Source organism: Lissotriton helveticus, chromosome 6 (assembly GCF_964261635.1).
Source record: "Lissotriton helveticus chromosome 6, aLisHel1.1, whole genome shotgun sequence".
Lineage (NCBI taxonomy): Eukaryota > Metazoa > Chordata > Amphibia > Caudata > Salamandridae > Lissotriton > Lissotriton helveticus.
Window position 1 is genome coordinate 679,851,560 of NC_136067.1, and position 1,153,433 is coordinate 681,004,992.

The 1,153,433-nt window shown below is 44.5% G+C and overlaps 1 protein-coding gene and 1 pseudogene across 10 annotated transcripts; both read right to left on the reverse strand.

Moving 5' to 3' along the window:
- Nucleotides 1-59,085: 59,085 nt before the first annotated feature.
- On the reverse strand, nt 59,086-856,910 carry SNAP91 (synaptosome associated protein 91). Of its 10 annotated transcripts, none has more exons than XM_078648145.1 (29): nt 856,657-856,910; nt 856,127-856,262; nt 684,804-684,946; nt 633,498-633,573; nt 595,885-595,987; nt 590,714-590,807; nt 560,601-560,712; nt 547,959-548,065; nt 533,042-533,083; nt 451,406-451,476; nt 419,593-419,667; nt 368,357-368,384; nt 333,485-333,594; nt 307,410-307,510; nt 301,165-301,326; nt 266,099-266,206; nt 265,325-265,594; nt 265,049-265,126; nt 264,869-264,940; nt 264,270-264,353; nt 236,802-236,885; nt 208,821-208,952; nt 151,269-151,400; nt 140,198-140,228; nt 111,550-111,661; nt 91,728-91,811; nt 91,543-91,647; nt 63,455-63,581; nt 59,086-60,502 (listed from the first exon to the last, which is right to left on the reverse strand). In XM_078648145.1, exons 2-28 carry the CDS (start codon nt 856,254-856,256, stop codon nt 63,492-63,494), a joined length of 2,736 nt encoding a protein of 911 aa, XP_078504271.1. In that variant the 5' UTR covers nt 856,257-856,262; nt 856,657-856,910; the 3' UTR covers nt 59,086-60,502; nt 63,455-63,491. The 10 variants fall into 10 exon arrangements, with proteins under 10 accessions (XP_078504271.1, XP_078504272.1, XP_078504270.1 ...); XM_078648146.1 differs by having other exon boundaries at nt 111,598-111,661; nt 151,269-151,415; XM_078648144.1 differs by having other exon boundaries at nt 63,488-63,581; nt 151,269-151,415; nt 856,657-856,909.
- Nucleotides 577,232-577,754, reverse strand: LOC144761481 (sigma intracellular receptor 2 pseudogene; annotated as a pseudogene).
- Nucleotides 856,911-1,153,433: the final 296,523 nt, after the last annotated feature.

Consider the following 1,153,433-nt stretch of genomic DNA (forward strand, 5'->3'; position numbering starts at 1 on the left):
CTGCCTCATTTTGACTCTGGAGGCCCTGCTTCCATTTTATACCATTTGAAACTGGTGGTTGATTGGAATTCATGCCTCTATGATGTTTATGTTTATCAGGGGGCGTGGCTTGCGTCGCGGTGTGAGCGCAGACGGACCTCGGAGCTCCCCCGTGGCCACCCTCAGAAAACAATGATCCTGTAGCCTAATCTGGGGTCCCAACTCAGCATCCGATTGCGGAAAGGTTGGTGCCCAACTGGTAGTTGGATCGGGATGCTGGCGAAGGCAGATAGGGGAGAAACTTATGATTTTCCCGCTGGCTGTTGCCCGCCGAGATGCGATCTAAAATGGTCACCCCCGCCCCCCCACGCGGAGGAACGGATGCCTGACGGAGAGGCTGGTGTCAGCGGAATGTGTGTGCCCCGGGAACGGCTCTGCTTGTGAGTACAGCTGCCTGAGCGGTGGAAGCGCTTCCCCGGGGTGCATGGTGTGAGGAGACGCTTGGGAGCAGCGGTTGAGGCCGTCAGTTTCCCGGCTATCTGGCCACGGCTACCTGGTTTCAAAATGGCAGAGAGTGGGACATCGGCCACGCTGTGGTGAAGCAGGCCGCCCTTGAGCCCTGTTGGAACTGTGCGGCACAAACTGTGCCAACTGGAGGAGGTTGCTGGCCCGTGCTGCTGGATGGGTGGCGACTAGTGGCGTTGGCACTGAGGAGCGGAGTGCCGGTATGGTGGCAGGTGCTGAGGTTGACTGTGCACTGCTGATTCCTATGGAGAGGTAGGAGCGCGAGGTGTGCGAAAGGCCTGGTTGCTCAACGGCAGATACTGGATGACCTGGTGCTGGCCGGCATAACAAAGAGGACGCTGAGGAGGTAGCACCTGAGGGCCGGTGGGGGCCATAGCACGCCGTGTGGATCACCGCTGGGAACTGCTGGCAGGCATCGAGTGGATTGTCCTGGAGCACCTCTGGGCAATGCGAAGGATGGGGGAGCGGCTTAAAGAGTGTCTGTGGAGGCCTGTGCTGAGAACTGCGCTGACATCAGAGCGGAGGCCCTGCGCCTTGGAGCGTGGGGAGCAGGGGCAGACTGCTGCAGTGAATGGGGGGGGGAACAACTTCGTCGGAGGCTTGTGGGCACCCTGCTGCTGTGATCGAGTATGCACTGCACCACCTTGGTAGGCAGGGGGGCCTGGCTGAAGTGGAGAGATCACAGCTGGCCCTCCGCAGTACTGTGCCTGTATAGTGCCTAAGGTTGTGGTTCTTGGAGGGTCTGCTTCACGCATACTAGGGACACTGGGAGGGACTACTTGGAGAACCTGCGAGGAGGAACCAGCTGGCCAGTGGGTCTCTGGGTGAACTGTGTGGCTCTATCTTGGCGGGAGAAACGACACTGCGCCGTCTAGCTGAGGAAGAGAGGATTCATAGACTCCCCTGGCATTGCTAACTACTGTTGCCTACGGATACCAGGATGGGCAGGGTGTCCAGGAGAAAAGGATTTGAGGTTCTGCGGATGGCGGAGCCAGAGCAGCATACAGATGATGATTATTCCGCCACTGGGGGGCGAGGGCCTGGACAGTCTGGAGACCCTTCATTGGGAGAAATCATGCAGGCCATCATAGCTTTGCGGGAGGTGCTTGAGAAGAGCTTGGATGCCATTGGCTCGGATCTCACCCTATTGAAGGACGACCACCGAAAACTCAAGGAGAGTGGCGACCAATGAAACCAACATGAAAGACATCCCGGACACAGTATCTGCCTTGTGAAATTCGCTGAATAAAGTGGTGCATAGAGTTAAAGTGCTGAAGATGACGGCTGAGGACAGTGAGGGGTGCTCGAGGCGCAACAACCTCCGCATCGTAGGAGTTCCGGAGTGTGAGGAGGGGGCTGATGCGGTCCAGTTCTTGGAAACATGGCTGAAAACGGAGGTGGTACCAGAGGGTCTAACCCCCTTCTATGTGCTGGAACATGCACACAGGGTCCCAGCTTGCCCACCTAAACCTGGGACCCACCCCGCCCAATGGTGGTGAGACAGCTGCATTACCGAGGCCGCAACTTTATACTGCAGAGAGCCCGGGAGCAACAGATTTTACAAATTGGGAACAGCAAGGTGATGATATTTCGAGATTATACTAGGGAGGTACAGCGCCAAAGAACCTCTTTCCTAGCTGTTAAACGAAAGCTGCACCAGCTCGGTCTCCCCTACGCTATGCTGTTCCCGGCCCACCTGAGGGTAACCTGCAGATGCTAAAACACACTTCTTTCTCACACCGCAAGCCGCTTGGGACTGGTTGGAAGCCCGAAGCAGCACTGGCGCACGCTCGCCGGAGGCGACTTCTCCACGAGGACGACTGTCTACCACATCGTCAGTACAGAGGCCCATCTCTCCAATGGATCGATGCCAGGAACGAGACAGAGCAGTCCTAGCAGTGGCGGCCATTAGCCAGGGCGCAGTCAGTCCGACTAGCAACGACATGGACAACGAGAAAAGTGGAGCGGAGAGCTCTAGTAGTGCCCAGGGGCTCTCCGTTACTGAAATTCCGGAAGTTACTCTGCAGACAGCAGATGGGATGCTTGGATGATTGGACTGCAGAGAGTATTCAGAAAAGATGGTAGGATGACCGCTGTGACTCCTGGGCCTGGAGACCCATCTGATACATTGTGGAGGGCTGAGAGGAGAATCTACAAGAATTCCGGGGCCCGGATGGATGACTTAGTTCTAATGGGGGGGCCGGGAGGGATTCCGGGGGCATCGAGTGCGAGTCGTATACTGCCTTTTTTTATGGTTCTTTGTATGAATATCTTTGTTTGGATGGGGGCAGGTTCTTGTGTACCTTTCCTGGGGTTTGGGAGTTGGGTAAAGTTTGAAGTTGGGGATAGATGTGGGAGCGTCGTTGGAGAGGGCAGGTATTTCACACCACATATTCGGCCTATGCAAGAGGGACCTTAATATGGGTGCGAACAGGGATGCCATTTCAATGTGTTAGGCAGATGGTCGATACAGAAGGCTGATTCACGGTAGTAACAGGGCGGCTTGATGGCCGGGACATTATGTTAGGAAGCATACATGCCCCTAATGTTGAGCAACCTGCTTTTTTCACACAGCTATCGCAGAAATTGGCGATGGTGTTGACCGGCCCTATACTTCTCGGGGGAGATTTCAATTGCATTACTGACATAGACCTGGACCGCTCTCATCCTCCACTTCCTGACGCCCCCACTCATAGGATTGCAGAAACCCGATGGGACTGGCAACAGCACTGGGGACTGACAGACACTTGGCGGGCCTCTCACCCTGGGGAACGGGACTACTTTTATTTCTCAGCTATACATGAACTGCACGTCTGGTTGGCTCCCATGATGTGCATATGATGGTCACGTTGAGTGAGTATTTAGCTAGGACGACCTCTGATCACAACCCGTTACTGGTGTCCTTGAATTGGGTTCACCTTAGAACCGCAATCCCTAGCTGGCGTCTCTGCCCAGAAACACTGGAAGACCAGGTCTTCCGAACCACCATAGGTAATGCTATTGAGGAATACTTTCAACACAACACCAACAAATCCACTAACCTACATAACGAGTGGGATGCATTCCAAGTATGATACGAGGTTGTTGTATTGGGGAGGCTGTGGGCGTTCGATAAACCTTATTGAGTGAGGTGCAACAGGCGGAACAGCGGGAGGATAAACAAGAGGAGCTGTTGGGGGCAAAAGAAGAGATGGTGACACAAGTGGAGAGGCTGAGGTGTTTCGATTACAGGGCATATGCGGCAAGGGCGCACCCTGAAAGGGATAAATCTGGGGCACTTTTGGCTTGGCTGACAAACCCAGCGTGCAGAGGGACACCGATTTTAGAACTACGTGGCAAGGGGGGGGCAGTATACTATGGACAGCAGGCTATTAACACGCAGTTTCTGGAATACCACACTACTCTACAGTCGGCTAGATCCAGGGTCTTGGAGGAGGGGGATTTTCTGAACATTGAACTGCCGCAGATTGAGGCGGAGGATACAGAGAGCTTGGGTCGGCCAGTGGAGCTGGGTGAGATCAGAGGATCCATAAAACGTATGGCTAAGAACAAAACACCGGGCATGGATGGGCTACTGTCTGAGTTTTATGTCACATATGTGGACCTGCTGGCCCCTCAGCTGTTAACCCTATATAATCGATCGAAAGACAAACTCAGGAACATGACACGCACACCACCGAACTGAGGGAAAATGTCCGGAACCTCCAGGATCAGCTTTATGAGGCACAACTCAAAGCGGAGGACCTTGAAAACAGGGCCCGAAGAGAAAACCTTTGAATACGGGACCTGGAGTAGAGAGCGGAGGGCCCTGACCTGGAGACCTTCCTGTAGGGGCTCTTTGCGGAGATCCTAAGCCCCCAAATCCTCAAAATTAAACTGGACCGTGCCCATCGGGTGGGTTGACTGACTACAGGCGAAAAGAAAACATCTGCGTGAAGTGGTAGTCAAGTTTCACTCTCATAAAGTCAAGAAAGCGGTGCTTCTAGCAGTGAGGAAAAAAGGGGAATGTCTCCTTCCAAGGCCACTCATGCACCGTCTACCAAGACATGGCACTAACTACCCTAGCTAGAAGACAATTGTTCCGAACCATCACCTCGAAGCTGGGGTGACGACAAGATACAATACAGATGGACCTACCCTTTTGGATTGAGCTTCGAGTTTCACAACAAACTACGCCATGTCACTGCCTTGAAAGAGGGACTGGAGCTCCTGGGTCTCCAACTGGAGGACTCGGGCTCTGCCCACACCACAACACCAGGAACCATGCAGGGTGGCCCACCGGTCTCCCCTGAATCGTAGGCTCACGTAGGAACCGCAAGTGAAAATCGAGCAGTAAGCCTCCTCGATCTGGCCACACCGTAGTCAGGAGACAACAATCGCTCATCTACAGCTTGTTGATAGTGACTGCAACCACTATTATCATTGCGAGACCGTCTACCTAGCACTGCAAGATATCTGGGGGACTCTCTCCAGGGCAACTGCCACTATGAACTGTTCAGTACACCGGCTGGACTATTGTCAATCTGCCTTCCCAGTCTAACAAAGTGGCGCAAAGCCTTGCCCTCAGACATGGTAAGACTCATTCTGCAACTCGAGGCTGAGGTGCCGATTAGACTATGGCTTCTCCTACTGTGACCTAGATCTACACTCCTGTGTGGCCCTGAGACCTAGAGTCCCCTGCAGCCTCGGGCCCTTAACGAACCTAGGTAGTCTGGTGAACTTTCTCGTTAACTGTTCCTGTGGATGGGGGCGATGGGACCACACCTCTATAATTTGATGCAAGATACTGTTGATTTCAATGTAGCCGTACAAGACTGTAATTTCCAGTTCTTTTCGTCCCCCCCTGGCTCCTGTGGGGTATTCCTTTCCCCAATCGGGGTCATGCCAGTGGTTTCACAACCGCAGCTTTTGTTAACGTTCATTTTATTTTTGTTGGGGTTTGACGGGAGAGTGAGGGAGGGTAACGGTGACGGCTCTATAATGTCTTATTATGATGGTTTAATATGCTCTAACATACCCACAGACAACGTCCAATTGCGAGACACTCACCTCTGGGGATGTCCCAGATTTTGCAACGCGGCGAGACAGCTAGCATTAGCAGTGAGACACTGTTCCACATGACATTTAGATGACTATAATCATTGGCTCCTGGAACGTTAAGGGGCTTAACTAACCCCAAAAACGTCAAAAGGTGTGGAAATATATTATTGATCACCATCTTGATATAGTGGCCTTACCGGAGTCACACCTTGCTCGAGCTGAGGACACTCGCTTCCGACACAAGTAATACCCATTGATAAACAGATCCTCTGCACCTACAAAACAGAGGGGTGGCGCTCCTATTTCATTCCTTCATGAAAATTTCAACCACTGAACGTCCAGTTTGACAAGGATGGCTGCCTAGTTATGGTCAAGAGCCGCTTGATGGATAAACTCTGTACATTCATAGCAGTTTACGCACCTAATACAGGGCAATCAGCCTTTTTAAACATACTAGCTGGGAAAGTCCAAGACTTTGTAGAGGGACCACTAATATTCATGGGCGACTTCAATATGACCTAGCAGAAGGATCTAGACAGCACTCACGCACACCGTTCAAACACGGGCTCATTTTCCACAGATACTAAACAACGCTTACAAGACCTGGGCCTTCTAGATGCCTGGAGCACTCTCCACCCCCAATCTCATGACTACACTTTTTACTCACATGTCCACCGCACAATTTCTAGACTAGACTACATTTTCATTAGCCAGACTCTACTGGGGGCGATACAGGATGCCAAGATATTTCCCCTGTTAGTGTCGGATCATGGTTTGCTCTCAATATGCATGGCCTGGGATAGCAATGTCTCGGCCACTCCCAGGTGGTATTTTCCAGCCTCTCTCACGCGAGACAAGGTATTCTATAGTGCGCTGTGAGAATACATTACTGAATTTTTTAACATTAACAAACCAGAAGACACGTCAGAATATACCACCTGGGACACGTTTAAGGCAGTCTTTAGAGGGAAGTGCATTGCCCTTAACACGACGCTGAACACACAACGGACCAAGGAGAGAGAAGCTCTTGAAAAGGAAATAACCACAATCGAACATGCACATAAAACAAATGCCACGACAGAGTCCCTCCGCAATCTGACTGCCCTAAGGGGCAAACTCAGAGCTATTCATAACAATAGGGTGGAATTTACTTTCCTTAAACTCCAACACTTATCCTACATCCATGGTAACAAGATTGGCAAACACGTAGCCAGACTTCTAAAAGAAAAGCGAGAACGAGAATACATAGGAGGAATACAAGGAGTAAATAGGGAGCTCACGCATAGGGATGAGGAAAAGGCCAATATTTTTGGTTCCTTCTACAAGACTCTTTACACCTCGGACCAGCTAGACATGAATGCTCAACGTGAATATCTCCAGACATTGCCTATCCCCCAGGTTTCTTCCGATTGGAACAACACACTTTTCTGCCCCCATAACTCCTGAAGCCATAGACGCTGCTATAAAAGCTCTCACACCCCACAAGTCTCCTGGCCCAGACGGATACACTGCCCAATTCTATAAAACCTTTGCCCCAGATATCATACCACACCTCACGCGGCAGTTTAACAAAATGGCGGAGGAGGGGGGAGACTACCGGATCCATGTCTGAGGCTGTGACTTTGGATATACCTAAACCAGGGAAAGATCCCCAACTGTGCACTTCGTATCGTCCCATTGCGCTACTAAACTTGGACGTGAAACTATATGCCTCAATCCTTGCTAAGCGACTTAACGACCTCATGCCTGATCTTATACACCATGACCAATCGGGATTTATCAAGGGCCGATAATCACACGATGACACCAGATGCATAGTACACCTGATAGAGAAGGCCATCAAATGACGTATCCCAGCTGTTCTGGTAGGTATAGACGCCAAAAAGGCCTTTGATAGGGTAGATTGGACATTCCTATTTAACACTCTCACAAGCTTTGTGTTTTCAGACACATTCATCATCATGATTCGGGCTAATTATGTCCAACACCCCTCCAGAGTGCAAGTCAATTGAACACATTCAGCTCCCTTTCTACACACCAGGGGCACTCGTCAAGAGTGTCCCCTCTCGCCCCTACTTTTCCCCCTCAGCATTGAACATTTGGCGATGTCTATTAGGTCCAACCCAGAGATTCAGGGAACCCCCTTCAGTGGGGACTCATACAAAATCACACTCTTTGCGGACGACATCCTCTTGTCACGCTCCGATCCAGCTGGGTCCCTTCCCCCTTTATAATCCGAACTAGAGAGATTTGAAGCAGTGGCGGGCTTCAAGGTAAACCTTGGCAAATCGTACATACTCCATCTTACTCTTCCAAAAACAGAAATGCACGTGCTTCAGTCACTCACTTGTCTTCAATGGACCTCTTCCTCCATATAGTACCTGGTGGTCCAGCTAACACCCCGGGTCGAGGGACTTTTTAATGCCAATTTCCCCCCCATTCTCACACGCATTCAAATGGATCTTGCAAGGTGGAAACCTCTATTTCTTTCCTGGCTTGGCTGTATCCATGCTGTTAAAATGACGCTCTTTCCTAAGCTCCTATACTTATTCCAAGCCCTGCCCATAGAACTAGACTGGGACTTTTTGCGTAGAGTTAAGTCCATGATTCTCCACTACATCTGGCAGGGGGGGTGTGCCCGCTTTTCTTTTACAATACTACGTCGTTCCCGAACAGAAGGCGGAGTTGGACTCCCTGATATTGCACTACATTATAAGTCAGCGCAGTTAAGGGTACTGACGGAATGGTCCAAACGAGAGTCTGAAAAACACTGATTGCATATGGACCGTAGTGTGGTAGGGAGAACTATTTGCGATTTAGCATGGCCTCCGAATGCATACATTAGCACCCCTACATGAACCACCTTGAAAGTGTGGGACACGATAACGGGGACGAACGATGGACATCATTCCCCTCCCCTTTTACACCAATTTATTTCAACCCAGACTTCCCCCCAGCCATCCATGAGGGACCTTTTGATGCTTGGAGAGAGGGTGGATACCTAGCTCTGACCCATCTCTTTCAAAACGCTGACCCCCTTGCCTTTGACAACTGCAAACTGGAGTACATTCTAGAGAACACGGAACGTTACCACTACACTCAGCTGTTACACTGGGCTCTCACTCCACAAGTGCGGGAGGCAGCCACTCGCCCCCCACGAGGTTTGAATCATTCCTTTAAAAGCCACCACCATGAAAGGGGTAAACTCGTTCATATATAATTACCTACTCACTACAACGCTCTCCACACGTCAACGCTACAAGAGCATGTGGAAGGGAATTCTACAGCACGCTATGTCAGATGGGTGAATGGGCTCGGCTCTGGACTGACATCACGAGGTTAAACCACTCCATAGAGCTCTGGGAAGCCCATCTTAAGACCATGATGGATTTGTACCTTCACCCTTCCAGGCTTAAGCAGATCTTTCCCAATACTTCTGATAGATGCTGGAGGGGCTGCGGGCTCTTAGGTGATTTCCAAGATATCTGGTGGGATTGCCCTACTATACGGCCCTTCTGGGAAGAAATACTAGCACACATTAAAGACATGTTGGGCTACCCAATCCCGACCTCCATGGGAGGCATCCTTTTGGGGCTCCATGACCCAACACTGAAGCACCAGACCCAAGCAGATAAAGCAATCATGTCGTTATGTATAGGTGCAGCCAAGGTGACCATAGCAGCCGCCTGGAAATGGAGGGAAGCTCCAGTGGTCTCCCTTTGGCATTCCCGTCTGTAGAAGCTGCTTAGCCTTGAAAGAATGCCCGATATTTTCCGGAATAATTATGAGAGTTTTGAATACAAATGGGGGCCGTTAGTCGCTTTGCCCTCATGAGGGGGACCTCTGGCTGTCTGTCCTCCTTCTGTCAGAACACTACATTTTTTTCAATTTTGATTCAACCTGGACTACCCTATGTTGAGCATACCAGTATGATTGAGCCACCACCACTGTTTGGGAGGGGGGAGAGAGGGTGGGAATTTTTGTTATCTATTTTCTGGGTATGGTTTCTCCGGGGAATTGTGTTACCTTCTATTGTTTCTTCCTGTTGGAAGGGTTTGATCGCATCCCATCACAAAAGAAAGATGGGTCGCCCAGTTAAGTGCGTGTAGTTTTATATGTGTACACTGAGGAATGACCCGTACCCCTACACTGTCAAACTGAACCCTCCTCTAGATTTGCATTTTTTATGAGACAGGGGCCGGGACAATGGCCTGGCCATGTGATACTGCGCAAACCATCCTTTTGAGTGTAATGTCTGACGGTCACTGCGTTGAGCGATGTGATGGTTATATCTCAGTGATGTATTTGAAAAATGTCAATAAACACAAGTTTGACAAAAGCCAGCTCAAATCAAATCAAACAGATTTATAAAGCGCGCTACTCACCCGCTAGGGTTTCAAGGCGCAGGTAGGGGAGGGGTCCGTTACTGCTCGAAAAGCCAGGTCTTGAGTTGCTTCCTGAAGGAGAGATGGTCCTGGGTCAGTCGTAGGTGGATGGGGAAGGAGTTCCATGTGTTGGCCGCCAGGTAGGAGAAGGATCTTCCTCCGGCGGTGGCTCTGCGAATGCGTGGGACGGCGGCGAGGGTGTGGCTGGTCGATCGCAGCTGGCGGGTGGGCGTGCAGAAAGTGAGGCGGTTGTTGAGGTACTTGGGGCCCAGGTCGTGGAGAGCCTTGTGTGCGTGGGTGAGGAGTCTGAACGTGATTCTCTTGCTGACGGGGAGCCAGTGCAGGTCTCTCAGGTGGGCGGAGATGTGGTTGTGGCGGGGGATGTCCAGGATGAGTCGTGCGGAGGCGTTCTGTATGCGCTGGAGTCTTTTCTGTAGTTTGGCTGTGGTTCCAGCGTAGAGGGTGTTCCCGTAGTCCAGTCGGCTGGTGACGAGAGCCTGGGCGACCGTCTTCCTGGTTTCGGTGGGGATCTATCGGAAGATCTTTCAGAGCATGCACAGGGTGTTGAAACAGGATGACGAGACGGCGTTGACTTGTTTGGTCATCGAGAGGGGGGAGTCCAGGATGAAACCCAAGTTTTGTGCGTGGTCCGTCGGCTTGGGGGTGGTGCCCAGGGCAGGGGGCCACCAGGAGTCATCCCAGGCGGAGGGGGATGATCCCAGGATGAGGACTTCCATCTTGTCTGAGTTCCGTTTCAGGCGGCTGTTCTTCATCCACACGGCGACGTCTTTCATTCCTTCGTGTAGGCTGGCTCTGGTGGTGGTGGGGTCGTTGGTGAGGGAGAGGATCAGCTGGGTGTCGTCGGCGTAGGAAATGATGTTAAGGTTGTGTTGGCGTGCGATGGCTGCGAGGGGGCTCATGTAGACGTTGAATAGGGTGGGGCTGAGCGAGGATCCTTGAGGGACGCCGCAGATGACTTCGGTGGCCGCGGATAGGAACGGGGGGATGCGGACTCTCTGGGTTCTTCCGGCGAGGAACGAAATGATCCACTCCAGTGCCTTCTCTTGGATTCCGGTGTTGCTGAGGCGCTGTATTAGTGTGCGGTGGCATACTGTGTCGAACGCTGCAGAGAGGTCCAGGAGGATGAGGGCAGCTGTTTTCCCGTTGTCGTCGGTGGCTGTGATGAGGGCGGTCTCAGTGCTGTGGTTAGCTCGGAAATCGGACTGTGAGGGGTCGAGGGATCTGTTTGCCTCGAGGAAGGCGGCGAGCTGTTTGTTGACGGTCTTCTCGACGACTTTGGCGGGAAAAGGGGGGAGCGAGATGGGTCTTGAGACCTCTTCCTCAACCGATCTCTCCTGAATGGGTAGCTGCCGGCAAGCGCAGAATCTTGCCCATCGCAGCACACTGCCAATTTGACAAAAAGGCCCTAACTGACCTGGAGTCGTCATGAATCCATGTTGTATATTATTGTTACACTGTATATACGATTTCTCTGCTGTAAATGCTGTAAAGCGCTCCAATACTTTTGGGTCTGGCCAGCGCTATATAAAACTCTTAAATAAATAAATAAGTAATAAACTGTGGCTTCATGTAAGAATTTCAAGGCTTTTGCACTAGAATAGAAAGAGACAACTAGTAACGACTTGTGGAACATCAGCTTCATCAAACAATTTCAATGCTTTTGCATTCAACTTTTGATGAACACCTAGTGACAAGTGGAAATACGGCTTAATGTAAAAATGTCATTGCTTTTGCTCTTTACTTTTGAGAGACAACTGGTGAGGAGTAGTGAAAATGCGGCTTGATGTAATAATTTCAGTGCTTTAGCATTTGACTTGTGAGTGACACTTAGTAACTTGGGAAGCTGCAGCTTCAAGTAAGAATTTAAATGCTTTTGCATTTAACTTTTGACGGACACCTAGACTAGAGGAGCTGCAGCCTGATGTAATAATTTCAATGCTTTTGCATTTGACTTGTGACACTTAGTAATGACTTATGGAACTGCAGCTTCATGAAAGGATGTCAATGCTTTTTGACAAACACAAAGGGGCACCTTCTTTCCTTCCCCCCTCCTCACTTCGCTCCGGTCCCTGCACAGCCGATTTGGGGCTGCAGCAGGGGATCAAGCATAGCGATTACAGGCGCCATCTTGGAGGGAGGGAGTCGTGGGTTGGCGGTGCAGCCGGCAGACCCTCCCGCCTCCCGCTGATATTTAAACCGCGCCACAGCACCACGCGTGTTGATCAGATTCAGCACCCTTAACTCCTGAGGCGGAAGCCGGGAGTAGCTGTTTTAATCTTAAAATTGTGTTTTTTAACTACTTGTGTTGTCACTCACCCTCTTTCCTTCCCCCCCTCCTCACTTCGCTCCGGTCCCTGCACAGCCGATTTTGAGGCTGCAGCAGGGGATCAGGCATAGCGATTACAGCCGCCATATTGGAGGGAGGGAGTCGTGGGTTGGCGGTGCAGCCGACAGACCCTCCCACCTCCCTACAGTATAAGATGCCTCCCCTTTCCCGGCCGCGCATCAGCCGCTCCAAAGGCAAGCCCGTCTGCGCCCGTCCGCGACCTGCCGGGGCCCGGGGCCAGCCATAATGCCCAAACCATCTCCTATTCGTCAGCCCAACTACGGACCTACCAGGGCGACTGGTGCATTAGTCTCTGCACCCAGACTCACATCAGTCACTTTGGAATCTCCCCTCATGTCCTGACACCTGCGGAATCCTCCCCGCTCGCAGGGTACCCCTCGCAGCTTCCTGTAACTCCTTTCCCTGTTCAGGCTAGCGCCATGCTACTGAACACCCGCTCTGCGGTAAAACACCAACTCGAGCTGCTCAACCTTCTGACCTCTGCTAAACCCGACATCCTATTTCTGACCGAAACTTGGTATTCCTCGGACTCATTACCGGACGTCCTGGCTACTCTCCCTGAATCTTACTATGCTCTCCGTGCTGACCGTCCGGTCGGGAAGGCCGGTGGTGGAGTAGCCATAATTACCCACTCTAAATTCCAGTTCCAACTTCTGCCCTATCCCCGTATCCCCTCAGTTGACTTTCTTGTCGCCCGCTCAACTAACCTCGCGGTCCCTTTGACCTGCCTACTACTATATCGTCCCCCCAGACTATGCCCCACTTCATCACAGCCATACAGGACCTGCTCGCCACCCTTGTGGGCAACAACTCCTCTGTGCTCATTCTGGGAGATTTCAACTTCTGGCCCCACGACCCCTGGGAAGATCTTACGTCCAAAGATTTCACCAAATCTCTTGGCTGCCTTAACTTCACCCCCTTGATTCACTTCCCCACCCACTCTGGTGGCCATATCCTTGACCAGATTTGGGTTGCCAACATCTCCACCTCGTCTCTGTCTATTTCCCCCTGTATTTGGTCCGAACATTCGCTCATCTCCTTTTCCCTCGACCTAGGGGCTATCAATAAATGTTCCCCACCAAAAAACATGTGGCTCCGTAATTGGAACCATGTGGACATGCCCGCCTTGTGCGCCTCCCTTGCGGCCTCATCCCCTCACTTAGCTGACTCCTCCCCGAATTCACAGATAGCCATCCTCAACAATTGGCTTTCGGCAGCCTGCGACTCAGCCGCACCCCCCCCAAGCTAGTCAGGTCTTGCCGCTCCCATGAGGCCAACAGATGGTTCACCCAAGACCTCAAAACTCTTAAACTCTCTCTAAGACAAGCTGAACGCCATTGGAGGCTCAGGTATTGTCCCATTCTCAAGCTCCAATATTTCGCTCTTCTTCGCGGAAATAAAACGGCTATTCTGACGGCCAAAACCGAGTACTTCTCTGCCAAAATTCTCCTAGCCAGTAACAAATCCAAGGAGATTTTTTCCATTGTCCACAATCTAGCAGCCGCAGATAGAGTACAACCCAAACTGGTCCCCTCCCAATCCCTTTGTAACTCACTTAATTCCTTCTTTATTGAGAAGATAGCCACCATCAGGCATAAATACCCCTGCCCTCCCCCTCCTTCCTTCCTCCCCCCCCGCCATTCCATCTGTCTTTCTCGACACGTTCCCTCTAATCTCAGAGGAGACTTTCCTTAGCCTCCCAAAGAAAGTTAAATCAGGGTCCCCTTTGGACTGCTGTCCTGCCTGCATACTAAAGGAGATCTTCTCCAACTGTCCTGAACCCCCGCTTACCCTTCTCAACACATCTATCCAACAGGGTATTGTCCCAGCTGTCTTCAAATCGGCCATTATCACTCCCATCCTGAAAAAACCTGGGAGTGACCCCTCCTTCCTCCCCAACTTCCACCCCATCTCCTTACTCCCGTTCCAAGAAAAGACTCTTGAGAGCCACATCACCTCCTGCCTCTCGACCTTTATTGAGGATAATCACCTTCTAGCCTCCCACCAGGCCGGCTTCCGTCCAGTTCATTCGACGGAATCCGTGGTCCTCTCAGTTCTGGACGAGCTCAGGCAATGCGCGGACTCCAACTCCTCCCAGGCCCTGGTTCTCCTTGACCTGTCCGCCGCCTTCGACACGGTCGACCATTCCATCCTCCTCGACCGTGTCGGAGGCGCCGGTATTCGGGGTTCCGCCCTAGTGGCTCACCTCCTTCCTAGGAGATCGGACACAGGCCGTCCACTTGGATGGCTTCTCGGCCTCCCCCTGCCCGGTCACTTGTGGGGTCCCCCAGGGTTCTGCTCTTTCCCCTCTTCTTTTTAACCTTTATATCCACCCCCTTATCTTGGCATTACAAAATATGGAGGTGTCAGTCTACAACTACGCAGATGACCTCCAGCTCATTTTCAATCTCTCCCCCTCCCACGACTCCAGGTCTAACCTCTGTTCTGTCCTCACCTTTATATTAGACTGGATGAATTCTAACCAGTTACAGCTAAATCCGGACAAAACAGAGCTGATACTTACCGGTAGCCTCCTTAGTCCTTGGTTTCCCGCGTTCTGGCCCCCTGCCCTTGGTCCCCCTCCTTCCCCTTCCGCTAAAGCAAAAACTCTGGGTATCTTAGTCAGCCAAGATCTGACTATGCATCATCAGATCAGCACCGATGTCTCATCCTGCTTCTTGTCCCTACGCATCATCGCAAAATTTCCCGTTTTGTTTCTGTTGAGGCCCTTAAGCTCATAGTCATGGCCATGATTGTCTCCCGCCTGGACTATGGCAATGGACTTTTTGTAGGGATTCCGGCGTATGAGCTCCGATGCCTCCAACTCATCCAGAACCAGGCGGCTCGCCTGATATACCAGCTCCCTAAGTATCATCGTGTCACTCCTCTTCTCAAATCCCTTTACTGGCTCCCCATCTCTCAGCGTTCCCTTTTCAAGTTGGGCTGCCTCACCTTCATGGCCCTTGCAGGCACTGCTCCTGGGTTCGTCAATTCAAAAATTCGACCCTATCTCCCTAATAGAAACCTTCGCTCCTCTACCCAAGCTCTTTTGGTAGTCCCTCGTTTTAAGAGGAAAAAACACGGTGGCCTCCGGTTCTCCACCCTTGACCCTACCTTCTGGAACGCTCTCCCTTTCTCTATCCGGTCCCTAACTGACTACATGGATTTCCGGAAAGCTCTCAAAACTCATCTTTTTTCTTTAGCTTTCCCTCCTCAATAACTGTCCGAGCTCTCCCTCTACCTTTATCCTTTTCTGTCTAAATCTGGTCATAGCGCCATGAAACCGCCTGGTGTTAGCTCTATAAATGTTTTTAACTTCAACTTCATATAAGCAACAACTTGCGATAATTATCGCAAACCGCGCTTGCCGCAATTTTTTTTATCGTCTCCTATCGCTGGATTTTATCCCAGAGATAACGCAGTATTACCAACGTTTATCTCCACAGCAATAAAAAATCCAGCAATAGCGGCAAATCCCATCTAGAACCGGAGATTTCCAGCGATAAAAATCCTATCGCTAAGGAAAATCTCACTAATAGGCAGGTGGGGATCTAGCCGTAGAATCCACCTCCCATTGACTAATATGGCTAAATCAGGTTTTTACCAGCTGTAAAATCCTGGAGCTAATCGTAGTTAGCGCATATTTTATTAGCGCGCCACAGGTATTGCTAATAGGAGATAGCTGTGTTAGCAACTGCTTTCAGTCGCTACCAGTTTGGGTACGCCCACTTTGCATGTCATTATCGATAAATATCACTGACATGCAAAGCGGGCCCCAAATTGGTCGCGGTCGCCTGGAAGCAATCGCTAACTGCTGCTAGCAACAGCTTGGTAATTGGGCAATAAAAAAATAGCAAAAAGTGCTGCTAAAGCGGCAATAACGCCCTTGCTCCATAGTGACAACTAATGGAACTGCAGATTCATATAAGAATTTCAGTGCTCTGGCATCTGACTTGTGAGGGACACATAGTGACAACTTTTGGGACCTGCAGCTTCAAGTTAGAATTTCAATGCTTTTGCATTTTACTTTTGATGGACACCTAGTGAAGACAAGTGGAACTGCAGCTTGATGTAAGAATTTAGAGGAATGCAACTTCAAATAAGAATTTCAATGCTTTTCATTTGACTTTTGAAGGACACCTAGTAATAATGGAATTACAGCCTAATTAAAGAATTTCATTGCTTTTGAATTTGACTTGTGAGGGGCACCTAGTGGTGACTAGATAAACATCTGCTTCATGAAAGAATATTAATGCATTTGCTTTTGACTTGTGAGGCACACCTAGCACCGCTTGTGGAACTGCTGCTGCATGTAAGAATCTCAATACTTTTGCATTAGACTTCTGACCTACAACTACTGATGATTAGTGGAACTGTGGCTTGATATAAAAATTCCAATGCATTTGCATTGGACTTGTGAGGGACATTCAGTATCAACTAGTGGAACTGTAGCTTCATACAAAAACTTCAATGCATTTTCATCTGACTTGATAGGGATATCACATAACAACTAGTGGAACTGCAGTATGATGAAAGAATTTCAATGTTTTGGCATTTGACTTGTGAGATACACCTAGTAATGACTTGTGGAATATCTGTTTCACAAAAGAATTTCAATGTTTTTGTATTTGACTTTTTGACTGATACGTAGTGATGACTAGTAGAACTGCAGCTTGGTGTAAGAATTTTTTTTTTTTATTTCAGAATTTTTTTTGAGAAATTTTATGATACAGTACAGCGGTAATGCAAGGGCGATACAGGTAGTACATTTGGTGCCTTTGTGGTTACATTTGGCATTTTGCTGGGTAGGCTTGTCCTGTTGTGGGATTCCTGCAAGGCTCCAGGTGTGGAAGAGATGAAAAGTGAATAGAAAAGAGGAGGGGGAGATAGAAGATACAGAGGTGAAGATGGCCGCAGAGTAGGAGCTCTTCGGAGGAGCTTCGGGGGTCGGGGATATAACAAAAGTTGAAAATCCCTATGTTAACCCGCCATCCACCCACCGCATACGGTCCGACTGCCGAGGAGAAGGAAAGCAGATGATTTGACTCACCGAAGAGCAGGGAGTGCTGCAGGGAGTGCTGCTCGCCAACAGCGGACCGGAGGGGACGTACACGTGCCAGAAAAGAACCGGAGGCTCATTGTGACCGATGGAAACGGCGATGAGGAGAGACGTCCTGGACTACCCATTGCAGCGGTACACGTCCGAGGGCATGGAAAGGAGGTGAGTGACTGGATCCTCCGCCCGAGACGCCGGGGGCTGTAGACACCCCCAGGGAGACCGGACACCGCCGGAAATACATAGTTAATATCTGCGCGATACGAGGGGCTGAATGGACAAGCAAGGTCCGCCTCAGCGCAGTACAATGGGGCAGTGAGAGTGTTATTTCACCGGAAAAGCCCAGTCACGGAATAATTGAAAAAGAAAAACCAAGGAAGTTCAGGGTCCGGCCGGCCTGACCTTAAAATGGCGGCCGCAGCGGACATTGACACTCGTTCTGATCAACTAGAACAAAAACCTCACCCAATTGGGGGCACCAGCAGCAAGCAAGGTAAAGCAAAAAAGGACCAAAGAATAAGATAGTGGAAAAAGACCAGGATAAAAACAGCAAACAAAGGACTTACAAGCTAATGGAAAGGGAGAAGGGAGTATAGCCCTAAATTAAGACAGACAATCGGGCGGCCATCTTGAAACGGATAATGTTAATTTGAATACTGAGGATAGAAACAAGAATCATTAAAGGTTAACACTAGACATACGTTAATGTATAATATCATTCTATGGCTACATAAGTACCCACCTCAAAACACCTACCATGCGTATGTACCTACCTCATAACATTGTGAGAAATCTACCTGAAAAATACCTGGCGATAATTAAATAATTATGACGAACAATTACACTGAGCGTGAAGGCATGAACGCCCGTATCATATCATACCCACCCAAACTATCAAAGAATGCAGCCAAAAAGTACAAACATAATATATTAAGGAAAAACCCTGACACGCTGTTCTTGGACACCTCATTTAGAACAGATAGAGGCATAATCAGGAACGACCTGATATTCTTCACTAAAAGAACGGCGATCTGGCGCAATGCTGTGACAAAAGTACTTAATATAAAAAATATAACCAACATCCCACACGGCACAAAAATTATGAGCATACCATCAACAGGATGCAGAGCTAATCTAAGCATAACTATTTACAAAAGCAGAATAGTGCTCATTCAAGCAGCTGACAGGGATCTAGCAAAATTTGACGTGTTCTTAACATTAAAAGTAAATGTAGAGAACTCAAGATCTCAACTTCATCTGACCCCACGAGATGACACCACATACATTGACCGTACTATCAACACCGACGACATACCAACTATAAACGCTCAGGATCCACTACATTCAACACATCAAGGAGTCGTACCAGGAAAAGGAGAAACACAACCGGGGGATATATCAATAAGAACAGAATTGATCACTCACAATATAAACACAACACAAGAGATTGCTCAGAAAGAAGATCAAACGCCGCTCCACAATATCAGGAAGGATACAGAAAGAAGCGAAATAAAAGCACGATACGAGAATGGCAGCCGGAAACTACACACGTCCCCTCGAGAAGACACTATAGTCCCCGACCGTATTACCAACACTGACAACATACCATCTAAAAAGAAAACGACAAAATCCCCCACATCCAACACTTAAAGGAGTCTTAGTAGGTACAGGAGGAACACAATCGGGGAACGTCTCAATAAGAACCAATTCGCTCTCACAATATACAAACAAAACCCAGGAGGTCGCACGGAAAGAAGATACGACATTCCATATTACCAGAAAGGTTACAGAAAGAAGGGAAGGGAAAACACGATATGAGAATGACAGCCGGAAACATTCACAGAAGGAAGATCTGACACCTCTCGACACGGGCAGGACATCGCCGTTGAGTATGGCACACATGGAAAATACTGTAACAATTGATTTAGAAGATTCCACGACTCCCTTACCCAACGCTACCACTACACGAAGGACACCTAGCAAGGAACAAAGTAGTCATCCCACAAACATGGCAATAAGAGAAATAAGCAGGGAGAGCTACCCAATCAGAGACAGAGCTCACAACCGAGCTTATGACATGAAGAGAAGGTGCCCGTTGAAAAGGAAAAAAGGCGAAATAAAAAACGCAAAACAGGGCTATAGAAATAAGAAGACGAACAAACGTAGTACTTCATCCCAGACCCTAAGAAAAATCAAAGAGCTTCAATCCCAAGTGAACAATATTCTAAATACAGTACAGGCATTGAAAAAGATGATGGAAAACACAGTATGCTCTCATAACAAAACCAAGCTCATCCAAGAAACTACACGCAAATCTCATAGAAAGGGTAATATGATGGCAATGCCATCACCATACAAGCATAATCGACCTGAGAGGTACCACAAATACCTGTCGGAGGAAGAAACGCAATCCTTATTACGGGAATATGAAACCACAGGCCGCGATAGGGGGGAAGAAATTAGAACAATCAAGATTGATGCAAATAGAAAAACAAGGCTAAACGAAAGGAGACCTAATCTGAACAACCTACAGCAAATCCAATTAATCGACGACCCCCAGAACATTAACACAAGGAACACAGGGAAACCGTTGAAATGCCTACTTCTCAATTGTCGGTCCGCAGCAAAACATGCATCGGACATAGCGGACCTCATCATGAACAAGGAATCCACTTCACCATATATAGACCTACTTGTACCCCCACAGTATAATATCGTGAGACATGATAGACCAAAAAAGATAGGGGGTGGGATTGCCTGCATATATAGATCAGATATAGAGGTCAGACAAGATCAATCAGAAGCAATCGATACCTGTGAATACCTGAGTCTCAAGATAAGATCAGCAGAGAATCAAAGATGCAACCTGCATGCGATTTACCACCCTCCAGGCAATAATATGTCCTTCATAGAACAATTAATGGAAATCATTACTACCAACACCAATTCTGAAACTAATAACATTGTTCTAGGAGACTTTAATTTACACTGGAATGACAAGGATGACAAACAGGTGAATGCTCTTAAAGACCTTCTAGCGGAGCTAAACCTTAACCAAGCGTGTACACAGCCAACACACAGGAAAGGAGCCACATTAGACTGGATAATCTCAAAAACTAACAATTCCTCAATTATAGCAATTGAGCCCTGCGACTGGTCAGATCACCATGCCATAACGTTCCAGATAAATACAATGAAAAAGAACAAGACCATACAACCTACCAGACACAAGAAATGGACGCGAGATACTAAAGATCTGAATATGAAATTACTAGTAGAAAGTTGTGAGAAGGACCTAAACCCACCAAACAACATGCTGAAAGTGGAGGATCTCACAGATCATTACACTACAACAGTGACGAACATAATCAACACCACAATGCCACTAAAAATGAAAAAAATCACAGAGAAGATTAAAAATCCATGGTTCAGTGGAACACTGAATGAAGAAAGGCGGAAACTGAGACTGGCGGAAAGAAAATGGAGACAACGCCCATCATCGCCTGAACTGAATACCCTCAGAAGAATCAGGAGGGAATACAACAAAAAGATCCTAAACTCAAAAAAGGAATTTATTAGAGCTGAACTAGACAACGCCAAAAATAGACCTCGGAAACTATTCGAGATCATAAAACAACAATCCAATAAAGAGGCCAAAACTGCCCAAGAAACAACAAAAACTAAACTAAGTTGTGAGGAGTTCGCAACCTTCTTCACAAACAAGGCCAATACTATGGAAAGAGAGCTCAGAAAAGAAGCTGACAACAATGGCATTACAGACAATCGAACACCCCAAACAATCAATATCACATTGGAAAATACTCAGAACAACACAAAAAACAAGGCGTTATGGGACAATTTCATAACACTTGACCAAAATACCGTAGCCAAAACACTATCTGACATCAAACCCAACAACCACTATAATGATCCACTCCCATCAAAATGCATCAGAGAAATAAATCATATTGTGATTCCCATATGGACGAAAATAATAAACGCCTCCCTTTCTCAAGGGATCCTTCCAGACTGCCTAAAGACAGGTCAAGTTGTTCCCATCATCAAAAAACCGTCAGCGGACCCAGCAGATCTAAATAACTTTCGCCCAGTGACCAATATCCCCATTCTTGCCAAACTAATTGAGAAATGCGTACAAAACCAATTAAGCTAACACATCACAAACTTCTCGCTACTAGACGACTGCCAGTCAGGATTCAGAACAGGACACAGCACAGAAACAGCGATCCTACATATTGTCGATGATGCACTACAGGCATTAGACCAGAATCAGACATGTCTACTTATCCTCCTTGACCTATCATCAGCATTTGATACGGTAAATCATGAGAAACTACTAAACAGGCTCCACGACAGGATGGGACTGTCGGGAAATGTACTAAAATGGTTTGAATCTTTTCTTCAGAATAGAACGCAAAGATTCTTGGTCAATCAATCACTCTCACCATCATGCCCTAACTCAATTGGAGTCCCTCAAGGTTCTACATTATCTCCATCACTGTTTAACCTCTACATCGAACCTCTCACAGAAATCCTTCGAAATTCCAAAATATCCTATCATATGTATGCGGATGATACGCAGATTTACATCAAGTTCTCGTCCAGGGAGGACATCATGAGAATGAATAATGCCCTAAAAACATCATTACAATGGCTAACTGATAATCATCTGAAACTAAATGCGCAAAAAACAGAATTCTTACTAATCACACCACCGAAGAAACCCACAGAAGTAAAAGAATGGACCAACTTGATCACAGCATTAAACTGCACCCCCACCCTAGTTGGATCAGCGAAATCATTAGGAATCATTCTTGATGAGAACCTAAACATGAAAGCCAACATTAAATCAATGACAAAAAGCGCACGCTATCATCTGAACTACATCAGAAAAATGAAACCATTCATATCTAAGGCGGATCTCAAATTGGCGGTACAATCACTAGTTATTGCAAGGATTGAATACGGATGTACAACGCTAGCAGGTCTTCCAAAAATTTCATCAGCACCTCTAAAGGCATGTCTCAACGTAGCGACAAGACTGATCACCGGATCGAGAAAAGTTGACCACATATCACCACACCTGAAGTCATTAAACTGGCTACCTTACGAAGCCAGAATCCAGTTAAAAATGGCATGCATAACCCACAAAGCACTACACCACAATACACCAAGTTACCTTGCCCAGAAAATCAAAATATCTGGAGGAAACAGACCAGCCAGGAGTGCAAAGCAGCTAGTGTTGAGACCAGCCATCTTAAGAAAGAAAAAAACATACGATAGAGCCTTCTCAGGAGCAGCCCCGAGGATCTGGAACTCACTTCCTCCAAACATTAGAAGAATTACGGACACAACATCCTTTAAGAGGGAAACTAAACTCTACTTAATGAGTAAGTTCCTTCCATAAGGCTTGACTCAAGAAACTAGAATACATCAACAAGGACTGAAAGATACACATGAAAAGAGACTCTTGGGAGATATTATTTCTATTCGAAAATTATATTTAGCTAGATGCTAATCTTTATCACACACTATATGTATTTACTATATATCCTTTAATGTATATTATCATTCTAGGGCGGCTATATGTATTTTGCTATATATCCTTTTAATGTATAATATCAATGTAACTACCTCAAAACACCTACCTTGAAATTGTACCTACCTCAAAACAATGTGAGAAATCTTCCTGAAAAAATACTTGTCGTTAACCATCTCATGTAATGTGAAGCGCTCTGATACCTAAGGGTCTTGTTCGCGCTATAGAAAACTCTTAAAAAAAATAAATAAAAAAAAAAGATAAGGGGGGGGACATTTCTACCTTTAGTTGTGTCTCTGCTGCCGGTGTGGTTTTACGTTGGGTGGTCTGCTGTCCGTGCGTCTACTGTGGTTTGTGTGAGCTCAGGTACGCATCAAGAGCGGCCCACATCTCATTCCTTGCTGTGTGTTCGGCCGAGTGTGTGGCCGTGATGTTATCCGCTCCTCTGAGGAACGTGATCCAGTTTACCCAGCCTTTAAATGTCGCTTTAGTCGTGTTTTTCCAGTTCGCTAGAATGGTCTTGACTGCTGCTGTGAGTAGGATGTCAACCAAATCTCTGTCCTCTCTGCCTTCTAAGTCTGGGGCCATAAACGCGGTAGCTAGTCCCACGAAACCGGGCTGTATGGCTTTCCCCACTACTGAACTGATAAGGTCTCTCACTTTCCTCCAGAATGTTTTAACTTTAGGGCAGTCGAAGATCAGGTGTGCGAGGTCCCCTCTTGTTTTGTGACAGTTCCAGCATGTGTCGTTCTCTCTGATACCCACTTCTGCTAGGCGCGCTGGTGTCCAGAACGCCCTGTGCAGGAGCCAGTATTTCGTTTGGGCTAGTTGCGGGGAGACTTTGTGTTTCGAGGCTGAAGCCCATAGGCGGCTCTTTTCCTCATCACTAAAGTGTCTGCTGTGCAATGCTTCCCAGAAGCTAGTTGTTTTGGTGTTGAGGTTGGACGTGTTGGGGCTTAGAAGTTTGTATATGTGGGCTGTCTGGTGTCCGATCTTGTTGAGGTTACGCATGTATTGTATGATGGAAGGTGTCTCTTTGCTTAGGTTAAGAATTTCAATGCTTTGGCATTTGACTTGTGAGGGACACCTAGTAATGACTTGTGGAACATCTGTTTCACAAAAGAATTTCAATGCTTTTGTATTCGACTTTTTGACGAACACCTAGCAATGACTAGTAGAACTGCAGCTTGATCTAAGAATTTCAATGCTTTTGAATTCAACTTGTGGGTTACAGCTAGTAACGACTTTTTAAACTTCACCTTCATGAAAGACTATCAACACATTCATATTTGACTTCTGAAGGACACCTAGGCCCTCATTTATGGGGATTCTACATAGGGCAGTGCAGCAAGTCACCATGCTGCACTGCCCTACACCAAAGTGAAAGGGCAAGAATGCACCATATTTATCCAATATAGTGCATTCCTGTCCTCTCCCCCTGCGCAGGTGCCATTTCGGCAACCTAGCGCCAACGCAGGCACATTTGCACCTTGGTGCAAGGGTGCCGGAGTTGCTGGCAGGATTGTTTTTGTGCAGGAAGGGGCACCTTCCTGGACAAAAACAACCCTATGTGTTCTTTAGAATGCAGCACACATACAAAGAGGAAGAATGGAGGAGAATCTTTATCTTGTTATGCCTCACCTCGGGAGGCATACCATTTTGATGCATTCCCAAGTTTATAAACCCTTGAAGTCCTCGTAACTCTACGAATGCACAAAAAAAAGACATGGGAGTTGCACAAGAATACCCACCACAAACACCCATGTAATACCTCCCTTGCGCAGAGTAAGCCGAAGCAGAAATTTGGACTGCGTTGCCTTACTCAAGATTTATTAAACCACTCTTAGAGATGCAATGTGGTTTTGTGTGGCTTCATAAATCTGACTCAGAGCCTTGCGTCATGCATGCACCACTTTGCGTGGTGCAAAGATGATGAAAGGCTCTTACAAATATGCCCCTTAGTAAAAATGGAACTGCAGCTTAAAGAATTTCAATGCTTTTGCAGTTGAGTTGTGAGGCACACCTAGTAAAGAATAGTAGAACTGTAGCTTAGTTTAAGATTTTGAATGATTTTTCATTTGACTTGTGAGGGGCACCTAGTAACAACTAGTGGAACTGATCCTTTGTGAAAGAATTTCAATGCTTTTCATTTGAGTTGTAAGAGACATCTAGGAATGACTTGAGGAACTGCACCTAATAAAACAATATCAATGCATTTGCATTGAACTTGTGATGGACATCTAATAACAACTAGTGGAACTGCAGCTTCATATAATAATTTAAATGCATGTGCATCTGACTTGATAGGGACATCTCGTAACGATTAATGAATCTGCAGCTTGATGTCAGAATTTCAATGCGCATTTGACATATGAGGGACACCTAGTAACAACATTGTTGAACTGCACCTTTATGAAAGACTATCAACACATTTGCATTTGACTTTTGAGGGACACCTAGTACTGACTTGAGGAATTGTACCTTTATGAAAGAATGTAAATGTTTGCATTTGATTGTGAGGGACACCTTGTATTAAACTGCGGCTTCATGTAAGAACTTCAAAACATTTGCAGTTGACTTGTGGCGAACACCTACTAATGAACTTAAAAGATTTTTATTTTGACTTGAGAAGTGTACCTAGTAACAACTAGGAGAACTGCAGCTTCACAAAAGGGCTTTAATGCTTTTGCATCTGACTCAAGAATGATTTCTAGTAATGCCTAGAGGAACATGAAGCTCATGGGAAAGAATTTTGAAGATTTTGCAGTTGACTCGAACAGTATCTCCAGTAACAAAGTAAGGAATTGCAGGTTTGAGTAGCTACAGGGAAGTTATACTTAGGAAATAGAATTTAAAAAAATATAGAAATTCACAGAAAAAAGCAAAGGTTACAGGGACATTATAGCTAGGCCCAGATTTCACACACACAAAATCATAGAAATTCAGCAATTAGTTACCCGAGCTAACTATAACTTACACCCCCACAGTGCACTGCTTATGACCTTATGAAATGGTCAGTGACATCACTGATGACATCATTCATGGCCTCTCAAATTACATTACTGATGACCTCATCTCATGACTATTTATTTCCTACGGTTTTGAGACTTAAATATATATACTAAGCTACTACATAATTTAAATTACTATTCTGTCTGTACTACTTATTAATTATGCTATGTGAGTGCCTGTATCAGTGGGTGTCCGAGTGGCTATATAGGTCTGTCAATGGGCAAGTGAGTGGCTGTATGGGTCTGTGAATGAGTTTGTAAGTGGTTTTCTGAGTGTGTATGAGGTTGTATGGGTGCGTGAGTGAGTGTGTGAGTGGTTGTAGGGTGTGTGAGTGATTGTGTTGGTGTGTGAGTGATTGTGTTGGTATGTGAGTGGGTTTCTGAGTAGCTGGGGGGGTGTGTGAGTGGTTGTATCGGTATGTGAGTGGTTGCATGAGTGTGTGAGTGGGGGTGTGAGTGATTGTGTGGGTATGTGAGTGGGTGTGTGAGTGGTGGTGTGTGAATAGTTGTATGGGTGTGTGAGTGGATATGTGGGTGATTTTATGGGTCTGTAAGTGGATAAGTGAGCGGTTGTATGGGTACATGCAGAGTTGTGTGGGTATGTGAGTGGGTGTCTGAGTAGCTGTGTGGTGGATGTCTTAGTGGCTGTGTGAGTGGTTCTGTGAATTATTTCATCAGTGAAGTCATTTGAGATGTCATCAGTGATGTCGCTGACCATGTCATGAATGATGTAATATTTGTGGTCATAAGCAGTGCATTGCAGGGGCGGAAATTATAATTAGCTCAGGTAACTATAACTGCTGTATGTCTACAGCTTTGTGTATGTGAAATCTCAGCCTAACCATAACGCCTCTGTTTTTTTCTGTGAATTTCGAAGTTTTTTTAAATTCTATCTCATAACTATAATGTCCTTGTAACCTTTGTTTTTAGTGAATTTCGACATTTTTTAAAACATTTATTTTCTAACTGTAACCTATCACCTCTGAGAGTGGGTGTATACGTGGCTTTATAAGTCAGTGAGTGCATGTGCAAGTGGCTTTAGGGTCTGTGAATAGGTGTGTGAGTGGTTTTGTGGGTGTGTGAGTGGTTTTGTGGGTCAGTGAGTAGGCATTTGAGTGGCTGTATGGGTCTATGAGTGAGTGTGTGAGTCTCTGTATAGGCCTGTGAGTGGATGTGTGAGTAGCAGTATCAGTAAATGACTGGGTGTGTCTGAGTGGCTATATGAGTCAGTGGATGTGTTTATTATGTATCTGTTATCTTTGATATAAGACTTACTGGCACATGCATCAAAGCTTTTTGCGATTGCAAAGGGTGCGATTCGCAAAAATCGGCCGTTTGCAATCGCAAAATTAGCTTCAAGGGTGAAGGCCTTCACTATTTGAGAATTCACAATTAATTGCGAGTTCTCAAATTGTGATTGCATTTAAGGAATCGCATTTTGCGATTCCTTAATGCAATGCAAGAACCACTACCTATTGGTACTCGCAATTTGCGCATGCAATTTCCCATTCATTCCTATGGGCCTGTAGGCCCGAATGAATGGGAAGCCATTCCTTATTTGCGATTCGCAATTTGCGACTCGCAAATAAGGAATGTCAAGGAATTGCTATTTTTATAGCGATTCCTACATGCATAGGCTTTTGAGAGTCCTTCATTGGGATTCCTTAATAATCGCAATTAAGGACTTGCAAAATCCTAGCTTGATGCATGTGCCTGTTTATCTTTGGCAGGAGGGTTTGTCATGCTCTTGTGAATTTTTGGAATACCGTAAATACTGGCCATGCGAGGACTGGAAGCTTTCAAATATTCAAATTCTTTTTCGCATATATCACTGGCATTGGAGGTTATACGTTCAATTCTTCTTGCTAATTCGTGGTCGGATCAAGTTGTATCTTAGTGTAAAAACTAGAGCCATCCAAAAGAGCAAGCATTTTAGACTCATAGTTCTGGGTATCAAATACCACAATCCCTCCTCCTTTATCGCAGTTCTTTATTGTCAGAGTTTTGTCTTTCTTTAGCTCTTGTAGTGACAAATGTTCCTCTTGGTCAAGATTGCATAATGGGCCAGGAACTTACGGTGTCTCTTGCTTAAAGCACTTTAAAGCAGTGGGTTAAAAAAACTGCGACTTCGGGACCCACTTGCTGTAAGGGGGGATGTAAGTGGAAGGAAGGGCAAGACCTGGAAGATTGAATTTTCCATCATTGTGCAGTCCCATGTAGAAATGTGGTCCAGGCAATGTAGAATATAAGTAAAATAAACGTTATTTAAGACAGCACAGTACGTGTCTGCCCAGCTCAAAATCCTCAGGTCATCTGTTGCTTGGAACATGGAACTCCATGTACCATAGCAACAGATTACAGTACAACATTTGAAAGGAAGCATTTATACAATCAAAGCATTTAAAGAGACATGAGAATGAGAAGGCAACACATCTCACCCTTGTAAAACAAAACATTCATGAGAAGTAAAAAGAAGAGAATAAGAAAAGAGCAACAAACAATTCAACATAGTCCCTTAATTTCACAGGAGGACTGATAACTCTTCCACTTACTTTAACTCTGGAAGCCACAGACCCATCACAAGGTAAGTCAGCAGAGAAATCATCAAATGCATGACCAACATTATTTCTCACACTGAGATTTCCATTACAAGATGGAAATGTGGTCCTTAAAGTGTACATATGCTTTATTCCTTCTCGAGGAACATTGCTGGAACCACCCTGACATTTGACAACACTTCTAACATTCCATAATTTTCCGTCGTTTGTCACAATACTGTTGAGATTGACCTTTACAACTCTGCGAGCTGGATCATACTTGGAAGTACCTTTTGGCACAAATCCCAGTTTACGTATCCTCACTAAATCCCCTACAACAAAAGAAGGTACCTTCATTTTATCCTGGTATTGTTTAACTTTTAGAGAAGTACGAGGACAATTGTTAGAAATAACCTTAGTTAACTTCTTCTTAATCCTCCAGGGATACAACTTAAAAACAGGTTCTCTACCCCTCAAAAGGCGAAAAGGACTAAGCTCAGTTGCCGAATGAGGAGTAATCCTGTACATCCACAATCTTTCTCTCAGAGCTGCTTTCCACTCACTACCAGACTTTCTGGCCCATTCCACAAACTCTTTAAGAACACGATTGAACCTTTCAACTTGACCATTTCCTTGTGGTTCATAAAGTGGAGTATTAATATGTTTAATACCACACAGATTAAGAAATTCTTCCATTTCATGTGAAATCAACTGCACACCATTATCAGTGGTAAGAGTTTCCGGACTACCCTCATGTAACAAACTCATCTTCATCACCCATAACAGGCTGCTCATCAGCGGGACAAGGCAAACGAGAAAGACAGTCAGCAGTTACATTACTCTTTCCAGGAATATATTCTACAGCAAAATTGTACTCTTATAACCTTGACATGAGCTTCCCAATATGCGCAGTGGCATTTCTACCGCCTCCCGGAGATAAGATGGAAACCAATGGTTTGTGATCTGTTCTCAAAAGAAACCTGTTTCTCCACAAAAAATTACGAAAATTCTCAATTACCCATACACATCGAAGGAGCTCTCTCTCAATAACTGAATATTTATTCTCAGTGTCACTGAGAGTACGAGAGGCAACCACAACACACCACTCACCCTTCCAAAACTGCAAGAATTCACAAAAGCTTAGGTTGTCCACTTAGTTGAAGGCACATATGTGACAAATAAGCAGAGTAAAATCAAAGATGATGGATGATTCAGCCAGAACAGAGCCATCAATGTAATGGATGCCTTCTTATGGACCTCCTGAAGCAGGATCTAAAAAACCATGTCAAAGGCATATCTATTGCTTGATCCTCAGGATCCAGTGTCCAACTGAAAACCTCTGGGAGCTCATTGTTAATTCAGTCTACAAATTATCTAGGGGAACAGTGGGGCAGAAAGCTTTAGAGGTGAGCAAAAAGCAGGGGATCTGGGCTCCAGTTCCTGGAGTTTGTGATGTTGGGAGTACAAATTCACTATCACATTGGGCTCCCTGTAATTGTATGGTCTGCTAAGACAGTACTTCCAGAGTAAAAAGCTATTTGAAAAACTACCCTTCATCTGGGGCCTCCTAACTAGCTACTAAATTGTACAGCTGGTATATTGCCCATCTTAAGGATATCCAAGGCATTCATTCTGCCCTTAGCAAGAGTGCCAGTGGGGAACAAACGTACCTTACTTACAATGCTTTTGTGCATTCAAGTGTACACCCTGATTTTCATCAGGCCAGTGACTGACCAGAGAGACCTCTAAGTACAGGACTAACCAATCCAGATTGTTTGCGCAAAATTGATTGACTAAGGGGTCATTAAGGAATAACAACAAATAAGCCAAGTAAAGTCAAATACATTGAAAGTTAAATGTTGAAAAACTAACAGTTATGCCACTTCTTCGAATCAGTGGCAAACTGAATACATTTAAATAGTAAAACAGGTTTGACCACCAAACACCTATGCTAGACCTAGTGGTAGACTCAACAAATTCAATGGTGATGGACGTCAGAGTTGATCACAGGAATTGGCCTTCAAGCTATAAGTAACAAAAATAACTAAATACATAAATAAATGCATGAAACTGGTAAGAACACTAAGAGGGCAGCACCACACAGCAGCAGAAGACTGTATCAGTACAAATGACAATTTACTGAAGTGGTTGAATTTGAATGAGTGGAAACCGATAGTCAGACGCAGGTCAGCAGGAAGATGTGAGTCAGCCAAAATATGTGAACACTGGCAAGCAGCACAACATCAGAAATCAGGCAAATTGAGAGTAAAAGCTGACACTATCACCACAACCAACACATTAAATTCATGCAAACATTATAAATAGCACTCCAGGAGCACAGACAGTAGAGGCTTTTGTTATTAGCAAAACTGGTTCAAGACGTGTTATATCTGGGGGTCTCTAGTTGGCAGTGATTATCACCTTTGTCCAAATAGGGACCCTTACTTCTAAGTCAGGATAAGGGGATTACACGCCTTAATAACCCCTGCTCACCCCCTTGGTAGCTTGGCACGAGCAGACAGGCTTAGCTCAGAGACAGTGTGTTAAGCATTTGTCAATATACACAGTAATACAGTGAAAACACTACAGATGGACACAACACAGGTTTTATAAAAATAAGTATTCTTTATATAGACTTAACACAAGACCACAAACGTCAAAAATCCACAATACTACACTTAAGGTTACTTAAAAGATAATAAAAGTCTCTTAGTTCAAGTTGTTGTTAAATAGGACAAAGTTCTCAACAAAGTACCTGGATGTGTAACGCAACGTGAACAAAAGGCCTGCAAAAGGGGAGATGCGTCGGTTCCGTGACCCAGGGGAACAGTTGCGTCCTTCCTCAATGCTTGCGCAGAGTAGGGGACTCGTCGTGAGCCTTACCGGTGCGGAGGTGATGCGTAGATTCTGGGCCTGTGGGCCCGTTGCGGTGCGCATGCTGGCGCCTTGATGCGATGCGACGATCTGGTTGCGATGCGAGAAGATGGCGCCCTTGATGCGGCGATGCGGTGATGATGCGATGACGTCCTGGCAGCCTTGCGACGACTATGTACTTTGGAGCTGCGACAGGCCCTGCGACACACATCTCCTGTAATGCGATGGCGACTCTCATGATGGCGTCACGCTTCGCCGGTGATGCGATAGCAGGCAGCTTCGATGAACACACGCTTCCAGGGAGATGTGACGAAGGCTCGCTTCTCCGGCGTTGCGATGATTTCAGCTGCGGCGGAGACACGCTTCTTCCCGATGCATCGCACTTGCAGCTCCCAGCGGCACGCAAGTGTCTGGAGTCAGAATTCCCACCAAGGAAATTCAGGAGGGAGCTGAAGGTGAAGTCTTTTGTCCCTGAGACTTCAGCAGGAGGCAAGCACAGTTCAAGCCCTTGGAGAATATTCTGTAGATGAAAGTCCTTACAAAGTTCCTTCTCTTTTCCCTTGGCAATGAAGCAACCACTGCAGGCCAACCCAGCAAACAGCACACTGGCAGAGGGGAAGTCCTAACTCCTGCAGCTTCCTTGGTTCTTCTCCTTGGCAGAAAGGTTTCTTGTTCCAGAAGTGATCTAGTTTCTTGGGATCAGGGTCCCAATATTTATACCCCAAATCCTTTGTTCTCTGGAGGCAGAGAGGCCTCTGCCTCGACCAAACCAGTTCCTGAGCACTTTGTGTACATGACTCTCTTCTTCCTTTCACAGTGCAGGGCAGAGACATCAGCCGCCCCACAGGAGGTGGAGCCAGCACAGGGGAGGGAAGAGACAGGTTTGGCGAACTCTGTTGACATGATTCTTCCTCTCCTTTCACAGTGCAGGGCAGAGACATCAGACAAGCCACAGGGGGTGGAGCCAGCATTGTAGAGGAAAGGCCCAGCCCTATTCAGGTCCCAGGTGTAACTCATCCCTCCCATCTAGATGCAGATCTCTCTATTCACCACTGGGCTGCCCCAGCCTGTCACACACAGACCCAGACAAGGAATACACAATCCAGCGGAGGCAGGCTCAAATGGTTAGGCAAGCACATACATGCTTTCTAAAAGTGGTATTTGCAAACACAGAATATTAAAATAAACTTTACTAAAAGATGTACTTTATTATTCTGAGTTCAGGCATACTAAAGTCGAATTTCTACCATGTTCACTGAGTCAGTTAGGATTATAAGGATGCAATAATCTAACTGCCCATTCTAACCTATGAAAACATGTAGCCTTCAATAGTGAAAAACGAAAATGGCTGTAATTCACTATTAGAACGTGCTACACATATCAGAGCATGTCCTACCTTATACTTACAATGCACCCTGCCATTGGGCCTACCATAGGGGTGTCTAACATGAAGCAAAGGGAAGATTTAGGGACTGGCAAGTGGGTGCACTTGGCCAAGTCGACATGGCAGTGCTAGACTGCACACAGGCCTTGCAATGGCAGGCCTGAGACACACTTTACAAGCTGCTTCTGTGGGTGGCACAATCAGTGCTGCAAGCCCACCAGCAGCATTTGATTTATAGCCCTGGGCACACATGGTGCACTGTACTAGGGGCTGATAGATATATCAAATAACCCAATCATGGAATCCAATCAGTATATCAATTTAACATGGGGAACACTTGCACTGTGGCACTGATTAGCAGTGGCACAGTGCCCAAAGCATAAATCCAGCAAAAACATATTAAAACAGAGGAGGCAATCCGTCAAAAATGGAAGGGAGACTCACGCCAATGATTTCAGGTCCAACACAACGTCTGACCCCAACAGCTTCAGTTAGTGTGGCCAGTTCTCTGACACTAGTTGGCGGCTGAAACCCATTCACAATCATGATCCAAGGCTTATGATTGGTTAAAGGCTCAGTGTGTGGTTGGTAATGCAAGGAGAGAAGTAGTGCAGCAAGAAAGTGGTACTAAAGGTCCTATGGAGTGATAGACACTGCTCACATGAATGTGTGCACTGGCCAGGGGTTACAACGTAGAGCAGAGTCATTGTCTATCAAAGCCCAGTGCTGAGCACAAGGTCACTAGCTAACCAGAAAGACAAGTCTAATCAAACAAAGGGCATGGAACATGCTCAGAAGTTCAGCAGCTTCACATATGTTTTTTTTATCAGCAGGCATTGTATAAGGCAGCAGTTTATCAACTACAACATGGTATGCAAGTACTGAGCAACCGGTTGAAGGATAATCAATTAGCAATGGACATTTCTGAAACCCAGGGCAAGAACACTGAGAATGTACTGATGCCTTCTTTCCGCTGTGAACCTTCACTTGAGACACCACAATTACAACTCTGATGAGTACTGCTAGTTGCTCACTCCCTGGAGGTCACCAGCGATACCTCTACCTTCTTGAGGAAGATTATTTTACCAAATCTTTCTCAGAGAAATTGGTGGTCCTTCCTCCTTTCAGGAGGCAGGGAATGGTCAAGAATCTCCAGTTCCTGAAACCATGCTACGAATTCCCCTTTAGAATGAATGGGTTTCAATAGTGAGGAGTTGAGAATACAAGTTGCACACATAGGAGGCTGACACAGAGAGAGGGAGTGTAAGAATTTGGGTTATTAGATGAAGGGGTGAAAACGCTACTCCAACATCACCCACAATTCTTGTTATGATGAACCACAAAAATCACTAAATTATCTTGCGCTTAACCCTCTGGTAGCAGGGCACAAAAGCAGTCAGGCTAAACTTATAGACAATGTGTAAGGTATTTTTGAAGCACACAAATAGCAATAGAAGCACACACATAGCAATAAAGTGAAAGAACAATGTCAGGAAAAACCCACACCAATGTAGAAAATGTAATAAATGAAATGACACCAAAATTAATGAAACCCAATGAGTAGAACCAAAGTTATGGATTTGTTTCGCAATACCAGGGCAAAGTCAAAAGTGAAGGTCCACTGCGATGGAGCGTTGGTCAGATGCACAAGGTGGATTGGACCCGGTCTCAGCTTACCTTCGGGCTTAGAAGAAATTTTGAAGAAAAGCTTCCGAGAAGGTAAAGTTCAGATGGACAAAGTACCTGGAGGTGTCTTGGGAGGAGGTGCTGTCATCAGAGAGCCGAAGGGCGAAGTCGCAGAGAAGATTTGCACCTTCAGACTTTGTTACTTTTTCAGAAGTCAAAAATCTCCATCAGGGCAAAGCTGCAGGCTGTGGACCACAAGGGATTCACAAAGGTGGATACCTTTGCCATGAAGTCCTGCTGAACAGGTTTTGTTGCTGTGGAAAATAATGTAGCAGGAGCTACCACAGAGTCATGCCAACACGTGATGCACCTTGGGCAAATCGTTGAGCAGAGAGATCCCGATCTTCTGTCGGTTCTCAAGCCACTTTTTTGTGAAAATCTTTCTAAGTCACAACTTTTAGGGTTAGGCAGGAGCTGCACTTTCAACACCACAAGTGTCCAGGTGTTGATGGGCACTACTTGGGGGTTATGATTTACTCCAGCGGAGGCCAAGTGAAAGGTTCAAGATCTCTAGAGCTTGCCAAGTCTCTATAGCTCACACAGGAGGCCAGACCTTTAGCCCTTGGAGTCACTCTGGTAGTCCTGAGGTTAAGCAGTAAGGCAGGCATCAAGCTTCCGGGCAGTCCTCTAGTTGTCAAGGCAGGCTTCAAGCAGCAGGATATTCCTGTGGTAGCAGCAGGGCAGTCCTCTGAAGTATGAGTTAGGCAACAAGGCAGTCCTCTGGGGGTCTTGGCCAGTCCTCTGGCTCCAAGGCAATCCTTCTGAAGTCTTCCATAGGTCCAGGAGTGTACTGAAGAGTTGCTGTAAGCGTTCAATGTTTATACCTGGGAGAATCTTCTAGACTGCCTGAACATCTGATTTTGGAAAGTTCTTCCCTTCCCCTGTACAGAGCTCTACGAAGTCTGGGGTGACAAAAGACTGGTGTCAGGTTTCTTTGTGTGTTCTGGAGGTAAGCCCTTTAAAATTTAATTGGGTCAGAGAACAGCTCGCTCCAACCATCCTTGCAGGAAGACCCATTCTATCAACACCTACTACCCCTTTATCTCACTGTCTGGGAGGAATACACAAAGCCTAACAGCTAAGCTATTCACAGTCATGTCACCCAAGACACTGACAGCAGGCACCAAATGGTTAGGGCAAGAAAATGGCAACTTTCTAAAAGTGGCATTTTCAGAGATGCGAGTTAAAATCTGACTCTGTACAGAGGAATTTAAATTACAATTTTTGTTGATTCAAAACATAACATTTCTACCTGCTCCCAGTCAAAAGGTAGCACTTATTACGTATAATAAGGTAATCCAAGGTATTCCAACGGGAGAGATATACCTTATAGTAGTTAAAAACAAATTAAAGGGTTTTTCACTACCAGGACATGTAAAACTGAAAAACACCTCTCCTACCTTTTAAATATTATTCACCCTGCCCAACGGTTGTTATAAGGTCTATCTTAGGAGCACTTTATGTGTACTAAAAAGGAAGGTTTAGGCCTGGCTTAAGGTGTATTTTGCCAGCTCAAATTGGAATGAAGTTTTAAAACTGAACAACATGCTGCAATGGAATGCCGGAGACATGCTTTGCTTTAAAGTGCTTTGTAAGTGGGTGGCATAATGAGTGCTGCAGGTGCACTAATATTATTTAGTTTACCTGCTCTGGGTACATGTAGTATCACATACTAAGGACTTTTAGGTAAATTAAATATGGCAATCTAGTGTACACCAATTGTACCATGTTTAAGAGAGAGTGCACAAGCATTGAAGCACTGGTTAGCAGTGGTAAAGTGCACAGAGTCATGATAGCAACACAAGCGAAATTCAGAATACCGAAGGGGTGCTGGCGAAACGTTTGGGGGAACACCACACTAAGGATGACAGGTATAACAAATTTGATATTTAAAGCTACCAGTATATATCACAAGATATCAGATTTGGCCGACTGTGCTTAGAGATACAAAGCTAGGAGGTGCTGTAATGTACACATCAGGTTAAACAAAAGATACCAACTGCACATGTGTATGTCACTTTCACAAGTACCAATATGTTTTTATAAGGTTTTTATTGATTATAATAAACCGTGCATTCCAAGAAGACTGGAAACAACAGACATTATTTCAGATAGAAACAACTTCCATGACCATAATAATCCTGCGAAGTGATATGATCTAATACGGTGAAATACCCTGACAACTACAGTATAGACAGAGTAATGATCATAAACATCATGTATGAGTGAACATAGAAAACCAAAATATATTAATGTTAGAACTTGCAGAGGTGTTCCAAGCAGTGAAGTCTTTACACGAGGACATCGTTTAAGGACCTTTCCAAGAAAGGAGAGCTGTCCTTTTTAATTGAGGAGACGGTTTATCTTTATTTTATGTGTTTTTTCTGTATGTGTATATTGTATTAAGTGGTGGGAGACTTGGGATTTTGATCTTTTAAACTGCCCAATGTATTTTCTATGTACTTTTATGATTTGAAAGAAAATCGAATAAAGTTATTACTTACCACTTATAGTACATGGAGGTCGGCCATAGTCGACTTTTAAGGAACCACACCATTCAATCAACAATCAAAGAAAAGTCAGGAATAGAACTAAAAAAGCAAAGTCAATGCAAAACTGTCAGTCAAATGACACTAGTAAAATATAGAATGCATTGAGTCTGTGCAATCGAATAAAAACAAGGGCTTGTGTGTTACTTGGATGTAGGTGGGAAGGGAGAGAGAGAGAGTGTGTGTGTGCGTGCGTGTGTGTGTGTGTGTGAAGGTATGAAGTTGACTCGAGAGGGAAGAGAAAGGGTGCAGGCAGGGGGTAAGAGGTCCTTATCATACTTTGTATCTCAATCACAGTGTGGGAAAACTGTCCAGAGGTGCTTTCTTCCACATGGAGGAAAGGGTCCTATATATTCCTGAAAGCTAGTATATTGTCGTGTAGCCTGTATATGAGCTGGTCGAATGAGGCCGCTTTGTACATTTCAGCCAACCACTCATCATGGATGGGCAGCTGTTGCAAGCGCTTTGCAGAGTTTGGCTGCAGCCACACTGTTGTCAACAAGAACCATTATCTTAACTTTTCTGTGTAAGGCAGGAAGAAATGCATTTCACTTGACTGTTTGCAATCAAGAAGAACCCTAAATTAGAACTGGGGAAGATAAGGCAGCTCAAGACAAGTAAAATTCCTATGAGAGGGGGAAGATTAAGGAGAGAAGATGGTACTTTGCACCTCTTGACACAGACAAAGTGCTCTTCAGTACGGCTCGTCTAGGGATGGTCTCCAAAAAGCACATTCCACAGCTGATGGGAGGGGGAGGAATAAGCTGGGCCTTCCGTTTGAAGCAACTCGACCGAAGATAAAATTGGAGGAAGTTTTAGTTCAACGTGTATGTGTGGATGTGAATGTAGAGTAGCAAGTTTCGGCGGGGAAGTGTCTGAGACAGAGGGGAAGTGTCCGAAACACAGCCCTCTGTGATTGGAAGTTGACTTCTTAATGGGAGGAAGAGAGGGCACGAAAGTGTAGTGTAGCACGCTAAAACAAAATAGCTATGGTTGTTTTTTCACAAGAATCCCTCTTCCGGAATGGAGAGAGCAAACTCACTTACCTAGGAGGGGAGAACAGAACATGTAGGTTTTTGGGGAGCGGAAATAATCCCGCCAGCAGGGAAACATCAAAAAGCTGAAATAACTAAGTACAATTGGTGAAAATAGGACAGGAACTTGAGTTTTGTAGGGTGAGGAGTCGCTGAAAGAAGGACCAATAGAAGAGGGAGCGTGAGGTACAAGAGTGTCCTGAAAAGTTCTTGCATCAATGAGGATGGAAGGTGAGGGACAGAGAAAGGAAGGAAACGGGCATGGCATGGGGATGGAGCTAATAAAACCAGATTTGTATCAGTAGAGATAGAGAGTGGCTCCAATAGAAGGTGCTAGATCCCGCCAGAAATGAGTGAGAGGAGCGAGAAGCCAGGAGGTAGAGCCCAAATCCTGTTGTTAAGGGGAGTGGACGCAATTCACCCAAAGGGTAAAATTCAATTCCAAGGAAGCCCAAGCTCAGAGTATGAGAGTTATGAAGTGGGACTCATAAGACTACATTAACAACCTCAGCAGCGAAGATTAACAGTACGAAGAAAAGGACTCATGAACAGGGGATAAGCCATTAGGAAGGTTATATATGTGAATGAACCTTAATAAATCATTTTGTCATATTGCACGGACTGGCTCAGATATGTCACTACCCAATCGACAATTTACTTTAACCACATTAGTGCTAAGGCAATTCCCGCTGCATGCTGATATTCTCTAAATCCCATTGTTCATGACAAGGTCAGTTCGTCATTAGCACAGGATCAGTGCACTGCATGACGAGCTGACCTTGTCATGAGCATGGAAGGGGTTAAGGAAATCTAAAACAAGGTTAAAGTATAAAATTCTATATAATATAATAGAATATAAAATGTGACAAAGAAAGAATTAAAACAATCCTACAAAAGACTATACCCATCCTCGTTGCCAGTTGCCCAAGAAATGCAGGCAAATTGCTTAAAAAAAATATTTTCAATTCCAGTAACAGTCCTGCAAGCTTGGGAGACAAAAACATCTGCTAATGATGGAATGCAAGAACATTCTATGAAATGTATCACTACAGTAACTAAGGGCATATTATCAGGAACGGAGTTAAGATTATCGCTGCTTTAGAAGTCCATGTTCACACCAGAACATGGGCTTCTATTGGAACTCACAATGCCATATTATCAAGCCCATTATCGCCGCGTTAGCATCAGTTTCCTGCCGCTAAAGCGGCGATCATTTTAATGCCATTTCTTGATAATATGCCCCTCAGACATTAACCCACTTAACCCGAACTGTAGATAAAAGAAGGTCCCCAAATGCATACCACTCCACAGTCTTCCTGTCCTCATTCACCCTCCTTTTGGTTGAGCTTAAAAAGAAGTTTTGTTTTTAAAGTATATTACCAGTTGTTATTGCTTGTGCTAGGTCAGGGTCTCCACTTTCAGTCGATATCTTTCATGATGCACTGATTCATTAGTCCATGCAACCAAAAGCTGCAGATGTGTAATTTTCACTGTGGCTGTCGTCAGTCATCCTACGTTTCCAGAGTTTGTCTGCTGAGCAGATACCTCTTGGTTCCTTTTTGTCTCCTTAAGGGAGACATGTTGCAATGTCCCCCCCATCATGGAAGAATATTTGATGCTGACTCTCAGTAAACTTATTTAGCTTGTTTTTCATTCAGTTCTCTATCAATCTGTTCTGAATAATCTCAGAGGAGTGTCATCCCCTAAAATAGGGTGATTTCACATGGCGTTTCTTAAAGAAAATATTCTTTCCATTACAAGAAGCATTGCTGCAGAAAGGTCATGGACGAACAGCTGGCACACCCTTCCCTGAGTTCCCTAGGCATCCCTATTCTAGAGATTTGAAACCTCACATTCACATTCCCTGGAAACTCATCCTAGACAGTTTAAGAAAGTTGAAGGTGGAAAAGACATTCACATTAAATCCAGTCATCCCCTCGTTGACCAAAAAGAACAGGCCCACCTGTTCTCTTTTAAGTTTCTTTGGGGGGAGGGAGTTTTATATAGCGTGAACTAGACCCGAAGGTATCAGAGCGCTTTAAATGAGCACCAGTTGCATTACAGATGGATACATTATTATTACATTTTTTTTTTGATTAGGCACAGGGAGATTAGGTGATTTGCCCAGAATCACAGGATGTTGACCGTCCCTGCCGAGGCTCCCATCCAGTTCCCCACCTCCGAGGTCGATCTAGCTGTTCGGCCACATCCTCTCCCCTTTGTTGGGGTACCAGGTTCAAGTCTGGCGAGAGGCTCAAACACCCTGCAATTCTGGTCAAATCCCTTAATTTCCCTGTGCCTAAAGATGAATGTGTCAGTCTGTAAAACAACTGGTGCTCATGTAAAGTGCTCTGATACCTTCGAGTAGAGTTTGCGCTATATAAAACTGCAATGTTTTTTTTTAATTAAGCAGCACATCTATTAATAATAAAGCAGCTTTGATTGTGTGTTGCCTTTAAGGAGTAAGCTCTGCTTTAGTGTGCGTTTGTATTCGTGTGTGCAGGTTGCATTGTGCAAGTTCTTTGTACTGGCACTGCCTCTGCTAAACCTGCTCTGTGAGTCAATAAAACAGTTAGCCATATCTCCTGTACCTGGTCTGCCTATAACTGAATCTCACCCGCAACTGTCTTACATTGACTTTTCTCTGGATTTGAGCAAAGCTTACGCAGTAACTGCCTGTACCAGAAGTCATCTCGAGCAATGAGGCACTCGCGTTTTAGCTGTAATCATCATAAGCTAAAACACAGGTGCCAGGATTGCTTAAAAAGTAAAGAAATAGATAAAAGATATTCTATTTCTTTACTTTTGAAGCAATTGAGGCACCTGTTTAGCTTCCGATGTTTACAGCTGAAGCATGAGTGCCTCAAAGGTCTCACATTATTGTAAATGACAAAGCCTTTTATTTATGTGTTTTGAAAACCTGCAGGCGGTACGCACCGCTTGCAGTTTTTCAAAACATGTAAATAATAGGCATTGTCATTTACAATACCAATACCTCAAATTCTTGCAAATGCGAGGCCTGTTGCATTGTAAATGCTTGTTTGACTAAGCCTTCAAGTTAAGTGACAAAAGGAGACGCTGCTGCGGATTAAAGTTCTGACAGATTGGATTTTACTGTGTTATCCTCGTTATATGTTTCGATTTACAGATAAGACAAGTGCAAGAGGAAGAATTTGCAGGATTGACAATGAAATTATCATTAGAAATCTCTCCTCCCTTTCCATAGTTCAGAAAAGGTAAGGGGGCGGTTGCTGACTGATAAATCTAAAGGGCCAAAGCACATCCCGGGCCTCATTTATAAGGCCCCTGCGCCGCTGCATTCAGCACCCATAAAGGAGGAATTGCTTTCATTGATTGTTTTTGTGCAGGAGGGTCTCTCTTCCTGCACAAAAACAATCATTCCTCAATGCAGGCATCCTTGCACTATAGTACAAGGGTGCCTGCCTTGGCGCATGACAGTAAATTGTGCGCCAGCGCTGGGAAAGAGGACAGTAATGTGCCATATCTGATAGATACGGTGCATTGCTGCTCTTTTCTTTTGCTGCAGAGCAGCACAACAGGAAGGCTTGCAGCACTTCCCTTCAGCAAAATATTGTAAATGAGGCCCTCAGTGTTTACAACTATCTCAAAATGTAAGTTTCACTCCTCTGTAATGTTCTTGTCACGGAAAGCAGCTTACTAAAATTAGACTTGAAGGATGATTAACACTCAATTCACAATACCGATAAGCATGGTTGATGGCTAGCTTCCCAATGTTAGAGGAACTTTGGATATTCGGTTGCCTCCCCTTTCAAATGTCATCCATCCCTGGGCCTAACTAGTATCACGAAAACAGTGGTTGTGTGGCCCAAATCTCAAAATTGACTTGGATGCCACCCAGGCCAGCTTTTGAGATGCATTGACCATCATTTACCTAGACGATGACTTGGTAATGGCTCAGGACAAGACTCACCTGTCAAGCTGTTCAAGGAACAATTTCCTTATTGAAGACTCTCATGACGTAATTAATTCTCCGTGTGTATTTTAGCTTACGCCACAAGTCAGATTTTTCTTGGATTGAAGATTCTAGTGACATCCCCTTTGACTCCTCCCAGTGAGAGGGTCAGTGAACCATTGAGGAGTGACAGGTCGACGATCTTCTCAAACATTCCCCTTAACTACTCTCACTGTCAATACAGTTCTTACCATGATTTGCAGTTCCATTGGTGACCCTTGACCCTGCTCGCAGGGCCGGTCGCTCCACACGCCGCACGGCTCCTCGTGTGCGCCTGTGTCTTCTGCCCCTCACCGCTGCGAGTTCGCTGCTGGTGAGCCCTGTGCTGCCTGATCTGTGTTCTGCCTTTTTTCTTCTGTATTATTTAGTGCGTTTTTTTCCAGCCCTATTGTTCTCCCTGTGCCTGTATTTGTTCCCCCCGCTTCTGTGCCCCCTGATTCTCGCTTCCCGCCGCTGCTCCCCTGCGGCCCCGCCCTCTTGCTTTCGGTTTCCCGCCCATTGGCCGTCCCGGTCCTGCCTCCCAGCTGGTCCTCCCTCCCACTTCGCTATTTATGGAGGACACTGCGCGGAAGCGCAGCGGACGAGCCCGTCTGCGCCCGTCCGCACCTGGACCGTACCCAGCGCCAGGACCCCTGGACCCCGAGGCCACCCCAACACCAGACTGCTCTACGACTCCAGCACCCTCCACGCACTCAACTCCGGACGAAACCACCCATGCTACCAGGCCATCCCGAAGCGCACCCAAGGGCCCTTCACCTGTCGGAACTGCTGCTTCACCAGCATCCGGCACGCCGAACCCTCCACCAGAGAACCCAACCACCTCCGCTCCATCCTCCTCAACACTCGCTCCGCTCGCAAGCACGCCATCGAACTCTGGGACCTCCTAGACTCAACCGCCCCCGACGTCGCCTTCCTGACGGAGACCTGGCTGAACACCACCTCAGCGCCAGACATCGCCATAGCCATGCCAGAAGGTTACCAGACCTCCCGCAGAGACCGCACCAACGGAGTGGGAGGAGGAATCGCCATCATCCACAAGGACACCCTCAGAGTATCAACCAGCACCCACGACACCCTCACCACCGCTGAGCACATGCACTTCCAGATCCACACCGACCCCAACACCACCCTCAGAGGAACACTCGTCTACAGACCACCTGGCCCCCGACAGCAATTCAGAAACACCCTTGCCGACCTCATCAGCACCCACGCGCTCACCTCAACAGACTACATCCTCCTCGGAAACCTGAACTTCCACCTCGAGAACAACAAGGACACCAACTCCACCACCCTGATCGACAACCTCGCCAACCTCGGACTCAAACAGCTTGTGATAACTCCCACCCACGCCGCCGGACACACACTGGACCCCATCTTCTCTGCAAGCCCCCACGTCTCCTTCAACCACACCGCCGAACCCCACTGGACCGACCACAGATGCGTCCACTTTCACCTTCAGGAAACTCGCCACACACCACCGCACCCAACCGCTGCCACACCGCTGCTGGGGCAAGGTCACCAAGGACCAACTGACCAACACACTTGCCCTAGGACCTCCCGCCGACCCCACCGATCCTAACACCGCCGTCATCAACATCAAACAATGGATAAGCAACTGCGCCAACACCCTCGCCCCACTCAAGACCTCCACAGCCAACCACACCAACAAGAAAGCCGCATGGTTCACCGATGACCTCCGGACCTCCAAGCGCACCTGCCGGAAGCTGGAGAAAAACTGGCTCCGAGAGCAAACACCAGACAGCTACACGGCCCACAAGAACGCCACCCGCAGACACCACCAACTCATCAGGACCACCAAGAAGACCGCCTTCAAGGACCGCCTTGACAACAACGCACACAACTCCAAAGAGCTCTTCAGCATCGTGAAAGAACTCTCCAACCCCAGTTCCAACACAAACGTCATCCTGCCGTCACAAGACCTCTGCGACTCTCTGGCCACCTTCTTCCACCGCAAGATCACCGACATCCACGACAGCTTCAACTCAGAAACCCCCACATCAGCCCCCGAGACCACATGCTCGCAGACCCCCACACGCACCAGTCGCCTGACCTCCTGGACCAACGTCCGCATCGAAGAAACAATCAAGACCATGAACTCCATCCACTCCGGAGCACCTTCTGACCCATGCCCTCACCACATCTTCAACACAGCCAGCACAGCCATCGCACCCCACCTCCGGAGGACAATCAACATCTCCTTTGAGACAGCAACCTTCCCGAAGAGCTGGAAGCACGCTGAGATCAACGCCCTTCTGAAGAAATCCAAGGCAGACCCCAAGGATCTCAAAAACGTCCGGCCCATCTTCCTGCTCCCCTTCCTGGCGAAAGTCACAGAGAAGATTGTCAACAGACAGCTGACCCGCTGCGTCGAGGAGAACAATATCCTGGACCCTTCCCAGTCCGGCTTCCGGAGCAACCACAGCGCCGAGACTGCCCTCATCGCTGCCACCGATGAAATCAGGACCTGATGGACAAAGGAGAAACAGCCGCCCTCATCCTCCTGGATCTATCCGCAGCCTTTGACACGGTCTGCCACCGCACCCTAGCAACAGGCCGCCACGACGCCGGAATCCAGGAGAAGGCCCTGGCCTGGACCACATCCTTCCTCTCCAGCAGAACCCAGAGTGTCCGCTTCCCTCCCTTCCGATCCCAGACCACCAAGATCATCTGCGGCGTCCCCCAGGTTTCCTCCTTAAGCCCGACGCTGTTCAACATGTACATGGCACCGCTCGCCCGCGTCGCAGACAACACTGCCTCAACATCATCTCCGACGACACCCAGCTGATGATATCCCTCACCGAAGACCCCCACACTGCCAAAGCCAACCTCCACAAAGGAATGAGGGCCATCACCGAATGGATGAAGGACAGCAGGCTGAAGCTGAACTCAGACAAAACGGAGGTCCTCATCCTCGGCCCAACCCTATCAGCCTGGGACAGCTCCTGGTGGCCCACTTCGCTAGGAACAGCCCCAGAACCCACCAACCACGCACGCAACCTGGGGGTCACCCTCAACCCCGCCCTCTCCATGACCAAGCAAGTCAACGCCATCTCCGCGTCCTGCTTCAACACCCTCCGGATGCTCCGCAGAATGTTCAAATGGATCCCCTCCAACACGAGAAAAAACGTCACCCATGCCCTCGTCACCAGCAGACTGGACTACGGGAATGCCCTCTAGCAGGTACAACAACCAAGCTCCTGAGACGGCTACAACACATCCAGAACGCCTCGGCACCACTGATCCTCGACGTCCTCCGATGCAGCCACATCACCCCCCACCTGAGAGGCATTCACTGGCTCCCCGTCAGCAAGAGGATCAACTTCAAACTCCTCATCCATGCACACAAAGCCCTACACAACACCGGACCAGCATATCTCAACGACCGACTCAGCTTCTACACCCCCGCCCGCAACCTCTGCTCTGCCGAACTTGCCCTCGCCACAGTCCCACGCATCCGGAAAACCACCGCCGGCAGCAGATCCTTCTCCTACCTCGCCGCCAAGACCTGGAACACCCTCCCTACAAACCTACGTCAGACCCAGAACCTGCTAGCCTTCAGACGACTTCTCAAGACCTTGCTCTTCGACCAGAAGCAGCAGCAGCACCCCCCCACCCCCCTCCCCCAGCACCTTGAGACCCTCACGGGTATGTAGAGGGCTTTATAAATGTTGATTGATTGATTGAATCAATCTTACCAGTACCTTTCCACTTCGATCACCTGCAGTTTTTCTTGTCTAGAGTATTAATAACTTAAACCAAAAATCTAGAATATAGTATCTGTCATGACTTTAACTGATCGGTGTATGGATAGATGTATGGATCTTAACACTGGGAGCAAAACTTTATGGTGGCAGAAGAAAAAGAGCATCAGTTAGTGTCTATTATAGAAAAAGTAATGGGTGTTCTAGGGATAGGCTGGGAACTCATAATACAAGGTGCCCTTCCTGTAAGGCTTAATCTTTGCAGATTCCCATCAACCTAAGAGGGAAGGATTCCTTAAGAGGAAGTCACGCACTGCAACACAGCAAGACACCTTGCTGCGCTGCACTGAATGACAGGTAAAGGGGAGGAATGCACCGTATTTAAGTCAAAATGACACATTCCTATTTATTCCCCTGCGCTGAGACCCCTTGGTAGCCTAGCACCATCACAGGCATCCTTGCACCACGGTGCAAGGGCGCCTGTGTTGCATGCAGAATTGGTTTTGTGCAGGAAGGGGATCTTCCTGCACAAAACGAATCCTGGGAGGCATATTCCTCTTTCTATGTGTGCTGCAGATTACAGCACACATAGAAAGAGGAAGAAACAAGGCGAAATGGAGATATTTCTCCTTGTTACGCCTTCCTTGGGAATTTGTAAGTTTTTGGCACATCCCCAGGTTTACAAGTTCTTGTAAATCTGAGGATGCATCAAAATCCATGGGAGCTGTGTGGGAATATAAACGCAATGCCCATGGAATGCCTAGAACAAAGTAATCCAACACATCGAATGGCGCTGTGTTGCGTTACTCCAGATTTTTTAGCCACTCAGAGTCATGCAAAGTGGCTTTGCGTGCCTTAAAAAATCTGCCTTTAGAGGTCTGTGTCACGCATGTACCACATTGCATGCTGCAAACGTTAAGTAAACCTCTCATAAATGATGCTCCCAGTTTTGGTGCTTGGTCAAAAGGGCAGGATCATATCTAAATACATATGTATCAAGTGGAGTTGAGGAAAATTCTAGTGTGCATCCAGAACTAATTTGATTGTAGGTCTTCTCAGAGCAATTACTGCTTCTAAACATTATTCTTCATAAAGCTACATTGACAATATCTGCATAGCCATCCGTTCTCTTCCTGCTCTTATTGTTTAACAGAGATAACAAGCCACGGCAAAGCCAATAGGTCTCGGCAATGCCCAAGTTATTGGCCTTGTCAATGTGAATGTCTATTAGCCATGTTGTCTAGCATGTCTGCTGTTCAGCATGGCTGACAGTTACTGGAAACCCAGAATCACAGAATGTTGAACTGACGCAGAGTCTCTTCGCCCCCCCATGTTGAGTTTATTGTCCTGCCCCTCCTAACATAAAAAGCGCTATGACATGGCCTGCACTGGTCTCATATAGTATTTTTTTCCAGCGACTTTTATTCACGCTGTGCAGCAAATGTGCTGCTAGACAACGTCGCTAAAAGACATTCACATTGACAAGGCCATTAGCTCAGGCACTGCAAAGATCTAGTGGCTTTGCCAATGCTTGTTCAGTGTTGATGGGGTCTTGCTGACCAAATGTGCAAGTGATAGTGAGAAAAAGTTCAGGAGCTTTGAAGTGAAGTGATGATGTGGTATAATGGCCAGAGATGCCAGCTGGGGAACTGGGAAACCAGGTTTGAATCTCAAATCACTTACGCTTCCCGCTGCCGATGACAATGAATGTGTCATTGTGTAATGTAACTGTTGAGTACTTAAAGCACTCCAATACCATTGCTGGTGTTCGCACTATGGCAACATGGAGGACGGAACAAGTGCTCCAATACCATTGGATCATGCACAAATAAGAAAAAAAGCAAGCTGTTCAACAAGTGAAAGGATATGAAGCAGCAAGTGTTTAAGTGACTTAAAAAGGAATAACTAGATAAAAGATAGACAAAAGATAGCTAGATAGATAAAAGATGATAGATAAAACAAATAGAGAGATAAAGGATAGATAAAAGATAGATAACAGATAGATAACAGATAGATAATGGATAGATAAGGGATAGAAAGATGAAAGATAGATGACAGATAACAGATAGATGACAGATAAAGATAGATAGACAAAGGAAAGATATAGGTACAACATAGACAGCTATTTAGATAAAAGATAGGTAGGTAGAAAGATAGCTAAAAGATAAATAAATAGCTGATAGCTAGATCGATAGACAGATAGAAGATAGATAGATAAAAGATGCATAGGGAGTTGTTTTATGCAGCACAATATGTATATAAATCTGTGACTGTCGAATTCAATGTAAAATATGCTTCCATGCCCCCTCCCTCCAAAAACAAAAGCGGAGTACATATGTCTCGCATTACCTCACATAAAAATGATATTTGCACCAACAGTGCTCCTGGTCACTTGAATTTCCAACAATGCACTTATTGTATATATGGAACGAATACCCCATAATCACCTAGAGGCCACCCCCCATCAACACGTATAGGCATTGTTATATTCTCGGCTTAGGCCTATGTAGTGAAGCAGTTTATTTCTTACATTGCCCTCACAATAACATTGTAGCTGTGAACTTTTGCACACATTTGCTCGCACAACAATGTTGAATTAGTTTCTCAGAAACTACTTTGTTTGTGCATTTAGCTTCGCACAACATTACCACGATGCCTCGAACATCATGTGCTAAGCCTCTTTACACACTATGTACAAATGCCAACCTATCTTCATCCACAGGGCGAAAGGGCTATCTACATACCCTAAACATCGCTAATCGAGGCACACATGGCAATGTTGCTTTCTATTATAAATAATGAGAATCCCGCTAGATTAGCAAAGGAGCCACTTCAGCTGACAAGGAGGGTCCCTGCAAGCTGAGAATTCACCACGCAGCAGTCTGACATTTCTGTAAGGGGTCTTATATTCTCTCCTTCCAGGTAATGGGGTTAGCTAATCCCTAGGGGGGATTCTTGGCTCTATACCTGCACACACTGTAGGTACACTCAGAATAGGGTTTGCAAAATAGCAGTACGCTCGATTACTGCCTTGTTTTATATGCCTGCATGTATACACTGTTTTAGCACCATGGTAAAACTATAGCTACTATTTACGCTTTTGGTGCTTCTCATCACTTTTGTCTATTTCTGCCTCTTAATCATTGCAGCACACATATTTTATACAAGAATAAAGTTGGTTCAATAAACATATTGAAAACATCCCACAGTGTATTCTTTATATACTTCTCTGAGAAAAGTAAGCACGAGTGAATGAGCGAAACGTTCTGTTCTGTTTCCACGATCCCTCAGTGGTCATGGTTGTCATGTTCAATGGTTTCTAGAACCCATTTGTTCCCTGGTAACATTGGGGGAGCTTATTGTGTAACTGTAAACTTTCTGGTTTGTAATCGAACATATCCTGCCGGGGTGTCTGGAATCAGTCAAGGCACCAAGCCCCTAGTTTACATTGTCAAACAAACGTGCAGAAACTATGGATTAGTAGGAACTACGCAATAGTATTGTAGTGGAACTGAGATGTACACAGATAAAATGTGATCCTGGGAGTTTCTCAGTCAAGCTCTGTCCTTCCCTAGATGCTGCTGCTGCGCCTTCGAAGCGCTCGCACACGGGTGCAAAGGATCCATGCAGCCCAGTTCAGACACAGGCAGAGACTGAGAGGGAGGGCCTTTAGTGTTTAGAAATACTTATTTCAGTGTGGCATTGGGGATCTTATAGAAAACAATCCTGTTGCCTTGTTTGGTATGTTTTCTGTTTTCACATATCAAAGGTAAATGACACCAGCTTGAAATTTTCTTCATCGATACTAAAGCGATCAAAGCAAAAAGGCTCAAAAACAATGACATGGGAACCGCCTGAATGCTGTTCAACTATGAAGATAGCAGTTGACGGTTTAGAATGGATTCAAACTAATATGTTTCCTGTGAGTGTTTTTTTTTTCATTTTTTTTTTTCAAGAACAAAGTTTCCCTATGGGGGGAAAAAGTGCAGCATGAGTGTTAGAACTGGGGGTCTCTAGTTGGCAGAGGTAGGTACCTTTGACCAAATTGGAACCCTTGATTCTAGTCAGGGAAAGGGGATTACACTCCTGGATAACCCCTGCTCACCCCCTTGGTAGCTTAGCACGAGCAAACAGGCTTATCTCAGAGGCAGTGTGTTAAGCATTTGTGAACACATACAGTAATACACTGAAAACACTACAGATGATGTCTGGAGACACTCACATCCCACAGCACGCCAATACACGTACCACTCCACTGTACATAACAGTCTGTCCAGATTAGATTATTTTATGATGCCGGACGCCAGCCTACAAAACGTTGAAGGAGCAGAGATCAAACCCAGGGGCATCTCTGATCAATCCCCGGTGGTGCTAACTTTCTCCTACCGCCAGAGGTCTCGTCGGAGAATATACCCTATTTATCCCGGGTACCTCCACATTCCCAATATTAAAAAGGAACTTGGTAAAGTCACAAAACATTTCTTTGAGGAAAACACTACATCGGTTAGTTCACCATCAATAGTGTGGGAAGCATACAAGACCGTCCTTAGAGGGCAAGCAATAGCATCTATCACGGGGCACAAACGGGCAAAACAGAGGGAACTATTAGATTTAGAAATAGCACTGCAGGCAGTTGACGCGGACCATTAAGCAGATCCCACACCAGATACGGCGTACATCCTGCACCTCAGACAACAACAACACAGGGACTACTTACAAGAAAGGACGGTGGCTAACCTGGCAGCCACTAGGTACAAAATATATGACGTAGGAGACAAAGCGGGGAAACTGCTGGCTTGGCTAGATAGGCGAGAGATTGGCACTAGAGGAATACAACAAATAAGGAAGGCGGGGGGACAACTCACGACTGACCCAGAGGACATAGTGAATACACTGGCAGACTATTTCCGGGAAGTCTACACACCGACATCGGATGTAACAGAGATGGGGGTAGTAGAGTCCTTACTAAGTATAGAGATGCCAACGCTAACGCAGGAGGCTTCCCTGGAATTAGAGGCAGACCTTACGAACGAAGAGTTGCAATTAGCAATCAGATCGCTACAGTCAGGCAAAGCACTGGGACCCAACGGGATCCCGATAGACCTGGCTGTTCGAGCAGTAGCGGACACCCCCGCCCCCCCAAAGTGCCTTGAAACCCTCCGGGTGAGTAGCGAGCTATACAAATTTCTTGATTGATTGATTGATTGATTATAAACAAATGGCAGAGACTGTCTGCCCGCCTCTATTGGCAATGTACAACGAAAGCCTGGAGAAGGGCGAACTACCGCTAGACCAACGTATAGCAACGATAGTGGCAATCTCAAAACCTGGTAAGCCCCCGTCTGAATGCACCTCCTACCACCCTATATCTCTGCTAAATGCAGAAGCCAAGATTTTAGCTAAACTGGTAGCCAACAGATTGATGACCCATTTACTACACTTAATACACCCGGACCAATCGGGCTTCATGCCAAATAGGAACACAGCACTCAACCTCAGACACCTACATGGAGCGCTGGCACAGGCTCCGTCTCTGTCCGAACTAGCAGTGTTATTGTCCCTGGATGAGAAGATGGCCTTCGACATGGTAGAATGGCAGTATCTCTTTGCGGTCCTTCCGCATCTGGGATTTGGCCCTAAATTTTGTGCATGGGTACGACTCCTATACATGGGACCTCTGGCTCGTGTTACGGCTAACGGACACATATCAGGCGAGATACCGTTGGCGAGAGGGACGCGCCAGGGCTGCCCCCTGTCGCCGCTCCTATTCGCGCTGGTGCTGGAACCTCTGGTGACGCTGATTAGAGAGGCCCCATCACTAAAAGGAATTTGATGGAAGGGGGGATGGCAAGATCGTCTCTCTTTATACGCTGACGACATACTAGTGTACCTCACAGATCCAGAACACTCTTTACCAGAGCTCCTTTTATTTATTTTAATTTCTTATATCGCGCTGGACTCAATCCCGTAAGGGTATCTCCGCGCTTTGCCAGCCAGAACATTAACAGAGTCAATGAGATATATTAATGGGACTGAGATGCTTCCTGGAAGAGGAGAGTTTTTAATGGCTTTCTAAAGGACAGATGGTGGTGGTCATTCTCACATCTGTTGGAAGTTTATTCCATAAAGCAGGGCCAACTGAGGAGAATGCTCGGTCTCCCTGTCTGGATTTTTTTGTTGCAGGGGGTTTTAGGAGAGCTTGGTTACTTGAGCGGAGTGACCGGCTGGGTTGATACAGCTCAAGTGATTGAGAGAGGTATTTAGGACTATCCCCATATAAGCATTTGTGGACCGTACAGCATATCTGGAAACTGATGCGCTGCCGTATAGGGAGCCAATGCAGCTCATCCAACAAGGGCTTAGAGGGAGTCCTTGCCGGTGCACTCATGACCAGTCTAGCCGCAGTATTCTGGACTACCTGCAAACGGCCTACTGCATCTGCATTTGCTAACGTCAGCAGGCCGTTGAGGTAGTCCAGGCGGCTAGTAACCAGGGCCTGTACGAGTGTCTTCCTATAGGTGTCAGGAAGATACGGGAAGACTCGTCTTAGAAGGCCAATGGTGTGGAAGCACAATCCTGCAATGTGGTTGGTGTTAAGGGTACATTTTTGATCAATTTTTACCCCTAGATTTTTAACGTGTGGCTTTGATGTTGGAACTGGACCCAGATCCAGCCGCCACCAATCTGGAGACCAAAGAAGATTTGCTTTGCCGAAGAGCATAACCTCTGTTTTTGCAACGTTACATTGGAGGCAGTTTGCGGCCATCCAATGTGACACTGCCCTCATACCCTCAGCAAAGTTTTCCTTGACTTTAGGACCAAGGGAGCTGAAAGGGTAGAGGAGCTGGGTGTCATCAGCGTAGGAAACCGGTGTGAACCCATAATTCCGCACAATCTCAGCAAGGGGGGCCACATATACATTAAACAATGTAGGGCTAAGGCATGAGCCCTGTGGCACCCCCTTCATGAGCACCTTCGAGGTGGAACAGTAGGGGCCCAGACTAATAGATTGCGACCTCCCGGAAAGGAAGCTCTGCAGCCAGGATAATGCTAAGCCTCCAATCCCCACTCCCTGCAAACGGCTGAGGAGGATGTTATGAGACACGGTATCAAAGGCCGCGGACAGGTCCAACAGCACTAGAATCATGGAACCCCCTCTATCCTGTGACATTTTGATCTTATCAGTCACCGAGAGGAGGGCCGATTCAGTGCTGTGGTTGGGCCTGAACCCAGATTGTGATTGGTCCACATCTGTGATAACTTCGGGAAGGTGTCAGGATACACAATAAATTGGTCCAAGTCGGTCCTATATATGCTAAAGGGGCCCGCACCGCAGCTCCCTACCGATTGCCCACTTGTGGTTGCGAGGGACTCCTTTAAATACTTGGGTATATATATTACAACGGATGCAACAGAGTTCTTCTCCAGAAATCTGGCACCCCCACTGGAGCGCTTACGGAGAGACATGAAACATTGGGCATCCCTGCCCCTCACACTCCTGGGTAAAGCGGCGTTATATAAGATGATGGCCCTACCCCGGTTTCTTTATGCCCTTGACAATACGCCCTTTCCGGTCCCGCCCCCGTACTTTAAACAAATAGCTGCACAGGTGTCAGTACTTCTTTGGGGCCACAGACCTGCACGCATAGCGCAGGCCAAACTACATAAAAGTTGGTATGATGGTGGAATAGCACTCCCGGACATGCAGTTGTACTATTGGGTGGCACACCTTAAGGTCATTAAACAATGGATACACGCACCTCAGGATGACCCTGCGTATAGGGCAGATAGAGCCCAACTGGGAACTAATAATATGCTTGTAATCCTATATAACAAAGGGCTAACGCTGAAACTAGAGGGCCCTACAAAACATACGGCCACGTTGTGGCACACAGCGCAGACACAGTTGGGATGGAGGGGGGTTATTACTAAACTTACCCTGCTCTGGGACACAAAAAAACTAGGACAGCTGAGAAATAGCATGGGATTTGAACAATGGGACAATATAGGCATCTCTACGGTGGGGGATTTGTGGGACAGAGGGACTGTGGTGCCATTTGCCCAACTCCAGCAACAATACGACTTGGGCCCGACTGAGACTTACAGGTACACGCAAATAAGACATGCATTGCTAGCGGTAATCCCGCAAGATACTGAGGTCCCTGAGGCCTCCCTGCTGGAGGACCGACTGCTTACTGACCACATGCCAACGTGCGCCACATCCTTCACATATAGAAAGCTGATTAACAATCTGCCAGATCCGACAGTCTCACTGCGGGGCAAATGGGTGACGGACGTGGGGGACATAGACGACACGGAGTGGCAGGAAGCCCTGGCGTCGCCCAAGGAGGTGGGAAACCCCGCAAGGCTTCGGTTAGTACAGCTCAAGATCCTGCATCGCGTATACTATACTAGGACCACATTGCATAAAATTCAGAGGGCACAACATCCATATTGCCTTAGAGGGTGCGGGGAAGAGGGTTCTTTTATACATACAATATGGGAATGTTCAGCAATAGCGGACTAGTGGCGACAGGTACTGCGAACAAAATCACAGGCGATGGAGGTGTCACTTCACCAGAACCGCGCAGATGCTTACTCAACATGTGGGAGCCCAATGATCTCACACGCCACGGACAAACATGGGTCACGCTGGGACTCATGGTAGCAAAACGAAAAATTGCGCAGAAATGGGGTGCAGTGGATTTGCCCTCGCTGGCGACCTGGTGTAGAGACATGGATCTCACTATGGTAACAGAAAGGACAGTATATGCCAATCGGAGAAGCCCCCGAAAATGGCCTGGAATGCTTATCGGGGGGGGGCATCTGTGACCCAATACCAGAGTCCGATGTGGATAGCTCAGATGAGGAATAAAGGAGGGGTTGGTGGCCCGGTAGGGACTGAACTGCCGAAGGGACTACTAGGGAATGTACAGATTACTATTGATTTCATAACAGCAATGTATTCGGAATTGTGTAACCTAACCATACTATGTGATTTTCTGCATTATGTCATTACTGCCTATATGTTGAATGAATACAATAAAAACAATTTTAAAAAAACCACTACAGATGGACACCACACAGGTTTTATAAAAATAAGTATTCTTGATATAGACTTAACACAAGACCACAAACAAAAATTCACAATACTGTACTCAAAATAGACTTAAAGGTGGTAGAAGTAACTTAGTTCAAGTTGATGATAAATGCAACATGTTTCTCACAAAAGTACCTTGGATGCGTAACGCAAAAGAAACAAAAGGTACGCAGGGCGGGTGCTGCATCGGTTCCTTGCTTCGGGGAAGGAGATGCGTTGCGCCTCAATGCTTGTGCAGAGTAGGGGATGCACCTGTTCCTTACCGGAGAGGAGGTGATGCCTTGATTCTCGTACTGTGTTCCGGCTGCAATGCGGCAACATGGCACCTCGATGCGAAGAGACAATCCGGTGTGATGCAATAAGATGGCGCCCTTGATGCGATGCAACGACATGAAGATGATGCGTGCATGCCTGACAGCCGTGCGGCTAACTCTGTAACTGTGGAGCCGCGACACGCCCTGCAACAAGCTTCTCGGGTGTTGCGACCCTTGCGGTGGCGACACGCTTCTCCCGTGATGCGACGGCAAATAGCTGTGGTGTAGACACGCTTCCCTGTTGATGCGGCGGCGACAGCTGCGACACGCTTCTTCTCGTTGAGTTGCGCTTACACCTCCCAGCGACACACAGGCTTCTGCAGACGGAGCTCCCAGCAAGGAAATTCAGGGGGGAGCTGGTGGTGAAGTCTTCTAGCCCTGAGACGTCAGCAGGAGGCAAGCACAAGTTCAAGCCCTTGTAGAAATATTCTGCAAGATGATGAAAGTTCCTTAAAAGTTTGTTCTCCTTTCCTTGGTAATAAAGAAACCACTGCAGGCCAAACCAGCAAACAGCACTCTGGCAGAGGGGCAGTCCAAACTTCTGCAGCTTCCTTTGTTCTTCTCCTTGGCAAAGGTTTGTCTTGTTTTCCCAGAAGAGATCTAAAGTCCTGGGGTCTGGGCACCAATATTTATACTGCAAAATCCTTTGTCCTCTGAAGGCAGAGGGTCCTGTACCTAGTCCAAACCAGTTCTGAGCAGTCCCGGAGCACTTTGCTTACAGGACTCCTTCTTTCCTTTCCCAGCTTGGGGCCAGGGTCATCAGACGTACCACAGGAGGTGGAGCCTGCATTGTGGAAGGCAGGCACAGCTCTATTCAGGCCCAGGTGCTTCTCCTCCCACCATTCTACATACAGATAGGTCTATTCAGCCCTGTGCTGACTCACCCTGTCTCCTGGAGCCTCTCCATCCCCTGTCACTCACAAACCAGACATGCAATACACAAGCTAGCAGAGGCAGGCTGGATGATTAGGTAAGAAAATAACCACTTCCTAAAACACAGAATGTTAAAAACAACTTCACTAAAAGATATATTTTATCATTCTGAGTTCAGGCATACCAAATTCGAATTTCTACCATGTTCCCTGGGTCAGTTAGGATTATAAGATAGAAGCCAGGAGATAGCGAGAGCTGAAGGAAGGATTGAACCCTGTCAGGCCCTACCATCTGTTGTAGTAACCTAAGGTCCTAACATGAAATAAAGAAATTACCTCCTATCTGGGTTGCTGCATTTTCATGGAACACCACTTTTAAATGACATGGACTCCAAGATGCCTGCAGGAATGGTGTGTATTTTTTTAAAGAGTTCAATGGTTAGCAATGTAGTTTTCAGAGGTGTGGAATGATGAAGGAAATTGTCATGGATACAGGTGAGGTACAATATTTGGTTATATTAGGTAGCGAAAGTGGTGTACGAAACTGTGGCCAGAGTACTGACTGTGAAAAGGGCACAGCATTATGACCTTGCATTACAAGCAAGCAATAGAGTTAGCACAAATATAGAAAATAGAAATAGTGTTGGCTGATACAAAAAAATGAACGATGGGCACCTGCAGTTATGGATATAGTTATATTACAGTGTTTAAAGTGCAACATTCAGTATAGGCAAAACACATTCCGAATATAGATAACAAGGTGTTTGATGCACAAGCCTATTCACAAGAGACACCGGTCTCTTACCCATATTAATTAATAGCCAGAGTGCCTTAAGAGTTGTAGATAGTGGGCATCAGAAGACATTGTAACGAGGTGAATGATTCTTTTTATTGTCTGCTGAAAGTACATAAAGTAATTGAAAAGAAAATTGAGATGGGACGAGAAATCACTCAGGTACTACTTCAGCCAATGTGGTGGTTATGTTGTTTCATGGGATACTGTTTATCTCTAGCGTCCACGGGAGAACTGAGCCACATTGATGGATGTAAAGATCAGCTTAAGAGGAAAGAATAGGGAAATCAAATGGGCGATGACAGCCATGTTGTTGTTGAAACATTTGATGATACAGAGCAATGACTTACTTCAGTTTGGAGGAGTATTTGTTTCAAGCATTTTTCACATTTTAGTTTTTGGTTTATTCAGGGTGACAGATTTAGTGGGAATGTGTCTAGAAGAGGGGATGGCTTTCATGGATCCTGGTAGTAGGTAACAAACGTGTGAGCATGGTTGGTTAGGTGAACATTTTATCAGATAATGCTTGACCAGGTACTGCTTTGCAATAAATTTGCGCTATAGACATACCATATAGATATTAGAGGCTCAAATGTCGCCTTGAGAACCTCAGTGTTAAGGCACCGTGAGCTGTTGTGACTGTTTGCAATTACAGTCCAGGGTGGGGCGAATTCAGCATGATGAGTAACCAGATCCTGATTATTGTAAGTATAAGTTTGAGAATGATCAAGGTTGAATCAAGGTCTGAAGTGCTATTGTTTCAGGAACTGAACAGCCACCAACAGGGCAAGAATTGTGATGAACAAAGATTAAGTTAGGAGTGGGCAATAGTAGGTCAAACAAGTTCAAGTGTAATGTGCCTTGTGTTTGTTTGAGAGGATCAGGCACTGAAAATACGATTGTATTTTGCCACCCTATAGACTGTGCCTGGACATAAGAAAGGGCAACAACAATGAGATGAGAAATGGAATGCTGGAATCAATCCCAGCCACTGGCAATTGCTTGTGGCCGCTCCCCAATCTGTTGTTTGTCGCCCACCTTACCACCTCAGTTTGTAACCAGCCATATGCAAATCAGGCTTGACTCTGCTCCATTGGGAACAACCCAGCAGCTCAAACTGCCAGGCCAGATTCTCCCAAACCGCAATAACAAGCCACCCAGACTGGTTTGGCCTTTATTAAGGCTCATCAGTCAGGTACAGCTTGGTTCCAGATGCACAGTGAGCATGGGTCCGATGCCTGAGCAGACCTGTCACACTTATGGTAGCAAAAAGAAGGTGATGAATGGAATGTTTGAATTAATCTGAGTCACTGGCAATCGCTTGGGCTGCATCCCAGTCCATAGTTTTTCACCCACCATGCCACCTCAGTTTGAACTCCCTTTGGGTGACGCAAGGACAAAGCAATGCCATAGTAAATCTGGGCTGCAGCCTATTTTTTCGCTATGCTTTAAAATGATGTAAAACTGATAGGCGCTATCAGATCTACACTACGATGCAAGCTTTACAGAACCTTTTCCTAATGTATTTTGATATCATTAATGTCCTCTCACTCAATCTGATAGGAGTAAATTGAAAACAGAACATGGTTAGAAGCAACTTGTTTGCTAATAAGGAAAGGTATTTGTGCTTCAAACAAACAAAACATATTTATTTGAGAAAGTAAAATCCCTGAAACTCCATCCCTATTTGGACCCGACAAGCCTGCAAAATATCCAGTGGTTAAGTGGTATTCAAAAGAGAAGACTACTCTAAATCTCCCATTGGGTTCTCTCCAATCGGGTAAACACAGAGAACTTGGATGGGATTGAAGTATGAAGATCGGTTACACAGATTACTTGGGATATACGTCGAAATAATTTGGCACATGTTTAGGTGTTAACAAATTATCGAATCTGGCTGTCAGATAAGGGAACCAACATTGTCCGACAGAGGCCTTTTTTAAAATAATAAGAATACCAATAATCGTTCACAGTTTGATTAGCTTTTATAGATATTTTGTCTGCTGTGAGGCAGGAATGTGTATTATGTAACGAAACCTACGTGTCAGGCTTGATCATATTGATTAATGGTGTATGAATAGAATAGTTCATAGATTTATATTCCAAAACAAGAACCTTTAATTTGTGAAATGCCGGTTTTTCCCTAAACACACGTTGACATCTAACCTGCAATTTATCTTGCCACTTGTTTCACAGCCCTCAACATTCTAAAGGAAAAAACAATACTCACGTTGCGACAATGTTATTTCCAAAATATAAAACAAAAGAAACGTAATCACAATATGACAAAGACACGGAGTGTATCAGTATTTACTTTGTTCGTTGTGTTTATTGCATCTCAAAGGGCACACATGCACTGGGGTTTCCAAACAAAATACAAAGGAAAGCCATTTTGAAATGTACTTTGTATAATTTTCCCCGATTACAGTGTATGTTATCCCCACAGTAAATCCAGAAACAACCACTTATTTTATGGTACCATACATCAATTACATAGTTAATTCGAAAGACTTACAGAAGGTGAAGGTCTTTCTAACCCAATATGCTTTCACAAACAGCTGCCAAGCCACTTTTCAACACTGATAAACAGTGACTTCATTAAATGCATCAAAAATGTAAGCCAAGACACCAGCACAAAGACTGTGAACAATGAAAATGCGATCACAAATTTAAAAAATAAAATATTATGGAATAGTGTTCGCAGAAGAGCTTGATATAGACAAAGGAAATATACTTCCTGCACATTTTGAGAATGATAATCGACTAAACAACAAACAAGAACGTTAACAAAGATGAACACAAAATAACTTTAAAAAAAAAAACAATTGCCCAACTTATCGAGATGGTCTGACAAGATGATCCAGAAAAGTCTGTTTTCAAGAATTTAAATCTCTCAAAATTACAGACATACTTGGCTTTCTTTTTTTTTGCTTCATTGTGCGAAACATTTTGCCTGGGGTCAGCCCATTAAACGGACATATATGCTGATCCACGTACAAAAACTTTAATGTATAAATAAAATATACAATTTAAATAAAATAGTGATAAATACGATTTTCCTTCAGATATGATTTTCATGCTTCTTACAGTAGCCTCAAAGAGCTGTGTATGTGTCATGGAAGATTGCATGTTTTAAATATTAATTTAAATTATAAATATTTCTTAGCATATAGAGTACCACAAAAATAAAACTTTCCACAATAAATTAAATTCCCATGAATGGAAAAGTAGCTTAGAATAAAGAACAGACCTTTGTATATATGAAGAGGGTTTGTCTTACTATTCGATATGATCATCACACCATAGACGTTTTTGTAACAGATCTACAGGTAAAACGCAAATGCTGCAGTTCGTCAAAAAGGTATATACATCGAAACCTCCAAAACACAGACACGTCGCTCCAAGTAGATCACCAAACAACAGTTGCATCATCTGCCCTCAAAAGTTCAGAAAACACTAGAAGGCATCAATAACATACATCCATTGTTTAAACTGTAAGACACAGAAGGAACCCAATTTCACAAAAATGGAGGTAAGAGTAGAGTTAACAGCTAAGGTAGTACACATTCCTAATGTTCACTTTCACAGCTGTGCTACAAATTTCAGAAGTAAAATTAGGTCTGAAGAAGCACTGGGTTTGGTAGTGGTGGCTCATTTCAAACTGAGCTTGAATAGGTTACTGGTAGGCTCCAAACTCACACATTCCGATCACAAAAGTGCAGCTGTAAAGAGAAAACACATCAGTTAGAACTGCACTCATCTCTACTTCTTCTGCAAGTTCAACCATTTTGTTTGTCCATTTTAAATCAGAAACATGACATTGTTCGCCAGGTCACTGTTTCTGGCTTCATAAATTGTAATGTTTTAGAGCTTCGGTTAGAGTCAGTTGCAATGGAAATATGCTGATTTATGAATAAAAGGGCCACTAGTAAATGATGTCAAAATACATCTCACAACCCAAGCATACATCATGAAACAAAGCAACATTCAAGATTGTGTTTTGTTGGCAGCAGAGGTCAGTGGAGGTAAGTGTGGCGGGGTGGATGCTGACCTATGACAGAATAGGATTTACTTATTTAATTTGACCTATTCTGTCGTCTGTCAACATATCCCCGCCCCACTCGCTTACCTGCATGGGCCGCTGCTGTTTGTTGGTGTTTATGAGAGATGCAGAACTGGGTAAAGTGAGCTGTCTTTTTACTCTATAGTGGATGGCTCATATAGATTCTAATTTTCAAGAAGAAATCACTAGTGGAATTTTCTCCTTCGTGAGGTTATTATAATGGTGGCAAATTATACCACTGGGTTCTCCTCCAGGTAGTGGTTCCTCTAGAAATTGGAAAAGTTTCATTACCGCCTATTGTATATCAAGCCACTAGTCTTTACTAACGATCTTCTAGGCATAAAGTCTCAAAACTAAATACAATACATTTCAGATGCATTCAGAAGTAGAGAGGTTAAAGCTTAGTATAGTGTTCATGCAAGAAAAGAAAGTATAATTGTGTTAATTGCCCACTATGCAGGTTGGGGTCCAGGCTTGTGCTAATGATATAGGTCTCTTGTAGGATAATGGTGTTCTTGCGCTGCATTCTTGTCTAACAGTTCCCGGAGGACTTCATACCAATATCAACACACAGAGCACAAGCGTCCACCAGATAAATGCCCCCTAAACAGGCTTAGCAGTGGTTACGTACTTTCGCTGCTTCAAACAGCCAGTGTAACAATAATCATGACTTAAAAATGGAGCGCTGCAGCTTAAGCTACCCAAGCAGAAATCGGAGGAGGGTAAGGAAAGGGAATATAGCCCGATAAGAGAAAAAACTAAATTTCACACCCTCTGCAAGAAGGGGATTTAAGGAACTGAAAGAGGTATTCACAACAGCCCCTATTTCTCATCCGCTAGATCCTGCATTACCCTTTACAGTAGAAAGAAACCCTTCTGCCTCATACGTTGGTGCCATCTTACCACAAAGATCCAAATACCAACAAATTGCATCAAGTTACTTTCTAGTACTGAAAGCTTACAGAAACTGAATAGCATTATTCAAAGTACAATAGCGATCGCTTAGCCACCAGCGATGCTTTCTCTCACTGGAGACACTTTCCAGAATGTGCCAATCATGACCTAATTGTTTGGATATACCATTAGACTTTAAGCTTTCCAAAGTGTATGCATTGCGTAAACTGCAGTCATGCACACTGGATGCTCTTTCTCTCAAGTTTTCATTTCACAGCAGCATATCAGCTGAGAAATCAATATAGAACAGCAGACGCTTTATCTTGGTTAGAGGAAAATAATGAAGAGGTCACTGTACCATCATTCATCCTTGTAGTGAACTCCAAGGTGACAGCTGTCCATCAGGAAATCCTACAGGCTCAACACACTATTGGCAAAGAAGCATGGATTGCACAAGACCCAGAAACTTATCAGCAGAAAGACAGATTATTCCAAAAAGATCACATTTTCATACCTACTTATCCGTTATGTGATAAGATCATATTTTTGTGCTATGAAACTCCACTAACAAGACACCATGATGTTTGATGAACTCTAGCTCTCACACAACACACATTCTAGTAGCCAGGATAGAACAAGAAGTTAAACAATGCACACAGTCTTGTGCCACATACATTTAAGCTAAATACAGGCACACTAAGCCTATTTAATTACTTATGCCTCTTCCAACTCTTGTGGTACCTTGGTCCAGAATTTCCATGGACTTTATAGTTGAACTACTTCCATGTGACATGTTCACAATACTTTAAGTAATGATGAATTACTTCAATAAAATGGTCTACTTCAGACACTGCCTTCTGCACCAGTTCTAGCATTGGTGTTTTTAAAAGAGATAGTCAGACATCACGGTCTACCTAATAGCATGGTGACAGACCAAGGCACAAAATTCACTTCACAATTTTGGACATCAGTTATCAGAACTAAAGGTGTGGAAGGGTCTCTGTCCAGCATTTACCATCCCAAGTGAAATGGCTAAACCGAAATGGTACATCAGGCTCCAGAGCAGTATCTCAGTTGCCACCTTACTTAGTATCTTCGTTGCTGAGTTTAAAACAATTCACTACACAGTGCACACCACCACAGTCCATTCTACTGTTCACATCGTTTCCATTCACGTAGGCAACCCTTTACATGTCCAGCAATATCAATCCTATCTGTCCTGGAAAACATTTGCAGTTTACATCTCTTAAATCACAAGGCCTTGCAACGCCTTAATGCAGCAAAGGTTTCATTCAAGAAATGTTCTTGTACACACAGAAGATCCTATTATATGGATGATTGTGTTCGACTTTCTATCCATTGCCTTCATGGTTATAATTAAGGCGCCCAGTTTTCCGTTTGTACTGATTTTTACAGATAAATATAGACAGGAAACATATTGTTTTCGGTCTGTATTTATTTTTAAAAGCAGAAAATGCTGAATATTGTGCTTCTAATGACTGACTTTCCATGCTGTTGGCTGTGAATTCCAGGACAATAGGTGGAAATTGAGACCGCATGTACGATCTACTATAAGAATAAATAATTAGGAGATTATACTACATTTTATGACCTTACAAAGCTCTTTCAATTAGAATCTTGCAACACAGCTATTTGGCATTCAAGCATTACAACAGATCATTAATGTAAAGCAGACAAAGTAAACGAACACACTAACCGAAAACCAGGGAGAGACGCAGTGGTACCGTACTTGATTATAAGAAATCCTTGATGTTCAGGTCAGCTAATGGATCCTTTGTTGGTGGCTTCTTAGGACTCTGAGATGCAGGTGAACTTGGAGAAAGCTAACAAAGGAGGAACAGTTGAGTAAAACTCAATACCACTAATTACCAGCAATTGTGCAGCTTTGAATCGAACATACTGTAACATACACAACAAAGATTTTGTAGGCATTCCATTGTAAAATATTACCAGATGGATTTCAAATTATTACACTTACACCACAATAAAGAAGCACTTTAATAACATATACACCAATTGTGGTATGGCATTCAGTAGCGAGTTCACCTAGCAATAGGAACATAACCGATCATCTTTGCTATTTTTATTTTTTTTACATTTTAGAGAGCAGGACATTATTCAAATGTTAAATAAGTAGGTGGTTTATGAGAATGGAGTGCTTTTGGGTCTCTCCAGTTTATGACATTTTCTCGCTTCCACTACTCACGGATTTCCTCATCTCCTCTCACCACCTTCAGTCACCAGTAACTATGATCACACCTCTCCTCCAGGTCAGTGAGCTCCACCATTCATAAAACATGTTTGCAACTCACAGCAACTTTTAAAACAACCTTTGGCTAAACCAATAGGTCAGGCTTTTTCTTTTTTTATGTGCTGATTCATTGATTGGACGTTTACATGTCTGTGTGTGTGTGTGTGTGAGAGTCGATGGATGGATGGTTACATGAAAAGATAATAAGGTGTGAGTGCACAGAATGGGGTGTTCACAGAGACCACAATGGTTTCAACACAGGGTCTACTTATTAAAAAAACTCTTCCTCTGCACTTTTTTGTTGTGTCTGCCCACAACACCGTTGGAAATGAAGAGCAAGTGCTGTGCACCGGAAGGAGCACTGGGATGCCAAACTCTGCTCCCTGCACTGCGAGGGAGGTGGTGATTTCCTTTTTAAAGTGGAGCGCCTTAAACGCCCTTCAACAACTCCCCAATATCTACCATATGGAGAATATTCGGTCTGCCGATAGGGCCACAGACACTGTCATCGTATCCGCTTCCAAAGCGAGACAGTGGGGTTAGGATGCCCGATTGGGTGGTGCTTTACATGCGGATAATCACTTGGAATCCAACCTAGGGGATATAAGAGTAGCTGTTTGCAAATGTTTGGGGTTTGCGACAACTCAGTGACTAGTTTCCCATCATCATTGTGGTTATTCAAGTTGTGGGGGAAGGTGGTGACCGCGGAAGGGAGAGGTAAGTGTAAAACTTTAAAATTAAAGCCAAAGCTGGATTGTGATGCCGAAGTGGAGCTAAGAGACTGTATGATGTTCTATTGTGGCTGAAAAATGCAAAAGTGTTCTGCTAGTGTCTGCTTAGCTCTATACTGCAATACCGAAGGCTGTTTTCTACGAAGTGCGCCCTGTCTACATGGACTGTCTGTCTCTGCTTTGTGATAACCAAGACTGTTTATTACGAAGTGTGTCTGACCCACCCCGATTGCCTGCACTGACTGCTTGGCTCTGCTCTGTGATACCAAAGGTTGTTTCTACTAAGTGTGCCTTGTTTGCCCTGATTGCCTCACCTGATAAAGCTGTGAGGGAAGGTGTACGCATAGTTAATTTTGAAGACCAGTTCCATCTGTAGCATTAGGCTGTGCGTTCAGATTCCAGGGCAAGGCAATATGAATACAAGAGCTCAAAAGACTGCACTTACCTCTGCAAATGACGATCCCCAACTGTAAGAGGCAATCATGAATGAGCCATCTAAAGCTACACACAGCTGAGGCAAGGTGCACCCAAAAACAAACAATCACGGCATGTTCTGTGAGGGCACCGGTACAGACAACAAGTGTTCTATTAGGAGAGCAGGATAATGCATCACCTGATGCTAAACATGAGGGGGCGCCACATCGTAGGAAAATTATAAATGTAAGAACAGATAAATCTACCAATGGTTGGCTTTTATCTGGACTTAACAGAGGTGGACTCGAGCAATGAGTCCATCTATGCTAGACCCGAAACATCTGATCATGTGTTGGTATCCAGCGGTGCAAAGAATAGTCAGATTGACATAGGCAATTCGATCAGGGCCTTTTCAGTGAATTGGATTTACTAAGACAATCCACACAACAACTGGTTAGGGTAGCAGGGCAGCAACACTTGTGCTCATCACCAGAGATTAGACAAGTAATAGGACAAGCTATGCCTATGCAAGACAGGTCCATCTATACATATCTAAATTTTGAGAAAGATGTCCCACCTACCTATCCGGTACTCAACACTATGAATGTGACAACTAACATGATATTGGAGATAGATAATCAGTTAAAATGGATGCTCAAATAGCATTACTAAATAAGATGACAAATAATAGTAAAGACTCAAAATACAATCATGTACAAAATAACATGCAAAGGTGCCTTTAGGCAGCATCAGTGGAAAAACTGCAACAGTCTCAGAGTATTGACGACATAATTGATTCCTAACAATTGCTGCCACATAAACTAATGGGTATACTGGAAAGAGGCAGCTTATCTTTAACTACTATGACCGGAAGCATGGAGGACTGCAATAGGGCCCCAATCATCTGCAATACATGCAAACAACTTACCAGGAAAGAATAGTGATCCGAGGGAATAATGCTCTATAACTCCAAGGAGGTTCACTAGGCACTACAGTAATGTGGACACAAATGAAGATAATAATCCAACTCTGGCTCAAATAAATGATATCTGGGAGGTAGAGGAGATTGTACAGACCCAAAACTCTGATTCAGGGCTACAAAATGAGCTCTTTCATACATATATAAACAAAAGGCACCTAAAAAGACTTCAGAAACTACATAAGAAGGGGCCAAACCAAGTATTGGAAACTATTTGAGCACTCCAGTACAGCAAGCAGAGACTTTTCTTTTTTACAGCAACCCTTAACAAGGAAAGAAGGGTAAAATAGCATAGGATAACGTCTCCATTTGTCAAGACACTCAAGTCATAGCCCTGGACTCATCACAAGTTAAGACCATAACTGCGCAGCCGGAAGATAGTCACTTACTCTAACTGGGTTAACAGCACCTGTAACAAAATTATATTGACCAAATACCAGACGAATGAATGTATGAATGGCAACTTATAAAGACCACAGCTACCTTTGAAGAGGTGTCCCGGCGTGTGCAGACTAGCCAGACTGTGAGGTGCCAAATACTACTGCCCCTGCCTGAAGAACCACTATTTTTCCAGCTTTTCTGAATTCCTGTTCCGAATCCAGCCAACGCATGTGGCTGGGCAAAGAGTTCCATAGTTTAGACGTCCTAACTGACGCAATATCAGATTGCCCAGGAGGATCAGACAGGACATAACTAGCAACCTGTCACACATACTGGGGGCACCATGATAAGAAATCAGAGGAAGCAACTCTGGGAATAGCAGCTGGGGTCCAGGTAATTGGGGAAAAAAACTCTTCTAAATAGATATGCTGAAATTTCTCAAATAGTGAAAACCCTACAAAATCCAACGGGAAACAAGGAATCTTCGATTAATGTAGATCAAGCGGAATGTAAGCCAGATATTCTGGCCCACAAAGATGTCCAAGGCCAAGATTTAAAGTCACTAACAATAAACATGATATCGGGGGAAGGACCCCTTTTTCAATTGATTTTGTTCAAACTTATATGTCAGAAGGGTCATTTGACTTCTTAAACAGAAATAATTCACTGAGAATTTCACATCACTGTAAAGATCTCGAACATATAGTATAAGGGAACCTATTCAGCATCCATTTTAAGACAGATAGTCAATCCCTAAAGGAGTATACGTGAATGACATGGGCTACAGAAGATAATTTAGAAGCTCCAGCTACATAAGGACCTTAGGGGAAACCAAATGGGGACCTTTCAGTACTTTTAAAATTTGACGTGGACATTACTAGCTACCAGGTTATCATTAGAACAAGAATCCTATTGGCTGTCAGAGTGATCTTTAACAATCATCTTCAGTTATGTGCGATTCATTTTTATAGTCCTCCCACAATGGCGAAAGGAGGAAAAGAGCTAATTACTTGCCAAATAAAGTGGAAACGCAATGGATTTAAACAAAAATGAAACAGTGCTATTAACTGGTAATTTCAACAATACTTTATTACTACAAGGAGATACAAATGAAGAGAAAATAATCGGGGAAATTATTCAGCGCCACCCTTTATGAACAAAGGCTCTGTCACCTTAATGGGATATGTGTAAAAGACCAGCTGACCCAAGCCACCATTTAACACTAGGGGGAAAGTATGGCAGACTTTCACTTGATAAAAGAATATGAGATTATAACTAGGCCAGAAAGCGATCATGACCCACAGCAAATCATTAAATCGAAATATTGAATTGTTTGCATCAGATAAACTATACGGTAAACAATTAATGGGAAAATTAGGGAAAAGGATGGTGTGGAACTGTATGTTGGACATATAGATACAGCAGATATGGGCCCAAGCTTTCTATGCTCATACTATGATGAAGGTACAAACGGTGGCAGGGAAAATAGTTCTCGACATCAAGAGGTACACCAATATTCTCAGGAAAATAATTGATTTCCAGGTCCCAACAATACAAATGAAACCTAGTTTAGGCAAACGGCCAATTCAGACCATGAAAAAATTGGAGGAGATGACTAAAACTACTTTAGAAGGAGTCCAGCCCAAATTATTTTTAACTGGTGAAGCATCTAAAAAAAAAAAAAGGGCTGAAAAAGGAAATTCATAATGTCTAAAGAAGCCAGCAGGAACAGCTATAGACTGAGCTCCAAAATGCAATCCACACAAAAAAGTAAAGGACGTTCTGAGCCTTAGCAGGGTCGGGAACCAATACTTATAGAACAGGAAATGTTCACATTAGCTTTACGGTCTAGGAAGATTACTTGGCTAATCTACAGGAGTCCTAAAAACAAAACACCCTCAGCCCAAAACTCCAAATCCATGGTAAGAATGGGGAATCAGTGGTTTATAACATCTCTCCTCAAGAGACCGAACAGCTGAATACAAGGTCCATCAATTCAAGGGCCCTGGGGCTAAATAGCCTTCCCAAAGCCGTGATTAAACTCGACGTATCAGCTTGGAGTTCTTTGTTGGCCAATATAATTAATACAGTGATTTACTCTGGGTGTGGATTACCCTCTTAGAAAGGCTCAATCATGTAGCCGATCGATAAACTAGGTCTGATAAATTTCCCTCACAGTAATAGGTTAGGCATTGCTAGATGCAAAAGGGAAATCTTTGCAAAGCATCTATTAGGTCATCTCAAAAAGTGAGCAGAAGAAACCAAGAGACTAATGTTTCATCAATCAAGCTTCCGACCAAAATGCTCCACGCTACAAAATATCATGCCAATATCCACCCTACCCGAGAAAGCAGGAAGACCCAAGGAGAATAAATTGTTCGCATGGTTTATTGACTTCGACTACTTTTGACAAAGTAAATGGAGCACAATTGTGGTGAAGCTGTATTCGTGGGGAATCGATTGAGGCATCCTAGACATCATGATTGATCTCTACAGTACCACCTGGGTTAGGATGAAACTTTCGGATAGCAGAGGACTGACATCAAATATTAACCCCTATAACTGTCTAAAACAGGGCTGTATTCTAGCTCAGCTATTATTCAGTCTGTACATCTCAGATATTGCAGCTGCACTGCAACATAAAAGGGGGATGCACATAAATGACCAAAATTAAAATCATGACATTTGCTGATGACTTAGTGGTGTTCTCAAACACACACAGTGGGCTTCAAGAGCAACTGACCAGGGTACATGCCTATAGTAAGGACAACAATTTGCACATTAATATAAAAAAAAGTTATTTCATTTGGATGTCAAAGACCGAGATATATCTGCTCTAGTGGCCCGGACTAAACTGAGCAGGGTCTAACTATTCATACTTAGGTGTCACTATTGATAACAAATTAAACTTGAATGCCCATTTGACACATCTATGAAAAAAATGTAGGAAATATCAGTAGTAATAAAAAGCTTCTCATTGAAATATGGAGGGGATGCAGTTGGCCCAACTTTAACTGTGACCAACACCAAATTAGTGGCAGCCCCTACATATGGTTCAGTTTGCTGGCCCCCGGACACAATCAACAAAGTAAGCATTTAATTTATTAACAGGATCAGGAAGATATTGAGTTTATGGAAAAAACACCACAAAACTTAATAAGGCTGGAACTTGGAATCATCATTCCCTTCACATTTAGGTTGGTACATCAAATACACAAAGGTGATGGGAGGAATGCTTCAAATAATACTAACCACTGACATCAATGTTGGACTGTCAGAGCAGCGTCAAGACTGATTTGCATATTGCTGATTCCAAACTAAGTAGGCATAGTGGGTAAACATAATAAAGTGATTGTAATGCTATCCATAGCAATTGCCAGTGGTTAGAAGTAGGCTGGATATTAAATATTAACTTTTAATCCACTGTTACGTCATGTAAGTGTCAATGGTGGAGGACACAAAACTGTGAAAGCAAGCGCAATGGATGTTTCTGCTATGTTACACTTACTAACAACTGGAATAAGCACTCCCTCCTAAAAATAGATCAGATTGTTGCACCAATGAAAGGTGTACTAATGGTTGGTGAATGTACGTTGATCAATAAGCAAATTACACTTAAAATAAAAAACTGCTGATCAGGGGACTATATATTTTGACTGTATGTATTTCAAAATCCTGTGATGTTAAGGGAGGGCACGTTGCAATAGGGGAAGCCACAACAAGAAAACGAAGCAAGATGCACCACTTATCTGCAAGATCAATGGTTCAAGAGAGCACTAATAAGCTCACCCTTACCCACATGGACTCATGCGACTGCCTCACAAATAAAATTTTCATATACCAGGAAAATGACACCATTCTTCAGGAATGACTGTTAAAAATGACCAATGGTTGTTGAATGAAGGTTGATCCATATAAGAGACATTTAAAACAAGTAATGGCACCAAGCGGTCTAAAATTATGCTCCTGTCTTCGAATAGATCATAATAGCCTCTAGCCAGGCAGAAAATCCGGCCAGTGGACGGTCAACGAAATGGAACCATTGAAACAGAAAAATAAAACCTGAAGGTGTAATGGAAAATAATGACCAATATTTCATCAATTGTGGGCACCGTGACATTAAAAAATTACATCTGGTCAGAAAAGAACTGAAGCAGGGTGTAGGTTTACCATATAGTGCCCCAGGCCCATTCTGTCCACATCTGAAGCATGAGAGTCTCAATTGTCCCTGCCAGCCCATAGACCGGGTTGTAATAAAATTGTCCACACTATCTTGAGCTTATACAGCGGCAGTAGGCCCCATACCCTCCTGTATACTCAGATGTATCTCTCCTATGACCTCTTTGTGTACATCTTTTCTGAACATCAAGATGTAGCAATAACAGGATGTGTCTGTCATTTAGAAGAACAAAATTAGCTAAGAGTAGGAGTGGGGGCTAACTGGGACTTTACACAGCTTTAGAAATTACAAGTGACCTCTAACATTTTGTAATCTTCTGCTTTCCTAAAAGTTTCCGAGAAGCGACACAAATTGTTTTCAATAAATGTTCAAGTTTTTGTTATGATTTACGGTCAAACATCTGACATACTCAGATGTAGTCAGCAGTTCCTCATTAAAATAATATAAAAGAGCGGCGCTCAGTCCATTCGTTGACCACATCGCATAGTGAACTTTTGGGTCACGACGTGTGGATGTGCTCTTGGTTAACTGCTTTATTTATAATTTCCTACTGAGGTTGTAATGCTTATTCTATTTTGAAGTTCTTTTTTTTATCTCTCTCCCTTGCATTGCCGTGATTCTAAACTTACTAAGATTGCATGTTTTGGCTCTTCGTCTAAGATGTGTCTCTGACACTTGTTACTTGCAATGATTGCTTAGAGTTATTTCTGATTAAAGATGTGCTTTTGACATTCATTGTTTACATTTGTTTCTTTGAATAAATGGTGCCACTCTGACTCAGTTTCTGCATTTCACACATGTCTTATTATTTTACATAGCACAACCCTGCTCAAATTAAGGGGTGAAAGACCACCCTAAAATCACCCTCCAACATAACAGAGTCTGCTGCAAGGAGAAAGCCGTGTTCTTAATGTAACCAAAAGTGTCATCTAGCTTTGACAGGCTAGGCTACACCCTGGAAATTGGAAGGAGGTTTGCCCTACCCATAAGGCCCAACCTTTTTTTGTTCTCAGGGGTATTCTCTGCTAGTCATATACTTATTAATGAATAGGATGAGCTCACCTCCTGCTCTCTCATTTTTTTCATCAACTCTATAGCAAGTTGTGTACATTTTATATCAAACTTTTCAGACAACAATATTCTTTATTTGCAACCAGATGAGTTAAATATACAAGGGGGATTGCAGAGGGTAGGGGATTTACATGAATAGGGGGTTATAAGATAAATCAAAGCAAAGCAGATGTTTTGCTTATTAATGTAGTTGCTGCAGATCTACCAGTCTTATTACAGCCCCTAGCAAGGTTGCAAATTCCCATAAGTTATCTTGGAATATTTGTTACAAATAATTTTACTGATCGGTATCGTTTGAATTATAAAGCAATGCTGGGAAAAATTAATGGGCTAATTAGAAGAAAAAAAAATCTAGGGTGAAACTGTGTTTTACAATTAGAGAAAACACAGAATGCATTAGCACTTCCCCACATACAGTGCTATTAGCAGGCAACCTTAATAGATACGTTGACAAGGGTTTTGGATGGGAACAGGGTATTTGACTATTTGTTTTTAACAAGAATGGTACAGGAATCTGAAATAAGCCTACCAGCTTTTATTAAAACAGTGAAATAACCCCAAAAGTCCAGATACAAGCTTCCTCAGGGGTTTACAGGACGGCTGCGCGTCCTTACTAAATCTTAGCATTTCACTTTTGACCGCAGCATTTTGTGCTGTTTGAAGACGAAGTATCTCTGCTCTATTAGCCCCTAGGTATAGGGAGCTAACATAATCCAGCCTGTATATTATTGTGGCCTGGATGATCACCTGACAGATAGTGGGATCGAAGAATCCCAACATTGATTTAATCCCACGAAGGAGGCCCAAGCAGACCCCGGCTACCACTTTTGTTTGAGCCTGAAAAGTAAGAGTGGAGTCCACTCATATGCCCAGATTTTTGACTGTCTGCTTTGGGGCAGGTGGGAGACCCAGAGCGGAACAGTAAAGGTTTGCACACTAAAAGCCATGCACTGTTTAAAAGCAAATTGATGGGAATAGGAAACTTGTGTAGACTGCTTAGGAACCAGTCCCTGAAAGATGGAATTGCTGGATTTCGGACGAAGGGCTTTGATAGAACGCAATGTAATTTATCCGAAAGGGACTGGTATGCTATCTCAGAGATTGGTTATAAAACCTTAGGAGATGCACATTTTAAAAGAAGGTCACTCTTATCTCGATGGATGGCCTATTATACCCCAGTAACTCTCCATACAATGTACCCATTGGTCCCCGATAAATGTTTTCGCGGTCATCGGCGGGAGACTGGCAACAACACGATTTTTACTTGATTGAACTTAGAACATTTTTTTGTTTGAATTATTAGAGGCAATTAGTCAGGGCTTACACTCTAGAATAATCCCCGAAGCAAGCTTGGTGTTAATCAGGGTCTCCAAGGAGACCCAGTGGTTTAATAAAGGAGGGCTTTTTTTTATATAAATTGCACTGACGATTGCCCGCTCCTTTATTCTGCAGAACTGGAGAACCAGCCTTATTCCATCAGTTTAGGACTGGAAGGCAAAGATGACACGCACTCTGAAATTTGAAGTGGCGTATGCAAAGCGGGTGGGGTTTGCGAAGAGGTTTAATGCCATATGGTATTATAGGGAGCAGATTGCGGAAGCCCCCAATCTAGCCATTAAAAGCTTGCTTATCTTTTTGAAAGAGTTGAATTACAGATGGGGTGGTATAGGAGCTGGAGCAAATGCGACTGAAAAGTATCTCGAACAAATTTGCACTTTTGCACATCACATATTATATGCACAAATTCCACTGTTCACAGAGTGCATTTAATTGTTGTGACATGTGAATTGGTATCCTCGCTCTGGGTGGGTGGGCTAGATAATGTTGCACTTTATTTTGGCTTTTTTGCACAAAACCTTATAATGTCTTATTTTATTGATCTCTGCTCTCTTTTTGAAATCATAATGTATCTATTTCTGCTCTCTGAAAATAGGAATATTGTTTTGTTGAAAAACTGGTCAGAGAAGAACACAGTCTTCCGCAAGGAGAAAGCTGTGTCCCTAATTTAACCAAACGCGTCATCTGGTGTTGACAGGGTAGGTTACACCCTTGACACTGGAAGGAGGTTAGCCCTACCCATGAGGCCCAATACCTTTTTGTTCTTGAGCTCACCTCCGCTCTCCTTTTTTATCTTCTCTAAAACAAGTTGTGTACGTGTTATATCAAGTTGTCAACAGAATGACATGACAAAGTAATGTTTTGATTACAGTGAAGCTTCCTGTAAATAAGAATATTTCTGCAAAAGTAGTTAAAAAGAGCAAACATTTTTCAAAACCATAGAATTGGCTTAGGATAACACTATCGGGGGCATACAGAGCAGGATGTGTGATTTTAAGCCCGCCAGGTCACTGAAGACCTGGGTCTCTACTTTTCAGGGTGAGGACCTGAGGAGAGGAGTTGGCCTAACGGCTAGGGCGCTCGACCTCGGACCTGGGGATCTGGGTTCGAGTCTCGGTAACGATGCCAAAACCTCCTGTGATTCTGGGCAAATCACTTAATCTCCCCGTGCCTAAAATATATGTGTGTCCTCATGTAACGTAACTGGTGATATGTAAAGCGCTCTGATACCTGATTCGGTTCAGGTCTAGTTCGCGCTATATAAAACTCTGAAAAAAAAAGAAAAACCAGTCCACATAATTAGAGCTGACTGCCTGCCAGGAAGAGGTGCATTTGTCACTGCTGATGCAGAGTGGGCTGATATGTTTTTCTGGCCCAATCAGAATTCGTTTTGCAGACGCAAACCCCCAAAGTGCAGATGTGTTCCTGAAACAAAACCACTCAAAGGCTGTGGTACACAGCAATGTTTTTTATTTGTAGTTGGGGACAATTATGAGTTTTCCTTCCTAAATCTGCCATCCCTTTCTCTATGCTCTGTGAACAAGTACATATAAATACGGTAATCTTCAAGTATGCTGTAACAATTTGTGATCAAGTGAGGAGAATCAGGAGCACAGTGATTTATTTTGCTGATGAACTGCAGCAAGGTGGTGGGAAAAGGGGTGAAGTAGAGGCTGGACCATCACTGCAATGAAACAAGAGAAGGCAGAAGCCCAAGATCACACCTCCTCAGAGACAGCAAATTAAAAGAAAAGTTTTTTATTAGCTGCGTGCCAAACATCTTTGTAACATGTGTGAGTCTAGACGGAGCCAACAAAACCATTCAACAATTCTTTGGATAATGATATTTCAGCATGTATTACTGCCCCCTCAGTCTTTCACTGCTATTATTTGGTGTCCAAAGCACAACAAATTTGCTTTTATAAAGGGAGACAAAGTCCAAGGAAGTGATTTAGTACAACAATTTACAGACTCCTTTGTACTGCCGCTTGGAATAATCATATTTTCTTAATCATTCTTTCAGATTAGGGAAGAGTCAGCAGAACCCCTTGCAAGAAGGAAGATTCAAATTAGCCATTTAACTTCTTTGTCTCTGGCAGCAGCTTGAGTAGGCCATGAATTTGATTTAGCCATGTGGTAGTTAGGGAGGCAGCGAAAGAGAGGGGTGGTTCTGCACTTCAGCATATGTCACTTTGCTCAGGGTCCGCAACTCAATTTAAGGTGGACTCGTGAACAGCTGCAGATGGTAATAAGAGGGAATGGGTTCATGACTGTGGCTCTTTCTCTATAAGCAGCCATAATTTCTGAGCTGTATTAAGGTTAAAATATATTTAGAGGTATAAAGAAATAAGCATAAGGAATGCAGTTCAAGGTTTTATTTTGAAGAACTGTATGTTGTGGTCACAGGTGAAATGATGAGTTATAATATCTGAATTAAGGCAGTAGATTCACCATAAATATTACCATAGACATTGTCAGCTCCATGTAAATTTCAAATATATACAACAATTTGGTCTGAAAATAATAATTCAGGGATAGTAGTGACAATTCTGGTTATGTTACAGCAGACTAGAGGTACACATAGTCTCTACAAGTTATAATTCATTTTAGGTACTATTCTTGGCAGCCAGCAAGATCGCTCAGTTAAAGACTCCCAAGTTCTCTTGCTTTAAAAAATAAAAAGGTAGGAGTGTACCGTTGTACTCGATTGGATGCTGTGAAACTAAATCCTCTTGCTATTGGTGCATATCCTGTGAACCATGTACTTGTGTAGTAAATGTATAAAATCCTTTGCCTAATGTCCTATAAAAGGAACTGATTCATCTCTGTTGTATGGCTCATCTTTTTCCTTTTTTAGACGGCAAATCTATGCTGGACTTTCTATGGATCTTTATGGTTTGTTACTATATGATTATAGGCTAAATTGATTGATGGTCTAGCCTATATATTTCTGTACTTATTTTCTTTAAGTACACTTTTAAATTTCAGTCCTTGTCTATCATTCTTAATGAGAATGGTTACAGCCTTTAATATGTATTAATTTAATAAAGTAGAGACAGGTTCATCGAGGAACATTAAAGTCCGTTTAGGGACAACACCAGTCCTGGTCCAAGCCATTGGAGTGCATTGTGCAAGTAAATGAGATACAGATTTGAGCTCTGACAATACATGTAGGAAGTATGTTAGATTTCTGGACTTGTTAGGGTAATATGTGGTTTAAAGGAGAAATCTTCATGAACCAGGAGAACCAGGTTCATTATCTCTGAAGCTGGGATGGGACCAGTTGATTTAGGCCATTAGACAAAGGTGGTGATGCTAGAATGGCTAAGCCTCGCACCAAAATATTCACATCGGACAACTTCCTGACCGTTTACAGACTTCAACTCAATCTCTTGTCATATTTACCCAAGTCCTCTCACTTATTCCCTTCATCAGCTGTCAGCCACATACGCCTAGAAATTAATCATGAGTCCTGATCAAGATTGACAGATATCAATCATTCTGTCTTAGGGTAGTTTTCTTAATCACACATTTCTCAGTATTAGAAGAGTTCACAGAGGTTGTCATTCTTTGGAATCATCTGGGGTAAGATGTGTTTTTGTTGTTGTTAAGAATCAGAATGGGATGAGGTGACCACTTTTGCATTAATCTATGTAGATCTGTTTCATTTTATACTGGGTGACTGCTAGATTACTGGGAAAAGGGAGTAAAAATAGACACCACACCTTTGGTGACATGGATTGGGCATGGATTTAAGTGATAGGAGTGACCTCTCAGAGACTTGCTTGTTTTAGGGAAGAAATACAAGCATAAATGACCATCTTTAGCTAAAGAAAGCTTTAGATATCTACCAGACTAAGTTATAAAAAATGATAATAATACATGAAATAATAATACAAACAAACACGCAGGCATATAGAGGGGCTTTGGGACCTCCCTTACAGTTATTGCATAGCTGGAGTTTCATTCACATTTTGGATCAATCCACAGAGAAACATATATAAATGGGGCAAAGGGTCACTCCTCTTTAGCCACTGAATGTTGCCTGTGGCATTTATGCTTTGGTCACCCCAATGGCATTCTAGATGAACACTAACTCAGCATCATGGGCAATACTTGTTATAGTGTAATCCTAAATTCTCAAATTGGCATATTCTCAATGTTGATACATCTAAAACAGAGCTGATCCCCAAACCTATGTTTGCATATAGACGTAACAAATCTATAAAGGGCACTATTGTAGAATAATTGGGTGTTCATGTACAAAAAACTTCTCTTTTTTCAATCTAGTGCTGAACAGTGCTGCCAATTATAGCTTCTAACCTCAAATGATGAAGGGCGTTTTTTGTTAATACCATTGAAGGATTCAGCGCAGGTAAATTACACCTATATTGTAACCCTGAAAATTTAGAGACACTCTCACACATGATCACCTACCTGCATACTTTAGGTGACACTTGCATGATTTAAGTTTTTAATCCCTTTTTTCATTTTTTGTTAATTTATTTATGGCGAAGTGATCACGTGCTCACCACACCGAACAGCTGGACACATACACACTTGTCCACACTAGCTCTCCCTTAGGTCCAGAGCCATCTTTGTCCTTATCAGAGGCCCAAACTTGTTAATTTGTGACTGAGATGCTTTTTCAAGAATACAGAATGGTTTTATTGTACCTCACAAGATGTAGAAATTGTCAGCCGAAACTTGTGCAAAGGAACACTTTCCCGGCCACAGTGTTTAAATAAAGCCACTTTTTCCTGTTTAACTAAATGCCTCTAGTCTTCATTATTTAAGGTAAATTCATATCAAAGCAACAAGTACGTACTTCATTTGAGTACAATAAGGAGTGAAAAACACTTCCTACTTCCATGCGCTTAGTCATCCAATTATTTGTGACAATATCGCTCAGATGGACCGATCTCCCCTCTCCAACATGAGCCTGTGCGTGTCATCAATGGCAAGGTCTGCACAAGGACAGACAGCAGCATGATCTAGAACCATCCACCACTGCTTTTATCACCTGCTTCTGCTGCCTGACCCCAGATATCCAACTTAAAAGTGTACAATCGTGTTAAACAAACTTCTTTGACCAATCTCAAGAGTCTTCCCAAGGAAGGTGTAATGGTGGCCTCAGGCTAAACTCCTCTCTTCTGATTTTACAACAAAGTCCTCCCACCACTGCCAACGCCGGTCTCCTCAGTCACCTAGCGGCCTCCCTCCCCCCTAGTTCTATTACGATGCCTCCGTCCATGCGCTTAAAACACGCATCCCGGCCCATCACTTAACCACTTATCTCCTCTTGGACGGAACACCTACGCCATTACCTTCCCACACAGTCTCTCCTTCAAAGCTAAAAATTACTTTAAACAGAATTTAATTAGGCAACACCCCAAGACACTAATTGTGGACACCTACCACTGCTCAGCGAGAGGGCTGAGAAAAATGGACTTCATTTTCCACACCACCAGACCAGACGTATGGGTCACCACCTTTAACTCACTCCTCCCTGTCTCCAAAACCACCTTCTCAGAACACAACCGGAAACTAACTATCTCCCCCCTGGACCAACAGTCCCTGACCAGAGACATCTCCATCACCATGTTCGTGAATGGCACCATTCTAATCCAGGCGAAAGACAAAAACCTAGAGTTCTTCGACTCCCTCTTCCCCACTCTTAAGACGGCTACGGCTCACTACCCTCAACAGCCGCGCACCTCCACCCCCAATGGCTCTTGTCAAACTCCTAACCCGCAGAGCATGCTTCCATCACCTCAACAATCCCTTCCCCCGCACTTAATCACGTCTCCAGTCATCCGTCTCCCCCATCCCCACCCCCCTCTACCCTACATCCCCAGGCCTCCTCCCCCTTCACCCAAACTTCCAGAACTCTGCCTGCCACCCCCACCTACCCATCCAACTTCCTTCCCTCCTCCCCACGTCTCCCATAACACTCCAGGTACTCAGTCTCTTTCCCATAGAGATCCCAGACCACCTATCAACCCCGAGTCACAGCCCCCTGCGTGAACAGACACTCCTCTAGCTCACACCGTTCCCCTTAGTGAAGACAACCACAATCTCCAAAGGGACCGCAACCTTCTTCCCTCCCTATCCCTCGCCCATCCTAACTCGAAACACAAATCAGATCCTCCCACCTCGACTATCCCTCCTACTAGTAACTCGCCCCTAAGCCCCTACCTAGCCCTCGCTCAGCCGATTCCGTGCCTCCCTCCCCTGTTATACCATCCAACAGTAACTCGGCCCAAAGCCCCTCTCCCTCTCTAGTCCTCTCACAATCGAACTAACTCGGAACCGGGACCCCCAACCCCTACTCTCCCCGCCATCAATGTCTTGCCCCATTGCCCCTCTCACTCTAGGCCCAGCTTTACCCACCCGCCCCCCTCCTCCCCAACACTCAAAACTGACGCAAGGCCTGGACCTTCTAGAAAGCCAGATCGCTACTCTGATTTTTTGGCCTGAAGGAAACCCTATCCTCCCTAGAGAAACTCCAGCTACCCTCCCCTCACGTCGCACCACCCCACCTCCATCCGCCTCCCATTAGGAATGACTCTCTGCCTCCCATCGTACCGTGCCCCCCCCCAGGCTCCCGGCCTCTTCTCACCAAACCCAGGACTGAGTCACGAGTTGACAGTCCTAGAAGAATTGTTCCCTCCCTTTCGCCCCAGGAAGTGAGCTCCCTCATCGCCTCCTACGAAACCCCTCCTAATCAGCCAGCCCAAGCACAACCCCTATACCATTCACCCTTCTCCTCGATTCAAGTCATCACTGGAGCGGGGAGGGACCCGCCCCTCCGAAAAGCTGCTAGACCACCAACCTATCTCTCCTCCTTACCCAGAGCTACTCCTGTCAACCCAAACTCGAATGCCGACCCCCGATTAACTGTATGCTCATCAACTGCCGATCCGCCGTCAAACATGCAACGGAGATAGCCAAAACCATTCTCTCCCATGACCTGGATGTAGCCTTCATCACTGAAACATGGCTAAACACTCTATCCATTCCCATCATGGACACGCTGGTGCCGCACGGTTTCTCAATTATACACAAAGACAGGCCCATACACAAAGGTGGCGGAATAGCTATTATCCACAAAAGTGACCTCTCCATCACTGAATCTCCCTCCATCATATATAACTCCTTTGAATGCCTTTTGGTCAACTTCATTTCGCCTCACCACTGTCCCCTTCAATGCCTTCTCCTCTACCATCCTCCGGGCAACTCCTCCGAATTTGGCGCTCAGCTGACGGATCTGATCACTCAAACCGCTCTCAACAGCGACTTCAGAATAATTCTGGGCGACCTCAACCTAAGATGGAATGTAACAAAAAACCCGCTCATCCAATCTCTCACCACCCTTCTACAAGACCACGATATGACCCAGCACTGCACAGAGGAAACCCACCATAGAGGAGCAATCCTTGAGGCAATCATCGCGGATAAAAAGACAATTTCGATTGACCACATCATCCCGGTGGACTGGTCAGACCATCACGCCATTCTCTTTCATATCAATCATTCGGTTCTTTCCCTCCCACCTACTCAAACCTCCCCCAAGTGGGTCAGAAACTTATCGAGACTCCCCCCTGACAAGCTAGAAGGACTTCGCTCACTCCTCCCGAACTCGACGGAACTCCTCTCAACCACGGAACTCACCTCGCTTTACCACTCCAACCTGGAGCTCATCCTAGATCAGCTGGCACCTCGGAAACTAAAAAAACCAAGAAGCATCCCCTCCAGGTCTTGGTTCTCCACTGACATTAACGAAGAAAGAAGACACCTAAGATCCTTGGAAAGAACCTGGAGGTCCAACCCCACCTCCCCCAACCGGGATCAACTCAAGGCAGCCCTCAAAATTTACTATAACCATATCAAGAGCAAAAAGTCGTCCTTCTTCTGTTCGGCTCTAGACAATGCTAAAGTCCGCCCCAAAGTACTCTTTAACATCATCAGGAACCAAACCTCCATTCCTGTGATAGACAACATGGCGGCGTCCAAATCCCAATGTGACGACTTTGCCAGCTTTTTCAACGAAAAAATTGCCAAAATTGATCGATCATTCTGCGCTATGCCCTCCTCCCACCCATCTGCAACTACCCACATCAGGCCAACAACCGCAACCATTCGCTGGTCCTCCTTCCGGCCTATCCAGGTTGAAGTGATAAGCAATCTCATAGCCACCGCCAAACCCTCGTCCCACTCACTTGATCAGCTTCCCCCGAGATTGACCAAAGACCTGAAGCTCACTCTAGCCCCAATTTGGGCCAAGATCATCAACAGCTCTGTGAGCGAGGGCTCCATCCCTGACTGTCTCAAAGTAGGTCAAGTCACGCCACTCCTAAAAAGACCCGGCCTTGACCACAAGGACATGAACAACTTCTAACCAGTTTCGAACCTTCCACTCTTATCGAAAATTCTGGAAAGATGTGTGCTGTCTCAGCTATCCCATCACCTAGAGAACACGAATCTTCTCGACCCACACCAATCCTAAATGTCCTGGACGATCTACACATGTCGCTCGACTCCAACCAATGCAGCCTTCTCATCCTCTTAGACCTCACGGCTGCATTTGACACAGTTGACCATACCCTGCTACTCAATGTCCTCCAAGAGAGAGTGGGTCTGGAAAAGACTGTTCTAAAATGGTTCTCCTCCTTTCTCAACAACCGCACACAAAGAATCAAAATTAAAAGCTTTGAATCGGACACCCTCCCCATCAGTAGAGGTGTCCCACAAGGGTCAGTACTCTCGCCACAACTTTTCAACATCTACATGGAGCCCCTCACTTCAATTCTAAGGAAGTCCAACATCCCCTTCCACCTCTACGCGGATGACACACAACTCTATCTGGAAACCACGTCGATCGCAGACATCCACAGACTGAACTGCACACTTACCAAAGTTCAACATTGGCTCTCATCCAACCACCTCAAACTCAATGAAGAAAAAACAGAAGTGCTCCTCATCTCGAACAAAGATGAAAACCCCCAAATACTAGAATGGCTCAAAGCCTTAAATGCCCTAAATGTTCCTCTTGTTCCTTCAAACTCCATAAAATCCCTGTGGATCACCCATGACCCCAAACTGGACATGAAAGAACACATCTCAAAAACTGCCAAAAGTACTTTCCTGAACCTGAAACTTCTCTACAAACTGAAACCCTTCCTCCCCACGAAAGACCTGAAACAGGCCACTCAGGCTCTGGTACTCTCCAGAATTGACTATGGCATTGCTACTCTGACTGGAACAGCCAAATCGCACCTGGGACCTCTGACCTCTACCCTAAACGCCGCAGCAAGAATGGTCACGGGAACTAAGAAATACGATTACATCTCCCCGGCTCTTAAGGATCTGAAGTGGCTCCCTATTGACCAACGAGCTAGCTTCCGTACAGCCTGCCTCACACACAAAGCCCTGCAACCAGGCAAACCAGAATATCTAACCAACTAGCTCAAAAGGGACGGTTAGTCTAGGAACCTCAGAAGCTCAAACACGCTCCTACTCATTCCTCTGAAATCCCAGAAACACAAAACATCTAGCAAATCCTTTGCGGGTAATGCTCCCAAGATTTGGAACGCCATCCCCCCACATATCAGAATGACCGCCTCCTTCCCGAAATTCAAGATGTTACTCAAAGTCCTCTTCCTCGAGCATTCTGGATCGTATTCAGACCTCCACGTTTGACTTTGAAAAACCATTATCTCTGCGTTCTCAGAGCCGGTTGACTCGCTTTTGACTATCCGCCCTGTTTTGCGCTCTTGCTGCTATTGTACAGACTTTACTTCGCCCATGTGCTCCCTGCCCTGTTTTTCGTCCTCACTGTCTTTCTGATGCCTTTGTTCTAGTTGTGAAGCGCTCTGATACCCTCGGGTCCAGCTAGCGCTATACAAAACTTTAATAAATAAATAAATAAATAAGTATACAAATATGTTACAGCAAGTCATTCTTTTTTGTTATGTAATGCTGTTGATATGGTTTCCCTTTGGAAATAGTGATCAATAGTCTGATGGTGAATACTACAAAAAAACAGTAACTTGTTTTAAAAGTAGTGCCTTTTGTCTGGCAATAGTATGAGCTGCACATGCATTTCTCAGTTTCAGTCATGTAAATGTAAATGTACATGAATTTATATAGCGCAAATCACCAAGCGGTTTCTAAGCGCTTGCTTAGGGAACCCGTACTGGTATTCCCCTGTGAGATGACCCCGGCAGGGTATCCGCAAGGTGAAAGCCAGGCATCCCGCCGCGAGGGGCCGTTGTAGAGATTAAGCAAGCTATTGCCCAGAGTCGCAGAGTGTGAACCCGTGAATCGAGTAGGCACCGGAGCGAGAATTGTCGAGTCCATGGACATTTTAGGACTCAAGACCCCGCCGAGCCGGGAATTGAACCCTGGTCCCGGGCTGACCTCTGCTTCCAGGTCTGCCTCCTCTAACCAGTGAGCCACACTTCTCCTCCAGTCATATAGAGCATGAGAGCCAACCACCTTCTGGTGGTGCACACAAAATATTCACCAATGTTGCCTTCAATCCCTTATGGTGAAGTCTAGTGTGTATCAAGAGAAAGTTGAAGAATCACATTGACAAATGCCAATTTGTTCTAAAACACTTATTGTCATTGCCCTTCACTTTAAATTTATCAATTAATCTATGGAAGATTTATTTGAATAGAGAGTGAAACTTAAAACCCTTCCAGCATCAGTCTATATACACTCAATGACTGAATAATATTGTGTCATGGGACATAAAGGCCACATTCTATGAATATCTAGCTTTTATATTTAAAGATATTAAACTGAACCCATTTGAAGATTTCTGAAGAGTAGCATGCCCGGGGAGGTGCAGCCACTTTAGTTGCAGTATTGCAACTGAATATATCCTCCTCTTTTCACTGCTAGATACTTTTTCTTTTCCTATTTGGGACCAATTAAACACCTTTGTCACTGGGATCAATATTTACTGTGAGCAGTAGTATTGCATCATTCTGAAATAATGAGGTTGGAATGAAAATAATATCAGCAGGTCCCTGCTCCTTGGCCGCTATTTGATCTGCTTAAGCATCTGCAGTCGGCTCACCACCTTGCTTCCATTCCTATTATAGTGAGAGCTTTACATGCCTACATCCGGATCACATTACATGCTTATTATGCCACCATTACACTTGGTATACTAGAAGTGAAGAGTGAGTATTTTATTTTCAATCTTGCTAGTATGTAGCATTTCATGTGTTAGTGCCGTGGCTGCGTGGGCACGTTTATGTGTGTATTAAGTTTTATTAGGGGTGTGTGTGTGCTGTGAGCTTTTAAGTATGCAGGAAAGTGTGCAGGTTAAGTGGCCTTTGATGCAGGTAGGTGATCATGTGTGAGAGTGCTGTGGTCTTTTAGAAGTGTGTGGGAGTGAGGGGTGTGGCTTTGTGGTATGTGTGATTGGCAAATTATGCTGTGCTCGGTAAGGGTGTGTAAGGAGTGTTATAGCTTATAGAATATATATGCGAACTGTGTTTTTGTAGGGGTGTATGTGGGTGTGGTTTGGTCTTTGCAGCACCTGTTAGGAAGTGCTTGTTTTGACCTTTACAGCATGTGTTTTGAAGGAGAGTAGGAAGTCAGAGAGAGGGTGAGTTTTTCTCGCTCTTGCTTTTGGATACGTGTGTGTGTGTGTGTGTGTGTGTGTGCGTGCGTGTGTGTGTGTGTGTGTGTGTGTGTGTGAGAGAGAGAGAGAAAGAGTAAGTTCTGTGGTCAGGTAGGTAGAGGGTGTGTCCACACTGTGGTATTAGAAGTAGGTAGGTGTATGTATGGTGACCTTTTTAGGGAGTAAGTGTATGCTGTGGATTTGCAAGTACGTTTGGGTTCAGTAGCCTGGTAGGCAGGTGTGTGTGTGTGCATGTGTGTCGGAGTAATGTAGTCTGGTGGGTAGAGGATTGTTTTTTGTGTCTGTGTCCCTTGGCTGTCTATAGAGTAACAATTGATCTAGGTTTTAAAAAACCTTAAATTAAGGAGATCCCACTCAGGGTCTCCCTAATCATAACTACTATGCTCATAACTCAAACAGCTGAAATATTTACAGCAAACCCAAAAATTCATGCAGTTCTACTTTCATGGTAAGTGATATATAATGTCGTACAGTGCATTATTTTTTTTTTACATATTTATCTATGTTTTTAAGTATTGTAGTACTGCATAGGTAGTACCGATGGGCTCAGTAACTTTTAAAAGAAACATACCAACCCATTACTACTTTATTACAGTGGTAATAGGTATAAAATCTACTACTTACCTATATCTAAAGCCCTAACCAAGACCACATACAAAATATGGTAAAAACAATATAGTGGTCTTTTACTTTTGTAAAGGGAGCAATAAGCCAATCATATACTTCCTTTTCATCTGCATGTATCACAGAATACCATGAAGTTACTACAGTATACGGGTGGTCCAATATAAATAGGGCTCCTGGTTTTATGTTATTTATTTTGTTGCCATTTCCGTCTGTATTTTTCCATTTTTATTTTTTGGGCATTTTTCTGTATTCATCCACATTTATTTTTGCCACAAGCAAAAGACGACGCTACAGCTAGTATTTTTCCACATTTATTGAAATTGACAATGCACACATGCGCTTGGTTGTTATTGGTCAACATTATACATTCGTCTGAAAACTTTGCCATTTGCAGAATGTCCCAAATATGCTTAAAAGTGCTATCACAAGCCATTTGTCTCAGAGCCTTGCAGTTTCTGTCATTGACAGAGTGCCAGATCCTCTCCCCCACCGAACACCATACTGCCCCACTGAGAGAAACTCACACAGCCTTCAGCTGCAACCCAACTGTGCCCCACTTTAAACACCAGGAAGCAATTCAATTAAAATTATGCACTAGACTACAGTAATATGCTGCCTGAAAAAAAAGTAACAACATACTGGAAAAAAGCAAACACTCATAGGGAATAAAACTTAAAGCTTTTACCATCATCATTTTCAGAAATCAATGAGTGTTTTTGCTTGAAAAGCGAACAACATGAAAAAAAGTAGCGCTTCACTGGCAAAATCTTGAAGGTGTTTCAGTGTAAATGAAACCTATCTGGCCACTTTGCGACTACTCGGTCTTGCTTTATTTAGTTATGTATTTATTGCTTGTATTTTAAAACCTTTTTTTCTCTCCTCCTGAGGCTGCATTTTGGAGTAGAAAAATGTCAGACAAAGACATTTGCAGCAAAAGTGTTTCTTCTTTTTTTGGATCCATTTCATTGTGGTGTTTAAACCGACTTGCCTCTTGTCTCCTTTTTCAGCCCACGCACAATAAAGCTCCTTGCTGGTTTCTCATTTTTTTTAAACCCTATCTCGAAAACTTCTCTTAATCCCCCGCATTCCTGGTGGGAGTCTGGTGAGGAAATATCTCGTGGCCTTCATGACCTCGACCCTTATAAATAATAGGCCCCTAGCAATAACCAAGTGGCCGACTGACATGCCACCTCAACTCCTTGGTTCTCGTCCAGCTGGTTTAAACCTTAACTAATTGTAAATAGCGTTACCAAATAAGAGCGCGTTGTAGGCCCTCACATCGCTACTCAGGTTCTTATAACGATCGTTTTTGAAATACACCACTGCCCAACCACACTTGGTAGAATTATTCCAATACGCATGCCCTTTGAAATACACAGCGCGGCATGCAGCTCCAGAATGCAGACACCTCACAAACGCGCATGCGCTTTCCAAACGACAAGAACGCTGTAAACTCCAGCTACTGCACGTATGCGCAAGCCACGGATCTTTCGCGCATGCGTTCTCTAATCCTTGACAGCCACACCTGGCATTTCTCCTACGCTATCCGCATCACCGGACATCCCATATATGGTGTGTCTACTAATTGAACGGATTACCCATGTATGGGCATTAGGCATGTCCGACAATTAGCCTATGACTACAGAACCATTCAAGGAATTGTAGCATAAATAGCGCGCGGCAGCCATCCCTAGTCAATACCAGCGAAGCAGCGTGTGGGGTAGCACGGAGGCGAACTTGTCCCGAGTCTGTGAGTATTGGTTAACAGAAACACCATTTCCCATCCAAAAACGTGAGTAAAAAACTGAAAACGATCCTTTGTCCCTTTAGATTGCAAAAATAGCAATCAACCCCAGACGTCCCAGAATGCTCATGAAGCAAGACATCTTTTCACAATGAGTATGACCAACATGTTTCAAATAACTTTTTGTGTGTTCTTCTATGTTGTGTGTTTTGTCTGTCTTTTTCCTTTACAGGGCCAATATGCCATGTGGTGCTCCAGGTGACTGCACCTGTAGGAGCCACCCTACTGAGGGTAACCATATTAATTTTCATTTTCTTTTTCCTCTTTGTAGGTCATGCAAATGCATGGTCACAAACCACTGTAGGCACATTATAGCCTTTATTTTAATATTAAGTCACTGTATATAGTCTCGCACTTTTTGGTTATTTACACAATTTATAGAAATACGTGAGTAAGGTGGGGAAGTTGTGCCCCCGTCCTGAAGAAGGAGCACACGCTCTGAAACATGTCGACGCACACTAGAGGTACTGTCCATAGTCACGACAGTTAGCTACCTCACTCTGCACTTCTTTTAATAGTACCAGCCCGGGGTTGTGAATAAAGTTTTTTCCTATACACCCACGAGCCAGGTACTTTTTAAACCTTGACCATACCCCACCACTCACATTTAAATACCCCTACCACTTGCATCACACACACCACACATAGTCCAACCTTTAGTGCTCCCGCGTAATCGTAGGTCGCAGCACGCCGCATCCCGTTAGAGGGGTGCGAAGACCCCGATGATGAAGCATGGCACCAAGGGGCCTGTTGGTGTGTGAGGGGTATTTTACAAAACACTGTGTGTCCCCACACTTGTGGTAGACACCCTTCCCTTTCCACTGTGAGTAGGATTCCTTTTGTTTATGTAACAGAGTACAGGGGTAGGATTCTTACTCCACGGGCACTACCTCCCTCCTATTGTTTTTTTCGTCCTTCACCTGACCTGCCAATGACGGACCATAGCCACCGCCCCCAAAACCAGAAGACAGGGACACCTAACACCTTGTGGTAAATAAGAAGAAGAACGTTGCAAATAGAATGTTTCTATCACAAGAGCAGGAAATGCAGAAGATGCCAAAGCTGCGACCACTGTAGGGACAACGGCAGTGACCAGAGGCGCAACAGCTGCCACACAGCAGCTGCTTTGGTTATCCATATCGGTTGGAGCAAGGACAAGAGATTTTGTCACTGCTGTAAATATGAACCAACACAAGGGGCTGCGTTGGCGTGAAGGCAGCTCTGTGGAGCATTCGTGTAAAAAATCTACTTTTTGAATCTGCCTCACCAATTCAAAAACACACAAGACGGCTGAAGCAAACAGGAAGAGCCCCTCTGGGTATACTTCTTTGCCATCACGAGACATGGCTTACTGCTAATGCGATCTCTAGGTCCGACCTAAAAACCTGGTATTCAGTGGTGGACATGTTAGTTTAAAACATAGACCTGCTGGGGAGACACCCCCAGACCCTGAAATAATGCTGACATTTTCCAGAGGGATCCAGTGCAAACATTTTGCTGGATTCACAAAGATGCTGGCGCTTCAAATGTTATCTTCAAGGCGCAGCACCCTCTGCTGACCTCTGGTGTGACCTGCAGGCCAGTGTGCCCCCCCACCCCCTACAAACATGAATAGAGTGATCCTGGACCGAGTAAAAATAACCTATTATTTACAGTGCTTAGAAGAACACTGCTGTATTAAGCGCTATTCAAAGTGCAAATACGCACAATCCACGTGGCACACTCTGCAAGAACAAACGAAGGTGCAGCCGAGAAAAACAATCCTTTTGTGTTCATGTAGAGGAGCAAATGCGGCCTCGAAGCAGGCCCAGCTGGGGTTCCCACAGATAGCCGAGCGGCCTTCAGTGCAATCAGCAGAGTGAAGAGGCAGGGGCTAAGGTGTGAAAGAACAACATAGCCTCATTAACAAGTAAACTGGTCTTTCAAAGACCTGTGAAGTACTCGGGTGCGGCTGTGTGTGTGCCCCGGAGCTGTCTCAGCCAGGCTGACACCTCGAAGGAGGGCGGAGACAGCAGATGGTTGGGGGTGTGAATCCATTGAGGCCAATGACAAAATGTACTAGTATTTTCCCTTTATATATATACATACAGATAAAAGAAAACTTGTTTTCTGTCTCTATTTATATGTAAAAATCTGTTTAAACGGAAAATCGAGAGCCCTAAATATATATAACAAAGGGCCAGATTTATCATTGTACTGTGTTACCCTTGCGTCACACAGTGTCTCCAGGGCAATGCAATACTTAAGTCAGATTTACCCACAACGCAAGGCCACAATGGGTGGCCCGGAGTTGCTTGGTAAATCTGGAGTAATGCAAGACCCTTCAAGTCCATGACTTGCATTACTCTGCCCAGGGAATGCATTCCATGGGTGGAGCATGGGTGTTACCCACACATTCACCCATGGAGTTTGCTACATTCCCAGACTTACTAAGACTGATAAACCTGGGAATATGTCAAAATGCTACAGCTTCCCGGGAGGAGTACAAAAACAATTCTGCTTGCAATGCAGGCACCCTTGCACCATACCACATGGGTGCCACGCAGGGAGAGAGCAGGAATGAGTCATATCTTGATCGATATGGTGCACTTCTACCCTCTCCCTATCAAGCAACACAGCACAGCAAGGCAAGGCAAGGCGTCTTGCTATGCTGTGTTGTGTGACATTTTAATAAATCTAACCTATGCTTTATACCTTATAACTTTAATACCACTTAACCAATGTTAGCTCTACTACAAAAAGTCACCCTTTCAACCTCATTTGTTTAAATCATTGCCAAATTTCATCAACATCTGTTCAGCCATGTTCACATTAAGCCTGTTTTAGCTAGATTCAACAACATCCCACCCCACTCTATGCCACAACACTTCAATCTATGACACGTCACCCAGTCTATGACACTTTACTCACAACAATCCTCACCACTCTAACACATGCCATTCCACTCTATCCCACTCCACTCCATGATACCCACTCAACTGCATGACATGCCACTCCACTCTACCACACACCAACACAGACATGCCACTCCACTGTATGCTAATCTACTGTATAACATCCTTGTTCATTCTGTGCCACTCTACAACTCTCCATTTTAAGAAACTGTACCACACGCCACTCCACTGTACCACACACCACTCCACTGTACCACTCCCAACTCTGCCCTACAATAGATCACTCCGCTGTACACTATTCGATTCTACGTCCCTCTTATGAAATCAGGGTAGAACTTAACTCCCAATGAAGGTGAAATATTGGTTTGCAACAATATGCATATGAGGTTTGTTAACATACACATTTCTTTTTAAAGTTGTAACTGGGTTGGATGTGATTATATCCCAGAAATAATGACATGAGGTAAAGACCAATAGAGGACAGGAACTTTAACGCATCCAAGTGTGGAATGTATTTGAAAGTTGATAACATTAGATGTACTGGGCAATTCCAAGCGTTATGGATAAGAAAAGGTTTTATGACCAGTGAGGAATGAGCTACATATATCATTTTGATTTATTTATTAATGTTAAGATTTGTTTTTTTAAAATGAACTACGGTTGCCAGAATGCTTTGCGGGATAATTGAAACTATTGAAGGACAATATAAATAGTGACCAACGATTGTGACCACTTTATCTGATCAAGACTTGTAGTCAAAATCCATCAAGCTGGCTTTAATGTTTGTGGTAAATAAATAACAGAAAGCCATAACTGTTTCCGCAGTGCCTACCAAGTCAGCTTGGATTTTGGTGACTGGAGTGGTTACCCTAAGAAAAGCCATCTTCAGGATTTTTTAAGTGCGCTGTGGCAGCAATTCAACCACCTTGGAGTGAATATATAAGACACAACCATATTTTATTTCTTTAAAAGGTTGAGGATGTATTCAAAATGCTCTACAGAAGATAAGAAAGGTAATGAAACATGAGTAACATAGGGGAAAAAGGCAAAATATGGTACCAGGAAGACACTGATAACACCAAAACTCCTCAGCTTGGAATTCCATTGAAACAAGAGCTGATGACATTCAGAAAAGGTAACTTTCTATTAGCTGGAAATTAAACACTTAAAATCTGCTAGTCTGAAGTGCATAAGGTAGTCTGTGGGTATGCTTAATTCTATACATTCATCAAACAGTTACCTTTTGTACAAGGCAATGCTGCCCTCTTGCTGGTATGGTCAAGCTCATTAGATTAGATGTATAGAAATAACCTAATGCATTAAAGAATCTACTTCAAATTAACCAAGAAATTTTACTGATTCAATCTCTTTTACTGTCTTTAAATATGGAAAGTGTTTTATTAGCTAATTAAGTAAACAGCATTAGCAATAATTGAACAGGTGTTTACTTACTGGTGCTGTGGGTACTGCCGATGCTCCAAACGGTGGTCTCATTCTGGGCTGAGAAAACATCATTGGTTGCTGCGGCATCATTGGTACATTTGTTCCAGCAGGGGGCTGAATAAAGATATAACTATTAGTAGGCCACGCATCATTTGAAAACTCATACATGATCTCTTGCACAGACTTCTACTTACCATCCCAAATCCTGCTACAGGCTGAGAAACAGGGCTACCGCCTGCTACAGGTGTGGCACTACTCGCTGGAGGACCCGTACCCTGCTAAAATGAGTAATGAAACACAATGTTTATCACCCTCTTGATAAGTGTGGCAACATGTATCAAAATCTTTTGCCAATTAGACGTATGCAATGAGAAGCTGCATTAAAATGTTAAACAGCAATTATAAATCAAACAGTTCTCAACAAGCATACTTTACATGATGTTGTCGAAGCTTTGAAGATATGTCAAAAACATTAGGATGCAAATTAGACATTTTTCAAACTTCCTAAAAGGGATGTCTTATAATGAGGAGTTTGCATTCAATTAGCTATTATGGTTCGTCTATTGTTCATGTTTAACTGAGAACTGTCTGCACAGTTCCCTATTGAAGTAAGAATGTTTAGATTTCTCTTTTGACAACCTAGCTGAAAGCAGATGCTGTGTTTCACTAATAAAAAGAGATCAACGTTATGCTGGGTTTTATTACTTTGCAACAGTTTGAGAGGAGTTGTAGAGATTTATCTTATCACAGCAGCACAGGAACAATACCATTTCTTATTATGGGGGACTCATCTTGAATTTAAATGCGTCAATATGGTTGCCCGTGTATACTTTCAAGGAACATTTTGGTGATAACAGTCGAACTACTACTACTAGAGACTGGCTTACCTTTCTTTTCCACCTTTGACAATTTTGGGATACCTCAAGAGTATGGAGTTACCGGCTCGAGTGCACTGTTTTAATTAGTAAGGGAAGCGCTTGAAGCACGTCACCTGGAGCACGCTTGTGAGCATGGAGGCATTGGCTCGAGTGTACCTCATCCTGTGTGGTGTGTGTGGATTTGCATTTTCATTGGATGATTGCTCGAGTGCACAGAAAGACCAGCTCAAGTGTATTACACGGTCGATTGGTGGAAAACACAACCTATTCTATTGGATGTCAGGCCGCCGAGGAATACACTTCAATTGTATTGCAAAAGTGATCTTATGGTCGTGTTCACTGGACAATATGTCCTGCTTCTTGTTTTGGAAAGAACAAAAACAAAACAGACTGCCGCTCGCCAGTCGTCCTTGACCTGCCATTGCCTAAAGGACCCTTGACCTGCTAACAGTAACCTGGGAGCCCGTGTGCTCGGTTACTAAACTCGCTGGGTGTCGTTGTTGGGAGAGCCTGTGCTGCTGACGCCGGGAGCGGGACTGCGAGGACCAGAGGTGCTTGCGCCAGGAGATTGCGCGCACCTGGTGCCTCTTCCCGCCCCCTCCTCCCTGAGAGCTTCAAAACGACTCGCGGCCCCCGCTTCGCGGGAGCCGCTCGCCAGTCGTCCTTGACCTGCCATTGCCTAAAGGACCCTTGACCTGCTAACAGTAACCTGGGAGCCAGTGTGCTCGGTTACTAAACTCGCTGGGTGTCGTTGTTGGGAGAGCCTGTGCTGCTGACGCCGGGAGCGGGACTGCGAGGACCAGAGGTGCTTGCGCCAGGAGATCGCGCGCACCTGGTGCCTCTTCCCGCCCCCTCCTCCCTGAGAGCTTCAAAACGACTCGCGGCCCCCGCTTCGCGGGAACCGCTCGCCAGTCGTCCTTGACCTGACATTGCCTAAAGGACCCTTGACCTGCTAACAGTAACCTGGGAGCCCGTGTGCTCGGTTACTAAACTCGCTGGGTGTCGTTGTTGGGAGAGCCTGTGCTGCTGACGCCGGGAGCGGGACTGCGAGGACCAGAGGTGCTTGCGCCAGGAGATCGCGCGCACCTGGTGCCTCTTCCCGCCCCCTCCTCCTATTTAGCTCAGCCTTCTGACGCGAACGCGGGACGCGCGCGGACGGAAGTGCGGGCGAAGACCGGGCAAAGAGCGTGCCGTTCGAGGACGGAAGAGACCGGACCGGGCCACCCCTACTTCTTGCCCGTGACCCTCTCTCCTTATAATACTACTTGATCCTTGCCTGCATCCACAGAGTGCCCTATAAACAATGAGTAAAATGGAGACTAGGAGTAAAGCCAACTTGGCGGTCACTGGACCTACCACGCCCGTTACGGCCCAAGGTAAAATTGATAATTATTTCCTCAGGGCGGGATCCTTGCTGATTGACGATATCACTGTCCTAGAAAGACGTATTTCGCAAGAAATCGAGTGGGCTAGGAGATCATCCATGGGCATTCTAGCGATGGCAAAAACCCCTGAGGAAATGCCGAACACAGATGGCTCGCAGTTTGGAGCTTGTGGAGGGGACCAACTACCTACCAGTCTAGATCTTTCAGAGGAAACTTTAAGTGACCTCGAAGATATGAGTCTACTCTCACTCCCACTGACACAAATCACACAACCACCAACTCTCATTAATGTGGGGGAACATTCCGAACCAACTCCTAACTTACTTGGGGAAGAACCGCCACTGGCAACGAACACCCTAGATGTGATAGAGTCTCCTAGTACAGTTAGGTGCGCAAGGGAAGGAGCAATACAAAAAAGGAAAATGGGGAAACAGAGCCACAGAGAAAGGAAGGCGAAAAAACTAAAGTCAGGTACAATACATAACAAATCCAACTCTGATAATACCATACACGAGACCCCACCATCAGTCAGAATGGAGCTCCCTCCCCCGGTAAAAACCCACAACATTTCCATTGATCTTCCGCCTTCCATAACAGAATACAACACTGAGACAGCCGAAGAGGATATTACACTGGCAGACATAGGAAACCTGCTTAGGTCACTGCTTAGTCCTATAGAAGCCCATCTGATTAAAATAGAAGCAAGGCTTAATAAATTTGAGAAAACTGCCTCCCAGTTTACGGACAGTTGGAAACCTGTGAACTCCTGCCCCATAGCACCTAGCGCAGACTCAAAACATAAGAAGGACCTTGAGTCCCAGAATTCAACTAAGAACAATGAGGCTGGAAACGCGAAATCCACAACTACATCTATAAATCCAAAACTAGTCAATCGCCAGGGACCCAGTTTGAAGCAAAACAATCCCCTTGCCAGACCACAGCAACCAGTGACACCCGCGGGTGAATCCCACAAACAACCCCCCAATTCACAACAAACACTCGCACCCACCGATGCAACAAATTCACAGCTACAACATACAAGTGCATCCAAACCTCTACCAAACAAATCACAAAACCTTCAAGATCACAACATTACATTGCAAAAAACACAAAAAACAGTAACTGTAAATCTTCCACCAGAGGTAGCTGCATACACTGTCATTCTAGCTGGGGCACCTGAATTAAAACCTGCATCAAGCGAAACAGGGGCCTCGCTAAAAAATAAAGTAATTAACTGGTTATCTACATTCAGACCACTCCCCAAAGGCATGACCAGCGATATTCGCATGGTAAGAAGAGTTTCATGGGTAGGAAAGACGCCCAAATCAATTAGTGGCGACTGCATACTGGTCAGTTTCAAAGAACCAGGAACAGTCTCCTATATTTGTGGTTGCTTCCCAGAGGACGAGGGAAATAACATCCAGCCACTTCCCCTCTCGTTCTTCTACCCATCAAACACCCACACATCCAATGATCAGAGATGGGGACATCCGCATGACTCACTAGGAAACTGGGGGGGAAATTCGGGAGTAAGCAGAAATCCCTACATCCAAATGCGAATGGCATCGGGTTACCCCTCAATTCATGATGATGCCCAGGGATGGGAGACTGTTAAAAGAAGAGGAATGGGAAGGGGTGGTTTTGAACGAGGATCAATTTGGCCCCTCGGACATTACCAGCCACCGTTTCAGCCGACTTTCATACGATTTGACTGTCTTGAAATGGTGGATTGACAGCTTGCATCTGAAGATAGGGCACCCCCGCACCCACTCGAGCATGTAATACCTAATTTCATTCAAGACGGCGGTCGTAAACCCTCTAACCCTATCCATGGGGACGGGCATCTTGCTCCCAGAAATTCAGAAAATTCTCAACAGAGAGTATATAGTGTAACTGAACCAGAGGCCCTATACAGGGGACAAGGGCCGATACAGGGAACATCCCCAAAAGATCATATAAACTTAAAGATAAATCAAGGCACGAAGGGAAATAGCCAGCACGTCCCTTACATATTAAAGCTGCTCTCATGGAATGTCGCAGGACTGGCCAATAAAATAGATTCTGAGCCATGGGCTGAATTAGTCAACTCTAAAAGTGCTTGCCTCTTTCAAGAGACCTGGGCAAGTGAGGAGCATACCTATAGGGGCTTTGAGATATTTTCGACACAAGCAGTATGGGGTGGGAGAGGCCGACCATCTGGAGGTCTAGCAATCTGGGTGGCTTCAGATCTGGGCTGCACAGCTTCACGATACACTGTGGACTCTGAAGACATACTGGCTGTCCTCCTTGAATGGCCGAGACTATACAAATTACTCATAATTAATGTCTACTCCAGACCAGTCTCCATATCCGCCACCTCTAAAACCATTGGCGAACTGTCCTCTCTATTAGAAACCATTCCAGAGGGGATATCATACATAGTAGGGGGAGACTTCAATTCGCATTTTTAACCACTACCTGGCTTACTTGATGGACCCTCCCTAGAGGAGGATTCAAGTTGGCAGGTTCCAGCGACAGAGGCTCCCCCCCCGAGAGCATGGACACCATTAGCTGTCCAGATCAACATGCTTACCCTCACGCATGGCCTTAGGGCCTGCAATGGTCGTGTTAAGACCGATATCCCGAGCAAATGCACGTATAATAAAGTCGGGAGAGAATCCAGATTAGATTACTTTCTGGTACAGTTACATGCTTGGAAAAGGGTGGCTGACTTCAGAGTTACATCTAGAGAGGACAGCGACCACAATGCCTTGGAACTGGGATATGCCATCCCCCGTACGGGGGATCGGGTATCAAACGAACAAAAACCCAGAGAGGGATACCTCCTAGAAAACAATAGAAGGAGGATAAGATGGGAAAAGCTATCTACTAGTGAAGATAAGCTAGCTGCCCTCTACGCTAGGATCACTCCAATCCTCACGGAGGCATTTGATCTAGGGGCCCCAGTGTGTACGCAGGAAACAAGAGAGGATCTCGCACACGTACATGAGCAACTTATTAAAACACTTGAGTCAGACTTTTTCTGCACTAGACCTCACAGAACCCAGGGATCACATAAAGGCACATGGTTTAACACCTCCTGCAGAAATGCCAAACGCGACCTCCTACTTATCATTAAAGCTGAGGCCCGAGGGAAGAGATCCGCATCAGAAGGAGGGCGTATAAAATACTCGTGACTAACGCTAAGATAGAGTGGGACCTCCAACATTGGGAGAATCTTTCTGAGTCATTAGCAATAAGAGACTCCCGCAAATTCTGGCGAGTAGTCAACCATGGTTCTGAAGACCTCCCCTCGGCAATCGAACCAAACATCGCCGCCAGTGATTGGCAAAACCATTTCCAGTCACTATATTCTTCGGAGGCTGGAGGGAAAGAACCACCGCCTCCCATCATCCAAGACAATCAGGCCTCGGATCCCTTTACTGAGAAAGAGATTAGGATGGCGATAGCAGGGTTATCCTCTGGAAAGGCACCTGGCCTGGACGGGGTGCCGGGTGACCTATTTAAGCAGGAACCAGGAGTCTGGGCACCCTATCTGTTAGTGATATTCAACGCAGTGCTTGGGGGGATGGAAATACCTGATACTTGGCTGGGGGCGGAGGTGGTCCCGATTTTTAAAAAGGGCTCGCCCCTGCTCCCAGCCAACTATCGCCCAATAAGCCTCATTGATGTCTCACAGAAGTTATTTGGCAGACTAATACTCAATAGGTTACAATCTTGGATAGAGGAGACCAATATCCTAAGTCCTTTACAGGCGGGATTCAGTAAAGGAGTTTCCACAGTTGATCAAATACTCCGATTGAACATCATTTACTGGAAGACAGTACTTATCGAAGGCGGCACACTATACGCGGTCTTTGTGGACCTCCGTGCCGCCTTCGACTTGGTCCCACGGGCCAAACTGTGGGAGGTACTGGCGGAGCTGGATGTTCCAGGAGATATCCTCCATATCTTAATTAGATTGCACACTGACAATTATGCACAAGTTAGATTTGGGAAAGAGGGCAGGTTGACGGATAGGTTTCCCGTTCGCAGAGGGGTACGCCAGTGTTGCGTACTGGCCCCGACCCTGTTCTGCCTATTGGTGAACGGGGTGATAGAGCACTTGAGTAGGATCCCTAACATTGATGCACCACAATTGAACAGCAGCAGGGTGCCCGCGATTATGTTCGCGGATGACACCCTGCTGCTGTCTAAATCGCCAATGGGGCTACAAAGGGTCTTGAATGGGTTCTTGGGGTTCTGTAATGAAAGGGGCCTCGAAGTAAACCCCTCAAAAACAAAATTTATGATCCTTAACCCCAAGCCCAAAAAGTGCCCAAACCCCCGCCTAGGCTCTACACTTCTGGAAAGGGTGCATACAATAGAATATCTTGGAATAACCCTTAACCAGAATTTGACATGGCTGCCACATAAAACAAAAGCAACCACAAAACTAGCTCAGAGGGCGGGAGGCATTATAAGAATTGCTAAGAAATCTCCACTGCGCCCATTGGTACCTGCCATTCACATTTATAAAGCTCAAGCTCAGGGGGGGTATCATTTATGGGGGTGAGCTTTGGGGGCACACTCCGCTATATACCATACAGGTCGCAGAAAATAACTTCATCAGACAATTGGCTGCACTCCCCCCAAGCACTCCGCTTCTCCCTCTAAGACTGGACTTGGCATTGCGACCAATCATGGAGGAACTGGCCCTCAAACCTCTGACCTACTGGCGTCGCTTGTGGAGTAGTCAGGACCTTGTAAATTACAGAAATGAGCTCCAGAAACTTCTTAGATTAACTAATGCCACCACAATTCCCTGGATAAAGTACATCAGGGAGATGTGTGCGACTCTCGGAGTGCCAGAACTATGGACAGATCCGGAAACTGCGTCCGCAAGGATTTCAAGAAAAGCACTCTCACAACTATTTTATAGCTTTATGCTTCAAAAAACATTGAATTCCACTCGGGAAGGGTCTTTAACCGACACATTCATTAAAACAAAAGACTCATATTGCCACAAACATGTGTTGGATGGCATGACGCCAGTGCTCGCGCGGAAGATCTATATGCAATGGAGGTATGGATCTCTCCCTTTAAGGTCCCTCACAAAATCTTGGGCTGGTTGCTTGGACTCAGGGGTGTGTCCGGCCTGTGCTTACAAACTGGAAAGCGATCTGCACGTGGTCTTGTTCTGCAGAGCCTATAGCAGAATTAGGAGTTTCTGGTTGGTTCCTCTTTTAAAAAACCTGGGCTTTAGAACATATGCTCCGGCCTACAGAGTTCTTTTTTTTTTTTTTTTTTTTTTTTTGAAAAACCTTTATTTGAGTAAGCAAAAAAGTACAAGGATGGGCCTACAACCACACGGGCCGGCCGCTAAAAGAGGAGTAGACACATATCATATATGCCCGCAGAGGTAAAAGTCATTCAACAATGCAATACTCAGCTCTATTTACAGGACAAAAACAGATTTTATTTATATGAAAGAACAAACACACACAAAAGGCGAAAGTATAGTACCGAAGGTCAGCTCAATGGATGTAAGGGGGGGGACAGCAACAGAAGTACAGTAGCAAAACACTAAGCACTGAGGAGCTCGGAGGGGGGGGGGGGGGAGGGACACAGAAGTCAGTACAAAAAAGGGGAGGGGGAGGGGGAGGGCCGGAGACACCAGCACAACCCCTATATGAAAGGTTCCAAGAACGCTTGCCTATGGAGACAGGGCAAGCCCAACAGTGCCCACAAGGGGAGGAGTACAAATGTCGCCACGGTAGTCGTTCCAGTGACCCCACATCTTCACCCATGCCCTGGGTCTGCCCCTGGCCACATAGACAGTTTTCTCACGGAACATGGACCAATCCATGTTATCCTCCCATTTCGAGAGGTCAGGGGGCCTGGAGGCCCCCCAGAGTTGTGCAATGTCTCGCTTCGCAACCATATAGCCCAGGGTGGCCCATCTAGTCTGTGCCACCGAATAGTCCGTGGGCTCCCAAACATTCAAAAGACATCGACGAGGTTCCGGACACAAGGACACACCTGTCACCACAGCCATCACTTCAAGCACGGCCGCCCAATAAGCAGCCACCATCGGGCACTCCCAGAGAATATGCAGGAAAGTAGCACGCAAACCACACCCACGCTTACACAATCCATCGGAGGAAAAGCCCATCACCACCAGTCGCGGTCCCGTCACGTACACCCGATGAAGGATCTTCAATTGAACCAGACGGAGACGAGCCGGAATAGCCACCTCCTTCGGGGAGGAGAGGGCTGATTGCCAATCCTCATCATCAAGTTCTAACCCATCTCCCATCCACAATTCCCGAAGTCGGGCCAATAAGTCGGACCGATTGTTAATCAACTTTTTATAGATCAGGGAGATAGTGCTATCAGGAAGATGTCCATCAAGGATACGGTCCTCAAGGGGGGAAGAGTCAGGTGGAATCTCACCAGGAGCAAACACCGAAGCCAGGGCGTGCCTGAGCTGTAAATAACGAAAGAATTCCCGACCACTCAGGCCATAGTCAGCCTGGAGGGCCTGAAACGAACGCACAGAACCCTTAGAGTATACATCCCCCACCTTGGAAATCCCAATCATGTCCCAACGGTCGAAACCCTTGGAAGACCAAAGACCGCCCAGACGTTCTGAAGCATAAAGCGGCGTCGCCAACGTCAAGCGATCCTCCCAGCCCAAGCTCACATTCGCGGCACGCCACACCGTCAAAGCAGTCAATGTAGGTCCCACAAGATGGCGCCCAGCGGAGCGAGAATAGAGCACTCTGTTAAAGTCACCTCCCGGAAGCTGAAGTTTATCCATTTCAAACGCCGGATTACGACCTGGTGAAAACATAGCGTGATTGATAGCGGACAGATGGGAAGCCCAGTAATATCTCTTAATATCGGGGAGCGCCATGCCCCCATCATACCACGGGATGGAAAGTTTCGCGAGAGCAATGCGCGGACGCCCATCCCAAATAAGCTGCCTCTGAAGGCTTTCAATCTCCCGAAAATAGGACTTAGGGATAGGATCAAAATAATTCTGGAGAGCATAGAGAAACCGCGGCAATGACATCATCTTAAACAGGGCCGCCCGACCCAGGGGAGACAGGGGAAGTCTGCGCCAACGGGCAACGTCCAAACGTAGCCTAAGTAACGGGGGAAGGAGATTACGATCAAAACGAAGGGACGAGTCCAAGGTAACAAAAACCCCCAAGTATTTGAAGCCATCCCTGGCCACCTGAAGAGGAAGTCTGCTCGGCAACGGAGGCAAGACACCAGACAAAACATACACACAGGATTTAGTCCAATTGATGACGAGGCCTGAGTTAGCGCCAAAGGACACAAGAACGTCAAATAAAACAGTTAAAGACTTGCGAGGGGAAGTAAGGTACAAAAGGATGTCATCCGCATAAAGCGAGACGCGGTCTTCGAAGTCCGGGGCCCAGCGAATCCCTTTAAGGGACGGTTCCCACCGGAGCCAGGCCGCCAATGGTTCAAGAGCGAGCGCAAACAACAACGGGGACAGGGGGCAACCCTGACGGGTACCCCTGCCCAAGGAGAAGGGAGCCGACACTCTACCGTTTACCACAACTTGTGCCAGAGGTTCCGCGTACAACAACTGAATCCAGCTAATAAACTCGCACCCGAATCCGAATTTCTCAAGAGTCGCCCATAGATAGGGCCACTCCACAGTATCAAAGGCCATAGAGGCATCCAGGGACGCCAAAATGGCCGGCTCAGTCAGAAGCCCCGCCCTCGCCATCACGCCGTGAAGGCGTCGCAGATTCAAAGCAGTGTTGCGATGCGGGATAAAGCCAGATTGATCCGGATGGACCAAATCCCCGAGAACCGAAAGGAGACGAGTCGCCAAAAGTTTTGCCAAAACCTTGGGTTCAACATTTAACAGGGATATGGGTCTATATGAGGAACAGAGGTCACGTGGTTTACCATCTTTAGGGATGACGACAATAGTCGCCAGGCGCTGATCATAGGGAAGGATGTTACGTTCACGAGATTCTAGAAACATGGCGCGAAGATACGGCGCCATCTTATCGGGGCGTAGCTTGTACAACTCAATGGGCAACCCGTTCGGGCCCAACGCTTTGCCCGAACGGAGCGAACGGATAGCAGTCGCTATCTCATCATTCGTAAAAGGGGAGTCCAAAGCAATACGGTCCAGGTCGGTGACACAGGGCAAAGTGATATCGCGCAAGAGTAAGCGGGAGTCAGCCACGTCCCTCTCAGACACGGGAGCATATACAACACGGAAATATTCCGCAAAACAATCAACAATGGCAGTCGGATCAGTCACATTCTCACCACTCGCAGACTGAATCACAGGCACCACACGATTAACTCTTTCCTTCTTGTCCAACCACGCTAGGAGTTTACCCGCCTTATCACCCACATCGTACAATCTGCCTTGTTGCTCACGAAACATCACCTTAGCAGCGTCTGTGACCAGGGATTTATATGCAAACTGTTTTAGACCCAGGGCATGGAGCTTCTCAGGCGTGACACCAGATTCCAACTCATCCTCCAAAGCAGAGATCTCCCCCTCAAGGTCCACCACCTCCCTCCTCCCGGCTTTCTTGGCTTCAACAATCAAGGAGAGGGCCTGTCCACGAATCACAGTCTTAAAGGCTTCCCACAGGGACACAGCCGAAGGGACCGACCCATCGTTCTCCAGGAAATATGCATCTATGGACTTGAGCAAGAGGGTACGAGTCTCAGGAGAGGAAAGATACCATGGGTTAATTGGAGCCACTCGGCCCGCTATCTCCACCCCAACCTCGAAACGAAGCCAGAGCGGCGAGTGGTCAGAAATACCCCTCGGCAAATGCAAAATCTCGCGAACCGCTGACGACTGGGCCGCGGGCATCAGGAAATAATCCAGCCGAGACAGACTGCCATGAGCCCCAGAATGGAAAGTATATTGGAGCTGAGTGGGGTGCAAAAGTCGCCAGCAGTCCACAAGGCCAAAGGTATCTAGAAACCCACCCAACCACTGCTGAGCCTGCGGAGTATCCCTAGGGGGATGGCGATCGTGAAGGCCGGAAAGCACCGAATTAAAATCTCCGGCCAGGAAGAGAGTACTTTCAGGGAGATCTAACAAAACACGGCCCAAATCAGTGAAAGTAGAAGTCTGTAAACCCGGGGGAACATAAACATTAAAGAGAGATAGGGTGCGGCCCTCATATCTACCCACCAAGACAGTATACCTCCCACGGTCATCCTGAATCACCTCGTCAATCGCTAGGGGGAGGGAGGTTCGAACAAGGATACCCACACCCCTAGATCCGGAGGTAAACCCCGAGTGCGCCACAAGGCGGTAGCCCCATCTATTCATCGCATTACAAACATTACCAATCAAATGGGTTTCCTGCATGAAAACAATATCTGGCGACAAACGTCGTATACAATTCAAGACCACACTGCGCTTAATACGATCTCCCAGGCCATTAACGTTCCAGGAAACAAATTTCAACCCTCTACCCCCCATCCCAACCACCCGAGCCAAGACCCCTCATCCACGAGCAAGACACCAGAAACAGTAACAGACACAGGAGCAATTCGCCTTGAAAACAACACACAAAAAAGAAAGAACTTCCCAGCCCCCCTCCCCCAAACTGAAGGAAAACACCCCCCACCCTGCACCCCTGCAAAAAGCTAAAGAGCCACCCCAACCTGCAGTGTGCCTGTCGCCCCATAACCCCTAGTCTACACAAAGACCCCGGAGGAGGAAAGGTCTCCGTTCCACCCGCCCCCGACAAACAGCAAGAACGAAAAGTAACAAAAGAAAGATAAAATAATCACAATGCAGAGGAACGCCGGTCAACAATCCTGAAAATGTATTCAAAATAAAACATGTGAGCCAAACAGTCAGATCTCCACCCAACCTTCGGCACCACCAGGGTGAGCGGCGGATTCAGTCTCAGGAGCACGGTCAGGCAAGGAGTCTAGCCAGTCATTAACAGCATCTGGGCGATCAAAGAAAAGGGTACGCTCATTATACTCGATCCGAAGTCTGGTGGGATAGAGCATAGCATAACGTAAGCCCCGATCCCGAAGACGTTTCTTGGCCCCACGAAACTCCATCCGTTGTTTCTGAACTTGTTGGGAAAAGTCCGGGTAAAAGTTCACCGTAGCATTCTCAAAGGCCACCGGGCCCTTCACCCGTGAGGCCTGCAGGATAGCGTCCCGGTCTCTATAGTGAAAAAGCTTCGCTACAATGGGTCTCGGCGGGGCTCCCGGCCGAACCCTGCCCCCTGGAACACGATGTGCGCGTTCCACCGTGAAGAACTTCGTAAGGCCGGAAGGGGCAAGATGGTTCAAGACCAGATCCTCAACCAGGAGATCCACCGAGTGGGGTTCAGGGTTCTCCGGTACACCAACCAGGCGAACATTGCAGCGACGTGCCCTATTTTCAAAATCCTCCAGACGTCGGGTCATGAAGTCGTGCACCCGACGGAGATTTCCGATTTCTGTCTGGAGCTCCGAGACGTCCTTCGTGAGGCTGGACGATTTAATGTCCAACGATTGCACCCTCTCATTCGTCTTGCCGAGATCAGCACGAATAAGATTAACCTCAATAGCCACGGTGTCAAGTTTATGGGCCAAGGCCTCGTACTGTAGGCCGGTGGATTCCCTCACGCCCGAGATGGCGCCCATGATGTCCTGTAGGGAGGGCTCCGCCGACTCTTCCAAAACTCGTTCGGACGCTGTACTAGAACCAGGCAGGGCAGCTCCGGGGGACCCCTTAGAATGAGTATAGCGGTCCATGACATTTGATTGAACCGGGGCTCCGCGCAGTGGTGCTTTCGTCTTGCGCGTCTCTCTGTCCCCTCTGCCCGCCATTTTGAAGATGCGTCACAGGACAAGCCACCAGGGTCGACGGGCCCGACACCCAAAGCACAGGATCAAAAGTACACAAAAATGAGGGGCACAACTCGGGTAGAGGTCGCCAAGCCAGCAAATAGTCCGCAGGTAAACCCAACAGCCGATCCGCCTCCAGGTCTCAGCCGCAACTCGATAGTCACACCCGTGGCCCAAGTCGGAACAGAATCGAAACCGAAACTTAGGAAGGGGGACCCACAAGGCCAGATCTCCTGCCGTTGTTGTTCAATTCCAGGACGGCTACAGAACCGCACCCCGTCCCGGGCGCACCTCGAGGGCGGAGTCCAAAAGTTCAGACCATCATATCTCAGGAATAAGAGATCCAAATCAATTTCTGAAAGGTGCCAGGCTGATCAGCCAAACGTCCTCCACACGGATTCTTGCAAGAAATCAGGATTCAGTCAGGATAAAATGCCGGGGGCGGCGAGGGTCCGGAGAGCGCTGTGCTCAAGCGGCCATCTCGGATGCCCGCCAAGCTCCTCCTCCCTACAGAGTTCTTAAGACTGATTTATCTGCACCAATAGTGTTCGCTATGGCAAAATTCCCGACTGCAATGTGGCGACTGCGTGCAAGAATAATTAAGGACACTACAACTGTGTGAAAAATCTTTTTAAATTCCCTCGTATAAATGCGGATTTTTGTTCTTAAAAATTGTATTTTATTAACCATTGGCGTAATTACCACTTTTGGAAATTCTTTTTAAAATGGACACTATATTTATATAAAGTTTTAAATTGCTCAAAGTGAATAATTAACTTGAATATCTTTTATGATCTTTTATGATCGAAATAAAGATTTTTGAATTGAATTGAATTGAAAACAGACTGATTGGCTGTAGTGGGGAATAAGTACATTTGACATAATTTTACACTTTTTGGGCTGTTGCTATTCCAGCTCATTTTCTTTGGCTTACATTTATAAGTGTAACTTTTCCTCTGTTTCTTTTGGGGAATGAAATATGCATCATGCCGTTTGAGCCTTCTATGAAATTTTTACAAAATATGGGAGACCCTTCCATTCCATGGACAATTTGGAAGGAAGAATTTGGGACTTATGTGAAGGCCATTGATGGGGAAAGGATGGGAGCAAAGAGGGAAAAAGCATTTTCCTCCATTGTGGAGGGTCTGAGGGTCAAGGTGTATTCAGAACTTTAGCACAAGTCGTATCGTTGAAAGGAAAAGGAGCTATTGATGCTTATGAAGAGGCATGTTTGAGTATGGATTATCTGTTTAAACCCAAAATGAGCAGTGCATTGAATAGATTTACATTTTATACCCATGCACATATCGAAAGGCAGTCTTTGGATGAGTTTCTCACTACAGTGTGGGTCCATTCAATGGCATGCAATTTTGACGATGAGATGATTAGGGATCAAATAAGTGTACATGTCTATAGTAAAAAAAAAATACAGGAACAGTTGTGAATCATGGGTTATCCGAAATTGTAGGATGTCATTGCCACTGCTAAGGGAATTAAAGCAATAAGAAAAACAAAGGTCTTTGATAAATAATAAGAGTGTAAATGTCAACAAACTTGAAGAAGTGTGCACTGTGAGTAAAACAGATGTTCGTAGCAGCAACAATGCTCGCATACAATTGGGATCTCGGGGTAGAAAGTTGAGAAGGATGGTGTATGTTTACAGATGCAATGGAAATAATCATATTGAACCATTTTGCGCGGTGTTCTGGAATAGCAAGGAGCGTAAAATGTGGGGGTCATTTTGCCCGCGTGTGTAAGGATGTAAAATAATGTTATGCTGCAGAGAGGGAAGGTTTCATGTATTACTATCAATGGGGATTCCAAGTGTGAGTGTGGAATGTAGTAAGAAAATGCAGAATTACAGTATTGTGATGTCTGTCAATGATCCCTGTGTTGGTGAGTAGAGTCTTCTAATCAGGAAACCTCCTAAATGTAAAGCTGGGAACTTGGGCATTGAATTGGAGTTGATGGTTAAATCCGGCTCACTCCTGACCATGATCCCAAAGAACTACGTTATGAAGAAGTTTGAAAATGTTTTTGATCTTTAGAAACTATGAAGTTTTAATATAATTTCTGAATGTTTTGATGGTACCACTATTGATATCATTGGTTTTGAATGGGTCAAGATGTAATTTAAAGGTAGAAGTGCTAATATAAAGGTTTATGTGGCTGAAAAAGGAGTCAATATATTAGGGTGGATGCACCTATAGAAGCTGGGAATCATTTTGAAGGCCAGAATTATGTGGATAAATAATCCTACGTATTCAGTAACTTTTTTCTTATAGAATTAAAATCAAGAAATGTGCACTGCCTGTTAAACTAAGCTAAAAAGGGATACCAAATAACATAAGACAAGAACTCAAGAATATATTGAATGAAATGGGGGATGAAGACCTAATTGAGGAGATGAAGTCATCTGAATGGGTGTCTCCTATAGTTTTAGCACGCAAGGCACACCATAAACTAAGAGTGTGTGTGAATTTGAGAGCACTAAATGCTAATATTGTAGTAGATTTCTACCCCCTTAACTAATATCAAAGAGGTGGTTTGTATGCTTGAAGGTGCTAAAATATTTTCCACATTAGATCTGCCTACCACCAGATTGAACTTACAGAAGACTCAAAACATTTAACTGCATTTCTTATGCAGCAAGGACTATATAAATTCTAAAGGATGCCACTTGAATGAGCTTTTGCGAATCAGTGTTCCAAAAGGCTATGTTCCACATTTTCAGGGATTTGGACAACTTTGTGAAGTGTTTCCAAGATGATATGTTGATATTTTCAAAGGATGAACAAGAATATTGGGAACATATTAATGAAGTATAGAAGGCTGGAAAAAAACATTGTTGACTCTCAAGCTCCAAACACGAGTTGTTCAGCTGTTCTGTTGATTATTTAGGCCATTCTTTGTCTGGTAATGGAGTTGTGCCCAAGACGTCTATTGTAGAGGATAACATCAATGCTCCTGTACTAGAAAATATAGAACTCCTCTAATTCAAAGGGTTAAGTGAGTATTACAGCAAATCTTAAGGAATTTTGCCACAAAAATAAAACCTTTGGAATTTGTGTGGTCTGAAAAACAGCAACAGGCATTTCAGCGTGTTAAGAAACATTGTGGTGGCACCTACCTTGCTATATTTCTGTTTGAACAAAAAAATGTATAATTGCTGTGGAGCTAGCATGTATGGAGTTTTTTGTGTGTTCACAGAGGTGTGGTAAAGAAGAGTGGAATGTAGCTTTTCCATCCAGGACCTTAAAGGATAGAGAGGAGGTATGCGGTGATTGAAAAAGAGTTGTTGGCTTCCATATGTGGTTTTGAACATTTAAGAAATACATGTGAGGCAAGTTAATTCCCATTTAGGACAGATCACAGACATCTGGTGAACATAGATCACCTGATAGGGGGTGGAACACCACTGCACACATTGTCATATTAACTTCAAGGCTACAAGAGTATTGTTTTCTGGAAAGTTCAAAATGACTTATTGCTTATCAAAACTACCTTGCCGGTTGGAGGATATAAATTTAAGTGTGACGGTTTACGAGCGAGGTGGTAATTGCAGAAAAGAATATGATGTGGATCGTATGAGCAAGAGAGTGGAAGAGAGGTAGAGGAAGATTAAAGAATGGTATGATGTCAAATGGAATGCTAAAGAACCAATGTTAGTTGTGGGAGATTGGGTGAGGATTCTCGAACCTGGTATACTTAACAAAGGTGAGCCAAAGTATTGCAAGGAGATGAAGGTCATTAAGGTGTTTACCAACAATGCAAGATTGTGAAGTGTGGAATGTTAAAAGGGTTGCTAAATGGAAAAATATGACAAATTTAGATAAAATGGATTGTGTGCAGAGTTGTGGTACCCTGGCCAAACTGTTAGAAAAATGTGTACACATCCAACTGACAAAACACATCGAGCACTTTGACCTCCTCAACTTACACCAATCAGGCTTCCGATCAGGCCACAGTACGGAATCAGCCATGACACACAATTGATGACGCGCTTCAAATTCTTGATCAGAACGGTACTTGCCTCCTCATCCTACTCGACATCTCATCAGCCTTTGATACGGTCAAACACGAGAACTTACTTGATCTGTTGAGTCTCAGAATGGGTTTATCAGGGACAGTATTCAAGTGGTTTACCTCCTTTCTACACAATCGGACTCAGAAATTCAAGATTAACAATACTATGTCCACACCCATTCCTGTATCACTAGGTGTTCCTCAAGGATCCTCCCTATCCCCTACATTGTTCAACCTAGTCATAGAACCACTCACCGCACTCCTTCAAGCATCCAATGTGCAATTTCACATGTACGCAGATGATACCCAACTCTACCTTAAAATACACACCCCTGAAGACATCAAACTACTCAACACAACGCTTAGGAACACACAGTCTTGGCTAGCAAAGAACCATCTCAAACTTAACGCTCTAAAAACGGAATTCCTCCTAATAGCACCTCCCACCAAAGTCCACATCACTCAGGCTTGGTTGAATCCTCTCACTGCATTCAACGTGCAACCTACCATTGTGGACTCAGCTAAATCTTTAGGCATAACCCTCGACCGCAACCTCAATTTGCAGCATCATATCAGCATTGCAACTAAGGGAGCTAATTTCCAAATCAACACTTTGAGGAAGCTGAAACACTTCCTCCCAGCCAATGACTTCAGGACTGCAGTCCAAGCCCTAGTTATCCCTCGATTAGACTATGGAAGTGTCGCCCTCTGTGGCCTCCCTACATCGACTACCGCACCCCTAGGAGCCTCTATGAATGCCGCAGCAAGACTCATCACTGGCTCAAAAAAACGCTCTCACATCACTCCCGACCTAAAATCCTTGAACTGGCTGCCATACGAAGCTAGAATACACCTGAAAATCGCATGCATGACACACAAGGCTATACACCACAACTCACCCAGTTACCTCGCTCGGAAACCGACAATCTCGGGTGGCTCAAGAACCACAAGAAGCTCGGAAAATCTTCTTTTGAAACCTCAAAGATTCCACAAGAAAAAAACATATAAACGCTCCTTCTCAGGTATGGCACCCAGGATCTGGAATGCCCTCTCTTCAGAAATAAGACTCATCTCATCCACGGCATCCTTCAAAAAAGAAGTAAAATCACTCCTATTATCGAAACTAACTTGAATATAGATGTCTTTGTCCATCGTGACCAACTAGTCGCCCTCACTACCTGCCTTGACTCTATTGTTTAACCATTTGCGCATCCTTGCACGAAATGACTTGCTTAATTGTTTATTCCTCTGTTCTTGTAGCCCATCTGTGTGTAAAGCGCTCTGATATCCATAAGGATCTTGTTTGCGCTCTATAAAACTCTACAGATAAATAAAGTAAATAATAAAGTGACCTATTTGTTCTAAAGGTTGACAGCATTGTACCGGAGTAGGATGTTGTTAATGTTTCTGGTGATGAGGTCAGCAGAGTGGACACTGGAATTGAAGTGACACAACAGAGTGTTGGTAGAAAATATGTTTTGGGACTGCAAAATTAGGGTGAAGTAGCGAGTCAGCAAAGTTATGGCTGTAGTGAGCATGCGTTATTCAGGTGCCTTACAGAGTGAAGAACAGGGGTATGGACAAACATGCTCTCAGCAAGTATGGAGATTTTATTTATAACTGTTTGGATATTACTTGGGGAATTTATTTTCTTTCCTTCTGTCCTTTAAGGGGAAAGGTGTGTTATAATGAGTATACATTCAATTAGCAACTGTGGTTTGTGTATTGTTAATGTTTAAATGAGGAACTGTCTCCACGGTTTCCAACTACAATGTAGAATGTTTAGATCAATTTATCTTTCGAACGCTTGGCTGAAAACAGATGCTGTGCTGCACTAGTAAAGAGCCGTCAAGTTTATCCTGGATGTTATTACTTTGCAACTGGAGGAAACTTTTTTTTTTTTTTAAATGTTCCTAAATCATACAACATGGTGTACTAAGATATTTTAGGGAAGTATATCAAAGAAAGGTCCTGTACCAGAGAAACGTGATTTGGGACTACATAGAGGTGTACAGCATTGATAAAACAGGATGGCACGTTGGGTATCTAAACTGGATAAATTCATTTTTCTAGATTTGTTCTCTGCAAAATCCTAATATTCCAAGGGACTAATTCACAAACCTGTGCAAATGACTAAGTCTGGATTGCAAATGAAATTCGTGCTTTTATAAGTGCAAACTCACTTTTATCATTCCAAAAAAGCGACCTTCCTCTTTTAAAAGGATTTAGTTACTTTGTGGTTTCCATTAGATTAAATATACTTTTGCAGGTTAAAGAGTGGATGTTCATGGGTGAGAATACACTGTAGGGTTGTGCGCACACAAAAGCATCTTTTGTGGGCATTCAAATACCATTTTTAATCACTTACCATACTAGAAAAAGTGGTTTACCTAATTTCAAGGGAAAAATGACATCCATTTCCAGCTTGAAAGTAAACACACTCGCAAAATTGATGGGATTATATAGGACAATGGAGAAAATATATTTCTCACGTGGAGGGGTAATGCTTTTGACCTCGCATTGTAGATGGTCGTGCAAATATTTATGCGTAAATTATCACATGAGAAAATGGAATTCTCAAAATATTTTCAGAACTCCTACAAGCCTCTGACTGTGCCAGGTTTTCTGGTGTAGCTCTGGGAAGCTTAGTCAGTTCCCAAAACGTGTACAGCTGCACCATTGCTACACTCTCACGTGACTGACCTTTCAGAATCTAGCCCAGAGGCTTTAGTGTCAATAAAGTGTTTGCCCACACTTTTGCTTCAGTATTTTGAAATAGCTTCATTTTTCAAGGACATTTTCTTTATAAGATTTGATATTACTAAAAACAATGTTTACATAGATTTTTGTGAATACAAATACTATACCAGTGGCGCACTTGGTGGTGCACCAGAAGCCCATGTGGCAGGTGCTACCTTTGGTTGCCAGTTCACTCCTCCAGTTAACTTTTTTTCACCAGCATTCCACTGTAGGTCTCCCCTAGTACAGAAAAAAAGAAATATAAAAAGGTCAAGGACTTAGAACATTCTAGCCCTCAAAACTAAAATCAGAATCCATTATTCAAAAGTAAACAAAATATGCTTCACTGACGAGGGGCCTCCAATGGAACAGACAGGTAATATGCAATGCAATGAAATCGCCTATTATGAGGGTTGCGTAATCTATACAAAGCATGCATCCATAGAGATGTGTTGTGGTTCTTGTTACATTGGTCCCGAGGTTGTAATCTAAAATAGAACAATTGAGAACTTCATAGCATACTTTTAGGTTTAGGAAATTGTACCCGGATCCCATCCTTTATGTCTGCATCATTGTACATCCTTTAGCCTTTTACATCATAAAAGAGACATACTACCCCCATCTTGCAGCAACTAGCTCCCTTTCCTTCTCTGTCTTCTCTCATACTTCCATTCCCTTTACTTCGTCTATCATGTCTGCTGTCTAGGTGGTCTTTCAACGATTTCCTGATCAGTCGCACTTTTCTACGTTGCTCACTCCCAATCTCAGATAGATATTTTTTGCCATCTGTCATCTACTATTTATGCCTTCTTATTTCCAAATACTTAAGCCAACATGCCCTATGTGTTTGTGATGGGGAGGCCAGGATAAAGGAGCTTTAGTTATAGCTGGGCTCAAAGGGACATACTGTGGTAAATCTAACAAGGTGGTTGACTGCATCCATTAGCTTCTATACACTGACTGCAGTCTGTGCTAAAGAGTCAATTGCTGGGAGCAGCATCACAAAGCATCGACTCAGTGGCTCCTTTCAGCAGATAAGTCTTTATAAGTTCTATTGAGAAAGGGTCTTCATGAAGCGACTGACGGACACCTTCTAGATCATTACCTGCGGCTGACTAATCCTAAATGCTAAACCCATTTCAACCCATTCAGAAGAATTTTGAATGGAAAAGCATTGGATATTGTGTGCACTTCAGGAACATCCTAACCCCGCAGTAGAAGAACACTTTATTAATCATAAAGTTGCATCCAACAACAGTCCCAAACTCGTTCAGGAATCCAAGGTGCCAAAAAGCTCTTGCAGCACACAAAAAAGCATGAATGATAGCAGTGCTCTCATTGGATTTCCAAATCCAAATACTGTTTGAAGGGGGCCAGAGCCTAACAGTGAATACAGTGATGGCAACGTAGACTCAAAAAATAGGAAAATATTCACTTGTTCCCTGCATGCCAAAATGGTCCTGGGATTCAAAGTCGACGTTTTCTTTACAGATTGGCAGTTAAAAAATATTGCCACATGCCTTCATCCTTTTAAATAAGACATTTATTAGAAAAGAATTGGCAAAAAAACACACAACTTGTAGAATGATGAATTTGGATGTTTCTGTTACAAAGGCTATATCTATAGATCGCAAAGCTTAATAGGACAAAATATTTAACTTTATTGCATTTGACAGGAGACAGGTGTTGAATGAAGAGCACAAACACAAATATCGTGCGTTCCTCTTAGTGTGTTAATAAAGATTCTTGCTGCTTGGTTCAGAATCATGTCTAGGAGATGTAGTAATTCCAAAGATGGTTTAAAGAACTTCAGTAATTGATATTGGCACCCATGACTGCATGGGCATAGAGCTGACAGCTATGGGACAGAACAGGACCAATTATCCACAGCAACTTGAAGGAACCACATGTACACCAACATGTAATGTCATCCACAGTGCAAAATTCAGACATAGGTCTTAGGTTTGAGCCTGAGGGACTGCTGGAATGTTTAGCTATTCAATAGGGATGAATGCATTGACACCTATTACCTACATCAGTCTGTCTGCAGCTAAACATAGAAGAAATTCAATTTAGGTGTATTCAATGAACACCTATAGACAAAATGGAGTCTCAGAATATTCAGTTTTCAAATCAACTGCATATTTTCAGTAAAAGTGTAATCATTTTCCACTCCTCTATAGCGATGGAATCCCATCTAAAGAGCCCCAGAATGAACACTCAGTCAAGGTCCTGAAGTTCGATGTATGATATATGATGTGCTTCCAGAGATTTCTAATTAAAGGGATACAAAAGAAATCAGGCAAACGCTTGAAAACATCACCGGATCAACTATGCTGTTCCTCAAAAGGGTAATTCCTGCCTTTTTGTAAACCTTTGAACTCGAAGGTTCAAAAAGATACTCCAACGAGGTTAAAAAATATACATGCTGACATTTTTAACATTTAACAGCACTCAAGCAAGAGTCATGAGGTTATCATGCAGCTTTCAATGTAATCATTTTATTCATTGGCCCCTACTGAGTGACTGATAAAAATTGTAACTTTCCCTTACGGTTGCATGGGGAGGCTAATGATACTAGAGAGCTAGCAGGACTCAATCTAGACTCGTATTCTATGCGAGGGCAGGAACAAACCAAAACTGATGGTGGCATTCATACCGCGCTCCCAGTGACAGCTCTATATTTTCCATTTCTCTACTGACCCAGGTGAGCATGATGGTGAGAGCACATGATGCAGAACTGAAGGTTTGGAACATAAACCAGTGTCTCTGTACAATGACTGGTTGGCTCCAGGACTAGATCTACTGACGTTTCCACGGGTATGGCAGTGGCTATACTGCAAGGTCACCAGAGGGTTGGCTGTAGTAAACTCACAAATAGACTCTGACCCACTCAGACAGTAGGGATCTTCAAGGCGAACTGAGAATTTTGAGTTCTCGATTGAAGGGAGAGGATGCTCCCCAGAGTGGTCGGTGAATGAACAAGCACCACGCAAAACAATGTGCAATGGGAAAGGAAGGCATGCAAAAGAATTGCTCTCACTGTCCATGGGGCTGTTTTTGAGCCCCAGTGTGTGTACGTCTGTGGATAAAGGAACAGAAGTGTGCTGGTCAATGGGAATGCCAGCCATGTAGCTGAGATGTTCGACTTTCCACCAAGAGTACAGGCACACCTTAATAAGACATATAAGACGTGGTCATAAAAGCTCATGTTAGCATATCAGGGCTTAAAAGTGGTGTTCTTCATGCTTCTCAGTGCAAGATCCCACAAGGCACTTATGAATCATGCAGAGGGATTAGCCCCAAGAGGAAAGTGCAGAGGCGCCCAGAACTGGAGAATGGACACTACTGCATGTCAATTTTAACAGCTCTTTAGCCTCCACATTCCTAGCTCTAAAGGCCAGATGGGAGAATTTGGTGAAAAGAGATGTGTAGGATAAGTAAGCTTTAGAACTGATGGAGGTTTGTCTTCTAGTTCTAGAGCACCATTCGTTATTAGTACACTGTACCAAAAAGAAGTTGGAGAACTTAAAAAGTTGTGGGGTGGCTAGATTGGTGAAACTGGAGACCTGAGAAGGAGGTGTGGATAATCGGAGGAGACAATCTCACCCGATAATCTTGACAGTCGTGTCCAAGATTCCTGCAGATGGTATGTAGGAGAAAAGGTAGGAGTTTTTGTGGAACCTATCTGGTTAACACAAAGACTGAGCCCACACAGTTGTTTGCTGTTTTTACAGTATTCTCATAGGTAGGAGCTAATCCTAGTGAGTCAGCCATGGTGATCCTGAGCTCTAGAGGACCTGTTTTTAAGTTTTATCTGTCATAATGAAGTCTTTTATGGAGATAAAGAGGTGACGTGTTTCCCATTTTGATCACAGAGATAGTATCCACAAAAAGGGACTTACTGTTAGTCAGGAAAGGACTGGACATGATTAACATCAAGGAAAAACGGAAAGTGGGAATTTGGGCTAAGACATACACCTTTGCCCAGAATGAGGTGGTCAGGTAATTTTAGATAGTCTTAAAGGAGCATTTGCTAACAAGGATTGTTGGTTTTCTGCCAGAGTGGTTTTTAGTTGCTTTGGGGTATTTGTGGTCCAAAGCCTGAATAGGGGATTTTCTTGGAGGAGGAGAGCCATGGAGTTGGACTATCACAGGATGCAAAGAAATATATTACATATGGTGAAAACAAAAAAAGATGCATACTTATTGCCAGTGTACCTGCAAAGGTTATAAAGGTGAAAACAATTAAATGTACACTGTTAAAGTGACTAGACATCAGCCATAGAATCAATCTGAAAGGTGAACAAGAAGAGATATACAAAAGGGAGAAGCATTTTCTACTGAAAAATATTGTACCTGAATTTGCTGTACAAGGGTGAAGCAAGGACATGAAATGGCTTTTGAGGATAGGAGCTGTATTCTTTTGAACACGGCATGGCCTTTTTAATTTTAGCATGTAAAAAGGGCCAAGTTAGATCAGCAGTTTCAGGGCTGGCTTTGGCAGTGCTTAATTTTAGCATGTGGTTGCTGCTGAGGGCTACTCAGTTTTATTCCCTGACACTCATTTTTGGGAACCAGCAATCATTTTTCCTCATCACACATTTCCTGATGGTAAGAGAGGAATTAAACACACAAACAAGGAAGAGAAACATGGAAGAACGTCACCAAGGGAGAATCAGGGTCCTGGAAGAGTTAGATAAGGGGCAGACAGTGTCTAGCAGTGGATAAAGAGGCATTCAGTGGATTCAGTACTATGCATACCTTGGTATTCAGGGCATTGACAATTAATAGCACCGACCATTGGCTTACAGACAGAGCTTTGGGCACCAGTACTCATTTTACGATTTAGGCATTGGACTTTGGCTCTTCTTTAGAGAGGTTTACAAATTACTGTGTCCACATCTTACAATGATGCAGTCTTGGTTACTTTCCAAAATATGAAACTGTCTGACACTTTTGAGGTCCTGTGCTCACACAAGACTGTGGCCTGCTGTGTCCCTAAGCTATGCCAGGCTTTTATTTACTAAGGCATTTCTCAGCACTCTCTTTGTGGTTTTGAGGACTTTTATAATTATCGGGTTTCACCACCAAAGAACCAGGAGCGTACTTATCAAGAGCGCAGCTGGTGCAGTGGCACCAGAGCTGTGAGAGGCCCTATGAACTCAGATTAATGATGGCTGTAGCACTTAACAGAGTGTTAGGGGTTAGAGGGGTCCTTTTTTTCTTGGTTGCAAGGGCTCAAGGAAATGTTGCTACGCCACTGCAGGAAAAACACCGTATTCTCCATGGCCGGCGGCATTCCAGTCTTTGACTTGAAGGTAAATTCGTCTGGTCAATCTGGAGGTTGGGACAACACTACCAGGCTTTTTCCACCTTGACACTGTTAGTTTTGTTTACCATACAGCAGGTGAGAGGCTACCCTCATTTGCTCATTGCATTGTTCTCCTTGCTTGAATATCTGAATCAATTCTGTTATGGTTCCACAATCAATGATGATCAGAAAGGTCCGTCTATGATAAAGTGCAGATAGGACAGTACTGATTTCCATAATGGATGCATATCATTGCCGTCAGCATTTGACAGCGGCGAGGCTGGGTTGGTCATCTGTATCTTCATACTTATTTCATCCAAGATTCTCATTATCCATGGCATTTCTTGTACAGGCTCCCAATAAATTGTTTTTTACGTTTTATTTCTTTTATTCGGTTACCACTTGATTGCAACCATAAAAAGTACAGATAAAAACAATAAGAGATAAAATTGATTTACATAACAAGAAAAATAAAATAGGTGTAAATTCACAGAAGGACATAATATCAAACAAGAGCTTCTCGTATTTTGATAGTAGTTTTTAGGAATGTGGCTATGCATTTTGCAGAATGAGTTGAGTTCAAAAGTTGTAAAGAAAGATAGGCTAGATGACAAGATCTATTGCCAGATGATCGGAGCAGTGGTAAAATCCATGTTTTACGTGGTGCCTTGTAATATAAACAAAAAAAGATAATGTGTAAGGTTGATTGGGTCGATACTCCGTCACATGGACAGTTCATAATGTCTTTCGACCAATACTGTGTTCGAGGAAAGGAAACCAGTCGAAAAAAGGTATTAAAACGAAATCTTGTCAAAAGGTATTTTTCAAAATTAGACAAATAATATTACAGGTAAGGTTGTATGAGCTTGACGGGTTGAATTGCTTGGATTTGGAGATTAGAAGACTTTTGAATCTCAGTTGAGCTGCGAAGTTCTCTCAGATGGTCCATGCTTATTTTCTTTAGGTCTTTTCTAGATATATCCTCCACACTCGGTGGGTCGTCGAAATATGAGCTACGACCTAAATCTTTGAAAAAGTTCTCCACGTATGCTAGCCAGGAAATCCTATGCCAATTTGTTAGGGTCATACAGTCCTCAATCAGCGAGCGTGTCAGATGACATTCTGGTTTTGACCATATACGCTGCCATAAAAGAATTGGTTGGACACGTATATAGTCTGTAATAAATTCCATTCCAAGCTCGTTATGAGCAGCAAAGTTCGGAGCACTTTGTGGAAGGGCCAGCAGGTATTTAGCAAACCCGTTCTCCACTACTTGGATGGGGTCAATTGGAGCGTGGCCCCAGACTCCTGCGCCATAAGTGGCCACACTATGGCATTTTGCATAGAAAATTTTTAGGAGTTCTTGGGGAGCAGGTTTACCAAGTTTTCTGGAGAAAGAGACCAAGGCCGTTGTTGCTCGCTGGAAAAGAAGTTTTCTGCTGGCCGTGGCCTGCCGCCAGCTTAAAGAATCATCCACCAATATCCCTAAATATGGATAGGCCGACGTTTTTTCCAATCTAGACTTTTCCACGACAATTACTCTTGGTTTCTTGACCTTGGGGCCGATATGCATAGTGAACGTCTTTTTTATATTAATTTTGAGACCAAGGGAGCCCATAAAAGAAGAGTACTTATCAAGCTGCTTTTGTAGTTGATTGAGTGTTCTTGCAAAAATGACTGAGTCATCTGCATAAAGCAGCGTTGGTATAGGGCGATGGGTGATCTGGGGTAAGTCCTGGCTCCCTTCTAGCATGGCCAGCTCGAGACCATTGGTGTAAAGGTTGAACAGGAAGGTAGCCAGTACACATCCCTGTCTTACCCCTTTTTTGATGGAAAAAGATGGGGACAACTCGCCATTGACTCCATATCTGACGGACGCCGTTGCGTCCCCGTAGAGTTCCCGTAAGAAAGCTATAAGAGCTGGTTCAACTTTGAGATTGTTTAAAATAGCCCAGAGTTTGGAGTGCTGGACGCAGTCAAAAGCTGCACTAAGGTCGACATACACTAGGAAGATGTTACCTCCTTTCGCTGCAGCATACTTCCCTATCAGAAGGGTAAGGTTCAGAGCCTGCTCCACAGTTCCAAGACCCTTCTGGAAGCCATATTGCAGGTCGGTCATGATGTTGTTTGACTGGACCCAAGATTGTAGTCGGCCCAGTATCACCCGGCCTGCAACTTTACCTATGGAGTCCAGAAGGGAAATAGGCCTGTAGCAGACAGGATCATTGCGATCACCCTTTTTGAAAATGGGAAGCAGGATTGACTTCGACCTTGACTTTAGGAGCCCTGTAGATGTTGCAGCACAGAGGACCTGGGTAAGGAGGGGTGACCAAAGTTCGAGATTGTATAGAAAAAAGTCTAAGGGCACACCATCAGGCCCTGGGGCCTTGCCCGGTTTATACGCCTTTAGAGCTTTTAGAACCTCACCATGAGTGAAGATTATATTGATCGGGTAGGTAATCTTCCCTGGGTTGTTGCCAGTTCTTTGTTCATCTTCAGAGAGAACTGCTTGAAGGGATCCAAAGATTTTCGAAAAATGGGCGACCCATTCCTCAGCGGTGATGGTCACGTCCAGATGTTGGGCCTTCGATGAATCAGCCAGAAAGGGAGATCTGATACCTTGCCAGAAGAGAGCGCTGTCTTTGTTAAGGCAACTAAGATGTAACTGTGCCCATAGATTGTTCTTGATTTCTTTCCTGCGATCTGCTCTGGCTATATTATAGAGTTTCCGTAGTTTGGAAATTTCCGAAGTATCCCTCAGAGGACTATGAAGGGCGGCCTTTAGATTTGAAAGAGCCTTGCGACAGTTTACGTTGAACCATCTTTCAGAGTTGGATTTTATATTCCTGGATTTTCGGGTAAACTCCTCCCCAATAGCCTTTAGAACTTTCTGGAAACTTGTCACAGTTGTTTTGGGCGAGGCATCCGCAGATAAACAGTCGAGAACCCAGGGACCGGCTCTGTCAAGTACCTGTTCCGTGATTTGAAGTGGATCGACCTTGGCCCATTTAACTGAATAGCCGTTCACCTTGTTCATGGTTAAGGAACTTTGCGTCAGTTGGCTGGTAAGGGTAGAATGGATCTTAACATTTTTTGGGGAGAGTATTACACTAATCGGATAATGATCACTGCTCACATCTGTCCCTGTATAAAAGTTGGTCAATTGGCCCTTCAGGGTCTGTGAGGTCAAGATGTAATCTATTATGGTTGAGGCCCCTCAGCCATGGAACGTTGGAGAAAAATCTATGGGGGGTTCTACTAGGTTGTTTGCGAACTCGAGATCTAGGGCAAAAAGGCACTCATTTAGTTTGTTCCCACAGGTGGAATGTTCAAAATGTGGCAATGGGCAGCCGTGGTCATCCAACAGGCCACAGTTCCCATTATTGTGGTTTGTGCATAATGCAGTATTAAAATCACTGCCCCAAATTGTATATACGGTGGTTGAGTGTAAATCATTTTGAAAGGATTCTAAAAAAGTGGTAACTTCAGCTAACAATTTTATACAGTCTTTTACTTCAGAATTGTTATAGTAATTAATCAAAATAAAGGTGCTGTTTTTGTTAAAATTTATTTGTAGTATTTGGTAACTAGGATCTTCTTTGAGCATACATATAGTTAGGGGGGGCAGAGTATTGGCAACATATACCGCCAAACCACCCTTTGGTCTACCCATGACTCCTTGGATAGCTGGATTATGGAACGTTTTGTAACCTAGTAGGTGTTGTGGGGTTAATGGCCAGGTTTCCTGGAGGCAGACTATCTGATGAATGGAGACTGTGTCCAGCCATGGTTGGAGTGCCAACTTGGCTCGGATGCCTGCAACATTCCAATACACTATTGGAATGCTCAGGTCCTCTGCTGAGATTGCACCTGATATATGTTTATCACTATTTTGAGTCTGGCAGTGGTTTGTGATATTTACTCCAATGGAGGCTTCCGGGGGAACACATGTCGCTTTACTTATATCAATGTGAGAAGAGTCATCCAGACTTCCATCCTCACTAATAGTTGGAGTGGGCAATTTCGATAGTATAGGAGGGTGGTGTTTAGTCGGGCTTAATTTTTGTTCGGGACTGGTAGAGACAACAGGAATCGATGGGGCCTGGGTCTTATGTACTATATTGGCTAACGGTCAATCTACCATATCCAGACAATCGTAACGATTTCTGGTTGGAAAGCCCTGCCACTCCTCCCTATGGAACTGGGATCTTCTAGGAAGCCAGGGCTGCAGATGCCAGTCCTGTGTCTGCCAGTCTCTATTGTTATTTCTTTTGGTGTAGGCCACCTGGTTCCAATGTTCTTCAGGGAGTTGTTGCCAGTTTCCCATGGGAAAATAGTTTTGGGTGTTCTCTCGAGGGTAAAAAAAGGAAAGGCGGTAGGCATCGATGCCCCCCTTTTTTTCCAAGGATGGCCATGAGCAAATGTGATTGACTGTATTAGGGTCAACACAGTTCACTATGATGCAATCACCCTGAATTGATTTTTGTTCTTCCCCTATCCAAGTTACTCTACGTACTGTAGTTCTTCTGCTGGTATGGTGCCTCTGTAATGGTCTATTTAAGCTTAACCATTGTAAGACTTTATTTTTGAGGGACCTGAAAGATTTGTTTGTGCCTTCGGTAAGTTCGGGAACTCCGGTGAGAATAACCGTATAGGGGGATGCCTCAGGTGGAAGATGGGCTGGACGCCTTGAGCGCATTCCCCTTTTTGGTATCTGAGGGTTTAATTTCCAGTGTTTTGGGATGTAGGGATACCTGTTTTTTGTCAACGGATTGGTTCGTTTTATTCCCCGAACCTTGTGCAACCGGGGACTGAACAGTACTTGGTCCAGCCGGAGGCACACCTGCTAGGGAGTTGGTCAGATGGGATGCTGAGAGGGCTGGGTGTTTAGGTGAAATGTTGGATGGGTTGGACGTAGCTGTCATCTTGCTAGCGGGGCCAGGTCGGAATCCTTGTAAAATTTTTACTGGAAGTTTTGGTTTCCCTGTCCCCTGATTTGTCTGCTCTATGCTGGGCTGGGTGGGTGTTTTGGAGGATAGTAGTGCCAGCTGTTTTTCTAGGTTCCTCAAGCTCGATTGCACGGGTTTTAATTGCTCGGTGAGGAGTTCCCTAAAGGTGGATAATAGAAAAGGGGTGGCGTTACAAACTAGACATCGATTGCTGGGAGATCCTAGGGGGATTTACAGTCATATTCTCAGTATTGGTACTGGTTATTATGGGATTAGTAGCAGTTGTTATAATAGTGCTTGGTTGAACAAGTATAGAAAGCTGATCCCCCCGGACTCATGTTGGACTTCAGATCTATTGGAGATACAATGTTGTTTGCCATTTCCCCTTTTTGGAACTGCACCCTCTCTGATCCCACGAAGGTGGTCAACTAGTGATGTTTCCAGAGTTTGGCAAAGCTCCAGATTAGGAGTAGTCTCTAGATCCTCCAAAGAAAAAGAGTCAGATATAGATTGCGTAGCAGAGAGGTCCACTATGCAAGGAAGTGTGTGGATATCTGCTGCGGTGGTGGTTGAAATAGTCAAGATAGGTGGAGTAGGACCTGGCTGGTTTGGAGAGACCACAGTAGCCAAATGGCCCATAGAGGAACGCTTGGCATTTGCGAGATCTAAAGATACTCTGTGTTCCAAAATGGAAATGCTCTGGTCGATGACATCGTTAGTACGTGAAATAAATTGGTCTATCGGCCCGGTCAGGTGATGTACTGTTTGGGCTGGTTTAGCATTTTTCCGGGTTCCTCTGGTCATTTTGGACAGATAGACGGATCACACAAAATGTTTGAGAAAAAGTAATTACTCTAGGTCTGGGAAGGCAAGGGGGGTGGCCCGGTCCGGTCCCGTACGGTCACTAACGGGCAACAACGGGCCCGCCCTTGGCCCGGGCTTTGCCCGGGTGCTCCCGCGCGCTCCCGCGCCGCGGGCAATGACGCTGATTTAAAGCGCCTCCTGGCGCGTGCCTGGCGTGCCCGGCACTATGCCTGATGGGAAAGGTAGTCCCCTCTCAGCGGCCGCCCGGTGGTAGTGGTGGCGGCGGGGGGACTACAGGCAGGGCCAGCGGCAGCTAGGCAGAGTTTGAAGAGTTTAAGGCACTGGGAACACAAAGGTTTACAGCGGAGCTCCTGCTCCAACTCTGTCACGGATTTTGAAGCAGAACACCCGCTCTGCCGGCAATGACGCTGATTTAAAGCGCCTCCTGGCGCGTGCCCGGCGCTATTCCTGATGGGAAAGGTAGTCCCCTCTCAGCGGCCGCCCGGTGGTAGTGGTGGCGGCGGGGGGACTACAGGCAGGGCCAGCGGCAGCTAGGCAGAGTTTGAAGAGTTTAAGGCACTGGGAACACAAAGGTTTACAGCGGAGCTCCTGCTCCAACGCTGTCACGGATTTTGAAGCAGAACCAATAAATTGTATGTGTGCCATTGTTAATATTAGCAATTCAAATCCTGGGGTTATGCCTGGCTAAGCAATTCCACAAGTCTAACAACTCCAGCCCCATGAATGCCAATGATATTCTTCAAGGGCTTGTGGTGAGTCACTACCCTGGGTAAGTGTTTTCTGGTCGTTACACGCGCTGCCCTTACTGTGTATTACTGGACTTAATGGTTCTGCTGCCTCTATAGATTTAGTTCAAGGGCCAGATAAAAAGGCTTGAGAAAGGAAACCTGACCTGTGACAAGAAATTGTTATCTTTTTGCAATGCATTGCAGGAACTACCACCGCTACTCCTGTGACTAGTATTTGCATGATTAGCAGGGTTTTATTCCCTTTTCTCCCAAGACCGCCTTGGGAGACGAGTTATTTGCTGGCTTTATCTTATATCCTAGAATCACCAATTGCCTCCTTGGATGGTCTACCTTTTCAATGATAGCTGTTCCATCCAGTGTGTCAAGTTGTGCTAACTCCAACCTCCTCCTCTTGCACTGACACTTTTCTAAGATTAGTTGCTAGGAGGTGACATGGGCTATAGAGTATTGCCTCTGTGCAACACCCTGCCTGACTGGGAAACCTGTTCCTTCTCCTTTAATTTTCCATCTATGTTTTGTTCTGGGCTTGAAAGGGAGCAAAGGGGCTCCATAATGCATTTAGCATTTGGTCTAGTGGTTGCCTTGATAGAAAGTGTGACTAAGTTCGGGACATGCAATGTTAGCAAGAAAGTGGAGTATAGCTGAAAAATTTGACATGGAGTTTTTATGCTTGTAGAATCAGCAATATGGAGAGTGGCGGTTATCATCTCATCCTTATTTCCTCCCTTCTCTCCCTTGAACCGCCCAGCATGCCTTTTTTCGCTTGGGAAGAAATTAATGATCTGTCCTTGGCATGGAAGCTAATATGATTTCTCTGTTCCCTATAAAGCTACGGAGACTGTGTGCTCCCGCTCCCTTTTGCTCCACTATTAGCTCATCGGTATGTACTTAAGTACAAGCATTGTGTGCTAATTTCTTGCAACTTTTTTTTTTTATTAGAGTTTATTGAGTGCCATAATTGCCACAACAAAGCACTAGTACAGGATATCCACTGGAGCTTTCACCAAAATGCAGAAAATGGATTAAAAATAAGGAAACATGTTTACGAACAACAAAAATTAAATGATTGTAAAATGCACCAGTTACCCTTTCCAGTGTGACAGTCACTAGCTCCACTAACAACTACCAGCAGGCATTTTTAGTCTACCTTACGTTCCTGCCTCTTATCCCCAATGCCTGCCTTCAAGACCTCCAGGGCTTCCAAGCCATTGGACGGGGTGAAAACGGTTGTTGCATCACAAACAGCCACACTTCAAACGTGGGGCTTCAATGCTTCTGTGAAACTTTGGTCCAAACAGCAATCAGCAGGCAATGGGTGTTGGTAGGAGCTGAAGAGAGAAGGCTAAACCAACAGCTATGCCTTCCACCTCCACTCACAACTGAAGCACGCCCATGGTGTGCACATGCCTAGCGTATTCAATGCCTCCTTATCTAAATGCACTGTCATGGTTTGAGCCTATTTAGATGTAGGGACGTAAATCAGACTGGGAGTGGTCCTCTAAATGAATGACAGCCATGTTCACCAGGAATGATGTCACTTCTGTAAAATAATAGCATAGGTCTGTGAAATATGTGTTTTTGATCCCACTGCAATTAAAACAACCAAATATGTTGCATATGTATTTGAAAATAAATATTTTATTTCCATAATAACTTTGATGCAGTTCGACAAATTTGCATGAAACCTTCTGAAATAAAATCGTTTATTTAATCAGGTGTCGGCATAGCAGGTTTCTTGCAGATCTGTCAAGCGTGGGACAAAAAACAAGGGGTGTTGGGGGTTCAATAAAGTAACTTTTCCTATTATAACGCACATTGAAATGGTTTCTATTGAAATCCAAAGAGCCCATCGCTTCCCATTTTTCCTTAAAAGGGGTCAGCCTCAGGCTGGAGCTCAGGGCGGGCGACCAAGGGCTCTGTTAATTTTTGTAGGGAATTTTCTCCTTAGGCAGCTGATATTGGATAAAGCCAAGCCAGAGGCGAGACGTACCTATAACAATGTAATTTTTTTGCAAGACCAGACTTTTGTCACGCCACAGTCGAGCGTAGATGGAGGCTGAGGCAATTGATACCACATATTCAGGCTCTGGGTTCAGAAGCTTATTTGTTATATCGCGCAAAATTGAAAATTGTGACTAAGGGCCAGTTTAAATTTTTCTTCTCTGAGATCAAAGCGAAGGCTTACATGACGGAAGTCTTGGGATATAAAGAGAACAAATAAAATGGATTTATGTTTGATATGCTGGATGGCGGTGGAGAGGAGTGGCGGCTGCTGCTTCCCCGGCGTCCACACATAGGTCATGTGTGACCTATTTGCCTGTAGGGGGGAGGGGGGCGGGGTAGTAAGGGGGGGATCAGGGAGGGGGGAGGGAGGGTGAGGAAGAGGGAAAGAAAATGGCACACATCATACGCAGTAAGACACAGTTTGTGGCAGCTACAGGCTTTGCTACAGCTACAGGCTTTGCACAAATGGAGGAAGAAGGAAGCGATGGGTTTGGTTAAGAGTTGGAAGTGGGAGTTGGTACTAATCTTTGATGTCTTTTAATGGCCTGTCGAATTTTGTCACTGAATGTTTGTGGTCTTAATGATCTCCAGAAAAGGCTACGAGTCTCAGCATTTTGCAAGTCAATGTTTCCAGATTTGATTTGTCTACAGGAAACTCATGTGGAGGGAGGTAAGGGTTTTCTGCTATAACAGGTGGGTTTTAAAGTCTTAGCATATACCAAACAAGCCTCTAAAACACGTGGGGTAGCGATTTTGGGGAGAGGGACGGACTGTACAGTATTCAGAAGTAAAGAAGATATTTGGGGAAGGTGGGTGATTGTAGAAATAGGATTCAGAGGAGCTAGGTTCACACTGGTTTCAGTTTATGGATCAACGTGTGATGAACCGGACATATTTCAATTTTTGGATCATGAAATCTCAACCTGGGTGGAACCAATTGTTTGTTGCGGAGATTTTAATATTAATCGACCGGCTAATATTGAGCTACAATTGAGCCATTCGTATACGGGGAGGAAGAAAAGGGTGCATAGGGCGATAGCAGACATGGCTTCGCATAATGCTCTCTCAGATGTTTGGGCTAATTTGCACCCACAGATAGATGGTGATACCTTTTTTTCTGCTCCTCATAGTATAACAGTAAGGTTGGACTATTTTTTAATATCTAACGTCTTGATTTCTAATACACAGATTAAGAAGCTACCCCGCCTGGTCTCTGATCACAATCCACTGTTATTGTCAGTTAGTTTAAACGGGTTAGTTAGAAAAACATACAAATGGTCATTTGAGCGAGCTCTGTTAAAAGATGAGGGCTATTGTAAGCATATGGAAAAGTGGATTAGTGAGTTTTGGCTTAACAATAAGGGGAGCACTAGTAGTGGTTATATCTGGGATGCCTTTAAAGCAAGTGCAAGGGGAGAGACAATTAGTTTTTCAACATATAGACGGAAAAAAGAAAGAGAAATGATTGATCAACAAGTCAATTCACTTTTGAATGCAGAGGAAGAGTTAAGTAGGTTAATCACGAGGAGGCTCCCATTGGATCAACAATTACTGGAAATTATGGTACTAAAGGCAGAAATAGCGGAAAGAATTACTAACAAGACAGTAGTAAATTATTTAGCAAAGAAGGAACAGGCCTGTGAGTTTAGTGAGCGGGTGGGTCATATCCTGGCCGTTAGGACCAGACAAAAAGTTAATGCCGGGGATATTAAAAATATAGTAGGCGATTCAGGCAACTTGATCTCGGATTCTGCTGGTATAAGGAATGATTTTTGGAAGTATTATTCCGGATTATATGACAGGGAAGTTGAGGTAGATATGGATAAAGTTAGGGATTACCTAGGAAATATCCAACTTAATAAATTTGATCTAGAGGAAAAAACTATATTAGATGCTACCATAACACTAGAAGAATTGACACTAGCCCTATCAGACCTCCCGTCCTCAAAAGCTGCAGGACCCGATCTGCTACCGATCGAATTCTATAAAACTTTTATTTCAGTTCTTAGAGTGGAGTTACTGGATACACTCATTCAAGCTCAGAGAGAAATTTCAATTCCAAAATCATGGGGCGGGACTGAAATCATAGTCATTTTGAAAAAAGGTAAACCCGCCACAGCTCCTGGGTCATATAGACCTATTGCTCTAATGAACGCTGATGTGAAGCTCTATTCTAAAATCCTGGCAACAAGGTTGACAGCCGTCATAGATAAATTAGTTACCCCAGTACAACATGGATTTATCCCGGGGAAGGGGACTACAGAACATGTCAGGACTGTGATCACCTGTTTTGACGCTATGGAGGTTTCTGGAGGCCCTGTCGCAGCTGTATTTTTGGATGCCGAAAAGGCTTTTGACAGGGTCGCTTGGGAGTACTTGTGGGAGCTAATGAGTACCTTTGGTTTTGGTGACAACTTTATAAGAGCAATTCAGGTTCTCTATAGGGATCCAACGGCTAGAATTAAAATTAACCGGGATCTAACTACAGCGGTGCAGATTAAAAGAGGGACAAGGCAAGGGTGCCCAAGCTCTCCCCTTTTATTCGCACTGTATATGGATCCGTATCTACGCTACCTTAATCTTAATCCCAGTATTCCTCCCATGTGCGTAAATGAGGTAGAAGTTAAAGCGCTGGCATATGCAGACGATGTCGCAATAATTACCCCTGATCCTGCATTTGCAATTGGCGAGATAGAACAAGAGGCCTTAAATTTTGGCACCATTTCTGGTTATAAGCTTAATAGAGCCAAAACACAGATTATTAAAAACACATTGGTTCAATGTAATGACCCACGAGTGGTCTCGGCAGCAGTCTATTTAGGGGTTGAAATTTCGCCTAATTTAGGGACAGTGGTTGAACGAAACATCTCCCCCTTATTGAGGAAAGTAAGTTCGGATTTGATGAGGCTAAATAATCTTAGGCTCACGTTAGTGGGCCGCACTAACATTATTAAAATGCTTATACTTCCCAAATTTCTTTATTTTTTTCGTACAATCCCCCTTTTGTTTGAGTCAATTTGGTTTAACAAATTGGAGTCGATCCTTAATAAATTCATCTGGTCATATGGGAAGACAAGACGGGCTTACAAATTTTTGACTTTGCCAAGGGACAGGGGAGGATGGGGGTTCCAGATTTTAGGTTATACTATTGGGCATCGGTATTGCATTATATTCAGGGTTTGATCGGAGCAAGTGAAGGGAACTTGAAAGTTAAAGCTTTCTCAACTATGATTTATTCAATTGTATTGGGCTCTGTAAACGCTTTCTTAAACTGTACTGCTTCATCATATTATAAACGTACACGATTCAAGACAGTTGCTGCAGCTCATAATGTATGGTTAGCTGTTGCAAAAAATTGTGGATTAGGGAGATTTAATAGGTACACCAGATTGTATAGGAACAAGTCCCTACCCGCTTTAATTTTTTCCGACGCCATTATGGCAGACTGGGACAGAAATGGTATTAAAAAAATAGGAGATATGCTGGATTTAGATGGAAATATATCTCAATTTTCAGATTTGGTGGCAAAATTTAATATAGCAAGATGTAGCTTTTTTAAGTATCTGCAGATTAGGAGTTTTTTTATTAAGAAAAGGAGGCGTGGGTGGATTTAATACAAATAATATAATGGAAGCAATAGCGCAAAGCGGGAAGTGCTCCATTCGTTATTTTTATGCCCATTTGGCTGAATTGAAGAAAGACGACATTGACAAATTTGGTAATAAATGGGCTGGAAAATTAGGGATATCGAGTCAGGTTTTTCTGAATTCCTTGGAGCTAGGTTGTTCAGTCTTTCACTCCGCCCCACTCCAATCCCAGCACTTCAAAACGCTGTATCAACTTTATCATACACCAGATCATATAGCACAGTGGGGTGCTACTACAGGGATTAGTTGTTGGCGGTGTAATGCTCCGGCCGCAGATAGTATCCATATTTTTGCGCTATGCCCCAAATTAAGACCCTTATTGAAGGGTATAGAGGAATTTATGGCCCTTACACTAGCTCTGAATGTGATTTTGACACCAGCAGTAATTAGGTTAGGAGTTAGGGGTTGTGAAGGTGACCACGGTGAATTTTTATTTGTAGCGATGGCGGTCTACAGGTTGTTGATTGCTAGAGTCTGGCTGGATCCTTTACCCCCGGTAACACAACAGTGGATTGCCTTATTATTGGGGACGTTTAACCTTGAAAAGGGTATATATGGTAAGAAAGGCAAAAGGGCAAAGAGGCTGGGAATGAAAATTTGGGAACCGGTACATCGGTGGAAGGAAAGGACAAATGCAAGCGTAGTCTGATGTATTAATATAGCTGTACTGATCTATTAATAATTTTTTCCTTCCATTTTTTTTTTTCTTCCTTTTGTGTTGAAGGTTACGTTTAGTATTATATTGTTTTTTCTTGATAGTAACCTTGGTTTATTATATGTATTACCATATGTATTAATTTTATTTGTATTCTGTGATATGTGTGTGCCAAAAAAACAAACTTTCTTTTGTTTTACAAAAAAAATATAAAAAAAAAAAAAAAAAAAGAAATGGTTTCTATCCGCTACAGAAAAAAACGCTGAATGGAATTATATGAAGGTTGAAGTCATTAGAACTGCTTTTGGTGTACAAATTAAGGTTTGCTTGGCTGCCGTGCGAGCAATAAATTGTGGTCCAAACAATAAATAAAGCTAACCATAACTTCTCTTTAACCTTTATTTTTCTCTAAACTTGTGTGTATATATGTGTGTATTTATGTGTGTGTACGTATGTACGTATGTGTGTATGCATATGTGTGTCTATCTATCTATCTTGGGTGTAACATAACGGCCAGAGCTTCCGACTTTGGAGCTTGGGATCCAGGTTAGAGTCCCAGTGCCGGCTGAACATCATTTAATCCTGGCAAATCAGTTATTCTCCCTGTGCCTATGGGACACACCTATGGGACACACCTAGAGACCTTTATGGGTGATTAGCTGCGCTATACAAATCCAAGTATTATCTATCTATCTATCTATCTATCTATCTATCTATCTATCTATCTATCTATCTATCTATCTATCCTGGCAACATATCTTAGTACGGTCCATCACTTTACCGTGCTTACATGCACCCTTCCTGGAATATGTCTTTCAGTCAGTGGTTCATTTTATCTAAATTTTCCCCCGACAATGCCTATCGCTACTTTCCGGTCCCATCTCAGTTAGTGGCCTCAAGCCTCAGACCAGGGCTCGGTAATGTCCTCATCAATTTCAACTTAATTCTATGAAATTTAAACAACTAACAAACCTTCGTGCAAAGGGAGCCGTGGAGCATCCAACTCTGGAGATGCGCTTGTTGCTCTTAGCCATTAAGCATTATACACAATACACTATGCGTCTCCTGGGGGGGTTCTCCTCTTTCTGGTCCCTATCTAAGCGCAGATCTGTTCAGTCTCTCTGGTTCCCTTTTTCGATCTCCTCAATATGGTTGGATAATAATCCAGTTCCAGACTACAAGGTCAAACCTGTAGAAACCATTGTCTGTGTTTATAGTGCATTGCTGTACATATAAACAGTGAGTTCTGGCCCCTTTGCAGAAAACATGATTTCAGCCATTAACCTTAAACAAAAACAAACAAATCGACACCACAAGTTATACACTGCCTCTTGATGGAAGTTAGAAAATACTAAACAGTAAAGTGCACTGTAAGCTTACAAACATGCTTAAACTAGAGTAGATATTACGTTTTTTTCTCTCAAATAATGGTAATGTAATTTGTATCTTGAGAACATGAGCTAGATAGCACATAGCAGATTTTTAGGCAACTATGTAAGTTAACGGAACGTTAGGTTTTTTCAAGGTGGAAATGCTACAAAAAGCAATATATAAATTTTATGAAGCAAAAAAAAGTTAAAACAAAATATGTATGAGAAAAAGACAACGAATATTAAGAAAATGAAAAAGGTTGTCAAGCACCACAAAAGCTACCTGGCCCTGAAGAAAGAATGCACAGACTTCCATTGCCAGAGCTGAAATACTTACTCTTTCTGCACAGAACTGGGACCCACAAGCCTCCTTTCTATTTTGGGAAAAGGAACAGAAAGGAAACCTGAGAAGAACAGCCCAGGGCACGAAGGAGAAGTGTCAGCTGTGGAGATAGGAGGCAAAAGTAAAGTAGACCTAGCACAGGCATCTGAAGAAACAGGCCAGTGAAACCACTAAGCAAAATGCAAGATATGGCAGTAGGAAGGAAAAAGTGGACAGGGGGCACACCCCCTCTAAGGAAAACTAACATTGTGCATTAGTCACCTTATCTTACATCTTGTATAAAATGCCACTGCACATGTACTGTTAGGAGGGTGAAAGGTCCCCAACATGGCTGGGACAGTCTCCACCCTCCTCTCACGTTAACCTTAACAAGCTGTAGTATTTATGATCCTTCATCAGCAAGAATGGAAATTGGGTGCATGCCATGAGGCTTTTGTTTTTAGGTTTCGCCCTGGGCGTTGGCAACTAGTTGCCCCGCCCACGGCGAAACCTCATGATTCTACATATGTACTTTGGTTCAGCCTCTGTCTACCATTGGCTAGCTCCATAAATGGAGGCTAGCCATTGGGAGACAGAGGCTGTCAATCACGCTTTCTGGTGAAAACGCGATTCGGGGGCGTTTCTGGGACTTTTTTTAAGTCCCGCCCCTTTGTCCCGGGCCACGCTGTCATTGGCTGCCGGCCTGGGACACCCCCGTGATGTCATTCCCCGGGCCGTGCTGTGATTGGCTGGCCGGCCCGGGACCTGACTTGTTTCTCCATTGTAACCCGGCCGCACTGACACTAAAATATCACAGGTACTGCGTCTTCGCTATTTCCAACGGGTTTCTGCTCCGTGTCTGTGCGCCTGTGGTCTGTTCACTACAACTGTTTGTTCACTACAGCTGAGTTTTCAATAGACTTGTGCAAAAACGTTACAATAAAAGGTGCGCTCCTTTTATCTTGGTGGCTTGTTTTCAATTCTCAAACATTTAAAATAACATTTTAAGGTCATCTTCAGAGGCCTGCGCTTGATTCGTTTCTCGGGCGTGGGCCGGGCTGGGGTAGAATCGAAATGTTGACCTGGGTTCTTTCTCACTGAGGCCGGGGCGCTATCTGCATCTGGCCGCTATATTTTTTATTTTCGTTTGTTCTTTTCTTTCACTGCACCCAATGCAGCTCCTGCAGGGAAAGCGAGGAGCAGACGTTTTAGCCTGGATGGGGTGGGGGTGGGGGGGGGGGGGGGGAGTCGGGAGGGAGGGAGGGGAGGTGAGGAAGAGGTGAAGAGGTTCAAAGCGTTCAGATATTTGTTGATGGTATTATTTGGGTAAAAAACCTGGTAGCGGCTTCACAGTTACAATATTCTAGTGCCTGGATATACCTATTCTTTTCAGTTATGGTTTTATTTTAGATTTGTTTTTATTTATGCTCAAACCTTTTACTATCTGTACACAAGATATTTTAATTGTTATGAAAAAACGAATCTTGTAATCTCCGTACCTTGGTGACAGAAAATCTAGTCTAATTTTGTCGAATCAAATCTAATTGTATTTTTGTATACAGCTAATCACATGTGTGTAGATGCATTAACGGGCCTGCGCATTTGTACATGTGAGTTTACTCGTGTGTGTTCAGAGACAGACATAGGTGCAGGACGACTGTAATTATGCGGTTCTGCAGACGGCGTTCCCGCCTAGTTATTGATTTGCCATAGTGTATCACCTGATCATCTTTCTGTTGCTTTTTACGGTTTTTGTGTATTAAACTTGTACTAATGAAGTGAAACATCTGTCCGGGTAGTTGCGACATGTGTATAACTGGTAAACTAATAATCGCCATACTATCACAAAATGTGGCATAACACGCCGCATAATTTTCCTTTCCTTACTGTCTCATAATTTTGCCCTCTCCGCTGGATACCTCCAGCAGCCCTTCATATATGTATGTTGAGTATGTGTGTTTGCGCATGTCTATGTGTATGCGTTTATGTTTATTTGTGGGTGTCTGAATACATAGATCATGTATGCATGCATGTTAATGCGTGTGTCTGTGAGTATGCGCGTTCGTTTGTTTATATGTGTGTTTTTATCTGCGTGTGTGTGTCAGTGAATCTATCTGTAACTATGTGCGTGTTTATCAAAGTGTTGCCTAGGGGGAAAACACCATCCTAACACGCAGGTAAATATCTTAAAATACGCTATCATTTATGTAAATTGATAGCTTTATCAAATAAACATTTGCGCCCCGTGAGCCAGCCTTCCTCCTAAACAGCTGCTGTGAAGGGAACAAAACCCCTTGTTTTTATAAGATGTCTACGGGGATGTAGTTGAACGCGGAAAACATGCAAATAAAATCCCTTTTATCCGGATCATAAAACGCGACTTTTTCTTCGTTTGACGCCCTTCTCCCCCAGTCAGATGCGGGGAATGAAACGCACTTTTGCAGCCCGGGGCGGCGCGAGCTGGCTCTAATTACAGGGTGGGGGGCTGTGGGAAGTCACCCCGGGATGGCTTGATCAAATTAACGCCGATGACGGATTTATTAGCGCTGCTGCGCCGCGCGGGGTCTGTTCCCACCGGGGAAGGGTTGGGTGGGGGCAGGTAGAGCAGCCCGCAGGGCAGCGGCAAGTGGATTCATTCATACACTCAGGGCCCTTCACAGCGCCGAGTGCGCAGAAAGCGCCGAGTGCACAGAAAGCGCCGAGTGCACAGAAAGCGCCTCACACACCTGAGAGCACGATCGACTGGCTGGATAATAATAACTCATGGGTAAGTTTAGTTTCTGATGGGTGCTGTATCAATAGTCTACATTATTGTTATGAATCTGATTATTATGATTATTTTTATTGTATTTTTTGCAAACAGTTAATGCCTGTCGCAGAACAGCACGCAGAGCACCCGGCTCTCTTAAAGCACACAGACTCCGCATGAGTCACGGAGTTAGACCAGATGACTTTCATACTTGTGCACAGGTGGCTTTCACAGTTGTGCCCAGGTGACTTTCATACTTGTGCACAGGTGACTTTCATACTTGTGCACAGGTGATTTCACACTTGTGCACGGGTAACTTTCATACGTGTGCACTTTGTGTGAGTTGCTGAGTTCAACCAATCAACATCACTTTATTCGCATTTTTGGGAATCCATAAACGTACAGACATTAAAAATAACACAGCGCAAAATTGACAACAAAGTAGAAATGTTGGCAAATTGATTGAATGTTAAAAAACCGAGGCACCAAACCTATAAACACATTAAAATCCCAAGGTGTACGTTAGACAGGGTATTAAAATCCCTCTACCAAAATATTATCAAACATTAAAAGTACATGAGAAAGTTATTAAAACAGCACGGAGGCGCAGAGTTAAACCAGGTGACTTTCATACTTGTGCACAGGTGACTTTCCTACTTGTGCACATTGTGCGAGTCGCAGAATTAAACCACAAAGACTTTCATACTTGTGCCCATTGTGCGAGTTGCAGCGTTAAACCATGGTGACTCTTTTATACTTGTAAACATTGTGAGACTCGCAGAATTAAACCCTGATGACTTTTTTTTTATACTTGTGCACATTGCGCGAGTCGCAGAATTAAACCCTGATGACTTTTTTTTTATACTTGTGCACATTGTGCGAGTCGAAGAATTAAACCATGGTGACTTTATACTTGTGCACATTGTGCGGGTCGAAGAATTAAACCATGGTGACTTTTTTTATACTTGTGCACATTGTGCGAGTCTCAGCGTTAAACCATGGTGACTCTTTTATACTTGTGCACTTGCCACATTGTGCGAGTCGCAGAATTAAACCACGTTGACTTGTTATGCTTATACACATTGTGCGAGTCGCAGCATTAAAGCAGTTGACTTTCATACTTGTGCACACTCAGCGCAGGTCCAGACACATGGGGTGTGCACAGAAAGAGATGCGAGGGCGCCCTGCACAGCGCTGTCCTGGGTAAAGCGCTTTTTACCTGCCCTTCAAGCAGTTTGGACTCGTTGGTTACAAATAAAATAAAATAAAATATACAAGAGAATTGTTTCACCCGGAAGTCATGTGAGGTGGAGTAATTAATGGCATTTGCGAACATTCGTCCGACAAAAGTGGCAGGCGGTTTTAATAATTTCCAAGAGGTTTCTTGGCGCTATGTAAAAAAACACAAACAACAACTTTTGAAAAGGCGAAACCGTTGCATTGTAAATGCTTGCTTAGCATGGAGTGAGACCCAGAGCAGAGTGTGCCCTCTTTTTATGAGTGAGACTACCATCACCATACCAGGCTGTAAAGGACTGACAGTGGAGGCAGCAACAACTTTATATAAAAGCACTAAAAACTGGTTGTATTGGAAAATACAGGAATACTTTATAATAATCATGCACAATGGCACATAACGGAACAGGATGTAGAAAGGGAGACACTCATACTAACAATTCACACAGAAACCCAAAAAAGTGTTAGCACACATTCATATCTGTATTTTGAAAACATACGTAAAACGTGTTCTGTGTCCCAAGTGAAAAATAGAACGATGAGTGACAAAATATGGTATATAATGAGGTTTCTTAGTACATAGAAACGACCAATATAAATTAAACAATGTGTGTCTGAGCGTCTCTCTTCCAACATACCTTTCCATTATCTGCCACAGTGCATTATTATTATCAAGTATTCCTGTATTTTCCACTATAACCATTTTTTTCTGGATATGTTACATGCCTTGGTTCTGCGTGAGTAGGGTCGTCTTTGTTTCTTAAACACAACAATAACTGTTTAGTCTGCAGGGCAGGCATGTATGTAATGTCTGCCTGTGGAAGAAGCGCGGAGTGCAGGTGGTGTCTGTGACCATAATCAACTTATTTTCATCTTGAGTGATACAAAATAAAAATGGTACTTTAGTTAGATGGGAAGAGTCTGGACAGCAGGATTCTGAACAATGTTTAGGGAAGGAGACAGTAGGGCTGTTTGAAGCTAGGGTCTCCCTGCCTTTTCCTGCTCCATCATTCCCTGGAAGAACTATCCACTCCCACACCTAAGAGGCTAAAAGGTAATTGTGTGCTCACACTTTGCACAAACACTATAGCTGGACGAGTCTTCTTCGAAATAGCAGAAGTGCAGAACTCCTATGTTAGAACCGGGATCCCTAGTGGGCTAAGGTAGGTGTCTTAGGGTAAGTAGGGACCCTCGTTTCCACGTCACAGGGAAAGGAAGGACACCTTCTCAGAAAATCTCTGCTCACCCCCCTTGGTAGCTTGGCACGAGAAACCATGCTTATCTTCAAGGCAAATGTGTAAAGTATTTGTAACCACTCTCCCAGTGACCAATGGTGACACCATAAAAGGACTCCACAAGAGTTTCATTTAAAAACAAGTATAAGTTTATATAAAAAGATATATGATGAAACCACACAATCAAAATCCAACATATGCATATTTGTAATCTACCTCCTGGCCAGTTATTAGGTCAGCCAGCTCTTGTAAGTTCTGGCGGTATTAATGAGCACTTCTAGATGATCCTATGTAGTCCTAATGCAAGGCTATGCAGTTCGTAATGCTAGAATCAGGCACTTTACAATGTAAGAATAATGCAATTTGTGATACAAACCAAAGCAAAGCCTAATAGAACCATCCAGCAGTTTGTTATGCAGAAATAATGCAATGCATAATGCAACAATCAGGTAGTTTGGTCTGCAAACTAATGCAACGCCTAATACAACAATCAGGCAGTTCGTAATGCAGAATTAATGCAATGCACAATGCAACAATCAGGTAGTTCGTTCTGCAAACAAATGCAATGTGAAATACACTCCGGCACCGATCAGGGTGCTTCAGACGATCTCTCTGCCCCTCTGACTGACTCGCGGTCAGTTTCCATTACTATATGCCCCCAACACAGATCTGGTATAAACCAAAGTGCAGCTCCCCGCTCCGGCCCCAGTAATGGCACTCCTTGGCATGTACGGGCCGCGACACGAGCTGGGACAGAGGCTCACACTGCCAGAAGGCCGAGAGCGTCTCTCTCCGAGGTGGCACCCCGCCCCAGGCACCGGCACACGTTACCTGGGGGGTGCGACCTCGCTCTCCTCTCCGCCTCTTGCGACTTGGGCCTCCGATGCGGCTTGGTTGATTCTGAGATGATAACGAAGATCTCAGGCTTCAACAGGGCACACGCACACAGTGTCGCTGAGACTCCCTTGAGCCTCGGGTGAGCACGGTCACAGGGCAATCCTCACAAAGGTCTCAGGCTGAACGAAGCACACACACACAGAATCGCTGAGACTCCCTTGAGCTCCTGGCACCCCCGATCATGGGGAAATTCTTCGAAGGGTCTCAGGCTGCAAAAAGCACACTCACACAGCATCGCTGAGACTCACTTGGAAGCTAGGTGCACACGATTACAGGACAATCCTCATGAAGGATTCAGGCTGCAAAAAGCACAAGCATACAGCGACGCTGAGACTCGATTGGACTCCAGGTGCCCACAATCACATGTCACGTCTTACGAAGGTCTCAGACTGCAAAAAGCACATGCACACAGCTTTGCTGAGACACTTCTGGAAACTTTTGTGTTCCTGAGTTTCCACAACAGGGAACCAGCTCACCTCGGGCCCTTGGGGTTAAGTTACTTCAGGACACAGCACAGCAAAGTCCTTTCAAGCAGGGGGACACAGCACACAGCAAAGGTCCTGTAGCCTCTTCCCTGGTTATAACAACAAACTGCAGGCCAGCCCCAGAACACATAGCAAGGGTCAGTCCTTTCCTTCAGTCTATTCAGCTGTTCCTTCCTTGGCAGAGGTTCCTCTTGACCACGAAGTAGTTTCAGTCCCGTTCAGTCTTGAACAGTCCATCCAATTCCAAAGTCCAGCGGTTTCAGCTCTCATAGTTATACCCCTAATTGTCTTTGAAGTATTTGTGTTCAGGAGGGCACTGACCCCTGTTCAAACCAGTTTTGGATACCTCCCTGCCAGTGTCACCTACTTCCTTTGATTAGTGGGGGTGTGGATTCTCAATCATTCAGCAGGGAATGGAGCCATTGCTTTATGGCTGCAGCCCAGGCCGCTTCACCTCTAAGGGCTACTCCTACCTCCTGCACTCCAGATGCAGGTCAGCTCCTCACCCCCTCCCCTGGGTCAAGACATTCTCCAGAGCCTATCACTTTCAAATCCAGACATTCAATCCACAACCAGGAAGAGAGACACAGAAATGTTAGAGCACAAAAACCCAGCCACTTCTAAAAGAGTGGTTTCTAAACACACAATGCAAAACCACCTTCATAAAAAGATGTGTTATTACATTGTGAGTTCAGGTATACTAAACTTCACCTCTCCATCTTAAGCCTTTGGGAAGATAGGCTGGAAACACATTACACAGCCTTCCCCATTCTGTTGTATGGGCAAGATGGCCTTTCAACAGTGAAAAACGAAATGGGAATTATTTCACTGTCTGGACATGGTACACACCTCAGCACATGTCCTACCTTTCACATACACTGCACCTTGGTCAGGGGGTACCTTGCACCTACCGAGGGGTATCTGATGTGCATGGAAAGGGAAGAGTAAGGCCTGGGAAATGGGTGCACTTGTCAGGACAGTTTAACAAACTGTGCGCAGGCACTGCAGTGGCAGGCCTGAGTCTCTCTCTTTAAGGCTACTGGTGTGGGAGGCACAATTAGTGCTGCAGGACCACTAGTAGCATTTGCATTACTAGCCCTGGCACACATAGTGCACTTTACTAGGGACTTTACTAGTAAGGCAAACCTACCAATCATGGGCAACCAATTACCATTATACTTTACACAGGGAGTACTTGCACTTTGACACTGATCAGCAGTGGCAAAGTGCCCAAAGCATCTAAGTTGGCAACACTATGTCAGACAAAAGGTCTAGGGGAAAGCAAAATGTTTAGGGACCTTTAGTCCAAAAGGGCCAAGTCCAACATGCCCAAAACCAGTCATGGACTAGGGGATACATAAAGTCTGTCAGTGGCTTGGGTATAATGATTGGTCAGATACTTCCTGTTAGTGACACAAGATTTCCGAGCCAGAACCCTGCAGTCTACAGAAGACCAGGAGAATCCATATAGTACTAGGGTTGGGGTAAGGCTCACAACTCACCTGGACCAGGTTTAGGATGAGTAACGTGGGAAATTGATCAATCTACTAGGAGGGGTGGCTAGGACCCTGCTTCAAGGTAAAGAGCTGGTCAACTGCTGAGGATGGCGCTCAAAATGCCCTTGAATGAGGAAGATACGATTAAGAAGGTGTAGGTGGAATAAATAGATGCCGCCATATTCTGGAGATCATCACTGCTGAGCTGAGGGTGAGGTCTGGGGCCCTGATAGCATTTTCAGCACAGGCAGTGACATCTACCTCGTGAATCAGGGGCAGTCAGGTAACTCACAGGGGCGAGTTCCTTGGCCAAGCATCTAGTAGCTATTACCAGACATGTGCTAAGTTAACTCACAATCCACAGTTGAGCAGTGACCAAGAACTAACAAGCATCATGCAGAGACTGCACCAGCATGAGTACACCACAATTGCAACCAAGGGTTAGCACTTAGCTAACTTGGTAGGATGTGGTGACTAGGCCGGAGGAAGAAACCCTAGCAGCAAGACTGCCAGGATACCAAGCACTGCAACCCCACTGTAACCTCTTTGGTGCTGGATCAACTTACAGACCCTTAGAATGCATTGCACATATGTCAGTTGAGCTAACACAGAGACAGAGTTATCTATGCTTGGTGGGCATGCAATGATGTAACCTAACATATTTTTGACATTTCTCCATATAAACGATTGTTGTCAGACGCCAGCTTCAACAAATGCAGCATACATATGAAACATAGAATGTGTCTTAAACACTGTGTTTACCCAAAGGATAAACAACTGGGAGTAGTTTAACTTATGCTGCTAATTAACCAGATCTTTATATAATACATACGTAATACTTACTTTTTTACTGTACTGCCGGAAATACCAAGATCTGGAAAATATAAAAGTTAAAATGAAGTGAATATTGTTTAAGCAACAGTAAAAACAATATACGGAGGTGTCCTAAACATGGACGTTCATGAAAAAAGATGTGGTGCATATGTACAACACTATATCTTCTCCAAGAATTCATCTTCTGGTAGTAACAACAGCAGATGTCCGATTACTATTGTAACCTAACACCGATTTCACAGTAACCACAGAATTTTTTGCTTTCAATAATTACTAGGTTGAGGTCATCTAGGCTCTTGTGTAGCCAAACTAAAGCTTTGGCCCTCTGTGTATCTTGTCCAGCATTAAGCTGAAGAACTCTTAGAATCAGCAAAAATAAATTTGATCCAATCAGAAATAAATTATAGGCAATTTGAGAAAGTTTTAGCCTACGTATGCTTTTGTGCCCACTTCCATGAGCAAATCTACAGCATCCCAGGCTTTTCATACAGTAGTTTACTGAGAAGGCCTGATTGTTTCTTCATGCATGGTGGGGTGCAATGTAGTTCTCTGACTGAGATCATCTTTGGCAGAATGACCACATAATCCAAGCATTGCACCTTCATACTGAGCAAAGATATGCAGCTTCCTGAACAACTTTGGAGAGCAATTAGAAGAGAGATCATTTAGCATCAAATAATAATCGTGGATAATCGTCCTTATGCAGATACTGAAAAGATTCCATTTAAGAAATCGTAAATTGCGGCAAAACGATTCACAATTTGCAATTCCTTAAACGGAATGTACAAAATAGGAATTTTTATAAGTAGTTACAATTTGCACACCGACTTCCAATGAATCCATTGCTGTTCTGAGAACTGATTTAAGTATTATTAGATTGGTTCTCCAAATACTGATTCATAGTGGGTCAGCAGACCACCATGTTTGTGATTGCTTTTACATAAATATATATAGATTTTCTTGTTCACAAAATATTTCGCAAGCATAGCCCAAGCACTGTGCAGGCAAAATAAACAGTAGTAGAGAAGGGCAGTGTCAGATTGACAGCACAACTATTCGTGAGGGGCATCAAATCAGGGGCAAAAGCAACTCAACAGGTTGGATGGATTGGGAAGCGCCTCAAGCGCAAAACTCACAAGTTTCCATGGTCTAACAAAATAAAAAAAGAAATAAATACATTTAAACAAAAAAGATTAATGGAATAAATAGTTCTTAAATAATTTGCCACCTGATACTAGCTAAGCAGCGTTTAACGGAAGATCACGATCCACAAATGTGGGACATTTTCTTGGGCTGTTGGGTTCTTTTCGGACCCTAGCGTAAGAGCATATCCCTTCCTCAGATTCCTACCAGGTGAAACTAATGAGTGAGATGGCTTTTTACCCAGATCATATATTATCGGCTATTTGCCTTACTATCCATCACTTCCAGTGCAGGCCCAAATTCTCTATTGGCAGTGTTAAATATGAAACGAGACTCCATAAAATACTATTCAAAACAATGTATTAAAAACAGTATACCTTGTTTATCTGTTTTCCAATATCATTTAAAACAAAATCGCGTGCTGCAAGAATTTTTTTCAGGTTTTTCATTTCAGGAGTATAACCATACTCCGCATGACATCCTAATTAGCTCTCTTTAATCGTAGACATGTTCTGATTTACTATTTCCATACAGAAGACTGGCAATTACGATTTTCATTTCACACACTCATTGTATAAATCTAGGCAAGTTACAAATTGTTTCATGTTTTCAGTAATCAAACCACTTTTCAGTTACATGGTGGCAGTGCACCATCATTCCCAGGAGTACATTCACCTAGAATTTTATGAGTGGCTTTTTATACCTATTATCTGAAATAAACAATTAGTTATAGATTCCTTACCTTAGAATTACCTCCAGGCGTCAGACTGGATCCGGAAAGTTTTTTGTCAGCAGTACCTCTGCGCGTCGGAAGGTGGCGTTGGTCGACTCCGCGTTAGTTGTTGCCATCAAGGTCGCTGGGATGACGTTGTGGTAGCCACATAGACGCCTCCCTCGCGCGCCGACGTCAGTTCTTTCTTTTTCCGCGCCAGCAAGCACAGATCCGGAGAGAGCAGTACCTCCAGTCACTTTTTGACTGACTGTTTTTTAGACTTTTGTCGACTTCGTTTTTTTTAGTCCATCGACTCCTGGTGCACGAGGGATGCCCCGCTTCAAGGCTTGCTGTTCGTGTAACCGACTGATGTTGGTGACAGATCCGAACCACGTGTGCCTCTACTGCCTGGAGTGCGACCACGACCCCAAGTCGTGCTCCGCCTGCCGGACCATGGCCCCGAAGTCTTTGCGGGAGCGGTCCCAAAAGCTACTCGAGGCCCGGCAGTCGGCTCCGCGTTGCTCGAGGTCCCGGTCGTGTAGGAGGTTGAGGGACCGGTCACGGAGCCGACAACATTCTTCATTTAAGTCTTTGCACTAGACTTCTACCCGTCCATTGGCCAACACAACGAGTGATGCAGGTGGTGTCCATCCTGCAGGACCGCATGCAGAGCCCAAATGGACGGCTCAGGGTTTGCCCCCCTTCCTGGGACTGGGAGCGACCCCTGGCCAGCATCGTCAGTTTTACAAAGCAATGCACGCCATCTTTGGGCAGACCGACTCGGCCGGCACGCCTTCGGGCCCTGCGGACTTGGCTGGGGGCCCTGGTGGCTTCGGCCTCACCGCCACAGGGTCCCTGTGGATCCAGGCCAGGATCCGGATCGGCGCCGGTCGACCTCGTTACGATTCCACCGGCACCAAGTTTGCAACCGGCGTCGGCTGTGTCCCCAGCCAACATCAACCTCAGCCTCCACCTCGAGGTAGACACGGAGTCGGACCTGCGTCGTCCGGTGCCGATGGGTACCCCTGTTCTATCCTGGCTCTTTAGCACCAGATTGCCAGACAAAGGAGGGTGATGAGGACTGGGAGGGGCTGGGGACCCTTTAACTGACCAGTTGGTTTATTAGCAGGACTTGAGAGAGTAACTGGGGGAAGCCAGTGGTCTGCATACCTCACCAGACCTTGGCATGCGTCATATGCAGTGATGTTGCTAAGGGGGGCTGAGGCTCTCCACCTCGAGCTACCTACGGTGGCAGTCAGGACTAACCTCCTGACAGAGGTTCTTCAACCGGCAGCAAGCTCTTTGGAACCCCTGCTGCAGTTTAATAAAGCTTTAAATAGACATCCTTTTGGGCACCTGGTCCAGGCCCAACACATGGGCTCCTGTGGTCAGGATGATGATGCCACCACCCAGCCCCAAGTGACCCAACTTTCCTCTCCCAACAGCCCACCCCTGAGAGCTTGGTTGTCCAAGCCACCACCTCCAAAGGCACATTCTCCAATGCACCAACCGATAGGGAATCCAAAAAGCTGGACCAACTTGGGAAGAAAATGTTTTCTTCCTCCGGCTTGGGACGGCAGCCGGTAAATACTGCATGTCTGTTGGACCGCTACACCCACTCTGTGTGGGATATGGTAGTGCAGGTGCTGCCCCAGTGCCCGGAGGAGGCCCATGCCGTGCTCTCCCATGCAGGCGCCGAGGGGAGAGACACAGCAAAGTTTACCATCCGCTGTGGGCTGGATACCTCCGACTCACAAGGCAGGACAATTCCCACGTCAGTAGCCCTTCAACACTATGCCCGGTTTCGATAGACTGTTTTTTCCGGGGATGTCCAATCCACTCTCATGGACATGCCCTTTGATGGCTGTCGCCTTTTTGGCAACAAGGCAGATAACGAGCTGGCGCGCTTTAAGGACTCCTGAGCTACAGCCAGGTCTTTGGTCCTCTCCACCACCCGCCCTGCACAGTCTGCCGTTCGCCCCGTTCATGGCTACGGTAGGGGTGCCCCACCACGTCCCGCCCAGAGCCACAGACCGGCGCAAGCTGTTCAGCCTCTGTGTGGCCGGGGACGTGGGAACCAGAGCCGTGGTTCTGGGGGCCAGCAGGCGGGTCAGCCCACCACAGCCCCCTCTGCAGCAGCTTCCAAACCCTCCTAGTCTGACCTTTCAGGACCACCAAATGTCAGTGGGCGGCAGGATTCGCCATCACCTCCCCTACTGGCGCACCATCACGTCGGACAGATGGGTTTTGCAAATTGTCCAAAGGGGCTCCTACCTCCCCTTCGAGACTACCCCTCCATCCATACCACCTCAGTACCATTGCATGTCGGAGGATCGTCTGGCCCTTCTCCAACAGGAAGTTTTAGCACTCTTGGCCAAGGGAGCCATTGAGCGCTTTCCTGCCCCAGAAGTAGGTCATGGTTGCTATTCTCACTACTTTCTGGTGCCCAAGAAGGACAAAATCTTGGATTTCAGAAACGTTAATCGCTTCCTCCGGAAGAAGAAGTTCAAAATGTTGACACTCGCTCAGGTCTTGTCTGCCCTCGACCCTGGATTTTTAGGGTTGGACTTGCAGGACGCTTACTTTCACATCCCTGTCCTGTGGGGCCACCGGAGCTACCTGCGTTCATGGTAGGCCATGAGCACTTTGTTTAGCTTGCTACCCTGTGGCCTTACCAGCACCCATTGGGTGTTCACGAAAGTGATGGTGGTGGTCGCAGCTCACCTGCGTAGATCAGGGGTTACAGTCTTCCCCTATCTTGACGACTGGCTGTTGAAGGCGTACCAGCCACAGGCTGTCGTCTCCCACCTCTAGACTACGGGCGACCTACTGCATTCGCTGGGGCTCTTCATCAACATGCCAAAGTCACACTTGACCCCCCCACCCCCCTCAGAAGCTCTTCTTCATGGGAGTGGTTTTGGACACAACTCAGTGTCGGGTTTATCCTCCTGAACAGCAAGTCTGAGATATTCGGGCAATTATTCAGATCTTTCAGCCTCTATCCTGAGTTTTGGTCAGGATGAAACCTCAGGCTGCTGGGTCTGATGGCCTCCTGCATCCTGCTGGAGGACCATGCTAGAGGGCATATGCGGGCTCTACAGTGGGACCTCAAGTTCCAGTGGCCACATCATCAGGGGAATCTGTCCGATTGCGTCCAGATCTCCGAGGGCACAGCACACCAATTGCAGTGGTGGCTCACGAACCAGGATTGGGTCGGCGGCAGATCCCTCTCCCTTCCCCAACCAGAGTTCATAGTGGTGACCGATGCATCACCTCTGGGATGGGGGGCCACATGGGGGAGGTGGAGATCAGAGGCCTCTGGTCTCCGGTGGAGTCTGGGCTCCTCAACCTTCTGGAGCTTTGGGCAATTTAGTCTTGCTCTCAGAGCATTCCTTATCTCTGCTCTGTCTGGAGAAGAGTGGTGCAGGTGTTTACAAACACCACTACTGCCATGTGGTACTGCAAAAAACAAGGCGGGGTGGGGTTGTGGACCCTCTGTCAGGAGGCTCTCCGCCTCTGGACATGGCTGGAACATCAGGGCATATCCCTGGTGGTTCAACACCTGGCAGGTTCCCTGAATGCCAGGGCGAAAAAACTCAGCCGCAGGTGCATGATGGATCACAAATGGAGACTTTACTTGGAGGTGGTGAAAGGTCTCTTTCAGGAGTGGTGAGAGCCTTGGTTAGATCTTCTCGCCACCGAAGAGAACACATAATAGCAGCAATGGATTCTGTACAGGGCTTTGGGGTAGCAGGTAAGTGGCGCTCAGGTAGGTAGCTTTAGCAGGAGATAACTAAGTGATGGATAGAAGTAAGTGTATGGTGCCGCCAGGACAGGGGGAGACCCGAAACCCCTGAATGAGCGAGGAGCTAAAAGCCCATCTCAGCAAAATTGAACAAAGACCTGGGCACACATATTATCATCAACAGTTGATACAGGAATAGTAAATATGATATTTTCGACACCAGTGGTTTTCTGATAGGATTTTATGTGAAGATGTTCATGGGAAAAACAACGCCAGCCGACACGTGTTTCGTCAACAGGTCAGTGCCTGTGACTCTTCAGGGATGGGAACAAGGTAATATAAGAAAATACATTATGTATACAATACTGTTATAATAGAGCATACTGGCCAACGAGTGGTGGCATGAAAAGTGACTTAAGTGGGGTGATTAATAGAGCACCAAATGAGCGTGAAACCCTTACAAATGAGACCAGTGAAGACAAAAACAAAGTCACACTGGTGGATGCTAGAAGTAGTCATTATGATCTACTAAGACCAAACAATAAACAATGGAAGCAAATTGACAAAAAACAGGAGGTCTACGAGAAAAAAACATAAAAAATATAACAATAATATATGAGTATGGGTGAAATTTGCTTGGAAATCCTACCGTGCAGTTATTCTCAAGGAATAGGGTGGAAAAGTAAGGATCAAAAGATCACGGACGCATGATTCACTTGGAGAGCATATAGATGGATAAGCCTCTCAAGGAATGGATGTCAATGAAGAGAACGATGTACACAACTTGTATGAAATATTCAAGACACAAAGCGAGAAGAAATGTCTCCAGATATGCCCATGCATAGGTGTCTAAGTGCAAAAACGCAAGTGCAGCAAGGTGAAAGCAGCCAATTAAAGCTATATAATAAGAACGAGATAAACAGGCAAAGAAATAGATCATGTCGCAAAACACAGAGGTACTGAAACGCAAACTGTTGTATGCGGTATGCCGGTATAAAAAGAAAAACAGTACATGTTCAAACGTAACATAGGCAAAAGTCCTGCGTGGTGGAATTTCCAAGGCGGCACTTGCTAGGCCACACTTTTTGTCGTGAGTGGAGTTGCGGTCTTTTATAAGCCTTTCTGCCTATACCACTTCTGCCCAGAGTGCTTAAGAAGATCAAGCGCGACCAGGCCCAAGTCATTCTTGTGGCTCCGGATTAGGCACGAAGAGTCTGGTATCCCGAGCTGCTCCACATGGCCATCGATCCTCCAATCTGACTGCCTCTTCGGGAGGATCTTCTGTCGCAGCAGCAGGGGACGGTCTTCCACCCAAACCTGTCCAGCCTCCACCTCCTTGCATGGAGATTGAGCAGCAGCAGTTGGCGTTGTGTGGCCTGCCTCCCGAAGTCTGCAATGTAATCTTGGCAGCCAGGCATCCCTCCACTAAGATGGTATAAGCCTGCAGATGGAACAAATTTGTGGCATGGCGCACAGCAAAGGCTGTGGATCCCCTGTTTGCTCCTCTTTCTGAGGTTCTCTTGTTCCTTATTTCTTTGGCCCAGCAGGGCTCTGCTCTGGACACTCTAAAGAGCTACCTCTCGGTCATTTCAGACTTCCGTAGACTTCCTGATCAGCCGTCTCTTCCAAGTCCCTGTTGTAAATAGATTCCTTAAGGGCATTACTCATCTTTTTCCTCCTGTTCCCTTTGTAATGCCTCAGTGGGACTTGGTTCTTACCTACCTCATCTGCGCTCCCTTTGAGCCGCTACATAACTGTCTTCTCAGACTTCTCACTTTGAAAACGGCCTTTCTGGTGGCCATCACCTCTGCACGCAGGGTGAGTGAGCTCCAAGCTCTTTCGTCCAAGCCTCTCTTTCTAGCTGTCCATCAGGACAAGGTTGTCCTTAGAACTAGACCTTCCTTTCTTCCCAAGGTGGTTACTTCTTTCCACATTGAACAAACCATCACTTTGCCCACCTTGTTTCTGCTTCCTTCAAAAGAGGAAGGGAGGCTCCACTGTCTAGATCCAAAAGGTGCGCTTTCCTTCTACTTGAATTGCACCAAACAATTCCGGGTGGACGACCAGCTCTTTGTTGGGTACGTGGGCGCTATGAAATGTCGGGCCGTGCACAAAAGGACCATCTCCAGATGGGTCGTTCTGTGCATCAAAGCTTGCTATCCTTTGGTGAAGAAGGAGCCTCCAGTGGGACTGCGCACCCATTCCACTAGGAAAAAGGCAGCCACCATTGCTTTGGGATGGGGGTTCCCCTTAATGACATCTGTCAGGAAGCTACGTGGGCATCGCTGCACACATTCACCAAACACTACTGCCTGGACAGCCAAGTCCAGAGAGACAGCTTCTTTGGCCATTCTGTTCACCAGGACTTTCTGGTGTGAACTTAGTTCGCAGACCCACCTCCGGGGTTGGTATTGCTGGGGTATCTATTCTAAGGTAAGGACTCTATAACTAACTGTTTCTTCCAGATGAACAAGTTAGTTACCTTAGGTAAAGATATATCTGTAAGAAACATGGGTTAGTTATAGATTCCTAACCGCCTCATCCATCCTCCCCGTTCTACGAACTGACTTCTAGGATTAATGACTTCCTTTCAGGGTGCTAGTTTTGTGCACCAGTTGTCCGTGTCTTCTGGCGTGGAAAGCAGAGTACAGAATTGATGTCAGGGCGTGAAGGCGGTGTCTATGTAGCTACTGCGACGACATCCCAGCGACAACGCCGACGAAGGTGGTGTCGACAGATCCCACCTTCTGATGCGCAAGGGTACAGGTGATGAAAAACTTTCCGGATCCAGTCTGATGCCTGGGGGTAATCTAATGTAAGCAATTTATAACTAACTTATGTTTCTTACAGATATATCATTACCGAAGGTAAGTAACTTGTGCTTCTGTATCACTGGTTGTGTATTATAGTGTAGTCCTACCTTTTTCCACCCCTACTTTTCAACTCAGCATTTCCAGATTATCCAAATAAGGAATGTAGCTCTCTAGACTCAATAGTTAATCATCTATTTGACAGAGGTTACCTTTCATTCCTCTAACCAGAAAACTTTACAAGGTCCAAATAATTGTTTTGTTTTCAGGATATATAGATCATTTATTTCCCTTTTTAATCACTATGCTTCAACTGTTTTACCTACATACGTTCCCGGGTTTAAAAACCATATATAGTGTGCAGCAAATTAAAATCAATATAGTAAAATACAATTTTAAAAAGCTCATGTATACCTGCATGTGAGGTGATCTCCATTCATGCACGACAGTTATAGCAAACATCAGATTTGCATTTTTGGATTCTTGTCACTGCTAAAGATTAACCTGGTCCCTCTACACCTACCTTATAACCTACCTTTCCTTGCTTTCCTTCGGACCAATAATGATGGAAGAACTACTGCAGGCGGAGAAGCTGATCACACACAATGTTTAATAAACACTGTCACTCACCCTCGATGTAAGGAATTCTAATTTCAGACACAAAAACTAGGACTCCTTGGTTCATTTACAACATTCTGTGCACACAATGGTCATGGGCTTTGCGCGACAGCCTGCAAGTAGGTCTTCACATCGTACGAAAGGAGCAGTGCTATAGGATTGCAGGCACAACTCTATACCACCAACACAGATTTTTCCCAAGAAATTAGAGTAATTGAAGTCCCAGCAGGGGACTTTTTCGGGTCAGTCTGATAGAAAATATTCATCCATTTTTGCACAAAACAACCAAGGGAATCCCACAGAGTAATACTTTACTGTAATTTTCTGTAATACTTTACTCTGTGGGATTCCATTGGTTGTTGATCTATTGAGATTGGGAAAAAGACTCATATTTTTGGAGCCCTTAGGATATCCAGCGTGTGCTTTGACTAAGTATCTTTATAGTTGATAACACCAGGATGTCTGGTGAGATTCGTTTAATGAGCAGTGTGAATGAGGTTTGAGAAAATGAGTGTGGATCATTATATGATGAACTGTTGTTTCCAGACCCCCAACAGCCTTATCATTTTTGTTTGTTTGAGTCTTTAAGTAGTATGCTTATAATATAAAAAACACTTTTTTGACTTGGGGCAACTTCCGCATTCAGAGCCATATGTGGTTTAGAAATTGTAATGCGGGACATGTAACTATATTTTCTATGTAATTACACAAATGTGCCTATATACCTATTTTGTATTTTCAGATATATAGTCCCCCACTCCGTGGTACATCATCGCCCTGACGAAGGTGTGGCTCGTGTTGGCCTTTACACCGAAACGCGCGTCGGCGTGGCTATTGTTGGTGGCAGGACTGTCCATTCCATCATCAGTCGCTATTTCCACTCTTGTGTCTGCCCCACACTCCTTTATTTTATGAATTGTGATCCATTCTGTTATCAATTCATTTGATGGCGCTTATGTACTAGTGGGATTATTTATGATCGGATGTGTGAAAGATTGGTTGCGAGGTTGTCTTTTGAGTGAGCATGAGGTATGTACGGTGTGTGGGGGACGCTACTGTAATATTGATCATGTGTGTTTTTATCTATTTTTCTGAATTATGAATGTATTTATATCTTTTGTACTATCAATTTATGAAAATTTGAAAATTAAAGAAAATGAATAAATAAAAAAATATATCCATTCTTGTTTGACCTGCTGTTTGGCTCTGAATGATAGGTCCGTCACCCCTTTGATATTGTAGGATCCCCATATGGGACCATATCCAAAAATTATTGGCAGGGTCTCTCTGTTCTGACTAATGTTGTTCCGAAAGGATTGCTGACCATATGAATTTCGGTTTTGCTAATTCAGTCTGATCCAGTGTCTGCTACCACTCCCTGACCTCGCAAGCAGAAGCTCGGAAAGACGTATCTTGACTACAATTCACCATCAAGGAAGATGGTCAATGATGACCAATGACTTGGCTTGCAATGTTCTTCCTCTTGTTAAGAGGACGTTGCCTGCCAGTTAGGGGTGGACTATTCCTACTGCGACAGGACCAAGGCTAATTTAGATAAGGTTGGTCATGCGTCCTGTTTAACAGTCAGCAAAAAAATAACAGAGTAATTATTTCAAGCACTCCACCCATAGCTTTTTTTTCTCCGTCTCCTGTAGTTTGCTAAGATAGCTTAACAGCCCTACTGAAGTATTAGCCAACAGAGTCATCGGCATAATACAAACTCGCCGTTCATCACCACCAATTTTTGAAGCATGAATATTTCCAACCAGCGAGTATTAATTCTGATCAGTTTTAGTATATTAAATGATAATGTTGTCAAGTATGCAGGCTTGCAAAAACCCCACACTAGGAATCCACTCTCCTGTATACTTATTCAGCAGGGAGCCATACTCGAACCCTAGTTTTAATGTAAATAAATTGTCAAATTTACGAGCATGAGGTCCAGTACAAAAATGCTACCAACTAATTTCAATTCTTAGCAAATTAATTCTGTGCAACATTCCTGCATTACAAGGTAGCAAACAGTACATTTAGAATAGGTACATTACTTACTGCCTACTAAATTGGCGAGGGAAGAATCCAAGTCACCTCCCAGGACTTTGCTTGATGCGGATGCATTCATGGACATTGAGACTGGAGACCCTGAAGACTGGGCAGAAGGGGCCATTGGCATGAGAAGATCACCTAGACCATCAAAACCTGAAATATATATATAATATTGGGCTCAGAACAATATATTTAAAGCTGTATTTCATGAATAAGAAAAACACATGGGTACTTACTTGTCTTACCAAATAAATGAACTTTTTGTACCCTCTTAAAGACCTGAATGTTAAACACATGATGCGATTTTAAGCACTCTTTTTAACTGTCTATTGCAGTGTGAATGTACTCAAATCCTGGAACCTAGTTAAGCACAGGTCTCTACGAAAACAGTCCAATAGTCTCCATACAAGGGGTTTAGTTTAGTTCAAACAAAAGTAATGAAAGGTAGCACAACCTTTTTAATCACGATTATGTACAAAAATGAAAAACATATTTCTTAGGTCGACACTTAATGTTGATAATTTCACTTAAGGCATTTTCACTATATTAATTATACCCATGACCAGAATCGCACTGTCCCAGGTTGTGCCATATGTTAAAGAGGAGTGCATGTTATCTCGGTGTCCTTCATTAAAAGAAATGCTATCAAAAGAAATTATACAATTCAGGATAGGCTCAACCATATTTTCTAAGAATATGTAATATACAGAATATTATGTCACCTATGATAGCACTGTACACAAAAGAACCCTGGGCAAAGGTGATCGTTCCCCATAAGTGCCAATTCAAAGAGCAACCAAATGACGGATATAATCACATTCTGTCTGAATAACCTTTAGACATTAACAGAAACTATTTCTGCAGTACACGATGCTAATCAGAAATCATATGTTAAGGAAAGGATGGCAAAATGCAATAGCATTCATTTGACCTCAAGATCTGGGGGAGGCGGGGGGGGGCGGAGGGGGGCTTGACCCAATCTGAAGTTGTGAATCCTATTTGACTTTCAACTCTCCTTCACTTCTCAAATAAGTGCAGTCAGTCAAACACGTCTTTATTAGTCTGGAGCCATAACAGCACAGCAAAAACATACAATACATTTAAAAAATGTAACAAAATCCAATTTCAGAATTCAAATCCAGAAAATGTGTGATTTTTGATACACTTATAAGAATAGTTTTCACAAACAAAATGAAAACAAGCCTTTCTTTGATAGCACTAGGAACCAGGACCAACGCCCTTTTAACAAAAAAAAAAAAAACCAACAAAGGGAAAGTTTAAAAAAAATACATAATGACCAATCAAAAGTCATTCATCAAAGTATTTGCTATTAGGGTTCATATCTTTTCCTAATGTGAAAAGCTAATTTGATATAATTTATTAACGCATAACACGTTTCTGGAGATTCTAAAGACTGTAAAAATGTTAGTCCTTCTTTATGATGTCTTAGGTTTGACTTAGCAAACTCGTGGCCACGAAAGAGCGTCTCAGGCCTGAGTAAAAGTATAATAAAGCCACTACTGCATTGCTTTGAGGCGTTCTCGCACACGCAGGGCGGTAAGTCCTGCTTTCATGACCCTGACATGGGCGAAGGCCAATTTAAAGAGTAGTGTGGCTGTTTTAAAAGAGTTGCCAGGAGCGATGTATAGGGTTCATAATCGACCCTAAATAAGGCTCTACACAGCATGTTGTTGAAATTTGGGAATATTTGACAATAGTCTATTCTAGTCTGAGCCTTTTCTAGGTGAACATGCATGTAGTGGTCTAAGTAGCGTTCTTTGACGCATAACTTATGTTCTAGCTCAATTAAACAAGGATTTTTTGTACGATTTAAGTAAACCTAGTTTTTTTTAATGATTCTTGCAAATATGACAGCCATGGGATTTGGTCAGCCTTATCAAGTGACAGGCAGTCAGTAATGCATGTTCTAGTTAATCTGGCATCAGGTGATCCTCAGACTTTGACCCAGAGTAGAAAAGGGACCAAACCAATCAGGTGCAGTCGTCAAGAACATTGATGTACAATGATGATGCAAGCCGACCAATGGCTAAAAAAAACACTATTAGAATAGAAATTAACAGCATTCTTTTAAAATTATTTCTTTTTTTATTAAATATACAACCAATTGGAATGCACTTATTACACCAGAGCAGCCATACAGTTATACAGGCCAAGCAATAGTACAATTGACATCGTTCAGTATTAACCCTGATTCGTCCCCTCAGTCTCATTCTCACGATCATCTGTAGCACTCGTACCTATGGTGACTCCACCGAGCCGTACAGAGGAGGCAATACAGAGTCCATGCCTCTAAGTGTTAAATTTACCCCAAATTTGTTCCCTCTTCCTGGGACAACCCCTGCCTTCGTATACAGCTTGCTCAGGAATCATACACCAGTCCATGGGCCCGATGTAGGTGGCAAATACCGGTCGGAAACGGCCGAATTCGGCCGTTTCCGACCGGTATTTGGCATCTTGAGATGTAGGGGGCTAGATTTGACAGATTCTGTAAATTTACCTATTCGGTAAATTTACAGAATCTGTAAAATACCGAATCGGTATTTTTACTGATTCGGTAAATCCCAGATGTAGGTGGGACTCTTCTGAGTCCCAAAGGCCCTACAAATTCGGTATTTTACCACCCAATCCAATTGGGTGTTAAAATACCGAATTCAGGTGTGCATGCACATGTGTGCATGCACACCTAGCCATGTGACAGACAGACATGCCCTTAGGGCATGTCTGTGTGCCACATGGCGCACATGCCTATTTTTGGGGTGCCAGAGGGTGTCAAAGGGACACCCCCTGCACCCTTGCAAAATTCGGTATTTACCGATTCTGTAATTACAGAATCGGTATTGTCCATTGATTCCTATGGGCTTCAAGGCCCATAGGAATCAATGGGCAATACCGATTTGGTATTTACAGATTCGGTAAATACCGAATCTTAACGATTCGGTATTTACAGAATCTGTAATACCTACATCTCCCCCCTTCATATTTACCGACTCTTAAATACCGAATCGGTAAAATTCGGTATTTAAGAGTTGGTAAATATGAATTACCTACATCTGGCCCCATATCTTTCTCCAACTCCTCAAGGGTTTGTGGCCCCTAATTCATCGATTTGAATTGTGCGCCTGTTATTGAGTAAATAATAACAAATTTTTAAAACTTGTAAATATTTTAATTTGCATATCTTAAATTGAGCCCCTACCTTGGCGCGAGATTTGCGTCGCCCAAGGCTGCTTCCCCACCTGCCTAGCTGACATAGCGCCGCCGCTATCAGGCACTAGTCCCTTACTTAGGGAAGAGGTGTGGCGCCAGGGCGACTGACGCTGGAATCTGGGGACCACGGTTCGATCCCCGGCTCCGGCGGCAGGTTAGCCCAGCACCATGTGACTCTGGGCAATAGCTCGCTTAATCTTCCCGACGGCCCCCAGCACCTAGAGACCCTTACGGGTGATTGTGCGCTTTACAAATGTGGACTTTACTTTTACTTTACTTCAGCCACTTTAGTCGCCATCTTGGGTAGGGGAAGGCTGGCGGTCTAGATGATCGCTTCTCCCGCCCTCCCAGGATACAAAAGGGTGCCTCCCTTTCTCCTCGAGGTATTTGTCAAATTTCACCCCTGAGGCGGAAGCCGGGGGTTCTCTGCGCTCTTTGCACTTCTTGAGATCGATTTGAATTGTGCGCCTGTTATTGAGTAAATAATAACGAATTTTTAAAACTTGTAAATATTTTCATTTGCAGATCTTAAATTGAGCCCCTACCTTGGCGCGAGATTTGCGTCGCCCAAGGCTGCTTCCCCACCTGCCTAGCTGACATAGCGCCGCCGCTATCAGGCGCTAGTCACTTACTTCAGCCACTTTAGTCGCCATCTTGGGCAGGGGAAGGCTGGCGGTCTAGATGATCGCTTCTCCCGCCCTCCCAGGATACAAAAGGGTGCCTCCCTTTCTCCTCGAGGTATTTGTCAAATTTCACCCCTGAGGCGGAAGCCGGGGGTTCTCTTCGCTCTTTGCACTTCTTGAGATCGATTTGAATTGTGCGCCTGTTATTGAGTAAATAATAACGAATTTTTTAAACTTGTAAATATTTTAATTTGCAGATCTTAAATTGAGCCCCTACCTTGGCGCGAGATTTGCGTCGCCCAAGGCTGCTTCCCCACCTGCCTAGCTGACATAGCGCCGCCGCTATCAGGCGCTAGTCACTTACTTCAGCCACTTTAGTCGCCATCTTGGGCAGGGGAAGGCTGGCGGTCTAGATGATCGCTTCTCCCACCCTCCTCCCACCCCTGACCATGGATAAAAACATCAGACCCGCCCGTCCGCGCAGCGGGCGCGCCGAAGGCGCGCCAAAGGCGCGCCAAAGGCAAGCCCGTCTGCGCCTGTCCGCGCCTGGACCGGGCAGAGGGCCTGTCCCCCTGGTCTCCCGAGTCCCCTTGGTCCAGATTCAACCGTACCATACACGTCCAAAATGCTTAGGCATTTGCGACCCCCTCAACATCAGTCATGTCTTGTACTGGATCCGATGTTACTTGCTGTGGACTCTCCCCAAATCTGCCCTTGTTGTAAAACACAGATACCCTTCTATTTCAACTCCTTCCCCTCCACCAAGTCCAAGTCCAATTTACCTAAATCTTTTTCACTTGCCCTCATAAATGTCCGTTCGTTCGGGAAACACCGACAGGACATAGCTGACCTGATGGAGGACAACAAATTAGATATGCTATTTATGACAGAAACCTGGATGGATAGTTCGTCCGAGCCAGATATAGTAATTGCAGTTCCTAAAGGCTTCTCCATTCACAGACTGGACAGACAACGCAGGAAAGGTGGTGGGATCGCCATTATTGTACGTGACACTTTCACTGTCAGAACCAATATGATCCCTCTACCTTCCTGTGAAGCCCTGCAATTCTCTGTTAAGCTGACCCCCACCTATAATTTTAAAGGGATCCTTTTGTATCGTCCACCGGGATCAAGGACTGGATTCATTTCTGACCTTGGGTCCATTCTGGAATCATCAGCTCTTGATAGTTCCCTCACTGTCCTCGGTGATTTTAATTTTAATTTTGATAAAATGGAGGACAAAGATACTGCCGCGTTTCTAGGGGACATGACCACTTTTGGTCTACCACTACTGGTTAAATCATCCACGCATGATGGAGGCCACACACTGGACGGTATCTTCACTAATTCACAAAATATACATGTCTCTCAAATTCTCCCTGTCACCTGGTCAGACCACCATGTTATCATGGCGTCACTAACTATTCATGACATTGGTGCCTCCACACTTCCCTCCAACTCCCATCAGGCATTCCAGGCGTGGAATGACATTGATAGCACCAGCCTGGAAATCTCCTTAATCACTTCTACCCCTTCTCTATCAACCGACCCTAATACCGCCACTACTCAATTTTATGAGTGGGTGGGTTCGGCGGCATCTTCTTTGGTTCCGGTTAAACAACGGTCGCGTAATAGATCTATTCCATCGGCCCCTTGGTATTCCGCAGCCTTAAGAAAACAAAAACAACAGTGTAGGAATAGGGAGAGGCACTGGCGGAAAGACTACTCAGAGGAGGCAAAAAGTAATTATAAAGAAACGGTCGCCAAATATAAATCCATGATTGACGAGGCCAAGAAAAAACATTTTTGTCATAGAATCGAGATAGCCAAATATTCCAATAAAGCCCTGTACGAAACCGCTAAGCAGTTAGCTGGCTACTCTTCCAATCTGACTCCACCTCCCTCACAACCTCTTTGCGACGGTTTAGCGAGCTTCTTCTTTAGTAAAGTCAACGATATCTATTCTGCCTTTGCTAAAAATGCCAAATGTCCCTCTAATATGTCGACCACCATCCATACCGGACCTATTCTCTCTCAATTCGCAGAAGTTTCCAGCTCTCAGATCATGGATATATTATCCACCATTAGATCAGGTTCGGCACTTGACCCCTGTCCATTCAAGGTATTACTACCGGTTATTGAAGTGGTTCTTCCTGCTATTTCCTCCATCTGCAATGCCATGTTTAGCACAGGTATTTACCCTGATAGCTTAAAAAAAACTCTCATTAAACCACTCTTAAAGAAACCACACCTTGAAATGGACGAACCTAAAAGCTACCGGCCTATCGCCAGCCTACCAGTTCTGGCTAAAATTGTAGAAAAGGCTCTGAATAAACAGCTCTCCGCCTTTTTGGAGCAACATCATTTACTTGATGAATCCCAGTTTGGCTTCCGCCAATTTCATGGGACGGAGACGGCTCTGATGAAAGCAGCGGATGACATCAGATCCATCCGAGACGCTGGGGGCACGGCAGTTTTGATACTGCTTGATTTATCAGCAGCCTTCGACACGGTCGATCATGTTACTTTGATCGACCGTGTCGAAAACATGGGTGTTCAAGGGAACGCTAGCAAACTTCTGGCTTCTTTCTTGGCCGATAGAACCCAGGTGGTCACAATGGGACCCTTTCACTCGTCCACCTTGTCTCTGCCATGTGGAGTACCTCAAGGCTCATCCCTAAGTCCGACACTTTTTAACATCTATGTGTCGGACTTAGCCAATGTCATTCGGGCTTATGGGATGAGCCTCACCTCCTATGCAGATGACACACAGTTGGTCCTAGCCATTAAGAACAACGGCCATAAAATAGCGGAAGATCCCAAATCAGGCATGGTAGCAATTGGGAGTTGGATGGCCTCCAATTGTTTAAAGTTAAACTCCGATAAGACGGAGGTAATCATCTTCGGACCGCTAACTCCTGAGTGGTCGTCCAATTGGTGGCCATCGTCACTAGGCCCCCCTCCCGAGCCTGTTAGTAAGGTGAGGAATTTGGGTGTCATTTTTGATGACCGCCTCACTTTTCACCCACACGCCAACCAGATTACCTCCTCAGCCTTCTACAAATTGAGACTCATTAAAAAAATCCTCCCTTTTCTTCCAGACACAGCTGGTAAAACTTTGGTCACTTCCCTTGTGCTGTCCACTTTGGACTACGGCAATGCTTTGTTTCTCAATGCACAAGAGGGATTCTTAAATAAATTGCAGATAATCCAGAATTCAGCTGCCAGGCTTCTGGGAAAAATCCCCAAACATCAATCTGCCTCGAACACCATCAGAGAGTTACACTGGCTATCCATCAGAAAAAGAATAAAGTTTAAGACTCTATGCATTGTGTATAAGGCCTTGCATAATTTAGGACCAGCCTATCTCGTTCACAATCTGATTCCCTATTGTCCGTCCAGAACACTACGTTCCTCAAGTTTAATCGATCTTGTGGTTCCCCGCACTAAAACTGTTTCATGGGGTGACAGAAGATTTCTGGTGTCAGCTCCAAAGCTGTGGAATACTTTGCCCCACTTGATCAAAGCCAGCCCCTCTCTCTGGACTTTTCGGAAGCAATTGAAGACCTGGCTTTTTAATCAGTAGACCCCGCTTCCTACTCTCAGGTTAAATAATACAGATACTTAGCGCCGAGACGCCCACGGGCCTTTGTTTGCGCTTTAGAAATATCAAAAATAAATAAAATAAATAAATAATGTAGAGCCACATTTCGATTCGAAATTGTCATCTCCGTTGTCACCAGATTTGGTTAAGACTCAGATCCATCGCCTCCCATATATTAAGGAGACACCATTTTGGTGTGGGCTGTAGGTCCATCCACACACTTCCTTCATAGTGTGCATGACTGCCTCCCAATAAAACTGTGACCCTGGACATTCCCATCGTATATAGTAAAAGGTACCCTTTTGCCCACATAATTGCTGATACAGAGCCAATTCCTCTGCCCGTTTTAACTAATGGGTCTCTGGAGAGGTAGGATATATGGAGTATTCTGAGCTGGATCTGTTGGCGTTTTGATGATATAGCCACTTTTTTAGCGGAAGCAAGGGCCACTTGCCATTCTTCGTCCTCTAGTTTCCCCAAGTCAACTTTCTAATGCTCCTGGAGCTGTCGGAGGGGGTGAGTTGTTAATTCCTTTTTTACTTTATAGGTCAGGGAAATCGCTTGTGATCCATAAGGTCGGTTAGGAGCCTGTCCTCCAGTGGGAAGGCTTCAGGGAGAGTGCTCCCAATGGAATAGCCGCAATTTAGACTTGGCTAATCTCTAGATTTCTGAATGTTTCATTGGTGACCAGATCACATTCCTGCTGTAGGTCCGCACATGGGATACACCCTCCCCTAGACCACAAATGTCCCACTTATTGTGATTCCTAGGAGGTCCTATTTGTCGAAGCAAGGGTATTTACGTAACTGACCCAGCCTTTCTGTATACCAGAGTTGTGTAGTCTGGGTCACGCGATTATGCCATCCCAACCTCTTGTGTTCGAAGTGCCAGAGTCTGACGGTGTGTTCAGATGGGCATGTGAGACTGCTGCTCCTGAGGTTAGTATATAATGCCCGTGTGTAGCCCCTGGGGCCCAGGAGGAGGCTGTCCAGTCTGTAGGCCTGTTCCTCGTGTGCCTAGTGTTGCCATTGGTTGATGACTACCAGTTGGACTGCCCAGTAGATATCTCACATTGTAATTCTACCATCATACCACCCTCTCATCAGCTTCACCGAGGCCATTTGTGGTGGTTTCCACAACCCAGAGCTGGTTCGTACCTCACTACCTTTAGCCCGAAAGTAGGACTTCTAAACTGGATGTGCTGTGTTTTATAATGCATATAGAAATTGAGGGAGAGCCATCATTTCAAATAATGCTGTGTGGCCTAGTATGGAGAGCGGTAGTGATCTCCGATGCCAGACATCACCCTGGAGTCACGTCAGGGGGGCCTGAAGGTTATGGGTATAGAACAAGTCTGGGTTAGTTGTCACAAATATCTTAAGGTAGCCAAAGTCCTTCGTCACCACTGCCGCCTTGCCTTCCGCTGATAAAATCGTGGCAGGGCATGTAATATGTATATTGTGGATTTAGACTAGTTTATAGTGCAACCGGAGTAGTTGCCAACATTAGTGAAAATATGTAATATTCTGGCAATGAAGCAGCATGGATCTGCGACATATAATAAGACATCATCAGAGTATAGGGATATCACATCTTCCCACCCCTCAGCCCAATGGAATCCCAGAATCAGTGGGTTACCTTTGACCCAATTCACCAGCGTCTCCAAAAGCAGGGCAAAAAGTAGCGGCAACAGCCCTGCTGTGTTCCATGCCTGAGAAGAAATGTTCTTGAGGGTCGTCCATTCACTACAACCTGTGCCAGAGACTCAGTGTATAGGAGTCAAGTCCACGCCAAAAACTTGGGGTTGGACTCCATTCGATCTAAGACTGCAAATAAGTATGGCCATTCAGCTGTGTTAAGTAACATGATGGGCTGGTATGAGGCGCACTTCTCCTCCGGTGCCCAGTTTATGAACCACCACAATTGAAGCCAGTCTCTGGTCCTCAGGTAGGCAACCCACCTGTCTACTGTCCAGGATCATTTTGAGTAAGTGGGTGCCACATGGGAAGCAGTTAGCTTTTAGAGTTCTATCGGAAGGGGTACATTCTTGTCACTGAACAGGATATGCTAGACCTAGCACAAAGAAGTAGTGACATAATGATACTCTAAAAAACACAGGACACATAGTCCAGGAGTTTGATTAAACAGGTGATAGTAGATCAAGTACACTCGTTCTCTCTTGGTAATCCTGCCCAGGAATTCAGCTATTAATAGAATGCACAGCCAAACTGGAGGAATTGAAAGCGTGTGTGGATATGCATTGCAGTACTCATTGCATTAGCTCCATCAACTATCAGTCAATCAAGAATTTGTAGAGCTCACTACTTCCCCCGAGAGGGTCTCAAGGTGCTGGAGGAAAAAAGGGGGGGGCTCTACTGGTCGAACAGCCAGGTCTTGAGTAGCCTCCTGAAGGTCAGCAGCTCTTGTGGCTGTCGTAGGCTCAGTGGGAGGGTGTTCCAGGTCTTGGCAGCGAGGTGGGAGAAGGATCTGCCGCCGGTGGTTGTTATTCGGATGCGAGGGACGGTGGCGAGGGCGAGGTCGGCGGAACGGAGCTGGCGGTTGGGGATGTAGAAGAAGAGTCGTCTGTTGAGGTAGGCTGGGTCGGTCTTGTGGAGTGCCTTGTGTGCGTGGATGAGGAGCTTGAAGGGAATCCTCTTGTTGACGGGGAGCCAGTGCAGGTTTCTCAGGTGGGGGGTGATGTGGCTGTGGCGTGGTACGTTGAGGATCAGGCGTGCAGAGGCATTTTGAATGCGTTGAAGTAGTTTGATGAGCTTGGCCAGGGCTCCTGTGTAGAGGGCGTTTCCATAGTCGAGTCTGCTACTGACAAGGGCCTGGGTGACTGTTCTTCTTGTATCTGTCGGGATCCACCTGTAGATCTTGCGGAGCATGCAGAGGGTGTTGAAGCAGGAGGAGGAGACTGCGTCGACTTGCTTGGTCATGGAGAGTGTTGAGTCGAGGATGACTACCAGGTTGCGTGCGTGGTCGGTGGGTGTCTGGGCTGCTCCCAGTGCCGTAGGCCACCAGGAGTCGTCCCAGGCTGAAGGGTTGAAGCCGATGATAAGGACCTCCGTCTTGTCCGTGTTCAGCTTCAGTCGGCTGATCTTCATCCAGTTGGCGACGGCATTCATTCCTTCGTGGAGGTTGGATTTGGCGGTGAGGGGGTCCTTAGTGAGGGAGAGGATCAGTTGAGTGTCGTCGGCGTAGGAGATTATGTTGAGATCGTGCTGTCAGGAGACTTGTGCTAGCGGGGCCATGTAGATGTTGAACAGTGTTGGGCTGAGGGATGATCCCTGGGGTATGCCGCAGATGATTTGGCTTTGGATCTGAATAGAGGGAGGCGGATGCTCTAGGTTCTGCCAGAGAGGAAGGAGGTGTCCATTCCAGGGCCTTGTCTCGGATCTCTGCGTCGTGGAGGCGTGTGCATAGTGTGCGGTGGCAGAAGAGGTCTGGGAGGATGAGGGCCGCAGTCTCACCGTTGTCCAGCAGGGTCCTTATGTTGTCGGTGGTGGCGATGAGGGCAGTCTCGGTGCTGTGGTTGCTGCAGAACCCTGACTGGGATGGGTCCAGGATGCTGTTTTCTTCAAGGTATCGGGTTAGCTGTCTGTTGACGATCTTCTTGATGACCTTGGCTGGGAGCGGAAGCAGGGAGATCGGCCTGAAGTTCTTGAGGTCTCTCGGGTCTGCCTTGGGTTTTTTGAGTAGGGTGTTGATCTCGGCGTGTTTCCGGTTCTCTGGGAAGGTCGCGGTCTCGAAGGAGAGATTGATGACATTGCGCAGGTGGGGTGCTTTGTTGAAGATGTGGTGCAGGAGTGGGACTGACGGGGAGCCGGAGTGGATTGTGCTCATGGTCTTGATGGTATCATCTATGCTCATGTTGGCCCAGGCTGGCAGGTAGTCGTGGTCGATGGTGTGCGGGGTGTCTGGAGTGTCGATGTCTGTTGGGGCTGTCTGGGCGTAAAAGCTGTTGTGGATGTCAGCGATCTTGCGGTGGAGGAAGGTGGCGAGGGATTCGCATAGGGCTTGGGATGTCGTTGGGGTTGGAGAGTTCCTTTACGATTGTCCGGTCTCCCCCCACAAGTACCTGTTTCTTGTGGTGGGTCCTCGCAGAGACGACACAAACTGCCAACCCCACACACACACACACACCACCCTGCTCTGATAGGGTAACAAAACCAGGAATGGGGTGCGAGTGAGGATGGCAGCCAAAAGGTCTGGGCAGGAATGCTGGGTCTGCAGGTGGGGGCGGAGGTCCCTCTCGTGGGTAATCGAGGAACCATGACAGCACCCCCGCCCGAAACAAACCCCCCGGCCGACAAGCAGACCTACACAGGGGTGAACGGTCAAGGACTCAGGGGGTGACGTGCGTGGAAGGCACGGACCAAACGGGTAGCGTGGCAGACATGAGCCAGGGGCTCCCAGGACCTCTCCTCGGGACCAAAACCTTACCAGTCTACCAGGTAGAAAAGCCTACCCCGATTGCGATGTGAACCAAGTATGGCCCGCACCTCATACTCGACATGGTCGTCCACAGGAATCGGAGCTGGAGGGGAGAGGAGGTCACTACCAGGGTGAACGGGACGCAGAAGGGAAACATGGAACACAGGGTGCACCTTCATGGAAGGAGGAAGCGGGAGTCTCATGGACACTCGATTTATCACCCTCTCAACGGTATACGGGCCCACGAAGCGAGGCAAGAGCTTCTTTGGACCGTGTACGTTGAGATTGTGGATGGAAAGCCACACTTTGTCGCCCTTGTTGGAGGAGGGCTCCTGTTTCCTGCGTGCATCGGCGTGTTCTTTGTAGTATTCAGCGCCTTGAGACCCTCCAGGTGAGTAGTGCGCTATATAAATGCTGTGATTGATTGATTGATTCTTTTGCTTTGGCCAGTTCAAACCTGGCTTGTTGCCAGAGTGTACAAAGTTTTGTGTGGTACTCTTGTACCGTATGCAACTGACTGTTCCGTGGTTCCATCCATGGCATGGTCCTGGGGTGTTTGCCTTGTAGGCAATAAAACGGAGACATACCAATGGCTGAATGTTTACTGTTGTTGTAGGCGAACTCCACCATCCACAACACATCAGCCCAATCGCTTTCCACTGACAGGAGCAAACACCGTAGATATTGTTCCATGGTGTAATTCGTCCTTTCGGCTTGACCGTCAGTCTGCGGGTGGTAAGCGGATGACAACCGGACGTCCAGGTCCATGGCAGCACACACCACGTTCCAGAAACGGGACACAAACTGGGTACCGCGGTCTGTTATCACCACCGAGGGAATGCCGTGTAGTCGTACCACGTTTTGCAGAAACACCTCTGCCATTTTTGTGAGGTGGTCCACTATAGTCAGGATAGTGGTGAATCCGGAGGAGGTGACGGGAAGCTCCACGACAAAATCCATTGAAATGGTATGCCATGGATAAGGAGGAACGGGTATCGGGTGTAATAGTCGGACCGATGGTCCTGGTGCGTTCTTGCCCTGCGCGCACGTCACACATCGTGCCACGTGTTTCCTGGTGTCCTCCTCTAACGATGGCCACCAGAAGTGTCTTCTCACGAGATCCACTGTTTTATGCACTCCTGGATGGTTAGACAGGACGTGGTCATGACACATCTTTACGGCCTGCTGTTGTCGGGCAGCCAGCGGAAGGTAGTAGGCTTCTCCTTTAAACAGGAACCCGTCCCTGGCTGTTAGTTCTTTGTCGTTAGCTGTCGTTGCGGTAGGATCGAACTGTGTGATATCGTCACGAAGACAGGAGAGAAACTCGGAAGTCAACAAGGCACCCTGGAAGTGGTGCTCGGGAATGATGGGCAAGAGTTCTGGGGAACAAACAGTGTCCTCGGTGTCCTCCAGTCGCGACAGCGCGTCCGCCTTGGCGTTCTCTTTTCCAGGCCGGTAGGTGATACGCAAGTCATATTCGTTGAAGAATAGGGTCCAACGCAGTTGTCGTGACTTGAGGGCAAGGGCTGAACGAAGGAACTGGAGGTTCCGATGGTCTGTGTAAATCGTCACCGGGTGTTTGGCGTCTTTTAGATAGTGCCGCCATTCTTAGAGCGCTGTTTTTATAGCCAAGAGTTCACGGTCTGAGATGGAGTAGTTGCGTTCAGCCGGTAGGAGTTTTCGGGAGTAGAACGCCACTGGTTGCAGAAGACCTGTGTCTGCGTCTCTTTGCGACAACACCCCACCCAGGGCGTCTTGTGAGGCATCAGCCTCCATGGTGAATGGTAGCTCGGGTCGGGATGTCTCAACACCGGTGCGGTCGTGAATCTCCGTTTCAGGTTCTGAAAGGCGTGTTCAGCCTTGTCGTCCCAACAGAAGGGCACTCCTTTCCGTAACAAACGCGTGATGGGGTTGATCATCTTGGAGAACCCTGCGATGAAACGACAATAGTAATTGGCGAAGCCTAGAAACCTTTGTATGTGATTAACCGTGGCAGGGAATGGCCACCGCAGAATGGCATCAACCTTCTTGCCATCCATCTGGATACCTCTGGGGGGGATGATGTGGTCCAGGAACTCGACAGTCTGGGTGTGAAAGATGCTTTTGTCCAGCTTCACGAACAAACCATTCAGAAGCAGTTGTTGAAGTACAGCCCGTATGTGCTGGACATGGTCAGTCTTGGATTTGGAGAAGATTAAAGATTAAAATGTCGTCGATATAGACCACACAGAATATATCGAGGAAGTCCCGTAACACCTCGTCAATGAAGAACTGGAAGGCCGCAGGGACGTTGCAGAGTCCGAAAGACATGATTTGGTACTCGTAGAGGCCGCATTTGGTTCGGAAGGCTGTCTTCCATTCGTCACCCTTTCGGACTCTGACAAGATGGTATGCCCCTCTGAGGTCAAGTTTGGTGAAGACGGAGGCGTCCTTTACTTGGTCCAGTAAGTTGGCCATTAACGGAAGCGGGTACTTGTTTTTGATGGTAATAGTGTTCATTGCCCTGAAGTCTATACAAGTCCTCAGATCCCCTTCCTTCTTAGACACAAAAAAAAGAGGAGAGGACACAGGGGACCGGGAATGGCGTATGAATCCATTCTGTAGGTACTCATCAAGATAGGAGCGGAGGGGGGCGTGGCTAGCAGCCGACCGTAATGGCTGCCTAGCAGAGGAGCTCCGTGGTCAACGCGACTCCATCATCATATCCTCACATTAATCCGTTATCTAGGCTCAGCGAGAGGAGACCAAGCGGCATCATCCGCCGAAACCCCGGTGTGGATCCGACACCGGCAACGGCTTCTAGGTGAAGTGCCTGACTGCGGCCTACTACCATCGTGGCTGCACCGGGCTGGCCTCAAGACCTATCCGGCCGGAAGTAAACGACTGCCGGGTGCACTGGCCGGAAGTCACCGCATCGCGACTTGGAACCTCGCCCGGGGGAAAGATCCTGCACCGGAGGGACGAGAGCGCCTGTCACGGCGCACTCCTGTTGTGGGGCGGCGGCTCTCCCCCTACCCCCCCCTCGGCTTGATTGAGATCGGAGGGGGCAGTGGTGAAGCCCCGGAGGCAGGAGCGTCACGGACAGCATCGGAGACGGTGAGACTGCCGCTGAGGCATAGCGCCAACACCCGATCCGCCCCTCACCATTGCTCCTGTCCCCTGTGCTACCGGCGGGCGGAGGGCGCCATCCGTCACAGTGCCGAGGCGGACCCGGGACTTAATAACTTTCGTGCATGATAAATACCCGGCAGCGGCCTGTCATCACCCCTGCAGCACCGAGCTATCCTTATTGATGTCCATCCAGGGACCGCATTGAAGCTGTGGCAGCAGGCTAGCGAGTCTTCAATTGGGGGCAAACAAGAGTGTTAAAACCCCAAACAAGGGCCTCCAACACTTCGGGCCCTATAGCACAGTCGCCCTCCCCCACCGCTGCTATAATAAAGCTTGGAGGGGGAACAAAGATACTGAGGTGCTCCCCCACAGCGTGGATAGCGCAATAAAGATACCGAATCACTGTGGGCACCCTCGTCTCCCTAGGACACAAACCAATCAGGGTGACATTGAGATTGATGTGGCGCAGAGGCCAGAGAGCCACGAAACGCTCTGCACTGGGAGGCGCACCTGACCCGAGCCTCATAACACCCTTGAACATCTTTGACGACGAGGGGCATATCCGGACACTACTTTAGCTGGCCTCGGGATAGGAGGGTCCCACGCCTTGTGACATACCAAGAGCCTACCCCTGGCGCTTGAACGGGCCTTCCCTGCACGACGGATCAACATAAGCGCACACCCAAGTCTCAAGGGGCCAAGACTATCGCGGCTGCAGCCGGAGTTGACACACCCAACGACGCCCCTGAAGGGAGGGAGCATGGCGGGAAGGGGAGCTCGGAACAACGCAGCTCAGACAAGGCTGGACAAATATGCGTTCGAAAAGACCTCATCGCAAAACTCGGAAGGGCGCACATCTACGGGCAAAGGCCCCGAGGGTGACGGAGGCAAAAAGGTGACACTTGAGGACTTAATGAGAACACTCTCCAATGTCCAGACTACAGTAGGGACCATCTCCTCGGATGTAGGCCTATTGAGGGCGGACCTTCACAAGATGACAGAGAGTGGCACAGGTAGAAGTGGTCACGAAATCCCTGGTTGAGGACACCTCCGAACTGCAGTTGGCCATGGAACGGATGGAAGCAGTCACTAAGAAACTCCAGGACAAGCTGGACGACCAGGAGGGACGGGCTAGACGTAACAACGTCCGAATCCTAGGAATACCAGAATCGGAAGGCAAGCGTGTGATGGACCTTTACATAGAAGACCTTATCAAGACCAAACTGCAACCAAAAGGTCTATCACATTTCTTCTCCGTGGAGAGAGCACATAGGGTCCCAGGTGGAGTACCAAAATCGGGTGCAACACCAAGACCAGTACTGGCCAGACTATTTAATTTCCGTGACAGGGATGCCATACTTCAAACAGCTCTGAATGCCCCGCCCATCAAAATACAAAACTCTACGTTAGCCTTCTTTCCCGACTATATGGCCGAGGTGGCCCGACGCCGCAAAACTTTCATGGATGTGAAAAGGGCCTTGCGAGCAAAGGAACTGCCCTACTCTATGTTGTTCCCGGCGAAACTGAGGGTCGTGGATAATCATAAAACTTGGTTTTTTGACACTCCGGAGGCGGCGTGGGAATGGCTGGACGGCTGGCGACGAGTGGAGATGACTAGACGCACGGGCAGAGGCCAGAGAAACCAATGAATCGAGAGTGCTGAAGCTTCACCAGCATCGGCCAGGGAAAATCAGGACGAGGAGCTAGAAGCGGGACGGGATGCCGACGAACAATGACCTGAATCATGAGTTCCTGGATGGCATAGCAAGATCTACAGGTAGCCACGAACTATGGAAATGCTGCCGCTGGACTCGGAAAGGGAAGAGCAGACTGTGACCGATGGGGTCGCTAGTATCACGGAACCACTTACCCCGTAAGCAAGTACATTGGGAGGGAATGGGAGCAGGCACTCTGCTAAGTTGGGGAAGCGGGCGGTTCTATGTCCGTATAGCAGGGAGGGGGGGAGGGAAGGGGAGTTCGTTTGCCAAGTTCTATTGTTATTATTTAAGTCTCATGTTCTTACTTGGGTTAAATGTACACACGAGCACAGGACACTGTCTCTGGTACCCATACACACTGCTAGGTATTTTACACCGACACGGACGAGGCTTCCTAGTAAGCCTATCATCTTCTGTAGAACACTCCACTCAATCTGGGGACGGTTTTGTAAACACCCTGGGAGGTACTCAATACAGTCGCTGGTGTCGGACCTTGGTCCGAATTTCATATTCGGAGACACTAACACACCGGCACTCAGTAAGCCATGGCTGTTCATTAGTTAGGTTCAGCTATTGTATTAGTCTCCGGTTCTTATATGGGTTAGCTATACACACGAGCACAAGACACTTTCTCTGGTACCTATACACAAGGTCAGGCACTCTACATCGACATAGACGAAGCTTCCTACCATCGATGGTGTCGGACCCCGGTCCGAATACCATATTCGGAGACACTAACACAGCGGAGCGCCGAAAGACATGGCTGACTAAGAGCTTTTAACGCCTCACCCCCACTCACAATCACTGATTTCTCCCCCACTTACTATCATCTCATGGAATGTGAATGGGCTGGGCCACAAAATTAAACGGGGTTTGGTCCTCCAATTCCTTAAAAGAAAGGCACCGACAATAGTATTGCTTCAAGAGACACATCTGGTGGGAACGGCCTGTAAGGCCCTTAACCGTTGGGGGTTTAAAATGGTCACACACGCAGAATTCTCCTCTGGATCCTGTGAGGTAGGTATCCTGGTATCAAAAAATGCACCCCTACTTATCAAACAATCATGGACTGACGACCAGGGGCGCTTTGCGGCGATCAGTTGCCAATGGGAGGGCCAGCCCTACAATATACTAATGGTATACATCCCCCCGGCGCTGCATCAAGGGGCCTTCCAAGACCTGGGTAAATTACTGCTTGCATTCCCGGAAGGGGAATTAATTATTGGAGGCGACTTCAATGCAGTACTGGACGCAGCCATGGATCTACAGCCTCCTCGAGATGCTACCAGGTCCGACCACCTGTTCAAAGAATTCATGGATGCATTGGAGCTGGTGGATGTGTGGAGACTAAAACATCCACATGATCGCCACTACACATTTCATTCGGGAGTCCATCATAGTCTCTCCCGGATAGACTACTTACTGACACTGGCCGTTACCCCAGAAAAGATTACATCCTTAGAACACCTACCACGGGGAATATCAGACCACTCCCCAGTGCAACTCACCTACACAGTACACCCCACCAGACGGCAAAGGATTTATCCGGTCTATCCTGGATATTTAAAGAATCATGCAATTGCTAAAGCGCTAAAAACCGCTACCACACATTACTTTGAGGAAAATTTGGACTCGGTCGACTCATCGCCAGTCCTTTGGGAGGCATACAAAACAGTGATCAGGGGACAAGCCATCTCCACTATTACTAGGCATAAACAGCACAAAGGGCAACCATAGAGTCGCTCGAAACAGCGGTCCAGACCGCGGAGTTGGCACACGCCTCTGACCCTATGGAGGATACAGCACATACACTTACGCTGGCATCTCAAGAATTCAGGGCATACGCAGAAGGCATGACAAAGACGAGGTTAACTGATACGTTGCACAGGGTCTATGAATTAGGAGACAAGACTGGGAAAATGCTTGCATGGCTTGAAAGAAAGGAAAGGGCGAGTAGATGGATAGCCACATTAACACTCTTAGATGGTACACGCACAACCTCTCCCCCTATAATAGTAGAGGAACTAGCTTCTTACTATGAATCGGTGTATACAGCACGTGAGGGAGTGACAGAAGATGATTGCGCACAATTCCTACATGACATACGTCTCACCACACTCTCGCAGGAGGATGCACAGGCACTAGAGGACGACTTAACGGGGGAGGAATTGGGAGAGGCCCTAGCAGCCCTAAACACTGGCAAGGCAATGGGACCCAACGGCCTACCAGTCGAACTATATAAGACAATGACTCAACAAATTACCCAACATATGCTTCCCATGTATAATGACTGCTTGGAACGGGGCTCTCTCTCACCGGATCAACGGTTAGCCACTATTGTCACTATACACAAGCCAGGTAAACCGCCTGACCAGACGTCCTCCTACCGGCCAATCTCGTTAATGAATGCAGATGCTAAAGTGTTAGCGAAACTCCTGGCTCTGCGTTTACAGCCCCACCTCACAACACTGGTACACCCGGACCAATCGGGCTTTATGCCTGGGCGAAACACCTCACTTAATTTGAGGCGCCTTAACGGAATACTACACCGTATTCCCTCACTGCGGGAAGATGCCGCCATTCTCTCATTAGACGCGACAATGGCGTTCGATCTGGTAGAGTGGCCGTTCCTCTTCGCGGTACTCAGGAAAATGGGCTTTGGCCCTAAGTTCTGTGGTTGGGTTAGACTCCTCTATACAGCACCCCTGGCGCAGATCATCGCGAATGGACACACGTCGCGTACGATCACATTAGGTCGAGGCACACGGCAGGGATGCCCCCTGTCCCCACTACTGTTCGCCCTTATACTTGAGCCACTGACGGTGAAAATCCGTATGGATCCACGGATCCGAGGAATCTCGTGAGGAGCGGGTTGGGAGGACCGCATCTCCCTTTACGCTGATAACGTGCTGCTGTATTTAATGTCCCCTACCCCATCCCTAACAGCACTAATGGCCATACTTAAGACCTATGGGGGAAGTATCGGAGTATACAATTAACTGGACTAAATCGCTCTTATATGTCTTACGCGGTTCAGCGCCCACGCTACCCCACAATTGCACCCTACAAATTGTGACCGGAGGGTTTAAATATCTAGGAATATACGTCACCCCACAGGACACGATCTTTATGGAAGAAAACCTACTGAAACCTCTACAGAGGCTGAAATCGGATGTGACGCGCTGGCGCTCCCTTCCTTTGACTCTACTGGGCAGAGCGGCGCTATTTAAAATGCTCTCACTTCCTAGATTCCTTTACGCATTGCAAAACACCCCATTTCCGGTCCCTCTCACATACCTAAAGTCGATTGATGCGGAGATCGCTGCACTCTTATGGGACGGTAAACCAGCCCGTATAGCACATTTCAAATTGACCCGTAGCTGGTACGATGGGGGGATTGCCCTGCCAAGCGTCAAACTATACTACTGGGCCGCACAACTTACGGTAGTGAATCAATGGATACATGCCCCACAACAAGATCCAGCCTACACCCTTGACAGGACTGTCCTCCCCCCAGACAAACTTATGAAGGCTCTCTACTCTGACAAACGTCGGCACACTCTCACAGGCCCTACGGCTCATACAATTAAGATCTGGCACACTGCACAGAGGGCTCTAGGGTGGGAGGGAGTCCTTACGCTAGCCGCACCGCTCTGGGATACACGCAAACTCGGCACACTGGCAAATTCGAAAGGTTTCAGGCAATGGGACCTAATTGGCATCTCTACAATTGGTGACCTGTGGATAAGGGGGGAGATTATTTCATTCCCAGCCCTACAGGAGAAGTATGGCATGGGAGAAAATGAAAGTTATCGCTATGCACAAATCAAACATGCCCTGCAGAGGGCCATCCCAACAGGTACAACTCTGGCCGTATCCCCCCCCCCTGGAGGATAGACTCCTCACTGACCATTTAGATAAGAAAGCGACCTCCCTCACCTATCGGAAGCTCATCAACAATCTCCCTGACCCCACGGTAGTTTTACGTAGTCGATGGGAGCAGTGGCGTCACTAGGGGGTGCGGGGGGTGCGGCCCGCACCGGGTGACACCAACACAAGGGGTGACACCAATCTGCACTGCAGCCTCGCCTCTGCTCTCACCTTTAATGTCGCTCCCTGTGCAAGCTTGTTCCTCATGCTGTTCACACTCGCCAGCGTCTCGCAGAAGATCTGCAATGCTTGACTGCAATTTTCTTTGCTCACAAGGCAACTCTATAGCAGCCTAGCTCATCTGAGGGTGCATGATTTCCTATTTTTCAGTATCTTGCCGTCTTCAGTTTTCCAGTGAACCATTCCAAATTTCAGCTTGCTCTTCACTACAGTGCCACCTGTTGCTCGCACTCTTGTTTATACAAATCCAGGGAAGACAGATGGAGTAAGAGAGAGAGGGAGACAGAGGGAGCTAGAGGGAGTAATACAGAGAGAGGGAGCTAGAGAGAGCAAGACAGAGAGAGAGGGTGCAAGAGGGAGTAACAAAGAGAGAGAGGGAGCTAGAGAGAGTAAGACAGAGAGAGAGGGAGATAAAGGGAGGAAGACAGAGAGAGGAAGCTAGAGGGAGGAAGGCAGAGAGAGAGGGAGCTAGAGGGAGGAAGATAGAGAGAGAGGGAGCTAGAGGGAGGAAGACCGAGAGAGAGGGAGCTAGAGGGAGTAAGAGAGAGAGAGGGAGCTAGAGGGATGAAGACAGCGAGAGAGGGAGCTAGAGGGAGTAAGACAGAGAGAGGGAGCTAGAGGGAGTAAGACAGAGAGAGAGGGAGCTAGAGGGAGTAAGACCGTGAGAGAGGGAACTAGACAGAGAGAGGGAGCTAGAGGGAGTAAGATAGAGAGAGAGGGAGCTAGAGCGAGCAAGACAGAGAGAGAGGGAGCTAGAGGGAGTAAGAGAGAGAGAGGGAGCTAGAGGGAGCAAGACAGAGAGAGGGAGCTAGAGGGACTAAGACGGAGAGAGAGGGAGCTAGAGGGAGTAAGACAGAGAGAGGGAGCTAGACGGAGCAAGACAGAGAGAGAGGGAGCAAGACAGAGAGAGAGGGAGCTAGAGGGAGCAAGACAGGGAGGGAGCTAGAGGGAGTAAGAGAGAGGGAGCTAGAGGGAGTAAGACAGAGCGAGAGGGAGCTAGACAGAGAGAGAGGGAGCTAGAGAGAGTAAGACAGAGAGCGAGGGAGACAGAGGGAGCTAGAGGGAGTAAGACAGCGAGAGAGGGAGTAAGACAGCGAGAGAGGGAGCTAGAGGGAGTAAGATAGAGAGGGAGCTAGAGGGAGCAAGACAGAGAGAGGGAGCTAGAGGGACTAAGACGGAGAGATAGGGAGCTAGAGGGGGTAAGACAGAGAGAGGGAGCTAGACGGAGCAAGACAGAGAGAGTGAGCTAGAGGGACTAAGACGGAGAGATAGGGAGCTAGAGGGGGTAAGACAGAGAGAGGGAGCTAGACGGAGCAAGACAGAGAGAGGGAGCTAGACGGAGCAAGACAGAGAGAGGGAGCTAGAGGGAGCAAGACAGAGAGTGAGCTAGAGGGAGTAAGAGAGAGGGAGCTAGAGGGATTAAGACAGATAGAGAGGGAGCTAGAGGGCGCTAGACAGAGAGAGGGAGCTAGAGGGATTAAGATAGAGAGAGAGGGAGCTAGAGGGAGCAAGACAGAGGGAGAGGGAGCTAGAGGGAGTAAGAGAGAGAGAGTGGGAGCTAGAGGGAGTAAGACAGAGAGAGGGAGCTAGAGGGAGTAATACAGAGAGAGAGGGAGCTAGAGGGAGTAAAAGAGAGAGGGCTAGAGGGAGTAAGACAGAGAGAGAGGAAGCTAGAGGGAGTAAGACAGAGAGAGGGAGCTAGAGGGAGCAAGACAGAGAGAGAGAGGGAGCTAGAGGGAGTAAAACAGAGAGAGGGAGCTAGAGGGAGCAAGAGAGAGACAGGGAGCTAGAGGGAGTAAGAGAGAGACAGGGAGCTAGAGGGAGTAAGAGAGAGAGCGGGAGCTAGAGGGAGTAAGAGAGAGAGCGGGAGCTAGAGGGAGTAAGAGAGAGAGCGGGAGCTAGAGGGAGTAAGAGAGAGAGCGGGAGCTAGAGGGAGTAAGAGAGAGAGAGAGAGTGTGAGCTTGAGGGAGTAAGACAGAGAGAGGGAGCTAGAGTGAGTCAGGCAGAGAGAGAGGGAGCTAGAGGGAGTAAGACAGAGAGAGAGGGAGCTAGAAGGAGTAAGCGAGGGAGCTAGAGAGAGCAAGACAGAGAGAGAGAGCTACAGGGAGTAAGACAGAGGGAGAGGGAGAGGGAGCTAGAGGGAGTAAGACAGAGAGAGGGAACCAGAGGGACCTAGAGGGAGTAAGACAGAGAGAGGGCGCAAGACAGAGAGAGGGAGCTAGAGGGAGTAAGACAGTACCTAGCGCCATACATTTCCGATGGAGGTGATCCATGCGGTAAGTCGTGAGGGGGTGACACCATGAGTTACCCGCACCGGGTGACACTAACCCTAGTGACGCCACTGGATGGGAGGCGGATCTGGGAGATATAGCGGATGAGAACTGGTTGCATGCACTGGCATCGCCAAGAGAGACCTCCATACCTTCATGACTGAAACTTGTACAATTAAAAATAATACATAGAATATACTATTCACGTACTCTCCTGCACAAGCTAGGGCGCACCCCAGAACCTACTTGCCTGAGAGGTTGTGGGTCCCCGGGGACTTTCTTCCATATACTGTGGGAATGTCCCAAAATACAATCATATTGGGAGGAGGTTGTGTTTGAAATTTCGGAAGCAACGGGGGTTGAATTGCAGAGCGAACCTAAGTGTTGTATATTGAATATTTGGTCTCCTACCGATATGAACAGGGGATTGCAGACCTGGGCGACGCTGGGTCTGGCCATTGCAAAGCGTAACATTGCTAGGAGATGGGGCTCTGGACTGAAACCCTCATGTACACGATGGTGTAATGATATGGACTCAGCAATGGTAGCAGATAGGGCAGTATATGTGCATAGAGGGTGTCCCAAGAAATGGTCGAGAATTTCGAATAAGTGGAACGTATACCGAGGAAACTCATGTGAGCCCCCGGAGGAACTGCCGGAACCTGAAGCTAGCCCGTAGTGAGGGTGGGACAGTAACTTTGTTTTGATACTGACTTTTTCTATATTTTGGAGCACAGAGGGAAATGTATTTGGAATATGTATGCTAAAGGATAGTAAAGGGAAATGAGGTATATCATACGTGACATGGAATGCACCCAGGGGGGGTAAGAAATTACAGAAAATAGGTATTTCATGCTAGCTGGTGCGAGATGCAACTTATGCCAAACAAGACTCGTTGTATAGCATGTGATGAGAAGTGTTTAAATGGTAATATAGTTGTACTTACAACCCGTATCAAAAATGCTTGTAACATGTAACCCTACGAAATATCAATAACGACTGGTCTAGTCATAATTTTGATAGAGACAAGTTATGTTTATGAAATATAAAAGTAAGACGAACTGCGACTGAGGATAATACTGTACGACTGTAATAAGCCAATGTGTAAACAATTTAAGGCTGGATGAAGATGGTCGATAAAAACTGCGTTCATAATGGGATATGTACATACGGTAAATGGCGGCCAGCCTCAGGGTTGTGGGCATGACGCTGTGTATGGCTTAAAGAAATTAATAAACGTCTTACACCTAAAAAAAAAAAAAAAAAAAAAAGATAGGAGCGGAGATGCTCGTTCTCTTTTTCTGTGAGGGAGTAGATACGGCTGCAGGGAAGTGTCGAACCAGGAACCAAGTCTATCCTGCAGTCGAGAGGGCGGTGCGGAGGTAGGGTGTTTGCCCCCTTCTTATCGAACACCGCCGCCAGGTCCAGGTATTCGGTTGGGAGGGACTCCCTCTGGCGTGGTCATGCAGGTACCGGTTAGGGCTAGGGTGTGAGCCTATACCGCGCAAGTACCCGAGGAAGCGATGGATGGGTAACAGGCAGTGCTGCAGAAGGTGGAGTCCAGAACCAGCACACCGGATGTTCAATCTATTCGCGGGTTATGACGCACCAGCCATGGCAACCCCAATATGATCTTGAATTGGGGGGCGTCAATAACGTCAAAGGGGATGGATTCCACGTGGCTATTCATGAATTCCATGCGTAGGACCTCGGTGTGATGCAGGATGGGACCTGAGGTGAGGTCAGTCCCGTCTACTGCCTTGACGGTTTCTGGTCTTGGTTTGTTCACCGTCCCGATACCCAGCCTCATCATGTATTGGTGTCGATAAAATTACCCGTGGCGCCAGAGTCCAGAAAGGCAGTAACCCGCCATTCTTGCCCTGTTGTGGCACGGAGCAGTACTTCCACACTCAGGTGACGGTTACCAGAGATGGAGGTGGGGGTCGTATCTTCACAGAGGGAGGAACCCAGTAGCCGGACCCCGCTACCTACTGGGCTTCCCCGTTTCCCGGTTTATTCACCTTGAGGACAGGCAGGGTATATGGTCGTCTTCCTCTGGCCCGAGTAGGCCTCACAGGGCATTCGCGGATGAAGTGTCAGCTTTTTCCGCAATATAGACACTGGTTTTGTCTTCTCCTTTTCTCGCGTTCCTCATCGGTTATTGGACCTCTTATTCCGCCTATCTGCATGGTTTCGGGGGCTTCTCCAGGAGGACCAGACTGTTCTTTGGCTTTCTCTTTAACGGCTAGGAAACGGTTGTCACTTCCTTTGCCCTTCTCGTTCCTACGCTCCTGTACTCTGTAGTTGACCTTGACCACCAGGTCTATAAACGGTCCTATCTCGTCCGGTGGGTCAGACATCTGCGAGATAAGGTCCTTTAGGTCGTCGCGTAAGCCCCTGTAAAACACGGAGATCTTCTTTGTTTCGGGCCATTGGGCCTCGATGACCAACCTGTTGAAGGTCGTAACGTAATGAAGCATATCGGTGTTGCCCTGCTTTAGGTTAAGAAGCTTGTTGTCTGCTGCTTGGACGAAGGTGTGACGGGCAAACATACATCGCAGTGCTTCCTTGAACCTTGTTAGGTCGTACAGCATTGGATCATCATTGTCCACCAGGGAGATGGACCATTGTGCGGCGTCACCACCCATGTATGAAAGGATAAACGCCACTTTGGAGGCGTCATCCGGAAAGGCTGTGGCCCTGGCCATGAAGTGTAGATGGCATTGGTGGAGAAAGACACTATACTTGCTACTATTGCCGTAAAAGCGTTCTGGGGGAGCTAGCTGCACAGGATGGGGAGTGATCACCTGAATGGCGTTTTTCGGGGATGAGGTAGTTGAAGGACCTCCATATGTGAAGATAGGAGGACGGAGCAGTCATTCTTGCCGTACCCTGGGGGAAGGAGTGGTACCCCAGGGGCTAGGGATCCCCGCTGCTATTTGGCCCTGTAGGGCCATCATGTCCTGACGTAAGCTAAGGTTTTCGCCTGCATGGTGGCGAGCATTGCTGCTATATCCTGTAACGTGATCGCGGGACTGCCCATGTCGCCTGGGTGAGGTAATTAACTTGGGCTTCGTGTTCTGTCCGGGCTCCCCCCACAAGTACCTGTTTCTTGTGGTGGGTCCTCGCAGAGACGACACAAACTGCCAACCCCACACACACACCACCCTGCTCTGATAGGGTAACAAAACCAGGAATGGGGTGCGAGTGAGGATGGCAGCCAAAAGGTCTGGGCAGGAATGCTGGGTCTGCAGGTGAGGGCGGAGGTCCCTCTCGTGGGTAGTCCCAGGGCACCAGCTGAACGGGGAGACAAGGGGACAGTAATCAACCACCGTTCTCTAGCATGCAACACAACCACAACACTCATAAGGGACACAGCTTACCTCCTCATAGCTACAGCCGCCCTGCTGCCATCAAGGATAAAGACAGGAAGGTATCCACTAGCTATCTAGGAAGCGAATACAACGAAAATCAAGCGCTCCTGCACTGCAATTAAGGTAGGTGCCAAGCGCTCCTTGCGCTACCACAAAGGAAATTCCAAGCGCACCTGCGCTATAAACAAAGGAAAAATCCAAGCGCTCCGGCGCTGTAAACAAGGCAACTGCCGAAAGTTCCGAGCTCTGCCACTGGACAAAAGTTTAGCGCTCCTGGCGCTGTACTGGTCAATAGTCTAGCGCTCCTGGCGCTGTACTGGTCAATAGTCTAGCGCTGCTTGCGCTACGATGGTATTCACGATAAGCGCTTCTAGCACGGTCAGAGAAACGAATGCGGATGCGCTCCTGCGCTACCACACGGAGTTGAAAGCGCTCCTTGCGTGGTCTGGGTCCGGGTACGAAACACAGCGTTCAGCAAAGGAACGCGCCGTAGGGAAGTACACGAAGCGCCGAGCTCCGGGGAGTCGCGCCGGATAAGCGACCTTCCCCAGAAGCTCTAGTGACGCGGTTGCGCTTCCGGCCGGCGACTGAACTGCTAACAGCCGAGACCGGAAGTGAGGATCCCTGCACCCATACGAGCGTCGCACGAGCACACGGACAACACGGACAACAGGCAAGCGGGGATAAGGGGGGGGGGGGAAATCGAGGAACCATGACAACGATGTTGAAGAGCTCCTTGCTGTTGTGTGCGTTGTTGTTGAGGCAGTCTTTGAAGGAGGTCCTCTTGGCAGACCTGATGAGGTGATGGTGTTTGCCGATGGCGTCTTTGTGGGCTGCGAGGCTGGCCGGTGTCTTTTCATCGTGCTGTTTCTTCTCTAGTTTCCAGCAAGTTCGCTTGGAGGCTAGGAGTTCTGGGGTGAACCAGCTAGCTCTCTTGCTGGTGTCTCTGTGGGTGGGTTTCTTCAGCGGGCGAGTGTGTTGGTGCAGTCGTTTATCCAGTGTCTGAGGTTGCAGGTGGCATAGTCTATGTTGGAGGTTTGCGTGTAGTTGTTTTTCCGTGATTTTGCTCCAGCGGCGGCGGGGTATCTGTTCGGTGCTGTGGTGTGTGGTGGGTTTCTGGAAGGTGAAGTGGATGCAGCAGTGGTCGGTCCAGAGGAGTTCGGTGGTGTGGCTGAAGGAGACGTGGGAGCTTGAGGAGAAGACGGGGTCGAGTGTGTGGCTGGCGGAATGGGTAGGCATTGTGACGAGCCCCCTCAGTCCGAGGTTGACGACGTTGTCGATCAGGGTGGTGGAGTTGCTGTCCTTGATGTTCTCAAGGTGAAAATTCAGGTCTCCGAGGAGGATGTAGTCGGTGGAGGTCAGGGCGTGCATGCTGATGAAGTCGGCAATGGAGTCGCTGAATTGGGGTTGGGGTCCGGGGGGTCTGTAGATGAGGGTGGTGTTGGGGTCTGTGTTGATCTGGAAGTACATGTGTTTGGCGGTGCTGAGTGTCGTCGGTGTTGGTAGAGACCCTGATGCTGGTCTTGTGGACGATGGTGATTCATCCTCCGACTCCATTGGTGCGGTGATCTTGTAGCCGTCTGGGATGGCTATGGAGATGCTGGGTGCAGAGGAGTCGTTCATCCAGGTCTCTGTCAGGAAGGTGACGTCCGGGTAAGATGTGTCGAGCAGGTCCCAATGCTCAACGGCGTGCTTGCGTGCGGAGCGGGTGTTCTGAAGGATGCATCGGAGGTGGTTGAGGTTTTTCTTGGGGGGGGGGTTCGGCGGCTCTGAGGCTTGTGTAGCTGCAGTTCCGGCAGGTGAAGGGACCATGTGTGCGTTTCGGTGCGGCCTTGATGCAGGTGTGGGTCTGTCCGGGGTTGAGGGCGTGCAGTGTGCTGGCATTGTAGCGGCAGCAGTTGCCGTGGTGGGCGCTCGGGCCAGGTGTTCTGGCACTGGGCATGGTCCAGGCGCAGACGGGCTCGCCTTAGGCATGCCTTCGGCGCGCCAGTGGCGCAGACGCGCAGCAGCCGCCATATATGGGGAGGTGGGAGGGAGAAGCAGCTGAGAGGTGGGGGCAGCGAATGGGCAGTCAGGGGGGTGGGGCCGTGGGGGATGCAGTGGCGGGACAGAAGCAAGGGCACAGAATCCCGGGGGCAGCGAAGGGGACAGAAAGATAAAAAAAGCACAGAATCACGAGGGCAGCGAAGGGGACAGAAAGAGAAAAAAGGCACAGAATCACAGGGGGAGCGAAGGGGACAGAAAGAGAAAAAAGGCACAGAATCACAGGGGGAGCAAAGGGGACAGAAGGAGAAAAAAGGCACAGAGTCACGGGGGCAACGAAGGGGAGACAGACAACAGCAGTCAATGACACCATGAGAGTGCAATACAATGGAATGACAAATGACAAACAAACCTAAGGCCTACCACTAGCCCCCAGGGATGAGGCGCACGTGGTAGCCTGCGGGTGGTGGAGGGCCTCGAACTTCCTCAGCAGAGGCAGCTGAGGCAAGGGAAACACAGGCGGTGCTCCCCATGGACTCAATATTGACAAAGTAGGGTCAAAACCATGGTTTAGGAATATGTAATGGAGAACAGTTACAGACTAAATGTAGTATTAAAAATCTGACATTTCAAAACCTTGCTTTTAATTACTTTGCAAACACCAGGAAACTGTATCTAGCTCACCACCTATGTAGATTTCATAGGGACAATTTAGTAATAACATGTTGTCTGTGTTTATAGTAATTGAACTCGCTGTATCCAAGCAATTGAGCATTGCGTTTCTGCCACTGAGCCTCAGACTGTTAGTTGTGCATTGTCACTGCTTAAACTTGTCAGAAACCGCCATTTTCGTGCTTTCCTTCACTTGCTGCCGTCCTAGCAACCACCGGCAGCACGCAAACACTCTGCCCTTCAGAATTCGTTACACGATTTCGTGTCCGAGCGTTTTCATCATGGGATGCCTTCTTCTTAGAGCCTATACCAGCTCACATTTATTTACAAGGCTATTGCCTACATTTACTCAGGTTTGCAATCTCAAATGTCCTTATGATGATCCTGCTATCCCTCTAAATGGATCGAAACGTCGATTACAACTAACAGTTGTGCACATTAATCACATTTATAAAAGAAGTGCTACTACTGTTAATTAAGCTTGTCAAAATATTATCCAACATTCCACAAGCTATTTTGTCTCACCTGAAAAGTTTTGTTTTGTATGTACATGTATTGTGTTTTGTGTAGGATACAGGACTGTGTCCCATAATATTGTTGCATTTGTATTTATGTCTACCAACAATTTATTGAATTATTAAATTTTGTGCCCGGCTGGACACTTATAATATAGCACTAATTTTTGTCTATATTTATTCTTTGTGTAAACTGCCTAATGCAAGGATTGTTGTTCTGAATATATACCAGTGTGAATATATGCCAGAGAAAATTAAACCATAGTTTGAGGGGGCCTTGTTACTTCTTCCAAAAGGGTGCTATTAGCTGCTTGGCTCCTCCAGTTATGCGGCATATAAACCTCCAGTTTGTGCGTGTCATACCTTTAAGTGTTGCCAGTCAAAGCCCTAAGAGTAAGGTGGAGGGATCTGTATAGGTGGGGTATCCCATAGACCCTTTAATGTGAAACAGAAAGTCCTCCCAGAAGGTCTGGATAACTACAAAGGAAAGAAATGTGTGTAAAGAATCACCAGTTGACTGTGTACACTGCCAACATAGTGTTCAAGTCGAGGGGTACGTTCTGCTTAAGCGCTCTGGTGTGTGGTACCACTGATAAATATTCTTACAGGCATACTCTCTGTGGGGGATGCTACTGTGTGTCTCATGGGTATTGCACCAGATGTCTTCCCATTGTTTTAGGGGCTATATGCATCCCCAAGTCTGCTTCCCAACGCATTTGGAATGAATGATTAGTGTGCTATTTTGAGTATTGTTTGGTGCTATGTGTTTTGAAGATGAGGAGTTTTGCATCCTTGAAAGAGCAGATTCGTTTTTCAAATTGCTTGATGGGCTCGTGTGGCTGCAAATACGTTTGCAGGGTGTAGTGCTCAGTGTCTTCGTTTGTAGTATTGAAGTTGAGAGTTTTCTGAAATTTTGAGTTATTTTCTTCAGTGCTCAAATGTTTTTATCTGTCCTCTCTGAAATAGGTGACCCAGTATTCCTGCAGTCTCCCTGCTTCCATTCCAAACACGAGATATGTGTAGTCGCAAGGTGAAGTCAGGAATCCTAACTTTGTGTGTGTTGAGTGAGGTAAAGGTAACAAAACACTTTATTATCGCCACCTGGTCTCATATCTCAAGAACCATTTTGGTGGGTGTGACGATGTATGCACTTTCAGGGCAGTGACACTGTGACAACGGGAGAGGCAGGTCAGGTCCCACAGTGGTGACATGTCATTGTGCGTACCAAGTGGAACCAGTGTTTCTCCTTTTCCCAGACCACTCAATCAATCAATCAATCAATCAGTACATTTATAGAGCGTACTAATCACCCGTGAGGGTTTCAAGGCGCTGAGGGTGGGGGTGGGGGGGTGCTCCTACTGCTCGAACAGCCAGGTCTTGAGGTGTCTCCTGAAGGTGAGAAGGTCTTGGGTCAGTCGGAGGTGGGTGGGGAGGGAGTTCCATGTCTTGGCGGCGAGGTAGGAGAAAGATCTGCCGCCTGTTGTTGTTCTTCTGGTGCGTGGTACGGTGGCGAGGGCGAGGCTGTCTGAGCGGAGTTGGCAAGTCGGGGTGTAGGACGAGAGGCGTTTGTTGAGGTATTCAGGTCCGGCGTTGTGGAGTGCTTTGTGTGCGTGGGTGAGGAGCTTGAACGTTATCCTCTTGTTGACGGGGAGCCAGTGCAGGTCTCTCAGGTGGGTGGTGATGTGGCTGTGGATGTCCAGGATGAGGCGTGCAGAGGCATTCTATATGCATCATAGTCTTTTCTGTAGCTTGGCCGTTGTCCCTGCATAGAGTGCGTTGCCATAGTTGAGCCGGCTTGTGACGAGGGCTTGGGTGACAGTCCTTGTTTTCATGGGGATCCATTTGAAGATCTTTCGTAGCATGCGGAGGGTGTTGAAGCAGGAGGAGGAGATGGCGTTGACTTGCTTGGTCGTAGTGAACGATGAGTCTAGGACGAACCCAAGGTTGCGTGCGTGGTCGGTGGGAGTCGGTGCTGTGCCCAGGGCAGCGGGCCACCAGGAGTCGTTCCAGGCGGAGGGGGATGGTCCAAGGATGAGGACCTCCGTCTTGTCTGTGTTCAGTTTTAGGCGGCTGATCTTCATCCATTCGGCGACGGCCCTCATTCCTTCTTGGAAGTTGGATTTTGCGGTGACTGGGTCTTTGGTCAGGGAGAGGATCAGCTGGGTGTCGTCGGCGTAGGCGATGATGTTGAGGTCGTGTACGCAGACGATGTTGGCGAGGGGGCTCATGTAGATGTTGAAGAGCGTCGGGCTGAGTGATGAGCCTTGGGGTACGCCGCAGATGATCTTGGTGGCCTCTGAGTGGAACGGGAGTAGGCGGACTCTCTGGGTTCTGTCGGTGAGGAAGGAGGAGATCCAGTCCAGGGCCTTTCCCTGGATCCCTGTGTTGTGGAGACGTGTTTTAGGGTGCGGTGGCAGACCGTGTTGAAGGCAGCTGAGAGGTCAAGGAGGATAAGGGCTGCGGTTTCTCCGTTGTAGAGCAGGGTTCTGATGTAGTCGGTGGCGGCGATGAGGGCGGTCTCGGTGCTGTGGTTGCTGCGGAAGCCAGACTGGGACGGGTCGAGGGAGCCGTTGGTTTCGAGGAAGTTTGTCAGTTGCTTGTTGACTGCTTTCTCGGTGACCTTCGCCGGGAAGGGGAGCAGGGAGATGGGCCGAAAATTCTTGAGGTCCTTGGGGTCTGCTGTCGGCTTCTTAAGGAGGGCGTTGATTTCACCGTGTTTCCAACTCTCGGGGAAGGTGGCAGATTCGAAGGAGCTGTTGATGATGTCTCGGAGGTGGGGTGCGATGATGGTGTCTGCTTTGTTGAAGATGTGGTGAGGGCAGGGGTTGGATGGAGAGCCGGAGTTGATGGTGTTCATGATCTGGGTGACGTCTTCGGTGTTGACGGGGTCCAGCGACTGAGGAGGGCGGTGGGGGGCGTTGGTTCTGCGGCTGGTGGAGGCATCTGGTTTGCGAAGCTGTTGTGTATGTCGGCGATCTTGCGGTGTAAGAAGGCTGCGAGGGAGTCGCAGAGGTCCTGTGAGGGTGGATGTCGTTGGAGTTGGAGCTTGAGTTGGAGAGTTCCTTCACGATGCTGAAGAGCTCCTTGCTGTTGTGTGCGTTGTTGTCTATGCGCTCTCTGAAGGCCGTTCTCTTGACGATGCGGATGAGCTGGTGGTGTCTGCGTGTGGCGGTCTTAAGGGCCTTGAGGTTTTCTGCAGTCTGTTCTTGGCGCCAGGCTTTCTCTAGAGTTCGGCGGGATTTTTTGGAGTCCTGCTGTTGTGCTTGTTCCGAGGGTTCTTGATAGGGGCGAGGGTGTCGGCGCAGTTGCTGATCCACTGTGTGAGGTTTCGGGCGGCAGTGTTGGTGTCCGAGGCGTTGGCCGGGGGGCCCTGGGTGAGGGAGGCGGTCAGCTGGTCACTCATTCCTGTAAGTATGCCAAGCGTGCCACCCACTAATATTCTATTAGTTTAGGACAGGCTATACTGCACTTGCCTCGCTGCAATATGAGGAGCTCAGTGAAGATTCAGAACAATGCCTGTAACTGTGGAACATCCTGAGGGGAGATGGTCAGGTTGGGTCGTGTGATTTCTCTTTTTTTACATTAAAAACAATGGCCAATTCAAAGGTTTCTAGTGCATTAACCAATGCCGAAAGAGATCCCTTTAGATTAGTTAATGTGCAGATCACGTTGTCTGTAAATAGATTGACTTTGTAGGTCTGACCTCTGAAGGGAATTCCAATATCATACATGATTGTCTAATCTGTATGGTCAGGGGATCCACCGCCAGAGCACACAAGAGGGAGGAGAGTGAACAACCCTGTCTTGTGTCTCTCACCAGTGTGATCAGTTTTGTCAGCTGATCTTAGTAAATACAGTAGGGAAGGAAGACGCCAACATGATTATAACTTTCATTTTTGGACTTAATTGTATCTTGTCCTGGACCACTCTCAGAAAGGACCAACTAAAACAGTCAAATGCTTTCTCTGTGCCTAGAGACACATTCACGGCCAGTATTTGGGGTGTATGTGCCTTTTCAATTAGATGAGCAATATGCCTGATATGATCTGTCCCCTTTGATGAATGAAACCCACTTGGTCTAGCTCTATAAAGTTGGACAAGAGGGGATAATGGTATTGTGCAAATATTTTGGGTTATAGCTTAACATTGGTGTTTAAAAGTGCAATTGGGTGTTGAGAAGTACAATGAGATGGATCACTTCCAAGTGTAGGAAGGATTAGGATCTCAGCCTCACACCGCAGGAGCAAGGCTTGTGTCTTGTGTGAAAGTGTTAAATAGTGCGGTTGGTTGGTCATGTGGAAAGGGTAAAAATACTCTGTAGAAATCGAATGGAAGGTCATCCATGTGTCTTTCCCAGGGGCATCCTAGTAAGTAACTAGTTGGTCCTGCAGAAGATAAGGACTGTAAAAATAAATTAGTGCCCTATATTGGGTTAGCACGTTAGCAGACACATTACAGACATGGAGCACGCGCAATTGTTAAACAAACAAGAAGCATAGTTTCACATAAGAAAAGAGCAGTAACAGTAATTAAATAGCAGAATAAGCAGATTTAATATTCTAGTAATTGCAGAACTCACCAATTGTAAAATTGCAGCATGGCACCAGCATGGAAAGTGGCAAAATGAAAGAGAATACAAACAGAATGATAGCAGTGAAGAAAAATTAAGCTTTATGTCAAGCAAGCAACGCTTTGAGGCACCTTGACTCAGAATTAAAGCCATGCACATATAGGGAAAGCACAGATACAGTAGTGAATTAGACCCATCCAGACTTACAACATGTAGTCTTTTCCCCGATGGCAGGGGTAGTTCAACTCCATGCAAACAAACACCAGCTGACAGGTACTGCATACGACTCATTCTGATGGACATCAGCAACTAGAAACAAAAATCTGCTCTCTTTCTCAAATTCACACAAGAAAGCATCAGCTAGGAAGTGCAAGATAGTGAAAATCTAATGTTTAATGTACTTATAAACAACCCCTCAAATTCTGGTACAAATTGATAAAACATGTTTGATAGGCCTATAAATGTTACCTTCCATAAAGAGATAGCTCTCTCCATAAAGACAAATATTTTCACTAATCATCCAGGCAGTGGCCGATGTCAACATCGCTTCTACCAGCAGATAACAGGCTTAGAACCTGAGGAGATGCTCATAGGTGGTGTGGGTGCAGGCCTATAACATTTAATGGAGGAAGAAACACTTTAAATGTTGATATCTTGGTGGATTTATTTCAGGGGTCCCTTCTTTAGGATCCCTTCTTTAGGAGTGTTTCAACATATGACTTATCTTATTAGGTATAGACTATCCTAAAGAATATAATAATGAACTTTAAGTTTTGCCCAAAGAGCAGTAGGAAATTGAATTAAGTTAAAAAAAATAGGATGTCTTTCTAATAGAGCCTTTACCCCAGCCTTTTAATTGCTAAACATCTCACTTAAGGTCTAACTGTTCTTATGTAAAACTCTCTGGAGCAAAAATTTTGAATTTCTGTCTGGAAGCACAGATAGCTGTTCTTGAACTGAGACAGATGCAGACCTTAAGTGCAGAATGAATGAAGGAGAAATGTTAAACAACTCTTGGAATGGGCTTGTGCACAGAGATTTCTTGCTCAACTCAATTCTGAGAAACCTGGGGAATATACTTAATTTGTCTGTAATTCCATCCACCTCCTGCTAGTCCAGTAATGAAATGTACTCCAAGACGGACAGATTCCCCTCTAATTTGTGAAAGTTGCTAGTCTGGACTAGGAGCTGGACTTTCTGCAACTGCTAAATACAGAATTCCCAGGAGGGATTGATGTGTTAGAGCAGAGTTGCATAAGTGCATTGGGTCAACTGTATACATTACACGAATACCGTGTTCTTGTCGCCAAGCTATGTTTTTTTTGCCAGATCACATCCTTTTAGAGTCTGTCAAATAGACGTTAGCTCTGGAAGGCATGTACGCTATACATTTCTCCTAGGAATCGTCATCATGCACCCTGCCTCGCCTGCCTAGAGCCAGGTATGGCTATGTTAACAAGGTTAAGAAGTGAGACTAGAGAGTCTCTAGAATCATCCCTTGTCGGGCACACATTTAGCTGTCTTCCTTTTGCAAAGACTTCCACTCTGTTATTTGGTTTGTTAGTATGTTTTTTATTTCATTAACACTTTTACTCGTGGATTGCGAGCATACTTAGTTATCCTTTTACATTTTTCAAACATTGTTATCTTTCAGGCAATGTCCTTATAATTTTTCCAATGCATTTCGGGCATTTAGGTCATGCCCTTCATCAGGGAATCGACACTGCAAAACGTAATGAAGTACCATTATTGTGGTGTAAACAATTATAACATAAAGTATCATTGCAACATGTTATCTTGCGAAATACACATGGTGATATAAGTAATCAAGGTAATAGAAACGGAGCGTCACTTACATGCCTTGTTCAGTGTAGTTGCTACAATCTGTAAAGGGAAACAGTGGGACTCGATTAAAATGCGGTTGTTAGGGGATAGGGCGTGCCGCTCAATTGTGGTGTTGTTCCACGAAATGCGATGATAAGGCTGATTTAGTATTCTACAGTCGGATGTTGGATTTGTGTTCAGTTAGTCGTACCTTGATGCGACGTTCTGTTTTTCCCACACCATGACCTCTTTTTGAGCGGCACGCCCTATCCCCTAACAGATTGTGGCAACTACACTGAACAAGGCATGTAAGTGACGCTCCGTTTCTATTACCTTGATTACCCCACATGTACACCACTAACACATTCTGCAATACAACAAGTTCAGAATTCCACTCACAACTTTATTTACAGTTTTACTTATATCACCATGTGTATTTCGCAAGATAACATATTGCAATGATACTTTATGTTATAATTGTTTACACCACAATAATGGTACTTCATTACGTTTTGCAGTGTCGATTCCCTGATGAAGGGCATGACCTAAATGCCCGAAATGCATTGGAAAAATTATAAGGACATTGCCTGAAAGATAACAATGTTTGAAAAATGTAAAAGGATAACTAAGTATGCTCGCAATCCACGAGTAAAAGTGTTAATGAAATAAAAAACATACTAACAAACCAAATAACGGAGTGGAAGTCTTTGCAAAAGGAAGACAACTAAATGTGTGCCCGACAAGGGATGATTCTAGAGACTCTCTAGTCTCACTTCTTAACTTATGTTCAAGACGCCGTTGGACCCTCGTCGCCACCTTTCGGTGCACCCTAAAACCTTAATTAAACTAAACACAACCATAGGGTAACAAATTCGCTGTGCATCTATCCAACCTCAATCATATGTTAACAAGGTTCTCATCATCTCTCTTGATTCAAGGGCCAATGCACTTTGTATGACCTTCTTTGTCACATAGCAAGGTTCCCATTCGCAGAAATCATAGCTTCCAGGATCAGCAGAATCACGTAAGAACTCCTATAAGCCACATACTTTGGTGATGAGCCAATAGAGCATGGTAGTTATAAGGAAGGAAGGCATGAATGAATGAATGAATGTTGCCCTACTTCCTTTCAGGAAACAAATGGGAAGCTTCACAGCCAAATGTGACGCCATCACATCTTGTAGTAGAACCACCTAATCAGCTATTGCTTAGTTTAGAAAATGGCAGGTATTATTAAAGACAACTTGCTGCACTATTAAGTCTAAAAGTACCAAACTAATGTTCAATACATTTTACAGACAAATATTGATTGCATGCATCTTGCTGGTTTGATGAAATTTTGTTCAGGCATTTTTGAATCATTAAGCAAAACCCAAGTACCTGAGCATGTGTACCCGTGTTGTATACACCGGCGAGTGCTCTGAGACACCGGAACATATTTCAAAGACAACAGGTGCTAATGACAGTGGACAGGAGCCAAGTGGGGACACTGCACTAAGAGAGGACATGCACCTCTGAATGAGTCACAAATCAAAGCAAGCCCTTGAATGGAACTTGGGTTTATTGTAGACTTAGCAATGTAAATGTAAAAATAGAAAAATTCATGTAGTTTTAATAACCAGACTCCCACCGTATGTCACTTCACATAACAATCAACAGTTTAACAGACTGATAGACTTTTGATCTAAACTGATGTCAGCAGGCCTGTGAATAACAGGACTTTGGTGCGAAGAGCACGAAAAGGTGTGCACACAGGACCCGCCACTTGAGCAGAAGCCAGTGTGGTTGTTCACACAGGAGAACAGGCAGACATTTGCAGTGTAAGATGGCGTGAACATGGAGCCATCACAGAAAAGAGATCAGAAAGAAAAGATAGGCATATATATCTTGGCTTCCCAGAAAACTAAACACATGCCCATGGGACAGTCAGACACCTCTGACCACAAATGCAAGTTAGAGTAAATGCATGGTTCAGCTGATAAAAAAGGCTCAGTCATTTTGCAGTGAATAAAGAAGCCGTATATTGTCACAGCCTGCGCCTGCCCAACCTGTGCATTTGTCAAAGGACAATCCACGTAACCATCAGCTCATATTTATAACAAAAATGTTCACATTTGTCAAAGGCTGTGAATAGAAGAAAGGTTTAGATTAACTAGATCTCCAAGCAGGACTCAATGAATGCTAAATGTCTGTTAAGCAATGTAAGAGGCAGAATTAAAGTATCCATCCCAAGGGGCAGGGACAGTGGCAAGAGAATGATTCACGTCTAAGTTTCTAACTGTTCAAACTCATTTTCTGTTCTGAGGCACCTACGCAGATTCCAGAACTTAGTATGTGAGGCAACTCCTTTTGTGTCCTAAAAATACAAGGCTACATAGATGGGAAATGGGAACAAAATGAGTATCTTGCACTTACTGCTTTGCATACTACCTTACAAAACTGTGCATTTGATCTAGATTCACTGTAGAAAATACAGCATTTCCAAAAAACATGCAGTGCCTGATTGAGCGGCTGCTGTGCTACTGAAGCGTCAGGGACTCTTTCTTCACCCTAACTCCATTGATTAAATAAGCATTCTGGAAGCAGAAGACCATGCCAACTGTTTCCTAGTAGTCTAGGGATGTCCATTAGGCCACAGAAGTGGATAAACACTGCATGCTTCAAACACCATCTTAATCTAATCACAAAAGGAAAGAATTGGAAGCTGATCTTAGTCTCAATGCAGGATAAAGTGCTAGAGACACACTGCAACAAAAGACACATACAGTGTAAAATGCCCTTCTGGAGCTTTGAGCGGGCAGGTATTTCATGGAAATAGTAATACACAATCAGTACTCGCACCTCTCCCACATTTTGATGCAGTTACCATTGATGCCTCACACACTTGCACAAAGGAGCTCCATTCCCAATCAACATTTGCTGTAGTTTTTTCTGCAATCTAGAGGTGAAGCAAAGGTTTTTCGAAGTGTAGTATGTGTTTTCTGGCTGCAGCCACTGTAATCAATAGAATTCCTTTATAACCTGAATCTCTATATGCAGCAATAACAGGTCTGTAAACCTACTTTGATTACCAAACAGTGTAGTAGATATGGTGGATACTCCATCTTTGGTGCTGGTTTGTTAAGGTGTGCCTTGAAGTTACTTTTGTTTACAAGAGCATCAGCGCACACATGATAGCTATATATCAGGTTCAACTCCTTAACCCTTCTAAATATCTGCCTCAATTCCCACTCGCAAAAAAATGAGCACACTGTGGTGGTGACCAGGTCAGGGAACCTTGAATTCCTAACAATTGCATTTGTGAGGGCCCATACAATTGCAGATAAAGTGCTGAAAATATGTAATTTAGATACAGTTATAGTTTTCATCCTTCCTTTTTCCACACAGATTCACACAGTATTAGGTTCTACATCATTTCCTTCCAGGGCATCATCATCAACTGGCAAATGCCCAGCCAGCAATTCCATTCAGAAAGTTCCATATGAATATCATAAATGCTGTATGGATGAAGTGGAGGCTGCAAAACATATTAATTTGGTTATGTAAAGCTCACATGCCTTTTCGAGTTTTATTATGGGTTGGGTAGAATGGGAGGTGAGTTTCCTCACCAGTCTATCAATAAGAAGAGATTCTCCTAGACAATATCCCCACCGAAACCTTCAAATATCTGCTTAAAAACTACAGGGGTTGCTTTCTGTCCATTGTATTCACTTAAGCAGTACGGCACAGCAGCAGTTGATTGCAGGATGCGAATTGGGCTGCTTCCCATCAAGGAGACACTTTACGGCACTAAAAGGTATGGCAGTATTTGCACTGTACCAGAAGAGTGATGATTTGGATGGCATTCTTAATACTGAAATTGTACTAACATCTCAACTTTCGATCCAGTGTGAAGTCAATTAGGTTCAGTAACCGCATTTCTGATGTCAGTAATGGTAGTTTTAATACCATTGTAATCCTCTAATTTGCTCCAAGGTGATAGCATCTTGATCGCAAGATTTTCCTGAGTGTGGTAAGTTGTTGGGACTGGGTTGTAGAGGCACACGTAGTTCTGCCATGCGTGCTTCTGTCATACAACTGTTTTTCACTGCTTCTCCCTGTTTTTTCCTCATTAGCCGCTCCAGACCATTTTTCCTTCTGCCTAGCTCCGCCCACTGCCTCCTATTACCCCTCTCTCTTCCCAGGACCTACTTAATGGAGGCCACAGCGTGACCCAATTGAGCAAGCCCCAAGCTCTCCGTGCTGTTGGGCCCCTTTTCTTCATCCCTGTTTTCTTAGTGCTTTCTTTCTTTTTTTAAACCTAACTTTATTGGGTTATTAGTCTTATCTTACATGACTCACAGTAACATTATACTTGTATTGTTATGTGCTTACTCTCCGGTGTATTTAATCTACCTGCCAAAGAACTGAACTCTCTCCCTCCCCCCTTGAGTTTCTGTTGGATCTAAGTAGATGCACCACCGGGTGTCGTTAGCTCATTTTGGGTCTTGCATTGGTTCAGGGTGCTGAGGTAGCGAATCTATCCCTGACCTGCCTGTTTGCCTCCCCCCTCTTCTTGGTCCTGTGCTATCAGTTGCAGGGATTCTGCTCTACTGAATCCCTGCCTGTGAGCTGCTAACTCACCTACTAGGTGTTCCCATGCCCTCGCCTGGTCTATTTTACCTATTCCCCACCTCGCTTCTCTGAGTAAGTCTTCCTTCCGCCCACCAATTTTCCTAATTCCTTTTTCCATGTGCCCACCCGCAGCCCCCTTGGTGTTTTCCAGTTCCTAGCTATCCCTCGCTTGGCTAGGACATAAGTGAGAGCCTGAAATTTCCCAGTTGCTGTATTTTTGGCCGTGTGTGGGAACCATCCTAATAGGTAGTGGTCTGGGGTTTACGGTAGCTCCTTGTCATTGGGGTCGCTATTGTGCGTCATATCTCTTCCCAGAATGCATGCAAGATAGGGCAGTCCCAAAATATGTGCAGTAGTTTGGCTTCTCTCTCCCCACACCTAAGGAGCATGGCGAGAGATCGACCCGACGGAAGGTCTACAGGTGGTAAGACCACCTTTGAATCCTGTGGTGAACATCTCCGGGCACGTCTTGAGTGATGATGAGATTAAGGTCCTCAGCAAAGGACTATCATACGTACCTACAGCGACACCCAGTGATTGGCGACACCCAGAGAACTAGCTTTGCATTCCCCTGAGGCGGAAGCCGGGGGTTAGGCTGTAAACCGAATTTTAACCTTTTTTAGAAATTTACTGTTGTTGTGTGTGATTGTGACTGCTACAACCTCACCTTGAATCCTCGCTCCCTCGCCGTGGCTAGAACCCCGCCCCTCGAGCAGGCGAGTAGGCTCTTACGCAGGCGCAGACAGGGTTGGACGCCATCTTAGGCGTGAAAGAGGCGAGCGCACCAACTGTTGTCTGTTCCCCGCCCTCCCAAACTACTTAAGGCGCGCTGATATGCAAGCGCTTAGAACTAGCTTTGCATTCCCCTGAGGCGGAAGCCGGGGGTTAGGCTGTAAACCGAATTTCAACCTTTTTTAGAAATTTACTGTTGTTGTGTGTGATTGTGACTGCTACAACCTCACCTTGAATCCTCGCTCCCTCGCCGTGGCTAGAACACCGCCCCTCGAGCAGGCGAGTAGGCTCTGACGCAGGCGCAGACAGGGTTGGACGCCATCTTAGGCGTGAAAGAGGCGAGCGCACCAGCTGTTGTCTGTTCCCCGCCCTCCCAAACTACTTAAGGCGCGCTGACATGCAAGCGCTTAGAGCTAGCTTTGCATTCCCCTGAGGCGAAAGCCGGGGGTTAGGATGTAAACCGAATTTTAACCTTTTTTAGAAATTTACTCTTGTTGTGTGTGATTGTGACTGCTACAACCTCACCTTGAATCCTCGCTCCCTCGCCGTGGCTAGAACCTCGCCCCTCGAGCAGGCGAGTAGGCTCTGACGCAGGCGCAGACAGGGTTGGACGCCATCTTAGGCGTGAAAGAGGCGAGCGCACCAGCTGTTGTCTGTTCCCCACCCTCCTCGGTCCTATAAAATGAAGGCCTATCCCCAACGGCGCAGCGGGCGGGCGCAGCGGGCGCACCAGTGGCGCGCCAAAGGCAAGCCCGTCTGCGCCCGTCCGTGCCCGACCGGGACCAGGGGCCACCCCCTGCCCCTTTATTGAGACAGAGGAAGTATTATAGCATGGACTTCCTCTACCAACTACGGACCCCCACACCAGCAAGCTGTCGTCAACAGCTCCATGCTCTGGAGATTCCCCGTCTCTGCCCTCATTGTGAGATAGAGCTCAGTAGTCCATCGACCAAGATTGACTCAAGAGACTACTGTATGTTTCTCCTTAACTGTAGGTCCCTCCCAAAACATAGCCTAGAAATATCCCTATTGTTGGACGAACATACGCCTGATGTAGTCTTTTTGACTGAAACCTGGCTGACCCAAGACTCTGAGCCTGACCTGGTGCAAGCTCTCATACCAGGTTACCAGATAGCCCACTTAGATCGCCCCCAGGGAAAAGGCGGGGGACTCGCTATTATATACAAGGACACATATGTATGTCGTTGTTCGTCGGAGCCCATCGCGGACTGTGAAAGCATGCCCTTTGTAATTGAATTCTCCCCTAATAATAGCTTTACTGGCATTCTTATTTACCGCCCTCCTGGATCAGTCAAACACTTTCAAACAGCTCTCCCCTCTGCCGTGGCAGAACTGGTTACATCCCCCTCAAACTTCACGCTACTTGGCGATTTTAATGTCCATTTTGATAACACCCCGGACACCACCGCCACAGAGAAGATAGCAAGTCTGGCTGCAGTTCAACTGGAGCAACTTGTTCCATCTCCAACACATGTCAAAGGTCACCTCTTAGACCCAGTATTTAGTAACTGTGAACATCTCAAAGTGGGCACTATTAGTCGCCTCCCCTGGACAGATCATTTTCTGATCCCTCTTATCTGGACCACATATAAATCACCACATCTCATCTCTATCCCGCGTAAAACGCGAAACTGGTCTAAACTCCGCATAGATAATTGGACCGATATTCTTATCACTACCAGACCCTCACTCCTTTGTGATCCCCTCTTTAATAATAATCAATATAATGACTGGATCACAAACTCTTTGGATTCCATACTACCCCTTCGTACCTCTGGCTCAAAAAGGCAGCAAAAAACAGCGCCATGGTATTCAGAAGAGCTCAGGGATACAAAAACGTCTATGCAAGAGATTGGAAAGAAAGTGGCGCATGAGCTACGCCACTATGGATAAAGCCATTTACAGGGAAGCCATTAGGACCTACAAATCTGAAATAAAGTCCACTCAATCGGCCTACTACAATGAGAAAATAATGTCGGCCAAGTCTAAGCCTAAAGAGATATATCAGATAGTAAAAACTCTGACTAGGCTCCCACCTCGCTCGGCAGTCAATTACAACCCACTCTCCCGATGTAATGATTTGGCTAAGTTCTTTTTTCATAAAGTAAACACAATCTATCTTTCCTTCCCGGACCCAGCTGTAGAATCCCCCACTCAAAAATCTGACTCAGCCACGGAAATAGAGGACTCATCAAAACAACCTAGACCACTTCCCTCTGCTGAATTCTGAAACAATTGAGCTTCTAATACATCAAATAAAATCTGGCTCCCCATGTGACCCTGCTCCTCCGAGCACGTTGGTCCTAACCGATAAAGCTATTCTTCCCACGCTTATGGATTTATTGAACTCTTCCATAATGACTGGGACGGTACCACCGGCCTGAAAGCACACCATGGTATGGGCATTACTGAAGAAACCCGCTCTTGATCCTGGCAACCCTAACAGCTACCGTCCGATCTCACTGCTTCCCTGGGTAAGCAAGATCCTCGAGAAACACATTAACATCTTTTTAACTAGGTTTCTCGAGTGTAACCACCTGCTTGATGTTTCTCAGACGGGTTTCCGCCCCAAACACGGGACAGAGACTGCCTTGCTGGCCGCGACAGAGGAAGCGAGGCGGTCTTGGATCAGGGAGGATCAGTGGCAGTGATCCTCCTTGATCTGAGTGCCGCCTTTGATACGGTAAATCATAAAATCCTTCTACGCCGTCTTTTTGACCTAGGAATATCAGGAGAAGCCCTGGCCTGGTTCAAGTCCTTTTTAAGTGACCGAACCTTCCAGGTCTTTGAAGGCGCATCTGTCTCCACAAGCAAGCCTCTGGGCTGTGGGGTGCCGCAGGGCTCTTCATTGAGCCCTACGCTTTTTAATGCATATATGAGAGCGCTGGCTGGGATTGTTTGTCCGCATGGTATTAACATAATTACCTATGCGGATGACACTCAGCTAGTAGTCTCCCTTGTGCAAAAGAACGGCATTCAACCACAGACCAATTTAACAACATGCTTGGAACAGGTCAAAAGATGGATGACGAAATCCTGTTTGAAGCTCAATGACGAAAAAACTGAGCTTATGCTCCTTGGCCCATCAGCCCCCTCCACCTTGGAGCTGCTGTGGCCCATGCGCATGGGCGCACCTCCCACTCCCAAAGACAACATACAAAGTCTTGGGGTGTGGCTGGACAAATCATTGACCTTCAACACACAGGCAACTAAATTGTCAGCGACCTGCTTTGGCCTCATTAGGATGATGAAAAGAATTCTCCCACTTCTTCCCTTTGAGGCCAAGCAGATAGTTATACAAGGCCTAATTCAATATCACCTTGATCTTAGTAATGCCCTGTACCTTAGGGTACCTGAGTACAGTCTGCAAAAACTGCAGCGGATTTAGAATTGTGCAGCTCGCACACTGCTTGGAATTCCACGTAGAATCCCGATAAAGCCTGGGTAGAGAGCTCTGCACTGGCTCCCTGTTAGGGAGAGAGTCAAGTTTAAATCTATGTGCATTGCCCACCAAGCATATTGGAAATCTGGCCCAGAAATCAGTCACTCCCTGATCTCTCCCTACCAACCCAATAAACAACTCCGCTCATCACATGCCTTTCTGGCGAAAGTCCCCAGGAATCGGAGAGCTAGAGCAGGAGCCCGATCTTTTACCTACAATGCCTCTAAATTATGGAACACACTCCCCCTTCATCTGAGAACCAATCCCAACCTGTTGAGCTTTCGTAAACAGCTTAAGACCTTTCTCTTTAATTAACTAGACTAATCTTTGGACCGACTCTCTGGAAGGCATTGCCCTAGTCCCAGCGCCTGGGCGCCTCACGGCAGCTGTAGCGCTTAACAAAACCCATTTTCATTTCATTTCATTTCACGGTCAAAACTGAACTGCATCGGTTCTTTCGAAAGATAAGACTTCGCTACTACTTCAGGAACTCCACGGCCACCCCATGCAACTCCCACACCGGACTCCACATCCCGTCCAGTTTTGTACCTCCCTCCTATGCCATGACAAATAAAATCTTGGCCTACGAAAGCATTGTGATGAGAGATGTGGGTAAAATCCTGAGTGAGTCTACACCAAGTTCAATGTTAGCAGGACGGAGAAGATGGCACTAACGACCCTGGGAAACAACAGTGAGGTTGTCATTAAGCCCACTGACAAAGGCGGCACCATTGTTGTACAATCGGTCGGCAAATATAAGGAGGAGACCCTAAAACAACTTAATGATGGGGTCAGCTACCGTAAGCTATCTGGTGATCCATCTAAGGAATTGTCTATGGAGATACTACAAATCACACAAACTGAGCGTGAGCTGGGCTTCCTCTCTGAACAAGAATTTCAGTTTTTGAATAAAAAGAACCCCAACTTTGTATACCTACCTTACTTAAAATACATAAGGATATGACCAACCCACCTGGACATCCCATTGTGTCCGGATGCGGCTCAATGCTGGAGCTGCTATGCAATACATAGATTTCTTTCTCAAACCAATCGCAGAAAAGACACAGACCTACCTGCGGGACACCACACAGACTATTAACCTTGTGGACGGTCGCCCCTTTAACCCTATGAATCAACTACTTGTCACCTGTAACATTGTCTCGCTATACACTAGCATTCCCCAGCAAGCGGCCCTTGATGCTATGCGGATAGTATTGAATCAACGGGAGGCTCCTCCCCTGGTACCTACGGATTTCATTGTATCCCTGCTAAGGGTGGCTATGATGAAAAATCTCTTTATCTTCCAGGATTGCTTCTACCTCCAGACGAAGGGTGTAGCGATGGGGGCTACCTTTGCCCCAGATTTAGCTATAATCTTTATGGCTACTTTTGAAGACAATTTCATCTTTAACAATGAAAACCCTTATCGATCTAACGTTTTACTATGGATGCATTACATCGACGATATCATCCTGATTTGGACAGGCAGTGCACAGGAACTGACCGCTTTCCACACTTGGCTCAACCTCAGGTCGCATGATATCCAATTTACACTGCACTCGGACGAACACAAGATTGATTTCCTGGACTTAACCATCTTTGATGAAGAGGGGCTACTACGGACAACGCTATATCGAAAACCAGCGGAACGAAACTCCCTCCTTCAGTATAACAGCCATCACCCAAGAGGACTAGGGACAACCTACCATACGGTCAGTTCCTCCGCTTCCGGCGGAACTGCTCATTGAAGCAAGACTATATGCGAGAAACGGAGGATCTCTCTCACCGCCTTATGGAACGTGGCTATCCCAAGAGACTAGTTAAGAAAGCTAGAAAACGGGCATGGTTTAATCCCAGAGAGTCACTACTCCAAACTCAAGAGAGAACCGGTGATCAGGGTGGAAGACTTATTTGTGTAACCACATTCTCAACAAAAAGTAATGCAATTTCTAAAGTCATAAACAAACATTGGAGCATCGTGTCAGATGATCTCACAATACAAGCCCCACCCATGTACTCTTTCAAGAGGGCAAAAAGCATTAGTGATCATGTGGTGCACTCTTTCCTGGACACACCCAAACCACCCACGATTCTTTCCCTCTGGAATTTTCCGCCCATTATCGGGCATCACAAGTGCGGCCACTGTAAGGCCTGTGACACTATGATCCAAACCAAGGAATTCCAACACAAAAATCACATGAAACCCACACGAATTGTAACACGAGTAATGTAATCTACGGGATCGTGTGTCCCTGAGGCCTGATTTATGTGGGCCAAACTCAACAGAAAATAAAAGCTAGGGTGCTGCAACACTGTAGCCGTATCCGCTGTGAAGTTACGGGGGCTCCCTTGGTTGAACATTTTAAACAACATAACCATGCTCCAGATAGTCTCAAATGGATCATACTTGAAAGGGCCACCTTGGGCCCAAGGGGAGGCAATATTGGTGAAATACTCAACATTCATGAGTTAAAATGGATGCTGCGTTTTGACTCAATAATGAACGGTCTCAATTAACCGATAGCAGTTTTGCCCAATTAGCAACTATGTCACTCTAATTGCCATACAAGCCTAATACTAAGGTATTGTGAGTTTTATCATGCTGGCTGCTACCATCTTGACAGCTGGACCGTCTGTGTAGGGATACAGGTCTTAACGTACTGTATGCAGTTATTTATGCGCCACGATAAATGTATATGACATTACCAGCATGTTTACCACCATGCGTGGAAGGTACATGCGTCTGAGTTTTCCATGCATTCATCATACTGTAATCTATTGCTTAAAATATTTCCTCCATCCCTCTATCCTGACATGCTACAGTTATGACTGAGCGCCTTAGGACCCTGCCGTTTGTCGCGGCTCTAAGCTCAACATTTTATTTACTTCGGTAGCATTACTCAACATTGATCCGTTCTTCGGCAATTGTTTAAGACACTGACTTTCTGACACCCGATTACATCATTCACCCCGCTCTGAGCCCAACGCGAATCTTTCCTTCTATACGTTGCACGCCTTCGGCATGACTCTGACGCGCACGCGTGCTGCAATTAAAAACAAGCGTCTTGGGAGAAGCGCCCTCTGGAAAGTAAGGTATGTCCTCGCTGCTCTTCCTCCCTCCTCCCTCCCCCTCCACCACTCTAACAATCTGCAAACGCGGCTCTTTGTCTTCTCTAGCAATTTGGATAGCCGTATGGCATCTGACACCGGTGAAGTGACGGCTACACTTTCACCTACTGCAACTCTCTCCGTGAGTATCTACTCCCACCGCTCAATAATATCGCTTAGGTTCCCCAAGCCTTTACTAAAACGCACACATTTATTGTTTTTCCCTGATTGGGCTACACCGAGGAGCCATGAATATGTTGTGTCCTTCAGACAGGTTGGACCAACTTAGCTAATCGGCACTAGGCCTGACACGTGGCCCTAGGAATAAAGGATGCAGACACGGGAAATAACTTGCTGGCTCTCCGTGCGCCCGTCTCAGAATGGCGTACGTGCGTGCGGAGCCTTTCTTTATTATAGGCGGTCACATGACTTCCACACTACACGCCCCTTACGCCGGGGCGTATTATGAACCCAAAACATAACATTCCTCCTAAAACAAGAAAAACTCAAAACAATAATTCTCAGACAGCTGCACCCTTCCGTCTTGAGGGGTAGTCTATTGTACTAATCTTCATAGACTTCAAGTTCACTTTCACAAACTGCTCCCAACCCGGAGGACACATTACGGAACATTGTATTTAACGCTGATACATAGAACAGTCTTACGTGAGATAATCGCGCAGTCGACAGGAAGGCGTCGGGTTACGTCTCAGCCTTTGATCCACGCCCCTCTGGCTTGAACAGTCTGTCTCTGGGGCGGAGCCGGTCTCAGGCGCCTCCATGTCGGGCTCCTCCGGATCTGACACCCCTTCCTGGGCCTCCGCACCGCCTTCTGTTTCCTTGATCACCGCCCTCGGCGTGCTACTCTGTGTGATCTCGAGACTGGGCGTCGGCTCCCTGCCTGGCAAGTCCTGGGCAGTTTCAGTTTCTGTTACCAGAGGTGGTGAATCCGAGGCGCTCAAACCCCCATGGAAATGTTTAAAGTGCGACACATTCCTGGTTACAGTCTCCCTTCCGCGGACCACAGTGATGCGTGTTCCTTTAACACCAACCACTCGCCAGGGTCTTCTCTCATAATTCAAACGAAACTTTCCGCTCGTCACCCTGTTACGGAGAAGCACCACATCTCCTCTACGGAATTGTGTCACCATGGCTCTTCTCTTGTGGCTGATTTTAGCAAATGCAGTCTCTCGCTTGCGGGCAATTATTTCTTCATTCACGGGGGCAGGGGCCCATTGAGGGTGGTGAGGAATGGAATCAGGTACAATCCGTCCCATCAGAAGATGCGCCGGGGCTATCCCGGTAGTTGAATGGGGGGTTTGTCGGTAGCTGCGAAGAAACGTGAAAATGGCCATCTCCACGGACTGTCCTTTGTCGTGAGCAATGCGAATCACTTTATTAAGGGTCCTCATGAAGCGTTCCGCTTCCCCATTCGCTTGTGGCCATCGGGGAGTGATGCGTCGATGCCGAATGCCCAGGGATGACAGATAGGTGGCCAGTTCCTGTCCTTGAAATGGGGGTCCATTGTCTGTGCGGATTTCGCACATAGCTCCATGGGTGGCAATAATCTTCTCTACCTTCGGGATCACACACTCTGCGCTGGTGCTGGCTATTATTTCCACTTCCGGATACTTGGAATGGTCATCAATCATGACCAGCGTGTAGTTCCCATCCGGGAGGCTGCCAAAGTCCATGCTGACCTTGTCCCATGGCTGTTGTGGACGAGGTTCCACGGCAATCGGGGCTTCCCGAGGAGCTTCCCCCGTCACCTGACACGCAGCGCATGCCCTCACCACCTGCTCCACCATGTCATCCATCAGAGGAAACCACACCTTTGTCCGTAAGCGTGCCTTGGTTTTAACCATGCCTTGGTGACCTACGTGCGCTAACTGTATGACTTGATCAGTGAGGGCTGAGGGTATCACCAAGCGATGCCCCCGCAGAAGGCATCCGGCCTCATCTTCATTGAGCTCCTCTCGGACATGGTACAGACTCTCCATTATTTTCTGAGCTTCGGGCGTGAGCATCTTCCACCCCTCCTTGGCCCGATTCCAGTTAGTCGTGTGCACAAGTTCTTTGGCCCTCTGGAGGCAGGCATCCTGCGCTGTGACACTCACAATGTCGCTGAGAGAGATGGGACGAGGGCAAGATCGCGCCACCACCCACCTGACATAGGCCTCTGTTTCTTCAGCTTCCTCCATCTCCTCAGCCGTGGCTGGTCTGGGATGTCGGGACAGATAATCTGCCGGGTTCTTGGCTCCGGGCTGATACTCGATTGTACAGTTGTACTCCTGCAGTTGAAGCAGCCACTTTTCTATGCGAGGCGGGGGTTTGGATGAGGTTCCCGCAAACAGGGACAGCAGGGGTTTGTGATCGGTCACCACAGTGAATGGCTTGCCATATATGTAGAGGTGAAAATGTCGGCACCCCCAATGAATGGCAATCGCTTCCTTCTCAATCTGCGAGTACCTCTGTTCCGTGTCCGTGAGAGATCTGCTCGCAAAAGCCACAGGAGTCCAATCGATGTCGTCTCTCTTCCTTTGCATGAGAACCGCTCCCAGTCCAGCAGGCCCCGCATCCACAGCAATAAGCGTGAAGTTGCGGGGATCAAAGAAAGCGAGAGTGGTGTTGTTGGACAGAGACTCTTTGATGTCTCGGAAAGCTTTCTCTTGCTCAGGCCCCCAGTGCCAGGGAGTGGAGTCTTTGGTGAGGTCCCGCAGGGGGAGCGTGAGGTTAGCCAAGTCTCTGATGAACCGGCCACAATAGTTGACCATGCCCAGGAAACTCCGGACTTCAGTAACGGTCTGCGGGGGTGGCGCATCTTTAATGTCCTTCACCTTATCCGGGTCCGGGTTGACACCCTCGGCTGAGAAGACGTAACCAAAAAACCCTAGCCGGTCCCGCAGGAATTCACACTTTTCTCGGTGGAGCGTTAGTCCTGCGTCTTTGAGTCTCCGAAACACTTGGGCCAGCCTTTGATTGTGCTCCGGGATGGTGCGGGCATGTATCATTATGTCATCACTGACATTTATCACTCCAGGTATTCCAGCGATTAGCTCCTGGATGACATTCTGGAACACCTCCGCTGCACTGGAGATCCCGAAGCTGAGGCGAGTGTATCTTCGAAGGCCGATGTGAGTGGAGAAAGTAGTGATGTTGCGCGACTCCATGTCCAACACCAACTGGTGGTACCCTGACCGCAAGTCCAGCTTGGAAAACCAACGGGCACCTGCCATCTCTCCGATGAGGTCATCTATGGTGGGCGTGATGTGGCGCTCCCGTTTTATGGCAGCATTCGGGAGGCGCATGTCCACGCATATCCTGACCGCTCCGGGTTGCTTCGGTTTCCGGGTGACCACGATGGGCGAAACCCACGGGGTGGGACCCGAAACTTTTTCGATTATGCCTGCCGCTTCCAGTTTGTGCAGTTCTTCTTCCACCAGCGGCCGTAGATGGAACGCAATGCGGCGGTGTCGCAGAGCCACCGGCTGCACCGTTGGGTCAATGTGCAGATGAATTTCTCGGCCTTTGAACTTGCCAATGCCCTCGAAAAGGTCCGGGTACTCCATGAGGAGATGTTGGACAGATTCCTCATGGACCCCGAAGGCGAATGTCACCACTCCCAGGTCTTCAGCCGCTCTGCAACTCAGCAGCATGCCTTGGCCTTCTTCTGACACGAAGACATTGGTTTTGATCGTCTTGTTCCCATGGCGGATTACCGCTTTGAACTTTCCTCTAATCTCGAGAGGGGTGTCTTGCCCATACGCGAAGACAGTGATGGGGGTGGGACGCAGTGCTGGAGGCGTGGTCATGGTCCTGTAGAGGGAAACACTCATCAAGTTTATGGATGCGCCCGTGTCCACCACGGCTATAAGATCTTGGTCCGCTACCTGTATGGCGCATTGGGGCAGGGGCCTGGTGCGGCGGGCAGCGGTGCCAATCATGTGCACCTTGTGCACCGACCGTTCTTCTTCTTCGTCATCATCCATGTCACTGTGCCTCTGTTCCCCCTCCACTATGGCCTGCACAGCGGGGCGTGGTTTACGGAAGTTCTTCGATCGGCACACCTTTTCAAAGTGATTCTGCCGGCCACATCCCGAACACCGCTTGCCCCGTGCTGGGCATTCTGCCATCTGGTGTCGCGGACCTCCACAATACCCACATGACTGTCCCGACGCTCCACCCTGAATGGGCGGTCTCTTGGGCCACTTGGTGGGCGTGTGTGTCTGTATCTTGTTGACCGGTTCCACTTTGACCGATGCCTGCAACGCAGCTTCCATGTGCGCAGCCCTAGCTTTGGAGAGTTCTTTCGTGCGGCCAAGAGTTAGGATGTCCGTCAGCGGCTTGCCAGACTCCTCCAGAATCCGTTCCCTTAATTTGGCCGACGCACATCCCTGTATGATTTGCCCCCTAATTTCCTCAGTGGTATCTTGAAACCCACACGTGAGCGCCAACCTTTTGAGCCTGGTGTGATATGTGTCCAGCGATTCCTCGGGCAGCTGGCGCGCTTGTCTAAACACAAATCGTTCATAATCTTGATTGGCCATGGGCTCAAAATGGGCATTGAGGGCATTAATCAGCGTGTGATGAGTTCTGGGGGTCGCCTCCGGGAGGGTCCGAGCAATGGAGTGTATGTCCTTGCCGCCGAGATGTAACACCATGGCCCGTTTCTGTTCCTTGTGCGTCTTCGTAGCTTCAAAGAACACTAGTAGTCTATCCACCCACTCCTTCCATTTGGGAGCGAGCGCTGATGGCGCACCCTCCACCACGAAGGGTTCGATGGGCGGAATCGTCGCCATCCTCCCAGGCGCGCTTGCGCGGAGGCGGGGTCCGCCGCACGGCACGAGCACCACGAGCCGAGGGACAGGCTCGCGGCCGCCACACGGGGCAGGAGGCAGGTACTCTCACCCAGCGAGGATCCAGCAGCCACCCTCGTCGCCAATTGTTGTGTCCTTCAGACAGGTTGGACCAACTTAGCTAATCGGCACTAGGCCTGACACGTGGCCCTAGGAATAAAGGATGCAGACACGGGAAATAACTTGCTGGCTCTCCGTGCGCCCGTCTCAGAATGGCGTACGTGCGTGCGGAGCCTTTTTTTATTATAGGCGGTCACATGACTTCCACACTACACGCCCCTTACGCCGGGGCGTATTATGAACCCAAAACATAACAGAATATAACTCTTGGGAGACTTGATTAATTAACCTATGGTATTTAGTCTTCCTTATGTTTCTCCACCACTATTTGTTTATTATAAATGTACTCCCCTTTGGGGCCCTTTTCTAATTCCATTATATCCATCTTCACTACAGATCCACTGCCCTACCTTCAACTCCCAACCCCCACGTGTCCTGATGAAGACCCTCCTGTAAGGGCCAACATTTTCCTACTTACATATGGGGTCGAAACGTCGACAACTGGATCCCCCATCAGCTTCCTGCCTTAGCTATAAATCATTTGGCTCTTCTCAGTGGAAGCATGATTGTTATTTAATTGAGCGCCAATTCAGTGCTTCTCTTGTATCTGGCGCAATTCTAGCCAGTATCAAATTACATGTACAAAAGTTGTACTTGTGATGTGAATTGAAGATATTTTACTTGTGTACTATTACTTACCTTACTTTACCCTCACCCGACCTCTCTCCCCCCTTCTCTCCCCTTCCTTGGGCACTATGTCATGTGAAATTGTACATTTATGCTATGTGTGCTGAGCCATTATGCAGTACTTTGTGATTAAATAACAAACGTACTTCTCATCGTCTGATTTTGTTTCTATTCGTGTGTATTTCTAATTACACTAGTTGTATCTATCCTGGGACCTCCCTCTTTTATGTACCTCCCCACACCTGGGGCATGCTGTGGAGTCTACTCCAAAGTGCCACCTTATGCGGGACGGGGTAAGATATGCTCTGTGGAGCACGTAGTAGTTTATTAGTTTGAGCCACGCATTCTTGGACACCTTCGGGGTCCCTTGCACTATTGTATCCCAGTCTTTCTCTGGGATCTGTTTCCCCAGGACCTCCTCCCATTGCATTCGTAGGCGGTCCAGTGGTCTTTGCTTGTCCTGCTTGATTCCCTTATAGAGACAGGAGACCGTTTGATGTTCCCGCCGACAGTGCAACATATCTGCATTCTGCAAGTGCTCGGCCCTCTGTGATGCCCATACCCCAGTGCTTCCCAATCCTCCAGGCAAGCGCTCTAAGCTTAAGGAACTGGCCCCCAGGCAAGTCATATTCCGTTCAAAGTTCTTCGAAAGGAAGCAATACCAATTCTCGGTAGAGGTCTCCGATCACTTTCAGACCTGTCTCTTCCCAATCCTCCAGTCCCGCCCAGTGCTCTCCCTGTGGGAGGCAGCGAAGCATTGCCGTAGGTAGGTCTGGAGAATAGGGAGTTCTGGTGCCCACTCACCTCGGGTATCTGGCCCTGCAACGAGTTACCACCCTGGTCTCTGCTGTGTCTCCCGACAAGTTCTTCTGCACCCGCAGTAATATCTTTGCAAGGGTTGGGGAGGCCGTTACGGAGGAGCACCGTTCCCTGTCTGGGTTCCTTTCGGCTGCTAGCCACTGAATCAGAAAGTACAGCTGGGCTGCTATATAGTATCCTTCAAGGTCTGGGACTGCTAGGCCTCCCTCAGCCATGGGGCAATGCAACGTGGCAGCGCAACCCTCCTGCATCCCGTCCTCCAAAAGGAAGGACACCATCATTGAGTCAAGGTCCCTGAATGTCACTCGCGGTATCCACACCGGAAGGGTGCTGAAAAAAGATAGCAGCCGTGGGAATGCCACCATCTTCAAGACTGCCACTCGTCCAGCCACAGAGAGTGGCAAAGTCCTCCAGAAATCCATAGAGGACCGGATTGAGCGTATTGCTCGGTCTACGTTGCCCTCTAATAATCCAACTGAGCCATGGTATATTTGGACTCCTAGGTGTGGCAGGCAGTCAGGCTCCCACTGAATAGTCCCCAAGTCGGGAGGCAGGGGTGCTTTCTCCAGCTTTTGCCTTGTTTTTTTACTGCTTTCGCCGTGAAACAGTTAGCAGCTCCAGCACCTTGAAACCCTCATGGGTGACTTGTCACACTTTATCAAACCCTTACTGATTGATTGAAAGTCCCTCTGAGCACTCAGAGTGGTCATTGAATCACCATCTGTTGAATAATCCAAATCATCTGAAGGAGGCTCAGAAATAAATAACTGGAGCTTAAGTGGTGGGTTGTGGTTGCGTTTATGCGGATATTTCCCCTGCTGTGTGAGAAATGCACAAGTCAAAGGAGAAATCTTGCTCCTCACAAATAAAACGGACAGGCCCTCCACCTTATCATACAATGCAATAAACTATAAATATGGGTGGCTATAGAGTTCAAAGAGAAATGTTAATACCTTGTAATGTAATTCCACTTGAGTCAGTCTGCAGAGTTGGCTACCTTAAGCCTTCTGTGATGATGCCATACAGGAGGTAAAAATGAGGATTTCGTCATCCAAAGCCCCATGTACAATAATTGCCTTCACAGCTGAGGGTGCTTGTACCAATATTAACAAGTCAAACATGGATGTGGTATTGCTTTGCAGATCAATACTGTATTCCCCAAACATCAGGGATAAGAAAATCTTCTTAGCTAGGTAGCTTATCTTAATTCAAGAATGCCGATATGAAGAATATGCCCTCTGCAGATAACAAATTGTGAAGTCCAAAGTGTCTCTCAAACAATTTTCAGAAAACAATAGAAGTGGTACTTTCAGGTCTAAATTGCACAATATGTTCCCAGAATTATCATCAGGCTGTCCCCGAAGTAATTATTTAGGAGGAGACTGGCTTCATATGTGCTTCTCCTGCCCCCAACTGGACTAGGATCTTTGTTTGTTAGTTGCCAACTCAAAATAGCATAGATCCCAATCCTATGGTTATTTTGTTTGGGATCTCCAATTCAACCTTAACGATGCAACAAAAACAACTTTTTTTAATGCTTCTTTAATAGCTAAATCCTTGATTTGATAAAATTGCAAATTATCGGATCCACTCAAATTCATACAATGGATAGCCAAAATGAGAAGTATGAAAGAAAGAGAAAAACTATATTCCCTTAGTATATGGGCTATCCAGAAATGTGCACAAATATGGGGAGCAGAATAAAATTAAACATCTCTAAACACTGTAACAAAGCTTTAAGGGAAGAAATAGACATGGATAATCAGCGATAATCATAACTACTGATTATATATGTTACGAAGGTCTATTTATTATATTATATATATTTGTATTAGACAGATAACAGGCACAAACTATATGAACTGTTTATATATAATAATAAATAATAATCCACATTTGTAAAGCGCACAATCACCCGTTAGGGTCTCTAGGCGCTGGGGGCCGTCGGGAAGATTAAGCAAGCTATTGCCCAGAGTCACATGGTGCTGGGCTAACCTGCCGCCGGAGCCGGGGATCCAACCGTGATCCCCAGATTCCAACGTCAGTCGCCCTGGCCTCGGCGCCACACCTCTTCCTATATTATATTATATATGTCATTACAGTCCATTTATTTTATTATATCCTATACATTTGTACTTGGGTATGGATGCCCACCCATAAGCATCTGAGCACTTTAATGCAAATTATTTACTATACTGAAATTACGAATTGTTGAAATTCTGCTTGCCCCCTTTTCTTTTTTTCATATCATGAGTCTGTGATTGAATAAATAAAGTTAACATGTCTTTGGAATATTAATAACAAAAAAGTGTTATGCTCAAGTGTCCTGGGAGTATATTTAAATGCCATTACAAATCTTGTGAAGAAGAAACCTTTCCCAGAGCAAATCCTGCCTTACAACATTGGAGTTATTAAACTGGAATAATTACCATGCAAGTATTGCTCTTTAGTGCCTGTGCAATGCTGTTGCAAACACAAAGGTGAGCTTATTCAAAAGCAGAAATGAGAAATCTTAGGGCAACTTCACAAGAGGATCCAGGATTCAATGCTCAGTGATATCATAAAACAAATTGCCAATGTGAGTTGAACATCCTAGCTCTTGACAGTTCTGTTTCCTCTATGTACCATTCCAATGTGTCATTCATGAAACTATTGGTGCTTATATCCTACAGTCCTATAGTCCTTGATGGAAAAATAAAGCTGGGGATTGCAGATATTCTCTTTACAATGTGCATGTGTAGAAAAAGAAGTGAAAACATCATGGAGCGATCTATTATAATCATGAAGTTCAAAACCAGAAAAGATGTGGCATATGAAGAATGGATAAGTAGAGGGCGCTGAAAGTGGACAGTGGCAGGAGACTCTACATGATAAAACAGAGTTCAGAATAGATGGGGGGATGAAGAGGTTAAGTGATGACAGTTCTTGATGAGAAAGGAACATATTTCAAATATCTAAATAAAGTCATCGGAAAGTAAGGTAAAGGTAATATACTTGAAATGAGAACTACAGAAGAAAAGCAAAACAAATGGAGTCTGGTTTGAGAGTCATGAAAACAAGTCCAATACTCTTGGATAGTGATGACAGCAACTGCACTGAAAACACGCGTAGATCATTATTTTGTTGTAGCGGTCTCCTATGTCGCTAAATATTTTTTTTAAGTAGAAATCTCTTCCTTACCTGAAGGATCAAATGAGCTCCCACCAGCTGCAGGGGTTGCTCCAAAAGCTGCATCAAAGTTAGTCTGCAATATGTTGTTCTGAGATGGAGTTATTGGAGCTGCTGAGGGAGCCATGAACGAGCCTCCAAACCCTGTGAAAGAGAAAGTATGTTTCATTTTCACATTACATAAAGTGATTGGACAAAATTCACGTAAATGTTACTCTTATTCAGATTAGTATATAATCGATATTGTTAAGTCCAAGCTGCCAACATGACTCAAGCGTAAATCAAATCAAAATTGTTTTTATTTTATTCATGAACCTTGCTCTTTGCACGATACCAAGTAATATGTTTAACAATTCAAGCAAAATTAATTGGTTTCCGATCATGGAATCTAGGACCCTAATATTATTCTTTTTGTGTGTGTCTATAGAACTCAATTCAATGGGTTACAAAAAGAGGTGGCTTTCAATATACACACAGAGAATCATCAGTATAGAGAACATTTAAGACCAGTAATATTTTCTTCTGTTTTTTCTCTTTAGTGCTCCCATTCACCATTACAAGTTTGGTGAGAGCAGATTTTCATCGGTACATTTATCACCACCGTCCTTAATGATGCAGATTACTGCTGCAGGTATGGGAAGTGCTATTAGAGAAGCAATGAAGGTGATAAATACATTCCGGACTAATACATCTGATTTTATTTACCCCTAAGAAGTATTTCTGAAAAGCCCAGATTCAGATCAATAACAGGGAATGCTTGTATGCACAAGGTAAGCCGTGTGCCATAACGAAGAGAGAAGTATTGTGTGTATGAGGAAAATTAGTGGTAAGCTACTCAGCAGTGAGCACTATCCTCAGTATAGCAAATTGTCAATATGAGCAAGAGTATTGTATTGTGAGATTGTGTCATGGGCGTCCGCAGGGGAGGGCAAGGGGGGGCACTTGCCCCCCCCCCCCCTGGAACACCGGTCCATCACTATTGATGGCCCCCACAGTGGTGTTTGTCTGCAGGGCCCTCAATTTTAAAAGCGTGAGAAAGCGCTTGCAATGACGGTTCTGCTTGATGAGCGGGAAAACTGATGCTGATGGGCAAGAGAGAAGGTCCGGGCCTGGCTGCTCCCACAGCTTGAAGCAGAGGCGCACCTAGAGTCGAATTTCGGGTGGGGGCACATTTTTCAAGCTAAGGAAGAGTGGAGCTGCAGCCAGGGGCCCTAGGAAGGGGTGAAAACCATCAAAGCCTCATTAACGCCGGCACCAAATTACACAATTCGCCCAGAGATGCAATGGGTGTTGTCTGCCTGTTTTTTGCGAGATCAATTGGAAAGTCCTTCTGTGCACTCGTGATTTATTCGTACTCAAGCTATATCTTTCTTTTGTTGGTGCTGCTATATCCTGGTACCTACTCTTTAGGTGCCCTTTCGTATACCATATCGTGTGTGGTGCAGACACTTTTGTTCCGATGGATGTGTGCACTTTTCAGCGAACATTAAAGTTTCATCAATTTCTTTTCCATGGTAATAATCAGTTTTAACTCTTTTTCAGTTGTCAACAAAATATTTTAATTCATATTTTGGTTTCCATTGTTAACTGTTGTTATACTTTTTTTATTTATTTATTTATTTTATTTATAAAGTTTTATATAGCGCGGACTAGTATATATCCATTATTTCTAAAATAAAATATTGGATATATTTAAAAACAGTTAACAATGGAAACCAAAATATGAATACAAATATTTTGTTGACAACTGAAAAAGAGTTAAAACTGAACAGAAGTGTCTGCACCACGCACAATATGCCCGTTTTTTGCACCATATTTTATTTATTTATTTATTTATTTTTTGCATTTGTAATGCGCACAGATACCCACAAAGGGTTTCCCGGCGCCAGGGCTCAAAGATCAAACCACAAAAGGCAACAGCTGTCAATAACCACAATTACTTGTTAAACAGCCACGTTTTGACATTTTTTTTAAAACTGGCAAAATTGTCATCTTTGCGAAGGGCTAGAGGGAGGGAGTTCCAAAGAACTGGTCCCATATGGGAGAAAGATTTCCCCCCCATTCGGGCCAGTTTAAATCTAGGGACCACGAAAGTTGCTCCACTGAGAGAACGGAGATTTCGTACAGGGACATGGGGCCTAACCAACTTTTGCAGATATTTAGGGGCAGTTCCTGCTCTGATCTTAAACATATAAGTCAAGGCTTTAAACCTGACCCTATTCTCCACCTTCAACCAATGAAGATCTCTGAGGTGCTTCGAGATCCTCGCTGTCCTCGGGATCTTACATAACAGCCTGGCTGCGGAGTTCTGGACAAGCTGTAGCCGTCTGATTACTGCCAAATTGGAACCCAGGTATAAGATGTTACCGTAGTCAAGCCTAGATGTAATTAGTGCATTGACTACGGTCTTCTGGGTATCCACGGGCAGCATCCAGATAATCTTCCGCAACCATTTGAGGATCGTGAAGCAAGTCCCAGCCACTTTGTTGGCCTGCTGCTTCATCGACAAGGAATCATCGATGCACACCCCTAGGTTTCTAACCTGGGTTGCTGGTGTAGGGAATGTGCCTAGAGAGGGCGGCCAATGAAAGTCCTGCCACAGATCACGCTTTTTCCCTAGGAGAAGAATCTCCGTCCATAAGCACTAGTATTACAGAAGGGTCTGCATATGAGATGGATTAAAGAGTTTACGCCTTGAGCTCCAAAGGGGCAGTCCCTCATGTTCATTGCAGTATCGAGTGTAGCCCCTGGACCACTGTCTGTACTCACTGTCGCCTGCCATGATTCACGAAGGGAAAGCTGTCCCAAAGGGACAACTTTTCTTTTCTGAATCATGTACCAACTGCAGCTCAGTGTTGGTTTCAGATCAACGGTTTGCAACTGCCATTGCGTTTGAAAACCATTGATATATGTCATTGTAAATTGCAATTTGAAGATAGCACCCTTTCCACTGCCTCTCCAAATTCCAATATGAAGTAAGATGCAGAACCCCTCTTGTCAATCATGAAGGTTATACACAACTCTAAAAAGGGGTTTTGCAGTAGCAAGAACTGTGATGCTGCAAATTGTAAGCTTTATGACCACAACATCCTTTTGTATTTGAGGGCCCTAGTTATTTAGATAAAGCAGGATGTGCAGTGAGAGGAATGACGTTACAAATGAGTAGTGCCTTTAATGCTCTGGCAATGCTAGGACCTCCAATCTACCTCTCTACCTCTACCTCTCTCTCTCTACCTCTCTCTCTCTACCTTTCTCTCTACCTCTCTCTCTCTACCTCTCTCTCTACCTCTCTCTCTACCTCTCTACCTCTCTCTCTACCTCTCTCTCTCTCTATGTCTCTCTTTACCTCTACCTCTCTCTACACCACTCTCTACACCTCTCTACCTCTCGCTATCTCTCTCCCTCTCTACCTCTGTCTCTCTCTACCTCTGTCTCTCTACCTATCCCTCTCTATCTCTCTCTCTACCTCTCTCTCTACCTCTCTCTCTACCTCTCTCGCTACCTCTCTCTCTACCTCTCTCTCCACCTCTCTCTCTACCTCTCTCTCCACCTCTCTCTCCACCTCTCTCTCCACCTCTCTCTCTACCTCTCTCTCTCTACCTCTCTCTCTCTACCTCTCTCTCTCTACCTCTCTACCTCTCTACCTCTCTCTCTCTACCTCTCTCTCTACCTCTCTCTCTACCTCTCTCTCTACCTCTCTACCTCTCTCTCTACGTCTCTCTCTCTATGTCTCTCTTTACCTCTACCTACCTCTCTACACCTCTCTCTACACCTCTCTACCTCTCGCCATCTCTCTCTCTCTCTCTCTACCTCTGTCTCTCTCTACCTCTCTCCCTCTACCTCTACCTCTCTCTCTACCTCTCTCTCTCTCTCTACCTCTCTCTCTCTACCTCTCCCTCTCTCTACCTCTTTCTCTCTCTACCTCTCTCTCTCTCTACCACTACCTCTCTACCTCTACCTCTCTCTCTCTCTACCTCTCTCTCTACCTCTCTCTCTCTCTCTACCTCTCTCTCTCTACCTCTCTCCCTCTACCTCTCTCTCTCTACCTCTCTCTCAATCTCTCTCTACCTCTACCTCTGTACCTCTACCTCTCTCTACCTCTCTCCACGTCTCTCTCTCCACCTCTCTCTCTCTCCACCTCTCTCTCTCTCTACCACTAACTCTCTACCTCTACCCCTCTCTCTACTCTCTCTCCCTACCTCTATTTCTCTACCTCTCTCTCTCTACCTCTCTCTCTCCCTCTCTCTACCTCTCTCTCTACCTCTACCTCTCTCTCCCTACCTCTCTATCTCCCTACCTCTACCTCTCTTTCCCTACCTCTCTTTCCCTACCTCTCTCTCTCTACCTCTCTCTACCTCTCTCTCTACCTCTCTCTCTCTCTACCTCTCTCTCTCTACCTCTACCTCTCTCTCTCTACCTCTCTCCCTCTACCTCTCTCTCTCCACCTCTCTCTCTCTCCACCTCTCTCTCTCTCCACCTCTCTCTCTCTACCTCTCTACCACTACCTCTCTACCTCTACCTCTCTCTCTCTACCTCTCTCTCTCTACCTCTCTCTCTCTACCTCTCTACTTCTCTCTACCTCTCTCTCTACCTCTCTCTCTACCACTCTCTCTCTCTCTCGACCTCTACCTCTCTCTCTCTCTCTCTACTGCTCTCTCTCTACCTCTACCCCTCTCTCTACCTCTCTCTCTCTCTACCCCTCTCTCTCTCTACCTCTCTACCTCTCTCTCTCTACCTCTCTCTCTCTACCTCTCTCTCTCTACCTCTCTCTCTACCTCTCTCTCTACCTCTCTCTCTACCTCTCTCTCTACCTCTCTCTCTACCTCTCTCTCTACCTCTCTCTCTACCTCTCTCTCTCTCCCTACCTCTGCCTCTCTCACTCTACCTCTCTCTCTCTAACGCTCTCTCTCTACCGCTCTCTCTAACCCTCTCTCTACCTCTCTACCCCTCTACCCCTCCCTACCTCTCTCTCTACCTCTCTCTCTTCCTCTCCCTCTCTACCTCTCTCTCTCTACCTCTCTACCTCTCCCTATACCACTGTCTCTCTACCTCTATCTCTCTACCTCTACCTCTACCTCTACCTCTCTCCCTCTACCACTCTCTCTCTCTCCCTACCTCTACCTCTCTCTCTACCTCTCTCTCTCTACCTCTCTCTACCTCTGTTACTCTACCTCTCTCTCTCTCTACCTCTCTCTCTCTCTCTCTCTCTCCCTCGCTCTACCTGTACGTCTCTCTCTACTGCTCTCTCTTTCTCTCTCTCTCTCTACCTCTCTCTCTCTCTCTATCTCTCTCTCGCTCTACCCCTCTTTCTCTCTCTACTTCTCTGCCTCTACCTCTCTACCTCTCTCTCTCTCTCTCCCTACCTACCTCTACCTCTACCTCTCTCTCTCAACCTCTCTCTCTCTACCTCTCTCTCTACCTCTCTCTACCTCTCACTCTACACCACTCTACCCCTCTCCTACCTCTCTCTACCTCTCTCTTCCTCTCTCTCTCTACCTCTCTCTCTACCTCTCTCTCTACCTCTCTCTCTACCTCTTTATCTCTTTACCTCTCTCACCCTCTCTACCTCTCCCACTCGCTCACTACCTCTACCTCCCTACCTCTACCTCTCTCTCTACCTATCTCCCTCTCCCTCTCTCTCTCTCTCTCTCTACCTCTCTCTCTACCTCTCCCTCTATCTCTATACCTCTCTCTACTTTTATACCTCTACCTCTCTCTCTACCTCTCTCTCTCCCTACCTCTACCTCTTTCTACCTCTCTACCTCTCTCTCTACCTCTCTCTCTCTACTTCTCTCTCCCTCTGTCTCTTTACCTCTCTACACCTCTCTCTCTCTACCTCTCTCTACCTCTCTACACCTGTCTACCTCTCAACCAGTTGAATTGCGGGAAGCCCAAACCATCAGTATTTCAAATCTGCGCATGAAACGTGGGTAGGATGAGCCGTGCAGCTCAGAAAGGGATGTTCTTTTTACATCATTTGTATTTAATAGAATTGGGAAGCAGGAGAGCGGTCTCACAGTTGAGATAGGGATTAACATACACTGGTGACAGCTTTTGAATTGGCTTTAAAACCATTCAAAGATGGCTGCAGCATCTACCTGGGATGTGGTGGACTAAGTGGCAGCCGGAGCCATATAGCACTGCTTGTCATTTTAAAAAAAAAACAGCATTGACATAGCCAATAGGTCTCCCCTTTGGGACCTTATAAGTGTTTAGTTGTCTAGTACAATATCCTTGGTGCAACAACTTCAAGTGTTGCATGGCCAAACACTTATAAGGTCCCAAAGGCGAGACCTATTGGCTATGCCAATGCTTGTTTGTTTTTTCCTCTGTTTCATTGTGGTTGCTAGGTAATCTGCTGTGAAGCCTCACATGATTTTTCTCCAGACCCATGGGTTTCTTTGTTTATTTAAGCTCTTTGTCTTATTAGATTTTTTTATTTGTTTATTTAATACTTGTGCTCAATCATGTCGGAGGATGGTGATGAAGTAAAAATGTTGCCCCCCCCCCTGGAAAAATTTCTGCGGACGCCCTTGGATTGTGTATTGATTTAAGTGCACCGTGAACACTAAGTGTATTTGCCCTAAGGTGTGGACACAGGTACAGGGATATTTTGAAGGTATTTTGAAAAGGAGATAAATCTAGGGGTATGCCCTAAGTCAGGTCATTACTCTGTTACAGCATGCATAGTCCTGTAGAGGAAAGATCACCTGGCCCCTCCGCCTACCTAAATGTAGTGAAAGCTGACTGATCAGAGAGGCATATTACCCTGAAGGTGGTTAACGAGGGAGCATATTGTATTTTTTTTATTGATTAGGGCTCATAAAGGAAGGCAAACATTACATGTCTCGGGAAAGAGAACACTACAGCTCCTTTGTTGAGTAAGGCAACTCCATCCTGGATTGTATAATGGTATCCATTCAGTTTTACAAAAAGGTGGTGTAGTCTTTTCTTAGAAATGGACACACCACAAAGTTGAAAACATAAAGGAACTGTACATTTAAGAAGCAGCAGGAAGAGTATCACATTAAAAAGAAAACTGGAGCCATAAAGCAGTTTTAAAGGCAACAGTGACAGGTTAATACATTTAATTTCCATAGCAGAACTCACTAACTAATACAATGCAAACAATGAATGGCAGAGAGAGGTCAGTGGATGGGTGCTGCAAAAATGACATTAAATAGACAACTGTAATCAATGAATAAAGAAAAAATAAAAGCTAATTAGTGAATACCATTAACTAGTACAGAGTTCTGCTACTTAGCTGCATAATTACCAGCTGTATCTACAGCGTTCCCTAAAAGTGTCATAAGTGATAAGTGCGGAACCAAACCAGCTCGGAGTTGGCGGTCTCTCCTCATTGCTCCGCGCAGCTGCTCCGCCTGCTTCTCAATCTGTCCGCTCTTCCAGTTCCTTTACAATGGCTGTTTATGTTTTAATTTTATACAGTGTGAAAGTACCAAGGAGTCCGGGCGCTTAACACAAAGCAGTAATCTGCTACACCAAAACTACAATCGAAGAGATGTGTTTTGAAAGTTTTATAAAACGCATGTGGTTAGGTTCTGCACATATTACAAATGGCAAATTGTGCCATCTTCAGGTAGTGAGGACTGTAAAAGCCCAGCCTCATGTACGCCTTCTGCAAGACCTCTGCTCAGTGAACAAAAAAGCCCTGAAAGCCACTGAAAAAGGTTGTTTTTCTCGTTAAACAGTGTTTGGTGAGAAAGCTCGTCATAGTGTGGTGCTCCTCTGGGTTAGCCAGGCTGCAACATAGAGGTCACAGATCCAATGGGAGTGGCAGCACAGGCAACTCTGATGCCTTTTGCTAGTAATTTAAGGACATATGAAGCCAAATTGAGCGGCCATAAGAGTGGGCAGAGCTGACTCGTGGATCAGAAGAGAAGAGGTGCCTCATGGCAGACAGTACCATTCTACTTGGTACTCCAATGGGGTGAGCAGAGGATGCTCTAATGGTGCATCCATACTCTTATTCACTGCACCTCTTGGCCCAAGAGAACAAAGACAATAGATGTAGTAAGCACGTGCTCCCTCCTGCCATTGCTGACTTTAATTGAGCTATCACATAAGTGGCAACAGGGAAAAAAGAAATGCTGGCCTCTAGCAGTAGAAGGACGCTTTGCCAGCTCTTACAAAATTCAGTGGGCGACTATAAGACATTGGGGTAATTAGTTATGAAGGATGCGAGTCCTTCACAAGTAATAATTATGAAATTGTCTTCGAACTGGGAACCGAATACTCTATTGTAGCACTTAACTCTCTCAGGGTAGCGAAGCAGAGCAGTCTAAGGTCTACTCAGGGGAGGTGGTGTGGGCTAGTTACCCCAGCTTACTAGTACACAACATCAACAGTCAAATTATTGTCCAGACAATACTTTTACTTTTAAAAGGGAAAATGACTTTATCAACTTTGTCAATAAAGCATTGAAATGAAAAACATGTGTCCCACAGGCTTTCTTTTGCTTTAACTAGGTTGCAACTGCAGTTTTGGGTCTGATCAGCAGGTTCCCTGCATTCTAGAGTCCAAGAGCATACATTACAACTCCAAGAGAGCTCGGGAGATGCACAGCGCAGCAGCAGTCTAGAATCAGCTGTGAGGAGATTCATTGTGCTGCATCTGTTCTGCTTACAGGACCAAAGTTGGGCTGGCAGAGCACCTTCAGGCCACTTCCAAGAGTCTAGGACTGGGGACACCACTTAGAGGGCAAGACTCACAACAAATAGAGTCCAGTTGGTGGGTTCAAGATGGTTGGAGCCTTTTCTGTTCATGAAGCTCTGATCAAGAGGCCAGCCAGTTAGCCCTTGGGGTTCCTATGGTGGTCCTTATATCAAGATGCAGGTCCACTCGTTTCACTCAGGCAGCAGGGCAACAATATAGCATCCTTCCGGCAGAGCAGTACAGCAGTCCCTCGGAGTCTTCCACAGGTATAGAGGTGTGCTGAAGAGTTGGCTCTGAGGATCCAATATGTATGCCTGGTGCCCATGTTGAAGTAAGAGAAGGTTCTGGAGGTTTCTACCCCTAGAGATTGGAATGTCCTGCTTCCCTATTGTGGCCCCAGCTTGTCTGGGGTCACAATAGATTAGTGTCAAACCCTGTGGGAGTGTGCCCAGGTAGAGTGTTTGACTTGATGAGGGGAGCTGTCACCTACCACACATTCACATCACAGAGATGGCCCATCCTGCCAACACAGATTGCTCCCCTGTCTGTGAGCATTACACAAAGATCAGCTACACCTAGTCATGTGACCCAGTAGACAGGCACCAAATGGAAACATTCTAAAAGCGGTCTTTTCAGCATTGTGACTTAAAATTCGACTTTACCATTAAAGAGGGTTTTAATATTTAAATTCATTAGCCACTAATCTCAACATTCCTACCTGCTCCCAATTGAAAGTTATCATTTACAACATGAAATAGGGCAACCCAATTTTATCCTATGGGAGAAGTAGGCCTTGCAGTAGTGAAAAACGAATTTAAGAGAGTTTCACTCCCAGAGCATATAAAAGTTAAAAGTGCATGTCCAACTTTTAAAATACACTGCACCCTGCCCTATGGGCTGGTTAGCGCCTACCCTATGGGTGACATATGTATTAAAAAGGAAGGTTTATGTCTGGCAAAAGGTTTATTTTGGCAGGTCAAAATGGCCCTTTAAAGCTGCACACACATGCTGCAGTGGTAGGCCTGAGACCGGTATAAAGGGCTACTTAAGTGGATAGCTCAATCAGTGCCACAGGACCACTAATATCATCCAATTTACAGGCCCTCAGTATATGTACTTCTCCTTTACTAGGGACTTACAAGTAAATGAAATGTGGCAATTGGGTGTAAGCCAATGTTGCCATGGTTCAAGGAGAGAGCACACATACTTTAGCACTGCTTAGCGTGATTAAGTGCATGGAGTCCCAAGGCCAGAAAAAATGAGATTAGCAAAAACAGAGGAGAAAGGCAAAAAAATGGAAAGACCTTCCTAAGGCTGACAAGTCTAACAATCAAGAACCTGGAAAGCACCACTAGTGACTAAAACAGAAGTGGGCCTCAATGATCTGGAAACCAACCCCAGATTGCGAGAAGACTTGTAAACCTGAAAGAGTTTAAATAGGTATTTCAGAGCTTGAGACCAATACACTATGTAGGTGACAGGTGATACATACCATATTGATAGTTTTTTTTGTTTAAAAAAAAAAAAGGTTTTTATTGAAGTTACAACAAGAAAAAAGAAAACGTGGCATTACAGTGCATTGTAGAGTGTTAGAACTGGCTATTTCTGGTAGGCTGAGGCTGACGCCAAAGCCAGGCAGAAACCACCATTCTAGTCAGGGCAAGGGAGTCACACGCCAAGATAACCCCTGCTCACCCCCTTGGTAGCTTGGCACGAGCAGTAAGGCTAAATTCTGAGGCAATGTGTAAAGCATTTGCGCCAGCACACAATAGCAACAACATCCTAGGCACACCACAAAAGGAACTCCACACAAGGTTATATGAAAATAACTTCTGTATTGTAAAAACACATCAGATAGAAGTCACACATGTACATTGTGCCAACTGGCACGGGCAATATTCACCAGGGATTATTTACAAGACAGGGCCACATGGGCCACTGTCAGAATCAACACTTTTAGAAATAGAAATACTGTCAGAAATTAAAATAAAAGGATATAAAATCACTGTAGCACAAATTAGCAAGAATAGCACACAACCAGTACTACTGGTAACAGGTAAGTACCACCTACGCAACCCTAACCACCTTAGGAGAATATCACGCAGGGGACCAGGACCTCCCTAGGACCACCTGTACTGGAAAGAACAACCACCTAAGAATAAAATACATTTAGGGGTATCAGCAAGAACACATTACGCATGATGCATCAAAAACACATTCAGAGGTGCAGGGAAGGAAAAACACATGATGCATAAAACCAATGCATTCAGAGGTGTAAAATCCAGGAAGACACATGATGCATAATAACATTCAGAGGTGCCAGAACCTAACTCAATAGCGCAAAAACACATGATGCCCAAAAACATTCAGAGGTGTAAGATCAAGGTGCGTAATCATATTAAATGCATTACATTTCCTAGCACCACATCACATCGCGCAAAAACTCACATTAGGCAATTACCATCACATAGATAATCACATTGCGCCTAAATAAAATCACATACCAGCCCCCATCTAATAAAGGGACTAAAAAACCCTGTGTCCAGAATTTCAGGGCGCGCTGCCATGCAGCGCCAGTCTGGGGTGCGCCACCGGCGCAAAACCTAAACGTTGCAGGTGCCCACTACTTGCTGGGCACCTGGGAACAATCACAAGGGCCTAAACGTTGCAGCTGGCACTAAGTGCTGAGCAGCTGTAGAAGGCCTGGCACCTCTGTGCCATCTCTATCCCACACAGGGCCTCTCTCTCCCTTGGCGCCTAAACGGTGCAGCTGCCCACTAATTGCTGGGCAGCTGGAGACAAAACTGCGACAGGGGCTGTCACTAGCCCCTAGAATAAATCTGCTCCCTCTGTTGGAGCCCCACAGGCTCTGAACTGTGCACGTTGGAGCCACACAGGCTCTGGACACCACACATGGCCAAATGCTGGAGCCACACAGGCTCCTGGGACAATAATGTCCCTGTGGTCATGGGAGCCTCGAGGCTCTAAACACAAATGCCCCCAGGGAGCCCCGTGGGCTCTAGACAACGTTGGGGCGACCCACTGCCAACCGGGGCCGCCCTGAATGCACCACCAGGATCACGCCCCTAGTTGAGCACATCACGGGCCTGCTAGCCCAGAACACAATTCTCCACGGTGGAGCGGCCCACTGAGCACACGGGGCCGCTCTGACTTCATCTGCCTCCCCTCCCGGCACCACTACCACGGAGAGCCCCACACTTACCGGGCTCTCCTGGTGCAGGGAGCAGTCTCCGTCGCGCTGCCGTCTCTGTCGCCAGTCTCTTCCTCGCCCGCGGCGGGGGCCGCCTCGCGCCCCCTCCTCCTCGACGGTGCTTCACCCGGGCCCCCTCCTGGGGCCCGGGGCTCCTCTAGGCACCAGGGGGCTCCCTCAGCTCATGGGAGCCCCGCAACACCTCTCCCCTCACTTCTCGGATGCCGGTGGCGGGCGCGAGACTCCTCTCGCAAAACCGGAAGTCCCGCCCGCCGCCAGGCAAAACATCGCCTGACTTCCTGGGTCTGAAAGCCGCCAATGGCAGCGCGGCCCCGGGCAGGGAGGCGGGCGCAGCGCCTCCATCTCGATCTCCGGGCCAGCGGCGGTGAAACATGGGTGCAACACGAGGGGTGGGCACCCTTGCCATAAATATAAAAATAAAAGCGCTTTCAAGCGCTAGGGGCTGATTACAGCGCTCACAAGCTCACAAGCAAAATAAAGCGCTCTTAAGTGCTAGGAGCAAAACAAAGGGCTCCCAGGCGCCAAGGGCAAGGCAAAGCGCTCCCAAGCGCTTTAGGACAATCAACAGCGCTCCCAGGCGCTAGAGCAAAAAGGAAGCGCTCCCATAGCAGAGGGGTCCCAGCATCCAGCAGGGGATCCCAGGAAAAGGTCTCCAGAGTCCATCAGGTATCCAGGGGCTGGGCAGGGCTCAGGGAGGCAAGCCTTCCCCTGAGTCCAAGCAGCAGCACGCCCCTGGCAGGATTTAAGTCTAAAAACAAGAACATTTTTAGAGTGTCACAGCACCCTTTTTATACCCAAAATCCTTTGTCTAAATGGTGCAGGCAGTCTGAGAACCAGCTAGAACTGGTTATAGGGAATTCCTTTCACTGATCAGGCTAGGGACATCAGACGCACCCCAGGGGGTGGAGCCAGCATTGTGTGGTGAAAACCCAGCCTCACTCAGGACCCTCAGACCAGACAGTCAATCCACAAGCAGGCCCAGGCTCACTCCTCCCCTCACATCAGCATGCTAAACACTCCATTCACCACCGGGGCAGACCCTCCCAGACTCTTGGAGCCAAGCTCACCAGCCAGCCTCAGCCAATCACACGCCAGACACAAATTACACAAATATGCCAACTTCTAAAAGTGGCACTTCTACACTAGACACAATCATGCCGCATATATCATTACGCAGCATTCAATCTCACGAGTTTGTACATACCAAACTCGACCCTGCACTCCCCACACATCAGGAACTACTATGGTCATACATATTCCCCATTCATTCCTATGGGAGGGCAGGTCACTCACCACACATACACAAGAGAGCTCACGCACTTTACACTGTACCACAGTGAAAAAGTGTGCAGAGGCCTAAAATCACCAACCCCAGGTTCCAGAAACTGGTTAGGAAAAAGCAAAAAGTTTAGGGGTGAACCTGCCAAAAAGGGCCAGGTCCAACATAGAGCAACATGATTAGAAACAAAAATTACATAGTCACATGTCCAAGTACATGCATATCTAGCCCTGTTCTACAATGAGTACAAAGTCTGTACTGCATAGGCTCTGGCTCAGCGTCTCATTATATTCACTAAAATCTCTACAATGGTGCATTAACCTCAGGTGTGTCCCTATTTACTTCGGTTCCAGGTGGTGCAATCTGCAGCTGTGTAGGGGTGTCGTTACCATCCAGTATTGTTAGTTGTTAGTATGTTGTAGGATTGGAATTGCTGCCTAATATCTACGGGCCTAGCAGCAGTTGGCTGCAGTTGTGCAGATATATCACTAGAGGTGTTGCAGTAGGTCATACTACGGAGCCATGCATGCAGTGTGGGGGCATACTTACAACTCCAGTTGATAGCCACTTCGCGTTTAGAGATGAGGAGTGCAATTGCGACGAATCAGCACTTGGATTTGGGGAGATCCCACATGAACCCCAACAGCAACATCAAGGGCGCGGGTGTAACCTCCATTTCAATCATTCGAGAGATTTCCCCAAAGACTGATCTGCAGTAGCACTCTATCTTATTACAGGTCCAGGTCATGCCTGTTGGTGTGAGGGGTCTATGCAATGCATTTTGCTTGGTGCCATATAAGCTCTACACAAAAATTTTAAATGCAACAACTTGTGCCGGTGGTTAGAGGAGACCCGGCGTATCTGCATACAGCACCGACTCCACTGCACATCTGTAAGCGGGTAACCAAGGTTGCGCTCCCAAGTCGTCTGCAGCCCCACATCACGACAAGAGAGCACTGCTGCCTTATACATCCAAGCCATCAGATGACTCCCATCCTTAATAACCCATGTCAGAATTGGGAATTCATGGGGTTCCAATGAATAACTATACATGCACGCACGCACGCAATGCCCTCTGCAGCCTTTGCAAAACAAAGTGATCCATTATAGTGGCCTCTCTGAAGCGAGGGTCCTCCGTACGTGAGAAAATTTGTCCACTGGGGAACAAGTCGCCAAATGTTACCAGCTGGAATTTGGCCAATGTGCACTTTACTAAGGCCTCCTGCAAAATGTAGAATACTTGAGCACCTCTCCTAGGATCCCAACATTACCAGTTATCCGCGCTTCCTCATCTCCCGTTTATTCGGCTATATAGGTCGGCCTACGGGACTGTTGCATCAGTGTGGCTAACGTTCAAATTGGCCTCTCGCCCTCCCCATTTCACCTAGTCACTGCATATTTGACTAGGAAGTGCGCCTCGCGCTCTGCTGCTTCCCGAAATTCAGTCAGCAGCAGAGCACTTCTAATATATGTATCTGATTCATTCCTGACGGTACTTCCATGCGCCACTAGCATACACCGAAGGTATTGCAGTTTAGGTGTTATATAAGACCTCATCACATTCCAACTAATTCTTGAAAGTAGCCTCAGGGCAACTTACCTGGCAGAGAAGAGATTGGCACTTGCACCAGAGTGTAGTATTTTCTGTGACTGCTGCGTGGACGTTGTACCGTGCTGCTTACCTGATTTAGAGAATTTCTGGAAGAACTCCTGGGCGTCCTTGGGGCATTTGACGATTTGAGACCTTCCATCCATGTCCACCTTTACCCGTGATGGATACAGCATTCTGTGCCGTAACCCCATCTTCCGTAAGGTCGCCTTCATCCTGGCATACTTTGGGCGTGCTTCCTGTACCATGGCGGTGAAATCTGGATACATGGATATGGTCGACCCATGCCCCGTAGGGGGGTATCCCTGTCTCGAAAGTTCAACAGCCAGGCTATAAATCGGTCGTGGCAGGCACCCTGGCTTAGGTTGTGATTCCAGAATGCGATGTGCGCGTTAAACTACAAATGTGGTAGTAAAGGACTCACCACCAAAAAGATCTGAAAGAAGTGTTTCCACAAACTGGTCCAGCTGTGCAGTATTGGTAGATTCGGGTACCCCCATGATACGAATGTTATTTCGGCGCCCATGTGCTTCTAAGTCTTCATTCTTAATGGCTACATCTTTTAGAAGCTTCTCCATTCTTTCGTACTTTTTGGTGGTCTGGGCAGCGCCATCTTCCAAGTCAGAGATTCTACCCTCTGCCGTGGTCAGATAACCTTCCTGTTGATTCAATTGGGCCCCCATAGATTCCAACCTCTTGTCCAAGGCGTCAAAATGGGTGTCCAATGCCCTGAAGTCCGCCCTTAGCTCCAACTACAAATTGTCAGGCCTAGTTGCCTCTGTTGTGTGTGTCACTCCATCCTCCGCCATGCTGAGCTGTACTGGTTCCAGGCACTTTAAAGGACTAAGTACTTTGCTTAGGGTCTTTACAACCCACCAAGCGGGATTCCGCCCGGCCCACTCGACTGAGTCGGTGGTCCTGTCCGTCCTAGACGAGCTCAAGAGCAAGGCTGATTCCAACTCAACCCAGGCCTTGGTGCTCCTCGATTTGTCCGCTGCGTTTGACACGGTCGATCACTCCATCCTTCTCGACCGTGTCAGCGCAGCGGGCGTCCGGGGCACTGCTTTCTCTTGGCTCGCCTCTTTTCTTAAAGGGCGGACCCAGGTGGTCCATCTTTCTGGCTTTTTCGCCCCCACCCGCTTGGTTCCCTGTGGGGTTCCCCAGGGATCCTCCCTGTCCCCTATCCTTTTCAATCTTTATATCCTTCCCCTTATCCTTTCCCTTTTAGATATGGGGGTCTCCGTGTATAACTATGCGGATGACCTCCAGCTGGTATTTGACCTTTCCTCCCCTTCTAACTCCCTGCCGAAGTTTCATTCTACTCTCGTCTTCATTTCCGAGTGGATGAACCATAACCCCCTTAAACTTAATCCGGACAAGACGGAGTTGGTCCTGACAGGCGCTATTACTTCCCCTTGGTCCGCCGCCTTCTGGCCTTCCATCTTCGGCCCCCCTCCAGCACCGGCAGCCTCAGTAAAGACCTTGGGCATTAAAGTCAGTCAGGACCTCTCCATGCATGCCCAGATTAGTTCTGTTGTTTCCTCTTGTTTTTTATCCCTCCGGATCATTCGGAAAGTCTCCTGTTTTTTTTCTCCTGATGCCCTTAAACTTATTATTTTGGCCATGATTCTCTCCCGTCTTGATTACGGGAATAGCCTGTACGTGGGCATCCCAGCCTACGAACTCCGTCGCCTTCAGGCTATCCAGAATCAGGCCGCCTGCCTCATTCATCACCTTCCCAAGTCCCATCACATCACTCCTTTTTTGAAAGCTCTTCATTGGCTCCCCATCTGCCAGAGATCCCTTTTCAAGATGGGATGTCTGGCCTTTATGGCTCGTGCCCGTACTGCCCCTGTTTTCATTAACTCTCTTATCAGCTCCTATACCCCCAGTCGCGCCCTCCGGTCTTCCAATCAGGCTCTCCTCAATGTCCCTCGGTTCCGCAGATCCAAAACTGGAGGTACCAGATTTTCTGTCTTAGCCCCTCGCTTCTGGAACAGCCTCCCGCTGCACATTAGATCTATTCCAGTCTACTCTCAACTTCGCAAGGCGCTCAAGAATTTCCTGTTCTCCCAAGCGTACTCTTGCTGACTTCATCCCGGCTAATGTCTGTGCTCCTCAGTCTAAACTCCAGCACCAGGAAGCCGCTTGGTCGCAGTGCGCTCTATCAAGAACTTTTAAACTTCAAACTTCATACCCCAAGCGTGTGGATTACAGTGGTCTAATTCGTGAATACAGCTCCCTTCTAGTTGACTTACTCGGCGTTAAAAGGTGAGCCCCTGTTGTGAGGGGGGTTCGATTCACTGTGTGGTTTTGCACAGGCCCACCGTCTACCCACTCTACCAATGTCCCACCGCGAGGACAGTATGGCATCACTGTAGCACCAGTTATCTGTACCAATGTATTCGCCGCTTGCTAGTGATTGATGCAGTCGAATCCAGGCAGGACCATGCAGCCAGCACAGTAAATGCGCCAAGTCTAGTGGGTGGAATAACCGCCAGCTCTGCCCCCGCGGCAATCGGGCCCCTCTGGCAATCCCCACGGGGCCCCGGGAGTCGTCCACAGAGCTGCGCAGGGTGGGCCCAGTTGGCCAAAGCGCCCACGTCACCGCCACTCATCCGCCAGAGGTTCTGCACTGTGGGCCAATAAAGCCCCCATGGGCCCTGCCGCTGATGTTAGGCTTAATAGAGAGAAGAGCCCACTGCTGCAAAATAAGAGGGTCGCAGTCGAGCAACCCATACAGGTCCCACAGCTCCCAGCCGGTCCCCAGGCTTACCTGACGCCCCTGACACCGCGGGGCCTCCGGGTAGCGTCTGTGGCTCATCGTTAGATTCTTGGCCACTCCATGCCCCCACCGCAACCGCTCACCTCAATGTCGCCGCATGTTCTTAGCTCACAGAAGCCTCCTTGGTCCTCGCCCCGATTTCGGCCAGCCTATTCAGGCGAGCCCCAGGCTTCACTCGAGGCTGCAGGCCACACCACGCCCACCTTCCGTAGTTCGACACCGATCCGCACCTCCATTATTCCCCCGGCCAATCTTCATACCGGCTGCCCCACCACCTCCTCCTACATTCCCTGCAGTGTGTTTCGGTTCTGCATCTCCACCACAGGCGCCAGGGCGAGCAGTTTACAGGGAGTCAGTGGCAGAGCTACAAGCCTACGCGGCCATTATGGTTAGCGGCTTGGCCACGCCCCTAGCATATTGATAGTTATCTTTTGTTTTATAGACAGCCAAAGTAAAGCGGAATGTCAGGAGTCGTGTTCTGACTTTTTAATTACTAGGCAAAATCAAACTACAGTTCGGAGAGCGTTACACGCACCCTATACAATCAGTTTCCATAGAGCTGTGATGAAGCTATTTTGGAAAGTTTAAGTACTGCAGTCCAGTATGAGAAGTATTGTATAGCTCACCAACACTTTGAAAATATGTTCTTACATGAGACTAAGCTTCAGTAAATCCTTGTCGATATTTAGTAGTAGAGTGATGGCAATCATTGACTTTATCCTCTTTCCCGGAGTTCAAGCGTCCCATAATTCTTTAAAGCAATAATGCTAGCACATATACCTCGGACTGTTCAGTTGCTATTTATGCTGCTTATGCAAAAAATATGCCATTGGAATTTATGTTCACTTCATGGCACATTGTTAATTTGTCCCTCTAGTGGGTGTGTTATTACCATGCTTTCTTTTATAATGTAAGCAGAGAGGTGATTTAATTTGTTTTTCCATGTTAATATTTTACAGGAAAGATTGTATAATCAATTTATTTTGCACTGCTTGCCAATAATACATGCCATTAAAGATCATGGTAAATACAGAATTCATACCCATCCCTGAAAAATGTATGGATTTAACTTTGAAAACTTTTCTCTGCTGAACATATTTATTTATTTTTGTTGAGAAACAACCTAATTGTACAGCAAACTACAGCTCCACGGAGGCAAGGGCACGTTAAGGGACAAACATGAGCTGTCCTAAAAAAAACAAATGAAAACTGCAGTTGAAAGAGAATGGTTGTACCAGTGAGAAAGACAAATGGTTGAAATGTGTTTGGGATTTTAAAAAAATTGTGACATCGACCTAGTAATACATTTGAAATTATTTTGGCAAACTTACTGAGTGCAGAGAACTTTTGTCCCAACACTAGCCAACAACTAAGAAATATCACAAATATAAATATATATCGTTTCCACTGCTCCCTCAGTCCATTAGTGCCGCACCTTGTGTGCCGGGCACGGAAAAGCCCATAAACAATATCGACAAGACAATGTGTTCCAGCTTTGCAGAACACCAAAACACGAGCCTGTATGAGTGTTGCAGGTGATTTATTTTGCTGCAGTCAAGATGCCGAACGCGTTTCTGGACACACACCTCTCCTTGGTCATGGTACAGAAAGTTTGCGTAGCAGCTTAATTCGCCATTTACATAACAGTGTATTCGAATAACATTAGGAAAGGACTACCTTGTAGGTATTACAAGGGAAATAGCACGGGCTCTATTGAAACATTTTAATTCTATTTCCCCCTCTGATGTTAGGAGTTATCGCTTTGTGTACAGTACTTCCTTTATACCACTTGTTACAACTGCACCTAAGATTATACACACAATAATCTGTGTTACCAGTAAGATGTTTTTGAATGGTAAAAGATTTAGCAGTTTCTGGGAAGGCTATGTGTTTAACATTAGTACTATATCTACAAAGCACAAAAAAGTCTACTTGAGCACATTAGGGCCATCACACATAATGATAGACTGTATTCGGTGGCTCGACATTTCCATCAACATCCTGCTAGTGATATTACACAATTCCAGATGACATGGAAGGGGCAATAGAAATCAAAATTTATGATGCTTGGGATCAAGGTACATTATCAAATGTAACACTATGATTCAGATATGTTTCAATTTAGATGAAGAATTGGCTGTCCATTTAGGTGGATCTATGTAAGAATTGATTTCATTTTTGGGGCCTAAAGATTCCAGCCATGGATGGTTCAATACTGACGTTCAGTTTTCTACAAATTTGTCTTTCAAAAATCTTAATTTTTCATGATTCTTAGTGGTGAGAAGTGACCACAATTGAGCTTTAATTGCTTCTAACGTGTTCTTTTTTACAGGTGTTCGAAAAGGGAGAATAACACCATAGCAACTTTGAAGTCCAGGTCTATGTATTATGTTTTTCTGCATTTGTTGAAATTATGTTTCTGCTTAATACAATGAAAATAAGGGATGAGGCTGAAGAAAAGCCTACATAGGCTCAAACTTTATATGTACAAATACATTTTTTTTTTATTATTATTTTTTTTTTTAGAGTTTTATATAGCGCAAACTAGACCCGAGAAATCTGGTATCAGAGCGTTTTACATGAGCACCAGTTTCGTTACAGAAGGACACATTAAGTATTATTTTTGTTAGGCACTGGGAGATTAAGTGATTTACCCAGAATCACAGGATGTTGAGAGTCGTTGCTGAGATTGGAACCCGGTTCCCCAGCATCAAGGTTGACCGCTCTAGCCGCAAGGCTACACCCTCTCCCGATACATAAATACTCACAGTCTTTTGTTACTGGGACTATTCGAACTGTTTAAGATATGAACCCTACTCAATCTGGTAATTGATTTATCATTGACATAGTAAGAAATTATGTTCCATTAGGCGATTTAGAACATTCTTCCAATGTGGATTAGGAGATTAACCACAATATGGCTCACTTGGGCTTTTTTTTACTGTTATCATCTTTGTTATTATTCATTATCAAAGTTACTTATCGTTATTAATATGTGTTGCCTTGTGGGAATTTGAATAATGTGCCATTATCCATTATGGGCATGGCACAATGGAGTAATAGGTCATATGAGTTTCATGTTAGTACTACAAGATGGCCACCATAATTTTTTCAGGGCCAATTTTCTCAATGCACTGCTTCAGTGCAGACGAGTGATATGATTCATCTATGTGTTATTCACTTTAATTTCCTAAAAGTGACTCATACCGAATTTCTTAACAAATTTCCATATACATTTTTTATGGCATTAATGCAAGTTCATTAATGACTAAGTGCAGGTACACAACGCATGTTCTAATGTTGCATGTGTTATGCAGACGTTTTATTTTGTTTATTTCAGCATAATATTGGCTCTTCAACATAATAATCGTATCTGTGGTTTGTTTAAGAACCCAACTATGCTCACGAACCACTGTATAAAGATCACACTAAAATGTCGCCTGTGGTATTTCCCTTGCAATACCTACAATGTAGTCCCTTTTCTATAAGTGACTAGCTTACCCGTTGCGCGTTGCTGCGATCTCAGAAGAAAGGAAATTCAAGGAAACTTGTTATGATAACATTCAATTTACATTGTGTCATTTTTATTGAAACTTATTCATTTTAATATGGAAAACATTTCAAAGTCTCGTTTTAATTCTATTTATTCGAGTGCTTGTGGATACACAATATTTTTTGTTTTTCAGTTAGGTGCCTACACGAATAAATCAGAAGGTTTTCCGACGCGGGGCTGGCCACATACAGTTGTCCATGTGAGAAGCACGGATTCTCAAAATCTAGTCCACACACTTGCAGCGATTGTCCTTGTGCTTTGTTGATGGTCATTGCAAGAGCGAGTCGCACCGGAAACTGTAAACGTTTATCAGTATTCTTAAGATTATGAGGGCCCTGGGGGGCTGATATTTAAAAAAAAATTATGCCAGAAACATTAGCGGGAGTGTACTCAACAACTTCCCAAAGTTTCATGGCGATATGTAATGCATAAAGGACAAACAGACAGACATACATTTATATATATATATATAGATTAACATAACAGTGCATTCAAATAACATTAAGCTGCTACGCAAACATTCTGTCCCGTGACCAAGGGGAAGCATTCCCCGAAACGTGTTGGGCATCTTGGCTGCAGCAAAATAAATCGCCTGCAACACTCACACGGGCTTGTGTTTTGGTGTTCTGCAAGGCTGGAACACATTGTCTTGTGGTGATATAAATGTATTCACTGAAAAAAAACAAAGGTAAAAATAACGCTCCAGTTAGGTGAGAATGTCAGTGATGACAAAGCTTTAAACCGACACCATCACTGAAATTCATCAATTATAGATAGCTCTGGTAACTGTAATTTGCACCCCGTCATACATTTTTCTTATCAATAATTATTATTGCTAATGTTCCAGTAATATTATCAATGATGTTATAGAAGATGTAATGAGTGACTTAATATGTGGGGTAATCAGAAGCACATGGCGAAGGTGCAAGTTTTAGTTACTTTAAGGCACAAGTCATATTGCCAGAGCCAAATATAACTGGTGAATTTCAGTTTTGTACGTTTAAACATTTCATTGCCACGGACATTCTCACCCAACTATAATGTTACTTTAACCTTTGGTTTTTCAGTGAATTTCATTTTTTTTGTTTAATGTAATGTAATATTTTGTTACTTTACACAACACAACCCCTTTCGGTCCCCCAACCAAGCAGGAAGCCAAACCCATGCTCAGCAGGGCCTTTGATAATGCTCGGTGTTAACTTGGCTGCTGGCAGCCAACCCCACGCTTCGCACACCCTTTGGCTGTGTGAAGCAGGCGGTTGGCCGCAGAGCCTGGCCTGCATCCAACCCCCTGCAGACAGTCATCCTCGTGATGCATGGTGACTAATGTTTTTGTTAGTGTAATGTTAATGTTAGTTTAGAAGATGCATCTCTAATCCCTCAAAAACCTATAGTGGTAGATAATGGCTTCCATTCGGCCAAAAGCAGAATTCCCCTCTGAATCTTTTGAAAAATAAACCTTTAAGAAAGGTACTGTCCTAGGACAACTGAATTATTTTAGAAATAAGCAGATTTTGTGTTATTAAGATATGTTTATTAAAGGGTAGAGAGGGCAGCAATACCCTAATTTTACAGGCCAACAATGTTGCTAAATGGACTATGCTACAGTGATTTTCCAAGAGAAAGAAAGTTGAAAGTGAGTAGGGATTTAATAAAAAAATCAAATAAATGTAAGGAATTTTGGTCAGATAAATATCCTAAATTCATATCAAAGATACTAGTTAGACTCCGGTTTGTTAAGCACACTAGCTGGGGATGAGACCGAACCACGTAAATATGGTCTGCTTTTCTATTAATACAACAATCAGGATTTTGTTATCACTGCTAATCAGCTGGTTGGGTATCCAGGTGCTTGCAGGTTCTGGTAGGATCATTTGAAGAGCCAAGTCTTGAGGCCCCTTTGGAAATCCGTAAGTGATGTGATTGTCTGGAGCTGCATGGGGAGTCTGTGACAGTTCTTTGCTGCAATGTAGGAGAAGGAACATCCTTCACTTGTACTTCAGCAGATGAGGGATGTGTGGGCAAGTGATAGGGAAGTGGGCGTAATTTTCGTGGATGCTGAAAGTTCAGGTGGTGGTTAATGTATGCAGGTCTTTGGTTGTGTAGAGACTTGTATGTGTGAATCAGCAGCTTGAATTGGCATCTCTTCTGTACGGGGAGCCAGTGGAGTTGCCTGAGGCGGGATGGGTTCATCGAGGAGGACGAGTCTGGCTACGATATTCTCTAAAGATTGAAGTTACTGTAGAAGGTGTGCAGCGATTCCTGTGTAGAGAGCATTGCAATAGTCCAGTCGTCTGGTAAGAAGGGCATGTGTCACAGTGTGTCTCGTGTGCAGGGGTAGCCACTTGACAATGTTCGGTAAAATGCACAGAGTGAGCAAGCAGACGAGAAGACGGCATTGATCTGTGATTTCATGGTGAGCTTATTATTGATGGTGATTCAGAGTTTTCTGGCGTGGTCGGCAGGTATTGGGTGCAGATCCAAGGTATGGCGGCTACCAGGAGTCATTCCAGGGGTTGCTGCAGAGCAGTATTACCGTCATGTCTATGTTCAGCTTCATCCAGTTAGCGACACTTGTCATTCATCGGTGGAAGTTGGTCCTGGTGGTACTAGGGTTATCGGTGAGGGAGAAGATGAGTTGGGTGTTGTCTGCATAGGATATTATGTTGAGACTGTGTGGTCTGAAGATGCTGGCCAGTGGGTCATGTATGTGTACATCTCTTTGGATGCTGATTTAGAGGAGTCTTGCGATCAGTGTGTAGTGCTATACAGTGCCTAAAGTTGTCAAGAGGATCAGAGCTGCTGTTTCTCTTCAGTCAAGGAGGGTGCAGATGTCAATGGTGGATGCAATCAGGGCAATCTTGTTGCTGTGATTGCTGTGGAACATGTATTGGGAGGTGTTGAGTAGCTGGTTCAGCTCCAGGTGTGCCATGAGTTGCTGGATGGTCTTTTCCTGTATTTTGGCTGGGAATGGGAGCAAATTGATTGCTGGTATTCTTTTAGTACGCTTGGGTTGGCGAAAGTTTTTTGAGTAGTGGTCTGACTTTGAACTGTTTCCTAGTGTCAGGAAATGTTGCAGTAGTGATTGAGGGGGTTGAACAGGGGTTGGAGCTCATGGACGATCCTTTGGTTTCAGTGGTTGAAGATGTGGTGCGGGCAAGGGTCTGTGGGAACTCCTGAGTGGATAGATTTCATGATTGAGGTGGTGTCCTGGGTTCCATGTGGTCAGTCCATGGTTACTGTAGGTTGATGCGAGAAAGAAGCAGTTGCCCAAGTCCATGGGTGTAGGTTGGAGTTCGAAGTTTTTGTATATGGATGAGATCTTGTCATGGAAAAAGTCGACGAGGTTGTTGCAGAGATCTTGTGACGGTGTAATATTTTCACTGGCGACCAGGCTGGAGAGTTCCTTAACAATGTTGAAAAGTTCTTTGCTGTTGTCGTCACAGTTTTTCATGTGTGCGGCTACAGCTGTCTTGTTTATTGCCCTCAGCAGGTGGTGGTAGAGGTTGGTGGAAGTTTTGAAGGCTGCCTTGGTAGAGGTGGCCTTGCTGGCATTCGATCTCGTTACCAGCTGTTTGCTGTCGCGTTTCACTGTTCTGAGTTTTTGGGTGTACCAGTTGGCCTTTTTAGTGGATCTTCTGTGATTGTTGACCTTGATGGAAGTGATGCTGTCAGCAGAGTTGTTGATCCAGGCATTGAAGCTCTTAATTCCCTGTTCTAGGTTGGTGGCCCTGGCTTGGTTGAGGGTGTTGAGCAAGTTTGTCAAGGGGAATCTCTGACAATCTGCTTCAGCTGCAGTGGGTGGTGCTGGCCATCTTGGGGGAGGTGGTGTGGGGTCTGGAGATGCTGAAGTGGATGATGGAGTGGTCAGTCCATGTGAGTTCTTTGATGTGGCTGTATTTCACATGGTTGCCGGAAGTGAAATTGGGGTCCAGCATGGTCTCACGGACGGTTTGGGTCAGTCTGAGGCTGTTCATTCTGTTAAGGAGGTGGGCAGAATTGTCATTGGGGTCAAGGTCGATGTTGCAGAAGATCTAGACCCTGGAGTCCAGGGCAAGGGGTGCAATGAATTCTGCGATAGTGTTGCAGAATCTGGAGCCCGGTCCTAGGCTTCAGAATGCGAGGGTGCCTCTGATGGTAGTCTTGTCCTCCTTGTGGAGCTTGAAGTGGAGGTATTCCATGGTGGTGGTGGTGGTATTGTTGGTGGTGATGGTGTACGTTATGGTTTTACTTGAATAATTGCTATTCCTACTCGCGGCTTGTTGGTGAGATCCTGGTGAGTGATTTTATATCCGTCGGGAATCGCTGTGGCGATGTCAGGGGCAGATGAAGGGTTGTTCCAGGTGTCGGTTAGGAAGACTATGTTGGGTGCAAGGGCAGTCACATCAATTACCTTGGTGGACTGCTTGCAAATGGAGCTCGTGTTGAGGAGTAGGCAGTGAAGTTGGTCGGTCGCTGCTGGTGTGGTGGGAGGCTGTTGTGGTGCTCTATGAGGTGACAGTGGGCGTGCTGGTGCAGGAGAAGGTGCAGCTTGCACAGGATAACAGTTCTACAATAGTGTGTGTTGTGACATGGCAGCAGGGTTCGCTGGGGTGTCCGGTGTCCAGGGCATAGAGGACGGCGGCGTTATACTTGCAGGTTACCGGGAGCCAGGGGTCCAAGTGCTGGGCATGGTCCAGGCGCAGAAGGTTAATAAAGAAAAGATTAGATAGCAGAGTCCCTTCCACTGGCTGATAGAACATGGACTGTGGAGTTGTTAAACCTCCTCCAGGAGGTTGTCAGAAAGTAAAGAAAATAGCATTCAAGGTAACAAAATGGAAACAACTTCATGAAGACTTTAAAAGAGAAGTATATGTCCCAAGTCTGGAATCTTGTGACAAAAAACAAAAAGGCTATTTCTGACTGTGGCGAAAAGATACCTTTCTCAAAATGATCGATAAAGATATTTCTACACCCTATGTAGCACTATGGGTAAAGAATCAAACCTGGGATCTAGGAAAGCAAAGTGAGAAAGCCTATCATATAGATCACTGTGGACTACATTTATTAGCCATAACTACAAGAGAAGTTCAGTCAGCATTAAAGGGTTGAAAAGAAAAGTTAAGCCACCAAACCCAGACATGGTCCAGAGACTAACATATAGCTGGTAACTATAACTGATATATCCAATAAAATTATGCAGCAGGAATTATACCATCCTCATGGACGAATGCTATAATTATTCCTATTCATGACCGAAGTAATTGCATTTACCAACAATATTTAGTTTTGATAGTGTTGCTAAATGCTTTTGGAAAACCATGCATGACTGGCAGACTCTACTTAACGGATTATTCTGTGAACAAGGACTGTCAAAGGGCTTTTGCATCAACCCACTGGTACTAATGAACAAAGGCTCACACTTTGTGTTGATAGTGAAATTTGTTGGCAAGATGCCATTCGATCCGTGTTGGAATCAGAGAAACACTTAATAATAGTGAAAGGGTTATACTGAGAAGTTGTGTAGACCATACAAGGTCAATGCCATGTTTATGCTTTAAACAAATTCGGATAAACAATCCTGGTCTAGAGGATATACAAGAGAGTCATGCAGAGCGGAAACTGACTCATACTCCTTCAATATTTTCCTAAATAGTGTTAAGTGTTATGTCAGATTGCCCAATGGGCAATGCCAACCAAGTAAATGATTATTATATTCGGATGATGCAGTACAGTTGGCTAGAACAGAAATGATTACCAGCTTCTAGATGCCTTTCAACAGTATTGTGGCCATACACAAATAGAAGCCAATGATTTTGACACAAAGTATAATAGTGAGCAGGCACTATATTACAAAAAATATTCACACTATGGAAGATTAATCTGCAAATGGTGGATAAATTTGACTATTTGAACTTGCTTTATTGGCAAAGGCTCTTGGACATCACGTCACAAAAAGCTATCTCATCCTGGCAAAAATAGTTCGATTTATCAGTTATTGAAACAGAAGCATGGAGGGTGGACTCATGCCTGCCCTGTTACAAAGTTTCAAAACTAAAGCAGAAGCTGCAGCATTGTACAGACCAGATAGGAAGGACTTCTCTTCAGGATAAAACTGATTTACCCCCAAAATCATTTACTTAGTTAGGAGTATGCGTTAGATCGATTGCCTCCCATTTTGTGGGTGAACTTAACAGCTGTATTTAGATTTCAGTGAGCTTTCTTTGGACCCCTGGTGTAGGAGTTGATTGCAGGGACCCTATCAAGTCTAGGGGAGGGGGCCACCAAGACCCACTCCCAATGATGGGAGAGACGGTTGGAAACCATGCTGGCTCCTTCAGCAGAGGCATTTCTGGAGAGCGAGCCTATGTAGTGTTGGATACAAATGGGCAGAGACGTTTTTAGTTCATTTTCCCCACTAGTGAAGGGAGAGTGGAATTACTGTATGTAATCCTTTTCTGTCCAGTCTTTAATGCCCATTGGGTTACAAATACTATCACAAATGTCAGATGGTATTATGTAATTAGAACCACAATGTGTATAAAGAGTTTAAAAAACACTTGCAAGTGCCTGAAGTTGCTACAACTCTTGCAATAGTATAACCAATGTATGATAACACATTGGCATAAGTTACATAAATCAAAACAATTACACTGATCACAAATAAATGAAAATCTAATTTTAACCATAAATTACAAGATTAATGGCGGAAATGTAGAAGCTACTGGATGATATTTGTATTATAATGAAGTATAAGAAAAATTTTCACAACCCTAAAGTAAATCAGTATCTTATCAGCAAGAGGCACATGCAAAAAGCAATGCATGACATTGGTGTAGGCAAGACACTTCTTAAAAAGCAAGAAAAGTATGTTTATTACCAGCAAGGAGGTCTGCAGCGGCCGATGAGCTAGATGCTGCTTGCGTTGTGGATTGTGACTCGGTAGTGCATCCTCCAAAGGCATCTGCACAGATTTCCAAAATTTACCATGAATGGAGAAGAAAACACAGCAGTGAGTGCAAGGTTATTCCACAAATGACAGCAAAAGACTACAATGAAATATGACCTGGAACTGCAAATACATTGTCTGGTGATGGCAGACCCGGTAGAATTATAATTTATTGGTAATGGTTATGCCGTGGAGATTTGACCCTTCTGTGCACAGTGACAGCAACTCATTGCATTAGGTTATTAATTATAATCCCTTACGCCAACAATGAAGTGGTCGGGCACCTCAGTAGCTAGGCACCAAATGTATAGCTTATTACATTTACCAGTGCCTGAAGTCCTATCCCTGGCCCACCTCCAATACTTTATCTGCACATTTTCTCCAGTGACTTTTTCTAACACCTGGTAAATCCATTGTCATGGGCGTCCGCAGGGGGGGGGGGGCAAGGAGGGGCGCCCCCCCCCTGGAGCAACCCTCCTTGCACGCCCTGCGGACGCCCATGAAAACCGTGACTTCAAGCCGGGGTTCTCACTCTCTTTCCTCTCCTTTCTTTTATTTGATTCCCTGTGAAATGAATCCAAAAAAGAAAGACGCTTTTTTCTGGAAATTTCATATTTTTCTGACATTTTAATTCCAAAGTGCAGCATTGGGAATAAAAGGCTAAAAATATATAAATAACTAAATAAAGTAAGACAGAGTGGTAGCAAACTGGCCAAACTGATTTTATTCACACTGAAACACATTAGCGCCACTTTTACAGAGTTTGCCAGTAATGTAAATGTAAATTGATACTTGTATAGCGCACTACTCACCCGCAAGGGTTTCAAGGCGCTTGTACGAATACCGCTGTGGAACCCATCCTGGCTTTCCCTGTGAGGTGTTCACTCCTGGGCACCCCCAAGGTGGAGGCCAGGCATCCTTAGCGTTGTGGGGGCCGTTGTGGAGATTAAGCAAGCTATTGCTCAGAGTTGCAGAGTGGGACTCCATGATTGGAATAGGCACCGAGGCGAGAATTATCAGGTCCGTGGAATTTTGAGCCCAAGACCCGCCGAGGCGGGGAATTGAACCCTGGTCCCGGGCTAGACCTCTGCATCAGGGTCTGCCGCTCTAACCATTGAGCCACACTTCTCCACCGCTATTTTTGTTTTCTTGTCTTTCTTTTCCCTGGACTTGGAACTAGTGCACCAATCCTGGAGGTACTACAATGTGTGGATTGGAAAACAAAATGTGTGCTGCGGCTCTGCGTCCAGGGATGTGGTCTTTTTACCATACTGCTTACGTTTTGTAAGGATATAAGCAATGGCCATTGAAATGGGTCCATTCAGGGCCCTGTAGTCGCGTCCTTAACTTTTCAGGAAAACGCACCCACTGATTTCTGAATAGTGAGTGCAAAAGCATTAAGGTAACCATGTTGTTCCTGCTTACATTTCTCATGGTTTGCTAAATTTTGTATTCCCTATAAGTGTTTGCTTTTTCCAGGATGTTGTTACTTTTTTTTTGTAGGCCGCATATTGCTCTTGTCTAGTGCGTAATTTAAATTGAGCCGCATCCAGGTGTTTATAGTGGGCAACAATTGGGTTGTAGTTGAAGACAGTAGGAGTTTTTCTTAGTGGGGCAGTACGGTGTTCAGTGGGGGAGAGGATGTGGCCTTATGGTCAGAGCTGCTGAATTTGGAACTGGGAACCAGGTTTAGCCTAAATTACCAGTCCACCAGTCCACTCTCTTGCGAGAGCACAATCACATGCTAGACCTTAGAAGGCTTCACAACACCTTAGAAGTCCTGGTGTCTTTGCACCAGCAGGTGGACCCTAGCATGACAAGTGCAGGTTAACCTTCAAGCTTCTCCACCACTATCCATACTGAATTTCACCTCCAGTCTTGCGGGCAGGCCTATGAAGCAGCACACCCTAGAGCAACAGTGACCCTGTCACTGAGGTAACAGGACCCTTGAGAAGGGCCAGCTCTAGGGCGGTGCAACCAGTGTGACCGCACCTGGTGCTGACTTTAGGTGGAGGCATCATGTTTGCAAGTATAGTATGGTTTTTAAAACGCTTGCTCCCTCCTTCCTGGCCTCCAGCAATTTTCGGCAACATTAAAAATGTCATGATGACGTGATTAATGTTCTTCCTAGAGAGAGATCAGAATTTTGTCTAGCGGAAGTTTTGACTCATGGAAAGGTAGCTCAGAGGGTTAATGTACCGGCTGCAAAGAACATGCGCCATGCAGATCACAAAGTGCACATAATGTAAATAGGTCAGTGGGCTACTGCTTTTGTCAGGGAGATCCTTTTGTTACTTGCAGTTTAATAAGTTAAAATCCTAACTTAGAACAGTGAGCTATTAACTGTCATCTAAGAGCTGCATACAAACTGCAATGTATAAATTAGAGCGTTATGTCCCCCCACCCCGACCCCCGCCCAGTCTTTGATTATCCTAATGTCCCAAAAAGTGTTCTTTTGGACAGAAATCAATTCTGATTATTAAGGAGAACCCCCAACCATGGTATTACGTTTTAAACTCCGGGTATTGTGTTTCTCCAGACCAATCACTATAAAACTATATGGGCTACTAGTATGGTTGTCATGTGACTCCTACACCTTGTAGTCCTTAGTCTTATGTAACATTGTCTATACAGTGATTTACACACATATTGATTGTGTCTGTGTAATGTGTGTGATGTAAAGTGCTCTGACACCCTACAATGGAATGAGTGGCGCTGTAAATCAAATTAAATGCATCTGAGAGAGAGTGGTCATGGTAACTTGGGGGGCACAGTTAAAGGGTGGTAGTGAGGGAATCCATGGCAGAGGTGGTCATTGGGGGGCACTAACAAACATTAATGCACAGGACACCACCAGTGCTATGGCTGGCCCTGCCCTTGAGGCCAGTCTGCCTCACCCATAGGTACCGCCATTGGCCTTGTTTCAGCAGTAGTAGCTGCAACTCACCAGGGATTGGCAATGCAGGATTTGCACGCACACCAAACTAAGTTCGCAAACTTACAGTCACCCGGCTTAATTCACAAGCACTTTTAACATGTGCTGCCAGCTATGGGGCCACTGGAATTAATTATGCAGCAAAGGATGACAACATTATGCCGTAGTGTTGACTAAATTATGCATAAAAAAAAGGCTGCAGCGTAATGCAGTATATTTTCAGATATTTTATCATTTTGACGTGTGCACAAATGCTAACAGTCTCTGGAAAGATTTTGCCTTTTTAGTACCAGTGTAACATACAAACGCAGCAGTGAGAAAGGTGATCAGTCAACCTTTACAATAGGCCATACACTCCGCAGCAACACAAGTCACATTTTATATTAACTTTTGATATGTTTGAGCTACAAACAATTTATTAGTTTAAATGGTCAGATCATGCAGCAGATCTTGCATTATGAGGCAAATATTGCAGAGCCATAATTTTAGAGAAAACATTTGCAAACTAGGATATTTTGCAATTCATGTTTGAACTGCTGTTGTGGAAAAAGGGAGTAGTGCTGATGACAGTAACTCCATGGCTCGGAGACAAATGGCTTGTGTTTCCACATTTTATCGTATTTGGTACATTCTGTTATTAGAAGCATATCCCACTTTGTGAATATATTTTAATGTCAATAACTCATTATAACCTTAAATAATCACGTGTATCCATTGGTTGATTAAACTGGGCAGTGAAATGCCAAACAAATACTAAAAATTGGGATGTCTGCGCATTCTGGCCACACCTCTGGCTCCACCCACAGATCCAATCCTTGGGTTATTCCCGCCCTTTCATTCTCCGCCCACTATTCCCCTACTTTTTTTCCCCCACTTCGACCACAGTGTAAGACTCAGCATCCCTGGACCTGTGATGTGCCACCGCTGCGGGCGCCGCATGTGCCACACATTTACGGTGCCGGGCTTCCGCATAAGGGAGCTGGCCATTATTGTATCCCTAAACATGGGCACGTTGTCAGTTTGACATTGACTACACGTAGAGGCACTCTAAGTTTCTTTTAAAATATATAGCTAACATTTGGATCTATACATTTTATTTTGTATAAATTAATTGAATGTGTGCAAAATGTAGCAATGCCCGGGGAATTCTAGTAAAGGGAGCACCCATTGGCGAATCACTAGCATGTGTGATTGATGCATTATTTATTACTAACTTTGACATTGTGCTTTAACTTTGGATAAAAGTTATCATGAATTCTAGCACCAAGAGGCCAATATTGGTAAATATGTGTGCTACAAATAATCCCTAACATACACTGTGCACACAGTATATTTAATCTGGTGCTTTAATCATAGGCTGTTTTAAAGGATTCTGATAAAAATCGAATCGTGCTGAAGACAGCCTTGATTGGTGTTGGATCGAGGACCCGGAAGTCTGCACACCTAGCAGACAGAAAGTTTAGCGTTTTCCCTACAGGTGGTGTTTGTTAGCCTGTGGCAGGGTCAGTCACATGTCCTGGATTCCTGGCATTTAATTGAGTCTATCCCAGTTCTGCGCACCAGTGTTTCTTGTGCCCCACCTGGCACATCATGTCGGAGGATGGTGATGACGTTAACATTTTGCCCCCCCTGGAAAAATGTCTGCGGACGCCCATGTCCATTGTGTGACACATACTGGGGCCCTTGGCCCACACCCATTGGTGCTCTCATCCTTCTCAGTCCTGATGATGGCCTTTTAACCAAGGATAAGGTCAAAAAGCTGTCTAGTCTCATACAGCTACATTCTTGGACCACGCTTTGTGGTGCACATGATCTTCAAAAGAATTTTCTTTTACCATTGACTAGTTCCTTTATTTTAGAAGTCCAGAGTCGGCAAATGTTTACCTATATATACTTTTTCACTTTGTCACTTGACCACCATGTAACCACTTTTTGAGCAACTAATTTCGTGATTTTGCATTTATATGTTACAAAAGTATTTATTTTGCATTTCATTCAAATGTTTGTTGAGATTAAGTGCGGAGGTATGTACCAATCAATGCATTGCTGGCTTAAATGGTGATCCAGTGATTAATCAAATTACTGACAAATAATCCACTATAAACTATTGTTCTTGTTACTGCTGTAATTACCCAATGTCCTTTGGTGAAGTATTGGCTAGCCCTAGTTATATGCAACTGATTTCCTCTCCCTAGCAATTGTGCCGTCTTACTTTTATGAATATCTTGCAAGACTCAATTTGTGATCGTAGTCTAGCTATAGATGCTTTTGTGCAGCCCATATGCATTCATGGGAACTTGCAGTTAAGTGACAGACTGCCTCTCTCCCCACAATAAATAATGCAATGGGCATCATAAAGGAGTCACAAATGCTGCCCCCCCCCCCCCCCAAATCCCTGACAGCACCCAGGCCTAATGTGAAGCACTTACATTAGTAGCAGTTGTCCTAACATTTTGTATAGTACTCCAAATTTATTGGCAGGACCCTGCCTTATTAAGCCTGCCTTTGAACAGTTACATATATTGTTAACAACCTGGCCTATGATGACAGCACCCCAGTATATAAAATCACTATTTCTGCTATTTTATTTTTTGTCTTGGGTTTCTCATAAAATGGAAGCAGCCATTATATACCCCACCGTATTATTTAAAACTGTAATTTAACTTTTTGGGGTCCAGATAGAGTGGCATAGAATGCAAAATAAAGATTGGGCTGGGATGTGGTCAAGGGTAATAGGGCTGAGGTAAATTCAAGCATTCTAGCCATCTTTTTGAATGCTTAAGTTTGGGAGAGGAAGCAGGGGCTCAGTTTACAATGGGTCTGTAGCAAATCTGACTTTTTGCATGGTCTACCAAGATTTTTCGTCTTTTCTGGGCCCTGTTTTTGCTAGTTTTAGAACTCTGCAAACTTTTTCTCCTGCTAATTAGAAGTGCATGTACTCCATTTTAAACATGGTTAAATTGGATTACCCCTGACTGACATGTTAAACTTAGCTGTAAGACAATAGTCTGTGGTGCAAAAATGATACATGTACCATCCTCACAGTGGTCCTGTAAAACATGGCATTGTCGAGCCTGTCAAAATAACTCTTTTTGACAGGCTGGATACTCAGCTTTTAAATATTAATAATTCATCGCCAAGTACACCTTGTCGCCTACAAGGTAGGGTGTCTAATATTGGAACATGGGCAAACAGTTGGCATGTTCATCCAGTAACTACCTCCACAAAGCTATTTTCACTGGCAGTACTGTAGCTAATTCCCAGAAAATGTAAGAATGGATTATAAATATGAATCTAAATTTGATAAGAAACGGCTAAATTGGTCTTTCAAAAATTATTTTTCATATCAATATTTAGGAAAAGTAGAATGTTACCTTTTCATTGCTGGAAGCTCCCAAAGGCTAGTTTGCATTAGGGTCCAGCAGCTTCCCAGCAAGTGCTGTACCTTAACGAGTTGTGAAAACTGCTACCATGGCAAGAATGTTTTTTGCCTGGTGAAACAGACTCCATGTCAGGCATTTGACACCTATGAGTCCAGGAAGGATGCTTGGGGTAGACCCAGGAACCTCATTAACTTAAAAGACAGTGAGACCTGCCCATTCCCAATCTAATGCAAGAAAATACCGGAAGAAAATAAAGCTCGTGTCCCCAAGGTCCTCACTAGCCAGGCCAGATCTGAATCCATTTGGAATGAAGCTACCTTCTGACTGGTTTGTAGTGGACACATGGATCTGCTCAGTTTCCTAGCCATACCACTGGGTGCACACTTAAACTTTGCACAAGGGAGGAAGGGTTTCCCCATCTTGGATTTTAGGAGCAAGGGAATCTTGTGGGGTTGTTTGCAGTAGAGCAAACAGGAACTGCTGAAAAATCAATAATTTTGACCTCATTGGTTAGGTGGGAACAAGGAGTCGGCACCACAGACTAGCTAGTGCCAATCATAAATGTGGATTCTGCAGTCACCCTCTTCAACACAGTTTCCGGATCTGTGAAAGATCAGAAGAGAACTTGACTTTCTGCTTGTGACCTCAAAGCAGCCTGGACCTGCTCCCTCCTGTACCCAGGACAAAGAAGTGGACTTCAAAGTTCAGCTAGAAGACCCCCTTTGTGGATACAAGAACTCACCCAGCTGAAAGAGGCATTTTTCCTGAAGTGATCCATTAACCAGTACCAACTGTACCAAAACATCACTTTGCTAGTGGCCTCGCTGGAATGAGTCCTGGCCCGAAGTGCTGTCCAGAAGTTCCAGGAAGCCTTAAGTGACCCGGATGACCTGCTACTGAAGCCATGAAAGTTGGGAAAAATGTTTTACTTTCTCTAAAGCCATCTGAGGGACCTCACAGCAAAGGTGTATGATTCAAATGTAGCTTCATTGTATATAGTTCAGGCGTATTCATCCGGAGGACTTTGTGCTCCATAAAAAAGGCTAACTCAGAAGTAAACTGTTGACCCAAATGAACTCACTTGGGGTATGGAATCCAAGCTCATCAATGATGTCATTTGAGATATCAGTGATGTCATCAATGAAGCCATTTACCCTGTCAGAAGTGATGTAATATGTGAGGTCTTAAGCAGTGCATGGAAGGGGTACAAGTTATTTTTAGCTCAGTAAACTATAACTGGCGAATTTCAGTGTTGATTTTTTTTCTGCTAGTTTTTGTGTTATTTCAAAACTTAAAGTCATGTTAATCTCTAGAAAATTCAATGTGCTATTTTGAAACTCTTGTTGTAAATTTAGAACTTGATCGGGGGCCCTAAGGAGTGCACAGGCAAGATGGCTGCACGGCTGTGAAGCTCCTTCAGCCTGGATGCTAAATCCTACAATATCCTGCTTGTCTGCCTCCATTAGAAGTCTGGCGCAGAGGTGAAATTTCTGCTTTGGCTGAGAGGCGGCGAGGGGGTCCCACTGGAGGACCTCACACACCCTTGGCAGGCAGAAAACATACCGGGCCACATTGGAGGCTCACTGCGGCCTGGGCTGCTGCCGCAAAGTGGTTGTGGTGGAACACTGCTGTATCGGGGCCCGACGTCTGCTGCAGAAAAGAAGCGTGCTACGGACGGCACGTCTGGAGCCCACGGACGAGGCAAGAGTACGGCAGAGTGCTGACCAGCCGAGGTGGGCTGTGAGATAACCGGTACAGCGAAGATCAAAGGTGAGCGTGGAGGGGCCTGCGAAGTAGGCGGCAGCAGGCCCAGAGATGCGAGCTGCGGGGAGCACAGCCGACAGCCCGCTGAGCTAAACCCATGCAAGGAGGGCATCAGGAGGTAGTGGGGAGGTGAGAGTGTGTCACCGCTGCGAGCTCGGACTGAGTACGTGAGGAAGGGGTGAAGAGCTTTTGGCAGCAGGAGACTGGGGCTTGCCTTGCTGCTAAGGAATGCAAAGGCCCCGGATCCCAAGAGGAGAAAGGAGTGAGCGCTCCACATGGCACCTGGGAAGAGCCGAGTGAGGCATTATACTACGCCCACTCATACTGCTGAGATTGGAGTGGAAGAGCATTAATCGTAGCAGAGTCAACAGCACAGCCGCAAGGCCAAGAAGGCATAGAGCCAATATACATGAATATACCCTGAGTCAATTAACAATAAGAGGACCTCGACCCTGTTAGACTCAGCGTAGTGCTGAGGACACAGATTAGGAGTTTCTAAGGACCTCTGCCCGGAGGAGGGAAGGCCGGAGCATGGAAGGGGACCAAGCTGGTGGTGGAAGCAGTGTCATTTGTGGGGTTTCAGACTGCTGAATTGAAGAGGCTGGACGTCAGAGGAGGAGACGTAACACAGCGAGCCCATCGGTAAAGTAAGCTAGTAATATGGGCAGAATGGAAGCAAACAGTCTAGACTGTCTTTTTAGCACCAAAGACAGCCACAAAAAAGGAAGGGACTAATTTCACCCCTAACTCAGAGGATGACAATGTAAAGACTCTCCTGAAGACCATGAAAGATAGCCTTACCTCCACAGAAATCAAGATTGACGTGATATGTTCTCGGGTCGACTTCATGACCCAAAAGCTGGAGAAGCATAATGGCAGATAGCAGGAGTTTGAGCATAACATTTCTGAATTGGAAGACACCTCAGAAGGCAGAAGAGGGCAGCTATTACAACGCCTCTTGAAAGTCATTGCTGCGAAGAATGAGGACTAAGAAGCACGCTCTCGGCACAACAATGTGCGAATCATGGGGGTGCCAGAAAGCACCAACACAGGACGCATGGAAGACTATGTGGAGCAGATGATGAAAACTCTGGACAGGACACCTTTTCAGCACAGCTGGTGGTTTAGAGGGCTCATCGCCAAGTATCTCATCCCGGCACCCCTCCCCTCCACTCTGCATGATGGAGTAGGAGGCTCCCCCCCAGGAATAAGCACCCCAGAAGAAGATCCTTATTGTGAGAACTCTTAAGTTTTGTGGTCTTTTTAGTTATATATTCCGTTGTCTTTTTTAACTTTTTTCTCTTACTCTTTTCCCCTTTCTCTATAAGGGTAGGTTCGCTACTGTTAGAGTAGCATCTGTATTGGTTATGGCTAACTTAGCGCCTCAAACTAAGAGCTCCTCCCAGGTGCATGCTCATATGGAGTACGGAACAAGGCGAGACCCGACAATATCTGATTGCCACCAGGGAAACTGACATTTTACGGAGACGGGCACCAGAAAACGATTGCTAAACAACTAGAGGCATTGGCTTCTGGGGAGGGAGGGGATTATGGCTTTGACAAGCTGGGGATGTCGATGTGGGAGGGGGCGGGATGTGGGGATAGCGCATCATCTCAGTTTCATGGTACATGTACACAAGAGGAATCGGCTGCTAGTCGGAAAGGCCGGGGTGGTGAGTGATGGCTGCTCCTCGCTGGGATCACACGACAGCACACCTACTCCCCTTCACATGGCGGAGCAGAGAGATTGACAGGGAATAAATCGACTTACTTGGAACATTAAAGGGCTGGGAAACCCCCAGAAATACAAACTTTCACTACCTTCTACTCCTCACTGTATTCTTTCTAGGGGGCATTCAGTTATCTCCCTGGATACATATCTGGAGGATGTGGCTGTGGGGTGGCTTGGTGAGGGACGAAGAGGATTTCTGGCAGCGGAGATTCGGGAGGATGAGATTAGGGCTGCAGTTATGCAGCTACAAAGTGGCAAAGCACCCAGCTCAGATGGCCTGCCGGCCGTATTTTTACAAGAAGTATGTAGATTATTTGGTCCCAATTCTCAAGGGGGTATATGACGAGGCTAGGGAGAATGGAATCCTTCCTCAAAGTATGAGAGAAGTGACCATAGTCTCACTATTAAAGGCTGGGAAGCCTGGGGATACATGCAAATCATGTTGGCCACTATCCCTAATAAATTGTGGCTTCAAGATCTAGCTAAATAGTTTCAATCTACTTATTGGTTCACTATTCCTTCCTGACACTAATCCTTTCTGACCAGGCGGGGTTCATGCGGGTTGGCTTGACCTCACAATCTGTGTACTCTATTCTCGGTGTTACAGGACATAGACCAGGACATAGAGGCAGTGGCGGTCTATGCACCAAAGCATTTATTTCGGTTGAATGGAGTTACCTGATGGGGATGCTGTGGAAGATGGGAGTCCCCTCTAATTTTCTCTTCATGAATGGTGCTATTGTACGGCAACCACAGACCAGGGTGTCGGTGAATGGCGTATGCTCGGCCCCATTTTCAGTATCACCCGGGATGAGACAAAGGTGCCCACTGTCACCTCTATTATTAGTATTGGCCATGCTATTTGGTGCCCCACCAGACAGATCCCGATATTCCATTACGAGGATGATATTACTTTATACGTGCAAGAGCCGCAGATTAGCCTAAATCCCATATTACGAGAATTCACTGCCTCTGGTGGGATATCGGGAATCACAATTAATTGGGCAAAGACGCAACTCTTCCCGCTAGCCATAGCTACTCGCCCGTACCCTTTGGATTACCCTAAAGAATGGTGCCACACAGAGGTAAAGTACTTAGGAATAATCATCACTCGGGACAGGTCAGAACTGGTATGAGTAAACTACGGTTGTGGTCTGACATCCCTTACGGACAGGATAGCACATTGGATTGCTTTGCCCCACTCTATGGCGGGATGATCATTAATTAAAACAATAATACTAACGAAGATATTGTACCTGTTCCTGAACATACCGACAACCAAGGACAAATCTTTTTTTAAATGCTCCAATCACAGCTGATTAGACTGATGTGGAGAGGGAGACAATCCAGGCTAAACCAAGAAATCCTAACTCACCCTTTCTCGCAGGGGGCTTTGAAGCACCGGTCATGAAATTATATTACATACGCGTGCAGGGACACTATGCCACGTTCCACACTAACCTGTCCATACCACACTTAGCCATTGAGCAGGGATACATGGATCCCATTCCACTAGCAGGATTTATAGCGCATAGACCCAAGGGCAGATATGAGGACCCCACCACCATAGACTGCACCAGTGCAGCTTGGAGAGACATAGCCACTAGACTTGGAATACCCGATGCTATATTCACCAAAACTACACCTCTCACGGTCCTCGGACCTTGAAGGAGCGGGAGATATGGTATGCCAGTGTGTGCTGCGCAAATTCAAAATTAACATGTGGGGCGACCTCTACAATAATGGCCGTTTTAAAACCAAGGACCAATTTTCCCATACCAGTGAACCCACGACCATGGAGTTGTTAATGTAGGTGAGGCTCCACCAGAGTGTCAGAATGTCAAGGCTATCACACCTGACTTTCCCAAAGAGCCACAAACGCTGGGCCCACCACAAATTCTACAGTGCAATTCCCCGTCTCACATAGTTTCCCTGCTATACCGCCACACGCAGGTGTCAACGGCACGCACGGCTGCTGCTTCCAGGGCTTGGTGGAAGGCAGATTTGGGCATACCTTTGTTGGATAACCAGTGGACATATTGTTGTAATCAGACAGGGAACATATCAGCAAATAGTTACTTGAGGACAATACAATACAATTTTTTTCACCGCCTGTATTACCCCCCCGCCAAGATGCAAAGGTTACAACTCCAGACAGATGATAGATGTAACAGGTGTTGACGGGGAAATGCAGACTTTCTGCACTTAGCATGGAAATGCGAGCCTATCATGGCATACTGGCCGCAGATCCTTGAAGTGCTCAGTGAGAAGATAGGAACGTCTCTCATTCTGGCCATGTTGGGGTACACTGAAGAAATTAAAAAGGTGGCTTGTTGGTGGAGACAGGGCAGAGAACCAAAATTCAAGGACTGGATCTAAGACCTTATAATGTGGCAGGAACAATCTCTCACATATGCCGAACTCCTCCCTCTGGCCTCCAGGCCGAAAGACATATGGGATCACCTGCAAACATATATATTAACACACATGCTTTAGAGGGATAGAGAGTGCATGTGGGATTGGGGTAGTATTGGGACACAAAAGGAGGGGAGAAGTGGGGAGGCATTTGGAGCACGTCTTCAGCGATGTGGGACCATCTCCCTATGTACGGCTGAGCGAGATTTGTAAAAACAATCATGTACTTATTCAATCTCTTCGGCTAATGCAAGATGTTGATGAGGATCTTTTGTTGATGTTTGTATCTTTAAAACTTCAACAAAAAAACATTTTGAACTTGATCCTTATAAAAATAGCATCTCTGAAGCCAACCACATAACCATTCTGTATTAAGCATAAACATAATAAACAAAAAGTCTCCTTGGAATGGAAGACCGCATTGTTTGATTTATGCCTTGTCACAGACATCCACCAAAGATTTTGACTTTGCTCCAGCCATTTTATTATAGGCAGGTAGCGTCCAATTGAAGTAGAAACATCAAGTTGTCTGTTGTCAGGAATAAGGAGCTCATCAAGCTCTGATGTGTTCTTTATATTCTGCTGCATTTGAGAGGCAAAACTACAACTACCAGAAAGGAGATAAAAAAAGCACAACAGGATGAGGTACTCACAGTTGTCATGGGTATTTGGGTTCCTTTATGATACCGTAAGCCAGTTTTGTACAGTATGATATGGGTAACTTTCGAACATCTGCCAGCTTGTAAAGTAAATAGGCTAAAATGGACAGCTATGATTGTCTGTAACCTCTGGTTTCTCTGCTCTAGCAGGGGAAGTCTGAGTCACGGGAGCAGTGACCTGACTTCAAAGAGTGCCCTGGCCATTTATTATTGCAAATGAATCCTTCCACCTCCCCAGCCTCTCTTTCATATTCTCAGGCATGTATGGCTCAGGCCAGTGCCCGGTTGTACCCACAGGCAAGTGCTCCAATTTAACAAATTATTACAATAATTCGCAGAGAAGGTCACCTTTCGACAGAATTTCCAACCAACTAATACCGCATCACCTCGCTAGACTACAAATTAACCAGCCTGGCCTGTGAATTGAAACATTCCCTTTATCCATGCAAACATATCCAGATGCCGAACAGCTGAAAATGTAGATGAGTTTAAGTTCAGTTTGTTGTGTGCATATGATCACACAGTACTGATCCCAAATGATTCACAAATACTTACCTTCAGCCCTCCTCCTGGATATCAAGGCCAGGAAGCACTAAACGCCATCAAGGGTTTGTGCTAATTTGTTCAGATACATTTGAACAAACAGTTAATTTGTGGATTCACTTCAAATTTTCATTTATTTATTTTATTCATAATCACCCTTTATTTCCATTGTTTTATACATGGACCAATGCATTTTGAGGCAAAGACTATGTCAGGGGAAATATAAAAACATATCAAATCTTTAAAAAATAAACAATCCAATCCATTTAGCGAGTAGGATAACAACAATATTACTGCATATGTAAGTAATCCCAAGGTAGTCCCCGTTTTATGATCTAGCAGGAGCATAAAAGAAAAATCAAAGCATGAGGGAATAATATAGCAATGGCAAGGAGGGTTAGGAATTGGGGATAAGGGCACCCTATGGTAACCGTGTGATTCAGGATGGTAAATGTTCACCTTCAAAACTGTGACATTTAATGATGATCTTGCATCTTTTGACCAGTTGTTCTGTATAGATAATATGCTCCCAGGTGAACTCAGGCTGTAGACACATCTTCGACATAGAACTTCAGTCAGCTGGAATTTGTGCTGAAATTCTTGCTGACTGAAGTCCCACAATCAGGTGGGGTCGCAGTAGTCGTGGGTGCTCCTCACAGCACCTCATAGCCCTCCAGAGATTCAGAGCTGTTTGGCAGTGCTGTTCAAGCTCGCCATATTTGCAGCTAATGCGGGGTTGGGCATTCATCGTTTGACCTGGCGACTCCCGAGCTACTGGCAGGTTTTCACCCTACCTCTACTCTCTACTGATGCACTCTCCACCGTTCAGCAGTGAATAAGAAAGGCGGCCAGTCTGCAATTTGACTGCCCAGGCTCCAGACTAGTTTTCCATCTGACCACTCACCGTTTTGAATGGGGTCAGGTTCACGACAGGATCTTTGGAAGTCCCCAAACGTCTCCAGAGGAGCAGGAAGAGGGGATAGATTTGATATGCTCCTGGACAGGACTTATTTTTATGAAAATAAGCAAAACTGGGTGAATATTTCCTGATGTAGGCATGGCAAGGATTATTTGGCCAAAGGATATATGGAGTTAGAAAGGTTGTGTGAAAATCTGGCATCTTTTTCAAGATAAATGACAAAGATGGTGTAAATGAAGATTTGCGACTTAACTAAGCAAAAGTAAAAGAGGACTGGTCACTCTCAGACACATCAAAAATGAAAGAAGGACTCTGCCTTAGGCACTTACACAAGAGAAAATAAGGACTCTAGGCTCTCCAACAAGGCAGGAAAACACATGTCTAAAGGAGCAGCATCATTAAACAGTGCTAGTGCAAGGTGGGACTTTCTACGGGCTTCAAAACCGTAAGTAAGGAAGGACTTTTGCCCTCCAGTCCATTAGAACCCTAGACACTAATGGAAGGACCATCATGGATGATTATGCTGGCACTTCCTCTTAGTATCTTGATAGGTTATACTCTGCAATCGGCTCACCATCCATCATAGCGCAAGCTACACTTACATTCCTTCCCTCCTACATGACTGATAAATTCCACCACCAATTATATCTTGGTGATGAGATGTTACCAGTGCAAGCAATCACTACTCTAATACCTACCCACTCTAACAGTTGGTCTTACCTGTATTCTTATATTCAATAGCTTGACAAAAATAGTTCACAGACCCAAAGATCATAAGACTTCCTCTGTTCCTATGTATTGCTATGAAGATGGTAACCTATAGTTGACCACTCTCGCTATACCTGCTCTTATATCTAATTGGATCCACCACCCTATCAGACATGGATCCTGTTTCGCTCTATGCACTCAATGCCAACCTGGAATTCAATGGTTGTAATGTGCCTATAAAATTAAATAAACACCCAATCTAACAAAAAAGGCCTTCAAGACCTTCACAGACTTCTAAATGTACAATCAATAAATCAAGAACATTTGTAAAGCGCGCTACTCACCCGGGCTCAAGGCGCGGGGAGGGGCATGGGGGGCTGCTACTGCTCGAAAAGCCAGGTCTTGAGTTGCTTCCTGAAGAAAAGATGGTCCTGGGTGAGTCGTAGGTGGGTGGGGAAGGTGTTCCAGGTCTTGGCCGCCAGGTAGGTGAAGGATCTTCCTCCGGTGGTGGTTCTGCGGACCTGTGGGACGGTGGCGAGGCTGGCGGAGCGGAGCTGGCGGGTTGGCATGTAGAACGGGAGGCGGTTGTTGAGGTATTCGGTGCCCAAGTCGTGGAGAGCTTTGTGTGCGTGGGTGAGGAGTCTGAACGTGATCCTCTTGCTGACGGGGAGAGCCAGTGCAGATTCCTCAGGTGGGCGGAGATGTGGCTGTGTCGGGGGATGTCCAAGACGAGTCGTGCTGAGGCATTCTGGATGCGCTGGAGTTTTTTCTGTAGTTAGGCGGTGGTTCCAGCGTAGAGGGCATTCCCGTAGTCCAGACGGCTGGTGACGAGGGCCTGGGTGACCGTTTTCCTGGTTCCAGTGGGGATCCAGCGGAAGATCTTACGGAGCATGCGGAGTGTGTTGAAGCAGAAGGAGGTAACGGCGTTAGCTTGCCTGGCCATCGTGAGGGAGGAGTCAAGGATGAAGCCCAGGTTGGGTGCATGGTCCGTGGGCTTGGGTGGGTGCCCAGAGCAGGGGGCCACCAGGAGTCATCCCAGGCGGAGATGGATGAGCCGAGGATGAGGACTTCCGTCTTGTCTGAGTTCAGTTTCAGGCAGCTGAGCTTCATCCAGTCTGCGATGTCTTTCATTCCGTCCTGGAAGCTGGTTCTGGCAGAGGTGGGGTTGTTGGTGAGGGAGAGTATCAGTTGGGTATCGTCGGCGTAGGAAATGATGTTGAGGTTGTGCTTGCGTGCGATGGCTGCGAGGGGGCTCATGTAGACGTTGAAGAGAGTGGGGCTGAGCAAGGAGCCTTGAGGTACGCCACAGATGATCTTGGTGGCTTCTGCGAGGAAGGGCGAGAGACGGACTCTTTGGGTTCTGTCGGAGAGGAAGGAGGTGATCGATTCCAGGGCCTTTCCTTGGATCCCGGCATGGCGGAGGCGGGTTGTCAGGGTGCGGTGGCAGACCGTGTTGAACGCGGCCGAAAGGTCGAGCAGGATGAGGGCGTCGGTTTCTCTGTTGTCCAGCAGGGTCCGGATGTCGTTGGTGGCCGCGATGAGGGCGGTCTCGGTGCTGTGGTTCGCTCAGAATCCGGACTGCGATGGGTCGAGGGAGCCGTTCGTCTCCAGGAAGGCTGTCAGCTGTTTGTTGACGGTTTTCTCGATGACTTTTGCAGGGAAGGGGAGGAGCGAGATGGGACAGAAGTTCTTGAGGTCTGAGGGATCTGCGGTGGGTTTCTTCAGGAGGGCGCTGATCTCTGCATGCTTCCAGCTCTCCGGGAAGGTGGCGGATATGAAGGAGTTGTTGATGATGTCCCGAAGTTTGGGTGCGATGATGGAGTCGGCCTTGTTGAAGATGTGGTGTGGGTAGGGATCGGCTGGGGAGCCCGAGTGGATGATGTTCATCGTGTGGGTGGTATCGTCCGTGCTGACCTGAGTCCAGGCGCACAGGGTGGTGGTGGGGGGTGTAGGTTCGGTGGTGGAGTACGAGTTCTGAGCGCCGAAGCTGTCGTGTATGTCGACGATCTTACGGTGAAAAAGGGTGGCCAGAGAGTTGCAGAGGTCTTGAGAAGGCGTGATGTTGTTGTTGCTGGCGTTGGGGTTAGAGAGCTCTTTCATGACGTTGAAGAGTTCCTTGCTGTTGTGGGTGTTGTTGTCCAGTCGTTCTCTGAAGGATGACCTTTTGGTGGTGCGGATCAGTTGGTGGTGTTTGCGGGTGGCGTTCTTGAGGGCTGTCATGTTTTCCGTTGACTGGTTGTGGCGCCAGGCTTTCGAGGTCACGGCAGGATTTCTTGGAGTCTTTGAGATCGTTGGTGAACCACGCGGCTTTCTTGCTGTTGAGGTTGCTGGGAGGGTTTTTCAGTGGAGCAAGGGTGTCGGCGCAGCCGGTGATCCACTGTGTGAGGTTGCGGGCTCCTTCGTTGGGGCCCGTGGTGTTGGTGCTAGGGTTTAGGCTCAAGGAGGTGGTGAGTCGGTCGGTGGTGATCTTGCTCCAGCATCTTCGGGGGGTTGGTTGAGGGCGATGGTGGGTCGTTGTTTTCCTGAAGTTGAAGTGTACGCAGCTGTGATCGGTCCAGTGGAGCTCGGTGGTGTGGCTGAAGGAGATGTGGTTGCTGGAGGAGAAGACGGGCTCGAGCGTGTGGCCGGCGTAATGGGTGGGGGTGTTGACCAGTTGCTTGAATCCGAGGTTGGCGAGGTTGTCTAGTAGGGCGGTGGTGTTGTTGTCCTGGTCGTTCTCCAGGTGGAAGTTGAGGTCTCCTAGGAGGATGTAGTCGGGGGAGGCGAGGGCGAGCGGGCTGATGAAGTCTGCGATGGCCTCGCTGAAGTGTGAGCGTGGTCCCGGGGGTCTGTAGATGAGGGTTCCTCTGAGGGTGGTCTTGGGGTAGGTGTGAATCTGGAAGTGCAGGTGCTCTGCGGTGGCAAGGGTGTCGCCGGTGTTGGTCGTGATGCGGATAGTGTTTCTGTGGGCGATGGCAATGCCTCCTCCGGTCTGGTTGTCGTGGTCCCTCCGGATGATCTTGTAGCCATCCGGGATGGCAATGGCGATGTCGGGGGCTGAGGAGGCGTTCATCCAGGTTTCCGTGAAGAAGGCGACGTCTGGTGCCGTTTTGTCCAGGAGGTCCCATAGTTCGACAGCGTGCCTGTGGATGGAGCGGGTGTTGAGCAGGATGCACTTGAGGTGGTTGTTGTTGGCGGCTGTTTTGGCTGGCGCGGTGCAGGACTGAGTGCAGGTGAAGTAGCAGGCGTGGCAGGTGAAGGCTCCGTGGGTGCGTTTCGGGGTGGCTTGGTAGCAGGCTGGATGTCGGCCGGTGTTGAGTGCGTGGAGGGTGGCGGCGTCGTAGCTCAGTCGGGTTGGCTGGCTCTGGCAGGTTCCAGGGGTTCTGGCGCTGGGCGTGGTCCAGGCGTGGACGGGCGTGGACGAGCTTGCCTTTGGCGCGCCCGCTGTGCGGGGCCGCTGTGCGTACGCGCGGGCCCCGCCATTTATGGCAAAGTGGGAGGGAGGAGCAGCTGAGAGGCAGGAGCGGGGCGGCGAATGGGGAGCGGGAGACAGGAGAAGGGGGTGGGCTGCAGGAGAGCAGCGGTGGGGAGCAGAGGGGGTTGGAATGAGCGGGAAAGCGGAGTGGGGGAGAGCGAGGGGAAGCCTGTGCAAGCCTGGAGAGCGAGGGCAAGCCTGGGCACGCCTGGAGAGCGAGGGCAAGCCTGGAGAGCAGGGACCCTAAGGAGAGGCGGCAGCAAGAGGGCCAAGCAGGCAGCGGCAGCAGAATCCAGGCACACGGGGGCCACGCGGTAGTGGAGTGACCGGGTCAATGGTCACAGCTCACTGCCGCGCGGTCCCCGCCATTTATGGCCAAGTGGGAGGGAGGAGCAGCTGGGAGGCGGGAGCAGGGCGGCGAATGGAGAGCGGGAGACAGGAGAAGGGGACGGGGCCGCAGGAGAACAGCGGCGGGGAGCAGAGGGGTGTTGGAAAGAGCGGGAAAGCGGAGCGGGGGAGAGCGAGGGCAAGCCTGGGCAAGCCTGGAGAGCGAGGGCAAGCCTGGAGATCGAGGGCAAGCCTGGAGAGCAGGGGCCCTAAGGAGAGGCGGCAGCAAGAGGGCCAAGCAGGCAGCGGCAGCAGAATCCGGGCACACGGGGGCCGCGCGGTAGTGGAGTGACCGGGTCAATGGTCACAGCTCACTGCCGCGCGGTCCCCGCCATTTATGGCCAAGTGGGAGGGAGGAGCAGCTGGGAGGCGGGAGCAGGGCGGCGAATGGAGAGCGGGAGACAGGAGAAGGGGACGGGGCCGCAGGAGAACAGCGGCGGGGAGCAGAGGGGTGTTGGAAAGAGCGGGAAAGCGGAGCGGGGGAGAGCGAGGGCAAGCCTGGGCAAGCCTGGAGAGCGAGGGCAAGCCTGGAGAGCGAGGGCAAGCCTGGAGAGCAGGGGCCCTAAGGAGAGGCGGCAGCAAGAGGGCCAAGCAGGCAGTGGCAGCAGAATCCGGGCACACGGGGTCGTGCGGTAGTGGAGTGACCGGGTCAAGGGTCACCCAGAAGCGCTACTCTCTGACCCCCCCTTCTGCACATCTAAAGGAACCTTAATAAATGATCATCTTCTCATCTTCTCCATTAAAAAAAGGGAGGAAAGCCCCCTGCTCGATGCTCTTTATCTCCACATCCAGGAAAACATTGCATAACCTAAGACTATCTGTAGCTCCCTCATCCGCTTTCAAGGCAAAAATAACCATCTTCTTTTATAGCAATGAGATTATCCTCATACAGTCATCAGACCGCAACCTAGATGTATTCAACAAATTCCTCCCCATCATCAAGCATGCATCATCAAATAATGACTCCGACCCATCTCAAGTTCATCCTAGATCTACAAGAAACCTGCAGATGCCCCAAATCCTTTACAAATCATCAAGCTAGCCTCTTGTGAATACCTATGCTAAACGTTGCTAGCAACAACAGACCACTTTGTAAATTACACATGATCTACCATCCACCAGGTGACAACCTCTCATTCATCTTATAAATCACGGAAATCATCACTTCCAACATAGGGCAACACTGCTCCCAGATCTTCCTCTGGAATGACTACTCAATTAACAGCCTAAAAACCTTGTTAGCGGACCTCAACCTGAGCCAAATGTGTGCTAGCCGTACACACAACCTGGGTGCGACCCTGGATCTAATCATTGAGGAGGCAAACTCCATTCAATTTGAATCTATCATCCCATGTGAATAGACTGACCACCACCACTTCACCTTCCTCATCACTGGACACGTAAGGACATATAAACCTCAATTTAAGAAACCCAGGCACTGGAAAAGGAACAGTCACAACATAGACCTTAATGATTTGACATCCCTCAGCAATAATATCTTACCTCCTCCTTTAGCGGACATGTCAGACGTCCATGACCGGACAGACCACTACAGCACCGCCATGATGAGCATGCTTTGCACAGTTGTGCCCTTACAGCTAAAAAGATTGTTCACAAATGACCCCAAACCATGTTACAGTGGGAGTCTAAATGAAGAAAGACGCAATCTGAGACTAGCCTAATTAACATGGAGAGGCTCATTATCCCTAGAACTTGAGCTCGTTGAAGAACACCTACAACAAATGCATTAGAAACTCAAAAGCTAATTTCTTCAAAGTTCACCTAGATAAAGCCAGAAATCACCCCAAAAAATGTTCAAAATTCTCAAACATCAATCCACTCTACATCCTATCCCCTCCACATTATGATGCAATCCGCAGACAAACTGCAATATATTCCCATCCTTCTTCCTTAAAAAGTAAAAAAAAGTAATTAAAGTGATCTTCAAACATCATTTGAGCACCTCCCGATGAAAGTAAGTAAGTATTTATTTGTTGATTAATTAAAATCATTACAAACAAGAATAGATAAAAGCAACCTACATAAACAAACATATACTATGCACAAAGTTATAATCATATTAAAATGGTCATCTAAAATTGCATTAATACAGTCAATTCCATAATAATGTTTAAACGTTTACACACTGATTAAAATACAGATATTAACTAGAGTACAGTATATTAGCAGCAATCACTGTTGTAGCAGCATTTAACTTAAAGTGACAGTGTTAGCAGTAGGAAATACTAGTATAAATACATTTTTTTGCTGTTTTCCATTTGCTAGCTATAGTAAAGTGCAATGTGCATAACTATAGTAAATTATACTAATAGACCCTTCAACTGGCATAATTATTTTTTTACTTTCGATCACGGTAAACAGTTATTTACTTGTTCTTCGTCTTTGAGTTTCTTCTCAGCAATAATAATGAACTTAACAAAGTGGTAAGTAAGTTTTATATTGGCCCCACTCAAACAGGTAATAATAGCTTGCCTGCATGTTCTTATTCCTAGTTCATCAAAAATTGATTTTAGGATCAACTTCCGAGCCTCTGCCAAAGCTGGACATAAGGTTACGATGTGTGTTAGTGTTTCCTCCCTTTGACTACAAAGCCTGCAAATGCTCGATACCCATTGATTTTCCCATTTTGGTATACCATCCTTTGTCGGATATCTTCCCAGCCTTAAATACATAAATTTATTCTTAAGCCTAGGTTTTAAATGATAAGACAAGTAAGATTGAGGTGACAGGCTACCGAAAGAGTTAGCAACTGTCCAGAAATGACTTCTTTTCCTTAATTCCTCCTTGTCCGCTATTGTCGTTAATAATGCGGCCATTTGATTCATTTCTTTTTTAAAAACTATCCTACTCCTCAATTCATCAGCCAAATTAGAGCAGTCAAAATTACTTATGCAGTCATTAAAATACAGCTGCCAATTTTTTGAATATTCCCCTTCTGAGATTTCAAGCCAGCATAACTTTGCCAGTGAACCTTCCTCTGAACGGACTAATGTTAAAAGAGACTTCAAGAATGTAGATTGACGCGCCAGAGATTGGTTTTTCAAACCAAATTCCAGTCTTATGTTTGCTCGACTAATATATTTGGGGATTTTAAAAACAGTTTTATATATTCTAATCTCTACATCTTCAAGCACTTTTGCGTCTTTGCCCCTAAAGATGAATGAGCAATATTCCAAAGATGGCATTAATTTTGCTCGCATCACCTTTATCAGATGGTCGTAATTGGGGCTTAATAGTTTGTCTCTTAATTTTCTAAAAGCAAATGCAAGTGAGCAACCCCTGGCTTCAAGATTGTTAAAATGCTGTCTAAAAATCAAACCATCGTCAAACGTGATTCCAAGGTATTTGTATAATTTCACATTTTCAATTACCATACCGTTAATATTCCATTCTTTAATCCTAGGCTTCCCTTTTCCCATAGTCATTATCTTTGTCTTTTTTATATTAATTGTCAGACCGTTTTGTGTAACATAACCATTAAAAGAGTTAATTAACCTTTTTAATCCTATTTCTGTTTGGCTCATTAAAATCGTATCATCTGCATATTGCATATATTTGATTTCCTGACCATGAATAAAAGGCGAATGCGAATTTATATTTTTAAAATGGGCTGGTAAATCAGCCATAAAAAATTAAAAAGGCAAAGAGCCAAAACACACCACTGTTTTAGTCCCACATTTGTAGCTAAACATTGGGTCATGTGTTTACCATCGCCTATTTTGATTTGCACCCAGGTGTTGGAGTATAACAGTATAATCATTTTTAATAGAGACTCTGGAATACCCCAATTCTGTAGCTTCCTCCAAAGACTATTTCGTGGTACAGAATCGAAAGCGGCTTTTAAATCAATAAAACAAACATATAATCTTTGCTTCCTACTTTTGGCTCTCTCACCTAATAACGTTAATAAAATCAAATTCGTATGGGTTGATTCGCCCCTTCTAAACTCAGTTTGAAATTTAGGAATCAGCTCCTCCTGTGAGGCCCAAGTCTCGAACTCATCCAGCAAGCAACTAGCAAATATTTTTGCCTCTACGTCAGTGAGTGTAATTAAACGGTAATTAGCCGGATTATCCTGCGGGCCACATTTGTAAATCGGCTGTATAATACTCCCGTGCCAGGATAACGGAAGAAGACCTGATTTAAGAATTTCATTAAATAAAAGCATTAATAACTCCGGCTAATTACTCACTTCAGCCTTAAATATTGCATTCGGGATACCGTTTGGACCTGGTGCTCCGTTGGATTTGATCCTTTTTATCGCCTTTTTTACTTTGTTGAGCGACCAGGGTTCCATATCCACTCTACGATGAGGAGGAGAGATGCCGCCCCCACTCCCCCTATCTTTTACTTTATGCATGTCAACTAATCTATTATTACTACATTTATCATTTTCTGAATATTCTGTGTCAATTTTTTCATTCAAAAAACTCACCCAACTCACTTCATCAACATTAGCACTGCTGCCTCTATTATTACCATTCTCAATATCATTAATGATGCTCCAGAATAACCGAAGGTCTTTGGATTTACATGCATGATGGACTTTTGCCCAAGTTGATTCATAATAGGCTTGTTTTGCTATCCATATTTCCTTCTTGTATCTCTGTTTTAACTCTCTAATTTTACATGATATATTGAGACGCGGTAGCCTGTTATTATTCCTGTGAAGTAATCTTATTTCTTTATTAAGTTTTCTTTTTTGATAAACTAAGTTGAAAGAATACCATCCTGGTCTCCTGGGATTTAGTGTTATACCCTTACAGGGCTCGTCTCTAGCAAATTTAGCTACTAATTTATCACACAAATGGGACCAAAGCTCAACCATAGACAGCCCTTCAGCATAAGCAGAGTGCGTATCCTGAATTAAACAGCCAAGAACGCCCAAGATTTTATCCTCAGTTTTTCCATTCCAAATTAACCTTTTAAGATTAAAGGCTGTTGGAGCTTTTATCATAGTCCTAGTTTCTGGCAGATACTCCGGATCAATGTCAAGGAGAATGACTTGTGGATTGTGATCACTTTCGATCCTTGGGACAATCTCGTAATTTTTTACTAAATTATATAATTTCTCAGACAGTATAGTATAGTCTATTACAGAGGAACATTCAGCTTTGTTAAGTGTTGGAATATTATCAGAATCATGCAAAATCTTTAGGTTGTATTTTTTGAACTCATATTCTGTCCATTGAGCTAACCGTTTTAAGTCAAGAGTCTGCCCATTGAAAGGATCAAAGTGCATATTAAAATCACCTGAAATAATAAATACTGAATCCAAATGCTCATAATATAAAGTTTTTACCATTCCCCAAAGCAGGATTATTTGAGAAGATCTAACTTTCTTTTTACAACTTAAATACACATTTAATAAGATAATTGAGTGACTGGCTATTAGTTTAACACACTGGAGCCATTTTACATGGAGGTCAATCTCAAAGTGAGATGCTTTAAGATTTGTCGAAATATATATAGAAAGACCACCACGTGGGCGACCTGAGTTGGCTTCATGTGTTGCATTATTACAGTATTCAATATAGCCGATAAGGGGTTCATTAGACGTCGACCAGGTTTCCTGCAACATTATTATACTGGAAGCTTTCAGGAAATCCATTACCGCTTGGTCTTCGATTAGCGATTTTAAGCCATTGGTGTTCCAGGAACAAAGAGTCAAAGGATTTGAACTACATCAATCCTTCTTTTCAAGGTTTTGCTTAATTAATATTCCTGGGAGCCAACTCCAATCATCTTGGAACTCTGGGACTTTCTTCAATGCTTCACAGGTTCGCAAACCAGATTGGCTACTCCTTATCTTAATGCCGTATGCTAAGTTTAATTCCTTTGATGCGCCTGATGCATTTTTTAAAACTCTAACCTGTTCTATTCTGGCTGTATTTTTATCATCTCGTTTTTGACTAGCCATACATATTTTATTCTCATCACTTTTTTTTTTGCTGCATTATATCAAGGGGCTCATTTGGAATCAACACCATTGGATAACAAGATTCTTGTGGTCTCCAAACTTTAATACCCCATTTCTCAAATACCTCCCGATGATACCTACAAGTAGCCCCAGCCCGCCTCTAATCAAGCAGCCCCCAGACCTACAAAGTCTCTTCCTCAAAAACAATGCATCATTGAAGTCATTCAAAACCATTGATAAAAATGATATTCTTAATATCTCAAAAACATTTTAACTGTCAAACCACTTCTGTGACCTTCTACTAGCTAACATCTTCAATGAGATTAAAACTTCTCTACTACCTCTCTGGACTAAGATAGTGAATGCTTCACTAATTCAAGAGGCTTTACCAGGCTGCCTAAAATCAGGGCGGAAAACCCCAATTCTAAAAAAAACCCTCAGCAGTTCATACAAACCCAGATAAGTTTAGTCCAATCTCCACCACTTCTTCTCTGGGAGAGCTCCTTGAGAAATGCCTCCATATCAAACTATGCAAACACATCACAAAGTTCCACTTCATGAACTAATTCCAATCCGGCTTCCGTCAGGGTTACAGTAAAGAAACAGTCCGTACCCACATTGTCGATGACACGCTTATAATGCTAGATCAAAACAAATCTTGCCCCCTAATCCTCCTAGACCTATCCTCCGTCTTCAATACAGTCAAACATGGCAGCCTCCTTGACTTACTTGAAAGTAGAATGGAATTATCAGGGGTTGTCCTAAATCGGTTTGCCTCAAATAATCAAAGAATCAAGTTTAACCAACCCCTCTCTACTACCACTCCGGTCACTTTAGGAATCCCGCAAGGATCCTGGTCAGCTACTCTCTTTAACCTATTCATGGAGCCTTTAACTGAAATTATGACATTTTCCAACGTACAAAGCACATGTATGCAGATCACACCTAATTATACCTAAAAATATTCTTCCCCGCAGATATTCAATTACTCAACACAACTTTGCTAAAAAAAACAAATTGGCTGACCAAACACCACCTCAAACTCCAATCACTTAAAACCGAATTCCTCCTAATTGCCCCACCAAAACGATTCCACGTCATTGAAGACTGGATGAAACATTTAACAGCCTTTAAGTACCTTCCACACATTATAGATTCCACAAGATCACTGGGAATTACACTTGACAAGAATCTCAGGATGCAGGAACACGCCAGCTCAACCACCAGAAGAGCAAACTTTCAAATGAATATTCTAAGGAAAAAAAAAACTTTCCTCTCCTTCGATGACCTCAAAACAGCAGCACAAGCTTTAGTGATCTCCAGATTAGGCTATGGGAGTGTCACCCTATGTGGTTTGCCGAGATCCAAGTTCGCTCCTATAAGGGCATCCCTCAACTCTGCTGCAAGGCTCATAACTTTATCCAAAAGGAACAACCACATCACTCCAGATCTGAAAGCACTAAACTGGCTCCCTTTTGAGGCAAAGGTACAAATGAAAATTGCATGCAGGATACATAAATCCCTACACGTCACCTTAATGTTGAAACCTCAAACATTTTGGAAAAAGAAGACCTACAAGTCCAACCCTAGGCGTAGGACTACGCTACGCTCGCTGACCGTGTGTAGTTTGCGCAACTACACGCTATGCGAATTGCACGCAGTACAGTGCAAAAACGGGTAGCGTAGCGGGCATTTTATGCTTGCTCATGGTCCTCAACATCAAGTTGGCGACTGCGAGCGAGCAAAATAACATCCCGGCAAGACTTTTTCCTCGTTCGCGATCAGCAACATCAAGTTGCCGACCACGAGCGTGGAATATAAACCTCCCGGCGAGATTCTCAATGCGGGAGGCCAGGTTTCTCATTGAGAGTGGTCGAGTATGCTCGCGACCGCTCGCAATGAGAAACTACCAGTCCGTGTTGAGAAAGCTGCTGCTCGAGTACAAATCTACTCGAGCGGCAGAAAACGACTGCTTGCACTGAGCAAGATGAGGTTTGCAAGGAATGCACAGTGCAAACAACTATGCCCAGGGTTACCTACAACCGAATTTTCTCCAGCTTGGCCCCTAGATTCTGGAACTCCCTGCTCCCTGAAGTCAGACTGAACCCTTCAAGCACATCTTTCAAAAAATAAATTAAACTGTTTTTAATTAACAAAACTATACCCTGAATCCACCTACTCATTTATAGTTATATGGATTTAACACAGTTCGTCAATCAGGGTTTGCACTTGCTGACTACATCCTGGTGTCTAACTCAGTGTCCTTCTCCTGATTTGCAGCAGTACGGTTAGCATTTATGTTTCCTGATTGTATTGTTTTCTACTTACTGTAATATGTGTAAAGCACTCTGATACCCTTCCAGGGTCTAGTTTGCCCTATATAAAACTTTATAAATAAATAAAAAATCCAAATGAATAAGAAATGGACAATCCCACAAGTGAAAATTAGCCCAAATGGACTACGAGCAGTAGTTTGTATTCACAAGACATCACATGTGTTATGTTACTGGTTATAAGTGATACAACAGTTGTATACGGCAATGAAGGAATCATACCCACCACCAAATAAATCTATTACAGCTGAAGACTCCACTTTTGCAGGAGAAGCAGTGGGCACAGGAGATGGGGCTGCAAATGCATCGACTAGAATAAACATAATTTGGGATGAAAATCAATGTGAATATAAGTATTTTGCTTCGATGCCACAATGATTTGCAGTTTGATTATGAAACATAACCACATATCACAATGCTGCAACCAACAAATTAAAAACTAAGAGCAACTAAAAGCAAGTCAGCATTCATCCATAATGAGATGAGCAATTGCGATTCATCACTCCTCTTTTCAATCAATGCAGTGCAGACAGAAGCCTAGATATTCGTACATGGAAGAATTTTTGATGGCAGGATTAGTAAATTGCAGTGGAAGATAAGCACCCAAATATAGAATTCACTATGGCAAGTTTATGCAATGTGTAATGTGTCTCCTAAGTTTCAAACGCTGATAATATGTTTTTCTGGTATGAGTTAAAGCTACTAATTAAAGGTCGGTGTGTTTTCAATCTGCTGCTCACACTGTTGAAATGTGAAGTTCTTCAATGTTACAACCAACATATTATTTGAATCACACTTATGTGACTATGTAAAACGAGCACTCACCAGACAGCAGATCAGCAGTGAGAGAACTCTCGGGTAAAGGAGAAACCCCATGTGAAGCAGATGAAAAAGCATCTTAAAAAAAAAGGCCAAGTCATTGCCAAATAATGTTTCAATCTTTGCAAGACAAAGCAGCAAACTCAAGCCAAACAATCAAAAACATGACAAGGTGCGATTTGTTACCTGAATCTAGTAGATCAATAGGAGGTGCGGCGTCAGACTTGGGAAATGTAGATACTTCTGATACAGAGTCAAATAAATCTACAATAAGATCAATAATGTGTTTGTTATTTGCAGAACGCCTCACCACCTATACTGAGGTTAGAAAATGTACCTGGCGGTCATTGTCACTTCAAAGTTTTCACAACAGACATGCACATGCAATTAAAGAAGACAGTACAATAATTTGACCAGCCAGATATAAAATCACCTAAATGGAAATTATGCAAAATAATTTACCACCAAATATATCTAGAACAGGAGCAGTGGTGGTGGAAGTGGTGGTGGAGGCAGATGTGGTGGTGGTTGTGGTAGTGGCAGTAGCAGTAGTAGCAGTGGTGGCTGCAGCAGGAAGAGGAGGAGGAGGAGGAGAAGGAGTAGTTGCAAGAGCCGGAGAGGCTGTGCTAGTTGTAGGGGTAACTACAGGAACACTGGTCTCAGTTGGCTTCATAGCAAAAAGGTCCAGCTCAGAAGCAGTCTCTGCACTACCTTCAGATGGGGCAAAAGGGTCTTGTAGAAAGGAAAGTAAAGAACATACAGGATCAGTAAGCAGGAAATTAGTAAGACCATTCACAACTATGGCCAAAGTATGTTGTACAAGTACAGAATACAAATGTACTTCCCAAATCTAACATTCATCACACGTCCCTGGATAAGACAATCTAAAATGTTGAGATAAGAATAATAGAATTATGCCACTTTTTCAATTATGCACAAATATTTTCTCAGTAATTTATACACCTCACTCAATCTCTTAACTCCTCAATAATGAGTTTTAAATGGACAAAATGATTGTGAAAGAAAAACAGAATTTGAGTCCGGCCATATTAATTCCTTACTGAGAATTAGTCACCCTTATCATTTTTTAGCTATTCAAAGTCAAGTGAACAAAACGAGGATTACAAAAATGGCAGATATCGTACAAGTACCCACAACTGTGATCATCAATTTAAAGGTGTCTACCGAAGACTACAACAAAGAGAATAAAACAAAACTTCCCAACGTAAAACCCACCATTTCCTGAACATGCATCAAGAGCTGCTGCAACAGGGACGGGGGTAGCTGGTGCTGCTGCCCCTTCGGGTGCTGCAGGGGTTTCACCAGGAGAAGCTGCAAAGGCATCTAGAGTGCAGTTTTTAAAATAACAGAAATTAAAAGATGGGAAAAGAGCAAAAATATAGAAAAAGTATCAAAACAAGTTGATCTTCCTTATACAACATGAGTTACCTTTTGACGTGTTCATTGAACAAAACAAATTCCTCTTTTCATATTTATCATAGCATATTAGTTTTACATTGATTTAATTTGTAAAAAGGAACTGCATCAATGTACAAAGGTAAGTGTTCTCATTGTATAAGGTCAGAGAAGCATGTTTATGTAGTATTACAAATAAACTGCATGGAGCTAACGAAATATTTCACACACCGCATGGCAATTAAATTATGAACTTTTGTTGTCAGTCAAACAGACGGTATGTATGGACTGCTGTGATTCCTTAATACTGCCTTTCGTATATCATGTGCGAAGAATCACCTATGGTTCAAAGTAACTAATTAATCTTATAAATTAGCGATAAAATGCACTTTGTAGCCATATCACAAGACAGGTGAAAACGAAGTAAAAATGTATCATTTTGACTAGTCTAAACACCCGCATTAGAAACAATTCAGGCATTTGAGTTTACCTATTGCAGTGTCTGGTACAATTATACACATAACACAAGATAAAGCAGTTTACATTCACAAATTACTTCAATGCACAATTAGAGTGCAGATCATCAAACTGAACATCCAACTTTTTGAATAATACTAACAATTTGTGATCAGTGCTCGCTATGTGTTTTCCCTAATTCCGTAATAGTAGGCCAGATCACTATCACGCTACTAACCAAATACATTTCCAAAAATCTTCCCCTTGCTGAATACCAATCAGAATCTAGCGCTGTGCTCAGGACAAAGTGAACTACTTTAAAGGTTCTCCATGACATATACCACATAATGGTTGATGAGAAACCGTGCATTCTAGTTTTGAATGAAGTAGCAGAAACATTCAACGCTGCTGATAATCATAAACTGTTTGAATCCATAATGGGCTTCTGCAACCAAATTCTCATTGGTTTGCCACATATCTTTCTCAGTGGAACCAATTAGTCCCCTAAAACTCAATTTCAGCAAAAGGTTTTATAACATTGTCAACTAACCACCAATTGATTTTTTGAGATGCATTACACCAATGTGCCGATGACAGACAATTATATGTAAAGACATCATCCATCAATGACTTTATTAAGCTTAGATCCTGTCTCAGGATTATCCTGTAGCAGATTCCCAATACTTCCCTGTCCCATTAAATACCCTTCCTCCTTAAAAAATAATAATCATCGTGATCATTCCTAAGAGTGAAACAAAAATTCAATACAGCACTCTTGAACAAAATTCACATTTGATGATTCTCCTCCAACTCTCTACTTCTCTGTACAACGACTGATCTTCACTAGAGACACTTCCTCTCACATCAGCATTCTAGCCAACCTGCACATTATAAGACCATATTTCCTACTAAAGACCCGCTCATAGTCTAGAAATGAAAAATGTAATATTTGAACATTGCTGATAGAACTACTCTGGCTTGCAGTCCAGGTTAAAATAAGAATTAAGATCTGATGCCTGACATAAAAAACCTTGCATTTGGGTATACCTTCAAAGACCTTTAACCATCTCTGGAGGACTGAAAGGACTACGGTGAAAGTACACTTCAGCAAGAAGCCCTGAAGTTGAAAACCTTTTGCAAAGAAGAAATTCTTCATGGGTGTTGCTTGCAGTTTAGCAAGATCTCTTCCACTACTACTAGAACCACATCTCTTATTAAAAAATAGTTGATAAACCATCTGTGCTGCTTTAATTTGAATTAATGTGCATTTCACTAAACGTACTTGCTGTTCTCTGCTACAATCTCACCATTTGAACTATCTGCATTATAACAATCAATGAGCTACTTAAGGTGTTGCATTGTGGTATGTGCACCAGCACTTTTATAGCACAGCAGATCCATACAAAAATAAGGTATGATTTAATTGCTACTAAATTACATGCAACTGTGATGTCATATAGACATAGTACTGCATGTGTGATGTGGAAATAATAAATACCAAAAATTGCAAGTCTACTGTTCCAGCTTAGGAGAGTTGCATTGACAAAAAGACATTGAACTTCAGCCCCACACAAACTGAAAAACACTGAAATTCCCCCATGGGAAAGGCACTGATATTCCCCTCCACAGTTCAGGAAAAGAGTTCATGGCCATTACACCACCTGTTAAAGAAACACTTCTGTTCAGCTGAGGGCTGACAGAAATATCATGAATTCAGTGGAAAAAGAGCACTGGTCTTATCAGGCATATGTTTACGCCATTCAAAGCAGCATTTGGATAATAGGATTATCATGGTATTAATTTAAAAAAGATCACCTGAATGGCAACTGTTCGCATCTCTGACAGGAGTCTGCAATTCAAGGATCTATGTAGTGATGCCAAAAGTGTACTAATCTTTCCAGGAAAGGACCACCCATGTAGTGCAATCAGCAACTGCCAACTCAGCTCAAAGAAGCCGTTTGTGAACCAGTGCTATATTACATCTAGCCGATACAGAATTCATGAGCCGGACTCATCCCTGACAGACCCAAATAACCCCCGATCTCAGGAACCTCCACTGGCTCTCCTTTCAGAAAAGATGACAATTCAAGTTGGCACATACCCACAAGGCCCTCCACGACCAAGGATGCATACATCAGCCAGAGCCTGAACTTCCACCAACCCTCCAGACACCTGCGCTCCACCTCCTTAGCCTTTGGCTCACACACTCTGCATCCGACGAAGCAACAGCGGAGGGGGCTCTTTCTCCTAACTCCTATCAAGTATTAGACCCTCCCCCTGTTCTCCCGAACATCATCCTCTCTCCCTGAATTCAGAAAAAGGACTCAAGACCTGGCTCTTCGAATAATCCCAACAAGAACCCAACACCTGAATACCCTCACAGGTGATTTGTCGTGCTCTACAAGTATGAGTTGATGGAGTGATTGACTGACAGACCAGTTGGCTCCATTTCTCTGGAACACAACTTTCTCATTACTAGACTTTACTTGTTATCAGGTGTTTCTGTTCCAATTAATTTAAACCTCAAGTAAACCAATGCTACAAGAATGCACTCATGTACTAACTGAAACCCAGGATCACAAATGACATGTCTGTTGAAGCTAGGGGTTACATCTTCAGCTACTGTTTACCCAGTCTCACACACCCATTTATAGACATGAGGTGAATTGTAATTGTATTTCTGAATTGCATTTAGGCTGCTCTGCTAACATCACTCCTAAATCAGTACACCATGGTTAACCCATCAAAGATGCTAAAATAATGATGTAGGAGTCTCTGTCTGCCACACCAGAAGAAAGCTTGTGTCACCCAACATCAACAGAGCATTAGTGGAATTCTCTAGAAAAGGTTACAGGGTCAGTGTCAGCATCAGTGTAGACAATGCAAAGTTTAGAAAAGTAAGTTCAAATTGGAAATTTGAGTATCCATAACAATATGATAGCCAAAACTAACCAATGATCAACTAAAGACGAGGTACAGTATCTATTCATATTAATTAGAAAAAAACACATAGAACACTGTCCCTAGCAAAAACTTCTCAACGAGGAGGAACTAGACATATGCAAAAGGAAGGCATTAAGGAGACTACACCCAATAAAAAAACAAAAACACAAAATGCATAACTAAGCAGGAGAGCAGAGTGCAGGAATTCCAACAGTAAACTCCCTTGGAATCCCCTTATTGCAGGAACAAAAGCAAATGCTTGGCCATCATTTACTGACGATCAGCTGCCAGGAAATTTTTAATTCAAGTGGTCTAAGACATGAACCGCACAAGGAATTGCTTGTTTCATAAACATTGGCCTGAGCTAGTCAAAGTAACATCTGCAAATCAAATCTAACATTGACAATATTTTAAATATTAGGAAACTATGAGACTTTAGAGTTCTAGCAAGAAGTGTTCACCATTGAAATGTAGAACATGTAATGTAACACTGGATTTCAAAGGGACAGTTTAGAAAACATCCAACTGGGAATGCACATTTACCTATACAAATTAATTTTTGTTTTGGTTTAAAATAAAAAGCAAGAGAACATGAGGAGATCATATGTTTAGTAGGGTGGCAACTTAAGGATCTATTGGACCTGGTCCTCTCCACAGGGTCACCCCCAAACGTTTTGGCTTCACCCCTTCTGTTTTCAGAACCCATTGTTGCTGGCTTTTACACTGCTAAACACTGCTACCCAGATCTAAAGTACTTGTGCTCTCTCCTTTACACAAAGCAAAATTGGCCTATGCCCAATTATGTGAACAGGCTGAAGACACCAAATGGTTAGGCTAAGAAAATGGTAACTTTCTAAAAGTCATTTTTCTAGAATTGGGATTTAAAACCCAAATATACTTTTTAAGAAGTGTTTAAATTACAATTCTTCAGACACAAAACTTGACATTCCTATCTGCTCCCAAACATAAGTTATCAAATGTAAAAAGGTAATAGTGTGATCCTATGTGTGAGGTAGACCTCATAATAGTGAGACGAATCTGTGAGTTTTTCTCTAGCAGGACATATTAAACTTAAAAATATAGGTCACAGTTTTTAAACACAATGCACCCTACCCTATAGGCTGTTCAGGGTATACCTTAGGAGTGACTTGTGTGTATTAAAAAGGAAGTTTTAGGCCTGGCAAATAGCAGTTTCGAAACTCCAAACAGGGGCTTTTTTACAAGCCCCTAACACCACCGGAATGTCACTTTTTTTTAAGCTTTGGTGATATTGCACCATTCCCCATTTAAACAAGGTGGCGCTAAGCCACTTAATGTGGCTTAACGCCACCTTGTAAATATGCCCCTTACCTCTGCAGTCTGCTGCGGCAAAGGGGTGGGCAATGGGCGTTGCTGAGGGCATTCCACCGCAACTCCCATTGTTTTTTGAAGCTGCCCGAGATTTACAAGGCTGGTGCAATGCCAAAAACTAAGGCCAGGTAATACCTGGTCTTAGAATGGCGATACAAGGAGAAATTAATTTGCTCTGTGTGTGCTGCATTCTGCAGCACACATAGAAAGAGTAAATCCGCATTATTGATTGTTAATGTGTAGGAAGGAAAACCTCCTGCACATAAACAATCACCCCAGCAGAGCAGAGACCCTTGCAACATGGCGCAAGGGTGCCTGCACTGGAGCTAGGTAGCTTTTTGAGCAGTAGGGGAAAACGAAGGGGTGCGCCGTATTTTTGTAAATACGGAGCATCCCTGCGTTTTGAAAATGTTGGAGGGAGGCGTTGCCTAATTTGGGAGAACACTGTGCTTCCGCACTTTCTTCTAAATATCCCCCACAGGATGTAATGGCAGGCCTGAGACATGTTTTGAAGGGCAACTTAATTGGGTGGCACAATTGGTGATACAGGTCCACTAGTATCATTTCATTTACAAGCCATGGGACCAGGTAGTGCCATACTACTAGGGACTTACAAGTAAATTAAATATGACATTAGGGTATAAGTCAATTCTACCATGTTTAAAGAGAGCACAAGCACTTTAGCATTCATTAGCAATGGTAATGTGCGCAGCGTCATAAAAGCCAATAAAGGCAGGCTGAATCAGGTGGGTGAAGACAAAATGTTGATGATGACCCTGCAGAAAGGGCTAAGTTCAACGACCCTTTAGCATATATGCAACTCTTCCATATTCATACCAAATACTCATTGCAATAGTAGAAGTTCGACAATAGAAAAACTGAAAACTTTTTATAAGGAATGGTGCAATAGCCACCACAGTCCAGAGCCGAGATTATACTTATTTTCATGAAGTAACATAAAACTTACGTTTTGATCTTCTGAAAGCATTGAACTTTTAAACATTTTACAATGAAAACCTGCAATATCATAAGTATTTGCCTTTCCACATTTCAAAATTAAACTGCTTTGCCGAAGGATATTCTTGCTTTGAATGTTTTATAAATAGAGAAGGATATCTTTTTGGTTTTGTGGACTTTTCTGTGTGAATTTCTATTGGTGCATTCATCAGCAAAGTAAGTCAGTCCAATCTAATCCAACAGTTACATGTACAATACTCAAAACCTTATTAAGGGTTTCCAAGCACTAAACAAACGACTATGGTGGAACAGAATGCAGCATGAAGACCTTTGACTGGAAACTTGATACATATAATTTTTCCAACATGAACAGCAAATATAAACATAGTGGCACAGAATGGTATGCAGAAGAACTATCCCATGCCCTTAAGCCTCTTGGCCTTTGCTGCAATGTTTGCACTGTTGTGTGTCTTGAGTGGAAATAGCTGTAGTTTTGAAAGCGGAAACTGCAGCTTTAAAATTCAGTAAAGCTATTACATAAGGACTTAGAAACTCCAAATACTCCCATGCTGTATTGAGTGATAACGCCACAGGAATGTTTGCTGCTAATCAAGAGGGAACTAGATGCAATGACAGTCATCCGTCGGTCCTCTACAGGTAATATGTTTCCAGAAAGAACACTGTCCCCTTCAAAAACACAAAGTCTATGTAAGCATTATCCTTGCTCCAGGTCCACAGCACCAGTACCTTCAACCATAGCGTCCTGGTGGGACTCATTGGTGGGAGGCGCCGGACATCACACTCAAAGCACTGCCTCTCCAACCCACTGCACTGGACGCATCTTTCGTCTGGCCTGTACTATTGACCATAGTGCCCTGGTGGGGCTCTCTGTCCCAAGGTCCATCTGCAGCACCTCATTGACCCAGACGCTGACAGGGGAGGCTCCAGACATTGCGCTAAAAGTGCTGCCTCTCCCCCCAGCCCAAAAGGCGGTCCCGTTCTGCGCCTGTCAGCACCAGGAAGAGGCAGAGTTGGGCCACCTCCCTTGGTTTTTCATTTGAGACTTCAACTTTTGCTCTGTGCTGTGGTCATGACTTGCTCTTAATCAAGGTACTTTCCACTATTGGCGTCTCCATCAGTCCTTTCCCTCCCCCATCTGTTCAAGCTCTTGCAAGAGGAGAGACTGGGTGGGGCTGTTTCTAGAAGCTCGGGTGAATCTGTTCCCTGCAGGAGTCATTCACATTTGACACTGGACAGAACTTTATTGCCAACCACCAGCCCCCTCATCTCATTTTTGTGTACTCAGGAGTGGGGAGGGAGTGGTTCCTCGTGAGACCTGTTTGTGATGCCTCAGTCCAGGAAATGAGGAAAGTCCAGTGCACGCATAGGCTGCTATGTTTATTAGAAGTCAGGAGTGGATATGTTTGATATAATTGTGGTATATTAACCACCATTTTACGGTTTGTATGCAAGTAATTGCCTCCACTCGTCATGCTTTTAATGGCCAAACGGAAGGCAGTGGAAGGGGGTCTCTGTATCCGATAAAGCGAAAAAGAAGACCTTAACCTTGGCAACTGGTAAATGCGTAATAGACAGGATTGATAACCTCCTGTCAGTATGTGGTGATACCATTAATCCGTACCCCTCTACTAGCAGTAATGCTACCAAACCCATTAAGCGGTGTCCACCAAGCACATAACCCAAATGTTTAGTAAAGCCCAGATGTGTGTTGGAACGCTATCTGGGGAGGGGGGAAAATTCAGCCCTCTCCCACAGGAGTTAGAGAGGCATCTATCTGTATGTAACAAAGAAGTCATTGTGGGCCGAAACCGCTTCTCGATCCTCTGCCCGACATTATTCTAAATGAGGGGTCTGAAAATGAGGTGACTAGCATCTCCACTTTGGAGTATTACTCAATTTTCTATAGCTTGATGGGTATAATTTGGGATCTGAGGTACAAGGTTGCGGCTTTGAAGAAGGCCTTGAAGGGTTTTGAAGGAAGGGAACATGGGAAGCAAAACTCCAACCTTGCAAACTGTATCACAATGGAGGGAGGTGAAAGGGTGGGGAATCACAAACACAACAGTAATGGGGAGCCCCTCCTTTCTGCTTCACACTATCCCAACACATCTGCCCCCATTGGAAATTGCTTCCCAATTTCCCAATATCCCCTCTATCCCCTACCACTGTCTAAGCAACAGCTCCGGGTGTGGGAGATATCACTCTGTTTTTTCCAGGATGGGACCCCTAAGGAAGGAGCCCTGTGAAGGAGTAAATTGGAGATTAAGAGCCATGGGTTTGTGTGAAGCCCCACCCCCACCGGTGAGCTCCCATGCGGTACAGCCTAGAGGGATGGTGCATAATGGGTTTAACATTACGAGGCAGGTAGTGTGCCATCAGGCAGCAATCTACGTTACCCAGATTCCCAAGTTGACTGCGGGAGCCAGGGAAGATCAGAAATCACTTACTAACAAAGTTACGCACTGGTTTCAAGAGGTTCTTCACTGCTATTCCATTATCAGGAGTGGCATTGTGGGTGCAGAAAGCTATCCAACCAGAAGAACAATACGCAGCACGGAAGGGTTGCTTCTCTCACAGGAACTTAGTTGATGGTCTTATGGCAATAGATTTGTGAATTATCTCCCAAGCTAGCAGCCACATCTTGATCAAATACTATGCCCTGACTGTTGATGTTTGTCTGGACTTAGGTGGTGCTCCTCAACCAGCAAAGGATACAGACAGTGGGACCCCTAGGGTTCTTCCTTGACTAAGTTCTGAAGCCCACAAACGTTGGGTAATGGAAGAGAGACCATGTGATGATGGCTGGTATAACCAGGCTTGTGACCCCGCTGATGTTATCCAATCTTCATCCTAAAGTTGGGAGGGATCCCACCAACTAAAACAAATTGTTTAATTTCCTGGGCTGCCTTTTGCGAATAGTGTGGAGGGTGTGCCTGAGAACAATAACCCAGGTGGTGAGACGAGCACTAAAGATCCTTTGACTCTAACCTCAATCCAGTACCCATCACTCAAAATTCTTTTTTTTTTTTTTGTCCTCATCTCACCATAGAGCGACTGCAAATAGACGCGAAAAGCCATCAATCCAACCGGGGCGCCCCAAGCTTCTGCAGTTGCATTGGCTCTAGGCCTGACCCGGCCAGCTTCTTTGGATAAAGCTTAGGTGTAATCATTGGACTTAGGGGTTTCGGATTAGTCTCATTTCTCTGGCCAATACCAGGAACTCCGACCATATGTTACAGCCATCGTCAACCCTGTGACCCAAGTCCAAACGTGCCATATCCAATACAGCCCTCAGCCAATTCTTATACGACGGGGGCGTGGATCTTTCCAGAGCTTACAAATCTCCCTCCTAGCGATTAGCATCAGATACATATTCAGACCTTTTTGTACAGCCGACAAGGAATTAATCAAGATGTTATCGGTGCCAAATATCACAATTGGAAGATTCAAATTGAACTTAAATTTAAAAATAGCTCCAAGAGTAGATTCCACATTCTGCCAAAATTGTTTTAACTCTTCACATTAAAAAGAATATATGGACATCATCTGCCGGAGAAAAATCGCATCTTGGGCATTTTGAGGACGAAAGGGGGGCAAATTTGGCTATCTTCTTTGGTGAATAATATAGTCTATTTAAAACAAAGAAATGATTCTTTTTCAAAGAGGCGGGTTTAATTGATTTATACAAAATCTGGAGAGAGGGCTCGTAAAGTTCGATGGCGTCGGCTTGCAGGTCTGACATATTCCAAATTAAATGCTGTGGGGGACATTTTATATCCTCAGCCTCGATGAGCTTCATATACCAAAACCCCACCTCCTTCTTGATGATATTTGTATTCTGGCACCGTGACTCAATTTCCCAATTTCCTCCTATAGAGTCTTTCTCTGCTATAAACCAGGAGCTTAATTGTAAATACTTAAATCTTGAGAGGGAGTCCCCGATTTTTGATTTTAATACTTCCCAGGGGTGAATACCATCAACGGATAGAAGGTCCGACCAGATTGTAATGCCCGCATTCTTGATGGGTGAGGCGAGGCTATCCTTTAAACATGCAGGTAGGCCGGGAGAGTCCCATATCGGAGCAAAATCAGAATAATATCCAATCCCCCATTGTTTCTCGACTCTATGCCATAGATTTAAAGCGGACTTTAAAATTTTCAACCGAACCCTTTTAAAAAACTTCGGAGCACCGAATTTATAAAGAAAACCTACTCCCCCCGCCCTCTATGAAAGTCATCTCAGTTAACAACTTCCCCCAATTAGAATCACCTGTATTGCCCAGTAGTGACCGAATGTTTTTAAACTGGAAGGCAAGTAAATAGCAATGGATATCGGGGAGTGCTAAACCTCCTTTTAGGAGCCTACGCCTTAGTTTTTTCCATGAGAGCCTTTTATTTTTATTCGCCCAGATAAAACTTCCAATTTTCCCTTGGATTAAACTCAACTCTTTATCTGGAAAGTCAAGGGGGATTGTACTAAAAAGATAGGTCAGTTTAGGCAAAACGACCATTTTGACCAGGTTTACCCTGCCATATATTGTTAGAGGCAGATGTTTCCTTCTTAAAAACAGGCGATCGATCTCTTTAGAAACCTTTTTAAGGTTGATTTTAGGTATATCCTCTATGTTCTTAACTATTGTTATCCCAAGATACCTAAATTCTTTGCTTACCTTCCCACTCCAATTGTGAACATGCCAACACATTATCTCTGTCTTAGAGGAATTAGCCAGATATCCAGAATATAGACCGAATTCCTCCAATAGTGCCTCCACTCTAGGGAGAACTTCTGCTGGATTGTCTGTATAGAGGAGGAGGTCGTCGGCATATAGAGCTAATTTGCAATTGTAATGATTAGAAATAAAAGGTGTAATTAATTCATTAAGTCTCATAGATTGAGCTGAAGGCTCCATATATAGATCGAACAGCAAGGGCGATATGGGACAACCCTGCCTTGTTCCTCTCATTATATTGAAGCTAGATGTTAACACTCCATTAAGGAGAATCGTTGCTGATGCCCCCTGGTAGCAGTTGATCAGTGTCTGTACCAACGTAGGGCCAAATCCCATTATCCTTAATGTTTCCCACAAAAAGGGCCAGCTAACACGATCAAAAGCTTTAGCCGCATCAAATGCAGCAACAGCCAGGGGCATAGAATTAGCGACTCCCAATTAACTGTAAAGTCAGTTCCTGAATGAACCTCCCTGGGAATAAAGCCCTTCTGGTCGGTGTGAACCAGCTGAGGAACCAACTTAACCAATCTCCCCGCCAAAATGCTCATGAAGATTTTATAGTCGGCATTTAGCAGGGAGATAGGCCTATAGGAATCAGCTTTAATTGGGTCCTTTCCTGATTTTAAAATAAGGATAATCGTTGTCTCCTTCCAAGAGTTTGGGACTCTCCTATCGGGGCTATAAACATAATTAAATAGGTCACAGAGCCTCGGAATTAGTTTGTCCTGGAGAGATTTATATATCTCGCCTGGGAGGGCATCAGTCCCTGCAGCCTTATTGTTCTTAACCTTATTGATGTGGATTTTTACCTCGCTTTCTGTAAAGGGAGCATCGAGGGAGGCACGGCCTCCTTCCACTAGAACTGGAAGATTTTTAGACTTCAGCCAGTTTTTAATAGACTCTGGGTGAGAAGTATTCTCTTCTCTATAAAGATTAGAAAACAAAGCTATGAGACAACTTTGTATATCCGTCTGCTTATATGATGTTGCCCCATTTTTGTCAATAATTAGCTTACTTATGTTGTTCTTGGAGCGCTCAACCCGCGCCTTCCAAGCTAAAAGGGCCCCAGCTTTTTCGCCATATTCAAAATGTTGCATATTGTTTGATTGCCACTGAGCCTTAACTTTTGTTTCCAGTTTGCCCCTATATTCTTGACGCAGACGATCCAGATCTGCATTTAGTTGGGTAAACCTATCACTAGAGACCTGAGGACTGCTTAGCCTCTCATTCTCCAACCTACCTATCTGCTGTTCTAAATTTTTAAATTCCAGTAGCTCCTCCCGAGTCTTTGCGCAGGTCAGGCTATGGATCTGGCCTCGTAGCCTTGCTTTATAGGCATCCCAGACGAAGTCAGGGGTTGTTGTTCCGCTATTTAAAGAAAAATACTCTAAAGTTGAATTTTTTAAAACCCTAATAGTATCCTCATTAGAGAGAATTGATCTTTTCAAAGTCCATCTAGAACTAAGGCTTTGCCTGCCCCCCGAATACGAAAAGAAAATTGGGGCATGATCGGAGATAGTGCAAGGTTGTACAGAGATGTTACCGACTTTCTCTAGCCTCAGTCTATCTATTAAAATGTAGTCTATCCGTGAGGAGTGGCCATATTTTTTACTAAAAAAGGTGAAACCAGGTTTATCCCCCATCTTGGCCCTCCAGAGGTCTGCTAGCCCAAGGTCATAGATCATATTAACTAATGCTCTACGAACACGTGGGGCACCAAAGTGTTGACTATGATTAGATCTGTCCCGTACCGAATCAAAGAGAACATTGAAGGCGCCTCCGATAACTATTGGAGTGTTGGTTCCGATCAGATTGGATTGCATATTACACAGATGTGTTGGATCATCAGCATTTGGGCCGTAAAAAGAGATGACAGTAAGCTCAGTCCCCCCTATATTGACCAAATCTATTATCCACCTCCCTGACTGGTCCGAGGTAACAGATTTAATACTACCATTTGCCCCTGATCTGATCAAAATCGCCACCCCCTTATATGTGTAGACTGCTCAGAGGTACAAAAAAACTCAACCCGACGATATTTACCAAAAGTCAACCTGGACTCCGAATAACTCAAATGTGTCTCCTGGAGCATAAACACATGCGCGGAAGACTGTTCCAGATACTTCAAGATCAGCCGTTCCCTACGTGGACATCTAAGCCCATTGATGTTCCAGGAGATACATTTGATTGAACTACTCATTCAAACAGCCTATTTCCCTAGGGTACCCAGAAATAATCAAACATAATAATGATGGCTTCAAAGTTATAGGTGAGAGGCTGAGGATATTTTTTTGAGTTTTTTCCCACTGCGACCCCACCCGTGCTCCCCCCACCCTCCACCCATACCATACCCTGTGCCCCCTCTTCCCATCCCAGGGGAACCCCCCTATTATACAAGGCAAAAGCCCTATGGGCGAGACCCCCCCCTGAATGTCTAGCGGACCGTTCTACATCCAGACTGTTAGACCCCTACATAAAATATCAGGTAGGTGAATTCAATGGTGACTCTGACTTAAGTTAGCCTCCGCATACTACACCTCACTTTTATTTTTAATTTCTTCTATGAGGGTATCTACCACTTCAACTTGGCGGATATTGTACATGTGGTTGTTCCACATTATTCGAAGCGAGGCTGGGAATCTTAATTGTACCTTAGCCCCCAGTGAGCTCAGGATTGCCATCCTTTTGCCCAACTCCCACTGCCTTGACGCTGTGATGTGTGAGACATCAGACCTGATGGAAAAGGAAAATTGGCTAGCAGAAGATGTACGTTTGACCGTGCCTGCCTTCAATGCAAGGGTTAAGATTTTCTCCTTTAGTGAGTACGTTAAGAAATTCACTAAGATCTTCCTTGGCTTGGGGTTTGTCGAACTCCTCTTATATGGATCTCGGTGGACACGCTGAATGTCGCTGGCTAAATTAACTTCTGGGAAGTCTTTAAGGATTGTATCTTTAAGAAGAGTAATCACAAAGTTTTTAATGTCACCCCCTTCCAAGTCCTCGGGGACATTCAGAATCTTCAGATTGTTCTTTCTGGCATGATTCTCGAGACGCTCGAGATCATCCTTCAGATCTCTATTCTGGAGAACTAGTTTGTCTATTTTTACAGAGGAGCTATGTAATGATTCCTTTATATACGGAATTTCAAGTTTTAGGGCATCAGTTCTTTGTGAGATTTCTTCTACTTTTTTAGTTAACACCTCACATGAAGATTTAATTTCCGCTTGGTTGGATTCGGAGATAGTAAATCTTCTTCCAATGTCGTCCTTTAATGCCATTAAGATGTCTGCTAGGGATCCAATTCCAGCTCCACCTCCCTCTGCATTTAAGGGATCCTTTTTTTGCACGTCTTGGATTCCCGGAAGGCCAGTTTTAGCCAGGGTTAAAGGAGATAGAACCTCGACTGCATCATCCTTTTCCATTGGTTGTGGAAGGTCGGTATCCAAAGCTTGATCTTCTTGACTCTCAAGGGCCGAATAGCGATGTCTATAGAAGGGTGGACAGTGACAGGTTGTTCTATAGATGTGCCCGGACCATCTATTCCCCCAACGGAAGGTGGGATCAGGGTTGTTAGCAAGGTGGTCTCCTTCTGCAGAGGCAGACCCTGCGGGTGCGCCACCTGGGCAGTAGAAGTTGACATGTTACTCCCCTTTTTATTTTTATCTAAAGGAGTAGTTAAGACCTTATAGAAGGTCTTCAACGAGGGAGTAATTTTTACTTTGGAAGACAGGTTTTTTTTTACCTTGCCTTTCCCTCTTGTTCCACCCGGTGTGCTGCTCTCCGTGGTGTCTTCTTTCTCGCACCGCCTAGCTGTGAAGTTTACCTCCGTAACGGAGGGCATGACCCCCAGGTCCACCGCAGTGTCTATCTTCACCGCTCTGTTTCGTAGTGTATACCGACACACAGTTGGTCTTAGGCTTCGCTGACTTTTAGCACTGCTATGGGCACAATTCAAAATATTCTGCCCATCAGTGTCCAGTATGCCATGGGGGTACAGAATCCTTGGAACATATTTTTTTTGTCTTTGGTATCATAGCTTTCAGGTTAAGTGGATGTGTCCCTCTGCAAGAACTTCGGCACCAGGGGGTATCTAGACACTCTTAGAATATTGGGAACTGACACAAGTAGAGTACTCTCGTTCGGCATGGCTAAATATCAAATGGCACTATGGTTAAGTGGCACCAAGCGTCTAGAGAGTGAAGTATAATGCTGATGGCATATTGAGTACCTGAACTGTGTTTATGTGTTCTGACACAACATTAATCCCAGAGCGACAAGAGGGGTGGGATGTTCTCATATAGCCCTAAATATACTAGCTTAAAACTGTTGCGAAGTGTATGTCTGAGCTATTCCTGTTTTAACTTGTTCCTTGTTATGGAATTATCATGAAGTTATTATTTGGTTTTAGCATCCTTGGGAAAACAGATGGTTTGCATACTGTGGTTTTTAATGTTAGGGAATATGTCTTTGCATTGTGCTCTGTTGTTTACCTAGAACAGGAATTGTGCAACAAATTGCCAAGAAACTCATTATCTTGTTTATTGCCACTTTAAGTTGCTTGATTCCCTGATCGTTTATGATTTCATAACGATGATCTTATAATATTGGATTTTTACTTGTATCCGATTGTGGGATTTTTATGAATATGTAATATTTATTTTTGAAGGATGTACTTTTTATGATCCTATTGATCGAAAATAACATTATAAATGAAAAATGTACACTGTTGTGACATCAGGGGAATCTTTTCTGGTGGACAAAACAAGAACCTTGAAATACAATTGCATTGTTAGTGAAGGTATGCAGACTTTTTAATGCCCCATCCTGAAAATCAAAAACAAAAAAAAAACACTGAAGCAGTGGCGGCTCCTCTGCTAAGGTGGCTGAGTTGCCCCACTGCTCTCGGAGTGTAAAAAAATTAAATGATAACAGAAGTTATTTGTTATTATCATTTTATTTTCTGTATATGCCAGGTTGGGCGGAGCAGGGCGGGGCTGGGACTCCCATGACACTCGGAAGGAGGAGTGACTACTGCCTCTCTAGCCAGCCAAACATTCATGCGCACTTTGCATATTCCCCAAGCTGTATTACACAGCCTGGTGGAAAACATGCCCAGCCTCCCATTCTCCATCTGAGCGCCGAGCCACAGCGCTCAGACCAATTACAACGCTGCATTGAAGCATTGTGATTGGCTTAGGGGTGGAAGCCTGTGTGCTTCTTGGTTCCAGCAGAGAGTGGACGAGAGACAACTGAGAAGGGACGGCAGAGGACTCAAGACGCTTCGAGGAGCCAAGTGTTTTTTAATATTTTTATTTTGTACCCACCCCCGCGACCCCTCCTGTGTCTCCACTCTCGTTCCCTACCAGCTGCTAATGCTCCGAAGTGAAGTGAAGTGAAGTGAAGCTGGGGATAAGGGGTTCCCTGTAAAAAAATTACTGTGGAAGCTGGGTCAGAACCCCCAAGAAAACAATTGAGGCAGGTGTTCCAACATCGGAACAAAAAAAATGGAAAAAGGAGAAAGAAGGCCAGCATAGTGACCTGGCAATGAAGCAAAACACGGCTTTGTTTCCGAGTTCAGGCCTGCCTTCATGACACCACGACCTGCCCCCTAACAATTAACACACTATCTGCTGCGCTTCCTCAAAAAGCACGCAAGTTACACAGTTGAGCAGCAGCAGATTAAAAAAGGTGGGCTAGTGCCGTTGTCATAGAAAAATGGAAGGTGAAAATCTAATAACGGCCAAAGAGGAGGAAAACACTGAGGGGTTCTAAACAAAATATACTGTCCGTTGGTGCGATCCATCTCGTTAAAGATTCTAGAACCATTAATGAGATCCCATAAAATGACCAAAGTGGCTCAAGGCAAGGCCTCAACAAGATGAAGGAATCCATATTTTGCTCTTATCAATTGGCAAGACAAAGGCAACCATGTATTCCTGAGGTAAGTTTATAACCTATGGCGCCATGCCAATAAGTTTGTCAAAAATCTTTCATAGTCTGGTGGCCAAAAGCCTAGAAGCATCAAGGTAATGATGGCAATGGGTGAGTAGAGGAACAAACGTCTTTGGGGCGAGTACATCATCTACCTTAAAAAATCAGATCTCTTTGTCACAATTGTTTCTTTATTAGCAATCATTGACCAAGATAGGCATCTATGTTCTTCAATAGAAGCACTCACATATTTTATGCATGGAAAGCTTGACCTAAAGTGCAGATCAGTGCATTTGGGCAGGGCAAGGTTCTCAGGCACTCAGCCCTTCTTAGAGCATAAGCGGACAAAGACATTAACAGTGTTTTTAGGCTCTGGCTGATGATCCTAGTACACGCTCCTAGCTGGAGCTCTGCAAAAAAACATTGCCTGGGGCATCAAATACGACAGATGAGTTGGTAGTGGGGTGGATGCCAGTGCCCCCTCACATCAGGTTTCTGTGAGTTCCTTAAATATCAACAATGTGGGCGCAGTACGGCAGAGGAATGGAGTGATCTTCTCAGCCCATCCAGAGGAGAACAAACCAGTTAAGGTGGCTGCTCCTCCCATCGCGCAACAGCCTCCTACGGCAAACATGGCAGCTTAACAGTCACAAGGCGCAAACAATGTTAGGGATGTCCCAACCTCGAAGTCCTCACTATAAGTGACCCTGGCAGCAAGGACCAGTTCATTATCAGCAACAGGCGGGTGGGTGCAGGGGAGTTACCTGGCAGTGCAGCAGCCCAGATATTGGTACTATCTCCAACAGGTACAGTACCCACTAGTATATATGCAGGGCCATGGCCCTTAACTCATGTCCCATCCTTGTTGGCACATCTTTGTCCACTCTCGCCTCTTCATCGGCCATAGCATTGCATATTCCCAAGGAGGTGAGGGGGAAAGATGCAAAAAGGGGAATTCTGTAATGTGTTTGACTTGATAAATGCTAGGATGGTTCCAGTGAAAGGAAAATCGGGGAAAGAAGGAGAACACAAGAATAAGAAAGTATGGGTGGAGTGGTGACTAGGTTTTCCAATTATTAAGTGATCCTAACTGAGAAGTTCCCAGCCTTGGCCCCAGATTTGTTTGGGTACATGTCGCTTATACACAGAGCTGCATCTGAATCCCAAGGTAGAGCACGGTTGCAGTATGATATCAAATTCAGGAATATGAAGGAAATAAGGCCAGACGTTGCGTGGGACCAGAGGAAGATACATTTATGACATTCGGAGTTCAATATGGGGTTCTCCTCCACAAAGAATGTGCATTTCTCTGAGGCAGACTAGGGTGGAGGGGACAAAAAAACGGTCTGCTGGCAATACAATTTAAAAAGAGGGTCTTAGAGGCGCCACTGACAAGTTCAAGCACCTGTGCTCATTTTGTGGAACCCAAGTGTTTCAAGAAATATGGGCAGCCAAAGGAACAGCCAGCACCAAAAGGACATTAACAGCCCTGTGCTCGAGTACAATGCGCTGGAAGTCAAAGAAGGCCCCTAAAGAACCCACCTGGCATAGTGAGCTTATCCGTTGGGGCAGTGCCGAGAGTGCTGCCATACGCAGAGAGGAGCTCAGAGGCCTATGCAAAGTCCCAATAGCATTAGACTGGGATGTTATGTTGGAGTCGCTTAAAGCTGTGGACGTAGATCATTACAGTACCCTTAGTTACACACAATAGAAGGTGCACTACGGAGATCATGCCCCGGACGTCACGAAACAAGATGAATGTTTATAGTACGCAGTTTTATCAAGAACCTCAAATGAACGTAAGGATTATAAACTGGACTGTATGAGTTTGCATAGGACTGGAGGGAGGGGGGTATTTGCGAATGGAGTTTGTTTACTGTTATATTCTAGATGCTTCAGATAAGTAGATTACACACGGGAAAGCATATGACACATGGTACAACTACTGGGAGCTCCATTGGCTAAATTGTTAATTTGGTTGACATGTGACTACATGGCTGTTTATTTATTTTCTCAAGTCATTTTACGTAGATGTGTGTATTGGTCACTTATAACTCATTGTGCACTGTCTCCCAACTAACGCAACTTGCATAACAATGATGTAATTGTCTTGTACCAATGGTATGTTGTACTTTTGAAAAATAATAAAAATATGTTTAAACAAAAAAACAGCCCTGTGCTCAAAGCCTCTTCTCCTATACGTCAACACATATTGGCACACTTGCTAGAAAAATATAAGCACAGTCAGGATGCACATATGCTTTAGTATGGTTTCAGTGAAAGTTTTCGGATCCCCTCCAAAGCCTTACCCTCTCATGCTCCACCTAGGAATCAATCAGTTTTACATACGCCAGAGATAGACAGTGAGAAGAACCTCAAAGAAGTGCACGCCGATAGATTAGCAGGCCCCTTTGTCACTCCGCCATTAGATGGCTTGATCTGGTCACCATTAGGTATTGGAGCCCAAGAAAGAACCAGGCAAATTTAGACCTGATCCACAATCTGTCCTTCCCTCCTGGTACATCTGTGAATAATCGCTTGCCTCAAGATTTTCTCTCAGTCTATTACACCTCTTTTGATGGAGCGATAAGTAAGCTTAGTGGCATCTGATGACCGTGCGCTATCTAGATTTTTTTTGTTTATGGGACCACCAGGATCCCCAGCTAGTGGGGGGGGCCCTCCTAGGATTCCATGAGTTAGTGCAATTAATGCAAGTTCTAGGAGTGCCTTTGGCAGAGAAAAAAACCGAAGCGCAGCAACTTTGCTGTAATTATGATATATACTCAGTGGCAGGAGTGTGCAGGTTACCACAGGACAAGGTTTCTGGTTTCGGGCTTCCTGTGAGGAGAGCCTGTCTGCCAAATAAGTCTCGCTTCATTAGCTGCACGTCTTAGTTGGGCTACTGAACTTTAAGCTTAAGGTGACCCCAATTGGGAGGGTGTTCTCAAAAAACATAGCTAGAGCGATGTTGGGCCTACTGGCCAAGCACCACCATACTAGACTGTCTCACGAGGTCAGGGAAGATATGGCCATTTGGAAGGAATTCCAAGAGCACTTCAATGTGACACTCCTATGGTACCAGAAGGCTCAGTCCAATTCCGACTTTGCCCTTTACATGGATGAGGCAGGGAACATAGGTTTTGGGGCAGTTTTTGGCAACAGGTGCTGTATGCAACACTGACCAGCAGAATGGGGGGCATCCAATATCACTAAGAACATCAGTTTCCTTGAGCTGTTCCCAATTGTGGTAGCATTGCATATCTCGGGCTACTTCTGGCCATCAGGAGAATAATATTCTGGTCAGACATCATGGCTGCAGTTGCTTCCATCAATAACCAAAGTGCAAAATGACCCTTTGTCTTGAGATTACTCAAGGCATTGATCCATAGATGTTTGACTTGCAACATAGATTTCACTGCCAGGCATGTGCCAGTGGTAATAAACAGTGGCTGATGCTTTGCTCGATTTTAAGTTGGCAGAATTCAGAGCGCTAAGGCCGACAGCAGATGAAGGGATGACTACATTCCCACTGGATTTATGGAAGCTTGGAGCTCCATTGCCCCAGATCTGATGGCAGCATCCCTAGCCCCAAGGACTAAGCTTGCGTATGAGACGTTATGGCAGACTTATGCTGCCATACTCAAATCTGGGGTTGAGGGATAGCATTTTACCACATCTGCCGTTCTAATGTTTTAGCAAAACAAAGGGAGCTTGGCAGGTTTTTGTTGTTGTTTTAAAAAAAAACGTTATTTACCATTTTCGTACGTTAAAGCAATACAAACATGAGAGCTGACTGTCACTGTTGCATTAGTTGGACAATGCAAGGATGTTGACCATATAAGAGCCAAAATGTCAAGAAACAAAAGGGAAAGAAGAGAAATAATGAATGCTTGTAAAATACATTCCCTGTGGCATTCCCGCGTTAGCAAGAGGAGGACGTCAGCCTCCAACAGCCCAACATTTAGCCCTCCCGCAAAAAAGGCAATTTCAAACATATGCATATAAGCAAGAATAACAACATTGGTAGTTCGCAGAAATACATTTGTAAACAGGTGATTGTGGTGCACAAGCCGATCAGCCCACTCCGGTCGGGATTATGCCCTGTTAGAGTTGGGAGCCAGTAGCTCAGGGTTCAGTCACCGTATAAGCCCTAAGTGGCTCCCAGATGTGTTTGGGACGTGAGGAGCAAGGCAATGTAGTAGAATAAACTTCACTGTTAGTGTTGCAGAATGCTAGCCAACTTTGTAATGTGGGAACTGTTTTGCGGCCCCAATGTAGTGCGATCTCCCTTTTGGCCAGCAGCAAACCAGCTTGGCAGGTTAGTGGTGCTGGTCAGGAGGCAGTTATCAGCTATTGCCTTCTTTGCAGGCTTGAGGGGTGTGGTGGGCCCTGCAAAGGGCTTCATGGTTAGGACGGCTCTCATGGAATGGAAGCGTATTGCTCCTGCTGTGCCCGATGCCAGGAGACTGATTGATGCATTTAGGCTTTCGCATATCATTGGAATACTGCCAAGTGAATGATGCTTCAATGTATGGGTATAGCTATCTGCAGTTCCAAACACCACCCATTGTTCAGTGACCCTGATGAGGGAATACCTTTGCTACAGATCCCAAAATGGATGCCACAATGTCTTAGTTCATGAGGTTGGCACTCCACTCACACAGTTTTCAGGTTACATGGTTATGCAAGTGTGCACTGTCTTGCTTAGGATTGGACACAGCCCACTTCACGTCTCACTCCTTCTGAATTTCGTCTGCGACCACAGCGGCGGCATTGGGCTTGCAAAGGGTTGGAAGGTGGCGGTCCACATGCTTCGAGCATTAAGTTTGCTATCACCTGATGTGAGGGGTCTGGTCCTGGTGTCCACTTTTCCCCCACTGGTGTTTTTAACTATGGTCTGCTAACAGATGGTCTGGTAACAGGGTCAGTTTTTCCTAATTCTCTCCTTGGAGCCTCCATTTGAAGGCTGGTGAACACCTGGTGGTGTGGCCACTCTTTATTCATAGACCAAGTGAGCAGTTCCATGGATCTGGAATGAAGACCGCACAGTTGGTGGGGGTGAAACATCAGTGGGCAGGCATTGGTGCCCTTGCGGTTGGAGCACTTCCTTGGCCACCTGCAGAAGGCATTGGATTCTGGGTAAATCAGTCCTTCAGATACCTTGGTCATACATGGGGAGGTAATGACATGTCCCCCTCAGGGAGACGGGTAGTACAAGAATTGCTTTTTCGTGTCCCTCTCAAAAGTAAAGTGCAGCCTCCCAGGCACAGCAATATTCTGGTCAGAAGTCACACCATGTTCAGTGAGGCCAAACAGCTCGCCACCTGGACCTCTAAAGGAATCAGAATGAATCGCTTAGGGGCCAAGAGGCCTTCATCCAAACCGTCCTAGGTGCAATATCCAAGAAGTGCAGTCGAGGCTGGGGGGGGGGGGGGGGCAGGGTGAATTTACGGGTGACCCAATTGCCCTGTGGTGGAACTGTGAGCAGAAAATAACGGTACCACCTCCAAAAAAACTGACTGTTGGCTGTTTTTGTCCCCTTGACAGGGGCAATGCACACAGGGCTGGCTGGATGGGGGTGTGACCTGTTGGTGGTCCAGGACCTTTCAACCCTACCCTTGGTTGCCTGGAGTTGATCATGGATGGGGGCTTTGCCTGGAGAAGGGTCAGGCCACGGGTACCCCTGCAGGAACTGTGCATTATGCGGTTTACTAATGTTTTGTTTTCTGTATCACTGGTATGTGTTTTCCATCACTCTCCTAATCAGAGGGGACTGTGATGCTTCCATATATAGATGTCGACTACTCAGATGGTCCAAGTACCCTGGTGGGAATGTAAGTTGTTGGCACCGGGAGCCTGCCCCTGTGGGGGATGTAAATATAATTTGCTGGCTGCAATACTTAAGTGTTTATCACTGGACTGAGGAATCATGGCTGAAATGAATTTGGTTCATTTATTTCAAGACACTTGCTGTACAATCTGTGTGCTACCTTTCTTGTTTCTCTCTTTCTTCTCATGTCTAACTTCTAGGTAACTTCTTCTCATCCTTTTAAGCATGCTTGTGTGATTGTGTCCTGGTCCTAGTTGAACCACACCCTTGAGTTTGGCTCATTTGTCACATGGGTCATGGTGTATAAGTGAAGTTAAGCAATTTGAGCGTTGTGAGAGCACTATGCAAGTGGAACATACAGGCGATAGAGGGCAAAGGCAGCAATATGGCTCGAGCCAGGTCGCGGCTTAACTAAACTCTCCCAGAGGTACTCGAGGGCAAATAGTACTTCTTAGAGTGCCACCCATATGTTGCTGTTCTCATTAATGTCCCCCCTCTGAAGGATGCTCAGCTCGAAACCCACCAGGCCTTAAAGAATAAAACTCTGCACTGGTTGAAATCCAATAAACCGCTACCTAGGGGCTTGGAGGGGCTGATTCTTGGAGTACGTAGGGTGGGCTGGGTAGGACATGGCAAGAAACGCCTAGAAGGAGATTGTATGCTAGTCAACTTTAAAGACAGTAGAGTTGCACACACAATCTGTAACCATAACCATGTAGCAGGCGGTCTAGGCATCGATGTGGTGGATTTAACTTATTTCTACCCGCGGCCTGTTATCAATTACAACGGCTCACCCTATGCTGAGACACAACACAGCTATAGTGGCCGCCCAGAGTCTCCGGCGGCACCACAGTTCCACCCACAGGCAGCCTGGCCAGGTTGGAAGTGGGGCTCTTCGGGTTACTGACTTGATGTTGCCTGTGGGGTGGCTTTGGGGGATTACAAAGCAGGCGGGGTTGCCTCTCCTACTGTACTGTTGACCAGCTCATCCACCCCAACAATAAATCATATAGCCCCATCTGTCATCCGGGAACCTGGTGGGGGGCAGGGTAACAATGGAGAGGGCAGTGGACCTCTCGTTCCGGTCAGGGCAGATGTCCGCTGTGATGTCGTGCCCAGCCGCGTCCCAGCTGTAACGGATCCAGTTCTTAGGATTTTCAGCTGGAACGTGGCTGGAATTGACAGGAAGCTGGCACTGCCGGACTGGAATGCCCTTGTGGAAGAGTACTCAATCTGCATCTTTCAGGAGACATGGAGCAGGGAGCCCACCCATAAGGTGGGATATTCTTCCTACTCTAGCTCTGCTGTCTATCCGGCATCTGGGAGGGGACGCCCCTCGGGTGGCCTTCTCATTTGGGTGGCAACTTCTTTAAACTGTAGAGTCGAGGAGCACCAGACCAATTGCCCTGATATCCTTAACATTACCCTAAAAGACGCCCGGGGTCGTGCCATCTTGAACATTTATAACATCTATGCCCGGGGCACAAAGGGAGGTAGACAGTCACCCACTATTGCTCTCCTGGAGGGCCTGCTAAGGTCATCTCCATTTGAATCATGTACCCTGGTTGCGGGCGACCTAAACTGCACGTTCAAGCCCTTGGGCTCGGACGATACCATGGATCTGGAGGAGGAGGACCAAAGGAGGGGGATCCCGCCCTTAGAGCTAACCCCGATCAAGAGGTGGACTGAAATGGCACTCCAGATTAACACTCTTAGCATGGAATTCGATCTGAGGGCCCTCAATGGGAGGTCAAGTTCTGATAAGGCGGGAGCCCACACGTATAACAGGCCCAACCACACGTCAAGAATTGACTATATCTTGCTTGACGTGTGCCTATGGAGCTCGGTGAGGGACATGGAAATTATCACGTCCGTTGAGAGCGATCACAACCTGCTCTCTCTCGCTTTGACTCCCTGGTGGTCGGAGGGCAAAAGGGGCCCCTGGCCACGTACCATCGTTAAATTCGGGGAACCATCTGTCTCGAACTGCGGCAGGCGGCTGAAGTGGGCAAAGCTCACCCTATCCGCAGAGAAGGTTGCAGCTATAACACTTCTTCTGGCCACAGCCCAATGTAAATTGGACTCTCTTGAGGATGGGCCTGAGGAGGTGTTTGGGACTTTTTGTGACTTGACCACGGCTATAAGCAATTTGTTTATTGCTCCAATTAGACATACTAGGGCTATTACTCGGGCCCGCCCATTGAAAAGAGAGGGCTGGTATACCCATAAATGTGGGGCATGTAAGAAAGCACTGGTGGAAGCAGTCAAATTAAAGTCCCAAACTAGGACCAGGTCGGCTAGAAAGATTTACACCCAAACCTTAAAAATAGCGAAAATGGAGTGGAAGGAAAAGTTCTGGGCGGACCTTTTGCATGCTAGTCAAGGAAAGGATGCCAGGGGCTTTTGGAATCTGGTGGGATCCAGGAACAGACCTGAGGGCACGTTGAGGACTTGTACTATCCCGACCCAGTTCTGGTTTAACCACTTCAGGTCCTTATACTCACCGGTAGAAGGGTCCCTCAATGAGCCATTTTCCCTTGCCCTCTTGGCAGAGGACAGCGTTCTCGACCCCTTTACTTCACGGGAGGTTGCGAATGTAATTAAGTCCCTGGTACCCCTGAAGGCAGCCGGTCCTGATGGGCTCCCAGGGGACCTACTTCGAGCCTACCCGACTGAATGGGGTAAATTGGTAACCGCCCTTCTGAATGCCATCTTGGAGGGAGGACCTGTCCCTGAATCTTGGAAAGGGGCAGAGGTTGTCCCCATATTTAAAAAGGGATGTCGGGACAACCCTAGGAACTATAGGCCGATAAGCCTGATTGACTCGACGCAAAAGGTGGCGGGGAAGGTGATTCTGGGGAGGATTCTTCATTGGGTGGACAAAAACCATATCCTGTCTGATTTTCAGGCGGGATTCCGCTCAGGTACGGGGACCATTGAACAGGTCTTCAGACTGATGCTATTGCATTGGAAGGTGGTGGTGCTGGGCAAAGGCAGTCTTTACTTGGCCTTTATTGACCTGAAGACTGCCTTTGACCTGGTTCCTAGGGAAGAACTCTGGAGGGTTCTGCATGGTCTTGGGTTGCCCCCCTACATTCTGTCGCTCCTGATCAAACTCCACACAGATAATTATACCCAGGTGCGTTGGGGCCAGAATGGGGAAAAGACTGACAGGATCCCGGTCTGCAGGGGCGTCCGACAGGGATGTGTGCTAGCTCCCACACTATTCTCCTTGTACGTTAATGGTGTGGTAGAGCACCTGCTTCAAGAACCAGCAGATGCACCCTCCCTGGGGGGCGCACGGATCCCTACCCTGCTGTTTGCGGACGACACCCTTCTCATTGCCAAAACTCCCCAGGGTCTCCAGAAGCTTCTGAATCGATTCCAGGAATTTTGTTCGGCAAGGGGTTTGGTGATTAATGTGGACAAGACAAAATACCTGATCATGCACCAACCACGGAAACTAGGACGTGCTCCAGTTTTGAACTCTGTCCCTCTCGAGAAAGTCTCTGAGTTCGACTACTTGGGAATACGTATGAGCGATGCTATGAGCTGGTCACCCCATACCAACAAGATGGTTCTTAGCCATAAAAGGGTGGGGGGTGCGCTGTTAAGGGAGTATCGCGCCTCATTCAAACAGTCCGTGGCACCAGCAATTGACATCTATAAAGCAAGAGGAGTCACTGCAGCGTTATACGGGGCGGAGCTATGGGGTCTCTGTAACTTGGAGGCTCTATCGAAGTCGGAGAGCAAATTTCTGAAAGACCTTTTGGCTCTCCCCTTGAGCACCCCAACAGTTCCGGTGCTCTTAGACGTGGGTTGTAAATCAATCAGGGACCAGGCTCGCCTCCGGCCGCTGCTTTTATGGTCCCTCTTGTGGAGGGTCCCAGAACTGAAATCCTATGCCGATGGGCTGTCTGAGGTGATGGGAATGGGGGGCTGGCACAAAATTAAGTGGTTAAGGGATATCAAAAACCTCCTGGGGGAACTGGGTTTGGGGGCTTCTTGGGCTACAAAATCTGCCCCACCCAAAGCTACCCTGAAAAAACTATACTGGGAATGGGTCTCCTCTCAACTTATCGGTAACCCCCGTCACTGCAACTCCACCGCAGCCTTTCTAAGAATCAAGGACGTGGTGGCCTATGAACCCTATCTGGACTTGATCACCATGCCAGTTGATAGGGCTCTTTACTTTCAGTTCAGAGTGGGCACTCTTCCGATAGGGGTTCTCCTTTCCAGATGGAAAATGCCTGTGCAGCTATCGCCATTATGTGCCCATCTGTTCTACAAGGCCCGAGACGGTGACACATATCCTTTTTGAATGCCCTGATTATTCCCGACCAAGGAGGTGTTGGCTCAAACCTCTATTTAGACTATTAGGGACACACCAGCATTTGGTGGCGTTACGTATTTTATTAACTGACACTTCCCCCCCTATAGTTTGTGGTGTCTCAAAATTTTTAAGATGGGCTTGGTGATTCGCTCCAAAAGACTGTCTATTTCAATTTAATCCATTTTTAATTAACTTATTTGTATGTATCATCGGTATTTTGTACTTGTTTTAATCCTTGAATGTATTTTTAAATTGATGATATGCTTTTAAGATATATCTGCATATCGGGAGGCGCTAGGGGGCGCACAGCGGAATGGCTGCCTGAACTGCAGCTCCGCCGGGCGATATCACACGATGTGATTCATTGCCACTAGAGCCCCACCAACCCACCCTGCGCGACCACGATCGGGTGCAGGAGGATGTGGAGCACAGTTGGATATTTGCGGAGACGGCCGCTTCCCCTGCATCGCGGAGAAAAACCGAGGTCGCTGTAACCCGCACCGGACTGCCTGACAAGATGGCCGGCGGCCGACCGGAGGTGGGTCGCGAGCAACACACGGCTGGTGGCGGGCAGTCCGCTTAACCCGACATCGGCGCCCTTCATTGCTCACGGTCCGCTGGGGCCAGGGAGAAAGTCTACACCACTGCAGGCCTCTGCACTAGCGGCGGTGTCCGCATCCACATCGGCCGGTTTGCCTGACAAGATGGCGGCACTCCCTCCAGGTACGGCGATCGCAGCAGACTGACGCAGCAGGGCCCCTGCTAATCTAACGAGGTGTTCTAACGACGAGCCGGCGGGTAGTGGAACTGGGCACACTACCGCGCGCATAACATCAGGGCACAGTGTGTTGGAGGCCTTCTAACATCCGCCGACTAGGAGATCCAGGAGCAGGGGACTGGGGAGCGGACAGGTACCGGGGGCGAGTACCCACACGAACAAGAGGCGGAGGCTCCGGTTGGACTAACTGCAGGGGGCCCTATCCACACAGGCACGTGAGCAACCATCTCCCTGATCTCTCAGAGCGACGGCGCTGGCCGGGGCACGTCACGTCCATAGCCCTGCTGGAGTACCACAATCAAGGAGTACCGCCTTGGGACTGACCTAGACATTGAGTGCGTCTGCTGCTTACCGCCAAAACGAAAACACGGCGAAGTCGACCAGAGTAACGAGGGCGACCAGACCCCAGTGGTGCAGGGTGCTTTCACCGCCCGCCACCATGGGCAAACCAGACAAACAGCAGCCAAAACTCTCCTTCGATAATAGGAAGGGGACTAGGACAGTGGATGACGCAATGGAGGCCGGCGGGTCTTCGATTTCGCCACCATCTACCAACATGGAGCAAATCCTGCTGGCGATTCAAACAAATCTACAGGACATCAACGGGAAGTTGGACAATTTAACGTGTAGAATGGATGGCATGGCTGCCCGACAAGAAAAGCACGGCGAACGACTAGATGAGGCCGAAACAAGGATCTCGGCGGTCGAAGACGAGGCGCGCGCGTCCACCTCAAAATGCGCGGGAATGGAGCGCATACTGGAGGTAATAAAAGCAAAGGAGGAGGATTTGGAAGCGCGCTCGAGGCGAAATAACGTGCGAATAGCGGGCCTGCCAGAATCCACCAACACAGGCCGCATGGAGCAGTATGTCGAAGGGCTCTGTAGGGATATCTTTGGAGCAGAAGCCTTCTCGCAGATCTTCATTGTGGAACGAGCCCATAGATCGCTAGGCCCCAAACCACCATCGGGTGCTACGCCCCGACCGATAGTAGCGAGGATCCTGAATTACAGGGACAGAGACGTGATCCTCCGGCTTGCGAGGGAGAAGGGCAAGATCACTCACCAGGGCAACACTCTGGAATTTTACCCCGATCACACGGTCGCTGTTCAGCAAGCACGTAGAGAATACGCCGCGGTGAAGGCCAAACTGCGAGAATTGAATGTTGGGTATTCCATGTTGTATCCTGCCCGGCTGCGTGTGGTGTGGAGGGAGCGGACGATAGTGCTACCAACTCCTAAGGCGGCCCTCGACCTTGTCAAGAAAATACAGCAAGAGGCGAGGTCGGAAGCCAGACGAGACCAGAACGGGGACTCAGACTGAGGCGCCTAAAACACTCAAACTTCACACAGCGGTAGAGACTTCTGCTCACATTACCGCGAGGGACTGCTACACTGCCACTTTCGGCTGTCTATGCAAGGTTTGTTGATGAGAACTACCTGAGGTGAGCTGCTGGCGTTTTATATTTTGATTGTGCATTGTGCGGTGTAGGACGAGGGAGCGGCTGACATGTCTGTGACTGTAGACCTATCCTGCCCTGACTTATCGCAAACACTCATATCTGTACTAAACTACCAGGCCTTCCTCATGGGAGTTCAGAAACCACGGCCCTGTTGCAACTGCTCCTGCCGCTCATGAGGGCACTAGGCTGGGTCGTTCTGTGTGCTTTGTGCTCGCAAGCCCTCCGATCTGCTGGGGGAGCGACCTAAAGGGTCACAGAACAGTGGACATTGTGCTCCGACCCACATTACTAGATGTGCACTACTGGATGGGGCTTGACCGTACAGGTTGCTGAGGTCCAGATTGGGTATGGCCGGACAACTATTAAGTGCGGGGGAAGAGATACGCTGCGTTGAATGGGAACGGCCCCTTCCCTACGCGGCTGTACATTGCGATATGGAGTTCTGTTTTCTCTGGATCTGCCTCACTGCCTGCACCCAGAGAAGGGGTGGTAATGGGAATGTGGGCTTGTGGTTTAATGGACACATATTTTGCGTTTTAGGTTGATTCAAGTTCATGTCGCCTGCACCTGTGTATCGGGTGTAGTGCTGTGCCACTGGCGGTCCTCCACGAGGGTACAACCCTATACAAGTTTTGCTATGAGCACCAAGTTGTTGGTTACACTGTTGGGGGAGTTGTGCTCTGTAAGGGTGAGGCTTCGGCAGATTGGGGTTGCTGGAGTGGGAGGGTTCTGGGGAGGGGGGATGCTTAACTGTTTACTAAGGCCGAAAGCATTGCAAACCAACACATTCTACATTTTGGCCCTGCTGGGGCTTGTGTGTGCAAGTGGTGATCATGTAGCTGGATGGGGTCGAGACTGGGGCGGACTGCTTGAATGTTTAGGAATGAATGGTACTGTATCCAATAGGTGAGCCAGGCTCTAGAACTGATGGCAGGAGCGGACTAAACATCCTTACGTGGAATATACGGGGGTTCTCACGCCCACAGAAAATCAGGCAAGTGTTTGCCAGTCTCACCAGATGGAATATTGACATTGCATTCCTGCAGGAATCGCACCTAGCACCGCATACTCACGCTACATTGGGGTCGAGATGGGCGGGATCGTCCTACAGGGCCTCATATTCTTCCTATTCCCGGGGGGTGCTCATCCTGGTCAGAAAAGGGGTACACTTCGAAGAGAGACATGTGGCGCAAGACCCGGCTGGCAGATATGTGCTAGTGTCAGGCACACTTAGGGGGCAACACATAACACTCCTCAACATATATGGCCCGAACATTGATGCACCTGACTTTTATCGGGAGATCTGGGGACACTTGCAGGACCACACGGGTACACACATTTTATGTGGGGGGGACTGGAACGTAACATTGCGGGATGGACTGGACCGGTCTTTCCAGTCGGTGGAACAACACAAGCAGGCGAGGCTTATGATAGACCACATGATGAGCGATCTAGCATTGGCGGATATATGGAGACTGCAGCACACCGACGATCCTGGCGCTACTCACATCACAGCATCACACAATAGTTGGTCCAGACTGGACTACTGGCTAGGGTCCAGGGATGTTGCACTATGGGCTCGTACGGTAAAGGTGCTCCCACGCACATTGTCGGACCATAATCCGGTTCTGTTGCAGCTAGACATTCCGCACTACACCCCCCCCCCTTTCACTGGCGGTTTAATTCCCAGGCCCTCACAGACCCTGTCTATGTCGATACCCTGACAAAGGCGATCAAGGACTACTTCGCTAATAATTCTCAAACTACGGACGACCCATGTCTACTCTGGGAAGCCTTTAAGGCCACGTTGAGGGGCGTTTGCATTGGCACCACCATAGGTGTACTAAAAGACATCAGGAACCAGATCCGTCGCTGCGAAAGTCAGATGAGGGATCTTGAACTGCAATATGAAAACTCACAGGACATACTGTTATTACCCCAACTGCGAGACTTACACACAGAACATGCCGAATTCCTGGCGTCAGAAATCAAATATCTAGATCGTAAACCTTCAGCCAGGGCTTTTGAAGAAGGGGGAAGGCCGGGGCGAGTACTGGCGCAGAAAATATGTGAGGGGCGGGGGAATTCGGCTATCCTTCGGGTCAAGTCAGGGGCGGGTGTAGTTCAAACGCACTCAGCAGACATAGTCAAATGTTTTGCTGACTCTTACAGCACACTATACCAATCTCAACCAACGGCTACAGCGGAGGAAACTTACGAATACCTCCACGATGTGGCGATTGGCTGGCTGTCAGATGCCCATCGGGAATATCTGGCTCGGCCGATCACGGTAGAAGAGGTCACTGAGGTGATTGCGTCGCTCCCAAATGGCAAGGCACCTGGCCCGGATGGATACACGTCCGAATTTTACAAGAAATTTGTGGATATACTTGCCCCATATTTGGTGGCCATGTACGGTGCCTCTTTTGAGGGTTCGCAGCTCCCCCCCACTCTGCGGGAAGCTATGATCATTGCACTCCTCAAACCGGCCAAAGACCCGGACAATTGCGATTCCTACAGGCCCCTATCCTTAATAAATGTGGACTCAAAAATACTTGCAAAGTTACTAGCTGTCAGGCTGTCCCCCCTGATGACTCGCCTAGTGCTCCCGGACCAAGCAGGGTTCGTCCCCACCAGATCCACCTCACATAACACAAGGTCCCTGTTTGCTCTGGCGCACTATCTAAAACCCTCGGTTAAAGCTGTGGCTGTCCTACTCGACGCCGCCAAAGCGTTTGATTCAATCGAATGGCGTTACCTGTTGACCGTCCTTAATAGGATGGGCTTTCCTAAAAGATTTGTTCAGTGGATTTCCTTGTTGTATACCAAACCGTGTGCGAGGGTTCGGATAAATGGGTACGTATCGGCCCCATTTGACATTGGTCGGGGAACAAGACAGGGTTGCCCCCTGTCACCCCTGCTCTTCGCACTGGCGTTGGAGCCACTGGCGTGCATAGTGCGTCAGAATTACAGGGAATCGGCGTTGCAATTTGCGTCCAGACCACTGCACATATCACTCTACGCGGACGACATGTTGCTTTATGTTCGCGATCCGGAAACACATTTAAATCCGCTCCTCAGGGAGTACATCCGATTTGGGGGCCACTCGGGGTTGGCGATAAACTGGTCCAAGTCCTCACTGATACCCCTCACCGATTCCACTGATTCCTTTGCACTAGATTATCCACTAGAGTGGCAGAAGGAACCGATACGCTACCTAGGAGTCATGTTCCATAGGGACCCAGACGAAGTCATGCGTGCGAATTATGGTGTGGTAATCACCAAACTGGAAGATAAAGTCCGTAGCTGGATACACCTGCCATTATCCATAACTGATCGAATAGCAATCGTCAAAATGAACATCTTGCCTAAGTTGTTATATCTCTTTAACAACATTCCCATCACGCCTACACGGGAGGTCTTTCGGCGCATAAAATCACTAGTACTAACCTTGATCTGGGCGGGTAAACAGGCCCGCATTGAACTGCAGACCCTAACGCTCCCGGTAGCAAAGGGCGGTTTCGGGGTGCCCGATTTTCTCCTGTATTACCTCTGTGCCCAGGCACAGTACGCAGCGTACTGGTACCATGAGGTCCCTTACGTCACACACGTGGCCATTGAGGAGGGAGATGCCCATCCAATCCCCCTGTCGGCGATATTGTCACACACTAGACCCCCGCTCCATTCAAAAGACATCAACACAGTAGACACCACGATCAAGGCATGGAATAAACTAGGACAACTGGCCCACAAGACCCCATTATATGCACCGAACATGCCACTACACCACCATCAGGCTTTATCAGTCACTAGCGAGAAAGTGGGGATGTCGCTACTGTCCAGAGCTGGGATCGACAAAATGAGCGACATATTTCAGGGAGGCACGTTTATAGAACTTGATCGGTTGGATTATATACAAAATCAGACTCTTCTGTTCCGCTTCACGTATTACAGATTGACGAGGGCATTAAAAGAACATTACCCTTCATTCCCAGAAGAGCCGGAAACACTAACGTCATTACAAATGCTGATCACCACGAGTGATCGGTCACACTTAGTATCCAAACTCTACACTGCTGCACAATCTGACATAGCAGGCCAAGCACTTAAAGCCAAGGAAAGATGGGATGCATTACTGGAAGCTCCACTGACAGAGGCAGAATGGTACAGCTCATGTGCACTGACACAGATACTGACACCAAACGGGAATCTGAGGATTATCCATTTCAAGTTCATCCACCAAAGCTATTACACACCGGTGAAACTGCGCAGATACGGGCTTCAAGAGGAAGACAAATGTAAACGCTGCAACAGGGATGGGGCGGACTTTGTACATTTAGCATGGAAGTGTGAGCGTGTAGCGAGTTACTGGGAGGAGGTCACTGCCGCCCTATCGGTCATGTTGGGAGACGAGGTGCACTGCACGCCACGGATCTGCCTGCTCGGTATTCTACCCCAATTCAGAGCGCTGAAGCGCAAATTCTGTGCTATCGCACTCCTGTTAGCCAAAAGACAGGTGGCACAATGCTGGCACAGCCGTAAGGTACCGACTACGAAGGTGTGGATGCATAGCATGTCTACTTGTAAGGATAAACTACAAACGTATGAGGAGGACTTGCCTGTTAAATCTAGGCCTAAGGATGTGTGGAGCTTTTTGACAGACTATCTGAATTCCTTACAGGAGAATGGGGAGGATTAGTTGAAGTGCGGGTGACGCTGCGAGGTGAATGACTGCCGTGGGGTTGTGGCCCCTGAAGATTCTTTGGAGGAATTATGGAACACTGCTTAGCTCACTGTATAGGATGTAACTGAGAGCAATGAAAGGTCTTAAGTTGGGGAAGTTAGAGTTCGGTTGTTATAATTGCAAACTGTGAGACTCATGTCGATTGTACAATGCGTGCCCTGACTGGAGAATACCGGATGGTTCTGTCTATCGTTACCATGTGCTTGGCATATTTATCTACGATTGTACTGATTTAACACAGAGAAGTGGCGAGCCGGCCTCAGGGTTGTAGGCTCATGCTGTGTATTCTGCTTTATGTTAATAAAGGTCTTACGCAAAAAAAAAAAAAAAAAAAAAAAGATATATCTGCATATCGAAATAAAGCTATCAACCAATAGTACTTCTTACAGCACAGTGTTCTGACGCTGCCCTCTAATTGGATACCTCAAAATGAATACACGAACGGTCTCCTTAACACAGAAAGGTTCTTGATGTTCTGTCAGATTCAGAACAGCAACGTCGAAAAGGTAGATTAAGGACTTGTGCATAACATTAAGAAGATAAACGGGCTCAGCTGGATTCGCTTATCTTCTTCAGCTGATCCGTCTTCAACATGTTTTGAATGTGCCCACTAGGTGGCAGGAGCACACAAAGTATGTGATAACAGATTATGCCTGCTTATTCAACAATTGTTTTATCGGGCAATGGAATGATTAATCTGCATGAAAACCTGCATTCCTGCGCCATCATATAGAAAGGTATCTGTGCCTCGTGAAAACAAAGTTTGTAAAATAGTTTTAAAAAAATCAATGTGTGCATCCACTTTCACAAGATGTCCATTTTGTGAAACGTGTTCTAATTTACTGATTGGTTGCCAGAAAAGAGTTGGTTAAATGACGTGTCATTTTTAGACAAAGACGACTGCTCGCTTTACAATGTGTATGGTAAATTGTAGAATTCATCAAAGGACGATAAAATGAACGCAAAAAGTATTGAGCAAATGGAAAATAAAGTAAGGTGTGCAAAGACGAATTTATCTGCCATTTTATAACTAGCCCAAGTTTGTTTTTAAATGAATATTTCAAGATCAGCATATTTTTTATCTCAAAATCGGTTAACATAAATCGCAGACACGTACTAAAGGCCCAATTCCGGAAGCAACACACTACTACATTAATAAAAAATGTACTTCAAAATACTCGTAAGTTCAACAAGTTTTCAGTAAATTTTGGAAAACACAGGTTACCCATATTACTAAATCACCATCAACTACAAAAGAATTGTTGACGGCAATGATAAAAAAAAGATTCAGTCCTTTATTACTCAAGATGATCAGAATAAAAGCAAAGTTTGCAGAAAAATCAACCAACTAACCTCCAAAAAGATCAACTTCAGCAGTGACAGCAGCTAGAGTAGCAAAAGTGCCAGAGGGCGCAGGTGTCTCACTGGAGGTGGCACTGGGGACAGGCTCTGGTGCAAATGGATCAGAGAGCTGGACCTCAGAGAGAACAGTAGCAGAAGGTGCAGAAAGGGTGTCTGTGTGCAACCAGAGATGAAAATCAGAGGGGATTAAAGGATTAAGAGAGAGAGTGAGAGTGGAGGACAGCCACTAGCCTAGAACTACACACCAAAGACGCAACAGAAACGCACAAACACCAAAATCACTACACGAACAAAAACACAAACAGTGTCAAATTAAAACATCACTCACCTTCCCCCAAAAGGTCTGCGATAGTATGCATTAGGTAAGCAATGTAAATAAACAAAAGTTAAAAGATCTCTCCGACTGTTTGTATTTGAATGTATTTACACAAGTAGGAAAACTGTATAATAAACGGATTGCAAATTCAGCCGTATTCAGGTGTTACTTATGCCACAGTGAATGGTAGATCACCACTAGGTAAGACTTGTGCCTCAAATACCAGACGTTTAATTTCAATACAGTAAAAAGCTATACATTTACACACAAAACTTGAGCAGTCATTGATGGTAAATTGTTTGTTAGACCTTAGTATTTCAAGGGCTTCTGGGTGGGAGGGGATTTTTAAACTCTAAACATGGATGAAGAAGGGAGACTCTAAGAATCAAGAAGGCCGTCTGCAGAGACAGTGGGAATTTTAAGCCTCACTTTCAATTCTCACCTTCACTGGTGGTACATACTAGGCGAATGCAGGACATACTGCTTCTAGTTGTGGGTGAGACACAAAATAGTGTCGCTCTTATTAATGAAGTAGGCATGCAGCGGGCCAACTGAGTCATGAAATTGCGGGTCTACCACTATTTGAAAAACGGGGACGGGGGCTAAACACTGGTTAAAAAAAGTTGTTTCAACCCAATTCCTACATGCCTTTTACAAATGACTGTGCATTGTTTAATGATGAATGTATGAAAATGGGATCATGAATAGAATCACACCTTTCAACATGATCGACACTCAAAGCATTGCGCTCAGACCCAATATTATGTTCACAAATGTAGTTAAAACAAAGCTAGACATCAAATATGCATGGAACCCCTAAATTCTGGTCTACCTTGTATCCCTACAATAGGTCAATTTCACGGGTTTATACCTTGATTATCCATTACTTATGATCATATTGATAAGGGAAAGCTCAACACTTCTGTCTTCTTTGTCCTAGCCGCTGCACTGGATGAGTCCTTATCCCAGAAGCAGACAATATATTTGCTCCTTAAACCAAGAAAGGGGAAAGAGCTATGTGAATCAAGTAATTTAGACGGATTCGTTTATACTATATCTGCCCCCTCCAATTGGCCTAAACTGATTCCAAGCTCAAAGAGAAATCCCACTTTGTGCAATTTCCATCAACGACAGGCCTCTGGAAGTACCTTTACTCAGCTGATCTTTGAGAGAGGTTGGAGAGAGAGTGTGCGTGTGAGAGAGAGAGAGAGAGAGTGTGTGAGAGAGAGAGAGAGAGAGAGTGTGTGAGAGAGAGAGAGAGAGAGAGAGAGAGAGAGAGAGAGAGTGTGTGTGTGTGTGAGAGAGAGAGTGTGTGCGCGTGAGAGAGTGTGTGTGTGCGCGTGTGAGAGAGTGTGTGCGCGTGTGAGAGTGTGTGTGTGCGTGTGAGAGAGTGTGTGTGCGTGTGAGAGAGTGTGTGCGAGTGTGTGAGTGTGAGAGTGTGAGTGTGAGAGTGGGAGAGAGAGAGAGTGTGAGAGAGTGTGAGAGAGAGTGTGAGAGAGTGAGTGAGTGTGAGTGTGTGTGAGAGAGAGTGTGCGCGTGTGAGAGAGTGTGTGTGTGTGTGCGCGTGTGAGAGAGTGTGTGTGCGCGTGAGAGAGTGTGTGTGCGTGTGAGAGAGTGTGTGTGTGCGTGTGAGAGAGTGTGTGTGCGTGTGAGAGAGTGTGTGCGAGTGTGTGAGTGTGAGAGTGTGAGTGTGAGAGAGTGTGAGAGAGAGAGTGTGAGAGAGTGAGTGAGTGTGAGTGTGTGTAAATCCTTTAAAAAAGCCAAAACCCTATTTTGAAGAGGATAAGATACACACAGACAATCCAGAGTCTCCAGGGAAAGATGAACAAGACCCAGAAATAAAAAACATAAATCCAGTGTCAGCAGTCATCTGATATCATGGGGAACATAATACAAAATATGGGGGTCTTTGCTTCACATGTTTTCTGCCCTATTAACGTAAAGGTCCATTCCCATCTGGCCATTATGGGGAGCCCTGCTACAGTTGCCTTTTAAGAAACTGCCACCTCAGGGCCAGTAATCATTTCCAGTCCAGAGTAAATATTCCCAACAGTTGAAGAAGGATATGCTGGGAGGAGAAGATTGGTAGGTATGGCTCAGGGAGCAATGAGGTGGAGGTATTGCAAGGAAACTAGATGATGCAGCAGAAAAATTAGTGATGGCAATTCATCAAGAACAATGAAGATGGAAATGTACTTCAACTTCTTTTTGGTACAGAAGCCATCTAACAATTTTGGATCTAAAAGCGGTCAACACATACTTTATATACCATCCCTTCAAAATGGTTGCTTTCCTAGATTCCAGGCCCCTAATCCACCACAAATGCTTTTTGGCCATGTACATTCATCCTATCCACATGTGAATAATGTGCTTTCTCTGGAAGGCAAACGACCTATAGTTTGCGCTCCCGTTTGACCTTCCATTATTCTCATAGTAGTTTACCAAAGTTGAATTGTTTTGCCTTACGCGTCTCTTGTGAGCTCTCTATATTGTGCATTTGCTAATTTGCTCTTTGAGGCCTCACGCCATACAAGTCATTATGTGTTTGCAATAGCCTGTGCATTTATGTCCATTGTGGTGCAAAAATATGTAAAAGATTTTTGTTGCACCATTATGAACATAATGCACCTCCTGCTTAGATGCATATTCGTACATTCTGATAATGATAGTATGCTTCTCGCTCATATATTTATGATTTTATTTAAATGGTTAATACTTAGAAAAATAGGACGATTTTCAGATTTAGCATGATGCGCTAGTGAATTCTCATGTTATTTCTCCCAAGTGACATTCTGGGTCACAATGTTTATTTTTCTCAAAATAAATTTTTTGAATGGTTTAAAATAGCGGTTCACAGCTCCTCTGGGACAGAAAAGGACTTAGATTAATTCCAGGACAAAATGGCAGAGCAGTTTATCGTATAACTGCACAATGTATACAGTTTCATAACAATCCTTTCATAGAGACATAATTCTCGCTGGGCCTGGAGATAGATGACCACACACTGAAAAATAATTCAGGTAAGCATGTGTGGGGACAAAGCTAAATATTGAGCCCCCATGAAACTGTAACTAAATGCTCCTTGAGTGCCTGATGAATTATTGTAATTTTTCTGCACGGTCCACAAGTACTAAAGCCCATATCCTGTTCCACAGAAGGACTCTCATTCTCTGATGTATGTTTTTATATGTCAAGTCTGCCACTTTCTTCTTTTTCTAGTGAGACTTTTACATAAAATGCACTTCCAGAGTTCTCATTTCATCTACAGTACTCAAGTTGGCTACTAATGTCATCTGCAGAGTATTCTCCAAACTCCTACTATTCACAGAGTGCTGTGAAGAATGGCTATCAGTATACTGATACCAATTCCCACTGGAGTCCTGCTCTCTCGGAGATCCAATTTGTATTTCTGTTTAGGCTTCTGTTTCTTTTTTTTAACATCAAGGTTTTTCTCTTGATGCATTTCCTCTAAAACAGTATTAGGCTTGAATTACAGTTTTGAAGGACAAGCACCTAAGATAGCTCGACCAAGGAGGTATAGGTTTCCAAAATAAGGTCAGACGATTCATGTTCCCTCTCCTATAGTGTATGGCAGCAAGACGCTGGTTTATGGCCAATAACGCTACTTCCTCTGAACATTAGTACTAATTATCGTGGGGATCCTATCAAAGTTGACCATCAATTTGATATATCAACAGCAAGAGTAATCCATGTGCATTTTGTATTTGGTCATACCGCTAAATAGGGTGTAGCATGATTAATTGGTATATATGCTAGCAAATGTGCTTCCATATGTATAAGAGCCACTTTCTTTACTAGATACTATTTCCAGGGAAATATACAATCAATATTTTATGATTGTCTTGTGGCAGGGCAGGATAAAAGGAAACCTCTAACAGATTAGTTTCATGAACAATACAAAACGGTAGATTGTCATGCTATGTGGGCACTTTGCCTGTTACTGCTTTGGATTTGTAGTCTGTGTTGGCGGTCCACGTGTGACTACTAGAGCTCCAATCTTAGTCCCTGAAATCTGTAATATGTACGGTCTCAGTTGTCTATATAGATTCACTAGTTCCAGCAATAGCTCTCAATTGATTTACATTCGAATTTTGTATACTTGAGTGTGGTGTGTATCCCGCTAAAACTAACCATGTGGGCACTTGAAGGCTTAATAGACCCATTCTAACTAGCATAGTAACTCCTCTTTGAACAGCAAAGAATGGTCGTGACAACTTAAGAGAGAGTCTGCAATTTCTAACAGTGTCTGCTCCCCAAAACATCCTTCTGGGAAATTACAGTAATTTTTACTTATTTGCTCGTTGAGTGGTCTTGTACTGTACACCTAAAATACTTCCAGAAAGTGGATCTTTATAACAGCCTTCATTACTACATGGTGAGGCAACAATACCTAGAATACTAGTTATGTTGCGATGGTGCTCAAAGCAAATCCTGTAGCAGTTTATGTTCAAAACATCACGCGAAGGCCTAGGAGTAAGAACAGCGCTGGGGAACGTAGCAGCAACAGAGTCCGGCCCAACTCTCTGTTGCTGCTACATTCCCCAGCGCTCCCGTTGACCAAGACAGTCTTATCTCTGCTGTTGGTATCCTGCCTAATTGGTTTGCAACTTAAGAGTTAATTGCAATGGGACGTCCGCTCTGCTCGGATGCACTATAGGTCTAGCAGCGTTAATTATTGCACAAGCCTTTCCCTCATCTAGTGGATTTACTGTTCTTACTCCTAGGCCTTCGCGTGATATTTTGAAGATAAACTTCTACAGGATTTGCTTTGAGCACCATCGCAACATAACTTGGCGGTGTTGGACATCACTATTGTGGAACGTGCCTTTTTAGTCATCATTTGGTCGTGGCCTTTATATAGACGGCTCTTATCTTTCATATAATAACATACCGGACGGGAAACAGCTCACTAGCAAGGAATCCTATGAACTTTCAGCTCATGGATGTGTTTGACTCTACCATCATCTAGTGCCCTGAAGAAGTGCTGCACTAGTATGAAACATTTCGGCTGTTGAGTCATTAAAACTGGACTGTTTTACCTACTGGAAATGAAAATGGAATAATAAGAAAAAAATGAAGAACATTCTTTACTGGATATGGACTTCATAACTGTCCTTCTTGATTAAGTTCTGCTGTGTGGTGCACCTGTGCTTTTGTTCTGAAGGGGACAAGGCCTTGTTTGCTGCAATAGGCTCAATCTGTGTGAATGCTACACTTCTCTTGCTGCTGCTAGGCCTTATCTTTACATAGCCCTTTTTTCTTTGCACAATGTGTGACAATTCTCCAACTTTTTCCAGGCGGGAGAAAGCTTTAGGACTGCCAAAAACAAGAGAGTCCTTCTTATAAGCCAAATCCACCAAAAGACACAGAGAGAATAATTTTGCACTGCACTGTCCAGGCTTTCTACTGCAACAGGGGTGGTGCTAGAGTGTGATGCCAAGCTTTGGAGGATTAAAGATCGGTCTCTCTCTCTTTGTATGACTCTTTCATGAACGGCCAGTCATAAAATTGTAGCCAGTGGCCTCCATTACTAATATGGCTAAGGCATTCAGTGTCACTTATTGAGTTTCCAAAAATGTTTCTACATTATTGTACGAGCTCCACCCTATACCTCACCTAAAACGCAAATAACAGTTCGTTACTGAGCAATTATATTTAATGCCGATGACAAGGCAGCGCGAATGGCCATTTATTATATGATGCAATAACAAAATAGGTGAGAACTTGCTTCAGAAATAATACACAATAGCATAGATATTAGTCCTAGTCTTCTACATACTGGAAGATACAAGTACCAAATGAGAAAATACTTTCATTTGAGATGAAAAACACATACAGTAAAATAATGTTTAAATCATACACATCTAAAACAGAGAATAGATTAAATCCGATCGTTTACCTCCCCATGAACTTGTCCCTGCAGAAGAAACTGGAGCAGACTGAACCGATGATGTAAAATCTGGCTGAAGATCAAGAAGATCATTTGACAGTCTAGTGGCACTGCACAAAAAAACACTTTATTTAGTATTTGATCATAAAATAAACTTACAGCAAGCTCAATTAACATTTTCATGACTTCAAATATCTTGGTTCCAGGAAAAAAACCTTATAAGCTATTAGCCGTGCTTTCCTTACTACCTCCATTTTATCTGAAAAGTGGCAATATGAAGTGTTTTTGTAACATTTCAAGACCTGACATTTTCTCATTTGTACAGCGCAATCCATAACACCACATGCATATTTCTTTGTTGCTTCCCACCACTTGCCTAGTTGTCTGTGGTATCATACTGTGCTTCTGAATATGTATTAAATGTTGATTTATTTAAATATTATAAAACTATTACAACACTGAAGATCACTTGTGGTGATTTGGAGAAACGTATTCCCATTATTTAACAACACAACTACAATTTAAGGTGTATGGTAAGATGTTGTCCTGCACCAACTGCACTGCTACTATACTAGTTACCTTACTAGTGTATACTCAACCATTAAGAATGATAATCTATGAAGGAAATAATTTCATAATCATTCTGATAAACCATAAAGAACAAAATGTATTAATTATCACCGGCCATACAAAACAAATTAATTACATTGTAAAATTGAGAAAGATAAATATTCAAATTGACATTTGATAACTGCAATTGATGTTCAGCAAATTGACAAATGGAATATTTCAATATAAATGCATATATATATATATATATATATATATATATATATATATATTACCTACTGGCGGTTGCCAGTAGGTAGTTATAGTTAGGATTTTTTCCATAGGAAATCCGCAACATTCTATTGGGAATAACTTTGGCGCAGATTGAGGGATCTGCCTGTAATTTTCCTCAAATTTCCTCGCTGCGCTCCGCTCCTTTCCTTAAAGTTTGGGGGGATTCGTGAAGCGGGGGCTGAGATAAAAGGGGATCCCAAAACGTGTTTTCCCCCATGTTAATTTCCATAGGGCGGTTGGACTCACTTTTAGCCCGAACGGCTGAATGGATTCCCACCAAACTTGGAAAATTGTAGGGACTGGTAGCCCGATGTGCCTTTGCTATGTCTCAAGATATGTGCTCCAGAGGATTTTGAGTAATTTTGGTTAAAAAAAATATATATATCTATAAGCGCGCCCCGGTACGCGCACAGGGGAGCGCACCCGGCGCGTAACGCAAGTTCGCGCGCGGAAAGCTGATTGGCTCTCGGGTGTCTGTCAACATTCCAAACAGTCCGGAGCGGCCGCCATCTTGTGTCTCGGTAGGATCGAGACACAAGAGGTGGCAAAAACAAAGGGGGAAATGACCATAAGGGGGCAGGGTAGACCCCCCCTGACCCCATAGGTTTGATGTGGGGGGCAAAAAAAAAAATCCGATTTTTGCGGGGGGAGCGCCCGGTACGCGCACCGGGGAGCATACCGGTACGCGTACCCTGGAGAAAAAAAGAAAGACAGTTTTTTATTGTTTTTTTGAACATTTTTTACTTTTTTGGGCTTTTCTGAACAATTTTATATTTTTTTGTACTTTTTCTGGGGTCAAACAAAACACAGGGAATTGCAAACAGCTCAAAATAAAAATAGAATGGAAAAAAATTAAAGTTGCTTGCTGCAGTGATGGTTGTCTGCAGCTCGTTTGAGTAAAGTGATGCTTTGCTCACCATATGAAATTGTTTTGTTGCAATATTTGCAAACAAATTTAAAATTTGCAAACTTGGTTTGTACATTAGGGACCATCTCCCTAGCCTCTGCATCCGATAGAGTGGGTTGATTGGAGGCGCTTGAAGAAAAAGGACGGGGAGGGTTCTTGGTCAGTTCCCTGACCTCTGCTGCCGAATAATTGTTCGGGTGCTTCCTCTGCATATGTCTAATCATAGTGTGGTTCCCAAAAGAATACTTCTTATTTGGGTTCCCTCTTGACAGTTGTTCGCTACAGATGAGGCAAGTCACCTTAGCTGCATTCACTTTTTTTGCACCCCTTGGCATCTTGAAAAAGTTCCAAATAAAATGTTCCTTGGGTCTGTATGGGGGATTGTCCTCAGGCAGGAATGTGTTCCTCCTCTCCTCCTCCTCCTCTTCGTCATCCTCTTCTTCTTGACCACCAATGTGGTCTTGTGGTGGTCCTTGTGGTGGAGGTGGTGGTGGTGCAGATGCACCTGCAGCTGCTACTAGTGAAGCCATTTCTCACAGAATGAATGCAGGTCTTCTTCACTCAAACAACAAAGTGAGAATGAGGAAAAAAGGTGGGGTCTTTCATCATTTGGAAAACAAAACTGTTGTGAACCAATCAAAAGTGTTATTCTCAGGTCTCATGACCTGGGCTTTCTCATCATTTGGAAACCAAAAGTGTTCTGAACCAATCAAAAGTGTTATTTTCAGGTCACATGACCCGACGCGCTTACGCTACGCGCCCCGGGGCGCGCCCGTAGTTGCGTCCCAGGGCGCGCCCGGTGGCGCTTACGTTGCGCGATCGTATGCGCTCGGGTGCTTCCGGGTGCGCTTACGCAGTGCGTCATATGACGCATCACGCGGCTATGCGATACGTCACGATGTTGTTTTCGTTCGCGGGAATAGCGCTAACGGGACACTCACCGGTACGCGCCCCGGGGCGCGCCGAAGCACTGCGCTTACCGGTGAGCGCATCGGTACGCGCCCCGGGAGCGCTCCGGGGCAAATAAATAAATAAATAAATAAAAAATAAATACTATTCCATAATTATACAATATAAAATTCGTTATAAAAAATATTACTTTTCATACCTATAGAGATTTGCTATTAAAAAACCATTGAAATTCACTGAAAAAACCATAGGTTTTACACCAGTTATAGTTAGGAATTAGCATTTAAAAAACCTATTAAATTCACTGAAAAAACCATAGGTTTTGTCATGAGTGATGTCACTGACCATGTCATGAGTGATGTAATATGTGACGTCATCAGCAGTGCATTGCAAGCGCAAGTTATAGTGAGTCCAACTAACTATAACGTGGGAATTTCAATGGTTTTATGCGAGTAAAATTTCCAGCTAACTATAACTGGTGTAAAACTTATGGTTTTTTCAGTGAATTTAATAGGTTTTTTAAATGCTAATTCCTAACTATAACTGGTGTAAAACCTATGTTTTTTTCAGTGAATATATATATATTCCGAATTCTTATTAATTTCCCCTCCCAAAAGCTCCATTGACATAATGGAATGGACTAAATCGACCTCCGTGCTGAACTGCACCCCAATCATAGTGGACTCAGCCAAATCATGAGGAATCACACTGGAAACATGAAAGCTTATATCAACACACTGGCCCAAAATTGCAGGTTTTTCCTGAGCTACCTTAGACAGCTAAAACCATTCCTCGATATGCCAGACCTCAAAATGTCAGTACAGGCATTGGTTATCTCTACGAACACAGATGCACAACCCTCTCTGGTCGCTCCAAAGTCATAACTGCTCCCCTAAAAGCCTGTCTCAACACAGCTGCAAGACTCTTAACAGGTTCAAAAAAACATCTCACCACACCTGAAGACCCTGAATTAGCTTCCTTACGAAGCCAGAATCCAACTTAAAATGGCCTGTATCACACACAAAGTGCTACACTCTAAGTCACCTTCAAATCTTGTTAATAAAATTGAGGTATCCGGAAGAGGCAGGCACTCCCGGAGTGCCAGGGATCTTAGGCTGAAACGTCCCTTCTTCCGGAAAAAGAAAACTTACAACAGAACTTTTTCTGGGGCCGCACCAAGAATCTGGAACTCGCTGCCACCAATCATCAGAAGAATAACATCTCTGCCAAGATTCAAGAAGGAAGCAAAGACTTTTCTAATGGTCAAATTCCTACCATAACCTCTTTCAGAGCACATACAGCATCAGTAGCTGTGACACTCTTTACTTAGGGCGAAAAGTGCTTCAGCAACAAAGAATGGACGGAACGCTGAATAAATCAAACAAACTCCCCCAGTCAAGTGATCTGGGTTAAATCCATTCTTCGTTTGCTTTTGTAACTTGCCGTTTAGAAATAGCATGACTAATATCCCTACATTTTCTCAATTAACACTAGCAAAAGGGAAAAGGTGTGAAATTGTTTAGGGACATAGTAGTTTTACAACTGAGATGAAAGTTTCATTAATGTTGCAGCTTAAGTATCTTATTTCAGAACCCACAGCATTTGGTCCCAAATATAGGGCTATATTTGCTACATGGACTATGATTCGGAAAATCAATTATAGTATTTTTCAAATACAGACATTTGTCATACGAGCAAACATAGCAATAGTACATTTTCTAGACAAATAGCGAGTGTGGATAGGAAGTTGATAACAGGGTGACTGTTGTTTTCTGATCTTGTTTTTGCTGCATTTAGGACACTGTGCACTACTGCGTGTGCTCTCTCCCCTCAAAATGGTAACACTGGCTTAAACCCCAACTGGCATATTAAAATGTACATATAATTCCCTAGTATAGAGCACTGCATGTGCCCAGGGTCTTAAGACTAAAGGCTGCTACCGGGCCTGCAGCACTCATGTGCCACCACTTAAGTAGCCCTCTGACCATGATTAAGGCCTGCCATTGCAGAGCCTGTATGTGCAGTTATAAACTGTCACTTTCGACCTGGCAAGGCAACCTTCTTGCCAAGCCTAAACCTTCCATTTTTGTACATATACTTCACATCTAAAGTAGGCCCTGTCTAATCCGCAGGGCAGAGTGCAATGTATTTAAAAGATAGGTCATGTACTTTTAACCCCTTCTGTGCTCATGACGAGCTCAGCTCATCATGCAGCACAGTGCTCGTGTGCTTATGACGAGCTGAGCTCGTCATGACCACACCCGTTTTTATTGCTGTCCAGCACAGCAGGGGAATATCGCAAGCAGTGATGAGGTTAAGTTTTACATGTCCTTATAGTGAAAAACTTCCAATTTTATTATTTACTAATGCAGGGCCTATCTCGGAGTTTATTTTATTACAACTTTTAAGTGTAATTACCAATCGTGAAGAGATCGACTTTTCAAGTTTAGTGTCACTGGACTCCTAATTTAAAATCACAATTCATGGTGAAACTGGATTTTAAGTTACAGTTTAGCAAATGCCAGTGTCTCTGTGTGAGCAGTAGCTGCACATCAACTTTGGAACCAGCGAGTTGCACTCAAAACCAATGCAGCGCCGTCATTGCGTGGAGAATCTCGACACGTCTCGCCCTCTAGATGGCTCGACACAGATGCATTGCTTTGACTGCACCTCGCATCTTCTTCGACATTGACACAAACCCGGATGAAGGTACTTTGGTTCAGTGGGCCCAAGTGGGTTCCTGTATCTGGTCTGCGTTCGGCCTGAACTTTAGACTTTGCCCCAGTCTAGTGCAACCACATAACCCACTTAAGCATTTATTGCTTCAAAGAGCTATTTTACATTTATTCTTTAAAACTTCATATCTCGACTTCTACTTGTTGTATTTTTGTATATTTGGTCTTTTTGTACTTGAAAATGTATCCTCTGTTTATCTAACCTTGTCTTTTCGTGGTATTTTCATTGTGTTAATGTTTGAAGTTTTGCACAAATACTTTACACATTGCCTTTTAAGTTAAGCCTGGCTGCTCTGTACCAGAGGGGGAGCACTGGATAATTTAGCATGTGTTGTGACTTAACCGGACTAGGATTGTGGTTCTTGCTTGGACAGGGTGCATACCTTTAGGAACCAGAAAGAGAATTTCTAACAGGAGGCTTCAAAGGTGTACATGTTTTTATTCATGGTCAATACATTTTGTATTATTTCTTTATTTTTTTAAATGGTGTATTAAAAAGATAATATTGATTGATTGGTATTTAAGTTCAAGGAAAAAGGCATACATCTAGGCTTTGAAGTCGCTGAGGCCAAAATGTAGGCATGTGGTTCAACTATCAGGTGAAAATGGTGAGACATGCAATGCACCACCTAAGGAAATGCTGTTATCCAGAATCACAAATAGCTATAAGAATGCCTTATTAGCTCATTGCACGGACAGTGTAGTTTGAGTTCTTTTGTTCTCTATAATGTATGAGATCATGCAGATTCTCAAGTAAGAAGACATCTAGGTCTGCTCCACAATGATTCAAAGAGCATTAAACGAGATTTCATCAGACAGTCGCCAAAGTACACTGCATCTGTTTGACCTCAATACTGTGGGCATTTTACAGGCTTTAGAAGGGTTGCGTTCAAAGATCATTTTGTGTTGATAGGTGTGAGATCATGTAATGTAAAACGGATCTGATATGGAATACCGTTCCCACTACTGCTATAAGTTCCTGCTCTAGTGCAGCTTTTTGGGGAGATTTGTAAACGGACAGAGGAGCGTCATATTTGCAACCACTCCTCTTCCTGATATCATTAGTAGCCCATCTGTGAATACATCTTAGTCCCAACCTTCCTTAATTTAAGAAATTCTATAAACCATTAAATAAGTGCCTATTCCTGACACCCCGCTCTTCTTCCGCCACATTCCCTGCTCTGAGTTATGCATTCAAGTATGTGTAAAGACTTGTTGCTGCAAATGTTTTGTTCCTTAAGCGGCTGCTGCTGTCCAATGTGGTGTCAAACACTGCGGCCATGGCTCTGCCATGCACCCCCCCTCCCTCCCAGCCGCAGCAGGTCAACTGCACCTTTTTTTTGTTGAAGAAACAGTTCGCAGGCAGTCTGTCCTACCAACAGAGTCCTCCTACCAAGTACTAAAAGTCAAGTGCTATACAAAATGGAGTGGGGAAAAAATCGTTGATATCAGCAGTGAGAGGCTACAGCATCCAATCAAGCCACTGAGGACTTATAGGGTTCAGCAAGACTTTCAAGCATACTTCAAAGCAACACCATTTTCTGCATTAGTAAGGAATACGTATTAAATAAAGGTGTGCCAGAGGGAGCTGGTGGGGTGGCAAATGAGAATTAAGACGAAATAGCACGCACAGGCAATTTGGAGTGGGTGATTCCTGAGGCTGCAATGGATATCCCACACAAGGATATACCAGGACACCCTTTCAAACTACAGTTGAAGTAGAACTGAATTGTAATCATACCTGTATAGGCTGATTAATAGCTATCGGATGGCACTCAAAAACAAAAGAGAGATTAAGCCTACAGGAATTCCACATTTGGGTTGTGATCTTTCAGTGATGCTTTACAGCCTTGCATTAATATTGATTCTAAATATTTCCCCATCAAGTAGATAATGTCTATAATTGTACAGTGTGCAACAACATGTTGCACACTGTACAAGTACCAGAAAGTACTTCTAACACACCTTGCACATATTTACACAAACTTTCAAGACCATAACATTCTCTAACATAAACATGCCTGAGGGATACAACATTGAGGGACACGCATTATGAAAAATAATTATACATGTTTATGCTGAGATACAAAGGCATACTCAAAATAAGGTCATACAGATACACATATGGTGAGTTTGATAGATGCATGCACACTACAGAGAGACTGAACAGAACCGCCTGTCAATATGGGGGCCTGCACAGTTATGACCGGAGAAATGCTATTTTCTGGTGTTTAGTTTCAGCTTGAACCAGAGAAAGAATACCTCTTATCCATCTTTTTTTAAGAGTGCTTTTTGATATGAAAGAAGAATGTCATAGAATTTTTCAGCTTCACAATCAGCCAACAGTAAAATTTGTAAGATAGGTCCATGAATGGGAATACGTCAATTTTTCATCAACTGAGAATTGATTTGCAGTTGCAGTGCATGACCACGAGTGTGGGAGGGGAAATAGTTCAACAATATAGGACATTGGCCGAACTATTTCCAGTTGATATACAAACTGCTTGCATGTAAAGGGAAGGGCTAAAGGGAATGAAATGAGTAAGCAGCAATGGTCCATCCTCTTTCGAATGGAAGAGTATTCGGTTTTTCTCTGAGATATACAAACATCAAAGTGTTGTTAGCATGTGTAATGTTAAGACGTGTGTATAGCCACAGCTGTTAAAAATCATTCCTCATGTGGTGTGCTTATAAAATTATATTTCACATTTGAATTCTGGTCTCTATGTACCATTCTCTCTCTTCCTCATGTTAAAGCATGTGGATTACTACTATGGGAGAAAGGGTAGGTGGACATTAAGAAAGTCTCCATCTACAGGATGGCAGTAAAACCACAGAAAAATGCAAAGACTTCCAAAAGACGAGAGACCAGTGGTCGAAGTGGGGGGGATTGGCAGGGCACAGTGTGTCCCTACTTCTTTAATTTAATAGAATCCATTCCCCTACTTTTTTATTTTAAAAATGCATTCCAGGACGGCAGAATAGCCAAGGCATATTATAAGACTGTGTTCATGGCTGTTTAGGGACGGGTGGGGATGGGCAGAGAAGGAAAAGGACTCTCTTCCTTCTTGCCCAGAGAAGATAAGGACAATCAGTGCCCACTTCCCCTGCTCTACAGCTGGCAGGTACCCCACACTCCTCTCTTTTTCTTTCTTGTATTTCCTCTATTTCTATCTCTGTCTTGCTCCTCATCATCTGCTGAAAACCATGACTTCAAGAAAGGGCTCTTACCCTCTCTTTACCCTCGTTTCCTTCATTCATTCCCCTGTGAAATGCATCCAAAAAATAAGAAATACTTTTGCTGGAAATGTTGTCTTTTTCTGAAATTTTTCTATTACTTAGAGTAGCCTCGGAACAGAGAGAAAAAATATGAAAAATGGCTAAATAACGTATAGCAAGAGAGAGTGGTCGCAAAGTAGCCAAATTGATGTTATTCACACCTAAACACATTAGCGCATAGGCCTTGCTAGACTTTAGAAGCCCAGGTGTATTAGCACCAACTGGTGGACCCTCGTGGTGGCAAGTGTGGGTTAACCTTGAAGGCCTGTCCACCACAATCCATACTGAAGTACAACTCCAGTCTTGTGGGTAGGCCTATGGAGCAGAACACCCTGGAGCCACTGTGACTCGGTCACTGTGCTCACAGGACCCTTGAGGTCAGTCCACCTCACCCACTGGTACCTTCATTGGCCTTGTTTCAGCAGTAGCACTGCAACTCACTAGGGATTATCAATGCAGGATTTGCAAGCACACCAAATTAAGTTTGTAAACTTCACAGTCTCTCTGCTTCATTCATAATCACTTAACCTGTGCTACCAGCTTTGGGGTCACTGGAATTATGCAACAATGGAGGACAAAATTATGTCGCTGTGTTGACTTAATTATGCAGCAAAAAAAAAAAAAGGCTGCAGCGAAATGCTGTATATTTTCTGATACTTTATTTTGACATTTTTACACATTCTCTGCAAATATTTTGCCTCAGTACCGGTGTGACATACAAATGTAGCAGTAAGAAAGATGATCAGTCAACCTTTGCAAATGGCACTCCACTTTGCAGCAACACAAGACACATTTTCTAGTAACTTTTGATCCATTTGAGCTACAAACAATTTATTAGTTAAAACCGTGAGCTTATGCAGCAGATGATGTACTATGTGGCAAGTATGGAAGAACTACAAAAAATACAACTCCCTCTGCGTTAGGATCAATTCAACTCTCTAACACATGTAGACTCAGTCTATTTCTCTCAAAAAAGTATAGTTGAACAGACGCCAATGTTGAGTTTCTTAACCGATTAGTTAAACAACAATGAGTGCTAATGTACTGTTGCATGCTTTCTCTCTTTTTCGATTTTCTATCCTTGCTCATCTTTCAAGGAAATACTGCGATACGTGGTTGGGTAATGTATTGCGCAAAACCAATACAAGTAGGAGAGAAACAGTTATCATATGCAATGCTCAAGGGAACAAACAGGCAACGACCACTAACGTGCCCAAAAAATCCCTCTGTGAACACAGAAGGAACTGAGTAAAGGCAAAACTTGATTCCCGAGCACAGACAGTACAGTATTAAATCTTAAATCTCAGTCCAAAGAAGGTTCTTCAAGTTGTATCAAAACAGAGTCTTTATTGTTGGAATACAGATTTCCGTTGGTGATCCTACGTGAACAGGATCATCCAAAGTAGCCAAACAAGAGAACAGCCAACACGTGTTTCGTCTTTGGGAAGATACCCAAATGACTTCCTCAGGGCCACAAAGAAGAAGAAATACCAATAAATCATAATCAGTATAAATTGAAATCCATGAATAAGCTAAACCATCACCACAAAGAACACACCTCAAGTGTATTTGTGAGTAACTTGAGAATAAATAGACACTTATATAGTCCAAAAAAAAAAAGTGGAATAGTAAGTGATTCAGAGAGAAATACCAGGCAGAAGACTCAGAAAGATTTAAGATCAAGAAAAAATGCCAAGCAAAGAAGGTAAAGGAATTTAGGTTTGAGATCAGCAGTCACCAAAGTATCTCCTATCCCCAAACCATAAGGTTTATCCCATAATAATCATTTTAACCTAGTAAGCTGAACGAGACAATTACAGAACTCACCCAAAGAATTCTGTCAAGATCACGTCTAGAATGGCTTCACCTTATTATTGCGATTTCTCAAGTAGAAGTATTCTAAGACAAGCAGAAGAAGTGCAAAAGAGAGTGAATGTAAATCGACTTCAGTCAGTTTGGATTTAAGATTCCTCGCAAAGATCTCTATTTGCTTAGTCAGACTTTCTAGAGACTAAAAACTTAAGAGACACCAAGGCATATTTGCTTTCCAATAAGCACAATATACTAAAAACCAGAAGCGCAATTAAGGGGACACAAACAGGATCATGTTAGTCCAGACTGGTAATGATTCCACACAGCCTCATTATCACCTAGTCCAACTTATATATAAATATAATTTCTCTCATGGAGAGTGATTTAGTTAGCGAGAGGCACAAAGATTATGTACGATCTCAAATACATTTATTTCTGCTCATCAAAACATGTACCTCAAATTGGCGAGATAATTTCCAAAAGAGTGATGTGTTCCATAGATTTTCATATAATCAAGAATTAATTAGAAGTCTCTGGAAGAAATTAACAGAAATGCATAACATTGTTAGTCTCCTAAAATAACTCACATTAGATATTAACGGCCCTTACTAAATAAAATGTGAGTCCATTTATGTTAACATTAAATTATCGAGTTGTTTAAGACTGAGAATTAGGTTTTTAGTTGGTGTATCATCCTTCCAATAGTTTCTATCATAATTGTGAATAGAGGACAAATATGTAATCCCAGTCAACATGTACTCTCACCCGTTCGGTATATTCGTCATGGTAGAAATGAGGAGCAGGTCCAATATCATTAGTTGGAGTAGTTTCTAAGTCTAGGATAAAGAACAATCGAATTTAAATGTTATGGGTTAATTACCCTGAACAAAAATAATGTTCATAAAAGCTGCCGATATATTCAGGGATAAGGGAACACATTCCAGAGTAAATACAGCATTTTAGACAAGTCACGAAAACACAATATTTATGAGAAACCCATAAAGCGTCCCCTAAGAGTTGTAATAAGTATAGCCTATAGGGTGCCGTAAAATATAAGTAAGCGCTAAAATACCGGAATCCAAGTATAGACATCCGGCAGTCTAATACGGTGTAAGTACTTTAAATCAAACACAAGTCAAAAGCTAGTACTTCGAACAAAATGCCTACCCGGTCCCGGAGAGTGCTCCCGCCGAATACAAACATCACGGTGAGTAAGCCGAATTACTAGTATCCGAGGCTTAAATGCCGGATGCTCCGCCATTGGTGTTCCAAAGATCAGAAATGGAGAGCGGACTGTTCTATATTTTGTTTACAGAGAAGCTGTAATAGCGACCAGCGCCATATTGGAACATAAGAGGTTCACAGTCTGATCGAGTATACAGTTGCGAAATAAACCAGATCGTTATGCTTTTAAAACTGACAGGCATAGATCTTATTTAAACAATCAGGCTATTTAAGATATTTTGTCAATATGTTTCATTTAAAGCGGCCATCGTCTAATGGTCTGTGTACCGAATAGTTTATTCGAAGACTTGTTAGCCCCGAAAGGGGACCTGTAGGGTTGATTAGCAGGTCTAATACAAAAAAGTTAAATTATTCTTATGCCAATTATTTGCTAAGACTTTCTCTTAGCTAAACGAATCATATTGGCGTTTTTTGTATATATTTCCTATAAGAAATATATCTATCTGCAACACCAAAGGGTGACAAGTAGAGTCAGACGATAGGTAAAGAAAGAAACAGGAAGAGAGAGACAATAGATGATGGCTACAGTATTCCTAAGAGGTATAAGCGGCATACAGCATATTTAACATTGGAGTACTATTCCGTGACTTTTCATTACTAGTATTATACAGCATTCACAGAACATATATTAAATGCGTTTCATCAGAGAATAAATTCTATACTCTCCAGTATAAAGACACACCATACATGATTCAATAGGTAGCCATACACTCTAGGTCAAGGGAGAGACAGTATTCTGACATAGGTCAGTATCTGCAGTATAAGGACACAATGTACATGGTTCAGTGATTCACAGAACATACTTTAGGTGCGTTACATCAAAGAAAACGTTTTATACTCTCCAGTATAAAAACACATTATACATGATTCAATAAATAGCCATACACTCTAGGTCAAGAGAGAGAGTATTCTGACATAGTTCAATATCTGCGGTATAGGGACACAATGTACATGGTACAAATAGGAGGCCATAAGTTCTGGGATCAGAATAATGATAGTAATCAGGCATCGCTCATTTCAATTACTCTTAGATGCATCACCATTTCAAATCAGTTTTATACACCTATAGAGGTGGTTTATACATCAAGAAAAGAGTGAAGCTCATGGTCTACATTAATTCCGCACTCCACGGCACGTAGCCTCAAAATCCAACGAGCCTCACATTTTCTCAGTTTGAGCATTCTATCACCTCCTCGGGCATCATTATATACCACCTCGATACCAAAGAACTGAAAGCCAAGGCAACCCCTTTGTGACGCACATGTTTTTGCATGGCAGCCAATTGGGTATCTATCATCTAGGCTTTTTACTGCACGGAAATGTTCGGCTATTCTATCCTTAAGGGGACGAATCGTGCTCCCAACATATATCTTATGGCATCTGCATTCAAGGATGTATACCACATATTTGGTCAAACAGTCAATATGTCAAGTTATCCTGTATTTCCGTGAGCTATTGAATTCAAATTCTTTGATACCTTTTTTCGCAAATCTGCACATGCTGCAACTCCCACATGCATGTGAGCCTGAGTTTAACTGTCTTAGCCACAATGTTTTAGCTTTAGGTGGTTTTGGATAGCTCGGGCTAATGATACCCTGGATGGTCTTACCCCTCCTATAGGTGATACTCGGGGATTTATGGATATATTTGTGTATGAAGTCCTCCTCTCTACTACAATTTCTACGAGCTCTTAGCATCTCCCCGTAGGGGATAGCGTTAATCTGGTTCCTCGGGTGAGCACTATTAGCATGCAGAACGGAGTTGCAAGAGGTAGTTTTTCGGTACATTTTACTATGTATTTTGGATTTCATACACAATTTGGGAGATATTGCCAATAGATTCCAAAAACGTGGCTACCCTAGGGAATCTATTGATAAAGCTAAAGAAAGAACGTTGAACATCAGAAGATGTGAAACCCTGAAGAGCAAAAACAAAAAGCCAAAAAATGGGGAAAGCAGGGTACGTGTGATAACCAACTACCACCCATGGTCACACAAAATATTTGGGATTCTAAAAAGGAATTGGCATCTGCTTATGGCAGATAAAACCTTGACCAAATATATCCATAAATCCCCGAGTATCACCTATAGGAGGGGTAAGACCATCCAGGGTATCATTAGCCCGAGCTATCCAAAACCACCTAAAGCTAAAACATTGTGGCTAAGACAGTTAAACTCAGGCTCACATGCATGTGGGAGTTGCAGCATGTGCAGATTTGCGAAAAAAGGTATCAAAGAATTTGAATTCAATAGCTCACGGAAATACAGGATAACTTGACATATTGACTGTTTGACCAAATATGTGGTATACATCCTTGAATGCAGATGCCATAAGATATATGTTGGGAGCACGATTCGTCCCCTTAAGGATAGAATAGCCGAACATTTCCGTGCAGTAAAAAGCCTAGATGATAGATACCCAATTGGCTGCCATGCAAAAACATGTGCGTCACAAAGGGGTTCCCTTGGCTTTCAGTTCTTTGGTATCGAGGTGGTATATAATGATGCCCGAGGAGGTGATAGAATGCTCAAACTGAGAAAATGTGAGGCTCGTTGGATTTTGAGGCTACGTGCCGTGGAGTGCGGAATTAATGTAGACCATGAGCTTCACTCTTTTCTTGATGTATAAACCACCTCTATAAGTGTATAAAACTGATTTGAAATGGTGATGCATCTAAGAGTAATTGAAATGAGCGATGCCTGATTACTATCATTATTCTGATCCCAGAACTTATGGCCTCCTATTTGTACCATGTACATTGTGTCCCTATACCGCAGATATTGAACTATGTCAGAATACTCTCTCTCTTGACCTAGAGTGTATGGCTATTTATTGAATCATGTATAATGTGTTTTTATACTGGAGAGTATAAAACGTTTTCTTTGATGTAACGCACCTAAAGTATGTTCTGTGAATCACTGAACCATGTACATTGTGTCCTTATACTGCAGATACTGACCTATGTCAGAATACTGTCTCTCCCTTGACCTAGAGTGTATGGCTACCTATTGAATCATGTATGGTGTGTCTTTATACTGGAGAGTATAGAATTTATTCTCTGATGAAACGCATTTAATATATGTTCTGTGAATGCTGTATAATACTATTAATGAAAAGTCACGGAATAGTACTCCAATGTTAAATATGCTGTATGCCGCTTATACCGCTTAGGAATACTATAGCCATCATCTATTGTCTCTCTCTTCCTGTTTCTTTCTTTACCTATCGTCTGACTCTACTTGTCACCCTTTGGTGTTGCAGATAGATATATTTCTTATAGGAAATATATACAAAAAACGCCAATATGATTCGTTTAGCTAAGAGAAAGTCTTAGCAAATAATTGGCATAAGAATAATTTAACTTTTTTGTATTAGACCTGCTAATCAACCCTACAGGTCCCCTTTCGGGGCTAACAAGTCTTCGAATAAACTATTCGGTACACAGACCATTAGACGATGGCCGCTTTAAATGAAACATATTGACAAAATATCTTAAATAGCCGGATTGTTTAAATAAGATCTATGCCTGTCAGTTTTAAAAGCATAACGATCTGGTTTATTTCGCAACTGTATACTCGATCAGACTGTGAACCTCTTATGTTCCAATATGGCGCTGGTCGCTATTACAGCTTCTCTGTAAACAAAATATAGAACAGTCCGCTCTCCATTTCTGATCTTTGGAACACCAATGGCGGAGCATCCGGCATTTAAGCCTCGGATACTAGTAATTCGGCTTACTCACCGTGATGTTTGTATTCGGCGGGAGCACTCTCCGGGACCGGGTAGGCATTTTGTTCGAAGTACTAGCTTTTGACTTGTGTTTGATTTAAAGTACTTACACCGTATTAGACTGCCGGATGTCTATACTTGGATTCCGGTATTTTAGCGCTTACTTATATTTTACGGCACCCTATAGGCTATACTTATTGCAACTCTTAGGGGACGCTTTATGGGTTTCTCATAAATATTGTGTTTTCGTGACTTGTCTAAAACGCTGTACTTACTCTGGAATGTGTTCCCTTATCCCTGAATATATCGGCAGCTTTTATGAACATTATTTTTGTTCAGGGTAATTTACCCATAACATTTAAATTCGATTGTTCTTTATCCTAGACTTAGAAACTACTCCAACTAATGATATTGGACCTGCTCCTCATTTCTACCATGACGAATATACCGAACGGGTGAGAGTACATGTTGACTGGGATTACATATTTGTCCTCTATTCACAATTATGATAGAAACTATTGGAAGGATGATACACCAACTAAAAACCTAATTCTCAGTCTTAAACAACTCGATAATTTAATGTTAACATAAATTGACTCACATTTTATTTAGTAAGGGCCGTTAATATCTAATGTGAGTTATTTTAGGAGACTAACAATGGTATGCATTTCTGTTAATTTCTTCCAGAGACTTCTAATTAATTCTTGATTATATGAAAATCTATGGAACACATCACTCTTTTGGAAATTATCTCGCCAATTTGAGGTACATGTTTTGATGAGCAGAAATAAATGTATTTGAGATCGTACATAATCTTTGTGCCTCTCGCTAACTGAATCACTCTCCATGAGAGAAATTATATTTATATATAAGTTGGACTAGGTGATAATGAGGCTGTGTGGAATCATTACCAGTCTGGACTAACATGATCCTGTTTGTGTCCCCTTAATTGCGCTTCTGGTTTTTAGTATATTGTGCTTATTGGAAAGCAAATATGCCTTGGTGTCTCTTAAGTTTTTAGTCTCTAGAAAGTCTGACTAAGCAAATAGAGATCTTTGCGAGGAATCTTAAATCCAAACTGACTGAAGTCGATTTACATTCACTCACTTTTGCACTTCTTCTGCTTGTCTTAGAATACTACTACTTGAGAAATCGCAATAATAAGGTGAAGCCATTCTAGACGTGATCTTGACAGAATTCTTTGGGCGAGTTCTGTAATTGTCTCGTTCAGCTTACTAGGTTAAAATGATTATTATGGGATAAACCTTATGGTTTGGGGATAGGAGATACTTTGGTGACTGCTGATCTCAAACCTAAATTCCTTTACCTTCTTTGCTTGGCATTTTTTCTTGATCTTAAATCTTTCTGAGTCTTCTGCCTGGTATTTCTCTCTGAATCACTTACTATTCCACTTTTTTTTTTTGGACTATATAAGTGTCTATTTATTCTCAAGTTACTCACAAATACACTTGAGGTGTGTTCTTTGTGGTGATGGTTTAGCTTATTCATGGATTTCAATTTATACTGATTATGATTTATTGGTATTTCTTCTTCTTTGTAGCCCTGAGGAAGTCATTTGGGTATCTTCCCAAAGACGAAACACGTGTTGGCTGTTCTCTTGTTTGGCTACTTTGGATGATCCTGTTCACGTAGGATCACCAACGGAAATCTGTATTCCAACAATAAAGACTCTATGTTTTGATACAACTTGAAGAACCTTCTTTGGACTGAGATTTAAGATTTCATACTGTACTGTCTGTACTCGGGAATCAAGTTTTGCCTTTTCATCTTTCAAGGATTAGCTATATTTAAAGTGTTTAAAAAAGACCTTTTGATATATTGCTTATGGTTCTAGTGGTGCCGTGTATCTACTAATTGTACTGATTATAGCTTTTGCAATTTTTAAACAACATTTTTCTGCTTAAACAAATGGAATTTTAATGCAATTGTACCGTGGTGGCCATACTTATTTTTATAATAAAACGGATCTTAATAGCATACATTGTGTTGTGGTACAAGAAGGATTTAGGTTAACATATCACATTGGCTGAGAATGAGTGTACATGTGTGAGAGTGTTGAATAGAGCCTTACCCCGAGGTAGTTGTATTTATTTTTTATAGTTCTTAAAGAGCCCTGTCCCTTTGGGGAGAGAGGCCTCTCACAAAATTTATATGCAAATATGGCAGAGCCAAAATTATGTGGAAATCATTTGCAAACTAGGATATTTTGCCAGTCATGTTCTAACTGCTCTTTTGGAGCAGAAGTCCGGCAGACAGAAACTGCATGGCTCGGACACAACTGGCTTGTGATTCCACTTTTAGCGTATTTGGGACATTCTGTGATTGGAAACGTATCACACTTTGTGAATGTTTTTTAAATTCAATAACTCCTATTTAACCTTAAATAAAAATGTGTATCTATTGGGTGAATTAAATAACATGATAAGCTATAACTTGTCAGCGAAATGCCAAATAAATACTCAAAATTGGGATGTTTTGCCTTTTCTGGCCACACCTCTGACTCTGCCCACTGATCCAATACCCGGGTTATTTCCACCCTCTGTTTCGCTACCCACAGCTCCCCTACTTTTTTTCCCTACTTTGACCACTGTGAAAGAGAAAGTACATATGCTGCAGAGGGTGGAGCAGGTTCTCAGCGCAGTGAAAGAGCTTCGCGGAGCTCCCCGAGCACCGGGCACCGAGCCCCGAGCCTAGGCTCCTAGTCTGTGCATATCCTACAACGTAAACTGCTTGTAAACCACCCAAACTGTCCATATTAGCCATATTGCTATCCCCACATTCTTGCCCTCCAGCAGCATTGCAGCTCTGCCATAGCAGCATAAGGATGAAGCACTGTGTCTCCTGGCGGCTTTTGGCGGGAGGATGGACACAGGAGTTTAACAGATATCGTGCTGCCTTCTTGCCTCTTGCTGTTTTGCTTGCAGCAAATTGCAATCTAGGTGCATCGGTGGGGCTTCGAAGGTGAACAACACAGCACTGCTCAGCCCGGTCTGGTCAGGAGGACGGGGAGAGAGCACTTGAATGTAATGGAGAGTGTCTTCCTAGTGCCTGACCAGTGATGGCTGACCAACCAATGAGACCTGCCCGAACAGGGGAACTGCCAAGGTGATTGAGCAGTGATTTAGAATCTCACTGCCAAAGGTAGACCCAGAGTTTGCAAAGTGGCCCAGCTAGGCTGTGTGTGGCTGTGTGTGGCTGTGTGTGGCTTGCATCGGGTGTGTTCCCCATCACCTACAAACAGTAGCAAACTCCCTGAAAAGAGGGCCGTAACAACTGTCGCCCCCACCCTCTGTCCCAAACAGGCAACAAGCCAAGCATTCTAGTTTAAAGGTGATCACACTCCCTTCTTGGATTGCAATTGCCTTTCTATTCCATTTTGGCCAGTGAATCAGTGATTTACAGAAACTATTCACAGATTTTCTATGTGTTCAGACACTGCCCACAGTCTTATCTGATCTCTGCCAAAAAACCTATTAAGGGACTATGTCACCAGCCGAAGAGGTGGGCAGGTTACCACTGGGACGTCAAGCCTTAGCAACTCTCTGAACCATATTGCAATAGGCAAGATGATAAAATTCAGCTAGTTGGTGTCAGGGTACTCTCTTGAACTACTTCCAGCAAACCAGCTTTTTGGCATGCTGAAAAAGAGAAATCCTTTACTAAAGCTCCTAGAAGGAACAGAAGCAGTGCAGACTCCATCATGTAGTCAGGTTGAGAAAGTGTATCGCACACACTGACAAAAGAGAGAAAAGGAACTTCAACCTCTACTATGTTAAGGCTAAACGAGCAAGGGAAAACCAGTCGTTAATTTCATCTGTTTCACGCATGTTTGAGAAGTCAACAAAAGTCCAGAAATAGTCGGCTTCCTAAAAGACCCACCCAGAGTCATTTTTACCACTCCAAGTGACTCAAACTCGTTCCCAAAAGCAACAAAAAGCAACAGTAGTTCTCCACAAGCTTACAATCTGAATTCAGAGGCACAGGAGCCCCTCCACTCCGGACTATCTCACAAAGATTAAGCCTGAGGCTGGCAAAGAGTCTGCCTGGGGTCTGGTAACAGAACTGGAGCTTCTATCCCTGGGTTCTTTGATACCACGACTCTCCCCAGAAAAGAGTCACCCTAGACATTCTCAAGATTGCTATTAACAAATGAAGCCCACTTCCAATACAAGTAATGGTGTAAATGGAAAAAAAAGAGCTAAGCAGCTTGGGCACTATTTTAACATACCAGCAAGGATCTGATGTCAGGAAACCCCAACAAGTGAGTCAGGGCTTCTCAAGGAGCTTCTTGCTAACTTCTTAAAAAAGTCAAACAGTGCAGGAGGAGCAACCTGCGTACATGTCTTTAATGTCAGTCCTCCCGCAACAACAGACCCAGGGATGTTTTAGGACATTTTGCTTAGAACATCTCAACTTACTCTCGATGCCCTCAGGTATCAGTCAAAAACAATGGTCATGTAAAATTGACAAGCAAGTGGTGCCAGTGCCTGTAATGTAAAAAATTAAAATGAGAATGAAGTTACGCAAAGCAACAAACAAAAAAAGAGAAAGCTTAGAAATTGCCCCAGGCGCGAGAACAGCAAAAGTTGGGTAACAATGAAACCATTACCAAATCGGATTCAGAATTAACAAAGAACAAGAGCCCACTAAAAAAGGTCAAACTCTTCCCGCTATTTGATAAAACAATATTAATACCAACTTGGGGGAAGCCCATCGCAGAACCTTTACCCTCCAAAGATGTGCCAGTTAGCCCACCATCTCATAAAGGCCCCAGTACCCCTACAGAACACACCGGGGAGACACGAGGCTGGGAGAGACAGTCTAACTACATCAAGCAAACCCGTCCAAAAATGCAATCAGAACTGAACCCACAAATATCAACAGTGGTGAGGATCAATATAGCCTGTCAACCAGTCTGGTGAACGCTAAATCCAGGGAAACTCGGCACACAACAGATTTCCAGAGCAACTGGCCAGCAAGCCTTATAGAAATGGGAGACACCACGCTAGCCAGGCGACCATCTGACCATCTTTACCTAGCACTTGAGTCCTCCTTTAAAGCAATTTTCACTCCAATATATCAGTCGAGAGGGAGGCATGACATCCTTAACCAGGGCAACAGTCTAAAGTTACTACAAGCAGCGCCCTTACTTGATAAGATAACCACAGCAGAAATTGAATCCATCAAAGTTCTGGCTTTCTCATACAGCAAAAAGCAAGAATCCACTCTTGTGACATGGACACAAAGCTTACATGCAAAGATGGTCCTTCAGAAAAAGGTATGCTCCTGGTTTGGGGTATTAAAATAACCATACCTTCCCCTCCCCCACCCCCCCACCTTTAGCTTAAATAGCTCTGCTTGGACTTTCAAAGATGAACTTAAATGTAAACGATTCAGAAGTGATCAATATCAACTCTAGCCCACAATATCTTGTCTGCAATAGACCAAAATGGCAGAATAAAGGTAAACATAGGCTGACTTACAGCACCTTTATACTGCAATACCTGCCCATTTTACTGGAAAGGCTGTACAAATGATGCATTTAATAAACCTCAAGCACTTAAACAACTGGAAAGTCTAAATCTCTGTTCGTGGAATATCAACAGTGTACAGACCAAAACTAAGAAAAATAACCTTCCACATCTTCTGAAAGGGAATCACATAATTTGCTTCAACCCTTTTCCATACACTGCTTTCCTGGCTATTTTAGCCCTGCAATTACAAAGAAGTCAGGACGTCCAAAGGGGGCTTGGTTACATTTATTGCTGTGGCACTGAAGAATTCTAGCGAATTCGTGGAATCAGAGGATGGAAATATCTTAATTAAACTCTTAAATTTGCACCAAGACCTTAAGAACCTGCTACTACAGATAAATCTATTTATACATCCAGATCCAGGACCTCAAGTGTATCAAAAGGTCATGCATTCTATTAGCAAGATTGCAAGATTAACTATCCCCAGATATTTTAGACACAGGGGATTTTAATTTGAACATAGTGCCTGTATTTCATCTAGACAAACTAATAATTCAGCAGGACCAACTATGGTCTGTTCCTGCGCAGTTTATGAGGGACGTAAGCAGGAGAGCTCCAGACGCCAAGGCAATTACACTAGTAAAAGACCTAGAACCTCTAGGCCTGAATGGAAAATACCAGCAAGTCACCACCAGAACAGTCCTATTATTCCTCAGTTTCAAATTCACTTTAGACTACACAGATGCAACCCTGCCCTTGCTCCGTGTAGTTACTTCATTTAAGATTGTCAACACAAGCAACAGTGACCATGGGCAACAGAAAATAGAAATCAACGCGGAAAACCGACTGCGTTGCAAAGCACCTTCTAAACCGGTTGAGCTTAGTACAGTTAATTATCGGACGCTCCGCTGGTCAGAAAAGACCATAATGCGTATTGGGGACACATCCCTAACTATAGCAAATCACTGCTTCAGTCAGGATCATCTCGACCTGATAACCAAATGGTCACTTTTCATTGATAAACTAATGGGTTACCAATACATTCCAAGCAGTACTTCACCAAATCGAAATAATGGAAACACAAAAGAACAAAGGATCAACGTATTTGCTTCCTGCCGTGCAGTGAGGAAGGAGCGTAATCAGACACGGAGGCATGCTAAGAACTATCCTGCCAACCCTGAAATATTCAGATCCTTGAAGAGCTTGAATAAAATCTATAGCAAAATGATATGGGAAAAACCAATCAACCTTAAAACACATTCTTTGGGTAAAAGCTTTGTACCATTCGAAAAAGAAAAACTCAAGACACTTCTGAAAAATGGTTAATAGTCTGGACCAAGCACCTATTGCAGCCACCAGTTCTAGTCTAATGGAGAACAGTTGGATTAAGTTCCTGAGGGATTACTTCAAAAACACTCCTGTAGGGGCCCCCTTTCTATCCTGATATTCAGGGTCACTCTAATTGTACCTCCAGCTTATAGCCCAGATGCTGTTCCGGACTTCCTGGGGAAAAAAACTGCAAAGTTATTCAAAGGTGCAGGCAGGAAGGGGTCCTGGGACCAAATGGTCTGCCACAAGCATTGTTTAAACAAACCTAACTTACTGATGGCTACTCTAACCACAGTATTTAACAGTGCTTTGTAACAGCAAATCATTCCAGACTCCTGGAAGGGCTCCATAATCAATCCAATCTTCAAGAATGGGGAACATCACCAGCCAGCAAATTATCTGCTGATCTCCCTTCTAGACACGGAAGCAAAACATTTTGCTAGTCTACTACTTACAGATCTGCTGCACTGGGCCAATGACAATCACACCATCCCCCCAAATTAAACTGAGTTCACTGAAGAGGCCGGCACATCAATTAATATTCTGGCATTATCTCTAATAATGTACAAGCTCAAACACAAAAAGCATCCACTCTGCCTATGTTACGTAGACCATAAGGCCACGTTTGAATGCATGAAGTGTAACCTTCTTTGGCAAAATCTAGCATCTAAGGGTATCCTGGTTCCCCTACTAAAAGGCATAGAGCTCCTTTATACACCTGGGCAAGTGTACGAATCGGAAACTGTTCCATCTTGTCCAGGAAAATAGAATCTACCAGGGGTATAAAGCAAGGATGTGTTTTGGCACCATATCTGTTTAATCGTTGTTTAAGTGTCTTACCTCCCACACTGGATACAGTAAACTCATATCCCCCAAATTATGCCATATGCATATTTCAAACTTGCGAATGGCGTGCTCCTGCCTAGCCAGACAGAAAGTCTTTGACAAGACATCACACTGCATTTTTACGCAGCTTCTGGTTTACATCAGCCCATAAAACTCCAGGTAATTGAGAAAGGAAACTTTACAAATGTTGATAAAGCACTGATGTGCAATGAACAGGGCTACTGGCAGACTGATGATAAAATAAAAAGAAGAAAAACAAATCTGCGTTCGCTTGTGGGGGCATCATCATTTTCATCTGTCTGTAAAAGGACATCTTCATTTGGCAATAGCTGACCATAATTGAGCCACTTCTCTACCCTATTGTTCCCCACTAATTGAAAAGCTGACCTCCAGGGTCATGGCGGAGCAGCAGTTGAAAGTTGAGAATTAGGTGATTATCTGTCCAACTACCACAGACCACCAGTAGCAGCTAAGCACAGTAATGCAGGCACTAAGGATTATGTGAGGCTAGTAAATAAGAAAAACATGTGTATAAGGGCTCACAACTGACCGTATTATAGACACTTGATCAGCAGGACTACCTATTGATTGCGATTATTACACATTGGGAGAAGAAGAATCTTGGAAAATGTCTTGCTCTTGGGGCACATGCCCGCTTGGATGACATTATTTTCTTATGTTTCACTTCTTAGGTAACTGATTATTGGGACAAACCAGCACCATCTCGCTACCGAATGGGCTAGCACTTATTCTTAGGAACAGTTACTCTCTAGTGATCAATAAGTATTACCTTGGGAGCACGGGTACTGGACCTTTCTTCTTTGGCTCCCCATCCCTCTCTTTGTGCATCAGATAATTTCCGGCTCACTAATATCAACAAGCTCATTTCAATGCTCAGGGGCAGGAGGCACTTCTCCAAATTGGACTTAAGACATGCTTACCATCAAGTTATGCTACTCGATGATTCCAAACCCGAATTGGAGTTATAACCATGGAAGGCACATTCTAATTTACAAGGATGCCTTTTGGGTTGTGTTCAGCAGCTAGTGTCTTCAAATGGGTCATAACGGATGTGTTCAAGGATATGAGTAATGTCATATTTTCAAGTTGACATAATGATTTTTTGAGCCACAGTGAAGAGTAACAATTGCATGTTGAAGCAAGTTCTCAACAGGATTTCACAATCAAGCTTAACCCTGAGATGGGTGAAAAGTGTTTTCATGGCCAAAGAAATTTAATATCTTGGTCACACATTGTCAGCTGACGGGATTAAGCCTAAGAAGGATCTGTTGGCTGCCATGAAGTTGGCACCTGTACCACAAGACAAAGACCAGTTAAGGTCTTTCTTAGGTTTGAGTGTTATTCTAAGTTTGTGAAAAAGTTTGCATCCAAAACGAAGAATTTGAAAGCATTTTTAAGAATAAAACTTCATTTAGACAGCTCCACAAAGATTACGTTTTGGGAACTTCAAGAAAGAAGTGTATGAGGCTGACATTCTTGTACCATTTGACACTAGATGCAAGTAGATAGTTACAGTGGATGCAAGTGCAAGCGGCATAGGAGCAGTCCTTTCTCAAGGCCATAGCACTGTTGAAAAAATGGTAGCTTTGGCATCATGTTCATTCACAGCTGCTCAATGTCATTATTCTGTAATTGAAAGGGAGGCATTGGCAGATGTATGGGGAATGGAGTATTTTAGGATCTATGTGTGGGGGAGTCAAAACAAGCTATGAATGAATCGTAAGCCTCTGATGAAAATCCTATCCCTGGGAGGTGCTGGCAAGGGTTTCTGATAGATTAGACAGATTGGCTGTTAGGTCACAAGATTATAATTACACCCTTTAGTGCATACCAGGATGGAGGAATGTGCAGGCAGACGGATTGTCACGTTGGATTGGGAAATGGGAAATGGGGGCAAGTAGAGGAGTCAGAAAGAAGGGGCTGTAGCCAGTGTGTATGATTTGGTACGGTGGTCTTCAGGCACTCTGAGTAGCGAAGATTGGAGTGAGGCCATGTTGCAGGGTGAAGTTTTGAGTGGAGTGGTCAGATTGGTGATGAAGGATGGACGGAGAGGAAGTACTTTACCCAACACATTACGGACATATGGCAAAGTGGTGGCTGAGTGATCTTTGGTGGGTGAAAATGTGTTAGTGCAAGGGGACAGAATCATACTACCTATTGGGGACAGGAAACAATTGTTTTGTATAGCCCAAGGCAGCCATCTGGGGTAGACTATGACTAAGAAACATCTCAGGGCAAAGTTTTGGTGGCCAGGAATAGATGGTGGTGTACTGGGTGGAAAGATTGCTACTAAATGAAGTGAAACAATTCATCCTAGAAAGCAATTTCAGGACTGCTGTCCAAGCCCCCATTCTCTTCCATTTGGATGGTGGCAATGCCCTGCGCAATGGCTTCCCAGACTCCATACTGGAGAAAAACTGATCAGCAGGTCTTCTGGTTAAGGATTAATGATTCCCAACTGCAGCTACAGCAGCACCCGGCGCTCAGAGCCTGCCCTGGCCTGAGGGACATGCTGGCGCTGATGATTTGTTGGCGGCTGGGGAGGAGGGACAAGCATGGACAGAGAAGGAGAGAAAAAAACTCATATGCGATGCAAGGTTTGATGTCAGTAGTGGAAGAATACATGCCATCTAATTACAACAAAGTGACAATGAAAGGCTCCTTGGCTGCTCTGGCTCCTTGTATATGAAGGAAGCTCATTAAATCAGGAGCAGGTAAGTACGAAAGACAAGAAATGAGTAAGTGCTAACCCAAGCCAACGTTTTGCATTTTGCATAACATACAATAGGCAATCAACAACACACAGCAATACCAATCTGCTTGCAAGGCCTAAAAAGTAAGTATTCCAGAATTTAAACAGAAAGCACCCTATTAGTCCCTAATAACTAACGTTTTAAGTTATAATTCACGGATCTCATGCTATGCAGAACTCACCTTACTGCACCGGATGTGCAGGATGTTGAAAAAAGGTCAATAGGTGGGGATGTATTAACCGTTTTTGCTGGGGTTGTACTGGGTGATGTAACTGTTGTAGGTGGAGCAGCCTAATGAAAACAAATAGAAAATACAAAATAAAGAGAAGAAAACCTACAATATTATGATAATGTGAAGAAATATAAAGGATAACTGCAAATTTAAGTTTATATGTAACATTGTAAAGCCACGTTAGCTCACATTCTTGCTTTTTTTACATCGTGTCAAAGAAATCACCGACAGCTGTAAAAAAATAAAATAAGTCCACGGGCAGAATAGTAAAGTGTGACAGTGAAATGACCTGGCAGTCACACTTTCATTTTTACACTGTCTGGGGTGCATTTTGGGTATTATCACAATATATTGTGTTGTTGCAATTCCTATAATGCACTCCAGGTAGTGGGACCATTTTAGACTGACACTTCAGACCACCTCAGAGCTCATCCAATTTTCATTGTTAGCTTCCAACACTTTTGAACATCATTATTTCCTATAGCGACATAAACCAATGGGAAAGCAGTTACGGCCAGTGTGAATTTATTTCTCACTGGTCGTGTTTTACTAATGATAGTTATCCAGTAGTGTGTATTCCACTAGTTGACTCCCCTTTGGTAATGGGAGGTCTTTTAACACCCAACAACAAATAGTGTACAGAGTTCCCCCGGGAGAGCTCAAGAAATTTGGCTCAACCTATAATTCTCTCTCGTGATATCTAGACAAGGGGTGAAGAAAGGGTCTCAAGTGTGCAGTGTAGACCCATATTCCAGAATGAAAAGGTACCTCACACAGGCTATCGACAGGACCACAGCTGTAGCCCCAGTCGATAGTTGTCCAGCCTCATCATCGGTACCCTGCTCCTTCGGCAGGCTGGCGGTGCAATGCCCGTCGGGCAGCGGTGAAAGCTGCACTTTTGGTGGAGATCTTTAATTCTGGGCCAGCGGGTGTGTGCGTGTGAGGGGCCTAAGGGAGTGTAATCGTGAGCGTGGTAGTGAAGTTAAAAGAAGTCAGGGGAGTCCTGTTGGTGAATGTTTTATTGGTCAGGCTCCCTGCTTCAATAAAAAGAAAAGGGGTACTAAGGGGTGGCAAGTAATGGAACCAACCCTTATTCAACCCTTTATGTGCAAGAAGTGGTCAACATGTTTCACGCCCTAAGGGCGATTCATCAGGACCTGGGTGCTCATAAATTACTTGGTTCCTTTAAAAATTTGTCAGGACACCAGTATACGACCTGAGGTAGTGTCGTATCATAATGGTTCCACTGAGGGGACCTTCTGGAACTGAAAAAGAAAAGAGAAACAAAAGTATAAACACAGATAATGACTCCTTTACTGTAAGTTACTGGTGACTTATTTTCTGTGTTTGTGTGCATGCTATCCCAAACATGCGTGCCCAGTGAATGGCTTTGCCTAGATATTAGAAGCATCAAGTATTTACCGTGCGGGAGAGAGAGAGAAACAGAATCCACTTGATTCTGATCAGTGCGTGGAAGGTGCTCGCACTAAACAGTGGTTTGCGTGCTGCTTTTACATTGAACCATATCGTCAAATGAACACTGCCGCCTGTATCTAGTGACCAGGCGCGTGTGCAATCAAACCCCTCGAGGAGATGCGGTGGTGGGTGACACTGGTCAGCCAACCGTGAGAGGTTCGACTCTTTATACTTAAATGAGAGAGCCACACAGTGAAAACCGAAGACGAACGTAGTTTGACACTCTGTGGGGAATAATTGTTCTGTGCACCAATCGGCGCACTTACCCCTAATGTTTCCTTCTTGAAACCTCACGGGCCGTCCAAGTGGGGCCAGCAGCGAGATGAGGGAGCCCTACGAAGGAAGAAGACAACGGGGCAGGTGCCCAGTGGGGAAGGATATGAACACCGATCAAGGTTGCTACGGATATACTGAGAGGTCGGCAAACCGTCAAAACAACCAGCCGGTAACGAACCCGCCCCACACCTTACCTCTAGCGTCGCTGCAGGCAAGCTGCTCTGCACCTACCCCTCCCACAGGAAACCAAGGTCTGGACAGCCGGCATGGTTGAACAGAACGTTTCCGGGTTTAAGAGAGGGAGGTAGCGCGCGCACAGACAGGGTGTGTCCGTCACGTTGCTTAGCGACGGAAAGCCTAGCTGACAAGGAAGACGGTGAAGAACTGCACACCTCGGGCGCGTTAGTGTGAGCGCCATCTTGGAACGGAGTTAGATGTGTTAAAGTCAAAAGGATGCACAGTTATGGAAATAACCGTGGACAATGTGTCCAGAATCATGACTATCTGGCGAGAGTCGTCCAGGGCACCCCGTCATTTAAACCCAACGTATCACACTGCAAGCGATGTACCCATCTTTGTTCATGCATGAAGAGTGCTTGTTGATTAAGGTGTGGTAGGGATTCAATCACAGTCCATCGAATGCTCTCAGGGGGGTGTTCCTTATCCTTGCAATGGTCATACAGTTTAGTGTGAGATTTGTGACAACGAATGTTACTGTTATGTTCCATTATCCTTTGCTTGACAGGGCGCATGGTCATCCCTATATATAGACAGTTGCAAGGGCAAATTAGGACATATATGCACCTAGAGCTGTTGCAGTTCGTATGCTTGCTGTAAGTCCATGTGAAATTGTTGTTCAGGGTAATGGACTTGCCCTGGATGGTCTGTGGACATACTACGCATGTGCCACACCGATAGTGTCCAGTTACAGGCGGGAGATCCCACAAAGTCTTGGTAGTTTGAACAGTAGTCTTCTTGGGGCGTGTATGTACAAGAGTATCTTTGAGGTTTGCCGTCCTCTTAAAAGCGAAACGTGGACGTGGCATCTCCAGTCCTGCAGAGTTCAGGATACCCCAATGGGCATTGACAGTTTTTTTGATAAATATTGAGTTCCTGGTGAATGAGGTCACACAAGTGATCTTATCGTCTGGTACCTTAGGGTGCACCTCGAGAAGGGCCTCTCTATTGTTATTGAGAGCTCTTTTAGTGGAATCTTTCAGGAGGCGGGTGGGGTAACCCCGGTCCAGGAGTTTGGTTTGGAGGGAGCGTGCCTGTCGTTTATAGTCATCAGTAGAACTACAGTTTCTCCGAAGGCGGAGAAACTGACCAAATGGTAGGTTATCCCTCAGGGACTTAGTATGGTGGCTGCTATATGGTAGCAGGCTGTTCCTGTCCGTCTCTTTCTTGTTGAGGTTGGTGCTTATTGTCGTGGGTTCCAGCACAATGGTGAGGTCAAGATAAGGGATATTTTCACTTGACACGGTGCCCGTAAATTTGAGGAACGGGTCCTGTTGGTTAATCCAAACACAAAACCTCTCACAGGTCATCCGGTCACCTTTCCAGAATACCAGAATGTCGTCGATGTAACGACGCCAGCAGGTGATGTTCTCACGGAATGGGTCTTTTAACACCGACATTATCTGTCTTTCAGCACCATGGATAAGGCAAAGGTATGACAGACACATTATGCCATTAGTGTTCTCTCCAGAGCAGATACCAGACTGAATGACTACAACAAACACATATAGTACAGTATCAGTAGTGTCTAAATAAAAATATTTAAGTGCATTGCATGCTATGTCTGTAAAGGCTCAGCAACATTAATGCTTAGGTTGAAGACAGAGAATCTAGAAATGTCACAGAATCCTGAAAAAAACATCTTGAAAAGCTGAAAGAGTGAGTCACCTTGATCTGAGATTCAAACCTGTGACCTGCTAGTCACACACTGATCTCGGCAAAGCATGTTTGCGTGCTCTTTGATTCCTGCTCATATTCCTCTTTCTCTCTATAATCTTATCTTACTCCCTCTAAACTGTGTCTTGAATCATTCTTCTCCCATCTTCCTCATCTGTTCTCCTTCCCTATTTTCAGCTATGTCTGAACCCCCCCCCAATTCATCTCCCTCTCCACATACCCCCTTCTTCCCAGTTTCCACTCCCCCTCCCACCTGGCCTCATTTCGTCTTTGTCATCTTTATCTGTTTCTCTTGGCTCTCTTAGTCTTCCTGCAATCTCTTCCAATCTTTCAATGTCTGCCTAAATGCTCAGAGTTGAAAAGGCCTTCAGAGTGTAAAAACTCTGCTTTGATTGTCCGTGGCTGAAGCATGAACAATCGAGTCAGACAACAAGGTAAGAAAGAAAAACACAAATAGCAGGTGGAACAAAGCAGATCAAACGAAAAACAGTGTGTATATTAACTTTGCAAATTTGTTTGTTGTGCTCCATGAAACATATGGTAGCAATGAACTGTTGTTTTAATACTATTATAGCAGTAGGATTACCTAAAAAGTGTATCTTAAGCCACCTACCTCATAAAACCAAGGGCCATATGTATGAACACATTTTCCCATAGACACAGAATGGGTAAAACCCTTTGATATATCTGGCCCTTAGTCACATGAATGTCATAAGGAAATCCCTCCCAACCCATCTCACTGTAATAGTGATTTCCCAGGTACATTGTTACCTTGTGCAATGGCAAAATATTCAAAATAATTCCTCAAAACTTCCTTTGGGAAGAAACCTCGGAACCACTGTATGGAAAATATCACTTACCTTTAACAATAGCTTGTAGTTCTGGGAATGACATGTGGACACACTCTTGCCTTGTAGTGTTGGTGTGAAAGTTTCAAGTTGTTTTTCTTTGAAGATGATGTTTTTGTTTAAGGTTACTCGTGATACCTCCTTAGAAGCTCACAATGCACCAGGACATAGACTCAGTTATAGATTGAATTAAAAATTACTGTTGCGAATAAGTAAGAGTAGAGATGTAAAGCTGTACAGTCCATGTGTGCCGGTAGATGAATCTATATTTAGCAAGATAGTGACCATCATAAGTCCTATTGCAAGTTTATATCCAGGAATACGGGAAAGCACAAGTAAACCTACAGCACTACAAACAGGAAACCACATTTTACAGGTAAGCAAAGATTCTCGTTTACTGCATGTGCTGCTGTAAATTCTATTCTGAGTACAGACTGAAAAACAGGACCCATTTTCCGAAAGCTGTGGCATGCAAGATGCTATGAAAGATGTTCATAACAAAGTTATAGGCACTCTTTGGCCAACTTGGGCTTCTCTTCAGCCATGACTGCCCACCCTGTAATTTGTACTCAATGTGCGAAAGGCAGATAATTTTGTAATTTTAAAGATGTCTGAGAGCAAGATTTGCTTAGGAAAGCCAGTGTGGCTCCCTTCATGCAAGCATACTGTGCCCTAGGCAAAGAGTGTTAGCATAATGCATTTGACAATCTACATGGCAAGGCTGGTCTTTAAAAATGGTTTTTCAAAATTATGCCTGGTAAAGAGCCACAGAGAGCTTTTTGGTGATTCAAATGAATTTGGAAAGCTAAATCTAATACATTCAGGCTCTTTTAACAACTTAAGTATGTAAAACTTGTCTGGTTCTTCGACTGACCATGGTTGAAGGTGAAAACAGTAAATCAAGAGTTTGATTAGACGTGACTTCGGCGCCAACGGAGATGGCGGATTTCCTGGGGAGCTCCGCAACTGCGTAGGACTACTCCAAGTGTTGCCACCACTTGTGGGACCCACCGCATCGACGTTTAGGATTGCGGAATGTTTGCTGCCTCTTTTGCGCCACTTGCTGCTCCATGGGGTGAGAGGAAACCAGTTTTTTGACTGTTTCTTCGATATCGGCGTCTCGTGTTTTATCGCATCCGCCATTTTGTAGTGCTCTTCACCCCGTGAGGTGCCGCCCTTCTTTCACTGAGCGCATTCCTGCCATGACGCACTAATGCTTTCAGCATCCTCTATTTTCAGTTTCTCCTTGGTATTATTGTATTTGCCATAAGGAATTCTTGGATATGGGCTATTTGTTTATCCTTTTCAGCCCACTGTTATGTTTTGGCCGCCATTTTGAGATGACTTTTTCCTCATAACTCTGCAGCTATTTTCTCCATGTGAGCTTTTCCTCCTGCCATCGTTTTTTCTTCAAAGTATCTATTTGTGGAATTCTCATTATTCTTCAGTAACTTACGCCTGCATATTTTTACACAATTTGTTCCTTCTCTCTGGATATTAGGGTTGTGTGCCATTCTTTTTCCTCTAATGTAATGATTGCGAATTGAGCTTCATTACTTACGCTCCTTTTCCTGTTGCCAGTGCATGCACGTTTTGGGACTTTTTTGCATTCTATTTTTCCCCTTTTTTTGCTTCCTCAATGGCAATGGCACGTCATAACTGTAACTCTTCAACAAATCTCACAATCTCTGGAAGATGTTAATCCATTCAGTGTTTTGCAGAACAACTTAGAGGATGCCACTAATGACTCTCTTCCCACAAAAAACTCCCCTCTGCTTACTTCTCGCTCAACTACCAAAGTCACTGCTAAAGGATCTTCTTCGTCCTCTTCTACAGGGAAGAGAGTAAAAACAAATCCCCCATCACCTACTAATCCGTCTTCTTCTATTTCTATGGAACTCATACTAGAAGAGATTTGCTCGCTCAAACCTTATATGGAGGAAATCCGCTCACTTAAACCTTATATGGCTTTTACTAATGCTAGTCTTCAAAATCTTGAAGATAATTGGTCCCATACGGAACAAAAAGTTGAACACCTTGAGAAGTCTCTTTCCTCAGTCCAAACTTTCACTGACCAGGTTCCCAACATGCAGAAGGAAATTCAGAGTCTTAAACTTCAGGTGGAAAATTTGGAAAATCGAAACAGGCGTAAATCTTCGCATTTATGGTCTTGCTGAGGGCCTTGAAGGATCAAATCCCATAACTTTTTTCCAATGCTTTCTGCCTCAGCTCCTGGATCTTCCAAATTCTGCGGCTCTAAACATCCAGCGAGCCCATTGTTTGGGTCCACCTTCTCGTATCTCTACTTCTTCTTCGTGACCAGTGAAGCCCAGAGGTGTTAGTTTGAACTTTTTGGAGTATACGGACTTACTTAAACTTCTTCAGTCCGCTAAGCAGAAGGCGAGACTCTTTTGGAATGGCTCCAATCTTTTTTTTTGCACAGGACTACGCCAAAAGTACCACGGATCGTCGCAAGAAGTTTCTGGATACGAGACCTGCTCTTCGCTCCCTGAATGCTTGCTATGGCTTATTTCATTCATGCCTTTTCAAAGTGACTTATAACAACAAGACGACGAATTATGAAGATCCGAACCAGCTTCAACAATTTCTTGACTCATGTACCACTGACTCCATGGAAATACCTCACCCCTAATTACTATGCACACTAATTTCTGTTGTGGAATGGGTCTCGTCATGGTGCTCTCTTTGCATTTTTTCTCCTTTTGTATACATTTTGTGCTTTACATTCTGTATTTTGTATTGTAATCTGATTTTATGTCTCCTTATTTTGTTAACATTATTTCTTTGCTTCCCTTTAGATGCGGTTCTGTGATCCCTTTCGTTGTCTGCTTCTCGTATTCACTTGGAGGTTGTTCTCCCTGCACACGTCCTTGTGGTCTCTCCGGTTTGGTTCACCCATCTCCTCATGTGGTTCCACCACCCTCTGTCTCATTGTCTTCCTGTGGTATGTCTCTCTGTTGTTTTTCTTCAATGTTGCAAGTTATTTTCCTTTTACATGTTTGATCTATTCTTCTTCTTCTATTCCTTTTTCCTTTTCTTACCCTTTCTTCATACTTCTCTCTTTCACTGCTTTTCTGGTCTTATATTACCCTCTTCTTTTTTTATCACTATACCTATACCTCTTATCCTCTTCTTTTCCTTAATCCTAGTTCTTCTTTTTTCCCCTGTTCTCCCTCCTCTATTTACACTAGGTAATAATGATTTGCATTGTTATATTGTTCATTTATCCATTACTTACAATATAGCTCACAGTTACTCTTCATTTGTTTTTAGAAGACTTGTACTAGTTCATGTTTCTGATAGAACTTCAAGTATTTTATCACTTGTTTTTAAACTTCCTCTTGTTCTGGTTTCTAACTGATAATTTTTTAACTTGTTATTTTTTATACCACTAGTGCATGTTCCGTTCTAATTGTTTTCATTTCGAGTTTTAACTTGGAATGTTAACCTCTTCGATGCTCATGACGGAACGGTTCCGTCATGAGCGTAGGTTGGCCTGTGCTCATGACGGAACCGTTCCGTCATGAGCCGGTAGGCTCATTAGAACCTTCAACACCTTCAGCACAGCACATTGCTTTTATTCAGGAAACCCACTTATTAGAGATTGAAGCAACCAAATTGAAAAGAGGTTGGGTGGGTCACGTCTTCTCTTCCCCCGCCTTTGGGGAAAAATATGGTTTATCTATCCTATGCCATAAAAAGCACCAAATTTCTGTAGTTCATCGGGAAAATGATTTTGAAGTAGTTGGGTGATTGTCAAAATACTTATAGATCAGATACCATTAGTATTGTTTAATATTTATGCTCCTGTTTCGGTTGATAATTTGTTTTGGAATTTAATCTCAGATAAGCTTGTTATGTTTAATGATGATTATATTATTTTCGGTGGTGATTGCAACCAAGTTCTTGATCCCATTTTAGATAGACACTCTACTGTAAAATTCTCTAACACCAAGATGCACTCACAGTTCACCTCTGCCATACGTTGCAAAGCTTTATCTGATATTTGGAGGCTTTGCAATCCAGACTTACAGGAATATACTTTTTATTCTCCCCCTCATAACTCGCAATCTAGAATAGATTATCTTTTCTTCAGTAAACCTCTATCCCAACTTGACTCACATTCCGAAATGGGTTCTATCCTAATTTCAGACCATGCCCAAGTTTTTGTGGACTTTGATTTGCTCCCCTTTTCTCCTCATACTGGCAGATGGCGTTTTAATAATTCATTATTATCAGACTCAAACTTCACAGGCCAATTCACTTCTTTCACAACCGAATTCTTTTCTATTAATTCTACTCCAGACTTCTCCCCGGTAATGATTTGGGATTCCTTTAGGGCAGCAGCTAGAGGTTTTATTATAAGCTTTATTTCACTGAAAAAGACATTTTTTGAAAACAAACATACCCAACTATTAGCCAAAATTAAACATCTTCAATACTCCAATTATCGTACTAACTCTGAAACCTCCTTAAAAAGCTCATTGAAGCAAAAATATCCTTTAATAAGTCTTCTACAGAAGCTGCTTCCTCTTATCTTTTAAGAAGTAGTGCTCGTTATTATGGAGGACGGAACAGGGTGGGCAAATTACTTGCCAATTATTGAAAAATTTGTAGAGAACAGACAAAAATTGAATCCATCCGTAATACTACCGGTGATTTATTATTTAAAGATGAAGATATTCTCAATGAATTTGTCTCATTTTATAAGAATTTATATACACCGGAACAACATACTTCCTCTGATGCACTTTCTTCTTTCTTTCATTCGCTCCTCTCCCGTTCACATCCTGCTACGGATTTTCCCTCATTGGATTCTGATATCTCTTTGTCTGAAATTAAAAACGCTGTTTCAAAATTAAAATGGGGTAAAGCACCTGGCCCTGACGGCTTTACTATTGAATTCTATGCTCACTTCGCCTCTTAACTACTTCCCCATCTTTTATTGCTCTGTCGATTTTTTATACAGCATAATTCCTCTTCTGGTTCTTTCCAAGAAGCAGTGATTTGTTTAATCCCTAAAGATAAAAAAGACCCCTCTTTCTGTAAAATGTATCGCCTGGTTTCCTTGGTTAATTTAGATTATAAGATTTTTGCTAAGATTCTTGCTCTCAGTATTGATCTCATTCTGCCCTCTATTATTGGACCGGAGCAATCTGGCTTTGTCAAAGGTCGATTGTCCTCGGATAATTCCAGGGTTTTCTTTAATATTCGAAGTTAAGCCTCTTCCCTTGACTATCCCATTGCTGCTATAGCATTAGATGTTGAAAAAGCATACGAGAAAATTGGGTGGGATTTTATGTTCCAGTCTCTTCAATGGATTGGATTTCCTGCTAAATTAATTTCTCTCATTTCATTATTATATTCAGGTCCGAAGGCCTCTATTTTTGTTAATGGGAAAACTTCGAATTCCTTTTCTCTTTTTAGAGGAGTTCGTCCGGGTTGCCCCCTCTCCCCTCTTTTATTTATAATTGCCTTGGAGCCTTTTTTAACTAAAATCCGGATAGATGACAGAATTTCTGGTTTTAAGCTTGATACTACTCAGATTAAGATGTCTGTCTATACCGATGATAGCCTTCTTTATTGTTCCAACCCTTCTACTTCTCTTCCAGCTTTCCTTTCTCAAGTCGACACTTTCTCTCAGTTAACTAATTATCGTCTTAATTCGGATAAGTGTGAAGTTCTTCCCTTAAATATTCTTTGCTTAAAACATGATTTTATTTCTACTGGTTTTTCTTAGAAGACTTCTAGGATTAAATATTTAGGCTTATGGTTCTCCCCTACCATCCCAGAAACTTTGAAAGAAAATGATGAACCTTTCTAAAACTTTATCCTCATCTATAGATCTTTGGCATCCACTTTTTCTCTCCTGATGGGGTCGCTTAGATTCTATTAGGATGATGCTTTCTCCGCTAGTTCTTTAACTCCTATCCATGATTCCAGTCCATATTCCTGGTTTTTATTTATAAAAAATGGACTCCATTCTAAACAAATTTCTTTGGAAGAATAAATCCCCTCGTATAGCTCTTGCTGCTCTCAAAGCTGATAAAACCTCTGGTGGTCTTAAGTGTCCGGATTTTAAGTCTTATCATCTTGCTTTTTCACTGCGGCAAGCTTCACGTTGGCTTTCTTATGAGCAGGATCAGAATATTTATCCTCCTCTATGGTTGGTGATTGAGAAACACTTTATAGCTCCTTTTCAATTTAATGAATCTCTAGCTTTTACTAACAACATTTCCTCTTTTCGTCCTCAAGTGATGACGAAAAATATTGCTACCTCTCCTTCCGTCCTCCTTCCCTGCTATATCCTCACTAGAGCTTCTACCCATTTGGCATATTCACCTTTTACGCATTAAGGGTCATACCTTTTATTGGAAAGCATGGCGAACCAGAGGTTTACTTTGGATTTATCAATTGGTATCTAACAATCTTCCACGTTCTTTCTTAGATCTTCAATCAAACTTTTCTTTACCTTCTTCCAGTAGATCCCAATATTAATCACTACTTCCTTCTTTTCAGCAATACCTTCTTTCTTTGCCTTCCAGCCCCACTATTCCTACTAAATGTACTACTCTCTTTCCTTTATCTTCTTCTACTTCAGCCTCATCCTTTTATCGCAATTTATTTTTCTCATCTGATAGACCCAAAAGTAAATGTGAATTGGCCTGGGAAAAGGATCTTGCGGATTTTTGGAGTATTCCTTTTTGGGATAACTTGTGGTTAAAAATTCACAAAACGTCAAGAGCCGCTAACACTTCTCAGACTCTATATTTCATATATAAACGCCTTCCTTTTACTCCAATGAAATTAGCCTTCTTCTCTTCTGACCTTTCCTCAAACTGCTGGTCATGCAAAGAACCTTCAGCTGATTTAAAACATATGCTTTTTGATCGTCCATCTCTTTCCCGCTTTTGGTTTGGTCTCAAATAATACGATTTTCAATACCCAAATTCCTTTTTCCACTTCCAACATCTTTTTGGGTCCCTTATCACCTTCCTGGCCACTTTCTTTCTCCACTCCCTCGTTACTTGATTTGCTCCTAGCGATAGCCCTACACCTTATTACTTCTAACTGGAAACAAGCTGAGAAAATCACTTTTAGGGCTTTGTGGAATGCTGTTTGTTTCCATCATAGATTGGACACCAGTAATCCCACCCCTATTTCATTATGTATTAAAAGGGATCTTTTGTGGCTTCCTTTATCTTCATATTTATCATCCTCAGCCTTAGCATCCTTTCCTATAATTAACTCGGATGACGTTAGAAAACCTCCATGTACTCTTTGCTGCCTTTTTCTTTTATATGTTTTAATGATTACTTTCTGGTATTACTCCTTTTTCCTTGTTATGGATACTTTGTTTTATGTACCATATTATATTTATTAGTACAAATGGTATTTCATTCTGAACTGTGATTCAGGTAATACTTTCCCTCTTTCTAACCCCCCCCCTTTTTTCTCTTCCCCTCCTCCCCCCCCCTAATTTAATGATTATAGTTGATTTTCATTGTGATTATGTATTTATGCTTCTTCTTTTGTGTACTGGTATTCTATTTTTTCTTTAATAAACTTTAAACTTCAAAAAGAGTTTGATTAGATGAGATTACATTTGGCAGAAAATAACAGTGTGTGCTGAGGATAAACCAGTCTTTGTGCACTTCGATAATGATCCCTCAATTGATAGAGTGAACTTACACTGTGGAGGGAAGTGACTGCAATGAGGAAGACCACTTTCCAGGAAAAGAACCATAGTGGACAAGTGTGTCAAACGGAGATCCTATAAGTGGAGTAAGGACAATGTTCAGATTCCATGAGAGGGGTCGGGGGGAGGGGGGGAGGTAGGGGGGGGGCAGTGGTGTTCAATTTCAGGTGACAAATTATTTGTGTGAACGAATGATTTTAATGATGCGTATAGTTGTAACAGATTAACTAATGATGCAGCACTTTAAATGATGTTATTCCTTTGCTTAGAAGTGTGATTATTAATGTTGGGGTAGTTATACCACATGTTTATGTTAGACGCCATTTATTTAATATGGATGCAGTTTCTGATGTTCTGCTCCTCTTGCTACTGTTCATCACCCCTCCCAATTAGTGCATTGCTAAGAATATTGTCCCCCCACAGCCTCAGTGGAGCACAGCATGTTATGACACAAAAGAATAGTGTATTAGAAAGCATCTATTGTGAATTAAACTTTCTATGGTGTACCTGATGTATCATTTTGAAGGGTTTCCTCTGGAAGTTCTGATGCAAATTTGCAGAGGAACATATTTCTATGAGCTATTGTTTAAGAAATGATTCATACTACGCTATACATCTCCGAAGTGCAGTTGCCGAGGAAGCAAGCAGAATATTGTCCTTACCTTAAGAATTTAGTTAGTGTAAAGATAATTTCATTAATATGAAGTTGTTTTTGATTTGCCAATGGGATCTAACCATAATTATACCATGCAGGAACTGCAGCTTTGCAAATTAGTATGCATAGATTTTGTATAAAAACCTCTGGCTTTGAAGAATTGGGGGCAACGTCTTATTTTCCTCCTTACACTCTATCCAATTATTTTGAAACTTTCTTTTACTCACTTAGGATGATATCAGTACTCTTTATGAGTTTGACAATTAGTATTTGGAGATATTAAATTGCTTAACTAGGGATTTTATGATGATTTTGTGGTTCTGTGTCTAAGCATTCATGGCATGTAATGACTTTTTTCTGTTTGTTTTATTAATATTCTGTATTAAATCTTTAAAACCTAATTCAGATCTAGAACTCAGTTTTTTGAGTGCTCCAATTTTCTAAATTTGGATTCTACTGTGAGAGGTGTCTCTTCCCGCTAGATCAACAAGAGATTCTGGAGCCAAATTGCCCAAGGCAAACATTGGAGAATGGAGGATACTGGGGTTCAGGAGATTATTGAGATTTGGGTCCCACAGGAGAACCTTTTTGATCCTTTCCATAAAAGCTTTACGACCTGAGATTTTAAAGATAGACTGGTGTTCCCTATTTTGTAATTAAGCAGCTACAGAGCCTTTATCTACAAGTTAGACTTGTCATCCTTGGCATGGATGTCCCACTAAACCTTTTCCCTTCAGGCCTCCTGTTTTACAGAACTCGGATGTGCTGACTTTAGGAATCTGCACACTTTACTAGTGCTAAAATGCTTGTGCTTTCTCCTTAAAACATGGTGAATTGGCTAATACCCAATTAGTATATTTAATTTACTTGTAAGTCTCTATTAAAGTGGTGCCACCTGTGCCCAGGGCCTGTAAATTAAATGCTACTAGTGGGCCTGCAGCACTAGTTGTGCAACCCACTTAAATAACCCTTTAAACATGTCTCATGCCTGCCGTTACAGCCTGGTTGTACAGATATAAACTGCAATTACAACCTGGGAAAATAAACCTTCCCCTCGGAGCATCCATTAAGATTACAGTGTATTCTGATTTATTTTGGTTGTGCCATCTACCACATTCATTGATAATTCAAATTTCTGCCTTACTTGGTCAGTTTGCACGCATTGACTTGACTAAATATATATAACTGGGGAGGGCATTAGACAACACCGAGTTACAGATTGTGCATCAGCGTGAGTCTCCTTCATGCCATTGAACGTTGGACAATTATTTATGGACCACTGTCCAGCATTTGAAGGCACTCATGTTCAAGCATCAACACAAGTGCATCAATACTGTTTGAGAACATTATTTACAGCGGTTTATTACAGTTTTAATTTTTATGTTTATTCTACAGCGTATTTTATGTATTAGTAATTTTTGCAATTTGGGTGTTTCATCATTTTGTCTTTGGGATTTGCATTGTTTAATATCTGTTGGTGCGCATGGTTCATTTCAATGTAACGTTTAACGTATTTCTTTCAATTCTGTTGATCGGTTCGGGGTTACGCAGGTTAAAATATGGCGCACTAGCAAATTATGGTTTTCACCTGCATTGCTCAGTGAGCGCTGGTTTAAAACTAGTTTGTGTGGTTGATGCTTTTGTTTGTTTCACAGACTTACATTGGGCACTCAAACCATTGATTAAGGCGCTAAAAGGTTGTCCTTATACTACAGCAAGTATGGAATATTTAACAGCATGTCATGTTATTCTATTGCACATTTATGGTTTTTTATTAATTTTATTGTTGAGTTTTAGACATTGGTTCACATGCCACTGTTTAAGTTTGAGGCATGATGTTTATTTTTTGTTTGCGCAGATACAAATGGCACACACTGTGTGTTGAAGCGATTCTTAGCCCGTTTTTGAAAGCGGCTTCTCTAGAATCAACTTTAATGAAATGCGGGTCTGCATATTGCTTAAATATTTATTCATATGCAATTATCCTTTTCTTTATAATAGTTACCCCTGAAGAAGAGCTTGCAGCCCAAAATGCTTTGGGTTTCCATCAGCTCGGTTTTGAAGAATGATAAGCACAACATATTTACAAAGTAGGACATGTAACTAAGTTTTACATATCCTGGTAGTGAAAACCTCTTATATTTGTTTTTCACTATTGCAAGGTCTACCTCTCCCATAGGATACCATTGTACTTACCTCATTACATTTAATAAGCTGCACCTTCAAAACGGGGACAGGCAACTCTTTCATGTTTGGTGTTGTTTTTAATTATAATGAAAAATCTTAACTTATGGTGAAGTTCGATTTTAAATTACAATTTTGGGAACATGCACTTTTAGAAAGTTGCCATTTTCCTGCCTTAGCCAACAGGGGCCTACAACCTGTCTCTGGGACACATAAATGGGTGTAGTTGGTAGTTGGGCTCTGTGTATTCCTCCTACATGGTCACACACAACAGAGAGCATAGATGTGCTTGGATGGGCCATCACTGGCAGTATGGGAGGGAGGGGCTGGGCACAGCCCTACTTACACTTGAATAGGCCATGCCCAGCCGCCACAAAGGGCTGCATACCCCCTGTGGTTCGCCTGGAGCCAGGGCAAGGAAGGCCGGGCACCTGAGCACTTCAAAAGCATGCTTCTAGAAACTTCCCACACTTCAAAGGTAGAACTGGGTATACATATTGGACCTCAAACATCAAATCTTTAGTACACTTCTGGACCTGTAAATACTCTTCCGAGAAGGAGGATTTGCTGTCCTGCTGAAGGGACTGACCCTCTGCTGGACTGCTGCTCTGCTGACCTGCTGCCCTCTTGTCTGGGCAAGAAGACTGAACCTCCATCTGTTGAACTCAGGACCCAGAGTGACTCAAGGAGCTAGTTGGCTGACCTGCTGACTTGCGCATTACGGACAGAAGGCTCCAACAGCCTAGACCCCAGCATCTGAACTCTGCCATCTTTGAGTCTACCTTGCTAAGTGGTGCCACCCCGGTCCTGCAAACTTAGAAATGGGCCTAGGGTGCTCTGTCGGCTTTTGTGGATCCAGCGGAACTGATGCATCTCCTCTGCTGTTCGGCACAACCCTGAGCAGAACCAATTTATCGCTACCACTGCTTGTGTCTCCTCAGTTGCAAAGACCCGCATTGCAGCCTGCCGTCTCAATGGCATCGGCACTGCATGACACATCCTCAGAGCAGGCCCCAATATCACTCATGAATGGCATCCTTGACAATGACACTGGACTCATCGTAGCATCACAGCTCTTCGGAACGGACGCCTCACCCCAACTGCGTAAAGAATCTTCGACGCCGGACGTCACATCACAAACAGTCATCGACGGAATACCTGGCGATGACGCAGGATATTGCATCGCAGCTTCTTCGCACAGAATCAACGCACTGCTTCGGCTGTGCAATGCATCTTCGATGTGGACCCTCCCAACACTCTACAAACAAGCATTTAAGGAACTTTGTTCAGCTGGCCTAACTGGGTCCCTTAAGCTGGCCTATTATCCATTATTGTCAGCCTGACAGCTTGTGACTTTTGCCCAGTCCGGCTTGACCAGATATCCACAGTTGGGGCTTTGTGCTTTTTGCCACTATTTTCACTGAAATCTCTAGAATTGCAAATCCCCAGTTCTACTGATTAGATTTGTCATGTTGGTATTGTTTTATTTATTAAAAATAATTCTATTTCTTTATTATATGCTGTCATGTTTGTTTGTTTTTTGTCAATAAAAAAATATATTTTTTTAATTATATTTTTCTAATCTGGTGTGGGATCCTTTTTGTGTGGTGATTTCACTTTATTACTTTTTGAAGTGTTGCACAAACACTTTACACATTGCCTCTGAATTAAGCCAGACTGCTCAGTGCCAAGCTACCAGATGGTTGAGCACAGTTGAATTTAGGGTTGACTTGTGCCTCACCTTCACAAGGACTGTGGCTGTTGCTTGACAAGGGCTCCCACCCCAGTCAACCAACAACCCAATTTCCTACAGTACCTTAATTGAGAAATGATTAGTCTTGGCTTTTGTAAGCGGACATATTAACAAATAGAGTCCTGCACTGTTGACAGGAGTGAATGTCCTACTCCAACCACAGAATCCGCAGGACCCATGCATCTATGACCTCTGCAGCATTAGATCGGGGGAAGAGTCTGTTTGCTCCCCTCCCCCATTCTTGCTCTAGTCCAGTTCTAGACTTGATGAAGATGCACAATGATAGGAGAGATATTGTCCGATTTGGGAGTGCACCAAAAAACTGTTAACCTAAAACATTTTGGTATTCCAAAAGGGTGCCTTGTGAATCATTGTGCTAAATGGAGACTGTGGTGTCCATCTTGGAGCCTTTTTGTCTCATGAGAGAAGAGTGGGGCAGGGCGGGACAATGAAAGAAACCCACACCCAATGTGCACTGTCAGTCAATGTGGAACTACAACAGCAGCAGCAGGACTTCAGATCTGTTAAAAGGGGTGAGAGTAGAGGCGTGTTGCATTTTTAACAGTTTTTTGGGTGGGAACACTTGTTTTTTCAGTTTCAAGAACTTTGCAGCACAGAGTTGACATTTTGTTTTACTTGTGCCCTAGTGGTTGAAGCCAGCTCAACGTCAGAGCAATCTTTTTGGAATATTAACGGTCCATGCCACGGACATGCATCGGTTGAATTGCTTAGTAATCGCATGTTTAAACACCTACATTTTATTTTAACCTTTTAATTGTTTGAAGGAATTTGTTCAAAGGTGTGAGAGGGGAGTTGTGTGACATTTTAACTTTATTATTTGGTGGGAACGGTTGCCTTTTTCACCTTTTGAGAACTTTCCAACACTGAGAAGCCTACATGTTTTAGTCGTGATCTAGTGATTGGAGCCAGCTCAACATCCGAGCAATCTTTTGGGTATAAAAATAGGGCAATATCGTGTACGCTCAGTGGACATGCACAGTGGGTGTGCTGGAGGAGCGCCAAAGGCAACTCTGTCGGCACACGGATTACGTTGAGGTGTTGACTTCGTTCCAGCAGTGTTTGAAAGAAGTGGTTGAGTGGATGTAAAATAATTGTCTCAAGTTAAATTCTGAGAAAACCCTTTTTTGGGGGACAAAGAAAATGCTCTCCAGATCCCTGCATATGTTGGCCAGTTGAGCTTGGTTCTTCTCCTACTCCCACCTCGACAGTATGACTTTTGGGTATCAAATGTGATACTAATGTTTCTTTTGAAACTCAAATTCAGGTAATTTCTTCTCTTTGCTTTGCTAAACTCAAGTCTTGGAAAAGGATGCTGCATTTAGTCCCCGAAAAGAGTTTAAATATCATTGTCCAGTGTTTCTGGGAGTACTTCCCGCTCGAACGAAAGAAACAGAGTGGTTCATTAAAAAATTCCCTCTCCCACACCTCTCACGGTAGAGATCGGGTAGTAAATTCCTCACCTCTCACTTCCAAACCCACTTCGGTTCTATGTGAGCTGGAGCTAAAACCCCCGACAGTCAATCTTGGCAATGGATCCATATTACAGAGTTCGCCCATAATAAATAGACTAGATCTAGGCTCGGGTAACCTAACCAATGGAATTCTTTCAAAGGAACCTAGAGGCCTTGTAACAGCCCTTTCCTCTGATGCAAAATCCACAAGAGGGGTTCCACTCAGCATTATTTTCTGGAACATTGCCGGCCTACGTTCCAAGGTCAATTTAGGCGAGTGGCAGAATTATGGCATTCTCTGTCTTCAAGAGACGTGGGCCGTCTCACCTATTCAACTAAATGGTTATAAAACCTTTTTTTCTCCTGCAATTCCGTCCCCATCAGGGCGCGCGAAAGGAGGTTTAGTGGTTTATATTTCCAACTTAATCTCAGTGCGAGAAATCACTGCCCTAAAAATGGAGGCTAATTTTCAGATAATTCTAATAGACATTAATAAACTGGATTTCCTTGTGATAGTCAATTTCTATAATAATTTACAGCAGTCCCAGTTAATTGACACTCAGAAGGAAATTCACCATCTCCTTTTAGAATTTAATAACAATCATCAAGGGAAAAATCCCATTATCATTTGGGGCGGTGATTTTAATGTATCCCTTTGTGCACAAAATGATAATATAACATGTGGCCTTCTAGATGAAAAAGATAATGACATGACTCATTTTTTCCATACTCAGAGTGGGGCTTGTTTGAATGAGACGATTCTGATCTTGCAATTGGTCTTGGCCAATGAATTAATATCACCCACTGTTCCTCTTACTCCAACCTTTAACGGAAGAGGAGCCTCTGGCTGTATGGATTTTATTTTTCTGGCAAGTAGGGCTTCATCCCTTATTTCGAATTTTACACCTCACGATTGTGTATTTAGTGACTACTTCCCTATCTCTATTACCCTTTCTCTCCCGTTGGTACGAGGAAAGACCAATCGGATGAGTTCTCACGGAGAGGAAAGTTTGGTCATGAACAGACTAAATGGTTACACACTTACGTGGGTACATGCTGACCCGGTAAAGATTACCGAAAAAGTTGTTAAGAACTCCATGACTGCAATTAGGATCTGTCTGGCCTCATTCATCGACCCCTCAGGAGATTCTTGACAACTTTTTGGTAGTTACCAAATCTGTTAAAGAAGTCCTAAATATTAAACGCAAAGGGGAAAGAAAAAATAAGGTTGGCTGGTTTAATAGTAACTGTACCCAAGCGTACTCCAATCTTAAAAACGCTCTTAATAAAACCATAAGAGATAGGCAAGAGATTATCCAACTCAGGAAAAACTACCTTAAGGCCCTACGACAAAGGAAAACAGAATTGAAAGAGAAACTATGGGCAGAATTACATAAAAGCTGCTTAATGAATGACAGTGTCACCTTTTGGGAGGTGATTAATACCCCATTTCTTTCTGGATCCAGGGAAACTAGCAAAATAGAAGTTATGATTGACGAATCGTCCTGGAAAGCACACTTTTCCCAAATATTCGGAGTAACAGCAAATGTGCCCTTAGCTCAGTGTCATTCAGGGATAAACAGTAATAGTACCAGGTCCACTTCCATTCCACTTGTTTTAGATTTCTCTCTAGATGAAGTCGAGCAAGCCCGAAGTGCTAGCAAAGGGGGTAAGGCCCCAGGCCCTGACGGGGTGTCGGTTGACCTTTACAAATTTAAAATGGATCTCTGGGCCCCAATTTTGCTCAAGCTATTAGAAGCAACCTGTAAAGTTGGATTGCTGGATTCTTGGTCAGAATCCATTCTGGTCCCAGTTTTTAAAAAGGGCGATCGACTCAGCCCAACTTTTTATCGTCCTATTTCACTACTGGACTCCTTGGGAAAAGTTGTGGGGCGCATTATATTAGAACGCCTACAGCACTGGGCTGAAGACAACATGATTTTATCGGACCTCCAGTATGGATTTAGGGAAGGTTTGGGCACCATTGAGCAGGTTTTAAATTTGACCTTACTTACGGGTAAATATGTAAACGCGAAAGGTGGGAGACTACATATGGCCTACGTAGATCTTACTTCAGCGTTTGACTGTGTAGGCCATTCGCAGCAATGGGTGTTGATTCTCCCTTAGTCAATTTTCTTCGTGAAATATACTCCAATGCCACAGCCAGAGTGAGATTTGGAATGTGTGGCGAGTTGACAGCTCCATTTAGGGTTGAGCGGGGAGTCAGACAGGGTTGCGTCCTGGTCCCCTTTCTTTTTACTCTCTACACAAATGACCTAGAAGAAGCCATGTTGGAGGGGTGCCAGGACCTACCCCAATTCCAAAATCGTCGGATCCCTGCTCCCAATTTTAAAAAGCTTGGGGCTACGCCAATGCCGTCCTGCTCTCATAGCTCTCCAACTTCTGGATTCCGATTTTTTAGCCTTACATATTGCTAGTTTTTTTAAATTTTGTATTCGCCACAGAAGTAATTTATACATGAATATTGATGCACTTTAATCTTCTCGTTGAATATTCTTTTAATGTAAATTTTGAACGTCAAGCTACTTTCTAACCTATTGTGGTTTTTTTAAAAATTCATGTATCACTATTGATAAACGTATTAATATGATATGTATATACTTTTATGGTTTTCTCCTAATTGAAACCAAATAAAGTAAATTCTGATTCTGAAGTGGTTGAGTGGATGTAAAATAATTGTCTCAAGTTAAATTCTGAGAAAACCCTTTTTTGGGGGACAAAGAAAATGCTCTCCAGATCCCTGCAGATGCTGGCCAGTTGAGCTTGGTTCTTCTCCTACTCCCACCTCGACAGTATGACTTTTGGGTATCAAATGTGATACTAATGTTTCTTTTGAAACTCAAATTCAGGTAATTTCTTCTCTTTGCTTTGCTAAACTCAAGTCTTGGAAAAGGATGCTGCATTTAGTCCCCGAAAAGAGTTTAAAGATAATTGTCCATACTATGGTAACTTCCAGATTCTATTTTGCCAATAGTTTGTACTTGGGCCTTCCGGCCAATTTGAACCAACTAGCCTTACACCAGACAGGACATCTGTACTTAAGGAACGGACATAAACCTTACCTTCAAATCAGGACACTTCGATCCAACAATTTTAAATTGCGCCAAGTCACTAAGGTACGTATAGCCAGAAGATGTGGCAGATGCTTGGTTTATTTTACACCCAACTCTGGAACTCTCTTCTGCTTAGTTTACGTAGGGCCCCTCTGAAACAATTTTGAAAAAGAATCTTAACAACTTTCTTTTTATCGAATTCTTGATGCATAAAATCTTCCAGTCGGTAAATGGCTGCCAATTTGCTTGTCACTAGCACCAAGATGCTTCTTTGGAAGCAGCTCTGCGCTCTACAAATTGGATTAGAACTCCTTAATACTTCCATATCATCTAACACCAGCTAAGGAACTCTAAGAAGCTCAATCTTCATTGCAAGCCAACGTGACCCAGTGACAGTAGTAACATTGTAATTAATTAAAGTGATTTAAAATCATCAGCAGAACTCGAACTGACTCCAACCTTCAATCCCTTCCCCTCACACTCTGAAAGAGCTCACTGTGTGGAATCAATCCGCAGCTACTGCAACAAGGTGAGGACAAAAGTGGTTCCATTCAGTTTTTGCGTATCTTGATAACTGTGATATCCAAGGGCTGTTCATAGAGGTTAGTACAATATGGGACAACTCTTTTTTATTTATTCACATCTTATGGCCAGGCATCCTGGCTTCTTTGAGACATCACATAATATAATGTGTATTTGTAAAGTGCACGTTCTCCCAGAAGGGCACCTGGGCACTAAATAACAGATGTTTATTGTTACCCAACTCAATGGTACTCATTTCATCGACTTCATAAGGAGGAGAGGCTGAGTGGACACGCCAGAATTTGAACCTGTGACCAAAACAGGCCCCTACAGTGGATGAGTTAGCTCACTAATCCACCAGACCCGGCTTTGAATTTGGATGCACTCTGGAAATTGCAGCTGGTGAAATTCTAAGGCCTCAGGAATCAAATCACAAGTTTTAATGCCCTGGGGTTGGGATGGCACAGCTGACCATGAAGCTGTATGAAAAGGCCTGGGCATAGTAGTAGCTTTTTGTTGGGATGAATATATATTTCCAGGAGCAGCAGGTACCACATTGGGCCAAGGAGAATTACCCTCATTGATGCATGCCACATCTTCACGACATAAGGAAGGAGCATAGACAGGGAAAAGCATAGGCAGATGTCTGATCAGCTGATTTATACTGCGTTGCCTATGGATTGTTAGTGTGTGTGCCTAAAGTTAATATTTTGCATTTTATGTTCTTACACGTGGCAAACAGGTCCACTGCTGGGGTCCCCGACTGTGGAAGTATTGCTGAAGTACTTGAGTGTTGATTTACCATTAGTATATTTGTTGACACGTCCTGCTGAGCAGGTCCGCAAAGTCAATGTCCACTCTAGGGAGGTGTTCCACTAGGAGGAGAACAAGATAATAATGAATGGCCTAGTGCCAAATTGTTTGCATTAGCATGGACAACTGTCACAAGAGCATGCACCCAAGTGTCTGTGTGTCATACATTGTGGTAACTTTGTCAGTGAGAATGACCACTGCTTTGTTGCTAATGAGAGCGTGAAATTCTTGCAGCACCAACTGAATTGCCAGCAGTTCCAGAATGCTGATGTGAACTCATGGATGCTAAGGAGACCACTTTCCATGAATGGTGACCTGATCTATATGTGCTCCCCACTCCCTGAGGGAGGTGTCACTGTTTATGGTCATTTGCAGCGGGGGGTGGAGGGGGGGGGGGGGTCAAAGATCAACCTTCCCAGTAATAAGTAACTGTTCTGCCCACTGCAGTTAGTACTGGATGCTGGGCTCCAATAATAGTGGATCTTGCCACTGCCCAGTAACCTGTGACCATTTTCTTGCAAGCCAATCTTGCAGAGGGTGTACGTGCACCCCTGTCAACAGACATGATGTTTGGTGAGGGGGATGATGACTTTCAAATGCCATCAACCTCTTGTTGCTGAGGCAGGTTTTGCCTGCGACTGTTTTTGGGGATGACTCCCAAAAACTGTTGCCAATGGTGGGGACAACCATGAGATTTTTTGGGAATAGACTTTTTGGTGTGGATGAAGGTGATTGCTTCCAGATGTCCCAATACGCTATCCCTGCCGAACCTTTAGTAACTACCCGAAGGGCTGTTGTTACCCCAAGGGTTAGGACTGTGACTTAATATTGAACTCCACAAACCACAAACCTGAGGTGCTGATACGGAGCTGAGTGGATGGGGATAAAGAAGTAGGCATCCTTGAGGTAGAGGCATGTTACGAAGTCTCCGATGCAGAGTAGTGCAATGATGTATTGGTTAGTTGTCAACTTGCAGTGCTCCAACGTAATTGAGCGGTTGTAACTGGAGTATTGACTGCAATATCCCATTATTCTTGGGTATCAGAAACTACAAAATATAGATGCATTGCCCTCACTGATGTGGAGGGAAAGGGTCTATAGCTTTCTTTTGAACTAACATCTGCACTTCCCATTACAAAATATGTAGTTGGTCTTAGCTGATGCTATAATGGTATGGTGAAATATTCAGTGGGGTGCTGCGGAATTCCAGGAAGTAGCATTGACTGATGATGGAAAGCACCCACTGATCCGAGTTTATAGCCTTCCACTCCTGCTACAAAGGTCATTGGAGACTTTACTGTAACTTATTGTAATAGAATGTGATTTAATGTTGATTTAGTTATTATGCGAATTGTTATGTGGTTGATATTCTATGTCTCTTGAAGAGCCTGTATTCCTTTGAATGGCTCAGTGACTTCAGTTACTGAGTGAACTCCGTCCTGAGAGAACACATTTGTCGTGGGTGAATTACTTGGAATAAACTACTTCTTAAATCTTCAAGAAGACTGTGGACATTCTGCTTATTACAGATTGGCGACGATTGGGATCATTATTCACCCACTGACCCACGCTGGATTATTATTTTTTTTTACTCTTGCGAGTCTAACATTGTTACGCAGACAAGTTGGCGTAAATCACCTTTTTCCTATGTCAGTATCTGCAATTCGTTGTTCCTCATTCGAAGTTGGTCGAATTATGGTAGGATTATATTTTGGGTGTGGCTGCTTGAGTAACAACTCGTGAAAAAGTGAAATTGATCTTTCTCGAAACTACTTAAGTTGAACGATTCGGATGAGACTTCTCTGTTCTTCTGTCATTTTGTTGGATGTTTGTGTCCGCTTTGGATTTCAGAAGCATTTTTGGTCGTGAAGAGGGACGACAGTGGAGATTTGTGCTTCGTGCATCTTTTAAAGCTTTCAACGTTTCTACTTACCGGCACGTTCTGTCAGTGCGCTTCACTGCTTCCAGAAGCCGCAGGTTGAGAGATTCCAAAGGGTCCGTCAAGCAGGGTGACATTGCTCTTCACAAGGAATCCTGGTCAGCTGTGTGACGTAGGACGTTGCTCCAAGTACACGGAAGACGCCCGCAGCTTGTATGTGGCTTTACGTGCTGTGAGCCTCCCGGCTACGTGTTTCAAGAAGTTCTGGCTGTGAGTGCGACATAAGACGCTTCGTTGAACCAGAGAAGACGCCTCTCTTCACTCATTGTGAGTCATCTTACGGCTCGCTTACGATTTCAATGGCAATTTCTTAACAAACACTTGCTCAAGGTAACTTTGGTCCTGTGACATACTTAAATGACTTTCTTCTCTTTCATCATTCGGATCGTCTGCCTCAACAGGACTGTGTGTTTTTTTTTTTTCTCACTTTAGTTCAGCTGAAGCATTCTGTAAGTGTTGGATTAACTAAATAGAGGTGGGTTTTGCATGTAACTAGGAGTCAACTTTATTTATTTTATTATGTCTTCTGTTAAAGAGATCACTCAACCTCCACCCTTTCTGGATAAACCGGGTAAACCGACTCTTTTATGGTCAGAGTGGTTAGGTTTATTCCAGAAACATTTGATAGCTATTGATGCCATGGACTATGCCCTACCTCGTAAATTTGCGTTATTTGGCAGTTTAGGGCTTGCTACTCAACGTATTTTTAACAGTCTTACCCCTATTCCTCCTCCTGTAGGTCAGTCGGGGGACAGGCAATGGAATGTGTATCTTGAAGCTTTAGCGAGATTAAAAAAGCAATTTGATGAGTCTCCGAATATTATGCTAGAAAAGCATCATTTTTACAAACGGAAACAAAAGGAGGAGGAGAAAATAGAGGAGTACGTGGCTGCTTTAAGAGTTCTAGCTATTTCATGTGATTTTAGTCCGCTCTTGTATAATTATGCTAGGGACCAGCTTGTGTTTAATTGCGCTTCTGCTAAAATTAAAGAAAGAATACTTAGCTGTAAAAATCCTTCTTTGTCAGAGGTGATTGACCTAGCTTTAAGCATTGAAAGGTCAGTTTTATCTACTAAAGCAATTTCGTCTGATACAAATTCTAAAGTCAGTCTAGTGTCCGATGGGAGTGAGGAGAAGGGTTTGTATGCTGTGGGTAACAAAGATAAAGCAAAATTTCCTTAGAATAAAGGTCAAAACGTTTGTTCCAGACGTGGTTCAAAATTCCATATTGGTAATTTTAAAGGCTGTCCTGCTTTGGGTAAACGTTGTTCAGTTTGCAAAAGAGTGGGACATTTTCAAAAAGTGTGTAGATTCCAAATAAAGATTATCAAAATTAACAATGTGGATTGGGATGATTGTTCTGAATCCATGGACAATCTACTTTTAACTTTAGACATGAAAGGAGAGGAAATTAAAGGTCTTTTATGTTCTGCAACTATCAACGAGTCCAGCTACAAGTGATGGCAGATTCTGGATCGCCAATCACGATTCTTCGGGATTCTACGTTCTTTAAGAAGTGGGGCAAGGAAATGGTACTTTGGGAAACTGATGTGAACCCTAAAGCTTTAGGGGAAAAAGATATTGATATGCTGGGGTTCTTCATGGGTAATGTTGAAATTTTGGAGAGGTCCATATGTACGAAAATATACGTGGCAATAAAAGGTAAAAATATTGTGGGGTGGAAGGACCTTGCCAGAATGGGATTGTATTTGGATCCAGGAGATGAAAACCCGATAAGAGCAAGAGACTTACGTATTTGTTGCATTGAAAATATGAGGATTGATCGTGGTGACCTGATAAGAGTTTAATGTGGATTTTAGTAACAAGGTGGGTCTGGTACAGGGAGTGGAACATAAAATCAGACTTCTTCCAAATGCTTCACCTATAGCACACAAGGTTTGTAACCTGCCGTTAAGTGTAAGGTCTGAACTGAAGAAAATGCTGGCTGATTTGTGTGAGCAGGAGATTATCCAAACGACAGAATCGTCTCAATGGGTCGCCCCAATTGTGGTCGCACGAAAAAAAAAAAACGAAATTAGGTTATGTGCGGACCTCAGGGGTTTGAACAAGAACATTAAGGTGGACTGCCATCCCCTCCCCAAAATTCAGGAGTTATTGGCAAATTGGGGAGGGGGGGGGGGGGGGAAGTGGTTCTCTTTAATAGACCTAACTCCCAACTGTTGCTTGTTACCCCCAGATTAAAAAAATCGCGAATGGGAGGTAAAACTTTTGAAGTCTGTGCCTCACAGCGATGGAACAAGTTTCCGCTCTCCCTCCGTCTGAGCCGGTCGGAACTTGAATTCCGTAAATTTCTCAAAACCTTCCTTTTTGGTCTATAATTTTCGCCTCTGACCTTCTACTACCTGCTCTATTAGCGCCGGGACACCCCGTTGGGGTAGCTGTGTGCTTTACAAAATATACAAATAAACAAATAAATAAATAAATAGACCTGAAATCCGCGTACCATCAAGTCCCATTGGCCAAAGACTCTCAGGAATGGACCGCTTTCATCACTCCGTTCGGGGCGTTCACATTTTTTAAACTCCCCTTCGGTTTGGCATCTGCGGCCAGTGTATTCCAAAGGTTGATGGATACTTTATTTAAGGATTTAAAGGGGGTCCAGGATTATCTGGATGATATCCTGATTTTTGCTGATAGCCTGGATGATCACAACATTTTGTTGAGGAAGGTTCTCTCATTATTAGGGGAGCGAGGAATGACTATTCGGGAAGATAAATATAAGTTTGCTGTGCAGGAGCTAGAATACCTAGGGCACACTATATCGCAGGCTGGTATTAAACCAAAATTTTCAGTAATGAAAGCTTTGAAGGAGGCAAAAGCTCTCACGGATAAAGATTATCTTCGCTCTTTTTTAGGGCTGGCGGAATATTATGCCAGATTTGTGAGTAATTACGCGCAGGTGGTGGAACCTCTTCGAGTTCTATTAAAGAAGGGTCAAAAATGTCCATGGTCAACTGACTTGGAAGGGACATTTGATAAGGTAAAGGAATTCATTATAACAGTTCATCCTCTGCATGCGTTTCGTGATGATTGTGTTTCCACGATTGCAGTGGACACGAGTATGAGCGGATTAGGTGCAGTGTTGAGTCAGGAGGTAAATGGGGTCGAAAAAACGATAGCATTTGCTTCAAGGTCATTAAAGGAGTATGAGAAACGTTACAGCACCATAGAGCGGGAAGCTTTAGCCTGTGTGTGGGCTGCCCTGAAGTTCACAATGTATGTCTGGGGTAGAAGGTTCATAATGTTGTCCGATCACAAGCCTCTCTTTTTTATTTTTAGTAAGGTGTCTGGAAACAATTTATCTCCTAGATTGACAAGGTTGGTTTTGAAGCTGCAGAAGTACAATTTTAAGTTGAGACACATTTCTGGAGGAAGGAATTTCCGGGCCGATTGTCTTTCTAGGATGTCGCTGGATAAGGAGGAAGGTGATGATTTAGTGGAAGATGATGTGGAATGTGTGACTTGGGTGGATGTCATTGATTAATTTAAGCTTTCAGTTTCGGAAAATTATTGGATAAGAGCGAGTGAGAAGGATTTAACTTTGTCCAAGGCTATGGAGTTTGCGTCTGGGAGATGGCCGGATGTGAGAAATTTGTTGGGTGATCTAGGAACTATGGCTCAAGTGGCGGAAGAGTTTTCTGTAAAGGACAACGTCCTTCTGCGTGGGGACAAGGTGGTTCCTCCTTCCGAGTTAAGGAAAGAGATTATTAGGTTAGCTCATATTGGTCACTTAGGGGTGTCAAAGACTTGTATGAGGATAAAATTACATTACTGGTGGCCTGGTTTGGATTCACAAGTAAGGTCAGTTGTGGATAATTGTTTGTGAGGAGTGCTTGCTTTCGAATAAGCACTGGAAATTGCCTAGTGTACCTTTACATCCCACTGTTTTTCCAGTTTCAGCTAGGGAAAAGGTTGGTTTAGACTTCTCTGGACTTTATAGTGTCTTGTCAGATAATATGAGTTTTTTGATCTTGGCTGTGGACTACTTTTCGAAGTGGTTATAGTATAAATGTGTGGATGCTCCTAATTCGGATAACACGATTACGTTTTTGAGGAAGATTTTCAGGTTGGAGGGGGCTCCCAAATTTTTGGTGACAGACAATGGAACTCACTTTGTTTCGGAGAAGATTTGTAAATTCTTGAAGGCTCAAGATATCAAACAACTCAGGATGGCGCTTTATTCTCCAGCCTCTAATGGTCTGGTTGAACGTGGCTATAAGGTAGTGAAAGAGGGTATTCAAATGGCTGTGTCTTTAGGTTTGGATGTAGGGACCTTTATTGAGGAGAAGGTTTGGAATTATAACACGTCTCCGCATTGCACTACAGGGGTTACACCTTTTGAGTTGCTTAGAGGAAGGAAGGTACATTCATCTCCGTTTCCCGCCTGGTTAGACAAAAAATGTCCTGGTGTGGGGAAGGTGAGAGAAAATGGAAAATTAGCTGAAGTGGTCAGGCAAAAACAGGAAATTATGAGAAAAAAAAATTGATAGAAAGAGGCGCACTGATTCGCAAAGTATTACGGTTGGAGACTGGGTGATGATAAAGAAACCTTTTAGAGTTTCAAAAGGAAATTCTATTTTTTCTAGGGCTGTGCAAGTAGTTAAAATTAGTAAAGGTGTAGTTTTCTTAGGGGAAAAAGGTTGGTGAAGTGTGAGGCATCTGGTAAAAATGTCCGCAAATCAAGCTTTAAAGGTTAACAGACTCAAAAGCAGGGGGGTTGCGGATAATTGTGGTTGGTCTCACTGGTTAGCGCCTAGTACTGGTGGTGGGAACGTGAATGCTTCCACTTCCAGGGCTCCCGTTTCCAATCAACTTTCCACTTCTTTCGCTCCATATACTACCACTTCCATTCAGCCTTCTACTTCTACTTCTACTTCTTTCAACAGGAATGGTAGGTTGTTGAATGCTCCTGCTAGGTTTAACGATTTTGTTAGCATTAGGGGAATGTTTTATTAATTTGTTTGTTTGTTCTGATAAGAGGGAAGGTGATGTAATAGAATGTGATTTAATGTTGATTTAATTATTATGCAAATGGTTATGTGGTTGATATTCTATGTCTCTTTAGGAGCCTGTATTCCTTTGAATGGCTCGGAGTGCTCCTGGCTCGAGGTTTGCTCAGTGACTTCAGTTACTGAGTGAACTCCGTCCTGAGAGGACACATTTGTCGTGGGTGAATTACTTGGAATAAACTACTTCTTAAATCTTCAAGAAGACTGTGGACATTCTGCTTATTACACTCATGCTTGTTGTCGATGAAAGTCTGACTTTGGAGACTGGTTCTGTAGTGCGTCCATGGCTTTTTCCTTATCATTTTTGATTATTTCTAGCATGGCTTCGACCTGTGGCCTAAAGAGGTGTTCCCCATCAAATGGAAATTGATATGGTGCTGTTAACAACAGCAACAAAAACTCACCAGAAGGCGGCAGACCTCGGCAGGCAGAATGACTGAACTTCCCATGCCACACAAGCACCTAACACCACCTGAGGGAACTCCAATGGCTCCCTATTTACAAATCAGCACAAATCAAACTCCTCACCCGCACTTTTAAGGCACTACATAACATTGGTTCAGCAAACCTCAACTATCAGGTCAGCTTTCACAAACCTTCCAGACACCTCCACTAATTCGAACTCCTACTTGCACAAATTCCATGCATAAGGAAAACCAGATCAAGCAGTTAAGCTTTCTCCTAAATCGCTCCTAAAGTGTGTAAGGACATGCCGATACATATAAGAGCCCCCTCTTCACTTTTTGAATTCTGCAAAAAGCTAAAGACCTGGCTTATTGAGAAGTCCGATTAGGCCCTGGGTCTGCCTAGAATCACACCGCTCAACACCAGGATACCCTCCTGGGTAATAGTGCACTCTACAAATCTAGGTAACATAATATATTCCTCAGAATAGAAGCTGGACAATCTTAAACAGACTGGGCAGTGGATAAGGTTCTAGGTAATAATGTGCCTGGATGCAGTATTAGCAGCCTCTAAGGTACTCCTAATATTGGTGTTTAATATTGTCTTTTTATCTGTCTGTATGTGTCATAAGGTTGCTTAGCCATCTTCTCCACCTCCTTCAACACTTATCTGTAATACCTTCTACCATCTGAGGAGGCTGACAGTTTGCAATACAACATTGCACAGCTGGCACCAGCTTCCATCGATTTCACAGCAGCATTGATTTTCTTGCTCTCCTTCTCAGGTGGAAGTGTGTCTTCTGTGCCCTGCATAAAAGCACTTTTGCGGCTTCTGTATGTATGACAAGGGGATCAGGTGGTCAGACCACCACGATACTCAGACTGAGCGATTGTCTCAAGACCGCGGCTCCACAGAAATACAATTACAAATCAGATTTTTGTTGCCTTGAAAACAGATGTAATATACCATATGTCCAGTTTGAAGGGAACGGCACAATACCAGTATGAATATTTGTTAAGCCTTGAGAAAGCCCTTGTCCAATTGACCAATTGGGGCAGAACACGTGTCGGCTGTTTGTACATCCAAAACTTAAAATACTACAAAAAATAAGGATATAACCAATAAACTTTTTATGACAAAAAAGAAGAAAATTAGCAAATAGTCTTTCTTCCAAATCCAACATTAGAATTGAACCAAAAAGTATTTGGGAGAATTGAATACATGAGGAGATATCGCTCAAATTCTCTAAACAGTGGTATGCAGTTGTGTTCGACTGGGTATGGCTCTAAATATGGCTCATCTTGAATAAGAGTTACATTATAGTCATTATAGTGAGGCCCCAAATTAACGCGGTTACCTCGGCCTGCTTTTATCATCTTCGTAGAATTGGGAAAATCCGAAGATATCTCTCCCCGGAGGCTCTCATTCTAGTTATTATGGCCCTGGTTACCTCACGTATCGATTATGCCAACTGTCTGTACGTGGGGATCCCTGCATACCACCTTCACCGGCTTCAACTGGTACAAAACCAGGCCGCCAGACTAGTCTTTCAACAGCCGAAATACCAACACGTTACACCTCTGTTGGAAAGACTCCACTGGCTCCCGGTAGCGTACCGTTGCATTTTTAAAATGGGCTGCACTGTCTTCAAGTCTTTGTCCACTCTAGCTCCTGCTTTCATCTCCCTTCGTCTCCACCCTCATGTCCCGTCACGACTCCTCAGGTCATCTGCCCAAAACCTTCTCACCACCCCTAGGTTTAAACGCAAAAAACACGGCGGGGCCTGTTTCTCTTTTCTTGCCCCTTCCACTTGGAATTCCCTCCCTCTCCCCATCCGCCTCACTCCGGACTACATTACCTTCCGCAGACTTCTGAAAACCCACCTCTTTCGTGTTGCTTATGACTAGCCCTCACCCCAGTGCACTCCCCCCGCTGTCCTGTCTTGAGCGCCATGAAACCAATTGGTGAACGCGCGCGTTATAAACACTTTTAACATAACATAACATACCAAGGGTCTTCATCATCCTTGGGTACTGGGTCCTCATGTGGTTATGGCAGATGTGCATTGGAGTCTGGATCTGCTTATCTATGCATATGATTTGCTGCGTATGGTGACTGGGAAGTTTACTGTGCAGGAGAAGGTGTAGGCTGCCTGGGCTTTTTCATTTGGGTATGTGGTAAGAATAAGGCTCCTGTGAAACAGTCTCCTCAAAGGTGTAGCTCACCTCTACTATCTTCTAGAAGAGAGGCACTTGAGGCAGGCTTTGAGATTGGCTTTGGAGTGGATTCTGAGGCAGGATGTGCAGGCTCTTGGGCCGACGCATAGTGTCAAGTTTTGACTTCCAGAGCTACAGGAGTGTCTGGGACTGATGGTGCCTTTTGAGGTATGGATATATTAGAATATTGGACAACACCAACCCAACTGTTGAGACCTAATTGGAGGCGATTCTGGGCTGCAGGCATGTCTCTCTTGGGGCCGTGTTTTTTTCCAGAGGGAGGATGCTCTTTGTGGAGTGTTTGAGAAACCCTCAGTGTGATCTTTGTCCTTGGTGCAAGTTTTGACAAGTGCCCTGGGGAAGAATAATCTACAAAGTTGGAATCATTTGAGGACACATATCATGGGTCCCCAGGCTACCAAAAGGCCCACTCCTTTTGCTTTCGGAGCAAGTCCCTTTGACATCCTCAACAAACTGTTTGGGCAGTGGCTCAGGAGAGCTGTGGCACTACTTCTTATAATGCACCCACTGTGTATCCCTTGGAAATCGGATGCCCTTATTGCAGTGAAAAGCTTTACAGGTCAGACAGGTACATTGCTGTATTCCTTGGCAGGCAGAGGTTACAGTGCTAATGCTGGGCCTAACACAGGAACTTACTATTGCAACTAGGATAAATTATGTATTCTCCTAAACCTCCCTCCACACGAGCCATCAGTATACGACCCAAGGCCAGTTTTCTTTGTCCATTTTAGCTCCGAAGAGGTTGTTGATGCCCAAAGCTCCTGTGTGGTGCAGCTTTGTTTTCCTGTCTCCTGACATTGAAGTTCTTAGCTTCTGTGCTCTATTTTTCCACCGTCTTGTCATACTCATGGCTCGAGTGCTCCAATACCAATCTAAGTTTGAGTCTACGTCTTAATGCATTGTGAGTGTCAGAGCATGTATCACAAGTCACCAAGAGGTGGAAACCGCTTCGATAAAAAAATAGCTTGCCTTGTCCTCCCTCAACACTAGCTGGCAGGAGTGTTTACAGTATGTGATCTACAGCACCATATGCTTCAAACACCTAGATTTATATGCTATTAAATGTCCTATTCCAACAAAATTTAAAACGTATCACGTGCAACACATTTCCCTAAATATTCATTAGGCAACACGAAACAACCTCCCTGTAAGATGTTACTTATTTTCTATTCAACTTGTACCAAAACAAGAAAAGCCTTACATTAGTTAAAATTGTACAATATTGTACTATTTTAGCATTCTTCTGCAAAGCCACTTTTCATGTTGCTATTGGGGGGTCATTGCCCCTTGTACCAGACACTTGCTATGTTGTCTGTGCTCACACTGCCATTCTCCGGATTATCACCCTAAATTGAGGTACTGAAGAGCAAAACAAAAATAGAGTCTCCGGGCAATTGTTTGCATAATTTCACACCCCTTTGTGAGACTAATACAGGCAATAGCTTCACTTGCAAATTTAGCTCACCTACGAAGAGATACGAAATCCGGCTGACCATAAACAGCCAAGACGCTATTAATTCAGAGAAAGAATATTTATTACTGTACCTTTTTATAAGGCCAACTACCGTAAAACCATACAATAACATTGATCTCGGAAGAAAGCAAAAAATAAGAGTAGCAAGAAAGGTACACCTGTATACATCATTTAGCTAAACTTTCCATGCACGTTTGCATCGACCGCAGGAGTTCACTCCTTTCCTTACTATCTTGGCATGTTGGTGATTACCTAAATAGGAGACCCTGTTAGATCAAGTGGATAACTAGTCTTAAATGGGATTTCGGTTCCCAGAACATTTTATAACTAAGTTGGAATTCAAAAGATAATGAAACACAGGTAATGATTAGATAGTGGTCTGAGGTGCAATCAGATCTTCATGGGCAAGCAAATCATCTTGCCAATTAGTCTTTTACGACCAGTCACATAATTACTCATAAGCGTGGCCTCCTTTGTAATCGGTGAGCAATAGTAAAATGTTTGACATAGGCTTTGGCATTCCAGGAAGCCCAATCTGCTTGGGGCTGCTAGAATCGGACTGGGGCAGAGGGTCAGTCTAAGGTGCGATTAATCTGGAATCATCTAACTTCCACTGAGCCCTCTCTGGTGTTGAATATGGTAGTTATTGTTATTATGCATCTTGGTAGAGAGCGTTGGTGTAGTGTCCAAAGCACAGGATGCGCCACTAAAAAAGTACCCAGCAGTCTTCAGATCTAGATCACTGAGGGATGCAGGTGACTATAACAGTCATTAATGTCCAAGAGGCCCCTGTCTTTCAGGATAGTTCCCAAATAAGGATTTGGTTTTTCAAAAAGGTACATCGACCAAACTGCTCACCTTTTCTTGTTTTTTCGTTACAACAAAGTCTTGTCAAGATTGATTTGTGTTCTTACAAAGTGCAATGTATACTGCAAACAAACTTATCATGCCTTTTGTTACGTCTTGAAGTATTAGTAATCACAGATTTCTAAAGTGTTTTGCATTCATTCTGAAAATACTTAGAATTACCTTATTCAATGGAGAAGCGGCACTGGATCTAATGGTAAAGATAGAAAGAGAATTTTCATTCCTTCTAGAATCATAACGCATGTTCAGAAATCACATGTACTTTACAGATCACAAATCCATAAATATAATTTCAAGTGCTAGTCAGTTTCTTTCTTTTTTTTTGCAATAAAACATGTTTCTCTTCAACTAATCAACTTTCTTAATCATTTATACAAGGGAATTTTAATTGACTTGTGAAAATATAGAAGTGTATGTAAAATCTAAATGACTTCCTGAGACTGATTTAAGAAAAATTGTAATACAAAGTTTCCACAAGAAAAAGGAATTGTGTTTGTAAGATATATGTACACAGGAAAATACTAGTCAGAAAGTGCAAACCAAGGAAATTTGGTGTTACATATTTGCTAACTTCATTGGCTCTGGCGCCTGATACAGATGAATAAGCAAGTACCGGATATGACAGAAAGAGAAACATTGACGGTGCAAAACACCTTTGTGGGTTGCTTCGGACGGGCCGCATTTAAGAGGTGAATTTTTCCATGCATGTGGCTTATAACAGTGGTAATGTCAAACATTCAGTTGACACTCATTTGCGTCAGACATTGATGGAGGGAAACGGGGATTCTCAAGAAAAGGGCACAGGGTAGTTTGTGGTTGCGAAAAATAAAAATGCTTCAAAAGTAAATAGTGTGCAATTAAGACTCAAGGAAAAGCATAGACGGGTAAAGGGAGACACTAACAGGCAAGTGTTCCATTAAAGCAAGATCGGTTTGAATAATCAGTGGCTTAAAATGAAGGAGGGCGTTTTTACATTTATTAACAAAATTTGTGGAAATATAACAGGTTACAGGCCTGTACTTATGGATGTCTACTCACTCCGATGTATGAATGTTACTTTGCAGGCTGGACTCCTAGGCTAGTCAACAATTACAGACGTTTCTCATTACCGTTTAAGTAAAAATCAAAAACAATACCAGGCCCTCCAATGCTACCACCATATCACAAACCTGCGCTAGGAAGAAAAAACAAGCATATGCAATGCAATAGGTCTCGCATTATTAAAGTTTGAGCTATTGGCATTGCTAAATAATGCGACACCAATAGCTTTTTTTATGTTTTAGAAAAGAAAACACAAATAAAAGGCATTGTCATTTGCAATGTGAATAGTCAATAGCAAATGCCTTTTATTCATGTTTTACAAAAGAAAAACAAACTAAAAAAATCAATGTCATTTACAGTGTCAATAGCTCAAAATAATGCCAGTGCGAGACCTATTGCATTGTAAATGCTTGTTCTTAAACAGGTCTTCTTTAGTTCATTTCTGAGCTCAGCAGGCATAGCATTCCAAAGCTTAGGGGTCAAATGTGTGCAGTCCTTACCCTCCCCCCCAGCCCCCCCATCTAATCCTTTGGGTTGACTGAACCTTAAGTAGTCACGCATTAGACGACAATGGGGTCCTGCCGTGGGTGTAAGTTACCAGTAGGGCCCCTTACCAAGGAGGGTCCTTTCTGGTTAATTCCCCTATGAGCCAAGTGGAGTGCCTTGAATGTTATCCTTACCTCCACTGGAAGCCAGTGCAAGGAGGCAGTGAACTATTTGGGTTGCTTGAGGATAGTTCTTGATGCCACGTTTTGGACTATCTGGAATGTCGTGATAAAATATTTGGGTGAGACCAAATATAGGGAGTTCCCATAGTCTGAGCAGGAAAGAATCTGCAGGTCTCTTTATGGTATTTCCTATGATCAGAGTCCACTAAGCTGGTTACCGCACTGGTATTTCATTCTGAGAGTTAGTCTATGGACAACAGCAGACATGGTTAGAGAGAGAAACGGTTTAGATATCTGCTGGGATGGACTTTGTTAATTATGTGAGTGCTGCGGTTTTGCACATAATTATGGATTTGCTGTATTTGTCACATAATCCATCACCTGCTGCACAATTTGTAGATTTTAACAAAAAAAGTATGTTTCTATCTCTAATGAATCAAAAGTTACTAAAAATGCAGTAACATGTGTTGCCACACAGTGGAAGGCCCTTAGCAAAGGTTGGTTGGGAACCATTCTATTGCTTATTGCTATATTTGGGTGCTTAGCTATTACTGATGAGGTGCAGCCTGTGGCCAGACAGGGTTAGCAAATGTAAACATGACATAATAAGGAAGTATTTCAATTACAAAATTTGCTGCGTTATGCCACACAATTTGCTTTTTCTTACTGCATAATTTAGTCAACCCTGCCGCATAATTTGAGCTTCCCTTGCTGCATAATTCCAGTGGCCCTGATTCTGAGATGGCCCTGATTCTGAGATGTTAAAAAGCTGCCCTGGTATGTAGCTTGTCAGAACCAGCAGTTGATTACACAATGAAGGTGTCCGCCATTGGTGAAGGAGCGTCCGGCAGATTTACTCACAGTGGACTGAGCACCCTTCTCTGCTCCTGACACGCGGCTCCTTCCTGGACTCCGGCTTTACCATTGTTTTCTGTTTCTCCTCGCCTTTGCCAATCTGTTTACTGTTGTTGCCCCTGTCACTGCTGCTGAAAACAGAATCCACGTGCTTCGGTCTGTGTTTTACTAACCCACAGTCCATGTTTACTACATGCCGCCAATTCTTGTGTGTCTTAACTCGTAAATGCAGTTTGTATGTATTTAATGACGCATGGGACTACAGGTCCCAGAATGCACCGCACTCTTGGCTACAACCACGCGAAGGCTCAAGCTACCGCTTACGTCACGGGGCCAGTTGCCAGCTCTGCACAAGTGAATACAGCGCCACTAAGCTACAAGGCAGACAGTGAAAACATTACAATCGCTTTATACAAAGCAGTATTTGTTTTGGTGCTTCACAGAGGGCACGCTCACGTCTCCTTGGAAAGCGCCCCCCCTCCCTGATAAAGCAGGAGGTGGCGCAGCAGTGTGTGTTGTTAAAATGTTTGAAGAACTGAAGGTGTGAGCTCAACGCCTCAGCTGAACACTGATTAGTAATGGGAGCGCCAAAATGTAATGTAAGAGCTACCTTAAAGCACATCATCTCCAGGGCAAAGGTCACTTGGCGCTAGGGGGGGCGGACGAGGAAAGCATCGGAGGGTAACTCGATGGGAACTCAGACGCACCCTTTTGTGGTCCGCTCGAGGAAGGGTGCTGCTTAAAAACAGCGCCTGGAGAACACCCAGTTCACATTATTACAGCACTATACCTTCCTCTCCCCAATGAAGCGAAGAGGCGCATGTAGCTAATTCACTTTAGCTGATTAACTTTAAAACAAGGAGACTTCGGCGCTAACCCCTACTTCCACACTTGACCGAAAGCGTGTGATCTTGGACAGAGTCCTTTCTCTTTCCGTCACCCAATTTCCTTCTTACCAAAATGCCGCCTGTCTATAAATAGAGTGAACACTACTCCATAAAACACTAGCTGGAAAGCTTTGTAAGCTTACATAAATTATTTGACGTTCTGTTAAAAGTTTAATTCTATCATGAAGTGCATTTGGGTGGCCTTTTAAAATGTGACTGCCATAACTCTAAACTTTAATTTGTGGTTTGAATTTGATCGGCAAAGATATGCAGAGGAGTGACGGGATGCATATTAGAAATTCATTAAAAATGAAGTAAGTGTTTGAAATGAATGCTCATTGGAAAATATTTTGCATTGTCATGCTTTGAATTTTCACAACAAATTGGACCGTTGACCTTCTGCTCAGATGAAGAGGCATGAATCACCTACCTCTCTCTGTTTTGCTCCACGTAAGGATATCAACGTGGCAGCTGATCGAGTTGCTTTTAATACATTTTTACAGACACATTTATAAACTCGATTTTACCAAGAAGAATATAAAGGTTCTTACTGTTTCGTACAGCAACTATGATAGAGGATTTTATCATAATTTACGATATAGATATTAAAGTTGTGTGATCTATTTCACAAAATGACTGTGCGTTTAAAGCCTTTAATTCTGATAACACGTACTAGATTAAGGCTCATGCATTACCATTAAGCTTATCTTCAAAGCATGCCCCGTTTCGCTGTGTAGAGAGACACTGGGGGAAAGACTGTTAAACAAGTAGATGTGCGGATGGAACTTAGGGAAAGACTGGTGGGGAAGAACGAGAGGACTGGTAAAGAAACAACGTTCACAGTTGTTATTACTTTATTGTGCCCACTCAATGTTCTTCACTTTCTCATCATTATTGCCAAGTTCAAGTATCTAGAAAAGAGCGGACGAGAGTGCATAGGCGTGTAACCTAGAAGTGTGGGAGCTAGAGTTTGAAGCCTAAAAGACGAGGGTAAGTAGGCAGTTTAAGTGTTCACTGATTTATGGTAGGGGGCAACGCTTGCTGAATGCCAGTGGCCACAACCTTGTGAGCCTCCATGCAGCGCCAACTTCTAGAGCACAACTGGCAGCCAGAGGTAAAGTGCCAAGTGAAGGGGCAAGGAATTGCGAGGTCTATGGTTTCCCTTGTGCAATCCTCTGTGGTTTTGAAAGAAGCGCTTTAGCCTCCTAAAGAACGTCAGAGTGATGTGGACTCAGACGCTAACAGAATAGCACAACAGATTTCTGAATGGGTAATTTTACATATACTTTGAATTCAGTTGGTATAAAAATCCAACCTATAATCAATTAATTAACGAAACAAACATATAACATGGCGTACCACTAAAATAAATTATGAACAAGCACAAAACTCACCGCGGTTCCAGAGATACTCTAATCCTGACTAGGAAGCTCTTTCAAAACAAGACGATCATGGCATTCCGTGCACAAGGGATGTAACCTGGCCTAGCAACCGGAAGTTCGGAAGCGTGAAGCCGGTCAGGGGGCGGGACTTCCGCCTTCTGCGTGAAGCCCGCATCCACGGAGTGCCAGAGAGCAGCAGTGGTGCCGCGGGGTCCCATGCCTGAGGGAGAGCCCAGCGGTGGCTGCAGAAATCAGGAGTGGCGGCGATGCGGTGAGTGGGGCTTAGTTGTAAGGGGGGGCGGGGGTGTGTGTGTCTGTGTGTGTGCAGGGCGGTAGGGGGCGGCGGCATGTATAGGCGTGCGTGTCTGTGTGCGTGTGTGTGTGTGCATGCATGGGGGGCCGCAGCGTGTGTATGTGTACGTGCGTGTTTGTGAGTGCAGGGGGGGTGGGGGGGAATGGCTGTGTGTGCGCGCGCCGTTAGTGCATGCGAGCCAAGCGAAAGCAGGGGCTGTGTGTGCGTCTGCGCAAGCGCATCTCAGAAGCGCGTCCACAGACCCCAATCGGCGCGTGCCCCGGTCTGTACCACTTGAGAGGCAACACGGTAACAATAGTTCTCTTGCGAGACCTAAAAAAGGCCATTGCCACAGGTCATATTATTCTTCCCTTTAATTCTGTATCACCACAGCCATGGGGGAGGAAAGGTACAAAAAAATACTTTGATAACTGATTGGTAAGGTAGGGGTGGACGTGAGGTGGGGGTGCTGGGGGGTTCTGGGGGGGGGGGGGAGTGGGGGAGAATCAATAAAGCCTTAGACCAAAAAGCACAGGGATCCCTAATGCCAAGTTTCTTAGGTGCCCAGTCCCTCACAATATATTCAACTCTTTGACGTTACTCCTATAGCAGATTCAGTAAGGAGGTTGGTGTTTAGAGAGGTCATAAATGAACAGATTTTGTAGGTCTGCCATGCCACATTTTGGCATTGGTAGTAACAAATGGGAAGGACCCAGCCATGGCGATTTCGAGCAATAACATCTCCCTGACAGTAGTCTATGAATAAGATATTAAAGGAGCACAGCCCTTCCACAACAGGGTCTTGAGCTTGCTTTTATTATTTTATTACATAATGTAATAACATATTTATTATTATAGTTATTATTAAGAAACTATCTAGATGTGGACTCTTTACTAAGAGCCTCAGCCCTTCAAATTTGCCACAAATCCACAAACTATTTCCAAAGACTTCTTGAGCTGAAGTCCTTGCTAAATCAAACGGATACCAACTCCCACACGAGCTAAGAGTTATTGGAAACAGAGGTTGTGACTGTCCAACATTTTTTAGCTGAAAGAAATAGAGACCATTTTACAAAAAAAACTAGGATCAATATTAAAGACAACATGTTGGAAATAAGACAGACCTCTTTAGAAATGAACATGTGCACCATGGGTTGTTTGATTATCACTTAGATTTCTCATATTAAATGATCAAGTAAATTTAACTAGCATATTTCCTCTAGGCATAACTACAAGTAGTCAAACAAATGGCCACAGCGATTCCCACTCTATAGGTGCCTATATACTTAAATAGGGATATAAGAAAAGGTGTCAAACACAAGCTGGCACAATGAGTTAAGCACTTGCTGCCGTCACCAGATGTTACCTGCTTATTAAGCCTTTGAACCCCAGCAGCACTAACCCACGTTTCATGTTTCTGGTATCAGAAACTAAATACCATTTAATTGGCAAATGACATGTTGTTCATAGTGCTTCGAAAGGGCAAACCTGTCCAGCTCTACTTGGTTAAATAAATCACAGCACTTCATTTCCTCATTATGAGGGATGATAGTATTTTTACAGTAGTCCAGGAGTATATAATGTTCATAATTTTGCAGTTTTATATAGCACAAACCTTGCTGAGGGCATTCAACTTTTTTTTTTAAAGGCACAGATGACTAATACATTTTCGCAGAATGACAGGACGTTGAGCAAGGCCAGGATTCTAACTCGATTCCACAGTTCCATGGTCACCAGTTCTAAATACTAGGTCACATCACCTTCCAGTATCCTATTGGCTTGTCTAGTTTACCTGGTTTGGGAACCAAATTGGGGAAGCGGAAAGACAGTGTGTCCGTGATACCGTTCTCTTGATGTCTACTAGTAACATTTCACAATTATTCAGTCTGGTATACTTGCCTTTAAAGTAGATTGCAAGAATTGGGTATTGCATTGGTAAATAACGGCTACGATAGTAATCTGCTGATCGGATTTATTGAAGGCTAATTGGCATTTTGTGTTATCACACTTTTGAGGAACATTGCAAGAGATCTTTGGATATGTCACGATGGTGCTTCCAAGGAAACTGTAATGCATTTTCTTTTTTTCCTATGGCTTGTTTGCCCCATTGCCTAGTCTGTAATAATGGATCGGTTGTAATTGCAAATGTGTTCCCTTATTTACAGAGCGCAACACAAGCAGGGGAAGCTCTTTGGCGCAAAACTACTGTCCGTACAATTCATATTAAAAAAGCGGCTGCACAAGCATATACAGCCCCAGCAATAACAAAGTGCCCCTGGGGCACTTAAGTAACATGGTCTCAGGTACATATTTTAGAAGTGAAGCATGGTTGACCGAGGAGAAAACTTGCCATGCAATACCAATCCATGGGGGGAGCGGGTGGGGGGGGGGGGGACATAGCATAAAATTGCAGATGGAATCTTGGGCGCTTCAAGCCAATGGAAGAAGTCTTAGCACCCTTCATTCCCACACTTCTGATAAAAATCTGCCCCTCATATGTGGGTGAACATAATGCACGGCAAAAGAAAATACTAACTATGTGAATACCACATTAATGCTGCAGTGAATTCACACAGTCCAAATTTTGATCGGTTGCAATAGTTGGGGATTGGCCGAACCACAGAAGTGGGGTACTGTTTTAGCTGAAGACGGTTGGGAATCCTGGGTGGTAAGACTTTTGGCAGTTCCCACAGATTCAAGAACTTTCCTTTAAAGAACCTTGAAAAGTCCGATTTTAGCCAAAGTTTGATGTCTGTGAGGCATTCTAGGTAAGAAAAAGTAGAGGGATTCATATAGGTCACACCAACCTGGGCTGCCCCAGGTCGCTGTGACCATGAGGTCGAACACTGGCCCCTGCAGTGGAAGCATTAGTCCACTGAGCCACCAGGCACGCACACACACATACATATACACACACATACATATACACACACATACATATATACACATATATATACACATACATACATACATACATACATTACACATATACATATATATAGTTACCTACTTGGTAGTTCTAATTAGGCCTGCTTTTCCATTGACCAAGAGGCCACGTGAGTGACCACGCCCACCAGGGCGGTACGTGTTACATCTAGTTGGCAGTTTCCAGTAGTCTGTACCCACCAAAGCCAATGATTAAGGGTCATGTAGACCCGAAACGCGTCTGGCAAGAATTTTGATGATGACTGCCAGGAACTGTATGCAGCCTTTGCTTTTAAATAAAGGAATACAAACCTGCTTGTTGTGGCACTTCCACTTGGGGTAAACCTCGCTTGTTTGGATATATGGATATATATACATATACATATATATATATATACATATATACACATATATATATATATATATATATATATATATATATGTATATATATATATATATATATATATATATATATATATATATATATCCCTCGAATAGCAGGCACTCCTTCAGCTTGCAAAATGAAAGGCACACACGGAGTTCTTATTTAAAGCTTGAAAATGCTTTATTCGGTGCTTCGCCTCATCATTCCTTCCCCCGAGCAACACCATCCAGAGGGCCTACCACATGGGACTCTGGGACATGTAGTCTCCCTCTATGCACGGGACGCTACACAGGTGTGCTGGATCTTCTGCCCGCCTCAAGTTTGTGTTTGCCTCAGCCTTCTGCCAGCTGGCAGCTTGTTACTTAACGAGGAGTCGACTGCACTGTTTGTTCGGCTCTGCATTTTGGCTTAATTTTGGGCTGCACTATTTATTTATTTATTTATTTATATTCTTATATCGCGCCTGAATCAGCCCCGAAGGGATATCTCTGCGCGTGGCTCCTGAGTAAGAGGGATAAATCATATTAGGGGAATGACAGGGGAAAAGAACAAAATTAACCAGATGTAAATAGGAAAGTTTTTAATTCCTTCCTAAAAGAGAAAAGATTGGAAATTAGTCTCAGCTGTGTAGGTAGAGAGTTCCACAGCAGGGGACCTTTTAGGGAAGGTGCTCGACCTCCCTGTCTAGCTCTGGTAACTTTTGGTATGTGTAGCAGCATAGTGTTGCTGGATCGCAGAGCACGTCCGGGAGAGTAAAGGAAAAAAATGTCTTTTAAATATTTAGGACCAGACCCATAGATACACTTGTGCATAATGCAGCAGAGTTTAAAACTCACCCTCTGTTGCACTGGAAGCCAGTGAAGGTGGCAGAGGAGGGGACGGGAAGGGGTACGAGGGGGAGCATTCAGGATGAGTCTTGCCGCGGTGTTCTGCACCACCTGCAGTCTGCGTAGTTGTTCATGGTTGGCGGAGCTAAGGAGACTGTTGCAGTAGTCTACCCGCCCAAGAATCAGAGCCTGTACCAGCGTTTTCCTATGGATGTTCGGTAGGAAAGGGAAGATACGCCGTAAGAGACCAATTGTGCGGAAACACGTTCCCGCAACCTGACTGACATGATCTTTCATAATCAGATTTTGGTCCAGTAGTACCCCCAAATTTTTGATGGTCTGTTTAGGCGATGGGACAGGTCCTAACTCAAGTGGCCACCAATCCGGCGACCATAGCAGGGTGGCCCCTCCAAACAACATGACCTCTGTTTTGGTCACATTGCACTGGAGGAAGTTCTGGGCCATCCAACCAGCTACCGCCCTCATGCCATTTTGAAAGGATTGCATGACTGCAGGTGTGATGGTTTGAAAGGGAAACAACAGCTGAGTATCGTCAGCGTAGGAAATTGGTGAGAACCCATAGGATCTAATAATCTCGGCCAGAGGGGCCACATATACGTTAAATAACGTAGGGCTCAAGCATGAGCCCTGTGGCACACCTTTGGTAAGCTTCCTGCAGACAGACTTATGGGGGCCTAATTTGACACCCTGTTGTCTGCCTTCAAGAAAGCTTTCAAGCCATGCAAGAGCGGTCCCCCTTACTCCCGCTCCCTTCAGACGGTCGAGAAGAATTTCATGCGACACCGTATCGAAGGCAGCGGATAAGTCCAATAGCACCAGAATCACTGAGCTCCCCCTGTCCAGTGACATTCTGATGTTATCTGTCACTGACAGGAGGGCTGATTCGGTGCTATGGTTGGGCCTAAAACCAGATTGCGAGTGGTCTAGGCCACCCGCTGCCTCGATGTAATTCGACAGGTGTGCATTTACATGCTTCTCGACCATCTTGCTGTAATATGGCAGAAGGGAGATGGGACGGAGGTTGGAAAGTTCCGTCCACGGGAGAGCCGCATTCTTGCGAATAGGGTTCACCACTGCAATTTTCCATTCAGTTGGAACTTTCCCCTCTTTGAGAGACTGGTTAATTACATCCTGAATGTAGGGAGCTAACAGGGTAGGAAGGGAAGTTAAGATTTTAACGGGGATGAGATCATCCGGTGAACCAGATTTTATTTGGGTCATTATGGTGTGGAGTTCATCAATGTTAACAGGAGGAAATGTGGTTAATGTAAGGTTGGCATTTCTGCTGGGGGAGGAAACATTCATAGTGGCACTATTTAGTTGGGATACTAGAATTTTTTCATGGATGGTCTCTATTTTGTTTTCAAAATATAATGAGACTTCATCACATAGACTTTGTGAAAAGTCATCAGGGCTTATGCAAGCCACAGGTTTTACAAATGTTTCCAGAATCCTATACAATTCTTTCGGAGAATTTCCGGCTTCCACGAGCTGTTGGGCAATATTATTTTTGCGTGCAGCTTTGATGTGTTTATAGTAATTGGTTTGAGCTGCTCGATGTGCCTTATTGTTCTCCTCCGTATGTGATCGCCGCCATCTCTTTTCTATCCTCCTACATTCTTGTTTCTCTTTCCTGAGAGCCTCAGTGTACCATTTTTCTTGTTTGGCCACAGGTAGTTGTCTAAAAGTTTTCAGAGGGGCGATTTTGTCTATGGCCACAGTTAGAGAATGCTGAAACATAGTTAACTTATGTTCTACATCCTCAGTATCTCTGATCTCAGGTTTTTTCCACACCTTTTCTAGCGACTCTAGCGTAAGTTTCTGCCACTGTCTACGTATAGTGGGGGGTAAGAAAGTCTTCTGAGGACCATTGTTAACTTTAAAAATAGTAAAGTGTAATAAAAAGTGATCTGACCAATTGACTTTAGTGGGTTTGTAACACAAAATATTATCAAAATTAGTGTATATCAAATCAATACAGTGTCCACCTTCATGAGTGGGATCCTGATTCCTTTGTGTAAGACCAATGGTAGCCATATCAATAAACAAACCATTAGTCCCACTATGCTCGAGGCTTGAACTGAGAGGGACGTGTAGGAGTGCACAAGACTTTTATTTTACTCTTTTTCCTCATTTCATCACTGCATTTTTCCTCTAATCCTGTCTGCCGTCCCCTGCAATACTCTCCAGCCGCACTGTCTTCTGGGAGTTGAAGTTTCATTTTGCGCCACCATGGTAGAATCAACATGTGACTTGGGGGCGGTGGCTTACTTACCTTCCAATGAGGGTGGTACTGGACATTTCGAAAATGCAGGTGGGGTCATCACGTGTCAGCAACAGCAACCGAAGAAGGCTCATTGCCGAAATGCATCTTGCTACGCTGTCTGTCAATAAAAACGGCTCCTACATTGTTCCCTCGCGTGGCCTCTTCTCCTTCCTTATCTGCGGGGAGTGCTGCTTTTTTCATATATATATATATATATATATACACATATATATATATAAATACATATAAATACATATATATATATATATATATATATATATATATATATATATATATATATATATATATATATATATATCCCTCGAATAGCAGGCACTCCTTCAGCTTGCAAAATGAAAGGCACACACGGAGTTCTTATTTAAAGCTTGAAAATGCTTTATTCGGTGCTTCGCCTCATCATTCCTTCCCCCGAGCAACACCATCCAGAGGGCCTACCACATGGGACTCTGGGACATGTAGTCTCCCTCTATGCACGGGACGCTACACAGGTGTGCTGGATCTTCATAAGGCGGTGCGGACTCACAACAGCGAGTTCTTAAGAGGCAGAACTTACCAGCTAAGTGTATCTCATTTGTGGAGGCTTTGGGCGCCGACGACGGCTAAACAACGGCCAGAAATGCATCCGCCACTTCTTTCATTAAAAGGCCTCCAACTGTTCCCCTTGGGTCTCTGCTCTTCTTTGTCGGGGAGGAGTTCTTGTGACAATTACTTGTGCGTTAGCCAGAAACGCACTTCAGAGATCCCTGCTTCGTTTGGGCTTGGACTTCACTGGCACGGACTGCGCAAGCTCTCTGCTGTTATTTCTTCAAAGTTATTGGAATGGTCTACGTCCGCCTTGGAGCCGGGGGAGATTAGTTTGCGGTAGCGAGGTCATTCAGACCCCGCGCTGGGCTACCTGCATTGCCAGTGCAGTCCCCGCCATATAGACCCCGCAGCATCTGAGGCTGAAGCAGTACAGGGGAGCTGAGGAGGTCGTTTTGTTGAATTGCAAAGCTGGAGAATTAAAAACATTTCATTTTGTGTTTCTATCGTTTTGGGCACACTATTGCTGACGATCCTGCCGTATGCACATTGGAGTGTGTCATCATTCCTTCCCCCGAGCAACACCATCCCGAGGACCTACCACATGGGACTCTGGGACATGTAGTCTCCCTCTATGCACGGGACGCTACACAGGTGTGCTGGATCTTCAGAGGGCGGTGCGGACTCACAACAGCGAGTTCTTAAGAGGCAGAACTTACCAGCTAAGTGCATCTCATTTGTGGAGGCTTTGGGCGCTGACGACGGCTAAACAACGGCCAGAAATGCATCCGCCACTTCTTTCATTAAAAGGCCTCCAACTGTTCCCCTTGGGTCTCTGCTCTTATTTGTCGGGGAGGAGTTCTTGTGACAATATATATATATATATATATATATATATATATATATATATATATATTATCTATATATATATATATAGATATAGATATAGATATAGAGATAGAGATATATATATATATATATACAATTCACTCTCTCCTTCTTGCAGAAGACTCCAAAGGACAACAAGGGCTTTTCGCAGTTCATTTATTTCAGGAAACTTGTGGCATAACCGGTTTCGGCTCGTGCCTTCATCAAATGCCAGAGTCCTTAAGCTGTGAAAACCTCTCCACATTAATTCTTTTAAAGCTCCTCCTACCCAGTGGTGGCGGGCTCACCTGAAAATGATTGCTTCTGCTCGTGTCTGTAGTCAGGACTACCAGTCCCAGAGTTCGACGGGCTCGCAAACGTTTTCAGGGTGAAAGGGTTCCACTAAAATAATGTTCCTTGTGGCTGCTCGAGTCCCATACTTTCAACCACTTCCCCCGAGGTATCACAGCTGACGGCTCGATCCCAGTGTCAGCGTCACTCTGCACTGTATGCGCCTGATGTTACCCGCTGCTTACTGTTCCCCAGAGGCTTAAGTGGCGGGCCGTGCAATCCTCCGACCCCTCGTCAACAATTCAAACATTTCCAATAGTTGCACGGCCACTTGGTGAAAGGGTCCCTTGAACGCGTTACTGGATCCGCGTTAAATATACAATTCACTCTCTCCTTCTTGCAGAAGACTCCAAAGGACAACAAGGGCTTTTTGCAGTTCATTTATTTCAGGAAACTTGTGGCATAACCGGTTTCGGCTCGTGCCTTCTTCAAATGCCAGAGTCCTTAAGCTGTGAAAACCCCTCCACATTAATTCTTTTAAAGCTCCTCCTACCCAGTGGTGGCGGGCTCACCTGAAAATGATTGCTTCTGCTCGTGTCTGTATTCAGGACTACCAGTCCCAGAGTTCGACGGGCTCGCAAACGTTTTCAGGGTCTCAAGTCTCAAGTCTCTTTCGCAAAGGTCGACTCTGCCTCCTTGCGACGGCGGGCTTCTGGCTAGGTTGCGAACCCAAAATATTCCAGCACAGTATCCTTACTGCATTCGTAAGAAAAACGCCGAGCCCCAATTTTCTGATGAAGCAATTTTATTCCTTAAACAGCAGTGGCGAACATCACCCGACGCGTTTCGGAACCAGCCGGTTCCTTGGTCACGGGTCAGCTGTCAATACAACATGTGATGTGATATAGTGAAAAACAATAAAAATAAAAAGAGGACTACGGTTTTTAGCCCATTTCTTTCATGTGTTTCTGATTCGCCATATTGGAACAGTATTTCGTTTTAACAAAAGAATACTTCCCACAGTCACAAACTACACTTATAAATATAAGTTGTGATTTCTAAATAGAATCAGAGTGGCGAATCAGAAACACATGAAAGAAATGGGCTAAAAACCGTAGTCCTCTTTTTATTTTTTTGCACTATATCACGTCACATGTTGTATTGACAGCTGACCCGTGACCAAGGAACCGGCTGGTTCTGAAACGCGTCAGGTGATGTTCGCCACTGCTGTTTAAGGAATAAAATTGCTTCATCAGAAAATTGGGGCTCGGCGTTTTTCTTACGAATGCAGTAAGGATACTGTGTGTATATATATATATATATATATATATATATATATATAAATAAGTTTTTGTGCGATATGACGGCCAGCAGGGGCCGAGTAAAAAAGGGGGGTCCAAAACGAAAAATCCCCATGCATTTTTTATTGACTTCTTTAAAACAGGCTACAGCAAAACCTGCTGAAAGGCATTACACCAAATACGTCAGAAAGCTAGATCTTGGTCCGCAGATTTTTATTTGTGTGAATTGATGTAAATCAGTTTAGAAGTTTTGGAGCTATTAAAGGAGAAAAAAATTGATATTTGGACAGTAGGGCCACGCGGGAAGGGAAACCTGTGTTTGCTCTTGCTTGGCAGGAGCATATTTAAATCTCCCGACAAGTGAGAACAAACACCAAGTCTGATCCCAGATGGCTGGAGCTTCAAAACTGCGCCTACCTGCTGGGAGCAGACTTTAGATCTGTGCTCCATTGCCCATAATCCTGCAGGCAGGTAAACGGATCCAAATATTGCTCCCGCATTATTAGCTGCCACCTGCAGGTGGGAGTTCTGCTGGCTCCAGCTGGATGCAGGGAGCTGGCGGGGGCCTTGGGGCTCCCTGTGCAACTTCCAACAACAGTAGAAATTCATAAATAATGTCACAGAACATGTCATGAGTGATTACATATGTGAGGTCATAAGTAGTGCATGGCGGGGGGGGGCAAGTTATAGTTGGTGTTGCTAACTATAACTGGTAAATGGTATTTGTTTGTTCAAAATGTTAATGTTGACATGGGCAAATTCACCTAACTATAATAATGCTCTAACCTTTGTGTGTTTTTAGTGAATACACATATGTATACCTTTCTGCCCGTTCATGAAAGCTGGAAATAGGCCAATCTTAGCACAGCAAACCTTTTGTTGGTCTAGTTTTTTAGAAAGAAAAATACACACTCTCGAACAGCACGTTTTCTCTACTTGTTGAAAACAAAAAATCAAAAAATATAGCTACATTTTGGTTATTTTCTCAGTTGCTCCAGGGGAATCCAGAAACCCTAGTATCTACAAAATGTGAGCAATAAGGATGTCAATATGGCTTGAAAGTTTTTTGAGGGAAAAAGTTAATAATGCTTAAGCACAAACTGACCCGAATATTAAAAAAAGGTCTCCACATGCATGTTGGGGCAGACCTCATAAGATCCCAACAATGCATAGTCTATATATAAGTTAAGAATAAACACTCATTTACCCAGAAGATAATGTTGTTCAGGTAAGAGCAGGCAAGCATGGGAAGAGTGGACTTGTGAATGGAATATTTACAAACCAAACTGATGCCAGCAAAATGGTATCTTTTTACGTTAAACTTCTACTTCACCTAAAGACTGGTGTTGGGAGCTATACTTCGGGGAAACCATGGGGCATATTACCAAGCAATAGCGATAATTATCGCTATTGCTTGGTTAGAGACAAAAATTTACCGCTGAGCTGCGGCGATTTTTATCGCAAATAAACCTTGGTATTACCAAGGTTTATCGCAAATGCGATAAAAATCGGCCGTAAAGCATGAATATCGCTGTAAAGTCAGCGATATTCATGCATTATTGAGCTAATGCTCTTAGCCATGTTATCCACCTCCCATTGGATAACATGGCTAAGAACTGCTCAGGGCAGGTGTTAGCTTTTGGAGATATTCGCACTTAGCGCGAATATCTCCATAAATTGGTAATAGGAGATAGCGATGTTAGCGACTGTTTCCAGTCGCTAACATCTTGGCACGCCCACTTTGCATGTCATTAGTGATAAATATCACTGACATGCAAAGTGGGGCCCAAGATGGTCGCTATCTCCTACTAGCTGTCGCTAACTGGTGTTAGCGACAGCTAGGTAATAGGGAGATAATTTTATCTCTGCTTTCTTGGCTTTTAAAGCCAAAAAAGCGGAGATAACCCCCCTTGATAATATGCCCCCATGTTTTGATATTTTTGGATACATGATCGTCAAAGAGAAAATTTGGGGGATAGGTTAGTGTTGATGGTAAAGACGACTGTTTTAGTAGAAATGATGAATTGCGTGATTATAAATCTGGAGGTTCATCATTTTATGCAGGGGGCCGTTTCATGAATGCCTTAAATTGTTTTTAAAAGAAATATCAACCAAGCATGCCTTTTTCACAAAATGACATGCTAACAGCAGTTCTAGAAATCTACCTGAGCTAATCTCCAACATTATTACAGCAAAGAATTCATCATCCAACGAACAATTTGTGGGCACATTTCTGTGTGCTTGAAAATAGGTACTCGGAGTGGAGAGTTTGATTAGAAGTTATATCTAATTTCATCTAGTATCTTCTGTGAACCAAAATATCTGCATTCTCTTTGTGTAGGTGTTAAAAGCGTAGGTTACTACTTTCTGATTAAATACGGTTAGAATTGGACACACGTGCCTAACGTGATTTGGGTACTCACAAATCAAACCTGAAAAATGTTTGCAACGTGCCACACTGGCATGTATACTTGATACAGGATCTCTAGGAACTCCAGACGTTGATGTGCTCAGTATAATAACCTGCCCCATGCTTATTTAACCCCACAGAGGTTAAGACATGTACCCAGGAGTGTCGATATCATGGGGAGGATGATGTCGATTTTCAGCACGTGGTGTGGCACTGGCAGGTTATTGTGGAATACTGGGAGGTAATCCTTTAATGAAAGGAAGAGCTCACACGCCACCTGACACCAAGGGATGTATCTATGTGCATGCTCGGGCTGATGGACCTCTGCAAAAAAACAGCCATGTCTTCATTGAACAGGCACTTCTACTAGCCTAACAAAGATTGCTATGTCGTAGGAGGAGACAGTGGTGCTATCGACAAAGGACTGGCTGTCGGACATGTGACAGTGGGCCCAGGCCAAGATTGACATTCTATTGCGCCCCTGAGATAGCCGCACACGCTACACAAACTGTGACACTTACCTTGAAAAACTGGAAGCCAATTTGGTTACTTGTCTACTGTGAATGGAAGGGAGTCTTGGGCTCTAGAGGGATGGGAAGATGGCAAATGTAGGACATGAGTGTACCTGAGGGGGGCATGCTGTAATGGGGGGCTGGATTATTATTTCACTCGGTTGCTTGTACCTTGATAAGTGAACATGTCACTACTCAGTTATCCGAGGGACACTGCAGGTTTTAACAGACACTCACTCGCCTTATTTTTTTTTCTATTTGTTTGTGATGTTGGCTTTAAGGTTGATGGTTTGTTAAGCATGGTGACTTTTTTTGTATGGGTAATATTGACACTCACTGTGTACATTGTGAGAAGCAGTAACTCAGGCACAAGAGCGGGCATGAAAGCTGCGACTGTAATGTTGAGCAACGATAATCTAATGTGCAAAGCTTTCTAAAATCAACAAAGAGCTAATGAGAAATACATTTATATTTCAGATGTTTACAGCCGGTTTCTATGTCACAGAGAAACTGCAGTACATTGTTGACCCACATTTCTTTGGTGCCAACATATCTACAACTTTGAGAGCCATGTCCACCTCTGGTGAGCCTGCTATTAAGAAGGTTATGAAACAGGTGAAAAGAAGAGTGAAATCAAGTTTCCATGGATCTCCAGTAGCATTTCCACTGATTTGCTGAAGTGCAATTCTCTTCCCACTAGAATAGAGTGTTACTTGATTGTGGGTTCCATAGCTTTTGAGAGATATTGATAATGATTATTAGTTTCAGAAATGTCTGGGCCCATGACGAGAAGCCCTGTAGATAAAGTGTTTTAAATATCTGTTTGAAGGGATGAATTATTAGTCTTGCAAAACTTCAAACATGGAAACAGGAAAAAGGTTTAATATAGCAATGTAATACGAATATTTCAATTCAGTGTGAGGGTTATCAAGTTACTAGGTAGATGTTACAGAGGAGTAAAAAACTCATTGCACCCGTTTTATACTAAAAGATCCCCTCAACATTAGTGTTGAAATAGTCTTTTTGCAGGTTTATTCGCAAGTTTTTTTTACCTCTTACTGCAATTTTTCCTGACTAGTTTATGTTGGTTTTAGGACTATCGGCACCTCACCACTGCTTAATCAGTCCTAAGGGTTATATGCTCTCTGTGTACATTATAATTATGATTTGTTATCCATGATTAGCCTATTTGATTCACTGGTAAGTCCCTAGTAAAGTGCACCAAGTGTGCCAGGGCTTGTACATCAAATGCTACTAGTGGGCTTGCCACCCACATGAGTAGCCCTGAAAATGTATCTCAGACCTGCCACTGTAGTGTCTGCGTGAAGTCTGAAACTGCCATGTCGACCTGGCAAGTGCACCCACTTGCCAGGCCCTAAACTTCCCTTTTCTTACATGTAAGGCACCCCTTAGGTAGGCCCAACATACCCCTATGGGCAAGGTGCAGTGTATATGAAAGGTAGGACATGTACTGGTATGTGTGACATGTCCTGATAGTGAAATACTGTGTGCTTCATTTTCACTATTGAAAGGCTATCTGTCCCATAGGCTAACATGGGAGTTGCATTGTAACATCTTACAAGTATAACTTTCCATAGGGATAAGTGGAGTTTAGGCTCTCTAAACTCTGAATTTATTAATACATCTTTTTTGGAAGATGGTTTTTAAATTGTGTGTTTGAAATTGCCACTTTTGAAAAGTAGGCATTTTTTTATGTAACCATTCTGTGTGCCTCTGCTGTTTTGTGTATTGACTGTCTGGTTTTGGAGTGACATGGGCTGGGAATGTGCATTCACTGTAGACAGCCATAAGGGGGGGGGGGGTTGAGGGGTGTTCCGCCTTTCCTGGGTGACTCATAGCTGAGCTGAATAGACCTTGGCTGTATCTAGAGTGGTGGGAGGAGTTTCACTTGCACCTGAATAGGCGGAGTATCCTTTGCACAATGGTGTCTCCACCTCCTGTGGTAATGCTGCACCAGAGAAGACAGAACTGGTTTGGACTGGGCTCTGAGACCCTTGCCACAAAGAGAACATAGACAAAATGGGGTGGAGGTAGTGTACCTTAAACCCCAGAGAATTAGATCACTTCTGGACTCAAGAGGAACCTTTGCCAAGGAAAAGAGCTGGAGAGCTGTAAGGAGGAGTACTGCTCCTTTGTTGGGTGTGCTTTGCTGGGTTGGCCTGCAGTGGCTGCTTCTGCCAAGCAACGGACAAAGACTAGAACTTTACTGTGAACCAGCAGGAAGAAGAGTCTCCAAGAGCGTATGTGGGCTGGCCTCCTGTTCTGAAGTCTCAGGGACACGAAGACTTCACCACCAGCTCCACTGATGAGACTTCTGACCTTCCAGGAGATGCCTCTCTGGGCATCTGGAGGTTATTCCCACTCTTGGGAGCTGGAAGAAACTTAAAGAAAGCAAGAAAAACAACTGACGAAGTCAGTGATACAAACAGTGATCCCATGACCTTCACCGATGCCAGGGGCACCGCTCGTGAAGTGCACAACACACCACCCCACCTGCACCGCAGCTCTGACACCTGCAGTTTTCGGCCTTCCCGACGCCAGTCCTCGCACTGATGACATCACCGCCAGTGCCAGCATTCCGTTATCATGGACCCGATAATCAACAAGGGTAACTTAAGAAACTCTTCGACTTCGCATCGCCTCACCGGAACAGACGCCTCACCACCGACGCCACGACTTTCTCGGTCCTGAACTTGACACGCCGCCTCCTCGTGGACACAACGCCCTGCCTCCCCCATGGCAACCAGGGAATGGCATGGACCTCAGCACCGATCCTTAAACTACACAATGCCATGCATAGTCCATAGACTTTGTTTCCAAAGTACTGTTGTTAAGGGGTCCATGTGGCTCCATGACCGACACTGTGTGCCTCATAGTCAGCGTCGTACTTTGGATTTATGCTTTGCCTGGAAACATAATGTACTGATACTCCTATATGAATGTTGCGATTACCACTATAATTCACAGCTGTGCATCTATGAATTAAATACCCATCTTAAAATTATACATTCAATTAAATGCTTTTGTGGTAGGAGTTCCCATACAAGAAAGTAGAACTAAAAGTGTCAGGTGGCCTGCATTTTCAACTTTGATGTAAATGCATTTCATTTTGCAGGTATAATTATAATTTTGTTTGCCATAAAGACACAGAACATAATTATTCTTAAACTATGAATTGCACATTAGTATGATACTATAGTTAGGACGATTGGCGAGCTGGGACAAATCTCGTGGCACCAGCAATGGATTAAGCATCAACTTAACAAAAATGAAAACCTTGACAGTGAACTACAACAAGACCAGGAAAAACACTTGGTATCTGGAAGGGCGGAAACTGGATCAGGTAACAAGCTATAAGCACCTGGGGGTACGATTGGACAGCAGAGGCTCGTTCAAACCTCAATTAGAGACCCTGCATAGAAAGGGCACCATGAGCTATCTTGCGATGAAGCCCTGAAGAAAGCTCTACCAGACTGTTCACTTGACCCTTTCCTACAAGTAATCAGAACACGATAACAACCCATGCTCACATATGGGAGCGGACCAACACAAGGAAAAGACGCGTTGGTTCTAGACAAAGTGATTAGCAGTACATACAGAGCAATTTTTCAGCTACCCAACTATGTATCACCTGCCCAAATACGCCTCGAATTTGGCCTCCAGAAGCAGACAGTGGAAAGAAGGGGCGCCTACATAAAATGTTGGCACAAGATTCGAGTTGCAGAGCAAGGAACTCTAAATACCCACCTTTGGACCGAGTTGTTACAACGAGTGCAATCACCAGCCAGGGAGTACCTGTTGGAATCATTAGAGAGACTTGAACTGACCGATCTTTGGGAATCACCAGTAGATCATAAGAGCTTTAAAAAGGTAGTAACCAAAGTAACGAAAATGATATCCTTAACAGAAGATAAGGAAACTCTGGCAAAGAGGGCACATGGCTGGACAGTGTTGAATGATTACAAAGCACTTAAGCCACAAGCTTACTTGAAAAGGGGAATTAAGCAGAAGATTAAAAAAAGTTCTTAAAGCTGCGGTTTGGTATCTTACCAATTCTCCCTCACCTGGCACCTTGGAAAAGGAGACAAGAAGAGCAGACTTGTAGAACAGGAGCCGAGGATCTAATACACATAATCTGTATTTGCCTAAGCTTCATGGACAAAAGGCGAGCTTTATTACGAGCTAAATGGAACCAGAAGGGCATCAGGCCTTGCAGGCAGGCGGTCAAACTGTGTTTAAACCCGCAGGAGACCCAGCTAAACTGCCGTCTCTCAAAGTACTTTGATTCAGTGGCTGGAAGACTAAAGCATCAGCAAAATGAGGAAGCAGACTAGCAGGCAGCTAGCACACCTTATTGAGTAAGCCAACAGCCAAACCAAAGCGGGATTGTTTTTAACCTTGAAGCACAAGCACTTTATTTGTCTGGAATAGCCCGAATGCCTGAATAGGCATCCCAAAAAAAAAATTAAAAAAAAAAAAGGGATTGGTCAGTGGCGGCTGGTGGATTTTATATATGGTAGGGCGGAAACTGTAGGCAGAATGAAAACGTGTGAACCAGCCAAACTCAAAAGAGTTATGCAGGGGTAGTTATGCAGGGGCAGGCTCTTAGTACAGAATATGATCAGCTATGTTTTTATCTGACAAGTTACAGTCAGCTTTGCTTTGTTTTAACCCTGTAGCTGCTGCATACGCACATATTTATGGGGTTAACTGTTTATAATTAGCGTTTCCGCACACGCTTACTTATATTTCCCAAATGTTTATGCACTACCTTGTTATGTCCCTCCTTAGCATCTGTTTGCCTTTTAATGTGTGTATATTTGGATTGGGGACTGTTTGCTAAAGAAGACAAAGCACCAATAAACGGAAGTGTCTTAAATCCAGTATGTAAAGCAGTACATATCAAGTCGTCCTCAGATTGCAGGGTAGAGTCTCTAATCTCGTATTCACCCCACATAGTGTAAATTGTGGCTGTTAATCTATCGAGCGAGCTGGGATAGGGTCCAGATATATTCCCCGATAATATGCACACCTCTTTCAGATTCTCCTCTGGACTTTTAATTTTTTTTATTTATCTGAACATTTGGTATCGTGCACGACTCACCCGGAGGAATATCTCGGCGTGGTGCTGAGCTGCTTAGAAAAAGGATAGGGTAAGCACGTATAAAAGCTATTTTATTGCAACTTGAAGGACACTTGTTTGAATGTTAGCATGTAGGTTTAAACTGTGCGTTTCAAAATACGTTACGTATTTTGGTAAACTTTTTACAAAACTTACTATTACAGCGTGAAAACTATAAAAAAATCTCTTGTGCAATGTTTTTACGCAACCTCAAGTGAAACTGCATCAAAGTCACATTTACATCTGCTACTGCTGATAACGGATCTTTACAAGGTGCAAAAAAAACTCTTTATTGTGCCAGGGAAGAGTCCAATTCAAACACATTTAGTAACTCTTGGAACCTTTCACAACACTACAGACTTGTTGGCGGCTACACTTGGTAATCTTTTAGAAGCAATTTATTCGTAATAATAAAACTATAAAAGTCAAAATAAAAACTTAACTTACCTTCCCGCCTTCAAGTCCCGACTCCCGCGGCGCCGTCCTCCTGTTCTTTTTAGAATTCCCATGGTCCTCCGTGCTCGTCGTCACGCAGGAAGGCTGCAGCCAGCCTCCCTCCCCTCCCCTCCACCACAGCACAGCGCTGTTATTGGTTCGGCCGGCTGCCCCAACACTACGTAATTTCTCTGTATGCTGCAGCATACAGAGAACAGGGAGAGTGGGAGGGGTTACTCGAGGGCAGGGGGGAGCGGCTTGCCCACTGTTATTAATACAGTTACTATTGTCTGTTTGGCAGCCTCTCAGGCTGCCCAAACAGACAGTATTAACAACAGTGGGAAAGCCACTCCGCCCTGCCCTCGAGTAACGCCTCCCACTCTCTCAAGCAGGAACTTCTGCCTTCTCGCTGTGCGAGAAGGCAGAAACAAATGGTAGTTATTAATTCTACTATTTGTTTCTGCCTTCTCGCACGGCGAGAAACCAGTGGGGCGGCGCCCAAACGCCCCCATGGAGGATCCGCCACTGGGATTGGGACCTTGGTACACTGAATAACACTAATAAACTAAATTGAAAGCATGAATTGTAATTGCTAATGAATAAACAGAGACAATGCTGATCTATGTATTTTAAAGTTAGAAAGTTTTTATTTCTTTTTAAATCGTGAGTTAAAATTGTGAGTTTTAATTAACTGTACAATAAAGATTACTCTACGGGGATTACTCGTGGCACCAGTGTGCTCACCAGCTGCAGAGTGGTGGGGCAGGGTGGGATGGGGGTGATTGTGATGGACGATGACAAATGAATTATTTAATTTTCACTCTGCATCGTCTGTCGAAATTCCGCCCCCCACCCCACATGGCCCCACCGCTCTTACCTGCATGGGCCACGGCTGGTGCTCACAACCAATCAGGTGAGTGGAAATACATGACCAGGTAAGAGAAACTGTGAACATTTTGATCCCAACTCTAGAGGATTGGGAACTAGTCAATGGTTTGCAGCCACAATTGTACTCACAATCCTTTGAGCATAGCTTTCTAACTTGTAAATAGGAGGGGGGTCTTTCAGGTCCCTTCCTATTTACAATTTGAGAAGGGTCACAAAGGGTGAAAAAGACTTTTAAAAACTCATAAATTATCTTTTGTACACTGTAAAAAGTCCTTTTGTGGTTGCGAAACCTGTGACTTTGCAAATAGACGACTTTCCAACCGCTAAGGGCTTTTTGTGCATCAGAACTATACTTCCTTTCCACAAAACAGAAAAAAGGGCTATCATGGAATGAGGAATTTTAATGAAAAGCTCACCCACCATGAACACCCCATTTCTCAAAATTATAAATGGAAATGCTTTGTGACATTTATTAGTACGAAGAGAATTTGGAATGTTTGAAGTGTTTCTGATAATAAGTCACCAAAATAGTCATGTCTTTAATCATATCTGTGTGTGACAGTGCAACATAACAATTATGGCAAAGAAATGCTGCCTTACGAATTTAGATTAAAACAACAGACCTAAAGAGCTGTGATACAATTATGGCTCAGATTTTATTTCAAGGTAACAGCTTTGAGATCCATCATTCCTTCCCTAACATGAATGGTTTAGAACGCCGCCTTAGCATGTAACAGAACAATATTAAAGCAAAGTTCTGATTTGGCAAGAATGCAGCTCCCAGTGTGATACTTCTAACCTCCAACAATCTTCTTATTCCTCTTATATGAACGTATTTGAATTTGGTCAACTAAGCCCACTCTTAGATCATGACTATCAGAATGACAATTTCAAACCATAAATTTCTTTGTCCAAAAATGTAATCTTTGCATTCAATACAATTTTTTATCTTCCACCTGCTGCATGACTAAAAGGTTATTTATTATCAGATCATTTTTAAACGATAATATCCACTAACCTCACTATTTCCACTCTTTTTATTTACGGACTCGCAGGTCCATCTACAAACTTTGGCACAGCTTTATACAAATATACCTAATTTTCTTATTCAAATATTCCAACATGTTGGTTTTAGGAGATTGTAACTTATGAATGTACGCTAGTGACAAGGTCGACATAATCACACTAATAGACCCAATGGATCCTTTGCATACTTTGGGTTTAACCTAGCTGACCCCTCTCGCAGCGCATAATGCTGGCCATATTCATGGTATATATTCTTCTCAGGTAGGTTTATAAATGTTATCAATCCCATGTCTGTCTTGGAAAGACCGCTTACAGGTTCGGTTCATTATTCATACCATCATCCCAATAAAAACGTGTGCAACAGACTTTCATGTCCTCTGGGAAAAATGTGTTCAATTAAGTTTTATTCTGATTTGCCACCCCAAAACCCCTTTTACTCGACACATCTAGTTCCGACGGCTGGGTTACATTTGCTGTTGATGTGGTTGCTCCCTGGAAGCTTAAGAATTCTTGTAGAAGAAGGCCAGCAGCATCTTGGCACTCAGAGGACACACCTAACGCTAAGAGTCTTTGCAAAGAACTAGAACAACAATAGAAATTAAATTATATTTACCTGTAAAAATGCGTACTCTGAACAGATTACAAGTTACAAGAAGCACCTCAGGAAGGTAGAACTGCATGGTACAATTCTACCATCAAATCTGCACGCATCTCTCTTAGAGAAATCTTTACGATTCCGAAATATTTTTTCTCACCCTCATCTACTTCTCCTTCATCCTCCCTTTATATCAGTTTTTCTGCATCCATTTCGACTTACATCGAGGAGAAAATATTGACTATATATCAATCTTTTAATAATGATGAACTGCTGGAGATGGTTATGGAGGATAATTCCACCATGTCCAGTCTTCGTTCGATTCTCTCACAGTTTCTTCCAATGGTACTTGATACAACTATGGCACATGCCCAAACAATGTATCTGGACTCCCCTAATGACCCCTGGCAAGCACAAATTCTTATTCTGGACCTGGACACAATAGCTAAATTCTTCATACAATGCCACTGTTAACTTTGCATCGGTGCCTCTGCTTCTTGAAAGAAGCTGTGGTAGTCCTACTACTGAAAAAGCCTTCTCTTTTCTTCCCTTTCCATCCAAGGTCTTGGAAAAAGAAGCTAACCTCGAACTTTCTGCTTTTATAGGGTAATAACATCTTGGATTCTATGAAGGCTGGATATCACCCCTCCAGTGCATTGGGATGACTTTACTAGCTGTCACGGATGACATTTGCATGATGGCAGACAAGTGAGGGAGTGCTGCATTAGTGCTATAAATGTAAATGTCAAAATGTAAATGTCGGAATTTGTAAAGCGCACAGCTACCTCCACCGGAGGTGTCCCGGCGCTGTCCGTATACCGCTTAGGAACCCTTCCTGGCTTTCCTGGGAAATGTCCACTCGGGGCACCCCCCAGGTGCAGCCAGGCATCCCAGCGCTTTTGGGGCCGTTGTGGAGACTAAGCAAGCTATTGCCCAGAGTTGCAGCGTGGGACCCATGATCAGAACAGGTACTGAGGCGAGAATATCCAGTCAGGGGAATTAATGAACCGGAGACCCGCCGAGGCTGGAATCGAACCCTGGTCCCTGGCCAGAGCTCTGCATCAAGGTCTGCCTGCTCTAACCATTGAGCCACACTTCTCCAATACTGTTCACTCCACACTTTGCCAGTGGTTACACTCTATAGACATTCCGGATGAGGCATCTGGCTGTCTTCCTTTGCGGAAAATCACTCCCAATCAGTCTTCCTCACTCCATTCCACTCTCACCCTAATCATCTGGTATGGAGGTACCACAGGGCACCCCTTTGAGCCTGACCCCTTTTAATATTTTTTCACTTCTCTGGCTGAACTGAGCTATGAATTTTGTTTCTCTTGTGCAGATGCAACCAGATTGCAGTGTCCTTTGAAGATTAGTCTTCTGTTTCATCCAGCAATCTTTACATGTGTGAAAACAGAGGTGCTACTACTCAGAGGTGCCTCTCGTATATAACCCCTCATTACCATTGTGGCCTTATGAATTGTGATGCACCATCCCACAAAGACTTTAATAAACATATTGGATTTTTTCTGGATGTCTCTCTGAACTTTGTAAAGCAAATCAAAGCCATTAATAGTTCTTGCTTAAACTATTTATGTATGCTACACAAAGCATATATGGATTGCTAAAGCCGTGTTGAGCTGTGGTCTGAGATATTGTCATTTCCCGTATTTATTACGACAATTCTTTGTATAATGGCTTTCCCAAAAGACTCATCAAATGTATACAACTGATCTAAAGCCTAGCAACCACATTGTAATGAAGCCTCCCTACACAGTGCTCTATCTCTGCATATATCAAGAGCGCAGAACTGGGTACCTGTGCAGCAGTGCATGAATTTTAAGGCCTTATGGATTTCTCCCTAATCCCAACATAATCAGGGTCCAGAATTCATTAAAAAAAAAAGTCATTGATCACAACCCTGAACATTTGCTGCACTCTGTTGATGGCAGTTAGACTTGAACCTTTTTGCAGACTCATCTCCAAACTTTGTCTTCACCCTCCTATTTTCTGAACTGGTTTTGTTGACTTTTAGGTTTCTGCGCACTTTACCACTGCTAACCAGTGCTAAAGAGCTTTTGTTTTTTTCTTTAAACATGCTAGAATCGGCTTACACCCAATTAGCACATTTAATTTACTTGTAAGTCCCGCGTAAAGTGGTATAACAATTACCCAGTGCCTGTACAGTAAATGCAAGACACCATTTATTTTATGTGGATGCAGTTCTGTTCATCTTGTTACTCCTCATCACCCCGCCCAATCAGTGTCATGCTGGGAGTATGGTCTCCGCACAGATTCCATGAAGCACAGAATGCTTTGACATGAAGGAACAGTGATTTAGAAAGTATGTATTGGAAATTAAACTTTCTGTGGAATGCCAAGTATTTGGAGATATTAAATTGCTCAACTAGGGCTTTTCTGTATTCTGTATCTGAGCCTTCACGGTAAGCAATGCATTTATTATTCTGTATTACATCTTTTAAATCTATTTCTTATCTGGAACCATGTGTTGAGTGGTCCCAGTTTCTACATTTGGATTCCATTCAGCCAAATTATTAAGTTACTGAAGAGAGAGTGGTCTCTACCCACTAGATCAACGAGAGATCCTTGAGCCAAACTGACCAAGGTAAACATTGGAGTCAGCAGAATACTTGGGATGAGGAAATTATTGGGGTTCCGTTCCCACAGAAAAACTCTTTTGAGCTCTTCCATAAAAAGGTCTAGGACCTGAGATTTTAAAGATAGACTGGTGTTCCCTATTTTGTATTTAAGCAGCTATTGAGGCTTTGTCTACCTGTTAGACCTGGCTTCCTTGGCAGGGTTCTCCCCCTAAGCATTTTGCCTTCTAGCCTCCTATTTTGCAGCATTCGTTTTAGCTGGCTTTAGTAATCTGCACACTTTACCAGGGCTAAAGTGCTTGTTCTATCTACTTAAAACATGGTAGAATTGGCTTATACCCAAAAAGTGTTTTTAATTTACTCGTAAGACCCTAGTGAAATGGCACGACCTGAGCCCAGGGCCTTTAAAGTAAATGCCACTGTGGGAATGGATCATCACTTGTGCCACCAACATAAGTAGCCCTTTAAACATGTCTCAGACTTGCCACTGCTGCCTGTGCAGTTTTTTTTCGATAAACACATTTATTATTTTTTGGGAATACAAGCACCAACAGCACAGCAGTGGAAAGCATCAATGTTGACATAGTACAATAAAAGAAACACAGGTATCACTTTTCAACCCCGCCCTCCAGCGGTAGACACAAACATCTCGTATAGAGAACAGGCTATTCCACGGCTCCCAGCCACTTGCCCCAAATCCTCCGATGTTTCTTTTTTATTTTTTTTATTTATTTGGCATCTCATAATTGCGGAAACAGACATAAAGAACAACATTTTAGACTCCAGACATATTTAACAAAGAACAAAAATAAAACATCAATTATAACAAGGAGTAGATATCGAGAATAAAAAGAAAAAGACTGCAACATTGTTTACATTAGTGGGGAAAGTCTAGCTAACCACTCTGTTAGTATTACTCCAATTCTCAATTGGTTTCCAAATCTTAATGCCCCGGGCTTTCGCCCTCATACCTTTACAGGCAAAAATCGCATTCTCTTGATTAAACATACCTAAGAGGCGAGATAACCAAATCTGGAAGTTAGGGGGGATCTGTATCTTTCCAGCGTGCTGTTAATATTATACGATATACTGTTGTCCCCAAAAAGAGAGTTGTTTCTTCTTCGATGGTATGTGACAGTGTATTAACATAGCCCAAAATGTACAGGGTGGGGGATTCGGCCACTGGATGTCCGAACACTTCCTGCCAAAAACCCGTTATCATATTTTTCAAAACTACTAATTTTTCACATACATAGAGCATATGAAGCAGATGGGCCGTAGTTTTTCCGCATCTAGGGCATTCCGAGGTAGCTCTTTTCCCCCAAGAGAAGAGTTTTGCGGGAGAAAAATATAAATCAAAGAGTCTTGTACAACTGTGCTTTCAAATTGGAAGACAAACGATTTTGTTAACAATATAAGTGACTTATCAATATCAACATTGGGGTTGTTTAATTTCCTTGACCAGCCCTGCTCGACAGAAGCAACATCATCCCGTTGACTGTCAATTAAAATATCATAAATCGAGCCGATCCTAGTTAGAGGTCTAAATAAACAATCAAATAACGGGATATTCTCTAATATGATATCCGCACTTTTTAGGTCTAGAATCGTACTGATCTGAATAAATTTGAATGCACTATTGCTGGGAATAGAAAATTTAAGTTGCAGCTGTTGAAATCTTTGCCCGACAGGAAGCAATAAAAAATCACCAAGGGTTAAAACTCCTTGAGTTTCCCATTTCCTAGCAATCACATCATATATAGGTGGTGGTAGTAAGGTAGAGTGCCATAACGAGGTGTACTTATTATACTTAGGAATGCTCAAAAGTCTTCGAGTTTTCTTCCAAATACCCCAGGCACTCAATATAATCTTAAATTTCACTTTCTTGTAATATGAAGGTTCAAGTTGTTTTACTAGGAGGTCTTTAGCCTTACCCTCGATAACCAGGTCGAATATTGAAGGTATATGATTCTCCCCTGCTTCACTTTCCAAAGATTTTACACAGAATAGTGGCATCATCTGCTGGAGCAAAGCTGCCAACATGTAGAATCCCAAATTAGGATTTGCGAGCCCCCCTCTTATAACTGGAAGAGATAAAAAGCGGATAGATCCCCTTATCTTCCCATATCCCCATATAAACGTACTCATCTGGAATTCGAGGGCCTTGATGACTTTATCATCCACCAGTAACGGGATCGCCCGAAACAGATAGAGAACCCGGGGTAGAATATTCATCTTAAGAAAATTGCCTCTTCCAATAATCGAAAGATGTATGCCATCTATCCGTTTTAGATCTGTTTTAATTTTTTGTACAAGAGGATCACAGTTTATTTTGATGATCTCGTCAATTTTGGGGGATATACGGACTCCCAGATAAACAGCACTTTCTACTTTCCTGGAATCTATAAATTGAGTGTTTTGGGTACATATAACCATCGTTTTATCCCTATTTAAGGAATAACCCGAGACTTGGCCAAATATTTGAGTAATCTGTTCAATTTCAATTATTGCCTCCGTGGGGTGTGATGTTACAACCGCCACATCATCGGCATAAGCTAATATTTTAGTGTCAAAGGGGCCCAGAGTAATTGGTCTAATTGCCTCAGCATTTAGCAATTTTAAAATAAGGGGATTTATATAGAGGGCAAAAAGAATCGGAGAGCATGGGCATCCCTGCCTTGTCCCACGAGATATATCAAAGAGCATCGACTCCTGACCCATCGCCAGAACTCTGGACTTCGGTGAGAAATACATTGCTTTTAGAGACTTCATGAAACATGGTCCCATATTATTTTGCTCTAATACTGCCCACAAGAATGCCCATGAGACCCGGTCAAAGGCCTTCTCGGCGTCTAGGAGGACCATCCCCATCCGGCCCCCCCGACAGCCACGGCATCAAACAGGACAATGACACGCCTAGTATGATCTGTAGTGCCCTTGCCCGGGATGAAGCCATGCTGCCACGGAGAGACCAGACGCTCGATAGTCCCCCTGAGCCGATTAGCCAAGATCTTCGAGTACAACTTCGAGTCTGAATTGATAAGAGAAATAGGGCGATAGGATGAGGGCAATTTAGGAGGTTTATCTTTTTTTGGAAAGACCACAATATTCGTTTCCATCCATGACATAGGGGGGAGTACCGCTAACTTGAATTCCAATAAATAAATCTAGGAGTAGAGGGGTTATAATATTACCCAAAATCTTATAAAGCTCGGGTGGGATTTTGTCTGGGCCTGCCGCCTTGCCCGAGGCTAGTTCTGCTAGAGCCATTTGTACTTCCCTCAGGGTTATATCCCTTTCTAAATCTTGCCTAGTAACTATATCTACTCCTGGGGTACTTTCAGACTCGGCAGCCCATCTAGCGCCCCCCCAGCGCCTTGAGACCCTCCGGGTGAGTAGTGCGCTATACAAATGCTCTGATTGATTGATTGATAGCCACTTCTTCTTTAATTGTAGCAGAGTCAAAGGAGTCCTCATTATTATACAGTTTCTCATAAAACTTTTTTAAAACTTCTAATATAGTCTCATGTGCTGTATATTCTTGACCTTCTGACTCTATGCCCGCAATTGAGTTGATAGACTGCTTTTGACGAGTACTGAGAGCAAGCTGCTTCCCAACCCTTTCTACTGTTTCATAAATCTTATTACGATGGGATTGATAGGTCTCAGCCGCCCTTTGAGTAAGCTTATTATTTATCTCTGCTTTTTTCAATCGCCATTTCTCTCAAGGTTGAGCCCCCCTCTCCGCCCGAGCAATTATGGCAGTATGCTTTTCTTCTATTCTAGCTAGCTCTTGTAGCTGAAGTTCATTTAAACTTACACTCTCTTTCCTCTGCCTAGCTACATAGCTAAGTGTCTCGCCCCGTATTGACGCCTTAAAGCAATCCCACACCGTATTTCTAGATGAACTATAACTATTGCAATCCAGAAATACTTGTGCCCATGCCTTGATATACTCAATATATTCCCTATTAACAAGCAATTTTCTATCAAAAGTCCTACTTGAGCGAGGTCTAACCATATTATCTATACTAACAGAAAGTACTAAGGGATTGTGATCCGCTATAATCTTTGGTAATTTAAAAATTCTTGCCTGACTAGCCCAATTACTAGATATCCAGATATAATCAATGCAAACGTACTTGTTGTGAGGATACGAAAAGTACGTGTACCCTGGGTTTTGCGGTTGCTTCAAATCCCATATGTCAACCAAGCCTAAACTTTCCTTAAGTTGGGAAACAGCATTATAGACTTTAGGCTTACGGCCAGTATATTTATTTCGAGCTTGGTTATGTGCTAGATCCATTTTTGGCAAGGAGATATTAAAATATCCACAAAATATAAGTGCCTGAGACCAAGATGAGAGTTCCGTCTCGAGTTCAGTAAATATAGAGGAGTCATCTTCGTTAGGGGCGTAAATAGAACATATTGTGATCCCGAACTTAAGTTCCACGATGGCCCACCTGCCCATAGAATCAGCAGCTACACGTATGGCCTCACCCAAAAACGGCTTAGCAAAAATAGCAACCCCTCTAGTCCTAGAGGTATGAGATGTACATACCAGCAGATGGAATCCAGGGACCCTCAATATTCCCATTTCCGCCCAAGGAATATGAGTCTCTTGGAGACATATTATATCAAATGCATTCTGGCTAATTATCCCACACATTTGTTCCCTTTTCGCCCTATCATTAAGGCCAGCCACATTCCAGGAGCAGAGTTTTACCCTAGCCATACTGCGCTGTATTTATTTCCCAATCCAAATCTGCTCTGAAGCCAGACTTAACTCTATATTCTACGTTAACACTACAGTTTATTTTTCTAAATCTGCTTCTACAATCATGAATGCCTTTTTTAAACATTTTCTCCCAGCTGCACCCCCCCCACCCCTTGACCCTTCAAACCCCCCACCCCCTCCCAAAAATGAGGCAATTAGACTCCATTAGAGTCTGTAGTGATGGTCGTGCATTGTCGCTCCAGTGCTCTCAGACTAAACAATTAACGATTAACCAAAATCCCAGAACCATAAGTTGTGAATCATGAACCATAAACCAACAAGGAAAAAATAAGAGCGCAGTCGTACACATTTTTATCCCCTCTTTTTCCCCTTCCCTTTTTTCTTTTTTTTTTTCTCTTCCCCCTTTCCTTTCCCCTTTCCCCAAAAACCGTTTCTTTCCTTGACTTGAAAAAAGAAATAGAGATAATAGGAGTTTTTCAAGGGGTTACATATCTACATAACTTGGCCCAAAAAAGACAAAAAAAAGCAGGGGTAGGACAGAATTTGAGTCTCATGAAAGGCTATCTAAATACTCTTTTGCCTTAACCTCAGAGGTAAAAAACTTTGTCTGGTCACCGTTGATTACTTTCAATCGAGCTGGATTATTTAAGTACGCCTGAAGCTTCTTATCTTGAAAAGGTTTAATGAGTTGGCGCAAGCGCCACCTCCGCTCAACTGTTGTGTGACAGAAGTCAGGGCGTACAAAATAGGTTATGTGACCACTAGATTTTTTTTTGCCTCTGGCCTCGCTTTCTCCCAAACTGCCTGTCTCAGTATAAAATTGCCAAAGTATACTAGTAGAGCTCTTGGATATGCACCGGGTTTCGGGGCATTTCGCATGGTAAAAGGTACTCGGTGTGCGCGCTGCACTTCTAGGTCCCAATTCCACGTTGACAGTTCTGGTATGGAGTCTTGAAATAGTTTGACCATAAAGGTGCGAGCGTCGCCCCCCTCCGCTCCTTCAGGAACACCCAAGACCCGCAGGTTATTTCTACGTAGGCGGTTTTCCATGCCTTCTAGTTTCCACATCACATCAGAGAGCTCCTTCTCATGAGTGTCAATCTGCTCACGATTTGCGGCAATCTCAGACTCATTACCCACAACTCTCGTCTCCATCTCCGTCATTCGTTCATTGAACGAGCTGATTTTCCTTGATAGTTTGCGGACCACGCCCTGCACCTTCCGTAACTCTGCTTGGGCCTTCCGCCCATCGTGAGAAGTCTCTTCTCTATGTGTTGAAATGGCTAGCAGCACAGTCTCGATCGTAGGGGCAGACTTATAGATTGAAGACCCTAATTCCAGCTGCTGGGTCGGTCCAGGTAGACTTGCTGGAGCTACTGTGGGAAGCATATTACTAGTAGATGCGTAGTCCCATGCCAACTCAGCAGAATCGCGATGGTTCTTTCTGTGTCTCAGTACAGTTTTTTTAACAGTTTTCACCGCCTTAATACTAGTTTCATCATCGCTAGAGTCACTTAGGTGTGAACCTGTATCTGTTGACCAGCCCAGCTCATCCGAAAAAGAATAGAAATCACTTGGGTCCTTATCCTTGTCCTTATCCCTGCCTTTATCATTGTCTGGGTCGTCATCGCTCAGATTACATGGGCCTTCAAGGAGTATCGCCTTTTGCTTCAACTGCAGAGCACCCTGATTGACCAACCGAGCCTTGACCTGGATCTCCAGGCCCATAGGTGTAGCTGGGACTGGATCTAGCTGTATGCGCTCCAAACTGTGATTTTCAGATTCGTCAGGAATTGCAGGGATTGCAGTTTGTGTATTGTGTGGAGTACTGAACCCCCCAAGAATGCCCGCGTTAGTATCTACACTCGAGATAAACGAGGAGGAAATAATAGGTTGTACGAGCTCTGCACCAACCTTCTAAGACCCTTCCAACCGTACTGTTTGTGTAGTTGGTATATTGTTTATACCCCCGGGTTGCCAACAGCAGTTCCTGTAGTTACAGTCAACGGGGGAGTATTGAGTAGGTTAGCATTCATCAATGGCGGGACTGTTATCAGTAAGTCAGCCTGCCCACTTGCGATAGTCTGCCCATTTGTTCCACCGGTGCATCCCTCACGCCATCCAAGCTCTCCACATTAAGCCTGCTCACCGTATTATCCCGGGCTCGCTCTCCTTCTGCCAGTTCTCCTGTGACTGTAGCAGTTTAAGTAATGACAGCCGATTCAGATTCTGTAGGCGGCGTCTGAGACGTGTGTTCAGCTCCCGACTGACTCTGTGCGCCCTGAGCCGGAAGAAGCTTCCCCGGGATTTTCCAGAGGAGCTCTACCACCGAGGGAGCACTTTGGCCGCCTTTCCGAACGGCACCAGCCTGTACATTAGACTTTCTGGGCGTCTTCTCCGGGGTCCCCACAAAAACTGGACTGGAGGGCGAGTCCGATTGCAGTAGCAAGCGCAGGAATTTGATTCTTCACATGCGCAGTCTGTTCCTTTAGAAGGTTCTCTGAGACCATTATGCGGTGGGACAGGGCCTCACCGCAACCAGGATTATAGATCACTTTACCGATGTTCTCCCATAAGATAGCTTTTCGATGACAGTCCATGTAGTACACACTACCACATCTTAGGGCAAAGTTTTCACAACTGAGAGCACTGGACGACCCGCACTGCGGTCTCAAGCGGCCGCCATCTTGCCTCCTCAACCCTTAGCCAGCAATCCTCCGATGTTTCTTAGGGTATCCTTGTGCCTCGGGTGTGCATTTTTAAACTACCATTTCGACCTGGCAAAATAAACCTCTAGCCATGCTCAAACCTGCATTTTTTATACATACAAGTCACCTCTAGGGTAGGCCCTAAACAGCATAAATGGCAGGATGCATTGTAAATAAAACGTTTGACATGTACTTTAAGTTTTACATGTCCTGGTAGTGAAAACGTCTAAATTCGTTTTTCACCACTGTGAGGTGCACCTCTCGTATAGGATAACATTGGGTTCTCTTGTTTAATTTAATAAGTGTTAATTTTTAATTGGGAGCAGGTAAGAATATCGAGATTGGGGTCTAAAGAATTGCAACGCTCTTTAATGGTAACGTCGGAAATTTAGTTACAGTTCTGAAAATGCCACTTTTATATTTGTACTTTTGTTCTCCTAGCTATTTGGTGCCTGCAGCCTGCATTCTGGGTCACCTGACTTTGTGTGGCTGGCAGGTGGTCTTTGTCAAATGCCCTAAAACAATATAAGAAAGGGGAATAGGAATTGGCAAGATGGGCAATATCTGACTTAATAGGAGAGTGGAGCGGTCACCTACCACACTAGCACATTACAAAGGCTCTGCCTGAGCACACGTACAAAGTATACAACACTAGTCTTTTCTGACCTCAAACAAGCTGGGGCCAGGCGAGGGAACTAGGAAATTCCAAGCACTTCTGGTGGTGGAAAGATCCAGAAACTTCTCCTACCTCAAAGTGGGCACTCGGTATAAATATTCAACCTAGACTCAAATGTTCAGTACACCTCTGGACCTGTGGAAGACTCTGAAGGATGCCTGCTCTGCAAGAAGGACTGCTACTCTGCTGTGTGAGAGAGAAGGACTGGACCTGGTGGAGATGTGTGGGGCAGCGGCCGGGCAGCTGACTTTGGAGCACAGGGTTCACGGTTCAATCCCCAGCTCCAGCGGCAGCTTAGCCCAGCACCATGTGACTCTGGGCAATAGATCAAAAGAAAGGTAAGTTTGAGCACTGCTGACCTTTAGTACCAATGTAATATGGTTCACTGTGCTCCAGGGTTAACTCCCTACTCAGGAGTAAAATATCCAAACAAATGAAGCAAGACTCTATTCGGCTTGTCTCCGTGGGCACAAGTATGCGCTGGAACTCCAGCAATTAATTCACTACAATTTTGCTTGTTTTTTCAAAGAGTTTAATTTTCGATTTGAATATCAATCCTTGATGTTAATTCACATCATTTCGAAATTTTCATGATTTTACATCAGTATAACTTTCTTATTCATTTCAACTGAAGTAGCCTCCCAATGCATTTCGGCGCGGTAGCGCCTTTATCAAGGGACTGCTGATCAAAGCTGTGAGGCGTGCTTAGGCTGCCGCTCCGATGAACTCCGTTTCGTACCGCGCCGAAATGCATTGGGAGGCTACTTCAGTTGAAATGAATAAGAAAGTTATACTGATGTAAAATCATGAAAATTTCGAAATGATGTGAATTAACATCAAGGATTGATATTCAAATCGAAAATTAAACTTTTTGAAAAAACAAGCAAAATCGGAGTTCCAGCGCATACTTGTGCCCACGGAGACAAGCCGAATAGAGTCTTGCTTCATTTACTCTGGGCAATAGCTCACTTAATTTCCATGACGGCCCCTAGCGCCTTGGGACTCGTAAGGGTGAGTAGTTTGCGCTTTACAAATACGGATTTACATTTACATTTGACTTGCATATTGAACCGAGGACCACTCGAGTGACTCCAAGGGCTAGTTGGCTGGTCTCATGATCAGAGTCTCAGGGACAGAAAAGTTGCCAACCACATTGAAACTAGCACCTGGACTCTGCCTGCTGGGATTCTTGTCCACAAGTGGTATCACCCCAGTTCTGGATACTAGGAATTGGGCCTAAAGGTGCTCTGTCATCCCAACTTGTGGTCCATGCAGAACAGACGCTGCACCTCAGACTTTCATTGGAACCGCCATAGCATGACGCATCCCCAACACAGGACTCCACAGCTGCTTGGAACCGCCACTGTCTGATGCACTCTCGATGTAGAGCCTTGCAATGCAGTCCTGCAGCTCCTCTGAACCACCACTGGGTGATGCATCCTCTATGCAGGATGTCACAATGCAACCCCGCCACTCCTCCGAACCACCTCTGCATGATGCATCCTCCACGCGGGACCTTGCAGCCACTATTGTGGGCCGCATCCTCACTGCAGGACCTCAATGCTCCGCAACCCGGACTTAAGGCACTTTGCTCAGCGGCCCTAACCTGGTCCCTCTATCTGGCAAGGGCTCCATTATAGTCTGCCTGAATTTGTGACTTTGTCCTGGTTCTGCATGCCCAGATAACTGCAGTTGGCGCTGTGTGCGTCTTAGCCCTCTATTCCTTTAAATACTTAAAACTGCACATTTTCGTTATTTCAACTTGGATTTTTGTCATTTTTGTTTACAATAATGTATTACATTTTAATCTATTTTCCTAAATTGGTGTGGGATTTTTCTTGAACTGTATTTTAATTTATTACTATTTGAAGTGCTACACAAATACACTATACGTTGCCTCTAAGTGAAGCCTGACTACATTTGTGCCAAGCTACCAGAGGGTTAAGCACAGGTTAATTTGGGGTTCGCTTGCGTTTCACCCTGACAATTATTATGTTTGCTGTTGAGACGCGGCCGTCCCTGCAGGCCCCAGCACTCTCCTAGCAAATCGGCAGGTTTTAATTTCACAAATCTTAACACGAGCACCCTTAAGTATCCTTGGCAGCTTTTGTCGCATCCTGACATTATCAACCTTTCCCACAGATGCGACGGGCCAATCAGCCATTACAGATCAATCAGAGGATCCCCTGCATTGTTCTTTAAGTGAGTACCTTTGCTTTACTCCCAGCACACATAGGTGCGCAATTCACGTTGGCACTCCCAGCCTCTCTGATACCTGGCATCTCTTTTCTTTGCAGACTGTCTTTCCCCTCCCGTCTTGAAAAAGACCCGCCGCGACCACCCACAGGGGCGTATTAGGGTCGAAACGTTGACGCATCCATAGGTTCCGAATCACCAGGATCCCCACAGAAACTATAGGAATCCCTGGTTGTGATCAAAACCATCTTCTGGCCAAATTTGAACTGTACCTGTATATACACTTGTATAGATTTATTTCCTCGCACTGTATATATTTTCACATTGATTAAGCACTTATCACGAAAAAGTCACAAATTTGCACATTTGTATGACGGTCTTAACATGTTTTCAAATTTTTTTTCATGAATGAAGTAATTCGGATTTATATGCAAGCAACTCTGTGTTAATATGTACAATACAATGCTTTGACCTTATGACTTTGGTTACCGGTGTTTTGAGCATTCATTTCTCACTAAACACAAGTCCTTGTATCAGAGAGCTGATCTGTTTTCATTTGCATCTATGAGCAACGTTCAAATAATCTGTCTTACCCAACAGAACCAATTTCTTGTTTAACTATTGAATACCCAGGTTCTGAGGGACACCGGGTCACCCCCTTTTTGTAAATCATTGCTGTTGAGTACGGTTTTAGTCCCCACAAATGTCATACAATGCCTCTTTTGCAGTAGTCTCTTGCTGGGATGGAAATGTCAGTGTGCAGTCACATCAACCTGCCCTGAATGCCCAACTAAAGTGTGTGTGTGTGTGTGTGTGTGTGTGAAGGCCTAGGCCTTTCCCTTGACATTTGTGAGGCCCTGGACTGGGGGGAGGGCCCAAAGCTTGCCCTCATTTGATGGACAGTAGGCTGTCATGCCCCCAAAGTGGTGGTGGCAGAGTACCATGTTTTGTACATCAGTAGCAGCGACCAGACCATTTTATCAATGTCACAGGAGTGAAGGCCTACTGATCCAGTCATGTAAAGTTCTGTGGCTACATACTAACCCAGTTCCTAATATTAATATCCCAGTGATTAGTTGAGAGTATATATGTGTGTGTGACCTGCGTGGTCCATACATTGTGTATGAGTGAAACAGTAACAGAGGCTAGCAGGTTCCATATTGGAAGATCCTGGTCTGTCTCTGTACACAAGAGAGAAAGGTTGTTTTCACAGATTGAGTAAGTGTACTCCTGACATTCCTGAAGCAGGATGGAGAAGACCTACACCTTAAAGAGGGGAAATAAAAGACAGGGCTCTCATTAGAAATTTCATTAGGTCCTTTTGCTGAAAGGAGCTGCAGTTTAGACTGCCTGAGCCATACCCTTTGGTAGATAATGGGGTAAAGAGTGAGACTGCAGTACTTGCTGTTTGACAGTGAAGGGGCCTTTACAGAGGGCAGCCATTTGTCATTTTTCCTGATCAATGTTCAGAGTGGCTGGGTAGAGAAGCTCACACCTCTTTGTGCCGCTGTTGCGGGTGCTAGAAAGTGGAAACAGCCCTGCTGTGAAGCGCATCCCTGTGTCTGGAAGAAAGCTTGGAAATGATGTATTAAAGAAGAACTGCCCAAACCTGAAAGTGCAAAGAGAGACTCCTCGTCTGCCTGATCTGTGTTAATTTGTGAACCTGCTTTGACCACAGAGTGCACAGTGAACTGCTATGTGGTCAGAGCTTGTGTCTGCCTCACAGTTAGCTTTCTTTAGGTGAAGGGACATCACCTTGTGTCTGATCTGTAGAGATCTATTTCCCTGCCCTGAAGTGCTTGGGTGCTGACCCAAGCCAGAGAAGGAAAGGAGAGTGTAAACTTTTCAGGAGGTCATGATCAAGAAGGCGAGCAGAAGCAGATACCTTGGAGCTGAGGGTCCATCTATCCGGAAAGATTTGAGGGACAGCGACTGGCATGCTCCTGGATTGATTCTTTGCCTGAAGGAGATTTACCATGGTACTGCCAAATTGTGTCATAGCAGATTCTGACGATTTGACTCAGCAAGTGGCCTATGAGGTGGCACTGTCCATACGTTATCCCAAGCCGACTGTGCTGCTGTGTCTCTGAACATTTGTGCAAAAGTTGACCATGCCGCTGCAAGCCAAGAAGTGTGGCTGAAGCGCTATGCACTACTGTGACAACTGATTGAACCACTAAAGACAGAGCCACTGTCCCATCATGAGTGGTGTTGGAGCTGCATCATCTCCTTGAGAAGTGCTTTCAGTAGCTCCTTGATCCTCGACCCTGTATAACTCACCCTTCACTTGGAAGAGGGCCTGCAGATGACAGGAGACAACCACCAACATTAGAGTCTGCCAGATGCCATCCAGAATCCAAGCAGCAGTCTCCATAGCTGCTGCATCTATAGACAGGATCAGAGTCCCATGCACTTGCAGCTGGTGCGTCTTCCTCCAGGTGGAGAGGGAGGGACCTGGCATGAGCGGAGTTCCTTGACTACAACCAGTGAGATAAAAGTACTCGCACTTGAAATATATCTCTGTAAAATGGAGCACACAAACTCTGAATAAGAGGTAGCACTGCACCTGTGCCTGAAATTTGCTGTACAATATCATACACCTCAACGTGGAACAGAAATTGGGTAACTCCTTTCACCCTGGTTACAGTGGCCTATGTGAGTGGATTTGTGTACCTGCATATTGCAGTGTTTAGTATTTGATTTCGGAGTGTAGTAAAGTGCTATTTTTTTATAAAGATAAACGCTGGGTTGGATAATTAGTTATTGCACAGCTGGGTGTTATTGAGTCCGGAGGTTGATACCCCACACATGACCCTCCTGAGAAGCCTGTGACTGCTCACCATTGCTTTCAGAGAGTCAAGTGCAGAAGGGCTTTTACTGGACCCAGTTTGCACAGTCATAGTAGGATAGATCCTGAGACCGAGGCAATCATCTCCACCCCCTGCCTCCCCACAAACTAGAGTCTGATACGACCACCCCCCAGAACTACTGACTTTAAATAGGAGGGAGAGCCTTCTCCTACCTGACCCCAAACTGGGCAATGTTCTTATACTCAATGTTTGATAAGAAACATATTACTTTAAATTTCGCCAGTGCTTGCAAATGTGCTTATTCTAATAAGTCATTCTGTATGTACATCTGGCTCTAATGCTAGAACACTCATTGCTGTGTAGCGGTTTGCATTTTATAAATACTCATAATTTTCTTGAACAGCACGCACACCACTATAGGAAACTGACTTTTTCATATTTTATTTCTTATGCCAGTTTATGTTGTTATTGCAACTACACAAACTTTAACAGTTGGAATGACATTGGGCATCCACAATTCGGGTCAGAGCCTTTGTGTACCTGAACCAAGCACACTCAGCCATAGTCTTAAAGTGTGCACCACTCAGGTACTTGTATTGCACATCATAGCCCTGTCTTCACTCCCTAATTTCTATTCAACACATGCATGTTGCACAGAGGTCCTTCTTTGTTCTTCCAAATACCAGTGGGTATTTACAATATTCTCTTACCAGTGGGTATTTACAATATTCTCTTATCAATTCCAGGTGCCTTTTGGAGTGATGTTGGCCATGTGTGGTTCCTCAAGATGGTGGGTCACTTCCAATAATCATTTCTCACCCTTTGACCCTGCTCGCAGGCAGGTCGCTCCCCACGCTGCTGCACGGCCAGACTGGCTTGCCTTCTGCTCTGCTGCTGTATCACGGTACCGCTTGTTGTGGTATTTGTCACTACTGCTGTGATCACTGTTGTGTTGGTTACTGTCTGCGCCCTGCATTTTTTCCTTGTTTCTCACTACTGCTGTGATTACGGTTGTGTTGGTTTTCTGTCTGAGCACTGCCTAAATTCCTTGTTGCTCTTGCCCCCTGCCTATTCTACTTGTTTTTTTTCCCTGTGCCCTGTTTTTACGTGCTTGGCCCCCCCGCCGTACTCCACCCGTCCCTGCGGTCCCGCCCCCCCCGCAATCCCATTTGCCTCCCCGCTCCCGCCTCCCAACTGCTCCTCCCTCCCATATCCCCTCTTATGGAGGAAGCGTCTGGGCCCGTCCGCTGAGCGGCCTCCATCATAACATTTGTAAAGTGCACTACTCAACCGTGAGGGTCTCAAGGCGCTGAGGGGAGGGGTGCTGCTACTGCTCAAATAGCCAGGTCTTGAGTAACCTACTGAAGGCGAGTAGGTCCTGAGTCTGCCGTAGGAGGATGGGGAGGGGGTTCCAGGTTTTGGCGGCGAGGTGGGAGAACGATCTGCTGCCGGTGTTCGCCCTTCGGATGTGGGGGGACGGTGGCAAGGGTGAGGTCGGCGGAGCGAAGCTGGCAGTTAGGCGAGTCGCCTGTTGAGGTATGTCGGTCCGGTGTTGTGGAGTGCTTTGTGTGCATGGGTGAGGAGCTTGAAGGTGATCCTCTTGTTGACGGGAAGCCAGTGCAGGTCTTTTAGGTGGGGTGTGATGTGGCTGTGGCGAGGGATGTCGAGGATCAAGCGTGCAGAGGCGTTCTGTTTGCGTTGTAGTCGTTTCAGGAGTTTGGCCGAGGCGCCTGCGTAGAGGGCATTACCGTAGTCTAGCCTGCTGCTGACGGAGGCCTGGGTGACCATTCTTCTTGTTTCAGTGGGGATCCACCTGTAGATCTTGCGGAGCATGCGGAGGGTGTTGAAGCAGGAGGACGAGACGGTGTTGACTTGCTTAGTCATGGAGAGTGTTGAGTCGAGGATGAACCCTAGATTGTGTGCGTGGTCGGTGGGTGTTGGTGCTGCTCCCAGTGTGGTCGGCGACCAGGAGTCGACCCACGCCGAGGGAGTGGAGCCGAGGATGAGGACTTCCGTCTTGTCCGAGTTCAGCTTCAGGCAGCCTATCTTCATCCACTCTGTGACTGCTTTCATTCCTTCATGAAGGTTGGTTTTAGTGGCGAGGGGGTCCTTGGGGAGGGAGAGGGTCAGCTGGGTGTCATCAGCGTAGGAGATGATGTTGAGGTTGTGCAGTCTGGCGACGTGAGCGAGTGGTGCCATGTAGATGTTGAACAGTGTCGGGCTGAGGGATGATCCTTGGGGTACGCCGCAGATGCTCTCAGTGGCTTCGGATTGGAAAGGGGGGAGGTGGACACTCTGGGTTCTGCCAGAGAGGAAGGAGGTGGACCAGTCCATTGCTTTATCTCGGATCCCAGCACTGTGGAGGCATGTGCATAGGGTGCGGTGGCAAACAGTGTTGAAGGCGGCTGACAGGTCCAGGAGGATGAGGGCCGCGGTTTCGTCATTGTCCAGTAGGATTCTGATGTCATCAGTGGCAGCGATGAGGGTAGTTTTGGTGCTGTGGTTGCTGTGGAACCCAGACTGGGACGGATCCAGGATGCTGTTCTCCTTGAGGTAGTGGGTCAGTTGTCTGTCGACGGTCTTCTCGATGACCTTCGCTGGGAACAGGAGCAGGGAGATGGGTCGGAAGTTCTCGAGGTCCTTGGGATCCGCCTTAGGTTTTTGAGTAAGGCGTTGATCTCGGCATGCTTCCAGCTTTCCGGGGAAGGTCGAGGTCTCGAAGAAGATGTTGATGGCCGGAGATGGGGTGTGATGGTGGAGCTGGCTTTGTTGAAGATGTAGTGTGAGCATGGGTCTGACGGAGAGCTAGAGTGGATGGTGTTCATGATTTTGATGGTGTCGTCGTCATTCATGTTGGTCCAGGTGAGAGGGGGAATCGGGGGGGGGGGGATCGGTGAGGATGGTGGTCGTGAGGTCGGAGGTCTCGGTTATTTTCGGGACGGGCAGGGTGTTGAAGCGGTCATGGATGTCTGCGATCTTGTGATTGAAGAAGGTGGCGAGGGTGTCACAGAGGTCTTGCAAAGGTGGGATGTCGTTGGTGTTGGAGCTGGGGTTGGAGAGCTCCTTCATGATGTTAAAGAGCTCTTTGCTGTTGTGTATGTTGTTGTCTAGGCGGTCTTTGAAGGAGGCCCTTTTGGCAGATCTGATGAGGTGATGGTGTCTGCGGATGGCATTCTTGTGTGCTGCGTAGCTGTCTGGTGTCTGTTCTCGGTGCCATTTCTTCTCTAGTTTTCTGCAGGTTTGCTTGGATGCCTGAAGGTCCGTGGTGAACCAACTGGCTTTCTTGTTGGTGTGTCTGTTGGTGGGTTTCTTGAGCGGGGCGAGGGTGTTGGCGCAGTCGCCGAAACACTGTCTTAGGTTGCGGGCGGCGTTGTCGGGGTCAGTGGGGTTGACGGGTGGACTTCAGGCGAGGGTGGTGTTTAGATGGTCTTCGGTGGCTTTGCTCCAGCATCGGCGAGGGATCTGTTGAGTGCGGAGGTGCGTGGTTGGTTTCCAGAAGGTGAAGTGGATGCAGCGATAGTCGGTCCAGTGCAGTTCAGTGGTGTGGCTGAAGGGGACGTGGGAGCTTGTGGAGAAGATGGGGTCAAGTGTGTGGCCGGCAGAGTGGGTGGGTGTTGTGACGAGCTGTCCGAGTCCGAGTTTGGAAAGATTGTCAATCAAAGTGGTGGAGTTGGTGTTGTTGCTGTTCTCGAGGTGGAAGTTCATGTCCCCGAGGATGATGCAGTCTGTGGAGGTGAGGGTGTGCGTGCTGACGAAGTCGGCGATGGTGTTGCTGAACTGTGGCCGTGGTCCGGATCAGTGTGGATCTGAAGGTGCAAGTGTTCAGCGGTGCTGAGGGTGTCATCGGTGCTGGTCGAGACTCTGAGGGTGTTCCTGTGGACGATGGCGATTCCTCCTCCTGTTCCGTTGGTGCGGTCCCTGTGGGTGATCTTGTAGCCATCAGGGCTGGCTATGGTGATGTTGGGTGCCGAGGAGGGGTTCAACCAGGTCTCCGTCAGGAAGGCGATGTCTGGGGAGGTGGAGTAGAGTTGGTCCCAGAGTTCAATGGAGTGTTTTCTGGCGCAGCGGGTGTTGAGTAGAATGCATCTGAGGTGGTTGCATTCTTTCTTGGTGGGTGGTTTGGTGGCTTGGAGGCTGATGAAGCTGCAGCTCCGGCAGGAGAAGGGTCCTTGGGTTCGCTTCGGGTGGCCAGGAAGCAGGTGTGTGATGGTCCAGTGTTGAGTGCGTGGAAGGTGCTGGCATCGTAGCGGAGACTGTCATTGTGGCATTTGCAGGGCCAGGGGTTCTGCGCTGGGCATGGTCCAGGCGCGGACAGGTGCAGACGGGCTTGCCTTAGGTATGGCGCGGCGCGCAGTGGCCACTATAAGAAGGGGAGGTGGGAGGGAGGAGCAGCTGGGAGCGGACAAATGAGCGAGCGGGGGCGGGGCCGCAGCAGCAGGGAAAACGGGAGGGAGGAACGTGAAGGATACAGAAGGCAAAAGGGCAGAGGGCACAGTAATAGTACGAGAGGGAAAGGAGGAATAAAACGATAAAGTCGATAAAAACAAATATAACCAAATTACAACACAACTCCAATTACAGTACAAAAGAGCAGAACCTACGTCCTACCATCGGCCACCAGGGATGAGGCGCAAGTGGTAGCCTGCGGGTAGTGGAGGGCCTCGAACTCCGTCAGCATGGGCAGCAGGGACAGCAGGGGCTCAGGACACAGGCACACAGGTGGTGCTGTGAGGCGTGGGGAGCGACCTGGCAGTAAAAGGAGGAAACATGTCTCCTATACAGGAAATTTATTTAACCTTTCTGCAATCTCAAATAAAACTCCTGATTAATTTATACTGACAGGCTCACTGAAGATCAGGGGCATCTAATTTCAAGAATCTAAAGGCAGAAATATCATGTCACAGTTTCAGTGAAGATGTCGCTCAGACAATTTTCGGTAAAAGGTATCAGAAATTAGTTAATATAGTTAATGCAAGGAATCATTTTCACTACTTTACCTCTGCAGAAATGCACAGAACAAAGTCATCCTACCGTCTAACCTTATGTGCAGTATCACGTAGTCAGTGATCGAGCAAGAAGAAATGGCCTTTGCAAGACCTAAATTGCAGATGTGTACAAAATGGAAAGACTTTAGGTAATTATTGAAGGTACCCATTAGTATGCTCAGAAATCTGTATCAGTAGCAGCTTTTCAGGTGCACTCCTGGTAAAGTCACTTGTCTATTTTTGTGGAGGCTTCGTAAGTGTTGGGTCATATGTTCGTGGTGCGGTGTTCCAAGCATGAGCCTGGTTGCGGAGTTTTGGATGGTTTGGAGCTTGCGTATGAGAGTTTTTTTTATTCCAGCGTAGAGGGCATTGCCGTAGTCCAATCTTCTGGTAATAAGTGCATGGGTGACGGTCTTTCTGCAGTCGGGGGGGATCCATCTGAAAGTCTTACGGAGGATCCGGAGGCGGTTGAAACTGGTGGAGGCAACGGGGTTGATCTGGCGGTTCATGGAGAGGGAGGAGTCGAGGATGATGCAGAGGTTCCGAGCGTGGTCAGTCGGGATGGGCGGACTCCGGAGGGCAGTTGGCCACCAGGTGTTGTCCCAGGCGGAAGTGCAGGGCCCGAGGACGAGGACCTCGGTCTTTTCTGAGTTGAGCTTCAAACAACTGTCCTTCATCCATGCTGCTGCGTTTCTCATTCCTTCTTGGAAGCGGAGTCTGGTGATTTCTGGGTTCTTGGTGAGGGAGAGGATGAGTTGAGTGTCGTCGGCATAGGATACGATGCTATGCCCGTGGTGTCGGACGATGGCAGCCATGTAGACATTGAAGAGCGTCGGGCTCAGTGAAGATCCTTGGGGTACTCCGCAGATGATGTCAGTGGGGTTGGAGAGGAAGGGTGGGGGGAGGGGGAGTCTGATCCTCTGGGATCTGCCGGAGAGGAAGGATTGGATCCAGTCGAGGGCGGATCCCTGTATTCCTGCGTTGTGGAGTCTAGCGGCTAGTGTGCGATGTGAGACGGTGTCGAAAGCTGTGGAGAGGTCTAGGAGGATGAGGGCCGCGGTGCGTCCCTGGTCTAGCAGCATGCGGAGGTCGTCGGTGGCTGTGAGGAGGGTGGTCTCGGTGCTGTGGTTGCTGCGGTAGCCAGACTGGGAGGAGTCTAGAATGCAGTTTTGTTCGATGATAGTGGTCAGCTGGGCGTTCACGAGTCTTTCTTGGACTTTGGCTGCAGAGATGGGCCGGTAGTTCTTCAGGTTGGCTGGTTCCTTGAGGAGGGGTTTCATCTCTGCACGCTTCCAGTTGTCGGGGCAAATGCCGGTTGTGAGCAAGGAGTTGATTGTTCGTCCTAGTTCGGGTGCGAGGCTGCGGCCACCCTGTGGAAGATGTGAAGGGGGCAGGGGGTCAGCTGGGGCTCCTGAGCGTGTCTTCTTCATGGTTGAGGAGATGAGCTCGATGGAGGTGGAGGCCCAGGAGGTGATGGTTGGCTTCTCTGCGACTAGGTATGTAAATTAGGGTTTTGGGAAATTATTAGGTTACATACAAAAGAAAGGAAAATGAGGTGTGAATATGGGGTTGTCTTTCTGTACAGAAAATATAATGGGGAGATGAAAGGAGACAATGACCTCAAACGATGAGGGAAAAATGTGGGATTAAAATTAAGCATTAATCTGATGGTAATGACAACAATTAAAAAGATATCAACCACAAGATTTGTCTTTAAATAATAACGTTCCTTTAATTAACACAAGGAACACATGCTGCATTGTGGACTAATCCTAGGCTGCACCATGCTGGTCTTGGGGCTTGATAGACTTTGCCTCGTTTCATAATGCTGTTGCCTCTTGTTTTGACCATAGTGTGACACAGCATCCCTGATGGGCTTTCTGGCTTGGCCAACCCTGGTTTCCTAATGGGCCTGTAACTGGTGTTTAATTTAGTTCTTCTTGTCAGTGTTGTGGATCTTTCAAGATGGATATAGATACCTCTTGAGCCGGGAGGCTGTGTGTGGGTCCCCTCTCATGGGTGCTTCTTACTGGCCATGGAACTGGGATGTCAATGCTTTGTGTGTGGCAGTAGAGGTTCTTTTCTGGAGGGCTGGTAAATGCCGCTCTTTATTTCTAGGGTGTGGGCAGGCTTCTCTCTCCCCATGTGCTTTCTGTTGGACTTGTGGGTTAGTACCAGGTCTACCTGTTTCGTGGCATATTGTTTAGCTTGGATGCACCCCTGCCTCTCTGATGGTGTAGTATGGTACTGGTCCATAGGCTTAGCAAACCTTTCCTTTGCTTCATGCTGGGCTTGGTCCCCAAAGTGTACCTACTCTGTGTGGTGCTTAAGGAAAGAACACCACCAATCCCCACCACCCCCATTTATGCCTGGGGCACAGGCTTTCCCATGTTCTCCCAGTTAGTCTTTGGACTGGTGAAATGTATTAGTTGTCTACCTGGATCATGTCGATTTTCCTCAGTGCTGAGCTTGGCAGTGACTGGGTTGTGCTACTTCTATTGCTTGGTATGCCCTTTCCTGGTGGGATTAGGGCTGAGATTATGGTTGCACTAATTGACTGGGAGCAGACTAGACTCTCTCCCTCCAGGGCTGGGGTTTTGTAGGACGGGTACCATGATGTTGTTTCTGTCCATTTTGTCAAATCTTTCATTCCTCGTTTTGACTTCAGGGTTTGAAAAGGACTCTTACATGTGGTCTGCTAGGCTTGGCATACACTTCTCTATTGATATTGCTGGGTGGCCAAGTGCTTGTGGCATGGGTTTGCGTCGACTGTGATGTTTCCATAATTGTCTGAATCTTCCAATAGGGTTGCTTATTTCAAGATGATCATGCTCTTTTCTTGTTGTGGCATGCAGGCTGATGGGGTTTCATGTTGGAACTGGGATTTCACAAAGGTGTGTGATGCACTTTTGTCCTGTAGGGAGTGTTTTCCTTGCCCTGTGGTAGGCCGGCTAGCCCTGGGTTTCCCTGGTCCTGGATGTCTGTCGAGTCTTGTTACTTGGGGATATGGACTGCCCTAGGAATGCTTGCACTAAATACTGAACCCTTTCTTGTTGGGCCCATTAGCTGCCTAATTCATAATTTTGGTGTGGGTTCTAATGGTGGACTCCTCTGTGTTCCTTGGTGGGCATGCTGCTTAATCTGTCATAGATGTAAATTACCTACTATAGCCAGTGACGTAGTCCGATATTTTTGGGCCCTAATACAAAAAAGTTAAAATGTCCCTCCATCCCATTGTTTGGTCAAAATAGAGAAACTTCATTTTGATCTATTGGGTCCTTAAGACCTAGGGCCTGGTGACTTGACCGGCTGCATTATTGATCGCTATAGCCCCTGACAGTTGTATACCTTATAGGGAAAGGTGTGGCGCAGCGGCAAGGGTGGCTGACTCCGGAGCACAGGGCTCACAGTTCGATTACCGGCAGCAACTCAGCATGATGTGTCTCTAGGCAATAGCTCACTTAACCTCCCAGATGGCCCCAAGTGACTTTAGACCCTATAGGGTGAGCAGTTTGCACTTTACAAATCCCGAATTTCTTTGGGATTTGTGCTCCCTCTGCCCTGTTCTACTTTGGTATGCGGTCTGGTCAGGCATTTTGCCTGTGCTCCCAGATAGGCAGAGAGCAGGAGCTAAACCTGCATGTGGCTGCTGATTTTTGGTTCCCTGGTTCTAGTTATATTGTGTTTCCCTTCTATGAGGCTCATTTTTTGGCAATCATACTCTTACTTGGCCTCATCCATGTTGTAGTGCTGCTTTGCCCTAGAGTCTTCTTCCTGTCTTTTTCCTCGGGTGTGCCCAATAATCTGGGCTGTGTATTCCACTTATTTATATTGAGCACTGTTCTGCTACCTTGTGGGTAATTTGTGTTCCTTCTTCTGGCTTTTCCTTTGTTTTGACTTTGCGGCCTAGCTCAGGTTGGTGTGCTTTTTTCCCCATTTTGGGTGTAGTGTGGTGCCCGTTTGTGTCTCTCTCCCTGTGCTCCACAGGCGGCTTGGGCTTTAGTATTACTTTGTTTTGGGATCCTCAGTTACATGTCTCTGGTTACCTCCTGGAGCTTTTACCCCTGAACCCCAAACCCTAACACACTGCCCCCACCTTCTGGTGGTCTTTCTCCTCCCTGTAATATAGATTTGCCTGTTTGGTGTGTGCTTGCTCTACCAGGGTTGGAGGGGCATTCAAGGCTTCAGTCCCTTCAGTTCATATGGGTGTCCTATTTTAGTCACCTCCTGTTTTGAACTGGTGGTGCTTTCTGTTTTTTGAGCCTTTAGTGCTTGTCAGATAGCTTTGGTCCTAGCGCTACTGGCTGAGTTATCTTTCTAAGTTTCATCCTGCATGCCTGGACTTTATGCTTTCTAGATAGCTGCCTTGGAAGTCGACTGATGAGGGTTGAACGCACTATAGAAGAGCCTCATAATATGAAGAGTGGAATGAGGAAGAAATAAGGAACGAATTGAAAATGTTATTACTCTGCTTTTTTATCCTCATCTTAGTATTTGGATCCCTTGCATCCAGCCTAAACAGTTCCAAAACTTCATCACAGTTTGTACAGCTGATTTGCCATTTGACTCAAGAGTTTTCAAAGTAGTTTTTCCTTTACAGGCAACAAAGACGGGGTGTTTCTTTTCTTGGTAGGCAGCAGAGTACCAGTTTCCAGGGTGTGGACTCACCTCATGATTATATATGGATAGGAATGAAGAACATTGCAGAGCCTGCATATTTACAGGATTGTTTTTCCAACCAAAGCAAGCAAAACACACTTTTCCACCTTTTTGCAAATATTATCCTTAGTTCGATCGCACATCTATGAGTTTTGAGCAAAGCGTACCTTTGTGGTGCAAATCATTAAACGTTTTTGAAACAGGAAAGCTGAATATATGTTATGCAAAGTATTACATTGTGAAAACAGGTCACACCAGAGGATTTTAACTTGGGAAGCAACAAACAATGAAAGGAAGTGTTGGCACTCAACTAGGACAATCTAAAGCAAACAACTAAACTAAAGGAATACTTAACTTTAAACTTGAAGCAGACATTAAATACTATCCAGTCATAGTTTTAATGTCAAATTGTGGTTTGGATCAAAGGACTCACATACAACACACTCTCACCCTAAAAAGTTGGTTCTGCTGAAGTCCTGAGACTCTGCTGCTTCATTCATTTCTGTTTGGCCCGACTCCTCCTCTCTGTGTGCGGAATTAAATGTACAGTGCTGTACCATTAGTGCTTTGAAGAAAGTCAACAATACTAAGCATTCTAAACCCCGAACTAAACTAGAATCACGCACAAACGTACAAATTAAAGCAAAAGAAATGTAAAAACACTAAAAACACATGTATTTAAAAGGCGATTGCACAGGAAGCGAAGAAAGGTGCTTAAAAACTACAAAACACCACCAGCCAATGAAGACAAATGATCATATTCACGTACTACCCGTTTTAAAGGAATCATTAATGCATGCTGATTCTCTATTAGCAAGATGGACATTTTTTTTTTGTTTTAAAAAAAAAAATGTTTTCAATGCTTTTCATTTAAGACAATGAAAACATGGAAGATGGCACAAAAGCATCATAAGGAGGTGCAGTTATTTCTGGCAAAGTACTAAAATGTACAGACAGAGACTTTAGGGTTAAAATTGCAGTGGGGAAGCCTAGAAACAATTTAATTCCGAGATGAAAGGTTGTCAAAGAGCAATAAAGGTTACTAAATGATTGTAAACAACAAATTGAATAGTGTGTGAAAATATGTACATTTTGATCTTGAAAAATGTGTTAAAGTGTAATTTGTAGTCATAGAAAAACACAAAACAGGTAACAAACGCTGTTAAAACAGACATCAGAAAAAATGTTCTATGACAGGCAAGCGTCATCAACTATTTTGCAAAGCTTCCTGAATAATATTAAATGCTGTTAAATATTTTAATTTCTTTTGCTTGCTCATGTTTAGATTAACCATTCATTTTTGTGGGCACATGATAGAGGAGCGCAATATAGTAATATCCTAACTGTAATGCCAGGAATGCAACAACTTTCAACAAGCAACACAAATATTTTACTAATATCCTTGCACTATCTGCACTATACACTTATGTTGGGGGTACTTTATTCCTTATATTAGAGAATGATATAGAATAACAAAAAAAATGCGAATGTGTAAAAATGTAGAAAAATCGCGTATTTTTTGTCAACATTATATAACCACATCCAACTATTTGAATGATCTAAGGAGGTTTGTGATGGAGTTAGTTGGCAATGAGGGTTAATTTCAATGTCATAGAGCCATTAGGCAGAAAGCACATCTTCATTTGTATTCATCTATTTTCTTCATCTTTGAAGCACAAGAAGATGCAGAGAGTCAAACAGAACACAATGAGGAAGAGCCTGTCAAATTAAGCTTAGTGGGACACCGATAAATTCAACTCAGAGGGAGCATCTAAAATGCATGTGGTAAAAACCACAGAACCATTCCAAGATGACAAATTGGAATATGGGGTTTGCTGGGTTATACACCAGTACATTGCACTAGTTTTGGACTTCAAAAGGATGCTCTGCAGCATCAGTGATAGAAGATATCATACCAGTATTAGAGATCTTTTTCTATTTTCAAGGTTGGATTTGCCTAGGCACATAAGTCAACACCAAGGCTGTTGATGCTTTCTGAAAACTGCAGAGCTAGACGACACTGAAAGTACAAAAAGTGCCTTGAACCAGAGGTAACAGAAGTAAGGCTCAGCCAACTGAAAGGTAGACTTATTTGAGATTAATGCTTGCCAATTTGCCATGGTGGTCTGCAGCCTTGCTTAGCTAGACAAAAGCCAAAGCAAAATTGCATCACTAGAAGGTAACAGGCTTGCTAAAGACTCATGTAGACTGTCCCTGCTAGTGACTCAGCACTACATACTAGATCTACTCACTTGTACATTGGCCAGACAGTCCAATTGCACCTGGGCTCATAGTTCAGTGGACAACAGGAGACCCTTGGGTTGTGCAGCATCATATGGGCCTGAATGCACTGAACTCTGGATAATTTGTACTATCAAATTATTGTGTATGCTTCAAGAATTATGGTTCTGGGGTAACCCTAACCATAAACATGTCTCTTGTAAACTCAATTGTTAAACTATGGGAGAGAGACGGACCACTATTTCCACAAAGCAATACAATCCGTTCTCCTGAAAGGTAAACTGGTTTTTCTGTGAGGAATACCTGACCCACCCTTTATGGACTAGCTCAGGGAGGAAAGCTTTTCATGGAGAAGTGCATATGGTGCACGTGTAAAAACATTTCAGAAACAATTTAACATTCCTAATCCCAAAATAAGTTAGTGAGTAAGAGAAGTATTTAATGAGAAAGATGGCATGGCACAAAAATGAGGAAAATGGGATTTAGAGGATTATTAATCTTTAAAAAATAGAAATGGTTCCTTAAGAAGCAATGGTAGTTCATGGGTACAGTAGATCAGTACCTAGGCACTCTTCATGCCTAACCTGTAATGAAGCAGAGTCTGGTATAAATTGGAGGTTAATCCCAGTCAAATAAAGTTTACCTCAACAAATGCCTTGAGCCAAAAATCTTAATTTGACCAAGACTGGGAGCTGTAACCAGGAAAGGCTTCACCTGATCAGTTACACATTTTTTGTGCTCACATCATAATTTCAAACTTTGTGATCAAAAACTCACAGCATGACAGATCACTAAACTGGAGCAATCAAGACTAATAGTGATCAAAGTAATTGAGTTAGCATTCGGATTCTGCAAGGGCCGAATGTGGAAATATTTGAGTGAGTCGAGCTATAGGCTCCGTACAAGGGCACAATGTTTGGAAGCACCTCCACTCATACAGTAAAATAGGAAATTTCTTCGCCCAATGTCAATAATTAATGGACAAATTAGAGCCAAACTTGGGTTTCAACACTGTATTACAAAATATTGGTTTGCTTCAAGAGGGACACTGTTGATTAGGCATATCGATTTAACACCTTGCTCATGCCAACTGCAAAGATCTTGGAATCTTTTATTGCTATTCAGCTCTGCAGCCTTCCAGAATCAAATGACATCTTAAATGATTCCCAAACTAGTGTTGGTCCTAGTGCATGAACTTGCCACACTGGCAGGACTCCATGGAAGCAGACTCCTCTAACATCAATGTCCTTTTATTGGTTGATCCGTCAGTGGCATTTGACATAGTGGACCACATAACCCCATACTGACCATCTTCAAAAGAATGGGCTCAGGGGCACAATGGTTCAGTCGTTCATGTCATTTCTGACAGGTAGAAATAAGAAGATCAATTTTGATGTATCCCAATCAGGAACCTTGCAAACTCTCACTGGTGTTCCGCAAGGCCCTGCACTTTCACCTTATTTTTTTTATGTATACAAGCGACCTCTAGGTGCGCTAGTTTGTACGTATGGCCTGAATTTATATTCCTATTGTGATGACACAAAACTGCTTCTTATACTAAACAGCAGCTCTTCTAATGATGTCACCAGTTGAATGGAGTCTTGGGGGAAGTCGACCAGAGAGAGGTCTGCCCCTTGGGAGTTTCTGGGGAATGGAGCTGTTCAAAGTCTGCTTCGGTTATTTATTTCCTAGAACCAGACACTATTTTATTGGTAACACAGCTGCTGGTAGTGAGTATGAGGATTGTTTTGTTGGGGTAGCGAAGATTTTTGGTTGAGGTTCGAGTGATTTAAAAGGGGTGGATCACAGCAGCACAATGGCCATGGAAGGTTGGAACAGAGGCTAGTGGCGGGTTCCAGAATGGGCACCGACAAACACCCCTTGGTTAATTGCCATCGGTAGGGCAGTCCGGTAACTTCTCAGGACAGGGTCAGCCACAACAGGGACACAGGTTCAAGGGCCTGCACAGAGGCACAGGGACCTGGGTGAAAAGCTCTTATGCCCATTAAGTTGGAGCATCTGAAGTTTTGGCCGGCACTCTACAATAACAAGGAAGATGCAATGTTATTGAGGTAAAGTTCACAGGGAATTTTAGGCAAGGGTACCAGGGCCCAAATGTGGGCAGATAGAGGAGTAATCTCAAATCTGCTTGCGCCCTGGTGGTACGAGATAAACTGTTAAAAGTAATACAGAAGGGGAGGATGGCCAGCCCCTTTGACAATTGGCCCATGACACACTTAATTATATATCCCATCGGAGTGGTTCGGAATAAGAAAAGGGTCAATTTAGACTTATTCAACACTTGTTGTGGCCAGAGAGCACAGTGCTTATTGATTTCATACCGGAGGACCAGGCTTAAGTCAAGTACTCCTCCGTGGAAATAGTACTGTCCATAGTAGAAGAGTAAAGGGTCAAGTCGGCCTTCCGTCTACTGCCAGTGCCTCCATATGACTTTCAACTGTTAGGAATTCAGTTTGATGGACAATGGAATGTGGATAAAGCTCTCTCTATGGTGTGTTCGATGTCATGTGCGCTCTTTGAGCGTTTCAGTACTTTTCTTCAATAGGCGTTTTCATGGTGCACGAGGCACACTCATGTGGTACATTATCTGATGATTTATTTTTTGTGAGAAATCCCTGTTCAGAGGAATGCCATCGGATGCTGTCTTTTTTTTCAGGACATCATGGATGACCTGCGGGTAACCTTTGGCGCCGGAGAAGACTGTCATACCCAGTATGGTCCTGTCATTCTTTGGAATTGAAATGTACTCTGTGGTGAAGGAGGCTCACTTACCAGCGCAGAAAAAAATTACAATGAGATTGCTGCTGGATGACATGTTGGAAAAGAAGAACGTTCTGGTTAAGGAAGCACAAGTGCTGTTGGGGCATGTAAGTTTTGTGTGTAGGGTGATGAGACGGGGAGGAAATTTTGCAGCTGATTGAGGATGTCTTGGTGTTCAAGAGATCTGGGCTAAATCAACAGTTCTATTGCTCACCAAGCCACCCCAGTTAAGATCTAGCCATATGCAAATCAATCTTGACGCTGCTCCTCATGGGAACTGTCCGGAAGGAACTGCCAAGCCAGGTCAACCTTGGACCAGTAAGAAGCATCCTGTGTGAGCAAAAGAACAATGAATTTAACCCAGATCTCTTGACGGGGGGTGAATGTTTGATTTGTTCTGCATTCCGTTGATCATTTGGGTGCTATTTGGTTTCACGCCCTAAGTGCGCCAGGTATCCTCAGATCTGGGATCCCGGGCTCACTGTGCCACTTGATTTAAGCTAGCCAGGCTGACGAGGGGTGATACCCTGAAGCCGGTCCCAGTATACTGGTTTCTGGTCCAGGGAGGACCTGGCTTGGCAGTTCGGGCAGTCAAGACTGATTTGCATAAGGTTGGGTCTAAACTGGAGTGGCATGGTGAGCAAAAGAACAATGGATCTAAACCAGAAGTCTAGACTGGAGGTGAATGTTTGATTTGTTCTGCATTCCATAGATCATTTGTGTGTCTTTTGTCCAGTATTGAAGCAGTGCACCAGAGGAGAAATCGCAGTCTCTTGAGTTAGATAACTTCCCAAGGTTACCAGATAAGCTCCTCAAAAGCTGCATTTATTTAGGCGTGCAGATATGCCATGTTGTTGTGCCTTTTTGTCATTTATTTTAGATGGGTACCAGACCGGACTGGTCACTCTGCCACGCTGGCATTTACTCAGTAGACAGCAGGCTAAGTGCACAGCTTTCAAAGTTAATGGGCAGCCATGAACCCACAATACCGAACGCTGCACCAGAGTTTGGGCTTGTTTTTGGTCTACAGCCGGATCTGATGGCTACTAAATAGGAGGATTTTTTTTACTGCTAAGAATGTTGCAAAGAGCACAGTGGATATGTTTAAATGCGTATTTCTAGGCGGAACGCCATAACACCTTTCACTGATTAACGGACATGCATCTGGAATCAATGAGCTGGTACCGTTCAAGCACCGAAGGCAAGCCGCCATTTAACGCTTTCTATAAATGCAGACACCTGCGCCAGAGTAGGAAGACGGACAGAACCTGGCGAAAAGTCTTTGTTCCAGAAATTAAGATAAAAACTAGCAGGTTCAGAATTTCACAGCTACGCCTCAAATGTCAAGGGAAACAGTGGCGTCACTGGGGTTGGTGTCACCCGGTGCGGGTAACCCATGGTGTCACCCCCTCACGACTTACCGCATACACCACCTCTGTCGGAAATGTACGGCGCTAGGTACTGTCTTACTCCCTCTAGGACCCTCTCTCGGTCTAGCTCCCTCTAGCTCCCTCTCTCTGTCTTACTCCCTCTAGCTCCCTCTGTCTCTCTGTCTTACTCCCTCTAGCTCCCTCTCTCTGTCTTGCTCCCTCTAGCTCCCTCTCTCCCTCTCTTACTCCTTCTAGCTCCCTCTCTCTCTGTCTTACTCCCTCTTGCTCCCTCTCTCTCTGTCTTACTCCCTCTAGCTCCCTCTCTCTGTCTTACTCTCTCTAGCTCCCACTCTCTCTCTTACTCCCTCTAGCTCCAGCTCTCTCTCTTACTCCCTCTAGCTCCCTCTCTCTCTTTTACTCCCTCTAGCTCCGTCTCTCTCTGTCTTACTCCCTCTAGCTCCATCTCTGTCTAGCTCCCTCTCTCTGTCTTACTCCCTCTAGCTCCCTCTGTCTCCCTCTCTCTCTGTCTTACTCCCTCTAGCTCCCTCTCTCTCTGCCTTACTCCCTCTAGCTCCCTCTCTCTCTCTGTCTTACTCCCTCTAGCTCCCTCTCTCTGTCTTGCTCCCTCTAGCTCCCTCTCTCCCTCTCTTACTCCTTCTAGCTCCCTCTCTCTCGGTCTTATTCCCTCTTGCTCCCTCTCTCTCTGTCTTACTCCCTCTAGCTCCCTCTCTGTCTTACTCTCTCTAGCTCCCACTCTCTCTCTTACTCCCTCTAGCTCCAGCTCTCTCTCTTACTCCCTCTAGCTCCCTCTCTCTCTTTTACTCCCTCTAGCTCCGTCTCTCTCTGTCTTACTCCCTCTAGCTCCCTCTCTCTGTCTTACTCCCTCTAGCTTCCTCTCTCTCTGTTTTACTCCCTCTAGCCCCTCTCTCTTACTCCCTCTAGCCCCCTCTCTCTTACTCCCTCTAGCTCCCTCTCTCTCTCTTACTCCCTCTAGCTCTCTCTCTCTCTCTGTCTCTGTCTTACTCCCTCTAGCTCTCTCTCACTCTGTCTTGCTCCCTCTAGCTCCCTCTCTCTCTTACTCCCTCTAGCTCCCTCTCTCTGTCAAGAGCCCTCTAGCTCACTCTCTCTCTGTCTTACTCCCTCTCTCTGTCTAGCTCCCTCTCTCTCTCTCTGTCTTACTCCCTCTAGCTCCATCTCTCTGTCTAGCTCCCTCTAGCTCCCTCTCTCTCTCTTACTCCCTCTAGCTCCCTCTCCCTCTGTCTTGCTCCCTCTCTCTCTATCTTAATCCCTCTAGCTCCCTCTCTCTGTCTAGCTCCCTCTCTCCCTGTCTTACTCCCTCTGTCTCCCTCTCGGTCTTACTCCCTCTAGCTCCCTCTCTCTCTGTCTTACTCCCTATAGCTCCCTCTCTCTCTTACTCCCTCTAGCTCCCTCTCTCTTACTCCCTCTAGCTCCCTCTCTGTCTTGCTCCCTCTAGCTCCCTCTCTATCTGTCTTGCTCCGCCTAGCTCTCTCTCTCTCTCTCTCTGTCTGTCTTACTCCCTCTAGCTCCCTCTAGCTCCCTCTCTCTCCGGCGTGGTCCCTCTATCTCCCTCTCTCTGTCTAGCTCCCTCTCTCTCCATATTTCTCCCTCTAGCTCCCTCTCTCTGTCTAGCTCCCTCTCTCGCTGTCTTACTCTCTCTATCTCCCTCTCTCTCTGTCTTACTCCCTCTAGCTCCCTCTCTCTGTCTAGCTCCCTCTCTCTTGCTCCCTCTGTCTCAGTGGCGTCACTGGGGTTGGTGTCACCCGGTGCGGGTAACCCATGGTGTCACCCCCTCACGACTTACCGCATACACCACCTCTGTCGGAAATGTACGGCGCTAGGTACTGTCTTACTCCCTCTAGGACCCTCTCTCTGTCTAGCTCCCTCTAGCTCACTCTCTCTGTCTTACTCCCTCTAGCTCCATCTCTCTGTCTAGCTCCCTCTAGCTCCCTCTCTCTCTCTTACTCCCTCTAGCTCCCTCTCCCTCTGTCTTGCTCCCTCTCTCTCTATCTTAATCCCTCTAGCTCCCTCTCTCTGTCTAGCTCCCTCTCTCCCTGTCTTACTCCCTCTGTCTCCCTCTCTGTCTTACTCCCTCTAGCTCCCTCTCTCTCTGTCTTACTCCCTATAGCTCCCTCTCTCTCTTACTCCCTCTAGCTCCCTCTCTCTTACTCCCTCTAGCTCCCTCTCTGTCTTGCTCCCTCTAGCTCCCTCTCTATCTGTCTTGCTCCGCCTAGCTCTCTCTCTCTCTCTCTCTGTCTTACTCCCTCTAGCTCCCTCTAGCTCCCTCTCTCTCCGGCGTGGTCCCTCTATCTCCCTCTCTCTGTCTAGCTCCCTCTCTCTCCATATTTCTCCCTCTAGCTCCCTCTCTCTGTCTAGCTCCCTCTCTCGCTGTCTTACTCTCTCTATCTCCCTCTCTCTCTGTCTTACTCCCTCTAGCTCCCTCTCTCTGTCTAGCTCCCTCTCTCTTGCTCCCTCTGTCTCAGTGGCGTCACTGGGGTTGGTGTCACCCGGTGCGGGTAACCCATGGTGTCACCCCCTCACGACTTACCGCATACACCACCTCTGTCGGAAATGTACGGCGCTAGGTACTGTCTTACTCCCTCTAGGACCCTCTCTCTGTCTAGCTCCCTCTAGCTCACTCTCTCTGTCTTACTCCCTCTAGCTCCCTCTCTCTCTGCCTTACTCCCTCTAGCTCCCTCTCTCTCTGCCTTACTCCCTCTAGCTCCCTCTCTCTCTCTGTCTTACTCCCTCTAGCTCCCTCTCTCTGTCTTGCTCCCTCTAGCTCCCTCTCTCCCTCTCTTACTCCTTCTAGCTCCCTCTCTCTCTGTCTTACTCCCTCTTGCTCCCTCTCTCTGTCTTACTCCCTCTAGCTCCCTCTCTCTGTCTTACTCTCTCTAGCTCCCACTCTCTCTCTTACTCCCTCTAGCTCCAGCTCTCTCTTACTCCCTCTAGCTCCCTCTCTCTCTTTTACTCCCTCTAGCTCCGTCTCTCTCTGTCTTACTCCCTCTAGCTCCCTCTCTCTGTCTAGCTCCCTCTCTCTGTCTTACTCCCTCTAGCTCCCTCTGTCTCCCTCTCTCTCTGTCTTACTCCCTCTAGCTCCCTCTCTCTCTGCCTTACTCCCTCTAGCTCCCTCTCTCTCTCTTACTCCCTCTAGCCCCCTCTCTCTGTCTTGCTCCCTCTAGCTCCCTCTCTCCCTCTCTTACTCCTTCTAGCTCCCTCTCTCGGTCTTACTCCCTCTTGCTCCCTCTCTCTCTGTCTTACTCCCTCTAGCTCCCTCTCTCTGTCTTACTCTCTCTAGCTCCCGCTCTCTCTCTTACTCCCTCTAGCTCCAGCTCTCTCTCTTACTCCCTCTAGCTCCCTCTCTCTCTTTTACTCCCTCTAGCTCCGTCTCTCTCTGTCTTACTCCCTCTAGCTCCCTCTCTCTGTCTTACTCCCTCTAGCTTCCTCTCTCTCTGTTTTACTCCCTCTAGCCCCTCTCTCTTACTCCCTCTAGCCCCCTCTCTCTTACTCCCTCTAGCTCCCTCTCTCTCTCTTACTCCCTCTAGCTCTCTCTCTCTCTGTCTTACTCCCTCTAGCTCCCTCTCTCTCTGTCTTACTCCCTCTAGCTCCCTCTCTCTGTCAAGAGCCCTCTAGCTCACTCTCTCTCTGTCTTACTCCCTCTCTTTGTCTAGCGCCCTCTCTTTCTGTCTTACTCCCTCTAGCTCCATCTCTCTGTCTAGCTCCCTCTAGCTCCCTCTCTCTCTCTTACTTCCTCTAGCTCCCTCTCCCTCTGTCTTGCTCCCTCTCTCTCTATCTTAATCCCTCTAGCTCCCTCTCTCTGTCTAGCTCCCTCTCTCCCTGTCTTACTCCCTCCGTCTCCCTCTCTGTCTTACTCCCTCTAGCTCCCTCTCTCTCTGTCTTACTCCCTATAGCTCCCTCTCTCTCTGTCTTACTCCCTCTAGCTCCCTCTCGCTTACTCCCTCTAGCTCCCTCTCTGTCTTGCTCCCTCTAGCTCCCTCTCTATCTGTCTTGCTCCGCCTAGCTCTCTCTCTCTCTCTGTCTTACTCCCTCTAGCTCCCTCTAGCTCCCTCTCTCTCCGGCTTGGTCCCTCTAGCTCCCTCTCTCTGTCTAGCTCCCTCTCTCTCTATCTTTCTCCCTCTAGCTCCCTCTCTCTGTCTAGCTCCCTCTCTCGCTGTCTTACTCTCTCTATCTCCCTCTCTCTCTGTCTTACTCCCTCTAGCTCCCTCTCTCTGTCTAGCTCCCTCTCTCTTGCTCCCTCTGTCTCCCTCTCTCTCGGTCTTACTCCCTCTAGCTCCCCCCTCTCTAACTGTCTTACTCCCTCTAGCTCCCTCTCTCTCTGTCGTACTCCCTCTAGCTCCTCTCTGTCTTCCTCCCTCTAGCTCCCTCTCTCTCTCTTACTCCCTCTAGCTCCCTCTCTCTCTGTCTTACTCCCTTTAGCTCCCTCTCTCTCTATCTTACTCCCTCTAGCTTGCTCTCTCTGTCTAGCTCCCTCTCTCTCTGTCTTGCTCCCTCTAGCTCCCTCTGACTCCCTCTCTCTCGTCTTACTCCCTCTAGCTCCCTCTCTCTGTCTAGCTCCCTCTAGCTCCCTCTCTCTCTGTCTTACTCCCTCTAGCTCCCTCTCTCTGTCTAGCTCCCTCGAGCTCCCTCTCTCTCTGTCTTACTCCCTCTAGCTCCCTCTGTCTCTGTCTAGCTCCCTCTCTCTCTGTCTTACTCCCTTTAGCTCCCTCTCTCTCTATCTTACTCCCTCTAGTTCGCTCTCTCTGTCTAGCTCCCTCTCTCTCTGTCTTACTCCCTCTGGCTCCTTCTGTCTCCCTCTCTCTGTCTTACTCCCTCTAGCTCACTCTCTCTCTGTCTTGCTCCCTCTAGCTCCCTCTCTCCTATTCCCTCTAGCTCCCTCTCTCTCTGTCTTGCTCCCTCTCTCTCTGTCTTGCTCCCTCTAGCTCCCTCTCTCCTATTCCCTCTAGCTCCCTCTCTCTGTCTAGCTCCCTCTCTCTCTCTCTGTCTTACTTCCTCTAGCTACCTCTGTCTCCCTCTCTCTGTCTTACTCCCTCTAGCTCCCTCTCTCTCTGTCTTTCTCACTCTAACTCTCTCTCTCTCTGTCTTCTTACTCCCTTTAGCTCCCTCTCTCTCACACATTAAACCCCGAGGGGGGGAGGGGGGGGGCAGGACCCCCCCCTTTTACTCTCTCTGCTGCTTTCATGTGGTTTCTCTTTTAAAGCTTTGCAAGATGTAAAAAGAAATCTGTGTACAAGGCACCAGTGAGTTTGTAGACGTGAGAATTTTACGATATGAAACAGCTAAAGTAAAAGCTAATTTCCAAGCGGTTAATACCCCCCCTCCCCGGCCCCCCCTCTTTAGCACCGTGTCTTTTTCCATATAAATGGCGGGGGCCCCTCATTACTACACTTTTCAAACTTTAACTAATGAGAACATTTTAATTCGAATAGGTGAGAAAATATCTCTGTTCGCTTTTGTTTTTAAAGCGGATCTTCGGGTGCGGTGCAGGGGGTCCCATGTACAGAGGCCTGCTGGGGGGGGGGGGGCACAACCAGATGGTGTCACCCCCATGTGAGGGTGTCACCTGGTGCGGTCCGCACCCCCCGCACCCCCCTAGTGACGCAACTGCTGTACATTTCACCAATACTGCACTGCAGAGTTTCTATGGTAGATGGGTCCCTGCCGAAGGTGCCTCATTAGCTGAAAGAGGTGAAAGGCCTGCATGCAAATACTATCTTGTTCTTGCAAGCAGGGCCAGCTTTATTAGTGCTGGTGCCCGCTGCGACAATACTTGTTGGCGCCCCCAATGATCTCCTTCTCCATGGACTCCCTCCCTACCACCGTTTAACAGTGCCCCCTCAAGTCTCCTTAACCACGTCCTCTCAAATGCATTTCTGCATGCAGCTCTTTGATGACAGAGCTCACTGTTCTATGTTAGGATTTTAACTTATAAACTACAAGTAACAAAAGGATCTCTGACAAAAAACAGTAACCCACTGAACTATTTACGTTATATGCAAACCTCCACTATCCCAACAACTTTCTCACTTTTACTGGAATTAAACCTTCAGAACGTATACAATCCTTCCAGTAAGCTGAAAACCTCAAATATCCAATTCAAGCGACATCCAGCCATCAATATAAATGACTACTTCAACAAGCTGGGCTCAGATGTAACAAAGATTATAAATACACTACCCCAACAGGGTCAGTACTCATTGCCATAAAACAAGAACAACTTTCTCCATCACCAAAGAAACCCCAGCTAGACCCATTAGGTTCCTCTAACTATTGACTCATTTTTCTCCTACCCTCTATTACCAACATCATGGAAAGATCAGAAGATTGATCACACTGAGCAAGCCACAATGTTTATGGTGTTTGGCCAATTCAGAATGTGAACATAGGCATCCTACCCATAAATAATGAAGTGGTCATTCGCTATTGGTTGAAGCTAACTGTCCACAACAAGCAGAAAGAAAACTATTTATGACATTTCAGAATATGACTTACTTGCCACCTCTGGACAAAGAAACAACATGACATGTTGTTATGAAGTGTGAGTAAGGGAGATTAAGAAGAACAGCAAATCTGAATGCCTGAAATGTCAGGGAGTAAACAAAGAATAGAATATTCAAAGATTATCCTGGTCCCCAATTATTGGGTGCCGTCTCTTGTAATAGTAAAGCTGCACCTGCAAAACTAAAGAGGTGTGCTAGGATGTTGAGAACACGGACTGTTGAATAAGTAACTTATTCAGTTAGTGATAACCAGTTGAAACTTGCGGCTATATACATTATGCATTTATGTGCAATATACATTCATAGACTAAATGGCAAAACCCATCAGAGCACTGCCTTTTCTGGGGAAAAAAACTATGTTTCATAGGAATCTGGTTATAAGATAATTGAAATGTAATGAATAAAAACAATTAAAAAAAGAAGATATTCTACGTAGGGGAAGATCCCAAACAAACCCTACATGAACCAAGAACGACTCCACAAGACAGGTAGAGTGTAAGCAATGTTTAAGTTGCTACTTTGTTTTAAGTATTTCAGTTCCAATTTCCCTTCCGTTTCCTGAATTTGAGTAAATAATATGAAGGAATGTAAAACTGAACTGCCAGAAATTCACTGAAAATAATGTTTAGAGAATGCCAAATTTCAAACAAAATTTGTTTCGGTAAAGTTGAACTTTCAATTTAAAGCATCAAAAATGTATCCTATTTTTGCAAAAGTGATTAGCAGAAAGGTTTCCAAAGACCTCTGTTAGAAATGTATAGCTTACTATTTGGGAGCAGAGGTTTGACGGTCCACAACCTAGCACGGAGGATGCAAATTTGATTTCCTTGAAAGCAAATGTGTTTGATGCTGTGCATCAGCAATTGATTTGCCAGTTAAGATTACCATTAACTGTTCTATTCAATTGCAAGACATGGAGTCTAATATCTACACTAAGAACATAAGGTGCAGGCAGATGCAGTGAAGGTGAATAGCACATATGTAAAGAACATATAACAAACCCAGGCATGCTCAGAAACTGGTTCAATCAAATATTCATGCAAAGTACAATCTCACAAAAATCTGATGCGATATACTCACCCTTCACTTCAGTCCAGAGAAGCACAAAAAAAGGAAAGTTTCATCAGTTCGGATAACCTCCTGAACGCAAATACAGCTTTGATCTTCTTAAATTGAGATTTAAAACAAATGTACACTGCATCACATGTCAGTCTGGAAACTGAGTGTAGTGGAATCCTCCATCCCAAATGTGCCCCATGGTGCCAAAAAGAACAATGCAAAGCTCACCTTTATATAAAGGCACTGAAAAACCAAGAAGAAAAAAAACTTTGTAGGCATTTCAAATCCCATTCCAAACATGCTCAACACACCTAGCACACATTAAGTCTCGGGGGAGGGGGCGGGGGGCGTTAATGTTTGATATTTGTTGCATGGCCGATCACTGGGAATGTTTTAGAAAGCTATCATGCTTTAGCCAGAACCGGGAGTTTTAACAATGAATAACGTTGAATGTGCGTTCACAAAAACCTATAGCAAGCAGGTATAAGGCTATGAAGATACCAACCAATTTTATTCCAGCCTAGCACATATTTTGTTACTGAGAGGGCGTGAGAGAGACATTCTAAGTACCTAAGACATGTTAAGAAACCCCTCACACCACCAGGGTAAATTAGAAAGCATGTTCACTGCAGCAGTGCATCAAAGAGGCACCCTAACAGAATGATAGATCCTCATAATATTGTGAATGGTCTGGCATTTTCAAGTGTAGCTTTTGGTGTTTAGAAAGCCCTCCCACCTGGGTGTGGACTATTACAAAGATACACGATGAATGCTTCATCTTTGTACAATGTTCTCTTTGATGTATATTTTCATTGCATTTTATATTTAAACTATGCAGTGAGACTCCCGTGTCCCAGCACAGAGGGAGTATTGGAAGTGTTATGGGTCATTGTTCAATAAAGTGAATATTTTATTTTTTTATTTTTAATATTAATATTTCATATAAAAATGGGAACAATTTAAAAATGTTTCAGGTTCTACGACTCAACTAGATCGATTATTTAAAAAAATAGTAGTCTTTAGCTATCAAGCACGGCTCTCTGGTAACTTTTGACAGTGGTAAAATCATGGGTGCCAACCATGATTCCCTACCCTTTCAATCCAATGACGTGGAATATGTAGTTTGCGCTTCTCCTGGGCTACAGTGCATTTGTTTACTGGATTGCAGGGGGAGATACACCATTGAAACTAGGTAATGTAGGAAGCCCCACCATGGGATTTATATCCAGTAAACATACATTTTGTCTGAAGAAACGAGATAGATTTCAAAATACATATCTAACATACGGACTTGCTGGATCCAGGTCAAATGCAAGAGAAACGCAGTGAAAAACCTCAGTTACACAATATATTTTTCACAAAATTCAACTACCATCAGTTTGATGTACTACAAGTTGCTAGTATTCAAGTATATAATGAAGAGAGCCAGAGATTTAAAATCTTTGATAAGTTTCCAACATATTGAAAATTCAAATAAGCTATGTTTTTGTTGGACTCTGACCAAATCGAGAGGGGGCCCCATATTTGGCCCTTATATGTGCTGGAGTAAAAGCCAGCAAACAGGCATGATGTTGCCCCTGAGGTGATTATGCAGCGGAACTGAAGGTATCAGAAAGGAAGTATGACTCACATAAAATATATGAATAGGACCCAACTCCCATATGACCCCACTCCCACCCCTATAACCTTGACTGGTGGTTTTGCTGGGAGATGTGAATAAGCACATTGCTTCTCTGGACCTACTCATCTCAAACTTTCTTCAAGTTTTGTAACTGTCCATACCCAAAATCTAGAAATCCCCAAACACACTACCACTGCCAGTATGGCACATAAAAACATGTGTAAACAATGGTGAACATTTCCCATACTTTAACAAAAAGAGTGGAGCATTTGGATGAATTTGGAGCCCATTTTGTACAGAAGTCACCGATCATATTGCCCTCATTCTGTATCCTCACCCATGAATGTACTACGACATACTGGCATTTGTAATGAAAGTCTTACTCATTGTTAAATCTTTATCTCAGTTCAAGTTCTATCAAAATACTGGGTAAACATCAGTGGTGTGACAAAGATGCCCTGGGCTCTAGGCAGGCAAGTAAAATGGGGACCATTGACGCCATGTAAATAGTAAAAGGCAGCCATCACTGCGGTGCAATACATCCTTAACTCATTGCACCTTCTGCTCTAATGAAAATTGTGTGTCAAAGAACACGGCGGAGTGATCAGATTGGTTTATGATCTTCTGCGTTCCCCTTGAATTTTTTTTTTATAAAATGGTTAAAATAAATACTCCTGATTAACATGGTAAACTACCAGTTTTTCCAATAATATTATAGCCTTATAGCCTGCCGTAAAGGGCTATACCAGCTATTAAAGGCCCTCTCCAGCGTTAAAGGCCCCGAGCCAAAGGCGAGGGCCTTTAACAAGGGAGAGGGACTTTAATAGCGGTATAGCCCATCTACGAAGGGCTATAAGGCTATTAGAACATTGTCACTAGAGGACAGAATGTTCTAACAAAAAAACAAAGCCTTTTGGAAGCGTGAGGGGATTGGAATCCCCTCAGGCTCCCTGAAGCTTGGATCACAGCCAGAGCTGTGAACAAAGAAACATTGGAATGTTGGAGCTCCAGGCTTATGCCAGCCATTATAAGCCCGGAGCACTCCATTGTTTTCAATGGAGCTCCCAGGATTCCAATGTTCTAATATTTATTATTAAATGCTGAATTAAAAATACTATATTCACAAGATTTTTGTATGCACATGTTGGAAATATACAGCCAGATATAATATTAACAATTCAGAGTAATGTCCCTTTCTGAAATAAAAACATCTTCAATTGAATAAACGATGAACGATGATCCATTTCCTGAACGGAGTACGTAAGATACATTGAGTAAAGTCTGCTATAGTATTTACAGTACTGTCAAAAGTGTTGGCAACCTTTGGTTAAATTGTCTAGAATAGGATCACATTTTAACTGTGAACCTGAACAAACCACCATAGAGCCGGGTAGACGTGGAGAAAAGAGTAAAGCTTGAATCATGTGCCTTTGCCATTAACATTTTAAAATAATCCTTAAACGTCCTGCCTTTCCACAAGATTGAACAAATATTGAAAGTATGAGGGAGGGTGTGGGCTGCAGGAAAAATCTAGTCTTATGATAGTAGTGTTTCACAGAATCTGAAGCAGGGGTATAAAAATACAACAATTACTAAATGCAAATAATTGTTTTTGACCTATTAGGATAACAATTATGAAACTAACCAACTGCTCATGAGAAATATATTTACATTTACATTAAAGGTAAGTAATGTAGGTATCACCATCTATCCCTCTTTTCTAAGGGTCCCTATTTCATCCGGAAATGCCGAAGTAGTGCCTCAAACCAGGTCATCTGTCACTTTTAAAGTTACAGCAAACTTGTGGGCTACGTGGAACTAAAGAAAATGGAAATCGGGCTACACAAAAGTTAATATTCATTGTCAATTCTACAATCCGAACATAGGAATTCAAAATATCACTGGCCTGCGATTCCGAAAGTGTTCTGCGGAGCACAATAAAAGGACACAATTAGTGCTCAAATTGTAATTGAATAAATGTCGGGTCCCAAATTTTAGCTAAGAAGCCCATGACCAACACCATCTAGGTCAGGGTGCCAAATACCATGGCTGTGTTGTCTTGATTACATCTGATGCTTCTTTAATCTACTGCCAGACTTCCTCTACCTGTTTTTATCTTACTCTTGAAGGTTTGTTTTTTCATCCCTGCGTTCTCCTCTTGTCACAGTTTTTCCCCTTCCTCTTCTTTTCCTCCTTTTGTGTTTTATCTTCTCTCAGCACTGGATCAAAGTCTTGCGGGAAAAACTATGCTGGCCCCACAAATGGGTGCAGGTGGGCCCTACCTGCAACCACTGACTCAGATTAGTACTAAACATCATGAGTTACTGTGGAAAATACAGGTGTGTCTCTAGTTGAAATATTATGTCACTGAAATTGTTCACTGCCCAAAGTTATTGATCTAGCCAGGTTTCACTGCACACTTTCATACAAATAATGCAAAATCATGCCTAATTGTGCACAGTGCTTCACTCATTCTTCCAGTGTGGCTTTAACAGTAGCGGAGGCTTGATTCAAACCCCTCCCAGGTGGCGAGTTGCCTCCCCCTCCCTAGGTCCCTTTCCAACTGCACCCTTTTGACCTTTGAACACATCATGGACATGGACAACTTTCTTGGTTCCCAAAAATGTTGTAGTTTATTAAACACAAACATTTTATACATTTGTTTCTCGTGGTTATACATAACAGTTTGTTGCCTCATTTAACGATTTGCCATCATGGCTCATTCAGTCCATATTTGGTTGTTATCTGCTTTCAGACAGATAGCCTTTTGGAGGGAGAGCCCCAATACCACGGCCACTGTTGCCCAGGGGTTAGGCTCCAACTTGCTACCGACTTGGTGGGTGCTTGCCCGGGCCGCAAGTGCTGTCCCGCTTGCCTTCAGTGCTACCTTGGCTCCTCACTGCTCTACGGGGTCCCTGCCGTGTGGCATCCCAGGGACCCCACATGAACACCTCCTGTATCCAGCCTCCAGCGGAGTTTTAAATCTCGCTCCTTTGGCACCCCTTTGGTACCCCTGCCGTTAGGCATCCCAAGGGCCCTGCAGGAGACTTCCATCTACTCTCTCTGCGGCTACTGCTACGGTTTGCTTCCTGCTCGTCCCTGCCGTGAGGCATCCTAAGGACACTGCATGAGCCTTCCATCTACTTCTAGCAAGATCTCTCCTTTTTCAATCCTTCTAAGTTCTTTACCGCCTCACCTCAAACCCTTGCGGCTGCTACGCCCGCCTTTCTGCCTTTCTCTGGAGTGGGTGGGTGGGATTCCTTCTTCTCTTGCAGTCAGACGGGATTGAATGCTCGAGGGGGCTACTTGCCCCCTTCTTAATCTCCTCCATGGTTTGCGGCCTGCTCTCCCTCATCTGCTCTCCCTCATTGGGGGAGGCAGAGTTAAACCTGGGGCGCCCAATCACAGTCACCCCTTTTTCCCGGGCTTGTGCCCCGGGGGAGTGGCTTCCTGCCTACGGGCGGCCTTTGGCCCGGGCCTCTATTGGGTTTGGCTTGGCCTTCCCCGGCCCAGGCTCCTTGCGGAAGTAACATTTGAGGACTAGACAAAAGTACAGGCCTTTTCCTTGAAAAGAAGCCAAACAAGCATTGGCAACGCCAACAGGTCGGGGTTTAGTGAGCTAATGGATGCAGCATCAGCACATTACAGTGAGACACATGGGATGCATCCAGCAGAGAGGCCAGTGAGGTCTACAGTTGTAAAGCAGCCCCTCATGCTGTTCAGAGCAAGACTACACTCAAACACCCAAGAGCGTTAGATGAGCACTGGTCTGGACAAAGACATGGTTGACAGAGCCTCAAGCTCGTGGTTGAAAGAGGCTGGTCGAGGAAAGTCAGTTTTGAAAGGGGAAGATTCAAAGCCATCTCTTAGTGTACTGTCATCTGCAGGTCTGATAGACAGGTATACTGTTGTAACTTAGAGCAAAAAAGGGTAGTCAGGCAAGAAATCAAGGGAGGTGAGTGAGGATGACACTGCACAAATTAAGGTTTAATCTACTGCAACACTAATCAGTCACCTTGATATATAATAAATGTGTTTAAATAAGATATATCGTTTTATGAAATCTTAAGGGGGTTGGCACCCATAAGTGTGGCACAATATTTTGGATTGCAATTCATATTTTTGGTGGATGAAGAATCTGTTTTAATTATCAGGTTTATCTTAACTACTAATCTTTCATAGTGCTGTGCCACGAGGGGGTACGGAGGAGCAGGTACTAAATTTACTATTTTCAATATACATGCCTTAATAAAGAATGCATTTTTTAAAGGTAGATATTTTGTAAACAAGCGAATGTTGGTGGATCTGACACCCCTTCCTGTGGATTTAGTGAAACAAATATATAAATCATTAATTAATCTGTGGATTTGTATAATAGCCAGTCGCTACAGTTTCATTTTTTCTCTATGGTGCCCATATTCTTTTGCCACATTTAATGTATCAGTAAGGAAAAGGGAAATGGGAGGTAGCTGCATAAATTAATCGGGTCAGTGGTTGGCTTCTATAATAAAGGTTTAACTGCATCAGTTTTCCGTTGATTAGGGAAGATACCCAAAGTTAGGGAGCGGTTGAACAAAGTGGTTAGTTCAGTAAGGAGCAAGAACCCAAGATCATGGGGCCAACCTGCACGGCTAAAATCTTGGAGACAGCCAGATCAGTGGTTGTGTTTAGTGGCTTCTGATATCTCTTCCTCTGATAACAAAGCTAAGGCTGAGTATCATGCTAACTATGCATGGACTAGATTTAGTTAAAGATGGAGTGGAGAGGTTTTCGGCAAAATGACTGAGGGGATAATTTTGGATTTTGATTTTGCAGTTGAAATAATGCCAATTCCTCACAAAAAGAAAGAGGGTGAGCAATACTTTGCACTGGAGCACAGGAAATCTAGAAACCATTTATGATGTGGAAATGTTCCTTAGCTAGGTTAGGTTTTGAGGCAATCCGGTGATTGTAGTATAACGCTGATGGCATGGTTCAATGAGGCTCTGCCTTTTTAGATGTGGCCTAGAGACAGCTTTACCCGTCACTCATCCTCTTATTTTCACCAAAAATGTACTCTTATAACACATACATAGACACACTCAGAGGGGCTTTTGGTCTGTCCCCTTTATGCATTGGTCACTTTACGTATAATTGACATGTTGGTTCAGCCTGCAGCACATCATACATGAATGGGTCAATGGGTCAGTTTTCTACAGCTATTGGCTTTTTTGCCATTAAGCATTTGGATCAGCCCACTGCACAGCCATTTCGCGTCTGGATTGTTAACCTGTTGGAGTGATACCATGTTCCCCTTTACTAGAAGTCTCACACCTCAAGGTAGCAACACCAATAAACAAAGCAGTGAGTCTGCAGCCACCACCACTGAGAATGACACAATGGCCTGCTATGTGAAGCGATAGTGGTAGAGAGAGCGGTGCGGATTTCACATAAAGAGTTTCATATATGATGCTTGGTAGCTCTGGAATAGGATCTGGTTAGTTCTCGTGAGACTACGGAACATAACTAATGGCTTTCAGCCTGCTGGAGTATGTCCTTTGTAATTCATGTGTATAAAAGGAGCAAACAGAAAGTGTCATGATTTTGCAGTTTCTATTTCCAAATCTGGTGTAAGTGTACTGGCATGTATACTAAAGTACTCACCAGTGTTTATTATTTTTGTTATATATCTCGAACACTGAATATTTACGTACATATTGTATTAAATTTTCATTTTCTATACAAGCCTTTCAAATATTATGCCTAATATTGATGTATACGTTTACATTGGTTTTTTTTTTTTAGTAGGGCAGAAATTACCCAAAGGTGTTCGGGCACTTTACAATAGAATTAGAGCATTGCCTAAGGCATATAGCTTGCATAGTCCTGAATAACGATCGACACAATGAAACAAGGTTAAGGCTCGAATGGTGGCAAAAATTAATCGAGCTTCAGAGGCAAGTCTCTGGGCATAGACAAGTGAGAGAATTGCCCCGAAGTTAGAGCAATTTACAGTGCAAGCAGAGAATTGCAATGCAACATTCACATTACACAGACATAAATATACAGTAACGAAATGAAAACAAATGCAAATCTACGAAGGCACCAAATAGCATCACAATCCTAAAGGCTAGGATCAAAGCAGAACATATCACGCTACATTATTTATTAAGAAGATAAATTAATTTTAGTCTCTTTCGAATAGAGGGGATTTCAGTTTGGAATTAAATTTTGCCAGTAACGCAGTGGTATGTAGGCTTAGAGGTAAACAGGTCCAGACTTTTATCGCACTCCCTGAAAAAGACTGGGCCATAACCTGTTCATTTTTAAAGGTCAGTGGTTCTAGAAGGAGAGCTTTAGTATTCCTAGATGGTCCAGACCTCCCCAAATCTAAACCTTGGCAGTCGGTAATGTGAAGTAGGCGTGTGAAGGGCCTTGTGGGTGATGCACACTGTTTTGTACATCGCTCTGGCTTCAATAGAAGAGTGTTAAATAGTACAGGTGAGATGTGGTCATTCCTTTTTGCCCTAGGATGAAACTTAATACCACACGTAAAACTGCTTTTCTAAGGAATGAGATCAATTTTGATTGTGTTTGCAAGCATTTTTATTTAAGTGTCACGTTTTAATGTTCCCATTTAATTTGCTGATGTCAGTATCACTGGTAGCTCCAATGTGGAGGATTAGGACCTTTAAGAGGAGCAGGCCAAATTTATGTTAACAATTTGCAGTAGGTAATAAGATAGCTACACAAATATTCACCATGAAGGACATCTTTCAGCTAAAAATATATATATTGTGCAGTTAATGTTAGCGATTAAAATAGTTTTGCTAATTAAGACAATTACCACATCGTTTTTTGGCAGTGTACATGGCGATTGAACTTTCATTTTGCACTTAATATTTGCTTTACAAATTTATCAAACTGCTTTTTTCAAAGAATATCCGGAAATTTGACATGAACAGCTTATCAATGAATCAATCAAGGATTTAAAAAGCATGGCAAATCACCCGTGCGGGTCTCGAGGGGCTGGAGATGCTCACTGCTTCGTGGTGCTCCTTTCATTTGACAAGGTCTGGAGTCCTTTCTTCAATTGCCAGAGTGAAGAAGTGGTCCTGAGATACAGAGGAAGGCTGTTCCAAGCTTTGGCCCCCAAGTGTGAGATGGGGCATCCTCCGCCCTTGCCTCGGCAGATCGGTCTGCAAGGAAGAGTGAGGCAGATTACAGGTGTCTGTTCGGTGGTAGAAGGTCATTCATTTGTTGATGTATGCTGGTCCTTCATTGAGCAGAGCATTGTATGCATGGATCAATATCTCAAACTGTTATGTCTTCTGGATCAGGAGCCAGTGTAAATACCTTAGGTGGGGTGCGATGTGGGTCCATTTGGGAAGGTCGAGGATGAGCCTTGCCGCTGAGTTTTGTGTTGTCTGTAGTCTCGTCAGGAATCATGTGGTGATTTCTATGTAGTGTGTGTTCCCATAGTCCAGTCTGCTAGTGAGGAGGGCCTCCTAGTGTTGACTAGGAGCCACCTGTTTCTATATAGATAGCTTACTGTCTAAGATGATGCCATGTTTTCTGGTGTGGTCTATGATAGCAGTGAATGGGCAGAGTTCAGCAGGCCACCATGCGTCGTTCCATGGTGAGGCGTTGTTCCCAAAGAGGAGGTCTTCCTTCTTGTCCATGTTGAGCTTGAACCAGTTGTCCTTCATCCAGTTGGTGACATTCATCATACTTCTGTGGAACTTGGAACTGTTGGAGGAGCTAATGTGCGTTTGTGTTTTGAGTTGCTAAACGTGCACAGGATTCAGCCAAAATAGAATTTAAGGGAAAAACACGTCATGATCTTATGAACTGTTTTAATCTTACTCGTTCATGAAAACGGGAAACAAAATTTAAAAGTCAGACACTTCCTGAAGGTAAAATACTTCTAAATGAGTCATTTTACTTCCCTGAACAAAATTGTATTATTTTAATATGTATTGCATTCTCCCCAGCATCACACACCCAACTTGATCCACAGCTGGTTGGATGGTGTGGTGCACTATATATGACTCAATCATGGATGTTTTGAATTATGGAAGAGAGAAGAGATGTAAAATATATAATGGAGCAACTATATCCCTGCCTCTGTGAGTGAGGGGTGGATCACAGTGTGAGGACTACTACTGAGATGAAGTGGAGAAAGCATGAAGCACTGGTCTGAGGTGAAATGGAGTCAAGTGAATGGAGTTAGGTACAACACCCCAGTGCTGTGTCTAAAACTACTTAAAATTTTCGAAATGTGTTTCTGTTTGATTGGGCTTTAGGTTTGAATGTGTCCACACACCTTGCAGCAGTGCTAAATGTTGCAGTGATGTGCACAGCCTGTGGTTTCACTTGTACCTCCTTCCTGCACAGATGCCATTAAAAATCAAACTTGCCTAGCTGTGCAGCATTACCTTCCTCGGCTCCCATACTTTCCCTTGCATTTTAACTTTCACTTTGAAATTCACCCTACAGATGGAATAAACCCATTTTAAAAAGTAACGTGTGGGGTACAAAAAGTGAGAGGGGATCAATAACAAAGAGGAGCTTTACTGGGTGAATAGAACCATAGTCACACTGAAAAGGTAAAATAAATATACACCAGGCCCTATAGAGGTATAGTAGAATCTTACTCCAGAAAAACTCATATACACTCTTTGATTAAGGAAGCACTTCCTTACCATGCCATGCCATTCTTCTCACACCACTAAGTTGGAATGGTCCAAAGCAACACTCTGCCTAACTAGCTCACATCACACCTCATTAACAAACTGTGAAAGGCCAACCTAGCCAACTCTTTCTCATCTCATCTCAGAAGTTTCAATCATAGCTCCAATATACCTCAAGATTTACGGGCGTCCAGCCACTTCCAATCTCTTCAACACTTCCACAAGTGCACCATCTTTCCCATAAATCAGGATGCCATCCTGAAAGAAAAGTATGCTTGAATGACCCTCCAAACCAAAAGGCATCCTAATGAAACACTAAGCCCCCAAAGGTGTGGTGAATGATGTTAAGTATCTGGACTCATTATGCAGCTTGGCTTGATTATAAGCAGATGAAAAGTCCACTAAACTGGGCAATCTGGCAACACCAAGGAAGGTTAGAGCCTCCGAGATGTTGGGCAGAAGTTAGCGATCAACCCATAAGTGCTGGTTCAAATCTCTCAAGGTCAACACCCATTCTGATCTGCTTACCCCCTTCTTTAGGTGCCAATATCATTCTTTGGATTCAATCTCCTCAATTATGCCTTCTTCAGTCCATCTGCCAATCTTTCTTCAAAGACTCCAACATGAAAATACTCAATTTGCCACTGAATAAACTTGGGGAACATGAAAGTATGTCACCGTACTCTTGCTCCACTGCTACAGTCATGACCGATTGTAAGGCACTGAGATTCAACATTATCCCCCTACCTCATTCATGATGCCAACCTAATAAGTTGTTACCTTGTCTGTCCACATACACCTTCCCCATGGTTTTCTTGTCCATTAACAATCCTCATGATGGCATATCCCAAAACATCAATCTTGCAACCTCCATAGCTTACAGGACGAATGCCCGGTAGAAGAAGGGAAATGTGCGCATGACCAAAATCTTTTTCACAATTTGTATCACCTACCATGGTATAAGGTGAACCCCAATCAGCTAGGACTACTATTTCCTTATCATCCAGCTTAATGTGACATTCAGGCATCATCAAGAGACCCCCATCAACTTTACTCAAAATTGGCTAAATTATTAAAACCATCTTATTGAGATCTTCACTTACTGTATCAACAGTATGACGCTTGTCCCCTTCACAAACAGTCATATTTACCTCTTTTCCAACATTTCCTGCAATTGGAATTCCTGGCATAGTACTGAAAACTATTTGCAGAGTGTCCTGAGTTACCACATCAATAACATTTCATTTGACTATTCTCGTTTTATTATTACTGCCAATCTGTTTCCCATATGATTTGATTTCATCAACAACTTCTCCTGTAATTTAATTAAGGCCTACCTTAGTGGAATCATACTGAAAAGGTGGAGGTATAACACACATCTCCGCATCCATGTGTTTGTGCTCTCTATACTTTCAACAATAGCAATAGCCTCTCTCAGGTACGGGTTCTTTACCAATAACTTTTCTTGAACCCTGACATTGTTGGTACATCTCACCAACTTATCCCAGTGTTGTGAATCGATTTAGATTCCGTATGAATTCCCCGATTCATGCTTATATAGATACATTTCACATTGCCCTTATACAGGCATAGAAATCCAGTCCTTATTTAGGCATAGTCCATCTACCCAAATACAGGCATGGCTACTTAAATCCGTTCATCTACATCACAATGGGTTCCTGGAAACCCAGACTCTTAAGCCTTTAGGACTTCCCCTTTCCTGGATATTGATTTCTCCAAGAAGTCATTTATTATGCATGAACATCTATTCCTTAGGGGTTCATTCATGACAATCATACGCCCGACTTCTATGTCAATACTGGCATTCCTAAACACCTTCAAGGTATAAATATACCTTCACTTGCTATGGCAAGGCACGGTGCGGTTCGGCTGCCTACTTGCATTACGCGGCTTGCCACAGCAAGTCCCGAAGGAAGTCATTCCCCCAACTGACGCATTGACCAGACGCCTTCATCCTCCCTGCCGAGAATCCTGCTCCAGTGTTTGACTCTCCTTGCGGGGTGTTAGAGAATCGAGTCCCGGGAAAGAGATACCAACCTCTCTCATTCTAAGGTATGGAGCGGATTAGAACCTAGAGAAACGTTTGGCAATTCTTGGCAAAATTAAACTAAACTACAGCTAAAAGAGCACCTACTTCTTCCCTCATACTAGACTTAGGTTAGGTACACTGGGGTAGGATTATTTTAGAAGCACCAGCTGAGTATTTTAGCCTATGTTATTTATGTATGTATTTTTATATGTGTCATAACAAAAGACCATGCTATTACAGTATTATTTTATATTACTGTTTATGCTGTACGCATTATTCTTCGCATTCTGTCTTACGAAGGTAGCAGTTCATAGCTCTTGCGTGAGAGAGAAGTCTATTCAATAAACCGATTTTTATTGAAACGCCCGTCTCTCTATTTCTGTGCAACTCTGTAGAAACAAAGCATGTACGATTGACTGAGTGAAACGGTTATCTATTGTTTCCACGACTCTGAAGATATTGTTCCGCCTCTAAGGGAAGCAAAGTTGTCATGTTTATGCGGTTGTCAGAAACTAATCCCTTCTTGTTCATTTGAGAAAGTTTCTAGTGGCCTCTGAGTTAGCTGGCACACACAAGTAATTACGTTTAATGTACTCAATAGAGACATATGGACCTCAGTCCTATGTCAAAATTATAGTGTATATTATTCCAATGTGCAGAGCCTATTAGGGATACAGGAACTACACTACACCAGATTAGAGAATCAGTTAGAAGATCAAATTCACAAGCGCATGCTAGTGTTCGCAGGAAAGCCACGTAATTCTCAAAACTTTCACCTCTTCGTTGAGGCATTGTAAAACATTTGTGGTGTTCTAACACCACATTGATCTTCACCACAAAGTGTTTTTCTGACATTAATACAGACATCTCATAAGCATTTTGTGGTTCTCCATAAGCATTTCCAACAGAGGCTGTGATAAATGTTACAACCTACCCCTAAATTGTACAGCAGAACTGCTAGTTTCCTACCAGCAGAACACCCCCCCCCCCCATAGCTACAAGGCAAGAATCAAAAGTTTTTTCCCACTTCTACCACAGTATAAGTGGTTCCCCTTTATCAGATAAAAATAAAGGAGGTGAAGACATTATTGCCGTTGCCATCATTGAAGGTTATGTTGGGGTTGAAAGCTGTAGAAAGCACAGAAGAAATGGATTATACCAGTATGGATACCAATAAGTGAGTCACTCTTTGTAAATTAATAGTAATGCCAGGAGAAAAAATTCTAACACTTTTAAAGGAACAGGAAAGTGGTTGTTAGCAAGCACTACTCCCAATACAGATATAAAAATAATCAACTCCACAGGGTACTGGAAAACATTCACTCCGGTAGAGATGCTCCAAGTTCCGTAAGTGAATCGACATTGATCTTGCATCCATTGCACGAGTAACAAGGTATTGTGCATGTAACGCACTATATCTCCCACAATGTCCCAAATCAAGATGGACGCTACATTGCCCATTGGGTGATGCAACATCACCATGAGTGTGTGCTGCCGGTGTGCCATGTGCTGCCCCTTGAGCACAAGAAGAAACTGTTCCTGAACCCAGTGGCATAGCAAGAAGGGGTCGGGGAGTGTTCAGCCCCGGGATGCATTCGTTTTGAGGTCGGCATCCTCCCCCGAGCCCCTGCTCTTACCTGCGGACGTCACGGGTGGCCAAAGTTCTATCTATGCCACTGCTTGAACCGCTCTCTGCCACCACACTTGAGCAAAAACCTCAATGGTGCTGCATGCTTCTCCCGCAGCGCAAGCAGGTCGGCCTCATGGCTGAGGAGTGAGCGCAGGTTGTAAGGCGCAAGGCAAGTCCGACGGTGCTCACAAGAAATCTCAATTAACCACGATACCGCGGTCCAATGAGACATACCTTCATAAATAGAAGACCGTTCGGCCAGCTGGGGTTGTTCAGCAGCAAGGTGGAGGGTTTACTTCAAATGGTGTACAACGTGGGTATTGGTGAGGTTTCAAACGCCTGTCTCCTCCCAGGCTCTTTGCTGCCAGTATTACATCACTCACAAAAAGGAAGGCACAATCTGGTAAGTGTCTCTTGATGCTTTAATAGTTAGATTCTTCACCAACCAAGATTAGCAACCTCCATTTTCAGTCCTCCATACCAACTGTCATCATGGAACTCCCTTGGAGACAGCATTCCAGAAGACTACAGCTCTGAATAGAACAGATGGTAGTTCTACATTCTAAGCACAACATATACATAACATTAAGCTTTTCCTGACAGCAGATCTACAGAACTCAGTAGCAGGTACAGTCATCTCGGAAACCAAATTTGGGAATATTTATATTGTAGGCTTTTGCACGTCTTAACTAGCAACCATCATATTAGTCTTCCAGCCACCAGAATATATTTTAATGCATACCTACTAACTTCGGACTACAAAAAGACCAAACCTATATCTTCACTTGTGGAAATTGTATCCTAGGCTTTTGCAATATAAAAGAACAGACTCATTTAATATACATGAAACGCTTACTAGAGTAATCGGTTGAAGTAGAAAACCATCCTCATTCTAACACACTGTCATAGCTATATCCTAAACCAATTGCACCCTTTTGCAAATTAACTGCTATTTCCTTAGAAGTATATTGTGAACAGACAGTTTCCTAACAACGCTAGCTACGTTATCTGTTCTGCAAAGAGTTCTATCGCCTCGGCCTAGGGTCTTTGTGCACAATACAAAAACAATTAAGGGAAGTAAAAATAAAGCGAGTAGAATTACAAAAGAGGTTGATGATGGAGGAAGTGTGATCACACAAAGGCTTCAACATAGTATACAGAGGTCACATACACATCAGACATCGCTCAGAGACAGCTAAGAAGAGGGTCATGGAAGCATTTGGCCTTCAGAGATAGATCAGTTCACTTTGACCTCCAAATCTTCTAAGCCCATAGTATCCTGTACTTCTGGCCCTAGGAAAGAGGAATATCATGGAACTGTTGACCTGAAAACTAATAACACCAGAACCCAAAGTTCTAGAGCTACTTCCAAGCAACAATCCTTCCCATTTATTTCTGTCATCACACCAATAGCCCCATTGTTACAAACCTTTCCCAGGGAAGATGCACAAGTTGCTTGTCAGAAATTGGGCATTGTGATACCCTTAGTTATGGGCTTGGATACTTTTAGATGCATCAGTACATACCTTTTGAAAAAAGAGGATGGATCCTGGTAGAGTTTAAGGATATCACGTCACATTTTTGTGTATGTCCAATAGTAGACTGATTCGGGTAGAATCCTGAGGGATATGTAATAAGCAAAATACAATCTTGGGTGTCTTTGTTTTGCTAAAGACATTGTGTTTGGTGGCCAGCTCACCCTTAAGACCCCATAGTCTCTAGTTCCCTCCCTTGGACATCCTCCAGGGGTGTATGTTTGGATGCCAAAGTCACTGGCCACCCCAAGAAGGTTAGGTATTTGAGTGAGACACTGAGCTAGCTAGAAATTGGACAAACATTCTCTGATGGTGTAGATAGACTCCGTCCCTACATTCTGTAGCTATGCCATACTAATATTCAGTCCCATCTTTTTTAGTGGAAACCATCTAACAGGAGGAATCATAGCATCTCCATGGAGCTGGAATGTTAAATGGGCATGCAGTGCACCCAAGAGAGGGGTGATGTTCAACACACTTTATGGAACAAGCTTGTTCAAATGTACTTTAGACGAAAAACAGACAGGGGGTAAGGAGGTTGCTTTTTGGTATTGGTCCATCCAGGAGGAGATAGATGGAGATTTCAACCTCCCAATGGAGCTATGGGGAAGTGAAATCGTGTTATCGGACGAGGACCTGTGGATAAAATCTTTTTCGCTTTTATACAGACTTGTCAAACCTGCCTGGCTGAGACGAAACCACCTGTTCACTCTACACCGGGCATACCTCTCCCCTCTACGTCTCTCTAAATATCAGGAAGGGAAATGCTGTAACAAATGTCAACTTCCAGCAGCCTCAGATATCCACATGTTTTGGGAATGCCCCCACATAATCGCCTATTGGAAAGAGGTTAAAGTCACCCTGGATTCAATTCTCAAAACCAACATTCCCCTTACGCTATCATTAGTTATTTTTGGCCTAGATCAGAACATCATCGGGGTTGTGCGGTCTTTCTTATTCTATGCTATCCTTCTGGCGAGACGGCAGATTTGTATACACTGGGTAGATACCATCCCCCCCCGCACACTCCGCCTGGCTCACGTCTCTTTACGAAACATCCAAGCTAGATCTGGCCAGATCCGGTACCACCCAGTGCCCATCCTTTTGGAAACCCTTGATAGACTGGAAGTGAATCTTTTTTTTTTTTTTCCCCCAAAGGTCCAATGATTATTCCCACCTACTCCATGGCTCAATCTAGTGGTTTGCCCCGATTCCGTGTTTTATTTACTGGCCCTACAGGCATGAAGTTGCCTAGAGGAGTGTCAACAAGGTGCACTACATCTCCCGCCAACCCGCAATAAATTCTGCCTAGTTTGCAAAGCGGCTCAATTATCAGGGCCTTGCTCCCGAAGGCAGTGAGGTGGTTGGTGTGTTTCTTTGCATCTATGGAACGAGTGTTGGGCAGATGAGGATTAAAAAAAATAAAATAAAAAAAAAGCTTGTTCAAATGTATTGTTATGTTACGTGAAAAAGTGGATAAAACATTACAGTTCGGGACAGGAGTGTGGAGTTTGCAGCCAAGATAAAAAAACTCGAAGGGGAATTTAAATGCTGAAAGCGAAGTATTGTCCGGTTCTCACAGGCACAGCATGTGCCCTACTAGAAGAGGGTTGCAGCAGCACATCCCCTGATGCGACATCCTGTCGGATGACAAATGCGCTATGCAACCAAGTTCTTTACAACTCGATAAAATAATTTGTTGGATGGAAGAAATTGTGAGCTGGCTATTACCCAGAGCCTAATAAATATGGAAAAAAAACTGTTAAGCTGTAAATATAAAGAGCTACAGCCTTAAAAGAGAAAGTGGATAGATATACCTTGGAAAACGATTTTCTCACTATCTTACCTTTACACCTGCATGTACTAGAAATTTAAAATCCAGAAAAACATATCTCTTTTCCATGTCTAGAGAAAACTGGTTTGGAAAAAATGATATTTGAAAAAAATGCAGTCAACTCCCACCTCTACCCAAGCAACACCAGACAGAAGCAAGACCTACATGTGACGCTCTTTTAAGTCTCATCTAGAAACTACCTTAGAAGTCAATTTATCGAAGAACGATTGCCTTTAATGCCTTTAAATGTATACATATAGCAGTGTTGGAGTCTGCCCTTCCCTCTTGATTAATGGCTTTCTTCTATATATCATTTACCTTCTTCCTAAACAATAGTATTCCTCTCACCCTATTCTGATTTTGTCCCTTTTCAGAAGCATTTCGTCTTTTCTATATTCTGATGATCTGATGAACCTGTGTCCTTCACAGAGTTATTTATTCTTTTTCTTTTAGTACGCCATGGAAATGCATGTAACTGTGCTTCCCCTTAATATCGCCCTCACTCTGTGTTGTTCTCTCCACCACCCACAGTTATTGCACTACGTCCCCCCACCTCTCACCATTCAACATTACTTTTTTGTAATGGTCACTTTCTCTCATGTTTCATTACCAGTTCTCACAAACCATTTATCAATCACTTCGGAGTGCAGTGGTTAATATAGTGGCATATTAGGACCATCAATGATCGGAACTAAGAGCAAATACTTAACGTAGACCCTTGTTTATTTGTGTATGGAGCCTTCTCTAAAAATAATTCTTACAACACTCTTTCGCGTCACTCATTTCTATACACATCGCAACAAGTTCCACTGTTATTGTTCACTATTTCCTTAGAAAAGCCCACTCATCTCACTGTTTCCGTATGCACAAGACATATAGGGTTGAATGCTAACTAAAATATCTTCAAAACTAGATCCAAAATCTAAATACATACCCATTGCCAGATTTCTTCCCTTCTAACGTATTTAAATGCTGTTCAAGGGTCTCCATTAGACTACTTGGTGCCTGAAATTGAAAAAGGAAATACAAGGTGTGTTCACATTTAGTTAGTCTGTTTGCAAGAAAGCCTGTAATTTAAGTTAATCTCAACAAGCACAAAATCTTTCTTTCTATTTGCAATATTTTTCAGTGTGAAGCATGCTCATGCTATATAAGTCCAGTCTAAATCAGCCACGTTTAAGTTTTGCAATTCCATGCTTGAAAGGCTGAAGTTAGAAAAGCAAAGCAACCTTTCTACACGCAGAAGATACTAATAACGCAAACACGTTATGCATTTGCAACCTGCACATAAACATCAATGTCAAAATTCATTTCAAAACCAAGTGGTAACCACGCAGAGGCAACACATACCACATTTGCACGGGTTAGGTCGAAAAGTTGTAAGTCCCACCCTGACCCCATGAAAAAAACTCTTTGGGTGTAACCCACACCTTCCACATCACTTACACCAGTCTGTTAAGATGAACCAAAATGTTGTTCATCAGCCCCAAACCCACTCAAAACCTTTAATGGTAAAACTCACATACAAAGACCAACGTATGCATTTAAGAGGACAACATATTAAACAAGGATTTGCAATGCAATAGGTCTCGCATTTAAGAGAGTTTGAGCTATTGACATTGTAAATGACAATGCCTTTTATTTATGTTTTGTTTTTAAAACAGATAAATAAAAGGCATTGTCCTTTATAATGCCAATAGCTTACACTCTTGCAAATTTGAGACCTATTGTATTGCAAATGAGTTCGGTGCCCATGCTATAAAAGATTTTTTTAAAGCATTAGGATAGAGCTTGCCCTGCCTGCAAAAGCAGGAAGGACAAAGCTATTTGAGAAAATAGTGCTCGGAGGCTGTAATTAAAGCCTACCGAGTAACAACACACGTAACAGGGGATGTCGCCATGGGAGGTTACAAAATGAAACCTGCTATCTGACGAGGTGACCTTCTCGCTTGCTGAGCCTATACATGAGCCCGTACAAGATATTTGCGGACCTGCAGGTTTCCTCTTGCTGGCCGAATGAACAGAGTTCGCTCAGACGCTGCGCCGCAGAAAACGGCAGCTGGCAGACTGCGGTAGGCCTCTCTGTTGCATGAGATCTTCACGCGCCGTTTCCTGCACAGCTCCCCTTGCGCATCTGGGGGCTGAGACCTGCGGCGGCTACTGCTTACGCTGCTGTGCAGTACGAACCAGACGTCGGCGAGACTGTGAGCTGCTCACCATGTCTGCTGCCTGAGGAGGGTGAGTCCACCGGTGTGCTGTAGTGAGCGGCGGTGCCCAGGAGAAAACCAGACGGCGGACCTTGGAGGCCGGGGAGATCCTCCCGGAGGGTGTCGGAGCGACCATCTGAATCCCTGCGCGTCCGTCGGCGCTGGTGGCGGTGACTGGGGTCGGGGCCCGCCGGAAGCCTGGGCCGCAGAGGCGGGGTCAGGCCTTGTGTCGGGTCGTGTCCTGCGAGCCGCAGCTGGTGCGGGGCATCCCGCGCCGGGCCTTGCTTAGGCGCGGTGACCGGGGAGGGAGCCATTGATGCGCCTGCTGTGAGATGGCTGATTGGAGTCCCCTGGCATTTACCTTTGGTGACGGAGTGGATCGCTAGTGAGGTCGCATGTACATTGCAGCCCTCTGCGTCTCCTCAGCATAATAACGGACTTAGGCCACGAGTCCTCGGCCTAGATTAAGTGGGCATCGGTCCTAGTGGCAGAGGTTGCTGTGTGGGAGCTCTTGGCTGTCTGGCCTCCCGAGTGGCGCTTATTGACTGTACCTTTGTGACCTGGGGCGCGCTGTCACTCCCCTGCTTTACTATATATAATACCTGGCCTGCTTAAACAGATCTTTCAGAAGTTATTCGTGTAGCTGGGGCCTCTAGTGGCGGAAAGTCTCTCCAATTGCCCACCGCCTTGCACCTATACGCCCTGAGGTCTGCTGGGGTGACAGACACAAACCACTTGGAGCTATAGTGGGACTGTTGGTTTTCAATGTGCGTCACACTCTCCTTTGGCTTTACCCTCATCAACTTTTCTATACTGCATTAGTGATGTTTACTCAACAACTATGGGGAGGACTGACAAATCCCAGCCGCGCCTCACCTTTGAATCGCGAAGGGCCCCTAAGAACCAACAAAAGGCCGCTTGGGATTTTGAGGCTAATGCACATTCGGACGGCCCCCCCCCCGCCTGAATCCACATTGTTGGTTATGCAACGCACTCTGCAGTCTATTGAGGGTACGATGGCTGCGGTGAACCATCGACTAGACCATATGTCCTCTCAACTTGAGAAGCAATACGCATACGTGGGGGAGGTGGAACATAGGGTTTCGGCAACTGAAGATGGCTTGAGCAGGGCACAGATAAAACTCTAAATATGGAGAAAGTTTTAGCTCTTATCCAAGCAAAGAATGAGGACTTAGAAGCGTGGTCCCGGCGCAATAATCTCCGCATTACTAGGTTGCCAGAGTCGACAAATGTGGGCAAGATGGAGACTTATATGGAGCTTCCCATCTCGGACATCTTTGGTACAGAGCAATTATCCAGCATGTTTATAGTGGAGCTCACCGCTCCTTAGCTGCTCGGCCGGTCCCGGAGGCCCCTCCTCGCCCTGTAATTGCGAGAGTCTTTAACTATAGGGATCGGGACACTATACTGCAGCTGGCTAGAGAGAACGATACTATTGTCCAGCAGGGCAACACATTGGCCTTCGTTCCTGATTTTCAGTTGCCGTCCAGGCGGCTAAGCGAGAATTTGGCACTGTGAAACAGTTTCGGCGAAATGAGGAGGTCCCCTACGTCATGTTGTATCCAGCCCGGCTTCGTATATGAGTTGACAATGACAGCAAGATTTTTTTCTCCCCGAAGGCTGCAATCGAACACGCCAAACACCTGAAACGTAGGAAACGAGACTCTATTGCTGCACCTGAGGAGGAAGAGTAGCAAGACATTATGCTATCTGCTTAGAGCTTAATGGCTCCTTTGGTCTTTTGCTTCCTGTTTGAGATGCTATCTCTTTATTGTCCAATTGGTACTGCGCTCACTGCCTGCATACACCTACGGCGATTCTCTTATATAACGTTTATGCTCAACATAATTGTTGTCTTCTACCTAGCTCTGCAGCCTCTTTGCTCTTATATCTGATAAGCCGCTCTATTACAAATTTGTAGCTGTGCGAGCTCTTTATACAGGTTCTACCTATTCTGTACAACTCTCTAGGTTCTCTGTATTGACATATCTTTTATTGTTTTCATCACTTGGGTCACTGCAAGTTCTGCTCCAGTTTGGTGTTTGAATATTGACTATTGTATGCATTGATCGTATATTGTTTCTGCTCGGTCAACTCCTACTCTGTGGGAGGCTTGCGTCTCTGTGCCCTCCGCAAATGGGAGTACCCCGAATTTGTTTTGTTGTTTTTGGGTGGTTGGGGGGTTGGGTAGTTGGGTATGGTACTGGGATGGCTTTGGCCTGTTTGGGTTGATGAAGGGGGTGGGGGCTTGGGGGTGTTTGGGGTGAGGATGGCAGAATGTTTTTGGAACTTTTCTGGACATACAGTATGTGAGTATGCTATTATCTACTGCATGCTATCATTCAGTTCAAAATTTCTTTTCAGGTATCTCTTTATTCTGACCTTCCATAATAAGTAACGTCATCAAATTTCTCACTTGGAATGTACGTTTCCTTAACACGCCTAAAAAGATTAGGAGGATGTTTGCGTATCTGGATTGTATGGGAGTGCATATTGCCCTTCTCCAGGAAACTCACTTGACCAAAGACTAATATAATCGGTACGCGCTGGGCGAGTGTGAAGGCGGCGTCCGCCTATTCATTCTATGCTTGGGGTGTGTTAATCCTAGTGAAAAGGGAGTGCCTTTCACAGCAATTAGAACTGAAACGGATGAATGTGGCCGGTTTGTGATAATCCATGGCCGACTGGGCGGTGAGAGTGTATTGATGTGAATATTTACAGGCCGAATGTGGATGACCCCTCGTTTTATTCTGAAGTATGGCGCAGAATATCATTGTTTCCACCAGCGGCATCATTTGGGGAGGGGATTTCAATCTGTGTTTAAACATCACCATAAATAGGCATGGCAGCAGTGAGGCCCAGACATGTTATTAGGACTATTAGACACGGGCCACCTACACGATGCGTGGCGTCATCGCCAGCCCTCTGATCGGGAGAGCACATATGCCTCCTCAGTGCATGGCTCTTGGTCCCCCATTGCTTTCTGGCTTGTCTCAGAGGTAGTCTGTACCTGGACGGTAATGGTATCGCATGAGGCTTGCAGTTTGTCAGATCACTCTCCGGTGCTCCTTGCGCTATAGCTCCCAGCGTATCAACCGCTGCCTTTTGCGTGGCGGCTTCAACCCTTGTAACTTAAAGACCCGGTATTTAAGCAATCTCTAGCAGAGACGATCAGAAATTATTTTAGAGAAAATGAAGGCACAGTGGACAGTGCGGGAGTGCTCTGGGAAGCATTCAAAGTCACCGTAAGGGGTGCTTGCATCGGGGGCACAGTCTGGAGTTCTGCGGGACAACAGGCGTAGAATAAAGAAATTGGCGTCAGACATCTCCAAATTGGAACGCGACTTTGAGATAGATCCTACCACTGCAAAATTAGCTGAAATACGAGAGCTGGTTACAGAACACAATGAGACTGTTGACTAGGAACTGTGCGTTGCTACCACGTAGAATTGCTAGATACTATGGCGAGGGAGGCCGTCCTAGCCATTCACTTGCTCAAAAACTCGCAGAATCACGAAGCCAGGAAGCTATAATTGAACTTCTTGATAACAATGGCGAGCCCCAACACTCGACCGAGGACTTTTGCAAGATTGAATTGCAGTTTTACACTAACCTGTATGCTTCTAGGAAATCCCCATCGACCGAGGAGATACATGAATACCTCAATGACGTGGCGCTTGGGTGGCTATCAAACGATCATTGTGAATATCTCGTGCAGCCATTCGATGAGGAGGAGGTTAAGGAGGCCATAATGTCCCTACCAACTTGCAAGGCTGCGGGGCCAGATGGTTTGCCAAGTGAATTCTACAAAGCATTTACAGCGGACCTGGCTCCTCGGCTATTGGCTGTCTATGCAAAGGCCTATGAAACGAGGACTCTTCCACCCTCCCTCCTAAGGCCCTCCTTGTCACATTACTCAAACCAGATAAACCTTCAAATACGTGCGGGTCATATCGTCCTCTCTCGATCATCAACATCGACACAAAGATTTTAGTGAAAATGATCGCCATCCGGCTGCAGCTCTTGGTACACCTACTGGTACTGCCAGATCAATCCGTGTTTGTTACGGAACGGTCCACAACTCATAACCTACGCACGCTGTTCTCCACGTTGCACTATTTTGAATCTGATTTCCAAGCTGTTACTGTGCTGCCTTATGCAGCAAAAGCCTTTGATTCTCTGCAATGGTCTTATATGTTCACTGTACTAAGCAGGATGGGCTGTCCCCCATTTTTTGTGCAATGGCTTAAAGTATTCTACAGTGAACTGGTTGCCCGTGCTCGAGTTAACGGCTGGGTGTCGTCCTTGTTTCCTATCGAGAGAGGTACACGGCACGGACGCCCTCTGTCGCCCATGCTTTTCTCCCTAGCCCTGGAGCCTCTGGCATGTAAGCTACGCCAGAACACTTGGCTGCTGCCCTACGGTTCTGTCAACGTCCACTGATTGTCTCCCTATATGCGGATGACATGTTGCTTTATGTCCGCTAGCCCGTTGTGCATCTGTCTCCGCTACTCAGGGAGTATGTTCAGTTTGAGAGGTTTTCGTGCCTTGGGATCAATTGGTCCAAATCAGTAGTCTTTCCTCTTACTGCGCTTACCAAAGAAGTGGAACTTGACTTCCCTTGTCTTGGACCTGTGACCCCATGAAATACCTGGGTGTGTAGGTACACCAGGATCCTGCTGTAGTGGTTTCTGAGAATTATGGTCGTACGATTACACGCATCTTCGAGCAAGCCGCGAGGTGGTCACACCTACCCCTTTCATTGGCAGATAGGATAGCAGTTGTTAAAATGGTCTTTCTGCCTACACTGCTATATTTCTTTGTCAACGTACCAATAAAATTGAATATAGTACTGTTCCTCAACCTCCAATCGGCACTGTTAACCTGTGTGTGGGGAGGAAAAAAGCCATGATGCAGATGAGACCTCCTAGTGCAGCCCTTTGACCGAGGAGGATTTGAGGCTCCGGATCGGCGCCTCTATTATCTGTGCGCTCAAGCGCAATTTGCGCATTATTGGCATTTCCCACAACACTGCCGATGGCCCCTTTCCCCCCCTCTCCTCAGAAACACCCACACTCCGCAAGACCCCCACCGCACAACAGTCTGGCAAAGGACTTTACGGCAGATCTCCACAACCACACATTGACACTCATTATGACGCATTCACTTCTCCATATCCTCCTCCTAGTTTCGTATTCAAGAAGTTGTTTTGTCTTTTTTCTTATTCCATTCTTGTTCATACCCCCCCATTAACACGTTTAGACTAAGCGGACATTTTCCTCTCTACATTTCTACAATTGGTCCTAAGCGGCCTCTCCAATAACATCCTTTGTTGAGGCACTTTGACATCCCCAACATGGACAGATCCGCTATAATCTGGTATATATTGAATTAATTGTCGCAGACTATCCGACAATTGAGACCCCTGCATCACTAATGCACTTGATAGTGTGCCACACACAGACGGATGGGGAAAACTAGAGATGGGAGCGTCGCTGCGCGACCATGCCACCTCGCGCCACCTCTCGTCCTTACATTCCAGACCGTGATGCTAGTACTGCAGAGCACCATCACATGTCATGCACCACACACCACCCTCGGTGACACTCCGTCAATTACGCCGAAATACAAAGTGTGACGTGAATGTACATTGGACATGATTTAATGTAACTCTGTAATGTGCCTATACTGCTGAACAATTAGAATGCTCAATTTCTCATTCACAACAGGCAAAATTGTAATGTTTTTAACTGTTGAAAAAACGAATAAAATATATACAAACAAAAAAAAAATTGGCCTTTCCCACAACATTTTCAGTCCCACTTGGCTATCGAAACGGATGCTGTTCTTCCTATCCCATTACAAGCAGTGGTCCTCTCGGGAGGTCCGCGGACAGAGATAAATCCTCCTCAGTGCACGTCATGGGCATGGCGACTCCTGGCGTCAAGAGCTCAACTGCCGTATTTATATGCTCCACTGCTGCCCCTAGCTTCTCACCTTGATACCTCTGCAGCACGGGAGGCTGCAGCCCTGAAAGAGCTAGCAGATGCGGGCATCACCAGATTGGGTGATTTATTTAAGGAGGGTTGATTTAAAACACTGCGTTAGGCACAGAATGGTGCGGATCAAAGTTTTATGTTCAATTTCACATACGTCTGGGTTTGTCAGGCCGTTCGCGCGGCATACCCTGACTTCCCTGCGGAACCTACCACTTTATGTGTACTGCAGGCATTGTTAACGGGAGTGAGTCGCAAAGGGCTGATATCCAAACTTTATAATTCCTCTCTGCGTGAATGAGACCAGGAGGAGCACCCCTCTTGCCTACGCTGGCAGACCGCGTTAGGCAATTCTACTGCACCAGAGTCTGGACGGCGTGCTGTCAACTTACGGGCCGCCTCACAGCCAATTGCAACCTCACAATTATTCATTTTAAATATTTGCATCAGATATACTACTCCGCTAGTGCGGAGGGCTAGGAAGAGCACCAGAAACGCGCGTTTCCAACTAATACACCTCTATATCCTCCACAGGGCCTACCTCACCCCGAGTAAAATAGCAGCGTACTTTGGCGCAGTGGAAGCAGCATGCCCCAGATGTGACCAGATAGGAGCAGACCTAGTACACATGCTGAGGGGCTGCCCCCGCTTACAAGAGTATTGGAGGGAAATTGGGGACACCATGAATGCAGTAGCGGATAGGGAACTGCAGTACGACAGCGCGGTCACTATCTTACACTGGTTCCCACATACACGCAAGAACAAACTGTCAAGCAAATTCATCGACATGGGCCTACTTATAGCGAAGAGAGAGCTGACCAAGGGGTGGAAGTCGAAGGTAAGGCCAACACACCGGAGGTGGCTGAATGAATTTTTGAAGTGGGCGACAGCGGAGAGTACGATCAGATACCAACTGGCCCGCCGTAACTCAGATGAGAAAGCTCAGGACGCAGCAATGGCATGGGAAACATTAGTACAGGCGCTGAGAGATAGTGCAGTGGAGGAGGAGGGGGAAGAGGAGAGGGAGGACCTGGTGGCTCCAGTAGCGATGGTAACGACCCCGGCACCTACGCCGGACACACATACACGGTAAAAATACAAAAGCTCCGAAGTCCCACAGTATAGGCGCATATCCTTGCGCCAGGCGCAGACATAGACACCGAGGGGGGGGGAGGCTCCTCGGGATCCTGTAGAGGAACATGTACGAACCTTGATGAGTGGAAGTGGGGTACGGGGCGAAAAAGTAAAAGCAGAGGGCGGGGGGCCCCATATGTTGACTACAGCAGACAGCCTAGCCAAGAGAGTAAAATGTAACAGAGTAACGCCGCCCGACCTCCGGGATGTGGGCTGAATGGCTGTGTACGAGACGTCTGGAATGTGATAGGTGAACAACGACTCTGCACTACGAGATCCTGAATCCAGCAAAGTACACTGTAAATGACTCGACAATAAAAATTGTTTAACAAAAAAAATCAGATATACTACTCCCCCCTACAGTTATATAAATATGGCCTGAGAGAGACTGCGGACTGGACTGTGTGAGGTATGCCGTTGCGAATGTAGATTTGTTCCACGTTGCCTGGCTATGAGGGGGTGTGTTTGCTTTCTGGACTGCAGTGGTGAACATTCTAACTGACATTGTACTGGAACCTGTGGGCTGTACTCCTGAGCTATGTCTATTGGGCTAGGTCAAGCACCTGAAACCGGCTAGATTTCCACCCTTTTTGCAAAGAGTGGTGGCGCAGCGCTGGGGTGCAAGGTCTGTACCCACTATAAAACAATGGCTTCACGATTTGATTTATTGTAGGGATCAACTGCAGGTGTATGAGGAGGATATGCCAGAGTCCTCCCGCCCTAAAGACTTTTGGGCCCCCATTGCAGCCTATTTGATGTCTCACCCTGACATACTGTGAATGCTCTGCCTATTATGTCTGTGCGTTCTCCTTCCCCAATAACGCCCTGTATTTGATTTGTATTTGGTCCTAATTTATACTGGTTGCCTCTTTTTAAGGTATCTTCTCCCATTATTGATCTTTCTATAAGGCATGTAGGAAAATGTGTTGCTGTGTCCGGAGGGTGCTGTACTTATGATATTGCTGTTCTGCCTGGGAGAGGGGGGGGGGTTGCAGTGTTCATATGTCCTGATTGCGTTTCACTATTTTGTACTTTTGATTGTATGGTTTACATGGAAATCAATAAATAAAGTTTAAAAAAAATGAGACAAGGCGGTACTGAGGAGGGACTACTAAGCCTATTGACCAATGAACAGGTACAGTGGACAATAACCAGCCAATTAAAAATATGGCGGAGAGTAGGAGGAGCTTCAAGTCCCTACCTGAATACAGTATGCTTCACAGAGCAGTGCAGGGGCTGCCGAGGTTCGACCCATAACGTGGGTAAAATATTCACAGCACGCAGCACGGGCGATGCTTTGTCAATCTCCACAACTCAGGGTTGTACTATGTTGCATCGGCAATCCTACACTCTGAAAAAGGGGCCTACTTTCCCTATTAGAAAATTAAAATTAAAATGTAATTACTGTTACTGATGTGTTTCAATGTCTCAAAAATTAGTTCTCATGGTAAAATGATTGGCAGCAAGATACAAACCAGAGAAGGCCTTAGATAGTGTTTGGTGGAGCAGGACATATGACAAAAGTTGGGGGGGTGAGGAGGGTGGGTGCTAGCTGGTATATTTATTGTGTCACAGTGTGTTCCGTGTGGGTCCCGTCTCGCGGTTGGCAATCGCAAAATACAAGAGAGTCATGTGACCCGAAAACCAGGAAGTAAATACATCCTCGAAGCCGGTTTTCAGACCGTGAGACGGGACCCACACGGAACACACTGTGAACCAAAGGTATGATCCAGCGGACACTTGAAAGAGTTGTCGATTGAGAACAAATCCGCTTACAAACACTGAGAGATCCTCTCCTTTTGATTCCCCCAGGCGCATTGTGAACCGCCCGCCGAACCCGAACCAAAACGGAATACAATTTCACGGCGTGCACAAACTACTTAAACGGTAAGAATCGCCGTCCACCATCACTGCTACTTAGTCAAACACCAACTCAGAGGAGATCCCTCACAATTTGTTCCTCATTTATTACAGAAACATAGGAGAAAGACACATTCCCACCAGTGAGTATGGTTTCAAGTACGTTCGATACTGAAAGTTGTCATCTGGATCAGATTTCTTAAAGAATGTACACTTGTTACATAGGTGGTCCCGCTCCGCGGAAAGTGATGAATTGACGAGGCACATCTAGCTCACATTTGGAGAGGTAAGAGGCAGAGAAGTGGGTGTTGAACCCAAAGCAGTTTACACGTACTTAGATCCCGCACTAACATAGGTTCCCCCTATTTCTCATTCACAGCCCATGGTCCTGACGAGAACTCCAGAACCAAGGAGTTTGAAACGCGTAGACCTTCCCAGATCACGATTTTTACGTGGAAACCATAAGAAATTTGAATACATTCTGTTGAATTCAGAGAGTTATATCACTAATAAGAATCTATGGTTTCAGATTACGAATTGTATATAAATTGTAAAAAAGTGTATGATCTTTTAGACCGATAATTGTTTGAGTGTTTGTTTAGTACGATTGAAATGTCCCCCAGTATGAATGAAGGATGAAAGTAAGATTTTTCATGATTATTGTTTACGTATTTTTATTTGTTATGTGCTTCAAAAAGTCACTTTTGTAACATAAAATACTCTGAGAAAAATACAGAAAAGAAGAATACTTGCAAATAAAATGCAAATTCATATGGATTAACTCAATGATAAGAGTCTCTCTTGCATAGTTTCAATCAGATGCACGGAATGAAATAAGTGTGTTGAATTATTTGGCAGTATTGGCATTTCATTTTTGTAGTACTAGTTAAGGCAGGGTTTGGCCTTACTGCGTGGGAACCCATACCCAGTGGTGATTAGTTACCAAGAATTCAATAGCAAGCAACGCCATGGATCATACAGAAGTCCTATATGGTATAAAGGAAGAAAAGGGGATGGGGAACCAGGAAAGAGGAAAACAACAAAGTGTAGGTAACGGAAGGCAATGTGAGAAACGAATACGACAGTAGAAAGCCAAAACAAGAAGCCACATTACCAGGCACCTACTGGGTGAATGTGAGATCTTTATTGCCTAGTTCTGCCTTGCTTTCCCGGTATGTTACACCCCTCACCCAGAAGTGAACCAATGGCTACTAAATATGACAGTCTCAAGCTTCCTGTTATCCATAATTTCCATGTCTGACCTCTCTGGTTCCTAAAAAAAAGCCTTATTACACCCCCCTCCACCCCTCCCAAGCAGATCAGATGACAAAGCAGCATGTGTCCTTGCTTCCTGATGCTGCTTGATGTTCCTGACAATCCACCTAAAGTAAAGTCCACTCTATTTAAAAAGATGGCTCAAATATTACAGTTAATTCCATCAGTCTGTGTTACGTTGATTGCCAGTGATCATTATTGAACTCCTTTACTCAATGCTTGCTAAGTAAAATTAAATCATTCTAACTGAACCGCTCACCTCTCACTTAGCCTCACAGCAGCATATACTGATGGAGCAGATTTCATCTGCAGTCAGGCATTGTTTATGAAATGCGTTACTTACCTGTAACAGCAGTTATCCAGTATTGGTGTCTTTCATAGATTCACATGCCTGAATCATTCCCCGTCGTCGAGATGGGAGCCCCGGTAATAGAAAAGTAATGTCCTATAGACATACATAGAGAAAAATAGGCCTAAGGGCCTTGCCTTAGTAGCCTATCTATGTCCTTTTGTAAAAAGGACCAAATTTCCAAAGGTAGCCAATCAGCTACCACCTCCCTCTAGAACCTTCCTGCCAGGAGCCTCAGTCTCTCAGATTTTCGTACGCACCAAGCTAGGTAGACGTAACACATGCTCTGTAGTGAGAGATGAGCCCTTCCTGGGGAGGTGGGAGGGTTGCATGTGAATCTATGAAAGACACCAATACTGGATAACTGCTGTTACAGGTAAGTAACGCATTTCTTATCCAGTATTATGGGTGTCTTTCATAGATTCACATGCCTGAATCAGAATAGCAAGCAATACATTATGCACATATGCGATGGAATATAACAGTCTGAGATAATACATATCATGTGACTAGATACCATCAGTAATATAAAGAGTAAAGTAAATAAATGTGCATACCATTGCAGGACGGTGGGAAGTAGGAAGGCTCATCTTACTGGAATAGATGGCGAAGTACAGCTTGGCCCACAGCTGCATCCTGCATCAGTTCCATGTCCAGGCAGTAGTGTCTGGTAAAGGTGTGCGGCGATTTCCAGGTGGCCGCTCTGCAGATGTCCAGAATCGGTACACCAGCGAATAGTGCTGCCGACGTGGACACAGCTCTCGTGGAATGTGCTCGGACTGAGGAATGTAATGGACGTCCGGCTTTGTCATGACAAAATGCAATTGCTGCCGATATCCATCTGGAAATGGATTGTTTGGAGAGTGGCATGCCTTTTCTCGGCCTGCTGAAGGCAACGAAAAGTTGTTTTGTCTTTCTGAAAGCTTTCGTTTTGTCCAGGTAAAATTTTAGACATCGCTTAATGTCCAAAGAGTGAAGAGATCTTTCAGCCACTGTGCCTGGGTTCGGGAAGAATGAGCGAAGCACAAGCGGTTCATTGAGATGGAAGTCCGAGGGGACTTTAGGAATGAAACGAGGGTTGGTTCTTAAAATGACTCTGTCTTCTCTAAATTGCAAGAAAGGATCCTGTATCGAAAGAGCTTGTAACTCACTGACCCTTCTGGCTGATGTTAAAGCTAAAAGAAGTGCAGTTTTCCAAGAAATGTATTTGATATCAGCCCTATGGATAGGTTCAAATGTATGTTTCATTAATTGATTGAGTACAATATTCAGGTGCCACGTTGGTGGTATTCGCCTTGGTCTAGGGAAAGATCTGTAAAGCCCTTTAAGAAACTGTTTTATCAGTCTGTTGGACCATAGTGAAGGACCTTTTGAAGACCTTGTGAAGCGTGAGATTGCTGCCAGGTGTACCCTGATGGAAGCATGCGCAAGACCTGTTTGGGCCAGATGCAGGAGATAAGGCAGTATCTGCTCTGGAGTGATCCTGAAAGGGTGTATATTGTTGTCTTTACACCAAATACAAAAGCGTTTCCATTTCAAGGAATAAGTTTTGTTCGTGCTAACTGCTCTTGCTTTAGCTAGGACTTCCTTGCACTCCTGCGGGATGGGTAGGTGACAGAATTCTCGGTACTCAGGAGCCAAGCCGATAATCTGAGAGATTTCAGATTCGGGTGGAGTATCTGGCCTTTGGACATCGAGAGTAGAGAGGGATGTTGATGTAGTTGGATTGATGGTCGGACTGAGAGGCGACGGAGGTCCGCGAACCAATGTTGTCTCGGCCAGTATGGGGCAATGAGAATCAATGTGCAATGCTCCATTTTCATTTTCCGGATGACTCTGCTTATCAGGGGAAATGGCGGAAATGCGTACGCAAACACGTTGCGCCATGCGATGGAAAATGCATTTCCTAATGACCTCTGTTGGGGATGCCAACTTGCGAAGCTGTGGCATTTTTTGTTCTCCTTGGTGGCGAAGAGGTCTATTTGTGGTTTTCCCCATGCCGAGAAGATGTTGTCTAGAACTTGTTGGTCCAGTTCCCATTCGTGGGACATTGACCTCTGTCTGCTGAGAGCGTCTGCTATGACGTTGTCTTTTCCTGGGACATACTCTGATGTTAATGTGATGTTGTTGAGCAGTAGCCAGTTCCAAATTTTTTGTGATTCGCGAGACAGCGTCAGCGAGCGTGTCCCTCCCTGCTTGTTTAAGTAGTGCATTGTGGTCGTGTTGTCCGTCCTCACTAGCACTGCTGAATTTTTGATGCGAGGGAGGAATGCCTGTAGGGAGTGAAGGACTGCACGTAGTTCTAGGAGGTTGATATGCAGAGCCTTCTCTTGCTCCGACCATCTGCCGCTGATTTGTAAGTCTTGAAGGACCGCACCCCATCCTTCGAGAGATGCGTCCGTCGTTATGACGTGTGGAGTTTCTGGTAACAAGAACGTGAGACCTTTGGATAGGTTCTTGTGCTTCATCCACCAATCCAGCGTCTCGGATATTTGTCGAGTGATGACTATGTGATCCTCGAAGGAATCTGTACATTGGGTCCACTGTTTGGTCAGGGCCTCCTGAAGGGGGCGCATTCTGAGCCGACAATGAGGGATGAGTAGAATGCAGGAAGACATCATCCCTAGAAGAGATTTGAAAATCCTTACTTTGATGGTTTGTTTTGAAGATATTGCGGTAGCTAGAGTCATCAGTTTGTGTTTTCTTTCCTGAGACGGGAAAGCTTTGTAGGAAATGGTGTTTATAGTGGCCCCCAGGAATGTTATAATCCTGGTGGGTTGTAAAACAGATTTTTCGAAGTTGAGAGTCAAACCTAGGTTCCGGAAAATATCGAGACAGGCGTTGGAAGACAGCTGCGCGTCTGTGAGAGACGGTGCTTTCACCAGCCAGTCGTCCAGGTAGGGGAAGACCTGGTGATTCTGTTGTCTCAGGTAAGCCGCCACAGGAGCCAGGCACTTTGTAAAAATGCGAGGCGCTGATTTGAGGCCAAAAGGGAGGACACAAAATTGGTAGTGGAGACCTGCTACTTCGAATCGTAGGAACTTTTTGTGACGTCTGTGTATTGGGACATGGTAATATGCATCTTGCAGGTCTAAAGATGTCATAAAGTCTCCTTCCTCCAGGGAGCCTAAGATTTCCTGGATAGTCACCATTCGAAACGATTGGCTTTTCAGGAAGGCATTGAGCGCCCTGAGATCTAGAATGGGCCTCCATTTCTTCTTTTTCTGTTGGATTAAAAAGAAGCGGGAATAAAATCCCTTTCCCTTTTGAGCTGATGGGACTCGCTCTATTGCTCCCTTTTTTATCATGGAAGAGATTTCCTTTAGTAACATACGCAGGTGTTTGTGATGATGTTTGTGAGGAGGAGTTAACGGTGGGATGGAGTTGAATTCCAAGGTGTGACCGTGTTGAATTAATTGTAGTACCCACCGATCTGTCGTAATCGATTTCCAATTGTGGAGGAAATGTGTCAGCTTGCCACCAATTTTGAGCGGACAGGACGGTGGGGGGACTGGCTGCGGGAAATGGTCATTGTCTTCCGCCAGCCGTTTTCTTTTGAGATTTGCCCCTGAAGTTCGATCTCCCGTAGGAGGTCTGACGACTTTGTTGTTGCTGTCGCTGCGGATATTGTGAGCGATTTTGAGTGTATGAGTATGTGGATTTTCCTTGATAGGATCCTCTGTATGTGGATTGTCCTCTTCCTCTGTGCCCTCGAAAGGACTGGTTTCTGAATTGTAAGGTCCCGAGAGCCCTTGCAGTGTCGGTGTCTTTCTTTATCGTCTGCAAGGCTTCATCTATTTTCGCTCCAAATAGTTGTTTTCCGTCATAGGGCATATCTACAACCTTGGTTTGGACCTCTTCTCTGAAGGACGTCGCCTTGAGCCATCCTTGTCTGCGTAAAACTGCGGCGCCTGCAAGCTGTCTGAAGCCTGTCATGGCGACATCGACAGCTGAATCTATTATTTCTGATGCTGACATTTGACCTTCATGAAGGAGTGCCTGGACCTCATCTTTCAAGTTGTCAGGTACGTGCGTGAGATATGGAGCAATATCTTCCCATAGTTGCCTATTGTATCTGCCTAGCAGAGCAATGGCGTTGGCCACTTTGATCGTCATGGCTGACGTTGTGGAGAAGCATTTGCCTATGCCATCTAATTTCCTGCCCTCCTTGTCTGGTGGTGCTGACAGTGGCGAGGATGGGTTTCTGGAGTTCTTCTGGGCGGCTTGAGTGGCGACCGAATCTGGTTTAGGATGTGAATTAAAGCAAGTGGGTGCCGTTGACGGAGCTCTATATTTTTTATCCAGTCTAGGGACCACTATTGAAACAGATGCAGGTGTTTGCATGAGTTGTAGCCCCTGTTCCCAGATGTGATCAATTATGGGAATGGACCTTGCCTCCTTCTTTATGGGGTCTTTAAAGTCATACAAGAAACAATCCGTTACTTTTGTTTCCATTGTCATGTGAAATCTAGTGGCCGCTCTCTCTATTAAATTGTGGAATCCACCGATATCCACTGGTGGAGAGTCTGACGTGCTGGGTTCCGGTGTGGCCGGAGAATGAGCAACGTAATCTTCGTCATCTCTGTTTTGAGAGAGGTCATCTCTAACCTCACCTTCCTCAGGAGGTTCGTCGTCATCATCAGAGGATTGGATGTTGTGAACCTGTTCACTATCTTGAGGAATAACCAAAGGCGCTGGTCTTGTCCTTGGTGATTTTTGCTGTTTGGAAGATTCTTGAGAATTGTCATGTGAAGGGGTCGCCGCCGATTCTGGGAATCGTTTTTTATAGTCTGTGATCAGGAATTGAAGATCATTAACTATCTCAGCCGGCAATACGATCATTGGAGTGACTCGAGTATGTACCTGAGCCTGAACAGTGTCCTCCGTAAAAATAACATCCTCTCCGTCATCGTCAGTACTCTGGCATTTGACATTGAGATCTGACGGGCTAGTAGCTTGTTCGAATTGTTCATCATCTGATTCTTCATCTTGTAGTATGCGAGAAGGGAGCAGTGTTTGAACCCTACTGGGTGATGTTAATTCGGGCGTAATAGGGAGTTTGGTGATCTTTTTCGATGGAACTAACTCCGCTTTTTTCCATGGCGTCGACGATGTCGTCGTCGACGAGGTCGTCGTTGGTGCCGTCGACGGTATCGACGTCGATCGTTTTTCAAGCGTCGAGTGTCCCTTCGCCGATGAAGCTGTCGTCGACGGAGCGGGCATCGACTGTGCGGCCGTCGACGATGTCTTCGTCGACGCGGCCGTCGACGGTGCCTTCGCCGTCGTCGATGTGGCCGTCGACGGTACTTTCGCCGTCGTCGATGTGGTCGTCGACGGCACTTTCGTCGTCGGCGGCGTAGTAGCCGTCGACGGTGCATTTGTCATCGGCGGTGCTCCTACCGTCGTCGGTGTCTTCGTCGACGATGCGGTTGGTGTCGACTGAATTCTCGTCGACGATGTCGGTGTTTTCTGTTTTGTCGACGTCGACGGTGACGACGACGGAGTTTTTACAAACGATTGCTGCTTTTTAATAAGTACAATCGACGATATTGGCTTACCCGTCGTCGACGAGTGGGTGGTCGTCGTTGTTGAAGTCAAGGCTGACGATGCCACCGTCGTCGAGACTGTCGTCGTCGATGTGGAGACATAGTTTGTTTTTCTCGAAGAAAACGTCGTGGAAGTAGACGACGAGGACTGCGATGGCTTTCTGAAGGTTGCAGCATCCTTCACAGACGTGTCAGATCTTGCCTCAGAAGACTTTGAAGGAGTCTTTTTGTGAGGGACGTCTGAATGGCCAGGGGAAGCCTCCCTTGGCCTTTTCAAGGACAGTTTTGAGGAAACTGAAGCCATTTCACTGCCCTCCGAGGAGAGCACCTCATCATCTCTGGTTTTGAGTCTGTTTAACCAGAGGAGCAGTCTGCCTTCTCTATCCTTAAGTGTTTTGGTAGAGAATGTTCTACATACCCTGCAGTCCTTTACTGTATGGTCAGGGTAGAGGCAAGTCTCATGCTTGTCGTCGACGTGCAGTCTCTTCTTGCCACAAGAAGAACAGGCTCTGAAGAGTCCTTTTTTCTGTTGTTCAGTCATAGTTGAAGTATAATCCAAGTTTTTTTTTTGAAGAAAAGGAGAGAATTTGAAGAAACCTGAGGAGAGCTCAGGTGGGGACTCCCTAGCACAACGTGCGGTAGAAAATCTGAGAGACTGAGGCTCCTGGCAGGAAGGTTCTAGAGGGAGGTGGTAGCTGATTGGCTACCTTTGGAAATTTGGTCCTTTTTACAAAAGGACATAGATAGGCTACTAAGGCAAGGCCCTTAGGCCTATTTTTCTCTATGTATGTCTATAGGACATTACTTTTCTATTACCGGGGCTCCCATCTCGACGACGGGGAATGATTCAGGCATGTGAATCTATGAAAGACACCCATAATACTGGATAATTTTGGGCTTCAGACAGACTGCATTTAAATTGCCACCCACATTTTGGTGCTAGTTAAAACACATGGCCCATGAAAAATATGAAAGTAAGGCCTAGTCAGTCTGAAATGCTTGTGCTGAATTAACATGTGTTTTTGCAGTGTAGAGAAAAGTGGCCTTTTTAGCTTTGAAGATTAATAGAATGTGTTTCTCTCTTCCCAGCTCATCCCTTTTAATCTAAATTTTACACTAAATGCATAATAATGCTATGTAGCACATTGCACATTTATTTTGCATGTTTTCATAAATAATAGAAAAGCTGCTTGAAACTAATAGCTTGGCTAGGTAAACATTTATAGGGGGTATTACTATGGAGTTGGGAAACATAATGGGCTGATTTACACGAAATTAATATTCTCTTTGTGTCTGTTTTGTTTTTGGGCCTACAATTAAATGGCTGCCTGTGAATCCAGCAAGGCTGTGACTTGCATTGGAGAGAAGAGCGCATGTGCAGATCTGTTTGACTCAAACCACGAAGAAGTCAAGGCCTCTTTGTACTTTGAAACATTCTTGTGATTGTGCCAATGTACCAGTTAGATAAAGTATCCTACAAGACTGCGCTGCGGAAGGAAGGAAGAGAATTAGAATGAAACATTTTTCCTAGCAAATGTTGCAAACTTATAAAATGTATTTATTATTTGTGCTTCTTTTGTTAAGACTGGTATGCTCTAGAATTTTCAATGAGTCAGGATAGTGAGAACTCATGCCATTGTGACTGACCAATCATGTACAAGTGTTCCTGACGATGCAACATTTTTGTTTAGTCTGCTAAGAATTAGAGTATAAATAATGACCTCTCTGGAGGCGTGGCTGGCTTTTTAGCTCAGTTGGCTTCTTGCTCATTTGGCTTAGGCTCTGCATCATTCCCATGGGTTAGGTACGAGAACGTCGCGGGAGATAGCTGATAGGGTGGAGATTGCTTCCAGGAGAGGGGAGTTTTATTTTCCAAAGAGTCCTTGCACGTCATATTTTGGCACAGCAGGCCACATTCCTTTGAGGTCTTGTGAAGGGCGGGCTGTTTTGCTCTTTTTGACACAGACAGAGATGCAGAGAGCAGCAACAGATAGAAAGGCTTTTTTAGAATTAGATGCTACACTAAGTTTATGCTTTGACTAATTACTTAGGTCTGAAAAGATTTATTTGACTTATGCATGTATTTCTCTTAATGGGAGATTTTTGCCAACTATTTAATTATTGATTAGCCTTGCAAGACTATTATCTTAGAAACTCTTTAAGAGTTTTGACTGATATTTTGCACCACATTTTCTTTTCTACATGTGATGCTTATATTCAGGCTGTAATATGTTTTATATAAATGCTATTTTTCCAAATTCTGTAACCGGATTGGTATTTTACTAATGAATAAAGGGTCAGAGACAACACTTAACTTTTGACTAGAAAATAAAACCCTTTAAAATACTCAACAACTCTCTTCATTGGCTTGAATATTAATAGCATTTTTGACTGTTCAGGTTTATTTAAAATCTCCTGAAGGTAATACATGGTGTGATGGGCCCAACACCTTTTTCAGCGGTCAATTAGAGGTAGCATGAGGGTTTTGCATTGAGAAATTACCAGAAGAAATGACCACTCCATCAATACTCACTGAGAGATGCACGCAGACCTTATGCTGATAGCTACTAGAGGCACATCTGCCCCTTGCCCGGCCCACATCAACCTTCAAAACAAAAGTTTACGTCTGTATTTATATGTAAAAATCAGTTTAAACAGAAAACCGGGAGCCTTAATCTTATTTAGAGATAAATGCACATTATTTTGCTTATAGCCTGCTACCACATATACGTGTAGAAAGACGTATATGCAAATACCATGTTTTACAACTGCTAGAAGCACAAATGATCCCCTACACATCGATTTTTAATGTGTAGGGGATGCAGGGGTGTGCATGTGTTTACCAATGGAATAGTGTATACATGTTTACCACTTAACAGCCTGACAAGCTTGCATGGTAGGTTTATGTGCTTCACGCAGGATTTACATACACGCCTAGGTAAGTTTGAGGTAATCAAACGCTAAGCCCTCATGTGCTAGATAGCTAGTTTCAGCTGCCTGAGTTCTGAGTGTCTAAACTGACCCTGATCCTGAGTCAGAAGAACCATCCTCAGCAGTTTTTTTCATGTGGGTGTAAAGATATTTCATGGAGCACCAAGGTTGCTATGCCCATGCTGAAGCCACAAGCATGAGGGTCATTGACCCTTTATCTTCCTCACCAAATATGGGATCAGAGGAGGTGGCAGAAATGCGTAAGCAAATCTCCTTGACCATTTTATCCTTAATACAGAGCCCATTGATTGTGGGCACCTGGAGGTGATGTTTTTGCAGTTTGCATTCCGCAATCAGATCAATGGTGGGTGTGCTCCATGGGGAAAATACCTTTGGAGTACATGGGGATTCATCTCCTATTTGTGGACTTGTTGATGCTTCCGCTTAGCAGATCCACAAAGCTTTTGCCCACCACTGGCAGATGCTCCACTAGTAGCAGAACATGGTGCAAAATGCTCCAATGCCAAATGTTATGGCCCACTGCAGACAGCTGGGGCAAGTGAGTTTTGGATTTAGTACATAACTATCATGTTGTCTGTCTTTAGGAGGACTATTTTGCCTCAAATGAGTTTGTAAAAAGCTCAAATAACTAGGCTGATTGCCATAACTTAGAGGTATTTGATATGGTAAATCTGTTCTTGTTGCATCCATGTACCTTGTAGAGTCATGTTGTTGAGGTGTGCTCTCAAACCCACGAGTGAGGCATTTGTGATAACAGTTACCTGTGAAAGTGGGTTGAGAAAAGGTCTACCCAGCTACAAGTTTTTGTTGGTTCACGATAGGAGGACACACTCAATCCTGGGCAGCACCCATAGTACACCCTCCCAGTGGCCACTGTCCCACTAGACACTCTTACAAAGGATGTATGTGAAGCCATTATCCTAAACAGTTTCCTTACTGTCCTCACCATGAGAGACCTTCATATCTGAAAAAGAGGCAGCAGCTCTTAAAATGCCATCACCCTTTCTTGGTTGGGGGTAGGCTTTTGCTGTGACAGCATTTAATATACCATAAAAATGGCTGAAACTGCTTGGGCATGCAATAGGAAAGTTTATTTTACATTTAATGGTGAAACCTAACCTGTGTAATAAAGACAATTATGACCCACAGTGTGTGCTAGACACTGATCTTTCCTTCTGTTCTTATCACGCAGTAAAGACGTGAAAGGGGTTTCAGTGCAGTCACTACAGCTAGACATTCTGTAAACGCCCTTGGCGCTTTAGTGACCTTGAACTTCAGAATTTTGGATTGTCAGTATGGTCCACTTAACACAAACTGCAGATAGCTGAGGTGAGCTGGGTTATGGCGGTGTGGAAGTAGGCGCGCTCATGAGATCAAGGACCCCCACATGATCCTCTTTGCCAAGCAACTGGATAATGTTTTGCAGGGCGATGTGGTATGCTCAGACAGGATGTACTAGGATTCCGTCTTTTTTGGGTGTCTAGAAATGAAGGGAGGAGACTCCTCTGCTTCATTGCTTTGGGTGCAGTGGTTTGATTGTCGCTTTGGCTAGGGATGCCTCTACTTCCTCCTTTTGCAGTTAGAGATGACCTCGGCTGAGGACATGTAAGTGAGCATGTATGCTTGGTGGCATCACGAGGGACCTCCAACAGTACCCCTGCTGTTACAAATTTGTGCTCTTAGAGTGAGAGGTTATTTCCTCACGTTATAGAAGGAAGACCCTCCATCTTCTCCCCAAAAGATTATGTTTGATAGTAAGATAAATGGGAGGGTAGTAGCTGCTTGGAGGGAGTGGAACCCCTATTGGAGTTCCCTTCCCCTTTGCTTCTAACATTGCTATGGTGCCACCCTTGCCGAAGGATTTGGGTCCTTGTATGTTCTGAAAGGACTGTTGGTGGAGATACCTTTGCCGCCGAGGCAGCATAGATGTTTTCGACCTTCCTAGTGCTTGTTGTTTTTAAAAGGCAGACCTTGGTGTTGAGGTCTGTAGGATACCCATTTCTTTGGCACTCTGTGTCCTTTATTTTTGCCAGCATTGAATTGAGCTAGGGGCAGAACAAATGCTCACAGATAAAGGGCACAATGATGAGGTGCTGATGCACTTTTGGCCAGAAGCCGTAGAGACTGCGCCAGGTGCATCACCATAGCAGGATAAGGGTGAACATCTTCAATGAGGTGGCATTAACAGAGTCAAATGAACATCTGGTGTTGGTATTGGAAATTAATTTCCCTTTTGCCATCAATCCCGTCGCTGCTTCTGATAGGCTTCAAGAAGGTGTATGACTTCCCATCTCCTCCAGGGATGGTGGCGTATCTGGAGAACAGTCAGATCAAACTGGCAATCTCCATTGTGTGGCCAAACACGCTTTAAAGCCGCATTGCTAGCCTCCTTATCTGGGGAGCTTCATCCTGTGGATCCTCGGCTAAAGCCCTCCTTCTAGCAGGGTAGACTACTAGTGGGTCAACTAGGGCCTAGCCCTGATATAAACCAAATCTGTGGAAGCTTTGTATTTCTTTTCAATCCAGTGGTTGACAGCCCCTAGCTTTAACTGGGTCTTTAAAGCGGTCTCCGGTGGTCTTAAGCTACGAAGCATTGGAATATACTTGACATAACTTTCAGTCCTAGAGAGTGTCTCGACCAAGAAACTGTCCTCCTCTTGTACTATGTGAAGTTCCACGCGGAGGTGCTGTTCTGCCCTCTATAACTGTGCGCTACATGGTGGTATCTTCAGGGTCGAGATGAAAGCCTGACATGGTATGGGTCTTGGTCTAGATTGCCCTAGGCGTCAAGCCCGGGTGTAAAAGTTCATATCATGGATGCCACTAAGTTATATGGGCTGCCTTGGTCTGAGTCAGTGTGACTTGGATATGGGCAGGAGTGTGGTAACTGAGGAGGCAAGAGAAGTGTGAGGTGGTAGTGTAGGAGGCCAAGGGCAAAAGTGTGTGGTGAGGCATTGTCCGTAACCTTCTTAGGAAGGAGTTAGTCTGGGGCTCCTGTAGGAGCTGCTATTCGAAAATAAACCTCCTACTTCTAGAAACTTTGAGGGTGTGGTTGCTCCTGCAAGGTGGGTCGGAGTAGGATTTTTTACATCGAAGGATGTATGAATATTTTCTTTTGTCTGCTATTAGGCACCTTGGGATAGCTGCAAGGTAATTGGGTGCTTGCTCATGTCTAGGAAATGTTGATTTGCAGTTAGGGTTGAAATTAAAGGGTGTACTCTTGATGACATATCCCCCCATTCAATCTTTCTTCAAAGAGGACCTGAATCCTTGGGGAACCACAATGATGACATTCCAGAGGGAGTCTCAGTCGCAGTCCAGCAAAGATGTCTCATCCATGGAATGAAAGGTCTCGATGGCTTACACTTGATAGTTGCAATAGTTTATTGGCACTGAACGTCCACAAAAATAAATGTAATTGGTCCTGTGCCTGGACCTCAAACGTCCGGATCTGAAGGAGGAAAAAAAACCTGCAGCGGAGTCTTTATATCCTTGTGCATTGTCAGTCCTAACAGTGCTTGAGTCTCAAAAACAACTTCAAAGAAAAAACTTGCAAACACTCAACACTAGATGGCAGGAGTATACAGAGCATGTATATCTACAGCCACATATGCTACTAATATGCTATTTCATATTTTTTAAAGGAGCTTTCAGATGTGCTATTTTTGATGCTAGTTTGGTTTCAGTACCTAGGTTTGAGAAAAAAACCTTTTACTGTAAACTTGACATAAGCTGATGACCTTATCCGACTAAATGAATATATTTACTATCTATCAGCTTCTGCATCTAGACCGCATTGCACAACTTTTCATATATTGGCTACCTTACAGTATTAAAAACGGTGAGCAAGAAGCTGCGTGATGTTAACAGATGTGAAGCCCAGTACACACAATTCCGCGCAAACCATGCCCAACTCGCTCTCTGTACCAGACAAATCAACATACATTTGCCACAGATATCACAGTTGTCAATCGATGCTTTTCCAATAGCTGGGCTGCTTATTCTATTTTAACCTTTTTCCACTGTATGCCAGGTTTAACCATGATCTAGCCATGCAACAGCCATGAAGAAGCCCCATCTAGTCACTTGTAAGGTGTCAATCCCATTATTAAACTGCAAAACCTCTGACATCACTGTGATATAGACTGCCAGTGTTTGTACATCTAGGGTATCTCTGTATATGGGTAAATTCATTCCCTACTCCATGTTAACAGACACAGAAGAGGAGAATGACATGTCAAGCTCTGACCAAAATATTTTCTTTGAGGTCCTTTATGGTTCTAGATATAAAATTAATTTAACCTATAACACTTAAGGAAAACACTTCCCATAATCTATCATATTTGAATTGTTTATCACTGAGATCAGTGAATACTGCTATTGAGTTAGGGATTTAGCTAATTGCCTATCCAGTTCCTCTCACGAAAGTATATTAAGAGCCGACACCCAGACTACAGAAATTCCATGCTTGAGGAGCTTTCCCCCAAAAACTCTATTATTGTACATACCATGGTGATTTTAGAAGTCATTTTTTCACCGGCCTTGACGGTTCTCCCGCCATTGTCGATAACTGCAACACAATTAATTAACTGCAACACAATTTACTCTCCAGCACACTGCTATCACTGAATCCCATTTCAGATCCATCTTTACATACCGACAGCTTGTCTACTACCACTTTTCCCCATAAAAGTCAGAAGGTCAACTTTTCACGGGGACAAACCTGGTCCCTGTATCCGACCTGCAGTCCATTGCAGTCAACTTTAACTTTGGGCTTTGACCCAGATTTGGACATTTTGGTGTAATTTGATTTATTAAATACTAGCTTACCCGTCGCGCGTTGCTGCGATCTCAGAAGAAAGGAACATTCAATTTACATTGTGTCATTTTTATTGAAACTTATTCATTTTAATATGGAAAACATTTCAAAGTGTTGTTTTAATTCTTTTTTTTATTCGAGTGCTTGTGGATACACAATATTTTTTGTTTTTCCGTCTGGTGCGTAGACGAATAAATCAGAAAGTTGTCCGACACGTGAGCTGGTCACATACAGTTGTCCATGTGAGAAGCACGGATTGTCCAAATCTAGTCCACACACTTGCAGCGATTGTCCTTGTGCTTTGTTGATTGTCACTGCAAAAGCGAGTCGCACTGCAAAGTGTAAACGTTCAGTATTGGAAAGATTATTTGGGCCCTGGGTGGCCCGGGGGCCGATATTTAACAATTTTTTTCATTTATTTTTTTCAGCCAGAAACCTTTGCGGGAGTGTACTGAACAACCTCCCAAAGTTTCATGCCGATCGGATGAATGGTGTAGTAATGCATAAAGGACAAACGGACATACTTTGGTTTTTATATATATATAGATTCTCTCTTTTTATAAATTGGTTTGGGATTTTTCTTGTGTTGTGGTTTCACTTTATTACTGTTGGAGTACTGTCTGACCCCTCACTTCTCTGCGCCACAGCTCCCAGAGTGTGAGAGCGCATATTTAATTTGTGACTTCTGTGGTGCAATTGGCTTGTGATTATTATTTGAAGTGGGTTCTCACCCCCTTCCACTAATAACCCAATTTCTTACAACTATGATTGAGGGACTAACCATGCCCATTCAAGCCCTCTAACTCAAGCTGCAGCAGAGTACTTGATGTATGTTTGGGCAACACTAATTGTGAAATACTTAGATTGTAGGACTGGTGCTTTGCTTTTATTTAGGCCTTCAATTTCCCCTACATTCACAAAATCAACAATCCACGAATGGGGCCTACTGGGTACTACCCAGGTCACAGAGGTTTGTCTGGGTTAGTTTTAGGGCTAGATTACTAATTTTTCTCTAATTATATTAAATATGTATGTGTGCTGCATATTTCTTTACAGGGATGAATTTGTGAAGTGTCTCTCAAAAGTAAGAATTATTTATTTCTGTTTTGGTTTTCTGTGTCATTAGAAAATAATTATTCTATCACTACCTCAATCCCTAACCCATGGTGGCACATCTAGTTGATGAACTGTGCATTAGCATTCATAAGCCAGCAATACCCCTGATAGACCCTAGAGGAAAGTAAATGTCCTATCTGTGACAATGAAAGGCTCCATGTACTTTATTAGATCTGTCCTCTCAAATTTAAAGCCTATTGTTGGATACTAAGGGCCTTATTAAGAATTTGGATGATGGGTTACTCCTTCACAACATGATGGATATCCTGATTGCCTTATTACAAGTGCATTATATCCTAATGCACTTGTAATGAAGCAGATGGGATATATGTCACATTGTGATATAGTACCCCGTCCAACAAACTCTAAATCAGGCCCTAACCTTTCTGGGCAATATTACCCATCAAAAAATCAGTTCGTAAAACGTATAACCCTCTTTGTGGTCACTACTCTTTAAAAATCCACCTCAATCCATTTAGAACAGTAATTGTAGGAAAATGCCCCTTTTTGAGTGGGAACCCCCACTTTGTGCACAGTTGTCCAGTGACCAATGTATGCACTCTTACCCTTAAAATATGTCAAAATTGATAAAACTCCTAATTGGCATATTCAACCTACCTGTAAGTGTACCCAGGGCCTGTAAGTTAAATGCCACTAGTGAACTGCAACACCCATTGGGTACACCCAATTACAGTGTCAGAGCAAACATGACTGCTGGCCTAACAATGAAACATGGCTCTGTAGTTTTAAAATTGCAAATTGAACCCCTTCTGACAGGCCTAAACCTTCCTTTTAGATACTAATAAATCACCTCTATATAGGCCTTAATACTCATAAGGCAGTGTGCAGGCTATTTAAAAGTAGAACAGCAGATGTGTAATGTCCTTACACTGAAAAGGCCCCAGAAGTTATTTTCACTATAGTATGGTTAGCTAGTATATTGGAAAGCATGAGGATACAATGTTAAATTTAATAAAGTTATCTCTGGCTAAGAAACAGCTACAAAGTGTTTTCATTATAACAAGCCCAATTTACTGGTAAAGTCTGATTTGTGATCAATATTTTGGAAAGGTACTTTTAGAAAATGACTGTTTCCCTGCCTAAAGCCTCAGACCCCATTTGCATGAGCTCCAACTGTCACAACCCTCACATGTGCCCTCTGTGTAGTGGGCACAGCACGCAGCGCTAATGGCGATTAATGGTACACTATGAAACCATGACTGATGTTCCCCAAAGCCCGTGACTCCATTACACTTGAGTTCCTGCAAGCGCTCATAACCATTGAACCAATACAGCATCTGGCACCTGCTGTTACTAGGGTCTTGGGGTGGCTTTCCCTTCATGCCTCAGAATCCTGTGAAACAATAGTGTACCTTGCATCCACTGTTACCAGGGCCTTGGTGTTGTTTTCCATTATGCATGTTTGAGCAAAAATAATTAATTTGTTTCCTGGTTAATTGATTCCAGCCTTCAAGTTGCACCTGCCCTTCATGAACCTTCCAGACTGCCATGTGCTCCACACGTGAACAAGCTACATCTGTTGAGCCTTAGAGAGGGTATACCATGTCCAACCCAGACTCATGGCTTAGCCTCAATCCCTGCGTATAACGCTTCAGCCTTCCCACCTACCTGAAGAATCCAGCCCGAACCAAGTAGCACTCATCTCCTTCAAGTACAAGTTGAAACGGTGGTTCCTGTGGCTCCAGCTCCCTTGACGCCTCCTTCATCTCTTCCTCCTGCACAGCTACTCCTGTTCCCCCGTGACTCCCTGAGTCAAAGCTTCGGGATCTTCTTCAAACTAAGTACTTGATTTCAGGTTAGTGCGCACTAATCCTGCTATAGTAGTAAGTAGGACGCGTATCAGTGTCTTCAAAGACTATAGACTTTTCCTTAATGCCCTCTCAGTGATTTCCTCCAGCGCTTCTTGTGTGCTCATGCTCTGGACACTTCTTTCAACTCTGGCACTTGAACTGTGATTGCGCAAGAACTAAAGACTTTAGCTCAGTTTTTTTCTAATGAACAGCAGTGCCAAGAGAAAACATTTTAGAGCGTATGATGTATGTATGAACCATGTACTGAGATCTGTGTTACGAGTTTATCCTTGTGAGTGGCAGTAACTCCTATCTGTTTTCAGAATGTATCCCTAATGCCAGAAACTCCAATCTATGATTGGTTATTCTGCTCTCATGGTGTGTTGCTGATGAAACCTGTAAGTGTAGGTTACTGATGTTGAAGTATGGTCATGGTATAATGACGCCTGTTAGTTCACTGATGGTAACTGCTTCCTCTTATTTTCAGTATATTGAGTCTTCCCTAAACCAGAGGTTTTTGTCCAGTGCACATCTACCTCGCAAACACAGAAAGTCTCAGAAGTGACAAGGCCAGTTCCGCAGTGGAGTGAGCAGATCCAGTACCGCAAGTTTCTCTTTTCTTATTTTACCCCAACCCCTTTCCCCCTGGGGCTCGTGAGTGACCTAAGCAGTTTGGTCCCTGGATCTAGTGCGGCCCCGAGAGGAATAGGAGGTCCAGCATAGGCTCCAGTATCCTCTCCGCAGTTGTGACCAGGTGAGTGAATTACACCTCCTTGCACCTGAATAGCCCCACTGATTAAGTGTGGGCTTGTTCCCAGAGCAGAAACAAAAAGCCTTGGTTGTAGGAAACACTTGTTTTCCCTTGACAGGATGGCTTGTGGGTTGGGCCCAGCAACTTGATTAACTTTAAAGAGGCAACCCTGTCACAGACCTAAATATCTAACACCTGAGTCAGCCCCTTCCCTTTGTCCCCTTCCTCCCAGTCAGTCAGGCTCCAATCCTAGTGTGAGAGCAGATGCCCCCAGAAGTGGTTTAGAGTGACCACAGAGAGGGGGTTTCTCATTTCCTGGCCACATATCTAGGCTGGGCACAGGAGTGCTACCCCGAGGAATAAAGGTTTAAATTTAGGCAGGGAGAGGTACTGGGAAGTATTGTTTCAAATAGAGCACAGAGGAGCTGCTTCAAAAGTGAGGAAGGTTACCCCTGTGAACTTTTTTCTAATTGGTTGGAGGGGATCGGGGACACCCACTCACAGGCTAGTGCCAGGTATAAATGTAGCACCCTCTTCTGAACATTACTGAACATTACTGAACATGTGGTAGACAGAAGAAGGACTGCAGCTGCTCTTGAGACCTGTGAGAAGACCTGAAAGGCTGGACCTGCTCCCAATTGAACCAAAGACAAGAAGGAAATTCACTCCAAGGCTCAGTTGGTTGACCTTCTGATAAGCCACAGGAACACAAACCTTTTATTGAAGATCCCAGCTAACCAGTTCCAAATGCACCTGCCTGCGTTCTGTTGGTGGCTTTTGCTAGAGAGAGTCTTAACCCCCTCCCTCAACCTTGCAGGTTCAGTTATTGAGGTCTTTGGACCCTTGGTTGGGTCTATGTATACTCCTCCTAACATCATGAAAACCTGGGACATAGAAAATGGCTCCAAAGTCCTCCGGAGGACTGGGTTAAACCTGTCAATGAAGGTGTGTTGCAGCTGGGCCAAACATTCAGGTTGCACCCATGCAGAACTTTTCCACAGCAGCAAATAATTTTGTGCAGCACATCGCATAGAGGGTACCCACTTCATGGATCCCTGTTCAGCGTGCAGCCTTGCCCACTGGAGAAATTCAAGCTACAAAAATGTGACTAAGTCCGAACATAACTTTTTTCACCAGGCAAAGGTGCCAATTGTATCCGACTGGCAAGGGACCTTCCTTGGACATACATTTAGAATTTATCCCACTCTGAGATTTCTTGCCATAAGTTAACGGCTTCACCTGGACCTTGCCCAATGGCTAAACAGCTTTACGGAGCCTTTAACGGCCAGTCAGCTGCTTTGCCCCCCTGATGATTTTTAACTTTTATTTCAGAGATTACATCGAGTGGGTTGAACCTGCTTTTTATAGTTCCATCCAAGAAAAACAGGCTGATTCCACTTCCATACCTTCACCAGATGTGCCCGTAGCAAAAAACCAGGGAGGACCAGGACCGACAGCATATTGGGCTAATCATCGGACCTCCTGGGGTGCATACTTCATTTTACCAGCGGGGCCAAATCCTTCTCCCTGCTTCTCAGATCACAAGCCATATCCAACTGACTTGTGCGGATTATACTTTTGATACAGTCAGAAAAACAGGGTGGGTTTGCGGATTTTCAGAGCATACAGATCTCTCTTCTCGCCAAGAGAATCCCATAAAATATAAATCTGGTGATAACCAAGTTTTTTGGTGTTGAAACATCTTGATGGAGGCCAAAGAAAATAAGAATTGGGCTTCCCTCCACTTGTTGACCGGTTACTTCTCCTAGGAACTTACATATCTTAATCCAATAAATAGAAATCATTGGGTACGTCATAAACATATGAATATCGTCAGCTGAGGGGTGCTTACAACTTAGACAAAAATATGGGGGTTCTGGTGATTTTCGACAACTTGGCTGGAGACCAATAAACCCTGTATGTGGTAAAAAGATGATTACGCTTGAGGGCAGCAGGTTTCACAACTGCTCGTAGTATCGCAAAGAAGCCCAACCAAAACTCTTTCATATTTTCACCCATTGACTCCTCAGCTCAAAGTTTTGGGATGTCCAAAACTAAAGTGTCATCGGCCTCTATCAGAGTCTTGTACCAAAGGGATACTTTCTTTTTGAATGGGCCTACTCTCATCGCCTGATTAAGCCAAGCATCTTCCTCCTCCTCAGCCTAATTCGGTCTTGCCCACCAAGCGGAGACTTGATAGTACTTGAATCTTGTCAAAAGACCCCTGGTACAGATGGTATCTATTTCTTACCCGAGGCGTTTTTACCTCTTTGTCAGGGAGCAAGACCAGGGGAGAACTGATGACTTTCTCTCTACTGGGCGACTTTGCCAACCCTCCGTCCAGCGCTCCTTCCAGACGGTCAGCCCCCACCTCCTCATCCACCGCACTCATATGGAGAAAGAGTACCTGATGGGGGAGGTCGTATCCCCTCCACCCAGGTTCTGCTGCATTCTCCCTCACAGATTCCTGCTGCTCCTGTTGCTGCTGCTGTGTTACCTCCGTACATGTCCCAACAGAGCTCAAGCCGACACCACACTCTTCTTGGCTCTGGGAAGTCGTAATGGAATATTTGCTTCTGGGGGTCAGAATAGTTCTGACTCTGCCACCGCCAACCCGGAGGTCTACCAGAGCTGTTACAGCTCGGGATTTCCTCAGCAGAGCCGCCGCCCAACACCAACTTGACGCTATGTAGACCACGGGCTCCGTTTTTGCACCCACTCAAGGCTCCGGTAAGCTTTACTTTGCGATGCCGGTTTCTCAGCCTGTTCCAATTATGCGCTGCTGGATTCCCTCATTCCCCGCAACGGAGGTCCCACCACCGGCGGTTAGCCTGTCGTCATGTTCCCCCTCTGTCACGTGATTGTCTTGCTTTCTATAGCTGACCCACACTCCATTGAAGTAGGCCTTAAAGTGTGTCTAAGTACACGAGCACAAATAGTACTATGTATATCATCAAATGTTTGGATGCAAAAAGCACACACTATGTTCCCATTCTTTAACATGATACTATTTTGCTAGCCCACTGAAGATATGAGATGTATATGCTAACACAATTTCCTCTCATCCATGCTTCTAAGGGTTGTTTCTATACAATACACGATGGCATCCACTGTCACAATGAAATTGCACTTCACATCCTACATACCCAAAGATGGAGCACCTCCTTTTTCACCTTTTATTGAAAACTGCTTGGCCCGACATTTATCCTGCCAATCAGTTTGTTTTTTGTTTCTTCAATAAAGTGGAGTGGTGTGGCTCACTGGTTAGAGGCGGCAGACCCGTAAGCAGACAACGGCCCAGGACCAGGGTTCAATTCCCGAAGCGGCAGGGTCGTGGACCAGGGTCAAAACGGACTCGATAATTCTCGCCTCGGTGCCTACTCTAACCAGGGAACACACTCGGCAACTCTGGGCATTAAGCTTGCCTCATCTCTACAACGGCCCCCCACAGACGCCGGGGATGCCTGGTTTCACCTTGGAGATACCCAAAAAGGGACCATCTCACAGGGAAAACCAGGAAGGGTTCCCCAGCGGTCTTCAGCGCCAGGATACTCCTTGGAGTCGCAGTGCGCTTTACAAGTACACCCACATTTACATTTACATTTACAATAAATCACTGCCCTTTCAGCGAACCATTTATACATTTTACATGATATTAAATTAATTTGACATAACAATTGGTATTAATCCATTGATCTTTACATCAAAATCCTTCTTCATGAAAGATATGACTTAAATGCATTCTTAAACTTTAATTTACAGTTTATAATCTCATTATTACAACTTTCCCTTTAAGCTTACTTAGAACCTCACTCAATGTTTTCTGTCTCTCTACGTACAACAATGCTCTCTTGAAAATATTAAATCCGCTTCATGACAAAGATTTAGTACATTAACCGCTGTGCGGCTGATGCCAAACCGAATAGTATTCTTTTGTATTAGCAATCCACAAATGACATAAAAATAGGATGTATGAGAACATTAAACTCTTACTTGATGACAGGCAGACATTAGTGCAAAGTGTCTGTAAAGTGGGAAGGATTAATAAGATTAAGTGGAGCAGCATGTTTTCAGGGGTCATTACTGAAAGGCTCAGTAAACTGAAACAATGTAAGCATGATCAAGAATCAGTTGAACCATGTGTGCTTAACGTACAAACAGTACCACTGACCCTTGGGGATAAATTAATAGCTCAATTGTAGATGCTATGTAAGGACGTCAAAATAAGCAAGGATATTGTTAGGAAGGGAATGTCCCCTGCATGGTGTACAGTCAAAGTGCCCTACTGAGAATATCTTGGGCTGTATTAAACAAGTGCCTCGGGCGCAACGTGTGCTTGGCAAGCCCCCGGGGCAATTTTGGTATTACACAAAAAGCTGCAAATGTTTGTGCTGCCCCTTCTGTAATACAGATAGCGCTGGTGTACATGTAGAGCCAAGCCCATCATTAGAAGGCATTCCCTCATTTGCATGAGGGCGTGGCCCCAAATGTGGGAATCTCGTTCCTTTGCACCCACACCGTATTACTGACATGGGCATAGATGCAGACATGACTTTAGAAGGCGCATTGAAAATGCCCCACAAAAAGGTGGTGCATTTTCAGTGCGTCTTCTAAATGGAGCCCTCTAAAGCACAGCTTTCAAAACTTTTCATGTTGGTGACACACCTTTTTGGCACTCTTTTTTTAGGGACACAGTAACGCGAGCGAGTGCAGCGAGCGAGCCCGAACCAGCTAAGGAGGGTTCAGGGGGAAATGTTTGAAAAAGTAGTGGGCAAATGGTGCATTTCCAAGCAAATTTGAGAAAGCAGGAAGGTTAATAAGGCAGTCACAGATCTGGGTTGAACACATCATCATTCTTTAGTTCACTTCGCCAACACAGTGAAGACCCAGCTATATGGCAATGAATTTACACTGGAAGAGTAAGCAGTAAACACAGAGCGGGAATCTCAACCAATTTTGAAAGTCAGAAATATAAACAAAGCATTTACTTAACATAAAAAAAAAAGAAAATTCCTGCATTCCGCGAAGGTAAATTTGACCCCGGCTGTTAGTCGAGCCCTCAGTAATCACAAGGCGTGTATCTCATTTATGGAGAATGTTTATGAGCTCGTATGGGGGTCAGACACGCTTGAAATGTGAGGAATATGGATAGGCGTACCCATATAAATGAGCTCCATCTATGACAAATAGCAAAGATTGTCTGGCTGCACAGGCAACTTGAAATGAAGAACCATACATCAGTTCTCTGACTTCAATTTACTCTCATGTCTTCTCTGGCCAAAGAAAAAAGGTGGCTGTGTGTTTAAGGCACATGGTCTAGAAAACGGAGTTAAAGTCGCGTCTCCCTCACCTAATGTATATTTAACAAAAAAGAAGCGTGCTCTTCTTAAAAGGTGTAAGGTTCGGGGAGCAGCAGAGACCCAGTGAAAGAGTGCAGGGTTAGTAAACAAACCTTTCAAAAGTGTGACATATACGACCAAAGTAACCCCTCTGTGCTGGAAGTATTTTGACTAATAACATGACAATATAATTGAGAAGAAACGGGTCCTCAGAAAGGAAATAAATCATGATGAATGGCAGCAGATTGAACGCAAGTATAAGAGTAAGACCCGCACCACACCCTTGCCGGACGCAGCAGAATAACATTAACCAGTGATGACAAGAATCAAACTGAAGCATATCAGTAGAGAGAATTGCACATGCCAGCCTCGAAGATACGCCGCTTCCAGACCCACCCCAAGAAGGTCACACATGGCAATCTAAAACCTTGGCAGCTATGCACTTTTCTCTCTCCACAAGCTCTAGGGCCCCTCCGGCACTTTTTCTCTGGCGGCAGGCCCCTGGCCTTGGAACTCCAGACTGGCTCGGGGGTGGAGGAGTCAAGGAGGCCTCTCCATTTAATTTGCAGATTCCGGGGTAAGGGTGATGCACTATTTCTTCCCCAGGTAAAGTAACCCAGTCGTCCAGGTCACCTGCTCCCTGGTGAGGCAGAGTTGCTTTGAAAGCAGCACAGCAGTTGTGCCCCCTTGGACCAGGACTCGCTGTTCCTCTCCACACCTGGCGGCCTCGAGAAGCACAATAAGCTGTGCACGGACCAGGCTGGGGCACGCAGCGCATTGACCAGACTAACTTCAGGGCAGCTCTGCTCCACGGCCTTCGTGTCCTAATCTGTGCTTGTCCGATGGGGCTGGGACAGTCAGGTGCACAGTTGGGTGAATGAGCCATACAAATAGGAGTGTACCATTGTGCCAGTCGAGCTATCAGGCCAGGCCTAAGTGTTGGGAGTGGGGCTGTCCCGGGGCCAGTAGCGGGCTAAAATAAAGCTGGTCTCCTGCCTCAGACTGGACTATCGGCATGTATAACAGTGACTGTGACCACCGCACACTTTGAGGTGGCACAGATCTGTAAAAATAGTAATCTTACTTTTACGGCAATCTAAAACCTTGGCAGCTATGAAGGAGTGCGGGAAAATAAACAACACGGTACAATTGAGAATTTGGAACCTTTTCTCTCACACCACATACACAAGAGCTTTGTTTGCAGGGCAGGAAACAACAAATTGTTTGAGGCAATTACACTGCGCCCAATGGAAACCCAAGTTACAGGCTGACGACCTTACCGTATGCCTGGGATGGGGTTCCGTGGCCACTGCTTCTCAAAGGGAACACAGCCGCATTCTCAGGTCTCGCTCGCCTAATGCTTTTCCTTCCACCTGCTTTTCCTTAACAAACCTGATGTTTTCTTTATTACCGAAACCTGGCTTAACATTGACTCCTCCCCGGACATCCTGGCAGCCCTTCCAGAGCAATATTATATTTTACATGCCGATCGGGCCCCAGGAAAAACGGGAGGTGGAGGAGCTGCAATTATTAAGAAAGAGCATGTCTTCACTTCTATGTCCGTCTTGAACCTTCCCGCAGCAGATAACCTAATCATTAAACTCGAATCTAAGGTTGGCCCATTAATTTGTGTATTAATCTACAGACCCCCCCAATATATGGCTTCATTCCCCCTGTCCCTGTGTGAACAACTAGCTAATTCTGTTCCTCGGAGATCTTAATTATTGGTGTAATGATGAGCTAGGTGGCCCGCAGGCCACTGAACTCATGGAACTTCATTCTGGTCTCAACTTTTGTCACCACATCACTTTTGCCACGCACGTTAAGGGACACATTCTTGATCAGGTGTGGAGTAATAATCTCACCATCTCCACCCCTATCATATGCCCTTGCTCCACATGCAAAATCTATTTATATAGCTGCCCGTACTGCCTATAAGCAGGCCATCATTCAAGCCAATGCAGCTTATTTCTCAAACATAATTACCCACTCTGAAAATAAGTCTAAAGACATTTTTTCCATTGTAAATAAGTTGTCAAACATGGAGAGAGTTCTCCTGAAACCGACTGTTACCCAAAATCTGTGTAACTCTCTCATCCAATACTTCCGGGATAAAATGTCTGCAATTAAAGACAGTATTCCAGCTACTGTCCCCAAACCGAACGCCATCCCACCGATTCCCAGTGATCATTCCCTGGACCATTTTCCACTCCTCAATGCAGACTCCTTACAAACCCTCATAAAAAGGGTAAAATTTGGTTCTTCGAGGGACTGTTGTCCTCCGTATATTTTAAAGGAAATTCTCTCGGTCCATTCTGCCTCTATTTAGACTTTTCTCAATGCTTCCCTATCACAGGGTGTGGTCCCCAAAGCCTTCAAAGAGGCAGTAGTTGTACCCCTCCTAAAAAAAAAACGGGTGCAGATTCCTCAGTCCTCTCCAATTATAGGCCAATCTCTCTCCTCCCTTACCTGGTTAAAATCCTTGAAGCCCACGTTACCACCCACTTTTCCAACTTTATTGAACACTCTAACCACCAGGACCCTCACCAAGCGGGGTTTAGGCCTGCTCATTCCACCGAGACTGTTATCACCGCTGTCGTGGACTCTCTTTACGACAATGCAGACAAGGGAATTCCTCAGGCTCTGGTTCTATTAGATCTCTCGGCCGCTTTCGACACGGTCGACCATGCCATTTTACTGGACCGTGTTGAACAAGCCGGCATCCGAAATTCAGCTTATAGCTGGATCAGGTCCTTCCTTAGTGACCGCACTCAAGCGGTCCGCCTTGCACCCTTTTCTGCTCCTAAACTCCCGACTACCTGTGGGGTTCCTCAATGTTCTTCGTTGTCCCCTCTTTTGTTTAACCTGTACCTTGTCCCTCTGATCCAGTCCCTGGGAAAGTTCAAGGCCGTCACATTTAACTATGCAGACGACCTTCAACTCATTTTCACAATAGACAGCTCTCCCGATTCTATCAGGGAATTCCAAGACACCATGCTACATATCAGTTATTAGATGGACTCTAATCATTTAAAACTAAACCCTGGCAAGACAGAAATAATTCTTAATGGCAGAAGCCAAATATTTTGGGGTCCACACTATTGGCCCCCTGAATTAGGTCTCCCGCCCACTCCCTCCACATCGGTGAAGAGTCTGGGAGTAGTCATCGACAGGGATCTTTCACTGACAACCCAGGTGGGCACGGTGGTATCCTCCGGCTTCTACCAGCTCCGCAGGATAAAGAAAATTAGTCGGATGCTAACCCAGTCGGCTTTGATCCAGGTGGTGATAGCTTTAGTACTATCACACCTGGATTATGCCAATTCAATCTATCTGGGCCTCCCGCTTTATCTTGGCAAACGTCTCCAACTGGTCCAGAATCAAGCTGCCAGATTGATCCACCAGCAGCCCCGTTGGCAGTCAGCCAGGCCCCTGCTAAAACAACTCCACTGGCTCCCTTTCCCTCAACGGGTAGAATTTAAAACAGCATGTATCGTTTTTAAATCTCTCCATGCTCGCAGTCCCCAATTTATCAATACCCTTCTGCCTAGGTACACACCTTCCCGTAATCTTCGATCTGCCAATCTTCATCTTCTGGTTACGCCGACATTCAAACTGCAACGTCAGTGCGGACGCAGGTTTGCAACCCTTACTTCCAGACTCTGGAATTCCCTCCCTCTCGGGATCCGCTCCTGCACCGACCTTTTAGTGTTTAGGAAGCAGCTTAAGACCTTCCTCTTCTCTCTGGCCTGGGCATAACCCTTTTGTCCATCTGGGTTCCTGCTAGTCAGCGCCATGAAACCCCTGGGTGTACTTGCGCTATATAAAAGGCTATTAACATAACATAACCGCGTACTTCACACTGAACGCAAATGCAACGTCCAAGAGAGCATTCCCTTAATCTGCCACGCAGACGGAATAGTCGCCCGACACACCAACACATGGGATGAGACACAGTACTGTGTCGCGACACACAGGTGCAGTCTCTTACTGCACACACCTGCTAGGGGATCTAGTTCGCGGCTGGCCAAGGACAGCGCATTCTTCCTGATAGGGCGCACTTTCCATGTTTTCTCCTTGCACACCTGCAAATATGTGCACCCTACCTGTAATACAGGCTCTGGTATACTGATTTTCTATTTGGCTGTAGCCTCACACTAACCTAGTGTACGAGTAGAAGACTGGCCTATCCCTTGACATAAGTGAGGTCCTGACCCTCTCCTGTAACTTGGAGGGGTGCACCAAGTGTGCCCTCATTTTGCTGACAGTGGACTACAGTCCCTGTCATGGCTTTTGTTTGTTGAGCGGGGGGAAGCATGCAGTGTTTGTGAATCCATAGTTTGTAATCAGACCTTTTTATCTATGTGACTGGAGAACTACAGGCCAACTTTTTAAAGTTAATGCTTCTATGCACTTACCCTGATCCTATGGCTAACACTTCTAATTGGAATTGTGTGCGTTTGTGTATGCGGCTTGAGTGGTACTCGCATTGTCCATGAGTGAGCCAGAGTAATAGAGGCCTACGAGCTCCATTTGGTAGGCCCATGGCCTGTTCTTGTGCAGAAGGTGGAGGTAAGCTTGTTTTCCCTGACAATGGAAGCTTATTGCTGACATTCCTGAACCAGGAAGGAGGCGTTCTAGACAATGAATTGAGGACAAAGAAGTCTAGGCTCCTTTAGAAATGAAATTAGGCCTGCTGCCAAGAGGGGCTGCTGATGAGTCCTCCTAAAGAATTGTTGTTTGGTAGATGGTGAGGTTGAAAGGTGGGGCTGCAGTTTCGGTTATTAGCAAGAAAGGGACCCTGCTAAGTGAGGCCAGTCCTTTGCCTCATCCCTGATTACTGTGCAATGTGAGTGTGGATATCTAGGTGCAGAAAGCTCACTTCTATTTGTGCATCTGTTGTGGGTACTCCAGGCTGGGTGCATCACTTTATAGGAGGCTGTGGCTGGGGAGCAACTTCAAAGGGACACTTCAAAGAAGAACTACATCACACTGGTTCTGAAAGTGAAGAGAGAGAATTCACATCCTCAGTTTGCTTTAACTGTATATTAGTGGGAGTCAGTTCTAGTTCCAAGTTATGTTTTATTAATTCAGGGAGTGCTCTAAAGAGTACACAGGGCTGCTGTGCAACTAGAGAGGTTGTCTTCCCGACAGCCAGCTTCCAGGAGGTGAGAGCACATCAACTGAAGTTTTGCCTAGAAGGAAGAAAATGTTCCTCTGATCTGAAGCACTTAGAAGCCAAACTGTTTGCCGGTAGAGGAAAAGGCACCTGCCAACCTTGAGGGGGTTGGGCTGTGCTGGGAGCACCAGTATATAAAGATGTGGTCCCAGTAAATATAACCTCAAAAGTGTTAACAGTCAGGACAAATTGAAAAACAGATACTCAAGAAAACCGATCAAAACACATTTTAACGTTCAGTGTTATTTAATCACACTGACACTTATCATAGGTTATTCAAACGGTAAGAAACCATTGAACATTAAATACGTAACTGGCAATATTGTAGTGCCCAGGGGTAGGGGTGGGAAAGGCTGTGATTCTGGTGAGGAAGTGGGATGGAAAAGAGTGAAAATCATATGTAAAACAAGCCCATATTAATCATGTGCCGAAGGACTCAAATAAAAAACCACATTAGAATAGAAGTACATCGAATCTGGACTGGTCTGCTATGTAACATATAATAGCTCAGTATTTCAAGTACTGTAGGTAAGACTGGCATTGGGAAGTTGTAGACGTTTCGACCCCCTTGAAGACGTAGGCCACCTCAGGAACCTTACAGTGGGGGTCTTCCTCAGGACAGTGAGAAGGTGGATTGAGGTTTTGGGGCACCTAGGGAAAGAAAGGAGGTGTGTCACATCCCGGACGACTGTGGTGGGAGATTAAAAACGTCCCTAACGAGGAGCGTGTATGAATAATTACCGTGAATGGGAAGGAAAAGATTTCTCACAAATCAATGGGGGGGGGAACAGGCATGGCGGCGGAAGCTCATGACATCGGAGGAGTGAGAAAACACCTGAAAAAATAAGGTGGATGTCAGCCAGTCCTAAGGGCGGGTGTAGCTGCGTGGAAAGCAATCTAATGCTTGGCGCGGGACTTACTCAAAATTGGGTTGTGACAACTACTGTCCGAACGACTCCAAAGGACAGATGGGCTGGGGAAAAAAATCCGTTCTGGAGAGGCAGAACACATAGAAAGCAAGTGATTGGCTTTGCTAATCGGCTGGGTGTGGAAAACAGGATGGGTGAAGGGAGGGCGAGTGTTAACAGAACAATTAAGCAGGAAGTGGGATGCAAAGCCAGAAACTGAGGGGGCGGGGGAGCGGATTCCTTTGAAGTCTGATGCCAAGGCTCACAGGCTGCCAAATGGTGTGTGATGTGCACGCAAACTAATACCTTAAGCGAGACCTAAAAAGCAAGGGCTATATTTTAGTTTATGCAACCCCGGAAAATAGTCAGAAGGAAATAGGAGTTGACGATATGAGCTATCGGCATTATAAAGGGTTATCTTTTGTTTTGAGTTATTTATACATTTTTATAGAAATGTAGTATTTCTGGATTGTTTCTCAATGCGGCAAGGCTCATTTATAATCCCCATGGGGTGGCAACAATGAGAGTCCCTAGTTTTCTTCTTCCTTGGGTGTATATCCAAGAGAAGAATATGTATTTAGCATCTTAGTCATCGTTCACGAAAATACACATTGACTAATGTAGGAATGAAACAAAATGAATATGATACCTAAAGTAGAGCGGAACCCCTGGGAAAAGCCTTTCATATCCCCTCTTTGAAACTCGAAATCCCGTGCACACTGTTCCAGTCTCTGTTTTTGTCTTCCTCTCCTTTCAAATTCAAATAAAATGTTCGCTCGTGGAACATAACTGGAATTGCCCGACAACGAGTGAGGTTGCAGGTCTAGATACGAGTGACTGAGACAGGACCCGGAAACATGATTTGCTTCTGGTGAAATTGACATTTATTGTGGAAGAGGCAAGTATGCCCGGTATCGACGGAGTGTGATAAGGCAACACCGGCCCTTGATGAAGTAAGCTTGTCAAGGGCGGGAAGAGCATAATGGGGGCTTGGCACAGTTCATTTGCAGATGAGGGACACTGGCCGAAAGATTGGAATCCTAATGGAGGCCAGACACAGGTTGAATGCTGTTAAGGGATACCGGTTGAATGAGTAAAGTTTGGGTGAATTACTCTCGTAACTGGGGAGTAAGGCATGACCCGAACAATACACTTGCGGCAATAGAGCTATGACGGGGCTATATACTTGTCTATGGGACACTGTAGTCGGAAAGGCATGCAATAAAAGAGAGAGGCAGGCATAAGAACTGTGTTTGTTTTTCCTTCTATGATATCAACACGAGCAAATTATTATGATTGGAAGGAAGTTGAGGGTATGAGCAGCACAGAATCGGCGGAGATCGTAGGTTCAACAAGACAGTAGGCAAAACAGTAATGAGGAGAAAAATAAGCTCTCGGCTTAAAAAAAAGGAGGATCCCATACTGGTCATAAGAGTTGTGTTTTAACCTATTCTAGATGATCAATGAAACCCTTCAACTGCAAAAGCATCTTCTTTCCAGATTCCTAAAAGGGTGGTAGGAAGGGCTGTAATATTAGGACAAGTTGGGGTAACATTGTTAATCTGCTACTTATAAAGATTTTTATACTTCATTAAAAAATATATTATAACAATAGTCCAAGTGTATTAACAAGAGACATACGCAGCATTTTTTATTTCGAATATGGATGAATTTAGCTGCTGCTACATGGAACGTCAATGGGGTAGGAAAAAAAAATAATTTCAATCTGTAAAGCTGTACCTTAAGCCCACTCCAGTGGATTTTTAAAAAAAAAAAACGGTATAAATGTGTTTTGCACTCCTAATAGTTTTATCTACACCGGTTTCCTCTTGCGCCTATATCAGTCTCCAGGACATTTAAAAAATAAATATTTGCATGCCGCGGAGAACGACTGCATTATGAGAGAACAAATTGCCATTACTCAATTACAGACTGATTCTTCAAATGTAAGTTATTACTGTACATAAAATAATTCTATTCCGACTATGTAGTGCAGTACTGTAAATGCAGCTTTCAAATCTAGTTCACCACCAGCCTAAGCAGATTTTCTAGGCAATACATTTCTTATGTTGTTGATTGCTTTTCACTGTCATGCCATTTTGCAGACCTTCAGACATGCATAACATTTGGTTTCCACAGAGTTCGTGTCAGGTAAATATGCATGCTTTTGTATAATCCAAGCACTTTCCAACTTGCAATTCATAAGTAATGATTCTAGCGGTAAGTAGGGATGCCATAATTTTTCACTTACTCGATGGGCACTAAAGTTGTAGCTTGAATTTAAGAAAAGAAGGCAACCCTGCCTAAAATTTGCTCTTAAAGGGACCCGATTTCAAAAGGTTTTAAAGCAATTCACAATTGCCACTTACTTGTGTAATTCCTATTATGGCAACCCTAGGCATGTTTAGTGGGAGAGTAATTCTATGAGCAGGTGGTATCATGGGTTAGATTGCAGCCCGGATATTTTAGGCTGCGGATGGATGTCAGGTAATGGCATGTTCTACTCACACTTTCAACCTGTGGAAGCAATCTGCATCTCTGCAAGGAGAACAGAATGGGTATACCTTTCATACTGCAGCTACAAACTGAACAGCTATGGTTAGAAAGAAGGTATCTGATTGATTGGATTATAAGAATAGAATGAATATAGAAAATAAACAGAAGAAGTTGCCAATGCTCAGCTTCGCAATGCAACATGTTTCCAAACACTGCTTGAAATTTTCTGAGGAAATAATTTTAAATTAAATAGCATGTATGTTTTTCTTTTTAACCCTTAGTGGAGAAGCAAAAATTAAAATACTACAAACATATGACAAATTATCCTCTTGATGACATATCATGTTCAAGCGATTATTGAACTTTTTATGCAGAAAGGAACTAAAGCAAGGTTAAATTCATTCAGAATGCAATTTGGCAGCACTTGCCTGCTCAACAACTTGTGCCCTATTGTAAAGCTTTCAGCATAAAAAGAACACACTCATATCATGGGTCAGTTTTAGAAGAGGTAATTACTAGAAGAATTTAACCAAAACTTAATACCGAGTTTTCTACATAGCTAAGTTCACATGTGTCGAATTTATTTATGGGTAACCGTCAGAACAATATCTCGTTATTGAAACATAACCCAAATATACAAAATTAAGGCAGAAATAACAAATGTATTTTAAAAAGATACACTCATCCTATGTGTCCTCCAATATTTGAGAACTTTTATGACTGAGGTTTTCAAAAATTCAGAACTCATGATAACAAAAGCGAGTTGCAGATTTCCACTAACGATTCGGCTGCCACACACTTACTTAAACTGGATTGTCAGCAGACAGTTCGAAGTAACTGACTGTTAAGCACATTTAACTTTTTTCCCATTTCGTTTCTAACAACTTTTTTTTTCCTTTTGGAGAGATCCCTCACTCGATATCAGTCTTGGTTTGCCAGACCTTTGCTAATCACACTAGCTTAAAATGAAACGCTGCATAAAATAATCCATACTGGGCAGTGCTTAATTTGTAAAATAGGAAGTGCAGGTGCTCAAATGTTTGATGGAGGCCACATGTACTTTTCTCCGGCTTCACCCATTTCCTCCACTGGCCCCACCCACTTACTCTATCAGCTCCACCACATCCTCAACTGGCACGGACTGCTAAACGTCAGATATAATAACCAATCTGAATATCAGCAAAGGAGCATTCCTCATAGTTAGGTTTTGATAGGACAGGTTAAGATGGCTGCAATCCCCTTTTTCCCTCATATTACATACTTGATTAGGTGACTGAACAAACATTAGCAAAATTCTGTATGTGTGTGTTTTTTGACTAATATAGCATTTCCCTTCACCCCTATATATGCAATTAGAGAAAATCAGTCTGGTAACATAGCACTTTCCTTTAAAAAACACAGTATATGTGATAGAGAAAAACAGGCGTTCTCGTATGGAAAATATTGCCATTACTCTTTGATGTACTATCCAAGGTAATAAGAGCTGGGCTTTTCATTATCCACCTCTAGTGTTCTTAGCTGGTGACAAATGACTGCAACCCCAGGAACACCCTTCCAAGTGGCTCCCATTGTTTTGTCCCATCAGTGCAAATGGTGAAAAATAGAATCAACTGTGCAAACCCCCAATTAATACTCTTTTTATGGCATAACATTAAACAACTGGGTTCACCAGGCCTTCAAACGGTATAAAAAAATGTAAATATATGCAGCTTTATTTTGAACCTACTTTTTAGAAGCCCTACTTCTGGTTCCTGAAAAAAAACTTCCAAGGGTGAGAAAACGGGGCAGTGTCTGGTGGTAGATGAAAAAGCATGAGGTGGACTAAAGAAAATGCAGCCTTGAACTTCATTAAGGAGGCATCCATGCTACATGCGGGAACCAAACCTGCCTTTAATAGGCCTTGTTAAGCTATAAAAAGATGTTGGCAGCTTGAAACCAAAAGAGGTACTGCTTGGTAGACAATAGAAAATAATCAGACTACCCGCCCCTTCCTCCCAACCCACCCCTCAAAAAAAAAAATACATGTATCCCCTCCTCCCCACCCATTCTCCCTCGCTGGTGGTTGGGCAAAGAGCACTGGATTTGTAAAGTCAGCACAAAATCTGAAGGATAACTGGTGAATATTCGCAGTGGTATTTCCCCTGCTCAAGTCACTGTGGTGAAATTAGTATATATGTTAAAGTCAAAGTGTGAAATCCTGCATTCTATAGAATGCCTAGGTAATGTATAGAATGCCTGAAAATGCCTGAAAATCAAACGTCAAAGTATGAAATGATTGATATTTTATACATTGCCTAGGCATTGTATACTTTGCCGGATTGTCTGCCGGCAAAGTATATAATACGCCTAATCCCGCCATTTTATTCCCGCCCGGCATTGTGTGAAATCCGGCATTCTATAGAATGGCTAGGTAATGTATAGAATGCCTGAAAATCGAACGTCAAAGTATGAAATGATTGATATTTTACATTGCCTAGGCATTGTATACATTGCCGGAATGTCTGCCAGCAAAGTATATAATACACCTAATCCCAGAGACAGCACAAGTTATCAGCAAGCGAGGGGCAGAGACAGCACAATTCAAAATGTCACTCTAGCCTTCCCTGCTGCAACAAGTAGGTCATGCCAGTTCTGCTTTGTGTTTCACCGGTAACAATATTCTGTTTGCATTCTTCTTTAAGTCGTGAAATGTATGTGCAAGATCAAAGTGCCAAAATAGAAGGTGTTTTTGTGCTGCAACAAGTAGGTCATGCCAGTTCTGCTTTATGTTTTACCGGTAAGAATATTCTGTTCGCATTCTGTAGGTCATGCCAGTTCTGCTTTGTGTTTTAAGGGTAACAATATTCTGTTCGCATTCTTATTTAAGTTGTGAAATGTATGTACAAGATCAAAGTGCCAAAATATAAGGTGTTTTTGTTTGACGAATAAAAGTGAGTACAATTCCACATGTTACTCCGGCCTTTCTTAGTGTAACAAGTACTTCAATCTCAGTTCTGCTTTCATTGTTTTCCGTTAAGAATATCCTGTGCTTTATTTCGTAGTTTTGTTCTTTCAGTTTCAAATGCGTATTAATTAATAAAGGCTTCTCATCTTGTGCCCTTTTAACACTTTGCGTAAATGGTACTGGTCATTCTGTATAATGCCTAGGAATTGCATAGAATGCCTAGGAAAAGTATGTAACATTTTCACAAAATGCTTATATTTCATAGTTTGCCTAAAACCATCAGGCATTCTATACATTACCTAGGCATTCTATACAATACTGGGATTTCACACTTTGACTGTAACATATGTTCTACCATTGTCCAGCATACAGAAATACAATATAGTAAAAATACCTCAATTGGTTTAAAATTGTTTAAAAAGGAAAGGAATTTCCCTTAATTCGATTTTATAGAAGCCTGAATAAATCTAGAAAAGGGCCGGTCAGGAGAACTGGTATAGTAGATCCCGGCAAGCATTTGGGTGAGTGAGCCCAAAGTCCTGTTGAAAATATAGTTTTGGAGCGCACGCCATGCGCTGGATTTACTCATTCCAGTCAAGAATTTTGATGCCTCAAAATCCTTTGTATTGTATTGTATTGTATTGTATTGCATGGCGTTTTTGTAAAGCGCATGGTTACCAGAAGGCATCCCAGCGCTAAGATAGAGTGAAAATCAGAGGGGGGGGGGCGTGGAAGGAAGGGGGGAGTCATTTGGGAAAGAGGAGAGTTTTCAAAGATTTCCGAAAACGGAGGAGGCCGGGTTCCGCACAAAGTTGCAATGGGAGGGAATTCCAATGGGAGGCCACGTTGACCGAGAAGCGGCGGCCTCCGGTGCGAGTTTTCTTAATTCTAGGCACCGTAGCCAGGAACCCATTGTCAGAACGCAGGGGTCTGTTGGGTTTATATGGGATGACCAGGCTTCTCATAATCGGGGGTCCTTTTCCTTGGAGGATTTTGTGGGCAATGCATAGGGATTTGAAAATAATCCTCTCTCGAACGGGGAGCCAGTGAAGAGCTTTGAGAGCAGGCTTAGCTGATGACCTAAGGGGGATACCCATTAAAAGCCTGGCAGCAGCATTTTGGGTTTGTTGAAGCTTGTTGATAGTAGCTTCCGGGGCTCCCAGGAAGATTGCATTGCTGAAGTCTAGTCTAGAAAGAACTAGACCTTGTATCAAAAGCCTCCTAGAGTGCTGCGGGAGGAGGGGGAGGATTTTGCGGGCGGAACGAAGTAGGCCGAAGCAGGTGCCTGCTGTCTTTTTCGCATGAGTCTTAAACGAAAGGTCCTGTTCCAGCCAAACCCCCAGACTTTTGATTTCCTTTCGCGGGGTGGGTGGGACCCCTAGACAGGTCGGCCAGATGGAAGGGGGCAGAAGGGCTGACTTGTGACCTAACATCATGATTTCCGTTTTTTCTCCGTTAAGCTTGAGTGAGGAGTCACACATCCAGGCATGGATCTTAGTCAAGCAGTGATGGAGATTATCAGAGCATTGACTAAGCTGTGAAAGTGAAACGACCAGTTGGGTATCATCGGCGTAGCTTATTATTTTAATCCCGAAAGGGGGGACCACCTCCTCCAGGGGGGCCATGTACACATTAAACAATGTGGGGCTCAAAGATGAGCCCTGCGGCACACCACACTCGAGTGGAATTAAGGCAGATTGTGAATTGCCTTCCCAAACTTGGAAGGTGCGATTCGAAAGAAAAGATGCTAGCCAGGTCAGAGCAGACCCTCGTATTCCGACTTCAGCCAGACGGTGGATCAAAATACGGTGATTCACCGTATCGAAGGCCGCACTCAGGTCCAGGAGGATCACTGCCACTGACCCTCCTGAATCCAGAATACGCCTGGCCTCCTCGATGACAGTGAGGAGAGCGGTGTCAGTGCCTTGGCCTGGGCGGAATCCGGTTTGGGAATCGCGTAACCGATCATTGGACTCCAAAAAGTGGGAAAGTTGGTATTACACCACTTTTTCGGTGATCTTACTAATCCCTGGGAGAAGGGAGATCGGTCTGAAATTGGCAAGCTCTAAAGGGTCGAGATGAGGTTTCTTAAGGAGGGCCTTGACAATGGCCCCTTTCCAACTGGGAGGTACAATGCCCTGAGAAAGAGAGAGATTGATGAGCTCAGTAGTCGGGGTGGAAATAGTGGCAGCTATCTGTTTTAAGAACCGCATCGGAACAGGGTCACTAGGAGAACCACTCTTGATGTTGGATAAGATTTTGAGAAAATCCTCCTCCGAGACTAAATTAAAAGTGTTCAGCTGAGGGGTTATGTCCGAGGGCGAGATCTCATGATGTAAGGGGCTCTCCATTTGGGGTAAGGAGGAAATTATATTTTTGATTTTCTGGTCAAAGTAACTGGCTAGTTCATTGCATTTAGCACCTGAGGGATCTTTGGGTAACGGGGGGTCAGGGATCTTCAGGAGTTCTTTCATGATCATATAGGTCCCTCTCGTTGAGTTAGAGGCATTTTTAATTCTATGATCATAGAATGTTATTTTAGCATTATTGAGGGCGACTTTAAGTGCTCTAATCGAGTCGCGATAGGTATTTTTGTTGGCCGTGTCCCAGTTTCTTCTCCAGATACGCTCAAGCCTCTTGCAGCCTTGCCTAAGGGTTCTAAGCTCAGGAGTGTACCAGGGGGCAGAGCCAGTTCTGGCCTGCTTTTTTCTCAGGGCTTTTTTGGGTAGAACTAAGTCCAGTGAGTTAGAGAGCCAGTTTTTGAGATTAATATCGGCCATAACGGGATCCAAGGCGGGGGGGTGGGAGGGAGCATTCTAGGATGTCAGTCCACTTTTCCACTGAGAGTTTCGACCACATTCTGTCATGAGTGGAGGTACTAGGCATATGAACAATTTTGTACTCGACCTGCCATGTAAAAGTCAAGAAAAAATGGTCCGTCCAGGGGAGGGGAGACGGGGGACTGGTTTGAAGTGACCTGATATTAGAGAGTATTGGATCTAAAAGGTGACCTTTGTTGTGTGTGGCACCTGAATTTCTGAGATGAATCTCATAGGATGATAGATCAAGTAGCAAATTTATGTTCGGCGTTTTATTTTACTGGACTGGACCATTAGTTCATGACCTTCTGTGAGCAACAAAATCACATACATAATTGTAACCTGATCGAAGAGGGAATGCTGCTTGCCTCTCTTTTACGCAAGGGGTTATTGGGAGCATGCATGTCCGGTACCCAGCCGTTTGTTCCTGGAGTAAAAGACCACATCTGAGAAACCATGTTTAGTCGGGGAACCTAATTCTTGCACAGCACGCACCATGTTTTGAAAAGTCAGAGGCTGGATGGACAGGGCCTTGGCTTTAACTTAACCCCGGCAGGCCCTATCGAGATATAAGTGTAAGGCCGGCGGGCACGGCGGTTACTAGGCCAGGCAGTCAGTGAATCATCGAATCTTGTGGAGCCGGAGGCGAGCTACCACCACGGTGAGTTGACGACCGTCACGCCACCACGGCCCCCCTCAAGAAAAGCAGAGTTGGTTTAGCATGGCATATATTATTGGCACGGCTACAGGCTACTACTCAGTAGTTAACAGACTTTCGGTTACTCGCAGTGGGCCGGGCGGCCAGTACACACTGCACTGCCTTTTTACCTGATTTGGCCTGGTGCTGCATGTTACCAGTACTGGTTGCTGCCTGCTGCCCTCAACGTCGTTCTCGGGTCGGGCTGCCTCAAACGAGGAATCGTGGTGAGCTGCACAGGCATGCTGGGGCGTGGAAAAAAATCTGCTGCACAGCCCATACCCCCGTAGAACCACAATTCAGCCCTAAACAGTGTCCCCCACACCGGCAGAACTGATTGCTGCCTGCTGCCCTCAACGTCGTCGTCGGGTCGGGCTGACTCAAACGAGGAATCGTGGTGAGCTGCGCAGGCATGCTGGGCGTGGAAAAAAATCTGCTGCACAGCCCATACCCCCGTTGAACCACAAATCAGCCCTAAACGGTGTCCCTCACACCGGCAAAACTGAACTAAGGGCCGTGTTATCATTTGAATCTCCTCTTGGCTCAGGACAGGCGCAACACTCTTAAGCTTGACTCAACTCAGGAAAAGAGAACAACACTCTGCAGCTGCGCAGAGTCTAGTAGTGAGGTTAATTAAATACATCAATATCATCAATGTTATATGTGACATGCACAGCAAATGCGTGTAGACCCGGCCCTGATAAAATAAGTGCCGGTGCTAAGCACCCGCAAGCACCGGCACAAATTAAGCACGGATTACTGGGGTATTTGCTGTGCCGGTAAAGGCCACCTGAGGTCATAAATATCCAGAAATATTAATTCTGTGAATCCCGATCTGCATTTACACTCACAGCTGGCACTTTTGCCTACTTAAGTAGAAGTTGGGTGTTCAAAGAAAAGTTGTGAATAGAGTCCATAACATTTAAATTAGGATTGAGAGGTGCTTGGAGAGAAATAATTTGATCTGTTTGGTTTACATACATCTACAATATGCTGATAGTTTAATTAAAAGATATGAAATAGAAGATTCTAGGATCGAGGACTAAACGTTCAATTGAGTTTGCCGTTGAAAAGTCTGCAGCAGGACTACCACCGTCAGAGTAGAGATACACAAATGAAAGTGTCAGTTTTAAAAGTTCATTACAGAGCCAGTCCACAACAAATTGCTTAACTAAGTGTCGCCTCTTCAAATCTCTTGTACAGGCTACAGATCAGAATATTGTCATTAAACAAGAAATTCAGGTAAAAATAATTTCCAAATAAAGAACCAGTACAAATGAGTGGAGGGAGAAGAGGGGGGGGGGGAGGTTTATTCCCCAAATATTCTAAACAAATGAAAAATAATCAAAAGCAACGTAGGCCTTTATGGTGGACATTTACGATCGGTCAGGATGGCCATTAAAAATGGCACTTGAGCAATAATGGCATGAACAGTGTGGTTACAATTTGAATGGCACATCTACTGTTCAAGAAGTAGAATGTGATGTCTACCCATTGTTTGCACGTCTGCCATTTTTTTTTTTTTTCAAAATATTTTATTTATAAAGAAGTGACAAAGAATAGAAGGAGCAAAATACAATAAAAGTGATACAATTGAATCAAGATAATACCCAAGCAGGGGCTAAAAATGAGGTGTAAGCAAAGTAAATGCGTATAAAAGTAAAAGTAACCTATTATATAATACAGAAACCGATTAGGTAAAAGTTACCATCAAAGCAATAACCAAAAGTATCACTATCAAATTTTGAAATAGAGACAGGGGAGGAAATAGAATAAAAGAAAGAAGAAAGAAAGAGAGAGCGATAGGAAAGATGAAAAGGGATAGAGGAAGAAAAGAGAAGAAGGAAGAAGGAGGATTCCCACAGGATTAACCCATCATACAAAATCATAAGACACCAATTAGACAGACAGATCAAAAAGGAAACTGAGCAACCAACCCTTTTGATGACAGATCCATATAATCATCCAAAGCTTTCCAAACCCCACTAGAGATAGAAGGAGAGAGATGAGCTTGATCAATCGAAATATGAGCGCTGCGCAAAAAGGAGACCCAAGCCCACCAAGTATGATAGGAAATCGAAGCAAAGGATTTCCACTCCATAAGTATGATTTTCACCGCAACAGTCAGAAGAAGATCCATCAACTGTATTTCCATGGGATCTAAGGGGAGAGGAGTAGGGGCAGCCAGTGGACCCAATAAAATTAAAGGGAAAGAGAGTTGGAACTCAATACCAAAGATAAGAGAGAGATGTTTATGGATGAGGCTCCAAAAAGGCTGAAGCAGGGAACAACCAAAAAACATATGTTGAAAATCGCCCGCAAAACAATCCACAACTCCAACATAAATTGTCATCTTTAAGATTGAGCGAATGTAGACGCACAGGCGTCCAATGAAGGAGATTGAGAGAGAAAAATTTAGTCTGCATTAAAGATGGAGCGATTTTATTGCGAAGAGAGAGTTTATCAATCAATTGCCAAGTATCTGAGGAAATATGATGATCATGTCATGTCATGATCAAAATGGTGTAACCATTTTTGTTGAGCAACCGTCTGTGCGGGTATTGAAGCAGATGATAAAAATTTATAAATCTTGGAGGCTACGTGGCCAGATTTAATCCAGATATGAAAAAGTGAAATAGTAGAAGAGGTAGGATGAAGACGTACCTTAGCAAGGGCCACTTTAATTTTAAGAAAAGTATAAAAATCAAGGTTCGTTAAAGAGTGTTTCGTAGCCAAGGTGGAAAAAAGTAATGGCTCATCAGAAGCGCCATAAAGATGTTTAACAAGAGAGATCCCTTTAGCTGCCCAGTATGACATGAGGACGGGAGTAATGTTGAGTTTAATTTTAGAATTCCGCCAAATAGACGACCACCTAGTTTTATGTAAAGGGATTGCCACTTTCTTATCTATTTTCCTGACCGCAGCAATTGTATCTAGAATTATAGAACGAGAAAACAGGATATGCAAAGTAGATGTGGTGCAAAAAGAGGCAATAGGCAAAGGAGATGCTAAGTCCTGCTCTATTAGCAGCCAAGAAGGAACATGAGGAGATGGAGGAGAGAACCACAAGGCACCTTGAGAGGCCAAAAAGGCAGTTTGGTATTTGTCCCAATCAGGAAAATTGCAACCTCCCATATCACAAGGCCGGCGCAAAAATTTGTATGCAAGTCTAGCACGTTTGTCATTCCATAGAAATTTAGATGTCAGAACATCAATTTCGCGAAAAAAGGAATCTGATAACTTAACCGGAAGCATGGATGAAACAAAATTAATAATAGGTGTGATCATCATTTTGAGAGACTGGAGGCGACCCCACCAGGAGATATGTTTCGGAGACCATGTATCCAAAAGACGACGCACTTTAAGGAGAGTCTGGGATTCATTATAGGCAGTAGTGGCATAAAGGGTAGAACAGAAGTAAATCCCTAAGTATTTCAGGTGTGTAGACTGCCACTTAAAGCCCGCAGATCCCATATGAGAAGGGAAACAATAGGCATTCAGAGGGAACATTTCCGTCTTATCTTTATTTAGGGTATAACCTGAAACCGATGAGAAGAGGGAAATGGTATTTGAAATAGCAGGTATTGCCAAGGGTATATTATCGGAAAAAATAAGAACATCATCTGCGTAGGCAGCAGTTTTAATACAATGAGGCCCGAATGAAAAACCTTTAATATCTGCGTGTAAGTCAATTAATCGAAGAAGAGGATCAATAGATAATAAGAATAAAAGTGGGGATAAAGGACAACCTTGTCTAGTGCCCTGACGAAGATTAAAAAATGACGACGTAGCACCATTAACTCTAATGTTAGCTCTAGGTTGAGAATATAAGGACATTACCATGTTAATGAAAGAGTCGCCAAGGTTGTGTGCGCATAAAACAGCACGAAGAAACGGCCAAGAGACCTTGTCGAAGGCCTTTTCCGCGTCAAGGGCCAAGGCCGCGGCAGGGAGTTGAGACCGCTTAGCTGCACCAAGAATATGACAAAAGGTGCGTATATTGTCTCGCGCAAGACGACCCTTTACAAAACCGGTTTGAGAAGGATGAACAAGATGAGGGATAAAGGATTCCAATCTTTTGGCCAGGATTTTAGCAAAAATCTTAGCTTCCGTGTTGAGAAGAGAGATAGGACGGAAGTTTTTGGGATCCGAATGGTCTTTCCCTTCTTTCGGGATCACTACTATAGTTGCTTCAGCAGCAGTACCAGAAACAGATCCATCCTTAACAAAAGAATCAAACACAGATTGCAATTTGGGAACAAGTGCAGGGAGAAAAGTTTTATAGAATAAAATAGGATAACCATCAGGGCCTGGGGCTTTGCCAGAACGAGTAGCTTTAATTGCGGTAACAATTTCCTCAGGGGAGATTGGCCTATTTAAAAAAATGCGATCATCCTCAGAGACCGACTGAACCGGAACCGATTTTAAAAAATCCCGACAATGGTCAAAAGAGGATTGATTAGAAGGAGTATATAATTTGTTATAAAAATCACGAAAAACTTCAAGTATTTCACCAGTTTGGAATTTTTTTAGATCCCGAGTGGTCAGTAATAGAAGAAATTTGCGAGGACTTAAAGGAGAAATCTTGGAATTTCAGTGTAGCCGCCAAAATCTTCCCCGCTCGATTTTTTAACAATAATTTTTGGGATTTTTGCGCTTGTACTCCAATATGGGCTCTTTTAGTAACAATAGTATTATATTTGTATTTCAGTTGTTTTATGCGCTGTAAACAAGATGAATCCTTAGAGTGCCTAAAAGTGGCTTCCAGAGTTTTAATTTCAGAGGATGAATCCGTAAGCTCCTTTTTAATAGCAGAATTCCTTTTGGACATACATTTAATAACTTGACCACGGAAAGTGCATTTAAACGAACCCCAGAGGACGATTGGGGAAGAGACAGAGCCGTCGTTCTCATGGAAAAAAGTTTCTATAGCCTTAGAAAATTCATTAACCTGAGAAACATCATGCAAAACTTCGGTATTCAATCTCCAGGAACGAGCACGTGATTTAGGGGCAAAGGATGATAGCGTAAAAGTAACCGCAGCGTGATCAGAAATCAAAATAGGATGTATAAGCGGAGAAGAGGAAGATGAAACAAGAGAAGAATGAACAAGGAGATAATCAATACGAGAAAAGGAAGAATGAGGCGAAGAAAAGAAAGAAAAATCATTACCAGTGGGATTGTGAAGACGCCATATATCTTGAAGGTGAGTAAAGGAACACATGTTAAGCATTTGTTTGTGGGATTTAGGAGGGCGAAACTGAAACGCAGAATTCCTATCTAAAAGAGGATCCATCGGCAAATTTAAATCTCCGCCAACAATAAGATTGCCAGAATGCGGGGTGTCATTCAATTTTTTGGTAACCGATTTCCAAAAGGTTGGATCGTCAACGTTAGGAGCATAGATATTCATCACATAAAGATCATGATGTCCATCCGACAGTTTAGATAACAACCAACGACCCTCAGAATCATGATCAGAAGAAAGTATAGACAAGCCAGAATTCTTTGAAATTAATGTAACGACCCCATTTCGTTTGCCCGAGGCATCAGAACAGCAAACATCCGAAACCCACTCCTTCTTCAAAAACAACGCCTCTCTGGCAGTGACCTTGGTCTCCTGAAAAAGGACCAGGTCAGAAGATAGAGATTTACAATAATCTAAGATTTTCGACCTCTTCACCGGATGATTCAAACCCTTAACATTAAGGGATAATACATTTAAACCCGGCATGGAAGTACATAAAGATAGAAAAAAGACGCCATGGACGACAGAGAAACAGCCAACCTCACAGAGACAATGAACCAACCAGAAAACATAAGGAACAAAGAGGGAGAATCCATGTGGGGAATCCGAAATAGAAAAAAAGAAAGAAAAGAGAAAAGAGAGAAGGGAGAGAAGAAGCAGGAGGGGAGGCCTAAAAAAGACCAACTTCATACTAGGGAGAACGTGGAAAGGCGAGCAAGGGACCCGTACAAGGAGGAAAAGTAATTAATATCAATAGCCCCAATAATATACCAAGTTGATGGCATTAAAATAAGAGCTGGGAACAATCAAAAGTAGCAACGAATATCAGCTTAATATTGTAAACTATCATAATGTAACTAAGAAAGTTGTACAGTCACAGTTATTATTACTCCAATAGCAAGAGTTATATTTATACTAAGGAATAATACCAGACAATCTGATAAGGAAACAAAACAATGTGGTAAAGCATGAACAATAGATGAATGCATGCAGATAAACATGTATAGCCTAGAAATAAATATGTAGTTAATGAACAATCTATAACTGTATAAAGTTAAACAGTATGTAACTGGAATTGAGAATGCAGGAACATATATGCATATAAGAGAAGAAAGGAAGAAAAAAGGAGAATAGAAATACAGAAGATAGAAAATGACACATATCAGGAAAAAAAAAACAAGGTAACTATTAGGAATAGATAAGAATCAAGAAAATAAAAACGGACCTGAAATGCATATTGAGATGAAATATAGACAACAAGGGCTGTAAACAGGATAAAGAGAAGAGAAAATGACATGTAGAAATAGAGTAAACAACATGACTCTGAAAGAAAAAGGAATATAGAAAGGAGAAATGGGAAAGAGAGGAGTAAAATAGAAGATCGGGAAAACTATAGAAAAATAAATAAGAACAATAATTGAAAGAGAAACAGAAGGAAATCAAAAAAGCCTAAATCCAAGGAAGAGGGATACCCAAAGAAGACATTGCGGACACAAGGAGAACAGAAAGACTTCAGCAACAGAGTTGGAGGTCAAGACCGAATAGAAGCTCAACAGGAGAGAGGAGAAAACCCAGGCATACAGAAAACCACCATCAAGAAATAAACAAGGAGACATTTCAAGTGCCCGAGGCACCAGGATCTTGCGATGTCGCTCTTTGAATCTCCATCTCTATCTCCAATTGGTTGTCCAGGAATGTAGCTAAGTCGGCCGGCTCATCGAAAATTCTGGAACGTCCTTTGTAAGTAATGCGGAACTTCGACGGACCAGAAAACGAAAAGGGAATGTTCATCTCAGAAAGACGTTTCCGAAGATTAAGGAAGCCCTTTCTTCTTATAACCGTATCTGTGGCAAAGTCCTGAGAAATTGAGATTCGATGACCTTCCCAGACGACCTGTTTAGCTTTCCGCATATGAGAAAGAATCTGTTCAGTATGTTGATGCCGCAGCGGCTTGAAAATTATTGCTCTTGGCTGGGTTGCTGATTTAGACCGAAACGTTGGAACACGATGTGCTCTTTCTATCTCAAATTCTCTCTGGAATGAGATTTGTAAGGTGTCCGGAAGCCAATGAGATAAGAACTCAATCATAGACGAAGATGATTTCTCTGCATCTTCCGGCAGACCAAAAATGCGTAGGTTAGATCTACGATTACGGTCCTCCTGCTCAGTGAGATCTCTTCGCAATGCCGCCATTGAGCGCTCTAAGTGGCTGAGGGATCTGGATTGTTTCTGCATACCATCCTCTGCACAGCTGATTCGTGATTCCGCAGCAGATACACGAAGAGAGAGGGCTTTGAAGTCAGATCTAATAGCAGACACCTCCACTTGCAGTAAATCCGTATTGGTTTTCGTTGACTGCGCAATATCATGCACTTCATTAAGGCGCGTTAATATTGTGTCAAGAGTGGAGTTAGTGTCTGACTGAACAGACTCAGGCGTAGGGGACAATTGCTTAAGTCTCTTAAGCGAAGTACCAGCATCCTTTGAATCTTTGTTGCTCGAGGAACGACCCATATTTGCAGCCATGGAGGAGCAGCCTTGAAGAAAAAATACACAGCCACTTGAGGAGAAGAACAAAAACTGCGTAGTCTGTACCCAAATAGAGAAATACAGCACACTGAGCGCAATGGGCGCTAAATAAATAATAAAGGCGGACTTATATGCAGGGCAGGCAGATACCAAAGTAATGACAGAGCCACAAATCGAGCAGGAGGGCACAGCAATGACTTCGTAAGAAAAAAGATCTACACCAGTAAGGAATAGCTGCACTGAGAAAAACAGCGCATGGGCAACTTAATATCCAGCCAAGCAGCAAAAAAATAGCAGGAAAAAGGAAGAAATGTTACCAACTTGAGGCATCGTAGAAGAAATGACCTGGACAGCCACCACAACCGGCAATAATGTAGCCAAGGCGGCACTTCTGAAGAGAAAAATGCCAGCTGCGTCAGAAGCGGGAAAATGGTGGCCGCCCGTGAGAGAATCAAGCGTCACAGGCGGTCAACAGAGAAGGCATTCAGCTGATGGCAGAAATCTCCAAAAACGCCGTCAAACAGGTCCCTGCATATTCCGCTGCAGAAGGATGCCATTTCCGCACACAGGGGCAGTCAGGAAGCGGAGAAATTAATCCGACGGGACACTCTCGCCTCGGAGCTCAAGCGCGACACGCCATGCTGCAGCGGCGCGCAAGCCACGCCCCACGTCTGTGCCATTTTTGATTAGTGAGACTGAGTGTGCCTTGAGGAAATTGGACTCCACAAAAAAAAACTGGGCAGGAGGGGCAATGGTTCAACATTTCAAGTCACCCAGCGGCTCTAAAACCCAATCATCAGTAGAAGGTACTACCAAGAGAGGTTTGACTGAGCTAAACCTGGTTCAAACCATCAAGGTTGTGTGTTCCAGTGTCATACATATGCTCTACAGAGGCCTACTGATGTAAACCCAGAAAAGGCAGTTTGATACATGCATTATTCTTTTATTTTTATATAACAGTTTATATAGTGCTCTATCACGTGATAATCATACGGCATTATAACAACTAATATATAGAGCAACAATCAAATAAAATCATTGTACATTTAGACAGAGTAAGCACAGGACTATTGCCTTGAAAAAAGAAGGGGATGCTACAGTGAAGCAGGCTGAAGGCAAGGCCGAGAATTGGCATTTCGATTTAACTAAAAATTCGACTTGAATGCAGTTCGATTAACAGCATTAAACTGTTGCACAGCATATCTGCTTGAATGGACCAATGAGTCTGGGTTACATGCAGTAATACCCCTTCGTAGGAGCCTGGCACCAGTTTCTAGTAAGAACCATATCTTGCCCTGCCTAAAACAATTTGCTGTTACTTGGTCACTTTTCTACTATAGAGAAGATGTCAGATATCAAAAGTGGGGTTTCCATTAGACTTGAGTCAAGTCTTCTTGCGTTCGTGACTTATAAAGGTGTTGCAGAAGACAAGTAATTCAGCAAATGTATGAACGTCAACCTAAAGTAGTCATATTTCGATACTCTAAAACGCAGTTCCATGATCATCTTCTGAAGAACCTTTCAATCTCACTCTGTCAAATGCGCTAGTAGTGTGGCAGGTATACTGTGCAAAACAGAAGGCTGAAAGCCATCATGTAAAGCTTCTAAACTAAGGGTACAATTAAGAGTCATGAGCTGTGCTCAGTGCAGGATTGCCATGCCTGCACCACATTTTGCGCACAAGCACAACAGCAGAGGTGTGCTTGGTCCCTACTGGGGAGAAGGGTAAAAGGAGATTAGTGGATGCAGCGTGTGTACTCTCCACAGGGTTGTTAAATAGGAAGCATGGCCACATGCCAAAAGCTCATGCCATGAGCTCCGTGTCTGCTGGGTATGATGAACAGGGTATGCTCAAGGACCACTGCTACACTGAGTAATGGACCCAGTGACCCAGTCCAATGGGTAAGTAAGACAAATGCAACATTTGTGGTTTGGAACATGGAAGAATTTAGCTGCTGCTGTATAGAACGTCAATGGGGTAGGGAAAAAACAATGAATGTCTCATTCTGGAAGGTGTATCTTAAGCCCACTCGAGTGGCTTTTTAAAAACATAACTGTAGTAAATGTGTTTTGCATTCCTAATAGTTGTATCTACACCTGTTTCCCCTTGTGCCTTGATCAGCCTCCAGAAAATTCCAAATATAAATATTTCAGTGCTGGCAGGGAAGACTGCAGTGTGAGGGAACAAATAGAATCAAGTTGCCATTGCACAACTACAGACGCATTATTAAAATGTAAGTTAATACTATACTTAAAATATTTCTATTCCGAGTATATAGTACACTAAGTAATGCAAATGCAGCTTTCAACTCTAGTTCACCACCAGCCTAAGAAGATATTCCTGACAAGTAATTACTTATTATGTTGATTGCTTTTCACTTCCAATCCATTTTGCAGACTTTCAAACATGCACAACATTTGGTTTCCACAGAGTTTGCGTTATGTAAATCTGCATGCTTCTCCATAATCAAAGCACTTTCCAACTTGCAATTCATAAGTAATGATTCTGGCTGCAAGTAGCTTGAACCGAAGAAAAGAAGGCAACCCTGCCAAGAATGTGAAATTAAAGGGACTCCGTTTTTTATGGTTTGAAAGCTATTCACAATTGCTGCTTACTTGTTATGTGCCTGGCCCATCATCGAAACACCCTAGAGCACTCCAACTCAGTGGACAAAAATGTCATTACAAAATCCTTAAAAGTAATTACAAAAACTTTATTTTAACGGTTTTTGCGATTTTCTACCAAGATCACATTTTATTGTAAGTTATAGAAAACAAATTCCGTGAAGGGACTTTAGTTGTTGGGACATCATAGTGATTTTAAGACCTAAAAAACAATAAAACTAGACAATTATGGTTAGCAATGAAGATAATATGTTGATTACATTATGCTACATTAATTTATACTGCACTCATGAACCCAGAGGCTTTCTTGATGCTATTAAGTTTAAGATACAGTGCAGAATAATGAAAGAAACAATCTTGAGATCAAAGTTGTATGGCAAATTTACAGCAGTGACTGATATGGATGGCAGTAGTGATTTTTAATTGCTTCCTGAATTTAAGATGGCTGCATGCCTTTGACGTTACCTGATAGGTAGCTTTTTAAGAGTGTCTTGTACTTTAAATATTGTACCTCCAACGGTTTTGCCACGATAGCATTCAACCTGTGGTAAAGAATTTTCTGATGAATTGTTTGCGCTATCTAGAAGCTACTTCTAGATTGTGTACTCTGAATTTCTAGTCTATTAATATAGAAAAGATGTGTAGACCATGCACAGAGCTTTGAAATGGAATGTGCAGTTTAGAGGATGAGGTGAACTTTGGCGTCACATAACTGCTTTTTTACTAGAGAGGCAGAAGAAGAACCAGTCTAAGGCCGAGTTCTGTAAAATAGTGATGAAGACACAGGAGGGGCAGGAGATGATCAACCAAATAAGTAGCTGAAAGGTCCAGAGCTTAAGTGCACATTGGTATACTTACCTATTTACGTCTTGTTCATCCCAGATTGTAAAAATGGAAAATTGTGTCCCACCCCAGGGGCAGTGTTCAAAATGGGTGTCGATTAGGAGTTTTTGGTCCTCAATGTAATCAACTTCCCAGAACAGTCCATTGCGGATTTGTCTACAGATGTACATGATTTTAGGATTAAGTGTGGGATTCTTAAAAAATGACTTGATATAATAAGTCTTCAAATTTTTCAAATAGGTTATCAAGTCAATCCACTTTATTTGATTATTTAAAATCATAAAAGTACAAAAGACAAAATACAAAACACATCCCGTTAAAACATATGAGCGATATATAGAATACAATTGTTTTGCGGTTTTTTTTTTTTGTTTTTTTTTAAAGAGCCAGGATCTCAGACTTATAAAAACAAATACCATAAAGCAATAGCAATAAAAGTTATACACTGTTTAGACTAGGACATCTTTTGTTCTTGATTCGAACAGCAGGAGCAAGAAAACAAGCAACATTGAAAATATCCCAGGGGTTACTCAGCATTTGAAGATAAAGTAACTCTGGTCTAACTTGTTAGAAGCCCTTTCCTATCAATAAAGGAATTAAAAACTTCCTGCGGATATCATTATAAAAATCACAAAACATCAAAATGTGTCCTGTGCAGAAAAATTATCACAATGACAGGGGTTGCGTCCTCTGATTTACACCAGCCCGGAATGTCACCCAGTGAAAGGTGAATCAGATTAAAACGGAACCTAGTCAGGAGCCAGCGATGAAAATATTTAGTAACAGTTATCAGATAAGGTTCGATTAACAAGGAGGTTTTAGACAAAAAATGGGCCCTAGCCGTAGGTTTCTGTAGCTCCATTTCTTCCCTTTCCATCATTAGGGTGTTCAAAAAATTAGTTTTGACCCACTTCACATCTTCCTTACAGATCCTTTCAGGGGTTTCAAATAATTCTGACCGCCCTATTTTAAAAAGCATACCGTTGACATACGCAACCACTTGATTTTATTGGCTTTTCCCAGTTTGACACTATCACACAAAATCAGATGATTCAAGGACAATTCGGGGTTAAGCCAGGTTTTAAGCCAGCACAATAACGGAGCTAAACTCAAGATGTCCGAGACATAACCCTGCCACAATTCCTGGTGAATGGCAAAGGTGGGTGTTGATTTGGGTACAGACAGGAGACTGCAGAGAAATATATTCTCAGCTATCTGCACCCCCAACTTCTGTTTAAATCCCCATATGGAAGAACCATATGCTGCAATGGCCAGACATTTTGATCTATATATCTTGAGAATGGCCTCTACAGGGTTAGCCCCAGGCGCTGGGCAAACCCTAATTAAGCTGTAGTAGATCTAGTGGCTGCTTTTTAAAAAAAAGTATCTTGGGGGACCCATGAGCCTTTATCATCAAATCGTACCCCGAGGTATGTAAAAGAGGTCACCCTGGACACTTCCACCCCATTACAATAAAACAATTTCCCTTTTCTATTTTTTTTGCCAGTTATCATAACATGCGACTTCCCAGGGTTCACAACCAGGTCCAAAGACTGCATGTAAGCTCCAAAAGCATCCAGTAATTTCTGGAGACCTACCGCAGTACGAGCTAAAAGGACAGCATCATCCGCGTATAGGAGGTCCGGTATTTTGCCCTCTCCTACATGCGGGATATCCGAGCTCGCCTCCATTAAGGATTTGTCCAGGGCGTTAATATTAAGTGTAAAGAGTAAAGGCGCCAATGTACACCCTTGCCGAATGCCCCGTTCTGATTTAAAAGACCTAGTACATTTACCATCCTGGGAGATCCTAACTGATGCAAAAAGGTCCCGATGGAGGTCTGCCAAAAAATTAACTAAACACGGTTCAATGCCTATGTCCAACAGGATACCCCACAGCTTAGACCTGTTTACCAGATCAAACGCTGAGGTAAAGTCCATGAAAGCCATCTGCAGGGAGCCTTCCTTAGCCACTTTACACTTACTAATTAGTAAATACAAAGTTAGACACTGGTCCATGGTACTTCTACCTTGCCTGAAACCGTATTGTAGATTGGATAAAATCTTATAGTCAGTAGCCCATTCTGTAACTTTCGCTAAGACCACCTTGCCCAATATTTTTACCGCTGAGTCAATCAATGATACAGGTCTATAGCATCGCAGTTCCCCTCTTTGGCCTTTTTTAAAAACTGGGATGATAATTGATTGGCTCCAGGATACCGGGAACCCTTGCATTCCAGATGCATTAAAAATATTAGCTAATATTTTTGCCCAGAATTTAGGGTCACATTTGTATAAATCTGCAGGGACACCGTCAGGTCCAGGAGCTTTATTACTAGAGGTCTCCTTTATAGCTTTCTCGATATCCACCTCACTAAACACAAATGGGGCTATTACCTGATGAAGTGGTAGACTGTGGGTGGAAGACGGTAATACAATGGAGCCATAAATAGCCTCAAAACGGGCCAGCAATTGTGCCTCTGTAATGTTACTCTCCTGGATATCATTCTCTGAAGCGGAGAAAAAAAGAGCATTAACAATAGCCCAGAATCTACCACTGTCCTTTAGGATGTCTACAAATAAAAGAGCATTCCAGGCCTCTGACAATCTCGGACATCCGCAGAGTAGGTTGTCTCCAGGTAGTAGGTACTGAAATGGTTCAAACTGCAAAGGAGGCTGTTTGGAGTGGAAGGAGTAGCAACAAAAATAGCTGTGGGGGAGATGTGAGCTGGGGTCCTTTGTTTGCAACAGGAACCCTATAAACTTCAAAATGCCAAAGATGTTCAATATACACAATAAATATAAATATCTTCATTTAAAAATAGACCTAACCCATCAGGCAGCAATGCAACCTTAACATTTGTGTATAATATATTGTATAACATTTATTTTTCATGGTATTAAATACATGTATTAATTTATGCAGTGGTACGGTAGTATTACATTTTAGGTTTTGGTGTATCATGTTATTTTATTATTAAGCATGTACATTTATTAATTTTTTTGGGGCGTGCCTTTTTATATTGTTGAGAATTTTTGGTGTATTTCTTTAAATACATTGTTTTGAGCATTTTATAGGCAGGCATACGGTCACTTAATTGTGAAGAGGCTGTTTTTTATTATTCGCCGTTATAGTTCTGCAATTCTTGTTCCAGAATGTAATTGCAGATTGATTTTTACTTTGATTGCTTCATTTTAAGTGATGTGTGGTTTTATGTATACCATGGGAATGAGAATTATTTTTATTGATCCTATACGACTATTGTTATCCTAACTTCATCATTAATAAGTATTAACCAATTTTCTTTTGCAAAATCACATCACACAATGCTTATTCTGAGATAGACTTCTTCCCAAAAGAAGCCTTACTAATGGACAGGAAAACAAGTGAAGCAATATTGCTCCACATATTTCCATCAGATGTTGTTTTTGTCACAAATACATTTGAGTAGGATTTTCTGTCCTTCAGCTGCAACGACTAAGTACCATTTGGTGTTACACATACAGTGTCCGAGCTGTAGTTGTCTAAATAAAGGCCTGTGCTGTAAACATTTGCCACTGCAGTTACCATTTTATAGCGTCAAACTTCTCCTCTGTGTGTAGACTCTGATAGGTCTTAATGTTTTTTTTCAGGTTAACATTCTCCTTCTTCTCTTTTGATAAATAAGTCATGTACAGGACGGACAGAGTTGATTTTTGTGTAACTAGATCAGTTTTAAATATTGTTTGAGGAGTTGGGTTTGTCGTAGGTTTTATTTAGGGAAAAGGTACAACTGTTTAACTTTCTCTTGCAAGTCAATATGTTGGTCCTCTTTTCAAATGCTTGGGTGGAGGCCTACATAAATTATGGTACTTTTTTAACTAGGTGTGCATTTAAATTATTGAATACTATTGTGATGGTTGGAAGATGGAGCTTCTTTTGTGGCCCTGCTACAAATTACATTGTTTTGTGAGATAGTAGTTTTAGTTCAAATTACGTTTTGAACAGAAAATCTATTTGCTTTTAGGAAGGTACTTGTATGTCCATATGTCAGGTTCTTTATGTTTTAATTATTTTATATAAATCACCCACATTGTTTTTTTGTGGAAAGTATTTTTGGAGTTGTATTAGGTCAGTCTTGATATTTCCTCTTCCTTGACTTTAATTGGCAATTTTACAGGTAATATATGTTGGGTAGCTGGACATCGATCTCTAAAAAAGGTACACAGTTGTTTTTTACTTATAATGTTCTTCCGTAATATGCAATGCAATGATTATGCATTTGTATTTGCTTAGAATGTATCATTCTACAAATACATTAGTGTTAGGTGAGATCTGAAGGATTGAGTATTATGAATGATAATTGTTCGATGTAACTTAAAATATACTAAAAGTCTACATTGTTTATTAATAACTTCACTGACATTTAGTAAACCATTCTGACCTTCTATTAGTGAAAATCAAAAGATTGAATTTATTTTTTAATAAAAAGTCAACATTTATCTATTGAATTGTAATTTTTGATCAGGTTTCCTTTTTGTCTTTTATATGCTTTTGATATGTGACAAAAGCATGTCACTATTTGTGTGTAAATGTATAACTTCATTTTACATTTTTCTACACCAAAACTCAAGACTTATAAACATTGTTAAAGTTTTATTTTAGGCCTCTAGCACATATCAAGTTAGCTTGCTTCCCAAACATAAAATGTTATTCTTTACGGTTCAGTAACATTAGGCAAACAATCCGAAGCTTTCTCCACACTTAAGGCAGTTGTGACTTTATTTCCAGTACATGTATATGTTTTGCACCCAACAAGCCTCAGAATAGTACTTGTACGCAACCATATATGTTATCGGGCCAGTTTGAATTCCAGCAAAACTGCCATGCACAAACATATGATAGATGTATTACTGCCACAGGACATACTCTGGCTGCCTCTGTATGAGTTGTAACTAAAGAGATTTCGATCACGCATAGTTCACACTAGATGACTTACAACACATTTTATAGACAAGTATTTAAGGCTGGGAATGTGTTATCGACACATACATGAGTGTATATTCGAAAGACATGGGTAAGAGAGGGCAATGTTGCCTGAAGCATTTGCTAGTGTTCAGATGGTGTATAAATGGGAATCCTGATGAAGTGTCATGGATGTGTAATTAGTTGAAATGTCTGAGGAGTGATATATAATCTGGATGTGCGTTTAGACAGTGTGGATCAGAGGATTTATGTTTCACAGAGAGTGAGGTGCATGCATGAGTGGGCAGCTGCTGTACAGGTGCATTTTCATGGATCAGTGGGTCATTTTTTGTACTCAAGGAGTGATATGTATGGACAAGAGAGAACTGATGGAGCACACAAAAACGGAGGTGGCTTGGATTAGTTAAGTGCATCTTAACTGAAGAAGTGCATGCATCAGTAGAGAAAATGAATGGTCTTGGGGAATTGGACTCAGATCAAAGCGTTTCAGTGCTGTTCAGAAGAGTTTTACACAATAGAGGCAGGATTATAATTTACTCAGGCAGGGACACATGAGAAACTAAATGATGCATTAATGTTTACTTTTGGAGCATTGATAACTTGAGCACACATGCAAATCTCAAAATATCATAAATGCACGTTTGGTCCACAGAGTCAATGGAAGGATGTTCATGTCACATATGTGCATTGGTCATTTAAATCAGACCACCGTTTGTTGTATTCTGAAAGTGATACCTTTGCATGAGTGTCCACATGCAAATGACGGCCATTCGGTGCCTGTGATTGGATGGTGAATTGATATCTCGTTGGTTGGTGTTGTGATGTTTGGCACATAAGGTTTTAGCTATTTTTTCAGCATAAGTACATTTTAATTTAAGCCTACAATGCACACAATGTTCAAAAGGTATTGCCTGACCTAGAACATTATTTATTTTGCACATACCAGATGCAAAGGCAAATCAAAACCATATTTGAAATAACACAAATATGCAGCTGAGTGAATTTGTTCCTAAATAGTACTGAGTCACCACGAAAATCAGATTGTTATTTATGTTACATACTGCTGCGTACGAAGATAGAATTGTCCAATTAGCAACGTACCCATTACAAACAACGACTTCAACATCCCCTGCAATTATAGGACCATTATAGATCTCCATTAAATTGACTTGCACACAACCAACGGAGGTTACATCGCTCACTTTATCTTTTAGTGACAAGACATTTAAATACATCAAAACCAAAAGACCACTCCTGGATATATATCATATTTTCATGTGAAATGGAATTTGCTGTCATTGCTGTACTTGAGCAACAATAATAGCTGTAGATTTGTGTAAGCGCCAGAACAAACCAGCAGTGCACTCATTATTGCACTTGTAAGAAATTGGGTTACTGTTTGACTGGGGTGTAAACTCTGGTCTGGCAGCAAGCACAATCTCAGTCACGGTAAGGCACAAGCAAACCCCAAATTAAGCTGTGCTCAGGCTCCTGGTAGCTTGACACAGAGCAGTCAGTCTTAACTTTGAGGCAAGGTGGGCAATGTAAATGACCAAAATTCAATCAACAGAACCGGAGTCAATCTTTAAAGCGTAAACTGCAATCTAGAGCGTAAAAGCATAAAGTGCCAACCATGGCTATCTGGTCACGATGCGCCGGGTTAAATTCAAAGGTTCAGGATGACTGCAATAGAGCACTGGTCGGATACAGTCCCAGATTAGTCCAGCTAAAATTTTACCTTCTCAAATTGTGCCAAAGAGTCCCGTTCATTGAAGGGCCTCGAGGAGAGTATTGCTGGCAGGTGGTCTGGAGCCTTGCGCTGGCAGTCCTCTGCAGCGATCAATGCTTGCTGTGTGAAGAGACAGGCCTGCAGTGGCTTGCACAGATTTATGGCATGAGCAGCGCAGTTCTGGCCTGTTCACGGATGTGAAGAGCCAAAAGCTTGAATTTAAGAGCTCATGAGCAGACTAACCCTTTGAGTCACTCTGGTGTCCTAGGTTCAAGATGGGCACCAGGTCCAGTTCTTCCCTGGGCAAGAGGGCAGCAGCCAGCAGGTCAGCACAGGAAGGCAGTAGCTACTTCATCATATCAGTCCAGCAGAGTGTCAAACCTTTCAGCAGAAGCAAAGCAGCCCCCCTCTTCCTGGGAGAGTATTCACAGGTCCAGAAATGTACTGAAGAGTTGGTGTCTGTGGTCCTTCTTTTATAGACTGGTGACATGCTTCTAGATAGTGACCTTTAAATGCATGCATTTCCCTGCCTCCCCTACCCTGGCTCCGAGCTGGCTGAAGTGACAGTGCAGGGCCTTTAGGCCCTTTGTGTGGAGGCCGGACACAGCCTATTTAGGTGTAAGTGGGACTGTCCCCAGCTCCTCCCTCCAATCCGCCAGTGATGGCCAATTCAGTCACACCAAAGCTCCCCATTGTTTGTGACTATCTAGGAGGAATACACAAAGCACAAATGCCAACTACACAGTCATGTGAGCAGAGACAGGTTTCAGACTCCAAATGGCTAAAGCAAGAAAACATCAACTTTCTAAAAGTGGCATTTTCAGAACTGCAATTTAAAATCCGACACCATAAGTTAGGATTTTAAATTGTGAATTGAGAAAAACCAAACTCGAAGGGGGTCATCTTTTCATTTTTGGAAATTACACTTATGAAATGTAATACGGTTACTCAATGTTATCCTTTCAGAGAGCTGGGTCTCGCAGTAGTGAAAATCATATTTAGGTGATTTTCACAACCAGGACATGTAAACCTTAAGAGTACATGTCCTAGCATTCAAATACACTGCACCCAGCCCTTTTTTTGCCAGGTCGAAGTGGCAGTTTAAAACTGCGCACACAGGTCTGTAATGGCAGTCATGAGACATGTTTAAAGGGCTACTTAAGTGGGTGGCCCAATCAGTGCTACAGGCTGACTAGTAGCATTTAATTTACAGGCCTTGGTCACATGTTGTGCACTTTATTAGGAACTTATAAGTAAATTAAATATGGCAATTGGATATAAGCCAATGTTACCATGTTTGTAAGGTGATAACAAAAGCACTTTACCACTGGTTAGCCGCGGTAAAGTGCACAGAGTCCTAAGTCCAGAAAAAACTACGCGTAAGTCAAAGACCTCTGAAGTAAGACAGTATATTTCGGTGAAAATTGTCTCACTGGGATAAATATTATTGCTTACATCTCCTATTACTTGAACTGGAGTATAAATCCTCAAAAAAGACCACATCACACTTTCATCTTTTCATGGTCGATACACTGAGGGTTGTTAATTGGATTACCACAAGAATAATTTTTACATCATAAGTGAAAGGCTATATGCAAGCCCATGCTGAGCTAGACATACCAGTCATTTAGTGTTCCAGCTGAAGGATTTGAAATCATTTGAGGCTTTACTGATTGAAATCTAAGACAGCCTGCCTCGCAAAAAGCATAAAACATACTTTATTATATGTGTAGTACTGTACTTTGGATCCTGATGTGACACAACTTTAGGAATGTAAAACAGTCCTATGTCAGGTAGAGTCACTCATAGGCACAATGAAAACATAGAAATATGACTCATATGCATGCTTAAAACTTGGCAGCTATCACTAGCTCACCTTCACTGTGTTCAGCAACGGCCTCAGACAGAGGCCATAACATCCGCAGACTGGTTCCTACTTTACAGAGGCGAAATGTAAAGCTTTACAACTATGCCAATGACAATGAGCTGTTATTTAATGTTGATGATTCGCCAGAATCTACTGAATTCTTCCACCATAGTCTTTATTCGGGACTGGATTAACTGCCACCAACTGATAATGAACTCTGATAAAACCGAGGTAGTGATGGTCAAAAATGAGCTGCATTTTTGGAGCCCTTCCCCTTTGGCCACAGGTGTTGGGTGCCACCCCCACCACCTCCTCCATTAAAAAAAAAGCGTTCAAAAGCCTCTGAATTCTAATCAACAAGGATCTTTAAATGAAGCCTCAGTTTGGAGCAGTGACATCTTCTTGCATTTTCTAGCTGATTAAAATAAAAAAAAATAGGAAATTCTTTCTTTTGAGACCAATATCCAGTTTGTAATTGCACTGGTTATGTCACGAATCGATTACGCTAATGTGCTTTATTTAGGTCTTTCTCAAGGACTGAGTCAAAGACTCCAGCTTATCCAAAAACAAACAGCCAGATGGAGCTGTAGTCAACCTAGATACTGCCATATCAAACCCCAGTAGAAAAACCTACACTGGCTCCCAGTCCCTCAGAGAACCCTTTTTAAAACTGGATGCACAATATTCAAAACCGCCATGAAAATGACCCCTCCATTGTGACCTCCAGAATTCTGAATTATGTCCCCAAGCGAAATCTCACATCTGTTTATCACAATCTTTCAGAGGTCTCCAAATTAAACAGGAAGAGATTTGGGGGAACCAGGTTTACCATGCTTGCTCCTGGTGTCTGGAATTCCCCCACCTCTCCAATAATAGAGCTGCAATGTCCTACAAGACCTTTAAAACCTCATTAAAACAGGACTAATCGTCTCTTTTTGGTCTGCTTCCCAGCCCTTCGTGCCTTTAAACCTCCTTGGTGAACAAGCACTCTAAAGTTCATTATATCATAACATCCACACTTGCTGGCAGAGTTATGTTCTTGCTCAAAGACATAGTGTCACCTAGTTTAGCATGATTCTTGGATGGACAGAATCGCCATCACACTAGGTTATACCTTAAACGGTATTTGTTAGACCAGACATCATTGGCGTGTCCTCCCCCGCCTGCTTTCTGGGTTTCATTTTTGTTGCATTAGGAATCTGTGCACTTTACCACTGCTCAAGTGCTTGTGTCTCTCTCCTTTAAACTTGGTAAAATTGGCTTACATCCATTTGGCACATTTAGTTTACTTATAACTCCCTAGCAAAGTGATACTACATGTATCCAGGACCTGTAAATTGAATGTGCTTGAAGGACTTATTGTACCACCCACTAAAGTAGCCCTTTAAAATGTCTCAGGCCTATCATTGCAGCCTGTGTGCAGTTTTAAACTGCCAGTTTGACCTGGTAAAATAACTTTTGCCAGGCTGCAACCTTCCTTTTTAATACATATAAATCACCCCCTAAGCCCTAAACAGTCTATATGGTAGGGTCAATTGTATTTAAAATGTAGGACATGTGTTTTTAAGTTTTACTTGTCCTGGTAGTGACAAACTCCTACAGTTATTTTTCACTACTGTATGGTCTACCTCTCCTGTAGGAATACATTGGGTTACTTTAATACATTTATTAAGTGATAACTTGAATTTAAACAGGTAGAAATGTCATGATTGGCCTCAAATGAATTGTAAATTAATGGTAACGTTGGGTTTTACACATCGCAATTCTGAAAATGCCACTTTTAGAAAAGTTGACATTTTCTTTTCTTGACCATTTGGTTCCTGTGTCCTGGGTAACAACTGGAAATAGCTTGGCAGTTGGCCTTTTTGTATTCCAGACAAACAGTGAAACAAAAGGGGACTAGGTGTTGGCAGGATGGGTGTGTGTGCATTTTCTTTTTGTATTTCTAGTTACCGATCCGACTTGGATGACTAGCTAAAAAGAATAAAGTACCCACATCATTTTGTAGGCATTTACATGTGTGGTGTGTTTGCCTAAACAATGATATGGGTGGTCGAGTCAAAGGGTTTTTTGTTTTTAAAACTTTACTCATGCTGAACAACATCATGTTCAGTGTGGCTAAAAACCATTTGCAAAGCAAATCGATCCCCAAAGGTGAGACCTATTTGGCTTTGCCAATGTATTTTGGCTTTACAAGTGTTACATTTTATTTTTATTTTGAGGATCCATCAGCTCCTTTTACGTTTCAGATAAACGAGACATTAACCTCTTTACCTTTTTTTGTTAAAAAAGAATGCATATGTGCTGCAGTAGGGCACACACAGGATGTGTTGTATTTAACATTTATTGATTTAACAGTATGTGTGTGCAACAAAATCTTAACCATGCATGCCGTTTAATCAAAGCAATACACCATGTTTCATTAAATTACATTAACACAATGTTCTAAGTCAAGCCCCTATGAAAGCTATCTGAAGTCAGTACTAGAACGCATAGCACCTAATATACACTTTTATTAGAGTAGTTGTCACTCGATGTAGAAGATGGTCACTCTCATTTAAAGTGAGGGTCAGTGTCCTTGCTTATCAGCTTTAAATTTAAGATACCCACCATCATTAAAAACAAGTCTGTCTGCTGTGCTCACCAACATCTCAGATTGCAACCACATCTTAGGCAGGAATTAAGGTTCAGTGCTCGTTCATTACAGTTTGAGCTTTCCTGCACTTTTCCTCACAGCCAGCGCACAGATTCAAAAGGTGGTGCTCATTTTAGGTACACCAGCCGTCTGGCACCCCACCGTATCACCCTGTGCTATTCCTCAGAACCCTCAGTGTGCCCTCCCCCTTACTGCCCTTCCTCACCAGCTTCTTAATCTGCTCTCCACTAATCTTTTGCTCTACTTTCCTTCAGAGTCATCTTCCCCTTTGATCCATCTTCTTTAAGTGTACCATTTTCTGGGTGCCCCATGTCTAACTTATGCTCTGTGTACTTAGCATCTGTTTACGCTACATGTACACTGCTCTTCAAGTACAATGTGATCTCACCATGTCAAGTCCTCTATTTGTACAATGTACAGTTTATGTTCCATGCTCTACACACATTCTGCAATGCACCTTGTGGAGGGTGTACTGCATATACTTTATATATGTATACTATGTTCTACACAAACTCTAACAGAACTATACTTCAAATGTACCCTTATTGTTTGCATACATTTGAATCCAGCTATCCTGTTCTACCCATGGGGGTGCTCTCTGTAGTCTGCACCCTACATGTAATATTTTCTTTGTTCTCTCTCTTTTACATGTAGGCTGCATGCTTTGTGAAATCTCAGCTATATGTGCACTCTGTAATAGGCAAATAGGTCTGGCTTACAACTGAAACTGTCTTGTTGATATTTGGTGAGTTTTTGTCTGTAGACCAGCAAGTGGTAGAACACAGGAACAAGCCAATGGCTGGATGAAGAGATGCACGAATGCACATATGGGTGATTGAATGCATCCACTGACAAATAGGTGACATCCAAGAACTTTCATGTATACACCAGACATATTGGCTTTGCCAATGCTGGTTTTGTTAAAGTCTGGGCTAAAAACAAAGCCTCCTAGCTCTGCGCTTTCATATTTAGGAGAAATAATGCATATTGAAAAACATAACAGAGAGAGGAGATTTGGGTGTTTGGGTCAACCACATTTGGAATCAGCCTTCAAAACAACATACCAATAATGGGGTAATGGGTCGCCCCCTACAGCGAAGACCTGTGCACTGGGTCACTAATATTTTAGTTCAGTTCCTTAGTGACAGCTTTTTCCCCTGTTATCTGAGTGTTTACCAAGAATTGGTAGCACAGATGAGGACAAGTCAGTCTTCAGCCCTGACAAAGTGCACCACACTGCAGTGCACCAACCACCCACCAGCTATGGTGCTCGATATAAGCTGACAAACCGTTATTAAATCATTGAAAAAATGTTTTTTAAATACTTTCGATATGTGTTAATCCTACAGACTGCATTCTATATAGCCTCACATCCCACCTCACCTCCCCTCCCCTCCAAACTGCTCACTGTGGCCACTCTGGTGCTGCTCACGCTCCTGGTGGTCAGGTTGTAGGGGGTACCTACTTTCCCCACCAGCTCTGTGGACACCAGAACAGGTACTTGCAGGTAATTGTGCTTCGTTGATTGCACTTTGCAATATAACTGTATCTTGCACATTCTCCAGCATTGAGCGTTATTCTGTCTATACTCAAAAGGAAAGTTCAGAGGTACCAATGTAAGTGAGCAGAAGAACTATAAGCAATCGCAATGGAGCGCACACCGCTAGCCCCTCCTCCGGATCGCCCCTCGGAAATCTGGTACATGGAGTTCTTGAGTGGTTCACCCCAGTGGGTGCAAGTAAGTACTTGTAGAACTGATGATCTCTAGACCCGATACATGTCCCGGGTTTTTGGATATCGCCCGAGACATGGCTCGGGTTTCGGGATAAATTCCCTCATCAGTAGAGAAAATGGTTAGGGGTGGAAGAGAAGGCCGCCAAACAACCGTCAAAGGCCTCGATGCCAGAACCGGCACGCAGGTGCGTCGTCCAGGAGCCCGCCGGCTCAAAGCTCAAGGGAGCCAATTTGTATAAGCAATCGCAATGGAGCACACACCGCTAGCCCCTCCTCCGGATCGCCCCTCGGAAATCTGGTACATGGAGTTCTTGAGTGGTTCACCCCAGTGGGTGCAAGTAAGTACTTGTAGAACTGATGATCTCTAGACCCGATACATGTCCCGGGTTTTTGGATATCGCCCGAGACATGGCTCGGGTTTCGGGATAACTTCCCTCATCAGTAGAGAAAATGGTTAGGGGTGGAAGAGAAGGCCGCCAAACAACCGTCAAAGGCCTCGATGCCAGAACCGGCACGCAGGTGCGTCGTCCAGGAGCCCGTCAGCTCAAAGCTCAAGGGAGCCAATTTGTATAAGCAATCGCAATGGAGCACACACCGCTAGCCCCTCCTCCGGATCGCCCCTCGGAAATCTGGTACATGGAGTTCTTGAGTGGTTCACCCCAGTGGGTGCAAGTAAGTACTTGTAGAACTGATGATCTCTAGACCAGATACATGTCCCGGGTTTTTGGATATCGCCCGAGACATGGCTCGGGTTTCGGGATAACTTCCCTCATCAGTAGAGAAAATGGTGGGGGGTGGAAGAGAAGGCCGCCAAACAACCGTCAAAGGCCTCGATGCCAGAACCGGCACGCAGGTGCGTCGTCCAGGAGCCCGTCGGCTCAAAGCTCAAGGGAGCCAATTTGTATAAGCAATCGCAATGGAGCGCACACCGCTAGCCCCTCCTCCGGATCGCCCCTCGGAAATCTGGTACATGGAGTTCTTGAGTGGTTCACCCCAGTGGGTGCAAGTAAGTACTTGTAGAACTGATGATCTCTAGACCCGATACATGTCCCGGGTTTTTGGATATCGCCCGAGACATGGCTCGGGTTTCGGGATAACTTCCCTCATCAGTAGAGAAAATGGTTAGGGGTGGAAGAGAAGGCCGCCAAACAACCGTCAAAGGCCTCGATGCCAGAACCGGCACGCAGGTGCGTCGTCCAGGAGCCCGTCGGCTCAAAGCTCAAGGGAGCCAATTTGTATAAGCAATCGCAATGGAGCGCACACCGCTAGCCCCTCCTCCGGATCGCCCCTCGGAAATCTGGTACATGGAGTTCTTGAGTGGTTCACCCCAGTGGGTGCAAGTAAGTGTTTGTAGAACTGATGATCTCTAGACCCGATACATGTCCCGGGTTTTTGGATATCGCCCGAGACATGGCTCGGGTTTCGGGATAACTTCCCTCATCAGTAGAGAAAATGGTTAGGGGTGGAAGAGAAGGCCGCCAGACAACCGTCAAAGGCCTCGATGCCAGAACCGGCACGCAGGTGCGTCGTCCAGGAGCCCGTCGGCTCAAAGCTCAAGGGAGCCAATTTGTATAAGCAATCGCAATGGAGCGCACACCGCTAGCCCCTCCTCCGGATCGCCCCTCGGAAATCTGGTACATGGAGTTCTTGAGTGGTTCACCCCAGTGGGTGCAAGTAAGTACTTGTAGAACTGATGATCTCTAGACCCGATACATGTCCCGGGTTTTTGGATATCGCCCGAGACATGGCTCGGGTTTCGGGATAACTTCCCTCATCAGTAGAGAAAATGGTTAGGGGTGGAAGAGAAGGCCGCCAAACAACCGTCAAAGGCCTCAATGCCAGAACCGGCACGCAGGTGCGTCGTCCAGGAGCCCGTCGGCTCAAAGCTCAAGGGAGCCAATTTGTATAAGCAATCGCAATGGAGCGCACACCGCTAGCCCCTCCTCCGGATCGCCCCTCGGAAATCTGGTACATGGAGTTCTTGAGTGGTTCACCCCAGTGGGTGCAAGTAAGTACTTGTAGAACTGATGATCTCTAGACCCGATACATGTCCCGGGTTTTTGGATATCGCCCGAGACATGGCTCGGGTTTCGGGATAACTTCCCTCATCAGTAGAGAAAATGGTTAGGGGTGGAAGAGAAGGCCGCCAAACAACCGTCAAAGGCCTCGATGCCAGAACCGGCACGCAGGTGCGTCGTCCAGGAGCCTGTCTGCTCAAAGCTCAAGGGAGCCAATTTGTATAAGCAATCGCAATGGAGCGCACACCGCTAGCCCCTCCTCCGGATCGCCCCTCGGAAATCTGGTACATGGAGTTCTTGAGTGGTTCACCCCAGTGGGTGCAAGTAAGTACTTGTAGAACTGATGATCTCTAGACCCGATACATGTCCCGGGTTTTTGGAAATCGCCCGAGACATGGCTCGGGTTTCGGGATAACTTCCCTCATCAGTAGAGAAAATGGTTAGGGGTGGAAGAGAAGGCCACAAACAACCGTCAAAGGCCTCGATGCCAGAACCGGCACGCAGGTGCGTCGTCCAGGAGCCCGTCGGCTCAAAGGAGCCAATTTGTATAAGCAATCGCAATGGAGCGCACACCGCTAGCCCCTCCTCCGGATCGCCCCTCGGAAATCTGGTACATGGAGTTCTTGAGTGGTTCACCCCAGTGGGTGCAAGTAAGTACTTGTAGAACTGATGATCTCTAGACCCGATACATGTCCCGGGTTTTTGGATATCGCCCGAGACATGGCTCGGGTTTCGGGATAACTTCCCTCATCAGTAGAGAAAATGGTTAGGGGTGGAAGAGAAGGCCGCCAAACAACCGTCAAAGGCCTCGATGCCAGAACCGGCACGCAGGTGCGTCGTCCAGGAGCCCGTCGGCTCAAAGCTCAAGGGAGCCAATTTGTATAAGCAATCGCAATGGAGCGCACACCGCTAGCCCCTCCTCCGGAGCAGAAGAACTACTTCAAACCTATGCCCATGCAAATTTTGACATGTTGTCTTCTCATTTCCTGCTGTGCTGGCTTCCTGACACTTCTACTCTTTGGTGGGTTATGAAAAAGGCTAACTTCGCCACAGGGTTAGGAGGAAAATGAGACTATACAGGTTGGTGTGTGCAAAAAGATGTGACCGCACAGTGAAAAGATGAGTTGCCACATGCCTGTGTTAAAACATGCTTTTTAGTCAAGTTCCATTAAAATTAAATTGCACATCATGGTCAGTTGTACATAATTTAAAGTGACAGTTCTGTCCCTCCCCACAACTGCTAGTCGCTCAACACCTCTGCTTTTTAATTCTGATTGTGACCTTTGAATAACCAGTGACTGATTTACTATCTCACCAGACTGCCAACTACTTCCCGTTTTCACCACATACTCATTAAGCAAAGTGCACTTTTGCCTTCTTGAAATAAGATGGTGAAAACACGATTCAAATTAGTTTTGGAGCAAATTATTTTCCAGATAATTTCATATTTACTGTTTTAGGATCATAAAATGTCTATCATTTAAAAAAAAAAAAATGTTCACAAGAAAAAGCTTGTGTGTGTGTATATATATATATATATATATATATATATATATATATATATATATATATATATATATATTCACTGAAAAAACCATAGGTTATAGACCATATATAGTTAGGAATTAGCATTTAAAAAACCTTATTTTACTCACACAAAACCATTGAAATTCCATATATAGTTAGTTGTACTAACTATATATCGCGCACCCGCAATCCACTGCTGATGATGTCACATATTACATCATTCATGACATGGTCAGTGACATCACTGATGACATCACTGATGACATCTCAAATGACATCACTGATGACATCACTGATGACGTCTCATTTGACATTACTCATGACATCATTCATGTGATGATACGATGAACCTCTTCAGACTCTAATATAACCGTAGATACACTCAGTGTAAACAGACTCACAGACTGTCACTCATCCATGGAGTTACTCACACACCTAATCAGTGTTGCAAAGAATCAATCACACCTCCATTTGCTCAACTATATCGTTAAACACACCTTACTTATTGAAACATATAATAACACATATTTACTCTGTTATACAATCCCTGATACAAGTTCACAATAATCCATACAGCCACTCACACATTCACTGGCTCTTATGCACAGTTATTTATATATGTCAACTACCACATGTACTGTGTTTTACATATGTACTTACTTTGACATGTAGCACTCAGATATCCATTCACTCACCAATACACTCATGCACACAGTAAACCGCCCATACAGCTGTTTCCACATGCACTTTTGAACCCATACATCTATGCACAGAGTCATACACCTCCCAGCCACCCACACACACTCTCAGTCTCCAATACAAATGCTTGGGCAACCAATCAATAACCCATATAGTTACTCATATAGCTAATGATCAACACATGCAGCAGTTTACAGAACAACAGACATAATGATGCACAAATTAAGACAGTTTAGTCACTAACCCATGCGCTCAGTGAGACACATTTAACCACTCACTCATACAGTCAGTCATGCACCTACTAAATTCATCATCCAGACACTTATACATCCACTCATTCTTCAATATATAAGACATATTTTAACTTTACAGAAACATACAGTCACTGGATGTTGTCATCAGTGATGTCATCAGTGATGTCATTTGAGATGTCATCAGTGATGTCATCAGTGATGTCACTGACCATGTCATGAATGATGTAATATGTGACATCATCAGCAGTGGATTGCGGGTGCGCGATCTATAGTTAGTACAACTAACTATATATGGAATTTCAATGGTTTTGTGTGAGTAAAATAAGGTTTTTTAAATGCTAATTCCTAACTATATATGGTCTATAACCTATGGTTTTTTCAGTGAATTTTCAAGGTTTTGTAAATGCTAATTCCTAACTATATATGGTCTATAACCTATGGTTTTTTCAGTGAATTTCATAGGTTTTTTAATAGCAAATCTTTATAAAAATAATACATTTTAAATCTAATTTTATATTTTATAATTTTTTTATTTTTTTTTTTATATTTTTAGTGCGCTCCCGGGGCGCGGACAGGTGAACGCACGGGTAAGCGCAATCTTGCGGCGCGCCCCAGGGCGCGTACTAATGCGCGTCCCGGAAGCGCTATTGCCGAGAACGAAAACAACATTGTGACGTATCGCGTAGCCGCCACGCCTTGCGTCATAAGACACGTATCGCGTAGCCGCGAGATGCGTCTTATGACGCACCGCGTAAGCGCACCCGGAAGCGCATACGATCACGCAACGTAAGCGCCCCGATGCGCTTACGATACACGCCCGGGACGCGCCCCGGGGCGCGTAGCGTAAGCGCGTCAAACCATGTGACTTTAAAATAACACTTTTCATTGGTTCAGAACTTTTTTTTTTCCAAATTGTGTGAAACCCACCCATTTCTCTCACTATTGCTTTGTACTTGGAGAGAGCAAGAGCTGTTGTGTCTACTCTATCTCCTACTTTTCTGATCTCCAGCAATGGCTGCAAGAGAGTCATCCAGCAGTGATTCAGAGGGATTTTTAGATGAGGACCCTCCTCAGCAAAAGAAAAAAACCCATTTCATCTGGAAATTTTACGAAATCCCAGAAGGACAGAAAAAAGTCAACGCTCCCAAAGTAACATGCAAAATATGTGGGAGTAGTTTATCCAGAGGCAATCCTCTGAAAAAATATAGTTTTGGGAATGCTAATTTGATCCGGCATGTTAAAAGAAGACACCCTAACAACTTTGCCAGGGAGAGTGTCAGAGAGCTGGCACGGAATGCACCCACAGATGGCGGCAGCACCTCCACTGGTGGAGCAACACCTTCGGGACCACCCCGTGGAAGAATGGTCCCTAACATTCAGCCGGTGTTTGCGGGCATCAAATTTTCGTGCAAAGAGTGTGACGAACTGCTCTGCTATGGGGAGCAGAGTGTTGAACTGATTGCCCTAAAGAAACAGCAACACCGCTGCTCTTCCAGTCCCTAAATGTTCAAATTTTTTTGCTCCTGTTGAGCAGTTTTGCAATCCTTGTTTTTGTTTTTTCCCTTGAAAAAAATCCAAAAAAAATATAACATTGTTTTTAAAAAGTCTAAAAAAATATAAAACAACAAAAACAAAAAAAAATATATAAAACAACAAAATCAAAAAAAACGTTCTTTTCAGAACTACCTCCAATTTTTAAAAAGAAGCTTTATTTTTTTAAAAGTCTGTCATTTTTAATCTCCATGGTACGCTCCCCCGTACGCTCCGCGGTGCGCGTACCGAGCGCTCACCCCTGCGAAAATCGTTTTTTTAAAAAAAAAAAATTCACCCGCGGGAGCCTTTTATGGCCCCCACATGAAACCTAGGGGGTCAGGGGGTGTGTACCCTGCCCCCTCTTGCTCATTTCCCCCTTTGATTTTTGCCACCTCTTGTGTCTCAATCCTACCGAGACACAAGATGGCGGCCGCTGCGGACTGTTTCGAATGTTTACAGACACCCGAGAACCAATCAGCTTGCCGTGCGCAAGTCGCGTTGCGCGCCTGGAGCGCTCCCCGGTACGCGTACGGAGGAGCGCTCCAGGCGCGGCTCTAGATATATATCTTTTTTTGAACGTTAATTTCTCAAAATCCACTGTAGCACATATATTGAGACCTACAAAAGGCACATCGGGCTACCAGTCCCTACAATTTTGCCAAGTTTCATGCAAATCCATTCAGCCGTTCGGGCTAAAAGTGAGGCCAACCGCCCTATGGAAAACTCAATGTTAAAAACACGTTTTGGGACCCCCCTTTTTTCTCGGCCCCCCCTTGACGAACCCCCCCCAAATTTTCAAGGGGTGCTCAGAAACAAAATGTTCCATTTTCCTGAAAATTTCAGCCAATTCCGTCTACAAACGCCAAAGTTATTAGACATAGAATTTTCAAAAATCCCATAGGGAAAAAATCCTAACTATATATACCTACTGGCGACCGCCAGTAGGTAATTATATATATATGTGTGTGTGTATGCATATATACACACACACACACATACAAATACATACACATAATAACAAGAGGGAGTTTTTTTTAAAGAGTTTTATATAGCACAAACTAGACCCGAAGGTATCAGAGAACTTTACAGGCGCACCAGTGACGTTACAGGGGGACACAATGTTTGTTAGGCACAGGGAGATTAAGTGATTTGCCCTGAACCACAGGATGTTGAGCGTCCCTGCCGAGGCTCAAACCCGGTTCCCCAGTTTAGAGGTTGACCACTCTAGCCATTAGGCTACATCCTCTTCCCATTACCACACAAGGCTCTAAATATTACGGATGACAGCATTTTTCACTACCTGATGTATTGGAGTTCAATTACAGCATCTGCTTGTGTCTGCACGAGTAACATATGTGTACATTCAAACGTATCACAATATGTACAGCCATAACTACAGACAGCACTTTCACCTAGGAGAATCCAGAGTTCCCAATGCTCATCTGACTATGGAATTAAAGAAGCCAGATTCACTAATGACTTTCATATGCCTATAAGTGCAGCTATAAGAAGCCGCCATTTTATAGCCATACAATGAACCAGGGTAGTTTTTGGATCCCGGCAGGTTCGAGGGCAATTGCAGTTTCTATCTACATAGTAAACTGCATAGGAAATCCCTGCTCTATTCTTAAACTATTCAATGTACATGCATTGAAAATGATAATGGAGCCTACTTTTTATTATGACACAAAGAAATATGCCTACCATGTGGAGGGAGAAGGCTATATTTTTAACCAAGGTAATTTGTATGTTGAGAACTGGCCAGAAACAAAATTCAGGATAAATGGATAAATGGGTTTCCCCTTTTCTATTTGAAATATGGACTGGCGACAAAGCAATTTCACCCTCATAGAATTAAATACTGTAGGGTTCGAAAAGCCCTTGGGAGACTGCCTGCAACAAGTTTAATTTCTTAGAAGATCACAGCATTCATAAGAATTAGACTGGAGCATTCAACATTTTCAGTATGCAAGGATAGAGTACCGTGAGATTTGTGGTGGAAAACACAACAGCTATGGAAAATATATTTTCCCACTTTACTTAAAATTAATGTTAAAATGGGTTTTACCAACAACTATCACAAAATAAATAAGGCAATTTGATTTGCTACTTTGAAGGGCTTACCTGAGTAAGATCGGGAATATCTCCTTTGTCAATGCCAACTTGCTGTTGTAAAAAAATAAAAAATAAATACATACACATTTTGAAAGTACTTGCTTCTATATAAATTTTACTAGAAATGTGTTATCTTATTTGGCGAAACATGCAAGTCAGCACAATAAGCAATTGAACAGATTAATATAAGAAAACTTCATCATTTCCAAAGAGAAAATAAATCCAAAGTAATTATAATGCTAAAATGCTGTGCCACATTTTTTCCAATTAATACCGACAAATTAGTTGTACAAACCATTATGTTACTTACCTGTAAAATGGACTATAGAACCCAGTGGAACAAGTAGCCAACAATTAACATTTTTGACTCCATCTTTATATTGTAACAGGAAGTATAAAGTGGGTCAGAGGGTCCCTGCACGGACAAGTATTGGACCGCACATGCATTCACACTCATTTAGGTAGCAGCTCTCAAACCTCCCCAGCTGCCACTCTTGAAACTAAATTTAACATTGCCACACAAATAGTGCACGTAAGGGCTCCAATTTCATTTGAAAATGTAAGAGAGAAGGACAAACAGGAGAATTTCTTAAGTAGTTGTAGAAGAGCCTTACTAGAGACCTTTCATAAGAATTTACTTAAAAAAGATAAAACTGCCTATGGAAACGAGCTTAAGATTTGCGATGGGGAACAGATCCTAGAGATCAAATGCACACCGACATTGTACGAGACAAAGGAGAGATGAGGTAAGCTAAATTGATTCTGTTCTGAAGAGACCCAGAGTAAAACAAAACAAATATCTTGGATTGAAATGTTCATGCAGAGACCTTTATTCAGCCTCAGTGGTATAATCTGCAATAAAAGGAGGAGGATGAAATCTACGCAGGTGGCCAGAAACAATATGAAGACCTACACAGCGGCAGTTTCTGCATGAAAGTGGCACAGCATTGCCTTCCCGCCCCCCCCACACCCTCCACCCCCCTCCCCCGCCAGTTGTGCAGGAAAAATAATATGGCAATGAAAAGATTTAATTGCCATTTTATTTTTCCAACAACGCAAGCTAACCCCGAGCCCAGAGACATACAAGGCGTGTCTTCTGCTGCCAATTGGCAGAGGATAAGAGCAGTGGCTGGCTGGATGCTTTAAAGTGCGCATGTCACTTTGGCTGGCTGGCTGTCTTTTGCAAATGCCAGAGTGACATTCACATTTTTAGGTTCTCCACTTAGCTGTCTTAGACAGCTGGGTGGAGACCAAGCACAGGCCTACAGGGCCTGAAGGAGCATCCAGCCAGCCCGCTCCATCGTATCCACGCACTTCTCTCATCCAGGTTAACAGCATGAGAGCAGCATCTCTATTGGTTAGGGGAACTCGACTGCAGATTCAGTGGAGGAACAAAGAGGAGGACTGATGACATGCTGCCGTGAGTAAATACTATTAATTTTATTTATTTAAAATGCTATTCTAGTGTTTTCTGTTACTTATGGAGGGAGGGGGGTTTTATTTTGAGCTTTTGAAGGGAGAGGTGGTTTACTTTGTGGTTTTGAAGGGAGGGGGAGTTTTATATTCTGTTTTTGCGAAGCGGTGAGGCACTTCACTCGCCCCAACAGTTTCAAAGGATCCAGCCACCCTTGGTCATACAAAATGAACAAAGATAGCAGATGAAGTTTGTGAATAGCTCCTTGTCACGAAAGAATCACTCCTTCATGTTGCTCTCTTCTGTTCACTATGAAAAAGGTTATGGAACAGAGGAATTTGAAAGGATAATTGAAATTCGGGATTGAAAAGGTCAAGTACAATGCTAAACAACGTACCTAGTAAGTAGTGCCATTAGATTACAGCAGATGAGGCTAATTCTAAGTATAGCATGAATTAAGAGAACCAAAGCACAGAGGGAGAAAGCAAACCAGCAGCCTGATTCATCAAGCTGATTTGCGCTCGCAAAGGGCCAGATTCTGAGAATCTGGCCCTTTGCGAGTGCGATTTTTGCATTTGGTATTCATCATCCCAAATGCAAAAATCGCTATTTAAGAATTTGCATATTTGCGAGGAATTGGATTTAAGGAATCTCTAATAGAGATTCCTTAAATGCAATTCATCAACCAAATAGAAATAGCGAAATCGCTATATTTGGTCTCAATTTACCACCAGGTCTGACTTGGTGGTAAATTGCGTAAATAGTGTAAAAAGCACTTTAGTACATTTTTTTCTTTTGCATGTTACACACACACATGTCCTTTGGACATGTGTGTGCGCAACACCTGTTCAAATGTGCATTTTAGGGGTGCTACAGGGTGTCCTTTGGACACCCCTGGCACCCTTAAAATCGCTATCTGATTTGCGAGTAGCAAATTGCTACTCGCAAATAAGGGATACTCCCCATTCATTCCTATGGGCCTTTTGGCCCATAGGAATGAATGGGGAGTTATTCCTTTTTTTGCGAGTAGCAAATTGCTACTCGCAAATAGAGAACATGTAGGAATCGCTATTTATTTAGCAATTCCTACATGAATACCGTTTTGCGTGTCCTCAATAGCGAGTCGCTATGATTCGCTATTGGGGCCACGCAAAACGGCCCCTTGATGAATCAGGCTGCAGGTCATTAAGGGTCAGGTTTGGGAAAACGTTGTTTTGGGGAGGGAAGAAGCATCCATAGAAGTCAAGAGAAACACAGTTTGGTCTCTAAAAGATCAAACAGGACAGCAGGCCGACGCTATCACCTTGTTGGAAACCGGCTAAAAGTAGTAACTCACTTAGCTACGGGTCAGAGGAAACATTCACAGCAAAAAACGGAACCCAACAGATCTGTAGATGTCTCTATAGTATTCTCTTATTACTATCTACCTCTTATGTTAACTTGCTCCTAACTGCTCAGCCTGTGTGAATGTTCTGAGTGGAATGTTGGTGTGCGGGCTGTGTGTGGAACGCTTGAATGAATTGAGCAAAGTGACAGTTGGATGGATGGGGCTGAGTAGCTAGCAGGCTGCTCCCGGTGGGACTGTGGAGAGACCGTATTACCTGCTTCACCTACACTTCAATAAAGCTACGTTGATTTCATCATACCTGTATTGTCCTGATTACTACACTTATTTTTGGTGACGAGGGCGGAATGATATAAATAACATCAGGAGAGGGATAGCGACTACTCAATATAAAAAGAGAAGGGAAAAAGGTAAATATACAAAATACGAAATACCCATTTCTTCGCAGGAATTAGCTGCACTTCACATGGCCTCTACACAGGGGTGAACCCTTACACGGGGTGAGTGTACCCTTACATGAGAGTTGGCCCTACAGTGGGGTAAGTTTAAGGATTTTTATGTCCAACGTTATTCTACATTACATTAGTACTCTTACGTAAGGGTGTTTTTTAAATTTGTTGCAGGGGTTAGGTCCTGCATGCTTAAGACACCTTGCGCCGCACAATTTTTCTTGTTAAGTCTACACATTGCTGGCCTTCTGTCATTGGAGAGCTCTCATTTCATTTTACAGGTTGTCCCTTAGTTACTACTGGGGCAGGACATTGAGTGCTAGTCCCTATGTTCTCATGACGTTTTTGATTCTTTACCTAGTGTGATTTTGTTTTAATCACTGGCTGTCCCTTTTGGTTTATGGGGGCAGGACATTGGGTACAAGTCCCTCTTGTCCATATCCACATGTTTGTTGAACCCCTGTTTAGGGTGGGGGCAAGACATTGGGTATGAGTCCCTCTTGTCCACATTTTACATACACATTGTCCCCTGTTAACAGTGGGGGCAGGAATTTGGGTTGACAGTCCCTCTTTCCACACCTTTACATGGAGCCTTCCCTACATGGGATTATATACATTTTTGTCATCTATTACCTTTATTAAGAGGGGGAGATGGTTATTTCGTATTTTGTATATTTACCATTTTCCCTTCTCTTTTTATTATATTGCGTAGTCGCTATCCCTCTCGTGATGTTATTTATATCATCCCTGGGTTACTGACTATGTAACTTATCTTTTGCTGTTGCATTTACAGTCTTAAGACGTATGGTACATGTATCAACTTATCTTTTGCCGGTATGTTTACAGTTTTAAGATGTTCGGTGTATGTATTTAGCTTATACATTTATGCTTGTAGTTTTAAGATGTTATTATTTATCTTATCTTATACTTTTAGGTTTATAGTTTCAAGATGTTTAGTTTAGTCTTTTGCTTATAAGGAAAGAGATATGCAGTATTCTCTTATTACTATCTACCTCTTATGTTAACTTGCTCCTAGCTGCTCAGCCTGTGTAAATGTTCTGAGTGGAATGTTGTTGTGTGGGCTGTGTGTGGAATGCTTGGGTGGCTGGAGCAGAGTGACAGTTGGATGGATGGGGCTGAGCAGCTAGCAGGCTGCTCCCGGTGGGACTGTGGAGAGACCTTATTACCTGCTTTACCTACTCTTCAATAAAGCTACGTTGATTTCATCATACCTGTATTGTCCGGATTACTACAGTCTCCTACACGTATACAGCTAAAAAGTGATACCCAATGTAAAATATGTACTTAATTCAACTTTTAATTTGTTAGTTTTTGGTTGTACAAAATGCAGATGTCAAGTATAGATAAAACATTTAAAATGAATTGAATCAGCAATAGTTGCCATTGTTGAGTGCACTGCCCCTATAGAGTTTTTATGGCCTCCACATTAGAGGGTGCAATTTAACCGATGATCCAGAAAGAACTGTACTCATTCAGCCCTTCCCTCAAATGCAGTCTTGCACAAAGGCAGTACAGTTATCTACATTTTCCATGACCTTCAGTTTTCACGAACTAAAATTGTAAAACTCTAACATCAAGTAGTTAAAATATTCTCCATCTAGGGATTAAATGAAGATCAGGAAATTTGAACGCAAGATTTCCCGACTCATTAAGAGGGAAGATTTTTTATATTATTCTTTAGAATAGCTGATCCACTAGCAGAAGAAACAACTACCACAATACCCACTTTGAAGTATAAAAAATGTTAAAGGCATTTGTCATCTACCACGATGATTCAGCATTATAGCTCATTTAACAAGGATACCCATTTTTAAACAGAGAAACTGGACTAAAACACTGAGGTAATAAGCAGTAAAAGCACGCCCCTACTTGCTAAATACCTTTACAAAAAGAACTAAAACTACTGTTGTACATAGTAAATTAAGTATTATAGCCTTATAGCCCGCCGTAGCGGGCTATACTGGCTATTAAAGGCCCGCTCCAGCCTTAAAGGCCCGAGCCGATGGCGAGGGACTTTAACAAGGGAGCAGGACTTTAATTGCCGGTATAGCCCAGCTAGGAAGGTTATAAGGATATTAGAACATTCTGCCACTAGAGGGCAGAATGTTCTAACAAATAAAACAAAGACCTCTTGGAGTTCGAGGGGTTTAAATTCCCTCGGGCTTTGAGAGGCCTTTGAAAACAACATTGGAATGTTGCTTTGCGGGCCTTTACCGACCCGTAAAAGCATGAAGCACTCCATTGTCTTCAATGGAGCTCCCAACATTCCAATGTTCTAATTTAAGGTATATCTGTTCTAACACTCACATCCCTAACAGTACACAAACTGATTGTGAGCACGTACTATGATGTAAGATATGTGGAGTGTTTTATTGATATTTATATGATGTCATAGAATGTTGTGAGCAGATAAGTCTATACTTTCATGAGGAGCACAATGCCTTGCCATCACCTGCGTGTGGGCCTCATTTATGCTTATATATTAATAAAGACTTATTGACATAATCTTATCCTGAGTGCCGTAGAGGGAATCCTAGAATTACCTTTTTTTTTAGAAGGGCCTTATTACTACTGCCACATATCGGGTCAAGGGTTTCAGTGGACTTTGCAAATATCAACACCATGGGGTAAAGTTTTTACTTTGTCTGGTAAATACATTTTCTTTTTAATTTTCTCACGGAAACGGCCACTATCTGTACTTTAAAGCCACTGCACCCAAATCAGCACGCCTCAGTTATTGCTAAGGATTTCCAAATTTTAGATTTTGGTTCTTTCCAGTGGCAGAAGGATTATTTCAGAAAAAAAACACCTAGGAATTTGTTCTGAATGGCATAGAAAGGTAAAATAATAAGCCAATTAGGAGCAGTGTTATATTGAGTGGATGTTAACCAACAACTTACCTTTGGAATGCCATCTCATCTAAATAAAGTAAAAAGGAAATGGTCAACAATTGCATTGTTATGAAGACAGGGAGGTTAAAGAAGAGGTAGACCTGAGTAATCTAATGTTAATTAAGTAAATGACAGATCCCATTTGGCAACTCTTGCTGAACTGTTTCCCACAAGTATACTAGCAACAGGGTAAGTTCTCATTAGCCCCATTTATTCACAGAAAATAGAGATTCAAAAGAGACTTCTTAAATCCCTATAGACTGATAGTATTATTTCTTGTTAAGTGAATGTGAAAATATATTACTACAGGATGCATGTATACCAGACTAGTTCAACATCTAAGGATTTGCATGTGTATGTTCAAATGAGTACGATCTAGCTGAGGCTGTCCAAAGTCTAGTTTGATTATTACATACTGAAAGATGGACAATTGGGAAACATTTCAATTCTGAAACTAATTTATTGAAACTGAGATTAAAAAGTAGACCATCCCAAAAAAAAAGAACTATCAATTCTGAACTTATTATTGCAAGTGTTTGTTTTGACCAATAAAAACCGAGGGTGTAATCCAGATAATTTACTGACTGCTTGCAAAGCTCCTGAAGCCGTTTTAATTCTTAGTGGTGATTTTTACTTGGAAATGTCATAGTTTGCCACAAGTAACAGAGGTCGGAAATACTACAAAACATTTGATAGCATCCCTTTTGGATTCCTGAATCGAAAGGGTGATTTCTGGAATCATACCATAATGCTGGTTTTATAACCTCAAAATCTGAGACTGCTGAATTTTTCATATCAGGTTAAATTCCAGTCTTCCGAAAACAAATGTTTTAATTGTTTAAAAATTTCAAGAGGGGCCTGATATTAGATGAAGAGGACTGGAGGGAAGCAGTCTCCTCCCCAAAAGTGGTGGCAATCCCTATGAGACTTAGATTGGTGCAATTGAAGATACTACACCGGTCATACATCACGGGACCCCGCTTGGTACGGATGGGTTTGGCAGAGAGTGGAGAGTGTCGGAGAGGAAGTGGAGAGACGGGGACATTCATTCACATTTTGTGGCACTGTGTGAAAATACAAGAATACTGGGTTAAAATCCACGATGTGATCCGTGAGGTAATGAGGGTTGAGCTGACGCTGGAAATCCGACTATGTGTGCTGAATGTCTGGGAACCCATGGACCTGACCTTGTATGGGAAAACAATGGGTAACCCTGGCGTGTATGATTGCCAAGCGTAACATTGCTCAGCTGTGGGGGGCTAGTCAAGCGCCCCAGATAGTGAGGTGGATGGAGGATCTAGATTGGTGCATGTTCAGGGAGAGATCAGTATACGTTGCAAGGGGGTGCCCCCGGAAATGGGAGAAAGGGTGGGGTGCTTGGAATAGCTTTAGAGGGAATAAATGTACCCCCCCAGCCGCCGAAGTGTTAGTGGCGTTGGATTCCCCATAATCCATGAATGTAATGGAATATCTTATTCTGACATATGATGCTGTGTAATTGTCAAAAAGAAACTAATGTGTTGTCACCTGATGCCTTTGTTTTACTTTGTTAATAAAAAGAACTTTAAAAAATAATATTTTCAAGAGGCAGATACATGCCTTTGAATATTCAGTTTGAAGTATTCGGGAGATGTTGGAGCAATTATTTCTGTGTGCTTCCTACTTCACTGTAACTGATCTTGAACCCTAACCATTTTCTCGCATCTAGTTCCACATCGAAGCTGGGACCAACATGTACAGACTATGCACGAAATCTGGGGATCATCCTAGACAACCAGATCAACATGACAGCACATGTCAATGCAGTGAGCACCTCCTGCTTCCACAACCTATGCATGGTACAAACGATTTTCGAGTGGCTCCCGCAGAACATCAGATGACCCATTAAGCAAGCACTCTTCACAAGTAGGCTCAACTATGGAATGGACTCTACGTCGGAATCTCTAAACTTCTAAACAGACTTCAGACTATCCCGAATACCGCTGCAAGACTCTTACTAGACATCCCACATCGCACTGCACCTCAAGGAGATTCACTGGCTCCCCATTCACAAGCAAAGCCAATTCAAACCTCTCACACACACATATAAATCCTTACACAACACAGGACCAGCATACCTGAAAAGCCGCATACGCTTTCACCAGCCTGCCAGGCACGTATACTCTATCTCACACTCACTTGCACATACCCCCACATTCACAGAAGCAGAGAAGATGGTTGCTCATTCTCAGTATAAAAAGATAGAGAGTAACCCTCATACCAAAGGGAACTGGGTAATTGACAACAATGTAAATATCAAATCGAGGAGTGGGAAGGTTTTATAATATTGTCAAATTGTGTTACCTTCCAGAAACAAGGAGAGGGATAAATAGATTATAAGTCCGTCTTCCCAGATTGAATGTGGGAGGATTTAACAATACTACTGAAGGTAGGCACATATAATAATTTGTGGAAATCATAGAAAGTGTATGACTGGGGCAGTTAGTAGAATTCATAATTATAATCCCAGCGCAAAGCTATGATATTCGATTAAGGGCACTATTTTAGCCTTTTATAATAAATCAGGTTTCCCACAAAGAAAGGTGAATGAATGAGGAGTGGCAGAACTGACAAATGGGTTTTCTCTTTATCTGTACCTTTTCAAGAAAGCATTACTACAAATAGCAATAATAGGGGCTTAACCCTGACAATATTTGTAAAGTTTTAGAAAAATGATGCTATGATGCATTCGTCATTCTGTGTTTTGTTTCAATTTTATCTACAGGTTATTGTGTTTTTAACATTGTGCTGAGGAAGGTGGTGCATAAAAAGCAAGATCCACCGGAACGTGTCAACATATTTCTGGCTTTTGCATCAAATGTTTATATAAAAAATGTTTTGGTAAACAACTCTGAGTTTTTATTGTTTAATGACATTTTTCAAATGATGATGATTCAGATAATATATGTTTGTAATATCGTGTAATTTGTCTATATGATACTAATCAAGAACTCATTGTTTTCAACACTATAGGAGATGACTGATAAATGGTTTTAATAAAACAGAATCGAATTGTGAACAACATTGTCAAGGTTAATTATTAATGACTATTACAATATAGTGATTTTGTAGTTCTACTTTCTCAACTTGGGAGATACATTCAGTATGTGAATGGGACTTTGTTCCAATAGTCCTGGATAGAGTAAGCACGGAGTGATTTGGAGTGAATATTTTGTGAGACACCATAGGTCAAGAATCATTTCACAAAGGGAATAAATTTGCTTAATTGTTGCTCATTCTACTACATTGCACCCAAAGCATGAAACAACTTCCCTCAACAGATCAGAGCCTCCTCCTTACTTCTTGAGTTCCGCAAGAGGCTGGAAACCTGGCTCTTCAAATAACTATACAGGAACTACATACCTCCAAACCTGTGCAAGAGCCTGCATACCCACAAGGGTGGTTAGCACACCATACAAATTCCCATAAACATCATAACTCCTGTTGCTCAGTGGTCTATTGTTTCCAGGCAAGGTTTTCACTACATTAATGCCACAACATACTTACATGCTAATCCATTTGAAGAATTGTGACTCACTGGGATGGTTTTGTTCAGTTTTATAATGTGGGCTTTGTTAGCAAGATGGAATGAATTGGGCATTGCAGGAACTTTAGGGGGAACAGTATTGAAGACATAGGTAGTACTAGATGAATTAGCATCATTAAAAGTTGCATCCCCTAGAGGTAGCACTAAATTTGAGAGTGCACAGCAGAGGCATATTTAATCTACACTGATTCACAAAGGATATAAAATGAAATTCAGAACAGCAAGTCATTTCCAACTTGCGAGAAATTAGGTTATTGGCTGATAGGGTGAATCCCTACTCAAGCACCGACAACAATCCTTGTCAGGGTTAGATGATGCAAATCCCAAATTATCTGGTGCTCAAAGGTCTGATAGCTTGGCACAGAGCTATCAGGCTTAACTGGGAGGCAACGCTTAAAGTGTTTATGCAGCACTTCAATCAGGAATAAAGTTAAAAACAACACCAAAAAAATCTCACACCAATTTAGAAAAACAGAATACATTTTAATAAAAAAAATTCAAATGACAAAAATCCAATCAGTAGAACAAGATATATGCAATTTTTAAGAATTTAGAGAAAATAGTGCCAAAAAGCAAAAAAGCGCCAACTCTGGATATCTGGTCACGATGGTTAGCAACAAAGTTAGAAGCTAGGGCCGACCATGAAGGAGCGCGAGCCGGCTACAGGGACCCTGTTAGGCCTGCTGAACAAGAGTACCTTCAATCCTGGTTGCTGAACGTTGGGAGGTCTCATGTTAAGAATGTGTCACACAGAATGTGTCATACAGTCTGGGCGATGTGTTGGTTCCAGAAAAGCCGTGAGGCTGCAATGTGAGAATTTGCATTACTATTGAGGCTGCCGTTGATGAGAGGTTTGCATTGCGAGGACCTACGTCTGGGGAAGCTTCGGACATCAGTGGATTTGAAGAGGGCTGCAGTGTCCATGCAGAGTCCTTGTGCTGGGAGTACCCTTGCAGCACAGGGGATGCATACATTCTGTTCAGGATAGTGCAGCTCAGCAGAGGAGATAAGTCAGTTCTGCTGGATCCACCAATGGGCTGGCAGAGCACCTTCAGGGCCTCTTCCAGGGGTCTAGGACTAGGGTAGCACCACTTAGCAGCCTACGACTCACAGATGGCAGAGTCCAAGTGTTGGGTTCAAGGTTGTTAGAGCCTTCTGTCCCTGAGGCTCTAGTTAGGTCGCCAGCCAACTAGCCCTTGGAGTTATTCTGGGGTTCTAGGTTCAACAGATGCAGGTCCAGTCCTTCTCACAGGCAAGAGGTCAGCAGGTCAGCACAGCAGGGCAGCAGTCCTTTAGGGAAGCAGTCCAACATAGTGGCAGTCCTTTCAGCAGAATATCAGTCCTTCCTGGCAAAGTATCCACAGGTCCAGAAGCGTACTGAATTATTGGTGTCTTTGGTCCAATATTTATACCTGTGCCTTCCTTAGAGGTGGAAGAAGCTTCTACAAGTTTCCTTTTGATGTTCACACGCATCCTGCCTAGCTCCAGTCTAACTACAGGGTGTATGCCGCCCTTTATTTGGTGGCAGGACACAGCCTATTCAAGTGTAAGTAGATCTGTGCCTAGCTCCGTCCTCCCATCCTGCCAGTGATGGTCCATCCAGGCACACCTAAGCGGTCTATTGTGTGTGGCTGTCTAGAAGGAATAAACCAAGCCCAACTGTCAGCTACACCCACCCATGAGACCCAGAGACAGCTGCAGGTACTAAATGGCAAAGGCAGGAAAATGGCAACTTTCTAAAAGTGTCATTATCAAAATTTTAATTTAAAATCTGACTTCACCATAAGAGGGAATTTTTAGGTCTCGCCTAGGCAGTGCTGCGCCGTCTCTTCGAGACATGCTGCATTCAGGTATGGACTTTAAGCTCTGCCCATTTTCCACCCATCTTTACAATTGGCCCCTCTTGTCTTTTTTAAATGATAGCTTTTGATTTGTGAATAGGCATACTAGTCTCTCCTTAGTACCTCCCTCTAGCTTTCATTAGCATTTAGGGAGCATGCTGTCAGAGTGCATAACAATGGCGTCTGTTTATTTTATATGTAGCCCCACACAGCACTCACGGTATGCCAGCTTCAGCAATGACGGCCGCTTCTTGTTTGCAACTTGGTTTTAATTTGGTCCTTCAGCCTGCCATTGTCAACTCCGCGTGGAGCACCACTGTTTGTTGGAGCAAGGAAAAGGCAAAAAGACCTCTGCTAACTTGTACAACGGGCACACGAGTCAGAGGACATGCACAGCTCATATCGGAGTCAGGTGAGATTCCTTTGCATGCACACTCTGCTTTACATGCACACTCTGCTTTATGAATTAATTTGGAAATACAGGCCTACCCTCAATAAAAAATACAGTTTTTTTTATATCATACCCAACATCTGCTTTCATAAGGTTTGTTTATTTAAATTCTCTACTACCGTCGCGTATAATATAAAACCACACCAAAGATGCAAGGTCTAACATAATTCACCTGAATGCGGCTGGATGAGTGGAAGTAAATGACCAGGGATCCTAGTCTTGAGCCAAAACATCTTGATCCAGGAAAATGACCAAAGGAAAATGACCAAAGGAAAATGACCAAAGGAAGTAACAGAGCTCTTCTATCGTATTGTTTTGAAATGTACAATGTGTTGTTGTTGCGCTAATAGAGCATTTAAAGAAGATGGCATAAAATATTTGTTACTGAAAAGAGAGGTCATAATATTTGTTTAAGGTTCCTATAACTATGGACACCCTGAGGAAAATATGGTCCATTTTCGCAACCTGTCAAATTGACTGAACAGTGTTATAGATCTTCAGAAGAGAATGAATGTTGAATAGGTATTTATTTCCACTACCTGTATGGTGCATGCATCAGAGTCCTCCGACAGTACAGGTTGCAATTTTGTGCTTTTAACTCCTAGAGAATGACACTGTGAAGATGTAGGCCCTACAACCACTAAACGTGGTGGTCCACCCAACTAGTGTGGTTTTCATACTGGGGGGTTTGGGGATACAGGGAGGAGGGCTTTACAATGGGTGTTCTATGAATAATCAGCTTTCGTCCAGTTACTGACGTAAAGGCACCAAGTTCTCCATGTGCTCAGTTGTAAATATCTTCTCTTGTCAGAGCTCTAATACTAAAAGAGCCTGACCCGCCATAGCTAACTACATGGAGGAAGACTAATTTGGAGAACTTACACATAGGTATACACAAAGACATTCTAGGCTATATTAAATTTAATATTTAAAAACAGAATGATTTGATATTATATTTGCACTTTGAATTGTGATCATATTTTGGTGCAGAGCTCGTGCTTATAGATGAAGATTTATATACATATAAGAATTATGAAAAACATTATCACCAGTAGCCATCTGTGTTGGGGTCAAAATAGAGTCAGAAGAAAAACCCTGCGGAGTCAGAAGATGGATCTCTTGGATTACATGGGCGGGGTGACAGTGTGTGGGGGGGATAATAATGAATGCCAATTTTGTGACTCCAGTTTTATCACTCTACCAAGATAGACAGGTGAGCTATTTCGGTCCAGGACCAACAATAAGACATCCATTGCAGGTCAGAAGAAGACAGGATTATGTACATTACCAGTTATATTTTTAATGAATAACCAGAAAAAGTAGTTTTGTGAGTGCACAGAAGACCCACAAGGCTTTTCAAGGAAGGTAGATGTTGGATCAAGCTTTTTGCAAGGTAACATGTTGTGCCCATGAACTTTGAGAGACAAGAAAGGTTCAAACACTAAATTGCTGAAGATATACAGGTGTTCAGGGTTAGATGAGAATGAAATTCTTTTATCATTTGCTAACCTGAACAGAGCTTGAGGGGGGTGTTAGACAGAACACACATTTCTAGATTCATCCAAACCAACTACGTAGATATATATGCATCTTTCACTAATATAATCACAATATCAATTCAACAAACTCAGAAGGGTGAAAGGCTGAAATAGCTCTGCTAGAATTCAAAATTAAGACATACTGGAGTTCAAGCAAGTGCTTGGCACACCAAGTAGATTGCATAACATGAATGTTAAGAGCTATGAACTCTAAAGAAACTTCAACCAGTCATGCAGAAGTTTCATTGTTAAAATAAAATGAGACAATTTTTGATACATTTCTGAAGAAGCAATGCTCTGGTTGACTTCTGGTTATGATCTAAAATTGTAGAATAAAAGCCAGCAGGGTGGGCTTGGGCTATTTGATTGCCAACACCAGAAAGCAGAAGATTTCTAGGGTAACTAAATGAGCAGTTGAAAGTTGACTTTAATATTTTGATTTCCTTCAGAGCCACGTACACGTTTCACTGGAATTGAATCAGTTGAGTGTCCAATCTATCTGCTTAGCTGTCAGTCTTTTTATGCATACAATAGGGAGACAAAGTCTAATATGTTGGGTTTCAGGGGGCTCAGAAGTACTGAAATGAGGAATGTAAACTCTGAAACACTTCCCAACAATGTTGAGAACACATTTATCAAGAAATTGAGAGAAGTCACCATACATTGTGGATACCTGTAGCTGAGAAATGGACATATATGACGATACTAGTCTCCTCTTAAAATCAATATGAGCTGCATTGTAAGTATGGTTTGTTATGAATACCTCACAATACATTATATCTTACATATAATGATGCCCGCTACTGGTGAGAAGCCTGGGGTATTCGGTAGTGTGAGAAGGATAACACACTTGGAGCGAAAGAGGCAAAATGATAAATTAGGGCAAGTGCCATGGATGAGCGTCTAACTTAAAAACGTAATTGACTTATGAAAATGAACTGGTCGATGTTACAATTTTGGACTAAAAGTAATCCCAAGACATTTATTAAAAAGAAATGAGACCGAAGATTAATATAAAATATAAAGAGCTGTTCATAGAATTATGCCCATCATTTGGCAACATATATAGAAGCCAGCACTCATTAACCACCTTGAAATCTAACATTACATGTATGAAACCTCTGGATAGGGCACTTTCAAACAAAGAAAGTGTTCGATTCAGGGACTTATGCTATACATGTTAAGTCAACTTGGCTCTATGTTAAACATGTTATTTACTTTGCCGTACCTCCTTTTGGATTTACTATATTCAAGACCTCTGATTGTTGGTTGGTCTTATAGGAATTATGTTGAATCAAAACTGATCTAAATTGAATTATATCTTGTCATCTATTTTCTATAACAAAACAGTTACACAGCAAATGGAATAGCAGATTTTACAATAGCTTACCTCTGCAACTTTAAGGAATTCAGATACTCGAGTCATTCTCGTTAGAAATCGCTTGTAAATTTCGAGAGCATCTTTGCACTGTCCCTTCTTCATTTCAAAAAACTTCTCTAAAGGCAAGATATCCAGAGCAAAATGTAAATTATGCCAATCAACATAAATTAATTTAAAATGCAAGTTCATGCACTTGTCATACTATAGCTTTTATGAGCATTGCACCAGCAGTTGAGTATAGTGTTAGCAGCTTCACCATATAGGTTTCATAACATATCTATGATTCCGTTATCCATAAATCATTAATCAAATCAGTTTCATCTTGGTAAAAATTCCTATATGCTTGCAGATGAGAAATGAATTTGCTGTGTCAACAGGTTCAGCCTAAAGCCTGGTTTCATTGTATTCATTTAGGTAAAATAGGAAAATGTACAAGTTTCTAAAAAGCAAAATGAACAAAAGCGGACAAAACCAATAGCATTTCATAATTTATAGTCCATTAAAAAAGACATACATACATGCTCGTAATGGCATGGATCACACATATACAAAGACAGATCTAGCAGTGTATACCAGCATTAATACAATAAAGCAAATAAAGTAACCCCTGGGTCACGGGGGACACTGTTGGTGCCACCTCAATAGTGAAATTGGAGCTTCCCTTAAACATTACTATGTAAAACATTGCAATTCTTAGCATGACATGAAGATTACTAAATGATGAAATGTCATTGGAGTGACGAATTATGGAGCGCATATCTGGACAACTGCTGATGATTATTACAGTTGTATTCAGCATATGGGGCTCTTAGACCTACAAATAGTACAATATGCAACAGCAGAATAGAGACTCCAGATTAACAATGCAAACTTGCTATAAAGAAAATATGGTGAAGGTATACCAGTTTTCCAGCAAGAGTGGTAGGAAAAAATGTATTAAGTTATTCTGAAAAATCCTATATAAAGGAACATGCAAACAACATCACGTAGAAAGCAAAGGTAAAGTGAAAGATCAACAAATCGAAACAACACATAGTGCGAGTCCTTGACCAGTCATGGTTTACAGGCAGAATATTTCATGGTCTCCCAACATGGCTCTCATGGAAGGAGGGAAAATAAGTATTTAAAGTAATAGATACATGATATGCACTTCAAATTCTACATGCTGCCATAACTGAGGTCAGTAATAGGTAAGGCTGCAGACAGAAAGTATATGTTGGCCATGTATGGAAATCAGAGAGGAACTTCTCTTTAGTTTCAAGATTGACAGCCACCATTCAATTATGTCAAGATATAAGACCTCCCCTTTCTTGCCAACCGGCCCCTGCTCGAAGACCATCCCTTACCTGTTGTGTGGCCCCAACTAAATCTAAGTACATTTTGATGTTTTCATCTCCTGTTTCTCTCTCTCTCTGCGTTTGATCATTTCATGTGCAGTGGTTCCTGTTAAAGCATTATTATAACAAGTCTATGATCAATGTATCTCCAGTTTGCCCCTGCAGTTTCATTCTTTCAGTTGTATTCCCAAGCAATTTCTGCTACAGTCATGCAAAACTCAACTCACTTTTGTCCATCCTGCTTGCTCCAATTCTCCTTCTGTCCTGCACATTCAAGCTCTGATCCTGCCCAGTACACTCCAGCTTTGCTCGTTTACTACCCACCCCACCTCTGCCCCTACCCTGAAACCTCCAGCTCTGCTCTGGTCCAGCAAGCCCCAATATTGTTCCAGGCCTGAAATCCCCAGTTGTGCTCCAGTCTTGAAAATTCTGGTTCTCTATGCTATAATCCTGCAAACCATCTTCTCATCTTACCTAGTTCCAAACGTTAAGGGCCTGATTATGGTCTTGGTGGACATGTTACCCCGTCACAACGTTGATGGATATCCCGTCCCCCGAAATATAAGTCCGATAGCATACAACGGGATTTATATTTCACCAGACGGGATATTTGCCACAGTTATGATAGAGTAACCTGCCCACCAAGATTGAAATCAGGCCCAAAGTCTTGCAAGAAGTCCTATCATTGGAACTTTTCACCTTAAAGATTATTAGGTCTGGCTTGATAGTGCAGGCCTATTGCTGACAATACTTTAACAAGTACACAGAGTGGGGTTTGGCATCTGAATACTACCCTGCCACTTCATGCTATGATTATTGTATAATTTTATCCCCTGGGAAACGTACCCTTGTAAAGCATGAGAGACTACTTTACACAAGAAAAGGACACTCAATCAACATACTGTATATCACATTCAATTCTTTATCATATATTATACGATTTATCATTTAAGATTATATTATAAGAAAGTCTAGAATATGAATATATATTATATACACATACACACACACACACACACACACACATATATATATATATATATATTAATTCATATTCAAGACTTTCTACTATAATCTATTCAGTGCAGCAGACATTTTTTTAATGTAATTTGGCGACTCAAGTGTAAACCAGACCCTAACATGCCCTCCTCATTTCCATTCCTTTGTCACATCCAGATGGCCGAATCTCAAGATGGCCACTCTATAGTCCCCTAAGATTGCACCCTTTGTATTAGTGGTTTGCAGCTTCTGTCACTGGCACTGAGCCTATTATTCATATGTTTTAACCTTGTTGTAATGCATTTGCCTCATAATTGATTTACCTTCATTTGATATTCTTTTCACAGAAATAAACATAGGAGCATAATGAATGCTCCATTGATTCACTTCACTTGGTTGCCTTCATTATAGTTCTCCTTCTGTTTTTTAAAGTCAAACATAGTTGGTCTTTAAGATCTAGAATCTGGTTCCTTGTAGACTGTGGGCTCCAGGACATGCATGCCAAACTGAAGCTGAGCTGGTTAGTATTCAATGACTAACAAGGCCACTTTCTAAGTGATGCAGTGATCTTTGTCATTTCAAATTTGTTCCTACTTTTCCTTTGGATGATTTCACATCACCATACTAGATCTGTTTAGCTTTCGATCAGACATTCCCCTAACAAGCACCCAAAAAGCTGCCTTTATTTAATAAAACACTTTTCCTCTCAATTTAACACTAAGCTGCCCTCATCATTGACATATCACTGCCCAATCTAAATACAGTAAATCCTTCATGCAAGCCTTCCATAAGAACCAATCAAATATCTATGACTGTCACTAGACAAATGTTCAGTCAGAAATACCTGAAAACCACATTGAACTGCCTCCATGAACGTCCACTACCAATATGCTCACAGTAACTGACATTTTGCACTAACCACTATGCCATCTAAACCCAGCCTCAATTATCTTATCTCACTATATATGAAGACAATCCTACTTTCAGAAAGCAGCAGAATACCCTTCTCAGTCAACCGAGTTTTTCTCACAGATAATGTCTCTATAACTGCTTTTCACTTCCTCTGATCCATTATCTGACTGTTACTAAAACCACACATGCTTGCCTTCTCGTTGCCCTTTTTTGGATCTAGGGTTCTCCAAAGTAAGTATCCTGGTTCAAATAAAGGTTCTAAACAAGTTCCACCAATAGTCAGTCAACAAATATCATACATTTATCTCAATTAGGTAGCGGTCAAGCTGATCTCCAACCCTGAGCTTTTTTTGTGATATTTGCACTTAAGCTTTCATAACATTTTTTCCACAAAAGATATTTAGGCCACATTTCACAAGTCAGTTTTTCTCCCACATGTTGGAGAGTCTAAAAGTACCCTGAGCTTGTGGATCGGCCTAGAAGGAAATAAAGAAAATAGGTCAAATGTAGCGAAATTTGTTTTTTGTTTTTAGAAAAAGGTGGAAAAGTGCTATGCAAGAATTGTATGATTTTCTTTCTAAACATGGCCTTAACAAAAGGTTTATTGTGCTAAGGTCAGTCTCTTGCCAACTTCAGGACAATGCAGAGTTTGCAATTAAATGGTAATCTATTTTTCAGTTTTTTGTGGTTCTTACCTATTTGCAATTTGAGGTGGAAAGTGATGTGAAACCCACAGGAGAACCTGAAAAGCCAAATTTTCTGAAAAGTAGACACTATTCTGAATCCAGTGTGGGAACATTTGTGTAGATATCTAATGGTTTTTCAGAAAAACTAGTCATTGAAATAAAACACTAATGACTATAAGTAGAAATAAATAGAAATAGGTGCATTTTCATCTATATTTTTTAATTTACCTGAGGACAGTTACACAAAAGTAAAATGCCATTATGTCTGGCAGACTCTTCTGGTCACAAGCGTATATAGTGTTTTTTGGTAGTCGAAAAAACAGAGCAAACAACTGAGCTGCAGAAGAATGATTTTTCATTGTGCACCAACTATGGATCAATTTACATGGAAAATCTAATGAATCAAAAATGAGTATGTAAGAAATCTCTGCATGTGTGAAATGTGAATTATTTGTACAAATCTGAATTTGGTTGTACCCATGGTGACATATGATTCAGGGGACATTTTGCAGAATGTGTTTTTTCCTTTCAGACTTGCTCACAAGTTTGAAGCCAAAAGTAGAGAGAAATTCAATTGCTAATCGTAGGAAATTAGGTTATTAGTTATGCAGGATGTGAGGCTTATGCAAATAATTGTCCCACAATTGTCTCCTTACTGAGAGCTAAGTGCCTCATTGTAGCACTTAATTCTCCTAGGATGGATTGATTGAAAACTGGAGACTATCCACTTCAAGAATCCTAAGAAAGGAGAAGGAACACAAAAGAAATTAAGTCTATATTAGAATATGGGTAGTTGTTTAAACCATGTACCAGCTACTGTTCAAAAGATCTGCAGGCCTCATGGGAGCAAAGGGCTGGATAATCTCCATTGCCACATATGTCTCCACCTTGAACGCTAGGGGTCATATTTATGAAAATTGTGGTGCGGGGTAGTGCAGGATGTCAACTTGCTGCTCTGCCCTGCATCACAGGGAAAGGGCAGGAATGCACCGTATTTATCCAATACGGCACATTCTGGTCCTCTTCGTTTGCGCTGGTGCCGCTCTGGCAGCATAGCGCCAATGCAGGCACCTTTGCACCATAATACAAGGGTGACTGTTTTAGGCAGCATTGTTTTGTGCAAGAAGGGGCAGCTTCCTGCACAATAATAATCCTGAGAGGCTTTTTCCTCATTCCATGTGTACTGCAGAATGCAGCACACCTAGAAAGGATGACAAAATAGAGACAGATATTCATCCTCTTTACGCCTCCCCTGGGAAGCGTACAATTTTAGCACATTTCCCAGGCTTACAAGTCTTTGTAACTCTAGGAACGCTTCAAAATCCATGGGAGTTGCGCAGGAACACCCACCGCAAAGCCCATGGAACACCTACCCAGGGTAGAGAAAGGCAACAGTGATTTGCGCTGCACTGCCTTACTCCAGATTTATGAAGCCACTAAGAGCCATGGACAGTAGCTTTGCATGGCTTCATAAATCATAAATCTGTCATGGAGGTCTGCGCTGTGCATGTACCATGTGGTGTGGTGTGGTGCAAGCATGAGGCAAACCTCACAGAAATATGCCCCCAAGAGACTGATGGCTTACATTCATGTATTTACTATACTATTTGTGTGTAAATATGTGATCTGCTCTGTGAGTATACTTGGATAATGAGATGACAGCATGATATTTTAAACACTAGCTGTTACCGGTACTTTAATCACACCAAGTCTCTTATCCTGGCTTACAGATGATGGTATCTCTAAGGTTAGAGATCTCACTGATTTAGAGTGGATAGTGCGGTGCATGGGTTTCATGGTTTAAAATACCCCTATTCTAACACAGACGTAATTCTGTTTGTGTTCCTTCTTCTTTTATTGAATCCTTAAAGTGGATAATCAGATTTCAATCCTCTCACCTTGTAAGAAGGGTGGGATAACCATCTTCTGATCTTGCATGGAATTCACATGGATGCATAACTCCTGCTCAGTATAGGTTAGAAGTACAAGGGTTTTAGAAGATCCCCTGAAATCTGTGCTCTCGCAAAGCAGAAGAAACATGTTGACCTAGAATAGACACACTGGCTCAGCAAATGCCTCTTTGTGTCATGTTGTTTGTAACCATATTGCTGGGCCTCTCTTTTTAAAGAATTGAGTTAGGGTTTTGTGGAGATATTTTTAACATTTTCTGTCCTAAGATACCAGGAAGAACAGAGAATATCAAAGTGCTCCTTCCCACTGCGAGGTTGAGGCAACCTGGTTGTGAGTACCTCACCAGGTGTAGTGCAAATAAAGACAGGAGTAGGACCCATAAACCATGTCGGAACTGGGTAGGATATACATGTAGAAGAACAATGTTCCAACAGGTATCACTTCAAAGGACAGTTAAACATGTATGCAAACTGCATTACACAGAAAATAAACAAGGAGACTCAATAAGAGTTTTTAAAGGCTGTTAATCGCCAAAATTACATCAAACAGGATTGTTCAAGGACATACAGTTAAAGCAGCACTGTACAAGAGGAATCTTGTGACAACCCGAAAGCACTTGGTCTAAGGATCCCCACACCACCAAACCAACCTTCACGAAGGAATGAAGGCTGTCGCTGAATGGATGCGGAACAGCCAACTGAAGCTGAACTCGGACAAGACCGAGGTCCTCATCCTCAGATCCACCCCTTTGGCCTGGGACGACTCCTGGTGGCTGACCGCACTGGGAACCGCCTCAACACCCACCGACCATGCAAGCAACCTAGGAGTTATCCTCAACTCCACCCTCTCCATGACTAAACAGCTCAATGCCATCTTCTCCTCCTGCTTCAACACCCTCTGCATGCTCCGCAGGATCTACAAGTGGATCCCCACTGAAATGAGAAGAACGGTCATCCAGGCCCTCGTCAGCAGCAGGTTGGACTATGGAAACACCCTCTACGCAGGAGCCTCGGCCAAATTTCTGAGACGGCTGCAATGCATCCAGAACGCCTCTGCACACATGATCCTCGACATCCCTCGCTGCAGCCACATCACACCCCACCTGAGAGACCTGCACTGGCTCCCGGTCAACAAGAGGGAGGATAACCTTCAAGCTCCTCACCCACGCACACAAGGCATTCCACAACACCGGAACAACGTACCTCAACAGACGATTCAGCTTCTATACCCCCACTCACCAGCTCCGCTCCGCTGACCTCGCCCTCGCCACAGTCCCCCGCTTCCGAAGAGCGACCTCCGGCGGCAGATCCTTCTCCCACCTCACCGCCAAGACCTGGAACACCCTCCCCACCTTCAGCAGACCCAAGACCTGCTGACCTTCAGAAAACCTGGCTTTTCGAGCAGTAGCAGCATTCCCCACCCCTGCGCCTTGAGACCCTCACAGGTGAGTAGTGGGCTTCACAAATTATATTAATGATTGATTGATTTAAACCCCAGAGACATGGGGAGAATTTATAAAAACGGCCTAAGAGGAGACTACTGTACTCCTGCACCCCCAAGCACTTCTTGCGCATGTTGGTGTTGGCCCTACCCCTCATTGGAGCACCATGTAAGAGAGAAAATCAAATGACAAATCCTTGCCGGACATTAGGGGGTGGCTTGCTTATAGGAGTGTCTCCTGCCACTTTCCATTTTCTTAGCGGCCGCAGGTAAGGATAGTCAGGGGCATGAGACGCTACCTCTCCCAGCTGCCCTGCCAGTTACCCGCTTGAGCACCTTGGGAGGAAGCATTTCCTTTGCTGCTCCCTGGTCAGAGGAGCTGGTCTCCTGTTCCCAGCAGGAAAGGCTAGATATGGCTGGGCCTTTGCTTTGGATCCGGAGACGATTTTAAAAACTACCTGTAATTCTCCTGAGTCATTGAATTAATGACTCCAACTAAGTTTTTCATTGATTTTGAAGCACTCCAGAGGTGGAGCTATTTCTCTAAAGCCCCGGAGGTGAAAGGACCAGATAGGGGTTGGTTCACGGCTGCATTTAATGCAACCTGAAATGTAAAACAATGATTCAGTCACAAGTGTTGTTGATTTTCAATATTTTATTTAAGGTATATTGATAATAATATTTGGTAAACTTTGCCTCACTTTTATTGACAATAACAATTGCAGTTTCAACATGGCTACTGATTTCAGTGAGATGATGGCAATTCTAACCATGTGGTTACTTTTCCTATCATGCGGTAACCCCTTGGCAAAGCCAATAGGCTTTCCTTATATTTTACCACAGTGAAAACTCGGCAAAGCCACTAGTCCTGCTTTGTTTCAAATGATACCACCATACATTGTGATTTTAGATTGTCACCAAAGGTATTTCCATCTGCCTGGTGTATATATGCGTTAATTAATGCATAATATTTAGTAGTGTGTGTAATAAATGCACTAACTGGACAATTATTCATTGAGTGGCGATTTTATTTGCCAGAAAATGTCAATGACTAGCCCATATTATTGAGTAGGCCTTGGACTGCTCTACTTCACTACCCTGAGAGGGTCAAGGGCTACAATTGACCCTTGGTTCCCTCACCTCCTGCACGCTTAATAACCAGTTTCTTTTAATAATTATAAGTAATAAATGTTCCACTATTCTGTGTACCAATATTTCTCCCAATAAAACCGGTGCCCAACCTCTATAACTCATGTCATAAGAGCTTTAAGGAGTGATGGGGTAAAAGGTCCAAATCCCTTACTCGCCACAATAATGAGCATTTAGTTTATTCTTTTATTCTTGCCCTAGGCAGGGGGTACAACCCCTGACCCACTAAAGTGAGCATGAAGCAACAAGTTTTTGCTAGGGCAAGATGTATTCTTCAATGATTATTCCGGGAAACAATTCCAATAATTCACGTGAAATGTTTGAACATTTATTCGCACTCTGTTCGCCAGAGTGGGTGAGATGAGTGAACAGCTTTTTTTTACGTTTTTCACCCCTTACACAGCCATCCGACCTGGGGCTTCCTCAGGGCTGTAAGTACATTGCACACATTCAGTGGTATTTGGTTGTTGTGTTTAGAATAATAAGGTTGATGGGTCTGAGGCAGGGTTAGGGATAAGGATTTTAAGGTACATGGAGGGAGAGGGAGAAGTTAGACCAAAGAAGTAAGGGTGGATGGAGTGTATCGAGAGGGTTTGGTCATTATAGTTACAGTGTATGATCAACATAGGGTAAGCACAAAGAGTGGAAGAGAAAAAGTAAGCGGATAAGAAAAGAGAAAAAAGATAAGTAGGGGTTCAGTGGGGTGTGTGGGGGAGTGTGGGGAGAAGAGTTATCCATTATGGATCAGTGAACATAGATTTAGGCATACATATGTTGAAGGAAGTTTTTCACAAAACATTAGCATTGCAAGTGGTCCATAGATAGTTCAAATATTGGGGCCAGATAGATGATTGCAATTAGTAGAAAATGAGAATCGCCCATTGTCAGAGGAGCTCATAAATTAAATGATTCAAGACAAACATAGATTCAGGACAGTGGTGTTCACTCATCTCACCCACTCTGGCGAACAAAGTGCGAATAAATGTTCAAACATTTCACGTGAATTATTGGAATTTTTCCCCAGAATAATCATTGAAGAATACATCCTGCCCTAGCAAAAACTTGTTGCCTCATGTCATAAGAGGCCTCCCAATGGGTGCAGAAATACTGCTTTCTCTGGTTGGGCAGAGTAGGGTGTTTACTTCTGATCTTTTTGCTCTGAGGAGTCAGAAAGCCCACAAGACCATCAGGAAAAAAAGTGAGAAATAGAATGGGGATCGGGAGTTTGCTTACACTGACACTGCGTCCCTTACTTATGGGTGCCACATATTCTTCCCACCTCCCAGTGGAGGCAGATTGGTGGGGGGGGGGGGGGGGGGAGTGAGAAATAATCTCTCTCTTATCAGCCCATAGGCCAGAACCATATGTTATGTTATGTTATGTTATGTTATAGAATATTTTGTAGCGCGCTCTATTACTCACGAGTATCCTGGCGCGAGGGGAGGATGTGCGAGGAGCAGAGAGGAGGGCAATGGAAGCGTTTAGATAACCAGGTTAAACAGATGGGTTTTTAGGCCTTTCTTGAAGTGGACTATATTCTGCATTGTGCGGAGGTGGAAAGGGAGAGCATTCCAGGCTCTGGCTACCAAAACAGATATAGATTGACCGCCCAACCTGGCAAACTTAAATCTAGGAAGAACCATTCTACATTGGTTGACAGATCTGAGGCAGCGGTTGGGAACATAAAGAGCAAAACGTTTCCTCAAGTAGTCTGGTCCGAGCTCATGCATCGCTCTGAACGAGAGAACCAGCGCTTTAAAAAGGATTCGCTGTGCCACCGTAAGCCAATGGAGACTACGCAGGTGGGAGCGGACGCTAGACCTCCTAGGAATATTAAACAGGAGTCTAGCTACCGCGTTCTGAACCACCTGGAGCCGTTTGATCAAATAAGATGGTATACCGGTAAATAGGGCATTCGCGTAATCCAGCCTAGAAAGAATAAGGGCCCGCGACACTGTCTCTTTGGCGTCTCTTGGCAGTAGGGGAAGAAATCTACGCAGGGCTTTGAGGGTTCCAAAACAGACGCCTGTGAGTTTTTTGATGTGGTCGTCGAACTTTAAATTATCTCCGAACCACACCCCCAAGTTCTTAGCTGGGCCGCCCATAGATTTAGGACAGGGAATGTCATGTGGCCATAGAAGATCTCTGAAGTTACTGGGGAAGGTTCCATAAAAAAGGACCTCTGATTTGTCCTCGTTACACTTTAATTGAGCTAGTGCCAGCCAACGGAAGACAGAAGAGAGGCAGTCATGAACAGCCGACGTATCCAGATTGTCACCTGGACAGGTAAACAAAAGTTGGGTGTCGTCGGCATAGGCCATAATTTTTGCCCCAAAATGTTCCGCCAAATAAATCAAAGGGGTCAGATAAACATTGAACAGCAGGGGGCTGAGTGTAGACCCCTGCGGAACTCCCGTGGAGAGTATCCTGGGCTGAGATGCATGTGGTGGCATCCAAACCTGCTGCGTCCTATTGGTCAGAAATGACATCAGCCAGTCCAGGGCTAGACCAGAAATGCCAATAGCAGAGAGCCTGGAGAGGAGGAGCCCGTGGGGGACCGTATCGAAGGCGGCAGAGAGGTCCAACAAAATCAGCACCGCTCTGCCGCCTCCGTCCAGGCATTCCCGGATGGCCTCCGATACCTCCACCAAAGCCGTCTCGGTGCTATAGGCTGTCCGGAACCCTGATTGAGCAGGGTGCAAGGCATGCGAGGTCTCCACGAAGTTGTCTAATTGACGGAAAGCCATTTTTTCACAGATTTTCGCCAGGGCCGGTAGTAATGATACCAAAAAAAAAAAAAAATCTTGCTTGCCATGGGGATGAGGATGGTTTATGCCCCTTGGTGAAGGAAGCACTGTTTAGGGGTGGGAGTATCAACCTATACCAGGACAACAAATAACCACCCCATTTTAATTTTAAACAATCTATCCCTGGCATCCAATGGCCTTTCAACATCTACCAGCCCCAGAGCAGAAAGACACCCAAGGATTTAGGGGGTGGGTTTTGGCCCAATTTTAGGACAGGGCAGACTTTACCGCATTTAATATATATATATTCATTCACAGATGTCTAGTGGACTTTCCCACAAGATATGCCCACTGAGTAGTACAGTAAAAATAATTGAGCAGAGCAGCTCTTTTTACTTTGTTTGTACACTGATGACATCAGTACACCTTGCTCCCTACCTACTCATCATCCAGATAATAGGTTCTAGCCCAGCAGAATGAGTTAAAACTATAAAAAGAAAAGTATCTGGTGTTAGCATGAAGAGGAATTTCCTCTCTGCAGTGGAAGAACGAGACGTTCAAATCTTCCACACCGCATAGTGTGTAATGGTCAAGAGCGCCTTTTAAATGGGCAACAGTAAATTGGATTCACTTTATAAACCATTTAAACAAACCTCAAGGGGGCGAGAGATGTTTGGTTTATTTATTAAGAGAGAACAGTAGCACATTTTTCCTAGGCTAATGCTTTAATATAAACTACAATGTCATGGTCCTATGCTACACATTTCACTGAAAGAAGTCCTAGTGTGCCACCTTGTGTGGAGTAAAACATAGTTTAGCGCTATGCATTGCAATTAAAAGGACGTTGAACTCTCACCCATGGAGTGTGGCTTAATTCTTCTTCAGATATGCTTTATGGAAAAGTGACATTCACTGGAGTAATTGGAGGAATTGTGCGTAATCAGTAGTAAACTTACTAAGTGTCATTGTCTGATAAGTGTCTTTGCAGCCCACTTAATCTCTCCTTCAAATCCTTAAAGTTATAAATAGGCACAGAGCCAATGTGAAATGGTGGAAAAATATTGTAATTCACCATACTAAGAAGGCAACTACTTTAATGAACTTACACCATGACACATTAGTGGTTATTTTCCATTTTCAATTTAGAGGTCCACTGTGAACGACAACCAGCTTAATTGAAAAGAGCATTGGAAAAGTGAATAGGTGTCTCCTTTGATACAGGCATTTTTGTTTTCAACAAAAGACCACTGTGAATGCACACACTTGTCATCTATGGCAAACACACAGTGAAATTTCCAAAGCATACAGATTTGCACCGCTTAGTAAAGGCTAGACATATTGCCATTACTAAAGCTTGTGTCTGTTATCGTGCACTTTTGTAGATTCTAAATTCCATGCATCCCAGATCTATTTAATGCATTGTTTAAATGCTTCCAAACCTACAGAGAACTGTGTGGTATTGTGACTTACCCAATAAATTAATTATTCCATCATTGTAACATGCAAAAAGCTTGATAAGATCTTTAAAAAGAAGCATAAAAGCAGCATTTATTACACCATTCGTCAGTTCATTTGGATGGACCTGTAACAAGAAAGAAACATATAACAAGAAGTGAGCACATCTCACATTGGACTTATTGAAAGGTAAATAAATTGATTGCTTCAGAACAGACAATACAAGCTTCACAATTATCAAACCTGGTGTAGTGATCACAAGGCATTAAAATGCATAGTAACAAAATGTTTTCATATTGCTATACCTATTATAGTAGTAAAATTAAACTTCATTGTGTTATACTAATATTGTGTTACCCAACTTGTCATTAGCACGTCAGAAATTGCAGTTCCGTCAACTTTCATAACATGAAGCTTAGCACGTCAAGGAAACTAAAGATGTTTAGAACATATTCTTAGAAGTGAAGCACTTGCAGCCTTTGGGTTTAGTTTCCGCTACAATTTCTCTATCAACTTTGTGTAGTGTAGTTACTATATTCCCAATAGGCTCTGCGTATTGGAATAATATACACTTTAGATTTGACATAGGACTGAGGACAGTATGTCTCTTTCGAGTATACTAAACTTAATTGTGTGTGCCAGCTAACTCAGTGGGACCTAGAAACGTTCTTGAGTAAACAAGAAGGGATTAGTTTCTGACAACTGCATAAACAGGATAACTTTGTTTCCCCTAGAACCGGAACAATATCTTGAGAGACGTGGAAACAATAGAGAACTATTTCACTCAGTCAATCGTGCATGCTTCGTTTCTACAGAGTTTTGCACAGAAATAGGGAGACGGGCGTTTCAATAAAAGAAGTTTATTGAACAGTCTTCTTTCTCATGCAAGAGAGGTGAACTGCTACAATCGAATATGCCTCTTTACTCCGCATGCAATTAATCCGCATGCTGTCACAACGACAGCATTGTGACAACGCATACCATTACTCCGCAAGTCGTTACAACGACTTGCGGAGGGGGGGGCGCTGGATGTTGGAATAGTAAAATTTACTATTCCAACTCCAGTCTTTGCGGACTTTAAAGAAGGTGTTGGATTTTAAATCCAACACCTTCACCCCACCCCCCCCCCCCCACAAGTCGTTGCAACGACTTGCGGAGTAATGGTATGCGTTGTAACGACCGCGTTGTGACAGCATGCGGACTGACGGATGTGGGGTGAAGGTGCTTCACCACTACAATCGTGAGACAGAATGCGAAGTATAATGCGTACAGCGTAAACAGTAATATGAAATAATACTGTAATAGCATTGTCTGTTGCTATGACATATATAAAATCACATACATAAATAACAAAGGCTAAAATATTCAACTGGTGCTTCTAAAATACGCCTACCCCAGTGTACCCAACCTAGGTCTAGTACAAGGGAAGAAGTAGGTGTTTGTCTTTAGCATAGGTTTAGTTTTGCCAAGAATTGCCAAAGGTTTCTCTTGGTTCTAATCAGCTCCATACCTTTAGAATGAGAGAGGTTGGTATCTTTGTCTCGGGACTCAATTTCCCAACACCCCCCTCAAGGGGAGTCAGAAACACTGCAGGTGGATTTCTCGGTAGGAGGATGACAGCTTCTTGTCAGTGCGTCAGCTGGAGAGTTGGCTTCCTTCGGCACTTGCTGTAGCGAGCTGCGTTGTGCAAGTAGGTAGTCGAACTGCATCGAACCACACCGTGCTTTGCCATAGCAAGTGAAGGTATATTTATAACTTGAAGGTGTTTAGGAATGCCGGTATTGACGTAAAGTCAGGCATATGAACGTCATGAAGGAACCCCTAAGTAATATGTGTTCATGCAAAATAAATGAGTTCTTGGAGAAATCAATATTCAAGCAAGGGGAAGTCCCTAACGGCTTAAGAGTCTGGTTTTCCAAGAAATCGTGTGACATAGATGAACAGATGGAAGTAGCCATGCCTGTATTTGGGTAGCATGGACTATGCCTAAATAAGGACGGGATTTCTATACCTATATAAGGTCAATGTGAATTGTACCTATCTAAGGGCATTGTGAGAAAGTACCATCTTTCTTGCCTTGGTATGCCCCCACTTTTTTCTGAACTGCTGATGTGCTTTGACTGAGTGTGCCCTGGGTTCCTGCCAACCAGGTACCCAGGGCCTGTGTTCATTCCCTAAAACTGTGTTGAAACTAAAACCCAATTGGCATCTCTGGCCACCTATCAGCCCCTAGTAAATGGTACCCTAGGCACCTAGGGCATGGTGACCAGAGAAGACCCCTGAGGGCTGCAGCACTTATTGTGCCACTCTCCGGGGTCCTGTACTCTGACACCCACACACTGCCTTTGCAGGCTGAGTGTCTAACAGAACTAAACAGAGTCGACATATCACACATCCCTGTGTGCCATGCCCACAGAACCCACTGCCCTGGCATACTTCAGTCAACCCTCTAGCTGGGTGCCCTATGCCAGAGGTGTGGGCACAGGTGCATGAGCCCTGTGTCCCTACAGTACCCAGGGCCATTCCTGGGCACTGTAATTGCAGTGATGCCATTGAGAGTATATGGTGCTGGGAGGTTGTCATTATGAACTCCACAGCACCATAATGGCTACACTGAAGACCGACAAGTTTGGTACCAAACTTCTCAGCACATTAAACCCGCACTGATGCCAGTCTGGGATTTAATGTAAAGTGCACCAGAGGGCATCTTAGAGATGCCCCCTGAAAACCTAACCTACAATCCACGTCTGGGCTGAGTGACTGCAGAGGCTGCCACACAGAAGACATGTTGCTGGACCCCTGGTTGGGGAGCCGCCCGCTCTCCTGGGCCTGCAACAATGCACATCCTGGGCGAGGTGCTAGGTCTCCTCCCCCAGGATGGGCAGGGGGAAGCTTCAAAGGCATGCCGCCTCTGTGAGCTTCTCCAGACCATTTTCTGCACCCAGCAACTGGCCCCTTACCAGTTCTGACCCCCACTCTGGCGGGAAGACTGGCAGGAAAAAACTACGTCAGGAAGGTGGGTGTGCCAGCCTATGCCAACCCCACCCCTCAGGTGGGGGAGACTAGGTGAAGCACGACCCCTGGCTCCGACCATCTTGAAGATGGGGAGCCCTGCCCAATCACAGCTAGGCTCCTGCCCCCTCCCACAGGAGAGGAGCAGGCTAGGGGGTGTACCCACCCCATGACAGGGACCTATTGGTCACTGCCCTTGCCCTACCTGTAACGCCCCTAAATTCAGTATTTAGGGGCTCCCTGAACCTTCTGTCCTCAGATCCCAATACCAAAAGAAGAAAGAAGATCAAGAAGAAAAAGACCCGCTGCGCAGCTGCTAACAGGACGACAACAACTGACTTGGACACAGCCCTACCGGCATGTCGATCCTGGAACCTGCTCCTGCCTAAATCCCGGCGACTCCTGCAAACAGCAACCTTGGGACACCCAGAGGACCTGCCTGCCTTGACCCTATTGAAGACTGGGACTCCCATCAGCAGAGGCTCTGCTGCAACAACCCCCCTGGTGCCAGCCAGGAAGCTCCGGACCAGCCCACTCTGCACCCGCCGAGCCCGGCCCGTGCCAGAGTGATCCAAGACCACGAGGATGTCCCCCCGGTGACTGGGACCCGAAGTCCAGTGCCCAAAGACTCTCCTCGACGAACCAGGCGACGCCTGCAGACTCAGAACCAGGGCCCCCCCCAACCGCGACCAGCTGAGGGTAAGCTTTTCCGACACCCAAAGACACCCCTGCACCCGGCGCCCAACAGCCCCTTGTGCCTCCCTTTGGGGTACCTACCTGTGCTCCAAGATCCCAACTTATCTCTCGACGTGCTTGTCGCCCCTGGAGAGTCTCCGCCCTCGAGCTTGCAGCCTTTGTTCCCTTTTGACCTTTTCCATTGGATAACATTGAGCGCCCGAATGCTCAAAAGCACCCTGCACCCAGCCGCCCGAGTACAGCTGGCTGTGCCACCTTTGTCCTATCCTGCTTCCCCCTTTGCCCTGAGCAAGTGACCAGGAGCCCAGCTCCCACAGCCACATGGCCTGCTAGCCAGCAGCCACCAACCGGAGGCCCCCCGTCTCCCATTGGATAACATTGGGCCTAACTACCTCTGCACCCGGCAGCCCCTGCGCCGCTGGGGGGTGAAGCAACTGTACCTACCTGACCCTGGGGGACCCCTGAGTCTATGCCCAGAACCACAATTTCACCAGTCGAGGCCTCACCAGGAAACCGGTAACTCACTTACCTGCCATTGAATAACATTGACTGGTTTGACTCGAAAAATCTTCTGTCTACTTTTGAAAACTTGAAATATTCATATAAAATCATCCGAATTCCGAATTCCGAAATACTCTCCTGTGATCAGGAGAGGAGCCAGTACTGTACCTTGTAGCCCAGTGCTGAAACGTAAAAGTAATCCCTAGCAGGTTTACTAGTAACTTGTATTTTCTCCAGATGAATCCATTGTCTGCTTTTCTATGAAAATTGTGCCTACTTTTGAAAACTAGAAATATTCTTTAAAAATCATACGAAATACTGAAACGTAATTACTTACCTGTTTTGAGTTGAGACCCCAGTGCTGGCCCCAGGAGACCTGTACTGGATTACAAAAGTAACGAGATCGTACTTTACCTGCAACCTGAATTTTCTCCCATTGGATAACATTTCCAGATTTCTGTTGAAAAGTGTCAACTTTTAAAATAGCTTTTTATTCCTGAAAAATCACTACAATACTTAAAACGTTTTTGCTAAACAGGTTTCAGCTTAGACCCCAGGACTGAACCTAGGAGCCAGTCCTGGGATTACCAAAGTAATCTACAAAGTAATCACCTATGTTTGTATAAGGAAATCCATTGAGCTCAATGCTAAATTGTGTGTAGAATTGTGTTGCCTACTGCAACCCCTGTACCTATTGTCTTTCCAAAGTGTATTGCCTTTCTGCAAAGTACTCATCTGAGGCCTCTTATACTGAGCAGTATATTTTTGATGCCTGTTGGTTCTAGAAATACAATAACTAGATCTTTTGATATAAAAACAATTGGCCTGGAGTTCAGTCTTTGAGTGTGTGAAACATTTTGCTGACTGAGTGTGTACAACAAATGCTTTACACTGTCCTCTGGTACTGCTTTAATGCTCGACCAAGCTGCCACTTTAGAGAGTAAGGTCACACCTGGCTTTAACCTCTGTTATACCTCTGGGGTTTGTGGACTCTATACACACTCTACCGTATTATGGTCCTGTATATATCGACCCACTTTCTCACAGGCATGAATCGGGAAATTCATTCGGAATCTAAAATCGAACACAACACCAACTCCACTTTCTTATGTACGACGTTACTAAATTCTAAACATGTTTAACATATCTAAAACATATTTACACATGAAGTGTGAAAACTCACCCGAAATACATAAAAAAATGCATTTGAACACATAAAAGATGCATTGGTGCTGTACGCATTTAAGCAATGTTCCATTCTAAGCATATATTCACATTTGAATGCTAAGCAAATGAATCATGAAAATATACATTTAAGAAATGGCTCATAAACACAGAAGAAGAAAAAAGCCGAAACAATTTAATGTCAGATTACATAAAATTGTATGTGGACAAGGTCATATATTGTCTCTGGAAGTTTTTCAAAGAATTTTTGTTCTTTATGAATAGTTCTACTTTAAGCAGATTACTTGTGCCAAAAATAAAAAAATACAAATTTGGAAAAATAAATCATCATAGGAAAAAGAGTTCTAAAGTTAGAAATTTGTTTTGAAAAATGAAGGTCAAATTCAAAGTCTCTCAGAACAGTGTGTGCCCAAATCAAAAGTCAGTGTTAGGGCTTGGAGAAAACATGAAATCTTCTATGTCTGTTGACAAAAATTCATCTACCATTGTAGGTGAAAGCTGGATTACCTCGTTCAGGAGATTAACCCCACATAGATGCGAAGCATCGCAATCAGCATTGGTCACATTAGCAATGTTCGTAATGGATGATACCTGCACGCCTGTTTCCTCTTGTACCTCAGCAGTTGCAATTTGCGTCTGTGAGATCTCAATAAATGCAGTCATCAGAATTGTTAGCCGCTGGGGACAACACAGAGCATGGGCCCGTTACCGGTTCAAGCAAAGTATCAACATCCTTTGGCATGACTGATGGGAGTGTGAGACATGTGTCAAACATGCATTCTTCTCCGCATAGCAGGCAGCGTAGAACAGGTAAGATGCAATCCTTCCAAATTGGTCTGAATGACAGAAACCATGTGGTATTTAATTCTCGTAGACGAGGTAGTCCCAAACTTTTGGACGATGCGCTCACGACACTTCATCACCAGTAGAATTGTCTCCATGGAGAACTGGGTGTCGCTGGTGAATTGCTTGCCATATTGCAGCAGTAGGAGTAAAAATTGTATCCGTGCAACGGGTCCCAAAAGAAGGGGCAGTCCGCCAAACACAGAGTACACGAAGGTCGGAAATATTCCTAGGACCGCTTCAAAAGGTGCTAACAGTCCAGAAAATAGGTCTTAAATAGATGTACAATACCGCTTGTATCAGACATGTTTAAGGTACGACATAACATCTCTGAGAAATGTATAGGGCAGTTTGTAGTTAAGAGGGCATTTATCTCGGCAGAAGTCCTTGCGACTTGTAGATCACAAGTTTCTTTGGCCGAGGTCACTGGCATAGTTTTTTGCAAAAGAATGGCTTTCATTCTGCTTAAAATATCAATTCATATAGACGAGATGTTCAGTGAAGGCCATAAAGGCGACTCCCTTTCTGTCTTGGTTTTTGGAAACAATACTTGCATACAGCAAGTGACCCTGGCTGACACAGTTACTAGATATGGTATACCTGGCAACATGCCACAGCAGCTGATGCTCGTTCAACATGAGGTAACTTCCATTCGAAAGTTGTCCAAAAATTGGATCAATCACTGCATCTGGTGAACCTTTCAGTTGATGGGATAAATTGTTAGAGGAACCCTCGCTGGCCCCGTGTAAGTTTATACCCTGACAAAGGAGAGAACCGCTTAGTGCATTTTCAAAGTTTTTACCGCTAAGAAACACTTCACGGCCCCCACTCCAACATCTGTGTGTGTATGGTAATTCCCAGGATGTCTTGTTGTATTCTTTACTCAACCTTTCATATGTGCCTGCTGGTATGTGTTTTTTGGCAATCCTGAAAATGGAAAATTGTAACAGGCAGAGTGATTGTTCCATGTATTATCCATTCAGTAGCTGGTTTCTCTGCTACCGTAAATGGCAATCTTTCCAGTTTTTCAATGCTCAGCACCGTATAGTCTGATGCCCTTTGTTCCAATTTGATTTGTTTATCGGTGAGATTGAATTCTGAAAACAGTGACGTAGTATTGTTTAAACACCAAGGCACATAGCCTGAACGAAGGTTTTGAAACGTGCAGACTAATAGCATGATAGAACGTAATTGCGACTGACCATGTTGCAACATGACCAAGTCCTGTTCCATAATGTCTATGCAGAAGACATTATGCTGTCCAATGAATATATCCTGGACGACAGAGTTGTTAACCCATTGTCAACCACAGAGAGAGTTATCTTTAAATGAATACAATCAATTTCTAGTATTATTTCTGCAGTCTCTGCTTGCGTAATCTTCCACGCTTCATTATAAGCAGCATAGATATCATCATATATAAAACGTTTATGACCCGGTTTTCTTGGTCCTAGCAAGAATTCCCTAAAATCAGCGCCAACTTTAAGTAAAGATAAGTGTTGTTTTACATCCTTAAGTGTAGATCTTTGTAGCCAATCAAGGCAGAGCTTCCCTACAGTGTCTGTTGTTACTATTCCATGATGCGGTCTTTGAACATATCTTGGATCTGGCCTATTGAACGTGAAACCCTGTGTCATGTTCAGAAATCTTTCTTGACAGTTGTTTGTGTCTGTGGGCAGATTAACCATTTATTCCAATCTGGATCTGTTCTGTTGTGATGCAAAATAGTATGTACGTCGACCTCCACCTCTGAAGTGTTATCGCTATCAGGTGTAGGTATGGACGGATTGTTCATGTCTTTGATCTTGGCTAACCCAAGGCAAGACGTCTGTTGGACAGTGTCATTCAAAAACATAATTTGCTCAGGGATTATACAAGCTCTACACATAGCTTCTATACCCTGTACCTGCCAATCTTTTGTACCCCAGACAGTTTTTGTCTCAATGTTGTTTTTCCAAAAGTCGAAACATAGTTTAGAGGAGTTGGGCATAAAAGGCTGCAGAATAAATCTGTTTGGTATTTGTCAACATACTTTTCATTCCTGTTTTGTTTACATTTTTAAAGTAAAACGATTCTGGATTGGATACTTTGAACCCTGAAAAGTACGGAAATTTCATTGCAAATATTTTTGAGCTACCCTTTGGTGACGTAGGACAATGTTCCCATTGGTTATAGATTAATACATTTCTAGGATTTACAGATGTGTGCAAGAAATGATGACCAGAATGATTATAACAATACATTTGTTCATAGTCTGATGAACCTTCTAAATATTCATGATTTGTGAATACTGCAGACATTTTTAGGTCTGACATCATATTATTAACAGTCGCGAAGTCCCAATCATCGGAAAAGGTATGTGATGAAACCAAGTCACTTAATGAAATCTTGAATAAGTGTGGAATCTTCAACAGGTCCGACTGGCCAAAAATGTCATATTCTGTTTTGTCCCAAGCTATACCACCTGGTATAGGAACGGCTGTGATATTCACTGATGAAAAGTCTCTTTGTTCACGATGGGATGATTTGTGTGGCTTTAGGAGTAAGTTGACATTCTTACTTGCTGTGTCCATTTTGACATATCTTCCATTTATCAGCATCCCCAGAGTTATTACCAAAGTCAACCAAAGTAAAAGAAAAAATACACCCAACACAATCCAAAGTTCAATCCATGGTGAAACCAGAGAAGTAATGTCCAGGTGTTGAAAAAAGTCTGTTGCTTGTTCTTTCAAAATTCTTTTCGCTGGCGTCATTTCAGGCTCACTGGGATCCTCAGAAAACGTATCAGTTAAAGTAATAGCCAGAGGCAGTTCTGTCAATTGTAGGGATTGCATCAGGATTCATTGAAATCACTGGAACCACCTGATCACTTGTTACTTCATTGTACACTGGAGCTACTTAGTTGTAGACAGGTGTTTCTTGACAGACTGTTATTTGGGTCTCAAGAGGTACAAGTTCCATTGCTTTGTTGCAAAGTCCTTCATTTCGCACTGCAGATTTCTCAAAGCTGAGGAGTCTCTCAGTTTGAACCTCTTGGATAGTAGCTTGAGGAGTGAGTCTGCTACTTGGTTGGAGTCCACTTGGCCTACTGCTTAGTATCGGCCACATAGTGTGGTTTAATCAGGTCGATGGACACAAACCTGTTCTCATTTTTACCAGCAAGGGGCGGCAGTTAAATTGTTCTTGATCCATGGATTGCTAGGACAGGTACTGGTTGTCTGTAAGAAGGCCCAAATTCCTTCTTGTCAGCCATCTTTTCTCTGACTAGATCACCAAGCTTTGGGATCCAGACAGGCCTTGCTGGGACGGTCGGTTTTTCCTCAGTGGTGGTTGGCTTCAGGAACACGTTGCTTTGTTTCGCTCTTAGTTCATTTAAGTCCTGTAAAACAGCCAAACCATCTTTGAGATAAAAAAAATTCTGGTCCACTACTGATGTCTGAATCGACGTCCGCGACCAACATTCTTGTCCAAAAAAGGACCTCATATGGAGTGATACCCCCTAGAGAACTCCTTGGCAAGTTGTTAAGACTATGTTGGACACTTATTTGATGTTTGACCCACCCGTCACCCGAACCTAATACCCTAGCTGTTCTAGATTACTTTATGTTCCAGTTTATTCTCTTCACAACCGAATTTCCCTCAGGATGGAATGGACTAGAGAACCGCAATTCAACGCCCAAATTGGCCATGGCCTCCTTGTAAGCTCGAGAGCTAACCGCAGGACCCTGGTCAGAATGTAGCATGCCGACTGCGTATGTGCCGATAAAGACTCGCAAATCTTTTATAACAGTTGAGGCCACATCCAAATGAACCTTGTCTTAATATTTGTGGGATTGCATGTGTCCACAGGGACATCGGCGTGTAGATTGTCTATTGCTGTCTAACAATGGTGTCTGGACTGGACTGGCTACACAGTAGTCCGTTATCTAGCGGCGTTCTGTGCTTCGATCTCTATTGCAGTCTATGCAGTCAATGACAAACATATGAATGTGAGCATTCATTCCAGGCCACCAGTACGTCTCTTTTATAGTTAATATCGTTTTAGAGATCCCTTGATATATCAGACCTTCTCCCAAATATGCTTCGTATATCAAAGCTACTCTACGTTTCCTGTTTGGAATTAACCTATCCCCCACTCCAGGGATTTGATCAAAAGGAACGCTGTTTGCATCAATTATATATATGAGTATTTGAGTGAAAACTTATTAGGTAACACTGCCCCGCTGCCTTTGCATGTAGCACTGACAGCCAACAATATTTCACTGTCTAGGTTAGTTTTTGAACTAGTGATTGCAGCTACGGAAGCCGTTTGCACAGCTGCCTTCGCAGCTTCATCAGCCAATGAATTCCCTTCAACGTGAACGCCGTCATGTTGATGACTCAGCATATGCATCATGTGAGTGTTTTGTAGTCCTTCTCGTAACTGAACTACTTGTTCCCAAAGTGTTTTATGCTTGATTGTGCCACCTTTTGTATCTTTGTAACTGTTTTGAAGACAGTTTTGCAAGTATTCATTGTAAGATTGAACACATGAATACGAATCACACACTATGAGTGTGGGGAATTCGCAGTCCATATTCTCAAGTGCCATCTTAAATTCTTGTAGTTCAGCTCACTGGGATTGAGCTTTAGTGACCATTGGTCTGAATTTGCCACAGTGCCAACGACTTTTAACGCCGCACTATAGGCTTGTTTACCCCCGTAGCGGGTTGAGCTGATCCGTCAGTATAAATTATACATTCATACTGATCAAGAGGGAGAATTTCAGTAGGCAGAGGACATTCTTGTTCGTATTGTAGAAATGCTTGTGTTTTTAAATAAGGATAAAAAATGTATTCAACATCTGTTGCAGTAAGAGAATTAACCCATTGTATCCATCTCGGATGTAAAGCTTTAGCATTAGGAATGCTCGCTTTCGTCACTGCTTCTAAGGCAGGTACAGGTGTCACGATCATAATGCGTTTTCCCTGTGCAAGGGCGCTTTATTTTGCTACAGCAGTTTGAACAGCTGTCAGAATTTTTTCTGTAGAAGTGAATTTCATTTCTGCTTGAGTGTACAAATGTGATTTGTAAGCTATTGGTACTTTTTCACCTTCATTAAAAGTTAAGTAGGTGAATCGTATTGACCCGAAATTATTCGGATCACTAAGTTGCGTACGTTTACCCGTGTTTGCAAATGTTTTGTTGCTAACATGTCTGTTTGCAATGAACGCAAAGTTTCTGTGTTTTTGTGTCCTGTTTTAAAATCAGGTTTGATTAATTCGTAGAGAGGTTAAACACTTTCTGCGTAATTTAGAATGCATGTTCTTCCGAAGTTTAGAAAACCTAGAATGGACTACGTTTTTCAGCGTTTTTGAAGGTTGGAGCAGAGCACACTTTTCTAAAAAGTTGGCTGCCAGGCTTTTGCCTTCACTAGATAACTCATATCCAAGGGAAAAGACGTTTAGGTGGGCAATTCTTGATTTCTTAAAATTGAATTTGTACCCTTCAGACGCGAACCCCAGTATAATGGTGTTCACCCTGTTCAAGTGCCTGTTCAAGTCATCGTCTGTCAGATAGAGGTCATCTACATATGACAATGCTTCGTCATCATAGATTTGTAGGAACTGTGTTACCCTTACTGAAAATAACCCATGACTATTCTTGAATCATTGAGGGAGATGACAGAAGTGATGCTGTGTCCCCATTATTGAGAAAGCTGTCAAATACCTACTTTTTGGTGCAATGTTTTCACAAAAGAAACCATTTGAAATATCTAATGTGGTTTTATATTTTTTACGTACAATGTTATTCATTAATGCTGTACTGTGTGCATTTTGCACTGCAAATGTTTTGCAACAAGAGTTTAGATATCTGTAATCCAAAACTAGACCATATGTATTGTCTGGTTTGGAGACAGGAAACAAAGGATTGTTCATTGACGAGGTGCATGTTTCAATCACCCCCTAATATTCAAGTTGATCTAAGATCTCCCTGACCTGTTTTTTAGCTTATTACTTAACTGGGTACTGCCTTTGGTGAGTTGGTTGATTTTTTTAGCTGGATTTTGTGGTGAGGGGAATCCTCATCCCATTCTACGTGATTTTTGTATAATGCAGGAGCTTGGGCGACTGCCCATTTCCTGGCATAGGTATATTTTAAATGTATTGGAATATGATTAGAGAAGGCTGGCATAATGATGTCTTCGCCATGTGGGCACTCCCTGACAAATTGTGTTGGCCAGTCTTGTTCAGCTAGAAGAATGTCATAACTCTTAGAAAGTCGCTCCCAAGAGTGCTCTCACTTTTCTAGGTCTGTCTCCCTCCATCCGGAGTGTTACTTCATATAACTTATGTGGAGACCTATCCCTGGTGTTCGCAGTTTCAACTTGGATGTATCCATTCAAGTCCACTGTCTCCAGAAAATACTTCAGGTTCTGGCGAGCTATTGTGACCTCTGCTGCGCTGTCCAACTTTATCTGAGACCATTCTCCGTTCTTGAGTTGTGTCCTCAATATCCTCGGCATGTCTGGTTTTTAGACCTGCTACCTTCTTTTTTGTGAATTGAGTTTTCTTGTTTTTCTGAAAGTGTTGATCGTCTTTGGACTTCACGCGTTCTTCCTTGTTTTCTGACCGTCCTCTTATTTCGGTTTTCTGTGACGAATTTTGAAGGGTACGAGAGGACCGTATATCAGTATCTTGATATCTATCAGGTTTTCTCAAATTATCCCTGAGGTTATACCTCCTTTCAGAGGGCTCCTTCGGAGGAGACCTACCTCGGGAATGAGAACGCTTCTCTTTAGAAGTTGGTTTGGTGTTTTCCCACTTCTTTATAGTAGGAGTGTTTTTAGTAAAGACTCTAACTATATAATTCTATTAAATTTTGTATATTACTAAGTAAGTCCTCGTCAGACATTGATTCAATGTCAGGGTCAGGCGTGTATCCGGCTAGAGCCGACCATATAGCTTCTGGTCTACCTAGTGGAACGAGCCTGGTAATGTGATTTAAATGTTTTAGGGCCCCTTTAAACCAGAGCTCATGCTCATGCTCCTGGTATGTGAGTGGAATTTTAATATCCTCGAAAGGAAGGTATTCCTCTGGTGGATCATCTTCTTTGTAGAAGTGAAGTGTGTCATTGGATGTGCTTCAGGGAAGACTATCCATGAATAGAATACCTCTGTCTGGTGATATTCATGTGCCTCTATCACAAAAACTGCCCTACCACTGCTTGATGTTAGGCCATGTTTTATAAGTTTTATAGTAATAGCTTTCCTTAAATTTAGAGGAAAGGAAAAAGCATCCTCGTCGGTTTGTTAGAAACCTGTAAAGTTAAAAGCTGCATCGACCGGATCAGCCGTAGCTCCACCAGTTTCAGTGTTGTTGCCGTTATTCGACATGTTTTAATGAAATCCTGCAGAGCAAGTTTCAAGGAACCAAAGATAAGGTGCACAATATTTTGGAATACTGTATCCTTCAACGTTTAACAAGCCAAAAAGCTAATCTATAGGATTTTTCGTCCAACTCAGCTATGGCGGATATTATCCCTTACCCACTCCAGACGTCTATTGGAGTTTTATGGAAAAAGGGGTCTCTGAGAAAAGCACGACTGAGTTACTCCAGTATCTAGTTTTAAATTAGAGCCTTACCAAATTGTTGGGCGCCATGTAGTGTAGTTCCTATATTCCCAATAGGCTCTGCTCATTGGAATAATATACACTATAGATTTGACATAGGACTGAGGTCAGTATGTCTCTTTCAAGTATACTAAACTCAATTGTGTGTGCCAGCTAACTCAGAGGTCACTAGAAACTTTCTTGAGTAAACAAGAAGGGATTAGTTTCTTAAAACCGCATACAACTTTGTTTCCCCTAGAACCAGAAGAATATTGTCAGAGTTGTGGAAACATTAGATAACTATTTCACTCAGTCAATCGTGCATGCTTCATTTCTACAGAGTTTTGCACAGAAATAGAGAGACGGGTGTTTAATTACAAGGGGTTTATTGAACAGTCTTATTTCTCATGCAAGAGAGGTGAACTGCTACAATCGTTAGACAGAATGCGAAGTATAATGCGTACAGCGGTAACAGTAATATGAAATAATACTGTAATAGCATTGGAGCTTCACCCCTAACTCGCTTTACCCTTCCTTTCTACTGATGAAACTAGAAAAAAAAGACAGCAACATTATAGCACCAATAGTATGTTTTACTGCCTTTGTAGGTGGAACCCTTCGTTTATTCACTTGGGGAATATATAAAGCCATTAGTAATACCAGCACCATAAAGTTTCTGAGTCTCTCAGAAGTTCCTGGAGTGTTGGCCCATTGGTTAACAGTGGAGAAAGGAATGACTGTGAATGTCACTTGAAGGATGAGTGCCTTCTCATGTAAGCCCTATAACTTTCTTTGTGGATCAATTCTTGGGTCACGAATGAGTTAGGAAATGTTTGTGTATTGTGTTGTGTTGTATCTAATTCCTGCTTACAGCATCCTTATGTACGAGTAAAATAAATAACTATGTCTGGGCATTCAGGTTACTGTATAGAATTACTTCAGTCATTCTGTTCTATAGTACTAAACCCTGTAACACCTGCTAGCATAAGACCGATCGCTCACTGTTGTTACCCAGGAGAGTCAAGTGTACACAGTACAGTAGTTGATTATCCAACTGGAGTGCATTGGAACCTGTGACAAATAACACATAAATGTACAAGCAATCCTGAACAGTAATCAGAATATGACCATGGACTCAGAGAAAAGGCCCCACAATGGATAGGAACTGTTTCTGGTATCAAAGCTCCACAGCCCACAAAAAAGGATACAGTGTGGTTAGAGACTGCAAGTATTTCAGCTTGGTTATGACACGGGTGCACATCTGACAAATTCTGGGTCCACGATCTGAAGAACCTCATGAAGAGCTTCCACTGGGAAAACCCACAATATCTCAGTCCTAAGTTACCAACATGCAAAGTTAAAAAGTAAACTATTTAGTGGAGGCTGAACTAGGTAAAATGAGAGCACGAATGAGGGGGTATCCTATATAACCCTCCAGAGCCTAGCCTACACCAAACAGAATAAACAGAGAACTGGCTCTAGCAGGAATTTATTTAGGTGAGTTACAATAAAGATAACATATTGTTTGTCATCTCAACATAGAATCATTCATCAAGCAATTAAATCGAATCCTTAGACTTTCTATTAATTCACAGTTTTTGTAACAATGTATTTATTACATGATAATATTTATAAGTGTCTGGGGTTGTTTTTTGTTTTTTTGGTCTTTTTCAGAATGTTTTCATTGAATGGAATGCGGTATAAACTTTAATCATGATTTTAAGATTGTACACATTAAAACAAATTATTACACACCATCAGATTCTTGTTTATATAAAAGATCCTTAAGAAAAAAAAGAAATGTAATGTTAGTGTACATTAAAACATTTATATCAAAAAGAGCAGCAAAAGAAAGGGACAGGTTACGATTATTCGTATTTAGGCCCACATGGGACAATGAAACAGAAGAACACTTAGAAGAGGAATTTGCGAAGGGAAAGAATTGAAGTGGGATTACTAAATAAGAGCATCTCACAATCCCCTTGCACTCTGGAAATGTATGGTATTAGGCGAAACTGTATCAACATTTACTTGAAAAACCCTTAAAATCTGGACTTGAAACACAATTAGTAGAATTACATTTAGTTTGAAATTTTAACTTTGGCCTATACCAAATTTCTTCATGAACTCAACTTTGATTTAGCACCTAAAATAGCCGATTGAAATTCGAAAAGTGACTGTGCCCACTTGAGGTCATGGCAAGGTTGAAAGTTGCAGCTAAACCGGAACTGTCACAGAAAAAGTATCATTAATATAGTATAAAAGGATTTCAAACTAAATGTAAAATACACAGATGGCTAGGAACCTTGGGATAATACTTTCTCACTAAACGTTTCCAACTACAAGTATTTCCAGCTAAGTATTTTGAAGTTTTAACCTAGATTCAGAAGGTACACAGAACTAAATCTAAAGTCTGGTCCAACGTACAGGCAACAACCCAGGAACTTGAATTTTCAAACAACTGGAAAGAGTTACTAATTGTTCCACCATCTTCTGAAATTTTAAGTTTTGGAATCATCCCCCCCCCCATCTTCTGTACAGGGGCTGGTCATTATGTACTCCAGCAAAAAGTGGTACATAGTGTGTAAAGGTGTAGTGAGTGCAGTTTTTGAGAGCCACAGATGTTCCAGATACAATTCACAGACTTTCATGAATTTACATACACACAATTGACAAGGGTAAAGGCTGTGCAAGGTCATCATGAGAGTTCAGTATGTTGTGGGTACCACAAAAGGACTAATGGCAGTAATATTGCTGGTGTGTTTGACATGAACCGTTCATCTTAGTACACCTCCTCCCCCCACCAAGCGCCTCCAATGGCAGCCATCTTTACTTCCTTTTCTTTTTTTCCTCCTGCACGTATTTTGGGTTGTAAAGCATGGTATTGAGCAGCAGCAGTGGAATCAGCAAGTATGGGGCGTAAAATGACAAGAGTCAAGCGCTCATTTTGGGTCACTGGCTTCTGTGAGGACAGAGGTAAATCAGCGAACAAAACATGTGCAATGATGGGCAGGACAGCCGTCGCAACGTGGACGGAGTAAATAATGGCTGGGATGCGGATCCATTTGCAACCACCTTTATAGAATGCATATGTTGCCACATGGAAAAAGGGCAGCTGAAGGAGAGCTTCACAGTACACAAACGTCAGGAACCACACTGGGGGGTCTTGCATTAAGGGATCTTTGAAGTTCACTGTGTACCATTTCAGCAGATCAGTCAAGCAGACCGGGTAGAGCCAGGCAGGCAGGAGGATCTGCAGGTCCACGCCGAGAGTGATGGGGATGTGCAAGAAGAAGTAGAGGTGGAAGATCCACTCCAGCAGGCGGGTGAAGGAGGCCATGGCGGCGGGTCACAACACACTGCACTGGCACTGCTACAGGAGCCTGAGTGTAAAACAAGCGCAACCTCCCCTAAACACACGCCGAAAAAAAGCCCAACCCAGGGACTGACGACGACTGGTTCAAGCGCACACACAGGAGGACCCGTCCTTGTTTATTATAAGCCCAGGATTGAACCTCAATAAGTAAATGCATTTTGAGCAATATTTATGTTAAAAGTTCCCTTTTTGACTGCACGATAATGATGCCTTGATAGATATCCAGTATATTTTTCCTTTCTGACAATGATGATTTATTTTCTAATTTTGGTTTATTCTATGTTGCGATCTAAGGGTCCAATATTTATACCTGGTGCCCACTTTGAAGTAGGAGAAGCTTCTGGAGGTCCCCCTTCAGAGGTGTCTGGAATTTCCTGCCCCAATCGCAGTTTGTCTGGGAGCACAATAGGCTAGTGTGAAGTGTGTGGGCTGAGCCAGTGCCTTTGGCAAGTGTGGTAGGTGACAGTTCTGCCCTTTATCAATTCAGAGATGGCCCATCCTGCCAATACCCAGACCCTCTATTGTAATGCTGTCTGGGAGAGATACATAAACGCCAACTACACCTGGTTATATGATCTAGGAACAGGCTGCAGGCTCCAAATGGTTAGGGCACATAAAATGTCTAAACTTTCTTAAAGCAGCATTTTTAGAATTGTGACTTAAAATCAGACTTGGAGGAGGAGCTTTGCGGGCATCCATGATGGTCGCGTGAGCACAGAGCTCCCGAGACCCGCGCCGCCCTTCGCAAATATCCTGCATATATCCTGATTCTGAAGATGGGCTTTTGAAGGCGATCTTTGGCTGACCTCAATATCCTTTCAAAATTGAAATCGGACGTCGGGGGACATTTTTACATCAACTCGTACTTTTACGGCCTGCCCCGGGACGGGCCGGGGGCTCTGCTGATCTTCAGGCCGAGGAGTAGTTGAACAACAACGGCCTGAGGGGTCTTCCCCAGGCGGCCTCACTTCAACTTTCAGTTTCACTTTCCTCCTCCGGGCTCTGACTGACTGGCATTCCTCTTTGATCTACTCCGGATCCGGCTTGCTTTCGCTCAACTGCTGAGTGCCTTCTTCCGTGAGTGTCTGGCCTCCAGCCCTATTGGCACTTTCTTTACTTTTGCCCCATTTCGTGTACTTCTGGCCTCATTGTGATCGGCCATTTTCAGCAGGTCTCGAGGGCCCCTCCGGGGCACTGTCTCCAATATGGCCACCAGACCGGACACTGAGAAGCGCAAGACGAAAACGCCTCTCCGTGGGGGGCAAACTCAAACTAATGTGATGGATCGCTACACCCAGCCTAAGGGATCCCCCAGTGGCACTGGCCGTACTCCTGAAGACTCCACGATGGATCTTGCTGCGCCCACGGAGGTATCGCTTCAAGACGTCATGAGCGCCATCACCAGTATGAAGGCCTCCATGGGACAACAGTATGAGGCCCTCGCCTCCAAGATTGATACGGTGGCTGTCGATGTCACGCTGATTAGAGCGGACCTGGCGAAAACCAATGAAAGGGTCAAGGCGTTAGACCTGAAGACCTCCAGCCTAACCACTGATGTCACGGAAGCACAGACTGAGATTGGCAACTTGCGTTCTTCACAGGACTTGGTGGCCCGTCGGCTTGAGGAGTTTGAAAATAGGGCCCGGCGTAATAATGTGCGCATTATAGGTGTTCCGGAAAATCCCGAGGATGCCGCCACCGATCTCTTGGTGGAAGACCTGGTTCTGAATCACCTTGCCCCTGCCGGCCTCAGTAAATTCTTCGCTGTTGAACGGGCCTATCGATTTCCTGGTGGGAAGCTGAAACCGGGTGCCCCCCCCCCCAACCCCCCCCGAGACCCATCATTGCCAAACTCTTCCACTTTCTGGACAGGGACGCTATCCTTCGGGCTTCTCGGGAGAGCGGCCCTTTGAAATTTGAAAACACCACTGTGAACTCCTATCCCGACTTTACTCCACTGGTTCAGCGGCAGAGAATGGGGTTTCAGGGAGTGAAGCGAAGGCTGCGCGATTTGGACCTTAAGTACGCCATGTTATTTCCAGCCAGACTGCGGATCGAATATGAGGAACAAACGTTTTTCTTCGACCGTCCGGACAATGTCAGTGACTGGCTTGATTCCCTGCCGAAAAGAGGTGATCGAACTGAGCATCTTGGTGGTGCTGACGGTGGCTCGCCGGAGCGAGAGTGACATTATGTTTCCCGACGTCTGAACTTTTCACCTGTTTGCCTGCTGATTTTGGATCATTGTTCTATTGTTCTATTCTTGATCGGCCCGAGGGTGGCGGGGGTGTAAGGGGACTCTTCCTCCTCCTGGGTTCTTTGTGTAGATTAGTTTCATGATTGGGTGACAGGCACACTGCAAGTTGGGGTGGCTTTTGAGTCGTACGCAGGGGTGCAGGGTGGGGGGCGTTGTAACGGGTTCAAGTTGGGGGGAGGTGGGGGTTGTTTGTATGTCTATTATTTGTTCACAAGGCATTGTATTGTTTTTCGTCCATTTCAATCATTGGGGCCGGTGAGGGGTGTGATCTGTTTCCTTCACGGGGATGAGGGGTAGTGAGTTGAGACTGCTGTCCTGGAATGTCAATGGTTTGGGAGACAGGATAAAACGAGGGGTTGTGCTGCAGTTCATTAGACGTCATTCCCCCGATATTGTTCTCTTGCAATAAACGCATTTAATTGGTAACGCTTGCCAGGCTAAGAATAGCCGTGGATACCGAATGGTCGCTCACTCTGGATTCACTACCGGCTCCAGAGGAGTGGGTATTCTCATTCGGTCTTCTCTCCCCGTTGAAATTGATGATGTAATACTTGACGACAGGGGGCGCTATGCTGCGCTCACCGGTAGGTGGGAGGGTAAGACACTTTCCATACTTGCATTGTACGTCCCTCCGGGCCTGCAGACTTCGACTTTTGCTGACCTTGAGCGGCTCCTATTGGGTCTTCCTGAGGGTCTTTTGATCCTGGGCGGAGACTTTAACTCCGTGGTCTCTTGCACTTTGGATCGCCACCCTCCTAGAGATTTGGCTAGGTCTCAATTGTGGCTTGCTGACCTGCTGGACACGTTTTGGCCTTATAGATAGTTGGAGGTTGATGCACCCTACGCAGCTACAATATACCTTTCACTCGGGGGCCCATGGTAATCTCTCCAGGTTAGATTATTTTTTAATACCAGCAGCGCAATTACCCTCCATCAAAGAGGATCGTCAGCTTCCCTGGGGCATTTCTGATCACTCCCCCCTGTGGCTTTGTGTCGAGGCCGGGGTGGGTGGCGAGGGTAGAGTGGCTCCTATAAATCCCTGGTATCTCCGCAATCCTAAAACTCGCTCTGCACTGCTGAAATCCATTGACCATTACTTCGATGAAAATGAGGGGTCTGTTTCTTCTTCTGTTTCACTGTGGGAGGCCTTCAAGACTGTCATTCGTGGGCATTCTTTATCTTTGATTGCTGCTTCCAAGAAGGCGAAATGTGAGAAGCTTGTGCGCATCGAAACTGAAATCACTGTGCTTGAGAGTGATCTTGAAGTTGATGTTACTCGTTCTAAATTGCATTCCCTCAGTTTGACACAAGCTGCTTATAGGGCCCTTGTTACCGACGCAGCTAAAGCGACGAATAGAGAGCAACAGGGCAGGATCTATGACTTGGGCGACAAGGCTGGTAAACTGATTGTGTGGTTGGACAAGAACGAGAGAGTGAATCGTGTCGTCCCTGTGATTGAAAGGCCGGATTGTGAGTGTGTTACTGACCCAGCTGGTATTGTTGAGTGCTTTGTTGATAATTTCCGAACCGTATACGCCTCGGTCAGTGATAGGGACGAGGAGGATTCCCACTTGTTGTTGCGAGACATAACGTTGCCTCGCCTTTCTGATGACGAAAGAGCCCTACTGGATGCGTCTTTTACCATAGATGAAGTCACTGTTGCCATACGTTCCCTTCGTTCTGGCAAGGCAATGGGTCCTAATGGTTTGCCCATCGAACTATATAAGCTCCGACCCGACAAAATGGCGCCCTACTTAAGGAATATGTTCCTTGAGGCTTTTGATTCTGGTTCCCTCCCCGTTGATCAGCGACTGGCTACCATCGTTGTAATCCACAAAGAGGGTAAGCCGCATGATCGCTGCGCCTCGTATCGGCCCATTTCACTACTGAATGCCGAACCCAAGATACTTGCTAAATTGCTAGCTAATCGGTTGATTACGGTGATTAGTGACTTGATCCATCCGGACCAGTCTGGCTTCATTCCTCACCGGAACACCACCCTTAATCTTCGGAGACTCCACAGAGTTCTCGCGAGAGGTGGGACTCTTACTGAGCCGGCCATTTTGGCCTCCTTGGACGCCACTATGGCTTTTGACACTATAGAATGGCCTTATCACTGGGCGGCTCTCTCTAAATTTGGGTTTGGTCCGACATTCATCGCTTGGGTGCAGCTTCTTTATGAAAACCACCTCGCCCAGGTGGTTGTTAACGGTAAGGTCTCCGGTGTCTTTCCGCTTGGCCGTGGCACCCGGCAGGGTTGCCCGCTGTCCCAGTTGCTTTTTGCCCTTGCTTTGGAGCCGTTGGCGGAGTGGCTCCGTTGGGAGCCTTCAATGAAAGGTATTAGGTGGACTCCCGACTTTGAGGACCGAATCACGCTATACGCGGATGACATCCTCTTATATCTTACCTCCCCCCAGAAATCCCTTAATGTGCTTTTTGATGTTCTGACCTCCTTCGGGAAGAACTCAGGTCTCCTCATTAATTGGACTAAATCGTGTGTCTATGTTTTGTCCGGTGAGCTTCCTCCACTGCCTTGTAGATTTCCGATTCAAATTGCTGATACTGGCTTTAAATACTTGGGGATTTATGTTTCCTTAGATCCCCCAGTTCGCTATGAACGCAATTTGCTACCCCCTCTTCACCGGCTCAAGCTTGATGCTGCACGATGGCGGCAGTTGCCTTTGTCGCCACTGGGTCACGCGGCCCTTTTCAAAATGATGTCGCTGCCCAGATTTTTGTATGCACTCCAAATTTTTTTTACCCCATTCCGTCCGGTTATTTTCGTGAAGTGGAGCACCTGCAGAGGCGGCTGGTCTGGGACGGGCGTGCGCGAATTGCTCTGTCTAAGCTCACGCTTCCGTGGTACGATGGAGGCATTGCCCTCCCAGATATCAAGCGCTACTATTGGGCTTCTCAATTAAGTGCTGTTAACCACGCAACCTACGCTCCTGGTCCTACCCCGGCCTTTGCCATGGACAAGCACCTCTTGCCCGGTGGTAATTTTAATGGAGTGCTATATTCCTAGGGGCCTCATAGGACGTTGACCGGGCCCACGAAAATTGCCGTAAGAGTGTGGCACGATGCGAATGCGGCCTTGGGATGGTGTGATAGGTTGACGCGTGCGACCCCATTGTATGCTTCCGAAGGTTTGGGCAATCTATGGCGGACGAAAGGTTTTGATAAATGGGACATGATTGGTCTAAGTAGGGTGGGTGACCTCTGGGCTAAAGGAAATGTGAAGACCTTTGAGGTGCTCAAGACGGAATATGAGCTTGGAGACAGGGAATTCTTTAGATATGCTCAGGTACGTCATGCCCTGCTGTCAGTTTTTGCTGTGGGAACTGCTATTCCCGAATCCTCGCCTCTCGAGGACCGTATCCTGGACGGCCATGTCCCTGATAGTACAATTTCACTGATTTATAAAAAACTGATCAACACCAGAATTGACTTGCTGGCGCACCTCAGGGCTTTATGGATTGCCGACGGATTGGAACTGGCCGACGAGGACTGGCAGTCTGCTTTGTCCTCGCCTAAAGAGGTTGCCATACCCGCCCGCCTTCGGTTTGTCCAACTTAAGATCCTTCACCGTGTGTATGTCACCGGTCCGAGTCTGGTTCGAATGGGTTATTCTTTGGATGGGCTGTGTAAGCGTGGCTGCGGCATGATTGGCACCTTCCTTCACATTTTGTGGGAATGTTCCGAAGTGGCTGGTTTCTGGTCCCGAGTGCATGCGATGATGGAGAATGTCACGGGGTTCCGCTTCTACCTGAGGCCCGGCGCTGTCTCTTGAATGTGTGGGAACCCAACGATTATAATGCTTCTCAGATTTGCTGGGCGACCCTTGGCAACATGATTGCTAAGAGGGATATTGCACAGCTATGGGGCTCCCACAGACCGCCCACTGTACTGGCGTGGAAGGAGAATATGGACTGGTGCATGTTTAGGGAAAAGACAGTATATTTGTCTCGGGGCAGACCCAGGAAGTGGAACAGAATTTGGTCACAATGGAATGCTTATCGTGGAAATATATGTACTCCCCCACATGACTCTACCTCTGATGTCCCCTTGTCCCCCTAATGGGCATTCCCAGTGTTTTGTATTGATTGTATATATTGCATTGTTTCCTCGCTGCCTCCCTCCCTCCCCACTATTGCTTTTCACTATACTGTACGTTCTGTAATGTTCGGAGCTGCTCCCGGCTGGACCCAAAATCACTGTACTTTTGCCTTGTACTTTATGTCTTGTTGTTTGTTGTTAATTTCAATAAAAAACTTATAGAAAAAAAAGAAAAAAAAGAAAATCAGACTTTACCATTAAAGAAGATTTTTTATTAAAATACCTCAAACACAACCTTGAAATCCCTACCTGCTCCAAATCAAAGGATACCACTTAATAAATGCAATGGTATCCTATGGGAGAGGTAGGCCTTGCAACAGTGAAAAACAAATGTACGTGTTTTTCACTACCAGGACATTTAAACCATAAAAGAACATGTCCAACTTTTTAAATACAATTAACCCTGCCCCATGGGATGTATAGGCCCTACCCTATAGGTGACATATGTACTAAACAGAAAGTTTTAGGCCTGGCAAAAGGTTTATTTTGCCAGGTTGAAATGGTAGTTTAAAACTGCACACACCAATTGCAGTGGCAAGGGCTGGAGTCAGGTCTGAAAGGGCTACTTAAACGAGGGGTGCAATAATACCATTTAATTTACAGGTGCTGGGTACATGTACTACCACATTACTAGGGACTTGCAAGTAAATTACATGTGCTAATTTCACCATGTTTAAAGAGCAGGCACAAGCCCATAAGCACTGTTTAGCAGTAGTAAAGTGCACAGAGTCCTAAAAGCCAGCAAAAATGGGTTCAGAAAAAAGGAGAGGTGAAGGCAAAAAGTGTGAGGGTAAGTCATTAGAGTGGGCCACATCCAACACGTATCTTTAGAAGGCCTTGCAAAAAGTGTTAACGTTCACAAAGTTGAAGAGCTAGTGGGGTACATGGCGACCAGTTAGTAAGTAGGTCAGGAGCTGCACCCATGGGCTCCAGGAGCGCAACAAGACTACGGCATTCAGTGGTCAGCTGACCTGCTATCTCCACTACTCCTCGTGGTGAGGGCTGATGAGAGGGCATGAAAGTCCACGCAAGTCTGTGAAATTCGGCTGCGGGCTTCAATAATAATCCCCATGTCTGATTGCCCTGGGGGTTGATGTGCGGGCGCCCACGTTTTCAGTGGTTTAAGGCAGCGAGCGTACTCTCTAGCATTAGACCGGCTCAGCGTGCTCTTCCCTGACTCGGAAGCAGTCCCAGAGGAGGATGGGGGGAGTGGAAGAGCCAGCACAAGCACGGAAGCTGCAGGGAACGCGGCTCGCGATTACTAGGAGGAGAAACAACCCAGCAGCAAAGAAAGGAGCAGTATAGGACTGCCAAGTGATTAAGCAGGATACAGAGTCAAGGGAGGAAAAGATGGCAGAAGTTTGCTGCTAGTTTTTAACATTTGGAACACAATTCTTCGACTAGAGCGTAATGAAGTCAAAGGGGGGGAGGTGGTTGTGACAGGAAAGCTGAGAGATTTGGGCCCAGTAGCCTCGCCAGAGATTAACAAGCGATTCTCAACATCTGATGCTAAACAGGGAGGGATACAGGGCATGTGTAGTACCCTGGAGGAAAATATACTGATAATATCTCCATGTACAGAAGCTTTAGAAATTAAAGTCCAGGAGTTGAGGTTAAATGTGAGTGATAATACTCGAGATGTAGTAAGATTAAAACAAAGGGAGAAGGACTTAACAGAAAGGCTAAAGAGGATGAAGAATAATTCTAGGAGAAGTAATATCAGGATCTTAGATGTTAAAGAAGGGGCAGTAGGGGGTGATGTTAAATGATTTATAGTAGGCCTTTTGACTAAAGCTTTCCCCCAAGTGACCTCTGCTATTAACCTGGAAACTGATATTCAGGGTGCGTATCAAGATCCCTTTAAACTGAATCCTAGGCGGAAGAAGCCTAGAAAAATTATATTTAACTTTCAGTCATATATAGCTAAAGAAAACATACTTGGAGCAGCCCTTAAAGAGAAATCATCGCAGGTCCAGGGTCTCACCTTCAAAAACAGGTCAGATATTTCCCACACGGCAGAAGACAGATGGTGGGAGTTGGGCAAGCGAATAGAGCCTCTTGGGGAAATAGGGGCACAGTTGCAGTTAAGGTTCCCAGCAATTTTGAAAGTTATGTGGGCTAATAAAATTCATAATTTGCTAATCCAGGAAGAGGTGGATAGCTTTATAGCCTAAAATATGGCAATAGTCAAGTAGGTAAGGCACACTGACTAAATGTAGAGAGTGTGCTGGTTTAGATCGGATTGTTAATACTAGATCTCCACGGGTGGCAGCTTGAATTGGCTTAGCGTGTCAAAAGAAAGAAATGGGAGGGTTCCTGGGGGGAGAGGGCGGGGTGCACTAGTGGTGGGGAGCATAGGGGGAAAAAAGAAAATAAAAATCCTCATATAGGTTAGTTTGGCACACAGGTCTTTGGGAGGTGTTTGACAAAGGATAATAGGGTGAGGGGACCATAGCGGGGGGAATTCCTAGATATTATGATTAGAATGTGAATGGTTTAAGGGTTAATAGATGGCAACATCTGGTTTTCCGATATCTAAAAGAATGTTTGCCTAAAGTCTTCCTGTTACAAGAGACCGATTTACTACGCTCAGTAAGTATGGCATAGTTTACAAGGCAAAGATGGGTAGATAAGGTCAGAAACACTGCACTAAAGGCGCAGCTATAATAATTAAGGTAAATTCTGGGGTAGAATTGCAGGGATCTAAGGTGGATGAAGGAGGGCGCTGGATAGTAGTGGAGATCAAAGCTGGTCAGAATCTGTATACCCTCGTTAGCTACTATGGCCCGAATGTGAATAATCTCACAAAATTGAAAAACCTGTGGTCTAGTTTGTTAGATTTTGAAGCCCCACTTATTATGGGTGGTGACTTTAATGTTTTAGTAAATACCAACCTAGACAGATCCTCACCCCGTACCCAAATCAGTGCACCTAGAGTCAGGGCTTATTTCCTGTCAATGATGGATAACCTGAATCTTTGTGATGTGTGGCGTAGGGTAAAAGGTAAATCTAGAGACTGCTCCTTTTACAGTAAGAAGAATGGTCACTATTCTAGGATAGATTGTTTCCTCGTAGACTAATAAGTAGAAAGAGTTACGGAGACTGAATATCAACCTATTCATATATCTGATGCTGCAATATATTTAAAGCTAAAACTATCTTCAAATCCTGCACTAAGAAGATGGACTTTAAACAGAAGGTTACTTCTGCAATTGGATATTATGGGAAGGATAGAAGGGGAAGCAACTCATTTTTTTTATATGCATTTAGCTTCAGCCTCCATATATGTGGTATGGGATGCATTTAAGGCCTGGCTCAGGGGTGCTTTGAGGAGCTCCTCTGTGGCCTGGAATAGAGAAAACAATAAGCAGGTGTCTTTGCTTGGAGATAAGTTCGCTGCAGCAGAAGCAAATCTGAAGTCAGGGAGTTTCCAGGAGAATACAAAAGAGTTTAGTTGAAAAAGTGGACGATCTACAACTCCATTTTAGACTGAAGATGGAGGAGGAGACATTGCACAGAAATGGGAAATGAGAAAGATATGGGAGTATGAGCAGGGAGAGAAATGCAGAAAATTACTGGCTATGTAGACTAGGATGGACAGGTCATGTAATTATATTAGGAAAATCAAGACTGAAGAAGATGATAGGGTAGTGGAGGACATGTAAGGGATAGAGGAGGTATTTACTCAATTCTTCCAGGATTTATATCTAGAAGATCTTAAGATAGATGAGGCGGAGTTAGATTACTGGCTCTTAGGAAAACAACTACCAAAATAGAGCATTGAGGATCAGAAATATTTGAATCGGGAAATAGCAGGGAACAATATCCTGACAGCAGTTAAACTTAAAAAGGAGAAGCATCTGGGCCAGATGAGATTCTGAATTAAATTTACATATTGGTGCTGAGGTAGTAATCCCGATCTGGCTAGAGTTATTCAACGAGGTGCTGAGAAGTGATTTACCATTGCCGTAGTCTTGGAATGAGCTCTCATTTTGCTTTTCTTAAAACCAGGCAAGGATCCCGCGCAGTGTCAGTCGTATCGACCAATATCGCTGCTGAACTGTGAATATACATTTTCTACTAGTATACTGGCATCCTCTTTTAGATTGTTGAGACATTAATTAACAAAGATCAGAAGGGTTTTTTGCCAGGAAGACAGATGAAGGAGCTTATACGCCCCTTAGTAGGCTCAATAGATCTTGCCTCAACACAGGAAGCACCCTTATCAATAGAAACCCTAGACAAAGTCAAAGCCTTCGACCGAGTCAACTGGAAAATCCGATAGGTTCTTTAAAAGCATTTGGTATTGGTGAGGCATTCCATAATGTTTTGAGCAAATTATATACAAATACTGGTCAATGGTAGCCTATTGGCTCCGGTACAGATAGGAAGGGGGATGAGACAATGATGCCCTCTGTCGCCCATCCTTTTTGATCTTAATATTGAACCCCTGGCACAAAGCTTAAGGCAAAATAGGTAAAAATTCCATTTTACTGTGGGCAGCTTCTCCAGGAAGATAGCTTTATATGCCAATGATCGGATTTTGTTCACCTCAGATATGAGTCAGGCTCTTCCGAATTTGATGACAGAGATGTACTCGTTTGGTAAGTTGTCTGGCTATGAGATTACCAACAGTAAAGCAGAGGTGATGGAATGGAATCAAGATCTTCAAGACATTAAGCTATCAAAATAATTAAGATATCTGGGAATATCAATATTACAGAATTTAGAAGAATTTACCAAGATGAATTTAGTGGAAGATTTTAAAGAGGTAGATAAGATCTTAAAGAACTAGCATAATCTCCCTCTTACTTTGTATGCCTAGATCAACCTGGTTAAGATGTCCATCTTACCCAAGTTTAAATATTTGTTTCATAACATACCACTAAAGTTTAATAAAAAAAGTCCCTTGTGAGAATACAGGGAAGAATGAGACCTTTATTTGGGCAGGAAAGGGGATTAGACTTTCCTGGAAGAAGCTAAGAAGGAAACTTGGAAGTGGCGGCCTGGGGCTCCCGGACATTCAATTGCATTGCTGGGCATATCAATTGCAGAATAATAGGATGCTTTTACTATGACCTGATAGTACACTTGTGGGACGTATGTATAATGCTATGCTGGTTAATATCGCAGATGTGGGTTTCATGTATAAATTTGGAGCTCCTAACGGTCTCAAAAAAGTCCGGCTGATGGTATTAAAGGCTGCAGCAAAAACATGGTATGAATGCTGGTCTCTTCTGGGAAGCTCACCCTATAGTGAATGGGCACCAGTGTGGGACTCACCAGAGTGCTCATTGGACGGTCTGAAAAAGCCCTTGAAAATTTGCAGAATAACACGCTAGGGGGAGATGGTGGAAGGGGACAGATGCCACTCCTGGGATGCATGGAGAGACTTGACGAATGACAGGCTGTCTAGGTTTAAATTTTATCAAATATCTGCGTGGTTCACCGCAAGTAAAAGCTCGATGGAGAAGGACCTTGAATCGAGAGAAAAAGAGGTTGCTTATTGGTATGGATATTTGGTTAGAGCAGCAGAAGAAAGCAAGAGATCTCCCTATTTGGTCAGGGAAAGTTGGGAACGGTGCTAATTATGTTACAAAGTGCCTTTTCATCTTAACCAGTTTTAAAACTACAGAGATAGAGCCCTATTCACAAACTGCACAAGTACAACTGAGTTAAATCTCCTTCTGAGCAAAACTTTCAGGTTTTTCTATTCATAAATTGCTTGATGTACGCCTGGAAAGCTGTCCCAGGTGCAGGTTTCAAGGGGGACTTCTGGGAATCTCATGCAGCTTCTTTACTGGGGCTACATTCTCTACAAGGAGGTCTAAATAGTTTAGAATTCACACAGCCTAGGAACGAATTTCCTGTGCAATCGCACACTTCACGATGGAGAAAGCCATTGCCCTCCGACTGCTCTAAGCTTGAGAGTGAGTCAATACCTTTGCCATCCTGAAAGAGAAGTTGCTACTGCACTTGGTTGGAATTAAGCTTTGCCTGTTTTCATGGTGGGAAAGAGTCAGATCGCCCTATGTCTACAAATGTTCATGATTGTGAGAAGTCCCAATATTCCAATGCATATCACGTCTCTGTGATTAGGAGTAATTACAACAAAAATCAGTAGTAGTAAAAGAATTTCAGTATGCCAGGAATCCATTGGTGAATGTTAATGAACTTTATTTAATTAAAAAAACAAATTGGATTGCGTTTCCCTAAAAACATGTGTAAGACCTATAGCATAAACCAAGTGTCTTCTTTATTTAACCGCCTATTAGAATTTAACTATCACAATAACGATCTGATTGTTTTCCCAAAGGAAAAACGAGAAAGTAATTACATAATGCAGCAGTCTTTACTTAACCATGCCAGCGTTGTTCTTTAAAGCATAAATTATGACATGCACTGAATGATATTTGAGGTTGTGGTAGAAAACAAACTTGTGGCATACACTAGTATTTTATACTATCCTACATAAGAAAATTCAATAACGTAGAAACTCAGTCTTAAATAAGTTCTGGAGCACTTATTCAATACAAAAATGTATACTCACATCAAACTCAAGCAATGCATCTATTTGACCCTGTAAAATTGGCATCCCCTTTAATAATTTGTCTGGGACCATTGTTCTCATTACACCATCAGCCCTGTAAACAATCAGCAACAGAAACAGTAAATAACTGAAACAAAAAACAAACCATAGAGTGACCAAGTCATTGAATAAATCAGTAAACTGTAAGGCAATATTGCTACGACAATCATTTAGGAATTGCCAAGATGAGGTCCCAAAGACTTAGCTGTCATTATTATGGATACAATTGATTGACAAATGCTATTGTCGTCCGGTAGTAGCTATACATTTAGTCCTATAAGATATTAAGATGCGGATGCCTCAGAGGTTACCAGGCATTAAAGGCAAGTCAGTTTTTCCCCAATTTCAGACAGGTTTTACAGGTTATATGGGCCACTTATTGCTTGGGTGGATTGACTGAAGGACAAAGCCTATATATGGACCAGCTACTTCCTTGCAATATATTCTTATTGCAGCTCGCTTTCAAACAACATCCTGCTCTCGGACTACTATTTTTGTCACTTTGGTTTTACTGGCAAACATGTTTGGTGCAATATTTATTTTCTAGTGTATATAACCTGTGTGGACTAAAGTCAGTTAAAGGTACAAGGGAAGATTTCAATTGTCTCTCTTCTGGCTGTAAAAGTCTTTGTTAAGCAATCTGCCTGACAAACGGAGACTAGCATGTAAACACTGTGGAACACATTTGGCATTTGTTTTCTTTGTAGGAAGTGCAAATGAGAAACTGTTAAGGAAACAATCAAGCCAAGCATTGGATGGGTCTAGAGCCACATGTATTTTAGGTCTATGGGTAAGATAAGCTTGGACATTACACACTTTGTATTCTAGCATTATGTGGTAGGAGTAATGCAGATTTCATACAAGACAAGCACAACACATTTTAGGCTTTTTTAGAGCGTTGATGACAAAAAAGATTAAACCAGTGAGTAGCTGAAAAAATGTTACAGTAGTACACACAGAAATTTGGCCTGCACTACAATAGTCCCTGTAAACAAAAAACAGAAATACAAATTTAAATCTAATCTTATTTATCGTGCATGAACAGAAACTGGCAGCCTACACACACAGGTGAAACACCTTTGGGAGGAGAGGTTTGGTAAAGCCCAAAAGTAGGTCATTTACTCAAGAGATTTTGAGGATCCCTTTCTGCAATTTCCTCATTCTCCACAATCTTAATCATTTATGGAGGCGAAAGGAGATCAAACTGCAATTACAAATAAATGCTGCAAACGTGTTGTCTTAGCTGCATAACTGAGGTATCAATAAGATTACACTGTCACATACATACACATATATATCTCAGGTGATTCCAGAGAGACTGATTGCTTAAATAGTCACCGATTAGTAGTACTATAGGCTCATGCATAATTTTTTCTTGCGTGATATCTTTGAAGATGTGTGAGCAATTGTTCTTTATTTCATTTCATCTTTATTGCAAATCAGATCTTGATGGTATCTATGTTTCTCTACTTGGAATAGAGTGTTTGGTATTTGGGCTTCACTGTTACTTTTTCAAACATTTTATTAAATGTTCATTTTCCAATGTATATAATGTACATAGTCGAAATTAGGAACTGTAGGGGCATAGTTACTGGAATTGTGGTGCAGTGCAGCTAGTTACCTTGCTCAAACGCTCCATCCATAATCCCCTTTGGTATCGCTTTGTTCGCCCTAAGTTAGCAGGGTATGCCCAGACGAGGGTCCCTTGCTCACTTTGCCACTGGATTCAAGCTAGCCTGGCTGATGACGGCTGATTAGCCAGAAACCGGTCCCAGGATGCTTGTTTCCGGTCCAGGGAAGACATGGCTTGGCAATTCGGGCTGGACTGATCCCATGAGGCACAGGGTCAGACTGATTTGCTTATGGCCATGTTTGAACTAGGGTGGTGGAGTGAGCTAAAGAATAATGATGGATTAAACCCAAATCAGTTGACTGAGGGTGAGTGTTTGATTTGCTCAAATGCTCCGTCCATCATCCCCTTTGGTATCACTTTGTGACACAACTCCAGCACTGTGTCACCTTTACGACGTCAGACACATCACACATCTCTCTATGCTTGCGCCATGGTGCGCTGCATTGTAAATGTGGTACAACCATGGTGGCGCAAGGGGTTTGAACCACCACGCAAAATAACTGGCGCATCCCTGCTGATATGCAGGGATGCGCCAGTTATTGTAAATCTGCCCCTTTATGATTTTCAGAAACAACTAGGTCAAAATTATAACTAAAGTCATTTCATGTACAAAGTCGCATCCATACTAGAATTTGGAGTGTCCAAGTGCATTCAAATTTTCTGTTTGAAACCTTCGAGGGGCTCCAAGCTGCTTTACTCATTCAAGTTTCCTCCCTGCATTCTCTGCAAAGGAAGGGTGTTAGCTGTTGGCTTTTCCATATATCCAAGCGCCACCTCAATAAATTTGACTGCTCTGCATATCAGCTGTGCATCTTTGCCCATGAAGCGCACTGTGATTGCCTCCAATTGTCCGTACCCTTAGTCTAAAAATGAGGTGTTAGTAGATTAATCCTTGGGCCAAATCGATAAGGGCACACAGTTCTAATACTGGATACTGACTCATCCTCTAACATGGACTATCCACATTGTGAGCTCCAGCTAGCACGTATATCGTCCAGTGCTAGGAGTTGAAATCACGCAGGAATTTTGTTCCGCTCTTGAGTTTTTTTCTTATCTTCTTTAAAGTTAATTGTTACATAGCTCTAAGCTTAGTCATAAGTATGTGGTAGGAGCTCTCCTCTTTTCAACCTTGATAACTTTTTGCATGCTCCACAAATGATACTGCTAAAGAAGGCTCTTTATCTTTTTTCTTAAATGTGCTATAACTTAATGTACTGTCCAAGAGCTCAGTAAGACTCTGCTCATCTAACATGTGTTAAGTCCTTAATGCCATTTTTATTACGAATTTTTTGTTTAATGTAGAGTTATTTCCATAACGCCCTCGAGTGTAACTTCTGCTGCATTGTTCAACCTAAAGTGATATATAATTTATTTATTCAAAGTTTTATATAGCGCGAACAAGATCCTTACAGATATCAGAGCGCTTCACAAAGACAGGGTAGGGGCAGTAGGAATGAAACAGAGATAATGGGAGCAGTATAATAGTCACTAACATGGTAGGATAATAATAACATACATAAAACATATCAATATACAATCAGGTAAACAAGTAATATAAGACGGCAAAAGTCATTGAACCCACTACAGAGGTGTTCAGGTACACTTTGGGTGTGTGGATGGCTTATACCAATGTTTTAGTATAGAGAGAACACTGAGTGGGGGCATCGGGAGAGTGAATCAGTAGACCAACGTGTATCATATATTGGTCGGTAGTAAGAGAGTAGCGTAGTAGTGTCCCCATCAAGTAGAAGTATAGTGCCAAAGGACAAGGTGAACAGTGATACAAAGCAATGCAGAGTCTCTGATTCAGCACCTATAAGGTTCAGGAGATCTTGGCAAGAAGGATGGTTTTCACCTCTTTCTTGAAGAGTGCAGTGGAGGAGATAAGCCTGGTTTCAGGAGGGAGCGCATTCCAGATCCTGGGTGCCATTCCTGAGAAGGAGCGCTTGTATGTTTTCTCTTTCCGGAATCTACGAGGTTTCAGGAGTAGATTTTTTGTACTTCTATTGGATCTCGAACCTCCTGATATAGACAACTTTTGAGCGAGGTAGTTGGGTGCATTGTGGTGCACGGCCGCGTGTGTCATAACTGCAATTTTTAGCTGTATTCTGGCTTCAAAAGGCAGCCATTTTAGAGATTTTAAGTCTGGGGATATATGCAAATGTTTTCTTGAGCCAGTAATGAGTCTCGCGGCAGCGTTCAGGGAGGCTCTTAAGGGTGCTGTTGTGGATAGCGGGAGTCCGCTGAGGGCCACAATTCCGTAGTCTATCCGAGGGATGACTAAAGCTTGTACAGCAGTTTTGAAGTCTTCGGCAGGGAGGAAGGGTTTAATTTTCCTCAGTGTGTTTATTTGGAAATTAGCTGCTTTTGTGGCTTTGCTAACGTGCTGCTGCATGTTGAGCTTGGCGTCGAGTGTGATGCCTAGGGATTTCGCCGAATCCACGATGGTAGGTTGGACATTGAGTGCTGTTAGGTTATTGAGCCAGGTTTGGGTGGTGGAAATTTTCGCCGGGGGTGAGATGAGTAGGAACTCAGTTTTCAGAGCATTTAGTTTGAGGTGATTATCGGCCAGCCAAGATTGAGTGTAATTCAGATGTTTGATATTTGATATCTTCCGGGGATTGTAGCTTTAGGTAAAGTTGGTCCCCGGAAGCTTGTTTCCTTTCCAGTGAAGAATTGGCTTGGTAGTTTGGTCTGCCCTGTTCCCATGATGCACTGGGCCAGGGACAGACTAATTTGCATATAGCCAGGTTCTGAACTGGGATGGTGCAATGAGCTAAAAAACGGTGATGGATCAAGCCCTGATCTTTTGACTGGGTAGGAGTGTTCTGCTTAATTCAGATACTCTGTCCATCACCACCCCCTTTATGAATCGTTTTGGCCACTACAAGTGTGGAAGGGTATACTCAGATGTGAGTCCCTTGACAGACTAATTTGCATATAGCCAGGTTCTGAACTGGGATGATGCAGTGAGCTAAAAAACGGTGATGGCTCAAGCCCTGATCTGTTGACTGGGTAGGAGTGTTCTGATTAACTCAGATACTCTGTCCATCACCACCCCCTTTTTGAAATTATAACAGAGAAACAGCCTTTGATAGTCTAAGGAAAATGCAGTGCCCCGTGCAATTAAAACAGATTCGAGCACTTTATTTATGTGGCCAAAAAAAAACTATATACTTTATTATACTTTAATGCAGTAATAACCAGAAAATATTGACAGATATTTTAATGTAGAAAAGCTTTGCATTCCCAACATCTACGTACTGACATTCGAAAACCACTAAAACTACACAATGGCACTTCCCCGGAAAGGAAAGAAGCCTTAAATTAAGACCATAGGCAAAATGATTGAAGAAACACAAGGGTACCTTTCTGGGCAACTATTCTTTGAAAGCATAAGCATTCAGAATGACAGCGCAACCACATAAGAGAAACTGAACATTCAAACAATCCCAAACCCCGAATTTCTCTCAAACAAATAGTAATTATCACAACTTACCCTTTTTTCACTCTCGCAAAGTCAAAGGCCATCTGTCTGTATGAGAACGCTTTTTCATTCAAATATCTACTGTAACGCCTTATAAAGGTGGACATATCGTACCCTGGAATAAACATATTCTTATGAAAACTAGCTGTAGTCATGAACAAGCAGATTGATGTAATAAAATACCATATCAATTACGATTCTGAATTTGATGTTCGCCTTCACGTGCTTTTAATTTAGTTTTACAATAAATGTTTTCTGACATGCAGAGTTTTGGAGAATATTATACCTCTTTTCCAAATGAGGATACACTTTTGTGAACTCAACAACTGCACCAATCCTATACAAAGAACTGTGAAACTCCCCACCCACTTCCCCATCTCATATATTATACACTAGTGTGTGGTCTGGAGGGCATACCCTCCAGTGTATGACAGCCTATGAACAATAGATTTAATTTGTGCATTTCAAACATTATTTATAGAGCACAATTTAGCATAGAGTAACACACGGTTATACTGAGAAGTTGATAAAACTGCACACTATAGATAATGAAGTGTAACCAAAAAAGTAAAGAAACCTATCAGGACAGAAATAAAAAAGTACAATATGAGGTAAAGATAAACCACAGAAGAGGAAGAGAAGGAAAAATTAAAAAAGAATCAAACAGTTGTAGCAGGGTTTCTGTTCTCCCACAGAACTGTGCACAGAGGATTGGAACCTCGGCGAATTAGGGTGACCCAAAACTCACCTCAGTACCCAACAAACCCCTTACCGAGCTAGCTACAGTGTCTCATTGGTCATAACAAACTTCCAATGTTTAGACAAACCAGAACATGAACTTACAATACCTCAGGTTACGTGGAACACATGAGCACTCTTTCGTTATACAATCATTTCAAACCAGAACATGTAGTAAATGAGGACACGTGCACATTTGAAATGTTTATTTACTAATGCCGTTTTCTCAGACGCAGTATCTTAGATAATACAAGGAAACATATTATCAGAAGCAAAGTTATCAGCATAGTTACTAGTCCATAGAAAGCAAATGGTGACAGCATGTTAACATGCTGTAATGAATAAGGGTTAACAACACTTATTTCTCAACCTCCCTAACTCACATATTATATTAATAGCTAAGAACGTCTCTTTGGGTTTTAGCAGGGCGGGCCCATACCTCAAGATCCTAGAATGAAGAGATCACATCAGCATACACCAGCTCTCTCTGCATGCGAACAGCATCAAGTGTGTTTGTGTGCTTTAAGCAAGGCAATATAAAACCCGCCTAAAGCCCAAAGTTGGCAGAAGCTGCACTTATGTTATGTCTATGAAGGCGCGAAGATCAGACCTCATAACAATTCTGTATCGTGTTATTCCTGAAGCTTCAGCACTCTCTGTACAGACATAGTTTATTAAGCAAAGCTGATATCAGAGTAATAACATATTATTCTCATGTAAACCACAACGAACTACTAGGTTGAAAGCTAAATCAACAATTAAGTGTCGTGTGCAGAAGCAGCAAAAGGAAAAATGGCGTTTAAACATTTAATGAGCCTATGCTAACTTAACACATCATAAAGATATATAGTAGCTATATGACAACCCCCCATGATCCGATCACGGATAAGATAAGATAAGGGCAACTTCATGAAGTCAGAGTTCAAGAACGATGAACAACGTCACATTCATATAAAGTGATGGGAAAAAAAACTACAAAACCAAAAATTCAAAATGTCAATTTTAGTAGTATCAATAGGACTCAAGTTAATAGGACTGGGAGGTGAAAAAATGAAATGAAAAAGGTGGCATCATCATAAACAATAACGGTAGATAAGGCAATACTGAATACGAAAAATATGCAGCAACAGCCTCCAACATGAAATCACCGTCTTCATCTGAAAATAGTTCAGCCATCCAATTTAAAAGCGGAAAAGAACATACATGTTCTCCTAGTACCGGAGCCTCTATCACCATCAGAGGACAACTCGGTGGGTTTTCAAGAAAGCTCAGTGCCAAGAATTCTTGCGCTGCTGAGAGTATGTTCCAAGGACCCATTAGTCCATGCATCGCTGCTAAGGCCATAATCCTTTCGCCAGTACAAACCAACTCGTGAGTAACGATGGGACTCATCAGCTGATTAAAGTCGACGTCAGGAGAAACCGGTCCGCAGAGACACAAATCAATGGCCCAGTCAAAATCACAGCTTAGGCAATGAAACACAGGCTGAACACAGGCTGGACACAGGTGAAGTAGTAAAATCGAAACGATAATCCATATGCCGTGCTTAAAATCGCAAGCGGCAGCGTGCCATAATATTCAAGCATCCGGTTGCGAAACAGCGCCAGAAGGGGCTCGGCTGCTCCTTCCACATGTGGGGCATCCATATTTAAGGAAGCAAACAACCACCAGAACGCCTGCCGCTAGTGCCAGTAAAACCGGGAATCCACCAAACAAACTCTAAAAAATGGAATGGAAGAAAGCAGGGATGACTCCAAATATTTTTTCAAATGAAGTTACATGCCGCATTCGACACCGTCTCCCATTCCATCTTGTTGTCCACCTTGAAGGCTGTTGGCGTCGGTGGTTCCGCCCTGGCCTGGATTGCTAATTTTCTTTCTGATCGCACGTTCCAAGTCTTCTCTTCCACATCTGTTTCATCCATACTCCCTTCCACTCACAGTGTTCCCCAAGGGTCTATCCTTAGTCCCCTTTTTTTTTTAACTTATATGTGAGACCTCTTGCTTTTTTGGCGGAACAGGCTGGTCTCACAATTTATTCCTATGCTGATGACACTCAAGTCATCTACTCACTTTCTACCAATAAAAAACTCCCCTCCTCTTCTCTTCAATCCGGGCTGAAACAAATATCGGATTGGATGCTGAAGCATAAATTAAAATTAAACGGGGACAAAACAGAACTGCTCCTGTTTGGCTCAGACACCTCGCTCTGGGGCCCGCAACATTGGCCACCAGAGATGGGCCCTTTACCTACTCCCACCGTGTCAGCTCGGAATCTCGGGGTTATCCTCGATAACCAACTATCCTTTAAGCAACACGTGGTGAAAGTGTCCGCCACCTGTACCACCATCATCAGGTGGCTGAGGAAAATCACGTGGATGCTGCCTGCCGACACCCTGAGAACTGTAGTCCAGGCCCTTGTCACCTCACGCCTGGACTATGGGAACATCCTACTCCTGGGTGCCTGCAAGGAAGTGACCAGGAAGTACCAGGTGGTACAGAATATGGCAGTTCGCCTTATCTGTCACCTTCCTGCTAGATCCTCGGTCACACAGCATATACGTAAACTGCACTGGTTATGCATCGAGAGCAGAATTAAATTCAAAGCACTTTGCTACATGCACAAGATTATGACTGGAAGAGCCCCTCACTACCTTTCTGCTTTGGTTCAGCAATACATTCCCCCCCGTACACTTAGGTCTTCCACTCAGAACAAATTCAGGATTCCACGCGTCAACAGAGCCAAAATGGGAGGACGTTCGTTTTCCCTGTTGGCACCCTCTTTATGGAATTCCCTACCCCAATCTTTGCGTTCTGAACTGTGCTTTCTGAAATTCCGTAAAGGAATTAAAACCTGGCTTTTTGACATTTAATCTCCTAGTTTGACATTCCTCGCACTTCTTATACAAAGAGAGAAGAAACATTCATGTAGGTCCATGGCACCTTGCCAGATTTAAGCGTTTGAAGGGTCCATGCAAATTGCATGATAGAACGCAACTGATTCGGACCATGGTACAACACAGATACTTCATCATGCACAATATCCACTACAGAAGACACAATATTATCTAAAGTGTAAATGCGGGATGAAAGCATGTTAATACTATTGTCCACTACCGCAAGCACTTTCTCTAGATTAGCTTGATCTATAGCTCTAAGTCGTGTCGCTGCCTCAATCTGGGAGGTCTTCCATATTTCATTGTAAATAGCATATATCCATCTTTTTGATCTACCACTAGCCGGGCCTTTTATGAAATCATTTAAATCTACATCATCATTCAGCTTTGCAAGATGTAATTTAACTGCAGAGAATTTAGAATGTTTCAGCCAATTTTGACACAACTTTCCCACAGAGTAAGATGTGAAATAAATGTTCAGTTTCGAAATGTGGATCAGGTCTGACTTGTGTAAATCCATCAGACAAACCCAGAAAACGGTGCTGGCATGAATCAGCACGTCTGTGCCACACCAGCCAACCTTTAGGGTCCATACTGGATATGTTAAAGGATGAATTCAGCAATAGTGACTGTAAGTCCCTAATCAAAAACTGAGTATAATTGCTCCAGCCAGAATATTCTTCTAACTCTGGGATGGTTGGAAAATTTAATTTTTTAGAAGTAGCCAATCCAAAGCACGTCGTCTGTGAAATAGGGGAATTCAAAAACAACATTTGATTCGGGATTAGACTGATTAGACTGATTGAAGTCAGTAAAATAAGTGCACTTTTTCAAAAAGGTACTAGAACTGCCTTGTCTGGGGGCGGGGCAATGCTCCCATTGTGTATAATTTACAGTATGTCTTCTAGAATTCGCTTTATGTAAGAAGTGATTGCCGAAATGTTGAAAACAAAATAAATCTCCATAATTAGCAGATTCTAAGTACAAATCTTCAGCATCAAAGGCAGCATAGTATTTCAAATCAGAAAACAAAGACTCTACGGCCTGAACATCCCAATCATCAGAACGTATGTTTTGTTTCACCACATCCCCCATATTAACTCTAAGGGACATTAACAACCTCCGTAGGGCCAAGAATTTGAAATCTAACGGCATCCCACACTATCCCATCAAGGACAGGCCAAGCAGTGTTGTTAACAAATGTCAAGTCTCTTTTCAGCCTGTGTGCAGAATGCGATGAGGAAAGAGGGGCCAAAGTTCCATTGAGATGTCGAATGCATGTTCTTTCCTCGACATAGTGTCCATTTACCAGGCGGAAAAAATAAAACACAAACCCAATTGACATAAAAAGGTAAATTGAAAAAAGCACTAGCCAAATATATGTCCAAGGGGGAATTAAAAAATGTTTCTTAAATAAGCTGGCATAAACTGCAAAACGTGAGGGTCTTTTTGAAGCATTGGAAACAGTGTCAAATGAAAATCTGGATTCCATGGCCAAACGTGCTTGCAGGTCAGGCAGGGATAAGTCAGTGGGGTATGTGTAGTCTATTTCATCTTGGTCAGCACCGGGCAAAGTACTTAATAAAGGACTTGAAATTGCAGGTAATTCGATGGCCACTTCAGTTTCATGATTAGAAGCAGTGGGCAAAACTGAATTTCTCACTATGGAAGGACAAGAAACCGCCGGTGTCATGCTAAGAAGAATCGGCCACTCTGTGTATCTTGACATTGTCAATTGAGATAAACCTGTTTTCCTTACGACCAGGAAGTGGTGGTAAAATGACTGTTCTTGTGCCCTTCACTCCAAGGACTGGAACCGGAGCTCGATAAGAAGGACCAAATTCTTTCTTGTTATCGATCTTCTCTCGAACCAGTTCTCCAACTTGGGGTAGCCAGCCGACTACCGGGATCTGCAACGCAACATCCGATGTGGAGGGCAAATGTTCCTTCGCAAGACTGTCTCTGGTCTTTTGTAGATCCTGTAAAACATTACAATGTTCATCTACGTCAAAGGTTGTGGCGCGAGCCACGCAGTCTAGACCGTCAAGGTCAGGGACGTACATCTTGATGCCAAAGAGCATTTCGTATGGGGTCCGCCCACCCAGAGACCTTCTAGGGAGATTATTAAGAGCACGCTGCACGCCATTGAGGTGGGCCAGCCAGTTTCTGCCAGTGCCTATAACTCGAGCTGTCAAAGATTGCTTTAAATCACGGTTCATTCGCTCCACTACACTATTACCCTCAGGTCTGTAGGGAGACGAAAACTTGACTTGGACCCCCATCGAAGTCATGGCATCCTTATACGCCTTAGAGGCGAAAGCCGGACCCTGATCCGAATGGAAGGTACCACAGGCAAAAATCCCTACAAAGACACGCAAATCTCTAATGACAGTCCGTGAATCAGCGCTGCGATGGGGCCATACCCACACAAAGCGTGTGCATGAATCAACTGCTACTAAGATGTACTTATACGCAGTATCAGAGGAAAAAGGACCGCAGTGATCCAAATAAACACAACCTAGCGGTTTATTGGAAATGTACAACTGTGTCTGAGGCGGACGCGCAGCAGTCGAAGGTTTAATCTGCTGGCAAATGTCACAAAGAAGGACATAATCACGCGTCTGTTTGTACAGTCCCCGCCACCAGAAACATTGTTGTAGTTGAGTTACAGTGGCCGAGACGCCCGCATACGCAGACGCCACACCTTCATTTGCCGCTGTAATCAAGTCAGCCCTGCGGTCCGCGTTGGGAATCAAACGTTCTCCAACATCAGGAATTTTCACAAAAGGAACATTTTCGGGACTTAAGTGGTATGTGTACTTCGAAGGGAACCCCGTAGGATGTTTACCTCCCTTCTCAGTGGCAGCAACAGCCGCCAAGATTTCACTATCAAACTTACTTTTGGACCGAGTAACTGCTGCAACTAAGTATGTAGACAGCGCTGACTTCGCTGCTTCATAAGCAAGCGAGTTACCGACAGCGTAGACTCCAACACGCTGGTGGCCGAGAGTATGAATCACAAAAACGAGTGGCAACTTAGCCTTAAGCTCCGCCACTCAAACCCAGATCAGCTTGTGTTTTATAGTGCTACCCTTGGAATCACAAAAATCATTTTGAATCCAAAAGAACAAGTTTTCATTGTAAGACTGGACACAGTAGTAGGAATCACTCACAATAAGAGTAGTCACACCAGGATCAGCGTACTCCAGCGCTAGTAAGAGAGCACGAAGCTCCTCCAATTGTGCGGTGCAGTCCCCTAGAGGCTGCGTGTGAACTGCCTGGGACTGGAACTCATCGTTCACCATGGCACCGACCACAATGGCGCATGCGGAAACGTAGGCGTGTTTAGAGCCATGCGCAACCTGCGCCGAACCATCAGTGTAAATGATGCAATGGAAGTCCTCCAAAGGACGCATAGCTAGAGAAGCAGGATGAACGAACTCATACTGCAAGTACTCTTGCGACCGTAACGAGGCGTCAAAAATAAACGTGACATCCGTGGACGTCAAGGACGCAGCCCATTGAATCCACCGAGGGTGCAAAGCTTTTGAATTTGGTACACTGGCTTTCGTGACTGCCTCCAAATGCGGACAGGGTGTAACAACCAACATGCGTTTCCCCTGTGACAGAGCTCGTTCCTTAAGAATCGCCATCTGCACAGCTGTTAAAACCTTTTCCACAGTGGGAAATCGCATCTCAGCCGAAGTGTACAGGTGTGACTTGTAAGCAATAGGTACTGTGTCTCCTTCATTAAAAGTCAAGTACGTGAAACCCACCGTCCCAGGAATAATTCTTATTATCAAGTTGGTGTGGTTATCACGAGTCAATAAAAGTTTAGAAGCGAGCAGATCAGCCTGCAAAGATTGCAAGATGGCCGAGTGCTCAGGCAGCCAGCATGATTTAGAAAAGGTTGGTTGTATCAAAGCATACAAAGGCTTGATACGCTGGGCATATTCCGGAATGTATGTCCTCCCGAAATTTAAAAAGCCCAGTAATGACTGTAATTTTTTCAGTGTTGTTGGAGCGCGCAACTGGGCGCATTTCTCCAAGAAGTGAGGAGCCAAACCTCTACCTTCATTGTTGAGCTCATAGCCCAGGAACAACACAGTGTACTCAGCAAGTTAAATTTGTAACCCATGTCTGCAAAGGTACAAATTATCGAATTTACACGACACAGATGCTCCCAAATTTCATCGTCTGTGAGATATATGTCATCCACATACGAGCAAGCATCTGGGTCGATTCTCTCCAAAAGAGAGACTATGCGAGCGGTAAATATACCAGGACTATTCTTATAGCCCATTGGGAGACGCCGGAATTGTTTTTGGACCCCAGCGCACGTAAAACTGGTCCATTGGGAGCTTAAGCTATCCAATCTGTGGGCATAAAAACCGTTGGAAATGTCAAGCGTTGTTTTAAAACGCATACGCACAAGACTATCCACCAGGGCAGAGCCGTGAGTATTCTGTACTGCACAGTTACGGCAATGCGAGTTTAAATGCCGGTAATCCAATACCAAACGATACGATCCGTCAGGCTTGGTCACAGTAAAAAGAGGATTATTCATCGGTGACACACACGTTTCAATAACTCCCTGATATTCCAATTGGTCAAGGATTTCCGCGACGGAAGCTTTGGCTTCACGCCGGATGGGATATTGAGGTTGAGGCTGCGGCTGAGACCGTAAGGGAATTTCGTGGCTCGGGGACAATTTATCCCAACCACATTGATTACGGTACAGAGCCGGTGCGAGAGCCCGAGCCCACTCTTCTGCAAAATGCTGCGCATGCTCTTTCGAGACAGTGTTCGCGAAACTGGGGAGGATCACCTCCTCCCCTCGCGGCGCCGCGAGCACAAAAGGTAGGGGCCAGTCAGCCTCCGAAAGCAAAATATCATACGTAGACGAAAGATATTCCCAAAAAACCCCTTTGATGGTACGTTGTATGCCACCTTCAATTAACAGGACAATTTCATAAAGTCTATCAGGGGGAGCAAGTCTTGTATCGGCTGTTTCTATTACAACGTAGATATCAGTCACTGTCACCCTCAGTAGTTGACGCAGCGCCTCTCTCACTATGGTAATCTCCGCCGCGCTGTCCAGCAAGGTCAGAGCCCACGTCAGATTCCGAAGCCGCGTTCTCACTATCTGTGGCATATCGATGCGCTGTTAAGGCTGCGACTTTCTTTTTCGCAAACTGCGGTCTCTTTGGCGTAGAATCCTCCTGCTTCCCTGCGCCTTCTGTCTGGCGGGGCTGGCCACGTCCTTGTTGGCCACCACGTCCCCTCCCGCCTCCTCCTCCACCGGTCTTTGGGGCCGATGAGTCCTGAAAGGAACGAGGAGAGCGTTGATCAGAAACCTGAAATCGATCAGGTGATTTAATCATCGCGCAAGTCAAACTCTCTCTGTCGGCGCAGAAACTTGTGGCGCAGGATAAGAATCCTGAGTCTGCTGTTGTTGCTTCCCCTGTTTCTGTTTTTTAGGCCAATTTTGTTTTTTGGACTTGGGCTGGACATCTGCGTCGGCAGCTTGCCCTTGCGGTTGTTTCTTCTCCTTGATAGCAAAATACTTTAGACCTTTACTCGTGCGACCTATAGTTTTATATGCGGCCACAACAATCTTCGCTAACTGTCGGGGTTTTTCGGCATCGGGCAGAGCAGCCAAAGCATTCGACACCTGAAAGTTCACCGCATCCCCCTTTATATTGGAGAGGATGAGATCGCTAACAATCTCAAAAGAACCACACAGGCGCATACCCAATTCAACCGCTGCTTCCGGTCCGTGATCATCCTGAACACGCTCAACGATCGTAGGCAGTACGGACATAGACGGGGTGCCGAAACACCTCGTATAAACAGCCGCAAAAGTTTTCCACCAACTTTCACAGTCAACGAGTTCAGGAGTTAAATCCTTAGGCAAAGTAATCGTCAACATTCTATGTTTATCAGCAGGAGTTGAATTCGGAAACACAGCTTCCAGTTGGTCAAATTTCTCGGCAAGCCAGAAAGGGAACTCATCTTTATCATCGGGGCGCTTACCAAAAACTGAATTGACCATAACCGGATTGATCTTTAAGCCGCCATGTTCCGTCTGAACAGCCGGACCCCCCGGGGGACCACCCGGGAGATGACGACCTATGTATTGCACTAATGCACGAATCACGGCAATCGAGACAACATGTAGTCTGCGAATATCCGCTAGGGGACATGCGCCGTGATTCGGGTGCGGGGTGAATACACCCAATGCAGGCCAATTTGTGCCTGGAATGGACAAAGGACCTAACCTCGCAGCGGACAAAGAGTGGGGTAGGGCGCCATCAAACCAAACACGATGCTGCCAATGATCAATAGGTATTTCCAGTGCCCTGTATGGTGTATATTCAGCCGGTACAAGTGAGGGTATGTAGGTGTGGAACACACCATAATTTGCGTCCACTCCCGGAAACGTTACCCACGAATAAAACAGTTCAAAAGGGTACGCCGGATCTGCACACACCACTAGAATCACAGCCAAACCATCCAATGGGACTTGGAAAGCCTGTAGATGGTTGCGCACCGCAATGCGACTATGCTGCGGGATATTCACAGCCTGCACCATGATTACACCGGAACTACTGAAAAACAAAGGAAACTTTGTAGCACAACTGGGTAGTAATTCAAAGAAACCGTTTTAGATAGATTCAAGCTTGAAAAGACCTATTTCAAAAAATAGGTAGGTTTCTCCGACACCACCGTTTTCCGGAAACGACAGTGAAGGGGTTAAGGTTTGAACGATATACTACTCGAGTGTCATGATATAAGACCACCAACGTATGGGCGCCATGTAGCAGGGTTTCTGTTCTCCCACAGAACTGTGCACAAAGGATTGGAACCTCGGCGAATTAGGGTGACCCAAAACTCACCTCAGTACCCAACAAACCCCTTACCGAGCTAGCTACAGTGTCTCATTGGTCATAACAAACCTCCAATGTTTAGACAAACCAGAACATGAACTTACAATACCTCAGGTTACGTGGAACACATGAGCACTCTTTCGTTATACAATCATTTCAAACCAGAACATGGAGTAAATGAGGACACGTGCACATTTGAAATGTTTATTTACTAATGCCGTTTGCTCAGACGCAGTATCTTAGATAATACAAGGAAACATATTATCAGAAGCAAAGTTATCAGCATAGTTACTAGTCCATAGAAAGCAAATGGTGACAGCATGTTAACATGCTGTAATGAATAAGGGTTAACAACACTTATTTCTCACCCTCCCTAACTCACATATTATATTAATAGCTAAGAAGGTCTCTTTGGGTTTTAGCAGGGCAGGCCCATACCTCAAGATCCTAGAATGAAGAGATCACATCAGCATACACCAGCTCTCTCTGCATGCGAACAGCATCAAGTGTGTTTGTGTGCTTTAAGCAAAGCAATATAAAACCCGCCTAAAGCCCAAAGTTATCAAAAAACAATGGTCCTAAACCTATAAATTATAAACCTTATATATTTCAATAACTTTGCTCATTTACTTCTTAGGAGCACCTACAAACAGTCTGCTCTGATTGTACTGAAAACTTAGTACCACAAGATTAACATAAAACCACGGTTAGGAGAAAACATATTTAATTTCGTTTTCCATTTTCCACAGAAAGCATTTTTATATACAACATCATTATTGAATCAGTAAAACAAGGTGGTAGCCCAGGCAAAGAGGAAGGAGTGCAAGAAGAACCGTGCTCAAGAGTGTAAAGTGAATAATCCGAAAGGCGAAATCATAGAGGTGCTCAAAAAGTAATAATAATATTCAGCAAAACAATATCCAGCATATATATTGTAATATTAGAAACCTGGCCAAAGAATAAGATCAAAAACAATGTTATTACATCTAGGCATATAAGTCCTAGGATTATTTAGCACTATATACAATATCAATTGGTCCAAGGTTAAATGCAAATGGCGTCGACGTTTCGACTCGTCTTATGCCCATACGGAGATTTGAACCTGGGGAGTGCGAGTCTTCATCAGGACGAAGAGATACAAGGGCAACCAAGGGATAATGATAACCCTAAAGAAATTTAAAATTAAGAAAGCTACTAACCGTGGTCAACCGTGGGATTATTCACTTTACACTCTTGAGCACGGTTCTTCTTGCACTCCTTCCTCTTTGCCTGGGCTACCACCTTGTTTTACTGATTCAATAATGATGTTGTATATAAAAATGCTTTCTGTAGAAAATGGAAAACGAAATTAAATATGTTTTCTCCTAACCGTGGTTTTATGTTAATCTTGTGGTACTAAGTTTTCAGTACAATCAGAGCAGACTGTTTGTAGGTGCTCCTAAGAAGTAAATGAGCAAAGTTATTGAAATATATAAGGTTTATAATTTATAGGTTTAGGACCATTGTTTTTTGATAATATTGTACACCCAGGTCCATGCCTTAGGGTTACCCCATTTTTCTTAATGGTAAAGCCCAAAGTTGGCAGAAGCTGCACTTATGTTATGTCTATGAAGGCGCGAAGATCAGACCTCATAACAATTCTGTATCGTGTTATTCCTGAAGCTTCAGCACTCTCTGTACAGACATAGTTTATTAAGCAAAGCTGATATCAGAGTAATAACATATTATTCTCATGTAAACCACAACGAACTACTAGGTTGAAAGCTAAATCAACAATTAAGTGTCGTGTGCAGAAGCAGCAAAAGGAAAAATGGCGTTTAAACATTTAATGAGCCTATGCTAACTTAACACATCATAAAGATATATAGTAGCTATATGACACAGTAGGCTTGTAGTGTAGCAGTCGCATAAGGAAAACGATTTGAAAAATCCAGCTTTTAATTCCTACAACTTTTCAAGCTATTCAGAACAATTGCCTTTAAGGTCGTGCAACAAAGTTTAACAAGCACTGGTGATGGAGCGTGATGGTGTCCTGAAAATAGTAAGGGTGCATCATAACCATGGGTAGTCCGCACCCGCATATATTCCTTTGCTGTAATAACCTTCGAGCAGTAGAAAATGTTTAGCAATAACACATGAGAGTGCAAAAGTTAGGAAAATTGTTTATTTTACGTAGAAAGACAACGTATTCTTCAGGTTATAACATTGTAATACATAGTCTTCGATGTCATCTGTTTAACGAATTTGCATACATGTAATGTGATATGTATGCTTAAATGTGCACCACATTGAAGTTGCGTATAAACGTGATAATTCCATTTCACCTGTAGACATTTGTAAGTGGTTGCAGGTAACATGAATTCGATGTGCTCTGTAATGCAATGATGTAGAAAGGCGTAAATGAAAGGTTCACTTTTGTGTGTATTTGAAAGGCCTTTGTATTTCATTCTTATGTTAGCTGAGTTTTGTAGGCTTGAAATATATTTTCCCTTGAAGGCTCTTTGTGCAGTTGGTAGAATTCATGTATGTGTTGGATTTGTTCTGTTCTCATGTTTCTGTTGCAGGTGGAGAAAGTAGTCTTTGTTAGTTAGAATAACCTATTTTGGTTCGAAGATTTAGGCTCCGTAGGTTGTGATACATTATGCTGAGGAGAGCTGATAATCTTGAGTCAGTGTTCTTTCTCATTGAGGGAGGATTGCGAATCAAGGTCACGAGCCAGGACTTAGAAGCATTGACGCCTCTTGGAAAATCACCTATGGGAAGTGTCGAGTGAGATGAGGTGATCTGTGGGCATGTCTTGCATTTTCATGTTTTGTATTAGGGATAGTGTCCCGGGATGGAGAGAGTAGAGAAGGTGTGAGGAGATCGAAGGAGACGGAAGGAGCATCTTAGAACGAGCTCCGTAGCTTTGGCTACTTGACCCATACAACGTGAGTGTACTTCTTAGGAAGTCTTCACTCACTGACAACATTTCCCAGGCAGGCAGGTTCAGGAAAAAGGTAAGTAGGGAAGTCACGATAGTTGTAGTGGTGGGACAGACTAATGCTTTTTGTTCATTCCCGCCAAATGAAGACCGAACTGGACATGGGGGCAATCATTGCCTGTGTTCTGCTTCTGGAGCTTGTCATTCGGTTTATGATCGGTTTATGATCCATCACATAAAGTTAGCCTGTAGGTTTGGATTCGTATTAGTTACTTTGTATTTCTACAACTTCGTAATAAGGTGCTTGTACATTCAGTTGTGTTTGGCTTTGTAATAAACCCACTAAATTGGAATGCGGAGTCTGTGGTTCTTCAGCGTCACAGGTCTTGCAAAATATGGATTCAGTTTAATTATTTGTTTCTCCCCTCTGCACTTCTCAGTAGGCAATAAAGGTCCATTGACCGGAGTTCCACAGTAAATTGGTAGAGGAACTCGAAACGTTTTAAGTGGCAAACCCAAAATATCTGGCTTATACCAAACAAACATTGGCATAGCCAATAGATCTCGCCTTTGGAACCTTAGAAGTGTTTAGTTATGCAGTGCAATATCCTTAGTGCAACAACATCAACTGTTGCATGGCTAAACAAGTATAAGGTCCTAAAGGCGAGACCTATTGGCTATGCCAATGCTTGTTTAATTTAGAACATTCTACCCTTAGTGGGTGAGTAAAAGGGAGGATGGACAGATGGATTGAAAGTGTGGGTGGATGGAAGGACGGATGAGGGAAAGGATGGATGAGTGAAAGGATAATTGGAAGAACAGATGGATGAGAAAGTGGTTGGTGAGTGAAAGGGAGGATATATGGATTAATGGATGAATGAACGGGTGGATGGATGAAGTAAAAAGGATGGATGAGTGGAGTGATTGGGTGGAAGGAAGAGCAAAAGGATGGATGAATGGATGGCTGAGTGAAAGAATGGGTGATGAAAGACTGAAAAGAAAAAGGGCTAGATTGAGTACAAGGCTGGATTACAAAGGATGGATGAGTGAAAGGATGGTTGAGTGAAAGGGTGGATGAAGAGAAAGATGACTGAAAGGATGATGTACGGCTGGACAGATGGATGGCGGGAAATTCTTGAACAGTTTATTTCAAACAAGCACTGGTAAAGTCAAAGTGTCTGCTTTTGTCAGAGAAGCATGCGTTATTCAGCAGTACGTGTTGCCAAAAGCTGTCCTAAAAATATCTTACCACAAAATACCTTGGGCCACAGTGCCCTAAGTAAGCTAAGAGGCAGAAGAACTCTCAAAGTAGTATTATAAAATCAAGTCAGATGGTAACATTTGCACTGTAACCGCTATCCTTAAAAGGCACACACAGCAAAATATTATAGTTAATACTTTGAACAAAGGGATTGAGTTTTGTTGCATTTAAGCCTCTGTTCTAACATGTTGAATTTATGGCATTTGATACAACTATTGCGCTCCAAGTGATAATCACACAAAAAAGGCTGGAAAAGAAATGTCTCACATTGTACAGCTGTTAGATGGAAATAAATAGCTGCATTGTGTGGCCCTGAACAGCTGAGGCATTATGCAAAAATAATCCATGTTGGACTTTTTGCTCTTTGGGAGTGACATGACTACGCAATAATTTATTTTATCCCTGGAATTAAACTCTCAATAAAAAAGTGTAATAATCGCTTACATTAGTGCTTGAAGAATAAGTCAACGAGGCTCTGAGTAGGAGTTGCAGAGCTGAAACTGAACCGAGCAACAGCACTCCCCCCTACAAATCTGAATAACAATGCACTTTTATAATCAGTCACTGCTTCAACGAGCGCTGCTTTTAATCACGCTTCCATTTTTGTCATATGGCTGTCTGGAATCCCCTGGATACTTGGGGCAACCCTTTAGACGGAAGGTCCCTCATCCAGCGGCAGAGGGGGGCCTTATATAGACCAGAAGTGGGGCTGGAGAGCAGAAAAGCCAAGCCGCGTTTTTTAAGGCCTCCAAGAGGCGCCCCTCATTTCCGTTCCTCCAGAAAAGTTATGAAGAGGGGAAAAGCGCGTGTGCTCATGCGCGCAGGCCTTTGTTTGCATGGGCCTATGTGTGCATCTGTGTACGTCTGATGGGGGTGCTAATGAGTTAAGCTATTGACTGGCTGAAAAGTCTATCTTGTCCCCAGGCATCCCTTGATCACTTTGTTGAGCCAAACATTTAAGGCCCTATTAAATTGTCATTCAGGAAGTGCCCCTCCAATGATGCCACAGAGAAAAGGAGAAGGAAATAGTAAATAAAGGTGGAAGAGAGCGCAGGGAAGAATTGTGCAGCGCATAACAGGAGAGGCCTCGTTGATGAGAAAGGGAAAAATCTCAATTGAAGAAAAAAACTTTTTTATATGAACCCAAGCAAAAATAGCCTTTAAACAGCTTTGTAGTCATCATCAATGTAGGCTTTTAATGTTTGAAATTCATCATTTCCGAAAACGCCGTTTGAAATGAGCCAAGTACGCTCAATGGCTGTTCTAAACAACTATTACGGAAGCGAATATAGTCAATATTTTCCACCTTCCATAAGAAAATACATTTTTTGTTTCCTCAAGGATGGATGCAGTTACAGTTTGACAGTAGAGTGTATTGGCTTTGAATGTGTTCCAGTTCACCACAAAGCTGGGATTTACCGTAGTAGATTAGAATGTTTACAACAGAGATAAGCCAAGTTTACAAGTGGTCAGCTCTTTTCAAGCACTCGTGCTTGTGGTGGCATCCACCTTGCGGGAGCGAGCAGACGCTTATTGGAAACAGATGGCCCCTGTGTGCCGCTGCTCGCTCCCGCAAGGTTGATGCCGCCACATGTGCGAGTGCTTTAAAAGAGCTGACCGATTGCAAAAGGTCATATCCTAGACAGCGCATGCGCGCTGCCTAGGCGAGACCTAAAAAAGGGCATACTGGCTTAGTCAAAGCTTATTGAGTGTGGAGTTCCAAAGACAAAAAACGCCAAAAGAAGGGTCCATGAAAAGTGAAGGCTCACCTGCATTTTGAATTGGTTGTAATTTGAGTTAATGTCAGATGAAATTTATTATCAACTTCCAAAGTACTGGAAGGTGTCTGCGGCTTCAAAAGACAGCATTGATCACATTTTAGTTGAAGCATCAAACATCGTTGAAAGTAATGTGAATAACCCCAATCAGAGAGACACAAGCTAATATTAGTGTCAAACACAGAATCCTAAATGTATATATGTGTGTCTTTTATGGCCGTTTGGCCGAAATAAAGAAATAAAGAATCCTAAATGGGCAGGCACAGAAAAGCAATGACAGAAAATGGGTAACTCAGTGCCCACTTTTCCACAGATGTCATTGATTGCACCATTGGTTTACAAGACTATAGTTCTAAAGCACACACTAACTAGGAAGTGGACATCATATTCTTCAGGCCTGTTTTTTTAATTTTTTTATTAAGAGTCCACAATTGAGCCATATTAATGCCGACATGCTCAGGCAGTGTTGACGCTGTGAAAACGTCACAAAAGTGTAAGGAAATCGAGCAAGCCAAAGGTTGATTTGATGACTGTATGTTACATAGACTAACGTAGCACACTGTATTGAAGAAAACAGGAGCACTAGCATGAGGCATAAAAGCTTTCTTTCTCACCATGTGAAGCACAAGCCAAATAGCAAGGGACTCTTAAATGTAGTCCTGCTTTTGTTTCCAGGTGAAACAAAGGTTGTATAGAGTAAGTGAGCACTTATTAGAGGCCGGTCTGTTATTTTGCTCTATCAATAAAGCAGGACTATAATGAAGGATTCTTTGCAATCAGATCTTGATGTATAAAAACAAAGCAGTATTTTTTAGAAGGCTACAATCATAGATTTGTTTCCATATGAAATTAAGGACGGATAGCAGCAGAAAACTCCTTAAAGTACTCAGATTATTTCTATGTCATATAATCAAAGGGAGGAATGTAATGAAGACTTCCCCCATCAAACACCAAACCAAAAAAACGAAAACAGTACTTGGAACCAGAGGCAGTGAAAAGAAGCTGCCAGGAGCTTTAAATAAAAGCTGCGATCTTACATGACTTTAGGGCAGCCAGTTGTGTCTGTTGGACAGTTCTGATTTATGTATGTTGAAAAGCTTTTATAAGGAAACATTAGGGTGAGGCTTGCGCTACAGCAGGACAAATATTTCTTTTAAAAGTTTGCATTTTATTTGCTGCAGTAAAACAAATGACTTTGCATTTAGAATCCACGTGTGACACAAACAAACCTAACAGGACAGAAACTGATGATTTGTTTTTTTAAATGTAAAACAACCCCAAATGAATTGCAGCTGAAGCACTCCATAGGAAGTGGAAATATATTCCAAACAGCCAATTGTGTGTGATGAGAGAGTAGTCCTCCTATGAAGCCAAATGTTTGTATGCACATATATATATATACATATGTTGGTTTGAAAGAGTTATATGAGAGCTGCTCAGCAGACAGCTGCACTGTCACTTTAGAACTAAAAATGGATCTGATCATGGGAAGAAAGTTTGTGTCAACAGGGACAGAAGTGACACACTAAGAAAGAGAGGCTTGACCTTTGCAGCAGAGCTGGTTTCAGCATGCACAGTTTGGTTAGTTGGTCAATATACGTTTTTAAATTTATTGAATGATCCATGGAAAAATAAAGAGATTTCATGAGGAGAACAATTGTATAAAGTGCACAATGATCGCACACAAATGTATTTTGGTTGGCAGAAATTACATTTTTGTTATTGGCAGTACATTCCATGTGAGTTGCCCAATAATAAATTATTTAAATAAATCTACAATTAACGTGTGAACTATTTGGTGCAAAAGGACACCAGAGAAAAGAGGATAGGATACAAATATTTTTTTCTGTAATATCCGTACACATAAGCCAGCAAAGTCGCTGTATACCTACTCAGTGACTTGTTGCCCCAGCACCTGATAACAGTCATAATGCCATGTTGCTGCAATTTCATAATTAGCCTCACTTTTAGGTTTAGTCAGAGGACTGGTCTACACTACAGCATGTAGTAGTGTCACTGAGAATAGAGGAGGCGGCTTGGCCAGATGACAGATGGCTCCGTCAGTGTGCATGTAGACTCATTCAGTATGCCATGCACAGTGAACAGCGGGAATACGCACAGTTTGCTCCCAGGTCTCTTGTAAGAATGCCGAGTTGCTTTGATTCACCAATCCCCATGCCACTCTTTAATATTAAAGCGACGCCTCTGGGTTGGATATAGTGATCTGACAGTGGAGCAGAGTGAGTATCAATGACAAATGATCCTCGTTATGCCTGCCTCAGTGAGGCTCAGGATTTTTGTGCACATCCTTTTCTACAAATCTTTGTAGACCGGGATCTGCTTAAAAATCCATGGGTGGTGTACGTGTGTTTCCATCACACCAGCCATGGATTTTTGCTCCCTTGACGTCAAGCAGCACAATGTAGTACTTTGCACTGCTTTGGGTTACAATCCAACTCAAATCACGATTTGGATTGGATTGCAAATCCCACCAGCAGATTTTTCATCGGGTCCAAGTTAAAAAAGTAATGCAAAGTCTTCGTAAATCGGAGCTGTAAAGTGAGCTGTGTGGGAGCATACCAAAAGGTAGTGAAATAAATGGGGAATGGGGAAGACTACAGTTCTTTGAAAGGATTGTCCCCCTGATGCGCTAGCTGCCGAGCGACACAAATCCTGAAATTATTAATACATGGAGCTGCTTAGGTAGACAAAGATATAGTACACTAAGCAGGCATTAATTACATTTTTAATACTATAGTCAAGGCCACTGTAATTATGTGAATTTCCTCCTGCGGTGATGTCCACATAATGATAGATTTTCCAAATTTGCCATATAATCCATCATCTGCAGCATAATCTGCAGATTTCAACCAAAACAAATTTTGTTTCTAACTCAAATGGAGAATATTTTACAAAAAGTGCAGTGACACATGTTGCAGTGCAGTGGAAGGCCCTTCGCAAATGTTAAATGGTCATCTTTCTGCAGTATAGTTCAACATTTGGGTGTAAAAAATATATTAATGGGGTTAACTCTTTGCCCAGATAGCATTAACATGCGGAAATTCCAAAATAATGATGTAATACTAACACTAAATGAGCCGCATTACACATCATAGTTTTTGCTTGATGTATAATATAGTCAACCCTGCTACGTAATTTGGTCCTCCACTGTCACATAATTCCAATGACTCCGACTATTGTGTATCATTTAATTTTGAGGTTCACTTGGCTGGAGGCAGAGTTTGAATAAATAACACCATCAGGGCCGGACTGGCCGTAGCAGGCACTGGGCATTTCCCCGGTGGGCCGCCAGAGGGGGGGGGCAGTTTTTGTTACCGGGTGCTGGCAATATCGGCCCCCTGTAACAAATTCGGCCAAAACTGGCCCTTGCAAACAGCTCTGCCACACCCTATCAGCCCCCCCAAGGGGGCCGGCCTAGCAGGTTGCCAGGGCCAGTTTCGGTTCCTAACCTGACCCTGAACACCATTACAAAAATAATTGTGCTGCCCCTTTCTTACACCCACGTGATGATCCCAGCCCCCAGTCCTGTGCAAATGTTCTGTTTTATGCTTCTCAATTTACTCTGACATGGAGGCTTGTACCACAGAAAATAAGTGTGCTGTCCTCACAGGCTAGCTAGGAGACTGAATTTACAGAGTTCCCCATAGCTGACATTTTTAAAACTGCATTTTGGGGTGAATGCGAGGTTTCATTCTTGGAGCACAGGTTAGTGAGAACATATCCAGGCTTGGCCGCTTGAACTTTGAGGTTTGTGTAAGGTTTGCCCATGTGAAACAATCAATGATTTTTTTCAATATTATCTCGGGAATAACCTCTCAAAATCCACCTCAATTTGGTGAAGAGTGTTCACCCTGTTTCCTCAGAGTCAGAAGGCATTACGCACCACAACTTTCAAAATCCATCAGCTGCTGCTGGTGCTCAACAATGTCTTACATTTTCTCAAATATATTTGCATAACACAAAAGTGCCATAAAATACAAAGTGTATGAAATTACCATCTTTTTCTGTGGTACCCCCCATTTTGGCTGGCATTAGAACCTTCCTAAACAGAAGAAAACTGCCTGTGCTCCCTCTTTAAACATGTCGTAATTGGCTTAAACCTGATTTTTGCAATTGCCTTTCTTATAAGGCTGGTATGGTACAGAAATACAACCTTGGCAGGGAAAGTTAAATGCCACCTGTGGACTGCAGCACCTATGATGCTGTCCAACTGCAGCTGGAGTGAAAAAATAGTTTCGTCCTACCCTGTGTAGTCTGACAGTAGCAGCTTGAACCTGGCTGTACAGAACTTTTGACAAGTAGGAAAGCCTGATAAATATGAAATAAGTCACCTCTAAACACACCTTGCGGCCGACAGGAAGTGGGAACAATATTTAAGAGTGGAACATCTGTGACATTATAAATGGCATGGTCCCCCAGTGGCTAGGATCAAATTTACCTGGTCAATGGTCAGGCTGCAACTGGCACATAGGAAAAGGCAAAGTATAAATTGTTAGAAAAAAAGCATCTTTTGCATGGTGTAACCCATATTTTTGCCTTCTTTACCTGAACCCATTTTTGTTATCACTAGGACTCTTTGCACTTGTTTCCTGCCAGCCACTGGCAAATTGATCATGCTCTCCCTTTTAAACATGGTAAAATATACGTACATCTACTTGCTGCATGTAATTTACTTTTAAGCCTCTAGTATATGGCACTAACTATAGCTAGGGCCTGCAAATTAAATGCTACAAATGGGCTGGAGCACCCATTAAAGTAGTACTGTAAAACAGGTCACCAAGGCCTTCCCTTGCAGCATGTGTTTGCAGTTTTAAACTGACGTTTCAACCTGGCAAAAGAAACAGTTTTTGATGCCTTAAACCTTCCTTTGTAATACTTATAAATTATCCCTAAGTTAGTCCCTAAATGCCAATAGGGCAGGGTGCATAACATTTAAAAAGTAGGACATGTATATTTAACGTTTTACTTGCCCTAGCAGTGAAACCACCTTAAAGTCATTTTACACTGTCGGAAGGCTGGCTTTCCAATAGGAAAGCAATGATTTACAGTATAATAACATATGATGCTTAATTTTGTTTGGGAGCGGCTAGAAAAAGATTCAAGGAATTGTTGTTACAGTAATTTAAAGTCAAACTTAATGGTGAAGTCAGATTTTATATCACTATTTTAAATATGGCACTTTTACAAAGTTGCTATTTTCTTGCCTAAGACAAATGTGCCTTTCTGCCAGTGTCACTTACCTGTTAAGGAGCTCTCCTGCGGTGAGAAGTGCAGTGCTCACAGACAGTGGACAAAAGGCGTGAAGTGTGGTCTGGAGAGGTGTTTTTACTCCTTTAGCAGAATGGTCTGGGGGGGGGGGAGGGGGCAGCCCCATCCAAAGCTTCAAATGGTACCTACCTACTCACTGGCAGATGTAGCTTTCAACTAGGCCTGCCTTAATTTGTCTTCCTAGCATGCTTTGTTCCAAACCCAGTGGGGGGTGGGGGGGCAGCTGCCGATGAACTGGTTTGGAGATATCACAAGGGAAAGTTTGCACATTTTCCATTGCCACACCTCCAGATGGGCACAGGGAGTTCTGACCAAGGGAAGAAGGGTCCTGCCATGTTGGATTTAGGTAGAGAGAGGCACTGTGGGATACTTTACAGTAAACACACAGGAAGTGCTGCAAAAATGGATAGGGCTACCCCTGGGAACTTTTGTCCCACTGGTTAGGGAGTGGCTAGGAGTTTCCCCTACTCACAGGCAGGCACTGGGTATCAATGTGGCAACCCCAGTACCCTCCCCAGAACACTCTTGAACCTGCGAAGAATCAGAAGAAGGATTGCCCTGCTGTCTGAAGAACCTAAAAGAAGGCTAGACCTGCTTGCCTTGAACCCAGGACCCCAGAAGTGACTCCAAGGGTCAGTTGGCTGAACTACTTGAGCTACAGGGACCAACACAAGCTTCCAGAAGCCTTTCCTGTAACTGCTCGCTGACCAGTTCCAAATGAGCCTGCCCTGGACTCTGCTGCTGGCCTCTGCTGGAACGAGTCTCGACCCGTAAGTGCGGCCCCCAAGGTCCTGGACCCTTGGCTGGTTTCAAAGTGTACTTCTCCTAAAGTCTCATGAAATATCCAAGTTAGAATATGTTTTCCAACTTATTGCTCGGACAACCAACTGGGGACAAGGACCAACCTGCCAAGCTGATCCGACGAAGATTCATCATCACCGGGTCAAACATTAAGGTTGCTCTAACTACATTCTCCTCTGCAGCACTTAATACAATCCAGCTGGACATTGCAAAAAAGCTGTCCAGCCTTGTTGAGCCATCTTACACTGCAGCCTCGCACCACTGGAAGAATCCAAAATCCAAAAATGGACTAAGCCTGAATGTAGAATTGTTCATCAGGCTAAAGTGTGAAAAGAATCCAGATGGCGAGGGATCATCCCTGGGCGTGATATTCCAATTTCTTTCACGCCCAAAGTCAACAGCTTCACTGAGACCTCATCCAAGGATTATCCAACGACAGTGCCCACTTCAGCCACAGCCTGCTGCCTTGCCCAGCTGAGGATTTTTTTCTTCCTTTCCTGATACCAAGTCTGAAGGTAAAACTTTTCTTGAGGACAAAACCTGGTCATTACATCTGGCATGCACTCCATTACGGTCAGCCTTAACGTTTGAAACTGACCCAGTCTAGCGTGACCAGAAAACTGTGGTTGGTGCTTAACGCTTTTTGTGCCACTTGGAACCTTAACATTTAAAATTCATTAAATCTGGTTACTTATTAAATTTTTGTCATTTTATTTATAAAAACATACTATATTTTTCAAAAGTAATTTGGGATTTTTCATGTGTTGTGTTTTCACTTTATTACTGTTGGAGGCAATTTGTTAAGTATTTATGCAGCACTCAAAGTTGTTTATTTATTTCATGGCTTTTATGGCTCACTCGGACAAGGACTTTGATTATTATTTGTGGTTAGTTATGACCCCCCGCCCCCAACTAATACTCTAATTTCTTATAATTATACACTTTATAAAGGTTAACCTGTACCAGCTACATATTCCCTTCAAAGACTTATTTTGATATTTAATAAAAAATATAAATTAATGATGAAGTCAAATGTTTGGTAAAAATAATGGAAATGAGACTTTTAGAGTTACCTTTACCCTGTCTGAAGCTGCCGGAGTTTAATTTATGTTAGCTCTCCAGCAACTGCCCAGCACTTGTTTGGTTGTAATGAGGTGTGAAAGAAGTGTAAAGACTGCTCTCCGAGCAGCCAATGGCCTAGTTGTAGGAAGGGGTTTTCCTCCCCTTGCAGAAAGAACCTTTAGGGTGGACCCAGAAACTTCATTAAATTGAAAGGGGATCTCCCTTGAACAAGGAAATGTAGTGATCTAGTGGAAGCAGCCTCTGAACTGAGAGGAACCTTGAAAAACTGAACCTGCTCCCTCTTTACGCAGGAGGAAGAAATGAACTCTAAGGGTCATCTGGATGACCTCTAGCTGGAAATACATAAGCTGCCAGACATGCAAAACACCTTTTCCTTGAAGTACCCAGCTTACAAGTGGCAATTGGACCTGGACTGGACTTTGCTGTTGGTCTCTGCCTGACAGTTGAGATTCTTAAAGTGCCTTCACCTGTGGTCCTGGGGGGCATAGATGTTTACTATTGTGGTTGTTTGAACACAAGGAAAAACATTGGAAACTTTTGAAAACTTTTCCTCCAGTGGCATCCATCTGACCAGCAGTTCCACAGCAATCGGATTAGATTTCAGGTTCGTCCTGTTCAAACATCTCCACACCTCCAAAAAAATGACTGAGTCACATTCTGCATTGGGACTTAGAAGATTTTCAGCAAGAAATCTCCAAAGTGTCAGAGTTCCAGTGGGACCAACCTGCTTCAGGCATCTGGCCTTCAATTCCACAGCAGTGGCTACAACTTCAGCAGTGTGCCTCGCGGTGAGGATTTATTTTCTTCAACAAGTGACATGGTGGTCCCTTTTTAAAGTGGGACTTAGAACTTTTTTTTACTTTCACCAGAACTAATCAACTTGGAGTATCTGACTCTAGCTCCATCGTAGTCGGCCTCAAAGTAGGTCTAGGTCTCAGTCTACCAATTCCAAATACTACTATTGACACTAAGTGCTTTTTGGTGCGATTTCTACTGAAGTCAAGTCAAGTCAAGTCATAAGCTTTTATTCGATTTGAGAAATACAAATCATACAAGCATAAAACATATAAAAACAATTCATTGCATACGTAATTATTCTAAAGACAAAGTGACTCAAGTGAACTCGAGAATAATTCATTAAAAAAGAAGAGAACATACACTGGCGTACGCTGGGCAACAATACATAGTTAAAGATATAATTTAGCTAAAAAGGGTCATACATGTACAGACAGGAATAAATATAATTATCACACAAAGTGCTTTTCTTGGCAGCTGTACATTATGAAGCAAAGGTTCCAATATGGCTCGGGCAAACACGGGGAGGTTAATTCATATGTACACAAAAATGTATAAGACCATACATTTACAAACGGTGGGCATAATGCATGATTAAAATACGATATACTGTTAAAAGAGACATATATGTACAGACAGGAATATATAAAGTTATAGCAGCACTATGCTCTTCCTGGCAGCTGTACATTTTAATATAAAAGTGGCAACAAAGAAACAAATATCCACGTTCTCTAGGGAAGATAGTAACTCTAGAGCGCTCTTTGAGGATCGAATGTTGTATTTTAAAAGGATAGGTTTTAGATACCTTACCCTTAAAAAGTGATAAAATTTACAAAAAAGTAAAAAATGACAGCTGCTCTGGCGTGAGGTATTGTCACACGGGCAGGGAGTCTCGGATCTTGTTTTCTGGTCTGGGAATGCAACACGGTGATGTACAATACCCAACCTGACTCGGGTTAGTACAAATTGATGGGAGGGACGAGAGACATTCGAAAGGTAGGCTTGAAACCCCGGAGTTAAGTTTAGTTCCTTGTAGAACTTCACGGTGGCTAACTTGCCATACACCTTATCTCGCCCTTTCTTTTTAAAATTGAAAAATGTTTGTTTGATTTCTTTTTTGGGGATTGCAACCGCCAATTCGGGGTCGAGGAGAACATCAATTTCAAATAAAGTTTTGTACCAGGAATGAATGTATTTCAACCACTGGATGCGTGATGAGTAGTCCAATCCTATACAATCAAGAATAATTTCTTGAGTGAATCGAGTCTCTGGCTTAGCCCAAATAGAACGCCACAATAAGAGTGGCCGAACGGCTGCTAAGTCAGAAATAAACTCGAACATGAATTAATTGGACAGAGGCAGAGGGGGGACACATAACAGTCTTTTTAAAAACTTGTTTTCATCTTTTTAGAGCGAAGAGCCCTCAATTTGACCCCACACACCCGCCCCGTACAGTGCAGATGAAACACAACGTATATTATATATGTTAATCATATCTAAGATGCTTCTCGTTCCGAGCTTGGATGCAAATCGGAATATACTACTGGTAGACCGCATCATTTTCAACCTGATGTTATCGAACTCGGGTACCCAAGACCCGTCGTTGGCGTAGGTGATTCCCAAATAACAAAATGATTTAACATGTGTCATCTTGTCGCTATCCAAGAAAAAGCTGTACTTCAGTTTATTTGCAGACTGCCCGCACAACATTACATAAGTCTTAGTTTTGTTCACGCGGAGCCTCCTGTTTTGAATAAACAGCATGAATCTGTCAATGAGTCGCTGTAACCCAATCTGAGTGCGGGATAAAAGAACAGCGTTGTCCGCATATAGTAAGATTGGGACAGGTTTGCCTCCAATCAGGGGAGCATCTGCTGGGGTATCGGCCAAGATGCGATCAATATAATTAATAAAAAGGGAAAATAAAAGAGGGGCCAGTACGCATCCCTGGCGAATACCCCGTGAAACTTTGAGAAACGGCGTACATTCGCCTAGGGTACCATAACGGACCTTACAGGATAGTTTCTCGTAAAGCCTGGCCAGAAAGTGGACAATTTCCTTCGGTGCCCCTGACTCCAGCAAAACCTGCCAAAGAATAGCGTGATCAACTAGATCAAACGCGCTGCTCAGGTCAGCGAAACATAAAAAAAGATTGCCCTTTTTGACTACAGTATATTTATTGATAATGAGGTCCAAATTTACACATTGCTCCAAAGTGCCCCTACCTTTCCTAAAGCCATATTGCACTTTTGTTAAAATGTTCATGTCTGTAGCCCAAGTTTCTAGTCTTTTGAGCAAAATTCTACTCATGACCTTTACTGAGGCGTCCAACAAAGAGATCTGACGATAATTGGAAGCCTCAGATTTACTGCCTTTTTTGAATAGGGGAATAATAACTGATTGACCCCAGGAGGGAGGAATGTTACCTTCTGCGGCGCAGTTAAAGGTCCTCACCAGAATAGGAGCCCACAAGTTTGGTTCTGCTTTTAGTAAATCAATGGGGACCCCATCAGGGCCCAGGGCCTTCCCCCCCTTGCTGTTGGAAAGCCCTTCGTGACACTCCTCCAAGGTTACTCCCAGAGGTATCCAAGAGGAGGAATCGGTCACTGATACAGTTAGGGGTTTCCCTTCCGGGTTAAAGATATTAGTAAAGTGGGTAATCCACTCGTTGCATGCAACGTATGATGTTATTTCCGGAATACCATCAGTGTTTTGAAAAGGGCTGTTAATTATTTCCCAATAAAGTTTACAATTTTTGGTCTCAGCTGCTTCTTTCAGCTTATCCCAAGCTTCTCTTTGTAAAACCTTTTTCCTGTTGGAAACAGCCATTTTATATTTAACCCTTAATTGTTTTATTCCATTGCCGTCTCGGGTTTTGATACCTAAAGCTTTCTTCAGTTCCCGTAGAGCTGCTGTACAGGGTTTATCAAACCATCCCCGTTTTATAACTCTGTTGGATGGGGATTTCTTAGTAAAGATACCTTCAATGATGGTGTTGATCTTGATAAATTGTGACAACAGGAAATCGGGGTTAATGGCATTTTTTAAACAGTAGCTGATTTCGATTTTACAACTAACTATGACCTCCCTCTGTTTGGCCATGGAGCTGGTTCCAGACCATTTAATCCTCAGACCATTTGGTCTGATCGGAACGATATCGGTGGAACAGGTTTCTCCAGTCACTAGTTTTGCACCCCGTCCCGGTAGGGTAACGCAGATGCTGTTGTGATCACTTAGACTTTCCTCCCTGATACACAGGTTTATAAAGTCTCCTGTGCTGGAGAACAGAATATGGTCTATAAATGTCCCTGCGTCCCTCCCTGTGAAAGTGGGGCAAATGGCATTCAAACTGTTTTTATTACAATTTAACAGATATAGGTCTAGTTTGATTAACAGTTGGTTTAAAATTGAACCATAGTGGCAATGTGGGAAATGAAGGGAATCCTCGCTCTCACCCACACCCCCCTTATGATTAACCGTCCCCGTTCCAAAGCCACAGGGATTCCCTATTGATAGTTGACATGGCTGCAGATTAAAGTCCCCTGCCCATAGAATGTCAGCCCTTCTGTGTGAGATGCCCAGAACCCTTACGATTTCCTTTTCCAAAGGGAATAAAATATTCCCTCTGGAGGCATCAAAGATGTTATTATAAAAATTAACAAGGACCAAATCATTTCCCATGCTACATTCAACCCTCACTACCTGGCTATGGGTACCCACAATCGAGCTGCTTCTGACTTTACAGTTACACAACTTATTGGACAGAAGTAGCAGAAGGCCCCCCTTAGCCCTTCCTGAACTGGATTTAGTAGCGTTGAGGCAATAGGATGAATAACCTTCTATATTTATTTGCTCTTGGCACCAGGTTTCTTGAAGGAGGATTATATCAAATCCTTCCCCTATAAACTTAGGCCAGAAGGGGGTGTCTAATTTCCCTGCAATTCCAGCAATATTCCAGGAAATGAGGGTAAGGCCTGCAAACTCGGTTGGACCATAGATAACCTGCTCCGGCTGAGAGGCGCGGGCTGTGATCGAGTTATCCTCCTTGGCACTCTCGCATGGGGCAATCTTGGGGGCACAGAGAACCACACACGCTTCATTACTAATACATGGAACACCTCTACGAGGGTACATAACTACAGGCCTACAGGTGGAAGTTTGGTTATTACAGGGGTAGGCTTTGAGAGGGAGAGGTTGTATGGGGCTGCCTTCCTGAATAGAAACCTCCCGTATGGCCGCATGTCCACTGGGGGGTACGTAATCCGTGATAGAGACTGCTCGATCGCTAGCGTGGACATGTTGCATACGTACGTCCGACCCTAACTGCCTAATGTCGGACTGGCTTGATGATGGTGAAGCATGAAGTCAGTCAACCATCTCAAGACAATCGAATCTATTGTTAGTGTGAATACCTCGCCACCCGTCGCCCATAAAATGGCCTTTGTTGGAATACCAGGGCCGAGGTACCCATTCCCTGCTCCTGCTCTTTTGGGTCAGCCATGGACCTCCGTAATTCCAGGGTTGTTCTGGAGGTAAAACCCAGTTTGGTGGTGGTATTGGGTGATGATAGTTATATACAGGGGGGTAGAAAAAGGAGAGTCGATGGGCGTCGATTCCCCCTTTCTTCTCCAGATCTGGCCACGAGCAAATATGATTCACGGTGGACGCATCATCGCAAGTAACAATGACGCAGTCCCCCTGAATACTCTTCGGGCTCACCCCCACCCATGGTACTCTACGTACAGATGATATTCTACTGGTGTTTGGGGGCTGTAATGGCCTATTGATACTAAGCCATTGAAGGATTTTATTCAGAAGGGACCAGGGTTGTTCATCTGATCCTGCTGTTAGTTTGGGTACTCCCGTTAGGATCACAGTAAATGGGGATACCTCAGGTGACAGATGAACTGGGCGTTTGGGTATAAACCCCCTCTTACCCTCTGGAGGATGTGATTTTGGGGGCACCGGGGGTTTGGTTTGAGATGGCTGCGAGGACACCTTGGCCGCGGTATGATTGGCAGCTATTAGTGGGGTTACAGGGGGGGGAAGGGAAGAATTTTGCTAACGAGATGAAGGTGACTGAGAAGGGGTTTTAGCTGTTGACTTAGATTTTGCACAATTTTTTGAGGCTGGTGGTATGGGGGTTGATGGCTCTTTTGTTTTAGACTGGGTTTTGGTCATAACGGGCGGTCTATCTGAGTTAGCTGGTATAACCCCAGGATTGACCACTGTCGAGGCCCCCCCAGATTTAACAATTCCCGCCCTGGTCTGGTTGGGTAATTTAACGAGGAGTATGGCAAATTGCTTTTCAATTGCCATGATACTCCGTTCCAGAGGTTGGAGATGATATTTTAATAAGTCCCTGAATCTAGCGAAAAGCTGCGGAGTATCACAGCCAATCAGACTAAGGCCACCCTCTTGATCATTTTCCGATGTGGGGCATTGTAGGTTAGATGAACCAAGTGGTGCAGAATTACTGCTAGGGGTGGCATTCTTGGATGGTGGTACGATGGACCCTTTCTTTTTATTGGCTTTATGATGGTGTTTGGTGTTATTCCCCTTTTTTTGAAGTTCAGGTTGCTTAGGAACAGCACCTTCTCTAACCCCCTTGAGCCTGGATACTTGTTCAGGATCTTCAGACAGGATCTGCCCAAGGTCCGGGGTAATCTCAAGGTTCCCTGTTGAGTCTAATTCCAACGACAGGTTGGTGGCTGATAGGTCAACAGCATTTGGGATGGAATGAACTTGGGCTGTTGCACCAGACTGTATTAGAATTGGGATAGGAGAAGCTGATGGAAGCGGGGTTAAAGCCGCTGCTATGAGGCCCATTGAGGATCTCCGGGCAATCGCAAGGTCCTGGGACACCCTGCGTTCTAAAAAAGAAATATTTTGATTAATTGCCTCATTAGTTTTTGAGATGAACTGGTCGATAGGACCTGTAAACAAGGCAGATCTAAGTGCAGTCTTACTTCTGGTACCCCTGATCATTGTTGTGAATGTTCGAGGTATAGTTCCAAAGGACACAAAGCACACGAATGTCAAAAAGTCAATACCCTTGGGAAATGGGGGCAACGTCTGGTAAGTGGGATCCAAGGGGGCTAGCCCAGCCCAGCCTGGAACGGGCTGAAACGGGCCCGCCCTTGGCCCGGGCTTCGCCCGGCGTCCCGCGAGGGAGGCTGTGCGCTACTTTTATGCGCCTCCTGGCGCTTCCTGATGGTGCTTGGCGCAGTGCCTGTTGGGGGATGTAGTTCCCCAGACCCCGCTCTCCGCTCAGCGGCAGTCTCCCTGGGCCAGCGGGAGGCGTGCGGCGGGAGGCGGGGCTGCTCCTGTGGCGGTTCGGCTATGGCAGAAGTTTTCGAGCACCTGGCGATATGCAGTAAGGTCAGCCAGGCGGTTTGCACTCCGGTCTGCTTTCAGGGTAATGTGCTAGTCAAAAGGTTTCCCCAGCTCTGCAGGCTGTGCGCTACTTTTATGCGCCTCCTGGCGCTTCCTGATGGTGCTTGGCGCAGTGCCTGTTGGGGGATGTAGTTCCCCAGACCCCGCTCTCCGCTCAGCGGCAGTCTCCCTGGGCCAGCGGGAGGCGTGCGGCGGGAGGCGGGGCTGCTCCTGTGGCGGTTCGGCTATGGCAGAAGTTTTCGAGCACCTGGCGATATGCAGTAAGGTCAGCCAGGCGGTTTGCACTCTGGTCTGCTTTCAGGGTAATGTGCTAGTCAAAAGGTTTCTACTCACATTCATTTGAATTCATATCTCCAGCTCCCCATATTGGATTTTTGTCATTTTGGAGACATTTTGTTAATGACATTTTACTCCGTTTTTGTAATTGCATTTTTATTGCTTAGTATTGACATTATTACTGTTTTGGTACTGCATAAGCACTTTACACATTGCCCTAAAATAAGTCTGTCTTTTCTGTACCCTTGCTACCAGGGAGTTCGGCTAAGGATTAATTAGTGACCCTGACAAGGAGTGTTGTAATTTCTCAAGGAGGCCTCTCCCACCCCAACTAATAATCCACTTTCCAACATATTGTATTAAGAATATACCCGTATCTGAGAGAATATGACTGTTTGGTGTGATGAGCGAATAATCATAATGGATGGAGAGCTCTGTGGTTTGCTGTTGTGGTAAATAAAGTGTGTACAGATTTGACCTACTATCAGAAAGAAAATAAGCTATGATGTGATAAATATCAGTATAAAATGAATTTCTAAGCAAAGTCAAGACTAAATAATGGATTGTTTCTGTTATAAAAAGAACAGTTTCAGTTTAAATAGCACCTGCTACATCCATGCTCCTGTTAAATTCTGGTATGCCAGACTCCCCTGTGCTCACCATCCAGCTCCTAAATTCTTTGGGTCTGACACAGCAAGACCAATAAAACAGACTGAGATCCGCTCGCAAATACGAGCTTTGCCAGATACCAACACCAAAACAAAGTGTGGCTTGTGTCAAAATAGCAAACACATACACAGACTAGGTCCATGCAAATCGCACTCAAGATCCCAAAAACACAACAAGTATCCAATGATTATGGACCAGTGGCATACTCATTAGCAAATCCCCCAGAATGCAATACCCAACAGCCCACTAGTATACCTCACCCTTTAAATATAGGCACCAGTGCACAGACAAGATCGCTTGTCTCATGAATCTGATGACAATGCATAATGAATTTCAAATGCAAACAAATGTGCAAGCATCAGGATGAGATCACATAGAATTTTTTGACTGTTTCTGTCAAACTTCAAACTCCCAAATGCATGGTGCTCTGTCAAACTAAACATATACCCTCCTTTCACATACAGCTTCATACATTCGTGTGTACAAAGTATATGACCAAATGTCAAAAGCAGCTAGAAGTCTAAACTCAAACAACACATGGCAATGCGGGGATAACAGTGAAGCCTCACAATACACACCGAGCAATAGTAAATATTCATGTGAAAGAAACGATTTAGTGATCCACGTCCATACCCAAGTCCACACAATGACACTGAAAAAGTAAACCAATATTTCCGGCAGAAGTCTATATGTGACTCCATCAGCACATACTTTTAAACAGAAAACAATGGCTCTTATAGCCAAGAAGATGCCATGCAAATTCCTCTACACCCATTAACAAAACCACAATAAATTGCGATAACGCCTATCTTTGTACTCTTACCCAGGCCATCACAGAACCGCAAGGGGAAGTCCTTGCAAACAGCTTCACCGAAATGCATGTAAATGACAACAGCAAGTGCACACTCCACTAACATGCCCCCATGTGATTAAATGTGCACAGCAAATGCCGCAGCTGCACAACCATCATGAAGCTGAAAACCTCTGCTCCCGCATGTGGAAGCTATACCTACCTTGTAAGGTGATGGGAAAGGGGGGGATCCAGAAATGTGGGAATCACAGCTTCCCAAAATTCTAACATCACTCCAGCCTGGCTGTTATATTCTCTGCATAGACTCAGGAGGTACATACTTTCCATTTTTGAAAATTAAATCATTTTCCACAGTAAGTTCAGAAGAAACTTACAAAAATGACTGAAGCTCACAAGGAATACTTCCATCCTTAGGTCATCCTTTAAGAATGAAATCCTTAAGTACACCCCAAGCCTGATCAGAGACCACACTCTGATTCCACACTTCCTCAGAAATCGTAGAGAATTATTGGGAAACTAAGTCAGACACTAAAACAATCATCTCAATGTCACGAGAAGCTCCAACTTCTCCCACCTGACAACTGGGAAGTCAGGAAACATAATCTGCAGTAGCATTTGGTCTTCCCGGAACATATTCTACAGAAAAATGATACTCTTACAACCTGGACATGAGTTTACTAATTCTTGCAGTGGCATTCCATCCACCACCAGGAGATAAAATAGAAACAAGTGGTTTGTGATCAGTTCTGAGTATGAATCTGTTTCCCCAGATAAAATTGAGAAAATGCTCAATGCCCCAAAGACATCCTTATAACTCAATTACAGAATATCTCCTTTCTGTATCGTTGAGTGTGCGAGAGGCAAACGCTACACACCACTCATTCTTCCCAGCTGTCTGTGAAAGTACTCCCCCCCCCCCCCCAATCCATACATGCTGGCATCTACTGTGACAATAATAATAATAATAATAATAATCCACATTTGTAAAGCGCACAATCACCCGTTAGGGTCTCTAGGCGCTGGGGGCCGTCGGGAAGATTAAGCAAGCTATTGCCCAGAGTCACATGGTGCTGGACTAATCTGCCGCCGGTGCCGGGGATCGAACCGTGATCCCCAGCTTCCGGAGTCAGTCGCCCTGGCCGCGGCGCCACACCTCAAGTCTTATTAATACAAAATGGTTTCAAAGTTGGACCCTCAATAATTTCCTTCTTGATTAGGCCAGTGTAGTATTCAGCGCCTTCACCCAGAACTTTGCATTTACCTCTGCAAGCTCCTATAAATTGCAACTACGTGTTAGCCAGTAAACACAGACCCATAATTCTGGTGAACTAAACTCCATCTGGTTTTCACGTTTTCTCCACTTTCAATACATCCCATAACTGTAACCCAGCATCAAAACATGTTTCTGTCACTAGATGGGTAGAGGTACTCTTCAGAAATAGTAAATATTCCATTGCTCTGCAACATCACACAAAACACACTAGCTAAAGGAGAAGCAGCGAATCCCAGTACCAAAACAGACACATAGCAGAAAACAGCATAACTCACCCAGAAAAGCATACATGTAGGTCCCCTCACAAAAATGCCCTTAAAACATCCCTAGGAAAATCTAATAAGGCACCACCACAATCATCAAAGACGGCAACACTAACCATGTCATCCTAAAAATAACTTGCAAAATGGAGGTGTTTTTTCAGTTTTAATCTGCAACCATAACTCAATGTTAACTGTGGTCGTTTCAGTGATTTTATAATGTTTTTTTTAAATATTATTGTGTTATAACCAAAAGTAACTATTCACTTTAACCTTGGGGTTTTTTCCCCCCTCTGCACATGCTCTTCAGCTGTGTGCAATGGAGGTTGGTGCAAGTGGCCAGGCCATATACCCAACCCATAGTTTGCAGTAGAATACCACGGTGCAATGACCTTCAGCTGTGCAAAGCAGGAGTTAGCCACAGGGCCCCATCCCGCAATGGGTGGCCAACCTCCGCTGCACTCAACCTTCAGCCGTGTGCAATGGAGGCTAACATCTGGGACTGGCCTAAGGACAAAACCTGCTCCAAACACCCCCCACCTCATGTGGCCAATCTTTGCGAGTGACCATCAGGGATAGCTTAAGTACTGGCGGCGCCCAGTGTAAGAATCTTTTATGGCGCACTCAAACTCCCATTGACCGCGTCCTTCACGGATTCACTCACTACCACCCTCCCTTAGTACCCCTCGTCTTTAAATAGTCCCTCTTTCACATGCATTTAATTTGTTTTATAGCGCTACTCATACCAGTGTCAGAGCACTTCACATCACATACACATTATACATAGACAAAGAATAATACATGTGTAAATCAGTCTATAGAAAATGTTACATAAAACGATGAGGGTTACAAGGTGTAGGAATCAAGTCATCTCTACTAGTAGGCAGAATATTTTAAGAGTGTTTGATCTGGAGAAGCACAAACTCAGGGCTATATTTACCATTTTTTCACACAACATGACAACATTCTGCGCTGCATGAACGGGAGAGGGCTGGAATGCACCAGGTCTATCATGATATGGTGCATTTGTGGGCTCTGCCTGTGCTGGTGCACAATCTCCAGCCTAGCACCAACAAAGAAACCCTTTCGTCATGGAGCAAGGGTGCCTGTGTCACAGACCGGATTGTTTTTCTGCAGGAAGGGCCTCCTTCCTGCACAAAAACAATCCTTCGAGACAGTTTAGTCTTTTTAACTGTGCTGCAGAATGCAGCACACTTAAAAAGAGGAAACAACGAGGAGAAATAAAGACATTTTTATTTGCTGCGTCTCTGGTGGTAAGGTGAATATTTGTGATGCATTCTCAAGTCTAGCAGTGTTGGTAAATCTGGAAATGCTTCAGAATACATGGGTGGAAGCAACGGAACTCCCACACTCCACCAGTGTAACGCCCCCACCATACAGAGTAATGCAAGGAAGCAACTTGGGCTGCCTTGCATCATGCAAGATTGACCAAGCTAAGCAGGGCCATGCAGTGTGGCCTTGCATGGCTTGGTAAATCTCATTCTAGGTTTTGCGCAAGCCTGTGTCCACTTGCGTGGTGCAAGGCTGACGTAAAGTGTTAATAAATCTGGGCATCGGGATTCAAGACATATCATAGTGGTTGGCTTTACTAATAAGAATGTGTTCTACCCCAAAGAACCCTTTTAAGCAAAATTAGGATAATAAAAGACTGTGGGGAAAAAAATAACATTCTAACCTTTACCATGCAGTTTGCATGCAGCTTTTTGATTCCAGATCATAGGTCACTGTGCTCTACTAGGATTATGACTTTCAAACATCAAACAACAAAAGGATGTCTGCGCCAAAAGCAGTAACCCACTGTGCTATCGATATAAAATAAAACTCTGTTATCTACATAGTACATGTTCTTTGCAGTATATTAACACTGCGCTATGAGTCATAACTGCCACTAGACAAACCTCCGAGCTCTCTCCAGCAGAATCCTTCATCACCTGAGTTATCTTGACACTTTTACCGTTGCCTAAAAACTACGGGACACACAAGGAATCAGCAGCAGGTGCTTTGAAACGCACGAGTTATTTCTGCACAAAGGCATCTCTCCTTTCACCCCCCCCCTAAGGTCAGCGCCAGGTGCGGCTGCATTGGTTGCCCCACCCTGAGGCCGGCCCAGGTGGCCATTGTCCAGTTCATGCTGTAGCACACTGAATACTTTATTTAAGGATTTACGAACCCTGTGTCCCCAGGAAGATCTGGGGAACCTAGAGTAAAGTCCAGGATTCGGCAATCCAACATAGAATAATCATTTCATTACCATGGTAGGTCTCTTTGGGGCATGGGGTCCAGGGTACATTCACACTGCCCCCTTAGGTTCAGGTAATGGCAGTTGCAAAAGCAATTCAGAGCATTACAAATCTGCAAAGCCACAACCGGATATACAAATTTCCAAAAGACAGGAGTAAAAACTCACCAAGTCCAGTGGAGAGCCTCTAATTTTTTGATTGGATTTCAGATATCTCTAAAATGTAACCTCTTTATGCCCATACCTGAACTCTTTTTAAATGCTATATTTTTAGGAACCACTGAATTGATTTACTCTAAACCAAGCAAAGGTGTCCCTTGAGCAAAGAAAGTTGAACTGTCATGCCAAGGTTTAGTATAATTCATTTCATCCATTTGTTTCTAATTTGAGGGACAAAGAATCCTATGAGTAAAAATGGGAAAATGTCACTTTTTTGTTCTCTACATACTTATTTTTAGGCCCTCAGTTTATAGATCTGCAGGAAACTTGTCCTGAACAACCCCGAGTCATCGAACAATGCTAAAGTTACTAGGAAAACACAAACAATTATTTTCAATGGAAACTTGGAGATTGTCACCTCTGTAAATATATCGATCAACGCCTTCGCCTCGCACAAGAGAATAAACCATTTCTCGAGAGCAGCGAATACAGTCACAATCATTTATATCATCACGACTGCTGCTACTAAGGTTTATTCTGCGTGGATCTTTTTCAGGGCAATAATGAACAAAACCCACGTGGGTTGAAAGGAGTTGACAGCAGCCATGATGAAACGAACTATTCTGATTCTCCAAGCTACTCCGAAGTGTAGACTCTTTTCTCGTGTGGAGTCAGAAGAGTTTGATTGAATAGTGGTTGGAAGACATAATCCAACACGCAAGTCCCTTGTCCACAGGGGCTACATATATATCTTCACGAGAAGGCATATGGAGAATGAATACATTTTATTTTAAAAATATATGTTTGTATACCAAGACAACATAACAAGGAATTATTATGTCAACGGGGTTGCGGAATAAGGCCTTCGGCCAACAGTACTTGTGATTGTGTAGAAGCATGGCTACAATAATGGCTCAAGAAATATGCCATATCAGTCTTCTAATCTAAATAACTGTGCAAAAACGCAAACGTTATATCTATACAATAAGTGCTCCCATCGTCATCTATTTCATACTTAATCATTTTTTTTTGTGATACAAGCCAGATAAAGAAAAACAAAAACTTACCGTGTGATCCAGTTTTATCCAAGAAATTGCTGAGGTTAAACAATGTGTTTCTAGATGCCAAATACTGAATAAACCGCTGTAAAATAAAAAATACACTTTATTGAATTTTTCGGCAATTTACTTTTCATCTGCAGTGTGAAATACAGCTTGCAGTCAGAGCATATGTCAATCATTGTCCGCATATTAAAAAAACAATTCCCACATTTGTAAGTCTGGCGTTAGCCAAAACCTTATGTTTTTTGATAGAATATATGTACTATACATAAAAGGGCTTGTAGTCAACCCTCTTTATCCATTGCTCTGCTGTAGTATTAGTCATATTTACCTTCTGCCCACCACAGCATAGACCACATGGTCAGCCCACTTCAGTTATTAGCTTTCCTGAAAACAATGACAGCATCCCACTCATGCACACTGTGCACATCTGTACAATAAATAGTCCCATTCACTACCAGCGACTACTGGTTCAGTGTATGCTTTTACATACAAAAAATATATTGGACTTTAGAGAATGTTTGTTTTCATAAAATGCATGCCTTCATATAATAAAAAAACACAAACCACATAAGCATTGGCAAAGTGGAAGGTCAGCATACATCACAAGAACTATTGGCTTTGCCAATGCTTGCTTATAAAGGTCTTAAAGTTCCGCAGGTATTCAGATTTCCTACAAACTACACTAGGTTCTATCTGAACTAACCACTCAAGTCAAACCGACAGGTCATGCGGTTCGAATGATCACATATATGCCTAAAGTAGCTGTGGACAAGAGTCCAAGCAACTACATTCTTACCTGGAAATCTCATGCAACGTAAAGCAAATCTCGGACCACAGTGCTGGTGGACGAACAGTGAAATGTTCAAAGGGAGAAGACATAGGCTACCAACGGAGCATGCTGACGTTTTACTTGTGATGGCACGGACAAGGCTACTCAAAGTGTCCTGGCTGTACGGGACTGTGATGAGAATCCCTAGGACATGACTGGCTTCTGACATTATGTACTGATATATGGGTTTATTTCGAACAGCACCGGATGAGACTGACAATTGCAAAAAACACAGTTGATGGACAGAATGTAGAACAATGTCATACATTCACCCCAGTACAAGGATCTGGGCCTAAATCCATCGTTTTTTTGCACTCCACACCACCCTGGGTTAGACACTGGCTATATGCAAATCAGCTCTGACCCTGTGCCTCATGGGAACAGTCCAGTCCGAACTACCAAGCCATGTCTTTCCCAGACCGGAATCAAGCATCCAAAGACCGGTTTCGGGCTATCAGCCTTCATTCAGCCTGGATAGCTTGACTCCAGTGGTGTGGAGAGCCTGGGACTCACGTCTGAGCATACCCAGCCCACTCGGGGTGAAAATTGCAAAAAACACAGTTGATGGACAGAATGTAGAACAGTGTCATACATTCACCCCAGTACATGGATCTGGGCCTAAATCCATCGTTTTTTTGCACTCCACACCACCCTGGGTTAGACACTGGCTATATGCAAATCAGCTCTGACCCTGTGCCTCATGGGTATGCTCAGACGTGAGTCCCAGGCTCTCCACACCACTGGAGTTAAGCTATCCAGGCTGATGAAGGCTGATAGCCAGAAACCGGTCCTTGGATTCTTGATTCCGGTCTGGGAAAGACATGGCTTGGAAGTTCGGACTGGACTGTTCCCATGAGGCACAGGGTCAGAGCTGATTTGCATATAGCCAGTGTCTAACCCAGGGTGGTGTGGAGTGCAAATAAACGATGGATTTAGGCCCAGATCCTTGTACTGGGGTGAATGTATGACATTGTTCTACATTCTGTCCATCAACTGTGTTTTTTGCAATTTTCACCCCGAGTGGGCTGGGTATGCTCAGACGTGAGTCCCAGGCTCTCCACACCACTGGACTCAAGCTATCCAGGCTGATGAAGGCTGATAGCCACAAACCGGTCCTTGGATGCTTGATTCCGGTCTGGGAAAGACATGGCTTGGCAGTTCGGACTGAACTGTTCCCATGAGGCACAGGGTCAGAGCTGATTTGCATATAGCCAGTGTCTAACCCAGGGTGGTGTGGAGTGCAAACAAACGATGGATTTAGGCCCAGATCCTTGTACTGGGGTGAATGTATGACATTGTTCTACATTCTGTCCATCGACTGTGTTTTTTGCAATTTTCACCCCGAGTGGGCTGGGTATGCTCAGACGTGAGTCCCAGGCTCTCCACACCACTGGAGTCAAGCTATCCAGACTGATGAAGGCTGATAGCCAGAAACCGGTCCTTGGATGCTTGATTCCGGTCTGGGAAAGACATGGCTTGGTAGTTCGGACTGGACTGTTCCCATGAGGCACAGGGTCAGAGCTGATTTGCATATAGCCAGTGTCTAACCCAGGGTGGTGTGGAGTGCAAAAAACGATGGATTTAGGCCCAGATCCTTGTACTGGGGTGAATGTATTACATTGTTCTACATTCTGTCCATCAACTGTGTTTTTTGCTGGATGAGACTGAAGCAGCACAGCAGTACTGGAATACTCACAAGCATGGTTGGTGTGTAAGGATAAACAGACTGCTGATAGGTCAAAGTTATTGTCGTACTTTGTCACAATGTCACCCATGCCTGTTAGCTTACATTATTTTTAATTTGGGGTGGCGAGTCAGTCTATTTCAATGGTCCTAGGCTTGCATTTGTTTTGAAAACTAAAACACGTTTGATTAGATTTTCTAGCAACCTGAGAGGTATTTGCGAAGAGCCGCTCGGCTTTTTCTGGGACACACCAGTATGTATTTCCTGCCTGGTTTCGGCCATTGAACAAACACTATTTCAAGTGGCTCTTTTAATTTGGTGTCTTCCATTTCAGAAGAATCTTTCAATCCAAGGTCAGGCTGCCTGAAGCATTACACATGTGTTAGTAACCAGGCACTAGTCATCCCAAATAACTGTAATAATGTAACTATTATCTACAGTGAGGTGAATGTGGCACGAACTCCCTTTTCAAAAGCTTTCTCTATTTCTCTTAGAATGACAGAGGTGGCTCAGTGGAATCTCCTGAGCAGGTGCATGCCTGAGTTTTGACCAGCAACTGATTCTCATTTGTCAAAACGGTAACCGCCATCCTTGCCGAGATGGAGGTAGATCGAGAGTAATATGCAGACATATCCTTTCAATTATTAAAAAAAATCCTAAAAACACCTCAGAGCAAATTAACTGGGCGGTGAATCATCACGCATGCGATTCAGGAGCAGTACAAAACCTGAAAAAATGAAAACCAACACATTTTCTCAAAATGTTTATTAACAAAAAATAATCATGTGTAGCAGCCTGCACAACAAGGTTCAATCAATTCCTGTTCATGTACGGCGAGTGCAGAAAGAACAAAGAGAACGGCTTGTTGATTTTTTCAGAGAACAATTTTGCAGTACAGGAGGATTATAGAAGATTAAACAAGTTGCGTATTAACAGCCCGAGTAGAAAACAGAAACCCAAGGAAGGGGGCTGGGTGTCGAATGGCATTAAGGAGGAATCCTCAAATTAAAAGTTGGCCGAAAAAACAAATTAGACATAGAAAAATTAAAAAGCTTATGGTGCATTCAATATTAGCAATATATTTTCTGCACTATTGTCTTGTTTTATATTGACAATTTGATAATGACAACGTTTCCACGATTAATGCAAATTCAGAGGTTAATTTTTATTTATTTTATATTTGAAACAAATGGATTTTGAAAAGCAAGCTAGGTGGATACGGCAGTAAATAAGCAGATAATGCTAAGGTGAATCCTTCACTTTTTAGGTTTAATTATTCCCTAAAAAAGTTGTATTTTTACACCAACAGCTTCAGAAATTCGAGTTGTACGGTACAGTCACAGTTTATTTTGAATGTTTGATGTAATTTTTAGAGTTGCAAATGTTTAATCTGAAACTTGCTACTTTCCTGTAGGATTACATAAAACACTAAAGTGGCATAATATATGTGGGCTATATTTGAGGAATTACTGGTTTAAATATATCTGCACTGTGCATTCTACTTGGTCAGTGTGATTCCCATCTGGATTTTGTGTTAATGCAAAGGGACTACAGTTGATGGGTTTTACTACATTGACTGAGTAATTGAGAAATTATTTATTCTTGCCAATGTCTATCCGTATTTGGTAGGAAAGTTAAGTTTCCTCGTTGGACAAAGTACTTTAGTTTTTTTGCTCTGTAGGGAATTTTTTATAATAAGCATGTCCATCAATTATAATATATTTCTAATTTGCCATGCGAGTCTATTTAGTCATTTCAATACATAATCTGGAGTACAGAGGCATGGGGAAAGTTTTTCCAAGTAGAATTTTAGTGTCACACGGAAGCCACCATTAAAAGAAGACACGTAAGGGAGCATTCTACTGGCATTTAATACACTCTTAGCTATCTATTAGTGACCAATATATTATTGGACCATAAGACCCTACATCATCAGTGGATTTTAATAATTATTGTTTGATTGTAATTTTTTTCTGTAGATACCGAATTAACTAACCATTGCATTTTTATGGAGCCCTATCACATTCCTTGACTACCAACTCTTTGTTAGGATCCGAAATAGGATAACTTATAAGTTATTTTCATGAATTTCCAGTCGCCCAGTCTCAACTTGCTTCTTCCACTCTCAATATATCAATGTTTTGCTTGGGGAGCCAAAGTTGCACATAAACTACCACTCAGGAATCAGGTGGCAAGACTTAACTATTGACGGGCCATGTGAGCCACAATCACCTTTTTGGTGATAAAGCTTACCCCTTCAGATTGGGAGAAATAATGGTGCGGGGTAGGGGTGTGGGGGGGGGGGACTACATTTGATATGGCTACTTAAGTTATACAACAATTTTTGGAGGAGCGAAAGGTGTGCAAAATCAATGGACCACTTGAGACAACCGTGTTTAGGAAACTATATTTAGGAACTGAAAATCCCAGATGATCAGAAAAGCACAGCCCACAGAGCCGCTTTTGCCCACACAATCAGCAAATTCATGGTAGTGTGTATTCCAGAAAAAGTTAAACAAACCTAGCAAAGGAGTGCACCATCCCCTGAGAGCAGATGCAGCTTGTTGGGGGCTCTTCCATGCTTGTTTAAATAAACCTTGGAGTTGGTCATGTAAATCAAGACCTTCTTTCCGTGCTGCAACAAAGGAGAAAGCTAAGGTTGTATCAAGCAGCGTAAGAGTCATCCAAGGAGAACGGTAATTCTCTGTTCAGTTCCGGTACCTGGGAACCCTATTTGTTATCAGGCCCTGAACTGAACTGATCAAGCAAAGTATTTTCCATTTTCGCCATCAGTTGTCAACCCCACACAAAGGATAATTGCTGCAGTGAACAATTGGTTCCATGAGAAGAGAGGCTTTCCCCTGAAGTCATCCAGATGGGCAACCCCGCCACATGAGAAAAGTTGCACCCACTACCCATTATCTCAGTGAAGTCTTGTGGAGCAGATCTTGGTATAAAGGGAGAATTATGCACTGGCAATGGATTCTGCAAGCCACAACCCAGAGGCGTTTTCTTGGAGGCTTCCAGAAAGTGAAAGTCACATTTCCGTTCTTCAGCTTATTATCACCAAGTTCAGTTAGAGAGTGATTCAAGATGTTAAGTCTACACTGAGAGCACAGAATAAATAAGAGCTAATTTAGAATACTCAGAGGCTGGCTGTGCAGTGATCACTAAAAAACTAAGGAAAAAAGTCCCTAAAAGCACATACCAGATAGGAGTGTACTACAAATGCTTTCTAGCTTCTAGTGGTTCATAATTTTTTCAACGTTTATTTTGCCAATCAGAATTTTCCTAATGAAGATGTAAGGACCAGGGGGGCGTGGGTAAGCGCGCAACGAGACTGGACGAGCCTTAGCGGAGCTCCGGTGCTAGCCTCTGCACCAGGGGTAAATTATCCTGCAAATACGCGTCTCAGCTGGCTGGAAAGCTGGGCGTACAGTTGTGCACACCCGTGCTACCCTCGGTCCGAAAATCGGATTGCTAGACGGACTGGAGCCGCTCCGGGACCCTCACAAGCGAGTGAGCCGGGAACCGGGAGAGGGCACCGGCTGCGGGAATCACGCTACACCAGGGTCTGGACCGGAAGTGCGGGCCGCAAAGCCGGGCCTGGCCGTAAACTGGCGAAGAGCGACCGGTCCGGAGCCAAATACGCCAGCGCTGGAGCACCCTCAGGTACAGTGGCCCGACACCCCCCGCTAACACCTCCGAGCGGAAGACACACTACCCGACCGGGAGGCGCGGCACCGCGATCAGCGCCGCACTGGCAGAGGGAGAGGAGGTAGCGTGATCGGCAGCACCGCAGGGAGGCGGAAGGCCCCCAGAGGCACCAGCGTGGTATCGACCGGACTTCAGGGAGAAGATAAATCGCTTGCAAAGGGCACAGACGGCTAACGGAGGCCCAAGACCCAGAGGCCCATTGGCCTACCCAAAGGTGGTGGAACCGGAGGCCTATGCGGGGACACCGGGACGTTGGAAGGCCCCAGCGAGCACCCGTAACGAATACCTGGACACGGCGACACCGGGGACAAGCAGGAGGCAGGACGCCGCACGGGGCTGGGGCGTGACGGGGCCCGAGCGACCACAGGCAGCAGACGGCGGAGCACGGGCGTCCGACCACGGTAAGGCGACTGCAACGCCAAGCGGGAAGGAAGCTTGCAGGCATTGAGCCCCCGGGGGACAAGCGGAGCTCGCCGACTCACCGGCACCGGGAACTCACAGGACTGCACATAGCACGGTGGAGACCCCCCCATGCGCGAGTTGCCTCCGACCCTGAGTGGGCACACCGGCGACATACCGTGCTACTGGATCTGGGCGCGCCAGTCCCTGAGGAGGAGCAAAGCACCTATGACCCCGGCATCGGACTGAGAGTGAGACGCCCGAGACAAGCTGTAAGTGGCACTGGCGGAGAAGACCGCAGCTGCCATAGCGACAGATCCTGGGGCGATTTCCCCCCCCCCCGAATGCCGGGCGCAGCACAGCCACGACCAAGACGCTACACCCCGGCTACAGAGACGCTGCGTTGATGCGCCAGGAGCGAGCCGCACTGAGCCCCAACAGGACTGACTAGCAGGCGCGCAGGAGCCCTGTGCCAAGCCACGGAACAACAGGGAGTGAGGCAACTGAGGAACTACATACAACAAGACGGCAGGCACTGGTGGGAGATCGGCATATGACGGGAGAGTTCGCATGGACAGTGCTATCCGCGGCAATACCAAGAGACGCGGCGAGATCCGCTGGACCGCCGGGAACCGGGTGTGCGTGCCAGATACAGTAGCGCCTGGCCTACCCCCGGGCCCGACAGTGGACAATAAGCACTCACACCGCAGCAGACCCGCAAGTACCACGACAATCCAACCCACGCAGTTCAGCAGCCCAGGGAGGGGGGAGCACACGTCAGCCCTGTGGTGATGCCCCACGTGCCCATCTCGGCTTGCAAGAGCCCCTTGCCCTGCATTCATCCGACGCGGGGGGACATCTGTTAGAGGCGCAGACAGCTGCACTGCTCGAGGAGCTGCAACTGCACAAGACGCTGCCCATGTCTGGAGGGGCAGGGAAACGTACGGGAACCGGGGGAGCGACCATAAAAGGCAAGATGGACAAAACATTGAAACAGGGGGAGGCAGACCCCATAGTGACCAGGCTAGACACAATGCTAGCAGCCATGGAACGGCTAGACAACTCGATCCAATTCACGCGTACGTCACTGGAGGCGAAAATAGACGGAGTTGCCATCGACCTGACCCACCTGAGGGCGGATCACAAAAAACTCGCCGACCGTACCAAAGCTCTGGAACATACGGCCACGGACCTGGAGCCCCGAGTCACGCAAACGGACAAACAGGTGAGAGATCTCCTCAACAGGGTTGAATTCCTAGAAGACAGGGCAGAGGATGCAGAAGGACGGGCAAGACGGAACAACATCCGGATAGTGGGAATGCCCGAAAAATGGGAAGGGAGAGACCCCGAGACACATGTGAGGGACTGGTTGCGCACACTACTGCCAGAAGGGACACTGTCGCCACACTTCGTGGTGGAGCGGGCGCATCGGGTTCATCACGCCCACTCTCAACAGGCTCCAACCCGCGCCCTCTGCTTATCCGTATCCTGAACTACCGTGACCGTGAATCAGTATTGAGGGAAACCCGTAAACTCGACAAAATCCAGGTTGATAATGCCAGCATCATGCTTTTCCCGGACTACACAGTCCAAGTGCAACGCCAGAGGCACTCCTTCTTGGCAGTGAAGCGCAGATTGCGGCAACTTGGACTCACGTACTCCCTCCTCTTTCCAGCAAAGCTCCGAGTGGTGGCGCATGAAAAGACACACTTCTTCGGTAGCCCTGAGGAAGTGGAAGCATGGCTAGATAATGGAACAGATAAAAAAGTCACATGCCCCACGGAGTCGAACCGACCCAGGAGGAACAGAAGCTCCAGGCGGAGACGCAGGCACAGATCGTCGCCAACACCTGCAGAGGGAACGCAGCAAAGCACGGGCCCGCCCGAGGAAGAGATGCACCGGGAACAGCAGGAAGCACTTCACATGGTAACCGAGATCAGCAACTCCCCAACCCAGCACTCACTGCCGGTAAACAGCCCCGAGACGGTGCTGAGTGACGATGAGGCAATGTACGGGTTGCCAGACTCACAGGCCCACGTAGACCTACCGGACATTACCCCACAGACAGCGGACCTGTTCGGATAGAGAACAGGCGACCATGGGCCCCACCCCTCTTCCCGTCCTCCCCCATTCTCTCGCCGCCCGCCCTGAGTGGCGGTAACAGGAGGCATGCTGGAGAGGCCGCGAAGCCTGGGTCTACCGGGCGCCACGGGGACGGGGGACCCGGAAGTTTCCATTTGTCCTCTCCGGTGGTCCGGCCCTTCGCCTGAGAAGGGTACTGCAAGTAAGCCATGGTTGGGCGAGGATTGACGACCCGACGAGTGACAGCATCTGCAGGTAACTTGACCCACCCATACATATTGCGCAGGGACCTTGCCACACCCAGGCGAACTTTGCAGACAAACGCCAGAAACTTCGCGCATCCTTTCACCTGGCCCACTACAGGACCAGCTGAGACAGACAATTTTCCCCCTGAGCGGGACGAAATGCACATTCTTGCTTTGTTTATTACCTGAGATACCCGTATCTAACGCGCTAGACAGCGACCCCCCAGAACTGGAAAGTTGACCATCTCAATAGAGTGGTTGGACGTCTGTATGTTTAGCAGCCGACCTTTTGGTATTATCTCTTGTTTATGTTATTACAAGCTCTGCTTCTCTCGTTGGAGAGTGGACAAAACACCAGCCTCAAAACTGCACATCATAGCTACAAATGCTAGGGTTGATGTAATGGGTGAACCGGGACTAGGCAATGTGACCGGCGGCGCTGAAGGGGGGAGGGGAGAGAAAGTATTACATGGCAATGGCAGCTACGATTACATTTTGCACATGGAATGTACGGGGGATGCACACGCCCTCGCGCAGATACCAGATTTACTCATACCTAAGGAGGCATAAGGTCCAAATCGCGCTTTTGCAGGAGACACACATAGCCGCACCTGAGGTACACACGCTGCGCCGACGCTGGCGGGGGCAAATATACGCGACAGGGTTCTCCCCATACGCACGGGGCGCATTGATATGGGTCAGGCCAGGGATTCCTTTTGAGGTAGACGATTCCCATATTGATGGAGAGGGGAGGCTGGTGGTGGTAAAAGGACGATTGGATGGACGCCCAATAATAATAGCATCGGTATACGCCCCCAACGCAGACCAGCAGGGTTTCCTCACGAGATTCTCGACGATCCTGTCCGCATGGCACGGACTCCCCTGGGTACTGGGCGGGGATTATAATTGCGTGCTGGACACAACATTAGACCGATCCTTCCCGCCACTACCAGGCGCGCCAGTGGTGGGCGCCATGAAAGCTTTCACAACCTGGGCAACACACTGGGGACTCAAGGACATATGGAGGCACTGTAACCCAAACACTCGTACATACTCATACTATTCAGGAGCACATGACTTACATGTACGGCTCGACAGGTATATGCTCACCGAAGACTTATTGCCACATGCAACAGACACTCAATACATGGGCAGAACGCACTCCGACCACAATCCACACATATTAGTCCTCACATGGGCAAACGTACACCCTCCGGTCCCCACATGGAGGCTGCAACCAAACTTACAGCTTGATGCGCCGTTCCGCGATTCGTTATTTGCGCAAATAGTGAATTACTTTGAGGAAAACACGGGCACAGCGTCCACCCCTCAGATAGAGTGGGACGCGTTCAAAGTCGTGGTGAGAGGACACTGCCTAGGCACGCAAGTCAATCTTAGGCGACAAGTAGAGAAAGACCTGACAAAGGTGGAGAGGGAGCTATTGCGGTATGAACAGAGAGCGCCGGGTGACGAAGAGGGAGAGGCGCGGGACGTCCGGGCGGAACACAAGAGCTTACTGGAAAGGCTACGCTGCCTGAACTATGCGGCCCACTCGGCGCGCACACATGACAGGGGAGATAAGCCCGGCAAGATGCTAGCCTGGCTCATTGGCAGGGAGGACAGGACAAAGCCAGTAATGGAGATACAAGGCGGAGGGGGGGTTATGCTACGCACGCAGCAGGAGATACACCAATCATTCACCGATCACTACGACAGGCTATACCGTTCTTGTTTACCAACTCCGGCCCCGAACACCACAGACTATTTAGCGCCGATACCACTGCCAGTATTGAGAGACGCCCAACAAGACGAGCTAGCAGCTCCGTTCACATCGGAGGAACTCCGAGTAGTTATCAAGGCGCTGTCCAACGGCAAGTCCCCGGGTCCTGATGGACTTCCGGCGGAGTTCTATTAGGCGTATCCGGACTTGTTAATCCCAGAACTCATTAAAATGTACGAGGCAGCGTTGGAAGACTCCTCATTACCGCCCACCCTCAACGAGGCGACCTTGGTCTCCCTATTGAAGCCAGGTAGAGACGGGGCACAGCTGGGCTCATACCGGCCGCTTGCCCTTTTGAACACGGATTATAAAATATTGGCATCCACACTGGCCCAGAGGCTAGCACCGCACACACTCACACTGGTCCACGTGGATCAGAATGGATTCGTACCAATGCGCGGCACTTCACAGAACATCCGTCGGTTATTCAGGGTGCAGGAGTATGCGAAAACGCCATGGCCACGTTCTGGATGTATAGTATTAGACCTAGAAAAAGCATTCGACTCGGTGGAATGGACGTATCTACGGGCAGTGATGCAGAAAAACGAACTAGGAGAGGCGTTTATAGACATGGTCAGCTTACTTTACCAAACGCCCACAGTCAGGGTCCGGATCGGAGGCCTATTGTCTGCAGCCATCGGAGTAGGGAGGGGCACAAGGCAGGGTTGCCCCCTGTCGCCACTGCTCTTTTCCTTGGCGATGGAGCCGTTTGCGGAGCTGCTGAGGAGGCAAGGTGAGGAATGGGGCATCCCACTAGCTGATGGTACACATGCGGTCTCGCTATATGCGGATGACCTGCTACTATACATTAGGGATCTCACCAGGATACCGCAAAGCCTTATGGACACCCTTGACTCCTTTACGGCGCACTCGGGGCTAAAAGTTAACTGGGGGAAGTCAGGAGTATACCCATTCCATCCGGATATGCGGGAAAGTGAGGTGAACCTGGGGGGCCTCAGACTGGCCTGGCAGGCTGACACCTTCAAATACCTGGGGATTCACATCTATCGGTCTCCAACAGATGTACTGGAGGGAAACCTGGTCAGAGCCATCTCCTCCCTACGGGCCCAAATGGGTTTTTGGAAAACGCTCCCGCTCAATGTCCCCGCTCGAATCACCCTGACGAAGATGATCGCACTGCCCAGACTGCTCTATTTTTACTCCAAAGTGCCGGTGTACGTCCCCAACCGGATATTCAGAGAGCTTGAAAGCATGGTCCGGACGCACATTTGGAATGCCGGCAGACCCAGAGTAGCACTGAGGAAGCTATATGCTCCCGTGGCAATGGGAGGGCTAGCGGTCCCAAATCAAGAACATTACTATCTGGCAGCACAATTGCAGTGGGTCACCGGCTGGCTCGCAGGAAAGGACCTGACAGACATGACTTCGGACACCGTAGCCCTGACACAAGCTCAGGCACTCACACTGTTCCACCCTCTGGCTGTGCAAGCCCGCCAAACGCAGCTGCACCTGATGGTAGCGTACAAATGTTTCCGCCGTGCACTGAGACTCACACGGGAATTCAAGCCCTACGCCCCCGCGCTCCCATTACTGGGCACGCCTAGTGGAGGCGGCGTTCTCACTGCAGCCGCACTGGAGAGCTGGGAGCGGGCAGGAATGGAAACGATGGCGGACCTCTACAAGGATGGTGCCCTGATCCGGTTTGAGAGACTCACTGCGGATGCCGACCTACTGGCAGGGCAGTTCCTACTATATGCGTCCTTGATCCGCGAATACACGAAACGCTGGGGAGACATGGTGGAAGAACCGCAGACACACCTGTTGCTACAGTACCTACACGTGATGGGCAACGGCTCCCACGTGATACACTGGATAGCACAGGCTCTGCAGTCACATACCACTTGCACACTCCAGCCGCTGAGAGACAAGTGGGCGGCTGACAGGGGTAGAGAGTGGTCAGACAAAGAGTGGGAACGGATCCTAGAAGGACCGCGCAACATCCCGCGTAACTCACGATTCAAATTAATACAACTGTACATTGTACACAGAGCGTACCTCTCCCCGGAAAAAATTAACCGGTATTTCGCACTAGACACGTCTGGCTGCCCGCGCTGCTCACTACTGAATGCTGGATTACTACATATGTTGTGGGCCTGCCCCCGATTGCAAGAGTATTGGCAGGACGTAACAGCACTCTTAACGGAGGGAACAGGAGTAGAGCTACAGCCCACGTGGGAAGCATGCATGCTGGGGTTGTATAAGAGAACAAAACACAACAAACCCCAAGCCAGGTTCTGGGACCTGGGCTTGGTAACTGCGAAAAAGCTCATAACAAGATGCTGGAAAGACAAACACCCTCCACAGGTGCAGCACTGGCACACCTCACTCAACTATTGGGCGATAGCTGAGGGAACAATACTCCACAGGGAGGAGACAGCGGGCTTGCGAGCCATACCGATAGCGCAGACATGGGACGACATCCTCCAGTCTTTTGACCGGGCGTACCGGGAAAGGAGAGGCACGTAGATGAGGGGCCAGGCAGACTGCACATACACGGCAGAGCCGCAGCAGGGAGGCTCACCCATGGGATGAGAAGGGAAGCTACCGGGTGAAACCCCGTAGGGAATACCGAGTGAGAAACACCAAAGGTCACGAGAGTGCGAGAGGCCGAACTGCCAGCACATTCCCCCCCCCTCCTGCCCCCCCCTCCCACACACCGCTGCGTCCATGGGTACCACGACTATGCAGTCAGTAGACAAAGGGACGAGACTAACCAGAGGAGCATCCACACTGCCCCCCCCCCCCGCCCCCCTACGCACGCCGCGCCACGAATGAAGGAACACACGAGCAATTGCCCCAGGAAACACACAGACACAACACCTGGCCATCGAATCTGACAGACTGGATTATGCAGAACAGAGCTTCTTTTTCTTTTCTTTAGCTTACTGTTTGGTTCATTTCTTCCCCGTTAATCGAATTTCCCCCTCATGTTCAACAGTTGAGTTTAGACAACTGACCTCCCCCCCAGTTGATAGAGCTACAGTTCCGAGACACATGAGCTGCCCATCTAGGACATAGCAGAAGTGAAGGCTCACTGCCCCACACTGATGAAACAAGGCGGCAAACAGACCACACCGCTACGACATACGAGCACTGCACCACGACAAGGGGCTGACCTGACTGAAGGGTATCCAACAACACGCGCGCTCAGCTACGCCGCAGAGCTCGGATAGAGCGCATAACCCGGAAGGAGGCCCTTGGTGGGCGCCCTATGCCTGAACGAGATCTGGGACTCTAGAGAGATGGGGTACACTCCCAGCAATACTGCACTGCGAGGAAACATTAAACCTTACGTATTGTTGATTGCCCCGATAACTTTAACAATGTAGTTAATTGTTGGCTGACATGCACAATATAACTGAAATGATTATTTCTTGTTGCGAACCTAATGTGGCACAGATTGATGCTTCCTCGTCGTGAAATGTACAGAGATTGAACTCTATGCTGTATGATTAATAACAATAAAAATATTTAAAAAAAAAAAAAATTAAGATTTAAGGACCAGAGATACGCAGGGAGGATTGTGGTCTGACATAATGTTCATCTAGACTCCCGGACCTTTGGGTGATGGTCTTTCAGGCCTACAAAATAGAGAGACTCACAGATGAATTATTCCTAAACTCCATGAAACAAAACTAAAATCTGTCTATTTAGCTTGTTTATGTGGTCATGGAGAAAAGAGCATTGTGTACTTTCAGCAATTGCTTGAAGTATTGTTTAATTTATTGCGCAGTAATACCCGAAGCCACCAAAAATGCTGTGGTAGTAAAGATCACAGAGAGGCATGAGAATCTCCAATCTTGGAATTTAACTTTCAAATCTTAAAATGTTGTCAATGGAATGAACAAAACGGGATAAGGTCAGGATTCTTCCTCATCCTCTTTAGTTAAAAGGGCAAAAATAAATCATGCTTTCATTCGGATTTATGACCCCCCCCCCATATTAGTTTTCACACGATCAAAGCTCAAAATAAAAGGATATTTTTGTTGTCTGTATCTCTTAGCCTCATTCAATACTTGGAAGAAGACATGAAATACTTGTGTGAGGTTTTCCTTCTTTCTATCCACATTTGTGGACTATAGCCAGAGATGAGAGAATCCCCTTTGGCTTAGTTTAAGAGAAGATGTGCATGTTTGTAGAAATGGTCCCCAAATGTTTTAATTAACTTATATTCCCAACCAGGAGGCAAGAATACGCACTTCTCTTTGCTTAGTGCTGCTAATACACAGCATTGCTAAGTAACAGTTGAGCAAGAAAGATCACTGCATTCACTGAATCAGTGGATTTCATTTGTCCACATTAATTCATGCAAATGCAATTGGCACGTGTTCCAGGACCCAGCTGTTACCAGGAACTGCTTTCAGTAGAATAGAGGAAGCACCTACAGGCTCCTAGGGGCTCTCTGTGAAATCTCCAATCATCAATCTACCCCAGGCCTCGTGTCCATATGTTGTAGTTATAACTGGAAATTAACCAGAGAGAAACCCATGAGGAATTTAAAAAATATATATTTTCACTGGCTCTCCAGGCATAGACACTTCCCACCCGATAGAGCTTCCAACACGAGGAATCAGCTGGATTGGGAAAGGTGCCAAAGACAAGCCTGGGGATTGCATTGTTATCAATTTTAGGGCTACCCACCTTGTCTACAACTTGTTATTGGGCAACTTATTGTCATAGTCCTCTAACTCAGCCGTAATGGTTTTTCCACTTAGCTACTTTTACAGACCACCCCCAGGCATATCAAATCAACACTCCTGGCACACTACTAACTTATCCTCAAGTCTGTGTCCCAAACACCTCTGGTGCATTGACCCCCACTCTACACAATTCCAGTTCACAATAGATATGAGACATTCAATGGAGTGGATTGAAATTTGGGTCCAAGAAGACCGTTACTCCCGGGAATCCAAAAGAAGCTAGTCCTCCTAATGGGGCCAACAGAGCTGATAGCTCCCACACCTTAACTCCATACCTGAACCAGAAAGGACCAAGTGGTGAATCCCATTGTAGGGCAGAGGAGCAGGATAGATCTATGACAGTTGCTTGGTTGTAACTTCGGGGGGTCGCGGCCAGACTTGATAAATACTCTCAAGTGGTCTCTGACCTCCAGGGTACACGTCAAACACTTTTCTTTTCAGAAGCAGGCGGGGGACCGGCTGGCAATTAGTGATAGGGGGAAACAGGGAACAGTCAACAGGCGGCACATTGATAGCAGAACTGACCCAGAAGGACAGCCTCAGGTGCTCCTGCAGGAGGATGACACTGGAGGGACTTGACTAGCTACAAAAGTATCACCCAAAAATATTAATGTAGCTTCCTGGAATGTAGTAGAACTTCGAAACAAGGTGGCATGCAGTGACTGGGGGGCATTTATCGACCAATTTGACCAGGTATTATTTCAAGAAACATGGTCCAAAGAGGAACTAAGGCACCCTGGTTTCATGACTTTCTACAAATCTGTTGTATCTGGTGGGAGGGGGAAGAACCTCAGGAGGGCTTACCATGTGGATCACTACTCACCTTGGATGTACGGTTAGGGAGATTCAAACAGGATCGCCAGATATGTGCGCATTGTCAACATTCTCTCTTGCTGTAGTCATAGTACTGGTTAATGTTTACTCTAGACCCTTGAGTAACTGTAAAGAATCCCCAGCAGTGGAGCAATTAGCAATCTTTTTATCCTCCATCGCAGGGTTGGCCTATAAGGTCATTGGGGGTGATCTTAACTGCCAATTTGAGCACTTGGGCATCAGACAGAGTGACATCACATATGAAGAAACTGGGACCCCCCTAGACGTTAGAATGTGCCTGCCGTAGTCTAGGCGAGGTATCCATGGGCCAGGGTGCAGCAGTCTCCTAACTCCATTAAGGCCATAAGTAAGGTAGTTGGTAATGCTATGGAAGATCTGGGCAAATGTGTTGAGACCACTGGTACACACAACCCAACCGAGGAAGTAGTCAAGATTCACTCAAACCTATCGACGTCTCTGAAGGACCTCTTCTTTGTGGAAGTGCTGTCCAGTGGGCATAAACACACAATCCCCTCATGGTATAATGGTCAATTCAGAAAAGCCACAAATACACTTTTAGCAGCTATAAAATACAAAGACAAGTACCAGATCCAAAGTGCATGAAGGATGCACAGGAATGAAATCAGACCGGCCAAAATAGATTGGGACCAGAACTAATGGGATTCTCTTCTCCAGGCTCTTAAGACTAAATATTCTAGGGCATTTTGGAACATAATCACCTTTGGGAATAGATCAGGAAGAACTGCCATTGAGCCCAAAATTGTGTCCAAAGTATGGAATGGGTACATTCAGCCATAATATGATGGACAGGAGAGACAGGAAGGAGGGGAGATTACAGCAAATGACCAACCCATAAATAGAGTGTATCAGTATGATTTGTAGGATTTTCCTCTAATCATTGCTACAGAAGTACGTAGTGCTAGATCTAAAATAGCTCTGCACAAGGCACCCGGTATCGATAAAATACTTGGGGATGTATGTATGTATGTATTTAATGCTTATTAAGCGCAACTGTCACCCAAAGGGTATCCTGGCGCTGAGACAATATCTAACCATCAGGTGGGATGCACTACATTGCTCTTGGAAACAGGTGGGTCTTGAGATCCCTTTTGAAAGAGGACAGATCTTGTCTACTCCTCAACGTCAGAGGTAAGGTGTTCCATAGCGTGGCGGCCGTGAAACTAAAAGCACAGCCGCCCATCCTCACTCTGTTAATCCTGGGAATCCTCACCAGGAACGCCGAGGAGGATCTCAGAAGTCGGGCAGCTTGATACCAAGAAAAGAGATTTTGAAGTGGTATCGGTCCTAGTCCGTGCAGAGCCCTAAAGACAAGGCATAAAGCCTTAAAGGCAATCCTCTGCTGGACCGGTAACCAGTGAAGATCAGCCAATGCTGTAGATGAAGAAGCAGAGCGAGGACGAGATAGAGCCAATTTGGCCGCCATATTTTGAATCCTCTGCAACTTTAGAATCAAGATCTTCGGGGCTCCCAGAAGTAGTGCGTTACAGTAGTCTAACCTACTGAGAATAGAACTACGCACTACCTCTGCTCTGGCTTCCCGGGGAAGTAGTGGCAGGATCTTACGTAGTGCACGAAGCAAGCCCATACAGGTCGCTGCAGTCTTATTTACAGAGGCGTCAAGCTGTAAGTTAGGTTCAAACAGATTCAGTGATCTATTTCTCACTGAATCCTAAGTCTGGGGTCCTTACCTGCGGATCATTTTCAATGCCATACTAGGGGGCATGCCCATTCCGAAGTCCTGGGCTGGTGCAGAAATAATACCTGTGTACAAGAATGCCCCCCACCCTATTGTTCGAGAATTATAGACCCATCAGTCAAATAGACATAATGCAGAAGGTTTTTTCCCGGATATTACTGGAGCGGTTAAAGGAGTGGGCGGAAGACCATAGAGTGGTAAGCAATTTGCAAGTGGACTTTAGGAGACGAACTTCCACAATTGACCAGGTGTTCTGCCTCAAACTTTTCTACTGGAAAATAACTGAGTTGGAGGGTGGTAGTTTATTCCAAGCTTTCGTGCACCTTCAGTCTGCCTTTGATTTAGTCCCAAGAGATAAACTCTAGTCTATACTATGTGCTATAGGAGTTCATATTTACCTTTGCCATCAGGAGGTTGCACAAGGCCAATCTTGAACAGGTCTGCTGTGTGAAATTGGACGAGCTCTCAGATCCCTTTCCTGTGACTAGTGGAGAGCAACAGGGTTGCTTATTGGCCCCACCTCGTTCTCTCTGTATATCAATGGATTAGTGGAATTTATTAATGGGGTAAGAGAGAATGATGCTCCTAAGTTCGGTTCCATCAAAATCCCTGCCATAGTGTTTGCTGACAAGACTTTACTTCTGTCCGGCTGTAGCAGTATTGGCAATATCCAGGAGGAAACTCGTGTACAGTTTTAGTGGGTTCAATCATTCTTTATTGACAGGTGCAACCGTGGCCTCTCTTACCTAAAGTTCTTTTGATGCCATAGATGCTTATAGTGCAGAGACATTCCTTGACGAGATACAGCCTGTTTTAGCCAGGAAACTATCTACAATTTATGCATGGTACCCTGCCGTTGCACGTTCTTACTAGCACCTGGAGTCGGGAGCTTGAACAGAAATGCCCTTCATATGGAGCTTTAGAAGAAACCGATGCTCATGTCCTTTTCTTCTGTCCTGTCTACAAAAAGTTCAGGCACAAGTGGATAGTCCAGATTTGCCGAAATCTAGGGATCACTAGCTGCCAAACGGCCCTTCGAATATTGAAATAGTACACCTTCCAACCAATAGTGTTTGCTGACTCCAGGTATCTGTTCTCAATATGGTGTGTAAGAAAAGGTTCCTGTGAAATGTGGCACACAAATGTCTTGGTTCTGAACTTTAGATTTTAATTTGGTTAAATGTAGGTAACTTTAAGTGGAAACATCAAAGGCACTATTCCCTGCAAGTGTACTCACAGATCAATGTTCACATTGTGTTTTAGGTGTTTTCAAATCTGTACCAATTAACCAGCTCTTCATCAACACCATCACACTCGTAGTTTTATACCAAGGTGGCTCTATACAGTGGAAACAGAGAATTACTGGATGATAAGAGCTGGGAGGGCAATTAAATTTATAACCATACAAAATAATGGTAATTTATTTCTCCATTTTTAAATGCCTCTTTTTAACCATTGCAGTGCGCAGTTTTACTCTATTTCAATTAGTATTCTTGAGCTGCTTTCATTATTGCAGAACTTAGACAAACCGGATGATATAAAGGATCCTTTAAGAGCTCATTATCAAGAGTTGGTTGTTGCTTTGGTTTCTTGTCTTAGCTTTGTGGCAGCACTTGAACAATCGAGGTATCGGTCCGAGAACAATCATCTGCAAACCCTTTTGAGCCAATCACACCGACGCCATTTTTGCGTTTGCGAGAAAAGGCCAAACAGTGAAGTGGATTGGCCATAAGATAATAATCACCCAAGACTTCTCGAAAGGGACGGTGGAAACTAGAAAAGGCTTCCTAGCACTCAGGGAAAGGCTAAAGAAAGCTAACATCACCTGCAGCTTTGCAGGGCCTGCAAAAATGCGAATAACGGACAGGAGAGGCACGCGCACTTTTGACGACCCATCGGACCTACGTAGATACCTCCAAGGACCAGAACCGGAGGAAATGGAAGAAACAAGCCCAGGGACAGCGAAATGGAGGGCATCATCAGACGGCTCGGAAACAGGCGCAGCAGGCGGACACTAAGACGCAAGCCAGGCCAAAACGACAGCAGCGTCAGCATACCTAAACAATGTCTACCTCACCAGGCCACAATGCAGCGGCACCACTGATCACTACAAACACGCATCTACCTCACGACCGCTAAAGCGCGGCAGGCCTGTGACCTAGACTTACCACCTGAAGTATTTTGTATCACTCAGAAAGGCTGCAGCCACACCGCAGCGACACCACAGAACACTCTGAAGGACGCACCTACCTCAACGTACCCTTGAACTTTGAACGTGAACTCTGAACTCGGAACTTGGACTATTACCTAAAGTATTATGTATCTCTCAGGGAAGACCGGACCACGTGCAGGCTCCAGAAGTTTGAAAAGAATATCCTTTACCGGATGTGTACAGCACAGCAGGGGGCAGGGGAGTATCGATCTCGGGGAGGGCGGGGGGCGGACGACCGTTGCTGTTGACAGGGGCGAGGGGAGGGAGGGGGGGGAGAGGGCCGGGCGGGGAGCCAAGCGGCATGGACAATCGTAACCTTGTGGAGACACTTTTTCTATTTTTCCCCCTTTTTGTCCTACTACACATCCCAGATCCCCAACCTGCCCCGGGGGGGGCCAATAACATGTGGCGGGGGGTAGCCTCTCTGGGCCCAAATCTGACACCAAGGACTAATTCTAGCACCTGCGTAGGCACAAGCGAAAAACACAGACCGCCATGACCACACTCATCACAAAGACCCCAGTGCAAATAGCCGCAGACATCAAGATAGTATCTCTAAACGTCAAGGGCCTTAACCATCCCGTTAAACGTCGGAAGACACTAGAATATTGAAATAAACTCAAGGCCGACATATATGTCCTCCAAGAGACCAGAGTCTCAGTAGAGGACGCGAACCGACTCAAGGCGAGCTGGAGAAGCGAGGTAGTATGCTCACCAGCCGTAAACAAGAAGGGTGAGTGATCACCATCATCAGCAAGAAAGCAAAGTTCAGGGTACACGACCACCAAGCAGACACAAAGGGCAGAAGGCTACTCACTTGTATCAAAAGAGGGGAAGAGACTATACACATAGCCAACATCTATGGCCCGAACTCAACAGACATAAAAACTCTGGGAAGTGGTAGAAAGCGAGCTCAACAGCATCCCCCTGGGGGAGCTGCTAATCACAGCGGGAGAAATGAACCAAGCGATGGACAATGCCACGGACAGACATCCGCATAGACCCAGCCACATAACGCAAGAGCAGACAACACTCAAAAAACCTATGCGCCAAGCTAGTACTGTCAGACCCATGGAGGCTACAACACCCCAGCGCCAGAGAATACACATTCTACTCGAACCCACACAACTCATATAGCAGAATTGACTACATACTCATGTCCTCAACGCACACACATCTGACTGAAACAGAAATAGGGCCCATAACAATTTCAGACCACGCTCACATCTCCCTCACCAAAAGCGGGAAGCACAACAAGAAGCCAAACCGTAGCTGGTGCCTCAACAGCGACATACTAGAGAACCCGACAAACATAACTGAGGTAGAAGAGGCGATTAAGGAATATCTAACGTTCAACGACACCGCAGACACTGACACCATCACCCTCTGGGAAGCACTAAAAGCCACAATAAGAGGGAAGCTCCTGAGCATCAAAGCCAGGATGAACAGGAGTAGGAACAAAAAAATTACAGAACTGGAGGGCCAGATTAAGGAACTAGAAAGGAACCACAGCGCGAACCTGGTGGATAGGAACACGCTCACCACACTCACAAAAAAGATGTACGAATTGAACAGGATACTAAGTGAAAGGGCAAGCACTTGGATTAACAAATACAAATCCATAAACCTATGCTCAGCAAACAAAGCAGGCAGAGCACTAGCAGGATACCTGAAAGCCAAACAAAGGCAGCACTCTGTCGTAGCGATTACAGACAAAAATAACAGAACGCACAAGGTCAACAAGCTAATCCTTGAAACCTTCAGGGGTTTCTACAAGGAACTGTACACAGCGGACAAATCACTAGCGGCAAACGGCGGCGCAAACTTGCTAGACAAACTCGATCTGCCCAAACTAAGCAACGAACAAAGAGACTCACTAGAGCAGGACATAACTGGAGTCGAGGTGGGGATGGCAATAGACTCGCTGAAGCCAAATAAAGCGCCAGGACCCGACGGATTCACGGTGGCCTTCTATAAACAGTTTCAGCCCCTGCTAAAAGAGACCATGGTCAGAGTTTTCCAGACGCACGCTGACAGGGGGAGCATGACGAATTTGATGGCAGAGGCAAACATAGTCATCCCCAAAGAGGGGAAGGACCCACAATTCCCGCAAAACTATCGCCCAATCTCACTAATAAACGTAGATTGTAAAATATACGCAAAAGTAATGGCTGCAAGACTAAACACATACCTAACTCACCTCATACACAAATCGCAAGTAGGCTACCTAGAAAACAGACTCTCACAAGACAACACCAGACTACTCTGCCACCTCATAAACCGCACAGCTAACAGCATGGAGAAGGCAGTCATGATTGCGCTTGACGCAGAAAAGGCCTTCGATAGAGTCTCGTGGCCCTTCCTTGACCAATGCATGCGCAAATTCGGCCTAGGGGAAAAATACCGGGGTATGGTCATGTTACTCTACAAAAACCCCCGGGCACGATTGGTGGTCAACACAACCACGTCGGCAATGTTCACCCTGGAGAGGGGGACGAGGCAGGGGTGTCCTCTATCACCGGGACTATTCCTACTCGCATTAGAACCACTCCTTCACATGATCAGGAATAATCCGCTAATAACAGAAGTACGAGTCGGAGGACAAGCTTTCAAGCTGGCAGCATATGCCGACGACATCGTGATCACCACTAACGACCCAAAAACATCAATAGAAGCCCTGATGCAAACCATTGAGGACTATGCGCAGGTCTCAGGATATAAATTAAACCGTGACAAATCTGAATGCAAGCCAATGAACTGCCACACAACTAGGACAGTACTAGGCACGTCCGGACTTGCGTGGCAGACAAAACCCCTGTAGTACCTGGGCCTCCTCTTTGGAAGAGACCTTAGGTCGACCCTAGACCACAACGAGGAGGCAATGCTGAGGAAGATCAGGAGCAAGCTAGAAGCCTGGAGCCCCAAATTCATTAGCTGGTGGGGCCGAGTCGAGACGATCAAGATGATGATCACACCAATGCTAAACTATCTGCTGAGCATGCTACCACTAACCTTAACTACGGACTTTCGAAGAAAAAAAAGATAAAGCAATCAACTCATTCCTCTGGGGTGGCAAGAAGGCCAGAATCAGCCTATCAAAACTTAGACTAAAAAAGTACCAAGGTGGGCTAAACCTTACGAACTACAAGGCCTTCCAAATGGCCTGCCTAGCAAAACAGGGCATACACTGGATCTCCCCCACACCAGAGTACATACTGGTCTGGCTCGACCTGGAAAGATGCATCCTGGGGGAGGCCCGACCCAATCATGGCGCTGACGGCCAACAGACACCCAGAAGCAAAGAATGCAATCATCAGGAACACAAAGACGGCACTACTCAGAGTAGACATAGAACTGGAGGTCAGCATCAAAGGGTCCAACTGGGAATCAATATGGTACAACTCCAAGGTGACATACAAAGGGGGGACATTAGAGAACACAGAGTGGTACAGCAGAAGCATCACGATGCCGGCCCAACTTGAACTAGACAGCAACCCGCTCACATTCGAAGCACTACAGCGCACGCATAAACTACCAAACAAGGAGTTCTATGAATTCCTCAGGATCAAGGCAGCCATCACCAAAGCTAACCTCTCGAAACACAAACCATCCATCATACAGTACTCACAAAACCTAAACAAGACAGGCCCCCAAACTGCTCACATTTACAAACAAATTACCCCCGCACCACGACACTAAACAGCAAAACACTAGCATTCTGGGAAGGGGAGTTACAGAGACCACTAAACGAAGATGAAAGGGCCAGACTATGGATCTCAGCATCCAAGAACAAGATAACCCCACAATTAGCCCAAACAAAATACTGGCTACTACACAGACTACACTGGACCCCAGCCAAGCTAGAAACAGTAGGAGCCAGCGAGAGCGGCACCTGCTGGAACTGCCACAAAGCAAGGGGGGACCTTGCTCACGTCCTATACGAATGCCCCAAGGTCAAGGTTTTCTGGCGCAAAGTTTACGAACTCAGACACGCTTACAGGCTGCCTAATACAACGCGGCCTACCAGGCATAACCATGGCCTTCCTGGCCACAAAACTCTACTCCAAAGAGAACCGCGAACTGGTAGACGTCTTGCTAACCGCAGCCGCCAAAACAATTCTAGGTAACTGGAAAAACACGAGTAAAGCCACGTTCAAACGTTGGTTCAACATTTCTAAGAGGTCCTACAACATTACCGCCAACCACCACCCGGCGAATCAAATTGCGGGTTTATGTAGCACTAGGAATCGACTCCCGGAGGAGTATCTCCACGCTTCGACCGCTGGGGAACCCGTCCTGGCTCACCCTGAGAGATGGTCCCTGATGGGTATCTCTAAGGTGCGACCAAGCATCCCCAGCGGTCTGGGGGGGCCGTTGTGAAGATGAGGCAAGCTGATGCCCAGAGTTGCCGAGTGTGGTTTCTGACTAGAGTAGGCACCGAGGCGAGAATTATCGAGTCCGCTGACTCTGGTCCACGACCCTGTCGCGTCGGGAATCGAACCCTGGTCCCGGGCCGTTCTCTGCTTACGGGTCTGCCGCCTCTAACCAGTGAGCCACACTTCTCCACATGGCTCCACATGGGAATCACACGGCCAGAGGGGACATGTGGGCGGCCCTGGATGCCCACCTGGAACGATAAACCTCCCCCCCCTCCCTTTTTCTCTCTCTATCTTTTCTTTCTCTCTCGTGCTCCACCACAAGCCAGACATTATATTTTGGTCTAAGCAGTCAAGAAATGTGACAAACTGTCTGTATATGTCAATTTTAATTTCAATAAAAATATTTTGAGATAAAAAAATTTAAAAAAGTCCATCGATTTCTTTTTCCAAACTTTCCTTCTTTGTAGTGTCAACTCCAAATGTTGCCATGAATGCCCAGCTAAAGCACTGCCCGCAGGGGAGGAAATGCACGTGTGAACTGAGGTCACACAAACAAGCATTTGCAATGCAATAGGTCTCGCACTAATGAATGTTTGAGCTAATAATAATGCAACACCAATAGCTCAAACTTTCAGTAATGCAAGACCTCTTGAATTGTAAATGCTTGTTCTTTCCTCTGCCCAGTCAATATATCAACAGGCTGTGGATTAGGGCACTGCAGCGTTGAAAGCAGGAGGTCTATGTCAATATTTATAGCGAGGTGCCGTTTCTTTGTCTTCTATAAACCTGTAAACATTCTAATCTCCTAATATAACGTTTTTATTTGTTTGTATTTTTTTTGTATTGCCATTTTGTATATATCTTTACAATTCACAAACAGCAGACACATATTTGCATTGATAGTTAGTATAACATCATGAGGTGTTACTCAAGAACCTTCCAGGGTATTATTAAACGTCAATAACTGTATCACCATATTACAAACCTGATATTGCTTAAACATAGCAGGCCAATTCTCTACATTCTGTTATACATCTAGTTGCTTATTCTACTGTTTACCTGGATTTTCCCTTTCCTTTTTTATTTATTAGTATATGTATGTATTGGCGGCTACCGGCCACACTGTAGGGAGTAACAGCGTTGTGCTAAATCAAAGGATTTATTTTTTATAAACCACACAATCTTGAACATAAACTGAAACTGGTGCAGACGAGTGGTCATATGGTATTGTATATCTGTCATTTACCAATGTATTAATACCTAATGGGGTCGCACAGGGGTATGGACAGGGAAGGGGAGGAATTATCCCCTCTCAGTCTCTTTCATTAGACTAGTCTCGGCTTGCCATGTTGCATGGGGAGCCTCACATGGCCAAGCCTGCACCTATGAGATTGGACAGAGATATTATATTTCAGGATCCCCTCCTGGGGCAACCTCCTCCTCTCCCCAATTGTCACTACTGGTACATTTTGGTTGTTCCCATTCCGCCATCAATTCTTTCCACGGCTCAGCTATAGGGAGCTACCTCAGCCCTCTCACTTCCTCCCAACATACTGCTCTTCCCTCCGCTCCAGCTCAATTCATCACGTCTTGGTTCCAATTTTCAGTCTTGGGCCCATGTATTGATTTCCATTCCAGTGCTATGCTATGCTTAGCTAGGCCCAGGGTTAGGTCAAGTAACCTATATCCCAACTTTACTCTTAAGTGGTCGAGGGAAGAGTCCAAGCAAACACACCTTTGCCGTGAAAACAAGCTACCTTCCCAGAACTTTTCTATGTTTGACCATTATTCCTTCCCAGAAGGGGAATAGCTGCAGGCATTCCCACATCATATGTATAAAGTCTACATCAGGTTGGGAACATCTTGGGCACTGCCGCACGTCCCCTCCATAGGAGACGTTAAGACAGTGGGGAGTCATGTAGGTCATATGTATGAAGTTGAGTTGTACATATTTTAGGCGTCTAATGCGGGAGATCTTTTTAGGGGACTGCAATATCTTACCCCATTCAGCGTCTGTGAACTCCCCTCCTCCCCTTACAATCCTCTCCCATCGTTCTCACAAGCCGCAAAGGGGCTCCAGGGACATTTAGAGTAAGGCAGCATAGAACCATTTTACTTGGTGTCCAGCTGTACCCAAAGTAAGCAGTATGTGCAAGATGGTATGGGTGTCTCCGGCTCCTCCCTTCCCCTAACCCATAGTTGCCGAAAGGCTCGTAGAGTAAAAGCTTACCTGGGGGCAGCCCACAACTGTCCACCAATTCTTCAAAAGGAACAAGAGTTTTCTCCACATAACAGTCTCCTACGTTCTCCAACCCTGCTTCAGTCTAAGGAAGCAATTGGGCTGCTGAGAATATGGACATAGGTGTTCCATGCAGTAAGCACACAAGAGGCAGATTAGGCGAGTAGTTTGAGGCCATTTTCACCTTGGTTAGGAATCTTTTACAAGCCTGTAGAGCAGTGGCCTGCAGCACAGAGTTGTACTGAGTGAGGGTAGTCGGCCCACTAGTTTAGCTACTAAAAGACTGGGGTGGCCAGCAGGTTGCAATAGACAGGTGCCCTCCTCATTCACTCCCTCCAACCATTGTGCAAGCCATTGTAGCTGCGCAGCAAACACGTAGAACTCAATGTTCAGCACTCCCAATCCCAATCCTCCTTCAGCCATGGGACGCTGCAATACCTTTAAAGAGACTCTCTGGCGCCCATGACCCCCCACACCAGTTCCCGCAGTAAAGAATTCAGCGTCCGCAATCAACCCGCGGTCATCAGCATAGGTAAATTAGCAAAACAATACAAGAGGCAGGGTAGCATAAACATTTTGGACAAGGAAATCCTAGCCATAATGGGGAGTTGCAGAGCGTGCCAAAAGAGAACACAAGAAGTAAGGGATCACAGGGCTCTGCCCAAGTTTCCTTCTCTCAAATCCTCTAGTGATTGAAAGATATGGCACCCAGGTATTTAGATGTGTGGGAGTCCAGAGGATGTCCATGTGTAAAGCCTTAGGTCTAGGGAGTGGGCCCGCCATGGGGAACAAATACGCCTCAGCTTTGTTGACCCGGAGGCCTGATATTTGTTCAAAGCACACCATGATTTGTAAAGTTGTAGTGGCGCCCGTGGCCACATCTCCTAGGTACACCAGCAGATCATCTGCATAAAGTGAAATGATATGTACTCGAGTACCCACCTTAAAACCAAACCCATCACCCCCCAGTCTCATTCTCTCAGTAAGTGGCTCTATCGCTAGAGCAAACAAAAGGGGTGAGAGCGGACACCCCTGCCGCGTGCCTCGGAGAAACCTGTATTGACCAGAAATAGTTTTGCCAGTTTTGACCCTCATTGCATAGAGGAGCCATACCCATTGCAAGGCCACGATCAGGACCTTCACCAAAGGGTATCTCAAACAAAAACGCATGACACTAGAGAAACACCTCTCCTGGCTGGAGGCCCAGCCTGGAGCAGACCACTGCTGCAACGGACTGAGGTTGGCAACCAGCAACTCGAACGTCTTCAAGAAGAAGTACATCATGTCTCCCTAGAATCGACTAAGCAGATGTGGAGGTCCTCTAAGGCCAGAGTCTATGGGTGGCTAGATAAAAATTGTAAGCTTCTTTACTGGCTGGCGTCTAGCCCTCTATTCAACCTGTTAGTTCCAAAGATTCTGAATAGGAAGAACATACGCACTGCGCTCCCACAGCTATCGCAAGGGCCTTTGCAGGCTATTGCGCATCCCTCTACTCAGCAACCCCATCCCTGGGACCAGATTCTGACACCCAGTTTCTGCAGGATGTCCCCTTCCCACAACTGTCAGATCCTGAAGTGTATCGGCCAGACCAGCCCATCTCGCTGGAAGACATCGAGGAAGCTGTCTCAGTAGTAGTGTCCGGGAAGACACCGGGCCCAGATGGGTTCCCGGTGAAATATTATACTGTGCTTAAGGCTATCTGGGTACCACGCCTTCATGCTCTCTATGAAGAAGTGGCGGAAAAGGTGCCTTCCCACCAGACATTGACATGGCTACTGTCCCTAAAATGCATCCCCCATCACCCTCATGCTCGGACTTTCGTCCGATCTCGCTCATCAACACCAAGGTCAAAATCTATGCCACTATCCTGGCCACGTGCCTTAAATCTGTACTTGCTAGCCTAATACACCCTGATCAAATGTGGCTTTATGCCCCATCACAGCATGATGCACTGCCTGTGGCATCTGCACGTAGCACTAGTCCACGGCCATCTCCTCTCAACATACCTGGCTTTGCTATGGATAGATTTAGAAAAAGCCTTTGATACAGTGGACTGGCGATACTTGGAGGGCATACTAATGAAAGCGGAGTTCGGTCCACACTTCTGGAAGCTGATATGTGTCCTTTACTCCAACCCGTTGGCTCGGGTCCTCATAAATGGTGTGCCTTCGGACGTCTTCCCTATCCATCGGGGAACAAGGCAGGGCTGCCCCCTGTCTCCCCTCTTTTTCACCCAAGCGATAGAACCACTAGCACGTCTTATCTAGTGTGATGCACAAATACAAGGGTGGCAATGGCAGGGCTCACACAAAGACTGTATTGCCCTATACACAGATGATGTTCTTCTCTTCTTTGCAGACCTGGAGTGCTCTGGTGCCTCAGCATCCTGGAATTATTCAGAGAAACATCTGGCCTACGCTTGAACCCAGCCAAATCAACTCTAATACCCCTCCACGTTTCGCAGGAGTGCATGGAATGGCAATCTGACATCCCCAAAAGATGCCTTAGTTTTAGATACCTGGTGCTCTGGGTGGCACATCTCCTGGAACTTAAATGGTCCTTCAACTTCACCCCCTTAGTTAAGAAAACTAAACAGGACCTTCGCATGTGGCAATCCCTTCCCCTTAATCCCATGGGAAAGATTGCCCTATTAAAAATGATTGTGCTTCCTCGGTTTCTATATATACTCCAAAATCTCCCGCTCCACCTCCCATGCTGGTGATTCCACGACCTACATAAAATGGCCACTGCATTTTTCTGGGGAAACTCTAGTCACGCATGGCCCTCACCCACTACCATACGATGGTGGGAGGGGGATTACAAACCTTTTTCTTTATCACTTGGCAACCCGCATCTTGGTGCTACAAGATTGGTTCTCCGGTAGGGGATGGTCTGACCCAGCATACCAACTGGAGCTGAGAAACCTGTGGTTCCCCAGATCCAGGCAATGTTCTATGGCACTCCGAATCTTCACTTTGTCCCGGCAGTGATTTGAGCTGTCTGCTCACATGGCGCTCTGCACTGCGATATACACAATGGGATGGTAACCTCACACTACAGACACCTCTACGGAACGGAAGCTGGCTGAGGGGGAGGTAGCAGCACTAGAGGGATTTCAGAGATGGGATCTAATTGGTATCACACAGATTGGAGATGTATGGTCGGGGAGAGACCAGCATACCTTTTTCAAGACTTGCAAAACATATACTCCCTTCAATCCACTCAGTTCTATAATACCTACATCCCTGGCATGCTATCACCCTCCACATCCCTGTGGACACTGCACTGCCTGAATTTAGCCCACTGGAACCCAAGCTCCTCAACGTAACATTGGGAAGGGGGTTTCCCAGATCTACCGTTCTCTCATCAACAACTCCACAAATACCTGGGGGGCGTGGCTAAGCCATGGTTTGGGATGGTCTCACGAAGCTGAAGTTCTCCCGGCCGCCGTAACTGAGTGGCTTCTTCCTGGACTCTAATGCGGCCCAAAACTTCGTGACAGCCTGGGACATGGAGCAGAGACATCCTGGCACCTCGATGTGGTAGAATCCCGCACATCAGATCTGGAGGATGGGATGGCGCAATCTTTGAAAAGGATCGACCGCATGGAGTGTATCCTCAAGGATGTCGTGATAAAGAATGAGGATTTGGAGCCGCGTAGTCGCCGTAACAACATTCGCCTTTTGGGCGTTCCTGAATCTACAGCTACTGGACACATTGACAACATGGTGGAGAAGATCCTGATTGACTTGTTTGGTAAGGAGGCCTTCAATCCGGCTTTTGTGGTGGAGCGTGCGGATAGATCACTTGGCTCCAGACCTAACTCAGGGTGCCCGCCCAGGCCCATAATCGCACGAATAATGAACTTCAGGGACAGGGATACAGCACTTCGATTGGCGCATGAGCGCGGCAAAACCTCTTGGCGGGGCTCCACATTGTCTCCATACCTGGACTTTACCGCAATGGTGCAGGACGCAAGGAGGAAATATCTTGGAGTTAAAGCGATGCTCCGGAACCTTGGGCTGAAATACAGTATGTTGTATCCTGCCAGGCTGTAAGTGGAGGCCAAAGGACGGGCCCGAGTTTTTGAGAATCCTACGGAGGTGCAGGAATTTTGCCATACTTACAATCTCAATACCAGGAGGACACCACTTCTCCCCCACATAGTGGCTCGGACGCCAGCATGGACCTGTTCTCTAGTTCTGGTCATGGCTGACTGATAGACTCTTGCTTTTCTTGTATATGACGCGCATTTGATTATTTGTTAATACTGGGATTTGGCTCGTTACGTATAATATTTTGCACAGGTTACTAGACCGTAGGATAGTGAGCACCCCCCCTTTTGGTGTACACCTAGCTATAGTTTTGTGACGACAAAATGTACCCTAATTGTTTGTTTTTTCACCCTATTGAGGGTGCTACTGGTACCATGCTCTGTTTTGAAAAAGTTGATATTGCATCTCCGGATGGGCGGGAAGGCTGGGTGGGGGGTGGCGGGAGGGGTTTGGCTTTGCACTGAGTTTATTGCACGTTTTTTCATAGGCACATCTGACAAGGTAAACGTTTTGGTTATTCATTGATCTCCATGTCACGCCAACACAGTTAGGTTACAACCCTCGCTACATGGAATGTACGGGGTTTAAACAATACCCGTAAAAGTAGACAGGTAATTCATTATTTACTCCGGCACAGGGTCGATATAGCCTTCCTGCAGGAGACACATCTCCCCACCAGTGATCAGGCCCGGTTCGCATCTACTTGGGGACCGAACAGATTTTTTGCGAATTACAGCAATTATGCCAGGGGCACAGCCATTCTCATGCATAAGCGTCTCCCCTTTACTTGCCAATCTGTAATATGCGACGACGAAGGCAGGTTTGTGATTGTTGTGGGCACACTGATGAGCCACAAGATAGCGCTGATATGTATCTACGGCCCAAACATTGATTCCCCTGATTTTCACTCTTAGGGGGCGATTTTAACATTGCCCTCAACCAAACTGCAGATACCACTTCAACTGCCCCAGACCCCAAACCATAGGCACGTAAAGCCTTAAAATCCCTGTGCGAGCAATTATCCTTACTAGACTTGGGCCGCAAACACGATCCGAGTCACACTACATATACACATTATACCAGCTCCCACGACATGTGGACAAGGATCGACTATTGGCTGACATCCCCAGAGATCTCTCATTGGTTCCATGGGCTCCAGATACTTCCCAGGACATATTCTGATCACTCCCCCGTTCTATTGTCGTTGAGGGTCCCTCGCCCTGAGGGTTTCGAAAGACAGTGGAGGTTCCCCAGCCGTGCATTAGATGAAGAGGTGTTCAGGCAGGAAATCAGAGAGGCCATCTACTTTAACATAAACACTGGGTCTGTGGACTCCGAGGCAATGTTATGGGAGGGCTTTAAGGCTTACATGAGAGGGGTTTGCATGTCTAAGAGCTCCGGGGTGCTACGGGACCTGCGTGATCTGCTTGCCCGTCTGGAAAGAGAACTTGGATCCTTGGACGCTGGGCAACTTTCGGCTGCTGACCTGGGTCAAGCTACAAAGAGCAGCTCTGCTCTTGGAATACGGAGATAATGCTGAGAGAGAAATCCTCTTCATAGGGAAATATCATAATGCTAAGGTTTACAGGGAGGGGGATCGCCCTGGGCAAGTATTGGCGCAAATGATCCGACCCCCTACACTAAAGCATACATTACCGAGCTACGCTCAGCAACAGGACGCCACAACACGGACCCGTTGGACATCCAGAAGGAATTCCTTTCTCATTTTAAAACATTGTACACCACTAAATTGGGGAACGACCGAACTGACCAGGAGTCTTACCTATCAGAGATCGCATTGGTATACCTTGAGAGGTTCATGCAAGACTTCTTAGCAGTGCCTATCATGCAAGAAAGCATTGATGAAGCCATCACGGCCCTAAATACTTCCACTGCCCCTGGGCTTGACGGTTTCACAGGCGAATTTGACAAGGCATACAAAGACCTATTGATCCCTCGCCTCTTGGAGGTATATGCCAAAGCACTATAGAGACAGGTTCTTCCACCTACTCTCCGAGAAGCTGTTATAATATTGCTCCCCAAGCCCGGGAAAGACCCCCTATTATGTGGCTCGTATAGTCCCCTGTCGCTCCTAAACCTAGATTACAAAATCCTTGCTAAGGCTCTGGCATGCAGTCTCTCCCTCCTAATAGAATCGATCATCTCCCCGGCTCAGTCGGGTTTCGTCCCGAACTGTTCCACAGCCTTCAACCTCCACACCTTATTGAACACCCTACATAGAATAAATCCGGACACCGCCGCAGCAGCGTTCCTTCTAGACACTGAAAAAGCTTTTGACTCCCTTGAATGGCCCTTTTTTCTGTCCATAATGCAGCGTATGGGGATGCCGGAGGGATTCATTTACAGTACAGCTCTATTATACAGTCAACCCAAGGCTAGGCTCTGGCTCAATGGTACCTTATTGGCGCCCTTTCCTCTGTCATGTGGCACGAGGCAGGGCTGTCACTTATCACCTTTGGTATTTATATTAGCGATGGACCCCTTGATAAGGCATTTCCAGGAGAAACACCTACACAGGGTTTTACAGTTCAAAACAGGCCCGCTGCTCGTTTCCTTATACGCAGATGACATGATACTATATGTCCGTGACCCCCAGGTCAACCTGGATCCTCTTATCAGGGAGATACTCCACTTTGGTACCTTTTCTGGACTGGGGATACATTGGCGTAAATCAGTTATTTTTCCCCTCACGATTGGCACAGCCCGATGGGACTTGGAGTTCCCTTTGGAACGGTGTTCAGACTCGGTGAAATATTTGGGGGTGCATATACATCTTGAGACAGATCATATTATTTGTCGAAATTATGGGGTGGCGAATTCCAAGCTTGAGGTGCAAATAGACAACTGGCTTAGGCTCCCACTTTCATGTGCAGGGCGAGTGGCCCTTATCAAAATTATTGTACTTCCTAAGTTTTTATACCTATTTCAAAACATTCCAATTCCACTCACGAACAGGTTTTTTAGCACTCTTCGCTCCCACTTAATTAAACTAGTGTGGGGCAACAGTAGTCCCAGAGGGAGATGGCAGATCATGATGCTCCCCTGCGATAGAGGAGGGTATGGGGTACCTGATTTACAATTGTATTATCTGGCAGCGCAATGCAGCTACGCAGGTGTGGTATTCCCAGATGCCAGGATCTCCTTCCTGTGTCCGGAATCGGATTTTGATTTACCTTGGCTACGGTATTGCCCCTGGGCATCCCTAAAGACCCCAAGGACATTCAGCCGGTCTCCACTACCAGCTGGGCATGGGCTGAACTGGGCGTATTACGAATTCCCATTCGATTTACTCCTCTGCCCAATCGCTCCCTAACCACAAATGGTTACCTATAACGGGCGAGAAGCTGGTACAGAACACTTGTACTAAATTAAACATTGCCAAAATAAATGGGTGACTTGTTTCTGACAGGCCACATTTTCGATCCAGGTGATGTGCCCTTATTTCCAGACATTACATTTATGGAAAGATTTGTCTTGGCAGGACTACAATCTGCTCTGCGGGCTCAGCTCCCAGATTACCCTCTTGAGCCTCCGGCTTTCCCCCCACTCACAATGGTGATGGGTAGTAGTAAAGGGGTCCATCTTATATCCCAGCTCTACAAGGCATGCGCCGACCTTATCCCAGTTAACGATGATAGGGTACGCAGATCTTGAGAAACGGATTAGGGTAACCCAATAACTGACGAGCAATGGATGGCTTGCTGTGCGGTGACAAAAACTGTATCCCTAAATAGTCGCCATAAACTGCTTCATTTTAAGTTCCTACGCAGAATTTACGTCACCCCAGCCAGGATGCACAGGAAAGACCCCACTAGATCACACCATTGCCAGCGGTGCAATTCCCCGCAAGCAGACTTTGTGCACCTCGCCTGGACATGCCCACCCATGCATTGGGTAGAAATACACAAGATGATAAGCAGCATGATACAGGTGCCGATGGACCCCTCACCAGAGATTGCCCTCTAAGGATACGTCATCCAGTTGCCCCCTAAAGTTCGCAGATTTGCTGCCATTTGTTCGCTATTGGCTAAAAGGGAAAATTGCCATACATTGGGGCAGCAAGCGGACACCAACAATAAGATGCTGGCTCCATAGCTTAGCATCCTGCTCTATGAAGAGTGAACTGTATGCCAGTACAATCCCTCCATCCTCCAGACCTAAAGACATTTGGGGCCCCCTTCAGAACCTTCCTATCTGCACAACAACAGGATCCCCCCACCAAAAAGGAGCACGGTATAGTCCCAACAGGAGTGGGCTAGAATGGATCAATTATACATCAATAACAAGGCATATGTGATACCTGATCCCTAGAGCCAAGATCTCATGCTATTTTGACGCACACTATTGGGGGGATGACATGGGTGTATTTGTGGACACGAGAAGTGACGGAGTGCTCGAGATGGGTCATATATGTATTATATGTACTATATATCTCATTTTACTTCACCAACTGTACCTAGGAGAAAGTTATGTCAGAAACACCTTTTAATTATATATGGTATTTGACTGAACTCAGTGCCTTCCTTTGTCTTTAATAAAATGCTACATAGAGTTTTAAAAAAAAAAAAACAACTCCCCAACCAACTTAGACTATCGGAGAAACTGTTTGGAACAATGGCTGGGTCCCCTGTATGAGGAGGACTGGAGAAAACCATCTCCACCAGGCTCCGTCTTATCCAGATTTACTATCTTCAATGTACTTACCTCACCCCAGTCAGATTGCACCATGCTGGCTTTCTTCCATGATGTGCAGAAGAGCCAGCTGATTTTTATTATATATTTCCTGGTCCTGATCGGCTCTCACTCGATATTGGACAACAGTACCGAGTGAACTGAGTCCCACACTGGGATGGGAGGTCCAACCTAGCCCCTCGGCCCTTATCCTGGGAGTCATGGAGGGTTTGGGTGCTCCCACGCTGACCGAGCATTCCTGGAGACGGCCACCATGGTGGCCAAATGAGCTATAGCAGCCACCTGGAAGGACCTTGCCCCCCCCTACTATCTCCCTCTGTCGAGGAAACTGGACCGGTGTGCCATGCAGGAAAAAACAGTGCATGAGGCGAGAAGGTGTTCAGCCAAATAAGACTGTGTGGGGCAAGTGGTTGGGCTTTACGGTCTAATGGGGCTGAAGGAGGGCAACTGTGAACCTTTGGCTGAGAACAGATTTACACCAACTGTAAAACAATGGGGCAGCAAAACCCTGGAAAGATCGCAAAAATAATGCATGCCAATTCATAATGAATGATTGTGTTGTCCTAAAATGTATCACACCCAATAATATATTCCCATTTGTCCAAATGATTCTTTGTGCCTAATAAACAAAGTAACTACGCATAGAGTACTGACTAGACAGAGATTGACTGGAAAAGATAATATTGCTTCCATGACCTTACAAGTGTCATGTCTTCTAGGAAACTGCATTGTTATACAAGTAGGTTAGCAGTATAGCTGGCCCAGACAGAAGAGAGCTGCCAGGGACTTCACTACATCGAGGACGGCAGAGAGAAGAGGACATGTAGAGAGTAGCTCCACATCAGTAGGCCATGTTTAAGAGTTGAGGAATTAGGAGTTAATGGCCTTAAGCCAGGTGCTATCTTTTATGCAGAGCGTTATGCTTGCCAGTGCTGTGAAGAGAAACCAGTCCAGAACAGTTGGGGATGAGAGTAGGATCGAAGATCATGCCTGCAGACAAAGGAAGCAAGTAGCACAAGAAAGTACCAGTGTTGAGGAAGCACAAAGTACCTGCAACTAGCATGCAGCATTAAAGTAAAACAGGAATTCTCAGCGCTACATGCCATGCATGCTCCATCCGAGCAGTGGCCATTTTGAAGTCAGGCAAGTTGAGGGTCAGCACCATGAAGTAAATTTGTTGGCCATCTTGAAGTCAGGCGCCCAGAGTCAAACTCACTTAAATCAATGAGGCAGCCATATTGGAATCAGGCAGGTCAGGAATAACTAATTGAAGCCTACAGACACAGCTATACTATGGTCAGACACCAAACCAGAATGGTTTCTGGAAGGAATACTCATAGCTGGGGAGCATCAATGCCAGAACATCTCTGCAAGGAAAGTGTGAAGCTGCCAGAAAGAATATGGCAGTCACCTTTGAGTGAGCTCTCCCAGATTCGAAAAAGAAGAGCAATACCAGTGGGATAAGCAACAAAGCGAGGTGTGCCGGGAATAGACATCACTGAAACACAAAAAGAAAACTAGCCCACAAGATCTTGACTTAAGAGGGCCAGCAAATAATACATAAAGTGCACACATGGCTAAAATCATAGGGAGTAGTCCTGTGGCATCATTATACTTGCATATTCCGCCATCATGCCAGTGGGAAAAGTAACACAAAAAGCTAACCCCTGCATTGAAGTGCCACCCCCAGTGACAGACCGGCAACCAGAATTTGGGTCCCAAATGGAACGGATGGCTGGAGTCACTGGTTGAATTTCCTGCAGCACCCGGTGAGCGAAGAGACAAACATAGGCTGCAACTACCACTTCAGCTGCTGGGGTATGAAGGCCGATGCCTAAACAGGACCTTTTCAATAAAGGACACAGAAGCATATGAAAAACCCTACGATCCACTACATGCCCATTTCAACACAAAGAAGGATGTGGATCAAGAACATCTCATCTTCAAATCAGTAATGCCAGGAACCAGGTGAATCGTTAACTAATTTCATTACAAGGTTACAAAGTCTGGTACAATACTGCAATTTCAAAACATTCACAAGTGAGGGTTCAATTCGACTCGGGGTAATTGAGGGTTGTTCAACACCAGACATGAAGCCTAAGATCATCCAAATCCAGCTCTCACTAAAGGAAATCATCAGGAGGCCCAAAGCGGGAGAGTAGGCCAAAGCAAGAGATTTGCACCTAAATGCAAAAAGAGACAAGAGAAATGGGATGTTTCTCATGTCAGTGAGTAAAACCCAAGAGACAGAAAGAAGGAAAGAGCGAGGGCAAAGACAGACCAGAAACAAGATATCACAATAGACAATGTGACACGAAACACTCAGAATTAACAATACACATAGCAGATGAGGATGGCAAATAAAAAACCTCAACAATTATGGATTGTGAAAGCTAAACTGAAATATCTTCAATGAGCCATTCATCAAACTTCCCAGACTATTAGGAAGAAGCATCAAGCAGCGGGACAGATTACACAAATGGCACAGACAACAGCTTGCCCAAAAAGCAAGAAGAAGGATCAAACTACCGAAGATTGAACAATTCACTCAGTCCCTAGAAATTGATATGCAAACACACTCGAGACACTCACGTCAATGAGGAGAAAACGGATAGGTGACAGACAAAATCACATGAGAGGAACAGAGACAAAATGCACTGGGGCCAAACAAAAGAATGAAACACTCAACTATCAAATGATGCCCCAGTGCAAGAGCATATAACTTACTTCAAGAGATGAACCCAAAGAAACGTCCCAAAGATACCTCTGACTCAAGAAGCAGTTCATCAGCTCTAGAAACTCATCACTCAGACCACACCCAAAAGAACTTCCTCAAAGGAAATCACCAGCAAACTCATCTGATTCAGAAAGCATGTCAGCACAATCACTCAGGTCAATGGAATCATCCGACATGTCAAGTCCGAGAAAAAAACCCATGCTGTCAATCACCCAAATGCACAGTGGAATCGGAGAACTTTCTCCCCCTTCACGACAACACATCACTAGCAGATGACTCCGAACAATCTCCAACCCCACAACACAACCAGTCATGTCAGTTATATTCATATCAAGACATGAACGTTATACCTTCACCTATGATGAGGGCGGCCCGGCTGACTCAAAGAACTCGCAGAATAAGAAGAAACTTTTGGGAAATTACCCAGAAATGTGGTCTCATCTCTCCATAAGAGAGGGCAAAACATGGATGAGAAAGGAACATGCAGATGCCCAAATGGCCAAAGACTTCCACTCCCAGTCATCTATGGGAATGTTTGTGAGGGAAGCAAGACAAGTAAATTGGTTCAAGAGCTGACCCCTGCCTTCATCAAGCCATTGAGACAGAACAATACTCACCCCACCAAAAAACACACTTTGCAACAGAAACCACACTTAACATCCACAGAACAAAAAAACCAATCAAGGACCCCAAAGGATGCTCACCTCACCAGCAACAGACATCAGGTTCAACATCTGCAGAACCACTCTAAACATTAGCTGAGCGAGAAACCAACTAGAGAAGAGATTGACTGAATATCTTTGTGAGTAGGGGGGGGGGGTCATGTCCTCTAGGAAAGGACATTGTTATATAAGTAGGTCAGTGGTCTAGCTGGCCAGACAGATGTGAGATTCCAAGAACTTCCTGGGTAGGAGACAGGAAGCACTGGTTTCTTCTCACTACATCGAGGGAAGCAACAAGAAGAGGACGTGTGGAGTAGCTCCAAATCAGTAGGCCATATTTAAGAGCCGAGAAATGAATAAAGATGAGTTAATAGCCTTAAGCCAGGTGCTGTCTTTTATGCAGAGTGTTATGCTTGCGAGTGCTGTGAAGAGCAACCAATCTAGAACAAGGCAACAGGGATGTACATAGGGGAGTAGCCTGGTCAGTAAGATTGTGGGGTTGTCAGCATCAGATTTTTCGACCAACAAGCTGGCACATAATGTTAAAAATACATTATATGACAAGCGGGGTGCATGAATGAGGCTTAAGAGGCAATGCAAAGGGAGATGAATACAGATTAATAGGAGTACTAAATGAGTGAAACAATATTTTGTAAAATAAAAAAAAATAGGCTTTCAAAACAGACATGAGTGTGTGTGTTTTTTTAGTGTTAGTATGCAAAAATCTCAGGTGAAATCCGACAGACATCTCACCATACCAGACTGAAAGCACCTGTACCCAACTATTCATCTGAAAATGCATGTATTTGGGCAGGGGGAGGGTAACATCCCAAACAACCCCTCCCCCCCCCCCGAACTTACACCCTGCACTGCATGTACAATATAATACGTCACACCTGCAGACATCCCCTAAACCTGCTCAGCACGTCATTTGGCATTTACTCGATTTATGGGGACCCAGTCAGCCCGGACTGTGACATTGGGAGATAAGTGGTGGACTACTGCCTGGCCAGCCTTCATATGTTTACTTACACTTAACAATTTCAAAGGAGGTGGCACTATTTTAATATCGCTACCAAGTGTGTTACCATTTCCTAACAGCTGGCTCAGATTCACTTACACAGCGCCTTTTTAATTTCAGCTTTAAGGGCAATGGCTCTCACATTGGTTCACTGGTGACAATGATGACAGATTAATAGATTGCAACCAATATGCCAAGAAAATGTCTCACAAAATTGAGAACTGTGTTAGGAATGAGTGATTTTATGTGATGCCATCAGACTCACCAACATAATATTCCTAGCTCTCTTTTTGAATCATTGTCAGTATCCCGTCGACCCGTCAGGTTTGATATATGCTCACACAGTGCTGTGTGCAGGTTAGGAGTACAAAACATGGTCCTTTTAAGTTCAATATGACAATAGTTGTCAGATCATGAATAGAAGCCGGCAACATTAGATCCAACAAGGAAAGTGATCTCATGTTTGGCAAAGCAACAAAACATATTGGGGAGCACAGGCTTAAAAAAAAAAAGACATTAGTCATAACAGATCAGTAAGATGGATGATATGGGGGACTTGCATACCTTGTCTAACACCTATTTATATACCTTTAAATACAGCCCAGATACACTTCTCCAGCTTCGAAAATGTAACCAACTTTTATCTAATTTGTGGAAAGGTGAAATGTTTGTTAGGGCGTACAATACATGCTCGGATTGCAGTGTTCAAGGAAAGTCACTAAACTGATATGTGAATCGTGTGTTGTTTCACGGAATGATGATAGTTTTGTAAGTTTTGTTCTACTACTCGAATTCTAACCGTTGGCGGAGTTTCATTTGGAGTCCCTTTGTGTCTCTTACAGCAGGCAGTCAGTTCTGGTGTGATTGTCCTTGAAGGGAACCACCAGGATGGGTTTTTTCAATGTAAAAAGATAACCACTAGGTTGGCAGTCATTTCTAAATTTCCCAGATGTTAGTTCATTAGGGTGATGGAGGTTAAGTACCCTGATGAAAGGAGTACCATCTACAAACACCGAAATCAGGCCCACCTTTTCTGTGGTTTGTATGTTAATTAAAAATGACTCTCTCCTGAGGCGGAAGCCGGGAGATTTTACGCTCGTTTGCTACATTGAAAAACTGCTTTTTTAAACCCTGATTTTAGACTGTGTAATTTGTGTTCACATATTGAATTTGAGTCACTCGCTGCTCGCACCCGATTCCGCCCAGCAGATTGATTGCTGATGCGGAGAGGGTTGCCATAGCAACGCCGCCCTTCGGCTACAGGCCACGCCCCTACAAGCTGCTCACGCCCACAGCTAGCACATAAATACGACGCGCTGATCACAAGCGCTGTCGCTCAGACTCTCTCCTGAGGCGGAAGCCGGGAGATTTTACGCTCGTTTGCTACATTGAAAAACTGCTTTTTTAAACCCTGATTTTAGACTGTGTAATTTGTGTTCACATATTGAATTTGAGTCACTCGCTGCTCGCACCCGATTCCGCCCAGCAGATTGATTGCTGATGCGGAGAGGGTTGCCATAGCAACGCCGCCCTTCGGCTACAGGCCACGCCCCTACAAGCTGCTCACGCCCACAGCTAGCACATAAATACGACGCGCTGATCACAAGCGCTGTCGCTCAGACTCTCTCCTGAGGCGGAAGCCGGGAGATTTTACGCTCGTTTGCTACATTGAAAAACTGCTTTTTTAAACCCTGATTTTAGACTGTGTAATTTGTGTTCACATATTGAATTTGAGTCACTCGCTGCTCGCACCCGATTCCGCCCAGCAGATTGATTGCTGATGCGGAGAGGGTTGCCATAGCAACGCCGCCCTTCGGCTACAGGCCACGCCCCTACAAGCTGCTCACGCCCACATCCACCCTTCCACCACTACTTACATGTACAGGAACCGGAAGCGCAGCGGACGAGCGCAGCGGGCGCGACGATTGCGCGCCGAAGGCGCGCATAAGGCAAGCTCGTCTGCGCTCGTCCGCGCCGAGGACGGGCCTAGGGCCACCCCCCCCTGCACCATCTTGCTCCCGGCCCATTCATAACTCCCCACCACTGTCCTACTCCTTCGCTGAACTCCTCAGCATCAAATCCTCTGCAGAGAAAGCCCATTCCATACCTCGCCTCAACTTTCACAACCCTTGGATAGGACCGCTTAAATGTCCTACCTGCACAGAGACGTGGCCTGTACACCCCACACTTCCTCCCCGTTCAGTGTCAGCAGCGCTCATAAATGCGCGTTCTCTACCAAAACACAAAATTGAAATCGCTGATTTCATAGATGCGCATAATTTAGACATACTATTTATCACCGAGACATGGGGAGACGAATCGTCTGGCCCGGACTTCAGAGTTGCAACGCCTAGTAATTACTGTGTAAGTAAGTTAGATAGACCACTAAGGAAAGGCGGTGGAATAGCGATTATTCACAAAGACCACCTTAAACTAACTACAACAGAGACCAACTTCCCTGAATGCGAGGCTCTCCTTTTCGCCATATGCCTCTCCAGTAAGACAACCTTTAAAGGCATGCTAATTTACCGCCCCCCAGGATCCAGAACGAAATTTCTCTCACTTTTAGACAAAGTCATTGAGACGTCAATGGGATCCCCTCAATTTACCATCTTGGGTGATTTCAATTTTCATCTTGAATCTCTCGAAGACCCCGATACTGCAACAATACTCGGTGATCTAGAGGCAGCTGGTCGGTCACAAATCGTTAAACTACCTACACATTTAGCAGGACACACCCTAGATGGTCTCTTCACGAACAACTCAGAGATCTCTATTACTAAGGTCCTTCCTTTAATTTGGACAGATCACTCTGCAATCTGCTTCTCTATTCCCATTAATTCCGGTCCACGCCCCCAGATAAATTCCCGGTCCACGAATTTCAGAGACTGGAAGAATATCAATCTTGACCACCTCACCCAAATGATATATGACAGCCCGGGGCTAAACAAACAGGACCCCACTGAAGCTTCGGATACCTACTTAAACAATCTAAACGAAGCATGTAACAAGCTAGCACCCATAAGAACCTTTCACCGGAACAGAAAACAACCATCAGCCCCCTGGTTCTCTGAATCGCTCAGATTACAGCGTCAACACTGCAGAAACCTAGAAAGGCAGTGGCGTCGCCACTTCAATATCTCTGACAAATTGACCTACAAAAATGCCCTCTTTAATTACAAAAAACTTTTAACTGCTGAAAAAACCACCTACTACACCAAGCAAATCAATGAGGCCAAAAACTCTCCAGGGAAACTATTCCAGGTGGTAACATATCTCTCCAATCCTCTGTTACCCCGGTCAGAGGGATCTCAGGCCCTTGCAGACGCACTGGCTAAATTCTTTGAGGATAAGGTCAGAGCTATTTTTTCCACCTTTTTGCCTGACCCTTCTCTACCTTCTACCAAACTATCAACCCCAGATAAAACCCCGAAATTTGTAGCCTTTGAAAACACCTCGGTAGAAGCCATCCAACCCTTGATCGCCCAAACCAAATCCGGCTCACCTCTGGATCCTTGCCCTCCAAGCGTTCTTAACCTCATTTCAGAAACCATTGCCCCACCACTAACTACTATCTGCAATGCAATGTTCACATCCGGCACCTACCCTTCAGTATGGAAGGAAGCCATTATCAAACCTTTAATCAAAAAGCCCACTCTAGACCCTTCCCTGCCGGCCAGCTACAGGCCCATTGCATGCCTCCCATTCCCGGCCAAGATTTTTGAAAAGATCATGAACCTCCAGTTGTCAACCTTTATTCACAACAACAACCTACTGGATGACACCCAGTTTGGGTTCCGCCAGGGACATGGTACGGAGACTGCGCTCCTAAAAGCTGCGGACGAGATACGGTCCACTATGGACAATGGAGGAGCGGCAATCTTAATACTCTTAGACTTGTCCGCAGCCTTCGACACGGTCGATCACGCTACCTTGATCGACCGTGTCGCAGCTATAGGGATAAAAGGCAAAGCTAAGGAGCTTCTCGCCTCTTTTCTGTCCAACCGCTCACAAACTGTGAAGCTTGGCCAATACACCTCCCAGACCTTTTCTCTGCCTTGTGGTGTACCCCAGGGATCCTCGCTAAGCCCGACACTGTTCAATATATACGTGTCCGACTTGGCGAGGGTCATCAAATCCCACGGAATTCTCCTCACTACATACGCTGACGATACACAGTTGGTGTTGTCCGTATACGACGATGGTTCTGCTGTAGCTGCGAATTTCCAATCCGGAATGAAGGCGATAAGCTCCTGGATGTCATCAAACTGTCTGAAGCTTAACTCTGACAAGACAGAGGTGATGACATTCGGGAGACTACAGCCACCCTGGTCTCCACAATGGTGGCCACACCAGATGGGACAACCTCCGGAACCAGTAACCAAAGTGCGAAATCTGGGGGTTGTCTTTGACACCAAGCTGTCATTCCAGCAGCACGCCAATTCTGTGGTTTCTTCCTCATTCCATATTTTAAAAAGGATCAAAAAACGTATCCCCTACCTACCATCATCTGCAGGCAAAACCTTAGTCAGTACATTAGTTTTTTCTAAAACCGATTACTGCAATGCCCTACTTCTCAATGCACAACAAAAGGTCCTCAACAAATTGCAGACAGTGCAAAATGCAGCGGCTAGGACCCTGCTATCCATTCCCAAATTTGCATCTGTCTCCCCCTACATCCGACAGCTACACTGGCTGCCTCTGAGGAGCCGTATCAAATTTAAAGCGTTATGTATAGCTTACAAGGCTATCCACAACCATGGTCCTCTATACTTAAGACAAGCCTTCCGCCCGCTGGAACACCCAAGGACATTACGCTCATCCTCGGCTCACCTGCTAATAGTCCCCCGCACAAGGAGGGTCAATTGGGGAGACAAACGCTTCACGGTTGCCACAGCCAAACTATGGAACACACTACCCCTCCACATCAAATGTGCTCCAACCCTGCTCAACTTCAGAAAAAATCTGAAAACTTGGCTGTTCTCAGCCTAAAATCTCAACCACCCGCCAGAGAGTTCAGCAACATTAGCGCCGAGACACCTTCGGGTATTTGCGCGCTCTAAAAATCGATAAAATAAATAAATAAATAAATAAATAAATTGTATATTTTGTCTTATAAATACAGAAACACAGTAAATTTATAATTTTTCAAGAGGTTTGTGAAACCACATGTGCAAAAAATTGATATCAAACATGCAAATGATTTTAGAATGAACTCTAGTATAACAATATGGTGCTCAGTTCATGTGGTGAGAGATTAAAACCAGAAATGTAGAGAAACAATAAAAACATGTTTTAAATGTTGTAAACCCTATGAACTTTCTGTTGGTTGACTGATTATCAAGCAAGGAACAGAGGGGCACATGCATCAACCTAAATACTGATCGTAAACGGCCCGATTCGCAGAATCAGCCTCTTTGCGACCGGTATTTAGGCAATTGGTATGCATCAACCCAAAACCCATTCACAATATAGATAATCGCAAATTTTGCGATTACCTAAATTGCAAATGTTTAGAAAATCGCAAAGTACGATTCCCTACTTGGGATGCATCAAAGCCTTTCCTAAATGCGACTTTGCATTTAGGAAATGCTAATTATGGTAATTTGCAAAAACTCTGAAAAATACACAAAAGTGCATTTTTCAAAGTGCCATGAGGTGCACATGTGGCGCACACACATGCCCTTAGGGTATATGTGTGCGCCACATGAGCATACATGCCAAATTTGGTGGTGCATCAGGGTAGCCTTGTTTACGGCCCCCTAGCACCCTTCCAATTGCATCCGCAATATATGAGTTTCTATTTGGTACTCACAAATTGCGAATGGCTTCCCATTAATTCTATGGGCCTCTAGGCCCATAGGAATAAATGCATTCATTCCTATGGGCGAGGCCCATAGGAATGAATGGGAAGGCATTCTTTAATTGCAAATCGCAGTAAGGAATGTGTAGGAATCACAAATATTTTTGCAAAACCTACATGCATAGGCAATTGCGATTCCTTAATAATCGCAATTGCCTAGGTTAATGCTTGTGCCACAGATTGTAAATGGAATCTTTTTTTCCCCAGAAATGGCTCAAAATGGACATTTCTGCTCAGTCCTTGTCCACACAGAGATGTCAGTACAACCAAGGTTTGCAAAAATATATCTGTGATGGATCTCCGGACAGTTTTTGATTGCTTGATGGTTCTTACCAACATCACACACATATAGGTGGTCCCATATATATTTAAGCACCTTACAGCATCGCCTTCACTCTTTTGCCTATAGACACAGTCACAGAATTGTCAACCAAGTCACAGGAAACGATGCTTCCGATTCTGCTCACCATATGAGACTGCCCAGGAGGGTTCATGGAACAGAGGATGTCTTTTTCTAGGGGAAAAATAACAATTTACACTTCCATTCTTGGTTCTATGTACGTGAATTCCTGAGTCAAGAAGGTGGGTTAACTGGAGGGGTGATCGCATCTATAGGTGGTAATGGGGCCTAATTAGAGTAACAAACTTCTCAAAACTTGAATTGGTCTCACCAGTAAGGTGCATAACCTATCAAATTCAACAGTCAAGACGCTTATTTCAATAAATGGAAAATCCAATAAAAAAAAACCTCTGGTAAAAAGCTATATTATATTTACAAATCTTTAAAACACACATTAAACTATATCAAAGAAGCCAAATTTAAAAATCAAAAGTTCTTGTAAAAGTATTTCAAATTGCTGCAGAAATGGGAACATCTGTCCCATTTTAATGACATGTTCGCCAGCGACCACACTGCCAGCAATAATTGCTTTCTCAAGTCCATGCTTTCAACACGCATTTTGAGACCGAAAAACAGCTGGTGGATAAGGCCCAGATTTGCGGAGATAAAATTAATCACCAGAGAAACAAATGCTCACTTTTTTTTAGCAGCTCTTCAAGCACTTTAAAATATAGGGGGTAGTGCAATATAAAACGTGCCAACACTATGCATCCGTACAAGGGCAATGTATCCATCCCATCTCTATGTCCTTTGACAGAGACTTTAACCTATAAGGAAGTTCAAGCAGATTTTGATTAAATAAAATACTGGAAATCTAGGCTCAATGTGTAACGAATTTACAAGTAGTCAAAGCAAAAGTTGAAGTCCTTAGGGTCAGAAGAATTCTAGGATGGAGTTTGCAGCCCATGACTAGATTTTGTCGGAGTATGTTAAGGCTATACACAGTTTTACAACAGTTTAGAAATGAAAGAAGCCAGAGACATGTAAGCATATCGACATGGCTCTAATGTCCGGTTACGTTATAAAATAAAAAATGCCAAAAATGATTTATTTGGCACGCTCTTCTAGGACACAAGAGACTACTGAGAAAGACAAATCTAAAAACTACCCTGCAATTGCGCCTGTCGCAATGCGCAAAACTGTTCTTTCGACATGTGAGAATTGCAATCTTCGAGCACTGCGCATGTTGCAACATGACCGACTCGACGGGTCGACGCACACATTCTTCAAGAACTGGTGTTCGTGTGTTCTAACCCTGCTGCGGAAGCTAACAAGCCAGAGGCGAAAAGAGGCATGATTAAGAGACAGATTTTATAATGCAAACGTAATATACTTAGGTCATTTAACTTACAATTTGCACTTTTTATTTACACCTTCTACCGAATGAAACGCACAAACACCTTTCCAACACACTGCCATGGCAACAAGATATTTTCAAAACCGCTCACTGGAAGCAAGAGAAATAAGAGGTGATATTTTACAGTATTACGTACTCTATGGTAACAACTTCGTAGTTCTGGTTCAACCTACTTAGTCACTGAAACAGTGTTTTCTAGATTGCTTATAGCTCTGGCCCCGTTTTAACGAATCCGCACACATTATAGCAAACCCATCTAAGACTGATACTGCAGGGTGTTGTTCAGATTCGTTCAGGGAGGGCAAGAGCCCTCACTCACTAAGCTGTTTAAATACCACCCACTCTTTCCTTCTACTCTTCCGCCTGCTTAGCCATGGGCCTTTACTTGAAAGGGCTTCTGCTGACCCCACCTGGGGCCACAGCAGTAAACGCCCAAATTCAAACCTATTCAGCACTGCTGACCCTAGCCACGCCCATGATTGTGATGTCACTGCCCTGGTTTGTGCCTCCAGGGCGAGGACTTCCTAGACCGGAACATGCTAGCACCAATCCCTCACTCTAAAATAAAAAATACAATCTAGGTTGAAACATCGCAAGTCTCTGGTAGCTCTTTGAACAAAGTTGCGTGTATGTCCTTCTCCTCCCCAGAGATGGTAGGGTAATGCCACTCAGGCGCTTAAGCACCAGCCCCCCCCCACCCCAAGCCATAACCAAAGGCTAAGATCTGTGGCTCCTCCAGGAAAGGTAGTATGGGCATGGTTACTTCGTAGAGGGTATGGCCAAAGACAAAGCCCATTGACAGCGCAGCACCAATCGATTAATATTATTACAACCGCCACGTAAATAATTAAAAAAACTTGTTACGGTAATATGTTGAACTAAGATCACATGCTAACCCGATTACAACAAAAAAACGAAAAGACTTATCCCTTCAAATTAAGAGTTTCATAGAAGTTGTAACAGTTACAATGCAAACATCTAAAACTCACTGTAATCCACAAATTATGGATCAGAAAATAAGCCAATACAATACAATTAATGGCATCTGTGATGGTTCCATGGGGACAACGGAATGACCTATGCCGGTGTTTTTCTATGTGGGCCAGCAAAAAAGGTGGCAAGTGCATTCAGGCTAAGGTCTGCAACACATCACATATACAATACATTTGGCAATGGCCTGTTCTTGCAATGTGCTATAATATATGGCAATATTGGCAGAGCCAGAATAAATCACAACACATTTGCAAATAAAGCTGTCCAGCCATCTGGAGACAACTCACTGATTATGCAAATGTCCCCAAAATAGACACTTGAATTATTTATCCTACAGAAAACAATCGCAAACAATGTGCCCAGCATTACTAGAAAGCAGAGGTGAAAATATGTGAAAAGGATAGACTAAAGTCTTGATGTTTTTCTAAAGGTTTTATTAGAAATGTACATGTAAAGATCTGAATACAGAGGCATAAATGTTGAATGGTAATATATTTTAGCTACTTTTTTCACATAGTGTTTCTTGTTATACTGTGCTAGAATTTTTGCAGTAATTTCACGTAGTTTAAAATAATTTCTCTGAAGTAAAAATGTATGATAAATATTTTGATTATTTAATTTTTGATTATCTGTATTCTATGCTAAATCAACAACCCAATGAGTAAGACGTATCAACCCAATGAGAAAGACATATCAGCCCTTCCTCAGCCAAATAAACATGGTACCCTACAAATATATGTGCTTCTTCATAAATAGATAGTTTGTTAACTAGCAATAGCAGAATATTTTTTGAGGCGGTAGTTTACCTAAGTATCATAAAATAGACAAGAACAAGCCTTCACTTTTCTAATGCGCCTTTCAATTATTTTCAGATTTTCTGAAGACAAATGTTTGGTCTCTTTCCATAGAAGAGGTTATTCCACACCCATTTCTGGTTCGTCTACATGGATAGCAGTCTATAAAAGACACGTTTTTGGAAGAGCTTTAGACTTACACAACTGCAAATACTAAATAAACATGGCTGATGCTCAGTGTTTGTAGGATGCAATGGAGCGGGGTGGGTTAGTGTCTCAGGAATATTGTCACATGCTCTGGGCACATTTCAAAAGGGTGCAGGGCAAGGTTGTGTCTGTAGGGTCCATTAAGATGCTGCAAATTAGTGTGGATGCAGCGCTGCGTACTGAGCTCCTAAAGCACAGTGGAGTGCAATGAGTGTGTGTCCTCAGGATGCTTGGCCGAGTAAGTCAATTTCAGAAGGACACACTAAACTGAGGTGCTCTGTATCCACAGAGCTCTATGCACTACTGTGGGTTTGTGACAAATGTAGGGTTGTGGTTTAGTACCTGAAATTGCATTTATATAGCGCTTACTACCCCTGAAGAGGCATCAAAGCACTTTTCGGTGAGTAGCATGCTACTTAATATCCAACAAAGATTAGTGGGGAATTAATTTAGGGAAATATGACATTAATTTGAGTGGTAGACCTACGAGTCTATTATTTGAATTGAAAAAAGCATAGTGGAGGGTTGGGAGGGGTTTGCATTTATATTGTGCTTGGTACCCCTGGTAAAGGGTCAAATCACTTTTCAGCACGCTACTCCGAACCCCAAACATGATTAGTGGTGAATTAGCATAGGGAAATATAAATTTGAGCGGGGGACATGCGAGTCTGTTAGTTGGATTGAAAAGGATAGTGGAGGGATAAAAGAGGGATGGGTCTAGAAAGTGTTTATTTTGAGATCATGGCAACAGGAGGAGGTTTGGAATGAGGGGAAAGGGAAGAGTCAGAGGGAAGAGTTTAGAAAGGCTTGTTTGGGAGATCGGACAAGTAAAATAGTTTGAGAGGATGCAAGGAGGGTAGAGTCTAGAAAGGGTTATTGTGGGGATCATAGTAGCAGAATGGGGTTTAGGATGAGTCAGAGAGTAGAGGTGGAGGATGTATTGAGAGAGGTATAGGGTGAGAAAAAGTATATGTCTTTACTACAATGCACGTTGGTGCATTAATGATCCTGTAGCGGGTTAGTGTCTACGATAATTTGTGGGGGTGTGTAGCTTCTCTAAAGTAATGAGGTGCATTTGAAATGTAATTAAAGTAGTGTGGTGGGTTACTGCTCATAGGGTGCAGGTCATCATGGGTCATTGACTTTGGTGTTTAGTAGCGTGCTGTCTGTTACTATGCTCAGAATGCAGTGGGATGTGTTATTTTCTTTAGGATGTAGTAGAATGCAGTATGTTTGCAGTACTATGTCACTGCATAGTGAGGTGGATTTGTGTCCCCAGGATGCTCCATATACATGCATTAAACCAGCAGATATGACACGTCTGGTTACTGGTACTACGTTTTTAAGAGAAGAAGAAATAGAATACACGGCTAATGAAGAAATGCAAAGAAAAGATGTTTAAAGAGCATCATGATAAAGGAGAGAACTAAGGAAGTCTCTGAGAACAAGAATAATAAACACAACAAGAAAGAATTGACAGTAAAGGAAAACGGAAACAGAATAGATGTCAAAAATTAAACATTCTCCTTGTCATTCGGTCCGTTTTTCAAATCATTGCTGCAGTCATTATGGAAACATTTGTAACCACTTTAGTTAATTTCAATAGCAATCTAACACCAAACATTTCGTCAAGTATCGATACAAACAGATTAGGTATTAAGACACTCACCTCATTACCATGGACCATTAGATGATGTGTTGTGACCAGGGCTTTGAATACAACCACCCAACTACTATTTGTTGCTCGCTCAAAGAGTGTGTCCGCCATCTGAGGAATATTCACGTTCGTTTCGTTGGTTGCCTGGATCAAAACTAAAGAAACAACCATATGAAAGAATTATTCATTAAGAGAGTAAAAATGGTCACAGTGATTTAATTGAGAATTACCAACATCATCTTTTTAAAGCGGTCCATGCATTTTTGTTTAATCGTTTCCTAAGGGGACATTAATGGTAGCAGAGGGGCTATTAGCCGCGCCTTTAAGGCTCAGATCAAATTTGTCAATAGCAAATAATCTGTGCAAGATCCTTGTTTCTAGGGCTCACCGGGGGGCTGGATTTGTGGATTGATTTTTTTTAATGTATTTTTTTTTTGTTAATGGGCCAGGCCCACAAAGATCTAAACTTAATCTCTCTTCTTCCTTTATGCTAGACCAGACCAGCTACCACCACTAACTGCTTGTTGGACGGTGCTTTATGTGCACAGGTGGTGATCAGCAGCACTTTGTTTTAGTGACCAGTTGCCCATTTGTCATCAGACCGAGAGTAAGAGAGGGAAAAGTGGAAAAAAGCAGATAAAGATAGGTAAACATTGTTTCAAGGAAAAAGGAACATAAAAAAACTATTTGCAGGTGTGAAGGAAAGAGACATGTAAGTTAGTGGAAGACCGAGGCATGAAGTGGAACCAAAGGCAGGCAACCTATATAGTTGGCAGCTCCTGCCTTTAGTAGCAACTGGGTCCTAAGGAAAACTTTCAAACCCAGTCTTTAGTTTATTTTTTAATAAGCAAGCACATTACGTAGGTAACAGTGAAGAGGGAGATTTTGTCTATGTGACCAAACTGGGCAATTTGACTCTTTTAACCCCTGCACATCAGGGCTGCAAGTTCAAGCTCTAAGTTCTAAACACTTTGGGGCAGATTTATGAAGGCCTTGCGCCGCCGGTGCGTCACTTTTTCCCATGTTAAAAATGACGCACCGGCGGCGCAAGGCCTTCATAAATCTGCCCCTTAGTCCTACAATCATTAATATGCTTTTTTTTTGCACTTTTAAAATGAAAAATATAAGACAGCTGACCAACACATTTTTTGTTTCTTAGCTCTAGAAAGCAAATTGGAATCACATAATGCCACTGTCCATGGTTACAATCAACGAGTAAGAGTACATAGGACCATATGTATAACAATCAAGAACAATGATTTTCCAAATTGCGATAATTCGCAGAATCACAATTCATGATTTTTGAAAACATACATGCATTAAACTGCAATTCTTGGAGGGTTGCAAATCGCACTACCTCATGAACATCAATAAGCTAGGTCGCAGTTTGCGACCTGTTAGGAATGATAGCCATGACAGGGATGGTGGCCCGCTTGGGTCAGCAGACCACAGTGTCTGTGATTGCTTTTTAAATCAAGCAATTTTTTTTAAATAGTTGCAGGCCGTTTTTCTCAAAGGAAAACTGGATGAGTTAAAAAAAAAATTGAAAGTTGAATTTTCTGAGATTAGGCCATGGGCCATGGTCCATGGAAAAATTGCTTGCACTTAAACATTTTTGTTTAATTCTCAAATAGAAAAAGGTCCCCTGGGAACCCCTTTACATTCGCAAATGATTACTGTTATACCTGGCATCCTTGGTGTGGATTTTCCCTGACTTTTTGCCTTCTGGCCTCCTGTTTTTGACTGTTTTGCTGACTTCGTTTTTGCTGGCTTTAGGAATCTGGGCACTTTACCACTGTTAACCAGTGCAACAATGCATGTGCTATTCACTTAAAACATGGTAACATTAGGTTATCCACAATTGGCATATTTGATTTACTTAGGAGTCCCTAGTAAAGTGCACTACATGCATCCAGGCCCTGTAAATCAAACTAGTGGACTTGCATTAGCATAAGAAAGTCTCAACAGATAGTATTGTAATGACAATATTTACACAGTAAATTAAATTATAAGATAACTAAGGGAAACAGGAGAAACACCAAGGTTGTGTAGTGCAATCTGTATTCAATAATTGGCTGAGGAATACATTTTAGACAGCAATATCAATATTACTTGTAACTAAGTGTAATTAGCAAAAAAAGTGCACACAGTGCTTGTGAAAGGTGAACGGTGCATGTGAGGCTGAATGCAAACAGTGTGATTGTAATAGCATACAACAATATCCCAACAGGTAGTATTGTAATGACACATTTTATACAGTAAATTAAATTACAAGTAAATTAAATTACAAGTGAATTAAGGGAAACAGGAGAAACACCAAGGTTGACTATCGCAGTCTGTATTCAATAGTGGCCACAGGAATACATTTCAGACAGCAACATCAGTATTACTTGTAAGTAAGTTTAATCAGCAAAACAGTGCACACAGTGCTCATGAAAGGTGAACGGCACTTGTGAGGCATGTGACACAGTAAAAGCAAACAGCGAGGGGGCATGACTTAAAATGGTACACAACATGAGAAAGCCGGGGAGAATAATTTACATTCTCATGTTATGTGCCACAGGCTGCAAGTACGCTGAATTTTGACGACCGCATTTCGACTTGTGTGATTTCAGGGCATCTTCACAACCAGGATTACACACAACTTTCAAATGCTGTTAGAAAGAGGAGGAAGGAAAAGACCAGGGTTAAGGAGGTGCCAGAGAGAGTGTATTTGCCAGAGGATGATCAATTGAATGGCGAATAGCTACCTGTGCGTATTCAGTTAACACAAATGTGTACTGGTTTGGGAAATTGTGTGGGACCTCACCAAAAGGTAGGAGGTCTGCAAAAATTAAGGGTTCTGGGAGAGAGGGGGGTGGTCACCCAGATAGTTGCTCCGACGGACCACTGAGAGATAGTGGATTCTGCAAGCAATAAGCGCCATGTGAGAATCACTGCATGTAGAAATTACTGCACAAGAAGTAGGACCAAATCAAGCTCAATCTATGTAAATGTGGGCCACAGTAAGGAAGGAAATGCCAAATGCGCAGCAAAATTCAATTAATTATGGCTGGTAATCAATCAATGTCACAGCATTGAATGTGAAAACCAACCGGCCCACGTCTGCTGGAAAAGATAAGGGCATCTTGTAAATCTTGTAATTGCATGGACATATCTTAAAGATGAGCACCGCCCTCAGCACCTTACAGAGGGTCAAAGCAAATCCAGGACCAGGTCAGAAGCCTCTCAGATGAGGAGTGGTTTAGGGCAGGTAGACGCTCAGTCTCGGCGGGTGCTCCGATCACGTGGAGCGAGCCTGTTGGGAAGTTAAGTCATTGTATGTCAGTCCATAGACTTGATCGCAAAGCTATGTTGGAGAGCCAGGGCTGACAAGTACCCCAGGTCACTGAGCAGTGAATTGACCGAATGAGGGAAGGAGCTGGGCACACAGTGGCCTGAGGAGCTGTAAAGCCCAGAGTGTACATCGAATTGCAGAATACGAAAAAGCTATTTACAAAGCTAAATCATACAATAAATCAAATCAATTGCAAAAGAATAATAATTAAAAAAAATAACTGCATAATATTATAGTAGGTTTTGTGACCAATGTGATATGAAAGGTCAAGTCAACATAACATAAGGAGGTAATTTGCGCAAACCATAACTCACAGAAGTGCACTGAACTTTTACATGATGGTTAAGCATGAAAAATGAACATTGAAACGTACCGGATAGTAGATTTACCAGCCAGTAAATCTATATAGGGTTAAACCCTATATAATTATAGTATTGTTCCATTCATCTAGTGTGTTTAATCCTTGGTGTACAGATTTGCAGCGTGTGATCCACCGACACTCAACCTCCACCTCAGGCAATCACTGTTGCTGCCCCAATTCTGCAAAGACCTCAAGACCTCGCTCTTTGACTGAACCACAGTGCCTAGACTGATCAGCAGCCCCCTCTGCCCAGCAACTTGAGCCTCTTATGGGTGAGTAGCCACACTTTACAAACATTTGATTGATTGATTGCTGCAGCAGTTGGGATAAGTCTCCACTATTCAATGGGAGGGACGGTTGGTCTATGACTTGCCAGGTGAAAGCAGTCTCTGTGGTTCATGGTGAGAAAGTGTGAAACAAAGGGGCATTTTCAACTTTACAGTTGATACGACTCTCGTGCTACGTTGATTTACCATCTGGGCAGTTTAGCCAATATATACAAGGACACAATGGCAACGTATAGCATACAAGACATTTGAAGTACGACAGTTACTCAGTTGCTTCAAAGTGAAGGGTTGGTCACCCACTTTGAAGTCGTTTGTGATAAATGTAAGTGGGCAGACAATACACTTTTGATATTTGTAATGGCCAAAATCCAAGGTAAGACTCCAAGCTGTAGTGGTGAAATGTGCATGATTGGTCTTAGCATTCCAAGTTATGGGTGGAATAAATGGTCAGCCAAATTGCTACCTCTCTTGTAGGAGAAAAGGGGTGTTTCTGAGAAGGGTGGAGAATGCCTAGTAATCTCAGTTCTTCTTTATTATCTTGCTGACCTTGTTGCCGGCAGAAAGGGCAGAAAGTGGATACAAAAGGTAAGCGTATGATTTGCCTCTTGGGTTGGGGGTGAGGATAATATCAGGCGATTCTGAGAGCGTTACAGAGGATAATGTGGATAAACCCAGTGGGTCAGTTTTTCGGCCAAGGCAGCCCAACTCAGTGGACTTCGGGCCTCTGGCACATAACATGCTTCTGTAAATTATTCTCCCCAGTTTTCTCAAGTTGTGTGCCATTTTAAGTCATGCCTCCCTGTGTCACATGCCTCACAAGTGCCTTTCATGAGCACTACGTGTGCTCAAGAAAGTAATAAAAAAGCACCTGGTGGGACTCAATTGGCTTACGGTAGAAGCCAGAATCAAATTGATCTTCACTCACAGAGCACGCCATAATAAAGATCAAGAGGCTAGTTTCTCCTTCCATTCCAAATAGGCAGCTACGATCCAGCACAGAGGAATGAATAATACAAAGGCCAGGAGGGAGAGATGTGGAGGAAGATCTTTCTCCTATCTGGCTTCCTAAATCAAACTTAGGAAGCCAGAATAAAGTGGTGTCACACAAGTGCCGCAGTACTCCCTTTCACACACTCACATATGCACATTACTGCTTTGTAGGGATTCATTTTACTTTACTGTACCATTTTCTTACCCAGAAATATACATTTGCTTCATCCTAGCAATACTGGTTGGCTTTTCGAAACAAACTTGCCATGTGCATTCTTTATTTAGAAATTAGATTGAGTTCAGCATGTTTCTCATTAGGTCTTAGAGCAGCGTGTGGTGTCTCCGAGACATTGAGAGAGCACAAGTTTGAAAAAAATGTATAAGTACGCCATATTTACAAGCACGTAGTTAGTTTAAACATGTTTTGCACACGAGTATTTTATATCCAGGAGTGAAATATACAGAGTGGTTTATATTCGGTAGTGAAACGTATAGAATGTTAAGTAGAGTAACCATAATTATAACGGTGTGAGATTAAATGTAGAAATGTTGGAGTATATGTGAAAACCTCATGGTTCTCTCATGTTAAAAAGAGTCATGTCCAAATTAAATGTAACTTTGGATTCCAGTATTTTGTGTAGGCCTTAGGGCAATTCACAGCAAACCTGAACGTGCTGCTAAAATGATGTGAGATAAAGTTGACATGGTTCTTTCAAAATGTACTATTGAACTTAGGGTTAAAAGTATATGCTTTATAGATGTGTTATTTTAGAAACGTATGCTAGTTAAGAATGTTTGCTGTTTAAATCAAGTTAACGTTTTAAGAGTGCAGGAACCTGCTGCATGTAAATCAAGTAGGCCAGAACAGATAATGTCATGTAGTTTAAATCGTCATGTGCTCGTTAGAGGAGAGGTCGTGAGGTGTCCAGTATGGAGCTCTGAGAGTGTTTTATGACCTAAGATATGGTGAAGTCTGGAATTTGAGGCCCACTGCAGGACGAGCTGTATGCAGGTGCGAGGGTCCTAATCAGCTCGAATGAAAGGGACTTTGTTCAGTGGCGCCTTGCGCAGGCCTGTAGGAGTTTCCAGGAATTTCAGGGGGTATCAGCGCACTGAAGAAGCCGCCTGGGAACCAAGGTCAACTATAACGAGGGTCTTCAAGAGTACCATCATGGAGTTTACCGCGCAAAGATGTACCACGTGAGGGGCGTCCCAAGGGGCGTTTCTATTGGAAATGTGTTTTGGTATTAGGGAAAGTGACCCGGGAGGAGAAGAGGGCAGATGATTTTGGGAGCCTAAGGAAGCGGATGGGTAGGCAGATAGGCTGATCAGGAGAGACCCATTATCAGAGAAGAGACAAAGAGAAGTGCGTGATCTTCTTAGGAAATCACCACGGCTGACACCTAGAGGGTAAAGATCTTGTTAAGTAGGGATGTCATTTAGTGTAGCGTAGGGACAGACTAACCTTAATTTTCTTTTCTGTAATGACTTTGAGGTTGCAACTTGTATCCATTTTGGCAAACCTGATGGTTTTCGAGCTTGTACTTATTATTCTGTTTTTCAGACTCAGATTATTCAAAAAGTTCATGTTCATAGTGATACCGATTTATCTTCTTAATCTCATTTTGAGAAGTTTGTATCTTCAGTTATCTTTGACTTTATATTAAATCTTTAAAACTTAATTTTGGTCAGTGGTCATTTAGAGTGGTGTAAGTTCTTAAATTGATTGTTTACTGCGAGATTACCTTTTACTCAAGACAGGTACCAACGATTCAGTCGACAGGAAATGGGATTTGGTAAGATAATTAGTAACCAGTAATCCCGCGTTAGCAGTTGGTAGCAGAGTGAGGATGGTTATCTTCTTGAGGAAGGTAATCTAGAGAGGTTAGTTTACCCCAAGGCCCGAGACGTCGAGAGACGAGCAGCGGAAGAATCGTGTGCCGAAAGGTGCAGACGGTGCGAGAAAAGCAGCAGTATCGGAGAGTGAGTATAAAAAGGGTCATGCGTGAACAGATTGCGGTGTTTTGTGTTGTATTTGTATTGTAATGTCTTGCGGAGTTGAATGCCTGTAGTGTGAAAGAGAGAAGGTTGTGAGCGCGCGCAACCTGGTAAACTGGTAACCTGGTAAACGGGTTAACTGGTGAAATCTTAAGTTCAGGCCAGAGCTTAAGTGGTTTTGGGTGTATCGAACATCCAGGGTAGTTGTCGACCATAGTACGGAGGTCACGAGGTACCATTGACCGCCGTGGATCCAAGATAGGGGGAGTGTAAGAGTGAGTGTATGAGTAACGGACGCTGGTCGAAAGTTACTGTGTGTGAATAACCTATCGGAGAAGGCGATTGTCTGGAAGTAATCGGAAAGACATTTCGCCAAGTTAAGGTGACAACTACAGAAAGACTGTGGGCGTACAGTCAAAGAAAGGTGATCGCTTGGACGGAAGTAATCATTTTTCAGAGTATGAATGGGATGCGTGCATGACCGAGGAGACGAGCTGAGAAAGGAGGGGAACTGCTGCGAAGGGGGACGGGTGACGTCGGCTAGAGCCGCGCTGTGATTGAGCGGTTGGTGTGACGTTAGCTAGAGCCGCGCTCTGGTTGGGCGGCTAGCGTGACGTCGGAGGAAAGCCGCGTACGGATAGGCCAGTTAGTGAGAACGGCGCTGAGATTGGTGGAGAGTCATCAGGAAGTAAACAAACGCGGAGAAAAGAGAAATCATGAAGTGTTTTAAGTGTTTGAAAGGGATTTTTAAACGTAAACGAAGTGAACATTATTACGGGGAAGAGGCTCCCCCAGAGGGTACGCCAGCTCATTATATGGCAACGAATGTGGGGCTGCATACGATATTGTGGATTGGGGCTTGGAATAAGCTTACGGAAGGAAATGAGGAAATGCAGTTCCCGAAGTATGGAACGTTTAAGTTAGAGGTGTTACATCGGCTAAAAGCAACCATGTCCTCATTGAAACCCTCACCTAGACCAACACAGTTTGAGGCTCTTAATGCATGGATTAAGGCTGCACACGACCGAAATTTGAACAGGCGTCAACAAAGGCTGACGCGATCGGTAAGGGCAGTGCGAGATTCCAAATGGGATGAGGAGGAAAAGCGTTGGAGGGTACAGACTATTGAGGTGGAGAAAATGTATCCGATGAGGGAGGTGTCAGGAGGAGGAAACCTCATGGAAGAAGACGAGGAAAGCGAGTCGGAGGACAATCTGATAAACAGATTGTTAATGGATAGACCACCTCCGAGAGTGGGATTGATAGAAGATAGAGGGCTCGCAAGGGAAGATGGGAATGAGATAGAGGGATATACACCACTCCCTATATCGGAATGGACACCTAGCAAAGGCGGAGAAACACCTCCAAACAACACTGTACAGAGTGTAGTGGGAAGGTTTGTGGTGCAGAAAACGCCAACCACAGAAAGGGTTGAGTCTGTGGGATTGCCAGACGCTCTTCAAGTGCCTGTTACCATAGGACCCATAGTTTCGATCTATAATTCTGAGAGAGATAGAGGGGAACAACAAAGGCAATTGGATAGGGAAAGGATTGAGATGGAAAGGAGGAATAATGTGACGAATGCATGGAAACAATTACCAGGTTCGGTAACGTGGAACACCCCATTAGACACAACTGTCGGTCCCAATTCAGAACAGGGAGGTCCGAGAGGACCAATGGATCTAAGGGGACCGCGGCCAAGATCTTTTTCAGAGTTAAGAGCTGATTTGAGGGAATGGGACGGGTCCATAGTATCTCCGAGTAACAGGACAAGAACGGAACCAGAGTGGGAAAGCAGGGGAAACGGGACAGTATCTCATTGTGGGGCCAGCGAGAGTAGTCAGAGCCGGGAAGGCCAAAGTCAAGAGGATAGAGGGGATGCATGTCCTACAAATCAGAGAGAACAGCCGGAACAAAATACTAAGATTGTAGAATGTGAGGAAATGTCCCGTCTCTGAGGGAACGGAGGAGATGAGGCGGTACGGGCTTTTCAGAATAGGTTTAGGTGCCTTCATCATACACTTGGGGAAGACGTTCAACATTGGAGAAAGGAGAACAGCGATAGGTCCCGCCACGCCTCGAATAATCAGGAATCACAGGGAAGTAGGGAAGAAAGAGGGAGTAATAGAACCTCTTACCCTCTATCCCGTGAAACTAGCCAGGATGGAGAGAGAGAGGCTGGGAGGCATGAAGGAGTGTTTCACCACCCACCCCGAGAAGATGGAAAGGCATGGGACTTAGAGAGATGGGAACAGGGGAGGACTCCCTATAATTCACCAATACCTAAACGTAGATCTCGGAGCTGGGATGGGAGAGATGCGGATGGAGGAGCTAAATTGAGTGTCTTGAAAGCTGAAATAAAGGCAAAAAGGCTTGATGTTACCAGTTTAAAATCAGATGTTGATGAGATAATAGATGGAACATTGCCTTTGGAAAGGATAGAATTGTATGAACAGGATGAGTTATTGTTCATGGCAAAGGATATTACTAGGAAAGCTAGAGCGTTTCATGAAAAACTGACTGATTTGGCAGACAAGTATGCCGTGGATTTGTCTAGGACAAGGGCATTGCAGAGCAACCACAGATTACAGTACGCAGACCAAGATCTAGATGAGAAGAGAACTACTGGATTAAAAACACACATAAGAGAGTTGGTAACAGGGATAAGAGTGTGGAGAGAACTGGATAAATGGGAAGAAAGGTGGTCGAAAAAGGGCACAGTTAGGCGAAGTACAAATGTGATTACCCCTGAGGGAAGGGTAATGCAGATGGAGGCATTCCCTTTGCGAGAAATATCAAATGGAAATTATGTACATGTGCCCTGGAGTAGAGGAGACTTAGCCGCATTTACCAACTCATTTCCGAAGTTGCGGGACAATCCAGTCGAATGGTATAAGCAGGTAGAGAGGTTCGTTAAAATCTCGAAAGTACTGTGGATAGATTTGAACACGTTGTTTGACATCGTGGTCCCATCTGATCTATGGACCCCTTGTAAGACTAGTGTCGAATGGCCAAATGCTGAGCCATTGAGGGATGCTCGAACAAATGGACCATCTGAGATTGTCATGCGAAAGTATGAAAGGGTAATAGCATGGCTGAAAGATAAGGTACCACCACAGGATATAGATTGGGTAAAAATAGACGGAACAAGGCAGGAACCCAAGGAGACAGTTCACGAGTTTTATGAAAGATTGTTGAAAACATTCAAGCAATACAGTGGACTAGATGTAATGGATCCCAAAGACATAGGGCAGTTCGTGTCAAAGTTTGTCTTGGGGTTGAGACCTGATATTTGTTTGATGATACAGCAACATTTAATCTGTTGGCAGAACAAACCACTAGATGAGATTTTACGATATGCGAGGTACTGCAGTGACGAGATAGATTCTAAAGCCAAGAATCTAAAGGAGAAATTGATGGTGGTGCAAATGCAGTCCGCTGGGAAGGGTGGCCAGCAGAAGCAGGGGATGGGACGAAAACCAAATGGTCAGAACAAAGATAATGAAGAAGGGCAGAGACCTAGGATAGACTTTGCCACTTTAAAGAAAACGACAAAGTGTCATCTGTGTCATCAGGTGGGGCATTGGCGACGCGAGTGTCCCTTTAACCCTGAAAATGGAGAGCTAGAAGTAGAAGAACAGGTCCAAGAAGACCCAGTGCAAAAAGTGACAGTCCCAAGTAATAAGGTGGCCAAAGGGGGGACTTCGGCTCCACGGGCCCAATTCCCACAGCCACCGAAGATAACAGCTGGAGGAAAGGTCTTTAAACAAATGCCTCTGTTTATTGAGGAAGAAAAATGTTATTACATTGATCCATTGACAGGACAACGGGTGAGCAGTGAAGAGGATTGTACCCTCGGGGCAGTCCTAGAAGTGGATCAAAGAGGGCCATTTGTTGAGGCAGAAGTGGCAGGGTGTCCCACTACGTTCTTAGTGGATACTGGGGCTACTCGTTCGACTCTGAGATCAGCGGTGGTTCCAGACTTGCCGATGTCAGGGGAAACAATTCAGGTGGTAGGAGTCGCAAATAAGAGAATGACTAGTCCGTTGACAGAACCAGTATCTGTGAAAATAGGCAATCATATGAACGAACATCAGTTTGTGGTTTGTGACTCGAGTCCGGTATGTCTGTTAGGAAGGGATTTGTTGTGCAAATTGAACTGCACCATATACTGCACCCCGCAAGGAGTGGAGGTACAGACTACCGACGATGATGCTACCTTTAAGGTGGCCAATTCAAAATTCTGTGTAGAACTATATCCTACTCTGACTGTAGAAGATCTTCCACAAGACTTAAGAGATGCAGTGGCGTCAGAGGTGTGGGATTTCACAGGAGAAGATATAGGATTGATTAAAGGGGTAGAACCGGTAAAAATTCTGGTAAAACCAAATGTTGAGTTTCCAAGAACGCCTCAATACAAACTGTCCCAGGAAACGATTGCGGGAATAAAGCCTGTGATCGAGTCAATGATTCAACAGGGAATACTGAAAGAAATCGTGGGCAGTCCCTGTAACTCCCCGATTATGGGTTTGCAGAAACCTAGTGGGAAGTTTAGGATAGTTCAGGATTTACGAAAGATTAACAACATAGTCGTTTCATGTTGTCCCGTGGTACCGAATCCATCAGTGATATTGTTTCAAATACCATGTCAAGCAGAATGGTTCACAGTGATAGATCTTTGTCAGGCTTTCTTTTCAATCCCATTGGATGAAGAGAGCAGGTACCTTTTTGCGTTTAAAATGGAAGATCGCGTTTTAACATGGTGTCGAATCCCACAAGGATTCACAGACAGTCCATCCATCTTCAACCAGTTGTTGAAGAAGAATCTTGAAAATCTAGTACTGCCGCAGAACTCGGTTCTGGTACAGTACATAGATGACCTACTTGTTGCGTCAGAAACAGAGGAAGCTTGTCAAGTAGATTCAATTGCCTTACTGAATCATTTAGCTGAAAATGGACATAAGGTATCTCCGAGCAAGTTACAGTATTGTCTGACAGAAGTACAGTATCTAGGGCACAGGTTAGAAAAAGGGAAACGTAAGGTGTCCCCAGAGAGGATTGAGGCAATAATGAAAATGAATGCGCCTACAACACAGAGAGAAGTTAGAATGTTCCTAGGAATGGTGGGTTACTGCCGACAGTGGATAGTTAACTTTTCACTGAAAGCAAAGCCCTTACAGAAACTGACGCACAAGGAGGTGAGTGATCCGGTACCATGGGATGAAGAATGTCTGGTGGCGTTTTTACAGCTGAGAGACGACTTATGTCGTGCTCCGGCTCTGGGAATGCCAGATTACGAAAAGTCATTTTCACTCTATTGCTGTGAGAGAGAGGGATGTGCTTTGTCAGTCTTGGCACAGACCCACGGTAATGCCCGTAGACCAGTTGCATATTTTTCGGCTACATTAGATCCAGTAGCCGCAGCGTTGCCCGGATGTCTCAAATCCGTTGCTGCAACGGGTGTCAGCATTGAAAGGAGCGAAAGTATTGTAATGGGACATCCAGTGGTGGTGTATGTACCGCATTCAGTTGAATTGTTAATGACCAGGACGAAGACGCAGCATCTGACCAATAGTAGGCTCACGCGCTACGAGCAAGTTATACTTGCCGCAGAAAACGTGACTCTCAGGAGATGCTCTGTCTTGAATCCTGCTACTTTGATGCCATTACCTACCGTAATAGAAGGCGAAGGATGTGAAGACCACGATTGCCTTGATGTGACTGAACTATGCACGAAACCCAGACCAGATATTGTGGATGAGCCATTGTCTGACCCCGATGAAATTTATTTTGTTGATGGCTCATGTTTAAGAGACGATACTGGTCGGTTGAGAGCAGCTTATGCTGTTTGTACCATTACTGGAGTTGTGGAAGCCGCTTGCCTGGAAGGAGTACATTCCGCACAGGTAGCAGAGATTATTGCCCTAACTCGTGCCTGCATAGCAGGAAACGGAAAGAGAGTCACCATCTACACGGACAGCCAATATGGTTTCGGTGTGGTTCATGATTTCGGGCAGTTGTGGTCTCAGAGGGGTTACATGACCTCCTCTGGTTCGCCCATTCGAAATGGAGAATTTGTGCGATTGCTGATAGAAGCATTACAAGGTCCTGTTGACATTGCAGTAGTGAAGTGTGTAGCTCATACTAAGAATACAGATTTTGTGTCACAAGGTAATAGATATGCTGATGAAGTCGCACGCTATTGTGCGGAACAAAGTTATTCTTTCTCAAAGGTGGAAATAGAAGGTGCAGAAGAAAAGACTGAATTAAGTATGATGTTAGAAACTGTAGACACTTGGGAGGATTTAAGAATAATGCAGGAGAACGCACCTGAAACAGAGAAAAAGGCATGGGAAATAGCAGGCTGTGTGCGAAGTGAAATGGATTTTTGGGTTTCAGCAGATGGGAGAGCTGTGTTACCTGAAGAATTAGCTAATCCCATGGCGAGAGAAATACATGGTCCAGTACATCTAGGAAGGGATGCTATGATGAGAGTTTTTAGGCAGACTTGGTATTGCCCGAAATTCAGAATAGCAGCAGAATCAGTATGTAAGCGATGTGTTACCTGCCAACAACTGAACGTAGGCAAACGAACACCAGTCACACTGAGTCACATTGGGAGGTCGGGGGGGCCTTTCAATAGAATGCAACTAGACTTCATCGAGATGCCAAGAGTCAATCGCCTTCGGTATGTGTTGGTGATTGTATGCGTATTTTCCAGATGGGTTGAAGCGTACCCTACACGTAGGTGCGATACACTCACAGTGGCTAAATTCATGCTCAGGGAGTTGATACCGCGCTTCGGGGTGCCTGCCTCTTTGGAATCGGACAGAGGAAAACATTTTAACAGCGAAATAGTGAAGATGTTGTGCTCCACACTGAATATCGATCAAAAGCTGCATTGTAGTTATCGACCAGAAGCTTCAGGAATTGTGGAACAAGTGAATGGCACTTTGAAGAATAGATTGGCTAAAGTAGTGGCATCCACATCCTTGAGTTGGCCAGATGCTCTTCCATTGGTGCTCATGAGCATGCGCAGCACACCTGATAGGAGGACAGGTCTCTCTCCCCACGAGATCCTGATGGGGAGGGCCATGAGACTTCCTACAGTTCCAACTACTGCTCTATTGAATATTACAGATGATCTGATCTTGGATTATTGTAAAGGACTGTCTGACGCCATCCATTCTGTGTCCCTTCAGGTGCATGCGGCTGAAGTTCCAGCAGCGAGGAACCTGTGTCATGACCTGAACCCAGGGGACTGGGTCTTGGTTAAAAAGCACGTCCGGAAGAACTGCCTAGATGTTCGCTGGCGTGGGCCCTTTCAGGTAATCCTGATCACGAACACCGCGGTGAAGTGCGGGGGGCTGCCAAATTGGATCCATGCATCCCATACTCGAAGAGTTCCAGCACCTCTAGAAGGAACAGCTCCCATCCCAGACGAAAGCCCGGAAGTGGAAGAAGAGTCGCAAGAAGGGATTGAGGCAGCTGAGGAGGTGTCGGAAGAAGTTGGGAACGCATCGGATTCAGAAGAAGAGCGAAGGCAGGACGGCAGTGAGACAGAAGACGCAACTGAAGGAGAGAGCAGAAGTGAATACGACTCAGACTCAGATCCGTATCGGAGCGACCAAGAACCAAGTGGGAGGACAAGGAATAGGAGAATAAGGCTTGGAGCTGCCACTTGGCCAACAAGGAGAAGAAGGCTAAGTTTGAGGTCGGCCCAGGAAGAAACGCTCACTCCTATATCCGAAGACTCAGATCCAGAAGAAGATATCCAGGATCAAGCCGAGGAGGGTCTTAGAAGATCAAGTAGGGTGCGAGTGCCTAGCAGAAGATACTCTACTCCCGACTGGACCTACCTCGTGGCAGATGTCTGGGAGACACAGAACAGGGAGGATCAGGGAAGTGGAACTGGTCAGAACTGACCCGATCATCACAGTGCAAATAAAGTTTCTACTGCCAGGAGCGGAGACCGAAAGGTTGCTGACACTCAACATCGTTCATCCTGCTCTCCTGAGTGGAATAGGAAAGTTGATTTTAGAAACAGTTGAGTTTCCAGTTTGCTGTTCACGATATCCAATATTGGAGGGAACTCTTCTTCGTTTGGAAATGCTTGAGCGAGTAGTAGAAATGTTAGGAGCACTTATTGTTGTGGACTAATATCATATTGCGAATGGCTTTAAGGGGGTGCAGATCTGGAAAAGTGAAGAAAGTGATCTTGATTAGAACGGACCCCTTTGTAATTGTGGATATAGAACTGATAGTACCAGGATTGGAAATTGAAAAAACGCTAACTCTCAATTTCGTCCGTCCACTTGTCTTGAGCGAAATAAGGAGAATAATCCTAGAAAAAGTTGACTTTCCATGGTGTGGTACGAACTGTCCAGAGCCTGAGGGAATGATACTTCGGATGGACGTTTATGAAGAAGTAGTGTCACTCCTTGAGTCATACATAACTTCAGACGAAAATAAGACTTTTGAAAAGAAATTGTAAATTGTTGCAAGATAACCTAGCGCCGAGTGGAAGAAGAAAAAAAAAATGGTAGGGGTTTCCTTTTAGCGGATGGAGAAGGGCTAGGGTTGTCTATTTTTACTGGACTTTGAATTGTTTTGCGGAAATAAATTGTCAAGCTTCCAAGTGTTCCAAGAAAGACATTGCAAGAGAGAAAGACTTTGTTTGAAAAGAAGAGGAAGTGAATGCTGGGAAAAAGTCGAAAACTACACTGTTTGAGAACATGGAGGCTGGCAACCCGAACCGCAGGGCAAAATGTATAGCTGTTACATTTTTAGGAGTAGTGGTTTCTCTTATAATTTTAGTGGTAACTGTTTCATTCCTAGCGGGACACGAAGGGGATGGAACCACAGTTAAGGAGGATAAGGGAGTGTCAACACCGAGAACTACCATTATTAAGGAGAAGGGAAACATCAATGAGAAAGACAAAGCGTTGTTAGATGCAGAAGTAAAAAGGTTACACATGGATGAGTCACAGGGGAATTACAAGTCAAATGCTTATGCTAAATTGCTTTATGAATATGTTGATGCCATGGAGGTAAAGGATTGCTATGTCTGTATGCAATTACCAATTTCGGTGGAAGAGGGTATCAAATACCATCATCTCCCGTTGACCTATGGAATAACGTGCAGTTTATTGTTAAGTATGTTTTATGGACGAGACGGATTTGAGTATTACTTCTCGAATTTCGACTCGACATTGCCAGAGGTTCCGAATTTCAAGCATTTGAACAAATGGGACTACTACAAAAGCGAAGACAGATTACACAAATGGTTTATTCCATGGAGAACGTTAGATACTTCACATGCTCGAATAAACAATCTGACTTGTCAAATATCAGAAGTTGAGAAAAAGTTTATAGCACAGGTAGATACTAGATACAGGAAGCAGAAGGTATTGAAGGCATCAGGACAAGGAGAAACAGATTGGACCAAGGAGGAAAGGGCACAACAACGAAAAGGTAGTATTGGTCCAATTGCTTTGGATAAGGAGAAACGGGGGAAACTGTGCATTCACAGGAGTTACTCCTATTATGAAAACGTTTATGTAGGACAAGTAAATTGTGAACATGCCTTTCAATTGGAGTACTACTCTAAGAACTTCATGAAAGGGATGCAAGCAATACCAAATGTATATTTTGTATGTGGAAGATATGCCTATGTGAAGTTACCAGATAATTGGTACGGATCATGCTATCTGGCTGTTGTCTTTCCTAAAATATATCATGTTGAGAATTTAGACATGCCTAAGAAAGAAATATCAACTAGATGGAAGCGAGGGCTGGGTGCAGCAGAAGTAGTTGGAGATGTAATAGGTGCTGCATTCCCTTTCTTAGGATTGATAATGAATGACATTAAGATCAGGAGGTTAGCTACAGTCGTAGATAGACTGTCTGCCAGTACTGCAAGATCCTTGATGCTGATAGAGGGGGAGATGCAATCGATTAGGGCAATGGTTCTTCAGAACCGACTTGCTTTAGATGTTCTGTTAGCAAAAGAGGGAGGAGTCTGTAGGGCCTTGAAGGTACAGGAATGCTGTACTTACATTCCAGACAATTCAAAGCCTCTAGAGAAGTATATACAAAACATCACTGCCATACACTACGAAATTGAGGACCTGGCAAAGGTAAATGTGTGGGAAAAAGTAGGTCATGGAATGGGTAAAGTTGGAAGTTGGTTTGCCAACTTAGGAAAGGGTATCGTTTGGTACATATTGAAGCCCATCATCATAGTAATGATTTGTGTAATCACTTTGTGGGGATTGGTGCGTTTGTATCAATGGTATAGAGCAAATAGGTTACAGAGAGCTATGAAGAAACAGGAAGAAGAGTTGACAGCGATGCAGGACACTCAATATAAGAGTCTGAAAGCATTAGAGAGTATGAAAAGAAGTGGTACTGCCCTGTCTTCACTTTAAAGGTTCTACATTTTAGTGTCATGGTAATGATGACCCCTAAAGGTCATCAAAGGGGGGACTGAGAGAGCACAAGTTTGAAAAAAATGTATAAGTACGCCATATTTACAAGCACGTAGTTAGTTTAAACATGTTTTGCACACGAGTATTTTATATCCAGGAGTGAAATATACAGAGTGGTTTATATTCGGTAGTGAAACGTATAGAATGTTAAGTAGAGTAACCATAATTATAACGGTGTGAGATTAAATGTAGAAATGTTGGAGTATATGTGAAAACCTCATGGTTCTCTCATGTTAAAAAGAGTCATGTCCAAATTAAATGTAACTTTGGATTCCAGTATTTTGTGTAGGCCTTAGGGCAATTCACAGCAAACCTGAACGTGCTGCTAAAATGATGTGAGATAAAGTTGACATGGTTCTTTCAAAATGTACTATTGAACTTAGGGTTAAAAGTATATGCTTTATAGATGTGTTATTTTAGAAACGTATGCTAGTTAAGAATGTTTGCTGTTTAAATCAAGTTAACGTTTTAAGAGTGCAGGAACCTGCTGCATGTAAATCAAGTAGGCCAGAACAGATAATGTCATGTAGTTTAAATCGTCATGTGCTCGTTAGAGGAGAGGTCGTGAGGTGTCCAGTATGGAGCTCTGAGAGTGTTTTATGACCTAAGATATGGTGAAGTCTGGAATTTGAGGCCCACTGCAGGACGAGCTGTATGCAGGTGCGAGGGTCCTAATCAGCTCGAATGAAAGGGACTTTGTTCAGTGGCGCCTTGCGCAGGCCTGTAGGAGTTTCCAGGAATTTCAGGGGGTATCAGCGCACTGAAGAAGCCGCCTGGGAACCAAGGTCAACTATAACGAGGGTCTTCAAGAGTACCATCATGGAGTTTACCGCGCAAAGATGTACCACGTGAGGGGCGTCCCAAGGGGCGTTTCTATTGGAAATGTGTTTTGGTATTAGGGAAAGTGACCCGGGAGGAGAAGAGGGCAGATGATTTTGGGAGCCTAAGGAAGCGGATGGGTAGGCAGATAGGCTGATCAGGAGAGACCCATTATCAGAGAAGAGACAAAGAGAAGTGCGTGATCTTCTTAGGAAATCACCACGGCTGACACCTAGAGGGTAAAGATCTTGTTAAGTAGGGATGTCATTTAGTGTAGTGTAGGGACAGACTAACCTTAATTTTCTTTTCTGTAATGACTTTGAGGTTGCAACTTGTATCCATTTTGGCAAACCTGATGGTTTTCGAGCTTGTACTTATTATTCTGTTTTTCAGACTCAGATTATTCAAAAAGTTCATGTTCATAGTGATACCGATTTATCTTCTTAATCTCATTTTGAGAAGTTTGTATCTTCAGTTATCTTTGACTTTATATTAAATCTTTAAAACTTAATTTTGGTCAGTGGTCATTTAGAGTGGTGTAAGTTCTTAAATTGATTGTTTACTGCGAGATTACCTTTTACTCAAGACAGGTACCAACGATTCAGTCGACAGGAAATGGGATTTGGTAAGATAATTAGTAACCAGTAATCCCGCGTTAGCAACATGCAGCATTCAGGATATGTGCATTAAGCTCTGCCCATGTTCTGCCCATCTGTACAGCTGGCTTCTCTTCATGGACTATTTAAATGATGGCTTTTGATTAGTCACTAGGCTCTGTAGTCCCTCATTAGTACCGCCTTGTCTCTCTTTGTAACCGCCTATGAGGGCCTGCCCTCTTACTGTAGTGTTACGCAGTATGTTTTATTTACTGTCGATGGGCACTATTTTCTTAAAAGGCTTTCTCCTATCGCAATCTGCAACAACTTGTTTTTAATTTACTACAGACAGACAGACGCTCCCTCCCACTCCTCGGCTCCCTCCTCCTCCCTCCTGCTTCGTTAATCGATGCAGTCTGCTGCTAGTTTTACATTGACACCGCCACCCAGATTTAATTAGCACCAACATCCCTCCCTCCTGTTGCTTGTTTAAATCGCCCTGCAGAAATAAGAGTTGTAAACTGAGGGTTTAGTAATGCATGAGGGTAGAGAAAGATTAAACTTTGAAAAAGAAATTTTGGGAGCAAACCCACATTAAATGTCGTTTTCCCTAGTCACCTTTTCTTTCTCAAAAACGAGGTTTGCAGCCATTCAGATGTTCAAAATAACTTCCACAAGGTACAGTGTGCCACTTTTCACAGAACCAGATTATTTATGTAGTGCCCTCTCTCCTCCTATGTAAGCAGAGACAGTTTAGCAATGCATGCAAGGCACCTTGTGTCCAAAACGGGCTGTCTCTACGACATAGCAGGAGGGAGGGCACTTTATAAATAATCTTGTTATGCTTATTATATGTGCAGTAACAGCCCCTTGTTATGTTATGTTATGTTATGTTAATAGGAGCTTATAGAGCGCACGGTCACCAAAGGTTTCATGGCGCTAATCACGTGTGATGATGTTGCGAGAGACCGGGTTAGCAGGATTGCCCGAACAGCCATGTTTTTAGGGCCTTTCTAAAGCCCAGTAAGTTGTTGCAGCTCCTAATTGTGAGGGGGAGGGAATTCCAGAACCTGGATGCAAGGTAGGAGAACCTGCGGCCTCCCAGCCTTTTCAGTTTGATGGTCGGAATGGAGAGTAAGTGAAGATGGGCTGAACGGAGATTGCGGATAGGGACATGCTTTGTGATCAAATTACTGATGCATTTTGGGCTATTACAGTGCAGCGCTTTGAAGACTAGGCAGCCCGTCTTGAAAGCAGCTCATTGCGCCATGGGCAACCAATGGAGTTTTTGCAACGAGGGCCTAGCCGATTGCTATCTCGGCTGTTTATGAATTAGTCTTGCCCCCTGATTCTGAACCTTTTGTAACCAGTTAAGCAGAGCCTGAGGTAGACCAATATAAAGGGAGTTAGAGAAATCTAGGCGTGAGAGCACCAGCGCTATCAGTACCTGGACAAGGGCTGAATGAGACAGCAGATGAGCAATCTTCCTGATTTTGCGCAATTGGAAGAGACTAGTAGAGACCACAGCCCCCACGTGTCCTCTAAGTGAGAGATCGGCGTCGATCACCACCCCTAAACTTTTCACTGAGAGGGAAGGGGTGGGAGGAGATCCTAATTCGCTCGGCCAAAAATGAGGTCGCCAGCAAGCAACACTGTTCCCGGGCAACTCCAATTCAGTCTTGGCCGGGTTGAGTTTCAGCTGATTGAGATCCATCCAATGCTGGATATGAAGCATCGTAGATTGAAATTCTGCAGCGGCGTTGGGGGAATCCAAGGGGAAAACAAGCTGAAGGTCATCAGTATAATTAAAGACTGTTATTCTCCTGGCTTTGAGTGAGTGAATCAGTGGCCTGATATAAGGGTTGAACAACAGTGGGGAGAGGGACGAGTCCTGCGGGACCCTACATAAAGTGGACAAATTGGGGGCAATAAAGGCACCAAGGCGAACTGCTTGGGTTCTGCGTGTGAGAAAGTACTTTATCCACTTAAAGGGAGGACCATGTATACCTGCTTGTTTGACACGGTGCAACAAGATGTTATGACCGACCGTGTCGAACGCAGCCGACAAGTCCAGGAGCACAAGGGCCTGGGGGGCCCCCCATGTCCGCATTTGCTCTCAGTGTGTCCAGTACCACCAGAAAAACTAACTCTGTCGAGTGAGCTGGCCGGAAACCGGCTTGGTTAGGCTCTAAGAATTCTGATTTTTTGATAAAATTAGAGAGGCACCTAGCCACGTGGGCCTCCAAGATTTTAACCAAAAAGGGGAGGAGGGAAATAGGGCAGTAATTAGAGGAGTTCGAGGGATCTGCCCCAGGTTTCTTTAAGAGAGGAACTAACGTTGCGTATTTGAAGGCGCTTGGTACTTCGCCCTTCCTACGGGATTCATTGAGAAAAGGGAGGATACTGTGAGGTAAGGCCGAGAAAATGTCCCTAAGGACAAAGGGAGGGCAACAATCCTTCGAAGAACCCGACTTGACATGGGTCATTAGTTCTGAGAGTGTGTTCGGGCATATAGCTGTGAAATGATTCATAATAAAAGAGTTACTAGGATTGTCATCTAGAGATTCCGTATGGGCAGTAGGGGGGATGCTGGCCCTGATAATCGCGATTTTTTTCCACGAAGAAGTTGTTCAAAGAGTTGCACAACTCTTGGGTGGGGGCCTAGCTAGGTGAAATTCTGTCATTACTGCTAAGATCATTCACAATATTAAAAATTTACCTAGATTTATTGTGGGCAGTAAGTATTCTCGCTGAGAAATACGCAGCTTTAGCGCTCAGTATGGATTTTTTATAGTCCTTACGAATTGACCGATACAGCGGTCTATCTTCCCTGGAGTAACAGAGCCTCCATTTCCTCTCTAGTTGACGGAGTTTTAGTTTTTGGTCTTTTAGTTCACTAGTGAACCATTTGTGGGCATCAGAGTGTCTGGCACGCGAATATTTAATAAAAGGGGCGTGCGTGTCACTGGCCACCAATAGCCAGTTCGCGATATCATTTTCCATAGAGTCGAAGTTGGAGTTGGGGTCAACGGTGGGTAAAGAGCTGGCTAAGGAGTTGATGAATCCCTGAGTATCAAGTGTTCTCCACTTTGGTGTAAAACCTCCCGCCACCTTGGGAGACTTAGCCCTGCCATTGAAGGTGGCTATGAATTCGATCAGGTGGTGGTCAGACCAAATACAGGGGGAAATTAGTGGTATTGACAGTGCGACATTGTGAGACCAAATTTGGTCAAGGGTGTGACCCTTGGTGTGGGTAGGGGCAGATAGGTGCTGGACCATGTTTAAGTTAGAGAGCAGTTCAGAAAGTTCTGCCGTCTGTGGCCCACCGCATGGATCGTTGAACCAGTAATTTAGGCCCCTTGCATCTTTCATTTACTGTCACTTAATGCAGTTTACTGGCTTTAATACAAAGGGAGTGTTTTTCTTTAGCACACATTTCAGTTGCTAGAACACAAAGCTTTAGAAAATGCAAATGCCACTGTTCTGTGAAAGCCAGTCTTTTGTTATACTTAAGTAGAGTTTATTGCTAAGTGTTCAGGCTACTCAAGCTTTTTATGGATGCTCCAGCAAGGAGACGGCCCTGATAAGATAGAGATCAGCAATCAAAGGCTATGTCTGTTTTCAAGAAACATGTGCTGCTTTTTTCTGTTACTATAATATGATACAGCGTGGAAGTTGTCTCGAAATAGTCTGTTTCTTTTCATTTTTTAGCAAACATTTATGTGATAATCCCAACACTACTAGCCTATCAAATAATATTTGTGATATCTTCCAAGGCTTTTTTTCTTTAATATGGGATAGTGTGCTACTTTTGTAAAAATGGTCTTTTAAATCTTTTTATTTTCTAAAGTGTCTACAATACAATTCAAAATCCAAGGGAACTCAAGATCTGTAAACAGGGCATATTAGATGTAACCAATGAATCTGGACTATTTGTTTTAAGCAAACAACCATAACCCACAGGTTTCTACAAAACGAGCCGTGCTTTACTGTAATTAAAATAAGATTCTTCTCACTCAAACTATAAACGGCAGCTTTCTTTCCAGAAATTGTATAAACGTTAGTGTTTTTCTGAAGCTTTTGTGTGATGTTTTCACCATGCTACTCAATACCACATAAATCCACTCAATGACACATAACAATCCAAATAAATACACTCCACACCATGCCACATAATTCCATTCAACATATTTTCCCTCAATACCACACTGTTCCATGAGACACTATTCAACTCCACACAATTCCATTCCACACTACACAATTCAACACCAAACCACATTATTCCACTCCACACCATTCCAGTACAACCAAAACATCAAATTACTATTCACATAATACAACTGCACACCATGCCACATAATTCCCCTAGACAAATCCATGCCGCACAATGCCACAACTAACAATTCCAGTCAAACCAACATAATTCCACTACACACCACATATATCCACTTCAGTCCATAACACATAAGTAAGCTATTTACATTTACAAGACCAGTACCTCTAACTCTTTCTTTTTTCTAACACCCAAACACACAGATTTGGAGCTTAGCTCCTAACCATTTGTTCTTCTTCGTCACAAAAATGCAACGCTATCCACACAATCAACTCCACACATTTCTAATGCACACCTCTTAATTTAACATAAAACCACATTATTCCACTCCACAACACCATTACACTACAACTCAACAACACAATTAAACACACACTACATATATACAGTCCACACCACACAAATCCAATTGACATCACGCAATTTCACATCATGCCACAAAATTCAACAGCAGACCACATAATTAAACTCCTCTACATACCACTCCACAACACAAAATACCATTCAACATAATTTATTTATTTTATTTATTTATTTTGAAAGTTTTATATAGCGCGGACAAGATCTTTGCAGATATCAGAGCGCTTTACACAGAAAGGGTACATGAGGGAACATATTCAAAACAAATAAATCAGAGGAGCAAACAGTACAAATAAGTGAGGGCAAAACCAATCATGTAAATCAGTAAATCAATCATACAAGTATTAAAAATATGCAACAGGGTCAAACAAGTAATACAGATCGGTGCCTATTCTTAAGGAGACCTAAGTATAATTCCACTGGATAATACAGAATCCCACTCCACATAATTCCAGTACACTAAATATCACATAATTACTATCCAGATAATTCCACAGTACACCAGGCGACATAATTCCACTACACAAATCCTATCCACACCACACAATTCCACGCCACACAATTACACAACTAATCCAATACAACCTATGGAGTTCCGCTGCACACCACATACATACACTCCATAACACATAGGTAAAAAGAAATTGCCATTTGCAATGCCAGTAGTTCTAACTCAAACTAATGCGAAACAATTGCTTTTTTTGTTTAAAAATATCCCAGCAGTATAATGAGAAAGGGTGCAGTACCTTATATGGCTAACAGAGGTCTATTTAAAACTCCACAAAAACACCTAGTAACAGCCTGTAGTACTGCATCCTTTTCTTGCTTTGTGGATTTTCTTTCATTACTTAAGTTACTGGTGGGCTAATTTTTAACAAAATAAAATCTAAAACATTATCATTTGCAACGCGAGTAGCTGAAACTTTCAGTAAGGCGAGACCTATTGCATTCCAAATGCTTCATTTTATAATGGCAACAACAAGCCAGAATTTCACTGTAGAGCGTAGGAGAAATTGTACATCATTTAGGCCTTCGCCAAGCACACCCCTTCTTCATACCTGAATGATAATTGGTCACAGGACTCCTGGAATGCCGTATTTCATGGCAGAGTCCCCTGATCTGGTCAACAACGCAAAAAGACGCAGTGGGACAGGCCAGGTTGATCCAGTATCCTAGGTCCCTCAGGAAAATAACAGGGAAGCAAGCCTTACTGATAGCAACACAGGGTACAAAGTTCCCCAAGGAAAACGAAGAAGTGTGTGTAGGGAGTGGAGGGTATCTGCACAAGGAACTGGGGGGTTCCCTTATTGGAACTAGATGACCTCACACACCCAGCAAGCTAGATGTCATGCTTCATCACTGGCCTTCTGCTCCTCGTCAGACTGGTGCTGCAATGTCTGACGAGCACCTTGTAGGTGCTCTTTGTCGGAGTTCTTCTGTTCCGACCAATTGGTGAGTGCGTGTAAGGTGTTCAATGATAGTGTAGTCATGCGGAAGTGGTGAATTAAAAAAGGTAAAACAGTCCACAGTGACCTTTATTGATGTGGCTGGTTCCCTTAGTTAAAAAGTGGGAGGGGAGATAGAAAACCGGGGAGGGTTATAGCTAGCTACCTCGACCCTCTGGTGAGGTCGACATGTTTCTTGCCAATCTGGCAATTCTTCAGGACCTATAGTGACAGTACTACACAGTGAACAAACAAGTGCAAGGAAAGAAAAGAAAATTACAACCTCACTAGGTCGGTAATTGGTAGGCTAGAGGTCCTACTCTGGTATGGTGACCCTAGAGGGATGAAATAAAACATGTTCAGGGTAATGTTGGCAGATAGCCAGGGTCAACAGACCCCACAGAAAACACACACATATTTACATAATTAAGATAGTTGAAGCAACCAAAAAGGTAGTTGAAGCAACCACAAAAGGTTACACCCCAATGTGGTGGACCCTAGTGGTAGTCCAGACTGATTACAATAATATGTTGCGTCAGCACAGGAAAAGGGGATGCAGCCTGATTAAAAATGACGAAGGCACAGCCAAGGTAAAATAAAATAAACAAGTGGGTTCTTACCCCGGTTTTCTATCTCCCCTCCCACTTTTTAACTAAGGGAACCAGCCACATCAATAAAGGTCACTGTGGACTGTTTTACCTTACTACACTATCATTGAACACCTTACACGCACTCACCAATTGGCCGGAACAGAAGAACTCCGACAAAGAGCACCTACAAGGTGCTCGTCAGACATTGCAGCACCAGTCTGACGAGGAGCAGAAGGCCAGTGATGAAGCATAACATCTAGCTTGCTGGGTGTGTGAGGGCTTCTAGTTCCAATAAGGGAACCCCCCAGTTCCTTGTGCAGATACCCTCCACTCCCTACACACACTTCTTCGTTTTCCTTGGGGAACTTTGTACCCTGTGTTGCTATCAGTTCATTGGACTAGTACACTGGACCCCATTAAATATTGTCCACCTAAGGTTCCCCCTTTGTTGCATTAAAGCAAGCCTTACTGCCATGCTAATCATTCTCTGCAGATTGAACATACACTGATAAACACATGTGTTTTCACCTCTGGGGCTCAAATAGTTGCAGGCAGGAATGAAAATTACTCCCGCCCACAGCCTACATCATATTAGCATAAGAGGTGGCTCTTGTTTAAGGGCATGGTGGGACCAGGAAAGGCTTTATTACAACCCACATCTATTGATGAATTGTATTGCATTAATAATCCATTTTGCTGGCAACTTACTAAATGCATGCATTTTGGTGCAGCACCATCTGTTGATGAATGCAAGTGCCAGAGGTCAATGTTGACATACATGAAGAACAGCTGCTAACAGAAAGAAAGAGAAGGGGGGGCCAATCGGCCCCCACGCAGGCATGGCGGGGCCCGGCCCCTCCAACACCCCATTCCTTTCGTGGTCGCTTGCCCCCGCCCTCGCCCCGGAAGTAGTTGTGCACTTCCGGGGTGAGGGGGCGGGGCCACGGCGGCGAAGGGGTTAAGAGCCTGGGGAGCGCGGGAAGCGGCCTCTTTGTGCCCGCGCTCCCAGGCTCGCTCCTCGCCCCACCGTGGGGCTGTTAATTTTCTTCATTTTTCTCCCTGCAGGTTTTTGCCATCGGGGCAGCGGAGCTTCGCAGGATGTGGCCAGCGTGGAACTTTCGCAAGTGATGGGCAGCTGGAGTGGGACGTGCGGCGCAGGAAAGGTCCGAGAGAGAGCCCAGGAGAGGTCGGGAGCTGCGCAGCGCTTCCAGGAACGAAGCCCAGGAGAGCAGCAGATGATTTCCCCTTTCGTCAAATGAATAACCAACGGCGGGGTTGCTGAACTCACGAACAGTCTGTGTAAGTAATAGAAAGGTCGGCCCTTTAACCGGTGTATTGACCTTTAAGACTTCCTCAAGTACAGTGTCCGTGTTCTGTAACAGTGAGGATTTAAATCCAATAATTTCATTTGCGACAATGAGGATAATAATCCAGTTCCCCAAGCAATATTTTCAGTTGCAAACTGCAGCAGGCACTTAAAAGAGCCCCTGCACATTTTGGTCGCTATGTCACTGTTTTTTAGTGGAGACGTATCTTATTACACAAACAATGTTTTTCGATCGTTTTACAGTAATACATGTTTGGTATGGACCCTGTACATTAAAACAGAATATAAATTCATATTCAGCATTGGGCATTGGTATACTAGAATTTTAAGATAATCACTGACCGAACTGATTCCCCTTTAAATATGTTGTATGCAAATTTACCGATCTCTTGTGGATACCTTGTAAATGGAACCCAGGCAACACAGGTCTATTGTACAACTTTAAGAGCATCATAGAACTGTTCAAGAGTATTCCCCAACGAATGCAAATGCTCAGTACATGCTTAGACAGTGCCCGGAATAGCGCTGCGTGTATACCGTTTAGTGGGCAGTGTTAAGGTCCACGGTTCGATCCTGGTTTTCGGCGGTGGCCTTTTTGAGGGCTAGTAATACTACAGCTGTGATGTCGCAACCGGCACTACTCTATTTCGATCGGGAAGCCTAAGGGACCAATCTGTGTCTGTTGTGGCTCATACAGAGATCTGTTAGAGCAAAGGGCAGCTGAGTTTCTCCCGAGATTGATGGGGAACATGGTATGAGCAAGAGTACGATAACTCTTACTAAAATCGGTTTAACTTGACTGAAAGTCGAGCAGTGATGTATGAAGTAAAACGAGGATAACTATAGCCCATAGCATAGAAATGTTCAATTGATCCCCAAGCTCCTCTTTGTGGTCAGTGTGAAGAGTGTAATTTATTCTGGTAAAGTCCCGATAAAGAACGGAGTCATGTGCTCCCCTTTCGGTCTAGTAAATCAGTGATTATAATAAAACAATGGGCTCGATAGATTACGTTTTAAGCTATAATCCCTAACTGCCTCCGGGTACTCTGCACACACAGTGTTTTGTTGCTGAGGCACGGAGTGGGGTAGGCACATCCGATCATCCGGCCTGTGAGGGGGGGTCTTCACCTCTGTCTCGTGGGTCCTATTCAGTAAGGAAATATGTTGCCGATACGAACACATCAGCGCTAAAGTGTCAACGCGTGGCATATGCTTATACATTTCGACATCAATTCCAATCCAGTGTTTTCGAAATGGACAGACCTGTTTGCAGTAGCAAATTATATGTGGTCGAAGTGGTTTAGCCAATGGCCGTTGACTAATTAACTGGACACACGAGTAACCTGACGATGTTCAGGAAACAGATTTAAAAAGTGGCTGTTTCAGTGGAATGCATCAAAGAGGCAGTGTCGGCTACCTGCGGCCTGCACAGGTTCTGTTCTTGCTGCACGAGGTACATGCTTGGGCTGGACGTAACTTGGGTAACTTTAGGTAGCGGAATGACCCCAGAATGTGCTAAATTACATGAGAAGGGTAATTCCGTATTTTAAAACGAAAATGTCGGGTCATTAGCCAGACTCTGCAGTTTACACCAGCATTGGGTGGTTTTGCCCACGATATTTAGAAGATACATAGATTGCATGTAAACAATCAATCTTGCAGCGATGTCGATAGCCTGTGCAATATAGGTAAATTTTGGGGACAATACAACACCATACTTGTTGGTTGTGATCACCTTAATGGGGCGCTGCGCTGCTCAGTGGTTTCACTCTTTGCGGCAGATGCGGTCCACGGCCACGCAAGTAGAGTATGTACTTTCAATTTTTCGGATGCGCCTCCATGAGCTTGGATTACATCATTGGTCAATACACTGTCGATGCCTTTTATCTGTAATACGGTAACCATAGCAATAATGAGATACCCATGCATCTGCCTATATTCCTTCATTTGGTAAAACATGTATATACGTTGACTAATGTTACAGTTGTTGTGTTTGTCAGCAAAATGCTGATACCTGATATGCAAACGACAGCTTGCACATTGTGCGTGAAAGCTCTAAGAAGGGTGTTCAAAGTTTTGTGAGAGCATAATTCTTAGATCGTTGGAGCACATCTACATATATGTGTAAACACTAAAGCTAAAAGATGTGAGTCATTTTAATACGAGCTCTTACATGTAATATGGTTGTTGAAATTAGACTCTGCCCAAAGGTAGCTATTTGATTGGCGAGCAACGGTCTAAGGTGCTGCAAATAAGCTCCAGCCCCTTTGGAGTTGTAGGTTCGGATCCCATCGCCCCCAGGGGATTAGTCAGTGGGAAAGATGTGTGAGGAATGATTGTGTGTCTTTGCCAGAGCCAAGAAAACGAGGTCTGAGTTGTGGGCAGCTTTCCCACGTGCAGGTGATCAATAAATTATGGTCCAGCTTTAGAAATATAAACAATAATCCTGCGCTTCACAAAGCATGCCACTTTGTATGTTCTCTAGGACTACATCCAGACATGTAACACAATAGACCAGCACCTAAAACAAGTCTATTCCTTTGCCAATGCTTACAAGCATTATCAATCGAATGGGTAACAACAAGGACTGGGAAATGCTTCAATGAGGAAATATGAGACTTGAGCATTATTACTGCGGTCTGAGGGAGGGGTACTGGTCTTCCACGTTTTACAGTCACCCCTCTTATCCCCTTCTACCAACCTGACTGTGCGCGATCTCGGGAGCTAAGCAGGGTCGGGCCAGGTTAGTACCTGGATGGGAGACCGCCAAGGAATAACGAGTGCTGTAGGTGCCCCCTTGCATCCAAAAACAACGCAAGGATTCATTTGTGGTAAGAAATGGTGCTAAAAGGAGAGAACAAAAGGCAGTCCCGTGCACTCACTAATTGTGCACTTTGGATAGGTAATGCCCGAAATTTAATCCTGCGTTTAATATTCATTTCTTATCATAGGGACCACCCTGGCGCCCATATTGGACTGAAGGAAGCTTATCACACTAAACAAATAGTGCTAAATACAATAGAACGGAAACACGAGCAGCTGCTCACACCCACTAAAGGTGCTCTTGCTGGGTGATTTATTTCCCCCTAAGACCAGCCACGCCCTCGCCACCGTTCGGCAGAGTGGTCTATGTAATCAATATATCTATCGGTATTATTGACAATACTAGTTCGGGGTCACCTGTGGGCTTGCTGATTCAAGTTACACTTGCGTGCGTACTTGCCTAGGTGGTAGGCCTCGATTTGATCACAGGACAAAACTATGAAATGTGCAGCACAAGTTACTAGGCACAGTGCGATTTAAGCCTGGTTTCAGTGGTAAAAAACCTGTGATGCCCCCGGAACAAGGTAATGCTACTTGCAAACGGTAACATGGTAAAGTGGCTACGTAAGGGATATATCTATCGGGAATATTGACAATACTAGTTCTGGGTCACCTGTGTGCACTTGCGTGTCTACTTAACAGCATTTGGCACTAAATTCCTCCCCCCTGTTTTATTGCCTAATTGAGTCAGCCGTACCAAATGTCAGCCAGGAAATTGACATTCCATAGTATGCCTATTAGTTTCAGGTAATCTTCTCAGAGGACATATAGCAAGCAAAGGACTCACGATAGTAGAGTGGATCTAAAAAGGAAGGTCGTGACCATGCCTAAATCCCATCTCTGATACTGCTGGTGCTCTTATATGGGCAGGGGGGTCGGACAGATTTGCATATGACCAGGGCTGAACTGGGGGAGGCAGAATGGGTTAATGAACGGTAACACATTAAACCCTGATCTGTTGAAACTAATGTTGCGTCATGATTTACGAGAGGTGGCGGTATACTATGAATGGATTGGAAATTCATGTGTGGCAGCTGGAGGGCCACCTGTTACATGCAACCTGTTAAGGGAATGATGCTCAGTTTGGTAGCATAACAATAATATATATAGGTCATGGTTGCCCCTTAGTTATATTACGCATTACCATTGTCAGCCACGGTCGAAGCCAACAGTCAGGCGCGAGGGGTTCGATACTTAGAATACGTATATCTCATCAAGTTGTGGTTGGGTGGGTGCTAATCCTATGCTTAAAGACTTGGATGCGGCATTGGCAAACAGACTGTTCCTTTTAAACTGATATCCTAATCATCCTTAAGGAGTCATGAGGGCGCTATGGTATTCACTGGGGACTCCATGCTTTGTGTCACTGCACTGCACACTGGGTAGTGTTCGTTAATGAAGGCCATTTTACAGGGCACTCTTCGTAACACTAATCCAGTCACGCTACAGGGGACACAAACTGAGGCTATGCTTAACACTTAGTCGGAAGTGTTTATGAGTATGCATCTGACGCTAATCGTATCTCAAACTTAGCAAGTGATGGCAATGTAAGACTAGCACGTGTACAGCAGTTATCGCCAGAAACACTAATGGTTTGTGTTTATCTTTTCCATTTATGTATGGCCGGGTCCATGGTGGATATCTGGAGTGCTCCACATCACAACAGCTGCTACAGGTGGACAGCCCAAGGGATGCTTACGTCAGGTAGAGGATGACAAGCAACAACGCAAGTGTGATGGGCGAGCGATCAAAAGACGCAGGAGGTGCCAGCACAGAGTTGATTTTTTATGGTGTGTAAACCAGTGATTGGGCTGGCCGCAGTAATGGAGCGGGATGTTGCCTCACACAAAATGGCGGTAATTTTTCCTGAAACAGGAAATTGTATTTCTACAGTAACGGCGCCTGTGTTCGCAGGGCCACCAGTGTCAGCATGGCATATGCATAAGGTTACCAATTGGTAAAGTACCAGGATACCCCCGGTCACAGCAACTACGGAGACACCAAAGATGGGGTCTGTCCGTCCAGAGCGGGAAGGTGAAGTACCAGATAGGCACGCCCAACACCCTCAGTTAATATCTGACAGCGGGTAACAACAATTGTTTTTTTTTTTTAATTGGGCAAAGGGGGTTCTGGTGGAAAGGATAATTGCACTAGCTAGCTAGTTAGCAAAATATAAAACACAGACTGCACCATAGGGGGGCTCAGTTGTTTCCCAGACTGCAGGAAATGGGGGGGGGTGGACTTGGGGAGTGCGCAGAGTCACTCGGTGAAGAATCACTCGGTAAAGAGGATCAACACTTGGATTGAGAAATTATTTCATACACATTAATTGCAGAATATCCCACAGGGGATCATCTGAGAGGGACCAAGTAGATTAACAGTCGGCTGATAATGAGGAGTTGACGTTTATTAGAGGCTCTACTCACAGGGTGGGGGGTCCAGGGGACAGAGTCAGGGAATGCCCTATGGATAGGGAACAAAATAGCAGGGGTAGAGGGTTTTTGGATTAGGAAGATATGACCTTTCAGTGTAGGCGGTTTGGGGGGGGCCAGATAGTCGGTCAACTACCTGGCCTGTGGCGGAGAAATTGTACATCATTTAGGCCTTCGCCAAGCACACCCCTTCTTCATACCTGAATGATAATTGGTCACAGGACTCCTGGAATGCCGTATTTCATGGCAGAGTCCCCTGATCTGGTCACCAACGCAAAAAGACGCAGTGGGACAGGCCAGGTTGATCCAGTATCCTAGGTCCCTCAGGAAAATAACAGGGAAGCAAGCCTTACTGATAGCAACACAGGGTACAAAGTTCCCCAAGGAAAACGAAGAAGTGTGTGTAGGGAGTGGAGGGTATCTGCACAAGGAACTGGGGGGTTCCCTTATTGGAACTAGATGACCTCACACACCCAGCAAGCTAGATGTCATGCTTCATCACTGGCCTTCTGCTCCTCGTCAGACTGGCGCTGCAATGTCTGACGAGCACCTTGTAGGTGCTCTTTGTCGGAGTTCTTCTGTTCCGACCAATTGGTGAGTGCGTGTAAGGTGTTCAATGATAGTGTAGTCATGCGGAAGTGGTGAATTAAAAAAGGTAAAACAGTCCACAGTGACCTTTATTGATGTAGCTGGTTCCCTTAGTTAAAAAGTGGGAGGGGAGATAGAAAACCGGGGAGGGTTATAGCTAGCTACCTCGACCCTCTGGTGAGGTCGACATGTTTCTTGCCAATCTGGCAATTCTTCAGGACCTATAGTGACAGTACTACACAGTGAACAAACAAGTGCAAGGAAAGAAAAGAAAATTACAACCTCACTAGGTCGGTAATTGGTAGGCTAGAGGTCCTACTCTGGTATGGTGACCCTAGAGGGATGAAATAAAACATGTTCAGGGTAATGTTGGCAGATAGCCAGGGTCAACAGACCCCACAGAAAACACACACATATTTACATAATTAAGATAGTTGAAGCAACCAAAAAGGTAGTTGAAGCAACCACAAAAGGTTACCCCCCAATGTGGTAGACCCTAGTGGTAGTCCAGACTGATTACAATAATATGTTGCGTCAGCACAGGAAAAGGGGATGCAGCCTGATTAAAAATGACGAAGGCACAGCCAAGGTAAAATAAAATAAACAAGTGGGTTCTTACCCCGGTTTTCTATCTCCCCTCCCACTTTTTAACTAAGGGAACCAGCCACATCAATAAAGGTCACTGTGGACTGTTTTATCTTACTACACTATCATTGAACACCTTACACGCACTCACCAATTGGCCGGAACAGAAGAACTCCGACAAAGAGCACCTGCAAGGTGCTCGTCAGACATTGCAGCACCAGTCTGACGAGGAGCAGAAGGCCAGTGATGAAGCATAACATCTAGCTTGCTGGGTGTGTGAGGTCTTCTAGTTCCAATAAGGGAACCCCCCAGTTCCTTGTGCAGATACCCTCCACTCCCTACACACACTTCTTCGTTTTCCTTGGGGAACTTTGTACCCTGTGTTGCTATCAGTTCATTGGACTAGTACACTGGACCCCATTAAATATTGTCCACCTAAGGTTCCCCCTTTGTTGCATTAAAGCAAGCCTTACTGCCATGCTAATCATTCTCTGCAGATTGAACATACACTGATAAACACATGTGTTTTCACCTCTGGGGCTCAAATAGTTGCAGGCAGGAATGAAAATTACTCCCGCCCACAGCCTACATCATATTAGCATAAGAGGTGGCTCTTGTTTAAGGGCCTGGTGGGACCAGGAAAGGCTTTATTACAACCCACATCTATTGATGAATTGTATTGCATTAATAATCCATTTTGCTGGCAACTTACTAAATGCATGCATTTTGGTGCAGCACCATCTGTTGATGAATGCAAGTGCCAGAGGTCAATGTTGACATACATGAAGAACAGCTGCTAACAGAAAGAATACATTCCTGTCAACTTTGCACTGAAAAAAACGGTTGTTGTCCACACGAGTTCCTTACTTATATTAACCCAGTTTTCTTCTGGACATTGCTGCAATAAACCAGGAGAGTCAGGCTCAGCTCCATAACTCATCCAAAGTGAAAATACAAGCAGTACTCAACACACGTGTTCCTACTAGCCACCTCCTCTCCTGATGATTGGCAGGTTGTTGCCACCCACTACTTTATAGGCTTCATCGGCCTGTCACGCCTCCAGCCATTAACGTAAATTGAGCTCTGTTAACTGTTCCCAGGGCCATTGAATAAGCTCAGGGAAAGCAATCATGTGTATGCCTTTGCAAATCACACATGCCCTGTATAAGGATGTCACTGCTGTAGCTTGTGCCGGCAGGTCGAAGAAAACCTTGCCCAGCTGGCACTTGCACAGCAGGACATGTTGAAAGTCCATCTCCCTCCCTCCCCATAGTGAAAAAAAGACACAGATTTGGCCAACCTTAGCACCGAACAGCAAGCTGGTCCGGTCGGTGTTTCTTCTTTCTTCTGTGTCAGAATAGAAAGACGACGCCCATCACACCATTTTTCACCAATCGCCTCTGGTTGTTGTATTATTTCAACACTTATTACTTCACTTTCCCCTTTGTTTTGTTTCAGTACATTTCTAGGCTTTTTTTTTTTATTTAGGCATCATAAAATCGTATTACCATACCCAATTATAAAGTTACTTTAACCTTAATTTTTTCATGTGTGTGGGGTGTGCGTGTGTGTGTCGTGTGTGTGTCAGTTATATATTGCAGTTAGTGTTACATCACACTACCCAAGAGAAATTTCTTTTTTAAACTAACAACTTTCTTGGTTGATGAAAATGTACTTGAAATACGTCTTCTCTCCGCGAGAGCTTTGTAAAAAACAAAATAAACGTTAGGCGCAGGTTTGAACAAAGTTATTTTGGCAGGGTTTAAAATGCTAATGCCAAAAATCGGTGTCAAAAAGTCTAGATAGATGTTTAAAAAGATAAATGCAGCAAACGTAATGTGAATGTGAAAAATCTGTTCTGCAGGTTTTTTTCTAGAAAACTAAGGGATTAATTGAAGAAAAAAATAAAAGATAACTTGATAGATGCAAACTCAATGGAGAATACTTACATCTTCTGGCGCATCTCTGCAAATCAGCAGAGATGCGCCAGAACAGATGCGTCACGTAATCCCCCCCTTGCGCCACCACAGATGAGTCTCATTTACAATGCGGCGCACCATGGTGCAAGGAGTGGCAGATGCGTGACGCATCTTGAGGCGCACGGGCGGCACATTGCTGGAGTCGCGTCGCAAGCGCGACTCAACTCCTGCAATGCACAGGGGCCGCCCATACTCAACTTGGTGCCTCACTGGATTTGACGCAGCAGCGTCATAAAACTGACTCAGTGAAATGTTGTAGATTTCACTGCGTCACTTTTACGTGGCTTTCCTGCGAGGGAACGCCCACCCTGCGACAGAACACCCACATGAAACCTGACGCAGGTTTCATGTGGCGCAGGGCTTTACAACATGACGCATCTGCCTAGATGCGTCACGTTGTAAATACGTCGCAACGTGACGCATGGTTTACGCCGCCGCTGCGTCATAAACGTGATGCAACGGCGGCGTAAAAGTGTCGCAAGGGGCTCGTAAATCTGCCCCATGTGTTTTCCATCAAACTTCAAGAGGTGCAACTGGTTGGTGAAAGGCTTGAAATTATGTCTTTTTGTAAGCCATCATGAAAATTATGATCTCTATATCCTGGAAAAAATGTCGTGAAAAAATGAGGAGCAAAATGGCGTACAAAGGTATCGAAGGCAGTGATTGAAATTACTACATTCCCCCTGTTGAATGTTTCAATATTGAATTTTCCACTTGAACCGTGATTATGTCCCCAATTGTTTTTTTACAAAACTTAGAGCAATGGGAACTCGTATAAATTTAAATCTGTATGTGAACTAAGTGACGAGAGTCTTCAGAAGGTTGGATAAAGATTCAACTTTACAGTTCTACATTGTGATGTTGACCCAAAATTATGGTTTAGGAAAAATGTTGTGCAGTTCCCACAGTTTCAGTGATGCACGAATAGTTTGGACGGGATGGGGGGAGAAGAGCTGTCAGCATAGCCTAGCCATTAGTTAAGCCCTGGACAAGAAGGTCACTATTCATAACCTAAAGCCATGTGCAGTGTTTTGGATGGAACAGAAGAAGCTAGGTGAAGGGCCTGGCCATCCCTTTAAAAGCTGCTGAGCATAGCAAAAAACAGTACTCTGTTGGTTTGGGGCAGGATGGGTGCAGGGACTCACTGAAGACTATGTCTTGAACCCAGAGGTTGCGGTGCACCACAAAAGGCCTTGCACAGCTGGTAGTTTAGAGGCGGGCACAAGGGCGAACCGCAGGCCATTTGCGGGTACAGGGTCTGCCCATATGCCAGGCCCTGTGTCCAGAAATTACTGCACATGGTTAAGGACTGTGCTCAGAAAGGCCAGCTTTAGCGCTGGTGGAGCCCGGTGCGACAATCCTTTTTTGTGCCCCCCACGACCGCCTCCTCGGGTTCTCTCACTACCTCCGGCAAAAGTGACCCTTATCTCTCCAAACATAAGTTATTGCTAAACACAGCGCCTCTACGCCACCCCCCACTCCAAGGTCAGTGCCCCCTCCACATGTCAGCGCCGAGTGCGGCCGCAACGGTTGCACTGCCGTAAAGCTGGCCCTGGTGCTCAGCTGGTTTGGTGGAATGGGGCTAGGGCCTAGTGCCTTCGCAAAGCCCAAAGCATGTGCTGGTTGCCAAATATTTGGACAGGGCAGCAGTTGGTAGCAGTTTATCAAATAATTACAAACAAAATAACAGAAAGACCTTTGCTGAAGATAAGTTATTGTCTCTTTTGTTCATAACAAATTAATATAATTTGATTATTAACATATATAGATATTCTCACAGAAAAATTACAGCTGAAGTGATGCTATGATTAGAATGTAAACCCTAAATGACATTGAAATTCCCCAGTTCTGTTAACAGCAAAAACTAACTCGAGCCCTCACCATGTTCAGCCCAAGACCTCACTCATCACGAATATCTTAATTGACATCACTGATGAAGTTATACTATGAGGGGATATAGAATGTACATGTTACAAACCTGCTGAGCATGCCGAAGGCCATGTGTAGACTGCTTGGGGGGCTGGGCACATGCTGTTGCTTGTTTTAGCCCTTCTCTGCAGCAACAACTGCGAAAGGTGCTAGGTCATTTCCACGGTGGTCTTCAACCATTTCTTATGCTATTTATGTCATGTGCACACCCTGCCTCACACATTGTCCTTGAACAAAGAGTGATGTTAGCATTGCCATTCGAGGATCCAGGAGTAGCTCCTAGCGAAGGGTGAGGTACCATAAGCCCTCCTGGTAATGTCAAAGGCCAAACGTTTCGTGAGCATCACCTTTTTTTTCCTTTCGTTTTTGCTAGAAATGGGTCTGGCATAAAAGACTTCGCACAACCCTAGCATAAGATAAACCATTGCTGGAATGTTTTTAAAATATGACTGCAGTGACAAAAGAAAAAAAAATAGTCAACAAAAACACTAACTTCCAGAAGTTAGAGCATGTTTAGTACATCTAAAACAAAAAACTGAATTCTCCAGAGTAGTAGTTCCATCTCAGCTGGCCAGTTGTAACATAATTTTAATTGGTGTGCTGAAGAAAAACATACAACTGATCGAAACGAAAAACATTCAACAGGAAGATACCTTCAATCTAAGGACACACAACCACATTACTCAAGCCATAGAACAAATGTATTGGCTCCCAGTGGAAAAAAGGCCAACACTGGCGTTTACATTCTTCATATTCTTTTAAAGCCCAAGCATCTTGGGAATAGAACTGCCCCTATAGGAATCCTCCGATTCAACAATGTAAATTTGATCTGACCTCCATTCTCAACTAATCCATCACCGCAGCCACTTTCCCAGAGGGATGGAAGCACACAGAAGTCAGACCCTTCCTCAAGAAATCCTCCACACGACCCCAGTTAACTTAAGAACTACAGCCCCATCTCTCTGCTCCCCTTCCCCGACAAAGTCCTTGAAAAGGCCATCAATTGTCAACTCACCGAACACCTGGAAAGAAACAGCCTGCAGGACACCTCCCAATCGGATTTCCGTGCCAAACAGCACTGAGATCGCCCTGATCAATGTCACCAACAACATTAGAACCCTCCTTTGTCTGGGGCGAAACAGTGGTCCTGATCTCCCTAGACCTCTCAGCAGCATTTGGCACCATATTCCACCACACACTCAAACGATACTACCACATTGGGTCCAGGGAGAGGCCCTCAAATGGATCGCATTCTTCCTCTTAAGATGATCCTAGAGTATCTGCCTACCTCCCTTCAACTTGGAAGCCTAGAGCTTCATCTGCAGGATCCCTCAAGGTTCACTCCTCAGCCTCACACCTACATGATGCCTCTGGCCAAAGTCAGAACCCAGGGCCTCTACAAAATTTCCTATGAAGACCACACCTAGTTCATTCTCTCGCTCTCAGAACACCACTCCACCGCTAAGACCAACTTCCACAGCCGCATGACAAGCATCGCCAACTGGATGAAGACCAACTGTCTGAAGCTCAACATGGACAAGACGGAAGTGCTGATTTTCGGGAACAATGCTTCCCCATGGCACGACACCTGGTGGCCCTCCGAACTTGGACCCACACCCTCACTGATAGACCATGCCCACAACCTTTGTATCATTCTGGACAGCAAACTCACAATGAAGTGCCAGATCAATACAGTTATCTCCACCTGCTCCCACACACTCCGTATGATCTTCAGATGACTCCCTGCCGACTCCAGGAAAGCTATCATTCAAGCCATCTGGACTATGGCAATGCACTCTACGCAGGGATCACCCCCAAATACTGGAAAGACTCTATATGATCCAGAACTCAGCAGCCAGACTCATCTTTGTCCTTCCCTGACTGACCCATATCATCCTCAGGAACCTCCACTGGCTCCCCATCCGGAAAAGATGCCAATTCAAGATGCTAAAAGGCCCTCCACCATTAAGGACTAGCATACATCTACCACCGCCTGAACTTCCAGACACCTATGCTCCGCATCCCTCGCCCAAACTTTCACCATATGTTAAAACGAAAGTGGAGGACGATCCTTCTCCTACCTGCTCGCCAAGTTCTGGAATGACCATTGGCTCCACCGCCAAACAGCATTCTTGCTTCTAGAAATTCAGAAAGGGACTCGAGATCTGGCTCTTACTCTGATCCCAACAAGAACCTTCACCTGGATACCCTCAAAGGTGATTACCAATGCTTTATATATCAGATTTGATTGATTGATGTGAACTCCCAAATCCAAAAGAAAAAAAAGCTTGGTGAACACAAATCATCCAAGCACAGGGAGCCTACCTTTGAAAATTGCTAGATCCTTATCTGATGCCAGTAGCCACCAAAACATTATTTTAAAAAAGTTAGGAAAAACGACCTTTAAAACATTCAACTACTAATCAGGCACCATCATGACCTTCACCCCCCCCCCCTCCCCTTCTTGAAAGGACTGGGGGAATTGAGACTTTGCTTTCCTCCTACCATTTTTTTTCCATGCAAGCTCTGCTACATTAGGCTCCCTTACTCTACCATTCAAACTCACCAAATCTTCCATGCAGCCCATCTCCTCTTATCTAAAGCTATGAAGTGGCCTTGGGAACGTGGTTAGCACAATGCAAGTACATTAAACCATAATATATGTTTATGAAAACCAGTGGATGTATGAAAATGGACTACAAAGGTAATTTTGACAGTGTAAACCGTATACATTTTTTGAAACAAATGGTTGGTGTATGATAACTGCTTGAGATCTCTAGAAGTTCAAACATTCGTGCTCCCGGAAGACTGAGCCAATAATGTTCTTACACATTTACACAGTACAAGGCCACTAATTCTGATACCAAACAGCGGGTACTGACAACAAGGGCTGGAATAAAACATATCTAAATAAGACAACACCAACCCTTAAACTTTAACCCAGCAAAGGTATTAGGAGCAGGATTGGACTTAAAGAGATGCGAACTAGATTAGATACTTAGATTGTTAGTGTATACAAAAAATTCCCGAAAATAATATTAACTTACAAGTGTAGGTGTCGGCCAACGGAGACACCCACACTATCTCCCCAGTGCATGTGTCCTGCCATTGGCCGACAGTGGGGAGGTATTTTAAGGCCTCTTGGTTTTTTTACACCAGACTGCTGGGGAAAAGCTTCCCCAAGCAGCCAGTTTGTTTTGGGTTGGTTTTTTTGTAATGACAATCGGCACACGTGGTGTGCTGACATCATTACACTAAAGTGAAAGTAAAACTAGCTGATTGGCTTACTTTCACGGACACAGTGCTCTGGGGCATATCACATCTCCCTGAGCACTGATTCTTTTGGGAGTGGCATCGTCAGAAAGGGGAGAATCACCTCTTTCCAATGTTACCTCTGCCCAGTGGATCTCTGCTTGGGGATCACTATAGGAGAGCAATCTCTAAGCAGGGATCCACACACTGGGCACCAAGGATGGGAGAGTGGCCCGTTCAGCAATGACTTGTGCTACTCCAGCACATTTAAATATTGCAGTCTTTCTGTGGGTAAATGGGGGTAATTACCTCCAGCAGAAAGCTCACTAGATGCCAGAGAAAGCTGGAAAGCTTTTTATTTTTTTAAATATAGGGCTGAGGGCTTCCCACGATGGTTACGGCCATAACCCCACCCCAACTTAAAGGGGGCTCAGTCCTTCTGCCCCTAGGGGGTGAATGTGGGTAATTGTAATTTCTTCCCCCGCCCCCTTTGGGGCAGAAAGCCGACTAGATGCCAATGAAAGCTTTTTTTATTAAAGAAATAATTATAGGGATGGGGCTGCGCACCATGGGAATGGCTTACGCCCCACCCCTACTAAATGGGGCATCAGTCTTTCTGCCACCTAGGGAGGGGGGTCACATAAGAATATTATCCCCAAGCTGCCACTCCCAGAGGGGTAGAAAGCCCACTAGTCACCAGGGCTTCAGTGTTTCTGCCCCTCATGGGGAGGGGGGTGGGTGAGTGTAATCACCCCCGATTCACCTCCCTAGGGGGGCAGAAGGCCATTAGATGCCAGGGACAGCTTTTTTTTCCTTTTTTTTTTTTAAATGGGGGTGGGGGCTGCCACTAGGGGCATGCCCATGCCCCCACCCGAACTAAATATGGCGTTGGGCTTTCTGCCCATCTGGGGGGTGGATAGGCATAATTAACCTGATCTGCCCCCTGGCAGGGTAGAAGGCCATTAAGACTCCAGGAAACCTTTTTTCCCTTTTTAAATAGAAGAGTGGGGGCTGCCCACAATGAGCATGGCCATATCCCCACCCGACATAAATGGGTTGACAGTCTTTCTGCCACCTCTGGGGGGGGATAGGAAAGGGTTATCATACCTTAGTTATACCTACAAAAAAAGATTATGTGGAAAATAACATTGAGACATCCAACAATAAAGGAAAGGTGATTTTTAAACTTGTAAAAGCCTTCTCTGATCCGTTGGCCATTAGCAAAGATCTTCCCCTCCTTCCCCCTACACTCCAACATATCTGGAACTCTTCCATTGTTTCGGGCATATTTCCGGATGTATGGAAACATGCTACCCTCCTGCCCTTAAAGAAAAAGCCTAATGGGGATCCAGAAGATCTCCCTAATCTCCGCCCAATATCCCTATTAGCTGCCCCGGGAAAAATGTTGGAGAAAGTCATACAGCGCCAACTGAGTAAATTTGTAGAAGTAAATAAAATCCTACATGAAACACAGTCTGGCTTCCGCCCCGGCTTTAGCACTGAAACAGCGCTTATTGAGGTAGCCGAGTCAGTAAGGTGGTCGATGGATGCAGGGAACTCAGCAATGCTGGTACTCCTGGATCTGTCGGCCGCCTTCGATACGGTGGACCACGCCAGACTACTCAGCCGGCTGGCCGAGATAGGGATCCAGGATAAGGCGCTGGGTTGGATACACTCTTATCTATCCCAGAGAACTCAGAAGGTGGCACTTGGGACGATCTCTTCGGCACCCAAGACCCTTGGCTGTGGAGTCCCGCAAGGGTTGGCCCTAAGCCCCCTTTTGTTCAACGTCTACCTTGCTCCTCTCTTTACGCTAATTGCCAACTGGGGTGTCAAGGCAATTTCGTATGCCGACGACACCCAGTTGGTATTTCCGTATTCCGAGATCACGCAAGAGTCCTTTTCAAACTTCAAAGGCTGTCTCCAAGATGTAGCACATTGGATGAATGCAAATAAATTAAGACTCAATGCCAATAAGACCGAAGTTATCTTTTTTGGCAAGGGTCCCCTTCCTGCGTCAGAACTTTGGTGGCCGATGGAGATGGGCCCTGCCCCCTCACCTAGTCACACGGCAAAAAATCTTGGAGTGAGATGGGATGATGGCATGTCCTTTACCTCCCATATCCAACAAGTTGCCGGCTGTTGCATGAGTAAACTGAGAAATCTCCGAAAAATCCTCAGACTCCTTCCAGAGAGCTGCCGAAAAACGGTTATCCATGCTACTGTTACCTCAAGGCTGGATTATGCCAACGGACTCTACCTAGGCCTACCAAAATACCTGACACAAAAGCTTTAGGTAGTTCAAAATGCGGCTGCGAGACGGTTACTGCGAATTCCACTCAAGCAGTCAATCTCTCCGCATCTTCGATCCCTGCACTGGCTGCCAGTTGCCATCAGAATAAAGTTTAAAGCACTGACGTTGGCGTTTAGATCTCTGCATGGCTCCTGTCCAGAATACTTGAAAAACCGCCTCCCCAGATACTCCCAAACCCGTGCATTGCGGTCCAATTGCCGTGTTCAATTGGCAGTCCCACGCACGAAAAAGGCCCGACTAGGCGGTCAGACCTTCTCGGCTAACGTCTCCGCTCTGTGGAATACTCTGCCACAAGAAATTCAACAGGCTCCTTCTGAACCCTGTTTTAAGACACTGCTGAAAACTTGGCTCTTTATCCAACCCCGTTAGCTTTTCCGTCATTAGCCCCGGGTCATCTGTGTTCTACTAGCGCCGGGACACCTCCTCGCGAGGTAGCTGTTGCGCTTTACAAAATCCAGTATTATTATTATTATTATTATTATTAGAACGGACCAACCATTTGGCGGAATTCTTTCATGATAAGATCGTGACCATACAGAACTCCTTTACGGGGACACCCCCAGATGACCACTTACACTAGATATTCCAAGCCGAAGGGTTGCCCACTGGTGAAACCCCCTCTCCTGTAAATACCGCTACTACCGCTTGAAGTTTCCCTGGGTTTATCAAGTGCCTTAAGTCGGGTTCTCCTGCTGATCCCTGTCCAGCCCCACTGTTGGCTATGGTGGCCCTGATCATTAATCCTGTGGTTAAATCAGGTTCTCAACACCTCTCTGTTAGCTGGCGATGTACCCTCCATGTGGAAATACGCTAAAATCATTCCACTGTTAAAAAAGCCTTCAGTGGATCCTAAAGTTCTAGCCAACTACATGCCCAGATCTTTACTTTTGGTCTTCTCTAAGGTACTGGAAAAATATGTGAACATGTCATTTTGGGCTATGTGGAAAAAGAATGGCCTCCTGCATATTAGTCAATCAGGTTTCAAGGATAATTTTAGCACAGAAACAGCACTGCTAGAGAAAAGCTAGATCGGGGGGTAGAGCGATCCTAATCAATTCAATTCAATTTCAATTCAAAAAGTGCTTTATTCGAGTATTACTCATAAAAGCAGACATACAAACATGTAATAAAAAACGATTAAATTTACAGAGTCATTTAGACATAAGCACATAGCGCAGTTTTAAAAACCATTACTCAACAGAATCACAGGTGCAAGTTCATTATTATAAAAATGCCAAAATGGTAATCACAAAGGCAATTAAAAAAAAAAAGGATCCTTAAAAATTCATACCATAAAATTTCATACCGATGATACAATAAATGAGTATTTAAGTATTTACAGAGAATAGACACTAGTCTAGCAGTCTCTGATCGACTGAATAAACATTTGCAGAGAATAAACATTAGTCTAGCAGTCTCTGAGTATTATTAGATTATTACAGAGAATAGACATATGTCTAGCAGTCTCTGGTCAACTAGGCAATGAGTAGTTAACCTACCAGCAATCTCTGCCTTATAACCCACGCCCACCCCAGGTACTTTGCAGTGGCAATTATAATCCAATTTACAGAAGTAGATCTTACAATACGCAACGCTACCATGCTACTTTTTGTGCCTAAGTTCCTGCACATGGGGGCCAACCAAGCTCGCCTTGGTGCAGAATATATTGGGCAAGAAAACAGAAAATGACCAAGAGTCTCGTTTCCTACCCCACAGACTGGACAAATTGCTACACCCCCAGATTTCCACTTAGATGTTAAGTTACGGAGGGGGAGGGAACCAACCCTCAATTGGAAAAGCAGTTTTCTGTCCATGGGGTTCGATATGTAGTCCCAATACCTTTCATAAATTGGGTACATCTTAGTCTCTAGGTAGCTGGTGGTCATAGACCCACTGTTAGAGCTAAGCGTACTCCTGTTGACAACGTATTCCCAAAAGATGTTTTTTAAAGTAGACTTGGAGGGAAATGAAGCCCCAGCTGGATCAGTCCATAAAGCATTTAGTCCTAATTCGAACAATGCAATCTTTAATGTTTTAAACCATTTGATTTTATTATAGCGATCAGCTTTAACAACATCTATAAACCCATCCGCGTAGTGGGAGAGCTCCGGCGTGGTCCAAAGCCTACGCCAGTATAGAATCGGGCGTAGTTTGGCCTTTTCTGAAATCTCTCTCCTACCTAGTTCATATCGCAGGGGCAATAGCGGGCTGCTCTGAGGGGTACCTATTAATGACCTAAAAATTTATTTTCTGATGTTTGGAGTTCCTGAAGATTTTCGTGCCCCCATAGCTCCGCACCATACAAAGCAGACCCAATTGCTTTTGCCTCATATATTAGCAATGGTGGTTTGATGGGCTTAGTGAGCGATTTCCTGTGTTCCTTGATAATAGTGCCAGCTAATTGCTTGTGCCTTAGTGTAGCAATGTTAAGATGTTGCTGCCACCTATTGTCGTTTGAGATAAGGATCCCCAGGTAAGTAAAGGATTTTACAACCTCCAGGATGCGACCACTCATGGAAATTTTGGATTTAAAATTTCTATGTGGGTTAAAAGCCATGAGTTTTGTTTTAGACCCATTCACCTCCAGTCCATGATCTACACAAAATTCATCAAATATTGCCAATGCTTTTTGCAAACCAGCTGGGGTTTTAGATAAAATTAGGGTATCATCGGCAAACATTAAAATGGGAACTTTTTCACCTGCAAAAGAGGGGGCGTCCACTGCCTGAGATTGCATGCGGGAAACAACACCATTAATAAAAAGGGTGAACAAAGTAGGGGCCATTGAACACCCTTGCCGAACACCACGCTCAACTGGAAATTCGGCGGTATCATTTCCATACCCACCCCAGCGAATTTTGGCATAATTGCCCTCGTGCAATCGCATGATTAAGGTCAACAGGTCCCCAGGGACCCCGAGAGTCGCAAGAACTTCCCACAGTTTTGCCCTTGGTACCAGGTCAAAGGCAGCCCGCAGATCTACAAATGCTGCGTACAGGCTGCCTCCGCCTAGCACCACGGTCCTCCACTGGATCAGTTGAAAACAAAAGACTTGATCCACAGTGCTGGTTGCCCTGCGAAATCCAGCCTGATAGGGAGATAAAATATTGTTAACATCAGCCCAATCGAGCAACCTATTAACAATTACTCGCCCCACTATTTTTTGGATAGTGTCCTGATAGGGCGGTAATTACTAGGCTGAGCGCGATCTCCTTTTTTATATACCGGGATGATAACGGCACCCCGCCAGGTTACTGGGATATCTGCACCTCTAGCAATATAATTTATTAACAGGTGGATGTATTTGCACCATCTTGCAGTATCATTTAGAAAAACATCTGCTGGGACCCCGTCAATGCCAGGGGCTCGACCACTTTGAACAGTTTTGACGGCAGTCAGTATTTCGCACTGCATAAAGATATCATCTTCTGCCAGAGAAGAAGGTAAGCGTCTACTGTCTACAGACTGGTCACTGGAGGCATACTGTCCACTAAAAAATTTAACCCAGGCGTCCTGGGGGACGTTGTTAGTACTGGCCTCTTCGAGCCTATCGTGACCCCATTTGACTATATGCCAGAATAACCTGGAGTGATTTTGGTCGCTTGCACTCTTTAGCTTGTTCCAGTGGGCTTCATCCCAATCTTTTTTCGCTTTAGCTATGGAATGTTTGTATTGATTCCTGGCTAATCTAATAGCCTCCAGGTTTTTATTCTTAATTGCAACACCCAAGGAGGTTCTTGCCACCTTACAGTCGTGGTTATACCATTTAGCAGCTCTATAAGCACAAATCTTCTTATTATTTGCCGGTTTCAAGAAATGGCATTTGATTTCATTAAAAAGATCTTCATGGACCTTGGTAATATTATTTTGACTAAGAGAATGCCCAGCCTCACCTTCAAGGGCCAATATAGCCTTATCAGTTGCCATGCTTATTTTTTCTAAAACCAGCGGATCTGTTCTAACGCTTGACCACCTCAGCCTGCGCAAGTCATTGGTTGGTACAGTCAGCGGCGGTAAGGATTCAACACAAATACTAGGAGCAATAACATCAGACAGCCACCATTTGTGGAGAACACATAAAGGGTTGTGATCACTCTCGAGCCTTTCCAAAACAACCATATCAGTAACAGTTGGCCATAGGGACATACTACATATGACATAGTCAATGCGGCTCTTATTTCTCCCATTGTTAAAAGTCATGGCTGGTACTCTGTCGGACTTTGTCCGACCATTCAAGGCCCTTAACCCATGTTCGAGGCACATAGCATTTAGACCTAGGATGTCCTCAGTCCAGCGTGTTATTGGGGTTGTATTAAGTGCGGGGATATCCCAGATCTTGTCTTCCTCAGCGCCTAAGTATGCCTCACCTGTGTCTAGTGGTTCAAATGAGCGATTTAGGTCGCCTGCTATTAAGATGTTATTCCCAGATGAGTAAGTTTCTAGAAGATTATACAAAGACAAAAGGACCTCTGATTTTCCTGCACTTCCACCTCTAGCATATACATTATAAATGTCGATGGAGGTGGATGGGTTACTCTTAAGTCGAATGAGCTGAATGTCTTTTTGGTGGAGCTCCATATTTCTCACTTCGATCTTTAGAGACTGGCGGACCCAAATGGTGAGTCCACCCATCGGACGCCCTTTGGGGCCCTTAGTGGCCGGAACATAAAAATTCAAGTACCCCAACGCAAAAACAGGATCACAGGCCCAAGTCTCTTGAAAAATACAAACATCATACAGACTGACGAACCCAAACCATTCTCCACAATCCATTTTGGAACAAAGCCCAGCGATATTCCAAGACAATAGGTTCCCGGTGGCATTTACCATAATTGGATTACAACTGTGAACAGACCCATTCAGCATTGCATCATCAATACCATTGTCATTTGAATTTGCAATAATTAGTCCTGCTGTGGCTTCAAGGTTGTTTGTTGCATTTTGTGTGCCTGTTAAACAACGGGGCTCCCCTATTGTACATGCAGCCGAAGGAATTTGTAACAAAGGCATGGGGTTGGATGGTTGTCAATCACATGCATCTAGGTTGGAGAGAGCAGAAAATCTGTTTTCCAGTCCTAGGCCCCACTCAGCAAAATCAGAATTCTTACTGCCCCTCTTGGTTACAACATTCCATTTTGTTCTTAGTGTGCTAGAATTGGGGCCTCTGCCTTTCCGGGGATAAAAGAAATCCAAGGTCAATGGAACAATTGGAGTAGATCTTTTCTGTGGTGGGTAGATGTTAGGCAAGATGTTTGGCAAAACCTCGGGGTCAGAAAAATTGAGCACGACGCAGTCACCCTTGAATTTTTTTACCCTGTTCCCAATCCACTCAACCCTTCTAGCATTCACCAACTCTTCGGATAATTGCTGTTTGCCCCAGGAAGATATGGCCATATTGTTAGTTAGCCATGATAGGGATTTATTCAATAATGATGATGTTGATTCAACGTCGCCTGAAGCTAAAGGGGGTACATTTGCGAGAACAAGAACTAGTGGCGAGGCTTCCACTACAAGCTCGAATGACCCTTTCGAAGTATTAGGTTCACCCTTGAGAGAAGCAGTGGGTACATCTCCGGAGGACCTGTCAGATGGATTTATCAGTGAAGTCATTGGAGGGTTTGGCACAACAACAGGGGTCGATCCATTAGATTTACAGGATTGAATTTCACTCACCAATGGCTGAACACTGGCTGTGATGACTTCTGGGAGTTTTCCCACTTCCCCCAGGGTGTCTCCAAGTAAACCTTCCAGTTTGCTTACCTCGGCGGTTAATTTATCTATTTTGCTTATCAGGGGTTTAACTATCCCTTTAATTTTAGTGTCCATCAGGCTGCAAAGTTTCTGAAGTTGGGCATCAGAAAGGGTCACGTAGGTTTCCCCAGTCAGATCGTCCTCCTCTTCATCAGATGTTTTCCTTGATGGCGTTGTAACTTTGTTTTTGGCTGACCTTAGACCCCCTCGTTTTTGTATGGCTTTTCTTTTGCCCCCTGTAACCCTCGGGCAGGAATAGGGGCAGCAATGGGGGTAGTGGACTCACTATTTGTAGAAATCGCAGTCACAACTTCAATGTCACTGTTTTCTTCAGTACTGGCTACTATGCCACTGGGCTGAATGGTAATTGTGTCCTGGAGAGGGTCATGTGCCACACCAGAGAGACTGCTATTTAATAGAGCAAATGAGTCCTCTATCTCTTTGTCTGCCAGTGGAGATTGTGTAGGTGATTCTAGTCCCAGAGAAGACCTTCTATCACTATTTATTTTCGCCACGACTTGGACGAGATAGTTCTCCATAGTGTTTGTAACTGGGGTTAGCTTTTTCCCGGGCATTTGTACTAGTAGAATGTGAACTTAATACAAGGTGTTTTAGCTCACAGAAGCAAAACGAAGTTCGTTTACCTGGTATTCGACGGTCCTGGATCACTGTATCCAATAGTGGGCATAAGGAAAGTAGGGCAGAGTCCCTGGCCCAACCCAACCTTGTTCGACCTCAGACGGCCCGCCCTTTGCCCGGGCTTCGTCCGGCGTCCCGCACGCGTCCCGCTTAGCGTCAGGGGTGTGTCTTTATAGGAGGAGCAGGGGGCGGGAAGAGACTCCAGGTGCGCTCCGGTGATCCTGCGCGGAACCCTGGGTCTCGCAGTCCCGGCCCCTGTTAGAACAGCCTCACTCACGGACAAAAAGCAATCTTTCGCCCTCACTTCAGGGAACAGCAGGCAAGGAGACAAAAACCAAAGTCACGGATTTCAAATGGAGCTGCGAGCGATCCTAATATTATTAGACATGTCTGTGGCCTTTGATACAGTCCCACATGCAAGGCTTCTGGAAAGGATGAAGAAGCTTGGTATCAGAGGCCCTGCGTTGAAGTGGCTGTCCTAGGTTCTCGAGGACAGAAGTCAGGAAGTTTGGAGTCCTCCAATTAACGCCACCATTCCCAATTTAAAAGTGGGGGTCCTGCAGGGCTCTGAACTAAGCCCCACTCTTTTCAATTTGTATATGTCCCTACTTGCATCATTGACTGAAGCATACAAGGCTAAAATAATTTCATATGCTGATATCCAGCTGCTTTCTACCTGTGAAAAAGGGGCAGATTTTGAGGGCAGAAAGATCCGAATAATCCTTTCTAAGGTGTTCAATTGGATGTTGAGGAACCAACTGAAGTGTAATCCTGAGAAATCGGAGATTATCTTTTTTGGTTCACCGCCATCGGATGAGTGGAGATTTGGTGGCCAGGGGATAGGTCTCCTCCACCCTCCGCTCAAACCATGGTCAAAGATCTCGGCATCTTTATTGATAGTTCTCTCTCTCGATGAGAAGGCAAATCCAGTTAGTAGTAGGTACCTTTTTTGGTCTAATGCAAATGCTGAGGAAATTCCTTCCCCTGCTATCACTAAACAAGGGGAAAACAGTGATCCAAGGCACTGGTCAACTTCAGACAGGAGAATGCAAATATCCTGTACCTGGTTGCCCCAGAGTACCTTCTCAACCGCTTGCAGGTAGTCCACAATGCAGTGATACTGTTGCTTATGCTTAATCCCAGTACACATACGTCTATGTATATATATATATATATATATATATATATATATATATATATATATATATATATATATATATATATATATATATATATATATATATATATATATATACACACACATGGGCAAGACCATGTCCGACTCCAAAAACAAAGCAGGGAGCCTTTTCCTTCTCATGGACTCCCATTGACCATAGTTTGATACATTCCTGTTGCAGGCACTAGGCTCAGCCACACAAGTGGTTCACTGTTTTTATCGGCACAGGTGGGGTACTGCTAGGGGACAGGAATTTTGTGGATTCCAGAAGTTTCCATCACAAAAATATAAGGATAATGTGTGATTGCAGGCAAAGTTTGAGGTTTGCAGAACATTGTGGGTAAGACAACCTCATTGGATCCAGGCAAAGCACATCACCCTGTAATCCCCTGGTTGTCTAGTTTTCAAAAAAGGACTGTGGCTTGTAGGTTTGCATGTGTGGTGCCACAGCACAGCCCCACATACCACAGCAACCCTTATTGCTTATCTATCAATGTAGCGCTTTGGGGCCTTTGTTGTTGTGGTCTTTTGGCGCACCCTAACAAGCGGAACACTGTTCTGATCAGGGGACATGTGAGAACTCAGGGTGGTAGGAAATTTGTTGCTCCCCACAGATTCCAGAACTTTCTGTCACAGAAATTTGAGGAAAATGTATTTATTTATCTTGTGGCTTGAGGTTTACAAAGGATGTTGCATACAAAAACCTGCTGAGAGCCATGCAAGTCACGCCAACCTGGATTTCCCCAGTTGTGTAGTTTTAAAAAGTGTGCCGGTTTGCTAGGTTTCCCTACGTGCCAGCCGAGTTAGGGCCCAAAATCCACACCTACCCACTTTGCAAAATAAGGGTCAGTTTTGAGTGGAAATTTTTGATGTATCCATGTTGTATTTTGGTACCTTTCCTGTTGCAGGAACTAGGCCTTCCCACACAAGTGAGAAACCATATTTAATCAGAAGACATGTGGGAGCATAGAGCAGTAGAACATTTGTTATTACCAAATGGATTTCACTGCATTTATACCTTCCAAATATAAGCCAGTGTGTAACTAACAAAGTAGACATTTTGGAAAATACCCTCTAAACCATATGTTAGTATAAGTACCCACAAATTCAGTGATTTAGACCCAACAATTGCTCCTGAGCGCCACATCTTGTGCCCATCTCAGAAATAGATGGGTTTCCTTGATACATTTTAAAATAAGCAGAGTGAAAAATGGGTAACTCCATCTATAATCGGTACACAATGCAAAACCATTGTACAGTGCAGCTCAGTTGTTGGCTCCAGGTACCTTGGGTTCTTGAAGAATCTACAAACCCTATATACCCCCGCAACCAGAAAGGTCTAGCGGATGTAATGGTATATTGCGTGTGTAAATCTGCTGTTGTGATCAAATGTTTCAGATTAAAACGTTGTTATAAATGGACGTTTTTTCATACTCATTTTCAATATTTCTTTATTTCAACAGTCAGTTTCTTTAGGATACCTTGAGGAATCTACACATATGACCCCTTGGCTGAATTCTGAATTTTGTCTACTTTTCAGAAATCTATAGCTTTCCTGGATCACTCCTGGGTTTTACACTGGTTTTCATCACAAACCGGGAGTAGGTTGAGAGCACACAAAAAAATAAAAAATGGGCTACCTCTTTGATAAATACCAAAACTGTGGTAAAAAATTTGTTTTTTTAAATTCAGCTTTTCATGTTCCTGAAAGCAGGGACGATGGTGACTTTAGCACAACAAACTGTTCTTTGAATGCAATTTTAGGAAACAAATAGACACTTTAATCCGGAGCGCTTTTTTCTTATTTTTCCCCTAAAACTCAAAATGTAGCTATATTTTACTTATTTTCTCGGTCCCCTCCAGGGGAATCCACAAATCCTGGGTATCTTTAGAATTCTGAGGAGTTATGGAGCCCGTAGCAAGAACTTCCCCAAAAAAGCCAAAAAGGGCTCAGCACTTGTGGGGGGCAGCAGTTTAGGTGTGAAAGTGGTGAAACTAAAGAAAGATTATATATATTTTTTTAACTTTTGTTCATTTTATGCTCAACCTAAGACATTTCACACAAACTAGCAGGTAAAGGGTTAATGGTAAGCATGCATAAGAAGTGAACCATGATCATAAGACCTCTTGAGGGATATGGAGTATGGCACATTGATCCTCTGGGACAAACCGCACTAAAGGAATAAGTTTTAAGGACATGAGACAAAAGGCATGGTGACCTACATGTACACGGGAACACCAGGGCAGGCAAATTGTAGACATAGGTTAAACATAGGTAGAGCATTGAGAGCAAGGAGACATGAGGACAGATCAAGCACGAGGAAACAAGTCGTCATGGACATAAGATGTCACTCACACCCACATAATATAGATTCTGGAGTAATAAGCTCCAAAACAAGAAATTAATAAGGCAAAACTCGGTGCACAAAAATTCTTTTGCACGCCCCCGTTAAGGTAGTCTGAAAGGGTGCAAAACTCGCTTAGCAAACAGTGGCCACTGAAATCTAACCAACAGACAACCTAGCCTTGGCGGACAAGTGTCTTGTAGGGGCTTTAAGAATTGAATGCTCTTATCTAGGAGCATCCTGCAGGTGAAAAAAATAGTAACTCACCCCATACGCACACATATTAGCTGGGAGGTCTCGAGATCTCTTCCATTTGGAGAACCTGCACCACAGATCACATCATGACCTTATAAATGGCAAAAGAATTGGATAATACTATGCTATTCAAAATATGTATTGCATAATGTAGCTAAACTCTAAAGACCTAGGAAGTTGACCATTTTTGAAAAAAAAAATGAATATTGAAAGATTTGCTTCCTTTAAACACAAAAAAAGTAATTTTTATTTATTAAAATTAAAGAAATAATTTAGCACAAGCTAATGGGTAGAGAGATATCTAGCGTGTCTGAAAAATCTAACCATCTGAAATGCACAGATGTACAAAATTGAATCTTACACTAGCCTTCTCCACCAATTCAGAGGTTACATCTTAAGGCAAAGAACTCTCATATTGTTTCCTATTTTATGCAAATCACAATTTGGATTCCTAACTGGAAGCACTGTGTAGAACTGGAGCAGCTCTAAAATTCAAACAGGATTAGATTCATTATCAAAAACATTTCAAGACGACTATTGCATATCTTATGTATCCACCTGTACATTACTATATACGCAAACTAGCAAATTAGAGTCAAACCTTACTATGAATAGTTTTATAAACGTGTTGTCTATCCGTAAAGAAGCTAACTTGAGCACTCCCCTGATTCTTGAGGCACAGCTACTCAGTTGTGTCACCTTTAATAACTAACACACTGCCATGTTTCCCCTTAATCAGAAAATAGAAAGTTCAAAGTGCCAGGTGTTTGGCTCTACATTCCATATTAATAATAACTTCTCCGCTGATCAAAGATGACAATGTCTACATAATGATCATTCTGCTGATAGGGGAACAAAAGGTCACAAGAAACAGAGTAAATGGCAAAGGAAATAAACTTTCACCAGGCAGTTAGATTGATCCTCTCCCCACTGTAGAAACTTGATCAATTTTTTGGCACTATACTGGTTCTGCTCAGAGCGTTGGCTATCAACATACCATCTCATAATTTCCTAAAAACCATGTCATATGTATTATTAGTTTTTGGGTAGATCAATGTGTATACAGAGATATTTGAATGGAACATCCCTGGTTTGATTTATGTCTGTCTAAGATGGGCTTCCAAATGTCTTAAGTCGGCCAATGTATTATGATTGAGATTATAAACAGTAATGCCTACTATGTACAGAACAGTTAATTAATACAAATCTTCCCAAATATATTGCACATTATAATCTGAAGGGAAAATTGCATGAAAAAAAACCTGCTGTGGTCTTTATCATAGAAATTAAGGCAATTGTGAAAGCATGGATGCATCATCACTGACCAAAATAATCGCACAGCACTACTGCTACAGTTTTGTTTTTTAATGTTTTTTTTATTGGCAACACAGTTTTCACGTTACAGCACATGTCAGTGGAGCTCCCATCATATGAAGCAAGTGCACACTGTGGCTACAGGGTAAACGATTGGCATTAGCATGTTATGCATCACTGCACAGTTTGTAATAATAGTTACAGGATTTACTGTGCAGCCTTCAACTACGTGAAGAAATTAGGTAGGAGAAAAGAGATGGGAGAAAAAAGAAAACAAAGAATTGCAATCCAATAAGAAACATTTTGAGTCAACAATTGGAGAGCTCTTTGGTCCGTGAGCGACAGACAGTAGGATATGGAGTCAGCACGTGTTCTCCTCACATTCACCCTAGGAACCGATGAAGCATCCAAGCAAGTGTGTGTGCAACTACATAGGGGTGCAGAGTTAGCAGGGCTGGTATTCGCCTTACATGCCGCAAGAAGGAGATGGGTAGGTGGACAAGGTCACTGGAGATGGCCCATTTGGGCGGACGACTGCGCACAGGGGTGGGCTGATTCAGGCCATGTGTGAAAATGCCACAAGGATGAGGAACATTGTGTAGAGAGAGGTAACTGTGTACCATTCACTATGCCATCTATTCATGGGTGGGTGGGAGTGATAGGTCTTGTTCATGGTGGACGTTTGTCTGTTTTGGCTCCCACTTTAATCAGAAAAGTCTCCCAGCATTCATCCCTTGCAGGAAACGCCCCTCATGATGAGTAGTCTGAGGGTGTGTGCCTCTCCCCTAGTCAAGGTCAGCAAAATGCGAACCCAGCCTTGGAGCGCTGAACTTCCAATACATGGTTATGTTGCATTTGAACAAGACAAAGGCCAGGTCTATGAAGCGGTGCAGGTGTTTATCTCCGTTTGCCAGGGGTCGTAGTCCCAGTAAGCAACATTCCGGAGTGGGAGTGAGCGGGTGTGCTGTCAGTTCAGTCACTATTGTGGTGACTTTTGTCCGCGTCAGTGGCGTGCACGCCCACACCATGTGGACAAACTCTGCAGTTTGCATCTCAGGCATTCCTAGGAACCGTCGGATGCATCTTGTGAAGAGGTAGGTATGGTGAATGTAATTAAACTGTGTGAAATTGAACCTGGGTTTGCAAGACACACTCTTTACCATCTGTCGGACATGAGCCCAGGACGAATCAGAGTGATGCTGTTGAAACACTTTGTTCCATCTAGTTTGCGCCCTTGTTGCGTTATCAGGTGGGGGAGTATTAAGGGCCGTGTAGAAGGATGTGATGGCATCCGCGTGCTAGTGGCTGTCAGCAGTGTGTTTAAGGACTGTGATATAGGTGCCCCATGTCTCATGAACCATATGTGGAAGAGTACTATATGTTAAGAACTGACCGGCGCTCAGTCCATAAGTCTCAACCAATCCTTGGAATGACGAACACGCCCCTTGATGTAAGGATCACCCATTTGTGTGACTGCCACATCATTTCAGAGTGTCGGGTCAATGTGCTGCAGTGCCCGACGTAGCAGCAGAAGACCCCAGATAGAAACTGATGGAGAGTATGGGAGTATTGGACCTCTGGTATGTGTACATACCTCCGCCAGCAGGAGCAGGCTGCCACCATTTGTCTAAATTGAAGCGCTGGGCAGACAGTGGGATCAGACAGCCAGGTGTAAGTGCTAGTTTCCTGTAGCTCCACTTGCATAAGAAATGTTTTGAGGCAGTGTGGCGTACTCAGACAGGGCACTGGCCACTGTAATTGCGCTGCTGTGTAGTAAAACTGGAAGTGGGTGCACCCTGTCCGCCCTCATTGACTGGGTGTTGCAAGACAGATAACGCAACTCTGTGGCAACCCGTGCTCCAGATTAATCCCAATAAGAGGTCATGGAGTTCGCGAAAGAAGCTCCTAGCGACCACAATGGGTAGGTCCAAAAAAATATAACAGGCCGGGAGAACAACAATTTTTGGAATTTGCTACACGACCCAGTGGGGATAGGCGAGGAGAGTGCCAAAAGGGGAGTAAACTGCATGTGGACCTTTTAGCTTCGTCGAGTTTCCCCTCTTTAAAAGGTCTCACTCGGTGTGCTATATCTGTATGCCTAAATATTTTTAAGTGTCATAGCACCATGGCAGGCAAATTTCCAAAGATACCATTCGGTGTTCAATCGGTATGTGCACTAGAGAAAACGTGCATGATTTAGGACAATTCACACGTAAGCAGGAGACTGGGCTGAAGTCATCGAGGACCTACATTAGGTCCGGGACTGAAGGCCCAGCATTCCGCAGGAAGATCAGGGCATCGTCAGCGTACAAGGAAATTCTGTGGAACATATCCCACTCACGAATGCCCCAGTCCGCTGCCAGCCGAAGAAAGACAGGCCAGGGGTTCGATGGCTGGAGCAAAAATGAGAGGGGATAAGGGGTAGTTTCTCTGCAGATGTTGAACTTATCTGAAATTACCTGTCCTGTCTTTAATAACGCCACAGAGCCGCCCGTAGAGGGTATGTACCCAGGTCAGGAATCCCGGGCCAGGGTGTTGAATGCCTTTTCTATGTCCAACAACACCACGACTTGGGCAAGTGCATCCGTCTGTGTGCTAGGAAGGAGGCGCAGGAGGCCGGGTACATTCAGAAATGTGCTGCATCCTGGATTGATCAGTGTGGATCGGAAGATGCTTCATGGGGAGGAGACGATTCACCAGGATCATGCCCATGATTTTTAAATCCCGATTAAGCAGGGAGAGGGATCAATGTGAGCGGACATCCAGTTGATCGTTCCTGGGTTTAGGCATCACTAAAATTAGAGCCTCACGGAGCGAGTCTACTAGGTGACCCCTGCTCCTTGGCTTTGTTATAGACATCAAGGAGGTGTTGGGTGGTATGGGTGAGGTAAGTGGAATAGTACTGCATGGGGAAGACCGTGCAGGGGGTCTTGTTGTGAGCAATTTGGGATATGACTACACACCTCTGCGAGTTGCAATGGGTCATCCAGCTCGGCCCGATGCAAGGCATTTCGTCTTATCAGTCAGAGAGTGCCAAAGAATTACTGCATGTGATGCGATGATTGACTGTCCAGGGCAAAATAAAGCTCACGATGGTAGTCTCGGAAGGCCCCGTTGATGTCCAGCTGCGTAGTGCGCAGCACTCCGTCCGCTGAGCGGATAGCACCTATGGGTTGTGTTGCTGGTCCTCACGCATGAGCCATGCCAACAGTCGCTTTGAGCTGTCCACTTCAGTGTGCTACACGCTGTGCCCCACCTGTAATCATGTTTACTTAAGGTCTGTACTACTTCACTGAGCTGCTTACGCAGCTGTTTGGTTGAGGCTGCCTGACCGTCTGCCCATAATGCCTGGGTGTGAAGGTCGAGCACGACAGTCAAAGGTCTTCAGGTAACATATAACTTATCCCCCAGGTAGTTGATAGGCAATGGCAGCCACCACCAGTTGTGCATTCCACTTAACAACCTGTGAGGTCAGAGTACCAGTGCAGAGCACAATGTATCGATCTACGCACTGGGCAAGTTACATGTGAAAAGGTGGGTCGGACAGGGCCTCCACTTGTAGGCGTCAAGTAGATATAAGGGGACGTGGGCACCCCCATCTTAGGGTAAGCAGCAGTGGGAAATGATCTGACAGAGTGGGTGCCAGAAATTCTGCCCCTGTCAGTTGGGCGCCAATGTGGGCTGTACTTAGTAGGAGATCAATTCTGGTGTGTATGTCATGTACTTGTGAATAAATGGAATACTCAGAGATGGCAGAGGGTTTTGGGGTGACAGCATTTTATGTTCTTTCTGTTTAAGCGCTTAGAGACCGGCGGTGATAGGCGCTATACAAAAACTTTATAACATAACATAACAACTGATGCAGAAGCCGCCATGCATCCTGAAGTTGCATTTAGGTCAACCACTGACGAATGTGCTGAGCGGGAGCCTAGTAGCAGCAGCTTGGAGGGGCGGTGTGGAGCGGTTGAGAACCACTTGGTCGTGGGAACCTGTTGTCTTCTATGCACTCCTCATGGCTCTCTGGTGCTGGACAGGAGACTTCACAACTCTACGGGGCCCGTGCGGAGTGGTGGCGGTGTCCGCGGGCGCCCATGTCCTGCAGGCAGTCTTTGTTACACTCTAGCACCAGTTGGTAGCAGGACACTCCGCAGATCTCCGGGGCCCTGGCAGAGTGGCATCGGCAGTTGCGGGCACCCATGTCCTGTAAGCGCTCATCTCAGCCCTCGGGCGCCTGCCGAGAGTAGGACACTCAGCAGCCCACTGCAGGCTAACGGCAGACAGTGAGCTCGAGGGCCTAGCCGGACGGCGGCTTGCTTCCAACCGCCTGCCGGATAGATGTTTCCACATACCAAAAGGGCATCATATGGTGCCTCGGAGCTGTACAAGGTGCCTGGGCAATCTTCCAGCAGGAATTGGGTGGGATGAGGAGGATCACAGGATAAAGGTTGGGCCTGTAACAGAGCTCGGTGTTACACCTCTGACATCGGCGCCCTCTTGGGCACGCCCCCACTACTGCTACTGTTGAGCATTTGCCTGCTCCTTCAGGTGTGTTACTCTAGTAGAACTAAATATAAGGAAATATCACCTGCTGTTCACCTTTCCAAAAAGGACCTGGTTCTGAACCTGTTTTTGAGAAGCTGCCTTTGTTGGTCCAGGTGGAGGAAAACACCCCGAGTCAGTCTCCTCCTCTGCGTAGGCACTACTGTCAATCATTTGAAAAAATGTTTGGTTGCGGAGTTAGGCCGAGAGCCAGGAGACATGCATGATACTTACCTCACGTCTGACTCTCATCACATGAAGATCCTTTTCACTTTATTGCGATCATCCAAAGGTGGTCAGTGAGCGTCTTTTGCATTTTTCGCTATAAAATAAAATGCGGTAGCTGCATCAATTTCAACTTCTTAGGTGGTGCTTCGACGTTGTTCAAAATCATAGGCTTGTCCTCCCATTATTTTGTGCAAATTATTGCAGCTTGGATAGATAGCGCTCAATGTAGCTAATGTGTCTTCCAATTTAAGTCAGTAAATGAAGCCTTGCATCTTACAAAGTGGAACAGACTATTTCAGGGGAAGGTTTGCCAGACAGAAGGTAGCAGAATACATTGCAATGCATTAAATTACGAGGAATCGATTCCACAAAAAAGTCTTGAAAAAAAAATCAATTCAATATACACTAGATTACCAATAGGAGAAAGGCAAAGAACAATCAACATTAGTCGAGCTATCCAAATACAAAAACATGTATAGCAGCGAAGCAAAAATGAAGGAGTAGACCAAATTTGATTCCATCAAAACTACCGAGTAATTACTGTAGAGCTTGTAAGTAAATTATGTACTGCAAACATTAAGCAATTAAACAAAATTAAAAAGGCAAACAAAAGTAGAAAGCACAATGACAAGTACTAACAGGGTCCCCGGCAGGATCCTAGCGCTGAGAATCTGGTCCTTGTGCCTTTGTAAGTGCCAGGGTAACAGGCTTGACTATGCATTAAAATAATATGTCAATGCCTGCGCAAGACCGTCTCTACTTTAACTGCATCGGCCTTGAGAGCTGCAGGGAATGATAGGAGAATCTTGTAGTTAACGCTGCGATTCACCAAAGACTGTTCATGTAATTTGCCCTGTTCCTTCTAAAACTTTTACATACAAAATTAAGAGTCAAATGTTATTAATGAAACAGACAGTTTGAACAGTTCTTTTAAATGTGATGTACGGGTTACTGGGGTTTTAATTGAGTGACGTGACTAGAGCTGCTTTGTGAGACTCTGTAGTAATATGAAACTAAATTCAGGAAACAAGATTCCAAGCGGAGGCCAAGGCGGTCAAGTGAATAAATTAATAATGCCATGTCTTTTATAGGGCTTGCGACCTCCTATTTTGTCAATTCCCTGTGCTGCATTAAAGGACATTAATAGCACCCAACTCAACAGTACTCCTTTTATCAATTCCAGAGGGCGGAGGGGTTGGATGAAAAATCGAGTCATCATGGAAGATCCTCACGTTAGACTGCTGTAGGGTCAAATTACCCCACTTAACCACAGAGCCACGATACTTCCGTTTGAAATAAGAGTTTCTGTTTAAACACATTATTTTAACATGCTATTAAATTTATTTTATTTAGGTCTGATTAAGGACAACAGATTAGAGCATAGATTTATACTGCAAAAAGAGTTCATTTGAGTAGCAATCGAGTCTTATTATGAAAGAGAACCCCCAACTATGGTGTTCCGTTTTCAGTTCTGAGTTTGTATTTCTCCAGTACCCCCTTTCAAGCACTATAGCTCTTTTGCTTAGTTCTTTCATTTGTTTTAGCTAGAAGAAGGGCCATAGCTATGGGGGGGTCCAGCAGGGCCAGGCCAGTCTATATTTTTCTGAGGCGCCCCGCAGACCCCCCCCCCCCCCCTTACCCCCTCCCCAAGCATTACATTTATGCTTGCTTTTCATTTATGTGCCACAACAGCCATATCATCATTTGGGCCAGTTCCTTCCTAAATTCCTAATATGCTCAGTCTCAGCACACCAGATTGCTCGCTGAGTGCGGCTTGGCTGGTACTATTCCTAATATCCATGAGCAAGGGGGTTGGTGCAGTCATACACATTTTAAAACTTTCCATTTAGGCCAGGCCACTAGAAGGAAAATAAATGAACTAGAGCGAGGCAGTGGGGTGGTTGTGGGGCGTATCCACCCTGACCCTTGCTTGACTCTGCCAGCCCACAATGAAATCATCCTCCGGAGGTGCAGCCTGAACACGTGTGACACTTGCCTTAAGCTCAGGAAGAGTTTCCATTCAGAGCAGCATGGATGTCTAATCTGCTGCTGCTTTAAAGGCGTGCAGCAGCAGTGTCCAGGCCAGCAGCTACGGGCAGTGAGGCACTTTCAGTCGAAAGGTGGAATCAGCTGCCAGACTTGTATCTGCTGCTCATCAAGTAAGTGAACTAATAAAAGCAGAAGGGATAGGACCCCTTTCTCATAAGTGTGGGCGAGCCAATAAATTAAGAGAGCGCTCCCCAGAACAGTATGCTTTCACAGTATTTAGAGCAGGTTCTGATGAACAACTTAAAAAGAAAAAAAAGCTTGTGGTGTTTTGTTAACACGTTTATACCAAAATATTGCACACCATGGCGAGTTGCAATTATAGAATGAACTGCATTTTGCACCAGGCGCAGCAGGAGAGACGCGACATAACGACCTCTGAAGACTTTCCTGCATCATGTGGTTTTATTTCCCATCAGCATTATCACGCAATGCTGTTCAGAGAGAGTTTCTGCTGGCACAAAGGTGTAATTTGCCTGTTAGTGGCTGGTGTCAGGACCGTGCAATGTAAAGTGCATGCAGGTTGTAGTATGGCCATCTGAACTGTCAAAGAGTCGAACTGCTCTGCTTTGATTTCTTCCTGACAGTTTTTCAAAGGCCTGCTTTTCCACGCAAAACAAAATCACAAACAGACGGATTCTGGGTGAGCTGAGCTGTGGCGATCCTTTTTGAGACTATAGCACACACAAGAGGTCTTTATTCGTTTTGCATCATAAAAGACAAATACATAATAAAAAAAATCAGTTCATACGCTTTTACATATAAGATAATAAATACGTTACATTTTAAAACCATGTTAAGAAAAGTATTACATTTTAGACAATGATGTACAAAAAAGACCCCGTACTACATAAAAACAATGCTACGTTGGAACTAAGAGTCATAAAAACATATACAATGGGAACTTCATTTACCAAGGTTGTGAATACGGATTGACCAAGCCCAGCTCACGAATTTTGCTACACCAATGGCGATAGGGGGCGGGGAAAGTATCAGTTTTGAGAATCCTAGTCACTGCAACAGCAGATCTAGTACCTAATAAGCGGCAGACTGGTAAAAGCCAAACTTTTCTGGGTAACAAGTACTTAGGGCAGCAGAAGAAAAAGTGTTCAATATTCTCTACTGCTGTTACACAGAAAGGACACTTATTGCTACCACCAGTTGACCAGGAGTGCGTAAGCCCCCACACGGGTAACGAGCCTACTCGTAATTGGTGATACAGTTTACGATCATTTGGCTTAGTAATTAAGTCCCAGTAGGCTTCATATTTAGGGACATCCTTTACAACCAAAAATTCCAATGACATAGTAGGACCAACAACCATAGTGGATCTCCTCTCAGCGATCCAATGCCAATAAATATCTTTAAGTGCCTTTTTTGATGGAAAGGTCGCACGTGCTGGATCAACCCATAATGCCTCCAGGCTCAAATTTTTGAAAAGCATCCTGAGATGAGAGAACCAGGGAACCCTGTGGGACCCTTCAAGCCCCCTCACCTCAACGATGGCCTCAGCAAACAGGGATAATTCAGGTGTAGTCCACAGACGACGCCAGAACGCCAGTGGTCTATACCGTACCACGTCCTCGATAGATTTAACACCCAAGTCAAGCTGCAGGGGTAAGCAAGGTGTTGATTGTGGGAGACCAGTTGCCATTCTGAGGAACCTATTCTGTGCCACCCTCAGAGTGGATAAATCACTATACCCCCACAGTTCTGCACCGTAGATAGTTGCAGGGATTATCTTGGAGCCATACATTTTTACCAACGGTGCCAGGGGTTTAGTGAGAGATTTTGCGTGCTCCTTCAATAAGGCCCCCCCAAGTAGAGCATGTTTCAGGGTCATAAGATCCAATTGGGGTTTCCAGCTCAAGTTGGAGTGGTGTGGCTCACTGGTTAGAGGCGGCAGACCCGGAAGCAGAGGACAGCCCGGGACCAGGGTTCTATCCCCAACGCGGCAGGGTTGTGGACCAGGGTCAGCGGACTCGATAATTCTCGCCTCGGTGCCTACTCTAACCAGGGATCACACTCGGCAACTCTGGGCATTAGCTTGCCTCATCTCCACAACGGCCCCCCACATACGCCGGGGATGCCTGGTTTCCCCTTGGAGATACCCAGTAGGGACCATCTCACAGGGAAAAACCAGGACGGGTTCCCCAGCGGTCTACAGCGCAGAGATACTCCTTCGGGAGTCGATTCTAGCGCTTTAGAAACCCACAATCAATCAATCAATCAATCAAGTTCTCACTTAATGTGACACCCAGGTATGTAAAAACCTCCGTTTGATCCAAAATGGCTCCGCTCGACACCTTGGCCTTCACAGCCTTGGGGCCTCGCAGAACCATAAATTTGGTCTTGTTGACATTCACCTCTAACTCATGCTCGCTGCAGAAACACTCAAAATGGGCCAGTGCGGACTGAAGGCCCTGCCTCGTTTTAGAAATAATAAGAGTGTCGTCCGCGAACATGAGGAGGGGAATTTTCCTTCCAGCAAGGGAGGGGGCGTCCTTTGGATAGTTAGAAAAATACTTAGTCACCCCATTAATAAACAAGGAAAAAAGGGTGGGGGCCAACACACACCCTTGTCTAACCCCCTTGGCAACTTTAAAGCTGTCAGTGACCTCCCCTGGACCACCCCATCTTACTTTGGCATAGGTGTTTGAGTGCAGATTGATCAGCAGCGCCACCAGCTCTTTGGGCATGCCCAAATCCAACAAGACTTCCCAGAGCTTAGTCCTGGGCACTAGGTCGAAAGCAGACCTAAGGTCCACAAATGCCGCAAACAGCAAACCTCCCCCAAGATAGACTATAGCGTGTTCCAGGGTGACTGATGTGTTTGTAATTTCCAAGTGTTTTTATGGTTTTAAAGCACCTGCTGCTGCACTCCTTTCCTCCAGCAATTCTCAAGCAACAAAAATATTTCAAGATCAGTTATGTTCTTCCTTGCGAGAGATCGGAATTTTATCTAGTTTAGGTTTTGGCTCACTTTAAAGCGCAGAGGGTTACTGTGCAGATTATAAAGTGCATATAATATAACAAGATCAGTGGGGTAGTGCTTCTTTTCAAAAGAGAGATGCTTTTGTTTCTTGCAGTTAAGTTAAAATCCTATTATATTGCAATCCCTATTAACTATCATCAAAGAACTGAATGCACACTGCAAAGTACAGATTAGAGCATAGATTTATACTGCAAAAAGAGTTCATTTGAGTAGCAATCGAGTCTTATTATGAAAGAGAACCCCCAACTATGGTGTTCCGTTGTCAGTTCTGAGCTTGTGCTTCTCCAGACCAAGCACTCCTCAACTATATTGCCTACTCGTATGGATAACATGTCACTCCTACATCTTGTAAACCTCTGACTTCTGTAATGTTTTCTATACACTGATTTGATTGATTGTCTCTGTGTAATGAGAATGTGATGCAAAGTACTCCGACACCCTACACTGGTATGAGTGGCGCTATAACTTATTAAATGCATCTGAGAGAGAAGGGTTTTGGTGACTTGGGCACTGTTAAAATGTGGTGCGGAAAGTATCAGTGTTGGAGGTGGTCATTTGGGGGCACCAGCAAACATTGTCACACCAGGCGCCTCCAACGCTAAAGTGGGCACAGATTACATAGTAAAAAGTGCAATTAATTACTGTGTTCAAACCTCGGTCATGTGTTATTGAAGCACAGCCAGGAAGGTGTTTTACTGTTGTGCTTTCTGATTCTTTTCTCTCATTGAAGCGAGCAATGTTATTGTTTACAACTTGACACTTCTAGGCAGCAACAACCTCTTTAGAGAACCCCAGTGCCAGCAATCTTTCTCAGATTCCGGCTTCTTTTGAAGGGTACATATACACAATGAAGCTCCAAATGAGGCTCTAGTTTACAGAAGACAGTGGTTCATTGCTAGGCACAGCTAATGTTTACTGATCGAGCCGCCCAGTTCCCAGAGTTAATTCATGATTTATTTATGTGTTAATAGGGCTAAACAAAGCAGGGTAAGCATGTTCTCCTAATAGCACACTCACTGCCACTTCATGCTCTCAGCTCATAAATGCAGAACAGTTATAGAATGCCCCAGATGCCTATGGTGAATGACTGCTCTGTCTCTCAACTGCAGTATCAGAGAAAGATACATGCAACGTGCAAATGTATCAATAAAAGTCACATAAACATTGAATAAATATAGAAGGGGGTGGGAGCACACTGCCTCACCTCCCAGCTCTGTTCACCTCTTACATAATGATAAATGCAGTTCACAGTAAATGCTTACTTTAATATTAGCTGCATTACAGAGCAATGATCACTTATTCCAGTTGAACTTGTGATTCTGTGCAACTGTGTGTAAAGGAGGTACACAGTTGACAAATATGAAGAAGGCAAAAGTAAATGAAAATACTGGAGTCAGTGAAAGGAGGCTGCAGAAGAGTATAAGATATGCAGATGGACGAGATGTGGAGAGAAAAGGGTGCCATGTTTAACATAGAATGAGATTAACAGCAAAGATTAAGATACTCTGAAGACTGCTACCCCCTCCAAAGGCCTCAGTAATGTTTAATTCAATCTCACAATGTCAAAATTTAAACATTTTCTTTATTTTATTAACCTTCTTGCTTTCTCAAATTTGCTTAAAAAATGCACCATTTGCCCACTCTTTCTTCAAACATTTCCCGGGGGTAGAATCCCCTCTTAGGACAGTCAGGCTCGCTCCCCAGAGGGCACTCATCCCAAAGGTTTACGCCCCAATACTTCTAAATATCACCAGCCACCACTGCCCAGCTATTATGAGCCCGTGCATGACCAGAGAGTCAGGAAAATATGTGTCATGTAAATTATGCCCCAAGTGTATTTCCTAAACTTGTGAAAAGCGGAAGCGTTTCACCTTTAAAAATATATCCCAGATGATAGTGCCATTAATGAATACTGAGAGCCAAGTCACTTGTCATGGGTCATCCTATGTTATTATATGTGAAGCACCGTTATATCCTATTTAAATCAAACACAATATGTTTTTGTACTGCACATACTCTAAACTCACAAATGTGAAAGTATTTATTCTCATACGTGAAGATATTTTTTCTTATATGTGATAATGAAGAAAATTGTGGCACCGGATAATAACATTTTTATCTGGGATCAAACAATTTGATCAAGCAGGGAAGGTGAGATGATCCCATATTTTATAGTTTCACATTGTGCCATTTAACTACTAGGGGCCAGATGTATGACCCTTTTTTGTGCTGGCAAACGGGAGATCGGCACATTTGCGACTGCAATAAAGTGTCCTGGCATGTACAAACGCTATTTTGCGAGTCACTTACTCGCAAAATAGCGTTTGCGATTCTCGCTATTAGGAAGGGGCGGTCCTAATAGGGAGACTCACTGCCATGTACAATTGTTTTGCGACTGCATTTGCTCAGTTTTTCACCTACTTCAAGAAGGTGGTAAACGACTCGCAAACGGGAAGGGGTCCTTTGTGTGTGTGTGTGAGGAAACATTTTTTAAGAGCAGGCAGTGGTCCCAGGGACCACGGCCTGCCCTTAAAAAATGAAACTGAAAAGTTTTGGTTTTCTGTTTTTTAAATGCATCGCGTTTTACTTGAAGGAAAACAGGCTACATTTTTAAAACACTGCTTTGTTGATAAAGCAGCCACAGACATGGTGGTCTGCTGACCGCAGCAAGCCACCATCCCTGTAAGTGCATGCCATTCCCAATAGGGTGGCAAATTGTGCTTGCCTCATGTATATTGACGAGGCATGCAATTTGTGACTTCATTGGGAATAGCAAACAGTGTCAGAGACACTGTTGTACATTGCATTTTGCGAGTCAGAAATTGCGAGTCGCAAAGCGTTGTACATCTGGCCCTAGATGAGAATCGCGTTTTCTCATCTTCCGGTTTTAAAACAAGAGTTAATGCTTTGACTTTAATTCATAAATCCAGAAAGCAGAAGTGTTTCCTGCCCCCGCCACCAAAGCCATTAGTGTACACCAAGAGCCAAGTCAGTTGTCTTGTGTGCCCTATATTTTTATTATACATGGAACAACATTACATCCTATTAAATCAAACACAATAGGTTTTTATACGGCTCAAAACCTGAGCTTGCTTATTTGAAGGTGTTCTCATATATGATAATGAAGAAAAACTCTGTATAGTGCAAAAAAAATCACTGTAAGATCAGACAATTTTGTTAGTCAAGGAAGATGGGATTGATCCCATGTTTTGTAGTTTCACATTGCACAATATAGCCACAAGATGGAAATCCCTTTCTTTGATCTGTCTGTTTTACATCAATGGTCAAATGCTAAGATGGGATTTCTTGCGCTTTCCTGTTTTACATCAGGGGTTAATTTGGCTTTAATTCTTGGCATCTGGGTTTAGGTTGTGGGTGGAAGGCAGAAGCCATAATAGAGGTAGTTTTATTTTGAGCCAAAGGTCCAATAGGAACTCAAGCGGGGTGAGAGCAGACATTTGGCTTGAACTTTCACATCTACTTTTTCACCACAACAACTGGCAGTGGCAGGTAATGTCACAGAGTTGATTAACCAAGTTCAGTATCTCTATGGCTTTTGGAGTATGGCTTCAAAGTGTTCAAAATCTATTATGTGGGGTGTTGAGCTATATATGTGTAGCACCATACATTCGGGGAAATTGGCTGGATCACACCTGTGCACTAAGTTAGGGAGAAGCTGTATGAGGAGATCACCTATGGTAATCATATTATAGACTCTCTCCATGGGACTTAGACACTTTATTTCTGATAATTGAAGGGTGGTCATCTTTCAAAAACCAAACACCAGGCCACAGAGTATGTTTTATAACAGGAATACAAAGATGAGTCGCGGATATAGCACTGTGTTACCACATTACCCCAAATACATTGATAACCATACAATTAAGTGTATGTAGTAAACAGTAAAAATGTAATGGAAATGTTTTGTTCCACTTTAAAACTGCTCATTTTAGCACAGACATATGGGGTTGTACATTAACCTAGGCCATGGGGATCTCCTGAGCCTATTATAGTATATTATCTGCTCTGTCTTGTTGTGTGCTCACATTTAGACATTTTCACCAGCGATCTCACACTCCGTAAGCATGGCATTAAACAAAAACACTGCTGCAATGGGATTACCTAAAAAGGTTAAGGTACAAATGTTTAACAAGTTCGGCTTTGGCCCCTTCTTTTGCAAAAATGGTAATAAAAGGTGATAGCTCTCTTCTAGTATAGCTGCCAGCATTACCCGGTCTATACTTGACAAGGTGCTCCACATCAGTTTTTTTCCTTTTATTTTTCGGACTTGTGGTCCTTGCTGATAATGGGATGAGCAACACTACAAGTACCAAAATGCCAAGAAAAAGCTTAGACTGTAGCAGCTAGTTACAGATAGACCTTGGGAGGGCTGTTGTAGAGGGTTATCGGTCTTTATGCCATGGTGAATATTAGATCCGGTCAGATGTGTGTTATACATGCCATGCTTGTGCTCATTCATCCTCACAAAATCAAAAGTATTGAATTTAGTAAAAATAATCAGGATGCGAGTACCGTGAATATGCCTGCAAATATGTTGCATTTGATCACCGTAAAAGATATCACCTTTTGCCATAGTGTACCATGAGGTCTGCTTTAAACAGACTTCTAATACTTCCCAGGCAAAAAACTCAATTTTTTATTCCTTGTTTTACATAGCTCTGACATGACACCTCGCAGTCGCTACAGCGCACTAGTAGATACAGTAAGCAAATAGGAATAACAAATAATAAGTGGTATCCATACAGTCACATTGAGCAGAGGGAGCGTTAATCTCTTACTATTATTTACTTTGACTATTTTATAAAACACCTCTTGAGTATGCACTGTGGGCCCACCAGGGAACCATGGACCATAGCTTAAGAATAACTGTCCTAGACCATTCTTAAAGTCATGGTATGGGTGTCTTTTGGAGCCTGGAAACGAGTTGGACAACAGGAGAATGCACATCTATTAGGTCCCTAGTCTTACATTTCATCAGCCACAACCTTAGACTAAACTCCTAGGGTGGCATTCCCAAAGTTGCCTCAAAACATTTTGATCAGGGCTGCTAACCATACAAATGTCAAATGTACACCACTGCACATTCATGTTCCCAAAAACTCTTGTGGAAAACCTGACCATTCTGCCTCACCAGGAATATTGTAATATAAAATGATCTTTAATTTTTGCTTAACTTTAAAATACATAATTTATTGCAACAAAAATCATCAGTAAAGTGTATACTATAATCAACAAAATGCAAATGAAAATATGTCATCTGCTTTGAAATCACATTAATATAGCCCATTAAGTTCCAAAACTTTAAGGAAATATAACCAGTCCAGAACTTTCTCATGATATTGTCATTACAGGGGCCATGTTCCCCCAGCTAAATATTTCTGGATCCGGGCCTGCCTAGAAATACAAAGAAGATTTAGCTAAAATAAGTGATGGTCACTGTCGTCGTGAAATTAATTTTGCTTCTAATTTTTTAGCAGTGCCATAGGGTGTAAATCATATGATGCATAGTATCAGCACAGGTTGACTGCATCCGTAGTTGCTATGGGATGGAATGGGCAGTCTGTGGACGTGCGTGAGCCCTGTTTAATCAGCGTCTGAAGAAGCTGTGCCCTCCGTATCCCAGATCAGAAGACCCTGTACATTTTTATACTATCTAGATTTTCTTGAAGCAAGGTGTGCCATTGTGTGTAGCACCAGCTTCCCAGTTGATCAATCAAAAGCATACTGTCAACTGATGCAACTGCTCTGTGGTAGCTCACATTGTTTTCATTTTGTTTTTTACTTTAGTATGACTTTATTTCACCTTTCCCTCCAGTATTTGAATCCTAGCACAACGGACAAAATATAGGTTGGATGCGACACCATATATAACAAAGTGGTAATATTTTTATGCATGGGCTCTCCGATGCTTGACTTTTCTCCGAGTTGTGAAAGTTTTTGTTAACAGCTGAGAGATAGTTGATTGTAAAACGCAGATTGTTATGGACTGGAGTCTGATCTTTGCACCCAGGTGAAAGGTGGGTGAAAAAGGAAGCCTAGCTTGTGTCAGTTGCGAGCTGTCCGTAGGTGGGCACCACACATGTTAATACCCAAGGAGCCAAACTGATCTGCACCCAATCGTACATGGCCATCACCCACCTCACAGCCCTCACCAAGCACCTCTGGGTAAGATTGCCCACCATGAATTTGCTCTGCAACCGACTGTCTGCCTAAGCTGCCATCTGAGGATACAGTAATTCCCCTCTGCTGCTCACCCTATCCCCCTTTTCCATTCATGCACACTTGAGAGCACCCCTATGTCCTGATGACTGCTTTCTCTGGCTAGCTAATGCTCGTAAAAGGGCGCAGCAATCAAAATAAAAAAAAGTTTACTTTCACAGTATAAAAGCTTAGTTTTGTCCACTATGTATCACAGCCATAGTATAAAAATATTTTTCGTCTTTCATACTTCCAGGATGACGATCCTGGTGGTCATTTTGGGCATCTCTCTGTGTAAATCGTGGTCCTGCCCAGGGCTGTGCACTCAGTATTCCGCCTCAGATGCTGAAGCAATTCACTTTAAGTTCTGGGTTCTGCAACACCAGAATGTGTGAGTGTGTATATATAAAAGATTTGGTGAATCTGTTTCTTACCATCTTACAGCGGAGGAGGTGGATACCAACAGATCCAGTTCAAGGAGACAAACGTGTTATTATTCTTTGATGGACCAATGTGACAATTGTTGCAGTGTGCATGCACACCGCAGACGTTTAACTCACCCAAACTACAGTAGGGTTATTAGGTAGGAAATTGGACATTGGCCATATATATTTGATACCAGAACATTGCTTCAAAAATGGTGCCATTATATTGTTATGTGCATTGGGTATCACAACATTACTGCAAGAGTGTGCGGTTGTGTTGCCTTGCACATTGGGCACAAGAATGAACCTTAGGGAATCAATGCACTGACTTACGTTGACACACAGTGTCCCATCAATACCTTAGGGGTGTGACTAATCTGGCTAATATGGAAGGATACTACACAAACACAGGCCTGTCTCCCAATACACTCTTACTTTAGTTTAAATGTAACATGGGTAAGGTGATAAAAAAAATTTAATTACCACCAGCCAAGTATTCTCTGGCTGTTCACATCCATCCAAGTGTCAAAAATTAATATGGTACACACACAGCGAACAACCAATCTGTCGTTGTACCATCACCCACCAAACAATATTTGTGGGAAAAAGTGTGGAGAAGAGAGTGAGCCCCTCACGGAAGAACCGCCAATCGGGTTATCTGAATAGCAATTGTCAGTAATCCCAATTATCATCATTGGTGACTCACTCTCATAGCAGTGGGAAAAGGAAACAAACACCAGAAAAAGACCGACAACATATAACAGTGCTTCTTCTCAACATCAGCCCCACAATCTGCTGACTGTTCTTATCATAGCAAGTCGACGTTTTACCCTTGCTATGCTTATGTGCACATCTAACACAAAAACACAATATCCCCCAGTGAGAAAGAAAACGTGAATCTCACACAGCTAAAATGGAAGAGTTCACCTTACCCATGTTACATTTAAACTAAACTAAGAGTGTCTTGGGAGACAGGCCTGTGTTTGTGTAGTATGGTTTGAGTGGGGGGCGGCCTGTACCCCTTTATCTCTCCCCCTGAGACTCCAATTAATTGGACATAATATGGAAGGATAACAGCGAAGCCTGACTAATTGTGTGGGGTATGCCACTGTTCCAAGTCTGAGTTGTTTTAAAGTTGAATGCCAATATAAATGAATAAGTGTATGTTCACCTTGTGTTTATCCTCTCCATGGTAGTATTGGATCTACAACAACTCACACAAGACTAGCTAGTCTACCTATATATGCCCGCTCTGATTTGTGAGGAGCAGAAAACACTAAGTTTAGGTACACAACTCACTGGTTATAGTAGGCAATTTCAATGTGACATCACAAGGTAGAATACATTTGCTTTTTTGAAACTTCAGTAATAGTCACTAGGCCTGGAGGCATGCCTTGCTCAGCATTGTGCCAATCCATACAATGTCAGCAGTTCTGACAGATATACTTTAAATTTAAAACATTTTTTTTTTAAACATTTAAAAAGTTCTACAATTCCAGAGTTAGATCCCAAAATGAACTTTTTGTTGTACTTCATCATGGCTGCCCTCGCAGGACCTCTTACAACCCTTCCCTCATCAAACTTCTCCTATTAACATGCCTACCACCTCCCACCCCAAGATGTGCGCATTATTGGTAAAATTATTTGTTTGCTCTGCAAATTGGCGGCAGTGACACTCTGCCCCATTTACCTCACCATCTCACTCTCTTTCCCACCCAAAAAATTTAAATCACTTCACTGTCCTACTGTTGACAACTACTGCTTATTGATCTGCTAAATTTCAAAGTGCAAAACATTCTGTAACATTTTCACTGTTCACAAAATGCAGTAGAGTGCTTATCATCTTGATGCACCTTCAGAGATACACAACTCCATCCTTAAAAGGATCTATTACCTATGAATTACGAGCTTTCACGGAATTGTGTTGTAATATTTCAGAAAACACAGACACCTTATCTTCCGCAAAAGATCGCACCACTCAATCAGGAAAAATGCACATGGTATCCCAAAAAGTAAAAAAATATAAATGCGAGAAGTCAACCAGATCGCGTTGCCCCAACAAGAAAAATGGCATAAAAAACATTCACTTATTCTTACCATTGGTTCAGGGAGATGGATACGGGTTACAACCCACACCTTATAGTCTCCTGTGTCTCTTTACTTCAAAATGGTGTAGTGATGGTAGAGTTTGCTGAATGATATGCAAAAACGTGCACAAGATCTATAAACATTAATACCGAAGAGGATTTTTGAGCGGTCATCTTTTCAGGAAGGGCAACAACTCCCTCCTGACAGGACTTCTATTTAGGCAATAAGATTCTGTCACAATCCCAGGGCAGGGTTCTTTTTGAGCAGAGAATCATTCCAGGTGACCTTAATTGCCTCCTAGACACCAAGTATCCCTTTTAGTCAAGCAGCAAAACATGAAATTAGGTGGGAGGGCGGGCTTGCCCATACAAGCCCTGTCATCCTCTCCCCACTATCTGCAGTTCAGCTTCACAAAGTCAGCAGGTCTGGTGGTGTCAACCCCAGATCTGACCACTTCAGGGGGTCCTCAAATACCTGCTGGGAACCAGTGATCATTTTTGTCTATGCAAAAAGTAGACCTGGATCAGCAATATATGTTTCAAGGAAGATAATGTGGCTCTTTCTGGCTGCTCCCTACCATCTGTTGCTTTCCACAATCCCAGTGGCATGTTGGGATGCAATACAGTAATTTGCCCCCCACCATCACCATTTGACAAGAAATACTACAAAGGGGAGTGCTGGCATCGAACGGGTACTGGGGAGCACACTGCACCATTCAGTCGGGAGGAGAACACCGCACAGATTAATCCCCAAGTCAGGGGAATTGGACTTCTTTGCAAAAGTGCTACTCCACAATGTTCAATCCCAGGTGTCTTTCTGATGCTTGCCTCTTCAACTAGCAAAACTAAAGGGGATGATGGACGGAGTGTTGAACATTGCAAGCACTCACCCCCAGTCAACTGATCTGGGCTTATTCCATCATCATTCTTTAGATCACTCCGCCACCCCAGTTCAAACATGGCCATATGCAAATCAGTCTGACCCTATGCCTCATGAGAACAGTCCATCCCGAACTGCCAAACCATGTCTTTCCCTGGACCTGAAACAAGCATCTTGGGACCGGTTTCTGGCTAATCAACCGTCATCAGCCAGGCTATCTTGAATCCAGTGGTAAAGTGAGCAAGGGACCCACGTCTGGGCATACCCTGCCAACTTAGGGCAAACAAAGCAAAACCAAAGGGAATAATGGACAGAGTGGTGAACATTGCAAGCACTCACCCCCAGTCAACTGATCTGGGTTTAATCCATCATCATTATTTAGCTCACTCCGCCACCCCAGTTCAGACATGGCCATATGCAAACCAGTCTTACAAGCTGATTAGCCAGAAACCAGTCCCAGGATGCTGGTTTCCGATCCAGGGAAGACATGGCTTGGCAGTTCGGGCTGGACTGTTCCCATGAGGCATAGGGTCAGACTGATAGAAAAAGTGAATAGAAATATTTCTATGAAACATTGAGCCAATGTTTTACTCCACTTTCAATTAAGCCAATTACCTCTTTATATTTTATAAAGCACATTTCTTCACTTTAAATTCCTCCTTTTTAAACAAATGGTTTGAAAGTGTCATATTTACACACAGCAGGCATCTTGCTTCCAGTGGATGGTAGACTTAGTGTAATTTTGTTAACTGAAAAATACAGCCATTTTTTTTAAGTAGCAGAAATTTAAAGTGCAGACATTTTTTCCAAATTATGAACTTTTTTTGTAGAACACTTTTCTGCACTTTAATTTTCTCCCATTAAAAAAAGGTTGTATGTTTGGGTTATACATTGAACAGTGCCGCATATGGTGAAAGGTATGTACTGTGCTACAATTACTCAGAGTCTCATTCACCCATACACATATATCCTATTCAGACGCACACATATTCATACATCCCCAAAGACCATGCTCTCACAGACACACACGGCAGCCCTGTCATAGAGACCACAGAGTAGGAGGTTTTGAAATAGCCTCCCTCAAATGGAGAAATCATCTCTGTTTTGGGGTAGGAGAAGGGACAGGATGGAGGGAAAATGACCGATTTCAGTTTCCAAGCCCAAAGAACTTTTGGTCTCTCTGAAATGAGGACCTCTATATTAAACAACATGCTGATCTCAGTGCCTATTCACGCAGTAACATCTCTTGAATGAGGACATGGAGGCTATGCTGCAGGTCCTTCACGAGTCCCTTTTAGGGGCAAGTCCCATGGTTACATGTGCACCCCGAAACTGTGCTGATCTGCATTACTCTCAGTGCTATCCTGTTAATAAGTTCTATCAACTTTGTAGAAATGTTTCAATAGAGGCCGAGTAACATACATTCAATAGAAAAATGAAAGCATCAATTCAGAGTGTTTACTAAGTGTCCATAAACTGCAATTAGCAGCACCAACAGCTGCCTGGGCAGCATCAGGCAGTATTTAAATTGCAATGAATTCATAAATCTGTTTTTTAAATTAAGCCCAGCATTGGTAAAGAGTTTGTTTTATATATGTATTTTCTCTTAAAAGAATATCCTACAGCCAGTGGCATAAATTGTGCTGCAATAGTCAGATTTCTGAATGGTTCTGTTTTGATGTTACTCGTGTTTTCAAAACTAAATACAAAGGGGCAGATTTAAAAGCCCCTTGCGCCTCTTTTACGCCACCGTTGCGTCACTTTTGTGACGCAGCGGCGGCGCAAAAGATGCGCCATGGTGCGGGGTATTTACAACGTGACGCATCTGGGAGATGCGTCACATTGTAAAGCCCTGCGCCAGAAGGAGGCGTTCCTGTGCAGGGGGGGGCGTTCCGGCGCAGGAACGCCTCCTAAAAGTGGCTGAGTGAAATCTACAAGATTTCACGCAGTCACTTTGGGGCCCATGCTGCGTCAAAACCCTGCGCCTGCTTGAAGCAGGCGTAAGGATTGAAGCAGCATTAACAAGATAGGGCCCCCCGGAGCATTGCTGGAGCTGCGTCGCGCTTACGACGCAACTCCAGCAATGCGCCACTTTTACAACACAGATGCGTGACGCATCTGTGCCGTTTTTGCCCCATGGTGCGCCTCATTGTAAATGCGGCGCATCCATGGTGGCGGAGGCATGGCGCACAATAAGTGGCGCATCCCTGCTGATAGTGCACTTGCTTTCAGAAGTTTTGTAAATCGTACAGCGTTTATATTTACCTGAATTAATTGCCAAAAGACAATGACTGTGGCAAATGTGTTGCTTCAATCTGTTGTGAAAGTATTAGCTGTGTAAATATATATGCTTCCCTATGGACAGGTCAGCTCTCTCTCCAGATTGTTCTTAGGTTCTACCAAGCTAGACTCCAAAAATTGGCTTTGCCTCAGTATTCAAGCTCTCAGGTCTCTTATTCTAAGGTTTTGCTATTTTGGGGTTATATTTGATGCTGGGCCATCTCTGGTTATAGTCATTCGCTATATGATTGAATGGTTCTCCTCTATCGGTTTTGACACACCTAATGAGATATAACTCATCAATTCCCATGCGTATTCCCGTATGAAAAAGCATTCTGAAGCCACCACAGGACGGTTAGTAGAGCTCGACGTAAAATAAACACATGAATCAGCTGTAAAATAAATAAAGTTGATAAAAGACAAACAAGGCCTCTACACTTCAAGTCTAACCACGGGCAATTGTTAGAGGTAGCACTTCCACCCAATCGTTTTTTTGACCATCACCTCAGTTTGGACCAGCCATATGTAAATCAAACATGACCCTGCTTCAATGGAAACAGTCCAGCCCAGCCTGCCAGGCCAAGTCCTCCCTGAACGGAAATACAAGCAACCCAAGACAGTCCGATGAAGCAGTTTATCTATGTACTCTGTACAGTTATAGAGTTGTTTGAAGCATTGCTTCAGTCCAAAGAGGCTCATAAAAACATTGAAAAAGTGGGGTTACACTACTGATGTTTGTGGCATCCCACTGGCCAACCAGATTACTACCTTTCCTAATGTATACTTCAAGCAGTCAAGAATTTTAGTGTTAGGACACGAAGTAGAGATGGATTATTCATTCTTGTTATTACACGTGAACAGACTTGTGGGGAGGGGGGTTAAAGGGCTTGAAATTGAAACATGTGAGATATGCTTTCTACAATTTGATTTCATTTAATCGATTTCTGATGAACGGAGACTTTCTATTGAGAAGTGCATTAGAATCCACCTATCCTACGGGATATGGTTCAATCTTATAAGGCCTCTCGTGCCCTTCGTTCAGATCATCTACAACTGTTGCAAGTTGCGAGGGTCAGGAAGGCAAGAACCGGTGGCAGAAGATTCTCCATAAATGTGGCAACATTGTGGAATTCCCTCCCGCTGCACTTGCGCTTGGAAACGAGCACCCTGCGGTTTCGTAAACTTTTAAAAACTCATTTGTTCCCTGCCTAATTCCTGTGTCTCTTGCTTTGGCGTATCTCTCTGGATGAGCGCGGGGATGCCCAAGGGTAACCAGGCGCGATATAAAACTCATTAATAATAATAATAATAATAATTTAATACAATGAACAGCGAAAATGTCACACCTGCATTTTTTGAAGTCGAAAGTTGAGGATTAAGAGGCAGATCAAAATAATATAATACAAATCTTGATGGATATACCTCCGTGTCGGAGACTGCATAAGATTAAGAAAAAATAGCAAAACAAAAATAAATTCGCGGTTAGAGTACTAGCTAATAGTATTTTGCTTTGCGAGTATGGAGGTCTATAGAATGCAACGTTCTAAAAATTAACTCCGTGTTAAACGTTCATTGCTGACATAGAGTGGCACCTGCAGGTCATAAGTTAAAATCTCTGCAGGGTAACCTAGAGTGATAACATTTTGATTGATTAGCAATACCAATCACTGCAGTATAAAGCGCTATAAAGAAAAACAATTAATCAGTCTTTTCGTTTTACACTTCTGCATTCACGCGAAATGCATCCATTTCAGAGGTAGGTGTGTTGGCCCACAGAATACGATTGAAGAGTCCATCTGGATTACATTATTTAATAAAAAACTATTATGTTTTAGACTATAATGAAACATTTCTTTTATGGCCTTGGATTTATGAAACCTGGTTGCCACGGATTTTGTAATGCAAGAACTGAAATAAGTCATCATTCTCTTCCTTTAAACACGTTCCCATTAATTTCCCCGCTGCAGAGTCCAGGGCTCCCGGCTGATAGCAGGCAGCCTCCTCTACTGCTTTCCCTTTTATGCAGCTGCAGGTCCTACTTCAGGCCTCCTGCACCAGCCCTCACTCTAGTGAGCTAGAAACAAGGTTGTTCAGTGTGTGCAGCATATGCCTGCCAGAATCTGTATGCATATGCAAGGGTATATGGCATCTACTGTAGTTCCACATAAATAATTAAAAAGAAGTTAACAAGAAGGAAACGACTTACTGAATATAATAAATAATGCAAGAGGCAATGGTTCATAACTAGGAGAAAACATTTCCTACATGGTTAACTGCTGTGACAAATATTTTTGCAAAGTGCTGCATTGGATAAAATGCTAGATATCATAAAAAGTAATTTAGGTTTTTGATTTTCAAACGTCGGCATGTTTCAGTTGAAAATTAACATGAATTATCATGTGTAGTAGTAATTTTGTATATGAAATTAAAGATAACCGAGATACTTTTGATTTCAAGATGGGGAGATATGTCCCAGTTACAAGGCAGAGCCAGGTTATGTCCTGAGAAATGGGAATCTCCCCACGAGGATGATCAATAGGACACCCTACTCACATGGTACTTTCCTATTTTGACGAATTTGCTCACTCACATTCCAGATTTTATCTGGTAAAAGGTCTTTGAGGGTCACGGTCTGGGATAAAGGGGGTACAGGGGAAATCCTATTTCTGCCAGTAATTCGAGTTATGAACCACAAATAGGATCGCCTCCATACACGTATTAAGAGCAATGGTGGCCTACCTTTCTCATGAGCTTGCTCTTGAAAGGGTGCACGTGTTATAAAGTAAATAATTGCACTCTGATAAAACTAAGCTGTAACATGAACACAGCCGCATTCCAGATTCATGTGCATCATCCGGATGAAGGCAACCACTAGGCATGCGTTAAAAGGTCAACTGAAGTTATGGCTTTTTCTCACATTGCTCAGGCAGGGAATGTTAGTCAACAAAGGTAGACAACTTAATGGAGGTTTAACAGATATGAACAAAGAAGAGTTATAGAAAAGATTCGATACATACTAGGGGATAGGTAATCCAGGGATACCACCAACAAAGCAAATTTACTTATCTTTTTTGGATATTGGTCAAATGTTAAAACAATATCTACGACGAATTATCTCTCCCCATGCAGTATACTGAAGGATTGGAAATCTTTAAATAAATGATACACCGAAAAACGTAAGAGGTTAGCAGAGCAACTAATAATATATGAATGTGTATTCAAACTGTACATATATATATGAAATACATGTTTTTCTATTCCACAGTGGGAAACGGGAATGTTAAAGAATATTTTAAAACGTTCAGATTAATGCAGTCAGCTGTATTGGTTTGGGAAATACACACCAGATGTGCATGTCAGTACAGCTAAACGTATTCACTGTTTTTACAATGGAATTATGTTCCTGCTGCCAATTAACCCAGTTCGCACCATGGGCATTTCTTATGCTCCCATGCACATTACAAGTACTGCAGAACATTTACAGAATTCTTTGCACAAAGATTCTAAACAACCTTTATAGATTAATAGCTGTCATATGATGATCTTCATAGACTTTAACTAAGATTTGTGGCTGGTTTTCTACTAATTTGTTTCCACAACAAAAGCAATTACGGAAATGTGCATTTTTCCACAAAAGAAGTCTGATATAATTGATAAGAGTGAGCAGATTAATTCTAACTGAAAGACAGTCACTGATATTGAAAACTGAGGTACAGTGTTCTGTGCAATTTACATTACGAAAGTGAAATCAATAAATGGACATTACGTCTGAGCTACAGTCTTTCAGATTTTGTGAGAACGCATTAGGAACTGGTTTAGGACATCTGCCAGTAACCAGACATCACATAAGGTTTCCAATCAATCATTTAGCTAGGGACAGGAGCTGAATAGCTAGGGTCTGAATAGAGTCTTCATGTATGCTAGCAAAGAGATACATCTTTCACCACTTTCAATATCCATGGAGCCTAATAAAAGATCATGACTGTGCTACAAGTACCTAAGAGATTTTGGGAGACATTTAAAAAGAGAACCACTCATTTTGTGTTTTTTATAATAATGGAAAGGATTGAATTAAAGTGTTCCTTGTTAGTGGACATCCAGAACTTCCCGTGGAAAAGCAACCATATTTGGTGGTCCAGTGGGTCGAATCTCAATGAGTGAAAACAATGAAAGTCCCAGTTGTGGAGTCTGGAAGCTTTTAGTAAGAGGAAGCACCCTTGTGTGGGGGGTTCATGACCAGTAACTTTAGGGTTTAGTGTGGCAATCGCCAGACAATTACATGAGCATAACCAAGAGAGGGGCTTTGGCTCCATCCACATGCTGGGAGCCGGGAGTACATGTTTTGATTGGGCAGACATGGGTTGCTTTCACAAAAAGGTACTTGCCCTGCACACAGCGGTCATCATTTAATGTATTTATCCAGGTGCCAGAACTTGAAATATCGGGGGCACACACATGACGTTGCAATGCTGTTAAAGTGTCTTAGTTAACTAGATAGTTTGTGTTGTTTTTCTAAGGCAGCAGCACGAATAAAAGGAGGGCAGGCATTAACCGACAGATGTTTAGGTCTGGCTTGACATTGAATCTGTTGCCTGACCTTTTAACCTACACCAATAATATTCTACAGTTCTTTCCCTCCACACAAATACATATTTATTTATTCATACAATTTTATATAGCGTGAACAAGATCCCGTAGGATAATAGAGCACTTTACAAAAAGGATGTAAGGAAGGACATAAAAGTAATGTCGACATCAAGTAAGAAAAATCGCATAAAAACACACTACCACTGTCAGTGTGGCAGATGAAAGATGAATAAAAAATGGTGAGCAGTTGGGTGAACTTGGAGCCCATTTTGTACAGAAGTCACCGATCATATTGCCCTCATTCTGTATCCTCACCCATGAATGAACTAAGACTTACTGGTATTTGTAAGGAAGCTAGTACTCATTGTTAAATCTAACTCCGTTCAAGCTCTGTCAAAATACTGTGTACACATTAGTGGTGGGGCAAGGATGCTATGGGCTCAAGGCAGGCAAGTAAAATGGGGGCCTTTGGCGCCATGTAAGTAGTAAAAGGCAACCATCACTGCAGTGCAATACATCCTTATACATTCCCATGCTATTTACTTGTAATGCCTCATTTCTTTAAAACACACTTCTTCGCATTGCCAATCCTTGTTCAGATCTTGCAGTTAACGTCATGATTTCTCAGGTTTTCAAGCCTGCATTTTGCTTTTGTTCAGGTTGTGGGTATATAAAGGTTTTAACATTTTCGGGTTTTTTACTTTTCATTTCCAAGATGTTTTTCATATCTTTGTTATAGATTAGTACATGCTGGATGCTAATGAGGTTAACTGGGGTCATATCTTTCGCTTTCATGTGCATAAACTTTGAGCAAGGGCTTATGTTGTCTGGTATAAGGCTGCCTTTTGTCTCCAGGGAATTTTGTACTGTGTTTCTTGTTTCTGCAACATCGCTTTTGATTGGTTGTATCATGAGAAATATTGCTTTGTGGTCCATCCATTGTATAATTACTGGAGATGATAACAAATGTAGCTTGTCAGTTGTTACACCATTAGAGAATGTGACGAATTTGCAGTGTTTGGGGCGGTAGTTTTGGCTGAAAGGTTAAGTACAACATGTATAGATTAGTGATCGCTTAAGACAATTTTAAAGCCCTCTAACTATAGTTCTTATTTTAAGTTGCATTATATTCAAGGTGAAAAGTCTGCAAATTGGTTGATCAACATATTTTTCACTTGGTAATTGATTGTGTTAGTATAATTGCAGATAATAAGTATAATTAACAGTATGTACAGTGCTACAGCATCAAAAGCCATATGTGCACTACACACAGAATAGTCACGATACAAGAGTAACATAATAAACAACACAATTGAAGAATATGTGGAGGAGAGATTGGTCAAACGCTGAATAAAAAAATATAGTGGTACTTGGGATTTTTGGTTGAAAATCTATCTAGATATTCTGTATTGTTCAGGAAGAAGCAAAAGTGCGAGTCCCACATTGATTTTCCTGTAACAAAAAACAAAACGTTTGGTGTCATTCATGACCTTTTTGAGTGACCGTTCAAGTGAGTGTTTACTACTTTGTCTTCCTGTGATGGAGAGTAAAACAGTTAGTTAAGGTGGATTATTTAGGTGAAGGAATTTGCACGGCTGACATTGAAAGGTAACCAGTGTAGGCCTTTAAATACTGGTGTAATGACTAAGGAGGAAGGTGAGGGGACTCAATTTTGTAGCACTGAAAATTCATTTTGTGAAAGAGGACTAGACCCACACCATTGTTTTTGAGAATTGGCTGGTGACTAATGGAATATATATCCGATACTATGGTGCAGAAAATAGGTGAGGAATTCTCATGTATCTAGATTCAATGATAAGCAGTAGATTTCTAGACAGGAGAAATCAATTGTCTTCCTATTTCACCAACTACTGTGGATTTCTAGACAGGAGAGATCAATTGCCTTCCTATTTCACCAACTACTGATTTTCAGTCTCCTAAGGATCTCTTTCATCTCACCGCTGACTCACTGTTGCTAGTCCGTATGGCCGACGGATAATTACAGGGATGTACCATTTTCCCTGAACTCTACATCAACTGGTGACATTAGCTTATGTGCAATGCAACAATTCTAACTTTCTTACAAAAAGTAAAAGCAGAGTGGTTCTTCATTCTCCAAAGCTTAGTTTCTGAAGGTTGTAAAGCATTTACTTCTTGGTCAGCAAGCCCAACTATCATCCAGTTCTATAGTGCATTTATTCTCGGTGTCCAATTTTATTATCATGTGCCATTACTCTACATTTATACACCCACCTGAACTTCAAACAAGTACGTATAATTTTTAACTATGTCCACCTCGTGTTAAAAGGGCTACCAAATTGCAATAAAACCTGCATAGCACTGAAAGTAACTTGATTACACACACCTTAATTCCAATAGCCATGCAATGTATCTGTGGTAAAGGAGTTAGCCCTTAAAACATTGAAGAACGCTGTTCATCATAGGGATGAGATAGAGAGCAGTGTACTTTACTATTATAATTGAACGGTCTAGCTGATAGAATTTGTTTCATTCTGAGTTAGGCTCTACCCCCACCCCAATAAAGACAGTAAAAACAATCTTTTTATTCTTGTTAACAAGAATCTCTCTACAAGAGAGCAGATTAGGACCACTTGTGATGCATGCTTTGGTGTTATGCACATGCTCAAAAATGTGTTTCAGTGACCCCCTTTTAACTCTCGGAGAACTTCTATTCAAGCACTCATCATCAGTCGCCTAGATTATGGAAATGCCCTATTGGTACCTGTGAATGAGTCGCTACTCTAAACTGCAGATGGTTCAGAATACCGCTGCAAGTCTGGTTTTCAAGTTTCCTTCTGGTTCTCCTTCAGAACCTACACTGAAACGGCTTGATCGGCTTCTTGTGAAAAAAAGTTCCCCGGTTAAACTACTGTGTCTTATTCGCAAATTTTTGTCTGGTAAAGGCCCACTTGATCTTCAAGAGAAACATCTTCTATACTTACCCAGTCGAAATCTTAGATCTAAAGGCCTACTTCTTTGTCCCCGCTGTATCCATACTGCTAAACACTGCGTACGTCATTTTCCTACCTTGCTCCCCATCAGTGGGATAAACTTCCTTTTCACATCTGGTCAAGCTCAAATTTCAACAGTTTTAAAAAGCTTCTAAAGACCGGGCTATTCCGAATCACTTTCTGGTCTAGAACTGCACTGAGATACTCTTTTGCGTGTGATTCGCCTGCGCCTTACTAAATCGCATTAACATAAAATAACAAATATAGACAGGAGATAGCAGAAATACTAAAGGGGTAAATAAAATTACATCCGATGGTGAACAATCCTATGAATGGATCAGAGTAATATGCAGCCTCTTCAAATGGATACAGGCTTCCATGTCTGAGACTTGCCCTTTGCCCTATGTTAACTTTGAAGTGTTAATGTTAAGACTTTGAGGGGGAGTTGGGGTGTACCAGTAGGCCCACTTGAGCAAACAATCGTAGGGGACTACTTGGAGAAACACTGCTTGTTAGAGCTTGATATTTATGCAACAGGTGTGGTTGTTGGGAAAGGAAGCTAGGTAAACAATGCAAGTAGAAAATTAGACAATGGAAAAGTGCAGTTTAAGTATGCTAATTTTCGACATTATGAACTTTTTCTACAAATAGGTTCTCCAAAGGTCTAAATTCAGATTGAGAAGATTGCATGTTAGATGTATAAAGGGCTTAGTGATCTTAAAGGCACATTTATTGAGGTAAGAGAGTTGACATTTTTACTTAAAATAAAGAGGCACTTTTATCGAGATGGCCTTTTCGTTGTCAGTTAGATAGGAGTCTGTGAGGTAAGGAGATGCTTCAGTCAGGTCTATGCTTCATGGATGAAAATCTTCAGAATTAAATAAATGTTCCCTAAACAATCAATGTACCACAGATCCCTCTTCACAACTCCTGATGAGATTTGAAATCAAAATTAACAAGCTGAAAAACAGGTGGTAAACAATTGAGCACTACCGCTAGTGAATGTGCAAGTCCTTCTCCCCTGGCCATTGTTCATTTAAGGGTTATTGATATATATTGTGTGGGTTTACTGTTTAGCACTGAAAGCCCAGGGACGCAAATTCAATTGCAGAACAATTGGATAACCACGTTATTCCCTTTAGGCACACGACCCTGAGGGCTGCTTGTCTGAAGTAGCACAGACAAGCAGTCAACGCAGGTTGTAGAGGTTAGCTATTCAGGCACAGCACTGCAAAGTAAATAGCTCTCAATGTTCTACCAGTACTATATTTTTAAAGAAGATTCATAAACAGTTAAGTAAAAAGAGCATCTGGTGCCAAAAGACTCCAAAACGTTGGTTGCTTTATTTTCTAAAATGTTGGCTGTATTTACAGTGCTATCCTACTTAGCTGCCCTCTCGTCAACAAGACAGACACAGTGCCAGACAAAGAATATTCAATGCAGCAAACTTGATATGCTATGTAAGGCCATCTGTTTCAATGGCTCTGGCAATGGGTGCAAGACTGGAAAAATAAGTTGACTGAAGCGACTGCCGCTACATTTTCAGCAGTAAAAATTTTGAAAACTGTGTTCCTGAAGCCAAATAAGGGCTCTACCCAATTAAGTCCATGATGTTATTCCAGATACCTTCAGAATCTCGGGGTCCATATCAATGGTAAGCAGGGATATGGTTACTATTATCTAGGCAGGACACATTTAAGGATTTTCAAAAAAAATATTAAGGCACTAACTGGTGGTAGTCCTTAGCATGGGGGGGATAGTGTAAAGTGGCGGGCATATTAAAGCTCGGCCATGCTTACTGGACCCTTCTTTGCTGAAGAGAACCCCGGCATAGACTCACTGAAAGGGGACTGGTTTCACCAAGATACCTGGTCAAGCATCTGGGGCATTACAGGCTGTGACAAAGTAGTAACCTTTGTACCTTGGTGGCAACAAGTTGTGGGCAAAGGAAGGGAGTTGCATGCTGTGGGGGGGGGGGGGTGCAATCCGTGAGAGAGGGGCATTAGTCTCTTTCCTGGTTCTTGTCTTCCACCACATTTGAGAAGCAGTGTGTGGCTTCCTACAACCTTCAGAGAAGGTTAGCTAAACCAGGACTGACATCCGCTTTCACATGCTGACTCAGGAGGGCACATGTGAACAAGCACAGCAGGGAACAGAAACACTCCCCCACCCACCCAGGACTATATACACTCAAGTATACAAAAAAGTGATGGCTGGAATGCTTAAATAAATGCCAGCCACTGGTAATCCCTCAGGCTACATCCCAATTCATCGTCCATGCACTCATAATAAGCAGACTGGACTACGGAAACGCTGTCTACGCTGGAATCAACAAATCCCTGCTATGCAATCTCCATACCATCCAGAACACCGTGGCCAGATTCGTCCTCGGCATCTCACGACATGAGCACATCACCCAACACCTGCAAGACCTCAACTGACTCCCTGTCGAGAAGAGAGTAACCTTCAAGCTACTCACCCACGCCTACACATCTCTCCACAACACCAGACCCAGATACATCAATGAAAGTCTCCTTCCACGTACCCAAAAGAATCCTCTGCTCCGCCGACCTCACCCTAGCAGAAACCCGGTGCATCCGCAGAACCAGAGCATGGAAGAACCTTCTCCTACGTCACGGCTAAGGCCTGGAACGAGCTCCCGGTCAACATAAGACGGGCCCCTACTCTGCACACCTTCAGGAAGAGCCTCAAGACCTGGCTTTTCAGCTAACTCGGAGCTGCACATCCCCCTGCCTCCCTGTCCCCCCCCCCTCGGTAAAAGTAAAGGTAATTGGAAAGAAAAACAATTGCTGATCATATCAAATTAATTTAGAGTTCTATGAAAAAGTTCTTGAAAATAATTTTAAACATTAATTTGTTTAAACAGTATTATTTGTCGTGCACCATTGATTCAGCCCCCCACCTCCGAGGTCGCTCACCAGCAGCTGCATCCTGCCAAACATGCGCAGCACCACAATTCTCCTCATAGGAACATTTAAAATCTATGGCATGGAGCTACAAGCCATTGCGGGTACTAGTCATCCTTAGGCTGGTCTCACATATAAAAGGGTGCCTTGCTGAACTGCTCAATATTTTTTGGAACTTTGATATGGAGGATGGGGCGAGTGTTGGGAGTCTCTCTACATTTGGAATTGTTCATGTGGAGTCAATGGAGGAGTAGTTTGGGGCACAAAACCCACCATAGATTAAATTGGTAGGAGTGCCTCTGGTGCTCCACACTTGTGTCCCATTTCTTTATTTTTATGCCAGGAGTGAGGCTTTACCAAAAAAAGTGAACTCCGCATTTTTGTTGCACATTTGTAAACCCAACACTGTATGTCTAGGAGTTTGAACTCTGCATTCTGTCATGCATTACATTTTCCTTAGTTTTTGTAGGCATAAAGCTTGTGCCCATGAATTCATGGAGCATACTGGTCATGAATTAGCCCATGTGTGCCACAGAAACATGCCCTTAGTCCTTCCTTTTGGATTATTTGTGTCTTTAAGCACAGAAACAAAACAAACTCGTTGATCAAACAATTTTGATAAATGAACTGTTTAGTTATCACACACATGCTATTATCCTGATGTGTGCAAAAACAACTGCATGCTTCCTCAAAGTCGTTTTCTTAACTTTCCCATATCTCCCATCAGTGTTGGTTCAAGCACCAATATGTCAACTGCTTGGGTAAGGTAAGGTAAGTTTATTATGCATAGTTAGTTAAAACCAGTGCAAAACGTTTTACAGAAAAAGTTTTAAAATATAAGAAATGTGTTCATTGTAATCATCATTAAAACACATACACTAAAAGACCCAGTCTGATTGTCCAGGAGTATTTCTCTTGAGGCAGGGCAGCATATTCCCTTGAGTCCTGATGGCCACCTACTTATTGCCTGTGTCAATGGCCGAGATTTTTTAACAGTTTTTGCTCGATCATCGCAAGGAACTTAACATATCTGCAGTTCAGTTTCGTGTTTGCAGGATTCAGGCAGGCGAGCACCGCTTGCCTTCTAGTGCGAGTCCCTATCTGCTTAAACTGATCCTTTAAAAGCTGTTGGCGGGCTGGCCGAAGCTCTTCGCAAAGACAGGTCATGTGAAGAATGTCACCCTTCTCTGTGTTACAAAAAGGACAAGTTTCGTGGCCGTTGTTCCTGAGCCATGGTGGAAGGTGCTCTCTGCTAGGCAAGACCCCTAGTCTGTGTTTCAAGAACTTCAATTTTGTGGTCTTAGGATATCCCTGGCTGAAGTAGGATTGTGGTGTCAGGGATTTATACGAATTTAATGTCATCCATGCGTGGTTTCTTTTGGCGAATGTGACCTTATCCTCTAGTAATGATAGAGATTTAACGGTTTTCCAGACTAGTTTTTTAAACGGGTTATGCCCAAGTTGCATGTCCCAGATCGCAGATAGTTTAGTGGCCCCCAGGGCTGCCTTAAGGTAAGATCTTGCCTGAGATACGTCCCTGCTTTGAATATCTTGCCATAGCAACGAATTTAAAGTGTTGGTAGTAGCAGAGCGAAGTTTGTGGCAGCAAATGATGTAAGCTCCCTGTCTAGCAAGAGCTTGTTTTTGCAATCCAAATTCCAACCTAAGTTGGGCGGGCGATGTGTAGGGAGGGTGCGAAAACATGGTTCTGTAGGCTTTTGTCTGGATTGTGTCCAGGTTCTTGGAGTCTCTCCCACGTAGTGCCTCGCTGCCATAGCAGATAGAAGGGAGTAGCTTAGCCTGGATGACTTTCAGATAGGGGGTCAGAATTGGTCCCGTCAGCTGATTGGCTATATTTTTTAGTGTGATGGCAATGCAAGCCCCTCTCCTTTTTGCTTCCTGCTTTTGCTGTGCAAATGTACCATCTCTGTCAAAGATGACTCCCAAGTATTTGTAGGCAAATGCTGGCTCTATTTTTTGGCCACCTAGGGCCCATGATTTTTGAAGTTTCTTTTTCGTGTTAATCGACATGGTGTGTGTCTTGCTCAGATTTATTTTTAGTTTGTTTTCCGTGGCATAACTGTGCATTTGGTTCAGAAGCTGCTGGAGGCCGATGTAAGTATGGCTGAGTAGCACGATGTCATCCGCGTACAAAAGATTACTCAAAGTTTTCCCTCCCAACCTCGGGGAATGGGAGTTGCATGTGTTGAGTAAGCCTGGTAGATCCGCCATGTACAGATTAAACAATATTGGGGCAAGCACGCATCCTTGCTGAAGGCCTTTAGTGGTGCGAACTTTAGATGACAGATGTGTGCCGCCTCCTAGCTTCACCTGCACCCAGGTGTCAGAGTGGAGAAGCTTCAGCATACTTAGAATTGGCTGCGGTATTCCCCATTGTGCCAGTTTCCCCCAGAGTCTGCCTCTCTCGATGTTATCAAACGCTGCACTAAAATCGATGTAGCACATGTGCAGCGGCAGTTTTTTGTTTTTGCTGCATCAATCATTAGAGAGATAGCCAGGATGTTGGTAGCTGTTCCAGTATTTGGCCGGAAACCGGTCTGGTTCAATGGTATAATCTGATTTGAGTCCACCCATAGCGCAATCTCCTCTAAGATGGTTCCCGCAAAGTATTTTGCCTCATTATCAAGGAGGGCTACTAGGCGATAGTTGTTAGGGTCCATTTTCTCGCCTTTTTTTATATATGGGGACGATCGTTGACCCTCTCCAGGATTCTGGGATTTTGTTTAGGAGTCTGACTTCCGAGAATAGCAGTTGCATGATAGTAGCCCATTCTCTGTTCTTTTCCTTAAAAAGGGCTGGCGGTATACCGTTAGGTCCTGGAGCACCTTCTTTCCTGCCCTTATGAATCTGCTTTGTTATTAGTGCTATTTGCTGAGCGGCTGATGTGTCCAGGATGTTTTTGGGTAGGCCTTGCTCTCTCTTAATCAGGGACCCCGGCAAGAACGTTGTAGAATGTGGCTCTGTGTTGTTGGTTTTTTGGGCTCCTGCATATTCCGGATAGTCATTAAAGTGGCTGAAAAGATAGTTGATCCATGACTCTTCCATGATGTGTGAACCTAGATCTATGTGCTGTGGACTCAGGATCCTGTTCACTGATTGCCAGAAGCGTGCGCTGTTACTGCTTTTGGTATCATGTAGTAATTTTGCCCATGTCTCATTTTCAGCATCTTTTTTTATGTTCCATTTTATGCGTTTATGCTCAGCTCTTTGTTTCTTCAGCTCTATCCGAAGATGTACATTTTCGGGGGTTGGGTAGGAAGTTGGGAGTTCCATAATGGTGGCGAGAAGCCAGACATTACAACAAATTAACTAGATCACTCCCAAGGATGCCTCTTTCAGTTTTCTTTCTGCGGTTTCAAGTCTCCTTCCCTGCCATTTCCTTCCCTCAACTTTCCCCTCATCTGTCCGCTCCAATACTCTGTTCCATAAAGGCAGTCTGAGTCAGTGGTGCAGGAAGGTCGACTCTTGAGCATTCTGCCAATCCAGAGAAAACTGGAGGACCGGGTACATTTTTTAATGAATTACTTATATTTGATTATTAGACCTCACGCTAAATTAAAGCAGCCTTAGTTCTTGAATGTAGGTTTAATATTTTTTTTAAAACGCTTATAAAAAATAAATAAAAAAAATAGGTGTGAAGACTAATTATTTTTCTTTTCTGTACATTTTAGTAAAACATAATAATTTACCAAGAAATAACCACACCAGAAGCTGGAAATTAAAGTTGAGGCTGATTTGAGTTGTATAGAGAGGTGTAGAAAGATGCTCCATTGGGGTGCTGTCTAAACTGTCACAAGCTCGGATTATGTGCTTGAGCTCCAGTGATCTGTACTTAAAAGGGACTGTTGGCCCCTCCTGGTGCAGTCTTTTGTCCTTCTAGACTTCGAAAGTATGTTGTTAAGTCTGATACTCAGAGACCATGCTGCTGTTCACCCACTTACTGTATATAAATGCCATTAGAGGAGCGACCGGTGGAGGCCCAAAAAGCTACATGAACCCACATCAAAGACAACAGAGAATTGGCATAAAGATAAGATACAGAGCAGCTGGCACCATGAGTAGTAACTAACTGTAGGGCACTCTCCTCCCACGCCCAGCACCACACACATATAGAGATGGCTAGAGAGTGGTATCCCCTTTTTCATCATCCCAGCACTCGCGTGTATCTGTATCGCCTGGTATGAGCACAAATACCCCAGCAGCTTTGGTCTTGGCTGTGTGAATAGGACCTTGGCATACACTAGGAATCACATGACCACCAGGTCCTGCGCTCAAACTTTAGTTGCGAGATCCTTTTGTTGAACTTTATTCCTTCAAGCATGGGAATACCAGTTTGTAATTTGCTGTGTGGGATTGAACCAAGCTCAAATATCCATCATCATAAAGAGAGATGACAGAACCCGTGCGGTAGTGCCATCAGTGCTGGAAATATTGGTTCTTTAAGTTGTAGGAGCTCCCATTACGCACAGAGAGACAGACAGTCAGACATCTCCATTTCCATCTCAATCCTGTACCCCTTTAGATGTTATTTCATCCAGCAATTATAATATCACAGCAATTTTAAATATTTGTGAGTTATCTAACATACTGGGTAAGTTGGCTCAGTGCTCCAGTAGTTTTATAAACATTTATACGGGCATTTCAAGAGTATACAAAATGGTGGGAAAAGTAAATATAGAAAATGAATGTCAGGTATATGTAATGCCACAACTTCAAGAAAATTTAAAACAATACTCGTTTCAAACACAAAGGGAAAGAGCCACAACTATAAGTTAGCGGGTAGAGAAAGTTGGCCCTGTGAAAGCATTACATTCTTACAAGGAAGGTGTTTTAAGGTGGCATGGACTAATTGAAAGTGATTTTACTACATTTCCTAAGTGTCCACCCAATTTCAACTGCATGAAGTAGCAACAAGGATCAACTATGTCTAATAATGCAAAATAATCCAATAGGGTGTTAAGGCATGTTAAGGCTCATTGGCAAGCCATCAGGATATATATGATTAAACAGTCGATGTATTCCCCATAATAATAATCATAATAATAAATAACAATAATAATAATCCACATTTGTAAAGCGCACAATCACCCGTAAGGGTCTCTAGGCACTGGGGGCCGTCGGGAAGATTAAGCAAGCTATTGCCCAGAGTCACATGGTGCTGGGCTAATCTGGCGCCGGTGCCAGGGATTGAACCGTGATCCCCAGATTCCGGAGTCAGTCGCCCTAGCTGCGGCGCCACCCTCACCCCTACGAACATGTTGGGGCATCAGTGTTAAATGCTTTAAGACATCTGCACAGTTCTAGAGCGCACCAGCAGGCTCAACTCTTACAGGTTAACACTGAACCATTGTTTCCTAGAAGAGATGTCAAACCAAAGGGAGGCATAGGGCGCCAAATCTGACTACAAAGCACAGCCAGAGATACTGCATCAAAGTATATTTTGCATTATATTTTCAATGGTTACTGCTAGCAGCTCAACAATAAAATACATTCTAAGGTCTGCACTGTCTGCATATTTAGATTTATTTTTCTTGAACCATAGTGTTAAAATGTATTTATGTTCTATAATGCAGCATGCACATCCCCTCCCATATACTAGGTAGTAACTACATGACCAAGCTGCCTAACTAAAAATTCAGCCATAAATTTATAGTACGCCTGCCAGGATTTTACAAAAGGATTCCTGGCAGACGTAGCCCAATGTATTTGTGAGCAGTTCTCTGCAGCCATAAATCCCACACGAGGGGTGGGACGTAGGGTGATCCGTGGAATTCCAAGGCGTCCTTAGCCTTCAATGTTTGTGAATGCCCACTAACAGCCACAGGTCTGCGCATTCACAAACTTTTCACATTTCCTTTACTATCCTGGAAAGGGTCATATATGTAAGCCAGCCATAGGCTGGTGCAACTCCCTTTCCACGGTGGGAAAGGCAATAGATTGCCTCCAAATTTGGTGGGGGTGTAGGAAAAGGGATTTTACCAAGCAAAAACTAAAATTAATAAAAAGCGGCCACTGAGAACTCCCTACAGAAGTAATGGTTTACCCATTGGAAAATCGTGCGATTTTCCATGGAATTAAATGAAAACCTCTGCAAAGAGCAGCTTTCCAATTCAATTAAGTAAATTTTTGAAAAAGTGGTAAAGCTACACTCTGGCATAGGTTTAAAACTCAATGTATCAGGCCCTTAGTATACAGGATCCGAGTCACTGGGGAGCATAACAGTTTCACATTCCATACCGACAGGTAGTACCTACAACTTTGGGGCTAGGCCTTGGAAGAGCACTTGCTAGATTAGAATGGCGTGTTTAAAACAGCTGTAGCTGCAGTAATCAGAAGCGTGTGTGCTTTCTAGGCTAACAGGAAGTCCTTAAGGGCAGATTGTAAGTGAAGCCAACACCTTCTCAGCTTCCTGCCAAAGCATTTTCTGCTAATCAAAACCTGTGAATAGCAGAAATTGTGCAAATTCGTCTTTGGAGGGCTGTGAAAAAGAAAGGCAGTTAAGGCTAATAAAGAAATTATCCTGAGCCTATAAGTGAAATTATCAACCCATTGTTAAAGGTGGTATTAGCCAAAGGCCGGGATACGAATTGCATAACTGCATTTTAAAGAAATTTGCTAAATTTCAGTTTGAAATTTTTTATACTCTTATTTTAGTTAGGTGAAAATTATTCATCTTGCCTAGGCAGCACCTGTGAGGTCTCTTCGAGACATGCTGTATTCAGGATATGGGCTTTAAGCTCTGCCTATGTTCTGCCCATGTATTTTATTGGTTCCTTTCAGTGTCTTTTAGAATTGTTTTTATTTCATTGGTTTCGTTGTTTAATAGTCCCTCCTTTAGTACCTCCTTCTCTTCAATTGTAATTTCCCATAAGGGAAGACCTTCTTCCATTTGACTTTACTAGGTATATATTATTTTCGTTTTCTCAGCACTCTTTTTTTTAATGACTTCAAGGTAGCTGGAGATACAGGTACAACAGCCCCGACCGCACTTCCCCAACACGCTCTATTTACCGCCTCCAGCTGCCTCATCCTCCTCCCTCCTGCTTGTTTTTTGTGCGGTGCGCTGTGCCACCTTACACTAGAACAAATGCCATGCCCCGCTTTCACTTTAAGAATGGCAGCCGTGCATTTATTTTATTCTGCTCGGCTCGCCGTATTCATCTTGTTTGTATTCCTCCCTCACACGACCGAGTGCTGCGCTTGGTTCAGCTCTCCATGCCCTGTTCACTCCCTCAAATACTTCCCGGTCACTTTCTCACAGTCTGCCTGCTGAAGTTCCTCAGCTTCTATGCCCTCTGCCGCACTGGCATAATGAAAAGTGAGGGGGCCTCCCTGCACGGTATGTAGAGGGGCCCCCTCTGAGCTCCATCAGGAGCTCTCCGGCCGGAGTGCAGTGCCGAGGGGGCCACTTGGAGCTTGAGGCCCCCCCGCACCGCCGGGGCTGCAGGGGCCTGTGTTTACGCCACTGCTCTGCCGAGCGCTTTGTTTACCGAACCATCTTTGTCAAAGGGGATTGTTGTGTCCTAGCAGACACAGGCAAGGGTTAAATTGTAAATCTACACTAAACACCCACCCACCACTGATGTCACGACATCACGTGACAGCTAATAAATAGAGCCGAGCGCCCGAGCTCGTGGCTCACTAACCCAGCTAAGCTCTGTGTCCGTGTCGCAGTTATTATTGCACCATGTGGGCCTAGGGCCCCACGACATAACATTTGGCGACGAGGAGTGGCTAAGCCCCAGCGTGCCACAGCCACCTTTTTCGTGGGTGAAAGGGGGAGAATGCTGCCCGTGCGAAGGGCACGCCCTGGTGAGGCGGCGCCGGCCGCCGAGAGGCCCGTGGGGCGTGTGCTGTGCCCCGGGCCATCGATAAGAAAAGCGGACCGGACAGAGCCCACCTGCACCGGCCGCCACTGACCCTCGCCACGATGACGCCATGCGGTGCCCACCCATCACGGCTGCAGCAAAAGATGAGGCCCGCCGGCCGGAGATGAGCCCGGGGACTGCGAGTGGCCCCCGGGGGGTCGCGTATGCCAGGAGCGATCCCCCCCTACGATTGAACATTGGCGGAGCCCACCCGCATGGTCAGGCGCCCCGCCGGGCGTAATGCGTCTGAAAATAAACTTTAATTAAAGCAGCGCCAGCGGAGCCCCCCCGCGGCCTGCCTACAGCATCCCCGCCGCGCAGCGTGTGAGAAGTGCGGCGGCGGGGTGAGGAAACGGCCCACTATGAACATGGTATAAGGCAGAGCCTGCGGAGCCCACCCGCGGCCTGCCAGAAGGAGTGTGTCCACAATAAACTTGAGACAAAGCAGAGCCAGCGGAGCTCACCCGCGGCCTGCCTGCAGCGTCCCCCCCCGCCGCGCGGTGTGTGAAGCGCGGCGGCAGGGTCTAAAGATATTGCAAGAAAAGCGCCCGCAGCGTGTGGCGAGCTGCCGGGCACCGAGCAAGGCCAGCGGAGCCCACCCGCGGCCTACCTGAGGCGAACCCCCCCCTACGAACAATGATCACGGCGAGACCAGCGGAGCCCACCCGCGGCCTGCCTGCAGCGCCTCGCCCGCCGCACTGCGTGTGTGAAGTGCCGCGGGCGGGGAGAAGAAAGTGAATGCAAGCGGGGCCGGACTGCAATGACGCCGGCCGCCGCTGCCTACCCCCGAGGAAAAGAGAGTGAGGAGCGCTGTTAACAATCAGCGGAGCCCACCCGCACACCAGCACCGCACGACCGGACATGGCCCCCATCTCTCCTGCCCGCGCTAGGACTATGTGAGACTGGCGGGCAGGGAGAGCAAAGCAATCGCAGGAAATCGCCGCGGCTAAAATAAAAAAATAAAAAAAGCTAAATGCCCTCACCCTATGGTCTCCAGCAGAAGCACGAAATGCCTGCCAGCAGCCAGCGCCTGAGAGGACCCACTGCCCCCATGCTTCATGAAGAAAGAAAAGAAATGGGACTTACCTGGCTCAGCAGTGGCTCCAGCCCCCTCCTGCATACTTCATGGCAACAGCAGGTCCTGCAAGCCCAGGACTCCAAACAACAAGGGAAGGCAAGTCACCAAGAAGAGCCAAGCAGCTGCTGAAGGGAATTCAGCCCACACTGCCATCTAGTGGACTTTGGTGAGCAGTGCACCCAAAAGAAGCCACAAGAACCAAACAAGCACAAGTAAGCACAAGGGAAAGCCTACAGAGGGAGAACAAGCCGGCAGCGACGCGGACGAAGACGGAGACCCATCATCACTGCAGAAGTGACGCCTGTGGCCACAGGTGCTCACCGCAATCGCAGAAGAAGACAACCTCATGCTGGACGAAGAGGGAGAGTCAAGACGTCTACCGCAAGCAGCAAGTTTCATAGGCAACCGACTGGAAGAGCGCAAGTGTACCCCGGATGCGGACAGTACAGGACAGCGCCTGAAAGTAAGGAAGCCACACCCAAAGCACCAGAAGACGTGCGAGGCAAGTACCCAAGTGTGAAGAAGAAAAGTGCGATACGTACGTGGAAGAGCGACGCCGCCAAAGAATCTAATGAACAGCAAGGAACAAAGCTACACTGAAGATGTATCACGACGGTACCAAGTGAAGCAAGAACTTGCCACTGCAATGCACACTGATGTGCAACGGAAGAGTAACGCAAAGTTACCCCGCAGCCAAAAGGAGGCGAGGCAACCAAGCTCGGTCAACGCCCCAAGAAGCTAAAGAACCTCACCGGAAGCGCGCATGAGAAGTGCACCCACCGGAGAAGGTCCAAGGAGAGGTGAAGTTAACCCTCCGGAAAGCAGAGCACACGAAGAGCGCAGGAGAAACTGCGCCAACGCAAAAGCACTGCAGCAGAACTAATAGCGATCCCAACGGTCGCGGATAGCGAGAAGACTCACGAAGAGGAAGCTGTCCACCCCATCTGGTAGCAAAGAAGATCGCCCAAAACAAAAGGATGATCCGACAAGCCAGAGGGGCGCCCAAACAAAAGCCGATCACCCAAAATGATCGCCAGAAATGAAAGAAGAAATTCTGCCATGTCAGGATGAATATGTCCTGCCAGAAGACGTCAGTGAACTGATAGATCAGAAGACCCGGAGAGACGGACGCAACACCAAGAGTAACTAGAAGTAATAGGAGGCAAGAGAGAAGATCGCAATGACCGGTCCAGTCACCGAAGAGTGGAGAGAAGACAGTGTCCTAAAGACAGGACAAAACCAGACGGAAACAGGCAGGAGTGCACTCTGCTTGAAGAAGCCTGGTCAGCAAGACAAAGGAAGAAAGGTGACCGCACCGTGTCGCGAAAAGGAGAAGGAAGTCATGTGGCACGACGCCATCATCAACAACATCTGGAAAAGGTGAAGAGAGGTGTAACAAGTCAACACACCTACAAGAAGAAGAAGAGGTGACACACCACAACATCGTGTACAGTGACCCGCACGTCCAGGAGAACACTGATAACACCAAGAACAGTACAGGCACCTATTCACAAGACCACGACGACCCGTGGACTGCAGGAAAGCACAGGCCAGACCATTGGTAACACCCACCTTTGGGATCGAGCGGAAGTCTGGAAGCGGAGGGAGCTCAGATGGCCTGAATAAGGAGAACTGACCATTCCACACCAGCCCGTGGAGATCCAAGGGGCAAAGGCCTCAGGGACACCGGTGGCAGAGGGTCCCAACACGAGAGATGAGTCCATCGCCGTCTAACCTGCACGTCCCAGGAAGATGAGGAATTTGTGCGCAAAGGCAAGAGTCAACAACTACCCTTCAGGTGGAGCTACGGACTTTGTGAGGTAGTACCCCCATCGTCTCCTCCATTCACACGCAGACTGTGGAGTTGGAGCAACGCTGTGGAATAATACCCGGCCCAGTGGAAACCTGGTGAAAAGGGCCTCCGGGACATCTCGTGGCAGGAGAACACCCGAGAGAGGGACGTTCTAGTGAGAAGAATGTCCTTTGAGCACCCCATCCTTTGTAAAGTAAAGCCAAGCTGCATACAGTGAAGAAACCGATGGACCAGCAGAAGACAACATCCTTCAAGTCTAACATCTGGTCATCCTGTTTGACGTTATCCTCCAAAGCAAGATCTAAGTGGACTGACCAACACACGTCCACGGCGCAAGCAAAGAAGAGCACGCCCGCCGAGAACCAGGACATCAAGCCAAGAAGAAATAAAGTCTCAGCAGCAATTTCCACCGTCATCATCATGCAAGCAGCTGAAGAAACTATGTAAATTTGTAATTATTGTATATTTGTGCATTACCTCCCACAGAACCTACCAGTTAAGTCAAATAATTCTGATTCTGTAGGTCTTATTATCTAGATGGTGAGATCATCAAAACTATGCAGAGAAATAAAGTCATACTTTGCTGTGAGCACAGTGATATAAGCGGTTGATATGCCTTTCTGTGTACCATTGCGATTTTAGACCTTTATGTTTTACCCTAAGTGCATTTTACTCCATCTACATTTGATGTAGGAGGAGCAAACCCTTAGATGCAGTGAAACTGTTAGCATATGCGAGACTATGTTCTAGAGCACCAGTTCATTGGTTGCAAATGTAGCTTCTTCAAACTCCCACATTCATGAGCAAAAACAATAGCTCTGGCAAGCCTACTATGTTTTTTTGCTAACTTGTACAATAAGCCATAGAAGTAAAAAAAAAAAACTGAAAACTAAAAATGCTGCCTGTTGGAAATGTGCGTTTCTGCATGGTCTCCACATAATTTCGCCTTTTGCTGGCCCCTATATTTTTGTTGGTGTTATAACTCTGAGCTCTTTAATGCTTTTAATCACTGATAAGGTTCAAGTGCTCCCCCTTTAAAAATGATGGAATTGGCATATTTCTAATTGATCTATTTAACTTGCCTATTAGACCCTAGTTTATGGTACAAAATGTAATCATTGTCTGCAACTTAAATCTGACTAGCTTACTGCAACACCTCTTGTGATATCCATTTCAAAACAATGCTTCAGGCCTACCATTGTAGCCTGACTGTGCCAGCTTAAACAGTGTAATTCTACTTGTCAAAATAAACCCTTTTGACAGGTCAAAACCTCCCCCTTTTTAAATGTTAAGAAGTCTCCCCTAAGTGGGCTTTATAGTCCACATGGCAGGGTGCGTAGTTTTCAAAAATAAGATAAACTTAAATCAAATGTAGTGTTAACCTGTCCGTTCAGTAACTAGCCCTATAATGCAATGGTGAATTTGGCTTTTTAATGAATATTAAAGAAAAGTAACTTTTAGAAAGTTACCTCTTACCTACTGCAAGTTCCGGAAGACTAATTTACATTTGTTAACTTCTCCCTGCTAAGGGATAGCGATTGAATGGTTGTTAAAAAATGCAAAATACTTCCTAAAAACAAAAAATAGGCTGACCTGAATGGGCCTAAATGACTCCTTTGATCTTCACCGAATATGAAAGGTGGGTACTGTGAGCATCCTATTTGACATTCATGTTAAATATTGATTCAGTGTCAAAGCCTGCTTGACAGGTCTGATGATTCTATAGATAACACTTTGAGGCACACTTAAAAGACTGAGAACAGGATTCCAAGATAATTATTGTCCATCAATGGTCTGGTTGCAGATTATCCCTGTTTTAATCTACCAGACCACTGTCTCTGTGTTTATAGGGGGTACAGCGGCTGCCTCAATCTGGATTTTGGTGCTATTTCTGGAAGGACGCAAGGATTGCCTTTTTACCCTCCCCACTTTTGGGGCCATTTGTGGGAGGACTCTAGAATTACCTTAATAAAACTTCCCACACACTCTCCTAGCCGTCTGAGCACAGATTACTGTGTCCAAAGACTTTCCAGTAGCGACTGGGCTTGGACTGGACCCTGCTGTTGACCTATGCCTAATGCCATACGAGTCTCTGTTAGAAAGGAGGTCCTCTAGTTGCCAGAGGTTGGTACCTTTGTCAAAATAGGGACCCTTGCTTCTAGGGGATGGTAAGGAGTGGTGAATTTTTACATTATAATACCATACTCCTCCCACAATGACTTCATATACCTAGATATGAAGTTTGTTCCATGATCAGAGACTACCTCTCTGGGGTACCCCACATAGGAAAGGATCTCCATCAATGCACGGCTCACCACAGGGGCCGTGATTGTCCGGAGCAGGACAGCTTCTGGGTACCAGGTGGCAAGGTCCACCAAGACCAAGATAAACGTGCTGCCTACGGCTGTCTTGGGTTCCAATGGCCCCACAATATTAATGCCGACCCACTTGGAAGGGGTGCTCGCCACAGGGAAGGGTTGGAGGGGAGCCTTACACCTCCCTCCACTCTGACCACTTGCCTGGCAAGTCTCACATGTGCCAACATGCCTCTGCATCTGCATCTGGGGCCAGTAAAAGTGGGAAACAAGCCTGTGATAGGTCTTGTTACACCCAAAAAGTCCTGCCAAATGCACATCATGAGCCAGCCCCAATAGGAAGGTCCTGTAGCAGAGGGGTACCATCAGCACACAGGCTGGCCCAACAACCTTAGGCTCACTGTAGAGGAGACCATTCTTCCAATAAATCAAATGTGACCCAGACGGACCACCTGCTGCCTGGTCTGCAATATGCTGCCGCAAACCAACAAGAGTGGAGCACTCCATCTGCCCCTTGCAGAACTCCTCCCTGGAGAGACCTCCTTCCTGCTACCCAAGGGGCAGCTCGGGCAGGTCTCCCAGTTCGGCCACTTGCTCCCCTGTAAGTTCCAGCGCATCCCCTTCTCCCTGGACGGGAAACAAGCATCCTAGGTCCGGTTTCGGGGTTTCACCCCTGTTCAGCCAGGATAGCTTGATTCCCATGAGGCACAGAGTCAAGACTGATTTGCATATGGCTGGGCTCAAATGGATAGGCATGGTGAGCAAATAAATGATGGATTTAGGCCCAGATCTCTGTACTGGAGTGAATGTATGACATTGTTCTGCATTCTGTCCATCAACTGTTGTTTTTGCATGAGGACCAACAGCATGGCGGTTAAGCGGCAAAAGGCATCCGGGCATAATTTAACGAAGCCTAGGAGGCAGATCACAGGGTCAGGTTGGAAGGGGGACGAGGTGATTTCAGAGATAATTGCACAAACTTCCCACCAGTATGCCGAGACCCGCCAGGCAAGATGAGCGAAATCAGCCGCTGGTGCGGAGCAGCGCAAGCATATGTCGCTTGCTTCGAGACCTAGTCGATGAAGTTGGGCGGGGTGCGATACAGTCTGTGTATATATTTAAAGCGTATGAGGCGCAATCGATAGTTGGGGGAAAGGCGTTTGATCTGAGAACAACAATACAACCAATCCGCTTCAGAGATCTCAATTCCCTGGTCCTCTCCCCATGCAATGTGCGCCCGGTCAGTGGAAATGGAGGACGCTGCAAGTGTGTAAGCGTAGATTTTAGTAACCAATTTCTTAGGAGAGGAGGAGGCATAGAGCAGGTCAAGAGTGGCTAATGAAGGAGGAGGCTGGGGAAAGGCAGAGTGGAGCTTCCTGCAGACAGCCCGGAGCTGATAAAACAACAGGGTGTCCATGGGACCAGATTAGGCGTCATCTTCAGACACCCATTGACACCTGACAGATGTTACACTTGCTCCTGTGTCGCTCAGAGCCTACACCCTCTTCCCCTTGATGGTCACCCACTGCAGGTACTTTTTAGTGTTATCCGGCAGGCAGGTTTCTTGGACCATCTCTCGGTCTCCTAATGAGATAAGGGTCATCACAGTTGGCTCCCCACCTTCACTAGGAACCAAATCCTCGCCCAGCACCACACTAACAACCCCGGTGATCGTGCACCAGTGGGTGCTGGTGGTGCCTTGGGGCACTTGGCATAATTCTGTATGTGACCCTCCTGACCACATGCATGATAGCTGCAGGGATCCCGGTTGTCTGGCCTACCCTTAGGGAAAATTTAGACCTTCTTAGAACTGTGGGGGCTGGGAATCTTTACCCTGGGAACAATTTTGGGGGCCTTTAGAGAAGTCCTTTTGCTTACCCTTACCCCCCCCCCTCCCTCTTCTGCTGGGGACCTGCCCACTTTTGGCTGGGTTTCCCACATAAGCCTTGAGGACCCTGGAACTCATCCAGCGGTCTGCCTCCGGAGCAATCTTCCTAAGGTCAGTCAGCTTACTATCCATCAGATGCTGGCGCAGCTCTGGAACACACAGACTATTCAAGCGCTCTCAACCAATCAGATTGTACAACCCCTGGTAATAAATTACCTTGTTCCCCTTTATCCATCCATCCAGTGCTCTGCAATAACGTTTCACACACACACTGTGTATCTGATTAGTTTTGTTGTCTATTTAGCACTTTTGTCCCCCAATTTCTGCCTGTTTAGCCTAGTTTCTGCCGCCGTCTCATCCCTCCCGCTTCCCGCCTCCACCACTGACCCCGCCCCTTTTCTTTCTGTACCCTCCCCGCTCCCGCCTCCCAGCTGCTCCGCCCACCCACGCACTTGGCCATATATGGCGACCGTGCGACGCAGGTGAGTGTGACCCAGTCCTGGGACACCCCCGCGCCGCACGGCCACCAGCTGCTGCAGTGCTTCCCCGCCTTCTGCCTCACTGCCCCGGCTCCGCCGCGTGACCACGCCCCCTAGCATCGAGCGGCGTGGTCTGTGCTCGCTGCTTGCGCTGTATCACTGTTTCTGACTGTACTGTGTATCTGATTAGTTTTGTTGTCTATTTAGCACTTTTGTCCCCCAATTTCTGCCTGTTTAGCCTAGTTTCTGCCGCCGTCTCATCCCTCCCGCTTCCCGCCTCCACCACTGACCCCGCCCCTTTTCTTTCTGTACCCTCCCCGCTCCCGCCTCCAAGCTGCTCCGCCCACCCGCGCACTTCGCCATATATGGCGACCGTGCGAACGCGCAGCGTCGACGCGCAGCGGGCGCGCCGATTGTGCGCCGAAGGCGCGCCAAAGGTAAGCCCGTCTGCGCCCGTCCGCGCCTGGACCGCGCCCAGTGCCAGGACCCCTGGCCCCCACCGACGGAAGCCGACCCGTAGAACCTACAACGCCGCCGACCTCCTCGCACTCAATACCGGCGGCATCCCGGGATGTCACCGAGCCACCCCGAAGCACACCCACGGACCCTTCAGCTGCCACGCCTGCAAGTTCACCTGCATCCGGACCTACCCCGCACCAACACCCGCCAAGACGAACACCAGCAGCAACCACCTCAAGTGCATCCTGCTCAACACCCGATCCGTCCACAGACACGCCATCGAACTCTGGAACCTCCTCGACACCACAGCCCCTGACGTCGCCTTCCTCACTGAGACCTGGATGAACGCCTCCTCAGCGCCCGACATCGCCATCGCCATCCCAGAGGGCTACAAGATCACCCAGAGGGACCGCACCGCCAACCAGACGGGAGGAGGCATCGCCATCATCCACAGAGACACCATCCGCATCACGACCAACACCGACGACACCCTAACCACCGCCGAACACCTGCACTTCCAGATCCACACGGACCCCAGAACAACCCTCAGAGGCACCCTGATCTACCGACTCCCGGGACCACGCACACGATTCAGCGAAGACATCGCCGACTTCATTAGCCCGCATGCCCTCCCCTCCGCCGACTACATCCTCCTGGGAGACCTCAACTTTCACCTGGAGAACAACAGCGACCGCAACACCAGCACTCTGCTCGACAACCTCGCCAACCTCGGACTCAAGCAGCTGGTATCCACCCCCACCCACCTCGCCGGACACACACTCGACGCCGTCTTCTCAACCAGCAAAGACATCGCCTTCAGCCACGCCACAGGACTCCACTGGACGGACCACAGCTGCGTCCACTTCACCTTCAAAAGAACGACGATCCACCACCACCAGCAACAGGCTGCCCGAAGAAGCTGGAACAAGATCACAGCCGACCAGCTCTCCACCTCCCTGAGCCAGCCCCCTCCCGCCGGGTCAACGAACCCCAGCCAGGCCGCCGACAACTTCACGAAGTGGATCAGCAACTGCGCGGACGAACTCGCCCCTCTGAGGACCCCGCCCAGCAGACCCGGCAGCAGAAAAGCCCCATGGTTCACCGACGAACTCAAGAGCTCCAAGAAGAACTGCTGAGCCCTCGAGAAAGTGTGGAGAAGGGAACCAACAATGGACAACATGGCCAACCTCAAGCTCGCCACCCGGAAACACCACCAACTGATCCGCACCACCAAGAAAAATGCCTACAAGGACCGGCTAGACAACAACGCACACAATTGCAAGGAACTCTTCAACATCGTAAAGGAGCTCTCCAACCCCAACGCCGGAAACAACGACATCACCCCGTCGCAAGACCTCTGCAACTCCCTCGCCTCATTCTTCCACAACAAGATCGCGGACATACACAACAGTTTCAGCACCCAACCGACGCACGCCACGACCACAGCAACGCCACCCACCACCACCCTCCGCGCCTGGACCCCGATCAGCACCGAAGACACCATCCGCACTATGAACTCCATCCACTCCAGATCTCCAACCGACCCCTGCCCTCATCACGTCTTCAACAAGGCCGACGTGGTCATCGCACCCCACCTGCGGGACATCATCAACACCTCCTTCGACACCGCCACCTTCCCGGAGAGCTGGAAGCACGCGGAACTCAGCGCTCTACTCAAGAAACCCACAGCAGACCCCACCGAACTCAAGAACTACCGTCCCATCTCGCTCCTCCCGTTCCCGGCCAAAGTCATCGAAAAGACAGTCAACAAACAGCTGGCCACCTTCCTCGAGACGAATGGATCCCTCGACCCATCACAGTCTGGCTTCCGAGCCAACCACAGCACCGAGACCGCCCTCATCGCTGCCACCGATGACATCCGAACCCTGATGGACAACGGAGAAACAGCGGCCCTCATCCTCCTAGACCTCTCCGCGGCGTTCGACACTGTCTGCCACCGCACCCTAGTACAGCGCCTCGGCAACATCGGAATCCAGGAGAAGGCACTGGAATGGATCACCTCCTTCCTAGAAGGAAGAACACAGAGAGTCCGCCTACCACCGTACAAGTCAGAGGCCACCGAAGTCATCTGCGGCGTCCCCCAAGGATCCTCGTTGAGCCCCACCCTCTTCAACGCCTACATGAGCCCCCTCGCGGCCATCGCACGCAAACACAACCTCAACATAATCTCCTACGCCGACGACACCCAGCTGATCCTCTCCCTGACCAACGACCCCGCCGCCGCCAGAACCAACCTGCACGAAGGGATGAGAAATGTAGCCGAGTGGATGACGACCAGCCGCCTGAAACTGAACTCAGACAAGACGGAGGGTCCTCATCCTGGGCTCCTCACCCTCCGCCTGGGACGACTCCTGGTGGCCCCCCGCCCTGGGCACCGCACCCAAACCAACGGACCACGCACGCAACCTGGGCTTCATCCTGGACTCCTCCCTCTCCATGACCAGACAAGTCAACGCCGTCTCCTCATCATGCTTCAACATCCTACGCATGCTACGGAAGATCTTCTGGTGGATCCCCACCGAGACCAGGAAGACCGTCACCCAGGCCCTCGTCACCAGCCGACTGGACTACGGCAACGCCCTCTACGCCAGAACCACCGCCAAGCTCCAGAAGAGACTCCAGCGGATACAGAACGCCTCAGCCAGACTCATCCTCGATCTCCCACGAAACAGCCACATCTCCGGACATCTGAGAGACCTGCACTGGCTCCCCGTCAAGAAAAGAATCACCTTCCGTCTCCTCACCCACGCACACAAAGCCCTACACGACCAAGGCCCGAGCTACCTCAACAACCGAATCAACTTCTACGCTCCCAAGCGCCACCTCAGATCAACCAGCCACGCCCTCGCCGATGTCCCGCGCATCCGAAGAGCGACAACAGGAGGAAGGTCCTTCTCCTACCTAGCCGCCAAGACCTGGAACTCCCTCCCGGCCGACCTGCGCCTGACCCAAGACCACCTCGCCTTCAGGAAGAAGCTCAAGACCTGGCTGTTCGAGCAGTAACGGCACCCCCCCTCCTAGCGCCTTGAGACCCTACGGGTGAGTAGTGCGCTATATAAATGTCCTGATTGATTGATTGATTGATTGATTGATTGACAGCCCATGTATTGGGTTAAAGTTTCCTGAAGGACCTAAACTTTTCCCGGTACTTCTCCGGAGTGAGTTCATACCTGAGGCATAAAGCCTCCTTCATATTGGGGTAGGTCCGAGCACCAGCCTCCTCCAAAATGTGAAAAAGGTGTTCCTTCCATTGGTCGCAAAGTCTTTCCACAGCCCGCCCCCCCCCACCCCCAATTCTTCTCAGGGACCTCATTCATACACAGTGCTGCCTCAAGATGCAAACCATGCATAAATATCATCCCCTTCTGGAAATTCTGTACTAGGTCCCTGGGAATGTAAATCTTACCCCTTGCACTGGTTGTAAGCTGCCACCATTTGTACTGGACTCCACCTGTTTGGCCTTGAGGTCCAGCTCTCTCATACTAACAATTCTTGTGCCAAAAGCAACTTCTTCCAAGGCAGGAGCGTTCTTGCTCTCCTCTGCCTTTAATTTCATGACCTCCAATTCATGCTTCCTGGCCATTTGCCTTTACTCCATTTCCTCTGGGCCAAATTCCTGAAAGAATGAATGCTGCCAGCCATAGAGGCTGCTCTCCCAACAGGCAAATCCTGGGCTCTGAACTCTCCTTCGGGCACACCCCTATCCAAATTTTCATCATCTGTCTCTCCAGATTGTCTGGCTTCCCACCAGATTGTCTGGCTTCCCACCAGAACCCTAAGGCCTCCTGTAGCTCCTCTATCCTAAAGTTGCTCCTCGTGGGACATCCAAAGCTCTTGCAGAATTGCTTGAGTTGCTCTACTTTGTAACTACTTAATATTTCAATGTCAATTTCCAATTCTGCAGCCTCAAGTGCTGGTTTACCATTCAGAGACATGGTACATGGATACTTCAAGGTTAGGATCCAAAAAAGAACCAAAAATAAAACACGGCATTTGGTTGCATAGTGCTCTGCACTAAACTAGTGATGTACACCAATCACTGTGGATCAGGTACAAATGCAAGTTCAAATCCTCACCGGAGAACACCTATGTTAGAAATGGGGGTCTCTAGCTGGTAGAGGTAAGTACCTTTGTCCTAATAGGGACCCTTGCTTCTAGTCAGGATAAGGGTGATACACACTTTAGATAGCCCCTGCTCACCCCCTGGGTAGCTTGGCATGAGCAAACAGACTTATCCCAAAGGCAATGTGTAAAGTATTTGTACACATAACACCCTGTAATGCAGTGAGAAGACCACAAATGGAAACCACAGCAGTTTAGAAAAATAAAGTATCTTTGTCTAAACTCAAAAAGACAAAAATCCAACATACATGTAATAAGAATATGAATTTTTAAAGGTTTAAGGTAACTGGGTCCATAGAAAACTATGGATGTGTGATTCTACACAAAGTACCTGTAAATGCGTCAAAATTCACAAGGCCAAACAGCCACAGAGATGGGAAGCATCGAAAACAAAGAGATGCGTTCGATCTGGAGTCATTGGGGAGGCGATGAGACAGTTCTGCTGCACGCAGGAGAAGTGATGTGTCTAATCCAGACTGTAGGTACAAGTGAGGAGTCTACTCCAAGACGATTCTGGTCCACGGGTGATGAGTCGGGAAAATTTGCCCAACAGCTGCGATGCGTGGAAATCCAGGATGCGGAGGCAATCATTGCAGCGGCGACAAGCGGTACTGATTTGGTTTCTTTAGCCGCGACTCCACGATGCGCCTGTTCTTGCAGCCGCAACAGGTGCTGCGTTGGTTCGGCAGCAGCACAGCGATGTGTGGGGATTCTTCTCGCAAGGCGGGGTTGCGCCTGGAAAACGGCCGCAAAACATGTGATGCATCAATTTCTTCAGTTCTTTAAGTTTTTCCAGCTCCCAGCAGCAGGAACAACCTCCAGATGCCCAGAACTGCAACAGCCACCTCATGGCAGGTCAAAACTTTCAGCAGGAGAGTTCAGGTGAGCTGGGGGTGAAGTCTTTGTGTCCCCGAAACTTCAGAACAGGATGCCAGCACACACAGGCCCTTGGAGATTCTTCTAAAGGCAGGTTCACAGCAAAGTTCCAGTCTTTGCCCTTTTCTTGGCAGAAAGAGCAACTGCAGGCCAACCCCACACAACACACAGTAAAGGGGCAGTACTCCTCCTCACAGCTCTTCTTGGTAAAGGCGCCTCTTGAGTCCAGAAGTGATCTAAAGTTCTGGGGTTTACGGTCTACTACTTATACCCCATTTTGTCTTTGTTCTCTTTGTGCAAGGGTCTCTGAGCCCAGTCCAAACCAGTTCTGTCCTCACTGGTGCAGTATGACCACAGGGCGTGGAGACAGCATTGTACAAGGTAGACCGGCCCTATTCCGATGCAATGAAATCTCCTCCCACTACTCTAAATGCAGCCAAGCCCCATTCAGCCCCCGGTCGTGGTCTACAGTGAATGCACATCACCAGCCCCTGTCATTCCAAAACCAGACAGTCAATCCACTAACAGGCAGAGGCTCACAGAATGGTTGAACAAGAAAATGCCTATGTTCTAAAAGTTGCATTTTCAAACACACAATTTAAAAAACATTTTTACTAAAAGATGTGGTATTTAATTCTGAGTTCAAAGAGCCTAAACTTTATTTCTCTATCTTGTCCCAATGGGAAGTTATACTTGTAAGGTGTTACAAAGTACCTCCCATTCTATCCTATGGGACAGATAGCCTTTCAATAGTGAAAAATTAAATTGGCAGTATTTCACCATCAGGACATGTCATACACCCTGGTACATGTCCTACCTTTCGCATACACTGCACTCTGCCCAGAGGGGTACCTTGGGCCTACCATAGGGGTGCCTTACATGTAATAAAAGGGAAGGTTAGGGGCTGGCAAGTGGGTGCACTAGCCAGGCCGACATGGCAGTTTAGGACTGCGCACAGACACTGCAGTGGCAGGTCTGAGATACCTTTTCAGGGCTACTCATGTGAGTGGCATAATCAGTGCTGCGTGCTCACTCATATTTGATTCACAGACCCTGGCACACTTAGTGCACTTTACTAGGGACTTACCAGTTAATCAAAAATGCCAATCAGGGAGAACCAATCGTAATCACAATTTACACAGGGATCACTTGCACTTTGACACTGATCAGCAGTAGCAAAGTGCCCAATGCTGCTAAGCCAGCAAGAACAAATCCAGCACAGCATCAAAAATGCAGAGGGTAGAGGCAAAAAGTCTGGGGAAACCACGCCAAAGATGCCAAGTCTAACAGTCTCCAAGTGCCTTCCCTGAGGTCCTGGGGGCCTTTAGAAGTGTACTTGTGTGGTGGATTAGGACTCAAAGAACTAAAGTCAGAAGATCAAATCTGTGAGAAATCCAGTTGCTGGTTGGGGGGCGGGGGCGAGACCCTAATCAAGCAACAGCCACAATCCCTATCAGGGTGAACCACAATAAGTCACTAAATTTACCTGTGCTTAAACCTCTATGTGCATGGCACTAAAGCAGTCAGGCTTAAATTAGAGTCAAGGTGTAAAGTATTTATTAAGCACTTCAAACAATAATTAAGTGAAAACAAAACACAAGAAAAATCCCACACCAATTTAGAAAAATCTTATTACATTATTTAACACCAAAACAACAAAAATACAATTAGTAGAACCGGAGATGTGCAATTTTAAAGGTTTAGGTAAAAGGAGTGCTTAAAACCCCTATGCGCCAACTGTGGTTATCTGGTTGTTCTGGACCGGGACAAAGTCACAAGTTCAGGCATATGGCAATGGATCACAGGCCGAATACAGTGACCAGGTGAGGCTCGTCGGGATTTGTACCTTATGCCCTTGATACACAGCGGTGGTTCCGAGGAGCGATGCAGGGTCCCGTGTCAAGATGCGTCATGCAGCATTTATTTTGATGAGCGTTACAAGGTCCTACATTGAGTAGAATTATGCTGCATCTGTTCTGATGAGGAGCTGTGAGGGCTGCAATGTGAGGTCTGCATCGAGTTGCATTGTGCTGCGTTGATTCGAATGGGGATGCAAGTTGGTCTGGCAGAGCACCTTTATCCCCACTTCAAGGATCCAGGTCTGGAGAGGCACCACTTGGGCGGGGGTAAGGACTCACAGCAGGCAGAGCCCAGGTGCAGAGTTCAAGGGTGCTGGAGCTTGTTGTGTTCCTGTAGCTCAAAACAGGAAGCCAGCCAACTAGCACTTGATGGTCTTTGTTTCAAGGTGCAAGTCCAGTTCTCCTTTGTCAGGTAGCAGAGCAGTTCTTGCAGGCAGGGCAGTCCTTCTTCTGAGTCTTCTACATATCTAGAAGTGATCTGAAGAGTGGATCTTAGGGTCCTATTTTTATAGTGGGTGCCTCCTTTCAAGTAGGGAGAAGCTTCTGGGGGCGTCTCCTTACAGAAGTGTCTGGGATTTCCGGTCTTCCTGCCCTGCTCCCAGTCTGCAGGCACACTAGGCTAGTGTGACGTTCTTTTGTGAGAGCAGGGCACAGTCTTTTGAAATGAACGTGGGGCTGTGCACAGCTCTGACCCCCCCGCCATACCCACATCCTAACTGAAATGGCCTACCCAGGCACACCTAGTCCCTCCATTGTGTGGTTGTCTGGAAGGAGTACACAAAGGTTAACTGCCAACTACGCCCAGTCATGTTAACCATGAACAGGGTGCAGGAATGAAATGGTTAGGACAACAAAATGCCAACTTTCTAAAAGTGGTATTTTCAGAATTGTGACTTAAAATCCCACTTTACAAGTAAAGAGGCGTTTAAATTACAATTCCTCAGACACCAAACATGACTTTCGCAATCACTCTCAATCAAAAGTTATCACTTATTAAATGTAATACGGTAACTTGATGTTATCCTATGAGAGAGGTAAGCCTCCGAGTAGTGCAAAACAAAAAATGTAAAACTTAAAAGTACATGTCTAACTTTTATTGCAATGCATCCTGCCCGGTGGGCTGGTTATGGCCTGCTTATGGGGTGGTACGTAATAAAAAAGGAGTTTAAGGATTGGCATGCAGGTTATTTTGCCAAATTTAATTGGGAAATGGCAGGCTCACTAGTAGCATAGAGTTTACCAGCCCTTGGTATATGGTATACGACTTTACTAGAGACTTATAGGTAAATTAAACGTGCCATTCAGGTGTAAGACAATTTTACCTTGTTTTAGGGAGTGAGCACAAGCATTTTTAGGACTGGTTGGTAAAGTGCACAGACTCCTAAGGCCAACAAAAACAAATTCAGAAAATTGAAGGGTTGAAGCCAAAAAGTTTGTCGGGGGGGGGTGAGTAAGACCACCATAAAGCTGACCAGTCCAACAACATCTTTGACCAGGGCGAATGCAGTTGGTGTATCTAGCCTGCGCTCCATTGTGGTCAGCATCAAATTACACCTACGTCCTTGTTTACTGCAACCAATAATTATCATTGCAATTTTATGCTTCTTGGCGCTATTGCTACATAAAGTTTAGAAATTCATATCTCCAGTTCCCCTAATTGGAGTTTTGTGATTTAGATGTCATTTTGTTAACTACATTTTGCTCTATTTTTCTAATTCAGTTTGGGATTTTTATCATTTTGCATTTCAACTTTGTTACAGAGTTAGTACTGCATAGATACTTTAAACACTGCCCTAAATTAAGCATGTCTGCTTTGTGCCATAACTACTAGGCAGTTGAACTCTGGTTAATTTAGTGACTTTAAGCGTTCACCCTGACATGGGTTGCAGATATTCCTTGAGGTGGGTAGGGTGCACCCTATCAAATAATAATCCAGTTTCTTACATTAACGTGGTGAGAATTTGTTTTTGAAGTACAAAATCACCCATTACAAAAATAAAATATGAACTGAAGGGAAATATTCAAGAAGATCCTTGCCAATGAAGTGCATATGTGCTCCACCCACATGCCATCACTCAGAGAGAAAAAACCCAAAGGCTAAAATGGGCGGACCCATTTCCATAGGCTGAGTGCTGTAAAGGACTAAAGCAAATCACACTGCAACAGCTCAATGATTAGGTAGGATGGACGCAAACTCCAGTATGTATGTATGTATGTATGTATGTATGTATGTATGTATGCAGTACGTTAAGTGTGATGAAAACAATGAGGTGGTGTCTAAAAGTAGCATGACCAAAGAAGCATAAGTAAGAGCTAGGAATTCTTTATGACTGGCATGACCTATGCAATTTAGGGCATGGACATAGAATCCTGTGCTTCACGCTGCATGCCTCCGGACCAGTATTTTGACGCCTCTCTGCAAGTATTCTGCTATTCCATCAAAACATATCACTTAACATAGAACACATACACCTGAAACAAACTAGACCTATTGCTTGGTCAATGCTTGTGAACAGTATTCGATATATGAGAAGCACGTTGAGATTGTTGTGAGTAATTAGAAATGAAATGGTTTCAATTCTGAAAATATAAGTGTGTGGTTTAAACGTTAGGAAGATCTATGGAATATGGAGTGGTTTTCAGAGTATGTCGTTCACTCCTTTTATACTCATTCTACCACCTGCCTCTACAATCTCACACTGTTAGACAATTACCATTTTTCTCCACACATCTTCCTTTTCATTGCCGTCTGTTCACTTGGTCTCCTTCTGCATGAGAAGTAATTCATTGCGTCACATCCTCCGCTCAATACACACCAACACGTTATCTCTCTCGTTCATGTAATGCACCATACAAGTGACGCATTTTGTAAAAAAATAAATTTAAAAAAAAGCGAAAATATGCTTAACTTGCGAGTCTGAGAATGGCAATGACGCGCTGCACTTAATTTCCCAAAGAAAACAATGTACATGCATATAGACACAGGGCTTTAAGACTAATTAAAAACCTGAAGCTGCCTCATGGCCAAATCCAAAAATAGTTACATGTGTAACACGATGTTGCCGAAAGTTCCTGCGACAGTGTAACTTTTAAAAGGATACTGACAGCGTGCGGCGACATCTTTTCGGGGGGAGCATGCTTTGTCATTGTACTGCAGCACGCTCAAGAGCTTTCGGGGTACCCCGCCGAGTCCCTCGCTCTACCACCTCTCAGCAGGTGCTTAACGCAGAGCGCTGCGACCCGGCGGGGGATTGGGTTCGGCGATCCCCTAGGAAATGTAAGAGAAAGGAGTGCCTCTGGGATCGCTCACTGCGTCCTGGCACCCCCATGAAAGGGGGGTTGGAGGGGTCATTTTGTGTTACGAAAAATGGCATTCAAGTCGCTTATGTGAACTCCGGGGTGGAGGTTGTGATGAAGACTACTACAGCATAGATGCGTTTTTGGAGACGCGTGCAATACTGATGAAAGGCGTACACCGACCAAAAAGTGTAAGAGAAAGAAGCTCAGAAAATCTAAACACCCAGCGGGAGTTGGAGACAGAGTACTGTTGGCAATGGTAAAGGAGATGGACGAATGCCAATAATGAGTGTGCAGCACTGTACGTGACCTCTCTAGCTATTGTATATTAAAGATGTGAAAAAATGAGATCGAGACCAGCTGTGCCTCGGATTTAGGATGAAAAGACGAGCAAACTGACGGGGCCATTGAAAGCGAACAATGGATGTGCAAAAGGAAGGGAAGCTGCTTGAAATAGAGATAGAAGTTACAGTCAAACATGGGCCTCAAATAAATAACAGAGTGCATTTGAGATACCACGGAAATATGGAACAGTATTTCCAGCCGATATTCATCCTCGTCGTGGGTATGGTTTACACAAAAGCAATTGTCGAATCACATACACACTGGTTTAGCAATCGATAAATAATCGGCGATCACCTCGACCCTTTCACCCCGTTCCCAGATCAGGATATCATTAACAGGTGCGCCGTCACATCTTAGGTGCCCTCCCACCAGTAGATAATCCAACCAGAGGGCTGCAAAAGAGACAAGGGGTGCAAGGACCAACAACTGGCCTAAGGTTACGACGCTGGAGGTGACTCGCTTCCCACAACATTAAACTCTAGCTTTCAATACTGTAAGGGAAATGCACCATTTCTAACACACAAAACTTCCCTTCGCCGCACCTAGACAGTAATCATGTTGGACCAGAGAGCGTGCCCTCTTGAACTAATGCTGCATAGTATTCACCAATAAAGGGTGGGGTGATGCACACTTACAACGCAACTTTTACGTCGTAATGCTGTTACAACGCAGCTATTACAACGCAGGATCCATTACATCGGATGACATTACAACGCATGGCATTACATCGCATATGCTATTACAACGCATACCATTACATCGTAAGTATTGGTAAGTATATACATTTTTTTTATTTTATTTAATATTATATAATTGATTTAATTATTATTAATTATAAATAAAAATAAATAAAAATATTTATTTATGTTTTTAAATATTATAAATTAAATTTATTAATTTAAGTAATTTTTTAAATAAGTATGAGTATAGGAGTATATGTTTTGGTGTACTGAGGTATATGTTTTGGGGTGTTTGGGTATTTTTTGGTTTTAGGGCAGGATTTGGGTTTTGGGGTACAGGGGTGTTTTTAGGTTACAGGGTAGGGTTTGGGTTTTGGGGTACAAGGGTGTTTTTAGGTTTCAGGGTAGGGTTTGGGTTTTGGGGTACAGGGGTGTTTTTAGGTTTCAGGGTAGGGTTTGGGTTTTGGGGTACAGGGGTGTTTTTAGGTTTCAGGGTAGGGTTTGGGTTTTGGGGTAAAGGGGTGTTTTTAGGTTTCAGGGTAGGGTTTGGGTTTTGAGGTACAGGGGTGTTTTTAGGTTTCAGGGTAGGGTTTGGGTTTTGGGGTACAGGGGTGTTTTTAGGTTTCAGGGTAGGGTTTGGGTTTTGGGGTACAGGGGTGTTTTTAGGTTTCAGGGTAGGGTTTGGGTTTTGGGGTACAGGGGTGTTTTTAGGTTTCAGGGTAGGGTTTGGGTTTGGGGTACAGGGGTGTTTTTAGGTTTCAGGGTAGGGTTTGGGTTTGGGGTACAGGGGTGTTTTTAGATTTCAGGGTAGGGTTTGGGTTTTGGGGTACAGGGGTGTTTTTAGGTTTCAGGGTAGGGTTTGGGTTTTGGGGTACAGGGGTGTTTTTAGGTTTCAGGGTAGGGTTTGGGTTTTGGGGTACAGGGGTGTTTTTAGGGTTCAGGGTTGGGTTTGTGATTAGGGCTAAATAAATTATAGTTACCATTTATAAATTAATTAAAATATATTTATTAAATTAATTATATTATATTAATTACATTTTAATTAAATAAAAAAAATTATTTTAATTAATTTAATTTCATTACAATTTTAAACATATTTAAATTAAAATAATTTCATTATATTAATTAATTAAAATTAATTACAATTTTTATTAAAATTAAATTAAATAAATAGATTTAAATTTATTAAACTAAATTAATTACTATTTTAAAATGTATTTTAATTAAATTAAATTAATTAAATTAATTAAATTAAATTAATTACATTTTTTTAAAAAAGTATACTTACCTATACTTACGATGTAATGCCATGCGTTGTAATAGCATCTGCGATGTAATGCCATGCGTTGTAATGACATCCGATGTAATAGATCCTGCGTTGTAGAAATTCCCATGTAACCGAATGCGTTGTAATAATCCGCGATATAGTGACACCAATCCAAGGGTGGCCTAGAGTTCTTGCACCATGGCATTAACAGCCTTGGCAAACAGAGCAGAACCAAGGACGGGGCATGGTGCCCAGGTACATTACAAGGAGCAGTTAAATACATTGGGGCAGATTTATGAGTTCTGGCGCATCTCTGCAAATCAGCAGGGATGCGCCAGAACTGATGCGTCACGCAATTCCCTCCTTGCGGCACCATAGATGCGCCGCATTTAGAATGCGGCGCACCATGGTGCAAGGAAGGGCAGATGTGTGACGCATCTTGTGGTGTACGGGCGGCGCATTGCTGGAGTAGCGTCGCAAGGGCGACGCAACTCCTGCAATGTACAGAGGCCACCCATACATAACGTGGTGCGTCACTCCTTACGCCTGCTTCAAGCAGGCGTAAGGATTTGACCCAGCAGCGTCGTAAAACTGACTCAGTGAAATCTTGTAGATTTCACTGCGTCAGTTTTACTGGGATTTCCTACGAGGGAACGCCCACCCTGCGACAGAACGCCCACATGAAACCTGACGCAGGTTTCATGTGGCGCAGGGCTTTACAACGTGACACATCTGCCTAGATGCGTCATGTTGTAAATAGGTTGCAGGAATGCACCACGTTTCCGCGCCGTTGCGTGACGCAATGGCGGCGTAAATGTGGCGCAAGTCCGACATAAATCTGCCCCCAAGAGTTCGAGAAATTCCTCTAAATACCCTCCATTTAGCAAGCTAGCAGGCGGTCTGCACTGCATCGAGCCGCTATATAAAATCTGCATTTTCAAGCATTCATAAATCAAGGCATATGTGCCGATGGGAATGGCTGGACTTTCCACTGTACAGACAGAAGCAAGCATTGCTGCAACAAATCTGACCCAGGATTGGGCTGCGGAAGCTGCAGCTTCTCCCATGTATAATTGATGCCAGGCCAGTCTCGGCATCCGGATGTGAAGGGCTCGCCTTCCAGTCAGCAATGGAAAACTGCATGTACGCATTTCCAAGCTCCATGCTCTGGGAGTACTGCTGTACATTTCATAGTGTCATGAGCATGGGGGATGCTTCAGGAAGCGAGACTAAATTACAGCATCTTCACAGTACAATTAAACACGCTGCCCACACACCAGTGGCAGGGATCACTACTTGTCAATGCATCTAATTTGCAGCCCAGACAATTCTAGGGAACAGGATCACACTACGTGCCAAGCTGAGAAACTAAGTCAACTCATAACACAGACTAATTGGGTACCACATACAAGGTGGTTTATTTCAAACCGGATGTTTGTTCACTTGCACATAAGCTCTGCGTCGCTTGCACTAACCAGTATACCTTTGATTTTTAGTGCCATCATTTGGCTATTGAATGCACTCCTGTAGCAGCTGGCATCTTCAGGGGTTGGGGGAAGCAGTTGGACGTGCGCAAGCGCAAATAAAATACAATTTAAACACTAACCTTCGCAATGCACCAGACCTCTTCTTTCTACCACTGCAGCTCGGCCACCAGGAAACTCCATTGACCAATCCTGGTCACCAATCCAATCACATAGCACGAGAGCAGCGCCCTGATTGGAGGGAGCAGTCTCACTCAGCGCACAACAGCACTCTGGAGGCCTGCAATTGCTCTAACCCAGCTGTCTTAAGAGAACTGGGTTAGAGATGTTTAAACTGTGCATGTGTGGCTGGCCATCACAAGACCTCGCCCCGACTTTCTGTTCGGAACGGGGATGAAAAATAAGATATTAATGAATTACCATTTAGTTTTTCTTCTCTTGGTCTTTGGAGGGGAAATTTAAGTGGGGCGACGCTACTCCGCTCCAATGGAGGAGCCACCCCAGATGCACTCACGCTTGTTCAAGACTTTGAAATGAGGCGAGCCACAGGTTTGATTAGACGAACTCCGATCGCAGACGTGATTGTACAGAGATAATGTTCAATTTTGTAAAAGTTATAGGCGAAGCCAGTAGGCAGGTCCAGCCCAACGCTCTGTGAAAAACTGGCTTTGTCCTAGAGAGGAGCATTTCAGCAGTTTCATTGCCGTTTCATTATCAAAATGAGCAAGCAGCAAGTTTTGATGTGGTCCGATCCAAGGCGCCATGCGAATGAAATGCCGCTGACCGCGCGACCTGCAGGGGAGCATGGGTGGGGCAGCGCCCTAGTCCCACACGACGGGCGAGCAGAGTACTTGCCATGCCCTCCCTGAGCCCACCCCCTTTATCACAAGCGAATGGGCTGGGCTCACCGGGGAGGAGGCCCCCCCCCTCCGTATTTAGCACTGCAGAGCCAGTGCCCGGCCTCTGTTTCCCGCCAGGATTCTCCCTCGGCTCTGCGCTGTTGCTGTTCTTGCGTCGGGTCGCGTCGATCGATTCAAGGTATGTGCTTTAACTAGCCCCCCCCCGGCCCGGTCCCTGGGTATGACCAGGTTGATGGGGCCCTGTGGTATCGTCCACGGGGGGGGGGGGTTGGTGGAGCTGGTCGCAGGCTAGCAGCTGCGCGTGTGAGCTTGGTTTAGCTTGGTCGGTGCAGGAGGGAGAATCATGCAGAGCGGGTAAGAGACCGGCTTCAGACTGCCGGGTGCTCCCGATGTTCCTCATAAATCATTGTGAAAGTCCGCCAACTCGGTAAGGCTAGGATCTAGGCGGGCCACTCGACGGCGAGGGTTGGTAGAGGCCAGATCCGGCCGACATGGGGGTTAGGCGTATCCGAGGTAGGATTAGGCATATCTGAGGTAGCGGCGGGCTGAGCGGTTTGAGGTGGGCGGAGAGGCGTGAGGGCTAATCCCATCGATGCCTAGTTCTCTGGGGCGCGTACATTTTTTTACGTCGGTTGGGACCATAGAGGGTCGCCATTACTAATGCACGCCGCAAGGCCAGCGTCAGCACATAAAGAATAGGTAGGGCGGGTTGGGGCCATATATATCGCTTTGAAATTCCGAAATTCCGAGCGCTCCTGAGGCGTGAGGGCAAATCCCGCCGATGCACAGTTCTCTTTTGGCGTAAAAAATCTTATGTCGGTTGGGACTATAGAGGGTCGCCATACTAATGCACGCCGCAAGGCCAGCGTCAGTCCATAAAGAAAGGTAAGGCGGTTAGCGCTATTAATTCCGCTAACATGGTAACTCTCGATGACGCGGAGTAGCGTCATATCATGGCGGCACTAGTGGCGGGTAGGCTAGATATATCGCGGTTAAATTAAAAAATGGCGTTTAATTACTGATCCCCCGACACTGGGAGCGGGGATGGCGCTAGATATATCGCCTTGAAATTCCGAATCAAGTTTAATTACGGGGTACTAGTCAGCGCGTTACTGTCCGATCCCAAATTTATGATAATGCATTTACGCGCTAAGGCTGTTTTAAGACCATAATGGCAGGCAAATGCCGGTGGGAGAATGCACCCCCCCCCTAACTACGGAAGACACGGGGTTAGTGCCAAATCATAGCGACTCCACTGGGTAGCGCGCTAAGGCAGGAGTGGGTTGGCGCCATTTTCAGCCGCCATTACACTCGTAAGTAGCGCTATTATAACATGACTGCTCCCCACTTGAAACACACAGCCAGGAAACACGAACTCCATCTTACAGGATGGTGGGAGCTGTTGGGATGCAGACCGCGCGAAGAAACTCACTGATGCATGGAGTTAGTTATAATCAGAATGTGGATGACTCGCTACAAGCAAGTCTTATGACAGAAATTAGAATGACCTTAATTTCAGCCTTCTGTGAACTAAGGTTGTTTTCACATCACCGTACGTACTTATGCAGGAGTAGAAGGACAGAATTCCAAACCTTTGACTGTCAAGTATCCACTGCACTGACTGCTCCCCGCTTTGTTCGCTGCAGCGCACGTGTAAGAGCCGCGTCCGCGGCTTCCAGTTGATTGATTCCCAGAAACGCAATGTTTGCATGGAAAGAGTATTTGTGATTATCGCTTGAGACAATCTCCTGGTCATCCTTTTGCCACTTTACTGTATTTGGGTGTATGCCGGATACTACGCACTCAAGGTGGACGAATGACCCCTTGACGCTGTACATTTTCTTAAAAGCATACAGAAGATTGCAAGGATTGTGCTACTGTGGGTGCGAATACTGACCTAGCACACTGATGGTGGCGCTACAGCTGCTTCTGCCAACATCATTCTGCACTTCGAATGTGTAATCTCCGCATGACTCACTACAAGCAAGACGTATGACAGTAATTAGAATGACCTTAATTTCAGCCTTCTGCGAACTAAGGTTGATTCACCGTCTGAGAGATAGAACGATCAGGTGGGGTAGGAGTCTTGATTCACCGTCTGAGAGATAGAACGATCATTGGGGGTATGAGTTTTGCTTGGGGTGCCGAAGGTCTCAGCTACCGGAGGACATGGGTTAGCGCCATATAATGGCGACACGATTGAGCAGCCCGCACTACTGTTATGGGGTGGCGCCATATTCGGCCATATAAAGGTGGGGGTGGCACATGGTGTTATCCGCTGTGAGTGCGCGGACGGGGTTTCGCGCGGTCTTCTCGGATATGTGTGCACAGCTGCTGGCATGCCGAGGCGAGCTATATGGTATGGCTCGCCTCGATTAAAGACAGTATTACCATTAACAAGTTGTTTTGCGCCGTAATTCACTACAAACAAGCTTTCCAAGATCAGCGAGAATATATGCCTGGGTACTATTATCAGGATATCGCGCAAGTGAAGCCCGTTGAAGATAGATAGAAAGACAGGTGGTCCTCCACCGTTTCATTGACAAAGGTGCGCTGCTTCACGAGGTTTCATGCCCTCAGATAGAATTTAAGAAGTCGCCTTTAAAGTACCGACATCAACGATTGAAACATACTCCTGAGCACTTGGGGCAGCTTCAGGTAACGAGCGGTGGCCTGTTTAAGTGATACGTAGCCCTGGTGATGTGGGGAGGGTAGAAGAAAACGAATTTCAATTTAGAATACAAGAACTCGATGTTGGGTGAGTAAGAAAGGAATTTAAATTGGAAAGCAGAAGAATTGCACCCGCGACATCCTCTTTGCACGCTAGAGCGGTGAGACAGTTAAACAATTGAAGTACAGTATATACAACGAGTAATTCTGTGTTGTTTTTCAGATCGTGCCCGGGATCTCATCGCAAGGACTTGCAGCTGCATAGGATTAAGGAGTAGAGCAGCAGGTAATGCAGGGGTGCGAGTAATTCGGTGATGGGGTTCAGCAACGTGAGCAGACATTTGTCAGCACAATCTGATTTAGCTGATAGTATACTCATTTGGGAAGAGGACGACCCCACAGTTGTTGGCAGGACATTCAGCATAGGGGCACAAACTGGTGTAGCTGTTCACCTGGATGCATTGAAAACGCGGGGCCGCAGTAGATTCAGCAAGGGGCTCAAAATCAGATAGTGCTCACCTGGATGCATTAAAACGTGGGATCGGCCCGACACGCCAGTAGTGCACGATGGCGGAGAAACAGTTTGTTATGATGAAGTACAGTGTACACAATGAGTAATTCGGTATTGTTTTTCAGGTCACGCCCGGGGACACGTCGCAAGGACTGGCAGCCGCATAGGATTAACGAGGATATTAGCAGGTAATTAAGGGGCGAGTAAAACGGTGGTTGTGTTAGTAATGGAAGTAGGCAGTGGTCAGCGCAGACGGACCCGGACGTCGGCAGACTCAATTAGGAGTGGGACTACTCCGCGTGTTTGACAGTAGTTTCAGCAGGGTGTGGCACAACCTCATGTATTTTCTCACCCGTAGGAACCCGTAAGGGCAGAAGCCACCGCGATGAGCACCCGCAGCACCGCGTTACCACAAGATGGGCTGTGGGCAGAATTTCTAGCAGTCGCACAGGCTAAAGGGCCCGCATGGGCGCAGGGTTTCATCGAGGCACGAAGGCTAGCCGACCCAGCGCCCCCGAAGACGCGGCGGGCACCTCGGGAGAAGGGATGCGAAGGTCCACTCGAAAACGGAAGCACACCCGCAAGGAATTTCCGGCCGTGCCAGCGCGAAACAATAGCCAGGCAACACCACCCCCTCCCCCGCGGCGAGGCCCGTGGAATTACCTGTAATACCTGCTGTGGCACATGAGGCGGCGGCTGGACTAACAGACTTGGCCCAAATGGGTAAGACAATGGATGATATGATGGGATTAATGGCATTGTTCCAAAAACGTTTAGACGACATGGCGGCGGCACAAGAAAGGTTGCCCCCCCCTGCCGGGCCGCCGTCTGATCCAGTGATGCAAGTATGGGCTCAGCAGGGAACTACTGTGGGGTCACGCGGTCCCGGGAGTGCAGTAGCCGGTTTGCAGATTTCCACGGTCGCGGTGCCACTGCCAGCTGTGCCACCCGTCCCCCCCCCCCGTCATCCCTCAGAATGCCGGTCAGACGCCCGCCACGGGGCCGGTACTCGTTTCGGATAGTGCGGCGAGGGGCGTAGCAACTAGTACAAACAATGGCACGGTTGGCGCAATAGAAGTAGCACAACCTGTTCCGGGCGGGGCCGCCCCGGCGCAAGTGGAGGCGGTACAACCTGCCGGCCTGGGCTCGGGTAAACCGAGCACGATACAAGCATCGCTGTCAGCAGGTCGTTGCTCCCTGGCCCGGCAGGTACCTCAAGCTGCCAAGGAAGGGATATGGAGGAGGGAGTATATTGACATTTTGACATTGTTAATGCATGACAACGCAGGTGCAGACACTAGGAGGATGGGGAAGAAAGAGGATGATAAAAAAGTCAGGTATCAGCGTTGGCCCGAGAAGACAATAGAGAATTGGACCGAGGCATTTAACATTTTAGCAGCAATCATAGTGCAGAAGGACCCAGCGCAGAGTGAGGCACTGATGGAATACGCCAACTCCATTCAACAGGGAGCAAGGGAGTCCGGAGGGATGGGCTGGTTCTGGTACGATCAAGAATTTAGGAAAACCATGGCTAGCTGTCCCGAAATAGGGTGGGAACATACGGATATCCAGCTCTGGATCAAACACATGTGCAAGACAGGTAATAATAATCAGAGAGACACACAGTACAGGGCACAAGGTGAATTTGACACGAAGAAGTGGGAACAGTTCCCGAGGCGTTCCTTTCAACAGCCCTTTCGGGGGGGGGGGGGGGGTCGGGGAAGGGGCCAGGGGTCCGGAACGAGATGTTTCAACTCTGGAACTTGCAGACTGTTTAATGGCGGAACATGCACCTGGGGTAAAGCTTGTAAGTTTGCCCATAATTGTAGCAAATGTGGTGCCCAACACGCAGCAATCACTTGTACCAATGGCCAGAACCCCCCCGCTTCCACAGCACAGGGAACGGATGGAGCATGCCAATAGGGCACCTCCACAGCATAGGGAACGGACGGACCTCGCCAATACGGCATTGGGAAGCAAGGGCCCATCTCCCATAGTATTGCAGAATCTTTTACCATTACTCCGATTGTACCCACTTGAGAAAGAGCGAAATTTACTGGTGGATGGTTTTGTGGACGGCTTTAGGATACCTTACAAAGGGCCCTTGGGCTCCAGGGACGCGTTGAATCTCAAATCGGTCAGGAGCTTACCACAGGTGGTCAGTGACAAGATCAAGAAGGAAGCGGATCTGGGGAGGGTGGCGGGCCCATTTCCTTCCCCTCCTTTAAAGGACTTTTTAGTGTCACCACTAGGAGTCGTGCCCAAAAAACAGCCAGGGACTTACCGTTTGATCCATCACCTATCTTACCCAGAGGGCAACTCGGTCAACCATTGGCTGGAGGAAGGGGCGTGTTCGGTGTCCTACTGCTCGCTGGACATGGCCATAGACATGATTAGGAGAACGGGCAAGGGGGGCGTGGTTGGCCAAGGCTGACGTCGAATCAGATTCCGCCTCCTGCCTGTGCACCCCGATAGTCAACACTTGTTAGGCTTCAAGTGGGAGGGAGAATTCTTTTTTGATCGCTGCATGCCCATGGGCTGCGCAGTCTCATGTGCCTACTTCGAGGCGTTCAGTTCCTTCCTCCAGTGGGCCCTCACAAGCAAGCATGGCATTTCCCAGGTGACACACTACTTGGACGATTTCCTATTCTTCGGCAAAGAGGGTTCCCAAGAATGTTCAGAAGCCTTGCAGGCCTTTGAGGAGCTGGCAGAGCATTTGGGTGTCCCCCTGGCTCCGGGTAAGACAGAGGGGCCATCACAGATACTCACATTCCTGGGCATAGAACTAGATAACATCAAAGGGGAATCCAGACTCCCAGACGACAAGGTTAGCGACTTGAGACAAGACATTAGTTCACTGGTTGGCAGGAACAAGGCAACACTCGAGGTGGTCCAGAGTTTGTTGGGCAAATTGAACTTTGCCGCGCGAGTTATACCGGCAGGCAAGGTGTTCTCTCGCAGACTTGCAAAGGCTACGGCGAACACGGGAAAGAAACATCACCTAGTGCGCCTGGGCCAGGGGTTAAAAGCAGACCTTCTGATCTGGGATGAATTTTTGAGGAATTTCAATGGCACCGTGATATGGAGGGCCCCCTGGGAAAGCAGCCAAGAACTCTGCCTGTTTTCAGATGCATCTGGTAGAGAAGGTTTCGGGGTGATCTTTGGTGAGGAGTGGTGCGCCATGCAGTGGCCAAACGCTTGGCGCAAGAAAGGAGTGACGGCGAACATAACGGTTCTAGAGCTGTTCCCCATTGTGGTGGCACTGCATTTATGGCCAGAGAGATTGGGCAACAGGAAGGTGGTTTTTTGGTCTGATAACATGGCGGTGGTCCAGGTTATCAACGGGTTGTCTGCCAACTGCCCACTGGTCCTGAGCCTGCTCAGGGAATTAGTAAGGTCTGGTTTGAAGAATAACACTGAGTTCAGGGCTAGGCATATCGAAGGTGTTAAGAATGTGGCAGCTGACGCTCTCTCTCGCTTTCAGTGGCTCCGATTTCGAGAAGCCTGGCCGCAGGCGAGGGAGGCGATGACACCATTCCCGGCACCACTATGGTGACTCCTTCAGTGGGGGAGCGGTTGAAGATGATGGGACAGCGTTCTTTGGCCCAGGCCACCCGGAGAAGATATGCGGCCCAGTTGACCACTTTCCGTGCAGTAACAATGACCCTGGGAGCATCGGCTCTAAGTCCCGTAGAACAGGTTGAGACTTTTGTGGTATGGGCCAGGGAGGCTGGCAAGGCACATTCATGGGTGTGCGGCCACCTGGCGGCACTCAAACACGAGACCAGACTCAGAGGAAACGAGGATCCCACGAGTCTATTCAGGATTAGGGCAGCATTGAAGGGGTGGGCCAGGGAAGAAGTCAGGTTCCCCGACAGGAGGGTGGGGATTGAATTTCCCGCTCTACAACGCATGATGGACATTGTGCCGTTAGTGACAAATTCAGCGTTCGAAGCTCAGCTTTTTTCAACAGCCTTTTTGCTTAGCGTTCTTTGGCGCTTTTAGAGCTAGCGAGTTAGTGGCCAAATCCAAGACGGATAGATCAGGGAGAGCCCTGGATATGATGGATGTTTGCGCTAGGGATTCCCTGGTACTGTGGGTACGGAAATCCAAGACGGACCAGTCAGGGAAGGGAGTGTCAATCACTTTGCAGGCGCTGGAGGACTCCAGATACTGCCCGGTCGCCAAGGTTAGGGAATACCTGAGGATCAGGCCACTGTTGGCTGGTCACTTTCTAATACATGCTGATGGTACACCACTGACTAAATACCAGCTTGAGCGCGTAATGGCCGCAGCCTTGGCCAAGGCAGGTTTGTCAGGTACAGGTCAGAAATTCTCCAGTCACTCATTCAGGATAGGGGCAGCTACAGCGGCATTCAGAGCCGGGTTGGGCGAGGAAGGAGTCAAAAGGGTAGGGAGGTGGTCATCCCCTTGTTACCAGTGATACATCCGCCCTTGAGAAATGGCTGGCGCAATGATTACTAAGTGATTAGTATTAGGGGTCACATGAGAATTGAAGCCCATACTGTGGAGTAATAGGTCACCGATTATGGGTCATCATGTTTTGCGAGGGGAATTGCAGTGGCAACGTATAAAGATTTATGTATAATGTATAATGTTATAATGTTTATGTCACATCACGTCTTGAGAGTGGAGTTTGCAGTGTTCACCAATAAAAAGAAAAATTATTATAACTGCGTGTGGTCCTTGCCTTCTGTTAGTGAGGCTTCAACATTGTCTTGTTTCTTTGCAGCTGACTGTTGCATATGGGTGATGAGCCATTCTTACGTTCCCAGGCTGGAGCGATGGGCGATATCCAGGAGATGGAATTTGGCTTTTGCAAGGACACGCATACTATGGTTGGGTTTCCCTGGAATGAAATGGGGCCAGCTGAGGCACAAGCTGGAACAATGCCTGGTAGCCCGGGGCGTTCCTCCCAATGTCCTCATTATTCATTTGGGAGGGAATGACCTGGTCACTGTGGGGAGGAGGTCCCTGATTCAGTCCATGCAGAAGGATGTGGCGGCAATAACTAACCGGTTAGGAGCCACCGAGATATTCTGGTCAGAAATTGTCCCTTGCAGAGCGTGGAGGGGCGCACGGTCGCTGGTTGCAATAGAACAGTCCCGTAGGAGGGTCAACAGGTCCATGCAGAAGTTCATGGAGAAGAGGGGCCTGGGGTTCATTAGGCACGCACTCATACAGGAAAGAACTGAAGGGTATTACGAGAGCGACGGGGTGCACTTGTCTGGGCTGGATGTTTTCCTCCTAGACGTACAGGAGGCACTGTCAGCAGCAGGTTGTAAGTAGCACGTTGGGTGGGGGGGGGCTCTGTCATCGACGTGGGCCTCCTCCAGAGCTCTGGCGGAGTACAGGGTGATCTGGAAGCAGATGGACAGTAAGGGTACCTCTGCGGCAGAGGGGTACAGTAAGGGTACCTCTGCCTGGCACAGTAAGGGTGCCTGAGCCAAGGACCTGGAGCCAAAGGAGGTTCTGGGAAACCGCGTCGGCGCCCCGTTAGTCCTTCGGGCGGTCGGGGGGGCCTGAACCGACCGGGGGTGTGCCCCACCGCTCCGCCCTGACAGGGGGGGCGGGAGTATAACAAAATGGTAATGTGTAGCACCGTCAGAGCATCGTCTCGCCGTGCAAGATGGCTCCTTAGGCATGCGGGGCAGCGAGGGGCTGCCTGCTTTGGATCACCTGTAAGATGACCCACCATAACGTCATACCTGTGTTGTATGTAATAAACCTGCAGCAGCTCTTTCCCACAAATATGTCTCCTGAGTTTCCTTTTGGGAAGTGTAAGTGTGTAATTGCAAGCGGGCAAGCGCATGGCGGTGTGGGCACTAAGATCTTTATGCCAATTTTGATACAGACATTTCCTGTCAGCGTGTAGACTGTAGTGTCAATTATTACTCCAGGGAAAGGAAGTAATTTTAACTTTGCTTGAACTTCTTGTGAAACAACCTAAGCTGTATTAGTAAGGTTGTAGTAATTTGGTTTTCAATAAAGTCTAAACTTCTGATAGGATCAAGCTTCACTGTCTGTGAGCCTATTTCTGACTTTCATGCGGGTTGACAATTTGTTACCATGAGGTGGATCATGTTCACTTTGGACATAAATACCCGGATGCATGCATGCTTCTATTTACCTACTATCCACGCTCCTTGACGAGAGGAGAATTTGTGCCCTTCGGTGTGGGCAGGACAATGCTTTAACATTTAAAAGGTGTTGCAAGGAACTAAACTTGGCAGGTAACATTGCCGTGATCATGCCCACCAAAGTTCAGTGCTGGAAGCCTTTTGGTTCATGTCGAAGGTCACCAAAGCTTCACTTGGTGTTTGGCAGGTACTCTTGCACCCAGATATTTGTTACCCAGCAGTAGCGGCAGCGAATCCCTGAAGAATGACCATATAAGTGGTTGCAGTGCGCTGATAGCGAACTCTCCTTTCCACTGCCCGCTTTCCCCCAGTGTGACTATTGACAAAGAATTTCAACTTTTTTCTACATTATCTCTGCTCCTGGCCCTGCTGGGGTTATTAGGGTTGCTGAATCCTCACTGTGTTTGGCCCTGGGGAGCTGGGGCCGGGCATGTGGCATGTCTACCAGCAGCCCCCAACCATGGCTGTGTTGTTTTGAATAAGCGGGCGAAATTGCGTGGTGAAGGATTGGATGCAGAACTCTGTCTCTATTGCTGGTTGGTCTGATGAGTCTCCCCTGAATCCTTTGGGCAGTCATTTTCCAATATGGCTTTTCTGAATAAAGTTTCTAGTTTCCCCTACAGCAGCTACTCTGTGGGTGGTGGCGGCAGCTGAGGCTTATTACTTCTAAGGGGAGGCGAGTTGTCTTATTCTGTGCTCAGTCCAGTTAATACAATTGAACTATTGACTGTGTTTCACTATGCGCTTAAATTCTCAAACTATTTTTACAAAAATTACTGTTTCTACACCTTTCTCACGGGTTTTGCTTTGTAGAAAGACTTTGAAAAAGTTGAGGAATCGCACTACTCATTTGAAGGTACAACAGCCCTAGCGAGGGTAAAAAAAAGGGGGAGGTGGGATCTCCTCAAGTTGGATCTCTTGTTGTATTACCTCCCATTCCAATATTTTTTCTGAAGTAAAAAAATAATGGAGAAAGAGGTATCAAATCATATTACATTGGATGAGGATGAATGCCCCTACTCAAGAAGATTCTATGTTAATATCTGAAAGGGAATCTACTATAGAAACACATCTTTCCCTCACTCCAATGATAGATACTCAATTAATACAAACAAATTAAATAAATGAAAAGTCTCCGCAACCGATACTAATGGACTACATTCTGTGGAATAAAACAACAGGGGCATACCAACTTCAGGCCTGATGTTTTCTCAAGCAAGTTAACTAATTTATATAAAGACCTGTATTTTCAAATACTGCTCACAGTAAGAATTATGGCCAAACATTGTTTACTTTTGAAGACTGTCTACCAAGTTTCTCTTACGCCATATAGGGATACCTTGTTTTTGATAGAAATAAAAAGGTTAAGTCTGTACTATGTAATTACAGTTGATAGGCAAGAGACATACTAACAGGCTTAAGGTGCAGGCTGTAGGAAAGTGCTTCGGTGCTGGCAAAGTATGAGGTTCGAGTCTCGGTCAATGGTACAGCAGAAGAACCATATACAGGATACTAACAGAATGAACAATATTTCAGTGCAGACATAAATAAACTAGTGGATGCACATATAAGTAAATGTAGGTCTGAGAAACTGAGCAGTGGGACCAGCAATGGCTTACAAATAGAATAGCAAATGCGATCAACAAGACCCAAGCAATGCGAGGAGTCAAAAGTTTGAGATGTTTATGAATCATAAGCTAGCTTCCCTCCATTGGCTGTATATCAGGACTCAGGGGTTTTAAACTATTAAGACAACATATAGGCTTGGGCATACTTTACTAATGCCACACCTATTAGTAGTCAATATCATATTTAAATATGAATTAAGTAACTTTTTGTATTGTATGTAAGAAAACTTCAGGTGCACAAGGTGTTAATTACTTGTGGGAATTACATTACAAAAAAGTGTTCTATCTAGATAGGTCATATAATAGATAACTAAATGTATTTAGAAAAAATATGCTACACATAATGCGCATCTCAAAATAAAATAATTAGAAATCACTGACACCGGTTTCCATATATATTTTTATGACTGTTACTCAAATGATAATAGACCTTAAGACACCAGTCAACTCTTTCACTATATACATGTATGTATATAAGTCCCAATATATACAGAGATGTCATTTCGGTTCCTGGGAGCATAGAGGGAGAAGCTCTTGATCCCTTTTTCTTTTCTTGCTTCTCTCATTGACAGGTTGACAACACAGAGAAAGCAAGGCTCAGTGAGTTCAGCTAAACCCATGTAAAGGAGGGTGGAAGTTGCCTTCAATCGCATTTGAACCTTCAGACTTTAACAGAAGAAATCATAATAATTCAATCACGGCCCAAGTGCAGAGAACTTGTTACAAAAGCATTTTTAAATAAATACTGCAAAAAAACGTAAACAGAGTTTGGATCCGGTGGACGAGAGTCTACATTTGAAGCAATCTTTCTGAAACATTTCAAAGGCTGCTGGCGAGAATTAGAATCAGTAAGGATTCAAAGAGTGTTCCCTTTAACTGTAGGTACAGCAGCTGCTCCAATCAGAAGATACAACACTGCTCACAAATTGAAGCCAGCAGTACTCCTCCAAAAGTAACAAGAACCACAAACAACGAAAGATCTGTTTATCATCTGCATAGGTGGGTTTATGTTAGGTTACAACAATGGGAATATCTAGCAAACACTGTAAAGAAACAGACTACGCAACCAGAATGATAATGACTGAGAGATTCTCTCCTGGGTCTAACACTTTAAGAATCTGCAGTGGATGGCAATAGTAGAGTTAAGATTATGCAGAAAAGAATTCTGCCAGATTGGTCCTTATGATAAAGGGGTGTAACAGAGTTAATGAGCAAACACTGAAATACTGACCACCTTCTCTATGGCAAGAAGCCATTTTTAGATGCAGGGTGCCTGGAAATCCAACAGTATAGACAGAACCGTCGTAATTTGCACATTAGGTATTGGAAGCTCTGATGAGATACTAAGTTAACCTTGATATCAATGCAACATGATATGGTAAATCAATAAAGTGATCTTAAACTGGGGCTACACAGGCCTCTACTGTTTACATAAAAAGGTCCTGAATATTTACTAGTACACTTTTAACACAAACAGTTGAAAGGCAACATTTTCAGGCCTTTCAACATTTAAATAGGTGGTCTTCAGATTGCAGATAAAGAGGAAGAGTGTTCCATATCATATGTGGGGGCAAATGAGAAAGCCCTATGCCCCAAAGCATCAGTCCTAGTTTTAGGAAGGTCCATGAGACAAATGTGTGTATTCTGATGTGACTGGGATTGTCCCACTTGAGTTTAGCTGTGGGGAAGTTGGGTTCACATTGGCATACAGTACTGTGTTTTATCACCACTGATTTAAAGAACACCAACTGGCGAATATGTAGCCAATATAGATCAGGTATAAGAGGGTCTATTTGATACGGTTTGGATAGTCCGGAGATTAACCGGGCACTACTACTCTGGTCCAGCGGACGTCCTTTTACTTGTTTTGCAGTGGCCCCAAGGAAGAGTTTACATACTCTAAATACTGGCATCAACCAAAGGCATGCAATGACAAGGAACAATCAACAGAAAGACTATTTAGAGCAGTTTGATTTGGAAGAAGCAAGCACCGGAGCCTGTAGGAACTTTGGTATTAAGGGAGAGGTCAATGTCCGATTTACACACCTATTATGAGCATTTTTTAGGCATCGTGGGTAAACAGCCATTAGTGGATGGCCAGTGTCCTGGGTCTAGTTGGACAATAATTTTTTAGGATTAAGAATGGGGCCACTAGATCCTGTGGTTGCATCATTTGAGGCTATGGGTATGCCACATTTACCACAGAATACATAACCTGCTGCATAATCTGAAGAGTTTAACAAAAAAGAAATGTTTCGAGCTCAAAAGGATCAAATGTTACTAAAACGTGGTGACAAGTACCCACCCCGTAAAAAGTCCTTCGCAAAGGTTGATAAATCACCTGTAAATTACATAGGATGACATTTGGGTGGTAAATTGGTAATGAGTTAAAATCTTTGCCCACACAGCTTTACCATGTGTAAAAAGAACAATAAATTAAGTAATTCTATCACAAAATTGCCTCTTCTTCCCAAATAATTTAGTCAACCTGCCAAATAATTTGGTCCTTCTGGGCCATTCCAGTGGCCCAGATTAAGAGGTCCCTCTTCCAAGAATTCAACTGAAAACAAATGGTTGACATACAGCACTAACCAAAATTTTGTCCAGAGATTTTCAATTTTGATGTGTGTTTTTGTGTCATTAGAGAAGTAATTTAGCTTGGGTAGACATTGTGATCCAGGCCAAATTTTTCTGGATGCCATCTTTAAAAATTGCGAATGCGTTTTAGTGAATGTTGTAATATTTCAGAAACAATGAGACCTATATATTTCATTTTGGTGTCAAAACATAGTTTTTGGGGACAAATAGTCTTCTAGAGACAGAAAATAACTCCTCGGAGCAACCCTTCGGCCATTTTCCAAAGCAGCCGCTATAATAGAGGCAGAAGAGACATATATAGAAATGAAACAAACAATGTTTTTTAATCTTTTATGTATAGACCAAACAATGTTTATGAATATAGAAAAAAATGTTTATCACTCCCATTTTAGACACATTTTCATAGTTCACTTATTTGTTTCAGCAATTGCTTGTGGTACATTTGGAGAATTTTTAACATTTGAGAAGATCATATCAACAGGGACATCTTTTTATAGAACAGGTTTTACAAGTACATGTGCGTGTAATTTCTGTAGGTAGCGGCTGCAGAAAGTTTGTAGGTTTTAGCACCCCATCAATATCTTCCCAACTAAATTCACAGGAATCTCTCTACATATGCATGATCCAAAACATTTACACATTTTACAGGACACGCACAGAATAGGATGTCAGTGGAAGGTCACTTTGGAGGACTGATCACTTGAATTTACTGTACCGAAGATAGTCAAATGTGTGACAGTCAAAACTCATTTTCCACACGCGCACAATGTATTTTTCTTTGTCTTTAAAGTTACATTCTTCTTGTGTCTCAGCAAATCTTTTAAGAAACTTCACAGGTTCAGCAGGCAAAGCTCCAAACTTTATTCCAATTTTGGTCATAGTGTCATCAACCGTAAGAATATGTGCTTTGATAAGACCACTGAGCCTCTCTGGTCAGGTTTCTTGTACAGAATATGCAGCGTGATTAAGTGTCTTTTCTCACCTGTTCCATAACGTATCCATAACTCTGATAATCCTTGACTTATGAACATTGCAACAAATCCAAGTAGCAAAATAATAACATCTGTCTCATGTGACAGTACAAGGACTAGCTTGGAACCATTTTGAACAGCCCACTCAACATGTGGCACAACCCGAAGGTCAGCTTCCTCCAATTTGCTGTTAAGTTCTTGAACAATATGGCCCATTCCTTTTAAATCTCGCTCTGCCAGCACCAACTCCTGATTGACAATCATTCCACTTGCAATAATTAGAAATTCAGTGTTCACTGAAGCATCAGCAAAGTTTTAGCGAGTTAAGATCTCCAAGTTCATCATCTTTGATGTTGGAGACCAGAATCAATTTGCACAGGTATAAGTGTTGCATTTTTGATGCAGGCAAGGTCAATTATTCCACTTGTTGACATTCATCTGATTCTCTCACATTCTTTGACAAATAGTTCAAGATAAATGCCAAAGACAATATGCAGTACTTGCTAGGTGCACACGGACTTTGATATGTATAGAGCAGTCCGAACAACATCACCAAAGTTTTGTACGGATGAAATCCTAGACCATTCACAATTGTGACTTAGTCCACAACAACAGCAGTTTCAAAGAGCACACCTTTTCTAACAAATTCTACAAGTGGAAGTTTTTAGGAAGCTCTTGTACAAGTTTGCACTTCACTGCTTTGTAGCATCTCCATCAAATAATGTGTTTGTTGGGAAAAGATCATGAAACAATGTCCTTGATAAATTCCCCCTTTCTCTTCCTGCATCCATCTCTCTATGTTCTTGCGAAAGTTGTTTTTTTGGAACCTGTTTTGTAGTGGCTGTTTGGACGAAACGTACTATGGGAAATAAAGCGTGGAAGTTTAGGTTTAGTGATTATGACAAATAGCTCTTCATTAATATAATTCTCTCTTGTTTCAGTTCTGTGTATAGAGCCAATTCATGTACCAGGACATCTAATAGACCCAGGAGAGCAGGAGCGGGAAGCAGGCGAAGCACTAGAGCAGCGGCAGTGGCAGCAGCTCGGACCCGAAACCCGAGAACCGCAAATCATTTGTTGTGAACTGCGGGGGAACCTGCCAGTGTCCTGCCGACTCACGCCCTGCCAGTAAGCTCCCAGATAGTGTTGGAGGCGGCCGGAGCTGGAGCCAGAGCAGGAAACCACCAAACTTTGCTATTTGCATCAGAGACCGCGATTAGACTTCCACGTCAACTTCAGTTTTTGGCGGCGGATGAGTTTTTTGCAAAGCGCTGGGGCAGTAGCCGCAGCCAGCATTCACAGGCGAAGGGGCCGCGAGGGTTCCACGCTGACTTCACCACACCACAAGTCAGCGGGAAGAGCAAGAGGATTGGGAAGAGCTGCAAACTTGTTCGAGGCTCTCAAAGCTCAACAGCAGCCGCGAGCAGGGATCCAAAGCGGCAGGAGCCGCAAACTCGAATCTTAAAAGCGGCAGATACCACAAACGTTATTTTCAAAGCAGTGGAAAGCTCCGCATACGGGAGTGAGTCCGATAAATCTTTTTGGAGGCATTTGGAGCCTAATTGACTGTGCGGAACTGGTAGCCAGTGGCAGCAAGCGCCAGATAACTGGAGCGGGCGCCTCTCGGGCAACGTGAATGTTACTGGGGACTGAGAGACGAGGCACGTGGAGTACTCATTCCCCCACACTCTCCCTACCAACAATACCTCCACTCTTAATCAGGCAACACATTTATTCCTCTACTCCCCCTGCTCTTTTGCAAGCTCGGGTGAGTTAAGGATTGGGAGTGGGGTCAAGCAAGGGGGGTAAGTAAACAAGGAAAGTCAGATCAAGTATAAGCTCCGGAGGGCTCTGATAGCCGGGGGACAGAGGCAGTTTCTTACTGCAGTCGGCTCACGGAGTATGCATGGTCTGCTTACGGATATTTGATTTGATTGGGGAGTCCATTCTCAACTAAATACCTGCTGTGCTGACTGTCGCTGCTGCCCACGGAGGCCGATCGCGTGCCAAGCGCTGAGGGCTGCTATAGTCTGTACCAACGCCGGGGGGACCAGGAAACCACATTACCCAGCATCCCTCGCGGCTGCGGACTCCACGCTTCGCACCAGGAGGCGCTTAAACCTCGCCCAGGGCTCCCGCAGCGCCAAGGGCGGGCCCGTCCGTGCCCGTCGCAGCCAGGAGGAGACTGGGCTGGGCCACGTCCCTTTCATTTCTTTTCCCTTGCTGATTGGAGAGGACTCGCTGGTGGACTTGGTCTGTGACTTTGTCTGGTTATATATATTTTTAATCCTGGTCTATTACTGGTCTACTACTCTGGTGTCTATAAACTCCACTTGTAATAGGTGTGAGACAAGGCGTGGGTTATGGCTACAAAACGAAATCTGGCGGGCCAGAGGGCAGGGGGGGGGGCAGGCACATTGGTCGCTTTTTTAATTAGGGCTGAATCGGTGCTTCAGCACGAAATACAGCTCACTGAAAAAAGACTTTCTTTAGGAGTTTATGCAGAACAAAAAAGATCATCTTTGGGGGCAATAAGAATGGTTAAATCTCCCAAGGTAGCCACCCAACCCCCAAGTAACAAAAACACCGAGCCCATAGAAACCTTATTGAAAACCCTCAAGGTATCACGGTGGCGATGATTCACAGCATGGTCCTGGAACGGGGATGTGTGCCTGATTCCTGTGCTGCTGAAGGCATTAGCTCTCCAAGATCGTCTACACATGGTGCTATACATGGCTCCATTGCGGACCCCAGTAATCGGCTGAACCTAGATTCCCCCTTGGCTCAAGCCTCATCCAACGCCTGCGCCCAAACCCACCGCTCCATTGACACTGTGGTAGTTCGAGATGATCAAGTTATTAGGTCCAAGAGACCAGCAAGGGACAGTACTGGCATGGTGGGTGGGTCAGGGGAACCACTGGTGAAACGAACGAGGGGAGGTCTAGCCACAGGGGACAAAAATAAAGACAAAGGGAAAAGTAAGCACCAAAAAGGAAAATCGCCCCGAATATTTGAGCCTGGTGTGACTCCATCTGCTAACCCCAATGTGATTGAACTAGGGGATACAGGGGATAACCAGGCTTATTGGGAACGCATGGAAACAATAATTTGAACCATCCTCGCTCCGTTTTGGACCAAGTTAGGGGCTATAGAAGAAAAAAGTTGCCCACATGGTAAAAGATTTTGAAGCAAGGAGAAATACAGATATATTGAACGCTGCAGCGGAGGGATGTCTACCAAGAACAGGTTTGGGGAACAAAGTATTAGGCGGGATACAAAACAAAGCTCTGACCCATCCTGCTGCAGATAGCGTGAATGGAACAACGCATATCCCAATTCCATTAGTCCAGGATGCAAGTCTAAATTCTAGGGGGCAGCCCTTACTACCTACTATTATAGCTCAGGGTGCTGATCGGCAAACTATCCCGCTAAGTGCAGGTCCTCATAATATGCAAATGCCAAGTGAACTCCCAGGGGCATTAAGTGTCCCCCCAGCATGCCCTGGTGGTGGCCAAAACATAATGAACACCACAAACAAACAACGTGCTGTTTAAACCTTCGCGAGATATCATAGATCTCCCACCAGCGGCAAGTCCCCTTGTTGTAGTCCTGGTTGGTGTCCCCCCGTTTAGATCGGACCAACCCAAATCTTGGACTCAGCTAAAAAATAAATCTGTGGATTGGTTGGCCAGACACAAAGGTTTCAGGTTCTCTCTGGCCAACAATATCTTGATGGTCCGTAGAGTTGCATGGGTTGGCCAATCGCAAAAAAAGACGGGGGGATTGTGCCATTATTAATTTCCGAAGTCCTGCAGTTGTCCAAATGATACTTAAAGCCCATGACCATCATTTTTCCCCTGCTACCTCCATTGTGGCGCTCCCACTGAGATATTTTTATAGGCCTCCATTGAGACCCCAAGGGGAGCTTACCCCCCTATTAGTGGTCTCAAATAAATTTGAGGCCCTGTCCAATTTAGATGAGCAGGGATGACTGAAAATTAATCATGTACTTACAGAGGACCCATTAATTAAGGGGACATTAGTTGACAACGAGATCCCGCCTTTAATGTCTAGTCCCATTTTGACGGTATTACCCCATACGTAGAGTCGAATCCTACTGTCCCAGCAGATATTGAACCTAACTCAATGGGGCAGACTGTAACCATGCCGGATTTAAAAACTCTTTCATGGAACATAGCCGGCACACGGTTAAAAAGGGGGGATATGAACTGGGAGTCTTTCCTCTAAATGTATCACATTATCGCCTTGCAGGAAACCTGGGACTCTAACGATTCCTACTATTTGGACGGGTACTGTTTCTTTCGTAAATATGCTGTTCCATCAACTATGGGGAGACCTGGGGGGGTGGGGGGACTTCTATTATTGATCAGCCTTAAACTACTGTATAAATCAAAGCTGATAGATACAAGTTCACCGAATATTTTGGCAGTTAAATTAATAGGTGAAAACCTACCAGGCCTCTTGGTGGTAAATTTTTATAATTCTTTTACTAGGATGGACGATTTGGAGCACCAAAGAGCGCTGGCTACCTTTTTAGATGATTATGAGCCCAATGACGACATACCCTACCATTTGCTGATCCTTGGTGATTTTAATTCCCATGTTTGTTCCTCCAATTGCATGTCAGGCCTAGAGGAGAAGCATGGCCCGCAGGGGCTAACTCATTTTGAACACACGAAGTCTGGGGTTTTTCTAGAGAGCTTTTTATCGGTTTACAATTTGTTCAGCCCTGCACAGCCGGTAACTTTTCCTCCTATACCCACATATACTGGTCAGGGGCATCGAAGTATTATTGATTTTATTTTAGTCTCAGGCCCACTGATGGATCTATTAGGCTCCTTTCGTGTAATGCATAGTTGCCTGAGTGATCATAATCCCCTAACATTGGTAATCAACATCCAGGCCTTTTGTGACTGTTAAACCCCTGGCATTTATATCTAATCCCAATATTGCCACCAAAGATCAAGAACGGAGGCTAAGAGAGGAGGAGCTACGCCAGCAACCAAGATGGCCGCGTAAGCTCCCGGCTCCGTCGACCTCCGCCAGCAACTCGTATATCCTGCTATTCATCCTGAATTCGCACCAGACTCCAGGTTCATGAAGTATTTCTGCTTCTAAAGGTGCAATCCCGAGGTTTTTATCCTATCGGATGACGAAGATATGCCATGTTTCCATTCTCGGCCTAACATCGTGTGGAAGCCGGGGCCTCGATTTCTGTCTTATCCGGGTTGGAGTTGATCAACAACGGCCGCTGGACCTGGACTGAGCCCGGTCCCCACGAGTGTCCCGTAACCAGTTTGTTTTCGGGTGGTGGCATCGTGAACGGTCTGCACCGTGAACACATCAGCGTATCGCGCCGTCTGCCGTATCCGGGAGTCCGGCGCCCGGAGACCCCGCTGGCGCCCCGGGGTTGACGGGCCGGGGACCTCGCTGCCGGCGACGGTGTCGATCTTCCGCGACGGAGAGCGCCCACTGTGATCCTTGGATCTGCGTGACCTGCTGCCCCGGAGAAGCCGGCCTCCGGGGTACGAATCCAGCTCTGCCTCTTCTTGAGAGGAGATGGGGCGGACGGAGGCTACGCCATCGCTGCAGGCCGTTATGGCCGCCATTGGAGCGCTCCATTCACAGTTCGCAGCTGTATTCCGGGCACTGAGCGTGCAAGTGGACGGTATTTTGGGACCGGTCTATGATTCTTCGCTTAACTCTCATCTATCTGTGGTACCAGCGGTGCAATGTATGCCTGAGATCGAGGTCCCCGGACATAACCCGGATTTACTGTGCTTTGTCGACTCCCAACTCACAGCCAGCGAGCCCGTGTTTGTCGCCAGCGTTCCCTGCTCTATCCTGCTGCCGCCTCATTCGAATATGGACAGTCTTCTGTGCCGCTACGAGTTCCTCAGTGACTGTTGGAAAGACTTGACATCTTTGGACATTTTTCTTTGTTCGTTTTGTGGAAATCGTAAACATCTTTCCGTCTGCCGATCCTGCAACACCAACGTGAACTTTGACGATTGTTCTACATTTTCAATTGTGATGGTGGTTCGAGTGGTAAAGACTCTCACGAAGTACCGTATGGGCCAGGGTTGAACTTGAGGGCTTGGGTTCGATAAAATAGCTTGATTCAATGCCGGGATTGTACCTCTATTGTGACGGGAGTTGGGTGGTGTTTTGCTTCCTCCCCCGACTGGTTTGTAAATTTGCTATATGTTGGTTTGACCATATTTCGGGGTGATCGCTTCTGGCGGGGGGTACGGGAGACTGAGGGTGTATTTGCCTTTCACGACTCTCCTCCTCCATCTTTTCCCTTCCTTGTGCTTAGTTTAGTGGGCGATAAGCACGCTGCTAGTGGGGTTAGGTCGTAGCCATCTGCAGGGGTGCAGGGTGGGGGGTGGAGGGTGGGGTTTTTTATTTTTCCTTTATTTTGTTCTATGACCTTTCTATGTCCCTTTTCCCTTCTTCGCAAGAGATGTGGCATATTCTCCTGATCGTATACTCCTCATATCCGGGTGTCGAGTGTTGGATTCTTGTATTCTGTATTCTGGATGGGCGGTATCCGATGATGTTCGCTCGAGGCACTCTATACTGTATTGTTTCATCTCGGCTCTAATTTGATATTGATGTCTCTCAGATGCCTATAACTGATGTGTATTCTCTTATTTGGTCTGCCCATTCACTGTTATGATATGTTCCATCGAATGATGCCAGATATGCATATTTCTACTCTTGTGTTATAATTAATAAAAATATATATAAAAAAAAAAAAAGAACGGAGGCTAAGATGGGAGGCAATTACTCCGGAAGGTTTCCTTGATAACTTTTACAGAAGTAATTTAGATGATGTTAGTGTATGTTTAAGTAACAACTTTGATCCATCACAAATTCTCGGTGCTTTTGACCGCATTACGAAACAGGTGGCGGCCAATCTGACGCTCCACTGCAAACCAAAACCCAAGAAATACAAAAACTGGTTTGACTAAGCGTGTGCCCATGCACATACAGCTCTCTTGGGGGAGATGAAAGAGACCCCAAGGGATGTAAATAGGGTCAAGCAGGCTAGAAGGGCATACAAAATTGCAGTCAAAATGAGAAAGACAAAGCTAAGAGAAATGGCTTGGGACGAACTCAGTCAAGTGAGTACCTTGTCAAGTAGCTCTAGATTTTGGAAAGTGGTCAATAGCCCAATGTTTGACGAATCAAATAATTCTGTTAAAGATTGTTTCATTCCTGCAGAAAGATGGGTTGAACACTTTAGTGGTATGTATACTTATGGGAGTCTGGAGCCAATCAGCCAGTGGGGGGGTTGATGCTTATGCCTTGAATGTGGTGTTTTCAGAGGAGGAAATAACCTAGGCAATTATGTCTACCTTAAGGGAAAGGCACCTGGCCCAGATGGTGTACCGGCTGATCTTTACAGGCCAGACGCTGTTGTATGGGATAAGGTTTTAACTCTTGTTTTTAATGCAGCGACACAGGTCGGCTTTCCCCCGTCTTGGGCTAAAGCAGTGAAAGTTCCAATGTTCAAAAAGGGCTCAAGAGAGGATCTGGCCTGTTACAGACCGATCTCACTCTTGGACTCTGCAGCCAAGATAATGGGAAAGGTTGTACTTGCCCGTTTAACAGACTGGCTAGACAAAAACTACATCATCTCGGACTTGCAGTATGGATTTAGGCAGGGTAAGGGTACGACGGGTCAATGTCTTAATCTTCACCTAGTAATAGGGAAATATACGGCCGTTAAGCGTGGGGACATCCATTTGGCATTTATGGATTTATCCACTGCTTTCGATCTTGTAAATAGGCAAAAACTTTGGGCTTCCCTTCATTGCATTGGGCTGGAGTCGGCCTTGATCTCCTTTTTGGCGGCCATTCATGAAAACACCTTGGCGGCGGTTCGCTATAATGAGAACGGCAGCCTAACTGATGCATGGGCCGTAAAGCGAAGGGTGCGACAGGGGTGCATTTTGGCACCCCTGTTTACACTTTATATTAATGAACTGGGAGATGTTTTGACCTCCTCTTGGAAGGATGTCCCAAGAGCAGGTACAAAAATGATCCCTGCATTACTGTACGCACGCAGATGATGCGGTTTTGGTTGCAAGGACGTCGCGTGGGTTACAATCCCTTTTAGATTGTTTTATTGATTTTATGGACTCTCTAGATTTAATTACAAACCTCAAAAAATCACACTCAATGTCAATTGGCATGGGCCGTCAAAGAAGGTCAAATTCTATTTTAAGGGCTTGGAACTCACGAAAGTCCCTGCCTTCCCATATTTAGGAGTTCTTTTTGATGAAAGACGTGTGTGGGTTATGCAGCGTACACATAAAAAAACTCCCTTGCTAGGGCGTCTGGGGCCATATTAGGGTTTGCACGAAGAATAGGATCTAGACCACTCTCTGCCCTCATGAAAATCTATAACGCTAAGTGCCTCCCAATGGTGATCTATGGGAGTGATGTATGGGGTTACACTGAGACTAGTGACATCCAAACAGTTGGAAAAAAAAAATTCGTAGCCTGCTGTCGCTTCCAGCTTCCACTCCAATTTTTAATCTTCATGAGGATTTAGGTGCCGGTTTAATCTCAGACCAGATTGCGGTTGCCCCATTATTACGCTGGCTAAGAATCTGGGCTCAGCCGTCACCTAACCTGAATCAGTTGATCATCCAGGACTATGTGTCTTTGGACAAAGGTCTTGACATCCCGTGGATCTGTTATATTAAGACACAAATGGACTCACTGGGCTGCTCTTTATTTTTTAACTCCCAGAGCCCTTGGTAAGGCGGCTATCAGAGGCCTGAAGCACCAGTTTCTGAACAGGTCGATGTTAATAAGGGAGGAAGTGGAAGTAGCCAAACCCTCAGTGAAGAGCTTTGTTGTGTTAAGTTTAGGTAGGGAGATGCAGCCGTACCTAACTTACATAAATAAACCCTATAATTTTTTACCCTAATTAGATTTAAGTATAATGAGGTGCCCTGGTTAATATTGTTTCCAATAGGCTTTTTTAAAGAGGGATCGTTGGGCCCCTGTCCCTGTGATAACTTCTCAGAGCAGAACACCCTCCACATGGTATTTTTCTGAGATTTCTTTGTTACGTTACGCAGAAAATGTATCTTGCCACTGTTAAAGAGGGGGTAACTTTGAGCAAGTCAGACCAGCACTAGCCTATTTGCAAATGCTGGGCTCCCCGCTTGTGTGTTTCAGGGTAGCCGGCTATATTACAGGGGCAATTAGGCGACGGAACAAACTGGGAATGTGTACCACAGGTTGGCCCATGGCCTTTTTTGCAAATGGTATATGAATTGGAATGAATGTATGTATTGTTTATAATTGGTATTAGGTAGCATGAAATGTGATCTGTACTTTGATGGTTTTAAAATTTTAACCGAATAAAGTAAGTTTTTGACTTGAGCCACAGCTTTATATCATTATCCACATTTCGTTTGGTCACAAAGTCACACAGGCTCAGTAATGTCAAAGGGGTGTCCTTGCTGCTGCATGAAATGAAGGCTGTCAACATGTGTAGTAAAACAGTTCCCTCTCTTTCCCACAAGTTTGTGGTGAGGAACAGTTTCACGATGGTCCATTAATTTTGAATTAGTCATCTCTGAAAACATTGCAAATAGAAAAGACTTAATGGTAAACTAGCTGCCACTGAGCAACATATTCACTTTTACGTGTGTGACCAACAATTCCCTTGGAGCTCTTCTGTGATCTCTGGTTCGTCTTTTCCAGTTTCGTATCCGGAGCCACAGCATGGAACCTTCCCTCTCTGTCTGTCACTGCAAAATATATTTGGATTCATTTTCTGTTGAGTTATGGTTTTACCACCTCTAGCTTCTTCACTCTTTCCAAATAAAATAACCCATATCCCAGGTAGTTTGTGCACTCCTCCTTCTTCATGTGCAGCTCCCAATCACCTTCCAGATCAGCATGTACCCAGTTTTTAACTGGAGCTTTCATGTTAAAACATTTCCCCAATACTTGCACAGTTCTGACTTTTCTTCACATTCTTTGATAAACTCTATGTACCTGGTATTCTTGTTTTCTGATTTTGAACTGGGAGTATTGAACATTGCCTGTATTTGCATTATATCTTTTGAAAAACCCTGCGCATTGTTCATTTTGGAGCTAAGATATGTAAAACCTAATTTGTAATTTTTGGTCCAGAAAGTATTCCTACACAATGTTGCTATAGCTTCAGATATGATGAGCATACCATGTAATGAACAACATAATGAGTTCCACTCAATACCAACTGGACAGTTTTGTTTCTGAAGATTTCAGCCTCAATAAGTGCATCGTCTATGCCACATCCACTGAGATAACTTCCAGGACACCGCAACACAACTTTTGTCATGTGGAAAATGCCCATCTTTGGGTAAAGATCATGAAATTCTACTGGATTACTCATAAAAATGTCAGCTACAACATGGAAAACCCCTTCATCACAGAAAATTGGCAGGATAGGCTGGTCTTCAAGCTGAGCATATACATTTTGGATTTTTTGGTTTTTAGAGCTGTGTATAGCATTGTGTAGTTTTTGAGTGGAGATGGTATTACTGGTAAAAACCCAACCTTCTTCAGTGGGATGGTATTCTGGGAGATCAGAGCATGAATTCTAGCCCACGGAGGAACTGTCTTTTCTTCATCCTTCAGTCCACACTGATTAAGCAATGAGATATATTCAGTTAAATTAGCTTTGCGATCCACAGCATCAGGAAGAAGATGGTCCATGTCCTCAGCCACTCTGAAACCTTCGGGTAGACTGGGACGTATTGATGGTGTGTAGTGATTTTGTACACATTGGCAAGGCAGTTGTGTTATAGGTTTTCAGCTTCAAGTGGACACCGCTTGGATGTTCCTGACAAAGAAGAGCCGTCTTCAAAATTATCAAGAGCAGCAATTTTAACTCCTTTCCTGGTAAAGTGATTTGGAAATGGTGTGCTGTCTGATGCACAAGATTTTACAGCATAAGCTGCTCCGTACTATGTCATTAGAACTTGTTGATGCACCAATCCTATGCATTGAAGTGATCAGCTCTCTACTTTTGCACTGGTCATAGATCGCGTGGGAAGTCATGTGTAGCGGAGTTTTCTATTTGCTCTGATGTAATTCATAAAATATGATTTGGAAAATACAGTACTTTTGCACAGCGTTAGTCTGTCTGTTCATGGGATTGTCTTCGACTGTTTCAATTAGATCTTCAAAGCCATGATCAATGTGGTCAGCTTCTGTTCCTAACGCAATAACTTACTTTAGTTTGTAACAGTTTTGCTTTGCTGATATTAAACAATGATGTAAAAAAATGTTTACACAACATCAGGCATTCTTGTGGACTCCCAAGATTTGTGGAGCTCTGGGGACCACAAAATGTGTCATTAAGTCCAAAATCTAAATCTTTCAGGACATTTCTTAAAATGGTTGTTGCTGATTTTACTGCATCCTGTGATCTAATTTTGGCAACAAAAACTTTAGGCATCAAATCAGCTGAGAACACAACATAAGTGGCTCATTCTTTTTGTTAGACTGACAAAAACTAATTCGGTCATTATACAGTCTCACCCAAAAAAAATATTAATTTCATAGTTATGGATCAATACAGTTTCATTAATGTTGACCATTATTTTTCTGATCTCACGGAGTGTGAACCCATAGCCAGCCCTCAAGAGTGGCTTTAATACTTAATTTGAGCAGTAGCAGCACCCCCACCTCAGAGCCTTGAGACCCTCACGGGTCCCTTTCCGCCATATTACAGGACCGGTGAGTAGCCGGTCTTGTTCTGGCCCAATAAACATCGGCACCATGGTGCGCATGAATGTTCTTGCAGATGCTCTGAAAAGCATTAACAATGCAGAAGAACGTGGAAAACGCCAGGTTATGATCAGGCCATGTTCCAAAGTGATTGTGCATTCCTTAAAAATCGCTATTTGAGAATTGCAAAATGTGATTTACCTACATATGCCCCTTTGTCAACAAAAACATCGAATTTAAGGTAAGTAATTTAATATCGATTTTTATAAATATAGAAAGTCAAAATATCGAAGTATATAATATAGGTATTAATAATATCGAATTTTTAATAATATCATTTTTTAAAGTGTGTTGTATTTTAGTATATGTGTGAAAAGTATATATTTTTATTAACATTTATTTTAAGTAATTATTTTTATGTTATTTCATTTTGTCGTAATTTAATTCTGTAGCGGGTTGTGGGTTTATAAGGGAATAGGGTGGGAAGTAATTTAATTGTAATTAATTAAATTAATTAATTTATTTATTGGTATTTATTTTGAATTGTTAATTCATTTTTAATTGCTAATTAATTGTTAATTGGTAAATATTTTGTATTAATAGGTAATGAATTTTAATAATTAATATGTATTTGTATTTTTAAAAGATGAATTAAATTAAATTGGTAATTACTTTTAATTCATTTTTTATTGATATTTAATTTATTTTTATTAATATATTAAATATTTACTTTCCCTACTGTTGCACTCACTGGAGTGGTAATAGTAAATTTTACCCTCCCGCTATCCAACACTTTCCCTACTTGCGCACTGCCTGGAGTGGGAATAGTAATTTTAACCCCTACGCTATCCAGCGCTTTCGCTACTGTTGCACTCTCTAGAGTGGGAATAGTAATTTTTACCCCTACGCTATCCAGCGCTTTCCCTACTGTTGCACTCACTGGAGTGGGAATAGTAAGTTTTTAACCCTACGCTATCCAACGCTTTCCCTACTGTTGCACTCACTGGAGTGGGAATAGTAATTTTTACCCCTACGCTATCCAATGCTTTATGGTAATAGTACATTTTACCTTACCACTATCTAACGGTAAAAATATTATATATATATATATATATATATATATATATATATATATACACAAGTCCAATTTTCCTTTAGGCACAAAGTTTATTAAGGTAGGGTTTCCAAAATCTAACGCGTTTCGGGCATTCGCCCTTGCTCACAGACAGTCAGTAAATGAAATAGCTATCACTTAAATAGTACTTGTTACACAGTTTTTTTCACAAAGGCATTTTTTTCTACTTACATTTCCACCGCGTGTAAATGGAAAGTGAGGACACACTACTCAGAGAAAACCATGTTGAGTACCTCTTCCAAACAATTTAAAGTGCATGGTGCAGACACAGAATAAAAATCAACATTATTAAAATTCTGATGTGCACAAAGTAAAGCAAAATGAATATCCATTGAAAATGTTAAAACAATGTATATTAAAAAAGGGGGGGAAAACCTTTTCATATAACAGCATAAAGTGCATTTAACCAAACAGGTTTGTATTCAAAGAGTTGGTTGGAGTCCATATTGATTAACACCTGTGGAAAGTAAGCAAATTGACCAGATGTGCAAAATATTGCTCAAAAAGTGCCATTAAAGGACAATCTTGTGCAAAACCATGCTTATCAATGTGCAAACATCGCAATATGTAAACAATTAAATAATTTTGAGCATCTATATTAAGGTTTCCTTAGACCTCAATGTGCAAAAATACATAGGGTATATATATATATATATATATATATATATATATATATATATATTTCCAAGTTGTTTAATCCAGCTATTACGCACTCAGAGGCAGGTTTTGAAGAAAAAAGTCTTTATTCCCAAATTACGCTACGCGTTTCAACACAATGCTGTGTCTTGTTCACACGAAATGATTTGACATTTCCGGCATATTTAAAAGGAACAAACATAACCAAGGGCATGGTTTTATGTTAAGGTCACATGGTCTCGTGGGTTATTGGGTCCGCCATTTCTTAGTGGTAAGTACCAGAATGTCAAGCATGTATTCTATATTTTGTCAACGATATTTTAGGTATTCTATATTCGTGTAATCGATATTTAGTCAGTGATCTGTGCTGAGGACCTATTTTCTGTCTTATGACTCACAAAACCTATGTTTTGACACAAAAATGTAGTATATAGGTCTCATCGTCATCGCTGCAACACATCTGCCATTTTTACAAATGCCGCCCATAAAAATTAGGCCCGATTCGCAATGACTACCCAAACTAAATTTCTTCTCTAATGATACAAACACACACACACCAAAAAATTTAATTTCTGGAAAACAATTTAATTTTTTTATTTGTTTAAGGGAGGTATATCAAGGAGTCAGGACTATAAATAAGAGATAGCTTGCTGGAATTGCAGTCCAATAAGCCTATCACCTTTCTTAGTGACCTAAACCAAACTAATCCAAAGATCAGCTGCATGTCGTCATCATACAAGGGAGACCCTTCAGGATGGAGTAGTTCCGCAAGGGTGCGTGCACAAATGTTACATAATAGTTGAAGCGGTATTGACCCCTGGAGGACACCAAAGTTGATCTTCTTGTTTTAAGGGGAAAAGCCCACTTCAGACAGTCTAAAGAAAGAGCGATGACTAACAAGTTGAAGGCAGCAGAGAAATCTAGCAACACAAGTGCTTTGACCAGTTATCTGAGTAGTAGTCTTGTGCGCCTTTCAAAGTGGAAACCTGCATGGAATGCATCGAGCACATAGTAACCCTCAATGTAGCCATGACTCTGGACAAACTTCTTCAAAAGTTAATACAGATATGAGAGGAGAGAAAAAGAGCAATAATTGTTGGAGTTGGCCAGATTCAGGGATAATTCTTTCAACCCTGGTTTACCAAAAGACATTGTCCCAATTTTTTGGTAAGATGATCAAGCAGATTTGAAAGCAATGAGCAAGTCTTAAAAAACAAATATCTGCCAACAATCAAGCACAGGATGGCTAATAGCACAATCTGAAACTATGCTTCTGTGATGGCAATGAATTGCATCATCTGAGCCTCTGAATCGTTAGGGGCAAAACAGATCCCGAGGATATTAAGCCGAAAAAGTGCTCTGCGAGCACATTTTGGAAATATTTGCTTTGCACCAAATGACGGGTCTGCAGTTCTTAAATTAGTCAATTATGCTCTTTTGCCATATTTGAAGTGCTATTTGTTCGACTGGAAAAGAATGAGGTATTTTCTGCTCTTGCTAATTCTTATACGAGATAGCTATAGTTGTGTACTAGAAGTTGAAGTCTGGCCCATGAGCTAGTCTCCAAATTATTTCACATTGCCATGTTGCCAGTTTGGCCGTAGCTAGCTAAGGTGTAAACCATTGGTTGCTTTTTGGCTGCGACCAAGTAGTTTTCTTGTGGCAGCTGGAAAAATTTGGTTTAATGCAATGCTTAAAACAACTGGGGGCAGGCGATGATTCCCAAGTATCTCACCCAAAAATCCCTTGGATGTTGATGAAAGCATGGAGTTTCATGCTTCAGTAATGAAGCATCTACAGTTTATCCCTCTCTGAGCAGGAGGAAACTTTGCCGACTTGTCTGTGGTAGCGGTGATATTTTGAAACCATACACAAAAGGGTCTTTATTGTGCTAAATGGAAGCCTACTAATGTGCCTAAATTGGTAGAAATTGGGTCTAATAAATGCTCAGCTTAATAGATCAGTTTAGATTCGCCAGGGTTCGACTTTAAAGAAAAATGTTACATTCATCTTGAAGTTAAGCACGTGTCCCTCTTTCTAGAAGAAGTTGAATGAATTCTGCAGTCAACTTAAATAAAACATTTGTAGCCGAGTCTAGCGGTTGTTAGAGTAGTATGAACTTGTACTGCACTTTCTTTTGCTTGCAAGAGACCATGAAGATTTCAAATGCTCAACTCTAACCGGCTATTACTAACCGGGAGGTCTAAAGATTATCGCTGCCAGCCCTTCACCTGCTTCAATTACTCTGTCGGCAAAGAGAAGTTTATTTTAATCTGGCAGCAACTCATACAGTAATGGGAAGGAGCCTTCAATTGCCAGGTTTCTGTCAAACGCAGCATGTCTAATATAGTGGCCAGAGATCTGCTACTCTAAGTGTAATCTTGACTGCTGACCTTACATAACATGATATTTACAGTTTGCATTGGTCCCTTAGAAAAGTTCAGAACATAGAAACCTTTTGCAATGGCAGGCAGTTATATAGATTATCCACTTTAATGGACAAGATAAAGTCATATGATACTGTGCAGTTGGGAGCGAAAAGATATAGCAGAAACGGACCTCACTAACACACAAAGGCAGCGCACAAGGGGACACTTGGCGCGCCGCATTGTTAGCATGCCCATCGCAAGGTATTACTTTCATAGTAATTATATAGCTTTTCAAGGTTGGAATATCGTAAAATGGCTAGAACAACCTTCAGAGAAGCAAAGCAAAATGTCACAGTGGACAGGAAACTCAAGATGGTCCTGCCTTTGGAGGCAGCCTCCTAGCAAAATGGAAGATGAAGAGGCGAGTTAATAATTAAGTTGAGCAACTCAAGACACCAAATTCAGGAAGCATGACAACTTGAAAAAGGAAAGAAAAGAAGATTTAAAAAAGGAACACACAAAACATTTAATCTAAAAAAAATATATATATATAGATATTATATCAAAACTGAATGAGAAATGGAACAGCTGCTGCTCAGCCATGACCATCTGGCTGCAGAATGGAAAAGGAGGGTAAACAAACATGCAGCAACAACAGGGGCCGATTGATTCTGTTTTTAACAAGATATGCAGAACGGTCTAGATAGAAAACATTTAAGACAAAATCAAGGATTGAGCGAACCAAAGCATTTATCCTTTGTGGGTAGGTGACGCAGGGGAAAACATGTTTTTACTTGGATAGAAAAAAAGAATAAAAAAAAAAAAAAGAGAGACCGGACAGATGCAATTTGTGGAACCAATGACTGCATGGGGGTCAATGAGAACTCCCAGATGTTTTACTAACAAACAGACACATGGGGATAAGAAGTGCTGATGGCATTCACCTTGCTGATTATCAGTTAGATTGCTGAATGCAGGTGACCAACATCTTTTTTGGAGCTGGGTACCCCGTAACTAATTGATGATCTGTAGTATTAGTTTAAGAGCTTTTTAGAGCTTAGGTTGGTTTGTTTCAGAATGGTCTTGGGGTTACCTTCATAGGTATAACATCTGAATCATCCTAAAATTCTAAAATGCAAATGTATTGGCTTATATGTAAACATTATATAGGTTAAGTTATTTAGAAGATACTGTTGAGAAACAAAAGACTGCGAGGATTGCGGTTGAATAAAATTTGCCCTGGACAGGACTTGAGCTGTGTGAAAGACTGGGATCATCTACTGATCATAAATGTATGTGGAACAGTAGTATAGGGAGACATGAGCAACAAAATTGAAGATACTGATGGATCAGACCAAACTAAACAGCCCTTTAATAATTTAAAGCAACAAATCACCCAGGATCAAAACAATTACCAATTCCATTAATAAAACTGAATTGGACACAATAAAGACGATTATCCTGAAGAAATGCTTGATGTGAAGTTTAGCCGAAGAAGGCATGCCAATAACTACAATTAATAAATGAAAGCAGAACCAGCAAAGAGGGAAATTATCAAGACTTTCTTTTATCTTGGCCAAAACCTTCCTTGTGATCATTAAGGATTTAATATGCATTACAGAGCCATGGAAGCTTCTAATAAATAAATGGACTAGAGGAGGGCATCTATCCAAGAGGGCTATTGAGCACTTAAAGGTAGTTGCCTAAAGACAAGTTATTCAGAGATAAAGGAATAATTGAGCCAAGACATGGAACTGACGAGATGTTCATGGAGAAGGGGCAAATAGGTGTCTGCACTCTCTGGATTGTGAGGTACTGCCACTTTTGACCAGCATGATAGCCAGTGCTTAATTTGTAAAAAAAGAAGTGCAGGTGCTGAAAGTTTCGCCAGGGAGGCCACAGCTCACTGCTTCCTCCGGTGAGCCCCACTTTCAACACTCTCGCTGCCTCAGTCTCTATCTTCTAACCTTGCTCTGTTGTCTGTCCACTAAGTCTTTGCTCTAAGAGTCTATCCTCTCACCTCTCTAATTGTTTTCTATTATCTTTGTCACACCTGGTGTGTTACCTTATTCTCTGTATTTCTCATTAGCCCTCTATTCATTCTAGCCCTGCCCTTTTTCCTCTTCACTTTTATCCATGCTCTACTCTCTCTCCTCGATCTTGGCTCTTTACTATCACTCTTATAGCAGTGATTAGCTGTGTCTCCATTTTATCATTTCTCTGCTTTTTTTCCTCAGACCTGTCCTCTACATCCTTTCATTCTATCTTCTCTCTTCTTAATGCTCTCTTCTTCACATCATGGCTGCTTTCTCTTTGTATCTGATTTGCTCTCCTTTTCTTCTACTTAGTTCCGTCTTCTCTCTCCTCTCCAGTTGTTTCTTTCTCCTCTTTACTCCTACTCTCGCTCTCATATATAAACACTGCTGCTGCCTGTGACCCATGTTGTCAGCCTGTAAATGTCCCTGCTATTTTGAATTCTGCGTTTTCCTGTTGTCTTTCCTAAAGAAGAGGAAGATGACATGTGTTTTACTTTATTACCTACACCGAGTGCAAAAACAAACTGTACACCAGATGAAAATGCTTTTTTTGCATATATTAATCAGTGCAGTCTAACTGGGTTATTTGCAGAACAGGTAGCTGTTCGAGCACAGCAGGTGATGTCACTGCTAGTGCTGCCTGTAATTAGTAGGTCCAGGGATGGTGGCGGCATCGGCATACACTGCTCAGGTTGCAGTGACCCTGCCTACTACAGCACAGGCATTGTCCCCAGCCGTAATGCTGCCAATGCTGGTACGTATTTTTAAGGAAACAAAGGGTCCTCAGCGTAGGAATGGTATAAATCAATGTATTATATAGACCACAGTAGGCTACTATATATTTCTGTCCCGTGTCCAGCCGGACAGGGAATTTAATAATCAAGAAAATTATTTGGAGGAAAAACGGTACATTTCAACTCTAATACAGTAAGGCACAGTCCTGTGCCGTGTACGACAAGTGGAAACAAGAAAGCAGTGAAGTGCAAGAATTTCAGGCAAACAAGTGAGCTAACAGGCCACTGTTAGGAATCAAGATTACCAGTGTATCCTGGAGTAACACACACATACACTAATTTTTCAGAATGAAGTGTATGTCTACTCAGAGGAGTCGACGTTTCGATCCCGCGCTCAAATTATAAAGGGATCATCTTCAGGACTAAAACAATTAATTTGCCTGAGTCAAAGGAAGTTTGTACGCCTGTTAGGAAGGAACAGGGAAGAAGAAAGAAAGATACACATATGTAGGTGAATTGAAATTAAAATTAAAATAAACGACATCAGCTTAGCCATTTGCTCGCATTATTCGGAATCGCAGTGGTGAAGTATTGCCTGTTGGCGTGGACAATGAACATAATAAAACCATCAATAAAACAACAATTATTAACCACAATAAATGTGCCGTGCACTGGTGGTCCGGACGACTATCTGGCTACTCTGTGAGGGTGGTGAGGGGGCCAGTGTATATGTGCCTGCAGTTGGGGCTTCAACGGTCCTACCGACATCGAGTGCCAAAAAAGTGGGTGCGTCAGACAATTGGTGCCTGGAACGTGCATTAACCATAACGGAATTTAGAGCGTCATACATTAAGTTAGTGGGCGCGATTTGGATAGGGAAGGGTCTTGCTAGCCAGAATCCGCCACGGTCGATCTTAATGGGCTAGTACGTTACTGTAGACATACCAGGTAGGCAGGTAGCGAGCCCACCCAGTCTACTTCTACAGAAATAATACCCATTTTTAACCTATCCAAGCATAAACTGCTGGGCCCAGAAGTGGAACTTCTGAAAAAAGGACTATCCTTTGTACCCACAGTCCGTCCAAATTATATGGAGTTGCAAACTGAACTACTAAGATTCTTCAGACTAATTCGCCTTAAAGCCTTCTTCCAATTGCATCCATCTCCCCAGCTCACATCCAATACACCATTTCGTCCCCCCTCTACATTTCTACCCACGGCTAACATGATCCCATCTGAAATTGTAACCTTTGAAAAACTTGTGCAGAAAGATCTGAGTGATCTAGAGACAAAGAGACTATATATCCCTTACAATATCTCACGAGATGAGAAGGAAGCCATAAGCACACTTAAGGATAACCCCTTACTGGTAATAAAGAGTGCAGATAAGGGAGGTGGAATTGTCCTTCAGGACATCGATTCCTATAAAAACAAAGTCCTGCACCAGCTAGGTAATACAGATCATTACCAGAGATTACCTGGTAACCCGACCAAAGATATTCAAGAGATCATACGCAGGCTTACAACTAAGGCCCGCACAGATGGTTATTTGAGTAAAAAGGAACATTGTTTCCTCAATGTAAAAAGCCCACGACAACCGGTCATTTATACTCTCCCAAAGGTCCACAAGAATATTGATAAACCACCGGGAAGACCTATAGTCTCTGCTTGTGGCTCTATCCTTGAACCACTCGGTGCTTATGTGGATTTCTTTATAAAGGAATTTGTACCATCCACAGTCTGTTTCATAAGGGATAGTATGGCGATGATCAACTTAGTCGAACACCACCCCTATGACCCAGCAGTCAATACCCTCTGTACTATGGACGTAGAATCACTCTACACAAACATCCCTCAGACAATGGCTCTTCTGGTTATCCAGAAAACACTTGACTCACGTCCCCGCCCACATAGAGTTCCCACACTTTTCTTCTTGCAGTTGCTGGAACTATGTCTTTCTCGAAACTACTTTGTCTTCGACAATGTTTATTACCAGCAGATTAAGGGGACATCCATGGGGGCTATTTTTGCCCCCAACCTGGCGACTCTGTTTATGGATGCACTTGAGACTGGCAGTATCTTAACTGATAGCAATCCATTCCTGCAAGGGATAGTGCTTTGGCGTTGTTATATAGACGACATCTTTTTGATTTGGAACCTTGACATCGCCACATTGCATTCCTTCCTTCATTGGCTAAATAACAATTGTGCGGACCTCAGTTTTACCCTTGCCTATGATAAATTACAAATAGCTTTTCTAGACCTGACAATTTTCCATCATGAAGGGGAACTACTAACACGCCTATACAGGAAAGCCACGGAGCGTAACACCCTTCTTAGCTACAATAGCAATCACCCCAGGGCCCTGAAGGACTCGCTACCCTACTCCCAATTTTTGCGGATAAGGCGGAATTGCTCATCAAAACAGACTACTTTTGGGGGGGCGTGGCCAAGACGGCGAGCATGGCGGACGTGGATTGAGCGAGCTCCGTCCCGCCGCCAGTGATCCTTCCTAATATCCTGCGTCGCCCCGACCTCTGTCCGCCCTAAAGTGAGAGGCTGTCCGCGGGAGCAGGGGGAGACGGCCCGACAGTGATTTCGGGGCCCCGGAGGCGTGATCTCTGCCGCCTCCGGCAGCGCAGAGCCGAGACAGCGGTGCGGCCTACATTGAGCGCCGGAGCCGGGGCCTGGATTTGTGGGCGCCCCGCCCGGAAGTGAGGCGACGCCGGACCGGCTGGGGTGTGGGGAGCCGCCCCGCCCGCGCGACCTGTGGGGCCGCGGCAAAGCATCCCTGGCGTAGAGTGAGCGGCGTCGGAGACCCACTGGCGGTGCAACCAGCGTCCAGACTTCTACGGTGCGGTAAGGGGGAGCCGCGTGGCGTGCAGCCTGGTGGGGGAGGGGACGCTCCTACGGAGGTGCCTGGCCCAGATCGGCGGCCGAGTCGGACCGCAGGGTCAGTGGCCCTCGGAGCGCCGGGAGACGGCAGTCATCCGATCTCTCGCTACTCCCCACCATAGCACCAACACCCCCCCCACCATCTTCAATTGATCCTGCACCAGCCCTCTGTGCCCTGGGCGCCGGTGGGGCATTACCCATCACTCGGCGGTCGGACCGGACCGCGGTGGGGGACACTGGCCGACTACGACGACACTCTGGTGCGCCTGTGGATTGCTGACGGCCGTCTTCGCTGGGTGCCACGAGGGGGGGCCGGGGCTGCCTTCCGCGTCTTCCGTGTCGGTGGGCACAGCCACATTCAGATATCCTGACTCCACCACGGGGCCCTCCTAAAGTGGCTTGACTCTTGGTTGTGTGGTGGTGTGGGACACATCCTGTGGTGCAGTGCGCCGGGCCAGCTTGGGGTGCTACTCCTTGGATGCCACGGGATCGGTTGGGGCCGTCTCTATACCCCTCCATCCCCGGCAGGCGGGCGTGAGCCCCACGAGAACAATGACTAGAGGAAACAACAGCGGCGGCTCTTCCAAGCAGGGCCCGATGGACAAATTTGCGGGGCCGAGTGGGAGTGCGGGGGCCTCAGGAGGACAGCAGAGCTCGGGCCCAGATAATGCGGCGCTAATGACAGCCATCACGCAATCTAGAGATATGCTGGATGCGAAGATCGGTGCCGTCGGAGCGGATGTTACTCTGCTTCGACAGGATTTGCGCAACGCTGTCGCCCGCATCACCGAAACTGAGACCAGGATCACGGAGGTAGAGGACGACGTAGTGATCCTTAAGAAGAAGGTGGCGGCCATGGAGGGAATCCAGAGGGGCCTGGCGCTGCGAGTGGAGGACGCGGAAGGACGGGCCAGGAGAAATAACTTGCGCTTTGTGGGCTTTCCGGAGGACTGTGAGAAGGGGAATATGGAGGCCTTCTTGACTCAGTGGCTGGAGGGGTGGCTTCCACCGGAATCCCTCTCGCGCTGCTTCATCATCGAGCGGGCCCACCGGGCCTTGAAGCCGAAGCCGCCCACCGGGGCTCGCCCCCGGGCCGTGATAGCCAAACTGCTCAACTATCACGACAGGGACACCATCCTACGTCAGGCTCGCGCCAAGGACCCCCTCATGTTTGAAAACCACAAAATCCTGATTTTCCCGGACTACACCAGACTGGTCCAGCAGCAACGACAATCCTTCACGGCAGCGAAAGCACGCCTTCGTGAGTTGAAAATCCCGTATGCCCTGCTCTACCCGGCCCGCTTGCGGGTGGTGTTTCAGTCTCGCACTCAATTCTTCAAATCTCCGGAGGATGTATTTGAATGGACGGACGAATCGGTACGGGTTAAGGTGCACACCCCTCCTAGGAGGGGCTCGGATTCGTCATCCACATCGGAACCCAAGAAGATGCCCCGTAGGTCACGCAGCAGGAGTAACTGGAGAGCGCGCTCCAAGAAGCGCTTGCCTTCCCAGGAGAAGACTGTGGGAGAAACTGAGGCGACGGATTCCTCCCCCCCGAAGTCTTGAGTCCCTGTGATATACTGGCCCTAATAGATGTTTCCGGCTCATGGGGCCGTGAAGGTGCTTAGAGGTGCAGGACAGCCAGATTCAGATATCGGACTTGCCATCTGGACTACTGCTAAATCTATTGTGATCCGTGGGTGGATCATGGGTCGGGAGGCGCTCGAGAATGAGCGGATTTTCGCCCGGAGTTAGTTCCCACGTTGGGTAGAGGGTAGTTGGACTCTTAGTGGGTAGTTGGGTGGGATCCATTGGTGTTGTGGTTCTCCGACCTCCCGTCGGGGGTCTGGGATCGCCTGCACCGCGACAGGTACTTCAATGTTGCTGAGGTATGGGGTGGGGGGTTGGAGGGGGGGTTGTTGGTATAGTTTGAGGCCGGGGGGGTTGGCGGGGGAACGGGTAGGGGGGGGGGAGTTGTGGGAGTGGGTAGGCCTAGGGTAAGCACGGTGTATGTGAGTGTCTGGAGGATGGTAAGAGTCTGTATGTGGCCTCTGATGCCCGATGTACTGAAGATCTGGCCCCCTGATGGCGACTGACGGACAAGGGGCGGAACACCCACGAGCTTCATTGCGCATTTTGAGCTGGAATGTAAGAGGGGTGCTCGACAGAATTAAGAGGGTAGCAGTTTTGCGTATGGGGAAGAAGGAGAAGGCGGACGTTCTACTCCTCCAGGAAACTCATCTCATGGGCACCAAAACCCTTAGCTTACATAGATATGGTTATGATCAGGTGCTCCATGCAGGGTTTACGAGGGGCTCTAGAGGAGTTGCAATATTGATACACCGTCGTGTGCACTATACGCATGAAACGCAGTGGCTGGATGCACATGGCAGGTTTGCCTTGGTCAAAGGAAAGGTTGGGGAGGAGCCCGTGGTGTTTGGCAGTGTCTATGCGCCGCCCCCGCTGCAGGATGCCCTGTTGGAGCGGCTGTTTGATGTTTGGGCTGAAATCCCACATGTGTTAACTATCGTGGGCGGTGACTGGAATGACGTGATGAATGGGAGGCTGGATCGCTGTAGGCCAGGGGGTGATCAGTCGCCTGAGGCTACGACAAAACTGAGCAGATTGGTGCAGGGGCTGGGTTGGGTAGATGTTTGGCGTTATCAGCATGCATGTGGTCGTGAGTACACGTTTGTGTCTGCTGTTCACAAATCCTTCTCTCGCCTCGACTACCTTTTTGTCCCCCAGCCCTGGATAGGACGGGTGGGCTCTACCGCAATACTCCCTAGGGGACTGTCGGATCACTCCCCGGTTTCGTTGACACTGCTTTTAAACACAAAGAGACAGCCGTTCCGTTGGCGCCTTGCTACGTGGCACTTACAGCGCGATGATTACCAATCGCACATGAGGGAGGCTATAGCGCACTACTTGACCGAAAATGACGGCCCTGACACGGATGCCATGACCTTGTGGGAGGCGCTAAAGCCGGTGCTCAGAGGCGTGGATATAGCGTGGTGCGCGGCGAATCGTTGGACCCGCGGGCGGGCCATAGCGGAGGCGGCGAGTCGGATTAGTAGCCAGGAGGCCGACTGCACGTCGGGAGAGAGTGGCGCGGCGGTGGGGCAACTGCTTTATCTCCAACAGATGTATCATTCCTTACTGTTAGATGAAGCCCGCCATACCTGGCTGGCTATGCAGAGTAGAATTTGTTAATGGGGGGATAAGTCCGGCTCGATGCTCTACAGGTTGTGCCAGGGTACCTATCAGGCCTAGCCCTTGCCTGGACTCCGAGACGACGCGGGAAGCCCTATCACTGACCCGGAGGTCCTGGCTGAGACCTTTGCTCGTTACTATGAGACGCAGTACGCGCCCCGGGAGACTCTAGCGGCAGAGGACATCGACAGATTCCTGGCTGATCTCCCGCCTCGGGCGCTCTCGGATGAGGGCCGAGCCCGACTGGACCTCCCCTTGTCTGCGGAGGAACTGGGAGAGGCTCTGAGTGAACTGAACGCTGGAAAGGCCCCTGGCCCCAATGGTTTCCCCTGCGAATTTATGAAAATATTTCATCTTCAACTGGGGATGCGCTATAGGAAGGCACTAGAGGCGGCTCGGGACGGTGGATGCCTTCCGGCGGACTGGCGTCATGCGGAGGTTGTCGTCTTTTGCAAGCCTGGGCGGCCGCCGGATCGCCCTGAGTCATATCGTCCGATTTCCTTGCTGAACTTCGAAGCAAAAATTTTAGCAAAAGCCTTGGCGAAACGCCTTTGTCCCTATATATCGGACCTGGTCCATCCAGACCAGGCCGGTTTTATGCCCCACAGGGCGACTCGACATAACATTCGCAGGGCGCAGTTGGTGGTGGAAGCGGCGCGAGCGGCTGATATCCCGGCGGCCCTTTTACTGGCAGATATTGATAGAGCGTTTGATTCCCTGAGCTGGCCGTATCTTCGGGCGCTGCTTCTACGCCTCAACCTAGGCCCCCGTTTTCTGTCCTATATTCATTTACTCCATACTGACTTGACAGCGGCGGTGCGGGTTGCGGGAGCGTTGTCCAGTTCCTTTCTGATAGGCCGGGGTACGCGGCAGGGGTGCCCCCTCTCGCCCTACCTGTTTGCACTAGCGATGGAGCCACTGGCGGCCTGGGTGAGGATGGATGCACAGTTGCGTGGTGTGGAATGGGTGGGAGGACCGACTGACAGAATCGCGCTTTATGCCGATGATGTCCTTTTCTTTCTTACGGACCTGAATAGATCCGGCCCTAGGGTCCTCGACATAATGCGCATCTTCGGCGACGTGTCCGGCCTCACATTGAACGTACAGAAGTCCAAATTGTGGGTCCTGGGAGATAGTAGTGCCTTGGGTCCTTGGGCTTCGGCCCTGCAGGAGGCGGTGGGAGGCCTTAAATATCTAGGTGTATTTTTGACGGACGTGCCGGGAGTGTCGTGGTCCCGCAATGTTCTACCCGTTTGGGATAGAATACGATCGGACATGCAAATATGGTCCAGGATGCCGCTGAATGTGTATGGACGCTCGGCCATCTTTAAGATGGTAGCCCTACCTCGCCTCCTTTATCAGCTTCAAAATTATCCATACCCGATATCGCGGCAGTGGTTTCGGCAGGTGGATTCGGTGTTGGGCCGGTTCTTGTGGACGGGAGGGGCAGTGAGGGTGGCGCTCCGCACATGTTTCCTCTCGACGTACTGTGGGGGTCTGGCAGCCTCAGACATTCAGTCATACTATCAAGCGTCACACCTGCTGGTCCTCAATGATTGGTGGTATGGGGATCGCGGTGACCCGACTTACGCCCTGGAGAGATACCTTATGGACCCGCACACGCTCCATACGATATTATACTCGGTGGCGCTTCGCAAAAGACTCCCGGCAGTCACACAGACGGTGTTCCGGGTGTGGCGCGATGCGCTCCGCCGTATGGGATGGTCGAACAGACTGACGGGGGAAACCCCGCTGTGGCACAATGGGAGGCTGCAGGCTTTGGCTTCCCTGCGGGGCTTTGGTGGCTGGGATGCAATTGGCGTCTCGGCGCTGGGTCATGTTATGAAGGGCCCGGTCCTAAAGTCGTTTCAGGCTCTGCGAGAGGAGTATGATATGCCCCAATCCCAATTCTTTCTATACCTGCAGCTTCGACATGCCCTGACCCCTACCATAGCAAACTTGACTTCTTTGCCAGAATTCAGTCCTCTTGAGGCTAAATTGTTCATGGGGGAATTGGAAACAAAAAAAATCTCTAGTATATACCAGACACTAGTCACCCATTGTTCCCCCTCCCTAGACAAATTGCGGTTGGTGTGGGAAGGAGAGTTGGGGAGTTTGGAAGAAGAGGATTGGAGGGAGGCCCTGGAGGCCCCTAGGGGAGCAGCGATTGCGGTGCGCCTGCGCTTCATTCAATTCAAGTACCTCCATAGGGCATACTATACGAGGGAACGACTGTGGAGAGCGGGTCTGATTGCCTCCCCGGACTGTCTGAGGTGCGGCAGTGCAGTGGGATCCTTTCTTCATACGGTGTGGGAGTGTGTGAGACTGCAGAGATTTTGGACAGGAGTGTGGGAGTGCCTGGAAGAGGTGCTGGGCTGGGAGCTCCCCCGCTCGCCGAAGTTGGGCCTTCTCCATGTAATGGAACAGGTGGGGGGGAATTTGTACAAGTGGCATTTGCTCCTATTGGGCCTTATAGTGGCCAAGAGGGACATAGCTAGGGCCTGGAAGGCTACTAGAGCCCCAATGCTGGAGGTGTGGAAACGTGGTTTGGACTTTAATATGGGACTAGATTGTCCGATCTTTGAGGCGAGGGGGTGTCCTGCAAAACATTATAAGATCTGGAAGAAATGGGCTGACTATAGAGGCCTTCTGCTGGACCCCCCGGAGCCTCGGGTCACCGACGCAGATCGCGTCAGTACTGGCTTAGGGTGACATGGCTCACGTGCAGCGTTTACGATTGCTAGGCTCCTCTAGATGGACAATACAGACACTGTGCGGGGTGGAGGGAGGGTTCCGGGTGGGTTTGTGGTGGGTGGGAACTGGGGGTATATTAGCTGGCTGTATATGAATGTGATGTTTTTGATATGCCCACTGCCTCTCTGCTACTTATGGAGCGGTGGATTATTTCTATTATGCTGTCAACTGCCAAAACCTAATAAAATTTGTTTTGAAAAAAAAAAAAACAGACTACTTTAAGGAAGCTAATACCCTTGCCAACAAGCTAAAAACACGAGGCTACCCCAGAAGATTAGTAAAGAATGCTTCCAAAAGGGCCTGGTACTGTCCACGAGAGGTCCTTTGTACACCCAAAACACATGACAAAACAGAGAGGATAGTCTGTGTAACAACCTTTTCCCCTGTTTCCAACAAAATTCGAAAATCTATCCTCAAACACTGGCCAACGCTTAACGCAGGCTCGTTAAGCTTAGAAAGACCACTTTTCGCCTTTAAGAAAAGCAAGAACCTAAAGGACCATTTGGTGAGAGCAGCTCTACCAGCTCCCACTACTAAGGTAACCATAGAATCCAACTGGGGACTACCACCGATCTTGGGGCACGTTAAGTGTGGTTGCTGCAATGTGTGTGAGTTCACGATTGAGGCACGTAACTTTAGTCACAACGGTGTGACTGTTGAAATGAAAAGCTTCACCAACTGCAACAGCAGTAATGTAATTTATGCAATACTTTGTCCTTGCCCAAAAATGTATGTGGGTCAGACCACCCAAAAAGCAAAGACCCGTATATGTCAACATAGAAGTCGCATCAGATGTGGGACCCCCAATGCCCCTCTTGTTGAACATTTTTCTGAATTCAACCACACCGCAAATGACATTAAAGGACAATTCTGAAAACGGTTAAATTACCACAAAGAGGTGGTAACCTGGATCAACTCCTAAATCGCGAGGAATTAAAGACCATCATCCAATTTAACACCATCAACACAGGCCTGAATAGAAGTGAGGACTGGACAACGCTTCTCTAACAAGGAAACTGTACTCAAGCACCCTTGAAATGGACACTTAACTGATGGGCTCAGCTGTACCCCTGACATATGCATTGGTTTGTAATGTAATTCACCCTGTCACTTGATATATCACCTCACCTCCTCACAAATTATGCTTTTATTATAACTATTCACTTCAATAAGACTCACTCCCTTCATTTCGAGTCACTAGCTGCAAGAGCCACTTATTTTCTCCCTTCAAAATATATAACAATTGCGCTGTATAGTGGTATTAGACCCCCCACGCTTCGTAACAATATTGGTTAGGTGCAGGATACTAGCTTCAAGGCACCACTCTAAGATGGCGGTCACAACTGAATGAAGCCTTCATGGCTACGTCGAACTCCCTGGTCATGTGACCGGCAGCGCGCATATCACGATGTCTGCCACGCCTCCCCTGTGTTAATTCCTGTAACCGCAGAACCCATTGCGGCATCCGGACATCTCCCGACCCTTCGGTAAGTGTCCCTACCAATGACCCCTTAGACGTTACTCGACATTAACTGCCCATAACTTGTCTCTGTGATCCCTCCCCCAGCGGATCCGTCATCGTACTGACCGACTCACAACAACGGCTTCACTGCCTCCGTTTCCCGCATCCCAAAGAGCAGGACCACGCTGCAGTATACGGAACCACCCACAGCGCAGCCCAGAACTACCAATTCTAAGGTAATTTGCTGCTTGGCAGCAACAAGTTTTAATTTAGAGCACCTTGGAATCGCCACTGACCCCCCCCCCCTTCCTCCTCACAGCGTCCCCCTATTTGCTCACCCAGCGTTGTGACCGGACGCGCCCAGCGAACGAAGATACCTATTGTATGCCCGCTGCAGGCTGACCAACGGACAGTGTTATTAACCCACGGTAACAAATACGCGCCGACTGCACCCTTGTGCCCCCACTACCCCCTGGTTGCCCCGTGTATTCGATTTTAATCCGATCTCCTCCTCACAGAGTTCCGCCAACATCGGTTTGAGACCAGGTACTTGATGCCCCCTAAAGCTTCAACCCATTGTCTTAAGGCTCGCTACCTGCCTACCTGGTATGTCCACAGTAACGTACTAGCCCATTAAGATCGACCGTGGCGGATTCTGGCTAGCAAGACCCTTCCCTATCCAAATCGCGCCTACTAACTTAATCTATGACGCTGTAAATTCCGTTATGGTTAATGCACGTTCCAGGCACCAATTGTCTGACGCACCCACTTTTTTGGCACTCGATGTCGGTAGGACCGTTGAAGCCCCAACTGCAGGCACATATACACTGGCCCCCTCACCACCCTCACAGAGTAGCCAGATAGTCGTCCGGACCACCAGTGCACTGCACATTTATTGTGGTTAATAATTGTTGTTTTATTGATGGTTTTATTATGTTCATTGTCCACGCCAACAGGCAACACTTCACCACTGCGATTCCGAATAATGCGAGCAAATGGCTAAGCTGATGTCGTTTATTTTTATTTTTATTTCAATTCACCTACATATGTGTATCTTTCTTTCTTCTTCCCTGTTCCTTCCTAACAGGCGTACAAACTTCCTTTGACTCAGGCAAATTAATTGTTTTAGTCCTGAAGATGATCCCTTTATAATTTGAGCGCGGGATCTAAACGTCGACTCCTCTGAGTAGACATACACTTCATTCTGAAAAATTAGTGTATGTGTGTGTTACTCCAGGATACACTGGTAATCTTGATTCCTAACAGTGGCCTGTTAGCTCACTTGTTTGCCTGAAATTCTTGCACTTCACTGCTTTCTTGTTTCCACTTGTCGTACACGGCACTGGACTGTGCCTTACTGTATTAGAGTTGAAATGTACCGTTTTTCCTCCAAATAATTTTCTTGATTATTAAATTCCCTGTCCGGCTGGACATGGGACAGAAATATATAGTAGCCTACTGTGGTCTATATAATACATTGATTTATACCATTCCTACGCTGAGGACCCTTTGTTTCCTTAAAAGTACTTGATACCCATGGTCCACAGTTACCTACTGGGTTCCCCCTTGTCTTTTCAAAAGAATGCTGGTAAGTATGGCTGTGGTGCTTACTGGACTCAAGCGCCCTCAGCAATTACCATGCTGGCGTGCAGCGCACAAATTCTACAGGTGACGCCATGGCGCACAAAAGTTGTGTTGGGCCGCAGCCGCATCGAGCAAATTGAGGATAGCAGCAATGCACGGCGGCAGGATATGCTACTCCGGCTACACAGCAAGTGGAAAGTGCACGCTTACTTTTGTGTATTCTTCCTCAAGAGCCCTCACTCCCACGTTCCAAATGCGCTCTCGCAGCTTCCTTGCCTCAACTCCATCATGAGCCAGCTACAATTATCCAATGGGAGGCTTAGGCTCAGGCAGTGGCAGGGTGCAGCAAACTCAGGGAATAGAATGCAAGACATAGTTTGTTGATGACTTCTTGGATTTGTGATCAGCATGATGACATTATCACTAACGTGGTGATACACAATCATGCCTGCCTGTACAGGCCTATGCTGGCCTGTCTATAAACATTTACCAGCCAGCCACAATGCAATGCATTTTATTCTTTTTATTTTGAATTTGAACAAATAATATTGAGACCACCACCTACAGGGTCAGAAATTGTAGCCCCGGCCGTGTGAAAGAAGTGCCGGTGCTGAGCACCTGAAAACACCTGCTCAAATTAGGCGGTCCACCCTAACCATAGAGAGGACCGCTCTCCTCGAAGGTCAGAGTGTTTAGGTTGGCATTCCAGCTGCTCAGGCATGCCTATTTATGGCAGCAGCAACGCGGACGCGAGGCTGAGAGGGGGCACATAGGTGTCAGCACTCTCTGGTTTATGAGGTACTGCCCCTTATGACCAGCATTATAGCCAAATGTTCAATTGAATTTGACTGCTTTTAATATTTCTTTTCACTTCCTTTATATAGTTTGCCACTGCCACTTTCCTAGTACCACCCGCACCATAGAGAGGACCGCTCTCCTCGAAGGTCAGAGTGTGTAGGTCGGCGTTTTAGCTGCTAGGGCAAGCCTATTTATGGCAGCGGACATGCCGGCACCCCAAAGGCAAGCCAGCCTATGCCCATCGGTGCCCGACCAAGACCAGGAATCCTACCCAAATCCTCACTGATCACCCGAAACACCAGAGGTATAATGCAGGCGAAATATTGCAGCTTAGGCCCGCCTTGTCTCATCTGTGAGCTCATATCCAGGAGCAGGACAGTCCCACAGAGTTGGAGAGGTCTGCCCGCATTGTAATTTTGCCCTAAATAGGTGTCTATATAACAACAGCGTAATACAGGAGACCCAAGGGAAGAATTGATATTGGAAAATGGGGCTTATTAACAGCTGGTCCCTTCCAGGGCACAAGGTAGAGAATGGGCTATTACTAGAGGAAGAATCTCTTGATGTACTGTTCATAACAGAGACTTGGCTTGAAGAGAGCTTGACGCCGGATATCAACATAACCATACCCCCGGGGTACGGTATTAGCAGAGAGGACCGGCAAGGAAAGATAGGCAGAGGGGGGCCATCATCCTTAAAGAACAGTTTAGTTCCTCGATCACACTCCTGACAGTAGCCAATTGTGACGCTGTGCAATTTAGAATAACACTCTCCTCCACAAGGTCCTTCTCTGGAATTCTCATTTACAGGCCTCCAGGTGTGTAGTGTGTTTTTAGGTGCACTCCCTGATCTCCTAGCCAGTTTCATCTTAGGGAAAGGAGCTTTCACCGAGCTTAGTGACTTAAACATCCATCAACAAACAGTCCTCTATCAGACCTGGAAGTTTTGAAACTTACCCAGCTTGTGGGCTCCGCTACACATGAAAAAGGGCTCATCCTCGACCCTATTTTTTCTAATGATCCTAAAATACATGTGCTCACTCCTATCCCAGTCCCTTGGTCTAATCACTGCCTTATTTCTTTTCTATATTCAAACACTCCCACTCAACCACCTTTGACTGGTGATATGAACTTTGGCAGAAAATGGCCCTGGGTCATACCAGATAGATGGGTCAATATCTTAGAGTCCTCTACACTCCCGCCAATAGAAGACCCTAATGAGGCCCACACGCTCTGGTTAGACTGGATTAATCATACGGTTGACAAATGCTTTCAGAAACCCAGACTTAAAGCGCAGCACAAGCCCAAAAGAGCCGCATGATTCAATAGCCAGCTAGCCTCCCAAAAATAGAAGTGCAAGAAATGTGGAAGGAACTGGAAGACCTATGCTCCAGACTTTAAGAATCAATATAAAAAGATCCATCATACAATACAGTGATGTTATAAAGCTAGCCCAGGCTAAACATTAGGAGGAGAGAATTAACATGGCTTCCAACTTCCCCTAAGAACTATTTAAAATCATGAAGTAACTTACTACAATTGAGCAAGGGTCCCCCGCAAAAATCATCCAAGGAGAAATGCAATGAGTTAGCCGCCTTTTTTAAAAACAAAGTGGAAAGCTTATATAATTCATTGCATGCTAACTCCACGGGTGGACCCAAAGTAGGGCAGGGTACCTCTCGTAGGCCAGACCAGTATTTCTGTACAGACCCATCAGGTCCTCTAACAACCCTGGTACTAATTCATTTGTTGGCCTTGAACAAAGAACACACAGGTCACCTCTTGAGGAACATTCAGTCTGGCTCACCTATTAATCCCGCCCCCGCACATTATACTCCAGGTCGAGGACCTCAGCCCACAAATTGTGCAGGATTTTGGGCTGTCAATTATGTCATTTGCTGATGACAATTAGTAGTTTCAGTATTGGGAGACACAAACTCCAATCATCTTCAATTGGTTGGATGGCCAGCTGCAGCCTAAAGCTTAATGGCGATAAAACAGCACTGATGTTCCAGGGCAATTGCCCTGGGCCATGGGCCATGAGTAGATGGCCAGAAGATTGGGACACACCCCCTACTCCCAAACCCTCCATAAAGAATCTGGGGATGTGGTTGGATCACAACCAATCCTTGGAAACCCAAGCTAAAAAAACTTGCATCTACCTGCTTTGGCATAATTCGTATGATCCAACAGATCATCGATCTTATCCCAGAACAGGCATGGAGCACATTGATCCAGGCTTTGGTGGTCTCACGTCTGGACTACAACTCCCTGTATTAGGGGGCCCCAAATACATGATCAACAGGCTGCCCAAAATGCGGCGCTAGGTTACTCCTTAAGATACCAAGACAGGAGTCAGTGAGAGCCTCTCTGAAAAAGCTGCACTGGCTGCCTGTCCAATTGAGGATTAAATTCAAAGCCCTCTGCTTAGCCCATAAAGTCATGAATGGTAGGGTGCAGCTCGGTTAAAAATCCTCATTTCCCCATATGTTCCCAACAATTCCCTGAGGTCTTCATCCGACTTCATCAGGAATACACCAAGGATAAAGAACTCAATGACCACAGAACGAAGTCTGTTGAAAGAGGTACATAGTTTCAGGAAAAAAACTTAAGACTTGGCTGTTCCCATGAATTCTCCTCTTTACCAACCTACCGACTCTCTTCAGTGCTGGGACGCCCTTGGGCAGCCATGCGCTTTAAAAATTCCTAAAACATAAACATGTGCCATGCCATAAAGCAGCTGGAAAGCAAACTGGAGCTAACATTAATGGCCACTAACAATGCTAAAGGTATCATTATAAGAGCTGCATTTTAGAGTTTAAATTGTTTGTTTGCCTGCCTCTGTCTGCTTGCAAATTTGTAGTTAAAGGTTAACTTAATACAGCTAGCCAATATTCTAAACTCCGCCTGATGATGATGCATATTTATAAAGTACAACAAATACCCAATAACTGTGCCCTGGTGCTATAAAAGAGAAAACAGCATATTACTGGAGTAGTCAGATTTTGAAAACGATACGAAATTTGGTATGATTGAATTCATCACACAATGGCAGGGGAATGGCGTTCCAGAGTTTAGGAGGCAAGTAAAAGAAAGTCCTGCCACCATTGTGAGCATGTTTGACACAAGGATTATCAAACAAAAGTACATCTGAAGATCTAAAAGATTTGCTCAGGACATCTCTTGTATCTGGGGTAAATTAATCCAGGATCACACTTATTAAAAGCTCAATGAGCAAAAACACGCAGTTGAACATCCCACACTTACCCACTGGAAACCAAAGCAAAGCTCTACAGGACTGTGTGCATGGCAAGTCCACTTGAACTATAAACGCTGAGTTCTGGACCCATTAAAAGCTGCTCAGAGATTTTGAACTGAAGCGCAGATATTTCAGTAATCCAGGTGTGAAAAAATGGTGCCCTTCACCACTATCCTGCATGTATGTACCAGCAGTGGTGGAAGCACTTTGCAAATCATGCACAAGTAAGAAAAAAGGCACGCTACAGAAAATGCGTGTGTCAAACACCACACTGGGGTCCAATGTCAGCAGTGCAACACTGCATCCGTTGTCTAACATGACAGACATGTCATCTAGTGCCATATGAAGAACTGTCCCCATACTAAGTATTGACCTGAAACCAAATTGAGTTTTATTGTTGGCTTTGATGTAGGCAGAGAATTGTATATTGACTTGCATTTCTAAACATTTTACAGGGATGTAAAGCAAATAAAGAGTCCTGTAATTGCAAAACTGCTGAGGATCCTCTGAAAAGATTTTCAATAGCAGGATAACCTGGGCGTCTTTATGTACTTGAGGACACATCCCCATCTCAATAGAGAAATTACACAGATTGCTAATCACTGGAACATAAATTCAACTAGCATATGAAAACAAGAAGCGGGATAAAAATCTAGTAGTTATCTTGATTTGGTAGCAAGAATGGGTATAATAAGGGAATAGGTGAAGTCTGGCTTCTCAACTCCCTCCTATTTTGCCAAATGAAAAGATTAGGTAATGTTGTTAATCTACTCCTAGCAATAGCTTGGAAGAGACTTACACAGTTATTTCAAGCAGGTCATAAGATCTTTTGTAACGTGAAGTAGATAAAAATCATTGACATGTTAAAAAACTTAGTAGCTGCAGCAATGGTCTCAGAGAAACATTTTCTTTTAGCAATCTTTCAAGATGGTAGGCCTCGCCACCCCCACACACACACACACACACCTTGGGGTAGTGGGCTCGTAGTGGCATTTCGTTCGGGAAGCGCAGAAAAACTTCTGGTCCGGAGGTAAAGTGGGAGGGGACATCGCCAGGAGACACAAGAGGTCCATGCTTAAAGAACTGGTGCGGGGTTGCCTTCAGCGCAATGTGCACTTTATTGCCAAACATATGCCAGGGGTGGACAACACAGTAGCTGACGCCCTGTCTCGTTTTAAGTTAACAGAATTCAGAGCATGATGGCTCCAAGCGGACAATCAGATGACGTTTTTCCGGGAAAAACTATGGAAGCTTGGTGACCCATTGCCCCATACCTGATAGCGGCTTCTATCGTGCCCAAGATGAAGAGTATGTATGAGAGGGCATGGCAGGCATACCTAGCAGTCCTAAGGAAAACAGAGATGGCGGAGCAATTTACACCGGCGGGGGGGTACAATTGAGAGCAGTACATGGGACTGCTTAGTGCCCCGTGACACTGATGCAGAATTTCTTTCAAGTACGGCCTGGGGAGGAAAATGGTAAGCTGCTATTGCATAGGGACGGAACACCCCTCACAAGATTTCAGTTCACGCGCGTATGTAAGTGCTCCCTGGTCATGTTGGGGGAGGAAACGGCCCACTTCACATCTCATTCGTTTCGGATTGGGGCAGCCACAACAGCAGCCGCTTTAGGTCTATCACCTGAAACCATCAAGAGGGTAGGCAGATGGAAGTCATCCTGTTTTGAACAGTATGTGAGACCGCAGCTAGCTTAAGACAGCGGCTGGGTGACAATGGCCCATAGGGTGTCTCTCGCCTAATGAAGCCTTCTTTTCTTTTCTTTCAATTTCTTTAACTTTCATACAGTGATCTCGAGGCAGCAGACGCAGGTATGCTGGTGCGGCCATTATTTTATTCGCAGAGCAGGGCAATTTTGGGGATTTTCCAGGGAGGTAAGAGCACTGAGGGCAAACGGAATCGATCATCACTGGGTAGGGGCTGGAGGGCAACGGTTAGAGATAGTCCCAGCCCATTTACAGAATGTGCTAGCTAAGGGCATGCCCATCCCAGATATGCTAGTGATTCATTCAGGGGAATGATATGATCCCGGCGGGCTGGAGGTGGGGTGAAGATGCACACTTTGCTATACTCTCAAGGGTGAGGAAGGCCCTTCCGGACACCCCGATTTTCTGGTCAGAGGTGATTCCGTGTTCGGTGTGGGCTAATAAAGTGCCACCAGTCGCGCTAAACAAGTCTGTGAAGAAATTGAATCAGGTGGTGGCAAAACCTTTGAAGGTTTCACCTATACGTTGTATCAGGCATAACTTGATACAGGCATCAAAGTCATAACTGTATTTGGCGGTAGGAGTGCATCTGTCCGAGACAGGGTTGGAATTGTTCATCCAAACCATTTGGGTGACCATGGCTTTAGAACAGGACGGTCAAGCAGTGTTTGGGGGGGGGGGGAAGAGGGCAAGAGCGCCAGCAAGCTCCTCGCCCTGTGGCGGGGTCCCGGGCAAGAGAAATGGCGGGGACTCCGGATTGGCAGAGACTGTCTGATCCTGGAACAAACAGGGCGGGTTGTCAATGGGGGCTCCAGGCTGGCGGGAGAGGGGGCTGACCTGCTGGTGGTCCTGGACTCTCCGGCCCTACCTGAGATGCCAGCGCTTGTTGTACACAACTCTGCGTTAACTGGCGCGCAAGAAAGGCGTCAAGCAGTGTACTGGAGGCAGCGTCTAGGGTATAGATGACGGGTAGTTATCCCAAAGGGGAGCTATAAAGAATTGGTTGTGGCCTGCTGGCAAGATGCATCAAGTTGGCTCTGGAGATCCAGAAATGTAAATACAATCTCAACCTATGGATTAAATGTATACTTCACAATTCTAACGCTTTTATCAATGTGTGTTGGTTTGGATGTTAATAAAAGATGGTCAAAAGTTGATAGTGCATCAACAAATAAGAATGCGTTTATCTGAAGTTTAATAAAGACTATGCAGTGAAGACCCGTTGAGCAGGGTTTCACATGGCTTTGCGCCATGCGAGCATCTAGGCAAAAAAAACGTATTAAAAAAAAACCTTCAAGTACAAAAGCAGGAAAAAGAATTTCTCTTCATCCAGAAAAGGCATAGTTACTAGTGAATTTCAATATCCATTCAAAGGAAAGGAGATCCAGCAAGAGAGAGGGTTACTACCTCATGAGGAGATCACAGGAGGAATAAATTAAGAATACTCCTGTGAAAGAAGTATTTCACAGGTGCCAGCTCTCTGGAGTAAGATTCCCACGTGGATTAGAATTTTACTTTATGGTCGGTATAAATGTAAGCATTGTTAACACAAACATGATTCCCTTTTGTATAGGGTATGCAAAGAATACAGCGGCAGAAATATATCCCCAAATGCAGACAGATCTAGACAACTTCCAAACAGGCTTAAACCAATACCTATGCGCCTAAACCTGTGCAGACCCTCCTACACAGGAACGACAGAGGGACTTGTACAGGTGCACAAAGCTCATGCAAGGAAACACTTGGAGACCTGCATAGCTGCCAACTAAACCTTGCGTAACTTCAAGGATTTCAGCAAAAAAAACAACTTACATACCAGGAATTTTAAGCCCATACTTATAATGGTAAAAACAAAACAAGCCTAGGTTAGAACATTCTGTTGCCGTGTGACAATTCAAAACGGTCAATGTGTGCCCACAGGCTGGGACACTATGGTCATGATCAAACACATACATAGAAAGCAAACAAAAAATACAATTTATCTTCATGTTCTTCACCGTTTGACTTTTTTGTTGGGCTGCTTACAAGGAATATAATGTTTCCCATATGTCTACACTTTATGTTATATAAAGGTAAAGTATTTCCTGCTTTTTCTGTGTCCTACATTCAGATCTAAAACATGTATTTCGAGCTTTGAAAATACACAATAAATTACCCAATTGTTAAAGCTTGCAACAACAACATCCACTGTAATATGAAAGACTTAGGGGCTCTTTTTTCCGCTGTATGTAAAGAAAAATACACCTAGAATTTTGAATCAGGCAGTCCAGTGTTCTGACAGCATTAGCACATTAGTTCCTGATTGCGACATGGCCACTGTCAATACAGACCCTTTAACCTGCAGCACCAATGAAAACAGTACAAGCCACATGATTGCGGTACAAAAGCTAAACTAAGCTTGCTCCCAATTCAACATGAAACCAAATGTAAACAATGTCACAACAAAAAGGACCATGTAGGCATCTGTGCAAAATATTGCACAAGCACGGCTGCTACCTAGATCTAACAATAGTCAATTTGTATTTTTCAAGAAATAACAACGAGCAATTTCACGTTTTACCTTTTAATACATCATTTTTGTGAAAACGAGTTTGCAATGAAGGCTTCTTTTTCTTGGAATGCCTGAAACTCGTGTCTGAATACACTGGTTGTTCACGTTTACTAAGAAGGGGAAATGGTAAGAGCGCGTGGGCCAATTGTGTGAAATATTAGAATTACAAGCAGTCACATGGAACCTTCTCCAGTTACCTACACAGCTCCTGAAGGAAAACAAAGTAAACCAGCTCGCATACCCATGGCTCTAGCGCTGTATGGCAGAAGCCAGTCACAAAGGGCTGTACGTGCACATTCGACCCTGAAATTGCATGCACTGGTGAAGGTCATAGGAAAGTAGGTGTGGCATCGAGCAAATAAATGGAACCTCAAATGGGTGACTTGATTAACGCTAGGCCTGTCAGGAAGTGGGGCGCAGGTCGGTGCTGCTAGGACTTCCCCGAGTAGAATACGTGTAAGGAGGATAAGTCATCGACTGATACAATGGGGTTCTGCCATGGAGATGGGAATAGCGCGATGGCACTGGGAGGAATGGTGTGACAGATAAGTTGAGGATAGGAATGGATGCCTGGGAGAATAACAGTGATGAAGCGGCTTACAGTACCAGGGGTTGACAGAATTGGACAGGGCTGCCTACTTACATTCCAAGTGTTTCTTCTTGGGCCCCATCACCTCATGGGTGGTGGCCTTGCACACGGCTCTGGCTACTGCCGACCCGGTGACGCTGTACTGAGCAGCGGCGATGCGATCCGTCAGCGTCTGGCCCGACATCTTGTGCTGGTGATGGAAGAAAGAAACCGCGGATCAGAGAGGTGCGGGAGTACAGAGCGAACAGCTGTGCGTGGGGGGCGCCCCCATCCCCCCAGAGAAGGACCGCTGGACCCTAGGGCAGCGCTGCCCGCATCCTCGCAGAGCAGCGTCGGACCCAGTGCACTACCTGGAGTGTGGGCGGAGCTGCCCCGCCGCTCAGGTGGGGGCAGACAATGGGCCCACTGCTTATTTGGGGCTCTTCCCACGGCAAGGGCTCGCCCCCTTCCCCTGCTGCTTCTTGTTCACACGCTCGCCCCCTCCCTGCTGTCTACGGCATCAATTATTTAGCAGCCCGGAATAACCAGGCGCCCCCTCCTTACAGGTATAGTAAAGCGGCCCCGGGGCTGGGCCAGGTACAAACCTGTCCGCGGCTCCTCCTCCTCCTGTGCTGCTGCTGCTGCTGCTGCTCTCGGTGCTGCTGTGCGGGGGAGGACAGGCCGGTGCAAGGAGGGGCGGTGCAGTGTGCGGTCTACCCCTCTCCCGGGACTCGGAGCAGCACAGGGGCCTTGTGTGCCGCAGAATCGAATAATCCCCGCTCCGACCTCCCTCTCACCGCCCAGCACCTAATCCCTCCCCCTCGCAGCCTGTTCAGTGGGCTCGCCCTCCCCCCGCGCCGTAGGTCTGTGGTTTCTCCGAGTCAGGTGATGCTTCTCCAGCAAACCGTTATCATCCCTCAGCCCCGCCCACACGCGCTGTCACTGCATAGGATGCAGCCTGGCATCCATCTCAAGCTGCCGTCCCTGCCCTCGGAGTCATTCCCTATCATTTCCTGTATCCTCGCCTCCGTTCCTTTCCCTGCTGCTGTCGATGCACTGGACATGCCCGCGCGTGAATCCTCACCCTTCCCTTAGCGCCGTCTTTCCCTACCCGTGCTTTTCCACCCGTGCCTGTGCTTTTATTACATGAACACCCTTACCCGTCACATTTTCTGTGCTTGTCTCTGTCTTCTCATCCCAGCACTCAATAACTGCCTGTGCATAACCATTCCTGCATAAGTAGTCTGTAGTTCCAATGTGTCGCCCCTGCCAGTACCCATTTCAGTTTATGCATCCTAGTTCCTGCTTATGCACCCTCATCTTATCTCTTTATACACACCGCATTCTTGCATGACAACCCCATCTCTGATTACGCAACCCTTGTTTCTTCCAGCGTTTCTACTTCACTGTCCTTGCATCCTCATTCAGGTAATGCAGTGTACAATCCACACCCTCGAATATGCACTCTTTACTTCTGCCTATACACCCATGCCACAAGTGTACTCTGCCTTTTCACTCTTACCAGTAGGTTGCCTATTATTGCGTGTTCATTCCATTCCCGTCGGTGCGCTCCTTATCAGTACCCAAGTACCCCTTTCCTGCTGACTTATTCCCTATGCTGAGCGGTAAGTGCATTTCTACTGGAGTTAATTAGGGCAACTTTCAGCCAGTTCTCGTTTTCAGCCAACAACACCAAGTGGTGGCAGGTTCTTAAGGAGTGCATACTAGAAAGTATTCAAAGGAGTTGCATCTCATCTTCAGCATGGCCAGCGGGGGCACAATTCGTTTTTAATCAGTACAAAACCCAGATATTTACAGCCTTGTGTTGGTGACCACAAACGCAATGATTTCATGAGAAAAACGTTTTCTCAGTTACCTTTCAATCCTGACCTCCTAACCGAGGTGCGAGACATCTAGCCGTTTACCAAACTGTATACGAAAGGGCTTACACTCTTGGGGACACATGGAAGACTTCCCCCAAACCAGACACAACTATTTTATATAATCTGGGGGACTAACTGAAGATTGCCCCAACATCAGGTACAACTATTTTTATTGAGTTGGGATGTCCTTTGGAATCTGCAATGGCCCCTGTGTCAAGGGCACAGGGTCAAGACTGATTTGCATATGGCTGGGTTCAAACTGGAATGGCATGGTGAGCAAAAAAACAATGGATTTAGACCCAGATCTCTGTACTGGGGTGAATGTATGACATTGCTCTTCATTCTGTCCATCACCTGTTGTGTTTGCATTTGTCCCTGTGACTCTCCAGGCATTTGTAAATTGCAACTTTCAAGTAATTTCAAGTGCATATGCCTTGTGTATTTGAAAGACATTTAGGTGTATCACTGCCCCATGTCTCACACATCACTCATGTACTAGAAGTTTTTTATAGGCTGTGATAAGCGTGGCTCAAAACCACCTGAGCAAACTTACCTCACTCAGATATCATTCCCATAAAATAAGCCAGCCAGACAGTGGAGAAGAATTAGAAAACATTTATTAGGCCATTAGATTCTCTACAGAGAGGCCCCGTCAGGACTTCACTCCAAGGAGTGCGCCGAGAGGACTGCCGGTTCTCAAAACGACAATACATTATAACACGTTACAGCAACATTAGTCACACCCCTAATGGAAAAGTACAGGACTGGAGAAATGGTGAACAATGAACGTACACATGAAGCCGCTGCACCTGCGGGAGGATGGCTCCGCTATGATCCCCAAGGCCACGGAGCCGAGACTCCGCGCCTCCCGGTAATGGGAAAATTACTGATAGCAATGAAACACATTTCGTTGTTAGTTTTCAGCAAATACTAACTCAAAGAGAGAAACGCTGAGACCAGAGATTTTCTGCTCATAAGGGAGGGGGAATTTGCAGTCTGGTCGCGGAGACATGTTCCCAAGATGGCGGCACAGAAACTAAGCTAAGAAATTGCTAACTGGTACACGAAAATAACCAACCAGTCCTAAATACATATGCAACACATCATTTGGTTAGACACACTATGCTAACTTATACGTCATCATGTTAAGTGAATTGAGGAGCGGTAAATGCAAAACCTATCAGATGCGTCTAAATTGTTTTTATGGAAAAGTGCCACATAGAGTTCTAGTGTTATATAAAAACAACAAATGGCATTTTTGCAAGAAGTTGTGGACTGGCAGAGAAAGATCTCCAACAAAGACATACAAAGTTTCCTCAGGTTTGTAAACAACTAGAGTTCCTTTGTATCTGAATTTCTTCTCTGATGCGTCCTTTAGCTACCCTTACCAAGGAACAGAAAGATGTACCCATATCCTGTTTTAGTTCTAAGTTTGAGGTAGTAGGCAGGCAGTTTCCACTCAAATCCTTCTCTTCCAACAGATTCTGCACCCGGAGCTTTGTTGGGATCACTAGTCTATGCTTTATGTTAAAGGAAAGAACACAAGAGAAGATGCAGCAATCCTTCTTCATTAGTGACTGGTACAGGATGAGGTCAATTCGAGGCTTCCTGCAACTATGTATCAACTGGAAAAATTACCCTGAGTTAGACGAGGGGATTTCTATATCCTACACAAAGTATCAAGGAAGTAGCTACATAATAAAGAAGATGGGTTATTTTACCACTGTGCGTCTAAATATAAACTGTGATGAACCCCATGGATTACTAAAGAACCGAAATTCAAGCTTTGCTAGCTTACACCTAAAGTTTGGAACATACACACAGCACAAAGCAAACAGCATTCCTAAAGGGTAAGAAGGACCAGGAAGGCTGGGCAAAGTGAAAATTGTGAGGCACCGAAGAGGGAAGCAAAATAGCAAATGTGAGGGAACGCAAAGCCGGTGACTTAACAATAGCGAAAAACTGGTGCCACAACAACCCAAACACAATGTTGCCACGCCCCATGCTCATGGATCTCACTCTCTTTATACAACCATGGCCAAAAGTGACCCATAACTATTGTGTGGGGTAGATTTATAGAGGGGAAAGCTGTCCTGGAACTAGCGCACACTATTTTTCTATTCTTGCCACTGGCCTGTTCTCCACAGTATCCACTCTTGGAAATACTGTACATTTCTCACAGTTTTCTGGTGTTATTTGTTGGTAGGCTTCTTGTTTTACCTTTTTCATACATAGCTATTTGTATTTGCCACCTGCTCTTTCTATTTATTTGTGCCATTTGTGTCTGATCTCCCTGAATTCTAACACAGAAAGAGGAAAGAGGTAAACCTCGCCAAGATTGTTGCCCCCTTAGAAAGCTCAGCTGATCAGAACGGAACCGGAGCAGCTCTTCCAAATTCCAGGGACCATTCATGATCACAAGTGGGCTTGGAGGAAGCTGGGGCACAAACTCAGAATACCACACAGTGACAGAAATAGAGGTGAGCAGCACCCATGACCAGGGCACAAGTCCTAAAAAAAGAAGTGGGGGGACTCTCCGAGTTAGGCAGTATCACAGGAAGTGACATTACGGCGCGCGACATCACATCACAGGAAGTGACATCACAGGCCTGCAGTCTCAGCGGAGATGCCAATGACTGCAGGGGCAGAGCGCCTGCAAAACACCCTTTGAGTGACTGGCTCTCCCACTAACTAAATCTCTTGCTTGGTCCAGCTCAGTGATGCCCTCTGTCAGACACACTGGAACCCCATCACCTTTTCGTTCAAAAGGTTAATCAGTCGCCCCACCTTACACTCTAACTCACATAATATTTTCTGCTTAGAGTCCCTCACCCCCTCTACTACTGTCGCTCTCTCTTCGTCACTGTAAACGTCTTTTCCTCCATCCTCTTCACTCCATTCACCAAGAATCAGCCCAAAACAAGTCCTGAGGCACATTGGGAGAGCGGAAATACAATTGTGAGAGGAAGTTGATGGGGGAATCGAGAGAGGCAAATCTGAGTAGGGTGGGGCTGGTGATTGAAAAGTAGGGATATGAAGAGACATCAAGACAGGAGTGGAGATGGACGGTGACCGGCAGTGTGAGTAATTTCCAGATGCAGCCGGAACCACCAGGAAATGCTTGTTTGGTGCACTCCTATCACGATATTGATGAGCAGGGTGGACGTTTTGATTAGCAGGGTGGACGGTGACCACCCTGTAAAACTAGTGGGAAGCAAATAACCTCAATCAATCAGGCGCTATAATTCTGCTAAGCGGAAAAGCGCTGTACATGAAGGAGAAAAAGCCCCCACACACCAGCTCCACCATATGCTTAGTTATCCCGCAATGAATGTCAAGTGCAATTATGAAATGCCAGACACAGGGGACTGTTGCACAACGTTTGGTGCGCGGCGCGCTTTATCACGCTTTGGGTGCTTTGGATGAGCAGGGCAGGGTGGACGGCATCCACCCTGGCAAATAAGTGGGGGGACGCTGTCCACCCGCGTGGTACCCCGACTCGTGCCCTGCCCATGATCCCTACAAACACCACTGCCTGGCACTGCTCAGAGCCCTATACTGCCCTCCGACCAGACTCACTGAAGTCCAGAGGTACAGCAGCATGTTAAGAAGTCACTAGGACCATGGGACAACATCAGTGTACTAGGTCCCCCCACCCCCGCCCCGGTGAACATCTACTCATCATGGTCCCTGTGTTTGACTTCAATTAGCCACATGCCGCTACCCAGCCTCGAGAGGCCTTGCTAGGGACATCATTAAGAGAGGAGGCTGGTCATAATGAAACACATAGAGATGGTTACCTCAACGATATGGTGCTGACCTGATGCACCAGTTGAGAAAATATTAAACCTGATCTTGTGGTCCACAACCCGCTACTTAGTCGTGGAGCAGGTGGGAGAGACTGTGATGTATTCCTATAGGTTCTGTATAGATCCCCCTATTCCTGACCCTATTCTGGTTAACAAATTAACTAGCAGCCATCCCATGATGCAGAAACCGTTATCTGATTAAGCCAGACCACGGCACAGGAGCGCGTTATCTGATTAGGTCATAACACTTGCCATCTAATTAGGCAAGCAATATTCCTCCAGCCCCTGATAAGGCATACGGAGTTCTCAAAACAAATCAAACCTATGACAACCTGGGAAAATCCCTGCGGCCATTGTTTTGATTTCTCAAAGAACTTCAGTAAAAGAATGTGCTAACGACCAGCTCGTATGACATCCTTATTGACGTATCTATGTCCATCCTTACGTCAATCTCGGCACCTTACAGGTATAAATATTACCGACATTGCCTTAAGCAAACACATGCGGTGGTGACGAGATCGGAGCAGCCAGACTTGCCGAAGCCCAGAGCAGAGCAGACCCCGCTGGCGCAGCCCCGCCTTCCTGACGCGCTGAGAACGATACGCTGCTTTCTCCTGCCGAGAAATCCAGCTCCGGCGCTTCCGGGTAGCCCTCGCAGGCAGCCTGGAATATCGAGACCAGAGACGAGAGATACCATCCCTCATTCATCCTAGATTCCAGGTACAGAACTGAATAACCCCTCACAGAGAATTCTTTAGTCAGTCACTTGGCAAAACAAACTTAACTTAAACTGCTACTTTCTATTCCCGCCCACGTATTAGGCTTAGGTCAGGTACACCGGGGTAGGCGTGGTTAGAAGCACCAGTTGAGTACGATTAGTCAAATGTATATGTGTATGTATATATTTTATCCATTTTAAATAGCATATGGCTTAGAAACCATATCAATGCTTTTACAGTATTATTTCATAATTCTGCTTTTATTGTATGCACTTTACTTAACCATAAGTATTGCAATAATATCGATTCATTTCTCTTGTACGAGAAAAGAGACTGATCAATAAATAACATCTTTTATTGAACACGCCCATCTCTTCCTTTTCTCTACAAACTGGTGAAACTAAGAATGCACGTACTGACTGAGTAAAATAAGTTGTCTTTTGTTTTCACACGACTCTAGAGATACACTCTTGATTAGGGGAGAGCAAAGTTGTCATGTTCTATGGTTGTCAGACACTAAATCCCTTCTTGTCTATCCAGGGAGGTTCAACTCCTCCTTGCCTATTCGAGAAAGTTTCTAGTGAACACTGAGCTAGCTCGCAAACCCAAAACTTTAAGTCTAATATCGACAGTAGAAGACCTAGTTAACGTCTGGTCTAGGTCTATACTATTGGAGGTATTATTCCAATGCGCAGAGCCTATTGGGATAATAGGAACTACACTACATGGCGCCCAACGTTTGGAAAGGCGATAAAACTAACGCAAGACTTTAGAGTAACTCAGTCGTGCTCTTTCACTCAGATTGGCAGGAGGGAACTCCTATGTATGGTTCTTGGTTCAATCAACGTTGAAGGATACACTGTTCCAAAATATTGTGCATCTAATCTTTGTTTCCATAAGGAACCTGATCTGCAAAAAAACAGAATAACCTTCCTGACAGTAAAATGTCAGAAAGTGATGATGAAAGAGAGAGAGTTAGATTAGCAGCTGAACTAATAGAAGCTGATAATACTATGCAAGAAGCAGACCCGGATATAAAACTCATCCCGGTCAACATAAGAAGATCTATAACGTTAAAACTTATAGAAAATGGACTGACACCAAGAGGTGGTACAGTCATATTCGTAATTGAGGCACACGAATATCGGCAGACAGAGGTATTCTATTCATGGATAAACTTTCCAGCAGCAAATGCTGTAACAAAGGACTTCCACTATTATAAAATAGAGGAACCTCCTAATGAGTACACTCCTTTCGAGGAAGTGGAATTGATGAAGCAAAGCTTCGCATATTTTGCGGCTTGCCGAAGTCAAGAACCTCATTTATGTGTAATAAGGTAACAAAACGTATGTTTTACTAACATTTATTTTGTTTAGGCAAAATTCCCGAAGCTTGCCTATGTGTATTTCTAATGAATTTAATCCGTGTCCTCTAATATGGCCGCCGCTTGTATTTTAGTTACTGCGCATGCGTCAGCCACACTCACGTGTCCTGACGCGTCTGCAGAAGTGGAGGGAAAGTTATGCGCATGCGTAATTCATAGCTGTGCTTATCATGTGGTACTGCTCGTGCCACTGCTCTTGTGCCCGTATCAATGTAGCTAACATTTAGATGCAATAAGTTTATTTCTTGATGATGAGTTAAAAGTACAAACCCTGTGATGTGTTTTCATAATGACATTATTATGTATTAATTTGTTTTCGCTTACTTTTCATGTACCGCGGGAAATGAGGGTCTGAGTGAGAGGAGAGCCATATTGGAGGTCCCTTCTGCGCCTGTGCGACATTCGGTAGCACGAGGGACCTTGACAGATGGAACACCGCCAGTTGGCAGTGATGGGCAAGATGCTCCTGAGAAAGTCACCTCTGCCCTGCGAGAACAGCGAATGTGGCTTATTATATGATACAATGTAAATGTATTGCTGCTTGTCGTGTAGTCTCTCATGGGAACCCCTAGCTCAATAGGGGGTACCAGAAAATGTTAATGTGGCATACAAATAGACTGTTTTGATTGGTGTGTTACCCAAATCCTACCTTAGGACCAATCCAAATTGAGGGATTTTGACACTTTGCAACATTGGGGGGTGGTACACTGTCCCCAAACTGTATATCTACCCTGGGTTCACCTAGTGAACCGTCCGACTTGTCTGGTTTAGCTGACCTGTCACTGACCCAATGCACTCAATAGGTGACTGAAGATACAGAGCGCTGCGAAGCACTCTGTCCGAATTTGACCATAGACTGAGGTTCTACTGAACCTTAAAGTGCTGGCGAAGCACTTTGCTGGGAGTTCACTGACCCAATCGGGGTCTTGATCGATAGCTGCAGAGCGGGTGGAGCGCAGGCGTTGCTTCCGAACTGTGGGTTCCGGTCCTGTCCTGAAGAGGGTCCTGTCCTGAAGAGGGTCCTGTCCTGAGGGTTTGCTGTCCTATCCTGAGGGTCCTGTCCTGATTCCTATTCCGAGGGTATCCTGTCCTATCCTGGGTGTCCATTCTGCACCTGCTTTCCTTTGAGGGGTATCCTTCCTTGAGGGTTTCCTGTCCTTAACTGACCCGTGGCCAGGGTTTGGTTTCCACACCTTTCTAGGTAAATATTGCTCTGAAAATTCTTAAATTCTTGCACCTTCTGAATTTCTAACTTTGGCTTTAATAAAGTTCAACATTGCACATGTGATACTTTCCATGCCTTTCTGCAACTATTGAAAGTCATTTATATTTTTCCATAAGTTTATTCCTATGTCTTCTCATTTGTTAGAAATTATATTTTGCATAGCAGTGTGTCATTTCCTGATATGGTCTAGAACTTCGTTGCCTAGATTGTTCAAAGGCCCCTTCACCTTAAGTGAAGCGTGTTATTCATTATAAGCTCTCCTATAGTCACCCACACTTAGGGTATCCCTGTTTAGATAATACTGACTTGCATAGTATCTTTTCTCGTTACATTTTATTAGTACCTTGATGATTACTCTGTCATTATTTCTTTATGCATATATAATTTACGTTATCTTGGTTATTGATTGCCTTTTTTTTTATTGTACCTCATGCAAGAAAATAATGAACTTTAGATAAACATTTTAAAACTTCCAGTTGTCCGTGGTCATTTAAACAGTATTTGAATGTTATTGGTTGGATTTGTATTTTGCTGCCTTTCTTTTACAGCTAGCTCCCTGATTCATTGTGGTCATTAGGCACCCGCATCGGTGGATGGTAAGTCGGGTGCACCGAAAATTGGTAGCAGGGAACACACACACACCAACTTGGTAGAGCTCGTGAAGTCACCTGATCGATGTATATGGTGATTTGAAAAGTATATGGGCCCTGAAGCCGGAAACGGCGAAACTATTGGTCGGGTGGCCTCGCGCGCTCTATCAGAAGTACCACTCAAATTCCAAGAGCACCTGCTCTTGTTTAATGGCGCCCTAAAACATAATAATCACATCACCAGGCTCGGTCCACTAGGTAGACCAGGAGCAACGTGGCCGGTCCTAGCCGGATACACACCACATCCAGACATCGAAAGAATGTCTGCAGCAGATCTTTTAGTACAACTAAAACAATTAATTAAAATATATAGACAATTAGTCCAATATGTAATGCGGACTTCAACTGTCCAACCAGTAATTAAAATTCCACAGCTGACCCCTCATCAGGGGAACACAAATAAAATTACACCACAGAACATACAGTCCTGCCTAGGTAAAGTACCAGCTAAATGGGAACAAATACCATTCTGGTTAGCACAAAAAATCACCCAAATAGAGGCGGTATTTCCAGATACCACCCCGGTAGAAAAACACAGGATTCTGACTATCTGTCTTCCAATGGGAATCGCACCACACGTGGAGGACTGTGACACTTGGGGTACAGTCTTTGCTTCCATTTACACAAAAACACATGGAGTTCCATCCATGTCAGTAATACCAGATGTGCTAAAACAAATTCAAGACGAATACGGTCCAGAACCCGCTTTAACTCTCGGTATGAAATTACTAAAAGACTTCAAGCAGGTCTCGGCAATATTACTAGCCAACATAAAAGGAGAAGCAGCGAATGTGGCGATCCGCCAGAGGTTAAAAGAGACAGATATAGCAGACCAACCAGCTGAAATTACCAGAATTATAGAAAAATCCTATGAAGAACTAGGTAGAGATAGTTTGGGTGGAATACCAGTGAAGCCAGTGAAGCCCCAACTAATTGAAAGTCCTGAAAAAGTAGTTATTAAAAATAATCTAAACAGTCAAAAGAAGAACTGGGATGGAAACAAACAATCCAATCCAAAAGAAAAAAGATTCCAGTCCAGAGGAAGGTCTCCTCGGCGGAGAGAAAGATCTCCGGACCAAGGACCCAAGTCTCCCCAAAGGGAGCCCTCTGTGAAAAGATACAACCTTAGAAATAGGGATAACATAAAGAAACCTGATAGATATCAAGATTTTGATACACGTCCCTCTCAATCTTTTCAGACTTCCTTGCAGAAATCAGAAAGAAGAGGACGATCGGAACCCAGGGAAGGGCACGTCAAGTCCAAAGACACGGAACCTGCTCATCCAAATAAAAAATTACAGTTTCCAAAGAAGAAGGTAGCCAGTATTAAAGTATTCAACAATGCCGAGAATACTGAGGACACAGCTGAAAAACGGAGAGTGGGCTCAGACAATGCTAGACAGCGCAGCAGAAGTGAGCATAGCTCGCAAAGTCCTTATGAATCATCTGGAGACAGTGGACACGAATGAATATCTTCAAGTGGAAACTGCAGACACTAGAGTTAGCAAACCTCACAAAATATATGAAATAACTTTACGTATAGAAGGGGATAAGACTAGAAAAGTAAGGGGACTATTTTGGGATAATCTCTCCAAGGGCTATGACATCCTTCTAGCTGAAAAAGACTGGCCACCAGAGTTTGTCAGGGAGTGCCCTCATGGCGAAGAAATAATTATGCCTGCCTTCTCAAATCATATCCCAATTCATAAAAAATACACACTTGCCAGAAAGTGGGCAGTAGCTCAAGCTCCTGCTTTATATAAAAATCATGTAGGATGGGATGAGGACTCTCCTCCTCACAAAATCCAGTTAAAATCACAACCTACTGCACAAAGACAGTACCCAATTAAGCAAGAAGCTAAAAAACAGGTAAAAGAAATCCTAGATCAATTAGAATACCAGGGGGTGATTGAAACTTGCACCTCACAAATGAACAACCCTTTGTTTCCGGTCTCCAAACCAGACAATTCATATCGTCTAGTTTTGGATTACCGACACCTTAACTCATGTTGCAAAACTTTTGCAGTGCAAAACTCGCATAGTGCTGCACTAATGAATAACATAGTGCGCAAAAAATACAAAACAACATTAGACATCTCTAATGGATTCTTTTGTCAAAACATAGCACCAGAGAGCAGATATTTGTCTGCATTCTCAATAAATGGCACTCAAAAACAATTCTGTCGGTTAGCCCAGGGGTATTCTCAGCGAGAGTAACAGAATTACTACAAACATATGATGACGAAGCATTATCTTATGTCGACGACATATACTTAACAGATGATGACTTGGATACTCACTTGAAGAGAGTGAACACCATAATACTTGGGTTCGCAGCAGAGGGTTACAAATTCAACTTTAAAAAATCCAGAATTGCCCATCTAACAGTCCTGTTCTTAGGATACGAATTATCAAGTGAAGGCAAAAGCCTGGCTGACAATTTCCTAGAGAAATGTGCCGTACTCCAAGCACCTAGAACACTAAAAAACCTACAGTCAATTCTAGGCTTCCTAAATTTCGGAAGAACATACATCGCAAATTACGCAGAAAGGGTCAAACCCCTTTATGATCTAATAAAACCAGATTTTAAAAGAACCAATTGGACTCAAATACACACAGAAATTTTGAGATCCTTACAAACAGACATGTTAATTAAAACAAAATTAGAAACACGTGATAACACACGCAATCTTGTGATTCGAGTCATCCCAGGAAGATGCGGATTCACATACCTGACCTCTAATGAGGGAGAAAAGGTACCAATTGCATTCAAATCACACTTGTACACAGAAGCTGAAAAGAAATTCAGCATTAAAGAAAACATTGTTCATGCAGTTCAAACCGCAATAGCTAGAGAAAAAGATCAAGCGGACGGTAGACGTATCACAGTCAGAACAGCAGAATCAGCCTTTGAGGCATTAACACCACCTTGTAATTTACCAACAACAACATTGAATCCGGAATGGATACAATGGGTGAATTCAATTACAACGGACAAAGTATACTACTACTTTGATCCAGAACTAAAGGAATTGAAAAATCTAGAATATGAAAGAACATTCCCTCTGCCTATCGACATTCTGCCCTTACGACAATACGCTTGTGTAATCTATACAGACGGACATGCTCAACCCTCCGTTTGGGGAGAACAAGCATACAACCCCACATGTGAGATTACAAAAGAAGTGTGGCGCGGAGGTAAACTAAGACCTCTATTAACAAAAACACACTCAGTAGAAACTAATTCAGAACAACAGACTGAAATAATAGCATTGAAAATGGCGCTAGATAATGCGGATCGCGAATTCCCGACACTTATAGTGTCTGATTCATATTACTGCGTCAAATCATATAACAACGATTTGCAGACATGGTTTCAAAACGGTTACAAAGATGACACAGGTGCAACAATAAAGCAAAAACTGCTTTGGGAACAAATAGCTCTTTTACAAAAAGAACTACCAAAGACTCACGTGACACACTCACTGAGTCATCAGCGTGATGGCGTTCACGTTGCAGGGAATTCATTGGCTGAGACAGCCACAGCGGTAGCAACTAAATCGGCTTCCGTAGCTCGAAAAAAGCGTACAGTGAAGTATATTGACGGTGAAACAGTGCTGGCGGTGAAAACGTCATCAAAAGGCGACTGCTCAGCGCTACCGATCAACTATCCACTCAATTATACATACATAATCGATGCAAACTCCGTCCCTTTTGCTCGAATCCCTGGAGTGGGGGATAGAGTGATTCCAAACATGGACAGGAGAAACTTATTAATAGCAGACGCACATATGGGCGAGGGTCTCAGACACCTCAAACTAAAAGATTCTCTAGAAGAATTACAATCAAGGGACTGGTGGCCAGGCATGAGCCTGCATCATACCATTTTTGTAAAGAACTGCCCAAACTGTAACAGAAATCGCAGTGGTGAGAGAAACGGTGTAATACCGTGTCGTTTCACTCCAGAAAAGATCAACAGTAAAAAGCAAAGCGTCCGATTAACATATACAGGCTAGTTTCCACTTATAATGTAGATCATCAGCACTCGGCTGACGTCTGGACTGTTATACAAAGATTTGCGAGTCTAAATGGCATATACGCTAGAAGCATGCTACGTTTGACCATTGTTTTCAATCTGGCCCTCCAGCCTGAGGGGAAACATGGCCAAGTGAGCATAGCACAGCGGGACTCTTCTCACTTCCTTCCTGAGGGATACGGGATGGTGTAAAGAAAAAAACAAGGCATAACAGAAAGGATATTAGGTTCGGGAGCTGGGTGGGTCAAACATCTAATAAGTGTCCAACGTAGTCTAAATAACTTGCCAAGAAATTCTCTGAGGGGATTCAGTCCGTACGAATTATTATTTGGAACTAGGATGTTAGTCTTAGATCTCGACAGTCAGACTTCAGTGGTGAAGGAAAAATGCTTTGATATCAAAGATCGTTTGGCTATTTTGCAGGACTTAAACGAAACAAGAAAAGACCTGAGCAACATAAAGTTGAAACAGCAGCCAACAACCACTGAAGAACCACCACCTGTCCCAGCAAGACCTGTCTGGATTCCAAAAGTCGGGGATCTAGTCAGAGAAAAGATCGCGGTAAAGAAGGAATTTGGGCCTTCTTACAGAAAAGCAGTTCCTGTCTTGTCTGTCAACGGGACAAGATCAGTTGTACTACCGCCGCTTGCTGGTAAAAAGGAGAACCGAGTTGTATCCATCGACCTGGTAAAACCACAACATGTGGCCGATAACAAATAGTAGGCCAAGTGGACTCCCGAGAAGTAGTAGAACACCAAGATTTGCTACTAACACAGAGGTTCAATCTAAGAGGCTAATCACATTCGAAACGCCTACAGAACTACAACAAGGACTATGCAACAATGCAATGGAACTTAGACCTCTGAAAACCCAAATAAAAACATTTAGCAGAGACACACCAATCTATAATGAAGTAACAAACGACTATGCAAGAAACATTAATCCTGAAGCAATTGGAACAATTGACAGAACTGCATCCGGCTACTTCATAAACTTCGATGATTCCTCTGAAGGCTTCACTGAATCAAAAACACAGCCATCAACAAAAACCTTTAAAGATAAAGTTAAAGTACTTTTGAAACAACTGAAAGAAACATATCTGATTTCTCCATGGATTGAATTTTGGGTGGGTTTTGGTGCATTTATCCTCATACTTTGGCTCATCATGGTACTAACTTTGGGACGCTTCATTGAGGGAAAATATGCTAAAATGGACACAGCAAGTCAGAAAATCAACTTGATCCTCAAACCACACACATCTTCACATGTCGACAAAAGAGAACTTTCTTCAGTCAACTTCACAGCCAATCCTATACCGGGTGGGGTAGCATGGGACAAAACTGACTACGAAATTTATGGTCCGGTTGAAATCCTGAAATATCCACACCAAATTAAGATCTCATTGAGTGACTTTGTAAAACCAAGCTCATTTGCTGATGATTGGGACTTTGAAAGTATAAATAATATGATGTCTGACTTAGTGATGTCTGCTAAATTTACCAAACATGATTATTTGCAGGGTTCGACAAATTATGATAGTATGTACTGTTATAACCACTATGGTAACCATTTTCTACATAGATCTGCACAACCTAGAAATGTTTTAAATTATAATCAATGGGAACATTGTGCAACCCCTCCAAAAGGAAGCTCAAGAACCGTTTATGACAAATATTCATACTTTTCAGGTTTTAACACAAGTAATGCTGAAACATTTTATTTCAAATTGTCAAATAAGACAGGGACAAAGACCATGATAACAAACACAAAATTGATATATTCAGACTCATTCTTTGAACAAATGAATACTTTTGGTTTTGATTATTGGGACAAAAATGTTGAAGTAAAAAGTGTTTGGGGTACAAAAGAATGGCAAGTACAGGGTATAGAATCTTTGTTTAGAGCCTGCATGATCCCAGAACAAATTATATTTTTGAATGACACTATTCAACAAACTACCTGTCTTGGATTAGCCAAAATCAAAGACTTAAATAAACCGTCTATTCCAAAACCAACAATGAACAGCAATAACTCTGCAGATGAAGAGATAGACGTAAACTATGTATTAAACCAAAACAGAACAAATCCTGATTGGAAACAATGGTTAATCTGGCCCACAGATACTAATAACTTTCAAGACAGATTCCTGAACAAAACACAGGGGTTCAAAATGACCAGGCCAGACCCTAGATATTCCCAAAGACAACACCCAGGAATAATAACCACCTACAGTGTGGGCAAATTATGCCTTCAATGGCTACAGACTTCCACACTGGCAGAAATTAAGCAACACCTAACTTTACTTACTGATGGTGCTGACTTGCGTGATTTCATTATGGGACCGCGCAAACAGCGTCAGAAACGTTTCATAGCAGCCTCTGTATATGCAGCATACAACGAGGCCTGGAAGGTGACTCAAATTGAGACAGCAGAAAGAATACGGGAAATTGACCGTATTAATTTGGAAAAATCACTTTCTGTAGTGGACAATGGGTTAATGACTCTGTCCTCCAGAATTTTTTCTCTGGACAGCATTGTGTCTTCAGCAATCGACATAATATCGCAAGACTTACTGTTGTTACAACACGGTCAGTCGCAATTGCGTTCTATTATACAGCTTGGATGGACGTTACAAAATCTGCGTTCAGGCTATGTGCCTTGGCGTTTAATCAACACAACGTCACTATTCAATATCTTTAACCTTACTGATAAACAAATCAGTATGGCCCAGAAGGGTGCTGATTATACAATCCTGAGCATTGAGAAACTCGAGAGATTACCAGTGACAATGTCAGAACGACCTGTCATTGAATGGATAATACATGGGATAATTAATATTCCGATATCTACTTTCAGGTTTCAATACTGCCAAAAATATATACAGGCTGGCATGTACGAAAAATTGGGAAAAGGGTACATTAAGTCAACATGGAACTTGCCCTATTCACATGCATGTGTCAGTAATAAAGGCCAGAAAGTGTTTCTTAGTGGCAATAATTGTGCAATGTCACTGAGCGGTACACTTCTGTGTAATGGAATTAGTTTGCATGGAGCCTGTGAAGGGAACTCAAATAACCTTTAATGTCACCAGCTAGGTGCACCTGCAACAGAGATAGAACCATTCTTTTAAAGACTCTATAATGGGAGTTACATTCTAATTGTAGATCGCAGATGCTGTAGTCTTATGCCCGGGACTCCTTATCTCGTAACTACGACTGCGAAGGTCAAGTGCTGTGGACGCTTATTGTTCCCCAGCTCCCTTCCAGACAGGGAGGCAAGGGCATGGCCCAACTTGAAAATTACTTTTATTCGAATTGATACTTTAAGCAGAATGAAAACAGTGCTTCTTCAGACGCCGACCAGGCTCACGTCATCAAAAGAAACGTATGATCTCCTAGTCGCAAGGACGACTGCAGAGATTCACTCATTGTTATCAACTAATTCCCCCATACATTTCGCAGAAATCCTGAATGAAATCTTAAATATTTCTGATACCAGTGGAGTCTCAAAAGTATTTAAGACAGTATTTTCGATGGCATTAACACCATTCAAAGCCATACTGGGTATTTTTCCAGATTTCGTCCATTCGATTTTTGGCGGACTTCCCCTCATTTTGGGACTAATTGCAGGAATCCTATTCTTAGTCCTTATATTTCGTTATGGCAAACCATGTCACAGACAAAACACCTGCGACAAGGGAAGAAACGATCCTAGCCATTGGATACCGGGACCGGATATCAAAAATCCTGGGACTATCCCGGCTTAGAGACCTGAACATGACTTGGTTTCTTTCATTTCGACCAATGTGGCATCGATGTGTTTTACCTGTATTAAGGTGCTTGCTATGCGGAGAAGAATGCGTGTTAGACACCTGTCTGACTCTACAATCAGATGCGCCAATGGATGCAGAAACATTGTTGAGTCTAATAAAGGCTCATGCTTTGTGCTGCCCTCAACGGCTACCAATCCTGATGACGGCATTCGTGGAAACTTCACCACTACGATTGAGGGGTAGTGAAGATCAAGATGAAAGCAGCGTCGATCAGGTACGACCTTCTGTCAGCAATACTACTCAAAACGTCAATGGAGACAATCATGCACATGAATGCATGGTTACATCTTATTCCGAGTTAGTGGAACTCTCACAGGAAGCTGTTGACAGCTTTTTCAGCAGTCTCAATGATATGATGTTCTCACCAGAGCAGAAATAACGACTCTTGAGCAAGCTAGCACACGGCGTTCCCGACAACTTGAATTTGGCCTTCAACTTTAATAATAAAGTAGCAAGAACAATTTTTTCCTCCAGTTCACGGACAGCAATTTTTTTAGCAGCCCCAAAATATTTTTATAATTTTTTCGGGACACTTATCTTCTGCTTAAAGTAAGAACTATTCTTAGAGAACTAATTTCTATTTTTAGAAACTTCATAGACATTAGCTGCCCGCTGGTATGTTCATAAATATTTTTGAACTGTGATGAAGTGGTCTCGAACTTTTCTTCTGTATTAAGAGCCATTTCATGTGTAATTCTCATATTCAATTACTAATAATGTATACATATGCGTGATTCATTTAGCATTATTCTACTGCTTGAGTGCATATAGTACATGTGACTATTTTTTCCCCGTATATTACATAATTTCAAAATGCATTATGTGTATTTTGGGGTGGTAAGGTATACACGATACTCTACAGTATGTTTTACTATGCCTAGATTCGTAAATATGGCCATAGTTAGCGTGGAGTGGGTGTGATGTATTCCTATAGGTTCTGTATAGATCCCCCTATTCCTGACCCTATTCTGGTTAACAAATTAACTAGCAGCCATCCCATGATGCAGAAACCGTTATCTGATTAAGCCAGACCACGGCACAGGAGCGCGTTATCTGATTAGGGCATAACGCTTGCCATCTAATTATGCAAGCAATATTCCTCCAGCCCCTGATAAGGCATACGGAGTTCTCAAAACAAATCAAACCTATGACAACTTGGGAAAATCCCTGCGGCCATTGTTTTGATTTCTCAAAGAACTTCAGTAAAAGAATGTGCTAACGACCAGCTCGTATGACATCCTTATTGACGTATCTATGTCCATCCTTACGTCAATCTCGGCACCTTACAGGTATAAATATTACCGACATTGCCTTAAGCAAACACACGCGGTGGTGACGAGATCGGAGCAGCCAGACTTGCCGAAGCCCAGAGCAGAGCAGACCCCGCTGGCGCAGCCCCGCCTTCCTGACGCGCTGAGAACGAGACGCTGCTTTCTCCTGCCGAGAAATCCAGCTCCGGCGCTTCCGGGTAGCCCTCGCAGGCAGCCTGGAATATCGAGACCAGAGACGAGAGATACCATCCCTCATTCATCCTAGATTCCAGGTACAGAACTGAATAACCCCTCACAGAGAATTCTTTAGTCAGTCACTTGGCAAAACAAACTTAACTTAAACTGCTACTTTCTATTCCCGCCCACGTATTAGGCTTAGGTCAGGTACACCGGGGTAGGCGTGGTTAGAAGCGCCAGTTGAGTATGATTAGTCAAATGTATATGTGTATGTATATATTTTATCCATTTTAAATAGCATATGGCTTAGAAACCATATCAATGCTTTTACAGTATTATTTCATAATTCTGCTTTTATTGTATGCACTTTACTTAACCATAAGTATTGCAATAATATCGATTCATTTCTCTTGTACGAGAAAAGAGACTGATCAATAAATAACATCTTTTATTGAACACGCCCATCTCTTCCTTTTCTCTACAAACTGGTGAAACTAAGAATGCACGTACTGACTGAGTAAAATAAGTTGTCTTTTGTTTTCACACGACTCTAGAGATACACTCTTGATTAGGGGAGAGCAAAGTTGTCATGTTCTATGGTTGTCAGAAACTAAATCCCTTCTTGTCTATCCAGGGAGGTTCAACTCCTCCTTGCCTATTCGAGAAAGTTTCTAGTGAACTCTGAGCTAGCTGGCAAACCCAAAACTTTAAGTCTAATATCGACAGTAGAAGACCTAGTTAACGTCTGGTCTAGGTCTATACTATTGGAGGTATTATTCCAATGCGCAGAGCCTATTGGGATAATAGGAACTACACTACAAGACAATTGAGCAAGGACATCAGAATGGGGAAGCCTGTGAGTGATGTATTCCCATTCTCTTTGTGTCCTCTGTGGAGTGGACCCTGACTACCAGCCACTGCAATGGGTGACCAGCAGATGTGAGACATTCTTGTAATAGCTGCTTTGCATTCTCTGCAGACTAAATGATCACTATCATGTCCTGCCATTTACAGAGAAACTGATATAAAGAGGTTGGCACCTGAGGGGGAGATATGACTTGCAACTTCGCCCATCTGTTTAGGGGCTTCTCCGTCCAGCTGGCCAACTCTACTGACACAACCAAAATAGCCAGATGTTTGTATGCAACTGGCACAGAATAGAGTTTGTTGTGCCTTTCAGGTATGCCTGCCAAGGCAGAAAGAGTGGTGTTGCAGTCCTTTGATGCTCAGGGCAAGGGAGGACACTCTGTGCCATGTAGATTCAGGGTCCAATGTATTACTCCCTCCTGAAAAGAGACCACTGGCACTCCATGTCACATTGGCTCATCAACCTGCCCAGATCTCCTGAACACACTACGCCATATGCAGAATAAGAACTGCTGGGGGCCCTTTGATAGGTGTGGATGTCAATGTGAATTGATGCCTTGTGCCACCTGGGATGGACGCCTGTCAATCTGTTCGCTTGAAATCCATGTCTACCAGCCGCCAGGTACTCCGTCTCCTATTCCCTCAAGCATTCACTAACACCCACGGTGGCACAATACAGGATCCCGCAAAGGTTTTGGACACCACATTTGAGATGATCCTAAAAGGGATCTCAGTCATAGGTTCTGCTATGGCCAGGTTTGACCCTTCGGTACATGTAAGGTCCGCAGAAGTGAGATCCATAGGAGAAGACCTGCCGTCCTTCAACAAGCAGCTCAACTCAGCCTAAAATAAATTAGTCAAGCAGGCATGGCAAGCCCCCTGACTGGATGCAAGATATTTGGGGGAAAATGTATCAAGGTTTTGCTTTGCCCTTGCGCCTCTCAAGGGCGACGCAAAACCTAAGAGAGATTTATCAAGCCACGCAAGGCCACCTTGCATGGTTCTGCATGGCTTGATAAATCGGGAGTAACGCAAGGCAGAGCAAATTGCAGTCTTGCGTTACTCTGCCCCAGGGAGGCATTCCAGAGGTGGAATGTGGGTGTTCCCAAGCATCCACCCATGGATTTTGGCGCATTCCTAGATTTACCAATACTGGAAGACCTGGGAAGGTGTCAAAATGCTATGCCTCCCCAGGTGAGGCGCAACATGGAGAAATATGTTTATTTCTCCACGTTGTTTCCTCTTTCTATGAGTGCTGCATTCTACAGCATATATAAGAAGAGGAATATGCCTCAGACGTTTGACTATGGGCGAGATGGAACACCCTCCCTGCGCAAAAACAGTCTTGCCTACAATGCAGGCACCCTTGCACCATGGTGTAAGGGTGCCCGCATTGGCGCTAGGCAACAGTTTGTGTGCCCTTACAGGCAGAGAGCAAGAATGCCAGTGTAATGTTAAATGACACGCCATCATGAGCACACCCTGCCTATGGCTCATGACGGCGTGGTTCCGTCATAAGCAGGCAAGGGGTTAACTTGATAGGTGAAAAAAAAATGGGATTAGCAGCCATTGTGCATATTTCATGTAGTATTTACAGAAGAATAGAAAATGTAAAAGTGTTTGTCCGCTATGTCCATCACATGGACATGACAGGGAATCAAATTTTGCATTATACCAAAGGGGAAAACAGAGCAAATATCTTATAGTCCCAGCTCTTAGACAAAAGAGAAGACCTCTCTCCCAATGCGACATTGGTAATGCAATGTAGCGAGGTAAACAGAGTTCGGTCTGCTCAATGGGTATAAATTTAGCAACAGTTTGTTTCTTTGTTTCCCTCGCTAATCTTTCCACACTATAAAGTGCGTACAGTGCTGACCTAAGGACTTTTTTATCGGCTGTCGCAACTGTGTTTGGGTTAAAAAACAAACTTCTAAAATGAACACTTTCCAAACTCTTAATGACCCCAGGAAGCCATGGAATGTCTATCCCTTTTTCGCAACAAATACTGGCATCTATTATGTTCCTTGTGAGGGATGCTTCAGGGTTTTTAGGTTTCGCCCTGGCCGTAGCAACTGCGTAGCAGTTGCTCCGCCCAGGGCGAAATCTTATGTCCTACATATGGGGCTATGGTCCCGCCTCTGTCTTCCATTGGCTAGCTCCATAAATGGAGGCTAGCCATTGGAAGAGATTGGCTGTCAATCACGCTTTCCCCGTGAAAATGCGATTCGGGGGCGTTTCTGGGTCTTTTTTTAAGCCCCACCCCTTGTTGCCGTGTGTCCCGGGCTGCGCTGTGATTGGCTGCCGGCCCGGGACACCCCCGTGACGTCATTCCCCGGGCCGCGCTGTGATCGGCTGCCGGCCCGGGACCTGACTTGTTTTACTTCGAGGCAGGCGCACACATATAATTTTCTTTTTAACATGTTAATTTAAAGTATTTGCTAATAATTGCGACCGTTTATTTGTTCATTTAAAGTATTTGCTACTAAATGGGTTGAGCCGAAGACAAGGCTCTAACACTGGTCCACAACTCCCCAATCGGCAGCTCTCACAACTGAACCATCAGCTCTTCCTCGAAAGCAGCATACCGTTCTCTCTACATGCTTGATCCAGTGGTAAATGGCTGTTGTCTTTAACGTGTGCTTTTTACAATGAAGACGTCTTAACTTTCTTTCCTGATACACACATCAGCCCGATGGCATCTGATGAAGTTTTTCCGGAGCCATGCTTTGCTTTAACCCCTCGGTGCAATACAGGCAGGCTTGTTGTAGAACGGAAGTGGGCGTGACCTATGCCCCTCTCTCACAGTGGCCGCCATTGGTGCTGGGGAAGCAGGTTCGAGTCTCGGTGGAGACGCGCAAGCATCCTGTGATTTTGGGCAAATCACGTCATCTCCCGTGCCTAACACAATAATGTGCCTGTCTGGAAGGCAACTGGTGCTCATGTAAAGCACTCTGACATCTTCGTGGCAAGATTGGGCTAGATAAAACTGGAAATAACAGCTGCAGCCTCCAGCCAGCCCTAAGAGTGAGCAGCCCAGGTGCAGTTCAGGCGGGGGACAGCCACAAGAACACTATATGTGGCTTAAAATCGGGCATCTCACACTGGAAGAGGGTCTACAGGAGCATCGTGGAGTGCGGGGGTGTGGGGAAATGCTTGTTTCATAACTAGGCGCTGTCCACCTCAGTGTTTGATTCCCCTCTGCCTGAAACCCCCCCTTATATCCGGAGCTCCCTGAAACCATCCCACTCCTCCCAGCTGGCGCCTCAACACCCACGGAGCCCCGTGCCCGATCGTCTGCCTGGGGATGCCCTATCTGGACTTATGGAGATCTCGGAGCTGTGCCTCTCGGACCCTCTGGGCTACCACAACCAGTGAGTACCTCCCATTGTGCTGAGCGCCGCAGGTTGAAGGGTGGGTGCAGACCCAAGCTGGTACCACGATATAGTTCATAGCAATAAGAGGGATATGGAGCTAAGGCAGCTGTACTTGTTTCTGCACTTTTATTTAGCGCCAACATGCCCAGAAGAAATTGGGACGCTTTACGTAAGTAACAGTTACATTAGCACTAGGACATATTTATTTTTTAGGTACAGGGAGATTAACTGATTCGCCCAGAATCACAGGATGTTGATCCGATGCCGATACTTCAACTTGGTTTCCCAGCGACAAAGTCGGCAGCTCTGACCTTTAAGCCACATCATCATTGCCTCACAGAGCAAGTGGGAACATTTGTGATTTTGGGCAAATCACATCATCTCCCGTGCCTAACACAATAATGTGCCTGTCTGGAAGGCAACTGGTGCTCATGTAAAGCACTCTGACATCTTCGTGGCAAGATTGGGCTAGATAAAACTGGAAATAACAGCTGCAGCCTCCAGCCAGCCCTAAGAGTGAGCAGCCCAGGTGCAGTTCAGGCGGGGGACAGCCACAAGAACACTATATGTGGCTTAAAATCGGGCATCTCACACTGGAAGAGGGTCTACAGGAGCATCGTGGAGTGCGGGGGTGTGGGGAAATGCTTGTTTCATAACTAGGCGCTGTCCACCTCAGTGTTTGATTCCCCTCTGCCTGAAACCCCCCCTTATATCCGGAGCTCCCTGAAACCATCCCACTCCTCCCAGCTGGCGCCTCAACACCCACGGAGCCCCGTGCCCGATCGTCTGCCTGGGGATGCCCTATCTGGACTTATGGAGATCTCGGAGCTGTGCCTCTCGGACCCTCTGGGCTACCACAACCAGTGAGTACCTCCCATTGTGCTGAGCGCCGCAGGTTGAAGGGTGGGTGCAGACCCAAGCTGGTACCACGATATAGTTCATAGCAATAAGAGGGATATGGAGCTAAGGCAGCTGTACTTGTTTCTGCACTTTTATTTAGCGCCAACATGCCCAGAAGAAATTGGGACGCTTTACGTAAGTAACAGTTACATTAGCACTAGGACATATTTATTTTTTAGGTACAGGGAGATTAACTGATTCGCCCAGAATCACAGGATGTTGATCCGATGCCGATACTTCAACTTGGTTTCCCAGCGACAAAGTCGGCAGCTCTGACCTTTAAGCCACATCATCATTGCCTCACAGAGCAAGTGGGAACATTTGTTAAGCGCTACACTAGACCGAACAATATGCAGGCACTTTTGGACTGAACTCAATTTGGCGTTGGTCTAGGACTAGGCAGAGTTTAACACTGGAGGATTTAGCCCTTGTCCCAATGATTCCTGGTCAGCCGCTTGAATCTTGTGGTTTATTCTTATGAACTATATGCTACTTCTATTAAAAGTGATGAAATAAGAAAATGAGTTATTGACCAGCATAGTTGAGGTTTTTCTCTATGAATTATGGACTTTACTTTTTATTTAATTGATTTGGTTTGTAAAATGCTTTTGACATTTTATCACTTAGTCGCTCAAGGCCTTCCAGACTTAAGTGGGCTTCTCATGTGAAATCCGCTGCTGATGTGAGCTTGTAAACTCCAGAGATTGTTTTAGGTATCGGTCTCGAAAAATCCTAAAACTGTTAAAAGGCCTGCAGGTCTAGTGACTTAAATAATCTACTAGACCTAATTGGAATGTTCTTGACCCATAAACTAGTTTCAAATGATGTGTTCCTGGGCAAGTATTAATTCACTAAGCCACCATTTTCTTCATTATCAGATGAGTGCATCTCCAAATACGTGAGGGGGTTGAGGGATAAAGTACTTTGAATTGCTGTTAGTAAATGCAGATTAGGGTAGAGTACGGATAATTTAAAAATGGTGATAGGGAGGAAATAATAAGGATCATCTTTGAGTGATGTTTCCTGTAGGCCCGTGGGATTTTTGGAACATAGCCAACTATAGACATATTCAAGGCATTTCAAAGAGACTATTTCTGCTATGGATCGTTACAAATTTGTGGTGGGCATAGCTCCAACCGATTTATGTCCCTCTCACAGCAGCTTTACAAAGGGCAAGTAGTCTGCAATTGCAGAAGAAATAGGATGGTAGCATTGGTGTCTGTTACTGCACAGCGCTGCAGAGGCAGCATCAATATGTTTTCATAGTTTTTTTTTACACACTGAAGTGTGATTTCTTTCTTAGAGGTACAAATGGTTGTTATAAATATTTCAGGATGCATGTGCGAAAATGCGCTGCATCGTTAAATACTTAAAAGGGCCCAAAGGCGAAACCCATTGCATTGCAAATGCTTGTTCATTATGGCTAGCCAAAACAGTGCAGGGCGTGCCCTTATAAAATCTTCGATATACCCTAATTTTAGTTTGCTGGGACATATGTACTGAGGAGTGGCGATTGGGGCACCCAAGAGTTTTCTGCATAATCTATTTTCCTCTAATTGGACGCTAAAACTTTTAGCAACACCCCAAACCTCTGCACCATAGGTGGCTATTGGAATGCACTGTGACTTAAAAATCTTTAAAATTGCTGGAATTTTCCACAATCTTTTAGAACGGAGGAGGCTAAGGATTGAGTTAGAGGCCTTTGAGAACTTGTTTTTACAATACACCATGTGTTCAGACCAGGTGCCGTTCGCAGCGTAGACCATCCCCAGGTAGGGAAAAGTGGCAGTGCAAGTGACATTTTTTATTTTAAAAAAAATATTTTTATTTGTTTATTTAAAGATGCATAAACAAAACAGGCATGCCACATATAACTATCTTCCACATCCCTCCTTCCCTCCACCCTCCAAGTGCAAGTACATTTTCTGTCTCCCACAGAAATAGAGTTTGGGGGATATTTCCTTGGTCCACAAGACATTATAAATGATTTCCTAAAATTAGTGCATAAGTCTAAATCTGTCATAAAATCTGTGAATCCTCGTACTACAGTGCGTAGTGCATTTGGTGCACGACCAATTATAACCGCATCATCTTCATATAAAAGCACCAGGAGGATTTTACCTTTAATTCTGGGGATGTCATCAGTGATTTGTGCAAGTTAATCATATAAATAATAAAAAGGAGGAGGGCTATGACTCCCATTTGCCTACCCCCCCCTACCAACACTGATGTCATTGGACACCTCACCTGCGCTTTCAGGTCCATGTGAAGGTGTACGAACGAAGCAGATTTTCCCCAGATATCCTCAAGCACTGCTTAGCGTTTGTCGCCTCTAGTTCAATCAAGATTATCAAAATAAAGAGGCGGGCGCTGGGAATTGGAAAGCAGGAAACGGATTTATTCTTCGAAGAAAGCACGTCAGGTCAGACAAGCAGGGTGTCGTTTCGAGGTGCTCTAACCGCATCTCTGTGGCCTGACTCTTTATACACAGGTTTATGTCTTTATTACAGTGTAACACATTCCTGACATTTCTTTGATGCATTGTGAACCATCTTTGGAATCCCCGCTTCAGGCCCGTTCCCACACATATCAACAGTACTGTACCCACACCCGGTCTCAGCTGGTGATTGCTATCGCGCAGCTGGGCATTCCGGCAGGGGCTGAAATACGCACAATCGGTCGGATCTCATGGGGTTGGGGCGTTGATTAATTCCGGCTCCTTTGATGAGAGACGTAATCCTACTGTACGGGGCAATAAACTGTATCCGCAGGGGTAGGTTATGGCCTGGGATCGGATCGAACAGCCAGGTGCAGGGGAGGAGATTATCGAAGGGCCTGTTCGTGCGCGAGGGATGAAAGGGTATGTGGGCTCGGCACGGGAAGTGGCTCCGGGGCAGGGTCGCGCTGAGGATGCTTTATGACTCTAGCATGTGTGCTTGGGGGCTGCCAGCGCGTGGGGGATGATCGCGGGGTCGTGGAGACGCGTAGGCGATCGGCAATGTTACAGAACTGGCCAAAGTATCTAAAATGGCTGCCGGTTAAGCGCTCGCAAAAGGCCTAATTGGGACAAGATGGCGCCGGTAATGTTCATATCGCAATCTAATATTTAACAGTCCTTCCTTCGAACATACCACGACATCTTGCTAATCTAGGTCAATGTTCATGATATCGTGTATTTCTCTATCGTACAATGCTTTCATATTTTCAAATTTTGTGTCCAAAGTCATAGGGCATATCGAGTTCACAAAAAGAGAGCACAAGGGCGGTATGCATTGTATCCCCAGGCAGCACCCACATAGTACAAAAACTGGCACCAATATTATCATCAACAGTTTCCAGCCCCAGTCTTTCAAAATGTTCCAAAACCAGCCTCCAAGTGTCCAGCCTTCTTGTTCCTGGTGGATTTCCGATGATAGTTTATGAAGGTGTTCTATTGCTTTATAGACAGAAGGTGAATAGTCTGGGACGAAGGTGCAACAGCTGGCACCGATGATGCGGCATGCTCCTCCACGATCTGCCAGTACCACGTCGAGCACCAGGCGGTTTTGCAAAGCCACAAGGCGGACCGCCTGCAGCTCAGCTGTGTTGTTAGCGAGGATGCCAGCCGTGATGTTCAAGGCTGTTTCAACTGCTTGGGTCAGATGACGGATGGCTCGACTGTTTGACATAGGACCCCAGAAAGGGATGAGTTCTTTTGCAGCATCGAGGAACTGTGATGAGGTGGAGTCTGCTTGCTCTGTGTCCTTTGATCGTTTCTGTCTGTGATAGGCTGCTGGTGCCAGATATGTTGGAGGAAGGACAAAAGCGATGTAGCATGTGCCCCCCCCCCAGCCTTTTGGGAGCCAGGTGTAGGCCTTTGTGCAGCAGACAAAATACATATTTGGTGATGCAACAAATGAAGGGGGATAGGCAGTGTTCAGAGTCCTTTTGATGGGGCAGGAGCTGTGGCCCACGTTTTTCGTCCCACGGCCCTCAATGCAAACAAGGCCTGAGACGTTCACCACAGATAGGGCCACAGTCAGAGTTGCAGCAGTTCGTTTTCGTAGGTATGAGAAGGTGGGTCTGGCTGGGTTGTTGAACACTTGCATTTCGATTCGTTCTTTTTCCGTAATGTTCATTTGAAAGGTAGTGTTTGAGGTCAGAGGGCAAAAGGGAGCAGAGGTTCGACCAGTTCTGTTCAGCCAGAACTCGTTGTAAAACTGTGTGATTGTTCCATCGGATGTAGCATTGTCCTTGTAGCTCTCTTGCAGGAGCATTAGCCAGGCAAGGAAGGACCCATGAACAGAGAAGGGTGAAGGGATGAAGGGAATGGAATGTTCGGTGGCATGTGGTAGCAGCCCACATATCCAACAGTTCGTGGTATTGGCAGCAAGGTTGTGTTGATGCAGCAGTTGTACAAAGGAATTGTTCCAGAATTCTTTGCGTCTTTCTCGGAGATGAGGTGATAGTGAGACCAGATATTGTTCTTTCATGGTGGTAGGCTGCATAGTGGGTGAAATTGTCTAGTGAGCAGGAGTGCTGTCTTCTACGATCCAGACTGTAACCATTAGCAAGAGGCAGATGAGGGATGCAATGAAAAGTACAATTGTCTTTGTGCTATGCAGTTTGGCAGTCTTGGGGTCCTTGCGGTGGGTCTTCGGTCGTCCGGGATCTTCCATCACCTTCAAGAGGCTCGGTGACTAGCAGGACCACATACTTCGTCTGGCATCTCTCCTGGTAGCCTTTGTAGTGTTAGCTACCACTCTGAGATTTTTGACTTAGTTAGTGGTCTGCTTTGTCGAGACACTCTCCTTTCGTCGCAAGTTGTACCCCTTTCTGGATGGCACAGTGGGATCGGGAAATTCTGCCAATTCAAGTGTCTCTGATTCTTGGTAACAACTCAGGGCTGGTCTGTCTTTGTTCAGGAGCTCTTCTTGGGTGTCCACGTTTTCATTCGTCGCCAGGGTCGGTGATATTCGTCTACAGTGATGAGCGTGCAGCCAATTTTTCTTCCCTTCCACTCGAAGCGCAGTTCGGGTGGTGATCAGGACTTGCCAGGGGCCCGTCCACCTGGGTTCCAGACTCTTTGTTCTTTGGAAGTTCTTTATCAGGACCTAGTCCCCAGGTTTAATCTCATGTCCGGGACCCTGGATGCGTCTGGTATGGCTTGCTGCACCTGTTGGTGGATAACAGTTAGTTCTTTGGTAAGGTTATGCAAGTAATCTGACATTAGGATGTCCGGGACATAGTGGATGGAGGTAGGCTTCGGCGCGGCCCAAATGTTCATTGGCCAGCCAAAGACAACCTCGTACGGAGTCAAGTGGTGTCTGGTTGGGTGGAACGCATTGATAGCAATGCCAGTGGGAGGGCGTCAGGCCATTTCAGTCCTGTGGTGGCAACTATCTTTGCTAACTTCAACTTTAGTGTGGCGTTGTGCCTTTCTACCAGGCCTGCAGATTGGGGGTGGAAAACTGCGTGGAACTTTTATTTTACTCCCAACCCTTTCAATATGAGTTGGATAACTTCGGCTACGAAGTGGTGGCCATTGTCGCTCCATAAAATTCGGCAGAGGCCGTAGCGTGGGAAAAACTCTTTTAACACCTTTGCAGTAGTGGTGGCGGTGTTGTCGCGGGTGGGGTAAGCTTCTACCCATTTGCTGAATGCACATACAATAACTAGGAAGTATTTCAGCCCATGGCATCTCTCTAACTGTATGTAATCCATTTGGAGGACTTCAAACGGATGGACAGGGACTCCAAACCCTCCCCGGGGTACTACTGTCCCTTTCCCTGGATTGTGCTGTAGGCATATCATGCATTGCTGAACTAGGCGTTTCGCTGAGTCTGCTATCTTGTCATTATGCCATACTCTAGTGATTAGTTCGGTCATGGGAGCGGAACCTATGTGTGCCGGTAAGTGTGCCATAGACAATATGGGGATCAGATATGCATTGGGTAACAGCCATTTGCCTTTGTCTTTTGTCCTCCAGCAGCCTTCATCATCTTTTAGTCCCACCAGAGCCCATTCAGTCAGTTTGTGTGGTGTACTCGTCAGTTGGATATCCCTAATAGTGGTCCTAGCATCTGTCCATTTCTCTGCTTGTGACCTGGTCACATACATCCGTGTCGTCGTTCTGTTTTCAGCTGTGGCTTGGGCAGTAAAGTCAGCTAGTGCATTTCCCTGTCCTACAATGTCTGTTACTTTCTTATGAGCTTGGCATTTAATTACTGCTAGTTGTTTGGGGAGGAGGACTGCTTCGGTCAGGGCGGAGACTAGATCTCCGTGTAAGATCGGTGTGCCATGTGAGGCCAGGAATCCTCTCTCCCTCCAAAGGAGTCCGAAATGGTGAACCACCCCGAAGGCATACAGGCTGTCCGTGTAAATGTTTACTGTTGTTCCTGCTGCTAAGATACATGCTCGTGTGAGGGCAATCAGTTCTGCCACCTGTGCGGATCGCTGGGCAATTCGGGCTGTTTCAATAATGGTTCGGGCTGTGGTGACGGCATATGCGGCTGAGATGGTGCCATCAGGCAGTTTGATGCATGAGCCATCTACCCATAGCTCTCCATCAGGTTCTGGGAAAGCAGTGTCTCGGAGGTCTACACTACTCTTTGTCTGTTCGTTGGTGAGGGTCACCCAGTCATGTAGGGGAGTTACATTAGGGTCATTTTCAGGCAGTGGTAACAAGGTTGCTGGGCTCAGAGTGGTGCATCGTTTCAGAGTGATGTGTGGTGCCAATAGGGTCAGCTCATACCCGGTCAGTCGTGCACTTGTCAGGTGTTGGGTCTTGGTGTGGTTCAGGAGGATGTCAACAGCATGGGGTACTAACACTGTAAGGGGGTTGGAAAGCACAATTCCTTCACTCTGTCGTATTGAGACTGCTGCGGCTGCGACAGCTCGTAGGCAAGCTGGTAATGCTCTGTCTACGGGGTCAAGAGTGGCTGAGAAATAGGCGCAAGGGCGCTGTTTAGGGCCAATCGATTGGGTTAGGACAGATAATGCACATCCCTCTCTTTCGTGTGTGAAAAGGGAGAATGGTTTGGAGTAGTTTGGGGTTCCTAGAACTGGTGCCGCACAAAGGGCGTCTCGCAATTCTTTGAACGTGGTCTGGCATTCAGGAGTCCAAGGGAGGGGAAAGGGAACATCTTTGGCTAGGAGGGAAAGTAGGGGTTTAACCATGAGACTAAAGTTCAGCAACCACTGTCAACAGAATGAGGTGAGGCCTACCAGAGAGCGGACTTGCTTCTGGTTCTTAGGGATGGGAGTATCTAGGATATTCTGGATTCTATCAGGTGTGAGTTTCCTTCCTTCCTTTGATAGGAGGTGTACTAGGTATGTCACTTGGGGTTTACAAAACTGCAACTTCTTTCGGGGAAACTTTGTGACCATTCTCTGCAAGAAAGTGTAGGAGCTGGATGGTGGCTGTGACTGCAAGTGGAGTGGTGTCGGCTGCCAAAAGGATATCATCGACATACTGTATTAACACCACTCCGTCCGGTAACTGAACTGCATCTAACTGTCTCTTGAGTGCCTGGCTATAGATACTCAGACTTTCAGTGTACCCCTGGGGTGCTCGACAGAATCTATACGAGCGGGATCTTAGGGTAAATCCGAAGAGATAGCGACTGTCTGGGTGAATGGGTATGGAGAAGAAGGCATTTTTTAGGTCAATGACAGTGAAGGCGGTGGCAGTGGAAGGGATCAGGGTCAGGATGGTGGTAATGTCAGAGACTACAGGGTACTGTGGTACAACTATCTTGTTGACTTCTCATAGGTCGATAATGAAGCAGTACGCTTTCTCGTCTCCCTCTCCCTGTCTTTTGATGATCGGTAGAATTGGGCTGTTGCAGATGTTGCTAACTACTTCTTCTACTACTCCTGCGTCTACTAGTGACTGTATTATTTCAATTAGTGCTTTCTCGCCTTCTGGTGATATCTTGTACTGGGTACTTTCGGAAGGGTTCCGTCCTGTCGTACAGTCACATGCACTGGGTCTATCATCATTAGTCCTACGTCTGAGTCAGCTTTCGCCCATAAGTGCGATGGCAAGGTCTCAAGTAGGGCTATGCCTGCGTCAGCAATGGGATACATGCGTCGTGGAGGGCAAGATCTGAGTAGGTCAGGGTTATCATACAGGAGGACTCGGACTCCGTCGGGCGAGCATCTAATGGTTGCTCGAAAATACTTCAGTAAGTCAAGACCCATAATGGCGTCCGGGGTATTGGAGGAGAGGAGAAATGTTGTGTCAATGATATTGTCTTCAAGATCAGAAGGTATCGGTTTGGACAAAGGGTTGGTGGAGGGCGTACCATCAAATCCTATTGATGTCATGTGTGAGCCAGACAAGTGTGCCCTTGGAATCAGTCGTTTGGATAATGCACTACGTGTTGCTCCTGTGTCTACCAGAAATGGAGACTTCGTGCCTAGGACCTTTGCGGTAACATAAGGGCCTTGCTGGTCAACATAGAGCTCGACTGGATCCCTCCCTTGCCCTTGGCAGTCCTATGCGTAGTCGTACACGTTGTCGCAGTCAGACTGTTGATACTGATTCTGTCAGGGACGGTCAAATGTATTCGTTCTACCTGGCCTTTCGTCACTAGTGTCGTTTGTGCACCCTCGTCCACATCCTCTATTTCTCGGTCCATTCGCTAATTCTCTTGCTTCTTTGTTCCTATTCAGTTCTAACAGGACCGGACATTGAGACTTCCAATGCCCGTACTCTTTACAAAAAGCACATTGGTTCTCGCCTAAGAGTCTACGTCCAGCGTAGGGTGCGAGTGCATTGCTTCTTGGCGGTGGAGTTCTAGGGGTATTCTGTTGATAACCTCCCTTGTACTGCTCTTTCCCTATACTCACGCCTTGTAATTGGGCTATCATAACCCGTTCTTTTAAATCCTTCTTTTTCCTTTTGGAAGCTCTATCGCTTTCATTCTTTTGGTGCTCATAGTACTGAGCCATTTGGAAGATGGCCGCGGGCTTCGAGGCGGCCCAACTGCTTTCACTAGTTTGCAATTTCTGTGAAACCTCCGGTAACAGACCTTTAACATAGTTCTGTACGAACAAGTGATGTCCGGTCGCAGTGGTCATGTCCTGTCCACTGTAATCGGAAAACACTGTTTCGAACCGGGAGAAGTATTCGGAGACATCTTCCTGGGGTTTTTGGCGGCAAGCTGTCACTATAGACCAGTCTACCTTTTTCTCAGGGATTAGAGTCTTTACTTTTTGCACAATTTTATCTGGGAGGTCTAATATTTCTTTTAGAGGTTTCTGTCCGGGGCTTCGTTGTTTATCTAGTTTGTCGAATTGTTCCCAAGTATGTCCGAACAGATCGGTGTGGTCGACTTTCCGGATTTGCTTCCACACGTCAGCTGGCCGACATAGCCCAAAGAACAAGTCAGTATCGGCAAGGGTCATGATTGTTGATCCCAAAGCGGTACCTAGCTCCGTATAGAACGCGGTGGGATTCTTTCGCAAGTCCGGCAAGGATTTGCGGAACGTCAGGATGTCCTGTCTATCCCAAGGTCTTATCCACACTATGTGTGGGAGGGTATACTCAGACGTGAGTCCCTTGCTCATTGCACCATCAGGATTCAAGCAAGCCGGGCCGAAGAAGGCTGTGATGCCAGAAACCGGTCCCCGGAAGCTTGTTTCCTTCCCAGTATAAGAATTGGCTTGGTAGTTTGGTTTGCCCTGTTCCCATCATGCACTGGGACAGGAACAGACTAATTTGCATATAGCCAGGTTCTGAGCTGGGATGGTGCAGTGAGCTAAAAAACGGTGATGGATTAAAACCATGATCTATTGACTTGGTAAGAGTATTCTGCATCATTCAGAAACTCTGTCCATCACCACCCCCCTTTTCCAAAATCGGTCTTATCCACACTATGTGTGGGAGGGTATACTCAGACGTGAGTCCCTTGCTCATTGCACCATCAGGATTCAAGCAAGCCGGGTCGAAGAAGGCTGTGATGCCAGAAACCGGTCCTCGGAAGCTTGTTTCCTTCCCAGTATAAGAATTGGCTTGGTAGTTTGGTTTGCCCTGTTCCCATCATGCACTGGGACAGGAACAGACTAATTTGCATATAGCCAGGTTCGGAGCTGGGATGGTGCAGTGAGCTAAAAAACGGTGATGGATTAAAACCATGATCTATTGACTTGGTAAGAGTATTCTGCATCATTCAGAAACTCTGTCCATCACCACCCCCCTTTTCCAAAATCGGTCTTATCCACACTATGTGTGGGAGGGTATACTCAGACGTGAGTCCCTTGCTCATTGCACCATCAGGATTCAAGCAAGCCGGGCCGAAGAAGGCTGTGATGCCAGAAACCGGTCCCCGGAAGCTTGTTTCCTTCCCAGTATAAGAATTGGCTTGGTAGTTTGGTTTGCCCTGTTCCCATCATGCACTGGGACAGGAACAGACTAATTTGCATATAGCCAGGTTCTGAGCTGGGATGGTGCAGTGAGCTAAAAAACGGTGATGGATTAAAACCATGATCTATTGACTTGGTAAGAGTATTCTGCATCATTCAGAAACTCTGTCCATCACCACCCCCCTTTTCCAAAATCGGTCTTATCCACACTATGTGTGGGAGGGTATACTCAGACGTGAGTCCCTTGCTCATTGCGCCATCAGGATTCAAGCAAGCCGGGCCGAAGAAGGCTGTGATGCCAGAAACCGGTCCCCGGAAGCTTGTTTCCTTCCCAGTATAAGAATTGGCTTGGTAGTTTGGTTTGCCCTGTTCCCATCATGCACTGGGACAGGAACAGACTAATTTGCATATAGCCAGGTTCTGAGCTGGGATGGTGCAGTGAGCTAAAAAACGGTGATGGATTAAAACCATGATCTATTGACTTGGTAAGAGTATTCTGCATCATTCAGAAACTCTGTCCATCACCACCCCCCTTTTCCAAAATCTATCCCAAGGCTGATACACTCAGTTGTATACTACTCTTCCTTTTGCGTCCTGGTGATTTATATCGTCATTAGTTCCCGATCCTCTCGAGGGAACCCAGTAGGGGGCAGCTTCTTTTATGGGTATCATATTATCAATTCTTTCTATCGGGGGTTCAGTTATCTCAGGCGTGACGCTCTTAACTATTCGTCCCTATTCTACGAGGTGGCGGAAAACTTCTAAAGTGTAGGAGAAGATTTCAGTTACATTACATTCACTCTCATCCCCTGTGTCCACCTTCCTATATAGAGTCATGAGACGGCCAGGTCCTGTTTCTTTATATTTTTCTTCATACGCTGTGAGGGTGTGATAACAAAAACGCACGACGAAATGTCGTTTGTAATTGCCAACGTATGAGCTACATGTGTCTGTGATATGCTCTTCTGTTTCCTTCCTATCGACTAAGGTCTTTACTACTTTGTCGATGCCGGCCCGCTCAGTAGTGCTCAAACGGGGGATTCTCGCTGGTTCTTTCACTTGGGTTTCAATCTTTCCTGGTGAGCCTTTTGACGAGGCGCTTAGTAAGAGAGGCTTGGTCGGCGCGGAGGCCGTGGGTACCGAGGCCCTGGCACTACCTTCAGTCAAGTTCTGGGGTTCTAGGTGCTGTACTAAGGGATGGGTAGGGGCATAAGGAGGAGGCATGTAGATGATTGGGGGACCTAGGAGTAAATCATCGTCCGTCCTTGCTTTGATGGTGTTTCAGGGTAAAGCGCTGTGGATGTTCTAACAGGGCATTGGCCTGATGTTTCTGATTCTCGCTCTTTCTTTGCGTTCTCTCTTTCCTTCACTTCCTCTTCCAACTTTTTACCAGCTAAGTGAGCTGCTTTTCATAGTTCTTTCTCCCTTTTTGTTTCGTCTCTCTTTTTACGTTGCGTTGCTTCTTTGCGCCACATGCCGAGACTATCAAGCATGGTTGGCGTTGTTCTATTTTTGCGAAGGGCTATTTCTAGCGCTTCAATTTTTGTGAGGTCAAAAGATCCTATCAGTGGCCTCTGACTTTCTTGATCTTTTTTAGTATTCTTATGCAATAGTTTACTGTAAGCTATGGCGACTAGTCCATATCTAACATACATGTCCTTATTAGGGGTGCCTTCCAGTGGAGCTGGATGATCTACCTCTAATAAACGGTCCGGGTTGAACCAATTTCCAATCAGTGGGGAGAAGATAGGCATGACGTATATCGGACAAGTGAAGATCTCAAATAATGTTGGACAAAGGTCCACACTACCTATCCTTCACTACCTGCAAAGACTAGACAGAATATTTCTATTCTTCGTGATTTGCAAACAGAGAACATCTCAAGAGAACCAATATGTCGAATAGCAACAAAGGCTAGACGAACCAATAAATATAAGTAACCAAGGGCCAGATGTAGGAGCCCTAATACTGGTCGGAAACAGCCGATTTCGGCCGTTTCCGACCGGTATTAGGGTTTTCAAATGTAGGGGGCTTAAAATTACAGAATCGGTATATTTACCAATTCGGTAAAATTACCTATTCGGTAAATTACCGAATCGGTAAATATACCGATTCTGTAATTACAAATGTAGGTGGCACACTTTACAGTGCCACAGGCCCTTAAGAGTCGGTATTTTACCACACAATTCTATTGTGTGGTAAAATACCGAATTCAGGTGTGCATGCACATCTGTGCATGCACACCTGTGCAATGTGACACACAGACATGCCCTTAGGGCATGTATGTGTGCCTCATGGCACACAAGCCTGTACTTGGGGTGCTAGAGGGTGTCAAAGTGACACCCCCTGCACCCTTGCAGGATTCGGTATTTACCGAATCTGTAAATACAGAATCGGTATTTCCCATTGATTCCTATGGGCTTCAAAGCCCATAGGAATCAATGGGAAATACCGATTCTGTATTTACAGAATCGGTAAATACAGAATTTTACAGATTCGGTAATTCAGATTTTAAAATTACCTACATCTGCCCCCTTCCCATTTACAGACTCTTAAATACCGAATCGGTAAAATTCGGTATTTAATAGTCTGTAAATGGGAATTACCTACATCTAACCCCAAATGCGTCGAGTAGCAATGAAGGCTAAACGAACCAAATAAATATAAGCAATACTAGTATTTTCCAAACAATCAATCAATCAATCAATCAAAATAGTCGTGCTGCACGACCTTACCCGGACCGTATGGACTATTTCTCGTCTTCCACTTCCAGCGCCTGAACGTCCTCTATTCTCCGATGTTGCCGCAGCACTCCTGTGGGATCCCAGTCAGGACCGTAGATCACTCGAGAGAGGTCCGTTCAGAATCAGAGAAGGTTGGATGATCGGCTGCCAGACGAGGGTCTATCGGGCAGGAGCTCTTCCGATCATTGCGATTGTTCACTCCGTCGTTAGGACTTTTCCCACTGGACCCGCGTGTCGCTGATGGGCCCAACGTTGGACGCCAATTGTAAGAACGAAGCAGATTTTCCCCAGATATCCTCAAGCACTGCTTGGCGTTTGTCGCCTCTAGTTCAATTGAGATTATCAAAATAAAGAGGCGGACGCTGGAAATTGGAAATCAGGAAACGGATTTATTCTTCGAAGGAAAGCACGTCAGGTCAGACAAGCAGGGTGTCGTTTCGAGGTGCTCTAACCGCATCTCTGTGGCCTGACTCTTTATACACAGGTTTATGTCTTTATTACAGTGTAACACATTCCTGACATTTCTTTGATGCATTGTGAACCATCTTTGGAATCCCCGCTTCAGGCCCGTTCCCACACATATCAACAGTACTGTACCCACCCCCGGTCTCAGCAGGTGATTGCTATCGCGCAGCTGGGCATTCTGGCATGGGCTGAAATACGCGCAATCGGTCGGATCTCATGGGGTTGGGACGTTGATTAATTCTAGCTCCTTTGATGAGAGACGGAATCCTACTGTACGGGGCAATAAACTGTATCCGAAGGGGTAGGTTATGGCCTGGGATCGGATCGAACAGCCAGGTGCAGGGAACGAGATTATCAAAGGGCCTGTTCGTGCGCAAGGGATGAAAGGGTATGTGGCTCGGCACGGAAAGTGGCTCCGGGGCAGGGTCGCGCAGAGGATGCTTTATGACTCTAGCATGTGTGCTTGGGGGCTGCCAGCGCGTGGGGGATGATCGCGGTATCGGGGAGACACGTAGGCGATCGGCAATGTTACAGAACTGGCCACAGTATCTAAAATGGCTGCCGCTTACGTGCTCGCAAAAGGCCTAAGTGGGACCAGATGGCGCCGGTAATGTTCATATCGCAATCTAATATTTAACAAAGGTAGGCCAGAAAGTGAACAAGGGCATCATCCATGCTGTAAGCTAGAAGAATAGACCATAGACGAGACCTGTTAACAAAGTCGAAGGCTGAGGTCAGGTCAATAAAAGCTAGATAAAGTGGTGAGTGCTGTGCAATAGTATACTTCCCAATAATCAAATTAAGGTTTAAGCACTGCTCGTTTGTGCCAATTTTACTCCTAAAACCTAGTTGGTATTGTTCTAAAATGTGATTATCCTCTGTCAAGATAACATTTTTATTATATAAAACTCTGCCTAAAATTTTAAGGGTGTTGTCTATTAAGGAGATCGGCCTATAACAGCTAGGTTGTGAGCGATCACCCTTTTGAAAAATTGGGACAATGAGGCTGGTGGTCGATGTCTTTGGCAGTGGGCATTAGTTAAATTGTTAAAAACATTTAGCAGCAGTGGAGGCCAAAAGGCGGGTTTATGTTTGATGAGGTCAATGGGGAGTCCCGTCAGGGCCAGGGACTTTATTGCTCACGCTCTGGGGTCTGGCCTCCTCGACCTCTGTTATCGATATTGGAACCCCAGATGGTGCCCTATGGTTAAAAGGGTCAGGTTCTGACGCCAGCGTTAAGTAAATTACGGAAAAGTGACTTTCCAGGCAGCACTCATTATGTTGCAGATTATGGAGGTTCATGGTTGCCCTATTGTTCTTAGATCTTTATCAGCAGTCCAGAATATGTTCCCATTTTTTAATCTGGCAGCATTGACAAGCGCATCCCAGTGCTCACTTAATAATTCTTCCTTCCTATTGGCGATGTCCCGCTTGGAAGTCAGCCTTGAAGACTTGACCAATGAGTTGCTCCTTGGGATGTCTGTGTGACAAGGCCTTACGTAGCTGCCTGTTGGCAGCTGAGCACTCACGATTAAACAATCTAGGTTCTCGTTGTACTGTGGCGATAGGTTTGGACAACAGGGATTTAATAGCTCCACAAAGTTTAGTGAAGGCAATAATCGCCTCGGGTGTGTATCCTGGTCCTCCAAACAGAGATTAATGAGGCTCAGGTTTTTCCTGACCATTGTGCTAAATATGTCAGTATTATTAACGCCCTCCATACAAATCTAAGGTTATCTGTAGACTGTGATAAATTCCTGGCATCACATTCTATTTTAGGTGTTGAGGCTGGGGATAATCTGAATACTTTTTTTAATTAGATTGTGGTCCCCAAAAGTTGTGGCCAATATTTCAGCTTTCAGCAGGCTAGTTTCTAAGACAGGCGAGATAAAAACATAATCAATTGTGGATGAACAGCCCCTCCCTCTAAACGCCGGTTCTGGGGGAGCCTTATATTTTTTAATAGCAGCAATCTCCATAACATTAGTTAGGTTCTGAGTGTTCAGACGGTCCACTAACTCCGTAAACCTGTTGCATATTTGTCCGCCGCTGTGTAGCTGTTTACTTGCCCGTTATTGGAGTAACTTGGCGTTAAAATCACCCCCTAGGCAGATTCCAGTTAGCTTAAAACAGTTTTTGGGTTTTTAGAAGGATGCAATAAAATTGAATACATTTATAAAATTCCTATTTGGTACGGAATGAAAATCATTATTATAGCAATTAATTAAGAAAAAGGAAACCCCCTCGTTGAACAATATAGCTTGGAAGTTGTTATTGTTTTTACATATGGTTTTGTTAGACCTGGTCCCATTGACATGAGTCCCCCTTCCATTTTTCGCTGGTGTCTCCTCTGCTTTTGATATGTTTTTGCGGGTTAGATGCTTTGGGCACTGTGCCACTGTTATTCAGTGCCACAGTGCAAGTGCTCCCTATTGTAAATTACTGTAATGGATCAGTGACTCCATGACTGGCTTATTTGATTTACTTATCAGACCCTAGTACAGTGCACCATGTGTGACCAGGGCCTGTATATCAAATGCTGCTAGTGGGCTTGTAGCACTGATTGTGCCACCCACAGAAACAACTTGTAAAGTGTCCCTTAGGCCTGCGTTGCAGAGCCTGTTTGCAGTCTAGTACTGCCATGCAGCTTGGTAAGTGCACCCAAAACCTTCCCTTTTCTACATGTTAACCAACCTTAACTCACACACACTCCAGGAAATCCCCCCCATCGATCCACCCAAATTGCTGGCGCTGATGAACCGTGTAAAATCTGGGTCCCCCAATGATCCCTGTCCTCCGCATATACTGAAGGAAGTCTATACCACACTACCTCAAAGCATACTCTCCCTTCTGAACACATCCCTACTACAAGGAATAGTCCCCAACTCATTCAAAGACGCTACTTTAGTCCCTCTTATTAAGAAACAGGGGGCTGATCCTTCCAATCTCTCCAATTACCGCCCCATATCCCTTCTCCCCTATGGCGCCAAACTGCTTGAAGCCCATGTTACCAGCTGCATATCCAATTTAATAGAAACATCCGACTACCTGGAGCCTAACCAAGCCGGGTTCCGCCAGGCACACTCCACCGAGGCGGTAATCCTCGCTGTCCAGAATACTTTAAGGGCCAACGCCGACAATGGAATTCACCAAGCCCTCGTACTCCTCGACCTGTCGGCTGCGTTCGACACGGTGGATCACACCATCTTATTACACCGTGTCGAACAAGCCGGCCTCAACGGCGCAGCCCTTGACTGGATTAAGTCCTTTCTAACGGACAGATCCCAGGCAGTAAAGCTGGAGAACTTAATAGCACCCAAACTCTCCACCTCTTGCGGTGTCCCACAGGGCTCCTCATTATCTCCCCTCCTTTTCAACCTTTATCTCAAACCGCTTCTGCACTTTCTGAAACACAGAAAAGTCACTATCTACAACTACGCGGACGATTTACAGCTGATATTCCCCCTCAATTCTACAGACTCTACTAAGGAATTCCAAACCACCATGCTGCACATCCAGAGCTGGATGGACCAAAACCATCTTAAACTCAATCCAGGAAAGACCGAGCTTGTTCTCCCCGGTAACAGCGCCTTAAGCTGGGGCCCCCACTTTTGGCCAGTCTCGATGGGCACCCCTCCCTCCCCTTCTCAGTCAGTGAAAAGCCTCGGGGTCACTCTCTGCTCCGACCTCTCATTGAAAACCCAGGTCGGAACAGTGATCTCTTCCTGTTTTTTTCAGTTAAGAAAGATAAAAAAAATAGCTCATTTGCTAACTCATTCCGCCCTCATTCAGGTGGTAATCGCCTTGGTCCTTTCACGACTGGATTTTTCAAACTCCATCTACTTGGGCTTACCCCTCGCGCTCGTTAAACGCATGCAGATTGCCCAAAATCAAGCGGCCAGATTAATTTTTAAGAGCAATCGAAGGAAGTCGGCAAAACCTCTGCTAGCCTCCCTCCATTGGCTCCCTATAGCCCAACGGATCACCTTTAAGGTAGGCTGCATAACCTTCAAGGCCCTCCACGGCAAAAGCCCCAAGTTCGTCAATCATCTCATCAATAAATACGAACCGATCCGGGATCTTCGCTCTGCCCATTTGTCCTTTCTCTCGCTGCCCATGTTCAAAAAGAAACGATTAGGTGGATCTCGTTTCGCCTACCTTGCCCCTAAAATCTGGAACTCCTTTCCCTTGTCTATTCGGAACTGCACTAAGCTAGTAGAATTCAGGAGAGCCCTGAAGACCTGGCTATTCAAACAAGCGCACGGCTAGAGCATTGTTACCATCTGTCTCTATTAGTCACCTTCTGTCTTTCAGCGCCATGAAACCTCTGGGTGTCCGTGCGCTTAACAAATCCCGAATAAGATAAGATAAGATAAGATAAGACAGGCCCTAGGGCAGGGTGCATTGTATGTGAAAGGTAGGACATGCCCTGATGTGTGGGGTATGTCCTGATAGTGAATTACAGCCAATTTCATTTTTTCACTATTGCAAGGCTGCCTGTCCCCATAGGCCAGAATAGGCAGTCTGATTATAACATCCTAACTGACCCAGGGAACATGGTAGAAAAACAAATTTAGCATGCCTGAACTCAGAATGTTAAAATACATATTTTAGTAAGTTGGTTTTAACATTCTGTGTTTGAAAATACCACTTTTAGAAATTAGGTATTTTCTTGCCTATACCATCCAGCCTGCCTCTGCTAGGTTGTGTATTGCATGTCTGGTTTGTGAGTGACAGGGGCTGAGGGGGGCTCCATGAGGCAGGGTGAGTCAGCACTAGGCTGAATAGACCTATCTGCATTGGGAGTGGTGGGAGGAGTAGCACCTGGGCCTGAATAGGGCTGTTCCTGCCTTCCACAATGCTGACTCCACCTCCTGTGGTGCGTCTGATGACCCTGGCCCACACTGACAAAGGAAGAAGTTGTGCACTGGCAGAATGCACCCAGAACTGGTTTGGACTTGTGTTAGACTTGTCATCTTTTGGCGTGTTTCCCCTGAGTTTTTGCTTTCTGGTCTCCCGGTTTTGACTCTGTTTTTGCTGGTGCAATGTTTCTGCACACTTTTCACACTGCTGATCAGTGGTAAAGTGCAGGTGCTCTCTGTGTCAATTGTGTTATGGATTGGCGTTTCCACTATTGGATATTTGATTTACTTGTTAGTCCCTAGTAAAGTGTTCTGAGTGTGCCAGGGCTTGTGAATCAAATGCTACTCGTGGGCCTGCACCACGGATTGTGTCACCCACGTGAGTAGCCCTGAAAAGGTAGCTCAGACCTGCCATTGCAGAGTCTGCGCGCAGTTTGTAACTACCATGTCGACTTGGCCAGTGCACGCACTTGCCAGTCCCTAACCTTCCCTTTTCTTACATTTCAGGCACCCCTAAGGTAGGCCCAAGGTACCCCTGTGGGCAGGGTGCAGTGTATTTGAAAGGTAGGACATGCCCAGGTGTGTGTGGCATGGCCTGATAGTGAAAACCAGCCAATTTTGTTTTTCACTATTGCAAGGCTATCTGTTCTCATAGGCCAGAATGGGCAGTTTGATTATAACATCTTATAATCCTAAATTGACCCAGGGAACAAGGTAGAAACTTCGAGTTTAGTATGCCTGAACCCAGAACGTTAAAATATATCTTTTAGTGAAGGTGATTTTTACATTCTGTGTTTGAAATACCACTTTTAGAAAGTAAGTATTTTCTTGCTCAGTCATCCCATGTGCCTCTGCTGGAATGTGGATTGCCTGTCTGGGTTTCGGATGACAGAAGGCTGGGGAGCAGGAGGGCTCCAGATAGTCTAGGTAGGGTCGGGAAAGGGCTAAATAGACCTGGGCTGCAATAGGGAAAGGGGGAGGAGATTTTCTTGCACCTCAAATGGTCTGGTATGCCTCTGACAATGCCGTCTCCACCTCCTGCCAGGAATTCACACCAGAGACTGCAGAACTGGTTCTGGCTGGGCACAGACACCCTTTGCCTAGAGGATCATAGTACTATTGGATGCAAATACTGGGGCCCAGAACCCTGAACTTTAGAACTCATCTGGATCAAGAAGACTGCCAAGAAGAAGAGCTGGAGAAGTTGTGAGGAGGAACTACTACTTTGCTGTGTGCTTTGCTGGGCTGACCTGCAGTGGCTGCTTCTGTCTTGGGCAGTGAAAGGCCTTGACTGGACTTTCTGCAACCTATTTTGTGAGCTTCTCCAAGGGCTTGAAGTAGAGCTTGGCCCCTGTTCACAAAGTCTCAGGAAAAGCAAAGACTTCAAGCTCTTCTGCCCACGGCACTGTTTTGTTCTGTATCAGAGGAAAAGCAACTCAACGACATCTACGATGCCACTGCCAACTCCATGTCCTAAAGGCACCACCGCAAAGCCGCACTGCAACCTTGGTCTAACCGACGACACCTGTCAATGGTGCCACCGAGCCACTGCTTGGACCACGAACCTGTGGGCACCGCACTCCACACCGCCTTGCTTCAAGAGGGAGCCTTGGCCTCCCCACCGCCGCAGATCAATGCTGAAATCGATGCCACTGCTTGCACCGTGGTTTGAGGGCAGAGCTCGCAAGTCACAAGAAACACCGCCCTCATCCCGCACCGCAGCCTTGGCCTACCGACGCCGGCACCATCAACTCCCGCTCGTCAGCCGACGACAGTGCTTCAGCAACGACGACGCCACTGCTTGCACCGGGACCTGCTAGCACCATGACGAGCACCGCTGAGCTCCCACGGAACCCCTCTAGGTTACCTACAGTGACGAACCACTGTGTGGACCCGTTTTTTAGAACCCCCCGTGGGTTTCTAGAACAGCCTCCTCCCCCTCATTGTTTAGCCTAGGGGATATTGCACCCCCGCCAGGATTGATCCTCTGACCATGGAGGACGTCCCTGGTCTAAGCTTCGATGAAGACGCTATAGCCGAGGCTTTGAGATCGGCTCCTCAACTCCTGGGAGTTGGAGGGGCTACTGCCTCAGGCTCCACTAATGACGATTGGACAACACTTACCAGACTGAAAAAATAATGGCTCAGAATCACAGTCCATGGGGTTATTATGACTGAATACCTAAGGGCTAATATAGCCCCTCAGGGACTCTTGGTAACTATCATGCCAAGACTCTTTCTTGAAGATGGCCAATTTAAAGGTGATTGGTGCCAGGTGTCATGGAAGTGCACCAAAGATCTTCTATTTTTAATCGTGAAGACAGCAAAGAGACTTGCAGATGCACTTTTGGTTAAAATCACGGCCTTAGAAACAGCCATTAGAAGCACTCTAACCAAAACTCCCTTCACCACCAAACTGACAGAAATTAACCAAGAAATTTCTGATAACCAAGATTTTCTAATCAAACAAAAAATGACCAAACTCCAGAAGGATGTGGATAAATTTGACAAAGTAAAGGTTTATCCATACCTTAAGGAAGGATACTCCAATAAGAAGAATAGCTACTCCTCTGATGATAATTCAGATAACGGCAGCCGTAGAGGCTCCTCTGGCAGTGACTCTAGTGGTGGCAACCCCACTAATAACACCCGTAACCAGCGACGCCAGAATTGGAACCACGGTTTCAATCAGGGACAGATGTTCCAAGGACCCCCCAAATGCTACCACCCTGGCAATACCCCTTCTATCCTCAGGGTCCACCTCAGTTTTTTCCTATGAACCCTCCTTTTCACGACAGAGGTTGGGGCAGAGGAAGAGGGCGCAAGCGAGGAGGTCAGAAAGGGGTACAGTGGCAGGACCAACCGACAGCATCGACGTCGGTAGAGACCAGGAGCACAACCAGAGGGAAGAGAGCTTGATAGTCAACCTGTCTACTAGATCCCTCACACCCGTTGAAATCAGAGTCCTGGAAAAAGGGATAGGCTTCGTACCCACCCCCATCCCTGACAAATTCAATGAAATGTGTGAGGTCAAGCAACTCTTCAGAAAAGTACGCTTACGTTCCTTTTTCAATGACAAACCAGACCAAAAAACAAATGACACAGGGTTGCATAGACCGTCCAGGTTCACGCCAACTGATGGTATGGTCCCACCAGAAGTTCTGGTCTTTGAGAAGGCAGTTCTGAAGTCTCTAGAGGCTAAACCTAATATGAGTAGCTTTAACAACCTTAGTCACGCAGAGAGTATGGCCGTGAAATCACTTGGTAATGACAACACTAGCGTCATCAAACAGGCGGATAAAGGGGGAGCCACAGTAATCCAGGACGCCACTGATTACGACACAGAATGCAAACGACAACTGGCCAACACTAACAATTACAGGCCACTACCTGCAGATCCCACTCCTAGACTGACCACCATGATCACCAGTTTGATTATGGAAGGAGAAGCTAATGAGTGGATCACTAAAAAGGAGGCAGAGTTTTTATTGACCACTGACCCGGTCATTCCCTACTTTTACACCCTACCCAAAATCCACAAGGGAACAACACCTGTTCCGGGTAGGCCTATTGTGTCTGGCATCGGCTCACTTCTTGAACCTCTTTCTAAATTTTGGGACGTAATCTTCCAACCACTGGTAAAGAAAATCCCATCTTATCTACAGGATACCAGGGATGTACTCCGCTTGGTTGATTCCATCAAGGGGGGAGAGAGCGTCGACCTCCTCCTAACTTTGGATGTCGAGGCTCTCTACACCAACATTCCCCAACAGGCCACTTTGGAAGCAGTGGAGGACACTCTCCGGACGGCAGAGTGGTCTTCGCCGACACCCATCCCCTTCATCATGGCCTGTGCCAGCATAGCCCTTACTGAGAATTTCTTCCAGTATGGGTCCCAGCTATACCATCAGATCCGGGGGACTTCTATGGGTTCTACCTTCGCCCCCAGCTTAGCCTGCATTTACATGGCCACTTTTGAGGACAATATCATTAGACCAGCCCACAACCCCTTTTCTGAGAATATTATTCTCTGGCGCAGGTATATCGATGATATACTAGTCCTTTGGCGAAGGGACCGGGAGGGTTGTGACGCCTTCTGTACCTGGATCAATCAACAGAACACCTTCCTGAAATTCACAGGAACCATCTCAGACACAACAATACCTTTCTTAGACTTAATCATTAGTCTGGACCAGGAGGGACTGAGTACCACCCTGTTTCGTAAAGAGACGGATAAAAACAGTCTTCTTCTCTACAGTAGTCATCACCCCAAGGCCCTTAGAGATAACCTTCCCTTTGGACAGTTCCTTAGGATACGTAGAAACTGTACCACTAGCTCCAACTACAATAAGGAATCTGTCTTACTTCAACATAAATTGCAGGATAGAGGTTATCCCACTAAACTTATTCGCGACTCACGCAAAAGGGCTCTCAACAATCCCAGGGAGGCACTTCTGGAAACATACCCAAAAGAACGTGACAATTTGATCACCTGTGTGACCTGTTTCACTAAAAATTCGGCCTTCCTTAAAAAGACTGTTAATAAACATTGGGGGTTGCTGAATACAGGGGAGTTAGACATTCCACGTCCCCGCTTTGCCTTTAAGCGCACATCCAACCTCAAAGATGCCCTTATCCACACACGTCCCAAGAAACAAACCTCCATCAGTCAAAACACACTGTGGAATCTACCACCTGTGGTGGGCCATTACCAATGTGGGGGCTGTGTTGAATGTCCTCAGACAATCCAATGTAAAGAAATTAAACTGTCCGACACGTTCACCTGGCACCTGAACATACATACAAACTGTAACAGCCTTCGTTGCATCTACATGCTCATCTGCCCTTGTGGAAAACAGTATATCGGCATGACAATGAGGCAGGTCAAGCAAAGAATAATGGAACACAAGAGCAACATCCAGTGTTCCAAAACACACACACGCCTCTATGAACATTACCTGCAATACGACCACCGTGCAGACAGCATCAAGTGGGTGGTACTTGAATCTCATCCCTCGATCACCCTATTTAGGATTGAGCAACGTTGGGTTCACCGCTTGCAGTTAGATACCCTTGGCCTGAATGACTCGGTCCCATGGTCATCCCTGACGAGTTAGATCTATGTCTGCCACTAATGGGTAACTTCTCCATGCCATACCCGCCCCTGTGACGAGTGCTATTCCACCTTAGGCACGTATTCTCAGCATCCATTTCTCCTCGAGGGGTATATCAACATAATATCCTTCCTTCTTTTTTTCTTTCTTTCTTTTTTTTTTCTTTTTTTTCCCCCCAGCGCTTGCATGGGTGATGTTTGACACCAATTGAATTCTGGGATAACAGGTCCACAGTGGCCGTCCGTTTTCGACCTTGGTTTATACCCTTGTATCACTATTCCCAAATTTGTCCTCCACATGCAACCATCCTGGTATCCATTTAATTATTTGTAACCGTGCTCCCATTGTGATATCTTTACTTTTGATTAACACGGAGCCTTACTTTCACCATGCTAAGATGGCCGCCACGTTCCCTATGATTCACATTCAATCCTGATACCTGAAAGTACACACTGCCCACGCATGCGCAGTCGGTCTAGCCTTGTGACCACGCCCTTCCCGCCCGGTTGCCGAGGCGGAGCTGCGGACAGCTTATAATCCTCACACTTTGGAACTCCCATGACCAGCTGTTCCGCGCTACCGAGTGAGCGCCTCGCGTGCGGGTAGGTTCACAAGCCTTGGGCTGCACTGACATCAGGTAAGAGCTGTGCTTGCACTTTACCCCACGGGGGCCCACTGATGTCGTTGACTCTGGCCGCCCACACCTTCAGTGCGGGGTCCATGATGTCCGGCTTTCCTCCCGAGCCTACACTCCGGCCGCGGTGGCCCCTTCTTAGCTTGGCGGGGGATCGTGCGGGGCCCGGTGGGGCTGTACACCAGGGCTTTCTTACTTGTGTTCTAATATGTTTACAGACCGAATGTTCCTGGTTTCTGCCCCTTACGATCATGACCTGGGGTTTTGGAGGCTTTGGTACGCTGATCTTTTTAGACACTTGTGCCATGACAAAGTGCTCATGGTTTCAACATGCCTACACTATGGGGCCGCACTGCACGCCACCCTGACGACGGGGGGTCTGGTGGGCTGGGTCTGGCTTGGGGGGTACCGGATGTCGGGCTCCGGTGCTGGCGGTTGTCCCGCCTGACCTCCTGATATCGTGGTGCTCCTATAGCCATTTCCTTCTCACTGGTCTCCTCAGTCCACCCCTATAACCTCAACCTTGAATCGGTGTGTGTATTTATTGTTTCTCCCCAGGGTATTATACCTTTTTGTGCTGCCCCACGGGAACAGACTGCGAGGCCCTTTAGGGACTACTTTAGGGTAAGCATCAGCCTACGCCTTCATTCGTGTGTGTTGTCTCCATCGTCAGTATTTATACCTTAACGTGCAAAGGCCTTGCCTTTTGTTTGGGCCTTTGTTTTTAACATTCCTTGGAGTGTGCATATTCCTTAAGAGATTTAAGGGTTACCTATGACTGGATGAGGTGATGGTGCCATTATTCATCAAGCGGCTTATTCTCTCATATCTTTTCTAGGTCAACCCCTCATGGCAGAACCACTTGGCCTGCACCCTTACAGACCCAGAGAGGTTGTATTGATCTTTTATCTTCACTTTTGGTTTTTCACTGTGTAGTACTGTGTACTTGAGGTCCTGAGGAATTGCGATACTAAGCAAGAAACATGTCGACCTAATTAGAGGGTCGAGGTAGTTCCACTGTGCCCCTTACAGCCTCTATCTCCCCTCCCACCTTTTAACCAAGGGAATCAGTCACGCCAATAAAAATCCTTGTGAATTGGTTCACCTTTTTTAATATCACCTTCCCCACATGACTACACCCCCCAATTTCCTCCTCACACGCACACAACCGTTGGCTTGAACTAAAGATCTCCGACAAAGAGCGCCTTTTAGGCGCCCGTCAGGCATTGCAGCGCCAGTCTGACGAGGAGCAAGAGGCCAATGATGAAGCTTGACATCTAGCTCGCTGGGTGTGTGAGGCCTCTGAGTTCTAAAAAGGGAGCCTTCCGCTCCCTGACTCCACTCTTGTTGGTTTACACACTCCTTCCCCCCTTTCCCCCTCTAGATACTCTCGGGGAACTTTGTACCCTCTGTGTTTCATGTTTGACTGGACATGTACACTGGACCCCGCTAAATATTGTCCTGAACTGGTTCCCCCCATTTGTACTGAACCCCTAAGGTAGGCCCAAGGTACCCCTGTGGGCAGGGTGCAGTGTAAGTGAAAGGTAGGACATGCCCGGGTGTGTGTGGCATGTCCTAATAGTGATACACAGCCAATTTTGTTTTTCACTATTGCAAGGCTATCTGTTCTCATAGGCCAGAATGCGAAGTTTGATTATAACATCTTATAATCCTAAACTGACCCAGGGAACAAGGTAGAAATTCAGTTTAGTATGCCTGAACTCAGAATGTTAAAATACATCTTTTAGTGAAAGGTTATTTTTACATTCTGTATTTGAAAATACCACTTTTTGAAAGTAAGTATTTTTTTGCTCATTCATCCTGTGTGCCTCTGCTGGAATGTTGATTGCCTGTCTGGGTTTCGAATGACAGAAGGCTGGGGAGTAGGAGGGCTCCAGATTAAGCATGGGCGGATTTCACGGATCCACGATCCGTGGATTTTGCGGATTTGCGTATTGTTGATCCGCAAAATCCGCGGATCTGCAGATTTGCGGATTTTTTATTTATTTTTATTTATTTTTTGCGGATTGCGCTCGTGAAAGTCAAGGATGTAAAGGCCTCTATCCAGCATCACAGCTGATTTTCGACGGTAGATTTGGGAAGAAAGCACACCTGCCCAGCCTCACCAATGCTCACGATTGTTTTTGGGCTGATTTATGCATCACTGAATTTGAGCTTCAACTGTCCATCATAGTGGGTAAATGGCGGGAAGACGGTTCACACCGCAAGTGTGTGGGCGGGGCCAAACAGACGGGCCTTACATGCGAGCACACATGCCTCTGGTGTGTATAAAAGGTCAGAGACCGATCAGAGCAGCAGATGAAGAGAAAGAAGCTCCTGGTCACAGGAACAGCCAGGGGATTGCGCTCGTGAAAGTCAAGGATGCAAAGGCCTCTATCCAGCATCACAGCTGATTTTCGACGGTAGATTTGGGAAGAAAGCACACCTGCCCAGCCTCGACAATGCTCACGATTGTTTTTGGGCAGATTTATGCATCACTGAATTTGAGCTTCAACTGTCCATCATAGTGGGTAAATGGCGGGAAGACGGTTCACACCGCAAGTGTGTGGGCGGGGCCAAACAGACGGGCCTTACATGCGAGCACACATGCCTCTGGTGTGTATAAAAGGTCAGAGACCGATCAGAGCAGCAGATGAAGAGAAAGAAGCTCCTGGTCACAGGAACAGCCAGGGGATTGCGCTCGTGAAAGTCAAGGATGCAAAGGCCTCTATCCAGCATCACAGCTGATTTTCGACGGTAGATTTGGGAAGAAAGCACACCTGCCCAGCCTCGACAATGCTCACAATTGTTTTTGGGCTGATGAATGCGTCACTGAATTTGAGCTTCAACTAGGGCACATGCTTTATTGATATCTGTAAGTGCTTCCTGTTGAGGTTTAATTTTTGTTACAGGACCATCGTGCCAGAATGAACCCTGCCCTTCATATCCCTTGAGTGAGCTGTCCATCATCCTGTAACTATTTTAGGATGGCGCCGGCAAGCTGCCAGCGCCATCCTGAAATAGTTACTAAGTTAGCTTCAACAGGTAGCACTAATAGATAAAATAAAGCAGGTGCTCGAGCACCAGCTTTATTTGATCTATTTGTGCTTCCTGTTGAAGCTAACTTAGTAACTATTTTAGGATGGCGCTGGCAGTTTGCCGGCGCCATCCTAAAATAGTTACAACAACTTCAAGCTTGAAGGCTTGAACTTTTGCCCCCCGGATCCGCCGCTCGCGGATTTGCGGATTTTTGATAAATTCGCAGGAGTTCGCGGATCGCGAATTTACCGAAAATCCGCAAAATCCGCGAGCGGAACGGATTTTCCGCCCATGCTTACTCCAGATAGTCTAGGTAGGGTCAGGAAAGGGCTGAATAGACCTGGGCTGTAATGGGGGAAGGGGCAGGAGATTTCCTTGCACCTCAAAGGGCCTGGTCTGCCTCTGACAAAATGCCGTCTACACCTCCTGCCAGGAATTCACACCAGAGAAGGCAGAACTGGTTCTGGCTGAGCACAGACACCCTCTGCCTAGAGTATCAAAGGATTTTTCAAGTCAAGTCAAATTATGCTTTATTCGAGATTTCACTCATAAAAGCAGAAACAATTAAAAATTACAGTTTGATTATCGATTAATTACAATAATAAAATTAAAGCATACTATTTACAGTTCGTGACTCAATATACCAATCAGAATTTCAAATAATCTTATATCAATACTTTCCCTTTAAAAGTTTAAAATGATCAACGAACACCCACATACAATCAGGTTTATAAAAAATTAAGCATGGAACGATTATACGGGTAGTTTATCTAGACAGAGAATAGTCAAATGACTAGCAGTCTCTGTCTGTTTAACCATACAATTTGCCCAGACAGCTGACTAGCAGTCTCTGTCTAATCGACCAAGCCCATCCAAGGTATTTAGCAGTTGCTATTGTTATCCATATCTCACTACTGGTACATATAATACGCAGGGCAACAGCACTGCTAGCAGTCCCTAAATTCTTGCACATAGGTTTTAACCATACACATCTCGGGTCCAAATAGGCTGTGCAAGAAAATAAAAAATGACCCATAGTTTCATTTGCGGAACCACAATCAGGGCAACTAGAATTCAGGCCCTCTTTCCATTTTGTAGTCAGAGATCTCAGCGGCAAAGAACCTGCTCTTAATTGGAATAAAAGTTTTCGGTCACTCGGCCTGGTTATACAATCCCAATACGGTTCCAAATAGGGATACAACTTAGCCTCTAAAAATCCATCAGTCATGGTTCCTAAGCTAGTGCTATTCCAACCCCGCGAAACTACCTTTTCCCAATACATTTCTTTTAAAATTCTTTTGGAAGGGAAGGTTGTTCCTGCTGGGTCTAGCCAGAGGGAGTTTAATCCCAAATCATTCAAAATTGCTTTCAGGGAGTTCAGCCATCTATTTTTATGAAACGTGTCCACTTTAATAATGTCTAAAAACCCCATGGCATAATGCGAAAGCTCAGGGGTAGTCCAGAGCCTTCTCCAATACAAAATTGGTCGGAGCCTGGCCAAGTCTGTAACCATTTTTCTACCCAAATCATACCTGAGGGGCAGCAAGGGAGTGCTCTTTGGGACACCAGTTATAGACCGGAGGAACTTATTTTCTGAGATTTGCAAGGCAACCACTTTTTCAAAGCCCCAAAGCTCCGCACCGTATAGTGCGGAGCCGAGGGCTTTTGCCTCGTAGACCTGCAGAGCTGGTTTTATAGATTTCGTAAGGGACTTCCTATGCTCAGCGCTAATGACACCTGATAATTGCCTATGCCTCAGCGTAGCTATCTCTATTTGTTTACTCCAACCGCTATTGTTTGAGATATGGATACCCAAGTAAGTAAAGATGTTCATCACTTCTAGAGGCCGACCGTTCATAATGATTTTAGATTTAAAACTCGGATGTGGATTAAAAATCATAAGTTTTGTTTTAGTCGCATTGACCTCTAGACCATGCTCACTGCAAAAAAATAGCCAATGCTCGCTGAAGGCCACTTGGCGTTTTTGATAGAATGAGGGTGTCGTCCGCGAACATTAAAATTGGTATTTTAGTGCCTGCTAACGAAGGGGCGTCCAGCTCAGCCGATTGCAAGCGGGATACAACACCATTAATAAACAAAGTGAAAAGGGTAGGGGCCATTGAACAGCCTTGCCGAACGCCCCGTTCCACCGGGAAGTCCGCTGTCTGCTGGCCCTGTCCCCCCCCACTGAATTCTGGCAAATGTTGATTTGTGAAGCCGCATTATCAAAGTTAGTAAATCCTCAGGAACACCTAGGTTCTTTAGGACAGACCACAGCTTTGTCCTTGGCACCAGTTCGAAAGCCGCCCGTAAGTCGACAAAAGCCGCATATAGGCTGCCGCCGCCCAGCACCACGGTCTTCCATTGCACTAGATTAAAGCGGAAAACCTGGTCCACAGTACTAGTGGACCTACGAAACCCCGCTTGAAACGGTGACAAAGCGTCATTGTCCTCAGCCCAGTCAAGAAGCCGATTCACAATTACACGTCCTATAATCTTTTGTATAGTGTCTATAAGGCTGATCGGCCTATAGTTGCTAGGCTGGGATCGGTCTCCCTTCTTATATACTGGGATGATTACAGCTCCCCTCCAAGATATCGGTACCTCAGCACCCCTAGCGATATTAATAATAAGGAGGCAGATGTACTTGCACCAGCGTTCCTTGTCATTAATGAAAACGTCGGCTGGTACGCCATCCATGCCCGGGGCACGTCCACTGTTGGCGAACTCAGGGCCGCCAGAATTTCTTGGTGACTAAAAAAATTTTCTTTAAAGTGGGCATATTTTATGACTGGTATAGATAAAGCTTGGTTTGTCTTAGCATATTGGGATCTAAAAAATGTACCCATTCTTCTTCCGGGACATTGTTATTAGAGGATCTGGTTTCCCGTCTCCACCCCATTTAACAATGTTCCAGAACAATCTCGAGTCTTTCTTTTCACTGGCCCTTTTTAATTCGGTCCAGTGATGCTCATCCCAAGCTTTCTTTGCCTTTGTTATACTAGCCTTGTAAGCCTTTCTTGCAATTGGGATAGCCGTAATATCCCTCTCCTTTAATGCTAAACTTAGGGCCTTTCGTGCCTCCCTACAATCAACATTATACCATTTAGCATTTTTGAGAGCTCTCTCACCCCTGCCCTTGGAAGGCTTCAAAAAATGGTTCCTAATTAATGAAAAGAGAGTGTCGTGGATTACGACCAAGTCTCCTAGCCCATCAAAGGGGGAGTTCATATTTTCCATTGCTATTATTGTTTTGTCAGCTTCGATTTTAATGTTATCCATAGCCGATTGGTTATTGACAACATTTATCCATCTCAGCCTATGCATATCATTAGAGGGAACAGTTAGAGGTGAAACAAGGGCTCTGTCGCAACTAGTCCTATCAGATAATGACCACCATTTATGCTTTGTACACAGAGGATTGTGGTCGCTCTCACCCCTCCACACAACCTCCATGTCATTTAACAGCGGCCATAATTGCAGGCTACAAAGTATATAATCTATTCGACTCCTGTGCCGCCCATTATCAAAAGTCATATTACCCTTTTTGTCACTTGTAGTCCTGCCATTTAGTGCTCTAAGACCTTCTCAAAGCATAAGGCATTCATGCTAATCACATCCTCGGTCCAGCGGACAACTAGATCCAACTCTAATTTAGGGACCCCCCATTGCCAGTCTTGTTCATCCCCCAGAAGAACATCTTCAGTGGCTAAGGGTTCAAAAGTTTGATTAAAGTCACCCGCAATGACAATGTGATTGTCTTGGGAGTTATTATCAAGTAGGCAATCCAGGGCAACCAAAACTTCTGACTTCCGACCCTTGGAGCTCCTCACATATACATTGTAGATGTCCAATGTTCCCATAGTGTCAGATTTCAATGTGATTAGTTGGATGTCTCTGTGGCTAGTTTCTTTTACCTTAACCTCTTATTTCAAGGACTGTCTTACCCAAATAGTTAACCCTCCCATCGGTCTTCCCCTAGGGCCTTTTAATGCTGGCAAAGAATAATTCAAGTACCCCAGAGCAAACGATGGTTCACATAGCCAAGTTTCCTGAAATATGCATAGATCAAAGCAATTAACAAATCGAAGCCATTCACCCGAGGCTAATTTTGAACCCAGGCCTGCAATGTTCCATGAAAAACTTTTCCCACATTATCCTCTGTGCCATCCCAGACCGTCAAAATAGGATTCTGCACATTTTCGCGAAATAGGTCCTGTTCAATACCATTCCACAAACCTTCAGGACTAATAACATCACTGCCATCTACTCTCACGGGGGTATTCTCTGTGTTAGTGCCCATTATTGAGACAACGTCCCTTACTTCGATCCCATCCTTTGTCATATCGACCGAAAACAACTTACGTGTTTCCTTCATTTTGCTATTCGCCAAAGGGTTTGGGTTACCTATCAGTAATCCTTGGGTCCTGGAAGAATCGTCGAAATGACCGTCATCATCAACACGTGCAGTGTAGATCCTGTTTGTCTCAGCCAGTTCTTGGGCCGTGTCACAGCCTACTCCTTTGAGTCAATCACAGTCATTCAAGTTTGACAAGGCCGCAAATCTATTTTCCACACTAATACCCCATTCGCTAGGTTGAGCAACCCTGCCCCCTTTATTTGTTACAGAATTCCATTTAGTTTTTAAAATACTTGAGTTCACTGACCACTCTCTCCTATAGAAAAAATCCAGCGTTAGAGGGACAATCTCAGTGCTCCTACGCTGTGGGGGAAGAATATATCTTAGAAGCTCTGGAAGCACATCTGGATTTAGGAAATGCAAGACTACACAGTCTCCTTTTAATTTCTTCACGCTATTCCCTATCCAATCCACCCTTCTTGCCATGCTAATTTCCCCTGCTAACAGTTGTTTACCCCTTGCAGATATTATCATATTATTACATAACCAATGGTATGCTTTGTTAATCAAGGAGGGAGTAGATTCGACCTGTCCTGGATTTAGAGCGGGTACATTAGCCAGGACTAGAACAAGAGGAGAGGCCTCAACAATAAGTTGAACCGGGCCTTGCTCAACACCAGCCCCTGTAGAATTTTCCAGTGAAACATTATTGTGTATTACACTGTCTCCCGTGACTACTGTCTGTTTGATAAGATGCGTAACTGGTTTAGCATCCACAATACCCCCATTACCTTCCTTAGATGTATTTGACAATGGAACGACCCTTTTTGAGGCTGCAAATGGTATAATACCCCCTTCCATCACTGGCTTATTTAACAAACCTCCTAGTCGGTTTACTTCAGCCGTTAAAAAATCAATCTTGGCAACCAGTGGTTTAATTATTGATTTCATCTTTAGGTCGACCATATTCGCTAGCTTGTTAATTAATTCATCACCCAAAGTCACATTTGCACCTTCATCCCCGTTATCCTCTACGATTGCTGCTGATTTAGGTGGGGAGACTGTTCTTTTCCTACTAGAACGTAATCCACCCCTTTTACTCAGACCCTTCCTACATATTCTAATGGGTCTAACCACAGGCACAGACGCTGGGGAAGAAGGGTCATCTACAGTTTTACTTAACTCATTGCCAGGATCGTTATCTAAATTAACAACCGATGAGATATTCAAGTCGAAGTCAACATTAGGGCTTGTCTCGGTAGCTGATGTGTCACAATTATGTACCTGGGCCGGACCTTCAAACACGTTAAGATCTATAGAAGTATCCTGCACAGGAATAAAAGGCGGTGAGCTCAGACCCAAAGATATACGTCTTGTACTATTTATTTTACTTACGACCTGTACCAAGTAATTATCTATAGTATTAGGTGCAGATACAACCCTTTGTTTAGACATAGTGTAGCAAATTATTAATAATCGACCTTAAGTAACGCCCCAAAGTCAAGTACAGTATAATGTTCGTCTATCGAAAGGACAGTTCCACAGGAGCTTCAACCAAAAATGGCGATACTATTTCTTACAATATCTTACTTGAAGGATAGCAAGCGTTAGTAAACCTCAATAACAACAGTCAACAGACAGGGTTCCAGGCCCAGCCCAGTACGGTCAGTCACGGACTGTCACAGACTGTCCTCCCTTTGTCCGGGGTTCGTCTGGCGTCCCGCACACGCGTCCCGCTATGCGTGGAGGGGCGTGTCTAAATAGGAGGAGCAGGGGCGGGAAGAGACACCAGGTGCGCTGTGTTGGACGTGCGCGAAGGACCCTGGTTCTCGCAGTCCCGGCCCCTGTATGCAATCCGTGGAAATTCAAAAAGGAAATAATATCCCCTCTGCAAGGCTGAATGGCTCTCAATCACAGAAGAAGGCAGGATCAGGTAACGTGTCCCAAAACAACAGCTGCGAGCGGCTCCCGCGAAGCGGGGGCCGCGAGCTGTAAATAGCCGGTGAAGCAGGGAGGAGCAGGGGCGGGAAGAGACACCAGGTGCGCTGTGTTGGACGTGCGCGAAGGACCCTGGTTCTCGCAGTCCCGGCCCCTGTGTGCAATCCGTGGAAATTCAAAAAGGAAATAATATCCCCTCTGCAAGGCTGATTGGCTCTCAATCACAAAAGAAGGCAGGATCAGGTAACGTGTCCCAGAACAACAGCTGCGAGCGGCGGATTTTTGGATCCAAATACTGGGGCCCAGTCCCTTGAACTTTAGAACTTATCTGGATCAAGAAGACTGCCAAGAAGAAGAGCTGGAGAAGCTGTGAGGAGGAACTACCACTTTGCTGTGTGCTTTGCTGGGCTGACCTGCAGTGGCTATGTCTGTCTTGGGCAGTGAAAGGCCTGGACTGGACTTTCTGCAACCTATTTTGTGGGTCTCTCCAAGGGCTTGAAGTAGATCTTGCCCCCTGTTCACGAAGTCTCAGGAACAGCAAAGACTTCAAGCTCTTCTGCCCGCATCACTGGAGACTGTGTGTTTTGTGCTGTATCAGAGGAAAAGCATCTCAACGACGTCTATGACTCCGCTGCCAACTCCGTGTCCTGAAGGCACCGCAGTGGGTACCTCTGCAATGCTGCACCGCAACCTTGGTCTCAACACCGATGCCTGTCGACGACGCCGAGCCGCTGCTTGCACTGTGACCTGTGGGCACTGCACTACGCACTGCCTCACTTCACGCCGAAACCTTGGCACCGCAGAGAGCACCGCCGCAACGCCGCACTGTGACCTTGGTCTCACCGACAACACCTGTTGACGCCGCCACCGAGCCACTGCTCGCACCTCGACCTGTGGGCACCGCACTCCACTCCACCTTGTTTCACGAGGACGCCTTGGCCTCCCTGACGCCGCCGCTCCACGCCATAATCGACGCCGCTGTTTGCACTGTGGTTCGAGGGCACCGCTCGTAAATCACACGAAGCAGTGCCCTCACCCCGCACCGCAGCCGTGACCCACTGATGCCGGCACCAACGACTCCTGCTCATCAGCCGATGACCGCGCTTCAGCAACGACGGTGATGCTGCTTGCACCGGGACCTGCTAGCACCGCGACGAGCACGACCTTCATCTTGCACCACGACCCTGGTCTCACCGACAGCGCCATCCGATGCCGCCACCGAGCTGCTGCTCCCACCGCGACCTGGGGGCACTGCACGCCGCACTGCTGCACTTCGCACCGCAGCCCCGATGCCTGCTGACGCCAGCTCTCCTGATTCCATCAGAAAGAAGCTCAACCTGCAACGCGAGTGACTTTAAGGGCCTCATCGCCCTGCATTTCTCACAGGTACTGTTTGCGGGTCTTCCTGACACCGTAGCTGCCCGCGACCAGCCAGAACTGTTGGATTTGTTGTTCACGATGCCGTGGTAGCCCCAGACGGAGCTACCGACATCGAGGAACTTTGTTTGAAACTTATTTTGATAACGACCAACTTTTTTTTCATATAGTATTGTGGATTTTTGACATTTTTGGTCTTGCTTGAATTATTTAAAAATATTGGATATTTTTCTAAACTGGTGTGGTGTCCTTTTGTAGTGCGTACACTGTATTACTGTGGGTTATGTGCAAATGCTTTACACACTGCCTCTAAGATAAGCCTGACTGCTCCTGCCAAGCTACCAATGGAGTGAGCAGGGGTTATTTTAGGAGTGTAACTCCCTTATCCTGACTAGAGTGGAGATTTTTTTGCCTGGCTTCAGCCCTTGCCATAGCCTACCAGAAATCCCATTTCTAACAACTAGTTACGGACACTCTCTGCCTTCAGAGACAAAGGATTTGTGTGTATAAAAAGGGGAACCCACACCCCAGAACTTTAGATCACTTCTGGAGATCAAGAAGGAACTTTTGCCAAGGAGAAAAAACAGAGAATCTACAGGAGTTGGACTGCCCCTGTGCCCGTGTGTTGCTTTCTGGGGTTGGCCTGCAGTGGTTTCTTTATTGCCGAGGAAAGGAGAAATACTTTTATTTTGCAACTTTCATCATCTTGAAGAAGAATCTCCAAGGGCTTGAACTGTGCTTGCCTTCTGCTGAAGTCTCAGGGATACAAGACTTCACCATCAGATCCCCAATGAATTTCCTTGCAGGGAATTCTGTCTGCAGAAGCCTGCGTGTTGTTGGGAGCTGGAAGCGCGACTCAACGAGAAGAAGCGTGTCGCATCTGCAGCTGTTGCCGTCGCATCATCGGAGAAGCGTGTCGCCACCGCAAGCGTCGCCGTCGCATCACCAGAGAAGCATGTTGCAGAGCCTGTCGTGGCTCCAAAGTTACAAAGTCGCCGCACGGCCGTCGGGCATGCACGCATTGCCTTCACGTTGTCGCATCGCATCAAGAACGCCATCTTCTCGCATCGCACCAGATCGTCACATCGCATCGAGGTGCCATCTTGTCGCATCGCAACCGGGACGCACCGCGAGATCGTCGCATCACCTCCTCTCTGGTAAGGAACAGACGCATCGCCTACTTTACGCAAGCACTGAGGAAGAGACACTTCGCCTCCCTCAAAGCAAGGAACTGACGCATCGTTCTTCCTGCGAACCTTTTGTTTATCTTGCGTGACACATCCAAAGGCACTTTGTGAGAAACGTATCGCATGTACCATCTAAAATGAACTGAGTTTTTTCTACCATCTTAAAGTCATTTTCTTAATATTGTATTGTGGATTTTTGTCGTTTGGGTCTTGTGTTAAATCTATATAAAGAATACTTATTTTTATAAGACCTGTGTTGTGTCCATCTGTAGTGTTTTCACTGTATTTCTGTATGTGTTCACAGATGCTTTACACACTGCCTTTGAGATAAGCCTTCTTGCTCGTGCCAAGCTACCACAAGTTTGAGCAGGGGTTATTTAGGAGTATAGCCCCCTTACTCTGACTAGAAGCAAGGGTTCATATTTGGACAAAGGTGCGAGCCATTGCTAACTAGAGACCCCCAGTTCTAACACTTTTGATGCTGCCACCTGCAGCGATGTTATCCCAAATTGATAATCTCCCAAATGGTCACCATGCTTGGGGGATGTTGTTAGAATATTATGACATTCGAACCCCTCAATAAATAAGTCTTGGGTAGCCCATGTTTCTTGGAATAGAAGGGTATCCTGCTCTCTGATAAGTTGTAACCAATCGGGTTGATGAAGCTTAGAGTGCAACCCCACAACATTCCAACTTAGGATGCGAAGAGATGGGCTGGCTAAAACTTTCATTGGTGTGTGAGAGCTAGTGAACTTAGTTGCAGGGGGGGTCGGGTAATCCATCAACAAGGTTGTGGGCTTCCACAAGGGACAATAGTCAGTCTTGAGTATCCAGCCCAGACAAGGCCAGAAACCTATAAGAGGTGGGGGTTTGAGGGTTCTCATTGAAGCGGGCCCATGGTTTGGTTTGTAAAAGTAACCAAGAGGTAGTGCACATATATTAGTGCTATTAGATGTTGTAGGCTTGCATGCCCTTAGTAGATGTCTTACCAAAGATGGTCTACGAAAATTGATTACAATACAGTCCCCTTCAATGTTCTTTGTAGATGTGCCAACCCACCCAACTCTACGTATCATGATAATGTCTTTCATTTCAGATGCATGAAACCTCCTATGCCTCGATAGCCAATCTGGGCATTTATTGTGTAATTGGACCCATGACTTGTGCTGATCCCTCTTTCGGGCTGATACCCCTGCCAGCACATTAGGGCAGGCAGCAGGTGGCAAGCTCAGAACATCTTGATTTGCTATCAGGGGTTACAGCTTGTAGAGGTTAAGGCATTACTACTCAGGCTGCCAGGCAATATGTTCTGGTCTGCTCCATTGGATCTGTTTGATCCATTAGCACTATCCTGGATGGAATGAGGGTGTGAGGTAGTGGTAGATTTAGCAATGTATGTTCTGCCATGCCTTTTTGGGGCAATTGGGAACAACCCCTAGTTTAACTGTGTGTCATGTGTAAATTACTTACAGGGGCAATGGCTCTGACAGTTAGGGGTTGGGTTTCATGGTTTGGAATGCTCGTTGTTGCGCCTTTGCTACCTCCTCCCCCTTCCCCTTCCCCTTCAGCGGCTACCATTTGTGCGTTCCCCACTGGTTGACCAACACCCCCTATAAGTAAAGCCAAATTATCTATACGGTCCTGTAATAAAGCAAACTTTTTGTCTAGGAGTTCATTAATTTGTTTGGTCACCAAGGCAGCAGCAATATTGACTCAGTGTCCCCAACATTCTCTAGATATAGTGTTGCCTCAGTCTGTGTGCTGATTGAGCAACTCAGTTTCGTGTTCTGTATTATCACGGGAAAATCAGGGATTTCGGGAGTGCTTAACGATGGTTGTATCCAAGCAGAGAGGCAGGTTGGGCGGGGGCAGTACGGGTGGGTTGCTTCCTTTTGGTACAAATAGGTTTCCCGCTCTTCATTTTACATTTAGCGACAGGGATTCCCACAGGTGTAGCAGTATCAGTATCAAGTTGTGACTCAGCTAACTCAATTATGTCCGGCCCGCTTGTGCTCCTGCTTGCAATTGGAGATTTATAAGGTCCATTTCCCTGGGGCTGAGGCGAGGGTCAGTCTTGGGTATGATCAGTTAGTGTACCTCTGAAATTTGCAATGTCCACCCGCCCCTCAATGCCTAGCGACAAACGCCGCTCTGTGAGTTCAATTTTGCCTAAGACAATATTAACAGCCCTCTCAAGCATGCTGTTAATGCTAGCAGTTATTGGACGTGCTGGTGGTAGTATGGTGCATTTTCCCATAATGGCAACTCACGAATGGACTGAAATAATGTCAATTACAGAGGACACCTGTAGGCTTTATAGGAGGTAGATAAATCACTCACCCGTATTATCACCAGTTTCCAATGTCACATTAAAGAGGGGTGGCCCAGCCCAGCTTAATCAGGTCTCAGACGGGTGCAGACAGGCCAACCCTTGGCCCGGGCACGCCTGAGCGCGCCCCGCGCTGTGGCAGTGCCGGCAGAGTTTAAAGCAGTGCTGGGAGGGTGACGTCACCTCCCGCGTCGTGTTATCACAGGGGCCTGCTGGCGGACCTAGTCCCACCCCAGCTGTGTTGCTGGCTCCTAGGTCCTGCTCCTACCGCGGCCGCTGCTGCTTAGCCCACCTGAGGCAAAAACAAGGCACCGTTGGGGCTCTCAAGCCCAGGTAACAAATCCTGCGCTTTGGGACTGCCGGCAGAGTTTAAAACAGCACCAGGAGGGTGAAGTCACCTCCCGTGCCATGTACTCACAGGGGCCTGCTGGGGGACCGAGTCCCAACCCAGTTGTGTTGCTGGCTCCCGGGTCCTGCTTCTCCCACAGCCGCTGCCGCTTAGCACCCCGGGGCGAAAACAAGGCGCCATTGGGGCCCTCAAGCCCAGGTAAAAGATATAAATCCAAGTCTCCACTGAGAGGAAGTCACTAGATTAACTTTTGGTTATTGCTATCAGATTCTTAGAGTCTCCTACACCATTTAGTTGTAATGTTCGTTCAATCATGCAGCTTTTAGCCTGTTACCTCTTGTGAGTTTTCTGACATTCAGGCTTTTGCTTAGAATATGGTGCCTGTACTCCTTGTTGTATCTGGACTCCTAATGAGCCATGACAGATGGGAATGCTCCCAGATAATCATAAGCCCATGCTGGAAGCCCACTCACACCCTATGGCCCTCTGAGTAACACACAGAAGCCATAGAATAGCCTCCATTTTGCTTTACACAAGGCGTGACTGAGAGGGGTACTTTGAGATGAGCTACCAAGCTGTACAGTGCGCTGACCAGCAATGGGAGAAAGTCCCAGATATAATCTGATTTGCTGTTGATGTTACCACTCGATCGCTAATTGGCCACTCAGTCAGAGTTGTTATAAATTCTCCTCTCTTTCGTCTGTCCAGAAAGGGTTCTGGACACTGCCAACTGATATATATGGCAGTATATCTTTTTGATTCTCATTTTCATATTCGTCTTCTTGTTCCTTTTGCGTATATCAAGCCATTTTTTGTTGACCCCTTGATTCTACTTGCCTGGCTGTGCCACACCTGAGCATTCTGTGGCTCGAGTCTCTACCACCTCACTTTACTACTTCTACTTCTCTTGGGACTCACATCAAAGTGCTAACTGCCATGACTACCCATTGAAGGCACTGATCATCCATTCTCCTGGTGTCAAGAGCCCATCCCATTAAATCATGTGCAATAAAGGACTGCATTACCTAAACACAAAACGTACAGATTCAGCACTTTTACAAAGACATACTTGTCAGAAATCAAATCCCTGAAGCTAAAGCTGGACTGGATGAGAACAAGAACCCCTAGAAGAACCCGTCCAAAGCCAGTATCAAACCAGTAAATGCAGTAGGGCGTGGCTACGGTGCCATGCAGGATGGCCGCCTGAGGTTACCTCTCGGACCTGTTTGCGGACCCTCTGCTGCCTTCTCACGGGGTCCTGCTTGACGCCTTCACCAATTTCACGAACCGGAATGAAAACGGAAGCGGGTGAGCTCTTCTTCGGCAGCCGCGAATTCACCATTTAAGCTGTGTCGCGCTATTGCGTCTACGAGCCTGCAGCTGCCGCCATTTTATATGCGCACATTCTCCTCACGGAGTTACGCGCTGTCTCAACAGTGACTCATTATGCGAGTTGTGCGGCTTTTGTGACATTTTTCAAGCGCATCTCCAATACCAGGAATGAATGCTCCAATTTTCGTCACTCTGGTATTTTAATTTCTGCTCTCTCATACAATACCATAAAGAACAAGCCTATCAAGCCTTTTAACCCTCCAACGTTTAATATCAATGTTACTATTTATGGCTTTTTACCATGGTTGGATGTTTTAATCTATTTCAGCTGGTTTCATCCGCCTATACTTGCATACAATGTGGCTCGCTGACCTTCTTCAATAGGAATTTCCGACTGCTTCTTCAAAGATTTATGTGATATCTTCATCCATGCATGTTTTCACTCACACCATAGTACAAAATCAGTCAGTGATATTCTGAACAGTTATTTTACTAATATTTCCTGTGCCATGTATGATTATCTTCTAATTATTCCCAGCTTCAGGCAGTGTTGTCTGTATTACATCATAGCTTTCATTCATTTATTGATTCTGTGCCACGTCACTTCTATATACATTGGCTTGCCTGTGTGCATCATTAATCTTACTTCCTATGGGCAAATTGCGTCAGCCAAAATTTGTTTTTATATCTTCTAAGAGTCCTCGATCAACATCTCCTCCAACCTCAGGCACCTCTACTGCTGTGGATCATATGGCTGGACCTAATCCCAATCGCGCTTCTTCAACACACTCCATGCCTACAAGTTCTCTCCTCCTATTGTTTCGCCCAAACGCTTGAAACAGGACACTTCATCTCCGGATAAGCCATCATCTCCTATCCCTATGGAGTTGCTTTTGGAGGAGATTCGTGCTTTGTGCCCCTTTGTTGAAGACACTAACAAATAAATGCAATTCTTGAAAGATAAATGGTCGACCATGGACAATAGGATTACAACTGTTAAACAACAAGTCCTGGAGATATCAGTTAACTCTCAACGTATCACTTCTCTGGAGAAGTCGGTCCGGGCTCTCCAGCAACATACTGAGGATTTGGAAAAAATAGGAATAGGAGGAATAACCTACAAATTTACGGCTTACCAGAATCCTTGGAAGGGGAAGATCCTGTGACTTTTTTCACCTCTTTCATTCCCAAACTCCTGGACATGCCTCCTAATACTTCTATCAGTATACAAAGAGCTCATAGGCTGGGCCCACGTTCATCTACTTCACCGAAACCGTGAGGAGTTATAATTCTTTTTTTGAAATTCACAGATCTTCTTTCCGTTCTTACTGCAGCTAGAGCTAAATGTCAAGTTTCCTAGCTGGGTCAGCGAGTGTTCCTCTCTCAAGACGTCTCCAATATCACGGCAACAAGAAGAAAAGAATTTCTGAACCTTCGTGCACTTTTACGATCTCTTGGAGCTAGATATGGCTTATTTCATCCATGTATTTTTAAGGTCACTCATCAAAATCGAACTTGGACTTTTCAAGATCCTGGAGAACTTAAGAACTTTATTCATATTCAATCCAATGGTGCCATGGATACCTCCACTTCTCCTAATGGCTGATTGAGTTCTTGTTTGCATCTGTTTGTCTTCTCTTAATGTTCCTGTTGGCGTTATACATTCAAGTTCACCTTTAGATCAGTTCGTACAGTCTGTTGAGATCCTCCCCATTATTGTTATTTCTTCTCTTCTTACCATGTTTGTTTATTGAGTATATTACATTGTACGTCCCTTTTATTATCTCCCTATTGTTACTTACCTTTGTATATCTTTCATAGGTTCACGAGGTTCCCTTTCCCTTATCCCATGTGGCTCCTGTTCTTCGATTTGTGTTCTGGTGCGGTTTGGAGTCCCATGCCTCGAACGGTTTCGTCTTGTTGAGTGTCGCCATTGCCCCATTTCCCTCTAGTATGTCTCCCTCAGGTACGTTATTCTCAGTTGTCCTTTTGGATATGTACTGTCTCCTCTTCTATTTTCTTCTTCTCCTCCTTTCTTTTTCCTTCCCCTCCCTCTTTCCTATTCGTTGATTCATATCCCTTAAGCTCTGGTTCTCTCCATTTTTCTTCCACCTTTACTTTTTTCCTATTACTTCCTGTTTTTATACTGATTTCTTTCTCCCCTCTTTCCTTCATCCTAGTTCTCTTTTTAATGCATTTCCTTATATTCCCTTCTCTTTTCTCCTTCATTTACGTTTTGGCTGTTTATTACGTATACATTTTAATGCAATTTCTGTTTTTATTAATTTTGTGCTTTATATACATTCAGAGTTATTTCCTGGAATGTAAAAGGTTTTAACAACCCCATCAAACGGCAGAGAGTCTTTTCTCATTTAGCATCTTATAACCCTGACTTAGTCCTTCTACAAGAAACCCACCTTACTGATCTTGAATCCCTTAAATTAAAAAGGAATTGGGTTGGAACTGTTTTATTTTTCCCTTCTACTAATAAAAAGAACGGTGTTGCCATTTTATGTCTTAAAAAACTAAAATGTAAAGTCCTATCGCAAGAAAATGATGATGATGGTAGATGGATACTGACTAAGTTGCTCATTAATTCTATTCCTCTAACTGTTTTTAATGTCTATGGCCCTACTCAGCCTGATTGTAATTTCTGGCCTATAATTACAAACAAGTGTATTCAACATATCAATCAATCAATCAATCTATTTGTAGAGCGCGCTATTTACCAGTGAGGGTCTAAAGGCGCTGAGGGGGGGGGGGGGAAGCTTCGCTACTGTTCGAAGAGCCAGGTCTTGAGGAGTCTTCTGAAGGTGAGTAGGTCTTCGGTCTGCCATAGGTGGGTAGGAAGGGTGTTCCAGGCCTTGGCGGCGAGGTAGGAGAAGGATCTGCCGCCTGAGGTTGTTCGCTGGATGCAGGGGACGGTGGCGAGGGCGAGGCTGGCAGAGCGGAGCTGGCGGGTCGGGGTGTGGAAGCTGAGTCTGCTGTTCAGGTAGGCTGGTCCGGCGTTCTGGAGTGCTTTGTGTGCCTGGGTGAGGAGTTTGAAGGTGATCCTCTTGTCGACGGGGAGCCAGTGTAGGTTTCTCAGGTGGGGGGTGATGTGGCTGCACCGGGGGGCATTGATGATCAGTCGGGCGGAGGCATTTTGGATGCGCTGTAGTCGGCGTAGGTGTTTGGCTGCGATTCCGGCATAGAGTGCGTTGCCGTAGTCCAGCCTGCTGCTGACGAGGGCCTGTGTCACCATCCTTCTTGTTTCGGTCGGGATCCACTTGTAGATCCTGCGGAGCATGCAGAGGGTGTTGTAGCAGGAAGAGGAGACCGCGTTGACCTGTTTGGACATGGAGAGGGAGGAGTCGAGGATGAATCCAAGATTGCGTGCGTGGTCTGTGGGGGTTGCTGCTGTCCCCAGAGTGGTTGGCCAGCAGGAGTCGTCCCAGGCTGAGGGGTTGGGTCCGAGGATGAGGACCTCCGTCTTGTCCGAGTTCAGTTTCAGACGGCTGCTCCTCATCCAGTCGGCGATGGCCTTCATTCCGTCGTGGATGTTGGTTTTGGTGGTGCATGGGTCCTTGGTGAGGGAGAGGATGAGTGTTGTCAGCGTAGGATATGATGTTGAGGTTGTGGTGGCGGGCCACTTGTGCGAGGGGGCCATGTAGATGTTGAACAGCGTCGGGCTGAGGGAGGAGCCCTGGAGGACGCCGCAGATGATGTCGGTGGCTTCGGATCGGGAAGGTGGGAGGCAGACGCTCTGGGATCTGTCTGAGGAAGAATGTGGTCCAGTCGAGGGTCTTCTCTTGGATACCGGCTTCTTGGAGGCGTGTTTTTAGAGTGCGATGGCAGACCGTGTTGAAGGCGGCCGAGAGGTCCAGGAGGATGAGGGCAGATGTTTCGCTGTTGTCTAATTGGCGCCTGATGTCGTCTGTGGCGGTGATGAGGGCTGTCTCGGTGCTGTGGTTTCATCTGAAACCAGATTGGGACGGGTCCAGGATGTCAGTTGCATGTTGACGATTTTCTCGATGACCTTCGCCGGGAACGGGAGCAGGGAGATGGGCCTGAAGTTCTTGAGGTCCTTGGGGTCCGCCTTGGGCTTTTTGATGAGGGCGTTGATTTAGGCGTGCTTCCAGCTTTCCGGGAATGTTGCTGTCTCGAAGGAGATGTTGATGATCTTCCGTAGTTGGGGTGCGATGGCTGTGTCTGCCTTGTTGAATATGTTGTGTGGGCACGGGTCTGTCGGTGATCCTGAGTGGATGGAGTTCATGACCTTGCGTGTATCGACGTCGCTGACGTTGGACCAGGTGGTCAGGCGGTTGACGCTGTTGGTGTTCGGGAGAGGGGTGGAGTCTGGCGTGGTCGGGTCAGTCGTGGTGTTGAAGCTTTCGTGGATGTCGGCGATCTTGCGGTGGAAGAAGATGGCCAGTGAGTCGCACAGTTCCTGTGAGGGCGGGATGTCGTTGGTGTTGGCACTGGGGTTGGAGAGTTCTTTTACGATGCAGAAGAGCTTTTTGCTGTCGTGTGCGTTGTTATGTAAATGTAAATGTAAATGTGTTGTATTTGTAAAGTGCACGGCTGCACACACGACGGGGCGTCCCGGCGCTGCACTCATACCGCTGTGGAACCCTTCCTGGCTTTTCCATGTGAAATGTCTACTCCTGGGCACCCCCAAGGTGAAGTCAGGCATCCAAGCGCTGCTGGGGCCGTTGTGGAGATTAAGCAAGCTATTGCCCAGAGTCACAGAGTGGGACCCATGATTAAACTAGGCACCTAGGCGAGAATTATCAGGTCCGGGGAGATTGAGTCCAAGAGCCGCCGAGGCGGGAATTGAACCCTGGTCCCGGGCCAGACCTCTGCATCAGGGTCTGCCGCTCTAACCATTGAGCCATGCTTCTCTCCAGGCGGTCTTTGAAGTAGGATCTCTTGGCTGTTCTGATGAGGTGGTGGTGTCTGTGGGTGGCGTCCTTGAGAGCTGCGTGGTTGTCCGGTGTGCGTTCGTGGAGCCATTTCTTCTCCAGTTTCCGGCATGCCCGCTTAGAGGCCAGGAGCTCGTCTGTGAACCAGGTGGCTCTCTTGCTAGCGTGGTTGTTGGAGGGTTTCTTCAGTGGGGCGAGGTTGTTGGCACAGTCGTTGATCCACTGTCTGAGGTTGCGGGCGGTGTCTGGGTTGGTGGGGTCGGTGGGTGGGTTCTGGGAGACGGTGTTGATCATCTGATCTTCGGTGACTTTGCTCCAGCAGCGGCGAGACAGCTGTTGGGTGCGATGGTGCGTGGTTGGTTTTTTGAAGGTGAAGTGAATGCAGCAGTGGTCGGTCCAGTGGGGTTCGGTGGTGTGGTTGAAGGTGACGTGGGTGCTTGTGGAGAAGACGACGTCCAGCGTGTGGCCGGCGGCGTGAGTGGGCGCGGTGACGAGTTGTCTGAGGCTGAGGTTGGCGATCAGCGTGGAGGAGTTGGCATCGTTGTTGTTCTCGAGGTGGAAGTTCAGGTCCCCGAGGAGGATGTAGTCCGTGGAGGCGAGTGCGTGGATGCTGGCGATGTCGGCGATGGAGTCGCTGAAGCGGGCCCGGGGTCCGGGGGTCTGTAGATGAGAGTTCCTCTGAGGGTGGTGTTGCGGTCGGAGTGGATCCGGAAGTGCAGGTGTTCGGCGGTGTTGAGGGTGTCGTCTGCGTGGATGGTGACCTTGAGGGTGGACTTGTGGACGATGGCTATTCCTCCTCCGATGCCGTTGGCGCGGTCCCTGCGGGTGATCTTGTATCCGTCTGAGATGGCCAAGGCGATGTTTAGTGCAGAGGAGTCGTTCCACCACGTCTCGGTCAGGAAGGCTACGTCCGGGCCTGTGGTGTCGAGCAGGTCCCAGAGCTTGATGGCGTGTTTGTGTGCGGAGCGGGTGTTGAGGAGTATGCAGCGGAGGTGGTTGGGTGTGGTTCTTGGTGGTTTGATGGTTCTGTCACAGGTGAATCTGCAGCTGCGGCAGGAGAAGGGTCCGTGGGTGTGTTTCGGGGCGGCCTGGTTGCAGCGTTGGTCTCGGCCGGTGTTGAGAGCGTGGAGGGAGTCGGCGTCGTAGCTGAGTCTGGGTCGGTTGTGGTGGGGGCGCGGGGGCCAGGGGTTCTGGTGCTGGCCGCGGTCCAGGCGAGGACGGGCGCAGACGGGCTTGCCTCTGGCGCACTACAGGCGCGCAAGCTGCGCGCAAGCGGCGCGGCCGCTCAGCGGCCTGCATTAAGTAGGGGTGGAGGGAGTGAGGAGCAGCTGGGGGTCGGGAAGCGGGAAGCGAACGGGAGAGGGGGGGCGGGGCCGCCGGGGAGCAGTGGTGGGAAAGGAATGCGGGGAGCGGGGGAGAGAAATGGCACAGCACAAGAGCACGGAAATGGGAAAAACAGAGGGCAACAGTTGACAAGAAGCGCACAAAGAAGTAGGCAACAAATTACAGGCAACAGTTAGCTAAAGCAGAGTACAGAGAGACAGTGCAACAGATACAGGCGACAGTTAACTAACGCAGCGCACAGAGATAACAGGAAACAGAGACAACACAGATACAGGAGACACAAATACTAGTTAGGCCCAATAAAGCAGGCAGCAGAACAAACCAAATACTTACCACCCACCACTGGGCCACTAGGGATGAGGCGCAGGCGGGAGCCTACGGGTGGAGGAGGGCCTCGACTTCCCAGCAGCAGCGAGGGGCATCGGACAGGGACACAGCACCAGCAGGGGACGCTGAAGCGGTGGGGGAGTGTCCTGGCCTGAACACAGGTCAAGGTTTGCGCCCTTACCGTGCAGCGGCCTGCATTAAGAAGGGGTGGAGGGAGGGAGAAGCAGCTGGGAGGCGGGTGGCGGGTAGCGAATGGGAGAGGGTGGGCGGGGCCGCCGGGGAGCAGCGGCGGGAAAGGAATGTGGGGAGTGCGGGGAGCGGGCGGGAGAACTGGCACAGCACAAGGGCACAGAAATTGGCAAAACAGAGGGCAACAGTTGACAAGAAGCGCACAGAGAAGTAGGCAACAAATTACAGGCAATAGTTAGCTAAAGCAGAGTACAGAGAGACAGTGCAACAGATACAGGCGACAGTTAACTAACGCAGCGCACAGAGATAACAGGAGACAGAGACAACACAGATACAGGAGACAAAAATACGAGGCGGGGCACAATAAAGCAGGCAGCAGAACAAACCGAATACTCACCGCCCACCACTGGGCCACCAGGGATGAGGCGCAGGCGGGAGCCTGTGGGTGGAGGAGGGCCTCGACTTCCCACCAGCAGCGAGGGGCAGCGGACAGGGACACGGCACCAGCAGGGGACGCTGGAGCAGTGGGGGAGCGTCCTGGCCTGAACACAGGTCAAGGATGATTTATTCATTTTAGGTGGGCTTAGTTGCCGTTATTATCTCCCTATTGTTACTTACCTTTGTATATCTTTCATAGGTTCACGAGGTTCCCTTTCCCTTATCCCATGTGGCTCCTGTTCTTCGATTTGTGTTCTGGTGCGGTTTGGAGTCCCATGCCTCGAACGGTTTCGTCTTGTTGAGTGTCGCCATTGCCCCATTTCCCTCTAGTATGTCTCCCTCAGGTACGTTATTCTCAGTTGTCCTTTTGGATATGTACTGTCTCCTCTTCTATTTTCTTCTTCTCCTCCTTTCTTTTTCCTTCCCCTCCCTCTTTCCTATTCGTTGATTCATATCCCTTAAGCTCTGGTTCTCTCCATTTTTCTTCCACCTTTACTTTTTTCCTATTACTTCCTGTTTTTATACTGATTTCTTTCTCCCCTCTTTCCTTCATCCTAGTTCTCTTTTTAATGCATTTCCTTATATTCCCTTCTCTTTTCTCCTTCATTTACGTTTTGGCTGTTTATTACGTATACATTTTAATGCAATTTCTGTTTTTATTAATTTTGTGCTTTATATACATTCAGAGTTATTTCCTGGAATGTAAAAGGTTTTAACAACCCCATCAAACGGCAGAGAGTCTTTTCTCATTTAGCATCTTATAACCCTGACTTAGTCCTTCTACAAGAAACCCACCTTACTGATCTTGAATCCCTTAAATTAAAAAGGAATTGGGTTGGAACTGTTTTATTTTTCCCTTCTACTAATAAAAAGAACGGTGTTGCCATTTTATGTCTTAAAAAACTAAAATGTAAAGTCCTATCGCAAGAAAATGATGATGATGGTAGATGGATACTGACTAAGTTGCTCATTAATTCTATTCCTCTAACTGTTTTTAATGTCTATGGCCCTACTCAGCCTGATTGTAATTTCTGGCCTATAATTACAAACAAGTGTATTCAACATATCAATCAATCAATCAATCTATTTGTAGAGCGCGCTATTTACCAGTGAGGGTCTAAAGGCGCTGAGGGGGGGGGGGGAAGCTTCGCTACTGTTCGAAGAGCCAGGTCTTGAGGAGTCTTCTGAAGGTGAGTAGGTCTTCGGTCTGCCATAGGTGGGTAGGAAGGGTGTTCCAGGCCTTGGCGGCGAGGTAGGAGAAGGATCTGCCGCCTGAGGTTGTTCGCTGGATGCAGGGGACGGTGGCGAGGGCGAGGCTGGCAGAGCGGAGCTGGCGGGTCGGGGTGTGGAAGCTGAGTCTGCTGTTCAGGTAGGCTGGTCCGGCGTTCTGGAGTGCTTTGTGTGCCTGGGTGAGGAGTTTGAAGGTGATCCTCTTGTCGACGGGGAGCCAGTGTAGGTTTCTCAGGTGGGGGGTGATGTGGCTGCACCGGGGGGCATTGATGATCAGTCGGGCGGAGGCATTTTGGATGCGCTGTAGTCGGCGTAGGTGTTTGGCTGCGATTCCGGCATAGAGTGCGTTGCCGTAGTCCAGCCTGCTGCTGACGAGGGCCTGTGTCACCATCCTTCTTGTTTCGGTCGGGATCCACTTGTAGATCCTGCGGAGCATGCAGAGGGTGTTGTAGCAGGAAGAGGAGACCGCGTTGACCTGTTTGGACATGGAGAGGGAGGAGTCGAGGATGAATCCAAGATTGCGTGCGTGGTCTGTGGGTGTTGCTGCTGTCCCCAGAGTGGTTGGCCAGCAGGAGTCGTCCCAGGCTGAGGGGTTGGGTCCGAGGATGAGGACCTCCGTCTTGTCCGAGTTCAGTTTCAGACGGCTGCTCCTCATCCAGTCGGCGATGGCCTTCATTCCGTCGTGGATGTTGGTTTTGGTGGTGCGTGGGTCCTTGGTGAGGGAGAGGATGAGTGTTGTCAGCGTAGGATATGATGTTGAGGTTGTGGTGGCGGGCCACTTGTGCGAGGGGGCCATGTAGATGTTGAACAGCGTCGGGCTGAGGGAGGAGCCCTGGAGGACGCCGCAGATGATGTCGGTGGCTTCGGATCGGGAAGGTGGGAGGCAGACGCTCTGGGATCTGTCTGAGGAAGAATGTGGTCCAGTCGAGGGTCTTCTCTTGGATACCGGCTTCTTGGAGGCGTGATTTTAGAGTGCGATGGCAGACCGTGTTGAAGGCGGCCGAGAGGTCCAGGAGGATGAGGGCAGATGTTTCGCTGTTGTCTAATTGGCGCCTGATGTCGTCTGTGGCGGTGATGAGGGCTGTCTCGGTGCTGTGGTTTCATCTGAAACCAGATTGGGACGGGTCCAGGATGTCAGTTGCATGTTGACGATTTTCTCGATGACCTTTGCCGGGAACGGGAGCAGGGAGATGGGCCTGAAGTTCTTGAGGTCCTTGGGGTCCGCCTTGGGCTTTTTGATGAGGGCGTTGATTTCGGCGTGCTTCCAGCTTTCCGGGAATGTTGCTGTCTCGAAGGAGATGTTGATGATCTTCCGTAGTTGGGGTGCGATGGCTGTGTCTGCCTTGTTGAATATGTTGTGTGGGCACGGGTCTGTCGGTGATCCTGAGTGGATGGAGTTCATGACCTTGCGTGTATCGACGTCGGACCAGGTGGTCAGGCGGTTGACGCTGTTGGTGTTCGGGAGAGGGGTGGAGTCTGGCGTGGTCGGGTCAGTCGTGGTGTTGAAGCTTTCGTGGATGTCGGCGATCTTGCGGTGGAAGAAGATGGCCAGTGAGTCGCACAGTTCCTGTGAGGGCGGGATGTCGTTGGTGTTGGCGCTGGGGTTGGAGAGTTCTTTTACGATGCAGAAGAGCTTTTTGCTGTCGTGTGCGTTGTTATGTAAATGTAAATGTAAATGTGTTGTATTTGTAAAGTGCACGGCTGCACACACGACGGGGCGTCCCGGCGCTGCACTCATACCGCTGTGGAACCCTTCCTGGCTTTTCCATGTGAAATGTCTACTCCTGGGCACCCCCAAGGTGAAGTCAGGCATCCAAGCGCTGCTGGGGCCGTTGTGGAGATTAAGCAAGCTATTGCCCAGAGTCACAGAGTGGGACCCATGATTAAACTAGGCACCTAGGCGAGAATTATCAGGTCCGGGGAGATTGAGTCCAAGAGCCGCCGAGGCGGGAATTGAACCCTGGTCCCGGGCCAGACCTCTGCATCAGGGTCTGCCGCTCTAACCATTGAGCCATGCTTCTCTCCAGGCGGTCTTTGAAGTAGGATCTCTTGGCTGTTCTGATGAGGTGGTGGTGTCTGTGGGTGGCGTCCTTGAGAGCTGCGTGGTTGTCCGGTGTGCGTTCGTGGAGCCATTTCTTCTCCAGTTTCCGGCATGCCCGCTTAGAGGCCAGGAGCTCGTCTGTGAACCAGGTGGCTCTCTTGCTAGCGTGGTTGTTGGAGGGTTTCTTCAGTGGGGCGAGGTTGTTGGCACAGTCGTTGATCCACTGTCTGAGGTTGCGGGCGGTGTCTGGGTTGGTGGGGTCGGTGGGTGGGTTCTGGGAGACGGTGTTGATCATCTGATCTTCGGTGACTTTGCTCCAGCAGCGGCGAGACAGCTGTTGGGTGCGATGGTGCGTGGTTGGTTTTTTGAAGGTGAAGTGAATGCAGCAGTGGTCGGTCCAGTGGGGTTCGGTGGTGTGGTTGAAGGTGACGTGGGTGCTTGTGGAGAAGACGGCGTCCAGCGTGTGGCCGGCGGCGTGAGTGGGCGCGGTGACGAGTTGTCTGAGGCTGAGGTTGGCGATCAGCGTGGAGGAGTTGGCATCGTTGTTGTTCTCGAGGTGGAAGTTCAGGTCCCCGAGGAGGATGTAGTCCGTGGAGGCGAGTGCGTGGATGCTGGCGAGGTCGGCGATGGAGTCGCTGAAGCGGGCCCGGGGTCCGGGGGTCTGTAGATGAGAGTTCCTCTGAGGGTGGTGTTGCGGTCGGAGTGGATCCGGAAGTGCAGGTGTTCGGCGGTGTTGAGGGTGTCGTCTGCGTGGATGGTGACCTTGAGGGTGGACTTGTGGACGATGGCTATTCCTCCTCCGATGCCGTTGGCGCGGTCCCTGCGGGTGATCTTGTATCCGTCTGAGATGGCCAAGGCGATGTTTAGTGCAGAGGAGTCGTTCCACCACGTCTCGGTCAGGAAGGCTACGTCCGGGCCTGTGGTGTCGAGCAGGTCCCAGAGCTTGATGGCGTGTTTGTGTGCGGAGCGGGTGTTGAGGAGTATGCAGCGGAGGTGGTTGGGTGTGGTTCTTGGTGGTTTGATGGTTCTGTCACAGGTGAATCTGCAGCTGCGGCAGGAGAAGGGTCCGTGGGTGTGTTTCGGGGCGGCCTGGTTGCAGCGTTGGTCTCGGCCGGTGTTGAGAGCGTGGAGGGAGTCGGCGTCGTAGCTGAGTCTGGGTCGGTTGTGGTGGGGGGCGCGGGGGCCAGGGGTTCTGGTGCTGGCCGCGGTCCAGGCGAGGACGGGCGCAGACGGGCTTGCCTCTGGCGCACTACAGGCGCGCAAGCTGCGCGCAAGCGGCGCGGCCGCTCAGCGGCCTGCATTAAGTAGGGGTGGAGGGAGTGAGGAGCAGCTGGGGGTCGGGAAGCGGGAAGCGAACGGGAGAGGGGGGGCGGGGCCGCCGGGGAGCAGTGGTGGGAAAGGAATGCGGGGAGCGGGGGAGAGAAATGGCAGAGCACAAGAGCACAGAAATGGGAAAAACAGAGGGCAACAGTTGACAAGAAGCGCACAAAGAAGTAGGCAACAAATTACAGGCAACAGTTAGCTAAAGCAGAGTACAGAGAGACAGTGCAACAGATACAGGCGACAGTTAACTAACGCAGCGCACAGAGATAACAGGAAACAGAGACAACACAGATACAGGAGACACAAATACTAGTTAGGCCCAATAAAGCAGGCAGCAGAACAAACCAAATACTTACCACCCACCACTGGGCCACTAGGGATGAGGCGCAGGCGGGAGCCTACGGGTGGAGGAGGGCCTCGACTTCCCAGCAGCAGCGAGGGGCATCGGACAGGGACACAGCACCAGCAGGGGACGCTGAAGCGGTGGGGGAGTGTCCTGGCCTGAACACAGGTCAAGGTTTGCGCCCTTACCGTGCAGCGGCCTGCATTAAGAAGGGGTGGAGGGAGGGAGAAGCAGCTGGGAGGCCGGTGGCGGGTAGCGAATGGGAGAGGGTGGGCGGGGCCGCCGGGGAGCAGCGGCGGGAAAGGAATGTGGGGAGTGCGGGGAGCGGGCGGGAGAACTGGCACAGCACAAGGGCACAGAAATTGGCAAAACAGAGGGCAACAGTTGACAAGAAGCGCACAGAGAAGTAGGCAACAAATTACAGGCAATAGTTAGCTAAAGCAGAGTACAGAGAGACAGTGCAACAGATACAGGCGACAGTTAACTAACGCAGCGCACAGAGATAACAGGAGACAGAGACAACACAGATACAGGAGACAAAAATACGAGGCGGGGCACAATAAAGCAGGCAGCAGAACAAACCGAATACTCACCGCCCACCACTGGGCCACCAGGGATGAGGCGCAGGCGGGAGCCTGTGGGTGGAGGAGGGCCTCGACTTCCCACCAGCAGCGAGGGGCAGCGGACAGGGACACGGCACCAGCAGGGGACGCTGGAGCAGTGGGGGAGCGTCCTGGCCTGAACACAGGTCAAGGATGATTTATTCATTTTAGGTGGAGATTGTAACCAGATTGTAGATCCATTCCTTGATCGTAAATCCTTAGTTCGCTTCATTCCTCAAAAAACACATAAGCAATTTCTTGACACAATTTTGCAGTCACGTCTTATTGATTGTTTGAGACTTTCCCATCCTGATTCTTTGGATTATTCTTTTTTCTTTCCTCCTCACACTTCTTTCTCTCGACTAGATTACTGTCCTCTTCTCTTGAACCAATAGTCATTTCAGACCATGCTCCCATTGTAACGGATCTTGATTTGCTTCCTCTGCTTCCCAGGCCATCTCGTTGGCGTTTTAATAGCACGCTTCTCACTGATCCCAACTTTTCTTCTGCATTCCGCTCCTTTACTAAGGACTTTTTTCTTTTCAATTCTGCTCCTACTACCCCTCCTTATATCCTCTGGGACTCCTTTAAAGCTACTGCTGGAGGATTCATTATTGACTTTGTATCTAGGAAAAAGAAACAATATCTTCAGAAGCGTAAAACTTCCCTAGCCCATATAAAATCTTTGGAACACAAATTTTATACTTCTTCAGATAAACATTTGTCACCAGATCTTCTACGGGCAAAATTTGAATTTAATACATTTACTACTGATAATGCATCTTCAATTCTCCTTCGTAGTAGTGATCGCTATTACGGTGGTCGTAATAAATCTGGTAAGCTTCTAGCTAACTATCTTAAATCTCATAAAGAACGTACTCTTATGGAATCCATTTACTCTCCCAATAACACTCTCCTACATAAGGATAAGGAAATATTGGATCAATTCCAAAAGTTTTATCAACAGCTCTACACCCCAGAATCGCCCCCACTCCTTCTCTTATTCAGGAATATTTCGAGAAGCTTCCTAAATCTTCCAATTCTCATCTCAACTTTCCAGTCCTTGATCTTGATCTTTCATTACATGAGCTCTCAGTAGCTTTGACATCTCTTACTAAGGGTAAAACACCTGGTCCTGATGGTTTTCCTGTCGAATTTTATTTGCACTTCTCTGATCTTTTATTACCCAAACTTTTAACGCTCTTTCAATCCTTTTATTCATCTGGTAAGGCTGAAGGTACTTTTCATGACGCCACCATTTGTCTTATGCCAAAAGAAGGTCGTGACCCCAAATTTTGCAAAAATTATCGCCCGATCTCTTTAGTTAATGTGGACTATAAATTTTTGCTAAATTGATTGTGTTACGCTTGGAACCCTTTATGCCGCATCTTATTGGCAAAGAACAATGTGGCTTTGTAAAAGGTAGGCTCACTTCTGATAATTCACGTCTCTTTCTCAACGTTTTGAATAAAGCCCCACTTCTTCCTATTCCTTTATCTGCTATCTCTGTCGATGCAGAGAAAGCTTTTGATAGAGTTGATTGGTATTTTTTGATTGCTTCACTACATTGGCATGGCTTTGGTCCCAAGATCATCTCCCTTGTATCTCTACTATACTCCGCACCCAAGTCCTCAGTGCTTGTAAATGGTCAACTTTCTTCCTCTTTTCTTCTTCAGCGGGGAGTTCGTCAAGGATGTCCACTATCCCCACTCCTTTTTGTTCTTGCTCTTGAACCATTTTTATCCTCCATTCGTAACAATACTTCTATTTCTGGTTTTCCTTATGGTGACAATCAATTGAAACTCTCTGCATACGCAGATGATATCCTTTTGTTCATTTCTAACCCAGAAGTGTCCATTCCCCCTTTACTTTCTGAATTTCCGTCTTTTTCTCGAGTCTCATGCTATAAGATTAACTCTGATAAAACTGAAATTCTTCCTTTAACCAAAACTTGTCTTCCGCACCTTTTTTCCTCGACTGGCTTTGCCTGGAATAGTTCAAAGATTAAATATCTGGGTATTTGGTTTTCCAACTCCATATCCTCTTCCATTAGATTAAACATGTCTGCAGCCTTATCTCGTATTGATCAAATGTTTTCTTCTTGGAATCATCTTTTCCTTTCCTGGTTGGGCCGTCTGGACTCAATCAAGATGATGATAGCTCCTATTGTAATTTATATTCTCTCTATGTTACCTGTTCATATTCCTGCCCTTTATTTTAAACGTATTGATTCCTCCCTTTTGAAATTTCTTTGGAAAAAAGTTTAGAATTTCTCTTGTTGCCCTTCGCAAATCCAAACTTAATGGTGGTGTTAAATTTCCAGATTTTCGCCTTTACCATAAATCCTTCTCTCTGCGTCAGGCATCGCAATGGCTTTCTTCGGAACATTCCCCTTTTACTCCTCTTTGGCTACTTATTGAGCAAACTTTGTTATTGCCCTTTTCTTCCAGGGAAGTGGTGCCCTTCTCTTCCAAATCTTCTTTTACGTTGTCTCCTTTATTCAAACATACCTCTTCTCTTTTAAAGCCTTTGGTTCTTCCACAAGATATCACACGTGAATCATTTTTAAACACCCCTATTTGGTATAATTCTCTTATCCTTTTAAATAACAGACCCATATCTTGGCTATCTTGGAGATTAAAAGGAGTCATATGGGTTAACCGTCTCTTTGATGGATTTCTTCCTTGCTCTTTTCCTCAATTTCGACTTTTATTCAACTGTCCACGGTCTTTTTTGCAGAGATACACTACTCTTATGGCAATAATTCTTGATCGTTATTACTCTCTTCCTTCTTCAACTTCATTATTACCTCAATCACCTCTTCTTACTATCCTTGCTGCTCTCCCTAAAGCCTCTTTTATTTATAGATTCTTCTCCTCTCCTCACTCAGATCGTGCCAAGACTAAAGTGGAGCTTGCTTGGGAAGCGGATTTACAATGTACTTGGGGGCAGATTTACAATTACTGGTGCATCCCTGCATATCAGCAGGGATGCGCCAGTAATTGTGCACCCCAGCTGCGCCACCCTGGATGCGCCGCATTTACAATGCGGCGCACCATGGGGCAAAATCGGAACAGATGCGTGACCCATCTGTGCCATAGAAGCGGCGCATTGCTGGAGTTGCGTCGCAAGCGCGATGCAGCTCCAGCAATGCTCTGGCGGGCTCTATCTCCACAATGCTGCGTCAATCCTTACGCCTGCTTCAAGCAGGCGCAGGGTTTTGGTGCAGCATGGGCCCAAAAGAGACTGAGTGAAATCTTGTAGATTTCACTCAGCCACTTTTGGGAGGTGTTCCTGCGCTGGAACGCCTCCTTCTGGCGCAGGGCTTTACAACGTGACGCATCTGGGAGATGCGTCACGTCGTAAATACCCTGCACCATGGCGCATATTTTGCGCCGCCGCTGCGTCACAAAAGTGACGGCTCAGCGGCGTAAAAGAGGCACAAGGGGCTTGTAAATCTGCCCCTTGGTCTGTTGCTCTCTGGGATAAAATTTGGTCCAGGTCTCTAAAAATCTCCCGTTCTGCTTCTCTTACTCAATCTTTATTCTATCTTTATCATAGACTTTATCTCTCACCTCTCTCTTTATCTTGTTTCATTTCTTCTTCTGATTGTAAATGCTGGACTTGTGGTGCCTTACAGGCAGATCTCTTGCATCTGTTCTTTTTCTGTCCTGTTGTTTCTATCTTTTGGGACAAGGTTTGGTCATACCTCTCTCGCATCTTTACACTCTCTATTCCATACACTACCATTATTCTCTTTCTGGGTAGTCTTTCAGACGACTTAGATCTTCCCCCGCATTCCCATAGTCTATTTGATCTCATGCTTGCTCTTGCATTCCAAAATATTTCTTCCAATTGGAAATCCCTTACCAATATTTCCGTACAGAGCTGGTGGAACACTATATGTCACTTTCATAGACTTGATGTTGCCTTCGCCTCTTTATGCAAACCTATACGTAATACTGATCTATACTGGTTACCTCTCACTTCATACTTGGATCGCTTGGCTTTGAAACAACCTACTCAGGTCAACTGTGGAAAAGTAAATTTTGCCATGTTCTGTGTCCCTACGTGTTCCCCATCTTATGTTATGTGTGCATGATTAATATGCATATGTATTCCCCGTGATCGATTAAAGACGCAATTACAGTTGTGTCCATCTCTAGTATGCCAGTTTCCAGTTCTCGTGAAAGCTACGAGTATTAGGCCTATGTAAAGCTACATTGCCACGTTTCTCAGTGTGCACGTTATTTCATTGTAAAGTCCCTGTTTCTAGGCCTCAAAAGGGCCCGGACTCAGATTCAGCTCCAGTCTCCTGAACCCTCGCTGAGGAGCGATACAGCCCCCACCTGTATCCTTGACCCTTCACTTACTTCCTGCCTCACAGTGCCTGGCTCGGCCTGGCTCTGCCTGCCAGTCTGCCAAGAGTATGTTATGATTCTAGTTATCAGTCCAGCCCTCCTTCTCTGCATTCCTAAGCTACTGAATCGCATCATTAGTTTCAGTCATCGTCTAGCCTTTACGTCTCCATGTAAGAGAAATACTGTATTTATGGTCATTTAATATTCCTCAACACACACTACATGTAGAATAATGCATGCACCAGTCTTAGTGTCTGTTAGCCTTTGCCCTGATAACTTTTGGATTCTATCAACATGTTCTCTAAACATCAGATACTAGATAGTGTTTAGGTACATGTCGCTCTGACTCTCCAGACTTTCGTCTCTCCTTCTAGCTCAGAAGTCATAGCCCCCAGCTTCCCCTAGTAACACGTCATTGCCAGCTTGCGCGCACCACTAGGTTAGAGGTCCCGGCTCCTTAGGTAGCCCCCTCCATGTTTCCGCCCCATTTGTGACATATTCCGTTACGTTTACATTACATGTCTATGTATACGCCCTGTTCACGCCTCTTGTTACACCTACTTTCACCCTTATCTTTCGCGACTGTTACAGGCCCCACCCACTGTTACGCCTACTGTATGTACTGTAATGCAATTGTTTTAACTATATATACTTGTGTACTGTTACTAAAAGCCAGCGCGCTCATTCCAGCTCCTGCCCGACAGCTGTCGGGGCCCCCCTGTTGGCTAGCCATCCCAGATCTTGCCCGTGCAGGTTGTCCTGTTCCTGTCCTTATGCTGTATTAAACCTGCAAACTCCTACTACCTCGAATCTTGACTCTTATTTATTGAGCTATCTGTTATTGTTATGTCCAGTCAAAAATAGAGGTATTATTTATTTATTTACCACATAATGGCGCCCGAATAGGGACTTGCCCTTTCCCCACGCGCCGGTGAAGCCACGCAAGCCCCCTGATCCTCTGCAGCCGTGACGGAACCATACCGTGCACGTGCAGATATTTCTGCTTCAAGTATCCCTCAGGCCCACGGAGGAGACGGAGGTTGCGGTCTAGCATCCAGACGAGGCGGTGGAGGAACGCGGCGAGTCCCGACCAGAGCCCAAGCCGAGAGTCCAAGGTCCGAGGTATCCGGAGGCCCACCTGTAACTGAAGTCCGAAGTTCGTCCGTCCGTCGTCGTAGCAGTCCAGTCCAGTCCGAGGCCTTCCGTTCTTGCTGCCCGGTGAGTACCGTTGCTGGGGTAGTATCTAGACAGGGTCAATTGCATTGTCTCTGGTCCGTGGGTTTGGGTACACAGATCCAACACGAAGTGTCCACTTAGGTGGATGCGGGTCCTGACGTGTCTCTTTATGAGACCGGTAAGTTTCGTACTGTTTTAGCAGTGCATCTAGTTTCTGTTCTAGTCCGTTCTGTTCTCGAGAAATTCATGTATTCTGTTTTCAGTATTCCAGGTAGTGTTTTGTCCGAACTGTTATCCTAAATGTCATTCATGTATTTCAATGTCGTGGTTTGAATGTGTTGTTTAGTAATCATCGTGTTCATTGTGTATTGTATTGTGTCTAGACTCCAGCCCAGTCATGCCATTGTTTCCCAAGTTACGTCAGTTAAAAACTAGAAAAGGTCTGTTAGAAGAAGCAGTTCCTGTCCCGCCTAGGGACAGTCCAGGTCATTTTATGTATCAAAAGCATGGCATAAGTGCCATATTGTATCTAGATTTGTGGGTGGAGTACACCAAACAGTTAGAAGAAAAGTACAGATGGCCCGTATCGGGTACATGGGATGCCGAGTGCATCATGCGAGTAGAAGAAGTATTATGGAAAAAGAAAGCCAGACAGTCACAGAAAGATGCCATCGAGTTATGGCGCAAAGAATCTCATAAAAGAACCGAAAAAGAAATCAGAAAGTCAGAATTAAGTAGAGAATCCTTAGAAAGAGCCCAAGAAAGGGAATTAATCGAAATAGGTGAACGAGTTAAAACCGAACAGTCAGACAGACAGAGAAATGCCCTTATTAAGGGTATGTACCCTCTTCTTGCCGAGGGCTTGCCAAAAGCAACCCCGGAGGCATCCAGTAATTTTCCGCCACCCTTAGTTCCGACCAAGCTACGTCACAAACCGACCGCAGCTGATATTTTTCTCTCGTCCTATTTGGACGACACAGTCCCAGAATATGCAAATCCTGTTCCGCCAGCTCCTGTAAATAATGTAATTCATGATCCTCCAGCCACCGGGGCACCTGTTGCAGTACCTGTTACGGTACCCCCGGTCCAGCCCGTAGTGCAAATTCCCGCCACATTAGTCACTCTGCCAGCACGAAGAGTATCAGTCGACGATTCCAGTATAGGGGCCGCGGGCGGAGGTCCTCCTGGTACCCCGCCGCCAAGTAGACGTTTAGGAGCAGTCGAGTTACATGAACGTGCGTTACAGCGTACGCCCAAATATAAGACTATTGCAGAAATCAGGCGACTTCTTACTGAATGCTGTTATGATCCAGTCCCAGGCGAGGATAGTATGGTTATATATTCCGTACGTATAAGACAGGTGTCCGAGTATTTGGTCACCCTACCGAATATGAAAGAAGATCTAGACAGAATGTATCGTTTCATTCGTACAGGAGACGATCCAGAAAGTATTGGTGAAGTCATGTCTCACAGAAAATCTGAGATCCAGTTCATGCTGTTAAAGTTTCTGATCAATTGTTTAATTAGGGAACAAGATTCCCCGACTAAAGATCCGACCGAAATGAAAATTCTGACAAAGTGGAGTGATAATATAGCCGAGGGTAAGCACAAGACACTCAATAGTATAGAGAGTATGTACAAGAAAATACGTAAAGAAATAATAAGGTTACACGAACAACGCAAAGAAGCACAAGTAAGCGAGAAAGAAAATGACTCTTCTACTGAAGAGGTAGACGACGAGAATACCGCCAGAATAGCGTATGTAGGTAAATCTAGATTTCCAGACCGACATTTACGCCTAGAACACAAGAAAACTGTTCCTCTTCCAGCAACGGAACAAGGTTCTCTAGAACAAGTATTTCAAGCTACCGATCAAATTTTGAAATCACGAATCGGTTATAGTGAATTAAGTACTATGCATGAACAAGAACTAGCCCGATCAGCAGTCCGATGGATTACTGATTCTACCACTTTTCCAGACGAAACAGTGGCACAAATGTTTCTGAAACTGCCCCCAGCCGAGCAGCGACTGGTGGGTATGTATATGATCCAACACCTCATTACTCTGTATGAGGGTCAACATTCTGATCCAGGTCCGTTACATGATATCCTCAACGAGTTACTCCAGTATAGATGGAAAGGTTTAGGCACCGATTTAATTAGTGTCATTCTAGAACAGCGCCACAAATATAGAACGTTCCTAAATCCGCATTTTGTTCATGTCTCACCTCCAGAAAGTAAACCGTTTTACATAGACAGACAGCATCCGTTACGAGAAGTACACCCAGTTAGGACAGCGGGTGGTGAAATGCAACGAGTATTTGTTTACACCCCAGTTACCAAGATGGAACTCTTAGAGATGAAGAAATTAATTCCCTGTCACGACAAAGATCCAGCAGGGTTCCACCGAGAATTAAAAGACATGCTCCGTATGGGAGAATACACGTATCCAGATATTATTAAAATGTTAAAAGTCCTGTTGCCTGCGGGCATATATGAAAAACTCAAGGAAAAGGATTGGGAGGTGGGAGAGAAAAAGATCGATTGGACAGCTCTAGAAGCTGAAGATAAGATACGTGTACCAGGTACCGGTCTTGGAGACAAATGTAAAGAATTACCAGAATTATTGATACAAGTTTTGCCTAGATTATTAGCCACTAAAAAGGAAGACTGGGATGCAATCTCAGCCTGTAAACAGAAACAAGACGAAGACACTAGTGATTTTTATTCTAGATTTGAGAAATGTTTTAGCATCAACAGTGGTTTGAAGACGAGTAGTGAGTCATACCCTCATCTTTTTGTTACTAAATTAGTCGAGAATTCAAGTCCACAAGTTAAGAATCGAGTTTTGAAAGTCGAAAGTACCTGGCAAGCTAGTACCCCGTCCCAGATGTTACAGATGCTCCAGTATCACCAGAATAGAATCAGAGAAGAGCAAGAACACGAGAGAAGACGTATGAAAGACACGAAAATGAAAGTACTAGTTGCACAATCTGTTCCACAAGACAGTCAGAAGAGGGGTCCGAATCAAGCCAGTCATCCTGCAGCTCCCGTTAAAGGGACATGCAATTATTGTAAACAGCCAGGTCATTTCATAAACGAGTGTGCAGTTCTGAAACACAATATAGCCACTGGTAAAACTAAAGAAAGACCACGTCCGCCTAGACAAGAACAAGTTTCACAGACTTCTCAGCCACAGAATGCACAACAGACAGTTCCAGCACCGCAGCCTATCGCTGCAACACAGCATGTTACACAGCAGATGTACCAGTATGCACAGACAGAGTATCCAGAGTATCAAGCGTATTCATGAAACAGCCTAGAGAGGGAGGTAGGCTTGCCTCTCATCGAGATTCCTGTAGATCAAGAAGGTCCCTATGTTCACAGTCAAGTATTAGGGAAAGACAGAAAGTTTCTGATTGATACAGGGGCAAGTAGGACTACCATTAGTCACGACGAGGTTCCAGGGGCTCCGCTCTCAGGCTCTAGAAATGTTTCCCTTGGATTTTCAGGAAAGCCAATTGTTAACGAGATTTCCAAACCAGTTACTCTAGAAGTAGGTCCATTGTCCCGAACTACTGATCTATTGCTTACGAAGTCCTGTCCAGAAAATTTATTAGGCATTAAGACACTGAAAGAATTAGGTGCAGTTATTTGCTGTTCCCCAGAGGGAATACGTTTGTTTTTACGTGACTTCAAGGGTCACTATGTTTTACGAGATTTTGTTCCGAGATTGTCTAATGTTCCGCAGCATCTATGGGCGCAAGGTCCAACTGATGTTGGCTTCATGCAAATCACACCCCATCGTGTGACTCTCAAGCAAGGTATAGTCTTGCCACGAATCAGACAGTACAGATTGCCACCTGAGGCTGTAGCAGCCTTATCCAAAATTATTGACAAGCTCATTGCTCAAGGAGTAGTTGTAGAAACTGACTCCAATGTATGTAATTCTCCTATCATTCCAGTCATGAAACGTACTGATCCAAATGCACCCCCAGTATATCGATTAGTGATTGATCTTCGAGAACTCAATAAATATATCATTCCCCAGTACCCAGTTGTTCCAGATATCTCATCCCTATTGACAGCCATTGATTCTGAGGCAATATTTTTTACAGTAATAGACCTCAAGAATGCATTTTTCAGTGTCCCCATTCATCCAGACAGCCAGTACCTTTTCGGTTTTTGTTTAAATGGAAGGAGCTATAAATTCACACGAGCTCCTCAAGGTTTCACAGAAAGTCCTAGCATTTACAGTCAAGCACTTAAGAGACAACTAGACAACATTCACATGCCAACTGACACTGCCCTGCTCCAGTATGTCGATGATCTACTGATCACAGCCCGTTCTGAACATGCTTGCGAGCTAGCATCGCTTACAGTCCTGTATTTCCTAGCCGAGATGGGGCACAAGGTGTCTCCTTCAAAGCTTCAATTCTGTGTCCAGCAAGTGATCTACTTAGGCCACTTACTGTCCAAGTGGGGTAGGCAGTTGACACCTGACCGTATCCAGTTAATAGCGAGTCTTCCACAGCCCAAGACACAGAAGGAGGTACGTGCTTTTATCGGCCTTACTTCTTATTGCAGACAATGGATTCCTCAGTATGCATTTCTAGCCAAGCCACTGATACAGTTAACGACACAGGAGGCAGCCGTATCGACTGTCCTCCCTTGCACATCTGAACATACACTTAGTTTCAATGAGTTAAAGAAAGCCTTATGCCAAGCTCCTGTTCTAGCTACACCGAACTACAATAAGCCTTTTACACTTTTTGTCACAGAACGTGATGGTACAGCATTATCTGTTCTTACACAAGATCAAGCAGGACAATACAAGCCCTGTGCTTATTTTTCGAGCACACTAGATCCAGTAGCCCAGGCTCTGCCTGCGTGCCTCAAGTCAGTTGCAGCCACAGCACTAGCTATCAGACAAAGTGATTTCATAGTATTGGGACACTCCCTGACAGTACAAGTTCCACACTCCGTGGAAGTTCTTTTAAACCGAACACAGACCCAGCACTTGACAATTGCACGTTTGACAGGTTATGAACTGACACTGTTCCAGCCACACATAGAAATCAGACGCTGCAACGTTCTAAATCCTGCTACACTGTTACCGTCAGTTACTTCAAATCCTGCCACACATGACTGTGTGGAAGTTGTTAACACTATGACTAAGCCAAGACAAGATCTGACAGATATTCCATTACCAGATCCTGACCTGACACTTTATGTGGATGGTTCATGTATGAGAACGAGTACAGGAGAACTAGTAGCCGCGTATGCAGTGACTACTGACACTGAAGTTATTGAAACACACCGTATTGACACCCTGTCTGCTCAGGCAGCAGAGCTAGTTGCTCTGACACAAGCCTGCATACGTGCCAAGAACCTGAAAGTTAATATTTACACAGATTCACGCTACGCATTCGGAGTCGTACACGACTTCGGAGTGCTCTGGCAGGAGAGAGGTTTCATGACTTCTCATGGAACCAAGATTCAGCATGGTCTCCTTATTCAAGCTCTGTTAGATGCAATACATTTACCGACATCTATCGCTATCATGAAGTGCAAAGCACATACGAAAGTTACAGACATTATTTCCCAAGGTAATGATCTAGCAGATCGAACAGCCAAGCTTACAGCACAGACACCAGACATACCAGTTAACAAGACACCGACATCCACTCTAGAACAGACTACTTGTATGGCAGTTAAGGACCCTACTCAAGATGTCATAGATATCCAGTTACATGCTACTCCCGAAGAAATCAAGAAATGGTCCGAACAAGGAGGGGTCCAGACAGATCAGGGATGGTTGACGAAGGGTAGAGCCACATGGTTTCTCCCCGACTCAATGGTTCAAGTCATTATCAATACCGCACATAGTCCTGCACACTTAGGAGAAAAAGCCATGTTAGACAGTATTCAGAACCTTTGGTTCAACAAACACTTACGAGCTGCAGCCAAGCAGAAAGTCCGTACTTGTATGATATGTTGTCAATTCAATCCAGGTAAAAGTGTCCCGGTGGAACAAGGTGGATTCCAGCCCCCTGACCACCCTTTTGAAGTCCTCCAGATGGATTATATTCAGATGGAGCGATGTCGAGGTTTCAAGTATGTCCTTGTAGTTGTATGCGCTTTGTCCAGGTGGCTGGTTTGTGAATATTTCCCCCGCTATGGACTCCCTAGGGTCGTGTATTCTGATAACGGCCAGCCATTCTCATCTGAATTAATGAAGCACGTTTCCCTTTTGTTAGGGTACCAGTGGAAGTTCCATTGTGTACGCCATCCAGAAGCAGCCGGTCTCGTAGAGAGACATAATCAAACCTTGAAAATCCGCATTGCCAAAATCTGTCAAGAAAAAGGTGTAGACTGGTTAGTTGCCCTGCCAGTCGCTCTGTTCTATATGCGCATGGTCGCACATTCCAGATCAGGTCTGTCCCCTTATGAGGTCGTATTCGGCCGTCCCCCGAACGTGTGGGGTACACCTAGACCCCGAAGTATTACAGATGTTTCCAGTAATATGCTGACAGATTACCTAGCTTCCTTGATGTCTGCCCTACACTCTTGTCGTTCACAGGTTGCCGCTGCATTTCCCGACAACACTGAAGTCAAGCCACACGAGATCCTTCCCGGCACCCTGGTCCTCGTCCGCAATTTTGATCGTTCAAGTCCGCTGGAGCCTCGCTGGAAGGAGCCGAAGTTAGTCCTTCTAACCACCCGGACTGCCGTCAAGTTGGAAGGCAGGAAGGGGTGGGTGCACCTGTCACACGTCAAGAAATTTCACGGACTAAAAACTGTTTCCAAGAACATTTCCAAGGATTGTCAAGATTTTAAAGACTGCCAAGATACTATTCTTAAGGACTGTCCCGCAAATGACATTGATATCAAGCCCTCCCTGTTAGAGAAAACTCAGCAGCAGGAGTATAAAAGTAAGCTACGGTCTAGTAAAATAAGTCAGCCAGTTTAATTGTCTAAGTCCTCCCCTAGGTGAAACGGTTAGACAGGTATCTGACATGTATGAAATAGACCCCCATAGTGAGAGAGTTAGTCAAAACTCAATCCGATGTATCGTTTTTTTAAGTTTTATATTGTTTTTAAGCTTAATGGTTACCTGCACGAGTTATGCATTTCATTTATGTTTTCCAATTTCTCATGTAAATAAGTCTTCTAATGCTACAGTAGAGCACACGTTTAGTGATCTGCCTCCTCACGAACTATCCTATCGTCTTGCTATGCGCAACAATTCATTTATCCGTATGTTACATTATTCACACCAGACCAGCAATGCCACAAATTGTTGGGTGTGTGGTCGACTCCCCCCTTTCCAGACACCGAAGGGAGTTCTGCCACTGTTTCCTTATGCGTTCTCACATAATGGCTCATGTGGAGCCTGGTCCATGTTAACGTCATCCTCAACTGATATGTCCCTTCTGAACAGTACATGTTTTCCAGACAAGCAAGGTCTTCCCCACAGAACAGGGTTAGATCTAGAAAATGAAGTTTATAATTTAGGTAATTATTCTTCGAATTTTATGGTCCTGAATGTTCAGTCTGATCCTACTCCAGACTTACCTGCTATTTCAGTATTACCAGTCAAAGGCGAATTATGTGTCAGAAATAATGGTTCCGTACATGTAGGACATAGTGATTGTACTACTATTGTCAAGTATAGTGACAGTGGGAAATCTATTTTCAAAGCTTCACGTCATTCTTATTTTGTTTGTGGTCAGACCGCATATGTTCGTCTGCCCCTCGATTGGGATGGAACCTGTTACATTGCCTTCCTGCTGCCACCAGTTTTCCTAGCCCCATCTGATTATCATAGAAACACACATCTAGTACACATTAGACATAGAAGGGAGATCGAGTCCCCGATTGTCGATCAAACTGAAACTGCTCTAGAACAGTATACAGATTTCAATAGAGGATTCTTTTTCTTTATAGGACCTATCCAGAATAGTAAGTTAATCCGTAGATTAACCAGAACCCTTGAGGCAGTAGTGAATGAGACTGCCTCTGCTCTAGGTAACTTAACCGAAGAGCAATCTGCTATGAGATTTGTCGTGCTCCAAAATCGTCTCGTTCTTGACGTCATACTGGCCGATAGAGGAGGAGCATGTAGAGTCATCGGATCTAGTTGCTGCATTTTCATTCCAAATAACGCGCCGTCTGTTTATTCAGCTATAACCAGACTTCATAAAATTGCCCATCAGTTACACCAGAATCCAGGCACCTGGACATGGTCCGGTTGGTTTTGGAGTATAATTTCTGCCTGGGGATGGAAAGTATTGTCATTTCTAGGTATTGCAGTAGCGATCATATTCAGTTGCTGCCTCTGTATACAACGTGGCCCTGCGATTTGCGGCATTTGTGCTACCTCTTGTATTCCTAGTCCCAAATCCCGTTCTAGATCCCGTTCCAAGAAATTTCGAGACGAGCAAATGATACTGTATGAAATGATAGATGGTATCATGAATATTGATGTTTCCTGATGGAAACGTAGTGACAAGGAGGGAATGTGGAAAAGTAAATTTTGCCATGTTCTGTGTCCCTACGTGTTCCCCATCTTATGTTATGTGTGCATGATTAATATGCATATGTATTCCCCGTGATCGATTAAAGACGCAATTACAGTTGTGTCCATCTCTAGTATGCCAGTTTCCAGTTCTCGTGAAAGCTACGAGTATTAGGCCTATGTAAAGCTACATTGCCACGTTTCTCAGTGTGCACGTTATTTCATTGTAAAGTCCCTGTTTCTAGGCCTCAAAAGGGCCCGGACTCAGATTCAGCTCCAGTCTCCTGAACCCTCGCTGAGGAGCGATACAGCCCCCACCTGTATCCTTGACCCTTCACTTACTTCCTGCCTCACAGTGCCCGGCTCGGCCTGGCTCTGCCTGCCAGTCTGCCAAGAGTATGTTATGATTCTAGTTATCAGTCCAGCCCTCCTTCTCTGCATTCCTAAGCTACTGAATCGCATCAATAGTTTCAGTCATCGTCTAGCCTTTACGTCTCCATGTAAGAGAAATACTGTATTTATGGTCATTTAATATTCCTCAACACACACTACATGTAGAATAATGCATGCACCAGTCTTAGTGTCTGTTAGCCTTTGCCCTGATAACTTTTGGATTCTATCAACATGTTCTCTAAACATCAGATACTAGATAGTGTTTAGGTACATGTCGCTCTGACTCTCCAGACTTTCGTCTCTCCTTCTAGCTCAGAAGTCATAGCCCCCAGCTTCCCCTAGTAACACGTCATTGCCAGCTTGCGCGCACCACTAGGTTAGAGGTCCCGGCTCCTTAGGTAGCCCCCTCCATGTTTCCGCCCCATTTGTGACATATTCCGTTACGTTTACATTACATGTCTATGTATACGCCCTGTTCACGCCTCTTGTTACACCTACTTTCACCCTTATCTTTCGCGACTGTTACAGGCCCCACCCACTGTTACGCCTACTGTATGTACTGTAATGCAATTGTTTTAACTATATATACTTGTGTACTGTTACTAAAAGCCAGCGCGCTCATTCCAGCTCCTGCCCGACAGCTGTCGGGGCCCCCCTGTTGGCTAGCCATCCCAGATCTTGCCCGTGCAGGTCGTCCTGTTCCTGTCCTTATGCTGTATTAAACCTGCAAACTCCTACTACCTCGAATCTTGACTCTTATTTATTGAGCTATCTGTTATTGTTATGTCCAGTCAAAAATAGAGGTATTATTTATTTATTTACCACACAACTCAGAGAATTTTAAACCCCCTTGAAAGACTTCTTCTCTCTCCTTCTTGCCATTTCATCTCTTAAAGTTTTTTCACATGCTTTGTTATTTCTTTATGCTGTTTTAATTCTGTTTTTTGGAATTGTACCATTTGCTTAGTTGCCGTTATTATCCTTAATATTATATATTCTGTACTGCTATTGTTTTTCCCCCTCCCCCTTCTTTCCCATCCCCTCTCTCTTTAAAATCCCCATAAAATGCTTTTTTGATTCTCATACACTGACATTAGCGTATACTGTTGTTTGCAATGTTTTTAATAAGTTATTGTTTTTTGCTAATGTCTTTGTTTGCTTATAATTTTCTTCAATAAAGCTTTTCAAACATAAAAAAAGAACCAGTAAATGCAGAGTGGCCATCTTAATTAGAAATGCTCTACTCACAAGACGATCATTATCATTTCCAAGCTCAAAACACTGGATAAAACAATGATCGTGGGGATAGTATACATGTCATAGGTTGTTTTGAGACTTTTCATTGCCTTGCGACACCGCCCCCCTCCCTCCCACTTTAGAGGTGGGTGGGGACTGGAACCTTGCATCACACACACTGAGACAGACAGTTTGGGACAGACTGAGATGTGCATGCTTTGTGACCCAATAAGAGCCCCCATTAGATGCCATATTAATCTTATTGTCCTCCCTTGTTCTAAACATTTAGGGGGTTATTTGCAAGGCCCGTGCGCCACTATTGCATCATTTTTAACATGGGAAAAGTGACGCAAAAGGGCGCAAGGGGCTTGTAAATCTGCCCCTTAGAGGGTTGGATTAGAATAGATAGTGAGATACAGGGCTTTCACTGGCCCGGGAAATTGAGATAAGGCTTCATTACATGCAGACGATCTGGTTGTTTTCATCAAGAGGCCAGAAACCTATAGCCTGTGTGTGAATCGAAGAGACGATGAACTCGTTCCGGACCTTTTTGTTATGTTATGTTATAAAATTTGTAGAGCTCTCAGCTGCCACAGCAAAGTGGCGTCCCGGCGCTATTGTTAAATAGTCAAACCATTTACCCAGTGTCGGAGGAGGGGGAATAGGTTGGATGCATGGATTTCAAGCTCACCCTTGAGGAATCTGACAAGAGGCATTCCAGTTCTTAAGAATGTTTTTGTGAACAAAAATGCTGGTCCGAGAATGTGACGTCGTTAATGGGGACACTCAAGCGTGATCAGCATTGGGACCCTTTTCAATTGTGGCTTGTGGGTAGTCTCAGAAGAATGGATTGATCTTTTTAAAGCGTGCAGAGGGTGGTGCCGAGACATAGAGTAAACATAGACAAACATATTATTTATTTGTACTACAGTTGTGCATATTACAACCTGGACAATTGTACCGTGCAGTACATTAAAATAATGCTCATTTTGTAACCAAACTATTTTGTGAAATGAATTCATTTACAATAAAATTAAACATTGCACCTTCTACAACTGAAAAACGAAAAATGTAATATATGGAATTCTGTGCCATATGGACAACTTTAAAACCCACCAAAAAGTATGAAAAAGTATCTATCAACACAAATACACAAAGTGATGAAAAGAAAGCAAATCCCATTGTACAGCATTTCCTTCAGCATGGACGCATGAAGAAACAATTGAAATGGACAAGCGGGAATTCGCAAAAGTGAATCCGGGAGATGGAAGTATTGATAAACTCTATGGAAAATGGGAGCAACATTACTGTAGTGTGACAAAAGGAGCAATTCGAAGTGAATGTCACAAGAATTTAATTTAATACATGTAAAAGGACCCGCAGGAAGCAGGACAGAATAAACAAGTAATTACGGGCGCCAGCTGTCAAGTGGTTGACAGTGACAGCTGACGTCATATAAATAGTAAATGAACATTCCATGATCTGTCATAGGATGCCAGATCATGGAGATAGAAAATGCACTACAACCAACACATTCGGAACCTAACAATGCAGGAAGTACAACATCTCCCTTTTTTCCCATGTGAATAACAACCATTATATATTGAGAATCACTCCATTACATAGTCTTTGAATCTTCCAGGAAGATTTATGACTCTTCCACCTCTAGAATACTTTCCTTCTACATTTGCATGAACAGTATCATGAGCAGGCTCACTATATACCGCAGATTCAACATTTCCAGTACTCAAGTTTTCGCCACCATGTATTGTAACAGAGTCATCTTCATCCATAGAGGTTCTCCTGGAATTTACTATAAACTCTGAAGAATCTCTGTAACAGTCATTGATATGTTCTGACATTGAAGTATTTTGCATGTCATCCCATTCAAGAACACTATCATCAACGCTACTTTCATGGTTTTCCTCACCTCTCATTATAATGCACTCTTGCCCTGGTTTAAGTTTCACCACATGGTCTTTACTTCGCCATCCTTCTCCTTCCACTAAAACTGCACCATTGGTAGCTTTGTCAACTCTCTTGGGTTTACCATACTTGGACTCTCCCTTACTCACCATACCTGGTCTTTTCACTAAAACCCAATCTCCAGGTTTTATACATTTCACCTTCGCCCTGTTAACCATATCGGCATATGCATTTGTAGACCTTTGTTTTCTTTCAATGTTTTCTCTCACTCCTAACTCCTCATCATTTATCACTTTAGATTCAGTTGCAACACTACTCCATCCGCCAATCTTAGGCGTCAATATATTGTTACACGATCTCCCTCTCATCAAAAAAAAAGGAGTGTGTTTGGTGGCATCTTTCGGAGTATTATTGTAGGTATTGACCTTCACTCTAATGAATTCTTTCACATCCACTTTGTTAGCGATTGCCATTTGAATTCCCTCTTTAAAGAATCTGTTCAGTCTCTCAACCAGGCCATTACTCTTGGGGCTATACAAAGGAGTTTTCTCTTGAGCAATGCCTGACTCTTTTAGAAATTCGGTCATGTTGCTTGAGATTAATTGCGAACCGTTGTCTGACACCAGAATCTTTGGTTGTCCTTCCCTATCAAAAATTTTTTTTAGAAAATTTATGACAATGTCAGTTGTGACAGTATGCACGAATTTGTAACAAACCCATTTAGAATAGTAATCCGTTAACACAATCAGGTACTTACTGACATTTGGCAGTATATAAAAAGGTCCGGCAAAATCGATTGCGACTTTAGCCCACGGACCATTCGGAATAACCACCTCCTGCAACACATTTTTCTCCATTTTCCAGTGCTTATCAGACTTCAAACACTCTTCACACTTGTCCACATAGCTCCTTACCTCATTGTCTACCCCAGGCCACCAGTAATGCAATCTGAGAATGTTTCTGGTGGCAGTGACGCCAGGATGCCCTTTGTGAGCAAGACTTATGATTTTTTGTCGTAGTTCATAAGGCGGCACAAAGACTTCGCCTCTTTTCAAATAACCACTTTCCATCGTCAAATCATCACTCACTTGCTGATAGCTCCTTAGTTCACTAGGTAAGTTCCTTATGGGAGGCCAAGCACTACGCACATACTCTTGCACTTTGGCTAAAACCGTATCCTTTGCTAATTTTTCCTGCCAATCCTCCTCCGATATGGATCCTTCACACATGACAGTTGCATCTATCAGAGCTACCACACACTCGGTATCATCCATTGACTCCTCCTTTAAATTTTGAATTGGCAATCGTGACAAACAATCAGCTCTGCAGTTTTTTCCCCCTTTGATGTGTTCTATTACATAATTGAACTCCTGTAATTTAGACATCAATCTCAGTAGTCTTGAGCTAGCATTTCCGTTGCCACGTCCCGTTCCATTCAGCATATAAACTAGAGGTTTATGGTCCGTCACAAGAGTGAAACTTTTACCCCATAGATAATCTTTGAGCTTGTGCACAGCCCATACGCATGCCAAAGTCTCACGCTCAATGGTACTATAGTTTTTTTCCGTTTCATTCAGTCTCCTTGAAATAAAAGCAATAGTATTCTCCTCATTACCAGATTTTTGACAAAACACAGCACCGATCCCTTCATTGCTAGCATCTACAGTCACTATATTCTTTAATTGTGGATCATAGGGTTTCAGTGCAGGTGCCGTAGCTATTTCCTCCTTCACTCTTTTGAAAGCTACTTCTTGCTCAGTCGACCATTTGAACACAGCGTTTTTTCTCAAAAGCATCCTGAGTGGTTCAACTTTTTCAGAATAGTTCTGAAAAAACCTGGAATAATATTCACTGAGTCCCAGAAAACTTTTAAGTGCATCTTTATTACTTGGTTCAGGAGCATCCCTTATGGCTTGAACAAGATCATCCTTAGGATGAATTCCGTCTGCAGACAACACATGCCCCAAATAATCAATTTCACTTGTCAAGAATTTACATTTGTCTTTTGACACTGTCATGCCTCTCTTTTTAAGGACACCCAAAACCTTGTCGATTAGTTGCAAGTGCTCCTTTTCAGTTTCAGAATGCAAAAGAATATCGTCCTGAAAGGCTTCAACACCTTTCATTCCACCAAACAGCAAGTCCATAAGTTTTTGAAACACCCCTGAAGAGGATGCTAACCCAAAAGGTAACCTCACATACCTGAAAGCTCCGTAGGGTGTAATAAAAGTAGTCAGCTCCTTAGACTTTTCAGATAGACAAACCTGATGGTAGGCAGCTCTTAAGTCAATTAATGAAAAAAATTTGGAACCGGACACCGATTGAAGGATGTCCTGAATCTTAGGTAGTGGGTGACAATTCACTAAAATGTTCCTATTTAAAGATCTCAGGTCCACACACAACCTGATGTCTCCTGTTTTCCTCTTCTTGGAAACGACAATTGCAGAAATCCATTCGGATTCTTCCGCTTCTTCAATCACACCTTCCTTGGTCAGTTTCTCTAGAACCTCTTTAAGCTCCTTTTTGATTGACAAAGGTACAGTTCTCACCTTATGTTTGCATGGCATGGCACCCTCTTTCAATTTAATATCATGAGTAAAACCTTTGACACACCCAATACTGTTTTTGAATACTTCAACATGTTTTCCCAAAATGCTGTTCAAATCAGAATAATCACTCTCAACAGTTATATTATCAACCCAATCTTCTCTTAAAATAACTGGATCTTTGGCTCCTGGTATTAATATGACACCTAATTGGGCTAGATCTCTCCACCCTACCAATATCCTCCCCTTTTCAGCTACATATATTTTGGTTTCAATGGACCTACCCCTGAAAGTCACTGTGTCATTGAAATAGCCTAACATGTTTATCTCCTTCTCACCAAACGCCTTGGGGTTTATATCAGAATCAGTGAGTGGTACATTTTTCCATTTCTCCTCATATAGTGCATCAGAAATTGTAGTTATAGGTGCACCTGAATCAGCAGTAAACTTAAGCTCAACATTTCCTATAGTAACATCCCCAATAGGGCCTACAATTTTACCATCTACCATTTCAACATAAAGGATGATATTCGAACACATTTCCTCATCAAAACTTCCCACCATGTTAATATTCATGTTGTTACCTGATGTCTTAGACTTACATAAAGTAGAATAATGGCCATATTTTTTGCATTTTACGCATCTCTTACCAATAGCGGGACAATTTTTGTAATCCGCTAGATGGTCATTGGATCCACATCTAAAACAACTCATATGCTTACCTCCTAATTTCTTATCCCATACATTCTTTCCAAAAGTCTTACCATCACTTTTCTTTTTGTCCTGTAAGTAAAATACATTAGTGTTATTCCCTGCATGAGATAATTCTCTTGTAGATACAAGTGATCTTTCTATACCCCTAGCAATATCTAAAACTTCCTGCAATGTAGGTCTTTTGCAAGCCAGCAACCTTTCCTGGACTTTCTTAGAGAAACAATAGAAAACGATCTGATCTCTAATGTAAATATCAGTCATTTCATCATATTCACATTCAACAGCAAGTATCCTCAGACAAGCTATATATTCATCAACAGTCTCCCCTTCCTGTTGCTTCCTTAAAGCAAACCTATGTCTAGCCACCATTATATTATTTTCCTCATCGAATTGTTTTTCAAGTCTTTTTAAGGCTTCATCATATTCATTCATGGGTATAAAAGTTCCAGGTGGGTTTTCAAATTCAGGCAGACTGTCAAAAACGTCCTGTCCAGCCTTTCCCAATAGGCCAAACAATAAAGAACATTTCCTTTCTGCGTCAAAAGCTTTCCCATCAATGGATACTATATAATTTTCAAAAGCCCTTTTCCATTTCTTCCACTTCATAGTAGGTTTGCCAGGCTCTTCTAAGAAACGGGGTGGTGCACAAATATTGTTGCTCTCAGCCATGTTTCCTTATGTAAATATTGCCTAGAGAAAATATATGTATCCTCAAAAAAAAAATTAATATTCTCAACAGTACTTGTTCCAGATTATTTAATTGCTCATATTATGAAAAAATATAATCTGTTTGAATTACCGCTTCACCAGAGTTAATTTCACTTCAAAATTGACTAAAATAACATTATAGTCAGTGCTCTGTAAGAGTTTCCATTAACTCCCGATGTTTGTTAGTATGAAACAATTTCAAAATGGCCGCACGCAGCCACGTAAGATGACGTGTTGTTTTTGAGAACCAATCATAACTGACGAAGTACCTCCCAGAATGCCTCACGCGTCACAGCTGAGGAGATTGTTAACCTCTAGCGAACGCCTGCTTCTGACTGGATTGTGCGCCAGCAAGTAAGTTCTCTTCTCAGCACTTAACGCCGACTGTTTCCTCAGCGCTCGCCTCAGCTTCGTCAATTTCACTCCCAAACTAAAGCTCGCCTTGTTTAGTACAGATCAAACATAGTCGCGTATAACTCCGCTTGCTGCTCAAGTTAATTTCAAGTAGCGCTCGCTCAAATCTTGACTCACGCCGTCAAATCCTTCAATTAAACAAGTTAACGTAGCGCTTCCCAGTGACACCTCTTGCGCGTGGCAAAACTCACACCGTGAAGTATTCAGTAAGTCCGCTTTACCTCATTTCCGTCATGACAGGTTTCATCAATCAAACCTGGATCGATAGGAATTTCCCAAAAAATACCCGCAGGTCCTTTCCACGACCTCCCGTCCTCGTCGCCAATTGTAGTGTGACAAAAGGAGCAATTCGAAGTGAATGTCACAAGAATTTAATTTAATACATGTAAAAGGACCCGCAGGAAGCAGGACAGAATAAACAAGTAATTACGGGCGCCAGCTGTCAAGTGGTTGACAGTGACAGCTGACGTCATATAAATAGTAAATGAACATTCCATGATCTGTCATAGGATGCCAGATCATGGAGATAGAAAATGCACTACAACCAACACATTCGGAACCTAACAATGCAGGAAGTACAACAATTACTATTAAGGCTTAAAATTAACCTCAGCCATGGTCAAGCAGAAGAAGCGTGAATCAAGCAGAAGAAAAAATATGGGCCAACCTAGCAATTGCAGGAGAAAGCAGTCCAAAGGTCCTATTCAGTCCCAGCAGGGGCCAGGAAGGAAGAACGAAAAGAGGGATAATACCCCCTGAAATTCAAGAGGCAACACACATGCCCAGATGGACCAACATCTTCTGAAGGGAAGCAACAAGAAACAAAAGAAACTAAGACCCCATCGTAGCACGGTTCACAGCAAGAATTCAAGGGAGGGGACAACCACCTCCATCAGCAGAACCCACCAGGAGCTGCTGCTAGGCACAACCAGGAGCCCAGGAACCACAGGCAGCAGCAAGAAGCACCTCCTGAGTGATAGCACAGCAACAGCACTATAAGAATAAGTAGACACAACAGAGCACTGGAAAGGAGGAAATGTGTCTAAACGCTACGCCTCCCTAGGGGAGTCGTAAGGAGGCGCAACGCGGAGAAATGTTTCATTCCTCCTCGGTGTTTTCCTATTTCTATGCATGCTGCATTCTGCAGCACACATAGTAAGAGGAAATCACTTCTGGTGATTGTTTATGTGCAGGAAGAATTCCCTTCCTGCACATAAACAATCACTAAAACAATGACGTTTTGCAAGTTCTATGTGTACTAATCCAGCACACACAGAAGTTGTAAAACGCCATTTCTGATTGTTTATGTGCAGGATGGGAACCCTTCCTGCACATAAAAAACCATCCCCTTGACGCAGGCATCCTTGCACCATGTTGCAAGGGTACTGAAACAAAGGAGTATATACTCCTGCTCAGTTAATATTAGATTTCTTTTGACCAATTCGGGAGTATATTATTTTTTATTTTTTTATTTTTTTTACTTTCGAACTTCATGAAAAAGAGCACTTCTACATTGCACTTATTCAATCACAATATTATTCTCAACGTGAAGAACAATTAGCCCCATTACTAATTTCTTTTGAGAAAATCTTGATTGACCATCTAAGCAGGTCAAGTTCCCTGTTTACACATTGACTGGTGGTGCTGCTTCTCAAACTGTTTAGAAGGCAGAGCAAAAACTAACAAGTTCCATACTGGGATGGCATAACCTTTTCTGTTCTATTGAAAAAATACACCAGAATTTCTATCATTTCCTCAAAATGTTGAAAAAGGAACAAAGGGGCAGATTTACAAGGAATTGACGCATCTGCATAGATGCGTCAATTTACTTGTGCCAGCGTCAAATGTCCTTGCACCACCATGGATGCGCTGTATTTACAATACAGTGATCCACGGCGCAAGGATTAACAGATGTGTCAGAAAATCCGCGCATCTGTTTGCCCAAACGTAACGCATTGCTGGAGTTGTGTTGCAAGCACGACGCAACGCCAGCAATGTATTCTGAGGCCTATTCTTACTGTACTGCGTCACTCCTTACACCTGTGATAGAGATCGGGGGTCATGTGGTATATAAATAAATAATACCGGATCTATTTTTGAATGAATGAATGAATAACAGATAGCTCAATAAAATAAGAGTCAAGATTCGAGGTAGTGGGAGTTTTGCAGGTTTATTACAGCATAAAGGACAGGGACAGGATAACCTGCATAGGAACAGAATGGCAAGGACTAGCATGGCCCGGCAGCTGCCGGGGACAGGATCTGGAATGGCTAGCTCTAACATTTAATAACATTACATGAGCATATATACATAACGCAAACACATAGCATTACATTGCAGTAGGCGTAGCAGTGGGTGGAGCAGAAGGCGTGACGCGTAGCAGTCGCGAAAGATAAGAGTAAAAAGAAGGTGTAACTCAGACATGTGATGCAAACGTAACAGAATATGTCATGAATGGGCGAAAACATAGGAGGGGGCTACCTAAGGAGCCGGGACCTCTAACCTGATGGTGCGCGCAAACTGGTAATGACGTGTTACGAGGAGAAGCTGGGGGCTATGAACTCTGTGCTAGGAGCAGAGACTGAAGTCTGGAGGGTCGGAGCGACATGTACCTAAACCCTATCTAGTATCTGATGTTTAGGGAACATGTTGATATAAACTAGAAGTCATGAGGGGAAAAGCTAATTGACTCTAAGACTAGAGCATGCATTTATTCTACATGTAATGCGTGATGAAGAATATTAAATGACCATTAAATACAGTATTTCTCTTAACATGGAGCCGAATAGGCTAGACAATGACGGAAACTATTGATGCAGTTCAGTAGCTTAGGAATGCAGAGAAGGAGGACTAAACCGATAACGGGAATCATAACATAGTCTTGGCAGACTCAGAGGCAGAGCCAAGCTGCACCGGGCACTGCGAGGCAGGAAGTAAGTGAAAGGTCGAGGATACAGGTGGGGGCTGGATCGCTCCTCAGCGAGGCTTCAGGAGACAGGAGCTGAATCTGATGTCCGGGCCCTGTTGAGGCCTGGAAACGGGGACTTTATAATGAAATAACGTACATACTGAGAAACGTGGCAACGTAACTTTACATAGGCCTGATACTCGTAGTATTCACGGGGACTGGGAAATGACATACCAGAGGTGGACACAACTATAATTGCGTCATTAATCGGACATGGGGAATAACATATGCATATTGGTCATGCACACATAACATATGATGGATGACACGTAGAGACACAGAACATGGCAAAATTTACTTTTCCACATTCCCTCCTTGTCACTACGTTTCCATCAGGAAACATCAATATTCATGATACCATCTATCATTTCATACAGTACCATTTGCTCGTCTCGAATTGTCTTGGAACGGGATTTAGAACGGGGCTTGGGACTAGGAATACAAGAGGTAGCACACATGCCGCAAATCGCAGGGCCACATTGTATACAGAGGCAGCAGCTGAATATGATCGCTACTGCAATACCTAGAAAGGACAGGATTTTCCATCCCCAGGCGGAAATTATATTCCAGAACCAACCGGACCATGTCCAGGTGCCTGGATCTTGGTGTAATAGATGGGCAATTTTATGAAGTCTGGTTATAGCTGAATAAACAGACGGCGCGTTATTTGGAATGAAAATGCAGCAACTGGATCCGAGGACTCTACAGGCCCCGCCCCTATCGGCCAGTATGACGTCAAGGACGAGACGATTCTGGAGCACGACAATTCTCATAAAGGATTGCTCTTCGGTTAAGTTACCTAGAGCGGAGGCAGTCTCATCTACTACTGCTTCAAGGGTTCTTGTTAACCTACGGATTAGCTTACTGTTTACAACTGTACCTAAATAAGGGAAAACACCTTTATCAATATCAATGAATTGCTCTGCAGCAGTTTCAGTATAATCGACAATCGGGAGATTTCTCTTGTGTCTAGTATGTACTAGGAAGGAATTCCTATGGTAGTCAGGTGGGGCTAGGAAAACAGGTGGCAGTAGGAAGGCAATGTAACAGGTTCCTTCCCAATCGAGGGGCAGACGAACATATGCAGTTTGACCACAAACAAAATAAGAATGACGTGAAGCTTTAAAAATAGATTTCCCACTGTCACTATACTTGATAATAGTAGTACAATCACTATGTCCTACGTGTACAGAACCATAATTACGAACACATAATTCGCCTTTGACTGGTAACACTGAAATAGCAGGTAAGTCTGGAGTAGTATCAGACTGAACATTCAGGACCATGAAATTCGACGAATAGTTACCTAAATTGTACACTTCATTTTCTAGATCTAACCCTGTTCTGTGGGGGAGACCTTGCTTTTCTGGGAAACATGTACTGTTAAGAAAAGACATATCTGTTGAGGATGACGTTAACGTGGACCATGCTCCACACGAACCATTATGTGAAAAAGGATAAGGAAAGAGTGGCAGAACTCCCTTCGATGTCTGGAAAGGGGGGAGTCGACCACACACCCAACAATTAGTGGCATTGCTGGTCTGGTGTGAATAATGCAACATGCGGATAAATGAGTTATTACGCATAGCGAGGCGGTAGGACAGCTCGTGAGGAGGCAGATCACTAAACGTGTGCTCTACTGTAGCATTAGCATGCTTATTTACATGTGAAACTGGAAAACACAGGAAAAATGCGTAACTAGTGCAGGAAATCATTATGCTGAGAAATAATATGAAACTTAGAAAAACGATACATCGGTTTGAGTTTTGACTAACTCTCTCACTATGGGGGTCTATTTTATACATGTCAGAAACAGTCTAACCGTTTCACCTAGGGGAGGACTTATACAATCAAACTGACTGACTTATTTTACTAGACCGGAGTTTTTGCTTATACTCCTGCTGCGGAGTTTTCTCTAACAGGGGAGGGGTTGTGTCAATGTCATTTGCGGGACAGTCCTTAGGAACAATGTTTTGACAAGTCTTGATATCCTGGGAAATGTTTTTAGAGACCGGTTTCAATCCGTAGAATTTCTTGACGTGCGAAAGATGCACCCAGCCGCGGCGTCCTTCCAATTTCACAGCTGTACGGGTGGTGAGGAGGACCTGACGGGGCTCCTTCCAACGTGGCTCCAGCGGACTTGATCTGTCAAAGTTCCGGACGAGCACCATCGAACCTGGAACGATTTCATGCGGTGCCACCTCGGTATTGTCTGGAAATGCGGCGGCAACCTGTGAACGACATGAGTTGAGGGCAGACATCAAGGAAGCTAGGTAATCTGTCAGCATATTACATGAAACATCAGTAATACTTCGGGGTCTAGGAGTACCCCACATGTTAGGGGGGCGGCCGAAAACGACCTCATACGGGGACAGACCTGATCTGGAATGTGCGACCATGCGCATATAAAACAAAGCAACTGGCAGAGCTACTAGCCAGTCCACACCCTTGTCTTTACATATTTTAGCAATTCGGATTTTCAGAGTCTGATTATGTCTCTCGACTAGACCGGCTGCTTCAGGATGGCGTACACAATGAAACTTCCACTGGTACCCCAACAACAGGGAAACGTGCTTCATCAGTTCAGATGAGAATGGCTGACCGTTATCAGAATATACGACTCTAGGGAGTCCATATCGAGGGAAGAATTCACGAACCAACTGCTTGGCAGTGGTCGCGGCTGTGTAATCTGGGACTGGATATGCTTCTGTCCATCTGGACAAAGCGCATACAACTACAAGGACATACTTGAAACCTCGACATCGCTCCATCTGAATATAATCCATCTGGAGGACCTCAAAAGGGTGGTCAGGAGGCTGGAATCCCCCTTGTTCCACCGGGACACTTTTACCTGGATTAAACTGACAACATATCATACAGGTACGGACCTTCTGCTTGGCTGCAGCTCGTAAATGCTTGTTGAACCAAATGTTCTGGATACTGTCTAACATTGCTTTTTCTCCTAAATGTGCTGGACTATGTGCGGTATTAATGATGACTTGAACCATAGAGTCGGGGAGAAACCATGCGGTTCTTCCCTTCGTCACCCATCCTTGATCTGTCTGGACCCCTCCTTGTTCAGACCATTTCTTGATTTCATCGGGAGTAGCATGTAATTGGATATCTATGACATCTTGAGTAGGGTCCTTAACTGTCATACATGTAGTCAGATCTGGAGTGTGTGTCATGTTAACTGGACTGTCTAGAGCCTGGGCTGTAAGCTTGGCTGTGCGATCTGCTAGATCATTACCTTGAGAAATAATGTCAGTAACTTTCGTATGTGCTTTGCATTTCATGATAGCAATGGATGTCGGTAAATGTATTGCATCTAACAGAGCTTGGATAAGGAGACCATGCTGAATCTTGGTTCCATGAGAAGTCATGAAACCTCTCTCCTGCCAGAGCACTCCAAAGTCGTGTACAACTCCAAATGCGTAACGTGAATCTGTGTAAACATTAACTTTCAGGTTCTTGGCGTGTATACAGGCTTGTGTCAGAGCAACTAGCTCTGCTGCTTGAGCGGACAGGGTATCAATGCGGTGTGTCTTAATAACTTCAGTGTCAGTAGTCACTGCATACGCGGCTACTAGTTCTCCTGTACTAGTCCTCATACATGAACCATCCACATAAAGTGTCAGGTCAGGATCTGGTAACGGAATGTCTGTCAGGTCTTGTCTTGGCTTTGTCGTAATGTTGACTACTTCCACACAGTCGTGTACGGCAGAATTTGAACTAACTGATGGTAACAGTGTAGCAGGATTCAAAACGTTGCAGCGTCTGATTTCTATGTGTGGCTGGAACAGTGTCAATTCATAACCTGTTAAACGTGCAATTGTCAAGTGCTGTGTTTGTGTTCGGTTTAAAAGAACTTCCACGGAGTGTGGGACTTGTACTGTCAAGGTATGTCCTAAAACTATGGAATCACTTTGTCTGATAGCTAGTGCTGTGGCTGCAACTGACTTGAGGCACGCAGGCAGAGCCTGGGCGACTGGATCTAGTGTGCTCGAAAAATAAGCACAGGGCTTGTATTGTCCTGCTTGGTCTTGTGTGAGAACAGATAATGCTGTACCTTCACGTTCAGTAACGAAAAGTGTAAAAGGCTTACTGTAGTTCGGTGTCGCTAGAACTGGAGCTTGACATAAAGCTTTCTTTAACTCGTTGAAACTAAGTGTATGTTCAGATGTCCAAGGGAGAACAGTCGATACGGCTGCCTCCTGTGTCGTTAACTGTATCAGTGGCTTGGCTAGAAATGCATACTGAGGAATCCATTGTCGGCAATAAGAAGTAAGGCCGATAAAGGCACGTACCTCCTTCTGGGTCCTGGGCTGAGGAAGACTCGCTATTAACTGGATACGGTCTGGTGTCAACTGCCTACCCCTCTTGGACAGTAAGTGTCCTAAGTAGACCACTTGCTGGACACAGAATTGAAGCTTCGAAGGGGACACCTTGTGCCCCATCTCGGCTAGGAAATACAGAACCGTCAGTGACGCTCGCTCGCAGTCACGTTCAGAACGGGCTGTGATCAATAGATCATCGACATACTGGAGCAGGGCAGTGTCAGTTGGCATGTGAATGTTGTCTAGTTGTCTCTTAAGTGCTTGACTATAAATACTAGGGCTTTCTGTGAAACCTTGAGGAGCGCGTGTAAACATATAGCTCCTTCCATTTAAACAGAATCCGAAAAGAAACTGGCTGTCTGGATGGATGGGAACACTAAAAAATGCATTCTTGAGGTCTATTACTGTAAAGAACGTGGCTTCGGAATCAATGGCTGTTAATAGAGAAGAGATGTCTGGGACAACTGGGTACTGCGGAATAATACATTTATTAAGCTCTCGTAGGTCGATCACTAATCGATATACTGGGGGTGCATTTGGATCAGTACGTTTCATGACTGGAATGATCGGAGAGTTACATACATTGGAGTCAGTTTCTACAACTACTCCTTGAGCCATGAGCTCGTCAATAATTTTGGATAAGGCTGCTACAGCCTCAGGTGGCAATCTGTACTGTCTGATTCGTGGTAACACTACACCTGGTTTCAGGGTCACACGATGGGGTGTGATTTGCATGTAACCTACATCAGTTGGACCTTGCGCCCATAAATGCTGCGGGACATTAGACAGTCTTGGATCAAAATCTCGTAATACATAGTGACCCTTAAAGTCACGTAGGAACAGACGTATTCCCTCTGGGGAACAACATATAACTGCACCTAACTCTTTCAGTGTTTTAATGCCTAATAGATTTTCTGGACATGACTTAGTAAGTAACAGATCAGTAGTGCGGGACAATGGACCTACTTCTAGAGTGACTGGCTTTGAAATCTCATTAACGATAGGCTTTCCTGAAAATCCAAGGGAAACATTTCTTGAGCCTGAGAGCGGAGCCCCTGGAACTTCGGCATGACTAATTGTGGTCCTACTTGCCCCTGTATCAATCAAAAACTTTCTGTCTTTCCCTAATACTTGACTGTGAACATAGGGACCTTCTTGATCTACAGGTATCTCGATGAGAGGCAAGCCTACCTCCCTCTCTAGGCTGTTTCATGAATATGGCTGGTATTCTGGATACTCAGACTGTGCATACTGGTACATCTGCGATGTAACATGCTGTGTTGCAGCAATAGGCTGCGGTACTGTAACTGTCTGTGGTGCATTCTGTGACGGAGGAATCTGTGAAACTTGCTCCTGTCTAGACGGACGTGGTCTTTCTTTAGTCTTACCAGTAGCTATGTTATGTTTCAGAACTGCACACTCATTTATAAAATGACCTGGTTGTTTACAATAATTGCAGTTCCCTTTAACGGGAGCTGCAGGATGACTGACTTGATTCGGACCCCTCTTCTGACTGTCTTGAGGAACAGATTGTGCAACTAGTACTTTCATTTTCGTGTCTTTCATACGTTTTCTCTCGTGTTCTTGCTCTTCCCTGATTCTATTCTGGTGGTACTGGAGCATCTGGAGCATCTGGGACGGAGTATTTGCTTGCCAGGTGCTTTCGACTTTCAAAACTCGGTTTTTAACTTGTGGGCTTGAATTCTCGACTAATTTAGTAACGAAAAGGTGAGGATATGACTCACTACTTGTCTTGAGGCCACTGTTGATACTAAAGCACTTTTCAAACCTAGAATAAAAATCACTAATATCTTCATCTTGTTTCTGTTTACAGGCTGAGATTGCATCCCAGTCTTCTTTTCTCGTTGTTAATAATCTGGGTAAAACTTGAATTAATAATTCTGGTAATTCTTTACATTTCTCTCCAAGACCAGTACCTGGTACTCGTGCCTTGTCTTCTGCTTCTAGGACTGTCCAATCTATCTTTTTCTCTCCCACCTCCCATTCTTTTTCCTTTAGCTTTTCATACACCCCTGCGGGCAACAGGACCTTTAACATTTTAATGATATCTGGGTAAGTGTATTCTCCCATACGGAGCATGTCTTTTAATTCTCTATGGAACCCTGCTGGATCTTTGTCATGGCAGGGAATTAATTTCTTCATTTCGAGAAGTTCCATCTTTGTGATCGGAGTGTATACAAACACTCGCTGCACTTCGCCACCCGCTCCTCTGACTGGGTGGACTTCTCGTAACGGATTCTGTCTGTCTATGTAGAATGATTTACTTTCTGGGGGTGAGACATGAACAAAATGCGGGTTCAGAAACGTTCTATATTTGTGACGCTGTTCTAGAATGACACTAATTAAATCGGTACCTAGACCTCTCCATCTGTACTGGAGTAACTCGTTCAGGATATCATGTAACGGACCTGGATCAGAGTGCTGACCCTCATACAGAGTAATGAGGTGCTGAATCATATACATACCCACCAGTCGTTGCTCGGCTGGGGGCATTTTCAGAAACATTTGTGCCACTATTTCATCTGGAAAAGTGGTAGAATCAGTAATCCATCGGACTGCTGATCGGGCTAGTTCTTGTTCATGCATAGTACTTAACTCACTGTAACCGATTCGTGATTTCAGAATGTGATCGGTAGCTTGAAATACTTGTTCTAGGGAACCTTGTTCTGGTGCTGGATGATGGAAAATAGACTTGTGTTCTAGACGTAAATGGCGATCTGGAAATCTGGGTTTTCCTACATACGCTATTCTGGCAGTATTCTCGTCGTCTTCCTCTTCAGGATCAGAGGTACTTTCTTTCTCGCTTACTTGTGCTGCTTTACGCTGTTCGTGTATCCTTATTATCTCTCTACGGATTTTCTTGTACATACTTTCCATGGCACTAATGGTATTGTGCTTTCCTTCGGCTATATTATCACTCCACTTTGTTAGAGTTTTCATTTCTTCCGGGTCTTTAGACGGATGATCCTGTTCTCTTATTAGACAGTTAATTAAGAACTTTAATATCATACGCTGAATCTCGGCTTTCCTTTGAGACATGGCATCACTAATACTTTGTGGGTCATCCCCTGTACGGATGAAACGATATATCCTGTCTAGATCTTCTTTCATATTCGGCAGGGTGACTAGATACTCGGTCACTCTCCTTACGCGTACGGAATATAAAACCATATTAAACTCGCCTGGAACTGGGTCATAGACACATTCGCCAAGGGTTTGCCTAATCTCTGCAACAGACTTATTACTTTTAGGAGTACGCTGTGATGCTTGAGCATGTAATTCGAGTGCTGATAAACGCTTGTATGGCGGCGGAGTTTGAGGAAGACCTCCTCCTGCGGCCCCTAAACTAGAATCATCAACTGATGCTTTCCGTCCTGGCAGGGTCGGTAATTGTAACGTGGGCTGGACTTGTATGGCGGGCTGACCCGGGGGGGCTGTTAAGGGCACCCCGGTGTCTGGAGGAGCAGGAATTACCTGATTTACAGGGACTGGCGGAGCGCGAACAGGATTTGCATATTCGGGGACTGTGTCGTCCAGATAGGACGAAATAAAAATATCAGCTGCGGTCGGTTTGTGACGTAGCTTGGTCGGAACTAACGGTGGCGGGAAATTACTGGATGCCTCTGGGGTCGCTTTTGGCAAGCCCTCGGCAAGAAGAGGATACATACCCTTAATGAGGGCATTCCTCTGTCTGTCTGATTGTTCAGCTTTGACTCGTTCACCTATCTCGATTAATTCTCTTTCTTGGGCTCGTTCTTGGGATTCTCTATTTAGTTCTGACTTTCTGATTTCTTTTTCGGTTCTTTTATGAGCTTCTTTGCGCCATAGCTCGATGGCGTCTTTCTGTGATTGTCTGGCTTTCTTTTTCCATAATGCCTCTTCTACTCGCATGATGCATTCAGCATCCCATGTACCCGATACGGGCCATCTATACTTTTCTTCTAACTGTTTGGTATACTCTACCCATAAATCTAGATACAATATGGCGCTTATGCCATGTTTCTGATACATAAAGTGACCTGGACTGTCCCTGGGCGGGACGGGAACTGCTGCTTCCAGCAGACCCTTTCTAGTTTTTAACTGACGTAACTTGGAAAATATGGGCATGACTGAACTGTAATCTAGACACAATACAATACACAATGAACACGATACCTATTTCCCATTCATACCACGACATTAAAATACATGAAAAACATTTAAAATAACAGTTCGAACAGAATACTACCTGGAAATACTGAGAATAGAACACATGAATTTTCTCGAGAACAGAAACTGACTAGAACAGAAACTAGATGCACTGCTGAAACAGTACGAAACTTACCGGTCTCTTAAAGAGACACGTCAGGACCCGCATCCACCGAAGTGAACACTTCGTTTGTGGGACTGTGTACCACCAACCCACAGACCAGAGTCAATTAAATTGACCCTGTCTAGATACCACCCCAGTAACGGTACTCACCGGGCAGCAAGAACGGAAGGCCTCGGACTGGACTGGACTGCTACGACGATGACGACGAACTTCGGACTTCGGACTTCAGTTACGGGTGGACCTCCGGATACCTCGGACCTTGGACTCTTGGCTTGGGCTCTGGTCGGGACTCGCCGCGTTCCTCCACCGTCTCGTCTGGATGCTGGACCGCCTCCTCCGTCTCCTCCGTGGGCCTGAGGGATACTTGAGCAGAAATATCTGCCACTGCGCAGAAGAGTTCCGTCACGACTGCAGAGGGTCAGGGGGTCGGCGTGGCTTCACCGACGCGTGGGGAAAGGGCAAGTCCCTATTCGGGCGCCATTATGTGGTATATAAATAAATAATACCGGATCTATTTTTGAATGAATGAATGAATAACAGATAGCTCAATAAAATAAGAGTCAAGATTCGAGGTAGTGGGAGTTTTGCAGGTTTATTACAGCATAAAGGACAGGGACAGGATAACCTGCATAGGAACAGAATGGCAAGGACTAGCATGGCCCGGCAGCTGCCGGGGACAGGATCTGGAATGGCTAGCTCTAACATTTAATAACATTACATGAGCATATATACATAACGCAAACACATAGCATTACATTGCAGTAGGCGTAGCAGTGGGTGGAGCAGAAGGCGTGACGCGTAGCAGTCGCGAAAGATAAGAGTAAAAAGAAGGTGTAACTCAGACATGTGATGCAAACGTAACAGAATATGTCATGAATGGGCGGAAACATAGGAGGGGGCTACCTAAGGAGCCGGGACCTCTAACCTGATGGTGCGCGCAAACTGGTAATGACGTGTTACGAGGAGAAGCTGGGGGCTATGAACTCTGTGCTAGGAGCAGAGACTGAAGTCTGGAGGGTCGGAGCGACATGTACCTAAACCCTATCTAGTATCTGATGTTTAGGGAACATGTTGATATAAACTAGAAGTCATGAGGGGAAAAGCTAATTGACTCTAAGACTAGAGCATGCATTTATTCTACATGTAATGCGTGATGAAGAATATTAAATGACCATTAAATACAGTATTTCTCTTAACATGGAGCCGAATAGGCTAGACAATGACGGAAACTATTGATGCAGTTCAGTAGCTTAGGAATGCAGAGAAGGAGGACTAAACCGATAACGGGAATCATAACATAGTCTTGGCAGACTCAGAGGCAGAGCCAAGCTGCACCGGGCACTGCGAGGCAGGAAGTAAGTGAAAGGTCGAGGATACAGGTGGGGGCTGGATCGCTCCTCAGCGAGGCTTCAGGAGACAGGAGCTGAATCTGATGTCCGGGCCCTGTTGAGGCCTGGAAACGGGGACTTTATAATGAAATAACGTACATACTGAGAAACGTGGCAACGTAACTTTACATAGGCCTGATACTCGTAGTATTCACGGGGACTGGGAAATGACATACCAGAGGTGGACACAACTATAATTGCGTCATTAATCGGACATGGGGAATAACATATGCATATTGGTCATGCACACATAACATATGATGGATGACACGTAGAGACACAGAACATGGCAAAATTTACTTTTCCACAGTCACCTGACCAAATAATTTCACCATATAGTTTTCGGGCCCATAAATTTCAATTCACCGTATACATTAATCAGGTGACCTCACAAACCTACCATCAGCAACCCTGATTCCTTTTTCTTTATTCTAGTGTACCCGACTTACCAATCCACCGTTACGGGTACCTATGACCACAATGGATCAGGGAGCTAGCTGTGAAGAAAAGTAGACAAAATACAAAACCCAACTATACCTTTGATATTCATAAAATGACCACGGACAACTGAGAAGTTTTAAAGGTTTTATCTAGAAATCAGTTTCTGTGAGTATTAGGCTTACAGTTAAAAGGCAATCGATAATCAAGATAACAAAAAGAACATAACCATACAAGAAAAGTGTAAGGGCAATCATTTAAGTTTGTAAATAGTGCGACAGGGAACTCGCTAAGTAGACTTAAAACTGAAACTCAAGAATAGACATCAATAAATGAGCAATCTTATTGCATGTACTAGAATTGTACTATTAGGACGTACTTCATGGAAACGAGTGGAAAATTAGGAATCCTATACATCTATTAGAAAGGTGAGAAGTGGAACACGCTATAATTCTAATATTATTATTTCAAGAATAGAATTCAGGAGAAAATATAAACCACATCTAAATTCATAAACAGTATGGAGAGAATTGTGCTCTAAAAGGTAGGGTAACATAGGAACATGCTATGAAAAATTTAATGGTCATTCGTATAGTAGATTGCGAAAACATGGAAATTATAACATGTGCAAAGGTATGTCTTTATTGAAGCAAAGACAGAAAATAGAAAGGTGCAGTATAGAGTTCTCAGCCCTACCTATATATTTACCTAGAATGGTGTGAAAACCAACCCTGGCCACGGATCAGTCAAGGACAGGAAATACCCCAAGGAATAGTAGTCATCAATGGGACAGCAGGTGCAGAATGGACACCCCAGGACAGGACAGGACAGGAAACCCAGATTAGGATCAGGACAGGACCACCAAGGCACGACCAGCACCCGCAGTTTGGAAGCAACGCCTGCGCTCCACCCTCTCTGCAGCTATCAGTCAGAACCCCGATTGGGTTAGCGAACTCCCCAGCAAAGTGCTCCGCCAGCACTTAAGGTTTAGTAAACCCTTAAAGTCTATGGTCAATTTCGGACAGAGTGCTCCGCAGCGCTCTGTAAATTCAGTCACCTATTGAGTGCGTTGGGTCAGTGACAGGTCAGCTATTCAGACAAGTCGGACAATTTCTCTAGCTAAACCTAGGCTAGATATACTGTTTTGGGTCAGTGTACCACCCCCAAATGTTGCAAAGTGTCAGAATCCCCAATTTCGATTGGTCCCAAAGTAGACTAGGTTAACACACCAATCAGAACAGACTACTGTAAGCCTAAATTTACATTCTAGGGATCCGCCTAGTGAATTTGGGGTTCTCATGAGACAAGCCAGTGGAATACAATGGAATATTAACAAATGTTTCAATTTGGGTACAGACAACTCCGTCCTGCTGGGTCGCAGGTCATTTTCTCAGGAGCATCTTGACCGTCTCTGCCAGCTGGCTGAGTTCCACTGTTCAAGGACATTTCTCTCTGGCTGCGCGACATGCGCAGAAGGGACCTTCAAGATGGTTCTCGGCTCATTTCAGACCCCCCAGTTATAGTGGTACATGAAAAGTAAGCGAAAACAAATTAAAACATAGAAATGAATGTATGTACTATATATCATGATCTTGTACTTATGGTTTACCACTATAAAAATATACTATGCAGTTATATATTAGTGCAATACACAATAACACGAGAGCATCTGCACAAGCTTCACCACGTTATTACCCAAGCAGCCATCTTGTGGCTATTACGCATGCGCACCCTTTCCCTCCAGAATTACAACTACGTCACGTCACGTGAGTGTGACTAACGCATGCGCAGAAGCAATATTCCAAACAGCGGCCATTTTAAGGACACAGATTAATCGTATTAGTAAAACACATAGGCAAGCATCACTAAGATACACGCGCATTCAAAAATAAAGGAAAATTAGTACAACAAACAAATTGGATTACCGGGTTATACCAGATTCGAGGTTCATGACTCAAGCAAGTCGCGAAATATGCGAAATCTTGCTCTATCAATCCCCTCTTTGATGATATTTACTATCATCACAAATAAAAATGGAACCAGATGCCAACTTTCTCACACTTTATGCATCTCAATCTCTTCCAACAAGCGATTCAATTTCTCTTTCACATCTTTGCTAGGGTGAGAATTTTTCACCTTTTTGTAAATCTGATTATTCATTTCTTCCAATTCAAGCTCATCCACACTCCGTTTCACACCTCTTCTATTCACAGTGTATTTCTTTGTGTGTTTGCGACATTTGCAACAGACGAATATGAGGAAAATGATGAGACCTAGCACTCCAATTGGCATCAGTACCTTAAACAATAAACTTCTACCTAAATTAGCAAACCAATGACCTATATTGGAGAGACCATCAACAAGTCTCTTCCAAGCACTGTCAACCTCCAGTGGTTTGAGTTCCTTTTCCAAATGAGTAATGTTTTTCACATATCTTTTAATCTGTACACTTTTGTCCGGTATGTAAGTGCAACAATGTTGCGCCTTCAGCATCCGGCAGACTCCGCCCTCTTTTGCTAATAAGGTGTCTAGCGCAAGTCTGTTCTGCAAAACCATTGATCTGATCGCAACCATTTCAGTATTGACCAGCAGAAATCCATGAGCTGTGTCAGTAGACAACACATCCACTATTGTGGATAATTTGCAAATTCTGTGTGTGTTCAGAACCACTCCCACTCCAGGTATCAGTGCACTAAAAATACTACCCATTATTTCTCCTACGCTTTCTCTTTTACTACGCACTAAGCCATTAGTGTTTTCATTGCTTCCAGCAATTTCCTTCACATGGTATATTTTCGGGAAAACAATGCCAAAGTAGCAGCTTCCATACCAGTGATCCGGCAATTTGAAATAAGCCTTGTTTCCACATATATAATAGATTCCGGGAAACACAGGTTCTGACCCATTTTTGAAACCCCAACCTCCAATTACCTTGTAATTGTGTTCACATTGACTGGAACCAATGAAAATGTTATTATAATAACTAGTCTTCTCGCGGTGAAGACAAAGTTTCCCTTTCCTTTCGAAATCCAGCAACAAAGCAGGACCACTCCCACCATTTGAGGTGCCTTCCATGTTTTCAGCCCATTTAGGAGTTTTCTGTCTTTTGTCATTAGCTTTTCTTTGGAAACTCTCCCTTCTTTTCTCTGCCATGTTTAAAAATATTTTTTCTTGTTCATGTAATGAACAGGTCAAGTTATCTCTGTGTGCTTCATTCAAGTCTATGGTACCTATAGTCAGAAAGTATTCTCCCATATAACGTGTAACGTCACTTTTTGTATGTACCGGATTCAGATTTCCACGTATGGGAAGTTCAGAAAATATCACGTCTGAATTAGAATAGTAATACTGTAATGGTCCTCTTTTGTAAAATAAACTAGCTAAAATGCTACAGGAAATTCCATAAGTCAAAGGTAGGTGATGATAAGTCACGCCTTCAGCTACAGAAGTAGGTAGCTTCATGCAGACATAGTAGTCTTCTATTTCCATAGTTTCTACATAGTGCACTAAAAGATTAGCGAAAACATTTAACTGTGTCTGGTTTCTAACTCCATGATAATGTAGTCCTTCCTCATCTGATGCTTCTAAGTCTCGTTTTGTTTGTCTGAGTGCTTTTTCACGTCTTTCTACACTTCGTGTTGTCAGTTCTTCAGTGTCAGTGGTCACAGTCTGAGTAGGGTCAATATTAGTATTTTTGCTTACCATATAAGGAATGAAAACTGTTAGTCCTATCCAAATTATTATCACTATAACTATGCTACATATACATACTCGGCAGCATGTTTTGCAACAACTGCGTCTAGGCCTTCCATTCACGTTTGAATCAAACATTTTCGTTCAGAAGAAGATTTCTCAACCCCTCTTTGTAACTTTGCACAGTTAGCTTACTCTGCGCAACTTCAGGTTAATTCGTCTTCCTCTTCTGTAGATTGATCAGCAATCGGTTCTCCGTCACTTTCGTCAGTTATATCAAGGTCCTCAAAATCCTCCAAAATTAAAAATGTCCATTCAGGATCTTGATATTTTTCATTCAGTCTTTTTATTCGATCACTCCTTCTTTTGGTGCTTTCTCCAGTTTGTTCTGCAATTCGAGGACTTTTCCTTCTTTCTGCAAGTTTTTCTTCTACTGTTTTTATTCTCAGTCTCAGTTTCTTAATATATCCTGGTTCAATATTTTTCTTTTTCTTGAGTCTTTTAGTGGGCACTGTGTTTTGGCTTTCTTCTAACGCTTTTTTATTTTCGTTTGTTTGTGGCACTTCAGTTTCTGTCTCTTCCCTTCCTGTCTGACTAGTCCCAGGTCTTGTATCTATTTCTTCTGCCTGGTTACTAAGCTGGCCTGGTTCAGGTGAATTTTGATTTTGGCTTTCGAGTGTCTCTGTTCCTGTGTCCTGAACACGTTCTTCTAATTCTATCTGATCCTGTTCAAGCACTTCGATCTCTTGATTTTCTTCTGCTCGAACTTTTACACTAGTTCTAGTCTGTCCCTTTTTAATCTCAGGAGTCAGTGGAGGAGTATCGATCACTTGTTCGGTCCCTGTCCGACCTTCCTCTTCTTCCTCAGATTTGACGTGAATCTCAATGATCTGAGGGTCTTCGCCTGTGCCTATCTCTTCCTCTCTATTCCACTCTCTATCTTCTTGGGTTCGCTCTCTTGTTCTGATTGGGTCTTCAGTTAAGTCGATTATGGGTATCAAATCATCTTGGCTGGTGCTCGACTGTTCGTCATCAGCTACTTCAGGACCGGCGTCTGCAGACCCCTCAGCTGGACAACCTTCAGCTCCAGGTACCTCGTCTGGAACTACTTTTTGTGTATGGCTGGCATGGATCCACTTGGGAACGCCTGCACACTTCACTGCTGTCGTGGTCACCAGTATTATCTGGCGCTTTTCTCCCCACCTCGGTGCAAGGCAACTTGAACGAGTATGCTTCTTGATTCTAACCCAGTCACCAGGAACCAAATTGTGAACTGGAGTTGTCGGGTTGGCGACGGCGTCTTCCCCAATCTGGCGAGAGATAGAACGCACTTGGTCACCCAGTTGCTTGCAGTACTCAAGTACCAAATCATCAGTAATGCTTAACAGTTTGTATCCTGGTACCCATGCTTGTCTCATCACTCTTCCCATCAGGATCTCATGGGGGCTTAGGCCTGTTTTTCGGTCTGGAATACTTCTGAGTCCCATCAGTACAAGAGGCAAGGCAGTTATCCAGTTCATGCCAGTAGAGTAACACATTTTTGCTAATCTCGATTTTATAGTGCCATTTATTTGCTCTACTACTCCAGAAGCCTCTGGACGATAGGCACAGTGCAGCTTTTGAGTGATTCCAAATGCTTTACAGAGCTGATCGATTACCTCATTCTGAAAATGTTTTCCTCTATCTGATTCAATAGTGACTGGAACCCCGAACCTAGGTATTAGTTCTCGTAGTAACATTTTGGCTACGGTTATGGCATCATTCTGTGTGGCAGGGTAAGCTTCCACCCATTTTGAAAACAGGCAGACAATGACAAGGACATACCTTTTTCCTTCACAACGAGGCATGGTTATGAAGTCAATCTGTATTCTCACAAAGGGACCCCCTGATTTTCCAATTTTCCCCAGTTCAACTACTGTTCTTTTACCAGCGTTGAACTGCTGACATGTTAAGCACCTCTGGCAGAGTGATTCTGCTACTTTCCTGAACTTCGGATTATACCAGGTCTGCTGAAACACCAGAACCATGGCATCCCTACCAGTGTGTGAATTTCCATGTATCAATCTGGCCATAGTGGCAAGCAGGTGTCTAGGTAATACAGGCATACCATTTGGGCCCACAATGACACCATCCTCACTTCTTGGTCGACAACCAAGTTTTCTCCACCTTTCTTGCTCTTTCAATGGCGTAGCATGCTGCCAATCTCTCACCTCATCCCAGGTAGGCACTTCTTCAAACACCATAAGTTGGCAGCTGTTTCCAGTCCCTCCCAGTTTGATATTTATGGACATGCGATCTTTAGCACACTGTTTTGCCACTTGATCAGCAAAATCATTTCCCAAAGATACAGCGTCAAGGCCTTTCTTATGGGCAACACATTTGACCACTGCCAATTCTTTTGGTAATTGGATTGCTTCCAGTAAATTTTGTACAACCCTTCCATTCCGAATGGGGGTACCTGATGAAGTCAGGAATTCTCTTTGTAACCATAATTGGCCAAAGTCATGCACAACCCCATAACAGTACTGACTGTCAGTATACACTGTTATTCTTTTGTCTTTTCCCAATTTGCAAGCTCTTATCAATGCTATCAATTCGGCTACTTGTGCAGACTTTACTCCAAATAAACATGATGCTTCTTTAATGCTGTCTAAAGAGACTACAGCATAAGCAGCGCTTAGGCCTACAAGTTCGTGTCTCATACATGAGCCATCCACAAAGAACTCCTCATCATGTACAGGCAAAGGTGTTTCCTTAATGTCTGGGCGGGGTTTAGTACTGAATTCTGTCAGGTCAATGCAGTCATGCTCGTTCTCTCCTTCATCTTCTACAATCATTGAGTCAGGGAGTAGGGTGGCTGGGTTCAGGATATTACACCGAGTAATAACTACATTTGCAGCACCCACGAGAATCCTCTCGTATTTAGTCAGCCGACTAGGGGTGAGATACTGGGTCTTGGTTCGGGTCAGTAAAATTACAACTGCATGTGGAACATACACAGTTACAGGATGTCCCATTACAATGGATTCACTCTGCTCTAAACTCGTGCAAGTGGCAGCTACCGCTTTCAGACACCCATGTAATCCAGCAGCCACTGGATCCAAAGTGGCAGAAAAATATGCCACTGGGCGTCTAATCAACCCATGCTCCTGGGTTAAGACTGACAATGCACAATTTTCTCGTGTGTCACAGAACAGGGCAAACTCCTTAGAATAGTCAGGCATGCCTAAAGCAGGGGCTGTACACAGACAATCTCGTAATTTAGTAAATGCTGTTAAGCATTCATCATCCCATTCAACTGGGTCCTTCGCTCCTTTCTTGGTCATATTTATCAAAGGCTTTGCTAGGACTGCGAATCCCACAATCCATTGCCTGCAATAACCTACAACCCCAAGGAACATTCTGATCTCTTTCTGAGTACGGGGTAACTGCATCTTTTGAATTATTCTGACTCTCTCTGAAGTGACTTTTCTGATGCCTTTTTCTATCTGGTGCCCCAGATATTTTACTGACTTTGAACAGAATTGCAATTTTTCAGGGGGCACTTTATGTCCCTTTTCACCTAGGTGATTCAGCAAGGCAATGGTGTCAATCACACAGTCCCGATGACTTTTGGACGCCACCAAGAGGTCGTCAATATATTGCACCAAAACAGACTTTCCAGGTAAGACTAAGGATTCGAGGCACTTTTTCAGGATCTGATTAAAGATAGAGGGGCTTTCGGTGTACCCTTGGGGGACCCTGTTCCAAACGTACACGTGACTGTTGAAAGCAAATGAGAAAAGAAATTTGCTGTCTGGATGCAATGGGATCGAAAAAAATGCATGACATAGGTCTATCACAGTGAACCACTCAGCATCCCAAGGAATCTGATACAGGATCACTGCGGGGTTCGGGACAATAGGACAGCAAGGAACAACGATCTTGTTTACCTTTCTCAGGTCCTGTACTACTCTGTACTTGCCACTAGGTTTCTTGATTCCAATTATGGGGGAGTTACACGGGCTGCTCATCACTTCTTGTATGATGTTGGCTTCTAGCAATTTCTGTATTTCAATGGCAACTCCTGCTCTCACTTCGGCACTCATTCTGTAAGGCTTGGTATTGGGGTAAACTGCATTTTCTTTCATGGCTATTTGTATGGGATCTACATTTGCCATTAATCCTACATCCTTTCCAGTAAAGTCCCATACTTCTGATTTCACTGTCTTTTGAAGTTCTTCGGGTAAGGCTTGTACAGTCATTCGTTTAATCTCTGAGTCAGGTCTGATTAACATTAACTTGTAGATTCCATCTTCGTCTGGGGTCTGAATTTCGACGCCTTTTGGTGTGCAAAAGATAGTACAGTTCATTTTGCACAACAAATCATGTCCCAGTAAGTTTACTGGACTGGTGTCACAAACGACAAATCTATGCATTTCTTTAAAGTTCCCTATTGTAATCTCCATGGGCTCAGTAACTGGGGTACTAATCAATTGATTAGATACACCTACTACCTGGATTGCTTCTCCCGAGAGGGGTAGGTTTGGAACGTCCGCTGTTCTCACAGTAGAACGGGTAGCACCAGTGTCCAACAGAAAGGTGACATCATTTCCATCAACCTTTCCTTCAATGTATGGCCCTGACTGGTCTACCGGCAAGGAGGCGCCAAGTACACACTCCTCGTCCTCCCCTCCCAGGCCCCGTCAGTACTGGTCATCACAGAGAAAAGTGTCATTTAATAAATACTGCGAAGTTGCTGCATTTCTGTTCTCATTGCCTCCCCAGATCTCTATGTCGTCACCCTGCGGTGATTTTCCCTTAAAATTAGGTTTTGGCGCCCGGGGCACTTGGATTGTTTTTACCTGCTGCTGGGTCTTTCTTGTTTTTTCATTCTGCGTCTGTGAAATTAAATCAGGGGTTTGGGTATTATCATGCTGTAAATACGGACACTTGTCCCGCCAATGTCCAATTTCCCCGCACTGGTAGGGAAATTTCTTTTTAGCTTCTTCTCTGCTCATTTTTACTTTGGGCTTTCCCCCACCCCCAGGGCCTTGATTTTGAGTACTCTTATTCAATTTACTTAATTGCTTTTCCTGCTGTTCTGCGAGCTTTACTTGTGCCCACATCACCTTTTCCTTGAGTGCCTTTTTCTTATCTGCCATCTCGTCCTCACAGTATTTTGCATACCGTAGGACCTCGTCCATTTTCTTGGACTGCCAACATATTTTATTATCTTTGATTCACTGACAAATTTCGGGTCTTAAACCGTTTACAAACCTGTAAATGAAGTGAGTCATATCCTTCATCTCGATGTTATCTATGCCGCTGTATGTTTTAAACACCTGTAACAGTCTTTCATAAATGGAGTGCACAGTCTCGTCCCTTTCCTGCGTGGTTCTATCTATTTTTGTCCAATCAGTTTCTTTTGCGGGCACTTTTAGCTTTAAATGTTGAATTACTTGTTCGTATTTTCTCATCACTTCTTTAGAGGGTTCCCCTGTTCTAGAGTCCCTCGGGTACTCCTCACTAGGCCAAGCTATGGCTATTTTACACTCGGTCCATAAGTCTACCGGAACCACAATATCAAAGAACCCATCCAAATCTTTCCACAGGCATTTTTGAACCTTTACAAACCTTTTCCACCTGCCTGTACCAGTCCACAGGCTTCTCTCGTAATTTTGGGAAATCATTTGTAAAGGACACAATATCCTGTCTGGACCATGGAACATGTACGTATTTTCCACCTGGCACTTCATGCATAGGACATAACTGTTCTGGTTTATCAGCTTCCTTCAGAACAAATTGAGGAGTCACTTGTTTAGATCTAGCTTCCTCTTTCTTCTTGGCCCACCTGGCTTTCCACCTGTCCACATCTCCCCATTTCTGTAATACTGTCAATAACTCTTTGACCTGTGCCTTCTTCCCTGACATGTTCAGGTTTTCCAGATCCTTGTCTGAGAAATCTGCTCTGTACGGTTTTTGCAAAGGTTTTGATTTCGAGATATCTATTCCCATACTAGCTGCAGTGTCAGTTAGTTTTTCATGGAGTATCCTGGCATTTCGAGTAAGGCTCTTGCAGATAAACAACAGCTCTTCTTCCGAGTAGGTATTTAATCGATCTAATCCTACATTTCCTGCCATAAGTTCTTCTATTTCTACTCTCAGTTTGTAGAGATCTAGAGGTTTTGACTGAAGAGTTTGTTTTTCTAATTCTCGACTCCATCTCTCAATTTCTTCAGGAGTTACTTCCGTGACACTCTTAGTACCCGATGTTGATTCCATTTGAATCTCCCTCGCATTGAAAGGATTATGTCTTTTCTGCATCCTTTTTCCTGGTTCCCTAATGGGCAGATCCATTAGTGAAACTTCAGACTCACATTCACTTGTTAAGTCATCTACAATTAAGGGCTCTGATCTCGGTTGGGCTACAACTGGGGTAATAACTGGAGTTCTTGGACTTCCCTGTCGATCCCCATACAATGGAACCACTGGTCCAATAGTAACCGGGATTGTTAAAGACTCAGGACTTGCATTCAACTGGGAAATCCTCTGAATTATTTCAGCTCTCTGCTTAGCTAGTGCCTCTCGTTCTCTGTCCTCCAACATCCTTTCAACTGAATTGTCATGTAATACTTGTGGAGTTAAAGTTGGAGCACAACTCGGGGCAGTGGGAAGTGTTTCTCTGGGACCTTCACCATCACTAGGTCTTGGGGGCAAAGTACCTGTGCCTAGGGATCTTGGTTCCTCCTCATATGGAGGGTTTAGGAACGGCATTCCTGAACTGGATGGTCTTGCCTCACCTTCGTAGGGAGATCTAGAGCAAAAGTCTCTTTCACGGGAGTATCTTGCGTCCCCACTAGCTGGCATTCTTGGATAAATATCCCTTGCATCTACGGGACCTAAACTCTCGGTATAGGGAGGTATGAAGCAACCCCCTCCCACACTGGCAGATCTGGCCTCTTCCTGGAGAGGAGGTCTTCGAGAATTATCCCCCTCACTGGAAGGTCTATTTCTTTCATTGTAAGGAGGCGGACTTCTCATAAACAGGTCATCTAATAATTCATCATCCGACTCTCCAATAAGCACCCAATGTTTGCACTTTTCCGTCTTCTTTCCCCCCCCCAGGAGGACCACCCACTGGCATCATTGGAAACAGTCCTTCTACTATCATATTCTGTCTCCACTGTTTCATCTTTTTGTCACGGGTCTCTTGTTTTAGTTTCGGATAAAATTTAGTCACCCTTTATCCATCCGGGGCTTATCCCTTTCAAAAGCTTCGATTTCCCATTCCTCTAGTGCTTCGTATTGCGTTAATCTAGGTCTGGGATGTAAATCATTCATTCGGGTTCTCAAATTAAATAGAATTCTGCCATTGAATGTACCTTCTAACGGAAAAGCCAATTCTCCGTCATCTTTTGTGTACTCCACCCAATTTTCCAACCATATACACGAGTGGTACCCTTTATCAAACATCATGAAAGATGCGGGAGTATTCGGTGGCGGAATGACAACACCTTCTCTGGTTCTAATTGGTTTGTCCTTTTTGAAATAATTCTTTACTTTATTCACAAGGGACAGTTTTCTCTTATTTCCGTACATAATGTCGTATCTATTAGTCTTCCGCTTATCCTTTCCAAACCCCAGGTATCTTGGATCAGGTCTAGTCTCCGGAGTATACGCGTGCCACATACGACTTCTGCGAGCGGCTTTGTTTACAAGTCGCTCCCAATCCTAGTGCGTCTCTTATTTTCGTGCGACCAATGAAATGCACGAATTCAAATAATCTCAACCAATGGGTGCGCGGCCTTTCGTGAGACAGGTTCTCACGCTTCGGCACTCACCCCTCCTTTACAATTCCAGCTCCGCTACACACCCGCGGCGTCTACTAATCCCAGCGCGGCACAGAGTGACGTCAGAGCAGCCTCGCAACTGACTCCCTCCTTCACAAGGTAACGGAAACTTTATTTCTTTCTAAAGTGCTAGTGCTTGGTTATTTAACAAAGAATACACATTCGCCACTGTACTCAAGTGTCTAGACAGGAAAGATTTGTTTCACTGCAAGTAAACTCCTTCCGTCTACTTTTCACACACTACGGATAGATCTCTTCTGCCTACCCTTCACACAAGCATTGGAGAACCTGCTACTTCCCTAGACTCATCCACCTTACCGGGATATATCCAAGTCTAAAGTTTCGCCAGCGAGCCCCTTTTGCTTTCACCCAAGCGCCGATGAACCTGCTACTTTTCCGGTGTGACCCTCACTAGGTTATGCCACAATAGGAATTTTGCCAATGAACCTCGTTGCTAACATTTATTCAAACATATTTTAGAAAACCCTAGTTAGTGCTTCCAGTTCTACCTAACCTGCACCAACTTTCCTTAAAGCCAGTGACCTCAAAGCAAGTGGATTCTCTTCACCACTTGCTGTTCAATTCCCCGGGGATTCCCAACAACATAGAAGACGTTTTACGAACGAATGGATTAATACATATAACAGTATAATAACAAGAATAACGATTTTAAAACATTTCGTAATATTTCAAAGCAAACATTTCACGTAGGTGATCAATCCACGAAAACGTTTATTTTTAGCAGCAATAAAATGTTATAAAAACTTAGCAGCATCCAACCTATCTAGCTTAACTAGTCCTACTTAACCTTAACTAGTCCCTAACCATCCTCTCTGCTACCAGAAAATTACTGATAGAGATCGGGGGTCACCTGACCAAATAATTTCACCATATAGTTTTCGGGCCCATAAATTTCAATTCACCGTATACATTAATCAGGTGACCTCACAAACCTACCATCAGCAACCCTGATTCCTTTTTCTTTATTCTAGTGTACCCGACTTACCAATCCACCGTTACGGGTACCTATGACCACAATGGATCAGGGAGCTAGCTGTGAAGAAAAGTAGACAAAATACAAAACCCAACTATACCTTTGATATTCATAAAATGACCACGGACAACTGAGAAGTTTTAAAGGTTTTATCTAGAAATCAGTTTCTGTGAGTATTAGGCTTACAGTTAAAAGGCAATCGATAATCAAGATAACAAAAAGAACATAACCATACAAGAAAAGTGTAAGGGCAATCATTTAAGTTTGTAAATAGTGCGACAGGGAACTCGCTAAGTAGACTTAAAACTGAAACTCAAGAATAGACATCAATAAATGAGCAATCTTATTGCATGTACTAGAATTGTACTATTAGGACGTACTTCATGGAAACGAGTGGAAAATTAGGAATCCTATACATCTATTAGAAAGGTGAGAAGTGGAACACGCTATAATTCTAATATTATTATTTCAAGAATAGAATTCAGGAGAAAGTATAAACCACATCTAAATTCATAAACAGTATGGAGAGAATTGTGCTCTAAAAGGTAGGGTAACATAGGAACATGCTATGAAAAATGTAATGGTCATTCATATAGTAGATTGCGAAAACATGGAAATTATAACATGTGCAAAGGTATGTCTTTATTGAAGCAAAGACAGAAAATAGAAAGGTGCAGTATAGAGTTCTCAGCCCTACCTATATATTTACCTAGAATGGTGTGAAAACCAACCCTGGCCACGGATCAGTCAAGGACAGGAAATACCCCAAGGAATAGTAGTCATCGATGGGACAGCAGGTGCAGAATGGACACCCCAGGACAGGACAGGAAACCCAGATTAGGATCAGGACAGGACCACCAAGGCACGACCAGCACCCGCAGTTTGGAAGCAACGCCTGCGCTCCACCCTCTCTGCAGCTATCAGTCAGAACCCCGATTGGGTTAGCGAACTCCCCAGCAAAGTGCTCCGCCAGCACTTAAGGTTTAGTAAACCCTTAAAGTCTATGGTCAATTTCGGACAGAGTGCTCCGCAGCGCTCTGTAAATTCAGTCACCTATTGAGTGCGTTGGGTCAGTGACAGGTCAGCTATTCAGACAAGTCGGACAATTTCTCTAGCTAAACCTAGGCTAGATATACTGTTTTGGGTCAGTGTACCACCCCCAAATGTTGCAAAGTGTCAGAATCCCCAATTTCGATTGGTCCAAAGTAGGCTAGGTTAACACACCAATCAGAACAGACTACTGTAAGCCTAAATTTACATTCTAGGGATCCGCCTAGTGAATTTGGGGTTCTCATGAGACAAGCCAGTGGAATACAATGGAATATTAACAAATGTTTCAATTTGGGTACAGACAACTCCGTCCTGCTGGGTCGCAGGTCATTTTCTCAGGAGCATCTTGACCGTCTCTGCCAGCTGGCTGAGTTCCACTGTTCAAGGACATTTCTCTCTGGCTGCGCGACATGCGCAGAAGGGACCTTCAAGATGGTTCTCGGCTCATTTCAGACCCCCCAGTTATCGTGGTACATGAAAAGTAAGCGAAAACAAATTAAAACATAGAAATGAATGTATGTACTATATATCATGATCTTGTACTTATGGTTTACCACTATAAAAATATACTATGCAGTTATATATTAGTGCAATACACAATAACACGAGAGCATCTGCACAAGCTTCACCACATTATTACCCAAGCAGCCATCTTGTGGCTATTACGCATGCGTACCCTTTCCCTCCAGAATTACAACTACGTCACGTCACGTGAGTGTGACTAACGCATGCGCAGAAGCAATATTCCAAACAGCGGCCATTTTAAGGACACAGATTAATCGTATTAGTAAAACACATAGGCAAGCATCACTAAGATACACGCGCATTCAAAAATAAAGGAAAATTAGTACAACAAACAAATTGGATTACGGGGTTATAACAGATTCGAGGTTCATGACTCAAGCAAGTCGCGAAATATGCAAAATCTTGCTCTATCACCTGCTTCAAGCAGGCGTAAGGTTTTGACACAGTGGCATCCTAAAAGTTGTGCAGTGAAATCTTGTAGATTTCCCTAAGTCACTTTTATAAGGCCTTCCCGCATGGGAACGTCCACCCTGCACACATTATACCTGACGCAGGTATAATGTGACGCAGGGCTTTACAATGTGACACATCTTCCTAGATGCGTCACGTTGTAAATAGGCTGCATTGTTTGTGCCGCCATTGCTTTAAAAAAAAGTGACGCAATGCTAGCGCAAGGAGGCGCAAGGAGCTTGTAAATCTGCCCCAAAGTTTCTGGGAAATTCCTCAGGCACAATCTCTTGCAGTGCTTGTTGTGCTTTAACCCAACTTTAGTACAGCTAAGCTGTCGCATAACGAAGTTTTTTGACCTAACAGCACTGACACTGAAAAAATCAACTATTAACAGTTAAGATCCACCTTAGAGTGCTGTAATTGCTACACTGGACCACGCTACTGGTTAAATATAAAAATGTTATACATTTGACTTCTAACAGACTAGCAAATTTGTGCCAGTGGTGCATTTTAAACTTCGTAACTTTTTAACTAGTCCAAAAATTCCATAATTTTATTGTTAATGTAGCGTATTTACTGGTTTTAATTAATCATGCATAATAACATTTACTTACTTACTTACAATCTCTTACAGGCAGCCTGCAGATCACAGTTTAACAATTTGACATGTTTGTGGCAATAGACTACCTGAAAAAGATTGCATATATACCACATTACTAACATATGTACCACCATACCATTTTCCCCTACTATCCTGTCTAGCATTTAAAAAATGTGAAAAGCAAAAGTAACCTTGCCTGCCCAGCTCTTTCGAGGAATGGGAAGGTGCAGAAGAGTTAGGCTTTCGACTCACCCTTTCCCTCCATCAATCGGTAGCAGGTGCACTTATCTATAAACCACTGAAATTTGCCAGCCCTTTTCTTAGACCCTAGGGTAGTGCCCTGGCTTCCTGGTCTCTTAAATATGCTCATTTCACAGCCCTAGGTGATTTTAATCTCCATATGGACAAAACAGCAGACCATGAGATAGTCTCACTTTTAGAAACTATGAGGCATAGTTACAAAGAAGTGATGGAGCGCGGTGTTAGCCTTCTTGGCTTAATGCCGTGCTCCACCACTTCTGAAACGGAGGGCTGCACTGTATTTACAACTAAACGGTGCCATGTATTTCCCCATGCACTGGCGCTAAAAGTAGCTGCCTACCGCCAACACAGGCACCCTTGCACCATAATGCAAGGCTGCCTGTATTGTGGGGAATTATTGTTTATGTACAGAAGGTGTCCCTTCCTGCACATAAACAATCAAAAATGGCAATTTGTAACTGTGTGCTTTGTGCAGCACACACAGAAGTTGCAACTCGTCATTTTTAAAATCATTGTTTGGCGTTTTGCTGTTTTTATGTGTGCTGCACAATGCAGCACACATAAAAACAGCAAAAAGGAGGAGAAGGAAAGCATTTCTCCTTGTTGCGCCCTGTTAAGATCAGGTTTTTCCTGGTCTTAATTTTAGCACTGACCCATATTTTCGCCAGTCTTGTGTAGCGGGAATTCCGTTCTCCTACAGAACTGTGCATAGAGATTTGGAACCTCAGTGAATTAGGGTGGCCCAAAACTCACCTCAGTACCCAAAACCCCCTTACCGAGCTAGCTACAGTGTCTCATTGGTCATAACAAACTCCCAATGCTTAGACAAACCAGAACATGAACTTACAATACAATACAATACCTCAGGTCACGTGGAACACATGAGCACTCTTTCGTTATACAATCATTTCAAACCAGAACGTGGAGTAAATGAGGACACGTGCACATTTGAAATATTTATTTACTAATGCCGTCTTCTCAAACGCAGTATCTTAGATAATACAAAGAAACATATTATCAGAAGCAAAGTTATCAGCATAGTTACTAGTCCATAGAATGCAAAAGGTGACAGCATGCTAAAATGCTGTAATGAAAAAGGGTTAACAACACCTAATTCTCACCCTCCCTAACTAGCATATTATATTAATATCTAAGAAGGTCTCTTTGGGTTTTAGCAGGGCGGCCCCATACCTCAAGATCCTAGTGTGAAGAGATCACATCAGCTTCCACCAGCTCAAGTGTGTATGTGTGCTCTAAGCAAAGCAATATAAAACGCGCCTAAAGCCAGAATTTGGCAGGAGCTGCACTTATGTTATATCTATGAAGGTGCGGAGATCAGACCTCACAACAATTCTGTGTCGAGTTATCCTTGAAGCTTCAGCACTCACTGAACAGACATAGTTTACCAAGCAAAGCTGATATCAGAGCAATAACATATTATTCTCATGTAAATCACAACGCTCTTCTAGGCTGAAAGCTAAATCAACAATTATGTGTCGTGTGCAGAAGCAGCAAAAGGAAAAATGGCTTTTAAACATTTAATAAGCTCATGCTAACTTAACACAGTTTATAGATAAGCAGTAACTATATGACACCCCCCCATGATCCGAGCACGGATAAGATAAGATAAGGGCCTCCTCATGAAAGCAGAGTTCAAGAACGATGAGCAATATAATAATTTAAAAATTGATGGAAATTTTTTTCATGAATCAATTCAAAAAATCCAAAATGTTAATACAGTGTTCACTTGTACTCAAGCCAATAGGTCTGGGAGGTGAAAAATTCAAGCAAAATTTGCAAAAAGTTATGTCAGTAGAAAACAAGGGGCCGTGATCTGAAACTTGGAAAGCTTTAGGGCAAGACCGAATATGCAAAATATGCAGCAACAGCCTCCAACATGAAATCACCGTCTTCATCCGAAAACAGTTCAGCCATCCAATTTAATAGTGGGAAAGAACATACGTGCTCTTCTAGTACCGGAGCCTCTATCACCATCAGAGGACAACTCGGTGGGTTCTCAAGAAAGCTATGTGCCAAGAACTCTTGCGCTGCTGCGAGTATGTTCCAATGACCCATTAGTCCATGCATCGCTGCCAAGGCCATAATCCTTTCGCCAGAACAAACCAACTCGTGAGTAACGACGGGACTCATCAGCTGATTAAAATCGACGTCAGGAGATACCGTCTTGCAGAGACATAAATCAAGGGCCCAGTCAAAATCGCAGCTCAGGCAATGAAACACAGGCTGGACACATGTAAAATAGGAAAATCGAAACAATAATCCATATGCCGTGCTTAAAGTCGCAAGCGGCAGAGTGCCATAGTATTCAAGCATTCTGTTGTGAAACAGTGCCAGGAGGGGCTGCGCGGCTTCTTGCACAGGAAGGGCATCCATTTTTAATAAAGCAAAATATCACCAGAACGCCTGCCGCCAGTGCCAGCAAAACCGGGAATCCACCAAACAGACTTGAAAAAATAGAATGGAAGAAAGCAGGAATGACCCCAAATATTTTCTCAAATAAAGTCACGAGACCGCTGCTAACTATCTTAAAAAAGTGCTCGAGCCCAGTCGTGGAGGACGCGTTAAAGATTGAATGAACCAGTTCGCTGAAATGCAATGGCAAATCAGTATTTAAAAGGGCCTGAACCTCTGTGCGGGTGTTAGCTATGTGAAGCACAAATGTTTCTCGAGCCGAACTCAAGGCCACTTCTTTTTGGGACAAAAGAGCTCTTATTCTACTCATGCCATTGAACTCCGCTGTCAAGGTTGGGATGCGCGGCCAGATGGAAACATCCCCTTTCCCATGCGGGGGTGGATAAAGTACATTTTTGCAGCAAACCACACGCTCCGATACGGTCACCACATAAGCAACACCTTTAATTAACCCACAACATTCCTCATTATTCAACAGTAAATAACTGCCGTTTGCCAGTAAAGTAAAAGTTGGAATGATTGCGGGAACTGGTGTTCCTTTCAAAACACAGGCTAAATTTGGCCGGTCCTGGTTGCAAGAACCGTGCAATTGAATGTGTCTACACATTAAGGAGTGATCTGGTGTCTCTGTACACTCCTCCCCATTCAGATAAACTTCTTGTCCGTCTTTTAAACATCTATAAGTAAATGGGAGGGACCAGACTTCATGAAGAAAAGCATTACCTAATGGTTCATATCGACCTATAGCAACATATCGCATACAATTTGTAAATTTATATAAAGCAAATGGTAATGTTATCAAACCGTGGATAAGCCACGTTGCAGCAGTGGCCTCTGCCACAGAGAAAGGCAAGGATTCCAACCTTTCAATATGTAACATTGAAAAAGACGCATCTCGCATGGAAAGCAAGCGCTGCTTGTCAGTTAAATTAAAAGGGGCAAAGAGGGAGGACACGTTCATGTAGGTCCATGGCACCTTGCCAGATTTCAACGTCTGCAGGGTCCACGCAAATTGCATGATAGAACGCAATTGATTTTGACCATGGTACAATACAGACACTTCATCCTGCACAATATCCACTACAGAGGACACAATATTAACTAACGTGTAAATGCGGGAAGAAAGCATGTTTATACTATTATCTACCACTGCAAGCACTTTTTCTAGGTTAGCTTGATCAATAGCTCTAAGGCGAGTCGCCGCCTCAATCTGTGATGTCTTCCAGATTTCATTGTAAATAGCATATATCCATCTTTTTGATCTACCAGTAGCTGGGCCTTTTATGAAATCATTTAAATCTACATCTTCATTCAGCTTGGATAGATGCAGCTTAACCGCAGCCAAAGTAGAGTGTTTCAGCCAATTTTGACATAATTTGCCTACTGAGTAAGTTGTGACAGAATGGTCAGAGTCAAAACGTGGATCAGGTTTGACAAACCCAAAAAACGATGCTGGCATGAATCAGCACTTCTGTGCCACATCAGCCAACCTTTTGGATCCATACTGGATATGTTAAAGGGTGAATTTAGCAATAGGGTCTGCAAGTCCCTAATGGAAATCTTAGTAAAATTATTCCAGCCAGAATATTCTTCTAACTCAGGGATGGTAGGAGTATTTAATTTTTTAGAAGTAGCCAATCCAAAGCATGTTGTTTGTGAAATAGTAGAATTCAGAAACAACATATGATTTGGGATGAGGCATGCTCGGTGCAAAGCCTCTGTGCCTTGTACCTGCCAGCTTTTAGAACCCCAAACCGATTTAAGGTCAATAGTTTCCTTCCACAATTCATAGCCACCAACAGCCAGCTGATCAAGAAAGGACTTCGAGTACAATAATTTGGTATCGGTAAGTCTAACCTTGGACATCGGCTTCTGTGTCATTTTAAAATAAAAGGACTCGGGACTGGACTGATTGAAGTCGGTAAAATAAGTGTACTTTTTCAAAAAAGTACTTGAACTGCCTTGTATAGGAGCTGGGCAATGCTCCCATTGCGTATAATTTACAGTATTCCTTCTGGAAGAAGTTTTATGTAAGAAGTGATTGCCAAAATGTTGAAAGCAAAACAAATCACCATAATTAGCAGATTCTAAGTACAAATCTTCAGCATCAAAGGCAGCATAGTATTTCAAATCAGAAAACAAAGTCTCTATGGCTTGAACATCCCAATCATCAGAACGTATGTTTTGTTTCACTACATCCCCCATGTTAACTCTAAGCACATTAGGGACATTAACAACCTCTGTAGGGCCATGGATTTGAAATCTAACAGCATCCCACACTATCCCATCAAGGACAGGCCAAGCAGTGATGTTAACAAATGTCAAGTCTCTTTTCAGTCTGTGTGCAGAATGCGATGAGGAAAGTGGGGCCAAAGTTCCATTGAGATGTCGTATGCAAGTTCTTTCCTCGACATAATGTCCATTGACAATTCGAAAAAAATAAAACACAAACCCAATTGACATAAAAAGGTAAATGGAAAAAAGCACTAGCCAAATATATGTCCAAGGGGGAATCAAAAAATGTTTTTTAAATAAGCTGCCATAAACTGCAAACCGTGAGGGCTTCTTTGAGGCATTGGAAACAGTGTCAAAAGAAAATCTGGATTCTGTGGCCAAACGTGTTTGCAGATCAGGCATAGATAAGTCAGTGGGGTAAGTGTAATCAATGTCATCCTGGTCTGTACCAGGCAAAGTACTTAATAAAGGACTGGAAATTGCAGGCAGCTCGATGGCCACTTCAGGTTCAGGATTAGAAGCAGTGGCCAAAACAGAATTTCTCACAATGGAAGGACAGGAGACTGCCGGCGTCATACTAAGAAGAATCGGCCACTCTGTGTATCTTGACATTGTCAATTGAGATAAACCTGTTTTCCTTACGACCTGGAAGCGGAGGAAAAATGACTGTTCTTGTGCCCTTCACTCCAAGGACTGGAACCGGAGCTCGATAGGAAGGTCCAAATTCTTTCTTGTTATCGATCTTCTCTCGAACCAGTTCTCCAACTCGGGGTAGCCAGCCAACTACCGGGATCTGCAGCGCAACATCCGATGTGGAGGGCAAATGTTCCTTTGCAAGACTGTCTCTGGTCTTTTGTAGATCCTGTAAAGCCACGCAGTCTAGACCATCAAGGTCAGGGACGTACATCTTGATGCCAAAGAGCATTTCGTATGGGGTCCGCCCACCCATAGACCTTCTATGGAGATTATTAAGTGCACGCTGCACGCCATTGAGGTGGGTCAGCCAGTTTCTGCCAGTGCCTATAACTCAAGCTGTCAATGATTGCTTTAAGTCACGGTTCATTCGCTCCACTACACTATTACCCTCAGGTCTGTAGGGAGACGAAAACTTGACTTGGACCCCCATCGAAGTCATGGCATCCTTATACGTCTTAGAGGCGAAAGCCGGACCCTGATCCGAATGGAAGGTACCACAGGCAAAAATCCCTACAAAGACACGCAAATCTCTTATGACAGTCCGTGAATCAGCGCTGCGATGGGGCCATACACACACAAAGCGTGTGCATGAATCAACTGCTACTAAGATGTACTTATACTCAGTATCAGAGGAAAAAGGACCGCAGTGATCTAAATAAACACAACCTAGCGGTTTATTAAATATGTACAACTGTGTCTGTGACGGACGCGCAACAGTTGAAGGTTTAATCTGCTGGCAAATGTCACATTGAAGGACATAGTCTCGCGTCTGTTTGTACAGTCTCCGCCACCAGAAACGTTGTTGTAATTGAGCTACAGTGGCCGAGACGCCCGCATGCGCAGATGCCACACCTTCATGCGCCGCTGTAATCAAGCCAACTCTGCGATCCGAGTTGGGAATCAAACGTTCTCCAACTTCAGGAATTGTCACAAAAGGAACCTTTTCGGGACTTAAGTGGTATGTGTGCTTCGAAGGGAACCCCGCAGGATGTCTACCTCCTTTCTCAGTGGCAGCAACAGCCGCCAAGATGTCATTATCAATCTTACTTTTGGACCGTGTAACTGCTGCAACTAAATATGTAGACACCGCTGATTTCGCCGCCTCATCAGCAAGCGAGTTACCGACAGCGTGGACTCCCACACGCTGATGGCCGAGAGTATGAATCACAAACACGAGCGGCAACTGAGCCTTAAGCTCAGCCACTCGAACCCAGATCATCTTGTGTTTTATAGTGCTACCTTTGGAATCCCGAAAATCATTCTGAATCCAAAAGAACAAGTTCTCATTGTAAGACTGGACACAGTAGTAAGAATCACTCACAATAAGAGTAGTCACACTAGGATCAGCGTACTCCAACGCTAGTAAGAGAACACGAAGCTCTGGCAATTGTGCGGTACAGTCCCCTAGAGTCTGCGTGTGCACTACTCTGGACTTGAACTCATCGTTCACCATGGCACCTACCACAATGGCGCATGCGGAAACGTAGGCGTGTTTAGAGCCATGCGCAACCTGCGCCGAACCATCAGTGTAAATGATGCAATGGAAGTCCTCCAAAGGTCGCATAGACAGAGGAGCAGGATGAACGAATTCATACTGCAAGTACTCCTGCGACCGTAATGAGGCGTAAAAAATAAACGTGACATCCGTGGACGTCAAGTAAGCAGCCCATTGAATCCACCGAGGGTGCAAAGCTTTAGAATTTGGTACACTGGCTTTCGTAACTGCCTCCAAATGAGGACAGGGTGTAACAACCAACATGCGTTTTCCCTGTGACAGAGCACGTTCCTTAAGAATCGCCATCTGCACAGCCGTTAAAACTTTCTCCACAGTGGAAAACCGCATTTCAGCCGAAGTGTACAAGTGTGACTTGTAAGCAATAGGTACTGTGTCTCCTTCATTAAAAGTGAGGTACGTGAAACCCACCGTCCCAGGAATTATTCTTATCACCAGGTTAGTGTGGTTATCACGAGTCAGTAAGAATTTAGAAGCGAGCAGATCAGCCTGCAAGGACTGGAAGATGGCTGAGTGCTCAGGCAGCCAGCATGATTTGGAATAAGTTGGTTGTATCAAAGCATACAAAGGTTTGATACGCTGGGCATATTCCGGAATGTAAGTTCTCCCGAAATTTAAGAAACCCAGCGAAGACTGTAATTTTTTCAGTGTTGTCGGAGCGCGCAACTGTGCGCATTTCTCCAAGAAGTGAGGAGCCAAACCTCTGCCTTCATTGTTGAGCTCATAGCCCAGGAACAACACTGTGTACTCTGCAATGTGCGATTTCGCAAAGTTAAATTTGTAACCCATGTCAGCAAAGGTACAAATTATGCTGTTTACTCGACACAGATGCTCCCAAATTTCGTCGTCTGTGAGATATATGTCATCCACATACGAGCATGCATTTGGGTCGATCCTCTCCAAGAGAGAGACTATGCGGGCGGTAAAAATCCCAGGACTATTCTCGTAGCCCATTGGGAGACGCCGAAATTGTTTTTGGACACCGCCGCAAGTAAAGCTGGTCCATTGGGAACTAAGACCATCCAATCGATGGGCATAAAAACCGTTGGAAATGTCAAGCGTGGTCTTAAAACGCTTACGCACACGACTATCCACTAGAGCAGAGCCGTGAGTATTCTGTACTGCACAGTTACGGCAATGCGAGTTTAAATGCCGGTAATCCAATACCAAACGATATGAACCGTCAGGCTTGGTCACAGTAAAAAGAGGGTTAATCATCGGTGACACACATGTTTCAATTACACCCTGATATTCCAATTGTTCAAGGATTGCCGCGACGGAAGCCTTGGCTTCACGCCGCATGGGATATTGAGGTTGAGGCTGCGGCTGAGATCGCAAAGGAATCTCGTGGCATGGGGACAATTTACCCCAACCACATTGGTTGTGGTACAGAGCCGGTGCTAGAGCCTTAGCCCACTCTTCTGCAAAGTGCAGCGCATCCTCTTTCGAGACTGTGTTCACGAAACTCGGGAGGATTACCTCCTCCCCTCGCGGTGCTGCGAGCACAAAAGGTGGAGGCCAGTCAGCCTCCGAAAGCAAAATGTCATACGTAGACGAAAGATTTTCCCAAAATACCCCTTTGATGGTACGTTGTATGTCACCTTCTATTAACAGGACAATTTCATAAAGTCTATCAGGGGAGCAACTCTTGTATCACCTTCAGTAGTGGACACAGGGCCTCTCTCACAATGGTAATCTCCGCCGCGCTGTCCAGCAAAGTCAGAGCCCATGTCAGATTCCAAAGCCGCGTTCTCACTATCTGTGGCATATCGATGTGCTGTTAAAGCCGCGACTTTCTTTTTGGCAAACTGCGGTCTCTTCAGCGTGGAGCCGTCCTGCTTTCCTGTACCGTCTGTCTGGCGGGGCTGGTCACGACCTTGCTGACCACCCCGACCCCTTCTGCCTCCTCCGGTCTTCGGGGCCGATGAGTCTTGAAAGGAACGAGGAGAGCGTTGATCAGAAACCTGAAATCGATCAGGTGATTTAATCGTCGCGCGATCGCGCAAGGCATAAACACGTTCTGTTTGTGCAGGCATCGGAGACGCAGGACGAGATTCTTGTGTCTGCTGTTGTTGCTGTTGCTTACCCTGTTTCTGTTTTTTGGGCCAATTTTGTTTCTTGGACTTGGGCTGAACTTCTGTTTCTGAAGCCTGCCCTTGGGGTTGCTTTTTCTCTTTGACAGAAAAAGGCTTTAGACCCTTGCTATTGCGACCCACTGTTTTATAAGCTGCCACAATAATCCTCGCTAACTGTCTGGGTTTATCGGCATCGGGAATCGCCTCCAAAGCATCAGCTAACTGAAAGTTCACTGCATCCCCCTTGACATTAGCAAGAAAGAGATCGCAAACTATATCAAAGGAGCCACACAGGCACATACCCAACTCAACCGCTGCCTCCGGTCCGTGATCATCCTGAACACGTTTAATGATCGTAAGCAGGACAGCCATAGACGGAGTGCCATAACACCTCGCATAGACCGCCGCAAATGTTTTTCCCCAGGTTTCACAGTCACCGATTTCAGGAGCCAAATCCTTTGGTAAACTAATCGTCAAAATCCTGTGTTTGTCACCAGGAGTCTTATTAGGAACTACCGCTTCCAGCTTGTCAAATTTCTCGGCAAGCCAGAAAGGAAAATCATCCTTTTCCTGGGGACGCTTGCCCATTACAGCATTGACCATTACGGGACTGAGTTTCAAACCGCCCTGTCCGGCCGGAAGCGCTGCACCTCCCGGGGGCCCACCCGGAAGATTGCGGGCTATGTATTGCACCAAAGCACGAATCATGGCAATAGAGACTACAAGTAGTCTACGAATTTCTGCAAGGGCACAATTGCCGTGCTGAGGGTGAGGAGTAAATCCAGCTAAAACAGGCCAATTAGCGCCTGGAATGGACAAAGGACCTAACCTCGGGGCTGTTAAAGAATGGGGTAGGGCGCCACCAACTCAAACGCGATGCTGCCAAGTATGAATAGGTACTTCCTGTGCCCTGTATGGAGTATATTCAGCCGGTACAGGTGAGGGAATGTAAGTGTGGAACACACCAGAATTAGCGTCCACAGCCGGAAATGTCACCCACGAATATAAGAGTTCATACGGGTAAGCTGCTTCCGCACTCACCAGCAAAATCACAGCCAAGCCTTCAACGGGTACATTGTAAGTCTGCAAATGATTGTGCACAGCAATTCGACTATGCTGCGGAATGTCCACAGGCTGGGCCATGACTGCACAGGAACTTAGAAAAACAAAGTAACTTTTGTAGCACAACTGGGTAGTAATTCAAGGAAACCGTTTTATAAAGATTCAAGCTTGAAAAGACCTATTTCAAAAATAGGTAGGTTTTGTCCGACACCACCGTTTTCCGGAAACGACAGCGAAGGGGTTGAGGATTGAATGATATACTACTCGAGTGTCATGATATAAGACCACCAACGGTTGGGCGCCATGTAGCGGGAATTCCGTTCTTCTACAGAACTGGGCATAGAGATTTGGAACCTCAGTGAATTAGGGTGGCCCAAAACTCACCTCAGTACCCAAAACCCCCTTACCGAGCTAGCTACAGTGTCTCATTGGTCATAACAAACTCCCAATGCTTAGACAAACCAGAACATGAACTTACAATACCTCAGGTCACGTGGAACACATGAGCACTCTTTCGTTATACAATCATTTCAAACCAGAACGTGGAGTAAATGAGGACACGTGCACATTTGAAATATTTATTTACTAATGCCGTCTTCTCAAACGCAGTATCTTAGATAATACAAGGAAACATATTATCAGAAGCAAATTTATCAGCATAGTTACTAGTTCATAGAAAGCAAAAGGTGACAGCATGCTAAAATGCTGTAATGAATAAGGGTTAACAACACCTAATTCTCACCCTCCCTAACTAACATATTATATTAATATCTAAGAAGGTCTCTTTGGGTTTTAGCAGGGCGGCCCCATACCTCAAGATCCTAGTGTGAAGAGATCACATCAGCTTCCACCAGCTCTCTGCATGCGAACTGCATCAAGTGTGTATGTGTGCTCTAAGCAAAGCAATATAAAACGCGCCTAAAGCCAGAATGTGGCACGAGCTGCACTTATGTTATGTCTATGAAGGTGCGGAGATCAGACCTCACAACAATTCTGTGTCGAGTTATCCTTGAAGCTTCAGCACTCACTGTACAGACATAGTTTACCAAGCAAAGCTGATATTAGAGCAATAACATATTATTCTCATGTAAATCACAACACTCTTCTAGGCTGAAAGCTAAATCAACAATTATGTGTTGTGTGCAGAAGCAGCAAAACGAAAAAGGGCGTTTAAACATTTAATAAGCTCATGCTAACTTAACACAGTTTATAGATAAGCAGTAACTATATGACACTTGTAAATATGGGACAGTGTCAAAATCAATGGGTGTTACGGGGGAACGCCCACAGCAGTACCCATTGGCCACCCCTTTCACGTTAAGTATAGCTTGAAAAGGAGCTCTATTTATTAGGTGAAGCCCGTATCGCCACCACAACGTCAAAAATCGTGACACTCTGGTGGCGATAGAGGTTTGTAAATATGTCACTCCGTCCTTCTTAGGCCTTTCCCAACATGTGTTTAATTCTTCACATCAAGCAGGTCATATTCTAGACCAAGGGCCTCATTTATGAAAACTGTTGCATGGCTGCAATAAAACAGCAATGTAACAGTTTTCATTGCGCTCTTCTAGCGACATGATGGATGCGCCGTATTTAATGTACGGTGCTCCATGATATAAGGAATGACAAATATGACAGGAATCCTGACGTATCTGTCGGCGCAAAAGTCACGCATTGCTGGAGTTGTGTCGCAAGCATGACACAACTCCAGCAATGCATGGGGTAGGCCTGTGCCAATGGCACTGTGTCACCCTTATGCCTGCCATGAGGCAGGTGTAACGTTTTGATGCAGTGGTGAAGAACCGGGTTTTAGAACCCAGCGGCGCCAGGGACACACCCAAAGTCTTCGGGTTCTCCTGTCTTGGCAAACAGAGACACGGAATACTTCTAGGTGGCGTCAGAGATCAAATTTATTAGCTGCAGCTAGTAACAGTAATCTCAGCAATACAACACGGTGTACAACTCAAGAAACTGTTCAATTTTCATAGAGCAAGACATCACCTTTTATACACCATATTCTCATTATAAATGTACACCCACAGCGCAAAATTCTGGCCAATAGGACACATTTTCTAACTGAGTATCACATTAACAAAAACCCAATTTACAGTAACCCAACCCAAAAGTTAATTATTAGGACTGTCCCAAATTCAATCTTTGCAAGCCGGACAAATTTATAATTGAAAGCACTACCCATGTAATGAAAAGTCGTAAGGAAAGAAACAATTCAGATACTGATTAGGATAAGATATGTGCAAGGAAACTAAAGGTTAACGAGGTCCTGAACATTGATTGGCAATCTCAGACAACGATCAGCCGGAGAAATTGGCTTCGTGAAGGGTCAGTTTCAGGTGAAGAGGTCAGCGTCCTGCAGTTCACTCACAAGTCAGAAAAGGGCCTGTTTAATGCATACATGAACAATGAGGCCCATGCAACTTTGTTCGTTCGGTTACCTCCACGGCCTACGTGAGGGCAACACAAAATGGCGTTATGAACAACGCAAACAAAATGGAGTCCGCTCCCGAAAACCACGGAACCTCAGACCCTGCTTTTGCCATTACGTAGGCAATGACCTAAACTCACGTCAATCTGAATCTAGGTCTATATCTATTCTAATCAGGTCATCAAGGTGTTGCTATAACATCATCTTATTATCCTTTGCTTCTCTCGGGACTGGTCTTCTCACACAGATTGTAGCACAAAGACTACAAATGGCGGGACCACACTGGATGCATAAGCAACACGAGAAAAGGATCGCTAAAGCCATACCAAGGAACATCAGAATCTTCCATCCCCATTTGGACAGCAGTTCCCAAAACCATCCCATCAATGACCAGTTCCCTTCGTCTACATGTATAGACTCAGCGGACTTATGTAACCTCAAGATGGCTTGGTACACTGTCGGGGCGTTATCTGGTATGAAAATGCAGCAAATAGACCCGATCAATTTACATACTCCATCTCTTTCTGCAAGTATAATATCTAAAGCAAAGCGGTTCTGTAATGTCATAAGGCGATCCGCTTGAAGCTCAGCTGTAATATTACTAAGGGCACCTGCAGTCTCATTTATAGTGGCCTCGACCACTCTCGTAAGCTGACGAATAGTCCTACCATTAGCCATAGGACCCCAAAAGGGCAGGAAAGCCTTAAAGAAGTCTCCAACGTCTTGTGCGGCAGTGTCTTCCGCATCGATAACACCTCTACCATATTTTGTCTTATGGTAGTTGAAAGCAGCTCTGTATGTAGGGGGAAGCAAAAATGCCACATAATATGTGCCTGAAAAGTCAGAAGGCAACCATGTATATGCTCTATCATAACAAACAAAATACGTGCCTTTAGCTGGCACGAACGGTGAAGATTTCTGGGACGTATAGACATAGGTGTGAACACACACACTCTTACCAAGCTGAGCTTTCGGATTCTGACCATTACCTTGCAGACAAAAATGACCTCGGTGGGGTACAATCCAAATAGGAGGAGACCTTTTCTGTTTCTCTTTCTCTGTCAGACTAATGCTATATCTCGTCTTGTTCCAACCAACATATGCTCGTACCTCATCTTTAGGGATAGCATTATATGCATCAATATCTCTGACCATATCTACTATTCCCTGTATCAAGGCATTATTATTCACACTATCTTTGACAGAACGTACAGGAGATGCTTCATTCGCATAGATAAACATTGATTGGAGTGCCCATACTGACCCATTAGGCGAAAAAGGCAAAACCAAATATGGCATTCCCTTATCTGTCGTATGCGGCATAAGACCACAAACCCAACAATTCGTGGTATTTACAACTAGCTGATGCTGATGTAACATCTGTATAAACGAATTGTTCACAAATTCTAATCTTCGTGTCTGTTCATGTTCAGGCAACGTATGAAACTCATGTGGGGAAACAGTAGAAAAAGAAAAAGTAGGTTGAGAGGTAGATGCAAGCGTCTGTTGTGATGCATAGAAAATCCAACCCACACAAACCAACGTAATGTTCAAAAGCATAAGAAAACACATTATTAAAAAACATTTGCATACGAACCAATATACACATTTGCACTCTGAAATCAACTCTTTTAACACCCTTGTCGGACTCAAAAGACTCCATCCTCTAACGTGCTGCTCACGGCAATTTTCCGTCTTCACTTAAGTGTGCGTCAAGATCGTACTAACGACCCTAAACCACAGACCTTGTGTCAATACGTGGCTCACCCCTTAAGAACTTATACTGTGACCCTGCAGCTGAGTCCGGATGGTGACTCGAAAAAGAAAAAGTAAAAAAGTCTCTTGATCTGACAAGGTGTAATTCACTACATTAAAAAATTCAGATTTATTTGTCCATTTCAAACGTCCTTTTTCGATCTCAGATTGTAGCGCTCTTTGCCAGGCACAGTCTGATCCTTAAAGAGGAGTTCCGGATTCGTCGTGTCGAGTCTCAGAGACGGAGGCACAGCAGCTTGCAGAACATCATCATCCTCGCGTTCCGACTGAGTCCATGTCAAATGTGCATCACTAAAAGGTACGAATCTAGGAACCCTTTCACACTCGGAGTCAGCTATTCCATCCCTCACCCACTTATCATACGGTAAGGGCAACTGAACTTTTTTCGTATGGGTGACATGCACCCAGTTTTTTTTACCAGCTACTCTAACAGCAGTTCTAGTGACCAGCAATACCAAATAGGGACCAGTCCATCTCGGCTCCAAATTCTTGGATCGCTGAAAATTCTTCGTCAAGATAAAATCACCAGGTTGGATTGTGTGCCCTGGATCTGCAGTAGCTGTCTGCAAACTGTCATAGACCTGTTGGTGGAGAACACGTAATTTAGCAGTCAAGTCATTTAAGTAATCCACCAACATAGGGTACTCAAGGTCACTGTATTTTTTAGGACGAGGCACACCCCAAACATTCCCTGGACGACCAAAAACTATTTCGTATGGGCTAAGTCCCACACGAGAATGCACTGTCGTCCTTGTTGACAAAAGAGCCAATGGCAAGGCATCCGGCGATGTAAGACCAGTGCTCGCTTGAATCTTAGCGAGTTTCAGCTTTAATGTGCCATTATAGCATTCGACATGACCTGCTGACTAGGGGTGATTCGCAGTGTGGAACTTCTGAGTTATCCCTAATCCAATACACACTTTCTTCATGACTCGACCCACAAATTCACTCCCATTGTCCGACCATACAATTCTCGGCAAACCAAATCTAGGGAAATACTCTTTGAGCAAAACCTTATCTGTAGACAAGGCAGTATTATCCTTTAGGGGGTAGGCCTCTATCCATCTGGAAAAGGCGCAAACAACCACAAGGACATACTTCAGATTGTTGCATCTCTCCATGTGAATGTAATCTAGCTGTATCACTTCAAATGGATACGTCGGAGGAGCAAAATGACCAGCTGGAGTTGGAGTTCCCTTGCCAGGATTATACTTCAGACAAATCATGCAATGCTTAACAACATTCTCAGCGCATTTCGGAATTCCAGCATTCTGCCATACTGGAGCCAACAACTTGCATATTCCCTTCGAACTAATGTGAGCCATTCCATGCGCCATAGTAACCACTGGGAGCACATACGCATCTGGCAACAACCATCGCTGGTGTTCTGACAACTCAACCCAACAACCTGTCGAATCCAACATATCCGTACTCTCTCTCCACTTACTCACTTCTTTCTCTGTAGCTTCAGCCTGACTCATCTTCACACTTTCTATTGTGTGTTCACACATTCCACTTTCCACAACCCATCTTACAGGACCTGCAACACACATACGGCTCATCATGTCTCTCGCCGTTTCCTTCGCAACTTCATCCGCAAACGCATTCCCTCGACCTACATCGTCCACAACTTTCTTATGCGCACTACACTTCACAATTGCAATCTGCTTCGGGAGAGCAAGAGATTCCAAAAGTTCATTCACTAACTGCCCATGCTGAATTTTTGTGCCATGGGAAGTAAGGAATCCTCTTTCTCTCCACAAACGTCCAAAACTATGGGCAACACCAAACGCATACTGGCTATCAGTATAAACATTCACTCGCTTTCCGTCTGACAATACACACGCTCGTGTCAATGCAATCAACTCTGCTGCTTGCGCAGAATTCTGTGCTATGCGTGCTGTCTCAACAACTGTATGTAAAGTTGTGACGGCATATGCTGCAGTCATTTCACCATTTGGAAGCTTAAAACACGAACCATCTACCCATAAAGTACCATAAACATTCTCAAGAGGAGTATCTTTTAGGTCAACTCTAGCTTTCGTTTCTTCCTCTGTACAAAGAAAACAATCATGCTGTTCTTGAGCATCTGACTCTGTAGAGATCAGCAACAACGTAGCTGGATTCATACATTACATCTTTTGATGTGAACATGGCTAGCCAAAAGAGTCAACTCATAACCTGACAGACGTGCACTAGTAAGGTGCTGTGTCTTGGTCCTGTTCAATAAGGTATCCACTGCATGTGGGACCATCACAATCAACGTAAGATCCAATACCAAACCAGCAGACTGTCGGATAGAAACAGCCGCTGCCGCTGTAGCTCTCCAACAGCTTGGCAACGCTTTAGCTACCGGATCTAACGTCGCTGAAAAATACGCACATGGGCGTTGCTTGTCTCCAAACTGTTGAGTCAACACTGACAATGCACAACCTTCTCTCTCGTGAACGTACAACGTGAAAGGTTTACTGTAGTCAGGAGTACCCAATACCGGAGCCGAACACAATGCATCACGTAATTCAGAAAAACTTTTCTGACACTCATCAGACCAAGGGAGAGGATGCGGAGTATCTTTAAGAGTCAGCGCCAACAGAGGTTTCACTAGCAGGGAAAAATTAGGGATCCATTGTCTACAATACGAGGTGATACCTAAAAAAGCACGCACTTCTCTCTGTGTGGATGGTACACTCATTTGCGCAATCATTTGAATTCGTTCTGGGGTCAACCTTCTTCCCTCCTTCGCCAAGAGATGACCTAAGTAGGTTACTTCTTGTCGGCAATACAGTAACTTGGAAGGCGACACTTTATGATGGAGGTCAGACAAATATCGTAACAAAGAAAGAGTAGCCTCTTTACAAGTCTCTTCGTTATCAACAGCAACCAGCAGATCATCAACATACTGGATAAGAGTAGCCCCAGTAGGCAACACAAAGCTATCAAGCTGAGTTTTCAACGCCTGACTATAGATGGAGGGACTTTCACAATAACCTTGGGGAGCTCTCTTAAACCGGAAGCTTCATCCTCCTAAAGAGAAGCCAAAAATATCCCTACTCTCCTCAGCAATCGGAATGCTAAAGAAAGCATTCTTCAGGTCAATAACAGAAAACCAGGCTGCCGAAACAGGAATCAGAGTCAACAAAGCAGTGATATCAGGGACAACAGGAAACTGTGGCACCACAATCTTGTTTACCTCTCGAAGGTCAATCACAAACCGGTACACAGGTGGCTGAGAAGCATCAGTACGCTTAAGGACAGGCAAAACCGGACTGTTACACACATTACCTCTCGTTTCCTCAACTACACCCTTCTCAACCAGATCATAGACAATCGCTTATAGAGTTCTCTCGCCATCACTAGATATTTTATACTGTGGGATACGAGGTAACCTAGCATTCGATTTGAGGGTGACAACATAAGGTGGAATCTGCAAAAGACCAACATCATTAGGACCTGTAGCCCAAAGTGTATCAGGAAGAGAACGCAATTCCAGTGGAAGACAATCTTTAGACACATACATCGGAGAAATCACTTTCTTACCTAGGGTAAGATGTACTCCCGAAGGAGAACAATGTAATGTCGCATACAATCTTTTCAGCAAGTCCAAACCCAACAGATTCTCATTACAACCAGTTGTCAAAATAAGAGGAGCTTCCAATTCACAAGGGCCAATAGAAAGGGGCAAAAGATTAGAAATCGGGTTACAAACTGGGGCGCCTGAAAATCCTACGGAAACATTGGTCAAGCCAGACAAAGGTGCGCCAGGAAGTTTAGAGTGCATAATAGAACTCTTCGTCGCACCAGTATCCAAAAGAAGAGGTTCTGCCACTTCTGATGTAATCACTTCAACATAAGGTCCACTCTGGTCTACTGGAACTGACACTACTCCCTCTCTTTGCCCATGGCTGTCCTAACTATCATTATAACCAGCCCTCTCACTATCGACATAATAATCATCAACATAGTACTGTGCAGACTGACCACTCGGAACATTCTGTCTGTCAGAATAATTAGCAGAATTCTGAAGGGAAGAGGAACGCTCATTCTGGGGTAACACACCACGTCCCCTACCCCAAGGAGCTTGCTGGAAACCACCACGACCTCTCTGACCAGATACGCCATTCGCACGCTGTAACAAAGCCGGGCAACTATTCCTGAAATGACCTTCCTCTCTGCAATAAGCACACTGATTAGGGCCAGGAAAGAATCGCGGAGCATAAGGCTCAGGTTTCTGTAACAATCTCTGAAACTGTGGAGGTTGCTGAAACTGAGGCTTATTCTGACGAGGCGGATAAGCTTGCTGCAAAAGAACCTTCGTCTTTAAATCTTTCGTTTTCTTCTCTGCTTTATCCTTCTCATCTTTATCCCTATTCTCATAATATTGTGCAGTAGCCAATATCTGGGCCGACGAAGAAACAGCCCATGAACTCTCAGAGTCCTTTAACTTATTGGAAAGTTCGGGAAGCAAATTAAAGACAAATTTGTCCACAAACAACCTTTGACCACCTTCTGTACTCATGTCCTGACCACTATGATCAAACCTCGTGAAGAAATCAGACACACTCTCGTCTTTCTTTTGTTTGCATGCTGCTAACTTGTCCCAATTCACTCGTAAAGCAGGCATCATAGTTTTCATTAGATTAATAATCCTACCAGGTAATTCTGCAACTAAAGGCTCAGGTTTGGCACCTCCAACCTGTCGACCATCTGCAGCAACAATATTAGCTCACGTATCTCCTAATTCTGCCGCATGATTCTCATGACGAATCTTCGCCCACAAAGGTTGAGGAACTACATTACCCATTAACATATCTATGTCAGCTAAATTCATAATACACGCTTCAACTGTCTTGGACAACTCCTTGTAATAACCACAGGATTCTTACGAGGGTCAGGTAAGGTCTGCTGAAGAGCCAAGACCTCTGCTCTCTTCCATGGAACATGTACCCACACTCGCTGAAAATGGGCCGGTGCGGCCACAATACCCAAAACGGCATCAGCCTGAACTGCGTCTCTCCATACAGGGGGAACCTCTCTCATAGGATACTGCTTCACTTTCCTCCTAACAGAAGGATCAGGTTCGAACAATGGCTGAGACGGGAGTCTAGTTCTGAAGGCAAGTATCGTCTCTACAGCATCAGTAGCATCAGATTCCACTATCGTCCCTGGTCCCCCTCCTTCTGGCCCCCATCATTAGGTCCCCCGCCCACCCCTGTACCCTCTGTTAAAACCCTTGGCTTCAAAATTAATAACCAACTTTCCTTACATTCCCAAGTCTCTGCTGTGGTGTCATCAGCTTTTCTGTCGCTCAGGACTATCCGCAGAGTCTCACGATTTTTCGCCCTAGACGCGCTCAAACTAATTCTTCTGGCCATGGTGACATCCCGCCTAGATTATGGCAACATCCTCTACCATGGCATGCCCGATTACCTCATGAGACGCCTCCAGCTGGTTCAAAACCAGGCCGCCCGGCTGGTTTTTAACCTTTCTAAATCGCACCATGTTACTCCTCTTCTTTTTTCCCTCCATTGGCTACCTGTCCGGCAGCGCGTCTTATTCAAGCTCGGCTGCACTATCTTTAAAGCCAGGACAGGCTCCGCCCCTTCCTTCATCAACTCAGCTATACAACCCTATACTCCGTCACGAGACCTCCGATCCTCCTCCCACCACCTTCTCGTGGTTCCCCGTTTCAAACGGAAGAAATGGGGTGGTTCCAAGTTTGCCACCACGGGCCCCGCTTTCTGGAACTCTCTCCCACTGTCCCTTAGAACCTGCACCCAATACCCTCTCTTCCGCAGAAATCTCAAGACTTTCCTCTTTACCCAAGCCTTCCCATCCTGAATCCCTTTACCGTTCCCCTGTTCCGACCGACTGAGTAGCTGTCATCAGTGAGCGCCAAGAAACCGCCAGGTGTATGAGCGCTATATAAATCCCTTCAAATTCAAAAATTCAAATTAGAAAACTCTGACTGAACATCAAGCACTTCCTGCGGAATCGGACCCAACTCATTATCTTCCCATTCCTGCCGCAGAAAAGCACACATTACATCAAAAACATTCCTTTGCTTAGGCGGCTCCCACTGAAAGAAAACATCCATAACTGCTGGCAAATTATACCTGGAAGCATTTAAAATCCATCTACGAGCCAACAGATCCAACACTGCTCGCTCCTTGGAACTAGGAAGCTGACTACGACTCTGCTTACGTTCCGAAACAGGGGTCATACTCAGTGGTACAAACAATGGAGACAACAGATTAACAACGGTCTCTGTCATCCGTTTACGAGCAGAAGGAGAAGAAGTAGGCGTAAAAACAGGAAAGTTAAAATCTTGAGACAAAGTAGGTACAAGAGCAGTAGGAGTCTGAGATGCAGAAGCAGAAGGCAAAGAAGTTTGAGGCAAAGCTGGAAGCAAAGCTTGCGACCCTAGAGTGGGTTGCGCAGTAGGAGGCAAAACCATCTGTGGAGCACCGGGTGGCTGAACAACAGCAGGAGGTTGAACAACAAAGGGTATAACAACCGGGGGTAATGGAGGCGCAGTAGCACCCTGCACATAAGGGGGTGGAAATCTCAGTAAATGAGACATCAATGGATCTTTTTCAGGGTCTTCCGTCACTTTCGGAGGAGAAGACGGCAAGGCCGGATAACATTTATCTATGGCCATGCAACGCTGTCTATCTAAAACTTCACACACTCAATCTTCCTCATCTGACTTAAACTGCCTAGCAGCTTGTAGTAATGACATATTCTTATCTTTCCTATCTCTCTTTGCTTGCTTAATTTCTCACTGTTTGGCTTCCTTTCACCAAAGGCGGAAAGAGTCAAACATTGCCGGCCGGGCTTTCTTCTTAAATAGCGCAACTTCCAGATTATCTAAAACATTTATTTCAAAACTACCATGTTGGGGCCATCGTAAAACACCATCCTTCCTTGTATAGCGGACCCACACTTCATTATAAGTGATAGGACCCACTCCGTGTTTTGAATAGAGCTCATAAGTCGGAGTTCCAACCGGAGGTATCGGACACGAATCCTCCAATCGGGAATCCCTGTTGCAACCACAACTAAACCATTTCCCAATTTTGCTAAGACCAGGCAGGATTGTCACGCTGTTGCTGCTGTTCTAGAACCTCTGCTGCCTGCTAACAGTTTTAGGAGCATTTTGCTCGTTTTTTAAATTTTTTTTCGTTTTTAACATTAATTGTGTTTTTGTGACATATTGTATGCTGGGATAACCTACAATTGTGCCCCTCGCTCCCCCTATGCTTGTACTGCTCAGAAATTGATAAGACCTGACAGGACTCACTATTTAGGGTAAACTCGGCGCCGCCTCACTCCCGACCGCTATTTTGGGTGTGGGCTCAGAAGTGCTTCAGGGGCTAGCGCTCTAGTGTTTGCAAGTGCTTTTTTGGCAAACACTATTTAGGGGACCAGTCAGCCTCGCGCGGACAAATAAACAGGATTGTCACGCTGTTGCTGCTGTTCTAGAACCTTTGCTGCCTGCTAACAGTTTTAGGAGCATTTTGCTCGTTTTTAATTTTTTTTTTCGTTTTTAACATTAATTGTGTTTTTGTGATATATTGTATGCTGGGATAACCTACAATTGTGCCCCTCGCTCCCCCTATGCTTGTACTGCTCAGAAATTGATAAGACCTGACAGGACTCACTATTTAGGGTAAACTCGGCGCCGCCTCACTCCCGACCGCCATTTTGGGTGTGGGCTCAGAAGTGCTTCAGGGGCTAGCGCTCTAGTGTTTGCAAGTGCTTTTTTGGCAAACACTATTTAGGGGACCAGTCAGCCTCGCGCGGACAAATAAACAGGATTGTCACGCTGTTGCTGCTGTTCTAGAACCTTTGCTGCCTGCTAACAGTTTTAGGAGCATTTTGCTCGTTTTTAAATTTTTTTTTCGTTTTTAACATTAATTGTGTTTTTGTGACATATTGTATGCTGGGATAACCTACAATTGTGCCCCTCGCTCCCCCTATGCTTGTACTGCTCAGAAATTGATAAGACCTGACAGGACTCACTATTTAGGGTAAACTCGGTGCCGCCTCACTCCCGACCGCCATTTTGGGTGTGGGCTCAGAAGTGCTTCAGGGGCTAGCGCTCTAGTGTTTGCAAGTGCCTTTTTGGCAAACACTATTTAGGGGACCAGTCAGCCTCGCGCGGACAAATAAACAGGATTGTCACGCTGTTGCTGCTGTTCTAGAACCTTTGCTGCCTGCTAACAGTTTTAGGAGCATTTTGCTCGTTTTTTAAAAAAAAATTCGTTTTTAACATTAATTGTGTTTTTGTGACATATTGTATGCTGGGATAACCTACAATTGTGCCCCTCGCTCCCCCTATGCTTGTACTGCTCAGAAATTGATAAGACCTGACAGGACTCACTATTTAGGGTAAACTCGGCGCCGCCTCACTCCCGACCGCCATTTTGGGTGTGGGCTCAGAAGTGCTTCAGGGGCTAGCGCTCTAGTGTTTGCAAGTGCCTTTTTGGCAAACACTATTTAGGGGACCAGTCAGCCTCGCGCGGACAAATAAACAGGATTGTCACGCTGTTGCTGCTGTTCTAGAACCTTTGCTGCCTGCTAACAGTTTTAGGAGCATTTTGCTCGTTTTTTAAAAAAAAATTCGTTTTTAACATTAATTGTGTTTTTGTGACATATTGTATGCTGGGATAACCTACAATTGTGCCCCTCGCTCCCCCTATGCTTGTACTGCTCAGAAATTGATAAGACCTGACAGGACTCACTATTTAGGGTAAACTCGGCGCCGCCTCACTCCCGACCGCCATTTTGGGTGTGGGCTCAGAAGTGCTTCAGGGGCTAGCGCTCTAGTGTTTGCAAGTACCTTTCTGCCACACACTATTTAAAGATCAGTATGCTAACGTGCAGCGCTCGCGCGCAGCGTTGCGCCGGAGGAGTGCCAGAGGAAAGCCCGTCTGTGCCCGTCCGTGTCAAGGACGGGCGTAGGGCTAAGTCCGCTGTTGGTTGTAGGTACTCCAAGGACGAGCTATTGGCCATAGGTAAGAGGATAGAGGAGACATCTCAAAATGCCCTAACACAGCCCCCTGTACTGTTGGATTGTGGGCTGATCAATAGCAGATCCCTGGTGAAACATCACCAGGAAGTATTTGAGCTGCTAAATGATATGGACCTAGATGCCCTATTCATCACGGAGACGTGGACCAGTGTGGACACCTCTGTAGAGATGGGTTTTTCGTGCCCGGAAGGGTATAAGCTATTCCACAAACCTAGGCCAGTAGGAAGAGGTGGGGGGCTTGGAGTGATTCATAAAGACAAATGGGACTTTTCCACCCTGCAGATCGATGAGGTGGCAGGGGTGGAACTACTGGGGTTCTCTTTGCAAGAACCTAAAGGTAGGATCCTGACTGGATTGATATGTTATAGACCACCCAGTGCGGACACACAATACCAGGCACTGTTTGACACCATTGCTGCACTTGCCCTGACCCACTCCAGACTGCTGATCCTGGGAGATTTTAACCTATGGGACAATGGGTCCCTGGGGAGTCATCTGAGGGATCTGAAGGACATATGTGGAAACTGGGGTTTGGATCAGCTGGTACAGAAACCAACTCACTCAGGGGGACACATTCTTGATATGGTCTTCGCCAAACAGACTGAGACTAAGATGATTGAAATCTTACCTCAGTGCTGGACTGACCACTCCTTAATCCACTTTCAGATCTTCCTACCCATGGAGGGCAATGGAAGTGAGTGCCCGGTGACTTATAGGAAGGGACGGATTTGGTCTAAATTACCAAAGGATAAAACAAAGCCTACTTTTACTGGCAACATTTCCTATGATCCAGTGGAATCGGTTGACGTGAACTATCACAAGTATTGTAATCACATCACAAACACCCTGGATAGATTTGCCCCTTTGACAAATATAAAGAATAAAAGGAAACCATCAGCCCCCTGGTTTAATGAGGAGCTGAAATCCCTACGTAATGCACGCCGGGAGGCAGAAAGGAAATGGCGTAGAGGCTATTTAGAGCCGGATAAAATATCACTTAAAGTGGAACAGGCAAAATATAAAGGAGCCATTGCCAAAGCTAAGGCACTCTTCTATGCCACTACTATTCTTCAGTCCCCTAACAGCACTAAAACCCTTTTTAATATCATAAGGGATCTCTCGCATCCCACCTGTATGGGTAATAAGGTGGTTGCAACTCAAGAACTATGCGATGAGATTGCGATCTATTTTGAGGAAAAGATTGCCAAAATTGTGGGGGGGCTGAAGGAGGAAAGGACCAGCTGTAAAGATGTAGTGGCGCAGACAGAAGAAGAGGAATCGTTACCAATATCGTCATCATTGGAAGATTTCACCCCTCTTACAGAGGAGCTCTTTTATAGTCTGGCCCACAATGTGGCCTCAGGGTCGCCTCTAGACCCCCTCCCGCACAGGATCTGGAAGGATTATGGGCCAGAGTTGTTTCCTTGGATGTATCGGATCTGTCGCCAATCACTTGAGGAAGGCATAGTGCCAGAAGCATGGAAGCAGGCAGTGGTTACCCCCCTGCTTAAAAAGCCTTCGTTGGACCCTACTATTCCGGCGCACTTTAGGCCTATATCCCTCCTGCCCTACCCAATAAAAATAGTGGAAAAGGTGGTCAGTAAGTCCCTGTCAGGATATCTGGAAGACAATGGCTTATTGGACAGGGACCAATTCGGCTTCCGCCCAGGCCACGGAACAGAAACTGCATTGGCAACCATGCTGGATACCCTTCGAATGCGAGCCGACAATGGCAATTCCTCAGTCCTGGTGCTGTTGGATATGTCGGCCGCATTCGATACGGTTAGCCATGCGGTTCTGTTAAGTAGATTGGAAAAACTGGGCGTGAAGGGCAAGGCCCTGAGGTGGATACAATCTTACCTAACAGACAGACAACAGGTGGTGACCTTAGCACCCTTCTCATCTCCCAAGTCCAAGGTCTGTAATGGAGTTCCTCAGGGCTCCTCGATCAGCCCTATTCTTTTTAATCTTTATTTGCAGCCTCTGATCCCCATGATCAAATCCTATGGAATTGATTTAATAAACTACGCCGATGACACCCAATTGGGGTTCTCCCTAGAAGGAAAACAGGCGGTGACCATGGAGACCTTTCAGGACTGCATGAGTAGGGTCTCCAGGTGGCTGAAAATAAACTCCCTCCAATTTAACGAAGGGAAGACGGAGGTGGTTTATTGTTCGTCAGCCAAACTGAGTCACCAACCTTCTTGCGAGATCAGGCTTGCGCCGGGAGCTGATCCTTGTATCCCAGTGAAGACTGTGCGTAACTTAGGGGTACTGTTTGATGCAGATCTCCAAATGACCTCCCAGACCAATAAAACCATCAGTGTCTGTTTTGGATTGTTGAAAGCACTCAGACAGATTCTGCCCCTTTTGCCTGATGAGTCTAGACCGCTAGTGGTCAGGAGTGTGATCCTGGCCAGACTGGACTATTGTAACTCTCTATATCTAGGGGCCCCCTTATACATCTTACAGGGGCTCCAGAGGGTCCAGTCTATAGCGGCTAAGCTGGCTCTCAAAAGACCTCGTAGCTCTTCCACTACGTTGGCGCTTAGAGATTTACATTGGCTGCCAATCGGGAGCAGAATCGCTTTTAAGTCCCTATGTATTGTGTATAGAGCCCTGCACAACATGGGACCTATTCCCTTACAGGAAAGGCTCACCTGGTATAAGCCTACAAGGTCCCTGCGCTCCTCCAGCTTGGGTCAGGCAGCAACTACCAGGATTAGGAGATCAAGGATGGGAGGCAGAGCTTTCTGCACTTCTGCATCTAGGCTGTGGAATGAGCTCCCCCAGAATATCAGGCAAATGGACACCTTGCTGGGGTTCAGAAAGAGCCTGAAAACATGGCTGTTCGTCAAAGTTTGATTTTTTCCTGAGCCTATCTAACAGTCCAGGCGGTTTGTTTTTGTAGGACATGACAGCCAGTGTATTGTTTGTTTCCATCTGACTACTTCCTGTTGGCGCCAGGATACCCGTAGGGTGACAGTTGCGCGTTACAAATAATAAATACAATACAATACAATACAGGCATCTTATAGCTCACTAATCTAGCTTCAAACTTCAAGGGTTTATCAACTATCGATACACTTGTAAATATACGAGCCCCTCGGCTTTGATTTTTGCAAAAATCAAATCAAAACCAAGAACCAAAACAAAGTCGTGGGAGCGACCCACTTATACTTAGCCAAATATCTGTCACGCCACCAGAAGACCATCTATCGTCTCGCTCTACAAAGGATCAATCAAGGGTCCAAGACAGGGCAACAGTCAGGGCAGCAGTCCTTTGTAGCCGTTGGAAAGCGGGAAGCCTCGCAGAAAAGACCTTCGGTCCACGTCGACATGCAGGGGTCAATGAAGTGGCGGCCTTCCTCCAGAATTTCCTCACGTGGCTCCTCATGATCCTCAGGCTTGGACTGGTACCGCTGAAGTCGCCCCACGTTGGGCGCCAACTGAAGAACCGGGTTTTAGAACCCAGCGGCGCCAGGGACACGCCCAAAGTCTTCGTGTTCTCCTGTCTTGGCAAACAGAGACACGGAATACTTCTAGGTGGCGTCAGAGATCAAATTTATTAGCTGCAGCTAGTAACAGTAATCTCAGCAATACAACACAGTGTACAACTCAAGAAACTGTTCAATTTTCATAGAGCAAGACATCACCTTTTATACACAATATTCTCATTATAAATGTACACCCACTGCGCAAAATTCTGACCAATAGGACACATTTTCTAATTGAGTATCATATTAACAAAAATCCAATTTATAGTAATCCAACCCAAAAGTTAATTATTAGGACTGTCCCAAATTCAATCTTTGCAAGCCGGACAAATTTATAATTGAATGCACTACCCATGTAATGAAAAGTTGTAAGGAAAGACACAATTCAGATACTGATTAGGATAAGATATGTGCAAGGAAACTAAAGGTTAACGAGGTCCTGAACATTGATTGGCAATCTCAGACAACGATAAGCCAGAGAAATTGGCTTCGTAAAGGGTCAGTTTCAGGTGAAGAGGTCAGCGTCCTGCAGTTCACTCACAAGTCAGAAAAGGGCCTGTTTAATGCATACATGAACAATGAGGCCCATGCAACTTTGTTCGTTCGGTTACCTCCACGGCCTACGTGAGGGCAACACAAAATGGCGTTATGAACAACGCAAACAAAATGGAGTCCGGTCCCGAAAACCACGGAACCTCAGTGGCGTCCTAGAAGTGTCGCAGTGAAATCTCAGAGATTTCACTGCGACACTTCTACTACCCTTTTTTACATGGGAACGCCCACTCTGCATACATTATACCTGACGCAGGTATAACATAGCGTAGGCATTTACAAAGTGACACATCTGCTTAGATGCATCACCTTGTAAATATGGCGCAATGTGGCGTATTGTTTACTCCGCTGCTGCATCACAAAAAGTGATGCAACGGCGGCACAAAAGTGTTGCAAGCCCTTCTTAAATAAAGCCCCAAATCTTTTCCAATATCAAGCTACATCCAGTTGAACTTCTGTAACTGGTTTGGTCAGATCATTACCTAATGAAATTCAACTAGCAAAAATGGACTAATGCTTTACCTACATTAGCTAAAGGGCAAGTCTTGTCTAGTGCATTTAATAAAATACAACCATTGGACTTTACTCAAGCTCTGGAAGAGGCTATTCTTTCACTCTGGGGAATAATAGAATTAGATGTCAATTGATTAGATGATTGGATCCGTAGTACATCTAACAAATTGGTACAGTTATCCAAACGTATATGTTTTAGAACTAAGCCATAGGTTACTTGGTATAAGGAGATCCTTAGAAAGGGAAGGAAGCATGGTAAACATTTAGAGAGACAAGGGTGGAAAAATTACAACATTGAGGACAAAAGGACTTAGAAGACATCATTAAATGTTTTTATTTAAAAGTATGCCTAGCAAAAAAGTCTATTCCAAAGCAAGGATAGATTGATTGAATTGATTTGATTTGATTGTGAAATTTATACAGAGCTCGAATGCCCAAGGGCGTCTAGGCGCTGTGCGGAGGTGTCTGCCAAAAGTTCAGTGGAAAACTGTAAGAATTAGTTTGAAAGTAACCAAGTTTTTAATGATTTTCTAAAGGAAAGTAGCGATGGGCAATTTTTAATATCTATCGGGAGCGTGTTCCATAGTTTCACTGTGCTCAGGTTAAAGCTAGTTCCTCCTCAGTGAACTTTATTAAAGTTGGGTGTTTGGAGGAGTATGCTCTGAGCTGAACGTAGGTTTCTAAGTGGGTGATACCAGGTGAAATGTTGTTTCAGGAATGCTGGTCCTGTTCCATGTATAGCTTTGTACGCTGGACATAAAGATTTAAATTCTGTTCTCTTTTTCAGCGGAAGCCAGTGGAGTTTTTTTAAGCCGTGGGAAATGGACTGGAATTTGGGGATATCCAGCAGCATTCTGGCGGCTGCATTCTTCACCCGCTGGAGTTTGAGCATGTGCTGTTTTTAAAGGCCCAGATATAAAGCATTGCCGTAATCCAGTCTAGCCATGGCTAGAACCGTCACCAGTGTTTTTACTGCTTCAGGGGGACTAAAGGTGCGCACCTTCTGGATTGACTTAAGTGTTAGAAAGACCAGAGAAGCAACCTTGGAGGTAGTGTCGTACGCTGACGACACGCAGATTATGGTGTCCCTGACCCACTCTGTGAATGTCACCGCGTCCAGCTTTAGGTCCTGCATGCAACTTGTTGCAGAGTGGATGATTTTCAACTCCCTAAAGTTGAACGGTGACAAAACTGAGGTCCTGGTCTTTGGCAATGACCAGGGCATGTGGTCAGGTGAGTGGTGGCCTCCATCTTTAGGTATCTGCCCCACTCCCACACAATCTGCTAGGAACCTAGGCGTCATCTTTGACACCCGGCTCTCCATGGAACTTCAGGTCAACAGGACGGTGGCCACCTGTTGGGGTGTCATCAGGACTCTGAAAAGAATCGTTTACTATCTTTCCCCACAGGCACGTAAGCAGGTTGCAGGTTGAGGTTGGCTCAAGGCTCGACTATTGTAATTCACTCTATGCCGGGGCCAACAAGGGCCTCTTGCAGCGCCTGCAGGTTGTGCAGAATGCGGCTGCGCGTTTTGTTTTGGCCCTGCCGTGGCTGTCCTCTGCGACCTTGGCAAGGAAGAATCTCCACTGGCTCCCTATCCCCTCCAGAGTTTCGTTCAAACTTCTCTGCCTGACCTACAGTGCCCTGATGGCAGGCCCGGCCGATGCTCTGGGATCCTTGCTCACTAGGTATGTCCCGAACAGATGTTTGCGCTCTCTAGAACTAATTCAACTGGTAGTCCCACGTGCTAGGAAGGCTAGATGGGGAAGCAAGGCCTTCTCCATTCTGGCACCCCAATTATGGAACTCACTTCCGCTGGAGATCAAATCACAGCCTTCACTTGATCTCTTCAGGAAAGCTTTGAAAACTTGGTGTTTCATTAAAGCCTATCAGTAAGCTCCTGTCTCTGGTTGTCCTCTGCCAGTTTTTTGAGTTAGGCGCCTTGACGCCCATTGGGCATAGTTGCGCGTAGACAAATCCCATTTCATTCATTCATTCATCTGATGTTGGAAAGTCAGTCTGTCATCAAAGATGATGCCCAGATTCCTCACCTTATGGACAAGGGCCTGAAGAGTTCCCATACCAGGAGGCCACCAGTTCTGTGACCAAAAAGATGTGTCAGATCCCAACAGGAGAACCTCTGTTTTGCTTCCATTGAGCTTTAGGCAGTTTGCACTCATCCATTGGTCTACGTGGGACATACATTGGCTAAAACGATCAGATCAGTAGATTTTTCCGAGCTGCTTGAGATGGACACCACTATTTGAGTGTCGTCCGCGTAGTAAAACCAATGAAAAGCCAAACTGCCTGATGATATCAACTAAGGGGGTCACATATAAGTTAAACAAAGTGGGGCTCAGTGAGGAGCCCTGCGGCACCCTTCATGGTAGCGTGAGCTGCTCTGAGAAAGAGTCACCAATCTGAACATATTGGAACCTATTGTTCAGATAAGATTTAATCAGATTTAGAGCAGACTTCTTGACTCCTACCTCTTGGAGCCTTTTAATAAGAATGTTGTGGTTCACAGTGTCAAAAGCCGCCGATTGATCCAGAAGGATCAGGGCAGCCTTGGTCCCAGTGTCCAATATTGTCCGAAGCTCCTCTACAACTAATAACCAAGGCTAGCAGAGTTTGGCAACAAGTCCAAGGAAATCTTTAGAGAAGTGAAAATGTTTATGAGCCTAGAGCCTGCCATTAGAGAGGATCGGCCCTCTGTTGATTGGTCCAATCAACTAACTTTATACTTTAAGTGTAAATTTGCAACCGTTCAAAATAGCCTTTTATTCAATACTCTGGTTACTGACACCCACCTGAGGTTGCATGTAGCAGTCAGACGACCAGTGGGATTGCAACTTTGCTTAATTTCCTCCCTATTTCTTTGGGGATTCATTAGTAACCATCAAAAGCCTCAAATCAGGATCCCCTTCTGACCCGTTCCCGACTTGTTTACTAACAAAAGGGGCACTTAACATTAATCAGTTAGCGAACAAAGTGCTCAACGCTTCATTGACTATAGGAATGGTTCCTGTACAATGGAAGCAAACGAAAATTATACCCATGCTCAAAAAACCTTCAGCTGAACCAAGTGTTCAAGAAAACCAATATCATTATTTCCTCCTCTTTCAAAAGTTTTAGAGAAATTTGTAAACCACCAATTTTCAAAATATCTTGAAATTAATTACCTACTGCATCCGAGCTAGTGTTGTTTCAGACCCAATTTCAGTACTAAGACTGCATTGATGGAAGTATCTGAGCATATTAAAGGCACCTTAGCTAATGGGTGAAGGCCATTTGGTCATGTTAAACGTATCGGCAGCCTTCGATACAGTCCCCCACTCAATCAATCAATCAATCAATGTATCAGTACTTATAAAGCACTGCCAATCATCCCAGGAGGTGTCCAGGCGTTGGTGGGCCATACCAGTGGAAGAGCCACGTCTTGAGCTCCTTCCTAACGGGTCAGTGATGGGCCGATGCGTAGGAGCAGAGGAAGGGTGTTCTAGGTTCTGGCTGTGAGACAGAAGAAGCAGTGTCCTCCGGTGCAGGTGCGGTGGATTTGTGGTGTGCATGCGAGGACAAGGTGTGCAGAGCAGAGGTTTCTCGTGGGTTGGTGGAAGGTCAAGCGGTGGTTCATGTAGTGAAGTCCAATGTTGTGGAGTGCTTTGTAGGCGTGAGTCAGGAGTTGGAACTGGCATCTCTTCTGCACAGGGAACCAGTGGGCACCCTTCAGGTGAGGGGAAAGGTGTGACCTTTTGGGTAAGTCCAGGATGAGTTCTGTATGGTTTGGAGTCTATGCATGAGTTCAGTCGAGGTGCCTGCATAGAGTGCGTTGCCGTAGTCAACACGACTAGTGATGAGGGCTTGCAAGACTGTTTCCCTAGTGTTTATGGGAGCCATCTGATGATCTTATGGAGCAGGCGGATAGTGTGGTAGCAGGCTGAGGCATGATGCCTAGGTTGAGTGCGTGGTCTTTGGGTAAGGGGGTAGGTCTGAGTTCAGAGGGCCACCTGGAGTCATTCCAGAAGGAGTTTTCTCTAACGAAGACAAACACTTCAGTTTTGTTGGTGTTTAGTTTGAGGCAGCTGTCTTTCATCCATGTTCTGCATGCATTTGTCCAAGTACTTTTTTGTTTGAGTGGGGTTCGGTGATAGTGATAGGATAAATTGGGTGTCTTCGGTGTACGAGACGATGTTGAGGTTGTGGGTTCTTGTAATGTCTGCGAGTGGTGTCATATAGATGTTGAAGAGGGTGGGGCTCAGGGATGACCCTTGTGGCAGATAATGTGCTTGGGGGGCAGGTGAACGGGGGATGAAATTTCTGGGTACATCCTGTGAGGATGGATTCAAGCCACTTCAGTGTGTTTCCTGTGACTACGACTTGGCAAAGTCCTTAGATGAGTGTGTGGTAGAAGACCTGTTGAAGGATGTGGAGAGGTCCTGGAGGATAGGGGCGGTCGTCTCGCCTCTGTCGAGTAGAGCTCGATGTCATCTGTTGCTGCAATCAGGGCTGTCTCAGTCCTGTGGTTGATCCTGAAGCCCGACTGGGTTGTGTCGAGTAGGTTGAGTCTTTCCAGGTGGCTGGTCAGTTGTGGGTTGATGGCTTTCTCCAGGACTTTGGCTGGAAAGGGGAGAAGGGGGATTAGGCAGTTGTTTAGGAGCTCAGTGGGGTCTGCTGATGGCTTCCTAAGGAGGGGCCAAACCTATGCATGCTTCCATGCTTCTGGGAAGGTGCTGGTAATGTTTGAAGTGTTCACAATAGTGAAGAGCTGGGGACTCATTAAGCTGTTTCCAAGGTTTAAGATTCGGTGTGGGCAGGGATTGCTTGGTGCTCCTCAGTGGGAGGAGCAGATCAGGGCAGTGGAGGTAGTTGTGGTGAGTTGGTCCCATATGGAGTGCTGTTGGTTGACGTCTGTGTTTGGAGTTGGGTTGAAGGAGGTGGCTTGCTGCTGGTCACATTTTCTGTAAATAGCTGCAATTTTGTTGTAGAAGTGGTTGGTGAGGTCGTCGCAGAGCTGTTGAGAGGGAGAGATGGAGTTCTCTGTTGCCCGGGGCAGGAGAATTCTCCAACGATGGTGAAGAGTTCTTCCGTTTGGTTGGAGCTGGCTTCAATGCAGCGGGTGAGTGCTTCCATTTTAGTGGTTCTAATGTGGTGGTGATAGTTGTTGAGGGTTGTTCTGCAGGTGTCTTGGGAGGTGTTGTCCTTGCTAGTCCTCCATTTTCTTTCCAGTTGTTTGCATTCTTGCTTTGCTGTGCGTAGTTCAGGTGTGTACAAGGTGGCTTGTTTGGTGGTTCTGTAGACCTTAGGGGTCTTGCTGGGGCGGTTTTGTTGGCTGCTTTGCTGATCCAGCTGTTGAAATTCTGTACTTTTTGGTCCATGTTGGAGGAGATAATGAGCTCAGTGGAGCTAAGGGCGTTTGTCCACAGTTGCTGGGTTATGCACGTCCAGTTGCGGTAGGGTATGTTGTGGTTGGTGGTGGGGCATGGTGGGCCAATGAGGTTGAAGTGTATGATGGCATGGTCTGCTCAGATGGGTTTGTATGTGTGGCTGAACTTGTTTCTCTTGGTAGACATGAAGATGGGGTCAAGCATGTGTCCGTCTCTGTATGTGGGTTTGGTGACGATCTGCTTGAGTCCGATATTGTGTAGTCTCTCTAGTAGGTCGGAAGTTGGTGTTGGTGTAGTCATCTAGGTGGAAATTGAGGTCTCCGAGGAAGATGTAGCAGTCAGAGTCAATGGCATACAGGGTGATGAATTCAGCTACAGCGTCGCTGGTGTCTATGTGAGGTCCCAGTGGACTATATGCGAGAGTTCCTTTTATGGTGGCCCTTGTTAGCTGAGGAGTTCGGGGCCAAAGTGATTTCTTATGCTGACGACACCCAGCTGTTGTTTAACTGGGAAAAGGGAAAAGAGATTGATGGGGAGGCCGTTTAAAAAGGACTCTCATCCGTATTTCATTGGATGATTGTCAATCAATTGAAATGCAATGCCGAAACGACAGAGATATTATTTTTCAGCTCTATCCCACCCGTTTCAGTCCAGACCTTCTGGCCAAATGACGCCCACCCCCTGGCCCTCAACAGGATACAGTTAAGAATTTGGGCATCAATTTTGATAGGGACCTGTCTTTTCAACCACAAATTCGATTGGTGGTGGGATCCTGTTTTGGAAGCTATGCATTCTGAAAAAGTTCCTTCTCATACTCTCCTTTCCCGCTAAAAAAATGGTAATTCAGGCTATGATAACATCCAGATTGGACAACGCAAATGCTTTATACTTGGGTCTTCCAGATTACTCTCTTAATAGACTGCAGGTGGTCCAGAATTCGGCAGCTCGAACTCTCTTCGAATCTCCCCCCAAGTTCTCAAATTTCCTGTCACTACAAGAGTCTTCTTTGGCTCCCAATAAAAACAGGATTCTTTTTAAAACACTAGTCCTTTCTCACAAGCCACTACAGGTCATCTGGGCAGGCTATCACAGGGAAAGGATTAAAGTGTATGCTCCTTCTAGAAGATCTCTATCCTTCTACTGGAGAGTTGGCTAAGAGCCCCAAGGTTCATTGAGCGAGCATTGGAGGCAGGTCTTTCTCATATCTCAGCTCGGTTGCCTGAAATAAACTTCCTTTGAAGTTACATACAATAGCTGAGACATCAATCTTCAAGAAAATATTAAAATCCTGGATGTTTCAACAGGAATAGTGTCACTGTTTACTTGTGCAGATAGCCTTGAAGCCAGCGCTGGGACACTCATCTGAGTATCTGTCCACTTTATCAATCTCTAAATCATCATTATCATCAACTTTGACCTCAAGCTTTGAGAGAGGCCAGCTTGAACAGATGGTGTAAGGAACAGCCAAATACATTCACACAACAGAGATATCTCAGTGGCACAAAGGTACAGACCCTGCAAGCAGTGGAAACAAATGGCCATAATGAACAGGCTTGGAATACAAAGCACAGAGAGAACAAGGGAAATGCACAGAAACACAGTAATGTCAGTCAAGAGGAAGCTAGGTGAAGATCATGGAAAACATAACTGAAGGCGGTGGCCCAAGAACAATTAGCCTTAGTAGTGAGACTACAGCACCTACCAGGTAAACTTGAGCAACAGCCATAGACATTTCCATGCAACAATGGACTGTGCACAAGAAGGAAAACCTTGCAACCAAGCCCTACAAGGGGCATATTTGGTAACCTCAATCTCTAGCTTCAGAGTGCAATGTGTAATAACAGGCAGGAACCCTACACAGGCAATCTAATCCCAGCGGCCCAGTATGGAAGCAGTGCCTCAAGCCCCAGGAGCTGACCCACAAAGGCCATGTGCTAAAACTCTAACATGATGGTACAGCAACGTGGCAAAAGGTACAGATAAAATGCACTGCAGGATTAAATACAGGTCAAGGCTCCGATAATCTGCTGTCAACGACAAAAAAGAACTGGCACAAGGGGCCACCGAGGATCAGCAGTTGCTGGTATGATCCTTCAAACATCTTGTGAATGACACAGGCCTATAGGGACAGTGGTTCTTGAACCCTTAATATTCAAATTGAGAATCAGACACCTAAACCACTAGGCAATGTATGGCATGATTGTAAAATTAAACATGCAATTTACATTTATTAAAATAGTCTGTGAAATACCATGTAATTTAACAGACTTTTCATTGTACAAAATACCTTGATGATAACTAGTTTTGAACCCTGAACTCTCACATTGAGAGTCTGAAGACCAGAACCACCAGGTCGCAAAAGACACAGGGGGATACTTACTAGGAAGTGGCGGAGCATGGTGTTAGCCACCTTGGTTTAACGCCGAGCTCCGGCACTTCCAAAACACAGGGCTGCACTGTAATTACAAGGATACAGTGTAGCCCTGCGTTTGCCCCTGCGCTGGTGCACATTTTAGCTGCCTAGTGCCAATGGAGATACCCTTCCACCCTAGTGCAAGGCACCCTTGGTTGTATGGGAAGATTGTTTATGTGCAGGAAGGTGTCCCTTCATGCACATAAACATTCTGAAATGACATTATGAAAATTATATGTTTGCTGATTAATGCAGCACACAAGTCGCAAAGTATCATTTTTTTTAATTGATTGTTTATGTGCAGGAAGGGTCACCTTTCTGCAGATAAACAATAAATGGCCTTTTGCTGTTTCTATTTGTGCTGCACAACGCAGCACACATAGAAATGGCAAAAACGAGGAGAAATTAAACATTTCTCCATGTTGCGCCTGTTTAAGACCACGTTTTCCCTGGTCTTAATTTTGACGCTGCCCCATATTTAAGCTGCCTGTGTAAATATGGGGCAGCATCAAAATCAATTTATTTTCTATTGAAGTGTTTTTTGCTGTTTCTGAATTTGTGTTTCTTGGTCTTGAACTGGGGAAATCAAATTCTTAAAATGTGCCTTGTTTCTCACTATTATTCTGTTTATATTCTGTGTAATAAATGCTGACCCTTTTATTATTGTCATTTCCAATGGCAAAGGATGAAATCTACTTGCAGATTTCCTTAATTGACATTGTTTCACCAATACGAGATCTCCAACCTGATAACTTTTTTCCTGAATGTTTTTTCTTTGATCTACATATTGTTTAACTTATCCTTTTATTATCTCATCTTTCTTTGCAATTAGATCATGTTCTCTAGAGGGTTTAAATGGCATTTGTGGAAGACGTGTTTTTTCTGGCTTGCCAAAATAACAACTCTGAAGGACAGAATCCAATGGCCCATAGAAAACACAAACTAACTTAGACCACACAGCATCTGGAAGCTTAGACATGTGACAAAGCTGGAAGGCTTGTACAATCTCTTCGACATGACTGTCAAATATTGGAAACCACACTTTTTCACGCAAAAGACTTTTTATCGATGATATCCCTCTAAGACTTTAATGTGCCAAACCAATTACACGCTTCTGCAATGTATGCAGGATAACTATCCTGTTACCACTTAGGATAATACCTGAAGGAGTTATTGTCAATTCAGTAAGTACATTTTTAAAAGCAAGTATATCTCTTTTATGTATACTAGGTTGAAAATTTGTCATAGCATTTATGTGCTTCCATTTGTACGAAGTTATTATTCCTCATACTTCTTCAAGAGTGTTATCATTGACAGATTCATGAATAAACTCCAGTTCTGAAATCATTTCAGGAATTATCGACTTGATTATGAAATGCCTATATTCTTCAACTTCTTTATGTAGTTTCTCATTTATGTCAAATGGATGTCTGGACAGGTCATGTGCTGGATTCAATTCCTTTCCAGGTTAGTGAATAACTTTGAAATCATAATCCATTAACCTCATACCCCATCTTTCAATGCAGAGAGGTCTCTTAGCTTTTGGATTTTCAAAAATAGTCGTCTGTGCCTGATGATCTGTGACTGTCACAAAAGATTTTCCAAATAAAAAATTATATCAATGCTCACAAGCCCATACCACAGCTAAACTTTCTTTCTCAGGCTGTAAATATTTATTTTCGATCTTAGTCAGTTAGTCAGGCTTTTACTAATGTGTAACACTACATACCTAGGTGTGTTGCACTAGAATGGCACCTAAACCCACAGGAGTAGTGTCTACTATTAGCTCAGTACTCAAATCTGGGTTAAAGCATTTTAAGTCTGCCATTTTATGTCACTATATCATTCTTAATTTTCTTAAATGCATACACTATTCATCCCAGCTAAATGCTCATTCTTTTTTGTTTACTATCAAAGAGATGAGCTAATAGTGATGTAGTCCTTGATATAGCGAGAGCAATAACTAGCCATTCCTAAGAAGGAGCAAAATTCTGTTATATCTTTTGGACTTTTTATCGACTCTAAAGACAATACTTTCATAGGGTCTGGTCTCATTCCTTTACTTGAAAATATACAACAATAGAAAGTAAATTCTGGCTTGATCTCACATTTATCTGGATTTAGTGTAAGTTCAGCTTTCAAAAGCTCTTGACATACTTCCCTTAAAATTTGCTTATGCTCCCTTTCTGTTTTTCCAAATAGCAATATGTAATCTCTATAGTGTTTATACAGGTCAAATGACATTTTTAATGATTTCTTGAAAAATCTCTGCTGCTGAACAAATCCCAAAATTGAGCCTCTTTGTAACAAAATAACCCAAAGGCCTGCTTATGATATTAGGTGGATCGCCACCGATAGGCCATTTGTGGTGGTCCATCTTACACCTGAGGCTGCAGTCTGACCGCCGCATAATGATGTGGTGAGGTCAGAGCGCAGCAGGCGGAGGGATCGACTGACGTCTCCGACAGGCTCAAGGAGCCCGTAAGAGCATCTGTCGGAGTGTAATTACTACAATGAAGGGGTGCCTGTGGAGGCACCGCCGTAGGGATAGCAGTGTTCCTTTTCCCTCTGCCTTTACATTGCGGTCCGACCGCCATGTCGAGGCAGATGGAATCAGACTTTGGGGGCCCCTAGCAGGGCCCCCACCCCCATTGCCTCCACTATGGGCCCAGGAGGGCACATGTGGTGCTGCCCTAAACATTCATGCACCGTGTGCCAAGCACCACATGGTGTGTGGCACACGGTGCATGGATGTTTGCAAAATGCCTTTTATCCATTGCAGCTTGTGCTGCAGCCATTTTCCGTGCCACAGCACAAGCTGCAATGGAAAAAGGCATTTTTCTGACTACCTACGCGGCTGTCACATCGTAATTAGGTAGGTGGAACAGCTGGCTGACTGTCAGGCGGGTCCATCCCCGCCGCAATGACGGTTGGATGCTTGTCAGACCGCCATCATAATCAGGCCCTAAATGTGTAAAAAGTTGTGATATATCTTGAATGCTTATCAATCTGTAGTTGATGATATCCTTTACAGACATCTAATTTTGAAAAAACTGCTGCTCCACTTAAAATGCTAATCATATCATTTAAGTGTGGTCCTGTGTGCCTTTCCCCCTCAAGTGCTGTATTTGGCACCCTCATATCTACGCAAAATTGAATTTGGTCTGTATTCTTTTTAGGCACCCCTACAATCGGGGACATCCAGGGCATTGGACCAATTGCAGGTTCAATGATGTCTGGCCTAAGCAGTAGATTTATCACTGCTTCCACTTTGTCTTGCAGCTGCATTCGAACTCTCCTGAAAATTTGTGCTGCAGGTTTCACTGTTTCATTTATATGCAGAGTAATTGACTCATCCTTCAGCTTGCCCAGACCTTCAATTAAAACAAGAAACTCTCTTAATATAGGGTGTACCATTGTTACATTGAATGTCATAGCCAGCAGTCCTATCAAGCTGTGGCTTTGCTCAGAACGTTCTCCTTTTAAAACATGCACTTCCTCTTTCAGAGACATATTTCCATATGTCAAATTTTCTTAACATTTTGCCAAGCAAGTAATAGGATTATGGGCTCCCCATAGGAACACATTGACATTGGAAGAGATAAGTGAAGGCTTCTCATGCATCCGATCGTATACAGTTATGCACATGATGTTTCACGTAGCTCCACTGCCAAGGACAAAAGGGACATTTTTAGATCCTACTAGTATCTCAACAGACGCTGTCTTACTTATGTTTTCTTTTTTTAACAAATGAATTTGCTCATATTTACTTTCTTCAGTCATCATTATATAATTATTCCAATTGGTCAAGTTAATCTGCAGAAAAATGATATTCCAAACTTTCCATTTGTCTACTATGTTTAACATTGCCTTCGGTCGGTCTCTTCCATGTCTTCTCATTCTCTCTCTGTTTTATTCTGCAGGCACTTGCAAAATGGTTTGATTTTCCACATTCTTTACATTGCTGCCCTAATGCTGGACACATATTTGAATGTGGAAACTGTTTTCCACATCTGTAGCATGTTCTTCTGTCTTTCTGCAAAACATTTGTTCTATCATTTTTATTATCTTTTTAATCACATCAGTTTTGTTATCCTTTTTGACCATTTGTCTGACTTGTTCTATAGATTTCATCCTTCCTTGTTACATACTGAGAATTGTTTGTAGGTCATATGCCTTTCCGAATATTTTGTTTTCGAATTCTACTGAATTATATTATACAAAATAGTGGTGGCTATGCCAATAACTCCACACATCTTAAGCCGCACAAATACATTTCGGGAAGCCAATACGAGTAGCAGGCTGAATTTTGATATGGTACTTTCCTGGTACAAGTAGCCTGCCACCTGGAGTGTGATAGCTAGAGGCCAGGAGACACTGGCCGGCATACAAACATCAAACACATTTACAGAAGCAAACAAGGAAGTGCAAGGTAGTAATGTACGGTCCAATGAAATAATCTTCTCTTACAAGCTTCAGGTTATGTGGTACATGGTCTATTCTTTCCACAGACATTCACATTCTTTGGTCAAGGGGTTATTTCCAGTACAGACAGGCAGCCAACATGTTATTCGTCAAAAATCTATAAAAGATGGTTGCAAGCAATAGTAATGATGACCAGCTCATGGGCAGACAACGCCTCACTGGAAAGGACCTGTATGTTGGCAACTTGCGCGAAGCAGGCGACGAACGGGGGTTGAAAAGCTCAGGGCCTTGACAAGCCTTAGAGAGGTCCGAAAGAAGTGCGTTCTGAGTGTAGTCAGAAAAAGTAAACACGGCAGTGCAGGACCTTGATAAGCCTTAAATGTTAGAACGGCCTCCCGGTGTCTCTCCCAGCACATCTACAGCCTTGAGGAAGTCTTTTGACAAAACACGTGCCGGTTGCCTGTCTGTACTGGAGAGAACATCTTGACCAATGAATATGAATGTCTATGGGGGCGCTAGAGAGCGCGCAAGCAGAATGGCCGCACTGCTGTGAGGCTCCTGCTTCCTGGGACCGATATCCTGCATTTAATCTCAGTAATCGAGCATTAACTGCGCTAAATGGGCAAGCGATCTGCGGAGCTACCCTGCAGGTACGTTCGGTGTGAAATGTGACAGGATCGGTTGCGGACAGCCGTGGCGGCGAGCGACTGAAATTTGAACAGCGCCGCCCACCGGAATTGGGAGGAGCTCTGGATTGGCTGCGGAGGCTGGGACAGGCCGGGGACTCGCACGAGGCAGCTAGGCCCCACGTCCAGCAGCAGCAGAGTGAATACGCACGCAAGTCCGAGAACGGTGCACAGCGAAGAAGCGGTCTGGCATCAAGGTGCGGAGCCGGTAGGATATTGGTGGAAGCAGAGATGATTGCGGTGGCAGTGTAGGCTTCCCTGAGACCACTGCGAAGGGGACCCAGCCGAGAACCGTGATAGCACCGATACAGAGGGCTCGTCCATGCTTCCCCCTCCCACTGAGATGCAGCATTGCAAGCCGGAGCAGTAAATTGAACATACCTGGAGGCCGGGCGCCCTGAAGCAGCCGTGGTAAATGCGCCCGTAGCGGTGAGGTCGGCTCGAGGTGTGGGAACGTGTCCAGAGGACGGTCGTAGCCTTGGTCTCCCCTCCCCTCCTTGGCTGGTGTGAAAGACTGCCTTTGAGCCAGCTAAAAAGATTGAGGAGCGCGCATCCCAGGTGTGGAGGCGGCCGGTCAAAACGAGAGTGGGGGATGTGCAGGGCTCCTTGAAGACCTGTGAGGAACGCTTGAAACCGACTGCATGGCGTGAGGCAGACGCGACCAGCTTCCCCAGAGAGCAGCGGGGCACTGTGAGGTGCCTTTGGGAGGACTGGGGGTGGGAGGCCATAGTGAGTACTCTCCCCATGCTGTGGGTACTGGATACTAAACGCTGCTGCGATCTCCAGGGTGTTATCATTTTTAAACTATGGGGAAGCCTGACACCCGGCAGCCGAAACTGAATTTTGACACGGCAAAGAGAGGAAGCAAGTCTACTACTGATGACCAGGAGCAGGGCATGATGGAGCGTGCTGGAGGTGGGGCCGCTACGAAGGCACCGGACATGACTAATATTCTACAAGAGATGCAGCAGGGCTTTGCGACAGTGGTGGACAAGGTAGACCGGATGTCATCCAGGATGGATGCCATTGCACACAAACTAGATGGCCACGAAGACCGCATTAAGGAGACGGAACAACGCATATCTGAAACAGATGATGTCACTGCAACGCATACAGCGCAACTCACGAGAATGGATAAACTCTTGCCCGTAATAGCCGCCAAAAACGAGGATTTGGAAGCGCGCAGTCGGCGCAACAACATACGCGTCATAGGCATACCAGAATCAACAAACACTGGTAGAATGGAGAACTATATTGAGAAACTATTGTTGGAGGTCATAGGCAAGGATGCATTTTCCTCGCAGTTCATAGTGGAAAGGGCGCACAGAACCCTCGGACCACGCCCGGCAGCCCCCCACGACCTATAATTGTAAGACTACTAAACTACAGGGACCGAGACTTGGCCCTCAGAGCAGCAAGGAACAAGCAGAAGCTGACGTATGATGGTAACACCTTTTCCATATACCGAGACTTCACGCCCATAGTGCAAGAGGAGAGACGCAAGTTTGTGGAGGTTAAGCGGAAGTTACGATCGGAGCAAATTGATTATGCGCTCCTATATCCGGCAAAGCTCAGAGTGACACACCAAGGGAGGCAGCGATTCTTCACGTCTCCCCAACAGGTAGAAGACTTCCTCCAAACATTGAAGCGAGTGAACCGAGGTGGAGGGTGCCCGGAAGCTTCGCAGCGGACTGGTCGCGTAGATGAAAATGAGGACTTGGAATGACTGTATCCAGCAATGTGATCTGCAAACGCTCGAGTGAACTATTACAGACTGGTGTGCTGTGCCAGTCAGTCTGGCTGGGGCGAGGTGAGATCTTTCCATTGTGGCTCGATTGCTTAAATGTTATTGTGGTTCCAGGCCCGCTTCCCCCCCCTCATGGCAGGGCCGGAAGCGCCATCAGAGGGGAAGTTCAGGGGAGCGAGGAGACTGCGTAGATATCTAGAAAGGTTCCCCCAACGGGTATTCCCCCATGGAAGTACATGTTACAGAATGTAAAGGGGAGGTAACGAGAGGGGTGTTCCAGTTGGGAGGCAGGGTGGGCACGGGATTCTGGCAAGATTGGGTTGCTTCAGTGGGTGGGGGGAGGCAGTTCATGATCCACTTTGTTTAGATGCAAGTTTGTGGGGGGTATGTTCAGGGGGGTTGATTGGTGCACATGGTTGTCAATATACATAACCGTGGAATTTTTATTTTTGTCGCGAAAAATGGTCAATAGTTCTTGGTGGTATCCTTGTTTTACGGGAGGCACAGGACTTGATAATTTTTGGGTCACAGATTTGATGGAGGGGCGATGCTCTTGGACAGAGAATTGTGGGGATGTTGATTTACCTAACTCATGACCTCCGCTGCCATGACTAAACTGAATATTGTTACATGGAATGTATGGGAGCTGGGAGATCCGCGTTAGAGATGCCAGATACTATCCTACCTTGACAGACACCAGATACACGTAGCAATGCTGCAGGAGACACATTTTAACCCGAAACATAGCACCACATTTGCCTGTAAATGGGCGGAACACAGAATCTTTTCTTCCTTCTCCTCATATACGAGAGGCATGGCGATACTGGTAAATGCACGCCGTTCACACTAGCGGGCGCCACATGGGATGCCCAGGGGAGGTACTGCCTGGCCTGGGGGAGATTGGGTTCTGACTCAGTTACTCTAGCCTGCTGCTATGGTCCGAATGTGGATGACCCGCAGTTTTTTTGTGGAAATCTGGGCAAAGATCGTAGACATTGGATCCAACCACATCATATGGGGTGGGGACTTTAACATTGCACGCAGTCTGGACATTGATAGATCTCACCCTGCCCCCCATCATTACACAAAGGCCCGCGCCATGCTACATTCCACACTCACGGACCACAATTTGATAGATGCGTGGAGACATTTACCCCGTAACGACCTGGAGGGCACCCACTTTGCGGCACAGGCAGCGTCGTGGGCAAGGCTAGATTATATATTCCTTAGCGTGGGGCTATGTCCGGCGATCCTACAAGTGCTGCACCTAGCCAGGACCTACTCGGATCATGCACCGGTCAGGCTTACACTGTCCTCTACAGATTATGGTCCCCCAAGAAGTAGTTGGAGACTGTAACCTATTATTTTTCTAGACAATGTGTTCCAAGAGGAGCTATGGGAAGAAATAAAGTACATTTTTCTAAGTAATAAGGATTTGGTCGACAGTATAGAAATAATCTGGGAAGCGTTCAAAGTAACACTGAGAGGCTTTTGCATAGTGAAAGGGGCTGGGGTACTCAAAGATATTATGAATAGGCTGCATACACTTGAGACCGAACTTAAATCATTGGAGGGGAGATTGGCTACAAGACCAGATGGCGTAACACAATCACAGTTTAGAACAAAACTCACAGAATATATGGATGAAGCTCGTAGAGAGGTGAGATTCCGGGGAAGTATTGGACGGCCCGCCATTATGGCGCGGGGGAGAGACTGGGGAAGGCACTGGCTGAGACGATTAGACGATCACGTGGTTCTAATGTGATCCTGGAATTGGAGGGGTTGGATGGCATAGTGTACAGGGACACCACGAACATACTAAACACCTTCACTGCGCACTACACAGCATTGTATACGACCACGCAGAAGGAGAAACTTGACTTAGACGAGTACTTGGGCGACGTATCATTAGGATGGCTGAGCGATGGGCAGCGGAAATTTCTGTGTGCCCCGTTCGAACTTGATGAAGTCAGGGAGGCAATTATGCATATGCAGTCTGGTAAGGCGACAGGGTCGGACGGAATCCCTGTTGAGTTTTATAAAACTTATAGAGACATGATGGCTCCCATACTGCGCGAGGTGTATGAGGATGCACTGGAGGTGGGGCATCTCCCTCCCTCCATGAGGGAGGCAGTCATCATCTCCCTTTTAAAACCAGGGAAGACACCACAACACTGCGATTCATACAGACCCCTGTCACTGCTCAATTGTGATGTTAAAATATTTAGCAAAGCTTATAGCTACTCGTCTCAGTCTACTCATGGAACACTTAATACTGCCCGACCAGTCGGGCTTCGTGCCCGGGCATGCAACTTCTCATAACCTGAGAACCCTGTTTACAATCTTGAATAATGTATCCTCGAAATTGCCTTTGGCGGTGATTTTTTTAGATGCCACAAAGGCCTTTGATTCCATTGAATGGGATTATGTGTTTGGTGTAATGTCCCACATGGGATTGCCCCCCCTTTTCCTCTCTTGGATACAATTATTGTACTGTTCAACTATAGCTAGAGTGGTGATTAATGGTAGAGCCTCTGAGGGTTTCTCGATAACGAGAGGTACACGGCAGGGCTGCCCCCTGTCACCCCTGCTGTTCGCAATAGCTGTGAAACAGCTAGCGGCTAAATTAAGACAACACCATCAAGACAGAGCACTGCGATGTAATATGAGGAAGATATTGGTTTCCCTCTACGTGGACGACATCACGCTTTACATACGAGACCCCCAGCAGAACTTGAATGTTATCTTTCGAGAATTTATAGTCTTCGGGAGGTTCTCGGGGGTCAAGATAAACTGGGGTAAGTCTTGCATCTTCCCCCTTACTGATGCGACGACTCGCTTTCCCCTGGACTATCCGATGGCATGGTGCGAGGATGAACTGAAATATCTGGGCATCCGCGTAACGAGAGATAGAGACGAACTGATGCGTCTTAATTATGGGACCACTATGGTACGCATTGCAGATAACATATCACGATGGATCACCCTCCCTCTCTCCATGGCGGGAAGCGTGTCTCTGATCAAGATTGTGATAGTACCACAACTACTTTACCTGTTCCTTAACATACCCTTTCACACAGGGGTGTTCTGTTTTTAAACAACTACGATCAGAACTGACACGGTTAGTATGGGGGGGGAAACGCGAAGTTACAGTGGAATGTATTAACGAGGCCATATTCCCCAGGAGGATTTGGCGTACCTAACTTTGAATTGTACTTTTACAGTGCACAGGAGCATTACGCTAACTTTTGGGTACACCAGCCACGATATAGGCCTCAGGTGGCGGCAGAGCACTGGCTTGCTCTTCCGATCCCCATTGAAGGGGCAGTGTATACTCCGCTTCCCGCTCGAGACAGGGCGCCAACCACGGTGAGTTGCACAGTGGCTGCCTGGGCGCACATGAGTAAGTTGTTAGATACGCCAATGCTTCACTCGCCACTGTTGCCACTGGTGTATCATCCCGCCATGCCTCTTCTTCAGGAAGCACTCTTCCACAAGTTTAAAGACCGCTCACAGATAAAGACCTGGGGGGACATGTATCATGAGGGGAAATTCCGCACAGTAGCGCATGTATTCCAGGGTATACCGCAAACACCACTGGATACCTTCCTGTACACTCGCCTCCGGCAGGGAATTTGCTCTATTACTCCTGGTTTCCCTTTCGGAGCCACCGACTTTTGCACCATTACAGTTGACTCTTCAGGGCGAGAAAGCCAAACGGCTGGTGTCTACACTATACAGGGCAGTACACACACAGAAGGTGGAACGGACCGTAGGGGCGAGGGCTAAATGGGACCACAAACTAGATACATGCCTGACGGACAAACAGTGGGAATTCTGCTCGCTGCAGACTGAAAGAATTTCGGCTAGCAGTAGGCTTCGGATTATTCACTATAAATTCTTACATAGACTGTACTATACCCCAGTCCGAATGTATAGATACAAATTAAGGGATACTGATTCATGTGATAGATGCCGTGCCTCCTGAGCTGACTTCCTGCACCTGGCTTGGGAATGTACGGATGTGTATGAGTATTGGACACAGGTTTTTCATGCACTGTCTGCTATGATAGATGCCCAGGTTGACATTTTTCTATTTTCTATTTAGGGGGTTTTATAAAGCGCTTGGTGACGCACAGCGGCGTGTCCCCGCGCTGAGGAGCAGAATTTACCGAAACTTACACAAGCGGGGCACCTTACTGTGCGAATAATGTAGTTTTGAGCTTGGCTCTAAAGAGTGGTTCTGATGATTCCAGTCGCAGCGCCGTGGGCAGCTTATTCCATCTAACAGCTGCAAGGTGCCTGAAAGATCTTCCGCCCATCCGAGCTCTGGATACCTTGGGAACGACTAGGAGTCCTGAGCCGGAAGATCTCAGGGAGCGGGACGGCTCGTAGGATGTCCGCAGCCCTTTTAGCGGGAGAGGAGACCTCCCATGGATAATCCGGTGACACGTACATAATGCCTTGAATTCTACCCTGCTTCTAATCGGGAGCCAGTGCAAAGACCGGAGGGCCGCTATGGACGCAGCTCTTCTGGGAAGTCTAAGCACTAGTCGGGCCGCGGCATTCTGTAGAACCTGTAGACGACTCAGATTCTTCTCCAGAGTCCCTAAGTAGAGAAGATTGCCGTAGTCCATTTTTGACGTGACTAGTGCATGTACCAGGGTTTGACGGGCTCTGATGGGTAGGGACTTCAATACCTTCCTGAGACTTTTGAGAGTCCCGAAGCATGATCCAACCACCTGGTTAATCTGGGGGCCAAAGGTGAGGTCGGAATCTAACCAAATGCCCAGGTTCTTTGCTTTCTGGCAAGGGATGGGTGTTGGACCTAAGCAAGGCGGCCACCATGCCGACGTCCACGCCGATTGGCCTCCCCCCACTACCAGCACTTCGGTCTTGCCTCCGTTGAGCTTGAGGCAATTGGCGGACATCCAGGCAGCAAGGTCTTGCATGCAAGCTCTGAAGATGTCCGCCGAGGGACCGGGCGCTCGCGACAGGGAGATGACCAACTGCGTGTCTTCGGCATAAGACACCATTCGGAGGCCATGACTCTCTACTAAGGTGGCGATCGGGGCAACATAAAGATTAAAAAGTGTCGGACTCAGGGACGAGCCCTGCGGCACCCCCTGATCCAGAGAGATTCGCTCCGAATAATGATCACCCTGCCTCACTTGGAAACTTCGGCCTGTAAGAAATGAGTATATCCATTTCAGCGCTGCCCCTCTCACCCCGCCTTTGTTCAGACACTGTAGCAAGATGGAGTGTGCTACAGTGTCGAACGCCGCGCTGAGGTCTAAGAGGATTAAGGCCATTGTTTGTCCCTCATCCGCCCCTTGCCTAAGGGTTTCGGTAGCCCTAAGAAGGGCAGACTCCGTAGAGTGACGAGGCCGGAACCCGAATTGGGTAGGATGAAGAAGGTTGCTTTCTTCCACAAATTTCATTAGTTGTTTATTTACCACCTTCTCCGCTACCTTAGAGAAATAAGGCAGCAAGGAGATGGGGCGGAGATTGTCTAGCTTCTCACAACTAATGTTGGGCTTCTTACAGAGGGGAAGCACCACAGCCTGTTTCCAGTCCTCAGGTATGGAGCTGGAGCGGAAGGAGATATCCATCAGGTGTCTGATGTAGGGTTCGAGTGCTTCCAGACTGTCTCCCAACCTTTTTGGGGAGGCGGGATCTCGAGGAGAGCCAGATTTGATGGATCTGCACATTTTAACTAAGTCCACCGATGAGGGGGTGGTGAAATTAAGTAACAGATTTTGATCAGCTTCATCTTTTGAAGACTCTACTGGCACTACCGCTACAGGTGGTATATTGGGAAAAGCAGAGTAAATCTTTGACACTTTGTCCCCAAAGTAGTTGGCAATTCGATTGCATGCTGCTACTGAGTGATCTTCGCCTTGAGGGGAGGTTTTTGGGGTGGCCAGAGATTTGTATATGCTGAACAGTTCCCTGGCGGAGTTCTCTGCCTCTTGGATTCTGTCGGCATAGTAAGTGGCCTTCTCTGTCCGGAACTTATTGTGGTAGGTACATCTCTTTGCGAGGTAGGGCTCTTTCATCCGGACATCATACGCCACTCTCCACTGTCTTTCTGCACGTTTGCAGTCTCTTTTGGCGCAGCGCAGCGCCTCACTAAACCAGGGGGCTGTTCTTTGTCTGTGGACACCTTTTGTTGGCCGACCCAAAGGGGCTGTGCAATCGAGGGCAGCCGTGATGCGGTCATTGCCTCCTGGGGGTCCTTCCACAGTAAGAGCCTTGTTAAACTCTTGCAGGGAGAATTTAGCCCACCTGCGTCGAGAGTAGTTGAGTGGGGTAGGGACGATAGCTTTATATTTGGGCAGATAGATAACAAATGGAACATAAAAGTGATCTGTCCAGGGCAGGGGCACTGGGGGAGCAACTAAGACATCCTCCCAGTTAGCAAATATTGGATCGAGCAAGTGCCCATGATTGTGTGTAGGAAGCTGCCCCTTCAGCTCTAACTGTAGGGTGTGAAGTTCATCACGGAACTCCACCACTCCTTTATCTGATATGTCTTCCAGGTGTATATTTAAATCACCTAGCAGCAGGAATTTGTCCCTCCTGATCACAGTTTCTGTGACGCACTCTAAAAGACTGCCTTTAAATCTGGACATAGGTCCTGGTGGGCGGTAGACTAGTAGTCCCTTTATAGTCATGCTCCCATCAATCTTTATGGTAAAAACACCTGCCTCACATCCTACCAGATTGATTGGTTCAAGTTTACAAGCCCATTGCTGTTTAAAGGCAATCGCAATTCCTCCTCCTCTACCTACAGGTCTGTCCAGGCGCACCATCTGGTAGTCGTCCGGTAAGGCCTGGACAATATCGGGATCGGAGTTTGCCTCCAACCATGTTTCAGTGATAAACAACAGATCGAGATGTTTATCGGTGAGGAGGTCATATACATCGTGCTTATGGCAGCTAAGCGACCTTGCGTTAATCAGGCCGCAGGACATCGAAGGGCAACTAGCCCTGAAATCTGCCAACACTGTACAGAAGCGGAATTGGCAGTGTTTACACCCTTCGTGTCACCACTGATGGCTCTGTTGGGGTATGTGGAGCAGTTGCGGGTGGAGAATCGTAAATTTGTGGCCTTAGCGCTGCTCCTAGCTAAGAGGAGGGTAGCGTGTCCCTGGGGGAGAGGTAGAGCACCCACATTTAAGGTATGGATTAATGATTTAATTTATTGTCAGGAGCAGCTAGCGATCTATGCGGAGCTTCTACCAGCGGCATCTAGACCCAGTGATATCTGGGCACCACTGAAGTGTTATCTACTGTCGTACCCTCAAAATGACCCTCCTGCAGAGGGGTGAGCCTATTCGGAAGCGATGACTATTACGCTCACGTGTGGGATTCCAGGGCTTGGAAATACATGCTGATGTTCTATTGTACAGACTTGGACTGGTCGTGTGATGCGCGCCCCACTAGTTGATGCCCTCCTGTGTTGCAGTGAGGTTGCCTTTTTAACGCCTATTTTGTATGTCCTTTTTTCTTTCCTGGTTTTCGCTTTCTTTGTTTTTATATATGAGCTGTGCTTGAGCCGATCGCCCTGTTAGGATAACGCTGACTACTGTATTGAGGAATATTCATTTTGCAACCGACAAATGATTGTATTATTATTGAATATTTTTTTTTTTTTGTGTTCAGTAAGATTTTATTGAATTTTGACAATGGAGAAACACAGAAATACATACAAAAAACTGTGAAAAATTGCATTACATTTCATTAGAGCGAAGAAGAACAATCATAAATATGTAATCACAAATAAATACATCGCAATATAGTAGTGTCAAGTATAGGATAACTTAATAAAGGGAGGGAGGGAAGGAAAGGGAAGGGAAAAAGAGGGAAGGGGAAATATATAATTCATAGCATAATAACTTAGATAAATAGAGTTACCAATAACCTATGAACAATAACAAAACAAGAATCATGACTTTACATATGAATCTATAGGAGACCAAAAGGATTGAAAATTTGAAGAATTATGATGAACACCTTGTAAAGATAATTGAGCACCTCTTCTTGTAAAGATAATCCAAGACCACCAAGCATGAACTGAAAGAGAAGTAGCATCCTTCCAACAAAAAGTAATTGATTTTAACGCAGCCGAAACCAAAAAATTAAATAACTTTGCTTCAGAATCATCAAGAGGAACACTCAAACTAACTGATTTACATATGATCAAATTATAAGAGAGTAAATCAGAAATAGGTAAAATTTTCAATATCACATTCCATACGTCAGACCAAAATTTCATAATAATAGGACAATCAAATAACATGTGACGTAATGAACCAGGATGTAAATTACAATGCCAACATAGGTTTGATGGTAATAATTTAGATTTAAATAAACGCAATGGAGTCCATAAAGAATTAAACAAAATATAAGCATTGGTTTGATAAATTGACACTGGTAAACATCCAGAAATACTATTAGTCCAAATTAATGACCATGAATCAGTTGATATAGACAAAGAGAGCTCAGTATTCCAAAAAGTGGAAATTGTAGCAACATTGGAACCTAAAGAGACGGTAAGTTTCTTATAAAATACAGAAACTGCTTTAGAAGACAAAGAAACAGTATTGACATAAAGTACAAAATCAGCTAACACTGCAGATGGGATACCAAGTGGGAAGGAATCTAAAATAGAGTTACAAAGAAATTGATATTTTAATAAATCTGATAATGGTAAATTAAATTTCAATTGGAGTTGATTAAATGGAATAAATGCATTATCTAAGAAAACATCTTTAAGATAGAAAATACCTTTAGCAATCCAAGAAGACCAAAAAGATACATTCCTATTTAGTTTGATCAAGGCGCTGTGCCATAGGGACAAATGCACCGTAGAAAGCAAAGGGGATGCAAAATTGGAGTCTAAATCATTAAATATTAATCTCGATGATTTGATTATGGAAGAGGAATGTATAATCTTGGAGGTTGGAGACATAGTTAACAAGGACAAAAAAGGAAAAGGTTTTACAAGGGAAGTTTCAATATGAAACCAAATAGGAGGACTAACAATAGGTGAAATATTAAACCATAAAGAGCTTTGTTTTAGGATAAATGCCTTATGATATAGAAAGAAATCAGGTAAGGCAAAACCAACTTGGCATTTAGGAATCTTCAACTTTTTATAGGCAATACGGGGAGGCTTATTATTCCATAGAAATTTAGATAATAGTTTATCAATATCTTTATAAAACTTGAGCGGAAATTGAGTTGGTATCATAGCAAGAGAATAAAATATTTTAGGAGCAATAGTCATTTTAATAGACTCCATTCTCCCCCACCAGGAAAGATGAAGGGAAGACCATTTGGAAGTCTTTTGCTGAATATACTCAAGAATGAACTCACAATTCAATTTCAAGGTAGCATGGAGGGAAGAGGAAAATAATATCCCAAGGTATTTCAACTTACTCTTTTGCCAGACAATATCCGGCGAAGGTAACATATCTGGAGTACATAACATATTTAACGGAAAAAATTCAGTTTTACTAACATTTAATTTATAACCGGACACAGTTGAATATTTAGAAATAATATCAAGTAAAAATGGAACGGATGAAGCAGGATCACTAATAAATAATAACACATCATCAGCATAAGCCAAAGTCTTGACAGTAACATCTTTGATAGTGATACCATGAATGTTTTCACATTTACGAATGAAATTAAGAAATGGCTCAATTCCCAATAAAAATAAAAGAGGGGATAGGGGGCAACCCTGACGAGTTCCTCTAAAAAGGGAAAATTGGTTAGAAATCTGGCCATTAATAAACAATCGAGCAGTGGGAGCATAGTATAAAGCAGAAATCATACGAATAAAAGATGGCCCAAAATTAAAAGATAATAAAGTTTTAAATAAAAATTGCCAATGAATTTTATCAAAAGCTTTCTCTGCATCTAATGCCATAACACCAGCGGGGACAGGAATTGTGGAGCTTTGTTCAATAATATGTAATAACGTTCTCGTATTATTAGCAGAGTATCTATTTTTCATAAAACCAGATTGGTCAGGGTGGATGATAGAATGAAGGACAGGGGCTAACCTAGAGGCAATAATTTTAGCATATAATTTACAATCCTAATTAATCAAAGAAATGGGACGATAATTAGCAACAAGGGTAGGGTCTTTATCAGGTTTAGGAAGTACAACAATTAATGCTTCTGAAAAAGAGCCCGAAATGGTACCTGAGGAAGAGAAATGAGAAAAAATATGGTACAAATGAGGTAAAAGATGGTTTTGAAATTCTTTAACCTGTGTTTCTCTTTCTTCTTCTTGTTTTCTCTCCTTTCTCTCCTTTCTCTTAATTCCTAATGGCTAATATTCATAATATTAAAATTGTTTCTCTTAATGTAAAAGGTTTAAGACACCCAATAAAACGTATGAAAATTTTAGATTATTTCGGTAATTCTAAAGCTGATATTTGTTTTGTCCAAGAGACGCATGTTGAAGATAAAGTGTTAAATTATATGAACAAAAAGTGGGTAGACTCTATTGTCTCTTCACCTGCTAAAGGTAAAAAGAATGGGGTCGCTATTTTGTTTGCCAAAAGATTACATTGTCAAATTTTAAATAAGATTTCAGATTCTGAAGGCAGATATATTATAGCCAAAGTTACTCGGCAGGGATGCCATCAGGACCAGGGGATTTGTTCTTTGGAAGCAATTTAATGGCAGATAGGATTTCATCTTTAGTAATAGGCAAATCTAACCCAAGTTTATCAGAGGGAGAAATATGAGGTAACTCAGAATGTTTTAAAAAGGCATCAATTAGAGACTCATCACAAAAATCTGGTTTATTATATAATGTGGAATAAAAATTTAAAAATTCTTGAACAATATCATTATGGGAAAGTGCAATTTTACCTTGAGAGCCTTGAATGGGGGTAATCTGCGTTTTATCTCTTTTAATACGTAAATAATTAGCAAGAAGCTTACCAGACCTATTGGTGTTAAAGCGAAATTTAGCATTGGACTTAGAAAGCTGAACCCCAGCTCTTGTACTAAGAATAGCATTAAATTCATATCTTAGTTTTTGTAGTTTTAGTTTATATTGAGGATCATTAGACGTAATGAATAAACGTTCAAAATGGGCTATTTGTTTCTCTAAAGATTTGACATTAGAATGAAATTTTTATTTTCATGAGCCATAATAGAAATTGTAGTACCTCTGACATAGGCTTTAAATGCATCCCATCGATTAGTAATAGAGGTAGAGCCTTCCGGATTGAATGTAAAATAATCCTGAATCGCTTGGAGCAGTTTGGGTTTATGAGTGTCACTAAGGGCAATATCGGTATTCATACGCCATCTTGATTGTTTAGCAAAAGAAGATGAAACATTTAAAACAAAGGAAATCATTGCATGGTCTGATATGTCAATGGTATAAATGATAGGATTATTTGCAAATTGAATGAGAGAGGGGGAAAGCAAAAAACAGTCAATTCTGGAATGGGAATTATGAGGATTGGAGAAAAAGGAAAACTCCTTACCAGTGGGATAATGCAATCTCCAAATATCTGCTAACTTGGTGATATGAAGAAAAGTCTTAAAGGCATGAAAAGTCTTGGATGGTCGAAATCTAGAGGTAGAAAGTCTATCTAACAAGGGGTCAGCAAAAACATTGAAATCTCCCCCAAAAATCAAAAGAACATTCCCCAACGTTAGAACTTCAGTCGAAACAGTAGCCCAGAAAACCGGATCATCAGCTGTAGGGCCATATACATTGATCAAAAAGAAAATAGAGTTATGTATTTTAACTTTGGCTATAATATATCTGCCTTCAGAATCTGAAATCTTATTTAAAATTTGACAATGTAATCTTTTGGCAAACAAAATAGCGACCCCATTCTTTTTACCTTTAGCAGGTGAAGAGACAATAGAGTCTACCCACTTTTTGTTCATATAATTTAACACTTTATCTTCAACATGCGTCTCTTGGACAAAACAAATATCAGCTTTAGAATTACCGAAATAATCTAAAATTTTCATACGTTTTATTGGGTGTCTTAAACCTTTTACATTAAGAGAAACAATTTTAATATTATGAATATTAGCCATTAGGAATTAAGAGAAAGGAGAGAAAGGAGAGAAAACAAGAAGAAGAAAGAGAAACACAGGTTAAAAGAGTAACTCTAAGGGAAAAATAGGAGAGGGAGAAACATAAAAGAGAGAGTAAGGCACAAACAAGCAACATGAATAAAGACAAGGAAACGCACACCCGTTCCTCAAGCATGGCCAGTTACCGTTGGAGCCCATGAAGAAAAATATGCATAAACGTGTCACATGAAGTCAGCGAACTCAATTCAAGAATTAGGATCTTGTGTATCCTTGGATGGAGGAGCTTGTTGATCAAGAAAAAGACGAAGATCTTCTGGACGCTGAAAAGATTTGGAGACATTATCTTTCCAGACACGCATTGTAGAAGGATCAAATAGTCCATATTTGAAACCAAGGCTTCTCAGCAGTGGACGAAGGGAAGAGAATTCTTTACGAATAGCCACAGTTTCTTTAGCATAATCTTGATGGATGAAGATTTTGGTTCCATTCACCAACAATGACGGGATTTCTCTCACAGCTTTTCGAATAAGAACCAAATGATGTTGACGCAGCACCTTAAATATCATTTGCCGCGGCTTTGTATGACGAGGATTCCGTGGGAAGGGACTCTATGGGCTTTGTCAACCTCAAATTTTTCGGTGAATTTAATATTCAAAAGACCAGGTAGAAGAGATTCTAGATAGAGCCGACAATTTGCCCCTTCAACTTCTTCAGGCAAATTAAAAATGCGAAGATTATATTGCCTATTGCGATTTTCCAAGTCCAGCAGCTGAGTGTGTATTGGGATAATTTTGGCCACTAAAGGTGTAAAAGCGTCCAACTTATTTTTGTTATCCTGAATTTTAATGACATTATCTGACACCTTCATCGAAATAGAAGCCATATCCTTACGAACATTTTTGACTTCTGAGGCAATGGTGTCAGTATTCAGGCGTAAGGCTTTAATTTCCTCCAAAATTAGAGCAAGGGAAGGTTCTGAGGATTCCACCATCTTAGATTTGGTTGGAGGAGGAGAAACCTGCTGCTTCCTTTTATTAGTGGAGGAATTCTTGGAATCCATTTTGAGGTAAAATAATATTCTTGAAGGCGTAGAATAAATATAATGAGGAAGAATAACCTAAAAATTGGAGAAAAATGTAGTAAATATGGACAAAAACGCCAAAAACTCTGTAAATCCCCAGGTGCAGCAGCTAAACAGGACAGTAGGCGGAGCTAGGCCCAAGCCAGCCTCTGTCATAAATAGCACTCCGCCCCCAGGCACTCAAGTCCGGCAATACCTGGAGGAGCAGCTGGGAGCAGAAACCATGGAGGCTGGAGAGAAACACTTCCGGCGTAGAAACTCGACAAAAACGACTCCACAGGTAAGAATATGCAGCCGGAGGCAAGCGCCGGTATTTTCGCCGACTTTGTGACAGGATATTCGTCGTTAAATGAAAGTTACGGCTCCGAGAATCACGGAGCTCCGGTGGCGGCGGCCATCTTGGTTGACGCGCTCACGCGTCTCCATTATTATTGAATATTAAGATGACTGAATGTGTATGACTACATGTGTACCGTGTTTGAGGTTTTTTCAAAAATTCAATAAAAAGAGTTTTAAGAAAAAAAAAAAAGATGAATGTCTATGGAAAGAATAAATCATGTACCACATAACCTCAAGCTTGAAAGAGAAGATTATTTAATTGAATAGTACACTACAACCTCGGACTTCCTTGTGTGCTTCGGTACTGAATAATTCCCAGTCTGACTGCTTCTTTATTAATGAATTTGTCGAATTCTCAGAATATAATCAATTTTCTTAGTTCCGTCAAATACTCATCTATGGTCTCTTTATCTTGTTGACAGGCTATGTTGAAATTGTATCTCTCAAAATCTAAGTTCCTTTGTGGATCAAACTTTTCATTTAAAAATTTCATATGTCCTTTGTATGTGTTCTTACATGCATCAGGGAATGTAACAATTAGATCCCCAACTTCATAACCTAAATGTTTTGTAGTAAATTTTTTGACTTGGTCATCAATGTATTTTTTATATCTTGCTTATAGAAAAAGCTTAAATCTCGTTTTCCACTTCTTCCATTTCTTTTTTTTTTAAACATGTCTTTATTGAATGGCCTTACAGCACATCACAGATAAACAGAGCATACATGATGGATTAATCTTAGGTAGAATTATGATCATGTGGCATTGACAGAATTGAGATCAGCATCTTATTCTTAAAAGACCAGGGGGCATATTACGATAGTGGCAAAATTCGTGAATATCGCTGAGAATACAGCGATATTCACGCATTATCGCTAACAGGGTCTTAGCCATTATATCCACCTTCCATTGGATATAATGGCTAAGAACTGGTCTGAGCAGGCGTTAGTTTTTGGAGATATTCGCGCTTAGCGGGAATATTTCCATCGCTACGCCTGTGTTGGTAATAGGCGATAGCGATGTTAGCGACTGCTTTCAGTCGCTAACAGGTTGGGTATGCCCACTTTGCATGTCATTAGCGATAAATATCGCTGACATGCAAAGCGGGCCCCAAGCCGCTCGCTATAGCCTACAAGCTGTCGCTAACTGCTGTTAGCGACAGCTTGCTAATAGGGCAATAGAATTATCGCCGCTTAGCGGCCAAAAACGTCCGCTAAAGCGGCGATAATTTCCTATCGCCCCCCTTGATAATATGCCCCCAGAGTTTTACAGATAATGAATTAAACAGTAAAGATTAACATTTACAAATGGGGCAGCGGTCAAGCAGAGAGTATTCATCTATTGTCTGCATGTGTATGGACGGGGGAGTTGTAGGATGAGAGAGACCATCCATCGATGTCTATAGCTGTATGTCTGACTTGGGGTGATTTGGAGATGTCTAATATGTATCCTCGGGGGTTGCAGTCCATCCATTCATGCTCAGATATGTTTCCATGGTTCCCAGGCAGTGGGAGGGGGCGTGTTAACTGTGGCGGGCGTAGTTAGCTCTTGCGAAGTGGGGTCAACTTGTCTGTACCTGTATCTTCACTCATTTCTCTATCATATGTACCCTATCCTGTTTATCATCTTGTGGATGCAGCTCCCTATTGCCCCCTAGGCATCATACAGAGGGAGGATACGATTTACTTTTCCCATCTCTGAGCAACAGTTTGTTGACCAGTTATGTTAAAAGGTAAAGGTGTCCTGAAAATATTCTGTTCATCTTGAATATCTATATCTTCCATTTGTGTGTTTGCTGTTGTTGTTGAGCTTCCACCTTCTTCCAACATTTGTTTTTATATTTTCCAGTATTTCTTTAATATTGCTTGACTTTAAAATGGCTGCCAAGCTCTGTATTCCATTATATCTTTTGCATTTGCCAGACTAAAAGATGGTTGCCAAGACTTGGTATGTCTCTTGTTATTTCTGGCCTGATCCCAAGATGACAGCTGTAGTAAATTACTCCAAAAATATGTTGATGAAGTTAAATAAAGTTGAAGATTTATTCAGAGTAAAAGAGCACATCCATGTACTTCAACTGGCAGCATACAATTGAATCACAATGAGTACATCATAGAACATAGAACAAAGCAATTCAAATAGATACACATTACTTAAAGAGATACTACATGAACATAGAACAAAGCAACTCCAGCAATTCGAATAGATACATATTACTTAAAGGGATACTACATATCCTCCCTTTTTCTAAAACAAAAACATAAAAATAACAAGTAAACAATAAGTTCCTATCCTTTTTTTTCTAATAAAAAAAATAATATATTACTTATAAACTATAAATTCCTTCAATTTCATTGGTTTCCTTACAGATCTTCCAAAAGAGGATTTTTTATTATCAATTACATTTTTGTTTTTGTCATCACCCTTTACAATAACATCCTCTTCATAGGAACAAGATGGCCTATCTTGAGAAAAGTGACTCTCAATATCATTTTCACTTTTATCAAAACACCAAAAATGTCCACGAGATTTCTCCATAGGAATTTGACTAGCTCCACTATTACTTTCTACTAAAGGCTGAGATAAAGCCAAACGACTTAAATGCCATTTCTCACCATTATCTAGGGTAACAGAATTTTGATAAACTTTTGCAATTTTCCTTGGACTACTAAACTTACTCTGACCCTTAGTAACTTTCCTAGGATTTTTTATAGAAACCCATTGGCCTACACGCAATTTGACTGGTTTAGATCCATGTTTCACATCATGGTAAATTTTGTTCTTTGTTTGAGATAAAGCCAAATTAGATTTAGCTTCACCTATATCATAAAAACACATATCATTTTTATTCATCCAACTAGGATTAGTTTTTGATAATGGTCTTCTACATCTCATGAGAGAAAATGGACTCTTTCCCACTGATGGATGTGGAGTCACACGATAAGCCCATAACATTTTCATCATTTCACTTTCCCACACAAGTTTAGATTTAATGCACAATTGTGTGGTACTTTTTATAACCCTGTTTAGTCTCTCAACTACTCCATTACAGGAAGGATGATATAATGGAGACAATTTATGCTTAATACCATTAGAGACAAAAAATAATTACATCTCTTTGGATTTGAATTGTGCTCCATTATCCGTAAGAATAGATGAAGGAAAACCTTCTTTTACAAAGATCTTTTCAATTAATTCAATTATATTAGTGGAATTAATTTTGTCCACCACCTTCAATTCAAACCATCCTGAGAATAAATCGACCAAAACAATGATATATTTCACAGTTTGATCAAACCAGGTGATAGGACCCATGATGTCCATAGCTAAATCTTCCCAGGGAAGATTTGGGTAAGTAACTTCTCCTAATGGTGGATTAAAAGTTTTTTTTGATTTATCCGAGATTTCACAACTTACACATGCTCTGACAAATTTCTCAATACAATTATCCATTCCTGGGCACCAGTACTGATCTCTTATTCTGGACTTAGTACGTGAAATTCCTGGATGACCTTCATGTGATAATTGTATTATTCTATCTCTCAAAGATTCTGGTGGTATAATTTTATCTCCTCTAATAAGAAAATGGTCAGACACAGAAAGTTCGTCTCTAACCTCCCAAAAACCTCTCAATTTATCATCCATGTTTCTCTTTGAAAAATCATTCCATCCAGATACAACTTTAGACTTAACATTACCTAACATGTTATCATCTGAATCAGCTTTAAGCCATTGCTCTAAAGAAATACAGTCACAAATGTTGTCACCCAAGAATACATTTGCAACAGAAAAATCATTTCATGAATTTCTCTCTGCTTCAATAATTGCCAAAGAAAATATACTCAAAAAATCTGCAATCACATTTTTTGCTCCTGGAACATATTTGATCTCAAATAAAAAATCTTGTAAACGCATAGACAATCTGGCTATCCTGGCAGTAGCTTTATAGAGACCATCAGTAGTTAATAACTTCGTAAGTGGTTTATGATCCGACCTTACATAGAAAAAGTTTCCCCACATTTCCTGAAATGATCCAGTCCCCATACTGCAGCCAACGTTTCTCTTTCGATCACGGAGTATTTTTCTTCCGTAGGTGTTAAAGACCTAGGGGCACATGCATCATTCATAGGTTTTGCAATTCTTAATTTGCGAAAATTACCGAATCGCAAATTAAGAATTGCAAAATGCTATGCATCATTTTTTTCACTATTTATTTGAGAATCGGTAAAAATCGCAATTTTTACCGAATCTCAAATAAATAGCGAATTCCAAAGTGCATTTTCGCAATTCCCATTGATTCCTATGGGCCGAAAGGCCCATAGGAGTCAATGGGAAGGCATTTAAGAATTCGCAATTTGTTGATGCATTCCACGGGTGCAGGGGTGGGTCCAAAGGACCCCCCCTGCACCCCTGAAATGTATTTGAAAGTGCATGTTTCACACACACATGTCCTAAGGACATGTGTGTCTGTAACATGACAGTTTAAAAAATTCATTTTTTTCATATTTGAAAGATTTTCGCAAATTAACACGAGGGTCAACCTCGTGTTAATTTGCACTTCCAATTTCATAATTCGCATTTTTTTTAAATTGATGCATTGCATTTAAGGAATCGCACAAATGCGATTCCTTAAATGCATTCGCATTTTTTAGAAATGCAAAAAAATGCGAATTAAGAAAAAAAGTTTGATGCATCCCAAAAACGTATTTAGGAAGTGCAAACGGCCGAATTTACCGATTCGCACCGTTTGCACTTCCTAAATAGGTTGATGCATGGGCCCCCTAGATGCGAATGCAATAACCACTTCCTGATTACCACCTGAGATTTGGCTCAAAACTGCTCCTAACCCCTTAGAGCTGGCATCTGTAGGAACAAATGTAGTAGCACTTGGGTCAAATCCTTGAAGATTGGGGGCACAGCATGCAGCTTTTTTAATAAGCTCAAAAGCTTGCTGACATTCTTTTGATCATGCAAAAGGAACTTTATTCTTCAGTAAATTCCTCATTGGGTATGTTTTTTCAGAAAAATTAGAAACAAACTTTGAATAGAATTCAGCTAAGCCCAAGAACGACCTTAGGTCATCTTTTGACTTTGGGGATGGTGCATCCATAATGGCTCTAATTAACTTAGTTTTCGGTCTTATCCCCTGGTCACCAATTTCATGCCCAAGGTATACTACCTTGTCCTCAGAAAATTTGCATTTTGATATTTCAGCAGTGAGACCTCTTTTATCTAGAATACTTAGAACTTTCCTCAATCTTGAATTATGTTGCTTAACATTTTTTCCCATGATGAGAATATCATCTTGGAAGAAAATAACACCATTTAAATCTCCAAAAAGCTGTGTCATGAGTCTTTGAAATACCGCAGCCGCTGAAGCTAATCCGAAAGGCATGCGGCAAAAACGGAAACAGCCAAATGGGGTGCAAAATGCTGTTAAATCTCTACAAGAATGGTGCAATGAAATTTGGTGGTACGCGGAAGATAGATCCAGCGTAGAAAAGTACTTAGCTCCTCTTGTCAATGACAACATTTCATCGATCCTAGGCAGAGGATACTGATTAACAATAATATTGTCGTTTAAATTCCTAAGATCTACACACAGGCTCGCCTTGCGACAACCAATGGAGAAATCCATTCAGCTGCTTCAATAGGTTGAATAATACCACTCTCTTGTAATTTCAATAACTCACCTTTGACCTCATCTCTAACAATCAACGGAACGTTACGAACTTTATGAATTTTGGGAATAGCACAATTTTTTAATCTAATGCAATGTGAAAATCCTTTGAATTTTCCAATCTTACCTGAAAACACGTTCGGAAAGTCTTTTAGAACCCATTTGTTTGTGTCTTCACTCTCACCAGTAACCAGGACTTGTTCAGGGCTGTTAGGATCAATGATATGTAAAGATCTTTGATCCTTCCAACCCAGAACGGAAGGGCCATCAATAGCAACATACAGTTTACAAAAAGCAGTGCGATTTTTTAATTAAAAAATTAAAGAACGAAACCCTAACATGTCTATTTTGTTCCCAGTAAAACTTTCTGATAAAATATCAGTAGGCTCAAGGTGTGGACCTAAATCATTAACTAATTCTCTCTCCCATACGTCCTTGTTAATGATTGTAAATGGAGAACCTGAATCTGCAGCAACCTGTAAGGGAATTCCACCAAATTTAACGATGCATAAAGGTTTGCTTTTAACATTCTCATCAACATTTAAAACAATATTACATTGAAAATTCTCTGGAATGCAAGATGAAGAATTATTGGAGTCAGAATCATACTCAGAAGAATCCGTATCATTAACACAAGACACTCCAAATCGTTGTGATGAACTCCTGTTGCAAACTTTAGCAAAATGTCCCAAAACTCCACAATTAGAACACTTAACAGATCTTGCGGGACATTTATCAAATCCTGCGTTGTGATTCTTATCACCACAACGATAACAAGCAAAAGAAGAAGATTCAATCTTATTATAAGTCTGCTTGTTGAAAGGCCTTTGATTAAAAGATTTCTTTTGAAAGATCCTATTTGTTAGAAAATTCTTATCACTTTTCTTTTTAGATATATCTTTACTGCTTCTTTTTACAGAAACTTTGTTGACAGTGGGAGTAGTAGTGCTAGTAGATTCTGATTGTTCGGCTAAAGCTTTGGAACTTCTATCTGAAAGTTCGGCTTTTTTTAATAAAGTTATTACATCTTTCAGACTAGATTCCCCTTCAATCCAAAGCCTATCTTGGATACTTTTAATTCTAGAACACACAACAACTTGGTCTCGAATAAGTTCGTTGTGTAAAACTCCAAATTTGCAATGCATAGCTAGCAATTTTAATTGGGAAACATATTCCTCTACAGACTCATTCTCCAACTGTTTCCTTTTGAAAAACGCACGTCTGGTAACACCAATACACACAGTAGGCAAATAATGCTCAGTCAAATCAGAGATTGCTGTTTTAAAAATGTCAATGTCACCTGCTCTTTCTGGTTTCTGCAGTTGGTTATAAACTCTTAAGCCTTCTGGACCAAGAAAGTGTAGAAGCATTCTCATTTTACGTTCTGGTGATAAATTTCCAACATTATCCTCTAGAGTGGCTATATAATTAAGAAAATATTCCTTCCACTCAGACCACTTAATAATTGGTTCACTAGGTGAAGTCAAAAACTCTTTAGGCGTACTAATATTTATATTGATGCATGAAGAAGATGTTGAACTGTTTGAAGAATTACTTGTGGAAGCAGAGTTGGTGTTACTCATGTTTGTCGAAGAAAATTAATATAAAATAAAATTAATAAAAATTTAGATTAAACTTACAATGCTGATCGAAATTGTGGAAAACGCTGCACAAATACGTTGAATAAACGAAGAAAAACGAAGTACTGATGTGCTCTAATGGCTAAACATGCTCGTAACCCAGATCGAAAAAATCCAAGATGGAGGCACGTATACAATGCGTGGTTACGCGACGTGACCTCTGAAGTTCCGATCCTTGTGCTGACTAACTTCCTGTGTGTCACACATTGCTAAGCAACAACGAAGCGTGGAGGTGCGAGCGCTTGTTACGTGCACACACGCGTTGCTAAGCAGTGAATGGAAGAAGCGCTCAACAACGGAAAAGCAATTTTAAAGGTAAACATGCATATAGAGTTTGCTTTCCGGAATGAAGATATTGAAAATGGTTGAATTACAGTTCGAGCATGAACCAGTCAATCTACTCACGTTTAGTAGATAAATCTCATCATAAATACGATGTAACCAGCCATTGTAGTTTTTTCCTCAGCAAAAGTTTCACAGAAAGAAAATAATTCGCGTAAGTAGTGGAATCTTCTTAATAAGTTGTAGAAGAAGATAATTTGAGGAAGTAGTTGACGAATCCAACTTAAAATTAGAATGAAGTTAACGAAGAAGAAGAAAAAAATAAATCCAAATATTTGTTATTGGTTCTTTGAAGCACTCCGATCGTCGCCAATTTAATGTAGTAAATTACTCCAAAAATATGTTGATGAAGTTAAATAAAGTTGAAGATTTATTCAGAGTAAAAGAGCACATCCATGTACTTCAACTGGCAGCATACAACTGAATCACAACGAGTACATCATAGAACATAGAACAAAGCAATTCGAATAGATACATATTACTTAAAGAGATACTACATGAACATAGAACAAAGGGGCATATTACCAAGCAATAGCGATAATTATCGCTATTGCTTGGTTAGCGGGAAAAAAATATCGCCGAGCACCGAGGATTTTTACCGCTGAGATACCTTGATATTATCAAGGTTTATCTCAAAAGCGGTAAAAATCCTGCGAAATGCATGAATATCGCTGAAAAATCAGCGATATTCATGCATTATCGTGATAATGCTCTTAGCCATGTTATCCACCTTCCATTGGATAACATGGCTAAGAACTGCTTTTAGCAGGCGTTAGCTTTTGGAGATATTCGCGCTTAGCGCGAATATTTCCAAAAGTTGTTAATAGGAGTTAGAGATGTTAGCGACTGTTTTCAGTCGCTAACATCTTGGCACGCCCACTTTGTATGTCATTAGCGTTAATTATCGCTGACATGCAAAGTGGGCCCCTAAATGCCCGCTATCGCCTACAAGCTGTCGCTAACTGGTGTTAGCGACAGCTTGGTAATTGGGCGATAAAATTATCGCCGCATTAGCGGGAAAAAGTCCCGCTAATGCGGCGATATTGCCCTTGGTAATATGCCCCAAAGCAACTCCAGCAATTCGAATAGATACATATTACTTAAAGGGATACTACAACAGCCACGTAGGAAAATGAAATCTTGCGGGACTTGCTTTGCCAGGCAACACGCATGCTCCAATGATGGCAACACAAGGAACTTAGCACATGGCTTTAAGGGGCGCTTACAATCAATTTGCTTTTGAACAATTAGCAAGAGTATTGTAGAGGGGGTACGCTTATTCTTTTCAGTTCTTCTGTTCGTGGCAGCAAAATTTTGTAGTCACAGCACTCACAGCAATATTTCTATATAAGCACTTTCAGAAATGCACTCTTACCATATCTGTTTGAGTCAGCACATCGCAGGTTGAACTGGCATTCATCGCCAATCTGTAATGACGCAAAGCTGATCTTGTTGGGCTAAGTATATTTTTTTACTATGCTGAGACAACCTCTTCAACCTCTTATTCTCAGCTCTGTGCGCTGCAACCAAACTTATTTAAAAGGCAACATTCTATATGTGGTTATGACCACATCAATTGTACATTCTGCGTGACATCACTAAAGGGGCCTTCTGAAACAAGGCAGCCCCTAGTTCGCATGCAAGAGCAACACCTTCCTTGCCTCAACTACAACACCTGAGCAAGACAGATCATAGCCCTGTACAGTTCAGACATCAGGCAGCTGAAGTGTGGCAGAGAAAATAAGCATCAAGGATTCACAACAACACTGCAAAGAAATTGAAACACTTAGGGGCATATTTACAAGGCCAGGTGATAATTATCGCTAAACGCACTTAGCGCTAGGATAATTATCACCGGCCAACTCTGAATTTTATTGCGGAGATATCGTGCTATCAGCAACGCTTATCTCCAAAGCAATAAAATTCAGAGCGCAAGCTGCCAATTGTGGGATTATCGCTGGAAATACTGCGATAATCCCACAATGTTTGGCGATAGCTTGCTGATAGGGATAGACATACTTAGCCATGATATCCACCTTACATAGGATATCATGGCTAAGTCAGAAAAATACCAGACGTAAAAAAGCAGCGTTAACCGCGGTTAGCACTGCTTTTTTTTATCGCTAACCGGGTTAGTCATATGCTTGATAATAAATGTCGCTTAGCGACATTTTTCTTATTATTTTACTCTGGAACACCCCCTTTGCATCTCATTAGAGATGCAAGAGGAAGCATAGAGTAAAAGGGTGCTAACATGCAAATTTGCGTGTTAGCACCCTGTTGCTGATAGGGCGCTAGTTTTATCTCTGCTTTTTTGGCTTTTAAAAAGCAGAGATAAAGCCCTTGTTAATATGCCCCTTAATTCAATGTATGTCATTCTCTACAGATAGAGAGAGAAAAAGCATTTGGGTCATTGGCAGTGGAGTGATTGTGTGGTTAATTAGATGCTGCCACACGTATAGAAGGGAAAGAAGTCCTGTCCTTCAACAAGACGTGGAAAACAGGCCTTTTTTCTATTTATAGAATAGTGAATTATCTGTCCTAGGGTGAGGACTCACCTGGACGAGAAGGTAATAATGAGTGGAAGAGGAATACAAATCTACTTATAGGTACATCGTACAGTGTGTCACTTTTTTCTCATAACATGCCCTACTTAGAAGCTGCAGGAGGTGCATGGTTCTCCTCTATTTGTTGTTAAATAAAGCAGTGATGTGATATGTGCTAAAATAGGTACAAAAATAAACTAGGATTACAGCAGCAATTGAATTACACACATATTTTTCACATCTCACTGAACAGTTATCTAGCTGGAGCAGTAAAAAAAAACAATAAATATCACAAAATAAAGAAACAGCACTGAAAACCTGTTTTTATATCCCTTGCATTTTATTCCATGGTGCTATTTTTAGAAACACAATAATGAAAACAAATGCGAAAATGAACAAATGTTAGCTGTGTTTTATAGTTTGCTAGCATTACATTTTCACATAATTTTTCTTTCGTACTCTTGTTTGCTGGGTGAAACATTAACTCGCTACATGTCCCATTTTGCTTTTAGTATACGGAGATTCCTAATATAAATTAATAGCAACACATGTAGTTTGAATTAAGATTAAAGGTGTGCTAGAAATTATGGTACATTCAATTTAAAACGTATTGAACATGTGAGGGAGAAATTATGTGGCATATCATCAAGAGCCTTATTTCTGCTTTTCTGACTATAAAAGCCCGAAAAGCGGAGATACTGTTTTCGCCCTATCACCAAGATGGTGCTAACATGCATAATCGCATTTTAGCACCCTTTTTTCCTATGCCTCCCTTTGCATCTCGAATGGGATGCAAAGTGGGTGTTTCTTCCCAGAATAACTGGAGAAATGTCGCTAACTGACATTTCTCCAATTATCAATGGGCACGCTAACAAGCATAGCGATGAGAAAAGTAGCGCTAACCGTGGTAATCGCTACTTTCCTTACGCCTGCTTTTAGTTTGACTTAACCTTGATATTCAATGGAAGGTGGATATCATGGTTACGTCTGCCCAACCCTCTCACCAATGTTTTGCCATTCATTGTGCGATTATCGCTGGATTTCCCGCGATAATCGCACAATATGTAGCTATCGCTGATATTTCTATCGCTTTTGAGATAAGCATCGCTGATAGCGCGTTATCTCAGCGATAGAAACCAGCGATGGCCGGCGATAATTATCCTAGAGCTTAGCGATAAATATTGCCGGTTGTTGGTGATATGCCCCTATATGAGATAAAACCACCTCCTGGACCCACACAATATGAAGCTTTGAACGCTTGGGAAACAGCAGCTCATGCTAAAGAGAAGGAGAAATATCAGAGTAGGGCAAGAAAGGCTGTGCTAAATTACCTAAATGCACAATGGGTTGAATGGCTGGAAAGGTGGAGAAAATGTACAATCAACGGAGCTAGAAAGTGTCCAGTTATAGTCACACAAAAGGTAAAAAAGAACTGGAACCAGGGAAATGAGAATAAAGCTGCAAAGAAACCAGACGCTGATAGTGATTCAGTGGATAATATTCTAGGTGCTTCATGTTTGCCACTTAATGTGGCCACAACAACAAATACTGATACAACTACTAGTGCTACAGGGGCTACAGCCCCTGTTGAACCAAGTATAATTCAGACCATTTCCAGAACTTCAAATTGCACCTGCACCTTTTGAGGTGGCTCATACTCTAATAACTCTGGGGCATATTATCAAGGGGGGCGATAGGCAATTTTCGCCGCTTTAGCGGCCGTTTTTGGGAGCTAAACGGCGATAATACTATCGCCCTATTAGCAAGCTGTCGCTAACAGCAGTTAGCGACAGCTTGCAGGCATTAGCGAGTGGTTTGGGGCCCGCTTTGCATGTCAGCGATATTTATCGCTAATGACATGCAAAGTGGGCGTACCCAACCAGTTAGCGACTGAAAGCAGTCGCTAACATCGCTATCGCCTATTACCAACACAGGCGCAGCGATGGAAATATTCGCGCTAAGCGCGAATATCTCCAAAAACGAATACCTGCGCAGACCAGTTCTCAGCCATTATTTCCAATGGGAGGTGGATATAATGGCTAAGACCCTGTTAGCGTTAATGCGTGAATATCACTGTATTCTCAGCGATATTCACGGGTTTTGCCGCTATCGCCGGGGATTTTATCACTTTTGAGATAAACGTTGCTAATAGCACGTTATCTCAGCGATAAAATCCGGTGATGTGCGGCGATGAAAAAATTGCCGCTAACCCTACTTAGCGATAAATATCGCTATTTGTTGGTAATAAGCCCCTCCACGTGTTACTGTTTCGATTGTAACTGCCAGTTGCGACTGCCTCAATAAATATCATTCAGAACCTTGAAGCTCATGGAGCTTTAGGCGGAGGAGCTCCAACAAGGTTCATCCTAACATCGCAGAATTCACAAATTCTTGTCTGGACGCCATCACAAAATGTTCAATCATTGAAAGAAGAAAGGAGGATTGTCTTTATGACACCCAGAGTCAGGACAGTTTGAGAGACACTTCAGAGATTGAGAGAGTGGAGAGTTCAGAGAGACTACCTTCTTGTCAATAAAAGATAAGACCTTTAAATGTGTTGAAATGAAAGGTAAAATTAGAAGCAATTATTAGGGGTTGTCTGAACATTTTCACATTTGGATAATTATCAGGAAGATGAACTGATATATTTGAGTAAAGAAATCACAAAGCATGCAGTTGCAACCCATGAAAGAATAACTGAGGGGCATATTATCAAGCAGGACGTTAAAACAATTATCGCTGTTTTAGCGGCAGAAAGCTGCCGCTAAAGCGGCAATAATGGGCTTGATAATATGGCCTTGTGAATTCCAATAGAAACCCATGTTCTGGTGTGAACATGGGCTTCTATTGGAATTCTCCAGGGCATATTATTAAGCCCATTATCGCCGCTTTAGCTGCAGTTTTCTGCCGCTAAAACGGCGATAATTTTCACACTCTGCTTGATAATTTGCCCCTGAATTGGCAGGAAAATGTGGAACAGATCTTTCAAAGAGTGTCCCATTACAGAGAAGTTTTAGGGCATATTTAGATCATGAAGTTATTGTGATAATGAGATCTTCAGGGATGAGGTTAAACATGACAGAATAGGCAAAATGCAAACAGTGAGTCACCACCAGCACCTCCAGACGCAGATGAGGTATTTACTTTTCCAATAAGGGAAATACCAGGGGTACGCTATGTTCATGTGCCATGGAGTAGAGGTGAATGTGCAATATTTACGAACAATTTTTCGAAATTGAGAGAGAATCCAGCACAGTGGAATACACAAGTTGACAGAGTCGTTAAAAATTCTTAATCTCCGAGAGACGCGCATACTCGACCACCCTCATCCTGTGGCAATGACAAAAAACAATATGGTGGTTACTTTTTTTAAAGAAAAAGTTCCAACGAAAGACATTCATTGGCTCAAAATAAATATAACTATAGAAGAGGCAAAATAATCAGTGCATGCTTATTATGAACAATTGCTACGGGTATGTAAAAAACACAGATGACAAGAATATCCTGAGAAAAGTGATATGGGGTGTTTTGTGTTACAATTTGCTCTTGGTTTGCGACCAGAATTCAGTATACACATACAGCAAACATCATTTACTGGCAGACAAAACCATTCGATTAAAGAGGTATGCAAAATTCTGCAGTGATGAACAAGAAATGAAGCAGAAAAGGCTGGAGGATAAATGTATGCTTGCACAGATCAAATTAGCACAGAAAGAATTTCAGAATTAGTCTTTTGGAGGGAAAGTTAGTGGAATGCAGGGTGCTGGATTTCAAGCTGGAGGCCAAGTTGTCCAAGGAGCAGTTGTTGTTTTAGAGAGTACAGGTGATCCAATTGATTAAAATTTTTGCGATAGATATTGCAACGCTGAAGAAGTTGACTCCTTGTCATCATTGCAATTAAATTGAGATTTTCCTAGCCTTGGTGTCAGAAAGGCTAGATTTGATTAAAGACACAGGGGCATATTAACAACAACTAGCGATAATTATCGCTAGGTTGGCTTAGCGGCAATAATTTTATCGCCGTGTAGCGACGATTTTTATCGCTTAGGAGCCTTGATATTATCAAGGTTTATATCCTAAGCGATAAAAATCGGTCGAAATGCCTGAATATCGCTGAAAAGTCAGCAATATTCATGCATTACCAAGCAAATGCTCTTAGCCATATTATCCACCTCCCATTGGATAACATGGCTAAGAACTGCTCAGGGCAGGTGTTAGCTTTTGGAGATATTCGCGCTTAGCGCGAATATCTCCAAAAGTTGGTAATAGGAGATAGCGATGCTAGCGACTGTTTCCAGTCGCTAACATCTTGGCACGCCCACTTTGCATGTCATTAGTGATAAATATCTCTGATATGCAAAGCGGGGCCCAAGATGGTCGCTATCTCCTACTAGCTGTCGCTAACTGGTGTTAGCGACAGCTAGGTAATAGGGAGATAATTTTATCTCCGCTTTCTTGGCTTTTAAAGCCAAAAAAGCAGAGATAAATCCCTTGATAATATGCCCCACAGAGTTGATTATTATGCTTATCTTTTCTTGCATTTATTAACAGCAGCCAAGAAAAAATGAAAACTACATTACCCATAAACCCTGTGAAAAGAACTACAGACATTACATCATAAAGAAATAACCAATAGAACATTGAACACCACAAAAATTATTTTGACTGAGATCTACAATCCCTCTTTTCTTGTGAGAAACAATCAAGATGAGGATCCGAGAGCCAAAACAAAACAGAACTCAAGATTAAAAATACAGTCACCAAATCCTTAATGGCATCCATGAAGAGCAAAGGAAGCCAACTCCGAAATCCAGAAGTGGAGGAAAAAAGCTGTACGGAGGAATCCAGAAGAGGGAAAGCTCTTGGTTGATTAAGTTGAGGTATCATTACTAGTCAAAGGCATAGGGACTGCAGGAAAATAAAACCAGGGTGGTTCAATAAAAATAGGGGCGTGATATAACTTGTCTCTGTGTCTTTAATAAAATCTAGCCTTTCTGAAATCAAGGCTTGGAAAGTATCAATTTCATTACAAGACTGGAGGCTCATGTTATGCTAGTTCAAAACAATGATATAGCCAATTCAGATAGATGAGCAATTAGTTTACAATAAAAAATTCTTAGAGGTATATTAACAAGAACGTGTGATAACTACAGCAAGAGTAGCATAACCCAACTTTCAACATCGCAGCCCATCGTGGGAAAATAACCACGTGTCAACGTGGAATTCACAATGCGGCGGTAGCATGCAGTAGACACAGATAACGCGTCAAATGTCTGCGTGAAAATAAACACCATGCTGCAAAAATGCGATACGCGAACACAAAAAAAATGTGATGAGGCTAACCGGGGTACAAAAAGTAGTGAAAACCAGTCACAGGCCTGCAAATCTTGCGCGTCTGGCGGGACAATGCACCATAAAAACCACAGAAAAAACACACCAGAAACAAGCCAAAGCACGTAGCAACATGAATGCACCCTGACCCAGCGCAGAGGCCAACTCGAATCCCAAACCCCCCCCAGACTACCAGTCGGGGAAGGCCAAAGAGAAGAGGGAGAGGAAGACGGGGTGCAGACCGCAGGAAAACAAGTCCAGCGTCACAGAGGTGACAGAACACTACCAGCAACTGACCCACTAGCAGACCACCTGGATTGCAGTCGGAATGCTGAGGAGGCCAATCAAGGAGGCAAATAGTCGCCGGCTTGACGTGACAACCTAAACCAGGCACCAACCTGCTACCAACAGGAAGGCAGCGATGGCGACAGGAGGTAGCAGTTCAGCTCCACCGGCGGAGCCACAGTTATCAGTGTGGAGACGGTACAAGGAGTAGGGAGTACGGACACAGTTCGAAAGGCCCTGACACAACAACAACAGGTAGTGCAACGAACAGGGACTGGGGGACGGGGGAGATAGGCACAATGGCATACATTCACTACGAGATGTAGCACACTGCACACCCACAATCACCCAGGATCATGTCCTAGATCCCCTTGGCACACTGCAGCACACACACATAACAAGAACAGCACACCCAGATTGACGACAATGTGGTACTATGCGCATAGCCGACACTGCAGAACAGAGGACACAACTGGCTCCGCACATGCACAGAAACATGCCTACTACATCTGACAGAGCCGGAAACTGTGAAATGGAAATGTACGCGTACGACCTCACATCCATCATGGAGTCCAAATGTACACTCTCCCGCAGAAGAACCCAGCATCCCCCAAACAGTCACAATGTACATTGCCATACAGTCTGCATGCAAACTAGCACAATGCGCCAACATACATGTCAACACAAAGTCAACATGCATCTCCAATTCACATCGCAGAGGGGCACACAATACCTCCAGCAGAGCACAGAATACAACGCATCTGTGATGCCGGAGAGGACCACCACACCGTTGACACCGATGCTATACAACAGCCCATGGATATCCTACGCAACCCCCCACCAGTACCAGGCCAACCAAGCTACTCAGAGGAGAACACCGAACCTGCAACCGACCGCACAGCAGGAAGCACCCACAAGCACAGCTGGCTCACAACACTTCATCCACCCTTGGGAACCTAACAGTTCAGAACACAAGCACAAGTGCACCACACATCAAGATTTAAACAAGAAGAACAGTTACAAAGTCTATATCCAATAGAGACGTTCTTCAATTTCTTTCTTTTTATTCCATTTCCAGTGGATTAAAAAACGGAGTAAAATTTTTATGACTCTACACACAATACAGCCGACGCGTTTCGTCCTAGTGCAGGACTTCATCAGGGCACTAAATATTGGGTGGGTCAAGCCATCCAAGGCTAGTTGATCACATGCTACGTTGCTTATAGACTGTTCCCCGTCAGGTATTATATTATGTCTAAAATGTGAGCCGTCTGTATCTAGCCCACAAATGGATGATGCATAGAAGGAGGATCCCAACATAAGGATGTCAAGTACCACAATGATGTTTTGCAAAGAGGCTCACATCCAAGTCTTGCAATTGGTAATCTCTCAGTTGCGCGTGAAGGCCTCTAGGTACGGTAACAATATTAAAAAAAGAGAGTAACCCTTCGACCACAAGAGAACAGGGTAAGTAATCCAGTAAAACAAGAAGCTCGTGCTCAAACCCTATCATCAATCATACTGCATTTTACTCAAGACCCCACATATAAGTAGAACCACAAAGGCACTTAACAATCTAAGAGTTATTCAACATTACGTTGCCAAGGTGTATGTTTCATTCAATTTTGTTATTAAAAAGTTTTTTTATAATAATTCTAAAAACATCTGCAGATACCAATCAAGTGTACATCTAGTACTTATAATGGTATAAACTGCTGTATCAAAATATACTTCAGTATCAAAGAACAAAATATCATACAAACAAATACATAAAAGATTTTTTTTTTAAACCACAGAGGTTAGTACATGTCTCTAGGTACGGTAAGCCACTCCTTCTAATTGGAGATGAACATGAGCAATATCAGCCTCCAAGATTACCAATAGTATATCAGTGCGGAGGTAACGTCCCAATACGAATATCTCATGAGTTGATTCAAATATTAAATGGACAGGATAACAACAGCTGAGATAAGGCTGTCGCAGGCAGGCAAGATGCCGAGGGATGTGGCAGCAATGAATAGTCGGACAAGCTATAGCCGGCTATCCTCCCCCATGCATACACCAAGACCACAGGGACACACGCAGATATCATTTTGAACTGGCTACCGGCACATGCGCCCAGCCCCTTTATTGGCAGGGCCACATGTACAGTGACGCCTGTGCTGGATGTGTGTGTGGTGAGTGTAAGCCATTATGCATGGAATGTCTGGTGCTAGCAACCGCTTGAACATTGGACACTAGTGCAACAGAAACAGAAAACACATGCATAACAGAGTTAACTGCTGAGCAACATGGAGTCAAGGTTCTTGGGACCTTTCTGCCCTCTTTGCCACTCGTTTCCCCCTGTTTTTTGTGACCTTTTCTGCCCTTTCTTGGGACCTTCTGCCTCTGTGCCACTCGTTTCCCCATGTATTTGTGACCTTTTCTGCCCTTTCTTGGGACCTTTCAGCCTCTGTGCCACTTGTTTCCCCCTGTATATTTGTGACCTTTGCCCTTTTTGTAACCTTTCTGTCTTCTGTGCTACTCGTTTCCCCCTCAATTAGTGTGCCCTTGGTCTTCTGTTTCCTTCATCGCCCCTCGCCACTTCGGCCCCGCCCCTGACTGCCCATTCGTTGCCCTCACTTCCCGCCGCCCAGCTGCTGCTCCTCCCTCCCACCTCCCGATATAGGCCGGCCGGTGCGCGGTGAGGAGAGCGACCCTTGACCCTTCCAGGTAGGTCTCTCCCCCTCCGCACAGCACCGCCTGTGTGTCCCTGCCCCAGCTGCCTCTGCTGAGGAAGTTCGAGGACCTCCTCCACCTGCAGGCTACCACCAGCACCTCATCCCTGGTGACCAGTGGTAGGCCGTAGGTTTGCTCATCCTCGATTGTATTGCCTGTATTTTCTTTCATTGCTCCCGTTGTAGTGACTGCATTTTCATTGTTGTGTCTGTGACTGCTGTTGTCTGTCTCCCCCGCTGCCTGTACGTGGTCTGTGCCTGTTCTCTCCCTCTGTTCCCCTCGCTGCCCCCGTGTCTCTCTGCCCGGTTTCCCTTCTGCTTCCCTCGCTGCCCCCGTGTCTCTCTGCCCGGTTTTTCCTTCTGCTCCCCTCGCGGCCCCCGTGTCTCTCTGCCCGTTTTTGCCTTCTGTTGCTTAGCTGCACCTGCATTTCTGTGACCTTTCTACCCTTGCTTGGGACCTTTGTGCCCTCTGTGCCACTCGTTTCCCCCCGTTTTATGTGACCTTTCTGCCCTTTCTTGGGACCTTTCTGCCTTCTGTGCCACTCGTTTCCCCCCGTTTTTTGTGACCTCTTTGCCCTTCTTGTGACCTTTTTGCCTTCTGTGCCACTCGTTTTCCGATGTATTCTTGTGACCTTTTTGCCCTTTTGTGACCTTTCTGTCCTCTGTGCCACTCGTTTCCCCCTCAATTGTTGTGCCCTTTTGCCTTCTGTTTCCTTCGTCGCCCATCACTGCCCACGCCACTGCATCCCCTGCAGCTGCGCCCCCCTGACTGCCCATTCACTTCCCCCTCCTCCCGCCTCCCAGCTGCTCCTCACTCCCACCTCCCCATACATGCTGGCTGTTGCTTGAAATCTAGGAGTTCTGGGGTGAACCAGCTGGCCCTCTTGCTGGTGTCTCTGTGGGGGGGTTTCTTCAGCGGGGCGAGGGTTTTGGTGCAGTCCTCGATCCAGCGTCTGAGGTTGTGGGCAGCTACGTCGGTGTTGGAGGGTTCGGTGGGTGGGAAACTAGAGAAGAAATGGCATAGTGAACAAACTCCGGACAGCCACGCAGCACACAAGGATGCCGTCCGCAACCACCACCATCTCATCAGGGCTGCCAAGAAGACCTCCTTCAAAGACCACCCCGACAACTACGCACACGACAGCAAGGAGCTCTTCAACATCGTGAAGGAACTCTCCAACCTCAGCTCCAACACCAACGACATCCCGCCGTCAAAAGCCCTGTGCGACTCCCTCGCCACCTTCTTCCACCGCAAGATAGCAGACATCCACGACAGCTTCAACACCCAGACAGCCCCAACAGACAGCAACACAACAGACCCTCCGCACACCATCGACCACGTCCCCCTGCAAGCCTGGACCAGCGTGAGCGTCGATGACACCATCAGGACCATGAGCACAATCCACTTCGGCTCTCCGTCAGACCCATTCCTGCACCACGTCTTCAACAAAGCAAGCAGCTCCATCGCACCCCACCTACGCAACGTCATCAATATCTCCCTTGAGACAGCGACCTTCCCAGAGAGCTGGAAACACGCCGAGATCAACGCCCTACTCAAAAAGGCAGACCCAAGATACCTCAAGAACCTCCGACCCATCTCTCTGCTCCCCTTCCCGGCCAAAGTCATCGAGAAACAGACAGGTAACCCGATACCTCGAAGAGAACAGAATCCTGGACCCTTCCCAGTCAGGGTTCCTCAGCAACCACAGCACCGATACCGCCCTCATCACCGCCACCGATGACATCAGGACCCTGCTAGACAACAGGGAGACTGCAGCACTCATTCTCCTAGACCTCTCCGCCGCCTTCGACACCGTCTGCCACCGCACACTAAGCGCACGCCTCCATGCCGCAGGGATCCGAGGCAAGGCTCTGGGATGGACCATCTCCTTCCTCGCAGAACCCAGAGCGTCCCCCTGTTCCGTTCAGAAGCCTCCGTGATCATCGGCGGCGTACCCCAAGGATCACCCTCAGCCCGACACTGTTCAACATTTACATGGCCCCGCTCACACACGTCGCCCGACAGCACAACCTCAACATAATTTCCTACGCCGACGACACTCAACTGATCCTCTCCCTCACCAAGGACCCCATCACCGCCAAAGCCAACCTCCATGAAGGAATGAAGGCCGTCGCCGACTGGATGAAGATCAGCCGTCTGAAGCTGAACTCAGACAAGACGGAGGTCCTCATCCTCGGCTCCAATCCGTCAACCTGGGACGACTCCTGAGGGCCAACGGCACTGGGGGCATCCCCGACCCCCACCGACCACGCACGCAACCTGGGAATCATCCTCGACTCAACGCTCTTAATGACCAAGCAAGTCAATGCCATCTCCTCCTCCTGCTTCAACACCCTCCGCATGGTCTGCAAGATCTACAGATGGATCCCGACAGATACAAGAAAGACAGTCACCCAGGCCCTCGTCAGCAGCAGACTCGACTACGGAAATGCCCTCTGTGCGGGAGCCCCGACCAAGCTCATCAATCGACTACAATGCATCCAAAACGCCTCGGCACGACTGATCCTGGACACGTCCACATCACCCCCCACCTGAGAAACCTGCCCTGGCTCCCCGTCAACAAGAGGATATCCTTCAAGCTCCTCATCCACGCACACAAGGCACTCCACAAGACCGGCCCAGCCTACCTCAACAGATGGCTCTCCTACACCCCCAACCGCTGGCTCCGCTCCGCCGACCTCTCACTCGCCACCGTCCCGTGCATCTGAAGAACAACCACCGGCGGGAGATCCTTCTCCCACCTCGCCGCCAAGACATGGAACACCCTCTCACTGAGCCTACGACAGACCCAAGACCTACTGACCTTCAGGAGGATACTAAAGACCTGGCTGTTCGATAAGTAGCGGACCCCACCCCCCCCCCCAGTGCCTTGAGACCCTCGTGGGTATGTAGAGCGCTTAACAAATGACTGATTGATTGATTGATTGAGTGAGCTGCATGATGAGTGGCTCCATGGCATATGTTGCCCTTCCGATGAAGCCCTGTGCTTGGCTCCCTTTTGTGGTGCAGGCTGTGGTCCGAATTCACACCAGGTCAGAGCAGGTGCTAATTTCCTGCTGCTAACGCACCTTACCGCGTGTTTTGTGTTCTTATCGCCGATCTGGCTTGTTGTTGTGAATGTTGAGGTGTCGTGTTGTCACGGCTTTGTGCACGGAAATGCCTACTCTGCATCTCATTAGCGATAGTTGCCGGGGTCCTCTGTGGCGATGTAGCTGAATGGGCACCAAAGGAATCAGGGGTATATGTACAAAGAAGTGGTGGTGTGAGGTGTTAGCCGTCATGGCTTAACGCCTCACTCCGCCACTTCAGAAATGCAAGGCTGCACCATATTTACAAGGATATGGTGCAGCCTTGCGTTTCCCACTGCACTGGTGCTACACTTAGCAGTGTTGCGCGAACGCAGGCACCCTTACACATGAGTGCAAGGCTGTCTGCTTGCAGGGGAGGGTTGTTTATCTGTAGGAAGGTGTACATTCCTGCACAGAAACAATCCTGAAATGCCATTTTGTCACTTCTATTTGTGCTGCTTAATGCACACACATGGAAGTTTCAAAATGTATTTTTTTTTTAAAGTATTGTTTATGTGCAGGAACGGTCACCTTCCTACCCATAAACAATCCAAGGCGTTTTGCTTTTTCCGTGTGTGCTTCACAAGGCAGCACACAAGGAAAAAGCAAAAATGAGAAAAAATAAAGCATTTCTCCTCATTTTGCCAACTTCAGACTTTCTGGTCTTAATTTTGGTGCGGTCTCCTATTTACGCTAAGTTTGTGGGGTTTTAAAAAGGAAATGAGGAGTTGGGACCTGGAGGGAGATCCAAGATCTGCAGTTCATGAAACGTAAGATTTTAAACAATTGCCAACACACAACTTATGTTGAGAAGGGAAAGAGGGATAATGAACTGGCATCAAATTAGTTATAGTGCTAAAAGAAATGCAAAGAAGAAATGTACAGTGCTTTAACATTAGAAAAATGTTTGAAAAGATCACCAAACACAAAAGCATAGTTAACTTTACAGATAAATGCATGAGAGAAATATCAGCATTGTCTGGCCGTGAACTCAACAAACGTATAATTAACATCCTACATGATATTATACTTAGTAAAACACTCTATTTAAAACCAGAGGATGTTCTCAGATAGGTCTTCCATCAACTCTGAAGTGTTCTGTAGAAATTGCTGGTCTGTGGGTATTAATGGTGCGGTAAGCTTTTCCTTGAGAATCCAAAGCAGCTAAGAAGTTAACCACCAAGGTTACATTAGCTGAAAGGGGATCGGAATCCCTGTCCAAACACCAGCCACTACCTGACCAACCAAGATGACTGCTAGACTTTTGCTGTGCCAGGGGCCCAGGGTTGTTGAATGAGCTAGATGACTTCCTCCAAAATTCCTGCGGTTCTCCAGAAAGTCCCGAATTCTTCCATGCTATTAGGGAGAGAGAGCTACCTATAATAAGGTTGTTTCAAAGACTCTGAGAGTTCAGCAGCAAATCGGGAAAGGAAGCAATCCAAACTTGGAATTCCAAAGCCAATTCTAGCAGAGTCAGATACCAAAGTTAGGCCTGCCAAAGGGGGATGATCAGAACCAGCGATGACTGCTGCCTGTGAACCCGAGTGAGAACTCAGGTAATGTAGAGGAAGGGGAGGCATAAATAAGAGACATAGGCCAAGGTTGGAGAAAGGCATCTGTGGCCACAGCTAGAGGATCTGGTCTACAACTGAATAAGGAAAGGAGTTGGGAATTGATGTGAGAGGCATAGAGGTCTATTGACATAGCGCCGAAGATAAAAGAAAAATGATTGAATACTGAAGGATGAAGCATCCAGTCGCTTGAATAGTGGAGGTGTCTGGAAAACCAATCGGCTACCACATTCAGTTTGCCTGGAAGATAATCAGCTCTGACAGAAAAGTTCAACTGGAGACAGAATTGGCATCTAAACAGTTGATGTGCAATGATGTCTCCTGAAGAGACTATGTACCTCCAGTAGAGCATTGACCACATCTTGCGCCCCATCCTGCTCGACTGGCATCTGATTCTAAAACAAGATCCAGAGTGGCAGAGAAAATCGTTCTCCCGTTACCGATGTCTAAGTGTCTCAGCCACCCTGAATCCAGTCTTACTGGGTCCGAAAAAGCCAGACCTTTACAAAGATGCGGAATCTTCAATCTCTGTAAGGCCGATAATTGAGAGGACCGGGAAAGTTAGCTAGAATGGAGAAAGCTAGCAGACCCACTAGGCGAGCTAAAGAACTGAGGGAACAGTGGGGCAGTGATAGGATGTGACGTATCTCTTTTTTGATGAAGGCAGCTTTTCATTGTGGAAGTTGGAGAATAGATACAGAGGTGTCTATTATGAAGCCCAAAAATTCCAAATGTTGCGAAGGAATGAGCAAGGATTTTTTTAAAGTTGATGAGGCAACCCAGCCTTAAGAGAAGATCTTGACACAAAGATAAATGAGCGATGAGGCAGCATTTGTCTTGTTCCATGAGCAAAGAAAATTGAGGTAAAGGATGAGTCTGACTCCCTGAGAAAGGCTACCCCTGGTTTGAGAAGCTTGGTAAAACAACAAGGGGCTGCCGAGAGGCCGAAAGGGTGTGTTTTGAAGCGGAAAAGGGATTGGCTCCACTGAAACTGGAGATAATTCCTTTTAAGATAGGTGAACTGGAACTATGAAATACACGTCTTGAAGATTTAGATGCACCAACCAATCGTCTTAAAGCAGCAGGTCGCTGTGATGGAGAATGGCCCCCATCTTCAGTGACGATGAACTACAAAATTGTTGAAAACCTTCAAATTGATGCTGGACGAAACTTTTTGTTCTAATTGAGGACCAAGAAGATTGTGCTGAGGAAACCTGAAGGATCGAATGAGATTTCTTCTATAGTTTGATTCAAAATAAGAGATTACGCTTCCTCCTGACAGCTCCTGTGAAAACTGAAGACGGTGGGGCAGACAAACTTGAACTTGAATCTGGTAAAGATCTAGGTGGTAACTCTGGATGGTTTGAATCAGTTGTGAGAGACAACCAAGCATTCAGACACAAAGCCAATCTGCCTCCTATGCGAGTCAGGTCAAAATTGAAAATTCTTACCTGAGTTTTGATCTCCTTTGTTTCGATAATCCCTATTCGGGAATCCACAAGATTGGCAGGGGTAGAAATTGGGTTTGTAGTTGTGATAGTATTCTTGGGGGCCTTGGTTGTAAGAGGATCTAAGGAGGGATTGCCCTCTTGAGGGCTAACGGCTGGCAAAGGGCCCCCTTTCTTTGCTGGCCCTGCCAAAAACCGGAGAAGAAAATACTGTCTTCAAAGAAAATTGGACCTTGTCAATAGTATGTATGTATGTATGTATAAACCATTTTATAACGCGCTCTGTTACTTGGGAGTGTCCTGGCGCGATGGGGAAAAGCAGAAGAAGACAGGGCAGAGACCACCTTAAGTCAGACTAGTGAATAAATTAGTTTTTAGATTTTTCTTAAACTGGGATACACACTGAATTGAGCGCAGATGGAGGGGAAGGGCATTCCAAGCCCGGGCAGCAACCACAGATATGGACTGACCCCCTAGTCTAGATCGCCTAAAGCGAGGGAGAGTCATCTTGAACAGGGAGGACGATCTAAGAGCTCGTGTGGGGGCATAGAGGATGAACCGTTTCTTCAGATAGGCAGGCCCTTGGTCATGAATTGCTCTAAACAAGAGCACAAGGGATTTGAACAGGATGCGTAGTGACACTGGCAGCCAATGAAGGCAGCACATGTGAGAGCGAACGCTCTTCCATCTCGGAACGTTGAACAGGAGGCGGACAGCGGCGTTCTGGATAACCTGCAGGTGATTAACCAAATAGGCAGGGGGTGTGCAGTCTAAATATCGAGTCATTTATTTCGAATGGACATAATATCGACTCCAGAATATCGAGATGGCATTAATATAGAGGTAAGTAATATCGATGTATTTTTTATAGATTTTTATGTATGTTCAAAAATATCGATTGAAAAAATATCGAGTAAGTAATATCGTTAGAAAAAAATATCGATTTTTCTAGTAGTTTAAAAATATCGAAATTTGTGTTATCGATAGTCATGATATCGACTGTCATGATATCGACTATTAATATCGATATAAATAATATCTAATAGTTAAATGTACACTGTTTTAATGTTTTATTACTACATTTATTGTTAAAATATATGTTAATTTTGTATTTATTTATATTGAAATAATTTTAAAAATAAATAATAATGTAAAAAAATTATTCAAATACTATAATAATTTCTAGGAGCGGGTAGTGGGTTTTTAGGGGAATAGGGTGGGAAGTAATTTAAATATAATTAATTAAATATGTAAATGTATTAATTGGTATTATTTTTTTATTAATTGTTAATTAAAAATTTATTATTTAATATAAGATATTTAATTGGTAATTAATTTAATTTAATACATTAATTGCTAATTATGCTCATTTAAATAATTTATGTCATGTAGCGGGTTGTGGGTGTATAGGGGAATAGGGTGGGAAGTAATTTAATTATAAATAATTAAATATGTACATTTATTAATTGGTATAAAATATTTTAATTATATAAAATGTAATTGGTAATTATTTTAATTTCATTGAATAATTGCTAATAATGTACATTTAAATAATTGATGTCATGTAGCGGGTTGTGGGTTTATAGGGGAATAGGGTGGGAAGTAATTTAATTATAAATAATTAAATATGTAAATTTATTAATTGGTAGTAATATTTATATAATTGTTAAATAAATCATATATTTTTATTATATACAATTTAATTGGTAATTAATTTAATTTAATTGAATAATTGCTCATTATGTAAATTTATAAAATTTTTGTCATGTAGCGGGCTGTGGGTTTATAGGGGAATAGGGTGGGAAGTAATTTAATTATAATTAATTAAAAAGGTAAATTTATTAATTGGTAGTAATATTTTAATAATTGTTAATTAAATAATGTATTTACATTATATAAAAATTAATTGGTAATTAATTTATTTTAATTGTTTAATTGCTAATTATGTTAATTTAAATAATTGATGTCATGTAGGGGGTTGTGAGTTTATAGGGGAATAGGGTTGGAAGTAATTTAATTATAATCAATTAAATATGTAAAATTATTATTTGGTAGTAATATTTCATTAATTGTTAATTAAAAAATTAATGTTGATTATTTAAAATATAATTGGTAAATAATTTAATGTAATTTATTAATTGCTAATTATGTTACTTTAAATTTTTTCTTTTCTGTAGTGGGTTGTCTGTTTATAGGGGAATAGAATGGGAAGTAATTTAATAATAAATCATGAAATAATAATATTTATTTAAGGTATACAACGTTTAGAACACAACGTTTACAATGCACTACCTTTACAATGAAACTTTTACAACGCAAATACCATAGCAATGCATGTATTTAGATCAAATGTTTTTACTACGCAGGTATTTTTACAACGCATACCATTACAACTTAAGTGTTGGTAAGTATATAATTATATTTAAAATGTTATAGGTTTGGATTGTTGGTTAAAGGGGTATTTTTAGGGTTCTGGGTCAGTTTTCAGTGTTTGGGTAAAGGGTTATTTTTAGGGTTCAGGGTCAGTTTTCAGTTTGTGGGTAAAGGGGTATTCTTAGTGTTCAGGGTCAGTTTTCTGTTTTTGGGTTAAGGGGTATTTTTAGGATTCTGGGTCAGTTTTCAGTTTGTGGGTAAAGGGGTATTCTTAGTGTTCAGGGTCAGTTTTCTGTTTTCTGGTTAAGGGGTATTTTTAGGATTCTGGGTCAGTTTTCAGTTTGTGGCTAAAGGGGTATTTTTTAGGGTTCAGGGTCAGTTTTCAGTATTTGGGTAAAGGGGTATTTTTAGTGTTCTGGGTAAGTTTTCAGTATTTGGGTAAAGGGGTAGTTTTAGGGTTCAGGGTCAGTTTTCAGTTTGTGGATTAAGGGGTATATTTAGTGTTCAGGGTTAGTTTTCAGTGTTTGGGTAAAGGGGCATTTTTAGGGTTCAGGGTCAGTTTTCAGTTTTTGGGTAAAGGGGTATTTTTAGTGTTCAGGGTCAGTTTTCAGTTTGTGGGTAAAGGGGTATTTTTAAGGTTCAGGGTCAGTTTTCAGTTTGTGGGTAAAGGGGTATTTTTAGAGTTCAGGGTCAGTTTTCAGTTTGTGGTTAAAGGGGTATTTTTAGGGTTCAGGGTCAGTTTTCAGTTTGTGGGTAAAGGGGTATTTTTAGGGTTCAGGGTCAGTTTTCAGTTTGTGGGTAAAGGGGTATTTTTAGGGTTCAGGGTCAGTTTTCAGTTTGTGGGTAAAGGGGTATTTTTAGGGTTCAGGGTCAGTTTGGGGTTTTTGGGTAGAGGTGTACAGGGTAAAAATAAGGTAAATTTTGATTTACATTAAATTATTTAAATTTAAATACATTTAATTAAATTATTTTCTATTAATTTACATTAAATAAAATATTATATCATTATGAATACTTACGTTGTAATGCTATGCGTTGTAAAGGTATTTGCTTTGTAAAAACATTCGTTGTAAATAAATGCGGTGTAATGGTATTTGCGTTGTTAACGTTTCGTTGTAAAGGTATGCGTTGTAAAAGTATGCGTTCAAACGTCATACATCTTTTATTTAATTGTATTTAATAGAAAATATTTGTAAATTAATTTATAATTATCAAAAAAATATTTGGTAATTAGTTGTAAATTAGTATTAATAGGTAAGTAATAGAAATAATGATAGTTAATTTGTAATTTTAATATATTAATTATTATGTTAAATTAAATAGTTAATTATTTGTAAAAAAAATATATTTATATTATTTTTGGATTTATTTATTAATATATGAAGTATTTACTTTCCCTACTGTTGCACCCACTGGAGTGGGAATAGTAATTAGTATGGGTTCAGTGTCCAGCACCTTCCATGAGTTTACAATTGGTGAAATGGGAATTGTAATTTGTATGGTTTTAATGTGTAGTATGTTTTTGTGAGTTTATAATTGGTGCAGTGGAAATAAGAAGACATTTTTTATAGAAATCATTATTATTGGTAGGATACTATAATAAAGTTTTCACATTACATAGAAATATTTTGTATTAATTATAATTATTGTTATTGTAGTACTTAAAAGATTAATACATTTTTAAAATTATTAAATTTTAAAATGCATTTTTATATAGAATATTTCATATGTAATTAATATTTATATAGAATAATAAAGAAGGAAACATAGACAGGGTTAAATGCAATAAATGAAAAACAGTTTATTAACATATAAAAAAATAAATTGTAAGTAGAGATGTATTTTTTATTTCAATTGAAAATTTTAACTAAACAGTTTTTATTATCCAAAAAAATATATGAAGTGCATATATATGTTTTTAACACATAAATGATATTAACATAATTTTATGTTTATTCACATATATTGTAATTTATATAGTTAAAGAAACAAATTGGTAATATGTACTTTTCATTTAATAACAATTATTTTATTCACATAGACATTGAATATATTGTCATTCATAAATATGTACATTTCTTTTGTAACAGTAACATTTTTGTTTCTTACAAAGTAATCATATATATTTTTTTAATTAATATTATGAATATTGAACATATTTATAATATTAATTTTTACATAGATAAACACACAAATACATTTTTATCTACATACATAATGTTTAAACTAATATTTGCTATTTTTATAAAAAAATTATTTGTAACAAAGTTATAGATGCAAATTTGTTTAACATATAGATTATTTTCAAAATGTATATATAAATCATAAAATATTATTTAAAGTATCACATAACAGTTGAATAATTATTTGAAAGTAATGAATATTTAAGAAATAATTTTCTACAATTTAAATAATTATTTACACTTAATATAATACTCAGTGTATTTTTTTAAAGTGTTGGAATATAGAAATTAAAGAGGATTTTGCTGTATACGGGGACTACTTTTTAACCGCGTAATGTTACTTAGGCTTATTTGGTGCTTCAACAGATCGCGGTTGGATGCTGCTTTGCGTTAGAGAGGGTAAGTTTGTTTTAATTGTATTTTAGAAGTTAATGAAGTTATTGTTAGTGTATGTGTGGTGTGTTTAGGTTTATGTAGATAGGGTTATTAAGAGAAGATTGTGTGTTCGGTGTTAGGTAGAGTGTACGATATTTGATTTTTACCGCGTTTTAGTTGTAGGTGTGTGAGGTGAGGTAATATGTTTAAATGTTACTAAGATAATATGTTTGGTGTATAAATGTCAGATCCCAGTTTCAGATATGTAGGCAGATTCCCAAACCTTCTTTCAGGTTAAATTCTGTGCAAGCTTCTCCATTCCCTGTTTGGAGTTGGAGGCAGCGATGGTCAGCGGTTATCGCTAAAAGATGTTGAGTTAGTTTTTTCCTTGAGCAATACAACTATGGATCAGCTTTTGTAAATACTTCCTGGTTGTGCCATTGCAAACAAAGGTCAGCATTCTAGCCTATTCAAACAGTCGGCCATTTTGTGCGCTCGCGGTTAATACGCGGCGCACTTCAACTAAACATTTCGGCGGTTCAGACGTGTTTTAGTTTCGTCGTCTGAATGCCGCATTTTCTGAGCCCTAAGTTTTAGCGCTAGTTCAGGCTTATTTCTGAGCTGGAAATTAGCGTTTTCCTGCGGACTTCGTTTGGTTTGCTCCGACCCTTCAGTTGCGTGCAGTTAGCAGCGCAACCCTCTGGGAGCTCCTGGTATCTCTCTGAGCTCTTCCTTTCCATGAAGAAAACACGGTAGGCAGAGCCAAGTAATTTCTGCGGTTGCAGTTCCCTAGCACTGCGGTAAGAATTTCAGTACTAAGAAGTATCTGTTCCTACAAGAAAGTTTTTGGTTTCCAGAGCCTGCCTGCATATGTTCAGCTCTATCCAGTCAAAGCAAGGATTTATGCTATTTTCAGTATTGGACTTCCTTGAATTATATATATATTTTGTGGAACTTTCACGAGTGCAGTAACTCGTATTGGTAACCAATCTGCATATTTTCACTGAGGATTGTTTCAGCCAGCTTCAGCAAGTAAATTGGGGTATTATTGTATGCATATGATTATACGTTAGTTTACCACCTGTAATTCGTCTGACAACTACTCAGTTCATCAGTATTCACAGAGACAGTTTCCAGCCAAACAGCAGCAGGATAATTTATGCTCATTAAGGAGAGAGGCTAAGGTCCACCCATAATAAGGTACAGGGAGTTCTGAGGTATATAGTTTAGAGAGAGAGAGTCTAGATTCAGTGAATTGGAACTGTATTAATGTGTGCTTACTGTTTCAGGTGAATTCCAGCCAGTATAGCTGAGAAGACGAAGACACCTGTGTGGCAGTCTCTCTTGTCTTTCCACTTCCCCTTTCCCCGTCACTTCTGTTCTTGGAGAAATCCGGGTCCAGGGGAGTCGGGGAGTTGGGAATTATTCAGCTGGGTGAATTCCTTCAAGCCATCAGCTCCCACGGAAACTTTGGAGTCCAGGTACACTTCTGACAGATTGAAGTGCCTTTACATCCTTCCGTCTGAGCAAAATGGCTGAAGGTTTTGATGTCAAGGCGCTAGCTTCTATCCTGGAGGGGTTGCAGAAACAACTTAGTGAAACCAGGGAAGAGGTTCGTAAGTCCAATCAAGAGGCTAGTTATTTACGGCAAAGAATAGATGAGCTATCTGTAAGTCCAAGTCCTAATTTTGGGGGAATTAAGTCCCCAACCTTTTCTCCTACTCCCTCCTCTGCTTCAGCTTTAACTACCCAGGTGGTGCACGCAATGTCTCCCACCATCCCTTTAGCTCCACCAGAGAGATTTCAGGGGGATCCACATAAGGCTCAAATCTTTTTGACCCAATGTTCTCTACATTTCCTTTGCAAGCCCATTCTGTTTAAAGAAGACCAGTCCAAGGTGGCGTTTGTGCTGTCCTATCTTAGTGGAGATGCAGCTGCGTGGTCCATGCCCTTGGTTTCCTCTAATGATCCGGTTTTGTATAAGTTTGAAGATTTCAAGACAGAATTCCTGCGCATCTTTGACCGTCGCACAGTCTCTCAAACCACAGATAATGAGTTGTTGGATTTAAAGCAAGGCAATCGAGATCTGGTAGCCTATTTGGCACAGTACAATAAGTTAATTGTTGAGACCAACTGGCCGGCGGCTAAGAGGGCGGCGATTTTTTACCGAGGTTTAAAAGATGAACTAAAGGATGGCTTGGCTCAGATTCCAAGGAGACCAACGGAAGTATCTGAATTAATTGACCTAGTCCTGCAAATTGATCAACGACAATCAGAGCGTCGAAGTGAGAAGCGAAGAGATTTCAAGCCTTTCCCGCCTCGATTTGATCGGGCACGTACGGAACCTCCTAAGAGTAGTGAAGGGAATTCTGGAGAAGAGCCAATGCAGATTGGAACAGTCAGGGGCCCTCTCTCTGTGGAGGAGAGAGAAAAGAGACGTAGAGGCAAATTGTGTATGTATTGTGGCCAGTCGGGCCATTTTGTTAAGGACTGTCCCAAGAAGCCTAAGTCCAATTCGTTGGTAAAAGACAAGCTCCACCAGTAGACGGAGTTGCTCTGGTGGGAGCAGCACAAGAGTCAACTCACCAGTCACTTCAATTGGCAAATACCTTACAACCGGCAGCTCCACATTTAATTTTGTCTTGTATCATTCGGTTTGGAGAAGCTCAGGAGGAAATAGTTTCAATAATGTTGGATTCCGGCGCAACTGGAAATTTTTGTGATCTTCAGTTCGCAAAATCCATGGGTATTCGGTTTGAGAAAAAATTGAAACCAGAACCAGTGCGTGCTGTGGACGGCACAGAATTATCATCAGGTCCAATAGCTTTTGATACGGAGAAGATAACTGTGATGGGTCCGGGAGAGCATCGAAGTTATTTAAGTTTCAATCTCATAGACGCACCGCAATTCCAGATGATTCTGGGTCTGCCTTGGCTCACAGAGCATAACCCTCGGATTGATTGGGCTAAGCGTACCGTGGAGATGAATTCCAAATTTTGTGTTGAACATTGCTTTCATGAACAGTCAGTTCCATCTCAAACTACCTTGTCTGTAAGTCTGGCAAATCAAACACAAATGATTTGTACAGTGGAGATTCCTGAGGTTCCGGAAGAATATCTTGATTTGAAGGAAGTATTCAATGAGAAGGAGGCGTGTAAACTACCCCCTCATAGGGAGTACGATTGCAGAATTGAATTAGAGCCAGGGGCCTCCTTACCTTGTAGTCGTATTTACGCTTTATCTGAACCTGAGAATCAGCATTTGAAGGAGTATATCGAGCAGAGTCTGGCTAGTGGATTCATCCGTCCCTCGCAGTCTCCAGTTTCTTCCCCGCTCTTCTTTATACCAAAGAAGGATGGATCTTTACGAACTTGTATAGACTATCGGGCTCTAAATCTGGTCACCAAAAAGAATCGATACCCCTTACCTCTCATTTCTGAGCTTCTCGATCAAGTGAAGAATGCCAGTATATATACCAAGTTGGATTTGAGAGGAGCTTATCATTTGGTGCGAATGGCAGACGGCGAGGAATGGAAAACGGCATTTCGCACTCGACTGGGGTTGTTTGAGTATCAAGTGATGCCTTTCGGCCTTTGTAACGCCCCAGCTGCGTTTCAGCATTTTGTGAATGATGTTCTTCGGGAATGCCTAGATCGCTTTGCAGTGGTGTATATAGATGATATACTCATCTTTTCCAACAGTTTAGAGGAGCATGTCCATCATGTGAGAGCCATTCTGGAGCGGTTATTGCAGAATCAACTTTTTGTCAAACTGGAGAAATGTGTCTTTCATACTTCCAGAGTGGAATTTTTGGGGTTTATTCTCTCCCCTGAAGGAGTTTTTATGGATGACACCAAGCTGCAAGCAATTAAATCTTGGCCTGCTCCGAGGTCTGTCAAGGAGATACAGAGTTTCCTGGGATTCGCCAATTTCTATCGCCGGTTCATCCAGAATTTCTCAGAGAAGGTGAGTCCAATCACGCGACTGTTGAAGAAAAATGAACCATTCGCATGGGGAAAAAAGTCTGAAGAAGCCTTTCAGACACTGAAAGCGGCCTTTGTATCTGCACCTGTTTTGCAGCATCCCAACCTGAGCGAGCCGTTTTTTGTGGAAGCTGATGCCTCTAACCTGGCAATTGGAGGGATTTTGTCCCAGCGTCACAAGCAAACTGGGCAGTTGCATCCGGTGGCATATCATTCTAGAAAATTGTCAACAGCAGAGATAAACTATTGCATAGCTGACAAGGAATTGTTGGCTGTTAAGGATGCCTTTAAGGTTTGGAGACAATATTTGTTGGGTGAAACATGTAATCACAGTGTTTACTGATCATCGCAATTTACAGTTTTTAAAGTCAGCAAGAACTTTGACTCCACGGCAACTGCGGTGGTCTCTTTTCTTTGCTGATTATGATTTTTTCCTGACTTACAAACCTGGAGCCGCTAATGGAAAGGCCGATGCCTTATCTCGTCTAAGTCTTGGAGATACTTCGGAAAAGATGGAAGAGGGTTTTATCATTCCACAAGAGAAGATTGTCGCTACAGTTGTGGAGAATGAACTGGAATCCAGAGTCAGAAAAGAATTTCAGGCAGTTCGTTTCACCAATTGGAAATTGGAGGGTCCTGATCGTGAAGTAAGGAATGGGAAGCCTTATTTTCAAGGGAAGATGTTTGTTCCCAGTGAAGAATTGCAGACTGAGGTCATCCAGCAGTTTCACGACCATCTGTTGGCAGGACATAAGGGAGCTGTCAAAACTCTTGAACTGGTGAAGAGGAACTTCTTTTGGCCTGGGATGGACGCGCAGATTAGGCAGCACGTCGCCACTTGTGAACTGTGTATTAAGGGCAAGAGTTCTAGGCAATCCCCACAAGGTCTGCTTATGCCTTTACCTGTGGCCCCATCTCCTTGGCATTCTATCTCCATGGATTTTATTGTAGATTTACCCACTAGTCAAGGATTTTCTGTCATTTGGGTGGTAGTGGATCAGTTTACTAAGATGAGTCACTTCATTCCCCTAAAAGGTTTGCCCACCGCTCCTCAATTGGCTTCTCTGTTTGTTCAGCATATAGTCAGATTGCATGGGATTCCAAGGGTGGTCATTTCTGATAGAGGGTCCCAATTTGTTTCCCGGTTCTGGAGATCTTTCTTAAAGGGATTAGGAGTTGATTCCCGTCTGTCTACCAGTTTTCATCCGGAGACCGATGGACAGACGGAGAGGGTAAACCAAGATCTCGAGCAATACCTTCGTCTGTATTTGATGGACCAAGAGGGCGAATGGCCCTCACTGTTAAGTACTGCGGAGTTTGCTTACAACAACTCAGTTCATTCTGCAACTGGTTACTCCCCGTTTTTTCTCAATTCAGGTAGACATCCAAACATGCTAGTGGGTAGAGAGGAGGTTGAGGTTCCCGCAGCTGAGGAAGTGTTACAGAACTTGCATAAAGCCTTTCAGTCCGCTTCACTGAATCTGTCTAGGGCAAAATCTGATTATAAGAAGCAGGCAGATAAGAAGCGTAGAGAGAGCCCAATTTTTGAAACTGGGGATCAGGTTTGGATTTCCACCCGTCACATGCGATTGGTGGGGAATAGAAAATTCCAGCCTCGATTTGTTGGTCCATATTCTGTGATTAGAATGGTGAAACCAGTTTGTGTGAAGGTAGCCCTCCCAAAGTCCATGAATATTCATCCTACCTTCCATGTCTCTTTGGTAAAACGAAATCCACCAAATCTCAGACGAGAACTTCCACCAACCCCGATCCAAGTTCAATCAGCAGAAGAATTTGAGGTAAAAAGGATTTTGGACTCCAAATGGAGAAAAGACTGTTTGTACTACTTAGTAGATTGGAAAGGTTTTGGTCCTGAGAATCGATCGTGGGAGCCTAGTCAGAATGTTCATGCCCCACGATTGGTATCGGAATTTCATAAGACATATCCCCAGAAACCTAGAGAGGGGGCTTTGGTGGGGGGTACTGTCAGATCCCAGTTTCAGATATGTAGGCAGATTACCAAACCTTCTTTCAGGTTAAATTCTGTGCAAGCTTCTCCATTCCCTGTTTGGAGTTGGAGGCAGCGATGGTCAGCGGTTATCGCTAAAAGATGTTGAGTTAGTTTTTTCCTTGAGCAATACAACTATGGATCAGCTTTTGTAAATACTTCCTGGTTGTGCCATTGCAAACAAAGGTCAGCATTCTAGCCTATTCAAACAGTCGGCCATTTCGTGCACTCGCGGTTAATACGCGGCGCACTTCAACTAAACATTTCGGCGGTTCAGACGTGTTTTAGTTTCGTCGTCTGAATGCCGCATTTTCTGAGCCCTAAGTTTTAGCGCTAGTTCAGGCTTATTTCTGAGCTGGAAATTAGCGTTTTCCTGCGGACTTCGTTTGGTTTGCTCCGACCCTTCAGTTGCGTGCAGTTAGCAGCGCAACCCTCTGGGAGCTCCTGGTATCTCTCTGAGCTCTTCCTTTCCATGAAGAAAACACGGTAGGCAGAGCCAAGTAATTTCTGCGGTTGCAGTTCCCTAGCACTGCGGTAAGAATTTCAGTACTAAGAAGTATCTGTTCCTACAAGAAAGTTTTTGGTTTCCAGAGCCTGCCTGCATATGTTCAGCTCTATCCAGTCAAAGCAAGGATTTATGCTATTTTCAGTATTGGACTTCCTTGAATTATATATATATTTTGTGGAACTTTCACGAGTGCAGTAACTCGTATTGGTAACCAATCTGCATATTTTCACTGAGGATTGTTTCAGCCAGCTTCAGCAAGTAAATTGGGGTATTATTGTATGCATATGATTATACGTTAGTTTACCACCTGTAATTCGTCTGACAACTACTCAGTTCATCAGTATTCACAGAGACAGTTTCCAGCCAAACAGCAGCAGGATAATTTATGCTCATTAAGGAGAGAGGCTAAGGTCCACACATAATAAGGTACAGGGAGTTCTGAGGTATATAGTTTAGAGAGAGAGAGTCTAGATTCAGTGAATTGGAACTGTATTAATGTGTGCTTACTGTTTCAGGTGAATTCCAGCCAGTATAGCTGAGAAGACGAAGACACCTGTGTGGCAGTCTCTCTTGTCTTTCCACTTCCCCTTTCCCCGTCACTTCTGTTCTTGGAGAAATCCGGGTCCAGGGGAGTCGGGGAGTTGGGAATTATTCAGCTGGGTGAATTCCTTCAAGCCATCAGCTCCCACGGAAACTTTGGAGTCCAGGTACACTTCTGACAATAAATATGTGTTTTTATATATGTATGGGTGTTTTTGTGTGGGTGGGTATGTATTTTATTTTTTCCAGGTTATCGTCGCGTTTTACTGTTTTTGAGGAGTTCCTTCTTTGTCGATCAGAGTTGTGTGACGAGTATTATATACTCTTATTTTTGCACACAAATATTTTGGTTTTCAAGTTTTCCAGGAGCATTTTTTTTTCAACATTACTATTTTCGGGTTTTCTATCGTATATCGTGTCTATTACATTGGAGAGGAGTCGCTATGGATTTTCTTGTATTTGTGCTTTTTTTTTTGGGCTTACATGGATTGTATGGGTTTTTGCAATGGTGTCGTATGGATTGCTTGGAATTGGATTACGTTTGAAGCTGCAACAGAAATGTAAGTATTTACAAAAAATGTTATGGGTGGGGAAACTGTTTTAATTTTTGCTTTACTTACGTTGTATGTAACATTTTGTAAATACATTATCTAAATACATTTTATATATGTTAATATTATGTATTTGATAATTTAATTGTAAATTGTTACATGTAAAAATCAAGGAATTTAGAAAAAAAATGCTTAATGTAATGTGTATAGTTATGTTATGTTTTAAAGAATAGTTTTTGCAATCATTGATAGATATTCTAGTCCTTTGCTAGTTGGATAGAGGGTAACTTGACTTTGGAGTGTGTTATACATTTTTTTAGTTTCTTTGGTGAGTTTGGGTCCGATCAAAGTTACTGATTGCTCCATTCGGAGCTCCTGGTAACTCTGTTCTTTTTGTAAGGATTGTATTAATTTGTGAAGGGTAGGCGTTCCTCGGCCTGTAGTTGCTTGGAAGGCATTGTGCCATCCTTCAACTGCATTGTTTGTTTTTGCTTCCTTATTTAGTGTGCTAAGGTAGACATTCCACCAAGCTATTTGGTATTTGGGTTGTCTTCTATGGCCTGATCTGTGTAGCCTTCCTACCCATGTGTCTTCGAAGTAGTCAAGCATAGGGCTTAGTCTTTCTTCGTTTCTTTTATAGTAGGGGCTGTCTATTAATAAGTTATAGTGCTCAGTTACATCTGTCAGTGGAACATAGGCTAGGGCGATGAGTTTTTTTATTTGATAAGCAAATGTGCTATCAGTGGCGTATTGGATACTCAAGGTAGATTTTTGTAGATGTCGCCAGATACATTGATTAAAATGATAATAGCAACCTTGTATTGCTGTGTGTGGGTATGTTTTAAGGATGCTGTTTATCTTTGCTTTTTCAAAGTCAATGATAATTTTTTGTGGAAAATAGTTGTTAGTATGTTGATTGACTTCAGTTAGTGTTTCTTGATAGGTAGCTTGCTGTTTGTTTGGTAGAAGGCCATAAAGGAATGGAATATTTGCATTTTGGAAATGACCATGGATAGTGTATAATTGATAAAAAGGTTTGGGGCATACAGAAAAAGTACCGTCCATCATCCAAGTTTGGCATTGGGTAAGTTTAGTTATGTTGTTTGCTGTGGCAAACAGTAACATTCTTTTATCTTTAGATTTGTTGTCATAGAGTAGAAAATTATCTTTATTGTGAGTTACAGAGAGTTCAGGGGGAATTTGCACTTCTTCAAAAGTTTTTGGTGTGGGAGGAGTAGTGCATGTTGCTCTTTTTTGTCTAGCTACAGTTCTTTTAAGAGATTCAATAGATGGTAATTGGCTAGAAGCATGTTGGGGAAGTACACTTAAATGGTGTTTCAGAATAGCAGTTGTTGGTTGATCAGTTCTAGTACTAGCTTCTTTAAGGGAATCTAGCATTTGTCTAATCTCTATTTCTGTTACATTGGGTGGGTGATTATGTTCCTTAGTATAAGTAACAGTAGTTTCCTGAGTTATAGCTCTACCATAACATTTGTTGGCATAATATTTCGTACACTTCCAAAACACTTTCAAATCTTTTTGTTTCTCTTGAGTGTAGACATATCCCATGTAACAAAGAAGCATTTTCCCTTTTTGTGAATAAATGAATTTAGCTCCTTCAGTCATGATTGTATTGTAGTGCTAGGAGGTAATTAAAAGAGAATGTCATTAAATTTTTTGATAAAATAATGTTGTATTCTAATAATACAGTTTAATACATTTTTGATTTACCTGTAATTCTTTTGATGATTTCAAGTAGTTCTTTTCAGGTGTTGATGTTCTTCAAACTGTTATTTTCCGTGTATATATTTTTGTGCCTGTGGAAGTTGAGAAAATGTGTACAAATATTTTATTACTATTTATGATATTTAGCTAGAGGTTTTTAGCTAGTTTCTATTTAGTTACCTATCTATTAAATGTCGAATTTACATTTCAATTATATACATACTTATTTATATTTAACTTTTGATGTCCAGGTGTTGTGTAGGTCTTCTGTATTTTCTTTTTGTCTGTAGGATAAATAGTAAATAAAAACACATATATTTTAGGTATTTGGCTTTTAAATATAGGTGTGAAGTTTGAGAGTTACATTTTCGATGGCTAATAATGTAGTAGTACTTACTTTAGATAGGTGTAGCTGTCTTTATGTTGAAGTCAATAAGTTTTCTTTCAGAAATCCTGCAGAGTTTCGTCTTCCTTTAGTTAGGAGATTTAGGCTGCATTTTTAGTTTGCTGTAATCTTGTTTATATAGTATTAGTCTAATTGTTTCAGAAATAGGATTGGTTGTTTAAATTGATAGTCTGTTTTTATTTGTGGATTTGAATTTTTTTACCTGTTATACTAATTACTTTCCTTATATGGGTGACGCCAATTAACGTTTATTGAATGTGTAAGGCCTTATTTAGTATAGGTAATGTTATCTTTATATTTGTAAAGTGGAGGAATATATATAATTTGCAGTAAGAAATGTTTAGTTGTTCGGAACATTGTTTATGTATTATAAAATGTATGTTTGTATTTATTTTGTGTTATAAATGTTAGGAAAATATATAGTATATTTTATCGATTTATATAAACAATTTCTGAATAATTATGAATCGTATGACTAAATTTTAAGATAATAAAGTGATTTATTCAAGGATGTAGTAATTTCGAATTGTAAAAAATCGATCAATTTGGTATCTATATTTTTGTATTCGATATTTTGACTGTTTTTCATTTATATATGTGATAATCGATGTTTTAGAAATCGATAATGTTGTTAGTCGATATTGTTGTAGTCGTTATTTTTTTTGTCGATATTGTGGTTTCGATATTTTTGTGGTTTGTTGTTTAAGTATAGGCAATCGATAATTTTGTAGTCGATAATTTGTCATCGATATTTTGTCCAGTCGATATTCGGTCTGTCGAGGTTATGTCAGTGATCCTAGGCAGGGATACCGCTAAACAGAGCGTTCGCATAGTCCACACTTGCCAGGATGAGAGCTCGGGCAACAGTCTCTTTTGCTTCTCTGGGAAGCAACGGAAAAAATCTTCGTAGCATTCTCAGAGTAGTAAAACATGTCCCAGATAGTTTCTTTATATGGTCCTCGAATCTTAGGTCCTCCCCAAACCATATGCGAGATATTTTGCGGGACCTCCCATCACCTTAGGACTGGGAATGTTAGGTGGCCACAGCGAGTTTTTAAAGCTGGAAGGGAAAGAACCATAGAAGAGGACCTCAGACTTGTCCTCATTGCATTTCAGCTGGCCATAGTCAGCCAGCGAAAGACTCAGGACAAACAGAGCTGGACTGTTGTAGTATCCAGATGGTCATCTGGCCAGGTGAACAACAACTGTGTGTCGTCAGCATATCCGATAATCTTAGCCCCGTACTGTTCCGCCAGATATACCAGGGGAGTGATGTAGATATTGAACAGTAGGGGACTAAGAGTAGATCCCTGAGGGACCCCGGTGAGGAGTGGTTTGGGCTCTGAGGCATAAGGCGGCATCCAGACCTGTTGTGACCTGTCTGATAGGAATGAGGACAACCAGGCCAGGGCGCACCCACCGATGCCAAACAGCCTGGCGAGGAGGAGTTCGTACGGAACGGTGTCAAATGCGGCAGAGAGGTCCAACAAAATCAGGACCGCTCTGCCGCCACCGTCCAAGCACTCCCGGATTGACTCCGCCATTTCGACCAGAGCTGTCTCCGTACTGTAGGCCGCCCTGAAACCTGATTGAGCTGGATGTAGAGCATTAGAGGTCTCAACAAAGCTCTCGAGTTGACGAAAAACCACTTTCTCACAGATTTTGGCCAATGCTGGCAGAAGGGATATGGGACGATAGTTCCCAGGAACAGCAGCATCCAGCCCTGGTTTTTTCAAGAGCGGCAAAAGCTTTGCCTGTTTCCAGCCTATAGGAACCTCTGCTGAAGATAGGGAGAGATTCACTATCTGGGTGACCTCACTGCAGACAATACTAGCCACTTCTGCAAGTACCCGGGCAGGGCAAGGGTCTGAAGGTGAGCCCGATTTAAGGGACTGGAGAAGAGGCAGTATGTCGCATTCCACAGCTAGCGAAAAGTCCGTGAACTGCTGAATGTCGCAGTGGCATGGCATAAAGGAGGGGCCAGCCGCTGAGCTGGCCGTTGGCAGCGCAGAGAACAGGTCCTTCTGAATCTTGGCTATTTTGTTAATAAAGAAATCAGACAATTCCTCACACCATTGCATGGAAGAAGGGAGTATGGTTGAGTCGGCAGCAGGGGATAGGAAGCTTTTAACAATAGAGAAAATCTCTCTACTGTTATTATCCGCTTTAGCGATTCTCCCTGCATAGTAGCTACCTTTGTCTGTCTTGATAGCGGTATAGTAGTTCTTTTGGGCTGTGCGTAGGGCGGACTTTGTCTCCAAACTGTACTCACGTCTCCATGCCCGCTCCAGCTTTTTACATCCCAATTTCAGCTCCCTCAACTCGGGAGAGAACCAGGGTTGAGAGAGGGTGCAACGGAGCCTGGACAGGGTAGTATGTTTCGTAGAGACATTGGCCGCCTGCAGCACCCACCCATTAAAGCCATTGACCGCTTCACCTAACTCCGGGAGGAGCGTTGGGCGAGCTCTGGATAGAGCCTGGCCGAACGCACCCGGGTTGACCTGGGGATGGCTACTGAGCAATGCAGCAGCTAATCTACCTGCACCCTCCACCTCCTATGAAAACCTAATGAGATCGTGATCAGACCACGTTACTTTCTCTAAGCTTAATGCCTTGATGGGGAAATTAGAGCAGACTAGGTCCAGGAGGTGACCTCCAACATGGGTCGGAGAAACCACCCACTGTTTAAGCTGAGCTAAATCGAAAACTTCCTCCAATCGGCGGGCCTCCGTAGAGTCAGAGACATCTACATGAATGTTGAGGTCGCCAACCAGAAGGAATTTCGGGAAGCTCAGAGCCCGTGGCACTATGCACTCCTCCAGAGTATCAATGAAGTGCCGAACATGGCCTGGAGGCCTGTAGATCAATGATCCTCCCAAGGTGAAGTGAGGATTGATAATAAGGGAGAAGTGGAGAACTTCTCCATCAGCCACTGCATCGGACTGCTCAATAGAGAAGTGCCACCCCTCCATAAAAATTACAGCTAAACCGCCCCCTCTACCTGTGATCCTATCAACTCTGGCAATCTTAAATCCTCTAGGGACAGCGAGTTCCATAATCGGAGTGTACGTGTTGGTAAGCCACGTCTTCGTGATGAAAAGGAGCTCAAGCTGGCCGTCCACAAGTATTTCAAAAATGTCAGCTGCGTGTTTCACCATGGATCTAGCATTAATTAACCCATCCCTAATCGACGTGGGGCCAGTTCCGCTACCTGATCGTAAAGGTAAGGAAGGCTGGGACAGAAAACCACAGTTGGAACACTTCGCGATCGCGCAGTCCCGCCCCGCCCGCATACAGATACCCCCTCCCACTGGGGGATTTAGCTTAAAAAGGTCATTGCGAGAATACCTGATCCTACCAGGCGCAATCCAACCAAGGGGATGACGGGCATGATAGCTGGCCCTGGGCCCGTCCGAGGCACGGACGGGCACAGACGGGCTCTCCTTTGGTGCTCCTACGGCGCGCCCGCTGCGCGAGACCGCTGCGCGTTCTATGGGGCATCGCTATTTAAGGCCCAAGCCCCTCCCCGAGCTGGACCGCTAACTCCAGACCAGCAGGGGTCCGGGACTCACCAAAGATGGCGACTGACCTGGCCCTCCACAGCAATCGGCACAAGCAAGCCGCGGTGGAACGGGGCACAGGGGGACCGGGAAGCAGCGTACAGAGTATTAAAAACTGTACAATTAATAATACAGCACACAGCACAATTATTAAATCAATTGGGTGTAAAATACTGTTTTTAAAATAAGCTAATGCAATAATGCTGCGGAGAGCGAGTGAGCAGAAGAGAATCTCTCGCAGTCTGCTCGCCTTTCCCAAACGATATAGCAAGGTGCTGCCACGACCCTGATCAGTCGTACGGGCCCGCAGAATCAGATTCTATTTAAGGCCCAAGCCCCTCCCCGAGCTGGACCGCTAACTCCAGACCAGCAGGGGTCCGGGACTCACCAAAGATGGCGCCCGACCTCGCCCTCCACAGCAATCGGCACAAGCAAGCCGTGGTGGAACGGGGCACAGGGGGACCGGGAAGCAGCGTACAGAGTATTAAAAACGGTACAATTAATAATACAGCACACAGCACAATTATTAAATCAATTTGGTGTAAAATACTGTTTTTAAAATAAGCTAATGCAATAATGCTGCGGAGAGCGAGTGAGCAGAAGAGAATCTCTCACAGTCTGCTCGCCTTTCCCAAACGATATAGCAAGGTGCTGCCACCACCCTGATCAGTAGCACACACTTTCCCATTTCCTTGATAAAGGAGTCACCGAAAAAAAGTCCATTGCCTTGTGGACCCTCTTCCTTATTTGCTAGGCTACTAAGCTTTGGGTCTATTGTTAGAAGAAGGCTTTTCCGTCTCTCTTGTGAGATATATGCATTGGTATTGCCTAACATACAAATAGCACATTGTACCCAATTCGATAGGGTATCTGAGTCCATCTGTTCACCCTCCATTTTTGCCTCCTCAGCCAAATCCAGTATTCTAGTTAAAGGACCAACTAGACCCAAAATTCTGTCTTTATAGTTCGACCATGTTGTATCAACTTCTTTTTTGGGGTCTGTAGTGTATTGTGTTTGTGTTTTCCTTCCTCGCGCTGCATCCCAGCGCGAGGACATTCCATTACTTGATTGTACTTGTTTAAATGTGGTTCCAGGATCAGGCTCTGCTGTGTGCTTTCCAGAATTCTGACAACGTTATTCAGTTGTCTGGAGTCCTGGTGCGCAGCGGGAGCGTCCGGTCATGGGTGCTTAATTATTACAAAATAAACTTCTAGCTCCCTGCCACAAGAAGTCTCCGGCTGGGTTATTTTAATTCTAGGGTAGAATGTTTGGAAATATCTATTGTTACAAAGGTATATGTTGCAGTCAAAGGACGCAACATCATTGGGTGGCAAGACCTTGCAAAAATGGGTTTATATTTGATTCCAGGTTCCAATATCTCAATTGCTGTTGATGAACCTCCTAAAGGTTATGCCCCTATTCCACTTTCTAAAACTGACTGCTTATGTTTCACTGATCACTCGTCTGACATCAAAAAAATCTTGGATACATTTCCAAAATTGTTTTCAAACAGGCCTGGGACTGTCAAAGGGTTTCAACACCAAATCAAACTCAAACCACAAGCCCAACCTATTGTTCACAAGGTGTAACCTTTGCCTCTTAGCGCAAAGGATGAATTTAAGTCAGTTCTCAAATCCTTGTGTGACGATGGTGTTATTGCACCTTCTGACTCTTCAGAGTGGGTTTCTCCCATCGTTATTGTCGAAAAAAAGGTGAGGTCAGGTTATGTGCGGATTTGCGCACATTAAATAAAAACATTTTGATTGACTGTCATCTCCTCCCCAAAATTCATGAACTTCTAGCTAACTTGGGGGGAACAAAATATTTTTATTTTTGGTAGAAGGTTCACCTTCTATTGTTATTACAGACAATGGCACTCATTTCATTTCTGAAAAGTTTACTTCATTTTTAGCTGAACACGATGTCATTCATTATAAAGTTGCTTTATATTCACCGACATCGAATGGTTTAGTGGTGCGAGCAAATAGATTGGTTAAATATGCCATTCTAACAGCCATTTCCTCTCATTATAATGTACAAGAATTTCTTGAAGCTAAGTTGTGGTCCTATAACATGACGCCTCATTGCACCACAGGTGTTTCTCCGTTTTCCCTCTTAAGAAACAGATCTGTTCACACCAGTTTATCTCCCAATTGGTTAATTCATAAGAGCAAGAAGAGCAATATTGAGAATGGAAAAGTGGCAGCTACAGTTTTGCAAAAACAAAATCTTATGAAGTCTATTCATGATTCTGCAAAAAAAAATTATTTACTCGAATTGAAAACTGGTGATTGGGTTCTTATTAAAAATTCCAAAAAAGTCACTAAAGGTTTGTCAAAATGTTCTCCTCCGGTACAAGTCACCCGAGTCAGCAGATTTTCAGCTTTACTTGGTCCCAAAGGATGGTGGAACAAAAGATCTCTTGTACATCTTTCCGTTTCACAGGCCCGTTCATTCCTCAATTTGACCAAAAAGGAGTTTGAACACTGCGACTGGTCTTTTTGGCTAAAAAAAACAACATTTGATGTTGGAAGTTCTTCCACACCCTGCTTTCCAGTCATGCATTCTAACACATCTAGTCCATCCAATTCTACCACTAATGTTATGAATGCTAACACTTATTCTTCACCTCCGGATTTAGGAGTTCGCTGCAGAAAATTACTTGCAAGACTGATCGATTATGTGTTATCATAATTTGAAATGTAACAGATTGTAATCACTTGTTGCATTTACTATATACATATATTTATTTTTGTTATCTTCACATTGTTTTATTATTTAGGATTTTTCTGTTCTGCCTTGTGAAGGGGGGGAAATTGTAGTGTATTGTGTTTGTGTTTTCCTTCCTAGCGCTGCATCCCAGCGCAAGTATATTCCATTACTTGATTGTACTTGTTTAAATGTGGTTACAGGATCGGGCTCTGCTTTGTGCATTCCAGGATTCTGACAACGTTATTCAGTTGTCTGGAGTCCTGGTGCGGAGTGGGAGCGTCCGGTCGTGGGTGCTTAATTAATACAAAATAAACTTCTAGCTTTCTGCCACAAGAAGTCTCCTGATATCATTCATCACAGGGTCCTTACAAAACTTAGTGAAAAAAGCAACATTTTGGGGTCAATGACTGGTGTATCGGCTACTTTATTGGGAAGGGAAGGGCGAGGGAATTCAGATTTAATTTTATTTCTGGAAGATATATCTAGGGTATGACGTAAAGAATGTAAACATAATCAGAAACATGTTCCTAAGGGAACCATTTAGTGGAGTTGGGATGGTGAATTAAGGTAGGGTTGAACATGTGTTCACCTAAATGATCCTGGGTTAGAAACACCACCATCAGATGGCCACTGGGTTAGAAACACCACCATCAGAAGGGAAATGTATCACCTTTTCTCTGGAGGCCCATCATCAAGGTCAAGAATAATATTTAGACTAGACCCAGCATCACTCAAAACATAATCGTCATTGTAGTGTAGTTCCTATATTCCCAATAGGCTCTGCGCATTGGAATAATATAAACAGCAGTGTAGACGTAGGACTGAGGTCGACTAGGTCTCTACTGACTATATTAGACTTAATTAGTTTTGCCAGCTAGCTCAGAGGTCACTAGAAACGTTCTCGAGTAAACAAGGAGGAGTTTAACTTCCCTGGATAGAGAAGAAGGAATTAGTTTCTGACAACCATATAACATGACAACTTTGCTCCCTCAGAATAAAGAGTGTATCTCTAGAGTCGTGTGAAAACAATAGACAGTTATTTCACTCAGTCAATCGTGCGTACTTAGTTTCACCAGAGTGCAGAGAAATAGAGAGACGGGCGTTTTCAATAAAAGGTGTTATTTATTGACAAGTCTTCTTTCTCATGCAAGAGAAATGAATTGCCACAATTGCAATACTTATCATGAAGTAAAGTGCGTACAGTAAAAGGAGTATTTTGAAATAATACTGTAAAAGCATTGATATGGTTTCTTAGCCATATGATACTTTAGAATGGATAAAATATATACATACATAAAAACATTGACTAACGTACTCAACTGGTGCTTCTAATCTACGCCTACCCCGGTGTACCTGACCTAAGCCTAATACGTGGGAAGGAGTAAGTAAGTTGCAGTTTAAGTTAAGTTGGGTTTTTGCCAAGGATCTGAATCAAGAATTCTCTTAAGGGTTTAGTCAGCTCCGTACCTTGGTTCTTAGAATGAAGAAGGTCTTGTATCTCTCTCTCAGGACTCGATATCCCAGCAACCCGCAAGGGTGGCTGGAAACACCTGCTGGATTTTCTCGGCTGGAGAAAAAGACAGCGTCTTCCTTGGTGCGTCAAAGGCTCCTCGCATCAGCTGGGCTTCCGGGCAAGTAGATAGCCGCTCTGCTCCAAACCACCGTGTCTTTGCTTAAGGCAACGTTGGTATATTTATACCTGAAAGGTGCCGGGTTTGACATAAGGTTGGACATAAGACGTCACCAAGAACTAACAGTTCTTTCTGACTCTAGGAGTTCTTGTGCAAATCAAAACAAGAGCAGGGGGATTTCCCAGGCTGCTGGAGGCTTGGTTTGTTTAAAGAACGCGTTGTACTTTCTAGGAGTCTAGGGGAGTAGCCTTGCTGTATTTGGACTGCATGGACTATTACTAAATATGGATATGATTCTTATGCCTTTATATGGATATTATTTATTATAGCCATAAAAGGGCATAAATGGGGAATATCGAATTAGGGTCCTAGATAGAAACACAACATCATCATTATCAGTGTCCTGCAAACTAGTAAATGAGGGTAGCCCGGAAAAGAAACCTCTGTGGACGAAAACCAATATACTGAGAAATGCCTTTAGAAGGCACAATATGAGGTGCTGCATGTTTCATTCTTTTTTTAGAAGGAATGTCAGGGGAACTTTGCAACATTTTTGAGCTGATTAAGGGACACATTTCAATGCTTGGGTAACATATGTTAGCTGGAGCAATATACCTAGCGCACTACGCAGATAAGAGGGTAAGAGCGCATAGGTCGGCAGCCAGCGTGTTTTGTAATTGCCACGATGGACGGAGAATGTCTAGCCAACTTTAGTAACATAATGGCAATGTACCTCAATGTATGTATGCTGGTTTTATGTTTACAGCTTTTTATGTTAACAGCTTGGATACGTAAGACAAATGCTTGAGGGTCTAGTAAGGTACACAAAAAGAAGAAGATCGTCACTCGTTGCTAGCGACTATATTGGAACAACGGCTGGATGGGGCGGAAATAATACCGCCCCGGTCCCCCCTTGTTACATCAAGGGGTATAGATGGCAACTGCTGTCCCCCTATGAGGGTATACCCCACGTTGATCACAAGATATACTGGAACACTGTGTAAGGAGTTTATCTCTTAGTTGTGAAGCATGATGTTGCATGCATATGTTTTTAAGTTTTTGCAGGGAGTCCTTAGCATAATTGGGATGCTGAAGTGGGTGGGGGGTCTGGTTGTTTTTTTTATCACTACACATGCTTTGAAAACAGAGTGCGATTGTTGAGAGTGGTGCGTAAAAAATTGGATAACACAGGTGCACTGGCCAATAAAATAGACAAGGGAAAACAAAAATGACAGGCGGTAGTAATAATAACATCGCATGGACAACATGGAATGTCCGTGGTTTCAATAACCCGAAGAAAAAAAGGTAAGTGTTGGCCTACTTGGATCGGCACAATATTCAACTAGCTCTATTACAAGAAACTCACCTCACTAAGCATACAGCAGAGACCATTGCAACTAGATGGGAGGGTGTGCATATAGCATCTTCATACTCGTCATATGCACGGGGGTAATGATATTAGTTAAAAAGACTGTGCCCTTTGACCTGTTACATGTAGAAGCAGATGAGCATGACCGCTATATAATAGCGCAGGGTAAATTATGTGGTACACTGATAACTATTGTGAATGTCTATGGTCCTAGCATAGATGACCCTGGTTTTTATGAGACAATATGGGGCAAGATACATACATTAGCTCCGGCTACACTTATTTGTGGAGGCAACTTTAATGTTGTACTGGCTCCAGATGAGGATGTGGTGTCCTCGGCAGAGACTGTATAAAAAAAACGTTACCATATCTGTGCTTGAGGGTATAAGATTTATGTTTGGTAAACATCTGGCGGCTGAGGCACCCTGGGAAAAGTGAAGGTACGTGCCATTCTTATGTTCACCAGTTGTGGTTGCGACTGGATTTCTCGCTGGCCATGAATTATGTGAATACATGGACCACTGCAGTCAAGCACTATCCCAAGACGTTATCAGATCACTCCCCAGTTTTATTGTGCATGAGTATACCCACACACACGCCGGCAAAGTTTCAGTGGCACCTGCAACCAACCTCGTTACTAGATCAGGTATTATGTGAGGAACTACGAGTGGCAATAGCAGACTACTTTCGCAATAATGTAGGCACAGTACAGAGCATGGGAACGATTTGGGAAACATTTAAAGTAACAATTTGTGGTGTATGCATTGGACTGCAGGCAGGTGTACTCAAGTCATTAAGAGGTACCATGAAGCACCTTGAGCAAGAACTAGGGAGCCTTGAACGACAATATGAAGTTACAGTAGACAAGACAACACTGGCAACTATCAGAACAAAGATCACTGAATATAATGAGATGGCAGAGCAAGAAGTGAGACATATGTCGCGTAGATGGACAGCTAAGTGTTATGCGGAAGGTGGTGGACCTGGGAAAGCCCTGGCGAGCAGAATTGCAGAGTCATGGGCCAAAACCCATATTTTCAGTGCAATCACAGACGATAGCACTATTCGGTATGAGACGCCGGGTATATTGGAGTCTTTTGTGCAGCATTATCAAGTGCCATACACCAGCAAGAATTCAGCGAGTGCAGGGGAGATAGAGCAATATCTGGAGGATATAGCGCTAGTTTGGCTGTCACTAGGGCAACAGGATTTTTTTATGCACCAAATAACACTTGGTGAAATTCGGGAGGCCATCACTGCGTTACCCAACGGGAAAGCTACAGGCATGGATGGCTTGCCCTCCAAATTTGATAAGGAATATATTGATCTGTTAGCCCTATATCTCCATGAGATGTATATGGAGGCCTATGACACACACCAGCTTCCGCCCACACTTCGCGAAGCACTGATAATAGCGTTGTTGAATTACGGGAAGGAACCTGACAGATGCGGATCATATAGACCGCTATCAATCATTAACACGGAAGCAACAGCTTTGGCAAAAGTGTTAGCAACCAGGCTACACCTACTCCTCCCCACAATGGTACTTCCAGACCAGTCTGGGTTTGTACCAACTCGCTCCACGTCGCATAATCTGCGAACGCTCTTTACAGTACTGCATATACTAAAACCTACGTTACCTGTGGTAGCTGTCCTATTAGACGCCGCTAAGGCATTTGATTCCATCGCATGAACATACATGTTTGTAGTCCTACATCGTATGGGGGTGCCCTACATATATACAAATTGGATCAAATTGTTATACACTGACCCAGTGGCGCAAGTGCACATCAATGGACAGACATCAGATATATTCCAGATACAGGGTGGTACGCGACAAGGATGCCCATTGTCACCACTGCTGTTCGCTGTTGTTCCGGTACCATTGGCATGCATCTTGCAGCAAAGTAATGTGCAGGCAGCGCTACAATTCTACCAGCAACCTCTTGCAGTATCAATGTACGCGGACAATATGGTTCTATACGTCTGTGAGCCTGACACATATCTGGAGTGACTTATCCGAGAGTTTATCCGATTCTAAAGGCACTCAGAACTTGGTATTAACTGAGACAAATCGATCATTCTCCCACTCACAGATAGTACATCCTGCATTGAGCTCGAATATCCACTAGATTTGAGCATAGACCCAGTAAAATACCTGGGTATCTGGATTCACAAAGATCCACAGGTGGTTTTACGTACCAATTATGGGAGGGCAATCACGCGGCTAGAGGAACAAGTAACCAGATGGATAAAGTTGCCCCTGACGATTGCAGACAGAATAGCACTGATCAAGATGATTGTGCTGCCGAAATGTTTAAATTTATTCTTGAATATCCCCATTCGATTAACACTACATTTTTGTAACACACTTCCGCACTACTCATCATGTTAGCAAGGGGAGGGAAAAAGCAGAGAGTGAAGTGGGAACACTTTACACTCCCATATCATATGGGTGGATACAAGGCCCCAGATCTCAAATTATACTATCTCTGTGCTCAGGCGCATTATGCCTATCATTGGCAACCAGCTCCTGATTTCACCCTGCAAATAGCTGTGGAAGCAGGCGCGGTCCAACCTATACCACTGAAGGCAATGATTGTGAATAATAGTACAATATTTGATAAAGGGGAAATAGACCCGGTGCAATGCACAGTCACTGCATGGCAAGATCTTGGAAAGCGAGCGCACAAACTCCTGTTATATGTTCCAGCTATGCCACTGCTGCATCATACTGCAATATCAGTGACCACTGAAACTGGATCAGACAGGGTCCTGCACGATGCGGGAATAGACAGGATGGGTGATGTATTCTCGGCTGGGACAAACATGGATGTTTCGAAGTTCACAGAGGAGGGCCACGGCACTGCGATGCTGATCTTTCTCTATGTTAGGTTAAGAGCCGCTATGTGTGCATTGTGTTCTTGTTTTCCGTCGGAACTGCAAGCATTGGGAGCCCTGCAGTTGATTTACATGACGCAAACCAGAGTTAAACTTGTCTCTCGTCTATATCATGTTTCACAAATAGAATAGGCGGCAGGGGTGGAAGGGTCACTAGAAAAATGGAATGCTATTCTTGCATAGCCCTCATCGGTAGATGATTGGAAGGCATGTTGCAGGTTGACAGGGCAATTAACTGCGAATGGGAACCTTAGAATCATTCACTTTAAATATCTACATCAGATGTATTACACACCTGCGCAGCTTCACAAATATGGGCTGCGGAACTCTGCCTGTTGTGGTCGCTGTAATGCACCAAGCGCAGATTTCCAACACTTAGCTTGGACCTGCCCAAAAGTCAATGAGTACTGGGTGCAGGTCAAACATACCCTGTCCAAAATAGTGGGGGAAGCAATAGAGTGCACGATGCAAATGTGTTTGGTGGGCAATGTTACACCGCTACAAGGTATTAATCGTGATGTAGCGAGATTTAGAAATATAATTATTTCGACTCGCAAAGTTAAACTTCCATAATAAATAATTATACTAAACATGAATGGAGTGAAAATTACTAATCAATCTAGAGTAAATTGCAGATCATTACACGCGGGAAACTAATATATGTGCTCATTTATGTGCTTTTTTTGGTGCAAATGCATGTTTGAGAAACATAATGAACTAATTTTGTCTATTGATTTTGTCAAAATTAAATGCGGCTGTTTTAAATAATGGCATGTGCTTTTTCTGTGTGCTCATGTTTTGTCTTTTCGTCTTTATGTTGCACGAATCTGTTCGTTGCTTCATTTGCTTCTGCTAGGTAACATAGATTAATGGGTTAATAACTAGCAAAGGCGGGTGGGTAACAGAGCGAACTTTATTTCTCACATTAATCGATGTTTTGTGTTTGTTTATACATTAGTTTTGCGAGTGGGCCTAGAGAAAATGGCTGCCAGAACTGCAGCCTTCGAGACTTGACCAGAGAGAAACTTTCACAGATGCGCAAAAGGTTTTTGCTGAGCTGACAACGTTTAATGCAGAAGAAATCCTGGTCGAGGTAGATGTGTTCTTGGTGATATTTCGAAGGACTGGACAGGATGCTGTAAGGCCTGCCAAGATTAGGAAGTAAATGTTTCTCCCCGTCAAAAGTATCATTTTGAGGAAGCAAAGAGGATGGTGAAACTAAGAACAATAAGGGCTATGATGAAGCCCTGGACTTCGTCAGGAGTGCGTGACCTGTCAGTGGTCTGACATGGCTCAGCCAATGGAACGTTTGGATTGTCAGAAAAAATGTCTGATAAAGATACTTTAGTTAGTCAGGAAAGGTATAAAAACTGTCCCCATGGGAGGGAGGGGGCTCTTGCTGCTCATCTACTCCCGATTCCAGTTAGGCGTGACGTGCTGACGAACTTTCTTTGGAGCACGTAAGGATTAATAGGGTTAAATGACTTTACTTTTATTCCTTAGATGAAGTAAATTTTAGACAGGGAAGTTAGGGCTTAGGTGATGGAAAACTGTTTAATCTTCATTACATCATGCTAACTGATTTTGCTTAAAACTGTTGGTTTTATTTGCTATACTTCAAATAATACTGCTTGAATAAAAAGATTCTAATAAATGCATTTTCCTCGAATAGATATTTATTAAATAAGATTTTTGAAAAGACATGCTGGTCTTGTTATTTCAGAGTCATGTTATCATCAGCAGATCCATTAGCCTAAGTGACATAGTTAAATGCAAAGTTTACAAAAACCATGGTGAAATTAATATACTGCAGTTGTATATAATTATGTATATAATTTGTGAATAGGTTTTATTAATTAGGTCACATGATTCAGTTGCTAAAAATATGTTACATTGGTTTATGGGCCTTGTGAGTGATTTATAATTAAAAGTGAGTATTGTGAAGTTGGGTTACGTTGCTTATGACATATTTTCTATAGGGGCGCTGGATCAATTCTCTGGTAGCAGAGTTCGGTTGCTATGGTAACTGACATGTTACATGGTAATTACATAGGATCAATGTTTAACATATGTTGAGTTTGTTCACTTGTTACATGTAGTCGAAAGGTTTTTTCCTGCAGTGTGAAAATTCCTAGTTGTGCCTGCATATGAGTGGTGTGACAAAGTGAAGTTACACAGTGCATTTGTTCTGTTTCAAAATAGTGGTATTGTCATATATCACTAGTGTTGTGGACGTACAGCATGAATTTAGGGGTTCTAGGTGTGTTAGGTAGAATGTATAGTGAGGATTGTTTATGAAATCGTAGCTTTCGAGTATAGGGACATGAGCCTGTTTTAAAATTCACTGCGAAAAGAGTAGTAGAATTTTATCCAAACTTGTGTGAAGGGTAAGGAAGTGTCGTCTATTCTTACTGGCGAATGTGGATTTCTATGGTTGGTTAAAGTCCTACCAAGAATTCATGTATGTATGGTTAGGGAAAATTTCACTTTGAAAGTGCGTATATGATTTTGTAATTTTGTTCGAGTCAAACTTTGAATTGCTACTTTATGTTCCTTTCATAGGGAAACGAGTTCGTTATTACTTGTTAGAAGGGTAGAGTAAAAGTTTACTTTATCAACGATTGCATATTCTGTGAGAGTAGCGTCGTCTATTCCACGCAAAAAGAATACTTGAATGACTGTATAAACTATTGTCTTAATTAGCGAAACAGACAAATGGTTTGTTTATTTGTCGTTATTAATTGAAATTCATTGAAAAAGTTTCCTTAAAATGGCGCTGTGAAAATATTTTGTGAAGGAGGGGTGAGCGCTAAGAGTGAGAGATGAGAAGCTGCAGCGGCTGTGTACGTCACAGGGTCTGCGCTGTGATTGGTCAGCATACGTCATAGCTAGTACACTGATTGGTTCACGTGACTGAGTCAAACTGTAAGCTGATTGGTTCTTTCAGAAAGCAGCAATTCTATTGGTTGAGCAAGGTGGTGACGTAGCTTAACCTGATTGGCTTGTTGGTGAGTTTCGCGCACGGATTGGTTGGTTTTGCGGAACGATCAGGAAACATTTACGATCATTTTAAATCAAGCGGATTTAATTAAAACATGAGTTATTACTATAAAAAAGAGGAGAAAAAGCTTACATGGCTTCAGAGATTAAAACATTTCTTTTCACCTGATAAGAAAATTGAGACGCGAGGTGGAAAATTACTTCATAAGTATAAAACACCGGCAGCCTATATGGAAGGTGAATATGGTTATCATACTTGTCTCTGGTTTGATAATTGGATGGATTATACCAAAAATTATGGTGTTTTAGCTTGGCCAGAGGATGGCTCATTTAATATGAGAATTTTAAAAAATTTGAGAGAAAAAATTACGGCTCTTGTGCCGAAGCCTAGACCAACACAATTTGAGGCTTTAGTTGAATGGGAGGATGAGATGTTTGAACTTCAACGGGAAGCTAGTGGTATAATAAGACCTCCAAAATCAAATTTTAAAAGAGAAACTCATGAGGATAGAATGCGTCGATGGAGACAAGCAGACATGTGTGATGGTCTCTACCCAGTGAGAGTAATGATTACTGAGATACCAGGTCAAAAGAATACCCAAAAGAGAAATAATATAGAAGAAACTGATTTAGAAGATCCAGTTTTAGAAGAAATATACCTTACAAATAAGAAACAGACTCCTTTAAAACCAGCTTGTTCATGGTCTACTCCGATGGTTTCTACAGGAACCACACCGAGTGCACCTCCACTTAATGAGGAATCACCGAGATTTTACCCGAATAATACAGAAACTCCTGAAAGATTAGAAACAAGAACTAATTCTAGTGCATATGGTGAAAGTAGAAACTTTCCTGAAACTCCAGTTTCAAGAAATGAGACTCTTTCAAGAGGTTTAATGGGTGGCGGAAGAGATGAGGAAACTCCAAGTACTTCGGAATATTTACAATCAAAAGAGGAATTAATTCGGCAATTAACTAAAAGCATGGAAGCAGTAACAGTTCCATTAACGATTGGTCCTGTTCAGCCTGTTTTTGATCAGGGACAAATTAGACATCCAGGTTTAACTATTCCATTAAATGCAGAAATTCAAAAAGTGGCTGAAAAATATTATTCAGAATTAACTGAAATACATCGAGAGAAAACAATGATGCCTAATTTAACTTTTAATCCAGGTTCATTATGTAGAACACCCATAGGTGCAGAATCAGCTACTGAATCTCCAGAAAAGAGTGTTGAGAAAATAGATTCAATCTCAAAGCTTGATGTTGCAAAGCTTAAAGCATATTTGGAAGAATTAATAATTGGTACAATTGGTCCTGACAGTTTAAAGCATTATCAAGATAATGAATTGTTATTCATTTGTAAAATCATACAATGGAAAACAAAGAATAAATATGAACAGTTAGAAGAATTAGCTACAGAATTAGAAATTGACTTGAGCAAACAAAAACATTTGGCAAAACATTACAGATTAGATTTTACTGAAAAAGATATAGGGAATTTTAATTCAATGGGAAGAATTCTCCATATAAAATATTTGATTGTGTACATTAAAACGTTGGGTGATTTAAGCAAGTGGAGAGTGAAGTGGACAAAGAAAAGAGAGGAAGAAAGGAGAGAAAAGAACATGTTGACTAATCAGTACCCAATGAGAGAAATAGCAGGAGGTGGTTATGTGCATGTTCCTTGGTCTAGACAAGACATTCTGTTGTTCACAAATGATTTTCCACGGTTGAGAGAAAAGCAAGTGGAATGGTATCGACAGGTAGACAGGTTTATAAAGGTTTCGAAAGTTCTGTGGATTGATATGGATGGATTCTTTGACATTGTTGTCCCATCAGATCTTTGGACAGAATGTAAAGTCTCTGTAAGTTGGCCAAAGGTAGAGCCTGCTCGAGATGAAGCAACAGGTGCTCCTTCACCAGTTGTTTTGGATTTATATGATAAAGTAATTGTCTGGCTGAAAAATAAAATTGCCCCTAAAGAAGTAGACTGGGTTAAAATTGACAGAACAAATCAGGAGCCAAAAGAATCAGTGCATTCATTCTATGAAAGACTACTGTTAGTTTTCAAACAGTGGCTATGAAAAATTAAGTGAAAAGGACATGAGTCATTTTATATACAGATTTGTTTATGGCTTGAGACCTAAAATTGGTGAGATGATTAGAAACGGAATTGTCGGTTGGCAATCACTTTCCGTTGACGATATATTGAGAAAGGCAAAATATTGTAGTGATGAGATAGATGCAAGACAGAAAAAGCTTAAGGAAAAGGCAATGTGGGCACAGGTGCAAGTAGCTGAACAGCAGATTGCAAAATTAGAGAACAAAAATGTTAATATGAATCAAAATCAGGGTCAAGGAAAATTGAAGGGTAATTTCAATAAACCAAAATTTAATGTAAATATTGAAGAGCTAAAACAAAAGCTGCCTTGTTTAAATTGTGGCGAAATTGGACACTGGAAGTGCGAATGTAAAAATCCGCCCAGAAATTTAAAAAATGCATCATTAAATCCACATATGCAGAATGATGTAAATCTGCAGCAACAGCTACAGCGACAATTACATGAGCTAAATCTTCAGCAACAGCTACAGCGACAGTTAGTGAATCAGCAGAGTCAGATTCCACAACCTCCTCTCCCTAACTGCGTGAATGGTCAGAGGTATAATTCAGAAACAGGATTCAGCGGAAGTGATCGGGTAATTAGACCACAAAGAGTGAATGTGCCAAATGTTTCTCAACAATTTTTAATGTCAGAGAATAGTGGAAGTGATTCTGAGGATTACTTATGACGGTGCCTGAGAGAGGGGGAAGAGTGTGTGCTTGGAGCCACTCTTGAGGTTGACCAGTCTGGTCCATTTGTAAATGGTAAAGTGAATGATGTAGAAATCACTTTTCTTGTGGACACTGGTGCTACCCATTCTACTGTTAGATCAGTGGAAATAGAAAACCTTCCTCTCTCTGGTGAAACCATCCAAGTAGTTGGTGTAGCAAATCAACAGATTTGACAGAGCCTGTAAAAATTTAAATTGGTAAATTTAAAGATAAACATAGATTCGTAGTTTGTAACAGTAGTCCTGTAAACTTGTTAGGAAGGGACATATTGTGTAAGATGAATTGCAAAATATACTGCTCACCGGACGGTATTGAGCTTCAGACACAATTTACCTGAAGGACTGAAAAAGACGGTCAAAGCTGAAATTTGGGATTTGTCAGGAAATGAGATGGGCTTGATGAAAAATGTAGACCCAGTTAAAATCACAGTGAAACAAGGAATAGATTTTGCAAATATTCCACAGTATAAAATGAAAGCAGAAACAATTGAAGGTGTAATTCCTGTAATTGATAAATTCATAAAACAAGGTGTTTTGAAAGAAATTGAAAGTAGTCCATGTAATTCACCGATTATGGGGATCAAAAAGCCAAATGGTACATACAGAATAGTTCAAGGTCTGAGAAGGGTTAACCAGATAGTTGTTCCATGTTGCCCAATTGTTCCAAACCCAGATGTTATCCTTTATCAGATTCCGCATGATGCAGAATGGTATACAGTCATTGATCTTTGCAATGCGTTCTTTACTGTTCCATTGCATCCAGATAGCCAGCAAATTTTTGCGTTCCGGTTCCAAGGTCGCATATTAGCATGGTGTCGTATTCCTCAGGGGTATACAGAGAGTCCATCTATCTTTAATCAGTTGCTAAAGAAATCATTGGAGAATCTAAATTTACCTGGAAAATCGACATTGGTTCAGTACATTGATGACTTACTAGTAGCAGCAAAAACACGAGATAACTGTGTTACAGATAAAATTACTCTTTTGAATCATCTGGCAGATGAGGGACATAAAGTGTCACCTGCAAAATTACAGTTTTGTAAACAAGAGGTAAAATACCTTGGTCACAGAATTGCAAAGGGAATCAGACAAGTGACAATTGAGAGAATTAAAATCATTCAGGGAATGCAACCTCCAAAAACACAGAGACAAGTCAGAATGTTTCTAGGAATGGTTGGATATTGTCGTCAATGGATTAGTGGATTTTCAGTAATTGCAAAACCACTGCAGAGATTAACAAAATCGGATATAAAAGATCCAATTGTTCTGACAGAAATTGAGATGGAAGCTTTTGAAAAATTAAAAAGAAACTTGTGTGAAGCACCTGCTCTAGGTATGCCAGACTACGAAAAAGATTTTGAGCTATACTGCAGTGAAAGAGAAGGATGTGCATTGTCTGTTCTAATTCAGAGGCATGGAAAACTGAGAAAACCAATTGTATATTTCTCAGCAGTGCTTGATCCTGTTGCAAAAGCATTACCAGGCTGTTTAAAAGCAGTAGCTGCAACAAGTGTGAGTCTTGAGCAAAGTGAGGAAATTATAATGGGATTTCCTGTAAAAGTTTATGTACCCCATTCTGTTGAAATTCTTCTTACTAGAAGCAAAACTCAGCATTTAACAAGTAACAGACTTACAAAATATGAAAAGGTTATTCTGGGATCAGATAACGTTTCGATAGCAAGGTGTGTGAATTTAAATCCTTCCACATTATTGCCTGATGGTACTGTGACTGAAATCAGAAATGAAAACGATATTGACCATGAGTGCTTGGATGTTTTGGAATATTGCACCAAGCCTAGGCAGGACATAAAAGATGTTCCTTTGCCTGAGTCAGATTTCGTTTACTTTGTTGATGGCTCTTGTTTAAGAACAGAGGAAGGCTTTCTGAGAGCGGCATATTCTGTCTGCACAGTTGCTGATGTGATCGAAGCATCATGTCTTGAAGGAATTCGTTCAGCTCAAGTAGCAGAATTGATTGCTTTGATTCATGCATGTGAAAGAGCAAAAGATTTAAAAATCACTGTAGTGACTGACAGCCAATATGGATACGCAGTTGTGCATGATTATGGACAGCTCTGGTCTCAAAGAGGTTATTTAACTTCTGCAGGTTCTCCTATCAGAAATGCAAAATTAATTAAAAGATTGATCGATGGCATTCAATTACCAGAAAAGATTGCTGTCGTGAAATGTGCAGCCCACAAAAAGGGTGAAGATTTTATCACAAAAGGAAATGCCTTTGCAGATGAGATTGCCAGATACTGTGCGAAAAACAATTGCTCAATTAATCGGGAAAAGAATGATGAACATGTCTTGAGCTCACTTATGCTAACTTCAGTAGTTGAAACATGGCAGGGAGTAAAAGATTTACAAGATGAGGCAAGTGAAGAAGAGAAAAACACATGGTTGAAAGCAGAATGTAGACAGCGAGATGAGGATGGAATTTGGACTTATAAAGATGGCAGACCAGTTTTACCAAATAGCATGATTGCTGACATGGCCAGGATGTATCATGGTCAGGGACATATAGGAAGAGATTCCATGATTGGGCTTTTCAGACAGACTTGGTTCAATCCAAAGTTCAGAATAATAGCAGAATCTTTTTGCCAGAGGTGTTTGGTTTGCCAACAAATGAACCCCAACAGAAAAACAGTTGTGAGCATGGTAACTATAGGACAGGAGGGTGGTCCATTCACAAGGTTGCAAATGGATTTCATTGAAATGCCACCACATAACAAATTGCGTTATGTTCTTGTAATAATCTTTTTGTTTTCAAGTTGGGTTGAAGCGTTTCCTACACGTCACAATGATGCAATTACTGTTGCAAAATTACTTTTAAGGGAGATTATACCTAGGTATGGTTTTCCGGTAACTCTGGAAAGTGATAGTGGAACTCATTTTGAAAACAGATTATTACAATTGATTTGTAAGGCTTTACACATAGAACAGTAGTTACATTGTGCATACAGACCAGAAGCATCAGGTGTTGTTGAGCAAGTAAACGGAACAATTAAGAATAGACTTGCAAAAATGTGTTTAGCTACAGGTATGAAGTGGACTGATGCACTTCCACTTGTTTTAATGTCTCTGAGAAGTACACTTGATAAAAAGACAGCAATAAGTCCACATGATATTCTTATGGGCAGGGTCATGAGACAAGCATTTATACCAGTAGGAAAGTTGATGACTATTAATGATAGCGTCATTTTGGAGTACTGCAGGAACTTGTCTGATGTCGTGACTTCTGTGTTCCATCAGGTGGGAACTGAAGTGCGAACAAGAGAAAAAGAGCAAGCACATGATTTGTTACCAGGTGACTGGGTAAGGACAAAAGTTCATTGAAGAAGAAACTGTCTGGTACCCAGGTGGCAGAAAGCAAGACAAGTCATTCTGGTTACAACAAATGCAGTAAAGTGTAAGGGTTTGAAGAGGTGGATCCACGCAAGTCATACCATTCGTGTACCTACACCTGAAAATTCTGATGAGAGTGACAGTGACACTACAGCAGATTCAGATTCTGAAGAAGAACCTGAGAAAAATTCAGATCCTGAAGCTCGACAGGAAAGTCGACATTTGGAAAGGTTAAATATAAATGAAGCATTGAATGAAAAAGTTTGGAAATTGTGATACTAGACTCTGAAAATGATGAAGATCTGCTAGAAAAGGAAGCAGAAGAAGAATCTGATCAAGTTGAGATTAAAGACCAGGAGAGTATTGAAAAGCAGAAAAGAAGCTCTGAAAGCAGGAACAGGAAATCTGAAACTGGGAAGTTGAAGGTAATTGAAGAAGAAGAAGACGAATTACCGAGTACCAGCTATGAAGATAGAGTTCCTAACGGAGTGAAATTGCCGAGTAAAGAAGTACCTGAGTCAAGAATTCAAATCTCTGACAGTGAAACTGAAGAGAGTGATGAAGACTCTCAGATAAGAAATTTTAGAAAAAGGGCTTGGAGAACAGAGTGTAATGTGACCGAGCCAAAGAGGAAATTACTGAGAAAAGGTGATAACTGGCCAAGTGATAATGAAGGTCTGAAATTCAAATTGTTAAAGAAATCTAAGGAGCAAATTAATGAAATATCAAGTCAAAAGGATCCTGAAAGGAAAAGTGAAGCAGGAAAGAAAATAGAAGTCATTAGTGGCAGGGCAAAGAGAGTTGTGAAACCAAATCAAAAGTTTAAATCCCCTGAGTGGACTTATATAATTATTCCACCTGTTGTGGAGGTCAACAGCAGTAGTCAAGAAGAGATAGAAGACAATAGTGACAACGATTGAAATATTTTCTGTTAAAATTTAGGGTTCTTGTTTTTGGCGTAAGGCTGAAGAAATTGTGTTAGATGACACAAGGTCGAAGAAATTTTGTTAGCTGGAAAACAAATTGTGACGTAAGGTCGAAGAAAAGTTGTTAGTAGGTGGGTTTTATTTTTTATTTTTTTAAAGAAAAATGAAATAGGGGGTTATTAGAAATGTTAGAAAATTTAGACAATTTTAATTTTTGATTTTTGCTTTCTTTACAAGGCTTTGTTAAAGGAGTGAAAATGCCTTACGTTTTTGTTAATAACGGATACTGAGGTCATTGCTGTACGGTCCATGGTGATACAGAATCGTCTTGCTTTAGACATTCTGCTAGCAAAAGAGGGAGGAGTCTGTGGCATTTTGCATGTCCAACACTCTTGTACCTATATTCCTGACGAAAGTCAGAATATTGAAATGTATATTAAAAATATTACTAAGTTGCAATCAGAAATTGTACCCTTGGAAAAAGATGATTTTTCAGAAAGATTATCCAAAAGATTTGCAGCTATCAAAACTTGGTTTCAGGAGATTGGTGGTTCAATTCTTGGCAAAATACTGACACCTTTAATAGTTATAGTTTTTGTGATATTGTTGTTAAAGATCAGTTGTATATTACACAAGAGAAAGAAATACTTGAGGGAAAAGAAGAGAATTTACAAGATCAGAAAGGAACAGGAGAGAGAGATAGAACTGGAAGAGTTTCGTAGAACACAATATGAGAGTTGCAAACAAACAGCTGAGACAACTCTTTAGAAATACTAACACAGTGAAAATCAAAACATGTTCTTCTATGGGATAAAATTTTGTTAAAATAATGGGTGTATTTTGGTGATTTTTTAAATTACCAGATGAGGGAGTTGATGGAGCGAGGTTTAGAAATATATTTATTTCGACTCGCAAAGTTAAACTTCCATAATAAATAATTATGCTAAACGTGAATGGAGTGAAAATTACTAATCAATCTAGAGTAAATTGCAGATCATTACAAGCGGGAAACAAATATATGTGCTCATTTATGTGCTTTTTTGTTGCAAATGCATGTTTGAGAAAAATAATGAACTAATTTTGTCTATTGATTTTGTCAAAATTAAATGCGGCTGTTTTAAATAATGGCATGTGCTTTTTCTGTGTGCTCATGTTTTGTCTTTTCGTCTTTATGTTGCACGAATCTGTTCGTTGCTTCATTTGCTTCTGCTAGGTAACATAGATTAATGGGTTAATAACTAGCAAAGGTGGGTGGGTAACAGAGCGAACTTTATTTCTCACATTAATCGATGTTTTGTGTTTGTTTATACATTAGTTTTGCGAGTGGGCCTAGAGAAAATGGCTGCCAGAACTGCAGCCTTCGAGACTTGACCAGAGTGAAACTTTCACACATGCGCAAAAGGTTTTGCTGAGCTGACAATGTTTAATGAAGAAGAAATCCTGGTCGAGTTAGATGTGTTCTTGGTGACATTTCCAAGGACAGGAAAGGATGCTGTAAGGCCTGTCAAGATTAGGAAGTAAATGTTTCTCCCCGTCAAAAGTATCGTTTTGAGGAAGCAAAGAGGATGGTGAAACTAAGAACAATAAGGGCTATGATGAAGCCCTGGACTTGGTCAGGAGTGCGTGACCTGTCAGTGGTCTGACATGGCTCAGCCAATGGAACGTTTGGATCGTCAGAAAAAATGCCCGATAAAGATACTTTAGTTAGTCAGGAAAGGTATAATAACTGTCCCCATGGGAGGGAGGGGGCTCTTGTAATTGTAATTGTAAAAATATTTGTTAAGCGCGGTTGCTGCCCGTAGGCGTCCAAGCGCTGGGTTGAAGCAGGGAGGAGACGGGAGGCTAGGGTACATAGGATTTTGCAAACAGCAGTGTCTTTAAGTTTTTTCGGAATGAGAGGAGGTCTGGGTTGGAACGGAGTGAGATGGGGAGAGCATTCCAGAGCCTGGCGGTGTTCAAAGAGAACAGCCTACCTCCAGACCTGGCTCGCTTCACTCTGGGGACAACGGCGAGGAACGCCTCCGTCGACCGAAGGTTCCTGTTGGGGTGGTAGGGGGTGACAAGGTCGGTGTTAATGGCTGGACCCGATTTCCAGAAGGCGCGGTGCTGCTCATCTACTCCCGATTCCAGTTAGGCGTGGTGTGCTGACGAACTTTCTTTGGAGCACGTAAGGATTAATAGGGTTAAATGACTTTACTTTTATTCCTTAGATGAAGTAAATTTTAGACAGGGAAGTTAGGGCTTAGGTGATGGAAAACTGTTTAATCTTCATTAAATCATGCTAATTGATTTTGCTTAAAACTGTTGGTTTTATTTGCTATACTTCAAATAATACTGCTTGAATAAAAAGATTCTAATAAATGCATTTTCCTCGAATAGATATTTAATAAATAAGATTTTTGAAAAGACAAGCTGGTCTTGTTATTTCAGAGTCATGTTATCATCAGCAGATCCATTAGCCTAAGTGACTTAGTTAAATGCAAAGTTTACAAAAACCATGGTGAAATTAATATACTGCAGTTGTATATAATTATGTATATAATTTGTGAATAGGTTTTATTAATTAGGTCACATGATTCAGTTGCTCAAAATATGTTACATTGGTTTATGGGCCTTGTGAGTGATTTATAATTAATAGTGAGTATTGTGAAGTTGGGTTACGTTGCTTATGACATATTTTCTATAGGGGCGCTGGATCAATCGGAAACTAGCTGCTATAGCACAACTATTAGCGAAAAGAAGAGTCTCCATTCATTGGGGTGGGAGGTCGACACAAGCACTGGTTGAATTATATGGTGTATTGCATAGACCAACGTGCCTGTTATACGGAGAAGCTACCCAGTGCATCCCAACCATGTGACATATGGGGTCCATTTGCTTCTTAATTACTGACCACTCCTGTTGATTAATAGCTTAATATGTTCTGAAGAGGAAATGTTACTATTGTTGTGCTGTCACCTGTGTTCATGCTATGAAACCAACTATTTGATGTAATGTACTGATCCAATCAATTGTGCTTTGTAATTGTTTGTACATGATGATGAATAACTGTTTGTTAATTCACTAAAACTCAATAAAAAAATTTGTTTTAAACCTTTAATGAAGAAACTTGGAGAATATTATTTCAATAAAAGAATGAATAACAAAAAGATTTAAATTAAACCCCTTTAACTCAACACAACTCACTTTAGTGACTTCTAAAGTAATGATAACTGATAATAATTTATGTTGAGAATTAACTCTTACGTCTCAGCTGACAACAAAGGGTCATATTATCAAGAAAGGACGATACATTATCGCTGCTTTTATCGGCAGAAAAGTGCCGCTAAAGCGGCGATAATGGTCTTGATAATATGCCCTTGTGAATTCCCATAGAAGCCCAGGTTCTGGTGTTAACCTGGGCTTCTATGGGAATTCACAAGGGCCTATTATCAAGCCCATTATCGCCGCTTTAGCGGCAGTTTCCTGCGATAAAAGCGGCGATAATGTATCGCCCTTTCTTGATAATATGGCCCAAAGATCCATCAATCTGTGTATGCTGTGTTCTTGGTGATGAGTAAGTGATGATCACAACCCTGTGCTCCAGCACCTGTTAGCATTTTCCCTGCTAGAATCAATCACCTTGAACAGATAATTGGACTGATTTTGCTTACCGTTTGGTGCAATGTATTGGTTTAATCATACTAGTTTCTACATCAGTACTGAGTTATACCACCACCCAATCTTTTTCAGTAGTTCTGCCCTACCACTAATGTCTCCTGCAGCTCGTGATTCTGTAATATCATGAATTCCCTATACTTATGATGTGGCAAGGATGACATGTGGAGCTAAGATTTGCCCCTCGCAGCTCTGTTTTTGGACGCCACCAAGGCCTTTGATTCCCTGGAATGGGACTACATACTAGAGATAATGACACGTATGGGATTCCCGCCTATTTTCATTTCCTGGATTAAACTGCTCTATGAAACACCTGTGGCTAAAGTCCTTATCAACGGGAAACAGTCCCACGATATACATATCACTAGAGGCACTAGGCAGGGATGCCCCCTATCGCCTCTGCTTTTCGCTTTGGCGGTCGAACCACGCACTTCTAAATTAAGACAACATCATTATGACAAGGGATTACAATGCCCTCTGAGGCACATTTTAGTGTCTATGTATGCAGATGACATCACACTGTATATCCGTGACCCTCAAGACAACTTGAACCCTGTGCTTTGAGAATTTATACGATTTGGCAGAATATCTGGTATACACATCAACTGGAGTAAATCTTATCTATTTCCTATAACGCCTGCGACTGTTCGGTTTTCGATGGACTATCCCATCACTTGGTGTGATAATGAACTTAAATATCTGGGAATCCGCATCTCCAGTGACAGAGACGAGCTTATGAGACTAAATTATGGTACCGTTATGTCCCGCCTCTCTGACAACGTTACTAAATGGATAGCGCTTCCTCTCTCCATGGCGGGCAGAATATCACTGACAAAAATGGTGGTATTGCCGCAATTTTTATACTTATTTTTGAATATCCCCTTTTACCCGGGACAATACTTCTTCCAGCAACTCCGATCTGACCTTACTCGCTTGGTATGGGGGGGCAAGCAGCCGCGATTGAAATGGGAAATTATGACTAGACCGTATACACAGGGTGGGTTCGATATACCGGATTTTGAACTCTACTATTACAGCGCCCAAGCCCACTTTGCCTTTTACTGGGTCTTCCAGCCTCGGTATATGCCACAGATTGCGGCAGAGAAAAACCAAAGGTGGCGATGGACGGAGCGTTGACAATACAAACACTCACCCCCAGTCAACTGATCTGGGTTTAATCCATCACCGTTCTTTAGCTCACTCCGCCACCCCAGTTCAGACATGGCCATATGCAAATCAGTCTGACCCTGTGCCTCATGGGAACAGTCCAGCCCGAACTGCCAAGCCATGTCTTCCCTGGACCAGAATCAAGCTTCCCAGGACCGGTTTCTGGCATTACAGCCGTCTTCAGCCGGGCTTGCTTGACTCCCGTGGCAAAGTGAGCAAGGGACTCACGTCTGAGCATACCCTGCCAACTTAGGGCGAACAAAGAAAAACCAATGGTGGCGATGAACGGAGCGTTGACAATACAAACACTCACCCCCAGTCAACTGATCTGGGTTTAATCCATCACCGTTCTTTAGCTAAGAGCATTGGTTGGCACAACCTGTCCCACTGGATGGTGCACTGTTTTTACCCAACCCGGACAGAGCTAGGACTCAGACAACGATATTGAGCACGGTCAATGCATGGAACCAACTAGGTAAACTACTAAAGACCACCCTCCTGTACTCACCGCTCCTCCCTCTAGCCTACCACCCGAAGCTGCCCCTACTGCAAGAAGCTATTTTTCGTAAACTTATGGTACGCATGCACGTTGCGAAATGGGGGGATTTATATACCAATGGAATGTTCCGCACCCTAGAAGACCTGCTTACAGGCTCTCAACGCTCTCCTTTAGACACCTTTTTATATATCTGGCTCCGACAAGGGTTCAAGGCGCTCACTCCTGATTTTCCGAAAGAACCCCAGGTGTTCGCCCCTCTTCATAAGATACTGCTGACTGCCACACCAAAGCGACTGGTGTCCACTATAAATATATAAGATGGTTCGCTCACTTAGGGAAGTACGCCCTCCTGACGCGAAGGCGAGCTGGGAGCTTGAAATGGGCATAGAACTGACTGACGAAAAATGGACGTTCAGCATGCAACAAACTGAGCGAATTTCCTCTAGTAGTAGGCTTAGAATATTACATTACAAATTTATACACAGATTGTATTACACGCCTGCGAGATTATGTAGATATAAATTGCGCGACTCAGATGAATGTGACATATGTCATGCTCCTGGCGCTGATTTCCTTAATTTGGCCTGGAGTTGTGCTGCTGTACAAGAGTATTGGCAGCAGGTGTTTGACGCCCTATCTACTATGATTAATGTCGGTTGGAACCCTTGCCTGTTATAGCACTGTTGGGGTGTGTGGAATCGGTGCGAGTGTTGCATCGTAAATTTGTGGCATTGGCACTGCTTTTGGCCAAAAGACGAGTGGCGTGCAAATGGGGAAGAGGAAGAGCGCCCAAATTTAAAGTGTGGTTGACCGATCTTATGTATTGCCAAGAACAGATTAAAACGTACACTGAACTACTGCCATTGACCTCGAGGCCTGCTGATATATGGGCGCCATTACAATTTTTCTTACTAAGTCATCCTAATTCTGATAATGTGGTCGGGGACCATGTGTCACAATAAAGATGATTGAATGCATCTCCCCCCTCCCCCCGGCCAGTATACCTGTTGTGCTACCTGACCCGTTACTTTGTACAAGGCACGCTCTAATGAATGTCTTCGAACTGATGTACAGAAAGTGCCCATATGAATATGCCATATTGAGATACAACTGTATTAGACTCCTTAGACCATATGTCATGGCCTACTGTGAATGGTATGACCTGATACATAGCTCGTCCGTATTATTTCTCATTGCCCCCCCAACATCCCTCTATCAGTTATACTTGCTCTGCAATGTCTAGTACAATATGTAACTTGAGGTAATCCACATTTGTATCCCTCTTTGCCGAATATGAGACTTGACACGTAGGTGGAGATGTTGGTCTGTGCCAAACGAACTGAATTTGCTTATTCTTTTTGAGTATTGATTGCGACCTTCCTTTAAATGTACCCCTATTGTTCTTTGTTTGTTTCTGTTTCTTTTTTGAAAACCTGAAAATAAAATATAAAAAAAAAAAAGGATGACAAGTGGAGCTGGGCTTCAGAGGTGTGCATAGCACTGCCAGACTTAGTGCTGCAGTCTTAATAAATCCTTATTGCCACAACTAGCAGCTATTTGCTTCCAGTTCTACTTTACTCATACAATGTTAACCTACAATTTGTCAGTGATTGAACTGAGCCCATTAAACAATCATTGTTTATCCTTCTTGGATTCGAACTGTACTGTATGACTGGAATTACACCAGTTGCAGAATTGTCCATTTGAGCACTGTCTGGAAAAAAGGCTAAAGAAATACTACTATGGTTCAAAATAAAATAAAAGAGGGCTTTACCTTATAATGACCAACCGTTGATGAAATGGAGAGTGCGCCTTTTCGTGCAATACAATTCGTCAATGTTTAGTCTCGAGCTTCCCGATGCACTGGCTGTGTGTGTGATCCACTAGATATGTCTTCTGCAAGTCAATGAGCCATGATGCACTGACCCTGGGTCACATTACATTAACCACAACAGTGCCATTATAGAAGTTATCTCAATGGTACGCGCACCTCTAAGCACACAGTGCTGTGTCAAAGCATTTATATATTTCATATACAGCATCATCACTGTTCTACCTTCAATGTGCTAGAGCGGGGATGTTCAAAACAGGGTCTCAGGGGCATATTATCAAGACAGGCGATAACATTATCGCCGTCTTAGCGGCAGTAAACTGCTGCTAAAACGGCGATAATGGGCTTGATAATATGCTCTATGGAATTCCAATTGAGGCCCATGTTAGATGTCCTTCACATCTAACATGAGCTTCAATTGGAATTCCATAGAGTATATTATCGGGTGATAATTTTATCGCCTGTCTTGATAATGTGCCCCTCAGATTTTTTTCTACCATCAGCTAATCCCCGCTCTTCTTAAGTTTTCTCTACTTAGGTCGATGGATCTTTGCCAATGTTTTTGAGAATATCAAGAGCTATACATGACATCAAATTATCACAATTTCTATCTATATCAGGCAATAAAGAGAGTTTGTTATGAGTTGAAGGGTTTTATTATTCAAAGTTCTTAGTAAGTCATCTTTATTAAGTTACAAGTTAATTCATCAATCTCATTCATTAAATTCTCATTGGAAATAAATGAATCAATAAGAAATAATTAAATTGCAATAAAAATGCATTAAGCGAGTTACAAAAAGGAAAGAAAATCCCTACTCTAAGAATTAGAAGGAAAAGGTGACAGTCTCAGCAACCCATAAAGAGTTCTGTTATCGAGAGAAATCATAAGCATAATGCTTTAGCATTGAAGGTCAACTCAATACATCAATAATCAATCAAATCAGAACTTCCCATAAAGAGATGTTCAAGAAACTCATGGGCATATTACCAAGGGTGGCGATAGGCAATTATCTCCAGTTTAGCGGCCGTTTTCGGCCGCTAAGTGGCGATAATTCTATCGCTCTATTAGCAAGCTGTCGCTAACTGATGTTAGCGACAGCTTTTTGGCGACAGCGAGCTTTGGGGCCCGCTTTGCATGTCAGCGATATTTATCGCTAATGACATGCAAAGTGGGTGTACCCAACCTGTTAGCGACTGAAAGCAGTCGCTAACGTCGCTATCGCCTATTAGCAAGGCAGGTGTAGCGATGATAATATTCCCGCTATCGCCAAAAAACAACGCCTGCTCAGACCAGTTCTTAGCCATGTTATCCAATGGGAGGTGGATAACATGGCTAAGAGCATTTAGTCGCTAATGCGTGCATATCGCTGTATTCTCAGCAATATTCACGCATTTCGCCGCTATCGCTGGATATTTTAGCACAATGGAGAAAAACTTTGCTAATAGCATGTTTTCTCCGCTAACATATCCAGCGATAGGCAGCGATAAAAAAAATCATCGCTAAGCCTATTTAGCGATAACTATCGCTACTTGTTGGTAATATGCCCCTCAGTACAGTCTCAGAACAGCATAAATCAAGGAATACAGGGGTATGGAAGGGAACAGCAGTCGCAGTAGTAACGGGAAATCAGCAAGGTCAGAAGTGTCCTACTCCAAGAACATGCACTTTTCTTGACAAACAAGAATATTGTTACAATCTTCATGTAGCAGCTTCTTTTCTCTTCTGTCAGCTTCTGATGCCCTCATGGGAACACACGTTTACTCCCAATTTTCTCACAGGAACACAGTGGGGCATATTAACATGGGCTTTATCTCCGCTTTTTTGGCTTTAAAAGCCAAAGAAGCGGAGATAAAAATATCGCCCTATCAACAACAGGGTGCTAACATGCATAATCGCAAGTTAGCACCCTTTTTCACTACCCTGCCATTTGCATCTCTAATGAGATGCAAAGTGGGCGTTCCAGAGCAAAATAATAGGAGAAATGTCGCTAAGCAACATTTCTCCTATTATCAAGCTTCACGCTAACTCTGTAAGAGACAAAAAAGCAGCGCTAACCACGGTTAACGCTGCTTTTTTTACGTCTGCTAATTTTTAGACTTAGCCATGTATTCCAATGGGAGGTGGATTACATGGCTAACTCCACCATGGGCTATCAACAAGGATATCCCTATCCTTGTAGTTTTATCACTGCATTACCAGCGATAACCTCCCAAAATGCCGCTATCGCTGGATTTTTTATCGCCTAGGTGGTTAGCGTTGTTAATAGCGCGATAACCAGGCGATATCATCCAGCGATAGCGGACGTTAACAAAATTAACGCTAAGCGCCCTTAGTGTTAATTTTCCCTGTTCCTTGTTAATATGCCCCAGTATTCTTTAGACAAGCAACTTCTAAGACTGTAACTTTATCTTATCGTCTCTGAGTTTCTCAAGATTCATTCTCCCATTCAAGTCTACAATCCGACGTGTGAAACTACATTTCTAACCTTCCAAATAACAGGTTTGTTCAATAACTAACAATGGCCTTTTTGGAAGGTGAAACACATAAGCGACAAGAAAACATTTCGCACAGCAAGCATTCATTGGTAAAAAGTCTGTTTAAAAAAGTCAAGATCAAATTTAAACGCTGAATTTAAGAGATCAAAAAACTATGCATACCAATAATTCACAAGTGGAAGAAAGATTATAGACATATGGGTATTCTGCCCTTTAGGGTATAATAATGGTTGTTATGAAATGTAAACTAATAAGAAGATGTGCTCAAGTAGCTTCGGAAAGGTCTAAAATGAATGATTCAATATGCATCATTTCGTACAGGAAAAAACACAAGAAGGGGAAAACTATGTGGGAAAAAATAAAAAAACAAGGCTTTAGGGCCGGTGGCTCTGGGAAAAAAGAAAAAGGATTAGATGAAATGTTACAGGTGTAAAGGTTCTGGGAACTTGGAGAGCTTTAAAAAATGTCCTAAATTTAATAAAAAATGCTGAAGTATGTAGTACTTTGGAACAGTTTGTGAGGGTGTGTAAAAAGAAATCTGTGGATACTGACACTTCCTCAGAAAGTGATGAATCATCAATATCTTCAAACATTAGTTGTGTTTTAGGTATGGATGATAATGATCTGGACTTTAAGACCAATAAATCCAAGCCTTTTTGTGATATTAAAATTACAGAAACGAAACTGAGTTTTGATGCAGAGTCTGGTTCTCCCTATACCAAAATAGATCCACATGTATGGAGGAAGAAATGTGTGAACTTATTAGGTGACTTCTTGGAACCTGGCAGCCTTAGGTTGGTCCTTCCCCAAATGTTTTACTTTCTTGTCTCCTCTTTTTGCTGATTCTTTTTGTTGGCCTTAGGCGCTAAGCACCTCACCACTGCTGACCAGTGCTAAAGTGCATGTACTTCTCCACTAAACATGGTAACATGGGTGTATGCACAATTGGCATATTAAATTAACTTGTAATTCCCTTGTAAAGTGGTATTCCATATATCCAGGGCGTGTAAATGAAATGCTACTAGTGAGCCTGCAGCACTGATTGTACCACCCACAGAAGTAGCACTTTAAACATATCTTAAGCCTGCCACTGCATAGCCTATGTGTGCAGTTTTACTACCACTTTGACTTGGCATTTAAAACCCTTTGCCAAACCATAAACTCCCCTTTTATTATACATAAGACGCCCGTAAGGTAGGCCCTAGGTAGCACATAGGGCAGGGTGCTATGTAAGTAAAACATAGGACATGTGCTTTTAAGTTTTGCATGTACTGGTTTTAAAACACATACATTTGTTTTTCACTACACTTAGACCTACTCCTCTCATACTTTAACATTGGGAATTCCTTAATGCACTTTTGAGCTGTAATTCCTGATTAGAAAGGAGTAGCTATGTAATGTTTCATATCTTTGGAGTGGTAATGATGAATCCTCTTTACTGTTTACCTACTTACGTTGGATTTAACATTACTTTTTTTGAAATGCCACTTTTCTAAAGTGGGCATTTCTCTGCTATTACAGCTCCATGTGCCTACAGCCTGCTTCCAATGCATGTCTGGGGTGGGTGACAGCTAAACTTTGTATAGTCCCTCTAGACAGCCATAAACACAGGAAGGTTTGATGTGTCTGAGTACTCGTCTGCATTCTGATAGCTCTTCTTGGGCAGGAAGGGAGGGAGGGGCTGACAAATACACCAGAACAGGCCGTGTCCTGTCGCCACACACAAAGCTGATTACCCTCTACTGAAAGTCTGGAGACAGGGCTGGGAAAAAAGGTCTTTGTGTACGTCAAAGACCCTTCTTTGAAGTCACCCCCACTTCAAAGGCACAACTGGGTTTAAGAACTGGGTCTTTGACCCCACCAAATCATACACTACTGGACCTGTGAAGTACTCTGCCAGGAAGAAGGTCTGCTGTGCTGCTATAAGGACTGCCACTCTGCTGGACTACTGCTCTGGAAGAACTGTTTTTTCTGTTCTGCTCTGCTACTCTGCTGCCTGCTACCCTCCTGCCTGGTGAGGAATCGAACTGGACCCACCTCACTTGAACCCAGAGTGACTCCAGGAGCATGCTGACTTGCCCCCTGTTATGAAGTCTCAGGGACTTCATAGACTTCCTACAACCCTGCAGCAGCACCTGGACTCTGCAATCTGTGATCCCTGCCCTACCAAGCGGTAACAGTCCACTCCTGGGCCCTTGGAAGTGAGGTTTTCTGAGCTGCAACTCTCAAAGCCAATACTTCGCCACAGTTGTGTCGATCGGAACCAATGCATTTCACCCAACAATGAAGCATCGCCTGTCTTCAGCACTGCTCGATGCAGAAGGATTCCCCGAGTCCATGGTTTAACAATAACACATCACCCATCTTCAGTGACGCTCAACCCGAAGCTTTCCCCGAATGCACAGACCGAAGACAACGTATCGATTACGAATCCCTTGGTTCAACGATGACGCATTGCCTCCCTGCTCATTGTATCTCAATGTTGGCGCAGCCTTATCCAAAGGTACTGTTTTCAGCGAACCAAAGCCAGTCCCAGTATCTGACCCACACTTCATCGTGGTAGGCCTGAACTTTTGGATTTACCCGGGTCAAGCGGGACCAGATATCCCAGGTTGGCGCTTTAACACTCTAAGCACTATGAGGCTTATTTACAAGCCCCCTGCGCAGCCGATGCGTCACTTTTTCCCATATTAAAAGTAATGCACCGGTTGTGCAAGGGGCTCGTAAATAGGCCACCATATTTTCACATATTATTTAAACTCATAACTCTGGTTTTACTTTGTGGAGTTTTGACGTTTTGGTTTTGTTTTATTCATACAATTATTGTCTATGTTTCTAAACTGGTGTGGAGTCTTTTTGTGGAGTTTACTTTGTGTGTATATTGCACAAATACTTTACACTTTGCCTCTTTCGATTAGCCTTACTGCTCTGTGCCAATCCACCAGAGGGTGAGCACAGGTAATCTTTTAGTGTGTATCTGACTTACTCTGACTAGGATTGTGGTTCCTGCTTGTCAGAGTGCATACCTCTGCCAACCAGAAACCCAATTTCTAACAGAAGCCATTTCTATGCTAGAATTTAGAACATCACTCTAGAGTTTAAAGGCAGGAAGGTTGTGGGGAAAATATAAATTGTTGAGAAATGTACCTCCTTTGCATGATGGGTTAATCAGGGATCTTTAAATATTATTTTACATCCCAACAGTGCTGACCAAGTATTATTTGTAGGTCATAATGTGGAAACAAATCCGATGCAAAGGGTTAAGGTAGGAATTACTATCAAATGGAAATCATATTGCGTTGGATAGTATTGTAAAGTATTGCAATGCACTACCTTGCATTATTGTGAATCAAGTGGGCATTACATGGGCATTCACATGCAACCAACAATGGATTCTGAAGCAAATGACCATCTACAAAGAAAATTCTATGGGGCATATTCTCAAGGAGTCATCGCGGAGTTAACGGCACTTTATCGAAGCCAAAGTTGCGATAAAATCATCACCCCATTCACAAGCAGGCGCTAACAGCCAACATCACCAGTTTACCCGTGATAGCAGCAGCAAAAAACATCACCACAGATGACCCTGGCAACTATCGCTAATGAGATGCAGAGTAGGCGTTCCCGTGCAAAAAACAATGACAACACCACTCCGCAACATTCTCAACGACCAGCCAGATCGGCGATAGGAACAAAAAACATGCAATAAGGTGCATTAGCAGCAGGAAAGTAACACCTGCTCTGACCTGGTGCAAAGTAGGACGACAGTGTGCACCACAAAAGGGAGCCCAGCCCAGAGCCACACCTGAAGAACAACAGATGCCATGAAGCCACTGATCATGCCGGCCGGACACCCAACAGGGCCACAACACCCACCGCCACCACCCCCAGGACCACACACCCCCACACCCCCAGGCCCCACCCCGTGCACAGACCACCATCACCGGACCAGGACACTGCACATCAACTACCCGAAAACATGGAAAAAAGCAACCGCCTGATGTCAAACAATTGCAGCAATCAACACACATGAGTACAGAAATCCTGAGTCATTCATGTACCATTGAAAGACCAAACAAAATGTCACATACTGATTTGTCTCCAAACAACTATTGTGAAGCGTCATAGCGGGGCATCCCTGGACAATCTGTAAGTCACAGCCTGCAAGACAATATCCAAGAAAAGGTGGTGTGTCAGGAACTCATCAAAGGACAGGGAGAGAGAGAAAGAGAGAGACTGAACAAGGAGCGCAATGCCAATCTGGCCCTTGGCAAACATGCCAACAGCTGTGTGTGTCTCGAAATTTGTGCACCCCAAATCACAGGCCTGGCATTTAAAGTCAGCGTGAAGGCCACATCACATCTCAGACATGCAAGTAGTAGTCAGACTAAAATAAGAAATGAAAGCTCCTTTGTCTCTACACACAAGGCGGAAGGCCCACCAACCCTCCGACCTTGGTCCTGAATGTGGCTGGCACACCCAGAGATACCAAACCAGTCTCCGATAACTCCCATTCCACAAATGGCGCTAATGAAAAAACAACGTACCCACACACACTTGTCCCTGCACGACCTACACCTGCAAGGGATGCCCTTGACACATTGGTCAAAAACTACCCATATGTACAAACGTTGCACACATATCCGACTCAATGCCCTGAGCTGCGGCATATCGTTCACAGAACTGCCGCCGTTCTGAGGAGTGCCGGTGCTATGAGACCAACAAACGCAATGGCAGGTATTCCCGGACACATGAACAACCCCTGTCACGTGGAACTGTACCGTGCATGAATGCTGCATCTGTTGGTTTCACTGCCAATGGCAGTGTTGCAAATCAGTTACTGTCTGAGTTTCCGTCTTGCCTACGACAGCTGCGTCCAGCCCTGGTTCCACTGTCAATCATGCACATTCGAGTACCCCATAGAGGTCTGCCTATCCAACGCAAAGGTAGCAGAATTGGATTATGACCTGACAGTGCACCCCCAGTTGGCCCACGAACAGGAGTGTCACTGGGATACCCGTGCATGGGATGCACTGATCGTTGGCGTATGTGCTGGCAGCTGTGCATGGGAGATTGCACAACTCCTCGTGCGCAGTGACCACATTGAGGCGCTACCCTATTGGGCTGTGTTGTGGATTGGGGAAACGGCGTGGACTGAGCACATCTGCCCGGACCAGCTAATGGTTTGGGTCACCCTGGTGTTACTTGAACGCGACAACGACATACTATTGCCCATTACGCTGCGCTGGCATTCATGGACGAGTAACTACGTTCCTGCAGCCACATCGGATTGTCACACACAGCACAGATCCCAACTCCTTGTTGCATCGTGGGGAATGTTCACATATCCCACCACAACAGTTGACAGACATGTCTGCATTCGCCCGGACTCAGAATGCATGTGTGTGTAACTACGCATGTGTTCACACACCTGTACAAGGTGAGGCACTTCCATGGTCGAAGCAGCACAGCATCATTTGGCAACGTTCCCAAATCGGACATACTGCTGATAGAGAGTACACACATGGCAATGTAACATGACATATGACCTTGTCGGACCCTTCTACCTGATCACTGTCAGCTGAGCAGACAGTCGGCACAGTCCGGTGGCACAGCACTATGCAGACCCCATGGGCTGGGAGTTGTGTCCCCTCACACGGGGGAATGGACAGACGCCAAACATCACATGACTCGTCCAGCAAGGCAAGGTGGGCAGAGCCAGTTGCCGTCCGTAATGATTTGTGTACATTTGTGCACTGCTATGTCTTGCACTTCGACATGTTCCCATGCTGTGTGTAAGTGTCTGAAGCATGTCCCTGCATGTTGTGGCCCTTGCCTTGTCCGTACTGACATGCACATGCCAATAAAGTCTCTGCAACTTCACTACTGTCCAACTGTGATGAGTGTTGTATAGATGTACGAATCGTGTGCCACAATGAGCATCGTCCCTACACAGAGAGGGGCTGAGTGACGCATGTACAACGGGGGTGGGTCCCTTTTGAATGCTCTACCTCTGTGTGCCAAACACTGTGTTTAGGATAGTTGATGACAAGCCTGTGCACTTATGTGTCTCCAGCAATGTGAGTATGGTGTCCAACCTCTGACCATGTGGAGCAATGATATGAATCAAAACTGGGGGGCATATTACCAACAAGTAGCGATTTTTATCGCTAAATAGGCTTAGATTTTTCTATCGCTGGATATGTTAGCGGAGAAAACATGCTTTTAGCAAAGTTTTTCTCCATTGTGCTAAAATATCCAGCGATAGTGGCGAAATGCGTGAATATCTCTGAGAATACAGCGATATTCACACATTAGTGACGAAATGCTCTTAGCCATGTTATCCACCTCCCATTGGATAACATGGCTAAGAACTGGTCTGATCAGGCGTTGGTTTTTGGTGATAGCGGGAATATTTCCATTGCTACGCCTGCCTTCTAATAGGCGATAGCGACGTTAGCGACTGCTTTCAGTCGCTAACAGGTTGGGTACGCCCACTTTGCATATCATTAGCGATAAATATCTCTGACATGCAAAGCAGGCCCCAAACCGCTCGCTATCGCCTAAAAGCTGTCGCTAACATCAGTTAGCGACAGGTTGATAATATTAGCAGCCGAAAATGGCCGCTAAACCGTCGATAATTGCCTATCGCCACCCTTGGTAATTTGCCCCAGAATGTGTCCACACAGATGTGTGTGTGTAGGTATGCGAAGTGACCTTCTGGTGTCACATGTGATGTAGAAACAATGTCCTGATCGGTAAGGATGAGTAGGCAGTTAGTTGTGCATGCATACAGCAGTACACAGTCAAAATATCGAGTATTAAATATCGACCTACCAAAATATCGTGTTTGAAATTTCGAAGGTCATGAATATCGATGTCAAGAATATCGTTGGACAGAATATCGATCCTAAGGTAAGTAATATCGATTTCATTTATATCGATGTAAGTAATATCGAAGTTAGTAATATCAATAGCATATATATATCGATGTAACTAATTTCGATGTCACTAATATCGATATTTGTATTATTTTTATGTTTTTTATTATGTATGTGTTATATGTATTTGTTAAGTATTTAAATTAATTCATATTATATGTGTATTTTTTTTATATATTAATAAATTTATTTTTAAGTAAATTATATGTTTTAGTACCGGAGCGGGTTGTGGGTTTATAGGGGAATAGGGTGGGAAGTAATTTAATTGTAAATAATTAATGATTATTTTATGTGCAATTAATTTTTGTTTTAATTATTAATTGGCAAATAATTATTTTAATTGATAAATTAATTATTTAATTGGTATTTAATGCAAATTTTTATTAAATGTTATGTTTTAGTACCGGAGCGGGTTGTGGGTTTATAGGGAAATAGGGTGGGAAGTAATTTAATTGTAAATAATTAATGATTTTTTATGTGTAATTAATTTTTAATTTAATTAATAATTGGCAATTAATTAATTTAATTGAAAAATTAAATATTTAATTGGTAATTGATGTTAATTTTTATTAAATGTTATGTTTTAGTACCAGAGTGGGTTGTGGGTTTATAGGGGAATAGGGTGGGAAGTAATTTAATTGTAATTATTTAATTTATTTGATGTACAATGTATTTAGTAATTATTTATTATTTGGAAATTAATTATTTAAATTGATAAATTAATTATTTAATTGGTAATTATTGTTAATTTGTATTAAATGTGATGTTTTAGTATTGGAGCGTGTTGTGGTTTTATAGGGGTATTGGGTGGGAAGTAATTTAATTGTTAAATATTTAATTATTTAAACAAATTGTTTACTGATAATTAATGTATTAATTAATTATTAATTGGCAAATAATTATTTTTAAACATAAAAATAGTATTTAATTGGGAATTAATAATTTTAAATCATAATTATTTTTTTATAACTAGAAAAAATCATTAATTAATTGGTAAACTTTTTTAATTATTTTTAATATTTTGTATATTGTTTCTTAAATTTTAATAGTATTTTAAATTTAATTTTCTTTTATGATAACTAGTTATTTTTATTATTTTCATTATTTGGTGAGTAATATTTGACTATTATTATTTAATGGTGTTTGTTGTTAATTTATTGTCAATAATTTTTTTGAAATTTCATTGGTTTTATTAATTAGTAATTGTATTTTATTGATGTTGATGTATTTAAAAATGTATTTATACATTATTTCAAATATAAGAATGATTTATAAGTATGTTAAAATAAAAATTTACGCTATTAAACGCTTTCCCTGGTGTTGCACCCACTGGAGTGGGAATAGTAATTTTTACCCACCCGCTATCCAATGTTTTCCCTACTGTTGCACTCTTTGGAGTTGGAATAGTAATTTTACCCCTACGCTATCCAACGCTTTCCCTACTGTTGCACCCACTGGAGTGGGAATAGTCATTTTTACCCACCCGCTATCCTACCCTTTCCCTACTGTTGCACTCTCTAAAGTGGGAATAGTAATTTTTCCACCTACGCTATCCAACGCTTTCCCTACTGTTCCACTCTTTGGAGTTGGAATAGTAATTTTACCCCTACGCTATCCAACGCTTTCCCTACTCTTGCACCCACTGGAGTGGGAATAGTAATTTTTTCCCCCTACGCTATCCAACTCTTTCTCTACTGTTCCACTCTTTGGAGTTGGAATAGTAATTTTACCCCTATGCTATCCAAATCTTTCCCTACTGTTGTACACTCTGGAGTTTGAATAGTATTTTTTACCCACCCACTATCCAACGCTTTCCCTACTGTTGCACTCTCTGGAGTGGGAATAGTAATTTTTCCCCCTACGCTATCCAACTCTTTCCCTACTGTTCCACTCTTTGGAGTTGGAATAGTAATTTTACCCCTACGCTATCCAGCGCTTTCCCTACTGTTGCACCCACTGGAGTGGGAATAGTAATTTTTCCCCCTACGCTATCCAACTCTTTCTCTAATGTTCCACTCTTTGGAGTTGGAATAGTAATTTTACCCCTAAGCTATCCAACTCTTTCCCTACTGTTGCACCCTCTGGAGTTTGAATAGTAATATTTACCCACCCGCTATCCAACGCTTTCCCTACTGTTGCACTCTCTGGAGTGGGAATAGTAATTTTTCCCCCTACGCTATCCAACTCTTTCCCTACTGTTGCACTCTTTGGAGTTGGAATAGTAATTTTACCCCCACGCTATCCAACGCTTTCCCTACTGTTCCACTCTTTGGAGTTGGAATAGTAATTTTACCCCTACGCTATCCAACGCTTTCCCTACTGTTGCACCCACTGGAGTGGGAATAGTAATTTTTCCCCCTACGCTATCCAACTCTTTCTCTACTGTTCCACTCTTTGGAGTTGGAATAGTAATTTTACTCCTACGCTATCCAACTCTTTCCCTACTGTTGCACCCTCTGGAGTTTGAATAGTAATTTTTACCCACGCGCTATCCAACGCTTTCCCTACTGTTGCACTCTCTGGAGTGGGAATAGTAATTTTTCCCCCTACGCTATCCAACTCTTTCCCTACTGTTGCACTGTTTGGAGTTGGAATAGTAATTTTACCCCTATGCTATCCAACGTTTTCCCTACTGTTGCACCCACTGGAGTGGGAATAGTAATTTTTACCCACCCGCTATCCAACGTTTTCCCTACTTTTGCACTCACTGGAGTGGGAATAGTAATTTTTACCCACTTGCTATTCTACGCTTTCCCTACTGTTGCACTCTCTGGAGTGGGAATAGTAATTTGTACCCGTACGCTATCCAACGCTTTCCCTACTGTTGCACTCTTTGGAATTTGAATAGTAATTTTTACCCTTACGCTATCCAATATTATTTATATTTATTTATGTATTTAATATGTTACATAATGTTGTATTTAAATAATTTTAAAAATATTGAAAGTATATTTAATTGTTGTTATTTATTAAATATAATTATGTATTATTATTTATGTTATTATTTTATGAGTGTTGATGTATTTTTAATTTATATTATTTGTTAATATTTTTAATTAATTTAATAAATATATATATTAATTAAGTATATATTATATATTGCATGTTTAATTTTAATTAAATGTGTATTATTAAATATGTTTTATTTATTCATTTTAAATATTATAAAAAAATTTAAAATAAGTTTAAATTATATATAAGTATTATTTATTTAATTTAACATTTTTTTTTACTGAAAAAAAACGATATTTTTTATTTCGATATTTTTAACATCGATATTTTATTTTCGATATTTTTGTACTTACCATGTTGTAGATAGGGTGTCGATATACTTGCCTTCAATATTCCAGCGCCGATATTTTGTCTGTCGATATTTGCATTCTCGATATTCTGTCATAGATTGGCATACAGCATTACTCACAAGGAAAGAAGGAGAAACCAAATTAATTTGGAAAAAGATAGTTAATCATCTTTATATTGTAACATAAGTTATGGTCGTAGAATATACAGTTAGAAGCAGCACTGCATAAATAAACTGAAGACAACCATAGAACACTTGGTGCTTGAAAGTGATTGTGATGAAAGTGACGACGCAAGTGAAAAGGTGAACAGCAAGGACGGGGCACTGTGACGAAGTGCAAATAATTTACAGTGAGTGGCTCCAAGGTAAGTGACAACGTGATATCACAATACACAACATTTTTCAATTGGTTGTTGAGCCACAGAAGAGGAGTACGCCTGTTAATACGCTGTTAGGTCGACGGCGTTTCGGTCCATGTTAGTTTGGATCGTCTTCAGGACTGGGTTGTCTGAGTTAGGGCGTGCTGCAAAGAAGGGAGAGAGAATCAGGAAAGGATCGTGGCAGATCACGGACGTTTGGGTCAAGGGTTATGGTCTGGTTACCTTGGTTCAAATCCGTGCGTAGGGAGAGCTCATAATTTATTTGGAGTATCCCATAAGTCGGTAGGGGGTAGCCTATGAAGTAATCTGGTTCCCCAAGACAAGGCGATCCAAGTTCAGCATAAGGGCACTGTGAGAAAAGGAAGAAGGGGGAGGGCGAGAGAGGAAATATCAGTAAAGCTGATTAGGTTGGAGTTACATAAGGAATTCATAAACTTAAAAATGTGGCCGTCTTTCTGCAAACGTAATACCCACATGGTATATGTGTGTATGGTCTGGAATTTATGAAACTCCGTGTTAGTTTGCAGATTGTGGCGTTGGGAGATTCAAAGTAAGAGTGGGACGTACCTGACTGAAGCAATGCTTTACGCGGCCGTCTACGATCAGCCGGTATGTCAGCACGCCTGTTGGGAAAGAACAAAGGCAGTGATTACCATCGGCCCGTATGTCTGATACGATAACGTCAGACTGGGTCATGTAACCCTGTGGTTAGCTCGGGGGAAGGGGCACGTACCTGAAAGAATCAGCGTGCTGTATCAGGAGTAGATCACGGCGTAGTGAGCCGAGAGCAGCGAGACGAGAAGATTTACTTCCGCGTATGGGCGCGGTTGGGAGGGGCCCTGAGGGTGTGAGCCAGGTGTGTCCAAGTGACGTCATCGGTTGCACAAGACTGAGTGGGCGTTAAAACTTACTTCCGCATGTGGGCGGAGTTGGAGAGGACCGCCAGGGGCGTGAGCTGAGCATGTCCAAGTGACGTAGGTCTCAGGGAGTAGGAGACGTATATCGCAAGGGTGGTTGGGCGTGAGCTATGTATTAAACCTAGCGGCTCAAGTTGAAATATGCATTTACATTTACTACATTCGTTTCTGTGTATTTAAAACAAGGTGAATACAATTGCGGTCTATTACAGTTGTGATAATAAACAGCACCAGCAATGTTTACCATACATAATACTTGTCTGGCGTCATGCAGTTGTTATGTGTAAGTATGTAAATAATTGTAGTTATATACAGTACAATCACTTTTAGGCAATTAAAAGAAATTACTTCGCCAGTGTATATCATACAATTGACTATCAAGGAAGTGTTTTAATATCACATAGACAAACTGTATGAATCGGAATACATATAAACCTATATGTGTCCGGAATTTCAGAAAAAGGATAGTCTAGTATTAGAGTATGAACCCATGGAAGCCATAGTGATCCTATTAATGGGCATGGATGCAGGAAATGATGAACAAAGGCGAATGGATAGGTAGGTTTCAGGTGGTAACAGTGCTGTTCCATTCATCAATTGTACTGAAACCTACCTATCCATTCGCCTTTGTTCATCATTTCCTGCATCCATGCCTCATATATAAGCTGCCCATTAATAGAGGCTGTCCATTATCTGTTGGAGAGTGTCTGAACAGATGTGCAGGTTGTCCTCTTCATCATCACTGATGGGAATTGTGGTCTGCTCTGAAGTAAGTGTTGTTTGTCCCTCTGCAATGTTAAGGGGATATGCATGTTAACAGAGGTTCCCATGTATGTTGCCGCTATGCAGATGTTTACATGCAGACTGCATGACAATGCACATTGTGATTGTTTTGGTGGAGCTGGCTATTTGATGGCAGACAGTGTGTTTTTTGAGTAAATGACGGATGTGTGGTGGTACCTTACTTTGTCATCACACAGTGTGAGGCAATGCCAGATGTGAGTGGCCAGGTACAACGCACAAGCGGAACCTGTTGTGTCCTCTTTCCTGTGGTGTAGGTCTTGCACTTTGTCCCACATTGCCATCATTGGTGATGTTCTGTGGTCGCCAGGTGTATGTGCTGCATTGTGGGGGACTCAACACTGCAGCTCTGATTTCATGGACCCTTGTCCCTTTGAGATGTTGTGCCTTTGAATTGCATGCTTTTCGGTGGCAGGAATGTTTGCGACTTGGGTCATTTGTGCTCTTGGACAGATTTTGTGGCCTTGTGCATTGTTTGTCTGCTGCGTGCATTGGACGTCATGGGTTATATGTGCACGTGGATGTGTCAGAGTGTGGCCTGCTCCTTTATGGATGTGATCCACACCGGGCCACCCACCAAGTCGAGTTGTGCACCATGTCATGTTGTTTTTGCATTTATCACCCCGAGTGGGACGGGTATGCTCAGACGTGAGTCCCATGCTCTCCATGCCACTGGAATCAAGCAATCCTGGCTGATGAGGGCTGAAAGCCCGAAAATGGTCCTAGGATGCTGGTTTCCAGTCCAGGGAGGACCTGGCGTGGCAGTTCGGGCTGGACTGTTCCCATGGAGCAAAAGGTCAAGACTGATTTGCATATGGCTGGGTTCAAACTGGAATTACATGTTGAGCAAAAAAACGATGGATTTAGGCCCAGATCTCTGTCCTGGGGTGAATGTATAACATTGTTCTGCATTCTGTCCATCAACTGTTGTTTTTGCATTTGTCACCCCGAGTGGGACGGGTATGCTCAGACGTGAGTACCGTGCTCTCCATGCCACTGGAATCAAGCTATCCTAGCTGATGAGGGCTGAAAGCCCGAAACCGGTCCTAGGATTCTTGTTTCGAGTCCAGGGTGGACCTGGCTTGTCAGTTCGGGCAGGCTGTTCCCTTGGGGCACAGGGTCAAGACTGATTTGCATATTGCTGGGTTCAAACTGGAATTGCATGGTGAGCAAAAATCAATGGATTTAGGCCCAGATCTCTGTACTTGGGTGATGTATGACATTAATCTGCATTCTGTCCATCAACTTTTGTTTTTGCATTTGTCACCCCGAGTGGGGCGGGTATGCTCAGACGTGAGTCCCGTGCTCTCCATGCCACTGGAATCAAGCTATCCTGGCTGATGAGGGCTGAAAGCCCGAAACCGGTCCTAGGATGCTTGTTTCCAGTCCAGGGAGGACCTGGCTTGGCAGTTCGGGCTGGACTGTTCCCATGGGGCACAGGGTCAAGACTGATTTTCATATGCTAGGTTCAAACTGGAATGGCATGGTAAGCAAAAGAATTATGGGGCATATTACCAAGCAATAGCGATAATTATCGCTATTGCTTGGTTAGAGACAAAATTTCACCGCTGAGCTGCGTCGACTTTTATCGCAGATAAACCTTGGTATTACCAAGGTTTATCGCAAATGCGATAAAAAACGGCCGCAATGCATGAATATCGCTGAAAAGTCAGCGATATTCATGCATTACCGAGCTAATGCTCTTAGCCATGTTATCCACCTCCCATTGCATAACATGGCTAAGAACTGCTCAGGGCAGGTGTTAGCTTTTGGAGATATTCACGCTTAGCGCGAATATCTCCAAAAGTTGGTAATAGGAGATAGCGATGTTAGCGACTGTTTCTAGTCGCTAACATCTTGGAACGCCCACTTTGCATGTCATTTGTGATAAATATCACTGACATGCAAAGTGGGGCCCAAGATGGTCGCTATCTCCTACTAGCTGTCGCTAACTGGTGTTAGCGACAGCTAGGTAATAGGGAGATAATTTTATCTCTGCTTTCTTGGCTTTTAAAGCCAAAAAAGCGGAGATAAACCCCCTTGATAATATGCCCCTATGGATTTAGGCCCAGCTCTCTGTACTGGGGTGAATATATGACATTGTTCTGCATTCTGTCCAGCAACTGTTGTTTTTGTATGTATTTACGTTGCTACCATGCTCTCGGTCATGCAGTGTCACTTGCTTAGTCAGTGTGGCTCACACAGTCGCTGCTTTTCTGGATTCCTCACATGTGCATGGATTGGTAGTGTTGTTGGTTATTCGTAGGGGGCCCATATGTGCACATGGTGGACGGGGCCTACTTCGTGTTTGTATGTGTGCTGCAGTGTGGCAAGGGTATCAGGGACATCTTCCACTGTCATTGAGCATGTGCGGTGTGCTACACATGATTGTGCATGTGTGCCATTGTGCCCATCTCCCTCCGTCCCCCAGTCACTGGTCGTCAATCACCCTGTTGCTGTTGGGTCAGGTCATATCGTGCTGTGTCCAGGCCGCCGACTCTTGCCACCGTCTCCACACTGGGGACTGTGGCCACCATTTCCCCCAGCTCATCCAACTACTCCTAGGGCGCAGGACTCCCACCTCCAGTCGCCTTTGCTGCCATCCTGTTGGTGGCAAGTTTCTGTTTGGTCTGCCTTTGCACATCATGTCAGGTCCTCTTGACCTCCTCCATTGACCTCCACGCCACTCCGACTGCATTGACGTTGGTGACGATGCCATATTTCCGTTTGTGTTGCCAGTGCCGCAGTGGCGGTGATGAACAGTTGTTGGTAGTGTCCTTACACCTCTGTGACGATGATCCGATCTTCCAGCTAACTGAACCCCATCTTCCTCTTCCTCTTCTCCTTGCCCTTCCCCGAATACGGGGTTCCATGTTGGTCCTCCGTTGGGCTTGTGGGGTTCAGCTTGTCCTCTGCACTCGGTCCGGGAGCATCCATGGTGCTACGCAGTTTGAATTGGTTTTGGCGTGTTTTTTTGTTTTGGCTTTTATAGTGCGTTTTCCAGCATGACGTTCGGGTATTGCAGGGCTGTCACTGGTTTTCGATGATTTTGGTATCGCGCTTTGGGGCATCGCAACTTTTTTGGCGTTTGTGTTTCGCATTTCTTGTTAGTCGCATTGACTTTTGCACTGTCATTTGCCGCGTTATCATGTTACTATCGTATGGTGCTGCCGGTTTAGGAATTGGACGTTAAGACTGTGTTATTTTCCCGCAATAGACTGCGATGTTGGAAGTTGCTTTAAGTTACTTTTGCTATGGTTATCACACGTTCTTGAGAATATGCCCCTATGTGTCTTCTACTCAAGGGTAATGAGGACAAATGTTTTATTTTCTTCTCGTTCTTTCACACTCTGCATATGTGCTGTATTGCACAACACATACAAAGTGGAAAAAGCCTTAAAGCATAGGTTTTGTTCTGGAAGATATGCCTTCCAGTGCAAAACCTATGCTGTAGAGGACGCAGACTCTCTTGCACTATGGCACAAGGGTGCATGCCTTGACATATGACTGCCAAAAGTGCACCAGCTCGGGAAGAAAGGAAAAAAGCACCACATCTTAGCAGATATGGTGCTGTTCTGCTCTCTCCTAGTCATGAAATGCAGCAGAACAATATTAGTAAATCTAGTGAACTATGTTTTGTAGTAAATCTGTGTCAGATGTTACCACAGAGGTGTGTCCTATTGTTGGAGTGCTACTCTCAGCTTGAACAATTTGTCTCACACGTCTGCCTTGTAGTATGTTCTCATATGTTTGAACTGATATCAGTAACAAATTGTCAGCCTACTGCCCATGCTTGTGCATGTTTATTAGGTAAATATTGGGAAAACATTAATGCCATCCAGTGAATCTATAGTTGTATTATTTACCCTGGAGACAAAGGTATTCTCTTTTTCGTTTTTCAAGAGCTTATTCAACCTCTTTTGGTTTTAGTAAAAAGAACCTTTATAGATGATGAATATAGGTTTGTTGTATCAAAATTAGAGACAGTTAGTTTATGTAACTGATTCTTTGGTCCTTTATCACACCTCTCCTCCAAACACGCTGGTTGTAGTTTATATGTTCATTTCATTTTTGGTTGAGGATTAACCACTGCACCTAGCTGCTGCTACATCCAACCTCTTATCATTTGGTTTAATGGTTTCTATAATATCAACCTTCACATTCTCTATGGACGGTTGTGTTTCTAGGAAGGTTAACTGCTAAACTATCTAATACCATGTAATCAATCAATCAATCAATCAAGTGAATTTATATAGCGCTGCTAATCACCGAGACGGTATTCAGGTATTGAAGTTCATGATGGTTCAGGTAACTCAGCCAAACAGCCAGGTCTTAAGTACTCTCTGGAATTCAAGGCCAGACTGGCTACCGGTCATTTCTAAGTAAATAATGCAAAACCAAATGGTTTCAAAGTATGCTTTAAAACCATTTGTTGTGCTTTCTTTATTTAGAAGTACATGCGGTCCCTATCCATGCAATCAACCCCCACTGCAGTGAAATCCGCCCCCAGCTTGGCAGCCCACCAAAACACCCGCTAGCCAGTCTGGCCCTGCTGGAATTCCAGTAGAGAGTTTGATCCAGGTTTTCGCCACAAGGTAGGAGAAAGAGCGTCCTCTGCTGTTGCTTCGGTGGACGTGTGTGGGAGAGTCATAGGGTGGTGGAAAATTGAGTCTGTGGTTGATGTAGGCTGGTGCTTGGTTGTGCAGGGCTTTGTAGTGGAAATTGAGGCAATGGTTGATGTAGGCTGGTACTTGGTTCTGCAGGGTTTTGTAGACATGGATTATCGGCTTGAATTGGTATCTCTTCAATGTGGCGAGCCAGTGGAGTTTTCTAAGGTGATGTTACACCATCTGGGGAGGTCAAGGATGAGTTTGGCAGTGGAGTTTTGTATGGTCTGGAGTCTCTGCAGAAGGTGTGTGGTGGTCCTGGTGTAGAGTGTGTTGCCGTAGTCTATTTGGCAGCTGATTGGAGCCTGAGTGACAGTACGTCTGGCCTTCAGTAACATGCAAAGTGTGTGAAAGCAGGCAGAGGTGATAGTGTTGATCTGGGACTTCATGGTCAGTCTGCTGTTCAGGATTATGCCAAGGTTTCTGCCGTCGTCGGTCGGTTTGGGTGCTGGTTCTAGTTCTGAAGGCTACCAGGAGTCGTTCTAAGGGTTGGTGTTGTTGCTGAAGATCAGAACTTCCATTTTGTCAGTGTTGAGCTCAGTAGCAGCCGCTATGAATGGAAAGTGGGGGGGGTAGTAGTCGGCAGACAGACCGTGTGGGGGGCAAGAGGGGGGAAATGATAATTTTTTTAAACGTAAGTTTTCTTCTGCTATTGCTACCGCAGCTGCTGCTCTGTCGGCCTAGGGCTTTCCCAGCAGTCTCTGAGAAAGCAAATACCCTACTCAATCCAGACGGTGCTCACCAGGATTCGTCTGAGCTGCCTGCTCTGCCACTCAGGCAGCACCTGGGAGCCTGTGGCGTTTCTCCAACCAGGCTGTGAAGACAGCCGGGTTGCAGATACAGAAAAGCGCATGTATGTTTGGCCGGACAGGACAGCCGGCCAAACATACATGTGCACTTTTAAGTGCCCACCACCCCTCATGGCCCGCCCTCTGCACTACACCAAGTGTAAGGCAGTCACAGAAAAATGAAATGATGTTTCATCATTTTATTTTCTCTGACTGACAAGTGGGCGGATACTCCTCTGCCATTACGGAGCTGCCGTGGTTGACCTTCAGGTAGTTGTCTTTCATCTTGGTGGCAATGCTTGTCATGCACCTGTGGAAGCTGGTTCTTCCGTTGGCGGGATCTTCTGAGAGCGAGAAGATGAGCTAGGTGTCATCTGCGTAGGATATGATGTTTAGTCCATGGGATCTGAAGATGTTGACCAAGGGGGTCATGTAAATGTTAAAGAGGGTGGAGCTGAGGGAGGATCCTTGAGGGCCACCACAGATGATGTCCTTTGGTTCGGACGTGAATGGAGGTAGGTGGACCTTCAGCATTCTTCCAATGAGGAAGGAGGTGATCCACTTTAGGACATTTTCTTTGATACCGATATGATGCAGTCTTCTGATCAGGGTGTGAAGAGATACGGTATCAAAGGCTGCTGAGGGGGGGGCGTGGCTAGCAGCCGATGCCAGCGGACGCAGCCTAACGAGGCTCCCGTCCTTAGCCCCGATAAATCCTTCATTTATCCCCCAAACTGCGCGGACTCCCCGCGATAACCGGGTCGAGTCCGCCCCTGACATCGGAGCCTGCTTGGGAGGCACGCCGAGCGTGTCTGTCGCCCACGGCCGGTGCTGCGGCCCCCGCCGGTCCCGGACGGGACAGATCCCAAAATGGCGGCGTGGGTCTCCGGGAGCCAACGGACTGAGCCCTGAGCGTCCTGGCGCCCAAGACCCGGCTACGGCTACCTGAGCTAGGTGAGAGCGGACCTGGAGTGGCTGCGGGATCGAGGAGATCGGGGCAGAGCCAGCGGTGAACTGGGAGAAACCCGGAGTCGGCGCTGAGGAGAGGGGCGCCTCCCGTGCCTCTGGGGGGCTCAGAAATCGAGGTCCAGGCTTCTGGGCCTGGGCGGCCCCGGTGGCGGCACTGTGGCGCCTGATCCTGCGCTAGCGTGTGCAGACCGCGGGGCGGCAGCAAGGACGCCGCCTAGCCCAGGGCACTGGTGGGGCGCCCCCACGAACTGACTGAGGTGCCTGAGTGGGCTCGATCCAGAGGGTCAGGAAGCTGAGCGTGCAGTGACTCGCCGCCAGGGAGGCGGTACACGGGCCCGGACTGAGAACCCAGCAGCCCCACTTTGACGAGCCCGAGTGGGGGCCCGGCGAGCTCCGACGCTGACCTGAATATCCGGACAGAGCGCCCAATCCCGAGGGCCGTGCCCCCCCCCCACCCCCGCGCACAGCTGCCCCGTTTCGTTGCACACCACCCAGGAGGAGCCGGTAGGTGTATGCGACATCCTGCGACGGCCTGGCGGGGCGGTCAGAGTGGCGCTGACCGGCGGGACGGCCTGGTCACAGCGGGGTGAGCTCCTGGGTGTGGACATTGGAGCGGGGGGTTGATTGGGGCCGGGCGAGTGCTGGACAACACTCCGACAGCAGCGAAGCGGTGACTTCCGCCGGCGGATGGCTGGGTGAGATTGGAGGCTGGCGGCCCCGCTTCTGGAGCGACGTCCGGGCCCACCGCTGGGAGGCCTGCACCGGAGGCAGAGAGGGTCCTTTCCACGCAAACACCCTGCGCAGCAGCAGAGGCATCGGCGGCCCGAGGTGGTGGGGGAGAAGCGAGGAGACGACGCCAGTGGGCGGCATGGGGGCTTAAACTGGCCAGTGGCGGGGAGCCAGCTTGGGCCTAGATAACGGCTGGACGGCTTTGAGTGGACGCCCCTGGCCTCGCAGACTGCGGACTACTACAGACTGGTCAGCGACGGCTCTGCAACCGGCTACGTGCCTTGACAGTCTCGATCGCCTCCACGTTTGCCCGGCGGTTGGCCCGGAGGAGGCATGGGGAAACCGAAAGGCCCAAAAGGTGATGCGGGAGCGGCCTCGGAGGCCTCGGACGCCATGCCGCATACCCAATCGGACTTACTCGCGATGCAGGACAGAATCCTGGAAGCTATAGCGGCCACGAGGACCGCCTTGCAACAAGACATTGCTCAGGTGTCGACGGGCCTGGGACTCCTGCGGGCAGACCATGGGAAACTGGCCGACAGGGTCAAAGACGCAGAAATAGTCCTGAAGGAAGTGGTACCAGGACAGAAAGCCTTGGAGGGGAAACTTACGGACGCCCTGGAACGTATCCAGACGCTGGAAAGGAGGGCGGAAGATGCGGAAAACCGAAGCCGGTGGAACAATGTACGCCTGGTGGGCCTTCCAGAGAAAAGCGAGGGGACGGACATGCTGGGTTATGTGGACAACTGGCTACGGACAGTGGTGGCGCCGGAAGGCCTCTCCCCCTTTTTCACGCTGGAAAGAGCTCACCGAGTGCCTGCCAGACCCCCCAAGCCGGGGCTCCCCCCGAGACCGGTGGTGATCAAAGTCCTCCACTACAGGGACAGGGACTGGCTTCTGCAACGTGCGAGGGAAGCGGGCCCGTTCCAAGTTGACAATAGCGCAGTCACGTTGTTTCCGGACTACACCTTTGAAACCCAAAAGCAACGAGCTTCATTCCTCTCCATTAAAAAGGAACTGCGGACGGAGGGGCTGCAATATTCACTGTTATTCCCGGCGAGACTCCGAGTTTCGGTGGATGGGAAGGCACTGTTCTTCACTTCTTCAGCGGATGCCTGGGCCTGGTGGGACTCCTACAAGGCTGGAACGGACGGGGCCCACCAACGGGCGGCTGCGGAGGAATTCCAAAGGGGCGCGGTGAGGCGATCGAGATGAATTCGGAAGAGGGGCCAACACCAGAAGCGACTGACGGAATCACAGACAACGTTGGAACGGGAAGCAGCTCTGCAGGCGGTGAAAGAGGTCTCGGGATCGGAGGTCCCACAGCAGGAGGAGGACTCGAAATCGATCTCGGAGGACAAGCAGACAGGGTCGGAGACTGAACTGTCGGAGGTGGACAGCATGAAGGGCCCGACGGTGACGCCACAGACGGCGGAGGAGATCTTCGGCAGCTGAGTATTGAACTAGGGTGTGTGGGGGCTGGCGGCGTCGGTCTGGAGGGACGGACGAAACTGGCCGTTGGAGCAGGCTGCAGTGAGACTGATCTATTGTGAGTTTGGCTGTACAGGGAGGGGCGAATGGGAAACGGGACGCTAATTTTTGCTGCGGCAGCTAGTACACGCACCCAGAGGCCCCTAAGGCCACCGCAGTACAGACTGCGGGCTAGAAAGTTTTGAGAGCACTTTGCTCATTTGTTTGGACGGGGGTAACTCTTCTGCAGTTAGGTCCTGTTCTAGGGGGGGTGGATGTCTGGAGATGTTGGGGATACTCAGGACAGGGAGGGGGGTAGGGGTAGGGGTACGGAGTTGGGGAGGGGTGTAGGACAAGGGAGGTGGGGAACGAACAGATTGGGGAAGAGGGACGGGGGGGCCTTTACTGGTGTCTGGCCACTGTGGAACAGGGCTCTTGGCCTTCAATGTCAAGACTATGGATAGTGTGGGATCGTTGAAATGTGTGTCATGGAAAGTGCGGGGTCTGAACTCGATGACTAAAAGGCACAAGGTTCACTCATACCTAGTCCGCAGAGGGGTTCACATTGCCTTCCTACAGGAAACACATTTGACCAAACAAGAGGGGGTAGCGCTCCAAAGGAGGTGGAGGGGTCACCTGTTTTACACCACATACTCAGCGTTTGCCAGGGGGGTGCTGCTATGGATTCGGGCTGGGATCCCCTTCCAAGTCACTAGGCATACAGAGGACCCGGAGGGTCGATTTGTAGCAGTTGAGGGTTTGCTCAGGGGCCGTGCCATAGCGCTTTGCAGCATTTATGCGCCCAACACTGAACAAGCACCTTACTTCACTAAACTCTCTACGCGATTAGCAACCTACTTCGCGGGGCCGATATTGCTGGGGGGGGACTTTAACTCTATAGCGGACACTACGTTAGATAGGTCACACCCACCGCTCCATGCTTCCCCAGTGCACAGGCTAGCGAAACATAGGGTCCAGTGGCAGGGGCAATGGGACCTCACTGACGCATGGCGCGCACAACACTCGGCTGAGCGGGACTATTCCTTCTATTCCAGCATGCACGACCTACATGTCCACATCGACGCATTCCTATGCTCTCCTCAGGTTCTCCCGGCAATTGCGCACACAGAATACCTCACGCGTACAATATCGGATCATAACCCCCTGCTGCTCACCCTGGCCTGGATGACTGGGACTGCTCCGATTCCGACGTGGCGGCTCCGGCCAGACACGTTGGATGACCCGCCCTTTAGAACAGACTTGGAACTCAGAATCGTCCAATATTTTACTGAAAACGAGGGGACCGCCTCCTCCAGGGCCGCTGAATGGAATGCATTCAAGGTGGTGGTAAGGGGGCACTGTATAGGGAAATTCGCGGGGACGAGACGGACGTTGGTGGAGGACGTGGACAGGGCGGAACGGACGCTGCGAGCGGCCGAGCGATTGAGGCCCGGCCGTCCTGACCTGCAGCGTAGAGTTAGTGAGGCGAGGGAGGCGGTGGCGGTTGAAGTTGAGCGCCTGCGTTGCTTCGATTATAAAGCTTATGTGACCAGGACACTCGCTGAGGGGGATAAGACGGGGACTCTCCTAGCCTGGCTGGCCAACCCTCACAGAGGGTCCACCCCAATACTATCCCTGGCGGGAGCGAACGGGGAAACCTATCACACGCAACCGGACATAGTGCGGTGCTTCCAAGATTACTACGGAACCTTGTACGGGAAGGGGTTGGAGAACCGACCTGAGGTGACGGAGGCCCTGTTGGCAGAGGCCCAGTTGCCCCAGTTAGACCCGGAAGACGCTACGGCTCTCGGTGGGCGGATCGGCCTCGAGGAAATTAGAGGGGCTATCAAGAGGATGGCGCGAAACAAAACGCCGGGGATGGACGGTCTCCCTATTGAGTTTTACGTGAAATATATGGAGCTCCTGGCCCCGAGACTCAGAATGGTGTACAATGAAGCCAGGGAGAAAGGTGAGCTGCCCCAGTCGATGCGCGAAGCGATCATGATCCCTTTGCTTAAACCGCGCAGAGATAGCGTGAACCCGACGTCATACCGACCGTTATCAATGCTGACGACGGACTACAAAATCCTGAGCACGATTCTGGCCGGGAGATTGATCACTCACATGACGGGATTGATTCATAGGGACCAGTTGGGCTTTATTCCAACCAGAAACACGACCCATAACATTCGGCGGCTGCTCAGGATACTGGCGGACCCCCCACAAACGGCATTAGCCCCAATGGTGTTGTCAGTCGACATCGAAAAAGCCTTTGATAGCCTGGAATGGGACTACCTATATGCAGTGATGCGGGGGTTCGGTCTCGGGGAGGGTTATATAAATTGGACCACAGTGCTCTATGCACGGGCGGGTGCGAGGGTGAGGGTGGGAGCTTTGATATCGGACCGCTACGATGTGAACCGGGGGACGAGGCAGGGTTGGGCGCTCTCTCCGCTGTTGTTTGCCCTGGCCATGGAACCGTTTGCAATGCTGGCTAGACGGGGTGATGCATACCTCGGGCTGGAAGTGCGAGGGACCTTTTGCTGTTTTTGGATAACGCTGATGAGGCGGCCAGGGGTGCGGAGGATCTCCTCCAGAGATTCGGGGCGCTCTCAGGCTTAAGGGTGAATTGGGAGAAGACATGCTTGTTCCCACTCCGGAAAGGGGAGACATGCCCGACGACCACCAACAGAGTGCGCTGGGAACCTGATTGCCTGCACTATCTTGGGACCTACATATACCACGATCCCGCCAACTTGTTGGATGGGAACATCGGGCGATGTATCCGAGGGTTGAAGGGCAATATGGCTTTCTGGGCTACCCTCCCCCTGTCTATGACGGGGCGAGTGTCCCTCCTCAAAATGATCGCCCTACCGCGGCTATTATACTTTTTTAGAACCTTGCCGGTGTGGATACCGGGAGAAGTGTTCAGGCGCCTGAAGTCCAGCATAACAGCTTTTCTATGGGGAAGCGGCAGACGGCGTATAGCACTGACGACTCTCATGCGGCCCAAAGATCAAGGAGGGCTAGCGGTCCCGGACTTTGAGCTCTATTATTTGGCAGCGCAGCTTCAATTCTTTACGCAGGAAGTGGCAAGAGTGTACAGGGGGCCGGAACATGAGAGAGACGCGGGCACCCCCCGCCATGTGCTGGCCTATATAGCCCTCCAGCAGAAGCTATTGCTGAGTGGACTGACCCAGGAAGAAAAGACTCTACGATTATGTTGGATTCGAATGCAAAAGCGCGCAGGTCCTGGTCACCCTTATGCCCCAGAGATACCGTTGGGGATGTTGACGGCACTTCCACATGGGGGGGATTGGTCGAACCTCCAACTGTGGGAAGAGGCGGGACTTCAGATGGTGGGGGACTTATACTCCGACGGGGTGCTGATGGAGTTCCGTACTCTGCAGGAACGCTATGATCTTCCACGGGGTGACTATTTGGTGCATGCAGCAATAGTGCGGGCGCTTCAGGCACATTGGGGTGAGGGACTGATGGAACCTGTGACGTCCTTGGCATGTCAATATACGATGATGTCAGCAGGAATGAGGAAGGCGGTTACATGCCTTTACTCCCGAATGCATACAGAACACATCCCACCACTAACACGTCTCAAAACACAATGGGAAGAGGACTTACAGAAGGAAATCCCAGACACAACATGGTCCCAACTGCTTCAGCGAGCACGGAAGAGCACCAGAAACGCCCGTTTCCAATTAATACACCTCTATATCCTACACAGAGCCTACCTCACTCCGAATAAGATAGCGAGATATTTTGGCGCAGTAGATGCGGCATGCCCCAGGTGCACGTTAGTTGGCGCAGACTTGCAACACATGCTTAGGACCTGCCCGCGCATTCAAGAGTACTGGGAGGGAGTTGGGGACGCCCTAAATGAGGTCACGGATAGAGCACTGCACTATGATAGCGCGGTCGTCCTCCTACATTGGTTCCCACATACACGCAAAACAAAACTGTCGAGTAAATTTATTGACATGGGCCTTCTGATCGCAAAGAGGGAGCTCACTAGGGGTTGGAAGTTAAAGTCAGCTCCGACACACACAAAATGGCTGAACGAATTTCTGAAATGGGCAACGGCAGAAAGCACACTCAGATACCAACTGGCCCGGCGGACAGCAAATGATAAGGCTCAGGAGGCGGCGCAGGCTTGGGAGGCCCTAGTCCAGGCGCTCAGAGATAGTGTAGAGTTGAGTGATGAGGAGGAGGGAGTGGCACGACAGGAAGCCCCGAGGGAGGAGGTATCGGACCCTGCACTGACACCTGCCACACGCACCTAAAGTATTGTTTCCGCAATCCTACTCACACAGCTTTGCCCGAGATTTTACACTGGACAGGTAGGCTTAGACACCAGGGGGACGGGGAGGTAGGGGGGGGGAGGGAAGAGGGGAGTAAAATTTACCTGTTTCCTTGAAGGGAGAGGGTTATACACCACTGTAGAGCAGGGGGGCACGATAGGCGTCGACGAAATAAAAGCGGAGAACTTTGTACAGTTGTGCTGTTTCTGCGAATACTAACTGCACCATACTACATGATTGACCGCCGCCCAGCCTCCGGGATGTGGGCCGAAAGGCTGTGTATACGAACGACAATTGGGCAGTGCCTGCAGTTATGCTAGAGTTCTTGCTGATGGTTATACAGTATGTTTGACAACCTCTCTGCAATAAAAATTATTTTACAAAAAAAAAAATCAAAGGCTGCTGAGGATCAGAGACGCTGTTTTTCCCCGGTCAAGGAGCACTCTGATGTCATCGGTACTGCGATCAAGCCAGTCTCAGTGCTGTGGTTGGTTCGAAATCCAGATTGGGAGGTGTAGAGGAGAAGGTTCTGCTCCAGATATTTAATGAGTTGTTGGCTGATGGCTGAAGAGTTCTCTGCTTCCCGCCCATCATTACTTTTATTACATTCGGTATAGTAACCAGTTTATCAATATTTGTCCCACAAAAATAATGTTTATCAATGTTAGTACCTTCAGTAGATTTAGCTTGTTTTTAGTATTGTCCACCTTTCTGAAGAGTGGTATTTCACAGCTCCAACAAACAATTGTACTAGAAGGCTCTCTAAATCGAATTCTCTCCTAACTGCAGTGAAGTACTCGTCTATGTGAAGAGTTTGTACTTTTTCCTTATGTGGTGTGTCTAAACACTCACAGGCATTGTATAGGTTGGTAATTGAACGTTTTTTTCCAAAAATTCTTTGCTAAAGAGTTTTAAATCAACTTGAGTGCACTATGTGATATCCAAACCCATAACTACACACTTAAGGTCAACGAGTAGAAATTCTAACGCTGGCAGCGCCCTTTTACAGATAATTTGAAAAAAATGCTTTTGGAAGTGCTCTGATTTAGCATATATATTGAGTAAGAAGCCCATGTTGGTTCTTCTTCAGCCTTCTGAAATGTTGTTCCTTATTTCTTTTCATAGAAATTCTTTTTTCAATAATAATACATTCCTTCCCCCAGACCTCCTGTGAAACAGACATAGACTTAAATTCCCTGTATATGTTACAATGGAAGTCCAAGCCTCACACTACGGAAGCAAGGCAGATAGAAATATATGGGCATGTCTCTGAAAGTGCTAGTGCCAGGATGCCTCCCAGGTGACAGTGCGCTCTACAAATATAATAAATAAAAAATAAAAATAAAAAATCGTCACAAACGGCATTTTGTCAAATGTTGAGCAGTACTACAGTGTACTGCTCATGTACTACAAAATACCATACACAAATAATATACATACGGAAACCTCTGTTTCTCCTATCTTTTCTATGTCGAGATCACCATCCCGATTGAGGAGATCTACCCATAAGTAAGCCTACATTTTAGTAGTAATGTGGGAGGGACAGGGGCAGTAGTTTGTAAATGGTGAATACTTTCTACTAAATAGGAGGGTTTAAAGTAGAAGCAACGTGGGATTTAAGGAGGGGTAAGGATGGCTTAGTGAAGTATTGGCTTCCATCTAAAAAAGTGTAAGCCTATTGGTAGTCACAAACTACCCTTCTCAAGCTACTAAATCCAAAACGTTCTTGAAACAGTCATAAATGTACTACAGGTCAGAGCAGCCAACCACTGAAACTTCAACACACTTCCATTGAAAATAATAAAGGCAGGGACTTAAAATACAAAAAAACTGGAAATAATCTTAAATTTAGACTTTGAAAAAATATATGCACATTTCATTTAATGTTTAAAATATACATATAATTGAAATTCCTGTTATTTACTTATCCTTTTTAATAAACATTTTATAAAAATTTAAAAGTTGAGTTTAAGTTTTTTTGTAAAACAAATGTATTAAAAGTAATTCTATAAATAATTTATAGGGGCGGAGTGCGATGTTGGTCAGAAGCCTCCGACCGCTAGTTGGAAGTTTTCCGACCGCGCTCGGAGGCTTTCCGACTGACATGGTCGGTTTGTGGTTCGACTGCTGAGTTACGATGTCGGCGGTCATAGCGTAAACCGTCCCGTCATGGCTCTCGGAGTCTCCCGGTCAGTCGGACCCGCACCTAGTCCCCTATGGACGGCGTTTCTGCCTTTGGGATTACGATGACAGTTTCTGAGAACCTTTCCGTGCTAACCCTTTTGACCGGGAAAGGCTGTCGGAAAGAAACTTTGGGGGCCATTAGCAGGGCCCCCATGTCTCCACAGCCTACGGTTGGTGGCCTAGGGGGTACCCAGGACCCCAGCCTGTAAATCCCCGTACTGTGTTGCAGGCACCATAGGGTGCCTGCAACAGGGTACATGGTTTTACAAACACACCCATTTCTTTATGGGAACCTGTATTAGGGCTGGTTTACCGCCGTAGCACAAGCTGTCCTAGAGTGTTCGGTCGCATCGTAATCAGGCGGTTGGAACCACCAACCAGAGGTCGGTTGGTTCCGAGACCGCCAGGGTGTTGGTCGAAGGAAACTCCGACCAACATTATAATCGGCCCATTAGTAGTTTTAGTACTAATTAAATAAAAATAAACATTTTACTGTAGTTAGTTAAATAACTCTTTAAATGAATAATTATACATTAATTAAATATATTTAAATTAGTTGATTTCTAATAAATCCTTAAGATAATAGTTTTATAACATTTGTATTTGTTTTAGGTTTTACAAATATATTAAATGATTTTCCAGTGCTATTTGATATTAAAACATGTTTTTTACAGCTTAATCAACTTTTACTTTTACCTATACTTAACAATAGGGAGATCTCTGCTTCAGTGGCAGGGTACTCCGCCTGTGTGTGAGAAGTTACTATTAGTAACTTTCCACTTGGAAATTTGGTTCACCTGGTTCCATGCGGTTCGGAATATGTAAGTCTACATTTTGGAGTAACTTTATACTTGGAATTGGTGAATAGCCAAAAGTAGTAAAGTTACTCCAAAGTGTAAGAGTACATTTAGATGTCTGTAAATCTACATGTGTAAATGTATCATTGTGAATAGGACCCATTGGTTTTAGATTTAGGATTTTAGATTTATGCAGCAGAACACACCGTCAGGTGACACTTCACAGGTTTAGGAAGACATATTAACGCCCTGACAACTTTGGGCCTCAGTTGCAGTCTGCTGGCACATTGCACCACTGGAATGTCAAAAAGTGAGGTTCCAGTGTTGGTAGGGCATCATAAAAGAGGCCATATAACTTTAATTACAAAATACATGCCAGTCTGAGTTTTAAAAAGCAGGGGTATAGCTTAAGATACACAAATCAAGAAGCTCTGGGCCTGATTCACAAAGGTAAACATATACTTTTGTTCAGGTTTACAATTCTTTCCTATTCACAAAAGTATTATTAGCAAAAATGGTCAAGAGAGCACAATCCTACAATGCAAGTGTATACAAGACCAGTGCAGTGTAAAGTCTAAACAACAGTAAATCCAAGTAAGGTCAACAAATTCTCATGGTGTGCAGGACAAATAGATGGATAGAGTTCATGTTTTATATCATCTTTTCCTTTTATTGATTCTTAAAGTGATTTTCCAAATGATAAAACAACAGCCGACACGTGTTTCGTCCGTACTATGAATAAGTACAGGGACTTTTTCAAGGCCAATGAAGTAAATTATAACAGCATATATATAGCCTAATCACGTGGAAGGTGCTGAAAAAATGGAGTTCCGGACAAAAGCCAAGTCCAAATCGCCTGAGAAGGTAGATCGAAAGTGCACAACTGGAGGAAAATCAGAAGAAGTTTCTCACCATTGATTCTATAATCTAAGTGTTGTGGACTTGTCCTGATGAAACCCACGTTACTGACACCACATAAAATAGTTGGGGGTTGATATATAAAGAAACTCAATGATTAAATAAGTTATTTCCAAAAACGGGCAAGAGGAGTATAAATGGAACAAGGTAAACTACCGCAAACGTCCTGCTCGGATAATTTCAGAACGTGGTGGTAATACCAATCGTGAATCACACTATTGTCTGACGGGTGTGTCGTAACCCCAACATGCTATAGAGACACCTCAGAAGTGCATGAGGCTATAAAGACACCTCGGAAATACGTGAGGCGTATTGTAGGGCCTGGCACCACCTGATAATGGCACTCCGTATGCCGTATTGTACTAAGATCTTTTCCACTACGGAGTCTCTGCACAAAAAAAAGTAAATTACTTTCGAAGTGGCCTGGTTTATCTGACTGCTGCTATTTCACATCAGCTCACATGAACTCTAAATAGAATAGAAGCTAGCCAGTGTGCTCTATAATTATGCCAACTCTAAATTCTTCTTTCTTTATTTCTTGTCACTTTCCTTTTTGCCTTCTCGCTTTCCTTTCTTTCCTTCTTTATCTATTTCTTTCTTCCTTTCTTTCTCTCTTTCTTTCTCTCTTTCTTCTTTTCCTACTTGCTTTTTTCTTTCCTTCCTGCTTTCTTCCCTTTTTCCTTCCTTGCTTCTTTATTTTACCACCTTTCTTCCTTTCTTTTTCGTTGTTTGTTTCTTTCTTCCTTTATTCTTGATTTCTTGATTTCTTTCTTTCCTTCATTCTTTTTTCTTTCTTTCGGTCTTCCATTCATCCAATCCCTTGTTCCTTTCCTTCTTTCCTTCTTGCTCCTTTCTTTCTTGCCTTCCTTCTTGCTTTCGTTCTTTCCTTCCCTACTTCTTTCACTCACTCATTCTTTCTTTCTTTTCTTTCATGTTTTCTGTCTTTCTTTCTTTCCTCTTTCTCGTTCTGCTTTCCTTCTTGCATTTCTTGTTACTTATTTCCTTCTTGGCTTCTTTCCTTCCTTCCTTTTATTCCTTTCTTCCTTCTCTTCTTTCTTGCTTTCTTTCTTAAAGGCATGAGGCTGGCCACCAATGCCAGGCTAATTGGCTGTTGTAGGCCTTTGCTAAACAAGGCCTTTTGATTTTATTAATATTATGGGGCATATTTAAGAAATGTAACACAACACAGCGCAGCAAGTCACCTGGCTGGGGTGTGCTGCGCTACAGGGAAAGGGCAGAAATGCGCTGTATTTATTACAGAACTACGCGTTTCTGTCCTTTCCCCAGTGCATGTTCACAATAGGCTAAAGGCTGCCTAGTGCCAACGCAAGCCATCTTGCACCACAGTTCAAGGGCGCCTGCGTTGATAGGGATTGTTTTTGTGCCGGAAGGGACACCTTTTCCTGCACAAAAACAATCCTGTGAGGTGCATTCCTCTATATGGGCTGCAGCATGGGTTTGCCAATGCTTGTTTAAACTTTGAAATGGGTCTTTTTCCAAGGAGGTAATGGTCCAGTTTGTTGACTCAAACCCCCCAAAAACGCCTGGCAATATAACAAGTTGTTTCTACATATCACTGTAGACTCTAATAGATCTTTTTTTGCTTAAACCCCCTCCAAGTTAGCAGCAGGAAAACGCCATAGTCCCCTTTTAGTAAACGTAACCATCTCTTCTCGTTTGTAGATACAGTAGAACAGTGCCTTGTGTAAAGAAAAGAGTGAATTTTCATATGTATTCTTTACGTTTTTGCCTGAAGGAGGGGCCACATTGTAGAATGATGTAGAATAATGGTCTTTTCAGCTTTGCTGCCTTTTTTGTTACTAATGCGAACGGGTTCAGAGTCGTGACAGATAAAAAGTAACTGGTGAATTTTCATCATAGTCTCTGGCGGAGATGCTGAAAAAATACCCCGGGGCCCTCTACTATGTGTCCCAGTTAAACAACTCAATGTGCATCATTGCTTCCTTATTGTTACACCCAAACTGCAGTCTTTTCAATTCACAATGTTTTACCATATTCAGCTATTTTCTGTTAGTCTATAAAGACTCCTCCAGTACACACTGCTAGCAAGTATATCCTATACCACACATGATTTTTGTACTCTTTGTATGTAATTGTGTTTTAATGCACATTTTTTGCCACGGTAGACACAGTACTATGATGTAGACATTTGTGTTACTATACACACGCATTTATGTTGAAGTGCACAACAGTGTGTTAATGTAAACTCAACTTAACTAGTGCACACATTAGTATACAAAAGTGTTAAGTAATGCTCATTCTCTTAAATTACACTACATACAGTAAAATACATGCACACACACAATTGTAGTCCTGTAAACATTCAGGGGCATATTTATGAAAGGCTTGGGTCGCATTTGCATCACGCAACACGGTACATGTGTGACGCAAACCACTAACTCATATTTCTAAAGCCACTTTACGTGGCTCTGAGTGGCTTCATAAATCTAGAGTAAGGCAATGCAGTGCAATTTGCCCCGTTGCCTTACTCTGCCCTGGGAAGGCATTCCATGGGTGTTCCATGGTTTTTCACTAATTCCCAGATTTACCAGAACTGGTAGACCTCGCAACGCACCAAAAAGAAATATCTTTCCTTCTCCTTCTAACTTCCTCTTTCTATGTGTGCTGCATTGTGCAGGACACAAAGAAAGCGGAAAATGCCTCCCACAATTGTTTTTGTGCCGGAAGGAGCCCCTTCCTGCGCAACAACAATCATATATGCAACACCAGTGACCTTCCAGCATAGTGCAAGGGTGTCTGCACTGGTGCTATGCTGCCAAAAGACGTAATAGCAGTTGCGATAAAAGGAGTGATATTTTCAACTTACCTATAACAACATGACTAATATCGTAGTATAATGTCATTTTAACCTCTGCCTCCATACCTCACAATAATGTGGTACTGGCCATAGTCACCGTTAGATGTCACAATATCTGCTAATTACAAACGCACATAACGGTCTGTGCCGACCTTAAGGCAAGCTTTGCTTGTAAATATGTGGTTTGCTTCAAAAGGGGCTCTCAGATGGAATTAGAAAAGCCATATCTATGGCGATAGGGAATAATATTGTTGCAATACCAACATAATCTCTTGGTACAATGATAAATTATGTCATTAGAATTTCCATATCTATATATTACAGATACCTTGATTATTTGAGTAAACAGCGAAGACATTTGCCGATAACATTCAGGTTACCTGTGATTCAACAACTAAGGTACATAAATATACAAGAACAAATGTTTAATGCTAGTGCAAAGAGTGCCTTATTTAGAACTGGTGGATATAAAAGCTATGGGCCGCTCAGTGCCTTTTGGTTGATAATAAGTAGACATCAGCAATTGGTGAAATCATGTGTTCAGTTAATAAGAAATGTCATCAGGCATATATTATGAATTTGTTTAATCACAGGGAGTCTATAATGTGAAATAGATTATTTCTTATGGTAAATATTAGCCAAAATAGATGTTGAAGTAACTATCTGTTTAGGCTAAACAGAGCTTGGGTGTAATATGTGTAATGTTAAGTTTAATGTAATGGACATCATATAGAATGTTTTTTTAATAATAACTCTATATCACTTTTAGGGTCTTCAGAAATTGTCCTTTGTCCTGAAGATGGTCTCATCAATGAATCTATAAGAGACCCAAACGTCGACTCACGCTTTTTCTTGCCTGGATTTGTAGCTCAATTGTAATAAGGTAGAAAAGCGTAGACAATTGTTTCAAAGAAGTGTTTGATTGATTGTGTAACATGTACTTCTTGCAACATTGTTGACATTGATTTTGTACCCTCTTTTAATTTTCATAGAGTATTAAATACAAATTTTTCATATACACCCGCTATATCAGTTCTTTCTCCTCTGATCACCTAGTGTGACTGATCTATAGTGAATGAGTAACTGTTGTTGCATTTTTGCACATTTGACCTTAATTGTTTCAGGTCACAAATTATTATTATGAGCTTGAAGTTTTAACTAAAATTTAACTGGAATCATTCCATATTCTTTGCCCGAACCCTCAAGGGTATATTGGGTTGCTCGCTTTTTTGCTATCATGCTGCCAAAAGGGCACCAACACAGGGGAAAGGGCAGTAATATGCCAGATTGAGTTAAATGCAGCACATTCCTGCAATTTCTTTGTCACAAAGTGCATTGTAGCAAGATGCTGTGCTGCACTCCATAAGTAGACCCCTAAGTATACTCATTTATGACAGTGTTTACATACTTGTCCAACCATGCACATTTTAACTTTGCCAGTGCAATGCTTCTTACTGTGCACACAACTATGGGGCATATTAGCAAGAACCTCTTTAAAATTATCGCCATTTTAATGGCAAGAAACTGCCGCTAAAACGGCGATAATGGGCTTGCTAATATGCGTTATCGAATTCCAATAGAAGCCCAGGTTAGGTGGCCTGCACATCTAACCTGGGCTTCTATTGGAATTCTATAACGCATTATAGCAAGCCCATTATTGCCGTTTTAGCGGCAGTTTCCTGCTGCTAAAACGGCAATAATTTTAACAATGTTCTTGCTAATATGCCCCCATATTACTCTGTGCCCCCTTGTGTAAATGTACACTATTTTGTAACTCCACACTCATTAGTGTTAACATACTTACAAATGTGTAACATATGTATGTCTGTGTGGTGAAACCAAAATTGGCTTTTATTTTAAAAAATTTACAACACGCTCCTATGACTGATGGAAACTACAGACCATCAGGAAACTCCAGGAAGGAAAAAGAGATGACAACAGATGACAACAGGGGCATTCCAATTAGGCAGGACTAGATGCTCGAAGGAACAAGCATTGGTAAATGCATTAGGTTCCACCTGTTATTAATATTAATGTTTTTGTTGTAAGCTGTTGCTTGGTGATGAGTTGTGCAATATAAGTTACTGAAACTCCGTTCAAGTGTTATGACTTATTTTTTAAGATAGGCACTATATAGTTCTGTTACTGGTTGTATTATAAGGTGGGCAGATTTGTTAAATTGGGTAGTACTATGCATGGTGGCAGAGGGTTGGCAACACATATAATTGCTAGTGCCATAAGAATCCAAGCTTCAGCCCTAAGGTTACCTTCTAGCCATCAAAAGAGCTTGCTGATAGTGTACCTTGGCAGAGCGCTCTGTGTACTAGTGTAGCAGGGGTCCAGCAGGTCTGGCTTCAGATGAATTGACAGAGTTACTGCAACCGAAGACTAGTAGGGGTGCTGCTAGTCTACATGTGGGAACACTGATGAAGCTCTCCCTGTTCCTAAATTAAAAACACTCCGAAAATCTCAACTGAGAAGAGTTGACAGCCCCCTTTTTATTTTAACGTAGCGCAAATGTGGTCGAAATGCATTAAAAATGCTTAAAATGAGCATAAGGCTCCATTACTCAAGATCAGATTTAGGAACGGCGAGATTAAGACTATTGCCTATCTCTAGTTCCCATGTGACAGAACCCCAAGATTGGGCCAATACTAATTAACGACCCTGCCTGCATATCGCTTGAACTTTCATTCACAGATACCCTCCAACCCTCAAAAATGTGTTATTATCGTTAATAACGCTCTCCTGGAGGACGAAGTATCCAAATCCAAAATTAGCTAAACTATACAACAATTCGTGCAAGATAACAGTGCAGGTGACACCTCTGACTCGGTGTGATGCATTAAAGGCGACTCTGAGGGACAGCTGCCTCCAGGAACAAATCCATTAATAAACGTCTTGAAGCTACTGAGTCAGAAATTAAGGCGCTAAATTCATCCATTAGACACTCCGCTGGCTTTCGTAACATCCCTAAGCTGGGCAAACTACAATATGAGTACAACCAAATACTAAACATCAGAGTGCAGAAATGGGTGGAAATTGCCAACACGGAAAACATCAACCACTAGAAACAAAGATAGGAAGGCTATTGCCAACTACTTCAAGTATTCTAAAAACAAAACCATTACCTCGGCCATAAAAAAAAATCAAACCACATAGTAACCTCCCCTACTGAGATTTTACAGGTCTTCCATAACTTCAACTCAGACTTCTATACCCCAAACACTATAATTGACCCCAAAGACTGCGTTTCATATCTCAACTCTTGCTTGATCACAGCAACTTCAACAGAGGACAGAGCTATGCTTAATTGCCCAGAAATCCACATGGTCAGTAAATCCCTCAAATCAAGTAAGGCCCCAGGTCCAGATGGGTACACAGTGACCTCCTTCAAAACATTCCCCACCATCCTAGCAGATCCTTTACCTGCCTTATACTCGTTTTATGCCTCTTACGGGCGCATCGCGGGCACGGTGGCCAAGACCACAATAGTTGTTGTCCCAAAAGAAGGGAAGGATACAGTAGATGCCAGAAATTATAGGCCAATATCTCTGTGTAGACTGTAAATTATACGCCAAATTCCTGGCAAAAAGAGTAGATCGAGTACTGCCTAAACTCATTGCCCCAACCCAAACCGGTCTCCTGAAAGACAGGCTTGCAGCCAACAACATCTGTGTCTTCTGCCAGGCCCTTAAAAAAGCAAGATTATCACCTTCACCCACCATGGCAATGTCTCTTGACGTGGAAAAAGCCTTTGACAAAGTCTCATGGACATTCCTACACGAGGCTCTCGGCAAAATTCCAACTTGCCAAGTACTTCACCTGTATGGTAGGGGCCCTCTATGCAGCTCCAGTGGCAAAAGTTATGATAAATGGCTCCCTATCCAACTCCTTACCGTTAGACCAAGGCACCAGACAGGGATGCCCGCTATCGCCCCTCCTTTTCTTTTTAGTTGTTGAACCGTTCTTATACTCACTAAAAAAAGAATGCAGATATCAAAGCCATCCAATTCCACCCAGGCAGGCAACTAGCTGCAGCTTATGCTGACGATGTCCTGATCTTTACTGAAGAGGCAGACAGAGCTCTCTTCTTGACTGAAATTGATAAATACTCCAATGTATCTGGCTACACTCTTAACTGCTCTAAAACAGAAATCTTCCCCATGAATATCCACTGCACTCCCATGATCCTGGGCAACTGTGGCCTAAAATGGCAACCTGTAGCGCTAACATACTTAGGCATCAGGTTTTACAAGGACTTACACACCTCCGTCTTAATCAATGAGAGTAAAATGCTCTCCAAAATTACTGATCTACTATCTTCCTGGTCCCTCAAACTTTTAACTTGGTGGGGCAGGACGAACACATCAACAATTATTTTAGCCCCCCTAGTCAACTTTCTCTCAAGTATGTTCCCCATTGACTTCCCAAACCACTTCTTTAAGGTTGTAGACAAGGCTATTTCAAAGTTCATATGGGAAGAGACGAGGGCTAGGATCACCAGTTGCATTCTAAAACTGAACAAAACCAATGGTGAACTAAATATGCCTGACTTTCTAAGATATCAGCAATCTTTCCTGGCCGCACAGGGTAACGAACAGGGTAATTGGTGACTCAACAAAACCACAGACTCCCCTTCTCACTGGCTACAAATTGAATCCCAACTACTCTTCTCTCTCTAGCTTCATTCCCACTAACTGTCCACGACCTCACAAAATTACCTATGAGCCACTCTTATTCTGTAATGGCAGATACGGTAGCAGTCCTTCTACGTGTTGATTAATCGCTATCCACCCGTCACTCTGACTCTACCATAACATCTCTATGGCATAACCACAGAATCAAACTAGAAGGCAGAACCCTATTCTGGAAACATTGAGCTGAAAGAGGCATCAACTACATTGGTGACCTAGGTACTTCAGTAAATCCCATTCTCTTTGCTGACTTGTGCTCACATTACGTCCTACCCCCGATTGAATTTCACAATTTTTTGAAACTCAAAAGAGCAATCAGGAGGCTTCCTAAACTGCACAATCAGACCTTCCCGACCTCCTAAGGAAACTCAAAAGAATAGGTCATATGGCATCTCACATCTATAAACTCCTAGACCCTCCGCGCTTACATCTCAGTAAAAACATCAAAAAGAAATTGTCGCCATATAAACCAGATGATGGCTGCTCACACTTCTCTGATTCAAACTGGAATAGAATTGTGTATTTCCCTGTTCTAGCGAACATCTCACTGACAATAGCACAATCCACAATTTCTACCGGACCCCAGCTCGGGGGATATTCACAAGGACTAATCTCCGATTTATCCCCACCGTACCGCATCAAAAGTGGAGATAGATTTAACACCCCATTCACAAGCTGGTGCAAACTGCAGACATCGCCAGTATTCCCGCGATAACTGCCAAATAATGTATGTCCCTGGTGGACACCACCAACTAACCCTAATGAGATGCAGAGCAGGCGTTCCCGTGCAAAAACACTCAAAAAAACTCAACACCACTTTCACAACGAACTGCCAGATCTGCGAAGCGCCACAAAAACAGGTGATAAGCAGCAATAGCACCAGGGATTTAACACCTGCCTTTTGCTGGTGCTAAGCAGGACGACTACGGACAGCATGAAAAGGAGGTCAGCCAAAAGCCACACCTGAAGACCCACAGATGCCATGGAGACAATGATCATGCAGCTCCGATACCCATGAGGGCCACAATATCCCCCGCCACCACCCCCAGACCCCCCCCCCGGCTGCCCCCAGACATACACATACCGTGCACCACACAAGAGCCACAAAAATCGCATGATGACGCACATTGTCAAAATAAAAACACACGTATGGCCAGAAGAACGAGAAACAGTCACACAGCACTGAAATAACAACCAAAAACGTTATTGAAACACAACACAAAACAACAATGCGGAAGACTCCTGTTGGGTCCGTCAGGGACAACCTCGAAGTCCCAGCCTGGAAAATAAAGCACACAATCAGGACGTGCGTCATGCACACATCAAAGGAGCGAGACACAGAGAAACAGAGGACCGTGAGCCAGAGAGAGAAAGAGAAGGGAGAGAGAGAGAGAGGGAAGGGAGAGAGAGAGAGAGAGAGAGAGAGAGAGAGAGAGAGAGAGAGAGAGAAGGAAAGGTAGGGAGAGAGAGAGAGAGGGAAGGGAGAGAGAGAAAGAGAGAAGGAAAGGAAGGGAGAGAGAGAGAGACACTGCCGCCCCTGCGCACACAGGCCCCACTCTTCACCTGTCTCCGCCGGTGTGTCCACCAGTAGGCAGACCACGTGCCCGTGCAAGCTCCAGGCCCCGGTCCCGCCATCATGGCATAATCCACATCATGCGGGCATGCCCAGCGGCCCAGCAGGTCCCACACATGACGGTGAGTCCTGAGTCATCAATGGCGGAGACCACATCAGTGCACACATCATCACTGCAGGCTGCACACCCACTCAGCTAGTTTGGTGCCACTAACCCTGTGCAACGGCAGTCAGCAGCACGTGGTGGTAGACCTGTGACAGCCGCAAGGCTTCGGGTGCCACTAACCCTGTGCAATGCCAGTCAGCGGCAAGTGGTGGTAGACCTGTGACGGCCGCAAGACTTCGGGTGCCACCAACCCTGTGCGCAACAACTCATGTCCCCTTTATGATTGGGAACCGTGGAGCGTCCGTCATCCAGTCACCACCGGCAGAGGGTATGTGACGTTGTCGGCCCCTTACATTTGCGGGGTTACATGGCCTGTGATGCCTGTGCCAGATAGGTGTGGTGTGTGTGCAAACCTGCCCTCAGGGAGTGGCCGTGACATGCTGACAACTAGACCAGTGACCTGCACACCACCAGCGTGTGGGCCTGTGACAGGTAGCTATATGGGCCCCCCTCGGAGCATAAGTGGAGTGGTCTGGCCTGGCATATGCCGTACCAGCGCAGCGCTTGCAACAATGACTCGGGGGCTCTGGGCGTGGTTCAGTCCCTTTCCGGACAAGGAAGTGACTAATGTGTGTGTCCCTGTTGCAGTGTCCATGGCACCCGGAACACAATAAGCAATGTAGCACACTGTGATTGGCATCCCACTAGATGAGCATCATTGACATAAGGGAAATCACTGTACCTACATTCATCTACATATTCATACCTGAATGATGAAAGACGACACAGCAGTGCGTTACTGGATGTTTATTGCACATCCAGTGGAGTTTTGCAGCTGGCGAGGTACAGGGCCATGCCAAGAACACTACACAATATGGGCCCATGGAGGGCCAGCCAGAGTACATCCGGGGATGGCAAGTACTGCGGAAGAGGAAGGGTACAGCCCACAGTCTGGTCGCTGTGTCATTGATCATCAAACAGAATATGGCAGTCCATGTCGCGGTCCAAGGTGAGTTCAGCGGAGTGTATCGGGGGTCGGTGGAAGGTCATGGGGCCATGTGCGGCACCAAGCAGAAACAGGCCAGGTGGCAGAGATTAATGCTAGTGACTCCTGACAACAATCTCATCCACGTCGTCGTCCTCGAATGTGTGCTCTGCCCCACTTGTGGGTGTTGCAGTACCGGCTGTGGCACTGTGTGCCACTGACACATCAGGGTCCAGAGGAGGATTGTCGGCCGCACTGTGTGGCAGTGACACATCAGGTGCCGGAGTGGATGCGCCTGCCGCACTGTGAGGCACTGACACACCAGGGGGCGGAGATGTGGACAGTGTAGGGGCAGCAGCATTAATCAGCACCACGCCTTGTGGCAGCAATGCCATAATGAGGATCTGCAGGGCATGGTAGATCCCAGCTGCATCTCGCTGATGTGCAGCGGTGGCTGCCATCCTTTCCACCTCCATCCACACCATGTCCTCCATGAGCCTCCGCATGTGTGCCAGCTCACGGCTGGAATTGCTGGAGCCAGTCTGAGCGGACCGGTGTTCTTCTCTCCACGTCATGGCTCCAGCGATACCAGTCAGGGCTCATTGGAGACCATGGAGTGGGCCCTGAGTGTCCGTTAAGGACTGGAGCTGGTCCCTGATGGGACCTAGACACCCATGGATGGCGTCCAGTTTGGTAGCCATTAGGTTGAACCCCACCCGCACCTGCTCAACCGTCTCCCTCTGGCCCTCCAGCACATGGCGTTGGAAGGCCATGGTTTGTTCCTGGGGGTCTTTGGAGACGGCCAATGGCTGTGGGTGCCTCCTGCTGGGTGTTTTGGGTAGTGGGTGGGGTCTCCTCAATGCAGCTGGGCTGCCCTGATCCTGGAGATGAGTTGCGGATGATGTCCATGATGTGTTGGATGGCTTGGCTGTCGATGCTGGGGGTGGCCTCCTCATCATCAGTGAAGAGTGGCTGGGACTGCTGTGCAGGAGGTGTTGACAGTGCTTCTGCAATGTGAAGGGGAGAAGGTGTATTACAATGTGTCCACATGTTTGTAGCCGCATGGTACATATTGGCATTCAGACAGCATGGCATTGTACATTGTGACAGTGTGTAGATCAGGGCCATGACCCAGAGACATTGTGGGCATGCACTGTGCTCTGCTTGATTCTGCATGTGTGCCATTGTGGCCCTCTCCACCCGTCCCCCCAGTACCTGGTGGTCACTCACCCTGTTGCGATTATGTTGTGTCCTGTCGAGCAGTGTCCGTTCTCCCGACTCCGGCCACAGTCTCCACACTGATGACTGTCGACACCAACTTCTTCATGTCATCCAGCATGAGCTGTGGCGCTGGGCTCCCACCTCCAGTCTACATTGCTGCCTTCTGTTTGGCTGCAAGTTTCTCCTTGGTCTTCCGCTTGATGTCAATCCATCGCCACTTGGCCTCGTTCATTGACCTCTTGTGCTCCCCGACAGCATTCAAGTTGTCCACGATGTCCTGCCATATCCCATTTTTGGTGCCCAATGACACGTTGGAGGTGACGAACAGTTGTTGATGGTGTTCCATCACCTCCGTTATCAGGATGATATTTTCCTGCGGACTGAACTTCGTCTTCCTCTTCTTCTTGTCCTTGCCCTTCCCTGTCCCCGAGTTCCCAGGCTGGCCGTCCGGGGTGCTTGTGGGGTTGCGCTCGTCCTCTGCACCAGCTCCGGCTGCCTCCATGGTGCTTGGGTGTTGGTCAGTTTGTGTTTGTCTGTTTTTCTACTTTTACAGTGATTTTTCCCACCTGCCATGTGTGCTGTTTATCTCTGATTTGCTCATCGCCCTTTGGCCCATCGCATGTTTTTTCGCATTGAGGTTTGTGTTTTTATCTCCATCGAGGTGGTTTCATCTCGGACATTGCCGCGTTTTCGGCGGACGATCGCATAGTACTGCCGTGTTGTGAATTCCTCGTTAACACGGGGTTATTTTCCAGCGATAGGCTGCGATGTGTAAACGTGCGTTAGCATATTTAGGGTGATGTTTAGCACACGTTCTTGTGAATATACCCCCTAGACTCCACAAATTGGGGTTACTACAATCAGAAAAATGCTGCCGCTGTGGAGATTCACCCGGGTCGACCGAACCCATATTCTTCAAATGCAAAATGATCCATCCACTGTGGTCCAAGATACGACAAACCATCCAAACCATCTTCAAAATCCACTTCTCCCTGTCCCTACTGACTTCTACACTTGGGCTAGTGGCTCATTTCCCTAACATCAACCTCTCCTCATAAGCGGGCAGATTTACAAGCCCCTTGCGTGACTTTTGTGCCATTGTTGCGTCACTTTTGTGATGCAGCAGCAGCGTGAACAATATGGCCAATTCACAACGTGAATCATCTAGGGTGATGCGTCATGTTGTAAAGCATGTTGTAAAGCACTGCGTCACATTATACCTGCGTCAGGTATAATGTATGCAAGGGGGCATTCCCATGCAGGAAAGTCTCGTAAAAGTGACGCAGTGAAATCTACAAGATTTCACTGCGCCATTTCTAGGATGCCACTGCGTCAAAACCTTACGCCTGCTTGGAGCACGCATAAGGAGTGATGCAGCACAATGAGGATAGGCCTCACCATGCTTTGCTGGAGTTGCGTCATGCTTGCAAAACTACTCCAGGAATGCGTGTCTTTTGCGCCACCAGATGCGTCCGAATTTCGGACGCATCTGTCAATCCTTGCACCATGGTGTGCTGTATTGTAAATAGGGCGCATCCATGGTGGCGCACGGGTTTCTCAGGCTGGCGCAGGGAAAGTGACGCATCTCTACAGATGCATCACTTTCTTGTATATCTGCTCCACAGAATTTAGTAGTTTCGCCGCCTGACTCAAAACCAAGTTCAGCAGTTCCGAAGATGACAGCCCCGCACATTAGCCCACGTCTCTTTTACAATGCTGCGCGTCATGATGCCTAATTA

Coding starts and splice junctions, on each gene's coding strand:
- SNAP91 (XM_078648144.1), bottom strand. CDS start 856,256: ATGTCGGGCCAGACGCTGACGGATCGCATCGCCGCTGCTCAGTACAGC. Junction 595,988..633,497: donor GGATAAAACTGGATCACACG/GTAAGTTTTTGT, acceptor TGTTTATTCCAG/GGTACGATATGTCCACCTTT. Junction 264,354..264,868: donor CACTGCTGATCTGCTGTCTG/GTGAGTGCTCGT, acceptor TGTTTATTCTAG/TCGATGCATTTGCAGCCCCA.